The 1,149,764-nt window shown below is 45.9% G+C and overlaps 17 protein-coding genes, 5 long non-coding RNA genes, 1 other non-coding gene and 1 pseudogene across 36 annotated transcripts; 13 read left to right on the forward strand and 11 right to left on the reverse strand.

The window, feature by feature from the left end:
- Positions 1–2,807: 2,807 nt before the first annotated feature.
- LOC135394256 (uncharacterized) lies at positions 2,808–729,299 on the reverse strand. The gene is made up of 19 exons (XM_064624922.1): positions 729,211–729,299; positions 704,976–705,063; positions 630,151–630,262; positions 629,581–629,666; positions 618,269–618,360; positions 618,067–618,178; positions 612,054–612,160; positions 611,857–611,983; positions 609,969–610,089; positions 608,779–608,864; positions 608,543–608,688; positions 608,308–608,367; positions 108,975–109,142; positions 53,020–53,148; positions 52,324–52,438; positions 7,935–8,105; positions 4,674–4,795; positions 4,529–4,608; positions 2,808–3,119 (listed from the first exon to the last, which is right to left on the reverse strand). Exons 2-19 carry the CDS (start codon positions 705,061–705,063, stop codon positions 2,921–2,923), a joined length of 2,121 nt encoding a protein of 706 aa, XP_064480992.1. The 5' UTR covers positions 729,211–729,299; the 3' UTR covers positions 2,808–2,920.
- LOC135394253 (uncharacterized) lies at positions 28,033–40,458 on the forward strand. 2 transcript variants are annotated; one of them, XM_064624912.1, is made up of 3 exons: positions 28,033–28,436; positions 37,853–38,002; positions 38,212–40,458. In XM_064624912.1, exons 1-3 carry the CDS (start codon positions 28,163–28,165, stop codon positions 38,472–38,474), a joined length of 687 nt encoding a protein of 228 aa, XP_064480982.1. In that variant the 5' UTR covers positions 28,033–28,162; the 3' UTR covers positions 38,475–40,458. The 2 variants fall into 2 exon arrangements, with proteins under 2 accessions (XP_064480982.1, XP_064480983.1); XM_064624913.1 differs by lacking the exon at positions 28,033–28,436 and adding an exon at positions 36,798–37,204.
- On the forward strand, positions 41,649–51,969 carry LOC135394254 (uncharacterized). Of its 3 annotated transcripts, none has more exons than XM_064624914.1 (5): positions 41,649–41,734; positions 42,684–43,043; positions 44,315–44,464; positions 45,856–46,075; positions 50,387–51,969. In XM_064624914.1, exons 2-5 carry the CDS (start codon positions 42,758–42,760, stop codon positions 50,451–50,453), a joined length of 723 nt encoding a protein of 240 aa, XP_064480984.1. In that variant the 5' UTR covers positions 41,649–41,734; positions 42,684–42,757; the 3' UTR covers positions 50,454–51,969. The 3 variants fall into 3 exon arrangements, with proteins under 3 accessions (XP_064480984.1, XP_064480985.1, XP_064480986.1); XM_064624915.1 differs by lacking the exon at positions 41,649–41,734 and adding an exon at positions 41,746–41,846; XM_064624916.1 differs by lacking the exon at positions 41,649–41,734 and adding an exon at positions 41,906–42,438.
- On the reverse strand, positions 319,722–321,123 carry LOC135395416 (uncharacterized). Its single transcript, XR_010423071.1, has 3 exons — positions 320,775–321,123; positions 319,864–319,937; positions 319,722–319,798 (listed from the first exon to the last, which is right to left on the reverse strand). It is a non-coding gene; the product is annotated as an uncharacterized LOC135395416 (long non-coding RNA).
- Positions 348,038–605,356, forward strand: LOC135394255 (CD151 antigen-like). 5 transcript variants are annotated; one of them, XM_064624919.1, is made up of 7 exons: positions 348,038–348,339; positions 356,089–356,136; positions 519,584–519,658; positions 589,521–589,677; positions 598,005–598,142; positions 598,201–598,543; positions 599,776–605,356. In XM_064624919.1, the coding sequence occupies exons 5-7, from the start codon at positions 598,111–598,113 to the stop codon at positions 600,346–600,348; spliced, it is 948 nt and encodes a 315-aa protein (XP_064480989.1). In that variant the 5' UTR covers positions 348,038–348,339; positions 356,089–356,136; positions 519,584–519,658; positions 589,521–589,677; positions 598,005–598,110; the 3' UTR covers positions 600,349–605,356. The 5 variants fall into 5 exon arrangements, with proteins under 5 accessions (XP_064480989.1, XP_064480987.1, XP_064480990.1 ...); XM_064624917.1 differs by lacking the exon at positions 356,089–356,136; XM_064624920.1 differs by lacking the exon at positions 356,089–356,136 and having other exon boundaries at positions 519,584–519,633.
- On the reverse strand, positions 375,199–392,191 carry LOC135395156 (uncharacterized). The gene is made up of 4 exons (XM_064626401.1): positions 392,161–392,191; positions 391,323–391,454; positions 386,787–388,733; positions 375,199–375,606 (listed from the first exon to the last, which is right to left on the reverse strand). Exons 1-4 carry the CDS (start codon positions 392,161–392,163, stop codon positions 375,199–375,201), a joined length of 2,490 nt encoding a protein of 829 aa, XP_064482471.1. The 5' UTR covers positions 392,164–392,191.
- LOC135395417 (uncharacterized) lies at positions 717,938–718,713 on the forward strand (annotated as a pseudogene).
- Positions 719,311–722,508, forward strand: LOC135395648 (uncharacterized protein K02A2.6-like). Its single transcript, XM_064626744.1, has one exon. It carries the CDS (start codon positions 719,311–719,313, stop codon positions 722,506–722,508), a length of 3,198 nt encoding a protein of 1,065 aa, XP_064482814.1.
- A 182-nt stretch (positions 729,300–729,481) lies between the features above and the next one.
- LOC135394259 (DDB1- and CUL4-associated factor 13-like) lies at positions 729,482–743,192 on the forward strand. The gene is made up of 11 exons (XM_064624924.1): positions 729,482–729,671; positions 729,748–729,947; positions 730,117–730,224; positions 730,319–730,408; positions 733,464–733,619; positions 735,002–735,162; positions 735,743–735,810; positions 736,446–736,542; positions 737,549–737,684; positions 742,159–742,322; positions 743,086–743,192. Exons 1-11 carry the CDS (start codon positions 729,602–729,604, stop codon positions 743,171–743,173), a joined length of 1,338 nt encoding a protein of 445 aa, XP_064480994.1. The 5' UTR covers positions 729,482–729,601; the 3' UTR covers positions 743,174–743,192.
- LOC135394257 (succinate dehydrogenase [ubiquinone] flavoprotein subunit, mitochondrial-like) lies at positions 743,176–764,614 on the reverse strand. Its single transcript, XM_064624923.1, has 16 exons — positions 764,512–764,614; positions 762,528–762,587; positions 762,274–762,435; positions 762,106–762,161; positions 761,399–761,486; positions 761,124–761,288; positions 760,187–760,335; positions 759,929–760,086; positions 759,398–759,533; positions 758,242–758,437; positions 755,546–755,734; positions 754,894–754,986; positions 754,662–754,760; positions 748,484–748,627; positions 744,982–745,095; positions 743,176–743,449 (listed from the first exon to the last, which is right to left on the reverse strand). Exons 1-16 carry the CDS (start codon positions 764,569–764,571, stop codon positions 743,363–743,365), a joined length of 1,956 nt encoding a protein of 651 aa, XP_064480993.1. The 5' UTR covers positions 764,572–764,614; the 3' UTR covers positions 743,176–743,362.
- A 7,500-nt stretch (positions 764,615–772,114) lies between these two features.
- On the reverse strand, positions 772,115–795,459 carry LOC135394260 (serine/threonine-protein kinase RIO3-like). Its single transcript, XM_064624925.1, has 10 exons — positions 795,292–795,459; positions 794,563–794,785; positions 792,394–792,551; positions 781,487–781,683; positions 780,490–780,669; positions 780,304–780,431; positions 778,197–778,379; positions 775,240–775,570; positions 772,534–772,638; positions 772,115–772,465 (listed from the first exon to the last, which is right to left on the reverse strand). The coding sequence occupies exons 2-10, from the start codon at positions 794,766–794,768 to the stop codon at positions 772,301–772,303; spliced, it is 1,653 nt and encodes a 550-aa protein (XP_064480995.1). The 5' UTR covers positions 794,769–794,785; positions 795,292–795,459; the 3' UTR covers positions 772,115–772,300.
- Positions 795,460–795,644: 185 nt separating this feature from the next.
- Positions 795,645–803,628, forward strand: LOC135394262 (transmembrane protein 18-like). The gene is made up of 4 exons (XM_064624932.1): positions 795,645–795,907; positions 797,245–797,362; positions 799,409–799,557; positions 801,734–803,628. Exons 1-4 carry the CDS (start codon positions 795,830–795,832, stop codon positions 801,860–801,862), a joined length of 474 nt encoding a protein of 157 aa, XP_064481002.1. The 5' UTR covers positions 795,645–795,829; the 3' UTR covers positions 801,863–803,628.
- Positions 803,629–803,824: 196 nt separating this feature from the next.
- LOC135394261 (uncharacterized) lies at positions 803,825–859,254 on the reverse strand. Of its 5 annotated transcripts, none has more exons than XM_064624929.1 (25): positions 859,112–859,254; positions 854,822–854,912; positions 853,945–854,018; positions 852,360–852,552; positions 851,809–851,885; positions 851,419–851,609; positions 849,428–849,732; positions 843,318–844,679; positions 842,289–842,412; positions 833,933–834,057; positions 831,799–831,884; positions 828,482–828,601; positions 827,072–827,528; positions 823,541–823,643; positions 823,312–823,471; positions 821,281–821,397; positions 821,049–821,168; positions 819,852–820,068; positions 818,319–818,493; positions 817,744–817,888; positions 817,255–817,344; positions 815,460–815,655; positions 813,571–813,652; positions 810,558–810,966; positions 803,825–805,576 (listed from the first exon to the last, which is right to left on the reverse strand). In XM_064624929.1, the coding sequence occupies exons 2-25, from the start codon at positions 854,826–854,828 to the stop codon at positions 804,566–804,568; spliced, it is 5,946 nt and encodes a 1,981-aa protein (XP_064480999.1). In that variant the 5' UTR covers positions 854,829–854,912; positions 859,112–859,254; the 3' UTR covers positions 803,825–804,565. The 5 variants fall into 5 exon arrangements, with proteins under 5 accessions (XP_064480999.1, XP_064480998.1, XP_064480996.1 ...); XM_064624928.1 differs by having other exon boundaries at positions 843,318–844,676; positions 852,360–852,567; XM_064624926.1 differs by having other exon boundaries at positions 852,360–852,567.
- A 356-nt stretch (positions 859,255–859,610) lies between these two features.
- LOC135394263 (translocating chain-associated membrane protein 1-like) lies at positions 859,611–884,598 on the forward strand. Of its 2 annotated transcripts, XM_064624934.1 has the most exons (12): positions 859,611–859,800; positions 860,348–860,414; positions 864,006–864,124; positions 865,460–865,576; positions 867,375–867,433; positions 867,511–867,595; positions 867,672–867,742; positions 870,516–870,626; positions 870,940–871,086; positions 871,909–872,078; positions 875,688–875,733; positions 884,332–884,438. In XM_064624934.1, coding segments are annotated over exons 1-11 (1,074 nt in total). In that variant the 5' UTR covers positions 859,611–859,674; the 3' UTR covers positions 875,690–875,733; positions 884,332–884,438. The 2 variants fall into 2 exon arrangements, with proteins under 2 accessions (XP_064481004.1, XP_064481003.1); XM_064624933.1 differs by lacking the exon at positions 875,688–875,733 and having other exon boundaries at positions 859,613–859,800; positions 884,332–884,598.
- Positions 884,599–897,603: 13,005 nt separating this feature from the next.
- On the reverse strand, positions 897,604–901,607 carry LOC135395649 (uncharacterized protein K02A2.6-like). The gene is made up of 2 exons (XM_064626745.1): positions 901,342–901,607; positions 897,604–900,592 (listed from the first exon to the last, which is right to left on the reverse strand). Exons 1-2 carry the CDS (start codon positions 901,605–901,607, stop codon positions 897,604–897,606), a joined length of 3,255 nt encoding a protein of 1,084 aa, XP_064482815.1.
- Positions 901,608–926,975: 25,368 nt separating this feature from the next.
- Positions 926,976–927,483, forward strand: LOC135395418 (uncharacterized). Its single transcript, XR_010423072.1, has 3 exons — positions 926,976–927,042; positions 927,102–927,158; positions 927,252–927,483. It is a non-coding gene; the product is annotated as an uncharacterized LOC135395418 (long non-coding RNA).
- A 15-nt stretch (positions 927,484–927,498) lies between these two features.
- On the forward strand, positions 927,499–931,575 carry LOC135395651 (uncharacterized). The gene is made up of 8 exons (XM_064626746.1): positions 927,499–927,599; positions 927,974–928,138; positions 928,622–928,736; positions 928,866–929,111; positions 930,294–930,465; positions 930,554–930,696; positions 931,305–931,452; positions 931,537–931,575. Exons 1-8 carry the CDS (start codon positions 927,513–927,515, stop codon positions 931,547–931,549), a joined length of 1,089 nt encoding a protein of 362 aa, XP_064482816.1. The 5' UTR covers positions 927,499–927,512; the 3' UTR covers positions 931,550–931,575.
- A 2,347-nt stretch (positions 931,576–933,922) lies between these two features.
- Positions 933,923–934,438, reverse strand: LOC135395652 (uncharacterized). Its single transcript, XM_064626747.1, has 2 exons — positions 934,242–934,438; positions 933,923–934,157 (listed from the first exon to the last, which is right to left on the reverse strand). Exons 1-2 carry the CDS (start codon positions 934,436–934,438, stop codon positions 933,923–933,925), a joined length of 432 nt encoding a protein of 143 aa, XP_064482817.1.
- A 12,877-nt stretch (positions 934,439–947,315) lies between these two features.
- Trnas-gga (transfer RNA serine (anticodon GGA)) lies at positions 947,316–947,387 on the forward strand. Its single transcript has one exon. It is a non-coding gene; the product is annotated as a tRNA-Ser (tRNA).
- A 91,728-nt stretch (positions 947,388–1,039,115) lies between these two features.
- LOC135395419 (uncharacterized) lies at positions 1,039,116–1,054,603 on the reverse strand. The gene is made up of 3 exons (XR_010423073.1): positions 1,054,516–1,054,603; positions 1,054,305–1,054,439; positions 1,039,116–1,039,418 (listed from the first exon to the last, which is right to left on the reverse strand). It is a non-coding gene; the product is annotated as an uncharacterized LOC135395419 (long non-coding RNA).
- A 40,252-nt stretch (positions 1,054,604–1,094,855) lies between these two features.
- Positions 1,094,856–1,096,862, forward strand: LOC135395420 (uncharacterized). The gene is made up of 3 exons (XR_010423074.1): positions 1,094,856–1,095,274; positions 1,095,351–1,095,485; positions 1,096,350–1,096,862. It is a non-coding gene; the product is annotated as an uncharacterized LOC135395420 (long non-coding RNA).
- A 25,672-nt stretch (positions 1,096,863–1,122,534) lies between these two features.
- Positions 1,122,535–1,124,233, reverse strand: LOC135395421 (uncharacterized). The gene is made up of 3 exons (XR_010423075.1): positions 1,124,077–1,124,233; positions 1,123,448–1,123,508; positions 1,122,535–1,123,039 (listed from the first exon to the last, which is right to left on the reverse strand). It is a non-coding gene; the product is annotated as an uncharacterized LOC135395421 (long non-coding RNA).
- A 10,044-nt stretch (positions 1,124,234–1,134,277) lies between these two features.
- On the forward strand, positions 1,134,278–1,136,468 carry LOC135395422 (uncharacterized). The gene is made up of 6 exons (XM_064626636.1): positions 1,134,278–1,134,377; positions 1,134,742–1,134,911; positions 1,134,982–1,135,138; positions 1,135,217–1,135,343; positions 1,135,400–1,135,540; positions 1,135,602–1,136,468. The coding sequence occupies exons 1-6, from the start codon at positions 1,134,358–1,134,360 to the stop codon at positions 1,136,436–1,136,438; spliced, it is 1,452 nt and encodes a 483-aa protein (XP_064482706.1). The 5' UTR covers positions 1,134,278–1,134,357; the 3' UTR covers positions 1,136,439–1,136,468.
- Positions 1,135,931–1,138,691, reverse strand: LOC135395423 (uncharacterized). 2 transcript variants are annotated; one of them, XM_064626637.1, is made up of 5 exons: positions 1,138,393–1,138,691; positions 1,138,203–1,138,299; positions 1,137,952–1,138,130; positions 1,137,805–1,137,866; positions 1,135,931–1,136,560 (listed from the first exon to the last, which is right to left on the reverse strand). In XM_064626637.1, exons 1-5 carry the CDS (start codon positions 1,138,574–1,138,576, stop codon positions 1,136,477–1,136,479), a joined length of 606 nt encoding a protein of 201 aa, XP_064482707.1. In that variant the 5' UTR covers positions 1,138,577–1,138,691; the 3' UTR covers positions 1,135,931–1,136,476. The 2 variants fall into 2 exon arrangements, with proteins under 2 accessions (XP_064482707.1, XP_064482708.1); XM_064626638.1 differs by having other exon boundaries at positions 1,135,931–1,136,573.
- Between the last annotated feature and the right edge of the window lie 11,073 nt (positions 1,138,692–1,149,764).

The following is a 1,149,764-nucleotide window of genomic DNA, read 5'->3' on the forward strand; positions in this document are numbered from 1 at the left end:
TTGGCAGAGCTCCCCCTAAAGTCGACCCAGGACGCATGCTAACCCCCCTGACCCTCCTCCTTCCTGCTGCACTCTCTCCATCTGTCCACCTCTGTACGCCGCTCACAGCCACAGTTGCTTCGCGGCGCTAACACGGAACAAAAAAGGTCACCGTGGTACAGGAAGCATCCCAATGAAGGCTACTGAGGGATGCTTGCATGTTGTCTGTGGTGGGTAATTCTCTTGACTACCCAAATCCCAGAGCGAGAGGAACTGCACACACATCCCTCCCAGGGTGCACTGAGCCGCCAACCCCGAGCAGGGTGACTGGGTTTGGAACCCCGATTTCATGGGTTATTTTCTCTGATTCAAAATCTGGCCTCAAAGCAATGCAAGGTTCGACGACATCCTCACTTGCGCCGGTCGTCTACAGTGTTATCGCAGCATACAACTCTGCCGAAACAAAGGGTCACAACATCATCATCCAGTGGACCCCAGGGCACTGCGGTATCAGTGGAAAAGAGAAGGCGGACCAGGCTGCTCGAATTGCTCACCATAAAAGAACTACTCACAAAATCTACTTCACGCAATCCGATGCGAAGTACTCGCTGGCATCCTTACGTGATCGCCTCTCTAAAACCATGTGGACAAGCGACGTCATGAATCACTCGTTCCTCGCGCGAATCGACCCCAACTGCACCTACTGCCTCCCATCGAAGATGCCAAGGCCGTTAGAGTCCGTCATCCATCGCCTGCGACTCAACGTCCCGTTCGGAGCAGCATTCCTTCATAAGATAGGTGTCGTTGGATCGCCGAACTGTTCAACTTGCGGAACTGTGGAGAACACGGAGCACGTGCTGGTCACCTGCCGACGCTTCGACTTTAGTCGGCGAATACTGAAGAACGCCGTCGCGAAACTTGACAACCGACCATTTAGTGTTGAGAAGGTACTGGGGAGCTGGCCAAGGCAGCACCAGCAACCGGCGTTGTGTGCACTCCCGACCTACCTCAAGGACATACGTGCTGACATAATATTTTAATTCATTCAGTGCTTTCACACATCAAGCGTCATGGAACAGCTGGTCGCACCAGTGCGACCTACGTTTCCATTTCTTTCGTTCTATTTCTATTCTATTCTGTGTTTGGAACAGCATAGGTGTCGGACAGAATCCTCCGCAATCGTAGTTGAAAATCACTCCTGTACTGTCCTGGTGATATCGTTATTATTTCTGGATAATTCCAGAACTACCTCTGTAGAGTCGCCAAGGTCGCACATTTATTTTTGTCTGTTTACCTTCTATTCGACGTGAACAAATCTCGTGTCGTGTTCCGTTGCATAATGGTACTGGGACACCTCGTGTCTGATGACAACATATATGCCGTGAATGAATAAATAAACGCATGTCATTGTGCAAGAAACTTCAAGGTACTATTTCTTTGCCTTGCCTCACCTCACAACTACGAACGATATTCACAGCTTTGGGTATCCCGGTCTGTACTTTAGAATGTTTATGCCCCAGTGGAATAAAGTACGTACGTAGTACAGTTTAAGCACTACTTTGTACCTATACAGTTCCGGGTTTTTGGATTTATACGAAAAACTCCGCTTTTTTGGGTAGGGGGGGGGGAGGTTCCGGCAACCGAATGCTAAGCAAGGAAACTCCAGTCTGTAAAAAGCCTGAGTGTGGGCACAACTAGTCCTGTCCCACTAGCTGTGCCCATGCAGACTCAGGCTTTTCACATTATAAAATTTGTTCACCACCTGGCCTGCATCTCTGCCGTACTCTCGACAAGAAAATTCATCGTGACCTGATGACTGCTTGACGAGGATCCTTTCCTTTTGTGTCAAGATTGCCTCGCATTTCAGGTTAGCACCCCCACCCCGACCCCCAACAAGAAATAGTGTTTCTCTCGATCCAGATCCACTGTGCAGCAGTTTTCCACCCAAGCGCAAAGCATCCATATAATGTTGCTGGACTCAATCCTTGCCTCTAGAGGCACCTCGACATCGGAGTCACTGAATAATATACCCTATATTTAGTAACTCTACTGGTAGCTAAGGTTGTGCTGAAGACTGAGAGGTGGTGGGTCCTACCACCGGCTGCGTTGTCTAAGGTTTTCCCTGGGTCTTCCGAAGACTTTCCAGACGAATGTCGGCACAGTTCCCCCTATAGTCGGCCCAGGACGCATACTAACCCCCTGTCGCCTACTCCTCCTTGCTGTCCTCCCTCCACCTGTCCGCATCTGTACGCCGCTCATAGCCACAGTTGCTTCGCGGCGGGTTTATACTTGGAAAATGCCCACCGCCTAGCGTTTTCCTTTCTGTTTCCCGCAGAAGCCATACAAATTCTCTCCTTGAAATGGATATTCACGTCGCCAGGTGATCGTGATGCAGATGTGTTTGTCTGCAAGCTCGATCTGCCCCATAACAGTGAGCGTCTTTCAAGACAGCTGTTTCCCATTCGTTGCTTTTTACATGTTTCTTTTTTACTTTTTACTTTTTACGTGTAAAAACATAAACGACGAAAAATTCCGATATCTCAGCAAATAATGAACTCTGAAACAACACTCGCAGAATATGCCAATTTGCCAGAGAATCAGGAGGATTCTTACTTATATCCACGTTCTTAGCTCTTAGGGACTTCACACTGTGTTTGTCTGTTTGTGTGCTCGCCTCAACTTGGTTTCCATACTCAAGCTGCGCTCGTTCGCTGGCTTCGCTGTCGGGCTTCGACTTCCAGGGGGGGGGGGGGTATGTTTATTAGAACACGGGGGGAAAAGGGGGGAAAGGTCAGGCTTCCAGACCAAATGAAGAAAGTACCAGAAAGTACAAAATAACGTTTTTCGTTCTATTTCGATGAATGTGGATTATTCTTTGCATGACAAAACAAAGAGACAACGCATCTGCAAGCAAGCAGCATTCGAACTGCTCCAGCGGTAGTTACAAGACACGCGTAGGAATGGTAAGTCTGGTAGGCACTAGGCATTCGTTGGTCTGCATGCTCAGGGTGGATGGCTGTATGGTGTCTGGCACAGTGTCATGCGACTTCACCGACAAGGAGGCCGCTTTCAGAGCCACCTGCATGCTACGATGCTTGTCAAGTCCCACCAAAAGGCCGCACATGACAGCAGCAGCTAGACTGGAACAGAAAACAGACGTCGATTGGAATATAGTCACGAAACGTTTTTGCACTTTTTAACTTACTTGGAAAGTCATGACAGTATTACTATTAAGTCATAATCCATAACATTTCTTTATAGGTCACCGATTAGATAGGCGGCCTATAGGCAGGCCTGTCAGATGTGGATAGAGCTCTAACGTCTGATAGTTGTGGCAACATAGAAGTTTGGGCAATGGCGACTGAACAATTTTCGGGTTACCTGCTGGTATACTGCGGGTACTTTGCATTTGAGATTCTCGTGCTCCTACACTGGGTTGTTCGTTTTGCTATGCGTACTATGCGTTCATTTCTCCCTCCCTTGATGATCGGACTACCCTCAGTCGGTGTGATGTCATCTGGATTCCTTTCTCTTTGTGTGCTGGGATATCAGCTCTCGTTAAAGATCATAAGCAAAATGAAACATACAGAGCTAGTTTAGAGCTCCAGCAAAAAAGCAGGAGGAATGGAATGTTTAATTTTTTCGCGGGATGGTCGAGATGAAGGGTCCATTGGCGATAGGTCATCGATCAGCTCCACTAGCTTAGTATGAAAATAGTACCTAATTGTTCCCTTGAACTTCTATATTACGTGTCTTGTATTTATATGTGCGATAAAATATTATTTACTAAATTGAACGCTGTTGCTTCCCATGTTGTTTCGTTTTCATTCTTTTTACACTCTTCTGCCTTCAGAAGGAATGAAAAACGGGAAAACACTTTTACCCGGGCTTGTAACGGAAACAACATCTCCCGCAATCAACCCAAGATGTTTCAGCTCTGCTGCCGATGAAACGTGACAAGTACAGCGCTCAGTGTAGAAATAACGTTTTGTGACACAACGCTGCATAACGAGTCTAAAGGAGCACGTAGAATGGCTCAATAAAGAAATGTCAGGGGGAATAAAAATTAGAATTATAAGCCCTGTGATACATATTCGCGGGAAAAGTACTAAATGCAGCGCGCATTCCTGTTGCGCAAGAGAGCTTTCAAGCTTGCGGGTCAGAGACATCTCTTTCCTCGGCTGCTTGTCTGTGACGTCACGTCGTCCACCCAATCACACACGTCTTTTTTATTTCCTTATTCTTGTTGCGGTTGTATTTGGCACCGCGCGTCTCGTGTCTGACACGGAGGAGTCAACCGGTCGCCTTGCTCCCGCGCTGTAGCAGACGATTCTCGGCAGCCAATAAAAGTGATCGGATGAGGTGACGTCACAAAGCGTCAGTCGGTGTTGGGGGAATTCGCCGCCGCTGTGTGCATTCTTGTAAACATTTTTCTCGGGGTATACGCGATTCTCAAAGGAAATATTTTGTGCGACAGTTCCCGTAGGTAGCATGCTAATATGACGCGGGGAAAAAATTGTTAGCACATTAACCTGGCTGGAACGCTCACCAATCTCCGGCTCCTGAAACACTGCACATGGTTCCATTGCCCTTTGTGATGGGATAATGAAAGGCTTCCACCTCATCTGACTAACAAAAGAAAAACAAAGCCACATTAACGTGGAACAAAAATGAAAGCGATGCCTTCTGCTTACTTGAAGGTGCTTCCTCGTAATGAACACGGCACCGTGTTGACCCATCGTAACCAGAACACCGAGCAGATGATGCATCAGGGGAAGACTCAAGCGAAGAGCTTCGTCGATGAGAACAGCTTCTGCTATTAAATTCAGTTTGATTAATGGCAAGAATAGAAGGCGATGTGGTAGAGCACGTCGACTTGTCCCATCCTCCATGCAGGTACAAAAGTAGTGGCGCCTAGAAGGCATAGTCAATTGCGCACACTTTTTGAAAATGTAGGCCTAGTCCGATACACGCACTTATTGAAGTTGTGAATTAAAATGTTTTCATGAAGGTCCTAGTGGAATAATTGCGTGTGAAGATTTCGTACAACTGCTAGGTTTATGTTGAATATAATATTCATGAAGAGTGATTAGGAAAATTTCAGTTACACTGTTAAAACAGAACTTCACCACATAGCACACTCCTAGCCAACCATCATTTCGAATGATATCATTCTGTGTCCTGATTTGTTCAAAACAGGGAAGAGGCGCCTATCTGGGACAAGATAATCTGTCCCAGATAGGCGCCTCCTCCCATTTTCAACAAATCAATATACAGAATGATATAATTCGGAACGATGGTTGGCTAGGAGCGTGCTATGCGGTGAAGTTCTGTTTCAACAGTGTAGTATGTGAAAAACTAGATCTCTTAGGGAAAGTGGCTTGCCCTGCACATATTCCTCCTAATAGAAGTTAGATAATGTTCAAAGAAGCATGGAAGTATTCTTACTTCTTTACCGCACGATATGAACAAACCAGTTTCAGAAACTGTCACGTTTCATTTAAGAATCACAAATTTCTTTAAAAATGAGGTTATAAGAATGCGCGCACACTCTTAAAAATGAAATTCACCGCATAGCATGCTCCTAGTCAGCCACACTCTAAAAACAGACCTTCACCGCATAGCACGTAGTGCGCCAATCACAGACTTGTACGTATCTTGAGTACGTACTCAAAATACAGTATTTTAAATACTTTTTCCAGTATTTTGGTACTCTACTCAATACTTTTTGCGACAAGTATTTTTAATGTATTTAAAATACTTTTTTCGGTATTTGCTACTCAGTACTCACAATACTTTGCTTCCTCGTCAAGCCATATCCAGCACACTTCCCGCCGTGCCGAGATTTTCAGCTCACTGGAATTTAACCCCTTTTTTCTTCTTTTTATCTTTTTTTCGGGAATTCGCGAATCTGTCATTTATCCTCTTGTACAATAGGCTGGTCCCAAGCCTGGCCTTGCTTGTCAATAGCCAACTTCGTCCGAAAACCGTTCCTATTCATATTGCCAGGTGAATCACCAGGGGATTAGGTACAATATAATCCCGGCATTTATTTCCTTGGTCATCAAAGCAATAAACACGTGCAAGAGGTTGAAAGACCCGAACCGACATACAGGAGGGATTACGAAGTTTTGGGTCAGAACATAACAAAGTTTACTTGGGTTCACCAAAGTTCACCAAGCATTACTTGACAGTTGACACCAAGACGTTGCAAATGAAAGATATGCATGGCTGATGAAGTTTATTCCTTTCATTTGTAAGGCCACGTTCAGAATACGCGTTTCACTTACTGCTAATACTAAAGTACTTTAAATAGTATCTTAAATACTTCTTAGAGTATTTAGTACTCTACTCAAATTACTTTCAGTTTTGAGTATTTTGTACTCTATTTTAAATACTTTTTCCGTAGAGTATTTAGTATCTTATTTTAAATACTTTTGCGCAGTATTTTGTACAAGTCTGGCCAATCATTGCCGCGAACGATAGGGTCTTCTGATTCGGCGAGAGAAGAGCGCATACGCCTTTTTGCGGCAATTACCATATACCCAAATTGCCACAAAAAAGGCGTACGCCCCCTTCTCTCTTCGAATCGGAAGCGATAACCCTATCATTCGTGGCAATGGTTGGCGCACAGCGTGCTATGCGGTGAAGCTCTGTTTCTAGAGTGCATCATCTCGGATGATATCGTTATCTGCCCTGATTTGTTGAAAACGGGAAGCGTACGCCCTTTTTGTGACACTTATGCTGTTCATAATTGTCACAAAAAGGGCGTACGCCTCCCGTTTTCAACAAATCAAGGCAGATAACGATGTCATTCGAGATCATGGTTGGCTAGGAGCGTGCTATGCGGTGAAGAGTGCAGCGGCGGGGTCACCGCGCCCTGCTTCTCCTCGTGTGTGGTGACGTCTGGTCGGTGGAGCACTTTCTATTTGCTGCCAAGGATCAAACGATCCGTACCTTACGTGTAAATGTACTCCCATTACTTTTTTTATCGGTCAAGACGCGGGACGGGCAGCGCAAAGTTAAACTGCAAAGGAAAAAAAGGAGGAAAAAGTGGCGCGTGCTTCATAATTGGACAAAAGACATGACGTCACAGCCTGGAAGCCGAGGGAAGCCCAGGGCGTGAGTCGTGACGTTTCCCACATACGTGAGGCCGACAACGGCAAGCCCAATCACCACCACCACCACCACCACCACCACCACCGAGGGAAGCAGTTTTCTGACCCGCGAGATTGGAAGCTCTCTTGCACAGCACACTCTAAAAACAGAACTTCGCCGCATAGCACACTATGCACCAACTACTGCCACGAGTGATAGGGTGCCTCTGATTCGAAGAGAGAGAAGGGGGTGCTCCTTTTTGTGTCAATTATCAGATATCCAAATTGACACAAGCTGGTGGTGGTGGTGGTGCTAGTGGAAGGGCTCGCCGTCAAATTGACACAAAAAGGGCGTACGACCCCTCTCTGTTCGAATCAGAAGCGATAATCCTATCACTCGCGGCAATGGTTGGCGCACAGCGTGCTATGCGGTGCTATTCTCTTTTTAGAGTGCAGGATTGCACGCTGCACTCGTATTTTTTGTGCGAATATGTATCCCGGGCTTGTAATCCTAATTTCCGTTCCTCCCGGATTTTTTTTTTTTTTTTTTTGCGAGTCCTTCCATACTCCATTCCTGCTGAGAAACGCGCCTGCAATCTTAGCAAGAAGTAAATTTCATTTTGCAGACAAAGCTCTTCAGGTTGTTCTTCTTAGACTTCTCTTGGACTCTTCACTTTCCTTTCTCACGAGTATCCAATAATGAATGGTAATTTATTGTTTTTAGTGCTTTAAGATGTGAGAAGTGAGAAGTGAGTAAGATGTGATGTGAGATGTGTAGATTAAGTGTGATCCCCACATTCTTAACTAACTCTGTCTTTAGAACCTATGTGTTCTTTCGTTAGGTAGCCGGCAACCAACCTATGGTTTCTGAAGCAACATCGTCATTGGTGTCATCAGCAGCAGCCACTAGTCTGTAAATAACTCGAAGTTCCTGCAAGTTCGGCGTGATGTACGAGAGACCCTTCCAGGTGTCAGACGAGTGCAGAAAAGGTTTCACGGCCTGGCGTATATCTGTCGGTTCGTACCACACTGAAAGACACAATAAGCGAGTTTTAAATATAAAAATCAGCGTAAATAACAAAACCGTCTGAGATGAAGTATTTGAGCTCAAGGGATAACAGCATTTCAATGTGTATTCGCTCGGACCATCTGCGATTCCTTGCGTTTAGCAACGTGACACGTCTTGGACGCATCCAGCGTGTGCTTCGGAATTGTTGCTTGGCGGACAAAAAGAATATTCTGGAATGCTTGAAAACAAGGATTGGTATGTAAATTGCAGAGGCTCATTAAGCGATCGAAGCGACACCTAGGCCGGCGAGTTCCATTCAGCCATAGGCACTCGTTGACTTGTTGTGAGCTGTCCTCCTTCAGACCATTGCTTGGGCGTTGGCGAGAAATAAGTGTTGTGATTGGTCGTTACTTCTACGAAAGTGGATTGAATGTGAATGCCGAAATTCGTATGTGGATCCCCTTTGCACTCTTCAAACGGTCACTTCTAGTAGAGGCACACTTTTAAAACGGTCACTTCTTACGTTACCTCTGAAAACTGATAACTCCTGCTGTACAGGTTACATAATGGGTAACGAGCTTAGACGAAACGCTCTGGTGGCCAGAGCCAGAGGTTACAGGCAGCGTCATGATCACCCGCAGGAGTTACACGATCACAACGCGCTCGATGTAACCCGTAAACAAACTGTTACTCGTAAACAGGTAACGCTTATGACGGTTCTGTGGGCACTGTCTCAGCGGAATACTTTCAGGTTTCTGCCGCAAGACGAAGTAGTCACACCCTATTTCATAAACCTCTGTGCATAGAGATTATCGCGTAGACAGCACAGAGAAAGAGCAGATTGGTGAATTAATTTCAGTGCATTTTCGGCATACTTTCGATCTTGACAGCCGACCACATCCCGGTATTACGCGACGTTGTGCAATGTCGTGCCAATGCGGGATTGCCCTAGTTAGAGGTTATCCTATACCTTTTACCTTTAGAGGTAAAAACTCATACACATATACATTTTTTACCTCTATTAGAAGTGACCGTTTCAAGAGTGTATGATTGCGATCGGCAGGTATCGGAGTATAGAACTCGTCTCGGTTTTGTGCGTTCTTTCTCATTCGTGTAGCAGTGAGAGGCATTCCCAATGATCAGCTGCGCGTGCATTTTCAATATGCATTAGAGCGCAATTCCGTCGACTGGCTTCAAACGGGAACACAGTGACGGGAGCACCAGGAGGGAGGCATCGGCCGCTGAGGAAGCAGGGATATGTACCTCGACGAGCCGGCGTTAAGCAGGGGCGAGTACTCGGAAGCAGGTAAAGGAATCACGCTCTTCTGCACTCAAAGGGAAATAAGCCGTTTTTGTCTTGTCCCTGGGTAATTGGTCGTATCGTGAATCACTATTAATAACGCACCGAATGAGCATGGACATCGGGGCGACGTTGATAAAAGTATCAAGTGTTAAAGTATTAAACCATAAAGTGTAAAAAGTATAGACGGTACTTTCGTTTTGCATGCATAACCATTTGTGTATATACGTACCTACCTCTTCGCCTACAAGAGCGACACAAAGAGAGAAAGTGGAAAGAAAAAATGGAAACCTGTCTCCTCTCTTTGGTAATGTCATGAGTTTCTTCACACCGATTGGAAAACCAGAGGACAATGAGGATGTACATTCTATAAGGCAGATCATCACCACGCAACACCATAGCCTATCACCGTTCCAAGTGATAGCGTTCTGTTACGAATAATATGGGTACGCCTTTTTGTGACACTTTGCGTTTATGTTATCGGCGCAGGAAGGCTTACGCCCCAGTTTCTTCAGAAATCAGGTGTCATGTAACGGCAACAGTGAAACCCGAGACACGGAAGAAAAACAGAAGACGACGCTATGTGGGTTTCACTGTTTCACTGGGTTTCACTTCACACACGGGTTCCACTGCTGTAATTATGTACCAGCTCGCCCTTGCCCTTGCCCTTCTGTCATATAACGGCATCATACTGTGCGCTGCGGTTGGTCTTGAACGCGTTTTGTAGTTAACTTCTATATTTAGAGTGTATACAGAATATTTGTTTCCACTTTTCTCGCTTGTCACACTGGTATCAGCGTATTTTAGAGAGACATCGTATTTTGAAAATACCTTCGGCGTAATTCCATCCCCACCTGCGCACACGTGCACACGCGGCCTATACAGAGAAATATAGGAACACACTCTAACATAGATGTGTTATTACTTGTGCGCTGAGCTCACTACACAACAGCGCAGGAAAGACGCAGTCATATCCGTCCCGTACATGTACTGAACGATATGCAGAATATGTTTTCTTCGCTTACTTTTATTTATTTTATTCATTATTTTTTGGGTGAGTTCCGTTAAAACACACGGGACTTTTTTGTTTCGAAATGCAACCAACCTGTCTGTTTTTGTGCCATAAATGACATTCTTCACATCGCATTCATTCGCAATCATTATTTTAATCAGCGTTCTTAAATGGGCTACAGTCAGGATTTAACTCCCGCATACTCAAAGGCTTTTATGAAAACTCAGATATGGGAATACGTATATCGTATCAATATACACGGCAGAAGTCAGGTGAGTTGGTTGTTAGATTTCGCATACACTCAATCAAACCCACCGTCCCGCACAAATTAAAATCTCGCTCAAATCACTGACTACTACTCCGTTCGTACTCGGCAGAGATTTCTGGCTTCAACCTATGTTCGCTGTACCATGTTGATTTCTTCTTAACTCATTTCTGTCCTCTCCACTAGATGCCACTGCCTCGACCTGTGCTATATGCATGTGCGTGTGTATGAGAAATTATATAGGAGAGAGTGGGAAGAGAGTGAGAGCGTGTATTTCTTGTTCGTTGAATGAGGTCTTTGGCAAGTCATCGGTAAGCCATGCCAGTGAAGCGTAATGGTTAGCGCTCTTAACCGGTAATCAAGAAGAGCGCGGGTTCCATTTCTGCTACTGTCTTGCTCTTTCGACGACTGCCATATATTTCACGCCCTCTCTCTCGTTCCAACGTTGGAGTAACTCCTGCAATCGTCTCAGTGGTTGGCGTGGTTGAGGTTAACGTGCCAATGAAGGACGATATATACAGGGTGTCTCAGTTAAATCCCCGGGCTAAATAATTCGCGAATGGGTGCACCAATCGAAGAACTTTCTTTTCACAAGTATCTGTCCGATACCACCTACAGGCTGCATGCTGTGTGAATGAGTTGGAGGCGCTCATTATTTAAATAAAAATTCAAATGAGTTTCTTGAAAAGCATAACTTCTTAGGCAGGGCGCCGTCGGCATTAAAATGGGTGCTATCCCTTGTGGGACCTTTTCAGTGGACACCCTTTAGAGAAAAATCTGCCACCGAAGCCGGTCATTTGTTTCAGTAATTTATTGGTTTCGGTTTACCTATTTTTGTCGCGACTGGTAGCGGTGAAGCGCAAAAGGACGCTCTTCCACTCCCTTATCCACCAATGAATTACGTGTTCTTGAGCTTACTTCGCAACGGGGAGTGCTGAAGAAAAAGTAACAGCCTCAGACAGACTACGCCAGTCCCCACCTCGCTTATCTGACTGATATGCGCCCTTTCTCTGTTATGATCGCGCGGACGAAACACACACAGTAAATCTTTTTGCACGCTTTAGGGCGTAAAAGGGGTGTAATTTGCGGATAACACCCCACTTTTTCCAGTTACACCCTTCGCTACACCCTTGTCAAACTACAACGGTGTTTTATGGGTGTAAAATGGGTGTACATTAGAAACACACCCTAATAGCACCATAAAACACCTTATGACTGTGTTACTGTCCGGGAATTGGATTGAGGGAGGAATATATGTTTACTATAAAAATTAAAAAAAAAGGCGGGAAAGTATTGAGGCTCTGGAACGTATTCATAGCTATAAGGCTGCTGTCATTGTATATTGCGGACTCTGTGGGTTTTAAATTTAAACTATAAGCTTTAGTAGTGACATGAACGATGGAGAAGTTAGTCACACCATACGTGGTCTACACTGGCAGTTCTGCGACCGTCGCAGATCGAGCAGCAACGGACTGTTCCGCTCAGGGCTGCCCGCTTTGCAGAGGAGAGTGATTGCTGCTCTGGCAGTTGCATACTGTACAGCAGGTCTGCATGCTCTAAGTTCACCGTTTTCGAGTTGCTGTGTCCGCGGGGAACAATCTGTGCCCATAACAGAGTTCTTAATTTAGGAAAGGAACGAAATGAAGATCGGCGAGGAAACAGACGCGAGGGGGTGAATACACATAACGGAATCCTGAGATTGAGAGGACAAATAGACAACACAGTCGGTGTCGTTATGTGTCCCCCAAAGTCAGAGTTTCGTTATCGATGTCAGTTCACCTGCGCTGACAGTCTTATATGCTTGTTCCATGCAAATTTCCTACTAATTTGACCGTAGGATGGGTATCCTATAATTAAGACCGCCCACACGAGCGTCGGTAGCTCAGTCGGTAACGTGCTCAGGATCGCAAGTTCTATCCCGATTTGGCACGAGGTAAAACGTCTTCCAGCATCGGTGTCGCAGATTGCACACTAAACTTTTTTACACCCTTTCCAGTGTAAAAATGGTGTTTGATAACTCACACCTATTTGGGTGTAAAGTCTGTAGGGTGTAAGCAGTTACACCCCTTAGAAAGGTGTACCTCTGTATTTGCTTTTGAAAATTTATTACAGCAGTTTAAAGATTAATTGAGACCGTGACTTGAATGTAGGCCGCACCATACACCGGTAGTGACGTCATTTTTCTGTCAAATGGTCATTTTGCTGAATATATTCACGGGAACGTGCTCTAACTTTTGTACCTGCCTTGATGCGTTTCATGCTGTGCATGGGAACGAAACTTGAACTTCGCTTCCATCGAATTACCGTCGTTTTGCACTCACTGTTCGTGACGTCACGGCGAGTAGGAAACCGACACGGGATATGGTTCGGGTGTTCGATTTAATTCAATTCCTCGAAAACTATTTCATTTTCAGATGTGTCCTTGCACATACAGTATGTACGCCGGGAGGAGAACGTTATTCAGCCGGGATCTGAATACCCGCTGGGGTCCCTACTGTCCCTTTTTAATCTGATTTTGCTATGCCGTTCTGATGTCATTCGAAGGCCGCATTAGATTGAAAGAGTTTCATCAATTTTTTTCCTGCATGGTTGTGTACATATTAAGTGCAGTCCATTACTGCCATGCCCTGTTCACCTCTGAGACCCTAAATAAAATATCCACAGTTACTGGTCTTGGTAGTTGGCCTGTGTAAGAAGTCGGCTGGCATCATTTGCAGCATATCATTTAATTATGTACAGTTCTAAGTAATGTGCATGATGTTCAGTGCCACACTTAAAAACACTGGAGTGCATGGACTATCCTCACAGCACAGAACGAACAGAAGCTAAGGTGCATAAGTCCCATCGCTGCTAAAATTACAGAAATGCTGCGTGCAGCTCATCCGCCTTTTACACCCTATGGGCCTGATGACCTTCTCACGAAGGGGTGTAAAAAGCAGACAGAAGGGCGTAAACAACAGGATACACCCCCTTTACACTCAAATAGGTGTTAGACAGTTAAGTGTGGGGTGTAAATTGTGCAATACGCCCTTTTAACACCTAAAGAGGTGTGAAATTTTTTAGTGTGTGGCTATGCACGGTGGAAGAACACCAGCTAGTAGAAATGAAGCATGACGCACTAGGCTAGCATCTATTATTATTATTAATTCCATACTGCAAGGGTGTTTTTACGAAAAAAAAACACTTTTTGAAACGGTGTCCATATGAACACCCTTCCGAAGGGTGTTCAGGAACACCCCTAAAGGTGTTCGCCATGTGAAAGCTTAGAAAACACCATTAAAGGGACAGTCCGGGAAAACCGGAAGTTGATTTTTTCGAACTGCCACGGAGGCTTACACGCTGTGTGGAAAGTTTCAGCTCACAAAATGGCGTGGTTTTCGAGATATCGAATAAAAATTACTCCTCTGAAGACATCCGGTTTCGTTTTTCTCCCTCGCATACTCCTTGCCCCAAGGATCTTTAGAAAAAATCTTCCCGGAAACAACACCGCAAGCGATGTTGCCCCGACGACCGTTTTACGGGCCGCGCATTCCAAGACACGGCCCACCCGGGGGCGGACCGCGTTATCAAGGGGCCCTTCTCGAAATATGAAGGACCGGCTCCCTTTCGCCTCCCTCCACCGCGAAAGATCGAAAGATCAATACGCGGTGATTTTTTCGAACTGCCACGGAGGCTTACATGCTGTGTGGAAAGTTTCAGCTCACAAAATGGCGTGGTTTTCGAGATATCGAATAAAAAATACTCCTCTGAAGACATCCGGTTTCGTTTTTCTCCCTCGCATACTCCTTGCCCCAAGGATCCTCTATGTACGTCAGCCGTCACGTGAGCATGACGTCACCAATGGACAAAGTGGAGCGGAGGACTGCGCCGTTGCTGGAATGCAGAGAGGTGTTTTTGTCTATGAGTGTACTGAACAAAAGGCTGCCTCGTGATACCTGTCTTTACATTGACGCTACTCTGCATTTTAGTCTACATAACGCGTGATTGCTACTCAAAAACATCATAATTGACAAATGCTAGCACGCAACAATCAACTATCGCGCAAACAGGCATCCGCAAGTCACGTGCGACATTGCTCTTATGCACGTCACGCGAGAGCTCGCTGCGGCCTTTACTCAGGACCAACTGCGGCATAGAAAAAAATCGATTATAAATCGTGCGATACGATTTCTTCTGAAATATTTTGCACAGTTGTTGTGAGGAGTATTAGAAATCACAAGGCTGTATTTCCCAGACCTATGTTTTCGACCGGACTGTCACTGTAAGGGTGTAAAAAGTTTTACTGTGCAGATAATCACATAGTATACCTTGATATCACATGCTTTCCATTTTTCTTCAGCACTCCCCGTTGTGAAGTAAGCTCAAGAACACGTAATTCGTTGGTGGATAAGGGAGTGGAAGAGCGTCCTTTTGCGCTTCACCGCGACCAGCCGCGACAAACATATGTAAACAGAAACCAATTAATTACTCCAACAAACGACCCACTTCGGTGGCAGATTTTTCTCTAAAAGGTGTCCACCGAAGGTCCCAAAAGGGGGTATATAGTATCCATTTTAATGTCGACTGCGCCCTGCTTTAGAAGTCATGTTTTTCACGAAACTCATTCGAATTTTTATTTAAATACTGAGCCCCTCGCCGTCATTCACACGGTGCGCGGCTTGTAGGTGGTATCGGAGAGATAATTTTAAAAAAGAAAGTTCTTCGATTGGTGCACCCATTCGCGAATTATTTAGCCCGGGGATTTAACTGAGACACCCTGTATATATGAAGGCTTCTGAGGGATGTTCGCATGTTTTCTGCAGGAGGTTCCTAATCCCAGAGCAAAAGAGATTGCCACTCTTCTCGCTCTCCGTCCTGTACCACCATCATATTTCGCTCACCTCTTTCGCCCCTCCTCTTTCCCACGTCCTTGGTGAACCAAGCAACCGAGCCACCAAAAAAGCCAACTGATCCATTCCCAGACGTCACCCACATTTCCGTCATACTGGACAATTTTATGTATGCAACCTGATATTACTCCTGACTGATACGTTCCCCCATGAGTCACTACAGCAAATATTGTTTTTAATTATTTACTGTACTATCATGATTCGTAAGGTAGGAAGGCAATGATATTATTTCTGGCTGTTGCAGAAAGACACGGAACAGTACTTGCACCCCATATGGATCATAAATAGAACAACTACACTCCTTTCATCCTTTTGCTCTGAGATGACATCGAATCATGCAAACCCCCCGGAACAGGTGAAAAAATTCTAAGGTTCGTCGAACTTCCTGCAGGCTTCGAAGCTCGACCACGATCTTCGCGAGTCCATTCCGTCCTGCTGCCAATAGCGGTGTGACCGTACACACAGGTGGCGCCTTCGCTGCTCACATGCCTAATATACGGTGTGTGTGAGAAAACAGACGTTACGTACGTGCACTCGCGAAGTTTTGCAAGACCGTCGCGTTATCATGTTATACTTCGACAGTTTTCTGTGAGAAAGAACTCGCAATGACAGAGGCTCTCGTCAACACAGTCAACACTCTAAAAACAGAGCTTCACCGCATAGCACGTTGTGCTCCAACCATATAGTCAGGAATGATATGGTTATCCCCTCTGCTTCGAAGAGAGGGTGGCGTACGCCTTTTTTGTGGCAGTTATCATATATCCAAATTGCCACAAAAAGGCGTACGCCCCCCCCCCCCCTTGGTCGTCGAATCAGAAGCGGTAACCCTATCATTCGTGGCAATGGCTGCAGCACAACGTGCTATGCGGTGAAGTTCTGTTTTTAGAGTGCAGGGGCGATACTCTACCCCATTGCTGGCGGTATAATGTGGGGAAATTGAATAATGAGTCATCTCAGAGTGAAGACCGAAGTCCCACGGTGGTCCAAAAACTTTCTTTTAGGGCAGAGCGCTGGTGGGCCCAGCGGTGGGTTAATGTCATCCGTCCCTTTGCCGGTATCCGACGGGGAATGAATGAGCGAGACCTTCTGCTGCTTCACAAAGCACTCGGCCGCGGGTCAATGCCATACTGCTTGCCTGTACTGCATGGAATATCTCATACGTCGGAACATAACCTTCGGTGTGTACTAGCACGCAACCTGCAGACGTACTTCGGGGTACCACGCGGCTGTGAAACCCGCATGGTGACAGCTGAAGCCAGGGAGTTTCCAATTGATGTCCTTCGCCGTATAGAGAAACCGTTCGTCACTATCTGCGGGTAATCGCCCGCCATCGGCGTCACCCACTTGTACAGCAGATCATTAAGGGGCAACACGGCAAAGCCTTCCAGTGCGTCCGGTACGCATTGCCAAACATGCCTTCGTTCATAGTGGTACCCCCAGCCCCTGCTGTTTCCCTGTAGAGGCTTCAAAGGTCATCCGTTTCAGCGCATATTTCGGGCATCACCAGGAAGAAAAATGAAACCCCACTTCCCGTCCTCAGACAAACAACGCTGGCAATGATGGGCACACGGTATAGCAACCATACCGCGGTGTTCACAGATCGCTCTTCCACCAGCGACGGATCCTCTGCGGCCTTTGTTATATCTGCCGAGTTCATCTCAAGAGGTTATCGACTATATCGCACCGCACCTCGTCCTCCTCTGCGGAGCTAGTATGCCATTCTGTTATTTCTGAGGATGGCACCAGAATTCCAACCGCGTTCCTGGGTGGTATACATCAACGCGGCACTGCAGTGTGTAGTGAGCATGGGTATTCGAGGATCTCTGACAGCAGTGGTTATGGGGATTCTAAAGGTGCATAAGTCATATTAGAAGCGAAGGGGCACTGCCGTTTGCTCTGAAGTGGATCCTTGGGGGCCACATTGGAATACGAGGCAAGGAAGAAGCGGATTCGGCGGCTGCAGCGGCTCACCGCATCCCTAAGGTCGTTCCCAACATACTCTCACAGGGTGAGAGACGATCCTATCTTTCAACAATGGTGTCGATCTTGGTCGTTCAACAGTGGCGTCAAGACATCACACAGTGGTCATTCCTCCACGCGGGTGACCCTACACTGTCCTCCAGTATGCCAAGCGGGCTTCCCCCTTAAACTTCACGTCCCTTGTGCGTCGAGTGCTGCTGAACGTCGCCTTTACCCCTTTGTTCCGCTACAGGTTGGGCTTCTAAAAACTCAATGCTGTGCACAACCTGCGCTGTCCCGGGCCACCATTGAGCACGCCCTCATGGACTTCCAATGCAAACACTTATGGGTCAACTCGAAACCATCGACCAGAATACCATTCAGCAGATCCAAAATGCTTGAACCTGGGCGCGATCCCTACTCATCAGCGCCGGGTTCTTCGCTCGCTTATGGCTTTTCTCACAGCCACCGGCCTACTGGGCGAACTCTAAGCCGTTGCCCTGATACCAGCGTATGAGTGCCATCCTCACTCATCAAATCATATCAACCCACATGCTCTGGGGTAGTGTCCCGCAGCTTACGCGGGGAAATACCCCATGATATCACCATTTATCACCAATTGTTGTTGTTGAATATGGCCATGGACCAAGCAATTTTGACAGCTGATTTAGAGACACTGAAAGTGTGGATCGGAAAGATTGGTAGTACGGGCAATGGAGAAAGATGTGCTCTATAGATCTTCCAGATCACCGCAGTGACGGCGTCTAAGGGAGTCAACTTGCCGCAAGCGGTAACGTCACTGAGGTGTAAAAGCTACATTGTGTCGCATCCGACAAATTAATGCAGCGTCTCGACGAAAGGTGTTTCGTGGCATCCGGAAAGCGTGCGTTGGATCAACTCTTGCAAGCATAGATGGGGGGGAGGGAGAGTGTCAGTTGTCAATTGGCGAGAGGCCAGGGGTGGGTGCCACGTAGACGTCGAAGAATGGAACGACGGTCTCCTTTCAGCAGTGCGACACTCGCGCGTCTCCTAGATAAGAGAGCTACCTCTGCGGCGCTGTCAGCTTGTTCATTCCCCACGACACCACAATTGACTGGAGTTTATTCATTATTCGTTATATGAAAATTGCACATACAAAATATACAAGGTGGGAAAGACCCAGTGGGAAACAATGGGCTGGAACCCAGTGGATCCTGCTTCGTACACATGCTGGTAGGCCATTAACACATCCGTCTGTATTGCCAACTGTAGGATGGGACAAGCGCAATGCTTGCCCACAACACATCCGTCAATAGGGGTGCGGACGAGCCTCGTATTCCATGTGTTCCTAGCAGAGTTCGAGGTAACTCGTTACAAGTAACTCGTTACTCCTATGAACACCCTGGAAGTCGCTGAGAAGGCGTATTAGCTTAGCTCAATTGGTAGAGCCCTGGACCGGTAATCCAGAAAATGTGGGTTCGAGTCCTACAGCTGGCGAACCTTTTCAGTGACTTTCATCTTTCACTGTAACTAATTTCCTTTTTTTTGGTAACATGTAAAACTCAACTCGATACTTTTGCCCCGTGGTAACTTTCAGAGGAACTCGTTACTTTTTCAGGTAACTTTGCCAAAGTAACTTAAGTTAAGTTCCAAGTTACTTTTAACTCGCTTTTCACTCACGTCCACATATTTTCTTGCTTTCTCTCCAGTTCCTTCATGGCATTTTCTGCCATAAAACGTGATATTCAATCAATGACAGAATTTTATTCAGGAAGAACCGTTGCCATTGAAATTAAGCTACCATTTTGTGCCCACAGGAAGTAAGATGCAAGACGTTCGAATAGACCTCTACCAAAGAAACGTCACCATGACGTTGGTAGACAGACTGAAACCGAAACAAATCGGAATGAGAGGGCTGGGTTCTAGTAACGGGCACTTGTTCGCTGCCTCCCGTTCAAAGAAAAGCAGGCCGAGCGTCGCGTCTCTTTAAAGGACCATATCGTAATCCCCTCAAGACTGTACGTGGCTTTCGGGCGCGACCTTGTTCACCTCTAGCTTCGAGCGTAGTTCAATTCTACCCAAATTTGTGGCGCTGTCGAACACTATGACGTCATTTGTTTACAAACCGGGAGAGGTCTATTGTTGGAAAACGATATAAGCGTGTTGCACTCCTACGCAGGCAACTCAAGGTCTAACTCAACTGCTCACGCGCGCTGCACCTGCGTAATGCTATTTTGTGTCCCAAGTAACTTGGAAGTAACTCGTTCTTTTTTTTAAGTAACTCAGTAACTGCGAGTTACATTTCAGGCTGAAGAACTTCGTTATTAACTTAGTTACATTTTGCACACGGTAACTTGTAACGAGTTCTTCTTGATGAGTAACTTCTCAATCTATGGTTCCTAGTAACTTATACAGTGCAGATTTGGAATCGTTAACACTCCCCATTCTCGCGGGCTAAAGTCAACTGTGTGGTGCGGAAAGAATAGAATGGCATAGAGTTACGCAGCTATTGATAAGGTGGGATGCGAAAGGCGTCGTCCTTGCGCTATGTCTTCGGATGGTATTACAAATGCCGATACAAACTCGCCATTCCTGGAAGCACCATTCGTGTATACTGCTGTAGAAGTGGAAAATTTCTCTTCTAGATCAGAGCATAAAAACGGGCTCGAAGGATTGGGGGGGATGGGGACTTGGTCTCTTCGGTCCCGAAGATCCGGAAGACTCAGGAAGACGGGCGGGATCAGTAGAAACCAAGGGGCTTCCGCTAGTGTTACGTCCTTAGCTACAAAGTCAGCAAGCTAGGCTCTGGGCGGTATCGAATTTTCCTGAGGAGCGGCTGACGGCGATTGTGCGCACGCAAATGAAGGAAGTGCCGAGCTGTTTCCCTTGCACGTAGAACCTCAATAGGGAGTTATCCAGCTTGAGCCGGAACCTGCCGTGTTCCAGCCATTTATGGAACTCCAAGGTAGCGACGGAGGCTACAGCACCACCAACAAGAACTTCATTTATGGGGAGTTTCATCGCAGGGGCGATATGACCACAATGCTGGTGGTGATGTGGGCTACGAGCAAACAGGATCCGAAGAGTATTTAATGATGTTGTGGAAATCCTGTGCAGGGCCGGAAAGGCTGTAAATCACAGTCGCCCGCACCAAGGCTTTGTGAACTTCTAGAAGGGAGCGCTGATCACAGCGCCCCATCCACAGTCAGAAAGACGTTAATTAGCGGGGAGCCGTCGCTGCGCTTTGGCTTCAATGTGCTTAATGTGGCGAGTCGTGCGCAGATCCGAGCCCCGGCCACGCATCCGTGCCCACGCCAAGGAACTCATGGAAACGTGCAGGCTCAAGCTTCTTGGCATCGACCCACAGAAAGAAATTTGTCGTATAGCCTTGCGTGTGAACGGGAACTCGATGCACTTTTCGGGCGAAAGGTCAATCTCAAGTTGCGTGAGGTACTTGTGGAGTTTCTTCTTTTTTTTTTGAGCCAGCAGCAACCGGCGCTGAATGGCAGGTCGTAATTTTCCTACTGTCCAAAGGGCAACGTCATCTGCATACACAGAGAACGCCACTTTTAGAGGAGTTATCGATTTTACGCCCGCCATCACCACATTAAAGAGTGTCGGACTCAGGATACTTCCTTGGGGGGCGCCTTGACGAACATTATGCTTAGGGCTTCGGCCTTGGGATGTACGAACAGCGACAGTTCGGTCCGTAAGGAAGTCCTAAAGCGAGTTGAAGGGTCGACCGGATACACTAAAAATGCGCAAGGCGGGCAGCACACAAATGTGCGAAACGGTATCATACGCGCGCTTGAGATCCAGGAAAGCTGATACCATGATCCACCGATGAGCACGAGCATGCTGAACTATAGAGACTAGGTCAAGAACTGGATCCATGGAGCTTCGGTGGCGACGAAATCCAACCATTTCGTGAGCGCCAGAAACAAGAACAACAACAATAGATGATGACGATGAGATGGGGTGTTTCACCACGGTGATGCGGTACCCTACCCCATTGCACGCGTGAAATATTATATCAGGATGATGAAAGAAGGATGAAAATACGACAAAAAATTAAAGCGTCTGGAGCAATCCAGTCGACGACAGGAAGTCCATGAACAGGTAAAGAACCGGACGATGGAGCACAGGACCTTAATAGAAACAATACGCGTATGAACAATATGCGTAATGGCAAAGCGAGGAAGTACAGAACAAGAAAATGATGAGCAGAGCATGCCGCTCCTCGTTTGGCGATCTATGTAGTTAGACTTTCTTTTTCATCACCGCTCTTGGTGTCACGCATGTCAGACAGGTTGCCGCGTCTGCGTTCCTCATAAACGATTCTTCAAATGATTCGAAGGATTTTATTCAGTCTCAGCTAAGGGACCACGCCATGTACAAGACCGTAATGAAAAACCAATCCTTGGTCCACGGCCAAGCTCATTAATTGAACTCTGTAACTTCTTGGTCCCTTTTCCTCGTACACCCACGTGAAGACCGTAACGAGCTGAGTCTGGGAGTCCGGGGTCAAGACACCTTTATCGATGGGCATAGAGTTAACTAGACACCAGTGAAACAGTCACAACATGTGACTGGTAAAATAACTCGTTCGGTATCTTCCAAGATCCTTCAGTGCTTCCCCGTTCCACCGACTTCCTGGTGTACGACCTGACATATCAATGCTCTTCAGCCGTGAAATGTTATGGATATGCATGCTACTTGAATCTCGGGTCGTTGTCTTTGAGTAACCCAAGCGCGGCGAACCACACAAGACAACATTCGAAGGCGTTCATTGAAGTCGCCACTGTCGGAACCGGAACTCTAAAAGTCGTAACTTTTACGGTTCCGGTAAAAAAAAAAAGAAAAGAAAGGTCCCTCCGGTAAAAACAGTCCGACTTTTCGAAGCTCTCCAATTCGAAATGTGCTTACTTTTCCGTAATACTAACAGAATCAAGTATTCCTATACATGACAAGCTAGGTTAAACATAAACAAACCCCTGCTACAACTTCCGGTGCCACGAAGACTTCCGGTCCATACGCGACTAAGGACGCTCGCAACCAGCCGCCATGGAGAGTTATATCTTCCGCTTTCCTCATTTGTTGAAAACAGGAGGCGTACGCCTTTTTGTGGCAATTTGAATTGCCACAGAAAGGTGTATACGACGCTCTCTCTCCTCAAATCAGAAGCGATAACTGTATCAATCGGCACAGAGGCGTGACTGATGGGAAACCGGATGTCGTTTTGGCACCAAACGAAAAACGGCGAAAACGGTATGTATACACGTCAAGTGAGTCAACGATTATCGTTTTCTTTTCTTAGTATGTTTCATACGACCCAAGCAGCATATTCCAGCAGCATATTCTACGGCAAGAACGCGTATTCTATGTTTATCGGAATTTACAGATAGGAACAAGCGGCATTAATTTTAATTGTTTTTCAATCTGTCCTCGTTCCGCTGCTTTCAAAGTAAATGCAATCAAGGGAAAGATTGTGGCTTACAGATAGGACAAAAGCGAACGACCATCCGAAAAGCAGTATCAGAGCATGTTACATTAACTTTACCGTACGCTCATAGCCAATGATGATACCGAAACATCGTTTTCTCATCACTGTCACAAAAAGGCGTCCACCCGGTGCTTTCCACAAATCAGGTATCAATCTGTGCAACGGCTTTCAGTGTGTTACGTAGTAAAGTTCTCTTTTAAGAATGTACACGCACGAATGGTATCCACAAAGTACGTTCTAAGTGCCTATTAAGCAGACACGAAAGCTTGTTTTTAAAATACTTTATTTTCAGTGGGTTCGTATACTTTCCTATGCTGAAACAGCCATTATTGAGGAAGTTGTCATAGAGTGGCATCAGTTTTTGCACCCCCGTACTGTTGAATGGTCCCGCCTGTTCCTAAAACTGAACAAAACTTTGCCACATGTTGACGGACTATCACTACTATCACCATGTGGACCCCTCGCTTACGGACGAGCAAATACTGGGCGCCATCGAATCTGAACCTCCGGTCCTCGCGGCTCGACGAATCAGAAAGGATGAGGAGCTGTGCGGCTCACTTTCCCTGGTTCGAAGCTGCCAAACCAAATCAGCCTTCACCTCCTCACGATGCAGGTCCAAAGCTACCTACCCCATGCAGTACAGTGCAACAATTGCCTGAGATATGGCCATGTGGCTGCGTGCTGCACCCGAAAGAGGACGTGCGCAACGTGCGGGACGTCTCACGACAACGCTGAGTGCCCCATTGGAGAACCGCTCTGCATTAACTGCAAGGGGAGTCATGTTGCCACGTCGGCAGACTGTCCGAAACTCAGGGAACAAAGACGCGTAGCCCGGGTGCGCTCCCGCTCTACGAGCAGCTACAAAGAAGCCCTGGTAGTAGTCAGGAAGGCTGAACGCAAGAGGAAGCCAAAAAAGAAGCGTGCGCCTACCCCGCCAAGTATAACGGGTTCACGCCATCCGCCTACCAACTGCCCTGCCCCCGAGAAGCATCCCTCGTGGGCGGACAGCGACTACCCTCCGCTGCCGCCGCGCGATCCTCGAGCGGCCGCTTCAAAGCCCACAGCGGTTAGCATCCTGCACCTGCCATGCCAAGCAACACCCAATCCCCGTCCCCCACATCCCGTACCGCCCTAGACCGAACACGCGGCGATGACGTCGCATCGGTCATATTAAAACTGCTGTTCGCGGCACTTAAGGCCATAGTTACTACGTGCCCTAACTGTACCGTTCTCCCAGATGTTCAATCGATCTTAGGCCTTGAAAACCTCATCGCCCCCATTCACCTGGTGGATCAGAGCAGGCACTGAGCTCATCCAGCCTCGGCCTCACCGATCAGAACATAACATCGGAATGACAACGCACTTCCAAGAGACAACGGTCTTCCAATGGAATGCGAGAAGCCTCCAGTCCAAAGTGTCCGACTTCCATCAGTTCACCTGGCGACACAAGTTTCCTCTTATGTGTATATCGGAATGCGGAATTCCGGTAGAGTTTCGTTTATCGAGCTACGTGACATTCACCTCCAGTCCCCGTGGCGGGCGATGCCGCTCCGCGTGTTTGTTCGGTCCGACATTCCAGCCATCAAGAAGGATATTATTACGGGCGGACAGGGCGAATACGTATGTTGCATCGTGCGCATAGCCGACCTTGTCCTTACTGTGGTATCACTTTACCTTCCTCCGGCGGTCGCTTACGATACTGGTGACCTGGCCGCAGTACTGGACAACGTCCCGCCTCCATATCTTCTTTGTGGTGTCTTCAACACCCACAATGTTATCTGGGGCAGCGCGCGCTCGGACACGCGAGGGGAGCGACTGGCAACCCTGTTCGAGGAGCGAAACCTTTTAATCCTCAATGATGGCTCCCCTACGTTCCTGAAGACAACGTACCATTCCTCCTGCTTGGACCTCTCTGTTGTGTCAGCTCCTATTGTACATCGCTTCAGATGGCAGGTGGGCGCTGATACCCTTGGAAGCGATCATCTTCCTGTCCTGATCAGCATGCAAGGTGTGCGAGCACAAGCCCACTCCCACACCGCTAAAAGAACGGATTGGCAGTCCTACAGATGCATGCTCGAATCTTCTCTTTTACACTGGAGGCCCCAAAATGCACCTGACTTCTGCGACGTGGTTGCTAATGCGGCACGCGCTGCGACCCAGGTGCAACGCATACCCGCCAAGTTCATGTCCGTCGACGCGGAGTATGAGAGGCTGCGCGCTATCCGCCGCCGCACCGAGCAACGCGCCCGCCGCACACATCTCCCAGTCGACAAACGTGAAGCAAGGCGACTACAGATGGTGATTCATAGACATCTGTGCAGGCTGACACGCGACCGCTGGAGAAGCTTCGCAACATCACTATCTCCAAGAACACCCATGTCTCGAATTTGGTCGGTGCTCAAAGGGCCCGCCACTCCCGTTTTCCAAAGGCATCCTTTCCGCTCACTATCGCTTGCCACTGGGTGCTCTGAAGTCGAGGTTGCAGAGCAGTACTGTGCCCGCCTGACATCGACACCTGCCGCTTCCCTCGGGTCTTCCTTTGACATCCCTGTAGCCCTTGAGTCCTCCGCAGATCCGTCATTGGACGTCCCATTTTCGCTTACCGAGCTCGAATCTGCTATAGGGCTCTCGCCTGTGCACACGTCGTCGGGTCCTGACGGAGTCACCTACAAAGCAGTGCGGTATCTCCCGCTCTGAGGCCGCCAGCTCCTTCTGGGCCTCTTCAACGAAACGTGGCAGGCCAGCTCCATCCCGCCGCACTCGAAGTCCGCGATGATCGTGCCTATCCTTAAACCTGGCAAGTCCCCTCACAATATCGACTATTTTCGGCCAATCGCACTTACAAGCTGCGCAGGGAAAGTCATGGAGCGGATGGTTCAATCTCGCCTGAACTGGTTTTTCTTAGCCTCGAACTTCTTCCCTGAAGTCATGGCCGGCTTCCGTCAAGGCAGGTCGGCGATAGACAACGTCATCGACATTGTCTCTAGTGTACAACAGGCGCGATCGGAAGGGAAGCTCACAGCAGCGGTCTTCCTCGACGTAAAAAAAGCATATGACAGCGTGGTGCACAGCACTGTCATTGCGACGCTCCAAGAGGCTGGTATTGGGGGCCGCCCACTCGCATGGATTCGGGACTTCCTCGTTGATCGCACCTTGTTTGTGCGCACATCTGAAGGGGACACCGTACATTACAGAGTTCTGCGAGGTGTCCCGCAAGGAAGTGTGCTGAGCCCATTGCTCTTCAACGTCATGGCCGCTTTACCTGCCAATTAAGTGAACATGTCAACATCACAATATACGCCGACGACCTCTGCATCTGGGCCTCCTCCACCCGTCGGGATGTAATCCAGCGTCGCTTGCAAGGTGCTCGCAACTTGCAAGGCTCGCGCTGAGCCTGTGACTGCGCCTCTTGTCTTTCGCTCTTTTCGCTTTTTCTCTTTTTATTTTTCCTTTTTTGTAAGCGGGAATAGCAAGTCGGCTTCTGGAGCCAGGCTAACCTTTCCCCTCTTTCTTTGCTTTTTTTTTGCAATAAACCTATATCCCCCCCCTGTGACAGCTTCCTTCACCTCGTCTTCATCCTCTTTTTTATCTCTGAGAAAACGCCAGCCAAGACGAAAAAACGTTTACGCCTTCTATTCTCACGAACTGTCCAAGAATTCTCCCTTCGAGCACATGCAGCGAATGCGGGAGCCGACGCGCTGCTGTTACGAAGAAAGACACGTCAACCCTTCTTATTGTTTCGAAATGGTATCTGTGACTCACGAGATGGACTATCTTTTCTGTGGTTATCCTGACCCGTATGACGCTTTGACTCGTTTGATTTCTTCGCCGGGTTGGATATCTTGACTCGCCTGTCACGTGACCTGTTGGATCTCCTGACTCGGTGGATCTCTTGGCCGGACTGGACCTCTTGACGCTTTGGACCTCTCGATTCGCCTGTCACGTGACTGGTTGGATCGCCTGCCTCCATGGGTCACTTGACTCGTTGGATCTTTTGTCCGGAAGCGCACGTATGCTCTTAGAAATGAGCTTCACCGCATAGCACGCTCCTAGCCAACCATAATCTCGAATGATATCGTTATCTGCCCTGATTTGTTGAAAACGGGAGGCGTACGCCTTTTTTGTAACAAATATGAACAGCATAAGTATCACAAAAAAGGCGTACACCTCCCGTTTTCAACAAATCAGGGCAGATAACGAGATCATTTGACATGATGGTTGGCAAGGAGCATGCTATGCGGTGAAGTTCATTCTTAAGAGTGCAAAGCGTAACTTACTTTCTGGGTGCGCCTCGTATACGTTACTAGTGTATATCATATCGTGCTGTCTCGGATCTCTGACATTTATCATCACCGAAATAGTAAATACGCCCATCTGCTTCGCATGCCTTTCTGAGATGACGATTTCGAAGAAATGCTCCTCCGCAGACGTTCGCTGCGCTGTGCGTGTCAAGGTCGAGGAAGGAACGAAAAGCGTATTTCACGGCTGCCAGTGCCATGTTCCATGTGTGTGAAGAGATTACTCAGTAGTTGCAGTGCTCGCCGCTACGCGGAAAAGTAACTACCCTGTATCAGCAAAAAAGTAACTACTTCGCCCAGCGTTCAGAGTCAGTTTGCCTCCCCCAAAATGATAACGCATGTTCTCACAAAAAAGAAACTCGATTTTTCGCAGGTTGTCTCGTGATAATTTGCGCAATATTTGAAATTTTTATTGGGCTCATATTTTTTCACCCAGAAAATACAAACATCAAAGAAGCAAGGCAATGAACATGTACTGGAAAATATATTGTATATTATCGAAAAAAATTGCACTGCTCCTGGATTCCGAGTTCGAACAATAAATTTTTCACGAATTACGAGGTTCTTCATCATTCTACTTTCTTTGCTTTTTTTTTTCCTATCCGTTTTTTCCGCTGAAACCGAGCGAGTCACCAAGCAACGCGCATCACGAAAAGTCACCGCATACTTGTAAAAGCGAAACCTCGCTTTCGACGCATGCGCAGTACGCCAGGTCTCTCTCCTTCCCGTCTCACCTGGAGGGAACATCCGATCGACGCAACCGAATACCACCTCGCTCAAAACCTGTGGAGGCGCAACGGCTACGATTGAACGTTTTCTGTCCGAGCTGTCTTCGAATGTTGTAAACAAGTGGCATCCCGTGTGTTTTCAAAATGTCCATGAAGGCGAGTAAATCGCAGTACACCCTCGCAGGGTCGGCAACAGCTCTGGTGGCTGTTGTCTTCGTTACTGTGTCCTTCTGCACCCCGTACTGGCTCATCTCCGATGGACTGAACCCAGGAGTACGAAAGTTTCGACGACTCGGTCTGTGGGAAGTGTGCTTTGACTACTTCTTTGAACAGTACTACCGCTACGACTACGAATTCAGAGGATGTCGATGGATCTTCGACCGGGAGTACAGGATTCTCAGACCGCTGCTTCAGCCCCGTGAGTATTTGTCAATCACATTAAGATGTCAAGTTTTTTGTTTCAGTGTCGAGATTGCATGTTACAAAACGTGTCAATCCAGGCTGGATCGCTTCCCACGCAGTCGAACCCGTCCGAACAGAGCCAAGAAACTATCGCGCATTCGGTTGTTGTTGTAATGTGCTCAGGGAAACCTTTTTCTTTGAGTAACTTCCGTGGCCGGCTGAATATGCAATGGGGGAAAGACTTGTACTAACAGATGTGTCTGCGTTTGCAATGAAATGCAAAGGTGCCCACCAAGATAGACTGATGGAGTCCTGACGTCTACGCCACGGACGACGTCATGTCTTGGTGACGTCATGGCTGCTTAATGCCCGCGTGTGTGAAACATCCTTTCCAGTGCTAGTCTTTTAAAATAGTTGAACCATATGGCTTGTCGTGAGGCAGACGACGAGTACAATGGCTTTGACACTACTGACAGCTCTGTTGAAAATAAAAATGTAACCCAACGCAAAAACACCTTACTAATCGAGAAAAGAGCTAGCCACAGAGGGGTAAGCCACACATAAGAACTGTTTAACTGATCTGTCTTGGATAGACCAAGCTATAGATGGGACAGGGTACGAATTTCACGGGTTTCCGCGCGATGTTTCCACAAAAATAACCGATTTATAATCTACCGTAGTCATATACTCCAAAAAACTTTAAGCCGCTCACCTGCAACACCATCAAAATAAGACTATTATCAACCCCCTCAACCCCACCTGTCCCCATTCCTTCCTGCTGTCCTCTCTCCATCAGTCCACATCCATACGTCGCTCACAGCCACAGTTGTTTCGCCGCGCTAACAGGGAATAAAAAAGGTAGAATAACGACGGCAACGCTAAATGTTAAGCTGGAATGTCACTTTATATTCGTTCAGTTATCAAGCTTGCACTCAAGGAGCTAGTCTCGAAAATTTTAATGCGGTAAAGTGACTTCCGGTATAGGAGTTGGTTGTAGCAGCAGTGGTGCCTCCCACTAATGGGTTTTGTCGCGAAAGTGTCACACTGACACTTCCACAATAGACGGAAATAGACATGGGTGGAGTTTCTTTCCGGCTAGATCTTTTTAGTCAATGCACATCTGTCTCACTTCCTCGAAGGCAGCAGCAAAATAAACAAGCAAAAGAACGACAATAACAACGTGATGTGCGAAAAAGAAAGTTCGTTGCAAAAAACCATCTCGTAATGGATCAGATGTTGCGCTTCACAGTCATAGTTGTCTCACATCGAGAGTTACACATTTTCGATCTAATTTCAAACAAACATGACCGCCCATAATGTGTATTACCTCCGCTTTTTTTCCAAATTGCTTATCATTGCTAAGACAGTTCCCCCCAACAATATTATGCGTCCACCAACTTTAACACGATTTGATTTCAACATTCTGGATCATACTGCCATATCCTACTGTAGCTGTCTACAACAAGCCATAAGCGCCGGCTGCAGCCGGTATTTTCGGATTTTGGTCTACAGGTCACATATGTCCGACACAGGCTGGACCACACGCTGGCGCAATTCTACATAATCTGATTGCCGGTAGCGCTGTAAACATTCAGCGTATTAATGAAAATACGGGACCTTATTTGGAACTAATATCTTCGTTTCACCGCTCTTATAAATTTCCGCTTGCACAAAATGTCTAGCGTTGGAGTGTGCAAAATTTGCTAACAAAATGCCCACCATATTCTCCACCGGTTAATTTACTTTTTTTTTTATCGTGTTGCGCATTCACTGTGCCTATACTTGGTAGTCCTCAGTGTCCCTCGTCATCGGTACCTACACTTATATTATAGAATGCTCGTTACAATAACAAAACCTGCCCCTCCAGACCCGGGTTCTGCTGCCGCATCTTGTAAGAAATGAGAAAATGGTGTCTCCATTTTGTTCCGCTGTCTTTCGTTCCTCTACGAAAATTATACGGAAAAAGTCAGTAATACCCCCGGGAGCACAGTCAAATATACTACATGTGCATAGCATGCATAGTGCACATGTGAAATGAGTTCTTATACTTTCATAGAGAACGGATCATCCTCTCATCCTGGAAAAATACGCAGCAAGTAAAAGAGAGAAAGAGAGAGAGAGCCTGGGAAAATAACTACCTGAGCTTCATATTTATTCTGTCATTTTATTCCGCCCATTCTTTGTATACAGACGGGCAGTAGTTTACCGCATTGTCCAACAATAACAAAATTATCGGAAGGGACATTACCATCGAACCACGAACACTACAGCAAATCTTGTACCGTACGCGTACGACGCCCAAAAACATCACCGTTTCATTCGCGGAAAAAAACGTCGTCGGACATCAAGGATAGATTAGTCTTGGCCGAGTGAGTTAGGCCTTGATGCGCCTGCGCAGAAAAACGTCTTGTGACGCACCCGCCATTGTTTCAGTAGCATCGCTGAAAGGCAGGCTGGTCCAAGCGAGTCCGTCGCGATTTTTCTTCGTGGTCGCCCTACTAACCGCGGGACACAAGCGGTATTGAAATAGAGGCCCGCCGCAGGAAATAGCCCACTGGTCCAGTTTGGCTAGAAAAGGTAGCTCGCGAGCAGTGACCTTGATCCGCGAGAGCAACTTTGTCGTTCGACATTAAAAAGTAGTAATGGGACGAATTCAGAATTTTACCAATCCGAATCCGGATCGGAATCCAAGGAAGGTTCTGCGAATCCACGAATCTTTCGAATCCTTTCTTTAAAAAGAGTTTGAAAAGCAAGAAAAAAAAAGTTCTACTGAAAAATGTTTTGGAGCAGAGTATGATACAGTTGTTTAGTGACAAACAAATTAAATAATAGTGCAGTTACAGGAGAAAACATACCGTGTATAATTCTTCTTAAACGTAATTGATTTAACATGTTGTTCAACGACTACAAGAAATACATAAGTTCCCGAGTCTGAATTATTTCCATAAAACTAAGCAGCTATCAAAAACAAAACCGTGTTACTTTTAAACTTGTAATGTAACAGTTCCTGCCTGAACTCTTTCAGTCTAGAGCAATGTAAACAAACAAACATGAAAACACCCGTCGGTCAATGAGGCTTTCGGCGCACGCCGGAGGCGCCAATTTGAAAAAGAAACAAACAAACGTGGTTGGTGGATTCGAAAGATTCGATTCGCCGTTTTGGGCACTGGGATTCGGATTTCCGAATCTCGAATCCCTACCTACAGGATTCGAGGACTCGCGGATTCGAGTTTTAGCGTTTTAGTAGTTCGTACGCTATCGTCTAGCGTACACTACGACAAGATGCTTCGCGTTCGGCTTCCGTAGGAAGCTCATCCCCGCAAGCTCTTTTGGCCAACGCTTCATCAAGCGATCGCCTGCAACTGGGTCGCACGACTTAGACAGCCGAATTGTATAATGACAAGACGATCTGCACCAGATGTACGAATGTGGTTTTGTAATGCTATTTGACGTTATTTTGCACTTTCGGTATACTTAGGCTGTGAGGCTTTTTCGGGTTAATAGCCTTTCCCGGATATGGTGCGAAAAAAATCGGGTGCTACTTCCAAAATGTGTAATTCGCGGTGAAATCGGATGCTATTGATATATTCGGGTGTTTTCGGGGTTTTTCCTATCCAGCAAGCAGCTCGCGGAGAAGTGTATGTATTGGGGAAACATGCATATCTCGCGGTTTCTAGTGACAATGACCACATGTCCTAACATCAAATGTGCTTCGCATAGTTTATCGTTGCACTCCAATAATATTTACATCAAACATGCGCACAACTACTAGTGCTGCAACTATATAGTGCACGCGATACGTGATTGGAATTCGAGAAGAAATCGGGTTTTTACCCGATTTCAACGTGAGGTAATTCGGAAAGGAATAATCGGAAATAATCCGTGGTTGAACCCGAAAATGTCACACCCTAAGAACCTTGCTTTTCGACCTCAACGAATGAAACGCTGAAGTCCAAGGAGCAGCCGGTATTAGCTGGAATCCTGCGAGATTCGAGTTTGAGCGTGGGTGCACAGAAAACGTGACACAACATAAACGATTCCAAGCTTGAGCTGTTTCTGCGTTTCTTTTTCGTGTGCCCACGTTTAGGCTTTTATTAGCATGGGGTGTCTCCCACCAGCTAGCCTGCATTTTATCAGATAGAAAACCACCAGTGCGTCGACATAATGCGCTTTAGAGTGCGCACGTAAATCAGTTCGTAGCTGACCTATAGGCTTTTATGCTCCGAAGACAAAGCCACCTATTCCGTGAAGTAACGTTCGGCAAAAAACGATACGGGGACAGCTAATGTACTCGACACTTTTTGAATCAAGTGGGTTTGTTTCGTAATCGAGGTCGAGTCACTTGGCATGCCGTGCCTGTCCTTCCTTTCTTCAAGGTAACAGACAATGCCGACACACACGTAAAAGAAGGAAGGTACGCTGTAGAGCTTTGGTGATTTTCGTGATGTTGTTGCAGGTGAACTTTGGGACTGCACTCTAAAAACAGAACTTCACCGCATAGCATGCTCCTAGTCAACCATCATCTCGAATGACATATTCTTTCTCCTGATTTGTTAAAAACAGGAGGCGTACGCCTTTTTTGTGACAATTATGCAGTTCATAATTGGCACAAAAATGCCGTTTCCAGCAAACCAGGGGAGAGAACGATGTCATATCGCTTCTGACTCGAAGAGAGAAGGGGACGTACGCCTTTTTGTGGCAATTTGGATATATAATAATTCACACAAAAAGGCGTACGCCCCCCCCCCCTCTCTTCCAATCAGAAACGATAACACTATCATTCGCGACAATGGTTGGCGCACAGCGTGCTATGCGTTGAAGTTTTGTTTTTAGAGTGTGAGATAACGCGAATTTATGAAAAGTTCGAAATCGATGTTTGAGACAGTGAGGTATCATTCTGAGCATTGAGCGTGTTGTGCGGTGAAGTGCGCACAGTTCTCCGTGAAGCCGGCCCAAGACGCGCGACCTCCTCCCCGCGATCAACATGCCGCCGCCACACGGGCAGGTGGATCGCTCGGAAATAGCACGCCACCTCCACCACATGTTTTTTGAGTGTACGCCTTGTCTATCTAGACTGGGTCCCATTTGTCACGTGAGAGTCGGGGAGAATCATCCTTTGTTCCTATAGGAAAACGTGAGGTAACTTTTTTTTTTTGCACACGCGTCTTAGTTACTACTTTTGATTTGTTTGTTTGTGATTCCATGATAGCGCCGCGAAGCAACTGTGGCTATGAGCGGCGTACAGATGTGGACAGATGGATAGAGGAAAGCACGAAGGAGTGGGGTTTGTATGCGTCATGGGCCGACTTCAGGGGTAACTGTGCCGACATTCGTCTAGAAAGTCTTCGAAAAATCCAGGGAAAACCTCAGAGAGATATCACGAACATGCTCAGAATGCTTTACTTGCTCCATGCAGTCTCAGATCTGCTCTAACACGTAGCACACAAAGTGCATTTCATATTCTCAAGGCGTGAACGACGACGACTTTATTTTAATGATGATGATGATGATTGGGGTTGTTTGGCCTCCGCAGGTGATACTCTGCCCCATATTGCTCGCGCACGGTATGGATCACTCAGTGGATCATGCATGTATCGACTCGGTAATCCGGAACGTTTTCTAATGCGTCACTAAACAATACCTTGAAGATACACTACGTACTTCACTTATTAAGCAGCTATTGTGTAGTCACCCATATCGTTTTGCTGGTTCGTTGTGCTCCGAGAAACAGAACTTCGCTGAGGGCTTCCAGGAGGCCGTCGGCCTCAGACGGGAGGCGCCACCATTCCCTGTCTCTACATTACCTGTCAGTTTGTTTTAATGAGGAGCCCCTTGACATCCTCCCAACGGCACAGAAGCAGGACTGCAGAAAAACGTGTCAGCGCATAAGAGTCCTTGAGTCAAGCGTCTCACTTCGACGCGGGTTCGTCACGACCTACACGCAAAAGCTACGCGGCAAAAAGATTACCCGCACTAGGAAACCACGCGTTTCGCTAGATCTGTTGACTTACGGACAGAACTAAAGTAAAAGAGGACCGAAAACACGACCATCGCCGTAGGAAATATTTTTCTTGGGGGCGGAAGTACACGTGAAACGATAGCCTCGAGGTCATTCTCATGGCGTCGAGGGTGTGTGAAGATAGGGTTAACGATAAATATGGAAATTGCGGCATAGCCTTCCCCCGCGCACGAGAATAATGTGTCGTGGAAGTCACGAAGTTTGCGCGGGCGGAGACTGAGACAGCTGTTGTCTGTCATCCTATGAGCCTCGTATCATTTTTCTCTATGTGTCGATACATATGGACGCGTCACACGAAATACACTGTACTGGTACACACACACAAAGAGAACTTCACCATGCACAACACAGTGAAAGCCAACCACTGCAGAGAATGATGTCGTTATCACTACACTGTTAAAACAGAACTTCACCACATTGCACGCTCTTAACCAACCATCATTCCGAATGATATCATTCTGTGCAATGATTTGTTGAAAATGAGAGGAGGCGCCTATCTGGGACAGATTATCTTGTCCCAGATAGGCGCCTCCCCCCTGTTTTGAACAAATCATGACACAGAATGATATCATTCGGTATGATGGTTGGTTAGGAGCGTGCTATGTGGTGAAGTTCTGTTTTAACAGTGCAGTGATTTGTGGAAAGCGCGGAGCGTACGCCTTCTTGTGACAATTAACACAACTGCACAAGTGTCAGAAAAAGGCGTGCGCCTCCCGTTTTGAACAATTCAACCATAATCCCGAATGACAACGTCCTCTCCCTCGATTTGATGAAAACGAGGAAGGCGAGGGGGGGGGGGGGGGGGCGTACGGCCATATTTGTGACAATTATGAACAGCATAATGCAACAAAAACGGCGTCATACAGAATGATGGTTGGCTAGGAGTGTGCTATGTGGTGATGTTCATTTTTAAGAGAACGATGCCATTCGGGATGATGGCTGACTTCGAGCGTGCAATATGCGGTGGAGTTACGTTTCAGAGTGCACAAAGGTTTTGCTCCAGTGTTGTGCGACACTGTTGACTGTAGGTGCGTTGGCAGCAAGCATTGAAACATAAGTTGAAAGCGAGACCGGTAACACTGCTTTTCAGAAGTAACTGAATTCCAATTACGAGTGTATTCCCATAAATGTAACTAAATTATAGTTATAATTACAAAATCATAATTGTAAGTTAGGTCCAATTACAGTTACTGTGAGACACATTTTAATACGTAATTTTGATGCATAGCATTATTCTTCTTCCATGAGAAACGCTGTTCTATCTATATGTATATCAGTCTCCGAGTATTGCTTTTCTTTCAAGCTTACGATTTCTTGGTTTCACGGATCATATGTATTACCCTACAAGTATATGTACAAGGATATGTTAGTACTGGCCCTCTGGCGGGTGTGACTGTTGATGATACGCATCGAGAAAGAAAACAGAAATTCCGTAAAAGGCGGATTTATGCTTGCCAGAGCACGACGAAAAAATACTGGGCCGGGTCGGGGTGGTGCTACGCGCTGTGCGATTCTGAGTTCGTTGGCACCGTGTGCTATCTTCTATCTTGACTTCACCTGTCGGCATTGTGTTCTTCTGACACTGAGCAAGGAGATCCTTATTGTGATACGCAACTCAAGAACGGCACGTCAGAAGGCACTGTGGGCGCAGCTTTTGATATTATTAATGCCGCCACAGCGGGGACTTTCGCTGAACAGGCATGACATCGATTACCGCGACATTTTTTGGGCTATTTCGTCTCATCGATATGTATTGTTCAGGCAAGAAGATATTTATTCATGCAATGCGTGCTGGTGCTGAACACAGTTATACGTTAAATGCAAGGCACGGGACATTGCATCATTTAACTCTGTGCTCACTTGCATCATTTTACTTTTTTTTTTCATTCTGTGCTCCAACAGAGCAATGTGTCCGTAAAGTCATAGTTCGCTGGCAGAGGTTGCGAAAGTTATCTGTGTTGCATATAATCTGGGAGACAGCTATCAAAGAAGCACGCACGAATATTTCATGAGGCAGTGCGTAATGGTAACCTAAATGCGCTTTCACCAGCGGGTAGATGACAGTCTGCAAAATGAGAAAGCTGACCATAGCACGCGCCACTTCTCCAGAGCACGTCGAAAATATCCACCTTCACGATTCGCTAAAGAGACGAGCATGAAAGGGGAGGACTGGGACCACCATCGCTTTCATCCCGCAGACCGTTACAGACATAACAACTTTCTTCTCAAAACGACACCCCAAAAATTGTCTGAAACGAAAACAGGCGCAAAGGAAAAAAGCAGAGTAACCGCTCGTTCTGTCCTCCAATCACCTGCGCGGAATGCGGTCTTCTTACCTGGCGTACCTGGCGGAACCGCACGATCGACAGCGAGGCGTTGGCGCGCAGGCGCTCGGCTGCCATGTTGGAAGCATCGCTCCACCGTCGCTCTTTTACACGGCTCGTTTTTCAAATACATGTAACGTTCTAAACTAGTTTTAAACGGCGTTAAAATGTCGCAGTGGCGCGAATTGTCGCTGGGAAGGAAGTGCGGTCACGCTGTCACTGCACTGAGCTTAGTGTTGGTGTTCATCGCATTCACAACACCGTACTGGTTGGCATCGGATCCCCGGGTGTACAGTGCTCAATTTCTTCGTTCGGGACTATGGGAGATGTGCTTCCGCAGCTACACGAATCCGGAGGATTTGGAAATGAGAAAATTCTACGTCGGCTGTCGGTGGATTCTCACGTACGAGTATAATACGCTGAGAGACAGCATCGAAGTTCGTGAGTACAAGACATTGCCGGTCCGAGACTCCCACTAGTATAACAGGAAGACAGCGTACACCTCAGCGCTGTCGTTGATTCATATAATTTTTTTTTTTTTTTTTTTTGTAGATAACACGTACGGTTCTTTGAAACACAGTGTAACGTTTCTGCTTTCCCGTCATGTCTAGGCGCACTGTGGAAAAGCCAACGCTAACGGCCCGATGCAGTGACGAGTATTGATGTGAAAACAACTCTCAAGGGGCATGTGTCAGAATGATTCTACTGCACTCCGAAAACAGAAATTCACAGCACAATTCTGCGCAAGCCATTGCGCCGAACGATACGGTCATCGCTTCTGATTTGAGGAGAGAGTGGGGCGTACGACCAAATTGCCACATAAAAAAGCATATACGTCTCCCATAACCTATAAGAATTCGTCAGAGAGAGCGATATCATTGGTTCTGAGATCCAGCCTGTAGTGAAGTTCTGTTTTTAGAGTGCAGTATAATAGGAACGTGATATCATAATGCTATCACACTGACCATAAGAGTTTTTTTCGCTGTCCTCCCTTTTTCAATAAATCACCCGCCCATCCCTCTAGTACTGAGTTTGACTGTTACGAATTGTTATTCTGCTGTAACAATGCTGTCCTTTTCTTCTTTTCAGCTTTCTTTGTGGCAGTGCAGGTGTTCTTCACAATTGGCTTTACCTTGCTCCTTCTAGCCTGCGTGCTCTTGCTGGCCATGCACATCTGCCTTCCTGCCAGTAGAGCGTTTACCTTGCTCAAGGTGATCATAGCTGTGCTGTTTGCATCAGGTGAGCGTGTTTCTTTTTCCTGACTGAAGAACAGACTGCGTCTGTAGGTCTGCTCGCCCTCAAATTGAGTTTGAGTTTGAATGTTACTACAAATAAAAAAAGGGACCTCAAATTGACAACTGACTTATGCATACTTTGCCCTCATTCATGTGGAGCACAGTAAAAACAAAGAACGTAAGTTTCAAACTCTTAATTTCACTCTTTCACAGCGGTCTCCGGCACAATTGCGGTGATCATATTTGGAGCCCGCGGAGATGGTCGTGATTGGATGCCTGATCCTGATCATAACTACCTATCGTGGTCATTTGCCCTGGGAGTGATTGGGACTTTCTGCACCTACGTGGCTGCAGTCCTCTTCTGGGTCGACTGCCGCCATATTGCTCGCAAGATGGACCAGCAGCAAGGCCAGCAGCAGCAGGTCTACAGCATGCATCCCACGCAGACACAGCCTCCCACACAAACCAGAGCATGATCTTTCTATGATCCACGAACATGACATTCACGTTTGAAACTGATGCCATGGAGGGTGTTGTCCTCTGCTCTTTTATCCAACACGAGGGCCTCACGCTTCAGCAAGGACGGCGGTGAACTTAAAAGACTCGTTGACAAACTGAAGACGAGAGCTTCAGCAGCGAGAAAGAAGCACAGCCAGTGCCTCCGTTACCATTGCTATCGGACTATAAAGCGTCGACAGAGGTGACACGTGACAGAGCTTGTGAACGAGAAGCAGGACAATGTGATTACAACTTTATGATGTGGCAGATTTGTTGCAGAAGGGGGGGGGGCTTATGAGGGGAGAAGATCTGACATTTCATCATATCACTAGTAAGAAAGCAAAGAAAGAAAAAATATCTAAAATGCAACATTCACATATATTACGTCTTAAATTTCTGTGACTTACATTTTTATTCGTGGAATTCTTTGCAACCCTTCTTTTGTTTTTGAGAACTGTTTTCTGGCTGCTTTTGCGGCGTACGGTGACAATAACAACGGAATCTCATCTTTTTTTTCTACCATGGTCTATCGTGAAACTGACAGGGACCAATGAAGTTGCTCTTGATAGAGAGCTAAAACTAACAATGTGATACACCATCATGCTTGTGTTTTTCCCAATTTGCTAAGCTTCCTTTTTGTGCAGCTCAAGACTTTGTTATGGTTATACTTGCAGACTTGGCAAGTTGTAACAAGCGACTGGACTTTCTCGTGCATTCTGGCATTGCACCCACAGTATTTTATTTTGTTTACTGTATAACCGAAAGCCAGTTCTTGACATTCCATTTTTCAACATTCTTGCGGAGTCTGTTTGAGGAACATTGTGTACACATACACTATTTGACTAGTTTCGAAAGTACAAGACGTGCTTATCTGCAAAAATGATATAGCCCTAGCATAGTCGAATGGAAAACCTAAAAGGTGTATGTTCTCAAGAAAAAAATAGATGAAAAAATTATCAGGATTCTTCCAAATGGCTGTACAGTATATAGAACCATTTCCCCGAATGCCTCAGCCAATTTGCTATAGCACACTCCTCAAAACAGATTTAGTTCATCTTCTATAACATGTCATGTTTTTCCAAACAGACCATTCTGAGATCTTTTCAGTTCTATCACTTTATGTGTCACCCAATTGTACCTCATTTTTCTTCGCTTTCCTCACCAAATAATCTGTAACAGGTGAGAGACAACCCCACAGAAATACCCGCAGAGCAGAAGTTAAGAATAATTTCTGTCTACAAAGCCTGCAATGGAAGGAATGGCCACGCTGAAACTCAATAACGCTTGTGGTGTCTAAATTCATCATGTGCAGCACCGAAACTTGTCTCATATTTATCCTAGGAGAGCTGTTATTGCTTAGAGATTTTCTCCCACAGTTACTCGAAGACATCCGTCCGTTAATGTATGTGTGATTGTGTTTAAAGAGCTCTATTTTTATTCATGTACAACAGAACTCTCAGTACGTATTGAGAGATCAAAGTTTTTCTTGCCACAAAACGAGGACTAGTAAAACTGTGAAGTGTACAGGAAAATTTATGCAGCCGTAGCTGATCTGCTCTTTCTCTGTGACCGCGATGCACGCCAAAAGCAAGTGAAAGTGCCAAGGGAGATATTGATATTTATGGTATGGGCTCAAGTTATATAATATGAACAAAATATTCTATTTGAAATCATTCCTGGTAAGATAATTCTGGACAATCCGCCTTAGTTTTGAAAACGCTCAAATATTTTGCATGGATAGCAGCTTCTAGTCTTAGGTGCAGTTTTGGTAGGCAACCTGACAAGAACTGTTTAGGTAAATGTGGTAAATAGTGAGTGCAAATCAGACATCCAACATGTCTAAACATACTTAATCTGCAGTGTTACAGAGGTAATACCTTGGAAGAGCTGTGATTATCTTGTACAGCACATTTATGTCAGATCACAGTTGCAACTTGTACAATAAAAATGGTTTTGCATGAATGGCCATTGTTATGTTGAAGCTGTTTTAATGACAGCCAAATGAAAAAACAAAAGACAAAAGAATGTATTTGTTAAGTAAACTTAACAACAGCCATCTACATTCACACAATGTATTTACATTGTATATTCCCACTCAAGCTGTGTCAATATGTGCGTTTACGTGATATGTTATGACTCACAAGTGTATTTGAGGGAGGATAAGATAGTTCACAACAGAGTTGGTGCATGGTTCAAGGATGGAGGGATGCAGGACATCTTTTCATAACCAAAGGTGATCACCTCCTCTCTGTCCTGTCGTTCACTAAGGAAACACATACGTTCCTCAGTCGGAGCACTACTAAGTGACTGCTAAACGACAATAAGGACTGATAAAAAAAGTACAGGGAGTGGATTTTTATTTGAAGTAAAGTAGATTCAAATTTTGAACTTGGTCATCATGTTTATTTCGTTTTAATCTTTCGAAAATCCTGGAATCTTTTCTTTTGACTGTATTTTCATTTTTTTCACATTTTCTGAGTCACTGAGCCAGCTCCTCTCCATGGCTTCTTTTCTTTTTTTTTTTTCTCAAAATCGACGTGCAGTTGAAAGGAAAAAGATTTCAGGATGTTCGGGAGATTCAGACGAATCTGACGAGGGGGCCTCTTTCCTATTTCCAAAGACTTCCAAAAATGTTTCGGACAGTGGAATCAGCACTAGTTTAAGTAAGTATTTTCCGAAGGGGATTAATGTCAATGGTGACGAAGTATCAAACTTGCAAGTATTTCACTTTTTTATGCAGAAATGCATTCTGGATACTTTTTGATAAGACCTCGTATGTTCAACACATATAATGCCATGGTGTTTCCGTGTTGACTTTTTCATCTTGAAATTCCGCTTGCAGCGATATCGCAGTGCAAGAAACAAGAGGAAGCAAAGGTGTGTTAAATAGAATGTGACTGAGTGAATGAATTTAAAACTTCGACATCTTGAGTACAAAAGGAATATGCAAGCGAGAGGATGTAAATTTTACGTGAGCAACATGTCCCTGAGCTTGGAGTGAAGACAAGAGGACGAACAAACAAACGTGCAACACACCCTGCCTGAGACTGACCCCACTACCTAGGGCACGAAACAATGTGGTATTCGCTACTCGCAAAATATTCGTGGCGCGCGCGATTGATACGCGTCTGCTTCGTGACGTCACCAACTTCCGGCGTCTCACCTGGACGAACTAGCCAATCACTGAAACGCTCCCATAGTTACGAGTTGTTGCTGCCGCCGCTGCTACCTGCTGCGGGTAAGTTTGTTTCTCATTTCTTGTGCTGTAAAAACGCTGCACGTAATGCGTGAAATGTACACTGATAATTAACCGTTCGTACTTCTGTTTCATTTTATTTTCGGAATTAAAGGTAAGCAGTTGCCTCCCGATCAGCACTTCAAGTGAAACCGGTTTCCGGGGAGAGATGTTCGTTGTAAATGTTGGGGTGTGGTGTCGGTTGGGTAGCAGTCAAAGCGACTGCTACATATGTTATTTGTTTTTGAAAAGTGCATAAGCTTTGGAAGGGTATCCTACGTAAAAAGATGAAACGAGTGCCTTCGCATTATTATCATATACGGGGGATGCAGAGCGTACACCAAAATTCCGTGCCACCTGCTCGTACGGCCCTTGTGTACACCTGTCCGTTATCGGTTAATTTGTTCTGGCCACAAACATAGCCGCATATAGTGGCACCGCAGAGTTCGTTGCCAGTGCACATTCGCATTGTGGCGTATAAAAAGTTTTGAACTTCGCTCCTTTGTACCAAGAACAAGAGAGGGAAACTTCATCTCAAATTACTCCGGGCTTTTCTCCCATAGCTTATTTTTACTTTTTCGAGGGTAGGGGAGTGAGGGCATCCGCGCTCGATGAGAGCACCTCCCATTCGTACCTTTTCTCAAGACCAATTTGTAGCTGCTGTCCGTTTCATAAGACACACTGCTGCTGCTGCTGCCTTGAAACAGGTAACTCTAGTCAACTAAATATTATAATCGTATACTGCCAAAGAGCGCATCGAGTTACAGAAATTGCTATCAAGATTTGTTGCTGGATTACTTGTAGAGTAACTTCGCACGAGTTTTGCAAATCTAACACAACAAGTCTTATGTGTATAGATGTTTGGCAGGAAGATTTACATGGAACTGGAATAACTGTTACGTTGCCTCATACCCAAGTGCTCGCCTGATGACTATACATATCTTTCTTATAGAATCTTCTACGCTGATGTAGCAGAGGCATACATTGTGAGCAGCCTGTCACTGGGGTGACACACAGTATCAAAGAATGGAGAAGGCGGAGCGTGTCTTCCGCTACCCAAAGGCCTCCAACTTGTTGCTTGGGGCTGGGTTGGTAGCATTTTGTTCGACTATACTGCTACTGATCTCCTTCTGTAGTCCTTATTGGCTGGAGTCATATCAAGAAGCAAATTCTGAGTTCATTCGTCTTGGACTGTGGGACGTCTGCTTCAGAAACTACCGTCACCCTTCGTACCAGTACGATGAGACGTTTGACGGCTGCCACTGGATTCATTCGTTCGCTTACCAGAATATCAGGGACTGGCTACTACCAGGTACAGAACTTTGTGTCTTTCTACTCTTACAGCAAAATTGCACTTATGTGGTTTTAAAGGGTAAAACCACTAAGATGACACACGTGACGACGCATGAGCTGCCCGCTTTGGGTGTATGTGTTGCCTGATCAACAGGCCCAGTGTGATGTTTGATACTTCTGTGGTGCCATCCGTATATATTCCGAAGATTTTTCAACCCTGCCTTTTTTTGTGCCATTTTAAGTTTGTTTAAAAAAACAACCTTTCAAGAATGACTAATGTTATGTTTATTATTATGTATTTATTATCTGCGTGCGTGTCGAAACGAGGTTTCGAAGTAACAGCAGTGTATCAACAATCCATCAATGACATTCCAAGTGCCGCACAATATTGTCTTCCAAAAAGTATTGTTTGCCATCGCACACTAGCTGTTTCTCAGAATTAATAATTTTTTTGCTCCATTGTGTTTTCTGCGTGTTCTTTATCCCTGCCAAAAACATTGTGGAAGCAAAGTAGTCGGATTTAGGGTTAAGATCCCAGCATGTTTTCATGTCCAGAAATTCTGGGGCTCCAAGATGCCGAATCGCGGGGTTTCAGGGTGATATTTTTAACAACAAATCGTTAGTTATACGTGTGGAGAGGAAAGAACAGTATCTTACCATACTTCATTTTCAGGCATTCCTTCCGCGAAAAATCTCCGTTGCAACCCGTCCAAAACAGAAACAACTGGGTCGTCCACATACAACAAACACATTATCTGCTGACCCCACTTACCATGTAGCCGAGAGCAGCCAGGGTGTCATTAAAACTCTATAAAATCACAGGGATATTTTTCCAATCTATGAGACTAGACTACACAAAATATTGCAGAAATGTGTCTCTCGCTTTTTTTTTTTTTATCTTCATCAATAAGTTGATTTGAAAGTGAAGAGAAAAAATTGGTACAGCCTTTTGAGAAAACTAGACTTGGCTGCTCCAGACCAGAGCACAGGAGTAAAAAGGGAGATGAGCAAAACACATCAATAGGTAGGAAATGTGTGTTGTACTGGTATGCAAAAGCTTAGCTGCGCACATGGCTACAGTACTATACGAGCTGGTGGAGACAGTGGCACAGAAATCCCAATCAAGTCCTGGGATCCACATTTGGAAGCCCCGGGATTGTAAAAAAGAGCTTGAAATTCCGAACCCCCAGTCACATTAGTGTAACACCCACTCCTCCGAAACTATGATGTCACAAAGAATAGCATGGTCCAAAAAGCATGGTGTCCCACAAGTGTTATCTCTGCTTTCAGGATGGCTGATGTTTGTGCAATCTATGATGGCTCTGGCTCTGATCTTTGCCCTCTTGGCATTGATATTCATCAGCATCCTTCTAATGCGGTACATGTTGCGCTTTGAGATCATCGTCCTCATCATTGCTTTTATCCTTGAAGCCATTACATGTAAGTCATGCCTTCAGCTCCTCACCTCAAAGATTCTCTACCGTGATCATAATAGCTTCGGTGCCCAGCTTCAGTTTCATATGCAATTAACAAAAATTGACAACTCAATTGACAACGGTATATCTCATTGCAGTGTACATCCACTACATTACAATTACCTTTTTAACTTGAATGCAGATATCTCGAAATATCGTTTCTGGTGTCACAGAATGAACTCTAATACTTGACATATGTTTGTCACTTCTTATCTCAAAAAGTGTTTGAGAAGGAATTTGGATATCTCGAAATCTAGTCAAAGGAGGAAAAAAGAAAACAGACAGTCAGATACGGGTTTCTGAAGCCTATAGCTGCCCCCAAACCACATTGCAATACTGTGAGCAATCCAAGCATGGTGCAGACGTGCATTAAAACCCTCCAGCACCTCAAGCTGCGAAAGCCATGAAGATCTACTGTTTGCTAAGCAGACATTGTGACGTTTTTCAAAGACAAGTGATTTTGACACTTCATTTTGTGTAATTGCAGTCCCGTTGTGAAGTAAGTTTGCTGAAATGAATAAATTTTTGCAATGTATGATCTCTACATTGAAAATATCAGAATTTTGCTTATCTTGAACTGTGCTTATCTCGAATCTTTCCCGGTTTTCATGACTGCGAGTTAACGAGCGTTTGCTATACCTGCTTTTGTGATATTTTACACGATAAATTTTAGAATCTATTTTGCAGTATATAATACACTCCTCCCCTCTTGTGTATAGTGATACCCTTCTGTTCACATCATTGCACCTTGGCATGAAAGCATTCTAGGGTACTCCATAACGGCAAACCTGAGCAGGGCAAAAACACACAGACGTCTAGCAAAGCAGCTCTTTTGCCCCCATTCAGGTTTGCCATTATGGAGTTAATCCACCAGCTTGCCTGTGTCTACGCAATTTTATCATTCTGGAGTAGGAGAAAGCCAGCTATGCGGGTGTACCCTTGACAAGTATGCATTTCCTTATAGAAGAACAGCAACAGTTAAGATTGAACAGACTCAAATTTTCTAGTCCTTCCTGCCTATTTTCTTCTATTTTTGTCTTTCCGATTTCTTCTTGGAGTCGAGGAAATGTCACCCCCTTCAGTTATATTTGTGGGTGGGATGAAATGTGATAGCCAAGGTGCAGATATTGAGTGACAGTGTGCTCAGTTACAGTTTCGTTTTTGCAAATGCTAGAGGCTTGCGTGCTTGCGTGCAATAATTTAGCTTGTAACTGCAAGGAGTACGTGCGCAGCGGTGGAACCTGCATAACTCGTGCCACAACACGACATCCAACTTTTTTTTATAAGCACTCTTCTATATTACTGCTGCGACCCATTTTGTAATTGTGTCTTTGTTATTTCTTCTGACTTTTGCAGCTGTGCCGGTATTCCTTGCAATAGCGGTGTTTGGAGGCATGTGCTTCGAACGTTCGTGGCTACAGTACCCAACCTACAACCACCTTTCATGGGCATATGCACTCGCTGTTGTGGCGTTCTTTTTCCACGCAGTAGCGGCAATGATGCTGCTGCTGGAAGCCTTCAAGGCTCGTGAAAGACGCAGACGTGCCAATAATCTCATCTACAACATGCAACCCAGGTCTTGATTTCATTACCTCGTGCCTCATTGTAACAACTGTATGTAGTTCTCGTTATGCTATGTGTGCTGGAATCGACTCGGAACGCTGACGAAGTCAGAAAGCAGAAACGAATGTGTGGTACAATCGACATAATCAACAGATCTTGTTGTTTGTGTTAGAGAGGAAGTATAGTTTTCTGTTTGGTTTTGAGTTTCAGAAGTGTGTGTGTTAGCAGGTGACGGGAGCTGTATTTTAGACATTTTAAACATCGTCACGCTGTGTACTTTTTTCACCTTCACTTTGGTTTAGGCCTTATCTGTCATGATAAATGCCTTAGGAACTGAGATACGAAGCACTTTGAATATGCTCTGCAGTAGTAGAATGTACTGCCTTTGCAGCGTTAGTCTGCTGCACGTGATTGAGTGCTATAATTTTGTTTTGTGCTGTGTGCAAAGAGAAAGGCCAGGAATGGCAACATATGCAGATTCTTGATATGTTTAGTGACCGGTTTGAGAGTGCATGTATGTATCGGTGCGATATTATTTTAAGCTGTGCCAACAGTCTTGGCACTGTATGCATTAAAAGGGATTGTTCTCTTAAAAGTATAGGTATAGTCACAACATTACATATACAAGTTGAACCTCTATATAACGAAATTAAAAATTACCTTTTTAATTCGTTAATCCAAAAATGTCCAGAGAAAGTGGCCCAAGCACCGACCCACACCCCACAATCCATGCTACGCCTTCATAGGACTGGCGTAAAAACACAGAACACACGCTTATTATTGAATGTCGTGCAGTTTTCAATGAGTACAAATGTCATCATCATATTTGCCGTTCAGGAGCGTACGAAAAAGGTCCTGAACAGCACTTTCCGACGTGGTGAGCACAGGATGTTCGTAAGTCGCGGATAGGAATGTTATTTTTCTTTTCGGCCATGGACACAACATTGATTATCGCAAGTTCCTCATCAACTGACAAAACCTTCACGTTTTGAAGCGCACTAATCACAAAGCACCACTGGAAAACAAATTCGAAAAACAAATGTAACAGGGGGAGTGACTGCGCAACTCCCACAGCAAAAGCATGTGGCAAACGTGATGAATGCCTGATTCGCTAATTACGTCATTTCACATGACAATGCCAATAACCAATAAGAACATATTATCACGTTGACGTTACTCCTTCCCTCCCCTGTGGACAGGACTCATCCTCTCAATCTCGCCTCTCTCCTGCACACGAGGAGAGGCACATGCGACGGCAGAAAGAGGGTGTTTGCTGCCTACGGGCTTCGTAAGATAGAACGTGTCTAACGAAAACACTTCGATAAATCGAGCACAGAAATGCATTGGTGTCTATGGGGAAATGTACGTGCAACAGAAATAATACGTTAAATAGAGGATTTTGTTAAATCGACGTTCGTTATGTGGAGGTTCAACTGTGGCTGAGTACTCCTGAGGGAAAAAGTCCAGAGAATCCTCATCTCACCTGCTCATTAGATACATCTTTCTGTCTCTCCTTTGTGTCCTCATGGTGGTCTAACTTCTTTCTGACAGCAGCCACAGCCCATTTCTCATTAAGCCAGTTATGACTATAAAATTCTGTACTGTAATTCGGTACTCCAGTCTGTTCAGTTAAATACATTAAATTCTTAAGCTATCATTCATCGGCCAGCATTTCAATGCTCTTCCATAAAAACCTCAAGTAGCCACATGTCCTGATACATGTTATTGCTTGCCATAACTACAATGCTTCGTCTAACAAAGTGCAATCAATTTCTCCTCTCCACGCTTACTTGACAATGCAGGCCGGGTCCAAGTGGTGAGAGGAATGTCTCCTTCTGCCTGTGTATGCAGAACCTATTTTCTTTGACACAGTTTGCTGTGGTAGTAGCAGGTGTCTGTTTAGTTAGGTGATACTGCACCATATATGATTAGTCTTCTAGGAATCTGTGCAATGTAGTTTCTTAATTAGTTAGCTTAGAAGTAAATGAAGAGGCTGTAGTTACTAGTCCTTAAGCATGATGTGCTACTTCATCTTGGAGGAAATTTATTACCTGGCTTCTTACGATTAATTTATGTGCCACTACAGACAAAATTTCGTACCTAATTTATGTCACTGCAGTCCGCATGTCTGATGTTGTATTGTCCAACATATTTTTTCTCAATGTGATGCGGAAGTATCATAAAATTAATTTCTAGTTTTGAGAAGTGTGATGTCACGGTGTGCGGAAACAACCCACTGTCTAGCAACATTGCACGTCTAAGATAGATTACCTCCTCCTTACCACAACTCCTGGCAGTCTTCCAACATTGGGTGGAGAGTGGAGGCCAGGAAGGTTCGTACATTGCTGCTCTGAGGCAGATGCTAGAACCCTAAAACTATGAAGTTTTGCTTTCAAACATTGATGGGAACGTATAATGTACACTGACAGTGCTTACATTTTGCGTATACGTACTGAGCTTGTGAACAAGATTGATTTATGTTACGAAGAAAAAGAAAAGCATCGTTTTAGTCTGGAGTGGCACTTTTAGAAAAAATGTGCATGCCCTGCCGAACACGTGAATGCTTGGTATGTGTTTAGTTGCATGAAGTAATGCTTTGCATGTGACAGCTACAACAATGCATGTACTTTGCTCGATACGTGTTTGGGCACATGTCAAATTAAATTAATGCTGCCAAATATTTGAAGAAGGGTTATTTCATCTAATATACTGCATGTGATGTCTCTGTGTGCTTTTACGTACGATGGACGTAACGTTTCGAGGCAACAAATAACTGCCTTTTCAATATCATCATCCATGTAGTTAGTGTTGGTGTTTGGCCAATACAGGTACAAAATGCCATATATTCATTACTATTCGTTGTTATTTCTTAAGTGATTGCAAATATGTACATACATAAAGTTTAGAGCCCAAAACATCTTTGAACTACAGTAACTTCAAGTCATCAAATATAAGGACACATAAGACATTCAACATCCCAATAGCTGTAGTGAAAACGCATGTACAGTCGACCCCCCTTTATCCGGACGGTGCCGTTCCCGGTGCAATTGTCCGGATACCGGGGCATCCGGATAAATGAAACTACTGAATAGGAACGTCCTACAAAGCAAGATTTAATTAAAACACAGAAAGCTCGTCAATGACAGCTGTTTCAGTGTAGGCACTCAATTCCTGCAAACTTTTGCTACGTAATTGCATAGTCCTTCTTCCTCTTGCATATCACTGCCTTGCTAGCGAAGCTGATTCCTATTCTTCGATGTTTCGGTGCACAAGGCGGGCGATCAGGCGACATCCTTCAGGTTGGAGTCCCCCCCGTTTTTTTTATTGCGTGTTAGCGCCACGAAGCAACTGTGGCTATGAGCGGCGTACAGACGTGGACAGATGGAGAGAGGACAGCAGGAAGGAGTGGGGGATAGGGGGATTACTATGCGTCCTGGGCCGACTTGAGGGGGAACTGTGCCGACATTCGTCTGGAAAGTCTTCGGAAAACCTATTGAAAACCTCAGACAGCACAGCCGGCGGTAGGATTCGGACCCCCCCACCTCCCAGTCTTCAGCACGACCTTGGCTGCCACCATTGTGCACGGTTGTCTCCCCTTCAGAGGAATGTAGGTCGCTGACGTGTGATGGAATAACCCCAACACAGCGCAAAGGGTGACGAAGCGGGGTCAGCGTCTCCTTTTACTCACGGTAGTCCGGATAACTGAAGCTGGATTACAAGAATTTTCGACTTTCGTTCCCTGGAACTTTTGTCCGAGTCTTGTCTGGATAAACGAGAACAAAATACATGGAGGAAAATTCGTTCCCGTGCCTTTTGTCCGGATACCGCAGGATCCGGATAAATGAAGTCCGGATAAACGGGGGTCGACTGTAGTTGGCCACATACCTATTTCTATTGCCATTGTTGACACTTAAACTGGTAGCGTACTGATTAGCTGTAACATGACAGTCTATAGGTGGTAGTGCGAAAATCCTTCCTGTTCCTGTATTGTAGAATACATAGTACAAGAAAATTAGCTTTTTTGCAATATCTACTGCAGACTGACTTGCCTTTACTCATGTCACATTTATGGGCCCATTTCATTGCCAATTTGTGGGCATTTGAGGTATTGACATACGTGGATTGTAACCGAAGGTATGAGCATTAGAGGGAGATTTCTGTACGTTCTTGTCGGAAGCCAACAATATCGGGACTTTGTGCAGTATTTTCTAACAGTGCAGCTGTTTTGTAGAACCTGAAAGTATTGCAAGGAATGCCCGCTTCAAAATCTTTTGCTTCAGACTGTGCGGCCAATTAATTGTCGGTTGTCTCTTTTCCCGTTAAGGATGATGGGCCCGAACGAACCGCCGGCACAGATTTACCTGTTCCCTGCAGGGGGCACCACAGTCTGAAGGGACAATAGCCTATTGTCTTTTAAAGTTGCCCGAATGATCGCAAGAGTTGAGTGAGTCTGCATGAAGAACATTTCTTGTGCCTCAAAGAAACTCCGTCCAGTTAGTGTCAGTGTCAAGCGCATTTATTTATTGACTGTGTCGTTGTAACAATATAGTCTGTAACAATGTACGTTGCTGCTTACCACTTCCCACTTATCGCTTTGTCTTTCGACGACGTAATTTAATGGAATGCCGGTAATGCAGCATAATAAAGGCCCACAGTTTCAGGGCAGACCAAAAGCTCCAGTAGTGAGGCCTAGATCATAGTTTTTTGTACCGAGGAAATAATATACAGATTCAATGTAATAATAAAATTTTCAGCAGGTATTATGTGGGGTGACAAGAAAGAAAAATCTTGGAGTTGTAGACGCCACATAAAGGCAGAATCTGCAACTTTTAATTCAACTGGTGCGACATCATTAAGAAAATGCCAGTGATGCTCTGTTGTAATGACGTTATAGGAAAAATACTAGTCTCTCATTGACTTGTGGCACAAGATTTCTTTCACTGCATTGTGCTTTTGGTCAGCAGGTTGAGATCAGTCATGAATCGAACAAACTTCCTTTGCATCCGTTCTATTTGATTACATAAAATGTATTTTGCGCTATTTAATTAAGTATTTTTACAGAAATTTGTTGTCTGAAATGCCACACAAAGAGCTCTGGAAAGCTTTTTAGTTATGAAGGTGTTCTATTTGTGCCCCATTATAAAAGAAAAATCCTAATAAAGGTGTAAATTTCAACCAAGCATTACAGTGGTAATGCTTTATGCTTTATCTCGAACTGGCACTTGTTGATTAGTCTATTAGATTACGCAAAACAACTCGGGCCGGACATCTTTGGATGTCAATATCAGGGTCAGCAGTGCTGCTCTACTTGTATTTTGTGAGATCTCTAGACAACCAAACTGAATTTTACCGTTTTCTGTTTTTAGTTTTCTGTGGCTGTCAGATTTTTCTCGTTCATTTTTCCTGGTGCACCTTCTATTTCTGCAGCCCTTCAAATCAGGCAGTTCTTAGACTATGGCAGATGAGCTATAAAGAGCTTTGCATTCCCAGATTTCAATGATTTCTGATGATGACTCCTTCTGTCAGTTATAACAGATTATTTTGTTTAAAAATTTGCAGTGCGACCTAGTCGTTAGCTATACCTTCATTATAATTACTAACTCGAATTGCCACCCATCCTTGCTATCGTGTGTGGGCAGCTTACGTGGCTTTATTACTTAATTCACCAACATGGATGTGCAGCGAGCTGCGCATGAAAATCAAAAGTGAAAATCATGTCTGTGTAATTAGAACTATGCAGAGAGCTTGTTTAGGAAGTGCTATGGAAGTGATATTTTGCTCTATTTTACGCACCTGTGCATGAAACGAATGGCCAGTGCACATTTTTGTACAAGGGTGTTTATACTGAATGACTGTAAACATGTTTTGAGTTATGTTCAATACTGGTTAATAAACACGTGAACCATATTTTCTTATTTTGTCATTCTGCTGACTTCAACTCACTTAAGAGCTGTAAATTATAACAAATTAATCTTTCTGCTGTCTTTTGTTGATACACATTAATAGAGCAAGCTGACAACACATCATGAGTGTTTAAAAAACAGCAGGCAAAGAGGGAGCAATTTTCCAAGACCAGCATTTTCCCTGCATATGAAAAGTGCACATCCTCTATGAGAAGCATTGCTATGATTCATCATTACTTGGTCACAAGAGGACCAGGATCATTCCAGCTGTACCAGATGTGGTCATGCCAAATTGCTTTCTAAGAAAGCATGGATTTTTGAGCATGTGCTGGATGCATCGAGAAGTAAAACAACTTACCTGGAATCTTCTTGTCCAGACACATGTTGACCACATAATCTAATGTTTCTGTTGGAATATTGCCATCAAGTGCAATCATTGGAGCACACAAAATATGGGCCTCGTTTCTTTTAACCTGCGAATAATAGAAGCAAGACAATGTACCCTAGGCTGAAAAAAAAGTATGGCAGTCCATGGAGTGGGGTGAAGGTTTTTGGATACAGACAATCCTAATGAGTTCTCCAGCTAAGTCTGTTTTCACAAGTCAGACATCTACAAAAGACACAGATGTACACCATCTGTTGTCAACATCTCACACTTTAAAAACAGCAAAATAAATACTAGTACACCAACATTTTAGGTATGTTTATGAATGAATGCAAATACAAAAAAAAGAAAAAAAAAGCTGTATCCATTTCTATTGCATACTGTTAGTCTTGTTGCTGTTTCTTAAAAGCATTTTTGTAAATTATTAGGAATATTGGCACTACATTCCACAATGGTGTGTCTTTGAACTGGAAGGGCTACCACGCAGTATCATATTCTCCTTTTCCGGTTTTGTATAGAAAATGCTGGTGAGTGGGCCTCGCTATTAGAATTACTCAGAAAAGGTGGGCCTGAAACATGCCCTCCAACTTGTGCAAGCATGTTACAAAAGCAGCAAAGTAAAAAAGTCGCAACCTAACGCGTAAGCAGCTGCTGTTATGGCTACCTTACCTGTTGTACAGTAATCTCCTTGTGGATTTGCATGTCACCAATGCCTATTTTGCAATTGCCACCATTGTCCAACATGCAGATATAGGATGCAGTTCGACAATGAGGTATCTGTGCCACACCACGCAGGTCCTGTGGAGACAAAATTTTGTATTAGTGTCACAGATTTTTTAAGTGCTTCCCCCTACAGTATTACACAAGCTTTTAACCTGCAAACAATCGTTGCTGCTCCAACCGTGCAAGGTGAGCTTTTTAATATGTGATAGCTGAAAACACAAATAGGCGAGCGGTGATATTGGCAAATGAGCAAGTTCAGCATCGAGCATTCAATTCGAGCATGAAATTCAGCATCAAAACTTGGACACGAGCCATAGATTATTCGCATGTCATATATTGTATGACTTGCATCAGGTCTTGTCATGTCGTAAAGTGAGATGGGGGTGGACCAGCAGAAGCAGAAGAAGGGTGCACAGTAAAGAGGAACAAGTCTGCTGCTATATAGAATATAGCTGCTGATCGAAATAAAATAGTTTGATTCATTGATTTGATTGATTATAATGTGCTCAGAGACATCTGACATTGTTGTCTGCTACAGACGCTGTATTATATTTCTGGAAATGTTCACTTTGGGGTGTGTTGTAGTCGCCGTCCGATTTGTCGGACTCTGCGGGGATCGCGCAAAAGTCCGAATAATCGAGCAGTCCGAAAAAACGAATTTCGCTTCAAACGTCAACTTAATTAAGCACTAGTGGGCCGGATAACGTTGATGCTGTCTTGACGGGCAGTGTCTCATCTGTGCCTCAACATCGGCCTATATTTCCCAGGGTGTCGAACCGAAACGTTTTTCGTTCCGGTTTTCGTTCCGGTTACATCATAAACGATCCGGTACCGGTTCTGCTCCGGAGCAAAAAAATAACGGTTCAAACCGGTTATTAACCGGTTCCGCTTCTGCTGGGAATATTCATCCCCACAACAAAAAATCGATGTTACAAAATGTAAACCCGTTTATTCCGCATACATGGTATTTAATATTAATAGACAGCTGTGAAATTGGTAGCTCCTGGTTCCTGTAGGTTACTGTCTGTTCAAATGGGCTTTCTCCTTTCTTGAAGCGTATACTACAAACGGACTTGTTTGTCGTGATGTCATACGTAAAGTACAGGGTGTGTGCAGAAAAACGTGACCCGCATTTAGGCCCATAGCTTGTTGCCTACCTAACTAACGAACTCTCGGTGGCGCATGATGGCGCATTTATGCGTTCGAAATCTGCAGTGAAATTGTGGAAGCCATACTCGGCTTAAAAAATAAACGGGACAACAAAAACGTCGGCTTCCGTGCACCAGAATAGGGCAACATGGTGGACAACAGGGTGTATGTGAAAGGGCAACATGGTGGACGTAGGAGAGTTGTGTTCAAGTACCGCTAGGGGAGCTATCGGTGCATAAATCGAAACGATGTCCCACATTGGATGCTCATCGGCAGTACCCCTAGCGGTGCCTGCACATAACTCTCCTGAGACCGAAATGCACTACCATGCACTGTCATGACCGCCCTATTCTAATGCATGGAAGGGGAAGCCCATGTTTTCGCGCTCTGTTTATTTTTTTACACTGAGTATGGCTTCCATGATTTTTTTGTAGCTTTCGCACGCATAAATACGCCGTCGTGCGCCACCGGAAGTTCCTCGGCTAAGTAGACAACGAGTTACATGTAAAAATGCGGGTTACATTTTTCTGCACACACCCTGTACTTTCTTGCTGAGTTGGAGCGATCGCGTCCCATCCGAATGTCTGTTGCTACTGTCTAGCCAGCAAGCACCACCGCACGAGTATATATACGACGCAAATCGAGGAACACCTTCACTCACAAACGCGCTCGACGGCTCCGTTTCATTTTCTTCGTATCCTGTCCACAAAAGAGTTGCCACTTCGCACGGGCTTGCCCTCGCGTATACGTAAATGTATTCAACTTAGCTGCTCTCAAACAAGGAACGCGTTGCGCGACATTACCGATAAAGAAGCCATTATGCAGCCCTCTTGGGTCGCTGTTTAGTTGAGGAGAGTTTGGGGGGATCAAATTAAAACGAACACAACGGCACATTGCTAGAGAGTCACATGTACCTCTAAGTCTGTGTGCGTGCGCGAACGATAAACCATTACAAAGGGAGCCTAAGGGTCATAGTATACCGACATACATTCCACCGTAACAGTAACCCTCGTATAGTATCCGTGACATGACTTCAGAGCACACGACGTCTGTTTCATTCGCCTGTCCGTAGTTCAAACCGGTGAAGTTTTTTCTTGGACCGAAAACCGTTAAATATATTTTTTGGTTTCCCTCCTGAGCGAAAAAAACGTATACGGTTTCGATTCCGTTCCGGTTCGCACCAAAATAGCGGTTTTTTTCGGTTTTCGGTTCCGGTTTTCGGTTCGCTCCGACACCCTGATATTTCCTGAAGTGATATTTCGTCACTGTATACGGACAATAGCACCGCAATCGCCTTCATTAGTTCCGAGTTTGACGGCTGCGCTGAGAGACGGCAAGTCGTCGATATCCCGAACACGTGGGGGAAACATATTTCTGACAACATTAGACGTCGCCATTCCGCAAGTTGGCTTCACCTAACGCCTGTGTACTTTAGGTGAAGCTCGCTTTAAAGGAGCTCTGAAAGCCATCTCAAAAATTTTCCGTTCCGAACGCGTTGTGGAAGCAGGTAACTTAGCTTTATGATTAACACGAAAATTTTCTCTGTGCGCGATGTTTTTCGCAGAAAAAAAGACGCTTGAACATCGCCGCGCGTGTTCCCACTCGACTGGCTCCTCCGGGTCAAACGAGGAGGAGAAAGGAAAAAACGTCATTGGTGACGTAATAAAAGTGGCGCGAAAGCGGCGACCGCGCTTCTATCCGGGTCAGTGCTGACTGGTTTTCTTGTCTTTCTTTCCGTTTTCTTTCACCCTGCTTTCTCTTTGTCAAGGGATGAATAAGGGAGGACCTCGATATTCATGGTCGTGAAACCCCCGTTCTCGAAATTCATGTTCTGGAGACAAGGAAAAGGGGAAATGCTGCTTCGTAAGATGTTATGCCGCGATTAAGAACATAACATCACTATTTAACCACTCAAATTCAGGAATTTTCTATATGTGTTCAAGTCGCCTTAGCGAACGAGACACATTTAGAAGCCATTTGGCTTAGCAGGGCGGCATGTTGGTTGGTTAGTTGTGTGCTTGCAATATTATGGGTGGGTTAGTCACAGTTTGCCGTTGGCAGTTTTCCGCGCGCAACATGTGCATTTTATAGTCAGCTAAAATTTACGCTAGTCACGTGTTGTTTCAGTGCACGCTGATATGTCGTCGGACGCAAACGTAACCGGCGTTGTCGGTCACTATATGGTGGATAAAACTGATGCACTATATGGTGACAAAACAAATGGCGCCGAGCACGGATGAACTCAAACTTGCGTGTCTGCGTCGTCCACATTTGTAGTCTGCATCGGCAAATTCTCGTTTAGCTCGATGGTTGGTAAGTTGACCATAAATCGTGGTGGTCTTATGACACTGCTTGGCTATGTTGGTGTGTAACTCAGGCAATGAATGTTCAACTCCTGATGCCACGATGTGCCGGCGACGGTATATCGCGATAGATTTCACTGGATTGTATCTAGCAACGTATGGGCAAGAACACTCCTCCAGCTGAATAAGGAATTAACTGAATGGCTAACAAAGTTGCTAGTCAAAGTGACGGGCACTAGTGATCATAGCGAATTAGTGATATAGCGTATATTGATATAATGACATAGCGGACGGAATTAGTGGTCATAGCCATGCAGCGATCATTTCGAGGCGTGAAGTGAAGCAGCGCTTAGTGCCGCACTGTGTTTATGCGTATTGCCACCAACAACACAACAAGAAACAGTCACCACGATAACGAACAGCATACAAAACACAGACACGGACAGAACAGCGTTCAACTGGCACCTGAAGTTTATTTTCATAATCCACCTACTCCGGAAGGTCGCTTTAGGGCGCTTTAGTCGCCTCTACAATCTCACGGTCTAACCTTGAACAGTGTCTGTAGACTAGTCTTTGTTTACTGTATCTGATAAGCCAAAGAAAAAGCAAAAGAAACGTCTTCTACCGTTGCAGCGGGGTTCCGAGTGAAAAATAGCAGACGACGTTCTTCGAAACCAATCAGGGGCTCCACCTTTCTCACGTCAAAATGACGCAAGCGGCTCGACCATCGACGGCTCGTTCCGGGTATTGCCACCGTTGCGCACGGTCGCGATTTTCAAAATCGAATTCTGCGATATTTATGCACCTGTTGATAGTATTACTTCGCATGGTGCATTTTAATATGCTCATTAACCACTTGGTTCAAAAAAATGCTAGTGATTAATGTGCTTTCCTAGCTCCTTTAAGCACTGTCGCGCGACTCGCGGCTGGACAGCACGTACTGGGCCGCGTGAATTTCGGCAACCTTGGCCAAAACGAAGACGCAAAATCGCTACGACAGGCCTCTTTCACTCAGAGTAATGGAAAATGAATAGTCACTGCCTATTTTCTTGCTTCCATTTTTATATTGGTTTAATTCTTTTCAGACGAATTTCTTATGATACGAACATTTTCCGGCTCCCGAGAGATTCATGCGATCGAGATTCTACTGATGACGCTATTGGTGCAGCGGTTGCACGTTACCCGATGTGGGAAGGGGGACATGGTCCCCTTTTGGCCTGTTTCACTCCTTACTAGATCCATTTAAAGTGGGATACAAGGAAGAAATGACTAATGCGCAGTTCCTTGGCCTTCGCATTACGTCATACACACGTGGTGAGCTGTCGACCGTTCGTGACACTCGCTGGCTGGGCAAACCGAGTCCGAAATATCGAGCGACGGGGCTGTACGGGGTCCAAAATTTTGGACGTTGTTATAGGTACATTAACTCTATGGGGCCCGTGGCCGTTCCGTGAAGGCGTCCGAAAAATCGATCGGCGACAATCTGACCCGGGATAATATGGTGTCGATACCTGCTTCGACCAGAGTACATACTGGAGTGCACGATGGAAATTGATGTTCTCTGACATTGAATTATTTGTTGAATTGAGTTCTTTGAAATTGATTTATTGGAAATTGGAAATGGAAATTGATGTTTGTTTTCTTCTTTTCTTCTTCGTTGAATGAAGTTCTTTCAAATTGAATTCTTGGAAACTAGAATTGGTAATTGATGTTTGTTTTCTTCTTTCTTGTTTCTGCATACTGGAGTCCTCTTTAATGTCCACGACAGTCCAGGCTGTCGAATAATTTTGAGGTTATAGTAGCGTTTGACTGTAATTTACCCACATTTAGATGTCACGCATGCAGAATTGCATTCAGCACTTTTTGAGATAGAGAAGAAAAACGAACATCGGGTGGTCTTGCAGTAGCGTAAGCACGCCGCAATAGGCCTCTACCCGAAAAACGTCATTATGACGGTGGTAGGCAGACTGAAACCGAAACAAATCGGAAGGGGAGGGCTGGATTCCACGAACGGGCACTTGTTCGCTGCCCCCTACTAAGAGGAAAGTAGGACTGAAGGTGGAGTCCCTGTTAGGGACGACCGTAATCGCCTCAAGACCGTGGCTTTCGAGCGCGACCTTGTTCGCCCCCAAGCTTCGAGCGTTTCAACTGTACCAAACTGGTGGTGCTGTCGAACACTGTGACGTCATTTGTTTACAAACAGGGAGAGGTCTATTGGGCAGATGTCAACAGGTGTGCGATCGAGCTGGTGATTGAGGATGGTTGTAATATATGGTAAAACAGACAAATCAGAATTTTTTCTTCTTATTCAGTTGGGTATAAAATTAAATTATTTATTTATATGTTTACAATACTGTTGCCCTTTCTTTGTGGGTCGTCACAGGTGGCTACGGTACAAGGCAATTTCGAACTTACAAGACAATTACAACATATAAAGCATTATTTACGGCCGGAAGACTGGTTCAGTCGTGGACTGTGCGAGGAAAAAAAGATGTCTTGAAGATATCTGTGCAAGCTGTAATTTCTTATAAAGCAAGATAATGCGTATGTCTTGAGATGTGTGTGTCTCCTATCAGGTGTGGGAAATTGAACTCACTGTTGATTGTGTAGTCTGTGACGGTAGCCTGTCTAAAGGGACGGCCGCATCCGTTCCAGTCGATTTCAAAACTATAGTGTCATTTTATTCCCCGTGGACCACTGACCACGGTATTGAATATCCCACACGAAAGAGTGGTGTAGTTTGGCTGTTATTCAATGGAATACATGATAAGAGCAGACGCCGGATGCTGACAGTACGCTGGAATTCTCTCTCTGCAAAAACGAGAAAGCGTCACTCCCTGAACCAATGAGGGTGCGACCTCGAGAAAAGGAATTCTGCGACGCCTCGTGAGACCCCTGGCTTCCCGCCAATGGACCACCGACATTCTCCCCCATCTATGCTGAGCAGAGTTGATCCAACGCTCGCTTTCCGCATGACACGAAATACCTCTCGTCTGCATTAATTCATCGAATGCGACTCAATGTGGCTTTTACAGCTCAGTGGTGTTACCGCGTGAGATAAGTTGACTCTCCCAGATGCTGTCACTGCGGTGTTTTAGAGGACCTGGAGCACATTTTTCTTCGTTGCCCACACTACCAACCTTCCCGAACCCTCACTCTCCGGGTCTCTTAGTTAGCTCGGCTTTCGCCCCTTCTCCCTATTAAAATTGTTTGGTCCCTGGCCGAATCCAGCCCACCAACGCTCCGCGCTCAAAGCTCTTTCGACGTTTGTGGACACAATCGGACTTGGATCTTTATTGTGAAGGGGCTCATTATTTCATTCCCCACATCACTATAACCGGCTATGGGGTAAAGTATCGCCTCTGCCGATGAAAATCCCCATTCATCACCGCTGGTGGTGACACCACCAAGCACCACGTGACCCGTGGGGTCCCGCAGGGCAGTGTCCTTAGCCCCCTCCTCTTTAATCTTATCATGGCTTCCCTTACCCAGTTGATCCCTGCTCATACATCCATCACAATATACGCCGACGATATCTGCATCTGGGGTCGGATTCACAAACGCGATCGTAAGTTACGCTAAGATGCGCTAAGACGTCGTAGCCTGCGACGCGCGTACGACGGCGTCCTAAGCGTGATTCACAAAGCAATCGTAGTGGAGAGGGTACCCCCTTTGACGAGGGAGAGGAAGTTGTTCGCTTCCTGTCACGTGCACCTCGGAGAGAAACAGCCAAAGGGTGCGAGACTATGTTTTCGCTATGGTAACGATGACGAAAATTTGTAATCGCACCAATAACAGTCGTCCCATTAGAAGAAGACGAAGTTGTTCGTCCCCAAATGTTTTGTTACTGCACGTGCTATGGTGAGCTATAACCACGACCTATTAGATTATAACGACCATGTCAGGCGCACCCCTACTGTGCGCCGCATTTTTGGAAGGTAGCGGTGGCGCTTCTGATCGTCCCAGTTATTGCTTCCTCAACTTCTACAATACTTTGTACTTCAGCTTACCTTAGTATTTCTGTACAAGCGGTGGACGTTCCACAGATGTTTCATTCTGAGGTTGATTATTATCATCATCATTCTACGCGTTTTCATAGGGGCTATCGCTGTCGTCTGCTACGGTAGTCGTACACACACTTCTGCGCGTTCAGAATTCAAATTTTCATCGTCCAATCGTGTTGTGCCGATCAGTAGCGCCCCTGGCGGATCGTGCGGACAGGCTCCTCATAGGGTTTTCTGATTGTGACGTGGTCGTTATAATCTAGTAGGTCGTGGCTATAGGCTATAACTAGGGTTTGTGGTTTTCGGCATTTATTTTCAACCCAATTCGGGGGGCGTTTATTGGCATTTATATGGGGGACTACAAATCGGATTTTTTCGGCATCTATATTCCGCCCAAAAAATAAATGCCCGAATACGGGCATCTATTTGTTTCGCATGAAGGAAAGCCTATTTTGCGAGCGAAGTAACAACGAACCGAAAAGAAGTGAATCGATTCATGGCTTCATTAACAATGTCTTTTATTGCCTGTGCCAAACCAGCAAACAAGGAGACTACCTCTTGTTGTAATAGACGCAAGCGTACATCATCATGCTCGCATCTGTCATAGCGGCTCGCTCCTTGCGATTAATAACACGCAGTTTAGAGAACGCGCGCTCAACATTAGCGCTAGAAACAGGAATAGCCAGTATGCTTAAAGGGAGACTCCGCACCAAAAACGTGTTGAGGTAACAGTGCAACATCAATCCGTACCATATGATATTTCAGTGAACACAATTTCACATCCCCAAGTGGCCCAGATGACTAGAAAATGAATATTTTCCTTCGAGTGATTAGGCGCTCCTCCACGGAAAAGCAGTCCAGCAACACTGTGCTTCACCTCAACGGTATTCCTCGTGTACGGCTTTCTGTAGGTTTTGCTGTTACCGCTGGCGAATATTTTAGAACGAAATCGAGGAAGCAGACGACTGGTCATCCATGCGACACGAAGTTACAAAGCGCGTGCCCGAAAAACAGCCGGTGGCCCACACGAGACTACCGGTTACGTCACGCATGGTACAGGAGGTAGCAGAGGGTACCTTCAGAAGTTTCGGTTTCGTTTTGAGCTTCCTAGCTCTTTTGTCAACTAACGAGTCCCCGATTGCCAAACCAACTGTATTTTTCATTTCGGAAGAATGTATCAAACTTATTGACACAGCCATTATAATAGTTTCGGATTGTCCCGGAGTCTCCCTTTAAGGCGCACTGCGATAACAAAGGCCATCTGCTGGAACGGGTCGTCCAAAACTGAATAGGAGATATATCCACATGAGGGGCAGGGCATGCAGCATATTCGAAAAACTCGCGCTTTATATCATCCATACGAGATTCATCTCGTAGAACAAAAATAAGAATAAGTCCTCATACAGTGAAGTGCCTCGAAGTGCCTTGAAGTGCCTCAGGAACGGAAACAAGGGTCACTCCAAGTCGTAACTGGAGGGGAGTAGATAGAGGAATACAAAGAACACAAAAATGAACTAGAAGGCTAGGGCAGGGGATTAGCGATCGGCTTTTGGAACCGTTTGGGAGCTCCGTACACTCGTGATCTCTTTTTAACCCGACAACAACAGACCAGAAAGGTTCTGAATAGTAAATTCACTAAAGGTAGGTGTGTCACTAAGTACGTGCGCTGCCAAAAGGCGGTCACGGACCGCACAACAGATCTGAGGTCATCCTCCTATAAGCGCTTAAGCAAAACGAAACAAGGGCACAGCCCGAAGATAATGCCACGCTCGAGAAATAGTCGACACAGGGAGATTCCAAGGGGATTTCCCTTTGCGGTTCCTGGAATGGCAGCTGTCAGGATACGAGAAATTCGGATTTTTTCGGAATAATCCGAATGTGGAAAAAATCATTCGGGGGGTGTTTTCCGGCATTTTTCGGAAAATGCCGAAAACCACGAACCCTAGCTATAACGTGCTCTCGGTCTTTCGGTAGCCATAATGGATGCCATGCAATCACAGGCGAAACGCGTTCGATGACACAGCAAATATATTCCCAGTATGTTCGTCTCGGGGAGGGGGTGGGTGAGGATGTTTTGTAAGCGGTGTGTGGCACTCAGTTTTGCAGCTTTTATGGCTTCTTTTGCCTTTCTTGCAGACAATTTGGAGGGGAGTTGGGGGTGTCTTAGCGGGGTAGATGCTTGTAAAATCCCTGCGACCCGATTTTACGGAGCACAAAGTTGAAGCATTTGTTGAAGGTTACCAAGCAAAAAAGTGCCTCAATGTCACTTCGGGGATGGTCTCGAAGGTTCTGTGGCTAAGTGCAATGCGTTGGCGCGTATTACGGAGTCTTTGTTTGCCAACTCCAAATCCACCGCTGCCAAATAACGCCGCCATCTTTCTTCGTAAGACTGCTCGGGAGCTCTCGCAGGATTCCGCCGTAAGCTGCGAAGATTTTGCGACGCGCGCCCTTCGTGAATCTACACTTCGTCGTAACTTTCCCGTACGACGGAGATACGACAGATGCCACTAACGATCTCTGTCTGCTCCCTGCACATTCGCCGGTGGCGTTGTGTCCGTACCCGGCAGTTCCGAGCGAACTCTACCTCATATCATCATTTCGTACGTCTCATTGACCCCATGCAGGACTTCACTATTGCCTGCCGGTGCAATAGAGCTGAAGAATCACTCCTCCACCGTCTTCGAATGAATGTTGCACGGACACCCTCACTCCTGTATAAAATGCGCCAGACGAACACCCCCAATTGCACAACGTGTTGTGTGGAAGCCGACATCGAGCACTACCTCCTATCCTGTAACCGGTACCTCTCAGAAAGACTTGTCCTCCAACGCCACTTGCGATAGCTTGGCTACCCTAACGTCACTCTGGCCACCCTGCTCGGCCCGGTCCTGCACAATCAGGGGGCAGTTACGACTGCCCTCTTGAGCTTTCTCCGTGCCACCGGTCTCTCGACCAGCCTCTAAGGCCCTTTTGTGTATCTGTCTGTGCGTATGTGCGTGTGTGTGTGTGTTTTCGTTTCCTTTTGCTTTTTTCTCGTTTTCTCTCTTTTTTTTCGTTTTCTTTCCTTTTTTTTCGTTTTCTCTCTTTTTTTTCGTTTTCTTTCCTTTTTTTTCGTTTTCTTTCTTTTTGGTTTGTTTCCTTTTTTCGTTTTCTTTCTATCTTTTCGTTCCCTTTCCTTTCTTCGTTCCTTTTTATGAAAGGAATAGCAAGTCGGTCTTTGCCTGACAAACCTTTCCTTGCTTTTTTTTCTTTCAATAAACATATCCCCCCCCCCCATTCATCATCTTCGAATAAAGATGTTGTTTTCCGTGCGGGTGTCTCATAGAGTATGGGGCATCTGGACGGCGCCTTTCCTCCTCTGAGCGCCGAGCTCTCGCTCCTCCGCATAGGGAGTGATGTCACGCCGGCGGAGCCTCTGCAGCTGCGGAAGCCGCGCTGATCTCTAAAATTCCTTTATGTAATATCAAAGCACTTTTCGGACTAAAAAGTTAGCAAAGTAAATTGTCGGTTCATCGGGATACGACTGTCCCTTTAAAAATGGAGCGGACAGCTCTCCTTCGAACCCCCTCTAATTTCTTCCTATGAATTTCAAGAAGCGGATCTCAGTCTATATACTGGCATATTGCATTAATGGCAGAACTAGACGTTTGTATGGTGTGGAGTGCCTCAGCATTCACTTAACTGGAACAATCTCTGTAGCGAAATTGCAAATAACTGGCTGCAAATTTAATTGGAATACTTTGCAGGGTGACGCAGAAGATCATCTTATGCTTTAACGGAATAGTGAGAGCCGTTTGTCATATCATTTTTTTTCTTTCTCCATCCATCCGTCCGTCCTTCGTTTTTGCAGTTGAGTTATACGGCCAGGCGGAGTAAGCACACGCAAGTACTTGTACAATCTAAGCACCAAGTGACTAATTACCTAAAATTAATTAATAAACTCTTTAATTCGAGAACCTCGGGCAAAAGCGAGATAGCAGAATGGGAGACAATCCTCGATGAAAGCCATTTGATCTTTTAAAAACCCTGAAACGAGCGCGTGCCGTGAAATACCCACCGCTGAATTTCGCTATGGAAGTGAGCCGAAACCAAAAGGGCGCGCCACCGAAGAGCATCACCTTCGCCGACGGAGACTTATTTGGGCCGGAGAGCGGTCTATCTGATCACCATGTGAGCTCCTACTCCAAACGTCTCCATCGCTCCAAAGCACGTGGCACTCAGACGCAGAATGAGTGCTATGCTCCTTGCGCGGTCGCGCGCGGTTTCGGCTCATTTACATATCAGAATTCGGCGATGAATATTTCAGCGTACGTGCGCGTTTCAGGATTTCTTAAACATGGGATGGCTTTCAATGAGGATTATGTTATCTCACTTTTGCTCGAAATTCCGTAACTAAAGAGTTAATTATGGCATTTCAGGTAATTAGTCATCCTGCAGTTTCGTACTCTCTCCGAGAGGATGTCCACCTGGCCGTACAACTCAATTGCAAAAACGACATCGATCCTGCCCCCCCCCCCAAAAAAAAAGCTCTAAAGGGTAAACAAAAGCGCTCTGTATACACTCTAAAAACAGCACTTCACCGCGTAGCACGCTGTGCGCCAACCATTGCCACGAATATATCTCTTCTGATTCGAAGAGAGAGGTGGGCGTACGCCTTTTTATGGCAATTTGGATATATGAAAATTGCCACAAAAAGGGTACGCCCCCCTCTCCCTTCGAATCAGAAGCGGCAATCCTACCATTCTTCGCAGTGGTTGGCGCACAGCGTGCTATGCGGTGAAGTGCTGTTTTTAGAGTGTATGGCAACGTAATCTTATATCGAAGCCCTTCTCACCATTTCTTTGTGTCTTTCTTCATGAATCTGTTGGACATCAAGCAGTTCCTTTTGTTCGAGGTAATGTAAAGCGTTCTCGCGTGATGTGTATGTAACGAGGCTACAAAGATAGATGTGCGACGGATTACTTGAAATGACATCTAATGGCGAGTTCGCGTGGTATACTTTCCACGCCGGATGCAAGAGCGTTCGCGTTGCTGATATTTACCAAGTGCGATCCCTCTCGCGGTGCCTTTGGGGAAAAAGGAAAAAAGAAACGGCGGGACGGCAAAGAATCCTCAAGGCAGGAGAAAGAACAGTGCAGGGACGAGACGAAGAAGGAGACAGACGTCCTCGCGCTGTTTTTTCCTCTGCCTTGACGTATTCCCACGTGCCCAAACCACAGCCTTAACGAAGAAATCTCGGTCGTGTCGCAGAGGTGGTTGGAGTGAAAGCAGAAAAGAAAAGCCGCCCTGGTCACACCGCGTGCTTGAAAGTGGCCGTCTAGTCCACCATGCCAGCTTGGTGGCCTCATATCTTGCTTCAAGTATCACAACAACAATAACAACTTTATTGCGAGATGATGGATGTGGAGTTTCATCGCCAGGGGTGACACTCTACCCCATTGCTGGTGGTGATGCCGGGAGTGAAATAATGAGCCCCTTCACAATAAGGATAGAAGTCCTATGGTATCCAGAAAGGTGAAGAGAGCTGTGAGGGCAGAGCGTTGGTAGGCTGGATGTGGCCAGGGACCAAGCAATTTTGAGAGAGAGAGGGGGCGAGAGTCTAGCCCGTTAAGGGATCCGCAGAGTACGGTAGTGTGGGAAATGGAGAAGAATGTGCTCTAGATCTTCTACAGCACCGCAGTGACTGCATTGGGGAGAGTCAACTTGTCTCAAGCGGTAACGCCACTGCGCTGTAAAAGCCACATCGAGGCGCATTCGGTGAACTAGTCCGACATGTTGACGAGAGATATGTGCAGGCATGCGGAAAGCGAGCGATGGATCAACTCTGCTCAGCATGGCAGGAGGTAGCGGTCCGTTGGCGGGTAGCCAGAGGAGCCACGGGGCATCGAAGTACGGACGGACGATCTCCTCTCAGCATTGCAATACGCGTCCGTCTCCGAGACGAGAGAGCTGCTTCGGCGGCGCTGTCAGCCTGTTCGTTGCCTTCGGCACCGCAATGGGCTGGAAGTCTGGAACCCATTGGAGAATGAGCCTGTGCCCTGCTTCGTAGACAAGTTTGTAAGCCATTAACACATCCATAACCAACGGTGCGGAGGAGCCTCGTATGCCAGAATTTTCAATTGCTTGCAGCGCAGATGTTGAGTCAGTGAAGACCACCCAGTTCCATGGGGTAAAGTGAACGATGTGCTGCAGAAAGAAAAGTATGGCATGGAGTTCCGCAGCTGTATATGAGGTTTGATGCGAAACGCGACGTCCTTCCGCTACGCCTTCGGATGGGATGACGAATGCCGAGGCGGACTTGCCATTTCGAGATGCGCCATCGGTGTATGCTGCGGCAGAAGTAGAAAACTTCGCGTCTACCACAGCATAAAAACTGGCTCCAAGGACTTGAGGAGGAACCTGATCTCTTCGTTCCTGGAGGTCCGGAAGACGTACGAAGGTGGGTGGCACAGGCAGAGACCAGGGGGCGTCCGGCGGTGTGGCGTCCTTAGCTATGAAGCCAGTGAAAGACTGGCGTGTCCTCTGTGCTACGCGGTGGAAATCACTTTCAGGACGATGAAGGATGAAAGTCACTGAAATGGTTAGCCAGCAGTAGGACTCGAACCCACATCTTCTAGATTGCCGGTTTCAGGACGGTATCAAAGTTTCCTGAGGAGTGGGTGACGGGGAATGTGCGCATGCAAACGTAGGAAGTGTCGAGCCGTTTCACGCTCACGGAGAACCTCCACCGGGAGTTTACCAGCTTCAGCCAGGACTTGCCGTGTTTCAGTCATTCTTGGAACCCCAAAGCAGCGATGAAGGCTTCGGGCAAACAGTGTCCGAAGGGTATTTAACGACGTTGGGGAAATCCTGTGCAAGAGTGGAAGGCTGTAAAGCACAGTCGCCCTCACCAAAGCCGCGTGAACGGCTAGAAGGGAGCGCTGATCAGAGCCCCATCCTAAGCCAGAAAAATGTTGAATTGCTGGAAGCCATCGCTGTACTTTGATTTCAAGGTGCTTAATGTGGCGAGCCCAGCTCAGGTCCGAGTCCATGACCACACCAAGGAAGCGATGGGAACGTACAGGCTCGAGCTTCTTTGCACCAACCCAAAGAGGAAACTTTCTCATAGCCTTGCGGGTGAAAGGGAGCTCGACGCACTTTTCGGGCAAAAGGCCCATCCCAGGCCCCGTGAGGTACAGATGGTCATTATTTAAGGATAGCGCTGAACGGCTGGTCATGACTTTCCCCTGTATATTTCGCACGGTAGACTGCCTCTCTCACCCACTACTGAACTGATTACTTTCACGGACTGGAGACTCTTTCGTGCCGGCATCCGAATATCTGTGCACGCTGGTATGCCCCCAGAAGCCATCTCGCAAACCATTCGTTGCGCCATTCAGGCATCACTGTCAAGCTAGTTACCTTATCACTGCACAATTCAATTTACGGATATGCTCAGGAAAAAAAAAAAAAAGAACAGCCTTGTGCGTAGCGGCGTAACCTTGGAGCAGCCATCCCCCCCCCCCCGAACACACGCCCCGTAATACCCCTCAAATATCTTACAGCGCCCTCCACCCAAAATACCTGTAAAAAAAAACTCAAACTAAACAAAAAAAAGCAAACAAACAAACAAACAGCAGCTACGGGAGTCACCCCCACGGAATTCCAACCCCCCGACCTCCCAAAAGAGATGAAAACCCTGCGCAAATCCCTGCCCTGGAGGCGCGTTTCAGTCTGCTTCCGTGACATAAGGAGAACAACAGCGTGGCGTACACGAAGCGTAGCGAGTACACTCTTAAACCCGTACCTTTTATTGTAACTTTTAGAAACATGTAACTTCTGTATAGACGTAGATTTCGAGATTTCTTATAGGTTACACCACTGTAACGTATATTTAGAGGTTAATAGCGACCAAAGTCATGTCTTTACAACACGAATAGAAGTTACATCTCGGAAAAAACAAAAACATCTTGTTGTAACTTATAAATGTACCCTCTACTCCGACACTGTAACTTCTAAGCGAAATCTCCAACGATAATCTCTTTGTTAGTTTCTTATCGTTTGTTTTCCTTTTGTTTTTCAGCATAATGCCGCGTTTCAGCCTCCCATTCGAGACGACAGTTGCGAATCTACGCTGTTATTTTTTATCTGTTTCAGCGTCACCTATACGTCAACTACATGTTATCAATGCTGTATGAACACAGATTATAAGTTCGCAGTCTGAAATACAGATAGTATGTTTCTTTTTAAAGGGTGGAAAACAATTGTCAATGCCGCAACCACCAAGATTTCCAATTTCGCTGCGTAGCCGAGCCTGGTCTAGGTCTATCCACACTGAGAGCGGTTTCCTTGAAACGCTTAACGCTCGTCGTCCGTCCGTTAACAACATGGAGGAAGGAAACACAAGGAGCGGCTCTTCTCTCCAGACTAGCGTGGCCACCCTCTAGCGGTCGCCCGAATCAAAATCGCCATTGCTTCCTGTCCACCACGTGATCCCCTCTAAAGTTTCGGTTTTGCAAGGCTTTATTTCTCGCGCTGCTCTCGTATGATTTTGGTTTTTGAAAGTAATTTATTGTGAAAATGTGAGCACCGTCGTAGAAACGACGTATGGTAGTGTGTTCCTGTCCCGGCTGCGGCTCTCGTTGAACTGAAATCAGCTCTGTCACGGGAACGCGTTTCGTTCGTAAGTACAGGGTAAGTTGCTTTAGTCGTCCGTGTGTCTTCGAGTCATCTTGAATTGCTCATTTGGGACCTCAAACTCTGCCCCAGATTCATTTCATATCTTTTGTTGTTGTACAAATCTGATTAATGGAACGGCATTCTTTACCACTTAGTCAAGAAAAGTACATACGTTGGAAGTAACCGTTGCCACACGTGATGTTTCCGGTCCCGAGTACTCCTTTTGCGTTCTGCACACTGTGACTGGTCTTCTAATAGAACAGTAAACATTCGAACGCACAGAAATAAAGTGCAAGCACGCGTTCAACGTAATATTGCCATCTGAACTGCAACACAACTACAGCTCGCGTCGTCTGCTTTGCTGGAGCCATGCTGTCTGGAGGGTCACGTGAGCGGTCACGTGGTAGACAGGAGCATCCCAGAATGCAATGCGAGGCCGGCTACGCTCGTCCCGATAGAAAACTGTCGGAGGGGCCGCTCCTCCGCTCCTTGTGTTTCCTTCCTCCATGGTTAACAAGTGTAATCCACTGATCTCGATTGTAAAAGGCTGGATCGCGGATAGGGAGCGCGAGCGTGAAGAAACCGGCCGCCATCTTACTGTACCCACAACAGTCGCCGCAGCGATCATGGCAACTTCTTGCAATTACGGTCGTACCAACCGTACTGGCAAGGTTACAGGGCCTAAATTTATACAGGTGAGTCACTCTTCATCAAGGAATAAATAGGCGTCCATTCTGTATATTTAGTTGCCCATTATGAAGTGTTTTTTTGCCCAAAACGAGCACTGGATGCAGGTTGCTTGATCGCTCTTCCGACGTTCAATCGAGCACACTTGCATTTTACCCGGCGGCAAATACAGTTTGAGTGCATAATATGCTTGAAAGAACACGTTACACTACACAGGTAGTGTTGTCATTAATATATGTGCGAGCACTCGAGCGCTTTTTTGCATGCATTGCTAGCATGGTACACCGTGTTCTCTGCGGAAGCAAGTGCCACATTCATTTCTTTGAATTACCTTCGCGCACAAGTTCGGTATTACGTCATAATGAGACCAAGATTGTCACCTTTTTTCATGTATTGGTATTGTTTTGTGCCTTGGGTTGATTTGTGACAAAGAATCCTACGTAACGGTGGTGTGGCGCGACTTGAATAACGCCTTTGTGTCTGAGCTGTATCGTCAGCTTGTTACGATAGTAATAATTTGTAGCGTGTCGCGCTATTTGTAGCAGTTTTTAAGGCAAAAGTGGTTTCTCAATACAGGTTTCGTCATGAGGGCTACCCAGTGAATAATCTGTGCAGTGTGATACGGCTGGGTGTACAGGTAAGTATCACGTTCCTCATCCACTGGTTTCTACTTTACAGGAAGGAACAACCTCAGTGCACGCACTGTGGTTAGCCTCTCTCAGTTTTGCATATTTTCTTACATGTTCACATCAGAAACACACCTTACACTTTAGGCTCCTTCACCCAGCAATATAATAATTAGAGATTATAATTCTTTTTAGAAGAGTTCCCCATATTCTTTTTGGAATAGTTTTTAATCTTTTGAATTTTTAGAAGATACAGGGATTGTAAACCATGTTTTAAACTGATGTTTTAACATTTGTCCAATGCATTTATTAAACAACATATTCATTTTTAACTGGTTACACCCAAACCAATGTTCTGATGTATTATTTCCTTTGTTGTCGATGCACCATAAAAAAAATTGGAATAATCATCATCAATGCAGGTTACTTCACGGTTGCCTCGACATACTCAAGAAATGGGTGCAGAACCTGCGTAATGCCCACAAACTTTGACTACCACAGCACCTCCAGAAAGTAAAGGCATATGTGTCACATGGGATTTTTAAAGGCATTCACAGTATACAATACCTTGTATGAACTGTTGTAGAGCCTCTACAGTACACTCTCAGAAATTAAAACTTGTCAGGGAACTGTGATAATTGTTTCAGTTAATAGGCATGTACATATACGCTATAGGAAGAAAATTATTTATTGAAAATGCACTTCTCTGGCTACTCATGTTGTTTACATCTACTGTTGATCACATTCATTTATCACATATTATATTCTTATATATTATTATTATATTATCACATATTCGATCACACTAAATTTAAAATTCAGCATATATGAGAAAATATCAGGAGGGAAATTGCTATGCATTGTTCATTCCAACCTAAAATTGAGTGCTACAAATTTAGAGAGCGTACCAGACCATTGTCATTCCTAAAATATATATTGCCATTGTAGCAAGGTCACAAAACAATAAATGTAGTCTTTTGCGACCTCCCTGCACGTTCATTGTATCCTGAAACGCATAAGTGCAAGAAATAAATCTTGAACTTGAATAAACTCGATGTTGTATAAACTTGACATAAAATATTGAATAATTTCAATTCCATTTCAATTTTGTTAGTAGTATTTGCAATACATAGTACACAGTGGGGGCCCCGTAGCATAGCTAGAGGTGGGGCCTCCCGGAAACAATCTGAATATCATGTATGTGGCGACAACATCAGAACATGGTATCCAATATAACGATGTACTGTCACAGTATGGGACAAAGCACAATACGCACAAAAATAAAAGAACAAACAAATTAAATAAATATAAGAAATAAAAACAACTGAGATTGAGCAAAAATGTGACGTTTATGAAGGTGAACAGCGTAGGCGAAAAAGCCCATGGGTGAAAGAAGACAAATACTAGTTGAAAAAGCGTGCATGAAAAGAACGTGTATGAATATGAGTAACTAATTCATGAAATGGTTCCGTAAGATGATCCGAAAACGTTGGAACGAACGTACTGACTTTAGGTTATCGGGCAAGGCGTTCCATAGTTTGGCAGCAACGAAGGTGAATGTTTGCTTCCCGTAGTTGGTTGTTGTGCGTGGCAGGAGAAAATTACAAGGTGATCTAGATGGAACGACTACTGCAAGACACTGATTGTTGAAGACACCTGACAAATGCTTGTACAGAAGCAGTAGAACGCGGAAATGAAACAGCTGCATGAGTGGCAAAATACGCAGTGATATGAAGAGGTGGCGACTGCTGCATACTGTGGGAGTGAATGTAATGATGCGAATAGCTCTTCTTTGTAAGCGGTTTAGAGATGAGAGATATATGTGGATCCCCATGATGTGATGCAGTAAGAGAGGTGGGGAATGTATGAAAGCGTAATATAATGACACAAGTGTATGGAGTGGAAAAAAATATTTGACCTTGGATAACGCATGAAGGCCGTAAGCCGCACGCTGACATATGTTTGAGATGTGTGCTGTGAACTTGAAATGGGTATCTAACGTTACTCCCAGGAACGTTACCTTGCCAGTAGGTAAAAGAGAGCTACCATTTAGCGTTAAAGTTGGCAGCAGCGGTAGTTTCCTCTGAGGGCTATGGAAGAGAATGAATTCAGTTTTTTTATTATTAATAGTTAGCTTGTTGGTGCGGAATATAATGAATGATATAAAATATTGAATAAACTAGAACAAGTATATTCTCTTTACTCATCATCAGTGATCTTCATTACAAAAGCATATCGTGTTAGACTTCTTTGTTTGCGTTTCACACACTGGGTATACGAGGGCCAAAATGACAAAATCACAACTGTTTCAAGCTCCAAATAGTCCTGTTGCAATTTGAAGACCATACGTGGAGCTGCATTTTTTGGAACATGCTCCACATAACAAGCATGACAAAGTCGGCACTGGATAGCCCATACCCAAGCAGCTTTTCTCACACTGCAGCTGTATTCAACAAAAGCATGTGAGTGCTGGAGAAGGACATTCAGTTTGGCACAACCGCGCCTGCAAATAATCAGAACAAATAAAGGAAGAAGCAAACAAACATAGAAGGGCTGTACTTCAAAAAGAGATAAGTCCTGTGTCTCAAGGAGGTGTTACCACTTTCTAAGTAACTTAATTGATTAAGCTTACATCACTACCTGATTAACTGTCCTAACGAGTGTGATCTAATTGCGTGAAGTAATTATTTGGGCTGCTGCGGTGTGTCCATATTTGCGAGGCAAAGCACCGCTGTCGTTTACTAAAAGACTTTTTCTAAGGCGATGCTTGACATAAATCATACTAAACGCATACACGGCTAAAACAACGGCTGTGACTCTACAGAACGATCTCTTTCTGCCATGTGAGTATATCTTTTCCCGGGCCGTTCTTTATGGAACAATTTTTGTCCAGAACGCAGTACGGGATATTATATACATGGTTGTTGTTAATCTCACGTCGTTTCTTATTGAAATATTGGCTGGGAAACGTGCTGTAGTACAATCCCCAGCGCTGCACTGCAGTGACGGTCTAGTTTCGGAATGCAAAACATAACGTAATTAAGAATCGAACGGCAGGACACCTGTGAAACACTGTTAGGATACATCAGTATACTGGCACCTTACAAAATTGTGTGATGACAAACAACGATCAATGCTAGCAGCGCAATAAATACTCACAATCTCTGTTGCCTCCCATTGTTTTCTATGGGCACACACAGCACTTTAGGGCCCACCAACATGGCGGCCCGAAGGCACGCCTCTCCCCCACGAGCCCCTCTCCCATGCGCGATCCAGCCTTTATACATAGAGATCAGTGCTTGCTACCGTACTCTGCAACGCCGCGTTCGACCGTTTCGCCATCTGGCGAAAGTAGCTGAAACACAGGTATAGCCGTTTAGGCAGCGGCGATTTTTTAATTTTCACGATTTATCCGCAGAGAAACAGACCAAGCGGCATTATCGACATAAAATTTTGGGGCGTAAATACGTCTACCAACATCTACTTTGGCTTTCCGACACTGTTCTAATTTGTTTTATCTTCGTTACAAACCCCGAAGTTTATCTTGGCGAACCCTGTACATTATTTAAAGCGAGCTGCAGAGGCGCTGTATGGCTGAGCATGATTTTCCTACTGTCCAAAGGGCGACGTCATCTGCATACACGGAAAAGGACACTTTGCGAGGAATTACTGATTGTACGCCGGCCATCACCACGTTAAAGAGTGTCGGGCTGAGAATACTTCCTTGGGGGACTCCTTGAGGAACAGGATGCTGAGGTCTTTTGCCTTGGGACATACGGACATCGACAGTTCGGTCCGTAAGGAAGTCTTGGAGCCAGATGAAGAGGCGGATACCCCAAACGAGCGCAAGGCGTGCAGCACGCAAATGTGCGAGACGGTATCATATGCTCGCTTGATGTCGAGGAAAACCGATCGGACGATCTGCTGATGGGCACGAGCATGTTGGACTGTAGAGACTAGGTCGAGAACTGGATCCATGGAGCTTCGGTAGCGACGAAATCCAAGCATTTCTTGAGGGAACACACGTTGTTCTTCGAGCCACCACTTTTGAAACTATAAGCTTTCCTATAGCTACTTCAAATCTCGTGAAGCGGCCTCACTGCTCATGACACCCTATATGTCAACGCATTATTAAACGTTCAAATAAGTCTGTATTTTTATCTCTCATCTCGCTGTGTGCACAAGGATGAGTGTGGCGGGCTTACCCACGATCAGCGCGGGGGGGGGGGGGGGGGGAGTTGGTTTTCGTATCGAGCCCCCCTACCCTGTAGAGCATGATCGGCTATTTTTTCGGATGGGACAGCTCCTGAATATCCGTGTCAATCATCATTAATTTGAGCAAATGAGACACGCTCTTCACATTGGTGGGGTAAAAGGTGACGTCTACCTGGCAAATTTCCGACTTAAGCTCGCAAAAATTTGCTTAATAATACTACTTGATAATAAAGTACTACCTTGCACGCTCGGATGACTCCGTCGCTTCCTGGCTGTACCTCAGAGATACGTGCAAGTGGCCACACAGCTCTTGCTTGCGGTTTGCAGGATAGGAGCACCAGCTCGCCCACCTTGAAGGGTACGATATTGTGGGCCTTTGGGATCGTCCGAGAGGTATGTCAGTGGGCGCGAATTGACCGTGGCCTCAATTTCAGAAAGGATGGTTGTTAGCTGCTCGAACGTCAGTGAGCTATGTCCTAAAGTCTTGCGCAGGGCGTCTTTGACTGATCTCACGAGTCGTTCCCAGAACCCGCCCCATCAGGCTGCGCGCTCGACGGTGAATACCCATTGAATACTGTGACCTGCGCAGTAGCGCTGGACGGTCTCGGCTTGGATTTGCCGGCCAAGTTCAGCGATGTCCGTGGAGGCCCTCTTGAAGGTCCGAAAGTTGTCGGATAGACTTTGGCCGATATCGACCTACGAGCGATGAATCGTCTGAAGACTTGAAGAAAATCGTGGGTGTTCATTGAGGACGTCAATTCTATAGGTTTTCCCGGCGATTTTAATCCAAGTGCCAGCTAAATTAATCCTAGTGCCAAACAAATTAATCCAGGTGCCATTTAAATTAATCCGAGTGCCATACAAAGTTATCCAGGTGCCACTGAAATTAATCCTATATAAATGCTTGGGATGGTCGACACTTTGCGACAAAGGTGGTAGGGTCAACTACGCGGAACCCAACTTTTTGCGACTCACGTATGCCAGAGTTGCATGGCATGACACATACCCACTATTGCGGGATATGGCAACTGTTTGCGACAACTTTCGTCATGCCGAGTATGGTCTGACCTTTTAGGACTTCACCATGTCGCTGCTGTATGGAATGGTGACTTACGACCATTATTGACTACAAAACGGTTTTGCCACAATTTTGATGAAGGCGGTTATGGCGTGACGTTTTGGAACTTCCTCATGTCAGAGCTCTATGACATTGGTTGTTTTGGACCATTATCGACTACTACTACGCCGATTTGGGGCAACTTTGGTGATCTCGGGTGCGGCGTGACTTTCTGACTCACTTCTTCATCTCGGAGCCGTATGGTGTAGCGCCTTATAATCATTATTCACAACTACACCTTTTCGGGACAATGTTCCGGAGCAGGCAATGGCGTGACTTTTTGGGACTTCCTCATGTTAGAGCCGTATGGCAGGCTGGTCTACAACTATTATTGACTACTCTACCTTTTTGGGACAATTTTCCTGATGCCATTTTCGGTGTGTTGTTATGGTCGTTTACGACCATAACTGATAATTGCGCCATTTTGGAACGACTTTTGTGATTCGGGGTGTGGGGTGACTGTTTGGGATTTCGTCATGTCACACCTGTCTGGCGCGGTTATTTACAACCATTTTTGACTACTACACCTTTTTGGGATAATTTTGGCAAAGCTGGCTACGGCCTGACCTTTTGGGACTTCCTTATGTCGGACCTGTATGGTAATGTGGTTTATGACCATTATTGACTATTTCGCCTTTCTGGGACAATTTTCGTAATGCTGGCTACGGCGTGACCTTTTGGGACTTCCTTATGTCGGACCTGTATGGTATTGTGGTTTATGACCATTATTGACTATTACGCCTTTCTGGGACAATTTTCGTAATGCTGGCTACTGCGTGACTTTTTGTGACTTCCTCGTGTCGCAGCTGTATGGTATTGTGGTTTATGACTATTCTTAACTACTACACCTTTTTGGGGCAATTTTCGTAATGCTGGCTACGGCGTGATTTTTTGTGGCTTCCTCGTGTCGGAGCTGTATGGTATTGTGGTTTGTAACCATTATTGACTACTACACCTTTTTGGGACGATTTTCGTAATGCTGGCTACGGTGTCCTCCCTTCACTAACTAGCCTGAAGAGGCAGTCACATATAACCAGCTCTTACTGCAGGCACCTTTTAGCAAGCATCCCGACCGGTTGAAAACTGCTGATTCATTTTTGCGACGAAAATCCAGTTGAAAAGTGAAGAAAGTCAGCTCTCACTGAGAACATAAAAGTCGTGAATACTTGTCAAACTCTTTTTCAGAGCACACACCGAAAATTGTGTTCATCGCATACATTCTAAACATTTGTCGCGACGTGAAGAAAAGAGTCGAAGACAGGCAGCTGGAAGAATAGCCAGTTTACTGGGCAAGAGCGCGACTAGAATGATCGCGGATGAAGATGATGCGTGCCCGATGAGCTTGGCTGGTCACGAGGGAGTGGCCTAGCATCGTCGTCAGCTACAGGTACCCCCTCCCTGGACCGTATGCCGGCGAGGAATGAGACGGACAGAAGGTAGGCCGGGTGCCCAATGTACCGAACGTGACGGATGCACCGGTGCGGCCGGGCAGGGGGACGAGGCACGAGAAAGCTCTGGCACCGGGGTGATGGCATGCAAAAAGGCAGGCTTCACACGGTCCACCGTGACCACCTCGAGCCGATGAGGAAGCCTAATGGTGATGGTCTTCGCTTGACGAGAGTGGACGGGAAAAGGGCCGTCGTACGGGTTTAAAGCGGTTTACGAACCGCGTCGTGCCGCAGATGATGGGTTGCGGAATGAAGAGCCGGATGAATGCAGACGGGACGAATGTAGTTGTTGGAACTCAAGGAGAGACAAAGAGAACCGGCTGGTTTGACGGCGAGAGCCCAACCGATTTATTTTCCGCGGCAACGCGGGCGCTACGTTACGTTACGTTACGTTACGCGCGCGGGGTTACGTTAAATTGCGCCTCAGCTTGGAGAAACCACACAGCTGGGTTGCGGTCGAAATACGGGGGCAGCTTCGGCGACGGCAGCCAGTGAAGACGTCGGGGATGGAGCAGAGCTGGCTTGCGGGTCCCCGAGAGGCATGACGGAGCACGTGCAAAGGTATGTTCGGTCACGGAACGTCCGGGTCACCAGTTGTTGGAACGCAAGGAGAGACAAAGAGAACCGGCTGGTTTGACGGCGAGAGTCCAACTGATTTATTTTCCGCGGCATCGCGGGCGCGAGATGTTGAACCCACTGATCTCGATTGTAAAAGGCTGGATCGGGGATAGGGAGCGCGAGCGTGAAGAAACCGGCCGCCATCTTACTGTACCCACAACAGTCGCCGCAGCGATCATGGCAACTTCTTGCAATTACGGTCGTACCAACCGTACTGGCAAGGTTACAGGGCCTAACTTTATACAGGTGAGTCACTCTTTATCGAGGAATAAATAGGCGTCCATTCTGTATATTTAGTTGACCATTATGAAGTGTTTTTTTGCCCAAAGCGAGCACTGGATGCAGGTTGCTTGATCGCTCTTCCGACGTTCAATCGAGCACACTTGCATTTTACCCGGCGGCAAATACAGTTTGAGTGCATAATATGCTTGAAAGAACATGTTACACTACACAGGTAGTGTTGTCATCAATATATGTGCGAACACTCGAGCGCTTTTTTGCATGCATTGCTAGCATGGTACACGGTGTTCTCTGCGGAAGCAAGTGCCACATTAATTTCTTTGAATTACCTTCGCGCACAAGTTCGGTATTACGTCATAATAAGACCACGATTGTCACATTTGTTCGTGTATTGGTATTGTTTTGTGCCTTGGTTTGATTTGTGACAAAGAATCCTACGTAACGGTGGTGTGGCGCGACTTGAATAACGCCTTTGTGTCTGAGCTGTATCGTCAGCTTGTTACGATAGTAATAATTTGTAGCGTGTCGTGCTATTTGTAGCAGTTTTAAGGCAAAAGTGGTCTCTCAATACAGGTTTCGTCATGAGGGCTGCCCAGTGAATAATCTGTGCAGTGTGATACGGCTGGGTGTACAGGTAAGTATCACGTTCCTCCTCCACTGGTTTCTACTTTACAGGAAGGAACAACCTCAGTGCACGCCCTGTGGTTAGCCTCTCTCAGTTTTGCATATTTTCTTACATGTTCACATCAGAAACACACCTTACACTTTAGGCTCCTTAACCCAGCAATATAATAATTAGAGATTATAATTCTTTTTAGAAGAGTTCCCCATATTCTTTTTAGAATAGTTTTTAATTATTAGAAGATACAGGGATTGTAAACCATGTTTTAAACTGATGTTTTAACATTTGTCCAATGCATTTATTAAACAACATATTCATTTTTAACTGGTTGCACCCAAACCAATGTTCTGATGTATTATTTCCTTTGTTGTCGATGCACCATAAAAGTTGGAATAATCATCATCAATGCAGGTTACTTCACAGCTGCCTCGACATACTCAAGAAATGGGTGCAGAACCTGCGTAATGCCCGCAAACTTTGACTACCACAGCACCTCCAGAAAGTAAAGGGATATGTGTCACATGGGATTTTTAAAGGCATTCACAGTATATAATACCTTGTATGAACTGTTGTAGATCTAAGCAGCTTCTACAGTACACTCTCAGAAATTAAAACTTGTCAGGGAACTGTGATAATTGTTTCAGTTAATAGGCATGCACATATATGCTATAAGAAGACAATTATTTATTGAGAATGCTTTTCTCTGGCTACTCATGTTGTTTACATCTACTGTTGATCACATTCATTTATCACATATTATATTCTTATATATTATTATTATATTATCACATATTCGATCACATTAAATTTAAAATTTAGCATATATGAGAAAATATCAGTGGGGAAGTTGCTATTCATTGCTCATTCCAACCTAAAATTGAGTGCTACAAATTTAGAGAGCGTACCTGACCATTGTCATTCCTAAAATATATATTGCCATTGTAGCAAGGTCACAAAACAATAAATGTAGCCTTTTGCGACCTCCCTGCACGTTCATTGTATCCTGAAAGCATAAGTGCAAGAAATAAATCTTGAACTTGAATAAACTTGATGTTGTATAAACTTGACATAAAATGTTGAATAATATAATGAATGATATAAAATATTGAATAAACTTGAACTCGTATATTCTCTTTACTCATCATCAGTGATCTTCATTACAAAAGCATATCGTGTTAGACTTTTTTGTTTGCGTTTCACAGACTGGGTACACGAGGGCCAAAATGACAAAATCACAACTGTTTCAACCTCCAAATAGTCCTGTTGCAATTTGAAGACCATACGTGGAGCTGCATTGTTTGGAACATGCTCCACATAACAAGCATGACAAAGTCAGCACTGGATAGCAGGACCCCGTCCCCAAGCAGCTTTTCTCACGCTGCAGTTGTATTCAACAAAAGCATGTGAGTGCTGGAGAAGGACATTCAGTTTGGCACAACCGCGCCTGCAAATAATCGGAACAAATAAAGGAAGAAGCAAACAAACATAGAAGGGCTGTACTTCAAAAAGAGATAAGTCCTGTGTCTCAAGGAGGTGTTACCACTTTCTAAGTAACTTAATTGATTACGCTTACATCACTACCTGATTAACTGTCCTAACGAGCGTGATCTAATTGCGTGAAGTATTTAGGGCTGCTTCGGTGTGTCCATATTTGCGAGGCAAAGCACCGCTGTCGTTCACTAAAAGACTGTTTCTGCGGCGATGCTTGATATAAATCATACTAAACCCATACACGACTAAGACAACGGCTGTGATTCTACAGTAAGATCTCTTTCTGCCATGCGAGTATATATCATCCCGGACCGTTCTTTATGGAACAATTTTTTGTCCAGAACGCAGCACGGGATATTACATACATGGTTGTTGTTAACCTCACATCGTTTCTTATTGAAATATTGGCTGGGAAACGTACTGTAGCACAATCCCCAGCGCTGCACTGCCGTGACGGTCTAGTTTCGGAATGCAAAACATAACGTAATTAAGAATCGAACGACAGGACACCTGTGAAACTCTGTTAGGATACATCAGTATACTGGCACCTTACAAAATTGTGTGATGACAAACAACGATCAACGCCTGCAGCGCAATAAATACTCACAATCTCCCTTACCTCCCATTGTTTTCTATGGGCACACACTACGTTTTAGGGCCTCCCAACATGGCGGCCCGAATGCACGTCTCTCCCCCACGAGCCCCTCTCCCATGCGCGATCCAGCCTTTATACATAGAGATCAGTGGTGTAATCTGTTTTAATCAGTGGTTTTCCTCGCGTTTATCATAGTATCGTCAGGAACACCGGAAAAGCTAGATGTCGCTAGCAAACAAGTATATTTTCGGTGTTCTGAGGGGAAAGTGTAGTGAGTGCGCAGATTGCAAAGAATATATAACCGAAAACGAACGTCACCACCGCAGCCCTAATTCACACACTTCATACACTGGGTAAGTGTACATTTTGTGCTAGGTACGTGCGTTATTTTGATAGCAAGAGCTCTTAGCGCATGTTTGTTGTGATTATGGCAAGCGTTTTGCGGCCCTGCATATGAACGCCACTTACGCTTGCTACTTTTCTGCTCTTACTTGGTCGCCAAGTCAATACACCGGCGTGCATTTTGCGAGCTGCGGATATATGCATCGAGATATATAATTCGCAGGTTCCTACTTGTTGTATTCTTACGATATTCTAAGTCTCAATCGCGGAGTGAACGCCTTCCCGCATTTATGCTGATTTGTACGGATTTGAATGGTTCCGTAAATGTTACTCTCATTGCCCAAACTTTTGTTCCCAGGATCCCACATGCAGGTTCACATACCGTCACCAGCGCAATGCAGAAACTCGTCCCAGAGCGCCTCCAACGCTGATAACGCAGTAATGTAGTGTCTCCTGCGTTACTGTACACTCATATTCCTCAAGGTTGTGTGCGTTTTATGTAATACTGTATTGCCATTTGCGCTCGCCTCTGCAACACGAATGTGGAATAAATTTTTTTCTGCTGCAATTCTCCATTTCGTTGGGTGTGTTCAGCTTAGCAAACATAGGTCAGTTGTTTTGACTCGCTAGCTTCCTCGCACTTTTATGCATTGCTTCTCACTTAGAAGATAGTTCTTTTTTCCACATACATGGTAAAGCGACCATGGTTTCTCCTCACATCAGAATCGCACTTGTGCACAATGTGTCACCTCTCGACAGACTTCTGTTTTTGTAATATACATATATTCAAGATCTCCTTTTCTGCTGGTTCATTTTGGTACCTTGGTGTGTTCTGTAAATGTCTGTCGATATCCCACGCACAGGGTGTTTGTTTTTATTCGCATCACACCAGCGCTCATTTGACAGATGGGTTATGTTAACTGTCGCAAATTAACCCATCCGTAGTTACAAACATTTCCGACATTTCCTGACGCATGTGTTTGTAACTACGGATCGACTAATTAGCAAAAATTCACATACCCCACCTGCCAAATGAGCGCTACTCTGTTGCGAATAAAAATGAACATCCTGTATAAAAAGCCGCACGTTGGCGTAACCTTTACGGGCAGGTGCTGGATTGAAGGCCGTAACCTCTAATTAGTGGGTTTCCTTGTAACTTTTATAAAAGGGGTCGCTCAGAGGGTACCTGGTAGCTTCTGAAATAGAGGGTAAAATATTGCGATTTTTTACCCTTTACTAAAGGGTACGGAGTTAAGAGTGTAGCCGTCGATCGGTACTCCCATCGTGTCACGGACTGACCTCAACCTCACTCATTCTCTTACGTGTTCTCTGAAGGTGTTGAGGATAGCGCGCTTGCGGGTCAGCTAGGGTCGTTGTTTTTCTGCAAGAACGCTTGATTTTATCATGCAATCCTCCACAGCGAACGAAAAAAATTACTTTCACTGCTCCTTTAAGCTCAAGTCACGCACCTCAATTGGTGGTTTTGTTGTTATCTGCCTAATATAAGACGTTCAAAATCGCAGTTTTGGGTAGTAACTACTTATTGTAACTGTAACAGGTTACATTTTGCAGTAACTAGCTACTTTTCCACCAAAGCAACTTGTAACTGTAACTAGTTACCACTTTCGGTTAGAGTAACTGTAAAATTTAACTGTTACTGAGTTACTCAGGCATTGCAATATTTCCTTGCCTCATTTTGTCAAGGCTTCAAATGCGCTGGCATTTTTCCCAGCCCGAAATTCCAGGAATTTTGTCATCTCCTACGCAGCCAGGAACTCTCGTGGTCTTAGACTGGCCCATAGGAAATCCTCTGCTCATTGCACAATATAGCTATGCTTCAACAGTACAAGCACTAACACGAATTTTTAGTTACATTTACTCCGCTTTTTAAAAATGTAAAGTCTGTTACTTTGATGCTGCAACTGTATCTGTAACTAGTTACATTTCAAAAAGAGTAACTGTAACTCAGCTACTACTCGTGTAGGCTAACTGTAAACTCAGTTACGTGTTGGCTACTTTTTTTGACGTACCCAAAACCCATGACTGCAAAATCGAGAAAATGAGTCAGTGAGACTGACTTTGTGATAATGAACGTTTATAGCAGCTCTTAGCGACGGCAAAAAAAAAAGAGGGGGGTGTATGGAGGTTTATTAAAGTAAACGGTAAAGGTCAGCCAGAAAGAGGTCGACCAGCAAATACAAAAAAAAAAAGGTAAATCACAGTCAAAGAGCAAGCAAGAGGGCTGTGAGCACTGTCTAGCTGGAAGAAGGCAACGGTTCTTCCAGTTCATCCTGAAGCCAGTCAAATCCCCGTGTGATTTATCGTCGTTCTGCCCTTGCTTCCGTTTAACAAGTTGGGTGGGAAAACTGATGGGGATTACCTGCACAGTCTCGATTGGCACCTAGAAAGACCGTTTCTTCTCCAGCAAAGGGCTGGATTTCGTCGCCACCGCAGAGCTCTCTGGACTGTGTTCTTGGCATCGTGTCCACAGCATAGAATGTTCGCGTGGTCGTCGATAACAGTTTCAGTGTTTCTTGAAGGGCGCATACGACACCGTTTCGTTCATTTGCGACTTGCACGCTTTGAAAACTTTGGAGTATAGTGTCGACGTTTTGCTGGCTGCATATTAGACCACCTAGCTATGGGGTAGCGTTCCACTCCTTGAGTGGAAAACCTCCCCCACTTCATCGTCAGAATATAACTGTTGTTGTTGTTGCTTGCTGCAAGACTTTCTTACGGATCGAATAGCTTGCGTTCGCACATCCAACACTTTGAGCCCGAATGATAAGGTTCGCAAAGGTGGCTTTTCATTGCGCGTGAATATGCAATGTGGAATCTACAATTCCCAGCCCATAGACAGGCTACTCGCAAAAACTTCGCTCTCAGAACGCTCCACTCAACTCTCTTCTTTCTCTCTCCTCTTTTTCCTCTCTACATCACTGCCCCCCACCACCTGAGATCCATCCTTCCGTGGGTAGTAAGGGTTTCGCAAGGGTATAGTTCCGTTAACTATAGATGCTGCCTCTTCAGTGCCATTCGGTCCTACACAAGCGACGGCCTTCAGAATGCCCTGATTCTTGATCAGTCCTCTGATGATATAGGGCCCATTAAATGTTGTGCGACTTCGAGGCAACCGCATCGTACTAGTAAAAGGTCCCCTACGCTGAGCTACGGCATAGTCGTCTTGTGCCGGCCGTCAAAGTTTCTCGTCAGTTGTCGCACATACTCGTCTTCGTCGTGTAGGCTCGCCTGGTCGGCCATCCCTAGTTGCTGATCAGTGTGGAGAGTTGGAACCGTCTGCTGCGCCGCGAAACGGGGACTGCAGCCTATAAGGCACTAGTGTGCGTTCTCTTGTGGTGACTTAGTGCTCCGTCCAAGGCACACTTCCAACCACCGCGAAAGTCGCGGTAAGCGATCATGCAATTCTTAATGTCACGGATCGCTCATCCTGCCAACCCGTTCGCCGCGTAATAGTAGGGGATTGTAATCCGCAGAGTGATCCCTCTCTGAAGTGGCCACCTCCACAGTTTTTTATTTCGGAACGCAGGCCTGGAACCACGTGGAAAGCTGTGTCAGAGTGTTGGGGAAGCACATGGTGTCCACTCGACAACGAAATTTTGCGTTGTGAACCTGACATATGTGGCACGAAAAACGTAGTCCGGTATTGCAGTCCTCATACTTCTGAATCGGAAGTGTTTTGCAAGTTTGTTGTACTAGCATGGTGTACCAGAACTTCCGGACTGTCGTGATACAGTTCTTGGATTGATTGATTGATTGATCGATTTGCAAAAGAAAAAAAAATAGAGACGTTAGTCCCAAACTACTCAGATCCTATGCACTAACGTGTCCGGAACGTGGAACTTTCCAGTTTCCTTCATGAACCGAATCTGCTTATATCTCTGCCCGAGCTTCAGGTGATTGTCCTATTCTTCCGCTTTACTCCTGTGTCCTGGGAGTCGTACGGCTAAGTGCAACAGCGCGTCAGCGTCTGTGAGGTCGCAAGGGATACGGTGGGCGGCCTTGAAGTCGAAGTGTTGGATCTGAAGATTCAGCGTGCTATTCCTCCCTTGTGTTCTGCTAACTTCAGGAGAAATGACAGTGTCTAGTTGTCTGTGAAAAGCTCAAACGTGCGGCCTCCCAAATAGGAGCGGAAATGCTGGAGAGCCAAGACAACCGCCAGAGCTTGATAGAACGGCATATATGCAGGCAAGCTGGTGGACAAACTTCATGGTAAATAAGCCTGAGCGCCAGGCGAACGCCAGAGTTTCCTTTTCAGTTGTCGTGTAGTTCGTCTCCGGTTGTCAGAACGTGTGGGAGCGATACCCTATCGTGCTCAACTGACGACCCTTCGGGTTTTGCAATCTCCTCTGGTGTAGTACCGCCCCACTTCCGCTCGTATCGAAAATCTTGAGACGCAAGCACTGCAAATCCGCTCGGTGATTGCCCAGCTGAAGCCTAGCGTTCCGGGTTTCGTGGTGAAGACAGTGGCACCCAGTGCCCCTCCATGGCCTCTGTGAAACCCAGACACCGCCTAACTGTTCCTGATCTGCATGGAAGGAAAAGGGGTATAGCCCCATGTGTCGCCAAGCAGCGTACTTTGGGCATGATGAATGACGGGTACACGGCTACAAGTCGGTTTTCACTGACGGGTCATCTACTCGGGATGGCACGTCCTCGGCGTCTGTCATTCCATCTCAGTCATTCTCCTGTGGTCACCACCTTTCTCACAGGACATTATCTATGTGTGCCGAGCTCTACGCCATTGTCTTTGCTATGCAAACAATATCAGCCAGCCCAGCTCGGTCTTGGGTCGTCTTTACAGATATAAGACCTGCGGTCCAGTGTGTGGCCAACTTGGGTTTACGTGGGTCCCTCAGTCCTGTCGTCTTTGACATCCTGCAAGTTTATAAGAAGGCGGCCGTTGCAGGTCACACTGTCACATTGTACATCCACGGACATGTCGGCATCAGCGGTAATAAAGAAGCAGAGAGAGCCGCCTTGAGCGCCCATTAGCACGCAGCATTTCCCCCGATAATGATGTCTTCGGGCGACAGAAGACACCTGCTTTCGACACTCGCCGACCCCAAGATGCGGGTTCAGTGGCAACACGACATAGCTCACTCCCTTCTCTCGGACGTAGACCCCACGCTTTCTCTCGTCCTTCCTCCGCGGCTACCGCGCCACTTTACTGCAGTCTTCCACTGCATGAGGCTCAACGTTGCCTTTACACCTGCCTTTCAACATCGTCTCTGCTCCACCTCGTCTTCCCTCTGCCCCACTTGTGGAGTGCATGGCGACCTCTGCCAGGTCATCCTGGCTTGTGGGCAATATCACCACGAGCGTGCATTGATGGAAGTTTCTATGCAACGTATTGACAAGCGGCCGTTCAACCTCGCGAAGATCCTCGGACCGTGGTCGAACGCTGCCCAACTGATGCAAGGCCTTCGTCTTCTTGCGGAGTACTTGCGCTCCACAGGTCCTGCGACGGCTCTCTGAAAGTGCTCCCTCCATCATCATGCCCCTCAACCGTTCTCTATGCGCAATAGGGATTCACCGCCTCAGCGGCGGTGAATCGCCAACCTCATCATCATCCACTGTATGTGTGTGGTCACAACATATTGTCTGAAATTGTGCTGCAGTTTTTCCAATATCTTCAGAAACAATAACGCTAAAGAGATCCTCAAAGAAGAAATTATATATATGAGTTCGGCTACCGTCGCCGTAGGCTTGCGGCACGACGGTTGTGAAGTAGTCGGTGCGTAGATACTAAACCTTTTGGACAGCGTAGAACTTCCGTTCTCACTATGAGTCTCGTCAACCAAATTACCGGGAGCAATATCGCCTCTGGGCTCTGGCGATGAAACACCCCAATCATTATCTCTCCAAATAATGTTGCCGTTTGTCGACGTACAGTATCCAGCGGCGTTTCACTGCCACGAAAGCGGCAACTGTAAATCATTGATCATCTTGCAGATCCTCAATTAGTTTAATCGAAACTAGAACAAAAGAAATAGAATATATTCGTTCATGTTGTGCGCCCCTCATGCAATGACCGAACGCGCGTCACAAACGCTATTCGCTGCGAGTCCTCGGTGGTATTGGAAGCGAAGAAATCACGAGAAATTAAGCATCTGGTCCCTAATGAAGAGTTCTTTTAGGTGCTGGCACAGTTAGCGATGCTGTGGCAAAAAAAGATGCCCGCACTTCACATGTAAACAAAGCTGGCTACCCGGCGGCTATCACGCAAGGTACTTTCTCCGGAGGCCGCATCGCGGCGCCACCAGTTTGTCGCACAGTCCCTATAGGAAGCATAGAAACCACGAGAAACGAAACACATGCGGTCCCTAGTGTACCCTATAAATAGCTCATTTATATAGGTGTTTCAGTTCCAGTGTGGCAAAAAAAAAGAAAGAAAAAGGAAAAAAAGAAGAAAGACGCTAGCGCTTCACATGTAAACAGAGCTAGCTATCCGACGGCTGTCACGCGAGGTACTTTCTCCGGAGGCCGCATCGCGGCGCCACCAGTTTGTAGCACAGTCCGTATCAAACCGAATTGAATACGAAGCGAATAGCTGTGCAACCGCACCGGATACATATGCAGCACATGTGCGGATATGAACGTGGTGTACGTATACGCGATATACTATTGATACGGACCAGAACATGAAGTAAAGGCTCACTTATGCCTTCTCTTGTGTCGTCTTCGGTCTTACGTGCGCATCCTCGGAGCTATTCCAATATATCCGGTTTGGAAGAAACACCACGAGTGATTCCTTATTCAATTTGGAAATCGAATCGGATACAAAATTGTTCAGTATTCAAAAAATTGGCATATTCGCACATGCCTACATGAAAGTGGTAAGAAAGCTGCATTCTATGTGCGTTATTTTGTGTATGGATTATGCCTGCAGGCTATACTACATATTCAAGTTCAGGTTATTGACCACAATTGCCAAGGCAACACAAAAGCTAATAAATGGCGGCCGCACTACAGAGACTAACTGGATCGAACCGTAAAACATCCTTTGAGGTCACGTTCCTCCCCGTAAAGGGCGTCAACGCAACTCAACGACGCAAGAGGAACCTTGACATCGAGTCGCCAAAACGCCAGGCTCGCCCATCAGCTATCGCTTTAACCGTGCCTCGAATTCGAGTGGCACTACTTTTAGTAACACTTTGACGGGCACCACGGGTGGGGACCAAACTTTACGTCGAGGGTGGAGTCTGTCTCAGAACTTCTGCACGTGAAAAAGATAACGCCGATATCCCACGAGAGAAACGGGGGTATAGTTGAGATCAAAAGGGCTCCCGACCAGGTAACGTGCTACATGCAGAAAATTAATTAATGGACCATCGCTGTATGCGGAGACCAGCAGAGCGTGAACGTTACAACGTGACGTGAGAGCGTAATGCCAGGCCAATCTTCCGATAATATCTCGCTGTTTCATGGTTCGTTGTTTGTGGCACATAAATGTTTGACAGGATATCATTTAAGCGGGATAATGGTACCCTTGGTACCCTTACGTGGGGGGGCCTAGAGGAAGAGTTGATCGCAGCCATCTACTGCACAGTATGAAAGGAGGGGAAGGAGACAGCGTGACCTTCTGCGAAGGAGTACGTGAGGACCATTACGACACCGACACATACCTCGGTGATATTGTCATGGTAACCTGTCTAATTGCGCACAAAACAAGGGAAAGAAAAGTTGCGTTATCGGAATATCGCGTACGCTCTAGCCGGACACGGCATACTGTCAATAAAAATTAATATGTGACGACGTGGCTGGGTGATATGACCGCATGTAAAAAAGGTAAATGAAAAGTGGCGGTCTCGCTGCGTACATAGTGGCGGCGTAATGTGGTAGCATTGCTGCTGATTCGCTGAATTACTGAGAAATTGTGCGGACAATTTAAAATTGCGCGCAGTGATTTGTAGGTATAGCTGAAATTTCGCAGCAGTATCGCACTGAATTGCGTTGCAACGGCAGATAGAATATCAAGCGATCATTACGTTTCACGCGGAGAAGTTACACGAACATATGTTTATGATTTGCGCGTTAACTAAATTTTTTATTCGACTTCAATTGCTGTGTCGCCTCCTCATTCTCCGTACATCAGATACATAGTAAATATAAGGTTATAGGCGTATGAGGATACTATAAACGTTAGATATGCGTATTCGTTGCTTCGCGAAAGACGCAGCGACTTATAAGATGCGTAACGACCAACACATCAAGTATGCGATGAAATTTAGCACATCTTTCCCTGGAAGCGCTTCACTGAACACAGAAGAACACTCAAGTGGCCTCTCCTTAACATCGGTAGCGAACTTCAAACGATCGCATAAGGAACAAGGTGTTTCAAATGAATCGCCTGTTGAAACTGAAGATCCGCTCTCACACACGAGACACGACACAGAGTTGTCCCCATAGTTGCTGTCTGCTTTTCTGGTGCAGCAGCGTGCTTGGCGAGTCCATCATCCCCTTGTCTTTGTCGTAGACTCGTAGGCACTCCCAAGGTACAAAACCAAGCAGCGCGACACCACCACATGTCGTCGGTTCTTCTGGGGTCCGGCGCGGGCATTCATCTAGCTATATTTTTTCATTATCATTTTTTTTTATTATTTGGCATTAAAGTTCAGATATCTGCATGTCCTGTTGTCGCCCTGCATTTAGGCTGGGAGGAATAGCAACAGCATGCGAAGGTACGCATACAATGTACAAGCTTGCTGAAGGGGTTCTGCTTCTGACACCTTCCCTCTGGCTTACAGAGCACGTGGTTACACTCTTTCTCTCTATTTCTCTCATTCATAGCGTCACGGAGCAGGTTCTTTCATATTTATTTCATTTATTTTCAAGTTCACTTCATCTGCAAGTTCTCTATACATAACCGTGACATTACTAACCATCTGAAAGGCGATTTTTTTTAAATTCCGTGTTAGCGCCGTGAAGTACCAGTGGATTAGAGCAGCGCACAGACATGGAGAGGGGACAGCAGGGAGGGGTGGGAAATAGGGGGTTAATGTGCGTTCAATTTTTTTATTCCGTGTTAGCGCCGAGAAGCAACTGCGGCTATGAGCGGCGTACAGACGTGGACAGATGGAGAGAGGACATCAGGAAGGAGTGGGGGACAGCGGGGGTTAGTGTGCGTCCTGGGCCGACTTCAGAGGGAACTGTGCCAACATTCGTCTGGAAAGTCTTAGGAAAACCCAGGGAAAACCTCAGACAACACAGCCGGTGACAGGATTCGAACCCGTGTCACCTCCCAGTCTCGGCGTGGAAAGCGATCATCTTAACCACTATGCCACAGGAGCTGGTAATGTGCGTTCAAGGGGAACTGTGCTGTTCGTCTAGAAAGTCTGCCAGAAGACCCAGGGAAAACCTCAGACAGCGCAGCAGGTGCCAAGATTCGAACCCGCGTGACTTCCCAGTCTCGGCGTGGAAAGAAACCATCCTAACCACTATGCATAATGTAAAAACCCCGAGACTATTCGCCTCTCCAGCAGGCTGCTCGCCACCTAGCGGACCCCAGCAGAAGCACTCAATGAATGATAGTAACAGCAGACGACAGGTATATTTCGCGCTAACCCGAAACTGCCGCAACTTCCCTTCGTGTGCGATGGAGTGTCCCGTCTTATAGAACTCAAACAGCAACAGAACTACTAAATTTCGCGGTGCAAAACTACTGCGGAGAAGAATATTCAATGTCGGGAAGAGGAAGAGGAAAAAGATACTATCAAAGGAGCGGCGTGAACGAAAACAACGAAGACAGCAGGAATCCACGCGCGAGTTATGTTATTTGGACAATTTTTGAAGCGTGTCTCGTGGAAGAAGGCATGAAGCAGGGCGATTTGTTCATCGGCAATCATTCTTTTCTGCGCCATCTTGAAGACGACGCGAGCGCCTCTATAGGTAGTTGGAGAGGCGAATAGGGAACACGAAGGGACAGACACAACACGAAGTCTCAAACACAGCTGTGTTTGAGACTTCGTGTTGTGTCTGTCCCTTCGTGTGCCCTAGTCTCGGGGTTTTTACATTATGCATCATCTTCACCAGCTCGCTTGCTTCCTAGCCATTTTTTTCATTGTCTAACCACTATGCCACGGGAGCTGGGAGCCGCATTTCGGAGCTCCTTTGAGGGCTCATTTGAGCCCTACATGAGTACTTCCTTACTTGGGCCTTCCGAGAAGATTGTGAGATGTCCTGTCGTGTTAAAAAAACAGAAAGAAAGAAAAAGAAAGACGAGGAGAGACAGAGAAAAACACACAAACAAACGAAAGAGTGATTGTGTCCGCGCTGCAATAACATGGACACCATCCGTTTTTCACATTAAAGGGGCAATAAAATTTGTACACGATCCATCTCCTTCTCAAGTTCAAGATCGACAATGCGGATAGGCCTGTGATTGGTCCCCTCAAACGATCTCCAGCGATGATTGGGCAAATCGTTTGAGGGAGACCAATGCGAACCCTCTCCGCATTGTCGCGTTTTTTGAGAAAGAGAGGAAGAGGGAAAGAATAAATTGCGCGGTTTCGACGCAACGCAGGAATCCCTTTCCTTTTGTGTTGGTGACGTCAGAGTAACAGCATCTTTTATTCCCAGCTAGGAGATTTTTTTTTGCGCTTTACTGCCCCTTTAAAGAAGAAGTGAAAGCCCCCTCTGTGATTTTTTTGTTTGTTTTTAGCTGCGGCGGACTGTGCAACAAATGCCATGCCCTCCATTCGTGACAGCAAATTGAAACCCCTACTCCACTGCGGAAAGCTCCTTCAGGGATTCCTCGTCGGTTTCGATGTGGAGATCGACTGTATTGACTCAACTGCCAGAGCACGCACCAGATAGAGTTTCGTATCGACACTTATGGCGGGATAATGAGCTACACAGTCAAAGCCCCCTTTTCTTTCTCCCAAGGGATAATGAGTATAACACGAACGTAGGGTGGAGGTGCAGAAGACAGTGACGTACGGGTGTTTGAGGACGGTGCCTCCAAACAGCTGTCACGAGGTAGACAAGTTATAGGACGGCTGGCTTCAATGTAAATAAAAAATAAAATAAAAATAAAAAGTATTTTGAATGGTGTACTTAAATACGCAGCAAAAATACTTCAGGTACGAGGTACTTAAATAAGAAATATACAGCATTTAAGTTCCCTAAATACTCTATAGTAGATGCTTTTATAAGAATAACTACTTTTAAGCATTCTAACTGGCCAATCTCTGTCTGTTTGTGAAAGATAAAATGGGGACTCCACAGACAACTACGAAAGTTACGACAAAATCTGAAATAAAGTTAAAACCCGGGCGGGTTCGTGATCCATTCTAAAAACGATAAAAGCCACCAGTGCAAGGGGGCAACGGAAGGGACGAAAAACGAGACAGAAAAACATAGCACGCATCCTGTGTTTGTCTCGTTTTTCTAGTTCTCTTTCGTTGTCTCTAGTTTTGTAGTTCCCTCCCGTTTGTCTAGTTTATTTGAGTCCCTTTCATTGCCCCCTTGCACTGGGGGTTTATATCGTTTTTAGTACGACAAAAAGCCACAGTACATCTGACACACCCTGGTGCTGGATCGCAGGTTCGTGTTCTAGTGTCTTTGTCACACGGAAAGGACGACCACAAATTTACCACTACGCGTTCATTATAAAAATTAATGAGATCTTTGAATGAGGCTGCGGGACTACTCATATCATCCCATTACCTTTTTTAACGCAGGGTCGAAAGTAGTGTCAAGTAGACTGGAGTAGAGTATAGGGTGACGTTGATACTCAGCGGTCTGCCTGCCGTGGGCAAGTTATTGCATAGCGTATGTTCTCAGCACCCCGGGGTGCCAGGACAGGGCGCAGGAACAAAGAGGTCCTTAGCACGTAGAGTAGCGTAGCACGGTGGATATCGAAAGACAGATCCATATTAAAATACGCCCGTGGAAGTGGTATACTACAGAGCACGTCACACGCACGTTAAAGTTGTAAATGTATGTTAGAGACGGGTGTGCACCCCTTTGTCTCGCAAAAAGTTGAGGTGTACTTGCTGAACGATATTTCAGTGATTTGAGCTGCCCATGAGATAGTAGATAATATCTACTAAGGCGGGTTCGGTGAATCCCACAGAACGAAATGTCTTGTGCAGTGCATGTCGCTCTCACAAGTAGGCACACCAGTGCATGAAGGCGTGCGTCCACCGCCATGTTGTTGCCTGGTCTCGTTAATGTTCAGTAGCACTACACGTTAAAGCCTCTGCCACGTTGAATTTCCAGATGTGGTTTCGTATGGCCTGTCGGCAACTGTATCGGCTTTGAGGAGTCCTGAATGCTGGCGTGGTTTGAGTGGCATCCCTTGCGAGGCGGCCAACCCCTACATTTCCCAGAACGTTCTTGTGAGTGTCCACTGCAGTGCGATAGTGCCTTGTTGGTAGCTGGCGCATTTGAGTTCGACCCTTGTCAGATATAACGCACCGTTCGCAGCCGTGTGAGATGCGGCAGATGGCCCTTTTGGTATCCTTGAGGATTACCGCTTCCGTATAGGGGCTCTCTTAGAAACGACAGTAAGAGCTTGGAAGATAGCAAATACCTCTGCCTCTGCTGAGGAGAGAACGGCGCCTATCTCTTCTGCCCAGGTGTGACTGTAAGCCAGGATGAAGTGGGCGTTCGCGCTCATCGTTCTGGATTTATCGACCGAAGCATCGGCGTACAACTGCAGGTGGTCGCAGTATCTCTCGGAGATGGAATCTGCAACGAGGGTCCAAGCCGCGTATTCTGGAATGGTGGACATTTTATGCATGTTGGGAAGTTGAACCTGATATGTCATGTCTGTGATGCTCCAGGATGCTTACTATGTGGAGAAGGAGGAGGTCTGGAGACAGCGGGTTGTAAAAGGTTAGTACGGTGGCCGAAAAACGACTCGATCTGCGTGCGGTTCTGTGATCACTGCAGCAGAGCTTTTCCTACAGAGGACTTATGAAGTCTTGCTATTTGTAATACACGTTGTTGGTGTTAAGAAGCTTTAGAGGTAAAGAGGGTGCCCCAGCGTAGGCGTCGTCGTTGCGAGCTGAGGGGTGTATGACTAGGGGACACCTCAATCCACGTCGCTGTAACTGCTCCGAGGTCTTCATTGCTGACTGACTCGAATTTGCGAGGGGAAGGCCACACAGGGTTTTCCACAACTGAGAAACTGCTGTTGGTTGGTGAATGGGGGGGGGGGGGAGAGAATGTACGTGAAGGGCAACCAGAGGCGCGACATCAAAGGCGACGAACAACTTTGAGAGAAACTTGACGCCACTTATTGATGTCGTTCACGTAGAGTGCCGAAGACAGCCAGCTGTCAATAACAACACCCAAAACTTTAGTGCTTTCACTTTGCCAAGGGATGATCCTGGCAGTGTAACTGGTTCGAGATATGACCAGGAGGCGCCTGGTCCAAAAAGCATGACCTACGGCTGCGGACATAGCTGCCGACAGCTGCGACTCCCTCCTGGTTGGCGTTCCAGAACGCTCCAGGCTTCTTCCCGTTTGCCCATGCAGATTCAAATGTCGTCAACGCAGACCGAGCACTTTAGCTCAGGCGTCACTATCAAGAGGGCGTCCGGAAGAACAGCCAGGATTAGATCGAAGAGAAGGAGCTTAGTACGCTCCTCCGGGGTAGCCTCAGGCTTTGGCGTTTATGGGATCTAAGGCTGCTGCAAAGACTCACTCTGAAGCCTCGGTTGGAGAGGAGACCATGAGCGCATGAAAGCAGATGCCTTGCTCCTGATGCCGCACGCCGTCTCTACAGCATGCATGGTAGAATTTATTACAACACTGTCGAGGGCGGTCTTGATGTCAAAGAAGACAGCTGCGTCCTTACATTCGCTTTCAGTCTTCGCCGAAGTTGGAAACAAAATCATATGGGGTGGCGAGGCTGCTCAGATGCCGCCGGAAAAATGTTTTTGGAAATGTGACGTTGTAGACAGTCACGGGTCAATTCTTGGACCAGAGAGCGAGTCCACGTCTGTCCCAGTTCACATCTAACTTTATTCTCCTTTTTTGCCCCAAACCACGAGACAGTCCGGCATCATCATCTTCCCTCTCGTCACACATGGCGGGGGCTTGAATGACATCGACCCGATGTTAAAATAGCTAAAATATATTTACATTACTAGACATGTTCTAATGACGACAATGATTAAAAACTGTCCAAGTAAGTTCTTCTCAGAACTCTCAAACCGCAGTTCCTACACAAAGTTCAAGCACAGAATTACGTCTGCGGTAGCTGAGCTAAAGGCTGAATGTAAGGCTTCAGCTTATCCACATGTACAATCTCTCGCCCACCGTTGCTGCCGAACTCTATTTCGTAGTTCACAGGCGAAAGCTTCGAAACAATCCTGTGTGGACCCTCGTAGACACTTCTCTTCTTCACACCAACTGGCGGTGTCTTGAGTAGCACCAGTTGATCCTTCTCAAAAGATATGTCGATCCGACGTTTGTCGAAAAGGCGCTTCTGTTTTTCTTGCGCTAGCTTTATGTGCTTCCCTGCAAGCTGACGCGCTTTTGCAAGGTTTTCGCGAACCTGCGCAGCAAAATTAGACGCATCGTGCAGTTCGGCCAACTGTCTTCGGTTGTACACTACGTCGAGAGGCAGAACGGCATCCCGCCCGTGCACCAAGTAAAACGGAGAGTACCTGGTGGTGTTCTGATAGCCGGTATTGTAGCAGAAGATCACGTAAGGAAGTACGTCCGGCCACTTTTCCCCGGTAGCTGTCAACAGTCTGATCATCTGCTTGATGGCCTTGTTGGCTCTTTCCACAAGTCCATTCGCAGCAGGATGATATGCTGTAGTTGCGGAGTGGTGGATGCCTCGGTGCTCGAGGTTCTTCTCCGTCGACTTCGCCATCATCTGTGTGCCGCGGTCCGTGATAATGGACGAAGGACACCCGTGTTTGAGGATGAGCCTGGACTCAATGAAAGCCTGTATCGTTGAGGCTTCTATGTTGGTGACAGGCTTAGCCTCGACGTACTTTGTGAGGTAGTCGATAGCTACGATCACATACTTGTATCTCCGTGAAGAAGGGAACGGTCCGATGATGTCGATACCCACCGTGTGAAACGCTGTTTCAGCTTGCACCGGCTGCAACAACCCATAGGGAGCTCTCGCGGACTTCATCCGCTGACAGAGGTCACATCCCTTGACATAGCATTTGACGTGGCGGTACATATTCGGCCAAAAGTACCGTTCGTGAATTCTTTCGAATGTTCTGCGTATACCCATGTGGCCGCCAAACTTTCCTGCGTGGTACTCCTCGAGAACCCTGTGCTGTTGCGTTTCGGGCAGGTACAGAAGGAAACGTTGTTGCGTGACCTTGCACTCCTTGTACAGTACCCCGTCGAAGATAACGAAACGATTTCCTATCCTCTTTTGCTGCTTTTTGGTTCCCGATCTAATCTCCAGAATATCCGTAATTTGCTTGCAAAATCCGTCGTTTTGCTGCTCTGCAGATATATTGACCGGGTCCAACTGAAGAGTCTGGCAGGAGACTGCTAGTACAGTTTCAACTGGGTCACTCTGTGGCGGTGAAATCCTCGAAAGACAGTCCGGGCCTGTGTGTGACGCTCCAGACTTGAAGACCACTTCAAAGTCGAACTCCTGGAGAATCAAGGACCAGCGTAACAATCCTTGATTGCCTTCTTTGTAACGTAAAACCCAACACAGCGCATGGTGGTCAGTCACGACCTGAAATTTCCTCCCCATTAGGTATGGTCGCAGCTGTTCCACTGCCCACTTGACTGCTAGGGCTTCCAACTCAGTGGATGTGTAATTCTCCTCCGCCGACTGAAGAGAGCGACTGAGGTACACGATTGGACGATAGTCCCCAAAACGATCCTCTTGTACTAGGATTGCTCCAAGTCCAAGTCGCGAGGCATCTGTGTGTACTTGAACGCCATATTTTTCATCGTCAGAGAAGTGCTTCAGCACAGGAGGCTCACATAACGCTGCCTTTAAAGCTTGAAGTGCTTCCTCTTGCTCCTGATTCCACTGGAATGGTACATCCTTTTTTAATAGCTTGCGGAGAGGTGCAGCTATCATACTGTGATTGGGGATGAACTTTCGGAAGTATGAAGTCAGTCCCAAGAACGACTGAAGCTCGGTCAGGTTTCGCGGAGTCGGGAACTTTGAGACTGCTGCCATCTTCTCGGGATCAGGGGATATACCTTCATGGCTAACGATATGGCCCAGGTAAGCAACGGCACCGCAGAAGAAGAAGCACTTCTTTGGTTTGAACTTCAGGTTGGCTTCAGCGAACCGTGTGAAAACCTCTTGCAGGTCGGATACATGGTCTTCGAATGTTTTGCTGTATACCACGCAGTCATCCATGTATACGAGGGCGCTCTTATACTTGATGCCGGCGATGATATTGTCAACAACGCGCTGGCATGTCGCAGGAGCTCCTTTTAACCCGAATGGCATTCTGAGGTATTCGTAGAGGCCCCACTGCGTAATGAAAGCAGTCTTCGCTGTGTCTTCTGGATTCATCTTGATTTGGTGGAATCCCGAGAGAAGATCGAGCGTAGAAAAGTACTTGCTTCCACTAAGAGCTGCAAGGGCATCATCAATGCGTGGGAGGGGATAGACGTCGTTTTCTGTCACAGAGTTCAAAGTTCTATAATCCACACACATCCTTGTGGAGCCGTCTTTCTTCTTCACCAATACCAAGGGTGACGCCCATGGGCTACGGGATGGCTTAATGATCTTTGCCTTCATAAGGTCTGTTACCATAGCCATGGTCAGATCCCGCTGTGCCGGCGACAACCGCCGTGGTCTTTGGGAAATAGGAGCAGAGTTCCCCGTATTTATGGAGTGGTGATGCAGATCGCAGCATCCCAAGTCCATAGAATCCTTGGCAAAGTTTCCTTGGTTACGAGAGAGTAAGGCCCTCACGGTTTCTTCCTCCTGTGGCGACAACGATATGCCGATGTTGAACATGATGCCACGTATGTCAACTTCGTTTGTTCGCGAGCGGACGATCGAAGGGTCCTCTCTCTCTTCACCCAGTGGAGGGCATGCAACTTTATGCACGACCTGCATGTCTTCTTCAGTGAGGGGAACCTCTTCCAGAGCTGTCACCTTCTCAGCCACGCCAACAGTTGTGTCTTCCATCAGTACTGCTGGACGCAAGGACGTGTTCATCATCAGTACCTGGAACGTATCTTTCTCTGTGATACCGGGCTGTACACTTAGTAGTTGACGACGAAGGGCTGCTCCGGTTCCGCTGATTTCGTAGAGGTCACCAGTCGCTGAAGGAAAGTCGGCGCGTACCCGTATGTACTTTCTTGTCAAGGGAGGCACGATTTGTTGCGAAACTGAGTAGACCTTCAGTGTCGGCTCGCCGAAAACCCCGAAAGAGTTCGTGGCCCAGTTGATAACTGCTTTGGACAAGCGCAGAAAGTCGTCTCCCAGTAGAATGTCGTCTTCCAACCCCGAAACCACAATGAAGGCCAGCGTGAACTTTTCACCGTCGACTTCGACTTCACATTTCGTTTCACCGAGAACGCCCAAGGGTTGTCCATTGGCCGCTATCAGGTGAGCTGTGGTTGGTAACATTTCGAGGGGTAGCCTCCGTAGAACCCTGTCGCTGATCAAACAGCGAGACGATCCAGAGTCCAGAAGAGCTGGAAAGCTGTATGCACTCAGTCGTATTGGGATACGTTTCAGACCCGCAGATTTGGAGCACGTTATGCGCTGGACTTCCGATACCTCCCTGCAGGTGGTAGAGGCATCACGTGGTCGTTTCCCGCTACTGTACCACTTGCTGCTTGTGAGAACAGGCGCTGCCACTCCAGGTACTCTTGAGACAAAGGTTCAGGACACCAGGTGACAAAATGACCCATCTTCTTGCAGTTCAGGCATAACCTTTCCACATCTTTCTTTTGGGACCGGTCTGAACGTGCGGTATCAGATCTGACAAAAGCCCTAGCTTTAGAGGTTTGTGGTCCTTTCGGTGCTTTCGGACTTTCGTTCCCTTTCGCTGTGTGCGTAGGCTTGCGTGCTTCGTCCTGATGCATCGCCCTGCCCTTGTCTTGAGTCTCCACTCGCAGAACCTTCTCTTTCGGCTTCTCCGAGGGTGCGAAATTCCGGTCATACTTCAGGAAAGATGACATCATCTTATCCAGCGACTTGAAGGTCTTGTCGAAGTAATGGCGCTTGGGTTGACTTGCTAGTGAGGAAAGAATTATCGTGCATTTCTTCCTCTGTGCCGTCAAATGAGCAGTCCTCTAAGAGCTGAAGCTTCTCAACTGCGTACTCCGTGCAGGATTCACCAAGCTTCTGACAGCGTGCGAACATCTTCTGCCGATTTTCGACTGGGCTGTCCAAGTGATGACGACGGAAAAGACGCTTCATGTCATCCCAAGTCTGGACCTTCTCTCTCAAAAGCTCGTAGCGCATCCACGCAAAATCCTTCGCAGGGAGCTTCGAAGTAAGCAGTGGAACAGCTGTTTCATCAGGGATTTGGTAAATCTTCATCCAAAAATCCACTTGATGGAACCAGCCGACGATATCTTTGGTCAATGTCGGCGCAGCGCTCACCGCTGCTGTCGTTAGACGCTGATCCTTAACCGCACCCTCATTCTGCAACTTCATTTGGTCGGTCGCCTTTGCCTTCCCTTTCTGCTTTCGGGCAGGTTTCTTCTTTGGCTCCGACTCCTCATCGGTGCCGCAGAGGCTGCTTTCACGGGATACTTGCTGCTCCAGGTGGTCAATTCTCCCGATCAAAGGAGCCAGGAGTGAAGAAATAAGGGTTTCCGTTGCCTGAATGATGTTCTCTCCGTTCGCGTCATCTTGAGCTTGAGTGGAAGACCCAGACTGTTGCCTAGGCTCTCTGTCGTGTGACTGTTCCAACGAAGTCAAACGTTGATGGAGTTCCTCAACTTGAATTGTCAAGAGAGAGACGTTGTCCAATGCGTTCTTGTACGCTGTAGCTTTGCCTTCATCATCCAAGTGAAGGAACGCTTCCCTGTCTTCTGTCATGGCTGATGGAACGTTCCGGCGAGGCCTACGTGGCTCAGTCTGAAGAGGTGGAAGAATCGTTGGCTTTAGCGATCTTCGTCCCCACATTCACCTGGCATAATCGTAGTCGTTAGCGCTGCCTTCCCTGGTCCCCGTTCGGGCGCCAAGTTGTGACGTTGTAGACCGTAACGGGTCAATTCTTGGACCAGAGAGCGAGTCCACGTCTGTCCCAGTTCACATCTAACTTTATCTCTTCTTCTTCTTCCACCACTAGGAACAGTGGCCGCCAGCCACACAGGGCGATTGGCCAGGGTTTGGTGCGGACTAATCTCTAGAGGCTCATGAGACCCACGGTGACATGTTAGTAGAAGGAAGCCATAGCAGAGGGGAGGGAGGAAGCGGGAGGTACAAGATGTTTCAGAAGCGGCCGCAGATGGTCAGAAAGGCGGCGGCTCTCGACGCTATTTCAAACCGCCACTTTTCGGTGTGGGAGGCTCCAAATGACAGGATGGCGTCCAGGGAGAGGGGAACCCCTTGCCTAGCCAGCGGCTGGGCAAGGTAGATAAGGTGGGAGCGGTCGTAGAGGGGGCAGTGCAGGAGAAAGTGCTCTACAGTTTCCTCTTGACCGCAGTGGACGCACGCAGGAGAGCGGCTGACACCCGCGCGGTGCAGGTAAAAGTTCAGAGGAAGGGCTAGACAGCGCAGTCGAGTCAGCAAGACTTCTACATGACGGGAGACGCAGCGGTCAGCCTGCCAAGCGTGGGAAAGATGGGCGTACCGGGCTGGCAGAGAGCGGAGAGCGGTCAGCTCCAGCAGCCGTCTATACCTGGCCCGCGTGATAGAGGGCAGGGGCGGAAGGACGTCAATGATAGGGCCGGAGAGGGAAATTTTTGCAAGGTTGTCCGCCAACTCGTTGGGAGATAGGCCACAGTGCCCAGGAATCCATGTCAGGACCACCTCCGTGATGTGGCTAGGACTCAGGGCCTGCAGGAGCTCGAGCCACTCGCTGGGGGGGCTGGCTAGGGCAGTGATGACCGACAGGGAGTCGGACAAAAGTAGGATCCTGGGAAATGTAAGGGGCGCCATTCTGAGAGCCAGTATCATGGCGAGGAGTTCGCTCTCGAACACGGGAGTGTAGTCAGGGAGGCGGATGGGGCAGTGACAGTCGAGCGGTCGAGCTGAGGGAAGACGACGCCGGCACCCGCTAGCTGAGCCGAGACCGAGGCATCTGTCGCGACAACAACGTGAGATGGGAACTGGTTGATGTGCGCCGAGAGGAGGGCTTCAAGCCGGGGAGACGGAGCGTAGGCAACGCCGGGCTGGAACGCGTCGGCAACTCGCAGGGCCATGGACGAGACCGGACAGATGGGCGCAGGAGGGGCAGTCAGAGAAGTATTCAGCGAGGCTAGAAGGGATTCGACAAAGACGAGCTGCGGGGTGTTGGATTTTCGCCACCTCCGGGCGATCCACTGGGCCCGATCCCTGAGAGACTGGTTCTGTCTGGAGGCTAATGGGCTCTGGCAGAGCGAGAGGAAGGTGTTCACAGTGAGTAGGCGGAACCGAGTCTTCAGAGGGGGAATGCGGGCTTCGGCATACAGCGCCTGGTTGGCCGTGTACTTGGGGAGGCCCATGCACAGGCGGAGGGCTCTCCTTTCTACGGCGAATAGCCTGCTCAGACGGTAGTCGGGGAGGTGCGAGAAGACGACACACCCAAACTCAAGAATTGGCCGTACGTAGCACTTGTACAGGAAGAGCAGGGTGCTCCTGCGCATACCACAGCGGGCGCTGGCGCTGCGGAGGATTGTGCCAATTGCTTTCGAAGCCTTCTGGCTTATGACTTCCACATGATGGTCCCAGTGGAGCATGTGATCATACCAGACGCCTAGGTAGCGCAGCAGGTTGGTCTGGCGAATGGTCTGGCCGGCAACATCCAGAATGATGGTCACAGCTCCTCCAGTCCAGTTGGTCTGGGGGAACACCAGGACTGCAGATTTCTGGACGTTCAACGTGAGGTGGACGGAACGCATCCAGGATGACAGCGCGAGGAGATATTCTTGCAGTTTCTCACGTAGCGTATGCAGCGATAGAGAGCTGGAGAAGAAGGCAATATCGTCCGCATAGGTCAGGGTGAGGACGCCCGGGTCGAGAGGTAGGGAACTCATCAAAATGTTAAACAGCAGTGGCGAAAGGACGGACCCCTGGGGGACGCCCCTCTGCTGCGGATGCGAAGATGAGACAAAGCGTCCATCCGAGCAAAAGAATGCTCGTCCAGTGAGGAAGCCGCAAACCCATGAAACGATGTACGGGGGAATGTTGAGAGCTACCATACGATGGAGGAGGACGTTGTGTTCCACGCTATCGTAGGCCTTCGCCACATCCAAGGTAACCAGGGCAGACATCTTCCCACACTCACGCGCAAGGCAAATCTGGCTTTCCAGGTTGGCGTGCGCCATCCAGATTGAGCAACGGGGGCGAAAGCCGATCTGGCTGTCATTGAGCGCTGAAGAGGCTTCCAAGAAGGAAGAGAGCCGGCGGTGCAGAATCCGCTCAATGGTCTTGCAGAGGACGGATGTCAAGGCAATCGGGCGAATGTTATCCATGGCCAAGCCCCTCGAGGCGATCTTCTTGACTATAACCACCTTAGACACCTTCCAGTCATCCGGTATCCACGAGTGTTCGATGGAGACGTTCGCAATGTTCAGGAGCTCCTCGGGATGGGCAGCCCACAGGGACCTCACCATTCTGCCTGAGACGCCGTCCGGGCCGGGAGCCGAGCTTGGAAGAGCGCGCACCACTGAGTCAAGTTCCTCTGCAGAAACAGCAACGAAGCCGGACGACGACGTCACGGGAGGCTGCCGCGCGCAGGAAGTAGAGCGTTGGAAGCGGAGAGCCAGACCCCCGGCGATATCTTCCAGCTGGGCCCTCGCCGCGTCATCGGACATGACGAGAGAGTCAGGGGGGAATCCTGAGGAGAGAGACCTGCTGATATTGGAAACGTGCCTGTGTAGGGCTTTCCTGTTCTTCGGGCCGGAGAGGAATGCGTTTCGTTCAGTGAAAAAGGCCCGCTTTGCCGCAGAGATGGTACGCCTGAACACGGCTTTATGGAATTGGTAATTTTTCCAATTCACGTAGCATGTATTTGCGAGCACCTGTTTCCAAGCGGCCTTGCGGCGCCGGTAGGCCCTTGCGCAATCAGCATTCCACCATGGCGCACAGCCTGACGGCGATCGCTTGTCGATGCGGAATGTGGATGACGCTATCGAGCGGGTCAGCGAGGAGGCAGCACTTATAGCACGGTTGACGGGCGGGAGCTCAGAGCTGCCCTCCAGGAGGCGGGCCAGGTTCTTGTCTTGCAGGGAGTAATTACAGAGGGAGCGCGAGGTAGCAGCGAGTCTTGCCGGTATGACCACTTCAAAGAAGACGGGAAGGTGGTCACTGTTAGAGCCCGAGGCCAGCGTGCGCCACGAAGATAGGCGGGCTGCAGTCGAATGCAACGTGAGATCGAGCACCGACCTAGCGGTGCCACGCAGAAACGTCGGGGATCCATCATTTGCAACACTGAGGTTATGACGACATATCCATTCCCACAGCTCTCTGCCGCTAGAGTCAGTCTTGGAACCCCACGAAACATGATGGGAGTTGAAATCACCGGCGACGATGTACCGCTGAGAGACATGAGAGAGTGCGCCACTGAGCGCCGAGGGTGACTGGAAGCCAGCCGGACAGTACACATTGAAGACATCCAGGGGGCCGAAGCGTGGGAGAGTAACCCGCACCGCGAGGGCTTCGCAAAGAGGGGACAGGGTTTGCCACACAACGTGGGCAGAATGCACTAGGCGAAGGGAGATGAGCGTTAACAGACCTCCTCCCCGTCCCACGGGCCGGTCCAGGCGAAATACCTGGAAGCCCGGAAAGGAAAAGGACCGTCGGGGGGATAGCCACGTTTCTTGAAGGAGAATGAGGTCAGGAGAGCAGTTCGAGACAAGCGTGTGGAGGTCGGGTAGAGCTGAAGAAATCGCAAGACAGTTCCACTGTAAGACGCGCAGGCTACTCATCACCCAGTAAGGATTGAGCGACTGCGGCAGCAAGGACGTCGTCACCAGTATTCGGGCGGCTACCCTTCTTTGACCGCTTGCCATGGGGCTTTTCGCAGGGGCTGCACCACATTAGCGCAGACGAGGCGTCACGCTTGGAGTTGGAGGAGGACGCATCCATGGCCTCGTGGGACGAGGCTGGGCACACGCGGCCAGGCTGGGCGGCGGCCGATGAGCAGGAGGGAGAGCAGGGTTCACAGGGCTGAGGAGAAGGATCAGCCGAGGGCACAGCGGCTACAGCCACTTGTTTGTTGCCGGAGATGGCGTTGACCGTCTCAGAAAGGGCCGAAGAGAGGGATGCAACCATGGCGCAGAGTGAGTCGAGTTCCGCTCTAACCTTCGAGACTGCAGCCTCGACGGCGGCATCAATCATCTTCTGAAGCCTATCGCCAGGGAATGGGGACTGGACAGCTTGCTGGGTTCTGGCAGCGAAATCCGAACCGCGCCTCTTCAAGGCAGCAGCCGCTTCCGCCCGTGAACAGTGGCGAGCATCCATGACCTCTAACAAGGAAGACTCTTGCTCACGGCAAGGGCATGATTGGTTGTCGGCAGAGTGCTTCCCGCCGCAGAGGCAACATTTCGGGGAGACACTAACAGGGCACGTGGGCTCGTCATGGCCGTCGCCGCAGTGGCGGCAGCGGGGATCAGATCTGCAGTTTTTGGTGGTATGTCCGAATCGGAAGCATCGCTTGCACTGAAGCGGTCTTCGCTTGTAGGTGTCTACACAGAAGATGAGTGGCCAGGACTTGATTTCAGATGGGCAGGCGAGTCCCGCAAAGGACACAACTACGGACTGGGTTGGGATACGCCGATCGTTGTCAAGCCTGCTGCAGCGGTACGCGTCGAGGGCACCAGCGTCGGAGAAGAGCTCGAGGACTTCAGTAGCGGGAAGAGAGACGTCGACGCCCCTCACCACCCCTCTGACACAGGCGAGATGGTGCGGGATGAATGCCTCCACCGGCTGCCTGCCGAAGGTGGAAGTTGACAGGAGCGAGCGGATGACGTTGACGTTGTCAGATTTGCAGATGATGCCATCTCTTCCATATTGGCGCACTTCGGCGATGTCCCGGAACTCAGGAGTAATGGCTTCCAGGCCTTGAAGCAGAGATTTCGGGTTCTTGGACCGGATGACAGAGCCATCGGTAGGCTTGATTGCGACTGGGATGGACGTGAGGCCGTTGGCCTGGAAGAGGCTCAGGGGGACTGAGCGAATGTCCACAGACGCCGACCAGTAAGGGTCGGGCCCGCTGCGAGCAGCGGTCGCCATCGCCGCGCGTCTCACCAACCGGCGAGGTAAGCAGCGTCGCAACCGAGGGAGAAACAGAGGAGGCCAGACAGGCCTGAGCTTGCAGATAGGGCAAACAAGCTCCAACAACAAAAGGGATTGCCGCACTAGAGCAACAGAGGAACAGCCTTCTTCGCTGCTGTTCGAGATGGAACTTTATTCTCCTTTTTTTGCCCCAAACCACGAGACAGTCCGGCATCATCTTCTTCCCTCTCGTCACAGGAAAAAAGTGTTTTTTTCTTTTTTTCCAAAAGCCAGCAGATCTGTCTGTGGAGCATATCCTATCGATTAGCTTACTGAACCATGAGGTGAAGGAGATCACACGAGATGACACGGTATGACCTTACAGCTGCTTTGCCGCTCCTAATTGTATGGGCACAACGGTACTCTAACGCAGAGAAGGGCAAACGGACCCGCTACTCTAAACTTAATTTATGTTGATGACAGACTCACGACAGACTCGCGTGAGTTTGTCGTGTGTTCTTCTCGTCCTGTGTTCTCCCTCAAACTCAGGGCAATGTTCACATGAAGTCAACACCCGCTAGCTTGCCGGCTCCTGTTGTGTTCATTAATTTATGTGCTTCGGGAGGCGTAAAACGGTCTCGTTCGGAAGGTTACGTAGAGCTTGATGACGGCTCCAGGTGCAGACTACATCAGATTCCACAGCGCAAGAGGAAGCTCAGATGCTGTTCAAGGGTGACCTAAGACATTTTGTTGGCACGTGAGGTCCTGCACCGGGAACTTCTGTGTCTTCCCCAGACCCATCAGCAAAGGCTTCGGCAAGTTAGGAAACATTTGTGTCCTTTGCCACCACAAATGTCTGGGTGGCTCGCTAAGTCCCATCATGGAGCCTGCCACGTCCTAGATTTTTCTAGCTGGGGAGTGACAGCTTAGCGACGCTAGAGAGGATTTCAATTGCTGGCGCTGCAGGGTGCTCGTGTAGCGCCGGAGAACAGCGGGGATGCGCCGATATTCAGTGGGGAGTTCAGGGCTTTATGGTTTGCGGAGAGTTCGCTGTGCGGGCTGCACATAGGCGAAGGTGAGGTACAGGTTGGGCTTGGGTCCTTGGGGTGATGGTTATCCGAGTGCGAGCACTTTTGCTTCTTTTTTTTTTCTGTTGTTCATCTCGTTTTTGTTGCCGAGTTGGTTTTGTTTAGGCTAGGGTGATTTTGATCGGGAAATGGTCACCACCCCAATAGTCGAAACCGAACGCAGAGTGCGCAGGGATGTCGGACATGTGCAGTGTGAAATCAATTCCGCTAGAATGTGGCGGCTTAAAAAATGTTTGTTCCCGCTGGCGCCGTGTCAGGTTAATCCTCATCATCATTGTCATTATGTCGTCGCGTGTCTTTTTGTTTTTCGTTTTCCTCTAGTCAAGAAAATAAAGCACCTGGTGCTATTTTTGAGTTTCGTGCCAGACGAGAAGGAGGAAGGTTGTCGGCTCAGTCTCTTCTCGTGGCGGTATTCTCAAAAGAGCTTAACATATTCCGTAAAGCTTCAACAGTTCCTCTGTGTTGGCTACCAGGAGACCACTGTCACACAAGGAGTGGAGGATAAGTTAGCCACGCTAGCCAGTCTTGACCCCCATAAGGAGTGGTGGACTGAGGGAACAACAGGCGTCAGAAACGGCTCTGCACAACTTACGTTCGCCAAGATGGCGTGGCTTCGAATTAAGCTTCGTTCTATCGTGCGCTCCTCTTGAGTCGTCGTCTTCTACACTAGACCACTGCTTCCATACTCACACTAGCTTTCCTCAGAAAGTTGGGGTCAAAATGTCTGATGAGTGTCTGATGTGAGGCCTGGCATAAATGCACAGAACGGTGAGGACATGTTTGCCAAGTTGCACCTTCACAGCTACGAACTCGGTAGCATTGGAGACAAGTTGATTTTTGGATAGCTGGCGACAAGGTAGTTGGTTTTCTACAAACAACGCAGCACAGCCATGCTTGAAATGAGGTATATGGAAGAGCAAGCGTTCTTCACGTAAATTCAAATAAAGGTTACGATTACGATTAAGATTGCGACATAACCAGGTAACCATCTGGAAGGTTGGCTTCGTGAGTGGCTATGACATTGTTGTGTGTCTTCTGGAGACGCTGGTTCAAATCATGGGTCTCGGTCGGAGCCAATTCCACTTAATTTTGTGAAAACGGCCCATAAAGAAACCGGGGGCCTGGGAACACCGTGTTGATCAGGCGCTCCCTGGGGTGCTTTACTGGGGAGTATTACGCCCCAAGGAAGCTTGTTAGCACGGATTGGAGAGGTAGGAGCAGTGACAGGACGGAGCGGACGCCAGCTGGAACCCATGTTCAGTCAAGGAGCGCATTCGAGGTAACAAAGGCGAAGTTTATGACGACATAAAGTAGAGATTGGCGAGTTTGCGCCAGAGGCTTATGTTCAGGTCTTGGGCGGCAGGTATTTTTGAGACCCGTCGTGAGAGCTGAGGGCTCTCTTCCCATTTAGCGGGCAAAGGGGATGTGCACCGAGAACGCTTACTGACGGCTTGCTCCACCGACGAATTGTTTTGTGATATGACTTCACGTGTGGCAGTGATTTTGCCAACTGGAGACTTTCTTGGGGCTTGGGAGCCTCCTGCTCAACCTGACCTGTAGGACAGCTAGCGGTGCTCTGTGAGACTTTCTGTTGGTTGAGCAGTCGACGCCTGTTTAGTAGGACCCCATTGTGTGCCGATGTGGGGTTTCGCTTCATAGGAAAACTTGAATGATCACCTCCTAAGGCCCTCAAATGATGGTAATGACGACGACGATGACAAGTTGGCGCATGAGCCACTAACCTTAAATGTGAAAGCTCCCAATGAAAACAACAACACTTTATTTTAATTATGACAATTAGGACTACTATCACATGGTAATGAGCTCATTGCAATCGCAGCACACTCAAAGCTTAGAAAACCAGAGCCTGCCACTGGTACCTTAAATATTTACGCGTATTTTATTCTGTATTGAGGAGTAAACACCTACAAATGGTATTTACAAATATAGGTGCAATTCTGCACGATGTATTTATCCCAAACAGCACAATACTTTGGCCTGATATTGGCTAGATATTGGTAATACTGGTTGCATATCTGCCCAGTATTCGACTAGTATTGCCGATGTCCAGCCAACATCGGGCATGATTGAATTACGTGAATACATTAGATTGCAGTCTGTTACACGCTTTTTAGCATTTGTATCTCTTTCCAGCTATTGTATTCTGCACACTTCTTGTATCTTCCACACTGTAGCTGAGATAGAAGTTGGCAGTACTTTTGAAATAAATAAATGAAATAAATAATGGCGCACCGCGGCTCCGACCCACAGGCTGTCGTACGACTAACGAGTTGAAAGATCGATTGACATAGAAGCACAACAGCGACATATTCCCGCTGTAATGGCGTTGACGCCTACATCGCTGTTGGATTATGGGTTTGAACCACTTACTATGTGAGAGTTGTTAGCTAGCAGATCAGCCCCGAGAGCGTCTTTTCCAACGGCAGATACCAGTAGTGCCCCTGGAGAACCCAGCAGTCGACTCATGCAATCGGCCAGGTTGCGTCCCACACCGCCGAATGCACGGCGGACCATTCCGGCGTGTGTACTTCCATCCAACTGCAGCAAAAGGAACAGAGAAGGAAAAACAAAATTCATCAGTAACGTTCCTCGTGCATTTAATGCTATTTACGGTGACTGGAGTCCTGTCCCCTCAAAGTAATATAACTTAAAGGGGCACCAACGTGCAAGAATTTCTCCTCGTGAAATGAACGATGCGGTTACCTTGACATCAATACAAAAGGAACGAGATTCACCGGCCACGTCGTTCCTGATCTATGCCCGGATGAAAACGCCAATTTCCCTTCCCTCTTCTGAGGATTGGACTCCTCAAACAATCTCCCGCCATGATTGGGCAAACCGTTTGAGGAGACCAATGACAGGCCGCTCCGCAAGCAAGACCGGCCCTTTTTGAGAAAGAGAGAAGAGGGAAAGCGTAAATTGCGTCGTAATTGCTTCATTGGCGAATAAATCACGAGCGACACAACGGATGAATTGCGTTATTTTTGTATTGCTGTCAGCGAAGTGGCTCCTTTGATTTTTTATTTGATTTATTACTGATGATTTATTTTTATTATTTTGTATTTTGCGGAATTTTTGCACTTGAAACCGTGTATTCAGACGAACGACATTCCCCAGAATACTACAGTGGAAGATGCGGATAACGTCATAGTATTCTGCTGTCACGTGTCAACGTCGTGTCTTCACATACACTGCTAACCGTGGGGAATATCCTGCGACACGGCACCAAGATATTCCGTAACGGACGACAGGAAAAGACGATGTCATCTGCTAAGTGTTGTCCGCTAAGTCCTAGGTACACAACTCTCGATATTCCGGCACCGTGTGAATGCTCAACAGAACACAGGACGGAACTTCGGCTCCGTGAACGTGTTTTAGCGTTTTCTTCCACTAGAATCTTCCACGAGGATGTCGCTCGTGTGCATAGACGATATAGTTCCCCTTTGATGCATACAACGTTATTCTATACGTTCAAATCTGCTACGCTTTCAGGTTTAGGAAATGTAACTCTCCTGCAAGTCAATCTACGTGGAAGCTACGTGCACTCTAAAAACGGAACTTCACCGCATAGCACGCTGTGCTTCAACCATTGCCACGAATGATAGGGTTATCTGAGAGTCACTGAATACCTCCAGAGTACTGCAACTGATGTACGACCACGGTTTCGACCACGCTTTTGCGTCTCACTTGACTACAATGGATCAAGGCCTTCCAAAATCGCACGTGTGTCAACGCTCTGCAATTCACGATCTCAAAATACGTTTGCCACAGCCTACACTCTAAAAACAGAGGGGGGGGGGGGCGGAGAGGAGCGGTGTGATGGCAGGATAGGCTCGCCGTTGTTGGCCACGCAGAAGTGGTCGTCGTCACGACTATAGCCAAAAAAAAAAAAAAGAAAAAGAAGAAGAACGCAAAGCAAAACAAAACAGAACTTCACCGCATAGCACGCTGTGCGCCAACCAATGATTCGAAGAGAGAGGTGGGCGTATGCCTTTTTGTGGCAATTTGGATATATGAAAATTGCCACAAAAAGGCGTACGCCCCCTCTCTCTTCGAATCAGAAGCGATAACACTATCTTTCTTGGCAACGGTTGGCACACAGCGTGCTATGCGGTGAAGTGCTATTTTTAGAGTGTACGGTCGTTTTGCCTGGGCGGAAAGAAACTGCGCCCTTAAAAATGAACTTCACCGCTTGGCACTCTTCTAGCCAACCATCATCTCGAATGACATCGGTCTCTCCCCTGGTTTGTTGAAAACGGGAGACGTACGCCTTTTTTCGTACCGCTTATGCAGTACATAATTGGTAGTACAATAAAGGCGTATGGCTCCCGTTTTCAACAAATCAAGCGCGGGAACGATGTCACTTGGGATAATAGTTGGCTAGAAGAGTGCTAAGCGGTGAAGTTCATTTATAAGAATGTGCGGTTCACTGGCGTGTCAACAAAATGCCGCCCAGTTGCAGATTTTGTCCAATTGGAGAGCGGCGCTCTCTATGTTGCCAGACGGCTGTCGGCATAGTGCCGGGGAAAATGAATGCAACGCTCTGAGCAAAGCTATTCAGTGACTCTAGGTTATCCCTTCTGATTCGAAGAGAGAGATAGAGGCGTACGCCACAAAAAGGCGTACGACACCCTCTCTTTCGTATCCATTATGGAGCTGCCGTATCTACGCTCTTAAAAATGAACCCGCATAGCACGCTCCTAGCCAACCATCATCTCGAATGATATTGTTATCTTCCCTGATTTGTTGAAAACGGGAGGCGTACGCCTTTTCGTGACAATTATGAACAGCATGAGTGTCACAAAAAAGGCGTACGCCTCTCGTTTTCAACAAATCCGGGCAAATAACGATATCATTCGAGATGATGGTTCGGTCCGCTTCGTAAAGCGCATTATGTATTTCACCGGGACTGCTCCACGGCGTGGCACGCGCGTGCACGTGCAGTATGGACGAAAAACACCGATGCACGAGCTGAAGCGTCGTTCACTGCTTAGTGCCGAAGCAAGAAAGAGTCCGGTATAATTTTTATTGTAGCTTCGTAACGGAATCGAAGTTTTGAACTATTATAACAAGTACGAAATCAACATAGTGTGTAACGTAATTTGAAGTAAACTTGTTATTGCATTTTAGGGCCCCTTTAACAATGTGATGTCACCCAACTTCAACAAGAAACAGAGCGGTTGGCTTATCATCGTTTTCGGAACTGTTATCGTGAACACTTTCTGATGTAATTAAAACTCGCTAATATGCGCAGTTGGTGTTGGACGATATTCCGACAAGTGTTGCAGAAAGGATCTCCGTCGCAATATCTTCGTATTTACAAGGGGGCTGTGCTTTGCAACAGATAATCGTCTGCTCCCCTTTCATTGTGAGTACAACAGAGGCCACTTGTATTGCCAACTGTATAGGATGGAACAAGCGCCACATTGCCACATTGCCTTTGCTTGAGCGTTTTCACGATTCTGCAGGCGTACACTGTGTCGTACTGTTAACTGTGCGGGACTGCGTGAAAACTGTGCAAGAGGTACTTATATGATGAAATTCTGTTTTTAGGGTGTGTACTTGGAATCAACGATGCTGTTTTTCAACGATGCTGTATCCACGATGCAACGAATTTTCATGTAACTTCCACTGCCTGCTTTAGAGTATAAAACCCACCGTAGGAAAAATAGTAAAGGATATTTGCGATTGGAAAAAGGGCGTGGGGGGGGGGGGAGAGAAAGGTATTTCACAGCTGTAGATGATGTCTGAGTCTGTCTGTAGCCCTAGCTTTATGAGTACGTGCACATCATTGCGTCTGTACATCGATATGAAGAGAAAACTGTACATCATCGTCTTCGTATGCGCTTCTCTTAGCATACTTGCGCATATTTTTTCCTTATGCGTACGCAGAAGTATTAAAGACAGCGCGACTACTCGAACTTTATGAAATACATTATGCGAACGCGATTCGACTTTCATGTGATTATTTTACTTCAGACGTTCTCGAGCATTGTTGGGTTCTTTGGAACGGCAGCAGCAACAAGAGGAGCTGCAGTGCAGAGGTAGCGAATGAATGAATAAATAAATAAATAAAAGATGAGGAAGGAGATAAACAAACACAAAAGAAACGTTACCACGATTACAATAATATATAATTCGGCAGGCAAATCGTTGGGAAAATGCACACCATCACTACGATTACGTCGCCTCAGTTCAGTCATGTGACTGGTGACGGTGCAGAAAACACATTAGGGGTCACGTAAAAATCGACAACAATAACGACGACGACGACGACAACAACAAGAATTATGTATAACGCTTCGAGAGGTAAATGGCCGAGATGCCTCTCAAGGCGCTGTACAACTTTACAGTTGATATCTCAGCCCTTAAACGATTATTTTAAAAGTCAGCTATCTAATCTTATCTAATTGATCAATTGGGCACGACGAGACAAATACTGGCGACTAAGATGCACGACTGCTGAACGACATTCAGCTGGTTTCATCTGCGTAGAGCGCTTTTAAACCTTGGTGCATATTGGTAGGGACTCCCTGTGTAAGCATATACCATATTAGGTGACGAAAATGTTACGTTACAAACATTTTTATTTATCAGCATGCAAACTTTCTCAAGAACGTCATGTCATCCACAGTTGTCCAATGGTAGCAGTTAAAGGAACAGCAACGCAGCGCGGACGTCGACAGAGATGCTATAGTGCTTATTTGCGGAGAAGACGTGGATCTTACCTGCGCGGATTTTAAAACGTTACGTTGACTGTTTAAACTATGTCAAGAACAATACGCAAGTCGAATCCGAGGCGTTGTTTTATTAAGCATGCATCTGTTCCATATAGAAGCTTTTCAAGGCAGCTGTGTGGCGCTGTCTCCCGATATAACTAAAAAAATAAACATTATCATAAATCGGTTACTGACGGAAAGGGAAGTAAAGGGCAAGGAAAAGAAAAAGAAGACAGTACTGTATAAGAACGCGAAACAAATGTGTCTACATCAGTGGAAGGCCACCGAAAGAGGAGGAACGCATGAGGCCACTTTGAGTAAAACCCATAACGACGTACTATCTGCGACGACGAGGATGTCCTCCTGAGTGCATCCACCCGCAGCACACAACGAGTGCTGGGCAATGTTTCTACGTGAAGTATCTAGGTCAAGCGTAATGCGAGAAATACGCTGCACCGTGTCCGTGATGCGCTCTAACACGTGGAAATACCACCGTTACTCGGACAGCGGAGAGACTGTAGTTGTAATAAAGTGCTCGGTGGAGTCGTGCCTTCTTTACCAACCCCTAACGCCGTCGTGAAGACAACGGACAAGTTGGAAAAGGGACTTGTGCGTACTCAATTCATCGTATATTGATCGGATCTCGCTCGAGTGAGCGGAAATATAGAGGGAGCCGCATTTCATCCTATCATAGAAGAACTGAGATCCGACCGGCAGTAGTCCCAGGCAGTCGCAGATTCCGGCATTTTTCTCTCAATATGGAAAGCGCGTACCTATAGAAATAAGAGGGTTCTGAAGAATGCGTGAAATATTTTAGTTTGTTGCTTTAGTCTTTGTTTCGCGCGCCGACAGTGCGTACAAACAGAACATCACCACATAAGTTAAAAAGCTTACCATTGCACAGAGTGATACCGTTGTTACACTCCGGCCCTATTCTCGTCAAAGTAATCGACCTCGATTACTTTTTGTCTCGCCTGTCATTGATCGTTACGCGAAGAAGGCGTGAAAAAAACAGAGGTGTACTGTAGGCCACGCGCCCTCAACCAATAGTCGAGCCCTTGATCCTGCAATCTTCGCGCTTTATCGGAGGGCCCATATCCAGCGAGGCCGCCCTTCCGCGTGTTCTCGCCGGAAGCAGAAGGTTGTAGGTTGTATCGTGAAAGAGAAATTTGTACCGACGTGCGATATGTGCGCGTAGAGTGCATAGCCTACAGCGTGGCGCCACTTGACTCCCAACGTGGTGTTGCTGCCAACGTGGCGAAATGTGCAATGTTTCGCAATCCATGCTCATGAAGGATATTCCAAGGTATATCTAAACAGGTAGCGTAACTCCCATAGGCCCCTGTGTCTTCAGAATGACGCCATGATAGAGACTGTCAGAGCCATCCATCCGTTGCGCGGACTACTACGATTGTAAATAAATGACGTCAGAGACGACGTCACTAGTATGAATAATAAGTAGTGCATAATTATCCATGCACGTTTACATTGGCCCGGCCCACTTCGCTTGCCTTGTATTCCCTTTTCCGCGCCCAATCAACAATAGCAGACGAGAACACAGAAAAATAAAGCATATCAGATTTAATGAATCATATCAGTTCCAAATACATAGTTATCACAGATTTTGACAACTCCAAAGAGAAACGCATCGTGATGACCATAGAGAAATTAGAAAGGCTCGCACATAAGGCCCACTTCTCACCTAGAGCTATACGTATACCTAGTGATTAGACGTTTGCATTTACTCAATAAGTGGCCGTTATAGGTCCATTGCAACAAAACACGACATCGTTGGTATACACAGTTGGTTCCTGCTAACACTCACACCATCATGGCCGCTCGTCCCATGACGAAATCTTTTTTTCACGGGCCCAGCAACATGGGATCATTGTATTCATCTGTTCACTCGTGTTAATCTTGGTTTACAGCACGGAGATGTGAACGTCGCTTCCTGTTTAACCCAAAGAGTGTACGAACTCCGTATTACAACGCACGGACACACGGTACGGATACAGAGACGCACGGATAAACAGACCCAACTGTGACACATGCGCAAAGGAGCAGGACACGGAAATGTACTGGAGTGGTAGATGATCTCGTATATGTGCACGAGCGGGGCAACAGAAAGCTTTTTCTACATTGAAATTATGAATAACCTATTAGTACACACACAAGCCACGCCCATGTTGTAATTTTTTTCTGTTTACCACCGTACCTCTACTGTCAACACCCAGGATCGCTCGCGCCTCTTGCTGGTGGCCTTGCCGATGGGTCTGATTTGGTATTTTCGCTTGTTTTCGCTACCAGTTTAGATATACCTTGGATATTCCATAATGAACAGAATATCACAACATCACATTAATTGTAATACACGTTTACACCAATGCGCCACGCTTTCCCCTCCGTTTCCCCCTGTCATTTATCTCAGTATAGCACACAGCGCCACCATGTCGAAGGAAAGCGCGACCTTCCTACTGTTCATGCGCTAGAGACTAGAGACACCGGTGGACGACGGCTACGGATACCGGTTAGGGATAAATAAGGGAGGGTGAAACGCCTCGGCCAGGTGGTGTGCAAGTTCACGGCGTACAGCGCCACTCGCGGTGGCGGAGTAATTACCGTCTCGCGCCAGCCAGGCTGGCCAGGCCATAGGCGCAGCTGTTTCCAGCGAAAGCAAGTGAACGGCTACTTCTGCGTTGTGCCGCCGTGCTTTCCTAGCTGTGGCAAGGTTGCGTCTATTTTGTGGATTCTCAAGGTGGAGAACATGGAAGCATACTTCACAGGAGCGTTATTTTTGAAGATGGTGCACGATGTTTGGAATGAATGTCTATAATGATGAATATCTAGAGCTGTGTGATGGACAGGTATCACTAAAGAATCAACATTGCTACTACACTCAAATCCAAGTCCAGTTATATGTTCTCAACCTGTCCAGGGGTGTTTTGTTTGTGTACAGTCCGAAGGAGACACAGACTGTGGTAGTCACTCGGGATGACTCGTTTCTTTCAGGATTAATCCCAAAGCTAGAGTATTTTTCATTTACATATCTCCTCAATGAGCTCAGTGAGACCGAATAAACTTGTGGCTTATATTATCTGAATATCAACATTTGCTTTATTCTGTAGCAATGTTCTAACAACTGAATAAATGATGCTCAAGTGAAAGCCAAAGGTGTGTTACTGACTTCAGTGGTTAAAAGGACAATCTCGTGCCAACACTGTTGTTTTAAAGCACCACTGAAATTACGTTCCATAGGGTTTAGAGACATATTCACTGCACTGCCATACATTTATTGGACTGGAGTGCACGAGTTGATGATAGGACGCTCAGGACCTGTCCTCGCTAGAAAAGCTATGCCGCTCCGGGGTTTTCACTGTCAGAACGAAAGACAGGAAGTCGCCCGTGTGGATGAAGTTTGGTGACAGCTTTTTTTGTTGGCCTTTTTCTTTTCTTTTTGTGGTCGTAATACCCTCTACTACAAGAAAAATTATTTTCTCCTGCATACGAAAAAACACCCTCGAGATTTTTTAATACGTTGTAGAGGAAGGCTCGTTCTATAAAACTGCGTTGGTTTCAGGCGTATCTTCCGACCTCTTCATTGCGTGTTTTACACTCGATTGTAGCGAATTTTGGAAAAATCGCATACTTCCTCTTTTTTTCCTGCAATGACTATGAAGGTTACGTGTCTGGCGATTTTTCCTGTTGAAGTATTCCTTGGAACCTTGGCAGGGAAAAAATGTTCATTAAAATTTAATGGTTTGATTATCCACAAAAAAATCGCGAAGTAGGAGGAAAATTGCGAAACTTCCGGCCTTTGTATACCTGCATCGATTACAGCACGACAACCGCGATTTGGATGCTGTGTAGAGCATAGTTTCCTCTATCCGCAAAAGAAAACCACACAGTTCTAGGTGCTTTCTATAAGCCGCACCTGCCGTTCACGCCAGGCACGGTTTTCGCCAGCGCTGCGAACTTTGCTCGTGTCTAGCACCCGCCACATTGAGATTTGGGAAGAAATGTTTCGTGGTGTGTCGTTTTGCACTATTAGCGACTGCTAAAGAATTTTTCGTAAAAATTCGGGATCGTTTAGATCTGAGCAGATCACCTGGATCATTTCGAGTGGAATCGCCCAGCAGCACACTCCCAGCAGCACAATACACGGGACGGTAGTTTCGCCTTCCGTCGACAGGGGAGAAATTGGCGCTGGCGTCGTTCCGCTAAACTCCAGGCGCGCGCCCCTCACGGAGCGTGTTCTGGTAGCTCTGCCCAACAGCTCGTGACGTAAAGTAATCGAGCTCGATTACTTTTGACGAGAATAGCTCCCCTGAATTGTGGAAAAGCGCAAGATGTACGTCTTTTTGTTACAATTAAAACAACAGCACACTCTTAAAAATGACGACGGTGGCGCTTCTGAAAGAGCTCGCCCAGTGCCGTGTATGCCAAAGGGGGTCTAGCCATTAGGAGGAGCCTAAAAAAAGAGGCTCGACCTGTCAATCAAATTGAACGTTTTTCATTGGCTGCTGTTTTCTATGCGGGCCGCCATGACACCAAAATTTTCCCGAAAATGGCGGCGTAGCTTGGAACGGCGAAGCGAGAATTTCATGACCAATTTTGTTCACAAATTACATCAAGTTTATTCCCTAAGTGTAGATTCTGTTGCAATTATCTTGCAAATCACCTTTAAATTACGCTCCAGTGTCAATGTTTGCCTGAAAATAACATGTTTTGTCGTCCTTATTGGGCCTATAGAAACGACAGCAATCACAGGCAAATAGCGAGAAAAACGCTACGGATTGCCAAAAATTTGCATTTTATGACATAGTTTTATTCATGTACGCACCTTTGCCCATTCTCGATTCAATCATATTACGTTTTATAGTTAAAATACAGACAATCTGTTCCAACTAGCGGTTCTACCGGCCAATCTAGCTAGCTGCATGCATGCTGCTAGCTGCTAGCATGCACCTCTGCTTCTGCTACTTCTGCCTTCTGCTATTCTACGTCTTCCCGACATGCCCCTCTCCATCCAGATGGCGCCGTTAAAAGTGGACGCAAAATCCGTTATGTTGCTTGGTCGTCAGGGAATATCCTATTCAATCCAATCCAATCCAGTGTCCCGAAAATGTCGGCACCCAGTGAATACAGATAATTTATAACCTGGATAGCCTGGGATTAATAGCGAACTGTATTTTGCCTCGTGATTGGCCAGGGAGCTCAAAAAAGGGGGTGGAGCTCCAGGTATAGGCAGGTGCCATTAATGGCCAGACTCCCTTTGGTATACACGGCACTGAGCGCGCCGTTGTCGGCTTCACAGAAGTGGGCAACGTCACGACTAACGCTCTTGGGGAATACGCGTCCTGTGCCGACTTCTAAGGATGTCTGAGAGCGTCTCAGGAAAACCCAGGAAAAACCTCAGACAGCACAGCTGGTATCGGGATTCGAACCCGGGTACCTCCCAGTCTCGACGTGACGTGGCCAGAACGCTAACCACTCAGTCACGCGAGCTGGTTAACAATGAACTTCACCGCGTAGCATGCTCCTAGCCAACCGTCATCTCGAATGATATCGTTACGTACTCTTATTTGTTGAAAACAGGAGGCGTACGCCTTTTTTTGTGACACTTATACTGTTCATAATTGTCACAAAAAAGGCGTACGCCACCCGTTTTCAACAAATCAGGGCAGATTTGAGATGGTGGTTGGCTAGGAGCGTGCTATGCGGTGAAGTTCATTTTTAAGCGTGTACACTCTTATACCTTAGCCACACGGCAAACTAATACCCCTGTCAGACGGGCGCACTTACGGCCTTAACGGTTACGGCCGTAAGCGCATACCGTCATTAACTTCTTGCCAGACGATCAGCCCTACAGCCTTTGCGACGAAACTGAGGTGTAAGGCCAACGGTGTCCCGCAAGACAGTTTACTGCGCTCCCTCAAAACTGCCGAAGCCTCGACACCAAACGCCACGAACAAGATTGTGCAGATTTCCTTCGATTCGAAATAAAATGTTTTGCGAAACGTAATGTTCTGTCAATTTTTCTTTCGCGTTCAACGCCTTGCCTTTTTGTGATGCATTTTTGCACTTCGCATCGCTTTTTATCTCCTGTGTTCAGTTCGTAGTGGTGATATCCTCGAACCACTGCGCTTCGTCTGCATCCAAAAACTTGGCGCGCGCTTTCAACTTTACGTGTCACAAACGTCGCACAAAATAAATGAAACCAGAAACGTTAGCAAGAGCATTATTGTGGACAGATGACGAAACGCGATGCGTGATTTCGATTTGGGAGGCCAGCCTAAATGACCTTCGGCGCCAGAAACGAAATGGTCCTGTTTATCAGGACATCGCCAATCAGGCGAATCAGGACGCTCTCGGGATCAACAAAACCAGAGCGCAGGTTCATGGGACAATTGAGAACCTCACCCAGAAGTACAGGTGAGAAACATTTGCTGCTAGTATTATGTATGATGACACAATATGTTGAGGAGTTGCGTTGCCGCAAACTAGCTGGAGGATGTTACGTGAAAAAAGTATCCTGGCAAAAAGTACGGCATAGACGTAAGCAAACTAATGGATGACATCCATGAGAATCATAGCCTGAGCGTGGGCAGAAAACACGAAAACGGCGACACAGATGACAGCAAAACCTTCGGCTATCGTATGTGTTTTCCTATTTGTGTTCAAGCTATGCTCAAGCTACATCTTGCATAGCCTCGTACCTAGCTCTATCTAGATAGATTTTCTTTCTGCGAAGTGAAATATTAGGTACATTTTCGAATCCTTGCTTGTGTCGGTCACTTTGGTGGCGGTAAAGGTTGATATCAAATTACAAAGCGTATAGGTGGCCACATTGCAAGGTTAAACAGCTTATGTCCTCGAGTTAAAATTTTGAATTCAATTTCTCCGTTTTTCAATTTCTCCAAATCTTACAATATAGAAATATATTTTCATTGTATTTGAATCCTGAGACTATAGAAAAAGTGATTTTGCCCTTATGTGCGTTTTTATAGCTCTTAGTTTCTGCATTTGCTATGAGAAATGTGCTCACCAGATCGCTTGGTTTTTAGCAGATCTATACGTATATATAGTGAGCCCACTGTTATTCGGCGTAACTAGCGAACCTTCACATCTAGCATTTCAATGTGAAATTCCTGTGCTTTACATGCATTGCAGGGGTGGTGCTATGTTATCGAAAAATAGACATTACTATACCAATTAATCATTTTTAGGGGAGTGAACTGAAGCCTGGGAACCGGATCAGGAGCTGGATTTTTTATTGACCAATACACAAGTTCCTTGGCACCCTCCCGTCAAATGATGCAAGCCTCGTGGAGGAGTCACATACACAACCAGAAGAGATCGTAGCTGGCGACGAAAATGAAATATCAGATGTACGTATTTCGAGTGATACTATGGGTTGCGGTACCTTATGGATCACCATTACTGGTAAGAGTGTGGCCCCATTTCCCTGGACCAGGAAAATATATATACATGAAACGAATAAGAAATCAATATAAGAGCTCACAAGTCATATGCATAGTGTTTGTATACCGGTACTGGGTGCACAGTTCTGCAATGAGACACTAAGGTCTCTGTTACGTATCGCCCCATAAGCTGTAGAAAGATTAGCAGATTTTTAACAGTATGGTAGCCGGAGGCCATGAGGGCAGTGTTGTTTCACTGTCTTTTGAAGAACCCGACCCAGCTGCCAATAGGGGTGACGCACATTACAACGACCTGTCGCAGAATGTAAGCTTTGAAGTATGCACTGGACGCAGCTCGCAGCAACATTACAAGGGCGTGCATGTCTTTTCTGATAAGCGTGGTGGTGGTGTGGACAGTGTTGTTATGGTCAGTTAGGATTACGTCACGATGAAGTAATCCTAGCAGGCTTTATGACCCACTGAATGTGGTTAACAGCGTGACGATGTAAAAAGGAAGCAAAACAAAGCACAAAAATCTGCACTTCGTGAACTAGTTCGAGGAGTGCAACCCCCGGCGTTCTTTTTGTCATACACCTCGCATGTACTTAGGCAATAGTGCAGCACTTTTATTTTAAAAATAATGTAGTTTTAGTTTCATTGCTAGTGTCTGTCTTGTACCTGAACGTCCGCGGTTCAATCCTGACAATGTTAATGCAGGCGCAACAGGCATTGCATAACGCTGAGGTATATGAATATTTGTTGGCAGTAAGACGAAAGGATCGTGATTTTAATACACGTAGCATTATTTACTGTTGCTCCAACCAACTTCTTACCTTACAGCAGTCACACGCTGAGGAAGAAAGGTCCACCTCAGTACTATCAGAAGGAGCGCAAGGGCGCAGTGTGCAGGATAGCGTACGAAGGAAGAGGAAGGCCACAACAAAAACAGTTGATGTTTTAAAAATGATACTAAATGGGAACGAGAGGCTTCGTGAAAGCCTTCTCGAGGTGCGTAACAAGGAACTGGAGCTACGCACAAGACAAGTGCAGCTTATGGAGCAAAGCAATAGCATGCAATAGATTAGTTAGGTGCTTGGAGCGCATGTCAGAAAATTGAAACTGTGCAGAGAGTTCCAAACATCTTACGTATTTATGAATAAAAAGCAAGAAAACCAATGCTTAATTCAAGGCATATGAAACAGGCAATTATGAGATATGAAACGGAGCTTCAAATCGATTACCAATTTTGAAAATAAGAGACAAGTGCCTCGCGCACTCTTGTACCGCTGCTTGTGCATGCGGAGGTGAGGTGCTCTGGCTGACCCCGTACCTGATCGATGGCTGTCGCTTCTGCGATCCACGTTGGGTCTGCAACATCGCTGAAATGTTCGCACATGTTATGCAATATGCAGCAAGCGCGTATGATGACATTGATGTTTCCTGTGTTTCATTCCATCCTTTTCATCACGTATCGGAAGCGGGCTTTCAATCTGCCAAAAGCGTTCTCGACGACGACCGTGACAGGTGGTAGTTGAAGGTGCTCTGTGCCGGTGTGAGTGGTGCATTGTGAGGGAAAGGTTCCACCAACGACTTGCTCAGCGGGAACGCTTGGTCGCAGAGTATAAGGGGTGGAACTGCTGGACCACTGATCAGTTTTGTAGGATGAGCAAATAGTGGGCCCTGTATTAGCGAACTCAGACGTGATCGGGCGAATACATACGCATCATGACAGCGCCCAGGTGACCCAATATTGATGTAACGGAACTGGTGCCTGTGGTCTACCAGGGCCAAAAGCACCACACTGTACCTGAAACCGTACGTAAGATAGCTCAGCCTTCCACCAATAAATGTTACATGAATGTACGCCACGGTAGTACATTGACATTCTGGTGGCCGTACCAGAAGATGTGAATTCTCAGAAGAACAGCGAAAATGGGGACTCACCAGCCCTTGTAGTTATAATAATCAGCAGCATGCTCTTTGGGAGGTGACACTGCAAAGTGACATCCATCAAGAGCGCCGACAGCCTGGGGAAAAACACATACTGCTTCGAAGTCCCGTATGTGCTGCTTCATTTCAGAAGCCTTGATCATTTTTAAGAACTGTTCTTCGAGACGGGCGACCACGACGGTGCAAAATTCACGGTAGACCTCGCGGAACGTTGTTTCGCCAAGACGTGGGAGGGTTTCTTCAAACCACCTCTCGTTTCTCACGTGTATCCATGTCTCTCGCTGGACTGTCAGAGATGCGTTGGACGCTACGATAGAAGCAACGAGCAAATTGTTGGCGTGCAGCTGAACCTATGGTATTTCCGCTTTGTCGGTCACATCGCGTATTCCTATTTCGAGGGCAGCAGCTGCTGCGTTAGTCCCACACTCTTAAAAATGAACTTCACCGCATAGCACGCTTCTAGCCAACCATCATCTCGAATGATATCGTTATGTGCCCTGATTTGTTCAGAATGGGAGGCGTACGCCTTTTTTGTGGCACTTAAGTTGTTCATAATTGTCACAAAAAAGGCGTGCGCCTCCCGTTTTCAACAAATCAGGGCAGATAACGATATCATTCGAGATGATGGTTGTCTACGAGCGTGCTATGCGGTGAAGTTCACTTTTAAGAGTGCAGATACGGGACCGGCGATTACCTGACAAGTGCATTGACGTCAATTTCTTCAATTTTCAGTAAAATGTGTACGCATACCTGACGGACGATAGACAGCAAAGGAAACGCGCGCGAATTGCAAAATGCCTGCCCGAACGAAAGCAGATGATCCGAAGCAGACGACGGCCGAGACACACGGTGGCCAGAATGTGTCAAGACGCCGCTCAATAAAACATTAAAAGCGCTTCAAAGCAAATCTTCTTTGTTGCTGTATTTTTCAAATTAGCCAAGTTCCAACCAAACATTGTTTCTGCATACCTGTGACAAGAACAAATGTGATTTCACTAAACCTCGTTCAACGCTCGTGCGGATCTGTTCATCAGCATTCATAGTTGTAGACATCATCGGTAAAACCCCTCCAGAGATACAGTCTGGCAACCTCCCAGGGTTTAAGGCCGTATTTCAGCCACGGCCTTTTCTTAATACCGTATGTGTGCCCGTCTGACAGAGGTATTAATGCATTAAACGGAATGGCAGCAACGTCACTTCCTAACCAACCATAATTCCGAGTGACATCATTCCGATTTGTTGAAAACGGGAGGCGTACGCCTTTTTTGTACGAGTTATGTACTGCGTAAGTACTGCAAAAAAGGCGTACGCCTCTCGTTTTCAATAAATCGGAATGATGTCACTCGGGATTATGGTTGGTTAGGAAGTGACGTTGCTGCCATTCCGTTTAATGCATTAATACCTCTGTCAGACGGGCACACATACGGCATTAAGAAAAGGCCGTGGCTGAAATACGGCCTTAAATGATGAATGAGGAAAGGAAGTTCGTCGTCAGTTATTGCTGGCGTGCTAAATGGTCTATCCAACGCACGGGGAGAGCGCGCGAGCGTCGGGGAATACTCTTTGCGCACCACATGCCTATGATGTGGAGCTTCCCCCGAAGATCTCCCCCAAATCATCCTGTCCACCAAACGAGAGTCGACATTTCGGCTATGTAGATCACTATTTGACGCAGTTGCGCTTTCGGCAACTAAGTTGCCCTACACCTGAATGCACCAGCTGTACGAGCCAGTATACAAAAATGACGAATGAACATGAGCCCCATTTCCGCTAAATTTATCGCCTAGAGCTGCTGTAACCAAAGCGTACAAGGATGATCTCAAATAAAGGAATTTTTATTAAAAATTAGCTGATTATAAGATCGTGTTGAGCCCATCACAGCTTCCAAATGTGACACTTGCGCTCCGGATTCATGTAGGACGCAACGGGACAGCGGAAGGCATCGGCAAAGTCATCAGAGTTCCTCAGAGGCCCGTTGACCCGGTAAGCAGCGGGAGGCCTTCTACCGTAGCGCGAAATCTGCCAGGCGTATCGCGCATCGTAAGACTCACATCGCCCCAACGCGTAGTTGATGAAAAACAGTTGATCGCTGTTGAAGTTCTCAAGACCCTCAAGCTTAATGTCACTTTGAGGGTCGACGTAAGACCTATACAGGGCAAGCGATAGCTTCAAAGCCTTCGCTTCGAGAATTTCATCGTAGAGAGCCACTTTAGACATCTGCATCTCGGGCGTCTCTGTCATACCCCGGTACTGAGATTCCAAGCAAGACCTGACTTTTAGGATGTCTTCGAACACCGTTTTGTCGTGCAACCGGGCCGTGCCTTCATAAGCCTTCATGAAGGCAATCATGGTTTTGGGTCCCAAGCGTGGAAGGTGGTATAACCAAAAGGCATCGCCTTCGTAGTCCCTGCTGAAGATTCCGACGGGGAACTCCATGGTGTCTTGGTTGTAATCAACATCGGTGGAAAATGGCTGCCCGCTCCAGGCCACGTTAAAGTACGAGCCGTTGATCACTCGCAATCTGTTCTTCTGCACCTCAGCGATGACTGGGGTGTAAGTGTTGATGCCGGAGTAGTGGACGTGGCTGGAGACGATGTTTGAGTACTTGTCACGTAGTGTTTCGTCGGTAAGCCAATTCGGAATGAGGTACCGATACGTAATGTTCCGCAGATGATCTTCGTAGGCGCTCTTGAAGCTGCCTGGTAGCGACGTCAGGCCTTCGATGAAGTTGAGGATTGTGTTTTTCGCGTTCTGCACAATGGTTTGTACCAGCGAAGGTTCCAAAATATCTTTGACAGCATCCCATTGGAGGTACATGATAAGAAACGGTTCAATTTTTGCAATGAACCGCAGGCAGGATTCGTCCCTGGTGATGCTTTCGTTCCAGCCAGGATGCAGAACGCTTTCCACCAAAGACAGTGCCCTCTGCCTCTCGAGAATGATGCCGTACTTCAGGTATGCGTGGTAGCCCAGATAGTTCGCGATGTCTTGAGATCGGAAGGATCTCAACAGAGATGTTAACCCTCTGGCGAAAGCTTCACTTTCCACTCGGACATACGTGGTTCTGGAAACGTTGGCTATACCGTCAAAAAGCGTGTGCAGAAATTCCTTCCAACTCCACCTGTGCGAGCTGCTGAGTTCGGACAACTTTACCAAGTGTGGGCCATCGGAAGATGCCTTGCTGTTCGCTATAAAGGTAAGGCGCTTCTCAACGTTGAACACCGTCGGCAGAGGCACGCCAGCAGCCTTAGCAACAGTAGCCGTGTACCACTTCTCGTGACTACTGGCAACCGTCAGAAAGTCTTTGAAAACGATGTCGTTTGGCGGTCCCAACCGGATAACAGTCTTTCCACTGCGACGATCTTTGTCAAACCCAACGCTGAACAATGGCGAAGAACCGGAATTCCTTGCTACTTTCGCAGCGATCTCAGCTGGTTTGGGAGCCTCTCGGGAAAATGGGAACCCGTCAAGACCTTGATGATCAAGAATGCCTCTAAACGACTTCAACGATGTCTTCTTTCCACCCTTGCATTCATGAAACGCTCTGTAGGTCCAGGCAAGGGAATCATCAGGGTGCGGTTCGGCTCCTTTGAAGCGCTTGAGTACCGTTTCTTCCATTCTTCGTCTTGCCAACTCGCTTTCGGACATCACTGCTTCATCAGCTTTCCTCTTGCCGGCGAAAGCCCAGTTCGAGCAGACGTACCTGTAGAAATTGCTGCACGGATCCAAGCTGTGATCCAGCGACTCTTTGATGTACGTTGCCAAGGTGCTGCAGCTATGGTCGTTGCACAGCGCACTGCCTTCACTACTCAGCTTCAGTCTTTCGCTTTGTGCACGCATCTCCTGGAACAGGATCTTGGCCGTGCCGTGCTTTCCGGTCATGGTGTCGTTCGTAGCGTTCGCTGCCGTAGTGGCGTTGGCTTCTTCAGTTGAGTTGTCCCCACCTTCACCGATGAAGAACATACCGCCGAGAGGGAACTTAATTTCGAAAAAGTAAAACCCAACCAAGACTAAGAGCAAGGCCAACACGAAAGTGATCAAGATGATAAGGTCCACGGGATGATAGCGGTAGACATGGTGTGGTGGGTCTTTGGCACGCTTTTCAATGGACCGGAAGAGGGATATCTCGGAGGCGGACAGCATGACCAGGGCCCTACAAGCGTACTGGACAACGGCTACGTTCGATCTGGTTTGGGGAGCCTCTTCTTCTTCTTCGTCTCCTCAAAAGATGGCTGTGAGCCACTAGGGGAGATTGGCCAGGACAATTGGGTCCTGTTCGATTCAGGTGACCCGGGTTCGAATCCGGGCGCCGGCTGTGCTGTCTGGGTGTTTTTCCTCGGACGCTTTAAAAGGGATATGAACTCTACCAAGCTAGCCTGCCGACTGTGTCGGCTCCAAACGGTGATTTTAACTTCGGCTGTGACACGTTTCCTATAGATGAATATGATCGGTCCATATGTTCACCATATATAGCACGCTGCTAGCCAACCATCATCCCTCGATCCTTTGTCTTTCACTCCCCCTTCTCCCCTTCCCCTTTCACAAAGGAGTGAAATATGCCGCCTTGTCTGAGCAGGCAGACCTCACTCCTCTTCCTTAGAACATCATACCTCTACCACCCCCACCACCACCACGATCATCCCCAATGACAACATTCTCGCTCCTGTATTTTTTATTTTTTTTTTTATAACGGGAGGCGCAGCCTATTATGTATCCATTATATACTACATTATGGCTACAAAATAGGCTATGCCTCGCATTTTCAACAAATCAGGAACAAGAACGTTGTCATTCGAGATTATGCTTGGCTAGGAGCGTGCCATGTGGTGAAGTTAATTCTTAAGAGCCCTTTCATCATCACCACCAGCACCACCATCATTTTTAAGAGTGTAGAGCAAAACATTATGTCAAGGCGTACGCCTCCCCAAGGTAAGAATTTGGGGTAGTTGGTACATTGGTACGCCATTGGTAGTTGGTACGCCTCCCGTTAGTAACCAATCAAGGCACAAGACGATGTCATTCGGGATGGTGGTTCGCTGTTAAGTTCGGTGTTCGAAAGTTATGTCAAGGCGCGTTCGCGCCTGATTGGGTGCTACAATTCTTCAGATGACGTAACAATGGATAGAGGTATCTGGATGGCGGTGCACTCAAAAAACAGAATTTTACCGCACAGCACGCTTTGCGCCAACCATTGCCACGAATGATAGGGTCATCGCTCCTGATTCGAAGAGAGAGGGCGGTGTACGCCTTTTCGTGGCAATTTGGATACTGTATAACTAGCAATATTCGCGAGGACCTATTTTTCGCGAAATTCGCGAACGCCCCTTTTTTTGCGAATTTAAAGTCCCGCGAAATATTCGAAGCAATGACAGAAAAATACGAGAAAGAAATAAGGCCCTGGACGCTGATACATCTTATGTACGCGGTTTATTACGCCTTTATACTGCACTTTCAGTTCTGCACGTGACTTCAGGACTTTAGCTGTTGTAGTTGCCATGTCTACGCTTCTGGTTGTGCCGATCAGCGACTTCGCGAGTGACTTGTTCATTGGCAGCAGAAAAAGTTTGTTGCCTTCTGTATGGAGGACGGCACTGTCAGGCAGTCCATGCTGATGAATGTGGCTGATTGAAAGAGGAGGACGCGGCGACGTTGGCTTCAAGTACCGGAGCAAGAACATGGAGGTAATAAGCTGAAAAATACGAAGCTGTCACGATGCTCACTGCGTCGATGCGGACACAAGAATGACGGGAGACAAGGATATTCGGCAATGACCCCTCATTGTAGCATTCTAAGTCAGAAGGGCTTAAAAGGGATGAAATGGGTTATTGTCCAGGGTTGTTGTCCTTTCGTTAGTTCAAGGTGGAAAGTCGCAAAGACGCCTCGTGCGGGGGCGACGCACTGCGGTACCGCGAATTTAAGGATCCGCGAATAATTGCCTGATCCTGGCTCCTCGCAAATTCGCGAATTATTGAGCCCGCGAATTTAACCACTTATACAGTATATGAAAATTGCCACAAAAAGGTTTACGCTGCCCACTTTCTTCCAATCAGAAGCGATAACCCTACACTCTTAACAATGAACTTCACCACATAGCACGCAACTAGCCAACCATCACCTCGAATGATACCGTTATCTGCCCTGATTTGTTGGAAACGGGAGGCGTACGCCTTTTCTGTGACACTTATGCTGTTCATAATTGTCACAGAAAAGGCGTACGCCTCCCGTTTTCAACAAATCAGGGCAGATAACGATATCATTCGAGGTGATGGTTGGCTAGGGACGTGCTATGCGGTGAAGATCATTTTTAAAAGTGTATCATTCGTGGCAATGGTTGGCGGAGAGCGTGCTATGCGGTGAAGTTCTGCTTTTAGAGTGTGCGTCTACTCGCCCGTATCCGAAAAAAAAGTGCGCGCGTTATGAAGGATAAGTATTGAACAGTAAATTATAAATAGAATTACGAAGCGTAGAAGAACAATATTACATCTATTACACCCGTAACTAAATACATGCAGATATGAGCTCTTAATTCCTTCAAGATAAAAATAGGAACAGTTCTGTGTGTGCGTGTATTTGGCTCGCCGTTGTTGGCCGCACAAAAGTGGGCGTCGTTACGGCTATAGGGAAAAAAAAAAGAAAGAAAGAAGACGGATGGCGGATGGAGATGCGTAGAGGGTGTGTGTGTTCGACGTGGAGAGCAAAGTGTTAGAGGGGTCGTTGCGCAAGACTCGCCTCCTGCAGAGAGAGGTTTCTTGCTTTAGTGGAACGTTCGGCATAAGAACTACCGGGGTAGAGGATGTCCGCTAGCGTGCCAGAGCTGGAGTGAGGGAGATGGATTTCAAGCGCATAATGGTATGCTCGGCAGTCTCACAAGATGTGCTCGATTGTTTCAGGTTGGTGACAGTTTTCTGTGAAGTATGAGCAGGACGCACGATCGCCCCCCCCCCCCCCCCCATCACCACTACTATAGCCTCGTCTTCGTCGTTTCAATGCTCCTTCGATGGGCATATGTATTGAAACAGCCATGTAGATATTTTGATTGGTTGTTGTTTTGTTTTGAGTGCTTGTTTTGTTGATTCTTGCTTTACCTCTCTACTTGGCGCACTGCGCATAAAGCTAGATGCCCACGTTTTCAGAGTTTAACGTTTGGCACATTCGGAGGGTGTTTTTCGGAGTTCATCCTTTACAATGAAGTTGACTTACCGCGAGAGAGGCGCCGCCACTCTATTTGGCTGTGCTGTCTCCGTTTCACATTGTTTTGCGTCGTACGCGTAAAGCTTTTAACAAACTTTTCATAGGAAGCCCACGCGCCTTGAGGCCTCAAGGTAATAGGCTGTCGTCGCTGCCGCATTGCGCAAAACAATGATTGGGTTTGGGGCATGCAGAGCGACGACACCTTATTTCTTTGGAGCCTCAAAGGATTTTGCGTAGCCTATTCTAATACTCCCTACTCCCGAAGCTTGCTCAAGACATGATAGCGCGGCACCGCACAGTAAATTTTGTTATACCTTTCTATGTGTAAAAGAGATGTTTTTGTAAAGAAACGCCCTTTTCTATTCCGTTGGCTCGAATGAAATGTGTAAAACAAAACAACAACTTTATTTCAGGATGATGGGTGGGGAGTTTCATCGCCGGGGGCGTTACTCTACCCCATTGCTGTAGGTGAAGCGGGGAATGAAGGAATGGGTCCCGTTACAATGAGGATCGAAGTCCTGTGGCGTCCAAAAAGGCGAAGAGGGCCTTGAGGACAGAGCGTTGGTGAGCTGGATGCGGCCAGGGGCCAAGCAATTTTGTGAGGGAGAGGGGACGGGAGTCTAGCTCGTAGAGGGAGGTGGAGAGTACGCAGCGGGAAGGGTGGTAGTGTGGGCAATGTAGAAGAATGTGCTCGAGATCTTCAACAGCACCGCAGCGACTGCCGTGGGGAGAGTTAACTTGTCTCAAGCGGTAGTGCCACTGTGCTGTGAAGGCCACGTCGAGGCGCATTCGATGAACTAATGCGGCGTCTTGACGAGAGATATGTGCTGGCATGCGGAAAGAGAGCGCTGGGTCAACTCTGCTCAGCATGGCATGGGCATCAGCATTGGGGTAGTATGTCGGCGGTCCGTTGGCGGGTAGCCAGAGGAGTCACAAGGCTTCGAAGTATAGACCGCTGATCGCCTCTCAGTAGTGCAATACGCGTCCGTGTCCGAGACGAGAGAGCTGCTTAGGCGGCGCTGTCCGACAGTTCATTGCCTTCGACACCGCAATGGGCGGGAACCCATTGGAGAGCGAGCCTATGTCCTGCTTCGTAGACAAGTTTGTAAGCGGTTAACACATTCATAACCAACGGTGCGGAGGAGCCTGGGATGCCAGAATTTTCAATTGTTTGCAGCGCACATGCTGAGTCAGTAAAGACCACCCAATTCCGGGGGGGATGGAAGGATGTGCTGCAAAAAGAAAAGTATGGCGTAGAGTTCCGCAGCTGTGGATGATGTACAATGCCAAAGGCGACGTCCTTGAACTACGCCTTCGTCGGGGATGACAAATGCTGAAGCGGACTTGCCATTTCGAGATGCGCCATCGGTGTAAGCGGCGGTAGAGGTGGAAAACTTCGCGTCTACTAGAGCATAAAAATGGGCTCGAAGGACTTGAGGAGGACTTGAGGAAGTGTGTGTGTGTGGGGGGGGGGAGGGGACCTGAGCTCTGCGGACCTGGAGGTCAGGAAGACGTGCGAAGGTGGGTGGCACAGGCAGAGACCAGGGGGCGTTCGGCGGTGTGGCAGTCCTAGGTGTGAAGCCGGTGAGAGCGTGACGTGTCCTCTGCGCCATGCGATGGAAATCACTTTCAGGACGGTATCGAATTTGCCTGAGGAGTGGGTGACATGGAACGTACGCACAGAGGACCTCCACCGGGAGTTCTCCAGCTTCAGCTAGGACTTGCCGTGTTTCAGCCATCCGTGGAACGCCAAGGCAGCGACGAAGGCTTTGGGCGAACAGGGACCGAAGGGTATTTAACGATGTTGTAGGAACCCTATGCAAGACTGGACGGCTGTAAAGCACAGTCGCTCTCACCAAAGCCGCGTGAACGGCTAAGAGGGAGCGTTGATCACAGCCCCAGCCGAAGCCAGAAAGATGTTGAATGGCAGGAAGCCATCGCTGCACTTTGGTTTCAAGCTGCTTAATGTGGCGAGCCCAGCGCAGGTGGGAGTCCAGGACCACACCAAGGAAGCGATAGGAACGCACAGGCTCGAGCTTCCGTGCACCAACCCAAAGAGGGAAATTACTCATAGCCTTGTGGGTGAAAGGGAGCTCGACGCACTTTTCGGGCGAAAAGTCGATTCCAATTCGCGTAAGGTAGAGATGAACGTTGTGTTGTGTGGAAGAAGTTGAACACTCTGCGATGGCAGTTTGCCATTGAATCAATGTTAACTCTTCTTTAAATTGCTTGTAGAAGGCTGACTTCCAAGTGTCCCAAGTAAGAAAAGCATGGCCACACGCTAAGTGCCAATCTTTGGCTCGTAGCTTGTTGGTAGCTATGGCGAGCAGGGTTTCGTTGGGCCATGACGCTAGCTGCTGCACCTTTTCCAGTTCATGGACCCACCGTTGAGAACTTTCTTTGGAGCCTTCAAGTGTTGAAATAGTTTGGGAGAGGTCGGGTTCTCCGTATTCTCCGTTTCTGTAGGCGTCGTGCCAGGGGAAAGTTCCTTCGCTGCGGCGGGGGTAGCGGTGTCAAGACGGTCATGCTTCTCAATGTCGTCGAGCAATCTGTCAATAAAGTCGTCTTTCGTGCCCATGTAGTCCAACTTACGGCGTTGGAGTTCGTAACGTATGAAGTCAGCGGTAAATGCAATGAGGTCCCCCCTAGAAGCCTGTCCCCAAGCAATGAGAGGCATGATGATGATTGACGAGCGTTAGGCCTAGGCGTGGTGTTCGTAATGCGCAGTTGAACGAGACATGATGGCTGATGAGAGCTAGGCCTAGGCATGGTGTCCGTAATGCGTAGTTGAACGAGGTTGAAATGGCAGCTCCCTCATTTCTTGAAGGCGAAGGTTCGAAGGGGTGTCGACCACGCCATTTGTGAGATGTGAGGCGTTGATGGGAGAGCGTGAAAGCGTAGCTGAGAACTTCAAGGTTTACTCGAGCGGCTTCTTACCGCGAACAAGGGGTGTAGTTCCGTATCGGGACCACTCGTTTTTAAAAATTAGTGAAACGGTTAGGAAAGTAAATATTGCATAGAAGTGGAAGAAGATCATATACTGAATCTAAAAATGTAAGAATTATAAAATTCTGTGGACTAGAAGTTTTTTTTTATGTGCATTTAAACAACCCCATCTGATTCACTTTTAGCGCAGGAGAAACACGGGAATGCTAAGCCTAACGGATTCGAAACTTGCCGTTTTGCGAAAGGTAGGGGCGTTGAAATGGGCTAAATCACATCACTTCAGTGAGGTTAGGTTAAGTTAGGTTCTACAGATTGGGGGGGGAGTCTGGGGGGGAGGGGCGCCGCCCCCCCAGGCACGCACTAGGTGGTGCGGGCGTCGAGACTGTGCCTCGGGTTAGGTCAGTAAAGTCCTCGGCCAAGATGGCGGATCGCTATCAAGAAACCGGCGATAAAATTTAATTTTTATACGTTTTACGCAATATACGAGGGTCATTCCTATAGAATTTCGTGGGTGTAGTTCGTTACCGGGACCACTAGTTTTTAAAAATTTGTGAAAGCGTTTGAAAGGTAAATATTGCATAGAAGTTAAAGAAGTTCATATATTGAATCTAAAAAGGTAAGAATTATTTAATTCTGTGGACTAGAAGTTTTTTTATAGGCATTTCAACAACCCCATCTGATTAACTTTTAGCACAGGAGAAACACGGGAATGCTAAGCCTAACGGATTCGAAACTTGCAAGAGAATTGGGCTAAATCGCCTCACTTTAGTGAGGTTAGGTTAAGTTAGGTTCTACAGATTGGGGAGGGGTCTGGGGGGCCCCTGGGCCCCCCCCCCCAGGCACGCAGTAGGCGGTGCGGGCGTCGAGACTGTGCCTCGGGTTAGGTCAGAAGGTCCTCACCCAAGATGGCGGAGCGCCATCAAGAAACGGGTGATAAAATTTAATTTTTATACGTTTCACGCAATATACGAGGGTCATTCCTGTTTAATTTCGTTCCTAATTTGCTCCTGCTTCAAGTAAAAACATATCATTTACCTAGTTATTTTCTTTCTTTACAAAAACGCAGTGGTCCCAGTAACGAACTACATCCGACGTTACTAATTACTTCCTCTTTCGCGTAAAAGCGTTTGATTTTTGTTTTTATTCGTTTTTCTTTAAAAAAAAGCCAGTGGTCCCGATATGGAACTACATCCCGAACAAGTAAAGAAAATGGAAGTCCGAAGACTCACTCAGGTACATCACATGGCGGGGAAAGTTCAGAGCACTTGACAAAGGAATGACAACCGCGTTCGCGAGCAGTCACGGCGCCGAAACACACATGTCTCCGGTCGGCACGAGACAAGTATATCAACAACATGATCAGGCATGGCATTCTGGCAGTTCCAGCGGATAAATGGCTAGGTGGCGCTAGTTGTAGGACAGTAATTCCTCACAATAGCTGGTCGTGACTTGCCTACTGTCCAAAGGGCAACGTCATCGGCATACACGGAGAATGCGACCTTACGTGGAACTATCGATTTTAGTCCTGCCATGACCACATTAAAAAGTGTAGGACTGATATAGGAGTATAGGATGAAATGTGTAATAAGAGTATTCATAATGGCAAAGGTAATTGAAGTAGATGTACACGTAAGGTGTGTCAGCCTAGTGTGGCGACATACTGCACGTGCCGCAGGTTAGGACTGCGGATAATAGGTGACCGGTACGTTCTAAGAATCATGGGGAAAAGGTTGACTTCATTGACAATGCTAGCAGACGACGTACGCTGTGGGTGCTGGAGGTGGATGTGCCTGGCTCTAGAAACATCTTTAGAAAGCGGTAAAGCGCGACTGTCAGAACCTAATAGACTGTGTTTTTCTGTGTGCGTATACATAAACTAATTTACCGATGGTAAGCATGCACGTAATGTAACATTGAGTATAACGGCTGCAACAAGCAAACTTCAAGCGTGCGTCACGTGTGTAAACAGCGATATTCAGCTGCAGCTGAAAAAAAAAAAAATGTGACAATAATCAAAATGTGAAAAATTCGTTTTTGATGTTGTGGGTTTCATATTCTTCTATACATTAATCATATGTAGGAGAAGTGCGCAGCATTACCGTCGCTGTGGCGATACCTGGCATTGTAGTCCTGAAGGGAATGGTCAGCCCTTCACAGCAGCGCAACAGCCACCCATACTGCTTCAGAAGCGACTGGGAAACCAATTTTAAACACGCAACGATCGCAAAGCACCTTGCCTATCGGAACCTGTCAGGCGCTCGACACGGAAGCAAGGACGCCGACGTCATTTCCGCACGAACTTACCGGTGACCTATTGTGTTGACCTGGGGTTCTTTTGACGCGCGCCGGAAATCTCCGACACACGGCGTTGCAAGCAATGTGTACCTGCCACACAATGCTACTGTCCTCGGCCGGGATGATGTTTCAGTAAAACATGCCCTTGTTTTTAAATTCCGTGTTAGCGCCGCGAAGCAACTGTGGCATAAGCGGCGTACAGATGTACACAGAGGGAGAGCGAATAGCAGGAAGGAGTGGGGGACAGCGGAGTCCGTACGCGTCCTGGGCCGACTTCAGGCGGAACAGTGGCGACATTCGTCCGGAAAGTCTGCCGTAAAATCCAGGTTAAAGCTCAGACATCACAGCCGGTGCCGGGATTCGAACCCGCGTCACCTCCCAGACTCAGCATGGAAAACGATAACCCTAACTACCATGGAGCTTTGAAATGGCGTTTTTTGCGTAATACGTCATTTGGAAGGGTGCTTTACATAGTGCACTTCTCTATGGTATGAAACTTACACTGTCACAAAAGTGTGTGCAATGGACAAGACATTTACACCCGGAATGTGTGAAAGGAATTTACCGCGCGTCACCGAAAATAATACCATAATTTTGTTTCTCTTAAGGATGACTTAAGGGGTCGACCACGCAATGTTTCGCCTGCGAAAAGTACTGTCAGATTTTGGGGACAGCGAATGACAATCTTCTACATCGCCGTGGCGCATAGGTGAGCATTTTCCTGCGGTCTCACTCATCCTCACCTCACGAAGCACAGACTTTATTGGCCTCACTCACCCTCACCAAAGTTTCCTCACCGGTAACTAAACCTCAGTCGTCCTCACCCTCACATTCCATTTTAAATTTTGCCCTCACAAACCTCACGTCAGGGCATCGGGATCCCGAGAGGCCTCACCATCCTCATCCTCACATGCCTTCACCTCATGAGGGTCCTCATCCTCACGTGTCCTCACCTCATGAGGGCCCTCAAGTCCTCACGTATCCTCACCTCATGAGGGCCCTCATGTCCTCACGGCGCCTCACGTACTTTCGCCTAATGATGACCCACATGGCCTCACGAGTCCTCATCCTCACGTGCCCTCATCTCATGAGGGCCATAGCTGGGCGGCCTCACTCATGAGGACCCTCATGAGGACGCCTCACCCTCACCTCACGACGATGAGGTGAGGATGAGTGAGGCCAGACCACGCTGAAAGTTCCTCATGAGGACAGTCGTGAGGCATTGTCCCTCATGAGGCCCACCGTGAGGGCCCTCATGAGGCCAGTCGTCGTGAGGCCATCAATACGTGAGGGTACAACGTATTCCGTGAGGAGCCTCACAGATGAAGCCGTGAGGCCCTTTGTGAGGAGCCTCACCGATGAGGCCGTGAGGCCCTTTGTGAAGAACCTCACCGATGAGGCCGTGAGGCTCTTTGTGAGGAACCTCACGGCTGAGGCCGTGAGGCCCTTTGCGAGGAACCTCACGGATGAGGCCGTGAGGCCTTTCGTGAGGAACCTCACGGATGAGGTCATGGGTCCATTCGTGAAGAGCCTCACAGATGAAGGGGAAGCCACTGTATCCCTCACTTGGAGAAGGTGTGCGGCAGATGACATCACTCTGCGCGAAGGCCAATGGAAATTCGAAGATCTTCCGTTCTTAGGTTTCATTCCGCCATATACAGGGTGGTCCACCAACCATGATAGGAATTCACAGTAAAAAAAAAAACGTTGGCCCCGGAGAGACATGCGGTCAGGGGATTTTTTTTCTGCCAATAACTTTTGCCACATATTGGTAACATTTTTATTTCATTTTAATTGACGGAATGTTAATTTCTTGAATTGAACTCCGAAATTTTCCAAGGCAACCTGACGTTTTCTTTGCGGAAATGAGTTCCCCGTGGTCATTTTTCTCAGTATAGCACATAATCCCACTCGTAATGCAAATCCGTGGAGACTGAGCCCTTGGCTCCGCCCCTTTTTGGACGGGTCTAAGTTTGAGCGCAAAGCTGCGAAGAAATGAGGTTACATTGACACACCACACGAGGGGGGAAAGGGTTACAAGCCTTACCCACGGAAGAAACACCCGCGGTGAGTGCGGGAATCAGAGCTATCTTATCAAAAATGAGGTCACCCGACGTGTTCACAGGTAGGGAAGGAAATACATTTTTGGGCCGTTTTGCACTCCGGTCTCAGTGAATGCAGTGAACAAGTAAACGGCAGCGATGGCAAGCACCGTGTATTCCAACCAAAAAAACAACAAAAATACAAGGATGATCATTGCTCTGGGAGCTGCAGGTATGGACTATGACAGAGCAGTCCTCAAATACAGTGAAATGCTTCCAGGAACTAGGGTGGTGAGCTCTTGTACCATAAGGCGTGCATTTGTGAGACTGTCCACAACGGGAAGTTTCCATTCCGGTACCCAGAGCCGGTCACACCCAATCTCTGCCAGTGAGAACACAAACAGACCAGGCCCTGAAAAAAGTAGGAGATGATCTCCACGGAAAGTCTGCACGCCCTGGCAAAGTGAATACAGACATCAAAGTCAAGTGTGCTGAGGATACTACATAAGCACAAAGTCCACCCGTACCACGTGAGCCTTCATCAACATTTCCAGGCGGGCGACAACCAGAAACAGCTGGATTTCTGTTACTGGATGCGATGTCAGACCCAGGAAAGCAGAAACTTTGTGAACAGGGTCATCTGGGCTGATGAGGCCCATTTCTGCCATAGCGCTCACGTGAATCGCAACAACGCGCATTATTGGAGCCAAACAAACCCACACTGACTACGGGACTGCAAGCATCAGCACGAGTGGGGATCGAATGTATGGGCCGGGATTTATAACGAAGCCATTATTGGGCCAATCTTTTTCACGGGATCCCTAAATGCCAACCGCTACTGTAGCGAAATTTTAGATGCCGTGTTCCGCTTTATTGATGACCTGCCTCTTGCTGAACAGACCCGCATGTGGTTTCAGCACGATGGGGCTCCACCTCACAGCGCGCAGCGTGCAATACAGCTGCTCCGTCACATGTTCCGGGAGAAGTGGGCTGGCCGATTTGGTCCAGTGGCATGACCCGCCAGGTCTCCTGGTTTAACGCCGATGGACTTTTACCTCTGGGGTCCCGTCAAAGACAAGGTATACAAAAGCGAACCACGATCGCTGGCTGACCAGCAGGGGAAATCACTGCTTTCTACTCGTCGCTTTCCAGATCCGAAATAAAAAGGGCCGTGGAAGATACAATTCGAAGAGCCCACCTGTGCATTGCAGCAGATGGCGAACGCTTCGAACGCTTTTACGCTAGTAATAACCTAATCAAAGTACACAGGAAGTGTGTTGAATGTGAAGAAATCCGTAGCATGTTGAAACAAACGAATTGAAAAAAGACGAGAGCTGACAGGCTCTTTCTTGCATACAACTCTCTCTCTCTCTCACACACACACACATACACAGGTTCATGACAATAAGGTGGTGCAGAAAAACTACGAGACCGGCTCTCAGCGGTCATAGTGAAAACTGCCGCGTACGCACCCAAAAGCAAACAAACACACTGAGCAAAACATGAATAAAGGAAAAAGAGCGCGACCCTGAAAATGACGTGGGCAAAGCTGATACCTGGCAGCGGAACTCTTCTGCGGGTTTTGTTTGTCACCCTTTCTCCCTGGCGTGTCAATGTAACCTCCTTTCTTCGCAGCTTTGCGCTCAAACTTAGAGCCATGAAAAAACAGGCGGTGCCAAGGGCTCTCATTTCCACGATTTTCGGCGAATTTATTTCGGCAATTGCCATTGCATTACGAGTGGGGTTATGCTCTATACTGAGCAAAATGACGACGCGGAACCCATTTCCGCAAAGAATACGTTAGATTGTATAGGGAAATTTCGGAGTTCAATTCAAGAAATTAACTTTCCGTCAATTGAAATGAAATTAAAATATTACAAATATGTGACAAAAGTTCCTGGCAGAAGAAAATCCCTTCACCGCATGTCTCTCCAGGGCCTACGTTTTTTACTATGAATTTCTATCAGGGTTGGTGGACCACCCTGTATGAAGGCTACCATGAAGAATATCACTTCAAAGGGGCATGCGACTTTTTCATGAGTGACCTTGCAGATAAGTCATGACTCCCTTAGGCGGTCACGTTATTTTGTTGCATAAGATAAAACCCCGAGAATAGGGAACACGATTTCGAAGTCGTGTTTTGAGCGCCACACTACCTCTTGTGGATTCGTTTTTCTGCCTGTTTACTGGAATAGCAGCCTCGTTTGGAGAGGCCCTATACCGCGTTTTCGAAAGCGAGTGCAGCTGCTTTCCCTCGCTAATTTCGAATGACTGCAACTGGACACACGCGTGCTGTGTCGTGCCAAGTGCCATGTGCGGTGTTTTTGTATTTTCTTTTTAAACAAATGTTACCGCTGCTGGGAATGTAACGAGGCTTTCTTTTTATTTTGACATCTCTTGTTCTTAACAGCATAAAACTCAATATAAAGCAGCCTTTACCGGGCTCCCCAAAGTCTGTGCGACAGCAATAATGAAGGAAGTACTAAGGAAGGAACTAACAAAGCAGAACAAACAAATAACAATCAAAAAGATCTATGATGAAAAACCCGAGACTGGGGAAGAGACGAAAAACAGACGTTGAAATTGAGAGTTTGTGTGCGTCGTCTGTTTTTCGTCTTTTCCCCAGTCTCGGGTTTTTCATCATGGAGTTGTAAGAATTTTCAAATTCGTTCTTTGTCTCCTCAAAACGAAGCCAGGAAAACTGGAATCCCATTGACTGTAGCGCGCCTTTGAAATGTAAAAGAAGGAGAAGAAAGAACAACAACAAAAAGACACGACCTGATTGCCGGTGCGATTAAGTACCATCGTTGTGTCCAAACACATCAGCTGTGAGCGTATCCTCCGATTCTGGCAGCAGCGTCATACGGTTCTGAGAATCGAGTACAGGATCTTTTCAAGTACTATTCCCCGCCACCACCCGACCATTTCCGTAACGGTACATCTGCACTGTAGTATTTCGGGCTCCACTTTACTGATGCCAAACACTAACGTTAAACCTCACTGTGACAGTAACAACTGTCAGCACATTTACCCAAGCACAGCACGAAACCCTGTAAACAGTTTAATGCCGCGCAGTATCATTAGTACCAACTACCGACACAGTAGATAAACACCGACGTCTCATGTGAACATGACGGAACGTTCTTTTGAGGCTCACGTGTCCCCTAGTGACTTGAAGACACATGAGGCCATGTGGGTCCTCATGAGGTGAAGGTACGTGAGGCCATGAGGGCCCTCATGGGGTGAGGGCACGTGAGGATGAGGACACGTGAGGCCGTGGGGGTCCTCATTAGTTGAGGACAAGTGAGGATGAGGACCCTCATGAGGTGAAGATACGTGAGGCCATGAGAGTCGTGAATAGCCTCATGAGGTGAAGGCACGTGAGGATGAGGACGGTGAGGCCTTTCGGGATCCCGATGCCCTGCAGTGAGGTTCGTGAGGGAAAAATTTGAAATGGAATGTGAGGGTGAGGGCGACTGACGTTAAGTTACTGGTGAGGAAAATTTGGTGAGGGTGAGTGAGGCTGATAAAGTCCGTGCTTCGTGAGGTGAGGATGAGTGAGGCCACAGGAAAATGCCCACCTATGATGAGGGCCCTCATGGCCTCACGTACCTTCTTCTCATGAGGACCCTCATGGCCTCACGACCCTTCATCCTCACGAGCCCTCGCCTCGTGAATACCCTCATGGCCTAACGTGTCTTCAAGTCACTAGGAGGCACACGAGCCTCAAAAGAACTTTCCGTCATGTTCACTTGACACGTCGGCGTTGAACTATGTGTCGGTAGTTGGTACTAATGATACTGCGCGGCATTAAACTGTTTATATAGGGTTTCGCGCTGTGCTTGGATAAATTTGGTAACAGTTGTTACTGTCACAGTGAGGTTTAACGTTAGTGTTTGGCATCTGCCTAAGAGGAGACCGAACCCATCACCTCATCCGTGAGGCCCCTCACGAAAGGCCTCACGGCCTCATTCGTGAGGTCCCTCACGAAAGGCTTCATGGCCTCATCCGTGAGGTTCCTCACGAGAGGCCTCAAAGCCTCATCCGTGAGGTTCCTCACAAAGGGCCTCACGGCCTCATCCGTGAGGCTCCTCACGGAATACGTTGTACCCTCACGTATTGATGGCCTCAGGACGACTGGCCTCATGAGGGCCCTCACGGTGGGCCTCATGAGGGCAATGCCTCACGACTTTCCTCGTGAAGAACATTCAGCGTGGTCTGGCCTCACTCACCCTCACCTCATCGTCGTGAGGTGAGGGTGAGGCGTCTTCATGAGGGTCCTCATGAGTGAGGACGCCCAGCTATGCCGTGGCGGGAGGACCTCGATAGTCCCGGTTGCGAAATCCCCAATCTCGAAATTCACGAATTTTCGAAACAAGGAAAATTAAGGAGAACGTTCGATTGCTTCGTAAGATGACACGCCGTGTTTAAAAACACGATATCGCATTTTACAGTCAGACAATATTTATTTGCACTAGTTTATTTTGCGACGGGGATTTCGATCCCTTTATTTCGAGGTGCTCCCGCCGTGGCAACGAGTTCCATCGCTTCACACACAAACACACGTACACGGACGTCGTTATCTACGTCCGGTATAATATGCCGTCCTTCCCAGGAAACGCTGCCGTTCGGCGAATGGAGCATTCTCTCCGAAGAATGCTACCGACGCCATGATGTTCCTGCCTCGATGAATTTTCATCAGCCAATTCCAACTGCATACAGCTCATGTAGACGTGCGAAGCCGATATCGTCCGTGTCGGGGTGCGGCGGGAGAAGTATATGGGAGCAATAGAGGGAAAAATGTTTCAGCGCGTGTCAAGGACTACTTGCGCCACGTGTATATCGGGAAAGAAAAGGGGAAGAAAGGTAGCGCACACTTTCATTATTTATATTATTATATATATTATGTTATATTTCGCATTATACAGCTTACTCTGTGCAGGGTGTCAGGCAGCCTTTCGTGAACGCCATTGTATTCTTCCAGATACAGTAAAGTAACAATTTTCTTTTAGGGAACGGTTCTACACGGCTTTCCATCTTCGCGACCTCTTGCTGGTGCATTGCGTTGTGCATGCCTTTGATTTCGTTTGTAAAGTTATCTTTCATATCGTTTAATGTTCCAGGGCGCAGCCTCTTGCTTTCAGATAATAATGAAAAAAGAGAACGCTGATAGAAAACGCTTCCTTTCGAATAACCTAGATAAAAGGAAAAACTGGTGAAATCAATGACTGACACAGTGCAATCATCTTAAAAAGCTCAAAAGGCGTCGGAAACGGCAGGCTTTTTCGACGTCTGCCACATTTCTGTCTTTCATGTTACTATGAGAGTATGTATAGAGTTAATCGAAGCACTATGTGACGATAGAGATTGAGAAGGGGGTCTAGACATCTGGACACCCCCCCCCCCGTCTAGATCCGCGCATGGGCGAGCGCGGGTAAGTAAATTCGTACCCGAACCTGCAGATGTGCCAACCGCAACCGCGACCAGAGGTGGGCAAATGCCCTCACGATCTTTGCCCTCACCTCAAATTTTCATCCCGGATGTTTTCCTCACCTCATCTCATTTTTTGGGGGATTTCGTTCCTCACCTCACCTCACCTCAACCTCATTTTAAAATTATTTTCCTCACCTCACCTCAATTTCTTTCTGAAAAATGTTCCTCACCTCAACATTTTCCGGAACGCTTTTTCCTCACCTCATTATTTTCTGAAAAGTTTCCTCACCTCACCTTAAGATATATTCACCTCCTTGTTATAATTTTTGCCGTTTTCACTTCACAATTGCTCTTTCAATTAGGAGTGGCGTCGCTCATAGCCACAGTTGCTTCGCGGCGCTAACACGGAATACAAAAAAGTATTAGGAGCGGGTAGGTGCATACGTTGTAGTTGGCTTTTTACATTGGTTGATTCGTTTCGTTGGTTGATTCCTGACAACAAGTTACAAGTACCCACAACTAAGATTCATTACCTTGCTTGGCTCGTCCTTCTTGCAACAAGTATCCACTACATGTACGATCAGTAAAAATTGGACGTAGGGTACATGGGTAGAGAAGTTCCACAAACCGAGCAATTTTGAGTTGTTTGTTTTTCATACTGGCAAGGCAGGAATGGCCATCGAGTATCTCTCGAGCGAGAATGATAATGGGGCTGCGGAAGTCGTTTTCGGGATGGTGTGCAGCTATACTTCGACGTGCTGTACGGATTGCTAGTGACTTATGTGTTGACTTAGTAATTATATAACTTTATGTAAACACAGACCTCTTGTGCCTTTTCACCTAACTTCATTGCCGTACTAAAAGCTCAATGGTTCAACCTGTTGCAATATAGAATATATGCCAGTATTTGCGCTTATTGCACTTAAAGCGCTAGTTGTTGCCTCCATTTCTTACATCAGTATCTGATAAGGTAATTGGTTGTCACGTACTATCGTTCCAAATAATACGTGAAAGACAGCTGCTTACAAATTGACTAGTTTGGCTTTGCTGAAATGTAAACACAAAAAGCACACGGAACTATATTGACTTGTTCATGTGTCTCACATCATGTATGTGACTCAACTGACTAGTTTGATTGTATTGAAATCTAAGCTAAATACTGTAAGATCAGCTCGTGAATGACTTTGTCTTCGTCGTTTAACAACACCAACACTTTCATCGTCTTCTACCACACCCATGTAACACGCATAACAAATACATAAAGCATACATAAGCTATATTCACTTGTACGTGTATCTGACCTGACACGTCTATCATGTATCTGACTCAACTGAAAGTCTGAAACTAACGGGCGTACAGCGAACACATTTTAGTGCAGAGAGCCTCTGGTGCGACCTCTCTCCATTTCCCTAAAGAACTACCTCCATTCTCCAAACGTCCACCCGCAGAATCGAATCGCCATTGAAATTGTCCTCTCCATGGAGGAGATACTAAAAACGCTTATGTAATGCACTAATATAGCTCGCTACATGTATCAGAAGTGCGTCATGGCCACGAACCCATTAAGAGATGTTCATCCGCATGCGGCTACAACTGCAAAGACTGCAACGATCTTCCAGTGGAACTGCAACAGCCTGCGTCAGAAAATAGGGGATTTCCGTAACTACTTCTTTCGCCATAAATTCCCTATCTTAGCTCTGAGTGAACCAAGAGTGGACCCCACATTCAGGCTGTCAGGTTATGAGGTGTACTCCTCCCAACAAGCCCACGGTCCGAGTAGGGCCGTGTCGTGTGTGCGGAAGGAAATACCCTGTGCTTGCTTGCGCGCTTCCACGAATGACCATTTCGAATACGTACGTGCCGGGTTCGACTGCGGAGCAGTTTCATTACGGTGAGCAGTGTGTATATAGCCTCGAATGTAAGAGTTACCATGGACCAAGCCAGAGCTCTCTTAAGTGCTGTACCTTCACCCATAATCGTCTGTGGGGACGTGAACGCACACAGTGTAATATGGGGCAGTGAGCACACCGATGCTCGCGGCCGACTGTTTGAAACTGTTATGGACGAGTTCCACCTTGTCGGCCTCAACGACGGGTCACCAACGTTCTTCCGTGGCGCGCGTACCATAGCTCAATAGACGTCACAATATGTTCCCCTGAAGTTGCCCGTGAGCTCGAGTGGTGCACCTGTGCTGATTCAATGGGGAGTGATCATATCCCAGTGCTCATCACACATCATACATCCAGTCGTCTGAAACGACGACAGGTGCGTGCCACAGATTGGAGGAAGTATAGGTCCCAATCTGCTGAACATATAGCCGGCGCAACAACCGCTGAAGAATTTTTTTCTGCTTTGAAAAGCACAGCGGAGGGTGCTTGTAAGGTAGTCTCAGTGCCCGAAACGTATGCTCGGGTTGACGTGGAGTATGAACGGTTGCGAGCAATCCGACGACGAGCAGAAAGAAGATTCCGCCGATCTGCGAACCTATGCGAGTATCGCGAAGCGTGCTGTCTCCAGCGTCTCATCCGGCGTCATTTTACAAAAGTTATCCCGGCAAGAGTGGCAGTCGTTCTGCTCCACACTTACACTATTTATCCTCACTACACGTGTGTGTCATATGATAAAGGCACTTGGATCAACAAATAGACAACTGTACCCGTTCAGAGCACTTGCCCTGCATCGAAACTCCGATGAGAGATTCATCGCAAACGAATTCTGCAGCCTGCTTACTAGGCCATCCGAGGCGTCAAAGACTCAACCATATCGCATGTCGGAAGAGGTCGCCAAGAACACTACAACACTGACCGAAGATGCCTCTCTAGGTGCATTAGGCCTGAGCTTCACTCTCGCCGAGCTTAATGCAGCGACACAATCACGAAACAGCAAATCATCGCCGGGTTCCGACGGTGTCACGTACAAACATATCCACTGGCTGGATGTCGCAGCACAGAAGACTTTACTAGATATCTTTAACAAAAGGTGGTACGATGCTGAACTTCTCACATCGTGGAAAATAGCCAGGATCATCCCGGTCTAAAAGCCAGGGAAATCACCCTGGGAAATATCATCCTTCAGGCCAATAAGTCTATCGAGCTGTGCATGTAAAGTGCTAGAAAAGATGGTTTTAAGCCGACTGGAGTGGTTTTTAGAGACGGAGATGCAATTCCCAGACTGCATGTCCGGATTTCGCAAAGGCAGGTGCACCATGGACGGGATCCTGGAGCTAATTACCTTTGTAGAACACGCGCACGCCGAGGGTGCGATTACGGTCGCAGTGTTCCTCGATATCCGAAGAGCGTACGACACGGTAAGCCACAGCCACGTTGTCCATGAACCATATGCTCGCGGGATCAAGGGTCGTACCCTACGTTGGGTTGCGGATTTTCTTCGAGGGCGGTCCGTATACATGAAGACAGAAGATGGAGACAGCAACAGATACGACCTCCCGAGTGGAGTGCCAGAAGGCAGCGTTCTCAGTCCGTTGCTTTTCAATGTAGTTATAGCGGACCTTCCACAGCAACTGCACAAAAATATACACATCAGTATGTACGCCGATGACATCTGCCTATGGACATCGGGCGTACAGATACCAGCGCTGCAACGGCGGCTTCAGGATGCCCTCGACTGTACGCTAGCATTCTTGACACAGAGGGGAATGAACATATCTCCCGAAAAGGCGGTCTTCCTACCCTTCACACGGAAAAAGATGAACAACTTCCAATTGCAGCTCTCGACACAGCCAGTCTAACGGGTTTCACATAATCGCTTTCTGGGAGTTATAATCGACGCACAACTAATATGGGCCGCCCATACCAAGTATCTGAAGGGCAGAGCTGACGCTCGGATTAACATACGGCATCTCACGGGGCCCCGGTGGGGAATGTCAACGTCGTCACTACTCACTGTGCACAGAGCCCTCATCCAGCACATGGCAGCGTATCACCTTCCAGTTCTGAACAACATTTGCGCTACGTCGGAGAACATGCTGCAAGGCGTCTTAGCAAGGAGTTTGAAGGTCTGCCTTGGGGTACCCAGTGCCACCTCTAACACACTGACCGTAGCAGAGGCCGAAGAACCTCCATCCGAGGCACTAAGGGCGCGAGAAACGGTTCGGCATTACCTTCGCCTGTGTACTCAGCATGATCACCATCCCCTGGTGCGGAAGCTGCTCCGCCGAAACTCTTCTTTCTTAGAAGCACTCTCTCCATATCGACGTACCTTGCCAACAGTACGGCTACGACAAGCGGAACCACACCCTCCACGGACGCTACAGACACCTCCTATCTGTACCACCGTGCCCGGGATCAACCAGGAAAAGTCAAGCCTCCCGCATTTGGCCATGAGACAGCACTGCCTCGAATTAATGGAAAGGCACAAAGGTCGTGTAGCCATCTTCACCGACGGGCCACGACTCTATCTGGGTCTGCCTCCGCATTCGTAATACCAGAGCACAAGAGGGAAGGCATAGCACGATTGTCTCACAGGACATCATCGACGGCAGCGAAGCTTGTAGCCGTACAGCTAGCCATGACTTACCTTGCCACGCTCGAGCTGCCTACACAATGGATAGCGTACTGCGACTCCAAAGCCGGCCTTGAAGATATCTCATCGTTCTTGGAAAAAGGCCGTACGGCGTCAACAGTACGAGACCTCCTGTTAGTGTATCGCAAGTGCACAGACATCGGTCACAACGTCATTCTTCAGTGGATACCTGGCCATATTGGCATAAGTGGTAACGAGAAGGCGGACGAAATGGCGAACATCTAGCCACGTTTTCTAAGCAGGACATCAGATCTCTCCTAAAATCTATGACTGATGACATCCGCAGGTCAAAATGGCACCAAGCCGACAGTGGTCCGTCACTGCTGCGCACGCTAGACCCGGAGCTGAATTTTATCATACCTTCAAGAACGCCCAGACACATAGAAACTCTCCTGCATTCGTCTACGCCTGAATGTGCCCTATGGTCGCCAATTTTTTTCATAAAGTGGGCAAGGTGGACTCGTCCAACTGTTTACTGTGCGGGGCAGTGGAGAACACTGAACATACCATCATGCATTGTCCAATACATGCTGCACAAGGAGGCATCTTGAGGCAGACCCTTGGCCATCTCGACAGCAGGGACTTCGGCATAGAGAAAGTCTTAGGCGTATGGGACGCTAAGCACAGGGACGCGGCCTTCAATGCTCTTGTCAATTTCATTGTGAAACCTGGACTAGAAACCCTATACTAGACGGTGCGTGTACATTACTATGATCCTTGATGTGAACGGGGCGCTCGGTCCTGCGTGGTCGCGGTCGTGACGCTCGCCCCGGTGAACTTTTGCGGTGCGCTCGCACCTTCTTTTTTTGGGGGTAGCAGAATTCGCTTGCGAACTCAACCGCCCCTTGTTATTTAACCAACCAACAACAACAACGTTTCCGCGTGAATGGAAGCACAACTGTCTTCCCAGCCAGATGTCCATGCCGGCCTTGGTGAAGTAATGCTGAACCGCATCCAATGAGTTTTGAAGACGGCGTTGAATCGCTGGCCTTGATATACCAGTGGTCCAAACGCATCGTCGCCATATACAGAGAGCTGAACTTTGTGATGGCAACGCTTGAGATCTGGAATAACCAAACTGAAGAGGATGGGACTTAATACACTTCCTTGAGGAACGCCTTGGGTCAAAACTGTTTTCTGCGTGTCACCGTCTCGAGTGTGGACGAAAATTGTTCTGTTGGACAAGAAGTCAGCCACCCAGACAAAAAGTCAGCGAGATACTCTAGCCTGGAGGATGGTGTGCAACACATAAGTGTAACTGACCGTATAATAGGCACGTCTGACAGCTAGAAAAATTGCCTTGACAATCCTCTTGTAGCCCTTGGCGACTTCAGCTTCAGTCACAAGGTATATAAGGGAGTCAACTGATGTGATGTGATAGAAAAAGAATAAAAAGGGAATTTAATTCACGACTAAGTCAGACTAGTCGAAATAAATAAAAAGAAGGAGAAAACCCAGTAGTTGGGGCCGGGAGACAAACATCCGGAACTAGTGGGAACACTTGTCACAAACGAGGGACCAGAAAGTCTCACAAAATGTCAATCAGATAAGTTTCTTCGAGGAAACGTAGGAGCGCTTTCAATGCAGCCGCTTGGTGATTGAATGGCTGAGGACACAGCTTTACAAGGCCAAATGGCCGGGCGTCCAGGCGAGCCAGACTTATTTCTAGTGTCCTGCGGCTGTCGGCATACTTGGAGCACCTGAGGAGGATGTGCTATGTGTCCTCGACAACATCGCACTCACTGCAGTTTGGAGATGGGGACCTGACCAGTTTGTAGAGCAACCGACTGCTGTACGGGACGTTCCGACGGAGCCTGTGCAGGAGACACGCTGCTTGCCGAGGAAACGACAGAGGTACCTGGAAGCGTAGCTCGGGGTCGACCCTGTACAACAGCGAAACTCGAGCAGATCCTGTCAGCCAAGAAGAGTTGCACATTTGTTGTCTCAGTTCACGTATCATTCTCTTTGCGTCCCCTACGGTGAAATAAATGGCCTTTGTTTGTACGTGACCGCGCGTGTTGAAGTGCTTGGCGCGCAGCAGCATCCGCAGCCAATTGAGCTACGGTGCCGACGAAAGCCCGCCATCTCATCAGCGAAAACGTGATTCCTCTCCAGCCACCACCATTCCAGCCTGTGTAAAAGCATCCGCTCCTTTACCTTACCAACACAACTGGTAAGGCTAACCGGACGGAAAGAGGACAGGTGCGACGGAGGCTTGCCGGGCTTCAGCAACGGGACCCGCAATCCGCCACAACCTGCAACTAGCAACCTGCAGCGACCGTGAATTCCTACCCGCAAATCGCAAAATTACACGGGGATCTGCGGGTAGCCGCAGGTATACCTGCACACGGGCCCACCTGTATTACGAGTCTTGAGGTTTGTGTGTTCCAGCCTCGGAATAGTTACTTTTCACTATGTCATTCTGGATGCTGATCGGTCTTGAGCGCGTCATGCACTAATAATAATAATAGTAATAATAATAATATTATTATTATTTTCCAAAGGTGGCAATTAACAAATGCGATGAACTTGTGTGTCCTATATACCAGAACTAATTTCACGGATGTGCATCTTCACGGACGCTTAAAATACTTATGTTTAAGATATGTTTGAGGATGTTTAGTTGTGTAAAGGCAAACGTAGTGCCGTGGAGTCGTCGAACTGTGCTGAACTCGGGAAATAAGAATTTCGCAATTCCTTGCATAACGACTGCCGCACGAAGCCTCCTAGTCTACAGGAAAGATGCTATAAACCCAGCTTAAACGTGACAGTCGCTGCTTTTACCTTTCTCACAGGGTTTTGCGCTTTCAACATTATATCTGTACTGAAAGGAAACCGTCGATGCCACGACCAGCTCTTCGTGCAGGTCGCCAACCTTCTCTAAATATTTCATATGAAAAAGTACAAAAATCAAAGAAGGATGACCGGGAGGAAGGGATTTGCGAACGCAGTTTCCGCGGATTTATCGAGGATTAATGCCGTGTCTGCTGTACAGCCATGAGCCGGAAGAAATGGGCAGACCGTGGTAGAAAATGAGTTTGAAGGTAACTTTTTAATCACGAGGCAACTGATACTACCTCCATACGGAGAAAAAAGAGCTACTAAGAAGAGATTATATTGTGTATTTGTTTGTAAGAAAAAGATCATATTATTTTGCTTGTGCGCCACTTTTCTCTGTATTTTGTGCGTTTCGATCGATTTTCGTTGGTGTGGTTTCGTTTGGTTTGGTGGGAGGAAAAAAAATCAAGAGTGTGGTGCACATGAAGAATGACGGCCACTCCAGTTATTGTAATTGGAAGAGGAAAGAAACAAAATAAAGGAAAGAAAAAAAAAGGCGTTGGGGGCAAGTATATCGTATTCACGGTTACATTAAACCTACCAACTTCACTCTAAAAACAGGACTTCACGGCATTGCACGCTGTGCGCGAACCATTGCCACGAATGATAGGGTTATCGCTTTCTATAGGGCTATCGCTTACTTGAACTCATCGATTTCGCCGCCATGGTCACAGCTCATGCACAAGACATAGAAATACATAATGTGGCCTAACATGTGTCAACGTCACAAATACGCAGATATGCACTAGAGAACAGCGGCCATTTGCTGAAGACGGCCGAAATAATAAAATTTAGGGAACTCGCATCCCCATTTTTATCTGTATCATATCGCAAACATCATCAGGGGCTATTAAACCTCGAGTTGGACAAAGTGATCAATGACACATGTGACACAAAGTGACAAATGACGTATACTGAGTCACAGAGAGTCTTCTACACACAGAATTTGGGCAAAAGGAAGGTCACACAAAGGCAAAGTCTTAGCTGAAGATTGTGGCGCGCACATTTTCAAAAAATGAGAGCCTGCAGCAACGGAGCCCTTGCGAATGGCTCCGTTGCTGCAGGCTCTCATTTTTTCATGGTCTATCTGCAATAGCGCAGGACTTGGGGAAATATTGAGCCCGAACAGCGGGACGTAAATTCGATTCGTGTTTATTGCAGTCAGCAGAGGAGCGGCTCGTTGGATGATCTGATGAAAAATGGACGTGACCTGTCACATATCAGGCCCCCCATCGCCTTTGTTCTCGATGACATTTCAGGATGGAAAATTCGTAAAGTATATAAAAAGAGATAAAGAATAAAGAACGTTCGTAAGCTTTCACCGACTGACGTGACCTTAAACATATTCCCAAATGTATTATGTCCACCACAGTGTCAGGTGTCAGGGACGAATAATGTAATGTAAGCGTTTCACCACATAATGTAAAGTAAAGTAGCGAAAAGTGGGTGCCTAAACATTATTTACCCGTTGCGTCATAATGCGTGCCCCAAGAATTAATTCGCTGCGCGTGTCGTCGCGCTTTATGTGTTTGCTACCCTTATTTTCTGTCTAAAATGGTTTCATTAAACCCCATTTGGCGCAATTAATTCAGGAAAACGGCAGAAAATTCCTCACACAAGAGAGCGCTGTCCTTAAAAAAAAAAGATAAAAAAGAAAAATATTAAATGACGAGCTTTCGAAGCGAAGATAAAATATGTATCATTCTTAAATCAATTATAATTCAATTATAGTTATGTTCTTCGCGTAATTTATTTTCGGTGACCTCGAACGACTCATCTTAGTTGTCGGTTCCTTTAACCGGCACAGGGAGCATCTCCTGAACTCTCAATCGCCTCTCAAATAGTGTAATATAAAAGTAAAGAAAAAAAACGGTATTGCGCTGCGCTCCGGTATTCGCCTTCTTCTCCTACATCTCCACATCTCCCTCAGGTACTTCTTTCTTACCCTCCGTCTCTCATCCCATTACCGCCCAGCAAAAAGGCTATTCGCTACACACACCATGTACCGTTGTCCCTCACACAGAAGCTCAAGATAGCGAATATCCGTTTGGGATCGCTTCCTTCGGTCATTAAGGAAAAAAGCCAAATTGTACTTCCAAACGACCAGGCCGCGAACAATCAAAGAAAGAGATCCAAACTGCCTTTCGAATGCGCAGCCAGTTATGTGTAGAGCTTTAGTTTGCTCCTGCCCTGCATACGAGAAGACGTTGTACGGGCGATAAATTTCATCTACACCTACCGTACATTTTTGCCACTCTTGCCACGTCGTCACCGCGTACCTATGTTTCCAATTAGAAGAGCACATCAATTGAAAAGAGGCAACGGTGACATATATGTGAAAGCCTTCTCATGACCAGAATTCAGGGACACGTCCTCTGATGCCGGTTTTGCCTGATAGGAGAACGACATGTAAGAAAGCCAACTTAAAAGATAAGCACGACGTAAGGAAGAAAGAAACTGGAAAGAGGCGCGGGCAGACGAGAAAGGGAATTTGTACATCAGATATAGATAGATATCGAGCCCGGGGCAGCCTGCAGCAGACAAACAAAGCCTGAGGACGTTGCACGAGCGCGCACGCCGAACGCAGAGTGAAAATGTGATACCAAGCTATTCCGTTGCTGTACTGCTGCTCAGAAGTGTGAGCTCCAACTCATAGCGTGTGGAACGCGGTGATTGACACGCGTAAATCAGGGCCTGATCCACGATGATAAAGTGTGGCTCGGTTTAATTAAAGGTCCCGTAAATTTAGGACTAGTCCGCGATTTTTTTATCGTCTGTTAGCGACGTAACTTGAATTCGACAATGTTATCCAATGTTGGAAATGAAGAGTTGAGAATGACAGGCGTCCAAAGGCGTTTGTTCTCAGTTCAGATATTAGTGAATTTTAGTATATCGTACACTGTCGCTTTTGCGTACGGTATGCTAAAACTTAATATGCGTTAGTGAGACTGCGCCAGCGTTACACTGCAAGAGCGTAGTTGGGGTTCACTCTGTAAGAAACTTGTATGTGAAAAGAAAAATAATAAAATTAGCGACGAAGGCCACATGTCTCCACAATTTTCTCCTCTACTGTGTGGTACAGAAATTACCCCACATTATAATCGCGAGTGCCAGTATACCGGTGATAACGTCACCGTTATCTTACCGGATCCCATGACAGATACAGCGTGGCTCATAATCTTATCTATTGATAGGGTGCAGTAGAGGCTCCCGGGCTCCCGGCCGCGGTCTACTAACACTTATTATTAGAGGGTTTGAGTTCATGTACGCTATAGCATTTGAGTACGGAAGGGATTGCGTTGATGGTTCTGCACTCGCCCACAACAGAAAGAGAGCTTCGCGCAGTGCGTAGAACCACCAACGCTATCCCTTGAGTACGCAAAAGTGATAGCGTGCTATGTACTAAAACTCTGTAACGAAGAGAAGCTATACGCTATGAGATCTACGAAAACGAATTCGGTCAACGGCACTTCGCACTTGTTACTCTGTTTTCACCGTATCATGTACTTCAGTTTGTTCTTGGCATCATCATGAGTACAGCACAACGCTCTATTTCAAATTGTGCCTGTTACGGTCACCTAATCCCACCGCCAAGAAACTTTGCCGAATGCCTCCCCGCCCAAACACACGCACTCAAAAAAAAAAAAAAAAGAAAAGCAGAAAGTCGAAGATTGTTCAATTTCAGAACATTTGGAGGAGGCAACAGAGTGACCTTCGCGCGAGTTTGCACCAAGCGCATGTGACCTATGATATGATACGAAAGGCGAAAAAAGTGATAAAAACCGTGCTGTTTGGTAGTGCATGTTGAAAGCCATAAAATACTCCATGTTTCGGGTCTGTGATGAGGAGGGTCGGACTTGTTTTGTTGAAAACCTTGTCTTCTAGTACGCTACGACAGTATGTCCCTGCGCATGAGAGACAGAAAAGGTTGGAGACAGCACGTGACAAAGCGTCTGTCCACTGAGAAAGCAGCGATAAGGGGGCATTCGCGGCCCGGGCCACAACACTAAGGCGAAGTCATGTGGGCCTAACGTGTAGTTGTTGTGGTACCTTATTTAAGAGCAATTCTTTAATTGCAATTTAATTAAAATCAAGACCGTTCTACGTGCACGATGGGAAAGGAAAAAGCTGGGGGGCTGCGCGAACGACTGACCTATACTTGCATAGCGTCATAAGCGTCTGACAAGATGGCGTATATGCAGGCCAGCTGGTGGATGAACTCCATAATATAAAGGAATAGGCCCGAAAGGAATAGGCCGGGTCGGGTTTTCGGGTAAGCCCGAGCCCCTGCAATGCTCTACTATGTGTTTTCACATGGTCGACGTTCAACTTATGGTAAGCGGTGAGAGCGAATAGAGCAATACACAGCACGATACAGTGGACCTCCGTTTAACCTGGCCTTCACTGACTCGAATCTCGCGCTATCCGGACAAGGAACATGGGGACAGATTTCAGTCCATGTAATCCGATTTTATTCATCTAGGCTTCAGTTTGCGGATCGGGACAACAATTTTCAGGAACCGCAACAGAAAATGCTCAGTAACCAGGGTCCGATATAGGAATTGTTCTTTTTCGCGGGCCGATGGATGGAACGACGGCCAGTGAAGGAAGCGACAATGCGTTGCGTCCTGCTTCAAAGACAAGGTTGTAAGACATTAGCACATCCAATACCAACGGTGCGGATAAGCCAAGGTGATGTTATATGATGCCTTTTTACTGATGCATTCATCATCATTCAAGTTATAACACACAAAGAAAGCCTCGTATGTCAGCTGAACGTCCCACATGTTATGGGCGATACTGCCGTTACTTCGTTGTCCAGCGTCAATTTGATATTTCGAGTGCCGGCTGTGCTACACCAAGTGGACTAGCGAGCAGACCTCAGGATAGCCGACCTCTCCGTGTTGGTGTTTGAAACGCTAGGTTACTTGTGATGGGCGATTGCATTGAGACGTGAAAAAAATAAAAGAAAGAAAGAGAAATTCTTGCCTCGAAAAAGTCCAAATGCCTTTAGCGCTCTAGGTATAACAATAAATAAATAAAGTAAACTAGGAAGATCCACTGGTGGATCCTTTGGAAATGTGTATAGTCCTCGATTATTTCTTTTGCTTCCTCCTTTCGGCTCGCTGGAGCATTTCTTGCATTTCTGGTGTCCAAATGCCGTCTACGACTGCTTTTGGGGGAGGGTCCTTACGGAGAGACACCAGAAGGGCCTTGGGGTCGGTGAAGTTGCACGCCATGTACAGCACCTCGTCCACCAGAGGCGTCGTTTGGTAGACGTGGTCCACACGCGTTCCTCGGTTAGTGCAGATGGAACCTTTGGGAACGGCAGAACGGACAAAGCACAGAGAACGCATATCTAAGTCGAATCGAAGTCTTTCACATCGTCTTGGTTGAAGTCTCCCACCATGACGACCCATTCCTAAGTAAGCATAACGCAGTTCATCATGTCGTTTACATCGGTTGCCGCTTGCTTGTGTGTAATCCCTGGCTGCAGGTACACAGCACGTTGAGATCTGTGGGAAGGCGTACGGCACAGGGGGGCACACATCACTCACCGTATTCGTGAACGTTGCTGCGAATCTCTCGAGGTGTAATACTGATGCCATCCTTAGATCAGATGGCAACTTCGGACTTTCGGTTTCCAGGGCGTTTGCCTCCCACTGATGTAGGAGAAGCCCTTGAATTGGATGGGCACATCACGGTCCATCGCAGTCTGTGAGAGGCAGAGGAGGGAGGCGTTTCGAAGGCAGGGGTCCTTAGCTACGTCAGTCCAGTGCGCCTTACGTTCACTGCGGCCATCACGAACGAGTCTTGTCGTGACATGATTCGGGTTGCTTCTGCTGTGGCCGTGTCGAGCTTGGGCGACTCCAAGCGAGAGAACTCGTCTGAGAGGCAGCAGTCTAGGTTTTCCCTCTAATGGTGGATGACGGTGTCGCCCTCTCTGTTCCTTATGTAGGGTCCTTGGAGGCTAGTGACACGGCTTAAGGCGACGTACACGAGCTTTTGCGGATGTGTTTTGGTGTACTCGTACACAGCCTCGTGGTACGTGCCGCCTTGTGACTTGTGTATGGATATCGCGTTGGCTTGCCCGACGGGGAACTGCTTACGTTTTAGGGAGACGTGCGTGAGAGATTTTGCGTTGAGTTGCGTGGCTATATGTTGCAGCTCCACGGAAACCCACGAAGGCTGAATTTCGGGGTTCCCTTGGCGCAGAGACCTACCCGTAAGGCGCGCCGCCATACCGATGGTGGGGGACACTCGAACCAGACAGGCGTTGCTTACGTTGATGTTCAGTCTCGGCAGCGCTGTCGCTGTGGATCGCATTCTGTTTTCCTTTGTCGCCTACTTGGCCCAGCACTCGTATACCTCGTTCGCACTCCCATTGTGTGCTTCTTCTTTCTCTTCTTCGCCTTCTTCTTCTTCTCCTAACTGCTGTGGCGCACAGCCAAAGGCAATAGGCCACGGGTCAATGTGTCGGTGCAAGGGAGGATGAAGGGTCGAGGTTAAAGACTAAAAGCGGTGTGATGACGAGATGAATGGTACTACAGCATGGAAAACAGCTGATGGGACCGAAGGGTCCGCGATTCGACCAAACGACAGGATGGAGGATAAGGATAATGGAACAGAAAAGGTGCGGAAGGGAATGGTCAAAAACTAGAGACGGATGGAGGAACAAAAGGGACAACAGAGAAAAAGTGATCCATGGTCTCATCACACGAACAATGCGTGCGGACAGCGAGGGGACGGTCGCGTACGCGCACGACAGAGACAGAAATTAAGGGAGGGAGGGGGACCCCGCAGCGGAATTTTGTGATGATTACTTCAATTCACCTCGATGGAGAAAGAAGCGAATTCCAGCTGGACCGTGGCAAAGATCTGGACAAGATAAGGACAGGCGATCGGCGGATTGGTGATCGCTTCTAATGCTAATACCTTAAAACTCGCGTGTCGTTTCCCGCTGTCTTCGTCGTTCAAGCTGCTCCTTCCTTCTTTCTCGAGTCCGCGGATGGACACCGCCGTTTTCCCTTTGCCATAAGCATTCTAATGCAAATGCACGCATTAATAAATGTCGGAAGGGGAAATAGGATATCCGACAAAAATCAAATTAAGTCTCTAAAACAGTTGACAACATGAAAGACTATTTAGTATTTCATTGCGGAGCGTTCTTTCTTCTGAGCACACAACGCCGGCCACCTCGGCAATACACTTTCGCAAGAGCCGTCTTTGATCTTTTGCCTTTGAGAGGCCCAGTACGTGTTTATCAACCGACCGTTGGGGTGGCCTGACAAGAAAACAGGAACGAAAAAGGTACCGTCCGCTATAAATAGGAAGTGCAGGAGGACACAACTACGTTCTCAGGAACGCTAATAACATTTGATAGAAGAAGCAAGAAAAAGAAGAAGAAGAAGCCGTGACCGTCAACAGTGGGTAATCCATCTTCCAATCGGCAAGCGCAGAATAACAGCAAGAGAGAATTACTTCGAGGAGTTTTGGCTCGCCGGTAAAGATGAATGATGGCAAAGGCCAGGTAGATAAGCTGGACGGTGAGGCCTAGCACTCATCTTCAGGATTTTTCAGCATGATTTTGAAGGTAATACGGTGAGGCCTAGCACTCACCTTCAGGATTTTTCAGCATGATTTTGAAGGTAATACATAAACTCTTTTACAGCTACTGGTCAGCGTAATATGTCAGGACCCGAAGGGGAATACGTAAAAGAAAGGTTATGCGAAGAGATTGGTCATAAAAAAAAATAAGACCCGCTACGCTACATTCGTGTGGGTGTTGGGTGCGCAAATGGGGTGTAATGGAGTAATGATTAACTTCCTGGAAAAATCGTCCCTAGATCGGGGGATTCACAAATCGACGTTTGGAACTAGGAAGGGAAGTGTCCTGTCCCAGCGGGCACCGACGAAGGCGAAGCCAGGCAATTGCACCGTACCGAAATTGATATGATATGACGCGATTAAAGACGAGAGGTGAGCCCTGTACCCGTCAGGACATGTCCAAGAGCTTCGACGACTTGATCCAAGGACCAAGTAACACTATCAAACTCAAAAGATTTGCTGTAACTTTGCCAATACGGGAAAAAGGAAACGGGACCGTTTCCGTTCGTGCGCAATAAAGTGGTGGAGGACTTGCTCCGCTATTCGCGAGCGCAAGACACGAAGGGGTTGTCTTGTGACACTTGTACCGCTTATTTGCATTCCAGGGGCACATTCGAGTAGTATGATGTGCGCTTTCGCATGCCACACACATGATGTCGTTCGAAAAGTCTGGAAGACGACAACGAAGGCTCACATAACGAAGTCCGTTGCGATGCAGACTTCGCCATGTGCGTTGCGCGCTTTCTGTTACGGGCGCTTGGTGTCGGGCCCAACAACAGTAAATCATTGCAAAGCACACGACACTTTATTCTATATATCGTCTGCAAACTGAAAATGGGTGAGCAGCAAAATCGCAAGAGCATTCTACGTCGGGCTGCTACAAATGTAAGTTTGTAAATTGTTCTACTTCACACTCGTCACAAAGGTTTCGCTACCCAGGTGCCGCCGGCGTAATTGCTCGAAGTGTGCGCGTTCGAACACTCATCGCTGAAGGCGCACCCGTGGCTCACAGAAAGGTGCCAACTGTGGCGCATAATAATGCGAAAGTGGAACAAGCTAGAAAGAAAAAAAAGGGGGGGGGTAATAGGTGCACAACGAATATCGCAAACTGATCCGGCTGTGACATCACGGCAGGCATCAGTAGTAGGAGGGCGGTCAGAAACTACGGCATAGCGAAACTACGGCTCCCCCGCCAGGGCAGCGCTGCCGTCGCGCCGACTTTTTTTTTTTTCAATCTGTGCTGAATTCAATCGCAATTTTTTTCCAGCTACAACAGGTGTGCAATAGGCTGTTTACATGCAAAGGATAGCCATAAACAAAAGTTCAAGTGAAAATATATTTATTAAAGTCATTACTGTCAGAAATTATGTTATGACTCTGTGTGAAGGAGAAAAACCCAGCCAAAAAACCTTCACCACCTGTAACAGAAGAAACAAAAACACAAGACAGTACATGTGAATAATATACAAAATTTATTAATACTGTCTGATGGAGAAAAACTTAGCCAAAAAATCTGATGCAATAGCATTGAAGGGGTATCACAATTTTTTATTAGTGATAATCACGCAAGTTTTCAATTAAGCAGGAGTAGCACATTTTAATCAAAGAAGATATTTTTAATCAATATAATTACTATCAAAATTAAAAGTTTTATTATAAAGTATTATTATACGTGACCACCATAGTGGAGCTTTAATTACAAGTGCCGATAGTTAATTGTGGACAGGAGAGAACCTGGAAGACCACTGGACACGAACACAAGAGGAAATAAAATCTATAACACTACATTTAACCAAAGAAGATATTCTTAATCAAAACAACAGAGGAGGAGAATAATCTATCATTTTAAATATCATAAAATCATCCTCGTGACTTAATCTAGTCGAACACTACAGAGACTCCACTCTATACTCTAAGAGACACTACAAACCTTACTTTGTTTTATGAATTCAACAGAGAAAATATATTAAAAAATGAACTTCACCGCATAGCACGCTCCTAGCCAACAACCAGCTCTAATAATATCTGCCCTGATTTGTTGAAGACGGGAGGCGTACACCTGTTTTGTGACAGTTATGAACATTTCGAGCGCAATCGGGGATCTAAGTTGATTATTCCAACATTACACAACCATTTTCTTATTAAGTGAACAGCATAGACGTAAGGAAATAACGAGAAACAAAACGATCAACAGCTAATAGAGAACCAAAACCCATCACGTAAACAAGAGGTACACAAAGGATTAATAATTGAAAAACAATCTATCAAAAACGAGAGACATGCACGCACTTAACACTGAATAGCAGAGAAACACTCTAAACAGCGCATCTGCCAACGTGTAAACAACAGACACATGCAGGAAAATAATTGAAAAATAATCTATCAAAACGATAAACATGCACGGATGAATAGCAGAAAACCACTTTGATACACATGATAAATTTAATACAGCACCGAGCTAACGCTGAATAGCAGAGAAACACTCTAAACGGCGCATCTGCCAACGTGTAAACAACAGACAAGAAAATATTATTGAAACAAGATCAACAGCTAATAGAGAGCCAAAATTCAACATGTAAACAAAAGGTACAAAAAGGATAAATAGTTGAAGAACAATCTATCAAAACGAGAAACATGCACGCACTTAACACTAAATAGCAGAGAAACACTCTAAACGGCGCATCTGCCAACGTGTAAACAACAGACACATGCAGGAAAATAATTGAAAAACAATCTATCAAAACGATAAACATGCACGGATGAATAGCAGAGAAAGGAAGTTCTGATAGCTGTATGTAATTAACTGTGAACAGCAGAGACCCTGGAAGACCACGGGACACAAACACAAGAGGAAATAAAATCTATAACACTACAAAGAAGTTATTCTTAATCAAAACAACAGAGTAATCTATCATTTTAAATATCATAAAATCATCCTCGTGACTTAATCTAGTCGAACCCAACACAATTTTCATTCTAAGAGACACTACAAACCTTATTTTGTTTTATCAACACAGATAATATATTAAAAAATGAACTTCGCCGCATAGCACGCTCTTAGCCAACAACCAGCTCTAGTAATACCTGCCCTGATTTGTTGAAGACGGAAGGCGTACACCTGTTTTGTGACAGTTATGAACATTTCTAGCGCAATAGGGAATCTAAGTTGATTATTCCAACATTACACAATTAACCAATTTCTTATTAAGTGAACAGCATAGACGTAAGGAAATAACGAGAAACAAAACGATCAACAGCTAATAGAGAGCCAAATCTGCGCACCATCCAACACATGGAGAAATAATAGCTAATCAATCAATCAAAAGGAGAACTATTACATTATAGCACAGACTTAATGCTGAAGAACAGAGGAACACTCTAAGCGGCGACACGTAAACAACAACAGAGGAAAATAATCTATCATTGAAGCATCATAAAATCGAACAATATACAATTTTCATTCTAACAAACACAACAAACCTTGATGGAGGTATCCAAGACATAGAAACTATGCACTGTTTTCATCTCGGTTTTCACTCTTTTCCTCACAGCCGGGAGACTGTATGCTTTATCCCATGCTTTATCACTCAAACGGTTGGGGGCTATATTCCTTCGTCCAGCAAACAGGACGTTCTAGAGGTCAGATAAGATAGTTCAAAGGCAATATGTTTTATTGTGCAGCGCAAGTAGATGTCGATATTATTCGCGGGGATCGCTATCTTTTCGCATCCTTTCCTTGAAAGGGAAATCTTTCATCAAAGTGTTTGACTAAGTTTGTACAGATCCGATATTGTTATTGAACATGTAGAGAAAGTCCAAATTATTATTAAATGGTAGCAACAATCCTCAATCAAAAACGAGAAACAAATTTAATTACATCAATTTTTGTAATATCTTGCAACCGGAAGTCCTAATGAACCACACAGAAAAATCAAATGTGAAACACAACTCAGAATTATGAGGCATTCCCAACTCAACCCAATATTTACTTATCTCAATTGAGTGAACAATTTAAACAAATACGACACAATTAATACATCATGCATACATAATGTCCATTTCATAGAATATCAGTTGAACCTCAAGCAAAACAATAATTAATTCAGACAAATCATTTCTAAGGAAGCAGCGTGAATACACCGTAGAATCTGTACAGAAACTTGTCATTTTCAATGAATAAACATGATCAACTAGTGGATTCAAGCGATAAAGTGTGATGAAACCTGACGACCCCCCAACACCAAGTTAGGGAGGGACGGGCTCTAGTATGGCCTTGTACATAGTATCATTGAAAGCACACATTTTTTCTTACTCATCACATCTTTTCGTAAATCAATTTCCATAATTCTCGTGGCATCTGGATATTAATAACATTCTAAAAAATTTTAATCAATAAAATGATCATAGATATGCTCTTAATTAAGTGCAGACGCGCACTTGAAAACAGAAGAGACAATTGCTCTACATTGAAAAGATGGACAGATTTTGTACTCGCTACCATAAGTCATGGGAGGACATGATAAAACACTGCTTCGAAAAGGAAGAGCCGCGAAGCGATTCCATTATCGCTGCATTTCAATGCGTCCTAGACATGGTCGTATTCGGAGATATGATACCAACTACAGAATTGAAGATGCAAGAATTTATATGCCGAATCTACAATACTTATAAAAATATCTGCACATCAACGTCGGAAGGGCCACTGGGATTGATGGCGGAGTTTTTGAGATTTGCTAACGAAGAATTGAAATACACTAGACCAGATGTAATTGTAATCATTGCGATGGGCATTGCGTTCATCAAGAAAGCAGTCGGATCAAATTATCATATACAAGCGGTCTATATCGCATGGTTCATTACGGATTTGTTGAAATTACACATATCTGAGATGGATAGTACATAAAATCTTATCACGTGATATGTTCCACTACCACGGCAACGCAATTATTTTATTCTACTAGTCAGTGATGTCGAATGAACAGAAGTTCAATATTGTTGTGCAAGTTCTGATGTATCATCACCTATTGAAACTCAACAAACATAACAATTGCGGTGGACCACCGGACGATTTTCATCTAGTACTCTCTTGTACGCCATTCAAGAATCTTCATACAAAGAAAGGAAACATCAATGAGAAACTGTGCAAGTTCGTCGCGACAAAGTGCAAGCTGTTGAAGCAATACAAACACGGCGACAACATATCACCTGCATTAATCAACGCTGGATTCAAGCGCCCAATAATCTGAATAAACTACTTGATGTCTTTGGAATTCATGAATCAAGACAACAAACGAAAACTTCAGAGTTTAGAATAGAATTGTAATTTATCGAAATAAACAAGCATATAATTGAAATAATAATTGTATTCTTTGTCATCATTGTAATGTATTCTACACATCGCAACGAAAACAGCTTATGATTAGATTGAAGATTAAAAAGGAGACGAATATTCCACAATTTGTGTAAGAATTCTGAAATGGAATGAGACCTGACCACCAAATACGTTTTACTCGACTACACTCTGTACAAGTTCAACACCCGAAGGATAGAATTTCCGGAGAAGGATCGGACTAGTAGAATAAAATAATTGCATTGCCGTGGTAGTGGAACATATCACGTGATAAGATTTTATGTACTTTCCATCTCAGATATGTGTAATTTCAACAAATCCGTAATGAACCGTGCGATATAGACCGCTTGAATATGATAATTTGATCTGACTGCTTTCTTGATGAACGCAATGCCCATTGCAATTATTACAATTACATCTGGTCTAGTGTATTTCAATTCTTCGTTAGCAAATCTCAAAAACTCCGCCATCAATCCCAGTGGCCCGTCCGACGTTGATGTGCAGATATTTTTATAAGTATTGTAGATTCGGCATATAAATTCTTGCATCTTCAATTCTGTAGTTGGTATCATATCTCCGAATACGACCATGTCTAGGACGTATTGAAATGCAGCAATAATGGAATCGTTTCGCGGCTCTTCCTTTTCGAAGCAGTGTTTTATCATGTCCTCCCATGATTTATGGTAGCGAGTACAAAATCTGTCCATCTTTTCAATGTAGAACAATTGTCTCCTGTTTTCCAGTGCGCATCTACACCTAATTAAAACCGTATCTATGATCATTTTATTGATTAAAATTTTTTAGAATGTTATTAATATCCACATGCCATGAGAATTATGGAAATTGATTTACAAAAAGATGTGATGAGTAAGAAAAAATGTGTGCTTTCAATGATTCTATGTATAACGCCATACTAGAGCCCGTCCCTCCCTAACTTGGTGTTGGTGTTGGGGGTCGTCGGGTTTCATCACACTTTATCGCTTGAATCCACTAGTTGATCATGTTTATTAATTGAAAATGGCAAGTTTCTGTACAGATCCTACGGTGTATTCACGCTGCTTCCTTAGAAATGATTTGTCTGAATTAATTATTGTTTTGTTTCAGGTTCGACAGATATTCTATGAAATGGACATTATGTATGCATGATGTATTAATTGTGTCGTATTTGTTTCAATTGTTCACTCGATTGAGATAAGTAAAAATAATCTCTGAGTTGGGAATGCCTCATATTTCTGAGTTGTGTTTCACATTTGATTTTTATGTGTGGTTCATTAGAACTTTCTGTTCCAAGATATTACAGAAATTGATGTAATTAAATTTGTTTCTCGTTTTTGATTGAGTATTGTTGCTACCATTTAATAATAATTTGGTCTTTCTCTACATGTTCAATAGTAATATCGGATCTGTACAAACTTAGTCGACTTGTCAAACACTTTGACGAAAGATTTCGGTTTCAAGGAAATGATGCGAAAAGATAGCGATCCCCGCGAATAATATCGAGATCTATTTGCGCTGCACAATAAAATATACCGCCTTTGAGCTATCTTATCTGACCTCTAGAACGTCCTGTTTGCTGGACGAAGGAATATAGCATACAGTCTCCCGGCTGTGAGGAAAAGAGTGAAAACAGAGATGAAAACAGTGCATAGTTTCTATGTCTTGGATACCTCCATCAAGGTTCGTAGTGTTTGTTAGAATGAAAATTGTATATTGTTCGATTTTATGATGCTTCAATGATAGATTATTTTCCTCTGTTGTTGTTTACGTGTCGCCGCTTAGAGTGTTCCTCTGTTCTTCAGCATTAAGTCTGTGCTATAATGTAATAGTTCTCCTTTTGATTGATTGATTAGCTATTATTTCTCCATGTGTTGGATGGTGCGCAGATTTGGCTCTCTATTAGCTGTTGATCGTTTTGTTTCTCGTTATTTCCTTACGTCTATGCTGCTCACTTAATAAGAAATTGGTTAATTGAGTAGTGTTGGAATAATCAACTTAGATTCCCAATTGCGCTCCAAATGTTCATAAATGTCACAAAACAGGTGTACGCCTTCCGTCTTCAACAAATCAGGGCAGGTATTACTAGAGCTGGTTGTTGGCTAGGAGCGTGCTATGCGGTGAAGTTCGTCTTTTAATATATTTTCTGTGTTGGATTCATAAAACAAAGTAAGATTTGTAGTGTCTCTTAGAATGAAAATTGTTTTGGGTTCGACTAGATTAAGTCACGAGGATGATTTTATGATATTTAAAATGATAGATTATTCTCCTCCTCTGTTGTTTTGATTAAGAATATCTTCTTTGGTTAAATGTAGTGTTATATATTTTATTTCCTCTTGTGTTCGTGTCCCGTGGCCTTCCAGGTTCTCTGCTGTCCACAATTAACTATCGGCACTTGTAATTAAACCTCCACTATGGTGGTCACGTATAATAATACTTTATAATAAAACTTTTCATTTGGATAGAAATCATATTGATTAAAAATATATTCTTTGATTAAATGTGTCATAATGTTATATTAGCTGTTGTGCATGAAGTTACGTACATCTGTCAGAACTTTGTAAGTAAAACTCCACTAAGGTGGTCATGTTAGACTTTTTATAATAAAACTTTTAATTTTGATTGTAATCGTATTGATTAAAAATATATTCTTTGCTTAATATGTGCTACTCCTGCTTAATTGAAAACTTGCGTGATTATCACTAATAAAAAATTGTGATACCCCTTCAATGCTATTGCATCAGATTTCTTGGCTAAGTTTTTCTCAATCACACAGTATTAATAAATTTTGTATATTATTCACATGTACTGTCTTGTGTTTTTGTTTCTTCTGTTACAGGTGGTGAAGGTTTTTTGGCTGGGTTTTTCACCTTCATACAGAGTCATAACATAATTTCTGACAGTGATGACTTTAATAAATATATCTTCACTTGTACTTTTGTGTATGGCTATCCTTTGCATGTAAACAGCCTACTGCACACCAATTGTAGCTGGAAAAATATTGCGATTGAATTCGGCACATATTGAAAAATGACGAAAGAAGTCGGCCCAGGATGAAAAATATGAGCGAGTAAGCGCGCACGCAGCCCTCCGGACACGTGCCACCCACCGCAGCACCCCTCCACCCGAGCGCCGCCTGCCGCGCACGGGAAAAAATCGCAAAAAAAAAAAGTCGGCGCGACGGTAGCGGGCGCCCTGGCGGGGGTGCCGTAGTTTCGCTGTGCCGTAGTTTCTGACCGTCCGCGTACTACTGGCATCTCCACCAGAGAGGAGGCAGCGGGGAGATCACGTGCTTCCGATAACCAATAGAAATGGCCAACGTGAACTCGTTCTTTTGACGTCAGACATTGGGTTTGCATCTCGCCACCAGATAGTACGTGGTATAGGCCCCGTGCGCTAGTGTTTCGAGGAGTCGACGACAGCGCTTCAAGCCACCCAAGCGCCGAGGAAGTGCGAAACGACACTGAAAGCGAATCCGCTCTCTCGTTCCTGCCGTATGTAGCTGCTGTTGACTTTTTTTTTCGACTTTTGCAATGACCAGTACGTTTCGGGTACCCCAAACCTGCATGGCTCATATTGCTGCGTCTTTGCAGCTCTGAGAACCAAGGCAAGTACGAGGTTTTACCGTTTTCCTGCCTGGCTGTACAAGCGCGGCCGCAGGTAAAGCTGTATACACGTCATTTAGCGCGATCTATCCTGCAAATTCTACTCATGTGACACAAGCGTCCGGTTCTACAGTAAATGTGAACGTCTTAATTTTTGCAGTCTGCATATCATTTCTTTTACAACGTTGTATCAAAAGCATCGAGATAAATCCTCTGTACACGTCATCTGCTGTACATATTGTTTGCAGACAAGTTTCATCGTACACTGTAAATCGTTTCACACCTTTAAAGGTGTAAAATAGGTGTATTAACAAAGATCACACCCCTTTCACACCCTACAACTTTGTTTTGGAAGTTCCTGAGGGCGTAACAATGGTGTACTACACCCTGAGGTGAAATATGGTCATAAGTGTGTCGCCTGGGTGTATAAAGGGAGTATGGTTATTTTCGTTCACATGAACAAAAGTAAATATATACAACAACAGAAAACGGGAAGTTCCATTACAAAAGTGCATGGCGTGGATTTACAACACGTCCACCATCTGATAATGTATGCAGATTTCGAAGATCCGTTGAGATAGTGCTTACATTTCTTAAAACACGTTGCTCCTCATTGCAAGACAGAACAAATACATGATAGTGCTCATCATACTCAACTGCAGTTAACGTTTGTGCGAGAAAAATGGTATCAGAGTTGATAACATATATGCCTGCAATCTCAACGAACACGGGTAAGTCCTCCTCGGAAGGTTCTTTTGCAACAACACAACTAACAGCAAATGTGTTATCATTACCAACTGCACTTTTCACACAGACTATAGATTCTGCGTGAATATCATGGTCATGAATGTAACTCTGAATTGCTTCTGGGGCATGTTGAAGTAGTATCTCCTTGGAACCATCAGTAGATGTGGCATTTCTGATGAAGGGCTGCGACCACACATACATTTGATAAAATTGATGTCTTCTTGCTAATGAAAGGGTTATGTTCTTAAAATTTCGAGTTTTTCGAGCAACATCTTTAAAATGCTAGCGTTTCTCTTCGAAACGCATACACCATAGAGCTAGGAGAGGACCAAACATCCTGATGAGTAGCGGATAATGAACAATGTAATCAATTTTACAGGCGTTAGATATTTGTGGGTACCACACTGCCATTCCGTGAAGAAACGAATAAATGCAATGTTCTAAGTAATGAACATGCATATGGGGGAGGTGCCTGCTCATGGTCTACAATTTCGCGAAAGGCTATATACAGCTGCCATGCTTCATTGCCATGCACAGCTGTCATGCCATACATGATTGTCTGTTTGTCGGCTGTGCATGTTTACGCACATAATTAATCACCTTGATGTGCATACATATATGGACCTCAATGTGATTATATGCAATGTGCTCGTAATTGTGAATACACAGTTACCAGCATATTGCCACGAACCCAGCAGTTTTATTCAGCGTTACACCCTTTACACCCCAATTGCCATGAGGGTGTTAAAATACACCTTAAAAGGTGTGCACCATGAACATTTTGATTTACACCCTTTAAGGTGTAAAACGATTTAGAGTGTAGCAGAAAATAACTGGTGTTAAAAACAATAAGGCTTCTGTTAGTTCCTTTCGAAACTGGGATTGATCCCCCCACTGCGGCAAATCGATGACAGACGCAAATTCGTGCCGATTGAGGAATATCACAAGTGCAGTAAAAGTGCAGGGAAAGAGTGTCCCTTCATGGGTTTGTGGTTTTCGGCATTTACTTTCAAGCGAATTCAGGGTGTGTTTGTGGACATTTATATGGTGTATTAAATATCGGATTCTTCCTTCAGCTATGTTCCGTCGGGACGGACGGGATGTCCGAATGCGAGCGTCGATTTAATTGCACGCGAAATTTTGTGAGTGAGGGAAACAACCAACTAGCACAAGCGAAATACTAAATGAACAATGCCGTTTATAGTCAGCACATAACAGGCAAACAACGAAAACCTATCTTTTGTTGTAATAAATGGAAGCGTATATGACCATACTGCATGACGTCCGCCTTTTCGGAATACGCCGAATTTGAAACAGAAAAAAGAAAAGAATTCGTGGAGTGTTTTTTGACATTTTTCGGAAAATGTCGAAAACCACAAAACCTACGTCTGAGATATGCATGAAGCTGAAACGGGAAGACTAGTTGAGAAAACCGGCCATGTTGCTATCACCGCATTGTCCCCTACCGGGTGTTCGACAACTCTTCCACTTCAGAAACGTGTCTGGACTCATATAGCCTTCCTTGCTCTTCAGTTGCACCGCTGTACGTCATAATAGAGAAACCCTGCTTCTTTAGGAGATCGCAAGACGCATCTGAGTTTGATCCTTCTGACGTACTATTTGCCTTCGCGTTCCTAACTGCGTTCGCCATTGTGCGACACAGGACAGCGGCCAGCGCTCAGTTCAGTCATACCGATTTTCTACACAAGTGACGCGCGTGTCAAATTTTCGCCGCGCCCTCTGGTTAGCGCACGGGGCCTATAGGGACAGCACGCTAACGTTTTCGGCCGACACCCGCGCCCCCACTAGGCGAAATGTGGGTAACCTCCTGGTACCTGCCGCGCAGTCCCGTACAACTGCATCGATTTCGATCACCGCTCGGAAGGGTTGACGTTAGTTTAAGCTGGTTACGACACCGAGACCGTAATACAACAACAGTCAGACGGCTCGAGAGACATTTACCTTCACGTTTTGTGAATGGGTTCTGGGCGAAAACGGAAGAACGGTGGCTATTGCTGCGTAGTAAGCTGCCGCAACAACAGGGCTCCCGTCAAGGGAAAGCAACCTGCCATAAACTTGTATGCTTTCCCTTTTCCTTTAATATAATTTAAATTTAATGTAACTTAGAAACTGGTAAATCAACTATTAGGTCGTCTTATGCTTGTTCCTCAGATATTTCTTTTTTTTTGTATATTGCCTAGGATTTTGCAGCAAATTTTCCTGTTTCCTAGGATATTTGGAGCAAAGCAGAAGCGCACGCAAACAAGCGACCAGTCACATGTCAGACTGGCTGTGCCGTATTTGCAAAGAACGGCGGAGAATAATAGTACCGGGTTATGTGTGGTTTTATTGCACGTTATGTGAGCGATAGGCTCAAGGGGGTTGCGTAGGAGCCTACGGGCTTTACATTGTCTGATTGGATTGCAAAAACTAATTTGTATAGTTAATTACCACGACGTGTCTCGTATTGCTCCACTCGATGTCTCGTCTTGCCCCGAGGGTTGGGCAAGGTGAGACAACCTGCATTTTTGAATTTCTTGTTCTGCTATCTTAGACCGCCGAAATGCGTTCTGCGTTTATAGGTTAGAAGCTCTAGACCCCTGAGAATTCCTATGGCTAGTTTTTTTTTTTGAAAACACGAAAAATTTAAAATTTCACATTCAAGTGCAAATTTCTGTCTCATTTTGCCCCACCTTACCCTACGTGTGTTCGTCTGCGCCAGACACTGCGCCGTCAGTTTCGATTTTCCGTCACTGAAGACTTCCTCGCGTACGGCTTTCACGTGTTTTGCATTCCGGAGCAGATTTCCTTTCTTGACAGTACTTCCACAGAAGTCTGGAAGGTCAATGGGAGGAAAGCCGCCAAATAAAACACGCGTGACTGCACGTACGCCGTGATACTGTCCGAAACGTACCAAAGCAATGAACGGCTCCGTTTGGTACCGAGTCAAAATGTACGGAGTCACCATAGAGGGCGTGCTTCTGCAAACCACCAGAGCGCCCTCAAGCTAGTGTGCGGTGCCTATAGCGCCAGTCAGGGGCTGCTGGTTTCTGCGATCTCTTCACACAGTCCCTTTTCTTTTTAACTACACGCATGCTGTGGTTCGTCTCAAGAGTAATTACGCCGCTAGCCTCGCGCAACCTCCTCCAGTGTGCTGCGGCCTAGTTCTGACCTCAGACCTCGGAACTCCGGAAATCCCTGGTGGTCATCGCCTTTGTTGTGCCCCGAGACCGAGAGTAACTGGATTTTCGCAGTGAGCGTCGGCTTTCTCACGGCATTGTATATTTGTAAATAATAGCAACCTCTTCCCGGCTCGGGGAGTCCGGGTGACTAGAGGTCCGCATCGTATCTAATCGGGGCGGATCCATACTCCCACTTTGAGGGGGGCGTTTCTCTCTCGTGTAGCGAGGGGAAGGCGTGAACAGTAAGCTTTAACCTAATGCTTTGGGGGCGATTCCCCCTGGATTCGCCACTGGCGTCAGTACGACGCGTACATGATGCAATGAACCAGACACATGAAAATGCCGTCCTGCGTATCGAGTATGTTTCCGGCTTCACAGCACCCCTTACAGTAGCCAAACCACTCCTATCATATTTCCTTTAAATCCATCTTGTGGATCACAGAAGACGGAAGAGTGACGGTACAGATTGTGTGGAACTAATATGTGTCACACAGAAATCAATTCGAACAGTCTCCTGACAGGAAGACGTCTGGGAACGTGTTTGGTGGCTGCTCTTTCGTCTTTCGATATGATAGAAATGTGCGGTTCTACTACTTCGAGACACATAATCCGCCGGACGTGTGCTGGAAGGCCTTTCTCATGACCTTTGCTGAGAACACACATACACATTATGTCTAAGATTTTAGAAAAAATATTCCCCGGAACAGCACCGCAAGGGATACTGCCCCGACGAACCGTGTCTTTGAATGCGCGTCCTATATAAGCATAAGCCGCGCATTCAAAGATACAGGCCACCCTTGGGAGAGCCGAGTTATCAAGGGTGCCCTTCTCCAATTTATGAAAGGCAGGCTCCCCTTTGCCTCCCTCCACCGCGTACGAGGATATGAAGGGAGACCAGAGCGAGACAAGACAATAATGTATAACAATCAACATACGAGGAAAAACGTAGTAGGTGCAACTGACCAAGACATGAATTTGCAGACAAAGACGCTGATATCTACGAATAATTACTCGTCTCGGGGGCAGTTACTTCCGTTAATGAAAAGGGAAAATCTCCAACTGCACCTTGATAACTTCTCAGCAACATGATAAGCTCCTTCTGGCAGTGGCACACCATCTCACTGTGTCGGAAGCAGGGTGTGGAACCGCGTTCCGTTCGGATTCGCGTTGCTTGGATTTCGTTCCGGTTCAGTTCTGGTTCGGCCGCGCCAAAAAATCGGACCTGGTTCGCAGTCCCGGACCGATTTGCGAACCGGTTCAACGCTTTCGTTTTATATCTCCCATAAAACTGCTTTGATCAGGAAATGCGTCGCTAATAGCTTACTGCTGTTGTCTGCATTGACGTTTTTAGTGGCTGGGTGCTCCCTTTAGCGAGAGAGAGGCGAAATGGATGAACACTTGCAAATAGCATCCACACTGATGAAGCGGTGTAGTCCCGCTACTGTCTTACCAAAATGGCTTTTTTCACACGCACAGTGCCAGCAAGATACACTTAAAAGAAAATTAGACAGACAGCAGCATTTTACATAGACGGCGGCACTGAGCCGGAACACTGCATTCACAGTGGGAATCGATCTGAAACCGTACTGAAGCATGTCGAACTCGCTCTGTCCGAGCTCACAGCACTGTACCAGTTAATCCACAACACAGAGGCACTGTATAGTAACACAAGTGGACTAACAGTAAGCAGAAGCAGGACTACATTTATTTTTCAAACCACGACCAATCATACGGGCACCATTTTGTGTATGCGCCTTTTCCACTTGTCATGCTTCTGGCTTGCTTAATTTTTACTGCTCGCGTGTAAAAGGAAATGTTGGGTACTTGCTTAATTACGTATTCGCCCTCTAGAGCTATACAACTGGCCTACTCCATTCCTGCTTCATTCAGTGGACGATAGCAGAACACTCACCTTTCAGAAAATACAGCAGTTGCTACCAGAGGACGACCGTGTCTTTTGTGTGGAAACGCAGCGTTTTACAAGCGTCCGCGCCTCTCTGAACAGCAGACGCCGCAGCGCGTGCGTGGAGCGCGAGCCGCGGCGCTCACAAGGACAGCCGTTTCGTTGTGAACTGATTACCGCTATTATTTTTTCCGGTTCTACCTCGGTTCGGATTTAACAGTGTCATAAAAATTTCGGTTCGGGTTCGGGTTCGGGCAGTTTTCGGTTCGAGTTTGGGGTTCCGTTCAACACCGTGGTCGTAAGGTATCGTAGTCAGCCTGGCTATGTATCAATGGATAAAGTCTATGTAGTACGAGAACGGCCAGTGTCCCTTCCACTAGTGCCACCATTGGGAGCGCCTTATTTTTCCGTTTGCACCCCTTCAAAATTATTTGTGCGGATACGTTCGTTACGGTATTGTAATGCTGCACGTCCTCTGTTCCAAAAAGTACAGCAGTCCTTGAAACCCTACACATAATGGGCTGATGCAGTGGCGGATCCAAGGGAGGGGGGGGGCGGTTGGGCGTTTGCCCCCCGAAAACGTCAGTTTATACTTTGAATTTCCCTCTCTCCCCTTCCCCACTACGAGCTTCGACGAAGGTCGAAGTGGGGAAGGGGAGAGAGGGAAATCCAATCCCCCCCAAACCGAGGGTCTGGATCCGCTCCTGGGCTGATGTTACGTAGATGTAACAATGTCGACATGAATTCACGCTCAGTGAGCTCTTTTCAGCAGAGAGTCGAGCTCGTGTCGCCACCAGGTTGTTTGCAGAATCTCGGTGTTGGAAAGCGTCTGGAAGACGTCATATACTTCTTCACCGGCGTAGTGCAGCAACATGGCTCTCTTGCGCGCCTCGTTAGTGACGTTGGCGGCTAGCAGGAAATTTTCAAAGCGGGCTACCCACTTCAACCATCTTTGTGATAACGACGACACGTCGGAATGTGGGTCAAATGCTGGAAAGGGTGGCAAAGGAGTCTCCATGACGTTACCTAAGCCTTGTGTTCTGACGGGCTGATGCGAAGTCTCTTGCTTTTGTTGTGCTGCCTGTTGCTGTCTTCTTTGCTTCGTGGGTCAACTTTCTCGTCGCCAGAAACTGTGGTGTCGCTGAGCATCAGAATCTATACCTCAAATCCAGCAAGCATACCCGCATACAACTGCTTTATTATTCCATCCGACCGTTCCGGTCCTCGTGCTCATATTCCCTTTTTCGTCGTCGTCGTTCACCTCCTGTATACCGTGAATACAACCCAAACAAATAAAACCAACAACACTACATCAACCAAGCCTGCTACCTTAGCCTAAGTCATTTAAGTCATTGAAGTTATTGATTACCAGCCGTAGTCGAGAATACTTGGTATGCTCAGGGGCGGATCTCCTCCTCAATTTATGTCTTCACATAATGTTTAATTGACCTAGATTGTGTATCTACCATTCTGGCCAAAGCTGCAGCTTTGTGGCAGCTTTGTGGCTTTGTGTGTGTGCAGCTGCGAGGTGGGTCCATGGACAACAATCCAACAATCCTGGATCCGCTCCTGGTATGCTTGGTGTGTTCTCTTCGTTCTGGCCAGCATGAGTGGGGCTGGCCCTTTACTTTGTGAGGGGCTTATGTAAGCTCACACGCGCTATGTGTCAGCGATCAGTCCTGCAGTTCGGATTGACACCCTGAATGGCTGAAGCTATATGTCACTTTATGAATGCTACCCATTGATCCCTAGTCCTTTAATACTCCTGTGTAGGACATTAGTAGTCATAACAGTTCTAAGTTACTATCTTTGTTGTTGTTATTTCGCGGCTCAAGAAAATCCAGAGCATTCCTGCAGAGCACGACTTTTTCGGCAAGTAACAGGAAGGCTACGAAGCTAATACATAAAAGAAGAGAAAAAAAAAAGTGGCAGAAAAAGTAGTTTCTACGTTCATGGCATCATGCACAACATGCAAAGCCGCCGTTAGTTCCGTAAGAACCGTTATTTGAACCGGTTACCGGCATTTTTTTAACGGTTCAGTTAAGGTTCAGCAAAAAAAAAAAAAAAGAAAAAACGGTTAATAACGGTTTTCGGTTCGGGTTCAGGTTCGGTTCGACTCTCTGCTTTTCAGTATATGCCTCATGTACCGTGAGAGACTGCCGGCGTGAGTTCGACGAAAAAAGGCAATATCAATGGTGCATGAAGAACTCTACAGGACAGCTAAGTTGGAATCCCGCAGGAACAACATTCCTTCTTTTCGAATACTATCAAATAAACATCTCTACTGCTGAATAAAATAACAAAAATATCGTGGTCACCGGTCAGTTCGCATTGTATACGTTGCACATGCAGCATCGATAAAAAAGAAAAAAAAATCAGCCAAGCTCCATGGCGAAAACACAGTGCGAAATCTCCCACGAGGTGATCAGGCGAGGGCACAGGGATTCCTTCGCAGTACAACAGCTTAACATAAACCCGATCTCTTCATCCCAACCACAACATTACCGCTCCTCGAGCCATTGATTTTTCTTCACCCTGGGACGCGGCACTCGATAAGGAACAGAACGTACGGTCGAAATCAGGAACGTGTCTGGAATGGCTGCGAAGTTGGTGCCCCGCTTCGTATGCACACCCAGTCTGAGTTTGCGAACAAGGCGCAGTGTGGTGGTTCCCGAAAAAAAAAAAAAAAAAAAGTCCCAACACGGTCTTCTAGTATGCGCAGACGGTGCAAACCAAATAAATAAAGAATCAAAGACATGGCAAAGAAGTAGAAAAGGAAATAGCCCATCGAGATGAAAGCGCTTGCTACCGTCTCGCACATGATCTGCATGCTCACGTCAGTAAGCTTTGAGAAATAAATAAAAATAAAAAGAGCGAGAAACGACTTCCCGCTTCTGTCCGCTCCGCCTTCCTTGCTGCTGACTATACATATTAAACATATTCTTTTACGTGTATCCAGCCACAATGTAATACCTCAGTCACAGGGCAAGTTCAATGACATTCGCAGCGAATGGCATTCCCACTAGATGACATTGGTTCCGTGTCGCACGGCGAAACCAAATGGCAGTACGTGCGCATGGCATTCGCCCAGCGCGTGCTGTAGAGCAACGGGTTCGCTTTTCCCTCTCACACTGACGGCGTACCGTCGCTAGTACAGAGGTAGCAAAAACAACAACGATAAACTGTTAGCAGAAATTAAACACGAATGAAAAATTGTACCGCGATATATTACCACGAAGTTAATACCTTTTGACATCAAGGAAAAAAGGTTTAACGCTGTTTTTCAGAAAACTGTCCACATTCCCAGTCGACTTCCATGCTCATGTGACAAATCGCATATAGGCTTCTAATATGTGTTGGCTTGTGATACCTAGCCAACTGAGCGTCGTCCAAAACGCAACGATCTTGCGAAATAATATAAGGTTTCGCTATAGGTTCGAGAAAAAGAAACAAAAATATCGTCGAGAGTGACATCATTTGCATTCTTTTTCGTCGTGCAGCTCGATGTTATACAAACGAACAAGCACAACAACAAATAAGTAATGATGATGTAGCGGCATCCTATCCCATTGCTTGAGGGGAGAAGATGGTGAATGTTCAGAGTTCACGCAGGAGCCCTGTTGCTGCTAAGAAGGGATGAGGGCTAGAATAGCTTAGCTAATGCGCTCGGTTGACCGTAGGCCCAAGCAGTTGAGGAAGGGCAGGTGAAGGTGTCCCAACAACGGATGACATTCGGTGCGAATGCTATTCACTGGGAATGCCATTCAATTTACCGTCTGACAGGGGTATAAGTCTTCGCGCCACCATAGCCGCAAAAATGCGTATAGAAGCCGCAGGGTTCATACGGGGGACACCTCGTGCGTGGGGTAGACCCATTACTACAAATAGGTTCGCAACTGTATCCGCACATGCTTTTCACGCAATCGCAGAGGAGAGCTCACTCGGCGCCACAAGGCGCCACAAATGTGAACATAGTTCGGAAACATATTCAAAAAACTTCGTTAGAAATTAGAATAACGCTGCTTTTACATAGCCCTAAGTGTAATTCAATAACGTAACAACGTACCTGCTCGATATGATTAGGTTATTTCTGCACAATATTTTGCACACTATTTTTTTTAAAATAAAAACACATTTCATTACATTACATTACAAGAACAACAAATACGTTTTGACGTGACGAAGTGAAGTGCCTGATCGCCGGAGCTACCTTATTACACGTGGGGTATTATACGACTGAGTTTGTGGAATGAGGTCGAAACGAATACAAAAGGCACTATCCATGATCGATGGCTTCCGACAACTTCAGCTTAATTTGCTGTAGCGGTAACCGTCTGTATAGAGCGGGTACAATGCTGGGTCAGTTCGACACTTTCCAGGTATGAGGTGTGAACGTGACGAAAAGGACCTTCTCGCACATAATGCATTGGTTCGCCGTTCAGTAACAGACAGCTTGTCAGTGCTACGCGGACTCAAATATTCCGCGGGCATGCACTACATACATAAATTCACAGCGAGACCAACGCACTCGTGCGCGCCTACATGGACGCTACCATCACCCCCCCCCCCCCCACCGCCGGTCATTTCAGCTTCAGTTCCCGGCACCGGCTGTGCTATTTGGGTGTTTTCTTTGAATTTTGCTCCGACGGTCTACAGCTAATGTTATCCAGACGGGACATACGACCCCCTCTGGGCAGTATGCTGCCATATCAAGCATGCAAGCAACCCGGTGATAAAGAGAGCGCCACCATAGAAAATCGAAGACCCAGAGGACGTTGCTGCACAGGATTATGAGAAGGGCCTCGAATCGCAGCCAGGCTCAGTGTCTAATATCTGAATGGTGATGCTATTCAGCTGAGCCCGGACAATGTAGCTACATTTTTGCTTCAAGTTTTAACAATGACGCTAGTTCTTTATTATTGCTGATAATTGATCATTCGTTGCTTTACGTCGCCGAGACAACTATGATCATGACCGGCACAACAGTGGTCGGTCTGTGGAATAATTTTGCCAGCACACGGCACACCGTTTGTAAGGTCACTCGAGGAAGACAGCGTCTCTAAGCAACTTCTACCTTGCTACCAAGTCGCTGGTGTCCCCGGCCGGGATCGACCCCGCAATCTTGGGATCAATATCGGCAGACACACTACCCACTGATCCATCGAGGCCGGTCTTTCTTATTGCAACCACAATTATATGTAATCATTCAAAGATTGAGCCGTGACCCGATGATGCTTTGAGCTGTCGCGAAAATGAGGTTGATAAGACATTTATGACAAATAGCGGGAGGCGATCTAGACGGCCCTATTGTTGAGCAATTACCTGCGTCGTCTTCGTGCATGTGACAATTAGAGATTCTAATTACAAGCCGACAACTCGTATTGCCACTCTAAGAAACGTGGGGATTCTTTTGAACTCACTGAGACGAACGACGCCTCAGAGAGTTAGCACATTAATCGCTCAATGCCTGGGGTGGTAATCACCCTGTGGATTGCCTGTTGGTAATAACGTCCTGCACTAATAATGCAATTAGATGACACTTCTCCCGCAGAACACAAATAGAAATAGGCACCTGAGCCAAGAGGTGACAAGTACCGGGAAGATTACAACCATAGCGCCTTCCTGGAAGCCCAATGTTTACACAATGTTTCGAGTTTGTTTTCTCACAAGACATCGATAATGATTTGTCAAAGAACCATTAGGCCGCTGCTGAGCAGCCCGTATAGGATGAAGGAACTAATACAGTGATACGAATCGACACAGTTTAACAACACCAGCGATTAAGACATGCCTTTAGACCATAGAACACACTTTGCTGGCCCATCGAATAAAAGAGATCAGAGCGGGTAACAAAACACAAACGAAGCAGAAGGAAATGCTCGTGAAATACCTCCGACATCTGGCACGATACCAAACAATATATCGCAGGAAAATCTAAAAAGAGTGACATGACTTATTGACGTAGACGCCATTGGGGAAAGACGAGTTGAGCCCTTTTGAGATTTCGCGGCGCACTGCTACCAGTCAACCGCCGCTGTTGCGTTCTTTTGAGATCACTGTTTCGATAAAGCCGAGAAAAACCATGAAGGCTGAGAGGGACACGAAATGTACGAGGAAATGCTTCTGGTGTTGTTGACTCGCTATGTAGAGCTTAGTGAATACGGCGACAGGCCAGGATCTAGAAAGGTGCGTTACGGACCATCGCATCTTGTTGTTCACCACCCGCGTTGTATTTCTTTTTTCGCTGCCATTGTTATTGCTCACCAACTTTTGCATTGTTGACTTATTAGGTGAGTCACCACAAAATTAGCTCATCTTCCATGACTATCGTTATTATCAACCAACCAACCAGGGGGCTTAATCACTTCCATTGCTCGCCAGCCAACGAGGGGCGGCGCTCTCGTTAACACGAACAGGTGACACGTTTCACGTGACGCGCCTTTTTCGTTAACCGGACAAAGGCGTAATCTCTTGCTCGCGTATCGTCAGCCTAACGAATGTGTTCACGTGCTCAGGTGCTTCATGGCCTACATGGGTCATGATCTAACGAAGCGAGAGGAACTCGGGAACTCGAGCACGTGGTGTATGACGCGCTCTTTTCGTTAAAGTGACCGGGTCGTAATCTCTCGGTCCAGTTACGATCGAGTGAAATCGTTTGCCTAACGAGTGGGTCTACCCACTCGATAGAATGTGAAACATCTTCAGGAAGATGCAGATGAAGACGAGAAAGAAGACGAAGAAGTGACAACGACAAGCCATAGACAAACCACAGACAAACCATGCGAGCTATCCAAACAAAATTAAACAACCCCATTGGTCGAAAAGATTGCAGCCTCGTTGGCAGCTGTAGTTCGTTCAGGGCGGTGACATCACAACACGTAAGGGCTCGTAACGAGCACGATAGCCTCAACGAAGAGGCTAAACGAGGAGCAGAGATTGTGCCACAGCAGAGCGTCGATAAGTTGCTTCGTTTCGTTATTCCTAACGACTCGCTGACGTTGAAGCTGCCAAAGAAAGATTGCGGAAGGATTCTTCGCTTGGGCGATCACACAAGCGGCTAACTGTGCCCCATGGACGTGATGGCGTGAGGATGCCTTTCAACTGGACGAGACAGATTTTGCAAAGTTCTTCCGTACGCCAAGAAACGCTCTCCGGACCGTTTGTGAGGACTTGTGACCGATTATACTTCACTCTGTCATGATAGCTACGGGTGTTGTGATGAACAAGAAAGGCGAAATGGATGCATATAGTAGTGTTCGAATTGTTCTCTTTAATAGTACATTGCGGACATAATGGTGATGTTGTAATGAACGTGAATAGCAAATGATTCTGTACATTTCCTGAGGTCGATTGTCTTGAATAGTTCCATAACGTTCTCTTGCTTCGCGGTGCTAACACGGAATTAAAACAATTCACTAACGTTCTGTTCAAGCTCACTAGAAAAATGTTGCACTGCGAATTTATTTTAAGTCTACTGTTTATGAAGCTTGACAGTAAGGCTGTGCGTTATACATCCATGCTTGAAGGAAAAATTTACGTAAAGTTAACGAAATAAGTGTATAAGTTGCGGAGAACCGGCAGCCTCCTCCTCTTTCTTCTTTTGGTACTTCTGACACCACTATGACTTCCCTTTCTGGTCTCGGACTCCCATGTGCCCTACAACTCCGTACACACTAGTTCTCGTATCATGCATAAAGGGCCGTTTCATGTTGGCATGCCGTAAGAGCAGACGACTAAAGCTGCGCTTCTCTCATGCATACGTCACGTATGACGTCGGCCTGCGGGTGCGTCGTCGTTGTCATGGTAATTGTAACTTGCAGAAGCACCTTGGGTTGAGTAATCCCCTTTGCTCTCGAAATGGGGACACTCATGCATATACCCCCGCGAGCGGAGAATGTAGTCCGAGCATTGACTGTGGGGGTCTCCCATAATGTGGCGCACAATCGGATACGTGGAAGCTAAGTCACGTGTTTTCTTTCCGCGAGTGTTTAATGCGGTTTTTAAATAAACACGTACTCCTTCTCCATGTACGTCGTCAGCGACACTTCATTTCGAAGCATGATCAGTGAACAGCGGGGAGTGTAATGGAAGCGCGCGTAATATATTTTTGCTCGGAGCTGTAATGCGACCGCGCGCGCCGATGGCCAGCGACTTCAGATTTGTGATTGCGGATGGGGTTGTTCTGCGACTTTTAACTTGTTTCTGAGGATTAACATAGTTGTTCTGAACCACCATGCTTGCCACTACTTAGAATGCGCGTTTTTCACCTGAGAACTGAAAGAAAATGTACGAGAGTTGCCGCGGTGCCCAGTAAAGTCGCCTGCTCACGCCGATGCACTAGCGCGCGCAAAAGCAGACGATTTGTGTATCCTATCACGGACTTACCCGAAGGACGACGTGGCCGTTCTTATTGTTGCCAACACAGATCCCGGCATGCTCTGCAATCTTTATCAATTTAATTCGGTTATTTAATAACTGTGGCGTGTTCGTCGGGTAAATTAGCAGTATTCCATTTTCAACAAAGGGCAATCGAATGGTACACTTTATGAAAGGGACAGGGTGTACGAGACCGTCCCTTTAAGACCATTCTCACCCGACACCATCGTCAGGGCAGGAAAATGATTTAAAATGTTTTGCGTGCTGCTCGACGATTATCCTTACAGTGAAGTATTTGTTTTTTCGTTGAGGCATATATTGAGACGGAAAGAAAAAGAAGATGATGAACGAGCATGGGAACGAACATTGGAACGCAACGAGCATGTATGAGAGCACGATAATGCGAGCTATCGGAACAAATGAAACAGTCCTATTCGTCGGGGAAAATGCAGCCTCGCTGCCAGCCTGCTCTTCGCTCTACGCCGACAGGCCGCCTACGTGAGGCCGACAACGGCAAGCCCTATCACCACCACCACCTGCTCTTCGCTCAGGGCGATGACATCACATCTCACTCTTCTTCGACTATTGTTAATTTGACTAAATACCAAGTGTGAGGTAAAGCGTAAGGTCAGTTCCCACATACAGCGATTTGCTACATAGCGCTGGAAAATAGCACAATATTTTCCTTCTTGCAGTGCTGCGAACCGCTATCAAGCAGCTCTTGTCGAAGTAGAGCCCCTGTCAACTTTTCTTGCGTGGTGGTGGTGGTGGGTGGTGGTGGGTGGTGGAAGGGCTTGCCGTTGTCGGCCTCACGTAGGTGAGCAACGTCACGACTGACGCCCTGGGGGAATGTGCGTCCTGGGCCGACTTCTAAGGGAACTGTGCCGACATATGTCTGAAAGGGTCTGAGGAAAACCCAGGAAAAACCCCAGACAGCACAGCCGGCACCGGGATTCGAACCCGGGTACCTCCCTTTTCTAGCGTATTTTGAGCGCTGATGATGCGTTAACCAATCGGGAGCTTCTTATAGCGGTGACGTCGCCGAAGCTGTAGTTTGTTTTGCTTCCGGCGCTCGAAGTATAGCAAGGTGTGAAGGCAACGACGACGACGATGTGAAAATGGCCACGAGTTTCATCTGCTAATGCATGGCAATCAGAGCATCACCACAGCATCAAAAGTGTCCCTCGCCATGGAGCTGGGGATATCCGACGCGGACAGTAAACAATCACAGTAGTACTGGTGCATCACGTCGCAACGAGATTTCCCGTGACCCGAGCAGGATAGCGCCATGTGCTCGGTTGTATGTGAGAACGGCAAGCGGAAAAATATCGCTAGGCTTCGAGCGCTATTTTCTAGCGCTATAGAGCGCAGCGCTGTATGTGGAAACTGGCCTTAAGGTTACAAAACGACATTCGGCTTCACGTGCCCTGCTTCACGGTACTCTGTGGCTGAAACAATAATAATCTGTTCCCTACGCCTTGAATGAATTTTCCCATAATACCGAAAACACTGAATCTCTGCTAGGCTTACTTGGGTACAAGCCTCCTGCAACAGAAAACACTTCATGAGGTACCTGATGGTGTGACGGTACCTGATGAAGTGTATAGTCTGCTACACGGAAGCTTGTTCCCGAACAAACCGAGTGAAGTTTCAGTGTTCTTTCGTATTATTATTGCTCTGGCCTTCGGGACTAGACTAAACTTTTGATATTTCTACTCTGGTGGCTGCTAAACAACGGCGACGGATTTCTCTGCGAGCGGACGCGTTTTCTGCACTCTTCCCCGATCACGGGGTTAATACGGCGTAAAACTTTTTGAAGTGCAGTTAATTCTTGCTTCTTCCGGTTAGTCCCTGAGCACACTGGAAGTATCCCTTCACTCTGCGGAAGGTGCAGGCCTGCAGTACCGTGTCGCGTACCAGCCATGCTCCACCAAGCAACTTAACTCTGCCCCACACGCAGCGGTGGTACAACCGCAGCGTTTCTCACCTACTTGCGGGATATGATAGCATCCTGTGACACTATGGGTGGAACGGCGGAAGATCGGTGACCCGACACCGACTCGGCGACTGACTGTGACCGCCCTCGGCGCCTGATTGCTAGCTAAGATTTTTCTTTTACTAAGGAATAGCAAGCTGACCTTTTCTGGTTCACTTTTCCTGCCTATAAACGCCTCCCCCCCCCCAAAAAAAAAAAAAACTCTCCCAGTACCGTGCACTATATAGGTTAAATTGCAACATAACTCTTAGTGCACGGTGACGACAGTGCGGGGAGCCGAGCGTTTCGATCGGACATGTGAGCCACGTCGTGCTTCTTTCGCTTAGCAAGCACGTACATGCCTGTCCGGCTCTCACGGACGATATAGCTTGACTCGGACTCAAGAACTTGTGTTCGAAGACTCAGGTCACGGGTGAATTGCTTTCGAATGGGCAGTACCGGCGTAGAAACATTCTTCCGACGCCTCCAATCCGGCACACTGATATACCCACTCGACGTTTGGAGAAACAACGGTTTCCGAAATAAAGCACGCACGCACGTGGTAGACTCCACCGTGGTAGACCACGTCAAATTCACCGTTGAAATTTCTCGGGATAACAAGGCTGTTAGGAGAGCTCAAGCCGATTCGTTGCCTGCGCATCTGTCATCATCAACGGCTTTTGCAAATACCTCTGAGACGGTCACAAAATATCTCACAAAATATGACTCTGCGGCCTTGCACGGACAGAACAGAGCATCGAGGAGTCTCTGCTACGCTGCTATTCGAACACACACCTCGCCCACAATGCATGACTTTCGCCGCTTCCTTATGTGAACACACACCCGCCAGAGGGGTTGACGAGTCATCATGCACGGATGGGCCATACCAGAAGCGCAAACAGTTTTGCGTCTTGCCCTTTAGGGATTCCTAGGATGTACACCATCGCACTTGGATCGTACGTTTATACACCAATGCGCCAGAACAGCGCTATACCCAGTAAAGTCATAATGGTGTGCCGGAGCCGAAGTGTGCTGGTGGGACGGTGGGACCTGACAAGTTTTGCGTAATCTCAGCCACGTGGTGCCTGACTCCTTCGAACACATATCGAAAAGTTATGGGTGTGGTGGGCGAGGAAGCCTTTCTAAACGTCGCCGCACACCGCTGTAACTGTTCAAAATGGGTCAGTCTAGCTGTCCCCTCTGCACTAGCTGTGGCGTGGTGGGTGATATTCCACACTGCATCCTACACTGCCAGCAACACCTTCTGCACCGTCAGGCCCTGTGTCGTCGTCTATCCCAACTTGGCTACGGCACTATGACACTGACTACCTTACTGGGTCCCGTTCGTCAGTCGTCCCAGTAGGCAGTCACCACTGCGCTCCTCCGCTTTCTCCACGCTTCGAACCTTGTCAACGTCTTGTGATTGTGTCACCGCGTGTGTGACTTTTCAGTCTTAGTTTTGTGTTCTTCCTTTCCCTTTCTTTTCCTCTTTGTCTTTTCCTTTTCTTTTCTTCTTTGCCTCTTCCTTTTCTTCTCTTCTTGGTCTTCCCATTTTCTTTTCTTTTTCCTTTGCGCTTCTTTTCTTCGTTTCCTTTTCATTTTCTTTTTTTCTTTGTCTTTTCATTTACTTTTTCCTTTTCTTCTCTTCTTTTCGTTCTCTTCTCTTTTCTTCTTCTTGTTCTCCTCTTTTTCTTCCCCATTTACCTTTTTTTTAATAGCAAGCCGACCTCCGTCTGGCTGACCTTTCCTTTCTTTTTTTCTTAATAGACATATTCCCTCCCCCCCCCCTTTCTAGCTCTGTGCCAAACACAGGTCAACAAAATTGCGTAATAAGGGGGGAAGGTTGGTAGTATTCATGTTATCAGACCAAGCGATATCAGGGAAGTTAAAATCGCCCATCAATAACAATTTGTGAGTAGGAAAGGTTCGTGTTACATCAGCCGTATGTGCTTCAAGTTCTTCGACAAACGTAGCCGCGTTAGAAGGCCGGTAGCACACACCAATGAGTACATTAAACATATGACACTTAAAACATGCGCAAACGATTTCAAGACTCGAAGGGATATGTACAGCTGTTGGCATTAGACACTCTTTGACAGCGAGGAGTACCCCACCGCCCCTACGACCCAATCGATCGCAGCGAAAATGAGTATAACCAGGTAACAGTTCATCACTAGATAGATATGTCCTCGCTTAACCATGTCTCCGTTAGTGCTACAACATTGGCGTTACAGTTATCTACAAGGGAACTCAGGCTATCACATTTGCGAACAAAGCTTCTTATATTTCCCATCAAGATACAAAGATTATTGGCATTACGTCATACAGTACTATCGATGTTGGCCTGTGTACTGCTTTTGGAGCGTGTGACACGTCTGGATCCGTACTATCGGATGTGACAAGCCTTGTACTCCGCCGGACTAGTTGCCTTTGTGATAGGGATTCGTCCCAGGTGTATACATCATCATCAATAATCAGTTTGTCAAATACCAGGCGAACGTTGTAGCCCGACTGCCGATCACTTGCTGCGCTATTCCATAGCTTCATAACATGGCTTGCTGCACGCTACGAGGTGCACCACGCCAAAGCGGCAGGGGTGGAACGATATCGATATTCTTATCGATATTACCGATATTTTATGCTTGTGCCCAAGCAGCAAAATGCACTGAAAGTCGAGTGCAATAGGGGTGGACGGGTAGGTGAAAGGCCTTGAACAGATTCGTGAAACTACAGAACACCGATAAGACACATACCGTCCACCCCTATTGCACTCGACTTTCAGTACATTGCGCTGCTTGGGTGATGTTATCGATATTACATCGATATAGATATCGATATGCATGCTGATAGAAATATCAGTAATTCGGCGGCTTCTGTGAGCGCACAGGATATGAAAAAAGGAGCGTGTCAACGAGTTTATTAACCAAACTTGACAGCTTTTTCCCCTCTCTCCCTCTTGATTTGGTTTTGCAACACAATGCAGATATTTCCTGATGCACGTTAGGGGAAAACTTTGTTGGTTTCTAAAAGTTCGGGGATCGTCCGTGCCCAACGACGCATTGGAGTGTGCAGAACGAGTTCAGCGAGCGCGCATCGTACACGGCAGTCAAAACTGACGATTTTCTGCCGCTAGCGGTGCTCTGTATTCGCAAACATCCACTCCTCGAGGAGCAAAGAAGAATAGGCAAGCAAGCTGGTGCGGATCCGAAGAGGGCGACATCCTCTGCACTCGCCTAAATTCTTGCACTAATTATTCCCCAATCTTTCTGACACGATAATTGAGGACGTGATTGATTGATTGATTGATTGATTGAAATAAAGAAAAAAATGGGGATTATAGCCCTCATCACGAGGGCCGGCTACCCCAGATCACTTAAGGAAAGGAAAGGAATTAGAGACACATCCACCATCACCCACTGGAGATGTCGCGAAGCGGCGACGAACGCCACAGACAGGTCATAGCCCATCTAACAGCTTGGTGTCCCTTAAAAACTGTTTAACGGCTCGCAAAGCTGGCAGTTGAGTGCTCATTGGCCATGGGCCCAGCACCCTCTGCACTCCGAAGGGTCGATTGTCAACCCGGCCTAACGCGGCTACAAGTCTGTCACGACACTCAGAGTATCTTGGGCACGTGACTATAATATGTTCGACGTCTTCGATTGAGCCACAGACTGGACAATTAGGAGAGTCCGCCTTCCCAAGCCTGTACAGAAGTCTTGCACTGTATGGTGCATTGAGCCGGAGCCTGTGAAACAATGACGTAATCTGCCGTGGCATGGATGTTGGGAGGACCAGAGCTAGTTCGGGGTCAACCCGGTGCAGAAGGGAAGATCCAGCCTCGCCACAAAACCACTGATCTTTTGACAGCTTATGGCTCAGAGACGTTAAGGCACTCTTGGCGTCCACCTTCGTGAAGTAAACACTGCAGAATGTACTATTTCCATGTGCTTTCCCGGCGTTGTGATCGGCCGCATCATGTCCGGTGATCCCACAGTGGCCAGGTATCCACCGGAAAATCACGTCATGGCGTCGTGGCGTCACGTTGAGGACGTGTCCTCATTGGTCCTCGTTGGTTGTTCGTTGGCGTCTTCATCACATGCCTCAGCGACAATACGTAGGGAAGGTAATAAAAAAAGGAATCTTTTTTCACTTGTTCAACCAATGGCGTGACAGCTTTTCAAACACTGATATATCGATACTGCTTTTAAAGATACCGATACATCGATAATATATATATATATATATATATATATACCGATAATTTATCATTTTAATCGATTTCATCGATTATTTTTTAAGATGTTGATATTTATCGATATCGAAAATTTCGATATACAGAGTGGACCAGAGTGGTTAATGCAGACGACTTATGCATATAAGCGTCGCACGCGTATGCGGACCATCTCTGCCCGACCTCTGAGTCGACAACGTAAAGCCAATCCGCATACGACGTTTTGTCGACGGAAAAACGTCGAGAGCTCGACGGTTTTCCGCTTGGCTCCGAAAACAATAGGCGCAGACCTGTTTCGCCAAAGTCTGTGTTCAGCAGGTGCTTGATGCGAACGGCGGACGTGACGCGTCTGACCAGTCGGTGCCTGCTGGAAGCGGTCGCCAGCACAGCAGTGTGCTCAGCGGGCGTGGGCAGACAATAGTAGCACACGGTCAGGTAGGCGTACGAACACCATTGTGGACACAGGAGCATTCCTCTTGTGGAAAGAACAAGAAAAAAAAATTCGTCCCAGTTACATAACACCAGGATTGTTGCGACAGTTACTTCCCTCTATTCTTGAAAGCCCTATACGCGTCCTATATCATCTCACAAAATGGGAGGGCTGTTTTCGCATTCTTCTTTTTCATGTTCGTGAGTTTCCGTTACCAAATCATATGCACGCTGCGTTGCGGTTTATATTTTAAGCGCGAGGCCTTAGCCGTCCGTCACCTACGTGAGCTTGCTCGTGACAAAGAACGCCGCTAGGGGCTCCGAAGGCCAAGCAAGCCAAGCATCGCCGACGCCGCGCAAGGAAGCGGATAGCCGTTTGCGGGTGGGTCTGGCGGTTTGCCATCGAGCAGACGTCACGACCGCGGAGCTCCATGCTTTTCCGTCGAGAAAAACGTCGTATGCGCGTCAAGCCTTGTGCATATAAGACCCGTGGGCAGATCAGACGACGAGCCCTCTATACGGTAGACAGCCTCGACCCCTGCCGTCCTGTGGCTGCAAATGTTACACATAATCTGTAAATATCTATTTTGTTTTATTAGTTTAATAGCTTTACTTACTAGTATACTGTTGATGGATGAATGTTTTTCTAGAAACAACAGCACAAACACCGTTTTACTTCAACTTTCTGTGCCTATATTCACTTTCTACCGTCTATATCTGTACCTTTTAGCGCCTAAATATCTTCTTTTCATCATTTCTGTCACCACGTGTCCTGTTTCTCAAAACGACATTGAAATAGACCGTGGCAGGGCTCCAAGCTTTTATAACACTATTTTGCAACTTCTTCCCGGAAAACATAATGTATTCGCCCCGCAGAGAAGAACAGCGGTCTTCAACCTTCACGTCCTCCTTCGCTACTCTTTTTATAATAAGATTTCCCGCAACGTTAGAAGCAGAAATATTTTTACGCGATATGTATTAAATTGAGAGCCACCACTTCATCGGTTAAGCGGCGTTCGCCGTGCGCTCACTTTTCTAGACCGCTGACTTTTGGCAGTGGTGCGGAAAAGTTGCGGGTGACTGCACCGCATATTAAATATCCTCGAGTAAGGAATGTAGGGGACCAGAAGCTGATTTCGTTTTCTACATCAACGCACCGCATTGCGAGTCGAATACCTTACGAAGATACAAATTTAGGTATGATCATTTGATACGCAATATGCCGAAGCTTGATCACCGTCCATTGCTTCCTCCGTCGACGTTATTGGACATCGTCCAGGTCTAGGAAGGTGACAGGCAAGGTTGGTTTGGTTGGAAAAAGAAGAAAAATATGGAGACTTTGCCCCAACTCTACATTGGGCGGCTATAGGCGGCTGGTCAGTCATCGAGTACCTCCTTCATGGCATGAGCTCCGTTGACGTATCTGTCCAATGCATTGCCTATCGCTTCACGACTTGATGTGTATCGCTCGCAGCTGAGCAGCGTGTGGTCGGTGTCCTCTGGCACTCTGCATATGGCGCTGTCTATTGAGGGGGCTCTCCTGACACGATGTAGGAGGAACACGGGGGAACATTAAGCTAGAACAGGTGAAGTAATCAGTTCCTATGGTCTGGGCAATCTTGAAGGCATTCCACGTGGGGATCTAGTGGGAATCTACTTTGATCAAATTTTATTTGAAATAAATTGAATTTCTTGACTTGAACTCTGAAGGTTGCCAAGTTGAAGTAACGTTTCCTTGCCAAGAGATCATGAAGCGCACTGCGGGTTTCAACCAGATCAACCCCAAGACCTAGCTACCTAGAAATGAGCGCGGCTCAATAATAACGCTTCTCAAAGTACGTGTATCGACGCTTCTTCCAGCTGCTATCATTGGACTAGTTGGCGTATTTTTGTGGTTCCAGATCCTGGCACGACAACGTTACCTTAGTTTGGCAACTTTCACTGTTCAAGAAAATTTCTTACAGTTAAAATTTTACATATATATGCAGTACGCGGCAAAAGTTCCCTACAGATAAATACTGCTGACCCTATAATTTTCAGGCAAATAGATTTTTAAATAGACTTTTGTGACACGTCAACAAGCTGCATGTGACTGATGTTGAAAAAATTGGACCCAGAAGTCTCTTCTTTCAGACCTGGATTACGAAAGTGCCAGAAAACGTTGGAATTTAGCAGTTCTCACAGGATTCCTGTTCTATTTGACCAGACGTCTGTGTACGGTTTAATGGCTTAGCCCCCAGACTCATTCGCTCTGTCGTGGCAACAAAAGTGACACCTTTTATTCGCTCGGACGCGTAGTTATTTTTCTTGGGCAACTCTTCCAGCATTCCCGATGTACGCAATTTCGCTCTTTCCCCCAAAGGCTTTCGAATCCTTCGGGGATTTGACGACTTTCCCAAATTGCTGTGCGAATGGGAAAACTCGACCGGCACTTTCGTCGCTTGGGACATTTGCTGTGTTCGCTCACTGCAATAGCGGGTAAAATACGTTGTATGAACGCCACCTGCGTCCACTTTAATGGCGCGAGTCAAACGCAATCACACGGAGCAATGAGGTCACGCTTACCGTTGCTCGAAACCCTGTCACATCCGTCAATGCATGATGTAAGACCCCGAGACTAGGGAACACGAATGGATAGACACAAACACGAAGTCTCAATTTGAGACTTTTGAGACTTCGTGTTTGTGTCAGTCCATTCGTGTTTCCTATAGTCTCGGGGTTTTACATCATGCATCATCTTCACCAGCTCGCTTGCTTCCTAGCCATTTTTTCATTTCACATCCGTCAAGCTGTTCATCGGGAGTCACAACGTAAAATATTTTCGCTCTGCGGTGTATTGTCACTGCGCAATCAAATTTACAAAAACAGTCGGAGAAGGTAGCCGCGGACGGCTGACACGATGCTGGTGTGACGTCGAAAAGTCTCCGTTGCCTTTTTCGTCTTCGCTCCTTTCTTCTCAGCTCGCGCGCTGCTCGTGTCCGCTTGAGGCTCGAGCCGCGCCCGTCTGCGTCACAAGTCACATGGCAGAGGAATAGGCTACGTCACGACGTTCTCGGATTCGCTCTCTCCAAGAGTGGTGGATTTGTAGAGGTGCGCAGGTGCGCGGAACAGAGGCCTCGTGCGCGCGCTCATGCGTCCGCCATTCTTTCACAGGAGCTCATATTATTCGTTGAAGAACATACTGAGAAAAGAGAGAGAGAGAAGACCTCTGTCAGGTCGACAACGGCGAGCGATTTCATTCAACACCACCACCACCACCACCAGAGAGAAAAGACATCTCAATGTTCCTCTAAAATAATTTTAAGCTCTCGTCTGTTTTGTTCTCGGATACTCATGAGACTGCGATAATTTATTTAGAAAGTACGCCATTCCTCAATATTTCGTTATTTCATTTTGATGTCCACGTATAGTACATATCGTACACGCAAAAGAGGATAAATTTACCTATATTTGCAAGTAGTGACTGATCACTTTTAGGTATCGCTTGTTGTACCCTCGTAGTTTAAGGATTTATACAAATCCGCTTCCCTATAATTCGTAGGCATAAAGGCAATTCGGTTTGAATAAATTTGGCTGGAGAAAAAGTAGACGATACGACAGAGGAAGCTCAGCAATTCGACGTCAGCCACTTGAAAGGGATGGCGCGACTGGAATTGCTCATCGTATTTTCCGAACTGTAACGGCGACCACCTTCCGATATGCTAAAACTTGTACACGTTTCAAAGAGGGTACTCCAGAGAACTACGTAGACCGCAGTCTTAATACAATTCCTGCTGCTTTTACGCGTTATAGGACTGCCACATGCTGAAGAAAATGACTTTGATCAGATATTGGTCTTTGCTATTGGTAGATGCCGCATTTGCAACCAAATGGACACAGAGCCAATGGCAGAAGGGACGGGAATGAAGACAAATAGTGTTCGCGCCGCTAATGGATGGCTCGGTCAACATACTATATGGTCTGCCACACACTGAAGATGTACCGTTTCCTCGAGGCGACGTGACATGCTTTGGACACTAGCCAAGCCACGCAAGGAAGCGAGTTCGCTGAACACGCAATGGAAATCCATGTAAACAGTTCATATTCAAGAGGAGCGTGCGCCTAATTAACGGTGTATGAAGTGCTCACGGTGGCGCAACAGAAATTGAAAATGACGTTCGCATAGACGGTCACGTGTATAGGAAGAACTATAAGGCGGGAGAGGCGACTATTACGATTGTCTAGAACTATGTCATGTATGGCTATGCTATACTATGTATGGCTCTGCTCTTTTCCTATATAGTGCCTTTACGGCGACGGTATACCGCAGGCAGGGACCGGAGCCGTTATTTTTTCAGTTCGGTTTGGGTTCAGGTTCAGGCATCAGCGCAAAATATCGTTTCGAACCGGTTCAGGAAAGTGAATTTTGAGTAGATTGCAATGGATTAGGAGCAAGCACATCCGTACGATTCTCAAACATCACAAATGTACTTGTTACTTTGCTGACACAGCAGTGGTTCACAGCAACACTTCGTGTTCAGATCTGCGTTTCAGGTGGAACGCGGTTGCATACTGTACTCTCTATGTTCACTCATCGTATATACCCTGTTACATCCTGCTCAGTGACAGGCTGTTATTTTCATATCCCAAAATGAAAACTTGGGGTTAGTTGCTGGACGACAAAAATCGCGTACAGGACAGCCTACAACTGCCAAAAGGACAACCTCAAAACTAACATAACCGAATGAACGCAATAGCTGCGAGGAGGAAATACCTCGTGCACTTGGGTTGCAGTTTTGCTTTGTTCGGTTTCAGTTTCGAATTTGTTCGACAACGCGGCTCAATCGGTTGCGTAAATCGTAGTTCCGATCTCTCACAACTAACATTATGTCCGAACCGTTTCGCGAACCGGTAACCGCCTAAATTTATTTCGGTTCAATTCCGGTACGGGTGAACGCGAGAAAAAATGTTTTGTTGGGTTCAGTTCCGGTTCAGCGAAAAATACGGATTTTTAGCGGTTTTCGATTCAGGATCAGTTTCGGTTCCGATCCCTGACCGCAGGAGTGCCACAAGCAATCAGAAACGCTGGGCTCGAGAAACATTTTGTAATATAATTATGGAGCAGCCGTGTCTCAGTGTGACCTCTAATTTTGCTCCATCTGTACTCTATCATCCATCAAACTCTACTTTGGTGTCCCTTAAGGAAGTGCGGATTTTAGAGATGCGGTTTATCGGGCCGAGATGACAGGAAAAACTAGTGTAGTGGTGGGTGTTGGAAGATATCTCGGCGTACACTCTGTCGTGCTGTGATCTGTGCAAGGATTGTGCAGGGAGCGTGTTATGCCGTGAAGATCTGTGCTTGCAATCAACGACGCTGTTAATTCTGACAAAAGAAACGCAATGGAGTCATCTACATTGCGTTCGCGCATGAGTGACTCGGAATTTCCATGTAAATGTCTTCCACTGCCTGCTTTACAAATTATGAGTCCCACTGTAGGGAAAATAGTAACGGATAGCTGTGATTGGAAACATATAGAGAACATAATTCACTGCTGTTGAAGATGCTAGAGTTCTTTCTGTTGCCCTCAGTGTTGGGGGTGACTCGTTACAAGTAACTCGTTACTGCAACTAAGCTACTTTTGTCGGTAACTTTTAAGTTAACTCGTTGCTTTGAGCTCCTGTAATTTCTGAAGGTAACTTTGTCAAAGTAACTTGGAGAAAGGTCCAAGTTCCTTTTGTTCGTTTCTACAAACATCGCGAGCTGCGTCCTCCCTCCCTATTGACTTGAGACGACAGCAACGTGCACGCAGGGCCGGCGATGGGGAGGGGGGGAGGCGAGTAAGACGACCGCCTTATAGGCCCCGCGCTTGCATAGGGCCCGCGCACGAAGCCCTCAACCAGGCACTTGATCGCGTCCAACAGGCCCCGCGATGTGCCTTTGCCTCAGGCCCCGCACACCGGCCCTGCGTGCACGCCGGTGATACGTGTCCGGCGCGTCTGACTCTCTACGCGAACGTTACAAATTCTGTTTTGGCCGTACATTAGGAGGCTCAGGTGTCGTTCATCTCAGCGACGAGCAATGTATTTATAGTGACAAAGGGCATTGTGTAGCAGGGATAAAATTGGCGCGGGTTTAAGACATGTGCGTGGAGGACAAGTCATAGAACATAAACTTGCTTTGTGCACCGTTCAAGAATCTTATCACGAGATCAAAATCATCAAATCCCTCCCTCAAGAAGCACATAAATGTAGGCTCCTTCTGTGGTATAGTTTTTGTATATTAAAACTATTCTGAAACGTCTTGCATTGTGAGATAAAGATCTGAATTAACTATAGAAAGGTCAAGAACTAAAAAGTTCCGTAACAAGATTGGGTAACAAGATTAGTTGGGTAGCAAGTAACTTGAAGATAACTCGTTACTTTTCTAAAGTAGCTGAGGAACTTGAACTTCATTTTCATTACGTGGAACTTTGTTACATTTCTTGCGCAGTAACTTATCTGGTAACGAGTTCTCTTTCTCGAGTAACTTCCCCATCTCTGGTAGCCCAGTTGTATGAGTACGTGCACATGCATCGTTGCGTCTGTACACAGATAAGAAGAGAAAATGGTATAGATCTGTACCTTGATGTTATGCAAATAACCCTGTCATCGATCGTCTTCGTGTGCGCTGCTCTTAGCGTATTTGCGAATATTTTTGTATTGCGTACCTAAAAGTATTACGTATATAGGAGAGCATTAAGAACAGCGCGACTACTCAAACTGTATGAAAGATATTATGCGGATGTGATTCTTTTACTTCAGACGCTCTCTGGAGAACTGTCATGCTCTGTGGAATTGCGTGTGCCAGGAAGGCCACCTCCGGAGGCAACGAGGGAAGCTGCAGAGGCAGAAAAAGCAAGAAAAGGAAGGAGAAAAAGAAGAAGAAGAAGAAGGAGAAAAAAGAAACGCTACCACGAGTACATCGCCTCGTTGCAGTCATGTGACTATTGAGGGTGCAGAAAATACGTTATAGGGCACGTAAATTCTACAACAATAACAACGTCATCGTCCCACCAGCAATGGGGTATGTATCGCCTGTGGCGATGAACCTCCCCACTCTCCAAAGCCAAAATAAAGTTGTTGAACGTCATCATCAACAACAACACCACCGTCTATACTCGCCGCGAGATCGAACAGCGCTCCATGCGGCTGCTCCATGAACCTTAACACCATGAACCATGAATATTAACTGTCCTTAGTGCGCGGATGCACGCCTGGAGCCGTGCTCTCACTGTGGTTGTCGATCGTGCTGGGAAACGCGCGTGGAATGCAGTGGGGTCTGTGAAAATCGAGAGTTTCAAATAGTTTCAAAATGAGCGAAGCTGATTTAGTGGAGGACTTTTTGAACTTGTCATATTCCTTGTATCAGGCTCATTAGCAGAGACGAAAACTACAGAGCGTGCATTTATTCAAGTGTGCAGATTCCACTATTCATCATGTTTGTCACTGTGGTTCCGTGTGTCAAGTAAAATGTACCGAGAGCTGAGGTTTATATTGTAAGAGAATTTTCTTTATCACAAGTACAACCACGTCACAGTCACTTATGCGCGTACACAGACTGGTGTCTGTGTAAGCACTTCGAATTCACTTCCGAATGCCCAGCTACGATGTTCTTCGCCCACTGGACACAACGCGCATCAAACGTAGGAATATATCGAATGCGTGAATATATAAATGAATGCATGTACGAAATGGATGGTTTAAATGTGTGAATTCGAAGCTTTATAGTTTCATCTGACAGAATGATAGGATTGACTTTCGGCTTTCACATATGTGACCACTTGAGCCCACGCATTCAAGGTAAAATGTTCTCACGGTCTCCGAACGTTCTTTGTAGGGTTTGCATGGCACCTTTAATAAACATGGCAAATAGAATAGATAAAACACAAATGTTTTGTCGGTATTTCGAAACATGGGTGTTCAACGCCATATTTTAGAATACACCTGCCCTTAACTACAGGACAGCCGCTGGAACTGAAAAAATAGCTTATATCGTCATTATTTGGCTAGGAGCACCTCATCCAAAGTCAGTTCACCTGATAGATATGGACATCTCGTAACCTATTTTAACACCGTGGCATGAATACCCGCGTCAGGTGATCTCTTTGTGCTTATGCCAAATCAAACCTCGAACCTATCGCACACAACTTGATTAACTACCGCTACTAGACGATGCAAGAATCAGAGCAAAGTGTTTCCGTACTTGGTGGACTATTCTGTCTTTGTTTGTTCTTGCACACCAGTACACTTTGATTTCACAGACCAGATTCCACAAGGGAGACAGGAGTGTTAGGTCCCATGTAATACATTTGAACATACAAGAAAATTTACACGCAATATATGAAACACCGACACCGGCAATTCATCCAGAGACATTGCGAAAGCGAAGGATGTTTTCCTGATGAATTAAAAATTGCCAAGGTCTGCCCTACTTTTAAAAAAGGTAGTAGAGCACAACCGTAGAATTACAGGCCAATATCTATCTTGCCCACACTTGCTAAAATATTTGAACGTCTACTGCTTACTAGACTTGAGGACTTTTTTCAGAAACACAATTTATTATCAGACTTTCAGTTTGGATTCCGTAGAAATAAATCAACGGAATTGGCTGCCCTCTCCATTAGTGAACTGATTAAACGTAATATAGAATCAAAATTGTTAACCATGTGCGTTTTTGTGGATCTTAAAAAAGCGTTCGACACTATAGATCATTCTCTATTGTGCATAAAATTGGAACGCTATGGAGTCCGTGGCGTCGCTCACAGTTTAATACGTAATTATCTCCGGAATCGAAGACAATTTGTACAACTCGGGGAAACGTCTTCATTTCTTGGGTCCAATTCTACTGGTGTTCCACAAGGATCCATTTTGGGACCGTTTTTATTTCTTGTTTACATAAACGACTTGGCTTCATACCTTAACTCTCAAACAATCTTATATGCAGATGACACATCAATCTTTGTTGAGAGTCATGACGTTGTGGACTTGTATGCAAAAGCTAATAACGTTCTTTTAAGGTTAAACACCTGGTTAACTTACAATCAACTCGTAGTCAGTCCAGCCAAATCATCCTATGTCTTATTCAAGCCACCACAAGTGCACATTCGATCACACGGCATATCTCTGGCCCTAGGTGCACATATCATTGAGAGACGTTCGCCAGTTAAACTGTTAGGCTTAGTGTTTGATGAACATCTCTCATGGCATGAACATATTTCGCACATCTGTCAAAAAATATACTCAGGTATATATGCTATTGTCAAACTTCGATATCTCTTTCCCTTATCAGTTCTCAGAACAGTATACATGTCACATATTCAAAGTTATATATCTTATGGCATTGAATGTTATGCATTGACAAACCGGTCCACGACACATCCAGTGCGCATAGCCCAGAATAAGGCGCTTCGTGCCATGTTATCGCTATCGCCTCAAGAAAGTGTCTCTTTTGTATATCATGTTTTCAATATACCGTCGGTCCAGGTTTTGCTTATGAGTAGATTGTGTGTAATTGTTTTCAAACTGCGGCACAGTCTAATTTCCGTACCGTTTGTAAGTTTACAGGCCAAGACCTGCGTAATCCCATTAAGGAATCAGGGATCATTTGTCTTGACTTTGCCTAGTATTCGAACCAACTATGGCTACTTTTCTTTCCAGTATTTCGCGGCCAAAGTTTGGAACTCGCTTCCACCTTATATTCATACTTGTAATTCGTTAGTGGTTCTCAGGAAGATGATTCATGATTATTTCATGGGTGAAAGCGCTGTGTAATTGTCGTTGGTGCTTTACATATCAGGTGTTGACTCTTCATGTTGTTGATATCGGTGTTTTCTTCTTTGATTGAAAGGTCCTGGTCCTGTATGAGTCGTTTGTAATACTAATTATTTTTTTATTTTTTTATTTTGTGTTTCCTAGCGATCACTGTCGTATGTCAGCTTGAGTTGTATGCATACAATATTGGATCAATTCCACGCCTATGGCGTTTGATCCTTCTAATTCGTGCCGTATAATGCATTCAATTTCTTTACCCCATTTTGTATGGCATTACCTCTGTACAAGCTGTAAAATAAAACATTTGAACTGAACTGAACTGAACTGAACTGAAAGGAAAAGCTGACCGCGTAGATAAGCGTGCGACCGCTGCCCTAGATTATGCCGAATCCACACTATAGGGTTCAGCCACAGCGCCACCAACAGTTCGATCTCGCGGGAGTTCAGATATACAGACGCGAATGACTGACCAGCGATACCTTCTGCCGTCAGAATGCGTTAACTATAGAAAAAAAAAAAAAAACAGGAAAGAAAGAGAGAAAAGAAAAAATAGCGTTGTTTAGGGGGCGCTTTATTTAGAGGAGGAAGTGGCAGAGTCAGAATACAGGGGTCGTTCAAGGTTGACCGAAACTTTTATTTCTTTAAATAATTCTTTAATTTTCTTTAATTCGGGAAGCGTCAAACTACGCAGTTTTTCAAAGTATTCACCGTGTGCATCTATAGACACTGCTGCCATCGCTGTGGCAATTCTTGATGCCTTCGGCGTAGAAAGTGGGCTGGTGTCGTAGCCACTGTAGGACATCTTTTTGGAGGCTTCATCTGTAGTGAATGTCTTTCCTCCAATGTGCCCTTTATGGGACTCAGAAAATGGTAATCACTTGGTACCTGTGGAGGAGATAGTGTCCCTCTACACGAGTCCTGACAGGCGATGATGGTATGTCCTAGCGGGCAGACGTCCATGGCCTCACGCTAGGACGGTGCCGGTAGAACTGAAGCTTCTTCTGGTGGCGCGTGTACGTAGCTTGGTGACTTTGTCGTCGTCCACGAGCCGCCACATCACTCCCCCCTCAGACGCGGAGCGGCGATTGGATTGAAGACAAGCGCGTCGTGACCGCGAGAGGTGAGGGAGGTCGACCGAGGACGACATGACACAGTTTCTTGTAAATGACACAGCAGTCATTGGCGACATCGAGGCACAGGAAAGCGGCGGACCAGTGGTGCGGCAGAAAAGTGCTTGAACGTTATAAAATGTGCGGCGAAGATGCGGAGGAGCGGTCGAAGGCGTGTGCTGGGGTGCCGCGACCGGCTCGGGCGCTCCGTGAGTCCCAGGAAGAGCGAGGCTGCGTCAGTCGTGATGAATGCCGAGACGCCGGCTGGGGAAATCGTGCTGTGGCGTCGTCACCGTCGGCTGCCGCGATGTACCGGAACCGGTAGGTGAGCACAAGGCTCTGATGTCGCGGCCGGCAGGACAAGGGCGAAACGTTAGAGGGCGCATCTGGCTCATGACTAATGACCCCTTGCTCCAAGAAGTCCACATCGATGACACCCCGCATGTCCCAGAAGACAGTTCCCATGGACTTCCCAGCAGACATCTGCATGTCCTGCACATATGCATCACAATGTCCTGAAATGTTACTCGCCGGTTCTCGAGGATGGCTTGCACAACGCCTGCCATGATCAGTGGCGTGACTGCAGCCAGATGGACGTGTCCATGTGGTTCATTCGTCACCATATCCCGTCCTTCGCCAAACTGTCTGCGCCATTCGTACACTCTTCCCCTTGACATCGTTTGGTCCCCATACCTTTGCCTGCGATCTGTAAAATCTCAGCCGCTTTGACGTTCTTCTTCACAAGGAACTTGATTATGCATCGCTGTTCCACAGCAGACACACTGCTCACCGTCATGGTAGCTACCGCTGCCGCTGACCCGAGAAGTATGAAACATTGTCCTCAGAAAGTTTCAGTCAATTACACTTACCCACTCATTTTTATCGAGGAAAAGTCTCGCTGAACCTTGAACGACCGACGGTGGTACTATGACCGACCCTGACATGGATTCAAACAAGCTGAACTCAGGACTGCTTTATCGTTTTCGTTTTTATTATGTTTTTATTATATTATTATTTCGTTTTAACTAGAGATGGGACGAATCCGAATCCAAGGAAGGTTCTCCGAATCCACGAATCTTACGAATCTCGAATATTTCGAATCCTGTCTTTAAGAAGAGAAGCAATCAAAGCAGAATTTGATATCTTTGTTTAATAAAAAACAAATTTCGGGAGAAAACATACTCACCCAGTCTGCACAAATTGTTGTAGTGACATCGCACCAATATTGCGTGCGATATTGATGTTATGTTGCTAATGACCGCTTTCGTCATGCTGGAACGATGCTATTGAAACAACATTGCAAAAATGTGGCATTGCAATGCTGATGTGACACTGCAAAAAACCGGCTTCGTTATTTTGCAACAATCATTACAGAAACAACATTGCCAAAAATGTGATATTGCAATGTTGATGCGACGCTGCCAATTACCCATTATTTTACAGTGTACAGCAACGTTACAAAAGTAACACCGGAGGAGCACTGCAGTCTTGGTGATAGGGCCTGACTTTTTAGGGTTAAACCCGTATCCGCCCGATATTTACCCCCCGAACGAAATCTGCAAAATTCGGGTTTAACCCGAATCTACCCGAAAACATCCGGGTCGCGTGGCACACTCATAAGCGTGCATTAAAATAAAGTTTGATAACATTGCTAAACATTAGTTCCGAGCTAAGACAAATTTTTATTAAACAAAAAAAATCACCCGAATACACCCGAATTCCTGACGACAGAATATGCCGTAACGGGATTTAACCCGAATACACCCGAATTTTCAAATGAAAAATATCACCCGATATTTACCCCCCAAATTTGGCCAAAAATAAAACCCGAAAAAGTCAGGCCCTATGTATGTGCAAGTGAACACAGTAGGCTTCATATTCAGTAATATTCCTTTTCTTGAGCAGACTTCAGGAGAATGGTGCTGACGTTCGTCTGGAAAGCATACCGGAAAGATCTGGGAAAACCGCAGACAGCACTCGTGTTCGAGCCCGTGTTACCTCCCGGTCTTTGCACAGAAGGCGATTATACTAACCACTATGCCACGCGAGGGCTCAAGGGCTGTGGTCGTACTGATGCTATGGAAGAACGCCATATCGAGGGTCAGCGCGCATTCACATGTGCGTAAGAATGGATTGTAATTAATTTTAAGTTCTCGGTCAGATTAATTTTCTTTGAGATTATGTTGTAGCAGCCCCAGCGGTGCTATCATCATCCTCGTTCATCATCTCGCGCCCGCGTAGCCGCGGAAAATAAATCAGTTGGGCTCTCGCCGTCAAACCAGCCGGTTCTCTTTGTCTCTCCTTGAGTTCCAACAACGTTGTCCTCGTCTCGATCCTTTTGCCCATAGTCATCTCCCATAGTGCGTCCGCAGTGTTGTCCCAGAATATGTCTCTCACAGTCTGAATTAATTCTCCCCATAATGGTCCACTAATTGCAATGTTACCTCACTGCAGCACGTGAAACATTACCCGAGCAACCGATTCGTAATGTTTTTAAAATGCATATCGTCTCAAAATGCTGCACCAACATAGAACTATTGTGCTAACACACCATTTGTTCATGAAACGTTGCCGCAACATTTGAACACGTCGTCAAAAACAAATTGATAAATGACGTGTGACCGTCACGAGAAGTTCCGAACATTTCATTCATTGTTTATTGGTGGGAACTACAGATAGAACAAGATCGTGCAAACATTGTGTTACTGCAGCACTCGCAGCAAGTGTCTCGGAAATGCTGCACGCAAAACGTGCAACATTGCAGCAATATGCTTGTTTCGATGTTGTTTCGATGTTGCTGCAATGTCTCAGATGTTGCCTAGAGGTAACATTTCTAAGCTGCGACGTTTCCTCAATGTACCATGCATGTGCAACATTGTTCTCGCAAGAGAATCACACTGTTAGCTCTACGCATCCTTCGAAATACAGCAGACACGTTGATATAATGATGGTGTTGCAACGCCAAGATTAGGTCACTGATGCACTGTTTTGTGAGCAATGCTATTGCAACGTTGCATTAAAATTGACTGCCAAACACCACATCAGCAATGTAACTGCGACATTTCTTCAGCGTAGCACACGCACATTGCTTCGGAAACACAATCACACTGTTAGCATCTTTTGAAATACGGCAAAAACATTGAAATAAAGTTATTGCACAAACGTTGAATTTACGTCGCTGATTAAGCGTCTTGGAAGAAATGGAATTGCAAAATAGCACTGACATTACTTGCAAAAAAATTGCATCAACAATGCAAACTCCACATTACCTGAGTGTAACATATTCAACATTGCTTCAGTGACATCATCCCAATGTGTAGCAATGTTAGCTTTACGCAATCATTGAGACATGGCATGAAAATTGAAGCAAGTATATTGCTACAACGACGAATGTGGGGTGTAACATCGCTGCAACACTTCAACGTTGAGGTAACATTGATGCAACACATTTACAGCATACTGTGCTGTCTGGGCATATACATCTTCCTAAGTGTAACTTATTTAACATGTTGTTCATCAGGAAATACATAAACTCTGGAGTCTGAATTCCCTCCATGAAACTAAGAAACAATCAAAGCAAAACCGTGTTACTTTTAAACTTCGAATGTCGGAGTTTTGTGTTGTGATTTTGGCCGCCGGTCAAGCAGGCTTGGAGGCGCCGATTTTAAAAAGAAACAAAGAAACGCGGTTGGTGGATTCGAAAGATTCGATTCGCAGTTTTAGGCGCTGGGATTCGGATTCGCGAATCTCGAATCCCTGCCTAGGATTCGCGGATTCGGTTGGCACATCCCTAGTTTTAACTATGGCAATAGCGAACGGGTACCGTGCAATATCTGGGACACTCGAAGATCATTTCGATCGTGTCATAACGTATACTGCTAAAAAAAGTTAACACTTGCGCTTCATTGTATAACCCGAAGTATGTTTCAACTACCAGTCAGTCTGTACAGTTATGAAGCATCAGAGACAATGAATGAACTTCACCAGTTCAAGTTCGCACAAAAAATTAAAAAAGGTACAACAGGTGTGCCGGATGAGGCAGTAGCAATATGGCGCACAAAAATGGTATGTTTGCAGGTGGTGGCCACAGACAATTATTCAATCAATATCAGCAGCATATCGCAGCGGGCAGCATTTGTGCGAAGAGGGAGCCCTGTTAGAGCCCCACAAAATGACCTCCACTGGCCTATAGCTGCACATGGTTCTGAACGAAAGTCAGAAACACATTTTATGGGGATGCCATGAGGGCCTTACGACGACCTGTAGAGGTATCTCTGCACACAGCCCGGCACCGTGAAAGTCGAATGGCATTCGCCAGAGAATACCACAAGTGGAAGGTCCTCCATTGACGCCCGGTCTCGTCTCATGCGATTTAAGACCAATATCGGAATAGCTCCCCGTGAAGTCAGCCCACGTCGCGTGCCCCCCCCCCCCGCCGCTAGAATATTAAAGAATGTATTCATGTAATGTATATATGTAATATGGAATGTCCTTCGTGTGAATTACACGTTAGTGCTTAAAAACACCATAGATTAATTTAGATGCAACCCCGATTAAATTGGATAGCAGCTGGATTATTTCAGATTGCACACGTATTAAATTGAATGGCGCCTGGATTATTTCAAATGGCACGTGAACTAATTCAGAAGGCACTTGGATTAAAATATGCGGGAAATTCTACAGTTTCAACAGATTTTTGTATACGCAGAGCAAGTAATGGGAACACCATTCAGTATGTCTTTTAAGGAATTTACTCGGAATGTCGTCAGGGCCAGCTGCATTTTTATACCTAGCTTCAGTAGAGAACTGAGGGTACCTCATCGATCTATCTTAACGCTATCAATTCGCGTAGGTCAGCCTTATGATGGAAAACAGGCGTAGTATAATTTTCACGGGTATATACGCTTCGAAAGTACCTGTTGAATTCTGAGGAGCCTCATGCTTATCCGTTATCAATGAGTTTTTAACCGTTAGTACCTTTGTGCCAGCTAGACGTAAAAAAATAAGGAAACGAAATCTGTGGATTACAGGCTCTATCATCCATCTGAATAGAAAACTATATACGGCGTCACAAGAGAGCACTTAGAGGTGGAAGAAGAAAAGTTGAGCAGGAGAGCATTCAGTTGTCTGCGAGATTGAAGACTGAGATCGAAGCTGCCAAAAATAGGTTCTTATAAAGGTGCATCCATAGGACAAAGCCGATCGGCATAGTGAGGACGCACCTTAATACTACTCTCCCATCCTTTATGCAAACAGCACCCGGAAACGTTCAGGAGGTATCTCGCTGATACCTCCAGAACTCTCCCGGGTGGTTCTAAGTGCGCTCTTGTGACGCCGTAGTTTTCTCTTCAGATGGATGATTGAGCGTGTAATCCACGGATTTACTTTCCTTATTTTTTATGTCTAGCTGGTACAAACTTCTGCACAGCCGTGGATACAATGGGCGCGGACAAGTACCATAATTCCTGGGTAGTTGTCTCATGTTTCATACTTAGCCGCTCAAATTTCGAAAAGTTCATATCAAAGTAATCGAGAATAGAAGCATCATCAGCCCGACAGAAGTCTAAGATGATAATGTAACGAGGGGCTTGCGGGGGTGGGTTTTTGATGGAGCATTTGAGTGTGACCATATCATGGTCAGATAGCTCTGTGCTCATCATGTAAGAAACCGGCTTCTCTGTCAAGACACGATTGACAAATACTAAGTCTAATAAGGTTTTGTTTCCACTTGAAGTTGCTCTAGTACCCTCGGTTACAACCTGGGATAAGTTGTGTGAGAAGGCAACTTCCAACAATGATTTCGATAGAGCGACATCAGACTTGCCTTCATGTAACATCTGCCAATCGAGTGTTGGCAGGTTGAAGCCGGCAGCCAAAATTAACTTACAGTTCTCTCTATTCATTTCTACTCTATTCGCCGAGAGATCGACCTATAGAGGGCAGCACTGTCACCATTCTAGTGTGGATAACACGTGGACCGATATTCGGAGTTGATGGTTCTTTTCCGTAATTCTTGCGTATATTCACTTGTGCCGCAATGGTACGATACTGTTTGGTTCCCCAATGCTCCACCTACCGCGGAATAAACGTGTAAATGCAGACAACGCGAGGAAGCTATTCACACTATACGGTAGTTCATCGTTTCTCCGCAACGCGCCGACACCGTTCGATCTCTGAGCACATATAGTTATTTAGTACCTCAAAGTAATCCTGCGGTGAAGCAGGCGGACGGTAGATAGCACCAACCACAACACTTGTATCATGGACAAGAATCTTGCAAAAAAAAGCATTCAACACAGTGCACACTGCACCATTATTTTATCACTGGGTCTTTCACCAGTATTACAACACCTCCTTCTCTTTTGTCTCGATCCTTTCGAAACACTCTATAATTTCCCGGGAAAACTTCCTTTACAACGTTTCCACTCGACCACGTTTTTGTCAATACTAGAATGTCTGGGGAATGTTCAATTATCAAAGCTTCAGGTTGTTCAACCTTATTTAGTATACTGCGAGCATTTAGATTAACAAGAGTGAAATTGCAACTATAGTTAGGAAAATTTTCTAGCTCCTAAGGCCATCGTAGATGTTTCCGATCTTGCAGCATGAACAGTATCGCTTCTTTGGTTTCCCTTGATTTGGTCTCGCATATCAGTTTCCTCATTCCATGTAAAGATCCTACCGTCAACTTGTAGCTTATCGTAAATCAGTCTTATTTTGGGTTATCTACTTCTTTCGTCAGTCGCACTTTTCCACAGGTTTTTTTTCTAATTCCCTGTACTCCCTTTTCTTCCCTCCTCTTTTTTTTACTTTACATTAAACGTACCCCCCCCCCCTGTACTCGTCTGGAATAATCTTCGTCAACAGATATACTCCTCCCTTTCAAATGGTAGCAGCTTTTAAGTATGTTTATCTTTGTTTTTTAGTCATACAACCCGACAGTAACTGGGCGGTTTCGATCTTCCTTCTTGCCTAGTCGGTGTATTCGTTCCACAGCGTCTACCTTCACCTTCATGATCTCAAACACAGTGCCTAACCCAGGCGAGTAGACCATCCGTAGTTTCATTACCCTTCTTCGGGATCCCATAAATTATCAGATTCTTTCTTGCGGTTCTCAATAGCATCAAGTTTAAGCATTAAGTATGTTACAGTTTTCCGGAGGTTTTCAATCTCTGACTTTGCACCGGTGTCAAGATTTTTCGTATGGTCCTCTATTTTGCCAACTCTGTCAGCATGTCCCGCAACATTTTTGGTTAGTGCTCTTTGATCACACTTAATGTCATTTAATACCCTTAGTTGCTCTTTATGCCCTTCAAGAATCTGACTTACTTTCTCTTCCATGGACGGACCAGGGGGCTTAATCGCTTGCACGGCTAACGAACTAACCAGTGTCGGGAAATTCAAAAAAAGACGGGCACGTGACACATTGCGCGTGACGTATGCAGTTCCCTTCACATATCGCGCGAGGAGCGCCGTTCACGTGTTTTATCACGTGCTTCTCGACGAGTGCCCGCCTCTCGTTAGCACTTGGGGCCACGGCATCACAAGCAGCCACAATCTATTGCTACGAACAGAATATTAATAATCATGTATTACCTCCAAGCAGGTAAGACATGATGGAACACATTTAGAACCTAGTCCTAGAGTTATCGGTTTCCTTCCATGGAAACTAATTTTTTCCCCAAAATATTTGCTGATATCAATGGCATGATCCGAATTACGCAACTGATATCAGTAAACACTTTCAACTTGAATATATCCTTAATCAAGATCCCATGTGTGATTTAAATGCTCCGTCAATTTTTAGCAGCCTATTTTTAGTCCGATAATGATAATGATGATTGCCATTATTTATGGTGCAGAAGCAACCAATAGTCTTACTTTGTATTGTGTTAGATGCGAATGCGGTTTCTTAGTAGAACACAATACGTATATGGCAACAGGGATGGACATTTTCACTATACCCTAATACGTCTGGAACGTATCACGGGCACTCCATCAAACATTCTATCCGCTATTCCGAGGCGCCGGGGGCACATGAACTCTTTTGATGGAGCACCGTTTGAGGAAGAAAGTTTTCTTCTGTCAGATGTGAACGATATGCCGTTAGGTGGAACGCTACAGCAGAAACGCTTCATCACCGTTCAACCGCTGTCTCCTCAAGGATCATACTACGCGAAGGGACGGTTGTCTGGAATCTTTGCTCAGTTTCCTTTAGTTGCGAGTTCAGGGGCAAGCATCACTTAAGACCAACCGAATAATATTAACGTAAAAAGTTAAGACATTGGTAATAATAATAATAATAACCCGTGGCTTTACGTCGCGGGACAACTATGATCGTGAGCTACGCCAGTGTCTGTGGATTAATTTTGCCAACCTGGGGGTTCTTTAACATGAGATGAAATCTCAATACATGGCACGCCGTATTTAATGTCACTCGCAGACGACGGCGTGTCAAAGCAACTACGGCATTGGTCCGAAGATGTTAGGTGCAGACCTACTGCAAGTTCCGTGGCCTGCGTAGTCCGCACAAAACGGCGAAAGCTGCGACGCCAAAGGAAAGCGAAAAAAAGAAAAAGAAACGGATTGAGTGAGGGCGCGTGGAGAGGAGGCCACCGCGCAGCGGTCGTTGGAATTCGCGTTGATGGCTTCAAGCAGGCTCCAACAACTCCCCATAGACCCATAGTTTGAGATAATTCACACAACACTGGACACACAACCAATGAAATTGTGACGTGGTGGATATTATGCACAATCAGTCGGCCAATCAGGAGCCTCAATGTCTGGCTGGCTGCTCGGCGGGCCCTGGCTACCATTGACTTCTATTGGATTTCAGGCCTGCCGCCGTTATTCGGTATTCAAAATAACTAATGCGATTTTTGGGTAAAATAAAGCTTTATTTGATACAAAGCACTGATTCGAAGATCTGATACATGGGTGCACTGTGCGTACAAAGCCCACTGCGTTGCTGACACACTGGGACAAAGTTCGAACATGAAGCAGAACGAACACGCCGTTCAACTCTAATACCGAGCCAGTTTCATATGAGTGCGTACCATTTCATGATGAGCATCTTGGTGATGATGATGCATCCATGCATCCATTATAGCGAAGCGAATAGCACTTGTGTGGCACGTAATCCTGTCTTTGTTGACAGCCCTCAAAATCCAACGGCGCTCGAACTTGTTCTTCACGCTCCAACTCATGAAGCATTCTGGTACCGCAGTTGATAGATTGTTCGTGGGATAATAGTTGTGTCCAGAAACAGCACAACACGCGTAGACTCACGCACGAGTAAACCCGCGAACATATTTCTGCAAACTGTTCTGTTGATTGACACCATCGAACACAGGAGGACGACATGCCAGCCGTGCTATTTCGAAACTATGCTGAACCGGCTGAAACGGCCCAGACGCTGCACGCATATGCGTGCGTACAAAATGCGATTTCAAAACGTTCTCGACCAATCGGAGCGCGCACAGTCTAGGCCAATGTGCTTGCAAAGTGGTGTATGAGCGCAGTGCTACATACAGCCGCGTCCGCGGGTACCTGAGAAGGACTGGCAACCGAGCTGCCGGAGTCGCCATTTACCTGCGCCCCAGTGTAACCGCTACACCACTCGAAGTGCCCGTCTGTGAAGATGACATCGGAGAGATTTGTGCAGTGCAGATGAGCAGTGGACTCGTGATAGCCGTGTTTTACTTCTCACCTCGCGCCAACGACGGAACGGACGCGCGACTATACAGGTTGTCCTAGAAAACGTGTCATTGAATTATAATAAAAAAACTACGCCACCTAGAATCATGCGGTCAACAGCATTTGTTCTTATTAGGTTTTTGCCACCTACTAATGTGAATGTCATGTACTCCAAGGTTAATTATGTAAATATTTGCGAACTGAACTCGGAAATTTGCCAAGTAAAGGTCACTTTTTTATCCCACCAATATGAAGAGCGTGCCGAATTCACTCAGATTCATGATAATTCACAGTGATACTCACGTGCTATCCCATCGAAAAAAATAGCCGAATATCATGCTTTTCGAAGCACCGGACCATAGCGCGCGATGACTTTTTGAGCGCAATCGCTCGCAGTGCGACGAAAGGAGGTTCCGAAGCCAGCCCACAGAGTGATAGTAGAAAAAGTAACAGTTCCTAAAATTGGGGGAGGGAAAGCATTATCCCAGCGAAAGTGGGACGTGATAAGCCGTGCCTGTTTTATCTCCTTCTGCAATGTCGGGGAGGGCTGGGTTTCCAACCTCCTTTCGTCGGACTGACAAAGATTGCGCTGAAAAATTCATCGTGCGCTATTCTGTGCGACCTCCGTAGAGCACGATGTTCGGCTATTTTTTCCGATGGGATAGCTTCTGGATACCCCTGTCAATTATCATTAATTTGACTAAATTAGACACGCTCTTCACATTGGTGGGGTAAAAATGTGAGCTTTACTAGGCAAATTTCCGACTTTAGCTCGCAAAAATTTACATAATAAATTTACGTTACACGACATCCACACGAGGAGGTGGCAAAAACCCAGTAAGAACAAATGCCATTGACCGCATGACTCTAGGTGGTGTAGTTTTTTTTATTATAATTCAATGACACGTTTTCTGGGACACCCTGTATAGTCTACGCACTCACACCATACCGCATATCAAGCTCATCCTCGTCGGGGACTTGAACGTGGACGTTTCAACGGGCAAGAACACCGCGTTCCTAGAAAACATGCCCCATCAACTGGACCTCACGCTACGCACCGGCGTCCGCCAACACACCACCAGACACGGATCATGCATATACTTGGTCATTGAAAACACCCACTTCGTTCAAGAGCTCGCTCATCTCGCCAACCATCTCAACGACCACAAAGCAGTGGTTACCACACTTGAATAAACACTTTGTGTACATACTTTAATGCGTCCTCAACCATACACTGCTGACGTTGGAATTCGCGTTGCAGGAGTCGTAACCGTCCTTGAATTTTTTTTATGTATGGTAGTTTGTGTCATGCTCTGGCCAGTACGCATCTTCTAAAAGGCAGATATAGGGAATACCCCAGTAAAGTATATGCACTGTTTACCGAGTTATTGAACGTTTTGCGAACTTTGCGCGAGTCGGAAATAAAAGAAAGGTACTTTGGAGGCGATGACTTTCAGACGCAGCACCACGCGGGATAATGTCAAGTGGATTCAAGTGCGCAGAAACATAACACATCATATGTAATTTCTGTACAATATTGAGGAATGCTTTTCATCCGCCGGCATTGCTAATATGCTCTTCCTCAGTGCTCTATCCCTTCTTCTTTCAAGATGTTCCCACATGCGTCTGTTTGCAAGCAATCTCGGACGCCGCAAGAGGCGCACTTCTGATGAAGATGGTACATTTATCACTCTGATATAGCTTGGTTTCTGCCGACCTTGTTTATACGTGCCCGCGATAAGTGTTCCGCATTAATATTCATAAACGGATTCGCCCGTTTTTGCTATTCCGTAACTTTTGTGTCCAAGGGGTTGGAAGGCCTGTTTGCTCTGCTGCTCGTCTCGTGTGTTTTTCTACTTGTCGGGTTCCTCTCAGATAATAATATACATATCCCCTCCCCTACTGCTTGGGAGACACTGCTTCGTTTACTCTGCCGCCGCACGGAATATTCCATAACACGGTAAAACCAGCAGCGTTTCTTCAAATTTTTATTCTCTTCTTTGAGGGAGCATTTTTCTAGTTTGAGGAGGGTGGTTCATCCTACGTTGATTGTGATCGGCTTTGGTTGCGCAGGACATTCTACAAATACAGTACATTATGAATAATGTGAGGGAGCACCGGTGTTCTGGACCGCAGCAAAATGCTAGCCTGTTTAATGATGAAAAGACTATGGCCACGTAATCGATTAGCCAGAAGCTTGAGGATCTCCCTCGGTGTACCCCGCGCCGCTGAAACACGCATGGTGGTGGCAGAGGCCCGAGAGCTGCCAGTAGAGGTCTTACGTCTCAGAGAAACTGAGCGCCATTATCTACGCCTCGTCGCGGAACACCGCCGTCACCCCTTGGTTTGGAAGCTCAGAAGGCGGGGGCAGAGCAACATTTCTCGCTGCATCGTTGCCGTAAAGCCGTTGCTACCGGCTTTTGTTGGCAGATCAGTCGTCCCCAGGTCCCCTCCGTGGGTCTTTTCGATACCTTCAATCTACCATTCCTGGGCTCAAGAGCAAGATGGATCACGTTGCAGCACCCGCGTTGAAACAACTTGCGCTAGACATGATGCAGTGCCGTTACCCTTCGCACGCTGCAGTATTCACAGATGCGTCGACCAACTTACACTGCTCCACTGCTGCCTTTACAATCCCGACTATGTCGTCGTGCCACGCATACCGTCTCTCGCACCACACCTCATCCACGTCTGCAGAGTTGCATGCCATTTTGTTCTTTCTCAAACACATTCCATCCGCCGTTATCATCAGCTGGGTGATATACTGCGATTCCAAGGCAGCTCTCCAGAGTATAGCGAACATGGGTACTCGTGGATCACTTGCGCCGGTGGTTGCGGAAATACTGGAGGAACTAAGCCGTATTGAGATCAGTGGGCGCGCTATCTACTTCCAGTGGGTTCCTGCACACTGCGGTACCCGCGGAAATGAAGAGGCTGACGAGCCTGTAGCAGCTGCGTATCATTCCCGATCAAGCGTGCGGATTACATTCCCCATGTTATGTCTATGAAAGAAGGTCGGCTAGATGTTTAACAAACATCAACTTAGCTTTTGATGAACTTAGATGAACACACAATACAACCGTGTCCGCAAAGATGGCGAACAAGAAGTTAGTCACGCGAGCCACGCGCGTGCACCGTGGCCGGTCGTTTTCTTTTAAACAACAACGTAACATAACATGCCCCTATTTTTTTTTTTTTTTAGTTTGGGTAACGCGGGGGTGGTTTGACGATTCGTCCATAGCGTGTAACAACTGTGGCGGGTGCAGTCTCAGAACTTGGTCGTTCGGTAGCAGGATCCAGCGCTGGCACTGGCGATGCAGAAGCAGGACTAGTAGCTGTACCAGGTGCCGATGCCGCATTATCATCATGCTGTTGCTGATCCTGAGGATAGCCATAGCCATAGTCTTCTGCTGACGATTGTTTCGTGCTGTCCTCTAACGGGTATGTCCGGCCATATGCGGGTTTCAGGTGAAATCTGTTGCGCCTATACACAGTTCCACTTTCTGTACGAACTGTGTAAGTCCTCTTCTGAGGTCCCACTTGTGTAACGATAGCGGGTACCCACTTATCCTGGTGCTTGACCCAGACATTCTGGTTGATCCGCAGTGGTTGGAGACTTCTGGTTTTCTTGTCACCATGAACGTGTTGCCTTTCTTGACGACGCTTAAGCTGCCGGTAGGCATTGGTGCAAGGAAACCGGGGCTTCAGCTGCTGCGGAAGAGTGGGAACTAACGTTCTGATCCTTCTTCCCATTAGTAGCTCCGCAGGGGACTTCCGAAGCCTTCCGAAGGCGTGTTTCTGTAGTCCATAAGTACGAGAAAGAGGTCGGTACCGTCTTCAAATGCCTTGAGCAGTGAGCGTTTGAGAGTTTGTACCGATCGCTCAGCCATGCCATTCGACCTTGGGTTATATGGCGCTGTAGGGTTGTGAACTATGTCCCAAGTTGACAGAAATCCCTTAAATTCTTGAGAGTCGAAAGGCGGGCCGTTGTCGCAAACGATCTCGTCGGGCAAACCGAACCGTGCGCAGACTGCTTTTACAGCGTTGATTACAGCTGGCGCTGCTGTTGAATTCATTGATTGCAGCTCGACAAATTTGCTAAAAACAATGAGAAGGTAAGTGGCACCCTTCAGGTAGAACAGGTCCAGCCCAATCCTTTGCCAAGGGCGTGTGGGAGTGGTGCGATCTTCGAGAGGTTCCCTCTGATTATTCCTCTGGTACCGTTGGCAAGTCTGACACCGACCAATAAGGGTTTCGATGTCTTGATTCATACTGGGCCAGTAAATTGCTTCTCTGGATTTGGTTTTGCAAGCGACAATGCATGTGTAGCGATGTGCAACATGTAGCTTTTCAAGGGCGTTGCCTTGTTCTGATTCGGGCAAGACCAATCTTTGACCTCGGCAGACGAAACCATCAACTAAGTGCAGCTCATCACGACAGTGGAAGTATGGTCTTGCTTGGGCATGCACATTATGAGTATGATCTGGCCATCCTTTGCAAATGTAGGATGCGACAATCTGTAGGGTCGGGTCGTTGGATGTAGCAGTTCGAATCGCTTCCAGCCTTGGGGTTGAGGCTGTCACAAGGGTGCATACTTGGATACAGTCTTCGTGATCAGCTATTTCAACTGTTGTTGTCTGTGGTGCGCGAGACAGTGCGTCTGCTACTACAAGCTGCTTGCCCGGCACATAAATGAGTTCGATGTCGTACGCTTGTAGCCGCAATAGAAGACGTTGGAGCCTTGGGGATATCTTGTCGAAAGATATGCGCTGTAAGCCAACCAAAGGCTTATGATCGCTCTGCACTGTTACGTGCCTCCCAAATATGTAGTAGTGGAAACGCTCACAAGCAAATACAACAGCCAGGAGCTCTTTCTCAATTTGAGCGTAGCATTGTTGAGGTGCTGTCAGTGTTGCTGATGCATAGGCTACGGGCTGTTGCTCCTGCAGCAAAACACTACCGAGTCCGTAGGAGCTAGCATCTGTTGAGATGACTACAGGCTTTTCGTTGTCGAAGAACTGCAGAATTGGCGCCGTTGTGAGCAGTTGTTTGAGACGGTTGAACTGCTTTTGTGCTGCTTCAGTCCACTGCCACGAAACGTCTTTCTTGAGTAGTTCTCTCAAGTAGGCTGTTTCCTCCGAAAAGTGAGGGACGAACTTGCTGAGATAAGTTGCCATCCCAAGGAATCTGTGCAGTTCCTGTTTGTTTGTTGGGGCTGCCATAGCTGTGATAGCCTCAACTTTCTTCGGATCTATGGCAATGCCTTTCGTGGTTAGCATGTGGCCCAAGTAGGGGATACTTGACAGTCCCACTTGTAGTTTGTCGCGGTTCAACTTCAGGTTGTTCTTGCGTGCGATAGTCAGCACCGTACGTAGCATTGCGATGTGCTCCTTTTTCGAGCGAGAAGCTACAAGTATATCGTCGAAATACGGCCTGATTTTGTCGTAGTCCGCAAAGATCATATCCATTGACCTTTGAAAGAGTTCAGGGGCGATACTTAAACCAAAGGGCAACCGTAGAAAACGGTATCGGCCCCGTGGAGTCGCGAACGTACACAGAAAAGAGCTGGGCTCATCAAGCTGAAGCTGCCAAAATGCTGACTTTGCGTCGAAGACTGTAAATATCTTGCTTCCGCTCAGACGTGAAAACAGTTCATCCTGTGTTGGAATGTGATAATGTTCCCTGTTTATGGCTTCGTTAAGCCGTCGTGGATCCAGGCAAATGCGCAGTGATCCATTCTTCTTGGTCACAATCACTATGGGATGCACCCAGTCTGTAGGTTCAGTGACCTTGGTGATAATACCGTTTGCTTCCATCCGAGCGAGCTCTTCCTTCACTTTTGACTCAATCGCAGCTGGTACCTTGCGAGGAGCGACAATGCTAGGCTTGGCATCTGACCGAAGGGTTATCTTATTGACACCTGGCATTCTGCCAACTCCTTCAAATACGTCGGGAAAATCCAGCAGGACGTCTTCGTAGGAAGAGTATTCCCTCGATGCTGAGGACAAGGATCTATCATTGCCCAGCTGCATGACACGGCAAACTAGGTTAAGTTGAGCGCATGCAGTTGCACCCAAGATCGGCTTTGCGTTGATGTCGACGATGAGGAATTTGATGTCTCTGGCGCATCCGTTCACAGAGCAAGTGAGAAGACATTCGTTCTCAACACGGAGATTCTCTCCTGTGTATGTGGAAACTGATAGAGATGTTGGCTTAAGTTGGAGCTGATGAATCCATTGATGAATCAGTGACTTGGGGAGGATGTTGACGTCTGATCCGGTATCGAGCTTGAAGGTCACGGGATGTCCGCAGACCAAAACTGTTTCATGCCAATTGGAACTGATGTCCACACTATCAACAGTTAATGTACTTAAATCCAGCAGACCATCGTAGTTGCTTGTCTCGAGTGTTCGTATTTTGCCGTCATTATTCGAGTTGCTCCCCCTCTTTCGCTGGTGGCACACGCTGGCATAATGACCAAACTTCGCGCAGAAGTGACAAGTACTGCCATATGCTGGGCAGTTACGGGGTGCGTGATATGTTCCACACCTGGAACAAGCTTGTCGTCGTGGTTGGGAAGGAACGCTGGTCGGTTGTCTCTTTTGAGATTTGCTACGACGTCCTCGTGGCCGTTGATGGTGCCGCAATCGAAGTGCATCCACGGTTGTTTCCAAGGAGCTGTCGATGAGTGAAGATACTTGCTGTTTGGAGATTTCTGCTGCTTTGCACGTAGCGATGATTTTGTCTAAGGACGTAGTTGACTCTCGGAACAAACGTTCCTTCAGGGCGGGATCGCGTAGTCCCACGATGATCCTATCTCCTACAAGCCGATCTTTCTTGTCGCCGAAATCACATCGCTCTGCTTGATGAAGGAGCTCAGTCGCGAAGTCGTCTATTGATTGACCTGGTTTTTGCACCATGGTGTTGAAAATTGCAGTAGACTGCGTAACGTTCCTGTAAGGCTTGTACTTCGTGTCTAAGTTGTCAAAGATGTACTTGACGGAGTCCTTTGCTGTTGCTGGCTGGGTCGGAAATGTGTCCACGTAACTTCGACCCGCTGGTCCAAGTACATGTAGAAGTAAGGCTTTACGTACTGAATCAGGCTTCTCGGTGTACTCCGTAGCTGCTTCATAGTATTGGTAGGACTTCTTCCACTGATCCCATTCGAAAGACGGATTCTTTCCAGGCACAAAGTGCGGCGGTGGCTGGAGAAACGCGAAGGCCATGTTGAAGCTCTGTTGCTGTCGTGATCACTGATCTTCAATGTTGCTTTAGGCTGTTGGGAGCGGGGACGTTGACTTCTGACACCATGTTATGTCTATGAAGGATGTAGTTCCGTATCGGGACCACTGGCTTTTTTTAAAGAAAAACGAATAAAAACAAAAATCTAACGCTTTTACATGAAAGAGGAAGTAATTAGTAACGAAATTCAACAGGAATGTCCCTCGTATATTGCGTAAAACGTATAAAAATTAAATTTTATCGCCAGTTTCTTGATGGCGATCCGCCATCTTGGCTGAGGACCTTACTGACCTAACCCGAGGCACAGTCTCGACGCCCGCACCGCCTAGTGCGTGCCTGGGGGGGGGGGGGGGGCGCCGCCCCCCAGACTACCCCCCCCCAATCTGTAGAACCTAACTTAACCCAACCTCACTAAAGTGAGGTGATTTAGCCCATTTCGACGACCCTACCTTTCGCAAGACGGCAAGTTTCAAATCCGTTAGGCTTAGCATTCCCGTGTTTCTCCTGCGCTAAAAGTGAATCAGATGGGGTTGTTTAAATGCATATAAAAAAACTTCTAGTCCACAGAATTTTATAATTCTTACATTTTTAGATTCAGTATATGATCTTCTTCCACTTCTATGCAATATTTACTTTCCTAACCGTTTCAGTAATTTTTAAAAACGAGTTGTCCCGATACGGAACTACACCCTCTATGAAAGAAGATCGGCTAGATGTTTAACAAACATCAACTTAGCTTTTAATGGAGATGAACACACAATACAACCGTGTCCGCAAAGATGGCGAACAAGAAGTTAATCACGCGAGCCACGCGCGTGCACCGTGGCCGGTCGTTTTCTTTTAAACAACAACGTAACATAACACCCCACAGGCGACAGGCGAACCTTCCTCAATGATGTGGTGAGGCCTCTCGCACATGCGCAATGGTCCCGTGTCGTTCCATCAAGAGTTCTGATGCATGAAGTGGACCCTGACTTTGGCTTCACCATGCCATCTTGTGTGCCTCGCCATTTTGCGTCGCTGATGCACAGGCTTCGTCTCGGAGTTGCATTCACCCCCCATTTCGAGCATCTGATCGGCCGCTCCGACTCTATGTTCTGCTCTCGCTGCGCTGTTTTGGCGGATACCAAGCATGTGCTCCTCGACTGCCATCTTTACACTTCCCAAGAGCAGCTCTGCAGTGTCGCCTGCAATCGATCGCGGCCGCACCATTCACATTGGCAACCATCCCCGACCCTTGGTCTAACCAGATCAAATATCGCCAAGCTCTTGAGTACTTCAAGGTTTTTCTCCGGGACACTGGTCTCCTCTCTACCCTATGATGTACCTGCGTACCGTTGTGCAGTGTGTGTTTTTTTTTGTGTTGTGGTTTTGTCTACCGTTCTGATGATGTCTCACTGACTCCATTGACTATCGACCACTATTTAGCATCGTTCGTCAACTCATCCTCAGGACACAACTCATCCTGCCCATTGTGCCTTGGGGTAGTGGGTCGCACCTTATGTGGCAAATTTCCCCATTCATTATCATTAATTTATTTGTTGTTGTTGTTGTTGGCCTAGCTTATCGCGGTACAATAAGGGAAATAACGTTGACGAGCTCGCAGTGCCACAATGTTTTCATACCCAAAGGTAGCGACAGTGAGGAAGCAGCGAGCTGAGCACCTACAGAACAACCACATCATGAAGTGTATGGTCCGGACCAACCGGAATATGAACAATGCAGTCAAATTTGAAACGACGTGAAGTTCTCACATGAAGGTTTCAGGAAGGTGTCAACAACGTGCTCACCCAAAAAAGCACACAGTCACAAAAGCATAACTAGCCAATTAATGTCCAAGAGTGTTAATAAATTATCCTGTAACAGCAAGAGGAAATAACTCATGGGATAGAATATTATTATAAAGCAAATTTCCGGTGGAACGGCAAGACCAATTAGCTTATCGTTGAAGACACTACGTCTTGACGGAAACTAACAGAAAGACGCCTATTCGTCCCCAATGTGCGAAAAAGTGACAGAGATCGCTCTATTATGTTCGCCTTGGCTTCATGACAGCGATATCGCGTTCTCTCATCGTCATCATGTATTTCTCTCTCTCTCTCTCTCACCTCCGGGTCTTCCCACCTTCCCTATGGCGGGCTGGTGTGCTTACCGCCATATTCAATACATGGAATGCGCGACGACCCTCTTTCGAAGCCAAGCTATGGTGAGCTCACCATAGCAAAGCTCCTGAGCTCCGGCGCTATGCGCTCGCTGCGAACCAAGCGGGTTCTCGTTGAAGTAGCCCAACATGTCCCGTGTGTGACGGTATATGTATGCCTGATTATTTTTGTAGTGAATATAATTGGACCAACACTACGTTGGTTTGCGTACTGACCGTTTAGTAACATCCACAATTCTTTGTAACGAAACCACGTGACGTTTGCTATCGTCACGGCTGCCTAGCCGACGGTCCCTGCAAGCGAAAGACATCGGAATATTGCGAAGCACGCGGCCGCACGTCTTATCTTCGTTGGGTGATGACAAAATAAAGAGTGATTACTGCTTCCGAGAGCGCGCCTGCTTGGTGAAGGAGCTGTTCAGCAAGCCCACACCGTGGCTAACCTTTCCCTCCCTCTTTTTTTTACTTTGTATTAAAGGGACAGTCCGGGAAAACCGGAAGTTGATTTTTTCCAACTGCCACGGAAGCTTACATGCTGGGTGGAAAGTTTCAGCTCACAAAATGGCGTGGTTTTCGAGATATCGAATAAAAAATACTCCTCTGAAGACATCCGGTTTCGTTTTTCTCCCTCGCATACTCCTTGCCCCAACGATCCTCTATGTACGTCAGCCGTCACGTGAGCATGACGTCTCCAATTAACAAAGTGGAGCGGAGGACTGCGCCGTTGCTGGGAATGCAGAGAGGTGTTTTTGTCTATGAGTGTACTGAACAGAAGACTACGTCGTCATACCTGTGTTTACATTGACGCTACTCTGCATTTTAGTCTACATAACGCGTGATTGCTACTCAAAAACATCATAATGGACAAATGCTAGCACACAACAATCAACTATCGCGCAAGCAGGCATGCGCAAGTCACGTGCGGCATTGCTCTTATGCACGTCACGCGAGAGCTCGCTGCGGCCTTTACTCGGGACCAACTGCGGCATAGAAAAAAGTCGATTATAAATCGTGCGATACGATTTCTTCTGAAATATTTTGCACAGTTGTTGTGAGGAGTATTAGAAATCATAAGGCTGTGTTTCCCAGACCAATGTTTTCGACCGGACTGTCACTTTAAACACATCCCCCCCCCCCCCCCCCCGCTTGGTGGTTTCTTTCTCTTCACTCTGTTTTCAACTGAGATTATCGAGTTGCTGTGTACAGGAAGCTGGAAACATTTTGTCACGGAACATAAGGCGATGGTGGATTATTCAACTAGATTGTCATTTAGCTAAACTATGGCGCATTGTGTACAGTGTACCTCGCCGCATATCTTATTTGTTATGCAATTCTTTTGCTCCTTATGTAGCTATAATGAAACATGGTATCGGCGATAAAACAGGAAATTGCGTACTGGCGTTGTAGCGACATTCGCGTGTACAGGACATGCGTAGACCCTCGACAGTCTTCCCTCTGCCTATAGCACCGCAGTAGTATTCTCTCTGCACGCACGGTTTTACTGTTGATCAATAGAACAACGGAGTCATATATAAAAAAAGAAAAAAGTGTCACACTTGTATTATTAGCCGAAAATGAGTGAATGGTATTGATGCGAAACAAAGGTTCCTAGAACATCATGTTAAATAATCTCCGTTTGAGCGGCATAAGAGCGCTGTTAGCGTGACATTATACAACAACAGCAAATACACTGATGACGAAAAATGGAGAAATGCGCCCCTGGGTTGTCGACCACTAACGACAACTACAACGCTGACATTATAGATTATACAGTTTCAAGTTAAAAACCTAATATAGGTGCGCCCTATGACCTGCTAAGTGTGTGATTGGTGTGCCCCGCCCCTTATGTTACATCCATCATACTACTCTCACTCTTTCTGAGACCTTTGTCCTGCACATTGCACGTCAACCCGTTCACCATATGTGCACCTGTTTGCCTTCTCACCGCTTGTAGGCGTCCTGTGGTAGCCAGTCCGACTCTGTCGCGGCTCACATCCCTATCTTCTTATCTTACCTCATCAACACCATCATCAGTTTATATTAAAAAAGGTGTAACATAGTTACAAATGGAACCTATAGACATTTAATACGGTTAAGGATGCAATGTCATCATTGTTGAATATATATATAGTCCCACCTTGCGATAGGCCGACGTTGCCTGACGTTGTTCGCCTAAGCATGGCCGACTATGGCAACTGTTTCTTGAACACATTATATGGTTACCTGATTTCGAACGGTAACACATCATCAAAAAGTTATCCTTGCATGTGATTACGGGTGTAAATTAGGAAATCGTAACCGGAGTTGTGGACTTCAGGAATGGAAATGCATTACTGGATATTGCCTTTGGACCTCAAGTCGTCAAGAGCTGCACTAGAATTCAAGAATCTTCTGCTTCGATAATTGATCTGTTCCTGGTGTCTAACACCTTTAACTGGAAATGGGACTGCGAAGTAATTGGCGGACTTTCAGATCACAAGATGGTCCTTTTGAGATGCACCATATAAAATTCACGCATGGTAAACGTAAAATCCAGACGTTATATTCTACGATTTTCCTAGGGCAGATCCTTATACAATTTTAACCATATCTGTGGCACCACGAAAAATTTTAAAATGGCCTGAGTGAGTGAGTGAAAAAGAAAAAAATGGAGAAAATTGGCACCACCAACGTGGAAGCCGGCTGCTCCATGCCACTGAAATGACCTGAAGCTTTTTTAAGGCCAGCGTAGACATGTGTATAACAAAGTTCCTGCCCAAGAAGTCTTGCAAGGTTTACACTCGAAGACCATGCATAACATGCGACGTTTAGCAGCTTAGACGTCGCATAACCAAAATTAGACGGCGATGTAAACTAACCCTGATGTCAGGTTTGACGAAGGTTCTAAGGGAGGAAATTAAGTGAGGCTAAAAAGAAATAAGATAGCCACGTCTTTGTTGCGTACCACCAGAAAATTTGGCGTGTGATTACTCTAAGTATACAGCAAACCAGGAACATAATGGCGCGCAGCAGAGAACAGATAATATAAAAATGTGGCGAACTGCCTTTAATCATGAGTTCCCATGAGCCCTTGGGTCTATCGACACAAGGTCTATCACTGTTATCTCACGACATAAAGCCCCGAGTTATTATTAGTATTACAAGACTTTAAATCAGTACTTGTATCTGTATTTCTTATTATGCCACTGAGGAAGCTAAATATCAAGAAGTCTTCCGCGGGTTGGTTGGTAAAGGAAAAAAGTGGACATGCTAGTCCAAAAAGACTCGGGACCTGCTACTGCAGACTAGTTATTGAGGTCTTCTGGGCAAGACAATATAGCGAATGATTTTCTTAGAAGGTACGCCGAGTGGGTTGCGCAATTCCTCACAATCCTTTTCCAGATGTTGAGGAAGGTGTAAAACCGATACGTAAGGCGCAGGAGCCTCGTCTTTTGTTTAGAAATTTTCTTTGCTTTCCAGCTGTTGTGAATTGTAAGAGCACATCTTTTCCAAACAAGTAACATCATGATCATTCCTGGAAGAGAACGCATTACTACTCCAACTTCGCAACTTCGATTTCGTGGGGATTACTCCGCTGTCACGGTCCTGTCTGATTTCATCCACGACTTGGCATTAGCTTTACATAATAACCTAGAAATTGACATTTTGTTTTTGCACCTCTCCAAGGCATTTGACCGTGTACGTACCCTATAGAAAGTTGACACCTAATACCAAGATCATGTTTTGGCTCCGGGACTCCCTGTGTGATCGAACGAGTTGCCCCTGTAACCTCATCGGTGACGTCGCAGCATACTTCTCCTCGTTATACTCGGAGTGACGAGTTAAGGGCGAACGCGCGGAACCATGTTTATGTGAGCTTTTTCTGTGAAGCAAGTTGCACACATCAAAACCTTTCACGCTATTCTGTAAAACTATAAAATGACACACACACTCTCTCATCAGACGTCTTAATCTGAATTTTTTTAGATGGTCCTCTGTACTCGCTTAAGTCAGCTAGCCTACGAAGACTGGGCACCACATCTGGGGTATACCACAGGAGTTAGTCTTGAGACTTTTGCTATTTCTTGTTTGTATAAAGATATGCTAAGTAACATTAATTGTAAAACATGTTTATTCGCTGATGACTGCATAATATGTCGCACGATATATTCCGAAATACATAGGGATATCTAAACGCGCGTCCTCAATATGCCGATCTTTTTTTTTTTTTTTTTTTTTGTTTTTACGGTGTGCTTTGCTTGCAGCTCACCTTGCTCGTCTCATGTACGTATTGCGCACCTTTGCAAAATAGTCACACAGTCATCACAGTACAGATGTCCCAGATACGAGGGCTGATCGAGACACGCCGACGAATATCAGGACTGATATCTAGGTGTACCATTCGTTTGCTGCTGCAGGAAGCACTCAAGGGGCATTTTGCATGCAAGAGCAAAGAAAATGCAAGCTCATGGGTTAACGGCAGGTGAGTAATTACGTGATGAGTAGCACTGAAATCAGCCGCAAGAGGGATTAGATCACATAGCGCCGAGATACGCTTGGCGTCATCTCTCGGCAGGAGCATCGGCGGGTACGTATGACAACCGGCGAACGGCACACCAGTCTTTCTAGCCCACCATACCTTCCCCTATTTGCGGCTTCTCGTTGTGCTTCACTTTGTGCGCGACGCCGCTCACGAGAGCTTTCTCTCGCTCTCCAGGCGAAGTACGCACTTTGCGTTGCCGCCCGATTGTGGGTTTTTGGGTACAATGGCGAGAAGCGCACAGCTGTTCGTTTATTTCCCTCTCCCTGCGCTGCGATTGACCACCGCGCCGGTCAATGGCGGTGCCGCAGGTGGTATGACGTTGTATCTTCCCCAGGTGTTTGCGCCGCGAAGTAACTGTGGCTATGAGCGGCGTACAGACGTGGACAGATGGAGAGAGAACAACAGGAAGGAGCGGGAGACAGTATGCGTGCTGGGTCGACTTCACCGGAACTGTGCGGACATTGGTCAGGAAAATCTGCCGGCAAACTCAGGGAAAACCTCAGGCAGCAAAGTCGGAGCGGGGATTCGAACCCGCGTCACCCCCAGTCTCGGCGTGGAAAGCGATGATGTTAGTCCTAGGCCGACTTCAGGGGTAGGAAACTGTGATGGATATTACGCTTTCCGTTACTGGGTGGGTGATTTGCCGGACATGGCCGGATTTGCCGTCGGTATCAGGTGAATTTTTAAAGTAACGTTCATGTAGTTACTTGGTAAGGGTGGTTATAACATCACCAGCTTTTTTATAGTATACAGTTTGATCTCTGCTGGATGTCTCTCCGGTGTCTGCTGCGTTCCCGCAAGGAAAAGAATGTCCTTGCTGCGACAGTATAGACGCGCGCAACTATTGTCGCATAGAGGCGCTACTGACAAGTCAATTTAAAGCCCCAAGACCAGTTTTTCTTTACGGACGTAAGCAATATTTTGGTTGGCTGCGGTAGGAGAGAGGGTCAGTATGACAAAGTCAAAATAACAAGAAAATGAGAGAACGCTCTCGGGCCCACCTCATCGCTCGGTGGGAACCGTAGTTATCGCCGTGAAGTTATCTACCTTGGAAGGACACACCAGCGCGCTCGTGGCCGACGTCCTATACACAGACACCATTCTGGCGAGAAAGTTCTGAGCGATTGGAAGCTCCTTACACAAATGCAATTCTGTAGTTTCACGTGTACAATGCAGACAGCTTGAAGAGCAAATTGTGGGAACAATTATGTGTGACTGCAGATCCGGCAAAGAGTAATCCGAGTGAAGCGAGTTTTCGCCAGAACGGTGTCGGTGCAGGACGTCGGCTATACTGCTGCTGTGTCATTCCAAGATAGATAACATCACGGCGAGAACTACGGTTCTCTCTGAGCGAAGAGGAAGGCCCGTACCGCTCTCTCATTTCGTGTTATTTTGATTTTGTCATACTGACCCTCTCTCATACCGCAGCCTACCAAAGTCTTTCGTACGTACAGAAAGAAAAATTGGACTTAGGGCTTCAAGAGCGAGAGCGCTTTCCAATATGACGTCTTTGTTGTGTGGCAACTGGTGTCTATCCTTCTGTTGCGTCAGTGGCTCTGAATAGCGCAATTCAGAGATGTTGTTGAGGCCCTCTGCAAATTTAGGCAGCCTTCCAGGCGGTTCGACCGGAATCATTTTGAGGCCTCGAGGCAGAAGAGAGGAAGGTTTAAACTTCACACGTCGTTGACTTTGAATCACTAAAATGCAGCCGTTTCGTCTCTGCTGTCTCTGTCTGCGCTCCTCTCCTGAGGAATCAGTGTGATTTGACTTCACAACCTGATAAGACGTTTGCAACGGGCCTCATCGACTGAATTTATTATGAACGTGATACACAAGCGGTCCTCAACACACACTGTTTTACTTCATAGAACGCATATCCCAAATATAATACAGTTCAACAACTTAGGTGCAAAAGACAAAAAGGAGACTTACTTATTCGCCGTTATCGGCTTCCTACACAACTTTAAAGACAACTTCAGACAAACGAGTGCGCACGACGGTAAAATGGAGTGGCCTGCGCCACCTTTCCACGTATGCGCATTCACTGGACGGTCAGCATGAATCAACAATCAAAAAGAGTAACGGGCGGTGAAGTACGGTAGGGGCACCTATGGGTTCGCACAAGTCACTTTTGGAGGGACTCGAATGCGATCACCTCAAGTCGGGGGGGGGGGGGATATATTTATTAGACGAAAAGGAAAAAAAAAACAGGGGAAAGGTCAGCCAAACGAGACGTCGGCTTGCTATTCCAGAAATAAATAAATAAATAAATTAAGAAAAATTAAGAAATAATAAATAAATAAATAAAGAAAGAAAATCAAGAAATAGGAAATAAATAGAAAGAAAAAGAATTAGGAAAGAAAGGTGGAAAGTGTGGGGTTAGCTTTAGTTCTCTCAGTCAACTAGCTGTCATACGAAACGCGAGTAGTATCTGCGAGAACAGTGCTATGGGCTAGTACGTTGGTCCATGACATGTGATTCCGGAGCCGCCAGTATCCGCCTATCTTGCACAAAACTTTATACTAGCTCACTGCACTGAAACATATTCCGAGCCCTTATGAGTTATAATAAGCAGGGTTCCGGGTTTTCGGAGCTCATTTTTTTTTGCGCATATTCGGAGGGTGTTTTTCGGAGAATACGATTTTCCCAGAATTCGGAGTTTACTTTTTACCACTGTGTGATATATACTACTGTATATGTATCGTACGTATATACAGGGTGCGGCACGAACCATGTAATTTGGGGTTTATAAGAAAACGGTAGAACGGAAAAATATGCGGTCAACGGCTCCCGTGCGGCAATTAAGTTTGCCATCTTAAAAAAAAAAAAATACTTTTGTCGAATTTCAATTGCAATAAATTGAAATTTCAGAATTGAACTCTGAAATTTGCCTAGTCAACATGACATTTTTTTTTTTATTTACAGAATCAGGAACCCGTGGCGAACCTAGTCGAATACACCGGAAGCCGAAATCTCTAATGCTACAGCGAGTGCAAAAAAGGAATAGTGAAAAACGGCTTTTTCTGACGCGATTTTTCAACAGCGCACGAAATCGGCCCCAAAGATGCGATGAGAGGAGGACATGCCCCTGCCCTGTGCCAATGGGAATCCACAGGTATCTTCGACTTGGCCTGCACCTCCGGCACTAGTTCAGGGGAGAGCCTATGAGGTGCAAGCGCGTGCGCCGCCGTGCAAGTGTAGGTTCAGCACTGGCGCTTCCAAAACGAACACGCGAGTGCTGCCAGCACCGCGGCCACTGTCATGTTCTTTACGCTTGTCTTTCCTTTCATGTATATGTTGGTGTGATTTGTGTTTCATTCGCTTCACTAGTCATTGGTATAAGTGTTTGTTATGGCTCTGTGCCTGTAAGCAGAATTGGAGCTGCTGGATTCCGACAGTAACAACGAGTTGACGACGTATGCATTCTATTTGCTTGCGCCGAAGGGGGGGAGGGGGGAGGGAGGAAGATCACAGCTGTGTTCCCCGCCATCACGGGAACATTGTGGGAAGATAGTACGAATAAGTACGTGTCTTGTTCTTCCTACTCGGTCCCTCATCTCTGTATATTTTCATGAAAAAAAGAAAAGAAAAACGATTCTCGGCCGCTACAAAGCTCGCGCCTTATTACAACACAGTAAAGACAGGCGTAATATGCTTCCCGTGCAGGCACAGGCTGCAAGCCTCACCGCCCGCAGCACATTGCTGCCATCGCGGCTTCTCCCGCACCTGTTTTTTTTTTAGGAGTAGCAAGCCGGCACTTGCCTGGCTGACATCTCCTTTTTGTGTGAATAAACATATACTCCCCCCCCTCCCCCCCCCGTGCAGGCAAAAATTCGAATCACCCGTTCGGTAGACCACATTATCGCTACCCACGTGTTCATCCCGACAATGCAACTGGTATTGCGTAGCACACATATCAAAGGTACGTTCGATTAGGCCTGCACTGCCTGAACCAGTTCCGGTGGTGCAGCACTCGCCCGTTCGTTTCGCCAGTGCAGCCGAGCGCCCCCTGCACCGTCTCGTTCGTTTCAAACCAGTGCACGCCAAGTGTAGCCCTAGTGTAAGGAACCTCTGCACTCTCGCAGGGGTCAGTTCAACGGTAGTCCAGAGTAATGGCGGCAATGGCAGCAGACGACACAAGGCAAATAATAGTTGATATAAATTCTCGAACGTATCCCGAGAGAGCCGGAAAAGACGTTTGAGTTCGAAGTCGAAATAACGATTCACTACAGTTTCGGTGTACATTGGTACACGGTTGGTGTACCAACACATATCAAAGGTACGTTCGATTAGGCCTGCACTGCCTGAACCAGTTCCGGTGGTGCAGCACTCGCCCGTTCGTTTCGCCAGTGCAGCCGAGCGCCCCCTGCACCGTCTCGTTCGTTTCAAACCAGTGCACGCCAAGTGTAGCCCTAGTGTAAGGAACCTCTGCACTCTCGCAGGGGTCAGTTCAACGGTAGTCCAGAGTAATGGCGGCAATGGCAGCAGACGACACAAGGCAAATAATAGTTGATATAAATTCTCGAACGTATCCCGAGAGAGCCGGAAAAGACGTTTGAGTTCGAAGTCGAAATAACGATTCACTACAGTTTCGGTGTACATTGGTACACGGTTGGTGTCAGTTCGCAAAAGATTCAACGCTATCACGCTTACCAGGTGGTCGAATCTCTCGTGCTCGCTGTCAGAATCCACAAGTTCCATGGCTGTTTGCACAATTGTTGAACAGTTCATTGTGTTCGAAATTAAAAAGCAGCAATGCACGTGCGATTGAAATGCCACACGCGTTCTTACAATCCGTAGCGGTGTTAAGACTCGCGAAGAGCAGAAGGCCTGCACTAGCGCTGCACTTCGATATTCGTTTCGCGGCGGCACTAGTGTTGCACCGTTGAACTGGAGCTGGCCTAGTGCTGCGCTAGTTCAGAACTGGCCCAGCACCGCCCGGAACTGAGAGAGCCGGAAAAGACGTTTGAGTTCGAAGTCGAAATAACGATTCACTACAGTTTCGGTGTACATTGGTACACGGTTGGTGTACCAACACATATCAAAGGTACGTTCGATTAGGCCTGCACTGCCTGAACCAGTTCCGGTGGTGCAGCACTCGCCCGTTCGTTTCGCCAGTGCAGCCGAGCGCCCCCTGCACCGTCTCGTTCGTTTCAAACCAGTGCACGCCAAGTGTAGCCCTAGTGTAAGGAACCTCTGCACTCTCGCAGGGGTCAGTTCAACGGTAGTCCAGAGTAATGGCGGCAATGGCAGCAGACGACACAAGGCAAATAATAGTTGATATAAATTCTCGAACGTATCCCGAGAGAGCCGGAAAAGACGTTTGAGTTCGAAGTCGAAATAACGATTCACTACAGTTTCGGTGTACATTGGTACACGGTTGGTGTCAGTTCGCAAAAGATTCAACGCTATCACGCTTACCAGGTGGTCGAATCTCTCGTGCTCGCTGTCAGAATCCACAAGTTCCATGGCTGTTTGCACAATTGTTGAACAGTTCATTGTGTTCAAAATTAAAAAGCAGCAATGCACGTGCGATTGAAATGCCACACGCGTTCTTACAATCCGTAGCGGTGTTAAGACTCGCGAAGAGCAGAAGGCCTGCACTAGCGCTGCACTTCGATATTCGTTTCGCGGCGGCACTAGTGTTGCACCGTTGAACTGGAGCTGGCCTAGTGCTGCGCTAGTTCAGAACTGGCCCAGCACCGCCCGGAACTGGTTCAGGGAGTGCAGGCCTAATCGAACGTACCTCAAGGAACCGTCAGCGTTGCAGACGTGTTGTCTGCTCCGCGCGCACTCGTACTGCACTTTCTATCCAGCAAGTGCGGCCTGCCCGTGAACTCGTGCAGAACTAGTGCTGCACCGTTACAAAACGAATATGAGAGTGCACAGGACTCGAGCGGCACTGACAAAACGAATACAGAAGTGCTGCACCGCATGAACCAGTTCAACGAGTGCAGCCAAATCAAAGTTACCTCATGTAGGCTCAGATTATTATCGTGATGTCTCTCCCTTTCCCTTTCCTCTTGTTTTTCGCACTGTTCTGTCTATCATCTGGGCAGCGGCATGTCCTCCTCTCATCCATCTTTGCGGCCGATTTCGTGCACTGTTGAAATGCGCGCGTCAGAAAAAGCCGATTTTCACTTTTTTTTTTTTTTTTTTGCACTTGCTGTAGCATTACAGATTTCCGCTTCCGGTGTATTCGACTAAGTTCGCCACGGGCTTCCGTATGTTGACTAGGCAAATTTCAGAGTTCAATTCAGAAATTTCAATTTATTGCAATTGAAATTAGACAAAAGTATTTTTTGAAGATTGCAAATTTAATTGCCGCACGGGAGCTGTTGACCGCATATTTTTCCGTTCTACCGTTTTCTGAATCGAATATTTATTTCACTTGTCTACGAAATGTTCAAAATATGACAAAACCTGACTGCTGAAGAATCTCGGACTAGTGTGCCACACGGCCGCCGTCCTTTAGAAACAAAGCGATGTAATTTACCTTCTCCACTCCCTGTATACAAGAAATACAAGGTACGTACTATAAGTGCATTAACTTGTGGCTGCCTAACTAAGAGAACTATACTATGTATAGATGAGGCCCGTTAGTCGTACATGTCCGTTGTGAAGAGCAACGTGGCGGCAGGACCACTGTCGCAAGAACTCCTGCTCACCCAACAACAACAACAACAACAAAAAAAAAAAACTGTGTTCTAAGTAATCTGTTCCGAGTTGAGAGCCTGGAGAGCTTAGGATGCATCAGGCGGTTCATCCTATCCTGAGCTACGGCTGTGCAGCGAAATTTCCAAAGCGTAAAAGCTGTCATTATCATAAGTAGCTGTTCGAACCTTGTCCTCATCTGTTGCATAGGCCGATACCGAATGGAAAAGCGGCGACACACGAGTGTTCACAGAGTCCTTGCTGTGACACACTCTCGTAGCACATAGTCACTATTCTCCTCGGCGCCGCAGTTGGAACATGAGGGGCTGCTGAGACCATCTGGCCAGTTTTTCTTTCGTTGGCAATGTCTGCCAACTAGCTTTCCAGAAGAAATCGCTCACTTCACTGTTCAGACCAGTGTGCTGCCTTCCCTTCATGAACCTGCCGAAGTGTGCGTCACCTTGTTCGATGCTCTTTTTGTGGAAGAGTTCTTCGCATATGCGAGAAACTGAGGCGAGTCGAGGATCCGGATCAGGCACAGCTTCCTGTAAACGATTGAATTGCTGAACTACCTTTTTGTAAATCAATAGTGGTTCTTCAGCCGCCGGACATCTGTTTCCGAGTCCACGCGGCACTAGTACTTTCCTTGATGGTCCTAGCAAGAACAGTACCAGCGGCCGAGCAGGGGAGTCAATTCGTTCCAGAAAATGCAGTACTCCTTTCTTGGCAAAGATAGAGGGATACATCTCGATACACGTAACGTTCCAGCCACCTTCCGACTTAGGCCACGGCAAGATGTCCCCGTGGACACCAGTGTTTTCTTCCGTTCCAGAAAAAACGAAGTACAAGAGAGTTGATTTTAGCTGTGATTCTGGCTGGGGGATACATGATGCGGGCCGCATACCACAACTTGCTACAGAACACCGACTTGATCAAGAACATCCGTTCCTGGAAAGAGAAGTTGAACTGCTGGGCCACTTCAATTTGTCCAGCAAGTCTCTCCAAGATCACGACCCAGTTTCGCTCGCTGGCTCCGGCTTGTGTGAAAAGCACGCCGAGGACGTTTATTTCTGGGGTGTATGATATGTCTGGAGGAAGTGGCTCTCTGAAACCCGCCACTGTGAGCGCCTTTGACTTTCGTAAATTCAGCTGGGCTCCTGAGAGTTTCCCGTACTGCCGAAAAACCTCGAACGTGTGCGTTACACTGTCGCTGTCCCTTAGAAATAAAATAATGTCATTCGCATAGGCTGATATTTTAACTTCTCCAGTCCCAGGAAGAGAAAACACATTGATGCGTGCAAATAGCGCAACATTACGGACAAATGGCTCAAGACTGATTATAAAAAGCATGGGGGACAGCGGGCATCCTTGCCTGACCCCTCTTGTGACTCTAAACGGGGCTGATACTTCTGCATTGACGACGATATCTGATGATATATCGCTGTATAGGTTTTTCAGCCACTCAGTGATCTTGGGAAGAAAACTAAAACACTGCAGCACCCACAGAAGGTAGTCATGCTCCACTCTGTCGAAGGCCTTCTTTTGGTCGGACAGCAACATACCTGCTTGACCCTGCGAGTTCATATAGGCTAACATGTCTCTCATAAGTGTATAAGGCTCTCGAAGATGTTTCTACCTTGCACTCCACATGTCTGGTAAGGGCTTATGAGAAATGGAAGAACTGACGCCAACCGCCTTGCAAGCACGGGGGGGGGGGGGGGGTATCGTTTATCTAAAGAAATAAAAAAAAAATAAGAAAGAGAGGGCGGTCTGCCTGCCGAGACGGGCGGGCAGTTGCCACAAAGGCAGAGAAAGCACTGTGCTCAGAATTTTGCTGTCCACATTCAGGAGCGTTATTGGCCTCCACGCGCCAGAGTCTGATGGATCACTGTTTCCTTCTTTTGGTAACAAAATCACCCGACCACGTTTGAAGGAAGCTGGCATGACACCAGATGTTAGAATTTCATTCAACAGGGCTACCAGACCCTTTCCTATAACCTACCAGAAACACTTGTAGAACTCTATGGGAAACCCATCTGGCCCAGGAGCCGATCCTGTTTTCATTGGGTGGTTTCGTATACTTCATAGGCGGTGACTGGTACTGTAAGCGGGGTGTGGTGCTCTGCCGGCACTTGAGGAAGATTTGAACAAAAACCCTCTGCACTAGGCGGGGGCCATTGTCCTTGCCGTTTAGTCTTGAACAGATCTTCAAAAAAAAAAAAAAAAAAACCCCTTCTTATAAATTCCAAGTGATATGGTTCGTGCCACACCCTGTATATAAATGTTTTTCACACTTTGCCTAGACATTCTACAGAATGCCTATAGGCATGCTGTACATTGCCAAACTCACTTCGGGGAAAGCATGAAAAATGTGTCTTCCCGGCCGTAAACCCTTGTTGGTGAATGAAAACACTTATATTTATGTACTTTTTTGTTGGTTTTGGTCCCTATTTTTTGCATAAACACACGACCAGAGTGGGTCCACATAGACTGTAAATCCGTCCTGACATGGTTAGTTTTGGTTCCTAATTCTTGCACAAACGACACGAGCGGGTCCAAGTACACTGTTCATACGTTATTTCATCTGTCATCAGTCTTTGTCTGTATTTTCTTCTTGCGTAACCACACGACACGGTTACGCCACGACGAACAGAAATATTTTTGTACTTTGCCTGCCACGGCGTAGAGGGTGGGAGGTATGTTTATTGAAAAAAGAAGGGGAGGGAAGGTTAGTCTGGCGTAGCTTGCTATTCCTTTAAAAGAAGAAGAAAACAAAAAAAAGCACACACACACACACACACACACACGGCATTACACGCGTAGGCATTTTACAGAATGCCTAGGCAATGTATGAGATGCGTTTCATTTCGTGCTTTGTGCCGCTCTTTGTTTTTTGTGCATTGAGATTTCGCACGTGGACTGTAGCTTTTGGTGCCAAGTTTTGTGGTGATGTTCTCATCCATTCCGTTTCAAAGTGTATAGATTTGTGTAGTTTCCCTTTCTTTTCTGAATAACGCGTCCTGGACTAGCCAGTCCCGAGTGGCTTGGGACTAACATATCCATTTTTCTTTTACAAATCAATCAATCAATCAATCGTACTTTGCCGGCCAAATTCGGGCATTTCATGAAATGCCTAGGCATTCTATAGAATGTCGGATTTAAAACTCTGCCGATAGTATATACAAAATTCGGAGTAAAAGCGACGGCTACGAAGCGACATACTCACAAAAAGCTGCCTCCTTACGGTGCAGAACCTGCAGACAACGGCATTCGTATCACGATTCACTATCACTTAGCGGCCCTTGACATGTAGTCGCAACCCGCAAGGCAGCATTCGCTTGCCTTCCCTCTTACTGTTCCCACTGCAACGACTATCTTTTCAAGAAGGCAATTTGTATGTCATCTCTTCCCTCTTGTCCACTTTGAGGGGGACGGGAAACATTATCCAGAAAAAAGAGAAAGGAAAACCCTAGCTGCTGGACATTTTCCAAGTACACCTCGGAAATGGCCGAAATGACCTCAAAATGCCCTAATGTCAACCCCCATGTCATGCCCCAATGTTATTTGATGATGATGATGATGATCAGGGTCCTCATATCGAATAGAGTCACTAAATAGGATACCCTGCTAAGATATTCTAAATTTCCAATGACCAGGTGCCTCTATACACCTTGCCGCGTTACTCTCAAACCACCAGTCTCGTGCGTTCCTTATCCTTGTCTTCAGCGACCACACAACAGGGTTGGACTGCCAAAATCGATCCTCCCATTGGGATGAATACTGGTGGCCGCGGTTTTTAATGAATACGACTGACGATAACGTAACATTCCATATAACTGACCATCCGATAAGCATCTGAGTACCGTATCAACGTGAGTAACGTACGAAATATCAAGGAAAATGAAGATTGCTTGCTTCCGCGTGCTATATGCACAGTTGTTAACGTGAGGAGTGCTGGCCGATGCGATATCTTTTCTACACCGGTTCCCGAGCGGGAGAAAATGAATGGGCACGAAATGAACACACAAGGGACACGAAAATGAACGAAAACACACACCATGTAAAATGAAGGAACTCTGCAAACAGCAGTCCACACGTGTACAGTTCCTGTGACTACCACGGCGTGGCAGCACTAATGGCGGCGCCCTCAGCATTACACGGATTCTTCGCGCATTGTCAAGTGCTCACTGAATTTGGGTAAAAATCCACCATTTCTTGTCGTGTGGTTGATAACCCACGATGCGAGGCAGTGTATGGACACATAAGGAAACGATCCTCGCCAATCTATCATCACAGCGTGGCTTTTCTTGCTGAGCTCACGGCTATGGAACCACTAAAAGCCGAGCTGTTTCGGACAAATATGAACTACTTTGAATTTTACCAGCGCAAGTTGTTCGGCGCATGTCTTTCTGATAAATCCGGAGACCTGGAACCTTACACTGTTAAAGGTGAACTTCACCACATAGCACACTCCTAGCCAACCATAATTCCGAATGATATCATTCTGTGTCCTGATTTGTTCAAAACAGGGGAAAGCGCCTATCTGGGACATGCATAATGTCTCCCAGATAGGCACCTCCTCCCCTTTTCAACAAATCAATACACAGAATGATATCATTCGGAATGGTGGTTGGCTAGGAGCGTCTATGTGGTGAAGTTCTGTTTTAACAGTGTAGTTATAACGGCGCGGAATATGTTTGACTGCAATGAGCTAGCACTTGTTGTGTGGGCACTGTGACAGATACCAAACATGACTATCACTCTCTCTTCTCGCTCATTTCTCTATTGTTCCGTTTCTCTTCATGATGATTGCTGCTCACTTGCATAGTAATTTGCATTAAGGTAAAAAGAAGTATAGTTTGAATAAAACGTAAATTACTCCGGAGTGAATTCGACAACTTAGGTGTAATTTAGAAGTTGTAAATATAACTTAAAAAATGACGACCGGGATTTGGATAATCCGCAAACTGGTAGAAACAATTTTTCGGAATTTGAAAACGTGGCATCCTAGATGTAGTCGAACATGTGAATGCAATAGAGTACGTCGGACTTGCGCATTCTTGAAACTCATGGTTAATGACAGCAACAACAACATATAAATGATGGCAATGACATGGGGCGTTTTACCGCTGGGGTGTCGTGCCCCGCACACAACATATGTGACATTAGACGAGTAATATGATATTTAAGTGAAAAAATTGAGTACTGCACCGGGCAATTGGGGACCCTCGGGAACAAAAAGATAAAAAACGAAAAATAACCGAAAGGGACAGGGAGGATAATTGAAGACTTACGGACAATAATAGAGTGTTTTAGGAAACCGTTGATAACGTGGCTTGCGTCGAACCTTATCAACCGGAACCAATCAGTCGGTAAGGTTCTGAGTCACACACGACTGTGATTGATTTCGATAAGCACGATAACCTTATCAACGGTGTGCTAAAGCTGCCACTTGGGGACCACAGTATAAAACGTCTAGAGCAATCCGGAGGTTGTCATGAGCTCCATAAACATTTGAAGACACAGACAATGTTGGACAGGATACTGAAAATGGCCTGTAATTGCAGCTACGTTTAATGGCTTGATGCACAGTCGATATTCTGACCGCGCTGCAGTTTTCATTTACTGTGCTCAGCTGAGTGGTGCTATCCGACGGACGTTCAACCTGGCTGCAATTCTTGGCCCATGTCAGAGCCATGTGCAACACCGTCGAGGTCTTCTGATGTTCTTGGAGTTCCTCTTGGCTACCGGCTTGCTCCAGACGCTGTAGGGTCCTCCCCTGCATCTCAAGGACCATTGGCGCGTCTTTCATGTGCTTCTTTCTTCCTTTTGTGTGGCGTAGCGTTGCGCAACCAAAGGAGGGGAGTTCAAGAGTTGTACTTGCACATAACTTCATTTTCATATTTCACATCCCATGTTTTCGTGTAATGGGGTAGTGTACTACTCTCAAGCGGCGAATCACCCCAGGCCATAGTCGTGATTTATTTGTTGTTGTTGTTGAATGGCTTCCTGCTGATACTATCGATTTGAGCATGAAGTATCGATTCACATAGCCCACATTCTGTAAGGACGTGCTCAATGTTCGTCACGACACCGCAGTTGGAGCATTAGCTTTTATCACGGTATCCGATCCGGTACTTGAATTGTGGAGAGAAGGCTATTTCGCATAGCTACGTGTCAAAACTATTTCTAGAATACGATAAAACGCGAAGCATCTCTAAAGGTTATCGCCGGAGGCTTTCTTCCAAAGCCCCGATTTAGCGATGCTCCAATGCATGAACGCTGGAGATAAAAAATAAAAACATAAAATACGTACGATGCTGTACTGAGTGCACACGCGAGGCAGCTGAGCGCACACGTGATTTCCAGAGAACACCGAAATAGAATTCCGTAGGAAAGAATAAGATACTTCTCTTATTCTCGCTGAAAAGGAATTGGCACGTTCAATGAAACACTTCAACCGTTTCTTCTATAGCCCCTTAGTTCTTGGACTGCAGTGAATGTGGAAACAATAAAAGGGGAATCTAGAATCAATGAAGTCCTGGGTAAAGTTTCCATTACAGTTATAGTTCCTCCTCTACGCTTCCTTCGCTGCACAGTTTCTGCATCTGGGAGCCAAACAAAAAAGCAATGAAAAAGAGTCCATTTCGTCTCCATTTCGTGGCACAAAACTTTCCAGTTGGAAAGCTTTGTTCAAGTCGCATGCCTTTGCCACGCATATAGTTGAGAAAGAAGTGAGGAAAAAGAGGAGAGATAAAGAAAGAAAGAATGGCGGAGGCAAAGCCCACCTCCAGCGCGGCCCAACATCGTTGATATATTGAGCGATAAATCAGTGATTACTTGTGCACAATAAAAAAACGAGACTTCACGTAGAAAGTGTACAAGTAAACTTGCGAATACAGAAGAGAAAAAAAAAAAAAAAAAAGAGAGAGAAGACGGTCTGTTAAGAAATATATGAAAATGACTTTTCTATATAAACTATACCGGGTGTTTCACGAAGGTACCCCGGCTGAATAATTCGTAAACAGGTGGCGCCGTCCAAGAACTTTCTTTTTGCTAAAGATTTGTGGGTCACCGGCCATGAACTGAGTAGCGAGCGACTCATTTGCGGCTCACTAATTAAATGAACATAATAACTGTTACATTTTACTTCGCACGGAACCTCTGTTTTACTTTTACGTATCGGGACCTTCAGGGAAAAATATTCCAAGGAAGGAAAAAAAAAGAAAAACGACGCGTGGACAGTTAGTGATTTCTTCGCGTAATTAATCGGTTTGGGTTTACATATTTCTTTTGCGGGCAGTGCACCAATGCGGTGTTTGGATCAGCTATTCGGCTGTCAATTTCGTGTTCATCCGCATGGTTTTCGCACGGGGGCGACGGTAGATTAGGAACAGCCGGAAGAGAGGCTTTGGTATTCCTTCTCAACGCGGCTGGTAAACGGCGCTGGGGGTTCTGTCGTTCCGTTGGTAAGATAGCGCGCCCTTATCATGGATGATGACTAGAGCGCGGATAAATATGCACTAAAAACTCCCGGAATATGCATGCAACTATGCACTAAAAATCTTCGAAATATGCAGTAAACATAATCAATATATTAGTATAGTCTAGTTTTTCGTTTGTTCTTGGTTTTTCCTCTTCTACTACTCGTGCGACACGGACGTGTATTCCACAGCTCCGCTAGCTCCTTCCACTATTTACACAGTGAATTTTAAGGAAGGGCACCTGCCCTGCCGTATGGCACCGATAAGGGAAGACCTCCCTTCTGCCGCTGTCCGGCTGGACTCCTCACCGGTCCACCGTAGTCGGCCCCCGTGGTTCGCCGCCCAGAGAACTGTGAGTTTGAGGTCTCAATGCGTAATGATGTCCAGGCCCCGGCCGACTGGTCATCGCTTACTGAGATCGCGGATCCGACAGTCATGAATGAGGACGACAATGAAGGGAATCCCTTTACTCTGGTGACCTACAAGAAGAACCGCTCAGATGGCATACCGGTTGTCTTCACTCCAAGCAGCCGGGGGTTTCCTTCTGGCGTGTCAATCTAAATGCCGTTGCACGGGATATCTGTGCCGCCGCTCAAGAGCCCATATGGAAGCACCGCTTCAACACGGATGGCAGCATGTGCGTCTTTGTGTCGTCTGAGGGCGCCGTTGAAAACTTGCTTACTTTGAAGACAGTCGCTGGCATCGATGTGCTGGTACACATTGCGAAGTCTTACGTTTCTAACATGGGGAAGATCACCGGTATCCCCTGCCATATACGAACGAAGAAATTGCGTCTTTCTTGAAAAACTCGGGCGTGGTGTCAGCCATAGCTGGGCGGCCTCACTCATGAGGACCCTCATGAGGACGCCTCACCCTCACCTCACGACGATGAGGTGAGGATGAGTGAGGCCAGACCACGCTGAAAGTTCCTCATGAGGACAGTCGTGAGGCATTGTCCCTCATGAGGCCCACCGTGAGGGCCCTCATGAGGCCAGTCGTCGTGAGGCCATCAATACGTGAGGGTACAACGTATTCCGTGAGGAGCCTCACAGATGAAGCCGTGAGGCCCTTTGTGAGGAGCCTCACCGATGAGGCCGTGAGGCCCTTTGTGAAGAACCTCACCGATGAGGCCGTGAGGCTCTTTGTGAGGAACCTCACGGCTGAGGCCGTGAGGCCCTTTGCGAGGAACCTCACGGATGAGGCCGTGAGGCCTTTCGTGAGGAACCTCACGGATGAGGTCATGGGTCCATTCGTGAAGAGCCTCACAGATGAAGGGGAAGCCACTGTATCCCTCACTTGGAGAAGGTGTGCGGCAGATGACATCACTCTGCGCGAAGGCCAATGGAAATTCGAAGATCTTCCGTTCTTAGGTTTCATTCCGCCATATACAGGGTGGTCCACCAACCATGATAGGAATTCACAGTAAAAAAAAAAACGTTGGCCCCGGAGAGACATGCGGTCAGGGGATTTTTTTTCTGCCAATAACTTTTGCCACATATTGGTAACATTTTTATTTCATTTTAATTGACGGAATGTTAATTTCTTGAATTGAACTCCGAAATTTTCCAAGGCAACCTGACGTTTTCTTTGCGGAAATGAGTTCCCCGTGGTCATTTTTCTCAGTATAGCACATAATCCCACTCGTAATGCAAATCCGTGGAGACTGAGCCCTTGGCTCCGCCCCTTTTTGGACGGGTCTAAGTTTGAGCGCAAAGCTGCGAAGAAATGAGGTTACATTGACACACCACACGAGGGGGGAAAGGGTTACAAGCCTTACCCACGGAAGAAACACCCGCGGTGAGTGCGGGAATCAGAGCTATCTTATCAAAAATGAGGTCACCCGACGTGTTCACAGGTAGGGAAGGAAATACATTTTTGGGCCGTTTTGCACTCCGGTCTCAGTGAATGCAGTGAACAAGTAAACGGCAGCGATGGCAAGCACCGTGTATTCCAACCAAAAAAACAACAAAAATACAAGGATGATCATTGCTCTGGGAGCTGCAGGTATGGACTATGACAGAGCAGTCCTCAAATACAGTGAAATGCTTCCAGGAACTAGGGTGGTGAGCTCTTGTACCATAAGGCGTGCATTTGTGAGACTGTCCACAACGGGAAGTTTCCATTCCGGTACCCAGAGCCGGTCACACCCAATCTCTGCCAGTGAGAACACAAACAGACCAGGCCCTGAAAAAAGTAGGAGATGATCTCCACGGAAAGTCTGCACGCCCTGGCAAAGTGAATACAGACATCAAAGTCAAGTGTGCTGAGGATACTACATAAGCACAAAGTCCACCCGTACCACGTGAGCCTTCATCAACATTTCCAGGCGGGCGACAACCAGAAACAGCTGGATTTCTGTTACTGGATGCGATGTCAGACCCAGGAAAGCAGAAACTTTGTGAACAGGGTCATCTGGGCTGATGAGGCCCATTTCTGCCATAGCGCTCACGTGAATCGCAACAACGCGCATTATTGGAGCCAAACAAACCCACACTGACTACGGGACTGCAAGCATCAGCACGAGTGGGGATCGAATGTATGGGCCGGGATTTATAACGAAGCCATTATTGGGCCAATCTTTTTCACGGGATCCCTAAATGCCAACCGCTACTGTAGCGAAATTTTAGATGCCGTGTTCCGCTTTATTGATGACCTGCCTCTTGCTGAACAGACCCGCATATGGTTTCAGCACGATGGGGCTCCACCTCACAGCGCGCAGCGTGCAATACAGCTGCTCCGTCACATGTTCCGGGAGAAGTGGGCTGGCCGATTTGGTCCAGTGGCATGACCCGCCAGGTCTCCTGGTTTAACGCCGATGGACTTTTACCTCTGGGGTCCCGTCAAAGACAAGGTATACAAAAGCGAACCACGATCGCTGGCTGACCAGCAGGGGAAATCACTGCTTTCTACTCGTCGCTTTCCAGATCCGAAATAAAAAGGGCCGTGGAAGATACAATTCGAAGAGCCCACCTGTGCATTGCAGCAGATGGCGAACGCTTCGAACGCTTTTACGCTAGTAATAACCTAATCAAAGTACACAGGAAGTGTGTTGAATGTGAAGAAATCCGTAGCATGTTGAAACAAACGAATTGAAAAAAGACGAGAGCTGACAGGCTCTTTCTTGCATACAACTCTCTCTCTCTCTCACACACACACACATACACAGGTTCATGACAATAAGGTGGTGCAGAAAAACTACGAGACCGGCTCTCAGCGGTCATAGTGAAAACTGCCGCGTACGCACCCAAAAGCAAACAAACACACTGAGCAAAACATGAATAAAGGAAAAAGAGCGCGACCCTGAAAATGACGTGGGCAAAGCTGATACCTGGCAGCGGAACTCTTCTGCGGGTTTTGTTTGTCACCCTTTCTCCCTGGCGTGTCAATGTAACCTCCTTTCTTCGCAGCTTTGCGCTCAAACTTAGAGCCATGAAAAAACAGGCGGTGCCAAGGGCTCTCATTTCCACGATTTTCGGCGAATTTATTTCGGCAATTGCCATTGCATTACGAGTGGGGTTATGCTCTATACTGAGCAAAATGACGACGCGGAACCCATTTCCGCAAAGAATACGTTAGATTGTATAGGGAAATTTCGGAGTTCAATTCAAGAAATTAACTTTCCGTCAATTGAAATGAAATTAAAATATTACAAATATGTGACAAAAGTTCCTGGCAGAAGAAAATCCCTTCACCGCATGTCTCTCCAGGGCCTACGTTTTTTACTATGAATTTCTATCAGGGTTGGTGGACCACCCTGTATGAAGGCTACCATGAAGAATATCACTTCAAAGGGGCATGCGACTTTTTCATGAGTGACCTTGCAGATAAGTCATGACTCCCTTAGGCGGTCACGTTATTTTGTTGCATAAGATAAAACCCCGAGAATAGGGAACACGATTTCGAAGTCGTGTTTTGAGCGCCACACTACCTCTTGTGGATTCGTTTTTCTGCCTGTTTACTGGAATAGCAGCCTCGTTTGGAGAGGCCCTATACCGCGTTTTCGAAAGCGAGTGCAGCTGCTTTCCCTCGCTAATTTCGAATGACTGCAACTGGACACACGCGTGCTGTGTCGTGCCAAGTGCCATGTGCGGTGTTTTTGTATTTTCTTTTTAAACAAATGTTACCGCTGCTGGGAATGTAACGAGGCTTTCTTTTTATTTTGACATCTCTTGTTCTTAACAGCATAAAACTCAATATAAAGCAGCCTTTACCGGGCTCCCCAAAGTCTGTGCGACAGCAATAATGAAGGAAGTACTAAGGAAGGAACTAACAAAGCAGAACAAACAAATAACAATCAAAAAGATCTATGATGAAAAACCCGAGACTGGGGAAGAGACGAAAAACAGACGTTGAAATTGAGAGTTTGTGTGCGTCGTCTGTTTTTCGTCTTTTCCCCAGTCTCGGGTTTTTCATCATGGAGTTGTAAGAATTTTCAAATTCGTTCTTTGTCTCCTCAAAACGAAGCCAGGAAAACTGGAATCCCATTGACTGTAGCGCGCCTTTGAAATGTAAAAGAAGGAGAAGAAAGAACAACAACAAAAAGACACGACCTGATTGCCGGTGCGATTAAGTACCATCGTTGTGTCCAAACACATCAGCTGTGAGCGTATCCTCCGATTCTGGCAGCAGCGTCATACGGTTCTGAGAATCGAGTACAGGATCTTTTCAAGTACTATTCCCCGCCACCACCCGACCATTTCCGTAACGGTACATCTGCACTGTAGTATTTCGGGCTCCACTTTACTGATGCCAAACACTAACGTTAAACCTCACTGTGACAGTAACAACTGTCAGCACATTTACCCAAGCACAGCACGAAACCCTGTAAACAGTTTAATGCCGCGCAGTATCATTAGTACCAACTACCGACACAGTAGATAAACACCGACGTCTCATGTGAACATGACGGAACGTTCTTTTGAGGCTCACGTGTCCCCTAGTGACTTGAAGACACATGAGGCCATGTGGGTCCTCATGAGGTGAAGGTACGTGAGGCCATGAGGGCCCTCATGGGGTGAGGGCACGTGAGGATGAGGACACGTGAGGCCGTGGGGGTCCTCATTAGTTGAGGACAAGTGAGGATGAGGACCCTCATGAGGTGAAGGTACGTGAGGCCATGAGAGTCGTGAATAGCCTCATGAGGTGAAGGCACGTGAGGATGAGGACGGTGAGGCCTTTCGGGATCCCGATGCCCTGCAGTGAGGTTCGTGAGGGAAAAATTTGAAATGGAATGTGAGGGTGAGGGCGACTGACGTTAAGTTACTGGTGAGGAAAATTTGGTGAGGGTGAGTGAGGCTGATAAAGTCCGTGCTTCGTGAGGTGAGGATGAGTGAGGCCACAGGAAAATGCCCACCTATGGTGTCAGCACGGCGGCAGGACCGGCATGTTTCCAGAGAAGACGGTCAGGATGTGTCCACCCCACTCAAATAAGTTATCCTGACCTTCAAGTCCACCATAAAGCTCCCGGATACTGTGTCCTTGGGTTTTTCGCAGTATACGGTGCGAGAATACATTGGGGCCCCCGTTCAGTGCTTTAACTGTCAACGTTTTGGACACATCGCAGGAAACTGCCGAGGCTCAACAAGATGCAAGATATGCGCCGTTCCACACACGACAGTGGAGTGCACCGCGACGCAGCAGCCTGGATGCGCGAACTGCGGGGGTCCTCATGCGCCCTCTGATTCGTGCTGTATCCAAAAGAAGGTGGCTACTCAACGGCATCAAGCAGCGGTCCTGCCCAGTGACCATGACTCGGAGAGGAATGTCCAAGGGAGAGACCGCCCTGTGGCTACTACCCCTACCCCTGCTGTACGACGCAAGCGGCGGGCTAAGGAAGCATCCTCCTCCTCTTCTGTAAAGCTCCCTTCTGTGGTGCCTCAGATATCTGACGGCTGCAAAGCAGTACCACCAATCACTGGCAGCACGGTTCACCCCAGTACACCAGTCTCTGCTCCACCAAGGGTTTCTTACGCGGATGTCACCAGTCGTCGGAACAGGCTTCCTCATCGACAGCCGACGGCGTCCAACCAGTTGCGATCAGGGATGATACCAGGGATGATACGATCAGTGTACTCTTCGCCATTCATTTTTCTGGCACTGAAAGCTGTCGTCGCCGCCTTCCCAGAGCGGCTCAACTTCCTGAAGTCAAGGCTCTTCTGGCGGCGGACAACGTTTTTTCTCCCAAGAATGGAGCGACTATATAAGTCGGCCACCATACTTCAGTGGAACGCAAGAGGTCTGCGTAACAAGATGCCCGATTTGAAGGTGTTTATTCTACAGTTTCAGACACCTGTTTTATGCATCTGCAATGCCTACGTTCATCAAGATTTTCACCTCAGCGGTTACAAAACTTACACATTGGATAGCGTATCCCAGTCTCGAACTATTGTGTGCGTTATGAGTGACTTAACGTCTGTGTTGACGCGCTCCTACCGTGATCCTTTCGACTACATAGAGTGCAAGGTTATGGATGGTCCGAACAGCTCTCACTGTTGTGAGCTTGTACATTCCCCCGTCGGCTACAATTACGTCCCGCAGCGCCAGAGATGTGTTCGCCGGTCTCCCTGCTCCTTTTATGGTTGTCGGCGACATCATATGCATACCATTCACTGTGGGGAAGCAGAAAGATGGACATTCGCGGGAAAATTTGAGCGAACGTCGTTGAAGACACGGGGCTCCACCTTCTGAATGATGGTTCTCCCACCTTCATGGGTCGGTGCTTTCAGACCAACTGTTTGGACATATTGTTGTGTTCAAGTGACCTTTTCAGGCACACTACATGAGCGGTGGGTTTGGACGGTAGGGGGAGCGATCATCTTCCGATCTTCATCCCGTTTAACAAATTTTCACGTACACTTCGGCACAAAGCTGTGACCCTTACGAATTGGTCGGCCTTTCGCTCGCTATGCGCAGGAAGCACCCGCGAAGACATGTCTGCAAATCAGATGACTGAAGGCATTGTGAAAGCGCTTTGTTCGTCTAGCAAGCTTGTGAAGGTGGTCCCTCGTCATCTTGACTCAAACCCACGGGTGGAGCAGCTGTGTCACATGACCTGTATGACAGAACGGATTGAAGCTAGTCCAGCCATCACTGATCCGGACATGGATAGTGACTTTTGGCTCTCGGAGTTACGCAAGAGAACGCAAGTTAAGAGAACGCATTCCTCTTGTCACGTGTTCGATCTTCCCCAGGCCCGGACAATATCACGCACCGAGCTATCCGAAACCGGACGAGCATTGCCAGAAGTGCCTGCTCGAGGTATTTAACACGTCCTGGAGAACCGGGAAAGTGCCTGACAGTTGGAAGCAAGCGCGAGTTGTCCCACTACTGAAGCCGTCTGCAAATTCGTCAATAGAGTTCGTCCATTAGTCTAGTGCTGGAAAGGAACTCAGCAACAGCTCGTAGGCCTTGCATCATGATCCGACCATGGCCCGATAATTTTGGTTAAGTCGAACTGGCGCTGATCGACGCGTTGGAGAGCAGTTTCCATGAGGGAGCGCTCACGATCGTACTGCCCGCACACCAAGAGTGTGCGTGGAGGTCACCACGCACACCACACGTGGAACAGAGGCCGGACGCGCCGACACCGAGATGGTGTTTGAAAGATGGTGGTGGTGAAGATGAAAACTGCTCGCCGTGGTTGGCCACGCTGGAAGGGGGCAGCGTCACGACTCGGACGCAGAAAAAAAAGTTGATAGTAAAAAGAAGAAACCTAGAACAGTCTCTGTTCGAAATATCGGCGGCTTCTGTCCTGAGGCAACTCCCTTCCTACATTCTACCGGTTCGCTGGATTTCTACCCATCTACACTACACTATAAGCGCGATATAAGCCGCGTTTCCTTTAAGAAGGCGACCAGAGCAGCAGTCCGGCGTCGTCGCTCGCCAGGCGAGTTGCCACCAACGATGACGTCACATGTAGACATGCTGGGGTCAATGTTGAGCAGCCGTCTGCGTGCTTCGTTGTAGGTGGGACATTCGAGCAGGATGTGACTTATGGTTTCCGAATTAGAAGAGCACTGTCGACATAGTGCTGTCGGTGTAAGTCCGAACCGATGAAGCCAGCTGTGCGTGAAGGCGGATCCTGTGCGGATTCGGTGAAGGGCAGTGGCAGTGGCTCTGCTGCAGGTGCATGACAACAGAGGGGGGCGGGCGTGGGATATTGCACGTCTGGTGGCTGAACTGGATGACTGTATAAGGGATCTGGCGGTTCTCCGGCGGCATTCTTGCGGGATAGGAAAGGGCTTTGAGGGTAGAGAGTGAGCTGCCCTGGCAAGTTTATCAGCGTGTTCGTTGCCTGGGAGGCAAACGTGTGCAGGAATCCATTGTAGGGTAATGTTTATTCCTTGCTTCTGGGCAAGCTCTAACGCACGTCGGGTGCTCTTCACCGGTACTGATTGATTATGAACATCCGATAACTTATGAAGTGCAGTTGAGGAATCGGTGAGTATGACCACTTAATTAAGCTTATGAAGCGACGAAGCGATGGAGGCGTGTAGGATGGCACATAGTTCAGCAGAAATAGATGAGATGGTGTGGGAGTCAAGTCTTGAAGGCCACTGCAGGTTGCTAGAAGGAACAAAGTAGGTGCTGGAGGCAGAGTTTTGAGATACCAAGCCGTCGGTACAGATTAGACTGTGACAGCTGTAGTGATTAGAAATGTGGTCAAGGGCCTTGTGACGTGAGACGACTGCTGGCGCATGCTTTTTTCCTTGAATGCATGCTTTTTTCCTGTGGCAGGGAAGAAATATCTCCAGGGCGGTGAAGGCGAGTTTTCAGAGTCTTGGGGAGGTTGCTGTTTGAAATTTTTTTTTAGGTAGAACTTGCACAGTTTTCCGATGTTCGTGTTGAAGCAGCTTTTGATGTGATTTATGACAGAAGTGGCTGACTGAGTGAGCCGAAGCCTGCCGAGAACTTCATAGAGGCATCTCTCGGCGTGCATGCGTACTGGCCATTCTTCTGCTTCTAGTAAGGTTTCCTCGATGTCAGACGCCCGCGGAAGACCCAGAGCGATCCGTAGACCAGTTCGATGAAGTCTTTCTAGGCGCTGCCAGTTGGTGGGAGAGGGACCAATGAAGGAAAGAGTGTAGTTCATGCAGCTTAGTATGAGCGCTTTGTATAGTGAAAGCATAGACCGATGATGATTGCCCCAAGACTTGCCACAGAGAAGTTTTAGAACATTAAGGAGCGGCTGACAGCTGCGTACCATGTGGTCTACTTGGTGGGTCCATGACAGGTGGGAATCAAAGATGATGCCGAGGTAGCGTGTCTTGTTCACACGTAGAATGAAGATTCCTTGGAGGGAGAGTGCAGGGAAGCTACTTGGGATATGTTTTCCCTTGGGGGCGCAGACGAGGGTTACTGATATTTCCGGGGAGAGACTGATGCCTTTACTGGCGAGGGAGCTTGAAGGGAGGGCTTGAGCTTGCCATGAAAGAGGAGGCAGATGTCGTCTGCATAGATTAGATAAACGATTAGATAGGACGAATAGATAAAGGTTTAGAGGATTAGATTAGATTAGATATTTTGCGGTGTAAAGAGTGTCGGGAGCGTTGAGATGAAGGTCGGAGAGTGCAATATTGGAAAGGGTGGGGGAGATAACTCCGCCTTGTGGAACTCCTCGGGTGAGAACACGTGATGAACTTACTTGCCCTTCGATTGCAACAGCTATTGTACGGCTTTCGAGATATCCTTGTATGAAGGCACCGAGCCTGCCTGTGATGCCAGATTGTTGGAGAGGGGTAGTGATGGCTTCATGTTCAGGAACGAGACAAGAGAGATACGGTCTTTCGAAAGTACCTGCTGTATTGCTGCGGTGAGTTGGATGAGAGCATCAGTCGCTCCCCGATGTCGGCGGTAGGCGCACATATGGTCAGGAATCTCAGGAATCATGTGGCGTTGTTCAAGAGCCCATATGAGCCGTCGTTTTATCACAAGCTCCATCACTTTACATACGCAGGAAGTGAGTGTAATGAGGCGGAAGTTCTCTAATTTTGAGGTTGGTTTATCACGTTTGGGGACGGGAGTGACAGTGCCATGTTTTTATGAGTCAGGTAGGTCACCGGAAATCCAGATCGAATTGTAGAAATCCAGTAGCTGGAGAAGAGCAGGTGAGTCAAGATTCTTGAGCATTTGGTATGTAATGTGGTCGTTTCCGCAGGAGCGCCCGCGCTTGCAGCGCTTGAGCGCATCTCCGAGTTCAGCTAAGCTGAAAAGGTCATCTGGGCAGGTGTAGCGGTCTTACTTGAAGGAGAGAATGAAACTGGCACCGAGAGCGTAGAAATATAGTCGGCGAAAGTGTCTGCAAGGCCGGATAGAGTGCAGTTAGAAGCGATAGCTAGGGCAGCCAGTGGTCGCTTGGGCGCTGGAGAACCCTCAAGTGGTCTGATGATGTTCCAGATGCAGAGGAGGATGAATGAGCAGTAAGGGAAGCAGTGAAATTATGCCATTGAGTGCGTCGGAGACGGTGGGCATGTCTTCGGAAGGCAGGAGAAACTTTTTCATAGGAGATCCAGTCATCGGATGAGCTTGTCCGTTGCGCTCGTCTCAGAGCTCTTCTGCGAGAAGCACGTAGGGAGAGTAACTTGAGGTCCGGACGTGGTTGGGTGGAAGAGATGGTGACAGTTTTGGTTGAACGTGCAGCACCCTGAAGGATTGCTTCAATGATGTTGAGAGAGCTGCAGGCAGAATTAGTGGCTTTTCGGAACGCGTCCCTGTTAGTGATGGGAACGCGTCCCAGATGTACGTCCGCTGGTTGTGGCTGATAAAGTAGGCGAGATGAAGATGTGAAAGTGATGAGAGGACCAGGGGTCCAGATTAGTCTTCCATAGGACAGAAATGTCAGGGGACACGATTGTTACGTCGATGGCGCTTCTGTAACTGGAACTCGGAAGAAAGTGGGGCTGCCGTCATTAAGGAGTACCAGATTGGTGGAGTTTAGCCAGTGAACAAAGCTGTTGCCATTGTGACAATCGTTGTCATTGCCCCAGAGGCTGTGTTTAGCGTTAAGATTTCCGCCTATGATGATGGGACCAGGGCAGGCCTGAAGAAGATTTGAGAATGTGCTGGCTGAAAAGCAGCGGTTTCCTTAGCGGTAGAAAGATATGAGAGCGACTTGTTTGCGAGAGACTTGTAGCTTGCAGGCAACAAATTCGGCAGCTGAAAAGCAAAGGTGGGAGAGGTCGATATGTGAATAAGTGATATTACGCTGCACGAAGATTGAGGCGCGTGGACGCCCGTCGGGCTGATGAGTGGTGGAATGATAGGCAACGTAGGCGGAAAGACGTAACTTTGCATCCACGAAACTTTCAGAGATAAGTAAGGCATCAAAGTTGTGTTTCGAAACTTCAGCACGAATATCATGGAGCTTGTTGGCCAGGCTCCGGGCGTTCCATTGAAGGAGAAGAGGTGAGTAGGCCGTACCGCTCATTATAGGTTGAGAAGAATTAAAACTAGGCAATGAGACTATAAGGAGCAGAGGGATGAAGGCAAAAGCTTGGTGTTTACCGATCATGGTTTGAGGATGGGAGGAGACTCAGTATAACTTGCTCGAAAGCTTGGACCTTCTGTACTTCGGAGGTGTTTTCAGAGTTTGGCAGAGCCTTCACGACAGCTCGCAGAGCAGCGAACAGGAAGGGGATGATGTGCAGGAGTGTAGGGTCGGCATCCTCTTCGCGCGTCTGTGATGGGAGATTTGGGTTGCGTGGATATGACTGGCTTATCCGGTTGCTTCGACTTGGGAGCCGACTTGGGAAAGCCGGTGTAAAAGCCACACTAAGTTCCTCTCAGCTGTCTTCTTTCAGGCCAGTGAGCTTGACTAGCTGCCTTGGCAAGTTGCTAGAACGCATGATCCTCCACAGAATCGAGTGGTGGCTCGAGAGGCACTCCTTCTTCCCGCAGGAAATGTCAGGATTCCGCCAGCACAGGTCCTCCATGGACTGTTCTTGACTTCATTACGTCGGTGGAAGAAGCAAAGGCGCGTAAGAAGACAGTGGTGGCTGCGTTTCTTGATGTTAAAGGAGTACAGAGGGCCATAAAAAAAATTCAGATTAAGACGTCTGATCAAAGTGTGTGTGTCATTTTACTGAATAGCGCGAAAGGTTTCGATGTGTGCCCAATTTGTTCCCCAGAAAACAAACTCACATAAGCATGGCTCCGCGCGTTCACCCTTAACTCGCCACTCCAGGTATAACGAGGATGAGGAGGTATGATGCCACGTCACCGATGACGTTATAAAGGAGTCAGTGGGGTCAGTGGGGGTCAGCGCGTTGTCTCTTTGCCGCCGTAAACAAGTTTTGCCAGTTCTCCCGGAGAATTGGGGGTAGAAGGAGCGGTTGAATCATTACTGAGGCTAGGAGAAAGGCTTTTTCAGAACCCCGAACAGCCGAGTAGCAGACGACAGCGGAGTAGCAGACATTTCTCTAGACCAATCAGCGAGCGTTCCAGGCAGATCACAGGCTGGTACTGTTCTTCACCACCTTTGCGCGCGGTTTTTGCGGCGTATTTTAAATTCAATTTCTGCGATAATTATGACTCTGTGCTGTGAACTACTTCGCATGGTGCATCTTACTGGACTACTTAACAGTTTTATAGGAAGAAAACAAGGTGTTAAAATGATTTCTGTGCTACTTTAAACGCGCTTACGACACCGTGAGTCACGCCTCCGTTCTGCATCCCCTCACCTAAGCCGGCCTACCCTCCAGACCTCTCTCATGGATTAAAGACTTCCTCCATGGCAGGCAACTATTCGTTCGCACCCGCCAAGGGGATACGGAGCATGTATCGATGACTCATGGAGTTCCACAGAGGAGCGTATTGAGCCAAATTCTGTTTAACGTGGCCATGGCGGGTCTTCGGGGCTGCATTGGAAAGAAACTGTCAATTTCGATCTACGCGGATGACATCTGCATTTGGACCAGCGGCAAATCCCGTCCGGCCATCCAGCGGCGTCTGCAACACGCTTTGAACACTATTGAGCACTACCTCGCAGCGGCCGGCATGGACATCTGGACTGAAAAGTCCGTGGTGCTCCCGTTTACGAGAAGGAACATGCATCCCTTCCCTCTTTCAGTTGCTGCACACACTAAGAATATTTACATCCATTTAGGTGTTGAAGGGATGCATTTTGCAATTTACACCCTACAGCCAAAAGCAGAACACCTATACAGTTGCAAAGATGGTGTACCGTACAGTTTACACCTCACAGTCAGAATAGCAACACCTATCTTGGTGTAAAAATGGTGTACCGGCTGAGACAAAAGTTTGGGAGACGCACGAGCGGCGTCAACCCTCTGCGGAGCGACATCTTGCGAAATAGGGACGTCCACTTGATCAGAGGGGGGGGGGGGGGGAGCAGTGGCTGTTATCACTTGCGATAAGGATGCTTTCCATGCACATTCGATGCCAATGTCAGCCATCTACCCCTGAGTGAAAGTGCACATTTCCGGTTTGCGTTTCCATTTGACACTGCTCGCACGTTTTTGACCGAACCTGTACACCACTACTCGTTCATTTATGAAATTTGTTCGTCCTGGGTCCTTACAGAGTGTAATTAGGGTAATGACACTCTCAGTGTGATGTCTAGTCAGAAAGTCTCTGTTTAAACTTTGTGTCCATGCCTGAATAGTCAGGAATAAATTAATATATTCAAAATGCATGCCAGCATTTTACTTCCACCAGATGCATGGTTGTGGGTCCTCTGGTGCATGCACGCATAATGGTAGCCTGCTATGCAACACAGCTTCCTCTGATCGCTCTTGACTGTACCCATCCTTGCAGTTTATTTATTTTATTTATTTATGATACCCTCAGGGCTTTGAGCATTACAGAGGGGAGGGGCGTATGTAACAATAAGTTCAAATATAAGAGGATGCATACAGAAGACACAAAACAATGAAAAATTAGACAAAAAAAAAGGGGGGAAAATCACTATGTGGCGTTCAGATGATCACAAAGAGCATTCTTAAATAATGAAGGGGCAGTAATGGATGAAATAGAGCCGGGAAGGCGGTTCCACTCGAGTGAGGTTTTGGGCAGAAATGACTGAAAGTATACGTTAGTAGTGCAAAAGGGAATGCCAACCTTCTGTGCATTGTCCAGCCGTGAAGAGATATGTGACGGACAAGAAATTAAAGAGTGTCGGAGGATATCGTTATGATAAAAAAATTTGTGAAATAGACAAAGACGAGTAACATTGCGTCGAACTGAGAGATGAGATAGGTTAAGACTAGCTTTCATGGAGGTAACACTGGCTGTCCTGGCATAATTACCGAGAATGAACCGTGCTGCGCGGTTTTGTACACTTTCCACTTGAGCAATGAGTGTCGCCTGTCCCGGGTCCCACACAGAAGCAGCATATTCAAGCTTCGGAAGCACGAGGGTTCGGTATAACATGAGTTTTAGATTTAGTGGACCAAGGCTGTAATTACGGCGGATGTACCCTAGAGTGCGTGTGGCGTTTTTGGTTATATACTCGATGTGTGGTTTCCAGGATAGGTTAGAAGATATGAAAATGCCAAGATATTTATATGTAGAAACACGTTCCAATGCAGTGTTATTAATCATGTATGTATGACATGGTTCGTTGTTGCGGCATATTCTCATGTGCTTACACTTTCCGAGGTTTAGTTCCATGTGCCACGTGGAGCACCATGTTAGTAGCGTATCGAGGTCTTTTTGTAATAAGTCAGAGTCAGAAGCGGTAGTTACTTTTCGATAGATAACACAATCGTCGGCGTAGAGACGAACAGAAGAGGAGAAGAGGTTAGGAAGGTCGTTGATATAGATAAGAAAAAGTAAGGGGCCGAGAACGGAGCCTTGCGGTACACCGGATAAGACAGAAGCTATGTTTGAATTCCCATTGTTAGTAACGACATACTGCAAGCGATCAGATAAGAAAGAGTGAATCCAGGCTATAACATTTTTGTCAACATTAAGTCTTGTTAATTTTAGAAGTAAATGCCTGTGCGCGACTTTGTCAAATGCTTTAGATAGATCAATGAATATGCAGTCTGTGCAGGACCCGCGATCAAGGGCCTGATGAAGGTCATCTAGGAAAGAGACGAGTTGGGTTTCGCAAGAGAAATTTTTCCTAAATCCATGTTGACTATGGTGAAAAAACGAGTTAAATTCAAGGTGCTGGACTAAGTGAGAGTAAATTATATGTTCCATTATTTTACTCCTCCAGTTGAAGCACAGATCACCATCGGCCCATGCATTTAAAGGGTGTAATTTCTTACACCCCACTGCTTTTACACCAGGACTGGTGTAAGTTATCAAACACCAACTTTACGCCACAAGGGGTGTAAGAAATATTTCAATTTACACCCTTCTAAAGGGTGTAGATTCTTACACCCTACTGACTTTACACCGAATTTGGTGTGAGTTATCAAACTCCAACTTTACACTAAAAAAGGATATGATATGATATGATGTGATATATTATAGTGTGTGGTGTACAGCTGAGGAGTGCATCTTTTCATCGTTTTCTAGGTGTCACGATAGACGCCAGGCTCTCTTGGGTGAAGCACGTAGCGAGCTTGGAAGCCAAGGTCCACCGGTGGATTGCGGTGATCAGACATCTGGCAGGCATGAAGTGGGGCAGTGCCGTGGCGTCGCTTTTGGCCGTCTACCGAGCTTTGGTTCGCGGGCCACTCGCATACAGCTTGCCTGTGTTGAATGGCCTTCCACCTTCCTCAGTCCATAAGCTTCAGTGTCTCCTGACGCGCAGTCTCCGAGTGTGCTTGGGAGTCCCACAGGCGGCAGAGACCCATATTGTCATTGCTGAGGCTAGCGAAGCCCCGCTTGAAGTGCTTCGCTACGGGGAGACGTGTCGGCAGTACATCCGCCTTCTAGCTCACCATCGGTAGCATCCGCTAGTTAGGAAGCTCCGGAGACGCACCCACAGCTCCCAGCACTCCTCCTTGGACTTTTCCGACGCCCTGCATCTCCCTGTCGGTGCCTGGGCTAACAGGGAAGAAAGCCAATGTCGCTGAATGCGTGACGAAGCAGCTCACTCTCGCTATGATGAGCTCGTGTTATGAGACGACGGCTCAACCACGAGGAGAAGTGCGTCGTTTGCCTTTGTCATTCCCTCCGAGGCAATTTCAGATGGCCATCATCTCTCACATGAAACATCGTCAACATGCTCTGAGCTTTAATTATGCTATTACTTTCACCTTGCAGAAAATTACTGACAGCCCCGTTCGCTCCTTGGTCGTTTTTACGGATTCCAGATCTGCGCTGCAGTGTGTGGCAACTATGGGACTTCGCGGCTTCCTCAGTCCTGTGGCCATTTAAATTGTCCAAGTATACAAGAAAGCAAGCGCACAGGGCCACTCTATCGTCTTCCAGTGGATCCCGGGTCATGTGGGTATCAGCGAAAACGAGGACGCAGATCAAACAGCCGCAGGCGCGCACCAGTATACACCCTGCGTGTCCCAATCCTCTTGTCTCGGGGGGATCGCCGTTACCTCGTCTCAAGCCTCACTGACCCCAGGATGCAGTCTCAATGGCAACGGGACATCACCACCCGCTCTCTGCTTTACTCCGTTGACCCCACATTGTCCCTTACTCTCCCCCGCCGAATGCTACGTTCTTTTACCACAGTCTTCCACCGCATGAGACTTAATGTGGCTTTGACACCGGCTTTCAAACACCTCATCGGTGTTGGCGCGTCCAGCCTCTGTTCCACGTGTGGTGTGCGCGGTGACGTCCATCACGTCCTCGTGTGCGGGCAGTACGATCGCGAGCGCTCCCTCATGGAAACTGCTCGCCAACGCGTCGATCAACGCCAGTTCGACTTAACCAAAATGTTCGGGCCATGGTCGGACCCCTCACATCTGATTCAAGGCCTACGAGCTGCTGCTGAGTTCCTCTCCAGGACTGGACTAATGGACGAATTCTAACAGGACACCCTTTCCATCATCATCACTTTCTCATCCCTTCCACAAACGCAATGGGGCAGTGTACCGCCATAACGGCGGAGAATGACCCACCATATCATCATCCCATTTATGTGTGTGTGTGTGGTACAAAAGCAATGCACTAAATGCATATTTAAATAAAAAGTGAGTGTGTTATTAGGGATAACACGGTGAAATGAACTCGCCTTCGTTCTGCAGCACACAGCAAAAAATACTTGCGCCACAGATATAAATCATGGAGCTGAAGGCTTTGCGCTCGTGACTGGTGTAAAATAGCGTAAACGCACTATCTGGTGGACGGAATTTGCGTTCGGCGCTGCATCATGCCGATTAAGATGCGAATACCGCCCGTCTTCGTAAGGTAATGTGGCGAAGGTGAAGTATGGCTCATCGGCCAAGCACGCAGTGGAGGATGGAGCAGCCAGGGTGCGGACTGAACACTGCAACTCTCCCCAGCGAAATATGGAAAATATTAGATTCCGGACGGAATTTTCACGAAAGACGACACGACGCCTCCCGAAACCAGCAAAACCGCCCATGGAAATAAAAGAAGTAAGCTCTCGCACCTGAAAATATGGTAACATATGCACTTTTAATGCAGTTTCATGCGACATATGCCACAACGTGCAACAACAACTTTATTAGGAGATGATGAATGGGGAGTTTCATCGCCGGGGGCGATATTCTACCCCAGTGCTGGTGGTGATGCGGGGAATGAAATACTGAGCCCCTTCACAGTAAGGATCGAAGTCCTATGGTATCCAGAAAGGTGAAAAGAGCTTTGAGGGCAGAGCGTCGGTGAGCTGGATGTGGCCAGGGACCAAGCAATTTTGTGAGAGAAGGGGGCGGTAGTCCAGCTCGTTAAGGGATCCAGAGGGTACGGTTCGGGAACGTTGGTAGTATGGGCAATGCAGAAAAATCCCCAACGTGCAGAACATGCATTTATATGCACCATACTACCCTTGTGATCGGTTCCAAACGAATACCAAAAGTGTTTTTTATCGTCGAGATACGAAACAATATGGAGAAAAAAACATGCATTTGCATGAAAACCGCGCTCTAATGATGACGAATTCAGCGCCGCGAGCACTGTCTACTAGTCGGGTGGAGAAGGAGAAGCAACACCAAAGCGTTGAGTTTGGGCGTTATATATATATATATATATATAAAAAGTAAAAAAAATAGCCGAAGCTCCGAAGCCTCTTTTTACTTTTTATATGTACTTGCTGGCTTGCACTGCGGCCTCCACAGGTGGCGTCGTCACCGTGGAACATTGACGTCTCGCCGAGACGCACTGTTGTGCCGACCCAAGATCGTGTCACTTCCCTACGCCAGGCTGACGAGCTCCAAGTAGAGCGAAACAGCTGCCCTTGGCTGGGAGTGCACGATCAAATTGTAAACATATATATATATATATATATATAGATACTCATGGAACGATGCGGCAGCACCAGAGGATCCTGGTCCAGCACCAGAGGATCCTCTGGTGCTGCCGCATCGTTCCATGAGTATCTGTTTTTCTGCGTGCAGCCATAGAAGCCATGTTAATCTGTAAGTTTGAATTTCAAACACGTCTAGTATCATTTATTTGTTTCTTCAATGGCTTTTTTTTTCCTGCATTACAATTCACTGGCTTGCACTGTGGCATTGAGGAGTGCTCAGTCACCCTCCCAGGTGTATATCGCTCGCTGAGTGACCCCTGGTTTGCCAATTCGGAACGATGCGCAGCTACCCAGGGCCGACGAGCCGCAAACACGGCGAAACACGTGTCCTCTGGTGCTGCCGCATCGTTCCATGAGTGTCTGTTTTTCTGCGTGCAGCCATAGAAGCCATGTTAATCTGTAAGTTTGAATTTCAAAAACGTCTAGTATCATTTATTTGTTTCTTTAATGGCTTTTTTTTTTCCTGCATTATATATATATATATATATATATATATATATATATATATATAGATACTCATTGAACGATGCGGCAGCACCAGAGGACACGTGTTTCGCCGTGTTTGCGGCTCGTCGGCCCTGGGTAGCTGCGCATCGTTCGGGATTGGGATCTTATCCCCCCTCTTTATATATATATAAATATATATATATATATAAGTTGAAATAAACGAATGCGGTTGATCACGAAAAATAAAGGTATTCAATAAAGATCAGAAGTGGAGACGGTGCTTCTACAGGACAAGGAATAAAAGGGGAACTTTATTAAAAACTAAGAGGGAGTATTCGACGTTTCGACAGCAGCGCTGTCTTCAACAGGAATGGGATATTATGGTGACGCAAGACAATTGCAAAGAATGAGAGGAGAATATGTACAAGGGGAGAGGGCAGCACACGTGCTTTGTCAAACAAAGGTAAAAGGGTACAATGAATCACAGGCAGTCATATTCTTCGCCGGAGGGCAATGATTTCATGGGGTGACCAACCGGGGAGTCTGAAAGAGATACAAAAGAGTGTATGTATTTTGAGAGGATTAGGAATTTAGGTTGCGAACTGTTGAGAGGACGCCGGGGTCCTCGTTAATCTGGCTTTTAAATTTGTAGATCAGGAACGATTCTCTTTGTTCTCTAAGGCGTTGGGATGGAAAACCCGATTGCAGGACGAAAATGGCTATGTCGTTAATTGAGTGGCCGGGTTTACTAAAATGTCGAGACACTGGCAGATTAGGTTTCTTTGATACGTCGGACCTGTGGTTGTTGAATCGGATTCTGAAGGATGTAGCTGTTTGACGGATATATTGGGCCTTGCACTCATTGCATTGAAGGAGATAAAGGACGTTAGAAGAGTTACAGTTAAATGGACCATTAATTTTTGTGCGATAGCTGGAATTTGTGCTTTCTACTCTGGTAGCAGTTTGCATTAATTTACAGATCTGGCACCTGCGTCCGTTGCATGGTTGACAACCGTTGTGTTCCGACGGCTTGTTTAACTTGGCGTTCACAAGTCTGTCTTGGATGTTCCTTGCTCGACGATAAGTAACGCGGGGTGGTTCCGGGAACACCTGACTCATACGGTCAGATTGGGTGAGGATTGCATAGTGACGTTTAAGTATGCGGTTTACGTCCGGGGCATAACCGTTGAAGCTAATAGTGAGGTTTACCGAAGAATTCTTATCGGCTCGGGGCTGTGTTTGGAATAGGTTCTCTCGATCGGTTGATCTAGCTCTGGCTATGGCATCTTTTACGACCTGATTAGGATATTTTCTATCTGCGAAAGTTTCTTCAAGGCTCTCAAGATGATTGTTTAGTCCATCATCGTTGGAACATATTCTCCGGTAACGCAGCGCCTGACTATAAGGGATAGCTAGCTTAGTGTGTCTGGGATGGCAACTCTGGAACGATAGATACTGTTGGGAGTCGGTAGGCTTTCGATACAGACTGGTGGTTATGATTCCATTATGTAGTTTAACTTCCACATCCAGAAAATTAACAGCTGAGGAGGAGTAATTGAATGTAAATTTAATACTGGGGATGTACTTGGTTAAAGCCGTTAACAAACAACTGAAGGTCGCATTCGGAGTGGGGCCAAATAATGAATATATCATCTAGAAATCGCTTATATAGGAGTGGCTTCAGTGCACAATTGCTGAGGAACGGTTCTTCCAAGGATGCCATGAAGATATTTGCATAGTTAGAGCCATTTTTGTTCCCATTGCTGTACCATTGACCTGTATGTAGTGTTTGTCGTCGAATTCAAAGTTATTGCATGTTAGGATCAGATTCAGGAGTTCAGTGAGGACGGACGTATCATAACCCTGATCGGGTTGATTCTTAAATGCACATTCTGCTGCTGCTATTCCATCTGAGTGAGGAATGTTAGTATACAGGGAAGTGACATCTAGGGTTGCTAACAGACAGTTAGGGGGAACGTCTATTTTACGTATATCTTGAAGGAAATGGTTGGTATCCTTAACGTATGAGTCGAATTTAGACGGGATGGGCTTGAGGAGATGATCCACGAATGATGAAAGATTCTCAGTGGCTGTACCATTACAGGAAACAATCGGCCTTCCGGGGTTACCCGGCTTATGTATCTTGGGGAGCATGTAAAATCTACCAGGCCTAGGGTCCTTTGGGAGTAAATACTGGTACAAGCTCTCGTCAATCTTCTTGGCGTTTCTTAACCTTGTTATATATATATATATATATATATATAAGGGTAGATATTGAATTCATCACCTGACGATCTTGAAACTATAGGCAAGCCCCCAAATGCCCTATCCTCCTTTCGCCCTGTGAGCCCGACAAGCTGTATGGGAAAACTGATGAAGAGAATGTTTTGCGTCGCCTCGACTGGTGGCCGGAAAAGCAAGGTGTGTTCCATCACGAAATGGCTGGATTTCGTCACCACCGAAGCTCATTGGATCCAGTTCTCGACCTAATCTCTACAGTCCAGCATGCATGCTCGTGGTCATCGGCGGCTCGTAGTATCGGTTTTCCTGGACATCAACCGCGCGTATGATACCGCCTCGCACATTTGAGTGCTGCACGCCTTGCGCTTTTGGGGGGTATCCGGTCGACTCAAAAATCTGGCTCCAACACTTCCTTACGAACCGAACTGTCGCTGTCCGTACATCCCAAGGCCAAAGCCCTAACCATTCTGTTCATCAAGGCGTCCCACAAAGATGCATTCTGAGTCCAACACTCTTTAATGTGGTGGTGGTCGGCCTACAATCTGTAATTCCTCGCAAGGTGTCGTTTTCCGTGTATGCAAATGACGTCGCCCTTTGGACAGTAGGAAAATCACGCCCAGCCATTCAGTGCCGCTTGCAGCTGGCTTTAAATAATATCCAGACGTACCTCACGCAACTTGGGATGGACCTTTCGCCCGAAAAGTGCGTCGAGCTCCCTTTCATCCGCAAGGCTATGGGAAATTTCCCTCTTTGGGTTGGTGCCAAGTTTTCATCGCTTCCTTGGCGTGGTACTCGACTCGGACCTGCGCTGGGCTCGCCACATTAAGCACCTTGAAACCAAAGTGCAGCGATGGCTCCCTGCAATTCAATATATTTCTGGCTCAGGATGAGGCTCTGATCAGCGCTCCCTGCTCGCAGTTTACGCGACGCTGGTGAGGGCGACCGTGCTTTACAGCCTTCCCATCCTGCACCCTTCGGACCCAGTTTGCTTGAAGTCTTCGTCGCTGCCTTGGAGTTCCAAGAATGGCTGAAACACGGTAAGTCCTGACTGAAGCTGGTGAACTCCCGGTTGCCCGCCTCCCGGTTGAGGTTCTACGTGAAGGTGCAACGGCTCGGCACTTCCTACGTTTGCGTGCTCACATTTCCCGTCACCCGCTCCACAGGAAAATTCGATACTGCCCTGAAAGCGACTTCTATCGCATAGCGCAAAGGACATGCCAGAGTCTCACAGGCTTCGTAGCTAAGAACGTAACACCGCCGGAAGCTCCTTTGTCTCTGTTCGTACCAACGACTTTCCTAAGCCTTCCGAACCATCTGGAGAGAAGAGATCAGGTTTCCCCTCAAGTCTTTCGAGCCCATTTTTATGCTCTTGTACACGAGAAGTTTCCTACGTCTACAGCAGCCTGCACAGATGGCGCATCCAGAAACGGCACGTCAACCTCGGCATTCGTCATCCCATCCGAAGGCCTCGTGCAAGGACGACGCCTTTCGCATCCAATCTCGTCACCAGCTGCAGAACTCTATGCCATCCTTTTCTTTCTGCGGCACATCGTTGATTTTACCCCGCGAGAATGGGCAGGCGGCTCATCCGCACCCCTAGTCACGGATGTGTTAATGGCTTACCACCCTGTGTACGAAGCAGGCCAGAGGCTTGTTCTCCAGTGGGTTCCAGCAAATTGTGGCGTCGTGGGGAATGAGCAGGCCGACAGCGCCACAGAAGCAGCTCTCTCGTATCGGAAGCGGACCAGTATTGCACTGTTGAGAGGAGACCGTCGTTCCATTCTGCGACGCCACCTGACGACACCCCTGGCTTCCCGGCAATGGTCAACCGACATCCTCCCCATCTATGCTGAGCAGAGTTGATCCAACGCTCGCTTTCCGCATGCCACGAAACACCTCTCGTGAAGATGCTGCATAATTCACCGAATGCGGTTCGATGTGGCTTTTACAGCTCAGTGGCGTTACCGCTTGCGACAAGTTGACTCTCCCAGACGCTGTCACTGCGGTGCTCTAGAGGATCTGTAGCACATTCTTCTTCATTGCCCACACTATCAACCTTCCCGAACCGCACTCTCCGGGTCTCTTAGTCAGCTGGACTCTCGCCCCTTCTCCCTATCAAAATTGATTGGTCCCTGTCCGAATCCAGCTCACCAACGCTCTGCGATGAAAGCTATTTTGACCTTTCTGGACACAATCTGACTTCGATCCTTACTGTGAAGGGGCTCATTATTTCATTCCCCACATCACCACCAGGAACGGGGTAGAGCATCGCCTCTGGCGATGAAACTCCAAATTCATCATCTTAAAAAAGAGTTGTTTTTTATGACTGGACTAATTCTGCTACTCCCACAAAGATCCCCAAAACGAACCCCACAGAAATGAAAAAGAAAAATGAAAAGATGAAAAGACAAAGACCAAAGCGTCTCTTGCGGTCTTGCGGCTGTTATATGTCTTCTGTCACCGCCGTGTGCCAACCATGCAGATGAACGCGAAGTTGACAGCCGGGGGGGATATGTCTAATGCAAAGTAAGAAAAAGAGAGAAGGGAAAGGTTATCCACGATGTGGGCTTGCTATTCCCTAAAGCTTTCAAGCAAACAAATGAAGATACAAACAGCTGTGATACAGAAAATTATGAAAAAATACAGCCGGATAGGTGACGCAAAGAGCGCATTGGTGCACTGCTCCGCGCAAGAAATGTGTAAACCAAAACCGATTAATTACTCGAAAAATTTTCTTGGAATATTTTTCACCGAAGGTCCCGATACGTAAAATAGTGGTTCCGAAAGCGTACCAAGTAAAATTTTAGAGTTAGGATGTTTATTAAATTAGTGAGCGTATGCAAATTAGCCGTTCACTACTCAGTTCATGGCCGATGTCCCAAATACCTTTATCAAAAAGTAAGTTCTTCGATGGTGCCACCTGTTTACGAATTATTCAGCCGGGGGACCTTCGTGAAACACCCGCAGAGCTATTGAAATTTCAGCAAGGAAGTGATTGCAAAAATATTTTACGTGTCTTATTGCAAAGTAATGGGAAGATGGCCCACAAAGGAAGACGCACTCAAGGCATTCTGCGTCTACCTAAAAGAAAGCGGTATATACAGCCGCTACTAGCAGCCACATATCGTAAGCCTCAAAACCACCTAGATGAGATGAAGCTGCAGGCGCCCTTAGGGCATCCACCCTGCTCCAAGTCCTTTTCTCCTTTTTTTTTCTTTTTTAGCCAGCTAATTACTACTACTTTACTTATCTCACGTATCTATAAATGCAGAGATGACTAAACCATATTGGTGCCAGGATATACAACTAGTCCTTCCTAGCCTGAGAGGCTGGTTCTGAAAACTGGATGGATCCCCAAAACAAGCTGATAAGCCATGCTAATCGTTTTAGCAATGACCTCCGCAATATGGGGCAAAGTTTCTTGTCGTGTCTTGTCGTAAAAAAATGATTGCTTCGCTTATCTTCTCGTTAAGTTTCCCTCGATAAAATGTTTCCACCAGCGGTACACGAAGCTCTCTTTGCCCACATACGGCGAAAGGTCAGCTTATGAATAAGGGCAACTAATTGCCATTCCCAGCAGAGCTTCACAACTCACCGTGGCAGAAGGGCGGTGGCTGCTCTATAGGGCAGGCATGAACCACCCACCGCTGTACTCTCGTTATTATGTCCCCACTGTCTCGTCGACCACTGAATGAATGTCTGTCTCATCGGGTGTGTTTTATGTACTGACATAAGGCGGCGCTACCATAAATTTAGTCCATTCAATTACGTAGAGCAATGTTTCCCTTCTCTAACATGGTGGACGTTACTCTTGCTCGTTTGTTTGCACACGCGCTTTTCATATTTTTTTAAGAATAATATACAAGGTGTTTGTTCAAGACAGACTTTTTTTATAAAAAAGCTGGGAGAGTGGCGCTGATGCCATCTTGGCACGCGGGTTATACGGACAGTCGGGCATCCTGTAGGACAGTGTATGCAACTACTGGGCGACTAATTAGGTAAAATTATATGTTTTCTAGAAAATGCGAGATAGCAGAATTGGAGCCAGTCAATGTTCAAATCCACCATCCTTACTGAACACCCTGAGAAGCGAACGTACCTTGAGATTAGTATTAGTACTCGTAGTGTGCTCTGTAGTATCAGTCGTCTAATAAATTTTCTCAAACACAACAACCAGAATTAGCCGATGCAGCTAGTACTCCTCCTACTCTAGTACTCCTCCAAAGCCTAGTAACAACGAAACTCAGAACATTAGCACCTTTTTCCTGAGTTGTTTGATTTCATAATACCTTGAGATATAAATTGCAAAATTTCGCTATGCAAATGAGCCGAAACCAGAACGCACACTGCGCACTTTTCGAGCGCAGAAACGACGCGACCTACGCCTTATCTGGGTCGGAGACCGGTCTACCTGGCCAACAGATTAGCGCCTACTCCAATCAGCTCTATCGCTCCATAGCACGTGGCCTCACGTGGACTGCCCGCCGCCCTTTCTGCCATGGAGTATAGTGGTTCTGGAGTAGTGCGTGGTTCTGGTTTCGAGGTTATATTTTGCTGAGGCGGGTAAGAAGCAGGGAAAACGCGTCGGCTGATAGGCTGATAATGCTGACCTTGCCCACCAGCATGCTTTGCGCGGCGGCGCTACGTAAACAATTACGTACAGGTACAGGTCGTCTATACCTCAACGTACGTTCGGTTCTCAGGGTGTTTAATAAGGACGATTGATTCGAAAATGACTGCCTCACATTCTGCTATCTCGCATTTCCCAGAAAAAAAAACTAATTAATAAATTTTAGCTAATTAGTCGCCCAGTAGCTGCATACATTGTCCTACAGGGTGTTCACCTGGCAGCATAACCTGCGCCTGCTCGCACAGATTTTTAAATAAACAATCAGGTCAAATTAAAATAAAAAATCTAACTATTTTCCTGCTTGCCATAATTCGCTGCTTAGTATGTTCCATTCGCGTTCTCTATTTGTTTGTTGCAACCTTTCATTTCTGACGTATACTCTGTTCCTCTGTTATGTTGGGTAAGGGTGTTTCACCTAAAGTGATAAAAAGTTCTAACTGGCGACGTACTCGCGAAGGATTGTGAGACTTTCGGCAATTACCTTCTGAAAACTTTTGCCGCCATTGAAGAAGGTTTGGACAATTTTTAATTGAGGGAAATTTATTTTTTTCGATTAAACTTTGAAAATTGCCAAGCTAACCTCACTTTTTTTTTACAGAAATATGAAGTCTTCCACTGATAGCCACAGTCTCAACAAAAACTATGCACAGTATCACAACAGATTTTTTTTCTTTCAATCATCATCATCATCAGAAATAGTAAAAAACAAAAAAAAAGGAAAATGTCCGCTTTAGCCCCTCCTGTTTGATTGTCGCAAAGAAGAGCGCACTAGAGTCACTAAATAATTAGTGACTCTAGAGCGCACGGAAGATGTGGGGAGAGGAGGAAGTGTTCCCGCACCTTATTTTACCTTTCTTTCCCTCGCTTTGACCTTGATGCTGGTGACAACCGTCTTATCACAAAGAAGGCAAAACAAATGAAGGCAGGGACACTTCCTCCCCCTCATGCAATGGGATAGGGTGCCACCTCAGCAGCGAAACATCCCACTACATCATCATTACTTATTTGTTTTGTTGTTCCTCTAGACGCACATTTCGCGCGCGCTTCTTTGCGAAAAGCGAGCAGGCATGGCTAAAGCGTAACTTTCACTATTTTTTTTTTTCGACTATTTCTGTTGCGATAATGTGCATAGTTTTTATTGGGTCTGCGGTAATCCGTGGAGGACTTCATTATTCTGTAAAAAAAAGTGAGGTTCGCTTGGCAATTTTCAAAGTTCAATTGACAAAAATAAATTTCCCGCAATTAAAAATTGACCAAAGCCTTCCTCAATGCTGGCGAAAGTTTCCAGAAGGTACTTGCCGAAAGTCCCACAATCCTCCGGCGAGTACGTCGCCAGTTAGAATTTTTTATCACTTCAGGTGAAACACCCTGCATATGCATTTTTAGTGGCTGTGGATTTTCTATTTAATGATTTTTTTATTGCTATTTAGGTACATCACATCAGCCGCCAAACAGCTACTAATGTAGACTTGTACACTTCATAACAGGAGGTCCCCCCCACAGATTACTTTTGGATAGCTTATGTAAAATGTATGTCCTTTCTAACAAATGCATGAAAAAAAAGTCTAATAAACATTAATTTGAACTTGTTGATTGATTGATTGATTGAAAGAAAGAAAAAAGACAGTACGTCACATTGTTAAGGTGACAAGCAGCAAGCCCCCTATATCCTATTCCCCTATAGCCGAAATGAATCGCAATCACCTACTTTTAGAGCGTAAAAGCAGAAAGTCCACTGATGACCCACCGATGATCTACTTTGAGGTTGGCTAGCTGGATGCTAACGTTTAAATGTCATTCGAAGACATTAGGCGATTCGAGGAAGCAACGAGGGTCGGTTGATGGGACGGGGAATCAGTGTTAAGTGCCCGCTACGTATGGCTGATTGCATGCGAGAGCACTGCTAACGCAAGAAGCTGCATCGGACGGGAACAACCAGTCTCTCGTCTTTTTCTTTACCCCCTCTCTCTTTCTGTTTTTGTTCTTCCCGCTTCGGAGAAGACGAATTCAATGCACCCGAGGAAGCGACCGGGTTGACACTTGACGGCTGTGGTTGCACTCGAAAGGCGTGTCGCTTTTGGTTACGAGAAGGAAGAGAAGACAAACCCCAGTGGAAAGTTGTCGCTGTTTCGAAGTATCGGCTTTTGCGCCGTCGTCAGCGGATAAATCGTGGTCGGAGACACATCGGGATTGGAAGCGTTGGCTCCATTATCGATCGCAGTGAATGTGAAGGCGCAGCAGCGCAGGATTAGGACGCGAGGAGGGTCACCTTGGGGCACAAGAGCCTTTCTATCACTCTCGTCCACAACGTAGAGGCGTAGGTGTGCCAGAACGAAAAGGAGAAACACGCTAGGCGAAAAAAAAAAAAAGAGAGAAAATAACATCAAGCACATGGGCGTCTCGGAACTTCTACGTAAAATATATCTCTCTTTGCATTGAAGAATGGTCCCTTTAACTGACATTTCGCTGCATTACTTCAAAAAGAGTGAAATAAATTGCGACACTCGGTTACTGTTTTACCCAGGATCTTTCCGATGTTGCAGTAACTCCCGGCATACCTCCATTATTATTTTCTTCTACTGCAGCGTCGCTCCATTTGTTGTGTAACATACCCATAACAACCTTTTGGAACTTGCGCGCTGCTGTTCTAGAATGTATTCCCCGAAGTGCTCAACGAGATGACCACGAATCTAAGATAAGAAACCAAGTGACGGTCGTGAGGCTGCAGTTTAGTCTCTTTTTTTTTCTTTTTCTGTTGGCCACGGCAAGTGCTTGGACGTCCATTCCTGGAACAAAGGCGTTGGTTGAAAATTGGTTATCGACACCAGGTGGCGAAGCTTCATTTTCGCGACGGCGCAGAATAACTGATCTGACTGTGTATTATACAGCGAACGCCTGCCCCCATCAACGAAGCTGGTCCTGCGTGGCAATTGTACTGACAGATAGCGCCTCAATGCCGATTTCAGTTAAACAAAACACAACAGTATGATGCATGAGGGAGTGGGGTGTAACACTCGCGGCAGTGTTGTAGGACTCGGCCCATTGTTGCACTGTGAACAGAAAAACAGGAATGGCGAAGACGTCGGTATAGAAAAGAAAAGCAGCGACGTTCCGAATAGAGTTCCAGTAACCGGATATCCGCGCGAGCGGCTATATCTTTATGTCTTAAGGAGAGAGTGAGGGAAGCAAGAGCTAAGAGCATGAACATATTGCGGAAGAAGTGCCAAGAGCAGTCTTGGGTAGTAATGGAGTTTACAAGTTGACATGTAAATGTAACTATAGTTACTTTTTACAAAGGTGACTTCTAACTGTAACTAGTTACCACTTTTGGTTAAGTAAATGCAAAAATATAAATGTGCACTGGGGCTGCACTGAGTGGGATCTTCTTATGATCTACAAACCGCTGGTTCGCGGTTCCCTGTTATACAGCTTGCCCGTATTTTGCACGGTCTTTCAGCCACGTCTGAACACAAGTTTCGGTGTACACTGGCACGCAGCCTGGGGACGTGCCTTGGTGTCCCACGCAGCGCTGAGACGCGGATGGTGATAGCCGATGCCGGAGAAATACCTATCGATGTCCTACTCCGAAGAGAAGCCATCCGACACCATTTACGGTTGCTCGCTCACCACCGGCGCCACCCTCTGGTTCCAAATCTACTTAGGTGGAAGAACAGTAAACTCTCGCTATGCGCAACCCGCACCGAAACCGCAACCCGCATCATCACTGTCTTTACTGTTGACCCGGCCGCCCCTTCAGTGGCACCATGGACACTGCCGAGCCCATCCCTCTCGACACACATTCCTGGCCTCTTGGGGCCGAAGAGCCAGATCCCTGTTCCGGTTCTTAAGCAATCTACTTTAGAAATGATGGATACAAAGTACAGACTACAGTGGCCGCACGGCTGTATTTCCAGATGCTTCGTCTACGTCAGATAGCTCCTCCGCTGCCTTTGTCATACGGACGAGTTCGTATCATATTGGTTTCGCCTGTCACATCGTACTTCGTCGACCTCTGCGGAGCTGCATACCATCTTGCTAATTCTAAAGTCTGCCTTCAACTACCCTCCTCGTTCCTGGGCATAGTATACATTGACTCAAAATCGGCCTTGTGTGTAGGAATGTGTGGGAAGAATGGGCATCCGCGGCTCTTTGGCCCCGGTGGTGGTGAGTACATTGACGACGGTCAAGGCTCTTGGTGAACAGGGACATCGGTTGACCCTACAGTGGGTCTCCGGCCACACTGGCATTCAGGGCAACGAGGAGGCAGATTTGTCGGCTGCTGCGGCCAACCGTACCTATACAGAGCCGTGCCCATTATCCTCTCCAACGGAGATATATGCTTCTACTTCTTTGCATTGGTGTCACCCTTGGCCCCCCAGTAATGATGCCATGACATCACTCAATGGTCACTTCTCCATGCAGTGGACCAGTCATTATCATTTAAGATGCCAGGTGGCTTCCCTCGCAACTTTACATCACTTCTGCGGCGTCTACGACTCGACGTCGCCCTCACCCCTGTGTTCCGGGTTCAGCTGCACTGTAAAAAAATACTGTGATTTCTACGGGCGTTTAGTAGTATGTGACGACGGCGTGTTACCGTAATCACAAATACTGCGAAAACTACGTAAAACGGTGGCGCCATCATCATGCGCCGGCCAAAAACTTCAATGCGGAGGCAAGGCCAAGCCAAGTACGGGGCATTGCCGTCATTCGCAAACGCCGGAAGCGGAACATCGTGCGCGGACGATGGTTGACGAAGGACGACGAAGCGGTTGTTGTAAATCTCGCGAATGCGTGTAGTTAGGTAAGCACATTTCTGTTCGCACATCCTGTTCTTCGCGATTTGAGCGTGGTGCACCGTATGCCTGGTTTTGTTCAACTTGACACCAGTAAGTCGTGGCTCGCGTTTGTTGTGAAGTGTCTCCCTAGTTCTGTGTGTACGTCCTGGCTCGTAGGGTGATCAAGGCGCTCTTGTTGTAATGTATCGTTGCGGAAGGTGCCCATGTGTTTTTAACACTCTGATGGGCTAGTTGACCACCGTAGAGGTGTACATGAAGCGAGCAGAATACCGTGCTGTCATGCATTATGTGCGTACACGGCGGCGACCTATGCAAAACTCGGATTGCACATTTTGGGACGTTACAAGAACACACCAGGGCGGTCGCCTCGATTTGCTCTCCGAAACCACGAAAGTATGTCACGTCCATTCGTGCTCGCGTCAGTTCACTACGAATATAGAGATAATGTCACATATGAAGCAGCACATACGAAAGGGTCATGATCAGATGTCCTTATAAACGCTGCCAGAAGAAGTTCCGTGCCGTCTCCGCGTTTTGTGTGCACCTTCTTGTTCTTTCTTTGAAAAAATAAAACTGAGTCTAATTTCCTTTCTCTTTGAAGTGTTTTCATGCCAGAACTGACTGATGGGTGCACATGGTTCCTTCGTATGTTCTTCCTTCGAAAAAATAAACCATTAGTATAACTGCATGTCAAATGCCCTGCTCCCTGTAACAGTTTCCTTTCTCTTTGCAGTATTTTGATGCCAGACCTGACTGATGGGTGCACATGGTTCCTTCGTATGTTCTTCTTTTGAACAAAATAAAGGGTGAGTATAATTGCATGTCAATTGCCCGGCTCCCTGTAACAGTTCTCTTTCTCTTTGCAGGGTTTTCATGCCAGAGGTGACTGGCGCATTTTCATCACTATGTACATAGAAAATAAATCTCAATGTGACAAACATCACAATGTGTTGCGCATGGTCATTGCTTAAACTGCTCTCATTGCCACGACTATATGTAGAAAAAAAAGAGGGGCTCCAGGGACGAGCACAGCACGATAAGGGTACACGGCATATGTCAGTTAAAATTACTGGCCAATGCAGTTTTTTTAACGACCACAGCACAGTAATGCTACACGGCGTATCCCTGTTAAAATTATTGGCCAATGCAGTATTCTTTCACGGGCACAACTTATACGGGGCCACCGTAAAAATAACGGCCAATGTTTGGCAGCCAACTTTCCTTGCATTTGCCCGTTTTTTTTACGGTGAAATTTTTTACAGTGTGGATTACAGTAACACGGCGCTGTGCCTAGCTTTCCACACCCCAGTTACGATTCCCCATATCATCGAGGACTGCGACCGGTACACGTGTAAACGCCGGGTGCTTCGACGCCAACTTGGGCTCCTTGACCACAGACCATTCAGCTTATCCAAAGTCCTTTGCCCATGGAGCTCCCTTGTACATCAGTACGGGCTCTTCGCTCCCTTTTTGATTTCGTGCAAGCTACTGGCCTCCTCGAAGAGCTCTAAACAGAACTCCGCCCTATCTTCGCTTCACGCTCATCATTAATTCCTCCCCTCATATTAAAGGTACTGTAAAGCAGCAAGCAAGCTGCTAATATTGCCAGCGGCATTTGAAAGCTTATACCGAAAGAAACCCACACTGCAAATTTTATGTGCGACCGAAATTGCGGTGAAAAGACGCGGGGCGACGCCTGGTGGGAAATAATAGCCCATTCGTCGAGCAACAGTGTTACATGTCCCCAACCCTCTATGTTGTTGTTGTTGTTGATTATGGGGTAAGGAAGGTTGGCCATCCTGGTGGAGGCTTGCTATCCCAATGGGCTCAGTCATGATGGGCTAAGTAGCCCGCTTCTTGAACTTTCTCTGAAAAGTTTGTTCAAACGAGATAGTTCCTGACATATGTACTCTCAAAATGCAAGAACATTGGTACATCGTGGAAATGGGTTAACAGAAATGTCAGCAGATGATCACCACGGGAGTCACTTACGCAAAAATGTACCACGTCCGGCGGACCGGCGTGGTGATGGTAGCGGTCCACAGATGTCGCTGTACGCTCCCATTGTTATTGGCGTGTTTATGTTCGCCGCCCTACATGGCGGGAAGTGCGGAGTTCGAGTCGGGTCCTAGACACAGGGTTGCCCGCAATATTAAATATGAATTTTCTACAAGGCTACGAGGTGGATTTGAACGAAATTTGTGGCGTTTGTATAACCGAGGCTGTCAAATGATCCAGCAGTATAAGACAGTATGCTTGCTGCTTCACAGTACCTTTAATCTCTTTGAAGTAGGGTAGTGTCCTGTGGCTACCACGGGTAAATATCCCATGTCATCATCACTTTTCCATCATTTATTGTAGTTGTTGTTGCACCAGTAACTAAGTTACTCAGGTATGGCAATATTTTCCACGCGTCACTTTTCTGGCTTCAAATACCTTGTCGTTTTTACCAACTAGGAATTCAACGAGTTTTGTCATCGCATATACGGAAGCAAGGACGACCTAGACTAACTACTACCGTGCTCCTAGGGCCCGTGGGAAAGTTCTTAAGAGTTGCATTTATTCGGTCTCGTTCTCTTTGAAGGTAACTGCCAAGTAACTAAGTTCTTTTAACGTGGTAACTGCAGTTGTAACTACAGGTCGCTGTTATCGCTTGCCCAGGGGAAGGCGTTTGACCGTGTGGCCTATTCTTACATGTTCATGTGCTTGAGACATACGGCTTGCCTGAATAGAGCTTCAATGCAATCAAACCATCTTTACCGCAACCATCGTAGTTGCTTGTACTGCAGGGGACACGGATGTCTAAAATCAGCACTCCGTGGTTTGACTCATCTCAAATCTCCAGGTATTGCAAGACTATTTCTTTCGAGTAATAAACACGTGCATCACATGGTCAACCTTGAAATAAAATATTCGCACAACACTTTGAAGCGCAACAGAGGTAACATGGGACGAAATGGATGGGGCCATTTCCGAGTGAATTCCTGCACGTGGCCGTTAACATGCCAGCAGCAGTGGTACCGCAGCGTTTCCATGCAGCCGTTCGTGCATATCACCGAAAGCTTTCGTCACTCGTCCCCGTCCGCAACCTGGTATCTGCTCCGGCCTCTTCTATGGCAAAGAAGGTGCTACACAGCAGTGTCATAACATGTGACGGTGTGAGAGGACGAATGGAGCACGCGGGAAACATATCGTGGGCACCTGTATCCGCCTGTCTTTTGGATTTATACAAGATGTCATGTGGAGATTTGCCGGGGGCAATTCAGTCAACTCGTGATCGTCTCCACTCATAGAACGTAACAGCATCAGGCGTTTGCCAATACTGTACGCCCCAGAAACCTAACCAGCATGTTATCTTCAGGTGCCATGTTACGTTGCTCGCACATTCTGGAGCATAATCAGACGGTCCACACGCATCTTGTGTCCTGCACAGTTCGACCATCGGCGGCCACATCGGCTAAGTGTCTTGCTCGTCGCATGTGGTGCTTCTGTGCTGTGGAAAGCTCGTTGCTTTTTGTAGACAAGCGAAATAAATATTCTATTCAGCTTGTTGCACTGCAGTGGCCCGACGTCAACGGACGACCCCTATCTTCTTGATAGTTCGCGTGGAGCGCACAGCCCGTCAAACTGGGTTGCTCAAAGACATTCAAGAAGCTCGCCGCGCGAGCAAGGCGGTCACTAAGGAGCTGGCGGCAGTTGATCGTAAGCGCTGGAGACAGTTCTGCGGATCGTTGTCAGCTTTTGACAGCCCTGCGAAGATCTGGCGTGCTGCAAGAAGTTTTTGCGAACCTCCCACGAACCAGCATCCCTTTGGTCCGCTTGCGTTATCTTCCTCCGAGTCCGAAGCGGAGGTGACTCAGGCCTTTCGCAACACCATTGCCGCTCCTTCCAAGGCTGCAAGTACAACGTGATTTTCTTCCCATGTGACTACCTTAGTCGAACGGATTCAAGCTGCGCTCACAGTCAATAACGCGGACATGGATATGGATTTCTCACTGGCCGAGTTCAGAAGTGCGCTGCTGCTGTCTCGGGTTCGGTCCTCTCCCGGGCCGGATAATGTCACCTATAGGGAGCGTTCTGAGCACCCCCCCCCCCGTACACCTTCACTTCACTTCAAGATGGGTCGGCTAAATTCACCAAACTGTAATGTCTGTGGAGTGGAAGCTGACATCCCACACCAACTCCTGTATTGCCAGAAGCACCTTCAACATAGGGACACCATCCGCTGCCGTCTGCTCCAGATTGGCTCTAGCGACTTTTCATTGGCCGCTCTTCTTGGCCCCGTCTTGCATCCCAACCAGTGGGCTGTCACTGCCGCTCTCCTCGGTTTTCTCCGAGTCTCAGGACTCGTGAACTGCATGTAACGTTGTGCTAGTGTTTATTCCCTTCTTTCCTTCTTTCTTTTTCCTTTCGTTTTGTTTCTTTTTGTTTCTCTTTTCTTTTCCTTTCTTGTTTTCTTTCCCTTTCCTTTCTTTTTGATGCTTTTTGTTTTTCTTTCCTTCCTTTTTTATTCTCCCGTGTTTCTTTTTTCTTTCGTTCCTTTGTTTCGATTCCCCCTTTTCCTTTTTCTTTTTCCTTTCTTTTCGTTTCCCCTTTCCCCCTTTTCGCTTTTTTTTCGGAATAGCAAGCCGGCTCTTTGCCTGGCTAACCTTTCCTTTCTTCCCCCCCCCATAAACATATCCCCCCATCTTATTTAACATTTTTATGGCAGACACACTGGTCTTCGAGGTTGCGTCGGCAGGAAAGTGGCTATATCCATCTATGCTGATGACATTTGTCTCTGGACCAGCGGCAAATCCCGTCCTGCCCTCCAACGACGTCTCCAACTCGCTCTCGACGCTATCCAGCAGTACCTGTCACTGGCGGGCTTGGGCATCTCGACGGAAAAGACAGTAATACTCCCTTTTACGAGGCGGAACATGCGGCCCTTCCAGCTTTCGGTTGCTGGCATACCATTGAGAGAGAGAGAGGCATGATGACGATGATATGGGGATGTCTTCCGCTCATTGAGCAGAATGCTATCCCATACCCTTGAAGCACGTGTCTCACCATAGGTTCCTCGGTTTTACTCTTGATGCTGGGCTCTCTTGGCGGAAGCATATCGCAAGCTTGGAGATCAAGGTCCACCGTTGGATTGCGGTGATCCGTCGCTTGACAGGCATGAGATGGGGCAGTGACACGAGCTCTCTGTTGGCCGTCCACAGGGATTTGGTTTGAGGGTCCCTCGCGTATAGTTTGCAGGTACTTAATGGACTCCCGACATCTGAGTTGCAGTGCCTCCCGGCGCGAAGCCTTCGTGTGTGCCTTGGCGTCCCCCGAGCAGCAGAGACCCGAGCAGTTACTGCTGAAGCGAAGGAGACCCCGCTGGACGTTCTTCGCTACGGTGAGGCCTGCCAACTTTTCCTCCGCCTTTTATCCCATCATCGGCGGCACCCGCTCGTATCGAAGATCTTGAGACGCAAGCACAGCAAGGTCCGCCCGGTGATTTCTCAGCTGAAGCCTAGCGTTCCGTGTTTCGTGGTGAAGACAGTGGCTCCCAGTGCCCCTCCATGATCTCTGTCAAGCCCAGTCACCCGCCTAACTGTTCCTGGCCGGCATGGAAGGAAGAAGGATACAGCCCCGTGTGTCGCCAAGCAGCTTACCCTGGGTATGATGAATGACAGATACACGGCGTCAACGTCGGTTTTCACTGACGGTTCATCTACTCCGGATGGCTCGTCCTCGGCATTTGTCATTCCATCTCAGTCAGTTTTCTGTGGTCACCATCTTTCTCACAGAACATCACCTACGTGTGCCGAGCTCTACGCCATTCTCTTTGCTATGCAAAAAAATCAGCCCGCCCAGCTCAGTCCTGGGTCGTCTTTACAGACTCAAGACCCGCGCTCCAGTGTGTGGCCAACTTGGGGAGACGTGGGTCCCTCAGTCCTGTTGTCTTTGACATCCTGCAAGTTTATGAGAAGGCGGCCGTTGCAAGGCACCCTGTCGCGTTGCAGTGGATCCCCGGACATGTCGGCATCAGCGGCAATGAAGAAGCAGACAGAGCAGCCTTGAGCGCCCATCAGCACACAGCCTTTTCCCCGGTAATGACGTCTTCGGGCGACTGAAGACACCTCCTTTCGGCACTCACCGGCCCCAAGATTCAGGCTCAGTGGCACCAAGACATAGCTCACTCTCTTCTCTCGGATGCAGACTCCTCATTTTCTCTCGTACTTCCTCCGCGACTACCGCGCCCCTTTACTGCACTCTTCCACCGCATGAGGCTCAAAGTTGCCTTTACACCTGCCTTTCAACACTGTCTCGGCTCCACCTCGTGTTACCTCTGCCCCACTTATGGAGTGCATGGCGGCATCTGCCACGTCATCCTGGGTTGTGGGCAATACCACCACGAGCGTGCACTGATGGAAGTTTTTATGCAACGTATTGACAAGCGGCCGTTCAACCTCGCGCGTCCTGGAGTAGCCAGTCCCGAGTGGCTCGGGACTAACATCTAATTTTTTTCTTTTAAAAATCAATCAATCAACCTCGCGAAGATCCTCGGACCGTGGTCGAACGCTGCCCACCAGATGCAAGGCCTTCGCCTTTTTGAGGAGTACTTGCGCTCCACCAGTATGGTGACGGCTCTCTGAAAGTGCTCCCCCATCATCATCCCCTCATCCGTTCCCAGTGCGCAATAGGGCAGTGTACCGCCTCAGCGGCGGTGAATCGCCCACCTCATCATCATCCAATGTATGTGTGTGTGCTTCACACTGGATATGTGACCGTCTCTGGTGTGCCCCCTGGGCGTCATTCACGTGCTCTCATTTGCCCTGTGAATACTCTGTGTATATACTCATACTCATTATGTACTGCATTCCATACTGTAGATAATCACAGACATATAGAGTGGCGAACTTAAGGAGTACTATGTGTGTACGTATGTCAACTAAGGTGTAAAGTAGCAGTTCATGTTCCGTTCCCGAGTTTAATGAATTTTCCTTTGACAACTACACGTTTCTTCGCTCATTTTAATTCAAATGCCATCTGAATTAAAGGGGATGAGACACGTTCGTAGACGCGGTTCATTACGTCATCGACGCATTATACTTCACGCCACAATACTGAGGAAAAATAACTTCTACGTGTCGTACTTAGCGAGAAACAGGCCGTCGAACGCACTCCCAAGCAAAGCCCAGACGTCACAGAAATCAGAGTTGCGTCCATTCCCATTGGGAGCCGTAAGCACGTGACTTCTCGTTCGCTGCCTCACTGGCGGCGGCGAGGGCTGTGATGTCAGAGCCGCATGAGTTTCGGTATTCGCGGTGCCCATTTTCTCCGCTGCTATTACACTCTTCGCTGTGAAACTTTCAATAATGCAGGTTCACGTCGATGCAGTGAACTGCCTTTTACGTTTATCTGAGATAATGCGGGATGACCTGTCGCAATCCCTCTAATTCGCGTGCCATCTATTTAATCCAGGTGCCATCTGAAATAATCCAGGCGCCATTCAGTTTAATCCGGGTGCCACCGGAAATAATCCAGGTGCTATATCAATTTAATGTGGGTGTCATCTGAATTAATCCATGGTGCTTTTATTCACACGAGAGACATACCCACAGAATATTCTATTAAAAAAAAACACTGCTGATGGGAATGACGCTCTGCCGCGTCTTATATTGAGCGGTCGCATTGCGCCGAGATATCGGGAGTTGGAGCGTGAGGATATGCAGACTATACCATTTGTCCTGTCGTCTGCTACGAAATAACTTGTGACTGAGCTGCACGATATTCCGCGCCGTTAGAAGAACGCGAGAAGACATGACGCACATCGCAGACGACACCACGGGGGGAGGGATGTATTTATTAGACCAAAGGGGGGGGAATGGGGGAAAGGTAAGCCAAATGGGTCGTCGGTTTGCTATTCCGCAAAGAAAAGAGAAAAATAAATGAGAAAAGAATAAAATAAATAAAAAGAAAAGAATTAGGAAATAAAGGATAAACTAACAAACGGTGAAAGAAGGATGAGATGGATTACAGAAGAAGATGACTTTAAAAGAAAAGCATGAGGTTAATGCGCTGAGTGTGAGAGTGGGGCACTGAAGAGTGAGATTGCACGGCTGGAGATCATGTCATTCCGTGCTCGTCTAACCCGCGTGGAATATCCTGCAGCTCAGTCACAAGACATTCCGTAGCAGACGACATGACCAATGGTGTCGTCTGCTATACTTCCGCTCCAACATCCGATAGCTCGGCGCCGTGCAAATGCTCAACATAAGACGCAGCACAACTTAATTCAGTCCCGTCAGCAGCTTTTTACTGTTCCTTCTACTAGAATATTCAGCGAGGTTGGCCTCGTGTGAATACACGGTTATAGTGCTTAAAAACACAAGGGATTAATTCAGACGACATTCGGATAAGATTGAATAGCACTTAGAGCATTTCAGACGGCTCCCGGAATATATTGAATGGCGCCTGGATTATTTCATATGGCGTGTGGATTAAATCAGATGGCACTCGAATTAATTCAGGTGGCACTTGGATTAAAATGTTCGAGAAAACGTCTAGTAGTATTTCAAAAAGAGTAACCGTAACTGTTGTAGGCTACCTGTAACTGTAACTAAGTTACTCTTTTGGTACCTTGCCCATGACTGGCCAAGTGTATCTGAACAACGATGGAAGGAGCCATGAAAGATTTGTGAGAAAACGTGATAGAGGACGCTGAAAGCTACGCTGCTAGCAAAGGACACAAGCAGACGAACAGAGGGATAAGCGATATTATGTGGTGAAGCAGACAGAATCTTCCCGAGACTCAGGAAATACGCGAGAAGAGGTGAGTGACGTTCTCGATGGTCACGTGCACTCCACTCATCCTGATGTCACTCCTTTCTCAGTCAAGTCTTCGTCGATATCCCGTCCGATAAGCTCGCTCGTGCGGATACCGTGTAAAGAGCGGAAAATGACGGTTCATTTTCTTCGGCTCTGCCTTTTTTTTTTTTTTTTGTCGCCTGATATAACGAAATGCTACTCAGGGAAGGGGATCGTGCGTTGGAGTCCACCGGTGATTCGCTTTACTTCGTCGAAGGAAAACCGAATATAATAAGGTGCTTGACACGTAAAAAACAACACAATCCATGCTGGTATCAAAACACCGGGTTATCTCCCAGTAACGACTCTTTTGTGACGAACAGTGACGAGCGATTCATCCATCTGTTTTTTAAATTCTTTTGTCACATAACAGTTATTTGACGTGCGTCCGCTGAAACCTCAGTGTACTGTGACCCTCTTAAAAGTGTTATGGCAATCTCATTTTGTATCTGTGGTAAATTACATCGCGCACTACACGCTGTACCTCTCCTTTGATCCCCCCACTCAGGGTTCGAATAAAACAATTTCAATAATGAAACCGATCTCTGAAGGTCACTGCATAATGCGCATGCAAAAGAAAAGAAAAGAAAAATAAACGCATGAAGAAAGCGCCATTTCCACAACGACACGAAGTGGGGGCCTAACGCGCTTAGTAACCAAATTGATGGGACGATCAATTTGCGCCCCACCATTGCTATTATTAGCCGACTGGGCCTCTGCAAGCTCGCGGAAAGGCCGCTCATGCAAATCAGTGATAAACTAATGAGTAAGCTCGGTGCATACATAAGCCACGTGACCTCCTGTGGGGGCCACGTCGCGAGTATAACCATAAAGCGCGTTATGGACGCGATTTATAAGCATAATTCCGTACGGGCAGCTATCTGATAAAGGCACAGTTTCGAATAGGAATCCACAGCACGCACAGTCCACAGCACGCGAATAAACGACGATCATCCACGCATGCACCTCTGTACCACTTCAGCGTGGAAGCACGTTTTATGATTTGATATTAACATTGCCTTGAGTTTGAGGGGAAAACACAGGACGAACACAGGATGAGATGAACAGATAGACTCACGAACCGGCAATTAAGCTTTAATACACAAAGTTCAAGGGAGACACGGTAAAAAGAAAGTGTACACTCCGGCGTCTCCGCGTAGGTGAATATGAGGCGCGTAATACGAACCTCTTAAAGGTCGGTGGTAGCATCGATAACTGCACATGGGAACGTGTATGCTTGCAAAGAATGGAAAGGTATTCCAATGCAATACAATTGCAAAACGGACGATAAAAAGTAAAAATATTGGTAACAGTAACATAAAATATATAAAGATATAAACATACAAGTAAAACTCAGGAGTGACTAGGTACGGAATAAAATGTGTTTGAGTCTCTCCCATGGAATTAGTCAAGATTAAAGAAGTTATCCGGGGCTAAGCAGAGTGACCAAGCCTTCTGGGAGGATAGGTTGGCTCACACATTCTTTTGTAGTTGCTATTAAGGAGGATTCTAGTAGAGTGCGGGAGAGTTTGTCATTGCAGGAGATTAAACAGTTGGTGCTGGGAAGGTCAGCTGAACAACCGGAACAGCCCTCCAGATGTTTAAAAAGTTCAGAAGTACTTGATTTGTTTTTGACATTATTAGCATTTTCCCGAAGTCTACCGTTCAGGCAACGGCCACTCTGGCCAATGTAGGAACCCCCACACCGAAGGGGTATACGGTACACGCACGACTTTTTGCAGTCTACGAACTTTTTTGTGTGGGATGGTGGTGCATCGCTGATTTTGACCAGATTCTATGAAGGGTGTGAGGGTGGACAGCTTGTTGTTAACAGAGTAGGCTACTCTGATTCATTGCGGGGTTGCAAATTCTCCTAAGGCATGTGAAATACCGTGGTAAAACAGTAGGACCACGCGGCGGTTCAGTGGGCGTTCAGGGTTTAGGGGTTTGGGTGGATTCAGGATATTTTGCAGGTGTGTATACAGGGTGTCTCTTTTTAGACGATACAGATTTTTTATTAAAAAACTATAAGGGCTATAGACATGCTGTTTTCACTTCTATCATCTCTGGGCCGGCGGACGTTCTCAGCCATATGTTGCTCAGCCGTCAAATGACTAATTACCCAAAAATTGTTAATTAACTTTTTAATTATAAAAGCTACGAAGTTGTCCAAATGAGAACATCTGTTCCTTCCGGTGACCTGATATCGTAGCCGTTTTCAGAACAAAAATCCGTTCGGTAGATCGTTGGCAAAAAATTCGTGAAGGAACACCATTTTTTTCCTTATTTTCTTCATTGCGCATCTTCCGAGACGCGTCTTTCCTTCACTCCCAATGTGAGATGATGAAGGAGCCTCATGCGTCGAAGATGAGCTTTAACTTGCGGGAACAAAACAAAAATAGATGTATCGAGCGACGCTATCGGAACTGCCCTTATCTTGGGCTGCATTTTCTGTTAACCTTTTCCCAGGACGCAAGAGGCGTTAGTGTGCTCTTTCCCCCTCTCACATTGGAGGTGAAGGAAAGACGAGTCTCCGAAGATGCGCACTGAACAAAATAAAGAAAAAAACGGTGTTCCTTCACGATTTTTTTGCAGACGATCTACCGAACGGATTTTTGTTCTGAAAACGGCTACGATATCAGGTAACCGAAAGGAACAGATGTTCTCATTGGGACAACTTCGTAGCTTTTATAATTAAAAAGTTAAATAACGATATTTAGGTAATTAGTGATTTGACGGTTCAGCAATATATGGCCAAGAACGTCCGCCGGCACAGAGATGATAGAAGTGAAAACAGCATGTCTATAGCCCTTATAGTTTTTTTTAATGAAAAATCTGTATCGCCTAAAAAAAGACACCCTGTATATTGTATCGGACTGGAAGCCAGCTTCTTTGAGGCGGCTGATTTGTTGGGACACAGCGGGAGGGACTTTATGGATACATACAGCTAGCTTGCCTGCTCCTGCTATGTTTACGTTTTATGAGTTGAACGGGATACGTTTACAGTTGACGCTTCGCAAACCCTCCATAAATGTAAGAAGCGGGTTAGGTTAAACCGCACCACGTTGACTGTCATGGACGCGGGCTGTCACGCGGGCTGTCATGTGTGGCATTGTCTACATGTAGGTTCATCGGTCATGTTTAGCTTATACCTATAAGCTCTTGTGAAAGCAGTACCAAGTCGGAGTCGATGAATGAGTGCTGCGTCGGTCCGGCTTATGTGTCTACAGCCTGTGTATTTATATGGACCATCGAGGGCGACAAGCTGTCTCCATTGTAGATTGGCCAGGAGCTTCTTCATCTCCACATCTTCCGTTCGCTTTGCTGCCCTTTTGACCTCGTCTTTGGTCAGTGGTATGTTTTTCCTGCATGTCAGGCAGTTTTCTCTTGCATCTCGTCCGCCTTCTCGTTTCCAGGAATTTCGCAGTGGCTGGGGATCCACTGGATGGCTACCTGATGTCCGTCTTGTCTGAGTTTACTGTATGTCTTGGTAATTTTGCTCCGCATGGCGTCATTGGTGGTCTCCTTGTTTGACTCTAGAGTTTGTATGGCAGATCGGGAGTCAGTAAAAAGAACCCACGTTTGCGGCTGGTGAGTCGCCATGTGCTTCAGCGCCAAGAATATCCCGTGAAGTTCCGCAGCCGTGGACGAAGTCTTGTGGCTTAGCTTGCTCTGTAAGGTTTCGGCATTACGGGGATCATAGACGGCCGAGGAAGCCCCATCCACAGACACGGAACCGTCAGTATACACGGGGATATTGCGCTCCCCTAGCTCTGTTACCACGTCCAGCGCAAGCTGCCTAACAACTTCAGGAGGCATGTTGCTCTTTTTGGTAATGCCAGGGATAGTGGTGCATGCTGGAGGTGGCAATGGCTCTCTCCAAGGGGGCGTGTTTGGCTGCCTGTCTTTCTCGTATCCAGTTGGGATGTTGCAGGTTTCTGATTACTGTGCCAAAGCCAGAGTTAGGTCGGGTTACATCTACGTATGCCAGGGGGTGAGCAGTGTGACGCGCTTGGTGACGTAGGTGTACTTTGATGACCGCCTTTGTTTGGAGCACATGGCGCACATGGAGCCGATGCTCTATCCTATTGCTGGTGTTGATGTGGGGAATGAAATAATGAGCCCCACAATAAGGATCGAAGTCCGATTGTGTACAGAAACGGCCAAGAGAGCTTTGAGGGGGGGGGGGCGGAATTTATTGGCAGAAAAAAGAAATGAAAAAGGAAAAAGAAAGGGGAAAGAACTTTGAGCGCAGAGGGTTGGTGGGCTAGATTCGGCAAGGGACTAAGCAATTATGATAGAGAGAGATGGGGAAGAGACAGCGCGAGAGAGAGAAGGGGTGAGAGCAGACAGCTGACTAAGAGACTCTGAGAGTGTGGTTCGGGAAGGTTGGTAGTGTGGGCAATGGAAAAGAATGTGGTCCAGATCATCGAGAGCACCGGTGTGACAGCAAACCGATGCAAAACTGTTTGTATAGGTCGTGGTATGCTGGACGGAACACGGAATTTCAGCTGCGGATCTATCTGGTGAAGCAAGGATGAGCGTCTGTCGACTTGTAACCATTGCCTTCTGCAGATGCCTTCTGTCAGCAATTTTAACAGGTGTTTCATATCTGACCTGGAATATGTCACAGTGTGTTCCGTTGACGACAGGTGCGTCATATATGCTATCCCATCTGCAACACAATATGTCCAGGAATCCACCGAATCAGTATGTCGTGGCCAGCATCTACTGCTTTCTTATATGCGATGAGAATGTTCCGTACTATCGGCGCCATACAGCCACTTCTCAAGAACGATGTTATGGCTTGGAGACCGGCCTTTGAATCGTAATATATGACCCATTGCGCAGGCAGCTGGCCTGCGGCCACATATTGCATTGTGAGCTGCATGACTACCAATTCCGCTGTTGCCGACGATGTTCTGTGGGACAGCCTTGCCACTCCTTCTCTGCTGTACTGTGGCACAACAAAGGCTTATGAAGGCCCGACGTTGACGTCGACCTAACCGTGAAAATTACGATCCTAGCACGATATCTCTTCCTCATAGACAGACAGTACTGTTTCAGCCACTGCAGCCTTTTTGTGATATGCCCCGGAGACAGTCAATGTAATACGAGGAAGTTTAGTGTCCACGGAGGATAGACGCCGTTAGTGTCAACTGTGCTTTTGATAAAGCACTGGGATATGGTGCGATCTCTGATGAATTGCGAATTTCGACGTGTCACCTTCCCTGAAAGGTTGTGTTTGTGATGCTGCGTGCATATAGACGAACGAAGTGCCGCAGTGTTTCCTGCGTCCTCAGTACATCTAGTGGAAGCTCTCCGGCTTTTGTTGTAGTTAGGACATTTGAAGTTGCACGAGGTACACCGACGCAGACTTTCAAGCTTTGTGATAATAAGCTTTGCAGCGTCCTCTCTGACGTGTCACTTATTTCATGTTGTATTTGCAAATCGTAGGCCATCATCTGCGAAAAGAATGGTTTATGTCGACATCGCCTCTCCTCGCCATACACAAACCACACGAGCTGGCATTCTATAGTTAGCCAACCTCTTCTTTGAGTAGTACTTAGTCATGCCGAGGCTACGGGGGGGGGGGGGCGAAACTACAACATGGACCCCTGACCCCTGCCCCTGAGCCCTTCGCGTATTTTTCCCCGCGCGGCTCGTGTGTGGAGGGTTGTCAGCGCGCTTAGCGGCGGGGGAGGGCTGCGTGCGCGCTTACCCTCTCATATTTTTCAGGCTGGGCCGACTCCTTTCAAAATTTTGGGCCTTGGCCGACCTTTTTTGCGTATTTTTTCCCGCGACCGGCGGGCGGCGCTCGGGTGGGCGGCGCGTGGTCGGAGGGCTGCGTGCGCATTTACCCTCTCACATTTTTCAACCTGGGAAGACTTCTTTCGTCATTTTTCAGCCTGAGCCGACTTGAATCGCTAATTTTTTCCAGCTACTAGAGGTGTGCGTAGGCTCTTTACATGCAAGGGATAGCCATACACAAAAGTACAAGTGAAAATATATTTATTAAAGCCAATAGTGCTGGGAATTGTAATGCCAATTGTGATGCCAATCAGGTGAAGGAGAAAAACCGAGCCGAAGACCTTCACGACCTCAAACAGAAGAAACAAAATGCAAGACAGTACATGTAAAGAATATACATATTTTATTCACTATACCTAGCCATCGGAAAGAAAACATAAAATCAACATCACATTGCTTACTAGTTTAATATTCCAACATGACACAATTAATCAGTTTTTTGTGAAGTGAATAGCGCAGACATAATAAAGTAATTAGAATCAACAGGATCAACACATAGCATTAATACAGAACCAATCCTCCAACATGTAGGGAAATAATAGCTACACAGTACCATATCAAAACAAGTAAGCGTCACCACATTTAATCAAAGAAGATATTCTTAATCAATATGATTACAGACAAAATTACAAGTTGTATTATAAAAAGTCTAATATTCCTATACGTGAGAACCATCAGTGCAATAGCGGGAAGTTCTGATAGCTGTATGTAATTAACTGTGAACAGCAGAGACCCTGGAAGACCATGGGACACGAACGACACGAACACAAGAGGAAATAAAATCTATACCACTACAAAGAAGTTATTTTTAATCAAAACAACAGAGGAGAATAATTTATCATTTTAACTATCATAAAATCATCCTCGTGACATAATCTAATCGAACACTATACAATTTTCATTCTAAGAGACGCTACAGACATTACTTTGTTTTATCAACACATAGATATGTTAAAAATGAACTTCACCACATAGCACGCTCCTAGCCAACAACCAGATCTGATGATATCTGCCCTGATTTGTTGAAGATGGGGAAGCGATAGATAGACCAGGGAACGCGAACGACAAGAACGACACGAACACAAGAGGAAATAAAATTTATACCACTACAAAGAAGATATTCTTAATCAATATGATTACAATCAAATTACAAGTTGTATTATAAAAAGTCCAATATTTCTATACGCGCGAACCATCATTGCAATAGTGTGAATATCTGTCATAACATTCCGAGCGCAATAGGGAAAATAAGTTGCATATTCCAACATTACACAACTTTTAATTAATCAATTTCTTATTAAGTGAACAACATAGACGTAAGGAAATAACGAGAAACAACACAATCAACAGCTACAATTAATAGAGAGCCAAACCTGCGCACCATCCAACATATAGAGAAATAATAGCTAATCAATCTATCAAAATGAGAAATATTACAAATTTAACACTATAGCACAGATTTAACGCTGAAGAACAGAGGAACACTCTAAGCAGCGACACGTAAACAGAGGAAAATAATCTATCATTGAAGCACCATAAAATTGAACAATATACAATTTTCATTCTAACAAACACTACGAACCTTGATGGAGGTATCCGAGACATAGAAAATATGCACTGTTTTCATCTGGGTTTTCACTCTTTTCCTCACAGCCGGGAGACTGTATGCTTTATCCCATGCTTCATCACTCAAAGGGTTGGGGGCTATATTCCTTCGTCCAGCAAACAGAACGCTCTAGAGGTCAGATAAGATAGTTCAAAGGCGATATATTTTATTGTGCAGTGCAAATAGCCGCCGATATTACTCGTCGGGATCGCTATCTTTTCACATCCTTTCCTTGAAACGGAAGTCTTTCGTCAAAGCAGTTGACAAGTCGACTAAGTTTGTACAGATGCGATATTCTTATTGAACATGTAGAGAAAGTCCAAATTATTAAATGGTACCAACAATACTCAATCAAAAACGAGAAACAAATTTAATTACATCAACTTTTCTAATATCTTGCAACAGAAAGTTCTAATGAACCACACAGAAATATCAAATGTGATATGCAACTCAGAGGTATGAGGCATTCCCATCTTAGAGATTATTTTTACTTATATCAATCGAGTGAACAATTGAAACAAATACAAGACAATAATTATTTCAGGTAGTAACTTCACAACTCATAGAATATCAGTCGAGTGAATACTTGAAACAGAGTCGAAACAATAATTCTCACGGCAGGTGGATATTATAGCATTCTAAACCAGATAATAAAATTTTAATCAATAAAATGAGCACAGATATGCTTTTAATTAAGTGTAGACGAGCACTTGAAAACAAAAGAGACAATTGCTCTACATTAAAAAGATGGACAGATTTTGTACTCGTTACTATAAGTCATGGGAAGATGTGATAAAAAACTGTTTCGAAAAGGAAGAGCCGCAAAACGATTCCGTTATCGCTGCACTTGAATACGTCCTAGACATGGTCGTATTCGGAGAAAATGGTACAAACTACAGAACTGAAGGTGCAATAACTTATATGCCGAATCTACAATACTTATAAAAATATCTGCACATCAACGTCGGAAGGGCCACTGGGATTGATGGCAGAGTTTTTGAGGTTTGCCAACGAAGAATTGAAATACACTAGACCAGATGTAATTGTAATCATTGCAATGGGCATTGCGCTCATCAAGAAAGCAATCGGATCAAATTATCATATACAAGCGGTCTATATCGCACGATTCATTACGGATTTGTTGAAATTACACATATCTGAGATGCAAAGTACATAAAAAATCTTATCACGTGATATATTCCACCCTAGAGCCTCTACACATTTATTTTATACCAGTCAATGATGTCGAATGAACAGAAGTTCAATATTGTCGTGCAAGGTCTGATGTATCATCACTTATTGAAACTCAACAAACATATCAATTGCGGTGGACCACCGGACGATTTTCAACTAATACTCTTTTGTACGCCATTCAAGAAACTTCATACAAAGAAAGGAAACGTCAATAAGAGACTGTGCAAGTTCATCGCAACAAAGTGCACGTTGTTGAAGCAATACAAACACGGCGACAACATATCACCTGCGTTAATCAACGCTGGATTCAAGCGCCCAATAATCAGAATAAACTACTTGATGTCTTCGGAATTAATCAATCAAGACAACAAACGGAAACTTCAGAGTTTGGAATAGAACTGTAATTTATGGAAATAAGCAAGTGTATAACTGAAACAACAAATGTAATCTTTCTCATCATTATAATGAATTCTACGCATCACAATGAAAAACACTTAGCATTTGGTATGGCTAGATTCAACACAATGATTGCTGAGGGAACGAATATTCCGAACAAAAATTCTCTATGTCGTGGATATTAAAATTTAGGAATATTTTCCGAACGAAATTTACTTAAAACTCGAAGAAAGGGTCACCCGCGTCCTCGAAGACGTTTCGGCAACACGCCGGGCCGCGTTTTCCCAATGTCCTACCCGAAACCGAACACGGTTCTGCGCCCGTACCGTAACGCGGTACCATACGCGAGCGTGTTGCTTTTTCCAGAAACGGGTTCGTCGACGTGGGTGACCCTTTCTCCGAGTTTTAAGTAAATTTCGTTCGGAAAATACCGTAACTTTTAATATCCACGACATAGAGAATTCACATTATGATATACTGTATATAGAAAATATCAATCCATTCGATTAAATTCTCTGTCGTCATGAAAGAGTGCTCGTCAAAGTGAGCGAGCTCAAGCTTGCGTATTGTGAAATTACACATTCTACAACACTGATCGTAACTCGCAACATCTGTTCAAATTTTAATTAAACTCTTACTGATGTGTGGTAGTCACCACCTTTCCTGAATGTGAATCGATAAATTTTAGCATTTAAGCCACAATCAAATATGTTGTAAAGTATGTGCGACTATATGCAGAACTTTTTAACCTATATCTTTTAAAAATGCAAGAAAGAGCGTGCAGTTTTGGCTTTGAAAATTTAAAGAAGAAAATTATCTTTAATGTGGAGTTTGCGTTTTACAACGTTATGAGCTAAAAACTTATAAAAATTAAAGTAGGCCTTTCCATTTTTAGTGCCTGGATGCTATGACACTAAAACAATGTGATAGTTTTTCTGTATGGCTACAGGAAATCTCGAGTATATTTTGTGAATTGGATCTACGTTTATGTGTGACCTGCGCTGATCTGCTTATTATAATTAATATAACATATCTTCCATTGTGTTTATGCATAACGTTCATCTTCATTGTATACTGGTTAATCATTTCTGATGGCCGGTTTTGTGATCCGTTTCTCCCAAAATCTGATTGGCGCTTGGAAATTATTTCATATACGTTTGTGTGCCGTGTGTTAGGAAGATTACGTGATTAGAAATGTAGACTTGGCCTGCACGTCATGCTCGTAAAATCCTTCGTTTGCATTGTGGCATCTGATCGCTGTGGCATCTGATCGCTTTTCGCGAAGACTTCGTATTATCTCGCAGGCACTGAACCCGAATGCAGTTGTAAAAGTTGATGACACTGTGTCACGAACGCTTTGACTTATCCCGCCGCGATCAGTTATCTTGCCTTATTTCCCGTTTTACCCTATCTTGGACAGCTCCTTTCTCCTATCCAGACACACAAATGGGTAACTGTGTTGGTGAAAATATTTATTCCGCAGTCCAATTGGGTTGCTTGTCAAAGACGCCTTTTCTTCTTCTGTTCCTACGTCTGGCCTAGTCCAACTGTTTGAGAAATATACATGCACTGTGGAATTTAATTCGTGAAATGTGATAAGTTTTCACAAAAGATTGATGATTCTTTTTTTTTTTTTTGTAACCAAAGATTGATGCATCATGCCTCAAATTTCAATGGCCGATCCTTCTCCGACAATTCCATCCTTGGGGTGATGAAGTTGTAAACAGCGTAGTCGGGGGAAAAACCTATTTGATGGCTAGCTCTGATTCCATATTAGAATTTTTGCACATAGTGTGGAATATTCGTTCCCTCAGCAATCATTGTGTTCAATCTAGCCATACCAAATGCAAAGTGTTTTTCATTGTGATGCGTAGAATTCATTATAATGATGACAAGGATTACATTTATTGTTTCAGTTATACACTTGTTTATTTCGATAAATTACAGTTCTATTCCAAACTCTGAAGTTCCGTTTGTTGTCTTGATTGATGAATTCCGAAGACATCAAGTAGTTTATTCTGATTATTGGGCGCTTGAATCCAGCATTGATTAACGCAGGTGATATGTTGTCGCCGTGTTTGTATTGCTTCAACAACTTGCACTTTGTTGCGATGAACTTGCACAGTCTCTTATTGATGTTTCCTTTCTTTGTATGAAGTTTCTTGAATGGCGTACAAAAGAGTATTAGTTGAAAATCGTCCGGTGGTCCACCGCAATTGATATGTTTGTTGAGTTTCAATAAGTGATGATACATCAGACCTTGCACGACAATATTGAACTTCTGTTCATTCGACATCATTGACTGGTATAAAATAAATGTGTAGAGGCTCTAGGGTGGAATATATCACGTGATAAGATTTTTTATGTACTTTGCATCTCACATATGTGTAATTTCAACAAATCCGTAATGAATCGTGCGATATAGACCGCTTGTATATGACAATTTGATCCGATTGCTTTCTTGATGAACGCAATGCCCATTGCAATGATTACAATTACATCTGGTCTAGTGTATTTCAATTCTTCTTTGGCAAACCTCAAAAACCCCGCCATCAATCCCAGTGGCCCTTCCGACGTTGATGTGCAGATATTTTTATAAGTACTGTAGATTCGGCATATAAGTTTTTGCACCTTCAGTTCTGTAGTTTGTACCATTTTCTCCGAATACGACCATGTCTAGGACGTATTCAAATGCAGCGATAACAGAATCGTTTTGCGGCTCTTCCTTTTCGAAACAGTTTTTTATCACATCTTCCCATGACTTATAGTAACGAGTACAAAATCTGTCCATCTTTTTAATGTAGAGCAATTGTCTCTTTTGTTTTCAAGTGCTCGTCTACACTTAATTAAAAGCATATCTGTGTTCATTTTATTGATTAAAATTTTATTATCTGGTTTAGAATGCTATAATATCCACCTGCCGTGAGAATTATTGTTTTGACTCTGTTTCAAGTATTCACTCGACTGATATTCTATGAGTTGTGAGGTTACTACCTGAAATAATTATTGTCTTGTATTTGTTTCAATTGTTCACTCGATTGCACTCGACCCCTATTGCAGTCGACTTTCAGTGCATTTTGCTGCTTGGGCGGCGTCTATTTGCACTGCACAATAAAATATATCGCCTTTGAACTATCTTATCTGACCTCTAGAGCGTTCTGTTTGCTGGACGAAGGAATATAGCCCCCAACCCTTTGAGTGATAAAGCATGGGATAAAGCATACAGTGCCCGGCTGTGAGGAAAAGAGTGAAAACTGAGATGAAAACAGTGCATATTTTCTATGTCTTGGATACCTCCATCAAGGTTCGTAGTGTTTGTTAGAATGAAAATTGTATATTGTTCGATTTTATGATGCTTCAATGATAGATTATTTTCCTCTGTTTACGTGTCGCTGCTTAAAGTGTTCCTCTGTTCTTCAGCGTTAAATCTGTGCTATAGTGTTAAATTTGTAATATTTCTCATTTTGATAGATTAATTAGCTATTATTTCTCTATATGTTGGATGGTGCGCAGGTTTGGCTCTCTATTAATTGTAGCTGTTGATTGTGTGGTTTCTCGTTATTTTATTACGTTTATGCTGTTCACTTAATAAGAAATTGGTTAATTAAAAGTTGTGTAATGTTGGAATATGAAACTTAGATTCCCTATTGCGCTCGAAATGTTATGACAGATATTCACACTATTGCAATGATGGTTCGCACGTAGAGGAATACTTTTTATAATACAACTTGTAATTTGATTGTAATCATATTGATTAAGAATATCTTTGTAGTGGTATAGATTTTATTTCCTCTTGTGTTCGTGTCGTTCCTGTCGTTCGCGTTCCGTGGTCTTCCCATACATCTATCGCCTCCCCGTCTTCAACAAATCAGGGCAGATATAATCAGATCTGGTTGTTGGCTAGGAGCGTGCTATGTGGTGAAGTTCATTTTTAACATATCTATGTCTTGATAAAACAAAGTAATGTCTGTAGCGTCTCTTAGAATGAAAATTGTATAGCGTTCGATTAGATTATGTCACGAGGATGATTTTATGATAGTTAAAATGATAGATTATTCTCCTGTGTTGTTTTGATTAAGAACAACTTCTTTGTAGTGGTATAGATTTTATTTCCTCTTGTGTTCGTGTCGTTCGTGTCCCATAGTCTTCCAGGGTCTCTGCTGTTCACAGTTAATTACATACAGCTATCAGAACTTCCCGCTATTGCACTGATGGTTCTCACGTATAGGAATATTAGACTTTTTATAATACAACTTGTAATTTTGTCTGTAATCATACTGATTAAGAATATCTTCTTTGATTAAATGTGGTGACGCTTACTTGTTTTGATATGGTACTGTGTAGCTATTATTTCCCTACATGTTGGAGGATTGGTTCTGTAGTAATGCTATGGTGTTGATCGTGTTGATTCTAATTATTTGAGCGCGCTATTCACTTCATAAGAAACTGATTAATTGTGTCATGTTGGAATATTAAACTAGTAAGCAATGTGATGAATGTTGATCTTATGTTTTCTTTCCGATGGCTAGGTATAGTGAATAAAATATGTATATTCTTTACATGTACTGTCTTGCATTTTGTTTCTTCTGTTTGAGGTCATGAAGGTTTTCGGCTCGGTTTTTCTCCTTCACCTGATTGGCATCACAATTGGCATTACAATTCCCAGCACTATTGGCTTTAATAAATTTATTTCCACTAGTACTTTTTGTGTATGACTCCTCTTTGCATGTCTATCCTTGCATGTAAGCCACCTACTGCGCACCTGTTGTATCGGGTAAAAAATACGAATGAAGTCGCCCCAGGCAGAAAAATAACGAAAGAAGTCTGCCCAGGCTGAAAAATGTGAGACTTTTTATAATAAAACTTGTAATCTGATTGTAATCATATTGATTAAAAATATCTTCTTTGATTAAATGTGCTATCCCTTCTGCTTAATTGAAAACGCGTGATTACCACTAATAAAAAATATTGTGTATGATGTGTGATACCCCTTCAATGTTATTGCATCATACCTGTAATAAGTATAATCTTTGTTACATGTATTGTATTGTGTTTCTTCTGCTTCAGGTTTTTGGACGGGTTTTTCTCCTTCACATAGAGTCATAACATAATTCCTGACACTAATGACTTTAATAAATATATTTTCACTTGTACTTTTGTGTATGGCTATCCTTTGCATGTAAACGGCCTACGCACACCTCTAGTAGCTGGAAAAAATTAGCGATTCAAGTCGTCTCAGGCTGAAAAATGACGAAAGAAGTCTCCCCAGGTTGAAAAATGTGAGAGGGTAAATGCGCACGCAGCTCTCCGGCCACGCGCCGCCCAGCGGTAAGAGCCTCCACCCGAGCGCCGCCCGCCGGTCGCGGGAAAAAAATACGCGAAAAAGGTCGGCCAAGGCTCAAAAATGTCGAAAGAAGTCGGCCCAGCCTGAAAAATATGAGAGGGTAAGCGCGCACGCATCCCTCCCCCGCCGATAAGCGCGCTGACAACCCTCCGCACACGCGCCGCGCGGGGAAAAATACGCGAAGGGCTCAGGGTCAGGGGTCAGGGGTCCATGTTGTAGTTTCGCCCCCCCCCCCCCGTAGCCTCGGCATGACTAAGTACTACTTCTTTGGTCTTGTGTTTGTTCTATCGCCTCCACGTATGGCACGTGAAAGTGGCGTTTGCATTTCTGTTCTTTGTGTGTGTGTGTGTGTGTTTGAGGGGAGGAGGTCTGTTTATGGGAGTGGCGTAATTTGTCGTGCGAAGAATTCAATATCTACCTTTTATTATTATTATTTGCTCAACATCAACAATGTGGTGTACATGCTGTATCAGATCATATTTTTCTTTTTTGGCATGTCAGAGGGGGGGGGGGGGTCGAGTTAGCTTGCCGTTGTTGGCCGCACTCAAGTGGGCATCGTCACGACTATAGCCAAAAAAAAAGGAAAGTGGGAGAGGGGAGTTGAGGACTTCAAAGTGACAGAGACACGAATGGCCGACATATTCTCACCCACTGCGAACGTGCCTCGTAGTTGTGTAATATCAAAGTGCGGAACAGCTAAAGAAACGCGTCACAACACACACACACACATAAATGGGATGATGATGTGGTGGGTCATTCTCCACCGTTATGGCGGTACACTGCACCGTTGCGCTTGTGGAAGGGATATGAGAAAGTGATGATGATGGTATGAATATGGACTTCCAATAACAACTTCTTCCTAGAAACACACGCACACACACACACACACTACGTAAATGTGAGCGCAAGTGTCTAAAAATGTACGAGAGGTCGTGCCAGGGTGTTGCCGTTGGGTAACAGAGAAGGTCTTTCTCATTGAGGAATTGTCTGAACCATAACATGATATAAAGATGGACATGATAAAGAAGATGGACAGCCAGTGCTTCGTTTGTCTTCCGAAACTGACTTGGCACAAATATGCTAGGCTCCACATGTTGCTGTTCTGGACTTGCAATGCTCTACACACCAGAAGAGTTTTGTAACAATATCGTAAAACACGACAAGATGTCGATTCTTCATCTGAATACGCAAAGTGCCAGGTCTAAAATTGACGACTTACATACTTTGTTTAATAACCTTCAACATGCTTTTGATATTGTTATGTTAACTGAGACGTGGTACACAGGTAACGATGACATTAATATGTTTATTCCTGTTGGTTATAAACACTTCTTTAAAAATCGTACTAACAGGAGAGGTGGTGGTGTGGCATTATTGGTCAGAGATACGCTGACGTGTGAAACGCTGTGAGCTCAGCTCTTGTAATGACATTGAAATGCTCGCAGTCAAATGCCAAAATGATATTTTTGTAGTGGTTTACCGACCCCCGACTACCGGTATTACGTTGCTATTCACTGCCATGGAAAAAATTTTAAGGACGTGTACCGCAAATATGTACAATATCTATGTATGTGGTGACTTCAACCTTGATATGCTTAACAATAACAATCAAGCATGCGATTTCACGAATTTACTGCAATCGTATGGATGTTACAATGTTATCACACATCCTACACGCGTCACTGATACTTCGTCAACGCTCCTTGATTTGATGATAACAAATCGACCCTGTGAGGCAATCACTGCCGGTGTTATCTCTAGTGATGCAAGTGATCACATGCCGACATTCATGTTAGTCAAGCAAAGTACACACCTACAAAGGAAATTGCGGTATCATACAGTCCAAAAGATGGGCGATGAGGAAATAAACGAGTTCAGGTCGCAACTGAGTAATACTGACTGGCACGCCGTACTCACCTCAACATCTGCAAACGAGGCGTATAACAACTTTATGGCTCTTCTTCATCCTATCTATGTTAGTAGCTTCCCGATGCACCGTGTCAAACATCCGTCACGTGCACGTAAACCTTGGATTACGCCTGCATTACTACGTATGTTGCGAAAGAAAAACAGACTCTACAAAAAATTTATCGAAACAAAAGACTCTGAAGTCTTTGATATCTATAAAAGGTTCCGCAATAGTGTCAACCGTGCCACTAAACAAGCAAAGGCAAGCTACAATCGGTACCTTTTCTCGGGGAGTTGCGACGCGGCCACTGTATGGAAAAAGTTACGGCGCATTTTAAATCCGACTGTTGTGACGGATAATGTTAGTGTCAGTGGCATCTCAGACGATGACCTTCCAAGTCAGTTCAATAACTTTTTCTGCAATCTTGCATCGTCTGATGCTACTGACCTACCACCTCCATATTACCTCTCTCGTGACAATGTCACGGAATCGATATTCCTCACACCCGCAGTCGACAAGGAGATAGCCACGATCGTCTTAAACTTGAGGAATAGCAAATCTCTCGATTGCGATGGTTTACAGGTTAAACCGATAAAATGTGTTATTGATATTATCGCTCCATTGCTAGCGCATATATATAATTTGGCCTTAACCACTGGGACATTTCCCGAGCGCATGAAAATCGCTAAGGTCACTGTAATCTACAAGAAGGGTGACAGTAATCAATTATCCAACTATAGGCCAGTATCCATACTACCAGTTTTTTCTAAGCCGCTTGAACATATCATGCGCAAAAGAATCACATCGTTCTTAAATAAGCATTCATGCATAGTGGAATCGCAACATGGATTCCGAGAAAACAGATCAGCCGAAACTGCATTATTGACACTAAAAGAAAGCCTGATACGAAACTTCGAAATGAGGTTATACTCATTGGGAATATTCGTAGATTATTCTAAAGCCTTTGACCTCGTCAATCACTTAATACTTCTTAGCAAATTGGAACACTATGGCATTAGAGGGCAAGCTAACCTCCTATTAGAATCATACTTAACCAACCGTAAGCAATTTGTTGTTATTAACAATTGTCCATCAGAGATGTGCGGACTGAAAGTGGGAGTTCCACAGGGAAGCATCTTGGGGCCTATGCTTTTCTGCACATATATCAACGACATTGTTGACATAAGTCCACATATTCAATACATAATATACGCAGACGATGTCAGTCTTTTGCTCACACACCAAGACATTGCCCAACTCAACACTCTAGCAAATAATGTTCTCTCTGCACTTGCACTATGGTCCAAGAATAACGGCATGATTATAAACACAAATAAGACAAAGGCGGTTTTGTTTCGACCCAAAAATAAGGTTCCCAGCTGCAGTATAGCGCTGGACTTACGACAACCAACAACAACATAGATGAATGGTTGGTGATGATGTGGGATGTTTCCCTGCGTTGAGTGCAGGACCCTACCCCATTCCAAAAAGGTTCACATGAAAGGATGACGAGGGAAGGAAATCCCTACGAACGAATAAATAATGACATTATAGGTTTGTCAAAATCCACAAAAATTCTAGGAGTAACATTTTGTGACACATTAACGTGGAACGAACATATTACACACATCCAGAATAAAATGTCGAGAGGTATAGGTATTTTAACAAAATATCGCTACCTACTTCCAACATCCGCAAAGATTTACACTTATAACTCCATTGTCATGTCTCATGTCACCTATTGCCATTTAGTTTGGGGTAACACCACAGAAACAAACATCCACTCCTTATCCAGGCTGCAGAAAAAAGCAGTTCGAATGACCGCAAACGTTAGCTTTGATGCTCATACTAGAGAACTTTTCAGGCGGTATGCCATGAGCCCAATCAAAGAGTTACATTTGTTCCTACTTAGTAAATCTTTTTTAAAAGCTGTTAAGTACAATAATACATACTTCCTGGGTCTCGCAAATTTGAATGAAAGGAGGCACGCCTACCCTTTCCGTGACCCAAACAAATGGATGGTACCTTTTTCTCGCACATCATATGGCCTACAGTCGCTCATAGTGACGCTCCCGCGTTTGTTAAACGACTTCTTGGATGCTGGCATGGATCTGTTTACACAACACATAACTCGTAAGCAACTAATAAACCATTTTCTCTGGAAGGATACCCCTGAACCCAATGTATAAATCAATGGCACGCTCAAGTCGATCGTTACTGGTTGTTACTTGTTGCACTTCATGACCTGTTTCGTTTAGTCTCTGTTTTTGAAGTTGTTGACGCCAATGTATTATGGATGACCTGATGTGTACAACATTCTGTTCCTTATATGTTTTTCTTTCTTAGTTTATTGCAACTGCTGCACTGCAACCGGGTGCCCGGCCTTAGTCAAGTAGCTAGGCTGCTTTTTGCCGGACACTCGGCGTTCATGTTACGTATGAACGAAATAAATAAACTAAATGAAATAAATGAAATACATATGAGATCAAATTATATAAAGGAAAGTAAAACAGGAAGATGTTAGCCCAGGGCGCGATATGTGCCGGTTACCCAATACTGTGAGTATAAGGAAAGATAAACATAAACTGCAAATATCAAAACTGCGAGTTAGACAAACAAACCATGAATGAAAGATAAATAAATCGATTTCGATGCGTGCAGGAGACATCAGCTATACAGCGAACGCACTCAGGGACTTCCTTTCTGTCATTTGCGTAAACACCATACGCACGCTACGCATACAGTCTCGTTCGAAAAGAAACCAAACGAAAACAACAACTTTATTTTAAGATGATGAATGCCATTCATCTAGCGGAGAGTCCTCAAGTAGCGTTAAAACTCCCACGAAATCAGAAGGAGTCTTCCAGTCCACAAGGCTACACAAAATATTGCAGAATCTTTCTCTCATTCGCAGAATCTCTCTTTTTGTTAGTTTGATTCTCACGAATACGTATATATGAAAGTAAAAAGAGAAAATGAAGACAGGCGTTTCAGAAAACAATAGACTCGGCTGCACCAGACCAGAACACAACAGTCACTGTGGATGAATAAAAGAAAGGCAAGAAGAGCAAAACGCACCATTCCATGTATTCACAGAATACTCCCCAGAATTCCCCAGAATAGGGACCGCGCACTAAAGCTTTCGAACAACACCCGCGCCCCCACTAGGCGAAAAGTGGGTAACCTCCTGATACCTGTCGCGCAGCCCCGTACAACTGCATATATTTCGATCGCCGTTCGGAAGGGTTGAAGTTAGTAAAAGCTGGTTACGACACTGAGACAGTGATACAACAACAGTCAGGCGGCTCCAGAGACATTTACCTTCAGGTTTTGTGAATGGATTCTGGGCGAAAACGGAAGAACGGCAGCTATTGCTGCGTAGTAAGCTGCCACAACAACAGTGCTGCCGTCAAAGAACCTGCCATAATGTTTTATACTTCTCCTTTAATGTAATTTAAATTTAATGCAATTTAAACTTAATGTAATTCAGAAACTGGTAAGTCAACTATCAGGTGGCTTATGCTTGTTCCTCAGAGATTTCTTTCTCTTCTTTTTTCCCTTTCTTTTCTTTTTCTTTTTTTTTTTTGTATATTGCCCAGGATTTTACAGCATATTTTCCTGTTTCCTAGGATATTTGGAGCAAAGCAGAAGCGCACGCAAACGAGCGACCAGCCACATGCCAGACTGGCGGTGCCGTGTTTGCAAAGAACGGCGGAGCATAATAGTACGGGGTTATGTGTGGTTTTATTACACATTATGTGTCCGATGGGTGCAAAGGGGTTGCGTAGGGGTCTATGGGCTTTACTTTGTCTGCTTCGATTGCAAAAAAAAACTAATTTGAATATTGTCAGCCCTCGATTTGTGAACACCCTCGGTTCCCCGAAAAATCGTTCATAAATCAAGGAATTCATAAATCGAAAATTTCGTTGAGTGAGTACAATCGAGCAAATGGAACCGTATTTCTGAGTTGGGATAGTGTTTATACTGCAATATATTGTGTAATTTTGCTTTTGATCATGCGTTCAGCTGCATCAATCTCACAAAGAGCAGACGTTAGCGCATTCACACTCTGTTCATTATGCAATGCTAAATTGTTTAATTTTGCTTTCAACAATGCCTTCTGCTGTGTCAATTTTGGAAATAAGAGATGTCTCCACATTCGCACTCGACTGTCTCGGATTTCTTCCGAAGACTTCATCGCCTACGGCTTTCACGTGTTTTGCATTCCGCAGTAGGTTTACTTTCTTGACAGTACTTCTACGGAAGTGGTCTCGGAGGTCAACGGGAGGAAAGCCGCCATATAAAACACGCGTGACCATCACTACACGTACGCCGTGGTATCGTACCAAACGATTGTATCTCATTACGGCCAAAGTCTCAATACGGCCGAAGGCAGTCCCATAACGGCCAAAAGTCAACGTGTGCATTGTAACCTTCATTGATATGCAATGTTGCAGCCAGGTATGCATTCAGCAGGGTATAAGCCATGCAGTGTGCCCCTAGGGCCCTTATTGTAGCGGGCCGTGGACAACGACGAAGATGGCCACGCGCCTGGAGCACCTGCCTCAGTCCCACCGGCGCGGCCATGGAGATAGGCCACCGTCATCGCCTCTCCGTGGCATACCATCATCGCCGGTCGGGGCTCATGTAGAGGAACTCCACCTCCTCTACACTTATCATATATATATATATATATATATATATATATATATATATATATATATATACAGAAAGAGAGAGAGAGAGAAAGCATGTTATCATGCTACTGCACAATGCAGCATATTGTGTAATGTGTACACCCACTAGGTAGTGTTCATGTTGCTGTGAAGCAGTCTACTATGTGGAGTTAGCTACTTGTGGAGAGCTAGATGAACTTTGTTGTGACGTTTTTTGGAGACATCCTACAGGCACTGGCCGAGAAGGAACACCTATCTCAGTCAACGTCAGTTTATTTCCATTCGCCTTACAATGGTACAGTTCTTGCTTCTGGGATGAGTAAACCTGCAATAAGCAAGGAGCAACCGTATTATTTTTAGTCCGTTTAACTCCAACTCCAAAGAACAACCGTGAATAGGCTAGAATACTAAAAAAACAGGCATTTGACTCTACATGGCTGATTTTTATGTGCACAAGCTACATACTTATTGATATGTGTCCGTTATTTCATACAAGGCTAAGGCAGTGTAATACACTTTGGCTTATTGATGCATATGTTGTAATTTTGTATGCTTTGTTGTGCGAGTTTCTCTTGTACCCTCTGTTTGTTCCACTTCTACGACAGCACACCAGGGTGCTAGTAGTATTATCAAATAAATAAATAAATAAGGCTAACATAAACCTTCATCTAGACAAAAAAAATTACAAGGCTTAAAAACGTGACTTCCAGGCAAACACATAGCATGACCATGAGATGAATTTAGTTTCATTAGTTGATTCACTTAATGGAAACATGTGAATATGAAATAGTGATACACTACAATTCATGAAATGATGCATGCATGACTTTCCTTTTCTCGTTTCTTTTTTACAAAAGTAGTGCACTAATGTTATTTCGTGCACTACCGAGTGCACGAACGCGAGAACGAAAGTGTGTGCGTATGCTACACAATTTCTCACTTCACAACAGAACCGTATGATACATCTGTAATCTTAACAGCTCACATCTTCGGTCAGGACTCCCTGGGCAGCAACATCCTATTAGCCATCTTGTTGTTGTTTTTCTTTTTCCAAATCCTTCGAGTTGCCACATGATTGGAATGGAAAAATAGCTATAAATAACAATGTATTCTTCCTCTTGAAATAATTATTCTAATCAGATATGTTTTTGCGCCTATAGTATGGTGCGCGAAGGCACATAAGCACAACATTTGCAAATGTTCGCCGTAAGCAATTCAAGAAGATCAATTCAAGTACGCCGACTTGTGCTTTTATTTTTGAACAAATATGACGACAAATTTTAACAAATGAAATATAGCTCACAATGATAAATGCTGCTGTGCGGTGGTGCACTATCCGTATCTTAACGTCTTAACTTCGAATAAATTTGTTCTTCCTAAACGCGCAACGAACTACAAACGGCGCAAATCTACTAACACAAACCGAGCCTCATCTATATTACAGGTACTTCGGCTATTTTGATTCAGTCAAATTACTTGTATGAGAATGCAACTATGTGTGGATAGCACACTGCTAAGCCAGACAGTCTACGAAAGCATAACTCACCAGAATGCTTGGTTGACTTGGCCTTGGTGAACACTTCGCGATATACGTTGCGACTGTGACGATTCATTCAACTAAATTTCCGCCGGAACAACAGGCGCTGCTCGAACGACAGCGACCGAAAATAAAGAACACGCTAAAGTCCGCTAATTTGCAGATTATAGCTCCAAACATAGCAAATCACATAATACTTCGGCATGCGGGCTCGAGCATGCGGCGAGAGCATGACAGACTGCCCCTCTCAGCAACTACTGGACTGATTTCTTTCACAAACTGGATACTTTTTCGTGCGGGCCTCAGAACATCTGTGCACACCGGTATGTCCCCGGAGGCTCTCTCTCAAGCAATTACCCGCGGTATTCAGGATGCGGTGGTCATGTCTATAAGGGTAACAGGCCATGTCGGTCATTCCCCAGCAATTAACCCCCTTGGAGCATTACGTCGCCGAGCAGAAAGAACGGCTCGTCGGACAGGGCAACTTACGGATATTGTGGAATACCGCCGGATGAAAGCTAAAGTAACACGAGAACTTAAGAAAGAGGACAGGAAGCGTTGGCGTAAGTTTTGCCCATGTCGCTACAATGCAGCACTGAGACGGGACGAAGGGCGGTTAAAACAAGGAGACAACCGTATCTGCAAGCAATTAACCCTTGCAATTGCCCCTTTTGCAGATAGGTTGTCTCCTTGTTTTAACAGCCCTTCGTCCAGTCTCAGTGCTGCATTGTAGCGAGATGAACTATCACCAACTCCCCCTCTTCCGCCCTTTGGTAAGTTTTGCCACCACCTTTCACCGTTTGATCCGGTCACGAAGATCTGGGGGACAATCCGATCTCTGAAGGAGGCGCCCCCTCAAAAGAATCCTCTCGCGGCCTTGGCTATCGTTAAGGGTGTAGACGAAAACACGCTAGCGACGGACTTCTGTGTGGTACTAACGACTCCGGCGGCTGCCTCGACCACGCCACTACACCGCAGTTTTGCCCACAGTTTGACAGCTGAACTTCACCAAGACTGGCCTCGTCCCCCGGAAGTTATGGACCGCGACTTCACACTAATCGAGCTAAAGGAAGCGTTGCAGCTTGTGAACGCCGGCTCGTCCCCTGGACCCGATAAAATCACCTATGCCGCCCTGCGAAACCTTGACGGGCGGTCACTCCAAGCTCTCCTTTATGTGTATAATACATCTTGGAAACAAGGATTTTTACCACATACATGGAAGGAGGCATTGGTTGTTCCAATCCTGAAACCAGGCAAGCCCCCAAATGCCCTATCCTCCTTTCGCCCTGTGAGCCTGACGAGCTGTATGGGGAAACTGATGGAGACTGGTTTTGCATCGTCTCGACTGGTGCCTCGAAAAACAACGTGCGTTCCCTCACGAAATGGCTGGATTTCGTCGCCATCGAAGCTCCATGGATCCAGTTCTCAACCTAGTCTACAGTTCAACATGCTCGTGCCCATCGACGGATCATCCTATCGGTTTTCCTCGACATCAAGCGCGCATATGATACCGTCTCGCACATTTGTGTGCTGCACGCCTTGCGCTCGTTTAGGGTATCCGGTCGGCTCTACATCTGGCTCCAAGACTTCCTTACGGACCGAACTGTCGCCGTCCGTACGTCCCAAGGCCAAAGCCTTCAGCATCCTGTTCCACAAGGAGTCCCCCAAGGAAGTATTCTCAGCCCGACACCCTTTACCGTGGTGACGGCCGGCCTAATATCAGTAATCCCTCGTAAAGTGTCGTTTTCCGTGTATGCAGATGACGTCGCCCTTTGGACAGTAGGAAAATCACGCCCAGCCATACAGCGCCGCCTGCAGCTCGCTTTAAATAATATTCATCGTACCTCACGCACCTTGGGATGGGCCTTTCACCCGAAAAGTGTGTCGAGCTCCCTTTCACGCGCAGAGCTATGACCAATTTCCCTCTTTGGCTTGGTACAAAGAAGCTTGAGCCGATACGCTTCCACCACTTCCTTGGCGTGGCAATCGACTCGGACTTGCGCAGGGCTCGGCACATTAAACACTTTGAAACTAAAGTACAACGATGGCTCCCCGCAATTCAACATCTGTCTGACTCAGGATGGGGCTGTGATCAGCGTTCCCTGCTCGCAGTTCACGCGGCATTGGTGAGGGCGACTGTGCTTTACAGCCTTCCTATTCTGCACAGGATATCAACAACTTCATTAAATACACTTCGGTCCAAGTTTGCTCGAAGCCTTCGTCGATGCCTCGGAGTTCCAAGAATGGCTGAAACACGGCAAGTACTGGCTGAAGCTGGTGAGCTCCCGATTGAGGTTCTCTGTGAACGTGAAACGGCTCGGCACTTCCTCCGTTTGCGTGCTCACATTCCCCGCCACCCGCTCCTCAGGAAAATTCGATACCGCCCTGAAAGCGACTTGTATCGAGTAGCGCAGAGGACACGCCAGACTCTCACTGGCTTCATAACTGAGGACACCATACGGCCGGAAGCTCCCTGGTCTCTACCGGTACCGCCCACTTTTGTACGCCTTCCAAACCTTCTGGAAAGAAGAGATCAGGTCTCCCCTCAAGTCCTCCGAGCACATTTTCATGCTCTGGTAGACGAGAAGTTTTCTACGTTTACGGCAGCATATACCGATGGCGCATCCCGAAACAACAAGTCCTCCTCAGCATTCGTCATACCATCCGAAGGCGCCTTTCACATCCAACCTCCTCCACAGCTGCGGAACTCTATGCCATCCTTTTCTTTCTACAACACATCGCTGATTTTACACCGCGGGAATGGGCAGTCTTCACAGACTCCAAATCTCCACTTCAAGCAATTGAAAATTCCGGCATACGAGGCCCATCCGCACCCCTAGTCACAGATGTGTTAATGGCTTACCACACTATCTACGCAGCAGGCCACAGGCTAGTTCACAGCGCCGCAGAAGCAGCACCCTCGTATCGGAAACGGACCAGTATTGTTCTGCTGAGAGGAGACCGCCGTTCAGTTCTCCGACGCCTAGTGACACCCCTAGCTTCCCGCCAATGGACAACCGACATTCTTCCCCCCTCTGTGTTGAGCAGAGTTGATCCAACGCTCGCTTTCCGCATGCCATAAAACACCTCTCGTCAAGATGCTGCATTATAATCCACCGAATGCGCCTCGATGTGGCCTTTACAGCTCAGTGGCGTTACCTCTTGAGACAAGTTGACTCTCACACCTGCTGCCACTGTGGTGTTCTTGAGGACCTGGAGCATATTCTTCTTCATTGCTCCCACTACCAACCTTCCCGAACAACACTCTCCGAGTCTCTTCGTCAGCTGGACTCTCGCCCCTTCTCCCTATCGAAATTGCTTGGTCCCTGGCCTAATCCAGCCCAGCAACGCTCTGCGCTCAAAGCTCTTCTGACATTTCTGGACACCATCGGACTTCGATCGTTATTGTGAAGGGGCTCGTTATTTTATTCCCCACATTCCCACCAGCAATGGGGTAGAGTATCGCCTGTGGCGATGAACCTCCCCACTCTCCAAAGCCAAAATAAAGTTGTTGTTGCACATCATAAACAGCACGCAACTGCTCGCTCGCACACGAAACGAGTTACCACCACCCAACGTTGCAGACACCACCCGAAGTGAGAGTAGCAAAACAACAAGATATCAAAACACGAAATGAAGCGTACTGATCCGCTCTCCTTCTATAGCATGCAAAACGTGATTAGCGCTGAGATGAACATATGTCCATGACGGGTGTGATTTTCACTGATCAAAAGGAAGTCACGTGGGATTGCATGACGCTTGCGAAATGTGTATGGCGAAACGCAACTGGTGTGTTGCACTCCATGGTAGCTACCAGAAAACCGAAGCAAACTTATGAGACATTGGATTACAGGGAGGTTGGCTTCTGTTTTCAGTCCTACACATAATTTCACGTTACACTGTACATGGATACATATGGGTAGGTTGTCTGGCGATGCTGATGTATTTGCATCGGGAAATGTGCATGGTTCTAGACTTTTTTTTTATCGCGTAATCGGGATATCGGCACCTCTGGCGTTGTGGCTTACATGCGACCAACCAAGTGCTGTGCCCCTACTAGCGCTTCCTACAAACGACAAAACCAAACATGTGGGAAGGTATAACGGTCTGTTTTTGATTACTCATATGTAACGAGAAAATGTATATGTATATATCGTTTTCAGGTTGCTGCCACTGCTGCACGTTCCATGTGCCCGCAATTGTCTTGCGTGTATGATTAAACCAACGACGACGCCCACCACAGCGGAAGTGTTTTGCGCACACACGTTTCAGCATGAAGCCTGCAGGTAACTTCTGAATACTGATTCTGAATTTACATATTGTAGCTGAGTAATTCCGTATGCCTGCAGGATGACACATGCTTACAACATTGTGACATCAATGCAGCGTCATGACCACTAATGTAGTGCCCCCAAAAAATGAATGAGGGGTACTCCTCCAACTCATGTAAGGGCATCAAACAAGAGCATATGTTGCTTTGTACAGCACCTTATGTACTTTTTTTTATTTCAGGTGGACGTAAATTGTAGAAGGCAGCTAGTGGGGGAAAAGATCATGGTCACAGGTCATGTGGTTCCTGGTACACGCCTCTGTGGAGTAGCCTTTTCAGAACACACACATACAATTTGCTCACAGAACCAATGAGTAGGATGTTGCTCGAATACAGAGAGAAAATGGCATACCCGCCTCGGAGACACTTTGGGAAGCATATGTGGCGAGAAAGAGGAGCTCAAGGCTCGCGGCCGAATTAAAATCACGATCAGCTCCGTAGCTGATCTCCTCGCATCTAGACGTCTTGGTTCTGTCCTCCATACATACAACACAGCTATTGCTAATAAGGTGGACGCTTCTTTTTTCTTTTTGGCCGTGATGAAACATCTTCGGCCGAAATGAGACTACCTTCGGCCCTATTGGGACTTCGGCCGTAATGAGACACTTAGGGATTAAAGGATTTTCGGCCGTAATGAGACTTTGTGTCGCCAACTGTAGGATGGGACATCACGCACATCACGCTTCAAAAATAGACCACAATGACTTTCGACCGTAATGAGACTTCGGCCGTAATGAGATGTTACCTCCCAAACGTACCAAAGCTATGAGCGACTTCCTGGTACCAAGTCAAAATGCACAGCGTCACAATAGAGGGTGCGCACAGTCAAACCACCGGAGCGCCCTCAAGCTAGCGCGCGGTGCCTATACTCCAGCGGATGATGCGAAAAACGTCACTGATTTCACATACAGGGTGTTTTCTTTTATCTGCAACACATTTTCATAAAAAGGGGAGTTGCCTTAGGGCGGTTTTACTTTGTCATTGGATTACTCGACAGTGCTGCTACTAGTAAACCAATTTTTTGCTCAGTTAGGGGACTAATTAACAGAGATATTGCAATCAGCTTTTTAATTATTGACTTTAGGGAGCACGTTGCAATTGCTATATTAAAGCCTGATCACCATACGATCCGCTCGAACATCATTTCAAGATACCTCTTGCACCGCGGCTTGGTTGTCTCGCCTAGCAAGACAGTAGCCATGGCATTCTCACGAAGATCATTTCATAAGTACCCGCTTTTCATTGATGGCTCACCCCTGACCTTTGTCACGACCTGCCGATACCTGGGGATTACAACTGACCGTGGCCTGACGTGGTCCGAGCATGTGAAGCTGCTTGCTACCAAGGCAAACTGTTTGGTAAATGTACTCAGGCGTACTGCTGGTGCATCCTGGGGCCCGCCATGCTCTGACCTCTATCGTGTCCATCAGGCCCTGGTGTTGGGGACATTGCGGTACAGCTTACCCATTCTGCATGGTCTCAGTCGAACCCAAGAACAGGAACTGCTCAACATCCAGGCCTGTGGTCTCCGCGTCTGTTTGGGAGTCCCGAGGACAACGGAGACGTATTCTGTCTTGGCAGAGGCGCGAGAGCAACCGGTTCACATACTGCGGGATGGTGATACCCTTCGCGCTTATACACGCTACATTACACGGCACCCGCTCCACTCTCTTTGTCGTATTGATGAGGACTGCCCGGCGTCTGCTTTCGGCAGTGTCATTGCCCGCCTGAAAGGGAGCATTCCATCTCCCGCGTCTACACCATCCTATGCACCGGCGATGTGGACTCTTGAAAGACCCTGTATTCACTCTAACATCCCTGGACTCCAACGCAAGAAAGACGTCCCCACAGTCGTGGCCCACCAGCTCACACTGGAGCACCTCGCCTCAACACACCGACTAAGTTGCCATATATACACCGATGGCTCAGTAACCCAAGATAGTTCGAGCGCGGCTTTCTACATTCCGGATGAAGACCTGGGGCACGGTTTCAAACTCCCCTATACAGTGTCCTCGAGAGAAGCCGAACTGTTTGGTGTCCTGGTAGCCCTGGAGCATATTACCGAATCCGGGCACGGAACGTGGGTCATTCTTACCGACAGCAAGGCATCACTAGATATGTTGTCGTCACCTCGCCCCAGCATAATAAGCGATTTGCATACCATGACGCTTCAAAAATTCAATGAACTCTTCGCCACTGGTTACAACATCACGTTTCAATGGGTCCCTGGCCACGTAGGCGTGTATGGAAATATTCGAGCAGACGCAGTAGCGAGACGCGCTGAGTCTGATGACACTTCGGCCCTGGACACCTCTGCCGCTTACAGCCTCCACATGCCGTCTGTATATACGCCGTCAGTGTGCCACATGTGCTCAGCAGTTCCGTGCCGAAACTATGACTTACAACTCATTCCTACATCTATCGACCCATTGATGGAGTTCGTCATCACTTGCCAAAGCAGTCGTAAAGAAGAATCCCTTCTTCACCGCCTACGACTCAATGTTGCCCGTACACCCTCACTTCTCTTCAAGATGGGTCGGCTAAATTCACCAAACTGTAATGTCTGTGGAGTGGAAGCGGACACCCCACACCAACTCCTGTATTGCCAGCAGCACCTTCAACATAGGAACACCCTCCGCTGCCGTCTGCTCCAGATTAGCTGTAACGACTTTTCGTTGGCCGCTCTTCTTGGCCCCGTCTTGCACCCCAACCAGTAGGCTGTCACTGCCGCTCTCCTCGGTTTTGTCGGGGTCTCAGGGCTCGTGAACTGCATGTAACGTTGTGCTAGTGTTTATTCTCTTCTTTCTTTCTTTCCTTTTCCTTTCGTTTTGTTTCTTTTTGTTTCTCTTTTCTTTTCCTTTCTTTTTGTTTCTTGTTTTCTTTCCCTTTCCTTTCTTTTTGTTGCTTTTTGTTTTTCTTTCCTTCCTTTGTTTCGATTCCCCCTTTTTCTTTTTCCTTCCCCTTTTTCCTTCCTTTTTCTTTTTTGATTCCCCTTTTTTTTCTTTCTCCTTCCTTTTCTTTTTCGTTTTCCCCTTCCCCTTTTTCCCTTTTTTTTCGGAATAGCAAGCCGGCTCTTTGCCTGGCTAACCTTTCCTTTCTTTTTTTCTTAATAAACATACCCCCCCCCCCCCCGCTCGAAACACTGATGAAGCGCTAAAGTAATCTCAGCGCGTGCTATAGATTGATTGATTGATTTTTAAAAGAAAAACATGGAGAATGCTATAGACCTAAGTATTTCACTTCGGCCGTCCGCTGGAAACAGAAAGTGATCGTCAAAAGAGCCACGGTGGCGTCGATATCTCCGCCCTCACTTAACGTCACAGAAAAACGTCGTACTCGATGTTGGCAAACCCTTATCGCGCTTCACGATATTTGTTTCGTTTTTCTTTTCCCTTCCTTCCGTTCCTTCATGTCTTCGCAGTCGCTTGTCGTTTCAGTCATATCATCCTCCCGGACACAGCAGCTCTTGTCCTTCCCCGGTACGATAAGCCCTGATATGTAGTGGTGATGCACAAAGCTTTTTGCAAGCAAAAAAGAAAAACGAAACAAAACAAAAATTGTGAAACATTACGTTTTTCTGTGACGCTAAGTGAGGGCAGAGATATCGACGTCATCGTCGCTCTTTTGCCGACCACTTGAGGTGCGCAACACACGGCAGAGCCGAAATAAGTAGGTCCGTGGCACGCACTGCAATTACTTTCGTGCTTCGTCAGTGGTTCGAGCGCATCACGTGAAGGTCAGGCTTTAATATTACAATTGCAATGTGCTCCCTAAAGTCAATAATTAAAAAGTTCACTAAAATATCCCTGTTAATTAGTCCCTTAATTGAGAATAAATACGGCTTCCTAGTAGCAGCCCCATCGAGTAATCCAATGGCGAAAGTAAAAGCGTCCTATAAGGCAACTCCCCTTTTTATGAAAATTAGTTGCAGATAAAAGGAAACACCCTGTATATCGCACTACTAACTGCGGGAAATATCCTGGGGCACAGCCACAATTTAGCAGACGACAAGAAGAGACGTAGCAGACAACATGAAGAGACGTATTTCATTACAAAGTCGACATTCTGGCACACTGGGAATGCTCAATACGCAGGTATTGCCCCGTGAGCAGTTCTTTCGTTCTTTTTCTTTCTTTTTTTTTTTTTTCACTTTTTCTACTAGTATGTTCCGTGGGGATGGCAGAAGACGCGCACTGTATCGCAATTTGCGATAGCAAGGTTGTGCGGGCGGATACAGTCCTATACGACACCCTGGAGATAGTTGTGAAAAAATCCCGATCCCGTCCCGGGATCCACATTTCGAAATCCGGAAATCCTGGGATTGTAAAAACGGCTCGGGATTCCGAGCCCTGGGCCCCTTTCGTCTAATACTTTTTCTCTTCATCAAACGCAACAGCAGCAGAGAGACAGCGAAAGAGAAAGACATCGGAAACACGTGGGAGCGTATACTTAACTGAACTGAGTTCAAACGCGTCTCCTGCTAACGTAGTACTCGGATTTACCATCCGTTCTGTTAGTGTAACTTTGTGTCTTTCTCTTTTGTTTGTCGTCGTCCTGCTTTCGGTAGCGAACATCTATATAAAATATTGTATTTTTATTTTTAAAACAGAACTGCCCCACATAACGCGTGAAGATCAACCGCTGCACATAATGATACCGTTATCACTCCTGGTTTGTGGAAAGGGCCGGGCACACACCTTTTTGTGACAACTAACGTAACTGCCTAAGCGTCACAAAAAGGCGCACGCCTCTCGCTTTCATCGAATCAGGGGAGAGAATGACGTGGTTTGGGAAGAACGCGCTCCTAGTCAATTATGATCCCGAATGATATCGTACTCTCCCCTGATTTGTAGCAGACGGGAGACGTACGCATATTTTGCTTACCCCAAATCGAGACTTTCACGTTTTTCCCCGATTTGCGGAAAGCGCAGGGCTTACGCTCTTTTGTGACACTTATGTGGTTATGTTAATTGTCCCAAAAAAGTGTACGCCCAATGCTTTCACTAATCAACAGTGATAACGGTATCACACAGTGTGGCTTCAGCGTGTCATGCGGAGAAGTTTCCGCTTTAAGAGGGTGGGACGGCTGGCGGTCTTCATTTAAATGACGGCAGTAATGAACTCAGATAATGTACGGCTACGAGGACGACGATTGCGGACCGCAATCATAATAGAGATCGTGGTAGGACCGGATTTTTGTCTTCGTTCTCATAATTCCCTCTCGTACTTCATTAGCCATCCGCAAATGGAATTCCTATAAATCTCCTCAGACCGGTTAAAATATGCGTCAGAGTTTTAAGTATTTTTCATTCTGTCCTTGTAGATACTTTAGACGGACATTCGTGACTTTGCTTGATACGAAGGAAGACATAAATGTCACACAGTCAGGCGACATTTTTGAACTAAAGGGAGTTGCAAATTAGTGAGCGAATTTAGATATTCTGAATTTCTCGGCTCGGTTTTATGCCGTATAATGAAATACTTATTCTGCGCAGACATCAGCTCAGCTGTCTTCGAATAGTGCCTGTATATGGGCTGACAAGGAGGAATCCGTAAACAAGCAAAGAAAAGGAGAAATTGATCAAACAACCAACCAAAAAGTATTTTGCGTCGTCATTGAAACACGCGCCCTAGACTAGCCGTCAAGCGAATGCTAAGTCCGTGGACGCTATTGATTTTAATTTGCAACGTGCCTGACATAGTATGTCTCCAGTATGGCTCTTGTAAACATCTGAACATAAAATCACTCGGCAATTTGTCAACGGTCCTGTGCGTTAAGGTGCATCCCCACGAAGCACGATGTAATATAAATATAATATAATATAAAGTATGCAAGGATGAAACGGAGACGTTCCTTCCTTCGGTAAGATGTGGATATCCAGACAGCGGTCGCAATTCCTGGTCCACCGGGCCTACGGCTATGTAGTGCACCGCGGGGCTTGATGCAAAATTCATTTGCTGTACACTACATTCTGCCGGCATGTTTTGTGCGTCATTTTGTCAAGTAGGTGTAACCAAAGTGGTGTAGAAATTTCAGTTTCTGTGTGACGGTAAAGTATGTACATATAACAAAAAAATGTTTGGATGAGACCACATTAAAATGGCTACGATTCCACGACGTTTGAGTCTGATCGGATGTGATCTAGAGTATTTCCAATGCGTAACAGCAACGATGTAAGTGTTGAGTTGTTTAGCCAGTACGTGGAGAGTGGGCCCAGGAACCTGTTTTGTGTCTACGAACCTATCACTGAGTATCACCTATATCACTCAGTATATCACCTATAGCGAACGCACAGAAGTACAGCGACGTTAGTACAGTACATGCCTCCAGTGCCAGGCCTCATTCCATCAATGCAGTGTTTATGCCTTCGCGCAAACGGCAACAGCACCACCAAGAGAACAACGCACACGATAGCTGTATGAAGAATAATGATACCAGGCAATGATGATCCCCGATGTTTCGCAATGCGATGTGCTAATGCACTTATTTAATCTCGTGGCCTATCACAAATAAATGAACGACTTGTGAGCATTCCGTTGGGTGTGCTTAGCAGCACAACAGTGGCTGAAGAGAGAACAGCGAAAGTAACTAGGCCACGACCTACTACTATGTATACGTACTATAGAGGACATACAGCAATCGCCTATGGGAGAGACGGGTCATGCGTTAGTTACGCTAGTGGAAGCTAGAAGCGCCACTTAGCATTATTGGGGAGAGGAAATGACATGAACATTATTATCACCATTGCCACCGTCGTTCATCCATGGTAGGCTGGCTCACCATAGTTGGTCTGCTGCGCAGCATATTGCTATGATAATGGTAATGGTACCGTGACGTTACACGTAAGGTTTGTCTGCGTAGTGCGGCGACATGTTGCGCGTGCCGCAGGGTAAGTGAACTGAGGATCGCTTTTCAACGTGGAGGGGACCTCAAATGCACATCAGACTGTGCTGGATCAGGTACTCAACTCTCAAGGGGCTCATGGCGAGGGTGGACGTCCAAGATAGGTGGACTCCATTTTTCAACAAGACTCGACCTCTATCGCACTCTGTTCGTGGAGCATTAGATGTGCACTTAGGAATCTCCAATCATTTGTTCTATTTTTTTTTACTTTCGTGTTAGCGCCGCGAAGCAACTGTGGCTATGAGCGGCGTACAGGTGAGGACAGATGGAGAGAGGACAGCAGGAAGGAGTGAGGGACAGGGGGGCTCCAATCAAATGGAACCGTATCTTCAGTACGATACAGTGATTGAACCGCCCCTGTGGTTGTTGATCCGAAGAAAGACAAGAACCGTCTGGCTCTACGATATATGTCGATATCTGTGCATTGACTAGTGCACGACTTGTGAGCACCACATTTAGTGTGCTGAAGAGAGAACAACGGAAGGAACTAGACAATACCTAAAAATATCCACAATTCCAAATGAGGTACGAGAGCCCATTTCAAAGAAGAGGAATGCGCATCGATTCTCAGACGGGCCTTTGTCTAACTAGTTAAATGGCGAGGCTGGAGGTACTAATTCTTCTATTCGGGATTTATCTTCGGTATGCACGAGAGCGCATAAATCTATGCTCGAAAGGCTGCAAGCATCAAGAATGGGTCTGATACGATCGTCTCGAAGGGAACGCAAAAGATTTCCTCCGAGAAAGATAAAATCCCCCGGGGAAGCAAAGAAATGAAATACTGTCTGCGCACGAGCCATTCCCCCCCGGCTCTGTCGCAAGTTGAAGCGCCTTTTCCCGGCAAATAAGGTCGACATATTATTTGCCCGGAGCTTTGTTTCCGCGTATCAGAAACGTCGTTCGGGAGACGCTCTAAACAATGTGACCTTTCATACCATTAACGGGTCTTACATTCTAAAAATAGAAAAGAAAAGTAATTGGAGTAGGTTTATACAAAAACCAGAAAAATAGATGGTGGTGATGGTGATGGGGACGGTGGAAACAGCTTGCCGTTGTTGGCCTCACGGACGCATGTGGGCATCGTCACGACTGTAGCTGTACGTGATGATTAAATGATGCCAGGACCATGATGAGATGAGGGAATGAAGTTCGAAATAGAAATAGGTGGTGGTGGTAGTGGTGATGGCGAAAGGGCTCGCCATTGTCGGCCGCACAGAGGTGGGCAACGTCACGACTGACGCCCTGCAGAATGTGCGTTATGGGCCGACTTCTAAGAGAAGTGTGCCAATATATGTCTGAAAGCGTCCGAGCAAAACCCAGGAAAACCCCCAGACAGCACAGCCGACACCGGGATTCCAACAAGGGTAGCTCCCAGTTTCGACGAAATAGAATTTTATACGAAATAGAATAGAAATAGAATTTTACAGCATAACACGCTCATGACCTATCAGAACTCAGAAAGATATTGTTCTGTCTTCGGACTGTTGAAAACCGAAAGCGTACGCCTGTATGCAACACTTTACGTTGTACACATAGAGCTATATTAAATCAACAAAATCCATACCAACACACACAACGGTTTAAAAACAAAACAATTAATGACGTTTCGGAATCCGTACCGTTTCCATCATCAGAATGATGCGAAAGTGTCTGCCGAAGTCTATATTTCGCATATTTTGATCATTCTGATCATTCTTTCGCATCATTCTGATGATGGAAACCGTATGGACTCCGAAACGCGATTAATTGTTTTGTTTTTAAACCGTCGTGTATGCGGGTGTGGACTTTATTGCTTAAATATGACTATTCCTGGTATGTGGACTGTGTTCGACACATAGAAGTACAAAAAAAAAAAAAAAAAAAACGGCGAAAGGCTGCGGTTTAGTTGGGAACCGAAAAAGTCGAAAGCTGAATACTGTGTTAAAAACAGGTTTGAACTTGCAAGATTGATACCCTTAGCAAATACTTACAAATACTCTTACAAATAATCTTATCCGCTTCTCAGCCAAGCTGATGCCGGAAAGTTTACTGTGGTGCCGTCTGATATTCCACGTGACCCTAGATTTTGCGGCACTCCGAAAGCTTTAAAGAAAAATAAAAGCCAGAGAGCGAAACACTGCGATTCCAGTTCGAGAAGAGGAGACGAGAGACGGACATGAACTGCATCCAATTGGTATCTGGTTTATTCAACGGAGATGAACACCACTTTGGTCGCCTTTGCGTCGAGGGACTTCCCCGGATGGTGTCGATCGCTGTTGAATAAACCGGCCGCTAATTGAACGCTGTCCGTGTCTCCCTCGTCATCCCATCCCCTTCTCTGCGATTTGAAGCTGATTAAGAGTGTAAAATACTAACGAGATGCTGTTACGTCCCAATTGATTTTTTTATACGAGTGCGTACACTCCTAAAAATGATGATGGTGGTGGTGGTGGTGGTGACGAAAAACCGGCTTGCCGTTGTTGGCCTCACGTATGTGGGCTGCGTCACGACTGTAGCCAGGATGAGATGAGATGATGTGATAAGAGATGAGGGAATGATGACGGCCGAAAAATTAAAATATAGGGCAGTCACTGCAGAATTGGCGAGAAGTCGGGGCAGTACTCATGGCCTTTGAGCGAGGCCAGATTCCTGGACAACAACAACAAATAACTTAATGATAATGAATGGGGAAATTCGCCACGTAAAGAGAAAGTAGACGAGGCTGCGAATTTTGAGAGTCTTTCCGTGAAAGAGCCTCTCGGATGTATGACATCATCCACCGTACAGTTCCTGCCAGTGGCCAAGGTATTTCTCCCGCACCGCAGCATATGCACAGCAATGCAGTAGGGTGTGCTCGATAGTTTCAATTAGCTGACAATGTATGCAGTTTGCGTTGTCTAGAGAGCCAATCTTGAATAATTGTGATTTAGTGAAAGCACTTCTTGTTCGCAGCCTGAAGAGCAGAGTTTGTATACTGCGGGAAAATCCTTTCAGCGGGAGATCAAGTCGATGATTTTCCAGGATGTCCCGGATCCCAGGGTGCTGTATAAGAACTATCTCATTGATGACCAATTTTCGGTCGCTGTCTCCCGGGGTTGGCAAACTAGGGATAGTGCTGTGGTGTGCAGCAGATGCCAGCTGGTCCGCCTTTTCGTTGCCACTAATGCCGACGTGGGAGGGGATCCACTGCAGGGAGATGTCTCCACCGATTGTCTTGTGTTGAGCACATGACGTTCTGATACACCGAGCCAGAATGCTATCGCATGTGGGGTTCATCATCGCCTAGGTTCTTCAGGGCCTGATTCCATATTTCGTCTGGTCCAACGACGCTGTGTCATTTTCAGCCCTTGACAGCCTCCTGTAGCTCAGTCATGGTAAGTGTCATGGTAAAGTCATGTGGCTCAGTCATGTAGCTCAGTCCCCTTGGGGAACCATCGGAAGCCGAGTCCCTTAGCGATGGACGGGGATCATTGCAGCTGGCCACTTGCGCTAGTTCTGTGGCAAACTCTTCTGCAAGATCCTTAGGCTCTCTTTTGGATGAAACGAACAGCGTGACCAACGGGTTTGACAGTTGAGGGAGGCATTCAATGGCTCTCAGAGTAGGTACTCCATACTTTTGTGACAGGGGTGTGAGCATTAAGGGACTCACTAAACTGCTTCCACTGTGTGCGCCTCAGTTTTAATACGTGTCTTCTATGTGCAGCCGAGATTCGCTTGTACGAGATCCAGTCGACCTCGAGCCCAGTTCTTATTGCTCGTCTCTGTGCCCTACGTCGCACGGCTCGAAGACTGAGATACTTAAGGTCAGGAACAGGCATTGAGGTGGGGTATGATACTGTCTTCGTACTATTTGCCAAAGGACGTCTTTATACAGTCGAGCAGGTCATCTGCCGTGGAGTTGGCCGGTCCCTGTCTGTATTTCTCCCAGTTCCTTATTTTCTTCGTTTTTCTGGGCACATTATTCCGACGTGGGGGCGACAGCACAATAGGGAAGTGATCCGAACCCCATGTGTCGTACACAAATAGGCCGACCTCAAGTTACTCTTACGGAAGGAGGACTTTGATGTCTTGGCCATACAAGACTCAGCCGTCATTTAAGATTCCGCCATACGTGTCATACCACGCTAGGGGTTTTTAAGCTGATGGCCTCCAAAGGGCATCGCTATTTGTGAAACGGACTCAGGCTGAGATCGACCTTTCTAGTGTATGCTCACCCACTGAGGAATACGTAGGCTGCCTGTTGAAGGCCGGCTCGAAAACTGTATCGGTCATCTCGGTGTACCACTGAGGTTATGCTCAACCAAGTGCTGAATCCCTTAAGAAATTTTGTGCTTCTTGTTCTGTACCTTTGATCATCTGCGGAGACTTCAATGCCAGCCACACTCTATGGATCAGTCAAGGAATTGTCACGGGAGGCGGAGCCTATTTTGTACTCATTTTGCCGTACATATAATGGACACAAAATAAGCTCCGCTTCCGCTTTTCAATAAATCAGGGGCGACAACGTTGTCATTCGGGATGATGATGTGCTAGGAGCGTGCTATGCGGTGAAGTTCATTTTTAAGAGTGTACAATATGAGAGCATACGACCGCATACCTGTGCAAAAGCAAAAACAAAACAAAACACGGAAAGCATAACTGTTGCCTATGCACTATAAGAACATAACTTCATCGCATAAGAGGCTCCTAACCAACCATCATCCAGAATGACATCGTTCTCTACCCCGATTTCTTTTAGACGGGAGGCGTCCTCCATTTTGTGGCACTTATCAAGTTACGTCAAGTGCCACGAAAAGGTGTGTGCCCCGCGGTTTCCACAAATCAGAAGTGATAATGGTTTGCGCGACGGTTGGCCTTCAATGTTTTATACTATAGAGCGTTGATCCTCGGTCACCTACCTCAAGGAATTCATCAACCTTACACTCTTAAAACGGATGCTGGTGGTGGTGAGGAGCCCGGCTTGCCGTATTTAAAATTCAGTACCTATACTCCATGTGTATTTGTTTACGTCGCTCCCAAACTCTCTGAAGACAGACGGTGGCGGTGGTGGTGATGATGATGGGACTGCTTGCTGTAGTAGGCCACGTGCAGGCAGGCAAAGTCACGACTATCGCAGAGGGAATCGTGCGTCCTGGGCCGACTTCACAGGGAAATGTGCCGACAAACACCCAGGCAGCACAGCCCGCGCCCGAATTCGAACCTGGGTCGCATAACAGGCTCCTAGCCAATCGTAATCTCGAATGGCATCATTCTCTTCACTAATGATGCCTAATGATGATGAATCTGTTAATTGCAGTCTTGGGAAGTAACTAGTTACAATAACTAGTTACAAAAATGTGTACGGGAAATTAACTTTTAACTGTAACTAGGTACTTTTCTGGGTAACTAGTCCAGTAGTAACTAGGTACTTTTCTGGGTAACTAGTTACTGCTTTTCGAAATCGCAGATTGTCCATTTCGGAGCCACCTCGCATCACACTTTATTTCTCTTCTCTTTTCCTTTTTCTCTTTTTAACGACCTTTTGACTGCCTCTGCCGTTATGCTGTAGTTCCTTACTCTCAAAATAATAAGGACTGCCATCTTTGAAGAATATAAACGTGGCACAGCATAGGCTGCCACTGAAAAGAAGCATGTGTCATATGACGAAAATCAGGACGGGACAAAGAAGAACTGTACAGCACGCCGAGGTATTCGAGAGGTGGAAAGAAGGCAGCCGCAGCACACTAGCTGCCCTGAATGATTTCCCAATAATAAGAAGAATATTCGTTAAATATAATACCGGCATTCCCTCCAGCGCCCCAGTTGAGCGGCTTTTCAGCGTGGGCCGGGATATTTTCGCAATTAAGACAGGCAAACTCAGTGATGTGAACTTCTAGCAGCAGCTGCTCCTTAAGTGCGATATGTACAAATAATATGTGTAATAAAAGTAATTCTGCGATAAAAGTTGATACGTCAACTTCATTACTAAATTTCCTGAAAGTAACTGTAATTTCTAACTGTAACTAGTAACTGTAACTTAACTAGTTACTATTTTCGCGATGTAACTGTAGCTATAACTTAACTACTTTATGGCCCGGGTAATTGTAACTATAACTAGTTACTTTTGAAAGTAACTTTTCCCAAGACTGGTTAATTGATACCAAGCACCGCTTAAAGAAGCAGTGCCTCCACTTTTTTTTTTTTTTTTCGTTTTAGGCTGTGGCAGTTTACATGAGAACAACAGGAGGCCGATGGGATGAGAAACAACGAGCTCTGTTGCACAAAAAGAATAATTGTGCACTCTAAGAAAAGAAAGAGAGTAATTTTCGTCATTTTGGGGACTAAACTGATTGCCAAAAAAAATTAGTCTCTCTAGGGAGTAAATGTACGGGACTAGAGGAATGTCACAGAGTGGGGTCTGCATTTCACGCTGTGTACTAAGAGTCCTAGGTACATAATTCGTGTGCATGAATGAGAATACTTTGAATTAAACCGTGAACCGTGATATGTCGAGTGATATAAAGTCTCGCCACGTGCATAGAGCACAATTTCGCAAGCATGGTCGCTCATAATATAGCGCTTGATTACTCCAAAAGGGGCACTAAACTGCAAACATTTCTTCTCGCGAAATAAAAGTCGTTAGGTTGACACCAATACAAGAGGAATGCGCGATTCGTTCGTTGCGACGTTCGTGATCTGCGCGAACGAAACCATAATTTACTTTTTCTCCTTCTCAAGAGGTCAAGAAGCGCGGCAATGCAGAGCGGTCTGTCATTGGTCTCCTCAAACGACCACCCGCGATGATTGGGTAAATCGCTTGAGCAGACCAATCACAGGCCGCTCCGCATTGTCGAGCTTCTTCAGTAAGAGAGGAAGAGGGAAAGGGTAAATTACAGTTTCGTTCGCGCATAATGCCTACCCTTATAGTTCACCACATAGCACGCTCCTAGCCAACCATCATGCCGAGTGGCATCGTTATTTCCCCTGATTTGCTGAAAACGGGGGCGTAGACCATTTTTGTGGCATTATGCAGTTCATAATAGCCACAAAAATAATAGGCCCCACTCTGCATCAAATCAAGGGAGAGAACGTTGTCATTCTGGATTCTAGGAGCGTGCTATGTGGTGAAGCTCTGTTTTTAGAGTTGAATTTCATTTGGTATTGCTGTTAAGGTATTGAAATCTTTCACTGCACGAGGAGAAATTTTTAAAATTTAGATCCCATTTAAGCAGGATTTCGAGAGATCCTCAATGTCATGTCACGGCTCCTTAAGGGTACATAACTTAGATAAAAGTAAAAGGAGCTGCAAAGACATCCGTCTGGAGCATTCAAAATTATGTTAAACGAATGATTTGCAGATGATATGGCGATTTTAATGATCGATTAACTGAATGAATCGCGCATAAATGAAAACATAAACAAGGAGAAAGTGCTGGACGCAGCAATATCGTGCAATAGCGGCACTGAGACAAACAAGGATAGAACGGCACAGTGGCTCGCGGAGCGGAGCTCTTATCCATTCGGTAGCACAGGGACGTTCACGTGACTAGATCCTATTTGCTGCGAGAGCTACGTCACTGAAAAGGAGCAGTGTTCTTATGTAATTTACCTCTTTCCGATCGCTGACACGTGCAAAGTTTCACGTAGCGTCATTACGGTTTGGTGTAAGGTTAAATTAATGAAATTAACCTATGTTGTGCCTAATTATTAGTTAAGTTAACTGAATAGTTGAATGAATTTAATTAATAATAGGGCTGTGCGAATGTTCGAATTTTTCAAATATCGAAGCGAATAATTCTACATTCCATTCCATTTCCGAATCGAATTCGGAATTCTACATTCCAATTTCGATCGAATGATGTTTATTCCAGACGGAATGTATCCGAAAAATTCCGAACCTGCACACATAGGACTGAAAACGGCATATGAGAGAGCAGAAAACAAAGTGCTCGCAACTTCATGTTCTGATCCGTATGAATATAGCGCGTGTACATGCTGTACATATGTTTATATCCGTACATGCATTGCATACAACTGTATTCTCTTCGGGTTTAAAATAACAACCCCACACATGCCTAGGTAATAAAATAAAATAAAATTGGATGTCACAAAAGTAAATTCTACGCCAAAAGCTTCACGGACCACTCCTAACACAGACACCCCGTCATTTTATTATTTTTTTATTTGCGCTGTTGCGTGACACGTGTGAGATTCTCGACAGTATTAAAAACATAGAGTCAAATGGGCTTGTAAACGCTTGGAACAAGTTTCGCTAAACATTACACCTTTTCCTGGGCAGGCCTTTCAATTTCCCATTCTCCGAAGACCAACGAATGAACGAGACAACCGGCTTGACTATGCTAATACGCCGATTGCATACAGAGGCCTAAGTTCTAAAGGAAACGGGAAGAGGAGCATGCCTTTGGAAGCGCGGTTGACATCTAACGTGACCACGGCGCAGACGCCGTTCCAGACATGTTCGCGTTGAAACGAGGAGGACACTCCCGGCAAACGAGGACAAGATCACTTTCTAAAGAAAGGAGCGCTAGAAGGGTCGCGCTGAAGGAAAGAAGCTCTTGAAAGGATTTCGCCCTGCAGCGCGAAAAGATAAAATAGGAACTAGAGCTACTGTTCCTTGTCCTTTGAAAGCAGCTCTATTCGCAAAAAATAAAAATAAATGACAAGCTTAAAAGGAAAGGTTGGTTTTCACGAAGATGTGTGCGTTGACGAAAGCAGTATTTTTCATGGGAATCTTCCCAGTACAATGTTACCTTGAAAAAGTGTCAAAACAATTTTTTTTTTGCAGACGGCAGACACTGATCTGATCCGTTTGTAACGAATACGTATGGAGGTAGAGTTGCTTTCTTAGAGTGCGAGCTCTCAGGAATTTCTACTGTGCAATGCTCTCCTATGGTGACCTAGGAACAAATGAAGGAACAATTTACCATCTACAACGGCATAAAGAGAAGCACATACAAAAAACAGAAGAAAGAAAATAAAGCAAGAGGAAGAAGCCAGAAAGACACACTTCACCGTCGACGCTAACACTCGAGTGAATGAACCAGGGGTAGATTCCAGCCCAATATGCTCACGATAACGAAGCTGTATGCTATATCTAGTGCTTCTATTCTAATCCTACGTCTAATTGATACAATTTTGGAATATTATCAATATTAAACGTACCGCTACAACTCAATCAAAAACACGCGTGTTCACAAGCATCATTTTCAGGTACTGACACTAGATTGCATGTCTCATCAAACGTGAAACACAACGAAAAACGTTAAATTCCATGTTTAAACTTCGCTACTTGCCTCCGGTACTGCGAAATGCGTTCCGATACGTTTTTGCAACTTCATCTCTTTCTTTTTCTGCATCATTAAGGTTCCACTACGGACTAAAAATTATATTTAGCTTATTCCCAATTATTATAAATTAACCTCGCACAAACATTCAACAGGTAAAATACAAATTCCGTCAATTAACATATGGTACTTCATAGTTTCCGATTCTCCGAGAGTACGTGACGTCATCAAGTGTTCCGTCCTATCCCGGTCATCACCCCATCATCCCGTCTCGTACCAACACATACGTGTGCACATTTGTTTCCCGTTACAGCTTCAACTGAATTTACCAAACTGTGGTCATAAGCTGCGATGCTATTACACCGGTGCATCAGCACCGACGCTCTATGGGAATCGCCATAAATTTTTCAACTCTCGTAGCGCCGCGAAAATTTTGTTGATCTCCGTGCAACTGCTTTTAAATGGAAGAGGATGCTTAGATTTAGTGCATGATCGAAGCAGATTTTGCGTTTTAGACTCAGAAATTTTTATATCGTCGTCGAAAGGTTTGGGAAAAGCTATATTTCGAGATTCCGCTCGCTTACAAAATAGAGCCGCCCAAAATCGAAAATCTGGCTCGACCGCGCACTAGAGAAACATATCAAGAACCAATACCAACAAAAAGATTTCATCTATGTTAAGCCGTTGACTCAGCACACGAGTTTTTGTCAGGTATGGTCATCCGTGGAGTACGTCCCTTCAGAATGGGGAGCGCAGTGCTGCCATCTATCATCGATTGTGTCGTCACAAGCAACAACAATCTGACCGCTGGAAATGATATACCGCTGCACGTGGCCGGAAGACGACGAGGCCGACGTTGACCATGACGCGGGAGCACGAGCACGGGCAGCGTAGCCCAGCCCCAAAATTTTGTTTATTGTTTGTTCAACGACGCTCATTTTGTCGGGGAACAGTAGATGAAACTTATTTGTCTTGGAATTCCCAGTCGCAGCCACAGAAATGTGGAAGGATCATGCTTGTAAAAAATAGTGGCGCTGGATAAGTTATACAGTGAAATCTTTTCTATTACAGTGGATGCCGGAAACCTGGCAGCGCTTTTAGCACTCATCCAGTAGAATGTCAACAGGAAGGGGAGTCTATTGTTTCATGGGACAACTTTACAATAGTTATTTGAGCCGCACTGGGTATCCCCTCATCCCATGACGAGGTTGGGAGCGCGGATCAAGTGTGGTCCCCTAGACTCTAAGCATTTGGAATTTCGTGCGGCGGATGGAGCTGGTTGGGGCAGATTTCAGACACGTCCATATCGTTTAGTGTACTATAAGGTACAGCGGACAATTTGATGGGCAAAGTATGGCAAAGTATGGGCAAAGAAAAATTGGCATCACCTCAGGGCCAGTTTCCACAAAGATGTGTACCGGTTTCCCATAGCGCAGGTTGTACTCGTCTCTGGAGACCACAAGATAGTGTCCTGTTGTATGTTGAGTCCCAAGAATAGTGATTGTCGAAGCACAAGAGAAGGGACTGTCAACTCACAGTGCACGATGCATCTGTGATGAGGTGATGTTTTCAGCGTGCAATATCTGCTTCTTCACTGTCCACACGGCTGGCTGCAAGAAGCCACAGAACAAAACTTTCAAGACAATACTTTTTGTGTTGAATGTGGTGGCGTTTCGTCAGGATGACGCATGGAGGAATTGGTTCTATAGTTCTTGGAAGCAGCATTACGTCCCTCTGTGGTACAAGGTACACCACTTGCAAAATCTTCATGTGATAGCAGGTGTTCGAAAAGAGCTCGACGAGAAGAAAATTTCTGCAGCAACAAAGTGCACCCGTATGTCACCTACCAAGAGAGTGCAAAAAAGGGATCCATTTATAAACAGCCTTCAGCTGTGCGAGCATGAAACCGTTACTGGTGAAAATTTTGACGCCGCTAAGACTAGTGATAGGTACATTTGTTTGGAAAGACTGTGAAATGTGACCTCTTTGATGAATTGGAAACTGTAGAGGATCGGAATTTTGCAAACAGGAGTCCTTCCTATAGTGCAAATGCAACAGATTTCAATGGAAAGTATAACAGGTCATATCGGAATGATATCCACTTTGGAGATTGGGACACTTTCAGGTGAACATTCCACAACAGAGGAATTCCGTTTACTCCAGCCCCAAGAGGGGGAAATAGAGTCACAACATTTACTAATTTTTTGTGCGAGATCACAGCAAAACACAAATTATTTCAGTAGCCTCCCCCTGCACGACTGAACGTTGGGCAACTCTTTACGTTCCTGCTCATGATCTACACACAGTGACACACACAGACACTGCTTTCCTGCTGTTGCACACCGTTGCTGAGACCGTTGCCGACAATTTTTGCAACCATGCTTACAAGTGGTGCTCGTATTTGACTTGGTATAGTGGTGGAACAACGAAACAGGTTTTGAACTCACCTTTGCTTTGCGGGGGTACAGTCGGCCAAAGACCAAACACTAGATGCACTTCCAAACACTTAAAACTTCACGGAGCGTCTCATGCGTTTACGAGGAAAGAATTTCGCGGGCTTCCAGTTAGCGGCTCAGGTGACAATGCTGTATTGCTCCGCGCTGCGCACTCGCTGACGGCGAGACGCCGGCGTCCTTGAGCCTGCCACATTCATCCGAGCAAAAAGTTAGGCCCGAATATTGCGATATCACTGTTGGATCGTTTAAAAACGGTAAATATGTGCTTCGCTGAAGACATGTATCGTCTTCCATATTTCTGCTAGTATAATCGTGACGTGGTCTGAACAAAATATTTCATTTTCAGCGATATTGCTCTACTCATTCCTGGAAAAGACAACGGGATAGCAACTGTTCATGTGGCGCTACGGAATTGGAGCAGCAATGAAAAAGAGAAGCTCTGGTTCAGTGGGCGGCGTTCCGTAAATTTACGGTCTTTTTTAACAGTGTGCCGTGTATGGTGACCGGAACATTCGCGAAATATTAGGACCAACTGGCGGACGGTAGCAGGCGTACAGGACAGAGTCACGTACCGGAACTGAGGAAGCGTGGTCTGTGGAAGTGCGCGCATGTCTACTGGTACCAGATCCACGGTCAACTCCACGTATAACCAACCGGCAGTACTGCCTCTTCGTTGTAGGTTCTGGACGACGCCTTTCGGAACGAAAAAAGGGTAGTGTACCCTGCCGAATTTATAACGACTACCTCCTGCCAGAGCCTGTTGACCCTCGCTATCCTCGAAGCATGCGATTTAGGGCTCCCAATTACAGAAGGAAGTACGCTAAGCCAGAGGAATTGTAATCAGTGTACCGTGTGCCTTTTGCTAATCGAGACAAGCTCATGTGATGTCGGCAGCCTCGACGAGGACGAGAAAGAAAGCTAGAGTGGATTTCTGGAAGTTCCTGCGCGGATAGGCAAGGTGACACTCACAATGACAATTTGTTATGAAATGCTCTCACTCCGAGATCCATCAGCTGAAAATCATCTCCAGACGAATGGGACATGAAAGACCCAGTTCACGACGTGCTGATCTGTGCATGGGCGAAGTCTGGGGCCGCGGTTAGTGACGACCAGGATGAGCACAACAGACCCGAATTATATACTCGACCAAATGGGAAACCTCCATTCGCACTTTACATTCCAAGCAGCTGTATGGACCACGCACACACATTTTTCTCCTCTACCCTGCTTTTCTTCCCTTTTCTTCTTCTCTTTTGCCTTTTTCCTCCTCCTCCACTGATGTCCAATGATATGGGAAATGCTATGCAACCTCTTTGCAGTTTTATTTCATTTCCGTTGACTGTGCAAGTAAATGAAGCGTTTTGCACCACCACAACGCGGCCTCAAATTTGTAAGCCCAGGGTGACAGGAAATAAAGAAAACAGGTTGCGGTTTCGTTTCGCAATTTCCGAGTAATGTCGGTAGGCTATAACATGTCGACACAAACTTGTTTCAACCGCGTCCTCTCCAACTTAGGTTTTTTGTGTTACGAGAGATTTCGTTTATTATATGCACAAACATTGCAGAAATCACGCGAAACGACTGGTGACTAACCCTTCGCCCGACAGCAGCACAGCACGGAACAGCAACAGATCAACGAAGAAGTTCAGGAGACAGCTGGACAGCCTGTGCGCATTCAAAAGCCGCGCCACTAATTGTTCCGTCTGGCTGAGCGCAATATGCGTGTTTACAGTATTGGACTTGGCATGGGTGAGCACGAGCGGTCATATGTTTGCACAAAATTTCGCTTGACCTGTCGCGCGCCAAGAGAAAACAAAAATAACATAAAAAGAAGACGTTACATCAGCGGTACTGCATTTCCAAGCAAGCGCCAAAATGTTATGAAGCGGTGACTGCGCAAACCATTTCGCTCGCTGCGCCATCCCTCGACTGTAGACGATGAAGTGCCGGCTATGATGCACCGCCTTAACATATTATCACAGTATACACTTAGAGCTACACAAGGATATCGCTACCATTCTCGAAAAAAACAAAAAAAAAGCAAAGAACGAAACATTTGTACCATCGCCATTGTGGCAGGTAAGTGACCTAAGTTTAGGATTGGGGTGTTTCATCGCCAGAGGCGATAATCTACTCCAGGGTTGCGGAGTTGCCACTCCGGAGTTGGAATCATTCCAGATTTAGCAGAGCCCGGAATGGATTAGAATGGAATGGCGGAAACTGTCCTACACTCTTTTTTTGTGACAATTATGAGCAGCATAAGTGTCACAAAAAGGCGCACGCCTCCCGTTTTCAACAAATCAGGGGAGAGAACGATGGCATTCGGGATGATGGTTCGCTAGGAGCGTGCTATGTGGTGAAGCACCAACTCGCAATTGTTCAAGATCGGCTCCATGGAGGACTCCAGTTGCGGACACTGTAATCATCCGGAGACTATCGCGCATATCCTGACAGAATGCCGCGCATACCATACTATGCGGGAAACTCATCTTCTCCACGCCAGGCCTGGTATACTGACGGACGTCCTCTTTCCCGAAGGTTCTTGTGCGGAACGACTTTCAAAAACTCGCGGCCTCTTGCGCTTTCTTCAAGAAACGGGCCTAGCGGAAAGACCACTCTAGTGGACCTCTCACCTACAGCGCGCCTCCGTCCCATCAGTATCGGTTATCCTGCCTATGCATCACTTTGAAGTCCTCAACTTCCCTCTCCCACTTTCCTTTTTTTTGTGGCTATAGTCGTGACGATGCCCACTTGAGTGCGGCCAACAACGGCAAGCTAAACTGCAACTCTAAAAAGAGAGCTTCACCGCATGGCACGCTGTGCGCCAACCATTGCCACGAATTATAGGGTTATCGCTCCTGATTCAAAGAGAGAGGTGGGCGTACGCCTTTTTGTGGCAATTTGGATATATGAAAATTTGCCACAAAAGGCGTACACCCCCTTCTCTCTTCGAATCAGAAGCGATAACCCTATCATTCTTGGCAACGGTTTTTAGAGTGTAGGAATGGGAATGGAATGATCTGGGTGCCCCGGTGGCAGTGTTGGTTTCAACGTGCTGGTTTCTGCCCTCGCACCCTTTGCACCGCACCTGCACACGATCAAGACTGAAATAACCTTGTCGTTGTGCTTTTTCCTTGCTTGGTAATGTCAATCTCCACTAGCACTGCTGGACTTGCCACAATGGTTACCGGCCTTTTCTTATATTGAGGGAATTAACGGAATGGAATTGGGTTGCCAAGCCATTCCAGGAGTGGGAACTGACCATATCTTTTCATTCAGAGGAATTGAAAGGAATGGAATTATCGCAAATTTCCATTCGTCGGAATGGAATTGGAACGGAATGGGAGACCCCATTCCGCAACCCTGCTCTATACTCCATTGCTTCCGGTAAGTCCGGCACAAGCTTTCAATGGGAAAAATCGTAAAGCTTTCAAGTGCAATGTAATACTAGAAGCTTAGAAACAACATAAGTGACTTTGGTCGCCAGAGAGACCGCCCACACGAATTAAAAACAGATAACGGCTGTAAACATCTACGAAAGCTCGAAAGTAGGTCAGGTGGTGCCGCTCTTGAAACCAGGAAAGCACCCGTCTCAGCTGTCCTCATTTCACCCGGTTACCCTCACCAGTTGTTTGGGCAAAGTCATGGAACGAATGGTCCTACGGAGGCTTGAGTGGTGGCTTGAGAGCCATGGATTCTTTCCCCAGGAGCAGAGCGGCTTTCGCCGTTACCGTAACTCAATGGACTCTGTAGTTGATCTCGTCACAGCTGTGCAAGTTGGTAAACAGCGCAGGAAGATTTCCATCGCCGTTTTTCTTGATGTCAAAAGGGCGTATGACACTGTCAGTCCATCTTGCATGATCTGTACCAAGCCGGTCTCTCGCATCGTACACTATGTTGGCTTTAGGACTTTCTCCAACAACGGTCCGTCTTCGTCCGCACATCACACGGCGACACCGACTTGTTCCCGGTCCCTCAGGGTGTTCCACAAGGAAGCGTCCTGAGCCCGCTCTTATTTAATGTTGCAATGGCGGGCATTAAGAGTTGCATTCGAAGGAAGGTCAACTTGTCCCTTTACCCCGACGACATATGCATCTGGTCCACTGGTACATCTCGCCCTGCCATTCGACAACGCCTCCAGGCTACATTGGACGACATTCACACTTACCTGCTCCGAGCAGGGATGGAAATATCAACGGAGAAAAGTGCGGCACTCGCCTTCTCCCGCCAGCGATGCCGTCTGCACATTGGGGACAGGCCACTTATAAATGTCCAGCACCACAAATTCCTCGGCGTAACCCTAACCACTAGCCTCTCTTGGAAACGTCACATCGATGGCATGGAGAAGAAAGTTCAGCGCTGGACCGCTGTCATCCGTCACTTCGCTGGAATGAGGTGGGGGCGCGATGAGAAGGACCTCCTGATGCAGCATAACGCCTTGATTCGTGCCACAGTCGCCTACAGTCTGCCTGTGCTTCACGATCTCCCCAGCACCTTAGCACAGAGGATCCGCGCTATGCTGGCACGGAGCCTACGAGTGTGCCCCGGTGTCCCCCGCAGGGCCGAGACAAGGCTAGTGGTTGCGGAAGCCCGCGACATCCCTTTTGAAGTTCTCCGAAACACAGAAATGCACCAGTATCTCCGCCTGATTGCACACCATTGCCACCACCCGCTCATCCGGAAACTTCGGGCAAAGCGCAGCACGCCGATCCACGGATGTATAATGTCATTCAAATCCCGCGTTCCGAAATTCGTGATCAGCCCCGCCGCTGAAAGCACGGCCCCGTGGACACTTCCGTCGCCAAGCGTCACCGCCTCTGTCCCAGGGATCACGGACAACAAAAGGAGCTACCCCGACCTCGTACTACTGCAACTGAGTATGGATTTCATCGGCACCGCATATGACGGGTTCTGCGCGGTCTTCACGGATGGCTCCTCAACGAAAACTTCGTCATCCTCATCTTTTGTGGTACCCTCGATACCGCTCACCCGGGGTTGCCGGTTGTCCCATCGCACCTCTTCGACCTCAGCCGAGCTGTACGGAATCCTGCTGTTTTTACAATATGCGGCCACCTGCGATCCACGGCGATGGGTAGTCTGTACGGACTCCAAGTCAGCTCTTCGATGCCTGAAAACCTCAGGTCTCCGCGGCTCACTGGTCACACTTGTGATAAACATTCTACGCCTACTGAAGTCCATAACTGTCCACGGCCACACCATAGCTTTTCAGTGGATTCCGGGTCATTACGGAATCTCAGGCAACCACGTTGCCGACGCTGTCGCAGCGGCCGCTCACCACCAGGGCAAGTGTGTTCCGATTGTTCTCCCAAGGGGCGACAGACGGCCCCTTCTTCGTGACTGGGCTGCCTCCTCATCCTTCGAACAATGGCGTCGGGATGTCCCGGCCAGTACCATACTGGGAATTGTAGACCCAACATTCTCGTGTCGCTTACCGACATCTTTACCGCGCGTCATTAAGTCCCTCCTACATCGCTTACGGCTGAATGTTGCCTTTTCGCCGTACTACCGTTACCGTTCGTTTGGGACCATGGGACACACGAAAGCAGGTGTCCGTCTTGCGACTCTTCATCAAATTCCTGCAAACTACCGGCCTGATCGACTCTCTCTAAAACCCTGTCAGCGTCGTCAGCATCATCCTCATCACCATCCTCATCACCATCCTCTCATTTTTCCCCAATAGCAATGGGGTAGCATTCTGCTCAATGAGCGGAAGTCATCCCCATATCATCGTCATCATGTATTTCTCTCTTTCTCTCTACGAAAGCTGATGAACGCTATCTTTCGTGTTTTCTGCAATACAGTCGTCACAAGACACTGGTTCGTACAGCGAATAAATAAGCGCAAATCATTCAATCTTCGTCCCCACCGCCTGACTGAGATCCTTTTCAATGTTCTTTTCAATGCATTGCTTCAAGCGGCAATGTGGCCAAGTCAGCCGTTTTCATGTCCAGCTGCAACCTCTCAAAAAGCCAGGGTCAATGACATAAAGCTGTACTCGTTATTTATTTCTACGTCGAAGCCCGAAAAGGGCGTCCACTGCCGTTTCTTTCTTTCTTTCTTTCTCAACTTTATGGGCGAAAGCACTCTCGGCCTGTCTCTCAGTATCGAGGTTCATTAACTGCCTCATTAGCTTCTTGCAATCGTGGGCAGGATTGTCTTGTCGAGCTAATCAGCTGTTCTTCTTTCGTGATTGATCCTGTGCTGCGTTGTCAGTGCTAACAATGCTAGTTTGAGCCACTTCCTTAGCCGTGATTATCGAGATGCCGTTCAACATTTCGGTGTACATGGCGTGGCAATAACCGCACTTTGTCTGGGAGGGCAATACATCCGTTTACAGCACGCTAACAATTTTGCCGTCATGCATCGAGAACGGGCACCCTACAGTCACGATTCCGGAACGAGTGCAATTGAACGCATTATGAATGGGTCGTCCGTAAAATATTTTTCGCCCGGCATTCGCAATCATCGTGCCCACGCCTCGATAGCGGTGCAAAAGTACGGCACGCTACGTGTACGGAGTTCGTCGGCAGCCGACCGCACTAATAATGGAGTCATTTACATATTGCGTGTAGGGCTTGTTACCTTCCCTCTGCCATCCCTTCCGATGGAGTGATTGGTGTTTCACATCGGGAAATGACTGGACACAAGGACGCCGCTCTTGTTCGTCTGAGAACTAATTCTGCCAACATATAAGAGTTCTCGAGCTGCATACAGCGTGTAACGCGGTATAAAAACCCAAGAGTGACAATATTGTGGCCTTCATAAATGTGGGTGTAGTTCTGATAACCACTGTCTATTAAGCACTTTAATAAAAAATAAATAAAGACGGTGAGACCAAGAAAATAAGAAGATGGAAAACAGAAGAATCCAGGCACACGATTCGTGAAATACCAATTAGATCATCTATCCTGAAACTAACGGTGTAATTCGCGGGAATTCATCAACGCATTCAAGCGGTTCAACAGCGAGCAGTGATATGGAATCTGTATTTTAAGACCGCATTCTAGGCATGTGTCGTCGAGTTCCGCGTTCTTGTTAGCTTCTTTCTTCTTAGTTAGCTTCTTTCTTGTTAGCAATTCCTTTCACTTCTAGGGGATGCAGCTAAGCATGTTCGCATACTGTTCGATGACCGGGAGGGGCGATGTTTTCTAGTTTTGCCTTTTCATCTGTCTTTTTTTTTTTTCCTTTCTGTGGGGTTCATTTAGGTGATCTCTGTGGGAGTAGCAGAATTCTTCAGGTGACGAATTCAATATCTTGTGGAAGGAAAAAGACGCGGACAACAGATCTTAGGGAAGTTAGAAACACTAGTTCATTTAATGGGCAGAAATTAAAAGTTGAATGAGAAACGGGGTCGACGTTTCGACAGTGGCACTGTCTTCGTCAGGACAAAAGATGCGCAGGGGGTTACAGATTGCTTAAATAGGTTTGGTGTGTGACGTCATCATCGGTACAAGGCACGCCACAGGCGGTTGTCGGTGAGTCAGGTACGGGAATACTCCAGAAGGTCGAGTTCGGGTGGTGAGGTCATTCTCCTTTGGTCCTCTCCGTATTTGGGGAAAAACATTCCTGGGCAGGGTGAGTTCTGCTTGGGACTTTACTGAAAAAAAAAAAAAAGAAAAGAAAAGAAAGGAACAGAAAGAAAGAAGCTCAACTAGGTGGCCAGATTTCTTACCGTTGACAGTGCTCCGAGATCTTCGTTAATGGTTGATTGGAATTTGTGAATGAGATAGGATTCGCGTTGTTCTCTGCACCGATCTGAGCTATAATTTGACTGGATAATGAAAAGTGACACATTATTTAGGGAATGACCTGGTTGTTTGAAATGACTAGAGACCGGGAGGCTTGGCTTTTCTGTAGCGTCAGACCGGTGGTTGTTGAACCTGATCCGAAATGATGTTTTGGTCTGACCTACGTATTGTGCTTGGCACATGTCGCACTGAATGACATAAATGACGTTAGATGAATTACAGTCAAAGTCACCATTAATTCTGACGAAAAAATTAGAATTAGTGCTTTTAAGTACTTGGGCGCTTTGTATTAATTTGCATATTTGACACCTGCGACCATCGCACGGGCGGCAGCCGGTTCCTGGATGTGCTGGCTGGCTAACCTTAGAGCTAACTAGATTATCGTGCAGGTTGCGTGCGCTCCTGTACGTAACACGCGGTGGCTGAGATAAAATTTGTCCCATGCGCTCTGATTGGAGAAGGATGCTGTGGTGACGGTTTAGTATACTGTTAACCTATACCTATACCTATACCACCTATACCACCTATACTGTTAACGCTTGGAATATTGCTGCTAAATGTTAAAATGAGGTTTACGGAACTATTATCAATCATGCGTTTGTGGTTTTGGAACAGGGCTTTGCGATCTACTTTGCGGGCTCTGTTTAGTGCGTCGTCAACCAAATTAGGTGGAAATTGGCGATCGATGAATGTTTGTTTAAGTTCAGCCAGATTGCTGCTCAGGTCGCCGTCACTGGAACAGATACGCCTGTACCGAAGTGCCTGGCTGTAAGGGATGGCAAGTTTAGTATGACGCGGGTGACAACTGTTAAAGGCTAGGTACTGTTGAGAGTCCGCAGGTTTACGGAACAGGTTTGTGGACAAGACCCCGTTGGTTAACTTTACCTGGACATCTGAGAAGTTGAGAGTGAAAGCTGAATACGAATGGGTGAACTTGATGGCCGGATGTGCTTGGTTAAAGTCGCCGATAAATGTGATTAGGCCATCTTCTGAGTGTGGCCACACCATGAAGATGTCGTCGAGGAACCGCTTGTAAAGCGTGGGCTTCTTTACGCGCTCAGACAGAAATTCCTCCTCTAGACCTCCCATAAAAATATTTGCGTACTTTGGTGCCATTTTTGTACCCACAGCCGTGCCATTGACTTGCAAGTAGTGCTTACCGTCGAATTCAAAGTTGTTATTTTTGAGAATAAGATTGAGAAATGTGGATAGGACACACGGATCGTAGGGGGTATCAGAATATTTTGAAAACGCCCTTTCAGCTGCGGCAATGCCATCTTCGTGGGAGATGTTGGTATACAGAGACGAAACGTCTAGCGTGACTAGCAGACTGGAAGGAGGAGGTTCACATTTACTTAATATTTGAAGAAAGTGATTGGTATCCTTAATGTAGGATGGTAGTTGCGGAGGTATATCTTTGAGAAGGTGGTCTACAAAGCTTGAGATGTTCTCAGTAGCTGTACCGTTGCATGACACTATGGGGCGCCCTGGATTTCCAGGTTTATGGATTTTAGCGAGCATGTAAAAGCTGCCCGCTATGGGGTTTTTGGGGAGTAGATAGTCGTACAGGGTGGTATCTATCATTTTTCTTGCCTTTAGAGCTTTTAGACTGCGGATAACATCTGCTGTAATTTGCTCCGTAGGGTCAGCGTCGAGGAGTTTGTAAAATGATGTGCACGATAGTTGTCGAAGACCTTCGTTAACATAATTGTTTTTGTCCATTACCACGATCGCACCGCCTTTATCAGCTTTTTTGATGACTAAGTCGCTACGATTCTGAAGATCAGAAAGCCTGCGCTGTTCAGCTGGCGTTAGATTTGGTTTCAATTTCCGGTTGGATGATTCGTTGTAGGCGTTAATGATATCCTTCTGCACCGCACGTATGTACATGTCCAGAGCCTTTTCACGGTTAGCCTCTGGCGTAAAGTTGGATGGCGATTTGAAAGGGTGGGGATCCGACTTAGGCTTATCATGAAAGTATTCCTTTAGACGTAGACGACGGGCGAAATTACCTTGATCCAGACGAAGTTGGTATTCATTTATTTTACTGTTATTGGGGCAGAATGAGAGGCCACGGCCAAGTAGTGAGACCTCTGAATCGGTAAGTGTGTGGGACGATAGATTAACGACATTGTGGGACTTTTTGGATAACGCACGTGCAGGTGAGGTTGCAGTAATGGAATCTGCTTTTTTGGCAAGAATTTGCTGATCTAGCGATGGCGTAGAAGTGGTACATGTACTCTTAATATGGTCACACTCCTCAACTGGTGCACTTCGTCCAAGGGTAACTAGTGCATTAACGTTGTCCCTGACTAATTTTCTTCGTTTAGCATTGAGCATTGCCTCTTCCCTGTCTTTTGCTTACTGTACTAATTCTGCCTGATGGTTGTCGCTTAAGACGTATTTACAATCGATAATTTTTGCCTGCTGGGATGATTGGTCTATAGCTTCTTCACAGTGGGATATTAGTACGTCGATTAACGCGGTAGAAGCATTTTTGAGGATCTCGTCCCACTTGTACTGATGTGCAGAGTTTAGGGGAAATGTGGGTTTAAGGTTAATGGTGAGACATTTAGGAATTTTGTCCTGATCTTTATCGAGTTGTAAAGTGGTGCGATGGGAATCATAGCGTACTGATTTATCGGTTAGCTTACGAAGTTCAAAGAAAGCTCGCGTACTTGGGGGAGTTTCTTGGGGAGTATATATATATATTCAGACTCAAACTGAAACAATCTTTCTCGTTTTTCACTTTATCACTTTTGTACCTGACAAAATTCAGACTACTGCAAGAAAGCTTGCAGATTTATAAACAGTAGTTTCAGCGTGTTTTATCTTTTTATCAATTCAATCCAAATCAAAGAAGCTGACTGTCGTCTTCCGGACCCACGTGTAAAGCGTGCTTTGCCTGCATTGCCGAATCGCTGCGCAGAAAAGCCAACTTGAAGAGCGTGACGTCAACAGCTTACAGCACATCGAAGCAAATTCTTTAACTTTCTGTTGTTTCACGAGAAATCAGCACCGCGCAATAAGACACAAGCATTTCTTGGCGTAGCACACCCAGGAATTTTCTATGCTGTTAGACGTGCTCTGTGTTCTGATTCATCTTCCCACATTCCGAGGGCGTGTCTGAAGGTCGAGAAGGAGTATAGAAACAAATAAGATTGACAGCCATTGTTACTTCTTACAACAAGGCAGACGAATCAGGCCTTGGCATCATAACGCCATCCACGTTTTCGTGTAAGTGGATTGCAGTCTTTCCATATGTATTCTGTGCCCAGTGTAACGAGATAAGAGATCAACCAAGGAGGCTGAAGCTTCAACAGTCTGAAGCTGCTCTGCGGTAGTGCGAACTATGAAGCGGACACCGAAGGGTACTAGTGAATGAAGAACGAGAGCGCTCCTACTTGCGCCTGTTGCTGAGAGCTTTTGCCGGAACGGAGCCCGCTTCGTAGTGTCAGCTGTGTAGACGAGATGGAGGGAAACAGAATTCAGGAACGCCTGAATTCTGTTTGTCTCATGTACAGCTAAAGCCATGAACTATTATGACCGAAAATAAAATTCCTCGTATCAGCGAACTCTTGAACCTGTTTGTTTGCAGCTTGAGCGTGGTCAGAGGACGTCCTGCGGCACGATCAACGCCAGCACCTGCCGCAGAAGTCCTGGACTTCTGATACGCCACTGGGACGCGCATCTGCCGGGACGCGGGATACGATTCCAAAGGCTAACGATGACGAAGGCAGAGACAGGAATGTGTAGAGGACTGCCATGTACCATTTAAGGATGGTATATAAAAGGAAAAAGTAGCGCTCCTACACTCGGCTTACAGACGGAGCCGTCTGTAAGCACAAGAGTGTGAGCGTGAAAAGTGTCACTAATTAGAACCTCAGCAGCTGCCTTGGCTCCCAGTGAGCTGGATTCGCCCTCCTTTCTTGGCCCTGGAATGTGCAATGAGATATTGGGCATTATCTCACACCATGGAGTAGCTGGCCGTGGGATACATTCGTCGTACGGTAGGGGGCAATTCGCGAGCGACCTAGCCAGGCGGCCTAGGGACGTGGTGAGGTTGCCTGGAAGACCGGTGAGGAGTTGCTTCTTGCCCAGAAGTGTTGCGTTGTCTATGAACTGCAGCCCACTGAGTTTTGAATGGATGCATGACCATAATTCAAAGACACCTCTTCTGAAGCCGGTTTTGCCTGATAGCAGAAGGACATGTAAGAAAGCCAACTTAAAAGATAAGCACGACGTAAGGAGGAAAGAAGATGGATAGAGGCGCGGGCAGACGAGAAAGAGAATTTGTACATCAGATATCGATAGATATGGAGCGCAGGACAGCCTACAGCTTGAGGAGTCTGCACGAGCGCACGCACCGAACCCAGAGTTAAAATGTGATGAATCGGCTATGAAAACTTTTACCAAGCTTTTCCGTTGCTGTACCGCTGTTCAGAAGTCTGAGCTCCAACTCTAGCATGTGGAACGCGGTGATTGGCACGCGTAAAGCAGGACCTGATCCATGATGACAAAGTGCGGCTCGGTTCGCGAACTTTTCGCGAAGTTGTGTTACCGACGTAACGTGAATACTATAATGTTATCCAGAGTTAGCAAATACGAGTTGAGAATGACCGGCATCCAAAGACGTTTGTTCTTAGTTCAGAAAAAGTGAGTTGTAGTATATCGTACGCAGTAGCTTTCGCGTACGTAAGGGATAGCGTGGTGGTTCTGAGCAATGCGCAAAGCTCTCTTTACGCTCTGCGCGTGCGCAGAATAACCGACGCTATGCCTTGTACGTGGGCAAAGTTGATAGCGTACGGTATAGTGAAACCTGCTATTAATGTGCGTTTTTGAGACCGCGCCAGCGTTACACTGCAAAAGCACAGTTGGGGTCAACTGCGTAAAAAATTTGTATGCGAAAAGAAAAATAATAAAAAGTGACGAAGGCCACATGTCTCCACAAAATACTCCTCTGTGCTGTATTCCAGAAATTACCCCACATTATAATAGGGATTGTTAGTAGACCGATGATAAGGTCACCGTTAACTTACCGGAACCAATGACAGATACAGAGTGACTCATAATCTTTGTCCTTTCTATGTTGTTCCAGCCTATTTGTCAATCTATTCAATCTGTTTGTCCTTTCTATGTTGTTCCAGTCTCAGAACATCAGTTCTCTCATGCTCTCATAATATTGTCTGTTGATAGGGTGCGGCAGACGCGGTAGCCTTCCGGGCTCCCGTTAGCCGTCTACTAACACTCACTAATAGAGAGTTTTTGTACATCGTACGCTATCGCCTTTGCGTATGGAAGGGATAACGTTGATGGTTCCGCGCACGCCCACAATCGAAAGAGAGCTTCGCGCAGTGCGCAGATCCACCAGCGCTATCCCTTCCGTACACAAAGGCGATAGCGTACGAGGTACTAAACCTCTCAAATGAAAAGAAGCTATGAGCTACAAAAACGAATTCGATCAACGGCACTTCGCACTTGTTACTCTGTTCTCACCGTATCATGTACTTCAGTTTGTTCTTGGCATCATCATGAGTACATTGCAATGCTCCATTCGAAATTGTGCTTGGTACGGTCACTTCACGCAACCACCAACAAACTTCGCCGAATGCCACCCCACCCACGCACCCTCCCCCCTCCCTCTAAAAAACGAAAAAGGAGAAACAAGAAAGAAAAACAAGCAGAAAGCCGGATAATGCTCAGTTTCAGAACATTTGGAGGAGGCAACAGAGTGACCTTAGCGCGAGTTTGCACCAAGCGCATGTGACATGATATGATACAAATGGTGAAAAAAGTGATAAAAACCGGGCTGTTTGGTAGTGCATGGTGGTCATGGTGAAATCAATGGCATTCACATATCGAGGCGGCCTCATATACGTCGGATTACGATTGTTGACGACAACTAGATCACTGGTAGGCAGGTAATTAGTAATGGTGTTACCTCTTCTACAATTCCTGTGACTGCCCCACAGAGTGTGGCTGGAATTGAAGTCTTCGCAGATGATCAAACGTCCAGAACAAGTAGATCGAAGTTTCTTAAGGGATTCAACACCTAACATAACCTCAGTGGTACACCGAGATGACCGATACAGTTTTCGAGTCGGCCTTCAACAGGCAGCCTACGTATTCCTCAGTAGGTGAGCATAGACTAGAAATGTCGATCTCATCCTGAGCAATAGTCTGTTTTACAAATAGTGATGCCCTCGGGAGACCACCAGCTTTACCACCAGATCCCTAAAGTGGTATGACACGTATGGGGGAATGACGGCTGAGTGAGACTTTTTTGTATGGTCAAGACATGAAAGTCGCCCCTCCGTAAGAGTAACTTGAGGTCGGCCTGTTTGCGTACGAGGCTTCTGCCGTTCCACTGTAGATGTAGAATACGAGGGTGGAATGCTCCACTGTTTCTTCTTCTCAACGTAATAATTATCTCCAGGCCGGTTTCATTTAGGACGATGAGAAATGAAACTGCAGTTAGTTTCTACTTCGGTCAGCTATAGGAACAGGGGAACGATTGCAGTTTCGAGTTGTAAGGTCGACTGGATTTCGGCAAGGGCGGTGACTTCAGGACAAGCAGAGATGATGACCTTGAGTGCTGTAAACAGCAACCGCCCTATCACTGTAAGCATATCAGTTCCCTGCGATCGGCCCAGTGCTGTGTGGTAAGTAGCCTGAAAGTGTACCGGCGGGGAGACGCTGTTGCTTTCTAATGGCTTCTTGGGCGTACACTCTAAAAACTGAACTTTACCACATAGCACGCTCTGCGCCAACCATTGCCACGGATGATAAGATTATCGCTTCTGATTCGAGGAGAGAGGGAGGCGTACGCCTTTTTGTGTCAATTATCATATATCCAAATGGCCACAAAAAGGCGTACGCCCCCCTCTCCCTTGGAATCAGAAGCGATAACCCTATAATTCGTGGCAATTGTTGGCGCAGACCATGCTATGCGGTGAAGTTCAGTTTTTAGAGTGTAGCACACCTTTGCACCTCCTGATGCTCTTTGGGTGGTAGCGAAGGAAAATTACCTTCTGTCGAGGGGGCCTAGCTTCAGTTTTCTCAGAAGCAGCATGACACATCAGCGCATTGCTCTGCTTCACACACACACACACATAAATGGGATGATGATGTGGTGGGTCATTCTCCGCCGTTATGGCGGTACACTGACCCATTGCGCTTGTGGGGATGAGAAAGTGATGATAATGGAAAGGTGCCCTATTATAGTTCGTCCATCAGTGCAGTGCTGGAAAGGAACTCAGCAAGAACTCGTAGGCCTTGCATCAGATGTGAGGACCATGGTCCGAGAATTTTGGTTAAGTCGAACTGGCGTTGATCAACGCGTTGGAGAGCAGTTTCCATGAGGGTGCACTCGCGATCGTACTCTCCGCAGACCAGGAGGACGCGATGGAGGTCACCACGCACACCACACGTGGAACAGAGGCTGGACGCGCCGACACTGAGGAGGTGTTTGAAAGCCGGTGTAAAAGCCACATTAGGTCTCATGCGGTGGAAGAGCGTGGTAAAGGAACGGGGCATTCGGCGGGGGAGAGTAAGGAACAATGCGGGGTCAACGGAGTAAAGCAAAGAGTGGGTGCTGATGTCAAGTTGCCGTTGAGACTGCATCATGGGGCCAGTGAGGCTTGAAACGAGGTACTGGCGATCCCCCCAAGACAAGATGATGGGGACACGCCGGGTGTACTGGTGCGCGCCTGCGGCTGTTCGATCTGCGTCCTCGTTTCCGCTGATGCCCACATGACCCGGGATCCACTGGAAGACGATAGAGTGGCCCTGTGCGCTTGCTTTCTTGTATACTCGTAGAATTTCAATGACCACAGGACTGAGGAAGCCGCGAAGTCCCATAGTTGCCATACACTGCAGCGCAGATCTGGAGTCCGTAAAAACGACCCAGGAACGATGCTCTGCTTCAGATGTCTATGATGCCCTATCTTTCTGACATTTCCCTTTGCCTCTCTGTAGGTACTATTGGAGCGCGATCGTTCCCAGGTGATGCGCCATTGCTCTCTTAGCTTCGGGCAGTCCCTAGATGTGGCTGTATGCTTCCCTTTACAGTTTATGCAGAAAGGCTTCTGGTTCAGGGCACTGCCGCGGGATGTCCTACAGTTAGGGCACGTTTTCGTTCCGCAGCAGCAAGCAGCCGCATGCCCGTACCTCAGACAATGGCACTGTATTGCTAGTGGTAGGCAATCTCTGACTTGCATTGTCAGAAGATGGAAGCTTACATGCTTGGGAGGTTTAGGCCCAAGAAACGTAAGCCTGACTACTCCAGCGTCCTTTCGTATTCTCCTGGCCATGAAAAGCGGAGGGGGGGGGGCGGAAATACATTTATTAAAAGGAAAGTTCTGCCAGACCAAGGTCGGCATGCTATTCAATAAAAAAAAAAGAAAGTAGGGTGGGACTCCTAGAGCGCGCATCTAAGTGCTTGGAGGCCAGGCCAGTGCACTCCAGAAAGTGCAATAGAGCACTTGTGATGGTCAGACTTTATGGCCTCCATTATTTGGCTGCCCAAAAACAGCACGAATTGAATGGGCGTGGCTCGTACGCACGTTTTTTTCTGTAGGCACAATTTTCTGAAATGAACTCCGAAATTTGTCAAGCCACCCACACCGTCCTTTTTCTGTGCCGGGAACAGAAAGCGTATTTCGGATTTATCCCATTGCAAAATACAGTTCCGTACTATAACGCTAATAGATGAAAAAAATAACTGTCAATTTGAGGCCATCAAATATTGTCGGCCGCGCTTAGATCTCCGAAAGGAGCGAGAAGCAGAAGGTACCATGAAAATAGCCTTTCACTTTTACTTTTCCATGCTTCTGCTGATAACGGTCGCCTGAAACAACAATGAGAAGGAAACAAACAAACAAAGAGGAGGGTAACCGTTTTTTTTCCTCCGCAACTTGCATTTCCTTGACGCAAAACCGAGCTCAGCCAGCCGACGCCGCCTATGCACAGGCTTCAAAAACGACGGTTTTCGCAGTTTTTCTTAACTATTAGTACTGGGGTGGGGAATGCATTTCGCCATGGAATAGGTTAAATCCAACATGCGTATCTAGTTTCTAGCACAAAAAATAAATAAACAAAATGAAAAAGAAAAATAACCGGAGTTCAACTTCGAAAATATTGTTTCTCGCGACTTAAAATTGATAAAGGTGCTCGGAAGTCACGGCAAAAGCTACCACGATATATAAAGATTTGGCCACATAATTTTCAAACAACGATATTATTAAACGCGATTTTTTAAACACATTAGGTGAAACACCCTGCATATATTAATTTCACGTTCTGTGCTGTGTGTGTGTGTGCGTGTGTTGGGGGAGAGAGGGGCGCTAGGAAAATAATTTCTGGGCAGGATGATGTCTTTCATCGGCTAGTATTCTGTTCGATTCGTTGTTCTTGACATGTACGCCGTCTGTTGAAGTCCATGATGGAGCACTGCCTGAACATCTGTACTGCCTAGTGGATGCCTCCTGTCATGTTCGATGACGTCGCATCATCATCATGATGTCACCCCGTCAATCTCTGGAAACAGAGATGACACATGACGGACTGGTCCATTATGAGACAATTGAAGTCCTGAGGCTGGAACACATATCTTTCATCATTGGTCCATTATATTGCGGATAAAATGAGTTTAAGCTGAAGGGAAGACATAGGTCTTATTAAAAGCGATGAAAAACAAAAAAACACAAGTGTCGGGGGTTTAACCTTGTTAATTTTAACCTTGTTTCACATATGTCTTACTTCGGTGACAACATATCCGGGTTGAGTCCGATCTTCAACTTGTCATTATCTCATAACGCACGTTAAATGCATCGCTTCGGCCCGTGATTCGCCACGAGCTATTGCGCGAATCTATACCCCCCTTCCCCTATCTTCCCCTTTCCTTTTCTTCTTTTCTGTTCCCTTTTCTCCTATTTTCCTTCTCCTATTCTTTTCTTCTTTGTCTTCCCCTTTTCTTTTCTTCTTTTCCTTTGTGTGACCGGTTTTCTCCTTTTCCTTTTCTTTTCTTCCCCCATTTTGGAATAGCAAGCCGACCTCCTTCTGGCTGACCTTTCCTTTCTTTTTTCTTTTTAATAAACATACCCCCCCCCCCCATACCACAGCTACTTTGGAGCGCGCGAACTTTAAATATAACAAGAATGATCACTATGTGAAAATTGAAGATCGGGGCCCAGCTCGTGGTTAAACTTCGTCTGTCGCGATATAGTGGAACGCCGAAGCACCTGCAGTAAAACTCGACAGTGGCACTCGACGACCGAAACCACGCTTCGTGAAGCGCAAAATGCTTAGAGGTAACTGCGGAACTACTTTAACGGCGAAGATCCGATGCGCCGACGACAACTGAACCGTGAAGTCGCGAAGAAAGGTTTGTTGGACAAACAACGTCACGCACAGGTAGCAGTCAATAGAGGACGAGAAAGCACGTTGGTGTGCCTGCAGTTGCAGTCCTTTCGACGAAATGCAGTGCTACGTTTTTAGATTAGGTTAGATACACAAAGGGAAAACATGAAGACTCCACGATGCACGGAGCAGAACCCTATAGGACTCATGTTGAGCTGAGTTTCAGTCGTAACGCATTCAGTAGATACCACTTCCAATCGGACGCATTTGTCGGCTGCTCACAAAGCCGCTTATGAAGACATCGTCGACGGAGTGCTCTTTCAGTAATCCTTACGAGAAGATGCCTTTCTGCTGTCTCCATCAATGCCTCCACGCGTTGCAGACGGTTGCAGTTGTGACAACGACGGAAATTGACTTCCAGCCGTCTTATGGATAAGCGCAGTCAAGGCACGTCTGCAAAAGGTGTCGCTGTCACGCATTATATTTCGTACATGTGAAATTATTTCTGACGGCAAAACACACTTCCCCTAAAAGACAAGGCGCGCTTCCCGAAGGAAACAGGGGGACGCATCACAGTTCCTATCATCACTCAATGCTGATCGGTAAACTCATGTCACAGCATGGCCTTTATCTCGGTGGACAACTCATGCAGTCCCGTCGGCAGCGGGGTAGTGGGCCGCAACCCAGGTGGCGAATTTCCCCATTCATCATCATCATCAGTATATTTGTTGTTTGTTGTTGTTATTTCGGTGGTTTTTACTTTTACAACACATGCATCAGATATGCAAAACCTGTATTACGGAACGCTGCAGGGGATGAGGCAATTTAGGGGAACTGTAAAGTGAAATGCAACCACAATCTTTCAAGATTCCATCATGTACAACTTTGCTGTGTGATCACACACACACAAGTCATAACCTCTCAGGTCTTCATACTTATCGCACTAATTAATATTGAACACTTTTAGAAACCGAAAGGTGGCGAGCCTCAACGTTCGCAAACACAGGGGTGACACAAACCCGCCATTGTTGTAACTACCCTCAAACGGGTGCTTTTGGCAAAACTGCCATCTTGTCCTGGTCGTACGTCATAGAAAACGTCATTTTGAGGTCATGTGACTTTGTTTACATGTCGTTTTGCCGCTTACTGGCATACTTTCGTCGTCATAACACCAAGAGATGAACGTATTTTGCCAGCGTAAACTATGCGGTGCTTCTTCCGCAAGAGGGTAGCCGATTTCGCCTTAGTTTAAGTACATCGCATCGGCTCAGTGAGTCTTAAAGCGCGATCGTCATCACATCTTTGGAAGTCCTCAACAGTACGAGGCTTTATGTGTAAAACTGCGCGTTTTACTGCAAGATTATCGGATAAAAATAATTACCATGATCGAAAGACATCCAAAACGTCGTGCAGAAACAACAACCGCATTGTTTACAAACGATTTGGCCGCCTATCACGGGCGCCACCATCTTTAAGGCCACATGTGCCTTGACGTTTGCTGTGACCTGGGACCAGGATCTGTCCAGGATGCATTGCGTTCGCCCAGCACGCTTTCGTCTACGCAGCAATACATTGGATGCCACCCCTGAGTTCGCAAAAAACAAAGTTGGAGTCGCCCCCGGATTGGCGGACAGACATCACGTGATATTGAAGTACAACGTAACGCATTTGAGACAGGTTACTAATTACCATTAGACGCTTCGTTGAAGAACAACAGCAATTCTTGAGAAGTTGGGTTTGAACTGTTAACGGTTGTAACGTCCGAGTTCCGTGCCTGCAAGGTGCTCTGTGGCCTTTGTCTCTCTGTGTCTCTGTGTCGTCCACTCGCTGTATCGCTGCTGTTTGCAAAACATTGCATCCAAGTGATTTCCACGAATGTGTGGTTTGCGTTATTGTGTTCCGGAATACACAAACCGTGCACCTGCGCAACGAAATGCTTACTGCGCTCGCGAGAAACGCAGTATCTCGTCTGATGTATCGTCTAGTAGCTTGCGTTCTCAATAGATGGCGCGCGAGTCGCCTCAGGGTCAGAGCCGTATATTAAAAGGGGGTCTGGCCATTGGGAGGAGTCACAAAAAGAAGCTTGACCTGTCAATCACAGTTTCGCTCCACTGACTGGTTTGGTTTTATCAAGGGGGTCGCCATGACACCTCCCTGCCATCCAAAATGGCGACGAGAACGAACACAGTGAAATCAACGACAACAAAATCATAACAAAAACCGACACAGTGCTGTACAATCTTATATTTAATTGCTGGTTTCGTGGATATACCGTAATCATTCTTGCCTTTTATATTCCAACAATTCATGTAGATTTGCTTCAAATCGTACCGACGACAGAATGTGCCCCCAGCAGGAGGTTCTGCCGGCAGCGGTACAACGACGGAAGCAGACGACAATTCCCGACGGACCCCACGCACTCTAGGTGGCGTTCATCAAATTTGCACAAAAAAAATCCACTAGTTTTGCAGATAGCGAGAGGTATCCATTTCAATCCCATCCAATCCCCTTGCCACCCAAAATGGCGCTGCCCATGTTGGATAGGTGGACAAATAGTGAGGATAGGTTGATTGATAGCGCCCTATATTTCAAGACTCTCTTGGTCTGAAAGCTGAAAAGGTGGGTGGAGCTTCAGGTACAGGCATGACCCATTAATGGCCAGACTCCCTTTCAATATACGGCTCTGCTCAGGGTTGGCGGGCTTCTCGAATCCGCTAGGTTGCTCTGCGCAGCAATCGTTGAAATTGGATTGCTGAAAAAAAATTCCAATATAGAACAGAACTATTAGGTTATCTGAAGCGTCCAAGTTACAAGCTTTGAGAAAAGCGTACGGTTTCTACAGGTCTGTCATTCACTTTACAGCTCCTTTAACATAGAGGACAAAAACAACATTTTCTTGATGAAAATGAAGCACGAAAATGCCGTAATTCAATTGCCGTATTACGGATATTTCCTTCCTTCGCAATTAGTATTCCACGTGGATATTATATTATTTGATACATTTGTTTATTTATGAATCACTACACTATACAGTCGACTCTCGATAATCCGGGCTTCACGTATTCTGGTCCCGCGTTATCCGGACAAGAAACATGGGGACAGATTTCACGCCTCCATTTGTTCGGACTTTGGTTTCTGGATCCGAACAAAAGTTTTCATGCACTATGGAATAAAATACCCAATAATCGCTTTCACTCATCTATGTTTCGTCAAGAGAGGGTGACAATCTTGAGGAATCATCCCCTGTTCCGTTGTACTCATGCACGTCGCATTGATCAGTCCAGTCAAACCAGAGATGATCCACTGAGTGATGAAACCTGTTCGACTCCACAGCTGCGTTCTCTAATGTGGAGACTAAGTTCCAGAGCCGTGGACGACGCCACAGTTTTGGGTTACGTGAACGCTGACCGGCACGATGACACCTGCGCCTCGATTACGGCTGAAGATGTCATTAACACAGTCGCTTCCACTGACGACAAGCACGAGTCCGATGACAGTCAGGAAGCCGGTGTGGCGCCCCATGAGAATGTGCCAAGTGCACGGGGTGCGCGTCTGGTCGAAACGAATAATGCTTTTCGAGTTAACGTTATCACTAAGAGTTCAGCGGAGCCGGATACTTATGCGAATGACCGATGGGCAGTTTCCTATGTTTTCTGAGATAAATACAGGCTTTGTTGACAAATGGTAACTCGTTTGCCCTCGGGTTTCGTTTCGCTATCCGGACATTTTCGCTGCATACGCCCAGAGCCTGATAAGCAACGGTTGACTGTATAATTAGCATATTTATTCTAGTTACTATCTCACAGAATACAAGAATATTACCACCGTTAAAAATATAGTCAGAATTAAATATTATCACGATTTTCTAGAAATAGTACGAACAGAGAACAGCGACGACCATTTCCGTAATGAGTGTGCTACAAGAAAGACGAAGACATACAAGGAAGCAAAACATGAAAGAAAACGGGGAAAATAATCTGAATATTGTTAAATCAATGACAATGAATATAATGATGAAACTATCACATTCAAGTCATTTTAGCTCGATTAAGGCTCAGACATACTTACATCACGCATGGTTTTTTACTCCGTGAAGAAGAGCCTTCCTAATGGCCATGCTGCGGGGAGCAAACCCATATATATTCTGATGATGAAGTGGGGATGTTTTCCTGCGGGAAGCAACTCTCTGTGGTGCACATTCTAATCACATGTCCATCACACGAAAATCACCGTCGTCGTCATTTTAAAGAATTTTATCGATATCAATTGTGCCTTTTCATCCAGTCCTATTGCTTGAGGGTGAACCACTTTTACTCTACATGAGAACTTTCAACTTTTTTAGAGCCATCGGCTATTTAAATGTTTTATAAGCGTATGACTTTCCGTTTACTGTGATTTACACCTGAAATTCTGAGATAATTTGGTTTTAATTGAAAGATTAGTTGCTACTATAGGTTGCTTAACTATAAGGTTGCACGAGTAACCTTAGTTGCACGTGCGTCATAAAAACTGCAATCATCGTCATCATCGTCTTTTGTTTATGAAGTGTGCTATCTTGGAAGCGAGAGCGAAAATATCAAGAGGCCGCATATATCAGAGATAGTGGTTTCACGCTCGCGCTGCCGATTTTTCACGCTCTCGCTGGGTGGCTCCCTATACTTTGGAAATATTCGAGCGAGAAGCGACAGCGAGAAGATTGACATTCTCACGCTCTCGCGGGGCAAAATCGCTGGTTTGGAAACTCAGCATTAGCGGAGTAAGGATAACAAAGGTATGAAACTCGTATTAAAGCGATACCTGTATGGGGTCAACCACCGTGTAGGTCCGTCCGTGACTTCATACACCCTTAAAGATGGACTTCACCGCCTAGTGCGCTCCTACACTCTAAAAACAGAGCTTCACCGCATAGCACGCTGTGTGCCAACCATTGCCACGAATGATAGGGTATCGCTTGTGATTCGAGGAGAGACGGGGGCGTACGGTTTTTTGTGGCAATTTGGATATATGGTAATTGTCATAAAAAGGCGTACGCCTCCCTCTCTCCTCGAATCAAAACAGATAACCGTATCGTTCACAGCAATGATTGGCGCACTACGTGCTATGCGGTGAAGTTCTGTTTTTAGAGTGTAGCCAACCGTCATTCCGAGCGACACCGTTCTTTGTCCTGATTTGCTGAAAACGGGGATCGTACGCCCTTTCGGTGGCATTATACGATCCATAATTCCCACAAAAATTGCGTACGCCCCCGTCGTCATCAAATCAAGGGAGAGAACGCTGTCATTCGGGATGATCGTTGACTAGGAGTACGCTATGCGGTGAAGTTCATTTTAAGAGTGTAGGACCACGTGACCGACGCTTGCCTGCCGTATCAAGCTATACAGTATTTTAACGCATCTGGCACAATGCCAAAAGATGCAGCCAATTTTCTGAACTCCAAAGATACTGACGCTGCATCCAAGATAGAAGTCTTGTTTGCGTTGCCTTACAACGTACGAAAAAAGAACGTAACGTTTGCAATATCTCCCGGAACATGGGAGAGAATACAAACGCACAGAACGAACACAACGAGAGAAGGTTTGAGACCCGTCTGAGCCACGTCATGTGTTGTTCGTTCTGTGTTCTGTGCATTTGTTTCACCAAGCTCGGGAATCATGATGTTGTCAACGTCAAGTATACACTTACTCGTTTGCATGTTGCCTTTACGTTAAAAGGAACGTACTGCGACAAAACTTTTCTCCATTCTCAATTGAAAGCGAGAAAGTCCATGTCCGGCCGCTGCATCACGTTCAAGCTTCAGGCGACCCGTTGCATGCGATGCGACAAATTTCCGTCCGATTAAAAGAGCAACACAATCAAGACGAGCAGTGAACGTCGTATAACTTGTATCAAACAGCGAGTTTCGTTTTTGTTTTGTTTTCTTTTCGTTCTTCCATTTTAAGCCCCGACTAGGGGCTGTTTCCCGAAGGCGCGCAGAATAAGGGAATACAGGGAGTAAGATTACGGTTCGCTCCCATTCTTCCTTTGATAATCCATTTATTGAAGCTCAGCGAGATTCAAGCCGCAGGTCAAAAACAGGGCTTTTCATGTAACTTTTTGCGCGCTTTACACAATAAAGCTCTCGCAGCCTAGAGGACATTATTTCTTTTAATCTTCGAGAGCGAGAGAGAAATCAATAACTTTTACACTTCGTTTCGTCTCCCTCCATCACCTAATTAGTATGGCCTTCAAAAGCGCGTGAAAGGCATTTCCTTTCTTCAAATTTTCTTTCAAATATTATTATCCGTTCGCTGCATTATCTTGCTATTTTATAGGATGAGAAATGACTGTTTTCCATTTCACTGATAACACGTATAGGCTGCATTCTGAGAAGCCTCATGCAGAAGTTTCGATATTAAATTTGCGCACAGAAACGTGCTTCGTATAGTGGAATATCTTCCATTTCGCCATACCACAAAAGGGCTCTCTGAAAGATGCACGACTAGCAATATTTGGAAACTTTACAATACCAGGTTGACATATCGCACAGCAATCAACACTAATAACAAACTATTTTTGTCACCAATTTCAGCTTTCATGCTCAACGCAGTATTATCCCTTTTGTCTTGGCCGCAGGTGAGATATTTCCCGGTTATCAACCAATTATGACAAAGAAATGCTAGAATTTTCCTGTGCCTGTCTGTGTGTGTGTATGTTTCGATTACTTCAATCCTACTTCTTGAGTATTGCTGTGCCTTTACCCAAATCTCCTTGTTAACCTGTGTGGCGACTGATAGCTTTATTTGATCATGTTCGTTTGTCTTTTTTTTTTTTTTTGCTAATATGAGTTACACTAGCAATTGCATTGTTATGAATATTTTGTTTTCACTGCTGCGCTGCTGTATGGAAGGCGAGTCTCATGAAGCCACATCTCATTTCACACTTTTGTGAATAAAGTAAGCATTCCAAGTAAGGAAGGACTTCAACGTAATTGTCTAGAACGCAAAGTTCTATGACGTTGTGGTCCTGAAATATGCATGGAAATGACAGTCGAAAAGCTGACGTAAAAAGAAAGGATCGAAGGATACTTCGCTAAACAATGAAGCGCGGGTAACTGACAGGCTAATGACACAAGGTCTCTCACGTACGATAGACTGCTTAAATAATTTCTTGTCAGGGACTCATTACTAAAAATTTAGGGGTGATCTCTGCCTTGGAGAGGTATGCGAGGTATTGGGCGAATGATTTTTGCTTTGTTGACTTTTTATATCGAATTTTTATTTTATCGGTTAAACTATTTATTCAGTAACGAATTAATAATTAAAACTAATAAATTACATTCATTTAAATGTACAACAAACCGTAACGCGAAAACGTTATGTGAAATTTCTTAAGTGCCAGTCATCTTGCTCCAACGAATTTGCGCTGTTATATTTGCTGTGTTACAGAAAAATTGCTGCTCGCACGCGTACTGTGATAGCAATACTAAAACAGGAAGTTTTCCGGCTGCGCAAAGAGAGACGTACTCAGTGTAGAAAGTCGGAAGAAAAGTAACATAACAGACCTAACATAAGTGTATATTTGTTTGCTCTTGGTGCACGCTGCTGTTTGCTATTGCATGCTAGTTCTTTAGTCCGTCTTCTGTGAAGCACCCACGCGCCTGTAGCACCCAGCACAAGCTCGTAAACGGAAACGAAAGTACAATTATGGCGAATTGCACTGGTCGCTGTAGTCAGGAAATCTTACACTTGCTGCAGTGTGCATGTTACACTGGTTGCTTCAGTGCAATATGCGTAGCGTTTCATTCGTCACCTCCATTTGCATTCCGTACAATCGTTTCCACACTAAACCCACAGTGACACACTGTGCTGCACGAACATGACCAACGGAATAGTTTAATTCTACCTAGATGCATGACTTTTAGCGTGCCTCTCGATTTCCCCTTTTCACTATATTAGACCTCTACCTGTTTGTAAACAAATGACGTCATAATGTTCGACAGCGCCACAAGTTTGGTAGAGTTGAACTACGTACAAAGCTAGTGGCGAACAAGGTCTTGAGGGGATTACGACGGTCTCTGAAAAGGACGCGACCTTCGGTCCCACTTTTCTTTCAATAGGAGGCAGCGAACAATTGCCCATTCGTGGAACCCAGCTCTCCCGTTCCGATCTGTTTTGGTTTCGGTGTATCTACCAACGTCATGATGACGTTTCTCGGGTAGAGGTTTGTTTAATTTGTTACCGTCAGAATAAGACAAGCGCCACATGGCGTCGGCGCTTCATTGGCATTGCGTAGTATCGACTCCTTAGCAACCAGAAGATCCGCACATTGTTGTCCTGTTCTTTGAAGCATTGTAGTGTCTCATGCATAACACACTGTGCTTCTATTTATTGTATGCACTGTAGGAATTCCAGGTCTCTCTCCGATCTACTCCATAGCTTTCTGCCCTTGACTACCCTGCCCATCACCTCCACCAGCATCACTTTGTGGAAAAAATAAACGTTCATAAGAATCGAAATCAAGCAAAATACGGCGACTGTCGACTGACATCGTGCACAGGGACTACAAGTAATCGTACATGGTACCCATTAGCCACAGATGACACAGTACTTCCTCCCACTCTCTCTCGGGCGTAATTTGCATTACATCTTGTTCGCATTTCGAGCATGTCAAACAGTCAAACACAGATGGGTAGAAATCCAGCGAACCGGTAGAATGTAGGAAGGAGTTGCCTCAGGACAGAAGCCGCCGATATTTCGAACAGAGACTGTTCTTCTTCGTCAAACACAGGTATTGTTTGCTTTCATTTTGCTGCCCCTTCCTTCCCAGTTCACTCACTTCGTTTTTTTTTATTTTTTATATCAGTAGCCAGGAACATGAGTCATAGCACGTTCTTGCCTACCCTCCATCATGAACTGGAGGCAACGAGCCGAAATATTTACTATTGGTACGCCGTTGTCCCGTTATTAATTTTCCACGTTTTTCACCAGCTGTTCCATTTTGTGCTTCTTCGGGGAATCGCAGGATCTTCCAGGAACTCCGAGGTTAGCCAGAACCACAACGCATCGCAACATACGTACGTAGTGACGCCAAACAGCGTCACACGCGGTGCCCTCTTCAATGAGAGAAGGGGGCGCCCACCGCGCCATCGCGAGGTGCCGCCGAGAACTACGTCTAAGCCGAGGGCCCGTCTGGCAGATCGGCGGCACGCTTTAGTCGGCGGAGAGCGCGGTCTACAGTGTGCGTCCCCCGCATGTAACATTTCGGGCCTTCCTCGGATTAGAAATGTGCGTGTCTATATGGTGCATCGTGAACAACGTGCCACGTGATACAGTGCTGCAATGTTGTGGTAAGATTAGTGCGTGTGAGTGAGAGTCAGCTGGATTTCATCCGTCGATGTGCCCAGCTGAGCGCGACACTTACAGGACATCTCAACCGGACTTTTCTCACAGGTGAGCCCTCTGCGCTGTTACATCAACAGCATGGAACTGATATTTCGGTTACTTGCGTATCAGTACTGCCTGGAACCCGAGAAGCTCTTGTGCGTGCTGAATATAAGCAGAAGAACGTTCATTGGTTCAGTTTATGACTTAATGATGGTCTGATCTGACGAAGCGTAGTTGGCTTTGTCTGTAGACAATTTCCATGGAAATCAAAACGATGATTTCATCGCCAACTAAATTCCCGGAGAAGAGCACTGCACAAGGAATATGTTGAACGCACACTTATACTTGCTGCGTATCAACCAACGTATACGCCGTATAAGACGAATCGCTTTCAACTCAATGTGTAATTGCGACCTGTCTGTAACGTGGCTGACCTGCTTTTGCTACAGTTCACAGGATGTGAGATACTGCAGGTAGAAAGTGACATAAGAAATTTCATGGTAATGAAACCGAAGTGCTTATAATCCCGAAACATTTATGCACCCTGGAAATATTTCGAAACTAAGTTACACGTCATGTAAATGCCGACATTTTACGCTCTATCCGTAGCTAGTGACGTATAAATTCGACGTCACTTCGAGGAATTCGATGTCAATTGTCTTCCACGTGTTTTGTTGTTTGATCTATGCGCAGATACGATTATCATGCCCTCTACACAAGAAAATAGCAACCAGCAAGGCTGAATTAAGTCGATATGCACTTTGACACGAGTTCAAGTACAGCTAATATCAATAGTATCCTCTATACTTCGCAGTCACTCATTCGCAGTTCCAGCAGTGCAAAATGCTCTAGGCATACCGAATACTGCATGAACTTTATTTCTACAAACGATTGTAGCAAGAGCCGCGAAATAAAGTCACCGCCGCGACCTTACGAGTTGGTAGCTCCCAAACACAATAAATGACATTAATGGCTACACTCTTAAAAATGAACTTCACCACATAGCACGCTCCTAGCCAACCATCACCCCGAATGACAACGTTCTCGCCTTAGATTTGTTGAAAACGGGAGGAGGAGCCTATTTTGTGCCGTGCATAATGGCACAAAATAGGCTCCTCCTCCCGTTTTCAGCAAATCAGGGGCGAGAACGTTGTCATTCGGGATGATGGTTGGCTAGGAGCGTGCTATGTGGTGAAGTTCATTTCTAAGAGTGTACATGTACAACGACAAGAACTAAATGTGTTAAACTAAGGTTGTGAATTGATTGACGCAGCACAGACATTGGACCTATATCACTCTTAAAAATGAACTTCATCACATAGTACGCTCCTAGCCAATCATCATCCCGAGTGACATCGTACTTTCCTCTGACTTGCTGAAAACTGGGGACGTACGCCATTTTTGTGTCACTATGCAGTTCATAATTGCCACAAAAATGGCGTACGCCCCCTCCCCTCCCGCTTTCATCAAAACAGGGGAGAGAACGCTGCCATTCGGGATGATTGTTGGCTAAGAGCGTGCTATGCGGTGAAGCTCTGTTTTTAGAGTATACAGAACAGTTATTCAATGTCCATGGCAGTAGATAAGGTATCCTTTTTTTTTATATCAGATGTTCCCCAACGAAGCGTATTAAAAAATCTCTGATTTCGGTAGCTGTAGTGACACGTACAAGATTAAACTTGTGGAAGAAAAAAAAATTGTTAGTGGTTTCCTATATACTGTTTGGTAGCAGCGGAGAAATTTAAATATGTGAAAGTTATATATTTATATCAAACTAATATTAACGGGGGGGGGGGGGGTAGATTTACACGCATCTATTAAATTACGCTTCTCCAAAAACCCTATTATAGTGTGGTTCCATGGAAGACAGTTCAAGACACGAAGACATTTCTTTTACAGTATATAAATAACTCGTCCAAGTTTGGCTTAGCTGTAATACCCCATTCCAAAAGCCCGCTTCCATGACACCCGCTATACTTTTGGTTCCCATACTGCACGACAACTACACCTACTGCGTGAATTTCGCGTTATTTCCTACAGTACAGTTTTCTTCAAAAGCGTTATATACTTCTAACATGTGCGTACACAGGTCGGGCTGTTTCCTGCGTGTGTAATCAAGATTTATTGAGTCAGAAAATTACTGTACGATAGAAAGCCCAACAATGGGCTATTATAGTCTCGCGTGCTATAGCCCCATAAGGTCGCGACGCGCAGTAGAGAACAGAGGGCTCTCGTAGCATCTTCACAGTGACAACGACGGCGTAGGAAAGTGTTTTCCATATAGCCTCACACAAAGCATAATTGATCAGCCTTTGTTGGCAGCGGCAAGATTCTCTCACTGAGTTCTCGTCCGTATTCACACCCATGACCGGCGCGTTTTGAGCCAGAATAACAATTGCATGCATGAGAAGATGGACGAGTGTGCCCCGGAGAAACACCGTCATTTAAACTTCGCTCCCGCACAGAGAGGAAGTTTGGTCAACTGGCGCCCTTGAGATCATTGCTTGGGTGTTGGTGAGGCTCAAACCTTGTCAACAAGTAATCCACGAAAAAGCCTATGAGTGCCAGCGCCCAGGGGTTGAACCTGGACCCTCCTGATTACTGGTCAGGGTTGCTACCTTTACACCACATTCGCATCTTTGTATATGTGTGTGTGTGTGAAAACCTTTAATGAACAGTATTAGGGCACGCAGACATACGCTAGAAGCGTTATGATAGAGTGTGAAAGCTATGCACACAACAAGAGACGTCGAGACACCAAATTGGCATGGTCTTCTCGTGGATTGGGGATAGCCTCATGCAAACGGGACGGACAGGTCATACACTCCTTTCCACTCGCTCTTACACCTGCATGACCTTCCCGTCCCCTTTACTTCAGCCTCCTGAATTCACAAGAACGTCATGTTAATGAAAAAAAAAAAAAAAGTCAATGCGGAGGATTCGGATAGGATAGGAGGATAATCAGGAGGATCCAGGTTCAACGCTTGGCGCTGACACTCGTTGGCTTTTTCGTGAATTACCTGTTGACTTTGTCCATTAGGCTTTTGGAGGCGTTTCGTGTCGTATTTGTCCCTAGATAGAGCTCGCCTCGGCTCCTTTGACTATCTTATCGAAGCTTGTGTTCGTACTAATCATTGATTCAGCCACTGCAATTTGCGATACAGTGAAGGTGCCCAAGTAAAGATGCTACTTTTTTTTTTTCATTTCGCGCAGCCAATTAAACGTACAACTATTTATGCACATCAAGCATTGCTCACTTCCTTTCGATCTTTTAAAAGTTGCGCGCATTTTTCGGGATTATGCTGCCGGGATTAACGACGCAACGACAGAATCTCGCTCCTTTTGTATTGCTGACAAAGTAACGACTTCTGTAATTCCGCGAGGAGGGCTTTTTGCACTATAGCGCGCCTTTAATAGTAAATTTTTCGCTTCTTCTTACGCACAGACATACACGTTCACCTTCACATTTAAGTGACACACAGTAGCCAGTACCGCTGAGGTTGGAGTCAATATCTCCATATTTTTCTTTCTACGACGACAACAACAAATAGATCATGTCTATGGCCTGGGATGATTCATCGCAGTACGGAGAGCAGTGCACTACCCCATTACACGCGAAGCATGAGATGTGAGATATGAAAATAAAGTTATGTGCAAGTACAACACTTGAACTCTCCTCCACTGGCTGCGCAGCGCTACGTACGCCTATAACCCAACATTGCATTTCGAGCCGTTGCGACATGCCATACTGAAAGCGCGTCCACGGTTTCGTAACAGACAGTGCGTATAGGATTTCATGAAGGTCTGAAATTGCTCGCTAACGATTCTTTTTCCCGGTTCTGTCGAGTTACACTTTTACGAAAGTCATTTTTGTGCAACACGCACTCCAGCAAAATGAGATAACCACATAAACTCTAGGTAAACGCTGCAGTTTATTTAGTGCGGGTTTTCATGCGCACTCATGTTCCAGCGCTCGATCACTGCACAATTCAAGACGAAAAGCACTCGTGAGTCGTGGTAGCAGAAAGAAATTTGATGCGCCGCTTCAAAGAAGGGTTTTCCTTTAACGATGCTCGCAGAAATTGGAGTTCATCGAATAGTGGGGATTGAAATAGAGTCGCTTACCGCACGGATGAACGTTGCTGTGCCAGTCCTTTAGAGTGAAACATTGTGTTTTCAGGTTATAACATGCGGAAAATAATCTCCAACCTCCGTAGCAACACCGAACGGTAGCACAGAATAGAACCAGACACCAGAACAGTATAAACAGCACGCGTAGAATACCCTTCAGTATAGCATAAGAGAGGGGTTTTGAAGCGTAGTTAATAGACCGTGTACTTAAATTTTAAGTGGTGCTCTTTCTAAACGTAGCTATTCAATGAAATATCAGTACAGAACCTAGCCTTAGCCGAAGTTTACTGCAGATATTCTTCTTGGCGCGTTCCAAAAAGAAAGCTGCATTTTACTCCTTGTCCCTCTCCTGTTGTACATGGGAAGCGTGAGCAGGAGGGTTTGACTCGCACGGTTGTTTACAACCGCTACAATAATATGAAGTGCGCGTACGCATCCCCCATGTGCGTAATTGTTCCACGACACGTCATGTTAGTCATGCTCGCCGTTTAACTTCATGCGTGATAACCAGTTACACATGATTGATTTATTGAAAAATATATAGAGAGAGTTCATTACATGACCAGATGCTGTTACACTGTTCTGCTGGTTGAAGATTTTTTTTCTCAACCATTGCGGAACGATGCTAGAATGTTCACCGGGTCTGTTCTCAATGTGTGCCAAAAACGCCTGTTTTTCCGCATAATCCTGTATTCTGTATGTGTATTTACGGCAGCCAATCGTTTCTTGACACTGGAATATTTCATAATTCCGGTTAATTAAGAGAGATTTATATTTTTTTATTTAGTCTGCACTATGTTCTCAATCTTTCAAAAGTCGCTTGCTTGAAACGGCGCTTTCGCAAAATTCGTACTTTTCGTTCCCTCGTGAAAACGGCTGGTAGCAAACGGCTTCCGCGCATTGGCAACAGCGTCTCTTGAGGCACATGCCTTACTTGAACGTATTTCTCACGTTCGGTTCTGCTTGCAAAAGAAAGAGAACTGCTTGCTTTTGTTGGCATAGAAAGTTTTGTTTTGAAGAATCGACTAAGCAGTCCGACCACGCATAAGTTTTTCTTTTAGATACCTCCCCATTTGTGATTGTATCAACAAACTTCCTAACAGACCAGCCAGACACGTACAAAATACTGCGCAAATACTAAATACTCCGTACAGAAAGCATTTAAAATAGGGTACAAAATACTCAAAACTGAAAGCAATTTGAGTAGAGTACTAACTACTCACAGGAGTATTTAGGATACTCTTTAGAGTACCAGCAGCAAGCAGCAGCAGCAGTATTAGCAGCAAGTGAAACACAAGGGGTCGGGGTGTTGATAAGCGTGGGACCAGCCTATTGTACAGGGGAATAAATGACAGATGCGAGAATTCAAAAAGAGAGAGAGAGAGGGAGAGAGAGAATGGAAAAAGGGGTGGGGGAAGTAAGCTGAAAATCTGGACACGGCGGGGAAGTGTGCTAGATACAGCGTGACCAGGAAGGAAAGTATTTTTAGCACTGAGTAGCAAACAAGGAAAAAAATGTATTTTAAATACTTTAAAAATACTTGTCGCAAAAGGTATTGAGTAGAGTACCAAAATATCGGAAAATGTATTTAAAATACTGTACTTTGAGTATGTGTGCTCAAGATACGTACAAGCCTGCCAGACCTCCTACTAATGTTTTATGTGTGTCCTAACTTATAGTCAGTCTTGTGCAGAGGAAAGATTAACAAACGCTCTTTTTTTTTTATCCATGTACCAACCCATCATTTTGTCTGGCAACACTGACCTAAGTAAGCAGTCGATAATTCCAATTTTTGCAAAGTGAAACAAAACTCTGTGGTCCTGCATGGAGTTTGAATTAATCAGAGTCTGATGGGTATGTTCCCTGCTTCACCTCCCTGCTTCATTCCCTGCTTCACCTCAAGCAATGTGGTAGAGTATCGCCCCTGGCGATGAAACTCCCCACCCACTATCCTGAAATAAAGTTCTTGTTGTTTTTCTCCTGCATAGGAAATCTACGCGAAATATGCGAAAACCAACGATAATCACGTACCTCCAATTAACGCAGCGGTTGCGACGCTGCATGTGCGAGATAGCGTATCGGTATTGGAACGTGACACGTCCGTCGTTGTTTAAATATCCCTTTCCCACTTCTTCGCGTGTTACACGGTCACGCTAACGCTGTCAGACACCTCTGCCGTGACACGAATCCATCGTCAGGAAAGTAGTCGACATAACCATTAACGGACGCACCGTCCAAAAGCAGGGCGCTGTGTACGTCCGCGTGGTTGGCCTTGGAACGGGGTTTCTATTTCTTTCCTATGTGGTTGAGCTGGCTGTTGGATTTTCGCTGGTATACCGCTCCCGCTCCACTGCTGGAACATCCCGATATTCGTTAGTATATAGGAGCCACGGAGTTCGGTTTGAAGGTCGAACCATAACTGCATGCCGTGCACAATGCTACCAAGCGCCGAGTAGTGCGAGTATTTATGATTTTATGAGCAGGAAGCGGATAAATATTCAGTGTTGTTCAGCTTGCGTCACGTTAGTGTTCTAGCGTTTTCAGCATAGTGTAATAACATGTTGTAAAAAATTATGTCTGTGTACAACATTGTGAATATGTGACACTGCGCCTCTTTTCTTTCGCTCCTTTCGCTCTTTTCGTTTTTTTTTTTTTTTACGCGGGAATAGCAAGTAGGCTTCTGGAGCCAGGCTAACCTTTCCCCTCTTTCTTTGTTTTTTCTTTGCAATAAACCTATATCCCCCCCCCCCCCCCCACGTTCCCACAACAGTAGTATCTGTGACTTTATAGGCAATAAGTACAAAGTACGGTTGCACTTAATGATAATCCTGACTCCCGTTTTACACGCATTGTGAAGTTCTTGTAGGTTCAAGAATGCTGTTGCACAGTCGTGAGCTACACGGAATGTTTAATTCAGTTTCGATTAGGCGAAAAAGAAGAAAAAAAAGGAATGTGCAGACCCTAGTCGACAGAGTCAGGACTGCCTGCTGCTACACTCCTATAATGGAAAAATAAATATGGACACCATGGAGAGAGAAAAAAAGAAGAAAACAGTACGGAATGGTTCTACAAAATACTACCGGCTGTCGCACCCCAGTTTGACAGAGTTGACATCCGAGTCGACATTGAGTTGCCTTGAAAAGACAAATCATATAGAAATTGTGGTTCCACGAATGCGGAGAGGCTACTCCAGTATGCTTATAGCTGACTGCACGACGGCCACTTGGGGTTAATGGGTCGATGATGAAGTGACATGAAATAAAATGAACGATCGAACAAAAACGAAAAGAGCGGGACGTCAAGTAATACCATTGGCATACGGAGATGAGAGCGGTTATGCGACGGTTGAAATGGGCAAGCGTTGTGTGTTTGGCAAATGGTCTTTACTCGTCATTCAATCCTTCATCGATTTCAACAACTTCTATGTTATGCGACAAATTGAGTTTCTCCCTTCAGTCTACCGGCGCTGTGACAGAGAGCCTGTCATTCCACTTCACATTTTACAATGGTGAAGTTCTGCGAAGTTGCTCTACCCAGAACTTCTCTCGAGCTCTCGAAATACGGTGGCAGTACACAGCGCTATTGAAGAAATTGAGGTGTTTCGGCCGAAGTATTTCGAAATTCAACTTTTAACAGCCGGCCACTGAACACTGCGGGGGCTTATGGTTTCCCTTATTCTCGCAGCTGTCATAGACACAACCTGTGACCTACACACTACCAAGACACGGCCTGGTGAGCTCTTATTGCAATCAGCGTGATTGTTATTATCTGCAATATGTGTGCATGTGTCGACGGTACATTTACAAAAGCTGCGTCGAGTATATATGTCTTGCTTGCTTTTTTTTCTTACAAATAAACAAACAATTAGAACGCTGAATTCTTAAACGCAGGGCAGAGATACGCATTTGTTACTATAGTAAAATAAAGGTGCGATAGAGTGTGCGCGGGGAGAAGTATAAGCAGTACCCCTCCCCTAAAAACAAACAAACAAAAACATCATAAACACAAATTCAACCCACTGAATAACCAAGCAGAAATAACCATCCCGTGCATTAGGTAGAATAAACATTAGGAAGCTCTTTCATTATGCGTACCTTTCTACTCTTTGTTTTTGGTATTTCAGTTACCTTGTCAGGATTCACTTTTATTTCATTAGCTACATTGCCATTGACGTTTTCGTAATATTGGACCGCACGACTTCATTGATGTACGGTGACGTATTCACAGTACGTCGATACTATCGACACTATTTGAGAAGCTGAATCAAGGGCGAAACAACATTTAAAGGGGCACTAAAATGCAAAAACAAGTTCATTTCGAATTACGTTACACGCTATGTTAATTTCGTATTTGTTATCATAATTCAAACTTTGATTCCGTTTCGGAGCCACAATAATAGTTATACCTATAATTATACTTTCTCGCTTCGTGAACGACATGAACGAAGTGAACGACGCTTCAGCTCGTGCATCGGGGTTTTTAGTCGAACATGCGCGTGCCACGCCATGGAGCATTCCCGGCGAAAAACATATGTTGAATTCCAACGGCAGATTCGGGCGCCTCCGGAGGAAGTTTTGTTGCTCCGCCGAGAGCAAGTCTGTTCGATTCGCAGATTGGGAACAGTTCAGGGGTCGGATTCACAAACGCGATCGTAAGTTACGCTAAGATGCGCTAAGACGTCGTAGCCTGCGACGCGCGTACGACGGCGTCCTAAGCGCGGTTCACAAAGCTATCGTAGTGGAGGAGGGTACCCGCTTTGACGAGGAAGAGGAAGTTGTTCGCTTCCTGTCACGTGCACCTCGGAGAGAAACAGCCAAAGGGTGCGAGACTATGTTTTCGCTATGGTAACGATGACGAAAATTTGTAATTGCACCAATAAGAGTCGTCCCATTAGAAGAAGACGAAGTAGTTCGTCCCCAAATGTTTTGTTACTACACGTGCTCTGGGTCTTTCGGTAGCCATAATGGATGCCATGCAATCACAGGCGAAACGCGTTCGATGACACAGCAAATATATTCCCAGTATGTTCGTCTCGGGGAGGGGGTGGGTGAGGGTGTATTGTAAGCGTTCTTACTGGGTTTTTGCCACCTCCTGATGTGAATGTTGTGTAACGTAAGTTTAATTATGAACATTTTTGCGAGCTTAACGGTCGGAAATTTGCCAAGTAAATGTCTTTTTTTTACCCCACCAATGTGAAGAGCGTGTCTAATTTACTCAAATTAATAATAATTGATAGGGATATTCAGGAGCTATCCCATCGGAGTAAATAGCCGAACATCATGCTCTACGGGGCTCCCACAGGATAGCGCGCGATGAATTTTTCTGCGCAATCTTTGTCAGTCCGACGAAAGGAGGTTGGAAACCCAGGCCACCCTGGCATCGCAGAAAGAGATAACACAAGCATGGCTTATCGCGTCCGACTTTCGCTGGGATAATGCTTTCCCTCTCCCAATTTTAGGAACTGCTACCTTTTCTACTATCACTCTGTGGGCTGGCTTTGGAACCTCCTTTCGTCGGACTGAGAGCGATTGCGCGCAAAAAGTCATCGCGCGTTCCGACCCGCTGCTCCGAAAAGCATGATGTTCGGCTATTTTTCCCGATGGCATAGCTCGTGAATATCACTGTCAATTATCATGAACTTGAGTGAATTCGGTACGCTCTTCATATTTGTGGGGTAAAAAGGTGACCTTTACTTGGCAAATTTCCGAGTTCAGTTCGCAAATATTTACATAATTAAACTTACGATACATGACATTCACATCAGGAGGTGGCAAAAACCTAATAAGAACAAATGCCGTTGACCGCATAATTCTAGGTGGCGTAGTTCTTTTATTATAATTCAATGACACGTTTTCTGGGACACCCTGTATATTTGCTCAGAGTAGGTACTGCGAGTGTGGATATTTGTGTACTTTTTGGAATTGTCTTTTATATGTGTACTATTTAAGTGCGCTGCTATGGATGATACTATACGCATATACTATTTAAAATTGTGCTCCATATGTATATGCTCCCTAGCTGCTGTCACCTGTTGTTGTAGGGGACTCAGTGGGCTCGTCAAGATGCATTCTGCATGCTTTTTCCCCGGCCCCACCCATCGCGGAATGGGAAATAAACAATTACATTGAATTGACATGGATATATTTCAATGATTATGAAATTGGCCGAAATATCGCGATATATCGACACTTAAAAACACCACGGTATTTGCACCTTACTTCGCAATCTAATCACTTACTTCCGTTCGTCTACGGTTGAATAAAAGATTGAATACAAACACCAGGTCATATTTGTGCAGTGGCTGACATTATCGCACCTATCGACCTGAAAGATTGTGCATAGACGTAAACGCTGCGTTCGCTGTTTCTTAACAGCGCCTCTGCCGTGGGCTTGTACGTTTATCGATCTCTGGGCGTCTCCGAATTTTGTGCACAATCACCCTGCACGGTCACGCACACAGGGACCTCGGAGTATTAAAAGGATCAAGACGCACGACTACGGCACCATAAACTTACCTGTGTAAAGGTGGGATTCGCTCTGCTGGGTTTTTAGGGAGGCTTTGCGGTTCCTCGGAGTTACGTGGCTAAGTGTCAGATCGGGAATATCGCAATATAGAGCCTTCGTGTTTGTGTTTGTTTACGTGTTCTTGCCCATCGCTCAGGCTTGCCTATCATGGAATTTATCCACCAGCTAGCCTGTATTTACGCCGTTCTATAGACAAATAAATATATATAACCTTAATTTCAATCACCGCGACGAGGTATAGGACAATGAAAAAACGATCTTAAGACCAAGCCCCAACTGTACTATCAGCCGGTGGTGGCGACACGAAGGAAGACATGTGTGGTACATTATTGTCACATATTTCTTTATTTATATACTCTCAGGGCCGTTAGGCATTACAGAGAGGAGTGAGTTAGGAACTAAAACTAACGAGCATTAGCAATTCGTGGAAAATAATGAGGAACGGGTGAAGACACCGAGATGGTTGACTACTCGTGACACAGAACATGAGTCACATGCGGATAAATCCACATTTACATTTTTTTACGCATTTACACCATTATTTTCTTTACACATTTTCAAATTCTTTGCTATCCAGTTGCGGTGCTGACAGTCAAAGGTACAAAGAAAAAGTTTGAGGCAGACATAATTATGTGGTATAGTTTTCCAACTGACGTGGTACCGCGTTAGAATGTATGCCGTTCTACAGAATTGATAAGTAATTCGAAGGTTATGGATGTAATGTCGTCTCGGCTGTCATTATTTGTTCTCTTTCGCAAATGTAGCCCAAGGGGCCCCAGTCTGGAACTAAAATAGAATAGAAGTAGAAAGAAAAAAATCGAAGCGTAGGTCGCACTGTTGTGGTTGTTTTTAAGTGCTGCGAACTGATGCGACTGCTACGACCATCTGTTCCACGAAGCCTGATGTCTGAAAGCACTGAGTGATTTAAAATGAATGTGGAACTGTCGAGCACCACACAGTACGGTTTACTACTGAAATTAGGGCAGGGCAAACCTGAAGCGCCCCCCCCCCCTTTCCCGTTGCCGTCAGGGACCCTGTAAACAACGAAAAGAAAACGCTTATTTGCACTGCCGAGACCGTAAATTCAAATTCTCTTCATACCCGCTTTATACTGTCCAACCAACCTGCCAAGGCCTGACGTTCGGCCGCCTCAATGGCAAGGGCGCCCGGGGCGGCTGCCCCTCTCGTACCCCCGTCGCTACGGCTCTGTGTGCGTGCGTAAGCGTGAGTAAGAGTATGTAGGACACAATAAAGTGGTTATTTATCGTGTATTCGCGCGAGCGACATCGCAAAAGAATATTCTAATGGAAGAAAAAGCAAAGCACTGCACATCAGATGGATGTTCAGTCGCGTCTTATGCTGAGCATTCGCACGTCTCGCGAATATAAGGAGTGGTGTGCTCCGTACATAGCAGACCACACCATCGGCCCTGTCGTCTGCTGCGGAGTATCCTGTGGCTGGACCTACGTGTATTACACCAGGCTCCCAAAAAAAAGTCTGTGCCACACTTAGTTCGCTTACCTGCCACACTAGCGCTCTCTAAAAAGGTCCAGAAGTTTGTTAATCAGAGCGCGATCCGCTACGGGAAATAGTTATACTATAACGCCCTCTACCCCGCCAATTGCATGCGGCTGCTTCCCCTCAAAGCGGTTTCAAACGTTGCGTGCACTACCCATGTGAAATTCGTTGCAGCTGTGCCTTCGAATAAACGTCATATGTACGGAAATTTGAGGCATAATGCAAATTCGAAGTAATTTAAATGCTAGCCGTCAACGCGAGCGTTATGCGACAACGGATGATCATAGCAGACCACGCTAACCGTCGTCATCACACTTTTCTATTATGTGCGTATATCAACATTCACGTATTTTCCAGATATTGTTAGGACTGAATTGCTGAAATATATGTGCTACAAACCGCTATTTCATTACTCTTAGACATATTTTAATATTTTACACTTATTACCCTCCAACGACATCTCCACCATTCTAGGCCATGTAGCGAGCGTCATTGCGGTAAACAAGTAAACTAAGTTCGGCATAAGTTTTGTATGGGAGCACCGCGAAGCTTTCAGGCCTGGTGTAATACATGTAGGCGTGACTTGTGGATGAGCCGCAGGAGATTTTCCAATATTAGAAGACGGGGGAAGGGGAAGCACGGGGAAGCACGTGATAGCCGAAAGCTATCACGTCCTCCACATCTTTCGTTGGGGTGTTCTGGGGAACGTTTCTAGCGTGAACACACGGTTACTTTCGTCTCATCGTACTGGCAGGCACTCGTCTTGACGGAGAGTGTCGTATGCGATCTTTCGCAATACAGGTTATGATTTGCGGTGCTATTTCCCCATTCATCGTCAAAATCAATTTATCTGTTGTTGTTGCAGTGCTATAAAGTGACTCTGGTCTAGAGCAACCAAAGAGTCGTGTTGGTTACCGACACTGACGTGTAATGAATGTAGTAAATACACGGTCATGCCTATATTCAGGGGCCGCTGGCAGCCAGAGCACCTAGCCCTCTCACCAACGTAGTAGTTGCCTAGGCAATGAAACACGGAAGGAAGAACACAACACTGATCAGAGAGCGTGGGTTCGAATCCCACCGCCGGTACCTTGTCATTAAATCGGTCTTCGGTAGTAACTAATTTACGAGTAACCTGGAACTGTGACTTGTTACTTTTTGGAGTAACTAGTTCCAGTATCTAGATACTTTTCTACAAAAGTAACTTCCAACTGTAACTCGTTACCGCTCTTATGCAACTGCAACTCATACCCCTGTCAGACGTACTAATTTAGTGTCACTTTCAGCGAGTACACTTGCAGTAAGTGTCATTCTTTCGGAGTCACACGGCATCTTTTAGTGACACTAAATGCAAAGTACACTTACGATGAAGTGAGTTCGCCAACCTCACTTCACTTTGCCTGCGACAATCAAGTACATAGCCTCCACGGCAGGGATTGCGTAACAAAAAGCTTATTTTTGGAAAAGGAAAGAAACAACCCAATCGGAATTTATTTTTGGACAAATTTGTTAAGACAGCGCTGATTTGTATAAGAAAGACGTAAGGATTTTTGGCGTGATTTACCGGTACTCTCGTTCACAGACTGCCCAGTAGAGTTCGTAATCCACTTCGCGGCAGCCATATTTGTTGACATTGCACGGTGGTTAAGTGTTACCGGCGAAATCGGGAAATACTCGCAGTGAAGCACTGAATAATGGAAGACAAAAAAGACAGGGCATCGTGGTCTGAGATAGAAACCTATGCTCTCAGAACATGGGAGGACCAAGCGAAACGCGAAAGTGTATGCTGACATCGCGGGCCAGTTGCACGCGCGACATAGTAAACACCACCAAAGAGGTGAAGAAGAAGATTGAAAATTTGTCAAATAAATATACTTGTGTTGGTTCGCAACAATTATATTTGTGACGTTCAATCGACTTCAACTGCGAAGAAAATCTTTATGAAATGTTTCTGGACGTAAGAAAAATGATTTTACCAAGAAAGCATGGCGCACTCCCCGATGTTAGGTGGGAGTTCAAGCTCGCCCATCGTCATCACCATGACTGCTTAGTGACACTTACTTATGCCGTGTAGCAGGAGCCTAGTGAAAGTGACATTACAGGACGGAGTGCACTTCAAATAAGTGACACTAAATTAGTACGTCTGACAGGGGTATAAGCTACTTAGATATTGCGATATTTTCCACGCGTCAATTCCCTAGTGTCATTTTGTCGAGGCTTCAAATACTCTGACACAAATCTTGTCATCTCGCACGCAGACTTAACCCGCACCTTGCTGTTACGGTCCATGGGAAATCCTGTGTCTACAACACGGTATAGCTATGCTTGGACAGTAACGTGCTCTAAAACGAGTTTTCGAGTGACATTTATTTTGGCATGTTCGTAACTGTAACGTAACTAAGTTACTTTGGTGCAGTACACACACACACACACATAACTGGAATGATGATGTGGTGAGTAACTGCAGCCACTGCAGTAACTGTAGCTGTAACTGGTTACATTTCAAAAATAATAATTGTAACTCGGTCAGTATTTTTAAGGCTAACTGTAACTGTGATTTCGTTACATCTTTTGAGTAACTTTCCCGAGACTGTATTAAATGCCCTTCTTTAATATACCTAACCTTCCTAATGAAAAAAAAAAAAAAAAGGGAAAAGAAATGTGACGAAACGTATCGAAAAAAAAAAATGTAACGAGGCGTTATGCCCCTGTAAAGCGTGCTTTCGCTGCCTTAAACAAAAATGTTACAGTGAAGCACACATGAAGGACCAGCTATCACCAATACACAAAATCTGGAAGGTACGTTTTATTTTCGTGAGGTATGGGGTAGCATTCTGGTCAATGAGCGGAAGTCATCCCCATATCATCGTCATCATGTATTTCTCTCTCTCTCGTGAGGTAATTAAAGCCTTCGCCACATGTAACAACATGCAGAAATAGGAAATATACAGAACATTTGTTTACATGTTATACGGATGTGAACGAAATGATGATGGTATGTACAATACACACAATGCTCACTGAAATACGCAATGATATGCACAGTTTCGCGTGAAAAACTAGAGCTAACATATAAAACGAGGCCACAATACCTCATGACTCTCACATTTCACTGAGATTTGCTCCCTGCGTCAGCGCAGTCATGGCGTGGCCACTTTGGCCCGAACGTTGTCGAGTCATAGTAACAGGGCCAGTCAATAAGAGAACATGACATCTTAAAGGTACTGTAAAGCAGCACCGATCAAGTGTCATTTAGTGTAGCTATTCGATAGTCCAAGCCACCAGGACAAAAACTGCGCAAGTTTCATTCCAATCGACGGTGCAATTAATTAGAAAATTACAATTAAAGATTACAGGCAACACTGTACTAGGTATTCGAAATGAATCCGTACTCCTGACACGTACGGCGGCAGCCACATTGCATGCGTATAACACCGGGCCCGACATAACAACCCACCACAAAATCCGCCCCTGCAATCCACACAACGATCCACATCTGAGGATAAACGGATAAGCCAACTGAACTGAGATACTGAGCTGTTGAAAAAAAAAAAAGTGTCAGACGTTCAAGAAGCCAGACAGCGTCGGGACTTGTTTGTTCACTGAGGTTCACAGAGAGAGCTTGTTCGTTCGAAAGAGGCAGCGAACAGAAGGAGCGCGCAGACGCAGCAGAGAAGTAGGGAGAGCCTCCATCGAACAGCGGCAGGCGCTGGGCTACTTCGCAAAAACAGGGGTTAACAGGTTAAACTGTTAACACGGGTTTGAGAATGCATAGGTAAACAGGAAACCTAATAATATGGTTACTACAATAACGAAGTTCCGATGTAATAGTGTGTAATACCATTTTCAGTGTTGCCCGCTGTACGGGGGTTGTTCACCAGGCGTCGCACCGCTCCACTACGCCGCATCTTTCATGGCAAATTAAAAATATTTATAGCGCGTTGTCGGTCGTATTGTTCCGCATATGGTATTTAGAAGCAACAAAGTCTCTAGCCACATCACCGGCATATCATGCTTGTCTACTACTTTACAGTACCGTACAGTACAGTATTGGAACAGCGTTTTCGTGCATATTCAGATCAGGTCCCCCAAACTCACCTCGGAAAAGCGTGCAACGAAGAAGGCCGCCACTAGGTACCCCACTGTTGCCGTTCCGGATCACTTCAGCGCGCTAAGTTTAGCGGCAAAATGTTTTTGTTGTTTCTGCGAATGAATCTAGTCTTTATATGTCCAAATAAAACGCGTATAACAACTTTCTGTGTCGTGTTTCACTTTTTGGTCCCGTTTTTAAACGTGTTGAGCGATCGGAAGGATCTAGTGCACGGCTGCGTGCATCACATAGCGTACCTGTCGTACCAGGCGCCGCAGGCGCAGTCGTCCATTTCTCCTTCGGTGACTTGGCCTGACTTGGATTGTGCTTCAACTGGATCTTTAGCGCGCTACAATTTAACGCAAGCCAACGTCTGGCAACAATGGGGTATCTATGGGCGGTCTCCGGCATTGCACGCATCGGGATAGGAACAAATACATGGGAAAATGGCGACCTTGGGGGACCTGATTCAGATAAACAGAAGACCATGTACTGCAAAGTGCGCAAAATACGAGCCCAGAATACATGCGATGCGCACGCGATTACGCATTAAAGGTCCCGAAGGCATGCTCTAAATCACAGGGAATTTATTTATTATTTATTTATTTCTTCATTCATGTCTACCTCAGTGGCCCTGGGTGAGGGCAAATGTTCTGAAATTACGTTACAGAGTACTTTAAATATTTCTATTATGCATACATTTGCAGGATTAGCAGCAGGCTTGAAATGTCTGACGGAGGGCATAGACGATGTTTTTGTTCGCTATCATGACAACTATCGCAGATTAGTTCATGTACTGTGATGTTTGTAAGCTCAAAATATGTATACGCGACAAAGCATGCAGAGAAAGACGTGGTGATGAAAAAAAAAAGGGATTACGGAAATAAAGTTGAAATCCGGGCGGGTTGGTGTTGGCGGGTTGCTGGGTGTTCAGTGAGCTGTGTTTGTCTCGTTTTGTGTCCCTTTCGTTGTCCCCTTGCACTGCTTTTTTTTTTTTTTTTTGTTAATCGTTTTTAGTTATTTTTTTACGATTTGGACACATACGAGTATTTCGACACAGCAAACGAAAACATGAAAATGCTGCAATAAAAATTAATTGTCGGCCGAGAAAAGCAAAAACCACGGCACGGATGTTTTCTCTACGGCGCGTGAGTATAACGAGCAACAAGTGATAGGTCATAGAGCCAATATCATAGAGTCCGTGGTCCCGTGCTTCTCGATGCCGTGCACTGTTTTTCGTCGCTTTCTGTGCGCACTTTAATGAATAAGACATGCATTTACATGCACCATAAAACGATAGCCAAGGGACAAGACAAAAGCTCATTACTTTCTAGCCTCACGTTACCTAATATAAAAAAGGAAAAGAAAAAAAAGCCAGTGCTTAAATTTTTGAGTTCAGTTAAGTTGATTAGCGTATTGAATATATATAACGCTTCTGTGAAGCCCGAACGTTCATTAGTGACAGATGAAACAAGGTAAACGTTTGCAAAATGGTGGGTGAACTCGCTGATGAAAAGGGCATTTCTTGCCATCGACGGTGTTTCAATGTCATATTGCTTACCTTCTAAAATTGAGAACCTCTCAAAGAAGCGTGGACTGTTGTGTTATTTGGTACGTGAGAACTAGATATACGAAAAAAAAAAAAAAAAAACGAGACGATAGGAAAGAGACATACAGCGGTTGTTGTGTGTGTCTCCTTCCTAACGTCTCGTTTTTTCGCGCTAAATCTGTAGCTCTCAAAGGCTCTCGCGTTCCGTCATCACGTGACGGAACACGATACTGAAATTCTAAAATTTCGCACACGCAAAGAGGCCCCTGAAATTGAAAATCTTAACTGAGCAGAGAGATAGAGATACATGATGACGATGATATGGGCAACTTAACCGAGCAATTACAATTTCAAAACTTTAGAGTCCGAACTCATGCGTCATACGTCCGTTAGCGCATCGAAAAAAATAAAAGAAAAGGAAGACCTACGCAGCTTGGCTGCAGCGGTAAATATTCGCTTGCACCGCAAAAAGAAAAAAAAAAAGAAGGGGAAGAACACTGCGAAACGCAGGGACTGAGACGGGGAGGGGGGGGGGGCGATATTCGTATTTATTAGAACAAAGAAAAAAAATGGAGGAAAGGTCAAAGGAGGAAAGGTTTTGCCGTTCCGCAATGCGAAAAGAAAATTAAGTGAAAGAAGAAGAAGATCAATAAAAAGAAAGGAAAAGCTGGACTTTAGGGCTGGACTTAGGCAGGGACCGTTTAGAACAAAAAGACGTCTAGAGGGCACCGGCACGTTGGCGGTGACGTCAAAGCCGTTATTCATGTGCAAATGAGTGCATCCGCGCCGTGCTATAGAGACCGAGAATACCAATTACGAATCCGACTTTCAAGTTGCCGTGAATGGGATTCTTCTCTAGATAGCGTATTGACACTTCCTCCCAAGATTACACGCCGTCGATTCGAACAATAGGCCTTTCGTGATAATGTAACCTCCACAGTGTGGTCGCCATCCTACACTACGTAATATACCACGGTCCCTCGGTAATACGCTCTGCTGCCGTCTTTCATATCGTTGTATGGGCGTTGGTGAGGCTTAAATGTTGTGTCTTCATTTTTAACGTATATTGCATGTGCAAGATACGTTACCTCTTGGCATCTTTCTCCATTCTCGGGCGCGCGTCATGTTAACCCTAGTGTGCTGTACTTTAATCCATGTGAAACAAACGAGGCGAATGTCATTGTGCTGAGCTCACATAGGGAACTCAAAAGCCGAAAGTAACGCCACGGAACTTCAATATTTTCTCGCAACATCCTGCATGGGTCGCATTTGACACGACATGTTTAATCATATTATATGTATAGCAGCACGGTTCATATTCTACACTCTAAAAACAGAACTTCACCGCGTAGCACACTGTGCGCCAACATTTTTTTGGGGGGGGGGGGCGTACGCCTTTTTGTGACAATTATCAAAATTTACACAAAAAGGCGTACGATCCCCTCTCTATTCGAAACAGAAGCGATACCCCTGTTCTGTTTTGTATGTAATTGCAATCGAACTTTCGGTGTGACACTAATGAAGAGGCACCTATCCCTACAAACATCACAGAATCAACGTAAAATCGCCAGCATTTTCGTGTTTCATAACATATGCCCGCGCCCCTCCATAATTCTTTGTTGAAACATAAATTTCCTTCCTCTCCGCATTACATTAAAATGAGATTAGACCACATTGACAAAGTTGTTGCTCCTCCAGCTGTGCCTAATAAGACCTCTAACCTAGAATCGCCTTCCCTCATCACTCAGTGCATTACTCCTGGAAAGTATTTAAAAGACTTCCATATTATCACCCGTTACTACCACGTATGTAAATTAAATCACAACAGCACCGGAATGTACCTCAGATCCCAAGTTATGTACATATTTATTGTGTGTGTGTGTGTTGTCGCATGTGTCTTCTGTTCTGTATGTATATTATTTTATTCATGCGTTATTGAAACGCTTTCAAGAAATGGAGCAGCAGACCCCTCATGGGTGTCACTTTCTCTTTTTGTATTCTCTCTCTCTCTCTCTGGAAAGCGTTTTAATGATGTACTAAATGATTTCTTGTGCGTTGTACCTGTGTGCGTATGAATGAGTATTTTAATTTTCTTGTACCTCCCACTGGCTCTCTGTAATGTGTAACCGGGATGATAAATAAATAAAAAAATTAAAAAAACATCATATCAATTGGTGTGGCGCCGCTCCTATTTGTCTGACGTTGGAAGTATTGATGTCGTAGGAAAGCATTTTTCTATACGAATGTGCTACATCGCCCTTTTGTTTATACATCGCTCAGCTGTTCTAGTATAAAGCAATGAACATGACCATATTCTCATTTTTTGCTCATCTTTGCCAAGGTTTTACGCGAAGAAAAAAGAAAATAGCGCTATGTAGTTTTTTGCAGCGTTGTGTCCTGGGATACACAAAGTGGCCACAGCCCCGTATTATTGATATTTGACGTAGGTAATTTATAAACACGCCTAAGAAACTCTGAAAAATTGGATTTTTGAACTTGTCATTTCGGATTGTTCTAGTGCTTGTTTGAAAGCAAACTCCGCACTGAAGAGAAACAATTATGCACAGAACAAATCCTGAAATTTTCACCGTAATCTGAGTGTATCAAGGGAAGCCCGAATGCCTAAAAGCTACCCACTCACCGCACAGCAAAACCGAAACTGACGGGCTGTGGCAAGCGAGATTTACCGCGTAAGTTGGTAACTATGGATTGTAAGTCCCAGCCTTCCCCGAGAGATGTCGCAGGCAAATACCGAAAGAAGACGTTTTCTGCTACAGCTGTTTCTGCACTTTTCGTTGTCTTCTTTTCTTTCTTTTTTTTTTTAATTTTCTGTCATGAACTTTCTATGAATTATGCCGTTCATTTTCTTCATTCTTTTTTTTTGATGTAGTGTATTGGTTTCATTGAATTGAACTCGGGAACTTGCCGTCAGTCACTGTAACCGAGGCGTCAGTCTGCAAACTTTTTTCCTTTTCTACCGTATTTATCTTCCTCGTGTTTTTTATTATTATTATTTTTCGACAAAATGCGAATGGTAGATACCAAAGCACGTAAACTCGCGAACTGAAAGTTCCTAAGCTCAATCCACATAGCTAACAGTGCGCTTTGTGCCTTTCGCTCGCCACAAAATCTGCCGTGCAGTTTTGGTTTCTATAAAGAAAAGTTGGATTAGCTTGTCAATATTATCAGCATATTTACTGGAATTAAGATGAATTAAATACGTAACAGCAGATTACGGCAAAGGTTCACACTAAGAAGACTGCCTACCGCATACATTTTTCCGGCTTATATTTTGGAGTGGTAATCAGGGCGTGTTGCTCGCCCATCTCAGAATCACAATTGTTCTTATTCCTATCTTGTGTTTGTATATTGTTCGTAAAAGGTCTCTATTCGATGTCCGCACCCTCTAAGTTAATCCGCGCATAGTTTGTCTAGATGCAACCAACCCGATAACGTTCGTGGGTCTAGCCACTTAGATGGTTGCCATAATAAATTTCAGGGAGATAACATTTCATTATTAAAGATGAATGGCGAAGTTGCAAAATTTATGTGTACCTGAGAAGGCGCTTGCTTCATTTCTATTTTACTGGTCAGTCAAATCGGTTTGTAATACGAAAAGCAAATAGGAGTGTCCTCTGTAGCATAACAAGGTTGTGCCTAGAATAAATAATCAATTTTGTACAATAATCGGTAATCAGTTTCGTACAGACTAGGACACGAACTAGAGGCTAAATTTTCGTTTATTTCATCTCATTCTCATACACATTAGCAAAGCATGCTAAGAACAGTGCAAATTCCACCGGTGGTTGAACCCCGGAAAACACAATCCGGAGTTTCCTTCTGGTCCCTGGTTGACCGTGTGTATTGCAGAACGCGACAAGATGCGTCCTTTTGCCCCTGTGTACTGTTTGTGAATGTAACGTAGAGTAGTCATACTCAGGTTGGGGATCGTAGGCAGAGCCGTAGCGACGGGTGTGCGAGAGGGGCAGCCGCCCCGGGCGCCCTCGGGGGCGTCGAACGGCAGGCCCTGGCATGTTGGTTGGACAGGATAAAGCGGGAACGAAGGAAATTTGAATGTACGATCTCGGCAGTGCAAATAAGCGTTTTAATTTCTTTGTTTACAGGACTTCTGACAGCAGTTGGAGAAGGGGGTGGGGCGCTTCATATTTACCCTGCCCTGGCCGCAAACTTGCTCACTACGGCTCTGATCGTGGGGAATTCCTCTTTGTGTCGTTTGCAGGGTGATTGCCCTGTGGATCGTCTAAGAAACCTTTGGGTACTGTAACCCTAAAATAAGGCATGCATACCCATACCAAGAAAGAAAACAGCTCAGATTAGGTAACGTTTGTTGTGGAAGTCGTTTCCGTTGATATAGGGAAACCAATTGTGCATGGTTGCTACGAGTAAAAAATGATTGGATTCCTCAGCATCAGCACACGTAGGCAAAAGCCGAGCTAAGGATATAGTAGTGATTTGTAACATCATTTCTTTATTATATTATGCAGGGTGTTTCACCTAAGGTGATAAAAAATTATAACTGTCTACGTACTCGCCGGATGATTGTCAGACTTCCGGCAATTACCTTCTGGAAAATTTTGCCACCATTGAGGAATACTTTGGACAATTTTTTTAATTGCGGAAATTTTATTTCTTCAATTAAACTTTGAAAATTGCCAAGCGAACCTCACTTTTTTACAGAAATATAAGTCCTCCAGGGGATAACGACAGGCCCCCCAAAAATTTGTACAAACTGGGCTTTAGCCCCGCCTGCTTGATTGTCACAAAGAAAAGCCCGCGGTATTTGAGGGGAGAGGGGGAAGTGTTCCCGCCTTTCGTTTTACCTAGAGTTGTACCTTCCTTTGCGCCGCGTTGACTTTGATGCTGGTGACAACCCTCTTATCACAAAGAAAACAACCGTCTTTATCACAAAGGCCGAAACAAATGGAGGCGGGGACACTTTCTCGTCTAGATTTAGATTTCGCGTACGGTTCTCTGCGAAAATCAAGCAAGCGGGGCTACAGCGTAATTTTTACTAATTTATTTTTCCGACTATTTCTGTTGTGATACTGTGCATAGTCTTTGTTGGGTCTGCGGTTATCCGTGTAGGACATCATATTTTTGTAAAAAAAAGAAAAGAGAAGAAAGTAAGGTTCGCTTGGCAATTTTCGAAGTTCAATTTAAAAAAAATTCCCGCAATTAAAAATTGTCCAAAGCCTTCTGTATTCCGGTCTTTCGCATTCCATGATCTCGAAAAGCTTCCGTGAAACGTTCCTTCCATCTCCAACGTCCTTGACTCTTGCAAGTGAACGTGTACGCGTCCTTACATATGTGGCTTCCCAACTAATAGTTCTTCTTATGAAGCCACAAAAACGTGGTAGTTAATAGTTAGTTAGTTAAATAACTTAGTAAAATAAAAATAAAAACATGGTATTTCTGTAACCAGTGTCAACTGTTTTACATGGCATATCGTATCACCAAAAATGCAACAATGCAATTCACCTTCCTGAAGTTGTACAAGTTGATGCATAACTTTCCCATCAAGACAAGAAGAAAAAAAAAAAAAAAGGGTGCCACGTCTTTGTCTCGTTCCTTTTTCTTTCCAACTAGTTTCTTTGTTTTCTACATGTGGGGGAACTGAACGAAGAACCGGAGCATGGAAGGAGGGGGCACCACGGTAAATGTTTATTATGTAGGCAAGGGGAAGGAGTGCTGTCGCATCCATTTTGCTACGAGGAATTTTTGTCGCACGATAACTATCTTGCAATGCAAATGCAATTTCTTGGATTGAACTCTGAAGTCTGTAGACGGATCCTCCGTTTACTCGCAAGTACAACGATCGTCTCACGACAAACTGTGGGCAATCAGCGCCGCGTAATGTGATGGAGACGACTGAAATAAACCAGTGAAATGACCACATTTCGTGGCGAAAGATCACACCTCTCGTCATCTCACAAAGCGATAACACGAATCGCAGCCATATAGAAAAAAAAAAGAAGTTATCTTCATCTACTAGCAGTGGCGTAGCCACGGGGGGGGGGGGGGGGGGGCTAGGGGGGGGGGGGCTAGGGCCCCCCTACCTGCCACGGACCGACCCACACAAATCGTGCAAATCCGAGAACATAATATATGTGGGGGGGGGGGGGACCAGTGTGACGATCGCGAAAGTTCTTGCAGTTCATGGCGTCTATCTAAGAATCACTCTTGAATGGTTTTCAAAGTATGAGCTTTTTGAAATACTTCCAATCTCGTGACACCACCTCATTGGTCATGACAGCCTATACATGTAATCGTACTGTGAACGTCTAAATCAGCTATTTTCGTTCCTTTTTTTAATCCTCAGTTTGCACTGTGTGTGTGTTGTCGACACAGGATCAGCGGGGCGGGGGGGGCGAGCTTTCGTATCGAGCCCCCCCTACCTTGGAGGTCTGGCTACGCCACTGCCTACTAGTCACAGCCGCTACTATGCCGAATACGGGCAGGTTACATAGCGTATAATTTTCGACTTCCGTATTTTACTTCGGTTATGCCATTCCTTTGATTCTTATTAGTTTGTGTGCGCACTGTGAGTTGAACTTCTAGTTTCAACGGAACTGGTAATTTCATAATTCATTTCAAGAAATCCTGTTTCTGTAAGCTGTAAGATAAAACTGCTACCGATCGGCACGTGAACAGACTCTTCACAGCTGACTGCAATTATTTAGTATTTGCGTCCATTTTTTTATGACGGTTGTTTGACCATTTTGCATTTGAGATATATATTTTTATATATCTCAAATATATTATATTTTGCACAGTCTTCGTCACACGCTACGCGCGCGGCAGCTACCCCCGTGCGACTCAAAACACGAAAGCACGAAAATCAACTCGCCATCTTGCACGACAGTTTCAGAAGACTTTTACGATACAATCCTCCCTTCTACACACGTATAAACACCGGGTACAATGGCATAGAGAAGAGATTCAAGGTGAAAGGGTCCAGTCAACGGCTGTCCCCCGCGCGATTCTCCCTAACGGGGTCATCCACGGAAACCGCGACGGTGGCGCCCCGCCGTAGGAAGTCCGTAAGTAAATTCAAGATGGCTACCGTGAGACCGTACGTGGTAGCCATACATAAACATGTCGTGTGTGTGTGTGGGGGGGGGGGGAGGATTTATCGGTAGAAAAAGAAAAAAAAAAGAAAAGGGAACGATAAAGGGGAAAGGTCAGCCAGGCAGCGCGCCGGCTTGCTATTCCTTAAATGAAAAAAAAACGGCTCACAGGGAGCCCAGGACGCCCGAATCATGCAGAAAGTGAAGCACCGCCTTTGGTACAGTACACTGACTAGCCCGCTGCACGGGGCCAAGGAGTGTTACGAGAGAAACGTCCGTGCACAAAAGCTCTGAGAGGCGTTGCCAGAGCCCGGACCGATGACGGAGGTGATGCCGACAGTGGAGGAGCCGACGGAGTATGTCGTCCTCTACGGTGCCGCAGGAGCAAGTCGAAGATGGGACGCGGCCCATTTTGAACAGGAGTAGACGAGTGAGGACAACGTTCAGCCGAAGACATGTAGAAGGGACTCTTCTTCGCGGGTACAGCGCCAGCCGATGACAAACTCGAGTCAGGGGTCGATGCACTGCAGGAATTCATGAGGTCGGATAGCGTCCACAAGAAACTGACGGGCGCCGTCGCCGCAGAGACGCCGTAGCAGGCGACACGCAGACACCGGGAGCGGCAGGAGGGGCACCGGCGTGACCGCATAAAGCGCGGCGCATCTCGCAGCCGCGTCAGCACCGGTGTTTCTGTGTAGCCCTGTATGCCCTGGTACCCACTGAAAGGAGATGTGGTGGTCGACCGAGGAGAGGTGGGCGTAGTGCTGAAGTACCATGATACGCAGATCATTTACGATGAATTAAAAACAATTAAAAACCCCCAGTGCTGGGTAGGACAAGGACAGAGGATAAAAGGACAAGGACCGGCACTGATCCTGTATCGGGCACAGATCCTGCGGTATGCCGCAGAGCGGCGACCCGAGTAGCTTCGCATCCGTAGAGGACACTGTGTAGGGAAGTTGGAGGGAGAGGTCACGCGGTTTTCCTGCGAGACGTAGTAGGCCGCCGCTGATGATCCATTCGCTACCGACCCATCAGTATATAGGGCTCGGCTCTGCGATAGGCCGAACTGAGATGCTTGAGCGCGAGCTGGCAAGCTACTGCCGCTGGCACATCGTTCTTCCTCTGGAGGCCGGGGATACTGGCACAGACCTCGGGTAATGCAAGCGTCCACATCGCCAGGGCGTGCAAGGACAGGGAGAACTGTGCAGTGACGGACCCTTTTAGGCGAACGATAGCACGACCGGAGTCAGGGGCCGGACAGTTTTCGTCTATGTGGGGAAGGCAGTGAAGACGGTGCCGAGTAGGGTACCGTGCGAGAACGCGGAGGGTTGCGCCGTCCTGCAGGACGTCGACCATCGGTTCGCGTGCCTCCTCTAGGACAAAGTATGTCTCGGTGGTCAAAGGGACTCCCAAGCAGACGCGGAGGCTCCTGCTTTGCTACAAAGGAGAGCTCGAGTTCTGCTTCGGCAGAGGGCATGCAAGATGGGAAGGCTGTACCGGATAGAACCCAGCAGGAGGGATTGGTGGGCACGGCGGAGGTCGGAGAAGGACGGGTCCCGTCGCGAATCAGCGAGGCAAGGAAGAACCGACACGTAACTGTTGATCTTGGTGGTTAGAGTCTTAAATGGCGAGACCGGGAGATGTCACCGTCGAGTACCACGCCCAGATATTTGCAGTACGGGACAAATGGCAATGGCGAGCCTTCAATGCAATGATGAGCGGGAACGTGTTGAATGATCAACGAGTGAACACCATGGTCACAGTCTTGCTGGCTGAAACGGAGAGTCCGCGGTCGGCGAGGTACGCGATGATGATACCTAAAGCTCCCTGCAGCCGAAGCTGACTGGTCTTGCGGCGAGCGGCAGATGTCCATAAGCAGATGTTATCGGCATATAGCGCGAGACGCGGCAGCAGTGGGGCAGCAGTGCAGGATGAGAGGCCATGATGACATTGAAGAGCAGGGGGCTGAGCACACTTCCTTGAGGAACGCCGTGGCTAACAGGGTGGGAGCTGTGTACTCCTCAGTGGTCCCTGAGGAAGTCCTGGATCCAAAGAAGGAGAGCGCCTCCCACACCAGTTTCTTGCAGGGTCGCGATGATGGCACTATGGAAAACGCTGTCATACGCTCTTTTTACGTCCAGGAAGACCACGTCAGTCATGTGGTCTTCAGCGCGCCAGTCAGCTTTTGCCTGCTGCGTCTCAGTCACTAGGTCGTTAACATTATCTATCAGCGACCGACCCTGCTCAAAGCCCTGCACTGCTTCGGGGAAGAATCGCGCAGTCTTGAGGTACCAACTCAGGCGGCGAAAAACCATGCGTTCCAACGTCTTGCCTACGCAGCTAGTAAGGGCAATTGGGCGGAAGGAGTCAATGTTGCGGGGCGATTGGCTAGGCTTGAGAAGGGGAACCACCATATTGGTCTTCCAGACCTGAGGGGCATATCGTGGGTTTATACAACCTGTACTGTAAAACAGCTACATAGAAATTGTTGAATCTATTACCAACAGCGAACAAAGCAAAGCCTGTAAAAACTGGCTATTTGAAATCTACAGTATTGAAAGTCACCTTTTGTTGTCAGTCGGTTACTAAACTCCTTAAAAACAAATTGGTCCCAAAATCTGCAAGGGGACAACAGCGGTTGCAACAAACACCCTGAAATCCATTCGTCAGAAACGGGAAGCGAGACAATCCACGCACGCACAAAGAACAGAGCGAGCTGTTGGCTAGAAGACAGAACAGTGTGGTCAGACATTCCTCCGAAACAGCGTTGGGAGTGGTCAGTACGATGTATTGCGGCTCTACGCATTGTTAAATTAGCATCTACATGGAGAAACGTCTAATAAACTTGATACTGAACTTGAACCCAAAGTGTTACTACAGCAGGGACGTCAGCTTCTCCCATGCATAACGAATGAGTGAATGTTTCAGCCTCGTCTTTGTCTAGGTCAGCCTTCAAAGCTCTCAATTGCACCCACATTTAAAGGTCAGAGGGCGCCGCACTATACAGGGTGTTGCACATGAAGTGATAAAGCATTCTAACTGGCGCCGGAGGATTGTAGGACTTTTGGCAATTACCTTCTGGGAACATTTGTCGCCGTTTAGGAAGGCTTTGGACAATTTTATAATTGAGAGAGATTTTTTTTTCGATTGAACTTTGAAAATTGCCTAGCGAACCTCACTTTTTTTATAGAAAGATGGAAGTCTCCGCGGATAACCACAGACCCAACAAAAACTATGCACAGTGTCGCGACAGAAATAGTAAACAAGTAAAAATTCCGCTTTACTCAACCTGCTTGCAAAGAACAGCGCACGGAAGGTACGGGGACAGGAGGACGTGCTCCCGCCTCTTGTTTTACCTTTCTTTCGCCCGCTTTGACCTTGATGCTGGTGACAACCGTCTTATCACAAAGAAAACAAAACAAATGAAGGTGGGGACACTTCTTCCTCTGGACGCACATTTCGCGCGCGCTTCTTCGCAAAAATCAAGCAGGCCGGGCTAAAGCGTAATTTTTGCTCATTTTTTACAACTACGTATTTCTGTTGCGACACTGTGTATAGCGTTTGTTGGATCTGCGGTTATCCGTGCAGGACTTCATATTTCATTAAAATAAAGGTAAGGATCGCTTCGGAATTTTTCAAAGTTCAACTGACAAAAATAAATTTCCCGCAATTAAAAAGTTGTCCCAAGCCTTCCTCAATGGTGGCAAAAGTTTCCAGAAGGTAATTGCCGAAAATCCCACAATACTCCGGCGAGTGCGGCGTTTTTTTTTATCACTTTAGGTGAAACACCCTGTATACGTATTCCTTCAACGTCTTCCTATCCAGACAAAGTATCTGTATTTCCCATGAGTCTGGTTACCGACTGAAAAGGACAGGAGATATGCCCGTCTAGAAACCACGAAAGGATATCGTTTCCCTCTTAGCAGAACGTAACAAAGGAGGGTACTGAATCGAATTTGGATGCCTCAGCCTTGAGAGTCAAAACCTCGCTTTGTGTGTTGTGTTGCTCCGCATGGCGCAGCGACTGAAAGAGGTAGTTTTCCGAGTCACTGCGCACGAAGAAAAACCTCATCACAGCGGAAGATGGCGAATAACCCGGTGTCGCTCATTTTTATATTTCAGCGCGCGATGCATGAGTGGACGCTGTCTTGTTGAGAGGCTTGACAACCATGCCGCTATGCCTTGCTCTCATAGTTCTCAGAGCGCGTAGGCTGTGCCTCGGAAGAACTTACTCATGAGCGTGCTTACTCATGCTCAATGTGAGCATGAGTGAGCAAAAGGAGAGCTGTGAAGCGTGTGGGTACCAGGAGTCGCAGGGATCGGAACCGTTATAATTTTTGGTTCGGTTCGGGTTCAGCTCCGCAGCAGCGCAAAATGTCGGTTTGAACCAGTTTCAACCGGTGCAAATGGTTTAAAACCTAGCCGGTTTAAACCTAACGGGGCTTTAAACCGAAACGGTTTAAACCGGTTCAGGAAAGTGAATTTTGAGCGATTGTCATGAGCTAAAAGCAAGCACATCCTTGCGGTTTCCAAACAACGCAAATGTACTACTTTTGTTGCTGTTGTTGCCGACACGGCAGTGGTTTACGGCAACACTGCGTGTTACAGACTTGCGTTTCATATGCGACGTTACGGTAGCATACTGTACTCTCTATGTTCACTCGTCCTATACATCCTCTCACATCCTGCTCAAGGACTGGCCGTTATTTTCACAGCCCAAAATGAAAACTTGGTTTTACTGGACGACAAAAATCGCCTACAACAGTCAAAAGGGCGCTCTTAAAACTAACACAACTGAATGAACGCAATAGCTGCGAGGAGGAAATACGTCGTGTACATTGGTTGCAGTTTTGTTTTGTTCAGTTTCCGTTTCGAATTTGTTTGGCAACCCGGCTCAATCCGATGTGTAAATCGGAGTTCCTTGCACAATTGCAGATTACGTCTGAACTGTTTCACGAACCGGTAACCGCCTAAATTAATTTCGGTTCAGTTCCGGTTCGGTTCAACGCGACAAAAAATTATTTTGGTTCGGTTCAGTTCCGGTTTAGCGAAAAATACGGGGTTTTAGCGGTTCTCGGGTCGGGTTCAATTTCGGTTCTGATCCCTGGTCACAAGTGTCGACCGACTGCCACAGTTTTAAGGCAAGTTATAATGAAGGGAGAGAGAGAGAGAGAAATACATGATGACGATGATATGGGGATGACTTCCGCTCATTGAGCGGAATGCTACCCCATTGCTATTGGGGGAAAATGAGAGGATGGTGATGAGGATGATGCTGACGACGCTGACAGGGTTTTAGAGAGAGTCGATCAGGCCGGTAGTTTGCAGGAATTTGATGAAGGGTCGTAAGACGGACATCTGCTTTCGTGTGTCCCATGGTCCCAAAATGAGTCTGAGGTCAAGGGGTCGGCTGTCAATCCGCGCAAGGTCGTTTGCCGAATAATTTTAATTGTTTGCTCCCTCCTATAAGTGGCACATGCGATGATCACATGGTCCGCGGTCGCTGGCACACCACACTCCGGGCACAAGGGACTACTGGCACACCCTATCTGGTAACGGTAGTACGGCGAAAAGGCAACATTCAGCCGTAAGCGATGTTGGAGGGACTGAATGACGCGCGGTAGAGATGTCGGTAAGCGACACGAGAATGTTGGGCCTACAATTCCCAGTATGGTACTGGCCGGGACATCCCGACGCCATTGTTCGACGGATGAGGAGGCAGCCCAGTCACGAAGAAGGGACCGTCTGTCCCCCCTTGGGAGAACAATCGGGACACACTTGCCCTGGTGGTGAGCGGCCGCTGCGGCAGCGTCGGCAACGTGGTTGCCAGAGATTCCGCAATGACCCGGAATCCATTGAAAAGCGATGGTGTGGCCGTGGGCAGTTATGGACTTCAGTAGGCGTAGAATGTTTATCACAAGTGTGGCCAGTGAGCCGCGGAGACCTGAGGTTTTCAGGCATCGAAGAGCTGACTTGGAGTCCGTACAGACTACCCATCGCCGTGGATCGCAGGTGGCCGCATATTGTGAGAACAGCAGGATTCCGTACAGCTCGGCTGAGGTCGAAGAGGTGCGATGGGACAACCGGCAACCCCGGGTGAGCGGTATCGAGGGTACCACAAAAGATGAGGATGACGAAGTTTTCGTTGAGGAGCCATCCGTGAAGACCGTGCAGAACCCATTATAATAAAGGGAATGCTGAGCAATGTTTCTAAAACAGAGTGTGTGACAGTGAATGTCAAATCGAATGCTCCAAAGGTGCCGTTGCCTGCCACAGTTCATCAGGTACAGGAGATCAGGTACAAGACGGGAGCCGGGATAATACGTAAATAGACTGATATCACCTGTCAGCTTCAAGGCAGAGCGGACGAGGAGCGCAGACAATCGCTTTCGTTTCTATTATCCGTGCTCTTGAAGGTCTTTTTGCTGAGAAAGAAAATGCATCCAAAGAGCCGACCCTGCTTTGCATCTACTTGTCGTCCGTTGTCGAACACTGGAGCCACATTCACATTTAAACTCCACGATATAGGAGATCGGAGTCATGATTGGAGAATAACAATTTCTTAGCTGCTGCTTTACTATGAACAAGGACGAACAGGATCTCCGTCTGTCGGCGTCGAGCATCCTGATACGAATAAACTACGGACACCTGAGAGACTTCGAGCTATGGCTTCTCCGTATTTTTTCAGTTTTCAATCAATCAATTAATCGAGCTATGGCCTGTTAATGGCTCTGTTGTGCTTTGCCTGGAAACGTACTAGACGCGGGGCGCGTACATCCAACTTTCGGTCTACGCCCGCATGCATTAGAGAATGCGTCGCCCGCAACTGATAGGCCGAAATTCGAATAATTTTAATTGTCATATATCTATCCAGCTAGCCTTGTTATTAAAACCGAATGTGGAATAATATGAACAGGTGCAACATAACACAGTTCTGTAGCGGCCCGTGGGCGAGGGCGACGCCCCACAACCAACGCGCGCGCTAGCACACAAAGGCTTCATCGACGCACTCCTGGACTGATGCCACTGATTGATAAGCTGTCCAGCACATCCGGCACCCCGGGACATTCCATCACCATCGATCAGTATTGATGTAGAGGGACACCATCTTCTCTACATTTAATGACCCGGACCGGACACCACAGTCCGGGAGACACTAAGGTCTTTCACCATCCCAAACGTCACAACGACTACAGTTCATTCTGTAGCAAAAATGGCCATGCTGGGTTAGCTTGCTATGAGGTCGCCTTTTCTAGTGGCACCCGTGAACATTTCGGAGATTATGCTTAACTCCACAAATTGAAAGCAAAATTGTAATGCCTCCTTTTATTGATCTTACATTTGCGCACTTACAATAAAATGCGCTGCCGCGTGGCCTTCCACCTCAGTTGTCGCCCACAGCCACCAACTTGATACAAGCCCCTGCTATACTCTAATGACAGATTCACCGCCATTACAAAGTAATGCTATGGGAGAATTCCGGCTCTCACCTGTGAGTACACTACGCAGGAGCGTGAGCACAAGAAGAATATTGTATGCCGTCTACAAGACGGCTGACAAGACGGCTTCGTTTACACAAAACGAAGCGGCGTTGGTTAGTTTATCGTCACGAGAGACATACAGTGCTGTAGTGAAACCAAGGTTAGTTCAAGTTTGTTGACTACAGGTCCCGCGAGTGCTCTCGGCGCTCCAGACATTGAAAAGCCGTGAATTTGAGTGGTTAAACAGTGATGTCGTGTTTTTGAACACGGCATATCATTTTACGAAGCAATCGAGCACTCTCCTTGATTATCCTTGTTTCGAATTTCCGGTAGATGACAATACATGTGACAATGGCGTGGGCAAGCTTTCGCTTGTCCCATCCTACAGTTGGCAATATGACAATATATGTTTGGAATTTCGAGATCGAGAATTTCGCAACCGGGAATATCGAGGTCCTAACGTCTGCGATTTCGAACATGTGGATTCTTCACTGTGGGATATCGGCATAGCCCCCTCGAATTAACAACCACTGCTTTAGCCAAAGTTGCATCGAAGTAGCATTGCGAAGTAGGTTAAGTTTTCTTTTGACACGACCAATTAGATAGAGTGAAGAACGACATCTTGAAGCTTCTGCTGTCCTTCCATTGTTTTGGTTATCCCTTTAATGGACCGCAAGTCTGTGTACTAGAACACCCCAGAAGACATGTTCCACATCCCTGGCACAGAAAGAAACTCAGCCTGTATAAATAAGCGGCGCAGGCGTATATAGGTCACGTCTTCCAGTGCAAGATACAAGCCCATACGATGAATTGCGAAGGGCCCCCGTCTTCCGGAAAAAGTTCTCTCACGGGAAAAGGAAAATCTGCGTCCCTCACAAAGAACCAGTAAAGGGTCGGGACGCGTGACCGACGGCGGAAAAGGTGCGATAAGGAAGAACCCTTTTAGGGAGGGCTCCGATAAGGCATACGACGCCATGGAGCGCAGAGCAAAAAACCGAAAGTGCAACGTAGGGAAAGCGAAGACAAAGTGGGTCCCGTCCTTTGTGCAGCATACGCTAACACTAAAGGGCACAAAAACACTTTAACGGCGCGACGTGATGTCATATAAGTGTGTACCAGCGAATTCGCATTTACTTCCGGCGTGGAAGGTGTGTCTTGCGTTGACGGTAGCAGCAGGCATCGAGACGGACAGGATAGGGGGGAAAGAAAGGGACCATCGCAGGCCGGAAACGTGTGTATGAGACCACTACGGTAATGTTCGTCATCGCTTCACAGTCAACTTGGCAAAGTTTGTCTTCCGAAAACAGCTTACGCTTTAAATAAACGAGTTTTAAAGATTCGCACTCCCCCTGCAGCTAAGGAAGCACCAGCGATAATAACAACACGATGATGTCAGCCAGGCACGCGAATGGAAGCGCGGCGCAGGTGATTGACTCCGAGGTCGTCTGCTTCGCGTACGAACCGCAATATACTCCGTGAAAAGTCATCGGTAAATACGCCGATTCTCGCTTACGAGTGTGAGTTCTGACGAGACCATGTTGCCTGGAACACGGTGTTACGCTCCTGGCTCTACGAACAAGTCCGACGATAACCAGAAACAATATCCCATAAGCCGATCAGAGACTCTCCGCGACAGCGGACGCCTTCCCTCACGCTCGCCGGTCGGTTGCCATGGGCTCCCCATACAGTCGCTCTCTGATTGGGTCTGTCCGAGTGACGTTTTGCCCGATTTCCAGAGAGGGAATTCCGGAATGGTCTCTATATACGTCGTCAGCACTTGCCATGCGTCACATCAAACTGCACAGGAACAACTCCACTAATTGACGTCGGATTTTCGGCGTTATTGTCAGTGAGGAACGCGGAGTAAAACTTCACTATAACTTCAGAATCGATCGCGACAGATGCGATAGTTCCTTTCAACGCCCGTCTTGAAAATATGGGACACACCTACTTTGCTCGCCAGCTTGATGAACTGCTGCATGAACAAAGAAAGCGGTTGATGTGGACTTCGCATAGAGTAATAAAATATCTGTAACCGCGTCGGCAGCGGTTTTCCCAGCACCCCCTCCCCCACACCCCCAGGACACCCCCAAAAATATTGCGACACCCCTCCAAATTCCCGCCAGAAAAGCCAAAAAGCCAGAAAAGCTGCAAATATGGGTGCCCCCCCCCCCTCCCGCTGCGGAACACCAATACACCCCCGAGGCGAAAATCCTGGGAATATCCCTGCGCGTCGGTTCAATGATTTCGAACACAATGCGCGGGTGATACCTAGGAGTGACACTTCGCATACATCAACTATCGCGGCAAGTCTTGTCGGTTTACGCGCGAAAATGAAAGTATAAATAATTCACAGTTCGAGAGGCGGGTGCAGGCAGTTCAGTGCACATCCAGTGTGGTCTGAGGAAAATAAATGCTCTTGCACAGAGACTGTAGAGCAGTAAGAAAGACAAACAATGTAATGAAAAAAAAAAAAAAACTGGAATGACCCAGAAAGAATGTGTCACTTCGAAACGGGAGAAATTGGTGCACGTTTTGGCAATGATGTTGTCGCTTTGAGCAATCAGACATCCTTGAGGCGGGTATAGACGATTTCAGAAATTGCATGGGTGGCCCACCAGAGAGCGCCGTGTTGCGAAAGTCCCGCTGCATCTTGGGATTTAGTTTTCATGAGTCAGAGAGAAGAGAAAGAGCGCAAACGGTTTCGGTTTTCTTTCTCCTTCACCTCCCGCAACCTCGAGCAACAGGCAGCGAGCACGAATGTAAACCATTTCCCACGACACATTGCGCGATGCACGTGACATGGGCGACGGAGGGCCCCCGTGCGGAGCACAAGGGCAATATCTGAAATCGCCTATTGGAACACGAGCCGTGGAACCTGCTTATTCGAAGTCATGGCAGTCAAGCGGGAGCTCACTGACCAAATCAGCTGAGCGCATTGTAGGCGAGCCGGGGTTCGGCCGGCCCGTGCCTCTTAGCTTATTCGTCACAAAACGAACAAAACTGAAATTCTCATCGAATACTTTCACAGCGCAAAGCGCATGCGTAGTAATGATGTAATGAGAAATGTCGTTGCAAGCTCTATTTGAAGCGTAAGAAGACGTCAGTGTGCGCAATGTCTCCCAAGTGCAGACGCATGCACGAATTATCTGCTTGGCTCGTCGAAGTATTCCAATGGGTGAAGTTCATCACAGACAGGGTGGATCACATCTGGAGCTGACATGGAGCTGATTAGATGCAGGTACTCATGCAAGACGGTTTTCTCATCCGGACGATGGTACTGGGTGAACTTTTTCCTTTCCTCCGTTCTCCTCCTCCGGCTGCGTTCACGAGGGAGGTAACCGGAATACGAGAACCTCTCCACCGCTGACAGCAGGTTTCGAAGGATAGCACTACCAAGCGAGTTCACCTGCTAGTTCAATCTCATAATTTCATACTGCGCAACAGGGAGGCGAAGAAAGTTGAAGGACATCCCTCGTGAATGCTAGACCATCATTTCCGGTATCGTTTAATCTTAAGTGAGCTGAGCTCGCCGACGAAAAAGCCTGAGTGTGGGCGACGAAAGGATGGTCTACAGACAAACAGCTGTTCTCGTACAAATAGGGGGATCTCGTATATCAAGCCCACTCTGCCGACGAATATCGATCGTCCGCGCAATAATTGGTTTCTGATGATCTATGACGCCCATTTGGAGGACTATACAGGTACGGATTTTCATGAAACGTGGAATTTCACGTCATTTGGACGAAAACGCTCTGTTAAGGCAGCAAGGAGGGCACCTCGAACATGCGAAAATGTGTAGAGCGTGTTGGTTGGTACACCGAAACATGACGAGGCAACGTATACGCTGTCCGTATGTGTCCTCTGTCCGTGTCTCCGCCGCGTTGCCTCGTCATGTTTCAACCTCGATCGTGCCTTTCTTTTTTTATACCGCGTGATATGAACATATTGCCTTCAAGAACTTTCGCGCAAAATATTTCCTCTGGGAAGCGCGATTTTCTGACAAAATTAGTGTACAAGAGTGCACGCAGTAGCAGCGATCTCTCATCTGTCGTGCTGTGACGTCACATCACATAGCGCTTTTATTGACTGCCGATAATCGTCTGCCAGAGCGAGGGAGCAAGTCGATCGATCAACTGACCAGCTCCCGTGGTATTGTGGTTACGATGATGGCATTCCACGCCGAGACTGTGACCCGGGTTCGAATCCGGGTGCCGGCTGTGCTGTGTGGGTGTTTTCCCAGGATTTTCCTCAGATGCTTTATGACGAATGTCGGTACAGTTTCCTGTGAAGTCAGCCCAGGACGCACGATCACCCCTGCGGTAGTTATGACGTTGCCCACCTGAGCGTGGCAGACAGCGGCAAGCAGTTCTACCATCACCACCACCGCTTGACTGCTCTGCGTCAGATATGGGACAGGCGACGCCAAATACGACCGCAAAAAAGAAAAGAAGGAAGACACGATCTTCACTAGAAGACGACGACGACGTGGCCTCGCAGAGCCGAGGTTTTTTGGGAGGCCGTTTTCGGCACCGATTCCGGGTACAGAGAGGGTGAGGAGGCAGAGAAGAGAGCGGCGAGGGAAACGATGCTGCCCTTTCTCTCCCAGGGCATCGCCAGCATCGCGCCATCGCGCCTCGCCTAGTGAGCTTGCTGTTTGCGGCGGCTGCATGCTGGCTATGCGCCGGCCCGCGAATGCTGTCACGAATGATTCCTATCACCAGTACAACGTTCGTATTTTCAAGTTGTTAAGAGACAATTAGTGGATCTAAATGCCTCCAGAAACGAATACACAAAACAAAATTGCATTTTGTGTGCAACATGGTAATCGAGTAAGGAATTTAGCGTACACGCTGGATGTGCATCGCTGTCATAATCATAAACAATGAGAAAGAGAACGGTCAACACCACTATTAATGGGAGGCGTGACAATTCACTTCATATTGATGCCCGAGTAACCAAATTGCATTATACAGGGCGTTTGCTCTAACGTGTCCAGAAATTATATATAAAGCGCGGGCGATAAAAGAAAAGCAAGTGGTACTTTTCTGCTATTTGAGTAAGAAACAGGCACTGCTACATTATAGTAGCACCTGTTTCTTAGTCAAGTAGCTGAAAAGTAGTGCTCCTTTCTCTTTTATCGCTGACTTTAAATTAAATTTCTGGACACGTTAGAGCAAACACCCGCTGTATATGGAACCGAAAATGTAACGAAGTTGATAACCATCCTTAACATCTACATCCCTTTAATTAATTAATATGTACAGCTGTTCTTATCACATTCACCTTTATTCATTCTAAAACATAGTTTCCAGCACAGTAAGATATTTAATACATGTATAAATGGAAAAGTAGCAAAAGACGTTGGAAAGTAGTAGAATTAATGGTATGCAGCAGTGCTTTATCCAGAATATCGAGCATGGAGGACGTTGAACGAAATTATGTGGAGGGAGGGGGTTATAACTGAACCTCTGTATGTAATAAGGGGATAAGTAAAAAAATGCCAACCGAGAAAAGGGGCCTGATCTGATTGTCCGTCCCATTAACATACATGCATTTCCCGTTTCTTACCCTCCTGTAGCGGGCCAATAAATTGCAATACGATCCTAAATTTTCTTTGACAGGTACATACTGGCATGTAGATGTCATTGCAGCAAAAATAGTAAAAAGGGGATAAGTCGACTTATCCCCTTATTGCATACACAGGTTCAATTGTTGTCATGGTTCCCACAAAATTTGGGCACAAAAATTCATGGGTACTTCAAGATCCTTTTAAGGCACAGCTGTAGCTCTGCCATGCAAAACTGGGGAAAGATAGGGGACGTCTCGAAACAGTTGGGGAGTGAAGGGCGGTCTGGATAAATCACTGCAGCAGAATACACAACATTACTGAAAGCCAGTTGCTGACAACGTTCATTAGGAAATTTGAAATTGCATCAAATTACTGGATCAGGGACATGGTAGGTCAATCTCATTTTGGTTGCCTTTGATCCAGTATGGCCCCGTGACGTCCAGTGCTGTCGTCCCCGCGCATATCTTTTTAGTAAGTTTGTTCTAAAAGATGTAGGCCCAGTTTTCTTATTTTGTTTTCCCTGATTGGAGCAGCCCTTTGTGGGAGAACCTCTTACAGTCAGACCATTAGATGTGGACATGCCATCCTGCAGTTCTGCTTGACATTCTGCGAGCCGATTCAGTACATTTTTCATCTTGCTAATATCATGGCAGTAATAAACAGAACTTTTACAGTGCTCTAGTGCATGTATGACGCTGTTTCTGACTCGTCTTTCTTCTCTTCGCTGGACCTTCTGTAGGTCTTGTAGTGGTGCTGAGTTTTCACTCGTAGTCGGAGCACATGTAATATCATCATGATGTAAAATATCCACTTCCATGTCACTACGTGTGTCAACGTTCCGATCTAACGTTAGAGCTGGACTGTTCCTGTATTTCTCGGGTAGATGGTCAAATCCCCATGAGTCAAACAATAGAAATATGGCACAAAAATGCTTGCAAGGAAGCTGTGTGGTAATGAAATCCTTGCAGGTGCAGGAAGGTGCATTGAAGTTCACTGTATGGTGGAGCCCATCTTGAGACAATGACCTCACCTTAAATATCCCTTGGCCATCGTCATTATCACCCAGAATGTCCTCCCTCATAAAGTCACCAGCAGCAGTTATGCGTGTCATGATATGCTTTACGACCTTTGGTGGCCTATTGTGAAGATATGATGGAAGGTCAGGACGACACAGCCTGTACTCCGTTGAAAGCTTCATGTTTCGTTCTAAAAAGATTCGTTTTCTCTCTGGGAGAAACTGGCCAACGAGAGTTCCAATTAACCCGGCAAGGCTTTTTCGCCCACTGTGCTGCTTAATATAGTGCTCCTTGAGCAATTTATTTTGTGATTCAACTCCATTGTTGGTAGCGATAGGGAGTTGAAGCCTAAACAGCTTCACCCACATCTTCTCTACTGAGAACCAGACTTCATTCAGGTAATGTTGTAACTTGGAGTTTGATGACCAGACTTCTGATGACCACAAGGCTTCTTTTGCATGCTTATATTCCTCTTCAGTGGTTGCTCTAGCAATTTTTCTCAGGAGTGTTAGTGCTTCTTCCTGATTTTTCACGCCATTCTCTTTCCTTCTGAGCCACCTATCCCATGCTCTTTCCCGATGTACATCACAGATGGCTATTTCACTGTCTGGAAAAATTGCAGAAATTGCATTTATCTCTGCTATTGAGTAGTCAACCATCCAGAACATAGGACTGAACGAAGGACACCACTGTTTGAAAATCCTCAAAGCTTCAGAAATGCATTCAGCTGTTTCGAACTGTGTTATAAATATTCCAACGTTCATATAGCCAACAGGGGTTTCTACTGCCAGAAGGAACAAGGGCAGGGCATAATCAGTGGTTTTGTGTGTTGCATCTAGGCACACAACAGTATCTGCATATTTTTGCATGAGAGACTTCATGAAGGCAGACTGATAACAGAAAAGTAGCTTTTCGGTACACTCCTTTGACACAAGAGACAAAATGTCATCACTACCAGAAGCACATGAAAGATCAGGGCTGTTCTGTTCGATGTGCTCACTCGATCGGTACGGGCGAAAAAAAAAGTGTGATGTTGATTCTTGTTCTTGTAATGTCATTATAAGAGCTGCAGCGTTATCCTGGTCCACCTCGCTGAAGCGGTCTTTTCTCAGCACAGAACGAATGCGGTTACCAATGTCTTCCTTCGTAGGATAGAATGCTCTGCACGCATCTTCAGGCTTTTCTTTGCCAGCAAACATGATATCATCTACGAAGTATACAAGGCACTGCTGCACTTCCTTCACAGATGTTATGCCCTTATGCACTAGCCTTTCAATTTCTTCTGTCACTTTACTGTTGACTGGCTGTGCATAGTAGATAGCTTCACCAAACTTGTGGTTTGTGTGTCCATCCTTTGCAGAAATGCTGATATATATTCTCTGTTCAACCAGCAGGGAACTGTCACTTTCTCTGATGGCATCACGAAGCTTAGCAAGTGCTTTGCCTTTTGCGTCTTTTCTTCCTCTTGTACTGAGGGTGGTGCTCACCTAAAAAAGAGTTGCAAGTGTAGGATAGTAAATATATTTTGTGATACTCTGTTTGTGTGGACTGCTGTTAATTCATTAATTCAAAGGCACTCAACACTGACAGACAGAACAAGCAAGAAGCAAGACAGAACAGACAGAACACATGGCGCAGATTTTTTGTTTATATACAGGGTGGGTGCTATAAAAGGTCAGTCACATTTTCGCACGTGGCGCAATACCTACTTGACGGACAGACTTCTGCTATCACAGAACACATAATTTGTGTCAGAAAAGCCTTCAAGAAAATCGTGGTTACCAGGAACTGCATAACAAAGTAAATACCAGCCGCCGGCTCTAAGGCCAAACGCACCGCCTCGAAAATATTGTCGCCACCGGCGTGCCAGCTCGGAAGATCTCTCATTGGCTGCTCATTGGTCTAAAAAACTGGCGTCAGTTTTCTTCGCACTGATTGGGCAAGAGTCATTTGACTGAGGAGCGAGCATCCGAACGTGCGAACCGCTCAACGGAAGCAGTCGAACAGAGGAGAAAGAAGAACGACAGAGGAGAAATCGCATCTGTCCGGCCACGCGTGTTCTCTCAGACTGCAACTGTTGTGCACGCAGACGCTACGGGGTAGTTTGAGGGTTTTGAATGCTTTAGATTTAGATTGTGGCGAACTGCTAATGTGAGAACGGAATGGCACATCCACCTCATCATCACAACAGCGTGAAGACGAACATGACATGGAATCCCTGCACCTCCAAAGGACGCAGAAATCGTCAGAGAGGAAGTCTGCACTCTTTCCGACGTACTGCAGGTGAACGGTAAGACAAGTTTGATTACTTTTTTGTGACCGAAGGAAGTAATGCAGGTTTATCACGTTAAGTGTATTACGTACAACATTTATGAGTCACTCGGTACGTTAGCGGCGTTTCATTGTGCAGTGCATTGCCGTAACTTGTACGTTTCTGATATGCCGTCAATCAAATTATGTGTGGTTATGCTAGTTGCCCCTCATGCGCGTCGCAGCCGTTCATTCGCTGTGATCTACGAACATTCGTGACAAATGCCTTGGTGTTCAAATACGAAATCAATATAGATTGCCTATCATGGCAGTGATTTTCGTGCAGTGTTACGGATCATCAATATATTTTTTGTTTTGTTTCAGTTCTCCCGCAGCCATCGGCAACGACGAAGCACATAGCTCAGCATTGGCTTTTGAACGGCCCTTGGATGTCGAAGCACCTAAAGCTCCAGTGAAGCCTGTTACAAGACGTAAAAAGGTATGTACTGTTGCTTTTTTGAGGCAGTTCCCGAGGACAAATAAAGTTGATTTGTCATACACCATCGCTTTTTGATTGTCTGCTTCGGGACAGCATGATCATTGCTCTACAGCAAAACAGCAAGCGCCGAAGACAAACGGACGAGTCTGGGGGGGTAGGGGGGACAAGAGGAGAGACGAAAAACCTGAGGAGAGAAGGGGAAGGAGGTCGGTCTGCACATGCGCACTGGGCCCCAGCTTTTTTCCCGCGCTGCAGCTCGGGGACGCTGTGAGTGGCTCCTCGAGATCACGTGGTTTGGGCGCCCACCATTTTCCCTGGATCATTGCGTAAACGGCAGCTTCCGGCGGATGTAAATACTGTGAGACAGACGATTGCCATCGTGATCATCATATCCGGCACGCTCGCTCGCTCCCGTTTCTGGAAGTTCCAGGATCAGCCCGAATAAACAGTCTCTCCTTGCCAAACCTGTTTCCTTGCAACAATACGACCACGCAAACTTTCGTGTTCATGCATTTCATATGCGCAATACAGATGTAAACACGGCGGTCTGCCCCTAGTTGAGTGCAGCTTCCGCCTAGGGGAGCTAGCGGCATCAAAAGCGAAAACAAATTCGTGTCGGCTAGCGCCCCTAGGCGGATGCTATACACAACAATTTGCAGATCGCCGTGTTCACATCGGTATAGCGCATAGGAAATGCATGATGACGAAAGTTTGCGTGGTCGTATTTACTTTGTTATGCTGTGTCTGGTAACCACGATATTTTTTACGGAGGCTTTTCTGACACAAATTATGCAACTCTGTGGTAGCGGAACTATGTCCGTCAAGTAGTATGTCCGAAGATACGAATGACCTTTTATAGCACCCACCCTGTACATTTGTAGTAGGGCACACAATAGGGGCATGCAAAACAGTGGCCATGCAAAGTTTAACTGCATTCATAGACACTGAAAAGGAAAGGAATAACGGGAAGGAAAGGCCTAGAAGCATTTCATTTGTGAAGTGTTTCTAGGCTGACTTGTCAATGCTGAACTTGTGTATAAAATAAGACCAGCGGTGTAGCCCCTTACATACACAGAGGTCAGGCAGGCTGTCAGGAATTTCGTGTTGTGACGTTATGAGGCAAGTATTGTCATTTTCACTCGCATGCAACACACGATTTTTAGCATATCCTCCAAGAATTTCAATATGAATGTCAGCTGGTAAACTTCCGGAGGGGGCCTGGCCCCCCTGGGCACAATGAGCGCCTATGCCTTCAAATGTTTCGATGGAAAGATTGCTAACACACAATGAAGTGGAATGTACAGTAGGATTGCCGTGGGTAAATTACCGTGTACTCTGGGTATGCTTGTATCTTCTTTATATGCATATAAGCAGTGCACCCCTTCTTCTTAGTTGTTTGCAGTTTCATCTTCTTCTTTTTTGGTAGTTCTGCCCAGTCGGATGTACAGCTGGTCGAAGCCTGAAACCAGTTATGGCACTAAATGAGAAAACTTGACCTTTTTTTTTTCTTTTTTGAATAAACAATGACAGCATGTGATGTTGGAAGGGTATGTATAAAAATTACTTGAAAAAGATTTTGCTTAATAGAGTTATTTAATATATTTGGTGTGACCACCAGTAATCAAGTTTACCTAGATATGTAATTTAATTATCTACTGATAGCATGCATACCCCACTACTCTCTTCCATGTATGACTAATCAGCTTGCTGATACGCGCTGTAACAATGTGTGGTATACCCTTGGAAATGAGACACTGGGCTAGAACACTTTAGATGCAAGAGGGATGCTGCAGGCATAGAACAAAATTAGAACATTGGTTCTTAGCTGCATTCGTACTTAATTGTTATCACTAAACTGTGTAATAATGTACTATAGTAATAAGGTTTTAGGTTCTGGAAAATATAAAACTGTTGCTGAGACAAACTAGACAAACTGAGATAAAACTGAGACAAAAAGCTCTCCTACATATTGCAGTGTTGCTGTACAGTGAACAAACCAGAGGTGTCCCTGTTTACCATAGGTCTCTTATATTGTATTGTATCGTCGGAAGGCTTTTGTGCAGTCACATCAAGCCATCATGAATGGCTCATGAACAACCTGTTGTATGGTCACTATATGACCATACAACAAGTTGTTGTTCAGAACTGATTGAAATAATATTTACCATTTCTGTTTGGACATGGTGTCTGTCCTTGCCAAAGATACAGCCCTTCGTTATGCAAGCAGTAACTTCGAACGGCATGTCTAATGCAACAGGCACTCCACCTTTCCCAGTGCTGAACAGAAGTCTGCCTAGGATGCCGCATATAGTACAAATGAAAGTTAATTTTCGCAAGGACGCGTGAGAGAAAAAAAAAGCTTACACTTGTTCGCTGTAATATATACAGGGTGGGGGCAGAAAAAGTAGCCCCAGAACAATCTGGCTCTACTTTATCTGCACCCACCCTGTACATCTACATACAGCACAACATACAGCTGCACACAAACACATATTTTCGCCCAGCATCTCCCCCCTCTTTGTAAGAATCTGCTATTTGGACTAATGTCAGGAGTAATATACGAAGACATAACAATCAATGTACTGTAATAATGATTGTATATTGTAATAATGGTATAAAGCTCACCATAATCAGTGCTCCTGTCGGGACGCGCGTACCGCGCTTTCTCAGTTTGAAAAGATACTCCTATGCTGCAGAGATCATTTTCCAACTTGCTGAGGCAGTCGTCACTCAGCAGGTATCCACACCAGCGTGACCCCTCCTTCTTAAGGCCCTTTAAATGCCGCTTAAGCAATATCTCTTCATCAATCCCCGACATGCCAAAGCAGCGAAACGCAACCGAGAGTACACGTACACGTGCGCAAACCGCAACTCTCGTTTCTCGTTGTCATGCCAACAACAACAAAAAAAAAGACAGCGTACATGTTCTCTCTCACACCTCCCTCTCTGCTGCCCTCGCATACTCCTCCTCTCTGTACCTGGAATCGGTGCCGGAAACGGTCTCCCAGGTTTTTTAGCCTACCATTCCTACCATAGCCGAGGTATGGCCGAGGGAAGCAGGTTTTCTAACACGCGCGTTTGAAAGCTCTCTTGAGCACTCGTACTTTTTGCGCGGATTTGTATCTCAGGGCTTGTAATTTCTGCTCTTCCTGACATATTTTTTTAGTCATCCCATGTTCCTTTAAAGCAAATATCACAAGTCGGTTATTAGAAACCAGTCTGCACTGCAATTAGAGCGAACACAACGTTTAAGCTTCACCATGGCCTCCCATAGTAAAGCTTACACTTAGTGTCCGTCCTATAATTGTAGTGACCAATGATCTCGAGGAGGGCAGTTGACGAAAAGTCAGCGAGTGACAGCAGCGGCAATCAGAGGCATGGGTTCGATTACCGTCACAGCAGCGACATAAGTTGCGCTTACATGAAGACGGCAGAAGGCGACATACGGCTTGCATGTAAACGGTTGCAGGACGACTTAAATAAGCCGTCGATTGAACGCCGCTCAATCGACAACTTTGGGTAGTTTATGCGACAGCTGTCGACTGCAATTTGCCATGAAAACCGGTAAAGACGACTTAGCAAGTCTTATCCGCTACGTCACTTCCTTCCCGCCAGTCATCTCCCCTCTCGCAAGAAGCAACATGGCGGCGGAAAAGCATCCACTCGTTGATGGTAGCCGAGGTCGCGCTGAAGACTGGGAGGTGGTGGGTTCAAATCCTGCCACCAGCTGTGCTGTCTGAGGTTTTCCTCGGGTTTTCCTGCATATTTTCCAGACGAACGCGCCCGTGTTTTGAACGAGGCATCGATATTTTGACGAGAGCGCAATGCCGGTGTAATGGTCACGGGATAAATAGAGCCCTTGTCACTTACATCTAGAATACATAGTACGAAATGACATGGCGAGAAAATTTCTTCCATTGCCTCTCGAACGGAGGTATTCATTTGGCTATTCGCTCGTGAGCTTGTGCGGCCGGCGTGTTCGTCTTCTTCCAGCTAGGAGACAAATATTTTTTTAAAGCACTGCGTCTGCACAGCGTTACCCCTTTGTTGTATCTACAGTGTACGACATACCACTCTACATTTGGTGTTTTTACAAGGAAGACACAATGCACTTTCTGGCCAGACGCTATTCGTTCCGCTTTCAGCTTCCAGTACAACGGTAACATCTTTGGCCCAGAGCCGGGTGAGGATGCGTTGTGCGTGTGAAGCAAACGCCTCTGAAGGCCCACGTGTTTCTTTTGTATGCTAGTACACTCTACCTATGCGAGTCTCGTCTGGTCTCCGTCGCTTTTAATAACTTCAACTGCAGATTGTGTTCCGAGGCGGAGACCACTGAGCACGCCATTCTCTCGTGCCGAGGTACAATATTTTTCTTGTATATGTTTCAACATTGTTTTGAAAGAGAACATCTTCCTGCGTCACCGCGCTATCAGGTATCTCAGGTAGGGTCCCTCGTTTGCGAATTTTTTGAATTTTGCAAATCAGGTGAGCATCGGTTCACGTAGCGGTCACAGCAGCGTCAACGGCAGACCGTATCTGCCATTGAGACCAGGAAGTGAGCTCCCGTGGGACACCGTTGTTTTACTCGGTCTCCGTTCGTTGTGTTGGATCATGGCACTCCTTTAGGAGATACGTGATTTGCCCATTTGCGGTTTTTGCATCTAGATTTCTCCCATCTCGAGCAGGCCGTACATCACACTCCATTTGGTTCACTGTCCTTAAGCTTGCAATTGCAAACTCAACTGATTACCGAATTCCAGGTCCAGTTTGCTCAAAATCAAGTCATGCGACAACTCAGCTACGAGCAAGCGTCGGCAATATGCATTATGTTGCTCTTTGAATTACAAGTTATTGCTGATGTTGCCGTGTATTACTACTAGTCAGTGCGCATCGTTAGTGGTGCATATTCTGAGCGCTGGGAGCCTACGCATGGTATGGTCGCGTGTATTATGTTCATTTGTTCATAGCATTATGATGTTGTAAAACAGCAGACAGGCAGTTTATTTTGATGTGATGTGATAAAGAAAAAATGGGGATGTGAGTTTCGACGAAGTCGAACTGGCTAGTACTGGCTAATAGCTGGCCCAGTACACAAACAAAAACAGATGTTGAGATGATGAAAAAACATAGATGATCTCCAGAGAGAACAGAGATGGTAATGGAGTTCAAGTGAGAGTAAAATGTTTATGTTGACTGCGTAGTTTATCAATTCGTTGCTTGTAAACTCCGAGCATTATACATATGACAGAGAACACTTAATGATTTTAGTTTGTTAGCGAAATTGCGGAAAAACAGAGCCGTTTCTGAGGAGAGTTTGGCCATTCTGTGATGTTTTGCCACCCGGAGATGCGGGAGCCGCCGTGACGTCAGAGCCGTCATGGCTCCGCCCACTCGACCAGGATGAAAGGCGAGCCGCTGCGGATTTCAAGGTTGTGCCTCTGCTCTAAAATGGCGGAATGGGAGATTTCAAGGGGATACTTCTGATTCAAAATGGCGCCACTGGCCTTGACTACGCCCATCGTGTAACGTCAAATGGCGCGCTTTGAGACGCGTAAGAGTGCTGAGGGCACAGGCTATCGAATAGATTAACTAAATTAATTAATTAGTTTTCTGAGATTGCACCTCTACTGCGTTACGGTACTTCTAAGCATTTAATATTTTTGAAATCTCGCGCTGGCACCGTGAAGCAACTGTGGCTACGAGCGGCGTACAGAGTGGAGAGACTGAGACCTCTCACTAGTAGGAACGAATGGGGGACAGAGGGGACAATATGCGCCGTGGGCAGACTTCAGGGGGAACTGTGCCGACATTCGACTGGAAAGTCTGACGGAAAACCCAGAGAAAATCTCAGACAGCACAGCCGGGATTCGAACCCCCGGCACCTCCCAGTCTCGTCATGGAAGGTGATTATCCTAACGAACGAGGTGTCAAGGTCAGCGAAAACGAAACGTGAGGGACCGTTCTTTCTTCGTCATGACAATATAATCTTCCAGGATGCAACGCGTGCGCAAGGAGAACTGGGATTTTCTGAAATCGTCTCTTAGGGTATTGTGGGTTGCATTCGCTCCGCCAGTGCATGTCAACAACGTCCACAGTGCTTATGAGCGACGCTACAGTCGTCGATCTATGGGTGTTCTATATTTTTGGTTTTTGTTTAAAGGTACTGTAAAGCAGTAGACAAGCATGATATGCCGGTGATGTGACTAGAGGCTTTGTTGCTTCTAACTACCATATGCGGAACCATACGACCGACAACGCGCTATAAATAATTTTAATTTGCCATGAAAGCTGCGGCGTAGCAGAGCCGTATATTAAAAGGGAGTCTGGCCATTAATGGGTCATACCTATACCTGAAGCTCCACCCACTTTTTCAGCTTTCAGACCAATGAAGTCTTCAAATATGGGGCGCTATCAATCAGCCTATCCTCACTATTTGCCCCCCTATCCAACATGGGGAGCGCCATTTTGGGTGGCAAGTGGATTGGATGGGATTGAAATGGATACCTCTCGCAATCTGCAAAAGTCGTGGATTGTTGGTGCAAATTTGATGAGCGCCACCTAGGGAGCGTAAGGCACGTCGGGAATTGTCGTCTGCTTCCGTCATGGTACCGCTGCCGGCAGAACCACCTGCTGGGACACATTCTGTTGTCGGTATGATTTTTAAACAAATCTACATGAATAGTTGGAATATAAGAGGCAAGAATGTTTATATCCATGAAATCCAGCTGTTAAATATAAGATTGTACAGCACAGCGCCGCTTTTGTTATGATTTCGTTGTGATCGCCGTGTTCACTAGGCCTAACACCGGCGACAAAACGTATTATTTTCAGTTAGATATCGATGGATGAGCATAAGTTGAAACTGATTTCCGAGAAATCTATATTAGGATGTACATTTGCAGCGTAAACTCAGGTTAGTCTGTGAAAATTTTTTGTCACGAAATCCCCGCTTCATTGTGTTTGTTTTCGTCGCCATTTTGGGTGGCAGTATGGTGTCATGGCGACCCCCTTGGTAAAAAGCAAACCAATCATAGGAGCGAAACTGTGATTGACAGGTCGAGCCTCTTTTTGTGACTCCTCCCAATGGCCAGACTCCCTTTAATATACGGCTCTGCGGCGTAGTGGAGCGGTGCGACGCCTGGTGTCACACAACCCCCTGTACAGCGGGCAACACTGAAAATTGGTATTACACACTATGACATCGGAACTTCGTTATTTTAGTAACCATATTATTAGTTTTCCTGTTTACCTATGCATTCTGAAACCCCTGTTAATAGTTTCACCTGTTAACCCCTGTTTTTGCGAAGTAACCCAGTGCTGGCCGCTGTTCGAGGGGGGCTCTCCCTACTTCTCTGCTGCGCCTGCGCGCTCCTTTTGTTCGCGGCCTCTTTCGAACGAACAAACTCTCCTGTGAACCTCTGTGAACAAACATGTCCCGACGCTGTCTGGCTTCGTGAACGTCTGACACATTTTTTTCAACGGCTCAGCATTTCATTTCAGTTCGCTTATCCGTTTATCCTCAGATATGGATCGTTGTGTGGATTGCAAGGGCGGATTTTATGGTGGATTGTGGTGGATTGTTATGTCGGGCCCAGTGTTATACGCATGCAATGTGGTTGCCGCCGTATGTGTCAGAAGTACGGATTCATTTCGAGTACCTAGTACAGTGTTGCCCGTAATCTTTAATTGTAATTTTCTAATTAACTGCAATGTCGATTGGAATGAAACTTGCACAGTTTTTGTCCTGGTGGCTTGGACTATCGAATAGCCACACTAAATGACATTTGATCGGTGCTGCTTTACAGTACCTTTAAAGCGGTACAACTTTTTAAAGCACAACATCTATTAGGGCAGCAGAGATACCGCTTTTACAGTGAAAGTAATTACTGAGCTTGTTTAATTAAATATTTCTGGCTGAATGTTTATTTCGCGGAATTAGAGGTTGTCATTGTTTAAAGTTAGCCCGTGCTTTTTTTTTAAGTACTGAGACGGGCACGTACTTTCAGATATCATTCGTCAGATCTTGCCGCGCAAATCAACCGAAATTGAGACCCATTCCAGAAACCGGCAAATAAACGAACTTCGGCAAAAAATAAACATGCACCCTAACACTTTTATCAAATAACTCAATTAGATAATCTTACGTAAGTGAACAACTGCAAGCTACATGCTCCCTCGCACAGAATGTCCGTACCGCCGTATAGCCCGCCTGCTAAAAAGCGGTATCTAAAAATTTTAATGGGTGAAGAATTTTTCACGTCTTGACGTAACGTTGAAGAAAAGTAGAATTTCACAAATTTACGTAGCATCTCCCAGTGGTTGAACCAGGCGTCCCAACATTTATTTGACGGCAACAGGGTACTTTGGAACTCTGCGTTATCGATATACTAACTCCTCGTAGGGCAGCTGCAGTGCAGTAGAGCTCTTTATCTCCACGTTGCGTCGATTCCAGACCCCGATATCAGGTCACGTACTTCCCCACAGACTGAGCTCGTCATTTATATCGCCATGGAGACGGGCGATCTCCTCACAAAAGAGTTTCAGCAGACGGAAGCCACGCTGCAGTCAGAGGCAAATGGGCTTAGCCTCTGAGCAAAGCCGTTCGTGCCAGATCGCGCAGATGCAATTTCAGAGGGATGAAATGGAACACACAGAAATATTTGCTGCGCTGAATAGTTGTGAGAACAGTACCAATATATTGATACAGGGGGAAGTTCGAGAGAAAGAACATGCTTCGTCGATTGTCAGATTTCTCAGTTACAATATATGCGTAACTGGTTAATATATATATATGATAGCGCGCAATGCGGTAATTGCATATAATGTTGAGAACTGATGCACAATGTCGTGGTGATAGGACGGTAATTTGTAATGTGCCGGCAGGTATACAGGGTGTCCCCGAAAACGTGTCATGGAATTATAATAAAAAAACTACACCACCTAGAGGTCAACGGCATATGTTCTTACTGGGTTTTTGCCACCTCCTGATGTGAATGTCGTGTAACGTAAGTTTAATTATGTCAATTTTTGCTAACTGAAGTCGGAAATTTGCCAAGTAAAGGTCACTTTACTTTACCCTGAGCGCGAGTGTTTCAGACTCCACTCACATAACACGACACAAGCGGCACTCGCGCACCCGGGAGTGTGAGATCCCGAGCCGCGTTTCGCGTTCCAATTTCATTTCGGTGCATGGAAGCAGACGACAGACGCACGGGTGCTTGAGATTTTCCGTGACGTACTTCCTGTTGAGCGAGTCCCAACCTTTACCCCACCTTTTTCTTTCTTCCTAATCTATATATCTAGTCTAATAAGCATGCTCGTGCTTGCTGTTGATGTTGATGTTGGCGAAAAAATTAACAGGGAGAGATTGAATTCGTCACACGACAAATTCGGCTACTCCCTTAAACAGACCCCCCCCCCCACCACCACCACACACACATACACACAAAGGGGGAAAGTACAGGCCCGCAATTTTCACGATATCTATCGGCCAAAGGCCAAATCATGGGCTAACGTAGCGCACATTGAATCACACAGTCCTAATAGACTGACTCCATCGCACACCTCTGAATAAATGTCACAAGCGCTGCCAAGGCAGCATCCCTCTTGTCAGAGGCGTGCGCCTTTTTGTGGCACTTTGATGTTCGTAATTGTCACAAAAAGGCGTACGCCCCCCCCCCCCCCCCCCGTTTTCAACAAATCAGGGCAGATAACGACATCATTCGAGATGATGGTTGGCTAGGGGCGTGCTATGCGATGAAGTACATTTCTAAGAGTGAAGGACCCAGCACATTTACGAGGTCAAAGCTGTGATTGTCCAGTCGGTCGAGAGCAAATTTCATGCGTATCTATAACAGTGCACGAGAACGCGCCCAGTGTCCTCTACGATTGCACAAGGTTGCTTGCAGTTGTTGCTACGAGTGTCAGCTTCTGTGGCGCTAATGCCAGCTGCTCCGAAACTATATCGACGCACGTAAAAAGGGAATGAATAACCTAGGCATTATACGCTTGACCAGAATAACTATACCTTGCGAAATTGTGAGCTATACTATGAGCCGCGTACAAGCACAAATTATGACCCACAAATCATTACGCACAACGGACATTAGAAGCTTTTAAAGCTAAGGCAATACAAAAATAACTTATTGCGATGCGATTTGTAGGGGTATAATTATCTATATGTTAGATTTGCCTCTATTGCTTCGTTTGCACTTGCTTGCATTACTTGTCTTGAATGACTATATGGACAGAATGGGCACCGAGACCTCGTCGGACCCGCAGGCTTTAGTCTCGAGGTCCATCCAGATGTATTCTGGAGAATAAAGCGTCCGGGAATACGTTAAGGAGGTAAGGGTGTTCAACAAGTGACCCTCAGATACGGCTGAGGAGGACAACTCGGGAAATGTACGGGTACTGTCTATCTCTTGTCGGGATGAAACAGATATGAAGCTAACGAATCGCGTAACAACAATAAGAGTTATTATTAATAATACTCAATTTGTGTTCTTCTGTGACGGACTAAAGGGAGAAGAAAAATGTAAAATAAACTCTCAGCAAGCACAAGCAGGACGGTTCAAGCTTCCTGTTCAAACTTTTGTACATGAACAGGTTTGTAGACGAACGTGTTTTGCACCACACATAAAGTCCCCTGGGTCTCCATGTTCGACTATAGGCTACATTATTACACATTGTGACACATTAGTACAAGTATTACATGTCTAGGTCTCCATGTATTACGCCATGCCTGAAAGCTTCACGATTTTCCCATTGAAAGCTTCCTTAGAACTAAGTTTACATAGCTACCGCAATGGCGATCGCTACACGGCCCAGATACGCTAAGAATGGCGGCGATATCGTTCGGATGGCCTTAAGATTTGATTGATTGATTGATTTGTAAAAGAAAAAATGGAGATGTTAGTCTCGAGCCACTCGGGACTGGCTACTCCAGGACGCGTTATTCTGAAAAGAAAGGTAAACTACACAAATCTATACACTTTGAAACGGAATGGATGAAAACATCGCCACAAAACTTGGCACCAAAAGCAACAGTGTAGGAGAGTCCACGTGCGAAATCTCAATGCACAAAAAACAGCGAGCGTCACAATGTGCTAATGAATAATACTGTGTCGAATAGTAACAAAATAGCGGTTTATAGCACGTGTTTTGAAAAATTCCATTCTACCAGCAGCTGGAAGATGTGTGAATTGTCATACCTGCACTACACATAATCGAAAACGTCTGGTTAGCCGGAAAAAACGGTTAGCGTCGTCATCACACTATGCTATTATGATCATCTGTTGGCGCAGAACGTACCGGTCTTCGGCCAGCATTTAAGTTACTTCAAATTAAGAGTCGAGCTCAAAGTTCAATACATATAAAGTTTACTCGGAGACACAGGGTATAACGAATTACAAATAAGTTGTGCACGCGCGCTTGAAACCACATTGAGGAGATAGTATACGGTCTAACTGTTTCTCGCAATGGATAGCGGTCTGCTTATCAGTTTTTTAGCCGATGTAGAGAGCGACAATGTGCTTTTTAATTTTTAACTATTCAATTGAATTATTCGCTTTTATTCGCAGTTTTCCAGAGCGCCAGCAGTGTACTTTTAGGCACTATGGAGGCATTTCAAATCGAGAACACTACGTCACTTTCAAAATTGAGATGGGTGTCCGGTGCCCATGCATAAGACGAGAGTTCTATTGGGCTTCTCAAGAAAAAGTTTAAATGTAAACGACAAAACCCACCGCCGCTCTGGGCCAATTTAGTCACTCGAAGGCACAGCTGCGATTTCGAGACGTCGCTCTCACTCCACTCGAAAAAGGGAAAAAGAAGATGGATAGGGTTGTCCCTATTTCTGATTTTGCAGTATAGCTTCGATGAATTTGTTCTCCATGATGGATTATATTGGGGTATGGGCCCTGCGGTGCGCGCAGTCAACAACTTTGTCCTACGCCATTGGGCAATACATTCAACGTGCATTATGTCATTCTAAGCGATTTGCTGGCACAGCCCCATGGCACAACCAATAGCTCTACCTCCATTTTAATTGTTTCCTGCTACCACAAATATCACCCAAAAAACAACACTTGATTGGCAACCGAAGCGTATAATTTGGACTGCTGCTCATGGAAATCGTTCTCACCTTGGTGAGCACAAATATATATATATATATAATAACATTAATTAACGTTAACATATATAATAACATTGGTGAGCACAAATATATATATATATATATATATATATATATATATATATATATATATATATATATATATATATATATCGCTGGAAACGCCTCGGAATGGTGCTGTGGCATAATGCTTTTTAGAAATATTTTAGTTTGATAGTGTTGGCTGATACGCGCACATATACATACGATATATATAAACTAATACAGAGAGAGATACGCACACTATAGACTGTGTACGTATCAGCTAACACTGTCAAACTAAAATATTTCTAAAAAGCATGATGCCACAGCACCATTCCGATGCGTTTCCAGCGACCGTAAAGACGAGGGGCAGCCGCAAGTTCTCTGGATAGTTTCCAATGCAGACGACAGCTGTAAACACCTGAAATTGTTGTCTGCTCTGTCTGCAGAAAACCGTCCTGAATAGTAACAGTCACCTCGAAACAGCCGGCACATCAGAGTCAAAACACTGTTCTGTCACCTGTCTTTTGCAGTCGTTTGAAAAATGTTCCCCGAAAGAAGAAACGTGAGATAATATATAGCTAGCAACGGGAGACGCTGGGGTGCTCTGTCGTCAGCCGAAGCCAGAGCCTCGAAAATGAAAGACGGCACGAAAGCCACATGGTTCGTTCGTCGCAAAATAATAATAATAAACGATATCGTCCTTCCATTTCTCTCGCTACACTTAGCGCATACTGGCCACACTGGAAGGGCCATAGTCTTCGCATGACGTCATGGGGAAAGGTCCTTCCGGGTGAGCGAGGACTCAACTGAGCGCGCAGAGAGGAGAATGGAAAACGTCGCCAACCAACATCGCGAAAGAGAAACGAGTGCACACACACACAAAAAGGATGGAAACTGGAAATGTTCCAGGCCCACTATTATTATTGTGGCTGAGAAGAGGACGTAAACGAAAATCGCCCGGGGTAATGAACTGGTTATCGGTTTCTGCTGTTTGTTACGAAGTTTAACGTCTTAGTGTGTGCGGCTCTTTCCTGTATGGCGCAAGTATTAAAAACAAGTGATAGAAATAGGGCGCCAGGTTTTTGTAGCGACTGGAAACGGCAGCAGGAATGAATGTGGACAACGTTAAAACCACAAAAGGTTCGTAACATACAGTCAGCCTCCCAGCTGTAAATTACACTGTCACTGTTTCGACAAGAGTATAAGGAAACTGTGTAAACGAAGCCATTGCACTGACCTACGCAAAAATCTCGAGGTATCTGTTCTGATCAGACGAAATGGACATCCCAGAAAGTGTGAGCAAGAAAGGAGTGAAAAAGGATGTGAGGAGAAGAAGAACTCCATAGAAAAGCAAATGATAACGTTAAAGTAGCACAGAAGTCATTTTTAACACCCAGTTTTCTTCCTATAAAACTGTTAAGTAGGCCAGTAAGATGCACCATGCGAAGTAATTCCCATCACAGAGTCATGATTATCGCGGAAATTGAATTTAAAGTACGCCGCAAAAAGCAACCGTGCGCAACGGCGGTGAAGAGCAGTACCAGCCTGTGATCTGCCTGGAACCTCACGCTGATGCTATAAGGAGAACGCTCGTTGAATGGTCTAGAAAATTGTCTGCTACTCCTCTGTCGCCTGCTACTCGGCTGTTCGGGGTTCTGAAAAAGCCTTTCTCCTCGCTCGGTAATGATTCGGCCGCTCTTCTATCCTCAATTCACCGGGAGATCTGGCAAAACTGGTTTACGGCGGCAAGGGGACAAGGCGCTGACCCCCACTGACCGGCGAACCAGAACGAGTTCTCCTTATAACGTCATCTATGACGTGCCATCAAACCTTCTTCTCCTCGTTATACACGGAGTGGCGAGTTAAGGGTGAAGGCGCGGACCCATGTTTATGTGAGTTTTGTTTTTGTTTTTTGTTTGGGGGGGGGGGGGATCTTATATACACTCTGAAAACGAGGGATATCTACAGTTGTTCTTACATTTTTTTAGTTGGCTTTCGGTTCCTCTTATATACAACACGTGAGGACACTTCCCGTAGGATGAAGAAGAAACAGAAAATAATAAGTTATTTATTATATTATTTAATAATTCCGGAACACTGTTTGGTTCCTTCAGGTGTCGTAACAGGAATTGGACACACAAAAACAATAAAAGAAAGAGAGAAAAACAAATTACAAGTATTGATACACAAAAGTGCACAACAACACACTTGAGCGATAACAACTGAATACGCCGACGACAACGAAGACGCCGAGACAATGTTAACTACGTCAAACGGCCATGCATTCCAATCGCGGATCGTGCGAAGGAAAACTGAAAACTTAAAGCAGTTGTAGTTTCAATGAATGAAAAAAAAAAGAAAAAGAACAGTGTTGGCCCGGGAGACGATAAAGAAAGGTATCTATCCCGTTCAATACAAACACGATTATGCATAATCTAATACAGGAGTTCGAGGCGATGTTCCTTTCGTCTCAGCTGTAGTTAGGGTTGCCACATTTCAGAGTGAAAAATACCGGCTGAGGGAGAGGAGGTGGAATAGAGGGAAAGGAGGAAAGACTCGTGAGAAAGGGAAAGTGGGTGAGGAACGTTCTAGCTGGCTCGACACAACCACCAACAGCTTTCCACAACCACTGCTCTTGTACCCTCCGAACACAAGACGTAATAAATAACAATGATAATAATAATAACAATGAATAATAATAATAATGAATAACTAAGAAAACGACTGGTGACTGCGAAGTTTGGTCTGTGCTCCAGATGTATTCAAGCTGCAGAGGAATGTTGAAGGAAAAACCCCGTAAAAGCCCTTATGAAAGGTCTTGAGCCACAAATACCGGCAGAAGGCTGCCGGTATCACCTTCCTACCGGCAACCGGCAGAGGAAGCAAATAACCGGCTGAGCCGGTATAATACCGGCCTGGTGGCAACCCTAGCTGTAGTGGAGGTAATCTGTGCCCAGCACTGAGAGCAGACGGCAAGTGGGTGGATCGGTACTTGTTACAAATCAAACGTACAGCTTTCCTTTGTATACGCTCGAGTTTATCAGCGCAGTATTTGGTGTGCGGGCCCCAGATAACATGACACAGTACATAATATAGCACGGTATATTCAAGAAGGGGAAGAACAAGAGATTTGGATGCGGTTAATTTGACATTGAAAGAAGTTGAGTGCAGGAAACGACTCAACCAGTAAAGACGTTTGAAAGCTTGAGAACAAATATTGTCGATATGTTTATTGCAGCGTAGGTCAGACGAAATAGCATGTATCTTGGCAAAGGGCACGTTGGGGGAAATGTACACCACCGATGCGTTACTTCTTCTTCGTTTCTCCTCTTCTGTCTTTCGGCGATGCGACATATGGGACAAGATCGGCGCGAAATTTGAAATTTGAGAAAGGGTGGCTCCGATGAGTTAGCGTCGATGGAGGTGCTTCTTCTCTTTTTCTCTGGTCGGCTAACGTCACATAAACTCATACCATTCCTGCGCTGTTTCCTGACTCGTGGAAGCCGACTGAACGTGGTGCGTACGGTCAAACGACGAAGAAATGAGGTGTACATTATCACTCACGATATTTCCTAGCATGTTTAATGGACACACGTCCGATAAATGCAAAAATATGGAGATCGTAGAACAGACTCTCAGGGACGGAGCTGACCGCCTTTTTTTTGTGTGTCAGTGTCTGAGTATTCTGATCCCAAATCTTCGTCCATTGTGTTGTTTCGGGTATGTAACACAGCGGCTGCGACCGGCGTGGTATGAGGCCTTGTATGTATTTGTCCCCTCTATGTTGTTCCAGCCTCAGAACATCAGTTCTTTCATATACTGCTTGTCCGCTCCATGCAGAGTGAAGGTCAACGCGGTGGCCTTGGAGGGAGAGATTTCTGCGACATCCTCTCCACGTTCCTATTTCGCTTTGAGTTCTTTCTAATTTGAGGCATAATTCGTCACATGAGGAAGAAACAAAGCTTATGGCAGGTATACAGTTGATGTTATGCACCAACTACGATGTGCAGCAATTTTCTCTTGCGAAGTCTCCATTTAGACCTTGAAATGACACTTCAACCTTCTCGAGACGATATAAAAATAATAATACAACCATATTTATGCGTTCAATATCTCTAAATGTAGGCTGAAAACTGTACTTGAAACTAAACAGTCCCCCACGGAAAATGACATCAGGCGAATCTCAATGTGAGTCACAACAGAAGCGCAGGTACGTCTTTTAAAGCGCGCGTCTGCATGCACGAATGCAGAGTAGGAAGACGAGCAAAGTGCTGCGGACGTCGGGAAAAAAGCATTTGAGCGTTCAAACATTCAACACTGAGTAAGCAGATGCCGCTTTCCGTATGCAAAACGTCGTCTGCGTCTTACGACAGGATGCGGGAAATCTCCGTGTGCAGGGAACTCGCAGCGCCTCATCCAACGGAATCGTCTTACAACGGGACGGACATGAAGACCGGTAAGGATTGCACTATTTACGCGACATTTCTTCCTTTACGAGCTTTACACGTTCATTCGTATGCAAAAAAGGTACAGTTTAAAAGTTTCCGCGCGTCTTTAACTATACCATTTCAGATCTAGCAAAATCTCTACGAATGCATGCCTGTTTCATCTCTTGTTTGCGGAGTACCGTTTCCACGTTGCAAAGGGGGGGAGGGGGCACGGTACAACGGTGACAAAATCTGCTAAAAGTCACGTACGAGCACATTGTTAACTGTAATCTTTGCGATACTTAGTACCCAACCATGCACCGTGTGTGCGTGCACGGGTGTCGTTACATCGGGACCGTTACCCCCCTTCTCGATCACCTTTGGTTCTCGATAGGCAGCAGGCTTCCTGGCGCGGTACACATTGAGAACGCTCCGTTAATTATGAGAAATGATGCACGTAACAATGCGGTAGAGTATCGCCCCTGGCGATGAAACTTCCCAATCATAATCATCAAATAAAGTTGTTGTTTTTAACGCACGTCAAACAATCCTGGGGAACGTTGGAATATTTGAAACGCATCCGAGTTCCCATAAAAAAATAAAATAAATTACGGCAACCGTTTTTTGTATAAAGTAACTAACTAGTTGATGTCTAGTTACAGTGGCTCGGGACTAACATCTCCCCAATTTTTTTCTTTTACAAATCAAATCTAGTTACAGTTATTTACTTCAGGATTTCCTGTATAGTGTCAGAAACTAATCGCATATCCGTTCACTAGCTCTCAGGGACTGGTATTCACCATGTATTTTGCTTCCCGGGAAACAACAACAGATAACAACAACAATAAATGATGGAGAATTCATGATGACATGGCTCAACAGATAAATTGATGATGATGAATAGGGAAATTCGCCACATGAGGTGCGAGTTAAAGAGTTAGTTACATTTACAACTACCGGTTAAATATCAGTAAGTGATTACTTGTAACTAAGTTACTCCAAAGACTACAACTAACACACTCGATTGCTGACGTTATTCATTAAAGCTTAGCTGAATAGTGTTCTTCGATTGTGCCCATACTTCACTGCGCTGTTGCCATCATGAAGGTTGACCGGGGAGAGTTGTCGCAGATTTTACTTTTGATTTTGCTGTGACGAAAGTACGTTCGTCAGGCTGATGAAACGAATGATGGATTTTAGTAAGATCCTTTGGCTACAGAACCCACAATAAACTAAAGATGGCTTCAAAAACAGTGTATAACCAAGTCATTTGCGCGGAGGTCGTCAAGTGCGACAATACGCCCCAGTAGCGGGGCAGGTTGTCACTGGGGCTGGGGCAGGTTGCCTGAGGTCTCCGTGCCTGAGGTGTACCGAATGGAATACCCATTGGAAGTGCACACGGAAAACAAACTAAACGAGCAGAAAAGAACCTATTATCTTACGCCTTACATTTGCACAATCTACACGCCACTCCTAGCTGTAGAGAATTCATCGGCGCACTGCAAGCTAGTCATTACTGGCTGTAGACCGGCATTGTAAATGTAAAAAGCGGCACTAAATTATTACACGATCTCCAAGATGTACTAAAAGCTACTGAAACACTTTCTCGCATATATAGTTGCCGCCTCAGCGGCGAAATATCCCACTACATCCACTATTTGCTGTTGTTGTCGTCAGTCGTTCTATAGCAGTTGAAATATGTGACACTTTACCCCACCAGATATGGGACAACTGACCCCTACGACACCCACAGTGACTTTACCTGAGCCATGGACTTACCTGTGGAACGTATTCCGCTGAAAATCTGTGAAAAGATTTACGAATGCTGAATAAACATTACGAATATGCGCATTCTTTAGCGTTTCAGTGTGCGTCGTGCAAAATGTGAAAATTGCAAGAACGAAAACTTTACTTACTCGTCACGAGTGTGACAACTCTCCCTCTCTTTTCCTCTTTTTCTTTCCCTTTTATTTTCTTCCTCGATTTTCCTTTTTTTTTTTTTTGAATAGCTAGCCGACCTCCGTCTGGCTGACCTTTCCTTTCTTTTTTCTTATTAAACATATCCCCCCCCCCCATCTCCCCGCTCCTCTACAGATCTTCCTCCAATAAAAAGTGCGTATAGTTGGATGTTCTTCTATAGCTGTCGAACTGTGTCCCGCATACTGTAAGTATACTACTTCTTCCATTTCATTGTGAAACGAGATTAACCTCGTCGCAAAAGTGTTTCAGTTTTGCGAATACACACTCAAAAGAGGAATAGAGAAAAGGGAAAATGAGTAAGTTGAAGGTCTGAGCTTTTCTGGGAAGATTGTTCCGAGAAGAACGATTTCGTCCCTCATTCAGTATAAAAATCATTAATATCCTTATTGTTAGAGCAGAAAAAAAAAAGTCGCTTCTGGAAGACACTTCTTTCTCTTTCTACTGTTGAAACCTACTTGTGTGTTTTCCTCCTTTGGGTTTATCCCTTTATTAAGTTCTTTCTTTTTTATTTACGCGCAGTGCAATTCAATCTCTCTTTTAACGTCTCATCTATATTCACACAGGGGGTGCTCTGCAGATACATACATAGGACCCACGCGGGAGCTCTTTTCCTCATGAATAATTACAGCTGTTTCTTAGTCGACAACACGCTGGTATTCCAAAGCTATAATGCATGTCTGTAATTACGGTGCATGCAAAAGCAAGCACTCTAATTAGAGCTGCCGTCTTGCACCCGATACGGTCGCGCACCTCCTTTCGTTCAGTTTTAATTCTTGCAGGCACGATCACTGATCAGAAAAATTTACGTTGAGAAACGAAAACAGGGCTTTCCTAATTTGCACATCAGAACCCTCAGGGATGCACCAAATATATCTTCCCCTTCCTTGAGCGACCAATTCGTGGCATGATTTTGGAATCCAAACGGGGTGCCAAAGAGCCCATAAGAAGTCATTCGCACTGCAATAGAGAAAACATTTTCGTGAAAGTATATAATATAATCTGCTTGAGGCACGGAAATAATGTACGGTGTTCCTGAACCTTAGATAGTTTTGCTCTAAAAAGGTACAATAAGACAAAAAAAAGAGAGAGAAAGAAAAATGAAGATACGTAATGACTGAAAATAAAATAAAATAAAATAAAACCCGACAGCTAGTACACTCTTTAAAAAAAGGGTGTACTTTAACTCATTTTCCTTGCCACATATATCACTCGCTTTTAGAGAGTACAATTACTCTCAAAAAGAACTCTCCTCACTCCCTTCAGGGAGTGGGGTGAGAGTGGGTGAGGAGTAGGGGGTTAAAGGGACCCTTTAACCACCTACTGGAGAGTAATTGTATACTCCAAAGGGAGTGATATATGTGGGAAGGAAAATGAGTTAAAGTACACCCTTTTTTTAAGAGTGTAACTAAGACTGTTCTCTTCGAGTGAAATGAACGGAGAATTATCTTCCGCCATTCAACATTTATTGCAACAATAGACTGCGTCATTCAGTCGCTGCACCGGTTGGGTATATTCACTTTAAAGGAAGAAGTCAAAAAGAGATGCATCATGAACAAAAATAAAGAAGAAACGCTGACTTAAACGGAAATAGATAGGAAAAGTGCGGAAGTTATTGGACAGAACTCATAGATGAGTGAACAGCGTCTTCCTCCTTCAAATGACCTTCTTGAGAAGATGAGGTACGAACTGTCAACAACGCAGTCGAGAAGCTTTGCGCCCGCAGCCGTTATTGGAAAATATAGGGCTTAACCGCCTATACGCCGTAACTTGTGCGGAAGCAGCCTTGCACGCTGAGTCGAAACATGTGGGTTCATACGGGGTCATGGACGCCACGAGGAACGTCAAAATCTGCGCGTCATACGTTCAGATTTCAGAGATCGTTAAAACTCCCACGGGGGAAAGATTAACCAACGTACAGTCTTGTATTGCGATTGCGTGGGACAACAGCTGCGAATGGCAGGGTTTGACCTCAGGCATTTCTAAACGAAGTTCCCCGCACTGTTAAATTCAAACACAATTTGTTCTCCACGTCAGTTTCTTTAGAGAAGCAAGATAAAAATAAGATTTCTTTGGAGACGGTACCTGCTGCATGTGCAATCACTCTCAATTGTCCTTTTGCGTGAATTAATCGATAAAGTTGGCGTTTTCACTGCATAAAACTGCACCGTTGCATCATTGCCGGATATACGTCCTACGCCTAAAAGTTCTTTTTCTGCTCTCTTCACATTGAACTGAATCGAACTAAATTGTGGGAGAAAATGAGAAATTGAACGCGTCGCTCGATGAATCCCCCCTGCTATAGTTGAACCCCCCGATAACATAAAAGTATCAAGTACTACAACAACAACAATAAATGTGTGGCGGCCCATGGATGATGATGACAACGACGTGCCTCTGCTGGCGCGCGCCACTGCGCCTGCCAGCCAGTTCTACCGGCACCGTCCTAGCGTGAGGCCACGCACATCTGCCCGCTGGGACATTCCATCATCGCCGGTCAGGACTCATGTAGAGGAACACCACCTCCTCTACATTTGGTGACCCGAAAAACGAACACCCTGTTCGGCGTAATTCGGCCATTCACCATCCTAAATTTTTCGGCGGCAAACCAGCAGCGAACCACCCTCTAGCAGGCAAGGCGCACCGGGACCACTGTTCCACCGGGGACCCGCAGGGAGACCACAGTAAGCTGACTTTCCGGCCTCCACCTGCTTCATGATGATTCTCCTCGGCACTTCTCTGGCGGCAACCGGCATTCACGCTGTCGTACCGGTCGCGGTACTGTCGCCCACTCAGCAACTCACTCACTCAGCAACAATCAACGCTCAGCAGCAATCACTCAGCGTACTCAACAAAGGCTCAACGCACTCAGCAGACACTCAAAACAATCAGCAACCACTCAAGCACTCAACCAATCGGCATTCACATCCCATCACTGGAACCCGCTGGATCGCAGCGCTCTTGTTCCCCCCATCCCGCTGCTGCAGCATCAACAGCCACAAGCACAAGCCGTGTGCCGAGTCGTCCACCATCTGCGAGCCGTCATCATTCTCCTCTTCATGGTATCGACGCGAACCTCAACCGCATGCACCGCTCCGCGTCTGAGGGAGGGATTGATGTGGCGGCCCGTGGACGACGATGACGACGTGCCTCTGCTGGCGCGCGCCACTGCGCCTGCCAGCCAGTTTTACCGGCATCGTCCTAGCGTGAGGCCACGCACATCTGCCCGCAGGGATATTCCATCATCGCCGGTCCGGACTCATGTAGAGGAACACCTTCTCTACAAATGGATGAAGCAAAAGTGATGATGACACGAGATGCTTCACAGCAGTAGTCGCAGGACCCTATACCCCCACTTCAAAAAGGTTAACATGAGAGTAATAGCAAAAGGGCAAGAATGCAGGCCACCTGGAAAAAAACGGAACTTAAGAAAGGGACAGAGGAGGGACGACACGATACGTTCTATGAGACGTAATATACGACACGTAATATAAGAGGATGAATTAATGGCGTGCGCGAAAGGATGACAGGTCGGAGTTCTGTTTAGAGGTCTTCGAGGTGACCGGTAGCTTGAACGAAAGTAAAGAGGGAGCTAGGAGCACAGATGCGCAGGGGTGATGCATGAGCCAGGGACTCCAAATACTACAAAATTTTCATGTTCTTAGGTATCTTGAGACTTGTGTTGTACTTGTCAGTTTGTGTGTTCCAGACGCAGAACTGTTGCCTTTTTCTATCATGCTCCACAAGGTTATCTTAACCACGGCCTCTGAGTACTCTCTCACTAAGACTGCCCCCCCTTCCCCATTCACGCGTACAACCCCCTGTAGCTGTTGCAAGTGCGACGAAATGCGATGACTAGAGCTGTGCGCGGGTGCAGTTACATCTGCGGATCCACGCGGATATACAGTACGCATGACATTTTGGTTTGCGGATAGAAATAGAATGTTTTGAAATCCGCGCGGATAAAATGCGGATAAAACCGTGCAGCTTCTGCGGTATGTGCGGCTATCAGCATTTCATTCGCAGGTAAGCATTCATGCTTCTGCTCACGTTGAGAGGATGCAGCGAATCCAACATTTACCACACACGCATATAACACTATACAATTCCTTGCATTGCAGATGACGTAACGTTCCTGAGTTTCTATGCTTAAAAGCGTGTGCAACAGAACACCTTCGTCACGCACAGTTTTCCTATACAAATGCAAAGACCGCGGATGTGCGGCTATATTCAATACCGCGCGAATGCGGACACAGCTATTTCAACTAGCGCGCTTGCAGAGGCGGATCTTCAATGCACGGATACCGTGCGAATGTGGATACCGTCAAACCTGTCCACGCTCCCCTCTAGCGATGACAAAAAAGTGAGATAAGGATTCTCTTCCAGAAAGCGAGCGTCACCTAATTTCGTCATTTCTGTTTAGAATATTTTGTTGACATAATTACAGTCCCGAATAAGTAACTGACCTGATTACTTTTCACTAATTACATAACCATGAAAATAGTGCAGCGAAAACAGGAAAGTTATTACAAACTATCGCTACTAGTCTATATACAAACTACTAAGGATATGTCCAATCTAGCAGTGATGGCCAGTAGTTAACTACATGTAGTACTAGTTAAACTACCTGACTGGACGGTGTATGTGTACTAAATCTTCACTTTCAATGCTTGTCTAGTGAAGCCTCATTTGTTGTGAAATAATTCTGTAACGTAGTTCATCACGTAGGCGCAGAAAGAATCTCACCGCCAGCTTCGTATTTGACGATCATAGCGGCCTGCGTACTACCTTGGTTACCGTCCTGTGTGCACATAACCGCATAGGATGCCTACGTGATCGTCATCGTGGCTAAGCGAAAATATTTTACGGTCCACAGTGGCGCAATCGGCAGCTACCACAATATTTGTGCGTGGTGCATTGATATGTGACGAAGGAACCTGAGTGTAAATCATAGTCCGTCGTATGTTGTACGTACCTTTGTATAGAGGAAGCTTTCACTCAATAGAAAATATTTCCGCAACAAGCTCTTTTGTCAGCGCATAATATACAAGGGACAGGCAGTGGATTTTACGACAATATGTGAATTAAGCGACGTAGGCACAAGAGTATATTTTAAATATCATTATCACTGCTTGTGATTCATATTTAGATGTCCAACAACACCACAAGGGATTGGTGTTGATGGATAACGTTAAGTAGTTATGGATGTAGTTAAAATACATTGCAGTAGTTAAAGGAATAGTTTTAACTACTCCCCCGAAAAGTAGTTGAACTACTAGTTAAACTATTCAATCGCAAAGTACCTAGTAGTTATAGTTAAACTACTGTAGAAGTAGTTAGTGGCCATCACTGCAATCTGGCATTCGTACGGCGCACATATCAGGCAAGATGAATCTGTGCTCCTCGCATTAAAATTGGTTTCCAACTATTTACACTATTTACATAGTCCGCATTGAGGGTTCGAGAATGAGGGTCCTCAGAGCAACTTACACGTCCTCAGCGCATAAGTACCGATTGGATCACTAGCACAGGAACTTCTGCTCACATAGCGAAAAGAGGCGGCGCGTTCGAGGTAATGAATAAGCAAACACGACATAGGGACTTCCAGAGTACGTATGACACAATTATTATAATTAGTTGGTCAAACTTTGTCGCCACTTATTCGTGACACAATAAAAGGGAAGTAATGTGGCTTCGGCGTATTCCTGACGGGAAGAACGTGTCTTCTGTTTAGCACGCTCTGTAACGGGAGGTTGACAGTCGCGCGCGATGAGTGAAGCAACGCTGCTCCTAAATGCGTCGCATGAGTTAAGAAATAAGGTAAATAAAGGCTTCTCTCCTCCTCTCGCAGTGGTTGCAGCTATAAAAAAACCTGACGAGATTCCAGCTAACCTTTCGAGCGGGAATTCCTGGCAGTCAGTCGCTATCTCTATAGCTGACGTTGATGTACGTCTCATTTAGCCTCATCTGCGTTGTTCAACGTCCAGATACTCTGCGGGAATCGTCATCGGCGCAGTCGGTATTGACAGCCCTTTGGTGGGACTTGCAGATCAAAAGGCAGAATTACAGAGCGTGTCATGAAGCCGGGAACAGAAAGGGATTTATTTGTTCCTGTGTTACGAAACGTGATATATTTGATACGCACCAGCACGGTATTGATGTTTTCTCTCGCAGCATTCCTGGAGCGACGATCGACACAAACACCGTCACAGTAAACTCTGCTGTGATGAAGTAGAATATGCAGGATGGTTTTTGGAAACGCGTTTCACTTTAACAAAAGACCACGGGCATCTATCCTTCTTGTTTCTTTTTGCGTATCAGTTGTTGCCCACAAAGTAAATCACCCGCATGCCGGTGCTCATTACCTTGTTCCCGCTGTACAATATTCCGAGTTACCAAACAGTCATGTTCAGGCGCAACAGTAATCCGTTACCAATTCATCCAACAGTCGATCATTCCAATGCTATTTTGTCTTCTTCAGGACATCCAGGACAAAAATGTCATTCATTATTTAAAAAAAAAAAGTATTGTTTTGAGGATGAGGAAGAGAACCGAGGAGAAGGGCACGGACACTTCGAATAGAACTGACGGAGGTTAAAAGGGATCGGAACCTTGTAACAGTATTTATTTTATTGCGTATCATATTAACAACCTCGCTCGAAGACAGAATACGCAAAATGTGCCGTTAGTGGACATTATCACTTCTACGAAGTCTCGAAATTAGATTAGATTAGATTACATTTCATTAGAGATAGAAAAGAAGAAAAAAATAGAAACGCAGGTCGCACTGGTGCGACCAGCCGTTCCATGACGCTTGATGTGTGACAGCATTGAGATTAATTAATTAATTTTAATTAAAAGATTACTTCAGCACGTATGTCCCTGAGGTAGTTCGCCAGGGCGCACAGCGCATGTTGTTGGTGGCTGGTGTTGCAGGTTGGGTACTGGGGGGCCAAAGCAGCTGCTTTGGCCAGCCACCAGTACCTTTTCAACACTAAAACGTCGGTCACCAAGTTTAGCTTGAGCGTTCTTCAGTGTTTGCCGACTAGAGTCGAAGCGTCGGCAGGTCACCAGTACGTACTTCGTGTTCTGCACAGTTGCGCAAGTTGAACGGTCCGGCGATCCAACGATACCTATCTTATCAAGGAATGCTGCAGCGAACGGGACGTTGAGTCGCAGCCGATGGATCTTCGATATGAGGCAGTAGGTGCAGTTGCGGTCGATTCGCGCGAGGAACGAGTTATTCATGACGTCGCCTGTCCACATGGTCGAGATAACCCGAACTTGTAGGTTTCTGATTCTCCGATAATACATGACGTCATCACATCATGACAGCGCAGGCACCTTTGCGGTCCCTGTCTCCGCCCCAGATTGGAAGACGGCCATAAGCTATGATGAGGAGATGGATAGCACGACCTTGGAGCAGCAATGTTGCCAGACAGGAAGACTGCGTACGCTGTGATGTCATACTTCTAGGAACTAGAGATGAACTTTATGACACTTTCACATCACAGAGAGAGGCAATATTTCGCGAGAATACAACGTGAGGCACGTAGACTTCAATGGCATAAATTCAGTAGGATTTCGAAGAAACGATACTTTGATCGTAGAGGCACTTACAAGAAGGTCATGCTCACCGTAGGGTGCCTGAATACTAGCTCCCCACAGAGGGAGCTAGTACTTAGGTACCCTAGCTCAAGGCATCCTCTTCATCCTATACACTATGTGGACATACGGAGCTGTGATGTCGTACCCTTCAATCACGATCGCCACAGACGATTTCAAACACAGAAAGCCATCTTGCTTCTAATGTCAGCTCATGTGTGATGATGTCTCATTTCCATGGGTGCGGCTATTGAAAGGAGGGCTGCGATTGGCGGAACCCCACTGGCTACGTCATCCGGCTTAGCTACCAGACCTTGTTTAGTCTATAGTTGTTGGCTTCGCACTCTTCATTGATTTCGTATCACGGAATCATAAATTTATATCACGGTACAGCAGAGGTGCAAAATAATGCTCACATCCTTGTAGCGAGACCTCATCACCCTATAAGCATGCTGGACTAGCCGGCCCAATGTAGAGTTGGGACAAACATCCCCATAATTTTCTTTTTAATCAAACCAAACCAACCAACAATTTTGTATTGTAACAGAAATACATAATACTTGCCCGAAATTAATATTGTAATACTAATGAGTAATACTTCGATTCTGAGGGATAACAATACGTAATGCTACGTATATTACGTGAGCAATACCAGTAACACGTTGATACTAGGGCTGTTAAAGCTACTTTTGAAAGGTAGCTGAGTTATAGCCACAGAAAAATGGGTTCAAAAGTGCCTAAGTACAATTCCAGGTACCCCATGGAAAAATACACTGATACGGGGGGGCGGTCAATTTACTCTGACGGGAAAAGTCAGCCAGAAAGGACGACTTGCTGCTCCTTGTTAAATAATAGTGGGTAGCGATAGCTACATTAGAGAAACTGCTCAGTAGTTTCGCAGTTCAATTTTCAATTTCAATTTATTTTCCATTTAAATTTATTTTCCATAGAAAAAGTTACTTCCCCGCACCTTCTGCAAAATTATCTAAATAAAAGACAGATTATCGCGCCACCTGGTGTGTTGAATAACTGCGTGTTTCTTACCTGCGCATGAATGATAGATATGACACCCGCATCTTTAGTGACGAACGATGACAGTATTTGTATCGACGAAATACTGACTAAGGAAATGGACAAACACTTGACCAAGCAATGGCACAGCACACTAACAGCCCCTTCACATTAAGCACCCACAAACCGAGCTGTCACCTCCCGATCCCAGTCAGTTAGTAACAGTGGGTTGCTTCCACGCCGTGTTAGTTTTGTGCAATCTGTGCCTCTATCATGAGTGCATACAGCCTTCGTGTGAACCTCGCATGAGTGCCGCAGACGTGACATCGTAGGATATCGGGTGACGCGGGTTGGTTGGTGGCATTTTATTGTCATGTGGTGAGCTTGCCGATATGACACACTACATTATGGGCCCTGGGCCTACTTCGAACACTATAAAAAAGAGGCGGTGATGGCGGTGATCATAGAATTGCTCTAAAAAATGAGGGGGGGGGATCGAAGTAACTTGCCGCTTTTTCCACGTCGTGCTCTAAGAAATGAACTCCACCACATAGCACGCTCCTAGCCCACCGTCATCCCGAGTGACATCGTTCTCTCAAAGCGATAAAAACCGGGCTGTTTGGTGGTACATCCTCAAAGCTTTGGTGGTTTGGTGGTACACATGGCAAGGGGTGGTTAGTACCTTTTTATTGAAAGGTCTCAATGAGCTGAAGTTTGAAGACCCTTTTAGAATTACAAACTCATGCGGTGTAATTGAAAAGTTAAGGTGTGTTGAAAGTAAGAAGGTTCGGTTTTTCTGGAGTTGGAGTTGGACGGACTAAAAATAATACGGTTTTTCTCTTTGGATGTTGTTGATCTGTTCTATAGTTTGCCTTTGCATATCATTTCTGCCTGTGTACAGGAAGCAATATCTGTTGGGTTAGTGTCCTTTCAAAATACTGTGGGTGTATCAGCTAGTGTCTTCATGGATATTCTAGAATTGTATTTAGATTCTACTGTTGTGCAGGTGTCGGGTGGGGTTTTCCGACAACGGGATGGTGTGTGTATAGAATCAAAAATTGCTCCAGTACTTAGTGATTTGGTTTTGGCTAAGATAAATAGGGGTGTTTCTGAGAACTTGGGGGGTGGGAGATTTGGGGTTGAATTTATTACTAGGTATGTTGATGACTTTCTGGTATGTGTGGGTATGGAAGGGGATGAATCGGGTATACAGGGTTTGTTTGTTGGAGAGGGTTTAGGTTTAAAGTTTACTGTGGAAAGGGAAGAAAATTGTCAAATTCAGTACTTGGATCTTCGGAGTTCTTCAGATGGGATTGGAGTATGTTGGGAATATTGCCAGCGATGTAAAAAACCTTTAACGCCTTTTGACTCCAATATCTCAAAAACTGTAAAAGCTGGAGTTGCAAAATGTTTGATAAAAAACGCTTTGGTGAGGTCGTGTGTTCATAAGGTGGGCTCGAGCTGCATGGAGCAGGTGACTAGGCTTGAGGACGCTGGATATCCTAGGAATATAATCAGTGATGTCGTAAATAGGTTGGTAAAGGAACCTTGTGATCCTCACGTGCGATGTGAACAGAGAGATTGGAGGGGGGTTGGAGAGATCCCGTATGTTCATCAGGCCTCCCATCGCCTAAAAACAGGTAGCCTGTAGGCATGGTGTTGATGTGGTTTTCAAAAGGGGTTATTGGCTCAGGTCTTTGATGGCTAGGGTTAACCGGACAGAAACTGGGGGTTGTCATGTAAAACACGTAGATCCTTTTGTGGCTTGCAGTGTTGGATTGCATTTTTGTGGCATTGCAGTTCATAATTGCTGCATGGCGTACGCCCCCGGTTGTCATCAAATCAAGGGCGAGAACGTTGTCATTCGGGATGATGGTCAGCAAGGAGCGTGCTATGCGGTGGAGCTCTGTTTTTAGAATGTAGGAAGCTTTGGTGACAGTTGCATCGCACGAATATGCGACACTAAAGCGTATTGGTTTAATTTCTGTGAATCATAACCTTATTTGAGGCTCATCGCGCCTACGAGCTATTTTTCATTCATACGCTCGCAATGTCGTCAGTATCCACCTCGTTTTGCGACGCTGGGAACTTGGACTAATTATAAACTTTGCTATCAGATACATCCACTGAACTATTTGAATAAAACGCGCACATATTTAGCAACCTAAACTTTACTGTTCTATAATGTATTGCTGTGTCACAACTTCCCCACTGATCTTCCCTGAAGAGTAGCGCCACATTTCTGCGGCGCTAACTCCTTTCAACCCGATTTTCTTTGAAGTTGAAAAGGGCCCTCTTCAAATGAGTTCCAGCATCTCCATGATCCGCTCTACCTGAGTCTACCCTATATCACAGCGCTTCCGATAAAGTCCATGAAATCCTGTTGGCGTGTTCTTCACATCTCAAGCCGGCATTAGGCTGTAAAAATACTGATATACTGTTTCCTTGCGTGATTTCTGAGAAAGATAAATGTTCCGTGTTGTATAACAATGTTTACTGTTTAATAGATATGTATATTCTGCACTGAAAGACGTGTTCGCTTTCAAACAAGCAAAACCAAAGTATTTTCTGTTCTTGGTATTAGGTTGAGGAAGCCTAAGCATTCCAGAGTGGCACTTTGTAGTGTCCTTCCCTTGGGTGTACCGCTTTGGAGTGTTGTCAGCTCCACACTATAGCTCAGCACCCAATTTTGTAACTTCACAAGTTATTCATTTCTCCGAGAGAGAATGAGATAGGATGTTATCAGGGTTTCCTTGACTGTGGTGCATTGCTCCATTGGCACGAAGTCCGGAATTTCGTGGAAATCATAGCGGAGGGGGGGGGGGGGGGGGATTCGAGCGCTCTGCCTCCCTGCATTGGCGGCACGTTGCTCGGGGAAGGGATGAAAGGGGGTGATCGAGGGAAGGGGTCATAGCGGTGTGGCAGGTTATCGCGGAAATTCTAAGGCCCGCATGACATTCTTTCTCGTACCTGCTGGCCCGCATCAGCCCCATCTCATCATCGTCTTTTTATGTGTGTGTGTGTTTCGCTCCACAGTCCGTACATATCACGTAACGACTAATCGATAACACTCTACAACCACCTGCTCTCACTTTTTTCATCAATTCCCCTTACAAATACACTTATCGGGCCCTGATATACGGATGCACTCTGCTCTCTACGCCAGTAAATTGAGTTTTCGCTCGCCCATTAATTATTCATCGGCCATTAATGCGGCCAGCAAACACGAGTTAACCTCAAGCTGATTTCTGAGAATAAAATGTGTAGGGCTGTCTCTTGAGGTGAACGAAAAAGAAGCCTCACCACATAGCTCGATGGAAATATACGTGCGTGCATATGAAGGGCTCATCGTGTTCGGAGGCCGTTTGTAAAATGTGAATGGGAAGAGGTGAAAGTGAATGTCAAATGTGAAAGTGAATGAGTGGGCAGAGCCGTAGCGACGGGGGTGCGAGAGGGGCAGCCGCCCCGGGCGCCCTAGCCAGAGAGGGCGCGAACGGCAATCCCTGGCAGGTTGGTTGGACAGTATAAAGTAGGAGTGAAGAGAATTTGAATTTACGGTCTAGTCAGTGTAAATGGGCGTTTTCTTTCTTTGTTTACAAGGCTTCTGACGGCAGTGACGGCGGGGGGGGGGGGGGGGGGGGGGAGCTTCATATTTGCACTGCCCCGGGCGCAAACTCGCCTCGCGACGACTCTGGGAGTGGGATACATCTTATCCCCAGTTTTGGGTAGCTTCTCAGAACAACCCACCACAAAAGATATGGGTAAGAGCGTCCGCTGGTTGGTGGTATAGACAAATTCGTGCTGAAGACTGGGAAGTGGTGGGTTCGACTCCTACCACGGACTGTGCTGTCTGAGGTTTTCCCCTGGTTTTCCGGCAGACTTTCCAGACGAGTGTCGGCACAGTTCCTCCTGAAATCTGCTCAGGACGCGTACTATCACCTCCTGTTCCCCACACCTTTCTGTTGTCCTCTCTCCATCTATCCACGTCTCTATACGTAGCTCATAGCCCCTCATCGTATCCCTCATCGCCGTTTGTTGGGATGCTTCCTGTACATACGACAACCGCCGAGATATTGAGCGAAGTTGCCCCCAATCACCGTTTCGGGGTCACAAACTGCGCTTTTACGCCGAGACGCATATGCGTTTACGAGGCTGTCATATGGGCCCGTGTTAACGACCGTAGTAAAACTCTCTTTCTACGAGTAATCTCCGACATACGACGATAGTTCCTGCTTCAAAATATTTGAAGAAAGCCTGAAAGCTCGAATCAGGACATGCTTCAACGAGGTTTTCTTCGTTCTGTGGCTTGTGAGTGTACATTTCAGAGTGAATGTGTCGCTTTCGAAAGAATGGTACGCAGTCGCGATAACCAGATGCACGCCACACCGTTAAGGCGACGACTCCAGCATATGCCAAGAGTTTACGTTGTGAGACAGAACTTGTGTACAGCACAGACGAAATGACCTGTTGTACGTACAAGGCGTTACGGAGAAATACCGGCTGCTAAAGATTAGAAGTTCGCCCGTAGTGCAGTAATATAATGTAGCTGATATCTGTAAAGTGTATTGTGTATATCTGTAAGTGTACAGCAATGTTTCACTCATAACATATATTTCAACTTATTTGATCGACTACTTCATTTTTTTATGTGCTTTGGAATTGCCGACTCATGTGTTTTGTAGGAGGCAGCATCTCCATATTTTTCTTCTCTTCTAATCTAATCTGATGTGTTTCATATATCTAAAATGTGAATTCACTGTAATTTTCATAACATTATTATGAGTCAACACTGTTATAAAGGTGTGGATTCATAATCTTTATAAATAATTTGAGGTCCCCATATACCAGTTCCTAACTGTTGGACCCCTTCGTGTAATATGTGATATCGTATATGTATGCATGAATAAAAAGAATATAAATCGGGAAACGCACTTTTCGGCAGTAAGGGAAAAAGAAAAGGCAAATAAAACTTGAAAAAAATGCTTGCATCATTGGAGCAGCAGTGTTCGCACAAGACAGCACAGCCAATAACGCCACCTGAATAATCCTGGATAGTTTCTACGTCGCGTTTGGACAGCGCATCAGTGAAGATGACGTAGGACGCAGAAGAAAGTTCTTATTGGTTTGTCATATTCCCTGTTATAGTGCGAAAGAAGTTGTAACAAAAAATATAGACGAGAACCAAAAGGAAACACAGAATAACAGCGTGGCATAAAATGTTACTTGAAACAGGTAAGAAAAGGCGCAGGTGGTGTGGAAGTGTATGAAAGGTAACTAGTGATACGAAAACGGAACGTCCATGCTGTTCTTCTTAAAAGGGCAGTGTAAGACCCTTCAATAAAAGTTTCGTTTTTGACTGCGGCGGATTAGACGGCAAAGAAACATGCGTTCTTTCACAAAAGTAATGGTCATAGCTGAGGTATTGCGCCCGCGAGTGTTCGACGTGGGCACACTCTAAAGTCGCTTCCATTCCTTCCGGAATTTCGTAAGAGAATGAGTGCGATCCACGTCACTCCGTGACGCAGCAGAGCCCCATGCAAGTGCGTCGTGGGCGTGAAAGACGAATTTGGAAATTGGCTGCTCGCTACGCTGCTGCTACGTCACCGTGGGCGTTCTACGTCACGGAAACAGATAGAGCTGCGCCTCTAAGGCCGCGCCTTGTGAATGGACAGACATGCACCTCGTCACGTGGCTTCTCAACATTCCACACTCTCACCTGCACGGAGGCAAACTGTATTCATCTGTTTCAGAGTGACCGTCCCACGACCGTAGTGATAGTTGTCGTTCCCGTTGCCCTGTGCACGTCTCCGAATTCTTCATAGAAATAAGACATTGATTGCCACAAACGAAACCATATACTGTTGATAACGCAGTGACAGAGCGCATAACTTTCACACGGTCGACTAAAGATCGAGTATATGATAAAGATCCAGGCGATAATCGCTGGAGGAATTTCCTTCCAACTAACCCCAGTATCTTCGACGATGTGTAGCTAGAGAAAGATAGGCTAGGAGAGGTATGCGCTTCGCACAAAAGAAGAAAAGAAACGAAAGAAAGAGAGAGAACGAAAAACTGTTTTACTTGAAAGAGCATTTCCACGAGAGGGAAGAAACAGAGCTCCTCGTAAATGGACCCTGGCTATAACACGAACAGAGAAGAAACACGGAGGGCGTGAGGCGTCCTACATGCCGCGTGATTCTACGTGCAATCACCCACCGTGTAGCGAATCGCCAACAGTCACGCATTCGCTGATTAGAAGAATTCTGCGCAACGAATGATGAGAAAGCAAACGAGGTGTAGATGCGGGAAAATAAGAAAAGTCGAGTCACGTTTGTATCTAGACAATATTAGAGTCACTCGCCGTTTCGTTCGCCCTGCACTTAAAAAAATCAGGCCCAAGTGGGGCGGCGTGCCAAACGGTCCGTTATTTATTAACGTGGTAGAATAATTAGGAAAATTATTTATTCAGTAATGAAGCCACGTCTCGCTCCGCACCAAGAACTACGCATGCACGTACGCTTGAAACGGAGGTTTATGCGTATTTCCTATTGCATTGGACCTTGATCTGCAAGCAGGGTGTATGATTTTGAGATACGTAATATTTGTGCAGAATCACGTACTATTTTGTTTACTGTACTGCCTTCCCAAGGAAAGTGAGGGCGAGCTACAAAAGGAGAGATCTCTGACAAGGTAGCCGACCCTACACATACAGCATGGAGACAAATGCGAAGAAGGTATTACAGTGACGTGGCCATTTGATAGTTAGTGCCGAGTTACGAGTCTGTATTTAAACGTATCGTGTCATGCAGTTGAGGCGCAATCACATAAAATGAGTTCATTCAATAGCGTAAACCCTCACATACCCATTTAAATCATCTTTTTTATAGAACAACTGAAAATTGCATTCAACACTGTGCCGAAGTAGTGACGAACATCCCATTGTCCATCATGAACGGCGGCAGAACTACACTGCGTTCACATAACACTGGGTCTAACGCAGCATCCTGTGGCGCGCCTCGTGGAAACCAGAATCACAAGAAGAAAATGCTGGATAAATAAGCGCCAGTGTTGCCCGCCAAACATAAGGGTTGCCTCGCACCAGGTGTCGCCCCAACCGATCTTACCGAAATTTTGACAACAAGATTATTTTTGGAGCAGCCGATATCACGTGTGTGGTATGTTGCGAGTGTTTTATGAGTAGCAAACTCGTCAATAACGCCACACGTGTAAGTGGGTTGCTTGTTGCCTTACGGTGACCCGGTGAAGGTAGACCGAAGCAAAGGCCCCAGTTTGGGAGTCGTCGATACGGTAGGACAGAGACTATCGCTCTCACACTGGGAAGAACAGACTTGGTTGAAGCAGAAGTTGACGAGCAGTCTCTATCCGAAATATCGCCGGATCCCGGCCTGAGTCTTTTGCTCCAATAGCGTTTATTGCTGACGTTACCTATCCAGAGGGCACTAGATTCGCAACTTCGCCGAAATCGCCGCCATAACGTGGGTCCCTCGAGTTTGCTTCCGGTTTTCCTTCAAACGCAGAAAATACGAAAATTACTGGGATAGTGGTACAAATAATACTCACATAGTACAGTAAGTTTGAAACACCAAATGTACGGTGATGGGGATGTGATAAAGAAAAAAAAAAGGGCCGGGATGTGGATGGACGGTGAATGCGGGTGAAAGTTTGGTCAGTCACCCTACGGACCTACGTTATTACGGCGGCAAATCTACCAGCGACTGTGGCGCTCTCCTGCGGATGACGTCATGTTAATAAACCCTCTTGAGTCTGTCCTTAGGGACGATTCCGATTAAGGTTCCTTTCTACTTGTGAAATGACGAGCAAGATTGAAATGAGGAGCTCGATGGGTTCAAGAGATTTGATACTAAATGCCTGGAAGCGTCTATGCCATAGTTAGTATAAGTGGACGGAAGCATAAAGAAGTTCTCATTTCGAAATTAGTAATGCATATTAGGACTAGGAGTGGTCAAGGGGACTGCGCACGAGCGAAGGCTGTTGTTGCCAAATATTTCCGAGCTTTAGTGAGTGATAGTTGGCGGGGAGGTAAAATTATCAGTTCCCGAAAATTTATTTGAGGTAATAGGACAGAATTTGTGATGAAACTCGCAGAAGACGGCGTGCGTAAGCAAGTTGTACCCTGCCACCAAGTTGCTGGCGTCCTCGGCTAGGTTCGAACCCGCGATCTCGGGATCAGAAGGAGAACACGCTACCGAGTGATCCACCGAGGCCGGTGGCTGGTTATCAGCTGGTCTTCTCATTTTCACGCTCTACTTTATAACGAACTCGTGACTCTACATCGAACGGCGCGAGCGAACAACGTACAGCCTATTACCATTCCAAACCATTAACAATCACTTTGCACTCGCTTGTAACGAGAACATAATTCCATAAATCAATGAAGTCACAACGCAATACAGATGTAACATTTTTTAACAGTGGGCGCGCGGAATACCGCTTGCGGACGTGAATTATGAAGACTGCGACACTAATGGATCCGTAGAGCGCAATGCACTTTCACCGCGATTCAATCTCTTGCATGGAAATAAATATTTTCGTGGAGGCAACTCATTATCCCTGGCCAATGGCGTGCACAGCCTTCGTTCGCATGGCAGCACTGGAAAATCTAGCAAACAGATTTCATCATTAGAGTAAGCGTACTGCAATAAAAAGATTTAACGCTATTCCCAAAATATTTGGGGCATTCACGTGCTTTGGAATGCCGAAGGCGTTGGATATATTTGGCTTCCCCCCCCCCCTATATAATTTTTCATTTTCAATTATTTTGCGTGCCAGAGTGACGACGAATGAGTTCAGCATATATACGTATAGTATACATCCCGACTATAGATCCAGACACCACGGACTTACACCCGCGTACTGCCTTCTTTTACGTTCAAGTGTACGGATAACTATAAGCTGTTATAAACATTTATCATCTGATTTTTTTCTTCACTAAGTTCGCACACATATGCAGTCCCTGATGCCAATCAAGCGGTGCATCATATCGGGTGACCTCTTTCCCTTGCACCATCAGGTTTGGCAAGCATTTCATACTGAAATGCATAAACTGAAATACGCGGAAAGTTTATGGAGGAGTGTTTGACCAGCTTTCAGAGGTCCATTAAAGGCTTCCAGTCAGCTGGACCGGCACTGACGCAACGACCTTTGAAGTGGCCTTTCAAGTCCAGACGCAGACAGGTTTGCATAACTCTGGGAGACTTCTCTCGGAATATCACCAGGCCTTGGGCTTTGCATCGTGTTCATATTTTTTATATAAACTGCGACTGAGAACGTCTTCAAAATGTATCAAGCGTGTGTGTTTAACGAAAACGCGGTTAGGGATAACCTCTACATGCTTGGAGTGAAAAATGTGAGCGTACACGCCTTGAAGCCGTTCACAGCAGGGACAATGTCTTTGAAATCACGACAAATTGCGAACGTGGCAAGAATATGACTGCAGAACGGATCACTGTGCATGAATGGTCCTCACGGATGCGTGTGTAATGAAATTGCAAAATTGGCGCAAAAGTTGGTTCTAAGCGCATCACTCTTTCTATAGCGCAGCGATGGGCATAAATACATTTTTTTGGTATTTAAATACAAAATATAATTACAGTACTTAAATACCGTCACTGCTACCATAAATACTGTGAGGAATATGTAATCTGAAACTACAGAAATAACGATGATCATAACAGCAAATACCATTTATTTGTTAGGTCACCATGGCGAGTTTAATATTCGAAATTTCTCGAAGAGATCATCTTCTAGGCGACTTCCGTTCGGCCGTAGAATCGGATTCGCAAAGAACAAACCACATCTAATTATGACGAATGAGGCAATTCATCGCCAGGGGCGATACTCTACCAGAGTTCGAGGTAAGTCGTTACTGTAACTACGTTCGTTTTTTCGGTAACTTATAACTTAACTCGGTACGTTTGCACCGTGGTAAGTTTCAGAGGAACTCGTTCCTTTTTCAGGTAACTTTGCCAAAGTAACTTAAACTAAGTTCCAAATTACTTTTAATTCGCTTTTCACTCACGTCCACGTATTTTCTTCCTTTCTCCCCGGTTCTTTAATGGCATTTTATACCATAACGCGTGATATTCAATCAATGACAGCATTCTATTCAGGCAGTAAGAACCGCTGCCATTGAAATGAAGCTGACCCACTGTGCGCCCACATGGAGTAAGGTCCAAAGCGTTCGAACTGTTGGATATAAACGAAAACGATGTAAGCGTGTTGCACTCCTCCGCAGGCAACTCAATTGGTCTAACTCAACTGTTCACGCACGCTGCACCCGTGTAGTGCCATGTCCGAAGTAACGAGGAAGTAACTCGTTGTTTTTTTAAAGTAACTCCGTAAGTGCGAGTTACATTTCAGGCTGAAGGACTTCGTTACTAACTTAGTTACATTTTGACACGGTAACTTAACTTTAACGAGTTCCTTTTGAAGGCTAACTTCTTGATATATGTACTCTACCCCATTGCTGGTGGTGATGTGGGGGAGTGATATTGGCCCACAGGTGCTAATAAACAAAGGCGTGTATTAAATCTGACGAAGATGCTTCGTTCAACAGGGTAGTCGTGTAGTGCGGCCACATCTGTTTGGGGGTCTTCTAAAAACTTGAGCGCCTCTATAGGTGAGCACTGTTGTCATTTACACTTGGCTTTGGAAGCGTGTCTTCCAAGTTGGAGAACGTCCTCGGCTGCCGTGAGTTATTGTCCAATGTTTGTCCAGACATTGTCTATCCATTTATGGGGTCCTCCTGCACTGCAGCTCGTAGCAGGAGCTCTGTCATGTTTCTCTCTTCTCCAGCCAGTTCTTTGGATATCCACCTAAGCTTAAAAAAATGTGGGATTCCGATGCAAGAACGGCCGCATCGCCTTCAGCATTCAGATAAATGTGAAATCTGTGTTGGAGACCCTTCAGAAGTGACTGTTGGGCTTCAGAAGTGCAGCACACGACTCGTCGCCCCAGAGTTCTTCGCGACATAACTTCCACACAGGGACATAATGCTGAAAATCTGACACAAGTTCATGTGCGCAGACGTACTCATACTGGACAAAATTCAGGAAGTGAGGCCCTGTCAGAAAAGATGGAGGCGCGAATCCATGGAACACACCAGTGTCTTGTGTATTTACGAGTATTTATACAGTATTTACAAATGTAAATACCCGAAAATTGGTATTTAAATATAATTACCAATACATTTTTAACTCTGTATTTAAATTCAAAATATAAATACATGTATTTATATTTCAAATATTATTTTAAATACAACGTATTTAAATACTGTCCATCCCTGCTATAGCGTAACTGCGATATCGTTTTTCGTTATTTGTTTTTGAGTGCGAAATTGCAATTATTCGTCTAAGACGGCTGTTATGACGCCATAAGCCGCGGTTACATGAATGCAACTGAAGCGCATTGACTTGACTTGTCTCACTGAATGCATTCGTATAAACGGCCAATTCGCTAGGATAGTGCATCGAATTCAATCCGCCAGACAGACGTGGAACGAGACGGTATAGATGCGCATTGAAAGCGTCGACGTAAACAGAAGATGCGAATCGAAAACAAAAGGAGGACAAAGAAGGTTGAAGTTAAGGTGGCTGCGGAGTACATTTTCTGTACGAATGAGAATTTTAAAGAAATGGCAACGGAAACAACAGTTCCGGAACTGCAGAGCTCTATGTTTTCAATGTAACACCGTGGGGCGCTAGTTTTGTGCCAAACTCGATGCGCGTCCATGCAAACGGTGGCGCATCGACTTCATTCTGGTTTCCACCCGATTCGATACGCTTCTGTAGCATTCCAAGCAACGTGCCGCCAATCGAGGCAGGCAGATCCTCAAATTCCCACGTCACCTTCCCCCTTCTGTAGCATTCATGTAAACGAAGCTATAGGAACGGTGCGCCAAACGACCCACAGCTTCCAAACTTCCATGCACAAAGTACATACCAACCAATAAAAGCTTAATCTAAGAGGTTACCAAAATTGCTTTCCGGTATTTCGTACTGCACTTACGTACTTTATAAATCAATATTCAGTGCTGCACTCAACGGCTTTTCCCTTCAAGTACATAGTGTCTTAAACAGGAACGACAAAAAAAAAAAGACGAAAAAAAGAAAAGAAAGCGTCTCATGGCATGCTTGTCCGTGCGCCCTTATGCAGCTGTGTTAGCACGGAGCGAGGCATGGAGCTGGATTTCCCTAAGCCAAGAGCAGGCTTACAGAACAAACAGATTTAGAAAACAAACATGCGTACCGTACTTAGCATATGAATGAAGCCTCCTTTATTGGCGTTTCCTCGCTTATGTCGCGTACTGCACCAGTGAAATAAATTCTGTTCACGCGCCCAGTGTTGCTTTCACAGGCCATATAAAACGAACGCTTAAAGTAAAAAATGCAATAAAATAATGCGAGTCAAGCGTTTATAATGCGTTTACTCTGAATGTAACGTAACTGGAGTGACAGACTGTTTCGACATTCAGTTAATTTTAATGATCAGTTAAGCCCATAAGCTTGAATTAATTAAGCGCTAGTTTCGTCATGACTAGAATCGTGATTTAAATCGTCGTCATTATGAAGGATAAGTAACAGCGTTACAGACAGTAAGCATGAAGTATGTCAGTAAACTGGTGTATTTCACCAAATTGTACCGCAAGCAATGGGGTAGTATCGCCTTTTGCGAGGAAATACCCCGCTCATCATCATCAAGATGAAGTTTTTAGGTTTAAGCACATTTTCTCTCCCTTTCTCTTTTTTTTTTCTGATGCATAGCTTTCTTCATTATGTACTACGTGAATAACGAAGCCCTTAAACTGAAATAACCTCTCAAATATACGTTTGTGCATAATCAACTCTATTATGTCGTGCGAATGTCTTTTAGTGTTACGAATGAGGAGGCTCGAAATATGCGAAATATGCATCCTGCTGGCCACCGCGATGTTATATACTTTGTTAGCTACGAAGCGACAATGATATTGAGCTCAGTGAATCTTCCAGCGAAGACCAAAAGCAAAATAGTCTATACTCCGAGACAACTCAAGGGCTGCAGTCGTACAGGCGTATCTCTGCCAGACGTGTATGTATAGTCCGCATACTGAGAGTGGGGCGTACGAGAAGGTGGCGGACGCCATGCAGACGGGGAAGTCGAAACGAAAACACTGGTCGGAGACGACCTACATGAAATATTCGCATTAACAGAACATGTGAATCAACTTCACATGTTCTGTTAATGCGAATATTTCATGTAGGTCGTCTCCGACGAGTGTTTTCGTAACGCGATCAGCAGTGCACAGACAACATTCTTTAGCATAAGATTGTGACTCGTGACTCGTCTGTGACTACATTGTGACTCGGGGACGTCAAGCTCCCGCCAAAGCCAATCACAGAAGTATTTCAATTTGTGGGCCGAGTTGGTCTGTAGGAGTTGATCTGTCCCGAAGACAAGATCGTTAATTAGAATCAAATTCATTCATTCGTTATTTCAAAATTCCTCGTTAGTTCATTCACTGTTCACGTGAGTCTGTGTCCCATTCCCCACGTCTTACACTGCGCATGAAAATGTGTGCGCCGAACTTTTTGATATTTTCTGCCCCCTTCAGAGATCACAGCTGTCTCACGACGTAAAACCACGAATTTCCGAAGTCCTCCTTCCGAAGTATAGGAAATACTAGTCGGAGTTCGCAGAGGATTAGATCCTACACGTCAATTTGCTCTCAATGCCGTTTGTGCCGTGTTTCGTGTTTCGCAGCGTTCAAATATCCCGTTTCAAAGGTGCACAGCAACAAAGAGTTCAGCTGTGCACCGAAACGGACTTTTACGGGACAAACAAAAGTCACATTGGAACGAACAGTCGATTGAACAGACTTTAAAGGCATGGCGCGCTCCATACAAAACGCAGACTGCAATTTACTCTAAGCGGAAACAACGCTGATGACATTCAGCTAATATATTTGCTCAACCAAGGATGAACTTGAACGAATCCAAGGACGCCAAAGACAAAAAAAAAGTACATTTTATCGTGGATGGAATTACGAGGCACGTTGTAAAAGCTAATGCTTCGCTTGTTTCGTCGAACAAATTGGAAACTTTTTTTTTGTCGTTCTGAATAGAATGCACTGTTTGAGCGCTGATCGAGCCTCAGAAACAATTCGCCACAAAATATTTTTAATACAATAGAGTATAAGATAAAACATTGAAACTAATGTATGTATTATGATACAAACGTTTATGCAGTGGACTCCATTTCATCAGGTGATTGCTACAGGAGATTCAATTGCTACATTTAATAGCAAGAAACTCCGTTCGCAACACGAGCACAGCAAGAAGGTAATGGTAAAACTGTGTAGGAGGAAGTTCATTCTTTCTAAAGCAAGGCTTAACTTTTTCTATTCCTCCGCTCGACTAAAAGATGACGCAAGGAGCAAACAATAACAACATGTCAGCAACAACAACATATCAGTCAAGGTAAATTCGAATGATATATTGGCAGTTGTCAATGAGACGTGAATCAACTTTGTTTGTAGTCTGCCGACTACATGAATGCGCTCACTTTGGGTCGCGAACCGCAAATTCTTGGAGTCGTGGCACATTCGGCATGAAGACTGTATGTAATGTCAACCGTGGCCCACTTCCCAAATCTACGCTGACCTTAAATGAGACGACTGGTTTGGTGTATTACTCATTCTGCCTTTGGCAGACACTGATGATGTCTCCCGTATGGGGGACGAAACGTCTGAATTAAATTTTTTTGCATTGTTTTGCCAAGTCGCTGTTAGCCTCTTTATACTCGTGATGAATTCCGGCTTTTGGAACATTTTTTCATGTACACAGAAGCACAGGAATGAGCCAACTCGTAGCAAATAAACAGAAACAACCCTCGATACTTATATCAATATGGTAGTGTCCCCGCATTCTGTTACCCCTCCCCCTTGTGGGCCCAAATTTCCCTCTTGCATCACGGAATCAAAAAGAACGTATCTTAGCATTGGAAGGCATTCTAGTAATCCACCAGTACTGAAAGCGAAGTGGTAAGTGCAATTTTGCAAGTACTCATGTGGTGTACCCGTTGCGAATCGCAATTGGCAATGGAACGTCGATTGATACTACCGTAAGGGATTAACGAGCTTGGTGTCATTGTAATGTAACAGACAAACTCACCTTATAAAAGTGAGGTCCCGTTTCCATAAAAGTTGAGTATGAGACTCATACTCAATCTCAATTGACTTGGCAGTGCATTGGGCGCTCGCGCAGGAAGCACTGGCAAGGCTGTCGAGAATAAGTCTGAGATGATGGCGCATTCCATTGGCAGAGCTGGGTCAAATTTTTTGCCCCAGGAAGGGACAAAATCTGTTCCATTCGCAGAATCGTGTCAGACGCTGAATGTTTCATTGGCGGAGCAAGGGCAAAACGTTTGCTCGAAAGAGCAAATGTTTTTGACCCACGAGACCAAAGCTAACCCAGGAAAGCACGGGCTCACGCGTGTGCATCGTACCTCGAACGATTGTTAGCATTCCATTGACGAAGCAAACCCGTGTGACCGCGTGGGAGCATGCACTCAAACCCCACCCAGCGCGGGGCAAAATCTTCTCTCCCAATGGAATATGCCATGATACTCAACTTTTATGCAAATGAGCCCAGGTCACTCACGCTGTTTTTCTTGTTTTTCTTCTTCTTCTTTTCGTGGTGCGCGTTTCCGTCGGTGATGAGTGCAAGGTGAACAACTGCCTGTTTGTCATTTGGACTTCTCTGTCTCACATATTGGAATGACTTAAGAGAGGAAGTAGAGCATCGTGCCACCTTGTCAGGCACTGGATATGATGTGATGTGATAGAGGAAAAAAAAAAGGTCTACAAGGGCTCTACAGGCTCGTCTTCAACAACAGTAACAGTACCACTTGCGCTGGGAATTTGGATGAATAAATAAAAATAAGCCCTTCGGGGTCATAACGCGATAAATCACCAAGTACCCAATAAGAAGTGCCCCGATGATGAAAGTACCCACAAAAGTAAAACAAAAAATAACTGCGAAATATTATGAAGCACATTTAACAGTTGAAACATGGCAGTCGTCGGGATTTGAACCACGCTCCTCTCGATTACCGGTCAGTCTTTTTCGACGACTACTCGAATTTCACTGTTCCGTCCCCAGGCAACTTGAGGCTGCGTTGTGTTTGTCCCTTTGAACGTTCAAGCCTCAGAACAATTACTTCCCATCATGTGCACATTCAAACCGTTTTGTTTCTGAAGCGGCCTCGAAAATAGTGGCAGAAAGGTACGGGTGAAATTATCTCCAATGGCAACTCTGCCAACAGACAAATTTGAAAAAGATATTCGCTTGACCTTGCGGAGATATACTTGATAACCACTATGAAAAGAAAATGTGCAGTAAAGGCCGTCCCGCATGGTGCGTGTTTCTGTGAATATCGCGCTGCGTAGAACTCCGCATGACCATGCGCCGTGAAAAAATACGCCTGTCATACCGCACGGGGCGCAAATCCCGCTGCTGCGTGCACAGCGTGTTTGGCGTATGGGCTTTACGACGCATCTGCAGCATTCTCCTCTCCTTCATATTCCGTCCTGAAATGGTTGTTTTTGTGTGCGTTCCTTTGTAATTGATTTGCATGTGGCAAAATGGACCCTCAAGAGCGAAAGGTGTTGTATACCTGGAGATGTCCTTCTACAGCTTTTTCGTAAGAGGGGCCATCGCTAAAAAGGAAGTACGATGCTGATGGACCGGAACCAGGAGTGACTTGCTGCGCCGTGATTGGTTGCTATGGACGCCCGTGAACTGACTGCTACGTGAAATATCAAACCTGATATTGATGCGGTGAATCACGCGATACGAGCAGCTGCGACGTACAAAATTTCGCGCTGGGCTTGAAAACTCAGCTTTTACGCAAGAAAAACGCACCATGCGGGCCGGCCTTAACACGTTGAACGAAAGACACCGCGTCAAGATAACGAGAGTCGAGTCATGTAGTTTCCGTTAGCGATTGCAGAAATTACGCGGGACGACGAGGGCGACGTTGGGGAGGCCGATAGTTTGACAGATGGATCAATTTCCGGACGATTCCGCAAAGTGGCGTCCCGTGCCCTTATCAATTACGGTCACGCTGGAAACGATTACCAATACGGATGACCAGTTCCGTTTCGACCTGTGGTACGTTCTGTGCCGGACGAAGTCTAATTTCTTTTCCAACTTCCGATGAATGCGGCTTATATCCCTGTCAGACGGACTAATTTAGTGTCACTTTCAGCGAGTGACACTTGCACTTAGTGTCATTCGTGTGCTGTCACACGACATCTTTTAGTGACACTCGGCAGAAAGTGCACTAACGATTTAGTGAGTTCCCCAAACACACTTCACTTCCCTTCGGCTGACAAAGTGTGTAGCCTCGACGGCAGGTTTTGTGGCATAGGTAAAAATATTGAGAAAAAGTGAGGGGTCCCGACACCACAATATTTTTAAACGAGTATTTTCAACAGCGTGTTTATTTTATTTAAGTACAGTACGAGATGGTGCCAAAAAACATGTCATTACTCTCGTTAACAGCCTATGACAACTTCGCGGTCTTCGCCATTTGGCGGCGGCCATTTTTGTTGTGGAACATGTTTGAGGCCAATTTGTCTAATGTTGGAAGAACAGGAGGTGTTTCTAAATTAAAGAAAAAACATTTTGAGGAAGGTATTGTGGAGCGCGCCTAAATATTTCGCTGCCGTTTATTCTTGTCTATCGTAATTGCCATCGCTGCCATAAGTGACACTTACTTAAGCCGTGTAGCAAGCACGTAGTGAAAGTGACATTCGCTGGTTGGAGTGTACTACACGAAAATGACACTAAATCATCCCGTGTGACAGAGGTATTATATGCTAACACAGAGTAAATGACGCGGTAGACACCATGTATAGTGCGACACTAAGCACCAGGAAGACACTGACGTATGGGGGAAAAGAACTGCTGGGAAGAATGACAAGAGACAAAAGAAATAGGCACGCACACGCGCACGAAGAAAAACACATTCCCACGGTTATAGGCTGGGCAAAGTACCCAAAATTGTATTTAAAGTAAAGTACAAAGTACCTGGCGTCAATGGTATACTTGAAGTACACTGCAAAGCACCACATTTTAATAAATAGTGAACGAAAGTATAAAGCACTGGAAATTGCACTTTAAAGTACTCGCCAAGTACCTTGCGACTGAGTTAAGGCAGCAATAGGCAAGTTGGTAATTCTTGAAGAGGAAGAACATGCAATATATATGCGTGCAAACAACGGGGCTAAGGATTGATTTGATTTGATTTTAAGAAAAGGTAAAATGGATATTTTCTGCAAAAGTGCTGCAGTAAAAAGTTCTGCACTAATGCTCTCAAGGAGCAAGATAGAAGCTGCACAATCAAGAGCTTTAGCGGTGCGTTTTGCGCCTCTTTCCTACTTCGCGCGCGATGAGTTCGCGTCCCGCAATCTGACCACACCGGTGAGAGGATGAAACGCAAATGCATGGCTACTACGCCAACTGACTAAGACAACGCGTCTGGTACTTATTCGCTCAAGTAAGCAGAGTTACCACAAGAGCCGCGAGCAAACCACGCAGGGCACTTTGTACGCCACACGCAAACTCTCCAAGATACCAATCCCGCGAAAGCGTAGAGGTGGCTTCACGTTCGGAGTTTGCACCCGCTATATTCCCGCGTACGCAAAGCTCAGATTCTCTGCTGGAACTCTAATATTTCAGAATGAAGTTTTGGCACAGAAGGGGTGGAACGATGTCATGTTTTATCTTTTATGGCTATTACCGATATATTTCTTTAAGATATGGCTATATATCAATATTATCAGTTCGACTAAATACATTCGATAAAATAATTTAACCTTCCGCAAACAGCTTCTCTCTCTCTCTCTTTATTTTATTTTTGTTACTTTCCATACAAACGTCCGTATCTAATCTGTTTTTCACCCTTACATCTTCCCCGAATCGTAGTGCATTCAACTGTAGTAAAGTCACTAGCGAGTTTTAGTTAAATCAGAAAGTGTTCACGATAACAGTTCCGAAAACATGATAAGCCGTTCGCCCTGTTTCTTTGAAGCGGGTGACATGACTTTGCTAAGTTTCGATTTGATAACTCCACTTATCGTATCCTTTTCGTAGAGTTCCTTTTGATGTACTAAAACTTCCTATTATCATGAAAAACAACCACAAGGTGTTGGAGTAGAATTACAACAGCACGTGGAGAAGACCATCGTTTTGAGAAACCCTGACATATAGCTACTGGTATCTGAGCGGACTTCATCAGACTGATTGACTCGTTCGCGGTAGAACTGCTACATACAGCGATTTCCCCCGTGTATTATACCAACAAGGAACCTGCATTTGCGGACGAGCACTTCGCCTGAGATGAACCGTCGCCTTGTTGTCAAGCTTATCGTACTTCGACAAAGCGAAACGAAGGGCTTTCGATTTGTCATGCCGCCTATGGAGACCGCGAAGTATGAAAGATGCAGGACTGATTATGCGAGGTAGTAATACAATACTAGTAGTAGTAGCATGTACTGAATGATGAGGGCGGGAAGTTCAAACTTAGGAAAAGAAAAGGAGAAAAGAAAAAAGATGGATATTCGGGCATTGTGCCAAACGCGTTTAATGCCGTTGCATTATAAGCGCCATCGCTGGCGCAGTAAATGTTTACGAAAGTCTTTTCACGATGCTATTAATTTTTTATTGAAAGCCTTTTGATATTGTGCGAAATCGTTTAACATTCTTACTTTTCTTTTCTTTTTGTCGACGTTATTGTGGTGTGGTGGTTACACAACTTCAGATTACCACAAACACAGTCTGGCGATCATGTGTCGTCACGTGGCCCCATAAAGCTGTGGCTTTAAAACATAGCACTGAAAGCTGCATACTGAGGTAGAGAAGGTAAACGTACGAGGTAAACGAATAAGAAATTATTTACGTTTATCTGTGACATGTACCGAACACACAAAAAAGTCAAAATGCTTAAAGGCAACCGAAAAGTACTTCTTGAAGAGCTCGAAACCAGGCTCGCTTACCTCCTCAGGGACATAAAAAGCAGATGATGATCCATCGGATGCCACCGAGCCATCAGTGTAAACTTCCGTTCGATTCGAGTACAGGGATTGGAGATATTGACGCGTAATTTCAAATGCCACAACAGCTTTTTCGTAAGATCAGGAATGCATGTGTGTACAGGGGGCAGACATAAGGTCCACTACAGCTCCGTATAGGAGACCAAAGTATGCGATAGTGGGACGTGACTTTGTGGCGCATACCAAGCCGATGGGCTGTACAGTAACAGAAATAGAACAGAATGGGGTAAAATATATTTATCTCAATATTTTATATCTCAATCAATCAATCAATCATGAGGGAAAATATACATGTTTATTTGAAGAAAAATATGATATTGTTAAAATCTTGTAAAGGGCGCATAGGTAGACAGTTGTTTTCTTTTTTACTGTATGAATGTATTACCTTGTTCATTTATTCTGCGTACATGCCGTGTTTGTACTGTTTTCATCGTCATGTTCGGAGGACAACAACAAATATACGACGACGACGTGGCAGGATGTTACACCGCTCAAGCTGCGGTAGTACCCTATACCCCAGTGCCTGTGAGTTGGTTGGGAATGATATGGTTGGTTGGGGAATGATAGAGTTGGGCTAGTTGAGTAACATTCATGATGAAAAGCGCAAAGACCGGACGTAAGAGATGAACACACGACGAGGCGCTACTATCAACTGAACTTTATTGTGGACACATAACAGTTTTTAAAAATTGCAGGTGATTTAATAACCGGTTAACAATCTAGCAATGCCACTTCGCTGTCAGATAATGAGACTGAAGGTGAGCTAATACAGTTATCTCTCGCTTTTAATAAAGGTCACAATAAAGTTAAACTAACACTAGCACGTCGACCTGTGTTCATCTCTTACGTCCCGTCTTGTTTTCGCTTTTCATGATGAGTGTAGTAGTAGTAGTAGTAATTAACTGCTGAAAAAAGGACTTTGAGCAGAGTGTCTGCCCTAAGGGCGCATGCAGTTCCATCTCGTTTAGGTGGTTTTGAGGTTTATGATATGTGGTTGCTATAGTAGCGGTTGTATATACCTCTTTCTTTCAGCAGGTAGACACACAGTGCCTTCATCAGCGCCTTGTGAACCATCTTCCCATTACTTTGCAGTCTTTTGTCCAATGTTGGAAGTGTCTGGGGCAGTCTTTTCCGTGCGTTCTTTTGTTCTGGGCACTGTATAAGTACATGTAACGTGTCTGCAGATGTCGCACAGTCTTGAGGCCATAATACTGAAGGGGGGGGGGGATATGTTTAATGCAAAGTTTAAAAAAAGAGAGGGGAAAGGTTAGCCTCGATGTGGGCTTGCTATTCCCTAAAGTTTTCAAGCGAACAAAAAAAGATACAAACAGCTGGGATACAGAAAATTATGGAAAAATACAGAAGAAACAGCTCCTTCACTATTCGTTGCGCATAGGACGTATCAGAGAATGCCCAGAAGTTTAGATTCCCGAAGGAATCGTGTCAGCGCAGACGTGACTTCAGCGTGCTGGGTAGGGCCAAGTAGCACCGCGAGGGGGGAAAGCTCTCGGTAGCCTAGATGAGCAAGGCGGCGCCGGAGACTCGATCGGTGATCTTCGTACCGCTGGCAGGCAATGAGGATGTGTGGCACATCGGCTTCTACGTTGCACGTTGGGCAAAGAGGTGATGGGTGCTGATTCATCTTAAATAGGAGGAGAGGGGTTCGTGCCATATTCAGCCGCAGCCGATGAAGCAACGATTCCTCGATGCGCGGGATGCGGCCAGGCACAGCATATGTCATTAAAGGGTCAATGGATTTACGGAAGCCATTGGTTCGTATAGCTTCTTGCTGAAAGAGCTGTGTGCCGGTGGCAGTGAAGCGGCGGATTTTCAGCTGGCACATAGAGTGCGCAAGGGGAAAGACAGTTGGTTGCTCAGTGTCGTGGGCTTGCCGAGCAAGATCGTCAGCACGATCATTGCCTGAAATTCCGACATGGCTCGGAATCCATTGGAACACCACTTCGTGTCCCAGCGATACCAGTTCAGAGTGCAGGGCAATGATCGTGGTGTAGGTGTCACTGATGACTGCGGCAGAGTAAGAGGCCAGCGCCTCCAGAGACACTTTACTGTCGGTGAGTATCGACCAGGCCCTGGGCGGCACACGAGGAGACATGTCTCAATGCGGCCAGTAGTGCGAATGCCTCGGCCTCAGCAGATGACATAAGAGGGAGCTTGAAGCCGTGCTCAGCTCCATCCTCTGGGATACAGAAGGCAGCAGACGACCCAACTAGAGAATCTGAAGCATCGGTGTATATTTGGGTTCGATGCCGGTGGTGACTGTAGATGTGGTACAAGGTTAGTTGGCAGGCCACAACTGTTGGCACAACCTTCTTTTTCCTAAGGCCCGGAATTGACGTTTGTACAGTGGGGTAGTGAATTGTCCACATTGGTGGCGCAAATGAGGTCCGGGCGGAGGTTGGGGTTGAGGGGATGTTGCTTCGTAAACGGCAAATAGCTTGACCGAATGCAGATGCGGGATAACGTTGCGCAATGTCACAGAGGTAATGGGCTGGATGGCGGGCAAGATAACGTGTGTACGCGTGTAAGGCGACACTATCGCGAATAATAAGCACCGACGGCTCGCGTGCCTCCGCCAAAACAGAGAAGGTTTCCGTTGTCTTTGGCACTCCCAAACAGAGACGGAGGCTTCTGGCTTGAATATTGAGCAGCTCCCGCTCGTGAGTGGTGGAGATCCCATAAACGAAAGGCAGGCTATAGCGCATAACGCCAAGCAACAGGGCGCAGTGCACACGATGGAGGTCAGCACAGGACGAGCCCCATGTGGATCCACAGAGGTGCCGGAGCACATTTGCGGGCGCTAGCAGAAAGGGAGTTGATCTGCCGCGACCATGTCAGTCCCCTATCAATGATGATGCCTAGATACCGATAATGCGAGACGTAGTTCAGTCTAGAGCCAGGTAGCAGTAGGGGGTATTTCGTGAAGGAGCGGCGCGTGAATGCCATAGCTACTGTCTTAGCCGGCGAGACAGACAACCCAAGGTCAGCAAGATGTGCCACAAGAAGGTCTAAGCCATGTTGCAGACGACGGTGAATGGCATCACGGCGCGCTGCAGAGGTCCATATGCAAATGTCATCGGCATAGATCGTGATATGGGTATGCTTGGGCAGAAGAGAAGGGAGATGCGCCAGGATGACATTAAACAGGAGCGGGCTGAGGACGCTCCCCTGTGGAACTCCACGATGCACAAAGTAGTTGGCACTGTCAACGTCTGCTGTGCGTACGAACAGAGACCTGTCAGAGAGGAAGGCTTGCAACCAGGCAAGGGTACAGCCGCCCACACCAGCTTCTAGAAGCGACGCGACTACAACATTATGGAGAACACTGTCGTATGCTTTCGCTACATCCAGAAAGACAGCGGCCGTTAGGAGCCCATCAGACTTTGCTTGCTGGGTGGAGGAGACGAGATCGATGACATTGTCAATCGCGGACCGCGCTTGCCGGAAAGCAGCCATAGCTTCAGGAAAGAATCGGGTGCTTTCAAAATACCAGTTCAATCGTGCGGATATCATCCGTTCCATAACCTTCTCGACACAGCTGGTGAGGGCAATTGGGCGGAAGGCATCAATGGCGTGTGGAGACTTGCCTGGCTTCAGGAGCGGCACTATCATTCCATTCTTCCATTCTGCTGGGAAAACACCATCCCGCCAACAATTATTGTAGAGCCTAAGCAGAGCGTGTCGGCCATGGAGGGGTAGATTTTGGAGGGCCTTGTACGTAATTCAGTTAGTCCCAGGAGAGGTGTGAGGGGGTGATTTCCTTAGGGCAGCCTCCAACTCTATGAAGGAGAACGGAACATCCAGATATTGCTCCTGCGAGGATTCCAGGACGACCGGAATGGCACGAGCTGACGATCCCTGCGACATCGAAGCTGTCGTTAGACGGGCACAGTATTCGTTTGCAACGTCGATTTCCGAGCGTGAGGTTGCTAGCACGAGTGCTTGAAAAGGGCGCCGTTGGGCAACAGGTGTGGAGAGTGCCCTGAGTATGCTCCATATTCTGGAAAGTGGCGTCCGCGGAGACAAAGAGCTCGCAAAGCGCCACCAGCAGTTTCTTGCAAGGGTGGCCATGTGTCTCTGTATGGGCTTCCGAATGCGTCGTGCTTCATCGATGTGACACGGGAGACCGGAACGACGAGCTTTCCGTTCAGCCCGACGACGAATAGCACGCAACCGTTCATACTTTGCATCAATAGCTGAGAAGGCGATGGGGACAGGGCGCGTTGTTGTAGTGCGAGTCATCGCATCGGTTATGACTTCAGCAAAGGAAGAAGAAGTCAGATGCTCCAGCTGCTGGTCTCTGAAGGCCGACTCAAGGGTGAACCGAAAGGCGTTCCAGTCGGAGCTCTTGATGCAGCGTGTAAGCGGAGAGCGCTGCGCACCACGAATATTAATCAGCACAGGGAGGTGATCGCTGCCAAGGAGTTCTGCACCAACTTGCCACGAGAAGCGCCGCGCTATAGATGAAGACACTGCCGTTCGACTGTGCTCTTCGAAGAAACTCATGGAAGGTACGTTGGAAGGTACACTACTAAGCGTTACTTTCCTTCGTGCCGTTATCCCGTACGCAACTGTCCGCAGTCTTAGTCTGTTGCATGGCGACGACAAGCACGAACAGCAATCCTTAACGTGACGTGATTTCACAAGCAGGAGTTGGCATTGCACTAGTTCTAGTTTTAGTCCTAGCTTGTTGAGATAGTTATATGGGAGCCAGTCCTTGTGACTGGTCTTCCACCTCGATGCCAATACACACCGTAAGGTCCAAGCACAAAGACAGGCGCATTGCATGAATGAATGTTGGTGACCCATTATTGAGGAGGCACAGATCCAAACGCGCAAACAGAGACGCTAACTGCCGGCCCCTCGCATCAGAGCGCGTACTTCCCCAGATAACGTTGTGGACATTAAAGTCCCCGCAGAGCACGTAGGGAGGAGGAAGAGAGTGGAGTATTTCTTCGAGACTGTCTGTGTTGAAGGCTGACGCCGTCGGCAAGTAAAGAGACAGAACAGTGACGTCCATAGAGCCCAAATGGAGTGTGCAGTTGACGCACTCTCCTCTGCCATTCGTTTGCGAGGGTCTATGTATGACGGGTATGTCAGAGCGAACGAAAAGGGCTGCAGAGCTTTGACCTTCACCAGGCTTGGAGACCTACGTTGTATAGCCAGATAAGCGAAGAGACTCGGATATCCTGCATTCGGAGATGCATATCAAGGGGAACTTGTGCCGCCACACGAACTGGCGGAAATCGGGGAGCTTAGACGGCAAACTCCTCGAATTCCACTGAAAGATGGTCGTTGACTTGTACTCCACTGCAGCTAAGCTAGCTCATGCACTGTTCGCTGAACATTCTCAGACAGTACGTGCCCACACTATCAGTAAGGAAGGAACAGTAGCAGGTAGGGAGAAGAAGAGACAGAAGACAGAAGAGACAAAGTATGGCCGGTGTGGAGGTAGTGTTATGACGAGCTATGTCGTTGCCTGCGGCCTCTTCGAGGCGACACCAGCATCCACCGAGCAGCATTTCCGTCCGCAATGTCGGACGAATCTATGTCGCCCGCAGACGTCAGCTCTTCATTAATAAGGGTGTCGCTCGAGTGCTCCAAGGGGTCGCTTGGGGGATCAGGCCTTAAAGCTTTGACAAAGACATAATACTGAGTTGGAATTAGGTGGTGGCAATATATACGCGCTGAGTCGAATCCGAGGAATAGCCGTGTGGAGGCTCCGGCCAATGTCATGTGGAATGATTACCGTGAGATCGAGGTCTATGTGAGACGGGAAATCTGTGTGCCGGAGAGTTTGCTTCCAGTTTTTCTTGGACTGTCTGATTGTCGATTTGTGGAGGAATGTCCTGGCTTCCGATCTTGTGAAAGGTATTGCCGATAACTTGGTTTTACCCAGTGCATCCTTTGCTGCCTGGTCAGCTACTTCATTTCCTGGTATTCCGCAGTGGGAAGGTCCACACTGGAGGGAGAGGATGAATGATATGAAGATGTACGGAATGTACACAGGTACAGATAGAGATACTTTTGACCTACATGTTGAACTCCATTATCATCTCTGTTCGTCTCTGGACATCATCCCTTTGTGTTTTCATCATCTCATCATCGGTTTGAACTTTCTGTATTAAGTGTACTGGGGTAGCCAGTTTGACTTCGTCGAAACTCACATCGCCATTTTTTTTCTTTATTCACATCACATCACATCACCAGATCGACCGTCGCCAAGCTCTTGAGTATTTCAAGATTTTTCTCCAGGACACTGGTCTCCTCTCTACCTTATGATCTGCCCGCGTACCTGTGTGCTGTGTGTGTGTTTTTGTGTGCTGCGCTTTTGCCTACCGTTCTGATATCTTACTGACTCCACTGACTATCGACCCTATTTAGCATCGTTCATCACCTCATCATCAGGACACATCTCATCCTGCACCATTGCGCCTTGGGGTAATGGGCCGCAACTTACGTGGCGAATTTCCCCATTCATTATCATTAATTTATTTGTTGTACTAATTCGCCAAGTTGTAATTTAGAAGAAAAAAAAAGGAAAGGAAAATAGCAATAGCGAAATTCACGAAAATAAGGTCCTCACATTGAGAGAACTTATCATACCCTTAATAACCTTCCTGAGAAGGCAGTTACCGCAGCGAAATGATGACTGCACATATCACCTTACGAGAGGGGGCGTTCGAAGCTACCATAAATCGTGGCAAAAGTGGATTACGAGCGGCTGATCCCCTTAGACAAATGACGTTGGAAATCCCGTCCATCACAGGTATCCCAATTAGCTGTTACGCCAGCTAATTACACGCTTCGAGGGTTACACACTCGTGCTCAACAGAGTCGCTGGAGAGCGCTAGCTCCGCGTTGAGCCTTCGCTGTTTTTTCGTACAAGGTGACCCGAAGATGGAAGAATGCTTCGAGATCTTTGCAATTCTTAAACCGCTCGATATATCGAGCCCACTTCACGACATTTGAGTTGACACGTGGTGTTCTCCTCATATATTAATGAATTGATTACGATGTGACGGGTTCAAATCCTACCTCCTACTGTGCTGGTTTTCCCTGAGTTTTTCTGCAGATTCCATGCCGGCATGGGATGGGATGCCGGCACAGTTCCGCATGAAGTCTTCCCAGGACACAAACTCTCCCCTTTGCCTCCCCCTCCTTCCTGCTGTCCTCTCTCCATGTGCCCATGTCTGTGCAACGCTCATAGCCACAGTTGTATCGCGGCGCTAAAACGGAATACAAAGAGGACATATAGTCTCTGAACAGAGCGGACGAAGAAACGTCCACATTCGTGTTCGGACTAAGCACTAATGCAGCCACAAGGGGAAGTTTATGTCCATACTGTACCACACTGCTTAGGTTTTAAAGGAACAAGGTACAAATGCTGAACTCACAACTTTTTACTTCACGAACGTAAATAGAGAATTACGCAATACGGCAGGCGGGGAAAGCCTATGCACGTACGCCAAAAATCTGATCACCCATCTTCATCCCATATCCCCTGTTCAATTCCCTGAAAATGTTCAAGTCGCATCCCAGTGAGCTCCCAGCTTATTTATCATATATGCATATCGGTGCCTGGAGCATGTTTGTCTAAAGGTGAAGACTTCCCATTTTCTTTGCCATCTCAATTTCACCCGCTTCGCTTCGAAAACGTTTCCAGCACGCCAGCGGCGTATACGATAAGCGCGAACGGCAGAATCCCTCACGCGCCTTTATTTCCATTCCAGAGGAATTAGATAACTAAAAGGGTATGCGAGACTTTCCCCATGAGACACTCCTCGTGCCTTTTTTTTTTTTTTTTTTTGTCTTTCCCAACCTAACGACGTGTACATGATGAGAGAGTGCATCGCTAAACCCGCGGTAATTCTGCGTTCACATCCCAACGACCCGGTAATTACACGAGTAAGCTCTTCAGATACTAATGAGTCTCTGACAAGCAATTAAAGTGTAAACTCTCCAAGATTTCCCTCGCAGATCGTTTTAAATGATCGCCCTACTGCAACGTAAGAGAATATCAAGCGAAATACGACGCACTGCGGAACAGCAAACAAGGGGCTTCGTTTGCGTATTTCGATGTTGATGCAAGATCCGTTCCGGTTTCATTCCATGCACGAAACACGGGTTGCGTTTTAGATGCGGACGAAGGAAATCCCGATAAATGACTCACATGGTACGCGGAAAGGATCGCTCATTTGAGACGCTATGGAAATAACTAAAACAACTATATAAACACATTTCATATGTGCGTACCTGTATATTTGCGGATCAAGCACGCATAGGGGTGCTGCTTGATAAGCAAACACGCACAGTACGTGCCGCCTTTGAGGTTCGGTTTCTACGCACCCTTACGAGTGCATATATAAATGAAAAATAAATGATAAATTAATAAATTATTTGAATACATTTCATGCCGCTTGTGGCTTGCACAAGTACAGAACATTTTCCGCTGTAAGTTAACGAGGGGTTGTGACTGAGTTATGCAGTCCTGTACACGCCTAGAAAAGGTAACGCAATTGGACTCGATGTTTCGGCAGAAGCTTGCGACCTCTGCGCACATAGAATACCTGCGTATGGTCGGATAGAAAAGTACCTTCCTAGTTCTCCATAGCATGTATGACAGCTGTGTCCTCATGCAGATTGGACAGACTTTCGGAGTTCACTGAGTGGAACATTACTCTTTCCCACACCAATATATGTATGTCACAATTGCAATCATTAATCGATATAGTAATGGTATTATTATAAAAAAATACTATTATGTAAATGTGCGTGACACCTACCATTTAAAGTGCTCGAATGCATCGCATTTTTGGGATATGGGGTGTTAACATGCAAGAAGCTCCGTGTCATCTAATTTCTTTGTTATTTGCCAAAAGTAAAAAGGTTAGTTCTTTTTATCACGACGTTCCGTTGCCAGCTTGTGCCTACAGAAGACGCAATAAACATTGTTGGAGTATAGTATTCGTGTGCTGCAGTCTACGCTCTAAAAGCAGAAGTTCACCGCATAGCACGCTGTGCGCCAACCATTGCCCCGAATGATAGGATTACCGCTTCTGATTCGAAGAAAGAGTGGGCGTACAGCACTGTGCACACTGAACAGTAACACGACCTCCGTACAATCGGTGGCCCCAGTAGAAAGTGCGCAAGGGTTCGCCACAATGCGAGTAGTAAACAAGTAACTCGAAACCTGACCTTCATGTTTGCAACTCGCATTGTCGGGAACCATTGCGCATTTTCTACTGGAGCAACCGATTGTACGGAGGTCGTGTTACTGTTAAGTGTGCACAGTGCTGTGCGCCTTTGTTGTGGAAATTTGGATATATGATATTTGCCACAAAAAGGCGCCCCCCCCCGCCCTCTTCGAATCAGAAGCTATAACCCTACCATTTATGGCAATGGTTGGCGCACAGCGCGCTATGCGGTGAAATTCTGTTGTTAGAGTGTTCCATTAAAGGAATGCCTCATTGTGACATCGGCCCTGTGTACAGCTGTGATGTCAGCCCGACCTCGGGGTATGTTTCAAAACGGATGTTGGGCCGACATGATGGGTGTCGGCAAACGAACACTGGGCCGCTGTCAGCCCAACATCGGTGTGCTGCCTGTGATAATACCTGCACTGTTCAAACAGAACTTTAGACTATACAGGAGCTGAAAAATATACTACGAAGAAACTGGTTTGAGCCACGCGACTAGTGGATCCCGAAACTTACAGCTACACAATGAACATTGACAATTCAGTCTTTCAGTCTACGTAAAGTGAGTACCAGTGTTTTATTACACCTGCAACATACCACGAAGCATCTACATAACCTAAGCTGAACAGGATTTTGGAGAATCAGCATCATCTTTTCCAGCTGCGCTTCGATCCTTATTGTGAAGGGCGCATTATTTCATTCCCCACATCACCATCAGCACTGATGGGGTAGAGTATTGCCCCTGGCGATGAAACTCCCCGTTCATCATCTCCAAATAAAGTTATTATTTGCGCTACATCTTCAAATGAAACTGACACATTTTCCCTCCCATGACAAACGTTGCCCATCACGAAGACTGACTATCTCTATAGGCACGGTGTTTGCACAAATGGAGCTATCGTTGCAAAGTCCGAACTATATAAATGGATCCACCAACGGATAAGAGTTCCTGAACGGTGACATTATGGGGTCCTACGCTATGTTTGAACGGGCGAAAGAGCGCATGTTGGAGAGAGATTGATCGGTATTCTACAAGAACAAATGAAGGCTTCGACGTCGACGTGTTTTCGGAGGTGGTGTACGAGAGGCGATGCATTAGAAATAAGCGGGGGCGTTTCGTTGTACAAGTAGTAATTGAAGTGTACTGTTCCGCACATGGAAATCACCTTTTGACGTCGACTAAAGAATCTTTTCCCACTCGCCCCAAACTCACATCTTCTTTTGGCTCTTTTTGGCTAGTTAAACTAGCCACTAGTAGCGACTTTACAGGATTCTGATCCATGGACCTCCTAGCGGAACTATGTGAAAGAATACCGCTACCCGCTATACTCCACGAAAATGCAGTGCAGAACTAGCGTGGCTACATCGTCATTCATGTAGTAGTAGTTGTGTAGCGCGATATTATTACCATTACCAAACAATATTAATGCGATACACTTCTGCTATTTTGCCGCTACGGTACTCTCGTTGCACAAGTGTTCCAGTCGGTATAACAGCGGAAACCGAAGAGTGCGTACAGACGCGAACGAGACAGCAAAACGCTGTCTCATTCGCGTCTGTCTCCTTATGCACTCTTTGTTGTTCCATTAAGTATTCCAGTGCTTCACAAGTAAATATTATTAGCGTACACATCAATCCCACAGCGCACAAATGCACACTTGGTGTCGCTGCAGTAAAATTTGTCCGGCGGTGTAACTCTGATAGAGTTGCAGAACTGCATACCGTGCCGTTCTTCGGAACATGGGTATAGGTGTTCCCCGATTCCCATTTCCTGTGTGCTAGTTGCAATAGTTGTTTAGTTGCCTCTGCGGTTTCGATCTGTGTCCATTTTTACCCGAAAGGAAAGAGACATCTTTTTCTTCGCACGTTCTAGAATTGCCGTCATTCTATGTATCTTCTCGAACTCAACAGTTCTCCGTAACGAGGGGCTCTTGCTGTTTCTCTTCCTTTCCTTTTTTGTTGCTGTTCGTTCATTGCCTTCGGCTCCCAGCGCTTTTTAAGAATGAAATAAGATACTGCTGACAGAATACGCTTTGGTCGCACAGGCAGAGTTTGCAGACAGGCAGACCACACCTCCAGCCACGCCACCAACCGGGCTCAGTCACTCCCGCGGCTACGGATGTCACTATAAAGACATGGCGGTGCTTGCAAAGTCGACATCCTATGCTTCTTATACCCAAAGCGCACTGATGCAGTATCCACATCGCGCGCAATCGTGATTAGGCAGCGATTGTGATCGTTCTCAGGTGCGGACAAAGCGAGTCTCGGCGACAGAGATAAAAAACGCAGACACTTCTCACCCGTTCGCGAACATGATTACACCAATTACACAATTCGAGGAGGGTTGGCGCAGGCGCAGTGGCTTCCTTTTGCCCTCGCCTTCTCGCTACTCGCACTGCCGGTTCCGGGTCGGCAAGATGGCGGCTATGACAGCGGCCCGCACGAAGAAAACAACATCGACAAACGCCGAAACAGATGAAATCGCATTTGTATTAATGTGAATTTCTTTAAAGTAGACATCCTGAACCAGGGTTTTCTTTTAACTTCTGGGGGTATTGTGTAAAGCTTCCACCAGACGGCTGCAAATGAAAATCAAGATCACGAACGTGAAGTGCGGACGGTACGACATGCCCAGCGGGATTACGCCGACCAGGATTGCGGACCGATCCAGCTTGTGTGCGACGTGCGTTTTGGGCATGCATACATGCACACTGAGAAAGGAAATGAGAGGTACCTGAGATTCGGGGCCACTTACACGACATCACATCGTTAAGGCGTTCCAACCTTTGTGTAAGGAAACAAGACCTTGGTAGCTTAGGGGACGATGAACCAGCAGTCACGCGTTTCTAATGCCCCCGAACTCTGGGTAGACACAATCAGAGCTGTTTAGTTGTCATGTGGCGAATTTCATCGAGAAAGCAAATCTTGCCAAGCGATAGGCGCTGATTCAAGTACCTGCTCCCGGTGGTCTCATACGGGCTTGCGTCCCCAAACGGCAAGCCATTTGCCCTCGACAGCATGGAGGTAAGAAACTAAGGAGATGCCCTAAACGCCTCTCCCAATGCCAGCGGGCGTGCTGTGACCCGCGCATGGCATTGTGGTTAGCTGCCCACACACGTGACCCATAAAAGTCACGGCAAGACGTCATAAAACATGGCGTCCTCCATGCCCGGGGCGTATTTTACCTGAACACAGTGACCAGCTGCGGCCGAGGAACTTGTTTCCGGTTTCATAACATCTTTGGAGTTATCATACCCGTTGAAACACAAAATAACAAGCTCTGTGTGGTAGGAATGGATCACTAAATCGCAAGAAGACGTACGTACATCCTCGTGACATTGCCTGGCTTCTCTTTTGTTTTGCTCAACTTTTGCTGTGATTTATCACGCGGCAAATGTTGAAACACCTCATAACCTTCAAAGTATTGTGCAAATGGAATCCTTGAAGGTAAGAGGTTTGTTGAAGATGAGGTTTGCTAAACTTCCAAGCCTCCGCGCAGACCGCCATAACGCCGAAACATGTGGGGATCACATGACCGGGCAACTAGATGGGCGTGGTATTGCCAGGAGCTACCGCTAGAGGGGTCCCACGGCCCTCCGATCTTATAGCCCTCTCCTTAGTTTCTTACCTCCATGCTCGACGGCAACAAAGCGCGTCTTGAACACTGCACGGCACTGCAACCATCTTTCTTGGATTGGATTGATCACGCTCTGTAAATAGCCAATCCACGATTCCTCGGAATCACTGTCTACTATATATTATAGTACTCGTTTTTTAGTGAGGCCATGATACCGACGCTGTCCGAAAACATTAACCCGGTGAAACTCTCCAACGCCACTGCCGTCATTTGTTGCGCGCGTATACCTGTCTCCTCCAGTCCCGTTCCATCCGTTTTTCCTCATGCGCATTTGGTAGCCAAGGTCGTGCTGAAGACTGGGAGGTGGTGGGTTCGAATCCTACCACCAGCTGTGCTGTCTGAGGTTTTCCCTGGGTTTTCCAAAAACTTTTCAGACGTATGTCGGCACAGTTCTCCCTCAAGTCGGCCCAGGACGCAACCCCCTGTCTTCCACACTTTCCTGCTGTCCTCTCTCCACCGAGAAGACCCCGATATTCCCAGATATACCGATATATCTCGAAATTCTCGTTCTCAAAAAAAGGAAAATCAAGGAGAATACTGGATTGCTTCGTAAGATGATATGCGTTTTAAAAACACGACATCACTATTTAACCATTCATATTCATGTGTTTTCGATGTCTGTCCAAGTCGTATTAGCGAACGAAATCCACATTTTAGCAGCCGTTAGGCTTGGGAGGGCGGACACGACGGAGCGCAGCATGTTGATTAGTTTATTATTAGGTTAGTCCAAGTTCGGCGCTTGTGTTATGTCCAGGTTAGTCTCAGTTCGCCGTTGGCAGTTTCTCGCGCGCGACTGTGCATTTTATAGTCAGATAACATTTATTTACATTAGTGTATTTTGCAACGGGGATTTCGATCACTGTATTTCGAGGTACACCCCCGTCATGTGTCCACATCTGTACGCCGCTCATAGCCACAGTTGCTTCGCGACGCTAACCGGAATCAAAATAATCGTGTCAAAAGGTATTGCCCCTCGGAGCAAATGCCCTGGTTCTGCCAATGGAACAATTTTCGCACCTCCCCGGAACAATACTTCCCAATTCCCAATTAGACATTTCCTGAAACCGCAGTATGGCTTTTCAAGTCATCTTGTGTGCTTGCCCATATCCCGGCAGCCAGGGAGGGGGGGAGGGGATTTATTGGCAGAAAAAAAAATAAAAAGAAAGGGGAAAGGTCAGCCATGCAGACGCAGGCTTGCTATTCCCTAAACACACAAAAAAAGGAAAAGGAAAAAATATAAACAAGAAAGAAAAAGAAGTAACGAAAAGACAAATAATTAAATAAACAAATAAAAACAAGAAAAAAATGAAAACACACTCGGCTCACAGGAAGCTGAGGAGGCCCGTATAACGCAAAAAGCGGAGCACCGCTTTTGCGACTCTCCACTGGCTAGCTCGCTGCACAGGGCCAAGGAGTGTTGCGAGAGGAACGTCTGTCCGTCCGTCCGTCCGTGCACCCAAGCTCTGAGGGTACGGGGCCATTACATACATCGTGTCGTTACATCGACGGACGTAATGGCACGATGGATGTAACAGCTCATTGGATGTAATAGCACGGTATGGATGTAACGACGCGTTGGACGTAACAGCATGATGGATGTAATGACACGATGGATGTAACGACACGATGGACGTAACGGCCAAAAAATCTGGGTCGCCATGGGGGCGATGGGAGGTAAGAAGGTCGACGGGAGGAGAAGCCCGGATTAGGAATAGCAGGAGTGAACCGGTGACCCGCCTGTGTTCAAGACGACTACAACCCGCAGGCGATTGCGGTGTGTGTGTTTCTTTTGATTCTTTCTTTTTCGTTTTCTTTTTATGGAAGGAATAGCAAGTCGGCCTATGCCTGACTAACCTTTCCCCGCTTCTTTTTCAATATATCCCCCCCCCCACCCCGGTTGGTGGTCAGTGGCGATGTACATTCATCCACAATGCATAGTGCATGAATATCCATCAATAATGCGTTTCGGTACCTGGCCAATAATAATAGTTCCGCCCATCCTTTCTTTTCTCCCGGTCTCGCTGGCATGGGACGCGCGGACATATGCATCCGATGCGAAAACTTCAAATTGTGGCTTTCATTTCCACCCCATTCTTTCCCGAACGAACTTGAAAAGTGAACCAGTACAAACTAACCGCAGACAGTCTCGAAAAAAAGAAAAGGAACACGCACACACAATAAAGCTTTTACAAGCATAAGATGGCCCGTCACGACGGGAGCTCTGCTCAAGCGCTAACTTAACCTGCCAGCCACACGTACCACAACGTGTGGCTGCAACATGTGGCAGACATTGAAAATAAAATACATAACTAAATGAACTGAGCATGATTGAGCATGAACGTGTCTTTAATGATCTTATCTGTGTGCTGCTCTCACTATATAGTTGCGCAACGGTACCATTACCAAAGGAACAGCGACATTCGCATGGGGACCAGGTTCTCCTCCTATGTTTGAAAACAACTACGGAATTAACGACCTCAACACTTGCTGGCCACTGACGTAAGTGCGACAAAAAAGTACAGAACAGCGATCGATGCTGGAATGAACCGCGTTTGGGATGGTCGATGAAAGGCGCTGCGTAACAAGCACAGAACACCGACGAGAACATTGACCGAGTGTTCTGTGTCCGTGGATGTAATGGCTCGTTGGACGTACTGGCCCGATGGATGTGATGACTTGTTGGGTGTACTGGCTCATTGGATGTAATGACCCGTGGATATAGTGGCCAAAAATGGATGTGAAGTCTCGTTGGATGTAACGGCACAATGGATGTAACAGCTGGACGTAACGGCTCGTTTTTGGATGTAACGGCGCGTTGGATGTAAAGGCACGGTGGATGTAGTGGCACGGAATCACCTCTGAGAGGTGTTGCCAGAGCACGGCCCGATGATGGTGGTGACGCTGACAGTGGAGGAGCTGATGGGAGATATCGTCTTCTACAGCGCTGCAGGGGCAAGTGGGAGATGGGACGCGGCCCATTTTGAACAGACAAATGTTGTTGTTGTTGTTGGTTGGTTAAATAACAAGGGGAGGTTGAATTCGCGCAAGCGAATTCTGCTACCCCACCAAAAAAAAAAAAAAAGAAACTGTACGATCGCACCACAGAAGGTGCGAGCGCTAATTTATAGGGTTTCTAGTCCAGATTTCACAATGAAATTGACAAGAGCATTGAAGGCCGCGTCCCTGTGCTTAGCGTCCCATACGCCTAAGACTTTCTCTATGCTGAAGTTCCTGCTGTCGAGATGGCCGAGGGTCTGCCTCAAGATGCCTCTTTGTGCAGCATGTTTTGGACAATGCATGATGATATGGGGGCAGTGGAAAACACTGAACAGCCAAATGTGTTTTGCTCTCAACTATATAGCACATTCTCTAGAAATCGACACCCACCCACTTTCCGCACTAAATTTCGGCAAGATCACGACCCACTTGTTTACAACAGCGGCAACAGCAACGCGCACATCGGAATTCTGGAAAATGACTTCCTAGAGAACATACCCCTGCGTGTAGGATGGGTGGAGTTTTACTACATCACGAACGAAGCAGGCGGAAGGTCGTGCGAGCGACAGATCTCTACTGGCCGTACGAAGGGGCATCAACTGACGCCTAATCTAGACAGGGGCACGTTTTAAGATGGCATTAAATCGTTCTTTTCGGAGCACATTGAGCTTCGGAGAACTGGCACACGTATTAGGAGGGAGATAAATACAGGTTGCCTGAGAGCCGCGCGTTACTGGTGACCCTTTGAAGAAATTTGTGCGTCACTTGCCAACTTGCCAACGGCAGTGGAAGGTAAACAAAGAATGATAGAACGAGCTGGACGTCACACACAGACCAGTCTTCTGTTTGTCTCTGTGCGGAGACACAAAGAAAGAGTGATAAATGACTGCCACGGTGAAGAAAGAAACCCGATTTATGGACACGTTCCCTCGGCAAACCAGAGAAAAAAGGGATGACATATTGAGCAAAAAAAAGAAATTATGAAAGTGACAGGCAAGAATGAAGAAGAGAAAGAAAAAGTGTATCCGCTACGTCAACAGAGAAGGAGCAAACATTAGAATTGCTCCCGGAGCGCTGTGGTGACTTTGCGCTGTGGCGCTTCCCGCCATCTCCCTCTCTGTTATCCGTTCTCTCTTTCTCTCTCTATCTTTTCTGCATAAGCAAAGAGAGCTCCGATATTTTCCACAGCGAGAACTTTTCTCTTACAGTACTGTCGCATCTTCTAGTGCCACGCGTTGCAGGTGGCCTGGAATGCCTCGAAACACACTTGGGTACGGAGTCGTATAGACACAGCGGTGAAACATATAAGAGATGTAACACAGAGTGAAAGTACTCGGCATCATCAGAAAGCAATGTCCTCCTGTCAGAAAGACGGCAGCTGACGAAACGTTTACAGCTCTCTGATTTGTATTGCTAATTGTAGGATGGGAGAAGCGCAATGCCTGCCCACCTCTCTCATTGGCGGTCAGGTGTGCTGGCATGCAACAATGGTAGCACAACTCACTGGCAATAAGAGGTGTGGGTTGGAAACCCACTATCGCCGTGTTTGGATTGCATCGAGCTACACGACGAAAACCATGTCATTCGCAAATGGTGTCACTGTCGATGATTAAGACACGAGGGCCAATCATATGAAGCTATATACAAATACATTTATTATATTTTTATTTATTTTTCTCTAAACTAGCGAAACATTAGAGTATTTCACAAAAGTGTCGCGTTTTGGACGACGCTCAGTTGGCTAAGTATCACAAGCCAAAACAAGGAAGAAGTCTATGTGCGATGTGTGTATCGTCTATATGTCTATTTTTGAGGCATTTATGAACCGCATAAAGGGCAACCTCCATGGAGCGAATTTTTGCAACGAAGTTCGCGCGGCAGACTGCCACGCGCGTTCCGCCGCCAGTTGTTCGCCGGCACCAGCTCCATGGAGCGAAAAACCAGCGGACGGCGTCGGGAAGTCATGCTGTGATGCCACTGTTGCCAGGGTATAAGGTGAAAGCTTAGTGAAATCAATTGCTCGAAAAAGTGCATTTAATGTCACAAATTTTGCAACTAAATCCAGCATCTGTCTGAAAAGATGCGCCCAGTAACGTACCGAAAAGCATATTCACTACTGCGAAAAGAAAACATGTTTCTTGGCAGAGAATGCCTCACGTTCTAACGATGCAGTTGGCGAAACAGCGGGCAGACGACAGCATCCAGTTGCAAGAAGAGGACGACGACGATGATTCACGAGAGCAGACGACCACGTGCAGACGATCTGGCGTAGATTCGTAGCGGAAGAGCACTTTGATTGGTTCATCTGCAGTTGACGCTTCCGGAATCGCGGACGCTGGGCGAAAATTATGGCGGGCTAGAAGGCCGCCATAGCGAAAATATCTGGCATGGGCAGATCGGCGGCGGACGCTCACATTTTTGACGCCTCGCGCAGGGCGTCCGACGCTGAGCGAAGTTCGCAGCTTTTTCGCTGTGCATTCGCTCCATGGAGGTTGCCCTTAATGCCACAGCAATCGCGTGCACAACACAACGCGTGCCTTGCGGCGAGGCTCACTTTTAAGAGAGTGGGAATCGACTGGGAACGAGGGTAGCTATCTGAAAAACAGTGTTAAGCCTTCCTCCCTTCATGTCGAAAGTTCTTGTATTCGTGACAAATTATTGGAGTGCCAACTTTGTATTCGTGTTTAATTTCTCCTAACGGGTTGTGGTTGTTTTTGCTACCTCTCTACTGCCAAGGGTATACACAATCGGTGCGAGATAGAGAAAAGCGAATGAGCTCAGCGAATGCATTCGCTGAGGGAATGCGTTGCCGCCATTCGCATGTGATGCCATTTGGATTCACCGTGTGACACGGAACGAATGGCATTCGCTGGGAATGACATTCAATTTGCCGTCTCACAGGGTATTACTTGTTCGTTCGAACACTGCAATTCACGTTCCTTCTGACGCTTGCCTAACTGACATATATCAAGCACTCCAGAGCTACAACGAACAACATACTGCTTGTGTGTGCAAGATTGGTCCTGCAAGATTAATTTCCACTTACAATAGAAACAAGAAGGAAATTGAACACACACACAAAAAGGAAAGAATATGGAATAAACTCGTTTAAACAACAGCAGAAATTAACGCACAGTACAAGTTACAGAAAAAAAGTAAACTACATTACAGTTGCTCGTTTTTGAGCGCCAGCTGTTACGTGCTCAATTTCGCGAAGATCTTGTCCCATATGTCACATCGTCGAAACACAGAAGAGAAGAAACGAAGAGAAGAAGAAGAGGAGAATAAAGTTGCAAGACGCAGATCGGTCATTTCGGAGAGTCACGTTGTCTGTGGTGTTGGCCTCATTATGGTCCGTCCTAAGAAGTATACGCCTCCTGAAGAGCTTCGGACACATCGTCCCGCACAAGCGAATGCATCAACTCAGCTCAAATAAACGACTCTGTCGCTGTCGTTGATTTGATGTAACTTGTATCATATCCGCGGAGTTTTTTTTTTTTTTAAGCAACAACAACAACTTTATTTTTAGTTAACGACGTACAAGCACATACACAGGATGTTACCCTATATAAACTCTGAAGGACATTCAACTCTGGCAAATTTCAAAGCGATTCAGCATCGTAGTGCAAAGTTATAATGCAAAATGTATGAATCCCGTATTCACAACGTCCAAGATGGCGGTGTCGCAATTAGATGTTGAGACAGTACTCCCAAGACGCACAACAATGAGGAACTGATATTGCAGAACAGGTCGCTGCGATCCCAGCCGCTGACCTGACCTTTCCTCTCTTTTGTTTTTGTTCTAATAAAAAATTTAGGATGATCCATTGGTGGATACATTATAAATGCGTTAGCATAAACCTTTGGTTCCTTCTTTTGCTTCTTTCTTTCATTTTTGCTTCTTTTCCTTTGTTCCTTATTTTGCTTACGTTGCTCTTCCGTCTCGTCAGCACGTCGCCGTCGATCGCATTCCGTTTTCCTTTGTCGCCTACTTGGGCCGGCACTCGTACGCGGTTCGCACTCCATTGTATCCTCATCCGCACGGCGCGTACTACCGCCTGCACGTCTGTCCGCAGACGGACGTCGCAGTTTTCCCTTTGACTTGACCCTCCTAATGCTAACGCGTTAATATATCCCCCCCTCCCAGCCGCTTGAGTTCTGTGCGTCACGACGCCGTCTGGGGATCAGCGTTTGAACAACCCTTCAACAACACCGCCATTTTGAATGTATTGAATGCGCGGTTCGTACATTTTGCATTATACTTTTGTACAACGATGCTCAATCGCTTTTAAATGTAAAAGGATTGAATGTCCTTCAGAGTTTCATATAAAGACAACACAACTTTCCATCTGCGTTGAGTAACTGCCAAGCATGACATGCAAGCACAGGTAGGTTGCACCCTGAAGATACAGTGATTCATTGCCCTAAATCAATCAATTGCTTCGCAGCTCTTCTCGGGAACTATACGCTCATAGTATGTATTGAGTTAACGGAAATAGTTTATCTGATCAGAAGTTCTTCTATGAAGTTGCTGGTTCTGGTGAGGTCTCCATTTTTATTCTTTGCATTTTTACCGTTTTATTTTTCATGACAGCGGAATCTGTCAGCTCATGTAATCGATTTTTCCTAGTATATTTACGTTATCAATCGAACAGTTATGTGTAGCGAATAAGTGCGAAAACACGTTCGTCCTTCGATGTTTGGGAATCTTGAGGACTCGACACTGTGAAGCATGGTCTGTCGCCTTCTCCTCTGATACGTGATTCAATACAGGCACAGGACGTACCAGTACCTCGACGGCACTAAGTCTAACGCCTTTAGCAGCCTTATCGAGACACGCCATCTAGCCAGAATAAACGCGGGCAAGCAATGACCATCGATATCGGCCGAGGTTGTTTGGTTAATGGGAGATGTAAGCGTATACAGTCTCATCGCAGGATTTTGTGATGGGTCGATAGAAACACTCGAGGCAGTCAATATAAGGAGAAAGACAAGCATAGGTTAGTTGCTCCCCCTGAAAAGGTAAATAATTATAGACACGTCCTTTTCGGCTAGTATGCTTAAACAGGCTGCCGCTACATCATTCCACATATCGCACGAAAAACGATGCAGAATGATCAACCAGGGTTATAGCCAGCTCCGTGTGGTCGCAGTCTGGGCGCCCTCCAAGCACACACAGGCTTGGATGATGCCGTTACTTACGCAATATGTATTGGTATGGACAGCACATATGAATCAATAAGGATATCCTTACTTATAGGTCGAAGCGAGAGCAGTCATGTGCGACCATTCACGCAGTTATCACGCCTTTGCCCACACGGACATAAACCAGTGGCGTAGCCAAGGAGGGGAATGTGTTTCAGGGGTGCAATGCCACCCCGAAAACCGTACCTTTGGTAGTGCATTTCAAAGACGGAAAACATGGGTGAAATCCCCCTCCTCCATGTAAAAAGTTCCCGTAAAACCCCTACCCCTTCTTCCTTTTTTTGGAACAGCAAGCCGTCCTCTGTCTGGCTGACCTTTCCTTTTTCTTTAATAGATCTTCGTATCCCTCTCCCTTTGCCGAAATATTTTTCTGGTTACGTTACTGACACAAGATGCTTTCCTTTAACGAAGAAAGGAGCACAGTGCGTTTCATGGGAAGGGGAAAACAATAATCATGCTAAAAATGTCCTTCGTGACACACATCTAAGTGGGAGACTGTCTTCCAACATTAATGGTACTATAGTACACCATGAAATACTATATGAATACATTGTTGCCACCTCATGAGAGGACTTTCACGCTATTTCCATGCAAAGCATCCTTTTTAAGGTGAGCGGCAGAATGCGTCTGACTCCACTTCAGCAAGGAAAGCCAGTTTAAACGCGATAGATATGGGGAGAGAGATGGGATGGGAGAGGCCACTGCCCTGCATGGGAGGATAAAGCCGCTATAGCGCTGCAGCGCTGACCACTTTATCTTACAATAAGCGAGACGTGTGCGGAAGTTTACAGTCCATTAGCACGTTAGTAATTTGTTATAAGCTAATGAGGACGCTAGTTACCAAATTTTGGGGGTTATAAATAAAAGCGATACAAATGGCGTTGACGTTTTGCTGGAAGCTCCGCCCAGGATAGTGCTATATATATATATATATAATACTACACATGCATGCATAGCTATGTTGAAATATTACTTTGCGCGTTCTTATGGCAACTGTGTACATTAACGTTTACTCTGTGTATATATTGTCTTCTTCGGAACATGTTTATACGAGGAAAATAAAGTCAGGACCAGGAGGCGCGTGAGGCGCGAACGTGGTTCACGTCCTGGTTATCGCGAGACCGAGTACGGACGTATTTTCTGATAACTCAACGAAGGAACGATACTGTGTCATTACCGCTAGCTTCTGCAACTGATGCGTATCTGCAACACGTTACTCATTATTATTAGCAGCGGCATGGCCGAGCGGGTGAAGGCGTCCCGCCCGTTGGTGGTAGCCAAGGTCGTGCTGAAGACTGGGAGGTGGTGGGTTCGAGTCCTACCACCGGCTGTTTTCCCTGGGTTTTATGAAAGACTTTCCAGTCTAATGTCGGCACAGTTCCCACTGAAGTCGGCCCAGGACGCATACTAACCGCCCTGTCCCCCACTCCGCCCTGCTGTCCTCTCTGCATCTGTCCACATCTGTACGCGGCTCATAGGCAAAGTTGTTTCGCGGCGCTAACATGAATGCACACACAAAACACACACATTATTATTAGTATTGCCATGGTCGTGACAGTGTTGCGCGATTTTATTTCTTCGCCCTCAAAAATATGCACCAGCACCGAACTAGGTGGCCACACAACAGCGACTGCAGCACAAGACGGTCAGAGAAACGCCAATTAAACTACATTAAAAAAAAACTGATTTTCACTAAAGTATAGCATCTCTCGTCATTCCCTGCGGGCTTCCCGTTGCGACATTTCGTTCCTCACAATACAGGCTTTATAGCTACTTCCAAAAATAATGAGGAAGGCGAAAAAGAAACCAAAACTAACGACAGCCTGCAACCCAGGATGGTGAAAGTCTACGATACTCGACGGCTCTCGACATAACTGTACTCGTCTCTCACAGACAATGTGGTATACTATAAATAGCAATCAGAGGAGAAACTTTGTAGGAGCGACTGCACCATTCATCAAGACTCGGCCGTAACCTTGCCCTTTCGTAATTTCAGTGGCCATTCTTCTCGACAATTGTGTGGGATTCGAATAGCAGCGCCACTGGCTGAGCCTCGTGTAGAGCAAGTATGGCGGGCTAGAGCCCGCCATGGAGCAAGACAAAAAGGCAAGACGTAAAAAAAGAAAAAGCGGAAAACGAGGAGAAATGAGGAAGATAACTCCGCTGCCCTCGTTTGTGTTCGCAGATTGGTAGGACTTTCTCTTATTATGTTGCTTGTGGGTACTAGCTCGATTCTCGAGGGCAGAATGTATTCATTGCCATGGCTTAGATTGCTTTCTCAGTTCATTTAGGACGAGCCGGGCAAACAAGACCAGATGTCACAATGGCGGAGTTTCTCAGCTGTTAAATTGGAATGCAAGCACGCTGACAATGCGCAGACTACAGAGAAGAGTGTAGGATGGAGTATAATAGAATTTTTTTTTTCACTCCATTGTGGAAGACTTTGTCTTCTCAGTTGCTAGTCCTACGCTCTTCGATAGAGTCGACGAACAGCAACATCAATTGGAAGTGGGGCGCTCTGCGTAAAGGGAAATAACACGGGGAGGCCGATCGCAGCAATGAGGACCTGCTGCTCCGCATTCGTGTGTTACAGTCTTATAGGGTTGCCACCAGGCCGGTATTATACCGGCACGGCCGGTTATTTGCTCGCTGTGCCGGTTGCCGGTAGGAAGGTGATACCGGCAGCCTTTTGCCGGTATTTGTGGCTCAAGACCTTCCATAGGGGCTTCTGCGGGCTTTCAGGTCAACATTCCACTATAGCTTGAATAAACCTGGAGCACAGACCCAACTCCGCAGTCACCAGTCGTTTTCTTAGCTATTTATTTTTATTATTATCATCGTTCTTCATTAATTATGCATCGTTAAAATTATATATAAAATATATAAACTAATTATCATCGTTATTCTTGTGTTCGGAGGGGATAAGATTAATGGGTGTGCAAAGCTGTTGGTGGTTGTGTCGAGCCAGCTAGAACTAAGGCCGTATACAACCATCATGAGATCTCCGCCTGCAAGGGTTTGTCTGCGTCAATGAGTTTTTCAAAGTAAGGGGCAGACCAGTCCGGTTGCTCCAATACGATCCAGTGTAGCGTTCATGCATGTTTATAGCATCAATGATCCTGCCACATACACGATTATCTTGAGCAAGCACGCTCACTCTTTCTCTCTCTGTGCTCATCCACCCCTCGCCCACTTTCCCTTTCCCGCGAGCCTTTCCTCCTTTCCCTCTATTCCACCTCCTCTCCCTCGGCCGGTATTTTTCACTACGAAAGGTGGCACCCTTGTTACAGAGCACATACAGAGCACAATGTATAGAACACATGTGTCGCCTATTAGGTTAGGTTGGGCTAGGTTGGATTAGGCAACAACACCGCAACGCAGTCAAAGATGAAAATCCCATCCGGGGGGCGGGAGGGGGTAACCTTGGGTAGACGAGTGGTCTGCCTGCATAGGCTGGCGGTACTTTGGAGGGAAATGGGTGGGAGGGGAAGGGGAGGACCCTTAACTTATTGACTGGTAAGTAGTATGTGTTCTTATTGCCGTCTTTGTGGGTCGACGACCTTGAAAAAGCCCAGAAGAGCTGTTAAGACGTGCTTCCAACGATGGAGGTTGCCACGAGGCTAGACAATATCCTGGAGTTGGGGTTCAGACGTGCCGGTGTGCGGCACAGCTTGCTGCAGACTGCGTCTTGCATATGATGTGGATGGGCAATAGCGTGCTCCCCCGTTTCTGTTTCCTACAGTGGGGGCATCCAGGGCTCAGGGTACGGCCACGTGAGCTTGAAGACGTGTGTAGGCACTGCGGGATCGGATGCGAGGGAGCAGAAGAGCATCGGCGCTGGAACGGCCACCAGTTGCACAGAAGGGTGGTGCAGATCCGTCTCTCGTGTGCTTGCCATGGTGTAGCCTCCACACATGCCCCATGATTGATTTCGAGCAGCAGAAATTGCTTCGGGAGAGCTTTTGACTTTCGGTCTGCTTCTCGCAGCTGTTTTAGCCAGAGCGTCAGTGTGGTCATTGCTTGCTATGCCGTTGTGGGAAGGTATCCACTGTAGCGATACTGCAGTGCCCTGGGATTCAAGCTGTGCTATATGCAGCCGGTAGGGATGAAACAATATCGATGTTTTATGCATGCGACTTCCCTTGACCAAGTCGTTCGCACATTGCTGTAACGACCGAAACTGTTGGTGCCGCAGGTGATCTTATTCGTCAAGACAGACGCATTATTGTCAAAGAGCTGGCTGAGTTGAGAGATCAGGATGTAAGTGTTGGGTAAGCCGATTTCATTATACGAGAGAAGTCCGAGCGGTACTCATAGTCAATTCTGGCAGTGACTTCCCTAGATCTTAACTATCGGCGGCCAATCATTCCTTCATCTGTTATCACATCATCTCATCTCATGCTGACTACAGTCGTCGCGCTGCTCACATAAGAGAGACCAACAACGGCAAGCCAGTCTCGTTGTCACCACCACCATTATACGGGAGAAGTTGCAGTATGCAAAGGTGTCCGCAAGGTGGATTCCCGGGAGCCTTACGCATGAAATGAAGGAATGCTCTGTCGAGGCATGTACAGCGCTTCTCAGACGCTATCAGGAGGAAGGGGAGGTGAAGGAATTTTTTAGTTGCGTCGTCACTGGTGACGAAAGCTATGTGCATTACCTTCAACAAAGGACAAGAGAGAAAAAAAAAAGAAACGATCACAGAATGGAGTCACAGCTCGTCACCGAAACCGAAGAAGTTTCGAAGTCATGCAGGCGCGGGGAAAGTCCTTTCGAAGTTTTTTTTTTTTTTATCACAAAGGTACTACCGTTGAGCACTATATGCCTGGGGGCATACGGTGAACGCCAAAACATATTGTGATCTGCTAGTGACACATCTGAAGCCCGCTAAAAGGACAAAACGCCACGGGCAACGAAAGCGGCGATATATGGGCTAGCATAGTTGGCGTGCATGACAGGTGATTCTGGGGCGCACAACGCCTAAAAGAAAAACGTAAACTAAACATGAATAAAAAGAAACGTAAGGAAATCATTTTTTAAACAAATTTCAGAATTTTCAAGGGCATTCCTCTCCAACGTAACAATGCCCGCCCGCATACGTTCCGTATGACTACCGCAACCATTTCCGTACTTCTATTTGATTGCCTTCCACATCCACCATCTTCTTTCTTTGTTTATTTATTTATTTATTTGGTAGACGATTTAGTAGAATACAGAGTCAGATATGCAACTGTAAGGGCGGACCCTGTTATACAGTCCCTGAAAAAAGAAAAAAAGAAAAAAGAAAAGAAAACATGGCAGCATACTGTCCCGATAGGACAAAGGTATTCGATACCACAGATTGCATAAATAGGCACTTTTGGACACTGTGAAAAAATTACATGACACACATTATTTACATACATTGATTATGACACATCCATTAATTGCATAAATAAAAATGGGCTAGTTTACGGATGTAACTAGTTGCAGAGGAAGTATTTTCGAGTCTTATGTTTAAATAGATCGAAAGAAGTGACACTTCTAATGCTCACTGGCAAATTATTCCACATCGTACAGCCGTAGAATTTAAAAGAGAAAAATTCACCAGGCCTTGCGCCTTCGGGCTACCACGTCTTTGGAGGACTCACGGACGATCTTGGCCGTAAGTCTGCATCCGACGAAGATGTGAAATCAGCAGCGAATGAAAGGTTACGCACCTGCCCAAAACAATTCTTCTCTGCTGGAATACAGGCGCTTTCCGAAGAATGGCGCACCTGCATTGAAAATCTGAAAATCCCATCTCATCGTCATCATTTATTGTTGTTGTTGCTCAGGGGCTATACGTGGAAAAATAACACAATGTTTCCCAGTCCTACCCTATAGCACGTACCTGCATGTAGCCACACAAGTGTGCGCGGACTCACCTTATGTGTAAATCGACTCCCCATAAAAATTATTATTATTTGTGCTTCGTTTATTATTATTATTATTTCTTGTATTATTATTTGAAATTATAAGTAATCCTAAATAACTTACAGACGGACACTGAAAATGCATATTCGTGCATTTTCAGTGCCCGTCAATAAGTTATTTGGGATTATACTTTTTGAACCACCCTTCGTATACGTTCCTGAACGTCAGCAACTCCAGACGCATTTGCTCTAAACGCTCGCTGGCTTTAGAGAAGAGCACGTTCTCAACGCCGTGTTCATATTTTAAAATTGATTAGCGAATCAATATACGTGCACTGGTGTGTTTACCGCGATCAAAATTCTTATCGCACCTTGAGGCGGCAGAACACTGGCAAAGGCAGCAAAAGAAACAGCAACAACACTTAAATTATGAACGGTGACGCCATAATAATGCTGGAAAGATATCCTACCAATGACCGATATTTCTTGCCCATTCAGTTCTCTGCGTCAGCTCAATTTGAAGGTGCATTCTCTGTACCATGCGTTATTTATTGGTCGTCTACGGTGTCGCTTTCTGTCATTCTAAGTCGACGCTTCCGATCGAAATCCTATATGCACGTTAAATTCCTATCATACGTTCGAAACGCAGTCCACTTAGCCGCGACACAGGAAGTAGCAGCGATGTTTAAAAATCGCAGGTATGGCGAGCAGCTCCTATATGCAAGCTGCACGCAGACCTTAACAATGGCAAGTTACAAAAAATAAAAGAAAATCGTTTGAGGCGTGTGGGAAGGTTTTTGAAATTGGTACCTGCGTGCCCTTTGAAAATGCCTCGCTCCGCCCTGTCTTCGATACAGTTGCCGTTTATCCGGAGAGAAAAGGTCGCCCGTCTTCAATCCAGAGCAATAAAGTAAATGAATGTCTACGCAAAGCCACGGGAGAAAGGAAATGGTTGCCCTTTTTTCCCGTCAATCGATCTTTACTATGCCGTGAAGGCGTGACCTTGTTTCTTCTTCATAGGTTGGAAATGGAAAAGAAAAAGAAAAAGTGATTCTTTTCTATCGTCTATTTTTTTTTTTTTATTTACTGACACATTGCTCGTACACTGATGAAATGTCCCAAGCAGCACAATGTACTGGAAGTCGAGTGCATTAGGGGTGGACGGTATGTGTCTTATCAATGTTCTCTAGTTTCATGAATCTGTTCAAGGCCTTTCATCTACCCGTCCACCCCTATTGCACTCGACTTTCAGTGCATTTTGCTGCTTGGGGTGGGACTACGAGGCCGAAGCCTGTTATGTAGTCCCGTGAGGCCAAACAATATGGAAACTGCGTTACATGTCTTGTGGGTCAGCCTATCAGCACAAGTGTAACAAAGTGAAACCACAGGTATGTAACAGATGTACAACAAATTAACAGCATCAGCAATAGTTATCTCAACTACAACGCTAACACCTAAAGTAAAATGACTAGCCCTAATAATACTAAATGACATGCATCACTAGCAACAATATCATACAGTAAAACAGTCATTATGGCGTTTCGCTTTTTTTTCTCTTTTGGTGCAATGGGTAAATTTATTACAGTTCTACACGCATCAATTACTCCACACTAGAAACAGAGCTAGACGTGGCAAATCTTATAATTTTAACGAAGGAGTCAACGTACAGTTCAGCCTATGTACGGTTCGATGCGCAACAACACCGTGCTTATGACAACAGCCAGCGCCTGATGTTGTTGTTATCACTACAGTGTACAGTTAAATGTATTCAATGCAACGTACGTCCCTCCTATGTCCATATGCATCAAAAGAAACTTTTATAGGGCTATAGGATCTACATACATCAACATTAGGACAAAAACTAGACAGGTACGACGTTCCCCGTGTTTGTCTTTGTGTTTCGCTGTGCTGTGTTTTTCTAGTCATGTAACAACCGGCCCCTTTCATCGCTTATGTAACAGGTTGGGAGTTGTGTAATATGTACAGCGGGTCCCGAGACTGTGAATCGTCCATCATCGTGGATGGACGCGCGCACCATAGCACCTCGAAGCAATCTTGCCCAAATGTAAACAAGTTACGCTGGGATATTTCCTTTCTACCAGTGCATTATTTTATCATCATCCGTCTCATAAGAAACTCAACAGCAATGGTGGTAGCGTTCCGCTCCTGTATAGCTGAGAGTTTCTCCAAATCACCACCATTATTTAGTTGCTGCACCTTCGAGTAACCAAACGTGGAGGAGGTGGTATTCCTCTACATGAGTACTGACCGGCGATGATGGAATGTCTCAGCAGGTGGACGGTCGTAGACTCACGCTACGACGGTGCCGGTAGAACTGATGAGAACAGCAGGGTCACATCGTCGTCGTCCATGGGCCGCCACATCACTCCCCCTCAGACGCAGTGCGGTGCATGCAGTTTTTTTTATTGCATGTAAGCGCCGCAAAGCAACTGTTGCTATGAGCGGCGTACAGATGTGCACAGACGGAGATAGGACAGCAGGAAGGAGTGGGGGACAGGGGCATTAGTGTGCGTTCTGGGCCGACTTCAGGGGGAACTGCGCCGACATTCCTCTGGAAAGTCTTCGGAAAACCCAGGGAAAACCTCAGACAGCACAACCGGCGGTAGGATTCGAACCCACCACCTCCCAGTGTAGAGCACGACCTTGGTTACCACCAACGAGCGGACGCCTTAGCCCACTCGGCCATGCCGCTGGTAGGTCTACCTTGTAGGCCACTGGACCAAGGTGATACCAAGGTACCCCAAAGTAGACTGGACTTCTGCTTCGATACAAATACATACTTGTTGTTGATGTTGTTGTTCGCTCGCTTACTAATGATGATCAGACAGTTCTTAGTGAGACTCGCGCACTCGTCTCCTATGCTGTACAGTTACGAATCCAGTTTCTTATTCGCTTACGGCTAGCCATTGGCTAGCTGCTCGATATTAATACAACACCCTTACCTTTCGTGGTTAATTTCCGGTAAACGTCAAGGCACTCTAGGAAGCGAACAACTACCAGCTTCATATTGAAAGCTCTAAAAGCGCACAAAACAAGGGACAACAAGACGAGACGAACATAAGCGCTCACTTTCAACATTTCACTTTACTTGAGAACAACTTTTCACCCACCCACCGAACTACCACTCGTGAGTCATATAATCTAACCTTCCCAGTTCGCTTCCTCTAAAAAGTTACGAATCCTATCTGAGTAAAATAGTGACTTACTAACACGCTTGTCTACTGATTGGCTGATTACCCTGACTTGTTCAAATAATAATGCTTTCTTCATTCCTATCGTACTTTTATCGTTCTAAATTACAGTTTTACAATTTTACAATGTCGAAATTACAGTTTTAGACATGTTCTTTTTATCGTGGCCTGTTCCAAAATTGAACTACATCCTGAGCACTTTTCTGTGCGCTCCCTTATGTTACTACATTCCTAAAAAATTTACTAAAAATACTACTAAAAAATGTTGTTAGTGAGCCACCTGCTTGTCTTGTTCGTCTTCTCTTCTTTGGTTTTAGTGCTTTTAATTCGTGATGTCCCACCAATAGGCCCAGCGCGACGTCTTACGTTACTACATTCGAATAAAATCAAATGTTGAAAGTCTCTAGTCTCGTTGTCCCTTGTTCTTGCACGCTTTTACGCCTTTTATTATGGGCCAGTACCAACAAGCCCAAAGTACACAATCTTTTCAACTACCACTTTCTTCCAAACTGCATAAGTTTCTCTGCCAATCATCATAATGTGCTCGGTGTTCGCCATAAGCGACAATGAAACCCAAGGACCGGATGTGTGATGCGTTTTACGAGCGCGCCTGAAGCCAATTGCTTCGCACGCGCGCTCACTGCGCACGAGTGCTGAACGACGACGCAGATGTGAATCATGAATAAATTACACGTTTTGTCATATTCGCTAGCAGGAAGGAGAACACAGATTTCTCCATAGTATGCTTATTTAAGCGCGGTAAATGACATTTGGACACACTGGCGAGCTATACTTCACATAAGGGTTACAGGATGGTTACATAACTTATACGTGCAGAGTTTTTGGAACTCCCTCTCTTTTGGTTAAATTCTACAAGACGTTCGTTTTACCACAACTAGAGTATGCATCTGTTGCATGGAACGCTTTCTGTCTTACTGAGAGCGATCGCGCCTCGAAGCTGTTCAGAAACGTGCACTTCACTTTGTTCACAACTTTTACCTCCGGGGTATCCATGGCTTTGAATCGTTCGACTACCCGAGTCTCTTAAAGTACCTTCCTCCTCCCCCTAACATCGCGGCGTCAAATTGCTGACGCCACATTCCTTTACAAGTGTGTACTCCCAATTCTTGCTAGGCCGCATAAATTTCCGCAATTCTTGTAGTGCCCTTCGCAATCCCCCGTCATTTTACTTTCATTTTCCTTTTTTTTTCTTTTTTCATTTCATTTATTGTACCACAAGCGGTACAGGGGGCGGCTAAAAAGCAGCAACATGTGCTGCTTGACGAAGGCACAGCCCCAGTAATGTTTATGTACCCAGTTTATGTACACAAAATCTGCCCATATGACCACTCACACGTAGTTTTGGTAAACACATTTTCGTCCTCATGCGATATTTTTTCATCATATGATTAACTTAAACGTGACATTGCATCTTCCTTAAATTAACTTTAGGTGCCTTCATTTGCTTCTTTGCTCTTGCTGCCTTCACTATTATTGTTTAGTGACTTTTCCTTCTCATCATTCCACTGTGTCATGTATTGTTTCAAATATTGCAATTTTGGTGCCTCTTCCCCAATTATTGTTTTGTTCCATTACGTCCCCCATATGTACGTCTTCACATCCTTTCTCACCTTCATGTACGTTCCATTATTGCATTTTTGCCTCTGTTCGGTTTATCACTTGAACGTGTTGCTGCATACTACAGGGTATCCCAGCTAAATGCAAACATATTCTTTAAAAAACACACACATATATATATATATATATCACTTTTTCGGAGATTAAATCAATTGCATTATAGCATAGGCTGAAGGGCACTCATTGGGAGTGCATTAGAAACTCCTAGCGCAATGTCTTAATTAACTTTCAATAATTAACTTTTTAATTATAAAAGCTACGAAGTTGTCCTCATGAGAACATCTCGTACCTTTGGTCAGATACCGGAGCCGTTTTCAGAACAAAAATCCGTTCGATAGATCGTCCGCAAAAAATTCGTGAAGGAACACAATTTTTTTCTTTATTTTGTTCCTTCCGCATCTTCGGAGACGCGTATTTCCTTCACCCCCAATGTGAGAGGGTGACGGTTATGGAAGATACGTCATAGATGTTACCCCCACTTTAGATTATGTCGCCGTAGCATAATGCTCCTCTCTTTGTGAAGGTTTTGCAAGCCCTACACGGCAACTATACGTTCAGTGATCGGACAAAGTTGTTCCTGGAAATTTTATTGCACATCTACGTACGCTCTACGCCACAGTATATAAGAAGACATCGGGCTCGTATGTGCAACTTGAGAAATCCTACGACTCAAATGACGGCGTTTGTGTACAGTTCAGCCTATGTGCGAGTCCATCTACACAATGGACAGTTACATCTCTAAGTCAGAATTGTTTACAATTACCTATTGGACAAAATTCTCACTGCAAACTGCTGACAAAAACTGTCCGGGCACGTGGGGCGAAGTATATCTATAGTGTGACGGAAATTATAAGAAACCATGACAGGAAAACTGAAAACGAAACGCACACGAGAGAGAATTACTAAAACGCAAGCGAAGTGGCAAAGAAAAAAGAATGCGAGCAAGCGAGGTGGTAATTAAAATGCATATTTATGCTCTTTCCCCGTGACCGAGGCTTTGCCCGTGTGTGTCTGTTTTCGTAGTCCCCAGTCTAGGGGTTTTAGTAAAATTTTACTAATTATAAACTGACTGTTATGCACACTCTCGTGTGCGTTATCATGCACACGAGAGTGTGCATGATAACTCTCTCCCTTGTCCTGCCGCTTCCCTCCCGATTCTCCCTGTCTCGGGTTTTTATCATTTCCGTACCAGCCCAGCCCGCGTGTGCGAGCAAATAAGCTAACTGACCTCCCCTTTACCGTCCTCACACTTCCCTCTCCACCGAGCAACGTGCTGCCAGTCTAGGCAGGTAAGACTGCTCGTCTACCCAACGTTAAACTCCCTCTTGCATATGCCCTTGCCCTTCTGCCGCTATGTCTATATCAGTTGCTGATGCGACAAAACACGATTTTTATGCGAGAACTTTTGCCGTCGAACGTACGAGCTACATACGCACGCTCGGTTGTTTAACTTATCGAGCTGCATTGCCTTACATTTTGGGCGCGCACTACTTTGTGGCTCTGTGCTGTCTAACAATCTTTCACGTTGTCGTTCTGCAAACGCGCATTCATGTATCTGTGAAAAGGTATTACACGTTGCGAGCGAAATCCCTACCACAGTCAGGTCTCGGACATATTCTATTTGCAGATAAATATTTTACTCTGGAGACGCGTTTTTGTTTGTGCCGGAACCACGACGTTGCTTTGCATTTGCTACGCTGCATGTTGCGGCAATTGTCTGGAATATCTTATTGTGAGGCAAAAACGGGATTATCATTGCCACATAACTTGAATGAACAAGAATGTGGGCGAATGGGAGATCGCTGGTGCCATTGCGGTACCGGCGAGCATCAGACGCATAAATGTCGTCTCTAACGTTGAATATGCGTTGGTGATTTAGCCCTCACAGCTGGTTTGCTTTTGCTTTTTGATTTGATTTTGCGCATCCTCAAAGCGCCCGTTCGATGCAGATAGGTAAGGGGATTTGTAAGGCCCGCTCTTTCTTTTATTAGTCGAAATAACCACGACCACAATAACAGTTATGTGACGACTACAGTCATTATATAAGCTTATGAGCTTATATAGTGGTCGTATAGTGACGGCAATGACATGAGGTGTTTCTAAATAAGGGTTCAAGATGCGGCCCTATATTCCTGTGTCACTCGCATGAGCACCCACATGTAAGGCGACAGGGCTACGGAAACTCCTGCGATGGAACGTCTCATGTCATTGTCGTCATCCATCGGTTATTGTTGTTGTTGTTTGGGAAGTCGTCGCGAATGTCTGTGCAATGTTTCGTTCTGTTTCTTCAAGAAGCCGGGCATAAATATTCCGATCGCCACCCTTTCACAAATGAAAGAGGAAAAAGAAATGTTGTTGTTATTGTTGTTTGGATAAAGTCGTCCAATGCGCTGCGTAAACAGTGTAATTTCCGACTACCAACGGCGCTAGAGAGCGGTCACGAGCAATTATTTGAACGTTCTGAAATTTATCGAATTTTTACAATCGACATTTTAAAAAATTTGAACTGAAATTTTTGAAAAGAAAAAAAAAGGAAGCGATGAAATTTCTTGAAGAAGCCTTTTCTATGCTCCTCGGACGTGCAACATATTTCAGAGGCATAAACAAGTCCCTCATGAAAGCGCACCCAAAAGAGAGCACAATAAGGCAGCTGTCCACCATCTACTATTCTGTTCTCCACTAGGTCCATTTTTAAGGTGTCGTCTACGCACCCAGTAAGAGCAATCGTGAAATGTGTCATAAGAATATATAAAAAACAAGTAGAAAAAGGTTCAAGTCAGGTTTCTCTGCGGTTTCTTCAATGCATATCAATCATCAGCACGCTCACACAGTGGGTTGCCTGCTAGTACCCGCAAGGTAAAACTCGTCCTACCCACATCCGCAAGAGAGCGCGGTATGCGTTTCTGGCCTCCGCCTCCTCAGTTGAGCTGTCATTATTATTATTATTAATTTTTTTTCACAGGAGCTCGCCGCCTAAGTTGAGCAGGCAGACCTCATTCATTTTCTTATTGAACGTCATTTCCCACCCCCTGCACTCCATTCTTTCTCGAGGAACAGGCGGCATTAACGTCATATTATAGAAGCAGCTGTTCGTTCTCACTAACAATCATCCGAGATAATGTAGCATTATTTGTCTCGAAAGAGTAGGGTATCGGTATATACGCTCAATGGACTAAGGCGAGCCATTTACAAGGCGCAAGGGCAAAAAGACTTCGGTGGGAAACCCTGGAAGGAGAACAACAGGCGGCAGATGTTGCGCTCATAGAGATCGCTCGAAGAATTTCGAATATTACAATGAACCGTCACGCAGGATTGAATACACAGCGTGCGTGTCTAATTTGCTCGCACATCGCTGCCGCTGTTTTACACTTTTCTTGACTAATTTTTACTAAGCAGACTTCTTAGAGGCACCCTGAAAATATTTTTCGCTATAATGTTTTTTCTCCCATATCACGAGGCGAATATAACTTGATTTGACTGAATTGTGAACAAACAAAAAGAAATAAAGGGAGAAGTTGAACGCGCCTCAACACGTCTACTACTCGCGTTCGCGAGAAATTGAACAGCACTGCACGGGCCTCAATTTACCGGCCCGTACCCGACCCGGCTGCCGAAAGCACGGCCGACGCAAGGCTCGCAGTTGCAATGTGGCGGACACTGTACACATGAAACAGCGTAAACCACAAAAAAATTGGAACGAACAGAGCCGCTTTTGGTGCGGTTTGTATTTGTAGCAACACGTGGGCGTCGAGTCTAACCAACGCCCCCTGTAGATACAGAAGGCCTGCTTGTTGCCTCCTCCCCTCCCTTCGCAACGTGAACGTATATAGTCAGAACTCGTCTGCTATTGCGACCCGCCGAACTGCGAATTCGAGAACTCAGGAATTCTTGCAGCTAACTTGGAATCTGTAGACAAAAAAGTGCAACACGCTTTCCAGAAAATAAGTCATGAGAAAGACATGCCGTTTTTCCCGTTTTGTACGCGGAAACGTGCTACCGCTGCTCGCAGACGACAGTGGTTTGTCTCCATGGCTACGACCGCTGAAAGCTCGTTCGTGATTGGCTACAGCCGTTGAAAACACAATCCTGATTCACTGACTATTAGTTGTTGCGTCAAGTCGACGAGAAGCAGGCTTTCTCTACCTCGGTGGTGTTGGTCTAGCGCCTGTCCACGGTGCACGTCGCAGCGAGGGCGAGATCCAGTGGCGAAGTCGTGTTTCATGCGAGTGATTATGAAAAACCCTGTAAAAATTTGCCTCACAACGTCACAACACGGAATTCCCGACACCCTGCCCGACCTGTGTGTATGAAAAGGGGGAGGGGGGCGTTGTGCTCCGGCCCCCTCCGGAAGATTGCAAACTCTCCGCTTATGGCATATGTTGTAGAGTTTTAGCGGAAAGACGGAGGGAGCACCCAGGTACATGAATGGCTGCTTTGTTTTCAAAACGTATATTGAGGATTCAATGCTGCGCGAAACAACGGCTCACAAAAGCGCTTTTGGCGATGCTACATCCACTGGGTCGTTCCATCCACCACGGTCCTGAGTTGACCCGTGAGATAGCGCTGCTCATGATCCCATTTCTGTCTCTTTTTTTTCTTCTTTTTCTGTTTTCGTGGAATGAATTGACGGATTTTGACGGCTCCTGTGTTCGCTTGTTTTATCCTTTAATAAACGTTTCATGATCGCGGCGTCCTTGAGCGATGCCCGCGTTTGTTTGTTTGTTTTTGCTTTTACTGAACGTTTTATGATGGCTTGTTTTTGCTTTTGATAAACGTTTTATGATAGACATCCTTGAGCGATGCCCGCGTTTGTTTGTTTGCTTTTGCTTTTAATGAACGTTTTATGGTGGCTTGATTCATTACCTGTTGTTGCGCGCGGACTATGAACATATCCGTGGCAAGTTTTCGGCGTCCTTGAGCGATGACCGCGTTTGTTTGTTTGTTTTCGCTTTTAATGAACGTTTTATGATGGCCTCATTGCCTGTTAGGCGCGGACTTCGAATGGCGCGTTTGCGGCGTCCTTGGGCGATGCCCGCGTTTGTTTGTTTTATTAAATATTTGGAACACGCGTTGTTAGAGTGATCTTGATAAGACGTCCGCGGAATCGTTGCGCCCGTGTTTGGGTGATAGTAGGGCGTTTTTTGGCCTGTGTGTGTGTGTGCCTTCCCTTTCATTGAGCATGTCATGCGATTCGTGTGCGATGCGCTATGGACCAGGACACGGGCGGTGAGAGGTATACCCCAAGAAAGAATTTCTCGATAGTAGCACTCCGTAATTTCTATAGCTTCGAAGCGCGACACGCCACTGATAAAGGCCCAATCTCTATATAGATTCATCATCACCTTCAGCTACAGGCGTGACGATGCGACTGTGTTACCGACGTTAACAACGACACGCTGTGTTAACGACAAGCTGTTACCACCACCGCCTCTCCACACACACACGCACGCGTGCGCGACGATGGGTCGATGGGACGAACTGGGATGATGATGTGGTGGGCCATTCACCAAATTTTAACGTTGTTGATGAAAATGCGCTGCTGCATCTCGATCAGCCTGAGAAGTTGAGGAACCGAAAAACCGAAAAAGACAACACACCGCTATTTCTTTGATTACCATAAATAGCCCCACGTGCGGTGGCACCAACGATTCGTTAATACGTCGCTAATACCGCGCACTTAGGTGCTGCACTCTACCTGGGCACCGCGTCTCTAAACGAAGCGCATGCATTATTCAGAGCGAATTTAGCCCGTACCACTCAAGGCCGGTTTCGGGCACCGTGTTTCGAACCCATAGTTCCCACTGGACGCGCTTCCACCGGAGCAGGTGGAGTAGATCCTCAAGTACGCCCTTGAGACTGATTCCATTCGCCAACAACAATTGATTAGAGGAGCATTGGAGAATGAACGCGACGTACGTAGTATATACGAGGGCTAACCCCGCTCTTATCGATCAAGTCTGCGTGGGAGTTGGCTCTCAAGGCCTTTCATAATTCCATCTGCCAGATTGGCTGCAGAGCAATCGACTCTCTGAAATAACAACTGTACGGCGAACTCACCATTATTTGTGCAAAGTTGGTTTTGAATCACGTTAGGTGTTTACTACTCGCCCAGCACTGGGGATTTTAACGAATTAATGTCTGCGAAGATGTGATGCGATGTGATAAAGCAGTGCATGTGTGTGAGTTCAAGCAATGTGCATAGCTAGTGTGACTCATGAACGTAAAAGTTCGCAGATATCACTTTCTGTGGCGCTTTTTCAACGCTGGTCATCGGATGGTCACGTCTCGCGTAACGCAACTCGTGTTCGTGTAGTCGTGACGCAGCCCACATTACATGAGGCCAACAACGGCAAGCCGGTTTTTCGTCACCACCGCCATCACCACCACCGTGTTCAAAAATTCGGGGCTAAACATTATATGCCAGTGCAGTGCTCACAATAACAATTGATGAATCAACGACGTGTGAAGAAATGTGGTGCCTAATTTGTGGGTTCACAGTAACAACTTTATTTAAAGATGATGAATGGGGAGTTTCATCGCCAGTGGCGATACTCTACCCCATTACTGATGGTGATGTGGGGAATGGAGTAATAAGCTCCTTCACAATAACGATCGAAGTCCTATTGTGTCCAAAGAGGTCAAAAGAGCTTTCAGCGCAGAGCGCTGGTGGGCTGGATTCGGTCAGGGACCAAGCAATTTTGCTAGGGAGAAGGGGCGAGAGTCCAGCTGACTAAGAGACCCGGAGAATGCGGTTCGGGAAGGTTGATAGTGTGGGCAATGAAGAAGAATGTGCTCCAGACCCACTAGAGCACCGCAGTGACAGCATCCTGGAGAGTGAACTTGTCTTAAAGCGGTAACGCCACTGAGCTGTAAAAGCCACATCGAGTCGCATTCGATGAATTAATGCAGCACTTGACGAGGGGGGTTTCGTGGCATGTGGAGAGCGAGCGTTGGATCAACTCTACTCAGCATAGATGGGGGGAGAATGTCGGTAGATTCTTTCGGCCGTCACTGTGTTTCGATCTATGGATAACAGTTGCCGGCTTCTACAGTTCAGTGAACTATTCTGAAAAACAAAGCGCTGACTAAATCATAATAGTGATATTGCGGAGCCTGAGCCGCATTTACTCTCAAAGCACGTCACCGATGCCTTATCTTTTAAAAAAGTAGTGTTTTACTTAGTTCAGAACATGAAAAAGGCTAAAATTCAGAAAGACGTTTAATGCACACTTTTAATGCGTTAGCATTATGACTATCAAAGTGGAAAAAGCTGTATGTATGTATGTATTTGTGTGGGGTGTGTATGAGACGGGGCAGAGGTATAAGTGGAGATGTAAAAGGGGAGATAAGAGGGTAAATGTAAGTGAAGGTAAATGATATGAAATCGCAGTAGTTAAAGGCAATTAAGAGTAAGTAATTAAAGGTAAATAATGCAAGAAAGTTGAGTTTAAAGGTAATGAATGTAAGATATATGTAACTGAGAGAAAGATTACCGAGGGTAACCGCTGATTACCGGAGGTAATTAAATGTAATTAAAGGTAATTAATGTCAATTAAAGGGAAATTGAGAGTAATTAAAGCAAGTAAATGTAACTAAAGGGAATTAAAGGAAATTCAAAATTAACTCAGGTAACCTTCGGTAAATAAAGGGTAATTGAAAGTAATTGAGGCTAATTAAAGGTTAATTAAATGGACTTAGATGCATTAATTGAAAGTGTCGAACCGGAAGTCAAGTATAAACAGGAGGTGGACAACCGGAAGTCGGGTTTAGACAGGAAGTGGACAAACGGAAGCCACGTATAGACCGGAAAAGTCGCTTAAAGCTGACGCGTTTCTCTCGCATTTACCGCTAAATCGCCACTGAAAATGTTAACCCCCTGGCCCCTAAAAAGCGTAGTTCCATAGCGGCACAACAACAGATGACAGCAATGGCACGTGATGTTTCACAGCTGGGCTGTGGTACCCCCCCCCCCCCTCGTGACATTAGTGATATGTGAATGAAGCGAGATGAGTTATGTAGCTTACGGGAAATGTAAGAGATTTCCAGGTGGCTCCACAGTACAGAGCAAGAGGAGGACGAAATGAAACAAAAAGCATCGTTGGATCATGCAGGTTCTATCGCTCACAGGCCATGGACGACGCTTATTCCTTTGGTGCTGAAGTCAAGTAATGGCATCTTTTTACACTTTAGTGCCCCTTTAACCGCGTATTTTCCTTACATATTTGTCCAGCATTATGCTCGACTAATCGAGCAGATACCGCAACACAGTGCGTTGCTCTTTTCTTTTTTGTTTCGTTTCATTTCGTAAAGCAATATCGAACTTTATATTGAAAGACACTTCAGAGTACATATTTCGAAGATACTATCCACACGTACGATACAACGAAAATGAAATTCTGGGGTACGCATAGCTGCACGCGAATTATGCCATAGTTAAGAATACAAAAAAAAAAAAAAAAAAGAGGCGAGGCCACGGGTGTTGTTTGCAACTGGGTCATATGGATCATCACGACTAGCGAAGTGTTCCTGAAGACACATTGCACTTGATGAGAAATTTCACCGGAATTCCGCGAAATCCGTACGGCCCACTTTCGCAGAAACCGTCTTAGTAAACAAGAAAATTTAATAACTATGCTAATAATTGGGCGCGAGACCCACCATGATTACTGTCTGCTCGTGGACTAATTTCGTCCGCCAGACGTACAATTAATGTGCGCAGTATTTTCGGCTTCTCGGTGTAGGGTCAATCGCAGAGGATGACACTGTTTAACGTCTCACGCCATGCCGCAAAGTTCTAGGCATCCGCGGCCGGGTTTTGATGGCGCTGCCTTGAGATCACCAAGCGGACACGCTAGGGCGTGCTTGAATAGGGCACCACCTTATCCCCTCCCCACCTCGTCGTCGTCGTCTTTATTATTTCTTATCTGAACGCTACTATGTACGTATTAGATTATCTCTTCGTGAGTATAAAGGAGTAGATGCATTATGTAAAGCAAGGGAAATAGACAAGCTAAGAAAATCCCGGTGCTCTTTGCGCACGCATTGCATCCTGGGCGCTTGCTGAGTGGGGGAACGAAGAATAACGGACCGGTAGGGAAGAAATCGAGACCGTTTGGAGGCCACCCGTTTCTTTCGTATTAGTAAACTCCCACAGTTCAAAGCGACGCTAAGCACTCTGGGGGGGGGGGGGGGTATATTTATTAGACGAAAAGGAAAAAAACAACGGGGGAAAGGTCAGCCAAACGAGATGTCGGCTTGCTATTCCAGAAATACGAAATAATAATAAATAAATAAAAGAAAAGATAAGAATTAAAGGAAGAAAGAAATAGGAAGGAATAAGAAATAAATCACTCTGGGATTTTCTGAACTCGTCTATTGGTGACGCTGTGTCAAGGTTCCGCAGACGTCCTGTAAAGCGTGCTTTGCCGCAGCCGTAGATTCGCTGTGGCAGAGCACGATTTACAAGACATTCGTGTTAGCTGGCTTTTTTTTTTTTTTTTTTTTTTCGCGTGGCACGAATAGGCATTTTACTCACTATCCACGTAAACGACCATCCCACCGAACTTATGCACCAACACTGATACTATGATGACAATTAATGTTGTGAGGCTGGAACATATAGAAGTGAAATTGGGATGAGTGAGAGAGTGGTCGGTTTGTCCCTTCAGACGACGCACCCTTGGAAGTCGCTGTGGAGGTGTGTTAGCTTAGCTCAATTGGGAAGAGCCCTGGACCGGTAATCCAGAAGATGTGGGTTGGAGTCCTACAGCTGGGCTAACCTTTTCAGTGACTTCCTTCTTTCATCACTGATGCCATATCCGTCGTTTTCGGGATTGATACCGGTTCCTGAGTTTGTACTTGCCGTATTTTACTCACATCCGTGCCCGTTGTAAATTAGCGTGTGTTTGAAGACAAGAGTAACCCAATATGTAATGTGTTTGGTGCAGATTAAAACAAAGCTCCGAGGGCAGTATAGTTTTTGTAGATGGGTTATACGGCAGAGGCGGGGACACTCTGTGCAAGTGAGTATGTAACCACTTGATGACTATAATTAGCTAATAGCCGCATTTACATGAACTCGACAGGAGCGGGTTGAGTGGAACTGTCGAGTTAACTCGCTCATGTAAACGCTGTCGGGTCGAGTTGACTCTGCGTCGTGTCGGGTTGAGTCAACCCGACAGCAAGGGGTGGGTTGACGCGCTGGACTCGACAGGCGAAGTGCATGTAAACGCGGTCGGGTCGAGTTTGCCGGACGCGAGGAACTGTGGGATCGAGTACAGCCATCGCTCTACGCAGGCGGCGGCAGGTGGGACCAGAAACAAGAACCGGAAGACGGTCTCACTGCGCCGGCAGCTCGACTCGACGTAGGGCGTCGCTGCGATCGTCTCCCGTTGGAGCGAGCTCATGTAAACAGCGTCGGGTCGAGTTCAACTAGATTCGACAGTCAACTCGATCCGCTCTGTCCAGTTCATGTAAACGCGGTTAATATTACTTAATCAACTTTTAATGATAGATTTTCAGGCGCATGTTTATTTGGCAGAGTCAGAGACAGCAGTTCTTTAAAGCCAGTCTTCTTCTTTTTTTTTTTTTTTCTAATCTTAAAATCTTGAAACGAGGACGCACTTTGAGATATCCATCGCGAGATTTTGCCAAGCCGAAACCGAAACCAAGTGCCAAGCGAGGACCAAGAAGTCCCGGAAAGACGACACTTTATATGGAGATGGCGGTACGTCTGGACCACCAAGTGTTTTGTATACATGATTAGCGGCCCACATAAGCCGCTTTATCTAGGTATAGGGATGTCCTTCCCGGGCTGTCTCGGGCAGTGTGTCGGTTTCGGCTCAACTCCATGGCAAAATCTCGCGATGAATATCTCGTTATATGTACTCGATTCATGATTTTTTTAAACGGTAGTTGTTTAAAGGTGGAATAAAACATCGCATAAAAACACACATATCACTGTAAGCTGCAGTGCCAATAAGTGGTGGTGGTGGGTGGTGAAAGGGCTTGCCGTTGTCGGCCTCACGTAGGTGGGCAACGTCACGACTGACGCCCTGGGGGAATGTGCGTCCTGGGCCGACTTCTAAGGGAACTGTGCCGACATATGTCTGAAAGCGTCTGAGGAAAACCCAGGAAAAACCCCAGACAGCACAGCCGGCACCGGGATTCGAACCCGGGTACCTCCCAGTCTCGACGTGACATGGCCAGCACGCTAACCACTGAGCCACGGGAGCTGGTCAGTGCCAATAACGGGAGCAGTGCCAATAAGTTGAGTGACGGGCTCTTTGCTTCTGAAAGGCAATAGGAAATGAGCGAGGCTCGCGCTCCTCTGGTGTCATAGCTCGGGGGCGTGCTCTAAAGTATGGACGTCATGTGCACAAATTTTAGGCAAGTTATTCGCGCGCATGCCATTGGATCGAATTAGACTTTAAAGAAAAAATAACGTGGCGATTGTGGCTCCATAAATGGAACCAGCTACCCCAGTGTACTTGTACCGCTACAATGCCGTTCAATAAGCCCTTGACTTAAGTAACCGCAAATCTAGGGTTTTATTTATTTATTTATTTTTTCAATTCCTCCGCCCTTCCCGCGTCACAGAACCGCAACAATGAGTTCACCCCATACATACCGAAACGTCATTCTTCAGCCTGAAATGCCGCATGTTTGCGAACCCCACTTTTTGGCGGGCTAATATGTTCTTTCCCCAAAGGTGCACACCAAATTCCTAAAAAGTCGAAACTCCTTACGTTTCTATCCGGTTTGTGTCCTCCTTTCTGATGCAAACTGGATGTTTCCGATGCCACTGTGGCATACGCGGAAAGTACGTCGGAGAGAAACTCCCAAACGAGATTAAGAAGGCGGCGGGTGAAGTGGGGCTTCAGTAATCTACGAGTACTTCGCACCAAAGAGGAATCAGACCACACGTTCATATTGGAGCGGCGGATTGAGTCAGGAGGCATTGGCCGCTCTACATAAGTATTCCCCGAAGAAGATCTTACGCATTTATTTCTCGTAGTTGGGTTTAGCCACAACAGGCGACAACAGTGTGGTAATTCGCACGCGAGCACGGAGGTCAACGACACAGCATTCCTCGAGAAAAAGCTGATTACACGAAGAGACGACGTTTGTCGCCGCGTCGGCCTGTTGTCTGAACACATTGGGCTCTCGAGGAAGACAACCCCTGATTGGTGCTGTCAGTCAGACATAAAGAGAAGCTATGTCAGAAGGAGCCGACTGGCTTCTTGCATCACCTTTATCGCTGTCATGCCACGACAGGAAAGCGGATTGCATCCGACTTCACGACGTAGAAACAATGGAAACATCAGACACGTGTGCTCATGTTTTTTGCAATTATAGCACTGATGACACGATATGCTTGTCAAAGAAAGCTGTATTTGCGTCATGTCTTGCTTTCCGGACACCTCGGGACCCGTCCCTTTTCGTCTGGGTAAGGAATTTCCGGATAAGTGAATCAAGAAAATTTACAGGGAAACCCAAAATATTCGGATACCTATTTTTTTGCTCCAGAAGAAAGAAAGAGAAGGAAAAAATCCCCCCACCCCTCCGGTAATCGTTACTTCAAAAAGTCATGCAAATGGGGCTGCTTGAAATTAGTAGGAAGCTATGACATATGACAGAAGTGGGGTATAGTGTACTGCTCTCCAGTGGTGAAGCACCCGATGTAATTGTCACGATTTATTTGTTGTTGTTGACAGAAGTTTGCTCGCTGCGCGGCACCAGCTGCGTCTGGAGATGCTTTCGGGCGGCCTGAACACTCGGCGTTCACAGATTTCCGTATAAGCGAATCAAAATTACATGTGTTCAGGAATGTTGGTCGCCGTACTTCCGGTCCAGATACGGATAACGAATTCCGGATAAACGAGGCAAAAGCCAATGGTACCAGGTTCGTTCCCGGTAATACTTTTTTTTTTCTCGGAGTAGCATATCTGGCCGGAAATCGGAAGGTGTGCCGGAATGTGAAGGTGTTTCGAATCCGACAGCAGGTGCCTTTTCTTCAACTGCCATTGTCTGGTTGATCTAAACCTTTCCCGCAGCCCGAGCCGCAAAACCACACACGATTGAATGCGGTACTCGTCCGACACCTCCTGTCAGTCACACTGTGTCGACCAACTTGGAGTCTGCGCAAAATCGCGCAAATGCCTGCATGGCGTGGAACTAATGGTCGAGTGTCCAAGGGCCCAGAACCTTAACAACATCAAAAGGTCTGCCATCCAGCCGAGCTAAAGAAGCTTGTAGAGACAGTCTGTGCTGCTGATACCGTGGACAGGATAATAAGACGGCAGTGTGTGTGGACCGTGTGTGTGAGTGACTGACTTTGTCACTCACTGGTTTTACTGTAGTTAGCAATTTTTCTTTTCCTAAGTGATCTGGAATAGCCGGCTCTCGTAATGAGTGCCCATTAGTCCATTTTTTTTCTGTTCTTGTCACCTCAACTCAACTCGCTCGTCCGACTGACATATTTCTCTTCCGTTCTTTTCGCTCTTTCTTCTCTTGAGCCTTTAAAGTTACTTTTTATAAATTACTTCCTGGAAGCGTAGCATGATCTGCCATTCGCTCCAGGCCTCTGTTTCCATTTTTTGTAATACTTCCACTCATGTCCACCTATGTTAGAAGCTGAGGCAGTGACAGCGTGGTAATCGTAGCACCTGGCGCTTCAAACAAAGTATTCCGGGAACGATCTTCGAAAGGAGCCTTTCTTGGTACAGGGAGCCGATGAATGATTTCAGGTCAAATTGAGTGTTTCTCAATAATCGATTTATACCCTTACTCGACGAACAAAGAGAAAGAAGGAACAGCAATGAAAGATGCTGCCATTATCTATCCATGCATGCTCATACGTAAACGCACATACGCAGAAAGGAGAGAGGTGGATATGAACTATATAACAGAAAATAGTGTGTTTTCTCAGCCTTCACTATGAAGGAGAAGCTTATTACGAATAAATAAAGTAGTACCTCTTTACAGAGAGGCTCGAATGAAAGGTGGGATGAAGGGAATGGAAACGGACATCCAGCCGTGTTGCATCAGACGCAACAGACTCTGCAAGTTTCAGATAACATTTGTGTGTGTGTGTTAGCGCCGCGAAGCAACTGTGGTTATGAGCGGCGCACAGACGTGAACAGATGAAGAGAGGACCGCAGGAAGGAGTTGGTGGCAGAAGGCTTAAGTTTGTGCCCTGGCCCGAGTTCAGGGGAAACTGTGCCGATGTTCGTCCAGAAAGTCTCTCGGAAAACCCGGGGAGACCCCCAGACAGCGCAGCCTGTGGTAAGGATTCGAGCCCGCCACCTGCTAGTCTTCAGTGCGACCTTGGCTACCACTAGAGCCACTTAATAAGCTTCGCTTCAGAGTATCGACACTGAGTTCCAAGAGAGAGCATGCGCCATCTTGTTTCCGCGCCACAGTAGCCACGCGCACGATGCCATCTATCGTGCGCGGGTGAAATGTTCCTTCCTCTTGCAAGCAGCTCATATAAATTAAGGGAATTGAGCTCACCTTGACATCCCCGTGACGCTCTGGTGGACAATACATGGAATATCGCACAACAATCATACAAGATCCTCTATCCCACAGGGAGCATTATGTTAGCCGTCTTTGAGCCTCAAATGGGGATGGTACCGGTGTGCTGCGGAAACAAGATGACGCTCCTGCTCTCCCTCGGACCTGAGTGTCGGTACTCTGAAGCGAAGCTTATTTAGTGACTCTAGCTACCACCAATGGGCGGATGCTTTTATCACTCGGCCATGCCGCTAGTTTCAGAAAATTTAATGGAAATGGACGACGGGAGATAGTTGAAAAGACGTTGACAGCGCTGGTCGGATCCGATGCTAACCCGCGCTTCAATAATCTAGCTAATCCCGCTAGCCGTTCTTGCCTTTACAAAATGCGAGCGTGGCTGCGAATATGCTCCGAATAAAGAATATAAAAAAAATACGGGTTTATCGTCTGCCGGGCGCTCTCCATTTTCAGAAGCATTCACCACCTGCGCAGATGGCTGTACAAGTTCCTCTGCTGACATTCTGTGCTACTCTCTGCTATTTTCGCTGTAGATAATTTAAACATCAGGTATCAAGACTTTACTGTCAGATTTCCTACCGATCTACAAAGAACAGGGATCGAATTATCAAGTTCAATCCGCGTGCAAGGCGGCGCAATGTGTTTCCTATATCTGTTGCACGCACGGTCAGTCAAAGAAAATTAAATCTTACAGCTCTGCTACCCAGGTTCATTCGCTTCGTCCACAAATGTACGGTACCACAAAACAGGCAGCAGTACTTGTACTGTAAACGTTACACATGCAAACGCGTAGGATAGGGGCGCTAGACGTTCCAACCTTTATTTATTATTTTTTTGCCAGAGTTTTTCTAATCTAACATATATATATATATATATATATCTCCATCGCGCGTAGGACAGGGGTCACGTCAGATGTGACTGCAACCGATGCACTCCTCACCCCGACGGTTACGCCGGATGGTTTCCTTCTAGCGCACGCAGAGATTGATTTCTATAAGCCTTCTTTCGACTTCAGTATAAACTCCATCCAGAGGCTCATCATGGGTGACGCCACTCCTAGTAGAATTTCGCCATGGTATATTTCACTATAACACTTTTAATGATTAAAAGCGCTAAAACGCCCGTGTCGGGGAGCTAAAATAAACGACACAACCACAAAGCACTGACTAACGAACTAACCAACTTGGTTCGTCAGTTCGTGTTCCGTGGTTGTGTCGTTTATTTTCTCGTCGTGCTCTCTGATGTTTTCCCTGAGTTTTACGGCAGATTTTCCAGACCAATGTCGGCACAGTTCCCCTTGATGTCGGCCCAGGACGCGTACTAACCCCCCCCCCCTGTCCTCAAATCCTTCCTGCCCACCTCTCTCCATCTGCCGCTCGTAGCCACAGTTGCTTCGCGGCGCTAACGCGAAATAAAAAACACTCCGCGCGAAAGACAAGCAACAAGAACGGATACATCCAGTGGCGATTACACAGACGAGACGTAGCTGCTTTGTTAAATGTCCGGTGCCAACGGCCGCGCCAAAATAACGTCCGTATTCCGCGGCTGCTCCCTAGCACGTGCATGTATATGCATGTATCGCCGCCGTGCGAATCGCACAGATCTTCCTGGAACGAAACTTGAAATCAAATTACTTCACTGCTACTGCGTTTGGAAGATAGATAGCGAAGAAACGAATGTATCCCGTGGCTAGAAAGACGCTATTGTCACGGTAACGATCGCGCAAGAGAACAGAATAAACGAAAACGAGAGTTTAAGCGTTGCGACAATTTTGCCGAACGCCTGCGAGAGGGCTTCAAAGTTGTCTCCACAAAGGCTACTTCCACTGGGAAAAGGTTCGTTGAACTTTGGTCTGTTTTCTGCAGCCGGCACACAGGGCAGCAAAATTCTCAAAGTTGAAAAACTCTTTCTTGCACACCACCTTTTTTATGTCGAGGCGAGGGAATTTCTGTACAAGAGAGACGACACCAAATCCAGAAATGAAATGTGAATTCCAGTTGGAAGAAACCTACGTTAGTATTCTTTTGTCCTGTAGGGAAAGCAACTTTCGAGAAGCGATGACAAGCAAGTACTGGTCCTCTCACACGAGTTGGAGGTTGGATGGCAGAAAAGAAAAGGAAAGGAAGAACGTGAACTGATATATGCCGGATCTTGGCGTTGACGGTTGCCAAGTTCCTTACAAAACAAAAACAAAACAAAAACGAAAAAAATTCAAAGGAGACAGTGTTATTTGAGTCGTGAATTATTCTGCCGACTACTACTCTCTTTCAGGGAAGGGTAACGGTATTGGTAACGGAAACAGGAACAGAAACGGTATATTATCGAAATTGAAGATGGTAACAATAACGGAAACGGAAACGCATATCACGGTCCTCCATTACCGGAAACAGAAACGGAAACGAATTTATCGTCCGGTATTGAATTCGGGTAATGGCTATTCCTGTTGTGCGATGACATTTGACTGACTTTTCATTTTTTGTTTTTGTATTTTGATGTGTCCATTCCCTGTAATAAATACTACACGACAGCATGGAAAGAAAACGCAAAATGGATCCCTCACTTACCTCGCCCCAGTCCTCATAACTCCATGACATCGACACGTGACTATACTCCACCATAGCACGAGGATGCCAGCCTATGATTTTTAGTTACTTATTTTGTACTTTTTTCTTTTCATTGTGGCCATGGCAGTATTATTTATTATTGAGAGCGTCCGCTTATGAATACGACATTGGATGAAAGTTACGCGTTGCTGGAATCCGACTGACTGAAGACTGAAAACAGGTTCCTACATATATATATATATATATATTATCTTGAAAGATGTCCCAACGACGCAAACTTACTTGTGAAGTGTGTACGCGTGACACCGAAGCAGCACTTGGGCAAAACAGTGTGCTGATAGAGCCGGACGGGCTGTCCTCCCGCAGCTCTGTAACAACCGTTCCATTACCGGAAACAGTAACGGAAACGAAACGGAAACGAAATTGAAAGGCCGGTATCAGAAACGGATAACGGAAACGGAAATATAGCAGTAACGAAAATGGAAACGGTAACCAAAATACGTCCGTTATCCTTCCCTGCTCTCTTTTACAGTCTTGAGTGGGGGAGGTGTCTTTAGCTGTTCGTCTTCTGTTTTGTTCGTCCGTCTTTCCCCAAGCTCAGGCATATGTTGAATAATGCTGCCAAAGTGAAGCATACAGGGAGTCCCAGAAAACCTGTCATTGAACTATGATAAAAGAACTACACCACCTAGAGTCATGCGGTCAATGGCATTTGTTCTTACTGGGTTTTTGCCACCCCCTGATGTGAATGTCGTGTAAGGTAAGTCTAATTACGTAAATTTGTCAAGTGACTTTTCCAAGGTCACTTTTTTACCCCACCAATGTGAAGAGCGTGTCTAATTTACTCAAATTAATGATAATTGACAGGGATATTCACCAGCTTTCCATCGCTAAAAATAGTCGAACATCATGCTCTACGGGGATCCCACAGTATAGCGCACAATGAATTTTTCAACGCAATCTTTGTCAGTCCGACGAAAGGAGGTTGGAAACCCACCCCGCCCCGGCATCACCGAAAGAGATAACACAAGCATGGCTTATCGCGTCCGACTTTCGCTGGGATAATGCTTTCCCTCTCCTAATTTTAGAAACTGTTACTTTTTCTACTATCACTCTGTGGGCTGGCTTCGGAACCTCCTTTCGTCGGACTGAGAGCGATTGCGCTCAAAAAGTCATCGCGCGTTATGGTCCGGTGCTCCGAAAAGCCATGATGTTCGGCTTTTTTTTTTTTTTTTTTTTTGTCAATGAGATAGCTCGTGAATATCACTGTCAATTATCATGAACTTAAGTGATTTAGGCACGCTCTTCATATTGGTGGGGTAAAAAAGTGACCTTTACTTGGCAAATTTCCGAGTCCAGTTCGCAAATATTTACATAATTAAACTTACGGTGCCTGACATTCACATCAGGAGGCGGCAAGAACCTAATAAGAACAAATGCCGTTAACCGCATGATTCTAGGTGGCGTATTTTTTTTATTATAATTCAATGACACGTTTTCTGGGACACCCAGACCAGCTCGCTTGCATATTACTTTCATGTTCAATGTTATACAGATTAAGTTTCAACAATGGAATCACTGTACCCAACAAACATCATTACAAATGCTATGTGAGCAGTAATATGCGCGGGGACTTAATTGTCGCGAATGCTTCTTTTCTGCGAAATTAGAGTCCCGCGAAGCATGTGACACCACAAAGAACTCCGTGGCGCAGGAACGCGAAATTTTTTACAAACGTACGTACATGACTCCATTCGAAATCGCGAACTATTAATACAGCGAAATTAACCACTTATACAGTATGACATTTCCTGATCCAACTCGCGTACGAAGCCTTTCACACATACGTCCGAGGCTCGCTGCCGCATGACTTTTAGAGTGTCCAGTTCCAGAGCCTTTCCAGTGTATATTTCAACATGCACTCTGGTTGACGGGCACCCATTGCCACGTGTTATATCTCTGACGCTATTTAACTCGTTGACATCTTGCAGTTTTTGGAGTGACATAGCTCGCGCAGCGGCCATGAAGGTCGCGAGAGAGTTGCCGAAAAAAAAATCATATTCCGCACCTTTTACTCACTGAATAATGAATCTGCGCATGCGACTATAGCTTTTGAAGTCCGTTGTAAACATGTGGGGGAACCCAGGCTATCGCGAGGCTCAAACCTTATGACCACAAACCCTTCGGTTCACTAAGACACGTTGTGTAAACGAACAAACGAAGTAACTTCGGCGGCGGTCCTTAATATGATATGCAGAGGAAGAAGGGAGCACCGCTACTCGACAAACAATTCCTATTGTACGAGGAATGTCTACAAATATCGGTGCAATTCCTGTGATGTTGGCCCAAGACGCATGTTTCCCTCCTCCCCATACGACGACCAGCATATGCATCATCGCCTGACAAACAACTCGGTGAATAACACCACAACCACCGGCGTGCATACCAATTACACGCTAATACTTATAGAAAAAACAAACTTAAAAATAATATTTAGGGGGCCCTCTCTGTGTTGGAGGTTTGACACACCTTCAACCTCTGTTGGAGGTCTGTCAGCGAGATTTCGGACGCAGAATTTATTTTGGTGATTTCAAATTGAACTTCAATTTGTTTTACTAATATAATCGCGTAATACCCGGTTATATAATTAATAACAAAAAATTGAGATAATTATGTTAATTTAGCTAATATAACCCTACACCAAACCGTAACGCCAATCCATATGCGCAATCAGAAAAAGAAAAGAAAAAAAAGAAAAAGCGCGAATTCTAGGTCAAAATGTAGTTTGCAGCAGGGAATCTCCCTACTCAGCATCATTTAAATAAAGTTGTTGTTGTTGTTGTAGCTGGTGGTGCAGACTCATTTGATGATTGATTGATTTGTAAAAGAAAAAAATGAGATGTTAGTCTCGAGCCACTCGGGACTGGCTACTCCAGGATGCGTTATTCAGAAAAGAAAGGGAAACTACAGGGAGACTCATTTCTATTACAGCTCCTAGCGCATTACAGCTAAACTTTCAAGGGGCTTCGCTGTCTAACAGCATACACCGTCTGCATATCACGTGACAGCGAAAACATCCATCACTGCCGCTTCGTGAACGTCACACAAAAGGAGACCCTATATATTCCTGATGGGATTCGTCGAAGACCGTGGTGCGAAGGAGAAAGGCGTCAGCTGATACTTTCTTTTGCGATTGACGTCGTATCCGGGAAGTACGACATACCTTTGCAATTTCACGCCGAAGTAAACACGGCATCGGGTTCCGGTCAATCAAAATGTCGCCCGAAGGCCGATGCCGCTCTATTTTCAGGATGCGCAAACACGCGACTAAAAATATACACGAAATTTTCGCTTTCAAGTATAATGTGTCGCAAATTGAGGTCAGTGCGCGCTCCCCTGACAGCCCAGACGTCGTCTGCAACACATCCCGGGAAATTACATCCATTCTAGCGCGCAGTTTCGTAATCCGCACTTTCGTTGTTCGAATTCGAGAATGGCGTTTCTCAAGGAAGGATCGTTTTATAGCCTCGTTATTGAACCGGCGTGTATTGTGTTGAACGACGGCGATGCATAAGGCGTACTTTCCAGCATTTAATGTGTCGTCTGAACTTGCTCATGCAGTGTTTTCTGTTATGGTGATGGCGACGTGATCAAGGAAAAAAATTGAGAAATTGAAAAATATTTTCTGTTATGGAGAAATTTGTTAAATATTGCGTGCCATCATAATGTTTGCATTTTGGCACTATTCACAATTATTCACGTGCTTATGTGTGAAATGTATACGTGATATGTCCTTAGGCAGGGTGCATGGTATGTACACATGAATGACTACACTAGGAAGCGTTCACGGCGCGCGCGCGTGTGAGCGGAAAGGGGAGGAAAGAAGCCTAGTTGCTTTGGAGTTAGTCGTTAGTAAAACTGTAGTCACCTTCACTGTTGTTCGCATTAAAAGCAACTCTACATCACTACTCATCAGCTCAGGAAATAAAGTAGAGACTTGGTGAATGCGTGTAATTCCATAGAGTGCCTGAGAACTGTTACTGGCACAGTGCTCCGCGCGAGTTCACGACTCCTCTTGGAACTTGCGCAAGTTATCTGTAGTGCTACGCGGTTCTGCTCACCGTCCTTCGGGTGTCAGCTGGTGAGGAAGAGGGTAGTGACTGACAAGTGACACCATGGTTGAATAGAATATTTATTTCACTTGTTTACGAAATATTCGACACCATGGTACATATAAATTATTATATGCAGATTTTCTTTGCTCGAAGCTCATATAACATGGTGAGGTTACTCAACGTGTCCACGTAAAGTTCAGATTAATTTGCCTCCTCTCATTGCAGAATAATAAAAACCTTAATAATGCGGCGCCACTCAATGCGGTGCGATGCATTTTTCGCAGCGATTCAACGTTTTCTCCCTCTCGCCAGCGAATTTATGCATTCTCTCGAATACCTTGTGACTTGGTCGAACACCTCCCCCTCAGCCGCTGTCTTTCTCTCATACGGTTAGTTTTGAAGGTAATGTGCTATTGGAGCGTACAACAATAAGTACGTTTCTGTACCTAGTTAAGAATCGAATGCGGTCCTAACCAGCTACCTAACTAGCGCTCAAGATCACTACGAACATAGTTCACCATGTGTAATAAAGTGTGACAGACATAAACGAGGGGGGGGGGGGGGGGCGGTTATGACAGGATCGGCATAACATAAACACACCCATCAATCACGAATGCCAGCGCGACAGAAGTCGTTTTTATACAATTTCGCCCTTGTTCAGAACTGACATTGAACAACAGCAACAATAGATGCTGACGATGAGATCAGGTGCTGCTGACATAGAAGAGATACGCGCGCATCATTAATTTACTGGGAACGGCACAACAGAGATAACGACACATAGAGAAATGCGCTGTTTGCACGTGTGTTTATCGCTAACGAGCTTGGGATTCGTTGCTATTAAACCAGTTGGCTTCGACTAGAGCTTGCACTCTAGACTGAGAAGTACCCAGGTTCGAATCCCGGTGCCTGCTGTGCTGTCTGGGGTTTTTCCTGTGTTTTCCTAAGCCGGCTGTCAGACGTATATGTCGGCACAGTTTCCTTAGAAGTGGACCCAGGACGCGGATTACCCCCCAGAGCGTTAGTCCTGACGTTGCCCACCTCTAGAAGGCCGACCACTGCGAGCTGTTCCAGCACTATCACACCACCACCTAGAGCTTGCACGAAGCTAATGGTAGGCAAGGGAGAATTGGCAAATATTCACCCGAACAGCTAGTATTGCAAACAAATAATTTCACGTCATGTTGCTGAGTTCTCTTCCCATTTTTGTGTTACTGCAATGACTGCTGTTCGATCTCCTATAAGAAGACTTGATACTTTATTCATCGTAGCGTATTATTCTTATGATTCTCAGTGTATTGCTATCATAATTTAAATTCCAGAGAACTGTATGGCTTGTATGGTACAACTTACATTGCGTTATCTAACTCCCCATGAGATCCCATTAGGTTACTTGGGCTACACTGAAAGAAGAAAAAAAAACGTTTGCAGCACCTTGAGCAACAGTCGGATGGTCTCTGACGCTCAGAGCAAATAGTGCCGGTGGAAAAAAACTATGTTCTTAATGTCGTAATTCAACGTTGTTCTGCGCCTGAGAAAGTGAAATACCTGAGTTTTAGTATGTTTAGTTTTAGTTGTTTAGTTTGAGTATATTTTTGTAGTTTTTATTTATTATTACTTCATGGCAGCTGTGGCAAACGGTACTTCGGAAGTATAGTCAAATAAGACAAAGAGACTGCACCAAGCCATGATATCCTTACAAGGCTGCCGTCTGAGTGTTTCTCCTAAGGGCGAATCTGCCAGTCTCATTTAGAAGTGCTACTGAACTTTCATGAAGAACTCTCATTGTCTGAGAACGCAGAGGAAAATATAAAATGACAACGCACATGCTCGTCGAGTACATGAACTCCCATCTGCAGTTACTACGCAGCACGTTCAGATTAATCTTCCACCAGAGCAACGATCGAAAAAGGAATCGTCCTTTTGAACGTAATCTCAAGAGACCGAAATGAATGCGCGTCGTATATAGTTTCGCGCGTCGTATATAGTTTCGCGCGTCTGAATGGGATTCATAAGGAAGTCCCAAGTGATGTTTCCTTTTGCGCAAGAGTAGCATTTCCTTAAAAAGGGAGACTCTGGGATAATTCGAAATTCTTATAGTGACTGTGTAAATAAGTTCGGTACATTCTTCAGAGAGACACAGTTCTTCACATTCTTCAGAGAGGTACATTCTTCACAGTTAGTTTGGCGGTCGGGGATTCGTTCGTTGCCAAAAAGGCTGGGAAACTTATATCGTCGTCTGATCATCATCATGAGTCATATGATTCCTCGATTTCGTTGTGAAGTACAGGGTCTTACCCTATAAAAGTCTACCCGCGCCGGCATGCCGTGCTCGCCAATTACTAAATGCAGGTGGCACATTGTGTTACCTACGTATAAAACTCATAAGGACATTCAATCATGGTGAATATCGATGTGATTGAGCACCGCAACGCGATGTTATAGCGCAAAATGTGCGATTCCCAGAGTCAGAACAGCCAAGATGGCGGCATATAGAAGCACAGTTGTGATGCAGCTCCACAGACGGCGACGTGTCGCTTTGGCAGGCAGAGACGTCTCTGCGTAATGTTATTTCACTGCCTTTCAGTATAAGCAAACGACATCCCTTTTGGTTGTCATTTGCTAATTACGTCGTCAATTTCGTTCCTCACGTTGCTCACTTCAGAAACAAAATACGGAAGCGAAATGAAAACCGCAGTTCCATCCGGCTGGCAGGATATGCGACACGTGTCCGTCTGGGGAGCAGCGTGTCAACTGCTCTTCGCAACACCGCCATCTCGGTTGTTTTGACTACGGGAATTGCACGTCTTCCGTTATAACTTCGCGCTGTGTCGCTTAAGCACATCGAATTTACCACGATTGAATGTGCTAATGAGCTTTATATGTAGACCACACAATGTGCCCCCTGCATTGAGTAATTACCGAGCACGGCATACCGGCGCGGGTAGACGTTTATAGGGTAAAACCCTGTATACTCTCCACTGGTTGAACAGAACCTACAGAAAGGCGCGTGTGAAGAATACCGGTGACGTGACGCCTAGTGTTGCTGGACCACTCTTCCGTGGAGGAGCGCTGAATCACTCAAAGGAAAATATTCGTTTTCTGATTATCTGCAGAGATAATCAGAAAACCAATATTTTCCTGAGATGAGTCCCAGGGGTGAGTAATTATGTCCACTGAAACGTCATATGGTATGCATTGATGTCGGATTGTTACTTCAAAACGTTTCTGCTGCGGAGCCTCCCTTTAGGGAAGGTTTCGAAAGGAATTCAGGACGAGTGACACCAACAGCACCAGCGTAGCTAACTAGTAGAAGCACAGACAAACATTTACTAGCGGGAAGAGGCGCCCGTCTAGAAGGCCCGCCCTTCCATTTATTGTCTACAAGGAATCGAGATTCACCAGAAGCATTTGACATTAGACGTCCACTGCACAAAGACAAGCATTTCACTAGCTGTGTACGCTATAGTACCAAAAGAAGTTCTCCAGGAAAGGCTCCCAAAAGCAATATATTCCACGCAACTACGCTCATCCGAAAGCAAAAAAAGTCACCGTGACATGTTTCTTATGGAATTCGCCAGCAGGGACAAGATATCGCTTTTCCCCTTTCCGTATAAGTGATATTGAGTTGTTGTGCTCGTATGTGTGTTGGGTTTTTGCATTTTAAACACAGTTCCTCTTTTTGTTGTAGTTGTTGTTCCAAATCCAAAGATATCGCCATCAACAAAGTTAATACGTTGTACGGTGATTATACACAAACGATGTCGCGTGCAAGAACTCCCTCGTCGTTGTAATCACCTATAAATGTTGTCTCGTGGAACCCGGGATCACGCCTACCAATCGCATCTGTGAAAGGACGCGTCACCGCGTTGAGACTAATGAACAATTTCGTGTGTCCACACTCAAAGCCTGAACTGGATGTGCCTTTTTCAACGCTTCAGTGACAGAGCGAAACTATAATTAGTGGAGAGCGATGGCAATCTATCTATAGCACCAAAAGTTCGTCGTCTAATCACAGCTAGATGAACGACCAAGGTGGCTAGGAGAGCGCGTTGCCCCTAGCAACTGTGGTCATGGCAGCACACTGATAGAAGGAATGTCGAAGGACGGGATGGACATCCCACGAGGACGGTTATGAGTGGGCAAAATAATCTGCTAAAGTGCCCGTCGCTTCCACTAGGATGGAATCTTCCGCTGCTGGCTGGCCGAAGAGGACGCTTTTGCGTTTTGCAGGCACCGGATAGCCGAAATATTCACACATAATCATTCACGTTCGCAAGGATATAGGAATCTGTAGAAAACTTTACATGGAGACCTTCTCGTAGGCGGTATGCACAGTATAGGATGTATTCACATGACGTCAAACGAACGCGTTTGGCCTCCATTGTGGTGGTCACTGTGTCGGCGCAGCTAGCTGCCGAGATTATCTAGGGTTTGCTCGAAAACGAAGCCTAGAAAGGTGTTTTGAAGTCTGTTCCTTTCTTTTATCCCGAAGACACTTCGTCATTGTTGTTCTCACGTTTTCTTTTACGAAAAGTATGGTTGCCGCATTGAACAATCACGCAGTTTGTCGTCTTTCAATGCCGCTCGCACGAAAAGTGACCACCAGTGGGAGGAGCTTACGAGCATGCCATGTCACTGCCACGTCACAATGTGACGTAGGTGAATACACTCTATAGGAAAGTACATCCGCGGGCGTGAGACGATAAGTCCATCGGCAAAGGCGGCGGGGTTTCCGTGACTAACCGTGGCCAGTGGTTTATCCAGAATCCCAATCATAGAGCAATCTATAGTGCAATAGAGCAACCCTTTAGTTCGAAAACATTGGGGGGAGTCATTATTCTAGTTACGTCACTACAGCTTAACATATCATAACCGACATCTGTCTAAAGCTGAAATTGCAAGGGGGTGGGGGCAGTCTGTGAATTCCTGCTCCTCTATGGGAGAGAAACAGGCGAGAATGCACTGGGTGCTACCAAACAGTCACACGGGTCCGGTAAGAAAAGGCAGATGTTTGAGCAACTCCATTGGTTTGCATGGGTCAGTGTGCTGGCCGTTAGAAAAACGGACAGCAAACGAAGCTTTGTCATGTGAATGAGCCCATTGCGCTCTACGCGTCGCAATATGCAACTGCGTTATCTGACCTGTAAGGATAATTCTGAAAGCCCCGTGCTCCGGCGATGAATTGAGGTCGTCAATCATACATGCAAATCTTTTCTATGGCACATCACATCCTGCTCAAACTAATTCGAATGTCGGTTGTCGTCGGTCGATGCTCGTGATATTGAGCGTGTATTAGTATATACCCGCTATGAGGCTCTACAAGCAGTGAGCGAGTCGAGACGGCACCGCCTTCTCTAACCCTATCAGTGTACGAACGGTACAGTGCAACAATATTAGCATTCCTTGTGTCTCGTATTCGAGGTGCACGGAAAGTAAATTCAATGAGGGTTCCTCGCCGTGCGTTTACTTTTAGAAGTCCACGTTTCGCTTTCTTTATATTAGCATCGTTATCGCGTGACGCGAGTTAGCAACGGGCCAATTACTCCGTATATTCTTTCCGGACCGGTGGGGGGGGGGGGGGGGGTATATGTTTATTCGAAAAAAAGTAAGCAGCGAAGGAAAGGTTCGGGCGAGCATAAAGCGTGTTGGACCCAATCGCAGCGCAGCGATATTTAAACCAGCTTTAGCCACCACGTCAACGCACCATGTTTGTGAGTAACTTATTTAATTTTAACATTGCGGAAGTTTACGTCGCGAGACAATTATATAATCACGACGCGACGTGATGGGTCGGTGGATTAGCTTGTCCGCCTGAGAGTTCTTTAACGTCGGTTGAAATAGTTGCACATTCCATCTCGGGGCAGCCGCAAAGAGAATTTCAACTGCAGCGCGAGGCGAGACTCACGCAAATAAGTAGATTTAGTTTATTACGCTACTTATTAATGAAAGTATTAAATTCTCGCTCGTGCGAGTAGTCTGCAAGTGGTATTGTCCCACTGAAATAAGCGGATGAGGAACCCGCTTGTTGTCAGACACATTCAACAGGTGTGAGAAGCAGGTGCTTTTTATGGGTCGTCTCCCGCCCGATTTATTCATAGGCCTCTCCTGCGTGACGACCTCCCTCTGGCGTGCGGCCGAAGAAGTCGAAGCACGCATTGCGACATCCGTGCAGCACGATGAATGATATTCCTTTCGTCGCATTCCAAACGTGGTCCTGACGGCAGAGCTCGTGAAGAACTGCAGTCATTCTCGAATGTCTAAACAGAGCTATTGCAGGTGCGAAAGTAGGTGCAAGTAGGTACATTCTTCAGGTGGGGATCTCGCTCCATTTGCCACAAAGGGATATCGGAGAACATGCTTAACAATGTGCGGAAATGAAATGTTTCGAAACTGTATGCAACCTATGATACACTGTAACAAAAATAATAATAATAAAGAAAGAGAAGATTTAGTGGCACCGCGTATCGATCACGGTCGACGGTGGTATATGCTGTGGCCCAGCTGGCGTCCTCGTTTCGTTATCGCGACATTGTGATGATAGATCGGAACAGCAGGCGGCATAACTGCAAGACGGAGGTTTATTAAGCGTTTAGGATGATAATGGGCCGAATTAAGAGTTCATGCGTGCATTGTCGGTTGTCACCAAGCTGTTAAGAGTCCATGGGTGATGGTAACTCGTCGACGATGCCAGACGATGTCCACGGCGTGCCTTGGCGGCGCTGCTTATAGGCGGCTACAATACCGATGGGACCAAAGTTTACCTTTGCAGGGCTTGTATTTACGTTGATGAATCTGCAAGCAGGTGCCCATTCCAGTAGCGCTGACAACACTTGGTTAGCTCTCATCTTAGCCTGGGTGGTTTGTGGAGTCACATTGATGGATGCCAATCGATAAATAAATGAAGAAATATAATTAACTCTGAGGTGTTCTTACGAATCTCTCGTTCTTGCGCCATTTCTCTTCAACAACACAGTACCTGCCCGTGCGCGTACCGCTAACCCGACAATAGGCTAGTATACGCTACGGACACTATAGGCGACTAATTTGGCTGAAAAGGGGCAAACACAAAGGGGCCTTTTGAATACAAAAACGCAGTTTGACACCGGTTTAAAAGCATGCAATCCTAGCAGAAAAACGTGGATGTGACCAACCATATAGAGTTGAGCTGCGCAAAATCACGAGGACAAAAACGCAACGCACACACACAAAAAACAAAATAGAGAGAAAAATAGAAACACTATGGAAGGTATCAAAGCATGTGCAGAAGTTCTGGCACGTGCCTGTTTCATGGTTTCAGTGTGACACCTGTAACTGGTCCCATAGTCCTTGAGAATGGAGTAAAGTGGAACTCCGTTTCGAGGGTATAAATTTTACACCCAAGGAGTGTGTGCATGCTTGGGGACGAGCTGCTTAGTCCCCCAAAGGAGTTGTGGCGCCATCCATTTTTTTTTTTTTTTTTTTTTCAGAGTGCAGGGCAAGTACCGTATTTTCACGCGTAGGAGCCGCACCGCAGATAAGCCGCAGGACTCGTTTTTAGATACATTTTGAAAATTTTTTTGCAGATAAGCCGCACTCGCAGATAAGCCGCGGGTAATACGACGCGACAGCTTTGTGCGCTAAACCAGTGATGCACATACAAAATCAATACAGACTTTATCGCTATGAAAACAGGTATCATTTATTCGACAGAAAAAAGGCTAACATCAGAAATATTACAGAGCGGCTCACTAAGACATGTTCCAGAAGACATGATTCACTGTAACCCCTTTTGTTAAAGCTGCGTGGGGGAATGTATCCGGAAGGTCAGACCACTCGAATATGGACTCGTCCCTGTTCGGTATTGTTCGTGCAATGGCAGGGCGGTCCTGTTCCGAAAAACATGACGCACTGTCTGCCCTTTCGTTTCATCCAGGGTATTGGGAAAATGCCAGGGAAAAATAGTCATCAGATAAGCCGCACCCGCGCATAAGCCGCAGAGCGTCCGCGAAAACAAAAAATCTCACATAAGCCGCGGCTAATACGCGTGAAAAAACGGTAAACGAAATATCGTCTATTGCACATCATTACAACTTGGTCCGCTTCAGTGAGAAGCGCCTCGTTACGTGCTTTCCGTAGCCCCGTTTACATGAATACGACACAAGTGTATCGAATCGATTCCAAACCGGCGAGAAGACGATACGACACCGTTTACATGGATTCGCATCGAGCCAAGACCGGAGGTGGCGCCACGCCGCGTCATATCGGAAACTTAGAGCGCACTTCCGCAACTACTGCCGTTTCCGGTGTCCCGCTACCTTCGCACCGAACGTTAAAACGTCGGAAACGTAGCATCTACGCCCCATTTTCAAGCGTACTTCAGAATGAAATCTGCTCTACGACTGCAAGCCCTGCTGCTTCTGTCAGTATAGACTAGTCTACATGTCCAAAACGGAACGTGGCTGGGAAGTCCCTAATATCATCATTTTGTGATCCCGACTAGGAGTAGCAGACGACGCAACTAGCTCGCAGCCGAACGCCCCTTCCCATAATTCTCTCTTCCTCCCTCGATTCGCATCGTCCGTTTACATGCACAATCTGAATGCGCATCCACCGTCTCGATCCACCTCTGTTTAGCGAATTGAATACGATACGCTGTCCTTGCGAATTCACCCGTTTACATGGGTGGATTCGATTCGACAACTGGATACGATACGCCTGTGTCGTATTCATGTAAACGCGGCTAGTGCCTAGCTAGAGAATATGCAATGCCTGTCCCTCAAAAGTATGTATTCCCGGAACGGTCCGGCAGATATCAGGATACTTCCATCGTGTTGCCGAGTCTGTGTTTACATTTTCATGGGTGCTCTTGTAACCTGAATTGCGCAGTGACAAGACAACGCTGTGTCGAAATAATTTGCGCCATTGTTCCTGATAGCCTGGTTCAAGCTATCCTTAATGCAATTGACAAAGCGTAGATGCTACATCCTCAGACCGTCTGTTGGTTTTTGCTTTTTTGGGCTCCACGTGTTTGAGACTACAAAACCGCTATGCCGAAAAGAACACACACACTCACACACACACAAATGATGACGAGATGGGGCTTATGCCGGCCAGCAGGCTGGCATTGCAACAGGCTGGCATTGCAATTATTACAATTGCTGGAATTACAACTGGCACTGCTCCGCAGTGCCAATTGTAGGGAATGAAAGATGATGGTGGGAGAAGGCAGTTCAGGTAAGCAAAGCATGGTGGAGAGGCCGGTTGATGACAGAAATTTCCAAAAACAACGGAGAACTTGATACGTATGAGCGGACCAGGGGCCCAGCACCTCGCCGAGGGTAGAAGGGCGGTGGTCGACTGCATGCATCCACACGGCGCTCATTCCTTGCATAAAAACATGCAATTCTATATTCAAGTTACGTGAACCACCTCGTGTAATCAAAGTATGCGGAGCTGTAAGCACTGGAAAAATAAATACGTATAGTAGTAGCCGCCAACTTGGAGTCATATTCGAAGTCGTTAGAAGAAGTATAACTGCCATGAGTTAGAATATCATTCCTTGCGCGTTAGACGCGCGCTTACAGCTCGTTAACCGCTGCACGGGACACGCTCGTTTCCGAGGGCGCGCCAAAACGGGGCCGTGGAGGAACCAAGCAGATACGACGCTGGACTGGAGCAATAAAGGGACACCTTCCCAACGACCGTTCCAGGAACATCCTTTTTTCGATGATATAACTGCGAGGTTTATGTAGCCCCGAATATACATATGAGCCACGTTTCTTTGCGGCAGTTACACGTACGTCGTATGATTAGCCGCGAATAATATTCACATACGAGGTTCGCATTCGATGCAATATGGCTATATTGATGGGGATGACTTCGTTTCTCATAGTTGTGTGATTGGCGGTAGTATAGGGAGAGAACTGGAGGGTACAACACCGAATGGCCACACCTCCAGCAGCATTTTTTCTGACACATTGCACGCGATGAATCGTCGGTGGACTTTAAATTAATATTTCGACACTTCCACTCTGCTTTCAAATATGTACAAAGTGGACTTCGTTTAACTTACACTGATAGTTCATTCACTTTCCTGTCTAAATTCCGTTTACTTGGGATTCTATTTCCCACCACATAGAAACCCAAATCATCGACGATGACTTCAGCATACTTGGTGACGCTACTATAGTGCGAATTATTACTTACTAATGACTAGTAAGTACGAATAATTACTAGGCCCGCATGCCACATGTGGCCCGCGATTACCTATTCTGTGGTCCGAGGGCCCTTGACCATAAACAGAACGAAGCTACCTTGTCAAAGCTACGAAACGAAGCTACCTTGGGTGGCTGCCCGCGACGTTCGCCGAGGACAAAGTGGGTGCCGGCCCGGGATTGGCGGACAAATATCACGTGGTATCGAAATACTGCGTAACGCATTCGAGACAGGTTACTAGAACCACTAGACCTGTTTTGAAGAACAACAGCAACTCTTAAGGAGTTCGGTTTTAAACTGCTAACAGTTGTAACCCGTGAGATCCGTGCCTGTGGGAAATATCTGTGCGATATGCGCCATCTGTTGGCCATACTCTATCTCCGCGTCTCTGTGTCGTCTGCTCGCTGCTGTCTGCAAAACCTTGCAATCAGACGAATTATACGGATGTCTGGTTTGCGTTCTTGAGTTCCGGGATATACAAACGACACAAACCGTGCACCCTCGACGACGAAACGCACTGCGCTCGCGACAACTACGCGACCTCGCCTGGATAGCTCGCCTAGTTGCTGGCGTTTTCAACAGGGCGTGCGAGTCGCCTCAGGTTTGGCGCGTCTGGGAGTCCGCTTGCAAGCTTTGAATGGCGCAGCAATCTTTGAAATTCGATTGCTGAAAAAATGGTCAAAGTACAGCAGAGCTCAGAAGCCTCCAAACTATACAAGCTTTCAGAAAATTATGCAGTTTCTACAGGTTTCCCATCCACTTTGCAGTACCTTTAATTGAGAGGATGAATTAATTAAAGAGATGAAAGGGCGCCCTTAGAGCTCTTCAAGGAGGCCGGTAGCATGAACGCAAGCAAGAGGGAGCGAAGACCCCGGCACTGATGCGCAGGGGTGGTCATGGGCCAGAGACTTTGGACTTTGGAGCTGAATGGTCGGTGGTCAAGGAGTTCAAGTTGGCGTCGAAGCACCCGTCGTTCACACGCGTACCTGTCGCAGTCCTTGATGATATCGGGAATCGTAGCTGGGGTGTGGCAAGCTGAGCATAGCATCAACTTTAACCTACACGCTAAGAAAAAGAGGTAGAATTTCCTACCCAAGCTGGTAGAACGACAGTACTACCATTTCAGGCCTATCCACGCGCACCTTTTACCGGCGGCGTCCCTTTCCCTTGCTCCTCTCTCTCACGTTTGCTCTAAGAAAAAAAAAAAAAAAGGTAGAACTTTTTTTTTACCTTGGAGAGTGGGGAGTTTCCTCGCCACAGGCGATACTCTACCCCATTGCTGGTTGGAATGGGGGAATAAAATAACGAGCCCCTTCACAATAACGATCGAAGTCCGATGGTGTCGAGAAATGTCAGAAGAGCTTTGAGCGCAGAGCGTTGCTGGGCTGGATTGGGCCAGGGACCAAGCAATTTCGATAGGGAGAAAGGGCGAGAGTCCAGCTGACGAAGAGACTCGGAGAGTGTGGTTCGGGAAGGTTGGTAGTGAGGGCAATGAAGAAGAATATGCTCCAGATCCTCAAGAGCACCCAGTGGCAGCAGGTGGGAGAGTCAACTTGTCTCAAGCGGTAACGCCACTGAGCTATAAAGGCCACATCGAGGCGCATTCGGTGGATTAATGCAGCATCTTGACGAGAGGTGTTTCGTGGCATGCGGAAAGCGAGCGTTGGATCAACTCTGCTCAACATAGAGGGGGGAAGAATGTCGGTTGTCCGTTGGCGGGAAGCCAGGGGTGTCACTAGGCGTCGCAGAATCGAACGGCGGTCTCCTCTCAGCAGAACAATACGGGTCCGTTTCCTATATGAGAGTGCTGCTTCTGCGACGCTGTCGGCCTGCTCGTTCCCCACGACACCACAATGGGCTGGAACCCACTGGAGAACTAGCCTGTGGCCTGCGGCGTAGATAGTGTGGTAAGCCATTAACACATCTGTGGCTAGGGGTACGGATGGGCCTCGTATGCCGGAATTTTCAATTGCTTGAAGTGCAGATTTGGAGTCTGTAAAGACTGCCCATTCCCGGGGTGTAAAATGAGCGATGTGTTGTAGAAAGAAAAGGATGTCATACAGTTCCGCAGCTGTGGAGGAGGTTGGATGTGAAAGGCGTCTTCCGTGCACGACGCCTTCGGATGGAATGACGAATGCTGAGGCGGACTTGTTGTTTCGGGATGCGCCATCGGTATATGCTGCCGTAAACGTAGAAAACTTCTCGTCTACCAGAGCATGAAAATGGGCTCGGTAAGAAAAAAAAGGTAGAATTTCCTACCCAAGCTGGTAGAACGACAGTACTTCCACCATTTCGGGTCTATCCACGCACGCCTTTTCCCGGCGGCGTCCCTTTCCCTTGCTCCTCTCTCTCACGTTTCTAAGGAAAAAAAAAGGGTAGAATTTCCTACCCAAGCTGGTAGAACGACAGTATCTACTCTGTAGTTTCTTTCTACTCTTCAGTTACACCCAAAAGGTAAAATTGGTTCGAGTAGAAATGTGGTTGCAATACAGCTCTATCGAGATGGGTAAAAAATTCTACTTTTCTTTTCTCAGACTTTACCCTATATAGCCCGGAACACAGGGGTGAAGGCGACGTTGAGTCGTAAACGCCGCACAAGTGACGTAGAGCTGCGAGGGAAGCCTAGTGGAACCTTGAGTGATAATGACGGGTTGACGGGTAGTAGGTCACATCAACGACGCAAGTATTGCTTTCTGAAAACGTTACCTCTCCTACTAATCCTCGTTTGTCTTTCGAGCTATGTCACATCGTTCAACTGCTCACATGTTATGACTGAGCCGAGTTATTGCTGCCGTATATCACCACCTTGCAGAGGACCAGAGGCCATGGAGATGCCGGAACACCAAAGTGAAAACTGCAACTCCAACGAAGACTCTCTAGACACTCTAACGAGGCAGCTGGCAGAGAAGGACCTCGAAATACAAAATTCGCAGTGCCAACTGCTCCAAGCAAATGAAAAAAGTTAAGCAGGTACTTCAAGAGAAGCAGGAGGTTGAGCGTCAACTTATGGAGGTTGGAAAAGAACACAGCAGCTGCATCGAAGCCATGGATGTGGATTCCCTATGTACATCTGATGAAAGATGCAGTTTTATACTGGCTTGCCGAACCTAGAAACATTTGATGCCCTTCGTGACTACCTCGACCCAGGGGCTGTAATATTGCAAGGCAGAAGAAGCACGGAAGGACTTCCCCTCAGGCAGCGTGTGGCAGGATGCGAGAGCTTTCAACAAGGAATGAGTTATTCCTTGTTGTGGTCAGGCTGCGCTTGGGGTTGCTCGAGCAAGACCTTGCAGACCGCTTTTGTGTCCCTCAGTCGACAGTGTCCCGTATTTGCATATCCTGGCTTAACTTCACGTATGTGAAGTTGGCGAAGCTGCCACTGTGGCAGCCTCGCACTGTAGTTGATAGCACTATGGCTGGAGTCTTCAAGGACCAGTATCCAGATACGAGAGTTATTCTGGACATAACAGAAATCCGCTGTGAAGTTGCAAGCTCGTTGGCCCTTCAATCTAATCCCCGTTTGTCTTTCGAGCTATGTCACATCGTTCAACTGCTCACATGTTATGACTGAGCCGAGTTATTGCTCTATGACGGTGTTATGTGACACCTACAGGACCTCGTCGATGTATTTGTGGCTAGAATGACGCGATCAGTGCCAACGGTTGTTGGCATTACACCTACGGTACTATGCAAAGCTTTCCGGCACCAGCATAGCCATTCGAGTGGTTGAGCCACACGCTGCTGTGTTATGAAAGGATTGACGTTTGAATCTCGCTTCTCATATGTATTTGCTGGAAAAATTTCCCGGACGAACAGGCCGTCACGTTGAAGTGAATGTCGACGAGATTCCGCATCAGTTAGGGAACAGTTTGTGTAACGGGAACATTTTAGACAGGGACAGGATCAGTGCAATTTGCTATAGTATGAATAATGGACCGAAAGTTTACCAGAACTTTCACACATATACGGGAAGGGGGGGGGGGTAACATTGGGGGGTAACGTCACACACATCCGCTTAAGCTGTGAGAACAGATCTCCTTTTTGTCCATAAAATATTGCCTTTTTGTGTGTGAGTGGTTTTTTGAGCCTGGATGCTGGCACAGTGTACCAGAAACCAATTTTAGCCAAACAGTGTCCTTGGCAAAGGAAAGGGCAACTGTTATACAACTTCCAGGGCTCAAGGACCGATTTATTTACATAACATGCAAAAGCAACAAAGTTTTGGTTGATTCCCTCTTAAGACAGCGCTTATCGAAAAAGGAAATAAGTTCATGGTCAAGAATTTGAAGACTTCCGGGAAAACTACCTTGAACTACCGTAATTAGGTTACATTTATCTAGGTTGCTTACGCCTTTGATACATTCGAATAAGTACGCTGGCACACCGAAATAGCGCTCAAAAGAATTGAGATAATCCCTTTGCAAACTACTGTAGTCTGACTATTACCCATATTCTGAAATTATGTATGGATACCCAAAACATACCTTACGCATGTAGTACATGTGTACACGTGTATATTTTCCCAACGGTAGGTTTGCATATCAGATAGAAAAATTTTGCCGTCATATTGCTCAATGTCAAGACTCAAGACCACACATTTAAAACGCTAAGTATATGTGCACTGGTCTCATCCGTCTCCTAGAAAATTCACACATTGCATTGCACACAAACTACATAACGCCATGTGAACGTCGTTTTTCACATCCATCATGACCACTGAACTAAATTGTTGTTGCAGTTATTGTTGTTGCTCATCTTCGACATTTGTTCCTTTTTCTATTGTTCCATCCAATCCAATATTCTAGGACAGTCTGTCGAATGCTTACCATATACGGGAAGATGATAACTATTCTCGACAGCCGTCGTCAAGCGACTGCGTATTTATGATGTTTGCGCCGGACCCAGTCAGACAAAAGCAAAAAGGAAACAGCAAACAAACGGACGTAAGAGAAACGCTCTTCCTCGCAAACAAGGATAAATAATCTCTTCCGTCTCGTTTCGAGCAGCATGGAGATGCCGAAGAAATTGGCTCTCTTCTCCCACTTCGTTGCCTAGTAACTCATCCTCTCCCTTCTTCTGTCTCTTTAGCGCAGGTGAGCTTGTGAGGTTTGTGCCGTCGGCGACAAAATAGCCAGAGCCACGTGCTTGTTTCATTGAATAGGATTCATTAAAAACGCGGGCCTAGAATAATAGTAAGCTGTCAACAGCACCTTTGACGCATAAGGACCGCTTGGAGCAAGATCAGGTATGGCAGATTTTGGCTGAAGAATCTGGAAGACATGCCTTTACCGATATTATGGGACTATAGTTCACATTTTCCATAGGCAAAGGCTTACATCTGTTTTGGTACATCGTTTTCGTCCGTGGCATATGTTCATTTAGGGACAGGAACGCTCCCGAGGAAGAGCACTTGGTTAGTACGGACACAACGTCTTCCCGCGAAGAGTCGCGCGCGTCGACTTTTCCAAAACAAGGTAGCATCCCACTCCGCACTTTCGACGGAGCAACAGAGGCACAGTACGTACGACGGCGTTCAACTTTTTGCGACCTAATGGTAACGGAGTACTTTAATGGGCATGTTTGCGATACAGCAATGTACTTCACAATCCTTCTAACAGTGTGCGGGCAAGAATATTGCGTTCATATGTTACGTTGTTATAAGTTGCACGAAGCTCATACCTCTGGCGACGAGCCACGGCGAGCGACGGCAGAAGTGGTGTGTACAGACCACCGTGGTACAGACACTTGACCCTGCCACTGCTGTACACCATTACGTCACGACGACGTCACCGCGCACAGAATGGAACGGCTATCATAGGTCGACGCTTCTTTGTGCGAACCGTGTGTACTCTCAAGGTAAGGAGGCACAGGGAAAACCGTGTCTATGTTTCAAGACAACGTAAGAGCTATATAGTCACAAAGATACATCTCCGAGTGGGAGGGGGGATATGTTTATTGAAAAAAGAAACAGAGTGGAAAATGTAGTCAACACCTTGAAAGCGGGGCACACGAGAAAATGGCGGACGTCAGCCAGACAGGGCAACAGATTTGCATGTTTTGTTCAGGAATATTTTACGTGCTTGCTTTAAAGAGCATGCAAATGTGCTCTAAGTATGTCATCCCTGACAAGTCTCATTGCAACGCTATCAGTGTACAAGCAAAAGCATCAGGCAGTGAGGCTGAATATTCAAAAGTACGTGTTTCTAGCTGTCACGATGACAGGAATGATCGGTACTCTAGCGCGAAGGAAGTAAGCTGGCCAAGAATTATTAACACGATGTAGTAAAAATCTACGTGTTTACACAGTCGTACAGAAACTGCTGTCGCACACGCATCCGACAGGACAGCCCACAACTCTGTGTATACCTGCGCAAAACGTTCCCATTATGACAAGACTCATTTATGCAGAACGCTTTTGCATCCAACACGCATTATCATCGTACACAAATAGTACCCTGAGAAGGCACAGAATGGAGGTACAGACCCTCCCTGAGGAGGGAAGGAAGTTCTCGACTAATATTAGCGATACCCGGCGCGTTGAGAGCCCCCAGGCAAGCGACCGATCCATAGAGGAAGATACCGGTACAGACGTTCCCTTTTAACTATCATTCGCTGATGCGAAGGTAAACATGGAAGCACTCAATCGATTCGTAGGGCTTGTTAGGGGCGTCTCTTTCGTATACAGAGGTACTGAACGGGAAGGAACGTCAAAGAGAGAACAAAGAAAAGTTCTTAAAGGCGCTTTGCCATTATGCTTCGTCGTGAAGTTGCGGATGCACGTTTCTTCTACCTTTTCCCGCCGTGCTCCGAAACTTCAGCCGTTGTCACTAATGTATTTTCAATAATAGCAAATGCAAGAGAGAGAGAGAGAGGCAGGGCATTTCGACTTCTTCGATGGTCCCTTATAGTTATTCTTATCTATACTGTTTTTCTCTGAGTAACTTTCTCTTGTACCAAAGTAAGGATAACTTCTTTGATTTTTTTATTTATTTATAGTACCTTACAGTGCCAACTCGCATTAGAGTATGGAATGTAAATGCAATGCGAACGTGTAGCTGCTTTTTGGCAGTCCCTTGAGCCTTGTACACGGTTGATTAATGTAATCAAAACTATAACTAAGCAATAATAATGGTGAGAGCAATGCCACAAACGACAACATTACCGGACAAAAAGATGACGACCTATACCAGCTCGCGCGGCGTAGCGGTTAGGATGATCGCTTTCCACGCCGAGACTGGGACGTGACGCAGGTTCGAATCGCCGCACCGGCTGTGGTGTCTGAGGGTTATTTCCATGCTGTCGAACCGAACCCGAACCGAACCGTTATTTTCTGCCGGAACCGAACGCGAACCGGAATTTTCATGACACTGTCGAACCCGAACCGGAACAGAACAGAACCGCAAAAAATAATAGCGGTAACCGGTTCGCAACGAAACGGTTCGGACATAAAAGAAGTCAGCGTAAGAGTTCAATTGCCTGTCAATACCCGAACGACGGCACCATTGGTCTCCACATCATGGATTTTGCAAATTTTCACCTATCAGTGAAACGAGGACGTATAGTACGTATACTTTCAGCGTCTTTTTTAACACGTTGAAGCGCAGTTGTCCTTGTTAGCGCCGCGGCTAGTGCCCCACGCAGTGCTGCGGTCCTGCGGCGTCTGCTCTTCAGAGAGGCGCTACGCGGACGCTTATCATAAGGGTCCCTGCATGCGCAAACGCTGGGTTTCCAAGCAAACGTCGCGGCCATCCTCTGCTAGCAACTGCTGTATTTTCCGACAGGTGAGTGGTCTGCCATCGTCCACCGAATGAAGCAGGAATGGAGTATGCCAGTTGTGAAGCTCTATACGAAGAATATGTGATTAAGCAAGCGCCCAACATTTTCCTTTATACGTGAGCAGTAGAAATTAAACGAGTCAGTAACATGAGAAGTGGAGAAGGAGCGTACGCGGAACGGTGCCTGTTTGATTGGTCGTGGTTTGAAAAATAAATGTGGTCCTGCTTACTGGTAGTGCAATTGTGCTGTGGATTATCTGATACACTGCTGTGACCTCGGACAGAGGAAAGCTGGAAGGCTTATTTTCGACATGTTTCACTACGGTTTCAGATCGATTCACAACAACAACAAATACCGTCGTCTATGTAAAATGCTGTCCATCTTATTTCGCTTTCTTGAGTGTATCTTGTTGGCACTGTGCCTGTGAGAAAAACGATTCTGAATAAGAGAGTAGCAGGACTACACCGCTTCTCAGCGTAGACGCTATTTGCAAGTGTTCATCCATTTCTCCTTTCTCTCGCTACAGGGAGTACCTGGCCACTAAAAACGTCAATGCAGACAACAGCCGTAATAAGCTATTAGCCACGCATTTCCTGATAAAAGCGCTTTTATGTGAGATGTAAAACGGAAGCGTTGAACCGGTTCGATATCCTGCGTGGCCGAACCGGAACTGAACTGGAACGAAATCCAAGTAACGCGAACCCGAACCGAACCCGCATTTTTTGCGGTTCGACACCCTGGTTATTTCCCTGTCTTCGTTCCGGATGAACTCCTCCCAGACATTCCACATGAGTGTCGCCACAGTTTCCCCTAAGTGGGTCCAGGACGCATACTAACCCCCCCCCCCTCATCCTCTAGTCCCCAGTCATTCCTGCTGTCCTCTCTCCATCTGTCCACGACTGTACGCCGCTCATAGCCACAGCTGCTTCGCGGCGCTAATATATAATTTAAAAAGTATGATACTGCATTATGATAGCAACTGACTACTTAGATCACATATCAGAACGTAAAACATGACTCCAGTGACATGACAATGAAAAAACGGCTAGGAAGCAAGCCAGCTGGTGAAGATGATGCATAATGTAAAACCCCGAGACTAGGGAACACGAAAGGACAGGCACAAACACGAAGTCTCTTCGAAGAGTCTCTTCAAAGAGTCTCCACGAAGACTTCGTGTTTGTCCTTTCGTGTTCCCTAGTCTCGGGGTTTTACATTATGCATGCAGTGACATATTCAGACGACACTGAAGCGTAGGGTGGGTTCCACAAATTACTGTTCAAGGTAAACTAAGGTCAGCCAGTCAGTATAAAACCTTTATGGCCAGCAAGAGAGCAATTTGGGTCATTGTTTGTTTCATTTTGTGTATATGCCCCAAATCTAACCATCGTGAAATTAGTTTCTCCACTCCCTGTCTCTCTCGATATGTGTTCCTGGGCACTCGTGTGTTTCCCTCCAGAGTTTCCTCGTGCGTCCTAGGCTGACTTCACAGAGAACAAGGTCGACCTTTGTCTTACAGCGTTTGAGGAAGGCAAAGGAAAAATACCCAATGAGCGCAGCTGCAGTGTGGACTCCAATCCGGGTCGCCAACGCAGGTGTTCGTTAGAGAGTTTTAGAATAAGACACTCAACCGTCTTTAGGGTCCCAATCAAATTGGAGGCCGTTACTGCGCACGCCCCGAATCCAACCCGTGCTTTGGGTTTTGGGTGCGCACGCTATTTTCCGCAAGTAGCGTGGGCTCCCAAATTCACTGCAAAGTGAGCTTGTGTTCTTGTGCAACGACGCGAGCTGTTGCGAAAGAGCTAGAGTAGCGGAAATAAGACGATGGTGATGTGATAAAGAAAAAAATGGGGATGTGATATGAGTCGCGACGAAATCGAACCTGCTACCCCAGGACGCTTGCACACATCAAATACAAACAGATTAACGGGTTAAAGTGGTGAAGTGAAAATAAAATAGAACACACACATCCGTTAGTGTACTCTTAATTCGACAACAAGGAATCAAAACTCGCGTTTATTTTTCTTGAAAATAAATAAATTTCGTACACAACAAATGAATGCTGTGACTAACGCTAGATGGTGCTGCAAGCGCATTTAAAGTACACGCGTTTGGTTTACGGTCGGGGTACCCTACTCTAATACCCCCGGCGCTGCGTTCGGCTGTGTCCGCTGTACGCCAGGGTTATTAGGTACACTAAAAGTGCGTCCCTATTCTAAACCCCCTATTGATAGCCGACATTCCCGCGACTTTAGAATTTCTAGATATTTGATACGCCATCCAAACCAGAGAGGCAGCTCATCTAGGTAATTCCAAAGACCTCTGGAGATAGCAATGGAACCTCTCAAGCCAGCAGGGGAAAGAGCTCGCCTTTCCTCTGCACAGTTATCGGTGTAATTAACGAATGACAATGCATTCACTATAGTTCTACTCTCCGAGTGAGGACCACATGCTCTGAATTGTCGCACGCAGCTTTCACGGGTGTGTCTCAGTTGGTACGGGGATCATGCGGCACATTTCCTTAGTTCACATTTTGTGTGAAAGATGCATGCGGTCTCGAGCAAACAGCTCCCCCGCGAGTGCGCTGTCCCCTCCCCTTCCCGTGTGATACGCTATACCTGAATCGATGTACAAATATTAAGAATTCAACGCATGATATACGGAAGATGGGGTATACTTTCTCGGTGGCGTACAGAAGTGCAAAATTAATCCTTTGTCGCGAGCAGGAATCCTCTGGGGATGACGGAACGAAGACTTCGTGTGCACCGCATGGGCTGGGAAATAATACAATAAGTAGACGGGAGACTTAATGCGTTATAACTGAGAAATTGTTGTACAAAGGGGTTTAAGCGATGTCTTCTGTGAGAGGCGGCAATACAGAAATGCACCAGCGCAGGTTGAAACCAATTCTTTATCTTTACCGAACAAGACTTCCTTTCGCTTTTTCTATAAATAATTATAGGGAAGCCGTTATTGTCAATGAGTTTTTACAATGAAACGGTTTCGCTTTCATTGCGGAGAAAATTTGTAGGCCAGAATTTTGAAAGGCCCGGCCCGCAGCTGCATAGACAGATTCGTAATGCGATCCGTGCAACAGGTTGTTCAATGCATGCGGTATATGACTCATAATACAGAGTAAACTACTCATACCAGGAACGCGCAAGCGCAGCCTTTAGTGCGGTTTGTGCTTGTAGCAACACGTTGGCGTCGAGCCTCGCGCACCGTCTGTGGTGCACGCTGCGGCGAGGGCGTGATCCTCAGCATGGCGAAGTCGAGAATAACTCGACGCCTATGTGTTTTAGCTGAAAGACGGAGGAAGGATCCAGGCACTTGGTTGCTTTGTTTTCAAAACGAATGCTGGGGATTAAATAACGTGAAAGAATGGCTCACAAAAGCCCGGCCCGACTCAGGCTCGACAACTATGGGACTAGACCAAAACCCGGTCCAATCCCGCAATTCAAACGACTTTGAGACCCGATTTCGTCCCGCTAGTCAGCCCGCTCTAACCTCATCAAAGGACGTGGTTGTTTCAGGATTTTTTTAAAAAAAGACGGTGGATTCAAATAATGCTTGCCTCCAATTCTGCTGTCTCTCATTTTCCGGAAAACATCTAATTAAAAAGTTAATTAATGAATATTAGGGAATTAGTTGTCCAGTCGTTACGTGCGTTTTCTCACAGGATGCCCGCGTGACCACATAACCCGCCTGCAAAAATGGCATCACTGCTACTCTCGCAGCTTTTTAAAGATAAATCAAACCAAAATCAAATCAAATCAAAAAAGGATAAAACAAAAACACACCCTCTATATAAGCTGGTACCAGTGCGGGAAGATTACGACGATAAGAGAAAGAGGGTGAGCGTGAATCTGAGAGTAATATGAGCGGTGTGAGCATGATTCTGGGTGTATGGTCTATAGACGACAAATGCCGCAAGGCGGCAGGCTACCTCCTACAATTCCTCAGGGCTGCAAACCTGCGGGACCTGTGACACGTGTGCTACCGCGCATCTTCATTTCGCTGTGTCTGCGATTTTTTTTTTTTTTTTTTTTTTGTGTGTGTGTGTGTGCGTGTGTGATTTTCTTTCTTTTTTGGTCCGGGTGAACTTTTTTTTTTTAGAGCAGCAAGCCAAATATTGGGTGACCTCTCTCAACACTTGTAGAGGTTGAAGACGAAGGGAACAGGGGAAGGAAAAGAGGAGGTTGCAGTAAACACTTGTGGGGCACGTTCTCCACTCTCAGAAAAAAGGGTGGAGCAGTTACGCCTTTCGGGAGGTAATAGCTATCGCATATATTGTGCCTAAAAGGTTGCAAAGTTCTACCTGCTACCTATGAATGATAGGGTTACCACTTCTGATTCGGTGAGCGACGGGGGCGTACGCCTTTTTGTAGCAATTTGGATATATGATAATTGCTTTTATCACCATTTTACACCCTTTATCAGACGCTATGTTGACCTAGGTAGTAACTACCTAGTAACCTAGTACCTAGGTAGTAACTATTGAGAAGTTACCCGTCAAAAAGAACTCATTACAAGTTAAGTTACTGTGTGAAAAATGTAACTAAGTTAATAACGAAGTTCTTCAGCCTGAAATGTAACTCGTAGTTACTGAGTTACTTTTAAAAAAGAACGAGTTACTTCCAAGTTACTTCGGACACAAAATAGCATTACGCAGGTGCAGCGCGCGTGAGCAGTTGGGTTAGACCTTGAGTTGTCTGCGGAGGAGTGCCTTAGACCCTTTTCGTTTATGTTCAACAATAGACCTCTCCCTGTTTGTAAACAAATGACGTCATAGTGTTCGACAGCCCCACAAATTTGGTAGAATTGAACTACGCTCGAAGCTAGCGATGAACAAGGTCGCGCACGAAAGCCACGGTCTTAAGGGGATTACGATATGGTCCCTTAAAGGGACGCGACCCTCGGTCCTGCTTTTCTTTCAATGGGAGGCAGCGAACAAGCGCCCGTTCGTGGAACCCGGATCTCTCCTTCCGATTTGTTTCGGTTTCAGTCTGTCTACCAATGTAATGATGACGTTTCTCTGGTAGAGGTCTATTCGAACGCTTTGCATCTTACTCCCTGTGGGCGCACAATGGTCCAGCTTCATTTCAATGGCAGCGGTTCTTACTTCCTGAATAAAATACTGTCATTGATTGAATATCACGTTTTATGGCAAAAAATGCCATAAAGGAACCGGAGAGAAAGCAAGAAAATATGTGGACGTGAGTGAAAAGCGAGTTAAAAGTAACTTGGAACTTAAGTTACTTTGGCAAAGTTACCTGAAAAACTAACGAGTTCCTCTGAAAGTTACCACGGCGCAAAAGTACCGAGTTAAGTTACAAGTTACCAAAAAAAGGAACTTAGTTACAGTAACGAGTTACCTCGAACTCTGGTAACTATAGAAGTTACCACCCTTTTTTCTTAGAGGGTCCAGGAGAACGGTGGCGGATTGCCGCTGCTCCTTTACCGAACATTATACTGTTATATTATACATACATTATACAACTGTTGTACATTATAACACTTAAAAAGAAGAAGAAGAGCGTAATAATCGAAGGTATTTATTGCTCGTTCATCTATTTCCAAAAATATATTTAACAATCGCGAAGCAGACTGATTTAACTGGTGAAAATTTCGTGTGCCTGACAAGAGCAAAACCCCAAAAAATAATCCGTACCATGCTGCCCTTAAGAAATGCTGTGCTTGGCGAAATGCAGAGGGCGCGCATATAAGCGAGGTCGTTTCGTGAAAATTTTGGGTCGCGAAATTAGCTTTTTTTTTTTTTTTTAATAGTATGCTTCAACAGCTAGTATATGATGGGACGCTGGGAAGGTTATTAGTACATTCTGTCGGAGGACTCCACAGCGTAATCCTGCAAGGCATGGAAATTCCCGGGTAGATGAACATCGGAAATGTCTTTTTGTACGTCATATCTCAGGGAGCGGTCCTACTTCGTGTATGTGAGGTGCTGTTCTTCCTTCTAGTATTCACTGTACAGATAACAGTTTCTACTTCTATTCTATTCTATGAAGACAACAAATCATCATCCTCTTCAGTACATCATCAGTACACAATGATAGATAAGTAGTTTGACTTCTGCTCATTGTGTACTGAGGATGCCACCTGTATAGGTGGTGAAACATTTACGTCTATTTTATTAGTTTATTTTATTTTATTTTAGTTATTGCGTGAAGCCGGAGTAAATGCAGTTTTTTTTACAGTATGTATTCTCCCGGCTGTTGGAGTATTTTCTGACGTTTTTGTTCCGCATTTTTGTGCTTCCTTGACCTTGTAATAAATGCTTTCAACGCAAAGAACTGCAAGTTGGGTCGTAGAGCTACGTAGAGCACATACTCCTCCACTGTCGGACTTATATCAAGGAGAGGCGTACACTGCAATCACAGCTTGCCACCCTTGGCAGCCGCCCCTTCAACTTGTCGTGCATTCCCGGCCCTTGGGGCACCGCGGCCTTACGTCATGTAGTTGGTTTTCTTTATTTTTATTTTTTTCTGAGGCGACCGGCCTAAGGGACTCATTGTGACCCGGACAGCGCTCTCGGACATTTCCACCATCACTCCGATCATCACCGTCATCTCTCATCATCGTCATCACTCATATTAGAGCCCCTAGCTATGGAGTAGCGTTCCGCTCCTAGAGTGGAAAACCTGCCCACAACACATTGTCACAGTATAATTGTTGGTGTTGTTCTTGAGTCGTCCATCCGTGTCGTTGCTCAACGACAGATCTTCAGGTTATCCTGTGTCCGTGAGTAGTGCTTATAAGGTTTATCGGCGAAAAATCTCCAGAAAGTCGCTCTCGGATAAGTGATTACGTGGTCTTTGAGTACATTAAAAGTGAACCGGAATAAAGTGACATTGAAATGAACTAAAGCATGGTTCACACTAGTGAGTTTTGCTGCGTGCGGATGCTTGCGGGTGCTGGTTACCGTGGCAACAGATACGTGTGCGACCTCCCGCAGCAGAACGTAAGGAGTTCGCCCGAGCTCAACTTTTTCCTACGCACGCAACAGCCCGACAGCGGAGAACGAATCGCGAGGCCGCCTTCCGAGCGTGCGCTGTAGGTTTATCTCTGCGAGACTGTTATCAACATGGCGGCCACCGGAGTGGAAATCCCGCTCGGCGCTCATTGGCTTAGAGTTTGGTGACGCACGCATTCGGACGCAATTATGTGAACAGCGGAACGGATTGCTTACAACGCACGCATACGCACGCAGGCGCCCGCGCGCAGTAGAACGCACTAGTGTGAACCATGCTTAAGTGTTACATTGAGCATACACTTAAACTGTGTCACACAACAACAACAACAACATATACAGGGTGTCCCAGCTAACTGTGAACATATTTTTTTAAAATATATATAACACTTTTTCCAAGATGAAATCAATTGGAATATAGCATATGCTGAAGGGCACTCCCTAGGAAGGCATTAGCAAAGTCCAGGCAATGTCTTAATTAACTTTCATTAATTAACTTTTTAATTATAAAAGCTACAAAGTTGTCTCAATGAGAACATCTGTTCCTTTCGGTCACCTGATATCGTAGCCGTTTTCAGAACAAAAATCCGTTCGATAGATCGCCCGCAAAAAATTAGTGAAGGAACGCCATTTTTTTCTCTTATTTTGTTCATTGCGCATCTTCGCAGACGCGTATTTCCTTCATCCCCAACGTGAGAGGGGAAAGGAGTACAGTGCCGCCTCATGCGGCTTTAACTTGCGGAAACAAAACAAAAACAAATGTATCGGGTGACTCTATCGGAACTGGCCTTATCTTGGGTTGCATTTTCTGTTTCCTTTTAATCTTTATCCACGACGCGAGCAGCAATAGTGTGCTCTTTCTCCCTCTCACATTGGAGGTGAAGGAAAGACGCGTCTTCTAAGAAGCGCAATGAACAGAATAAAGAAAAAAAATGGCGTTCCTTCACTAATTTTTTGCGGGCGATCTATCGAACGGATTTTTGTTCTGAAAACGGCTACGATATCAGGTGATCGAAAGGAACAGATGTTCTCACTGGGACAACTTGGTAGCTTTTATAATTAAAAAGTTAATTAATGAAAGTTAATTAAGACATTGCCTTTGGACTTTGCTAATGCCCTCCTAGGGAGTGCCCTTCAGCATATGCTATATTGCAATTGATTTCATCTTGGAAAAAGTGTCATATATATTTTTAAAAAATATGTTCACAGTTAGCTGGGACACCCTGTATATTCTGATGATGAAGTGGGTGGGTTTTCCGCTCTAGGAGTGGAACGCTGCCCCATAGCTATGGGGTCTAATATAAGTGGTGACAACCATGAGTGATGACGATGAGAGATACGGGAATAATCGGAGCGGCGATGGCGATGCTGAATGTGATAGTGATGGTGGGAATGCCCGAGAGCGCTGCTGAGGTCATAATGAGTCCTTTATGCCTTTCGCCTCAAAAAAGCCAACTGCATGACGTAAGGCCGCCCTGGAGTGGGCCGCGGTGTCCCAACTGCCAGGGATGGTCGACAAGTTGAAGGGGCGGCAGCCAAGGGTGGCAAGCTGTGACTGCAGTGTACGCCTCTCGTTGATATAGGTCCGGCAGCGGAGGAGTATCTGTTCTACGTTGGCAAGTACACCACACCCGTTGCACATAGGGCTAGCCTCACAGCCTAGCTGGTAGCGATAGAACGGAGTGAAGGCCACATTCAGACGTAGCCTGTGGATGCGCGTAGCCTGTGAGAGCGCTGCTGAGGTCATAATGAGTCCTTTATGCCTTTCGCCTCAAAAAAGCCAACTGCATGACGTAAGGCCGCCCTGGAGTGGGCCGCGGTGTCCCAACTGCCAGGGATGGTCGACAAGTTGAAGGGGCGGCAGCCAAGGGTGGCAAGCTGTGACTGCAGTGTACGCCTCTCGTTGATATAGGTCCGGCAGCGGAGGAGTATCTGTTCTACGTTGGCAAGTACACCACACCCGTTGCACATAGGGCTAGCCTCACAGCCTAGCTGGTAGCGATAGAACGGAGTGAAGGCCACATTCAGACGTAGCCTGTGGATGAGCGACTTCAGAGGACGAGGAAGCTTTGCAGGCAGCCGGTATGACAGCGTTGGGTCTACACTTCCCAAAGAGGACCTAGTTGGAATGTCGTGTTGCCACTGTAGGGTAGACCACGACTCGGACAAAGCGAAGTGACGAATGACGTCGACCCAGCGTTGGACTTTCTTTTCAATAGCGTCTATGTGGCGCTTCCACGACAAATTCCATGATAGAGTTACGCCGAGAAACTTATGATGTGTCACCTGCTCCAGTGGGCTTCCACCAATACACAGGCGACATCTATGCATGTCTTTGCGCGAGAAGGCTAGAACTGCCCTTTTCTCTACGGATATCTCCCTTCCTGCCTGAGTAAAGAGAGACGAATGGCATGTAACGTGCGCTGAAGACGCTGATCGAGTGCTGGACGGGAAATGCCTGTAGTCCATACACAGATGTCATCGGCATACAGGGACAAGTTGACCTTCCGCTGAATGCAGGTTCCAATGCCCGCCATAACGGCATTAAAGAGGAGCGGACTTAGGACGCTTCCTTGTGTTACCCCCTGAGAGATGGGGAATTGCTCTGTGTCGCCTTGTCTTGTCCGGATGAAAATACCTCGTTGACTGAAGAAATCAAACGTTGAGCAAAGCAACGTTGTACGTGAGAGCGCAGCGCTGTATAAAGCATGTAAGATTGATGGATGACTGACGGTGTCGTATGCTCTCTTAACATCAAGAAATATCGCCGCCGAGATCTTCCCGCCACACAACATGCCACATTCATTTTGCATAAACGTATTTGCAGTAATTTTTCTTTTCGCTTTGCCCGACGGAAAGAACGCGCATCGAAATGTCTATGCACCGAAGTGTTCGTTCTGCGAAATGTCCGTTCACCGAAATGTCCGTGCTCCGAAATGTCCGTGCATCGAAACGTCGGCACCGAAATGTCCTAGACCAAATTTCATATTGGATTCAGAACTCGAATATAGATTTCGATGTTGGATTCGAAATTCGAATCGAACACGCAATTATCCGCTTCGGTATTCCAAAAAAGGAAACGAATGTTCGCATAGCCCGAGCTTCAACTCGTCTGAGGAAGAGATTTACGACCGAAATGTCACTGTTACCTCCACTATAACTTTCCCCCCTTTTTTGTACGCCAGTCTCCTGTTGTCCTCGTATCCTCTAATGCCGCCTTAGACGGTCCTCGTACATTTGGAGACTCTGCGTGAAAAAATAATGTTCTGTCTCTCAAGAATGCGAACATTACGAAACAAATCCGATACAAAGAAGCACCGTTTCATCATATACATCGGCATCCCTTTGTGTTGTGCTCCCGCAATAGCCCAGCCCTGTCTGGCCCTGATGCCAACTTGACTATCTTTCGACGTGCCTGTATTCAAATAGAAACACTGGCACCTCTCCTGCGCAACCGGTCGGAGCCCCTACTTTTAGTTGACGAAGGTGACGTCTGATGGAGTGGAAAAAGCAACGTAGAGTTCCGCGCTACACAATGTGGACGAATGAGAAGGCATGGATGGTGCCCGGGTCATTCGTTTTCTCTTCAGACGAAGAAAGCAACGTCATTGGCAAAGACTGATACTGCGAAGAAGGACACGCGACAGGGAAGAAACAATACAGCAGGCGTCCTCCTATGGCTCTTCCGAACGCCACGAAACCATTTTGTTCGTTTGCACGGTGTAGAGAGTTCTAGTTTATCGTACGCTATCTCATTTACGTACGTAAGGGTGCGTGGTAAGGGTACGTGGTTGTTCTGCGCACTGCGCGAAGCTTTCTTTATGTTCAGCGCATGCGCAGAACCACCAACGCTATCCCTTACGTACGCAGTGATAATAGCGTACTTATAAGCGATAGCGTTGGTGGTCCTGCGCATGCGCTGAACATAAAGAGAGCTTCGCGCAGTGCGCAGAACCATCATGCTGTCCATTACGTACGCAAGGGCGACAGCGTGGTAGTTCTGATAGCGTGATATAAGGGAGCGTGGTGGTTCTGCGCACTGCGAGAAGCTCTCTTTATGTTTTGCGTGCGCGCTGAACTATCAACGCTGTCTGTTAGGTACACAAAGGCGATAGCGTACGACGCACTAAAACTCACTAATAATGTGACCGCTCGCTAATGAATGCAATACGCGGGGTCAGGAATTATACCTCCAGTAGTTATATCAAGTTATACCAATATTATAGTTATACCAAGTAGCTCTCCTGTTAGATGACAATGCGCACACTCGGGAATTATACGCCGTCCTTTCTTTTTTTCAGCCAAAGCGCGGGATTGAAAATTCTCCGTCGTGGACGACCAAGCAGACGAGGTACGGGACTCCCAGCACCATACAGGTAGGAAAGAGCTTCCTCATTCCTGCCATTCCCAGAAAAATTGATCGGAGGTGTGATCCTGCCCTCGCTCGCCAGCTTCGATTGGGAAGCAGCCCGTCCGCTCGCTTTATTCTTGCTTTTCTTTTTTCGGGGGACGAAAGACGACGTTTGACGGAAGCGAACCGAAAGAAACCGAAATAGACGTCGATTAGTAGCAACGAGGAAAAATTAACGTGAAAATAAAAATTGGAAACCTTGAAAAGTTTTTAACAAAAGTGGAGCTGAAAGCGGTCGTACAACGCCGACTGAATTAATTCCCTTCTTTGATTGAAAAAGGGCAGACGTACCAAAGGAACAAAAACAGCGAAGGAAAAAGCAGAATTCACATATTCCAGGCTGCTGTCGGGATTCTTTATTATTGGCAGTCTAAAAAGAGACGGGGGTGCTTAGAATCGTTAGCGTAGGATGGATAAGTACGCGATTGTTCCTCATTTTCTGGATTTTGGAACTGGAAGCATACGCCTGCTTATACTTGCAAAGAGCCAGAAATCCAACGCAAACGGAACGAAGCAAATACAACGCAAGAGGCAAAAGGTGTTTCAGGGTCAGTGGAGATGAAATCCCTGCGACTATTCCGAGCTGGTTGATGTCACTGGAACGGTACTGAAAAAGATAAGATAAAGCCCGTGCTGACATTCCGTGTGCTTAGTGGCTATGTTTTGCAGTCAGTGCTGTTCGTAAATGTAAATGTTCGCATGGTCACAGCTGGCGCATTGCTGTCCACCCACGCGGTGAATGTATAGTACTTGTGTTCTCATATATTTGAGTTATTTTATATCGTATCATAGAGGTTAGTAAGCGGAGGACGAAAGTAAAGTAAACCGAACATGTAGAATGGAATTCTCAGATGTCATTTATCCACATTAAAACACAAATTTAACGCAGAAGTGAAGCGACTCGAAACGATCATGTCTCGCTTGTTTGTGCGGCGCCTACACTCTAAGAAAAAATTGTGTGAAAAGGTGGTAACTTCTATAGTTAGCACCTACACTCTTAAAAATGAACTTCACCACATAGCACGCTCTTAGCCAACCATCACCCCGTATGACAACGTTCTCGCCCTAGATTTGTTGAAAACGGGAGAAGGAGCCTATTTTGTGCCGTGCATAATGGACACAAAATAGGCTCATCCTCCCGTTTTCAACAAATCAGGGGCGAGAACGTTGTCATACGGCGTGATGGTTGGCTAAGAGCGTGCTATGTGGGGAAGTTCATTTCTAAGAGTGTAGGTCTGACAATGGGAGTAAAAGGGTGGTAAAAGAAATAATCATATATCCAAATTGCTACAAAAAGGCGTACGCCCCCCTCGCTCACCGAATCAGAAGCGATAACCCCATCATTCGTGACTGGTTGGCGGACAAGGTGCTATGCGGTGAGATTCTGTTTTGAGAGTGAGGTAGCAGGTAGAACCTTGCAACCTTTTAGGCACAGTACATGCGACAAGTACTACCTCCTAAAAGGTGCAACTGCTCCGCCTTTTTTTCTAAGAGCGTAATAACGTGTAAGAACGACCCATGGGGCTCGTGTTTAACCGAAAGCCCGACACTTATCCTTGGCCGAGAGAGAATAATGTCCTCTACCCTATACTGCCAGACCGGCATGGAAACGTCTCACGGCGCACTGTCTGGAGCCACGTCGGTCATCTTTTACGTGGCGTCTGGCCTATGGCCCCGTGCGATATCATAGCCGATCATTTGCAAGAACACCCTCTCTAATCACTGACCTATTTATGGGGAACCAGACACCCTACGGCATGCTTTTCTCGAGTGTGTGCTGCAGGCGGCTCTCCTCAGACGCGCTTCTGATATGTCTTCAACGTGTCAGACTTTGACATGTCGAGCGTATATATATACACTCTTAAAAATAAACGTCACCACATGGCAGGCTCCTAGGTCAGCCAACCATCATCTCGAATGACATCGTTCCTTCCCTTGATTTGTTGAAAACGGGAGGCGTACGCCCTTTTTGTAACACTTACGCAGTTCATAATTGTCACAAAAATGGTGTATGCCTCCCGTTTCCAGCAAATCAGGGGAGAGGACGATGTCATTCGAGATGATAGTTTGCTAGGAGCGTGCTATGCGGTGGAGTTCTGTTTTAACGAGTATACGGTTTCTCAACCCTCCCCCTCCCCCGTCGCAGGCTAATCGTCAGTTCGTCCTTCTCATTGCTGAAATCGCGTACCAGGTTGGAAGCGTTCGTCAAGTAGCTACAGGTACAGGAACACATCCCTGTTTTCAAGCGCGTCGCTGCAAGTTTAACAGCGAAGTATACGCTATACACTTATCCGTGAGCGTATGCGGCTGCGGGAATAGTTGACTTTGTCGCGACTGGTGCGAAAGAACTGCAGTATTTCGCCTCGTACACTCTTAGAAATGAACTTCACCGCATAGCATCCTCCTAGCCAACCATCATCTCGAATGATATCGTTATCTGCTCTGATTTGTTGAAGACGGGAGGCGTACGCCTTTTTTGTGACAATTATGGTGTCACAAAAAAGGCGTACGCCTCCCGTTTTCAACAAATCAGGACAGACAACGATTCGAGATTATGGTTGGTTAGGAGTGTGCTATGTGGTGAAGTTCTGTTTTAACAGTGTAGGCTCAGGTGACACAGAGGTGTTGTCTTAGACTGGTGAATGTGTGTATGTGAATGCGATTTTCCGTGTTCTTTGTTTGTGATGTCTTGGTCCTTTTGATCCAGATGGGTCAAAGTCGCCATCTTGCCATATTTCGGCCCATTCCCGGCGTAAAACAACGGGGATCGCCATCTTGTGGGACGGTTGTTGCCAACATCGCAAAATCTGCCACCTAGATTTGTACCGAAGTAGAAATTATCTGCAAACAATGTGCACCGAGCATGCTATTTCTCAAACTAGCCACTTCAATCCGTATCCAATCCAGCGTGAGTTATGGCTGCCGTCGCTCCTCAATGGGTGTGTGGATGTGTTCACGGTATTTCCAATCACTGCGGACGTACGATCCTGTGCGTTCTGTCCAGTTGTGTCTGTGGACTGTGATGTTCGTTAAATATTGAGTTGCTCGCCAGCCAGCTGAGGCTGCATTGGATGATGTAGAAGAAGGTGCCCAGCGTAACTCTACGACGACATTGTGCGAAGAAGTGACTACATTTGTGCATTCATACCCGTCGTCCTGCGTATGTTAGCGAAAACACTTCTTCGCTAGTGCGCAGATTATGTTTTGTGATTGCCAATAAACGGCAGTGCTTCAAGTAGGCAGCTTCATTTTCGCTTTCGTAAGTGAAGAATGTTTTCTGTGACAAGTGTTTCGTGAAACAATTTTCTCCTGCAACGACCCTGAAAGCTATGTTGCGAAGGTTTGCGAGTGGAAATTGTTTCAAACGCTATTCGTAACTACAAATATTTTTGCGACTGGGTTGTGGAATAATAACACACAGTGTATGATAGTGATATGGATTTATTCGCAAATATATATTTGGTAATCGGTTATATTTGATAAGGCAAGTTGCATAATCACTTCAAATCCCTCGCAAGTACTCCATGAATCAATTTCAACGTCCATGTAACTTTTCTCTTAAAAGTCTGGTTTGAAAGTGGAACCGTTTCATGCACCTCTTTTTGTAACCGTCTCGTTCAGCTGTATCGTAAAAGACTTTTCCCACCGTCCAGTCTGCTGACATTCATATTCACACGTAGCATATACCTCTCAGTTCTCCACATGTGCAAGCATATTGACGTAACATGAAAAAGGATTGGTTGGTGATTCATATGAATTAACAGAAAGCCTGATTGACTAGATATAACATGAAAAACGGTTAAAGCTTGGCCTGGTTGGTGACCCCGGGAAGAAATTTGCAGAATGCCATATTCGTATAGTTTACTCTATACCACTAAAATGTGATGAGATCGGGCAATCATCAAGGTGCATAAACAGAGCGAGTGTTTGAGCTGGTTGATACAGCACTGTGGGTTTTTAATTGAAAGGTGCATGAACACTCGTTTAAAAGAACATTCAACTAATACTTCTAATAGATATGGTACGTTGGGGGACCACTTATAGACATGTGTGGGATGTCAGGCACAATTCCAAAAATCAAAAATTCTGTTCAGGTGTAAAAAACAAGGTAGCCTTCTCTTTAAGCAGGTAGTAACTGTGTCAGTAACCCCTGTATTTATCTTTCCCAAAACATATCAGCATTCATGTCGACCAGTTAATGATAACGGTTGTGTGTGCGAGAGATGGTTGTGTAAACAGGAAGTCCAACACGAGAGCGAATAAAGGGGGACAGGAGGGTTCTTATGCATTTAAGGCTTGGCGTTTCACAAAATAACTTCTTTGGTTGGCAGTTCAGTGTGGTGACCTCGTCTTTTTTGTGTTCCGTTCTCGTCTTTTCCTGCGCTGAGGGTTTTATCGTTTTTAACTATATTAGACGTAAGATGTGAAACAGTGATTATGTTCACAAAGCATATGCACAAATGAAGTTTACTTTGCTGTAGATCACTGATTATAGATTTCTTAACAAAATTTGTTTGCTTCGCTTTCACATGAGTCGAGGTATGAATACAATTAAGAAATCTGTGCAGCAAGATAAGTAAATGGTTTGTATTACACGTTACTAATATCTGCAAAATTCATATTCACCCACCCATATGCTTGTTGCTTTTCCCACACAAACGCTTCATGCTTGATATAAGTGAAATGTGGAACACCGTCATTGCGTACACAAAATCTGTGCACACATAGCGGCATTACTTTGCTGGACGTAACTACTTATTGTTTTGAAGTAAAATTTGTTTATGTATGGACGTGTACAACATATCTGGCCTGAGCTCTATCATGCACCATGATCGTTACCTGTGTCTGAATGGCACGTCGTTCCGAGGAACTTTGAAATCACGTGCACTGTGCCTTCAGTAAAATATCTCACTTGTGCACTTCCAAAGCGTTGTCTCTATGCGAAGATCTAAAATGCACAGGTGACAAGTGGTTGCAAAGCAACATATGCACTTTGCCTGTATGTATGCTCATCACAGTGAAGAAGATTTTCTCCAATAAGGAGGGATAAGCTATATTGAGACTGCTTTCCATAAGCAGAAGTAGGCTGTTCCCACTGTGGTCAACCATCATACCAATATACGCTTAGTGTAGGCTACTCGTTTTGGTGCAGGAAGAGGGCAGGCTACTCACAAGTGTGCTGTGAGAGTTCGTCACTGCTGTACCTTAGAAATGAGCTGCTTGAGTAATGAGAGAAAAAGAGAGATAGCTTTATTTATACGATAATCACGATAGAGGAAAAGAGGAAGCATCAAGTCATTGACCTGTAACATTTTGGTAGACGTCTTCTTTTTTTTTCTTTTTTTTTCTATGACTTTCCCTCAGGAGGCTTTACATCAGGATTATGCCATCGATGTGGTCCACATTTCGTGATCTTTGGACGTCTGCATTTATCAATTAGGTTTTACCCTTAGCAGTATTGTAACGCGGAGTGTTTAAAGTTCCATCCTCCTCCTCCTTTGCAAATATATCAAAAACATTTCAGAAAGATTTTGGCTCAACATGTAGTTCCAGATGTGCCTGCATATGATAGATATGTAGCACGCCAAAACCCGCAACCAGGAAACCGAAACTGTCATTCTAGCTTGTGCATGCGTTACAATGCGAGCGTTACAACAATCGCTAAGAATGTCAAAGACAACATGGGTTAGTTATTACTAATTTTTACCCGTGTACTGCATCATTTTTCAATAAATTCGTTTGTTTAAGCAAATATGACAAAAAGACAACAGCGGCGTTTAGTGTCGCCGTAACGGGTGAACTTCGGGTTTCCGGGTCTGGCAACTGCGTTCCACAAGATGGCAGCCTCCGCTGTTTGACGCTGATTTAACGGCAGCTTGACCCACGGTTTTGATCCCAGTCAGGAACTCAAAATGCCCTGTGACATCCCTCTGTTTGCTGTCACGCGCCGTGAGCCTCTTTTTTAGAAAACAAAATTTTCTGAAAAAGGGCCCACCGAAGTAGATTTTGATGGAACTTTTCTGAACACAAAGACTCACCTTTTTCGTGACTCATCTGATCAGTGAACAATACAACAAGCAACTTCCATCCCAGGTGGCCGAGTTGATCTCGAATCTCTCGAGTCTTCACGAGATAAGACAGAAATAAACGCAGTTTGAAATGCTCTCTCCGCCCACTCTTCTTTTGAAGTGCGGCCAAATAAGTCACATTATATAGGTTAATGGTCTTCATCATTAATGAATCCTCCAACGCAAAATTAGTTCCGAGGAAGTTCCGTCATTCGTGTTAAGACAACACAACCGCCCGCCTTCAGGGTTTCACGTGATGATCGCAAACGAGCTTCACCTGCTTCTTGCTTGCGTGAACTCCTCTCGTCCCTTAATACTCCCTCCTCCCTTTTCGTGCGAAAGAATCTCATTACGGAATCGATAGAAAGCCCATTATGCTCCCAAGAGTTTGGGACAACACCCGACGCCTAGCAGCCCCAGCAGGATGCAATCAAAGACCCATAGAGGCGAATCATGCATGGCTTCGTGCACGATAGTAATCAAATGAGATGATTCTCAATAACGTGTACAGCAATGTTCATGCACGTGCGGACGTTCGGTATGCGCGAATGCGACAAAACCCTGTATGGGTTCATCAGCATCGACCTTTAACGTTCCTTTGTAAGGTTCACGCCAGTTACGTATACAGAGATCACGAAGGACACTATAGTAAGGATATCTGTCGAGATGTACCGAATCGCGAAGGGGAATCCTGGAGATCAACAAACTTAAGCCCCCAACAAAAAATGAATGTACATCGTGTTCTACAGCTTATCTTTTACATTCTGCACCACCGTTATAGTTTTCAATAATTCGTAAAGTTCTCGACGGCAACCACCAGCTTGTCCTTGATGCTTTAGACGTGGTGATTTCTGCTATAACATGCCCTGTTCTCCTTTTCTGTTTATAATATATTAATAAACAGTTCGAGACAACATACGTTAGCTTTTTTTGGTAGGGCTGTAGGAATGGTTTGTTAGGGCCTCGAGTTTCAGTTACATACAACATATTTTCTTTCGATTTACATTGGAAACAGAATCGCGTCTGACTCGTGTTTCGCGCATGACAGACCACCACGTTTCTCTCGCTCAGCTCTTGGGACCCTGTGACAACCCCCGCAATCAAAGACAACCGATCTCCCATCTAGTAATCTTCCTGAACCAGACTACACTCAGAAGTGAAATGGGATCAATGAAAGTCAACTGCCCTTGCGCTCTTTCCGTACATAAACTGTAGGACATCTGACGGTGTATTTTTCTTACGTTTTTTTCTTCTATGTTCCTGTATTTTTCGTTCTAGTCTTGGAGTGTGCTGCGGTTACGCGTCTCTGGTAATGCAGCGGGTAGCGCCATTAATGGTTGCTGAAAGTTCCAACCTTTACTCTTTTTTTTCTTCCTAATCTATATCTAATCTAATCCAATCTTTCCTTGTGTTCTTGCAGTTATTGCCTGACCCGCACGCCTCGTATTTCGGTGCATAAAATAAGCACCGCGTAAGGCTGAAACCGCTTGACGCGTATTTCAGCGAGAAAAACGCGCCGTAGTACGCTCGGCGCAAAATTTCACGCGGATAACAGTTTCCTAGCTCATGCTCGAGCGCGTCAGCAGCCTCTTGACGCACTCGAGCAGGCTGTGGAAACCGGTTCATCGCGCGAAAATTCGCGCCGCGGCCACGTCTCCCGATGTGAACTGCGCATCATGTGCTGGTCAGCATTATGGCGTTGTGATTTAGCGTAACCTCTCTGTGCTCTTTTTTCGTTTTTCTTTTTTACTGCATAGACACCGGGGAACATTTCAATAGGAATACAGGGGACAGTTGCCGTTAGAGGGCTTCTTGGCTGAACTGAACTGTGTATCGTTGTCGGCAGCCATTATGCACTCATAGCGTCTTTTATATCCGCTCGGCGGCGCTTGCCTGCAGTAGATGCCTCACCTGTCATGTGTGTGCGTGTGATACATCTGATTTCCATTTGACTCATAAATAACCCACATGTAAAGGGTAGGTAATACCTCATGTCGTCATGTTGCTGTCGTTTGACAAACGAAGCTAAGCAATGCCCGGACGTGAACATTTTCCACACAAGCATGTCTGGCTGGGTCAAACTCAGTGTTACACACGAAGCTGTTGCCATTGCCCACTAGAGCAGGGGTGCCGAAGTGGCGGCCCGCGTGGCCTCCGGGCAAAAACTAAATATATATATATATATTCGGCCCAAGGTTGATGAAGGGTTGTGGCGTTACCATTGGGCTCTGCACTGGTGTAATTTAGCTCACGTTAATTAGTGATAGGTAACTGTTCCATTGACATGTAACAGCCAATGACTCTAAGAGACAACAGCGGTGACCCCAAAAAAAAACAACACAAAGACAGTAAGGGAACGTCGAAGTTGCAACCTTTAATAATAATCAACTTTTAATCATACATTAAAAGGTTGAAGGTTCGACGCACCCTGTATGTCTCTGTTATTTTTTGTCGTCTTCTCTGTTGTCTCTTAGTTAGAGTCATGTCAGAGTTAGAGTAGAGTCAGAGCGAAGGCGATGAAAGCGCTTTCATCGCCTTCGCTGATGAGTCTCCAAACCTGTCCTTTCGTCTGATTTTATCTTGATTAATATTACTAGTACGTTCCTACCAAATTTCTGAGCAACGTCAACAACAATAAATGATGACGATGAGATGGGGTGTTTTACCGCGGTGGTGCGGTACCCTACCCCATTGCACGTGGAACATTATGTGAAGATGATGAAGGAGGGATGAAAATACCAGAAAGAACTAAAGCGTCTGGAGCAAACCCTACATGGTCGATTTGTAATATTGTTATCTTCAATGCCACCAGAAACGGACCCACGTGTCATGCTTGGTGATCTCCCGAGTGAATTCTAGCAAAGATTCTTCGGGTGCAGGAAACTTGAAACGGAGCTTTTTGGCCCGCCGTTTTCCGCAGCTGTTGACAACGTTCCTGATTATTAGCACATTGAACTGGTTGACCTGCAGTGCAATGCACCGAGAGGAACAAGTTCGCTGAAGTTGGTACGGCTTCGTTTTATTCTTACGTTGGACGAAAGTATCTGAAGATATGTATGCTGTCGCTGACAAACCTGTCCGTGTTCGGTACAAGATTCGTCTAATAATAATAATTCGCAACTTTACGTCGCGAGACAACTGTGCCAACACGGGCAGGCGTTCTCTGTGATGAACCTAAATAAGTCAGCGTTACAATCACAACTAACAAACAAGCACCAATCACTTTCACACGATGGTGACGCAATAGTTAAAAACAAGATGTGCCAAATTTCCTCATGACACAGCAAATAAAAAGGATTCCTGACCCAGTGATTGAGCAACGCTAAGCAACCCAAATATACATACATTTTATGTCGTTGTAACTTATGTGTGTGTGTGTGCCATCTAGATGGCCCACACACATTATATCAGAAACAGGCTACCCCAAAGCCGTGGTATGCGGCCCGCGTAGTTCCTCTATGGCTCAATGCGGCCCGCGAACACGAATGAGTTCGGCGCCCCTGCACTAGAGTAACCCCTGAGGAAGGAGTTGAATCGGCTTCGGAACGTCGCGACCCCTTCTTGAACCCTGGTTGTAGTTTTCAGTTTAGCACTAAGCAATGTCTGGTGCTCCCGGATGATAGCGCTTTTCCCGATGCACCATCCACTGTGAATAAAAATGCTTCACACACTCGCCCTTGCAAGATACTAAAGAATTAGATTTAGTTAATTCTGTTTAGCACGGTACATGGTTGAGCGGCAGGGCAGCAAGTTACCAGAATGGTAACTTGACAAGGCTGTATACCGCCCACGCCTTTGCTGATGATTCTCAATGATTCTCAGTGTCGCACAATGACGTGCAAGGACTGATCAAAAAGTATCCAGAGTATATGTAAAATAGTACTATACATACAAATTTGAAACTTAAGTCACTATCGAGGTAGTGTCCTTCGGAAATCACACATTTTGCCCAGCACTGCTTGCACTGTCCGAAACTTTTCTGGAAGTCTTCTTTCGAAACAACAAACAGCCTGATTCGTCTAAATCTCCCGAACGTCCTGTAATCTTTTTCCTTACAACTGCATTTTGCTACTTGGAAAAGGAAAAGTCCACAGAGGGGAGTTGCCCGGTGACTCAAAAATGGCGAAGAAAAAAATCGAAATGCAGTCGAACGAAAAAAAAAATAATTCAGGATGTTCGATCGAGAGATTTAAACGAACCTGACGCGACAGCTCTTCGCTGATTCCAAAGACGGTTTCCAAAAATGTTTCGGACAGTGCAAACAGCGCTGGGTTAAGTATGCGGTTTCCGAAGCCAACTGCCTCGATACTGACTAAGTTTCAAATTTGTATTAAACTTTTTTAAAACAGAAATGTATTCTGCATACGTTTCGATTAGTCCTCGTACATACAGGAATTTCTATACGCATACGCACGTACGGAATTCGCAAATGCGGCAGGAACCTCTATGGGTCTATGGGATCACAGAAAAAGAATTATGCATGTTTGAGTCTTTGCTGCCATGGACGCTGTTTCCCCTGTGCACTTGAGCAGCGTTCTTGTTCTTAACGTTGCAGTCTGAAAGGCAATCCTATCCCCGTTTCCAAGTCATCTTATCGACGTATCCTCCAACCCGCACTGCTCCTCTATAGCCGCGTGCACGAAGCTTTCTTGTAACGTTATCAAATACGATGGACATTATAACGTAACTTTAATGGTCAAATTTTAAATTAGTATGACAACAAAGGAAGAGTGAGTAATATATTTTAAAAATTCGGCAGTTTTTATTCCGTGTTAGCGCCGCGAAGCAACTATGGTTATGGTAATAACCGGCGCACAGACGTGGACAGATGGAGAGAGGGCAGCAGGAAGAAGTGGGGGAGAGTGGGATGTGTATGCGTCATGGGCCAACTTCAGGGGGAACTGTGCCGACATTCGTCTTAAAAGTCTGTCGCACATGACGGTGAAAATCTCAGACAGTGCAGCCGGTGGTAGGATTCGAACCCACCACCTCCCAGTCTTCAGCACGACCTTGTCTATCACCAACGAGCCGATGCTTCAAAACGAAAATTGATGGTTTGCATAAAACGTTCTGGTTAAAATGGATGTAGCTGTTGTGGATGATCCTTCCTGCAGATTTGCGAAAGTGAACACATCTTGAGGACTGGAGCAAACATAAAACTACCGCTTTTAAGATTATGTGCCGCAAAAATAGCTGACAAATCCTGGTACGCAAAGCGTTTCGTACCGTTTCGTTTTTATCGGTGTGTGTGTGGGGGGGGGGGGGGATGTCCCGAAGCTTTTCGAAGTTCAGTGGGGTGCAGAAATTGAGTCGCTGAAAGAAAACAGATTGAAAACGACGCCAGATTTTGAATCTGGCGATGAATATCTCAGAGCCACGTGTTCTGTTCATGATTTTTTCTAATGGTTATGCGCTACCGAATTATCCAGATCACCATATCTAACACGATCCAGAAAACCTCAAATTAAAAGTTGTTCAGTGAATGTTAGCTAATTATTAATCTCAGACACATACATGGTGTATTCACATGACATTCAACATTCCCCCGAATACTCCAGAGGAAGATGCGCAAAACGTCATAGATGTTCCCGTCATGTCTTTTCGTGCTCTTCTGTAAGTATAATATTGGGGAATATCCTGCGGCTCAGCCACAAGATATTACGTAGCAGACGACAGAGCTGATGTCTGCTGACGTCTGCTATGTGCGAAGATACTCCCGGACCGTGCAAATCTTCAACATGGGACGCGGTGGAACTGTGAGCAGTTTTTAGCTTCCTCTTCCACTAGAATTCCACGAGAATATTTCGAGAGTATTCGAGAATATTTCGTGGGGATGTCGATCGTGTGAATACATGGATAGTCTGCTGCACAGAACATCCGCAAAATATCGATACCTTCAATCGATGTTTTATTTTAAAAGATATCTGTATCCCTTGAGCCAGTCAATAAAACCCTGCACACTGAAGAGGCACAAGCTGGCGAACCACGTGCCTATCTACACATTATCACTACCTACTGGATAGGCTCACAATTTCGCCCTGGGTAATACGTACACAGAAAGAAAAATTAAATAGACAGGGATGCAGCGCCCCAGAAGCACACCCAGGGGTCCTTTTGTTCAGCGTCGATGCCATGATTGCCTTTTTGAATGAATGTGCTAGACCGCCCACCAACGATACGGAAGTGTCGTCAGAGCGATGTGTCTGCCTGAAAAATGGGAGGCCGTCGCACAGATGCGAGGAGTAACAACAACATACAGTGTCACTGACCGAGAGGAGCTTCGCTGCAATTGCTGCATTATTCCAAAGCCGGCGACCAAGCGTTTAGGCTAGACGAACTGATTACGCGCATGCAGAACTTTGTCTTGGTGTGAGGTCTGCCTGCTTAGACAAAGCGGCAAGTTTCACTCCCTTGTGAAAGGGGAATGACAGTAAAAGAGAAAGGACAGAGAGGGTCAGAAGTTAAAAGAATGAGAAATTAGAAACGTAGAGATAAAGAAAAAGCAAAAAGGGAGGGAGACAGAGGAAAGCGTTCACGACAGTCCCACAGAGGAAGCGAAAGCCAGGAGCGCCTCTCGCGCTTTTCTACGGATGTGGGTGGGACTAGGGTTGACACCTTTCGTAGTGAAAAATACCGGCTGAGGGAGAGGAGGTAAAATAGAAGGAAAGGAGGAAAGGCTGGAGGGAAAGGGAAAGTGAGTGAGGGGTGGACGAGCACAGAGAGAAAGAGTGCTGGCTCAAGATAATACGAGGAAACATATGTTCCTGTTCGTGACTGGATCATTGATGTTAGAAATTGCTAGAAACAGGTATGAACGCCACACTGGATCGTATTGGAGCAACCGGATTGGACTGTCACTTACTTTAAAAAACGCATCGACACAGACAAACCCTTCTTTGCAGGCGGAGATCTCATGATGGTTGTATACGGCCTAAGTTCTAGCTGGCTCGGCACAGCCATCAACAGCTTTGCACAACACTGATCTTGTCCCCTCCGAACACAATACTTAATCAATAACAGTGATAATAGTAATAATAATGAATAACTAAGAAAACGACTGATGACTGCGGAGTTGGGTCTGTGCTCCAGATTTATTCAAGCTGTAGTTGAATGTTGAAGGGAAAACCTCGCAAAAGCCCCTATGAAAGGCCTTGAGTCCCAAATATCGGCAAAAGGCTGCCGGTATCACCTTCCAACCGGCAACCGGCACAGCGAGCAAATAACCAGCCGTGCCGGTATAATACCGGCCCGGTGGCAACCCTAGGTGGGACCCTGCGGGTACAAAATCTCGTCTAGAGAGCCACAGGGAAGTGATAGGGCTCTGAAACTTGCGGTCAAGGTGTCTCTGGCTGCTTGAGACACTGCACATGCAGTCTATAATGATGTGCGCCAGGTCACCGAAACATAAACAAGTCTCACAGCGTGGCGGTGACGTGAAGCCCAGTTTGTAGCGAAAGGCGGGTGTCATAACGAACTTGCATCGGAGTCTGTAAAGAAGGGTAGATCGCTTCCGGTTGAGATATACTTCAAGGGTCATGGTTGAGAGAAGTGCCGCACTTCTGGATAAGCAGTGAGACGGGTTTCTCGGATGTGCACAGATAACTGCTTCCTATTACGTCGTGGGTCCCGAGGTGCAGAGACCTCAGGAGGAAGATTGTGGCAGTTGTTGACGATCCTGTCAGCTGTTTCATTGTCACATATTCCTCCATGGGAAGCAAACCATTGAAAATACACGGTAATACCGTTATTGTTGAGCTGTTTCCATAGGCTAGACGAACTGACTACGCGCATAGAGCACTGTGTCTTCCATCGGGTTAACTATACATTGTCGTGAGAAATTAAGAAAGGGCACAAATTCAGGATGGAGAGAGAGGTTGTTCACCACTGGCTGGAGCCCGCTGTGGTTGTGTGTGTACTTTAATACTGATCCAGAGACCTGCGCAACAGCTAACGACAAGTAGGTTTACTGAGGAACAGCCTTGTCGCGACTATTTCTTCTTGTCCATATAACCACCATCATCTGTGAAGATCTACGTAATTAGTCCACCCTAAATGCTTCTGTGGTTTACTTAACTTTGTGTGGAACTTGTAATTAAATTTCTCTGAAAAGTACTCTGTGTACGACGACGTGGGTAGCATGGTCGTCAATACATTTCGGATACGATTTCGGAATACAGTTTTTCTTTTCTTTTTTTCGTTATTCGGTACAGAATTTTTATTTAAAAAAACTAGCAGAGTAAAATAGACGTCGTTTTAGAACGTGGGTTATACGGCGAGGCGAACATCCTGTAGGACAGCGTATCCAACTACTGGACGGCTAATTAGCTAAACTTCATAAATTAACTTATTAAGTACATGTTTTCTGGGAAATACGAGATAGCAAAATTGGAGCAAGACATTATTCAAATCCATCGACGTTATTAACCACCCTGAGAAGCGAACGTACTTTCGAGATATAAAGTGCAAAATTTCGCTATGCAAATGAGCCGAAACCAGAACTACGTATCACTCGGGCGCAGAAAAAGCGACATGCAATCCATGTGAGGGGGACCACGTGCTTTGGAGCGATGGAGCTGATTGGAGTAGGCGCTAACCTGTTGGCCAGATAGATCGACTCGGATAAGACGAAGGTCGCGTTATTTCTGCGCTCGAAAAGCGCGTGGTTCTGGTTTCGGCTCATTTGCAGAGCGATTTGTATCTGATCTAAATTTGTATCTCAAAGTACGTTTGCTTCAGTTGTGAGTCCGCGTAGTTGCCCCTTGCGTTAGTATAATGTCAAGTATGGCGTAATATGCAATTCCCGAGGTATTTTATGTTCGTTACTCAAAATTCATTCTGGTGAAACATGATACATAGCGGCCATAAGACAGGGACGAAGTAGAGAAGGACAGGACAGTTCGCTGCACTCACAACTAATGAAAAGATTTACTGAAAAACCTGGGCGGCTTCTGGCCCACATTTCCGCTAGTGGAACACCTACATACCAGTTATCGTTCCTATCGCGTGTTCTTTCAGATAAGCTATCTGTCCTGTCCTAAGCTATCCTGCCTTTCTTTACTTCGTCCCTGTCTTGTGTGCGCTGTGTATCATGTTTCATCAGTACATATATGACCCGGCTATCCCTCTACCGCACTGTTAAAAATTCATTGGTTCTCTGAAATGTATATTGCTGTAACCACATCGGGCAAAGTATTCACGATCACATTTCCACCCCGAGAATGTAGGTATAAAAGCAGATATAGATACGTATACATATTTACAACGGATCAGATGAGTATCGAGCTTAACCGATCGATCGTGCTTACGAATATTAATAGCATTTTGAGAACAGCCATGGGGAAATGGCACAACGTGAAAAGGAACTTCTGTGTTCAGAATCTTTTTAATTACACTTTGCTTTTCACTACTAACATAACAATGAAAATAATGCCGCGACAACAGTAACGTTACTGCGTACAAACCCATCTCTACTAGTATGTACGTCTCAAACCTTAATTCAAAGCTACAGCAGCCCATATTGGCTTGGCAGTGCCTGAAGGAGCTGTACCATTATTGTGTTTGAGGGTGGGCAGTATGCCGTATGCAACACCTGGATGTTGCAGACGAGGATGCAGGATAAACCGCGAGCTGACGATTTCAGAGGAGTAAGTCAAGCAGCACAATCCACGATTCGTATGTACACATATCAGACAAGATTAATCTGTGCTTTTTGCAGTAAAATTAGCTTTTAATTGTCGAGATATTTACACTATTTACATGGCCCGTATTGTCTGTTAGAAAACGTGCAGAACAACGTGCCCATCCTTTACGCATATATATACCGAATCGGCAACTGGCATCGGCAGCTCACCTGGCGAAAAGAGACGGTGTTCTACGTACTGACGGAGCAAACACACTCGTAACACACATGTAAGACTCGGACGCATTGCTCAAATACGGCGTTTTTGAGCTACAGCTCGACATCGGAATTTCCATAGTGCGTATAGCACAATTATTCTAATTCGATGGTCAAAATTACTTTGGGCGCTCACTGCACCGATACGCCTTACAGCGAAGCGGCAGCGCATTAAAATCCGCAATGTCGACGCTGTACAACACACTCTCGTAAAACATAGGAAGGGAGTTGACTCAGGTCCAGAAGCCGCCGATATTTCGAACAGAGAAATGTTCGAAATATCGGCGGCTTCTGTCCTGAGGGAACTCCCTTCCTATATCTCTACCGGTTCGCTGGATTTCTACCCATCTCGTAAAACAGCGCGTTTGTTTCGTTTTCACCGCAGTTAGGAGTTAGGAGTTTGGTGCAGTTCCCTATTTGACTAGACGATGTTTTGTTGGAAGTATACCCCAGAGCAGGTTTTCCAGTGAAAGCCACTCAAGTAATTTTTTCTCCTTTCAGGAGAATTTGTTTCGACCAATTCAGCCTTATCCCTTCTTAATGTGAGGAGAGTATTTTCACTCCTTTGATCCAAAGAGAAACGGTGGTTCACGGTATAAGGATTCTAGGTATCAAAATAACCTGTGCTACTGGTGCAGCATTCATTCCACTAACTCGTTTCAGCTTGAGGCCTTTTGTTTTTCGTGCGGATGATCTTTTTAAAGCACGCATAGACCTTTTTTTTTAAGCTGCAGATTTGAGAAAAAAATGGAAGAGAAAGAAAAACAGGGAGGTGTATAGGCTCCATCAACATGGATGCCTGCTTTGGGAATCGAAGCAGGCTGCCTGGATGCCTGCTTTGGGAAGAATTTAGTGACAGGGCAAGGATATCGATATTGAAGGAGGCCGCGTCTTCATAAATTGTACCGTCTGACACGGAGCTTCCCTGGGATCTCTCATAGAAAACATAAAATGAGAAAGCTTTTTCTGATACCCCCCAAAAAACGATGCTGTTGGGTGTTCTACCGGCTTAGGATACCCCCCCTAGATGTGTCTCGTAGAAAAAATTATTGCCAAAGAACACGCCGAGTAAGCTATGATTGCACCCTCCCTTCAACTCAGTTAATTAATAACCAGCTAGTTATTTAAGAACTAAAAACTTATGGCCTTCGCTATAGTTCACCAACAGCGATAGCTGTCAGGTCCACCAGAGACATTACAAGGTGAGACTGTGGCGCCCTCTGTGAGGCACCGGCGGAAGCACTTTAGGGCAGGCTTATCGATCCCAATGTGAGCCTGAGGCGCCCTCTGTGGAGCGCTTGCGGAAGCGCTTTAATGGATGCGTCAGACCACCGTGCTTCAGACACTCTTCCGCCGACAGCAGAATCCCCCCCCCCTCTTTATACCACCATTTTACAGGTGTCGCTGTAAAAACGTTAACAAAATATCGCAGGCGTCGCCCACCTTTAGCTATGATCCTGGCACAGTTCTAGATGAATCAAGATGCAATCCAGAAGATGTGGGTTCGATCCCTACAGCTGGCTAACCTTTTCAGTGACTTTCATCTTTCATCGTTGATTTCTTAGGAAATTTGAGGCTTTGTTTGTATCTGTCCCTTCTATGTTGTTCCAGCCTCAGAACATCAGTTTATCTCTTGTTCAACAGTTGTAGGCCTACGGGCTCATTTATTTGCCTACCACGAGTAGGTCTGTAACGTACACTGTGATCTTCAAACGCCGTAGACGTTGTGCTATTATGTTTCCAGTACAGGCAACATAGGAAAAATACAGACTTATGTGATGACCAAAAACCTAAAAGATTTGTGCCATCAGCAGCATAGCAATGAATTAAATAGCACGATCTATACCGTCGGCGAGAGGTGAGTCGGAAGAAAAAATATCCCAACGCGCGCCTGATGAACTTCCGGCAAGCACCAGATGAAATTGGATGGTTCTTGCTCGGATGTACGTACGTATATATACTTCGTTCGCCGTCTTTTCATACAAGCACAACTGCCGCTGACGCTCAGGGCGAGAACAAGGGACAAAAGCGTCCCTTCCACCTCCGTATCGCTCCTTGAAAAATGAGCGAACCCGGGAGGCGGAACAGCCGCAATAATTTCCTGGGTATAAGTCCTGTGGGTATATAATTTTGTATCGCTACATTGAGGATGGGAGAAGTACTAATGTTTGATCACACATCTCTCATCACAAAAAATATTACTGCCTTCGCCTTCAAAACGAAGAACAGGTGCTCATTGTGTGCTCACGGACCCATCTTTAATTAAGTCTGGAGGACGGCACTGAGCGCATATTAACATCAACGAACAAATCAACAAACATTCGACGTTCTCAGAGACAGACTGCTACGATACTTAACACACAAACTGTTTTGCACGTCGATACCGTAGGTCCAGGTAGGAAGCACAATGTCGACGGTGAAATGGAGCCGGAGTTTCGTTGTGCCCAGCACAACCCTGGGTATCGCATAGCTAGAGGGGATGACACCCGCTAAGGGATTGCTGCTCCATTTCTTGGAAACACCCAACCAAACAAATAAAGCGAAGAAGCAATACGAGTTTCTGGTTCTGCATGAAAAGGTACTACATCACCATATCAGCACCACCGTCGTCATCATCAAGGTCCTGTTTTCGCAACCGAGCAGGCTCGGACAGGAACACTACTCCTCTGACACTTGACGCTGAGGACAACACGTGCTCTAGGAGAAGAACTCAATGGAACTGAACGGCGCACAGGAGGCGTCTGAGAGAGCGCTGACCTGCACGTTACTTGATTTATCACCCTAATGTTGCTGACGCGAGACGCCCCATATGGGAGCGGACGCTCCAATGGTCCTCAAACAGTACACATTGATGTCGCCAAAAACCCCGGAAAAAGTATCACGGACGTTACGGTTCTACACGGTACCATTCGGTTCATCACATGAACGCCGTGTCAAAGTCTCTCTGCGCCTAGTTCCTCTAACAACAACAACAACAACAAATACACTGATGATGATGAATGGGATGACGGGACTGCATTAGATGTAAAATGACAATGAGGAGACGAGGGAATGAGTTCCCCTAAGAAAATGGCAATGTAAAAGTTTCGTCGTTCAAGTCACTATCTATGCGTCTTCCTCTATCCCTTGCCGTCGAAGGAAGGAATGAGGGGAGGCAGCCTATTCCACCGAAAAGTGAAGCTGGATCCTGTAAGAGAACGAGTGATGTCCACGTGACTCCGTGACGCAGCAGATACGCAACAGACGAATTTTCAGTCGGAAATGTTAGATCACATGTTGCTCGCTGTGCGCCTCAATGTAACGCCGCTCCGCACATAGTCGATTTTGGGGGTGCTTTTGTAAATTGATTCAAATAAAGTGAGACACTGTTCATCGCAAAATATCTCGCACGATCGCTCCTTATAGACTGCTCGGTGAATTAAGAGGGTTTCGACCAATCCTAAAAAGCAATTTCACTGCCCCCATATAGATATCATTATTGTATGACTTTCCCCCTACAAAGCATACTCGTGGCGCGATTAGCTGTTGTGTTCTGGTACGGGAAGTATCACCTAGACACAGATAAAGAGATACAGTGAATAAGAATCTTGTGGCCACATTGGGCCATCAGATTGCATTCGTTTCTGCTCCGTCGATATCGTCTTACAATGCAACCGCGGCTGCACTGCTGGACTCTAGAATAGCGGTTCGCAGTCGCCTCGTCGTCAAGCGGCTGCTTTGAAAGCGCTCCAACGTTTCCTTCAAAGGGACGGTCGCATCCGTTCCAGTCGATTTCGAAACTACTGTGTCATTTTATTCCTCCTGGACTACTGACCACGGTATCGAATATTCCACGCGAAATAGTGGCGTAGTTTGACTATTATTCGACCGAATACGTTGCAAGAGCAGACGCCGGATGTTGAGAGCATGCCGGAATTCCCTCTCTGGAAAAACCAGAAAACGTCACTCCTTAAGAAACAACGAAGGCGCGACCTTGAGAAAGGGAATACCGCGGCCGTGTGAGCGTCTCATAGAGTTGTTACGCGACGTCTTGACGGCGCCTTTCCTCCTCTTAGCTCTCACTCCTTCGCTTAGGGGGTGACGTCACGGCGCCGTAGTTCCTTCTCTGGCCACGGAAGCGGCGCCGGTTTCTAAAATTCCTTCATTTAATATCTAAGCACTCTTCGGACGAAAAACATCGCCCGGTAAATTGTCGGCTTATCGTGATATCGGTTTCATACACTGAAAAAAAAAAAGAAGAAGAAGAAGAAGAAACATAATTTTACTCAAAAGTGACTGCAAACTCCGTTGCCGGCATACGTGCCCAAACTTAGTTATTGCAAAAAAACTTCGTTTGGAGTGCATAGCTGCCATAAGCGAAAAGAATGACACTTACATTGAAGAGATATTAAACTGCGAAAGCCCAGCCCCGAATTGTGCAGTGTGCACTCCAACTGGATTTTGTCCAGCACATAGGTTAGGGCACATATCCCGGCAACGGAGTTAGCAGCCCTTGTGCAGTAAAATTATGAAAATGTTTCTTTGCAGATGGATTTCCGGATTCGCCCGTCCCTTTAAGAAACCCAGGTAATACAGATTTTGTGACTTTTCGTGTGACAACACGACAAGTCTTTCCCATAGGCTGAACTGTGACTTACCCAGCTAGTCTTTACTTCCTATACCTGTCCCCCCCCACACACACACACCTACCTTTTATACTCCGTGTGTGTGCATTTTTTTTTTTTAAGGTTTCTTTTTTCTTTCTTTCTTTCTTTCTTTTCTATCTCATCACCACCATTATCATCATTGAGAATAAAGTCGATTAAAAGTTTGGATCTAACAGCGCATCGTAGTCCTACAATGCGTTAACAGCCAAGATTCGTGTATCGTGTGAACTAGCTAAGCGTAAAAAAGAGGAATAGAAGGAAACCTCCCGCCTGAATTTTCTGCCTCCCACCTGAATGAAGAAACAGGTCGTAGCTTTACCGGCTGCACGAAAGGAAAGACACCACCAAGTCAAGTGCCGCTCCGCCGTACACAACTTCATTCGTCATTTTATGCGATTTTTTTACCCGAAGTTTTTACGACGTGAAGTGAAGAAAGTAATTAGGGCAAAGCAGCCGTCGGCTTCACACCCTTCAAAAAATACAAACGTCATAGTCTATGGCACATCATTAAACTCCTCCACTCGAGCGAGCCTGGAGCGAAAATGGAATCTCGAGGTCGTAAGCATTTCAATGGCTCGCCGAGTTTGCAGCCTCTTCGTACCGGCCGGTTTCTACGGTTGGGATAAAAGTTGAGAGTTTTCCATCCAAGACTGTGAATGGCACTTTTAGGCACCTTCAGCACTTGTAATCGTTTGTAATTATTTATTCGTTTACTGTTTAATGGTAATTATTACGTTGAGGGTATCACAAATAAATAAATAAATAAACGGCCTCTCGGCTGTTATCACCCAGATGCAGCACCTAATCCCTGGCTCCATCAGCGCTACGTACGTAACCTAAGTATTCAAGCCAAGTTACTCTATCCTCGTAAATACTTCCACACCCAGAAAAATAACCGTTCTTTGAGAGTTTTTTTACAGTGCAGGAACCTTTCACTGAACCTTTCCTATCATCGAGAACGAAAGAATAGCAAAGGATCTCCTGGTCTCCTACTTTTGAAGAACCTTTCAAATGTGAAAAATACGGGCAGATGTTCAAAAAGTTATATCTCGAACGGTTATTTTTCTGTGTGTTGTAGTATATGGGTATCTTAGGAATGCTTTGAAATGTGCGCATTTCATACTATTCTAACTATATTTTTCGAAGTAACTTGTACAGTGCTGGACAAAAGTTTACGGAAAACGCATTGCTCCCCCAGAGTGACATGCTTGCAGCGAATGTACTGTACGGACTTGCAAACGGACTGGTACTGGAGCAGAACGGACTGGTACTGCACGGGATTGTACTGTACGGACTTGGCACATGCCTGAAAGCCCAGAAGGTCCCATTCGCTGCTAGCGTTCTACTCTAGGAAGGATTGCGCGGTAGCGTGTTCCGTAAACTTTTGTCCAGCACTGTACCTATTTCATAAATTACTCCTGAGATACTTCATTCGTTTTTTGTTTGTTTGTTTGTTTGGGAGACCGAAAGGGCAAGAGAAAACGATTACTTCGTGTATTCTTATTGGTTTGCTATACTACCCACTTACATACGCATACATGGTGCGTGGAGGAGTGCGTTCTATACAAGAAGGCGTCACTGTAAAAGAAGAGTGTCCGAACGAGTATAGCTTTTTATCTCCATTTTCTTTTTATTTGTTTGACAGCAAATTTCACAAATTATAACCTGTTAGGTTCTTGAAAGTAATGAGCTACTTTTGTGGTTATTTATCATTCTACTCAAAACACTTTTCAAAGTTGAGTATTCATTACTCCTCTCAGTTATCTTTTTGTCTGGTAGTCAGTAACTCAACTTATAAAATGCAATATATAACTGATATATGTGCAACTTATAGATGTGTAACTTATTTATAATATGCAATATAAAATGCGCCCGAGCTGTCTGCCGTGACTGAACCGTCCGGGTAGACGTGGTGATGGTTCTGATACATGGAGCGCAGAACGTCGAGAGCGAGTTGGAGGACTACAGGTGCAGCGGTATCACGCTTGCGCTGAAGACCAGGGAGGGGCAGATATCAGGACGGGCAAATGTCCACATTGCTGGCGCATAAGAAGGAGCGGATGAGGAAGGAATCAGGAGGGCGATGACCAGGCGCGGATCGGGGGGGGGGGGGGGTCCAGGGGTCCGGACCCCCCTCAATTCCTGACTTGAACAAAGGGTTCAATGGACCAATTCCAGCATGCACGTGGCACTTGTCCACAACGGACCCCCTCCTCGGGAAAATCCTAGATACGTAGGTATCAGCAGCCCGCAGAAGGGGAGCAGGCGTCTCGCGTGCTTCAGCAAGAGTACAGTAAGTCTCTGACATTCGTGGTACTCCTAGACAAATGCGGAGGCTACAGTGTTAAGCAGCTTACGCTCCTGGGTCTGGTTGCAAGACCGGGAGACTGTAACGCAGTGTCCCCAACACGAGGGCCTGGTGGACGCGATAAAGATCAGAGCAGGACGGGTCCCAGGGTGCACCAGCGCTACGTCTGAGGACGTGAACTGAAGCAGTCGCCTTCGTACACAGTAAATTTTTTTACGCCCTTCCCGGTGTGAAAAGGGTGTACTATGAGGACATACCTGAATTACACTTATACTACACTCAACTAAGCACTTGTGTTGGTGTAAAAGGGGTGTAATGTACCAATACACCCCGATCACACTTATGTTACACACCATGCTAAATTTTGGAACACTCATATCAGTGCAACAGGGGTGTATGCCGCAATGCTTAAAGCTCCTGTAGTTTTCTTTTTCATTGTGATAATCTTTGCAATATATATATATATATATATATATGTATATATATATATAACTTCTTATGTGTGTGTATGGATAACTTGGTACATATAGTAATCCTCTGCTCATGGCGGGACCATGTCAGGCACGTCGCGGTCAAGTATAAGGCCTAGGTATGCGCACGACGTGGCAAAAGTCAAGAAGGGGGGGGGCAAGGTAGAGGGGATACCTGCGGAAGCATTTGCGCGTGAACGCCATTGCAGCAGTCTTGGCCTGGAAGACTGTTAGGCCACGGGGGGCAAGGTAGGCGGTAATTACGTGTAGAGAGCGTTGCCGTCGGCGCTGGATCGTATCTCGGCGGCTTTCAGGAGTCCAGATACAGACGTCGTCAGCGTATATCGTGATGGACGTATGAGCAGGCAGCAACGGAGTATGGGAGACCATGATATGATTAAAGAGGAGGGGGCTAAGGACACTGCCATGCGGGACCACACGAGTCACGTGGTGCTTGGTGGTGTCCCCATCAGCGGTACGCACGAAGAGATAGCGGCCTGATAAAGTTTTGTATCCACCGTAGAGGGCAGCTGCCCACTTGAGCTGCAGCAAGAGCGTCAAGGATGGCAGCATGATAAACGCTGTCGCAGGCTTTCTTTACATCGAGGAATACAGCGGCAGCCAATAACTCCTCTGCTTTGGCTTGTTGTACGTGGCTGACTATAGGGTGGTGACACAGCCAGCGCCGAGCGGCCTGGGCGGAAACCCGCCGTCACGACCGGGAAATACTCCACAGTCTCAAGGAACCAATTTAGACGTGTAAAAATCATGCGTTCAAGTGTCTACCCTATACAGCTTTTGAGGGCAATGGGACGAAAAGAGCCAATGTGGTGCGGCGATCGGCAAGGTTTGAGATTAAGAACCACCACTGTAGACTTCCAATCCCCAGGAACTTGTCTAGAACACCAAATCTCATTCAGAAGTCGCAGGAGGGGCAAGCGGCCTGACAGGGGAAGGTGCCGAAGGGCCTTCTTTCATTATGGGAAATTTTAAGAGAGGTCAGTCTAGACAATCTGGCTTGCTACTCCTCATAGGCAACTTAAAGGGACGGTCTCGTACAGCCGGGGCGATTCCGAAACTTGACCAAAACTAGCTTCACGAATACTGTACACATACAATCGTCAAAGTTTCATTCGGAATAACCTAGTCGTTTTCGAGGAATTTGTCGAAGCGTGCCGTAATAGCAGACGACGAAACCTGCGCTTCTCTCATGCATACGTCACGTATGACGTCGGCCTGCGTGTACGTCGTTGTCATGGTAATTGTAACTTGCAGAAGCACCTTGGGTTGAGTCATCCCCTTTACTCTCGAAATGGGCACACTCCAGGGGCGGATACAGACCCTCGATTTGGGGGGGGGGGCGGTTTCTTTGTCGGAGCGCGTAGTGGGGGAGGGGGAGAGGGAAATCCAATGTATAAACCGATGTTTTGGATCGATGCTGCTCAATACTTTTTGCGACAAGTATTTTTAAAGTATTTAAAATACCTTTTTTTTTTGTATTTGCTACTCAGTGCTCAAAATGCTCAGTGGAGCTTAACCCCCTTCTTCCTTTATTTTTTGGGGAATACGCGCATCCGGTCATCTGGTACAATAGGATGGTCCCACCCTTGGCCTTGCTTGTCAATAGCCCGGCCCTTTCGTCACAGAACGATTCCTATTCATATTGCCAGGTGAATCCCCATGGGATTAGGTACAAGAGAATCTCAGCATTTATCGCCCTGGTCACCAAAGCAATGTTGTTGAGAGGAGCTTTTCAGCATACAAGCTTATGCTTACAGTGAGATGTCAAAGTTTCTGCCCCCGAAAACTTGGAGCAGTATAGAATGGAATAGAACAGAAATAGTAAGAAAAAAAAAGATGGAAACGTAGGTCGCACTGCAGATGCTACCAGACGTGGAACAGTATATCGTGGTCTATTGTCACCAGAACTACAAGTAGTTGATGGTGGTGTAACATTCGTTCTTCTAGGCATTGTTGATGTTGTAAATATAGAGTACCCTGAAGTTCTGTACAACACGCATGACAAACCATGCGCATATTGCATATTTCTACACTTTTTGACGCAAAGTTGCAGCATGTTTAATGCTTGCTTTGCCACTTTAGCTGAATGTTTTTTTGCATGTTTAGTCGTTTTTTGCTGCATGTTTAGTTGCATGTTTTCCCATTTTTGCTGCATAATTGCATGCATATTTAGTGGGTTCTTAGCAGGGTGTCGAACCGAACCCGAACCCGAACCGAAAACCGTACCCGAACCGTTATTTTTGCCGGAACCGAACCCGAACCGAAATTTTCATGACACTGTTGAACCCGAACCGGAGCAGAACCGTAAAAAATAATAGCGGTAACCGGTTCGCAACAAAACGGTTCGGACATAAAAGAAGTCAGCATAAGAGTTCCTCTCTATCCCCGAACGAAGACACATTGGTATCATCATCACGCGCCTATATCATAAATTTCAGAAATGTTCACCTAGCAGTCAGACGACGACGTATAGTAAGTATACTTTCAGCGTCTTTTTAACATGTTGAAGCGCAGTTGTCCTTGTGAGTGCCGCGGCTAGCGCCCCACGCACGCGGTGCGGCGTCTACTCTACGTCTACGTTCTCGGCGTCTACGGCGTGCCACGCGGACGAATGAAGCACGAATGGAGTAGGCCAGTTATATAGCTCTACAGGACGAATATGTGATCAAATAAGCGCCCAAGATTTCCCTTTACACGTGAGCAGCACAAATTAAACAAGTCAGAAACATGAGAAGTGGAGAAGGAGCGTACGCAGAACGGTGCCTGTTTGATTGGTCGTGCTTTGAAAAGTAAATGTGGTTCTGCTTATTGGTAGCGCAGTTGTGTCGTCGTGACACATTGCCGTTGTGTTGTGGATTAACAAGTACACTGCTGTGAGCTCGGACAGAGTAAGGCTTGCAGGCTTATTTTCGACATGCTTCAGTACGGTTTCAGATCGATTCACACTGCGAAGGCAGTTTGCCGGCAAGTACTGTCGTCTATGTTACGCTGTCCATCTTATTAGGCTTCCTTTAAGTGTATCTTGCTGGCACTGTGCGTGTGAAAAAAGATATTTTGGGAACAGAAAGTAGCAGGACTACACCGCTTCAACAGCGTGAACTCTAGTTGCAATAAGTGTTCATCCATTTCTCATTTCTCTCACTAAACGGCTACCTCACCGCTAGAGACGTCATTGCAGACAACAGCAGTAAGCTATTAGCCACGCATTTCCTGATAAAAGCAGTTTTATGGAACATATATAACGGAAGCGTTGAACCGGTTCGCGAACCGGTTCGGGGCTGCGAACCGGTTTGCGAACCGGTTCGATTTCTGGCCTGGCCGAACCGGAACTGAACCGGAACGAAATCAAAACAACGCGAACCCGAACCCGAACCGAACCCGTATTTTTTGCGGTTCGACACCCTGGTTCTTAGTGCATATAATTCCGCGGTCTGCCTATCACAGACTGCCCCGCAGGGCGACCTGGCCGTTCTGATTGCTGCCAACACAGATCGCGGCATGCTCTGCAATCTTTATCAATTTAATTCGGTTATTTAATAACTGTGACGTGTTTTGTCGGGTAAATTCGCAGCATTCCATTTTCAACAAAGGGCAATCGAGTGTTACACTTTATGAGAGGGACAGGGGGTACGAGACCGTCCCTTTAATCTGCCCCAGGGGAGCTGTGCGGAGGAGCGGCTGCAAGTGCCGTTTCAAGTTCTGGGAGGGGGGATATGCTTATTAAACATAAAGAAAGGGGGTTCAGGGAGGGTGAAAGGCGTGTCCAGGGCCAGAGTAGTTGGCGCGTGGAGTGTGTCTACTGGCGTCGCTGAGCTCTGGGCGTTGGTGGTGAGTTTTGCGCAAAAATATTCTGCAATTCGTAGTTCAGACTGTGATGTATAAAGAGACAGGGAGCGGGACGGATTCCGCTGAGATACAGGGGAAGAGACGCCTCGGAGTACTCCCCATATCCGGGAGAGTGGCGTACGAGGGGATAAAGAGGTCGTGACCTGCGCCAGTGGTCCCGCGCAAGGTGACGCAGATGGCGCCCGAAAGCATGCTGAACCCGCCGAGCTTCGAGGTGGTCAGGAGCGTGGCCACTGCGTCGCGCACGGCGTTCCGCGCGATGACGAAGAGCATGAAGCCGCTCGTACTTAGCATCAACCGCAGAAAAGCGCACCCCCTCTCCCCCCTCCCCACACACACACTCCGCGCGGAACTACGAAAAGCGCGACACGACTTGTTCGTCCTCGGGGTTCAGAAAGGAAGGTAAGGTAGTTTGAGAGCCGAAAATCTTCTGTGAAACCACATTCGGAGAGGCAGAGCAAGGGGGATTTGTGCCGCCAAACGCCAAAGTTAAAGGGACTGTGTCGGCTCCAAACGGCAATTTTAACGTGTTGGCTGTGACACCTTTTGTATACAGGGTGTCCCACAAAACGTGTCATTGAATTGTAATAAAAAAACTACGCCACATAGAATCAACCGGTCAACGGCATTTGTTCTTACTAGGTTTTTGCCACCTCCTGATGTACCTACCTGTCATGTAACCTAAGTTTCATTATGTAAATTTTTGCGAACCGAACTAGGAAATTTGCCAAGTAAATGTCACTTTTTTACCCCACCAATCTAAAGAGCGTGCCGAATTTACTCAAATTAATGATAATTGACAGGAATATTGGGAGGCTATCGTATCGGAACAAATAGCCGAACATCATGCTTTTCGGAGCACCGGACCGTAACGTGCGATGACTTTTTGAGCGCAATCGCTCTCAGTCCGACGAAAGGAGGTTCCAAAGCCAGCCCATACAGTGATAGTAGAAAAAGTAACAGTTCCTAAAAGTGGGAGAGGGAAAGCATTATCCCAGCGGAAGTCGGACGCGATAAGCCATGCCTGCGTTATCTCTTTCTGCGATGCTGGGGTGGGCTGGGTTTCTAACCTCCTTTCGTCGGACTGACAAAGATTGCGCTGAAAATTCATCGTGCGCTATCCTGTGAGAGCTCCGTAGAGGCATGATGTTCGGCTATTTTTTGCCGATGGGATAGCCCCTGAATATCCCTGTCAATCATCATTAATTTGAGTAAATTGGACACGCTCTTCTGAACAGTGGGGTAAAAAAGTGACCTTTGCTTGGCAAATTTCCCAGTTCAGTTCGCAAAAATTTACATAATTAAACTTAGGTTACATGACATGCACATCAGGAGGTGGCAAAAACCTAGTAAGAACAAATGCCGTTGACAGCATGATTGTATGGTGTCGTTTTTTTATTAAAATTCAATGACACGTTTTCTGGGACACCCTGTAGATGAATCGGAGAGGTCCGCATCTTCACCACATATAGCACGCTCCTAGCCAGCCACCATCCCCAATGACAACGCTCTCGCTCCTGATTTGTTGATAAAGGAGGCGGAGCCTATTATGTAACCCTTATGGCTACAAAATAGGCTCCGCCTCCCGTTTTCAAGAAATCAGGGACGAGAACGTTGTCATTCGGGATGATGGGTGGCTAGGAGCGTGCAATGTGGTGAAGTTCATTTTTAAGGGTGTAAAGCAGAATGTTATGTGCACCTCCGCGTTGGCGTTTGATTGTGCGCTACAATTTTTCAAATGACGTAACAATGGATAGAGGTATCTGGATGGCGGTACGCCTAGTCGCCCGTATCCGAAAAAGAGTACGTTCTAATATTAACGCTGCACACGTTATGAAGGAGAAGGATTGAACAATAAATTGTAAATAGAATTACGAAGCGTAGAAGAACAATATTACACTTATTACACCCGTAACTAAATACCTGCAGATAGGTGTCCTTACCTCCTTTAAGGATTACTTCTTTCGCTTGCACACTCGTACTCTCCCGGTTCGAGCATGACTGCGTTATCGTGGGTTTTGGGTTCCTTTTGACAATTTCACGTGTAAGATGTGCCCTGAGGAGGAGACCCTCGGGTACGCTTTTCTTTACTGTCGGGACACCTTCTGGGATGTATTCCAGAGGGATTTCCACAAACCATTTCCATTTCTATTTGTGTCCGCGCAGTATAAGGTTCCTTCCTGTTTGGCCTGGGAAAGACATTCCATGGGATGCTCTTATCTTGGTTGGCTTGTATTCTCTGTGGATAGCGCGTCGAACACGAGATCGTAACGATCCCCCGGTTGGGTCCTGTGGCCTTTTTTCGACGCTATACAGCATCACTGTCTAAGTTCCTCTTGTCGCAGACCGGGTGTGATCCGCGTTCTCAGTGGTTTACAATCCTCGATCTGATAGACAAAAGTCGCTCCGACTATTAAGTCGCAGGTATTGCTTTACCCTGTGTTGTTTTTCTTCTTTTCTTTGTCGTTGGTAGGCATCAAGCGTAATATATGTCGCTTCTGTACTGCTGTAAATAGTGTACTGCTTCTCTTGTGTGTGGATCTTGCATGATCTTGTTGTGTCCTTATAACAGAAATACAGACGTTATGCACATGCTTAGCGTGTTTAAGTGTTGTACATAATGCGGTAGTGCATCATTCATCGTCCTTGCATTCTTTTATGAGCCACTTCCTTTTTCGACGCCTCTCATTATGTAAATACGTATCTTTCACATTCTGTCATATTGCTTCTATAGTGTACGTCCGCAAACCCTAATACTGTTCATTACAGGTTCTCAAAAAAAAAAAAAAAGGTGACTGCCGAAGAAGTCATGTTAGGAAGCTGCCGGATTTTAGGCTACTTTTACATATTTTACACCAGTATACAGTCGCTGTCAGAGACGATGCCTGATCTTTTGTGTTTCGGCACATGCCACTATATTGGCAACTTCTATCGCACGGTCTCGAGTGGTCAACCTACGGTCTCCCTCTGAATGAAAAAAGAAGCAGAAGAAGATTCATGTTTACAGTTCAACAATGAAGCAAACGAACGTCCAGGGGAGTCCCAAGTTAACGGAAGTTGACCTACGGGATAACCTCAATCCTTCATTTCGCTGTCTCTTACAAAGGCTGTATATAGAAGAGGACGCATTGGCTCCGTAAATGTCGAATCATCTTGATTTGTATTTTCGGCGCGCCACTGTGATACAATTTTATGAGGAACCGTTTATTTCGAGTCGCACTATGCCGCCCTTGAGTTCCGCATCCTGCATTCCCGGGGGGGACGGGGGAGGGGAAAGACACACACCACTGTGACACACGACGTCCCGAGTGAGAAATTAGCAGCACGACATCTTCACACGAACGCTCGCGTTGTTCTAGTTCCCTGCTCTGTCTCCCACAATAAGGAAGGAGAAAGCACGCTGGGCCAAGAATGACATTCTTTTAGCGGAGGAAAACAAGAGGTTAATGATGCTCCTCCTCATCACTCTAACCAGAGAGAAGCGCCTCATTTAGAGCACCTTTATTCGCGGCTTGGAAAGGCAGTGCGAAAGACAAAGTAGCTGTTTGCGTCGCTATATTGCCATGGGGAGAACGCCTTAATTTCATTTTACTCCCCAACGTTTTGTTTCCTGCGTCCCGATACTAATGGGGTGGCTGCTTTCGCTTACCTGCAGCCATGGAAAGGCACCGAACTTTGCATGTAATGACTCCGAATATAATGCGTTTCTTCCAACGCACGTGTTCCAACTCCATGCTTGCATGATAACGATTAACTGATGTTCCGTATGTTCCGTGATGTTTTGTAAACTGCAACCCCATTCTTGTAACTCATTGTACAAACATTCTTGTAACCTCTCCTGCCTGGGCCATTTGCATGGCCTGCGGTATTAATAAATAAATAAATAAGTTTTGTGCTTCGCATCCGGTCACTTACCGTGGAGTAACGGAATAGGTGTAGGAATATTGTGAAGAGGAAACGTACAGCTGTGCAAGCGGTATGCAGAGGTTTATTTACAGAATGAGCGAGAATGAATGAGCGTGAGTTTCGTCCTCCTCTCCCTCTTCGTAACAATATCCCCCCCCCCCCTCCGGCAGACGAAGGCCATGTCCTCATGGCGTGTAAGGCTTCAGGCGGAGGACATGAGTCAGCTGAATTCCGGGGGTCCTTCGGTCGGGTGGTGACGTACAAGGTTCCACTTGATAGTTTAAATCAGAGACTCGTCGCACGATGCGGTAAGGTCCGGTGTAGCGCGGTAGAAGTTTCTCGGAGCGTCCAATTCGTCGGGTGGGTGTCCACATCCATACCAGATCTCCCGGAGTGTACGAGACAGGGCAGTGCGTTGCGTTGTATCGTTGGCATTAACCGTCCTGGGAGTTCATGATGCGATAACGGGCTAGCTGTCTTGCGTCCTCCGCATTGCAGAGAGCACAAGCTGAAGTGGAATCCAGAGGGACGTCGTGAAGCGGTGGCAGTAAACAGTCGAGAAGTGACACAGCTTCGCGCCCGTACAGAAGGAAAAATGGAGAGAAGCCAGTCGTGAACGTCTGTGTCACCCGAGAAGAACGGTGGGTCCCGCTGACGGGTTAAGAACCGGGCAGCTCCTGATGTTGACTGAGACGGGGGTGGCAGTGGCTGCGTTGCTGGAGGAGCCATAACTGATGAGATGGTAAATCCACTCCGCAATTCCAGGTTAAACTGTTGGTAGATGGGGATAGAGCACCTCCACCAATTTGTGAAGAGGAAACGTACAGCTGTGCAAGCGGTATGCACTGTCATTATTCCATTGTCGAAGACCTCATTCGCGGTTGTCCTGACTGATGTACAAGCCTGTGACAATCAATACTGTGTTCCGAATACAACTCATGAATCTCCAGAGAAGCAGGTAGTTTACTGTCGTGTGCTGTTTCCAATTCCCCAGCGACGTGCCTGTGTCTTAGGCACTTGATACAGCGTGGTGGCCTGCAGAGGCGTCGAACATGTTCAACATTACCGACATCGAGGACAGGACGGTGGTCGACCAGAAATGACAACGAAGCTGCTGTACCCCGTAAATTTCAAGGTCTCAATATCTTGCACTGCACCGCAAGGGGAAATACTGACGTCATCAAAAGTACATGGCGTACCTGCAGGCTCAGCATGTAGAAATAGTAACTTGAGGAGCAATTCCAGCTATGGCGGACGATGCAGTACAGTTCAGCAGTGATCAGACAACCATACGGTCAGATGACGAGATCAATCTTAATGCATTGGAATGACCTTACTATAGGTTTAAAGGGATTGGGACAGTTTCATATACAGGGTGTATGCTATAAAAGGTCAGTCACATTTTCGCGCGTAGCGCGCTACCTACTTGACAGACAGACTTCCGCTGCCGCAGAGTGAAGAAGTTACGGCAGGAAACCCTACAAAAAAATCGTCGATATCAGGCACTGCGTAATAAAATAGATACGGCCACGCAAACTTTCGTCTTCATGCATTTCCTATGCGCTATACCGACGTAAACGCGCCAGTCTGTCGATAGTTGTTTGTAGCTTCCGCATGGGGCGCTAGTGACGTTGAATCCGAAACAAACTCACGTGGGAGCGTATTTCTGTTATGCACGGTACGTGCCGGTGGTACTCATTGAGATTTACGTTTAACGAAGCTTGATACGATTTGTTTTAGATGTTTTCTGCACATGTTGCGGTTCGTATGCCGCTTCCTAGCGAAACATTTCTGCTTCTTCTCTTAGCAGACGACAGTCTGTTTGCGATTGCTTTGTTGCGAGAACGACACTTTTAGCCGCCCTTCTAACGTTTTTATTTCATTCATTTTGTGTCTCTATACAGTTTCATTGGACTCTATTATTCCTGTTATTATATTTGTTCGTGTTCCATTTGTTTCTGTCGTATTTTGTATCCTTTGTGCCTTGCTGTGCGCCAGTTCAGGAGCGTACACATGTGGATTCAACGTCACTAGCGCCCCATGCGGAAGCTACAAACAACTATCGACAGACTGGCGTGTTTACGTCGGTATAGCGCATAGGAAATGCATGAAGACGAAACTTTGCGTGGCCGTATTTATTTTGTTACGCAGTGCCTGATATCGACGATTTTTTTGTAGGGTTTCCTGCCGTAACTTCTTCACTCTGCGGCAGCGGAAGTCTGTCTGTCAAGTAGGTATCGCGCCACGCGCGAAAATGTGACTGACCTTTTATAGCATACACCCTGTAGATGTGGTTCATTGCATCATGGACGTATTGTACTGCACGCCAGAATTCAGAGGAAAAAATTATTCTTCTACGTGTTGCACTTAGCGAGATACAGGGCTTCAAACGGCCCCCCGAGCAAAGCGCAGACGTCACAGAGCTCAGAGTTGCGTCCATTCTCATTGGCGGCCGTAAACACGTGCCTCACTGGCGCCGGCGAGGGCTGTGATGTCAGATCCGCATGAGTTTCGGTATTTGCGGGGTCACTTTCTCCGCTTCTATTACCCTCTTCGCTGTGAAACTTTCAATGCAGGTTCACATCGGTAAAACGAACCGTCTTTTACGTTTATCTGGGATAGCCTGAGATGACCTGTAGCAACCCGTTTAAGGCCGTACCCATATGGCGCGTATTTCACTCCGTGAAACGCACCGTGAAAACCGAGCGCGTGATTGTGATACGCGGAGCCTGAATACGCAAAGCGAACCACATGGTCGCGTAAATATGAGGCACTGCCTGAACGCGAGAGACCGCGAGCCCCTTGGCAACCATTGAAATTGTAAGGAGAGAGGCTAGAAGAAAAGCTGGGGAGAGAGTAACGGGGGAGAGCAAAGAAGTTGTACAAGAAGCGAGCTGGACCTCCTCCCAAGCGTCGAAGTCCGGGAGGCGCCATGATCGATACTGTGGATTCTGCCACAGCCTTTCCATACTGTCCGCACGTGAAGGTCAGGCGCATTCGGCGCCTTGGTATTCAATCCAATCCAATCCAAGTCCTCCTTTCTTCCTCTGGGCTCCGTGTGTCATGCGTGTGCGAAGTGTTTCTTTTGTCTGCTCTTATCGTGTGCGCTTGGACTGTGTTTTATTCCTTAAGGAACAAGTATCGTACTGTTTAAACCTTGTGCTTCGACATGCGAGAACGGCGCTTGGAACTCGCAGAAGACACCGTTCGTAACACGCAAGGCCTACCGTATCTATCATGGCGGCTCACTTGTTGAGATGCCCCTCTTTGCTGGCTCGATTTCTAGGTATCATAAGAGTTCTATGCTGGCAACACTTCTTCTGCTCAATCCGCGTGATACCACAAGGGCGTTCTTCGGTTCGACTGGCTGCTGCGCATGCGCCACTCTTCAGCGCGACGTGAAATTCAGAACCCTCTTGACGCGCTGTTTCAGTATAGAACACGGATTTTGTGCGTGAACTTTTACGCTGTGCTTGATACCCACCATGTAGGTCGGCCTTTAGTCGTAAGAACTGGGTTATCCGAAGAGGGCACACGCTAGCTTTGTTTCTTCCCAGGATGAACCAGCTGCTATACACTTAATGGCAGCCACGACATTTTACTTGCTGACTGCATGATTGTTGATATAGGCGATGCGCAGGACGACCGGCGCGCCGCCGGGCGTCAAAAAGGGTCATACGTGTTGGGAGAGCGCCGCTAGTTCACAGCGCTATACCTGGAATAAGAAGGTGTATTCTGCGATCATGCCCGATGGCAATTCGTGTAAACAAGAGGCTGTGAATTCTTCAAATACGTAATTCTTGTGTTTACAACTGCCAATACTACAATAACTTGTCAACAGCAACGTTTTATTCGTTTCCTGAGAAGGCGCGGGATCAAGCACGGTGGCAGAAATGGGTTCATGGATTGGTATAGTCAAGGTCCTGTGAATACACTCTCATGTTTTTGTATCTGTAGTGTGTCGTGCAGAAAGTGTCTCTGTGTCTTCGATACCTCCAAAGTCGACTTCTGACTTCAGTACACGAGCAAGTGGGCAGTTTACCTCCAGAATCTCATTGGGAACTCATGTCAACCTCTTTGGGTAGATGGGCGGATCATTGCAAATCTGATCTACGCCATCTAAGATCTGCCTAGCCGAGCGCACATTTTGCGAATCACCTGCTGAGGGCCTATTCCACGCTTGCTCTTTTGCGGTGCTCGAACTGTATTGCTCATCATTCACGAATGTGTATTAGATCCTGCTTTTCAAGTAGACCTCGCTGATCTACAGGCTGACGTCGTACTAAAGTAACTAATATCAAACGGTGACAGACGTTATTGCTTACACCACACTTGCACGGTTCTCGTACATTTTGCGTGCTGAAAAGTTGAAAAGAACACCACGTACACAAAGAAACAACTGAACGCAGTTCACTTCCGACATATGCGAGAGCCCTGTCGACAGTAGAGGCCTTATTATTAGGAAAGCTGCCGTAATTATTTTTCACGGTTTCTCAATTTTATAGAGGAATACCTTGCAGCTGAAACCACTTTCCAGAAAAAAGAACCAAACAGTGGAAACTGCCACGTCTTCTATACGAAGTTGTGCCCTGTAGGGGTCGCTCGCAATACGCAGTGAAAATACACAATGGAAATACCTGCGTCATACAGTGCTGCTTCGTCTGCGTTGTCTTCCATGCGGCACGAAACATCGTGGACGTGCCCATTCTCGTACAATTTTCTTTCCTTTCGAAAAATTCCAAATCGCAAATTGGGCATATCGTATATAACATAAAGCAACACTACCGAAACATTTTTACTAGACCTGTATGCTGATGTGCAGCGTCGTCTGCTAGACTGTCTCGCCGCTCCCAACACGATTGGAGCGCTTTCTCCGCCAGGGGTACGAGCAGCAGTGCCCCTACAGGCCCTGCGCACAGCGTATAGTCAGGACTAACTACTGCACATAGCGGTAGGTTGTGATCACAGCACAACCTGCAGTGGGAAACATCGTTATGCGTGTGTACAGGACGGATAGCAACCGCCGCGAGATTGCCCCGTCCTCTTCCACGCACCACGTGTGGTTAGTGCATTGTGATTGTCTTCACCGAAGAGAAGAGGTGAACCGACAAAAGCATGATTGAGGCTCAAGCGCCACTCGTCCCGCAATCAAGGACAAGGCTTTGCTTCCAATGAAAAGCCAATTCGAGGATGACGCATAAAGGACAACGCAGCAGATTATGTTCCTTTATATTTAGCAAGCGCAATATGCGAATATGTATAGCTGTCGTGCCTGTGCTGACTAAGCCGCGACAGCGATTGACCGAGAACAGAACGTCGTGTACCGCGTTCCTGTAGAACATGTGCAGAGAATCATAAGATGAACATCTCTCCTACACTGAAGCTCGTGCGCCTTTGTGAGATCAATGAACAGGTACAATTTTACGTGTTCCATAATAAGGGTAAGGACACGACTCATATCTCAATATTTTGTACATCGATGTGGTTCCCAAGAACATCGAGTTCTCTAAAAAGAAAAAGACGCTCTGCCACGGTTCGCGCAGCTTCGGATACAGATATCGGGGGGGGGGGGGGGGGGGTACGTCTGGGAACTGTGTAGTGGTGCAGGGCATACGATAAAGTAGCCAGCAGTGATATTGATGATGTCTGATACCGTCGTGTGGTTATCATATCAAATGGACGGCTGCAATGGAATAGTAAACAAATGTCCGCTTTGAGACACCGTGGAGGAAGACCTGTGTGGATTGCGCTTTGTAAAGAGGAGAAGTTCGGACAAGTAGGGCAATCTATTAAGGCAAAATGAAGCTGACGAGGAGGAAATTTACAATTTTTCTGCTCTTTTTATTTTGTTTGTTTATTTTCACTGTGCATACGTTACAATATTGCCGAACCATGCGCACGGGACAAAAAAGCTGCTAAGAGCAGCTTCACGCTAAAAATCACATTCATCACATCCACAAGCAACACCTAGTTGATCTCGCCATGTGCCGTGAGCAAACGACAAACAGAACAATGTAAAGGCGTGGTGTATGGTGATGTGATAGAAAATTCAGAAGAATGGGGATTTATGTCAGGACAAAGTCAGACTGGCTACCCCAGACCAGATATAAAATCGGCAGCTATATTCACCGAGCAGAGTTACACGAGGAGGAGCTATTTCCCTAAATGCCGCACGAAATACAGCTAAAGCATTTCATAACATTATGAAATGCTTCTTAACTGTATTTTTTGCGGCATTTAGGGAATGACATTTAGGGAAGCCGCATGAGATATAGCTACATTTGTAGCTGTATTGCATGCGGTTTTTAGAGAAATAGCTCCTCCCAGTGTAACTCTGCCCGGCGAATATAGCCGCCGATTTTTCGGCACCTATTTTGGCACAAACGTTTTAATTTGACAAAACAACACAAACGAATTTGACAAAACATATAAATGCCCAACGAATCGTCGCAGGAATAAATGCCGAAATCGCGGAACCCAATACACATAGGTAATTCAATATAGTGATATCTGACTGATATTTTCGTTCGACGTTTATAATGGAAAAAGAAATGCAAACCTCATTACACCATGGTCTGCACGCAAAGGACCTAGCCATTAAAAAAGAAAAAAAAGCACCGCTGTCTTTGTTATTTTTCTTTGTTCTTTTTTATTTGTCTCACCATCACTGGGTACTTCTTAGGAAAGTTTTGGGTACCTCCTCGACATACGACGAGATAACCAACATGTCCTGTGTTCCCCGAACTGTTTTGATTTGTAATCATCACAAGGTCTACATTTTTCCTGCGTGCAAGTCCTTAGAGGTGGAAGCAATCCCATTATCTTGACGAGCAGCGGCGACTGTTGAACGCAGGATAAACTCACTCCACCCGGAATCCCTGATGCGAATCGTGATTTAGATCCGTTTCACGAACGCCAGCGAATGGTGAATATTAGATACGCCTTGAGGCCCGTCGCGCAAGGTTTCGCACAGTGCACTTTAACCAGGCACATAAAAAAGGCGGATATGTGCGAAGGAAACCCCTCTCTACGAAACCTCGGACGTCGGCTTTATTAGGCTATCCACGGCCGCCTGAATGTTTCATAATAGCCAAGAGATTGGTGGTTGGAGCTTTTCAAACATTTACGCACCGGCTCAACTTGGTATACACCCACAATGTGCAGCACACAAACCCCCACACGCGAGGCGAACAGTATATGACGGCGATATAAAGTTTGCTGTCCGGAGCGCCCGTTTAATGCACTCTCCGAAGGAAAACATTGTCCCTAGACAATCAAGGTGGTGTACAAAGGCCACTGAACGTATATCACGAAACTGGCGAACTTTCATTCGAAGAATTGTGAGGATTTGCGAGGTCCGCATTGTGTGTGTAAGAACGAAATATTTTTAGTTCCAAAGTTTTATCGGGTAGCATAATTTCCGAGCGTAATATGGCCGATATCAGGCATTACATCACCCCGTGCTGTCACGTCGGAGGAAAGGCTTGAGGCATGTACACAGTTCTGAAAAATGCACAGCACGAATAAAGAACTAAAACTGCTCACACAGTATAGTTTGTGGTGGACAGCTGACGTTACCAAAGAATGCATCGTCATAAGCGGACACTCGATATACAGGATGTTTGTTTTTTTCGACACAGATTTTTCATAATAAAAACTATAAGGGCTAGAGACATGCTGTTTTCACTTCTATCATCTCTGGGCCGGCGAACGTTCTTGGCCATATGTTGCTCGACCTTCAAATGACTAATTACCTAAAAATCGTTAATGAACTTTTTAATTATAAAAGCTACGAAGTTGTCCCAATGAGAACATCTGTTCCTTTCGGTCACCTGATATCGTAGCCGTTCTCAGAACAAAAATCCGTTCGGTAGATCGTCCGCAAAAAATTCGTGAGGGAACACGTTTTTCTTTATTTTTATTTTTTATTTTGTTCATTGCGCATCTTCAGAGACTCGTCTTTCCTTCACCCCCAATGTGAGAGGGTGAAAAAGCACACTGTCGCCATTTGTGTCCTGGACAAAGATAAAAAGAACACAGAAAATGCAACCCCAGATAAGGGCAGTTCCGATAGCGTCTCCCGATACAAGTGTTTTTGTTTTGTTTCCGCAAGTTATAGCTCATCTTCGACGCATGAGGGGCGCTGTGGCGGCATCTTCGACGCATGAGGCTCCGTCACCCTCTCACTTTGGAGGTGAAGGAAAGACGCGTCTCCGAAGATGCGCAATGAACAATATAAAGAAAAAACATGGTGTTCCTTCACCAACTTTTTGCGGACGATCTACCGAATGGATTTTTGTTCTGAAAACGGCTACAATATCAGGCCACCGAAAGGAACAGATGTTTTCATTGGAACAACTTCGTAGCTTTCATAATTAAAAAGTTCATTAACGATTTTTAGGTAATTAGTCATTTGAAGGTCGAGCAACAAATGGCCAAGAACGTTCGCCGGCCCAGAGATGATAGAAGTGAAAACAGCATGTCTCTAGCCCTTATAGCTTTTATTATGAAAAATCTGTGTCGAGAAAAACAAACAAACAAACATCCTGTATATCGAGTGTTAAAAAGTTAAATAACGATTTTTAGGTAATTACTAATTAGTCATTTGACGGTTGAGCAACATATGGCCATGAACGTCCGCCTGCCCAGAGATGATAGAAGTGAAAACAGCATGTCTCTAGCCCTTATAGTTTTTTATGAAAAATCTGTCTCGAGAAAAAAAAAGCACCCTGTATACCAACAGGCCCATATTTCTTTTTTTTAATATATATTGGGAGTAAATTTAAAGACCAATATTCATCTTCTTAGGGATCGTAATAACGTTCTTCAACTATCAACCCATCCCATCGCCTCATTAATTCATATTCTGCACTAACGCGGATGCACTAAGGTAGTGAGGCACAAAGGCAACCCGTCGTCATTACATGTATTTGTTGTTGTTGGACTCATCCTAACCTAGTGGACTCTCTGCTCGCTGTCAACACATGTAAGCACCATTCTACGATTGCTTTCCTTTTGTCGTAAGCACTGTTCAGGAGTTTATTCATCTGAAAATCGATGAAGACTTAATATATGGAAGGAATCTTAGAAGGCCCCGCGCTGCAATACGCGTCGCGGTATTCTTTGAGTACGTAGGATATGCTGTAATTGCAGAACACCCGTGAAAGGTTTCTTTAGTCAGCAGTACCCGACGATCTTTTTACAGATGGGTAATTGAATAGCACCAGAATATCAGATGGACTTTTAAGCAGTCCGTCTGCCATAAGTGAGTTCTATGCAAGTCGACTTTTGCAGAAATCTACGTGGATTTCTTCATAAAAAATTTGACATTCATCCGAGTATCCATGACGATTGCTAGAGATGTTCCGGAAGGCACAGGAGGAAATGTATTACCCCTGCCTCGGTCATTGACTTGGACTGGTTAACGAATGCGTCGCCGGCTTGCGCTCTTTCAGACGGGGCAGACCGGGGGTCCAACATATTCCATTGTGCCATTGTCTCGGCAACGGTCAGATATTCTCCACATTACTTCCCCTCTTCACTCACTTGCCTGCGACTCCATCGGAATCAAAGTCCAAAGAGTAAACGCCAAAAGTGAGAAACACTGATATTGCCTCGCGTCTTATCGAATATTGGTGACGCAGCTGGCAGGATAAAATGCCTACCGTCCACGTTTTAATTACACGCCTCGTGCGAATCACCCAACGTCTGCTGCAAAAATGCGGGGCCTTTCTTTGCGCTATAGGGTGCGCCGCTGATCAGTGGGGTGCGCCTTCGCGGATGCGTATTCATTCAGAGCAATTACGCAAGCGCCACCTGTGGACAGCGCCAGCGAAAGCTTTGCGGCAAATGTGTAATGCTTCAGTTCACGAACTCACATTCGTAGCAGCCCAACATAGGAAGCTTTTGCGCAACCCATTTTCAGTTTGCAGACAATGTGCAGAAGAGTGTCGTCTGCTTTGAAACCCTCCGTTGATGGACGCGCCACCAACTGCACGTAGGGAAAAGCGCGTACCGCACATCGTACCGTCTGCACCGCAACAGATTATTTCAAGTATCTGCTTATAGCGTGTCCATGAACGACATAAGTCTGGGTGATCGTGCACAGCAAATTGTACAAAAGGCAAGTCTATAACTAACCAAAAACATAAAAAAAAGAACTTTAAACCTGCCCAAGTGACACTAAAGAGGTGCAAGTCTTGTTTACTCGCAACCATGTGTTGTGCGCCTCTGTTGGCGTCTTTAAGACGGTTCCGACAAGACTTGTGATGGCGACACTCCGGCTGTGCGGTATACGAGGACGCACCTCATGCTATTCGAACGTGCCTTTCATCCAGCATATCCCGATCACGCTCAACAACAATATCATATGCACTGCAACACTCAAACATCGCTCCGCTCCACACCAAGGAATGTTAATCGCGATTTGTCAGTGAAACCGAGCTGCAGTCGAATTTTTCATACCATATCGTTATTCGGGTAATCCTCAGGATTTTGTGCCCGATGTGAGCGTCAACTCACTCGTAGCGCTCAGCAGCGATAGATCGCATCACGGGTACCGCACTGGAGCAGCCTATGCGCAGCGCAGAAAAGTGCGGAGCGTCGGCGCAGCCTGCGAACTCATATTGGCGGGCTCACTGCCAGCGTAGTATCAGACCACGCCAGTATCATTGAGTATAACACCAGACAGAACGTGCAAGAGAGACTCGCGACCAGCGAGAGCAACATCTTGCATTGTTGCGGGCGTGTGGACAAAGACAAGGGGATGTCTGAGCAGGCAGACCTCACTCCTCTTCCTTATAACATCACACCACCACCACCAAGGACGCGCCAAGCATGTTGCTGCACAACGCGGAGAACAATTATAGAGAAAATTCCGCGTTGTATGCGCGAAATAATCTTCCGTTTCAACCACTATTTGTGAGCGATACATTGGACTGTAGACCACCCTGTTAAGATAGAGATTGTTTGTGGCCCGCTAATGACGTTGAGAATGCGCGAGTTGAGTAGGCGTCCGTGCTCAGAATTTCCAGAGTTTCCAAAATTTTACATTATCCGCATAATTAATTAGCGATTCGTTTTTCTTTGTTTGAAGACGCTCACAGCACGCATGCAGAGCCGAAATATTTCGTGAAAACTGATTAGCTACAATGCGTACCACGAATACAATTTTCCCTTCCGTTCAAGCAATGTACGAGTGATGAAATACTGGGTGCTTCGACCTACGCGCGAAAGCACCACCAATTCATTTGTTCTCAGAAAGAGAGGAGAGTAAATGTATGGCGCTGGCTGATTGCCGATTTTGCACGCTTCGAGCATGCTGGGACCTCGAAGGGATTTGCATATTCATGAGCCGAACCTCCTGCGCCGAATATGCGGGGATCGTCTTCAGTCCATATTGAAGAAAAAAAAGGAAAAGAAAAACGCGAGAGTATTCTCTCAGCTGTGCACTCTTGCATCGATGAACAGAGCTCGAAGGCAAGGTTGTCGCCTGCTGAACGCTCTCACATCCATAGAATCGCCGGAGTAGAAGTAAAAAGCGCCAATTTAGGTACATCGGGTAATTAATAGATTCCTCGGTTCGCCCCTACCAACAGCAGTGATTCCCAAATGCCCCAAAAATTGCGGTGAATATGCGCATAATATGTCGGCATTTCACTGCGACAGAATGAAGAGGTAGCCAAAAATTAGGACGGCAAAGCATGATCGATGCCGACCGTGGTGCTCAGCGAAATTGCTATTGAAGGTTGTGCAGCTATATTCTATTTTTACTGCCTCTACGAACATGTCACATGTTAGCCACGGTTACATGGACGCGACAGAAACGGGTCGAGTTGGTTTAGCGCAGCAAATCCTCTCCCATCAGGCACAGTCAACCAATCTTGTAGGGAGATTAATGTGAGGAGGTGCGATAGGTCAACTCGACCCGTTTGTATCGGGTTCATATAACGTGGCTACTGTCGTTGTAGACACTTCTTTGCGTATTCGATAGCCTAGACAGCGATTAGATTATATTGTGCAGAGGGAGAATGCGTAGACGCTGCCTGGCACATTCCCGTTCGCCTTCCTCCACCTCCGGAAGAAACAAAGCAGAAGTCTCAGTGCATTATCTAAGTACAGCTTGGGACAAAGGTCTACGGAACACGGCACTTGCATAAGTATTTCTTCATCGGAGTGTGTGTGGGGGGGGGGGAGGTAATGGCAGGATATGCTCGCCGTTGTTGGCCACACAGAAGTGGGCGTCGTCACGATTATAGCCAAAAAAAAAAGAAAGAAGAAGAACGCAAAGCAAAACAAAACACAAAGGAAGGACGGACGGATGGATGGAGGATAGAGGAGGTTGAAGGATGGCCCCTGTTATCTGTCAGGAAGAGATCCAATTAGAAACGGGTGACCGGCTATTCTATTCATCTTTTCCGTTTGCTGCTACACTCTTAAAAATGAACATCACCACATATCACGCTAGTAGCCAACCATCATCTCGAATGATATCGTTATCTGCCCTGATTTGTTGCAAACGGGAGGCGTACGCCTTTTTTGTGACAATTATGAACAGCATAAGTGTCACAAAAAGGTCGTACGCCTCCCCGTTTTCAACAAATCACGGCAGATCACGGTATCATTCGAGAAGATAGGTGGCTACGAGCGTGCTATGCGGTGAAGTTCACTTCTAAGAGTTTTTTTTTATTATTATTTTTTTATTGGGTGTTAGCGCCGCGAAGCAACTGTGGCTATGAGCGACGTACAGATGTGGACAGACGGAGAGAGGATAGCAGGAAGGAGTGGGGGACAGGGGGGTTAGTATGCGTCCTGGGCCGACTTCAGGGGGAAGTGTGCCGACATTCGTCTGGAAAGTCTTCGGAAAACCCAGGGAAAACCTCAGACAGCACAGCCGGCGGTAGGATTCGAACCCACCACCTCCCAGTCTTCAGCACGACCTTGGTTACCACCAACGAGCGGACGCCTTAGCCCACTCGGCCATGCCGCTGGTACTTCTAAGTGTGTAAGGTGTCGCTTCAATGGAGTAATGACATGCCCCAGAGTTCTGTGAACTTTGGTCGCAAGCCGAACATATTCTCCTAGCCAATCATGAATTCGAATGATATCCCTCACTCCCCTGATTTCTTGAGAATGGTGATGGATCCGCCTGTATTACAATTTGCATTACGCCAGATGTGTCCAAAAGAGGCGTACACTTCCTGTTCTCAACAATTCGGGAGAGAGGGCGATATCATTCTGAATGACAGTTGGCTCCAGGCGGTGTAATGCGGTGAAGTTCTGTTTAAACGGTGTACGCTCTAAAACAGAGCTTCACCGCATTACACATTCTTAAAACAGAGCGTCACCTCATCACACGCTCCTAGAAACCGTCATTTCCCGATTCGTTGAAAACGATGGGCGTACGCCTTTCTGTGACACTCAACGCAGTTCTTGTTAACTGTCAAAAAATGGCGTACGCCCCACGCTTTCCACGAATTGGGAGTAATAATGGTATCATTCTGTGAGATGGTTGGCCTTCAGTGTGTTACGTGTAGGGCTCCGCGCTTTCTGTTTTTATTTTAGGGCGGATTCGGCGCATGTTTTTCGGTGTTTATTTATTTTCATAAAATCGGTGCTTTTCTGTGATTTTTCTGGCGTGCATGGTTTATACCCTGCAGTTATCGGCGAATATAAATCGCAACGTAGTTTCAAAACTATTCGTCTCAGCGCAGTCTTAAAACCAAGAACCAATACCAAATTTGCCCCTGGGAGACATCACAAAAGGAATACTTTATTGCTGCTACCAAAATCGTGAAAGCAGAGTTCATTTAAACTTATTGTAATAGATGTAGGCACACTTGCCCAGGTTCTTGTCTGACATCGGTGCACGCTCTTTGCACGCGCAACATCGAGAACACCCTCTATGTATGTTGTGAGTTGTCGGGGAAAACATGTGTATGCTTTGGTTGTGCCTACTAGCGCTGCGCCGCTGCCAGCGCTGCCAGCGAATGGCTAATTTCCGGCTACTAGGCCAGCTTGCTGGTTTGGTAGACAACCTGCTGCCGCGGCGCTCTGCTCCCGCTGAGCAGCACCGGCAGCAGGTGAGGAGATGCTGAGCGCGCTGCTGCTTCGTGTGTGACGTAACCGTAGCCGAGGATACACAACAAAAGTACGTAGTTTAAGAATGGCGTCCACTTCGACCAATGAATAGATGAGTATCTGTAGAGGAGGCGACACGATTGCAAAGTGGTATGTTTCAAGCGATAAATTAAGACATCCTAAAGTTACTTCGGAATTGGTGAGCATTTAAAGCGTGAAATACTTTCGGCAAAGCTAACCTGTACACGTTTAGGGTAAAGATCTTCAGACTCCCTTTCTATTTCGGTTTTTGCAATTAATGCAGACATGATGCCATCAAAACAAATCACTTCGTCCATCAGAGCAGTTTCTGAAATTAGGAGCTGCTTCAATCGTTTCTGAAACAACGTCCGCCGATCGCGCTAAGCCATTTTTCTCAGCGAACGGGCAAGCCCGTCTACTAAACAACCCGCTGCTGCCGTTTTAGCTGCTTTTCCTATCGATATGGTGAGCTGCTATCGTCCCTGGTCGTCAGCGTCGGCGTCGGCGTATGTGTGCACTTCCCGCATTTCCCGGTACGCCCTGCAAGCGCGCGCGCTGCTCCCTGAAACTTTACGTTTGTACGTTGTAAAATGTACGTTTTTACGGCAGTTTCGATATACGTTAATCGAGCAATTCAATTTGAGCAATATCTCTCCTTTGCAGGTGTTGCCTTCAAGCCAATTTCTTAATTCGCTCCTGATATACACTCTTAAAAATGAACTTCACCGCATAGCACGCTCCTAGCCAACCATCATCTCGAATGATATCGTTATCTTCCCTGATTTGTTGAAAACGGGAGGCGTACGCCATTTTTGCGACAATTATGAACCGCATAAGTGTCACAGAAAAGGCGTACGCCTACCGCTTTGAACAAATCGGGGCACATAGCGACATCATTCGAGATAATGGTTGGCTAAAAACGTGCTATGCGGTGAAGTTCGTTTTTAAGAGTGTAGCCACTAACTCGTGTAATGCGGTGAAGTTCTGTTTGTAGAGCGCATGGTTACAAGGTTCCTGCAGTCTTTTTTACTCGATGCTTCACTTTACCACATAACTGTAACAAATATATATATATATATATTTTTTTTTCAGGGTGTTTCACTGTTGCTTAAAGATGCATGCGTGTGCATTCACAAAATATCAGGCCAAGCACGACTATACCATTTCACGGATGTACCAAATTGTAATGAGGGTAATCGTGGAACATTGCGGAGGCAGGTAAATGCGTTTTAAATTACTTGGAATGGCCGTTTGATATCTTCCTGGCATTCGAGAAATTTCCCCTCGTGAAGGAGCAAGAAAATAAAGAGAAAAGGCGGGTAACTCTGCTTCTTGAGCGTCTAACGATGTCTGTTTTGCGCTGATCTAAAAGGAATTGTCTTTAAACGCGTTGTGCACCATTTACTGGGGATGGACTCTGCGAAACGGTGCAACTTCTTGAGGCGAAGTATCAAGACACTCATGGTCATACGAGGGCTTGCTGAAAAGTTCCTTACTCGAATCACTTCCACACTCTTAAAAATGAGTTTCACCACATAGCGCGCTCCTAACCAACCATTATCCCGAATGACAACGTTCTCGCCCCTGATTTGTTGAAAACGGGAGGCGGAGCCTATTTTGCACAAATTATGCACGTTCTCGCGTAATAGACCTCTCGTTGTTTGTAAACAAATGATATCATAGTGTTCGACGGCGCTATCAATTTGGTAGACTTGAACTATGCTCGAAGCGAAGGGGCGAACAAGGTCGCGCCCGAAAGCCACGGTCTTGAGGGGATTACGATGGTCTCTGAAAGGGACGTGACCTTCGGTCCTACTTTTCTTTCAATAGGAGGCAGCGAACAAGTGCCCATTCGTGAAACCCAGCCCTCCCCGTCCGATTTGTTTCGGTTTCAGTCTGTCTACCAACGTCATGATGACGTTTCTCGGGTAGAGGTCTATTCTTTTGAAATTTCGTGCGCGATTTATTTTGCGTTTAATGCGTATAATATCGCAGCTTATCCATGGATTTCGGTGTCGTATCCCCTTTCTACGTTCTGGCATAAAATTCGCGATACATATTGAACCTCCTTTCGTTTTAGTATCTACCTTAGATCTCTATGCATGAAGCCGTCACGAGGATGGTAGGCCACGTGTGGTCCCTCATTGCCCCGTTCGTTTTAGTATCTACCTCAGATCTCTATGCATGAAGCTCCCCACTCTCCTTCTGAAAATAAAGTTGTTGTTATGCATGAAGCCATCTGGAGGAAGCACACACACGTGAGATCCCTTACTTCTCTTTTGTTTTCATTTATGTAGGTGCATAACGGTTACAAAATAGGCTCCACATACCAGGGGCGAGAACGTTGTCATTCGGGACGGTGGTTGGCTAGGAGAGTGCTATGTGGTCAAACTCATTTTTAAAAGTGCGGGTATATGAATGCGATCTCGAGAGACGACACACAGAGCGAGACGAAGATGAAGAAGAGAGCTGAGAGAAGAGAAATTGTTGATAGAGAATAGATATCAGTGTATGCAACGCGAAGCGTTCATTTTTGCTTGGCCTATCAACACAATCATGTCCACTGCAAGCGTGAAATTTTCAAAGGTTGAACTTCGGGCTGTCATGAAGTTCCTGTTCATGCAGAAGGAAACTCGGGTGCAGTTCCGTAGACGGGCTTATGGCTTTTAAAAATTAGTGAGTGTGTCTAAATGAGAAATAATGCGTGAAAGTGAAAGAAGGCCATATACCAAATCTAAAAATCTAAGAATTATAAAATTGTGTGGTCTATAACCTTTTTATATGCATTTGAACAAACACCATATGAAGCACTTCTACAACAGGGCTCGGGAGGAACCATGACCTACTAGATTATAAGGACCATGTCATAATCGGCAACCCGTATAAGGAGGCTGTCCGCATGATCCGCTAGGGGCGCTACTCATCGGCCCGCGAGATCTACATCATGGTTGGACAATGGCAATTTGAATTTTGAACGCGCACAAGCGGACGTACGACTACCGTAGCAGACGACAGCAACAGCTCCTATGAAAACGCGAAAACGCGTAGCATGATGATGATAATCAACTTTAGAATGAGACATCTTCCGTGGGATATCCACCGCTTGTACGAAAATACTTAGGTAAGCTGAAGTACAAACTATTGCAGACATTGAGGAAGCAATAACCGGGCCGATGAGTAGCGCCACCGCTAACTCCCAAATGCGGCGCTGTGAAGGGGTGCCTATGACATGGTCGTTATAATCTAGTAGGTCGTGGGAGGAACACGGCCTTTGCAAAGCCCTGCCGAATTGGAGGTCGCCATCTTGTGGAATGTAGAGAAGTGTTGGACTATATTATGTTGGGTATACATTAGGTTAGGTTTGCGTACCGCAGTAAGGTTAGTTCAGGTTAGGTAAGCACAGATGCAGATTTAATCGCCCCTGGGGCACGATCTATAGGCGGTGCCGGAACCAGCATCTGCCGCTGAGGTGTCATTGCCTCCTAAGTAAACATGGCCGATCATCTCGAAGACACTGGCGTAAAATTTATTTTTATACGTTTCATACGACATTCGGCGTTCACTCTAGTTTGATTTTATCCGTTATTTTCTCTTGTTTCTAAGGAAAAAGCATTCGTTCTTTCGTGTTTATTTTCTTCGTTAAAAGAAGCCACAAGCCCGTCTACGGAAGTACGTTCGAAAACTCCATGGGAAATCTATGATGCAAACATTAAGTGACGAGTACCCATCATGCTCAACCGTGAAGAAGTGGTGTGCCAACATTCAGAGTGGGGATTTTAACACCGAAGACGCCAGAAGATCAGAGAGAGCTCCAACGGTGTCAACACCCAAAATCGTTTATTGTGTCCATGACCTCAACTTGGCAGATCCGCGAATCTCGGCTAAAACAATCGTGGATACCTTAGGCATATCCAGAGAACTCATTGTAATTCATGAGCATTGAGAGTTCATGAGCATTGTAGGAGCAGAGAACGCATTGTAATTCATGAACAGTTGGGCATGCGGGAGCTATCAGCCAAGTGGGCGCCGCTATGTTTGAATGCCGATGGGAAACAACGCTGAATGCATGCCTCCAAGTTGATTTCGCAGCATTTTGAGCTTTCTAGTTGCGCTTTCCTTGAGTGACTTGCTACAGTTGATGAAACATGGTTGCATCACTATGATCCTGAGACAAAACAACAGTCCATGGAATGGCGGCACTCTGGTTCTCCGAGGCCGAAGAAATTCAAGGCTCAACGATCAGCGGGAAAGGTCGTGGTCACGGGGTCTCTGGGATAAGGAAGGTGCTTTAATGACAGATTGTCGTCATAAGGGTGAAACAATTAATGCAGCATACCGCTGTAGCTTGCTCTGTCGGTTAAGGTCCGGTTTCACCAACGCTGGTTAACTCTAAACCGAGTTCAAGGGTTTCTAAAACTTGAAGTTCACACTCAATTCTTTTTTACAAACGTTAGTTGCTCACGCGATGAATGCTCGTGACAATAAATCCATTTTGTAAAGCAGAATTCAGTGTTAAAAGTTAAGGGGTTGTTGATCTCGGTTCAAATGTTAATCCGCGTTGGTGAAACCGGGCCTAAATGAGGTTTGGGAAAAAAAGAAAAAGAAGAAAGAATTGCGTCAGGACTTTCAACAATTATTTTATTCCGTGTTAGCGCCGCGAAGCAACCGTGGCTGTGAGCGGCGTAAAAATGTGGACAGATAGAGAGAGGACAGCAGGAACGAGTGGGGAACAGGGGGTTAGTATGCGTCCTGGGCCGACTTCAGAGGGAACTGTGCCGAGATTCGTCTGGAAAGAAAACCCAGGGAAAAACCTCAGACAGCACAGCACAGCATAGCCGGACTCCCTCCAATTCTGGTATCTCACAGTTCCTTGAAACCACCTAATCAAAAAGTTAATTAAAAATGGCGAGGTTAATTAGCCACCTCATAGCACAAGCAACCTTATTCCTAGTGGCCGCCAAGCCATGTAAGCTAATATAAAATTGAAAGTGTCCTAATGCAATTCTTATTTTGAAAATTTGGTGCAGCCACACACAAAAAAAAACTGTATGCATGCTTGTTTGGCTAGACGTGCTAGAAGATTTTTGTTTTTTAAAGAAAAAAAAAGACATTGCATGATAGCACAGCAGTGCAACTGAAGATCTGAATGTTGCGACGTGCAAGGAGGGATACGGAACGAGCAAGGCAGATTTACACAGGCAACGACGGCGAGAAAACAAGCCAAATCTGACCCGGCAACACTGTCATCTCAGTGATGCGCGAGTTGCGCGACCGAATCGGAGTGTTGGTAGCACAACTAAGAACATAAATAAAATAATGTTATAGGAAGCGCGTAAATCAAATGCATACTAATGGTGCATTTAGGGTTTCTAGGAGTTTCTTTATAGGATTGAGAATTTAGGTTAGAGAATGTAGGGTTCTTGTGGAAGTGATACCAGTTTCAAACCCCGTACATGTACGACAGAATAGGTCACCGGTAATTTCCTGCGGAAATGACGTCAGTGTCCTAGCTTCCGTGTCAAGCACCTCATGGGTTCCCATAGGCACGGTGCTTTGTGATCGCTGCATATTTAAAATTGGCTTCCTGGTCGCTTCAGTAGTATGGGTGGCTGTTGCGCTGTTGTGAAGGGCTGACTATACCCAACAGGACAACAATTTAGTTAAGGCGGAGATTTGGGCAAGTTGGTACATAACTAGGTAGAAAACAGCGCAGAGACGGGACACAAAGAAGAAACAAGTGCACACACAGAGCGCTGACTAGCAACTGAAGCTTTATTCCCCAAATGTGGCAAAACCGAAAAGGAGAGAAGGAAAGGAGGACAATCAGGAACACTCTAGAAGATAACTAATCTCTTTGTTCAACAGGTCCACCTGATGGCTTGCTGACACATTTTTCACCTCTATTATGAATTTGTGCTCCTTCGTAAATTTCCCTGGCGAGCCTGTCGGAGTAGCTCCTAAGTACACGTGTATCTTCCAAACGAGGTCGGCATCCGCAATCGCGACAGTGCATGGCCAGGTTGCTGCCTGTGTGAGTCTGCAGGGAGGATGAGTGTTCGCGCAGCCTGTCATTCAGAGACCGTCCTGTCTGTCCCACATATGACTTCCCGCACGTCAGAGGAATGTCATAAATAACATTACACTTGCACTGGACGAAAGGCCTTACATGCTTTTTGTTGCATCCGGAAGCAGCGGCTTCTTCACTGTTGACGCGTCGACACAGCCCGCCTAACTTGTTAGGTGCAGTGAATACAACGCTAACGCCGGCACGCTGGGCAACTATCTTTATGTTGCGGGAAACTGCGTGGATATATGGAATGGCCGCTATCCTGGACGAGCGATCATGCCTGTTGAACAAAGAGATTAGTTATCTTCTAGAGTGTTCCTGATTGTCCTCCTTTCCTTCTCTCCTTTTCGGTTTTGTCACCTTTGGGGAATAAAGCTTCAGCTAGTCAGCGCTCTGTGTGTGCACTTGTTTCTTCTTCGTGTCCCGTCTCTGCGCTGTTTTCTACCTAGGACAGCAATGCCAGGTATTGCTTGTTGCAGCCGTTATACTCAATGTTACATTATGTGCGTGCTTCACGTCGGCAAATTAGTTCATGTACACACACGGAAGAACACAGTCTATTAGTGAGGTTCTGACTATCGCACTTTACCGCTTTCTAAAGATATTTCCAGAGCCAGGCACATCCACCTCCAGTGAATAAATCATTTTTGCCTCTACGTCTCCTTGTTCATCACCATGGTGCCGTGACCAGGATCAATCGGCATAGACGACCTCCAGAAGCACAACGCAAGCAGATTACAGGCATCTTGTTAGGGCCCAGAGCAGCAACCTCAGATATACCGACGTTTGTCCAGTTACAAGGTGAATCTGCACTTCACCTTCAGCGAGACGTCTTCGATCCTGGCAGCAGACGAGGAGCGAACGACCCTGAGACAAGCAGTGAGATATATTCATTTGCATCACGATGAATAGGGACACCGTATCGAAAAAACGGAAAGTTCTCAGAACGCAAGTCACGAACCTTATCGGAGAAACTGAACGGACCACTCAAGGGGGAGTTGGTCAGGGTGTTGTAGAGCGTGTCGAGAGTTGTGTAATACTCACGCACCAGTTAAAGGCTTTAGACAGTCTCCTGAAAGAGACCAATAGCCAGTACGAACAGTTTATCACTGCCGAAACAGCAGATGGAGAATTTGAGAGATTGGGTGATTACCAAATGAAAATAGCAACCGCGTTCGCAACATTGGCGCGGGCAGGTATGCGAGAACCAGCAAGTGTACAAGAGCAAGGTGCAAGGAGAGCAGTCAGCACTTCACGAGAGGCAGTAGTCAAATTACCAAAACTTGAACTGATCAAATTTGATGGAAACAGAATGATGTGGCAGAGATTTTGGAATCAGTTCAAGACCACCGTTCACGATAGACAGGCGATGTCGAAGACTCACAAGTTCAGCTACCTCTTAAGCTCCTTAACGGGACCCGCTGCATCTGCAATTGAAGGATTACAGGTTTCGGAAGAAAACTACGACCATGCAGTACAAATTCTTACAGAGCGATTTGGACTCCCACAGCACATAGTGGACAGTCACATGGATTCTCTCATTCATATAAAACCTGTAATGTCGACAAATGACAAGGAAGGACTTCGATATCTACATCAGACTGTTGAAGTCAACACTAGAGGGCTGGAGTCTTTGGGCATAAAACTGGAATCGTATGCTACAATGCTGCTACCAATTCTTCTAAAAAGCATTCCAAAGCAAGTCGCTGTTGACTTCAAACTGAAAGAAGAAGAACGAAAAAGGAATGGCCAGCATGACAAGAACCAAGCGGAAGAGGTTACGTTGATGAAGGAGAATGTCGAGAAGCTTAAGAGACTATTTCAACGGCTGCAAGACTTAGTAAAATGTCAAGGAGACGACGACAAACGGCTGGCAGAGTTCAAACGGGAACAGCACACCTCGTACTCCCCAACGGGAAAACTACAGGGAATAAGAGGAAAATCATCTGCTGCTTTTTCTATGACCACAACAAGCAAATGCATATTCTGTGGTCAATCTAACCACAAATCAGAAGAGTGCCAGAAATCGCAAACGTATGAAGCTAAAATGCTGAAACTCAAAGAAGAGGACGCTGCTTCAAATGCACAGGAGAAAGGCATTCAGCAAAGCTTTGCAACAGCAGAATTAAATGTAGAAGATGCAAAGGCGGACACGCTACAAGCATGTGCCGGAACAGGCGAACACAATCATCATTGGTGTCAGCGGACGAGTTGGAAAGTCATCCAAGGCACAGTAGGCCGCCGAACCCAGACCACGGATGTGTAGAGGAGGTGGTGTCCCTCTACATGAGTCCTGACCGGCGATGATGGAATGTCCCAGCGGGCAGATGTGCGTGGCCTCACGTTGGGACGGTGCCGGTAGAACTGGCTGCCAGCCGCAGTAGCGCGCGGCAGCAGAGGCACGTCGTCGTCGCCGTCTACGGGCCGCCACAGATGCATAGAAGAGGGAGCAGAAGAGCGTTCGACAGAGCATACATATCATGCATCCGAAAGACGAGATGCAAGAAACAGAAAAGGTGAACTTTCAAGGAGCGTGTTGCTTCAAACCGTTACAGCGATAATAGAGGGAAGGCAAGGCACGCAACCAGCAAGGATACTACTGGACACTGGAAGTCAAAGGTCATTCATTACAAAGTCAGTGTCTAAGACACTAAGATGTCGAATATTGAGAACGGAGAATCTGTTCATCGGATCTTTTGGAGGAGCAGTTTCAGAGAAAGAGATGCGAGTCGTTGACCTGAAGATAAAGAAGCACAAGGGCACACATGCACAGACGATCAGAGCTCTCGAAGTAGAGAAGATAGGAAGTAATATCTTGCCAAGAGTGGATCCCAACACGCAAGGTCTACCAGACGAAGTTAAGCGACATTTGGGGGACGAAGAAACAGTAGCAGACGATCAAATAGGCGTCCTGGTGGGATCAGACCACTATTGGGAACATGTCACTGGAAAGAAATACAGGGTAAGTGATTCAGTAACCGCGGTGGAGACAACTCTCGGTTGGGCGATACAAGGGCCAGTTACTTTAAAATGCCGATGCACTAGGCAGGCCGCAGTCAATGTGCTAAAAGTGTCGCTTGGATGTGAACTAGAAGACGAACTATTAGAAGCATTCTGGAGAGAAGAGACGCAGGAACATAGAGATTTTACAACCGAAGATGATGAGAGACTAATGGAGTTTTCCAGGAATCTTCAAAAGGTCAACAATCGATATGCAGTGAGACTTACATGGAAGCTCGAGGTCAATCTGGAGGATAATTATTACTTGGCCCACAAACGCCTATTGCAGCTAACAAAGAGGCTACATAAGGACACAACCCTATTGGAAAGGTATGACAAAGCCATCAGGGAATATTTGTTCTAGGGTGTATCAGAGAAGGTCAAGGCACGTCAAAGTAACGGTGAATTCGTGTACTACATGCCACACCAGGCTGTCATTCGGGAAGACAGAACAACCACCAAGATCAGGATCGTCTTCGACGCTTCATCAGCTGAGACGCCCGGGACATCTGTAAACGGCTGTTTGGATGCAGGGCCGAACCTTAACCCCGATATAGTTTCGGTTCTTCTCAACTTCAGAACGCACAAAGTAGCACTTGTCGCAGACGTGAAACGGGCGTTCCTGCAGAGTCTCATACAAGAAGAAGACAGAGATGTACCTCGTACGCTGTGGAGGGAGCACATACCATATACTACGAAAAATAACAAATTGGAGACATGGAGGATGACAAGGGTAACCTTTGGAATTGCCTCGAGCACGCTTCTACTAGCAGCGACGATAAAAGCACACTTGCAGTCCGGGAAGGATAAGTACCCGGACACTGTGCGGATGTTGGAAAAATCTGTTTACGTCGACGACGTGATCATCGGAGGAAGCAGTGATGAGGATTCAAGAAAGGTTTATTTGGAAGCAAGAGAGATATTTAGCACAGCTGACATGGAATTAAGGAAATGGACGTCAAGCTCCAAGGATCTGATGCAACTATTTGCAAGTGATTTCGAGGGAGAAGAACCTGACAGACAAGTACGCGAAAAAGGGCAAATCAAGGTACTTAGACTTAACTGGAATTTCGAAAACGATGAGATCGAGATATCTGCAGGAAATAGCGTGAAAGACATGAACGAAGAATCACCATGGACCAAACGTATGGTGCTACAACGTGTCGCAAGGATGTATGATCCATTGGGGATGTTAGCACCCGTAATTATTGCAGCAAAGATATCACTGCAGGGTCTGTGGAAAACAAAGATCTCATGGGACGATCACCTGAGAAGGATCAACAAGAGCGATGGCTTGAATGATTTACAGACTTAGAAGAGCTGAAAAAGATCACGATGTCTAGATGTTATGACGACGGAAATCAGAGCAAGGTCGTACGTACTGAACTGTACATACTTTCGGACGCGAGTCCTGCAGCAAACGGATGCGCAGCGTACATTACTACGATTTAAGTTGCAAAAAGCAATTACTCATGTCTTGATCACGAGTTGCACCTGTGAAGCCGTTATCATTAGCAAGGCTCGAATTGTTAGGGGCAACTCTTACAGCAAAGCTGCTGGACTACTTAAAACAGAACTTTCAACGTGAGTTGGATGAGATTTACTGTTGGACAGACTCTACAATTGCATTGCAATGGATATCTTCCGAGACCTCCGCAGAGGTGTTCATATCAAACAGGGTGCGAGAAATACGAAAAGTGACTGCGAAGCATGCATGGAAACATGTAAGATCACAAGACAATCCGGCCGATTTCATGACTCGAGTAGTAAAGTCAAAAACGCTGTTGTCATGGAAATTGTGGTGGGAAGGGCCCCAATGGCTAGAGGACAAAGGTCAATGGCCAAGTCAAGCGAACGAAAAGAAAGATTTGAGGGATGAATGTGAGGAAGGCACATACACTAAATCAACCGTGCAAGCCGTTCAACTTTCGGCAGACATGAATCATGATGAGACACAAGACATATTTGATATTAACCGTTTCAGCGATTACGAAAAGCTGCTAAGAGTAACGGCAAAAGCATTTCGTTTCATTAAGCGCATATCAAAACAAAGAATATCGGGCATATTAAGCGCAGAGGAACTGGAAGCAGAAAAGTATTGGATAAAGCGAGAACAGAAGAAGCCGTTTGAAGGAAGTGGAAGCGCAGGCAGTCCGTTGTATCGAAGTATCCGACATTTCAAAGATGAAGAAGGAATCTAGCGATTGGACGGCAGAATGCACGCTAGCGAATGCACCTATGTCCTCCTTCCTCAGACACTTTCAGACATATGTCGGCACAGTTCCCTTAGAAGTCGGCCCAGGACGCACATTCCCCCAGGGCGTGAGTCGTGACGTTGCCCACATACGTGAGGCCGACAACGGCATGCCCTATCACCACCACCACCACCACCACCACCACCACCTATGTCCTCCCGGTGCCGGCTGTGCTGTCTGGGGTTTTTCCTGGGTTTTCCTCAGACGCTTTCAGACATATGTCGGCACAGTTCCCCTTGAAGTCGGCCCAGGACGCACATTTCCCCAGGGCGTCAGTCGTGACGTTGCCCACATACGTGAGGCCGACAACGGCAAGCCCTTTCAACATCACCACCACCACCTATGTCCTACGAAGAGCAGCATCCAATAATTCTTCCCAAAAATGGATATTTCACGGAGTTACTAATACGTCGCATACACGTGAAGATATATCACGCGGGCGTCAGGGACACTTTGATACGATTACGTTCAAGATTTTGGGTAATCCAAGGGAGACAGCAGACAAAGAAAATACTTCGAAGATGCGTAACGTGTCAAAGGTTCAACTCAAGGTCCATAAAACCCGAAAGCGCACCACTTCCTCAGGACCGGACTACTCAGCAGCTTCCATTCAGAACAATAGGAGTGGACTTCGCAGGCCCGCCTTATGCAAGAGCCCACGAAATAGAAGAATCGAGCAAGAGGTGTTACATTGTAGTATTTACTTGTGCCACCACTAGGGCTGTACATCTGGAAATGGTGGATAGCACGTCAGCAAACAGCTTTCTGCAGGCGTTTAGAAGATTCGTCGCACGCCGCGGATTCTGTACCACTATCTACAGTGATAACGCAAGGTCCTTCAAAAGAGTCAACAAGGACATTAACTTGGTGATACGCGACCCCACGGTTCGGAAATTCACAACAGCCAACCGAATACGATGGAAATATATCGTCGAAAGAGCGCCTTGGTGGGGAGGGTTCTATGAAAGACTGGTAAGAAGCATTAAAGCTGCTCTACGAAAAGCCGTTGGAAAAGCTGTGAAGACTAAAGAAGAGCTTGAGACTATACTCGTGGAAATTGAAGGTATTCTAAACGATCGACCACTCACGTACGTGTACACAGACGCGGCGAGCCCCCTTCCTCTCACACAAGCAGGCCTCATTGGTGGGCAACACACCATGCCTTCCACCCAAGCAAACAGTGACGTCTTTAATGAAGACCTGATAGCAGCATGGTCTCTCAGGCAGCAAGCCACAAGTCTATGGTGGGAAAAGAATATTTGAAAGTAAGAGGCGCTTTCATGAAGAAAGGTCAGCGAAAACTCAGAGTGCAGGTGGGAGACGTAGTTCTAGTGGAAGACAAAGGGCCACGTATGCTATGGAGAATGTGCCGGATAGAAAAGGTTTTATATGGCAAAGACGGCATTGTAAGAGCATGTCAACTAAGGATGGAAAATAGAAACGACATACGTCGTCCGGTTCAACAAATATGCCCGCTAGAAGGGTGCACGTAAGTCCCGGGCGGGAAGATGTTGTAACGTAAAAACGATGAAGAGGAGGAGTGATCTGAAACCACGCCCCCCTCGCTCTGTCTGTTCACGCGAAAAAATTATTCTTGTCTCTACGTCTCCTTGTTCATCAACAACCCATAGCGTGCGTCGTCTGCTGGTTTAGACACGGAAGTCCACCCTTTCCCCATGATTCTTAGGAGGTACCGGTGACCTATCATGCCCTATGCATGCTATCAAGAGCATCAACAGAGTCCCCTTCCGGATCCTTATCTTCTGCGCATGTAACGCAGTGCGTTTGTTTATCCGTGTCTCCTGCTTCTTTGTATCTGCGCATCGTAATACGTACTTCGTTCACGCATTTGATGAAATAGAATCGCAAGGAAGCGGGGCTCACAACGCGGAGCTGTAGGCTAACATTACCACGTACGATTAACGGGATATATCCCCTGCGAAAACGCTTTCCCCATGACAAGACCGGCCATTATGTCGGCAGTGAACTTTCCTGATTTCTATGCGGTCATGAGCATGCTCCTCCTGCTAACACCCGTGATATCCGTATGCATTTCAAATTGCCATGTGTCATTAAACCAGTTTCGGATACGATTTTACCTGGACCAATATTTAGTCTCTTCTCGACTGCATGGTACTCTTGCCCTGGGTGTTTAGGTATCCTTGTGCTCAGGAAAAGGGGAGAGCATGGCTCGTAAGCCAACAGCTTTGGAGCTGTCTTTTCCAGCCGTTCTTTATCGGAGAAGAGTAAAACACAAACAAAGCGCGCGCGGGCAGACGCACCAGGGCTGATTATACACTGCTTATTATTCATACAGTGACGTCATCTCTGACGTCATTTATTTACAATTGTAGTAGCCCGCGCATGGACGGATGGGGCTGACTGTCTTTATCATGGAGTCTTAGGAAGACGCAGGGGCTTATGGGAGTTTCGCTACCTGTCTACATATACCTTCGAATGAGGACAACGACGACAGAGGAAGACAGTGCTAGTGTAGGTCCTGGGCAAGCTTCACCGCAACTTGTGCCGCATTTGTCTGGACGCGAAGATGGTGTTGGTGGTGGTGACGCGACCAGTTTGCCGTTGTTGACCTCAGTCATGTGGGCAGCGCCACGACTGTAGGCAGGGCGAGATGAGATGAGATGATATGATATGATATGAGATGTTGAAATGATAATGGTCGAAAGCTAATTTGTAGGTCGGTCACTCCTAAGAGTGGTGAAGTCCCGTCAGCAAATAAACTCTGAGCCATAGTCTTCGGGCAAGTCCACTTTGCAGGAGAAATCAGACTCGACTGGAACGCAATATCGTAGAGTATACTGCCACCAGAACCGCAAGCAGGAACGGACATCGTGTTACTCTCCATTATTTATAGTAATGTCTTATGGGCGTTGAGGGGCTAGTACCCGGAGGAGCCATAGTCGCACAAAAATCAACGTATTCCAAAGTCGATGCTGCATATTTTGATGCATGTTTCTGCATTTTTTGTTGCATATTTGCATGCGTATTTCGTGGATTTTAGAGCATATATGAATCCGTCGGCTGTTAACCGTTCTTTAATTCATGATCACGGCTGTCCGGCGATGTAAAGCCACGAATTATGAAAACACGCACGCACGTATGCACAGCCGTTATCGGCAGTTTATCCTTTATTTCCTAATTATTTTCTTTTTATTTATTTGATTGTTTTTATTTTACTTTTTCCTTTGTGGAATAGTAAGCTGACGTCCCGTTGGGCTGTCCTTTCCCCCCTTTTTTCGTTTGTTCTAATCAATATACCCCCCCCCCCCCCCGTTATCGACACCCGCAGCAGAAATGAGTAGGAGACTGCACCGATAGCGCCATCGTTTTTGACCCCCACGCTTGCTCCAGTGCTACCCGGAAGTACATAGTAAACGATGTGCAATTACTCCTCAAAATTCGTCCAAGAAGTTATGAAAAGATATCCACGTGGTTGACAACGTTTAACAAATTCAGGTAATAGTAAGTTGTAATATACAGGTTAACGTTGACAACAAAACATTACGTACATACTTTCACAAATCAGTCAGCATTTCACTCTCACCTGATCGAAACTTTTGAACTACATGTACATGCTGCACTCCATTATCATCTCTGTTCTTCTCTGGACATCACCTCTTTGTTTTTTCATCGTTTCATCTCTCATCTCTTTCGGGTTGTACTTTCTGTGTCTGGGGTAGCCACTTCGACTTAGTCCAAACTCACATCCCAATTTTTTTCTTTATCACACCACATCACATCTAGTCAGCTTACCTTAGGCAGCAAAAAGAATAAGCTCACTGTAGTACAGCGTTAAAGAAAGCTTTTTGAAGCGTAAAAAGCACTCTGATATATATGCGTAATCAATTTCCGCAACATTGAGCCATTTTTGTTCCTCTTTGCTTATTTTTCTTTCGAATAAAGATTGCTCCCAGACGATCGATTAAGAACGCGCTAAAATCATTCTTGCGTGCAAGCCGTGTCGTAAACGCACAAATCGCTTCTTCCTCTCATCAGCATGGGCCATACACAGACGATCGCCTACAACGCAACAAGATAGAACACGAGCCTCCGTAGAGGGAACGGTTTACCCCGTTTGAACGTCGAAGCAGATGTCGTTCGTTGGGATTTTCGTGAGGCATTTGAGAAAATCCCCGCCTAAATTAATCAGTAGGCTTACTAGCGCTGTCGCTGGGGCATTAGTGAGACAGATTGCAGTCGGGCTGCGTTGAGTGGCAGAAACAGCCAATATGAACTTGGGACCTTTGTTATCTTTGGTGCACGGTAATAGTGCTTATCCTGGAATCAATATTGTGTGGGAATTTTAGAATGGAGTACTTAAGCGCTTTCGGTCCCCAGAGAAATAAGGAGTCGTCAATGCGCGTGTCCGGTACCCACACAGTGTTTTGAGCATGCGCTGTGACGACATCTTATTACCTGGAGCTCCAAAGCACATGTGTACCCTATTCTGAAACTTTTCGCGAATGATTTTTCAAATTGTATTAGGAAATTTTTAAACGTCTGTCAACACTGGCACACTATTACACTATTTGCGATTCACTGCGATGAGAAATGCACAAAATACCATGTATACATGACTGCATGACTGTGGCATGATCGGGTTCTATACACATTTATGGAGGCACACCAGCCATATGTGCGCACCCTGAATGTTAATGGAAGGAGTGTTCGTGCCACCGACGCCGGAAACCCTCTCCTCCTAGAGTAAATAGGTCTTGCTGATAAATGTTTGTGACGGTCCCCCACGTGACCGTCCGTATCAGTAGGTATGGACAGCAACGTGCTGTCCAGCGTGTGTCCCACATATCGTTACACGTGCGCTAATGCGGTGGCACGACTGTTGACGATTGAAGGGCACTGCTGGGTAGATGATTTTCGCATCCTGCCGAACTAATTGCCAAACGATTTTTGAAGTGCGACATTCAAAAAGCATGTGGCGGGGTCTCTTTCAATTAAATTTATCACACGTTTGAACAGCAACTCACGAAGTTACTGCTTGACAAAAAAGAAACAAAGAAGGTAGTAAGTTAGAATGGCAAACAATACTAGTGATAAAACCGTTTATTTATTTACGGTCGTACCTCGAGGGCCCCACGGGGCATTACATGAGACAGAAATACATAAAAACGCATCGTACAACCCTTTACACACAAAGCTGGCAAGTGGGTAGTTAGTAGTTGTGACCAACGCCTTTACAAAGCAGCTATTTGAAAGGTTTCGCTATGACCCGCACTGAGGCGCTGAATAACACTAATTTATTTTTCGTCTTCTCATACCGGGGCCGAGGTTCGAACCCGGCTGGGGACGCCAGCAACTAGTATGGCACTGTACGGTCATGAGGCTCGTCTTAGGTCTCTTCCTCGGATGATGGTTCAGCATCGTGGCGAATCTGCCTTTAAAGGTACTGTAAAGCAGTAGGCAAGCATGGTATGCCGGTGATGTGACTATATACTTTGCTGCTTCTAAATACCATATGCGGAACCATACGACCGACAACACGCTCTAAATATTTTTAATTTGCCACGAAAAATGCGGCGTAGTGGAGCGGTGCGACGCCTGGTGTCAAACAACCCCTTGTACACCGGGCAACACTGAAAATTGGTATTACACACTATTACATCGGAACTTCGTTATTTTAGTAACCATATTATTAGTTTTCCTGTTTACCTCTGCATTATGAAACCCATGTTAACAGTTTAACCTGTTAACCCCTGTTTTTGCAAAGTATCCCAGCGCCGGCCGCTGTTCGATGGAGGCTCTCCCTACTTCTCTGCTGCGCCTGCGCGCTCCTTCTGTTCGCGGCCTCTTTCGAACGAACAAACTCTCTCTGTGAATCTGTGTACAAACAAGTCCCGACGTTGTCTGGCTTCTTGAACGTCTGACACATTTTTTTTCAACGGCTCAGCATTGCATTTCAGTTCGCTTATCCGTTTATCCTCGGATGTGGATCGTTGTGTGGATTACAGGGGCGGATTTTTACGGTGGATTGTGGTGGATTGTTATGTCGAGCCCAGTGTTATACGCATGCGATGTGGTTGCCGCCGTATATATCGGGAGTACGAATTCATTTCGAATACCTCGTACAGTGTTGCCCGTAATCTTTCATTGTAATTTTCTAATTAATTGCACCGTCGATTGGAATGAAACTTGCGCAGTTTTTGTCCTGGTGGCTTGGACTATCGAATAGCCACACTAAATGACATTTGATCGGTACTGCTTTACAGTACCTTTAAGGCGTTTTCGTTTAGATTCATGAATCAGACTTTAGCTGGTTTGTGTACCGGTGTTACGAGTTAGAAAGGAAAAAATCCGAGCACAAAAATATTGGCAGCTAGCTAGCAAGACGTAGCACACTCTTAAATGAAACTCGGTGAGAAATGTGGATCTCAAAGCTTATCTATCGCGGGAACATGATCAGATGTCGAATGCCACGTGCATTTACCAGTATCTGTTGTACATAAAAACGTACTACATAGAACAATTTTGACCGGTACACCAGTCGCCGAAATAACACATTCGGCATTCAAAAGCCTACTTGTGTGGTGACTCGCACGTGGTGCTCCACGAGGAAGTGTATAAATAAAGAGTATGAAAGTAGCAAAGCGTTACACGCAAGCAGTTTCATATCTACACGACGAAGGACGCTGGTTTCAATCCGGCCCATGAGAACGGTCCCATGTGGGTTCTCCGATACTGAGCGTTGCACATAGACGGCACAACGTCAGCACGAACAGGCGCCTTGAGTCACGAGAGGTTACCGCTCAAAATTTGGAATTGCATTCAACAATGATCACACACACACACACACCACATAGGCCGTTATTAGCAGCTACAAGCGAGAGGTTACCGCACAAAGAAAGCTTCATTCGCTAGGATGGCGTATGTACGGAGGGGGGGGGGATATGTTTACTCAAAAAAGAAATGGAGAAAAGATTAGTTAGGCGTAGCTCGATTAGCTATTCCTTTAAAAAAGCAAAAAAGAACAAAAACCACACACACAAAAAAGGGGACCTTAGAGACTGGTCGAGAGGCCGGAGGCATGAATAAAGTTCAAGAGGGCAGTATATGTACGGGCTATCCGGTAATGCCAATATATATATAGCGAAGTTACACAATAGACAGTGCTTCACGTTTGCGCGTGTTCAGGGTTTTATGATTATCAAGAGAGAAGGAGGTAGAGAAGAAAAAAAGTGGAGAAGTTGGCCACTCCGGTACAGCCAGCTACACTACAGAACACTTGGTGGATGTTATATCAGGACGCTAATCTCTCTCTTGGGATAGTGCGAGAGCCTCGAGCCTCAAAAGATAGATTAGTATGGAGCTTCATTCATCGTCTGGATGCCTTATCTGTATAGTGCCGCATATTGCCACCCACAAAAATACAGTGCCCAAAGCCTTTGTAGCGTCTGTAGTCGGTACAGCTCAAAAGTTAAAGAAACTAAGCGTTCGCAGGCTTCCAAGTGTGTTCGCCTGTCTCTTTGCCCAAGATTCGTCTATCTTCGCCACAATCTTTGTGTTCGCCTATATCATGGAAGTAGCGGCCAGTGGCGTAGCCACAAAAATATTCCGGGAGGGGTTCTATGGCGATTTTACATGGGGGAGGAGGATTTCCTTCTCGTTTCCCTCTCTCAAGTGTATTACCAAATGTACAATTTCGGGGACGAGAATTCTAATTTCGTTAAGCCCTAGCAAAATATACCTAAGAACAGTACATCAACCATATTTCGTCCGTGTTGAGCCACCTTCCTCCTACACGACTTTTGGTGATGTATATGGTTAGCCGAGGGAGCTCGTTCATATTTCAAAATCAAGCTATGTGCAAGGTGTAACATAATGACATAAACAGAGTCGTAAAAGAATCCTCTTGTTGTACATGGTCGGAAAGATGAAGGGTGCATGACCACCTTAACAGGCCAGCGAGGGGCGTCAGCAGGGGATGGAGCCACGGGGCCCGAGCCTCTTCAGGGGCCCGCCCGGCCCAAGGCCCGACGGTTGCTAGCATCAGGACGACGACGACGTTGATCTGTACAGACGTTCGCTCATTCTGCTCCTGCTGCTATACTAAGCCTAACTTCGCTTGCCTGGGGTTTGACTTCTCGTAGTCCACCCCAGGGTTCTTCACGATGTCCGCCGCACTGTCCTGCGCGCTAAGCACCGTAAGGCCCCCAAAGGACCATGCTTTCAACTTCACCGTGCCCGACGAGGCTTCCGTAGATGGCGTCATGGATGCCGTCTGTGACCTGGTAGGTCACGACAATGTACACTCCATTCAACACCAGGGTGGTCTGTCTTTCCAAGTTCTTGCCAAAAATAGGCGAGCCCGTGATACTCTTCTCGAAGCCGCAAAGGTGGTGTATGAAGACAAGGAAGTCCCTCTTGACCCAGTTTCAAGCTCAAGGATCACGTATTTGACAGTCAAAAGGTTACCAGAATACGTGTCGGATGACGCACTTGTGCGGGCCCTTGCACCGTATGGAATAGTGAAGGATCTTTCGTTCCCGGTCTACAAAGACCGTCCAACTATACGCAACGGAATCCGAGTAGTCAAGTTCGATATGAGGAAGCCGGTCCCAAACTTCCTTCTGGTTGGGTTGGACCGTGCTATGGTAGACTACAAAGGGTTAAAGAAAGTGTGCGGTAGGTGTGGCTCGGAAGGCCACTTCCGAGGCGACTGTAAGGTATCACGCTGTGAGAGATGCGGAGTCTTTGGTCATCCAACTGTGGGCTGCCGAGCCCCCTGTCTTCGATGTGGTCAGAGCCATGCCACAGTCGACTGCGTCCTGCGTCGGTCCTATTCCTCAGCAGCGAAAGGGGAACACTCAAGGCCCAAGACCCCGTCTCCCGATAATAGAGGTCGTGCCCGTGCTCTTGTGGACAGTGTTGCTGGCTTCCCAGTTTTGGAACCGGCAGAGCCTGATACCGGAGATCATGCCCACGATACTGCTGCTACAGCTACCCCTACTTTTGTGGATAGCGTTTCCGACTTCCCGGCTTTGGCATCGGCGGCTGGGGTGACGGACAATGCTGTTTCTCCTAAGTCGGTACCTGATTCTGTGGGCTTGGACACGTCATGCACTCACAAGCTGCCCGACATCACAGTGCCAGTAATTGCGGCTGGCGGTCTTCCCCAGCTCATTGGCTCTGAAGCAGGCACGGAAGAAAACTGCAATCTGTTGGGCCCAGAGGCCTGGCCAGTGCTTGATGATGACGGGATGGATGGTTCTTCAACGTCCCTCTACTCCATCGCGAGTTCGGACGTCGATGAGAACTCCTCTGAGCCTCGAGCCGCAAAACATCAGCATTTGTCTTCGTCTGGGGACGCGGCTGCTGCTCCCATGCCGAAGCGTAAGAAGTGTGGTCGGACGAAGTCACGTACGGGCTCCCCGCCTAGCGTCCACATGCCGCCTGCGTCTGACGGCGAATCATGATGAGTGTATCCAGCTCTTTCATCCTCACTGTTATGGCTCTCCGCGTCATGTCCTTAAATGTCCAAGGGTTCCGGTCGCCCGCCAAACAGGTCTCCGTTATTCAGTTCGCTCGCAGCCTGAGCTGCGATCTACTTTTCTTGCAAGAAACGCACTTCACAAGGTATGCTGACGTCTTTGGCTTTACTGCGAGGTGCAACGTCCGCGCGTTTTTCAGCTTCGGGACTGTACATCGGAGTGGTGTGGGCGTTGTGGTTCTCAACCCGAGCCTAGAATCTCATTGCTTTGCGAGGCATGATGCGGAAGGTCGCGCCCTGCGCTTCGACTTCATTATCCAGGGGAAGAAGCTATCGTTCATCACCGTGTATGCTCCATCCCGCACAAGTGACACCAACACCTTCTTTTATCACCTCCGTACGAGTTTCATACCACCTAGTGGTGCCGTCCTGTGTGGTGACTTTAACTGTGTGGTGGATTCTGACTGTGACGTTCGTGGCCCCGGGCGCGGACGCCCAACTTGGAACGCGCGTGAGCTCCGTCGGTTGCTGCAAGAGCACCGTCTGCGCGACGCCTGGACGATGGTGCATGGGGATACATTCGTGGCAACGTGGTCACGTGCAGGCTCTGCGTCCCGTCTGGACCGTTTCTACATAGCTGGGGACCTTCAGCCGTACGTTACTGGCTGCAGCGTAATCAGCACTGCCCAGCTCGGCGTTCATGTTAGTGATCATCATGCTGTGATCTTGATTCTAGATGTTTCACAGCTTCCCGGCAGCACTGGGCATGCAGTGCGTTGGCGTCTCGACTCTTCGCTTCTCCATGACGACTATGTTGTTTCGGAGATCAAGGGTAAAATCGCAGAGTACCTAGCAAGTCGGTCGCCAACTCCAGCAGAGTGGGATGAGTTCAAAGTCTGGGTGCGCGACCTCTTTCAGACGTGGGGACGCCGGAAAGCGCGGGCGCGAACAGCCATGCTTGCGCGTTTAGCTGCCAAAATACGTATTGTGAGCAGAGGAGCGCCGTTGACACCCATGATGGAGGAGTATCTCGCGACGCTGCAGCACCACTACCGTCTACTGCTCCAAGATTCTTCTGGATGGGCGCGACAAAATTACTTCAGGTCTCAGGCGCTTGCTGGCCCTGGCGTGGTCCGGTACCTGGATTCCGTGCGCCGCACCGAACAGCGTGAGCTTCCTCGTTTCCGAAGACCAGACGGCAGTGTGACTGAAGACCCCGGGGAGGTGCTCGCCGGCTTTGAAAACTTTTTTCGGAACTTGTACACTGACGAGTCTGTCAGCAGTTCGCGAAGCTCATTCTTCGAGGGCCTTCCGGTCCTTCCCCGGATCGACCACGACGCTTTAGAACATCCTCTGCGTTTGGAAGAGCTGGACATGGCGGTCCGATGTGCGGCAGTTGGCAAGAGTCCAGGACCTGATGGGCTTTCTTCCGAATTCTATGCTACGTTTTGGCCTTGCATTCGGGAGTTCCTCTTCGACGTTGTTCGAAGGGCTTTCGAAGGTGCCGACTTCCCGGAGTCGTTTGGTTATGGACATATAGTCTTGCTCCCGAAGACAAGCGGCGACCTTGGTAGTCCCGAACACTGGAGGCCAATAACGCTGCTGAACAGCGATTACAAGATAGTGACTTCCGTATTGACCAATAGAATCCAAAATGCTCTCCCGGCAGTAATCCACCATTCTCAGACTTGTTCAGTGCCAGGCCGCACGATGTACACCGCGCTGTCAGGGCTGAGAGACGCACTGAGCTACGCCACTCCACGTGTACCGGATGGTTGCTTACTTTCACTTGACCAGAAGAAAGCATTCGACCGTGTGGTGCATAGTTACATGTTCGCTGTCCTCAGAGAGTACGGGTTCCCTGGATGGCTCATCAGTGCCATCGCCAAGCTGTACCGCAATCATCGCAGCAGCCTGTACATGATGCAGCAGTTGTCTAGGGAGTTCCCAGTCTCCAGGGGCGTACGGCAGGGCTGCCCACTCTCTCCAGCTCTGTTCACCTTGGCAATTGATCCCCTGTTATGGAACATTGAGACCAACCCGTGCATTCGCGGTTTTCCGCTTCCCAGATCCGGGGAATGGAAGGTCAGTGCGTACGCTGATGACATCACGGTTCTTCTGCGGGATGCAAGCTCTGCGTCTGAGGTCCTTCGAGTCTACGAATCCTATGCTGCACTTTCCGGTGGGATGCTCAACTTCGCCAAGACCAAGTTGATGCCACTCGGGAGCTTTTCTCCGTATTCATCACTGCCTTTCCAGTTCAGCGCGTCACTAAAAATACTGGGCATTGTGTTCGACTGCCGCGGCCCAAAGGTCGATAACTGGTTCAGGGCGCTGGAGGAGCTCCAGACGAAGTGTGATGCGACACAGGCATTTGACCTGTCGTACTGTGAACGATCGTTCCTCGCACGTACTGTCTTACCGGGACGCTTGTGGCATCTTAGTCACGTTTCTATTGCCCCACGTGCAGTCGTCGTTCGGGTGCACTCTTGCCTCTTGTCATTGTTCTGGAGAAAGCGGAGAGGCCCTGTCCTACGGACCATGCTGGCATTTACGAATTCTAAGGGCGGGATGAGCCTTCCAGATATCGGGCTTATGAATCGGGGCATCGCTCTCAGCACCACGTTGCGAATTGTGCACGCTGAGGAAGACTCGCCGGCGAAAGTGCTGCTCACCTACTGGGTGGAACTCCTCGGGCCAAACCCTGTCAGTGGTTCACGGGCGGTAGCACCATTGGGGTTTCACGCCGCGGTTCATACGTACTACCAACAGCTCTCGCCCCTTGTTCCTGATGGCAGCCTCGTTGCGGCTTCCCCCTCTTCGATGGCTGGTGCGCTGTTGCTGGACTCCGTGTCAGCGAGCGAGAGCCTTCGAGTGCGTGTTGAGCAGGCGTCAAACATAGCATGGACGGTGTTTACATGGCTCCCTGGATTTCTGCGGGACACCATGTGGTCTTTCGCGTGGGGCGTGCAACCCACACGGGACCGCCTGTACTCGTGGCACGTAACAGCGACAGATTTGTGCCCTTACTGCAGTGAACGTGAGACAAACATGCACGTGTTGTTTGCCTGCCGCATTGCTCGCGTCTTTTGGAACCTTGTCCGACGAAGCACGAACATAGTATGCCCGGTGCGCTTTAACCAACGTCACCCACACCGCCTTAGTGTACTTCTCACAGCTTGCGGCGCGGTTGTGCTTTGGGAGGCTCGTTGTAAGGCAGTCGCGCAACGTCGTCGAGATGTGCCCATTTTTTGCTTGGTGCGGAGAGCGCGCATACTGCTCACTACTGAGTTGCAGCGGGAACTGTTCGCTATTGGAGATGACAGGTTTCTTCGTCGATGGCGCTTCCATCCGTCGCTTTCAGCCCGAGGTGGCTGCGTTACGATCAAGGGCACGCCGCCGTGAACTATATCATATCATTTCATCGATCACCATGTTGTAAATAACCGTTGTACATAATCGTTGCGTCATCCTGCAGCCCCTGAACATGTGACCATACCTGTCTCATACCTGTCTCATTAAATTTTCCTATAACAGCATCAGGGACTAAGCCGATACATCCGGAAGGGGCCCGTTCATGACACACCGCTGCGGCCCGTAACCTCACTCGCCGGCCCCGAGCCCAGTAGCCCATGAGTGTTGTCATGAGTGTCAGGAGCAAGACAGCAACTGTATGGCAAGCGGTAGAGGTGCAAATACTATGACCGACACTGTCGATGATGCTTCTTGATAATGCTTCTCGTCGAATATTTCGTACGTGTGACAGTGTGCGTTATTTTCAGACGCAGTAGTGGGTAGCTGCAAGCGATGGAACCATGGCCACAATCGCGAAGAGGTCAGCAGCACTCTCGACGCAACAGCGGGTGCAACTCTTTGTCAGCAGGAACAAGAGGAGGCAACACCCAACGCTGATTACATTCCATGTGCCGAGATTGAACAGTAAGTGAGAGAATAATGTTTACAGTCCTTATTCTCAACTAAGATATAAAGGACACGCAGAACTGAACAGGATTTAATAATCGATTAATTTAACGAATTACACGACGAGTACCAACAGAGCAGTATAGCGATGGAACGACACCGATGTTTGTATCAATATTCTCGATATCTTACTCAATGAGTGTTAGCGATGTTTTAGAAATGTGATTTTTTTTATCGGAGAGTATCAGTACACATCGATAAAACGCCATTTTCCTGATGGCATCGGTATGTGTCGACATTCCGAACCTATATCTTATTCGATGTGTATCTATGTCCTGTGTGAGATATCGATATGTACCATTATTCAAAATTCCGATATTTTAGCACCCCCTACAAATCGAGAATAATTGCTCTTCAGTCAAACTCATGCTGTACATTACGCCATACTGCCGGTATGGGGCCGTAAGACTATAAGTGTTCACGATGTTCGCAAGTAAATTCACGAAATTCAAACCACTATATCAGCCTGTGTCCCTTTCGCAGACGCTAGAAATATCCATCCTCTTACATTCACAAGAGAAAAAAGAAAGAGAGAGAGAGAGAAAGGGAGCGACGTCACTAGAACGCCGCTTGCAGGCTTCAGTATTTATATAACCTAGCAGAAGTTACCGCTAGTATTACTTTTGCTACGTGGCTTAACTGTCTCGTGCACATCGAGTAATTTGTTGTTGCAAGACAGCACTTTCCGGAATCCGCTGCTTTGTAAGCGTTTTTGAAGCACTCGAGCGACCTAGGAATTTCGTGAGCAGAAACGAGACCCATCTCCGTAGGGCAGATAAATTGCTCCTGCTGGGGGTTTCGCTTCACGCGGCGACGCGCACAGCCAACGCCACCTGGATACAGAAGGCCTGCTTATTGCCTCCTCTCCCCCCTTCGCTGTGTGGACATATAAAGTCACAATTCGTCTGCTGCTGCTGCGATTCCCCGTTCTGCGAATTCAAGAACTCGCAAATGATTGCACCTAACTTCGAACCTGCAGACAAAATGTGCAACACGCTTTTGAGAAAGATATATGGGACTGTTTTATGCTTTATTTTAAAGTTTTCCCCATTTAGTAAACGGGGATGTTCAACCACTACTCGCAGACGACGCGGTTCGTCTCCATGGCTACGACTGCTGAAAGCACGTTCGTGATTGGCTACGGCCATTGAAAATACGATCCTGATTGGCTGACTCGTAGTTGTTACGTCATGTCGACGAGTGAGCAGGCTTTCTCTATCTAGGTGGTGTTGGCACAGCTTGCGGGAGTTGAGCAATATATATCCACTGTGAAACAAATTGGAGAGACTAACGAATCAAAGCGAGAGCGGTTTGTAGTAACGCTAGATCATGTTCGAAGGTATGCGCAAGACGCAGGCGAATTGCTCCAGCAAAATAAAGAAAGAAATTTTAATAGCAAATAAAATGAAATAGAATACAATACATAAATAAGTCTCCGCTTGCATTTGAGACCCCCCCCCCCAATCCAGGTCTTCTTCTTCAATTCCACTCTTATAGCATAGCCCGGCTAAGCAAGTGAAGAACCTGAATAATGCAGGTACGGCTGGGAGATAATTATAATTATGTGTCTCGTGAAAGATGGCGTAGGATTTTCTCTACGGCATAGACGTAACCCCCACCAAAAGCGGGCTAGCAGATTCAAGGTTGTCACGCTGGGGACCACGAGACACACGAGAAATTCTAATTAACCGGCTGATGAAAATTTTACGCTAATGAACTTTCCCGTTAATTGCGATATCGACAAGGTCCCAATTGCAGAGTCGTCGTCCGGCGCCGCGAATGATTTCTTTGCTTTATTCATCTGCCAGTGCGTAGATTAGAAACTGATGAAACAGAGCTAGGTCATCACGCCAGGTAGGAAAGTCAAAGAGTGCATGCCATCCATGTCCATTTGCTCCCTCCCATTAGGCTGTCGCGTGAGTACCTCTTGGAACCGCTTCTTTCTTTGCAAAGTGTCTCGTATAATAGACAGCCGCAATAGAACGAGGAGCACCTTTACAAGATTTGGTTCCGCGCAGCCCCGCGCGCGCGGTGTAATGTACTTATAGGGAGTGAAGTATGATACACACACAGTCCCGAAACCTCATTAGTACACTTACTCCTCAGTTTCCGTTGCAGCCACGATGGAGAAAAGGCGCGAGAGTCACACATGGCTCGAAAAAGACACGTGGTACGTGGAATCTTGTACGATACACACGCACTATACTACAGCAGCATTTGGAGTAATTATAAATTACTGTAAACGTATTTTTATTCGCGATGTATTAATTTTCGCGAATTTCGCGACCGCTAAAAAATCGCGAAAAATTGTACTCGCGAACACAGCTTGACGTTTATCCCGTGAAAGGAAACAGCCCTTGAACCGCGAAATTAAATACTCGCGAGTAATTTCGCAAATGACTGAATGCGCGATTCGCGAAAATTAATACATCGCGAATAAAAATACGTTGACAGTAATCGTTTTATTCGAATGTCACTTTTAAAGGGTCACGAGACGATAGAATTCAGTATTGTTACGCGGCATCAATTGTGGCTGTCCAGGTGAAAGCGTGAAACCTGCCGTCGGAACACTTCGTACCTTATGAGAAGTATATATTTGTTCACCGCGTTGGTAGAGTAACGCTGCTAAGAAAAGGCACGGAAAGGCTCGAAGGAGATGTATCAGGAAAAGCAGAAATTTGTATTACAAGGCCTGGAGTTCGTATTCGTACAAGAACTACGAGTACAGCGCAAAATCCGGGTGCGCAAGAAAGCTTTCAATGTCCCGAGTCAGAAAAGCTCCTTCACTGGGCTGCCAGCCTGCGACTTTATCTATGATTTCGTCTCATCTGTCCAATGGTGAGGCACGCGACTTCCTTTTTCCTTTCTAACTTTTTGCGGTTGTATTTGTCGCCGCGCCTGGTGAACGGAAATAGCAAAAATAATCAGCTCCGTCTGATACGGAGCAGTCGACAGGTGCTTTACTCCCACGCTATAGCCGACGCTTCTGGGCAGTCACTAAAAGTGCTCGGATTATTAGGAAGTCGGATTAGGAACTGGAACCTGCGCGGGGGTGGGGCTTTCTTGTGAACAAATTTTCCCAAGTAATCTGCCCTTCCCAAAGGAAATAGTTTGCCTGGCATTCTGGAGGTAGTATTTTCATATAGAGCGGTAAAAAAATACAATAAAAGGAATGTGTATATGCTCGAGGTGCCCTTCAGGTTCTTTTAGGCGCCGGCAACATGAACCAATAACAACATCTGAGGGTGCTAGAACTCGAAACAAAAAAAAAAAAAACAAAACAAAAAAAGAAACGGCGTCAAAGTCAGTGAGAGAAACTCAAGTGGGAACTTAAAATTCGTAATCACCCCCAAGTGAGCTCACTGCCAACTTTTAGCACCGCTGTGCGCAGTTGTTTTAGGCGGCGACCACTTACGGCTCATTTTGTATTTAGCGCGGGTATGGTTCGGTAAGCAAATGGCGTCAGATAAACAACGAATGCGTAAAAGGGAAGTTATTTTTATCCACGAAGAGAAAGGGGATTGTGGCAGGCAGGTCAAGGGAAATAGTGGCGCGCAGGGTTCATTTCCCAGAAGACTCGTTAGTCGACGGCTTCGACTTTAGAAAAAAAAAGTGAGGTGTAGGTGGAGACGATACCGCGAATGTGGGAACACGAATACGGAGTTTTCGTTGAACATAGCAGGAGCAGGCAAGCTAGCTGGTGTTGAATTGATGTTAACATTGCCTTGAGAACACAGGACGGGTCTAGGACGAGACGTGAGTCTATGTGTTCATCTCGTCCTGTGTTCGTCCTGTGTTTTCCCCTCAAGCTCAGGGAAATGTTAACATCGGAGTTTTCGTGCTCGTTACGGTTTCTTTTTTTCTTTTTTTTTCCTCGCCCGTAGGTTGCCACTCCTAAAGCAAAACACAATTTTTTGACCGAGACCGCACTTTTATGTCAAAAAGAACAAATAATTCGCAACATCGAAAATTGGCAATTCACCTTAGCAGTCTACATCGACCTCACAAAGGCGTTTGACCTTCTTGACCACTCAGTATTACCGTACTAAACAAACTAGAGAAATACGGAATTCGTGGCAATGCACTTTTGCTTCTTTCTTCGTATTTAACTTCACGTGAGCAATATGTCTCAATAGGGGGATATTGCTCCGATAAACTGAATATCATGACCGGTGTTCGGCAGGGCAGCATCTTAGGGCCCTTGCTGTTTAACCTGTACATTAACGACATTGTTAATGTGGCGTCCGATGCTACGTTTTTTATTTACGGAGATGATACTGCCATATTTTTCGCTGGTGCCACAGTTGAGGCAGTAACTCGGATGGCAAACACCGCCCTTCAGGCAATAAGTCACTGGCCAGAAATTAACCATTTACTTATAAATACTAACAAAACGAAAGATGTACTATATAAGCAAAAAAAAACAAAGTAGTAAATAACTTAGTTGATGTATATCTGGGCCATGATCAGATTGAAATTGTAAAGGTCGTTAAGACGCTTGGTGTATATTTTTCCGAAGACCTATCCTGGGAGTGCCACATATCCCATCTAAAGGTCAAAATATCAAGGTTGATAGGACTTTTGAACCGTCTGCTTCATGTCTTGCCTTTGAGGGTGAAATTACTTGTATACAATTCACTAATTTCTTCAGTCTTGTGCTATTGCCTTTTAATCTGGGGCACAGGAACGCTGAGAGACATAACTAGTTTACTGACCCTACAGAAACGTGCAGTGCGTATAATAGCCGATGTACCTTACGATGCACACACACAGCCTTTGTTTACCACTTTCAAGATAATGAAGATAACCAGTATGTACAACTATCATATGTTCAAGTCTTTTCTAGTTGCCACACGACAAAATAATAATCATATGTTATCCTTGTTTGCGTTACGACACTTGTCACAACGTACTCGTCACTGTGACAAATGGACAATAGGACTAATTACGGATTTAGGACTAATTACGGCCATCAGTCCCTGTCCTGTACCCTTCCGTACGGTTTGAACAGTTTTTATACCCAGAAGGTATATATCAATGACCTCTCCTTTTCTTCCTTAAGATCGTTTTTTATTTAATTTGATATTTCGGGATAGCAGCTCAATTTCTTGTTATTTTATACACAGTGTAGTATTGTGCATATTGTATTGTGTAGTATTGTGCAGTATTGTACATACCGAACTACAGACATTGTAGGAAGGAGTTGCCTCAGGACAGAAGCCGCCGATATTTCGAACAGAGACTGTTCTTCTTCTGGGCACCGTCCTCATCATTGGCATGGTATTTAAAGGGTTAGGTGTGACGTGTTTAAAGGTTCATGCGAATTGTGGGTCAACAGCCCGGAGGGAAGAAAGGTTCCGTACGGGGTTTTACGGCCGGAGTGAATGGCTGCTTTTCTGGAATTTTCCCCCCGTAATCACTAACCTCGTTATCTTTCGCTATGCTTGCCAATTCTTGCCTATTGTCCCGTTTCGTCCACGTGTTCGTGAACCTTCCATTTTTCTGTAACCGGTCTGTAGCCTAGATCACTACGTTCACTTAATCCCCTCCACACTCTAACAAAGCAGCCATTCACTCCGGCCGTAAAACCCCGTACGGAACCTTTCTTCCCTCCGGGCTGTTGACCCACAATTCGCATGAACCTTTAAACACGTCACACCTAACCCTTTAAATACCATGCCAATGATGAGGACGGTGCCCAGAAGAAGAACAGTCTCTGTTCGAAATATCGGCGGCTTCTGTCCTGAGGCAACTCCTTCCTACATTCTACCGGTTCGCTGGATTTCTACCCATCTACAGACATTGTAGTATTTTGTCATGGTTGTGTTAGTTTTAAAGGTTATGTTTAAAGATTAGGTAGTTTAAAGGTTAGTTTTAAAATAGCGTTCCATATTTCACACTACATAGATGATTTTGTTCATTTGCTGCATGCCGTCGCGACGATTATGTTAAAGGGGTCAAGCAGCCTCGTGCTGCTTTTTGGCTTCCCCCTGATTGTATTCTTTATGTGGAAGTTGCAATAAAGCATCGTTTTATCGTTATCGCTCACAATGCACGCCGTGAAATGCAGTGCTCAGAGACAGCGAGTCATTTGCAAAGACAGCACGGTTACTTGCGTGCACTCCCGTAGTAATTTTATATGGGTAACATCCCTGCGAATGAGACTGCGGACTTTCCACCGGCGTAGACAGTGTTGTCCCGGTCACAATCGCCCAAGGTAAATTCTGCCGTGACCCCGTAGAAGGTATACATACTACATAGGGTGCTTCACGCAAGACTGACCAGAATTTTATTAAATTTGCTATTTGCTTTTCTTTCGGAAAAGTTGTTGAATATATCTATTCCGGATGGGACCTCCTCAAAGGTATCAGTATCAAAGGTGTATCAGTAATATTAGTGCAGCCGTTAATTAGCTTTCATAATGAATATTCATAATTAGTGAAAATAGGATGACCGCGCAATTGCAAAGTTGTAGAGCAGAACCCCGAGGAGTCTAGTCCGCTAGAATCGTCTGTGGCCTAGTAAAAAAACATGCGAAATGCACTATTTTCGAGCAGCGAGTTCTTCGGACGCTTTTTCCTGTCGCTCTCTCGCTGTCACCCTTTCTCAACTGACATCAGGCCCTTCCTCAAAGCATGGGGAACACCTGCTTCCTAGTGTCCTGGTCGATACCGTTATTTTTGTTTTGTTAAAACTTGGTAGAACTTACCGAGCAGCGGAATCAGTGGTTTTATTTTGATGTGCGTAGTTTCTTTCCTTCTTTTTTTTTTTTTCAGTTATGGATTAGCAGTTTTATTGCGAGACATTTGTGAGATGAAATCGCGAATTGTGTCTTGGGGGGATATTGAGCAGATCAAACCAGCTAATGGCGGGAACAAAATCAAAGGCGGCATTTTGGTGATAACGTGCTGAGAAACGGCATTACTTTCCCCTCACACTCACTCCTTAGGACAAGCGGGGTGTTCCATGCTTTGAGGAACAGCCTGATGTGAGTTGAGAAAGGGTGACACCGAAATGGGGAGACGAGAAGGTGGCAGCAAAACCCGCGCAGCGCTCGAATATTTTGCATTTTCGCATATTTTTTACTAGAGCACAGAAAGGCGCTGCGGTTTCGATTCTTGCGGGGTAGACTTGTGCTCTACAATACTGCAATTACGCAGTCAACCTGTTTTCTCTAATTACTGCGCTAATTATTTATACCACCGCCTTTGAGTAGGCCCCACTGGGAATAGATATATTCAACGACTTTTGCGAAAGAAAAATAAATAGTGCATTTAGTAAAATTCTGGTCAGTCTTAGGTGACGCACCCTGTATAAAAGTAGGATTATATTACAAGCAGCGATGGGCAGTATTTAAATACACTGCAATTAAAACAGCATTTAAAATGTACATACATGTATTTATATTTTGTATTTAAATACAGACTGGAAAAATGCATTTATAATTACATGCATATCTAAATACCAATTTTTGGGTACTTACTTTTTGTAAATACTTCATAAACACTCCTAGATACGCGAGATACTGATTCATATCTTTCGGTAAGAAGGGCAAAGCAGAGTTTGGAGAGCCGCGCAGTTATGCCGTGTTTTTACAAGCACACACATGCGACAAACCATATCAGATGGCGAGTTTTTCACGCTTGTTGCGGACAACGGTTGGTACTACCTTGTTGTACGAAGCATCTTCGCCAAATTTCATACAAGCCTTTCTTCATCGGCACCTGTGGAGTGGTGTTCTCCTTTGCGAATGTGATTCTACAGCCGAACGGAAGGTACCTTGGGGATACAGTCTTCGAGAAACTTCTAATTAAAATCACCATGATGATCTAACAAATAAATGCTATGATTCCTTGCTGATTAGTTGTTATGATATTCAGTATGATTATTTCGGTAATTCCAGGTGACATCTTCCTCACAGTGGGTAGTAGTTATGTTATTTAAACACTGTATTTATATTTTGTATTTAAATACTCATATTGAAAAGTATTTATGCAGAGTAGTTAAATACCTCTTTCAAACAAAGTATTTTGTATTTATATTTAAATACCAAAAGATTTATTTATGCCCATCCCTGATTACGAGTTACCGGCTTTGCGCTTTAAAAATGCCGACGCATTTATGTAAACGCCGCTCATATTGGGACACGGATAGCGCTCGTACGTCCTTCATTTCCGGGAAGACACCAACAATAAACTGTGACAGTTTCTAAAAGTGCCAACTGAATTTTATAGAAATTTTTTTACTATAGCTACTACTATACGTACTTTGTTGTGTAATTTCAGGTGAGTGGCGTTGCAGCGGTGCTCGGAGGCTTGCTGTGGCGGCCGGTGGCAACATTGGCTGGTGGCCGGGGACGACTGCCTCCCGGCCAACCAGCCCGCCAGCTCAATGTTCCTGCACCAAGCGATGAGGTATTACAGGTAAGCGCTACGACCTATATCTCCATGAGACCCACACCCATGTACTGCCCTCGTGTAGGCTATGGATCTACACGTGTAACGTGGCGTTGCTGGCCGGCGCTCTGGCTTTCACGGTGGCTGCCTCCTGGACCCTGTCTGACTTCCGCGCTTCCTTGGTGCCTGGGCTGCGACTAGCAGACCCGAGTTTCGCCTACGCTGCGGCAGCGCTCCTTCTGCAGGGCGGACTTCTACAAGCAATCGGATGCCTGGGAGCTTTACGGATGAACTCGCGGCTCTTGAATGCCTACTGGGGGCTCCTACTCGCCCTACTCCTGGGAGACGCCCTAGCCGGGTTTGCCTGGCTGTTCCGATACAGAAACCTCGTGGCTGGCCTACGCGCTGCCATCCTGGCTACTTTCCAGGTAAAACGGTGCTCATCGGAGTACCTCCTTTATGGTCAATGAGATTGTCAGGCACAGGGATAAAGACTGATGTTCCCCGGTATCGGCGTATAGAGATGTACTTTTAGAACCCTAGCGTTGGAATTCTAAAGGCTTTAAAAGTTATGGCTGTTTCGGTTTTATGCCTTCTACTGAACAACTCAGTAGCGCCCAGTATCACCAAAATCCGCTGAACGGTCTGGGGCCTTCCCCTTCGGAACTGTTGAAGTCGCAGTAAATTAGCCGGTATTAAGACTGCTCTAATACGGCAATCTTTGGGTAGAGGTTTCAGGTACCACGTCATTTTGATTCAGAACTCAATTAGACCAATGGCTAGCCTTTGATTATCGGAGCTCTCTCCAAATAACTCATTTAACTCATACATGCTTTCTATTTTGACATATGCTAAGGTGAGGTTGGATTGATGTAATACGAACTCCGCGATAGGGTGGCTCTCCGCCCTTGACCCAAATAACCACAGGCACTTAAATTATGCTCTTTGTACTGTAGCCGCCACTGGACTCGTAAGAATTGCGACTTCCTTTCGCTAGCATATCGAAAGCACCTTCGGACGTAATGTGGTTTATTCATTTTTGCTTCGCTTTCGTGACACATTGGCAGCATTGCCTGATGGCGTGCGGGCTTTCACTTTCGTGAACATTATGACGTCATAGTCGGTAAGCTAGTTTCAGCCATGTAACGTCAACCTCGTAGGGTACGCACGTACGTGTGGCGTGAAGGAGAACTAAGCGAAACAGAAATGCAGGTGTGACTATAGCCGACATGATGTGAGGTGAGACGAAGGAATGAGAGACAAAAGTGACTAGAAGGAAGTTCTTTGTGCAATGAGCATATAGGGTCAGTAAACGCAGAGTATCAAAAAATGCGCAAAGCCCGCCCCTTGTTTCTGGCTGACCTTTCCTCCCAAAATAAATATATCCTCCCCCCCCCCCCCCGCCTCTTGAAGGAAGTGGACTATGCTTTGTGTTTCCGAGTACCTGTTGAAAATGTAGAAATCAGGAGAGAACGAACACCGAACCTATAGGAGGTTCGTCGTTTCGGCACTGAGCCAGTTGGTGTCAATCTACCCAAATGTGCTTCCTTACAAGCTTTTTTCTTTTTTTCGTCCGCTAGTCATTTCCACATTTGTAGAAAATAAAGGAATATCCACCAAAACCGCATATATCTAACGCTATACAATGTGTATATTCCAGGAGGACTATGGGTCTCGTGCCGGTTACCGCTTTATGTGGGATAGGCTCCAAAGCGAGAACCGCTGCTGCGGCGTGCAGGGGCCATCGGACTTCAACGGCACGTCCTGGTTACGCGAACAACGTCTGGCTAACTCCTGGTTTCGGCAGATGGTACCGGAATCGTGCTGTCCCACTCCCCTAAACCGCTCGTGTGCCGTGGAACTGAACGGAGCCTTCGCAATGGGTTGCTACGAACCCTTGCTGCGATGGTTGCAGAAAAGTGCCGACCTTCTGTGCGTCATCGGCTTTTGTGTGATGGCCTTCCTCAAACTGTGTTTTCTCGCGATCTTGCGTTACGAGATACGGGAAATGATTCAAAAGATCCGTGTCCTCACTGAGTGCGCGGAGGAACCGTGTCTGGACGGTGGAAGGACCTCTTTCGCGGTAGGTGGCAAAGCGTGCGATCAAAGTACCAGGGCACTACTGCTCGACAAGCGAGGATCCTTAGAGACCTTAGGGTATAAGGACAAGCACGGGAACGGGAACAATAACGACGCTGCCTTTGACGAGTACAACAAGTCCAGTCCCGTTTAGCGGATGACTATGACTATGCCTTGAATCGCTTGAGACGACACGCATGTGATACCCGGTGATACTACTGACCTCAGTGCAGTCACGTGATAGGAGAAAGAGTATCGAGAAAGCAAGACGGAAATGTGCCTAAATGCGAATGATGTCTCTGTCGCAACGTCGTACGCTAGGGCTGCCTCACGTATCAGTGGTGACAACATGCCGAAGATGGAAGAAACGAAGCCTTCGTGCATTTCAGCTTCAAGTCTCACGTGCAATCATGATGCACTGTAAAAGAAAATGTCTAAAGGGAACCCTATGAGACAAAAAAATCGCCTTGACAGAGAAAACTTTCTCTCTGTCCCTAACCACGGCTCGCTTTTAACCCGGCTAGAGATCTTTCCAACACATAATCTTCTTTTAGAGTGAGTTGATGTTTAAAGATCAAACACATCACATGGAGTACATTCGAAGTACATTAGAAGCACTTGGAAGCTCCGGTGTACAAAAACGCAAGCCAACAGGGTGCGTCTCGAAGAGAGTGCGTTTGCACGACGGATCTCAACGAGAGTTTGGGAAACACTTGCAACCACAATCACACCACTCTACGAGGCCAAAGAAAAAGAGAAAGGAACTTCTTCCACCACTTGCGTACAGTGAAACAGGGTATAGCTCAATAGCAAGCCCCCTAGGGATCCTCCCCCACCCACGATGCTGTCAACATTCCTCTGATTACATAAGGGACTCGGACAAAGAAAGAAAACTGCGACGGCGGCGCAGCGCCCTTTCTTGGGACACTTCTCAGCACACACACACACCACCAGAGCAGTCTTGGCCATGTTAGTGTCTGACGGACGAGGCAGTTATGGCGCCATGTGCACAAGTACAAAGACAACCCCGCTCCCAAGTGTTATCCAAACGTCTTCTCCACCCTGGCCCTTACTGTCAACCGCCTATGAGGGAAGTAAGCAGCTAGGATATGCTTCCTCCCATTCCTTCAAAGACCGCTGCAGGCTCCGTGTAATTTCTTAATTTACCTTTGAGTTCATTTTGTTTGCGTTTAGACCGCCCATACTCACTTTTTCGGGACGTCAGTCGCTAAGGTGCTGCGACCCTTAAAGTGCGCCAAACGCAGTAGATCTTCACGTGTATTCGGGATTCTACCCACTTTATGTCATCGCAACCTACTTGTCTCACACAGTCTTCTCCCAAAATGTTGTTTCTCGGTGTGACGTGAAGTACCACAAAAATTATTTAACTTTTTTTTTTATTTTAAAATTTAATTAATTTTAGTTTTGAGAAGTTATGACCCCATCTGGCGACATTCCTCCTCGAAGGTCGATTTCTGTCTTCTCACCATAGCTGCTGGCAGTCTTCCAACGTAAGACGGTGAGCGGGGACGCGCGCTGTTGCTATGAGATGGACGCCAGAGCTCTCGGAGACGTCATCTACTCTTTGGGGAATCCGAAACTATCAGGTTTCGCGGGTTCTTTCGCAAGCTCGTGGCAGCGCGTAGTGTTCGCTGACGGCGTTTCTAATTTAGGATTTATATTTACGATTTATAACACGAAATAAAATTAATATATCTTTTTTTAAATCCAAAGTGGCATTTTAAATGTCCAACAGATGAGTACACACGAACTAATTACTCTGGACAGGGCTTCAAACTCCGTTATGAGCTTTTGCGGTCGGACGAGGCCATAAGAAGGTTCTCGGTCTACTGCGTGAATATACATTGAATATTGGCTTCTCCGTTCGTGGCATTTTTGGCTCAATCTTCGTGGTCGCTTTCCACGCAGTACAGGTGAAAAGACTGGGCGCAGTACGCATCCAAATAGCATCTGACGTGGAAAATTGTGACTATCCAAATTTAGCGCTAACTTTTTATGAAGGATAAACATTTACCTTCCGTTAGGCAGGGCACGCATTAGTGGCATTTGTATCTATATGCACGTTTGTTTCGTCGATCGTTTGTTGTTCTGTAGGACACCTCGCTTCAAAACATTGTTGAAAAAAGAGAGAGAGAGAGAGAGAGCAAGAAAAGGAGATAATGTAAAACGGTTATGTGCCTGTTTAGCGTTTTCGAGAAGAAATTGCGTTTTTATCGAAAACTATATATATGATTTATCTTGCGTATCTTGTGATACCCTACATTCGCATACGCCACTTCCTCTTCCTACACTGCTGTCTTCATGAGGAAACTCAAGAGCCATCAAAGTAAGCACCCAGCCTTACTTCCCCCTCAAGGACATTTTGTACAGAGAAGACCAGCAAGAAACCTTGAATGTGACGAAATCATGTGAAAACATTCTGCGCGACCCTCGATCGAGTGGCGAACGCTGTGAACAATGGGATTGTGTCTGAGACTGACGCAATTTCATCAACGAATTTCAGTGGGAAAGATAATCTATATTATAAAGCTATATTCCTGTAGATAAACTTACGAATAGCGCATATGTACACAGTGACAAACGCATACAGAGCTTATAAAACATTGTACAGCTGCTGCACAATATGCAGGTGACGAGCGATGAAGATAAATTGGTATCTTGTGTAGATTTCTGCACCGTACACTTTGGGGCCGAAGTTCGGCGGATATTCCAAATGTATATCAGCTATGGGTGCACGCATGGAAACTTTGTCAGCTTCGGCTTCCCAAGCAGGACCAAGAGCCAAAATACATAAACCTACATACAGCTTCCCTCAAATATATTATAAATCTAGCATTATCTCCAAGAGTATAGAGATAAGATTTTTTTCCCTTGAAATTCTGTAGTACCAGTGTGGGAATCCATCCCATCTTTGTACCCTTGGTTATCAATAATGAGTCAAGCATGATATGCCAACCGATTGCACTCGAAGCATAATACTCGAAGGGGTGGCGGAATAAATAATACTGTAATCAATTTCATGCTGTATACCTCTTTCAGATAATGTCTCTATCGATCTTGGGAAAATTCCGTATAGATTTGTATCACTGCAAGGACTACTACTCGCACACTGACTTTTTATTTCCGCTGTAGAAGAGCTATAGTGAAGCCGTTAGGAGAGGCACACCTTTGTAGGAATTCTAGGTAGACGACTCTTAATCGAAAACTGAGCTTTCAGTAGGCGACATTATAGACAGTAACAAAATACAGTTACAAAGGCACAGATTGTGAACAGCTAAGACATTTTGTATATAACTCGTTTGATAGAACATGTGGGTGATTGTGAATGAGAAAAAGGTCGGCGAATGAAGGAAATGTGTGAAATGCTGTCGTTGAGGTAGTGTCATTTCTTTGCTTCCTATCCGCGTGTTATCTCTTACCAAAGCTTGCTTTGAGTGTCTGTGTAAGAATGTGCAGAGGGAATTTGAATTAGGCAACTACAGCGTGACGTATAGACAGAAACGACCGTGCGGAGTTTCATAGATGGTAATATGCTAAGAGTGTGTTCTTGAATTAGTTCAATTCATCAACCACCCCTCAATGTGTACAATACATACACATGTATGTAGTGTCAGCGGTTCAAGTTCTATCGAAAATGTTACGTTTTACACATCGAAAAGGGCCAAATCGGCTACTACAATTTGAGTGAGTATCGGACGGAACCAGAGATGGTCTCAATAGGTAACACAAAACTATGAATGCGAAAAGAAAACACAATGCCTAAAATATAGTCGTACGATATCAACAGGCAAATCAGAAAATCAAGGCTGCTACAATCGTGCAAAGTCTCTTCAATGCACTTCAGAGTTCAGACATCACAGTAAGTTGAATGACTATAGTACAATGCTTGTCGCGTGCATCTGTATAGTATTCAAAAATCAATTAGGGGGTTTCATCCTCTTCTAATTTATGGTAGGCGAAACGAAGCTTTCTTTTTGTACGTTCAAATTATTCTTCGCTACACTTTGGTAAAACGAGAATTAATAATTGCACCTTTCAAAAAAAGAAAATATATATATATATATATATTTTTTTTTTGTGCAAATATTGTAATTTGTTTGCCGAAGTACTACACGAATTATTCCCAATACCTCCTTGAGCACATCACGCGTGTTCGCCGCAGGTGTTTCAGACACTGTTGTTTAGTCAGCGATGCAGAATATTGAGCAAGAGGGCAGGGCAGACAAAAATTGAGGGGGAATCTCTCCACTGCAAAGCTTCGTAAGGTTCCGAGCGTTGGATTTACTTTGGTCACTTTTATTTTAAGTAATCAAATTTAATTAAGTCGACTAGTAATTAATGCTGTTTATTATTATATTTCATCACTACAAAGTAACTAATGTTAATTTAACGAATTAATAATTAGAAATTAAATTAATTTCGTTAACTTAACGCCTACATCAAGCCGTAGCACCAAAACGTCACATGCCAATTCGTTAAGTGTCAGTCACACAAACGGAAGGGAACACGTAAATTCTATTTAGTTATTTAATTTTTAGTTTTCAATCAATTGATCCATTGTTTGCTAACAGCGCCATATCAGCCTTTGGCGTACGCCAAAATGCACACGCAAAGCCCATGATATCCACAGGAGAGGCCTAACTAGATGCCCTGGATTGTCCTTTCAGTGTTGAACATAGTCATCCGTTGTTATAGTTGGTGCAATTACAGAAACCTTCGTTTTTCACACATCCTTTTTTGTCATCAACCACAAACTGAGGTTCACAAAATGTCATTGTATCTTCGACGCGTTTGCTACAAGTGGTATACCTGTGGAAGGTTTGCTACGAAGCATTTCCTTTGGTGAGTCGAAGTACGAATGCCGACCTTGTGTACATGAAATTGCGAAAGTGCTGAGGAACAAGTGAGTGTGCACTTTGTGACAAAAATATTTCTTCTTTGAGCTGTATCTTCGAGTGTCTTTCCTCGGTCCTGAGCATGACTAAACGGGTTAAGTTGTGCTTGCGACAATTAGCTTTGTCGCACACTGTATAGCACTGTGATGCTGGGCACCAAGTATTTTGTAACCTATAGTACGTGCACTGAAATCGTTGAGTGCTACGCCGTCTCTGGTAGTGCTACAATTTTTAGCAAAAATAAAAACGACGATAGATGCAGAGGTGTACAAATAAAGGTCAAGTGCAACTTCGCAAATTTAGTGGTTCTTTTCTTCCGTGTACCGAACTTGCCTTCACCGACGTGCCGAGCAGTAAGAGCACGGAAGCAGCGCCAGTCGATTACTAAATGTGTGTCGCTATGGTCAGAACACACGAGTCGTCGCTGCTGAGGGAGTGCTTCTTTGTTACAGTAGAACTTGTCGCTAGATACCCGCCACCACCTTCGTCGTGTTACCTATAGACCATATTGATATATCCCGGTGACAGGAAAAAACCACACCCGTAACCTTTCTCGAACAACTAGTCTACTCCATCAATCACAGTGTGTACATGAAGCATTGTGATAAATGTGGCAGTTCGGGAGCGCCTCCTGCAAAATGTGGCGACGAGGAACACGCAATATGCAAAAATTGTTGGTTGACAAGGGCGCAGAACTGCGATATAGCCAGTAAGGAGTCCAAACTGGGAATCCTATCGCAGGCGCCCTTTCGAAGCTGAATCAGCCGTTAACAGTCATGGTATCTAGTAAATTTAGCATACATATAAGTGATACCTAAGCGATAAATCGAATCAAAGAAATTTCTTTGAAGATTATGATGGTGTCTTTACATATTTCTGCGAAGTTGGATCTCCAAAGCAGCTGAGACTGAACGCATTGGGGACGCAGGAACCACATGATGTAATTCCTCAAAGAAGAAAACGAAAAGTGCACAACTGACGAAGCTCTACGTGCCCTTACGTTGCTACGGTATGCTGGACGTAGCCTGCTACATGCACTCATGCTCAGGAATTAAGGAAAATGGAATTATCGACTGTTTCATCACTAGAGCTGCAAAGAAAATGTTCGGTATGTGGTATATTGGACTGAAGGGTAATCCCGAGGGGAAAAAAAAAGATGGCAGTGAATCCGTCATAGTAGACGGAGCCCTGGAGCTAAACACCACTACACATCGGGTAAAGAACACATGTGTCTTGTGACAAAGAAAGGCTGACGTCGTGAAAGTGCTGGCCGAATGGCCTGCGATTCATCGTCAGGGTGCATAGCGCTCACTCATCACCTTCATTAAGAGCCCAGCAGAGCCCTCGTCTTTTTCAACTTTTTCAGAGCGATCAGAGCGATACACAGCGTGTATCGCTCTGAAAGCTACACCTAGATTCGTCAATACACAGAGCACAGGCCCATTGATGAGCTGTCAATGGAGCACGATGTTCCCTGCCTGAGGCTGCACGGGCCCTACGCTATAGGCTGTAGTTAACGGGACGTGCTGCGCTCCGCTTGTGCCGGCTGGCAGCTAGTGATAAAAAAAACGGTCTTCCTACGGCGCTGTAGTACGCGGACGTCCTCGACTGTAGCACCGAGATGCATTTCGATACCGTTGGAACAGCCGCCAGAGTCTACAAATGACACGTTGAGGTACGTGCAACTCCTGGAACACCGCATATCTGGGTTTGGCCAGCCTAGAGTCGCCCGATGGTTCTACTACGCAAAAAGTCATTCATGTGGATACCCTGGGTATCCATTGGTTTACGACCCTCGATTTATGATCCCATGATTTACGTATTCCTTCGCTTTATGAATGGTGCCCTGTAGGACAAGACACTTTCCCTTTCTCATTCCGAGCCTGGGTTTATGAATCCCTCGATGTATTAACGATTTTTCCAGGAACGTTAACCGTTCGTAAATCGGTGGCTAACTGTACAGCATTGCCACGCCGCCAAAACGTACAACGTGAGGTCTCTTCTGCTGTTTTTGTTTCTGCTTTAAGAACCCGCTAAGCGCCACGTGCTCTTATCCCGTGATCGCAGTCTCACAGTGGGTCTGCTGCGGGAACAAATTGCTCTCTCAGTCATTCCTGAATATGGGTATAACGTATTTTTCATGACGAATCATTTATCGTTGTACGACAGTTGCTTGTGTTTCAAAATGAACCTTAATTTCTGAGCACCAGTGTGGTACATACATGCAGTGATGGTCAGTAGTTAACTACATGTAGTTAAACTACTAGTTAAACGACCTGATTGTAGTTAAAAAGTAGTTATGAGCTACTTGCAGAAATGTAGTGGCAACTACTAGTTAAACTACTATTTTGAGTAGTTAACTACAGTAGTTAGGTTACTGAAGGCGCCAACTACTTCCAATTTTGCCGCAAGCTTTACGGCACAATTGTGCTTCCGACTTTTACCTTGAGCTACTTGTTTGGTGAGAACGGAGGTGCAGAGCAATTGTGTCGTGCATGTGTACTAAATCTTCACTTTTAATGCTTGTCTAATGAAGCCTCATTTGCTGTGAAATAATTCTGCAACTTATTTTATCGCGTAGGCACAGAAAGAATCCCGCCGCAAGCTTTGTATTTAACGATTGTAGCAATGGCTTGTGCCGAAGTTTATTATTGCTTGTGATTCATATTTAGGTATCCAGGAACACTACAAGGGATTGGTGTTGGTGGACAACGTTAAGTAGTTATAGATGTAGTGAAACTACACTGCAGTAGTTAAAAAAGTAGTTTTAACTACTCCCCTGAAAAGTAGTTGAACTACTAGTTAAACTACTCAATCACAAAGTAGTTAGTAGTTATAGTTAAACTACTGTAGAAGTAGTTAGCGGCCATCACTGCATACATGCCTGATCAATACATACCCCAAAATAGATACGCGCTAGCCGTCCCTCGCGGTGGCGTCAGTTTCGCAGTGCTCTCCCGGAATGGTGATATCGATGCGGTTGGCGGCATGCCGATTATGCGACAACGCCGTACATGTAGTACATGCCCAGCCTCGATTGCATGCGGCGGCGTCCGCAAGCCGAAGACAGCATGATATCGCTGCGAAAGCGCGCAGGTTAGCCTTCTTACGTTCTTTAACAGATTGCACATAGGCGTAAACTGGTCCTAGTGCCCCAATGTAGTTCCTCTGGTCCAATGTAGTTCAGAATGACTTACCTTTACGCTGTCTTCTGTCACTTGAGCAATGATGTCCACGTTTGACCCACCAATGACAACCTGGTAAAAATCAAAAGGTAAGAATATTAAACAGCTACCTAAAAATGATATGATATCTCGGTGAATACTGTGCCCGTAATAGGGGTGATACCTTTCGCAGCTGGAAGCTTGCACGATTTATGCTTATGCAGAGAAAGAAAGCGACCGAGTTAGTTCCCACCACAGCTTAACTTACTGGTTGTCCTCTTCCATCACAGCTAGACGGCGTCTTCAGCAGCGCAGCACTTCCTTTTTGGTGCTCCTGGCCTGAGCCTTGGCTCCTGGCTAGTGCGACTGCTATTGTAGCACCCACGGACGCGTTGTTTTTTATCAATGCAATATCTTAGTCACAACTGTCAAGGATCTGTTTTAGGCTGCGGGATGTGCAATCAAGGGAAGCATCATCGTCATCTTGGCAAAAAAAAAGGATACTTGCTCGTAGAGATGCACCGTGGGTGAGCTCGTTGACGCGCTTGAGAATGTACGGGGTGACAGCATTTCCAGCAATACCCTCAGCCCTGCATGACAAATCTAGTATAACGTACGAAGTAACACACGTTTACAACAGAGCCACCGCGTCAAGTAGGTATGTGCAGCCACGTACTTGCGTAACAAACAAAAAATGTATACAGTCGTGCCTCGTTAATATGGGCACTTTCGTCCCAGACCAAAATCGTCCATAACGCGATTTGTCCATATTATCGAATACCAAGGAAATAACAAAAACAATGCAGAAGGTTTATTTAGAAAATTCCCAATTAGCGCCTGCTTGAAGGAATACTTCGTCGCACATTAGCAAAACGTCGCTCATAGACCTAAAGTAATTGAAGGGTCGTCTCTACTCCCGCTTGAGCCATAGCAGATGTGACCGTTGGCTCGGCGTTGCTGAAGTCGTCGATGCCAGAGCCTGTGAACTTGACTTGACAGCTAGCTGTGCCGCCTCTGACCTGGTAAGCTGCAGAGCGACTGTACTAAGTATGTTTCACTAAAGGCACAACTCCTTGCACGAAGGTCGATCGCCCGTGGACGTGTTCGGAACAGTTATGACGCCATACAGGATTTTCCAGGCTCATGATGTCCACAAATAACCTCTTTTCCTCTCATAGTTCTTGTGGACGATTGCGAAGGAGGGGGTGTAGCTCGCTACACAACGGAACGTCCTACTTTCAAAAGTTATCCTGTAGATCGTGGGGAGGCTTGCCTTCCATACCGATACCGTACATAATAACAAGACCAAAATACATGGACTACATATCGTTGTACCTTGCTGGACCGTCTATTGTCCGAAAAGTGGGTTTCCATATTAACGGGACGAAAATGCATTGGAAAAGTTTGGTCCTCACAAAAAACGTTCACAATTCGAGTTTCCCATATTAACAGGGTCCATATTAACGAGGCACGACTTATATAGGACGAAAATCATCAAATGTAGGATCTGAGGTTTCTCTCCGTAGCTTCCGGAATACATTCTGATCATCGAAATTTTATATGTGACCCCAAATGGTCGACTGACAACTTTGGCCGTCTGTGTTGGCAGTGGCACTGTCGGTGAAATAGTGTGTATTTATCACCCACGCCGTCCACATTGCAACTGTAAGAGGCAAGTGCTAGGGGTAGCATACCGAGCTTCTTCAAGCGCTGAGTTGATAGCTGCCTCCACAAGTCTGCCATCTGCTTCTGAATCTTCCGGGATTGGTACAGCTATCAAGACTCCAGACTTGAGCAGCAGAGAGTCCCGGTTGACTACAAATGTGATGACGCAGTTGTTATCAGCATAAGGCAACAAGAAATTAATGTAACTTAAATAAAGTGATCCCAGTCATTTGTTATCTGTAGCAAGAGATCAACACGTTTAGAGCACTTCTGTTACAAACGTAACCGGACGCGTCCAGCCTCTGTTCCACGTGCGGGGTGCGCGGTGACCTCCATTACATCCTCCTGGTCTGCGGACAGTACGATCGCGAGCGCGCCCTCATGAAAACTGCTCTGAAACGCGTCGATCAACGCCAGGTCGACTTAGCCAAAATTCTCGGGCCATGGTCGGACCTCCCACATCAGATGCAAGGTCTACGAGTTGTTGCTGAGTCCCTCTCCAGCACTGGACTAATGAAGGAACTCTAAAAGGTCACCTTTCTATCATCATCACTTTCTCATCCCTTCCAGAAGAGCAATGGGGCAGTTTGTACCGCTATAACGGCGGTGAGTGACCCACCACCACATCATCCCATTTATGTGTGTGTGTGTTTGTAACCGGACGACACGCGAAATGTATAGGAGTTTCCATTCCTTAATGCGAGACAAATGGCACACAATTATGTCATTTTAAGTATACCTAATAATATGCATATGATAATGATAATTTGTGGCTTCACGTAGCGACACATCTATGATCACGAATGACGCCACAATGGCCGGGCTGTAGATAATGTCGCCCACCTGAGCGTTTTTTAACGTGCGCCGAAAGCTCAACACATGGCACACCATATATTTAAAGTCCCTCACGCTGCATGCACCCGTGTCAACGTATCGCACCCAATCCACCGAAATGCGAATGACCGGTGCCAACGCTAGGTTTCTTAGTGCCAATACATGCTTAGTGCGATAGCATTATTGGGCTACCTCCTCGGAAATTCCCTTCGGTCTGCACCGAAAACTCAGCTCGGACAATGGACCGCGCCAGGGGAACTGTGGGCGCAGAAAAGCTTACGGCAGGATGATCAACTCGACTCCTCCATTCTTCCCGTATACAGCTCGCGTGCGGAGAGTCGCTTGAGAACCCTCTCGCGGCTATTAGTGCCTAGTAAAAGCATAGCACCGGGCGTGTTTGCTATATGTGAGGTCATCGCGAGGCAGCTGCGGGCATTGGAATGCTACGTTATATTTAGGGTTCCGCGTTTTCGGTTTTAATCGGAAAACATCGAAAAATATACGCCGGATAAATTTTCCCTCATTCGGTTTTAATCGAAAAACATCGAATACACAGGAACATTCCAGGAACCATGGCAGATAAATTGCTGCACAAGCCCAGCTTAAGATTCCAACAGGGCAAGCAGGCTTTTCTTTAGTACTCTTCTTTGCTTGGTATTTGCTATGGTTTGATGACCCGCGACCACATTGAGTGTTCCAGGGTTAATCCTTTTGTCCCGGATCGGGTGCGCTGGTCGGAATCTCATTCTTCTGCCATTATAGGTGCCCCACCGCGCTTGTGAATCTTTTAGGGACATGAGATGACGTCAAGTAGAATCTCGGTCACCGGCTTTGTTGGTTAGTGGAGAGGTTACAACAGTCCTCCACTTTCCATGCACGGCGGTCCTGTCTTTCCGCGGAACCCGAGATGGGAAGAAAAAGGAAGAGGGCCTCGGACTACGTTTGCGACTCGATGCTTCGCGTTGTAAACCGTTAAGAGCGCGCAGGAATGTCTGACAAGAATCTCGGCACTTTAACCAAAGTAGCACTGCCCAATAGTTTTCACCTACGTTTTGCATGTTTTCTACAACTTTCAGTACTAACCAATAACTGAAGCAGCTTCTTCCGGGTCCTTCACGTTCCAGGGGGACTGGTGTCCACTTCGAGACGTAAAAAATGACGGGAACTCCCTTTCACGGCCATATGTCATAACGCACACTCCCTGTGTCTCCTGTGGACGCAAGAATGGATTCTGTAACCTTTCCTACTTTCATGAAAAGCGTCACCACTAAGACACTGACCAGGAACTCCAGGGTACGTCCGATGTCGAGGATCGATTTGATACCAGCAGAGACGACAGTAATGGGCGTTCTGCCCAGCTCAGTCAAGTCCGCACTGATGTCTAACGCTGGAAGAAAGTATAATCGTAAGAGGGATGGATAGACGTGCGAAGCCGTTTGCTGGAGATAAAGTTTTCGTTCCTTCGTTAGGAGGTCCAGTCAGAGATAAAAAGTGCACTTACTTTTGCAAAGACTACTTTCGCAAAGAAAGGAGAGTTCAAGTAGAGAAAAAGAGACACTCGTAAGTGTATTCAAGTACAACGCTAATGTCTAATTATTTACGAGATCGTTCTTTCCAAATAATCAAAAAAGATATCGTTAATATGTTCGTGTACAAAGTCATACATTTCACATAATATTATATCATGAGTGAGTGAGTGAAAAGAAAAAATTGAGAAAATTGGCACCACCAACGTGGAAGCCGGCTACTCCATACCACGTAGACAACTCAGAAAGCATACAACTAGTCACACAAAGTCAGAGCAGTTAGAAAAAAAAAAACAGTAATGGAAACAAAGACACAAAAGTCAAAACTTATCGTCGGCACCAATATCATACACGAACGCGACCAAGGCACGCATCGCAACCAGACTTTCATGCGGGGGTCGGGCACCCAAAACCGTAGATAACGCAAGAGGGCAACTTTCTAGGGCCGCAAGCGAGCGCTGAAGTTTCGATCGTGCATCAGAGTATCGCGTACACAACACCAGTATATGATCTGAATCCTCGTGGGCGCCACAGTCAGGGCAGTTGGGCGAGTCCGCCTTCCCTATCTTGTGAAGCAGCCGAGCAGTATAGACCAGTTTCCGCGGGTGACGTCACAAGGCCGGTGTGGGCAAAACAAATTAACAGAGAGTCCGGGACAATGAGAATAAAGTGACACAGTTTGCCAGAAATTACAATTCGACAACACCTGAATCAATCCGCAATTACACACTGCAATCGGGAGTCGCGTTCGTGTGGTTGCCCACGCAACAATGGCGTCTTTTGTTTGTAAACGGAAAGAGGCCGGAGCCAGTGGATAAGGCACCCCATGGAACGCGGAAGAGACTGAGGGGCGCGGAAACTTAACTCAGGGTCGATCAGCACAGAGGACCGTGCACTGCCAGAAAACCACAGATTCCTACTGAGCCGCTTGCGAAGGGAACGAAGCATGCATTTCGCATCCGATCGCGAAAAGAATACCTTCCGCGTAGACACAAGCTGGTGTGCTCGACACGCTGCAGCGTCAGCTGCATCATTTCCTTGAATTCCACAGTGACCTGGTACCCACTGCAATATCACGTCGTGGCCAGCCGAAGCGCAGGAGTTGTAAGACGTGACGACCTCGGATAGGGGGGCAGAAATGGCGTCAGACACAAACACATTCTGCAACGCTTGTAGGCCACTCTTCCAGTCGCTATAAATAATTCGTGAAGTGGCACTGGTGGAAGACTCGATGTAGTCGAGTGCCAGAGCCATTGCATAGAGCTCCGCAGCAGTCGAGGACGTACGGTGTGATAACTTAAAGGGACTATCGCATCCTGGAACGTATGTATGATACCGAAAGGGTACTGTTCCTCACCGCTTCAGAGTCAACTTTGCCAAATTTCTCTTCCGAAAACAGCTAACATATTAAGTAAACGAGTTTTAAAGGTCCGCATTCCATCTGCGGCCACGACGATGATGACGTAGGCCAGGCGCACGAATTCGAGCGCAGCGCAGGCGATTGTCTCCGAGATCGTCTGCTTGGCGTTCGCATCGCACTCTACTAAGTGAAAAGTCCTCGGTAAATACGCTGACTTTCGCTTACCAGTGTGAGTGCAGACGTAACCATGTTACGTGAAACACGGCGTTACGCTCCTGGCTGTACGAACACGTTCAACGTTAACCAGAAACAACATTCCGCGAGCCGGTAACAGAGAAGACGCCGTCCCCTAGCATTCCGCCTCGCCCGGTTGCCAAGGCTACCAAGGTCCCTCAGGCCGCTCCGTGATTGGTATTCTCCATGTCAAAGAGAGCGCAGTGATTGGCCTCGTCCGTGTGACGTTTCCAGAGAGGGAATCCAGGAATGCGTCGTCTGCTCTTGCCAAGTTTTATATCAAACTACACAGGAACAACGCTGCCAATTCGCGTCGGGTTTTCGGCGTTATTATCAGTGACGAACGCGGAATAAAAAAGCACTACAGTTTCGGAATCGACCGGGACGGATGCGATAGCCCCTTTAAGAGACCCTTGAACGGGGAGATCCGGGATCACGTAAGCACAAGTAGACCCTGTTGCCGTGCTGGAAGCGTCTGTGAACACAGCCATTCGGTCGCTGTACTGCGTCGTCAGGTCCAGACTGCGCTGATGGGCGACGCAGCTTGACACAGCTTTCTTGTCGGGAAGTCCGAGGACCACCGTGCTAGCTACAGGGGCTTGAAAGGTCCATAGTGGACTACGCTGTTGGAACGGTGGCCTGTGCGCTGGGATTGATTCTTATATATGGCATTACTCCGTTATGAATGCTTGAAAAACGTAGTCTTTGAATGGCCGAAACTAACGGATGCTTGAACCAGGGTGTCGAACCGAAACGTTTTTCGTTCCGGTTCTATCATAAACGGTCCGGTACCGGTTGTGCACCGGAGCAAAAAAATAACGGTTCATACCGGTTTTAACCGGTTCCGCTTCTGGTGTGCATATTAATTCCCAGAAAAAAAAATCAATGTTGCAAAATGCAAAACCCGTTTGTCGTGATGTCATACGTAAAGTACTTTCTTGCTGGATTGGTGAGATCGCGTCCCATCCGAATGTATGTTGCTGCTTCCTAGCCAGCAAGCACTACCGCACGAGTACGACGCAAATCGAGGAACACCTTCACTCACAAACGCGCTCGACGGCTCTGTGTTCTTTTCTTCGTGTCCTGTCCACAAAAGAGGCGCCACTTCGCACGCGCTTGCCCTCACGGATACGTAAATGTATTCGGGTGCGTTTTCTTATTCAACCCGAGTAGCCAGGAGTTGGTTAACGACGTCAGAGCCTTTATCATCACGTGACTCCAGAGTAGACACCTTTGACCGTAATTTTCGAACGGCTAGAGTTACTCTGCGCTGAAAATGGCGGACTGGCCTGACGGGCTAGACGAAGTGGTGGTATACTGCCTGTTTAACAACTTACCGCACATGCGTGCACTCTAGCAGATTTTGAAAATGTTCGACAGTTTTTAACCAGTCCTACATTTCCAAATTGAACACCACCGAAACTGTCTGTCATCAGGACGGTTCGTAGCAGACGACGTATCGTCATCCGCTATCTTGTGTGTGACGTCAGAACGACGGCTACCCTTCTTCAGAGCAGAGTAGAGAAGAGTTGCTACTCCTGGCTACTCTGGCTTATTTTCGCCGCATTGTTATGACGTCATTTCTGCTAATCTGGCTACTCTGGCTATTTTTCGCCGACTGAGAGTAAGTCGGAGTTGCCAAAGTTGAATAAGAAAACGCACCCTTCAACTTCGCTGCTCTCAAACAAGGGACGCGTTGCGCGACATTACCGATAGAGAAGCCGTTACGCAGCCTCCTTGGGTCACTGTTTAGTTGAGTGAGAGACCAGAGAGAAGAGTTTGGGCGGATGAAATTAAAACGAACACAACGGCATATTGGTAGAGAGTCACAACCGGTCACATGTACCTCTAAGTCTATGTGCGCGAGCGATAAAACGTTACAAAGGGAGCCTAAGGGTCATAGTATACCGACATACATTCCACCGTAACCGTAACCCTCGTGAAGTATCCATGACATGACTTCAGAACACGCGACGTCAGTTTCATTCGCCTATTCGTAATCCAAACCGGCGAAGTTTTTTCTTTGACCAAAACCCGTTAAATAAATTTTTCGGTTTCCCTCCTGAGCGAAAAAAAAAGGTATACGCTTTCGATTCCGTTCCGGTTGGCACCAAAATAGCGCTTTTTTCGGTTTTCGGTTCTGGTTTTCGGTTCGCTCCGACACCCTGGCTTCAACAGACGCGTAGAGAGACGGACGTAGTGACGAAAAGACTATGTTGCACGTAGCGCCTGCAAGGGGGGCTCCCTAATTGGATGGCAGTTACGATAGATGAGAATAAACGGCGGCAAAATTTTTAGATGTGCGCCACAATACCTTCCTGAGAAAGTTTTTCTTTGATTTAGAAACTTTTTCTGCAGATCGTCTTCCAACATAAAACTAATTGGTCTCAAACATGGGCCACAACAAAAATGGCCGCCGCCGGGTCGCCGAGACCACGAAGTTTTTTACAGCATGTTAACGAGAATAATGACATGTTGTTTCGGCACAATGTCACATTGTACTAAAGTCAAATAAACAGGCTGTTCAAAATACTTGTTTAACAATGTTATGGTCTCAAGGCCCCTCGCTTTTTCTCAATATTTTTACCTGTACCACAAAACCTGCCGTAGAGGCTATGCACTCGGTTCGCCGAAGAGAAGTGAAGTGAGTTTGGGGAACTCACTAAATTGTTAGTGCACTTTCTGCCGAGTGTCACTAAAAGATGTCGTGTGACAGCATACGAATGACACTAAGCGCAGGTGTCACTCGTTGAAAGTGACACTAAGTTAGTTTGTGTGACAGGGGTATAAGTCGATCGAAGACATTCGAGTGGTGTTCCCGTTTCAAAAGAGGACGCGGATCCTTTTAAGACGACCCCCGCCTAGGCAGGCCGTCCACGGGCCACAACGAGGAGAATGTGGTACGTGTGCGAGAAATCATTCGCGCTGACCGACGTCTGACAATCAGAGAGGTTGCAAATGATGTTAGAATAGCGCCAGAAGGTACTGAAACAATCCTGAAACACGCCTCCGTGCCGCGTTGCGCAGACGCCGCCCTGAGAAGTGGCGCTCCGCAACTCGAACTTGCGCCATGACAACGGTCCTGCTCACCGGTCTGCCACCAAAAATGAGTTTTTGGCGAAACACAATATCCCGTTGCTCCCCCCCCCCCCTTCCTTACTCCCCTGACCTTGCTCCATGCATCTTTTTCTTGTTCCCGAAACTGAAGAAAGCAATGAAAGGTCGCCGATTTGATGAAGTGGAAGAGATTCAAGCCAACGCAACGAAACTAATGAGGTTTATTCCAAAAGGTGACTACCAGAGGTGCCTTCGTCAGTGGCAGCAACGTTAGAATATAAGTACATACAATCACAAGCGAACTACTTCGAAGGAGGCAAGACCTGCTAGCCGCTAACTATATGCAATCACTCACACAAAAAATAAATAAATATAACCCAATAAATATAAATAAATCAGTCCCGGAATTAGATGATCGGACATAACAGTTTAAGAGATCAGAAGTACCATTTTGACATTTTCTCATTTTCCTTACACATATACGAACATATTTACTTTCTTTATTTACGTAAGTGATGTACCTGTGATGTCGGAGCGAATACCTCCATAAGTTTACGAAAAGCACATCGACGCGTGGTACCGCACGGTGCAACAACAGCTTCTGTGCTGTCGATCAACCTTCCAATGGTAACCGGGTATTATTTCCCTGAATAAGCCGCTTTTGCGCAGGTCAGAGCGTTCTATAGTAAAAATACCATCTACTAGAAATGGTCCATAAATACTACACGAAAGTAACAGTTAAGGCTGCCGTAACCACGGTGCGTCCGCAGTGCTATCAAACTCGCGTGTTACCTTCTTATTCATACAGAATTCGAGAAAAAAATAGGAAGGCACTTTCTGTTTGTCCATGCCATGTTTGCCAAACTCAAGCTTTCCATGATCTTCTTTTTTTCAGAAACCGTATATTGCACTTTCACCCTTTCTTGCTTCTTTGCCGCAATAACAATTGTTATTATGAATCCTTGCTGGAAGTAGGGATATTTTGGCTCAACTGAACTCTTATTTACCGGCGAACAGTTTAACTAATTAGCCGATGAGTCAACCCAGACCTGGACATGTAGCTCGTCCGTAATATTCGCACATACAAACTGGAGGTTGTTTCTGTCCACCACTTACTGCATTCTCCTCCCCTGTGGACGCCTCCGATGCCTCCTGTGACGAAGATGGGAATCCCGACTTTGTGACAAATTGCCATCGTAGCAGAGACTGTCGTCCCTCCGTTCAGGCCCTGCATACATTAGAAACAAATCGCTATTAGTGTAACTAATGAAATAGGCGGACTAACATACAAAAGCCCGGGAACAGAGATCACACTCACCTTTGCAAGTACAACTGGGAGGTCTCTTCGCGACACTTTTGTGCAGTCGGCGCTCTCCCTGGCCAGTGATTCGAGAAGCGCATGACGTGTCCCTTGAGAGGAAGAGTGTTGAGAATTGCAATATACCCATGCAGTCATGGTCACAAATATACCTTTACCACAATGCACATGACGACATTCAGCTATATTCGCTCTGAAACAATCATCAAGCCTATATCTATCTCATTAATGTCTCTATCTAATGTCTAATCTAATGTCTCTATCTCTTCTTGTCCCCCTGGACAAGAAGGCAACAAATAGCACTATGAATATAGCATTCAATGAATGGAAACTTCCACAAGAGGCGAGGGCTAAGATCGGTACTTTCACGTGTATTCCCACCGCGTATTCTTCAATCTCATCCTTCTTTCACCGTTTTTTTAGTTTATCATTTATTTCCTAATTTTTTTATTTTTTTATTTTTTTATTCTTCTTTCATTTCTTTTTCTTTGCGGAATAGCAAGCCGACGTCCCGTTTGGCTGACCTTCCCCTCCTTTTTTTTCGTTTGTGTCTAATAAATATCCCCCCCCCCCCACCGAAGAAAGAATGCAAAGCAAAGCAAAATGATAATAATTTGTGGCTTTAACGTCGCGAGACAACTATGGTCATAGGCGATGACACAGTGGTCGGCCTGTGGTCTAATCTTGCCCACCAGAGGATTCTTTAACGTGTTTTGAACCTCGACACACGGCACACCCTATTTCGCGTCCCTCGCGGAAGACGGCGTGTTTAAAGGAGTACTGAGGGCCATCCAAAAAAATTTCAGATTAAGACATCTGATGAAAGTGTATGTGTCATTATACCGAATAGCGCAAAAGGTTTTGATGCGTGCAATTTGTTTCCCAGAAAAAAACGCACATAAACATAGCTCCGCGCTTTCACCCTTAACTCGCCATTCCAGCCATAACGAGGATGAGGATGTATGATGGCACGTCACCGATGACGGCATAAGGAGACTCGTTCTGGTTCGCCGGTCAGTGGGGGTCAGCGCCTTGTCCCTTTGCCGCCGTAAACCTGTTTTGCCAGTTTTCGGCCGAAGCATTACCGAGCAAGGAGAAATGCTTTATCAGAACCCCGAACAGCCGAGTAGCAGACAACAGCGGAGTAGCAGACAACATTTCTCTAGGCCAATCAGCGAGCGTTCTCCTTATAGCGTCAGCGCGAGGTTCCAGGCAGATCACAGGCTGGTACTGCTCTTCCCCACCGTTGCGCACGGTCGCTTTTTGCGGCGTATTTTAAATTCAATTTCCGCGATAATTATGACTGTGGTGTAAATTACTTCGCATGGTGCATCTTACTGGCAAACTTAACAGTTTTATATGAAGAAAACTGGGTGTTAAAAATGACTTCTGTGCTACTTTAAAGGGACGGTCGCATCCGTCCCTGTCGAGTTCGAAACCATAGCGTCATTTCATTCCACCTGGACCAATGACCACGGTATCGAAAGTCTCACGTGAAATAGTGGCGTACTTTCGCTGTTATCCGACGGAATACGTGACAAGAGCAGACGATGGATGTTGAGAGTATGCCAGAATTCCTTCTCTAGAGAAACGAGAAAACGTCACTCCCTAATGATGAGCTCCGTCAATGGGTGCGCGATCTCGAGAAAAGGAATGCCGCGGACGTATCCTCTGAGTGCCGCGCTCTCACTCTCGCCACCAAGTTGCTGGAGTTCTCGGCCGGGATCGAACTCGCAACCTTGGGATCAGCAGGCGGACACGCTACCAACTGATACACCGAGGGCGGTGCAAACCGCAGTGATGGCCACTAACTACTTCTACAGTAGTTTAACTATAACTACTAACTACTTCGCGATGGTGTAGTTTAACTAGTAGTTCAACTACTTTTCAGGGGAGTAGTTAAAACTACTTCTTTAACTACTGCAATGTAGTTTAAGTACATCTATAACTACTTAACGTTGTCCATCAACACCAATCCCTTGTAGTGTTCTTGGACACCTAAATATGAATCACACGGAATGATAAATTTTGGCTCAAGCCATTCCTACGACAGTCAAATACAGAGCTTGCGGCGGGATTCTTTCTGTGCCTACGCGATAAACTAAGTTGCAGAATTGCTTCACAGTAAATGAGGCTTCACTGGACAAGCATTAAAAGTGAAGAATTAGTACACATGCACGACGCAATTGCTCTGCACCTCCGTTCTCATCAAACAAGTAGCTCAAGGTAAAAGTCGGAAGCACAATCGTGCCGTAAAGCTTGCGGCAAAATCGGAAGTAGTTTGCGCCTTCAGTAACCTAACTACTGTAGTTTACTTAAAATAGTAGTTTAACTAGCAGTTGCCAGTACATTTCTTTAAGTAGTTGATAACTACTTTTTAACTACAATCTCGTAGTTTAACTAGTAGTTTAACTACGTGTAGTTGACTACTGGCCATCACTGGCAAACCGAAACCAAAGGCGTAGTAAAGCAATACGTATTACGCTAAAAACGTCGTACTGTTCGCTAAAACGTGATACCTCGACGTCTTGCCAAGAACATTATTGTCTAAAACGAGATTCGGAAAAGTTTGGGTTTCGATTCACAAGGCCACCGCCAAGTCATTGCAGTGCCTAGCGTTTGATACCCAACGGGTGGTGTCCCCTTTTGACGTAGGATGTTCCACGAGCACTTTCAGTTGCGCTCAAATGCTTCGTCATATCGTGACGTATACGTGAGCTGCATGAAAGAAATGGCGAATTCCGGTGGTCATTTCGTGGCAACTTTTTCTGCAAGATCCCGCCTGTTGTCGCCACTTTTGCCAGACTTCGCATCTTCACGGGGCGCCTCCGAGCGCAAGGAATTTGCCAGCTAGCACTTTTTCCGCCCGGCCTCGAAGCGACAGGGCAGAGGATTGCCGAATTATATTGGGTGTCGTCACATCCACATCGTGAGGGTGGCAAGGGACCTCATTGGCTCGCACGTCGAAATTCACGTGTGTTAGCAGACGACGGAATCCGAAGACGAGCGACCGCGATGCCCCTGGCGTAATCCAAGCGCCTAAAGCCGCTAGATTAATTGCACTCATATTCGGGTGGCAACGGTCACGTGATCCAGCGCGGGCGCCGACCTAGCAATTTCCGAGCGCTAGGCTGCGTTGCCACGAAATGGCCACCCGAATTCGCCAAAAGAAAGCGAGCGCATGGGTGCGCGAAGAAGCTAGGCTGTGGCTCAACCGCAATAAAAAGCAACCCCTCTTTTTTGCGGTCATGCTCTGTACCAGTTGGCACTGGCCGCCCGGCACTGTTTTGCCGGTATTTTACCACAAAAGCTGTTTCATGGTGAAGCGTACAAAAGTAGGCCTGAAAAAATAGATGATAACTCGTGGCTTTATGTCGCGAGACAACTGTGTTAAAAATAAATGATTTCTCGTAGAATAAATGATCTCTGGTTTCCAGGCTTTGCTTTCTATGTACGAGTATCGTGCAAAACAAACAGTCCAGACGACCAAAACAGTATGTTTTTGTGCACACTGCTGTGTGAGCGCATTCTCTCTTAAATACGCTTCTCTTTGACGCTCTCACACAATATATCTTTCTCTCTCTATTTCCCTCGCAATATACTCTGACACTCCCCCTCTCGCGCATCTGTAACTTCGAAACAATGTTGGTGCAACGAGATAAGTAAAAACTCATTCGGTGCACATAAATCACAGGACACATCGATGATGATGATTGGTGTTTTTATGGCGCATGAGCAACTTATAGGCCCTAATGCGCAAAGAGAGTGTTAAATGAAGTTCCAAATGGTTAAAACAAAAATTGATAGGTTAAAACCGAAACATTGCGAAGAGTAGAAACAAACTGAATGATATAATAAAAGAAATGCAAAGGACTTCAAAAATTACAAGTCAGTTATAAAACCAATACTAAAGGGTAAAGGGGGTTCCTCCCACATCAATAGTGCTGGGGGTGAAGTGGCAAATTATATCGGTAAAATCCATAAAAGTGGCGACACCAGTGGGATTCATATGAAGGACATGTGATGAGGACGTGTAGCACGGAGAGGCGCACCTCACAACGGGTACGTTGGGGTGGCTCTTCAGCACGAAATAACAAACTGTATGCCAGAAGCGCATGTCCAATCCTCAGGCGCGATAGAATGACTTCGTGCATGCGATTCTTAGAATTTTGCATAACATTACTTATACTTCTTTTGACCAGTCGAAGCTTGTTATTTATGTGCACGTCGCAAAACTGTTGCCATTTCCGATTAACTGTCCTCCTCAAGGCTGGTCTCAGGTCCTGAGTACGAACATCAAACGCTGCTATATCACCAAAAAGTGCAGCTGCAACAGTAGTGTCTTCTAGTTCGTTGCCGGGTATCCCGACATGACTGTGGACCCAACAAAAGGACAATCTAATGCATTTGTTTATTATTCTGCTGATCAGGCATTGTGCCCTCAAGACAATAAGGTTTTTTGTAAGTTGCAGGTGCCTTGTATAGAGCTGAGGGAATCAGTGTAAATGACCGATGACTTTATGTGACGTTGCAGTATGTAATTAAGTGCAAGGATTATCCCTACATTTCTGCACTGAAGATAGACAGGATGTTCTTTAAACGATGTGACCGTGTGCAGGCCTCCGTCACGATCGCACACGAGACGCCTGTGTCTGTCTTCGATCCATCAGTATAGAACGCCACATGTTCTCCAAGCCGGTCTTTTAAGGAGTAAAACGCCTGTTGGAGACAATTTGTGGAGTATCCCGCTTATTATATCGAGTTAATGAGGAGTTGTATTCTGGAGCCGGCTGCCACGTAGGGACTCGTGCACCACTGTAGGGACACGTAAGAACTCGTGCAAACGGTTTTCTCGGATGAAAATAGGGGGGGGGGATATGTTTAATACAATAAAAACAGAAGAAAAAAATGAAAATAATCAGCCAAGCTAATGCTGGCTTGTTATTCCAAAAAAAGAAAAACTCAAAATAAACAAAAATAAAAAAGAAAAGAAAAAAGTGAGGGAGAAAAAGTCAGCCAGTGCAGTACAGGCGCGACATGGCACACGAAAGCCCAGTCAGAGGGCACACGCAAGGCCCGAGTCTTTCAGGAAGCGGAGCAGGGCTGTGGTGACGGCCCATTGGTTAGGCTGAGGAACGAGAACAAGGAGGGTGGCCATGCAGCTTTACGCAACCGTTGGGGTACTGCGCGCAGACGTGCATTGTGCTCTTCCTGAGTGGACCCCGTTATTAAAATTTCGTCTAAGTAGGCTCCGACGCCCACTAATCCAGAGGGTAGCGTGTCCATGTATCTTTGAAATATGATCGGAGCCACGGATACACCAAAAGGTAAGCGAGTGACCCGGAAGAGTCCTTTGGGTGCGTTCAACGTAAGCAGCTCTGACGTGGGTTTGTCCACCCGAAGCTGCTGGTAGGCCTGTTGAAGATCTAGCTTCGAAAATATCTTGCCCCCCTGGACGATACTGAGCATGTCGTCCACTGTCGGTAGTGGGTATGCAGCTTTCGCCACAGCCATATTTACAGTGCTTCTTTAATCACCACACAATCGAAGTGTGCCGTCCTGTTTGCGCACAGTTACAAGAGGCGTAGCCCAGAGCGAAGATGAAACAGGTTCAATGATTCAACGTCATGATTCCTTGATGCTGAAGCTTGCTAAGCTCTTTGTCGACGTCATGTCTTAATACTAACGGCACGGTGCGACTCTTCAGGAATTTCGGAGCAGTGTTCCGCTGTACGTCAATATGTATAGGATTTCCTTCATGTCCAGTCATGTTGCCCTGGAATACTTCCTTGAACTCGTCCAGCAAGGCTTGACACTCTGTTGCGGTGACTGTATTAATCCCAGTCACTGAAATTCTCAGAGGTTCGAACCAGTCCCGTCGAAGAAGGCTTACGCGGCAACCAGCTACGACGTAGAGATCCAGTTCAGCCTCTGTGTGCTGTAGCTTGACGTGCACTCTCGCTTTGCCTCGTACCTGTAGTGGAGTACCAGTCCACGTCCTTAGGTCAAAAGTTGCGCTGTGCAAAGTAGGCCTGTCGTTATCCCAGAGGTGGTGAAATGTTTCTTCGCTTATGATGGAGAATGATGCTCCCGAGTCCACCTCGAAAACGCAAGGGCGGTTGTCTAACGTTACCTCTATGGTGTAACGATTCGTTGCTTGTCTCGAGGTGTGTAGTGAGAAAAGGTCTGCCCACGCCTCTGCCTCTGTAGCCTCAATGCAGTTTGTTTGCCGGTGTTGTTGAGACAGGCGAGCGTTAACGTGATCGTGATCAGTAGTCCTACCAGACTGCTGCCGCTTCTTACTGATGCAAGTCTTTCCAATATGTCCAGTTTTCTTACAGAAATTACAGACTGACTTCCGAAATCGGCAGTTCTGAGCATTGTGATCTCCATTACAACGGTAACAACGGGAAGTCTGTTTGGTCCCCGTCTTTGAATTCCGTTGCTTTGTCGTAGTGTGGAGAATCTTGTTGCCTTCCGTATACTACGCATGCTTGACTGTTGCTGGACTGTCGGCTTTTGCTATGCTTTTGCTATGTCGAAAAGCTTTTGCTATGTCAAAAGCTTTTTGAAAGGTGATACTCCGCTCTGAGAGCAATCGCTGCTGTACATGGACGTCACGTAGCCCACAGATGAATCGATCCCGCAACATTATCTCCAGTGTAAGAGTCGCGGTTGCAGGAGTTCCGACAGTAGAAGGAGTCGTTGTGGTTGATGCCTCTGGCTCGGTTGCGCGTGACGTGGATGGCGTTGCAGCCGGTGACGTACCAACCGTCTGCGATGTTCCAGCGTACAAGGTGCCAAAGTCGCAGTCCTTGGCGAGAGCTCTCAAGGCATCAACGTATTCTGAAATGCTTTCCTGGGGTCTTTGATCCCTCTTGTGGTAACGCCATCGGCCTAGCAGTTCGGACGGTCCCGTCTAGAAATGGAGATTTAATTTGTCCATAATTTCATGATAGGGTACCTCTGATGGCGATAACGGATGTAGGAGATCCCGAACCTTGTTGTAGGTTTCTTCTCCGGTGCAAGTGAAAAGCAACGCACGCTTCTTTGCTGCGTCCCGTACGTCATTTGCCTCGAATAGAAACTCGAGACGTCCACGCCATGATGTCCAGTCTGAGCCGGCATGAATTCTCCAAGTCTTGCGTGGTTCATGCTGCTCCCTCGTCGCCAGTATTATAATGTAGATTTATTGTACTTGCCAAAGAATCCACCAATATCACACAACGTCAGTCCAACTGCGCAGTTGGTTCCAAAACGTCCGTTCTACACTTCTTCGTCTACCTCTCTCCCGCCCATGACCATAGGGCTGCCTACAACCCCAACAAGGGTCGAGACGTCGTACAAAGCCAGTGATGCACACAGGTCAGTCCAATGGCGTCGTTCAAGGAACAGCCAGGGGCGGATTACTGGCCACTTGTCGGTGCGTAGCGCAGCGTCGTCTCCATAGTAACGCGTGCTGCAAGTGACCCGCTTCGTCGTCAGAAGGAAGAAGTGACCTTACTCGCAGCCCGTCACCGTCGCCGTGCGTGCGCCGTTCGTAGCCATTGGGCGAGGAGGTCAGCCGACCCAAAACGCTACGATGTTCGTCGTTGAAAATGGCGCTTGTGTACGCGTTTCTAGTGGACAAAGGAGCCGCTTCAGTGAAGTCAACGAGGACATTTCGTGCTCACAAGGATGTCTTCACGTGGTTGTCGGAAGAGCAGTTTGTTTCCTTCTTCCGACTGTCCAAAGCCTCGTGTATACACATACAGGATGTATATGGAAACATGGACATGACAACGAGTGTTTCCCATGCAGGGAATGTTATCACCCGCATAAGCTGAGTTAGTGTGTTTGTAACCCACCATTGTGAGATTAACTTCGTCTTGCACAAACATGACAGTCCTATATTTATGAAATATTTGGACACTGCAATAAAAAATGAAAAAAACTAGCAATACTTGCGCTATTCATTTGTATGCCTTTTCTGCAGAAGCTTGTGCGCAAAATATTGTGATATTGGAACCAGTTCCTACGGGAATGAGCCAGCACATATTTTATTGTCCGTATTGTTAGTAACTCTGATTGGCAAACCTAGTATAGGTGGTCAATGCTTCCTGCGGTCCGCCGTTGTTGTTCCACCATTCTCCTTCGTTCTTCAAGGAGTAGGTGCGATATTGATGGTGGCACCTGCCTCCTCCTCCGTCGACATCTGCCTCCGCTCCGCACATGTTGAGCTTGGCTGCTTGCTGTAGCCGGCAACTCTCTGGAAGCTTAAGCGAATAACTGCTTAGTTTCGTTGTACAACTAAAAAGTAGGAGGTCACTCGAAAAGCTCAGCAAGCACACCGTAAGTCCACCAAATAACTTTATCCTCGTCAGTATAGCAATCCTCCACGCGGCGTATTGTGCACAGATCACCCTCCTCGTCTTCTACGAATGTAATGCTAAAATAAAATATGCAATTAATCCTCAACACATGTGTCGCGTGAAAAGAAAAAGAGACAGCTCCGAGCACCGAAGGATTCCCTTCGAGACGGCGACGGCAGCAGACGACACTGCGCTGCATTCGCATTAGCTGATTCGTGTCTTACGTGCTCATCTAGCGAAGTATGTGCAAGAAGGTTTCTTTCCACGCGGTAACAAAATTTATATTTCTTAGAGGTAAATACAAAGTAAGTTAATGTCGTCAAATTTAGGCTTTTTGCTTGACAGACTTGCGTCTGCCATCGAGAGTAGCGTCATTGCTCCTCGCGCCGGCGAGGCTCGCCTACCCAGCGGACGACGGTGGCCTTACTGACCACTTCAGACCGGGCGTCGGCAGCACGCGCTTGCCCGACGGTGGGCGTTGCCACGTTATGCCGACGCACCGATGCAATGGCCAGTAATTCGCCCCAGCTCGTGCCGTGGTTCCACAGAAGTCGTCACGTCGACGGCTCGGCCACCTCCGTGACCCCAACTGCCGAACATCCGTTCTTGTTCGTCCCTTTACAGCTGTCCCCGTGCTGCTTCGTCTTCTGAGCTTGTCGAGACTCTGCTTCGTCGTCGTCCGACGTCACAATGTACAGCTGAGAAAGATTTCTGAGTCAAGAAAGGTATTACCTTCTTCCTTGCTTCGGGGTAGCTGATATTTTCTGTAACCTTGATGCGCAAAATCTCCTTTTCTAATTTCCACTTAGCGCAAGATCTTGAGTAAGAGTGGTGATCACTGGAGCAGTTTACACAGCAATCAGGCCCTATACACACTTTAGTATCATGGTCCCGCTGGCCACAACACAGCACGGCCACAGCACGGCAACCAACGGCAGGCATCAGCAGCATGCCCGAAGCGGTTGCACTTAAAGGTACTGTAAAGCAGCACCGATCAAATGTCATTTAGTGTGGCTATTCGATAGTCGAAGCCACCAGGACAAAAATTGTGCAAGTTTCATTCCAATAGACGGTGCAGTTAATTAGAAAATTACAATTAAAGATTACGGGCAACACTGTACTAGGTATTCGAAATGAATCCGTACTTCTGACACATACGGCGGCAACCACATTGCATGCGTATAACACTGGGCCCGACATAACAATCCACCACAATCCACCATAAAATCCGCCCCTGCAATCCACACAACGATCCACATCTGAGGATAAACGGATAAGCGAACTGAAATGAAATGTTGAGCCGTTGAAAAAAATGTGTCAGACGTTCAAGAAGCCAGACAGCGTCGGGACTTGTTTGTTCACAGAGGTTCACAGAGAGAGTTTGTTCGTTCGAAAGAGGCCGCGAACAAAAGGAGCGCGCAGGCGCAGCAGAGAAGTAGGGAGAGCCCCATCGAACAGCGGCCAGCACTGGGTTACTTCGCAAAAACAGGGGTTAACAGGTTAAACTGTCAACAGGGGTTTCAGAATGCATAGGTAAACAGGAAAACTAATAATATGGTTACTAAAATAACGAAGTTCCGATGTCATAGTGTGTAATACCAATTTGCAGTGTTGCCCGCTGTACAGGGGGTTGTTTGACACCAGGCGTCGCACCGCTCCACTACGCCGCAATTTTCATGGCAAATTAAAAATATTTATAGCGCGTTGTCGGTCGTATGGTTCCGCATATGGTATTTAGAAGCAACAAAGTCTCTAGTCACATCACCGGCATATCATGCTTGTCTACTGCTTTACAGTACCTTTAAAGCAACGAAGAGGGTTTGGAATGTATGGATGCACTTCTACAGACAGATATCCTACCTTTAATTTATCGGGCAGCGAAAGACGGTCAAAGGTTTGCAAGAATCTCTTCTACTGGGACATCAATTAATTCAGCGACAGCTACCACCCCACGGCATGTGTTCAGAGTCTTATGCAAGGGCGCGGATATCGGGACCCCAAGCATCTCTCTGGTGGTCAGGATCTGTTGGCAGTCTGTTTCCGATGTACACTTTATGAGAAGGGGTCACCAGATCGCTTAATCTCGCTTATGTATTTCGACAGGGAAGGCACTGCCTTCTCAATAATGAAGGGAGACATTTCCCCAAGTGGGGCATTTTTTTTCTTCCTCTGAAGAGGTAGAAGATACAACGATGTATCTTGACAAGAAAAATTGTTCGTTTGGTTTCGAGACTGGAAGTTTGCCGCCCCTGATCGGAGATGAGGACAAATGTTTTACCACGCAGGTTTGATTACTCGGCATTCCAAAATGTCACCCACACTTCATGTGTATACATGTGGGAAGGTCCCGGAGTTTTAAGGAAAATCAGTCGGCCGGGGCTTGACCAAGACCCCGACCGCCACCGTTCAAGGCTTCTACCCTTCGCCTTTCATCCCCTCGGCACTGTAGGGATAACACTTTGGGACCGGGGGCTGGGGTTCGTGGTGGCGCCACTCCCCAAACACCGTCCTAAGCCAGTGCCCCCTGCGGGGAGGGCACATCGTTACGTTATAGACTGTTGAGTAAAAATCTTAGTGGTGAATCAGGAAATGTATAAAATCCAGCGAACCGGACGAGAGCCGCCAATATTTCGAACATAGACTGGTCTTCTTCTGGGACTGGGACTGTACTTCTTATTGATGAATCCAACTCGCTGACAGAACACTGAAAGCACCCCCATTTTTTCCTTTCACTATCACATCACATCACACTGAAAGCAAAAACGCCTAAAGCCAACAACAACAATTATATTCTGATGATGAATTGGGGAGGTTTTCCACTCTAGGAGTGGGACGCTGCCTAAAGACAGCATCAACAAGAAAGCTTGATTACAATATGTTCACAAAATCTACCGCAGTGGATGCGCGCGTCGCGTTAGTGTTTGAAATTCAGTTACTCTCCTGTTCACTCTATTCACTTACCAACATGAACTTTTCCTTTGTATATCCCCACAGTGGCAGGGATGGCACCGTTAGTACGAACTTGTGCTTCAACCTCTTGTGCTGTTCTACAAATAATAAATAAAAGTAAATTTCTAATAAATAAAACAAACTGACAAACAAGAAAGCAAATGGAAAGCACTGCTTAGACAACAAAAAAGTACAAACAAAACAGTCTTTTCGACGCAGTTTTCGATGGCCCAGCTCGGCTGCTTCTTTCAATAGACCTCTAACTGTTTGTAAACAAATGACGTCATAATGTTCGACAGCGCCACGAGTTTGGTAGAGTTGAACTACGTTCAAAGCTAGAGGCGAACAAGGTCGCGTCCTAAAGCCACGGTCCTGAGGGGATTACGATGGTCTCTGAAAGGGACGCGACCTTCGGTCCTACTTTTCTTTCAGCGAACAATTGCCCATTCGTGGAACCCAGCTCTCCCCTTCCGATCTGTTTTGGTTTCGGTCTGTCTACCAACGTCATGATGACGTTTGTCAGATAGAGTTAACAGGCACTAGAGGAAGAGACATCCATAACGACATACGTATCGTACTTGCCTGAGGTTTTCAGGAAAAGGCATTCCATGCGTGACGATTGTGCTTTCAAGTGCGACTACAGGATGCCTGTTCTGAATGGCGTCGTGGACTTCTTCAGACACGACAATTTGACCTGGAAACAGAGTCAGCGCTTGGCGTAATGAACTCAATGGGAACAGATAGGCTGCTTTTTGAAATACTTTAAGTGCGTTTTAACGCGACATATATCAAATGCAACGAAATAGCAAAGAGCCAAAAGCAAACACAGCATGCCGACCTTGGTCTGGCAGACCTTTCCTTTCAATAAATATATATTCCCCCCCCCCCCCCCCCCCACAGCTACTGTGTCAAGTGACTACTCATGATGCTCATTGTCGTAGTGAATAAAACATCAATGTAAATTCTACCAACAGGCAGGTCTTGGCCACCTGTCGTTCCTAATTTCAACACTGAGTGTATTATCCACGTCAGTGTATTATTTCAGGCTTGTCTAGCGCTGCAGGTTATCGTCCCAGTTGTAGCTCTGAAATATTTTCCGATGTAGATACAGTGGCGCTACACTTGCCTTAACCAGCGGAGCGTGCGTCATCGGGCGCTGATAGACAGCTGGAAACGAGATCAGGATGATCTACAATCCCGTTGAAGGGAGGGTCGGTACGCACAACGGAGATGCCAAAACGCGACCTCATCCGCTGTGCGTATAGACCTCCTTTCAAAGGGATAGTGGATCATCCCAACCTCGCTTCCAGCTGCGTCACAGCGCCCAATGACACGCGCTGCACTGGTTAAGACAAGTCTGCGCGCCAATGTACCTCCCGTCGGTATAACGAACACTACTACTACGTGGCACAGACCTCCAATGGATCCTTTCGAATCCAGCTGGAGGGAATCTGATCACCTTTATACATTGCTTTGCTGGAAAGTCAGGCACCAGCATGAGTAGCCAGTCAGCAAAACACTCATGGGTCAGAATGACGTCTTCACTTAACGGCGCAGCGATGTAGTTTGTCAACACTAATTATTGATACGATCGAAATAAATCAAGCGAAGTGATCGGTTTTTTTCTATTCTGTTACTGCTCAAGCCGACAGTGTAGTTTTATCTCTCATATCTAAACTTCATTTGTTTCTCAGTTGATACTGGAATTCGACGTCAGATTCCGCAAAAGCTTTGATCAAGCTATGGTGGTGATGACCAACATCCTGGTTGCTTTTTCAGCCATGAAGGAAAAGAATCGCCGACGTTCGTCGATGTGGACATATTCTTAACTCCATAAAAATTCGAAGTATGACCTCATATCAACGGTATGTGGACTGCTTCCTTTGTTTGAGACAAATCTTTTGGAAGGCACAAACACGAACTAATTGCACTGCGTTCATCTCCAGACCGTCCCCGAAGAGGTGGTCTCTCCGGGACCGAAACTCTTTTTCGGGAAGGAGAGCCTTGTTTGGTGTAGTGACGGAGAGGCTGTGCAGCTGGAACCGTCGGACATGCTTATATGAGTTTGTGCTGCTCTGCTGCTTGACAGTTTACTACATAAAAAACTTTACATACTCAACTGCTTTTGGCCCGTTGTTAGGCCTGCTGCAAATATATGTCGTGGGCGACAACGAATTCCCGAAGCAGTACAGAAAGCCACGGCTTTCGCAGCTGCTGAAATCGCTGAAGGTCAAATAAAGAGCGGCTCAGTATTCAGATCGCCTTTTGTCTTTGTTCCGCATGTGCTTGCAACAGGTTGGTCGCCTTCGCGTATGTTACAGATGCACACTTCTGCGAGTGTGTATTACCACTACCCATACCAAAGCATAAGCGCACAATACATGATGCGCGTCGTGCATTTTACTGTGCGTGCCATACGTCACGTGCGGATTATGTCACCACAAACATGTTCCTCTCTGTTGTGTGCGGTACTATATACTTCTTATACAACTGTACCCCTTAGACAAGCGTACCTCTTAGACGGATGTACCTCTTAAACGGGCGTAACTGTTAGACGGCAGTACCTCTTAGACGGGCGTACCTGTTAGACGGCAGTACCTCTTTGACGGTTGTACCCTTTAGACGACGGTACCTCTAAAATGGCTGTACCTGTTAGACGGCAGTACCTCTTACACGGCTGTACCTCTTATACGGGGGTACCTGTTAGACGGCAGTACCTTAAAAGTGCTGTACCTTTTAGGCGCTTTCGTACCGCATAAAATAAAGGGTACATTTTTGCAAAAATGTACCTTATAAAAGGGTTTTTGGTACAGATTTTAGAGTGTGCAAACAGCGCTCCTCCTCCTTCGCAAGCAGTCAACCCTTGGAGGAAGGAAAACTAAGGAGGGAGCACGACCGTTTCTTTCCGAATCACAAAAGTGTAGTGGAAGTGACGCATCATGAGGGCGTCATATCGATCAGGTGACTGGATGCAGCCAATCTGCGGTGAGACTTCGCCACAACTGGGACAAACAAACTGGGGCAGCTGCCGGCGTAGATGGCGTTTTGTGGCGCCCGGCGAGATGCTAGTGAGCTGGGAGAGGAGAATTGTTTGCCCCAGTTGCTTCTCCTCACCCAAACTTCCGGAATCGTGCAAAATGACGTCACACTCCCTCCTTATTTTCCTTCCTCCATGAGTCAACCCAACTATTCACACCGTCTCTGTCAGGATACCACCTCTTTGGTCTGCCGACCCTACGCTAGGGTTTGCGAACATTGAGCGCAATTCGCCCTGCGTGGTATTACTGCACAACTCACCAAATTCTACCACGTCGTCGGCGCGCTTGGACCGAACGAGGCTGCAGAGCTTCGTGGCATCATCACAGTCCCACGACGGACAACCCTATGACGCTCTGGAAACTCCCTTGACCAGACACACCACTGAGTGGGAACACGAGCGGCTCCGTCAGCTCCTCACCGCAGAGGTTCTCTGCGACCGTAAGCTCTCCCAACTCATCTGGCGTATGCAACAGCTCTTGGGCAAGCGCGCCAGTTCCGTCGACGAGTCAATACTCCAGGAATGGTTCCTGCAACGCCAGCCAAACATGGTACGCATGATAGTCACCACGTCCACCAGCGTTTCCGTTGAAGCGTCAGCTGAGATGGCAGACTAGATTATCGACATTACCCCACCATACATCTCCGCCATTTCTTCCTCGTGTGCTTTGACGTCCCACCCGGGGTTCATTTCTCTTCGTGATGAGGTGGCACGCCTGTCACACTTTGTCGTCAAGGCTCCGCCTCCGAAGGCCTCGGTCTCCTCGACCACGTTCGCACCGTCGTGTTAGTCGGCACCATAACTCTCCGCCACATCATTCACCTGGCCCTTCTTCCGAATGCAGACTTTCGGTGACCAGGCACGCAAATGCCAGCCCCCGTGTACTTTTTCAGGAAACACGGCCGTCAACAGCCTGTGAGGACTTCCGCAACTCTCCTCATTCCTTCGTATCACGATGCTCGTACATGCATCGTGGTGGTTGCTTGGAGTGTCGCTGTTGGCGCCATGCTTCAGCGATGCGTCTCCTGCAGGCTTCTTATCAGACTTTACGACTGATATACAGCATGTGAGTGGAGCCATCAACTTCGTGGCCGACTTTTCTCAGATGAGTCGGCTGCACAACCACACAGGCTCTGGACGCCCCTATATGATCCTCTCTCTCGACATTCTGGTAACGTCAGTGTTCTGGATCCAATGAGACCAACTTGCCAATATCCACGCAAGCGCTACACCTGCCCTAAATATACATGATGTCGCTCCCTCTGGAGCAGGAACTTTTGTGGCGCGTGACATGGTCACCCCGGGCATTTGTTCACTCAGTGCTTCGTAGCCCCATTTTAAATCATTTTCACTCCTTCCCCCACCGGAGCATCCCAGCTTCCTGAACAGTTATCGGAACACACTACGTCTCGTCCAGAATGAATTTGGGCATCAATCATTAGGTATCAGCTTGTGCAGAATGTCGACAGTCAAAGACCTAACGGCATATCCAATTCACCCCATGATTTCTGGCACCTAATGATTGTGAGGATATAGGTACAGCCTTGGCTGTGGTGCTAAAGCTCGAACTATGCCAATGCATATGATCGACAGGGCAATTAGGTGGAAGAAATCTTGAAATGGCCAAGCAGGCATGCCGCTAGGTCTTTGACGGTCGAAATTCCGCATGAGGTGGTACCTAGTGGTTGATGCCAAAATTAATTCTTGCCGAGACATAGTGTGTTCCAATAACTCTTTACGAAGCTATCGTATCGTGTAGTATCGTATGTATCATATCGACCTTTCCCAACAAATCCTCTCCAACAAGGCCACGTCAACCAATCCACTGGTCGGGATATGTGTGAGTAGACCTGTCGCACTCGTATAACTGCGGCTGTTGACCGCTCCACTCGTAGGCGCAATGCAGTTCCCATCCCTGACTGAGCCGCATTGACTGTTCCCGCGGCACTTGCGAGCACATGAATATCACGCTTCGGCACCCCGTCTATTTTCATGGCAGGGAGGGCTCGAGAACTCGACTGACAACTCCCTGGGGAGCACATCATTCAGAATTTAATGGTGGTTGTTTTAGGGAAATGTATATCGCCACGCACAAAATGGGTTCATAGAGACATTCCACTATGCCACAAGTGGGAGCAGCAGACTCGTGACACTAGCAGCATGGCAGAGTGGGCAAAAGCATCCGCTCCTTGATGGTAGCCAAAGTCGTGCTGAAGACTGGGTGTGATGGGTTCGAACTGTACCACCGCCTGTGCCGTCCGAGGTTTTCCCTGGGTTTTCCGGTGGACTTCCCAGACGAATCTCGGCACAGTTCCCCTTACAGGGAACATGAAATTTCCTGAACCCTCCATTTTCGCTGCAAACTGTTCTTCCCGCCGAGAAACTAATATGCCAGAAATTTTTCAGGTCGAAATCGCTCCACTCTGTGAGAAGCGCTCGCTTCAAACCTCTCTTCCGCATTCCTCCTCTCCCACGCGCATACTCCTGGTGATCGAGCAACTATGCGGGCTGCGATGTTGGCCCTCGTTACATGACCGGTGTTGAGCAGTGCCAAGCAATGCTCATCATGGCCAGCTGTGAGCGTGGCGCGGTTGCGCCTGCCGGTCTGCCAGTTGCAAGGTCGCAAGATCGCAAGGTACCGGGCAGCGTCTGAGGGCTGAAGCATTAAGTTTCTCGTTGCAGGTGTTCGGATAACACGCAATAATGACCAGCTTTTTGTGTGTGAATCGTTTGTTACACTTGCGCTGGCAGGTATGACATGTGAGCTGTACTTTGTGGTCGCATGTAATCGTCTTCTACTCGGCGGCCGTTCACAAGGAACGTTAGCACCCACCTCCATGGCTATGAAGTTTTTGCTGACGAGATACGTGGGCCCATAGCAATTCACCGCAGGGTCGTATTGGTTGTATCGCCGTCACCAATGGAAAGTGTCTGGTGGTTGCCTGGGCGCAGCAGTTATATTTACGTGTGGGCAATCTGACAACAAAGCAAGTGCGTTGTCAAGTGCGGCTGTGGTATTTGGAAGCTGTCCCCATTTATTGCTCGATTTGTTTGTACGAATTATCGATGTAAAAGACTGGGTGGTCTAATGTTTTGTTTGTTTGTTTGTTTTTGCCTTGTTTCAACTCTTGTTCTTCATTATGATTACTATTATTATTCAAAGTAGCTTCGCGCTTTCAATCGATTCTGATTTACTCTGCAGTTCATAGTCTATAGACGCGAAGGGCTGACCGAATTCGGCCGAACATCGTGCTTTTCGGAGCACCCAGAGAATAGCGCTCAATTACTTTTTGAGCGCAACCGTTGTCAGTCCGAAGAGAGGAGTTTGCAGACGCAGCCCACAGAGTGACAGTAGAAAGAGATAACACATGCATGGCTTATCGCATCCGGCTTCCGCTGGGATCATGCCTTCCCTCTCCCAATTTCAAGAACTCACTGTCACTGAATTTCTACTGTCACTCTGTCGGCTGGGTTTGCTTCCTTTCGTCGGACTGACAACGACTGCGCTCAAAAAGTCATCCAGTACTATTCTCTAGGTGCTCCGAAAAGCATGATGTTCGGCTATTTTTTCCGAAGGGGTAGCGCCTCAATATCCCTGTCAATTATCAAGAATTTGAGTAAATTCGGCACGCTCTTCACATTGGTGGGGTAAAAGAGTGACCTCTACATCCGAGTGCGGTTCGCAAAAATTTACATAATAAAACTTACGTTACATGACATTCACATCACAAGGTAGCAAAAACCCAGTAAGGACAAATGCCGTTTACCGCATGGTTCTAAGTGGCGTAGTTTTTATTATTATTATTATTATTATTATTCACTGACACGCTTCCTGGGACACTCTGTACGATGCGAGCGAGTACAGTAAACATTTCCGCGACTTCGGTGATCTTACAACATAACTATATAAACAGTTAACACTATACCGATGCTAGTTTTCAATTCTGCCTTCGTCTACTAAAGCGGCTTCATCGCTTGTTCTCTCTCTTCAAAGTCTCCCGCTCCTGGTAGAGAAGCCACGCCTAAGTAAAATTTTAATTTCTCAATTCCGTAATAACTAACTCGGAAACGAGTGCTGAAGAGTGTGAATTAACAATAACCGAACCCATATTTTTGCGCCCATTTTATTCCGTGGATAACGTTCGGTGCAAATCTAAACAGATGTCCTTAACATCACTTTCTTTTTTAAATACAACGCGATAACTTAAATGTAACGTATTTCAGTCCTAATTACCATAGCTTACCCCAACACTATACTGTTGTTCGCGACGGTAACGTAAATGGGCATAATCAATTAGGACAGTGTTAGAGGGGTTTTATCATTTTATTATTCTCCTAGTTTACGCAGTGAGTAATGAGAACATGGCAACGACTCCACGGGGAGTCGCCCGTTATATTTTTCAAGATAAAACGTATTGATTTTCCTGGGGGCCAATAAATATTCGCGAGAATTCTTCTGAGTAGTAGTACGAGGAGGAGGAGGAGGAGGAGAAAAAGCAGCACTTACACTCCTCCAAATCCCACTGTTTTGAATAAGAAGAAGACGGCTCCGCATATTGGAGAGTACGACATCCATAAATAGTTTTAGGCACTAGGCATGGGTTCAGCGGGTGTTTCTCGAGACTTTTCCTCATGGCGCATTCCACTGGTAGAGCTAGGTCAAAGTTTTGCCCCGGGAAGGGCAGAAGCATGCGTTGAATGTTCCATTGGCGGAGCAGGGGCAAAAAAATTGCTCCAAGGGCAATATTCTTTGACCCAGCTATAACCTCCGCGTAACACGACAGAGAACAGGAGGCATAGCGCGCGATAAGTGAGGCCGTGACGTTCGAGCTTTCTTTTCTTTTTCTTTTTACTCGTGTGTCGCGCAGGTAGTCGTGCATTTCTTGAACTGTGTAAACACTGCGCGTTCCGCTGTGTTTAATGATACTGTGCGATTCCGAAACGTTTGCTGAACCCCACGTGGCCAAAGCAAACCCACAAAGCTCGCGGGTCACAGAGCGCGCACTGTATCTTGAATGCTAGCATTCCATTGACAAAGCAAACCTGTGCGACCCCGTCGGGAGCATGCACGAAACCCCATCCAGAGCGGGGCAAAAATTGCTCTTCCAATGGAATTCGCCATCAGTTATGTAGTAGATACGATACGAAGAAGTACAAGACAACAAGAACAACAACTTTATTGTGAGATAACGAATTCGGTGCAGCGTGTCTTTAGCGTGATCACGTCGGTGCAGCATGTTTTTTGAAAGAGAACTGGTAACGGATTTAGCTCTCAGGGAACCGAGCTTCTAATCAAGTTCAATCTGAAAATCTGTAGCGAGTTGTAGTGAAGGTTGTGGAACTGCTTGCTGAAGTCGGCCACACTCAGGCGGGCAACGTCGCGATTATCACACGGGGGATCGTGCGTCCTGGGCCGACTTCACATGAAACTGTGCCGACATTTGTCTTAAAGAGTCTGACGAAAACTCAGTGAAAACACCCAGGCAACACAGCCGGCGCCCGGAGTCTAACCCGGGCCGCATCCCAGTCTCGGCGTAGAATGCCGTCATCGTAGCCACTAGCACACGGGAGCTGGTGAGTTTTCGTGAATCGTTTCCACTCATACGGTTCGCGAACGGTATCGTGGGCGACCAGTGAGAAGGGAAGATGATGAAAAATGTAATCATCTGGTTGGGCAGCTGGAAAACCGACTAGCCCAATTTCTTTTTATGCGTTTGAGTGAAAATATTTCACTGAAACTCCCTAATAAAGGTGTAGTGCGAACCGGTACTGAATTTCTTTCGCTTCACCGCGACCTGAAAGCAGCTGCATGGGCAGCATAGATGTTGGTGACAGCTGCAGTCTTGGGAAGGTCTGGTCGCAAAGGCATCTCGAGCATAGCGTCAACGAAAAAATGGCTAGAAAACCAGCGAGCTGTTGAAGATGATGCATAATGTAAAACCCCGAGACTAGGGAAAACGAAGGGACGTCGTGTTGTGTCTGTCCCTTCGTGTTCCCTAGTCTCGGGGTTTTACATTATGCATAGCGTCAACGCTTGGCGGCGCTGGCGCTTCTTCGGGCATAAAGTCACTGTATTGGGGAAAGTAGCGCCATGCTTTCCGTTTTCCGCTTCGACCTTGGAACAATAATGGCGGCTGCTGAATGTGTTGGTATGCTACGGCCGCCATTGTTGCTCCAAGGTTGCGGCGCGGCAAAGATCAGAGGATGGCGGTACTTTCCCAATCCAGTGACATTATTCGGGCAAAGCGCTCGCGCGTTAAGCGTGTGGACGCCTTTACACCATTGGTGCGCCATGTCCCGGCAACTTTTTTGTGTCTCCAGTGTTGGTCCGGTGATGGTTTATGTAGGTAGAAAATGGTGGGTGGCCGGAGTGGTGATGGAACTGCTTGCCGTAGTCGGCTGCGCTCAGGAGGGCAACGTCACGGCTATCGCAGAGGGGGATCGTGCAGGATCGTGGTAGACAAGGTGGTGATGGTGGTGGTGGCGAGAGGGCTTGCCGTTGTCGGCCTCACAGAGGTGGACAACGTCACGACTGACGCCGTGGGGAATGTGCGTCCTGGGCAGACTGCTAAGGGAACTGTGCCGACATATGTCTGAAAGCGTCTGACGAAAACCCAGGAAAAACCCCAGACAGCACAGTCGGCACCGGGATTCGAACCCGGGTACCTCCCAGTCTCGACGTAGTAGACAATGTAGTGGTAGATAATGCAGTAGACGACAGTGGTAGACAATGCAGTAGATGACAGTGGTAGACAATGCAGGTCTGTGGCCGTAGCCCTACTAGGAATACATCCATAATCAACTGAAATGTAGCTGGCGCTATGCGCGGGCCAAAATGACATTACCTTGAATTCATTCGGTGGATCACGATGTTTGCCATCATTGTTCAAACGAAGCCAATATACCGGATGCTCGCAACACAGAGTGACATTTACCAGGGAAAGCGGAGTCCGTTGGCAAAAAGTCGTCCAGATTTCACGCCAAGGAATAAAATACCATTAAGATGCGCTCTTTCATCACACTACTACATTTCTGATTGCGACGTGTGAGCGCCTCGAGTATATTATTCATTGCACTCTGAAATGCTGCGGAAGAATTTTTCAACCTAACAACATACGTGCTCATTGGTAAATGTTTTATGTCTGGCTGATATGTGCCCTTAACTCGAATCTGACAGTGGTGGTGGTGACAGTATGCTCACTTGAGATCCAGTGAAGCGAATAACAGATCCACCGATGTCATCTGTGTTGTCGTTGGCTCGTGACAAAGGCTGGATTATTCTGACGGTACGCTCGTTGAATGCAACGCATAGGCATTTTTTAGTTCTTCGGATGACAGCAACTTCGGGAAAATATCACAGTCTAGCGTGCGGTACAATAATACCTTTCTGGAGCAGAACAGATGTATTGGCCTCGTACAGTCCAACGTCCTGATCGTCTTGGGGCGAAGAGTAAGTAATATTGCACAAGGTCGTCATGATCTTGAAGTATTTGTCTTGCACGAGCTCGCTTCCCATGTTTGGCTCTTGAGGTAGTTTAGCTTGAAGACTCTTGGCATACAGGCTTGCCTGACGCGCAGCATGAGGTGTAATTGGATTGGCTGCTTGTGCCCCTGAGCTGACTGGCGTGTCTTGCAGAGGCGGCTTGGAACGACGAGGACCTGGAATGACGAGGAAAGGCTCGCTCCTTCGAGTGGTTCACAAGGAGATGACCGTGAACTCTTTTCCTTCTCAAAAAGAGGCTAGGTTTGAAGACCAGCGGTGTGGCAGGGACTTGCAAAACGTGTCTTCAGTATCGACTCATGAAGAATTGCGGATTTTGCCATAATAGGAAGCAGGTTTCCCGCGCAGGTGGCAACGACAGAGTCTGCCCTGCGCGCTGAAACTCAGATGGGCGTGGAGGCTTCATATGGATCTCTGCGTGTGCTGCATGCAGTCAAGCTTCTCCTTACATCAGTGGCGATTCCCTACTCTTCAAGACAGCTGCTGAAAGTTGACCAGCTTTGATACGATATACGAAACTGTCGTGCGGACGTGTAACTTACGGCCTTAATTACGGGCTTACTAACAATGATACTTGTACACTTCAGTCTGACCTTGACGCTGTCTCTTTCTGGTGCGAAACGTAGCAAATGACCCTAAATATAAACAAATATACACACATGCGCATTTCCCGCACTACTAACAGCTTACCAGCATTCTATCTTGATGGTATCACTCTCGAGTCTGCTGTGTCGTACAGTGCTGGACAAAAGTTTACGGAAGACGCTCCGGCGCATTCCTTCCTCACAGTGACACGCTAGCAGCGAATGGGACTGTACGGACTTCAGACATGTGCCTAGGTACCCGGTCACCTGTTTGTATGTCCGTACGGTACCATGCGCTGCTAGCGTGTCACTCTGGGGAAGGAATGCGCCGGAGCGTGTTCCGTAAACTTTTGTTTAGCACTGTACAAGTAATCGCATTTAGGTATTCGCATCTCTGCTGGAATATTCACGTCGAAAACATTATCAAAAAAGTAAATCGAAAGCTGGGATATCGTTAACTGCTGCTCCGACTCACATTAAGCTTCTGATAAAACTATCGTCCGTTCAAAACTCTTATATGCATTGACAAATGGGATCCAGGGTTGAAAACTCTTTCTAACCAGCTAGGAACCATTCAAAACAACTCAGCGCGTTTCATCTCTTCAAACTGTCAGCGACCATCAAGCGTCACGGCCATGAATGTTAACTTAGCCCTCATATCCCTTCGGTCACGTTGCATGAATGCACGGCTGTCTTTTTTACAAAATATTTCATCACGACACGCTGCGTGATCATTTCGCCTCCATACGTTTCATTGCGCCTGGACCATATTCACACGTCGGCGTAAAACTAAAACCTTCTCATGCCCTTATGCAAAAATATTTGTCCATGCTATAGAATTTCTAAAGAAAAAAGTCAAAAGAGCCACTAGACATCGTATTGGAATTCTATAGATGTTACATGAAAAATCCTTTGGAATTGCTTTGGAGAACGTATGGTTATTTGGGACAGACTTCCTTTTAACATTTCCCAAAATGATTTCAATATACGTTTTGCTGTGAACTTCGCTTAGACTTCCTTTTGAAAGTGCACACACATTGCTGTGAACGTCTATTGACAGTCACTGGCTTTTCTTTTGATTACTCCCCCTGCACCTTACATTGTTGGTCCCTCAGTGTTGTTTCCTGTTGCCTCAGCCACAGATAGAATCCGATTTGCTGTGAAGTAATAGAGAGTTTTCGGAAACCGTGAGCGCCTTCCGATTTCTTTATGGCCGACATCAGCGAACAGTTTTCACCATCACCACCACAACCACTTATTTCTTTTCCATGTATCTACCAGCCTGCGTGGTAAAAGCCGATTGGTTGATAGCGATACGGAAAACGAATCGGAGGGCGCTCCCGGTTTCCTAAAACTCCTGATTAAGGGATAGAAACGCAAAATCACATGTGAACAGGTGTACTTTATTGAGTCACTACATTTTTTACAGCACTGACGGCCTTGGTCTTCTGTAGGCTGCAGGTACATGTCTTCTAGCACGTGTACGCTGTACGAGAAGTGAACCAAGATTACTACCTTGGTGGTCAGTATGCCCCATGAAATTGCTACTCCTATGTTTCCCCATGTAATAAGTGTGCTTCTACTTCAACAACACCTAGCAAATGATGAGGGTTCCCCTTTGTGACAATGCTGGCTCCAGGGCCAGCGTCTGGGGGGGAGGGGGCAACTGACCCCTGAGTCCGCCTAAAGGAGCGCAAAAAGGACACCTTTCGGGAGAAAGAACATCGGGGGGGGGGGGGGGCGCAAATTTCCCACTTGTCTCCCCGGAGGCGCAAAGTAGACGCCAGTACTGGCTGGCGTGCACCCCCACACCAATTAATCCACCAACGCTGCTTTATCATGGCAGATTTAGAGACAAACAGGTAGCACTCCTATCCCAGTTCGTGAAGTAACTGCCGCAATTTTGCGGCCGCCGCGGTTCCAGCCGCAAGTTTGGAGCCAAGCTCACCAAACTGTACAACCAAGTGCGTTCCGGCTTCCCAGGCGTGCCCTCCTTCTTCGCTTTCCTCCTCGCGCCCTCTTCACTCTCGCCGTACACTTCCCCGCTGCTTTACGCTTTACTCCTCACGCTCTCCAGTACTTTCATCCTTCGCTTAGCTCCTCGTTCATTCTGCCGTTTACAACGCCGACGCCGCTGAACGCAGGAACGGGCGCCTAATAGCTGCGTTCTAAAAATTGTGTGCTTTGTGGGGTTGCAGTGTGCATGTGTGCACACAGTCGTACGTTATGAGCAAAAAGAGAATAAAAGTTTAGCGCTCAACTTTGATAGCAACATCACGATCCTTCAATACCCTTTCTGGTCAGGAAACTCCGCTTGAATATAATAGACTAGGTCAGTTAGGGACAATTGCTCCCGCTTGGGGCGATCGCGTCGTTCGGGGGGAGACACCCTCGTGGAGCAGACGATGATTCCGCAGCACTGCGTGCTTTCAGGGAATATTTGATGAGCTACTTTTTAAAGTTCATTTCGTGTTCATAGCAGAAATAATTAATTCTCGAAACGATTCATTGTTTGAGCCGGCACATTTCAGTTCAGTGAACGTAAATTTACAGATTTGCTGCGTATATTGCAACTTTCGCTGTTGTTTTCTTTGACACGGAAAATTTTGCTTTTGCTCTCACTCGGGGCTCTCCATGGTGGTCGAGAAACATATTATGGCATTTTGTTGCACAATCACTCAATCCAGTGATGTATTGTAAGCTAATGACGCTTTCCGTAGTTATTGCGTGAGGGCGAAACTTTCCAAACACGTGATTTTCCTGTTTTCCTTGTAGCAGTTTGTTGTAATTTGAGCAGAGATAAAATGACGTGGTGATTCTATTTCAGCGCAGACAGATAAGACTTCACAAGAAGTACATATAGAAATCCTGTACTTTAATCGTCTAAAATGATCTCTGGCGTTATGAGAGCCGAGGGATACACATGCTATAAATCGTATGCCTCGATCGTTTTCAGCGAGGAAATAGCTTATATTGTTTTTTGATGTTGTGCAGTGCCATGCACAAGGTTTAACGTATCGTAGAGATCAATTTTTACACAATTTGGGAAGAGATGATGGGAAAACTCGCTGGGAGAGATCACAACAAAACGAGCAGGTACAATGATTGGTGTCTCCTGAATGTAGTTTGGACGAATACTCTGTACGAAGGAAAGATATGTTCCTTTGCCGATTCCAACAGGATTCAAGCCGGGTTATTAAATTAGCACGATAGAATTTACTCTTGCTGAAGTGTGGCCTGATAGCGCTTCCCAACTATAGAATTTGGCTGACAAGACTCAGATGTCAAACTCAACGGCCACACTATCATCGCGTTGTAGATATAGCCTTTGCATATGAGTCAGATCAGTTCCAGGACATTTCACTGAACAAATTATTTAAAATGTGGAATGGAGTTTTACTTGGGAGGTCAGAAGGAAATCTTGGGATTGCCCAAAAATTACGTTTACGAGAACAACAGGTTGGCATCTGGTAACAAAAATAATAATAATAATGATAAAATAAAATAAATAAATAAAAATGAAAAGAGATAAGCGGGGGATGCAGACAAAATCTCTTGTGTTAACCTTTCTCTTCAAATTTAGGATGAAGACAAGGAAACTGTATATTTTTACCATGATAGGCAAGCCTGAGCGATGGGCAAGACACGTAAACAAACACAAACACGAAGGCTCAAAGCCTTCGAGCCTTCGTGTTTGTATTTGTTTACGTGTCTTGCCCATCGCTCAGGCTTGCCTATCATGGAATTTATCCACCAGCTAGCCTGCATTTACGCCATTCTGTCACTGTATATTTTTATCACTATACACGGCCATGAATGGGCTCTAGAGTCTGTAGTTTATGGTCCGCAGAAGCTTTTGATACCTTGCAGAAGCAATTCAAAGCAAAAAAAGAAAGAAAGGAAACATGAATAGATAAAAATAGAAAAACATCACCCCCCCCCCCCCCTCAGCCTGCTTCCGGTGCAGCAAAAACTAATAGGTATGAGCGGACTTCGTTTACTAAGTCGACTTGGCATTACATCTTTCCCCCCAAGTTGTACCCCAAGACAAGTTATTGTATAAATATCATGTTGAATGATGTATATTTGAAAACTTTACGGTTCTTAGTGTTTTTATACTACCCATGTCACACATTGAACAACTTGAAGTAGCTCAACAAACCACGCTCATCGCAGTACGTCTACAATAAGGCTATTAGCAAATGAGCAAATGTTTCCCGTAGACCAAGTCATCTCTGTTTTTACACAAAGAAAAAATACTTTCATTAAGTCCTCGACAAGTTAAGGCTCGCCTTCCATGAAGAACATATAGCCATCGCGAAATGCTGCACGTTCGAATCAGGCGAAATCTCCTTTATATGTGTAGATCATTCTTACATACGAACAGAGTGCAAAGATTGCAATATACTTCAAGGATATATAAAAAACGACCTCTGCTTACGCACTCAAAATGCAAGCACAAAGAAAGAAAAAGTGTACACTTCCAAACACCCATAGAAACACTCTGCAAGCCATACGCGCAGGCACCGGCGGACACGAAAGACTCCCCCCGAACGATCGCCGCGCCACCACTCGCCGCTCGGCCGCTGAACTGAAGTCCTCGCGCGAGTTTCCTGACCAGAAAGAGTATTGAGTGACCGTGGCAACATCTAAACAATGAAGTTCCCAGGATCTCAATACAACCACGGATACAACCAATACATGCGGCAACTGTAAAAATGTTTGAAATACCCATAATATGCCGAAACAAAATAAAGCATTAGAAGTCTAACCTGCTGCATAGGCATTTGAGTCAGAACTACATTTGAACAGGAATTTCTTTCCTCTCAGATCATCTACGCTTTCCGGTTAATGCAGTAATCAGTAAACCCGCATGAACGTCCTGGAGGTTTTCGATCGGATAGACGTCCAGCGTGCGCACATTTGGCCACTTCACCAAAATATGCATGACAAAACAGAAATCCACTTGATGTACGAAAAAAAATTATCAGAGAACCTGTAAATGACGCCACGATGCTATGAGGTAAAGATGGTAAAGAAACAGGCGAGAAAGGAAGGGCTTGGGTTGGCTTGGGTTGGCTTGGCTTGGAAACTAGACAATGTTGCCCGCCGTGATTCACTGTCACTTACTGTCACCAAGTGCGGGGAATGGAGGAGCGGTGCACGCTAAAAATAAGAAGAAAAAGTTTCAAGTATTGCCAGAATTAATGGATACAGAAACGCAGGCTTTTCTTTTTTTATTGTGCAACGCAAATAATTAGCGTATTAAGTACCGGCCTTGCAGGAGTGCTTGCCGAATCCTTACTCTGCCGGTAGGTGATGTTTAACCACGTCTTTGTTGCGTTTCCCCTTATATAAGTCCTAATTATTAATTATTATTTTTATTACTTATTTAAGTAGGCTCAACCCATTCACGGGATTATGCACGTTTGTGCTATCACATGGATACCCCGGGCTTCTTTCTCTTTCCTACCCTAGGAATGTGTAACTAACGACCCTTTATCTAATTTATTACTGCAATGCTAATTCACTTTAGACTTCCACATAAGTTTTCCTGTTCTTGTTTCCGTCGTAACACCCTTTTTGGTCGGTCTTTGGACTACCTATTTACTTTTGTCTTTTTAAAATAAACAAAAAGAAAAGTCCAAAAGGCAGTCAATTGATTTCCTTTGGTGTGACCTCTTTAGACATTCAGGAAAAAGGAAGGCCAAAGTTCGCCTAGAGCCATTGTTTGTACAATTTTCTATAGGAAATCAAAGTCAAAAGAAAAGTCAAAGAAGCGAAAGAATGTCCAAATGATGTCAATCGAGAGGCAAATTTCATTTTCATAAGGATTAATACCACGAACGTCAAGGCACTGGAACTGTTTTCCCACGTCACTCGTCAGAGATACCAATTTTTCTGCATTTCACTGTGCTCTGCCAGCCTCTGGGTAACTTTATGCACGAACTTTACTGCAGCACTATTGTAAATAGTAACCTGATCGTTCTCAACAACTGTTCGTCAAAAGTCATTGTCAATGCACTGTGTATGTATGTGTATATTATATTCCTGTATTGTAGCTTTTTCCTTGTCTTGCTGCTTTTTCCACACATTGTGGTTTAAGAAGTGCCATGTTACTCCACTCTGCTTTGAGGGGTACTTACAAATAAATAAACACATAAATAAATACTATTGCACGCCTTACCTTTGCACGCCTTACCGCTGTGCCACTTTTTGTTTTGACCACTGGACTATCTTCTGTAGAGGGAAACTCTGGGTTCCTTCTCCACTGTCAGGAGGGAAACTGTAGGTTCTTACTGCTCTCTAAGGGGGAAGCTCTGGATTCTACGACAGTCAAGCCAACATTTTTAAATACATACAGACTTAAAATGATGACGTACAGCCTTGCTGCTGCACACCTTACCACTGTACTGGTGTACGACTACTATTTGGACTATCTTCTATAGTTGGAAACTCTGGGTTCCTGCTCCCTTATGAGAATGGAAACTCTGGATTCTACCGCGGTCCAGGCACCAGTCAAAACTATTAAGTATTAACTAAGGCTTACGCCCTTAATCAAAGGCCCACAGCTACACGCCTTACCGCTAGGACCCTTCTGTTCGAGACTGGAGGTCAATACGTACTAGGTCTGACGGCGAGTCACAGGAGTGGACCTAGCCGAAAAAAGCTGGCTGCATCTTGGGACATCGTGCCAAAGGTGTTTAGATGGAGTAGCTTTGTAAGATTGTCTTTCGCGGTAAATTTTGATCAAGTGGTCCATCTATTGACACCAAAGTTAAAGGCCCAGCAATAAGAACGGGCTTCCTCGAACATTTCAAGCGGACAAGACTGCAACTAGCCCAGCTCCCAAACAAGAACTCAGAGCATGTCAAGAAGCCCGAAGACCACAATAATCACCACTGGAGAGATATGTTTTCGCCGCACTTGTAGGTATACTGCTTCAGTAGATTGCACTTCACAGAAACGATAACTTTTCCAGCTTTTTGCTAACTTGTCTACTCTTGCTGTGAATTTTGTACGGTAAATATTCGATAGCCAAGTCAATGTCATTTGATGGTCCGCTGCAGATGATATGGTCGCCGAGTTTTGTCAGATGTTCGTACATGGCCTTCTTCGGGTGTCGTCGCACAACGAAGAGATGGAGCAGTGGCGAGAATGAGAGTGCCGCTAATAGTATGCGATGCAGACAGGCGCAGTTCGCAAGCATCTCGCATAAACTATTCTCTAAAGACGAAAAGCGCACAAACGGAAAAAGACACAAGGGAGAGAACCACACAGGGCAAGCGCTCACAAGCTTGCCCAACTAGCTAAATACTCCCCGCTTTACTCTAAATACTCCCCGTACAACCCGCCTTTGCCGTGCTGATCCTTACCATAGGTTGTAATGTTGCTCCCAAAGTTGATGTGATGACAAAAAGAAGGCATACTCATTAAAAGCGATAAAAAACCCCACTGCGAGGGGACAACAAAAAGGGCAAAGGACAGACAAACGCAGCACTGTACTGCCAGTGCTGCCACACTTTTAATATGTATCACCAACCCGCCCGGATTTAAATTTTATTACATACTCATTATTTCATTTATACGGGCGCTTATTTTGATATACTACGGTTGTCATTCAAAGCGTCTTCCCAAGCTTGGAGCCTTCTGCAGGACATCCTTGCTGCGCAAAACAGCATATTGAGAATGCTGTACGAAGTAATTCCTTACAATGGGACGCTCGCATCCGGCATTTACCATTACTAGAGAAATAATAATTGGGAGCAGATTTACCGGAGATGTATTTTCACTGTATCTGTAGCGTTGCAACTGTTCACAGAAACGAACTTTTTCAGTCTTCGACTAAACTGTACACGCTTGGTGCTGATTTCATAAGGCAGTCACAGGAGAATCAATGTGACGTCCTCCAGTGGTCCACCACAATTCATACGGGCAGTGAGTTTCAACAGATGTTCATACATGCAATGTTATCCTATTGCCTCAAACTTTTGTTCCGGAGTCGTCGCTGATTAAAGAAGTGATGCCAACAGGGCAGATGGAAATAGTTGTGGAAATATGACAGGAGATTGCATCGTTCCATATCAACGGAATCTGAGTGAGATATCCCCGGAGATAATCTGAATGAGATATGACTTCTTTCTTTATGTATGAAACAACCCGAGCGAGGAGATCTACTACAAGGGTGGTTCCATTTCCGGCCCGACCAACTTTTAATAGTCATAGAGACAGTAGTATGGGATCAGCTCAAGAAGCCGGCAAGTCACACAGTCATCTGGACGCCATTAATTAGCAATTACAGCAATTTGGGACCCCCCACAGTAATCAGGATCATTCAGGGAGTCATTACACTAATTGGGGAGCATCTAAGACGTGTCCAGACCACTGTGTGAGTTGTCGGCTACTTGAGCTGATAAAAAATAAAAAAATAGGTAGAAAATAAAATAAAAAGATAGAAATAGAGTGGAGAGAAACAATTTATTCGAAAATCAACGATGCCGTGACGAAGAAATGGCTCCGGGGTGACCAGCGCTTGTTGACGTCGGGTAGTTGAAGAGATCGACGACAGGTGGCCACTTAGTTGCAAGGCATCACACCAGATGGCGCCACCATCATAGCTCTACGTGAGAACGACAGAACAAGATACAAGCGGCGGGTAAAAATAGAAACACTGCTGAACAAGTCTAGGCATGCGAGAGAAAAGGTCTAACCGCTACCGCTAAACAGTACACATCGGGGAAAAGGCAATCGCTTAGGCCTAACCACAGCGCCTCAACACTATACACCTAACACAAAGCGGGAACCGCTAAACAACAGGCTTGCTCTCTGCTAAACAAGTCTAAACATGCGAGGAAAGGCTTAACACGAGCGCGGTCAAACATCGACAAATCACTCGTTGGTCACCGCTAAACACGGCAAACATGCGAGAAAAGGAGCGCTACGTCTGCTCTCCGCGACAGCCAGCCAGAAACTGAGCGAGCGCGGGGACTGCGGAGCACCCGAGTGTACGTCTGCTCTCCGCGACAGCCAGCGAGAAACTGACTGGGACGCCGCTCTGCGGCCGCTACGCATGCGCGCTCCTAGCGCCCTCTGGGGGACCACCTGCGAGAGGCTAAGAGAGAAGAGCATTCCTGCGCCCCCTGCTGGCCGTTCTCATTGGTCGTGACGTCATCCTATTGTCTCAGGGCTACCCTGCTTTTTTTTTTTTTTTTCACAGTCAACACAACTGGACAAGCTCAATCTGCAATGAAGCCATGGCATGACGTCATCATGCACCTTCGTGGCTCAAGGACGCGTGCGCTCTAGACAGGGGAGCTATTATTTATTGAATCACTATGCCAAGATTATTTCCTTTATTCTTCTATAACGATTGAATAGGAAACTATTGCAGAAGAGCACCATGCATGAAAGCTGATCGTAGGAATTCCAAAGTCTTACTAAATGAGACTTGCAAAAGAACAAAATATCCTAACACGTAACTCCATCAACGGCTAATAAGAGGACTCAACAAATCAACACAGAGTACGGGTAACAAGGAGCACAGAACGATGCGTCTACTCCATCCAACAGCAGGCACGGAACTGAGTCGTAATGCTTTTTCTCCTCTATAAAGTCATGCATCTGTCCCTCTTGCAGTTGATTTCTGAACTAATTTAATCGCGAAATTATTAAGAATAGCACTATTCCCATTCGGGGCAGCACTATCGTCAAGACAACAATGTTCCTTGTCAAAAAATAAAAAATACAAAGCGTCAACAAAGGAAAGCATGCATATCGGGGCATGTCAGAACACGTCAGGACAAATTGCACGACTGCTGGGCAACAGAGGAAAACAAACACTTGGACAGAGTGAAAAGACACTCACTATCATCGGACACGTACACTACATTCCCTCATTGTAAATCCGCTCGTCACAAAATCCACCTGCATCGTCGAACACCATTCACCAGTGACGAACCACACATCCACACCCCATCAGAGGCAGACAGAACCCTAGCGAAACTAAGCTCTTCCACTGACGGCCAACGCAATTGCTAGGAGCAGAATTAACGTCTCCAGACCCGCCAGTGTCCAAGAGAGAAGTGAATCCTTGCGGCCCCTGCAGGCCGTTCTCATTGGTCGTGACGTCACCCTATTATCTCACGGCTACGCTGTTTTTTCCACTAATGCTCCTCTAGACAAGGTCAACCTGAAACAATAGTGTTGTGGTATGACGTCATCATGCAGGTGCGTGGCTCAAGGATGCTTACGCTGTAGACCTGTTATTTATTGAATCACTATCCCTAGATTATTTCCTTTATTCTTCTATAATGATTGCATAGGGAACTATTGCAGAAAAACACCATAGATAAGAGGAGATTGTAGCATTTCATTCCCAAAGTCTTACTCTACAGGAAAAAAACAAAATAGTGGTTCAGCAAGACATGTCCATCCCAGCCAAGAGCCATGCAGCTAACTGAATAATGACGCTTTGAATAAAGACACACACCTGTCCCCCTCGCGGTTACTCTCTGAACTAAATGAATTGCAAAATTATTAAGAATAGCTCTACTCCCATTCAAGGCAGCACTATCGTCATCGTCAAGAATATTCCTTGTACAAAAAGAAAAAAGAAAAAACTACATGTAGAAGGAAAGCATGTCAGAACAGTTCAGAGCATGTCAGCGCATGTTTGTCAGACAACAAGGGGGAAAAAGCGAAAAGAAACAAAGAAGAAAACCAGCACCAAACTATTTCTAAGCACACGCACTCCTCTTATTCAAAAACAGTGCTCATCATAAATCCGTCCAGGACAATACACACCATTTTTCTATTGCTACACTTTTTTCCAGTAACGGTCAATGCATTGCTACAGACTGCGTGACGTCATCACATCCTGTCAGAAGAAGACAGTGGCAAAGACTCCTATTATTTATTGAATCGCAAGATTATTTCCTTTGTCCTACTCTTAATGACATTCATTCTCTCATTAAAATGCAACAAAAGAGCACCGTGCCGTGGTCATTAGAATTACAGTAAACTACCACTGCTCTTTAAAATAATAAGTGAGTCCACTCAACATCACCTCCAGGCTTATGTAATACATGACCCTTTCTATGCTCATACATTCGTTGTCTGAGGCTACACCTGCGAGCAAAAAGACGCGAAAGCCGGGGAGCAAAGTTCCATTCGCGCACGCCAAAGCACAAGACAGAACGCCTTTACGGGAACATGATGGGATTACCATCATATTTATGATTTTCTACCTTGCATTGCAGTTTAGAAAAACTACTACAAAACTATAATTTTAGGAGCCCATTAAAATTCTACTTTCTATGGAAACTATAATTGCCCTATTACTTGGATCGCTATTAATGAAGCGCTCCAATTTTTTCTGTCTTCCGATTTCAGCCTTGTCATGCAGTGAAGCAGACTCACATCCAAAATAATTAATTTACACTGAGGGTGCCATGCTTCAGGAATTCCTACCCTGCGCTCAGATGCAAGCATTTCTTCACGGATACCTTTAACAGCTGACTTCCTCAACATACCGAGCTCTTAACAACATCTAACAAACAATCAGAGAAACCGTCTTCTCAGCTGCACCATGCGACTTTCTTCTGCGTAAAATCGGTGATTTGAGGAAGCGAGCAGCGAAAAATTGCGCGCACTTGTGCTTGACTTAAAAAACCTGAAGCATATGCTAATAAACTATGAGAAAGACACTCATGTCTGGTATCTGATAGTGCCACATGCACAGACGCATTGCCCTTGCGCAAAGAAAGCACAGGACAGGGATACACAAATTTCCTTAGGTGAGCAGGGAAAAGGCATAAGACCTCAGGTCACCACACATCGCCACGCGGCTAGCACAACATGACACCAACAAGATACTAGCAGGGGGAAGAACTGCAACACTGCTAAACAAGACCAGACATGCCATGATGACGTCACAAATCAGGAAAAAAGCACGCACGCACGCACAGAGGACAACGCATTAAACACACGGAGCGTTCAGGAATAACCGTAGCGTTACCGCACATCGCTACGAAGCTCAACGTCTAACACAAGACGACAGCAACAAGATTTTAGCGAAGGGTAAAAATTGCAACACTACTGAACAAGTCCAGACATGCGACACCGCATACAAAACACTGCTCATCGGGGAAAAGGCCTAAGCCTGCGGCGGATCATCATAGAGCATACACAACTTCATTTTTCTATTTTGCGTAAACTAAACGCGGTCTGCTTGGAAAACGACGTACAAATTTTAGGGAGCAGAGAATATAGAAATTTCTACTCCGTGCTCAGATACCAGCATTTCTGCCCAAAACCTGCAAAATTAAGCACTGCTTACTTCGCCAAGGTATCGAACACCCAACGAAATCAAACAAACAACCCCACTTCCACTGATAGAACAGTATTCAGCTGTTACGCAGGAGGCTTTCTTCTACATCAAAGTAGAGAAAATAACAAAAGAGCAGCGAAAAATTACAAGCACTTTTGCTCGCTTAGCTATAAGAGAGAAAATAAAATAAAATAACGACGCACACGCTAATAAACTGTGACAAAGACACCCATTTCTGCTATCAGATAATTATTGCATAATGCTAAATACTCATTTGCATTGTCCCTGCGTGAAGAAAGCACAGGATAGGGATACACAATTTATCTTAAGCGAGCAGGGAAAGTCACTTCTACTCGAACAGCTTAATACCATACAGTCTGAATTTTTGCAAAGAAAATAAAGCTTGAACAGCGCTACGAAGGTGACAGACACATACTAACAAACAAACAAACACTTCTATTCATTTCTATTGATAAAGGCGTAAACCACACTACAAGAACAAAGCACACCGCTTCAGAAAAGCGTATCAAATGCAACGCAGCAGGACCGGCTCTCATAAAATAGCCTGCCCAAAACAAAGACTTCACCAGGTTCGCGAGACAATTCCATTAAAAACGCTCTCGGTCTATCCTACAGATAGCAATGCAAGCGCTGCTACCCTTATTTTTTTAAACCACTATTCCACGCAATAGTACATAAATGTATCACTCGTGTCACATGAAAAGGCACTCACAAAGAACTTACTTGTCAAGTGCGATCCCTGGTTCAGAAAAGCGCGCGCGCCCGCGCGCACACACAGACACACACTCACATTTTCACACTCACAAACACAAAGTCTATTCTCACAACCACATAAATCCATATTATTCCTCAGGTCAATAATTATCCTACCATCGTCAAAAGATAGCTCACTCTTGTATGCGATCGCAAAGCGATAGGTCCTCGTTCCGGATGTAATAGGATATCGCCACTCGACCGACGCGAACCAAAAAAGAAAGAAAGGAATGCACGTTCGCTATACCTCCACGAAGAAAACGGTGCCGTGCTTCTACGCAGCGATCATCATACAGGAGTGAATTGTCTTCTTCGTTTTCCTTTTATTTTCTTGCACCCATATATTTGGCAAGAATACTATAGAGACCCAACAGAGCAGTGCGCTCACATCAACACGCCTTGGGCTGACCTTACACACCCGAAGCCTTTTCTGAATACATTCTGCTGGCGCTGGAATAAAAAGATTTATCGCCAGGGTACAATAATGTCAGCTCTGCTTCCGTTTAAGTGATCAAACAGTGCGCTCACTCGGGGTAACGGATCGCGCGCGTCGCGCGTCCAAACCGCGGGGCCCGCGTTGCGCTCGCACGGGGAATCGCGCGCGTCGCGTGTCCAAACCGCGAGAACGGGCCCGCGTGCGGCTCGTGTGGGGCGCGGTTGGGGCGCACTCCTTTATCACTTAAACGGAAGCAGAGCTGACATTATTGTACCCTGGCGATAAATCTTTCTATTCCAGCGCCAGCAGAATGCATTCAGAAAAGGCTTCGGGTGTGTAAGGTCAGCCCAAGGCGTGTTGATGGGAGCGCACTGCTCTGTTGGGTCTCTATAGTATTCTTGCAAAATATATGGGTGCAAGAAAATAAAAGGAAAACGAAGAAGACAATTCACTCCTGTATGATGATCGCTGCGTAAAAGCACGGCACCGTTTTCTTCGTGGAGGTATAGCGAACGTGCATTCCTTTCTCTCTTTTTTGGTTCGCGTCGGTCGAGTGGCGATATCCTATTACATCCGGAACGAGGACCTATCGCTTTGCGATCGCATACAAGAGTGAGCCATCTTTTGACAATGGTAGGATAATTACTGACCTGAGGAATAATATGGATTTATGTGGTTGTGAGAATAGACTTTGTGTTTGTGAGTGTGAAAATGTGAGTGTGTGTCTGTGTGTGCGCGCGGGCGCGCGCGCTTTTCTGAACCAGGGATCCCACTTCACGAGTACGTTCTTTGTGTGTGCCTTTTCATGTGACACGAGTGATACATTTATGTACTATTGCGTGGAATAGTGGTTTAAAAAAATAAGGGTAGCAGCGCTTGCATTGCTATCTGTAGGATAGACCGAGAGCGTTTTTAATGGAATTGCCTCGCGAACCTGGTGAAGTCTTTGTTTTGGGCAGGCTATTTTATGAGAGCCGGTCCTGCTGCATTGCATTTGATACGCTTTCCTGAAGCAGTGTGCTTTGTTCTTGTAGTGTGGTTTATGCATTTATCAATAGAAATGAATAGAAGTGCTTGTTTGTTTGTTTGTATGTGTCTGTCACCTTCGTAGCGCTGTTCAAGCTTTATTTTCTTTGCAAAAATTCAGACTTTATGGTATTAAGCTGTTCGAGTAGAAGTGACTTTCCCTGCTCGCTTAAGATAAATTGCGTATCCCTGTCCTGTGCTTTCTTCACGCAGGGACAATGCAAATGAGTATTTAGCATTATGCAATAATTATCTGATAGCAGAAATGGCTGTCTTTGTCACAGTTTATTAGCGTGTGCGTCGTTATTTTTTTTATTTTTTTATTTCTCTCTCTTATAGCTATGCGAACAAAAGTGCGTGTAATTTTTCGCTGCTCTTTTCTTATTTTCTCTACTTTTATGTAGAAGTGTAAAAGCTGCTGCGTAAAAGCTGAATAGTGTTCTATCAGTGGAAGTGGGGTTGTTTGTTTGATTTTGTTGGGTGTTCGATATCTTGGCGAAGTAAGCAGTGCTTAATTTTGCAGGTTTTTGAGCAAAAATGCTGGTATCTGAGCACGGAGTAGAAATTTCTATATTTCTCTGCTCCCTAAGAAAATTTGTACGTCGTTTTCCAAGCAGACCGCGTTTAGTTTACGCAAAATAGAAAAATGAAGTTGTGTATGATCTATGATGATCCGCCGCAGGCTTAGGCCTTTTCCCCGATGAGCAGTGTTTTGTATGCGATGTCGCATGTCTGGACTTGTTCAGTAGTGTTGCAATTTTTGCCCTTCGCTAATATATTGTTGCTGTCGTCTTGTGTTAGACGTTGAGCTTCGTAGCGATGTGCGGTAACGCTACGATTACTCCTGAGCGCTCCGTGTGTTTAATGCGTTGTCCTCTGTGCGTGCATGCGTGTGCTTTTTTCCTGATTTTTGACGTCATCATGGCATGTCTGGACTTGTTTAGTAGTGTTGCAGTTCTTCCCGCTGCTAGTATCTTGTCGGTGTCATGTTGTGCTAGCCGCGTGGCGATGTGTGGTGACCTGAGGTCTTAAGCTTTTTCCCTGCTCACCTAAGGAAAATTGTGTATCCCTGTCCTGTGCTTTCTTTGCGCAAGGGCAATGCGTCTGTGTATGTGGCACTATCAGATACCAGACATGAGTGTCTTTCTCTTAGTTTATTAGCATATGCTTCAGATTTTTTAAGTCAAGCACAAATGCGCGCAATTTTTCGCTGCTCTCTTCCTCAAATCACCGATTTTACGCAGAAGAAAGTCGCATGGTGCAGCTGAGAAGAGGGTTTCTCTGATTGTTTGTTAGATGTTGTTAGGAATTCGGTATGTTGAGGAAGTCAGCTGTTAAAGGTATCCGTGAAGAAATGCTTGCATCTGAGCGCAGGATTGGAATTCCTGAAGCACGGCACCCTCAGTGTTAATTAATTATTTTGGATGTGAGTCTGCTTCACTGCATGACAAGGCTGAAATCGGAAGAGAGAAAAAATTGGAGCGCTTCATTAATAGCGATTTAAGTAATATGGCAATTATAGTTTCCATAGAAAGTATAATTTTAATGGGCTCCTAAAATTATAGTTTTGTAGTAGTTTTTCTAAACTGCAATGCAAGGTAGAAAATCATAAATATGGTGGGAATGCCATCATTGTTCAGTAGTGTTGCAATTTTTACCCTCTGCTAATATCTTGCTGCTGTCGTCTTGTGTTAGACGTTGAGCTCCGTAGCGATGTGCGGTAACGCTACGATTATTCCTGAGCGCTCCGTGTGTTTAATGCGTTGTCCTCTGTGCGTGCGTGCGTGTGCTTTTTTCCTGATTTGTGACGTCATCATGGCATGTCTGGTCCTGTTTAGCAGTGTTGCAGTTCTTCCCGCTGCTAGTATCTTGTTGGTGTCATGTTGTGCTAGCCGCGTGGCGATGTGTGGTGACCTGAGGTCTTAAGCCTTTTCCCTGCTCACCTAAGGAAAATTGTGTGTCCCTGCCCTGTGCTTTCTTTACGCAAGGGCAATGTGTCTGTGTATGTGGCACTATCAGATACCAGACATGAGTGTCTTTTTCTTAGTTTATTAGCACATGCTTCAGGTTTTTTAAGTCAAGCACAAGTGCGCGCAATTTTTCGCTGCTCTCTTCCTCAAATCACCGATTTTACGCAGAAGAAAGTCGCATGGTACAGCTGAGAAGAGGGTTTCTCTGATTGTTTGTTAGATGTTGTTAGGAGCTCGATATGCTGAGGAAGTCAGCTGTTAAAGGTATCCGTGAAGAAATGCTTGCATCTGAGCGCAGGATAGGAATTCCTGAAGCACGGCACCCTCAGTGTAAATTAATTATTTTGGATGTGAGTCTGCTTCACTGCATGACAAGGCTGAAATGCGAAGAGAGAAAAAATTGGAGCGCATCATTAATGGCGATCCAAGTAATAGGGCAATTATAGTTTCCATAGAAAGTAGAATTTTAATGGGCTCCTAAAATTATAGTTTTGTAGTAGTTTTTCTAAACTGCAATGCAAGGTAGAAAATCATAAATATGGTGGGAATGCCATCATGTTCCCGTAAAGGCGTTCTGTCTTGTGCTTTGGCGTGCGCGAATGGAACTTTGCTCCCCGGCTTTCGCGTCTTTTTGCTCGCAGGTGTAGCCTCAGACAACGAATGTATGAGCATAGAAAGGGTCATGTATTACATAAGCCTGGAGGTGATGTTGAGTGGACTCACTTATTATTTTAAAGAGCAGTGGTAGTTTACTGTAATTCTAATGACCATGATGAGCCTTTGGGGTGAAAATCGTTAATATGCACAGTGCTCTTTTGTTGAATTTTAATGAGAGAATGAATGTCATTAAGAGTAGGACAAAGGAAATAATCTTGCGATTCAATAAATAATAGGAGTCTTTGTCTTTGCCGCTGTCTTCTTCAGACAGGATGTGATGACGTCACGCAGTCTGTAGCAATGCATTGACCGTTACTGGAAAAAAGTGTAGCAATAGAAAAATGGTGTGTATTGTCCTGGACGGATTTATGATGAGCACTGTTTTTGAATAAGAGGAGTGCGTGTGCTTAGAAATAGTTTGATGCTGGTTTTCTTCTTTGTTTCTTTTCGCTTTTTTCCCCCTTGTTGTCTGACAAACATGCGCTGACATGCTCTGACCTGTTCTGACATGCTTTCCTTCTACATGTAGTTTTTTTCTTTTTTCTTTTTGTACAAGGAATATTCTTGACGATGACGATAGTGCTGCCTTGAATGGGAGTAGAGCCATTCTTAATAATTTTGCGATTCATTTAGTTTAGAGAGTAACCGCGAGGGGGACAGGTGGGTGACTTTATTCAGGAGGAACAAAGCGTCATTATTCAGTTAGCTGCATAGCTCTCGGCTGGGATGGACATGTCTTGCTGAAATAATTATTTTGTTTTTTCCTGTACAGCAAGACTTTGGGAATGAAATGCTACAATCTCCTCTTATCTATGGTGTTTTTCTGCAATAGTTCCCTATGCAATCATTATAGTAGAATAAAGAAAATAATCTTGGGATAGTGATTCAATAAATAACAGGTCCCCTGTCTAGAGCGTACGCGCATTTAGTCACGCATCTGCATGATGACGTCATACCGCGACGCTATTGTTTCAGGTTGACCTTGTCTAGAGGAGCATTAGTGGAAAAGAACAGTGTAGCCCTGAGACAATAGGATGACGTCACGACCAATGAGAACGGCCCGAAGGGGGCGCAAGGATTCACTTCTCTCTTGGACACTGGCGGGTGTGGATGCGTTAATTTTGTTCCTAGCATTTGCGTTGGCCGTTAGTGGAAGAGCTTAGTTTCGCTGGGGTTCTGTCTGCCTCTGATGGGGTGTGGATGTGTGGTTCGTCACTGGTGAATGGTGTTCGACGATGCAGGTGGATTTTGTGACGAGCGGATTTACAATGAGGGAATGTAGTGTACGTCTCCGATGATAGTGAGTGTCTTTTCACTCTGTTCAAGTGTTTGTTTTCCTCTGTTGCCCAGCAGTCGTGCAATTTGTCCTGACGTGTTCTGACATGCCTCGATATGCATGCTTTCCTTTGTTGACGCTTTGTATTTTTTATTTTTTGACAAGGAACATTGTTGTCTTGACGATAGTGCTGCCCCGAATGGGAATAGTGCTATTCTTAATAATTTCGCGATTAAATTAGTTCAGAAATCAACTGCAAGAGGGACAGATGCATGACTTTATAGAGGAGAAAAAGCATTAAGACTCAGTTCCGTGCCTGCTGTTGGATGGAGTAGACGCATCGTTCTGTGCTCCTTGTTACCCGTACTCTGTGTTGATTTGTTGAGTCCTCTTATTAGCCGTTGATGGAGTTACGTGTTAGGATATTTTGTTCTTTTGCAAGTCTCATTTAGTAAGACTTTGGAATTCCTACGATCAGCTTTCATGCATGGTGCTCTTCTGCAATAGTTTCCTATTCAATCGTTATAGAACAATAAAGGAAATAATCTTGGCATAGTGATTCAATAAATAATAGCTCCCCTGTCTAGAGCGCACGCGTCCTTGAGCCACGAAGGTGCATGATGACGTCATGCCATGGCTTCATTGCAGATTGAGCTTGTCCAGTTGTGTTGACTGTGAAAAAAAAAAAAAAAGCAGGGTAGCCCTGAGACAATAGGATGACGTCACGACCAATGAGAACGGCCAGCAGGGGGCGCAGGAATGCTCTTCTCTCTTAGCCTCTCGCAGGTGGTCCCCTAGAGGGCGCTAGGAGCGCGCATGCGTAGCGGCCGCGAAGCGGCGTCCCAGTCAGTTTCTCGCTGGCCGTCGCGGAGAGCAGACGTACACTCGGGTGCTCCGCAGTCCCCGCGCTCGCTCAGTTTCTGGCTGGCTGTCGCGGAGAGCAGACGTACGCTCGGGTGCTCCATGCTCGCTCAGTTTCTGCCTGGCTGATGAGCAGTCGCCGCGGGGGAAAAGGTGAGTGATTTGCCGCGCTCCTTTTCTTGCATGTTTGCCGTGTTTAGCGGTGACCAACGAGTGATTTGTCGATGTCTGACCGCGCTCGTGTTAAGCCTTTTCTCGCATGTTTAGACTTGTTTAGCGGAGAGCAAGCCTGTTGTTTAGCGGTTCCCGCCTTGTGTTAGGTGTATAGTGTTGAGGCGCTGTGGTTAGGCCTAAGCGATTGCCTTTTCCCCGATGTGTACTGTTTAGCAGTAGCGGTTAGACCTTTTCTCTCGCATGCCTAGACTTGTTCAGCAGTGTTTCCATTTTTTACCCGCCGCTTGTATCTTGTTCTGTTTTTCTCACGGAGAACTATGATGGTGGCGCCATCTGGTGTGATGCCTTGCAACTAAGTGGCCACCTGTCATCGATCTCTTCAACTACCCGACGTCAACAAGCGCTGGTCACCCCGGAGCCGTTTCTTCGTCATGGCATCGTTGATTTTCGAATAAATTGTTTCTCTCCACTCAATTTCTATCTTTTTATTTATTTTCTACCTATTTTTTTATTTTTTATCAGCTCAAGTAGCCGACAACTCACACAGTGGTCTGGACACGTCTTAGATGCTCCCCAATTAGTGTAATGACTCCCTGAATGATCCTAATTACTGTGGGGGGTCCCAAATTGCTCTAATTGCTAATTAATGGCATCCAGATGACTATGTGACTTGCCGGCTTCTTGAGCTGATCCCATACTACTAGAGACGAAACAAATGTATCACTTTTCGACATGGTCACCCTTAACTTCGATGCACTTTTGACACCTTTCAACCAGCATTCTTATACCCTTGAAAAATAGTCCGAAGTTTTGTTCGCAAAATGCTGGAAAACTGACTCTTGCACCTCACTATCGTTTTGAAATCTCCGTCCTGTGAGATCCCTCTTCAGGTTTGAGAACAGGAAGTAGTCACTCGGTGCCAAGTATGGACTGTAGGGTGGGTGGTGGATTTCTTTGAAGCCACACTCCTTCAGTGCAGCCTTGGCAACAGAAGCCGTGTGGACAGGGGCATTGTCCTGGAGCAACCCGACACCTCGACTCAACCTGCCGCGCCTCTTTTCCTTGATGGCGTCTCGCAGTCGGTGCAGGAGTGAAGCATAATAAGTCGCATTCACTGTGGTGGTGTTCTCTCTGAAGTCGATGAGGAGGATCCCGTGACAATCCCAAAATATTGTTGCCATGATCTTCTTTGTGGATTGTGTGACCTTGGCTTTTCTTGGGGGTGCTTCTCCTGGTTTGCGCCATTCCATCGACTCCTTTTTCGAAAGGGGATCATAGTAGAGCACCATAGTCTCATCCCCTGTGACAACTGACTTCAATATTTCTTCTTCGTTCTCTTGACAGAGCTCCAAAAACTCTTTGGCACAGACGACGTGCTGTTGCTTTTGAACTGACGAGAGAAGTCATGGCACCCATCTCGCACTGACCTTTTTCATGTGAGGGCCCTCGCCGATTATGCGAGAAACGGTTGTTTTGGAAAGCCCCAGCCTTTCTGAGATTTCCTTCACCTTCAGGCGCCTTTCGCTCACCACTTCCTCCTCGACAAGAGACAAATTTTCATGTGTCACCACTTCCACTGGACGACCATCGCGTGGATCATCTTCAATGGGCTCTCGCCCCAGTCGAAACTGCTTATCCCAGTCTTTTACCGTTGTGTACGACGGAGAGGCTTCTCTGTGCACGTTGTCCAGTCGCGCTTTAAATTCTTTAGGCGAAAGTCGCTCTTTTGTCAATAATTTTATCACAGCGCGGTACTCGATTTTTTCCATTTTAACTGAAGAGTGCACCCTGGCTGTTTGAAATGCTGCTCTCCAACCAACAAAAGCATGGAGAGGGTTGAGTGTGGTGCTCCGGCCCTCCAACAGATGGCGCCACGCGTTCTTAATCGCGTTTTCAAATTCGCGCGCATTTTCTACCTCGGGCCGGAAACTTATGGAACCACCCTCGTATATCTGCTGCCACACTGTTTAGACTTTGTTAGCCAACTTCAAAAATTCTTCCATCAATCCCAGGGGTCCTTCCAATGTCGATGTGGAGCCATTTAACGTGCATAGATCCTGCACACATTTCTTTCAGCTCCCCGTATGCAACCTCACCCATTTTTCTGAAAAGGATCCACATCTATGTTGCATGAAGCAGAGCTGACATCACTGTGTGGGTCTTCTTCGAAACACCTCCATTCTAGGTCCTCCCATGACATGTGAAGACGTGTACAACATCTGGGAGAATAGTAGCTACATGTTTTCGTAGAAAAAGCGAGAGCAAAAATGGCGAAGTGATATTAACATATGTTTCCGGAAAATTGCCGTGCGATCTTACTGCTATTTATCCTAGACGGGTAGAAAATCTAGAGAACTGGTAAGGAAGTATGAAAGTAAGTAACCTCTGGACGAGAGCCACCGCTATTCCGAACAGAGACTGTTCTTCTTTTGTTCGAAATATCGGCGGCCTTCATTGCTATTTATACTGTTTTGCAGTGCTCCTGCACTTAGTTATCTTAATAACGAAAGTGTTATGTACACGTACAACCAAGTTCGTGCGGATCGCAGGGTCCCTTCACGGTCCATGAAAGATGCGTACTTCCGTCATTTCAAGGAAAAGCAGGTAAAATGAAAAAGCATGAAGGAGCAAAACTCTGGCAACGAAAGACGGCGGCTACAAACATGTGTCTATTATTTCTGAGTGGTACGGATTCTTTCGTGCTTCGGTTGTGTTCTATTGTGTGTACTAAAGATTAATGACACATAGTGGTTACAAAATGGTGGTCACGTACAGCAAGCTTAGAAGTGTCATAAAAATTTTGATTTTCATTGTTTTGGTTAAAAATAAATTCTTCAACTAAAAGTTCTATTCCTAGTTTTTGTGGATTCTTCTACAGTGTGTGTTGTGCTGAGTGGCTTAACTTCATCTGCAGCGTCTCATCAGCAGTAGCACGGTCCCTCAATACTCTTTCTGGTCAGGAAACTCCCGCGAAAAGTTCGCTTAGGGCGCCCCGACGACACGTGGCGGTGCATCGTCGCTCGGGAGGAGACTTTCGTGTCCGCCGCTGCCTGCGCGTATCGATTGCATGTGTTTCTGCGGGTGTTTGGAAGTGAGAAGTTTTTCTTTTTTGGTGCTTGTGTTTTACGTGCGTAAACAGACGTTCATTTTTTAAATATCCTTGAAATTTACTGCAATCTTTGCACTCTGTTCGCGTGTAAGAATGATCTACACAGATGGAGACTGATACGAGCACGCAGCATTTTGGAATGACTATATTCCTCGGAGCCTTAACTTTAGGAGAAGTGAATGAAAGTATTTTTTTCTTTGTCTACAAAACAGCGATGACTTGGTATACGGGAATAAATACAAACCATTCGCTAATAGCCTTATTGGAGGTGTCCTGCGATGAGCGTGATTTGTGGAGCATCAAACACTATAAGAACCGTAAAATTTTCAAATGATAGGTCTTTCAACATGATGTCAATACAATAACATTTCTTATGGTACAACTTGCGAGGAAAGATGCAGCAGTAAACGAAGTTAGCGAATACCCGTTTACTCGTTTACGCACCCGTTTACATACCGGCTTATATATTCGTTTTTGCTGAATCGGAAGCGGGGAGAGGGAGGGATGATGTTTTCACTTTTTACCTTTTCATTTTTCTTTTTCCTTTCTGATCTGCGATACGTGAAATTTTACTGCGTGCCTATACACTACAGAGCTCGTTCATGGCCGTGTATAGTGCAACAAAATATCGTTTCTTTGGCTTCATCATTACTTTCAAGCGAAAGACTGACTCATTAAATTTTCTGCATTTCTCCTGACTTATCCCTTTCCGGTTATTATATTTATTTGTCACCAGATACTGCAACGTTTTTCTTGTAAATGTAGTTCTTGGCCAATCCTAAAATTTATTTCCGAGCTATGAGAACAGTGGCCGCTCCCACATAAAACTTCATTCTGTAGCAGCACACGCCGCTACAATTTTATCATTTTAAATAGTTTGTTCATTGGAACGTCCTGGAACTGATCTGACTGATACGCCGAGGCTATCTCCAACGCGATGAATTTGACACCTGAATCTCGTCAGCCAATTTCTATAGCTGAAAAGTGCTATTAGGGCCACTCTTCAGTAAGCGGAAATTCTATCCTGTTAATTTAGTAACCCGGCTTAAATCATGTTGGAATCTCCTTATTACAACTGGTTGGTCAGTCAGTCCAAGCCGCAAAAATAGTAGGAATACTTGAAGAGTTCTTCAGAAATATTATCATGGGATGATCATGTGCATTGTGTTTAAAGGGAACGCATGAGAGCCATTGCTATCTTAAGTCGATACATCTTCCCAAAGTGTGCAAAGATATCTACAATACGTTAATTGTGTAATATAGATCAGTTATTGTCAACCACATCGAAAAACAATATAACTTTATTTCTTCACCGAAAACGATCGAGTCATGCGATTTATAGCATGTGTATCCCCCATCTCTCATACCACCAGAGACGACTTTCAGATCATGATTACAACACAGGATTTCTATAAGTACTTCTTCTGAAGTCTTATGTCTTCTCTGAAATAGAATCACCTCGTAATTTTATCTCTGCTCAGATTGCAACAAACTGCATGCTACGAGGAAACCACGCGTTTGGAAAGTTTCGCCCTCACGAAATAACTACCGAAAGCGGCATTACTTTATAACACACCACTATAGTTTGTGTGATTGTGTAACAGAATGAATTAATATGTTTCTCAACCTTCACTGAGAGATATGAGTGAGAGTAAAATCAACATTTTCCGTGCCAGAAAAAGACAACAACGAAAGTTGCAATCTACGCGGAAAATCTGCAAATTTACGCTAACTGAACTAAAATGTGCGGGCTGAACTCATGAACCTATTCGAGAATTATTTCTGCTCTAAACCAGATATGAACTTTAAAAACTAGCTGATCAAATATTCCCTAAAGACACGCAGCGCTATGGAAACGTCGTCTGCTCCACAAGGGTGTCTCCTCCCAAACGACGCGATCGCCCCATGCGGGAGCAATCGTCCCTAAGTGACCTTGTCTATTGTATTCGAGCGGAGTTTCCAGACCAGAAAGAGTATTGAGGGACCGTGGCAGTAGTATATAGTCAGCTCAAGTATCCAGAAACTCACACAGAGACCTGGGCGCCATTAATTAGCAATTAGAGCTAATTGGGACCCCCCATTAATCAGCACCCTCCAGTGAGTCATCACACTAATTGGGGAGCACCTAACTCGTGTCCAGACCACTGTCTGAGTTGCCGACTACTTGAGCTGATAAAAAATAAAAAAATAGGTAGAAAATAAAATAAAATGATAGAAATAGAGTGGAGAGAAGGAGTTTAGTTGAAGATCAACGACGCCATCATGAAGAAAGCGGTCCGGAACGGCCGCTGACCACTGCTGGGCGACGGAGCACAGAGGCAGGTTGCAAAGCATCTCCAGCTGTGACCACAAGTTCTGGACATCCTGTGACGTCATCTGTGACGTCATCATGGCATGTCTGGGCAGGTTAGGACAGCTCTGCACATGCAAGGAGGAAAACCCTCGTAATACAGAGGCTGTGAAAGCAAGAGTAACTATGCTAACCATCGATAGCAATCAACGATCAGGCACAGAAGCAAAACTGCCCACCACAACAGCAGTCACGGGGAGCGCAGAATGATGCGACTGCTCCATCCGACAGCCAGGCAGAGAACTGACTCATAATGGTTTTTTCTCTTGTATAAAATCCCGCAGCTGCACCCCCTAGCGGTTACTTTCTCAACTAATCTCATGGCAAAATTATTAAGAATCACGCCAGTGCTGCTCTCGTTTCCAAGGCAGAAGAAGATAGAAAATGGCGGGGATGCCCAGACAACAGCAACCAGCGCCCGACGTGCACGGGCATGAAAATCATAAAAAAGGGGGGACAAAGTTATCATGTGCGAAATAATTAGTTACACAACAAATCAGCCCACAACAGGAGTCACAGGGAGCGCAGAACGACGCGACTGCTCCATCCGACAGCCAGGCACAGAACGGACTCATAATACTTTTTTCTCTTCTATAAAGTTACGCATCAGCAGCCCCTCCAGTGGTTACTTTCTCAACTAATTTCATGGCAAAATTATTAATAATCACAACAGTGCTACTCTCGTTCCCAAGGCAGCTTTTGCGGAAGATAGAAAATGGAGGGGATGCCCTTACAGGTACAACAGCAACTAGCGCCCGACATGCACGGGCATGAAAATCGTAAAAAAGGGGGACAAAGTTATCACGTGCGAAATAATTAGTTACACAACAACTCAGCCCACCACAACGACAGTCACAGGAGCGCACAACGATACGTCCTTTCTATCAGAGAGCCAGGCACAGAACTGAATCGTAATGCTTTTTACTCCTCTATAAAGTCATGCATCTGTCCCTCTTGCGCTTACTTTCTGAACTAATTTAATCGCAAAGTTATTAAGAATTGTCTTAGCACTATTCCCATTCAGGGCAGCACTAGCGTCATCGTCAGACAAGAATGGTCAACAAGAATCTTTCTTGTCAAAAAAGAAAAAAAAATACAAAGCGTCAACAGAGGAAAGCATGCAGGTCTGGGCATGTCAGGAGCCCTGTTAGACGAGGAAAAATCGAACGAGCGCTGGGCAACAGAGGAAAGCAAACACAGAAAAACATTTGAACAGAGTGAAAAAGACACTCACCATCATCAGACATGTACACTGCATTCCTTCATTGTAAATCCGCTCGTCACAAAATCCACCATTCACCAGTGACGAACCACACATCTGCACCCCATCAGAGGCAAACGGAACCCCACCGAAGCTACGCTCTTCCACTAATGGCCAACGCAATTGCTAGGAACAGAATTAACACCTCCACACCTGCCACTGTCCAAGAGAGAAGTGATTCCTTGCGCCCTCTGCAGGCCTTTCTCATTGGTCGAGACGTCATCCTATTGTCTCAGGGCTACACTTTTTTTTTTCACTAATGTCCAACCCATCTCGTCTGGACAAGGTCCACCTGAAACAATAGAGTCACGGTATGACCCAAGCATGCACCAGCGTGGCTCAAGGGCGCGTACGCTCTAGACAGGGGACCTGTTATTTAATGAATCACTATCCCAAGATTATTTCCTTTATTCCACTATAACGATTGCATAGGAAACTATTGCAGAAAAACACCATGCATGAAAGCTGATTGTAGGAATTAAGCATTTCATTCCCAAAGTCTTAAGACTTTGGGAATGAAATTAAATGAGACTTACAGATACAGGAAAAAAACAAAATATCCTAACAAGTAACACCATCAATGGCTACATACAACGAGCTAATCGAGATATGTCCGTCCCATCCGAGAGCCAGGGAGATAACTGAATAATGACGCTTTGTTCCTCCTGGATAAAGCCATGCACCTGTCCCTCTTGCGGTTACTCTCTGAACTAAATGAATCGCAAAATTATTAAGAATCGTTCTAGCACTGCCCCCATTCAGGGCAGCACTATCGTCAAGACAAGAATGTTCCTTGTCAAAAAGAAAAAAAAAATACAGAACTACATGCAGACGGAAAGCATGACAGAACAGGTCAGGGCATGTCAGCGCATGTTTCTCAGACAAAAAGGGGGAAAAAAGCGAAGAGAAAATCTTGAACAAAGCAGAAAGCCAGCATCAAACTATTTCTAAACACACACACACTCCTCTTATTCAAACAAAGTGCTCATCATAAATCCGTCCAGGACAATGCACACCATTCTCCATTTTTCTATTGCTGCACTTTTTTCCAGTAACGGTTAATGCATTGCTACAGACACCTGAAACACTGCGTGAGGTCATCACATCCTGTCTGAAGAAGACAGCAGCAAAGACAAAGACTCCTATTATTAATTGAATCGCAAGATTATTTCCTTTGTCCCACTCTTAATGATATTCATCCTTACATTAAAATTCAACAAAAAAGCACCGTGCATCTTAGCGATTTTCACCCCAAAGGCTCATCATGGTCATTAGAATCACAACACCAGTAAACTACCACTGCTCTTTGAAATTATAATTGTGACCACTCAACATCATCATCAGGCTTATGTAATACATGACCCTTTCTATGCTCAAACATTCATTGTCTGAGGCTACACCTGTGAGCAAAAAAGGCGCGAAAGCCTGGGGGCAAAGTTCCATTCGCGCTCGACGGGGGACTAGACACAACGCCATTACGGTAACATGATTGGGGGGGATATATTTATTAGACGAAAAGGGAAAAAAACGGGGAAAGCTCAGTCAAACGGGACGTCGGCTTGCTATTCCAGAAATAATAATATTAAATAAATAAAAAAAAGATAAGAATTAAAGAAAGAAAGAAATAGGAAGGAATAAGAAATAAATAAATAAATAAAGAAAATTAAGAAATAAGAAATAAAGAAAAAGAAAAAGAAGTAGGAGAAAACGAAAAACTACCAGATGATGAAAGAAGGATGAGGTAGATTAAAGACAAAGATGACAAAAAAAAGACTACCACCAAACGGTGAAAGAATGATGAGATGAATCACAGAAGATGACTTTAAAAAGAAAGCATGAGGTTAATGCGTTGAAGGTGAGAGTGGGGCACAGAAGAAGAATGAGATTTCACGACTGAGTTCACAGGCTGTTCATCAGACCTGAATCTCTCAAGAAAGTCAGAACTGCTTTGGTCACAGACTGCTGTGCATGATCTCGTACTGGGCCGAGCAGAGTGGCCAGAGAAAAGTCCGTGCACCGCAGCTCGAGTAGGCGTCGTCTCAGCGTGGCTCGAGGGGTGTCGAATCTGTGACAGTCGAGGAGAAGGTGTGGCACATCAGCTTCAACAGCGCAAGTGGGGCATTTGGGCGACTGGAGAAGACCCATTTTACAGAGAAGCAGAGGTGTCTTGGCGACATTAAGGCGTAGTCGGTGTAGAATGGACGCTTCTTGACGTGAGCAGTGGTGTGTGGCAACGAAATCCATCGACGGGTCGATAGACCGGAGATGGTCGTTCAGTCGGACAGCGTCCTCTTGAACATTGCAGTTTAAAAAGACTATCACAAAAAGTCCGTACTACGCTCAACTATAATTTAGGGGCCTTAAAAGTCTACTTTCTATGGAAGCTATAATTGCCCTGTTACCTGGATCACCATTAATCAAGCACTCAAATTTTTTCTCTCTTCCCATTTCAGCCTTGTCATGCAGTGACGCAGTCTCACAACCAAAATAAATAATTTACACTGAGGGTGGTGTGCTAGGAATTTCTGCCCTGCGCTCAGATGCAAGCATTTCTGCACAGATACCTATAACAGCTGACTTCCTCAACACACCGTGCTCCTAATTACATCTAATAAACAAAAACATACAAACCCTCTCCTCACGAATGCAGCTGTATCATGCGACTTTCTTCTGCAAAAAAATCGGTTAAAAACGAAAAGGGCAACAAAAAATTGTGCGCACTTGTGCTTGCACTGCAATGACTTCAAAAACCGAAGAATACCGTAATAAACTAAGAAAAAGACACCCATTGCTGCTGTCAGCTGCAATGGTGCAGCTGCAGAAAAAGACACCCATTGCTGCATTGCCCTTGCGTAAAGAAAGCACAGGACAAGGGCATACAAATTCCTTTAAGCGAGCAGGGAAAAGGCTTAAGACCTCAGGAATAATCGCAGAGTCACCACACATTGCTACACGGCTAACACAAGATAAGAACAACAAAGTACTAGCGGCGGGTAAAATTGTAACAAGAAAGACATTAATAAACAAGCCTCAACATGGCATGATGACGTCACAAACCAAGAAAAAAAGCACACATGCGCGCGCACACACAGCAGCTCAGGAATGCACAAGGAGAGGTGATCTATAGGAATTTCTCCTCCACGCTCAGATACCAGCATTTCTGCACAAATACTTATAACTGCAAACAGCTTACTCCATCAACATATCGAGCACCCAACAAAATCAAACGAACAACCCCACTTGCACTCATAGAACACTATTCAAACGGCTTTCTTCTGCGTAAAAGTAGAGAAATAAGAAAATAGCAGCGAAAAATTACACGCACTTTTGTTCGCATAGGAAAAAAGAAACACGTGGCCTTTCCATTAAAAACGCTCGTTCAATACATCAGATTACAATGCAAACGCGACTACCTTTTAAAAAAACACTATTTCACGCAATAGAACATAAATGTATCACTCGTGTCACACGAAAAGGCAAACACATAGCACTTACTTGTCAAGTGGGGTCCCTGGTTCAGAAAAGCGCGCGCGCAAACACACAGACGCACACTCACATTTTCACACTCACAAAGACAAAGTCTATTTTCACAACCACATAAATCCATATTATTCCTCAGGTCAATAATTATCCTGCCATCGTCAAATCACGGTACACACATGTATGCGAACGCAAAACGATAGGTCTTCGTTCGGGATGTAATAGGATACCGCCACTCGGCCTGCGCGAACCAAAAAAAGAAAGGAATGCATGTTCGCTATACATCCAAGAAGAAAATGGTGCCGCGCTTTTGCGCAGCAGGTATGGTACAGAAGGAAATTCACTTCTTTTTGCTTTTATTTCCTTGCACCCATATATTTTGCAAAAATACTATAGAGTGGAACGGGTAAATGTGAACATCACACTGTAGCTCTCATCATTTTTAAACGAAACCACTTAACATGCGTTCATAGGCATGCGAACCTTCACTAAATAGGTGAGCCGATAATGACTCAAAATAAAAACAAATAATCATTCCAGCATCGCTGTCTGCAAGCTTGGGTACCCAACAGAGCAGTGCGCTCCCATCAACATGCCTTGGTCTGACCTTACACACCCGAAGCCTTTTCTGAATACATTCTGCTGGCGCTGGAATAAAAGATTTATCGCGAGGGTACTACAATGTCAGCTCTGCTTTTGTTTAAGCGATAGAACAGTGCGCCCGAACCGCAGCCCACGCGAGCCGCACGCGGGCTCGTTCTCGCGGTTTGGACACGCGAAGCGCGCGACCGATTGCCCGTGCGAGCGCAACGCGGGCGCGTTCTCGCGGTCTGGACGCGCGACGCGCGCGATCCGTTACCGTTTCCCCAAGCGAGCGCACTGTTTTATCACTTAAACAGAAGCAGAGCTGACACTGTTGTATCCTCGCGCTAAATCGTTTATTCCAGCGCCAGCAGAATGTATTCAGAAAAGGCTTTTGGGTGTGTAAGGTCAGACCAAGGCGTGATGATGGGAGCGCACTGCTCTGTTGGGTACCCAAGCTTGCAGACAGCGATGCTGGAATGATTATTTGTTTTTATTTTGAGTCATTATCGGCTCACCTATTTAGTGAAAGTTCGTATGCCTATGAACACATGTTAAGTGGTTTCGTTTAAAAATGATGAGAGCTACAGTGTGATGTTCACATTTACCCGTTCCACTCTATAGTATTCTTGCAAAATATATGGGTGCAAGGAAATAAAAGCAAAAAGAAGTTAATTCCTTTCTGTACCATACCTGCTGCGCAAAAGCGCGGCACCATTTTCTTCTAGGATGTATAGCGAACATGCATTCCTTTCTTTTTTTGGTTCGCGCAGGCCGAGTGGCGATATCCTATTACATCTGGAACGAAGACCTATCGTTTTGCGTTCGCATACATGTGTGTACCGTGATTTGACGATGGCAGGATAATTATTGACCTGAGGAATAATATGGATTTATGTGGTTGTGAAAATAGACTTTGTCTTTGTGAGTGTGAAAATGTGAGTGTGTGTCTGTGTGTTTGCGCGCGCGCTTTTCTGAACCAGGGACCCCACTTGACAAGTAAGTGCTATGTGTTTGCCTTTTCGTGTGACACGAGTGATACATTTATGTACTATTGCGTGAAATAGTGTTTTTTTTTTAAAGGTAGTCGCGTTTGCATTGTAATCTGATGGATAGAACGAGCGTTTTTAATGGAAAGGCCACGCGACCCTGGTGAAGTCCTTGTTTTGGGCAGGCTATTTTATGACTTCTCGACGACGGCCTGTTGCGCTGAATTTCATATGCTTTCCTGAAGCGGTGTGCTTTGTTCTTATCGTGTGGTTCAAGCCTTTAGGAGTGTTTTGTTTGTTCATTAGTATGTGTCTGTCACGCTCGTAGCTGTGTTCAAGCTTGGTTTTCTTGGTAAAAATTCAGACTTTATCGTATTAAGCTGTCCGAGAAGAAGTGACTTTCCCTTCTCGCTTACGGGATGTGTGCCCTGGTTCTGTGCTTTCTTTACGCAAGGATAACGCAACTGCCCATGTAGCATTATGCAAGAATTATCAGATAGCAGAAATGGTTGTCTTTGTCTCAGTTTATTAGCGTGTGCCTCGTTTCTTTTTTCCTATGCGAACAAAAGTGTGTGCAATTTTTCGCTGCTCTTTTCTTATTTCTCTACTTTTACGCACAAGAAAGCAGTTTGAATAGTGTTCTATCAGTGGAAGTGGCGTTGTTTGTTTGATTTTGTTGGGTGCTCGATATGTTGATGGAGTAGGCTGTTTGCAGTTCTAAGTATTTGTGCGCAAATGCTGGTATCGTAGCGTGGAGGAGAAATTCCTATAGATCACCTCTCCTTGTGCATTCCTGAGCTGCTGTGTGTGCGCGCGCATGTGTGCTTTTTTTCTTGGTTTGTGGCGTCATCATGCCATGTTGAGGCTTGTTTATTAGAGTCTTTCTTGTTACAATTTTACCCAACGCTAGTACTTTGTTGTTGTTATCTTGTGTTAGCCGTGTAGCGATGTGTGGTGACTCTGCGATTATTCCTGAGGTCTTAAGCCTTTTCCCTGCTCGCTTAAAGGAATTTGTATGCCCTTGTCCTGTGCTTTCTTTACGCAAGGGCAATGCGGCTGTGTATGTAGCATTATGCAAGAATTATCTGACAGCAGCAATGGGTCTCTTTTTCTTAGTTTATTAGGGTATTCTTCGGTTTTTGAAGTCATTGCAATGCAAGCGCAAGTGCGCACAATTTTTTGTTGCCCTTTTCCTTTTTCACCGATTTTATGCAGAAGAAAGTCGCATGGTACAGGTGAATTCGTGAGAAGAGGGTTTGTATGTTTTTGTTTGTTAGATGTAATTAGGAGCATGGTGTGTTGAGGAAGTCAGCTGTTATAGGTATCTGTGCAGAAATGCTTGCATCTGAGCGCAGGACAGAAATTCCTAGCACACCACCCTCAGTGTAAATTAATTATTTTGGTTGTGAGACTGCGTCACTGCATGACAAGGCTGAATTGGGAAGAGAGAAAAAATTTGAGTGGTTGATTAATAGTGATCCAGGTAACAGGGCAATTATAGTTTCCATAGAAAGTAGAATTTTAAGGCTCCTAAATTATAGTTGAGCGTAGTACGGACTTTTTGTGATAGTCTTTCTAAACTGAAATGCAATAATCATTAATATAGTAGGAGTGCAATCATGCTCCCGTAATGGCGTTGTGTCTAGTCCTCCGTTGAGCGCGAATGGAACTTTGCCCCCAGGCTTTCGCGCCTTTTTGCTCCCAGGTGTAGCCTCAGACAACGAATGTTTGAGCATAGAAAGGGTCATGTATTACATAAGCCTGATGATGATGTTGAGTGGTCACAATTATAATTTCAAAGAGCAGTGGTAGTTTACTGGTGTTGTGATTCTAATGACCATGATGAGCCTTTGGGGTGAAAATCGCTAAGATGCACGGTGCTTTTCTGTTGAATTTTAATGTAAGAATGAATATCATTAAGAGTAGGACAAAGGAAATAATCTTGCGATTCAATAAATAATAGGAGTCTTTGTCTTTGCCACTGTCTTCGTCAGGCAGGATGTGATGACGTCACGCAGTGTTTCAGGTGTCTGTAGCAATGCATTGAACATTACTGGAAAAAAGTGCAGCAATAGAAAAATGGAGGATGGTGTGCATTGTCCTGGACGGATTTATGAATAGCACTGTTTATGAATAAGAGGAGTGTGTGTGTGTTTAGAAATAGTGTGTGTTTAGAAATAGTTTGATGCTGGTTTTCTGCTTCGTTCATGTGTTTCTCTTTGCTTTTCCCCCCTTTTTGTCTGACAAACACGCGCTGACATGCCCTGACCTGTTCTGTCATGCTTTCCTTCTGCATGTAGTTCTGTATTTTTTTTTCTTTTTGAGAAGGAACATTCTTCTCTTGACGATAGTGCTGCCCTGAATGGGAGTACTGCTAGGACGATTCTTAATAATTTTGTGATTCATTTAGTTCAGAGAGTAACCGCAAGGGGGACAGGTGCATGGCTTTATCCAGGAGGAACAAAGGGTCATTATTCAGTTATCTCCCTGGCTCTCGGATGGGACGGACATGTCTCGATTAGCTCGTTGTATGTAGCCATTGATGGTGTTACCTGTTAGGATATTTTGTTTTTTTTTCCTGTTTCGTAAGTCTCATTTAGTAAGACTTTCGGAATGAAATGCTTAATTCCTACAATCAGCTCTCATGCATGGTGTTTTTCTGCAAGAGTTTCCTATGCAATCGTTATAGTAGAATAAAGGAAATAATCTTGGGATAGTGATTCAATAAATAACAGGTCCCCTGTCTAGAGCGTACACGTCCTTGATCAACGCAGGTGCATGCTTGGGTCATACCGCGACTCTATTGTTTCAGGTGGACCTTGTCCAGAGGAGATGGGTTGGACATTAGTGAGAAAAAAAACAGTGTAGCCCTGAGACGATAGGATGATGTCACGACCAATGAGAAAGACCTGCAGAGGGCGCAAGGAATCGGTTCTCTCTGTGGGTGTGGACGCGTTAATTCTGTTCCTAGCAATTGCGTTGGGCGTTAGTGGAAGAGCGTAGCTTCGGTGGGGTTCCGTTTGCATCTGGTGGGGTGCAGATGTGTGGTTCGTCACTGGTGAATGGTGGATTTTTCACTCTGTTCAAATGTTTTTCTGTGTGTGCTTTCCTGTGTTGCCTAGCGCTCGTTCGATTTTTCCTCGTGTAACAGGGCTCCTGACATGCCCAGACCTGCATGCTGTCCTTTGTTGACGCTTTGTATTTTTTCTTTTTTGACAAGAAAGATTCTTGTTGATCATTCTTGTCTTGACGATGACGCTAGTGCTGCCCTGAATGGGAATAGTGCTAGAACAATTCTTAATAATTTTGCGATTAAATTGGTTCAGAAAGTAAGCGCAAGAGGGACAGATGCATGGCTTTATAGAGGAGTAAAAATCATTACGATTCAGTTCTGTGCGTGGCTCACGGATAGAAAGGACGTATCGTTCTGCGCTCCTGTGACTGCCGTTGTGGTGGGCTGAGTTGTTATGTAACTAAATCTTTCGCAGGTGATAACTTTGTCCCCCTTTTTTACGATTTTCATGCCCGTGCATGTCGGGCGCTGGTTGCTCTTGTACCTGTAAGGGCATCCCCGCCATTTTCTATCTTCCGCAAAAGCTGCCTTGGGAACGAGAATAGCGCTGTCGTGATTATTAATAATTTTGCCATGAAATTGGTTGTGAAAGTAACCGCTAGGGGGGCTGCTGATGCGTAACTTTGTAGAAGAGAAAAAAGCATTATGAGTCAGTTCTGTGCATGGCTGTCAGATGCAATGGACGTATCGTTCTGTGCTCCTGTGACTGCTGTTGTGGTGGGCTGATTTGTTGTGTAACTAATTCTTTCGCACGTGATAACTTTGTCCCCCCTTTTCATGATTTTCATACCCGTGCACGTCAGGCGCTGGTTGCTGTTGTCCAGGCATCCCCGCCATTTTCTATCTTCTTCTGCCTTGGGAACGAGAGTAGCGCTGGCGTGATTCCTACTAATTTTGTCATGAAATTAGTTGAGAAAGTAACCGCTAGGGAGGTGCAGATGCGTGACTTTATCAGAAGAAAAAAAGCGTTATCATTCAGTTCTGTGCCTGGCTGTCGGATGGAATGGACGTATCATTCTGTGCTCCTGTGACTGCTGTTGTGGTGGGCTGATTTGTTGTGTAACTAATGCTTTCGCTCGTGATGACTTTGTCCCCCCTTTTTATGATTTTCATGCCCGTGCATGTCGGGTGCTGGTTGCTGTTGTCCAGGCATCCCCGCCAATTTTCTATCTTCTTCTGCCTTGGAAACGAGAGCAGAACTGGCGTGATTCTTAATAATTTTGCCATGAGATTAGTTGAGAAAGTAACCGCTAAGGGGTGCAGCTGCAGGACTTTATACAGGACAAAAAAACAGTACAAGTCAGTTCACTGCTTGGCTGTCGGATGGAGCAGTCGTATCGTTCTGCGCTCCCCGTGACAGCTGTTGTGGTGGGCTGTTTTGCTTCTGTGCCTGATTCATTTTGTTGATTGCTATTGATGGTTAGCATAGTTACTCTTGCTTTCACAGCCTCTGTATTACGAGTGTTTTTCTCCTTGCATGTCCAGAGCTGTCCTAAGCTGCCCAGACATGCCATGATGACATCGCAGCTGACGTCACAGGATGCCCAGAACTTGTGGTCACAGCTGGAGATGCTTTGCAACCTGCCTGTGTGCTCCGTCGCCCAGCGATGGTCAGCGGCCGTTCCGGACCGCTTTCTTCATGATGGCGTCGTTGATCTTCAACTAAACTCCTTCTCTCCACTCTATTTCTATCTTTTCATTTTATTTTCTACCTGTTTTTTTATTTTTTATCAGCTCAAGTAGCCGGCAATTTACACAGTGGTCTGGACACGAGTTAGATGCTCCCCAATTAGTGTGATGACTGACTATTCTCTAGAGAGCTGGCCTCAGATTTTTCCCTCTCCCTCGCGCGCCCCGCTCACCCGGAGCGCGCCAATGGGAGGAGGCGTGGGCGGTGTCGGCTGAGTGCCATCTGGGGGCAGAGGTTCGAACGTAGGCCCATCACGGCCCTGAGTTGGCCCGTATGATCCCATTTCTGTCTCTCTTTTTTTTTCTTCTTCTTTTTCTGTTTTCCTGGAATGAATTAACGGATTATGACGGCTCCTGTGTTCACTTGTTTTTGCTTTTAATAAACGTTTCATGATCGGCGTCCTTGAGCGATGGCCGCGTTTGTTTGTTTGTTTTTGCTTTTAATGAACGTTTCATGATGGCTTGTTTTTGCTTTTAATAAACGTTTCATGATCGGCGTCCTTGAGCGATGCCCGCGTTTGTTTGTTTGTTTTTGCTTTTAATGAACGTTTTATGATGGCTTGTTTTTGCTTTTAATAAACGTTTTATGATAGGCGTCCTTGAGCGATGCCCGCATTTGTTTGTTTGTTTTTGCTTTTAATAAACGTGTTATGATGGCTTGATTCATTGCATGTTGGGCGCGGACTTCGAATGGCGCGTTTGCGGCGTCCTTGGGCGATGCCAGCGTTTGTTTGTTTTATTAAATATATGGAACATGCGTTGTTAGAGTGATCTTGATAAGACGTCCGCGGAATCGTTGCGCCCGTGTTTGGGTGATAGTAGGGCGTTCTTTGGCGTGTGTGTGTGCCCTGCCTTTTATTGAGCATGTCATGCGATTCGTGTGCGATGCGCTGTGGACCGGGACACGGGTGGTGAGAGGTATACCCCGTTTTTGTTTCTTTGTCGTTTCCCGGGACAATGCGTCATTATGGACTGTTTCCCTCTGCGTTTTTTTTTTCTCTGTTTCATATTCCCTTTTTGTCTTCACTGCATCATGCGACACGTGTTGTTAAAAAATGAATTTGATGAGATGCCATTCCGTGCCGTTTTTGTGCGTATGTTTAGTTAATGCCGACAGAAGACTCTTTCTTCTTCCCCCTTTTACTGAACATGATGCCACACATGTTGTTACAGAAGGACTTTGACGAGACTCCCAGGCCGTTTTTGTGCGTATGTTTGGTAATGCTGGCTAATGACGAAAGAAGACTACTTTTTTGGTGGTTTCTTTCATTAAACTTTTGGTGGCACCGTACCGCTGTCAACCGACTGGGCGCCCATCATCTTTCTATGTGAAACCAGGAGGCGCATGCAACTGACCACAGCAGGCTGCGAAATTAATGCAGATGACATTTGTTGCAAGGAACTGCATGAACAGGCTTTTATTGGCGATGACAACAGTACATGTGGTCGAGGGTGGTCCTCTGAAACCCGTGCCGTAATGCCTCGGTAGTGGAGTACACTGTTGTTTTTATATGCTGTAGCATATCATGAACATTTGGTCGAAAGCCATTTGATCGAACGCTGTTTGATCGAAACGGCAGCGGTCGTTTGATCGATTTTTTAATTGGTTCGCTTGTAGCGTTGATGTAAAAAAAACAAGAAGAAAACAAAAGAAAGCGTCAGTCCTAGATGCTCTTATCCTAAGGAATATTTAACTCTGTGTAATACGTTTGCCCATAAACACATTCCTCATAAAAACCCACATCTTCGCATCCAGAAAGCGGTCCAAGGGCCTGGGTTGTTCACCCTTTCCCGTTCAACAACTTGATAGGTTTTCCTCTCTGACAGATAGTGACTAAACATGGCCATACATGCCTTTCACCCCTAGTCCCCCAACACTTTGTCAAATAATAATTGACATCAATTGTCAAATAATAAACTTTGACAAATAAATAAACAAATGACATTCTTGAATGGTTTATTTGCGTCGAACGTGGACAAATTTTAACAATGTACTATTAATGCTTGTAGTCAATATCAGACATTGTATAGGAGAAAGAACCGTTTTAGTATATTTACTTTGCGCCTATGTGCAAGTGAATCTAAATTTGGTTCTTGCAACATACATGGAACCGAAGAAGTCCCTCGAAACCCAGACAATATAAGCCAGGGCGCTGATCTTTGTACTTTGTCTACTTTTTCCTTGTTCTTCTTTTTCCTTCTTTTTTTTTTATTGCGTGCATGTGTAGGGATCCCAGACTGCAGATGCATACTCTAACCAAGGTTGAACTAAAGTTTTATATGGCTGTTAATTTAATATCATTATTTTGTACCATGACGAAACTTCCTTCTTAGCATCCACAGACTTCGAGTGGCTTTCGAGCAACCATATGGCTATCCCATTTCAGATCCTTTAAATTTGTCGCCAGCAATGAAAAGGGTGCCCAGAAGAGGCACACACTATCGGCTGCTCGCAACCTAAGGTCATTTGCTTCAATATGTGACCTACGGTTCGCCGGATTCTTCCGCATTATTCTATTCAGCTGTGCTGTTCGTGAATGACAAAGGTCTTCAAATAACCAGAGGTCTCCCCTGTTTAGTTAAAAGAAAAAAGAAAAAAAGAAGAAGCAGAGGACACTGATTGCCTGCTTCCGTATGCTCGAGCCAAAAGTTACAGAAATGAGGTGCTAAGGACACGCTGCGAGCTTTTAACTCCCTTCGAACAAATTTCTTTCGAACAAATGTCTTTCGAACAAACGGCGTCGACCAACCAGCTTTCGATCAAGCGGCATTCGATCAAGCGGCATTCGATCAAGCGGCATTCGATCAAGCGGCGTTCGATCAAGCGGCGTTCGATCAAGCGGCGTTCGATCAAGCGGCGTTCGATCAAGCGGCGTTCGATCAAGCGGCGTTCGATCAAGCGGCGTTCGATCAAACGGCTTCGACCAAACGGCTTCGACCAAACGGCGTTCGAACAAATGGGCGGACACCGGAGTGAATACACGGCATGGCCCGATATGGATCACGCGTCGCATGCAGATATCCCGTAAGCCGAACCCCCCAACCGTTTTATAACCACAGGCTTAGCGCCGATATCACGATGTTGGAAATCAGTGCTTTGTCGGCGGATAAGTGAGTGACAGAGGACGAAAGCATCAGAGATAAAATGTGAAATTTAATTCAGTTAACTTCCCCGTGCGCAAACAGCTTTGGGATCATGTATCAGCGTCAGCCACAGCTATATATAAGTTGGCACACTGCTAACGCATGTGTTTTGCTACATTCAGGATATGATTGCGCGACTGTTGCGAATATTTGCATTGTTGCAATTGCGAAGAACTGCAAAACACGCCTTCGCCAAGAACCTAAAGTGCCGATAAACTGATTCTAACATAACAACAACAATAATAACGTCTAAAATGCTAATACGCCAATTCTAACATCTATAATACCCACACTATAATTCTAACATTACCTTGTGTCTAAAATGCCAGCAGACTAGTTCTAATCTGACCTAACATCTAAAATGGTGGCAAATTGATTCTAACGGTGACCAGTTCTCCGACGGGCAATTGTCTGGTGAGCAACTGTCTCGTGGCGTTCCATGAAACGGCATTCGATAAAATGGCGTCAATGAAACGTCGTTCAACGAACCGGCGGTCGATGAAATGGGCGGACAGCCGATATGCTTGCATGCTTTTCTCAGTGCGCCGTGGTACGCAAGAGTCCTTAGGCAAATAGGCGCATCCCAAACTAACGAAATCATAACAGATATCAGTCCCGCGTCCTTACGGTCGAGCACGTACATCAAGTGTACTACAGGAACTCACGGCAACAGATATAAAAACAAACACTTATACCTTATGACTCCGATTTTTTGCAGAAAACATCGGAGGGAGTTATAACGTTTGAGATAGGACGAGCTCAGAAAGAACACAGCTACGCACGTGCTATACTTGAGGATACAATGGAACCAAGAATTCGTTCTCTTTTTTCCTCTTACACCGTTCTGACCTCTTATCTTTGCACAACAAACTTTTTGTCACTGATTTTTGTGTTGTGAAGTCCGTCTTTGGGTCGCTCAGTGAATGCGGATTATTCTCTTACAAGGAGAAAAGAGGGGTCAAAACGCCGAAAATGGTGGGTGGTTTACGCGGAACCGGCGCTTTCTTTGTTTCAGTATCTCTTCAGCTTCTAGACCTTGGCAGCATAGCAAATTGTAGTCCATCGTTTCCGGTCTGAACTGGTGACTTGCAATGGCGTATATGCCCGCAATGTTCTTGAACATTCCGTCCCACACAGTCGAAAGAAAGGAATGTCAGGCCATTTCCCTGGCCCTGCAATGGAAGGTCTCAAAATGGGCGCCTGTACCTAAAACAAGTAGACTCGTCTCGTGAGGTCGACGACTCTTGGGTTAGACTGTCATAAAAACCGCTGCTGAACTTGTACGCAGCACCCTTGGAAGAGTTCTCGTCCAGCAAAGAGTATTGTTGTTGTCCGATATGAGTGCCGAGTCAATTGACAGCGGTACGGTGCCACCAAAAGTTTAATGAAAGCAACCACAAAAAAGTAGTCTTCTTTCGTCATTAGCCAGCATTACCAAACGTACGCACAAAAACGGCCTGGGCGTCTCGTCAAAGCCCTTCTGTAACAACACGTGTGGCATCATGTTTAGTAAAAGGGGGGAAAGAACCAGAGTCTTCTGTCGGCATTATCTAAACATACACACAAAAACGGCATGGGCATGGCATCTCATCAAATTCCTTTCGTAACAACACGTGTCACATGATGCAGTGAAGACAAAAAGGGGGTATGAAACAGAGAAAAAAAAAACGCAGAGGGAAACAGTCTATAATGACGCATTGTCCCGCGAAACGACAAAGAAACGGAAACGAGGTATACCTCTCACCGCCCGTGTCCCGGTCCACAGCGCATCGCACATGAATCGCATGATATGCTCAATAAAAGGGAAGGCACACACACACACGCCAAAGAACGCCCTACTATCACCCAAACATGGGCGCAACGATTCGGCGGACGTCTTATCAAGATCACTCTAACCACGCGTGTTCCATATATTTAATGAAACAAACAAACGCGGGCATCGCCCAAGGACGCCGCAAACGCGCCATTCGAAGTCCGCACCTAACAGGCAATGAATGAAGCCATCATAAAACGTTCATTAAAAGCAAAAACAAACGAATGAACAAACAAACGTGGTCATCGCTCAAGGACACCGAAAACTTGCCACGGATATGTTCATAGTCTGCGCGCAACAACAGGTACTGAATCAAGCCATCATAACACGTTTATTAAAAGCAAAAACAAATAAACAAACAAATGCGGCCATCGCTCAAGGACGCCTATCATAAAACGTTTATTAAAAGCAAAAACAAGCCATCATAAAACGTTCATTAAAAGCAAAAACAAACAAACAAACAAACGCGGGCATCGCTCAAGGACGCCGATCATGAAACGTTTATTAAAAGCAAAAACAAGCGAACACAGGAGCCGTCAAAATCCGTCAATTCATTCCAGGAAAACAGAAAAAGAAGAAAAAAAAAAGAGAGACAGAAATGGGATCATGACTCAGTACTTATCGCCGACCATTTTCGCAGTCCCGAGGAACGCGCGTCCCTAGGTTCACAGTTCGAGCATCGCAATCTCACGGGCCAACTCAGGGCCGTGGTGTATGGAACGACCCAGTGGATGTAGCATCGCCAAAAGCACGTCCCCGTCTACGTTCGAACCTCTGCCCCCAGATGGCACTCAGCCGACACCGTCCACGCGTCCTCCCATTGGCGCGCTCCGGGTCGGCAGGGCGCGCGAGGGAGAGGGAAAATCTGAGGCCAGCTCTCTAGAGAATACTCTGATGACTCACTGGAGGGTGCTGATTAATGTGGGGGGTCCCAATTAGCTCTAATTGCTAATTAATGGCGCCCGGGCCTCCGTGTGAGTTTCCGTTTACTTGAGCTGACTATATACTACTATCAGCGAGATGTAAATGGGCCCCCATAACTTTTTATGCCTTTAACTGAAATGCAAAGTATCTCCGTTGGAGTTGCCTATTAAGTTTTCTACTGCAGTGGTTCCCAGACTGTAGATCGCGAGTGCCAGGGGGGTCACGAAGCGGCCCACAGATGAAAAAAAAGGGCCACGCTGCGCCCGCTATTCTGCGTCTCCAGGAAGCCAGGCAGCCAGGATTGCTTCGGGCTTTTGTTTGGCTGATGGCTAAGTCTGATTGGCCCTGATTGGCCTGGCCCCCTCTGTTGGCTGGGCCCCGGCAGCAGTCGCTGGTAGTTCCACCACTAGTTGGTTGTACCTTAATATCGGTGACGTTTCTTTGAGCAATGATTCTCCACATTGCTGTGTGAAATGACCAGGCCACTGAAATGACCATAGCGTAAAACAATAATTTGGGGCTTTCCGTCGTGAGACAACTGCGATAACGTAAACTGTGTAGTGGCTGTAAGAAACGATTATGATAGTATGTATGGAATAATTATTGCTCGCTATGATTTTGTTCCTCAAACATTAATTGATATAAACATTGTGTAAATTTTAGTGACATGAATTGTATTGATGGCTTTAAGAAGTGATTATAATAGTAGATGTCGAGTAATTATTGTTCAGTTTGTCCTGTTCAAATAGGTTTGTTGCACATATGTGACTAAATATTGGGGGTATGTTGAACTTGGCCAATAAACATATTTTCGTCGGTGTGTTCTTTGCATGGAGAAATGAGCGAGGGTCCATGCATCGGCTTGCGAAGTGAGGAAGCAGCGCAGGGTGGTTGTCGTGCGACTGGTGCAGACAGGGAGTTGACAGCTGTGCGCAGAGGCAGACGCGGTGGCGGCGGCAGTGGTAATTAATCTATGATTGTGTACGCTCGTGATTACGAAGTTGAGCTCGAAATGCATTGAACGTCTTGCACGCCGTGGCCTTGTACACGCCGTGAAGAAGTTACCACTCAAAACGCATGGGACACGTACAGATCGAGTGACGCGCGTCAATGTTGCCATATTCGTCGACCGCAAGAGTCTGTGCCAATGCACCATGTGCCAATGCTTGTGTTCTCTATGGTTTCTGAATTTATTCGTTCCAGACAACAAAGGAATGTATAAGTAAATTTGCCATAGTGGGTTTTGTTCCAAAAATTTGCCTGAACTACTCCATATGCAACTTTGTCTGCTGCACGGCGGCCATCACTCAGTCGGCTCTTGGGCTGTAGCCGACAGACTTTGGGGTACACTCTTCGCGCGCGTTAGAAGCGCTGGTTTTTCTGGTCACACGCACGCCGAGCGCGTGCGCGCGTGATGAAATCGCTGGCTTTTCTCACTACTAGCCATCCCGATCACTCGACAGTAGACTATACTACTACTGCTTCTGACAAGCATGCGAATGAGACGTCTAGTGATGACTAAACATTTCTAATGTAGGCCTTCATGGGCTTTGCGGGATTTCTTTATCTGTATGACAATATTTCCACGTGAACAATGGACTGCGAGTTGCCACTGATGCTCGTAAATTCAAAGTCTACATAGGTGGGAGAGTAGCTACGCACTTTCAAACTGCTTTCCATGCTTTGGAACACAAGAGAAAGGCAACAAATGCCCCATGTGGTGCGGAGGAACTGTGGGTTGAGACAATCGATGATGACCATAGCTAGAGGAGGGGAATATGTAAACGTCAAATACGATGATAGGGTACGATAGCTGGGTAGATCAAATTTCTTTACAGCGAGCGTCACCCACGGCATCCTGGTCCGGTGAATTCGATGCCAATCTGGATGAAAACGCCTAGATGTCGGCCACGGTCGCGCACGACGACTGACAAAGGTATGCACTCAAGTTTCACTTGCGGGAACGCGAGAGTATCATGCTCGCAGAACCTTATAACAAGCTTGGCAAAACCACGTTAGGAACCACTGCCTTATCCCATTGTTTGTAGTACTTCGATGAAAATATATGATGAGCCTGAGGACCATGGTCAAATACAGACCACCAACACTCTGCCCAAAAAAGGCTCTACTTATATTTCGAGATGAAGAGGATATCACCTTTTTAAGGTTCTTACTTTTACATTTTTTGGGAACATTTGGGTTCCACAGTACTCTTTCATTTCTCGTTGCTACATTTTGGTACCGAAACAGGGGAAAGGGTCAACGTTAACCGCTGATCAAGGACAAAAGACAGAAGAAGTTGCGTTCAACTAGTTTGTTCTGTCCTTGATCAGTCCAACATCACTCAGATCAGTCCAATTAACTATGGAGCGACTGAAATGAAAACGAGGAAGGATTCAACCTGAGGTGACGGAGCTAATGGACGAGAACAGAACTTTACCATACACTCCATAATGAAGGTGCCTGAGCAATGGGCAGAAGACAGAGAAAACACAACACGAAGCACTCAAAACTTGAGCACTTCGTGTTGGATTGCCCCAATTTTTTTGTGCTTCGTGTTGTGTTTTCTCTGTCTTCTGCACATTGCTCAGGCACCTTCATTATGGAATTCGTCCACCAGCTACCCTGTATCTACGCCATTTTATCCTTTACCACATAACATGCTCCTGGCCAACCGCCATTCCGAATAGTATCATCCTGCGCCCAGATTTGTTCGAAACAGGGGCAGGCACTTATCTGGGACATGCATAATGAGTCCCAGATAGCCACCTCCCATTTTCAGCAAATCTAGACACAAAATAATATCATTCGGCGGTTGACAGGAACGTGCTATGTGACGAAGTTCTCTTTTAACAGTGTAGAAGTACATTCGCTTGAGCCTTTTGAACTTGAAGTAAAACTTGATCCTCTGATGATGAAAGACGCCGCACTCGAGCAGCTGAATAGCTACACAGAGGACTTGATGCGAATGTCGAAGAACTGGCAGGTTCTCAAGCTAATCAGCATAGAATGTGCATTTTAAGATCACCCGCAACAAATAAACTGAACGCAGAAGGTAACAGAGGGGCCTCTGGTGCGTCTACAATCGAAGGTCAAGGTGAAAGCAGCGACCGAGATGTGGAGGGTCAACGGAGTGGAGACGAACCGTCACTGTCAAGCTCCTGAAACTGGAAATCCCAATGTTCAACTCAAGTCATACGAGAGGCTAGGGAAGATTTTGGGACCAGCCTGACTCGACCTTAAACTCCAATCCATCGATTGCGAAGACAGATGCCAAGCTGTGTTGCCGAGCCGTTAAGAATAAGGCCAATCCAGTCCACATCAAATCGTTTTAATCTGTCCCGAGTCAAATCTCACATAAATCTCGTGCCCCCATTCTCTGCCCGCTTGGGCCTTGATGTCGATGTCCCTCAGGCTTATACTACACGTCCCTCTCTTTACTGCTCAAAACCGAAATGTACCGGAGGCCTTTGCACTCTGAACATGAAAGAACTGATGTTCTGAGGCTGGAACGCATAGAAAGGACAAATACATACAAAGCCCCAAAATGCCTAAGAAAGTTCTTCGTCTTTACACTCTCCCACTATGGTTTGTCATCTGTCCATTGGCTAGGGTCCACACGCCGGTTATATTCCCCGTGACGATAGGCTGAAGGTGTCCTTTTGTGCGCCTCACCGCCCCATGCTCTGCCTGCACAACATAAGCCCTGGGCTGTCTTGCTGGACTCAGCACCGTCCCGCACTGCGTTGTTCCCAAACGCACAAACACACTGGTGTAAGGGTTGATGGGTGACCTGTCCCGCGCATTCTGACGATGGCTGTAGTTTGCAATAAGGTTAAAATTCGGGAGGGGTGGTTATCCATTCTAAAAACGATAAAAACCCCAGTGCAAGGGGACAACGAAAGGGACAAAAAACTGGGCACACACAGCACAGCACTGCACTGCATTGCACTGCACTGCACAGTACTGCACACATAAACTGAAGTGTGTACTGTGCCTCATTTTTTGTCCCTTTCGTTGTCCCTTGCACTGGGGGTTTTCATCGTTTTCAGAATGTAGTTTGCAGCCTGTCACTTCTTTATCCGAAGTCGGATATCAACACTGCTTGCGTTGCAGGAACTGTTTTCCGCAGCTGCCTGCCCGTGAGGAGTTCTCAAGGTGAGAAGCCCTCTTCTCTCGACGTGGCGCGATGTGCCAGTAACGCTTGTTCTAGGTCGGGTGCCCTCTCGGTTAGGATTTTTGCCGTTTGCACCACCCTTTCAGTTTCTCCGTTACTTTGGGGCAGTATGGGCTCAATGTGATCTGTGCTATACCCCAGTTCTCACAAACACCCTTCGAGGCCCAAACTGAGGTCTGTTGTCCGACCGTATGACGTCCAGTATACAAAAACGTGCAAACATTATCTTGATCAAGCTCTCGATAGAATACGCTATGTTGTGTCACAGCCAAGGAAACCATTTCGAAGAACTTCGAATAGTAATGAACTGCAATTAAGCAGTTTCGACCACTGACCTAATAGAGGTCTATTCCTATTGCTTTCCATGGCTTCTCTGGTAGTGGAGCATAGAGAATGGTTTCTGTCCGTGGCAGTTTGAACTTTTGACATACTGGGCGCCTAATCACATAGTCCTGTACGTGCTGACTAATGCCCTTGGCCACCACACAGAGTCCCGAGCCCTTGCTCTACATCGCAAGATTCCTTGGTGCCCCGTGTGGATACGCTCGAGTTACCAGCCTCGACCCCTGCATTAGTAGACGGTTCGCGACTGATAAATCTGCAGATATGCTTGTGTATTTCTTTACTTCCGGGTATGCTATATCTACCACCCTGTGCCACTGGATCTGGCATGGTCCTGGTCAAGGCAGAGTCCTTCTTATACTCCTCCTTCATGTGTTGAAGCATTTAGAAGCTGGTTAAGTAACCCCACTGTTAAAGTCTCATGCTCTTGCTGTTATTATTCTATACACAGGTCTTTGACGACTCCACTGGTCTGCGTGAGAGAACGTCTGCTGTGTACATGTACTTCCCTGGAACATGCACGATCTGGAAATCGTACTCGAGGGCGCGCACGTGAAGTCTCGGGGTTAACTCATCAATCCCTTTTGTTGAGAAAAGCGGAACTAGCGGTTTGTGGTTGGTTTCGACTGTGAACTGTGAGCCCAACAGATAAATCTTGAAGTGTTCGCACGCTCATGTCACTGCCAACCGCGCCAACCTTCCTTTTCTATCTGCGCGTACTTCTATTCCGCATTTGCCAGAGCACGGGACGCATATACGACGGGCAACCGGTACCCTTCTGGAGTTTCCTGTAACAGTACCGCACCAATACCGAAACATGAAGCATCCGCCGATACTGTCAGAGGCCTCCTAGGGTCAAAATATACCAAGGCCGGGGCCTGAATCAGAGCTTCCTTTAAAGTGCCACTGTAGGGTACAGAAGGACCAGCAGACAAGGCTGAATGCGAAGTGTGTTTAATGTGGCAGCCAGGCCAACAACTGAAAGAATCGATGATACGCGCGCTCGATAGAAAATCATGCGCGAGATACGCGTCGTGACGAAACGTCCATGGCGGCGCTCGTCGTCCATTTCCGTCGGCTGCTACATGCCCCCCCCCCCCCACTAGTGGCAGCTTGAAGCTGTCGGCCCACGTGACGTGTTTCTCGATGGGCTTCGGGGCATGATGGGGAAGAGTTGGCTGATGCCGGGACACCAAGCGTTGGAGGGAAACCGTTCCAGGCTGAGCAATCAGTGGTGTAGGAGTCGACGGCGGCAAGGTCCATGTAGGCCGGCTTCAATCTGTCGACGGCAACCACGTCCTCTCGGCCGTTGATAGAGATGCGTAAGTTCTTGCCGTGGCGGCCGAGGACGGGATGTGGACCGGAATAGGGCGGCGTGAGCGACTTCCGCACGGCGTCCGTGCGCAGGAAGACGTGCGTTGCGGATGACAGGTCTTGGGGGACGTGAGCACGGCGGGTGGAGGAGGCGCGGGTGGCAACGGGTCGGAGTGTGTTGATGAACTGATGAAGGCGGTCCAGGTAGAGGGATGGGGACGGGTCGGGAGAGGGCGGCACGAAGAAATCGGCTGGCATACACAAGGTCAGCCGCACTGCACCCGATGTCGGTCTTGACGGCTGCGCGGATGCCGAGGAGCACCAAAGGCAGGTGGTGTACCCAGTGTACCCTATCCTCGTGGGCGACGAGGGCGGCCTTCAAGTGGCGATGAAGGCGCTCTACGAGGCCGTTGGATGCAGGGTGATAGGATGTCGTTCGGACGCGAGTTGTCCCGAGGATGTCGGTGAGGCCCTTGAATAAACGGATCTCGAACTCTGGGCCCCAGTCCGTAGTGCCCTGGGAAGGCACGCCGAACCGAGAGACCCATGAAGCGACGAAGGTGTTAGCGACTGTCTCGGCGGTGGCGTCTGCCATCAGCGTGGCCACGGGCCAACGTGTGAAGCGGTCGACAGCCGTTAGGATATAGCGGCAGCCATCAGATGGTGGGAGAGGGCCGACTATATCAAGATGGACGTTGTCGAAACGCGCGTCGGGAGGCTGGAACTTCCGGAGGGGGGCGGAGGTGTGGCGGTGGACCTTCGCACGCTGGCAGGGGTGACAGGAGCGAACCCAGGCGCGGACGTCTCGGTTGACCGAAGGCCACACGAAACGGTGCACGACAAGCTTCTGAGTTGCCCGGATGCCAGGGTGCGCCAAGTCGTGGAGGGAAGAGAAGACGGCCCGGCGACACGTGACAGGGACGAAAGGCCTAGGTTGGGGAGTCGACGTGTCGCAACAGATGGTAACGGAACTGCCGGGAATGGGGAGGTGTTGCAGCTTGAGGGAGGTGGTGTTAGCTGTGCGCAAGCGCTTCATCTCTTCATCGTGGAGTTGGGCAGAAGCGAGGGCTTTGTGCGAAAAGCGCTGCGTGGTGGTAGAAAGGGCAGCAACTCAACTTAAGGCGTCGGCTGGAGCGTTTCCTTCCCCCGGTACATGCCTGATATCTGTGCACATTTCAGCAAGATAGGCGAGCTGACGAATCTCCCTTGGGGAATACCGGCTGCTGGCAGATTGGAAAGCGTAGGTCAAGGGCTTGTGGTCGGTTAGGATGGAGAAAGCGCGACCTTCCAGGAAGAAACGGAAATGCCTGACAGCGAGGTATGCGGCCAGCAACTCCCGACCAAAAGTGCTGTAGCGCTGCTCGGTAGGTTTCAGGGCTTTGGAGAAGAAGGCTATGGGGCGCCATGCTGTGCCAATCTGCTGCTGCAGCAGCGCCGACGGCTATACCAGAGGCGTCAACCATGAGTGTAGTCGGCGCGCCGTGCCGGGGATGGCAAAGTAGAGAGCAAGCGGCGAGGTCGACCTTGATCTTGAGGAAGCTCGATTCGGCGTCAGAATTCCACACCAACTTCTTCGCAGCTCGGCTCGACTGAGTGAGAAGAGCTTCAAGGGGGCGGAGGGTTACGGCGCAGTGCGGAATGAAGCGCCGGTAGAAGTTGATGAGGCCGAGGAAGCGCCGAAGTTGCCGGATGGATTGGGGCTGGGGAAAGTTGGAGATAGCCTCGACCTTGGAGGGAAGCGGTGTTATACCCTCCGGGGAGACTTTGTGCCCAAGGAACTCTGTGGATGACACGCCGAATTCGCATTTTTGTACATTGACAACAATGCCGTGAGCAGCCAGGCGTGAGAACAGTAGGTGGAGATGATGTTCGTGCTCTTCTGGAGATGAGCTGGCCACAAGCAAGTCGTCAATGTATGCGAATACGAAGGGGAGGCCCCTGATGACGCTGTCTATGAAACGTTGAAACGTTTGGGCCGCGTTGCGGAGACCAAATGGCATCCGCGGAAACTCGTACAGCCCAAACGGAGTCGTAATTGCGGTTTTCTTGATGTCTTCAGGGGCGACGGGGATCTGGTGATATGCTTTCATCAGATTGATTTTACTATAGAGGGTAGTGCCGTGGAGGTTGACCGTGAAGTCTTGCAACCGCGGGAGCGGGTAATGGTCAGGCACAGTAACAAGGTTAAGCGCACGGTAATCACCGCAGGGGCGCCAGTCGCCGGTCTTTTTGGGCACCATGTGCAAAGCAGAGGACCAATTGCTGGAGGAAGGTCTGGCTACACCGATGGACAGCATGTGCTCAAATTCCGCTTTTGCAATCTTGAGCTTCTCCGGAGCTAGCTGACGTGCCCGGGCGAAAACGGGTGCTCCGGTGGTCTGTATGTGGTGCACGACATCGTGTGCGACTGGGCGCGACCAATCTGGTGGTTGCGTGAGACTGGGGAAGTCCTTGAGGACGGGAGCGTATGGCGAGTGGAGGGCAGAAATGGAGATGCCGCTGAGAGGGCTCGCAGAATGAACGGAGCGAGCCTGAACTGACAGATGGGTGGAGGTATCTATCAGGCGCTTGCGAGCGACGTCCACAGATAAGCCGAAATGGTGTAAGAAGTCGGCGCCCAGGATGGTTTGGCGGACACTGGCCACAAGGAAAAGCCACGGGAACGTTCTAAGAAGGCCCAGATCGAGGGTGGCAGATAGCTGTCGGAAGACGGGAATGCCGGTGTTGTTGACAGCCGTAAAATGGAACATGGCTGGACGACGCTTGTCACTTCCTGCAGCGGGGAGCACGCTCACTTCGGCGCCGGTGTCAACGAGGAAGCGCGCCTTTGAGGGCCGGTCAACAACGTAGAATAGTCGGATGCTAGGCGTGGCGGAGACAGTCGCAGCCGCTAACGGTCCCCGGGCAAGTTTTCCGTCCAAGTACAGGGTCGCGTGCACCGACGGGCCTCGGAGCCGTACCGCTGGTGGTACCAGCAAGGGCCGATAGGCTCGTCTTGCAGAGGCCGACGAGGTGAACGGCGTCGACTGGGGGAGCGGGACACGGAGCGCGGACGATCGCGTCGTCGACGCCTGGGCGAAACGGGGTCTGTGTTGGAAGGCGCACGAGATGAGAGGACATACGCTACCATGGCAGAGAGGCGTCCAGAACCTTCGCACAGTTCGGCTATGGAGTCCCCGGGCGGAGAAGTTAGCCGGACTTGGGCAGATGGTGAAGACGCCGCGGGGGAAACAGTTGAAGGCAAGGGCGGTGCAGCGGGCATGGCCGAGATGGACGGAAGGGAAACCTCCAAGATCTTGTCTGCAAGATCCGCAAGCTCTTACAATGGCAGAGTCGACGCAGACGCTAGGATCATCTGCACGGTTGTTGGTAAGCGCTGCGGGAATAGTTGTTTGAGGAGGCTGGCATCGAAGGAAAGGGCTCGCTCGCTAAGCAGCCCCTGCATGTGTCGCAATAGTTCAGATGGACGGCGGTCGCCAAGATCTTCGGAAGACAGGAGCTCTTGGAAGCGCTTGCGTTCCGAAGCCGTGGTTCGTTCGAGTACAGCGGTCTTGAGCGCGTCGTACTGGTTGGCTGCGGGTGGAGCGGAAAGGATGTCGACCACTTGGGCGGCAACGTCTTGCGGCAGTACGCTCAACACATGGCGAAATTTGGTCAGCTGTGATGTTATGCCCCCGAGAGCGAACTGACATTCCACCTGTAGGAACCATACGCCCGGATTGTGGCTCCAGAAGGGCGGCAGCCGCATGGCGTAGTGCTGGATTGACGACGGCACTGAGGCATCGTCGGAGGCGGAGGAAGTGGTAGGGGGCTGGTGGCTGTGCCATGTACGCTGCAACGTCCGGGTCACCAAACTGTAGGGTACAGAAGGACCAGCAGACCAACAACTGAAAGAATCGATGATACGCGCGCTCGATAGAAAATCATGCGCGAGATACGCGTCGTGACGAAACGTCCATGGCGGCGCTCGTCGTCCATTTCCGTCGGCTGCTGCACCACTCTGAACTCGGAAAACAGCGCTTATTTTATTCAGTCCATAAAAAGAAGGTGCCTCAAGGATTCTATACGCGAAATTTCGATCTTGTTTACCGACGGTGTGCATTTCTGACAATTTTTGAAGATCTGCTAAGCCTCCACAAGTTTCAATGACGCAAGGAGCAGGTGACGTAATCATAAGCCCACAAATCGCAATGATGTCATGTTTCGGAGAGGGCAATCGTCTCCTAGCAACAACGCCGGCGTCCGGGAAGGGTCATGTGGTGGAGAAGTCCCTTGACGCTGATCGATAGAGGGGAACATGGGAGACATGTCTTCTCGCTCCTTGTGCTTCCTCGAAGGTGAGAGCGGCCGGAGTAAATGTCACTTGGGGCTCCGCTAACGGAGTGCAAAAAGTGAGCACCAGGGAAGGCGCGAAGGACAACAGCGTTGCCAGATGAGAGCCGGGCGCTCCGTCGGAGCCTAACATGACGTCACAGTTATCAAAAATAAAAATTAATTTCCTCTAGCTTTCGCGTCACGTAGAGCCAAAATATTTTGCAGGAATGTAAAGTGAGACAAGAAGATTTCAGTAAGATAACTTTGGTAGGATTCTGAAGACACGAGTAGTCCGTAGTGGAACTTTAACACTTGAAATGATTTTTGCTTAGGAGGACCCGAGGTCCAGCTTTCTTCTTTCAGTAGTAGGTCTCGCAGGGTCCTCGTCTTGTCCGCTAGCACAGCCAGAAAGTTTGCAAGATGACTGACCATACCAAGGTAAGACCTCAGCTCAGCTGCATTCAGTTGAGGTCTCATTTTCAAAACGGTCTCTGTCTTCGCATGATCCGCAGATATTTCGTGCTCATCAAGAATATGCACCAAGAATATTGTCTTCATTTTGCGAAACTCGCACATCTTGAAGTTCAGAGTAATCCCGGGCTCCTTTACGCGATACAACACGTTTTTCAGCTTCATATCGTGGTCTCTCTGGTCCTTTCCGAAAATTATAACGTAATCCATATGGCAAACCACGCCGACCACACCTTGCAGAATTCGGCACATCTCCGTTTGGAAAATTTCTGGCGCCGTCGCGATACCGAAAGGTAACCTGCACAATTAAAACCTGCCAACCGGGTGATGAACGTCGTCAACTCCTGTGGCTGCTGGTCTAGTGGAAACTGCCCGTATCCCGCGTTGGCGTCCAACTTACTGAACATCTTCGCGACGGAGATTTTTGCGAGGTTCTCAACAGCTGGCATGAGGAGCCGCTCCCGGATGACTTGCCTATTCAGCTCGCCATAGTCGACGCAAATTCTCAGCTGACCGTCCTTTTTCTTCGCTATTGCCATTGGAGCGAACCACTTAGTAGCGTGCTCTACCTTTCTGATGACGTCCATCTGCTCCATGCGTTCCAGCTCTTGCTGTACAGCGGGAAGAAGCGGTAAAGGAACGCGCATGGAATAAGACACTGCGTAGGGCTTGGCATCAGCTTTGACAGCTACCTTGCACTGCGTCTTCATTTCGCCGAGGATATCTTGACAAGACGTCATTCTCGCACACTACGACCTCAAGCAGGTGCGACAAGACGCTGAGTTCCCGTATGGCCGGTCGTCCCAACAAGTGTTGTTTAAGTCCTTTGACCACAAGCACATACACCTGCTGATCCACAGTTCGGTCTTTCCAGTGTATTGCAGCCGAAAATTGCCTCAGTGTCGGAATGGGTGACCTTCCTGGTCCTAGGAGTAGTCTTGTTGGGAGAATTCAGCTTTCCCATGGCATCCCTGTAGCTCTCTGCTCGGAGAGCCGTTAGATCAGCACGCGTATCCATGTTGAAGTCGACTGGGTACTGGCCCACCAAGGCTGTGATACACCGTGGTTTTCCTTTTTCAGGACCACGAACATCTCCAATAAAGACTCCTTCGAGCACCACCGGGGTGTTTACTGTTTTCAACTGTCGACTAGCCTGTTGGGCTGTGGTTGCGAGGCATGCCGCCGCGAAATGACCAGTCTTTCCCCATTTCAAGCAGATTTTCCCACTCGCAGGGCGCTGCTCAGTTGAATGGGCTCGTGCGCTACCAAACCACTTGCATTTAGTGAGCTGCTGTATCCTCTCTTTAACAGCTAGAGGTGCCTTCTTCCACTTCGGTTTCGGAGGAAAAATATTGTGCTCGACGAGTTACCCGTACCTCATCAACTGGTCTCACCGTCGCCATGTCAGATCGCAGTTCCTGCTCATGACCAGAATTCAGGGATACCTCCTATGATGCCGGTTTTGCCTGAGAGCAGAACGACATGTAAGAAAGCCAACTTAAAAGATAAGCACGACGTGAGGAGGAAAGAAGATGGAGGGAGGCGCTGGCAGACGAGAAAGGGAATTTGTACATCGGATATCGATAGATATCGAGCGCAGGGCAGCCTACAGCAGACAAACAAAGCCTGAGGAGCACACGAGCGCACACACCGAGCCTGCAAGCCACAGTCACACCTGCACGGGCCACACCTGCACGAGCGCACACGCCGGACGCAGAGTGAAAATGTGTTGAATCAGCTCTGAAAACTTTTACCAAGCTTTTCCGTTGCTGTACTGCTGCTCAGAAGTGTGAGTTCCAACTCATAGCGTGTGGAACGCGGTGATTGGCACGCGTAAAGCAGGGCCTGATCCACGATGACAAAGTGTGGCTCGGTTTCATTAAAGGTCCCCTAAACTTAGAACTAGTCCGCGAATTTTTGTATCGTCCGCTAGAGACGTAACGTGAATTCTATAATGGTATCCAGCGTTGGCAAAGAAGAGTTGAGAATGACCGGCGCCCTAAGATGTTTGTTCTCAGTGCAGATATTAGTGAGTTTTAGTATATGGTACGCTGTCGTTTTTGCGTACGTAAGAGATAGCGTGGTGGTCCTGCGCAATGCGCAAAGCTCTCTATGCTCTCCGTGTGCGCAGAATCACCAACGCTATCTCTTACGTACGCAAAGGCGATAGCGTACGTTATAATGTGCGTTAGTGAGACTGTGCCACCGTTACACTGCAAAAGCGTAGTTGCGTTTCACAGTGTAAGAAACTTTTATGTGAAAAGAAAAATAATAAAAATAGTAACGAAGGCCACGTCTCCACAATTTTCTCCTCTACGGTTTATTCCTACTCCTTTCTTTCCTAAATGTTAGGTAAATTACCTAACCACTTATTAGGTGTTTTTACTTGAAAAGCTTGGGACACTTTCAGTTCGGCCACTTTCCACTGAAAAGAATGTCTATTGCATGCGGCATATCCTACAATTTCGCATACAGACACTGCAATCAGTTGTCACGTTTGTTGATACAACATGCACACGTGTCTGGGATATTCCTATGCCGTTTCTTTCTTCTTATACTAAGAAGTATATCCTGCGTGACGTCACATTGACTGACGTGTAGTCAGAATGCGGGGATTTTGGGACTGTAGATCTTAAGCCACCAGCTCCGGTGGCGCAGCGGTAACGCGTGCGCTTGGAGACTGGGAGGTCCGCGGTTCGAATCCGCGGGCCGGCTGTGCCGTCTGGGGTTTTTCCTGGGTTTCCCTCAGATGTGTAATAGGCGTATGCCGGCACAGTTCCCCTGAAGTCGGCCCATGGACGCAGCTATCCTCCCCCCGAGCGGACTCCGCTCGGTCTTCCACTTCACCCTTTCCTCTCGTCCTCTCCAACACCTTTCCCTTCCCGAGAAACATGCCGCCTAATCAGGCAGGCAGACCTCTCGGGTTCCTCCCAACGACACTCCTCCTCCTCCTAGATTTTAAGCCTGATGATAAAGCTATTCTGTCTGGTTTGAGGAAAGAGTGGGACGTACATTTTTCTGTACCAGCTCGCGTGGAGTAGTGGTTAGGATGATCGCCTTCCACGCCGAGACTGGGAGGTCATACGGGTTCGAATCTCCGCACCGGTAGGGCTGTCTGATGTTTTCCCACAGACTTTCCAGACGAATGTCGGCACACTTCGCCCTGAAGTCGGCCCTGGACGCATGCTAACCCCCCCATCACCCTCTTCCTGCCGTTCTCTGTCCACATCTGCACACCGCGTATAGCAACAGATGCTTCACGGCGCTAACTGGAAAAACCTTTCCTCTGCTATTTAACATAAATGTAAAGTGTCACAGAAAGGCGTACGCCGCCCAGTTTCAACAAATCAGGAGAGAACGATGACATTCGGAATGCGCAGTGTGATATGTAAAAATGCAAATAAAATGCGCGAGAAAAAAGTAACAAAGTTGACAAGCAAAAATGTATTTCAATATGTCTAGCGGTGTCACGCGTTGCGCCTCGGGAGCCCCTTGACTGTAGAGGCCGCTTTATTGCAAGAAACAAGGGGAGGAAAAACTGACCCTGGTCACCTGTAGTGACCCCCCTAGGCAAAGAAAGCCTATGTGTTAATAGTCATTTTAAAAGGGTATTGAATACGAATAAATTAAGCGACTCATTGAATAATCGTACCGGACACATATACAGCATATGTTGGAATATAAACATGTACGGTATGCATGCGTAAGCATATAGCTGATATAGCGCTCGCTCTGTTTTATGCCCTCCCTGTGCCGACCTTACGTGTGCAGCTTCGGGACTATTCAAATGTATTCGGTTTGGAAGAAACATCAATTCGATTCGGAATTGGAACATTGGATTCCATATTTGTTTCAGAAATGGAATAGAATATACGATTACTCGCTTCCGTGTTCCAAAAATCCAAATATGCACAGTGTCCTATAGTAAAAAGCCAACGTCCAAAGTCAACCAGTCCACGCGTACCAAAAGTTGTTGTTCCTCAGGGGACATTTTTGCCGGGGGCATTTTTTCCAAGGGGCATTTTTTTTCAGGGGGCATTTTTTTTCAGGGGACATTTCTTCGGGGAACTTTTCTTTTTTTTTCCTGGACCCAGACGCGGTTGCCTACCGGGCTCCCGTTAGCGCTCTACTAACTCTCACTAATAGAGAGTTTTAGTGCATGCACGCTATCGCCTTCGTGTACGGAAGGGATAGCGCTGATGGTTCCGCGCACGCACAATATCGAAAGAGAGCTTCGCGCAGTGCGCAGATCCACCAGCGCTATCCCTTCCGTACGCAAAGGCGATAGCTAACGAGGTACTAAAACTCTCTAATGAAAAGAAGCTATACTCTATGAGCCGAGAAAACGTATTCGGTCAACGGCACTTCGCACTTGGTACTGTTTTCACCGTATCATGTACTTCAGTTTGTTCTTGGCATCATCATGAGTACGTTGCAATGCTCTAATCTAAATTGTGTCTGCTTCGGTGCTTCACGCCACCACCAAGAAACTTTGCCGAATGCCAACACCCCTCCCCCCCCCCTCAAAGGAAAAAGAAAGAAAACCAGGCAGAAAGCCGACGAATGTATAATTTCAGAACTTGGAATGGAAATTGGAACTCAGAATTTGGAAGAGGCAACAGAGTGACCTTTGCGCGAGTTTGCACCAAGCGCATGTGTCCTATGATATTTATTTATTTATTTATTTTAACAATACTGTTCGCCCACGTCATTGTGGGTCGTTACAGGAAGTGGCCGGCATCCAACATCAGCAACAATTTTTTTTTCAAAAGTATCGATATTTCGTTCTGCTACGATCGCGGCTGGGAGACCATTGCAGTCCTCAACTGTACGTGGAAGAAATGAGAATTTAAAAATGTCTGTGTGGCTTTAACGCAAAGTGATGTTTATGCCTTGACTTAAGGCATCATCCACCAAGATAGGATAATGAGAATGAAATAAGTGAAAAAGCTGTTTTAGACGGGGTACCTTAAAATGTTCTTCGATTGGGAGCAACTTCATTCTGTGATGCAAACTGGTTGCAGATGTTGTTGTACGGAAGTGTTTGCATATGAATCGAGCTGCTTTGTTATGCACTCTCTGAAGTCGTGTTTTATGACAAAATGAGGCACGAGTCCCAAACTATACAACCGTAATCGAGTCAAACATAGTCAACATGCATATTCCATGAAAGGTTTGCCGAAAAGTACACACCTTGGTAGTATTTCAAAGAACCGACTCTGGTTAATGCACTGTCATTAATGAATGGCACGGAATACAATACGAAGGGTGAAAAAAAAAAAGATAAAAACCGGGGTTTGGTAGTGCATGTCAAAAGCGATAAAATATCCCAGGTTTCGGGTTTGTGATTAAGGAAGGTCGGAGTTGTTTTGTTGAAAACCTTGTGGAAACCTTTGAAAACTTTGTTGGAATTGTGCTCCTTGTGTTGTCTTCCAATACGCTACGACAGTATGTCATGAGAGAAGGAAAATGTTGGAGAAAGCGCATGACAAAGCGTCTGTCCACAGAGAAAGCAGCAATAAGGGGGAATTCGCAGACGGGCCACAACACCATGGTGAAAAGGCGAAGCCATGTGGACCTCACGTGCAGTTGTTCTGGTACCTTATTCAAGAGCAACTCTTTAGTTGAATTAAGAGCAATTAAGAGCAAGACCGTTCTGTTTGCATGACGAAAAAAGGAAAAGCTGTGGGACTGCGCGAACGGCTCAACTATATACTTCATTGCGTTATAAGCATGTTTCTTTGTGAAGTAAAATTTCTGTTTGTCAGTCTTCTTTGTGTCCCCTGCACTAGGGTATTTTATCGCTTTTGACACAAAAGGCGGTTGGTAAACTCTGCTCAAATAAGCAGGAGAATCAAAGACAAAAGGAAGAGAGACTTATACCCCAGTCAGACGGCATGCTCGAAGGACTTCGGAGAATTGTCATTTGCAAAAAATGACCTCTGACAGCCGTGTCAGGCGGCAGCTCGAAGGACCTTTCTAAGAAATGACCATCAACGCGAAAGGAGGCCCCCAACGACATTTGAGGAGCAGAAAGGAGCAATCTCGACAACAGTGTTATGCCATTGTACCCTCGCTACCTTCGCAGCTGAATGTAGGAAAACCTATCAAATGCGGATAATGGAGTGAAACTGTGTAAACGTATTTAGATCCTATTTGGAGAAGTGCATATGGCTTCCGCATCTTGATTTGTGGCGCACAGACCAACTTCAAATTTCCACAGCAGACAGGGAAAACGAAACCGAAAAAGGGAGCCGGTAAGGGCAGTCGGTTGAGGAGCACTCCTTTCCCGCCTGTCTGGCAGGCGCCCCCGAACAAAGGTCATTTGAGAGTCCGAAGGCCATTTCTCGCAATTGACATTTGAAATGCTGTCTGACTAGGGTATTCATCACAAACGGTAGTGATAAGATGGTAGGGATCAACGGGCGTCGTATCAAGATTTTGTTTCATCGCACCAAGAGTGATGTCACGGAATCGCCCGTGATGTTTCTCGCAGATGGACTGGGATTTAAAGCAGAAATTAAAAAGAATGCTTTACCCGTGGGCCGAGCCGGACTCGGAAAAGCATTCTTGCAGCCTGACATGGGCTCGGGTTTGGGAACACGAGCTCGAGCCCGAGCATTACCGGGCCTAGGTTGGGCTCAAGCATGCGTTACCCCACTATTGGTGAGCCATGGTCAAGTTTTACAGCCGACTGCACTGGGCCAGGGTCGAGGTAACCTATAATTTTTTCGGGCTCGGGCAGGACCTTCGGGACTTGGGCCGTGCTTCGGACTTGGGCCGTGCTTCGGGCTTGGGCCGTGCCTGGGCTAGGTATGGAGTCGTCGGGGCCGGGCATGAGCCTAAGAATACGGCCCGTGCAGTGCTCTACTAGAAATCGACATTCTTCCTGAATTTTTGCGTGCGTTTGATGCGTTTTATTACGAAAGCAGTCAACATAATATACGCTTGCTATTAAGAGACTTCAACTAGGCCGCAACCACACTCCTCGCACTTACACATGAAGAGTACACTTTGTAATAAGTTAATAAGTCAGAAGCGGGAAAAAGTAGGTTTTCCCACTCGTCCTATAAGTGCTGTAATGACTAATCTACGTGCAAAGCAGTCTCCGAGGCGCGTGCATTACTTATGACATTTGGAGTAAAATGCGTGGGAAGGTCTGCAGGTGCCAAGAAGAACACAATGTTAAGGATGAACACGACATGCATGAATTTCGACACCCTTCCCCTTGTCAAGCTAGCGATTTAAGATTATTTCTCTACTATTGTCCCTTTGCCAAGTACGACGGAAGCTGTTGAAGTAGGTGAAGTAGGTCGGCATGGAATGGAAAGTGGTCTACCTTTCACACACTAAGCGTACAGGAGAGAGGTCAGCATTACCGCAATTAAAGCAAAACAGACCAGGAATTGATTATGCCATAGTGCCAGTACGGCATTAATAAGCCCTTCAGGAAGAAAACGGTGACGCTGTCGTCTGCCGTTATTGTCGAAACACTCTTTCTAAAAGAAAAAGGAGTAATCCGAAAACGCAATAGTCCGCGGATCGAACCAGGGAACACGAAAGCCAGTACCAACATCTACACCACTGAGCTAACAACACATCACGTTATCATCGTGAGGGATCAAGACGCAAATGCTTCGGAAGCCACAGTGAACCACACTGAACTCGTCGTCAATTCCTTAGTCGCGGGGGAAAAAAACTGGAACATCCTACAGTTGCGCACAAAGTTGCAAAGTGCAGAAGACAGGTTCAGCTTTCATGCCTGACATCGTAGTCAAATTCCGGGGAACCCACTGTTTTCGCGAAATACAAGCAAAAAGGCACGCCAGTGCATTTTGCCATGAAGCCACGGCGAAAATAAGTGCCCCAGGAAAAAAATCTGACGCTCTTGCGCTTCCATTCCACTTGTACACTATCGAGGGACATCTCATAGAAACACCTACGTGTACACTTCTTTCTAATGCTCAGGGTCAATGGCTATTCTAACAAAACTATGTGGAATGCATTGCTTCAGTGGAGTGCAGGGAGTACGCCGGTCAAGCCAACTTTAAGAGGGGGTGTCACACGCCATTATGGGAACGTTGACGTTTAACAGTTTCCGAGTTTCTTGACTGGGCTGCCGCAGTCTTTAGTGTGAGGATTGCATCAAGCTGCAGCTTCTCTCCGAGTCGTAAGTCATTTAACCAGACCAGCAACCTGTCCCGGATAAGCTCTTCTTGTAGCTTGTGTCAGTTAGCCGGTGCAGGTCTGTGATGGAGGCTTCCACAGTCTCGCTTGGTCTCTGCCGTCTCTGGTTGAACTTAGCCCGTTCAAAGATGACATTGACAAGGGGTATATGAAGTGACTTTCTAACTTCTCGGTTACAGTCTTGTAGCAGCCCTTCTGCACTTCGGTCAGCTTAAAGGAAATCAGGACATCCTCCGCTTCTCGGCTCATAGCGTAGAGAGGGTGTTCATCTGGGTCTCCTCGTCTCGGAGGTTGAGACCAGAAGATGCGCAGTAGGCTGTAGTTCGTTACCGGGACCACTCGTTTTTAAAAATTTGTGAAAGCGTTTGAAAGGTAAATATTGCATAGAAGTGAAAGAAGTTCATATACTGAATCTAAAAATGTAACAATTATAAAATTCTGTGGACTAGAAGATTTCTATAGGCATTTCAACAACACCATCTGATTCACTTTTAGCACAGGAGAAACACGGGAATGCTAAGCCTAACGGATTCGAAACTTGCAAGACAATTGGGATAAATCACCTCCCCACCCCCCACCCAGGCACGCAGTAGGCGGTGCGGGCGTCGAGACTGTGCCTCGGGTTAGGTCAGAAGGTCCTCAGCCAAGATGGCGGTACGCCATCAAGAAACGGGCGATACAATTTAATTTTTATAGGTTTCACGTAATATACGAGGGTCATTCCTGTTTAATTTCGTTCCTAATTTGCTCCTGCTTCAGGTAAAAACATATCATTTACCTAGTTATTTTCTTTGGTTACAAAAACGCAGTGGTCCCGGTAACGAACTACATCCTATGCGGTATCGCTCCCACCTTGTGAACCTTCGTTTCTAGTCGTTCTGATTCCTAAAATACAGCTTCTCTCTAAGCTCCACAGCGAATGGATTGGAGAATGGGACACCGACGCTCCAATGTGGTGACATGTCACCGCCATCTCTTGAGCTTGTTTGTGTGTCACCTTCATAAGTGACATCACTGTCAAGGCGAACCGCTGCCACATGTAATGTTGCCGCGAGCCGATAAGAATCAGACCTGTCGAGTCCACAGCAAGACGTTTCAATCCGTCCCGAGTCATGTCCCACATAAATCTCGTGCCCCCGTTCTCCACCCGCTTGGGCCCCGATACCTATGGCCCTCAGGTTCATACAACAATATAAATCCAAGCATTTGAAGAGTTTCCCCGAAGGAAAGGTAGTAGTATTTGATCTTACAATTACAGGAGAAAAATAAAAAGTCGTACCTCGATATGTTGGAATTTACGAGGATCGCGATTTCTTTCGTTGTATCGAATGTTTCGTTACACCGAAATTGATGAAATTTCAAAAGATTTACGCAGCGAGTTGTGACGAGGCAAGCAACCTAAACGTGCAAATGCAGTAGCATCGCGATTATACGATGACGCATTTTTTAAAAGTCCGCGCCACGTGTTACGTTTTGGAATATAGCACGAACACCAGGTCGCTATGAATGCTGCCGTGCCGGTCGTGCTCTCGTACCTTTGCAGGAAACAACAATGCACTAATTGCATGCGCCACATTAAATAGCTCCCTCTCGCGCGTCTCCCTTTCGGGTATACCGTCGCCGGCTAGCTCACGACAAGTGGCGCGGGCAACGCATTCCCGATCAGTTGCGATCGGGAGTGACTTCACCGCAAGTGACGATCTTTTCCTTTGCCGACAAAGGATGGTTGAGGGCAGACAGAATGAGAGCACCTCGAAAAGTAGCACGCGCTTGTTGCTGCGCCGAAGCGGCACGTGCTCGAGCCTTTGTGATTGGTTGTTTGACCTTTGGGAACGCGCTAGGGATAGATGCGCTGTTTTGGGAGCTTTTCTTTCTTTGTGCTGAGATGTCTTTCCCTGTGTCGCGAAACCTCTTTCGTTTTAGCGGGAGTTAAAATTGTTCCCGATGCATGGCAGCCTCACGGGGAGCATCAATTATTCCGTTATATCGCAAATTTTGTTGTACCGTGTTTCACTGTGGGAGGTTTGATATTGCTTTGTAGGTACTAAAGAGCAGATTTCGGTCGGCAACATCCGTGAGCGTATATGTTGAGGATATTGGGTTTGCCAAAAATCAGCAGCTCTAATCAAGTGAAAAAGCTGCGTTAATTATAGAACGAAATTATAACTCGAGTCAGATCGATAGCGACCTGTGCGAGGCGGGAGCGGCGCCGTGAGATTACTAGTCGTTGATTGATTGTGGAGCGTCACCCCCTAGCCAGTCCTTAGAGGAACAGGCTCTGTACATCCAGCGATGGCTTCCGGACTGGTTCGTAGGTGGTCTTCAAGTCAACCAGGAATTTGGGATGGTTTAGAGCTGAATTGTTCACGGACTGAGCTGTTCGATGTCCGGGTCACCAAATGTAGAGGATATGTTGTTTCTCATCATCAGTCCTGATCGGGGATGATAGAATGTCAGGGCCGGATGTGCTGGGGAGCTTCCCAACCGGTAGAGCCTCACTCCAGGACCCCATAGGACTGACTGTCTTGTGCCGCGCGGTAGTAGCAGTAGTCGCGAGTCGTCGTCGTCCCCGGGCAGCTACAAGTGGAACAGCCTTGCGTTCTGGGGCAATCGAATATGGAATTTACCGACATTTGTTTTAACGCGATTGACAAAAAAAAATCGACTGAGTCACCCATGTAGTACAGCTGGTGCCAAGATTCAAAACGGAGTCGGTTCCTTGGTTAACGGTGACTAACTTCGCTGTGGACTGAGGCCACATGTCGAGGATGTTGCAGGACAACTCATATGGATCAGCTCGTTTCGTTTGCTGCGTGTCGTGCACACAAACTGAATGATGTAGATATCAGGGTGTATCAGACGGCATGAACATCCGTCAACATTCCGTGAAGTCCCTCTGCGTATGCGAACCCCGCCGTGCAGGCCCCATATCGCCAGGGGCTACATGTGCTTGTGAAACTCTGAAAGCTGATACAAGAAGGTGCTGTGCTGCAAGAAGCGACCATTATGCATTGTGATGGTTCGTTTTTCTTTTTCTTTTTTTCTTTTTTTTTCGATTATTTCGGTTGCGCTCAGAGGTCCCTGCGAGCACCCATAAGTCTTTACAAATCAAAATGTTCGTCGGCATCGGTAAGCTTGACCGTTTTTAACTATTGTATTTCTGAAACGACACTGCATGTTTAACACTCTAAAAATGTACAAGGCAGAGATTCTGATGTAATTTTCATCTTTTTGTATTTTTCCTCGTGAAGTGCAACTCTTTCCTGATGGTGCACATACCATTCTATGTTATATACCGACGTGGTTATACTTGTACCTCTCTACATTTCCATCCCTCCATCCACCTGTCACATGATAGTGTTCTTTGCGCTTTGAGTTTGATTTGCAATTTTCTGGCGAAAAGATATCTGGGATCATGCTGCGCCGCACTAATTATATTGGTTTGTGCTCATTGAGCTATATCATCACAAAAACCAAGGCCTAAAATGAAGATGCATGCCTTACTCTGCAAGAAATTTTATTAGCAAGTAACCACGCATGCAATGTTAAGAATCAAATCCATACCATACGAATGATTCCTTCTAGGTGTGAAAAAATGCTGGGTCAGAGAGTGCCTCCACCTTGCATTGAGCAAATGTCTCGAAGAAAACATCTGTTGAGAAAATAACAAGTAAGCTACACCTCCGGTCAATATATATTCATACACTGAACTATTTCAGTAAGTATCAGTGTTGTGCTCATAAATGTCTCTCAAGCATTGCAAATCAATGTTATAGACACATAACAGAAGGGCAGTAATTTCGAAAGGAACACAACAAATGTACAGTGCTAGACAAAAGTTTACGGAACACGCTCCGGCGCATTCCTTACTCAGAGTGGCACGCTACAGCGAATGGTACCGTACGGACTTGCAAGCAGGTGACTGGGTTACCTAGGCACATGTTGGTAAGTCCGTACTATCCCAATGGCTGTTATGCGTGTCACTTTTAGGAAGGAATGCGCCAGAGCGTGTTCCGTAAACTTTTGTCCATCACTATACCATAACCCTTTCACTGCCCTCTGGCTACTACAAAGAGAAACTCCATGCAAAACAAATTTCAGCTATAGTAAGTACGGCAAGCACGAAACATATTTGAAGATCCTGGAGTCACAATGCTTAAAGCAAACAAGGAAAATTAGTACGTTTACTAAGAAGTCTAAATCGGTTCCTGCAGGTCAAAAGATGTTTGACCCGCAGGAACCGATTTAGACTTCCTAGTAAACTTACTAATTTTCCTCGTTTGCTTTAGCAATAACCACGAACCTTCAAATGTGTTTCATGCTTCCAGTACATATTATATTTGAAATTTGCTTCGTGAAATTTGAATTTGTTAGTTTGAAACATTAATGATATTTCGTTTTTCCTTGCAGCAGGTTGTACGACGAGTGTGAAGTGTTCTTACGCAAATGCAGCGAGTGTACTGGCCTATCAGCTGGCGCTCTAAAATTCCCCGGGGACGGAGGGTTGGCGGCTGGGTGCACCAAGGGAAAAAGAAAAGCGGCAGGGGAAAGAACAGCGGTGGTGGTGGAGGAGGAGGAGGAGAGGATTTTTCAGACCCGGGAATGACGGATGTTTGCGTGATGGCTGTGGTGTTTGCGTAATACTTTAACGATGAAACACTTGCAAATTAGGTGGCTCGTGACACGATGTCGAGCAAGGGCTAACCCACCTAAATACGGAAGGCTAGCTCCATGCCTCTTCTCACTCCTTTGCCACGTGAACACATAAAGTGCAGATGTCGTCTGCTTCAGCAATCGCTGCAGACGATTCGAACACATTGCTTTCATTGGCTACCAGTGGATGCCAATGCGGCTAATGATGGCTCGTCTCCATAGCTACAGCCGCCGGAAGCACGGATGTGTGGTGGACCGTGGGCTACGACGAGGATGGACACGCTCCTGGAGCACCCGCTCCAGCACCGTCCTAGCGTAAGGCCACGATCATCTGCCAGCTTGGGACATTCTATAATCTCCGCCCAGGACTCTTGTGGAAGAACATCATCTCCTCTACATTTCGTAACACGAACGATGAACACCATATTCGAATATCTACCATCCCAAAACTTGGCAACATTCCCATGAGCCCAGCCCTGAGGCACGCCGCCGCGCAGCCTGGAAGCCCCTGTATCATTACCTGACCAACGGCTACAACAGCCTCAGACACGGCAACCGATCGAGCCTGGTGTTTCCGCTGTTACGAAAGAGCCAAGGTGAAAGGAATAGAAGTTAGAGGTCCTTCGAACCTTCGGCCAGACGACAAGGACGTACACCTGCCAGACGCTTTTAATCCCCATTGAGGAATCTGCACGATCCAAACCAACGCAGGAACAAAGGTCTACCCCAAGTTGGAAAGAAATGGACGCAGTCTAAGTGCTTCCGCAGCTCCAATGGATTTCTGGGAAACCGTGGTGCCATATCCAGCGAAGGTCAACGGTGGCTCCTTTGTTCAAGCCTTTAAAAGCGCTGCGCGCCATTTTGTACTGCTCACTCTCATACTGACATGTCACTGTAAATAAACCTGTATAGTTGTCCTTCCCTGGCTGTGTCGGCTCGCTACCACGTCGACTCGGAACCCATGTCGCAACACCGCGTATCCGCAACCTCACCGATCCAGATCCACTGTCATGACTCTCATCCGTGCATTGCGTTCAACATCCTGAGCTCGTTCCCGAATGACTTCCTGAGCTCGGCAAGTGGAATGCTGCATAATGACCTACTGACACTCTCCAGCAAAGCACGACGAACCGACACATACACGCCTCACTGCTTCATCAACCTTCACTCCTACCCCATGTTCACCGCAAACCGGCACCCTTTCACTGCCGGTCGCGACACTCGAGGCACGCGCTCACCTGCCGGTCGTGGCAGCTAACGCCATGGGATATTTCAGCCGCCGTCTCAGCATCTCACCACGGCTCGCACAGCCTCGGCCTCACCTGCCCTGGGACACTCAGGGCTACGGCTCCCTTGCCAGTCGCGGCACTCCAGGACCACGACCTCGACAGCGCCTCAGTCTATTTCCTGCTCTTATCGGGCTAACGGATCGTCATTCCCGTTGGTCACCAGCTGTAACGATTCACAAACGTGTGCCATGCCGTGACCCTGTCCAACCGTGCACGTCATCCATGGTTGCCCTCGCTGTCCTCCACCAGCGCAGTTGTGGTTTTTGTCTGCTTTATCGCTGCGCCGCGTCTGAAGGGGGGAGTGATGTGGCGGACCGTGGACTACGACGAGGATGGACACGCGCCTGGAGCCCCACTCCTCAGTTGTAACGGCGCCGTCCTAGCGTGAGGCCACAATTATCTACCCGCTGGGACATTCCATCACCGCCGCTCAGCACTTGTGGGACGAACACCATTTCCTCTACATTTGGACAATTGCGGTATCTCAATGAGAACAACCACACTGGATGAAGTCAGGTTCTCAACCGTTTATTGGGTACCAGCGCGAACCGGATCAATCCTGCAGGCCTCTTTCTCGTCGGCAGCGGCTGCGCGCACCACAACAACCTCCCCCCTCCTGGAGCTGAACGGTAGGGTTGTCGCTCCATATATCCCGTTTGGGCCTAGAAGGAATGGCGGAAACAGGTCTTGGTGGCGGCGTGGGCTCGGCGAAATGGGTGGGAGGCTGCGGGAGCTGAAGTGCAGCCTCGACGTAAGCGGGCTCCAAACAGGCTATAGCGGCGGTTTCTTCGCGGCCGTTGTGATCGATGAAGAAGGTATGGTCTAAACGGCGGAGAACATTGTGGGGGCCGGAGTATGGAGGCTGGAGTGCGCGACGCACAGAGTCCGTACACGGGAAAATTTGGGAGAACGTGTGAAGGTCAGGATAAACATGCGGAGCAGAGCTGAGAACAGCTCGAGTTGGTGTTGCCCGAAGCCAAGAAGCCGAAGGCTTATCGGAGACGCTGCAGGTAGTCCGAAGGCGCAGGCTCGAAGATGTCAGCGGAAAAACGGAGCGCTGAGCCGTAGACAAGCTCGGTGGGGGAGCAGCCAAGGTCTGGCTTAACGCAAGCTCGGATGCCGAAGGGCATGGAGACAAAGTTTTCTGCCAAGCGGGTGGGGTGCGTGTGGGTCATAAGCGCGTGCTCAGGGGAATACTTCGGAACAAAATGGATTTCAAGCTTGCGGTATTCGCACAATCATTTACACGAACTGAACACAGTTGTGAAATATCTCACTTGAAAACGAAGGTGGAATCATAAAAAACGACTTTCGAAATTTGAAAAGTTTGGCTCTCACCGAACGTCGATAGAAGTACTTCTTCCTTTCTCTGCTCGGCCAACGTCACCATGCATTAGTCATACCATTCCTGCGCTGTTTTCTGACTCTCAGGGAAGCAGATGACCGTTGTTTCTTTACATCTGTGTCTGAGTGATCTGATTTCTAATTCTCGTCCATTGTTTTGTTCCGGGAATGTAACACAGCGGATACGACCGGCGTGCTATACTACTTGTCCGCGCCATGCAGGGTGACGTAACGCGTTGGCCTTCGGAAAGGAAAGTTTTTGAGACTCCTCTCCACATTCCTGTTTCGGTATGATTGCTCGTTTATTTGAGGCATAATTCGTCACTCGAGAAAGAAACAAAGTTGATGGCAGGTATACTGTGGATGTGCAGCAATTTTTTCACCGATGGTTCCGAATTATCCCTTTAAGATGTCGTGGAACCGCTCTACTAGGCCGTTGCAAGCAGGGTGGTAGGCCGTTGTTCGGAGTTGTGCCCGAAAACCTCGTGAATGCGGAGAACAGACGGCTCTCAAACTGGGGGTCGCAGTCTGTCACGACCTCGTCCCGCGCGCCAAAGCGGGCTATCCAGGTGCCAAGAAACGTAGCATAAACGGTTTGGGCCATACTGCCTGGCGTGGGGATCACTTCTGGCCACCGAGTGAAGCGATCAACGCAAGTTAACAAGTAGCGGTTGCCATTGGAGGATGTAAGGGCCCGATGATGTCCACGTCGTGTTCGTGGGAGAAACTTGCCGAGGGGCGGCAACATATGTCGGTGACATTTGCTGATCTGAAAGGGCGTGCAAGCTCGTACCAGCGGCGGATGTCATAGCGGTCAGCACGAAGCTTGACAGAACCACGAATGCCAGCGTGAAAGAGGCCGAAAACGTTGTTGAAAACGACCCGATGCAAAGAGACAAAATATTGGGAAACGTATGGGGAAATAATGACTGTAGCTGGAACGCACGATGATTTATTGCTCTGACTGTTCAGGAGCGATTGCATTAGCCAACTAGAACGAAGAACAACACGCACGCTGACGCAGGCGCAGGGTTGGCAGGGGCAGGGCCTCGTTGTCTCCCACAATTCTTACACTCCCCAAGCGGAAGTAACCGTAAAGGGGAAGGTAAGGGGAAAGTAAAGTTAGACATCCAGTCTGTGTAGAAGTTGCACTGGTCGTCGAATAATAGAGCCACTGGGAAGGACCACTTTGCACGTCAGGATGAAGCCGTGGCGTCCCGCCAGAACATCAGTAATCCCTGCGAGTCACCACAGGCGCAACCGTGCAAAAGGCACGACCGTGAGGTATTGAAAACGGTGAGCAGACAGCAATTCGGAAATGTACTCCCGAGTACACCTACGCCCGAAATCAGCAAGTATAACTTGATGGCGCTTTGCTCTGTCGACGAGCGATGAGCGGGTTTGATTGTTTGATTGCCATCGTCGTCCTTCGAGGAGACTGGATGGAGACGTCGCATAGAAGGGCAGTGCTGGCGTCGGGGAAAAGGACTTCGCGGATGTTCAGGGTTGTAGAGGTAGACCGGCACAACCGTTGCGTTTCTTCGTTGGGCTTTCGTGCAATGGCAAGAGCCTCGAGACTCAGGATGGGAGACTCCGCAAGTGCCTGGATACAGCTGAGTGCGTCCGCGGCGAGGTTCGCATTGCCTTTGACATGATGGACGTCCGTCGAGAACTCCGCGATATAAGCGAGATGGCGAATCTCACGCGGCGTATAGTTTTGACTGGCGGAGGTAAAGGCGCCCACGAGTAGCTTGTGGTCGGTCCAGATGGTGAAATGACGACCTTGTCACGACCTTGTCGACGACAAGTGTCAAAGATGACGGACGGCGGTGTATCCAGCGAGCAGTTCCTTGCTGAAGACACTATCGCGACTCGGCCGGTGACATCTTCTGGGAGAGGAAGGCGACAGTTTGCAGGAGGCCATCGAGCTCTTGCTGGAGGACAGCTCCAAGGGAAGAGTTTGACAAGTTTGAAGAGAAATAGGAGCGTCACGCCGGGGATGGACCAAAAGCGTCACATTGGCTAAAGCCTGCTTGACGGTGGCAAAGGCACACTGCATATCGTCCATTCACGAAATAGGGTGGGATGGCGAACGTGCGGACTGAAAAACTCTTTTGAGAGGGCGGAGAAAGGTGGCGAAAGCTGGGACGAAACTGCGGTAAAAATTTACAAGCCCCAGGAAGCGGCGCAGTTGACGTAGCGACGATGCGTGAGGAAAGTCCGTGATGGCCTCCACCTTATCAGCAAGTGGGGAGATACCGTCAAAAGATACGTGATGACCCAAAAATTTCAGTGAAAGCTAGCCAAACTGACATTTTTGCGCACTGATCACAATGCCGTGGCTTTCAAGTCCGCTGTACACTAGACGCAGGTGTTCCAAATGCTGCTCTTCGGCATGGCTTGCAATGAGGAGGCTGTCTAAGTACCAGAGGACGAAAGGCAAACAACGCAGAATAGAGTCGATGAAGAGCTAAAAGATCTGCGCAGTGTTGCGCTAACCGAAAGGCATGCGCGGAAACTGAAAAAGCCAGAATGGTGTAATGATTGCTCTTTTTGGAACGTCCTCCGGAGCCACGGGAATCTGATTATATGCCTTGGTGAGATCAATCTTGCTGAATAATTTTGCTCCCGGAAGATTCATAATGAAGTCCTGGATGTTGGGAAGTGGGTAGCGATCGGGCTTGGTGACAAGGTTCAAGGCCCGATAATCTCCACAAAGGTGCAAGTCGCCGGTTTCCTTTGGGATCATGTGGAGTGGCGAGACCCAATCACTTGAAAAGAGTCGAGCGAGCATATGCTCGAATTCGTTGAGTGCAGTTTTCCACTTCTCCAAAGCAAGGCGGCGAAGCTTGAAGTGCACAGGAGAACCAGATGTTGAAATATAGTGCAACTGTGGCGGCCCGTGGACGGCGATGAAGACGTGCCTCTGCCTGCCAGCCAGTTCTACCGGCATCCAAGCGTGAAGCCACGCACATCTGCCTGCTGGGACATTCCATCATCGCCGGTCAGGACTCGTGTAGAAGAACGCCACCTCCTCTACATTTGGTGACCCGAACAAAGAACATCCTATTCGGCGTAATTCGGCCCAGTACTACCCTAAATTTTCGCAAGACCGCATTCGAAGCCATCACTGAAGGCCCGGTACACCGTGTAGAGGAGGTGTTGTTCCTCTACATGAGTCCCGACCGGCGATGATGGTATGCTACGAAGAGGCGATGACGGTGGCCTGTCTCCATGGCCGCGCCGGTGAAACTCTTCTTCTTCTTCTACCAATGAGATAATGGCCGTGAACCACTAAGGGAGATTGGCCAGGACAAAAGGGGCGAGAGATGTTTGTCTATGTTTGTGCAGTAATGATAGGGACTAAGGCCAGGTCAGATCCACGTAACTTATGACATCTATGACGTGTGATGACTAATACAGGAACTGGATATGCACGTATGTAGGAATATGCGTATGGCGACTATACACTGCCAAAGGGATGACTGTATGAATGTGTGTGTACGTGAGAGTGTATGAGAGTAGGAAATCCTTCCTACTCTCAGCCTAGAAGCGGTTGGAGAGCACGATGTAGGATACAAGACCCGCTAGCACAGGCCTATGACAGAGCGCAGTGTGTGATGCTCCGAGAGACAGCACTGACGCCAATGAGAGTGGGGCTCCTAACAAGCGTAAGGGTGTCCAGATATACCTGCGGCGTAATTGGCCGAACTGAGAGCAGGTTAGCAACAAGTGTTCAGTTGTTTCATCCTGGCCACAGTGGGAACAAGCACGGGACAAAGACCGTCCAGCACGGTGGAGGTAAAAATTTAGCGGCAGCGCCAGGCCTCGAGCTCTCGTCACCAAGACTTCTGTCTGCCTGGAGCTGCAGAGGTTAGGGTTCCGCGAAAAGACGAGATGTTCATATGGCGGGCGTGGGGGGGCAGCTCGAGACAGACTTGTGAGCCGTCTGTACCTGGCAACAGAAGTGCGAGCAAGAACTGGGAGGAGAGGAAGAATCTCTCCGAAGAGGGACATTTTAGCGAGGGTGTCAGCGGTTTCGTTAAGGGTGAGTCCGCGGTGGCCACGTGATTATGACGTTGCGAATATGAGATGGGGCAAGCCGAACCAAAATGGATACCAATGACTCTGAGGACGCCAGGAAACCTGAGGGCGCCGCCAAGGCTGAAATGACAGATAGGGAGTCCGACAGCAGGATAACTTGTACGAAGGTAGGAGGAACCCTCCTAAGTGCAAGGGTCATAGCTAAGAACTCGCTGTCAAAGGGTGGGGTAAAGTCAGAGAGGCGAACCGGAAACTATAGAAATCAAGTTGTGGGAAGTACAAGCCAGCTCCAGCGCGCTCCGCAGAGACCGACGCATCCGTTGCAACAATCAAGTGCTGCGCGTAGCGATTTAGGTGGTCCGTTAATGTCCTCCGTAGAGTGGTCAGTGGAAGACGCTTGGCATCCGCATGGAATATCTCGGAGACTTGTATGAAACTGAGAAGCGGGTGCTCCATGTTCGTGGCCATGCTTGTCGTTGTCTAGCGTCCGCTACAGGGGTCCCCCTGCCGTCAGATGCGTTGCAGACGCATCGCAAGAGAGTCCAGGTAACGCGCCTGGGAAAAGCTGCAGTTGAGGGCGACCGTGGTATACGTGCATAGTCGAACAGGTGCATGGCACGGCACACGTTGGCGGCATGTCACAGATGGTGAGGACGGGAACAACGATCCGTCAGGTTGAGACGAGCGAGAGAGTAATGCGCTCGGTGTCGTGGTCCTGGGGTGCCGCGACCGGCACGGGAGCCGAAGCTCGAGAGTCCCAGGTGAAGTGAGTGAGGCGAGGCTATGCGAGCCGTGGTGAGATGCCGAGACGGGCTGAAGCGTGCCGTGACGTTGGCTGCCGCGACCGGCAGGTGAGCGCAAGGCTCGAGTGTCGCGGCCGGCAGTGAGAAGCGTTGGGTGCGGTGAAGAGTGCCGAGATGCGGCAGGAGTGAAGGCGGCTCAATCTGTGAAGCGCGTGTGTGCCTGAAGTAGTGCTGCTCCATGGTCTCGTCGCAAATTTGGGATGGTGAAGGGCCGAATTGCTCCGGACGTGATGTTCTTCGTTCGGGTCACCAAATGTAGAGGAGGTGTTGTTCCTCTACATGAGCCCCGACCGGCGATCATGGTATGCCACGGAGAGGCAATGACGGTGGCCTGTCTCCATGCCCGCGCAGGTGGAACTGAGAAGCGAGTGCTCCATGCGCGTGGCCATCCTTGTCGTTGTCTAGCGTCCGCTACACATCGTTCTACCGAGAAATCGCTGGGCGACGACGTCAATTCACCGCGGCTCACTCAACATACTTCATCGCAACGCCCGGCCGCTCAATATATAGTTCGCTTATTTATCCAGCTCACGATGGTGTCGCACTCTGCGTTACGTCGCCACACGACGGTACTCCTCGGGCTTTCACCAGCGGTACCTTCCCGAGCATCACACTCCCATGCCGGTCGCGGTACGCCGCTGGCGACTGCATGGCCCCATCCGCACCACAATCCTAGTCCCAAGAACACTGCCCGCTTCGCATTCCCAACAGGCTTCCATACAAGATACTGGCAGCCCATCCAACTGCGGTCAAGATGCACCGGGTCGTGACCAACGTTCCACCGGGGACACGCACGGAGGCCGCTGAGTTCTGCTCCCGGTCTCCCCGAGCTTCACGATGGTCCTCCCGCGGCACTCTCCTTGGCGACAGAGCTCACTGCTCACGAACCGGTCGCGGTTCTATCGCCCTCTCTGAATCACATCGGCCTCCCTGCCATAGGTAGGCATTTTCCTGCGGCCTCACTCATCCTCACCTCACGAAGCACAGACTTCATGGCCTCATTCACCATCACCAAATTTTCCTCACCAGTAACTAAGCCTCAGTCGCCCTCACCCTCACATTCCATTTTAAATTTTGCCCTCACAAACCTCACCTCAGGGCATCGGGATCCCGAGAGGCCTCACCATCCTCATCCTCACATGCCTTCACCTCATGAGGCTATTCACAACCCTTATGACCTCACGAATCTTCACCTCATGAGGCTATTCACAACCCTTATGACCTCACGAATCTTCACCTCATGAGGGTCGTCATCCTCACGTATCCTCACCTCATGAGGGCCCTCATGTCCTCACGGCGCCTCACGTACTTTCGCCTAATGAGGACCCACATGGCCTCACGAGTCCTCATCCTCACGTACCTTGTTCTCATGACGACCCTCGTGGTCTCACGACCCCTCATCCACACGAGCCCTCGCCTCGTGAATACCCTCATGGCCTGACGCGTCTTCATGTCACTAGGAGGCACATGGGCCTCAAAAGAACTTTCCGTCATGTTCACATGACACGTCGGCGTTGAACTACTGTATCGGTAGTTGGTACTAATGATACTGCCCGGCATTAAACTGTTTATAGGGGTTCGTGCTGTGCTTGGATAAATTTGGTAACAGTTGTTACTGTCACAGTGAGGTTTAATGTTAGTGTTTGGCATCAGTAAAAAGGAGCCCGAACCCATCACCTCATCCGTGAGGCCCCTCGCGAAAGGCCACGGGCTCATCCGTGTGATCCCTCACGAGAAGCCTCACGGCCTCATCCCTGAGATCCCTCACGAAAGGCCTCGCTGCCTCATCCGTGAGGTTCCTCACGAAAGGGCTGTGAGGCTGTGAGGCCTTGCGTGAGCTTCCTCACGAAAGGCCTCACAGCCTCATCCGTGAGGTTCCTCACAAAGGGCTTCACGGCCTCGTCCGTGAGGCTCCTCATGGAATACGTTGTACCCTCACGTATTAATGGCCTCACGACGTCTGGCCTCATGACGGCCCTCACGGTGGGCCTCATGAGGGACAATGCCTCACGACTGTCCTCGTGAGGAACGTTTAGCGTTGTTTGGCCTCAGTCAACCTCACCTCATCGTCGTTAGTTGAGGGTGAGGCGTCCTCATGAGGGTCCTCATGACTCCCAGCTATGTCTGTTGAGCGGTGTTTGCGAAATCCAAATTAAGAGCCATTTAGTAGTGAAAATTTGTCTAGAAAGGAAATTATTCTTGTGTGTATCGCTTTTTCAAGACCTTTTGAGAAAACTGGGAGAATAAATATCGGCCTATAGTTTCCTAAGGAGTGGACGTCACCTTCTTTATGAATCACAGAAACTTTAGCAATTTGCATTTCAGCCGGAAACTCACCAGTTGTGACGACGAACATGATGGAAATTGATGTTCTGAGGGTGGAACACATAGAAAGGACAAATACATACAAAGTATGTATTTGTCCTTTTCCAGCCTCAGAACATCAGTTTCCACCATGTTCAACAGATGCCGCTTGCGTCGCCCCGTCGTGTGCATGTGTGTGCCAGTGACAAAAGATGTAAGAGTCGAAGGTTAGTGAGTGAGTGAGTGTATGTGTTTGTCCCTTCAGATGACGCACCCTTGGAAGTCACTGGAGAGGCGTGTTAGCTTAGCTCAAATGGTAAGGTTTTATCTGGAGGTCATCCTTATCTGTGCTGGTACTATATTTTAGGTTCAAAAACAAGGAACACAATTACTGACTATCAATAAGGTTCAGAAAATGTGATGGCACGTGGGATGACGTCACGCATGTTGTGGGATAAACGCTGTCAGGACTGTCTGGCAAATTAGCTTGAGAGGTAAAGAATCTGTTAAATTCATTTGCAAGCTCCATCCCCTGTAGTGATCTGCCATTTACGGTAATGGGCTGCGATACGTTTGAAGCAGATGTTTTTTGTCAAAATTCGTTTTAAATGCTTCCATACTATGTCAGACTTCTTATCGCGCTTAAGTTCAAAAATCTTGGTAAAATATGCACATTTCGCACGTCGTAACTTTGCATTTAGTTGGCTTTGGTATTGCTTGAAGTCAGTAAGATGTTCGGCACATCTTGGTTTTAGAAATTTGTTGCATAATTTATTCTTAATACGAATCATGCGTAAGAGTTCGTGGTCTATCCACGGCCTCCGTACTTTCTTGCTTGCACATACCAGCTTTTCTGGAAAGTGATGATGATATAGGGTGAGGAATTTACTAATAAAAATATTATATGCATCGTTAACACTGCTTTGTTCTATGACGTCATTACGCAGACTTTCAAGCCACCCTGAATGCCGCTTCACCACGAACATACATTTTTTAACCACGTGTAATGAAGATACCACCATCAGGAACTGCCACACAAAATATTTCCTTTCAGGAGTGCGCATTTCCCGATTACACTAATTTACCAGAGAGTGCGCAGCGACGGCGAACTCTCCCACCCAGCTCTCCTCCTCCTTGAATATCGCGTTGTAATAAAGTTTCAGCTGTGTTTGAGATTCTGTGCTGTGGTTGTCTGTCTCTCATTGTCATGGCTGTGTCCAATCTCAGGGCTTTATATGCTGCGGAAGTCCGTCTCCAAGCGCTCTCCTGCTTTTTTCGCAGTTTTATCTCCCAGCTCCTGCAGACGTATTGTGACGTCAGATCACTCAAGCAGCTTCATTGGCTGCTGAGAACTCTCTGCTACACTGCTGTCAACTACTCTGCGTCAGACGCAGGACAGGAGATGTCTATACAACCGCAAAAAAAAAGAATAAAAGAAAAGAAAAGAAGGCGCGCGCTTCACCATTGGGAAGATGACATGAGGTCGCAAAGCGACAGCCGAAGGAGGGAGCTTTCGTTGCCCCCGAAATACATCTCTACCCGAGAAACGTCATCATGACGGTGGTAGACGGACTGAAACCCAAACAAATGGGAAGGGGAGGACTTCCACGAATGGGCACTTGTTCGCTGCCTCCTACTGAAAGAAAAGTAGGACCGAAGGTCGCGTCCCTTTCAGAGTATATCGTAATCTCAAGACCGTGGCTATCGGGCGCGACCTTGTTCGTCCCCAGCTTCGCGGATATTTCAACTCTACCAGACTGGAGGCGCTGTCGAACACTATGACGTCATTTGTTTACAAACAGGGAGAGGTCTACTGAAGGCTCTCTTGTGCACCAAGATTGCGCGTTGCGCTCTGTGGTGTTCAGTTCCATGGTTATTGGTATCAGCGCTCACGCGCTCGTGTTCGGGACATTAAAATAATATTCGTTCTTGGGTATGGACGTGTCTGTCTGCTGCTCCGAAACAGAACATTCTGGCGACGAAGGTTGATCGACCCACATGGGCAAGGCGGCAAGGAGTTCTTGCTTAAAACAGCAGCAGTACTAGTCAGTCATCCAGGCTTTCTGGGAACGTTGGAGGTTTGATGACAACGAAGCGTTCATCGCAACGACGCAGAAGGCACCGGAATCGCTAGTCACCCGAAATCAACGTCGGAAAAGTAAGGAATCGGACAGAGAGGACCCGATTGGACTCACTTAATCCAAGATGTCACAATCACGTCACGCCCCGAAGCTCGGCACTATGGCTGAATTCAACCCGAAGGTTGACGACGTTCGCTCGTACTTTGAGCGTTTCGACAACTACGTCGACATCAATGAAGTGCCTCAAGAAAAGAAGTTGAAGCTGCTCTTAAACGTAATCGGGGGGCAAGCTTACGAAGAGCTGAAAAAGATCGTTGTGCCTGCACTTCCAACGGAGAAGACATACGGAGAAATCAAGGTGCTCTTGGAGGGACATTACAGTCCACAGCGGTCAATCATTGCGGAACGTTGTCAGTTTAATCGAAGAGTTCAACATCCGGATGAGACCGTCAAGGACTTCATCACAGAGTTGAAACACTTAGCCAGAGACTGTGAGTTCGGTACTTTTCTCAACGACGCTTTGAGGGACAGACTGGTAGCTGGGTTACGTGATGAAGAGACGCAGCGAACGTTATTTGCAACGGAGAAATTGACGTTTGAAGTGGCATGCAAGATTGCCTTGGAAAAGGAGCTAGCGGCGAAGCAAACTAAGCAGTTACACGACGCAAGCCAAGGAGATGGAGTCAACGCTATCAGCGGGAGAGCAAGGAAGAAGGCTCCAAAATGGAAAGTAGCCGTACCGGGCGCAGACAGTAAACGGGAAGAGGACAGAGACGAGTGCAAGCACTGCGGGAAGCCTCACCGCTCGGATAGGTGTTGGTTCAGGAATCTCACGTGTCGATCCCACGACCTACTACTATACTAGAGACCTGGACAGCTGGCGATCCCCTATGGGAGAGACGGGTCACGGGTTAGTGACGTTAGTGACCGCTGCAAGCGCCACATAGCATTATTGGGGAGAGGGAATCACCCTTGCCACCGCCTTTAGTCTGCTACGCAGGGATACACAGGCTGTTGCTAAGCACGCGCTATTATCTCTCTTATACTGCTTCGTCGTTGTTAACACAGCCTACCATACATCGCCGCGGTTTCGACAAGTCACGTGGTAATGAATAGTGCGAGCTAGCGCCAAATCCCATAGCCAAGCGGCGATTGCCAGAACTACTACCCCGGTGCTGGGAGCATTGCGGATGTCCAGGTCTCTAGTATAGTAGTAGGTCATGGTCGATCCTGCCACAAAAAGGGACACCTGCAAGCGGTGTGCGGAAAAACGAAAACGAAGCCTGTCACATACGTCGATACGACGGACGAAGAGTCGGACGATTGCGACTGCTACACTATCTGTTACTCAGAAAAGGCAGCAAGTGGATACAGCGTAGACATGAGTATCGAAGGAAAGGAAGTTCCCATGGTAATAGATACTGGAGCAGCGGTCACAATAATGCCCGAAACGATGTATCGACATTACTTCCCACACATCAAGTGCAGGACAGCAGACCTAGCTTTGCGAACTTACACCGGGGAAAAGCTGCAGATACTGGGAAAGTCAAGCGTCAAAGTGGCCCAAACAGGCGAGGAAATGCTCCTGCCGTTGGTGGTCGTCAGAGATCAGGGCAGGAAAATGCCAGCATTAATAGGAAGAGACTGGCTGGAGAGGCTGAGGCTAGATTGGAAGTGTGTCTGCCATCTGTCAAGTGACGTGGGGAAAAGGGTGGAGACGTTGCGGCGGAAGTACTCTGGAGTTTTCAAAGGCGTTCCAGGAGTGGTGAAGGACTTCAAGGCGCGTGTTCTCGTCAAGGAGGCAGCCCAACCAGTGTTTGCGAAAGCGCGACCAGTACCGTTCTCCATGAAAGACCAAGTAGCAAAGGAGTTGGAGAAATTGGAAGCTGATGGCATCTTGAAAAGAGTGTCAAGAAGCGACTGGGCAACGCCCCTTGTTGTGGTACCGAAGAGCAGCGGAGCAGGATTAAGGCTATGCGGGGACTACAAGATCACCGTGAATCCTGTTTTGAAGACCGATCATTATCCCTTGCCCTTACCAGAGGATTTGTACTCAACACTCGCCGGAGGAAAAGTTTTCTGCGTTCTGGACCTGTCACAAGCGTACCAGCAGGTTCCCTTGGACGAAGAAAGCAAGCCACTGCTGACAGTAAACACACATCTCGGGCTGTTTCAATTTCAGAGACTGCCCTTTGGAATATCGAGCGCACCAGCCATTTTTCAGTCGCTAATGGATTCAGTTTTAAAAGGGATTCCCAAGGTGGGATGTTACATTGATGATGTAATCGTCGCAGGTGAAAACGTGGACGAATGTCAGGGAACGGTGGAGAATGTCTTGCAACGACTAGAACAGCACAATATGACACTGAAGGAAGAAAAGTGTCAATTTTTCAAGCCGTCAGTTGTATACTTGGGGCATAAAGTCACACAGGAAGGCATATTCCCGACGGAAACCAAGATAAAGGCAATAATCGAAGCTCCTCAGCCGAGTAATGCTACGGAACTGCGGGCTTTCTTGGGCTTGCTGAACTTCTACGGGAAATTTATCAGGAATCTCGCTACCATAGTCGCACCGTTGTACGACTTGTTCAAAAGAGACCAACGCTGGGTGTGGACAGAAAGATGTTTAAAAGCATTTGAAGAAGCCAAACGGCGTCTGATCGACAGCCAAGTACTCGCATATTACGACGTTAAGAAGCCTATTGGTCTCAGCTGTGATTCTTCGGCATACGGCCTGGGAGCGGTCATTTTCCACGTCATGCCGGATGGAACAGAAAAACCGATCGCCTTCGCATCTCGAACTCTCAGCGTTGCGGAACGTAACTACGCACAGGGAGAAAAGGAGGCTCTCGCAATTATCTTCGGATTGAAGCGGTTCCATCGTTACCTCTACGGCAGGAAATTCCAGTTATATACCGATCATAAACCACTGCTAGGAATTCTGGCACCGGATAAACCTATTCCGACAGTGGCAGCAGCTCGAGTACAACGCTGGGCCATCACAATGGCCGCGTACCAGTACACGCTACAATACCGAAAGGGGAAAAATATGGAAGTGGCCGACGCACTTTCCAGGCTACCGCTTCCAGCAAGGCACAATGACGAAAGCGAGGAGTGCTTGGCGGTCTTTGACTCGACACCTATCACGGCCAGTCAAGTTGCGAAATGGACAAAACGGGACCCAATACTCGAGGCCGTACGACAGTTCACCGTATCTGGATGGCCTGCAACGTTTGATGGAAAGTTTCAGCCATTTTACGTTCGGCGACATGAACTGTCACAGGAGCAAGGATGCCTGACGTGGGGGCAACGGGTCATCGTTCCTGATACACTCCGGCAGCCAGTGTTATCACTGCTTCACGAAGAGCATCCTGGAATTGAAAGAATGAAAATGCTAGCTAGGTCATTTGTCTGGTGGCCTTTAATGGACAAAGACATCGAGTCAACGGTTCGTAAGTGCAACGTCTGCCAGACAACTGCGCCCGCAAAGACACCGGGACCACTGCATCCGTGGACATACCCAACGCGGGTCTGGCAGCGTGTCCACGTCGACTTTGCTGTAAAAGAGGGAATGAATCTCTTCGTGCTTGTAGACTCGTATTCCAAGTGGATTGAAGTCAGATGTCTCAGCACCGCTACTGCTGCAAGGACAATCGACACTCTGAGGGCTATCTTCGCCGCGTACGGATATCCTGAAGAGTTAGTTAGTGACAATGGGCCTCAATTCATTGCTCAAGAGTTCGCAGATTTCATACGCGGCCTCGGAATCCGGCATACGCGTACGCCGCCTTACCACGCAGCGTCGAATGGCGCAGCCGAACGCCTAGTTCAAACGACCAAGACAATATTGCTCAAGCAAGTCTTGCATGACAACATGACAGGTCAACGCAGGACCCTCCACCAACGTCTTGACGATTTTCTGCTGGCCTACAGGAATACACCTAATTCGGTAACTGGACGTACACCTGCGGAACTATTCCTGAAGAGGCAGCCACGAGTGAAACTTTCACTTTTAAAACCAGACTTCGTTAAAGACATGAGGACAAAACAGGAACAAAACGCTGCTAGGCGCAATGAGCATCGTGGAAGAGCCACGCAGTTCACCGTGGGAGAAATAGTCTACGTGAAGACGACAAGAGGTGAACCTTTGGCGTGGGAGGAGGCCACAGTAGTTCAGCAAGTGAGCGAGGCAACGTTTTTAGTCAAGGTGAACAACCAGCTGCGCTATGTACACAGTGACCACTTGAAACCACGCTGGGCACGTGCGTCGCCAACGTCGTTTCGGCACGATAGGGGAACGTCAGCAATGGACGAAGCTCCTAGCGGGTCACAGAACCTGTCAACGACTCCCTTGTATGGTGACAGGACGTCGAGTGCTACAACCTCGGACACGCAAGCGCCCGTGGAAGGCGATGCAGCAACTCCACTGGCACCAACAGAGACTCGTCAAGAGCCAGCGGTACAGCCGGGTGCCAACGTAACGTCGGACGTCGATGTGACAAATCCGCATTCGGAACCGTTACGTCGCAGCAGTCGTCGTAGGCAACCTCCGGAACGCTTCCAAGCGGGAATGCCTTGAACGAGAGCTAGTCGGAATGAACAGTTTAAGTGCAGAGGGAATGTGGTGTTCAGTTCCATGGTTATTGGTATCAGCGCTCACGCGCTCGTGTTCGGGACATTAAAATAATATTCGTTCTTGGGTATGGACGTGTCTGTCTGCTGCTCCGAAACAGAACACGCTCCTACTTTTCGTGCGAGTATGTGTCCCTCAGGGCTCGTAAATCTAATTTCTACCCCGAGGGATTTTCCCAGCAACCCTTAATGATGAAAGAAGGCAGTCACTGAAAAGGTTAGCCAGCTGTAGGTCTCGAACCCACATCTTCTGGATTACCGGTCCAGTACCGGTTTCCTGGACCGGTAATCCAGATACGTTACATATTTCTACTTGCGCTTGAATTCTTACTATATATGGCCACGTAGCGAAGGAGGGAGAGGAGGCAATAAACAGGCTTCCTGTATCTATGGTGGCGTTAGCAGCCCATTAATGGCTGGACTCCCTTTTAATACACGGCACTGACCACAGAATACATTGAGCGCGTGAAACTAAAAGGAACCGAAGTGGAGATTGTGGTGCTGCTGGTGGAAGGGCTAGTCGTTTTCGGCCTCACAGTGGTGGCTGGTGGGCAATGTCATCACTGACGCCCTGGAGAATGTGCATCCTGAACAGACTTCTATGGGAACTGTGTCGACATATGTCTCAAAGCGTCCGAGGGAAAACCCAGACAGCTGTGTCAGTACTGAGTACACCCATACCAGTACAATGTGTGCCTTTGTAATGCGTGGTGCGCGACGAATCCAGAATTTTCCAAACCCGAATCCAACGAAGGTTCTGCGAATCCACGAATGTCGAAACTTTTCTTTAAAAAAAGAGTTTCTTTTTGTGTGTCTGTGTGTTAAGAGAAGCGTTTTTCTGCAGGTCGTTTAGCCAGGGTGAAAACACATCTACTGAAAAGTGTCTTGAAGCAGAATTCGATGAAAAACAAATTAAAGAGTAGCTCACTGTCAGGAGGAAATATACCCGATACTTCTTCCTAAATGCAATTTATTTAACATGTTGTTCATCGACTACAGGAAATACATACATAAACGCTCGAGTGCGAATTCTTTCCGTAAAACTAAGAAACAGTCAAAAGCAAAATCACGTTACTTTTACACTTGTAATGAGAGTTCCTGCTTGAACTCTTTCAGTCCAGAGCAATGTGAACAAACAAACAAGAAAAGACCCACCAGCCAATCAGGCTTTCGGTGGACTCCGGAGGTGCCAACTTTAAAAAGAAACAAACAAATGTGGTTGGTGGATTCGAAAGATTCGATTCGCCGTTTTGGGCACTGGAATTCCGATTCCTGAATCTCGAATCACTTCCTAGGATTCGAGTATTTGTGGATTCGGTTGGCCCATCTCTAGTCAGTTGTTTTGTACACATCTATCAACGTCTGGGTATCTCGCACGTCTGGGTACTGTGTGCACGACTGTGTCGCCCTGTCGCACCTTGCAGTTCGGGACGAAACAAGCCCAGGGGCGGATCCAGACCCTCGGTTTGCTGGTGGGGGGAGGGCGGTTTCTTTGGGGGCAATCGCCCAACAACCCCCCAGACTCGCCACTGAACAAACCACCTCGTCGAGCTCTGTGCGACGACCGCTCTCAAAAACTGGTTCAAGTGGTTTAGGCAACATGGTCTATCGCATTTAATCGCGCTTGGAAGAATACCAAAAGATGCAGCCTTTTCTTTCTTTTTTTTAGTGTTATTTGGAGCAGCAATAGTTGCACAAATATGAAGCTTTTAAAGTTTTTAATTTGAACAAAATTCAATACTGTCGAGGACGATGTGCGTCTCAAAACTTCAGCGCAAATATCACATTGCGGATGATTAATTGCGCAGCTGATGCATGCAGTTCACCTCAATGAGGATTAGAGTAGAGATGGGACGAAGCCGCGAATATTACGAATCTCGAATCTTTCGAATCCTTTCTTTAAAAAGAGTTTAAAAATCCAAAAAAAAAACTTCTACTGGAGTATGTTTTGAAGCAGAATATGATACATTTGTTTAATGGAAAAAAAAAAGTTCAGTTTCGGGAGAAAGTATACCCATATACTACTAGTAGTTTACTTAACATATTTAACATATTGTTCATCGATTACAAGAATACATAAATTCTAGAGCCTGAATTATTTCCATAACGCTAAAGCAACAATCAAAAGCAAAACCATATTTAGAGGTAGTGCGGGTAAGAAAACTTGGACCCGCACCCGCAAGAATTTAATCTGGGCGACCCGCACCCGCAGTGCTGTCTGTATACCCGCATTGGGATCAGCAGGGGGAGGTGTTGCTTGTCCACTTTACCGCTGTTTCCATTTTAAAACAATGGAAATTCTTAGTGTTGGCTACGTGTCTCGTACGGCTTCAATCGTATGCCAATAGAACTGCAATGGACCTTTTTCAGAACGGAAAAGCGCCTCTAGCGGGAGGAGTCGGAAACACGGTTGGTGGCTCGCGCGCCGCGCGCTGTCTGTACATTTGGTCGAACTACGTGTGATTGGAGACGTCTGATCGAACTCCGCTTGGCCGAAAGCCTTTTGACCGTAAGCCGGTTGATCGACACCGTTTACTCTAAATACTTTCGTTTGAAGAGAGTTCAAAGGGAGTTCAGTGTGTTGTCCGCACCTCTTTTTCTGTAACTTTTGACGGTACTCTCTCTGAATGTACGGTGCAGGCAACCCGTGTCCTCTGCTTTCTTTCTTCTTTTTTTTCCCTTTGCTTTTTCAGTTGAACAGGGGAGATCACGGGTTATTTGCATATGTTTGTCATTAACGAACAGCAGAGTTGAATAGAACGGTGCGGAAAAATCCGGCGGACCAGGAGGACACATCTTGAAGAAAATGGCCTGATGTTGAGCACAGGCGATAATCTGTGCTTCTTCTGGGCACCCTTCTCATTACTGGCGGCATATTTAAAGGGAACGATCTGGAATGAGATAGCCATCTATGCGCGAAAGCCACCCGAAGTCTGTGGATGCTAAGAGCGAAATTTCGCCATGGTACAACGAAAGATATTGTACAGGCATATAAAACCTTCGTTCAACCTTGTTTAGAGTATGCATCTGCACTGTGGGTCCCTACACATGCACGCTATAAAAAAAAAATAATAATAATAAAAAGACAGTACAAAGATCTGCTCTCCGGCTTATATTGTCTTATATTTCGAAGGACTTCTTTGGTAATATGTACGTTGGAACAACCAAATTTAGATTAACTGGAACATAGGCACAAAGTATATAAATAAACCAAAACTCTTCTTTCTCCTATGCAATGGTCAGCTAAATACAAACATTAATAATACATTGCTCAAATTTGTCCACATTGGAGGCGAATAAATCATCCAAAAATGTCATAGATTTTTTATTGTCATAGCTATTTGATTTGTTTATAAAAATGTTTATTATTTGACATCCAAAGTGTTGGGGATTAGGGGTGAAAAACATATATGACATGTTTAGTCACTATGCGTTAGAGCAGAAAAACCTATCAAGTTGTCGAACGGGTATACGGGGCATACTTTTACAAGGCAGGCAGGGTGTGTGCCATTTCAGCGGTACAAGAATGGCTTTTATATGGTTGACAAGCAAAAAGATCCCAAAGAATCCCGGTTTTCCTGGGTTTTCCTCAGACGCTTTCAGACATATGTCGGCACAGTTCCCTTATAAGTCGGCCCAGGACGCACATTCCCCCAGGGCGTGAGTCGTGACGTTTCCCACATACGTGAGGCCGACAACGGCAAGCCCTATCACCACCACCTAGATTAGAGTTTTGTAGGTCGCAATGGGCAGGCGAACATGTTAAGCCTGCAGGTATGTCCAACCGAAGGGTCGGCAGTCAGGACAGTGTCCTGGATGGGGAAAGTGTTGGAACCATATTCAGGGTGTCGAACCGCAAAAAATATGGGTTCGGTTCGCGTTCACGTTGCTTTGATTTCAATCCGGTTCAGTTCCGGTTCGGCCACGACAAAAGTCGAACCGGTTCAAGGCTTCGATTTTATATTTTCCATAAAACTGCTTGTATCAGGAAATGCGTGCATGGTTAATAGCTTACTGAGCACTGTTGTCTGCATTAACGTTTTTAGCGGGCAGGTACTCCCTTTAGCGAGAGAAAGGAGAAATGGGTGAACACTTATTGCAAATAGAGTCCACATCGATGAAGCGATGTAATCCTGCTACTTTCTGTTCCCAAAATTTCTTTTTTCACACGCACAGTGGCAGCAAGATACACTTAAAGGAAGCCTAATAAGTTGGACAGAGTTACATAGACGACGTACTCGCCAGCGCACTGCTTTGGAAGCGTGAATCGATCTGAAACAGTACTGAAGCATGTCGAAAATAAGCCTGCCAGCTTTACTGTGTCCGAGCTAATAGCAGTGTACTAGTTTATCCACAACATTGCACTACCAATAAGCAGAATTGCATTTACTTTTCAAACCACGACCAATCACACAGGCACCGTTCTGCGTACGCTCTTTCTCCACTTCTCATGTTTCTGACTTAATTAATACTGCTTAATTTTTACTGCTCACGTGTAAAGGGAAATGTTAGGCGCTTACATAATCGCATATTCGTCCTATAGAGCTACATACCTAGCCCACTCCATTCCTGTTTCATTCGTCCTCGTGGCGCCTCGTCTCTGAAGGGTAGACGCCGCAGCGCGTGCGTGGGGCGCTAGCCGCGGCGCGAGGACAACTGCGCTTCAACGCGTTAAAAAGACGCTGAAAATATATTTACTACACGTGCTCGTTAGACTACTAGGTGAAAATGTCCGAAATCCATGATATGGACGCGTGATGATCATACCAATGTGTCTTCGTTCGGGGATTGAGAGGAACTCTTATGCCGACTTCTTTTGTCCGAACCGTTTTGTTGCGAACCGGTTACCGCTATTATTTTTACGGTTCTGCTCCGGTTCGGGTTCAACGGTGTCATAAAAATTTCGGTTCGGATTCGCTTCCGGCAAAAATAAGGGTTCGGGTACGGTTCCACACCCTGACCATATTTCCCCTAAAGCATCATACAAATGTGAAATATAGTTGATGTATGTGTATTACACATGTCACTCATGTCAGTTATGCCTTGATTGGCAATGCTTGCTGTCATAGATCGAGAAGTTACCCGTCAAAAAGAACTCGTTACGAGTTAAGTTACCGTGTGAAAAATGTAACTAAGTTAATAACGAAGTTTTTCAGCCTGAAATACATCTCGCAGTTACGGAGTTACTTAAAAAAAGAACGAGTTACTTCCAAGTTACTTCGGACACAAAATATCACTACACAGGTGCAGCGCGCATGAGCAGTTGAGTTCGACCTTGACTTGCCTACGGAGGAGGAGTCCTTTTGGGCAGCCACAAAGTTCCAACTCCCACCCAGTTAGCGTCTTACTCCCTTAGATCATCATCCCATTTATGTGTGTGTGGCTAACTTTTCCTTCCTTTTTTTCTTAATAAACCTATCCCTCCCTTATGTGTGTGTGTCCACGTGCGGGCACTATCGTTCAGCCTCATTTCGATGGCAGCAGTTCTTACTTCCTGGATAGAATATTGTCATTGGTTGAATATCATGTTTTACGGCATAAATTGCCATGAAAGAACCAGAGAGAAAGCAAGACAATATGTGGACGTGAGTGAAAAGCGAATTTAAAGTAACTTGGAACTTAGCTTAATTTACTTTGGCAAAGTTACCTGAAAAAGAAACGAATTCTTCTTAAAGTTACCACGGTGCAAAAGTACCGAGTTAAGTTACAAGTTACCAAAAAAAGGAATTTCGTTAGAGGAACGAGTTACCCCGAACTCTGCTTGCTGTGGAACATGGCTTTCCGTCCAAAGGCCTCGTGTGAGTGTATTTCAGTTTGGTTGCTCACTTTTGTCACATTGTGCACTGACATTAATAGATAGGTTTTTGTGTTGACTCTGGTTGTGTGTTAATCTTCCATCACAAGATGCTGATGCAGTAGGGATTCTTGGTTTTGGTTATCCAACCCTTGCCGACACCACCTAAACTAGCTCAGTCCTGTAATTCAGGAGACAACCTGCGTAGATTGATTTAAATATTGTTGCATATGTACAACGACGTGGCATGTCAAGGACCTACTTCTTCATGATCGGAATTTGCGTAACTGCACAATAAAATGGATGACCACCAGCTTGGAATATGGGATTTCCAAAGGAATTTTCTCAGGGTGGTCTTGAAATTGTCCATGTGTGTGTGCAGGAGTGTGTGTGTGGGGGGGGGGGGGGGGTTGTAAGAGCTTGGCGGTTTGCTGGGGATGCAGCTTGGTACAGACAACGAAGTGACCATGAGGTCCACGCACTCTAACATTCGTCAGTCAGTTCTTTTCTCTTTTATTACGTCGCAACCCACATTCCCCCGCGGAGGTTCCAGCAGCCCCCGAAGAAAGTTCCTGTCTATGCCAGACGCCGCAGTGTAGAGGGGGCCTGACATGCGTTTGCACTGTGCACCCTTGCATACTGCACAACGAAAACATTTTAGGCGTGTCACATGGAAAGAATGGGAGAAAACACAAGGTTGAACGCTGCGCTGTGCCCCTCGCAGTTAGCGTGTAGCATTCACAAATGTTTAGTTGTTTACAGACAGTCTAGCAGTTGCCTATAGCGCTCCCAACAACAAACCTCTTTTGACAGTCCTCGTTTACGGTGTAACCACTCAGCCCAAGTTGTAGTTACCTTGGAAAGACGCTGACAGCAGTGTTGTGATGAAAACCAGTCAAATATGTCTCCGTGTTTGAGTTACGCGGACTCACGCGGACTCGATTAGTCAACAGTCAGCTGCTGTACTCAAGACACAAGTCCACCGAAACCTGAAAAATAAAACAAACTTGGCATTAACGTTGTGCTTGTTCTAATTCGGCTAATTTTTTGTTGTGATCACAACTATTATAGTCGATAAGAACAAAAATAAAAAGTTTAAAGTTACATACGAAAGTGTGCCTCACGCTTGATGTACGTATCAGTATGCATGGCGGCGATGGCGACGATGTTGACGCGAGCGTGTTCTGTGTTTTGGATGTTTTGAATTCGCTATTACTGACAACTGCGTGGTATAATACAACTTGAAATGAAGGTCAAAGTTCTCTCTAGGAACCCTGACGATTACTTAAGAGAAACGAAGCACGACATCCATAAAGGTATACTATTTCTTGCCAATCTTAAAAATGAGTACGATCTATCTTCATGGATCAAACTGGGCTTACTCTCATTTAGTGCAACGAAACTACGACCCTAAACTTCACCCTTTTGAGGAGTGCCGAGAATACACAAGGGCCTTGAATGCAGTGAAGCTCGAAAAAATATTCGCAAAGCCATTCATAGGTAACCTAGACGGTCATCGCGATGGCGTTCAGGTTCTGCACAAACATCCGAAGTCGCTGTCTCACGTTGTTTCAGGATCCTGTGACGGAGAGGTAAGGCCTTTTGTGTCCCAGAAGGAAATGTGGAAACTAGCTTTTCCATATTTGTAAATATGAAATATTTGTATATGTTTCATATTTGTAAAAGTATGTGCCACCATCAATGTATATCAGAAAATATGTTTGAGATGTAATAACTGAAATCATTATTCCTCGCCATCAGGTAAAGATATGGAGTCTTCCTCAAAGGAAATGCGTTCGTACTATTCAGGCCCACCGTGGTATGGTACGAGGTCTGACATTTCTCAACGATGGACATTCATTCCTTACGGTATGGCTTTTGTTGTCACCAGATAATGAATGTTATTAACGTTATTAATGAATGTAAACATCGTAAAAATTTTGCCGATCTCATCTTCACCTAGATTGGTGATGACAAAAACATAAAAATGTGGAGTGGTGAAGCACCTTCTATGGGCGAGACCGAGGAGCCTTTGAATACTACGATAACCAAGGTAAGGCACGTGGAGGAAGTATCAATTTTTGCAGCGTGTGGCGACAATGGTACGAAGTTTTCGTATTTCTAACGTATCTAATTTCAGTAACGAAACTGTCAATTTGCTCCCATTTCTGTCAGCGCTTGGCAACAAATAAATTTATGACAACCAGTGTGAATTGGAATTCAAACGGCAACCAAAGATTTCTGATTAATCAATAAATTATAAATGTTACATGTAGTGACGTGCCTTAGCTGCAGTGTACACCGTATTGAATTGGCACGGCATTCTCTACTAATATATTATGATAACTTCTGTGCTGCTTATTTGGATCACGGTACACATCTGTTAATATCTTGCACTTTTCTATATTATTTCAATGCCAATCATGCATAGGAAAAGTATGGAAACTTGTGCTGTGGATGCAGCTATGTTCTTTTTCCTAGGCGACATTTAACGTTTTAGTGCACATGCAGATTTGCTCGGAGGTGCTGTAACTCTATGATATCGTGTAATGTACTGCCTCATTTGCATGAATATACATTTAACTCTCTACAACAAATAATATCCTGTCTATCTGTTTTTCTGTCATCGTTTTTCTCTGTGAGAGGACTGGTGTGATGAAGACGATAACCGATCTATCAGCTCATCACGCACACCCATTTCCCAACTGTCATTCAGTCAATAAATAACTCCATCACGACGTTGTGCTGCTTAAAGGAATACAGAGGGCCAGCCAAAAATATTTCAGATTAAGACATCTGATGTAAGTGTGTGTGTCATTTTACCGAAAAGCGCAAAAGGTTTTGATGTGTGCAATTCGTTTCCCAGAAAAAAAAACTCACACAAACATGGCTCCGCACGTTCACCCTTAACTCGCCACTCCGGGTATAACAAGGAAGAGAAGGTATGATGGCACATCACAGACGACGTTATAAGGAGAGCTCGTTCTGGTTTGCCGGTCAGTGGGGGTCAACGCCTTGTCCTTTTGCCACCGAAAATCAGTTTTGCCAGTTCTCCCGGACAATTCGGGATAGAAGGAGCAGCCGAATCATGACCGAGCCAAGAGCAATGCTTTTTCAGAACCCCAAACAGCCGAGTAGCAGACAACATTTCTGTGGACCAATTAGCGAGCGTGATCCTTGTAGCGTCAGCGCGAGGTTCCAGGCAGATCACAGGCTGGTACTGCTCTCCACCGCCGTTGCGCATGGTCATGTTTTGCGGCGTACTTTAAATTCAATTTCTATGATAATTACGGCTGTGTGTGTGAATTACTTCACATGGTGCATCTTATACCGCTGTCAGATAGGCGCACTTACAGCCTTAACGGTTACGGTCTTAAGTGCATACGGTCAGTAAATTCTTGCAAGACCGTCATAAGGCCTTTGCGACAAAACTGAGGTGTAAGGGCAACGGAGTTCCTGCAAGACAGTTTACGGCGTTCACCCAAAACTCTCGAAGTCTCGTTACCAAACGCCATGAACAGGATGGCGCAGATTTCCTTCAATTCAAAATAAAATGTTTTTATGAGACGTTATGTTCTGCTAACTTTTTTTCGTGCTCAACGACTTGAGTTTTTTTTTGGTGACTATTCACACTTTGCTTCTCATTATATCTCATCAGTTCGTAGTGATACCCTCAAACCACTACACTTCGTGTCGTCTGTGCCAAAAACTGTGCGCGCACAACAAAGCATTGAAATTGCTTCAAAACAAATATTGTTTGCTGTTTTCCAAATTGGCTAAGTGCAAACCAAACGTTGTTTCCGAGTACTCACGGTGAGAACAAATGTGATTTAACTTCACTTCACTCAACATTCGCAGATGTGTTTATCGGTGTTACCGGCAAAACGCCTTCACAGATACTATCTGGCAGTCTCCCAGGGTTTAAGGCCATATTTCATCTACGGCCTTTTCGTAATGCCATTGCCTTAAAGGCCATATATGTTCCCGTCTTATACCTCTGTCAGATGGGCACATATACGTCCCTTAAAGTTACGGCATTAAGGAATGGTCGTAAGTTACATACGGCCCTAAGCTCTGGGGTGCTGCCAGACGGTATCTGTGAAGGCATCTTGTCAATGATGTCCACGTCGATAAACAAGTCTGTGAACGTTGAATGTAGTGTAGCGAAATCACGCTTTTTCTTACTGAAAGTACACGAAAACAACGTTTTTTTGGTATTTTCACAATACAACAGCAAACTATATCTGCTTTTAAGTGCTTTGAATATTTTTTTGAGTGGCGTCTGACTTTTTGGATGCAGACGACACGGTGCGATGCCGCGTGCAGTGGTTCGAGGGTGTAACTACAAACGTAGCACTTGCATAGATAGGATAAAAAACAAAGCAAAGTGCAAAAACGCCAGAAAAACGCACACACAAAAAAAATGACAATATTACGTCGGCTAACAAGCATTTTATTTCGAATTGAATTAAATGTGCTAAATCCTGTTTATGATGTGCTTGGTAACGAGGCTTGGGGAGTTTCGATGGAAGGCCGTAGACTGTCTTGTGGGAACGCCGTTGCCCTTCTACCTCAGTTTTGCCGCAAAGGCCTTATTGCTGACCGTCTGGCAGGAAGTTAATGACAGTATGCATTTACGGCCGTGACCGTTAATGCCGTATATGTGCCCTTCTGACAGGGGTATGGCAGAGGTATTACTGGCCTATTTGACAGTTTTATAGGAAGAAAACAGGATGTTAAAAATGACTTCTGTGCTACTTTAACATTGGGGCTGTTTTCAGTATGGAGTTCTTCGAGGAGCTTGCCTGCATTTATGCCATATTATCATATGCACTGCTTTCAGAAGGCAGATGTTGTGAGCCTCTATACAAATGTACATGCATGTACTAAGATGCATGATACACTAGCATACATTTTGAAAGCCAGTATAGAGAAGCTAGCAGCATGAGGGCCAGAAAGTAATAAGAATTATCATGCTGTTGACAATTAGTCACTTTGGATCCAAATTTAGATTTGGATTTGGTTTCTAGACAACTAATGATTAACTTCTTGTCAGAAATAGCTGACACTGATAGCTGCTGTGTGATTGTGTGTTCTTCAAATTACAGGGTGTGCTAATGGGAATATCTCACCACTACAAAGAGAATCAGTTTGCTACATGTGGTGAGACAGTGCACCTATGGGAAGAGGAAAGATCAGAACCACTGCGAACACTGAACTGGGGTGTAGACACAATTTACTGCATACGGTTCAACCCTGTGGAGGTAAGAGCAACTGTAGAATTGGATTCTGTTTCAGTAACCTGAAAGCTTGAAAGCCACATAAGTAGCGCTGTTTGGTTTGAAGAAGAAAAAGGGTTCTTTCAAGACAATGTCTATATAAACTCCCAGTCTTGTTGTCTTTCTGCAGCCTCCTCTCGTTTAATTATTCCAGATTTGTGAGATAAATACGAGCCCTCATTCTTTTTTCTTGCCACTTGAAACTAAAAATCAAAGAGGTGCTTTTCAAATTACAAGTGGCTTCATTTTCTTGCATAATGAGGAATATAATATATAAGGTGTTCCGCCTAACATGTTAAAAAATTGTATTAAAAAATCTGCACGTCTGAAAATTATGGGGTCAACACTACTTATCTCCGGTGAGATTTTGCCATGACTTCTGAGCACTTTCATTATAAATCGCAAGAAATAGAATTTTCTGAATCGAACCCCGAAATTTGTGATGTCAACCTTACGTACTTCTGTCATAAACTGAAATTGCATGTTGGATTTACCCCCTCCCGTTGCAAAATACATTTGTTACTCTAATGGTAATATCTGCAAAAAAATTGCGAAATCTTTCATTTTGAGGAGCACAAATTGGTGGCTGAGCTCGGTTCTCCATAAAGTTAATGTAAGATGCGGTGGAAGAAAACAGTCACCCGCCTTTTCTTGTTTCCTTCTCACAGTTGTGTCAGATAACTTTTCATCGTAAATGTGCTGGCATTATCAGCAGGAGTGTGGGAAAGAAAAAGTGAAGGGTACAAGTTCATGGTGCCATTACATCGCTTCTATCGAAAATCTGAGCGCAACTGACAATTTGAGCGCCTCTAAACGACAGTTCTCACAATTTTCTTCAGCTATTACTGTTGCAGTAGGGAATCTATTTTGCAATGGAATTGGGTAAATCCGACATGCGCTTTCTGTTTCTGCCAAAAAAAAACATGTTTGCTTGGCAAATTTGAGAGTCCAATTCAGAACAGTGTGTAAAACTTTGGGCCTTGTGTTTTCGGGTTTTATGTTTTTAAAAATTGGGGGCGCAACAGTATGGCTTTATTCAAAGACCTATAAAACAGCGTAAAATTGGGCGATATCGTGTGGGAAAAACACTTTTGGGTGAAAGCGCACAGATGGCATGGATTCAGATGGGCACGAGCAACTGTGCTGAATGCACAGTGCTTAGCGTTCTCCGGTGCCTCTGTTGCTGGCTGAACTTGCACCTTGACAAGTTCTTATGCAGATTTATTCTGGTTTTACCCCAAGTGGCAATGATGCTAATCGGGAGGCAAAAATGGGTTTTACAGGGTTTAACCCTAAAGCATAAGGCCCTATTGTTGTATACTGTTGTACACTCAACTGAAAACTATTTTGCAACTCTTACACAATAGGTGAATTTACTTGCAAGTGCATCTAGTGACCGGAGCATCATTCTCTATGACACGAGGGAGTCCCAACCACTGCGCAGAGTGGTTCTCGAACTACGATCCAACGCCATCTGCTGGAACCCCATGGAAGCTTACATCTTCACTTGTGCCAATGAGGACTATAAGTATGACACATACTATACAGCTCACTTTGTTTCAGTGAAGCCTTTTTGACATCACTTCTTTTTTAATAGCTAGAGGAAAATATTATTTTGAACAGATTTATGAAATAATTTGTCCGCTTCAGCTCTGCAATCACTTAGGTTCCGTATGAGTTCTCATTGATGAGCTATTTTATGTTTGTTCAAACCGAACAGTGTTACTTACATTGAAGATACAAAAGGTGTTGTCTGTTGGGGTTAGTTTAACATCTTTTGCATTGGTGGATTAGCTCATATCATTATCGTATTGTGTAAATAAGGATGCCTCTCTGAATCTAAATGACAGTTAAAAGTTCCTTAGTTGCATGGATGAGTGGTCTGATGCAAGTGTATAGTGAGAATTTGACTGGTGACCTTGTGTTGTGCTACGCAAATGATCATTAAACATTGTGGGAAGTTTTGAGATGGACTGGCCTAACAAATTTGAAAGTAGATGACAAAAAGTTTTGCTGGGATTCCTTGTGAATATGATTCTTGAGAGAAACATAAAAGAAGCACCCTCTCTAGATAAATACCAATATTTTTTGTTTCCTTTTTCTTCTAGTCTATATACGTTTGACCTCCGGAACCTGAGTAGTGCTGTCGGTATGCATGTTGACCATGTGTCCGCAGGTAAGGCGTAACTTACGGTTACCCCGATAATTCCTAACTGGCCACCATAATGTCTTCTGCTGAGTTGTACGAAAATGTTTACAAGTAAAATCTGTAATATGTAATAATCATAACACGTTAGGGTGCAGGAAATTATTGACAGACGAAGGAAAAGTATGGTTTACAATGTAGCACATCATGTTGTAAGGTAGTATACACACAGATAGGCGGGCAGGAATTAACCACCTAGACGATATCATCCCTTCTAGCAATAGGCGTGGTTGTGTTGACAGCAATCAATTTGTTCCAATAAGTGGAATAGACACAATATTACCAAAATTACAAATTTTGGCATATTGCACATAGCATAACTAAATTTTGATATTTTTCTGGCTGGATGTTGCTAGAATTTCTTTCTTGCCTCATAAAAAGTCTTTTATTTATCATACTTTTATGTGACCTTTATCCAGGAGTAATACTCCACTCTAAAGTTGTTATTGTAAAGTGTTCTCAGTTCCTTTCCAAGTGCAAGCAGAAAGTGGTTTTGCCACAAGAAAAATAAATACGAATGAAAGTTCCATTTGCTGTAAATTCTTTTGTGTTCCCAATATAGCAAAAATAAACCCGTGACCTTTCCCTCTTCCCTTACTGTTTAGTGATTGACGTAGACTATTCTCCAACTGGGAAAGAGCTTGTGTCTGGCAGTTACGACAAGACTGTACGGATCTTCAGTACTGATCACAGACATAGCAGGTATGTTCCATCCATAAGTTGTGTACTCACATGTGTTGTATATCTGTGTTGCCATTCACAAATGCCTATAGCATAAGACAAAAAGCAAAACGTGCAAGCTTAGAGCGAGTTGTAATAGTGCATTACATGCTAAGAGGACGCTTTTTGTAGCATACTGTATCTACTGCACATTTTTTATGTAATGCTGCATAGCAAATTATGGTCTGACTTTTATGATACATTGGGGGGTTTTCTTACCTGGACTGTGAGGCCCGGATGTATGATGCGGGGCATTCCAAGCAAGGAAGCTTGCAGATTGCACCTGGCTCTCTTTCCTTCGGTATGTAATCTGTCATGTGACCCATGAGCCAGTGTTGCCTCATGCTACCACGTTTGAAAGCTCGCGAAGCGAAAAACTTCCCTGAACGAACTCGTCACCACAAGAATGATGTACCGAAGATGGATGGACAGAGAGCAAAGTGCCGTTGCTGATCGCCGTGTTACTGACTGACATTTAACAAACACATGTAGGCGTTGTTTCATTGATTCATGGCACATTCAGGACATGCCTGGAAATATCACCAGATCTGTGGTGGCCTTATTGCGTCTGTACGTGGACAGCCTTCATCCCATGACGAGAAAGAGAACAAAAAACGATGGCTACAAGAGTCGCCTGCGTCAGTCAGCCTTGAAGAAGGCCACAATGTTCCGAAATGTTCGGATGCTCTTTTGCTTTTGTATCAAGTATCTAACCCAACCAGATGGATTTCTGTTTTCTTCCAAACATTTTTACTGTTTTTGAATGTTGTGATACAACCCAGTAAAAAGAAAACATGAATTTTGAGTTGCAATGAAAACTGCATTCCAAAATGCAATTTCCAGTCCAATTTCATTTCTGCTTGTGTGTGTTTATACATGTGTACTTGCATGTTATTCCTTTGTCTCCTGAAGCATATTAGGTCACCATCAATTTGTCATGTTTCGGCAGGTGAACTATATAAATTTCTATTCCATAACTGCATTTCAGGGAGGTGTATCATACAAAACGCATGCAGCGACTCACATCTGTGGCTTGGACCCTCGACAACAAATACATTGTAACAGGTTCTGATGAAATGAACATTCGTCTGTGGAAGGCGTACGCATCAGAGAAATTGGGAACGGTGAGTCTAATGTTGTTGTTGTAACGTCAGCTTTTTTAAGTGTGACCACGTATCTTACTGGCACATGTGTACAAACAAAAAGATAAGACTTGCTGATTAAATGTCCATGCATCCAAAATCAAACATATTAATTTGTCCTACAATACATTAGAAATATGGTAGTCGTCGAAAAAGCCAGAGCGGAATTTGAACCACACACCTCTTGATTGCTAGTCAAGTGCCAGTCTTGATTGCAGTCAAGTAGGTCGCACTGGCATCTGCTTTCCGGTGACTTGCCGAAGAGCTTCATTCAACTAACGAGGCACACACTTACTCCCATTACACTCTCTCCATTACGTCTTCTCATACACACACACACACATACCATATAAACCGGACTATAGGTCGAGGAATTTTTCCAAAAAACGGGTCGCGAAAATCTGACCTCGTCTTAAATACCGGTCGGTAGGCGAAAACAAGGCTCCGTCAGGCAACTCACGCGCTGTCACGTGGTCAGCGCGAGTGGAAGGAGAGGCGGGAGAGGGCCACCGTGCACACATCATTTCCACGTGATCGCAGAGTGCCTTGCCATTTTTGCTTTCGTCTACCATAGTTTTCAGCTGTTTATCATGCGAAAGCAGTTCACCGCACGTTTTAAACTCGACGTGATTGCATTTGCCAAAGAGCATGGCAACATGTGCGCTCAACGTTGATTCGGAGTGTCCGAGAAGTGCGTCCGTTATTGGAGACAGCAGAAGTCTGCACTGGGCGCGTGCAATTCAAAGAGGAAAGCGTTCCGTGGTCGTGCGCCACTGCATCCGAAGATTGAAGACGACCTCGCTGCTTTCATCCACGAACTTCGTCAACGCTCGCTTCCCATGACCTGCGATATGATCCGGACAAAAGCCGTTGAGCTTGCCCGCGCTGCAGGCCCGGGTAGGTCACAATTCAAGGGGAGCCCTTCGTGGGGTTTCATGAGGCGAAAACGACTGAGCCTACGGCGGAGGACATCTGTGTGCCAAAAATTGCCGGAAGAGTATGAGGATAAACTCGTAAACTTCCAGCGCCACGTTATCAATCTTCGCAGGACACATGGTTACATGTTGGGGCAGATTGGCAATGCCGATGAAACACTTGTTTTATTTGACATGCCGTCTCAGTCAATTGTTGCGTGCAAAGGGGCAAAGGAGGCGAAGGTGCTGTCCACCGGAAACGAACATTCACGTTTCACGGTCATGTTGTCGTGCACAGCGGACGGGCGCAAACTGCCGCCCTTCATCATCTTCAAAAGGAAGACTCTTCCCAAGGAGAAGTTTCCTCGGGACGTTATAGTGCGCGTCCACAGCAAGGGCTACATGGACGACCAGCTGATGCTAGAGTGGATTCGTCTGGTGTGGAATAGACGGCCAGGTGCCCTGTTGCAGCGCCGTAATATGCTGGTTCTCGACTCCTTTAGGGGACATCTTACAGACCGCGTGAAGAACGCACTGCGCGAAGTGAAGAGCGACCTTGTGGTAATTCCGGGAGGAACGACATCTGTGCTTCAGCCACTCGATGTTCTCAACAAGCCCTTCAAGGACCGCGTCCGTGAGTTATACAATGAATGGATGGCTCAGGACAATCCCAAAATACACCAAGCGGTCGTATACGGCGGCCGTCACTGTCAACGGTCTGCGAGTGGGTGTCTGCAGCGTGGAAAGCGCTTCCCTTGGAAATGGTGGTGCGAAGTTTTAAGAAGTGCTGCATAAGCAACTCGTTGGACGGTACGGAGGATGACGTGTTGTGGAGAAGTGATCGAGAATCATCGACGTCAGAGTCTGAACCGGAAGCCGTGACATCCGAGTCCGACCAGGAGCGAGCTTTCAACTAACTCAATCAATTTGTATCGTTTTATGTCTCCTTCTAATACACTTGTGTAAGAAATCGTTTTTTTTTGTGTGTGTGTGTGTGTATGTCGGCATCGCTCAATCGCTTCGTGCGTCGTGGAAGACAGTTTTCTTCCTCTACTTCGTGGTTAGAAAAGGGGGGGGGGGTCGACCTATACACGTGATCGACCTATAGTCCGGTTTATACGGTACAACACAAGTACGAGGCAGCAGCGTCTGGTGAACACGTTTCAAAGTTTAGAGGTAAAACAGTTTGTTTTATCCTGCTGTTGACATAGGTGAAGCACTAACATGTAGTGGATTCAAACATTAAAGGAGCATTAAAGTGGTATCTAACATGGCCAAAAACTGCTGTCATCTTGTAAAGCAGTCCGTGAAAAGCATTCCCACAAAATATTTTTGTCCAAAGTTGGTTCTTCGGGGCACAATTAATTTGCAAAATCGCCCACCCACTCTCTCAAATCGCCCACTCTAGTGTGACGTTTGTGGTAGAAAGCCCTCTCATTCGTGGGTAGAAAAAACCGTCTGCTACGAACGTTACGAGCTGTTTCTTGTTGACTTCTATTCTTTATATGATTTATATCACGTTTTCTATAATACAAAAAAAGCATACATGCAGCCTGACAAAATCAGATTGCAATCACAAGAGTAATATATCCGTGACTTCGTGCTATCTCAGAACTCACAGTAGCAGAAAGCAAGCGATCACGGCGGCATTGTGGCGCCACCTGTTAGCCACTGAACCAACTAACCGTGTGGTGAAAACTGTCGGAGAGGCTACACACTGTCGGGAAGCGCTGGGTTATCGCTGTACAACACGCAGTTAATTTCGGGCTGCACCACTCGTTCTTCTCGTGGTGTCAGCGGTCCTAAAAAATCGTGGTGGTGTCGTTGACAGCCTTCAAATCCTCCATTTTGGACATCACGCAGCCGGAGAACGCATGGCGTCTACGAATCGGTAGCAGACGCTTCGGCCTGCGCTGTGTTGCTCAGATCGATCATGTGATCCCAGGTCCAATGAGGAGCGTCCCCACCACTTGCATCACATAGTGATGCGCGTGGCAGCGCTCATCACGTGTCTATCGTGAAGGCAGAGGAGGGTGTTTCGCGCACGGGAGGTTCAGGGGGCTATTGCAGGTGTCCCAATTTCGCTACGGTTGCACTAATTGTGGGAAAACTGTGTTCGGCCACCAAACATTCCATACCGACCAAAAACAGAAACAAAGTTGTGTGCCTCTAGACTGCTCCTTTAAACCTAACACAATGGTGCCTATATAGGAAAGGAAAAATAAAGCAAATAAATTCTGTGTTAACTTACATTTGAAACCGATAAATGTAGTTCCATGCAGGAGGTGCGTTAATAACACAACTCTGTTAATTATGTGAGTAAATACAGTATCCAAGTAGCATTACGTCGGTGCTGTGGTCTTAAACCTAGAGTTTGTTCTCGCCAGTTTTAGAGGATTTGGGCAATATTCCTCAACGTCGTTCATCAGGAAAATGCATTGAAAAAGATGGTTTAATTTGACTCTGGTAAAGTTCACAGCACTGCAGCAATAGTGTAGGTGTTCTTCGTGTCTTGTGTTTGGTAATCTTGTGAACAGTGAAGCAGGAGAAGGCAGGCATCTATTCAAGGGATGAATGCGTAAGTGGATGTAAATATAGCAAGAAAGTGGGGTGGTGAAGCTGACAGTGCGTTTTGTTTCTGTGTTTGTCTGTATCTACAATGTACAGCTCCCATCAACCTTATTAATGACACTCGAAAAATTATGGTCTCCCTTCCCGAGCGCGATTACAGCAACCCTTGAGGAAATGAGGAAATTTTACAGGAAATGACAAACAAGAGGTAATTTTAATTGAACAAAATTATTCTGTTAGTTTAACGCATGGATTTTGTTCATTTAACATTCCCTCAGGGTGGCTGTTATCGCGCTCGGAAATGAAACCATTTTTTTTCCAGTGTTATTATTAAGGTTGACGGGAGCTGTACAACAGATCATTCTACCAGGCAGTTATTGTCAAGAACGAAAATAGGACCGTATGGTGCACGGCAGTGCACCACACATAATGACACACAATATTTTCATGCTGTAAAGCAGTGGTTCTCAAGGGGGTCCACGAGGTCCTCACTTGTCGGTAAGCTTACTACTAGCACATCTGCCGAATACAGATATGTACTGGTGTAACACTTCGTATGAGTAACATCGCTCCACGCTTCAGTGCACTGGTAACATAAATAATGCAGTCATAAGCTAATCACTTCTTCATTGCTGCTACTTGTGCAATAAAAAATACTAAATGATATCATTTTGAAGCAGCAACTACGTAATTCGTGCTCGTACCTGTTGCTCTCTTCTGTGTGTGGACCTTCAAGGGGTCCTTGACACATGCACGGCTGAGAACCACTGCTGTAAAGTAAAAGAATGCTCAAAGCTGCACCTCGGTGCACTTGGTTGTATTCCTAGGTCGAATTCTGATAAGGCGTAGTTACAAGAAAAGAAAAAAAAGAGCACAAGTGCAAGAAGTCCATATAAGCATGATTAGTGCATTACTGCACAGAACTTAAAAAGCATGTGAGTATTCATAACAATTACTTCTTCCTGCCCTAGCTGTCGCATCGTGAAAAGATGACATTCCGTTACCAAGACAAGCTGAAGGAGAAGTTTGCCCAGCACCCACAAGTGAGCAGGATAGCACGCCATCGTCACGTGCCTAAACACATCTACAATGCTCAACGAGAAAATCGTGCAATGCTGGTGTCTCGTCTGCGCAAGTACGTATTCTCTTGATCACCATTGATTACACAAACAAGACAGGATACCGAAGAATGTCAGCAGAGATGGATCAAGAAGTGACGTATTTATTTGCGTATAAGATGCGTATCTTTTACCCAAAAACATCGCGCCACCAAGGGTGTGCGTTCAATACATGGGGGAAAGTTGGAACCCAGCACTTAAGGTACACTTAACTCCCATTTTATTCCGAGGTTGCCGTGGCAATCTCCACAAAGTATCTTGGTCATTTGCTGCATTCAGATGGTGTAGTGAAGCCGTCAAGTGAGGAACGGAAGGTAACAAAGGCTCGATGTGCTGTATAAGTAGGTCATGGGAGTCATCTTTTGTATGCACATCCATCAAGCTTCCTCCTTTCCTCACTGGTTCCTCATTGGTTGTGCATCAAAGAAGTGGGAAAATGAAGTTCCCAAACAACAGTGTTTGGCAAGGTGCCCCTTTATTTGGCCAGCCATCTGACCTTGCATGTCAAGTGTGTGTGTCAGTGTTCCCCAGTGTCTGTATTGGCGGCTGCCTTTGCACTTCTGCAAGTCCATGCTCTGAGATTTTTAGGTTTTACCCCAAGTGATGATGATGCAAATTGGGGGAGGGGGGGGGGTAAAAACTGGTGTTACTGGGTATAATCCTAAAATATGAGGCCCTATGTGTGTATCATATGTATCAGTGTGTACCATGCAGTACCAAACTATTGCCGTTTATGTAGGCAGTGATGAACATGATGCTAAATATTTTCCTTTGAAACAGGGAAGCAAATCGCAGAGCTCACAGCAAGCCAGGAACAGCCCCTTCCAAGCCCAAACGCCAAAAGTTTGTTCTCGCAGAAGAACAATAAAATTGCTTTATGCAACAGACAGGCACTTTTATTAGTTTCTCGTGCTTTCAGAAAAAAAAAAAAAAGTTTGGAAACAAGAACAATGGGTAGATCTATGTACACGTGACACAGACTGCTCTAAAAATCCCTTTCACTCGGGTTCACAGCTATGCTTCTGTTTCTGTAGCCTACCTTCAAGCTTGTGCGAAATCAGTAGACTCTGACAGCAGGAGGGACCATCTTGCATTCTTTCTGGTCGAGAGTGTCATCTATAACTGGACGGTACCTGAGTGTCACCTGTTACAAAGGCAGAGTAGAAAGACATTGCTTCATCATCTGCAATTTTGGTATATAATCCCAGAATAATAATACAGTAGTCCCTCATCAGTACGAAATCTCTTTTTACAAATTATATCTGATTTCGAAGTTTACCGCGAGCTAACTCTGCATAGTACGAAAACGCAAGGCTCGGGAGCACCTTGATGCAGAGTCCCTGCAACAACCCACGACTTAGTCACGCTTGGGAACGGCAACAACGGGCAGCGCGAAGAAGAGCGGTCACGCAGGTGCACGCCTCTCCGACCACATGAAGCGCCCATAGCGGTTGGGAGGGAAACTGTTGCTTTGCTTTTCGACATGACACCACCAGAGTCTGTACAGAGGTATTTGACTTTGGAGCAGAAAGTTGCCCTCATCCGTCAAGTAGAAAAGGGTGAACGGTCCAAATCTGACATCGCCAAGGCCTTCAATATTTCGGCGTCTACGATGTCAACCATACTGAAGAAGAAGCACGCTGTACTGGACGGCTTCGAGAAAAGTGTCTCGAGCAAGAGGATGCGCATCCATGATTCGAAACACCCTGATGTGGAGGCTGCGCTTTTGGAATAGACAGGAAGCCGACAACTACTTATATTATTTCACGCTGGTGGATGCGAACGTGCCTGTCGTTGGTGCCACCACGAATGAGGAAGTCGTCGACATTGTGTTAGGTGCGAAAAGTCAAAACGAAGACTTGGAGGACTTACCACGGGAAATTCCGTCAACGGCAGAAACCTGTAATATATACCTAGTCTTTTGCGCAACAAAGTCAAATGTGGTGGGGGTGACCATACCCTTATGCAGTGCCTCAAGAAACTGGAAGACGCGCAGTTATTGCCCAGCAAGTCTGCCCAGCAATCTGAGATTACGAGCTTTTTCTTGCCACAATAAAGGTTTGTAAGACAGCTTTTCTCATTGTCTTCTTGAAATTACTCGTTTTAACATGCTCCCACACAATTTCCACACAATTTTGGACAGCTGCTTTGGACACATGTGTTGGCAAAACCGAAAGTGACTTGAAAACACCACCTACACTGCGAAATTCAAAAGGCACGCTATATAGGAAGCCGAGGCTTCCAATAAGCAAGTTGGCATCCCGTAAGTTGGGGTTGAACAAGCCAAACACTCGTCGTTGGCATCAGCAACGGATATCGCTGTTCATCTCTGTGTCCACACACGACTTTCGTTGTCCAAAGTCTGGAGTATATCCAGCGATCAATCCTTGTCGTACACTCGACGGTCATGATGAAGTAGCGCAGCGGCAAGTGGTCACACGATATTTTTGCTCAAAATAAGTCATCTGGAAAATGGTCGCATCCGATCCATTTCTGCCAAGCATCTGCAGTTTCAACTATTCCCGCACAGGAATGCAACAATCCTCCATCACACGATTCGCGGGTCCGCAGTAGCTTTCCTCGCGTTGGGCAATCAAAATGCCACTTCACATTATATGTGTGTTCGCATTGTATGCAGTCAAATACGGGAATTAAAAGATGATCTAAAGAGAATACCTTTCCAGAAGCTATATCCATGTCAGAAAGTGTGTGCTTCCGCCAGTGTTGCTCGATGGGTCGTTTCTGCTGACCGTCCAAGGGTTTGCTGTAGTCAAGTTCGTCAACACGGTCCTACACACCAAATGTAAGGTACGGTTATTGAAACGGGTGCTTCAGTGTTCTGTACCATGCTACGAATCAAAGACTAATAAGCTGATAATCAGGTGGCAGACTGCTCTCTGAGGTCATGAGGCTAGTCCTTACAGGCTCAGTTGCTGTCATCCACAGTTACTAATGCCTACTCTACAGTGCTAAAAGTTTATACTTGTGCTATCTGCTATGTGTACCACATCAGCAATGGTGATGTGTTATACTGTGCTCATCACTACGTTTTGCGCTTCCATTATTTGCAAGGCCACTAACATGGCAAACTACAAAGGAATACTACCAGTTAGCTATAAACTATAATACTCTCAATTATTAGGTAATTTAACACTATTCATTAGAGCTCTGCGAATATTCGAAATTTCGAATATAAAACGAATATCTGATGGTATTCGAATGCTATTCGCAACCTATTTCCAGTATTCAAAATTTTCGAATAGTACTGAAGCAGGCATCGTTGTCGCCATTCTGCTAGTGGGCTACGCTTCATTACGTCCAAGGGTTAGGTGAAGCCCACTTCACGTCACCGCCATTGTTCTTTTCGTGTACGGCCCCATTCTGCAACTTGGCTTCCCCTCATCGCACTTGAGTGTTAGGTGAAGCTCGCTTCATACCCCTGTCCAACAGCCACGTTTACGACCGTAGATAATACTTACGGCGTTAGCTTCGTGCCAGACAGCTAAGATGATGGCCGTAACCAAAAACCGAGTTTTAACGGTGACTGCGTGCGCTGAACTCGAATGACTGTGTGCCGTGAAGACGGTCAGAGCCTCGTCATCTACTCGTCAGCTACTCAAGAAATTCTGTCATTTTTTGTCAACCCGATGTGTATTCTTCATTTTTGAGATAAAGTTATGTCAACATACGCTTATTTGTACTGCTGCTGCTTTTTAACGTTCAATGCTTCGCTTCTTTCGGACGTGTATCCTCGAACGCCAAGAGAGTGGCCGTGGTGTCGTCTGCTACGCTCGCGCTTGTGTTTGAAACTAGTTTGCGTTAGAGCCCTGCACGGGCACGGGCCCCCAACCCAGCCCCGGCCGAGCCGGGCCGGGCTTGTTATTGGCTGTGTGCTCCGGACCGAGCCCGGGCCGACAAAATACGATAGCACCTCGGGCCGGGCCGGGGCCGGGCCGACGAATATGTTTCCGAGAATAAGGCCCGGCCGGGCCACGCAGCTAATTCCACACAATGGAGATGCATTAGTTCATATCATCATGCGCTTGCGTCATTCCTGTGCATATTTTGCAAAAACAAGCAAGGGATACTGCATTAGGCATATGATTCAACCCTCTAGAACATTCTGAAAGCCACTTTACACTGCTCCTCACTCTTCACGTATTTCACAATCACTTGGCAAAGCTTGGTGAGAGGGGTATGGACTGGGAGAAGGAGTTTGTCTACAACATCCTCTACCTCCGCAAAATTTTGACAGTGTAACGATAACGCCCATGCCCGTGTATGTTCTGGATTTAATTTGGTCTGGTGCGGTTATGGTGTTAAACCGTCATCACTTGTATGTTTGTCTTCTCTCCTTATAAATTTACTGATAAATTTGTTTGATAATCACCAGAAACGCTGAGATGCTATGGGGGATCTACCCGCCGGGTCACCGGGCCGGGCCGGGCCAGGCTCTATTTGCTTAGATTCCGGGCCGGGCCATTTTTCGATGCGCCCGGGCCGGGTCGGGCCCGAAAAAGTCGGTCCGTGCAGGGCTCTAGTTTGCATGCTCTTCTCGTCTTCAGAATATTGCCGTTAAATTTTCGCAAAACAAACAACAAAATGATGAAACCCAGGCGCTTATTTCCATTTGGGAGTCGTGCATAGGTGACATCCGTCGCCAGGAGCACAATGCCTCATATATCAGGAAATGGTTAACCAGCTCGATGCATTAAGAATAAAGAAAAGAAAGAGCCAAGAAAGATCAAAATTTACAGAAAGATCAAAAACTTGACAAGGAAGTACAGGTCAGAACACTTTGGTTCATGTGCACATCGCCCACAGCTATGCTGTGTTTTGCGTTCAATATAAATGTACTAGTAAGCAAGATTTCGCTACTTTGATTTCATTACCGTTAAACTAGAACGGTCATTTATCGATGAAAGATGGAAGTCACAGAAAAGGTTAGCCAGCTGTAGGACTCGAACCCACATCTTCTGGATTTCCGGTCCAGGGCTCTACCAATTGAGCTAAGCTAACACACCTCCCCAGTGACTTCCAAGGCGCGTCATCTGAAGAGACAATTCAACCACTCTTTCTCACTCATCCCCCTTTCGCTCTTACAATTTTTCTTAGGCAATTTGAGGCTTCGTATGTGTTTGTCCTTTTATGTTGTTCCAGCTTCAGAACATCAGTTCTCTCTTCGTCATTTATCATTGTGCGTAACACATATTCCCTCCCCGATCGCTATCATCGCCATCAGAATGCCCACCAACATTGTCCGTTTGCTGCTGTCCTGCACCGTTGCACGATTTATGGCCGTATTTCAGGTATGGAGTTCCCTCACGTCCGTAAAGGTTATGGCTGTAAACGTGGTGGCCCGACAGAGGTATTAACTGTTTACAATATTCTGTCACTAAAGCATACAAGTTCTGTGAGCTCATGGTCAACACTGTACTCTGGGCACAGTATGTTCCAGTAAATGTACTCCCAACTTTGAGAGTTACGTTCAGTAGCAGAGGTGCAGACTAGCTGGTTCATAATGAGGAGACCCGAGACAGGGGAAAATTAACAGACAACATTTTCTCAGACACAGCAACGAATTTTAAGGGCACACCACGTTACATTGGAGATAGCTACACATGGCAATTGCGTCAACAAGTCATCCTTTGCGCCCATTCCTCCTCTCCTGAGGTTTTTGTGTATATAAGCGTGATATGCCATTAAAATTTGTTGCTGTGTCTGAGAAATTGCCGTCTGTTAATTTTCCCCTGTCTCGGGTATCCTCATTGTAAAAAATTCTGACCTTCCAATTTTTCTGACAAAACTGTCGGCACTGTCAAGCACCCCATAGAACCAATGTACTTCCACATCCAACAATTCATATCGTTCCTCAGCAGACCTGCTTGATTATTCATACTCATTTCACTTCAAACCTGCATTTTGGGGACTTACCGCCTCCCAAGCACCAGAAATACGGCTGGAATGTGCTCCCGCACCCAATATTTTGTACAGTGATTATGAAACGGATGACTGTGGTCATTCAGTGGCCATTCCCAACATGATGCGACCGCAGAAGCGCAGCTCACACTTTCGGGAAGGCAGGGGTTATTTGCGCGTGTCTTCAAATACGGGTATCGGAAATACTGAAGTGTTGCCCTCAGCTCAGCAAGTAACTAGGCTGACTGTTTTTGCATACCTTGAAGTCTTCCCGAGCATGTGCTCCTCGGCTCTCTTTGCGTGCTTCTGCTGCGTAGATGGCTTGTTGAGAACACAGGAGCAAGTTTTGAAGCTCTAGGCCCTCTACGAGGTCAGTGTTCCAGATCATGCCTCTGTCGCTCACCTGCAAAGTATATGTACAGAGACCATCAACAAAGTTATGGCTATGCAAATCTACAGAAAGCCTATCTGATCCAGGTCCACAGGAACCCCAAAATGTGCCATAGAGTTGGATAAAAGCAAAACACTGGGTGCCAGCTCACTTTAGCAGTGTCTTCCCCAATCACACGTGCAGCACCTCAAGTATTTGTCTAATGCCGAGCAAGACTGATCAAATGGCCTTATTCCACAAACTTAGCTCAGAAGGACGCGCAACATACCGTCTACAGCTCTAGGCTCAAATTTCTATGGCTTCTAGACCGTGGCAACACGTTTATGGAAAAGGCCGTCTACCTGCCAGAAAGGGCGGCAAGTTAGCAGTTCCAGACTGGACGACAGGAAAAGAAAGAGCTTGCAATTGTCTAAAACTTCAGCGAAGCCCAGTGCGTCATATTTCACATCCGTGTACACTGAGTAGGCGGCCTGTGCCGGTGTTCTAGACTCTACTCGCTTCGCGTGAGACACATGCACCATCGATGCACTCTCGAGTGTCAGCCACCAGAGACTTTTTCGGACTCCCATCTCATTTAGGTGGAGACAACAAGTAGACGAAAAGCTCCTGGGGCTTTGTTTAGATTTGAGGCTATGTATTTGCTGTTGAGTACAACAGGACCACTGGATGGAAGTGTCCTGGTAGGAAGTACGGGTACAGAATACAAAATATGAAGTGTCAGGAAAATCAACCATTTCGAAAATTGTCAGCAAGACTTTGTACTGCTCCATTATGGATGAGAACGCATGTCAGGTACGTCTTTAAACTGTGTGTATGTGTGTGTGGGGGGGTCTATGTGTGTTGAGACATTTATGCTCGTGCACATAACCGAAAACAACATAAAACTGATGCACTCCGGATGTCAACAGCAGCCGTTTAATGCTTTTCATGTGTATTACAAGCACGGTTGATAACAATCTGGATCTATATTTTTTAAATCCTCTCCAGTGGTCTTTTTTTGATAAAAACTGATTTTTCAAAATATATTTTTAGATAATATGGAATATCAAGCAGTATTAGGAGGGCCAGGAAGGCCAGAAATTTTACTTGGCACTTAATATAGTGAGACCGAATCAGCTGGTGTAGGAACGAACGTAAAAAAAAAATCCCGAATGACTAACGCCTAACGTTCTAATGACTAAAGTCAGCTTGTTCGTTTAGAGTACAATTTGTGAAAACGAGGGCGGGTATTGGACGCACCAACCATCAGTTCCAGCTCGATGTTCAGCTGCAACCTGCATTTTGTTTTCATCGACGCCATCGCAGTAAGCAAAGTTCGCAGGAGTATGTAAACAATTAGAATTAGCTAAGGCAGGCTACAAACCTGGATGACAGAAGCGCATTAGCCCCCAATGCCCAAGAATAAATAGAATTCAAATAACTCGGGAAAAATTGCACCATTACTGTTAAAAAAACCTATAACAAATTACTACACATTAAAAAAAAAAAAAAACTGTCACACCACACTGGCATGATAACTGTAGAATCCCTGACCAGAAATCAGGAGGTCCTAGTTTCAAGTCCTGGCGTCAGCAATTTTTCCAGAGTTATTTGAAACGCATAAGTCTTTTGTGGCAAAGGGAAGGAAGGTCCTCATGGCTTAACTACTCAAGAGCAAGTACTTTCAAGCCAACCCTGCACAAAATTCTGGTTTGACTGATCTAAGCAATGGTCGTATAATGACAATAAGCAAATTGAACAACACTTCATAAGTAAACATGTCCCTGACATGCCAGCAGCGCAACAGCTGTGCATGGCTGGGTGCTTTCGGGCCTATGCTACGGTACGGCCACCCGACACCCGAATTTCATTCAAATAAACCATTGCACACGTTCAGATGTTGGAATTACTAAAATGCAAGCTTTATCCAGAAGTTCGACTTAAGAGATAGATTTTGAATTAACGGGATCGCACTGTACAACTAAACTGTTAAGAGTGTGTCCCTGTGAAAAACTCTAGGCCTGTAAACATATGCAAATTGCAGATCTCTAACACTGAAATCATAGCCGACTGAGATGCATTCTGCAACTGCTGGTTAAATAATGTTGCAGCCTGACAGGCCTGCCTTCATCAGCAGTTTAACGTACATTGCTAATGCAATGTAATGTCAATGAAGAAAACCAGGAAAAACAAGGGTAGGACAAAGTGCACAGCACGGGCCAAAATTTGAGTCTGCACTATGTACAGCACTATGTACATTGACAAGCAAATTTTAGGATACCATTTAAAGGGCACATTCCATGCATGGTCTCCTAAACAGATTTGTCAGCACTGGAAGGTATCCCAGGAGCTTTCTAAAGCAGCAATACTGCACAGACCAACAATGCTGGTGAGAAAGAATGGTGCCGATCATATTCTCCACCACCTAAGCACAAGACTTGCTCATCAACAGCATTCAGACGAAGTGGTCCGTTCAGGTGTAGGTTTTATTCAAATCTGGAGTGAAGCCACCTTGAAGCAAAGCCACATAGGAGCGAACCTTTTCAGTACAGCTGGGCGAATATTCAAAATAGGTTTCCCTATTCGAACGGTATTCGCAACAAAATTTTGCCTATTTGATATTTTTGAATAGTCGTCGAATGGTTCTGGAATATACCGCGACACCACTCTGTTGGCCGCGTCCGATCGCTGTCGCCATCATCATCATGGAGGGTGAGTGCGCACGTTTGATACAAAAGTGGGTGTGTGCGTTTGATATGGCAGTCTTGCACCGCCACAGTGTGGTTCATATGGAGGACGATGGGATACTTGACGAGCCACTGGCGAAAAGGTGAAGTGCAGTACGGTAGTACTATGACTTCTCCAAAACCGCCAGAATATGTAAAACGTGAGTAGCAACACTACGCACGTCGACGGGCTCAACGTCGGGACTCATTAACCATTTGAAGCGGCACAGATTGGCTTTCGGAGTTTATGAGAAGGAGAAGGAAGACTGCAAAGACACAAATCAGTGAAACATAACTGACGCGGTGCAGCCCAAAGATCGACTCCCCGCGCGAAGGAAAGAGGCACTGGATGCTAAGGTTGCATGAATGGTTGCAATCGGCTTGCAGCCCTCCTCCCAGCACAGTTATCAGCAGTATCTCGTATCTCCCTGTGCAAGTCACATCGGCATCAAGTGAACGTCTCTTCTGTGTGTCCGCAAATATGTTTATTTATGGAGAAATTCACTCAGCCCACTACATGTACAGCAGTTTGCTTTCCTGCATGACAACTTGTAGTGCTCGTGATGCATTCCTATCTAAGTCCACAAGCACAGTTCTGCTACCCCCATATATGTCATTGTGTATCTCCACTACATATTATTGCAGTCCCTAATGTACAATGGATACTACAGCTCCCAATAAACATACTGCAGTGTAGTTTATATACAGGGTGTCCCAGAAAACGTGTCATTGAATTATAATAAAAAAACTACGCCACCTAGAATCATGCGGTCAACGGCATTTGTTCTTACTAAGTTTTTGCCAACTCCTCATGTGAATGTCATGTATCGTAAGTTTAATTTTGTAAATATTTGCGAACTGAACTCGGAAATTTGCCAAGTAAAGGTAACTTTTTTACCCCACCAATATGAAGAGCGTGTCGAATTCACTCAAGTTCATGATAAGTGACGGTGATATTCGCAAGCTATGCCATCGGAAAAAATAGCCGAACATCATGCTTTTCGTAGCGCAGAACCATAACGCGCGACGACTTTTTGAACGCAATCGCTTGCTGTCCGACGAAAGGAGGTTCCAAACCCAGCCCACAGAGGGATAGTAGAAAAAGTGACAGTTCCTGAAATTGGGAGAGGGTAAGTGCGATCTCAACGAAAGTCGGATGCGATAAGCCATACCTGTGTTATCTCTTTCTGCGTTGCAGGTGTGGGCTGGGTTTCCAACCTCCTTTCGTCGGACTAACAAGGATTGCGCTGAAAAATTTGTTGCGCTTGCTTCGTAGAGCATGATGTTCGGCTATTTTTTCTCATGGGATAACCCCTGAATATCCCTGTCAATTATCAGTAGTTTGAATACATTAGACACGCTCTTCACATTGGTGAGGTAAAAAAGTGACCTTTACTGGGCAACTTTCGGACTTCAGTTCGCGAAAATTTACATAATTAAGCTTACGTAACACGACCTTCACATCAGTAGGTGGCAAAAACCTAGTAAAAACAAATGCCGTTGCCCGCATGATTCTAGGTGGTGTAGTTTTTTTATTATAATTGAATGACACGTTTTCTGGGACACCCTGTATACAGTTAAACGTCGATCTAACGAACACCGATGTAACGAAATCCGCGACGTAACAAAGTTTCCTGTTTCCTCAACCTCTTCCCCATTGAACTCAATGTATTTTTTCGCTCGATTAAACAAAGTCGCTTCCATGTTCTTTCTCGGTGTAATGAAGTTTCCAAGACGACGTTCCAAAAAAATTGGACCAAAAAAACCCGCGGGTTTTTGTCAAACCGGAGCGGAACGCTCCTCGAGGATTTCCCGGGGTCCTTGGCGATGTCAATGACCCGCTTTTTACACGTCACCTACGACTACCCGTGCAGTATGTTTCCAACTCAAAAGCCTGGATGACCAGGGCACTCTTCTCAGACTGGCTTCGTGAGCTGGATCGCGATATGAAGCGGACTGGACGGAAGATAAGTCTTCTATTGGATAACTGCTCAGCACACCATGTAGAAGGTACCAAGCTCGAAAACATGGAACTGCAGTTCTTTCCTGCGAACTGCACTTAAAAAATCCAGCCCTTGGATCAAGGCATAATTCACAGCGTCAAGTGCACGTACAGACACCGTCTGATCGAGCGGCTGTTGTTCAACTTACACCAGAAGAGGGACTTCAAAGTTGAGGTGCTTCAAGCTGTACAAATGCTGTCGGCAGCTTGGCAAGCAACGAAAGTTGAGGTTATTGTCAACTGCTTTCGGAAGGCAGGAGTTCACCGACAGGAAGACCGCTCATGCATGCAGCGACGGTGTTGGAGCTGCCGCTGACAGTGATGAGGTTCTGCCACCGGCTCTGGTACCTGCCTGGAGATCTTTGTGCACGGAGAAAGACATCGTACCGGAGGACGTCACGCTTGATGATTGTATTTGTGGAGACGACAGTGTGACCGCAACAGAAGAGTTAACAGATGCAGCCATCGTCGAAAGTGTCCGCGGGAATGCAGACAGTGATAACAAGGATGACGATACGGACCCGCAGTTATCGACTACGAGTGAAGCTATGGACGCTATAGACGTTCTTCGCCGATATGCTTGTTGTACGGAAAGCAATGAACGAGCGGTGAATGTGATATGGGTGTATGATAATCCGTTATGCCGTCTCTCATGTGGTTGTCCCAGGCGAAGTTAACGGACTACTTTCGTACAGAATCAACCCTGGGAATGTAACTGAGTCGTATACGGATGATTCATGTGCGTCTAAGTTCTCAGACACGATTAAACATTGCTTTCTCCGTTTACTGTGCTCTTTCTTTCATGTTTTGGAGAGTATCTTACATCGCGGAGCAGAGTACTCGATGTAACGAATTTCTCGATGAAACGAAATTTTCCGAAATTTTTTAGACTTTGTTACATCGAGGTTTAACCTGTATACCAGTATAGTTTGAAAGCTGATGTAGTTTCGAAACTAGAAAATACGCAATGTTGCAGAATGCATTGGATCTTCAGTCTCCCACTACGAACGTAATTCATCTCGGCACATAATGCACATGACAAAGCCTGAAGTAGAGGAGCCTATTTTTTTACTTTTTTGTTTGTATTCACAAAAAATGGATGAGCAGTATCCATTTGATGATGGACATACTGCGACAAGAATTAGCTATTCGAAATATTCTAACTGCCATCAACCACTATTCGATTCGATTCGCAACTGCGAAAAAATATTCGAAATGTATTCTAAGTATGTATGTACATATTCGATTTGCAATGAAAATTTTGCTATTCGCCCAGCTCTACGTTTTAGAATAATGCTGTTTCCAGTGTTAGAATAAAAAAATGCGATTCCAGTCTTACCTTGACATCCTTCATGTCATTGTAGATTGCATCCATTTTCTTGCACCCTTCCTGAAGGCTTTCACCGGTTCGGAACACAGCTGCATGTGTCTGCATTGTCTGTGCATGCAGTAAGAAAGCAAGAGCATTTTACATTTCTGATATGCCATTTCAGCAGAATGACAGATATGTATCACTTGTTATATATGAGTGTAGAGATGTCGATTGGCATTGTAAGTGACGACAAAAGTACCTTCTGCATGGTGAGCCTTATCTGAGCAACAGGTAGAGATCCATTGGCATTCCTCAATCTGTCCAGGTTTGCCACAGATTGCTCTCCAGCATCCTGCAATTAATAATACTTCATCTTATACAATGTGTGATACAGGGACCAGCTTGGACACAATGTAACATCATTTGACATTTTTGGACAAGTTTTCAACGTCCCACTACCACAAAGAGAAACACTGCTCTGTGGAAATACTGCACACACTTTGTTGTAGCTGTACTGTGCATTATTAAGAGAGATTCTGGTGTAATGCCTCCTCTGCCTTGAGTATGTGTTATTATAGACCGCGTCAAAGTCCCTCTTGAGGGAGTTTTTTCCATGTATCGTACACCGCTCCAGAGCAGCAGTGGTTGAAATATATGGTTCTCTATGGGAGCCTAACTGGGAATGTGAATATTATTGTTGTAGGTTCACTTTTGACATGAAGTGCATCACACCAGCCTCTTCAGAGTGGTCTTTAAGGGCTGTACAATATGAGGTCATGTCACACGTTTGTATCAAAGATGATACCAGATAGATATTGAAGGTCTTCTAATTGGTGCTGCTAGTAACTTCTGTTAGATGGAGAGTGGCTTCCACTAAAAATTAAGGGCAAGAAAAATAAGCGATAACTTACACTGCGAACGTCCGGGACCTTGTCACCAGGACGACTTGTCTTGGAGATTGTGTGTGCGCAGGCACGGCCAAAAACGACGATGTCGAGTAGTGAGTTTGCACCAAGGCGGTTGGCACCATGCACCGAAGCGCTGGCTGCCTCACCTGCTGCGTACAGGCCGGGCACCACTTTCTCACCGTGTGTCAGAACCTAAGCGATTAAGACAAGCATGAACAGTAGCGATGACGATGTTGATGTCAGCAGCAATTGGGTCACTTTCACTATACACATGTGAATCTAAGGTTTTATACTTCCCCCCTAATTCTGCTTCGTAGTTTTTAAGTTAAGTCTAAGTTAAGTTTTTAAAAGTTTTTAAAATCCAGTTTTCAACGCATGTAAATCCTATCAATCTGTCTTGTTTCCTACAGTACAATTTGATAGCGTCTAGAATTCGACACTCAGCATGTGCTGTGTCATAATGTCGCGGATGTTTTTCCCCAGAGACTGAAGCCCAGTACCTTTCCTACAGACTGGGAATGAACTATCGAGTACAACAGTCAAACCTCGTTATAGCAAAGTGTCCCAGGAACTACGAAAATGTTCGTTATATCCCATTTTCGTTGGAACAGTATGATACAAAACACTGTAAACCCTGCTTACCGATTCCAGAATATGACGCCAGCATTATCGGCAATTGATATGGCGAAGCCAAACCAAAGGTCACTCCAAACGAGTTTTTTTTTTATTTTTAATCTGCGATATTTTGCTCCTTCACGGCGACTGCATCATGCACAATGATGCCTTCAACCTTATCGATGCAACGAGAGGCCTCAGTGTTCTTCCTCAAACACCGTCGGGTACGTCAACAAGTCCTTAAAGGAGCATTAAAGTGGTATCTAACATGGCCCAAAACTGCTGTCATCTTGTAAAGCAGTATGTGAAAAGCATTCCCACAAAATATTTCTGTCCAAAGTTGTATCACCACGGTGCAATTAATTTGGAAAATTGCTGCCGCGGTGACAGGCCGGAGCGCTCCAACTGCAGACCACACCCACTCTAGTGTGACGTTCGTGGTACAGAGCCCCTCATTCGTTCGTAGGAAAAACCGTCTGCTACGAACATTGCTAGCTGCTTCTTGTTGACTTCTATTATTTATATGATTTATATCATGTTTTCTTTAAAAGAAGAAGCATATACGCAGCCTGAGAAAATAAGATTACGATCACAAGAGTAATATATCCGTGGCTTCTGTGCAATCTCAGATTTCACAGCAGGAGAAAGCTATTGCGAAGCGGTATTGTGGAAGCGGTATTGTGGCACCACCTGTTAGCCACTGAACCAACTGCGCGGTGGAAACTGTCGGACAGGCTGCACACTGTCGAGAAGCACGGGGTTTTTGCTGTACACACGCAGTTAATTTCGGGCTGCACCACTCGTTCTTCCCGTGGTGCCTGCGGTCCCAAAAAATCGTGGTTGTGTCGTTGACAGCCTTCAAACCCTCCGTTTCGGACATCACGAAGCCAGAGAACGCATGGCGTCTCCCAAGCGGTAGCAGACGCTCCGGCCTGGGCGATGTTGCTCACCTCGATCATGTGATCCCAAGTCCAATGAGGAGCGTTCTCACCACTTGCGTCATATAGTGACGTGTGTGGTGGCGCTCATCACGTGCCTATCGTGAAGGCGAAGGAGGGTTTTTCGCGCGCGGGAGGTTCGGGGAGCTATTGCAGGTGTCCCAATTTAGCTACGGTTGCACTAGTTGTGGGAAAACTGTTTTCGGCCGCGTAACATTCCATACTGACCAAAAACAGCAAAAAAGTTGTGGACCTCTAGACTGCTCCTTTAAGCGCGTGAACCATGTTAAGCATTTCCGAGTTTTGTTGCAACAGGCTTCTCATCTTTTCCATCTTCCTCGGCGACATCATAATCCTTCGCCGATGATGTTCAGCTTGTCTAACCCGGCTATGATTTCCACACCCATCAGTTCCGGTGCCACAACAACGGCATCGTCGGCCGATACAAAATCATTGAACATAATGTCCTTCACGTTCAAGTGTATATCCAAACGTTTAGTTGGAGTTGCTCCCGTTGGACATCCAATTCCATACTTCTCTGCGATGTTCTTTTCTGTCATGCCGCTGTCAACGTTCCGTAGAATATCCATTTTCGTGTCCAAGCATAAAAGCCTTCTATTTTCGAGACGTTGCTGCGTAGATCCGACGATAAACCACACGAAGTGCACGCAGGTGGACTTCCGGTGGACACGCAGAAAGGACATTACGGGAAACACACAAAAGCAAAGTGAAGGGCCCCAATGCAAGCGAGGGAGTGGCAATGCGCAGCCAATTGAGACTTCCCCAATTTATTGCCGTCACCCTCACCGCCTTCTCGCTAATCCCCTCAACAGCTTGAGGGGAGGGGATTGTCTGTCGCTTGTCACTAACATCGGAAGGGCAGCGGAATTTGGATGTCAAGCTGAGACACTTTGTATTAACCGGTAATTCCACCGACGGAGAGGAAACTTAGTTCACAATAAGAATAAAATTGCCATAGGAATAAAGCGCGACGATCCAAACTGAAACAGAACTTCGCGAATAACCGATAATTTGTAGTAAGCAAGTTTGCTGTAAAGAGGTTTGACTGTACTCAGAAAATGGCTTTCCAAAGCAAGTCAAACAGTGGCTATTTAAGAGAGATGTGCAGAAGGCCTTCTGATATACCTGGCCCCTGTAGTTGGTGGGAATGCCGCCCATATTGTAGTGAACAGTTGGCAATACAGGAATAGGCTCACGAGTAACATCTACTCCAGCAAAGATCATGGCGGTTTCAGAAATACCGGGTAGACGGGTTGCCAGTTGCTCAGGAGGAAGGTGATGCAGCTGCAGGTGCACGTAGTCCTTCTCAGGACCACATCCCCTAGTGCAAAACGGAAAGAGAAAAGGAAAAAAGTGTTATTCACTGCTGTTTCACGTTGACAACGTCATGCGTAAGGCCCCGGCTTTCCGCGATTCCGCGACATATCGCGGAATCTGGAATTCAATGCGGAATCGTTCGTTTGGAACAGAACTTCAAGGAATCCCTTATTTTTAGGGGTGTGCGGACATTAGAGTTCTCGAATTCCAATCAAATATCAGTCACTCGAAGTGTTTAATTCGCCAGTCGAATACCCAATATTCGGATTTCCGAGTATCCGACTATTCACCGAATACGAGCGACACCTCCCGAAAGTGGGCTTCACCTGAAGCTTCCCTGCATGATGTGAAGCCTGCTTTACGAAACTGCCCATGCTTCAGGATCAGCACAGACAGATTGTAGTTTAGCCTAAGATAACTTTAGCCCAAGTTTATTGTGCGTACTTCGCCTGAGGAAGGGGCGGCGTCCCACCCGTGTGCGGTTTAGCGGTGGTTGTAAGGGACTTTGATTTGATGTCTGAGAGTTTGCCTTTAAAGACTGTTAAATAATGCCTATAGCCAAGAAACAAAAAGGGTGTCCTGTAACTTCAAGGGTCATGTATTATAAGCTCCTTTATATAATCTTCCTTAAAGTTCCCTAAAGCTGTGTAGATGCTGAAAGATCAGTCAGCAGTTATATGTACAATGACTGCAGGTGACAGATCTTTGTCTTTGTCAGAGCAGAATGCAAGATATCATGTATGTAACGCTGAGCCACAACAGTGCTTTCCATCTTTAATTTTATTAAATATTTTTTGGTCCCACATTATCCATGAAAATAAAGTGTTTCCCATTTCAAGCAGCCGTTGACTGCTTGCCACGTAAAATCGCGGAATTTACAAGTCGATGCCGCAGAATTTTGAATTTGCCGCAGCGGAAAACCAGGGGCCTGAGTCATGCGCTTCCACCATGTAGAAGAACTCACCGTCCTTCACGCATCTCAATAGTCATGGCACGAGAAACGACATCTCGAGAGGCCAGATCTTTCGCTACGGGAGCGTATCGCTCCATAAATCGCTCACCCTCACTATTAATGAGGAAACCACCTTCGCCTCGGCAACCTACAGATGCAAAAATTTGTTCTTAGAAGATCATCACCTATGCAGCGGAGTATACAAAACAGAGCTTCCAAAGTTTTCTATTTCAGTATTGCAGTTATGTATGCATCTTGCACACTTGCAAAGTTCCAAACGACCATAACATGAAACTGTGGCCCTTTGGCAGTTATCAGTGATGCACATGTATTACACCACTGTTCTAGATAAATGAATCAATAAAATAAAATTGGCTACATCATTGGGCATTGTGCCAAACCCTTTTAACTGTGCCAGCTTTATAGGGCCATCGCCAGCAGTAAATTTTCAGTGAAACTCTTTTTGAAATGCTATTAAACTTGTACTGAAATTGTTTTAATGTTCTGTGAAAGCATTTCTTTTTTTTTCGGTTTGGCAAGTACCTTCTGTGATGAGGCAACCAGCTCCATAGATGCCAGTTGGATGGAACTGGATAAATTCCATGTCCTGCAGGGGAAGCCCCGCTCGCGTCACCATGGCGTTTCCATCACCTGTGCACGTGTGTGCAGAGGTGCAGGAGAAAAAGGATCGTCCATAGCCACTGTAAGATGAAGCAATTCACAACTCATTGCAGCGAAGAAAGTCATAAACATGCAAGTCATTGAAATACAACATAATGTTGTCGTCTAATAACAGCGCACCCAGTTGCAAGAACCGTGTTCTTGGCTCGGAAGCGGTGTATCGTTCCATCCTCCATGTTCAAGGCCACCACGCCACGGCACTCATTATTCTCCATTATCAAGTCCATTGCGAAGAATTCCACAAAAAAGTTGCAATCGAAACTCAGTGACTGCAACAAGAAGAAGAAGAAAAGAAGCAAATGTCAGGATAATACAAGTATTTAAGGTAAGTATTTAGAGATGGAAACATTTAAATAATCTATTTTACTAAAGAACAAGCTTTCGGACAGAGTCCTTCCTCCCACAGGTGCAATACATTGAACACTTGGTAGAGATATTTATACTAATGTGCATAAGAGAAAGGAAACAAAGAAAGTGGCAAGAAGGAAATACAAATTCTTGTTAGAGGGGACTGAGGCTACACTAAATATGCGATAATACATAAATGAGATATTTCAACAAAAGTAAGGCAGCATAAGCTGCAAAATTTTATATTACAAACTTCAGGTGTCATTTTACTCACTCTGGAAATGCTGTTTGGAGGAGCTGAGACATATATATCAGAACAACAGTTTTGTCAGTACATGCATGAGAAAAGTTTTCACACACTGATGCCAAGATGCCAAAGTGTGTTGAAACCTAACTGCCTCTGTCTCAACTATACCATTTATAGCACTGATCGAAAACTACTGTTTTAAGAGGGTTCTGCTTGCATAAGTGTACCTTTTTACAGCCTGTGCACAAGGAAGTGCCGACTGTTATTCACTATGACTGCAGAAGTGTGCAGGAAGTATGACACTTGAGTATGTGGACAGCCCTAACTTTCACAACCTAGGCATAATGCACGCCCACGTTCACAGTGAGTGTTCAAAGTGCTGTTATGTGGTGCTAACATCATCACACTTTCAACTAAGAAGCCCAGTTATTGTCCCTTCCATATGATGATGCTGATACTCACCTGTCCATAAAGTGTGTGCAGCAGTGAGTGGCCCGTACGGTCCGCTACGGCACAGCAGCGGTGAGCGATGCCGCCTTTGCCAAAATTATAAGATTGTCCACCAAACGCTCTCTGGTAAATCTTCCCATCTTGCGTTCGGCTGAATGGCATCCCATAGTTTTCCAACTGGTACCAAATACCAATAAATAAATCTGCATCCTTTGCATTATAATACGGCAGGCTTCCATTCTCTCTGCGAGTTTACAGCTCGATGCAAATAAAGGGAACTGCAATACCTCCCGAACAGCATAGGGAGCCTCCTTTGTCATGTAGTGGATAGCATCTTGGTCTCCTAGCCAGTCAGAGCCCTTCACTGTGTCATACCTGAGCAATAAGAAATGGAACAATAATGCAGTTAACACTACTCTCGGAAATGCTTGAACACTTCCCTAGCTGTTTTATTTATTTAGATACTATGTACTCGAAGGCACTAGTTCTCAATTTAGTGCCATGCAAGAAGTTTGAAAACAAAATGTAACTTGGGATGAGATGTCGTAACCCTTTTAGGCCATGTATTGCCATTTCCTGTGGTTAATATTCACTTCATGGACATGGGTGTCCAATGCATTGGGGTGATGCTGCCTACCACAAATAGCAAACGACACACAAAAGAAAATGATGCGACATTCTCCTGTCACTTTTCATTGCAGGCACAACTTCTGGGACATTCTGTCAATATACATTGCAACCTGTTTCTCTAAGAGGCTTTTCTGCTATACCACCTGTGGTCACAACCACAAAGAGTCCCAGGCCAGCCCCAACCAAGCAGCAAATAATTACTTCAGCATGGGTACTCTTCTAACTTTTGTGCTCTGCTATAATATTCAGATTACATGCTTTGTTTTCCTGCTTGTGATGTATATGATGTAACATTGCCATGACAACAGCCCTCACCCCCACCACCCTCCTCCTGCAATTAGCATGAAAGCAAGGAAGTACCTACATGTGCCACCTCCAATCATCCGCTTCGATGTTGCCAAGTGCTGCATTGATGCCCCCCTAAATAGATAGATAAAGAAAAGACAGCATCGAGTTTTTAACATACATAGAGACTTGAGAGAATGAAGCGAAAGTATTTTGTGAAACAATGACAGAAGCTACACGTAATTACCTGTGCAGCAACAGTGTGCGACCGTGTAGGAAACAACTTTGTTATACATGCTGTTTTGAAGCCAGCCTCAACCAAACCAGAGGCAGCCCTCAGGCCTGCTCCACCAGCTCCAACGACAACTGCATCGAATGTGTGGTCAACAACCTCGTAAGATCCTGCTAGCTAGAAAAAAAATCGGACAACAATAAAGTGAAGTTCTTTAAATCCTTCGAATGATGTTCATATGCCTCCTTGCAAGACAGAAAAGAAGTTACCTTCTGATCCTTGAGATGTGATGTATGGAATTTTCTGTTTCCTATAACTGCCCTGCGGACCTGCGCATACATAAAAAAAATTGCCGTTGCTCACATCATTCGAGAATAATTTGAGGAACACCAAAGCTTGGCGATATACCCATGGCACAGCCACTAGAAACACTATTTCCCACATTCAATAGTTATTTAGTTCATTTTGCAATTTCGCAGCATGCAAGTAACAATACAAGCAGATCAATTCCTCCGGGAGAGACGAAAAAGTACAAAACTTCTCACTAACAATGGACATAAGCAGAAGTGGAACGACTAATAACACGCAGAGACTTTTCAGCACTGCCATCATATTTTGAATGAAACTAAGAGAACTCCTTTTTTCTGGGTACTCAAAACCTTGCACTCAACCGAGGCAACAGAGAGCACTTTGCAATCACCAAACGTTACCCTTAAAGCAAGTAATTTGTGGGCCTTTCATAACAAGGACAATCTCAAATTGCAATATCTTACCCTATGAAATATGCAACCCCAGTTCATGTGAACTCTAGTGGTGAACAGAGAAGCTAACCTCGCATTGAACGCTGCATACCATGACACATTTTTAACTGGTCTATTTTCTTGTGTCATGCATCCAGCTGTGCTGTACTGAACATCATGTTTTTTCTTTCTTTCATACCTAAGGTTATTAAGTACAGTATATTAAATATTCCTGTTTCTCCAGCAGTACATAATCGAAATAAATAGTGGATGAATAAACACTCATGTGTGGATACTTTTGAATTGGCTTCAGATCTTTCGAAAGGCCTTACTTACAGCACTACAGAATGTTCCAATTTGTCTAACATACCCCCCCCCCACCCCCAATTTGTCTAAATCTGGTAATTCTAAACTTGATAGTCATTGATAGCCTCGTTAATATGGACAACTCAAAATGTAGACGATTTTTATGGACAATCTATTTCAGCGCATTTATGTCTCGTTAATATGGAAACTCACTTTTCGGACAATGGACAGTACTGTGGTGCTTGTGTCATCCATGTTATTTTGTGTGTGCTTTTATCGCTTTTAATAGAAACCCATGGAGCCCTGTATTTCTGTCTCGTTATTAAGGGCGGCAATCAGATTAATCAGACGGCATTTTTTAAAAACAATGGTGAGATTTTGTCTACTTTGAGTTAAGCATGTGAACTGCTTCCCTTCCTCAATAAATTTCTTTTGTTTTCCTCTAATACTTGAGAGTATTGACTTGTGGACAGTTTTTGTCGTGTGCAAAATTAACCATAATTACATAATCACCCTGTATACACTAGCAATATGTTTCATGTTTGTGCTTGTTCAAGCTAAACTTCGGACACATGATAAAAACCTATAATTGACGTGAACATAAAAACTGTTCAAGTTTAGAGCACAGGGTACGACAAAATCTTTAAAGAAATCAAAATGCCATTGGATCTCTACAAAAAGCGGCGACGTATTTGACTCGATATATTAGCATACGTCCCTATGCGACACACCTGGCGAAGCACATTGAGAAGAGATGCGTTTCAGTCTTTGATATTTCATTTGTTGAACGGAACAGATTCTGGCTTACTAAGAGAGTACTTGTTTGTGTGTTCATGTGCCACGGAATTTTACTGAAAAGTAGGTGTGTTATAGCCGCACCTTGACGGAATAAAGGGTCACACTTGGTCACACTGCATCGTCAACAAACAGCACGGAACTGCGTCATGTGGATCCCTCTTTCGCGATCTATTTGAAAGCGCAGTTACAGGTTAAAGTAATTGTTGAATAAAAAAACAGCGTGACCTTCATTCACTTTGCACAGTTCGCAAAATCTTGGAATCAAAACTACAGAACTGTTAGAATGAACTCTCTGCGAGTGTGCCTCTATAGATCCTACATCTCATTTCCACAGCGCGCTCAAAGCACTTCGGGTAAAGGCCACGAAAAGACAAGTGAAAATAAACATGCGAAGCAAAAATTTGCTTACATGTGTGCTTTGAAATACCGGCTTCTTTAGCCATTGATATGCCCTACAGAAGGTCGCCATCGTTTCTGGCTATCCCCTGGTTGCCCTAGGCAAAGCAGGCCAACTCAGAAACGAAACGAGAACCGGATTCAGTTATGCAAAATTGGCGCTAGCAACGAATCGAATTTGCCAGCTGAAAAAAGCATATTGAAGCCGACAGAAATATGGGATGTTGCTATATTGTGGGAAAAAAAGCAAAAAGAAAAGAAAAGAAAAAAGCAAATATCGCAAAGAGAGAGAGAGAGGGGAAAAAGAAAAAAACAGATTAGAAAGTGAACGACCGAGTGTGCACGAACGAAGTGTGTGCAGTACACAGCACTCAGCCGCGTAGAACTTGGCGGATGGGTATAAATTCAGCTCAATGCAGTCAATTTTTTTCTTTTTTTCAACGAACAAGTTGCAGCCTGTGGTTCAGCAGAGGTTATTTGTGCGACTTTAGCTAAAAACCAACGAAACAAATTTTGCATACGACTTAATTTTTATGCACACGCACCATAAAGCAACTCGGCATTGCATGCGAATGAGCAATACAAGCACGTATGGGCCGTATGGGATATGAGCACTGGGCACAAAACAAACCTTGTTTATAGAAACGGAAATTCGAGGAAGATATTTTTAAAAAATGAAGAGAGATAAAATCGAAGCAAAAAAAGAAAAATACAAACTCTAAGGGGAAAAAAACTGTGCTCATGAGTGCAAGCAAACGAGGAGATGGGGTATAGCTCTAGTTTGGGGAAGAGCAAGGTCAGCCTGCTGGACTGCACTGCACTTGCTCCTATACGCTCGGCCACTACGCTGCGAAATCAACTTGATACATAGACATACGTACCATTCACTTTTCCTGAGTATGCAGACCTCACCTCCTTTTCTTGAAGTACATCACTCCCCCCCCCCCCCCCCCATTCACTTCACGAAAGGTACCACGCGTCACTACTTTTTATGGCCAAAATATGGACGCAGGATACTCTGCACATTTAGCAGTTTCAATTTTTAATCATTTTGGTTTGTTCATATATGCACAGAGATTTTCCAAGCTCCTTCCCCACCCCATCTCGTCAAATTTCCTGTAGTTTCTTCATGGCAGTTGCTAGATGACAAAGTGTATTCACCCCCGTCCTCTGGAATTTTGACACACCCAGAAGGTGAAAATCCTACACAAATCCATACATGAGCAACGGTCAATTGATTGGGGGGGGGGGCAGCCAGCAGGGAGGGGGTGGAACCAACACCCTCCGATTCCCGGTCAGGGATGCTACCAGCTGATTACAGAGGTCCAGCCAAATTGATTCAGGATTGCTAATTGACTCTAACTTTCAGGACACAGAGGCGCAAATATTTTCTTCCTGAAATGTGTCGCAGGAACGTGACGCAGATGTCCTAAAAATATCTCCACTGTGCCTCATTCACACAAAATTGGCTTCATAAACCACACGAGGAAACGTTAAAAGCGAAGCCGAAACAGTCTAACGTTTCTAGCATCCTTTTACGCCAAAGCAGCGAGCGATTAGCATGGGGAACAATTTCACCACGCTATTGGGACTATAGAAGAAAAGGTACCACAGTAAATGGCACCCGTCAATGCTTGCAGACTACTGCTGGAGATTGACGAGATCCAATATTATTGCCACGAATCATCACCGCGAAACTTCCAGGGCAGGCACGAAACGGTACATCTCATCCCGGCGCATGCTGAAGAAGAAGCAATTAAGAAGCTTCCAGACACATCGCCTGCTCTCTGGCAAACGCACGTGCTGTTTCTAGACTTTTCGGCGCGACGCTTAAATGCTTGTGCGCTACAAGGTGGAGCATTCATTCTTTGGACTCAGTTGTGTTCAGAGAGCTATCACTCTTGTGTTTTGCTACCAAGTAGTCTAATAAACCGTTCGCTGTTTATTCGACGACTCGCCGACCCATTTCGCTTCGTGACATTTCTGGGGAGATGCAGGCGGGTAGTCATACAAGTGCGGGACATCCAGTACGTCGTGAGCTTTGCCGTCTTGCCGAACTGCCCACGGGATGTAATACTCGGAATGGACTTTCTAGTCGAAAACGAAGCAATCATCGACTTCACAAATGGAGCTATCTCTTTGAAAACGCCGGAAACAGCAGAAGACAAGTGGTGGGCACGAATAACCCCGGAGAAACGCGCAAACACGGACGTAACCGCCGTGACGACTCAGCACGTCAACCTGCCTCCCTTGTCGTCAGTCCTTGTGACCGCTACGTGCGAGAGAGCACCGACTGGCTGTTTGTTGGCTGAAGGCAACACGCAACTTCTCCTTGAACGAGGAATTGGGATAGCAAGAGGAATTGTGTCCGTAAGAAACGGAATATTCGAACTCCTGGTCACAAATTTTCGCCCGGAGCCACAACACCTGGCGAACGGCACGAAGATAGCCGTCATCGTAGACCAATACTCCACCACGGATGTTTGCCTGATGGACACTGCTCGCATCGCGGTCACCACGGAACACGAGGCCTGAGCGAGAAGCTACGGAAGCGGTACTTCGGTCCCTACAAAGTACTTCGACGCATTGGAGACTTGGATTACGTACCTGAGGGCAGCGTTCCCTCTCGACGACCCCCGAGGACTGAAATAGTTCACGTCGTTCGACTCAAGCCGTACTACAGCAGGTAGCGCTGAAGACTGGCTGAAAGGAAACAACACAAAAAAAAAAAAAAAAAGAAGGAGAAGAAACGGCATCGAGACGATGCCCCGTCTACGGAGGGGGCAATGCCACGAATCATCATCGCGAAACTTCCAGGGCAGGCACGAAACGGTACATCTCATCCCGGCGCATGCTGAAGAAGAAGCAAGAAGCTTCCAGACACATATCGCCTGCTCTCTGGCAAACGCACGTGCTGTTTCTAGACTTTTCGGCGCGACGCTTAAATGCTTGTGCGCTACAAGCTGGAGCATTCATTCTTTGGACTCAGTTGTGTTCAGACAGCTATTACTCTTGTGTTTTGCTACCAAGTAGTCTAATAAACTGTTCGCTGTTTATTCGGCGACTCGCCGACCCATTTCGCTTCGTGACATTATAATAGCCAAGAAGAGAAAAACTGCAGTGAATGATGACAAAGACTTGCACAGTAATCTTCAATAGTGCTTTACACATTTTATAGTAATAGTTGCTGCTGTAAATTTGGAAGTATACTTAACAGTAGAATTATGGCAGCTGAAGAAAAGGCACCAAGACTGGGATTCTGGGGGCAGAGGTTCGAACGTAGACGGAGACGTGGTTTTCGCGATGCTACGTCCACTGGGTCGTTCCATTCACCATGGCCCTGAGTTGGCCCGTGTTCCAGAGACGGCGCTGCTCGATCTGTGAACCTAGGGACGCGCGTTCCTTGGGACCACGAAAATGGTCGGCGATAAGCACTGTGTCTGAGCGATGATCGCGTTTGTCTGTTTGTTTGTTTGTTTTTGCTTTTAATGAACGTTTTATGATGGCTTGTTTTTGCTTTTAATAAACGCTTCATGATCGGCGTCTCTGAGCGATGCCCGCGTTTGTTTGTTTGTTTTTGCTTTTAATAAACGCTTCATGATCGGCGTCTCAGAGCGATGCCTGCTTTGTTTCTTTGTTTTTGCTTTTAATGAACGTTTTATGATGGCTTGTTTTTGCTTTTAATAAACGCTTCATGATCGGCGTCTCTGAGCGATGCCCGCGTTTGTTTGTTTGTTTTTGCTTTTAATAAACGCTTCATGATCGGCGTCTCAGAACGATGCCCGCGTTTGTTTGTTTGTTTTGCTTTTAATGAACGTTTTATGATGGCTTGTTTTTGCTTTTAATAAACACTTCATGATCGGCGTCCTTGGGCGATGCCCGCGTTTGTTTGTTTGTTTTTGCTTTTAATAAACGCTTCATGATCGGCGTCTCAGAACGATGCCCGCGTTTGTTTCTTTGTTTTTGCTTTTAATGAACGTTTTATGATGGCTTGTTTTTGCTTTTAATAAACGCTTCATGATCGGCGTCCTTGGGCGATGCCCGCGTTTGTTTGTTTGTTTTTGCTTTTAATGAACGTTTTATGATGGCTTGTTTTTGCTTTTAATAAACGCTTCATGATCGGCGTCCTTGGGCGATGCCCGCGTTTGTTTGCTTTATTAAACATATGGAACACGCGTTGTTAGAATGATCTTGATAAGACGTCCGCGGAATCGTTGCGCCCGTGTTTGGTTGATAGTAGTTTATTAAAAACAAAAACAAGCCATCATAAAACGTTCATTAAAAGCAAAAACAAGCAAGCAAACGCGGGCATCGCTCAGAGACCCCGATCATGAAGCGTTTATTAAAAGCAAAAACAAGCCATCATAAAACGTTCATTAAAAGCAAAAACAAACAAACAAACGCAGGCATCGCTCAGAGACGCCGATCATGAAGCGTTTATTAAAAGCAAAAACAAGCCATCATAAAACGTTCATTAAAAGCAAAAACAAACAAACAAAGGCAGGCATCGCTCAGAGACGCCGATCATGAAGCGTTTATTAAAAGCAAAAACAAGCCATCATAAAACGTTCATTAAAAGCAAAAACAAACAAACAAACAAACGCGATCATCGCTCAGACACAGTACTTATCGCCGACCATTTTCGTGGTCCCAAGGAACGCGCGTCCCTAGGTTCACAGATCGAGCAGCGCCATCTCTGGAACACGGGCCAACTCAGGGCCATGGTGAATGGAACGACCCAGTGGACGTAGCATCGCGAAAAGCACGTCTCCGTCTACGTTCGAACCTCTGCCCCCAGATTGCAATGAAAGTCGACTCCGCCCACGCGTTCTCTCATTGGCGCGCTCCAGGTGGGCGGGGCGCGCGAGGGAGAGGGAAAATCCTAGGCCAGATCTCTAGAGAATAGTCATCCCCAGCGTTGCCAATTTAGCGGATTTCCCGCCAGATCTGGCGGATTCGACTTGCATCTAGCGGGGGAAAAAATTGTTTAGCGGCTAGCGGAATTTCTGACGGGGCCCTGGCTGAATTTAGGGGATTCTAGCGGATTCAGACTTTCGCCGCATTTTGGCTGAAAAGTACGAAAAATCTCTAGATTCCCTAGAGTATGCTAATTACCGAACCGAAACCAGTCACTTGAAATTTTGCTATCTGACGGCAGTTTGCGTTCAAGAAGCTCACTTTCGATTCGTCGCTCTCTTCTCTTCTCTGCAAGAACCTCTTTGACCTTTTTGGAGAACACACCCCACTAATGCCCCGGTCAGAGAACAATGTTTAAGGCCTGACACTTTAGTAGTTAGGGCCGTGATCTCGCGCCATACGGAAAGAAGGGACTTTGCTCTGTCCTTAGGGCACGAAATTAGGGCCAGCTACTAAGGCCTTACATGCTGCGGTCACCCAGCACAGCATTGTTTACAATTGGATATGATGACATATGACCAGAAATTTTGCACCAGAACACGAATTAAAGTAATGCGTAAGGACATCTCGCTCCCTCTTGTAGTAGCCCACAAAGTCTACCCATTGGGAGGTGGAGTTGCGTCCATGGCTTCCTTTCTCGCTTTCACTAGCGTCTGTTGCAGTGTGAACTCTTCTATTCTACTAAAATGCCGAAAATGAGTTACAAGCAAAAATTTCGCAAGGAATGGCTCCGGGACTCTTTACTAAGTGCACGGCTACGGTGCAGAACGGCGGCAGATTGGACAGAAACGGTGGAGTGCCGATTCTGTGGCTGTGTGCTCAGTACTCAAACCTGAAGGTGCATAGAGAGAGCGCAAAGCACAGGAAAGCATCCGGACATTTCACGTCCGGTCAACAGACAGTTCGCATCGCCCCGAGAAGAGTCGATCCAGCACATGAGACTGAAGGTAGGACAGTGCTTTTTATTGCTGAACCCAGTTCAGTGCTGACCGCCGATCATCTCGGGGAACATTACAAGAAGTCTTTCTCGGACAGTACTGTAGCAAAGCAATATAAGATGCATCTGTCCAACTGTTCAGCTATGGGAGAACATGCTTTTTCCGCACTTCAATGAGGATCTTCATCGCAATGGGCAGTGTACCGCCATAACGGCGGAGAATGACCCACCACATCATCATCCCATATGTGTGTGTGTGTGTTCATCGCACCTTCAGCTAGCTGAACTTGGTAAAGAACAAGTTGCGCAATAAAATGAAGCCGGACATGGTCGAAGCCGCTGGCAATCCGCTCAGGCTTGAGACGGCACTGGAAGAGCTGTTTCGAGTACCACTTCCCCTCCTGAAGTTCTCAGGAACATCGGAAAGAAGAAATGAACGAGAATGCGAAGCAAGCTCCTGAACACCATGAATACAGGTGCAATATACATCAATCTCAACATATTCAATCACTTTTCAGCGTTTAGCGTATTTTAGCGGGTTCTTCGCGAAAGTTAGCGGATTCTGGCGGAATCGGTTGGCTATTTTGGCGGATCGCTCGTCTGGAATGTTGGCAACACTCCCCGGCAGTCATGCGCGGATTAACGCACTGCGTTCTCACTTTAGCGGGCACGTAGGCGAAGGCTCTTGAAAATGCCAATGTAATTTGTTTTCAGTGAAATGGTGCAATCTTGCTTTCTAATTTTCACGCGTTTTACCGGCCGCCAGGAGAATTGCGATCATTATATGCGAGCAAGCGCTTTCGCGGCGATCGTTACATCGATGTTTTGTTTACATGTAGTTCAATGGGAGAGCTGACGGGAACCAACAATTCGATCGCAATATCGGAGTTATAGTTCTATCGAAGATAGACGTAATAAACGGGCTCGACTGCATCCACAATTCAAATGGAAGAAAAATCTGCAAGACCATAGAAACCGAGTGCATTGAATTCAGCACATCAAAATTATAAAGAAATGGTGCATGTCATTTCTGAGGCAAAACAAATTTCAAAAACTTGTGTTACATACCGCTCATTACATCATGCGGGATACTTTTTCTCATCAGCACCAAGCCTCACTTGGGATTACAAGGACACTCACTCACCCTCTACACATCCCCCACTCACACTCATATTCAGAGAGGCAAACACAATCGAGACAGGCAGGTACCTTTCTCAAGTAATGCAGTAGGTCTAGAGGCAAATAAAGCACTAAGGGTTCTTAACGATTTTAAATAATGTAACAACCAACCCAATTTATCAAGTTACTTCAGAAAACTAAGTTGCATATTTCTACTAATGCGCAACGATCTCCATTCTTCCGTATTTCAGTGACCTGAACTACTACTTGGTGCCTACACATATCCCTGTGCGTAGATGCATATTATGAGGAAGAATGGTCGACGAGGCTTGTGCCTCTTGAGCTTGCACTCAGCTTCGAGTGAACTTGTACCTGAACTTCACCGTACCAGATTATCCAAACGCTGAACGTTGAACACAGGAGTAAGAGGCAAGCAACCTGGTGTAATGGACTTGTAGTCAACATATTCTCCAAGTGTCAGGAGCAACAGAAAACATACTCATCACATGTGTGTGTTTTCTCTCGCTCCTCATACTCGAGCATGTTGCCTACAAACCGAACCTCAACCTGTCCTGATCTCGCACACTAAATGGAACCAACTTCACAATACGAATGGGAACACGTGCTCTCCATTGCAACGACATAAAACCTTTCAACCTTTTATTTACACGAAACACCATGTGGATTTTAAACCCACAAATAATGAAGCATTCTACTTAATTCATCTTGCTTTAAATCTTCCTTTCTGTATTATTCACACATTCAGAAGTTGGCTGCTGCTGCTTCTGCTTTTGTTTCCATGTCAGTGTTGACAGTTGGCAGTGGCTTCTCAAAGGTCCTTGCCCTCCTCACACTCGGACTGCTTGCTCTGCTCAGATTCATTCCCAATCCTGCACTTCTTGTCCATGGACTTTTCAAATAGCGTATCAAAAAAGTCCAAGTTATGCTGGTTCTCTGGCATTAGCAACTGCTTCTTCCGCGCGAAATTCTGGATCTGAAAGACAGGTAATTGTGGGAGCGAATGCTCTGGATGTGTGCAAAGGGGTAGAGTTGAACACAAACCTGTGAGAGCAGTTCAGCTCCTTCCCCTGGGAGGTTCAGACCACACACTTTTGTGAACAGGTCTCGCGGGCTCAGCACATTTGTCAGACCTTGTTTCTGAAAAAACTGCACCGAGGACGTTGGTGCATTAGCACACAGATAGGCATACAAACACACTAGTATAACTTTTTCCATTGGGCATATTCTGCCCTGTGCTTGCATATTCTGTTCAAAAAGCTTCAGTGACAATGTACTATATTTGCAAACTATGATTGATGCAGCGATTTGTGCAGAGTTTCCATGTAAGGGGGTGTTGGAATTCCGTACAGCGTGTGTGCGTGTGGCTTTTCAGTTTATTTTTTATTTTGGGGCGGGGGATGGGCCACTATGCTTTTCAGAGCTACTGCAGTGCCTCATACCGTGGGAATATGGAGGGTAGGGGACGACTTGGCTTGCACTTTATGTTGAACATGCAAATTTTTTGTTCACACTATGGAAACACTAATACACAACACGTTCATAATCAATATGCCGCAAACTGGTACGTCAGCATCTAAAAATCTTCTGCAGAAAATATGTACAGGCATTCTGAGTCTGTTTGATCAGATTTGAAAGTAGCATTTTACTGTGCTTTTTTTAAAATCCATGTTAGCACCACAAAGCAACTGTGGCTATGAGCGGCCTACAGACATGGACAGATGGAGAGAGGACAGCAGGAAGGAGTGGGGGCTAGTACGCACTCTGGGCTTACTTCATGGGGAACTGTGCTGACATTCGTCTGGAAAGTCTGCTGTAAGACCCAGAGAAAACATCAGACACCACAGCCGGTGCTGGAATTCTAACCCGTGTCACCACCTAGTCTCGACGTGGAAGGTGATCCCCCTAACCACTATGCCACGCCAGCTGGTTTCTACTGTTTCTGTTTCGTGTGATAAGAAAAAAATTGTTATCGCAGGTCCTCACCAGAGGCTTTTAAAAAGCTTTGTGTCGAATTTCTGCGCGTTTCAATCAACGTACCACTACTGACTAAAAAAAAAGTTATATTTATTTTATTTTTTATTCTAGGTCAACCCTGCTCAGTACGCAAGACACAAATGCTGTCAGTGACATACATGTGAGCTTCCATAAATTTCTGAGATAACCTGCAAAGCCTCATAGTTTCCGATTTTCCAAGAGTAGGTGACAGCTCTGACGCCCGTCTATTAGCAACAGCGCGTGCACCTTCCTGCTCTCCACTCTCTGACCCATGTTGGAAGATTAGTACCAGCAGCTGTGGTAAGGAGACGAAAATCGATCTTTGAGGAGCAATGTTGCCAGACATGTGTGCACCCTGCGATGTCGATAGTTCTCAAAGTCGAAATTAATTTTATGACACTTCTAGGGAAAGAACATTTGGTTGAATACAGCGTGAATGCAATGGCATGAAGTTCGGTAGGATATTGAAGACACGGCATTTACTCCGTAGTGCCATTTTAGGTAATCAGAACACAGGAACAACATCGGGTGCTTTGGAAAATACTTAGGCCGGTACAGTGATGTGATTGGCCCAAGCCATTTTGGAGCACTTTCTGGAGCATGAAAAAAATCTGTTTTGGAGCAACAAAACAGCGTTTTGGAGCAGATATACTACGTCATCATGCGCAGTAATATACACTTTATTTTTAAAATACTTTCAAAAGAGTGACGTAGATGTGGTCACCGAAGCCGAAGGCCAACTCCTTGTAACGATTCTCATGTGCTGCAATCAGTTGAAGTAGCTCAAGTGATGTGACAAAACTTCGACCAGGATTTTCAAAATATTCGCAAATAGCCGACAGAGCGGTGTGAAAATTCGAATAGTTCAAGTGGAGTGTAATACAGAGTTGAATATAGATTACTGCAAAGAATTCCTCATTAGTCAGTTTTTGCACGGATACTGTGCAGTTACAGTGCCAAATATAAACGAAACGGTTAAAGTAAATGCAACAGCTGTGCAAGAACTAGTACGTGTGCTCTTAAATCTATGACATCTTTTTAGTTAATTCCACACTCAATTTGTCCACTGTGCTTTCACATAGTTCTAGATTCACATAGGCTGAACATGTCCAATATTTATTTCAGGTTTCTTGTCCACAAGACTCACTAACTGATGGCCTATTAAAAGCGTTCTCACAATCTTTCGCGTTAGTGACATCATGTGACACCAGCGACAAATTACGGCAACAGAGCACAGAAACACAGCAACGGTTTTAAAAAATGAAAGAAAGAGTGATAGCGATCGGACCTGAGTCTACCATCCTGTCATATTCCTAAGGTCCATTTCACACTATCGTTTTTCTTGTACATATGCTTCAAAAATAGAACCGAGAGGCAATCGAGCACTGTAGATTCCAATGGGTATGATTTGCCTCAGTGAAAAACGATAGTGTGACCGGCCTGATCTTACCGGCCGGGAAGATCTTATCTGTATCGCTTTATATTGCCTGGCCACAGCAGGCAGGCGACAAACTCATAAGCAGTTTCACCCTACAAACGACGCATGTCAGGACTGGGTTTCATAACAGCGGGATACCGGCTTAGCGTATGCAAATGCCTGAAGAAGTGCAGCCTTCTGCATGAAAGTCTCGTCTCATTAAAATTTAGATGCTCTCAACAGTCTTCTTTCCGTTGTGAATATCCATCGCCGGATACTTGCACATTCTGCTCTATGTACTGCAAATGCCAAGTGATGTTTTCCTAGATGATTACCTGAGAAACATTGGTGCAGTCCCGGAGCAAGAACTCCAGTGCGTGCGGATGCATTCTGTCTACAGCCTGGCTCACATCAATCACTACCACTTGGCCCTGGTGCCACAGCAAGTTGTACTCGCTGAGGTCACTATGAACCAACTGGCACCTGTCGTACAGGGCTTGTGCCAGGGACACTGTCTGCGCATAGGCACTGGACACTTGGTCGTGGCTAAGACGTGCTTCCTTCAGTTTTGGTGCGGGGACACCGTCAAGGCCCACAAAGGACATTACCAGCAAGTGCTTCTTCAGAATGACTACTTCAGGACAAGGGATACCTGCGCGATGAATCCTGAAGAAGATGGAAGAAAAAAAAATCAGTTATAGTCACATGTTGAAAGAGTAAAGCCTGTGGTGAAACGCCTAGTAAAAGATTACAGCAAAGCTCAGACAACTGAGACTAACTGTCTGAAACCCCTGTCCAACTGAAATAAATAAATAAATAAAAATAAGGCTATATACAAATAAAACTGATAGGCAGGATAGTTGGTGACTTTGAAACATGGCAAGCATGATCTCAACCTTTCAAATTGATACAACACGTGCACCCACGTGTTATGGTTAAGCCTGACTGCAGCTGTACAACCTTAGAAGTCTGTGTCATGCCCACGGAAGAAGAAATGAGAGGAGGCTCCTCTGCCCACTTTCCTGTTGACACCTAATGTTGCCAGTTCGACTTGTGACACATAGATGGCGCGACCTCATTGAGGCCTGTTGTAGGCAGGTCGAGTACGCAGTGAAGAATGCAGTCAGTGTGAAGTCTCTCCATCGCTCCCAATTTCAACAATTTTCGTTCATGAAACTGCTCAGAGTTACGTTGATATCAAAGAGAATACTGCTGAGGGGTAGAGTATCGCCCATGGCGATGAAACTCCCCAGTCATCATCATAAAATAAAGTTGTTTGTTGTACAATCACGTTTAGCTGTGTCAACCAAACTGTGGTCTTCATGTTTGTCAATTTTTTTCTTAGACTCTCCAGAACATAAAGGAAGTTCAAATAGACACTCCTGAGAACACTTCCTTTCTTTCGGATCCATTTTGATTAAGTAAACAGGACAGTGTCAAATATTGTCGGTACAGCGTCCGTCGTTAGTGGGGGCCTTTTTGTCTTTCGTTTAAAGGAACACAGAAAGTCATCTAAAAAATATTTAGTTCTGAACGTGTTGGTGAGTAGGCAACTTGACTTGATGATTAACACACAAATTTCCTCTGTACGCGATATTTTTCATAGGAAAAAAAAAAAACACACTCTAACACCGCTGCACATGCTCCCGCTCGACTCACACCACAGAGTCAAACGAGGAGGAAAAAACATCATGGGTGATGTCATTACGGTTCAAAGGGGCGACTGCGCTTCTTCGAGGTCAGTGGTGTCCGGTTTCCTCTTTTCTTCATTGCTTTCTCCATGTCAGATGAAGAATAATGGAGGACTTCAAAGTGCCTGCAGAATATTGACACATGTTGCCACTTTCAGAGTGGGAAATTTGGAATCTGCAGAGATGCAGAATGATGAGCTGTGACGTGCCGCTGTCGGTCACCATGTGGTAACCAAACAAAGGGTGCCGGGACAGCTCGGGTGAAATCGAACAACTGGCAGGATTGTGTCGTCCATGTTTGTAGCCTGCATCGGCTAATGCTCAATGTTTAACTCAAAGATTGGCAAGCTGAACATAAATTGCGGTGGTTTATGACGTTGCTTGGCTCTGTTGGTCTTTGCAACAGTCAATGGATCGTCAACAGTTGGCCTTTGCAACTGTCAATGGATATACAGCGCGAGGATGTCTGCTGCCGCTACGTGCTGGCGACAGCGTTGCGATAGATTTCACTGGATTGTGTCTGACAACGTATCAGCAAGAACATACCTCCAGCTGAGTGAGACATTATCTGAATGACCAACAAAGTTGCTAATCGAAGCGATGTGTTAGTGATAATAGTGATGCGGCGATCATTTCAAAGAGTGAACTGAAACGATGCTTTGTGTTGTGCTGTGTTTACACAAATTGCCACCGCACAACAGAACAACAGAAACAATCATCATGATACGGAAGACAGAACACAGACACAGACAGAGCACTGTATATACAGTATTATTATTATTACATATATTATATTATATGTGAATATTATTCGTTTCATATTCCAAATGTTGAATATTTGCACAGCTCTACTTTAACACATGTCGGTAACGATATGTTAAGCTGTTATGACCTAACTGTAATAATGACCCCTCCCCCAATTTTTTGCAACGTCGCGCATGCACAAGGTACCCGTTGAGCCGTCTGAAAGTACGTCTGCTGCTGTGCCACCAACGAAAAGAAGTAAAATGCAAACAAATCAAAACACTCTGCAAAATTAAACTTCCAAAATCATCTTTTGCACTCAGCTTTGCTTCTCCGTGCATATGTTTAATCCTACAAAAGCTTTATACGCAGAAGTCGCTTACCACGCGTGGTGCCATCTGACACATGACGTGTCGATCTTTCAATGAGCATCAAATCGCCCGTGTAGCAGCGGTCAAGCGTGAATGAACATCGAAATGTCGGATGGTCATCGCTTTTGATGACCATCGAAACGCCCGTGTAGCGGGGGTATCAGTCCTTCTTGATACATATCTTGAACAGATACAACGGTAGCATAAGACCACAAGCAGAGGGCAGAGTCATGGTCGAAGCGCCTACAGCTGCTACATGGAGGAAGGTGGCATACTTGACAAAATGAGCACTCGTGAGCATGCTCACTCAATGTGCCTAATGAGCTGAGCATGAGCGAACAAACATAGAGATGAGGAGGGGCTGAGTGTGCATGGAGTATGCAAAAGGAGAGATGAGGAAGGAGTGAGTGAGCGTGAGTGCCGACATCTGGTCTATGTTTTCAAAGGGTGCATGAGCTCAAGATTGTCAGTGAAAATTAGACTTACTTTTGTAGGTTGTGCATTTCCTTCTCGGCCCACAGATGGATGCACTTGCGGGGATTCAACTTGCTGTAACGGTCACGAAAACGAAAGTCCCCCTTGATGTACTGCTCCCGATTCTTGAACTCATTCAGTGTTGTCTTGAACACTTTTACGACGCACTCTCGTGGGACAGTGAATTCTTCGCTCCTAGAAGAGCACATGCTGTATATTACAGGGAACCAAGAACATCACAAAAAAATTTACAGAGTCGAGAACACTGTTCCGGTTACTCCAAGGAAACAGACACAAAGTGCCCACTAACCCCTGTGATATGAATTTAAGTCTCAAATATTGTCCGGCACGCAATGACGCCGACCCGCTATGACGTATCTCACTGCGTAAGCTTGACGTCGCGTCTCCAAGACAAATGCTCTCTCGAAAGCCCCCCATTCCACCGTCCGAGGAAGGTCCCCACCACTTCGTGCCATGCGCTCAGATGCACGCTGCACACTGTCTGAGGAGGCAACAGAGCGACGCAATTGGCACAACGTGAGGTGGGTAAGGCATGCTGGTATGTTGGATGAGGCCAAGTTTTTGTTTGAGGTATGTGTTTTGCTAATAAGGATGTTAGTTTGCAGCAGAGGTGACACTAGAGTAGTCCCATCTTAGGCTCGTATTTTTTTCCTTTTTTGTGCGTACAACAAGAGCAGAAAAAGCCAATACAGTCGCCGACCAATAACTCGGGCTTCCCAATTTTACGAGTAATCAGGAGCACTGAAATGCTGACCTTAACTTGTGAGGATGTCGATGATGTTGCTACAATACATGTGCTTAGAAGAGGCGAATGTGACGTTGCCGCTTGACACGTCGTCTTCGGCACCGACAACCGAAGAAAAAAAGGTAAAAACGACAGCAGCGACGAGGATGTTGTGGCTGCACTCCCTTCCACAGGCGCAATCCTCGCTGTTGTGGTTATGCTGATGATGCACTCGCTGAAATTCACCGCGATACATTGTTGCATGTTCACACAGAGATGCAGACAAGGAGAGATTCGTTTCTTAAGTCACTTTAAATGATCTGATTGTAGGCTTTTGAAATAAAGTGGATTTATGCCATCCACAGAAAATTTGGACAGGTTTCGTGGCTCCTAGAAGACTGCGGCAACTGTATTTCATGAACAAGTTTGGTGTTCCAATGCCTCGGTAATTTTTCTAATAATAAGTTCACAGTTATATCACTCTGACACTGTACTTCCTGTTAGGACTCTTCATCGTGGGGTCGAAAGTTTGATGGTGCATCGTTTCGGACAACTGAAGTCCTTTTGTGAGAATTTTTTCATACAATATCAGTTGGATATCTTGAGACAAAACTTATGTACCACCTACGTTACAAGCAAGGCTAGAAGATTCTTTTTGTAAGCACGTGCAGTCAGACCAATGATCCCTGCACCCGCCCAAAGCGGCCTTTTTTCACCCTTTAATCCTCCTCAGACGGTGTGGAGCGTGTATGTGAGCACACAGCGCGAGGAGGTACGTCACTTCCACGTCAACACTCCTCGAATGGTGGGCGGAGCACTTCCGAGCAAGCGCTCCCCTAGGAGGCACAACGTGACTCTGACGCAGGAAGATACGTCATAGTGGTGCAGCGTCCCCGTGCGCTGGGTAATATTCTAGACAATTCCCGAATTTCACACATTATGGATAGGGCCTGACTTTTTCGGGTTTTATTTTTGGCCAAATTCGGGGGGTAAATATCGGGTGATATTTTTCATTTGAAAATTCGGGTGTATTCGGGTTAAATCCCGTTACGGCATATTCAGTCGTCAGGAATTCGGGTGTATTCGGGTGATTTTTTTTTTGTTTAATAAAAATTTGTCTTAACATGGAACTAATGTTTAGCAATGTTATCAAACTTTATTTTAATGCACGCTTATGAGTGTGCCACGCGACCCAGATGTTTTTGGGTAGATTCGGGTTAAACCTGAATTTTACAGATGTCGTTCGGGGAGGGGGGTAAATATCGGGCGGATACGGGTTTAACCCTAAAAGTCAGGCCCTAATTATGGATAGACTGCATCACAATTGACGTCCTTGAGCGTACCATCTGACACAAGTAAGAGAGGTGCACTCACTTTCCCCCAGAAGCATGGAAGACGCAAGACTCTTTCCCAGAACTGATGCAGCCGTTCACCTCGTCTAGGATTTCGCGATTAACGAGCTTGTATAATAAGAGTCGTGTAGCAGGGTCCAGCGATTGTTCCTGCAGGCCAAGCAAGATGCTACCACCTGTGGAAAGACCAACGTTTGCTGTAACTCACCGCCGTGGCCTTTTCCTTCTTGTCGTGAAGTCGCGCGGCTCGTTTGCTTTCCTGTGTGGAATGCAGCTTGAGCGAGTTGTAAACATTGTTCGAGAGACGCATATCAAACCCGCCACCATCCCCGGTAGAGATTCCAGGAGGCAGCTCCATGACACGACAAGCGTTACGACGGCCGCACACCTGCACGGTAAGTTGTGGATCAGTCTAAATGTCCTGCATGGCACGTCACCCAAGAACAGGTCCCCCTAGTAACGACTTACCTAAAGTGCTCATTCTTTCTCAGTTACCACCAACCAGTTACTTATTAGCAAACTTTACCAATACTGATGGTCAGAACTTGGTGCATTATCAGGGGATCACTAGAACTATGCCATGATAACGCGCTTGAAAGACCAAGGTAACCTGGCCAATGATAATGTTGTAAACCTTAGAACTCACGTGAGGAGCAACAAACTGAGGTCAACAGCTAAAACAAACGAAAATGCAAGTACAGAGGTGGTTCCTCAGCATAGACCTTTGTAACAGGTCGCCATTCACCACTTTTTTCCTTCATACCGCTATTCAGCAGTGACCGAGTGGTGGCTATCATCCCCCATAGAGATTTTCAAAATGAGGAGCATGCATGAGTTACTAATTCCTAGCACCAAGCTCTGCATAAGCTCACTGCAGAAGCTGGGAGGATTTGGCATTGTTGCCAGAATCTCCCAGTCATCCTGACTTGCTGCTTCTACATGAAATGTGACAAAAGTCACTGAAAAGGTATCTACATATACTAAATGGCTAGGAGGAACATCACTGCATATACATGTAATAACACAGGACTACAAATAGGGCTACTTCATATTCTACGAAAGAACATTTCTCAGGGTAATGTGCCAACAACATTTGCTTTCACTAACGAACTGTGACATATCCTATATATCCTATCCTATCTAACAACTTCACACAGCACAAGCGTGTCGTAAGCATGCCTCACTGAAGTATTACGTAGCCTTACCGTAGCATCATGCTTTGTAGTGAAGCCTCCATCTGACTGGCGTGCAATTCCTGATCGACCAATAGCTGGTGATGTTCTCTGTGCTCGCTCAAATGAATCCCAGTGCTTTGCTTCCCCTTCATCAACATAATCATCATCTTCCGAGTCCGAGAGCATATGCTCTTGCAAGCGCTTGTAGTTGTCGAAACACACACTCACTGCAAGAGGAAGTAAGGTTATATTGGTTAACAGAAATCAAACTCAGCTATCTCAAAAGCACTTTTAATTGAATTTTCATCAGTTGATTGCACATTTGAGTCAGTTACTTACCACTGGGTTTCTGGCATATACCACAAAAGCACCGACAAATTTCGAATGCCTGTAAGTTTTTTGAGTGGTCAGGAAAACTAAATTCCATACGTTGGTAATTACCAGAATGAGCACCTCCAATTATTTGCTCTAGCAAAGTGCCCGTTGATAAGTGTAACTCTAAGTGAGTTCTCTGTTTCTAGCTTCGGAATGGTCCATTCAAAACAATGGCTGGCGTTGTAGCGGTTTTGGTTATAGATCGTGCGATAGATAATGGGAGACTGTTCCCTTATCTCATGTTGTTACGCGCGTCCCGTATCTTTCTACTTACCTGCTGTGTTCTATCCCCGGTGACGTTGTTATCGCCACACTAGCGATAATAGTATTTAAAGACACTGGCTACGGAAATAAAGCTTCTTCCTGTTTTGGTTTTGTACGAGACGGCTGCTCGTCATTCACGCGACAACATGGTGTCAGAAGTGGGGTAATGCGGGAAACGCCCCCTTCATTCCATCATGCCGGATCCCCCGCAAGCTGCAGAAACTGCGGCAAGTGGAGCCTCAGCGTTAACGAAGCCTCAGCCGCTACAATTCAGCGGTGTCAGTGGCGTTAGTCTGGCAGCGCCTTCTAAGTTCGACTTTGCGAATCCGGCAGAGTGGCCGTCGTGGCGAGCAGTCTTTGAAGACTATGCCTTCGCTTCAGGTATCGTCCGCACGCAAGATGAAACACGCGTGCGAACACTCCTCTACTGCATGGGGCCTCAAGCTCGCCCGCTCCTCTCGTCACTGGGCGCCGAGAAACCCGAAGAGAGCAAGTATGACGACGTAATAAATAAACTAGAGGGTCACTTCGTCCACCCGGCAAACGAAATCTACGAGAGCCGACGGTTCCACCGTGAAGTGCAACAGCCTGGTGAGTCGGTCGATGCATTCTACACCAGATTGCGAACTATGGTGAAGCGTTGCGGATATGGAAGCGACGCTACGGAAGACCGCCTAGTTAGGGACAGATTTGTCGTGGGACTACGGGCCGATCGTCTATCCGACATGCTGTGCCGTTCAGCGAAGCTGACTTCAGAAGAAGCCTTGCTCCAGGCACGTCTGCACGAGGATGCTGAAAAAGAACGTTCATGTGCTGCGCCTGCATTCGACGTCAGTGGTACGCATCTGAAACGCCGAGATAAATTTCGGATGCGACGTCGCGACAAAAGTGCCCAGGGTCGTTGAGCCAGCGTCGAACGTGAAGATAGTCCTTCATGTGCGTTTTGTGGACGGGCCAAGCATCAGCGAAAGGATTGTCCAGCACGCAACGCAACATGTGACTTTTGTGGCAAACAAGGACATTTTGCCGAGGTGTGCCGCAAAAGACTTTCCCGGCGCCGAGGACAGAAGTCGGACTCTGTCGAGTTATCTACAATCAGCACCCGTAAAGCATGGTTCATCGATGTCGACGTGAATGGATACTCCGTGCACTTCAAAGTAGACAGCGGTGCCGAGGTCACAGTAGTTCCTCCTTCTTTTCCTGGTTGCCCGGACGTCCTCGATGCGCCGAAAAGTGAACTCACAGCAGTCGGAAGTTACTTCCTGAACGTGAAAGGAACATTTCGTGCGACGTTATCTTGGAGGGGTCGCTCCGTTACAGAAACTGTCTACGTGGTACAAAATCAACTAACGCCATTGCTAGGATTTACGGCGATCGGAAGTCTTGACGTCGTACAATTTGTTGGCGCAACCTCGACGAGGACAGCTCAAGGACTCCGCCTCACGCCGGAAGACAGCCTATTTAAGGGTCTAGGTGAGCTGCAAGAACAGTATCGCATCAGACTACGTTCTGACGCGCAGCCATTCTGTTTGAGTACCTCGCGACGTTTGCCTTTGCCGCTGTTCAATACTGTGAAGCAAGAACTCCTCAACTTGGAGCAGCAGGGAGTCATCAGGAAAGTCGACAACCCAACTGAATGGTGTTCTGGCTTAGTCGTGGTCCCCAAGAAAACTGGAGGCTACCGTTTGTGCATCGACCTAACCAAACTAAACAAGGCGGTGCAGCGTGAGAGGTACACGCTCCCGACCGTGGAACAAATTTTGGGACAACTGAGCAATGCAAAGGTCTTCTCGAAACTCGACGCTACGCTAAGTTTCCACCAAGTAAGACTGGCGCCTGAAAGCGAAGAATTCACAACGTTCATTACGCCGTTTGGGCGTTATTGTTATCGGCGTCTTCCTTTCGGGATAGCTTCAGCCCCTGAATTTTTTCAGCGTGCAATGTCACGAATCGTCGAAGGACTTCCAGGAGTCGTGTGCATGATCGATGATGTCTTGGTCTTTGGCGTCGATAAAGCGGAGCATGACACTCGTCTGAAGAGTGTCATCAAGAGACTAAACGACGCAGGCATCAAGTTAAACTTCAACAAATGCAAGTTTGGCGTGCCGTCCGTGCATTTTCTTGGGGTTATCGTCAGTAGCACCGGGATAATGCCAGATCCTGAGAAGATCAAGGCCATCAGAGCTTTACCACCCCCACAGGATGTCAGCGGAATTCGCCGTTTGTTAGGCATGCTTAATCACATAGGACGTTTCCTTCCCGACTTGTCGACCATCACCGCTCCAATCCGTTTACTTCTACGCAAGAACACTACCTGGATGTGGGGACCAGATCAAATGATAGCGTTCAACCGCCTGAAAGACGTCCTCAGCTCGGACACTTGTACGGCCAAATACCATCCAGAATACCAGACTATCGTATCGGCAGACGCCAGCTCCTTTGGTCTTGGTTCCGTTTTACTTCAGCGGCAACCAGAAGGTGAACTGAGAGCGGTGGCTTTTGCGTCTCGTTCCCTAACTCAAACTGAAGAAAGATACAGTCAAACAGAAAAGGAATGCCTAGCAATCGTGTGGGCCATCCAACGCTTCGACCAGTATCTACGAGGACTTTCTTTTTTGGTTGAAACAGATCATCATGATAATTTGTGATTACAGCATGACGGCCTTGGCTGCCACTAGGGGTCGGGTGTGCAGCTGGTGTATTTAAGATGTGTCCCTGCCATTAAAGTTGTTTGTCAGTCAGTGCTTCGTCTGTGTTGTCTCTTTGTGTCCCCTGCACCGGGGTTTTATCGCTTTTAGATCATTTACCCCTGATACCACTTCTTGGGTCTAAGGATTTGGAAATGCTCCCGCCTCGCATTCAAAGAATGCGCATAAAGATAATGCGCTATCAGTTTGACGTAAAGCATGTTGCCGGCAAACTTCTCGCAACGGCTGACACTTTATCGCGGGCACCATGCCATTCTGCGGACAAGCCGGCTGCAGATTCTATCGAACTTTTTATAAGCGAGGTGATGAGCAGCGTTCACTTGCCCTCTGCAATAACCGTCGACGTTGTTCGTCAGCATCAGCTCCAGGACTCGGAATGCTCGACGGTCATTTCGTTCTGTAAAAAGGGATGGCCTGACCGGCCAAAAGTGCCACTAGGTCTCCTATCATATTGAAGCGAGAGAGCACATCTGAGCATCTATAATGGTTTACTGATCCACAACAAACAACTGGTGATTCCGGTATCACTTCGCAGAGACATCCTGAGTCTCCTACACGAGGGTCATCTCGGATTACGTCGATGTAGAGAAAAGGCCAGAGAATCTGTCTGGTGGCCTCAGTGTGTAATGGAGCTCAAGCATTTCATCGCGGGTTGCCGGAATTGTGCAGAGACTAAAAGTCAACATCGAGAGCCCCTACTTGTGCCAACTAGACCATGGCAACGTCTTGGAGCCGACCTTTTTCACTTCAAGGGAAAAGAACATCTTCTCTTGGTCGACTATTATTCCCGTTATCCTGAGGTAATCAGCCTTCCTTCTACAACGTCATGCCAGGTCATCACCGCCTTGAAAAGCTGCCTTGCCCGTTTCGGGATCCCAGATGTTCTAAGGACTGATAACGGACCTCAGTTTTGTTCAAGCGAGTTCGCTAGCTTTGTACGCTCCTATGGTTTCCGCCACGAGACCAGCAGTCCGCGGTACCCTAGGAGTAATGGAGAAGCTGAACGAATGGTTCGAACAGTAAAGGACATCATGAAGAAATCCGACGATGTCTTCTTAGCTTTGCTGTCCTACGGAAACTCTCCAGGACCAACAGGCGTATCGCCAGCACAATTGCTTATGGGGCGTCGTTTAAATACACGCCTCCCCGTTCTCCCGGACACTCTTGATCCTGCCCAGCCAGACCATCGTGCGTTTAAAGCCAAAGACGCCTCGTTGAAGGTAAAGCAGATCACCTAGTACAATCGACGTTATCGTGCAGCTCCCTTAACCTCTCTGACTCTTGGGGGAGAGGTATGGGTATCAGACTTGAAATGCTGGGGACGTGTGCTCAGCCCAGCACAGCGGCCAAGATGGTTTGTTGTTGAGGTACCGACCGGCACGGTGCAGCGCAACCGCCATCATCTTGTTCCCGTGACGCCTTCGAGGGTTGAACTGCCTTCTGGGGAAACTTCGGCTACTAATACTTCGGATGTTGCTTCTCCTGCAACATTCACGAGGCAAGATCCTACTTCCCCGGCAATGTTCACAAGTCATCAACCGGATGCTGGACAACAGGCCCCCGAACATTCTCTGATAGTGACACGTTACGGGCGCAAGGTGCGTCCGCCTAAACGACTGAATCTTTGATACGGTGATGTGACATTACGAGGTGACTCCAATCTCAGGGAGGAGGTGTAGCGGTCTTGGTTATAGATCGTGCGATAGATAATGGGAGACTGTTCCCTTATCTCATGTTGTTACGCGCGTCCCGTATCTTTCTACTTACCTGCTGTGTTCTATCCCCGGTGGCGTTGTTATCGCCACACTAGCGATAATAGTATTTAAAGACACTGGCTACGGAAATAAAGCTTCTTCCTGTTTTGGTTTTGTACGAGACGGCTGCTCGTCATTCACGCAACAACAGGCTTTTCCTGCTGCTGACCTTAGCTTGCTCGCACTGTCCGTATCGATCAAAGGAGCAGTACGTGATATGCATTAATTTTGGCACTTTGTTGGGCACAGAATTTCACGGAATCCCTTATTTTTAGGGTGTGCGGATATTCGAGCTCTAGAATTCAAGTTGAATATCAATCACTCAAAGTATTTGATTCGCAAACCGAGTACCCAATATTCGGGCTTCCAGATAATCGGCTATTCACTGAATATGAACGACACCTCCCGAAAGTGTGCTTCACCTGACGCTTCCCTGCATGAGGTGTAGCCTGCTCTACAAAATTGAAGCCTGCTTTATGATTTTGTCTATGCTACAGGACAAACACAGACAGATTGTAGTTTAGCGTAAGATAATGTTAGCCCATGTTTATTGTGGATACTTCACCTGAGGAAGGGGAGGTGTCCCGCCCGTGTGCAGTTTAGCGGTGCAGTGGGGGATTTTGATTTGATGTCTGGGAGATTGCCTTTAAAAAGTTAAGATTCTTAAATAATGCCTACAGCCCAGGAACAAAACAGGGTGTCCTAAAGATGTAACTTCCCCGGGGGATGTATTGTAAATTCCTTCCTATAAAGTTTCTATAAACTCTATAGACGCTGTAAGATCTTTCAGCGGGTATAAAATGATTGCAAGCGACAGACCACATCAGAGGACAACACAAGATATCATGTATGCAATGCTGAGCCACGACAGTGGCTTCTGTAATTTTATAAAATATTTTTCGTTACCGCATTATCCAAGAAAATTAAGTGTTTCCCATTTCAAGCAGCCGTTGACTGCTCGCCGCGGAAAATAGCGGAATTTACAAGTCGGTGCCGCGGAATTTTGAATTTGCCACGGCAGAAAACCAAGGGCCTTAGTCATACGTGGGCACTATCGGGTGGAGCTGCGACACACCATCGTTGCTTCCGTCAACCGCAATTGCAAAGACGTGTCATCAACTGGCTCTCCAACATTGTAGTTTTCGCAGACGTAGTCATTTCACCGATGATGGCAGAGGTCTTTGTCTGTACACACCTGTAGCACTTCGCTTCGTCAGATTTTGGGAACATCTTCTGGAACAGCAGTCACACGTGGTCGCTTAAGCTCCGCGGCAGGTTGTGCTCAACCAGAAAACCTGTGAAAAGGCACTTGGCACGTATGCGGAACAAGTGGAGGTATTTCTTCTTCTGTTTGGAGAGCGTCGGAGGAGGAAACGAAACTATTGTACGAGACTGGACTGACGACAGCATGTCTTATCGAGAAACACGGACACAATGAAACACGCGATCTGTTGCAAACTCCAGCTATGGATGGTCATGTTTAAGGCCCCGGGTTTCCCGCAAAATATCGCGGAATCCTTTGTTTGGCTCGGAATTTCATGGAATCCCTTTTCTTCAGATCAAATTCAGATCAAATATCAATCACTCGAAGTATTTCATTCGCGAATCGAATACCCAATATTTGAATTTCCGAATATCCGACTATTCACCAAATACGAACGACACCTCCCGAAAGTGGGCTTTACCTGAAGCTTCCCTGCATGAGGTGAAGCCTGCTTTGAGGTGAGGTGCTTTGAGGTGAAGCCTGCTGAAGGACCAGCACACACAGATTGTAGTGTAGTTTAGGATAACGTTAGCCCAAGTTTATTGTGCATACTTCGCCTGAGGAAGGGGCTGCGTCCCTCCAGTGTGCGGTTTAGCGGTGGCACAGGGGGATTTTGATTTGATGTCAACAAAAAAGGGTGTCCGTAACTTCCACAGGGCATATGTTGTAAGCTCTTTCCTATAATTATCCTATAAAGTTTCTATAAGCTCTGTAGATGCTGAAAGATCTTTCAGTAGGTATAAATTGATTGCAGGTGACAGACCTTTGTCTTTGTCAGAGGAGAACACAATATATCATGTATGTAATGCTGAGCCACAACAGTGCTTTCAATCTGTAATTTCATAGAATATTTTTGTCCGCACATTATCCAAGAAAAAAAAAAGTTTTCCATTTCAAGCAGCCGTTGACTGCTTGCCGCGGAAAATCGCGGAATTTACAAGTCGGTGCTGCAGAATTTTGAATTTGCCGCAGCAGAAAACAAGGGGCCTTAGTCATGTTGCACCACGTGGTTCGCTGTAGAGCCCTGCACGGGCCCGACCTGGCCCGGGCGCATCGAAAAATGGCCCAGCCCGACCCGGGCCCGGTGATATATTCATATTTTTCATATTTTATATTTTCATATGTTCATATTTTTATGCGACCCAGCCCGGCCCGGTGACCCAGCAAGTAGATCCTGGCCTAGTATTTCCCGGCCTAGTATTTCCAGCTGTGACTTACGCGTTTCTGGCGCTTATCAAACAAATTTATAAGTAAATTTATAAGAAGAGAAGACATGGCCACAAACGTACAAGTGCTGGCAGTTTAACACCGTAACAGCACGAGACCAAATTAAATCCAGAACGCACGCAGGCATGGGGGTTATCGTTACACTGTCAAGTTTTTGCAGCGGTAAAGCATGCTGTCGACAAACTCCTTCTCGCAGTCCCTACCACTCTCACCAAGCTTTGCCAACGTGATTGTGAAATACGTGAGGAGCAATGTGAAGTGACTTTGAGAATGTTCTAGAGGGTCGAATCATACGCATAATGCAGTGTCCTTCGTTTGTCTTTGCAAATATGTGCACAGGAATGACCCAAGCGCATGATGATATGAACTAATAGTCCTCATTGTGTGGAATTTGCTGTGTGACCCGGCCAAGCCTGAATCTCGGAAACATGTTTGTCGGCACGGGCCCGGCCCTCGGTGATGGCATATTTTGACAGCCCGGGCTTGGTCCGCGGTGACGGCACATCTTGTCGGCCCGGCCCGTGGGGCGGGGCGGGGGCCCGTGCCCGTGCAGGGCTCTAGTTCGCTGTTCATCTCCTTACCTCTTTGTTGGGACACCACCTACCCAGCCTTCCGTGAAAAATGTGTTATGGGCTGTAATTCTTCAGGAATATGTTTGGAAACCTTTAAAGGAAAATGAGAGAACACCCAAGACCCAACTTTCTGGGAGATTGTAGGGCGTGTCCGTACGATCGGGAGACTGAATGAAACTAGGGAGTCTCCTTCCCAAGCTTGCCTGAGCATTAGGACTGCATACCTGCGAAGTCTCCCAGAATATCCGGGAGACTTGGCAGGTATATGCAGTCCTCATCTGGTTACAAAGTGGCAGCCTACTTCGATGATGAAATGAGCATGGGTTTGGAGAATGGCATGTAGTTTGGTCTCCCGAATTCTGTCTCTTTCTTTCTGGATTAGTTTTCCTCCTCAAATTCCCACAGGCATTTGTGGTTATGGTGTGCATATAGTACTTGTGGTCCGGTGTGAAGTAAAAGTGTTTGCAGGTTTGAGCTTCGTTGCGTATGTCTGCGTATTTCATGTAGCCTATACTCAGGCTTGTTTCTTTTGTTATTGCTTTCGTCCAGCAGCTAGCCCGTGTTTACGCTATTTTATCAGCCTACTTCCATACTTTAGCACAACTTTAGTGTACTAGATGCACGAAAAAATACCTCTTAGGCACACCAATGCACAGTACCTTGAGATTGCCGCAGCACTTCCATCACTGACACTACCCACTCAGCGACACCATCTCGCATGTACTGAACTAAAGTAGCCAGGTGGAGGAGTTGGTAATGATCCACTGAATAATACTGCTCAGCCAAACAGTAATGACACGATAATGTTGCAACCGTAGTGTTGTCTGCTGTGTCCTTGTTATGGTTTTGCTGAACAGTATTACCCATCTTGTGAGTTCTTTTCACTCGTTTTCCATTCAAAATTCTGCTCTTTCACATCATATCACAAGATCTTTCCCCTGTTTTACAGCTCCTAGCATTAAACCTGAAAACACGAGGCTCTACTAATTGTAGGGTAGTTTTCCGCAACTCACATGATACGCATGTATACTCATCAATTAAACCTCTGTATGCAATAAGGGGATAAAGTTGACTTATCCCCTTTTTAGTACATTTGCTGCAAAGACATGCCAGTATGTACTTGCCAAAGAAAATTTAGGACCGTATTGCAATTTATTGGTCTGATACAGGAGTGTAAGAAATGGGAAATGCATGTGTTTCAGTGGGATGGACAGTCAGGTCATGCCCCCTTAATACAGACACATGCAAATGGTGTAGCCTAAACTTTGCAATGATGCGGATATAAACTTCGATTTCCACTCAGGAAACATGGTCACTCTACCTCATGTGACTGTGTCAGCGTGAGCGTTGTAATCAGAAAAATGTATGCAGTAACCAGAAAGATCATGTTATGCTGGTCATCTAGGATATTATCTTCAAGATTGTGCTCCTTTAGCATCACGATAAGCCCGATCCTGGCTGCTCCACTACAAGACGATGACTTCACCTTACCCGGCATTCACCATCAAAGTCAGACTCGTGAAAATACTTCATGAAAACCCTATGTGTGCAGTGTTACATTGAAAAAGGGGATATGTCATGCTCGTGAATTTTGTTAAATTTCTGTTACGTTACACACCCGAAAACGATGCAAACAGGACATGTATGTAGAATAGACATACAGGGTGTCCCAGAAAACATGTCATTGCATTATAATAAAAAAACTACACCACCTACAATCATGCGGTCAACGGCATTTGTTCTTACTAGGTTTTTGCCACCTCCTGATGTGAATGTCGTGTAACTTAAGTTTAATTATGGAAAATTTTGCGAACTGAAGTCGGAAATCTGCCAAGTAAAGGTCACTTTTTTACCTCACCAATGCGAAGAGCGTGTCTAATTTACTCAAATTAATGATAATTGACAGGTATATTCAGGGGCTATCCCATCAGAAAAAATAGCCGAACATCGTGCTCTACGGTGCTAGCGTGCGACAAATTTTTTATCGCAATCCTTGTCAGTCCAACGAAAGGAGGTTGGAAACCCAGCCCACACCTGCAACGCAGAAAGAGATAACACAGGTATGGCTTGTCGCGTCCGATTTCTGCTGGGATCGCACTTTCCCTCTCCCAGTTTCAGGAACTGTCACTTTTTCTACTATCACTCTGTGGGCTGGGTCTTGAACATCCTTTCGTCGGACTGACAAGGATTGCGCTGAAAAAGTCGTCGCGCGTTCGGTGGTTCGGTGCTACAAGAAGCATGATGTTCGGCTATTTTTTCCTATGGGATAGCTCGTGAATATCACTGTCAATTATCATGAACTTGAGTGACTTCGGCACGCTCTTCATATTGGTGGGGTAAAAAAGTGACCTTTACTTGGCAAGTTTTCGAGTTCAGTTCGCAAATATTTACATAACTAAACTTACGATATATGACATTCACATCAGGAGTTGGCAGAAACCTAGTAAGAACAAATGCCGTTGACCACATGATTCTAGGTGGCGTAGTTTTTTTATTATAATTCAATGACACGTTTTCTGGAACATCCTGTATACATACACGTTATACATTTTGCATTCGCATTATTTGAGGAAACCCAGCTGCAATTACTTTACCAAATATTCACTTGGAAGTTTTCTCAGTCTGGGATTTTTCACCTTGTCCCCTTATTGCGTACAGAGGTTCAATTGTTCTCTTTCTTTTAGTGGGCGAAAATACTATATTAAATCTCAACACTATCAGTACAGCACTACTCTCCGACAACAAACATAAATGCCAGCTGGTCACCAATTACCTTTACTTTCTCCATTGTACTTTCTCTCTTCCCTGCGCAAATTCGAGTCGTGCTCTCTGTCAAACTCTGCCTGAAGGAGCATGGCTAGCACATGGTCATCATTCGCATCAAGGCCTTCAGCATATTCTAGATCCGTAGGTCCCACGATTGGCACAGAACTGCATAGCCAGAAACGGAACAAATAAATATATTAGTACTTAAATATGTAGCAACATAGCAGCATGACTTTAGAAAGTCCCCCACACCAAGAGGTGCAGACAAAAAAAAGACACTGACTCGTTCGTTCAGTTTCCTTTTTCAGAATGATGTACACTAGCTGAAAAAGGGGGTGAGGAGTGCATTCCTGTGGTGAAATTAGGTTAGGGTAGGGTAGCTAAGCCCTAATCTGTTCACTGTACTCTATTTATTTATTCAAGATACCCCAAAGGTCAAGAGACATTACATGGGGGAGTGGAATAACAAACAATCGGTATACACACACACACTTAACATAAAGAACACCAAATACAATATTTGGAAACAAGAAAAGTGCATGAAATTGTACAGCAAAAAGAAAACACCTCCCAAAAACACATCAATATGAAAACAAAATATCGAAAAGAAAATATATTTCGTCAATATGAAAACAATATGGATATGGAACTTAATCGATGCCAAATGAAGTCCAATATGCGATTACAGAAAGATGAATGATCAGTTATGCAAGCTAATTCTGAGGGAAAACCGTTCCAATCGATAGATGTCCTGCAGAAGGAAGAAGGAAAAATAACAGTAGCTAGAGTTATTATTATTATGAATGATAATAATGATGCTGATGATGATGCTGATAATAATAATAACCTCTATTCACCACTGTTGTGGATGGGAGTTGGGACAAAAAAGCCCAAAGGACTTGAGTTATAGAAGAAATACCAGAAGTAACATTATAAATGAACCTATGAAGTGATATCCTCGCAAGCAAACGGCATTTATCGAGGTCAGGCAGCTCAAATTCTTGTTTAATTGCGGTGACTGAAGACTAATGTGAGAAATCACCAACTATAAGCCTAGCGGCTCTGTTTTGAACAGCCTCCATATTAGTGGACAAGTAAAGTTGAGGTGGATCCCATAAGGCTGAGGCATATTCTAATTTTGGACAGACTAGGGACGTGTACACTAACTTTTTACATGCTGTGGGCAGAGCCGTCGCGAGGCGAGTTTGCGCCGGGGCCAGGGCAGATCTGAAGCCCCCTCCCCCCCCCCCCAACCTCTCCCGTTGCTGCCAGAAGGTCTGTAAACAAGGAACAGAAAACACTTATTTGCGCTGCTGAGACCGTAAATTCAAATTCTCCCCATTCCCGCTTTATACTGTCTAACTAACCTGCCAGGGCCTGCTGTTTGGCGCCCTCTCTGGCGAGGGCGCCCTGGGCGGCTGCCCCTCTCGCACCCCCGTCGCTACGGCTCTGGCTGTGGGACCATTTTAAGGTTATGTCTGATATATCCGAGAGAACGGTTAGCGTTACTTATGATGGACTTGATATGTTTGTTCCACATTAGGTCATCCCAGAGATACACGCCGAGATATTTGTATGTCTCCACCTTAGCGAGAATAGTATTGCTGAGTGAGTAGTGGGAGGTGGGAATGTGGTTAGAATTGCGATGCAGGAAAGACATAGAACTAGTTAAGTGGCATTTCCCAGGTGACAGACCACGAATGAATTAATGATAGGTCACGCTGCAAAGTAAGCTAATCATAAGTAGAAGAAATTTTGCGATAAATAATGCAGTCATTGGCGAACAGTCGCACTGTGGAGGTAAGATTGTTAGGAAGGTCACTGATATAACATTGGTTGATAACATATAACATTGATATAACAGGAAGGTCACTGATATTGACATTGGTCTTTGGTGAGGTGAAATGAGGTTTGGGCAGTAAAGTACAAATCTGGTCACTATACCTTAGTGAGGCTATGTTAGGTTAGGGTAGCAAAGCCCTAATCTGGTCGCCGTACTTTAGTGAAGTTAGGTTAGGTCAGGACAGCGAAGTCCTAATGTGGTGGCCGTCAGACTGCACCACCAAAGTGTCGTTGCTGCACTTTATCCGAAAGTGACATGCCAGTCCAAACCATCCCAAGGATAATGTTTTTCAAATTGACATGTATGAGCTAAATTCAGAAAGGCACAACTCACTTCCTAGCAGCTGCCAAAATCTCCTCGTTCTCCAATGAATGTGCCAGCTCTTCACTCATGACATCAGCAAATGATACCGCCTCTGTGGCAGCATTACCCCAGGGGCAAGTCTTTTTCGGTGCAGCTGCAGGAGTATTCACCACGGGAGCTACTTCACTTGTAGTCTTCAGTATGTCAGTAGGCAATAGTATGTCTGTTGACTCCATTTTCTGTCTAGTTTGACCTTGAAAGATGCGCATGTGTCTGCTTAATTTACAGATCTTTTATAACACTTCTACAGTAACATCAGGCAACGCGGAATCTGTGGTTCAAGAGTACTGTGCAAGGAATGAGTCCGTAGAATTCCGACAGTAATTGGTAACAGGTAGCACCTTCACTGGTGCTGTGCATGACCCAATCATACCACTGAGCCATTATAAATGTACATTTTCTTACGGCTGCACAGTGTGTCAAATTACACGTAATTTTCTTTTAGTGAGGCAACAACGCCGTAATTATTAGCACAGTTGTCTCCGACAGGGGGGCAGTTCTCATCGGGCAAATGCTACATGCGTGTTAACGTCATGTTAATTAAGTGAAAAGAGTACCGACCCAGCACTTTCGCCAATAAGTGTGTTGCCACTTGACTCAGTTAATCGTGTGAGTCGCAAAATATTTTAGTTTTACATAAGGTGATGAGATTCGTCCGTAGGACTAACATCCACTGACGAACAATAATTTTATCCTTACTTGGCTTAGGTGTAAGTGTTGTTTGCTGATTGAAATGAATTGTTCTTCGTTCGAATTCGTACAAAAAACCTAGTTCAGTAGCCACTAAAATTTTAAAACGCTAAAAATTTACAATGTTGCAGAAACGCTCGCAAGAGAGCGGAACGAAGCTCCCTGGCGGTGTGCAGCCAAACCAGTCAGGCAACACAAAAACACACCTTGGGATATATCACGCGTAGCCCTTGAGTAAATTGTATAAAAAGCTACCTTTAGCTTTGAATATGTCTTTTCTGTATATCTCCGTGTGGTTACAGTGGGTGTTCCTGTACAACGGATAATAGATACGCAACTAATGTGAGAACAATCGGTTTAGAAAACGAAAATCAAGAAAGAAATGGCTACGGCATCGGCTAGCGCTGATCCCGAAAAAAAAGTTTTCGCCTTGGTTGATTAATGTGGTGTGGTCTGGTTAAAAAAAAATAACGATTTGCACAAGATCTTGTTGCTTAGAGGTCTTTATTAACCATGCATCGCTAAGCGGGAAACCTAGCGGCACTCAATGGCTCGTGCGGAAAGGGTGCCCAATGAAATGTTCAAGTCCATGGAGACATTTAACATCGGCAGCATCATACTTCAAGTGAGTGCAAAACAAAAACATGCAATCAGTGCCACCGACGGTCCAACGTTCCCCACAAGATCGTAATTTGGACCTGCACTAGCAGTTTAATAACATAAAAGAAACCGAACTAGCTTCATCGTTGGGCTTCGAAAACGCACCTGCGCGCCCGGAGTTCGTTGTCGTGTTTTACCGATGTATCAATATGAGCAGCTGCGACAGAGAATCGCATACAACAGGGAATGTATAACAGTGAAATGTCGCGATTTTCGTGCTATCTTCACCGTTCTTACTTTCCTTGCACTTGCGTAACGTTCAGCCTTCGGCATATCTCTGCCCTATATATATAAAAAGAAAGAAATCCGTGCCACGAAAATCAATGCCGTTAGCTAATAACGAATGAAAGTCGCGTGGTTATGAGTGCCACTCCTGATACCGCTGAAATGTGGCACCTGCTGATGTGCGCAGCGTTGTTCCTTATCAGCTCGCTTCCACTCGAGTAAAGAAGTATTAATTTCATCGCTCTGGCTCAGCTGCGGAACGTGCACAGCCTGCACCAGTCGTTCCATACTTCATAAGTGATTCCCAAAGAGCTTTCCTCGTTACTTTTTTATTGTGCTATTATTGTACGATTAAATTTATCGACTTTGGGCTGGAATATATTTTCAGGGAAGAGGGTGACACGCAAAGAGAAAAATTGCGATATAGCGTAGCTTCTGTTTGTGTGAAACATTTTCACAGAACAAGCAGTTCATGCAGCTTATATGAAAATCTATGTTGAAAGAATGTTGGCTAGAAATGAACCTTCAGCATTCCTAGTAAAGTTGCCCCTAATTTCCTCCATAACACTTATGATTAGAAGAATAAAAGTGCACACAAACTTTCTGTCGCTTCACTTAAAATGCACATTGCAGTGCTTCCCAGCCTGTGTTCCATGATATCCATGTGTTATTCCAACAGCAGTCTTGGGAACCTTTGAGCAACACTTGACTTGAAAGTATGATTCCTTGCATTTGTTTTGAAAAAGTATTTGTATATGTATTTCAACGTATGCATTCAACCTCAAAAGTGAAACGTTTTTTAATGTGCTTCATCAGAGTGACGCAACACAGTGAGTATGATAATAACGAAGCGAGAGTCCAACAGTGGCAGCCAAAATTGATAGGGTGAGAAACAGATAAAGAGTGGCCTCACAAGTTTACGTATTTTCCAGCCAAACTGCTGCTGCTTTGCCAACTTGATTGTCTGAGGGTACTGTGCTGTATGAGAGGTTTCAAAGTGCATTTGAATGAACTGAATTTTGTTGGACTATATAGTAATTTTCTATCAAGCTGAATGTGCTGTTTTGTTGTCATCAGGTGGACTGGACAGAACCCTGGCTCGTAGGCCTCATCACGTTCCACATCTTGGCCCTGTGCCTCACTCTCCTCACACGGGATCGGGGAAATGTTCAAGCAGCCCTCTTCCTCACTGCCTGTCAGTCTCATGTCCATGTGTTAGCAAATTAGGTCCTGAACTCCAGAGAAGCTACCTCACTATGTTTTCCGCCAGATTCCCACTTTCTTGTTAGTTATTGAATCCCTTAACCCTTTAAACAAGCACAGAAATCACTCCAGTCACTACCCTTTTTTTAAACCAAGCGCCTATTAAAATGCACCATGTGAAGTGGTTCATTTGACAGATCAATAAATATCGCACAGTTCGATTATAAAAATCGTGACCATGCGCAACAGTGACAATGCAAGTGTAGTTGTGGAACTAGCCACCCGTGTCACTTTGACGTCACTACGGTACATCTTGCTGATAGATTTAGAGAACCGTAGTCTGCTGCACAGAAAGAAATGGGAGGGAAATTAAAACATGGCGGGAAATGCTGACCCCGGTTGGAGTGCGGACTTGGTTGTCACTCTTGGAACCATATTGACATCATTGAGGATATTTTTCGGCCTCCTCCTCCTCGCTTTGCCCTGCAGAGCGTGTCGTGTGGGAATGTGCGCGTCGATGTTCAGGTGCATTTTTTTATAAGAAAAATATTGCATACAGAGAAATGTTTTGTACGTGTTGTCAAACCAGTCACATGCTTCCATAATGACCGTCTTTCTGTGCTCCTCTAACCCTGAAGCCTGAGCTGGTATTCATCTTAAGGGTTTACTGATATCACCAGTGATGAGTGCTACTTGTCCAGACCAGCGCTCCTTCACTTTGCCTAATGGAGGGTTGTTCATTTTGGGACTTCTTTGGCACACTGCTTCAAAGTCTGTCAGAAGCTCACATCTACGTTTTTTTTTTTTTGTTTGTTTCAATGTTTCGAAATGAAACTTGCTAATAATTACTTCACATTTCAACATTTGTGAAGCCACAAATAACCTGTGCATTGAGGGGAAGGTCCTGTACAGCCCCCCTGTAGAGCTTTCCTGCTTTTGAGTGGATGTCATTGAACAAATCATGTAAGCAATACAGTGTTGGAGTCCGATTAAGATGTGCAAAAATTTGCACTTAGAAAAAAAAAAAGAGAAAACCCAAGCTTGGTAGCATTTAGGGCACTGCACGGGCCCGGATTACCCGAAAGCCCGAGCCCGGTCTGGGCCGGGCTTTGTTTTTTATGTGGGCCGGGCTCGGGCTCCAGCTGTCGGGCCGGGTACGGGCTTTACAAAGCCGACCATGGTCGGGCATGTACGCGAACGTCTTACACGAGACTGGACAGCTGGATTTTCATGTCGCGTTTTTTTCATTGATTATGAGATATCATGGTATTCTCATCTGAGAACTATCACCTTTTTATGTGATCATGCTTATTTCGTGTAATGGGTCTGGATTTAACACGTGTACTCACACACATTTGGGGACGATTGGTGTCGTGGGTGCGCTGAGAGTCCGGCACAAGGGTCAGTTAGGTTAGGTTTTGGGCCATATTTCTGCTGCCTTCCCAAGCAAGCACCAAGCACAGAGCGGCTTGCCAGCAGAGAAACACAGCCATTCTGTTTGAGTGTACCTCCTCACTCTCCACGAATTAGCTGTGTCCTCTTTAGTAAATCTAAGTACGCCTCCAGGCCTCGAGAACACATAGAGCAGAGGCGGGCTGGGACCAGGCGTGAGCATGGAAACAGTGAGGTTTGGGCCGGGCCCGGGCTGGAAATCTATAGGAGACGTTGGACCCGTGCCGGGTGCGGGCCGTAGCAGTCTGGGCTGGGCTGGGCACCGGCCTGAAAGTTAGGCCCGTGCAGTGTTCTAGTAGCATTCTCCATGGCTTAAACTTTATAATGTTCTAGGCTGTTTTGGCTTGTTTGTTTATCGCACTGATTTCCTGTTTGGACTCTGTGCTGTAGTGTTCAGTAAAAATCAAGGAAGTAGGCTCTGTTATTTAATACTAATACTTCCTAGTACTAATATTTATTACTTCTGTAGAGGATCCTTGAACTGGCAGACCTTTCCCTCTAATAAAAGTATATACCCCCCTTGAACATAAAAACGAATAAATAGATAGCTATACACGACGATAATAAGGGTGTGTCTCATTTTCAGTGTTGCTCGTGTACTTCTCTGAGGCCCTCAATGAGCTCGCAGCGAAGCACTGGCGTTCCTTCTCCAGCCAGCAGTACTTTGACAGCCAAGGGATGTTTATCTCCCTCGTTTTCTCGACTCCGCTCCTCCTTAATTGTATAATCATGGTGGTGAGTATACTGAGCCTCATATAACGAGCGTGATGTGTAGCTTGTTGAGCTGAAAAGTTTTTCGTAGGTCCGAAAACATATTCTCAACGTAAATTGCGGAGGCTGAACAAAGAATTAAGACAAAGCACGACATTTAAGCCTCAGCACGGCCCAAACAATGGTACTTCCGCCCTTCACGGCATATTCTCATTGCGTGAGCAGGATGATTTCGCGAATTAAATGTTTAGATTATATTCACAGCTATGAATCGTATGTTTAGCCTACAGTTTAGCAAAATATGTTTTTAATGTGTGGTGGTGTTAAATTATCAGCAAACTTTTCTCTGAGTCCCATGCAGTGGAAGGGGGAAGGGGATTGCCACCCCCAATGTCAGTTTATACATGGGATTTCCATCTCTCCCCTTCCCCACTACACACTTCAACCCCCCCCAACTTAGGGTCTGGATCCGCCCCCTGTACCCATGAGGCTTAGGATCAAAAGTTCAAACTTTACAGCGATTTAGTTCAGCCCTCTTTTTTTCACGAGTTTTCTTGCAAAGGCTACAGTGGGTGCATTCATAACAGGTCTGCTTACTAATTCCGGGATCAAAGTTAAAACCCATCTGAGGATAAAGCAACCAAGTGGCATGGTTGGACGTCACCTTCCGCAAGGGGCACTAAACACTGTGATTTACGGCAAGATTTCAGTGTACGTTATGGAAGCCTAAGGTGGGCAGAAATGAATCTACGAACTGACCATAGTGGCATCACGTGCAGTCACGGTTGTCTCACAACATAAAACTGCACATTGCACCTAGACATTTGTGTTTTCGGGTTTTTGTGTCTTCAAAAACCGGGGGTATTGGGTTTTATTTCAGGAGCTGTAAGATAGGGTAAAATTGAGCTATATCAATATATACAGTGATCCCTCGTTAATGTGACCCCCGTTAATCTGACATACTTGCTTTATGACCGTTTTTCTCGGGAACCGTTCCGCAGGCATGTAAATCCCCCCGTTAATATGACAATCCGTTTATCGGACAATGACCAAGATTTTTGTCACAAGTAGGGTCAAACACAGGCATTATCTTCCCACTATTATGACCACGTCGTATGACCCTCAGAGTAGCCCCCGGGAAAGGCTATCTCGTACCTCGCTCAGAAGGTGACACGTGTTAAAGTAGGGCGTCAGGGTTTGGGATGTCCCCTGAAATCGCTGACCTCGGGATTATACTCATCGCTTTTCGAACTCCCGAAGTGCTTAAAAAGACGGGGACCAGGTCACACTGTGCTGCTGTTTTCACGTCAGGATGGTCGGAATGAAGCGGAAGAGAGATTTGGCAGTCGGAATGAAGAGTGGCGTTACTCGAAGGAGGCAAGCGAAGCCCTACAGGTTGCCTCGTTATTTTTGAGCAGATAAAGGTCGATAACCTGTCCGCAATTGATGGTGCTATTGTCCATTTAGAAAAATTTGTGACTGAAAATTGTTTGACGTAGTCATTGTTAACAGATTTTTCAGAAAATAAATCATAATTATGTCGGCTTTTGTTGTATGTAGCAGTGTGTCCGGTCCGCGGAGGGACTTGTTAATATGACAATTCGCTTTATGACCAAAATCCATGGGAACGGCAGTGGTCATATTAACGAGGGTTCACTGTATTGGGTGGAGTAGCAAATTTTCGGCTGGAAAATAACTAAGAGCGTGTCTTGTATTTCAGATGAAAGGCGATGTGCCTATAGCGGCTCTGCTGTGCTCCAGTGCCAGTATTGGTAGCTGACTTTACGGTTTTGCAAGTTCATTTTTGGTGATACTCGGGTTTTACCCTAAGTGACGCTGGTGCAAATCTGGAGATAAAAACAGGTCTTACCCTAAAACACATGCCCCTAATCGCACCACATCACCCATGTTGGGCACATCACGGCCAGCCTAGTTTCAGTGCCACTAGACAGCACACCATCCTAGTAATCAAGATGGAAGAGCGGCATAGCCAGAGGGGGGTCTCTGGGGGGTTCAAGCCTCAAGCTGGGTTCAAAACGAGTGTGAAATCCACTCCCCTACGTAAAGTTCCTGCAGAACCCCTCCCGAAATACTTTTCTGGCTATGTCGCTGAGATGGAATATTCCTGCGAGAGAAAGTTCCTAATGTTGTCAGCGGCCATCACGCAAGTTGATACATGCGCATAACTTTCCCATTACAGGGTCAATGGATGTGGACGTCGGCCACGATGATGACACGCCTGAAACAGGCACAACTCCGTCGTGAGCTTCGTAAACAACGTTCAGGCAACAATTCAGAGAGACCCTCATTGCGAGAAAAAGAGGACTGAACGCGGGCGTTTCTCGAAAAGGGGCAAAACAACACAAAGTGAAACATCGTGTTTTTTTTTTTTTCTGTTCTGTTCAAAACTGTTTGGAAATATGGCACTGCAAAGTGATCGTACCCAACTTGGAGGTACCCTGTCCAACTCCAATGTAAATGTGATACCGGTGTACATGTACATACATATATAGTACTATATATATATATATTCGCACACACATACATTGTCAGTACTTTAAGCCTTCCTAGTGCGTGAGGCACCGTACCTTCTGCGTGTTAGGGCCAGTGTCAAAGGCCATATGTAGTGGCTGTGATATTTCAAGCTTCTTGAAGTACTTGAATTTAATAGTCCTCTATTGTCAGATTTTAGGTATATATATTTATGAGTAGGGTTTTTTAGGGAATCGGCGGAGTCGGAGTATTGCTGGGTATGCTGCTGGGTATGATAAAGCAATGTGTACGCCGTTGTGAAGGGTAAAGTGCAGGGTACTGTACGTTAACGAGTATTATTTTCAAGGTGACTCAGTCCCATAACTTGTATCCAGCAACGATGCTCCTCCAGCAAGAAACAACAAGGGGGGAGGGAGGGGGAGGAGCCAGGGGCAGGTACTTCTGCAAAAGAGGGTATGTCATGGGTAAGGGCAAGTTCAAGCAAAAGTCTTTCCGGTTCTGTACTTTGTGGAACGTACGGTACTTCACAGTTGCTCTACATGCGCATGGGAGGATGTAGTCCCACCTGGTATTGACTGAATTGCCAACCAGGTGTCTTACAATGCTCCAAGTGAATGATGCAAGTGTCATTGCATGAACTGTGGTTGGGTGACGTGCAGGTATCCACTGAATTATTTCAGGGGTGCAGGAAATTGCAAGATGTAGTAGACTCAGGTAGGTGTTTGTCTATTCTGCTGGCAAAGCCGACGCAATGAATTTAGTAAGCGGGCACGTGTTTCTTGTCGAGCTGTTGTCCATCATTTGGGATGGTTTGCAGACAAAATACAGAGTACACTTCTTCAGCAAGTCTGCTTTCTATCATTCTGCACAGGCCATATGAAAAACAGCTGCTGAACAGACACCTCTACTCTGCTTCCAGGTTACACACACACACACACAAAATCAAATGTGCCTATGACAGGCACCAAAACTAAGCCGTCATAAATATGTAACATTTCCACGATGTCTAAGGTATATTTCCCTTGTTTTTCTTCCCTGCCGAGTGTATCCTAGATATGCGCTGAAAGGAGGCAGCAGGGGGATTTATCATGTTGCTACTTTTTTTTTTCTTGCTGAAATTTGTCTGTAGCCTGAACAATCATATTACTGGAAATTTGACAATCTAGACACTACTTTTATTACATGTGTACAAGTCTGAATTCCAGCAGTGCATATCAGTACAAGATGTAGAGAGAGATAGAAAGAGAGGGGGAAAAGCCCAGCATCACAGGGGGAAAAAAAAAAGTCACAAAGCACACATACAATCACATCTTTGAATACATAGTCCTCTTCAAGATGTCCTTTCACTATACATATTTTTCTGGGCAAGGAACAGTATGGGGAAAATATAGGAATTTGCACTAGAAGGAACAGTGTATGCTTCTCTTGATGACTACATTCATATTACATGCAAAGCAATACAAGGTAACACTGGCCTGGAGTGTATGTAGTTTACCCATACTATCAGTGCACTGGCAGCACTAATTACAAAGGGGCATTGTAATTGAGTGATCTGCATCTTCCTCAGAATGCATTATTAAAGATATATCACCTGGCTCCTCATTTGTGTTCCTTGTACTTTTTTTTTTTTCTTCTCTCTTCTAGATATAAGGAAAAGGCTACATACCCTAGGACAGCAGCAGGATAGTCTACGTCGGCATGTTTGGGGGCACCATGATTTTGCTTTGCTCGCACACATTTTCGCGTGCTCACTTACCAGTGACCATGTATACAATAATGCACCAGTAGCTTTCATACAGTTATCCCATGTGTATTTATTCTAAAACTTCAGTGTATAGGCCAGCAGCCATCTGAAAAATTACATTAAAATCTGCAATGTCTCGAGCAAATTCTCACGGGATGCAACGGCTCATATGTACAATGCCTTATCTCTTTTTCTTTAAGTCTGACCTGCAGAGACACGAAATGGAACAGATGCTGGAGACCAACAAACTGCTGCACGATATCCGTTGGAACACACTGATGATGTCATGAAAAGCTATGTACAGTCCTACTTACTGTTCCCGATGAGCACAAACTAGTCATCCTGTACAGAATGAAGGTGGAGTAACGTATGTCCCCAAACATGCCCTGTCCCTCACAACCCTTCCCCCCCCTTTTTTTTTGATGATGCTAACAAATGGACAAATGTTCTTCACAAGACAACAGATGCATGCAACATGCAACAGATCCGTCATCTGAGCAACGGGGCACTGCCACAATACATGAAGTCTGCTGCTCCCTCAATGGTCAAATTCTGCAAAGGAAGGGAACACACAAGTTCTGCATACAGGCTTCCCATGTCTGCCTGCGAACTTCGTTACACAAAATGGAACAAAGTTGATACACAAACAAATGAAGCAACAAGCAATGTTTTGCACTCCCCCGCTCTTTTTTTAAGGATGGTAAAAATAGTGGCAGAAGGTACCCAATGTGTTTCGTTTTTTTTTTTCGACGCACACGCAACACTCAAACTGTACATCCCCGCGCCATGCCCTGTTCAATGCCTCTGATCCCAACCTCTCCTCCCTCCTCTCCAGTCATTCCCTCTCGCCCAGTCCCCACTTCCTCCCCAACTGTTCCCTTTCCAGTAATCCCCCCCTCCCCACTGCTGCTCGGGTGGAGGAGGTAAGGGCCCTGGGTGTGGTGGCGGATACCCCATGGGTGGGTCCATGGGGGGTGGGGCAAACATCCTAGGTGGAGGCTGCATCATGGGTGGTGGAGCAGCAAATGGTGGTGGCACATCTCCCACTGGCTGCGGTGCATGTGGTGGAGCCATTGCAGGATTGTACACTCCAGGAGGTGGTTGCTGTGCGGGTGGGGGCGCCACCCCTTCTAGCTCTTCCAGCTGCTTACGTGCCATTTCCATCAGTTCACTGGCTGACTTTGTGCCAAGCGTTGAGGTTGATGGTGTCGTCGACGCTTGTCCAGCGACTGGTGGCTGTGCGAGCTGCGCGGCAGCCGCCTTTCGTCGTCTTGGATCCTGCGGCCTCGTGTCTTCAACGACAAGCTCGTCCTTGGTAGGTGTTCCGGGCGAACTTGATGGCGGCTCCTCGGGCGCCTCCTCCTTTGATACAGCTACCCCTGGAGGGGGTGGAGTCTCGTTTGTTGCAGGCACTTCCACATCAGACTCTGGCGTAGCATCTCGCGCAAAATGCTTTACGATTGGATCATCCGCGATTGGCTTCTTCGGTGCAGCCGATGGTTGAGGCACCACCGTTGAGGGAAGGGTTGGGGCCTTGACCTTATTCAGCAACTCCTGTAGCGTGCTTGGGAGGCTGCAGGAACCACTGGTCTGGGCAGGTTCTTTCGTGCTGGGCGCGCTGCTCAAGAAAGAGAGGCCTGTGCTGGTAGTAGACAGAGAGTTGTCCAGGAATGGAATTCCGGAAGCCTCCTTGGCTGGAGGTGATGGTACAACAGCAGCAGTGCTCGTGCCTGCAGTGCCTCTCCCCATAGCCATACGAATTGCCTGCTGGCGCTGGAGTTCAATGAGGCGTTTCTGCTCTTCGACCTACGGAAGAAAAGTCAACGGAAGTTTTAGTACACTTGTACAGTTCAAGCAATAAATGATAAAATTAGCACATGATAAGTGTTTATGTCTTGACTGCATCATGGCCCATGAATGTTAAGACAACAAAACATACATCACTCCAAAGTGGGACCAAATGATCAGAAGGCCACAACACAATACTCAAAGACAACTCGAGCTACAGTCACAGAGGTATATATCCACCAGCAGTCCCAGAGTACGTAGTGCGCACATTGTGAGTGAGGCACACAAGAAGGCATGGCAGTAAGTTATGTCATCCTACATTTCCCCTTTTATGTATTTGTGTTTTGTGCTCTGCCACTCCACCTTACCAGTCACCCAATTGGAATGTGCTGCAACCTTACAGCCTGTTGGTGTGTGACCCTGTCGATGTATTCTCCCTCTGAAACAGGGTGGCATTGCATGCTATAGCGGTTTCTCCCTCATTCAAATGGGTTTCTTCCACCAAGCAAATATTCCCTAGAGTGTAGATGTACTGTTCCTGTTAACTCGTGCCTAGGTTGGTACTAGTTGGTACTACAGCCGTGTACAACTGGGGCTGGACATGGATTGGATGGATACGTAACCACAAGATGCCAGAAAGGAAAAATAGACAGGCCTATATTAAAATAAAGTATTCAACAGCTATGAACAGCATGAAGACAGGAACAAACAATCCTAGATGGGAGACTGTCTAGTAGTGGCCATTTTTGTGAGTGCAACTACCTAACAGAATACTTCATTGCCTATACTTCCTTCTCATAGACAGCAGCTTCACCTCAGTGATTGGTCACTGATCTGCCTCATGCCTGAGAGTGCATTTGGGATACACAGGCACAATGAGCACTTACGCAGGTGGAAAGTAGTTTTCAGAACTTTTTAAATGACAGTAAATAATAAAACTGTCAGAAGTGAATACAAGTGCAATGCTGCATATGAAAACATGCATTTCAAATGCAGAGCACGTTTCATTTATAGGATATTGATGCCATATGACAAAATCTACAGCGGGCTGCCCAGTGTAGAGTTTGCTGATGCAGCATCAGCATCAGAACTCCAGAACAAAATCAGAATGTTGGATCTTCATCTCATACAGATCACTGGCAACTGCTTGCTTCTCCAGGGAACCCAGATAATAACAGGTTATCTACAAAAGCTCTGTAAGGTTCCACTGGAGCCCTGTCATATAAATGTGCCATTTCCTAACCTGTAGAAGAAAATGTTCAAGTTTCTATGTGCATAAACCCACGTGTCGCAGTTAAATTACCTTGAGAAATGTAACTCACAATGCCATGTTGCCTGTACTGCTCATCAAGATGTGCAAGTCCCTGTCTCACTCATTTTGGGTATTTTGTACATCTCTCCATGTAAGAGCTGCCCTTACCTCAACCAATTGAAGTAGACACTAGAGGTGTGCGAATATCAACATTTTCAATTATGAATCAAATATGAATACCTGAAAAATTACCCTTCAAGTATCGAATTGAATATCACGTCATAGAATAAAGCCTTTTAAGAGTAACAGTTAACCCCCAGTAAACTAACATCATCACAGTTATGCGCTGCTGATCCTTAGGAAAATGCCTCAGGACATGCACTTGAAAAAAGTTAATAAGGAATATGTATCAGTGCAATAAATAAGCCACGAAAGGGGACAGTTGGTACATAACTAAAGCAAAGGTTGATAGTTCGATGTTCACCGTGTTGTGTCTGTCTGTTCTTGCCTCACTGTCGCTACTTTGCTTTAGATATGTATCAGCGCATTGGCTTAACACTAGACATACATGTTTATCAGTACATGTGGAAACCAATTATTCTTACAATGAAACAATGTGCTGTTCTTCTGCGTTGGCATTGTAAGTGCTGGTGAAATGAACAGACAGATTGGAAGTAATGACATGCAGAGAATGTGAGAGGTTTACTGATGAGCACATCTCAGCTCACAGGTTGTCAAGGAAGAGAACGATGTAGCAAGTGCTCTCTTCTTGAACTGGCAAAGCCAGTTGCACTGTCCTATCAGTCGTGACGTCATGCGTGAGACCATCATTCCTAACCAGTGGCGTAGCCACGGGGGGGCTAGGGGGGGCTCGAGCCCCCCCTACCTGCCACGGACCGATCCACACAAATCGTGCAAATCCGAGAACATAATATATGGGGGGGGGGGGACCAGTGTGACGATCGCGAAAGTTCTTGCAGTTCATGGCGTCTATCTAAGAAGCACTCTTGAATGGTTTTCAAAGTATAAGCTTTTCAAAATACTTCCAATCTCGTGATACCACCTCATTGGTCATGACAGCCTATACATGTAATCGTACTGTGAACGTCTAAATAAACTATTTTCGTTCCTTTTTTTAATCCTGTTTGCAGTGTGCACAAGTATGTGTGTGTTGTCGACACAGGATCAGCGGGGGGGGGGGGGGGGGGGGGGGGGGGCGAGTTTTCGTATCGAGCCCCCCCTACATTGGAGGTCTGGCTACGCCACTGTTCCTAACAGTAGTGAATAGTTCAGAACAGGGTTGCGGAGTTGCCACTCCGGTGCTGAACTGCGATGCTGAACTGCCCTCACATTCAACACTACTCGTTCAGCACAGCCTTGGTAATGTGTCTGAAATTCGAAAGCCCATCTGGTCTTCCCAGGAGAGCTTAAACATAATAGTTGTTGAACAAGTTAGTTAACGAGTCATTAAAAAAGTAGCTTGCATAATACCATCACTCACAGTTGTACATCGCTGTGGTCAGTTCAGCGCGCATACATCATGAGCTCTTGTGCGCGGTTTCCCATTTCACCGACAACTGCAGTCGACTTAGTTCAAAGCACAATCCTCCTCCGTGGTTCCAACTCCCGACGCTGCAAAGCGGTGCGCTTTGCAGCACCGGCTGGTCTACCCTCCATGCGGAATGCTGATGTCGCAACCGTGAACTGTGCAGAACACATGGTGCCCTTCCTGGACGCGATCACGCGTCTTAATTAATCCGTGTATTGCTTCAGAAACACGTGTTACTTGTTGCGCTTACACTGAGCCGTGATGTGCAATACGCAAGGTTGAAAGCGTGCAATGGCACCTTTGTCGCCCGAAAACATGGAGGAAATGCCCGGAAACTAGAAGTACTAGAACCATGACCAGAACCCCTGAACTCCGTAACACAGAGGCCCCAGGAAGCGGCAGCGATGCCAATGGCAATTGGGCTGGTATTGGATTGACGTTTTTCGTCTGTGTGCCCAGAGAAAAAGCAGCTGTTTGAGATATAGAGGGGGAAACTGCATTTTCCGGGAGATTTGCTTCTCGGTCGTACAATCGTACAAACCGGTCCGAATCTGGGAGTTTCCCTGATGAATCGGGAGAGTTGGCAGGTATGCATATTGGTTCGGTTTGGGTTCAGTTCCATAGCGGCGCAAAATATCGGTTCGAACCGGTTCAGGAAAGTGAATTTTGAGCAGATTGCCATGGGTCAAAAGCAAGCAGTTCCTTACAATTCTCCAGTAATACAAATGTATTTTTGTGTGTTGCAGATCTGTATTTAGGGTGCAACACTACGGTTCACTCACCATATATACACACCCTTTACATCCTGCTCAGGGACTGGCCATTATTTGCACAGCCCAACATATTATTTACAGAATAAGAGAATTATTACGAATGTTTCTGGCTCTGTTCTTCACAGCAATGTTCATCAGCGGAAGCTAATGGTCACCAACATCACAAGAACAAGAAATAAAAGCAACTTGGAAATCGCAATTGTGCCATCTAACATTACATAGCGTGCACACTCAGTGTTGGCTCAGGCCCGCTGGACCAAACGGCGCGGCCAAATGCTACTTTTCCTCCTTTGGGAGCAAGAAATTTCACTTGGGCCATACCACATGGGTAGATACGCTGAAGAAACAGGCACCCAGCCGGACACCTATCCTTAATAAGTAGAGCCTGAAGTTTTGGTGTTTAACCCGATTCTTCCCCAAATTTGCACCCCAAATTGAAGGTTGCCTCTTTGGGGTGAAACCCGATCTTTACCCGGCAAATTGCCCTCACTGGGACGTCTGTAGAAATGCACTGTAGTCGTGTTCGACTTAACAAGGAAAAAAATCTAGACCGTCAGCTCTCAAACTATTACTATGTCGCAGATAGGATGGCTGGACACAGAGAGGTCACGCTCCCTCCTGTGCCAGATAATGTAATCCATCATACTCACTCTGCTTCTGTATTGGTTGTTAAGACTGCATGACACTGCACTGCAGCAGCATGTGAGCTCTCCTACTGATGGAGCATGGTGGCCCTGCAGTATTTCTCCTGGCACGCTATTGTGTCACCTTATCTCCAACGGCGTATGTAGTGGATTAACTATATTTCTTTTCCTTCTTAAGTTGACTATAGCTTACTTATTTGACAGCAAATGCAGTTACATTACCGTTTGTATCAGACCACTACAGTTGGTTTGAGTAACAGAGCCGGATTTCTCCCCGAATTTAGCACACTGGAAGTTTTCCACCCAAATTCGCGTGAATTTAGTGCACGCTTATTTACCCGATTCTTATCCCCACAATTTGGGAAAAAAAAAAAAAAAATTTCCCGAGAACTTCAGGCTCTATTGATAAGGTGTTACTCTAAGGGTAAACCATAATAAAACATAAACACAATTTTTCTAGACACTTTCTGTACTAGTGTGGCAGGCACCAGAAACATTTGTTACTAAAGATTTACTACTGCTCACAGCCATCTGCACACGGTACCCTAGCCACTCACTGCAGAAGTTCGGCATCCCTTTCCTCAAGATCAGCAGCAGCTAGCAAGGAGTTCTCAAACCTTATGAGGTCAAGAAACCCACACACAACTTTTGGCATATCGAGAGCCCATTTAAATTAAGCCGTAAACTTCAGAGTTTGATCTGACACTAGCCTACCGTGCCTCACAAACCTTGCGAGAAATTGGCACTGACTCTGAGCATGTAAATACCACCACAGACTGACCTCCTGAGTGAGTTCCATAAGCAACCTCTTCTGATGCTCCAGGTCCGAGTTTGAGGCCAGAGATGCCAGCACGGATGATGTCACCTCAGCCGGATTTGCTCCAGCAGAAATTCGTTCAATAAGGTCGCTCACAGTCTGCCCTGACAAGAGGGGTGTCGATGATCCGACTGTTCCACCATCCCTACTAGAGCCATCCACATTGGAACCAAAGTCATTATCTTCAGGGTCATAGGGCTCGTCATCTTCCACAGGGGGCGTATGGGACGACGGTACTGCAGCCGCACGCTTGGGGCGTTTCTCCAAGGGGGGAGTGTATGAAGGTTCATACGGCTCATCGTCATCAGACGCTGTACCGCCTTCTTGAGGCGGAGTATAGGATGGTTCAGACCGATCAGCCGTCCAGGAGGACCTGCGAAGCCGCAAGGAAATTCAAAGGTCAGCTCACTTATCCGCGGTAACCGCACCTAGTTATACAAAACTTCTGGCATCGGCACACATTCCTATAGGGATGTCTGTCACAAATATTAACACTGTATTTTTTCTACCGGTTAATTCGGCAGTATTGTTCGATCATGCTGGAAATGCTCCATTTTCATCGCAAATATGTACATAACTAAAGTTAAACAGTCAAACTCCTTTACAACGGATGCCTTTATAACGAAAAGACCGTTATAACGAACGTTTTTCGCGGTCTGGTCAGCTGTACATAGGATTCAATGTGTACTTTGGACATTTATAACGAATTCCTTTATAACGAATGTACCGAAAGATTCTGAAGTCGGAAGGGCGAAATTCGCATCTTTACAACGAAGCTTTGCAAGCAAATGTTGACTTGCGAATAATTCGAGAGCGTTTCTCATTCCGACGCGGCGCGCTCGGTGTCACAGATGATGGTTCCCGGGGGGTCATAAAAAGCAGGGAGATAGAACAGGTGTTCATCCTCCTGGCATTTGTCCAACCGGATGACTTGTTCACGTGGGTGAGGCGCAGTCGGGATTCGTGGACCTCGACTGTGCGATCTGCTTCTTGTGGGCAGGATGTACGGAGCTTATGAGGTCTGACACGCGAAGCAACGGTAACGCTGCGCCATCTCTTAGGCGAGAGCAGAGGCTTGGGAAGTGCCTGCAGACCGCGTCCTCCTATTGGCCAGCATGCAGGAGGCAGAGCCTCCCTCGCTCTTGGTCAGCAAACGCAAGGATAGTCGACAGTGACTGTTCATTTTCCATTACTGTCAGTGAAAGAGGCTGGACGTAATGCTTGTGTGTCTTCGTTTTTGGCCTATGCTGTCAAAATTGTCGAGATGAACCAAAATGCCCAGCACGTGCTTTCCACCCGCAAGTTGCGCGCTCGTAAAGCGGGCTTCTCCTAAAGCACACAGGCGTTAGGCGAAGCCAACTTGCGGAGTGGTGACGTGCAATGTTGCAAGAAGCTGTCCTGATATGTTCCCTCCACGTGTTCTGGTCAGGGTGTCGGAGCGAACCGAAAACCGGAACCGAAAACCAAAAAAAAAACACGCTATTTTGGTGCGAACCGGAACGGAATCGAAACCGTATACGTTTTTTTCGCTCAGGAGGGAAACCGAAAAATATATTTAACGGTTTTCGGTCCTAGAAAAACTTCGCCGGTTTGAACTGCGGATAGGCGAATGAAACAGACGTCGTGTGCTCTGAAGTCATGTCATGGATACTATACGAGGGTTACGGTTACGGTGGAATGTATGTCGATATACTGTAAACGTATTTTTATTCGCGATGTATTAATTTTCGCGAATTTCGCGACCGCGAAAAAAATCGCGAAAAATTGTACTCGCGAACAAAGCTTGACGTTTATCCCGCGAAAGGAAACCGCCCTGGAATCGCGAAATTGAGTAATCGCGAATAATTTCGCAAATGACTGAATGCGCGATTCGCGAAAATTAATACATCGCGAACAAAAATACGTTTACAGTACTATGACCCTTAGGCTCCCTTTGTAATGGCTTATCGTTCGCGCACGCACACAGACTTAGAGGTACATGTGACTCTCTAGCAATGTGCCGTAGTGTTCGTTTTAATTTGATCCCCCCAAACTCTCCTCAACTAAACAGCAACTCAAGGAGGCTGCATAACGGCTTCTTTATCGGTAATATCGCCCAACGCGACCCTTGTTTGAGAGCAGCTAAGTTGAATAGATTTACGTATACGCGAGGGCAAGCCCGTGCGAAGTGGCAACTCTTTTGTGGACAGGACATGAAGAAAATAAAACGGAGCCGTCGAGCGCGTTTGTGAGTGAAGGTGTTCCCCGATTTGCGTCGTACTCGCGCGGTGGTGCTTGCTGGCTATACAGTAGCAACAGACATTCGGATGGGACGCGATCGCTCCAACCCAGCAAGAAAGTACTTTACGTATGACATCACGACAAACAAGTCCGTTTGTAGCATGCGCTTCAAGAAAGGAGAAAGAACAGACCTACAGGACATTTTGAACAGACAGTAACCTACAGGAACCAGGAGCTACCAATTTCACAGCTGTCCATTAATATTAAATACCATGTATGCGGAATAAACGGGTTTACATTTTGTAATATTTATTTTTTGTTGTGGGGATGAATATTCCCAGCAGAAGCGGAACCGGTTAAAAACCGGTATGAACCATTATTTTTTTGCTCCGGAGCAGAACCGGTACCGGATCGTTTATCATGTAACCGGAACGAAAACCGGAACGAAAAACGTTTCGGTTCGACACCCTGGTTCTGGTCTCTGTTTTTGTCACACAATTTCGCGGTTTATTGTTGCGAGGGGGGTAAAAAGGCTAAAACAGAGATAAGGTTCCATGTCTATTGTAGGTAGATGCGTTTTGATCAGAGCAACAAAATTCTACCAATAACAATAAATAAGATTGCTAGCAATTTAAGGCATTTTTTCCTTCAAAACATTCGTTTTAACGAAGTTACCTTTACAACAAAGATTTTCCGTGGTCTCCTGAAGTTCGTTATAAAGGAGTTTGACTGTAATCACAAATCCTTGAATACTCACTTAGATTTTCCAGGCCCTTTTGGACGACTCTTGTGTCTGATGATGATTCCAAGCAGGAGATTTGGTCGATTTGACATTAGGCCTACAAACAAACAAAATGTTCAATATTAGGTCGCTTCATTTACAATTAGCAAAGCCTGCAATTAGGAGAGCCTTGAGGAGAAGGAGGAGAATGCTGAGAAAGGGACTGGTTTTCAGACACGTCAAGAGCAACTTTTATGATGACTTTATGATGATGATGAACAAATCAAGAGGGTGCAGTGAGGTGGTGGAACAGTGAGAGCGGCAACATTTCCTTGAATCTAAAGGACGAAATATGGGAAGCACGGAACGAAGTGGACTACGCAGGGCTCAACCAGTGTCATCTACGTCGTTCTGTTTCCCTCCTGTGTTTTGTCCTTCCTCAGATTCAAGGAAATGTTGCTGCTCTCATCTTCACTTTTATGTTCTACAGTTAGTAGAAACCTGCCCGTTGCACATGACCTGCTATGTTCTGCACACCGGGCCAGGGTAAAACCTTGTTAAAACGTACCCGCTTATGCTGTAGTTTCGGTTTAACAATAGTCGAGCCAAGTCCCGGAGTGGGCTGCCGTTAAGCATAATGTATTTTATGTCTACTTAAACCTAGGGAGTGATTTTTTCGGGTTAAACCCAATTCCGCCCGGTTATTCCCCCCCGAACTGACCTCCGACCAGTTCGGGTTAAACCCGATTTCTCCCCGAATTCCAGTCACTATGAAATCCTCATGTGACGTTTCCACTGAAGACAAACAGAGGTGCCACATGTAATACATGTAACAATGGGTCACTTACGTTCCCAGCAACACACCAATTTTTGTCAACACTGTCTATGCCTTCAGGGATTACTGCTGGAAGATCACGATCTAAATAGAACGTGCCGAACGCAAACATTCGGTTAAATTGAGTGCAGAAATGCACTGGCATCTATGGGGAACTGTACGTATGACAGAAATATGTTAAATAGATGATTTCGTTAAATCGATGTTTGTTATTTGGAGGCTCAACAGCAGATACTCTTTTAAAAGTCACTTTGAATGTTCTGAGTGAAGGCTTTTCTAACAGAGCGGATTTATACCATTCACTATAAATTCGGACCGATTTCATGGCTCCTAGAAGTCCGAAAAAGCAGTTGGCGACTGTAGTATTAAATAGAGTAAATATTTTTTAGTCTGTAGTTACAAATGACTCGTGTCTCATGCGTCCCGTCTTGGTGAAACTGTGTTCACCTTCTGTTATCCAGGACTTCCACAAACGTCGCAGAACAGCTTTAAAGCAGCGATTGACAGATACGTTCAAAGGTTGCAGCATTTTCGTCATGCCACCAGTCCTCCTAGTTAACTAAATTAAATAACTTAAACGTTGTAGCATAACTCCTCCTAGTACCGGCTGGCGCCATGATGAGAAGTGAAGTGGCGTTTCAGGTTACCATGTGGTGAACGGGGTGGCATGCTGGAAGTGGAAGCCACTATCAAGGCCGGAAGATTGCACGTTAAGTCATTAGCGATGGTGGTGATAATCAGCCAAAAATTGTCATATAAATCTCACCTTTGTATATGACGTGTCGTCAAAATATTTTGAAAAAAGTCGCGACTTATAGACTGGAAAATGCGGGAAGTTCATCGTAGTAGTGCTCACACAATTGTGAATGCCATCAAAGAATGTAGGCTAACAGTTGCTACTATATCCCATTTTGGTCCAAAATAAAGTGTGGCTGGACCGGAATGAACCAGTAACTGGAGAGGTTGGTCGTATATCCCCCTTTCACGCAACAACGTGCAATGAGAAGGAACACAGAGAACAAGCTGCAAGTGCGGCTTGGACTGTGTTTCACCATTCTCATTTTGTGTCTTATTCATTGTGCTTCCTCACCTGGTCCATCAAAGGGCATGAGGACTGTTGGAACAGGGCTATGAGAGGGCAGAGGGTGAATGTAGAAGTCCTTCAGCATTCGAGTCAATCCCCCTACAACTCCACACCGTTTGCGAGAGTTGAGGTAAGAGTACAGCTCCTTGTACGGTCGCTTCTCTTCGTCATTTGCGGGCTGGAAACGGATTACCAAAAGTTCCTGCAAAAGGTGTGCAACCTTTGTTCAGGTGATTCCCTGCAAACGTCACCACTTCATCGTATACAGTAAAACCTTGTTATAGTAACTCTGCCTGTAGTAAAACTTTGCTTATAGTAAAAGAAAACTGCGGTCCCGACTGAATTCCTATAGACCTATTCCTATAGGCTTATTTTTCTGATACAGTAAACAGAAAAATCCTAGATACCGCTTATAGCAAAGAACGGACACCCAGAATGTGGGTTTCCGTATGTCGGATCCTGCCATTTTGTCATGTTGATGACGCCGGGGATGTTGTTTGCCGCTAATTAGAATGTTACGCAGAAATGTCTAGCGCGTAGTGGCATAGGCGAGGTAGCTTCGTAGTTTCTTGCATGACGAACTAGCACTGGGAACGGGACAGAGAGAGGAGACGACAGGACAGATGCTAGACTTCCAACAAAAGAATTTATTGGCAACATAGTACAGTCTTTAAATATGACACTCAGAAGGTTAATGTGTCATCCACACACTCGTCATCCTTTTTCTTGTCCCATGTTTTTAGGAATTTGACTTCCTTATCAAACAGTGATAGAAGCCTGACTCACACACTGTTGTTCGTAGTTTCTGCCCGATTTTGCACTCCAAGCACGAGTTTCCCAGTTCACGATTTGGCGACGTGTCGTGTGCTTTCTTTGCGTGTGCGTGTGATGTGAAGTTTGGAACATAGCGGACTGTGGCAGAAAACACAGTGTTGACACTGCTTCAAAAGATGATGTTGCCGCAACAGGTGGACAGGAACGAACAGACGCATAAGCAAATCACCGACAGATCTGCCATTCTGCAGTCCACAGTTTCTGGTTTGGTAAAGAATAGGGGCATTTTTCTAACACTTCCGAGTTCCTATTTGTACATGGCAGTGTAATAAATCTCTGAATGGCTTGTTCTGCTCCATTTATGACTCTCCTGAAAGCTACACCTGATATAGTAAAGTTATCCACAAGGCCTGGCCAGTTTACTATAAAGAGGTTCTACTGTACTATGACATGTGTATTAACATTCTTATTAAGGCGATCTGAACAGTGTAAAGCATGAGCTACAGGAGTGAAAACCCTTTAAAAGCAACGAAGAAGCAGGTCCACATGTGCGAGCGAACCAGCGAACCAGAACAGGAACAGTGCAGCAGCAAGACTCTCCTAGAGCTAATCTTGCAAATACACTTATGACTTTGCACTGAGGCAAGCATGCCACTGAGTAAGGCAGATCGTCCTGCGGTGCGGAATTTCATCGGCACTCACATTAAAGGCGGCAGTGGCAGACACGGTTACATGATAAGGCAAGCCTGAGCGATGGGCAAGACACGTAACCAAACACAAACATGAAACACACATTTGTTTACGTGTCTTGCCCATCGCTCAGGCTTGCCTTATCATGGAATTTATCCACCAGCTAGCCTGCATTTACGCCATTCTGTCAGACACGGTTACGTGTACGTTTCTGAGACGGCAAAATTGAAATACCAGTTATCACATTGTCGTCTGTAAATACTGTAATCAATTTCAACATCAATTTGCTGCAACGCACCCAGCTAAAATTAGATTTTTGTATCAGAAAAACTCCCACCTTGTTGCCAGACTGCTTGATCTTTCCGAGGTAGTCCCATACTTGATCCGGGATGATGCGACCACAGACATTTATTGTGTCCGGAATGTCCTGCACATAATAATGTATGCACACGTAATGGTCATTACGTTTATGAAGCTTGTGATATGAAGGTGATAAAAATATAACAAGTTCATAAAAACTAATAAAATAAATTTTATTTTAGGAACTGGTTTCATCTGTGCTTCACAGTTTGCCTGCCAGTTCTTGCAAAGTGTACAATGGAGTATTTGAACACACGCTACAGGAATAAGGACACGACATGAGAGCTATTTGCATTCGTTCATACGCGGAACTTGATCGCCCTTTTGAGGTTGACAAATGAAGATGAGCGATATCCTCGGGAAGTTGAAATCTGCCTGCTTTTCTCTCTCCACAACAAAAGACTGATTCATTAATTCTATGGAACGAAGCATGGTAAGAATTTCCATTTCCAATGAATTGTCTAACCTGTGCAAGGAAGTCAGTGGGCCCAGACACCTTATACGCACTGGTGACAAACTTTGACACTTCCTGCATGCTGATGAACCCTTTCCATACAGAAGGCTGCGCCTTCAGCTGCGACGACCGTTTGCTGATTCCAGAGTCTGGTGACCTGCCATAAACAGCACAGACATATATGCCATTCAGAAGTAAACCAGGGTCAAGCATTTTTCATGTTTTCCTCCCGCCTCAAAGTTTACAGGAAACTCACATACAAACAAGGAGGCTAAGCAGAAACTCAAACGTGAATTGGTTGTTCAAACTACAATTCAGACCAATGTTGTACCGCGGGTAGCATAAACTGTTACTGGCAGTGAAGTAAAAATGTGGCTGAAGAACCCATTTCAAATTTTTAAACATATGCAAAATTTGAAAAGCCAGCTGAGCCAAATGGGGCAACCTCCCCTCTGTACCCCTTTCCATGATTGTGACAAATTCAAAATTAAAAAGAGAACAACAAAGAAGCACACCTTTTTTGTATTTTGTGATCACTCTAAATCAATGCCTCCTTAAAAAAGCTTACAATTTGTTTGGTAACTCACCCTAGAGACACTGTGGAACTGGGTTCATGGTCAGAGTCTTCTTTCAATTTTTTCTGTTTACTACCTCCAGAAATTTTGGAATGACTCTGTGGAGGAGGAGGAGGGGTGCCACCAGGAGAATCTGCAGCAACATGTTGCTGTGGAGGAGATGCTGTCACCAGTTCATCATCCTGGCCTGTGTAGAACATCAAATCAGCAACTTCTTTTATTAACACAGCTTCAGACTCATAGGACAGAGAAGCTGACATTTTTTCATTCACGAGAATTACGACTTGCATGGGCTGTGTCACAGACCAAATGCTGACGGTGTTGGCACGCACGTGACAAGCAAGGCTCATGGGTATCACAACAGGGGGCTAAAGCTGGATTCACACATGCGTTTTTGAACGCGGGCTGCAGCACGTTTCAAGCCACTTTTCGAGAACCGCTCCATGCTGCAGCTTTGAAGGACAAAAACGCTTTTCAACTGGCCCATCGAAGTACTCGCGGAGGGGCTTCGTTTGGTGCCGGCAGGCCTATATACTGGCAGCTATACTGCATGGGGATCTTTTGTCCTTGTGTGTGTGTTTGGTGCAACCGTGTAAGTGAAGTTGTTTGTTATCTAAGCTGTCAACGATGAGCTCGGAATTTACACGAACCACAGAATCAACAAAATTAATTGTGATTTTGAGTGTGACCAAGTGAGTTGATTGCTGGCGGGTAAACACGTGTCTCGCTTATTCCGCAGCTCCTTTTCTGCATCTGCGTCATATTGTGTCACGTCTGTCGTTCCGATGATTGATGACGCAACTAGAAATGATTCACAATGTAAATCTGGACGGAGAGCACCACAAGTGCCGGTACAATCCTGCCGAAGCAACAACAATGAAACATGTTTGCATGCTGGCCACCTGGCTGTGTGTGACCCGCTCCTCTCAGCAGCAGTGCTATTTGAAACGCATGTGCAAATGAGCTTTTACTGTTACAGTAGACCTCTTTACAGTGAAGTTTCTCGGACCACTAACAAACTTCACAGAATAAATGTCTTAATTATTACCAATAGTTCATGGTTGAGGTCTCAAAACATTGATATCCATATCTTCACTGTATGCAGGTTCACTACATAGAGGTTCTACTGTATTGGGGTCATACACAATTACAGTGGGTGGCAATTGGTTGCATGAACAGACAGCTTTCCACTCGAGTAACATTCGGTCATTTTTTATTTCGTCTGGTGCCTGACAACAGCTATACATGTATCAGTAGCCTAAAGGTCAGTGCACCTCCATAAAGTGAAGAAAGAATGAGTAGAAAAACAATTAACATAAGGAAACACGCGCCATATAAATAAACGAAGAAAACGGAAGACAGACAATAGGATTTAAAATGGTCAACTTTGTAGTCCAACATGCAGTCTAACGAAGACAAACAGATAAATAGGAGTTCAGTAATAAATAGAGGCGTCCTGTTCTCTTAAATAGCTTATTTAATTTATCAGTAAAAGCTAGTAATGATATCCCTATCAACAGCGGAACAGATGCAAAAAAACGAGACCTTTTACAGATGGTACTTTGCCGGTGCAGATCTTGCAGTTGAGATCGAACAAGTGGGAGCGGTGATCATCTGTGGTGTCCCGACCTGAACGATCAGAATCTGTGGACACTGTTCCTGTAGCAGGCGTGCCACCTCCAACAGATACCCTTGGAGTTGTTGGTGTAGATGTGTTTGTCACAATTTCTGGAGGATCAGGCACTACTTTCTCAGTCACTTTCTGAAGAACCAAGAAAGAAAAAGACAAGTAATGTCAAGAAGGTCTAAAATTATGTGTAAAATTGTTGGACACTGCATCAATATTGGTAAATCACGCGTAATCTCAACTATGGCCCACACTGCATCATGGTAAAAATTTATTCTGTTAGCATAAAGTTTTGATGTCAGGTAGAACGTGGGCCAACTTGCGCCTATCTCATACGTAGAGCCTGAAGTTTTAGGGTTTTACCCGATTCTCCCCTGAATTGAAGGTTCACCCTTTAGGGTGAAACCCAATTTTTACCTGGCAAACTGCCCTCACTGGGACATCTGTAGGAAGGCACTAACTTAATTGTTTGGCAGCAAATGCAGTTACATCACCGTTTGTACCAATCCACTACAGTTAGTTTGAGTAGCTGAGCCCGATTTCTCCCCAAATTTAGCATACTGGAAGTTTTTCCACCCGAATTCGCATGAATTTAGTGCACACGTTTATTTAACCGATTTTTACCCCCCCCCCCCCCCCCCGAATTTCAAAAAAAATATTTCCCGAAAACTTCAGGCTCTACTCATACGCAATAAGACTATGACACCTGAAACAAAATCTGTCTTTTATGTGATGCAATGGAATGTTTTGTCACTATGTAACGTGTTCACATAACAGGAGCAAAACTCAACTGCAGATCACATTTCGTGCAGACATGAGATTGCATGCTCGCCCTTTTCCATAAAGTACATGTCACCGTTCACAAGTGCATGCATCACAATGAAACAACACTGACAATACATCAATCGTGCCATCACTATGGTAGAAGCCCTAGGAAAAATGCGTTTGATATTAACCAGTTTCAGTTTATGATTCAATGTTGTCCTGGACACAGACTATCACAAAATTTAGGATCATGCACTACCAAACTTGCAACCTGGCAGGTGCAAGGAAACCATGACTTTTCCAGGTCAGCATGTAAGAGCCCATAAATAAACAAATCAGTGCGGACTAACCTCCAGCAGCGAGAGATTGTTGTCATCGTCGATTTCAACTTCCCCTTTGTGCGTCTTCTTGATGAGCGCATGCGTCGCCTTTGCTGCTTCCAACTGATCCTTCTTTATCATTTCCAGTGCCTAGAGGAAAACAATGTCTCTTTTTTTCAATATCCACATCATCACATCTAGTCATATTGATTTCCCAGTCCTACTATTTTACAAACTTGTCTCAATTTTAGCTGCTACTCACGTGCTGATTCTCGCGCTCTCTCCAGCGGGCCAACTCTTTTGAAGCCAGCTCTTCCGGCGTCATGCGTACCAATTTATCGGGGGAAATCTTGCCTCTCACGATCTTGCGGAACAAACCCTGACATAAACACACAAAGGTTAGCCAAAATGCATCTACATTACGTATGCGAGGTATAGGCCCCCAATTTCCCAGTTAATTTGTTATTGAATATTTCCTGCAATCATGTACTGTTCCATCTTTGAGGGCTTTTGGTGAAGTTATTAGATTTGTTCCTCTATTCGGTGCCATCATATGCACTGGCCTTTATATTCAAAGCTAAGTGCAAGGAGCCATAGATGATAATCTCCCTGCAACTCCTGTCAAGTCGCGAAGAAAATGTAAAAATCGTTTCAATGGGATGTTTACACTTTAACCTCAAAGTCTGCAGTTTAGACACCCTCTTTTGTGTGGTGCATTCTCCTGGGTGCTAAGTTATTATTATTGTTGCGTAGCCTCTTGAAAGTGCGCCACTCAATTGTTAGTTTATGTAAGGTACTACATCTGTTTCAAAGCTGGAAATTTTGACAATACGTTGAAATTTTTGCTAAAGAATTTGGCGTACACAACTTCTTTGTGCACGGAGACAAGAACCTGTACACTATAGCTGCGTTGAGCCCAAGAAAGATATCCCTAGTGCTGTGGAAATGCATTCTAATAACAGGCACATAAGACTTTAACTGATCTGGTACGACACGAACCATTATTATTCATTACCATCTGAGAACACCCGTGCACCAAGCTATTACTCATCATATACCCACCGATTCCAAAACTATGTCGGCATTTTATTCCCCGCTTTGATCACTGAATAATATTCAAAATTACTGGTATGGTGGTTGTGCAATTTGATAATATGTACACCGCAAGAGCAGACATCGGATGTTACGAGTGTGGCAAAAGCCTCTCTCTGGAATCACGAGAAAATGTCAAAATGAAATCCAGCGATGAAGGAACATCCTCAACAATCCTGCGCCACTCTCGCAGCGAGCGTCATGGTGTCTAGTAAGCGAAGCAGACAAGCTCGGAAATTATGCCAATTGTCTGCGTGCCTTTCATCTCGATTCGCCTTTCCGATCCACGTCACCATGCTGTTCTTTCCGCTGGAGCTTCCTCAGCTGCTGACCCATGCTAATTTCTAAACCACAATCGTTTCATATCCAAGCACTTTTTAGGAGAGAAAATTGGCCAAAGAGACTGTCGAACGATGGGTGCGTTAAGTAGGCGCCCCTCTTTTGGCACACTCAAATCGGGGGTATGACGCACTCGGAGCGGCCACTAAACAGCAAAAAGCAGCTCTGGAGCGCTATACTGTTTGCTCGCTGACGCCACTTCTGGTTGTCTTCTCATGTTGTGCACAGATGGAGGATATGTTGGCTTAATTTCATTCAACCTATAGTAACGTTGGAAGAGACGACTGCGGTTGTGAAGACTTCTCCCTGTAACAGCGAATGAAATGGAAAAGATGGGAAATTGTAACAGATGTCACAGGAGCTGTTTACTGTGAAGATGCCTGCATGAAAGCACTGCTTTTCCAGTAAATAACCACAGATATCTGTGTGGACAGGTTGTCCACTAATAGAAGAGCATGATAACAGTTATAAAAATATTAGTTTCTCGAAAAAGGCGCATTGGATAACATATAGGTCCGTATCTTGCTTCCGAGCCCACGCTTTGGAGCCCGTCCTGCCGGCGCTCAACAGGAAGTATGTCACAGAAAATCTCAAGCATCCGGGCACTTGTCATCTGCTTTCATGAAACAGGAGCATGAAAAGCGGCTCTGAATCTCGCGCTCCCGGGTGTGCGAGTGGCGCTGGTGTCGCGTGCGTGAGTGAGTGGTGTCTGAAACACTTGTGCTCCGGGTCACCTACTTAACGCACCCAATGTGAAACACTGTGGTACTTGTTTCACACACACATTTCCCGAGAAAACAGTTCATTTATGCTAAAGATGACTACAAGTAAGAATTTGCAGCGTTAGTTGCAGCGCATGTACCTGGTTGCGTGTGTCCTTGATGTTAAACACCAAACTGCGGTACTTGGACTTGTACTTGGTGCCAGTGTCCTTGAAGTACTTGAAAAGTTCCTCTTCAATACGAATCGCTATGCGTTTTATTTCATCGCTAGCTAACTTCACATCATCCGCTTCTTTACACCTGGAGGGATGAAACAACATTTGTTTTGTTTGTTCCCTCAAATAACTCTTGACAAAGAACAGAACTTGCCTGCTAGACAGGGAGTCTCTCAACATTTTGCGAACATTGATTCGGACAGGCTCGATTTCTGGTTTCTTTGGTGGATCGGGCTCCGGTTGTACAGTTGCTGCACCTGCACAAATAAACATATGTACTATATGCAAATGTAAGAGTAATTCTACTAACATCTTTGATCCTGTGATCGAGGTTTAAAAAATAAAAAGATGTTCTTATGCAACCTTCAATTACTCAGGCTCACCTTCTTACACTACTACAGTCAGCGAAATTACAGTAGTTTCTCGATTCGTAGATGAAGTGTCGTCAGGTCGCAATATATTGTAAGAACAAGAACAAATTTGCACAATCCAAAACAAATCTTCGGCTCTGCCTGTTCATGCAACTTACATGCCCGGCACACTACAAGCTGCTGGCTATAAGCACAATTTGAATTTTTGATTGGTACCTTGCAGGTACTTGACCACAGAGAACTCAAACTGCACCAACACACTAGCCTTTCTTGATTTACTAAAACCACAAATTTCAAGTATGTCCCTTACAAGAACTTTTATGATGCTTGCAAACAATTTGTCCAATGTAACCAGTTTTAAGAAATGCAGGTTTCACCTTTACTGGGGTTCACCTGAATGGACTGAAAAACTGTCCCCATTGTCCCGACATCAATGAGCCTCTCCTGACATACTTGTTATGAAATAAATTGCACAGAATGTGAAGTTACGTGCAGGAGGAAGGACAATATGCAAGGACATTTAAAACAACGAACCTAAACAATATCCAATTGCTCATATTCACTTTGATAATGCATGCATAAGGCCCCCGGTTTTCTGCTGCAGCAAATTCAAAATTCCACGGCACTGACTTATAAATTCCGCGATTTTCCGCGGCAAGGCGTCAACTGCTGCTTCAACGGGAAACTCTATTTTCTTGGATAATGTGGGAACAAAAGATATTTTATTAAATTACAGATTCAAAGCATTGTTGTGGCACAATATTACATGATATTTTGTGTTCTCCTCTGACAGAGAATGCCGTCTGTCACCTACAATCATTCTATACCTGCTGAAAGATCATTCAGCATCTACAGAATTTATAGGAATTGACAAATACTTGATCGCAATAGACACTCAATTCGGAGCAAGCACCCTCATTCCATTCCAAAACCAATTACGTTGAAGGCTTGAGGAGGTTGGCTGATCTGCTTAGACACTGATGAAGCCAAGTCACCTTCCGCAGACTGCAGGTCCTTTGCTGTCTGCACATAAAGTAGCCAACTTTCTGTTTCTATGGCTGGAATGTTCTTGAATTCAGCGAGTTCATATGACAGAGACGAACTGTAGTGGGTCCAAGGCCCTCATCCTTTTGAAGAACTGCCAGCTCCCACTGTTTTCAAGGATCTCTTGTGCTTTATGAGCTGCCTGCTGCTGCCTATATTTTGGTTTTTCTCCCATGTGGATAGCTTCTCCCTCTTCTACTCCTTCCTGCTTCATCAGGGCAACATAATTCTCCAGCGATGTGGCTTTCAGATAGCCCCCATAATGCAAACATGGCATTGAACATCATGTGGGAAGCAACTTGAAGATCCCCAGCTGCCCTCAGTAGACTTGCATCCTTTTCTGCTGGATACCACTATGCAATGGGTAGAGTACTTGAGTGCTTGCTGAGATGAGCACAAGAGCACACTTGACTATTTGAATGCCTGGGCCTGAGGCCTACAATCATTTTATACCCGACAAACGGAGGGTCTGGATCTGCCCCTGCCCGACAGGAAATAATTGAGGAAGGACCGCGCGCATCGTCAAAGTTCGGGCGTCAGTCCTAGCATGTGCAACGCAGATGGCTCACGCCATAGACAGATTGCTCATGCAAGTTCACGAAGCGCTGATTGCCCATAACCCTGATGCCGGCCACATGTTATTGTCGTTATTGTTATGTATCTAGTCTACTGCTGCTTGCTAGCGCCCTCTGTGTCTCTCAGTTGTTGGAAGTCTGGCCAGACCCTTTCCCTTGACCCACGTTGTTGTTTGCTAGCATTACCACTTTTCCTAGTCGCACGTCAACATGCACATTTTGTCGTTCGCTAAGCTTAATGACGCAGTGCGTATAATAAACGTTCAAGTTGTTGCTCTCTGCTCTGACGGTCGCCGCTCTCGACTATGACAGTTACCAAACAAGAAGCATGGCAATATGTATAGGGAACATGCGGCACAAGATACACGTGCGAAACGAAAGTACGTAGGTCGGGCCCCACGCGCAGCAGTCAGTGATGGAACTGCCTCAGAGCCCACGGGCGCTGGCGCACAAAAAAGCTGCATTTGGCGCAGAATTTCACAGAATGGCGCACCTCCGCCGTATGTATCGCACTGCGTCCCACCGCAATACGTCGTGTTTGCAATGCATACTCTCCACTTTATGGCGAATATCGGGGTTCAGGACATCTGGGAACAATTATCGGCACGTACGGTTTAAGTCCTGAAAGCTCAATTTCTCGCGCTCTCCTTACGCGCCTACACTCTGCGAGCACGCGCGATGTTACGTAGTAGCGGAAAGCGTGGAGCGATCCATAGTACAGGCGCTGGCAACTCCGGAATCAGCGTCGTCAGTTATTCCCATCCACAATTAGTTAAAACGCGGTTGTTTAAAAACAACTCCCATGCAAACGAGCCAATATTCCATCGCAGGCACGTGGCGTGCCCACATGTTCGGTAAATTTGTACAGCCACCTTTCGTCCAGGACGCAAACACTTGATGCACTAACAGTGCGCTTTATTGTTCACAACTTCTCTTTGAAGTACAACAACGTAATATTCGGTTCAGCAGTGACATCCCGGCAGTTTAAGAATCTTCGTCGACTTGGCGGGCTCGGCCGAAACGACACGGCTTGACTCGGCTTTGCTGTCCAGAGGCATCACGAGAATAGACAGGGCGCGGGAGCATGGCCCTCTGTTTTTGTTTCGTTTTCATGCGTCCGAACCGGGGCATCTTTGTTCGGCGCAGCTGTGGCGCAGAATTAGGGAAAATTGCTTTTTCGGCGCAGGGTGGCGCAGGCAATCCCAAATGGCGCACTTTGGCGCAAATGGCGCAGCAGTTCCATCACTGAGCAGTGTTGTCAACATAAGTTCTGTCAGTGTTCTGGGGTCCCATGCACCTTAGAGCAGTTGGGAGCGTGTGCAGTACGCACATTTATCTGATGGTCTTTTGCGTGAGTGCGCAATACTGCTCTTGAGACGCTGCACTTCGTAATAACCGTCCACATCCCGCCAATCGTGCCCTTCGACACAGTCAGATTTCTGTGAACTTCCGCGCAAAGCCAAGAATTGCACGAAATTCCGTGCCAAACGAAGGATTCTGCGAGATTTTGTGGAAAAACCGGCGGCCTTATGCATGCAGACAAAACATTTTACAGAGTTTCAGTATGTTGTTTGAAACTTCTGAGAAAGCTAGTTTTAAGATTAACATAAGAGCATTATCCTTATAACGGGTGAGCGCAAGAATAAGCACATGTACAGGTATAACCACTTCTTAGAACACTTTGGATACACTCACCTCCCACATTTTCACCTTTGTCAATGCTCCCATTTTCAGCACTGACTCCTCCACCACTGCCACCAATAACAGTCACTGTTGGCAGCATCTTCACACTTGCTTGTGGTTGGACCGATTTTCCAGTGGAAACCTTCACAGTGCTCGGCTTTGACTGCACAGGTCCTTTTGGAGTTGTTGATGTAGCAGCCGCTACCTTTGCCTGGCTCGTGGGTGTGGTTTTGTTCTGCATGTTCCCTGTTATGGGTGCAACTTTGGAGGAGGGCACAGTCTTGGAGGTTGGAGCCTTCGAGGGTGAAGGCTTTGGTGGAGCTGACCGTGCCACCGCCAGCTCATAGGTGGGGTTGCGGACGAGCCACTCTGTCAGTTTCTCCGGAGTGGGAACAGCCACTCCCGGAACCAACTTGCCAGATCCACGCTCCGTGAACATGAGGCGACGTTCACCTTCCAGTTTTGCTTCCTGTGTACAGAAAGGGTATACCCACTGTTCATATTTTCATCATTATTTCACAGTACTAGGTCTCTCATCGAGTGCAATAAATACGAAGCCCTCTCTGTCATATAATTCGTGGACTTACATAGCAAGGCAGTTATGACAACTCTTATACCCCTCTCACACTGCAAATTGAATGGCATTCCCAGCAAATGGCATTTGCACTGAGTGTCATTCATTTCCATTGCATCGAGCTACACGAAGAAAAAGAATGTCATTCGCAAATGATGTCACTGTCGATGATTAAGACACCCGGGCCAAACATACGAAGCTATATACAGGAGCATTTGTAATATTGTTATTTCTTTTTCTTATTATTTCACAAGAACGTTGAGCTTCTCGAGCTTCTGAGCTTGAGAAATGAGCTTCTCGAACTCATTCGCTGGGAATGACATTCAATTTGCCGGGTGACAGGAGTCTTTTGGAAGATGAATGGCATTTAACGTTCTACAGTAGAGAGTCTTGCGACACCACAGTTGTGTGCGAACTGTAAGAAACACATGAGGAATGCTGTGTAAAGAAGCAATTAGAACATTCCCAATTGCTCTATGAGAGAGAGAGAGAGAAACGAGAGGAACTGCAGAAAGCCACTTTTTTGCGAGGTATGGCTCGACAGTTTTCATTGCGTGATGCTTGTCATATCTCACATGTTTGCCTGCAAATAAAGCCACTTCTGGGCCGTGGTGCAAAATGCACATTATTGTGTGCACTCTAGTACCATTTCAATATTAACTGTCAACAACATGGCATACTGGTCAAGGCAGGTAGTAACTGGCTCCATCACTCCCACTTGACCAATTTTTAGCAACCAAAGCTGTCCAGCAGGATTTCCTGCATGGCTATGCATAGAGTTTCCACCTAGTTTACAATGCACACTGTGGGCACTTCACTTGAACTCACTAGTAAGCAGAACCACATACCTTAATAGCTTGCGTCGCATCATTCACATACTTTGCAATGCAGTCTCGACCACAGTAGAGACCGACACATTCTGTCCGCCTCTTGCACACCAAGCACTCACGAATTGTTCCTTTCTGTGGCTAGCAATCACAGAAGAATGAAAGTTAGGCATGCCTTTTCTATGAGTGATCAATAGGGCCCGGATTTGTAGGCATTTGCCTGAAAATGCCTATAAATGTTGCATGTTGTTGCATTTCTTACATGCTCACGCTCATGGGCACGAAAATAATGAGTCATCTTCAGGCTTATTTGACTTTTTGCCAGCTTTGTCCCATAACTGCCTTTTTTCCCGCTTGTTGTGTTTCTAACTGCCTTTTTTGGCTCACGCGGGCAACCTGCTGGCGTGAGTCGTACTACAGTCGCATCACAAAAGCAAAAGGAATGCATTAGCTCGATTTCTGTGCCCTCTTGACTCATCACCTGACTCAGAGCACGCGACCTTTATAGGCCGAAACAGTGACCTACTAGTTTTGGACTGCAGTTACATTGTCACGTGCAGGACAATTTGGTAGCCTCTCTCAAGGCACGGGTCGCCCAAAGAGAGGCTACTAAGACGGCCTGTCATTGGACTGTTCACCTCACTGTTATGCGAGGCTATCTTGTCTTTTGGTAGTCCAAAGTAGTGTGGTCCAGACATACTCATTGCGACAATCAGCGGTCATCGGAATTCCAGCGCCAAACCGAGCATGCCGAAGGGAAAAGCAGCACCAGCAGTCCGTTGCAGATGGTGGATTGCCGAATTTGATGAGGTATTTTCAACAGACGGAACCATACTCTTCTGTACGGCATGTGAAACAGCAGTCGCCAGCGAGAAGCGGTATCATGTTGTTCAACACGTCGCCACCCAGAAGCACATTTCGAGTGTCAACAAGAAGAAGGTTGCAACTCCACAACTCCTGGCTGATGCGTTCAATGGACGGTCAAAAGGTAACGAATTCTCCAAGGATCTGTGCACGGCGTTTTTGTCCGCAGATATACCCTTGCGGAAACTAACGAACGGCGATCTCCGGTGCTTTTTGGAGAAATATACGAAGGAACGTGTACCCGACCAGTCAACGCTGCGGAAAAGATACGTGAAAGAGTGCTACGAAGAGACCCTGACTAAAATCAGGACCGAGATTGGAGACAACTACGTGTGGGTGTCCGTGGACGAAAGCACCGATGCCAGCGGATGCTATGTGGCAAATTTCGTCGTGGGAGCGCTGAAGCAGGATGAAGCATCTCGCCCAATCTTACTGAACACTGACGCCCTAGACAAAGTGAATCATTCAACTATCGCCCGTTTTTTTACGGCCTCTCTGGAACTTCTCTGGCCCGGAAACATACAGGACGAAAAGGTTCTTCTCTTCGTGAGCGACGGTGCTTCCTACATGTGTAAAGCTGGAAAAGGACTCAAAGTGCTGTACTCAAAGATGATTCACGTCACGTGTGTCGTTCACGCCGTGCATCGCGTTGCTCAAGTCATTCGCTATTCCTTCCCTGAGGTGGACGCTCTAATTTCCAACACCAAGAAGGTTTTTTTGAAGGCTCCATTCAGAGTTGCGGATTTCCGAGAGTTTGCACTGAGTATTCCACTGCCACTGCAACCGGTTCTTACACGATGGGGTACATGGCTAAGTGCGGCCATGTACTATTCTGAGCACTTTCGCGCTGTGAAAGCCGTTCTGCAGGAGCTTCCACACGATGCTGTATCCGTAAGTGCAGCGAGAGAACTCTTCAGCAACCCAGAAATTGAGACGGACCTGGCTTACATTAGTGCCCACTTTAGCTCGCTCACAGCTAGTATGACGAAGTTGGAGACAATAGGACTTCCCCTAACCGAAGCATTTAAAACCCTACAGCATGTGCACACGGCGCTTGCGGACTGGAAGGGAAGGGGTCCACAGCCGCTGCAAAGATGGAATTGTTGATTGGAAAGAATTTGGGGCTCTCAACAATGTTCCAGATTGGGATGATCCTGAGAGGGGAGGAAGCAGATCTTGAAGCTGAAGAGCTGAGCCCACGGGAAATACCTTCTTTCAAGTTTGCGCCTGTGACATCCTGTGACGTCGAGCGAAGTTTCTCAAGATACAAGGCACTCCTGCGGGCGAACAGGATGAGCTTTAAAGGAGCATTAAAGTGATATCTAACATGGCCCAAAACTGCTGTCATCTAGTAAAGCAGTATGTGAAAAGCATTCCCACAAAATATTTCTGTCCATAGTTGTATGACCACGGTGCAATTAATTTGGAAAATCGCTGCCGCGGTGACAGGCCGGAGCGCTCCAACTGCAGACCACACCCACTCTAGTGTGACGTTCGTGGTAGAGAGCCCCTCATTCGTTCGTAGGAAAAACCGTCTGCTACGAATATTGCTAACTGCTTCTTGTTGACTTTTATTATTTATATGATTTATATCACGTTTTCTTTAAAAGAAGAAGCATATACGCTGCCTGAGAAAATAAGATTACGATCGCAAGAGTAATATATCCGTGGCTTCTGTGCAATCTCAGAATTCACAGCAGCAGAAAGCTATTGCGAAGCGGTATTGTGGCGCCACCTGTTAGCCACTGAACCAACTGCGCGGTGAAAACTGTCGGACAGGCTGCACACTGTCGAGAAGCACGGGGTTTTTGCTGTACAAACGCAGTTAATTTCGGGCTGCACCACTCGTTCTTCCCGTGGTGCCTGCGGTCCCAAAAAATCGTGGTTGTGTCGTTGACAGCCTTCAAACCCTCCGTTTCGGAGATCACGAAGCCGGAGAACGCATGGCGTCTCCCAAGCGGTAGCAGACGCTCTGGCCTGGGCGATGTTGCTCACCTCGATCATGTGATCCCAAGTCCAATGAGGAGCGTCCTCACCACTTGCGTCACATAGTGACGTGTGTGGTGGCGCTCATCACGTGCCTATCGTGAAGGCGAAGGAGGGTGTTTCGCGCGTGGGAGGTTCGGGGAGCTATTGCATGCGTCCCAATTTAGCTACGGCTGCACTAATTGTGGGAAAACTGTTTTCGGCCGCCTAACATTCCATACTGACCAAAAACAGAAAAAAAGTTGTGGGCCTCTAGACTGCTCCTTTAAGTTTGAGAATTTAAAGATGTCATTTATTGTCTCCTGTTATTGCGGAAATGTATAGAAAAATGAACAGATATGCAAATAAACGGTTCTAATTTATCTTGCCTATATTTGCCTATTTTGTGATTTTAGGGCCTAGATGCCTGCATATTTCGTTCTTTTCTTAACGCCTATAATTCCGGGCCCTAGTGAACAAACCAAAGAATGAGCTATTTAAGTCTATACCTTTGCCGGGACTGGTTCAGTTTTGATGGCCTTTGGAGGCAGAGGTTTCTCTTGCTTAATTTTTTTTAGCCCAGGACCTCCTGCATCTGTGAAGAAAAACAAAGAAACAAAAATATCTTCAGTAAGCAACATCAGTGCAACATGTAATGACAAAAGCAAAAAGAAAACTCCCTTATTTCTTAAAGAGAGACCCACAGTGTCCGCAGTTCTTGGCAGATGAAAATTCTACAGGTGCATGTGGCCTTAATTTAATGGCCGATAATGCGCACCAACTGAAAATTAGGCTTTTGAATTACAAGTTTTATAAAATAATACGTATTATAGCTCAGTGAGTCTGCGCTTATGCTCAGACAACAATGAAGCGTCACACCGAGATGAATTGTCACACAATAATAATTTGTGGCTGTTATGTTACAAGACAACCATCATAATGAGTAGAGCCCAGATTTTTAGGCACGAAAAAAACTTGTTTTAGGCGCCTACAAAAGGCGCGAAAAATCCCGATTTAGGCACTAAAAATGGCACTATAGGCACTATAAATTGTGACGTTTTTTCATATATGGCACTGAAACCGCAAAAAGAAAGTGAATAAATCCGTTTTTTCCGCAGGAACAATACTGTAAATGATGGTTATGACTGTTTTCATAATTTTTTGCTGCACGAAATGCAAAACATATTGATCCTACTATGGTCAAAAGACAAGACTTCTAGCCATTGCCACCGGTTTCACGACACTTCTTTGAACGACTTGTCTCAGGCAGGATATACTGGCGATATTCGAGCATTGGAAGCATTAGTGTGACGATAAAATTTTTTAGTCCTTAAACTTCTTAAGCTTTGCCTTCTGGATTTCGTTTTCAGCATTATCACGAGGGCCGCAATAGTATAAGGGATCAAATATGGGGGATCAATTCCTCTCACAGTGAACGCGGTGTCACGTGTCATCTTCGCTCGTGTACCTATGGCCCTGACAGCCCGCGAGGAAAGGAGCTTGCTAAGGTTGCCAAATTGTAGGGACTTGTACCTACCTTCATACGTCACGCCATCTCGTTGACAAAAAAGAAAATAAACAAAGCTTCGGGGCCCCTTCTAAATGTAAGCAGGCAATAACAACGCGTGTTCTAGATTGACAGAAAACAGTTATGAAACGTGCGTATACTTTTTAATAAGGACCCACGGGACACCACAGTGCTGGAATGCAGAGAAAGAATGAGTAAGCTCTGTACCAGTAATCAATTTGTAATTTGTAACTTACATTCCAATAGCTTTATACTCGCTTCTTATCAAATGATCGATGGTTTCAAAATGATGTGCGACGTCACCCATGTCAATTTCGCCTCGAGCACGTGTTTCGTCACCGCTTTAGGGGCATTATAGGCATTTTTTCGTGTTTAATCAGAGTTTTAGGCATCTACGCAAAAAAGGCACTAATGCCGGAATAGGCATTTATAGGCACAATCAAATCGATACAGGAGGTTCTCTAGCACCCAATTCATGCCCATGCATCGAAAAGGCACTATTAGAACCACACGAAAAAAATAGGCATTTGCCTAGGAATCCGGGCTCTAATAATGAGTGATGTCACAGTTTATTGTGCCCTGAAATTTCAGCACAGGGCACATGGCATTTAACATCCGTCGTGGAAGAACTGTGTGCTCTCATTTGCACATGTACTGTGTTCTATGAGCAATATCCAGTGAATAACGAGGAATGCTATTTAGCAGCAACTTTATTTTGGTGATGATGACTAGGGTGTTTCATCACCAGAAGCGATACTCTACCCCATTCCAAAATTTGAACTTATACAACCTTTGTCATATTTCACTGCACACATCCAGAACGTCATAAAGGTAAATTAAACTGATGAAATCAATGTTGGAAAATCTCTCTGGATGGGCAGACACTAAAAAAAGGTTTTGGGCTTATGTGCCATATCTATTCAAGAGATTTACTCTAGTGTTTTATGTGGGCATCCAACTGACAGAACACCATGACATTTCATCACCAAAATGCACCTAAAATCCACAACACCCAAGTAAGATGTTCTACCGTTCTTCTGTGACCACAGGCAAGCATTGACATAGAGGAATGTACACCCTTACAAGGAAGAAGATACTAAAGTTGTACAACCTACCTTTTGGGCACTTGGGGCAAACCCACTCCCGTCCCTCCCGTTCCCACATGCGGCCTTGTTGCCGTGTCACGCCCACACAGTGGCCATGGAACCAGTCTTCACAACGATCGCACTGGATCATGAATCTAAGGAAAAAACAAGAACCAATTAAGAGGGGATACGACCTCCGGCGGCCCCATGTATTCTCTATGGGCGAAACAATGCGATCTTTTGCAGCTAATACTGAACCGATTTGGACCAAAATGGCCTTGTTCGATAGATTTTAAAATTTCAAAAAATTCGCATTGGAGACATTTGCAATTTTTTTTGCAGAAGTTTTTAAAAACCTTACGAAAGCTGCAAAAAATTTATAAGTTCGGTCTCTCGCTTTTGGAAGTTCGTAGCTCGTTTACTGTAGCACATATGTGAAATGTAATCAGTAGCATTTACGCGGAATTCTTTCTTGAATATTTACGTGTCCATGTTATGTCTGTCCATGCCTCCGGTTGTTCACAATATTGAAAAAACTTAAGGTATGTACGGCTCCGTGAACTGCCCCGTCTTGCCATCGTACAGTAGCGCCACATTGCTGGTCAGAAGAGAACTTCATATCGTTCCGCGTAATGCAGTCACTGTTCTGGCACCCTATCCCAGAAGGGGTTTCCCCGGCAGCGGAAGCGCGAAATTGAGGTCGTGAAACCTGTCTGAAGAGATCCACGTTGAGTAGATCGTCGCAAAATAATGGGAAGGCCTTGAGTGAGAATAGGGAGAATAGGCGGCATAGACCAGGAAAGCTTTGCTACACAGCCACACAATATTCGTCTCGCATCGCATGCACGTAAAAAGAACGGTAGGGTTAGGGGAGGTGAGGCACAGTGAGACCGAGTGGTGTTATCATTCGCTCTCCCGATGTGTTGACAGAAGACGGTTTTTTTTCCTTTTTTTATGAGGTAATATCAAACAGTCAAAGACTGGATTATGGAAAGGCCGAAAAATAAGGAATTCCAAGAGGATGCCTGCGAAATAAATAATTTATGAATAAAACGTTGAAAAAGACTCCACGTAGAAATTCACTTTTTAACAGAACTTTTTCAAAAGAAGCTCTTTCTCTATCCACAGCTGTAAGATCAACCTCAGTACACGAGGGATGCTGCCAAAAAGTGGCATGCGCTGGACAAGGTCATACAAAGTTATTTTAAATGCATAAAAAGCATTTAGCACATTAATTCCCAATGCCTGTCCTGAGCACAGCGTTGTGGATCTACCTGATGTAGCAGATGTAACTTTTCGAATATATATTTTTCCTTTCTTGGTGGCCTCTGGCTTTCGATAGTTCAGTCTTCCCAGTTCTCGGGCTCGGGGTCCAATGATGGGCGTAACAGGGGTGTCACATATTACACCCAAAAGAAGGGTGCTTATTGGGTATATCGACTCAAAAAATGGCAAGTTCTGAAAAGAAAAAGGCTTGCTCCCAAAATTCACGGAACACTATTTGCACTGATGTACTGCAACCTGCATTTGCAAGTCTGAGCGTCTTAGCTGCCTAGATTCTTGGGGACATGTTTACAAAAAGAAAGTGCCTGGTGGGTGATTGCCAGTGAATGACTTGTACTACCCACTCAATGAATTTTAGAGGAGATGGTGTCGCTCTATATATTTGGCAACCCGAACGTGATTGTCGTCGTGTACAATAAACACTTGCAATAACACAGTCATCTCTACTTTTACTTTTCGTTTTCTGCCTAAGTGATCGAAAGTACGTTATCTAAAGGGAAGTTTGATGAAACGATTTATTCCCTGTATTAATTTTCAACAATTCTATCCTACTTACTTTGTAGAGCTCATTTTTTATCGCAGTTGGAATAACAATTTCCGTATCTTGGCTTCCTTACTTTTCGACCTTACGGTAATTCGGTTTTCTGGCTTTCCGGCCTGCTGATAGTTCGGTTTTCTGAATTCTCAGCCTTCTGATCGTTCGATGTTTTAATTTTTCGGCCTTTTAAGTTTCGACCTCCTGATATCTTGTCTAGGTTTCGAAGGATACATGTATGTTGTAAGGGAACCGGAAAAAAAGTTCCCGGAAAAAATGTCCCCGGAAAAAATGTTCCCGGAAGAAATGTCCCCTGAAAAATATGTCCCCCGGAAAAAATGTCTCCTCGAGAAACATCCACTCTTGGTACGCGTGGAATTTTTGCGAAATTCCCGGTTGCGATATTGCAGGTTTTCATGTCCTCCGGCTCAAAATAAATACTAAAATTCCTAACCACCTACTAAGGGTTTTTACTTTGAAAGCTCGACTTACTTTCACTTGCGATTTCTCGTAGGGAATACACCGCAATAAATTTCACGTTCGTTGATACAACGTGACACAGGTTCGAATCCTGTCACCAGGTGTGCTCTCTGAGGTTTTCCCTGGGTTTTCCGTCGGACTTTCCTGATGAATGTCGGCTCACTTAGCCCTGAAGTCGGCCCAGGACGCATACTAACCCCCTGTCACCCTCCCTCCTGCTGTCCTCTGTCCACGCGGAATTGACGTTAAACGTGCCGATTGAGTGCGTCACCGTTCATAGTGCCGTTGGAATTCTTTTCATTTGCCAGTCCCCCAACTCTCTTTCTGCCAAGTGCCAACACAGAACACACTCGATTCTTTTGTAAAAAGTGATGAGTAATGTCATTAAAATTACAGCCCAAATGTAATTAAATTACATTACAAATTACTTAATGTCAAAAGTAATGCGTTACAATACAAATTACCATAAAAAGTAATTCATTACTGTAATTTCATTACAATAATGCTATTACTACCCAGGTATGATCAAGTGTGCGTGTCCTGTATTCATACGCGCATCGTCGTCATCACTTTTAAGCTGGATATTTCGAAATCCTAAGTTGTTATGTAATTGATAACAATACAAACATGAGGAAGAAACATCATAATAGCATGTTTCGCTGAAAAGAACATCGTGTCGCCCATACGGCTATCACTACTTTGATACGGAGCGTTACCTTCCTAAGCCTAACCATGATTTATTTTAACAGCGTTTATTTTGAGGACGTGTATTTTTAAACGGTTTATTTCAGAAAATGGATTTCGAAGGGTGGAATTTTAAGCGTGGATTTTTTAATGTTTTATTTTAAAAGATTTATTTCGGCGTACAGCCCTCTTGTGCAGAAGCGAGCAAAACTATTGCATGCCTGCGGGACCTTTTTTTCCGCCTTTTGCCAGTGGGACCCTTCTTTCCGGGACCCTTTCTTCCGGGACCGTTTTTTCCTACACCCAATAAATTTAGATTCACTTGCACACAGACGCAAGGTAAATACACTAAATCAGAATAGTCAGTTAAATACAAAATGCGTCCGCAAAATGTTCTAGTGTGAGAACTCGGCACCAAAGAAAAATCAGCAGGTGAATATAAATAAGCGAGGGCCAACGAAATATAACATTTGGACTCCGCGCTGCGTCCAGAAAGTCAGACAAGCTAAGATAGCATAACATTAAGAAGTCACCAGATGCAGTCCACAAAGGGACAAAAGGGAAGAATTGGCTTTCGTCGGGACCTCCTTCTTTCTTTGTAGCTGAGTTGACCTTGGCAACCCAAACATGACGTGAGATCCTTGCATCTCAATAGTCAAGGAGGTCACACGTGTTTTTGGGACTACACAATCCTGCGGAGGAGTGAGTTATTTGTACTAAGGGTAATGGTTACAGCTTCCTCCAGGCTGAGACCCGTATGTTCGTGTGGTGCCATCTACGAGCGGAAAAATCGTGAATCGGAGATGCCGCCTCACTCGTATCCCCTCTTAAGAACAACCAAAGCTGATGCACTCACCAATTGTTCTTCAATTTCTTTGGTACTTATCTTCACTGATAAGTTTTGAGTGATACAAATGCTGTCGTACTTTTTAACCATACTACCTTGACCATAACATTTGAGCCCATATTGGAGAACAAGGTAGTTTCTTTGGTACATGGTCTGGATAGGTTTTAGCACTAACCCATTGGAGATTGTAGCAAGAGCCATTTCACGTGTTAGTGACCCCTACTACTATGGAAATATTGAAGCCTTCATTTTTTGTTACTTGACTTTTAAGGAACATTGGGCTCTTAACAGTATAGTGGTGAGAAGACATTGAGTGTCACTTTTATGCAGCTAGCAGCTAGAGGCTCCACAAACTGTATAAGGGGTTAATTTGGCTGTCTTTGTAGTTCATGAATTCAGATGGAGGCATGTTCGGGGATTATTTTGCGGGACTTGTACGTGTCAACTACGTTTGTACAATGGGACTCTCTTGTGCTGCAAGCCTGAGTCGTCGCTATGACAACAGGGCACGACAAACAGTATTTAGGTTACAAACAATGACCTACTATATTGTGAAACCGATTCACTGCAATGAGGCAATTGAACATAGAGGAACACAACACAAGCCTCACAACAACCAGTTGCATACAACTTGGGCATCGTGAGGCTGTGTTCGCCCTTCTATGTTTAAATGCCTCATCTGCTACTGCGTTACATGAGAAAGATGCCTCCCGCCACTAGTGTGTTCGTCTGTGTGAATGTGGGAGTGACTGGCAACAATCTAAGAGAGTGCATGTCCCCGTGACGCTGAAGAGAGGATAGCTAGCATAGTGTAACTGGTAGCATCTCTGATCAGAAATCGGAGGGTGCGTGTTCGAGTCTCACTGCTGGTGTCTTTCCTTCAACTGCCAGAACTCGATTGCCCCAATCGAGTCCCAAATCCCAAACGCCACGTGGGCATACGCGTCCTACATTTCATTGCTCTGTGGCTGACAGAAAAGACCCTGTCGTGACGACTTCGTCGATCACTTGACGCGTAAATTGGAATCACAGCAATACCACCATTATGCGGCAAAGCAACAATCAGAGTTCCTTCGGAATCTAAAAGATTCTCTCCCTCCTCAAGAAGGTGTCATCCTAATAGATTTTGCCGAAAACTACAGTTTTATCGTACAGGACGCTCCGCAATCTTTCTATTGGGATCAAGGACATGCCACCATTCATCCGATGGTATTTTACAACTGCTTCTCTGGTGATATGAACTTGCGTCACCGTACATTCGTTGTGCTTACGGCACGACAATGCTGCGGTCTATACTGTTCAGACAGAGCTCACACAAAGAATAAGAGCAGACTATCCCCATGTAACTAAACTTCACTACTTCACTGATGGCGCAGGTTTGCGATACAAAAACGAAAAATGTTTTGTCAACCTCTGTCACCACTACTCGGATTTAGAGCACAAGTTCACCATGGCACTTCTACAGGGTGTCCCAGAAAACGTGTCATTGAATTATAATAAAAAAACTACGCCACCTAGAATCATGCGATGAATGGCATTTGTTCTCATTAGGTTTTTGCCACCTTCTAAGGTTAATGTCATGCACCCCTAGTTTAAGTATGTAAATATTTGCGAACTGAACTCGGAAATTTGCCAAGTAAAGGTCACTTTTTTACCCCACCAATATGAAGAGCGTGCCAAATTCACTCAAATTCATGATAATTGACAGTGATATTCACGAGCTATCCCATTGGAAAAAATAGCCGAATATCATGCGTTTCGGAGCACCGGACCATAACGCACGATGACTTTTTGAGCGCAATCGCTCGCAGTCCGACGAAAGGAGGTTCCGAAGCCAGCCCACAGAGTGATAGTAGAAAAAGTAACAGTTCCTAAAATTGGAAGAGGGAAAGCATTATCCCAGCGAAAGTCAGACGCGATAAGCCATGCCTGCGTTATCTCTTTCTGCGATGCCGGGGTGGGCTGGGTTTCCAACCTCCTTTCGTCGGACTGACAAAGATTGCGCTGAAAAATTCATCGTGCGCTATACTGTGCGACCTCCGTATAGCATGATGTTCGGCTATTTTTTCTGGTGGGATAGCTCCTGAATATCCCTGCCAATTATCATTAAGTTGAGTAAATAAGACACGCTCTTCACATTGGCAGAGTAAAAAAGTGACCTTTACTTGGCAAATTTTCGACTTAGGCTCGCAAAAATTTACATAATTAAACTTACGTTACACTACATTCACATCATGAGGTGGCAAAAACCCAGCAAGAACAAATGCCATTGACCGCATGACTCTAGGTGGTGTAGTTTTTTTATTATAATTCAATCACACGTTTTTTGGGACATCCTGTGTACGACCTTGCATTGGGAAGGGCCGTGCGATGGAGCTGAGACTCAAGTCAGTATTCAGAGGCCCTTAGATGGTCACATACTGAGACCCTTGGATCTGTACAGCTGGGCAGAGGCAAATCTCAACGCCATTACATCGATCTGGGTGCCGGTGGAACAGGTAGTGCGGCAGCAAGGGGCGCTGAAGACCCGCTACGACAGCGCCAAAAAAGGCTGTGCATGAAACAAGGAGGTATCACTGCTTCGAACCCGTTAACCGCTCTGAAATCACCGTGAAGACAACATCCATTCCCAACAACATCAGGTATTCCGTGTGTTCAAAGAATAGCCAGAAACACGGAGACGACTACTGGACGTAATCTTGAGTGCCTTCACCGTGCTAGTATGCTGAGCACGACCATTCATTTGTGTTACAAACGTTTGGTTTTCGTACAACTCATTTGAAAATGATTAGAAAGGTGTTATTAAAAATGTTTTCATGCGGCTTTGCGTTTCGGTCACATTTGTAAGGCAAAGTGCATCAATCTCTCTTTGCTGTACTGGTGGAGACAGTTTCCTTTCCTGTCGCGACATTGGTAGTAAGTTTGCATGCACTACACCGGTCCCCACAAGTCCAAATTATCGTTTTTTGCCATTGTGCGAAAAGCAGCAGCGTATTTGAGCTGTCGCATTGCAGCGTGCCTGGTCGGTGATGCTCACCAACACTCTCCCTCCACCGGAGAGTGTGTGCGCCTCCGCGTAGTATGTTCAGCGAAAAATATATTTTCTCACACTCTCTTTAGTTTTTTTATATGTTTTGGCTGAGGGCTTCCTTTACCCAATGTATACCATATGACTGTTCCATGACGACAGCTTCCTTTTCAAACTCGGCCGTAAAAACATCAAACTTTTTCGAAAATCGCCAAGTTTAAGGTATACCATGGCAAAAACTACAGCATTGACGGCTTTGAAAACCAGCTGGCTTGTAGAATGGGTCCTCATGAACAGCCACAAAGTTTTCAAGAATTGCAGCAGTTACGTGAAGTATATTTAAAAAATTGCAAAGTTGCAAGAAAAAGCGCTGATAGCCGGGGCGTTTTAGGGCACTAAAAGTTGAAAGTTCCCAAAAATTGCTTCTTCAGCACGTTTTCCGAGCCCAGTCCTCTGTTTCAGCTCCATAATTATGCGTGTAACGTGAGCGATGCACCCGTCCGATTATTTCAAACATACTACGGTTTTCATGCTTACCGAAAACTTTGACCCCGTGTAAAATGACAGGGGCTCAACATTCCCAAGTAAAACTTTGGGAAATGTCTATTCATACCATAGGGTATCCACGATAATTTTTTGGTCCAGAAGTGTGGGGGGTCATGCAGGACCTTTGGATCATTTGGCGTGGAATGACCCATTAAACAACAACGGCCTACCTGTGTGGCTCTGCAGCACAGCCTGGTTTAGAAAATTGTCACAATTTTGTAAAGCAGGCTTCACCTCACGCAGGAAAGCATCAGGCGACGCCCACTTTCAGGGTGGTGTCGTTCATATTTGGGGAATAACTGAATATTAGGAAAATCAAATATTGAATATTTGATTAATGAATCGAATACTTCCAGTAACTGATATTCGATTCCAATTTGAGAACTCGAATATTTGCGCGTCCCCAGTAGCAAGCGATAATGTACGTATAACAAAGCACTTTATAAGTAGAGCCTGAAGTTTCAGGGTTTTACCCGATTCTTCCCCAAATTTGCACACCGAATTGAAGGTTAACGCTTTAGGGTGAAACCCGATTTTTACCCGGCAAATTACCCTCACTGGGATCTCTGTAGGAATGCACAAACTTACTTATTTGGCAGCAAATGCAGTTCCATCACCGTTTGTACCAAACCACTACACTTAGTTTGAGTAACTGAGCCCGATTTCTCCTCGAATTTGGCATACTGGAAGTTTTTTCACCCGAATTCGCACGAATTTAGTGCACATATTTATTTACCTGATTCCCCCCCCCCCCGTCGAATTTAGAAAAAAATATTTCCCTAAAACTTCAGGCTCTATTTATAAGCCAGTTGTGAGTGTTGGTTATGTAACGATTTCACTAGGATGCATTTTGCGTTCAAACCGTTTGCAGGGAATGGCAAAGGAGCTGCCTCTTTGTCTGCCCAAGTTCCACATGTGAGAAAGGACATCTACAGCACTCAATGACATACAGCACACACATGAAAAGAAAGACGAGGCTCACTTGTCATTGTGTGGTTGCCTGCATATGCACCAGAGCCTCTCTGGATCATCTTCGGATGACCAGTCTGTGTCATCAGGGTCCTCATCTTCGTCAATGTCCTCGTCGTCTACTCTCCGTCCCATTTCTGGATGGATCAAAATCGTGGCACATGTACATTCCTTCTCCACAGGCATCAAATGCTGTGTGGTCTACCTTCAACCACGCTCAAGAGTGCACTAAGAGACCTTATGATTAGCCAAAATTTAAAAACTTCACCTACACTTACTTAAGTTTTTCACATAAAAAACGAAAAAAGTTTTAGCTCCTTTTAGCTTAGTTTATGTATTTGCAAATTTGTAGCACTTAAGGAAACTCAAATTTAAACCCAGAATCACGGGGCACTTTGGTCCAGAGCAATTTACGCTGTAGCATGCAAACATAGTTGCAACTGCAGAGTGAGGCAAGCGAGAACCTTGTTGGCATCGTTACTAAAAGCAGAAGCTAGGTCATAGGTATTGTACCATGTCTTACCAAACATGATACTTGTAGCTTCTACGGTACCCGTTAACCTACTTACCATAAAGCATAAGACAGAAGAACTGGAAGAGTACTCACTTGCAGACTGGATGTCTGAGTCACCTGAATGCTCATGTATAGCCAATGTAACATTGCTAAGGGCTAACTGAAAAGCTGCGCTGTGTCCCTCATGGAGAGCGTAAGACCGGTGCTTTTATTGAAACCCCAAAAAAGGCAGATGGTACTGCAAGCTAGGGAACCATAAGACTGAGAAGCCTTAATCACGGTAGCAAAAGGAGAAATGGATGGTCACGACATAACTTGCACCACACGCGTAGACCACTGAGCTGTTGGCATTTAGAGACAGCGAAGAGATCTGCTCCAACGTCATACCTTTATTGCAGAAGCAGACACAATAACTAAGTTTCTTTTTGTAAAGCATTGTCCTGCTAGTGTCACCCACCTCGTGGAAAACAACAACCCTACGAGCGCTAAATGAAAAGGCACAACAGTCCACGAACTGCATGATCTCACCTTTCTTGCGCATCATTGCCCTCTTGAACTTTTCTTTGCTCTGCCTTAGCGGCCGCTCTGACAGTATCGGTAACTGTACTGGGTCGAGTTTTGGCTTCTTTGGTTTCTCAACCTCCGTGGGCTTCTTCAGCAAGGCCTGTTCGATTCGCTCTACTTGTGAACCAGTTTTGCCCACCTTAGGAATCATTTTGGAGATTTTCTGCAACATCCCTTTTGGTAGTTGCTTCGCTACACTCTTTTCCCCTAGTTTAGCCTTTTCCATACTAGCTCCCTCGGGCTTCAATGTGTCGGTCTTGACACCCGGTGGCCTCATCGCGTTCGGTTTTTTGACAATCTGCTTAGCCCTGTCCATCTTGATTACATTCTGTTTAACTCCCTCGGACTTAATCCCAACCGTCTTAACCACGTCCATCTTTGCTGCAGGTGCCTTCCCCGGTTCTGGCTTGAGTCCAGTCGTAGGTTTCGCGCCGTCCACAGACTTTTTCCGCTCTAGTTTCGACTCATGCCTGACTGGCATTGTTACGGGTTGTTTCTTTGGTATGTTGGGTGCGCCCTCTGAGGTGTTAGCTGGGGCCAATTTAGTTGACAGTACTGCCTTCGTAACAGCCGGAGAGGTATTCGTCATGGCTGGAGCGGGATGTTGACTTGTTCCCAACTTAGAAATGTCAGATGAATCAACTCCAGCCAACCTGGCAACATGCGCTTCGACAGAATCGTACGAATGCTCGTCATGCCCGGGCATGTCCTCTCCTTTTGCGGCCACAGCTGGAGCAGACGCAGTAACCGTAGGAGGCACAGCAGCAGCAACGGGCGGAGCCTCACCCTCCTTCATCAACACGTCCGGTTGGCTGAACAGTGCGGGTTCGTCTGAAATGCTGCAGCTCTCTCGCCGCAATCGCTTTTTCTGCTGTTCCGGGGAGGGCCTCACTACTTTGACTACCTTTCCAAATGGGGAGTTGTCCTCGGGCTGTTCCAGGACAATTGTAGTCTTCTTCTTCTTGGGCCTCGGCAACCCGTCGGCATCTTTTGAAGTCCCGTCCATAGTCTTCCGCTTTGCTGGACTGGGTGTTGCTGTTTCTACCCCTCCTTCCTTCTTGGGTCTTTGGCCTTCCTTCTTGACCTTCGGGGGCGATGTCTCGACAGGACGCTTTGCGCCTTTCTCGTCCGCAGCCTCCTGTTTCATCCGCTTCTTCTGTGGAGGGGGTTCTTCCGCTAAAGTAGGGCTGCACTGATCTTCTGCAGCGCCCTCAGAGGAGACAGAATCGCTGCTCCGGCTTTTCGTTCTTTTGGTTGGAGATGCCACATGTGGCAATACTTTGGCTGCCTTTTCTTGGACTGCTGCAGGTACAGGGTGAGCTGCTGCTGAAAAATGTCTAGAATTACTGATAGTCCATAGTATGATACAGACGCACAATTAAGTGAGAGAAAGTACGGTTCTACGAATCTAATGCAGACAGATGTCACAATGAAATGTGCACACGTAACACAGTCACCAACAAATTGTTTCGACCTCTAGGAGCCATACAGTCATGCAGAATAGTCTTTTTTTTATTCAGTGAGAAAAAATGATTTTCCCCTGGAGCCTTTATCCCAAAGTGGCACAGAAAACTGCAGTATGAAACCATACTTGTAAAAGTAGAAATTACATTTGTTATTTTAAACAGTGACTTTTGTCATTATGCCAAACGTGAAAGGTCTGCCTGTTGATGCACATAAAATAGCTTATACTGGAAGCCTTTTTTTTCGTGGCAGCAGCATGTTTGCTTATCACTACCCGTGTGTACTAACAGTGCTGAAGAAGTGTTTAACAGAATCGTTTGTGTTGGAAAATTGACAACACAAGTGGTAGCGTGCCGGTAGAGCTATGTGTTTCAGGGTAAAACCAGTTTCATCCCATCTCTATAAATTGCAGCACAAGCACTCACAATGTCGCTCTTAGAAAACGGTGAAACAGCAGTTTTGGGCTTGTGACCAATCAAGCCATAAATTCTAGCATCAAGAATTTGCAAAATAATGTCAAAACAGGGACTCTGCTGCCTCTCAGAAGCATGGACTAAATATTGATACCCTGTCTCGACTGGTGTGTCATGCGTACTATGCTGAGTAAACCTAAAGATTTACACCTGATTTAATCCGATTGGGGGTAATATCTTACTTCAACAGTTTGGGTGTAATCGGGTTGAACTGAACCTGATTCAACTCAATATTGGTTGAATCAGGTTCAGTTCAACCCGATTACACCAAAACCCCAGTGCTGCTGAAAAATATAACCCACAAAAGGCAGGTCCTAATTATGTGGGGCAAACTTTAAACATGATAAGATAGCAAACCTATCTTAAAATGATCATGGCACATCCTACATACAAAGCACGTGTTTCTCATACTTCACTGCGTCACACCTCAATTTCAATAGGGGTTTCTTTGAAGTGCCACCCCAATACACAAACAATGTTGCTGAAGACAGAACCTGCGAAGAAACTACCAAAAGCCAAAAGTTTTTCTTTTTAGGAACGAAATAACTAGAGATGTGCACGGGTGCAATTACATATGCGGATCCACGCAGATATCTTCATGACATTATCATTTGCGGATAGATATATATAATACTTTGAAATCCACGCAGACAAAACCGAGCACCTCTGCTGCGTGCCATGGTTGAGAGCATGCAGTGAGTCCAAAATGGTGTCTTAGCATGCCATCCCTTACATTGCTGCACCTTTAACTGCAGCTATTGTTGGACAACTGTGGAGGACATATGCTCCTGGAGAAGTCTGTATACAGCCAACCCTCGATTTATGAACCTTCGATTTATGAATTCCCTCGTTTTATGAACACCAGCACGAGGAACCAAACTTTTTACATGCATTTTTCCCTCGTTTTATGAACCTCGATATTCGAATAATGAATGGAATTTCTGGGAACCAACTAGGAGTTGCCCAGCGTTTTTGCCGTCAATTTATGAACTGATCGTTCCGAGGCCAACAAAAAATGGGATTATTCGTGATCTTATGAATGACGCCTGAATAGACAAAACGTTTTCCAGGTATTGCACCCTCGGTTCTTAACCCCTCGAAATCCGAACAACAAACGGGTTTTTGCAGAAGTGTTCCTGACCTCAATTCATGAATAAGGTGTCCGCTGTCACCCGGAGATTAATAAACATAGGTTAAAAACCCCAGAGGAAATCTGAGACAAGTTGAGTGCGAATGTGCCGACATCTCCTCTTTCCAAGATTGACACAGCGGAAGGCATGGTCCAAAGCAAAATAAACTATTTAGTATTGCATAATAAACAGATTGTGAATGCGCTAACACCTGTGCTTTGTGAAATTGACACAGCAGAAGACATGGTCGAAAGCAAAATTACACAATATATTGCATTTTAAACACAATACCAACGCGGAAATACTGTTCCATTTGCTCGATAGTACTCACTTGAATTTTCGATTTATGAATCCCTCGATTTATGAACGATTTTTCGGGGAACCGAGGGTGTTCATAAATCGAGGGTTGACTGTATAGTGAAAAGTAAAAACTAGAGGTGTGTGAATATTCCAAATTTCGAATACGAATCAAATACTTGCGAAATTCAATTCATATTCGAAGATTTGATATTATAAGTTTTCGAATATCATAGCAGCTTATTGCAAATGTCACATGCTGCAGACTGGAATTTGTACGTTGAGGCAAGAGCGCAGAACAAGAAAACGAACAGCTGCAAAGTCACGCGCGGAGCTTCCGAGGTATGCTCATCTGCGAATGTGCCGCTACACATTCGGTGACCAAGAGTAGTACACAGCGGCTGCCATTTTAAAGTCTGCTCCAGCCAAACCAGCAAACGCGAAGCCACGGTATGCTTTATGCATTGTCAGCACAGTCGCAGGTTTTGCTGACTGCCAGCGAACTCTGAACATTTGTGTGAGGCCTACAGTTTGATGAAATTTCGTTGATGTTGAGCTGAACACCGCTGTTCACCACACCATTGCATGCACAGATGGCAAATCAAATTCGAATAACCAGAAGAGGCCCAATGAATACCTCATGGTGAAATATTTTCTAGTGTTGTGCTCATTAGATGATGTTTGGCTCAAAACATGTGAGCCTTTCACCTAGCACTGGGGTCGGGAACCCACGGCCCAGCTGCGCTACAGTTGCGGCCTGGTGCAGACCAAACACACGATGAAAATCCCGGTGTTTAGCTGGGCGAATTCCTAAAGCAAAAGTGCGCTCTCTGTGTTGCCTTTCCCGCACTTAAAATTAACAAAAGGTGTTCGTCGTATTCTATAAACCATAACTTTGTGAGCTCAACAAGCAAGCTTACAGTATTACTTGCACTTGTGGAATAGTCAGCTTGTCATTCAACAGCGATTAAAAATTTCGGCAGGCTAATTTAGACTTATTTTAGAATGGGTTTGAATCTCATCTGCGGCCCCTGAAAAAAAGTCGACGAGGGGTGAATGGGTGGGGTGAAAAATGGCCCTTGGAACTGTAGAGGCTCCCGACCCCTGACCTAGCATAACATATCGTGAGAGGAGGGTCCCTCTGTGTTGTGTATGGTAGACTGCATTAGTAGGATGAACTGCATTGAGAGTGAAGTCAACATCTTCTATGCAGCCTGCTTTGTGTGCATCTCATTTCTATGTTTACATTGTGAATTTTCTGTACTTTTTTAGGAACTGCACATATTTCCATCTGTTACTGAACATTACTTTCAAAGTTGGGAGCACATTTATCGGAACCTGCAATGCCCAGAGCATAGCGATGACCATGTGCTCACAAAATTTGTAGACTTTAGTAACAAAACATTGTAAAATAAAAAAGGCTTCATCTAACGCTCTAAAGTAATGAGGTAAAGCGACCGAAGCTGAAAATGGAACCGCACACCAAAAGAACAATGGGAGTAATGTGAAGTGGGCTTCACCTAATTTTTGGATGTAATGAGGCGAAGCCCACTTGCAGGATGGCGCTAAAGATACCTCGCTTCAGTACTACAGCTGCCGTCCCATTTTTCGGACTCGGCGGGGATCGCGCAAGAGTCCGAATAATCGAGCAGTCTGAAAAAACGAATTCAGCTTCAAAATAAACTTTACTAAGCCCTAGTAGGCTGGAAAAATTTGTCAATGCTTTCCTAACGCGCTTCCAGCTCTGCCCGGTAACATCAGCTTCTATTTCCCGAAGCGACACTTCGTCACTGTAAGTACACTGACAGAGGCACCTTCGTCATCAAGTCCGCAAGTCGGCTTCACCTAGCGCATGCGTGCTCTAGGTGAAGCTCGCTTTACAGCGCTGTCGCGCGACTCGCGGGCGGGCAGCACGTGCTGGGCCATTGGCCAAAAACGAAGACGCAAAAGCGCTACAACAGACCTCTTCTACTCAGAGGAATGGAAAATCAACAATCATCACTGCCTATTTTTTTGCCTCAATATTTTAGTTGGTTGATTTCTTCTGATACGAATTTCAGATGATAGCAATGTTTTCCGTCACCCCATGAGAGAATTCGCGGGTTGGGCAAACAGAGTCCGAAATATCGAGCGACGGAGCTGCACGGCGTCCGAAATTTTGGACGTTCTTATACATCACCTCTATGGGACCCGCGGCCGTTCCGCGAACGAGTCCGAATAATCGAGCATGTCCAAAAAAATCGGGGTTCCAAAAATCGGTCGGCGACTGTATTCGAAAATTTCAAATAATGAAACTAAGCTGCAAGTAGCATTCAAATAGCGTCTAATATTTGTTTCACATTCGAAATTTCGAATATTCGCACAGCTCTAGAATACAGTAGAACCCCTTTGTAGTAAACTCTCTGGGACCATGATGAAATTTTACTAGATCAGGAGTTTTATTATATCACGTGAGCCATTGAATGTATGGGATTCTATCGGGACCACAGTTCTCGTTTACTATAAGCAGAGTTTTACTACAAGAGGAGTTACTATAAAGAGGTTCTACTGTATATGTCACAGGGGCATGTGAGCATTTGCATCCTGCATTTGACCTCCCCTATCTAATTCAATGCCTCGAGCGATGACAAATAAGCGTGCAGCAAGGTACTGCAGTAAACCAACTTAAGACAAGAAAAAGTTTTAAGAGACCCACACAAATGTAGCATACCAGGAGAAGTAGGAGGAGGAGGAGCGATGGGGGACTGAGTAACAGCAGCGATCGTGGCTGGTGCCAAATCCTCGCCTCCTGGAGGAAGTAGTCCGGCAGCAATCGCCCTGGAGCGCTCCATTTCTTCTTGCTCCCTGCGTTTAAGCTCTGCATTCTCTGCCTTGATCCGTTCCAATCGTTCCCGGTCTATCTTCTCAATCTGTCGCTGCGATCGACGCAGGGGCAGAGCCGGGGAACCCGGCGAGCCCATCTCGGATGCCGTCCCACAGCCCATAGCTTCCTCTTCGTCCACCATGTTATCAGAGCTGATAAAAGGAAAAGGTTTTATTTGCAAGCTGATATTTTACACGGAGAACACAGTGTTCACAAGAGTACGCAAACGGGCACAAGCGCGTCTTTGTGGCTAAAATGGGAGCTAAGACAGCATTTACATAGCGATACATAGAGGTCTATGTGGTTGCAGGTGTACCTGCGGATCCCTGCACTGATATTGGATTTGCAGGTAGAAAATGTGACTTTATGTGGGTCACGGGCATCGTGCGGTACCCGCACTAAACTCACGCAAAAAACTTGCGTTCATTCTTTTCCCCAAAATAAACTCACAAAACACTGGATTTCCAGCGTGTTTTATGATAATTTGGTTACCAATCTTACCGCAGATTACCGTCTGCGAGCCTTTAGCCAGTCGCTATCCATTTGGGTTGAGGGGGAAGGGGTTCTGGTCACGGGCTCAACCTTTTCTCGCACGAAATCCTGTCACTGGTAATCCATTTTAGGTATAGTGCCCAGCATCAACTGGACCAGGCTATGCTTTTGGGGGGGGGGGGGGGGAGACCGCTCCCAATGCCACCCCCCCTTGGGACCGCCACTGGCCCACCTAAGCCAATCATGATTCATGGACATCTTAAGATTTGTAGGCAGACTTGACCTGCAGGAGTAACCTGTCTCAGACTATAGCAACCTGAAAGCTTGCTTTTGTTTTGCCTTTTTTTCTTTAAAAAATAGGAGGTAGAGGAGGTACAGTAGTTGGCAAGCCAGGTATGAGGCAGAATTAATTTTAAACCTCCCAGAGGTAACGCCAACTTTCATATTACTGCCGTTTTAAAAAGGGTTTTCGTACACGCATATTTGTACATAATTCCTACACTCAAATTAGCAGTCAGACAATTCAGGCATAGCAGAGTACCTGAGTATAAAGCTGCCCCGTGCAAAAAAAGAAAAGGAAAGAAAGAACTTGTTTATAAAAAGTTTGGCTATGCATTCAGACTAACCCTAAGACCTTGTAGGGTGTGGAGTTGGAACCAGTATCATGACCTCACACTAAGAAACACATTTATGCGAACTCGGGGCATGCTGCATAAGGCCATTTCCAAGGATTTCCATGTGGCACATGCTATTATGGTACATTTCTTGAAAACTGCTTCGTTGTTCTGAATGAAACATTCACAGGTATGTAACCATAGTACAGTCGAGCTGTTTATTATGATCTTCAATTACTCTGATATCATGATCAAATCGCTGGTTCCTGTCAGCTCACCAACTGAAGCACATGTAAGCGAGACTTCCGTGTAATGATCGCCATAAAAGTGATTGCTCGTGTGTAGCAATTAGAATTCCTCTTGTGACCGGTAAAACGTGTGAAAATTGAGAAACAAGGTTGCTTCCTTTCTCTTTTTTTTTTTCATTGAAAGCAAAGGAAGGGGGCACTTTCAAGAGCCGCAGCCTCCACAAGCAATGAAGTGAGAGAACACTACATTCAACCGCAAATCACAGAATGGGTTTAAAAGCTAGATAAAATGTCTTTGTGCTTCCAACAAGCACGTGTGTTCAGTGTCATACTGCTTGTACTGTTCTACTTTGTTGACATGATTGTGACCGGGAGGTTTTGCACTCCCGTCAGTATGAACTGTTTCGCCTGTACTCATGAATAAAATTTCAGTGAAATTCCTTAAGGTAGAGCAGAGCTCCTCTGAAAAGGCATTGACACTTACTCTTCATGTGAGAGTTCTTCATGCTGTTCATCGCTAGGTGCAACGGGGTGCGGCAGGCAATAGGTGTGGTCAAGCAGCACCAAGTCGATGGCGCTCAGCTCATCTGAGTCTAAGGTGGCCTTGAGGAGAGCCTCCACTTCGGCTTCTGTTGTGCCTGCAAATAACCCTGGGGGAGCACCTTGCTCCAGCACCTAGAAGCCACAAATAGCTGTTTGAAAGAATATCCAACAGAGAATAGGAAAGAGTTCATCGAAATCATAATTTGCAGTGCATTGAAACTTTAACAAAAAATTCAGATCTGAGTATTCCTCTCAAGAATAATTAACTACTTGAGCTTACGTTAAAAAACACTCCTACAGTACTATTCGCGAGAAGATAAAGATTTCTTACCAGCGTCTCCAGGTCCCGGAAAGTGTCATCAATGGTGGCCAATGCATGGCTACCATCATCACTATGGCCCACATTACCTAAAGACAGTGCATTTTGATCTTCAGCACTTGATTACCATGTTTGCAAACAAATTGTCAACCTTCAATGCAAACTCAATAACAGCGTTCTTTTTAATTAGCGGTACAATTGTTAAACTAATGATGTCATGCATTAAACGATACAGTCAAAAGATGCACTGTTCAACTTCTAGCACTGCAACATTGCCCATGATAGATACGTTTGTAGCAGATGCTAAGCATGCTGGGTATGACCTTGAACAGGTTGTTGGGGCTAGCGTTTAGGGGCTGCTGGGTGATAGATGCATATTTTGCACAAACAAAGTACCCCAAATTAAAGTAAAGTAAACAAAGAGTAAGTATGCCACAGCATTTCAGTCCCCCTTTGTATGGCACATATGAGATAAGAGCAGGTTGGAATCTGCACTTCCTTGCTACAACCAACGTGTGGTGATGCAACAAGCACAACAGGCAATTGATTAGAATGTTACCTACCTAGTACATCAAAGTCCAGCTTGTCTGTTGCACTAACTGGGACAACAGGGGTAGTTTCTTGCAACAGGGCACGCACCTGCTCCGGAGAGAGCACTGCATCCAACTTAAGCATCTGATCTTGAGACATGAGCAGAAAAGGGTTTCCACTGCCTTCCTCCGTAGCGCCTCGGCGGAGCGTAGTGCTTGTCTCACCCTGCAGATGTACCAGCTGTAAACGGATGTCATGTAGGAACGTATAGCATGGAGATAATCACAAAGACAGTGAAATACACAATTGAGGTACGAGTGAGTTATCCAGTATATGTAAAAGAGAGAGAAAAAACAACAACAACAACAAAAAAACATGAGTGGTGAAAAAAAGAAAACAAAAGAAGGAAAACAATTTTTAACGTGGTTCTTTGTAATGAATGCAGCTTGTGCATATGCTTACATTGTGCAAGAAAACATAGTTGAAAGAATACTTCATGGAACATGTGACCTTCCAATACCCACGTGAACTTTTGCTGCACTTTTGATGCATTATTTCCCTTGGAATACGTTGTATTCTTAGATATTGGCAGTCACCTTGGATCACGGACCACTTGAGTTTTTAGTGCACCAGTGTACGTGCGCTAGTGTCGTTAAACAGCACTGATGACTTCATACTCATGTAGAAGGTATCTAGAGTGCGCCAAGATAATAGCCAATCTTTTCAAGTCTCAAATGCATTATAATGTCCACTGCTTTCAAGAATGCTATGCGAGCATACATGAGTGCTGCAGCTTCGATGCTACACAGTTTCATACCCCTGTGAGATGGGCACCATTGAGACTGTAAACAAAAATGGATGCGGAAGTAATGCCAGACAGCAGTGATAAGCACTTTGAGGGGAAACAGATACAAAAGGAACAGAGTGTTTGAAACCCATATACAGCCTTCAGAGCAAACCTCAATAGCATGTGCGAAAATGCGAGCAGAAAATAAGCACTCAGTTAACATATTAGAGTGCTGAGAAAAGGGTACTATTATTTTTTTTATTTTTTTTCTGTGTGTAATAATGTTCCTCAGTGAGCTTTAAGGGTTCATATTTCCATCCCTTTGTATACACACATGCTACAGTCACATATAACATTCATACACACATGCTCCGAAATAGTCACTAAAAAAGCAGTCACAGGTGCTATCCGGCAATGCTGCATGCGGGAAGGCCTTCTTTTCAGTCCTTTTTCTTTAAGGCCTTAAGGGTGACTGTCTGAAAGGGAGAAATTCCTTCCAGCAAGGGATATGGAGGGGCCAGCACGTGCAGAAGTTTGCCGAGCACAAGGCCAAACTCTTTGCCAAGTTTATAGCTTCGGATAAAAATATGAGAATTTGAGAGCATGCACAGGCTTTCATATGTGACATAACTATGTGGACATGGAAATGACTGTTGCAGCATACTTAGGTAAAATGCACTACCTAACATGCATGCATTAGAAATGACAAAAGGGCACACACACAGCTGAATAGAATGCAACTGTTATTCTTTAAGCCTACACTTAATGTACAGCAAGTATAAAAACAATGCAACGCAAAGGAAAACGAGTCATCTTAATGAATTTACTACCTGGTCCTGGCTAAGAGGTGGCACTCCTTTGCTGGTGTGCTGCTCACCAGTGCTGGTGCTCATTCCCTCACTACCTAGAGGTGCCCAACAGAAATATCACAGTGAGCACAACCACATTCTTAGCTTATGCAGTAATTCTTCAACCACAGATGTTAGAAGCAAACGTAGAGCCTACAGTAATTTTGCAGAAACTTTTGAGAGCCCTTGAAAACATAATGCAGGCCTGGTACATGAAGCGTTGTGGCGACTCCTTGTAAGGGTGGACAGTGATGAGGGGCAATCCAACTACTGTATTATGCGATGCTGTTCCTTACAGGTGTTGCTTTATCATGAACTACACAAGGTTTCAAACAATCTGGGCAGCCATTTCCTCACTCCTTTTAGGGCTTTAAAAAATAGCAGCATAAATATCAATTTGCTGTTATAAAGAGTATATATTAAAAAAATTCATATGCTTTCCAGGGTTTCTAGGACCTCCCCAAGCCACACAAGTGTTCTTGACAAACTATTTCCCCCTCACATGACTGGCACCAATTACTTAGGGTATTTAGGAGATACTGCTGTTCCTGGACACAGTGTCGGAGATAACACAGCCTCATCAAATACGGCGAACAGCAGATACAGTCAATCATATCAGTGCCCTCAATGCTTACATCAGCTGATTTGTTGCATGCAAAACAGTATCAGTCTTCCTAGAGCATTCCAATTCTAGCTTTATTGTCAAGCTAGTCATTAGTCACTCCACTGGTTGTCTTCAATTTTAGCATGAAAGTACATTATCATCCTAGTAGCCCACTCAGTACCATCCACTGTAGGAGTTTTGCTGGAACTCTGCACTGCAGCAGGTTTGTGGAAAAGTACACTAGAAAGCACTTACTATGCATGTGGGGTGCAGCGGATTACACACAGCTGTGCGATTCTCCTCTCTGCGCATACTGAGCTTTGCTTTACTTTTTCTTCTTCCTAATCTATATATATACATCCATCCATCTTGAGCCACATGCACTTTGGCTTGCTTTTGTGTTAAATCTACCAATTACAAGCAATTTGCGCAAGGAAACTGTATGAACCGTAATTCATATATCAAACTGCCACATCTCGATTCAAGTGTGACATATGTTGACCAATTGTAATGTATGCCAAGCAGAAGCCAAGTGTCCAGTGACAGACAATAAATTCAAATTATTTTAAAGCAACAATTTTGTGTGGTAGTTTCATGGGTGTGATTGATATGATTCACTACAGGCTTCAAAAATTTGCTGCTAGCTGCATGTGCAGAGAAGGCACAAGCTTTCGTCTGCATGCACTGCAAAGCTTCGGTTTCACGTTTGCCTCTACGAAACATAACTTTTTCTCTCGCAATAACATATCGACTTCATTTCAACAAACAAAACTATAAGGTGTTCAATCAGCATGCACGACATACAATAGGGAGTTTAGTGAAGAAATAAAACAACTATAATGTCACGCCAAATATCAATTCACACGTAACAGAAACGGAGTTGTGCAAGAGGACGATCCACAGACGATATGGCTTTGCGCAAAACATCATGTGTGAAAGAACGTATTTCCAGGTTCAGTTTAAGGTTCAGAGATACAAAACAGATGGCACTACAAGTTCTGCAAGTCATCTACTGACGAAGATCTCTGTTCAACAGAGGCAGCACAAGACATGGGCACTGTTGCCATGGTAGTTGTCTTGGTATTCAAAAGTGTACTGGCAACTATGACATAAAACCAGAGTAACTGTAGTGAAAGTGTTGAAATGTATTAGAGTGGTACTTGCTCCTTAATCTAGGCAAGATATCCTGAGTTCAAGTCCAGTATTCTATACAGTTGGTCTGCCTGACATTTGTGATGGGGACATCATCCAAGCAGGATAGACTCAGGGTACAGGGCGACTTTGCTTCATAACTAGGCTTCCGATGTTTCGGATTTATCCAACGAACCCCGATAAACTCCCTCCGATGCAAAATCTTTTTGCAAAAAATCAGATTTATCCAACAAACTCCAATTTTTCCAAGGCCGACGTGGCGGCCTTATGATTTTTCCTGTTTCCTTCTTCTTTTGTCCCCCTTCATCCACACCTACTTTTTGACTTTAAACTGATCCACAACAAAATAAAAATAAATAAAAAAAGGGTCAGAAGTAGTAGCATCCTTCAGGGTCACTGGACACATGAATTGCCCAAAAGAAGGATAGTGCACACACTTGTCCCATCTGTTGTATGCATCCTCGATCCGAGTGACTCTACTTGACCCCGGGCACTGGGCTAGTTTGGCACAGAAAAGTTCTGTGGTCGTCACAGCTGCTACTCATTTTGAGCCTGGGCACCATTCACAATTTGTGCAAATACGCTTGTTTGTACTTCAACAGCTCTGGGTAGTAAAACATCAGTGCGTTATATTGTGTGGTCTCAGTCACTCTTGCACTTCTTTCCTTGCATTGTCTCTGCAATGACTACTCCGAAATCAGCACCGTTCATTTTTCAGACTTTTTATTTCTACGAGAAACTCCGATAAATAGCCTCCGAATTTTCCAAAATAAAAACTCAGAAAACTCGGAACCCTATTCATAACCAAGGTTGTGGGATGGGTACGAAATAGCACGTAAAACTTGCACAACTTACAAACCCCAAACGAAAAGATGTACCTTATCATCATTATCTGTAGGCTTGGTTCCAAGTCCTCAAGAAACTAATGCTACGTGAAGACGAAGGCAAGCAACTGAGAATGGAATTAATATAACAATGCTTTTTTTTCTTACCCTCTCAAAAAAGTAAGGATCTTCACAGAAAAGTTGGCTCTATCAGTCGCTGACTCACTAACAAGCCAAGAGGTCATAGTGAAGAAACTTCAGACAACTATGCACTGAAGAAATCTACTATGTAGATTTACAGGGTGATAGGTAGCAGACATTTCTGAAGCTACAGGTACATAGAGTAAAAACATCAACTTTTAGGGGAATGAAACATTTTGTTCAGATGTTGGTTAGGGGGATGAAACTCCCCATTCGCCATCTTGTAATAAAGTTGTTGTTTAGAGGAATTGAGCCTACTTCAATGGAATGGGGGAAGGTACTAGAATATTGCCAATTGCATGCTTCACTCAAATAGTTTATCAAGCAAATGGCCATGCTTCTGAAACATCCAATACTTCTGTGTGTCTAGAGAAACTTACTTTCCCACTAAAACTCTGGGGCATGTGGGAAACTTACCCGAACTTAACATGTCTCTTATTCACCCCTAAAGCAACGAGACTGGTGTTTTGGTGCTTTATGGCACAAGAGGCCAAAACTAAGGCCAAATAGTGCCAAGACACTTGATCTGTTTGTATGCCGTGTTTGCATGTTCTGTGCTGACTTTGAGACTAATAGGTTTCGTGTGTCAGTGATTTGAGGTGAACAATGACTGTTTTCGTGAGAAACTTTACAAATACTACATTTGGCAAGTGCGAAGGCATAAGTGAGGAACGAGACTGGGTAGTTGGTACATTAACATGTATCTTATTCATTCCAATGACTCTTGTTGAGAATGCAAAAAACTGCACTGAAAATGCTGAACCACTTCGGATAATTGGCGCAAAGAATGAAGGCAGCTAAAAAAATGTATAACAGAAATGCAAAGTATGCAACAGAAGAAAAAAGAGCATGTGATGCCTAAACTTTCCCAGTTTTGTTAGTGTGCTTGCACTGCACGATACCAGGGGTGCCGTTGGCGGGGGAAGCAGTTGCCCCTCCCGTCTTCAGCAAGTAAACATGCCGTTGTAACACAATCACAAATTATGATTTCTTTCTTTGTACTTGGTTAGCTTGGTGTGGTGTGTAACAAAATCTTCTGTTCCTCGTTACTATTCCTCATTTTCATATTTACATATTGTACAGTAAAGAACTGTCGTCCATATCGATAGATGTCACATGTGCTGAAAATAAACTACCGCTTGTTATTTGTCAATTTCTGACATTCGGACATTGCTGTTTCACTGTGTGTAGTTTTCGTTGTTTTCCCGAAAATCAATGCCGATGACAGTTGAGAATATTGCTGATAAAACGGACAACAGGAGTGGCAACAGCGAATGTAATATGCATAAGCTAAAAATTAGTAGTGATGTGGCTTCGAGCCTCCGGCCGGACCAGGGATTGCTTGCGTTGTATACGAACGGCAAAAACGTGAAGATTCCGAAACGTTGGGTTTCTGAGACGAGTCAATGTAGTTGTGGGCGCAGTCGCCGCACAGAATTAGATGCAGATCCCGTACCGTGAAAACCACCACCCCAAACATTCTGCCCACCCCTCCTGGAAAAAATCCTGGCGGTGCCCATGCACGATACATGATGAACGTTACAAATCAACCCCTTTGGCGGTTACAGCTGTGCTGCGTATGAGGGATGGTGGCTCTGATCTGCACACTTTTTGTATTCAGTGGAGTCTACGAGTACGTATTACAAATAGTGTACGAAGGCGCAGGCAGTACAGCCGCTTTCGTGCAAAAGTCGCGCGTGATACGGGCTTACCAGCATCAACAGTACCGCATGCAGGTCGCGGCACATGCAACATGAAGGATTTGCGCCGGTAGGTCTAAGAGAAGCATAATATTTGCCACAGCCTCGCAAATCATCTTACGTTTACACAAAGTACAGACATTGAAAATATGGCATAACAAAGTGTAAAGGACACGTAAAACGATAGCAGTGTTTCGCGACCACTTAAAGAGATCACTTTAAAAACGAACGAAAGGTAACACACAGTACGAGTGTTGAATGCACAAGCAATCTGGCACATGCAATGCACGAAATGGCTGTCACACAAATTTGCAAGCAAAGGCAAGTAGCAGTGAAAACATCCAAGGAAATACTACCAGAAGATACAGGGGCAATGAGAAGCAATTGGCATCGCGGAGTCCCAAGGTTACGCAAGGCTGACGCGCTTTTACAAACTAGTAGATCTGACACTCGCCATTTTGTTCAGACGTTAGTTACTGCTAGACTCAGCGAATGCTGCGTATGTGCTACTGAACGTCCCATTCCACTGTGCTAGCTGTAGCTTTTGTATTAGCGCTATAGGCGGAGTGAACCATAGGCCTAACGAAGCACGTTTGTAAACACACTAGCGATCTGTGGCGTGTAACGAATAATTTTCGAAATTGATGCACAAAGAGAGAGCGACTTACCGTGGCAATGATATCGGAATTCACATTATCTGGTTACTTGTTGCTAGTAGCATTAATTTAATGTATTTGCAGAGCGCCCATTTCCTTCTCCGTGCAGTGCACTGAGCACCAATCGCGGTTCGGCCTTTCGAGCCATTGTGAAAAGGTGCACCAACACGTTGTGAGGGCGCCACGCACAGTTTCTCTTTTCACTGACTATGTTTGCAAATAAATGTAATAAATAAGTAAACGTTAATATCGCCTGTATTCATCATTATTTTGTACTTTGGCAGAAATTCTTCCAAAGTTAGCTGCATTAACGCCACATTTTGGATTTGAGGTCGACTCAAGTAGTTCTAAATAAAAAAAATATATTAACAATTTATAACTTTACTTTAGCGTGTAAAACTTTAAGTTATTGATGAGTTACAAATCCCGAATTGTCTTCTACAGAAATTCGCTGTCGTGTATCAGTGCGGTCTGCTTCCACGTGGCTTCCGGTCGGTAACTGTTGGCACTCCGTTTTCATGTTTACGGTTTCCTTTTAGCCTCTGCTGTCGGTGTAGTGAGGCACGGTATACGAGATGGGTCTGAAGCGTCGTACTGGAAACAAGACACCACCTATTTTCAGCCACGAATTTGTGATACAAAATCATGCGGACATTGTATCATGTGTTGCAATGGTTTTTGTGGTTGGCCTCCTTTTTCAGGTGAGACTGGAAACCTCTCGCAATGCTGTTCCGATCCAATCTACCCTTCTCTTTCGTGTTAACTTCTGTAGTAACCACTTAATTCAGTGTCAGATGCGACGCAGGAACGTCAAAACAAAGATATGCACGGTATTCGTTGCTCAACCAACTAATTCATGCCACAATTTCCATTGAGCTAGCTTGCTCACGTCGTGTGCATCAACTCGTTAGTAAGCTCGCTATGCTTGTGCTCCTGTATCCATGCTTTGTACAAACCAGAGAAAGGTCCATTGGTGGGGAAGAAAATTGTACTCGCAGTCTTCTAAAGTCGCATCCGTGCTGTGCGCGCTGTGAACCTCGAACAGGCTGCTTGCTTCTTTTATTCCTTCTGTTGTTCTTAATTTAATCTATTCACGAAGTATGCATTTCTGCAACTATTGTAGTTGCAAGGTGAAGATTTAGAAAGGGTAAAGCTGCAAGAGATCCTATATCAAAGAACAATATGGTTCACGCATCGTACTTGTTGTTCACTGAGCACTTCTAAAGCTGCTTTGCATTCCTGTTTCAGGTGTCAGCACCCTATGCATCTGTATTTGTAGCCCTGCATCACAACCTTACAGATGGCACATTTCAAGGTTTGTTAACACTTCATTTTTACTTCCAGCAACACACGTACTTCCTTGAGTAACATGGTAGCAGCAGAGCCAATGAAACATAGGAAAGCCAACACAACACCTAAAGGGGCAGTAGAAGACCAAAAAGAAAAGTCTCTTTTAGACCGTGTTAGAATGTCTGACCACTGTATTGCACTTTCACACAACAAATATATGGTACTTAGGTAGCGCGAGCAGCAGACGTTTGACTTCCACGCTCATGGAGAAGCCAGAGAATTGCGTATCAAGATGTGATGAAACACCTACGTCCACCTCTAGGAGGAATTGCAAAGTTATGTCAGCCGCGACCTGTCGACACGACTCTCAGCACACGCGGGCTATTAGTCTCACACACATCTTGTTTTCCCTCCTCTTTCTTGATGGAGCCCCCATCCGCGACGACACACTCGACAAGTCCCCAAGCACAAAATTTATGACATCCCTTCAACCCCCCAAGACAAAGGCAATCCTGCACATAGTTTTACTTCCCCCGCCACCATCTTTGCACTATGGATTGACTGTGTTCTCTGTGTGACAAGTTAGCAATCTATTTTCACACGAGAGAGAAGAGTCAGATTGTGGGGAATGAACAGGCTGATAGAGCCGCAGAAGCATCTAGGAGACGTACGAGTATTGCACTGCCGAGAGGAGGCCGTCGTTCCATTCTCCGACGACTAGCGACACCCCTGGCTTCCCGCCAATGGACGACTGGCATTCTCTCAACATCTATACTTGCAAGAGTTGGTCCAACGCTCGCTTTCCGTATGCCACAAGATACCCCTCATCAAGACGCTGCACTAATTCATAGGATGCAGCTCAATGTGACTTTTACGGCTCACTGGCATTACTGCTTGCGACAAGTTGATTCTTCCAGATGCTGTCAATATGGTTATCTGGAAGATCTAGCGCACATGCTTCTCCATTGTCCACACTAGCAACCTTCCTGAACAACATTTTCAGGGTCTCTTGATCACCTGAACTGTCACCCTTTCCCTATGTGAAAATTGCTTGGTCCATGGTTAAATCTAGACCACCAATGCTCTGCTCTAAAAGCACTACTTAACTTTTTATGTGTTCACTGTGAGGTGATTCACTGTGTGGTTTCATCACGTTACCGCCAGCAGTGGGGTTGAGTACCGTCACGGACAAGGAAACATCTACGGTGCTTCTAAGTGCTACGGTTAACAAGTAGCACGTAGCACTGTCATTAGCAAACCATTTTTTTTGCAGCAAATGAGGTGCATTGCTGGTCACAGCTGCGAGGGAGTGGCCTAGTTGTCGGAGGCAGCGAGCCCGCAGCGCCCTTTTTTAAAATTGAACCGTGCTGTAATACTTCAGTTAAAGAAATGCAGTTGATGAAGAGGCCCCAGCAGTACGTTTTGAATTGTACTTCCTGCTAGTAGATGAGCATTAAATAGTATATGTTCTACAGAAGTGGTTCCCAAGCTCTGCAACCCTGTGACCGATCAATAATGTAAGATATCGCATCGCGACCCCCTCTCCCCAGCGTTTCGATTTCAGTTCATGAACAGTAATGCACATAATTGATGCTAAAATTTAAATGACGTTCACTACATAGTCAGAGTGAATAAGCTGGGCTAGGAACGGTCTCAAAAGAAAAGAAAAAGAAACCCACGCCAGTAGGAATAACTGTTCCTATTCACTAAAGCAAGCTTATTTGTTAGACCTCGTGAGGTCCGCTACCACAAGTGTTTTTGTGATGCAGAATAGTGGGTAGAGCATGGTCTGAGGACTTTATTTGCTGTCCCTTCTCCAAGTGCCCGAGCCGTTTCGTGACCCACCTGGGAATCGCGACAAACAGTTTGGGAAACACTGTTCTACATGATAACCTATATAATATAAGTCTCTGTGATCTATTGTATGTAGTAGTAGGTATATGAAGGAAATAAATTGTTTATTACTTATTTCTTACAATACGCTGCCAGCACTGTGTATAAATTGCAGAAACATTCAATCTATGGAAACCGACAAAAAGGATCAGGCGCTAATGGTGTGTAGCTGATTCATCATATGATAACTAAAGGGAGTTATCTTGTGGCAGATACTAAAACAAACAAATTACTCATGACATATACACACACGAAGCACTGATATGCCTAACTAATCACAAACAAAAGTAAAGTCGCAAGGAACAATCCACACCTCGACATCAATAACACCTTGTCTCTTACAAGGACTGGACGTGAAAGCAAGGTCCTTTATTGATTGTTTTGACGTTCAAGGGGGCTTCTTGGAGCATAAAATGATTCCATGTTTGCTTTTCAAAAATGTGTCTTGATTTCAAACTCTCGATAAAGGCTGATAATGAACTCCTTATCTTTGCCACTAAGGTACTGGAATAAGGAGTAGCCGAAGTTGGTTCATATTTTAGGTAGACTTTGTGAAAAAGAACCATGACTGTGTAACAGGATTAGCACCATCGCAGCCATGTAACGTTACAAATAGCAAGGACGATGCAATGGTCCGTACAACCTCAGGTAGATTCAAGGTGATTAGCAATCAGGGGGAATAGTCTTCTTCATATTGAGTCAGAGAGACCTAAGTATTATAGGGCACTGCCCCGTATGTCCAATGTTACCAAGACAAAACATTTTGGTGTACATCTTGATGTTCTGTCATGAGCATATCGGATGTTAGTTCAACATTGACACCGCCTCTGCCTTTGGAAAATTAGCTTAGTAAAGTATGCTCTCAGTTGTTGGTTGAACAGGCCAAAAAGAAAAACAAAGAAAACGGTCACGTGTGACCTGGCTTGACTCAGATGCAGATACTCACGATGCTCCACAACACTCCTTGTACAATACGGAACTTTATTGATGACATTGTACCAGACAGTGAAATAACGTCTAGTTTATGGCTATCCTGTAGCTAACCACTGTGCATGTGCAATGGTCGCAACGTTATAAATAGGGTTTCGCGTTTTCTGCATTTATTCCTGGGCAGATTCGGCCAGCATGTATGTGTTTTGTTAAATTCGGATATTTTCATCATTTCAAAACGTCTGCGCCAAAAATGGATGCCGAAAAATCGGCAGCTATAATCACTGGGGGGGAAGGACTATGGAGGGAGACCATGGTGGTAGGAGCACATTGAGAACGTTACGAATTTCCTTTGCTTTGTTGGAGGTTTCCGCATTTACTTGAATCCTTTTGACCCACTGATGAAAGTGTTACAGAAGAAGGTTTTCCCCTGAATAGCAGTTCCTCAGGGCAGTATTCCTCGCATTTGACCTGGAAACGAGGCGAAGGAGAAACGAAAATGTGATGCCCCGGAGGAAGAAAAGTACAACCGGGTACCAGCATTTTCGGCATTAGCACCATATGCACGAGTATAATTCAGAATTTTTCGGAACATGCCGAATTTCCAAAGAAATATTTGCTAAGTGTTTTTTGGCAAATGCCAAAAATATGGAACCCTAGTTATAACTTATTGCATAAGCAAAGCCAAGCATACGGTCCACTAAAGCTCTATTGCCTCTCAGCCCGCTAGGTGTCACCATGTGGTACATGCGATATCCAAGCATTGCTCGCATTACTGTTGCTTTATTTTCAGGCCCAGAGACTCCAACAGTTGTCCACTACACATATGGTGTAAAGGATGTCTTTCTGACATTTTTCTACTTTCTCATTGCCATCGTCATGCACGCTGTCATTCAGGAATACCTACTAGATGTGAGTATAATTTGTGCATGTCAGTATTAGCAATAGAGCATTTTTTTTTTCTTTTCAGTCCATGGCTTTACCTCACTGTTTTTTGATAGCGTTCTGAAATTCGTACAATAACAATGTGCTCACACTTACCACACAAAGCTTATGTGTAAGTATAACAAGAATGTTGGGCTGTGAAGCTGCCGACTCCTGTTCCGAAGCGTACTAACAGAGTGCAGATTACTGCGAAGATAATCTCACCCAAATGTCTCCCAAGCGGAATATAGTTTGTGGAAAACATACCCCCAGTAACTGCACTAAGTCATGATCCTTATGCAAGTAAGCACAGACAGAACCTCTGTGATGCTTGTTTTTACTTGACTATAAAAGAAACATACACGAACCCACTTCCACACACCAGCTAAGTAAGGACCAATAGTGCAATAGTAAAAAAATACCTGTCATTGAAAACAGAAATGTGAATCAAAACACTTTTGTACAGCAGTTTTAGAACAGTGTTGGTTATCATATATGAATACCACATTTGTGTAATGAACACCCTCAACATGGGTACCCAGGTGTTGGTACTCTCTTGCTATGCATTTCATGTGCCTAGACTTCAGCAGCAGTGCTGGCGCCACCGCTGTCGGCTTTCTTCTCAGAGTTAATGCGCCCGCTCAACCACACTACGTTAAAAAAGTAGGGCATGACATGTTAAGGTTATACAAAATGACAGCGGTTGGGCGTTAAGTCAACCTGAATTTTGTGTAGTGCATGACTTTTTAGGGTTACTATATCCGATTACGCCCGTTATTTACCCTCGGATTCGAATCAGCAAAGCCAGGGTTTAACCCGATATTTCCCCAAAAACTGCTGGACCAGAGGGATCTGAAGTCATCACGACTAACGCAGAACTTTGGAAACTGCATTGTAAATGCATAAATTGCTCATACAAACTGTCGAAACAGAGTCCCTGTGCCTCTTAGATGTAGGGACTAAATATTGATACTTTGTATCTACTGGTGTGTCATGTGTATCGTGCCGTGTACAATGAAGATTTTCACCTGACTCAATCCGATCCAACCAGATTTGGGTTGAATCAGGTTTAGTTCAACCCGATTACACCCAAATCATTGAAGCAAAATATAACCCTGATATTTACCCCTGATGTTGCTGAAAAATACAACTCAAAAAAGTCAGGCCATATAAAAAACGTGCATTAATTACGCCTGTAGGTACAGTGCCGCAGAGAACTGTGTTGGGTATGCAAAGCTAGTGTTTGTAATTTATGCAAGGGAGTGGAACTGCCTTCAGAATGCCAGTAGTTTTGTACAAGGAAATCTTGAAATGTTTTTGCAGAAACTTAACCGTAAGATGCACTTGTCTAAAGTGAAGCACAGCAAGTTCAATGAGTCTGGTCAGCTACTCATCTTCTATTTGGTCTCGCTCACCTGGGGCATCGACATCATTCGCAGAGTGAGTTTTCTGAGCATGCTAATCTGTCTGAAGGAGTCCAGCTTTTAGGTATCAGAATATTGGCATGTATGTGCATACACAAAAAGTATGATTCAAAAGACATAGTTTTATTGCATGCTGGTCTTCCCTGCTTCATTACATAATGACGACACAGAAAAGCCCGAGACAGCGAAGAAAGAAGACGACATGCACACAATCTCAAATGCAGCAGACCAGATTGTGTGTGTGTGTGTCATCTTCTCTCTTCCCTGTCTGGGTTTTTCCGTGTCATCAACATGTACCAGTTTGCCTGTGCCCTTGCCCTATTGCCGATCATTTCATCGTGCCATGAAATTATTTTTATGTGTCATGTGGTTCAAATTTCCTGGAATATATAATAAGCTAGAACCTCTTCTATAGCTAGTAACCTGATTTGACCCAACAAGTCGCAAGATATGAAAAATCAAGTCAGAACAACAGCAACTTTATTTGGATTCTTCCTATATACAAATGAATATTTATTTTATTTACATCTTGTTTTCACCCTACGGGTGAAGGGACCGAGGTAAAAAAGCCTTCAGGCTTGAAGAGCACCTCGGCCCCCCAGCACCAGCGTCTACATATAGATTCGCATACATAATAAATATATGTATCATATCATCAATACAATATGTATCAGCATTTCTTGTGTTATTTCAGACACTCAGGGGCACATGCTCCTCATCTTGCCATGTCTAGTCAATACTTTATAAGCCTTGTGAGCCTCTAATTCTTGTGAATATCATGAATTAAAAATTTTTAGAGAACACAAAAATTTCAAGCACGAATTGACACTTCGAAAACTGTGGTGCAGTCACAAATGTTATTTTCCCAGCTGGTTGTACAGGTTGCCAGTCAGAATTTAAATTACTGTCAGAACCTTATTGTTCGTCCACCCCTAATTTTTGCAAATTGAGTTATCAAATTTAAGGGCATGCAAAAATTTTAAGTGTAAATTTACACTTCCAATACAGTGACACAATCGGAAATTTCATTTTCACTCTTAGTTGCCAGCATTTGAGCTGCTTTACAACACAAGCGTGCACAATACCGCCTTAATTAAACATGGTAAGGGTAATTTAGGGTGTATCACAAAGCGAGGCAATCAAGCCACAAACTTTCGCATCTAGAGTTCGCAAAAATTAATGACTGCGAATATGTGCCCCGTGCACGATTCGCGAAAAATTTGTGGCACGAAAATAAAATGTTTTAGAGTATACCTTGCAGCACAACTATGTGAATCAAATGTGGTAAGCGGCAGGCTTGGGCTTGTTATCGAAGTGAACCGGTCAAGCCACAAATTTTAGCATCCAGAAGTCACAAAATATTGGGGCCACAAAATTAAAAGGTGTTAGAGTAAATTTAATGTATCAGAAGTTGAGACTGGTGAGTGTTTCATGTAGAACGAGCATAAGATGATGTGGCTGCACAAACAAATATATTTCCATTGCCTCATGTTGTCTAATTCAGTTCAAGTGTTAGCCAGGCAATGGCATCATAGCTTTTGTTCTAAGGGCACCCAGATTGATGCAAATGTCATGGGCAACACGCAACTTGAAAATTGAATCCTACACATTCATATTTTCCCTCAAATCTGGGAAATTTGTGTTTGTCTTGTATACACCCTCTTTGTTCAAGAATGTTAACAGGTATTATGCAGGTAATCAGCAATGCACTTTAGTCATGCTAGCAAGATGAACTGTGCTGCAGTTTGCCCATATCTACTTCAAGTTATGTGTTCTGGAACTCTTCACTAACTGTGGTCGTTGTAATGTTTCAGGAGGGATTTCTGCTCAACATAAGCAGGCTGTGGGAAGACTATCCCCACAATGAGATGACGTGAGGTCTTTTTTAGCATTTTAACATTTTTATTTGACTGAGTACATGCTCTCATGTCATGTGCAACTCTGCTGCAGGTTCATGTTCAAGTTCTATTTCATCGTGCAGTTGTCCTACTGGCTGCACTGCTTCCCAGAACTTTACTTCCAGAAAACCAAAAAGGTTTGTTGCATGTGTAGCTTGGAGAGGTCTCGAAGTAAAGCACGTCTCTAAGGTCATGCCTCCTTGTTCTTTGCAGGATGAAATGTCTTCTCGTATCTGCTATGCTACTCTCTACTTTCTCTTCTTTGCTGCCGCCTATGTACTCAAGTATGTATGCCTTGTAAATGAGTGTGTGTTATATGGGCAACCTACTGTAAGCATGTGGAGTCACGTGGGGAATGTGGTGCCGTACACTAATGGCCAACAATAACTGTTTGGTCATCTGACCTTGAATGCCAAACAGAAATTGTGCAGGGTAAATGAACCAGTAAGGCAAACACAACATTTAAGACTCAACAATGCAACCAAAACATGAAACACTTGGAAACCAAAACTCGATTGTGTTTGGGCACACTCATTTGTGCCTAACAATGGTTATATGACAGCAGCTGATGACTAAGCTGTCTGCTGCATGTATACTGTCTGTACATTGTGAAATACATTGTGAAATACATATTGTGATAAGATAACTTTGTTAATTGCACAATTTTTGCACATCGAAAGAATATTTCCACAAGGGGTAGCAGAGGTGAAATGGTCGCTCACCATACTTTGCATTGAAACAGGATACCTTTGTTTGCATGTTAAATATGTGTGTCAAATTAAAAAGCATAGCTGAAACTAAAATTATTGACATTGGCGTTAAGACTCATGTACATTTTTCTTTTATTTGATTTGGCTTCTTTTATTTTAGCTTTTTTCATATCGATGCTGCTGCTCTGCTGAGACTGGCACATTACAGTAAACTGTGTAGAATCAGTCAGGACACACAGTACAAAACATGGATTGGGCACAAAGAAGTTGAGCATCATGTATGTGTTTATTACTTGCAGCCATGCAATGTTAGTGTATGCATGAAAGTGTAGAGATGCAGCCCTGTGTATGTATGGAAAAGAACTGAAGTCCACATTTTCACATTGAGGGTGGGGGATATGTATTTCTCATATCCACATCTTATAGCATAACCGCGCATGCAGTGACATCTAGTGAGTTAGGCAAATAATGTATATATAAAGAAGCTCCTGCTGCATATGTATTACCTATGTCGTGGACATAACAATTTATGAGTGTGAAACTTACAGCCTGTAAAACTTAGGTGCAGTTTGAAAACATGTGTGCCTGTGTTGTGTTTCTTCATTAGGTGTGTATCTTATGGAAGTGCACGTGAAACTTATCTACTTTAAATTCATAGCCTTGTCGCAATATTGCAGCCATGAAAACACATCACACCTTATAATAGTATTCACATCAGTGGTGTAGCCAGAGAGGTTTTCCCCACCCCCTCCCCCGAAACCGTACCTTTGAGAGTGAATTTGGAGAGGGAAACAAGGGGGAAATCTTCCTCCCCTATATAAGGTCCCCAAAGAATCCCCCCTTCCCCCAAAATATTTTTCTGGCTATGAAACTGATTCACATTCGCACTGCTTGCACACTTCTGGTACGTCTCTTCATATCTGCTGATCATGGTCTGTAGTGCACTTGCAGCACACAGACAATGTGCAGGTGTTTTCTATGAGCCATTGGTGTATGCCACATGAATACCTACTGCTCCATTTCCATTTTATCTGCTCGTCCTTTTTGAACTCTATAATATAGTAACAGTAAATGGAGGACACTTAGACGATTTGGAAACAGACCAGTGCAAATAAAAACCACATATTGTTTTTGTTACCTTGTACTCTGTTTTTAATATGCCTGAGTACTGTGCCACTTTCCTTTTTTCCTTAAGTCTCCGCAAATACCTTTCCACACAAAAAGAGTATATCTGTATACTGCAAACATATTTCTATTCGCGATGTATTAATTTTCGAGAATTTCGCTACTGCTAAAAAATCGCGAAAAATTGTACTTGCGAACACAACTTCACATTGATCCCGCGGAAGGAAACAGACCTGGAATCATGAAATTAAATACCTGCGAATAACTTCCCAAATGTGATTCGTAAAAATTAATACATTGTGAATAAAAATACGTTTGCAGTGCTTCTTTGGTGACCATCTGCTGCTTTAACCTCACCGATTCATAACACAAGGACCAACAAAGCAGCAAAAACTAGAAAAACAAAGTTGCACACATGTGTTTTATAATGTGCATTTTTTGTGCGTGCAGACCAAAACGACGAATGCAGGTTACATAGGGTTCTTTGTTTTCGGGTTAAACCCGATTTTTCACGATAGTTCCCCCCCCCCGAACAAGTTTTCAAGAATTCAGGTAAAACCTGATATCTACCCGAAACCCTGGCGGCCCTTCAACTTGTCATTCTCTATAAACCGTCAGAAAAGTGAATCATAATAGCATTAGCAAAGAGAGCTACTTGGACAACCTATTTGCCCTCCTTTTATGATGCCCTCCTGCAGGAGTTGAAGACGAGGTTTTGTGGTGCCCGTGCAAGTGTTTGAATACCGCGGTCATTCACTGCCCCATTTCCGAGCGGGAATATAAAGATTCTTGTTTCTCGTCCCGGTGTCACAGCAGTGGCTTGTTTCATGCGCTTTTTGTTTCACCCAAAAATCCCCCGGTGTCATATCAAACAGAGATCGTAGCGCCCGATTTCTCCCCTAATTCTCGTGTGTAAATAGCACCCGATTTTTCCTTCCTGAATTTGGAATATCATGAAACCCGAAAACTAAGAACTCCAAGGTTACATCATTTAGTGCAGCTGCATAGTGCTATGCCGTTAGTCTCCTGCCACAACTTTTTGGCTTTTTGACAACACAGTTTGACTTCCCTCTCCCACCCTTCATCTTACATCTTTACGTGGTCATTTTGTAAACACATTTTTCTGTGATTGGACCAATGGTTAACACATCTTTCTGTGGTTGAAAAGTTTTCATACTTCCCACCGTTTTAGACATTGCTGACCTATGTTACTTTTATGCAGCTTCACTCGTATTGCCATCTGCCTGTCCGTGCTCCACTACTTGGTTGAGAGCGTCTTCCATGTATCAAGACTACTCCATTTCGCAGACAAAGTGAAGGCTGCATCATACGGGTAGGTGTTGCACTGCTGCAATGCTTCGTTCATGCAAGAAACATATAAAATGTTTAAAAGTTTAATTGCAAGAGTCTCCTAAAATATAGCTTTAAATAGGCACTGATGTATGATGAAGGTGTAAGTAAACTGCTGTACATGATACCTCGGTATATGGTACCGTGGTAATCTGCTTTTAGGCTATTGTATGTATTGATAGATAGTGAACATATAGAAATAGAGGCTATTAAAGAAAAGATCCTAAAAAAAAGCATGATACAGGATGCTGCAGCACACGTACAAAAATATACGTCCTCGCTTGAACTTTTCACAGATTCACCTTGTGGAATGCTCTCTTCGTGTTCATTCGACTAGTGTCCATCACTCTTACTGTCTTCACTTTCTGGTATGGCTTGGCCCAAAATGAGATGTCTGTGCCTGTGGGTATCAGCACTGGAAACTTCAACACAAATGTTGTCAGGTAAGCTCATATACAATTTGTGCCTTTATGCTTTAATATGCCCACATTGCTGCTTTTTCGTGAAATGAATGTGTAAAAGACCGCACTTCCAGTGCACTTTATGATAATTTATGGCGAGGCTGATTTTTCAGGTGGTTTTGTAAATTGAGTTGCGCAATGTACGACACAGTTCGTAAAAAATAATTTGCATGTTCACCTCTGGTAGGCTGCTTGATTAATTAAGTGGAGTTTCGAGCAGTCCCACATATTGTTTCACGGCTCCTTTAATTTGACTAGTATCGAGATATCAAGAGATATCGAGATATCAAGAGAGATATCGAGATACTGAGTCTTACCCAAAGAGGTCAGGACCATTGATATCACATATTAGTAGAGCCTGAAGTTTTAGGGTTTTACCCGATTCTTCCCCGAATTTGCACCCCGAATTGAAGGTTGCCTCTTCAGGGTGAAACCCGATTTTTACCCGTCAAATTGCTCTCACTGGGATGTCTGTAGGAATGCACTAACTTACTTGTTTGGCAAAAAAATGCAGTTACATCACCGTTTGTACTAAACCGCTACAGTTAGTTTGAATAACTGAGCCCGATTTCTCCCCGAATTTAGCCTATTGGAAGTTTTTTCGCCCGAATTTGCATGAATTTAGTGCACATATTTATTTACCCAATTTTTACCCCCTGAATGTAGGAAAAAATATTTCCAGAAAACTTCAGACTCTACACTTTAGTGATGTCCATGTCAGTGCTGGATTTACGTTACAAAGATGCGCTTGGCGAGTGAAGTTGACAAAGTAGTGTTGTATTGTTCCATTGTTCTTCTGCCCAGGATGAACTGTATTGTGGCGATGTGTCTGCTACAAGCATGGATGATGTGGAACTTTGTCAACTTCCACCTAAGGCGTATGCGTGAGCGCTCAGCTGCCCGTCAAGCAGCCCAGGCCAAACGGCGTGTGGTGGGACCTGCACGCAAGGAACGCAAGCCCAAGAAGGAGGACTGTGAGTGACCTTTCACATTTAATGTGAAGCTCTATGCTCCAGATACTAGTATTATTGAATCAGATGTTACATTAATGAAAGTGCACTATGAGCAAAATGTATATAGAAACTATGCAACTGTAATACATGTGTAGGGTTCTTCGTTTTCGGGTTAAACCCGATTTTTCACGATAGTTCCCCCCCGAACACGTTTTCAAGGATTCGGGTAAAACCCGATATCTACCCGAAATCCTTATGGTCCTTCAGCTTGTTGTTCTAGCTAAACCGTCGGAAAAGTGAATCATAATATCAGCAAAGAGAGCTATTTGTGACAACCTATTTGTCCTCCTTTTATAATCCCCTCCTGCAGGAGTGAAAGACGAGTTTTTGTGGAGCTCGGGCAAGTGTTTGAATGCCGCTGTCATTCACTGCCCCAGTTCGGAGTGGAAATATAAAGTGTCTTGTTTCTTGTCCAAGTGTCACAGCAATGGCTTGTTTCATATGCCTTTCGTTTCACCCGAAAAATCCCCGATGACATATCAAAAAGAGATCGTAGCGCCCGAATTCTCTTGTGTAAATAGCACCCGATTTTTACCCCCCGAATTTGAAAAATCATGAAACCTGAAAACGAAGAACCCTGTACATGTGGAATAGCATTACTACTACTGGCATCCATGGGCCCATGGCCCTTCCATCCATGGACCTTGCAAGGTGTCAGCAATTCCTAGAGCAGAAAAACTTCTGTCAAAAGTTCAGCTTACCGTATACTGCATGTGATAATTATGGTTGCATGATGTTGTCTTCAATCCGAATATTTTTACTCATTGTTCTTCAAGTTTTCCACAATAGATACAGTTATGAGTGTATCAAGGAGCAAGAGTGAAAATTTGAATGAGTTGGTGAAATGTATTTGAAACAGTGATCTCCGTTTCAAACAGAAGGCTGCAGTAAAAGCAGTAAAGCTGCAGCAAACTATTACAAAGTAATGTTTCTAATGTTGCTGTACTGATCTGACCTGCAAGCTTCCAGAAACTTATTTTAAACTTTGATTGACATTGCAAACGGTTTTATCAATGAGGTACTTGGATTAGCCTCAGTTGTATTGCAGCATAAGGCCAACATAGGCTTACTAGTATCAACTCAGATTAGCCAACTAAATTGCATTACCCTACAGCTTGCAGTGAACTGCAAGCACGAAACTATATATCTACAGCGAATCAGTGCATGCAGTGAATCTTTCCCTCATAATAGCTGCACACATGCTAAATGCAATCTCATGCTGCATGTACTCAATAGTAACATAAAGTAATATGTATAGTCAATAGTAGTCGGTAGTCATACCCAGAGGTCGTACCCATGTAAGTGAACGGTGAGTTTTGACCGTTCGTACATATTGGGTAGCATGGCATAGTAAAACAAATGTAATGGATTATGTGACATAGTAAAACTGAGGTAATGGCTGACGAAGCACACACACACAAATGCCACATGCACCGTAGCGTGGAAATGTTGGGTAATGGAGGTAGGTAGGGAAATGTAGGGTAATTAATGAAGAACTTGTACATGTGAGTTACAAGTATCGTCACATGACATAATTGAAAACTGTGTAAGAACTGAACAAAAAAAATTAGATCATGCACTGCTGGCACCTCGTAGAATATATATTGAACTTCTGGGTCTGTTTGCATAAAAGTTTAGTACAAGACTCAGACTCAATCTCAATAGCATTGGCAGTGCATTGAGCACACGCTCGCTGCTCGTGCAGAAAGCACTAGCGAAGCTGTTGAGATTGAGTCTGAGACTCAAACTGAACGCAAATGGACCCTGTATGTATTATTGTACACTTAGAAGTGATGGCAGCCTTAAGTGTGTCTGCTGCACAGCTGAAAGTTATGTCATCACAGTATAATTTTTGTGGACATTACTAAATCTGCCTCCAAGTGCAGCATACATCAAAATAGTTCATCCAAATGCACATCCTTTGTTTTCACCTCAAAAAAGTATTCCAAGATCCTTCAGGTATCCCTTGTCACCATGCCAGAGATGTGTTCAATCAAAAAACACGAATTTCATATGTGGAAATTAGTGAAATATGCATTCGCTTGCCAAACAGAACACAAGTAAATGACTATAGTGCACCATCGCGCACACTCCATCCTGCACCCCTTGGCCTCTTATTCATTTCTCTTAAAGGGACCATGAAAGGATATTTGACAAGCCTATGATCATTCTCAATTTGTTTCTCTGTACTAAAGCGTTCACCCTGTGAAATATGAAGTTGAAAATCGTTCAAATAGCGAAAATATTTTATATTAACCACGGCTGTGAACAGCGGCTGCTATGACCCGCCTGCGAGGTGAACTGGCTGTGACACAGGGGATGTTGCCGATTCGGGGACAGTCTTTTGCGAGCAAATTGCAAAATTTGCAAGCAAGCTTGCAAACTTCGCCACGAAATACGTTTTAATTTGACCTGGAGCTAAGATCGTATCTAATCATTGACACAGAATCCTACCAGAAGTGTAATGTAGCTGTTGATTGTCAGCATGGTTACCGGAGCACGTTTTCCTCCCTGAGTTTCTTCTTCATCAGAAAATGTCTTTGTTGGTGGCCTTTTGGAAGCTGCTGCGTACGGAACGATTGCTAGACGCTGTGTGCGTGGCATAATCTCTTCCTCCATCGCTGACGATTTGCGTTCCATGATATTTCTACTGATTTCGACGGCAGATATACGAGGACGTCGTTGTCCACCCCGAAACTATGCACACACGTGGTCCCATGGGGTATGTGCTGCAGATCGTCTGCAATTGGCTGTGAGGACTGGACGTTGATGATGTAAGAAAGGGATGTATCCGGTGGTCATGTCTTTGCATGGTAACTGTGTCCCCAGTGCACTGAATACGGTTAAAAGTCAATGTGTGTGTGATACTGAGTGATCATGAGAACCGTTTCCGGCAGAGTACTCGGAATTCGCGAAAATCATTTCATGGTCCCTTTAACAAGAGCATGCAGCTTGGAATACGCATTTTTGTCTTTTCATAATATTGTCCTGAAAGTTCACATTAGACAAATAATGAAGAAATGTGTGCACACTAGTAGCGTAGATGTCCCACCTTTACGTGAAGAGGGACATAATGCTTTGCTTCTGTGGCCTTAGGCACTGTGGAAGGGCTCTAGGTGATGGAATAACCTCCTGGCTTATCAGTAGACTGGAGAAAAAAAAAAGCCTGTGTTTAAGGTTTAAAATGTGGAAGACATGAACACATTTCTTTCAGACGCTGTAATCTTTTCCCTTTGTGGTCAGTCCCTGGCATGTTGACGAGAAGGTTGTGCTAGCGTGGCATCTCTTAATTAGTGGCTCACTTGGCCTAAAGAATTATGTGTAGAAATTTCGCACTCTCGCTCACTGACCTCACTACCCATCCCATCTCCATCAGCTGCCAATAATTCTTTCATTAATCTTTTAAGCCTTACTTAGTCTTAAAGAACAATGGAAGTAACACTGACTGCAAACCTGCTTTAGTTGCCTTTCCTGCAAGTAAAAAAAAAAATGCTTGCTTTGCAAAATACCTTTGAGAGGGAAGGAGTAGATGTGGAACTTACGTTTGGTGATATTTTCATTTTTTTGCAGAGTGTGCATGTTTTGTCTGATGTCAAAACTTGTGCTCGTTGTTAAGGTGAGCCCTGCAGAATCCAACTCTTAGCAAACTTTGCATGAACCAAGCGTGGCATAAACTGTCATATGCAATGTCTCATTGACTTGCTGTTCTGTTTGTAGGTCGCCTTGTTATTTCACATTCGGGCTAGAAACCCTTTTAAACAATTGTATTTCACATATGTTGAACCCTTTTTGTTGCACACATTTTGCACTTCTTTACAGTGATCATATTTTCTCTGTTTGTACATTGTGATGTGTTAGTGCTTATCTAGGTTGGATGCTCAGACTAGTAATTAATGGCCATAGTAGCTGGTGAAAATATTAATTTCTGCAATTTTCATCCAGTTACATGCACCCACATATTATTTATTCACCTTCCTGTGCACAGTTACCCACTCATGCATTAGAGGATTATGCCAAACAGTAAAATACCTGAGGTTTGGACTAAACATTACGCTTATGCCACTGAAACCAATCAGTAGTATGCCTCCTACAACGGACGCGACGTTGATGCTAACGCTGCTGAAGCACCACATGTCGACGTCACGTTAGTCTCAATCATCGATGAATTTGCATCTTTGCTTCTACTAAATACGTCTATCGCAGTAACATCGTCGGCTTCCTCACTTGAAGTTGAGGGCGACATTTTGGTGTTTCTGGTACTCATAGTCAAAGACACACGCATATTGAAGGATAACCATTTGCAACACGTCTGAAGTGCTGCATTTGGTTTCAGTCGTGCGCACATAAGCTCCGCCTTCCCGCAGGCGCGCTTCTGTTTCGAATGGCCTTCGTTTCATAATGCAGTTCAAAATATCGGGCGCGAGAGCACATTGTTCTGCTGTATTTCTGGCTCAAGGGAGATGGTAAGTCTCCTAAATCGTGCAGCCTTGAAGCAAGATAAGTGCGAATAATCAAGCATGTCTTCTGAGGAACCTTCCGAATTATTGGACGTGGAAATACATATGTTTGACGGTGCCAACATTTTGGTCCAAAAAATTAAAATCTGATTTTTTGGAGTCAGAATTATCGGTTGGCGACTGTACTTGAAAAGCAAGGCGGAAAGGTTGCAGGAAGATTACCGTTTAAAGGGGTTGCGACAGGTCATCCCAGGTATCCCAAATAAAAGTAAAAAGTGGTGCTTTGCATCGATGTGAACCTCCGTTGAAAGTTTCACAGTGAGGAGGGCACCACGGATACCGAAACTCATGTGGCTCTGACATCACAGACCTCACCGTCACCAGTGAGGCAGTGCACGAGAAATCACGTGTTTGCGGCTGCCAATGGGAATGGACGCAACTCTAAGCTCTCTGACGTCTGTGCTTTGCTCGGGAGTGCATTCGAGGGCTTGTATCTCGCTAAGTACGACACGTAGAAGAAGAATTATTTTTTCCTCTGTATTCTGGCGTGCAGTACAATGCGTCCATGATGTGATGAGCCGCATCTATGAAAGTGCCTCAACCCCTTTAAGCTATACTGCAGAATTGCCTGGTATTTTTGATCAGCTATGTTCAGTCATTGAACGTTGGCAGCTCATTTAGATCGTTCTATCTATGATGCTCAGACATGCACAAGCTCCTCCAGCCATGACGTGCACAGTGCAGACTGTTCACTGTGCTACATATAGCATTCATTTCATTGTTTGCAATTCAGAAAAGACTAGTAAATGAATAAGTTTTAATGATTTGTTGAAAGTTTGTAACTAAGTAATCACATGTTTACAAGAACATGTACATTGGTTCTTGCTAGAGCTATGCGAATTTCCGAAATGTCTAATATAATCGAATATCTAATGATATTCGAATGCTATTTGCAACCTATTTTCAGTATTCGACATTTTCGACTAATTTTTGAACACGGTAAAACCCGCGCACAACGATTTCTCGCGTAGCAACATACCCCGTAGAACGATCGTTTTTGCTTTTGCCATCGAAATATACATTGTCTCTATGGAGAATGGACCCGCGCATAACGATAAAGTTCGCTGTTCTGAGGATTCGTACAGTGATATCTGAAGCCCTCACGCTCGCGGACCAACTTCAGCAGCGCGCTGTACGGAGTTGCACCCTTCCGCGAATTGTAGGACACTGCGGGAACGGAACTTCGGGAGGATGTACACTCGCACTTTTTCTCACGGGGTAGCGGAAAACAATCGTATAATCCGAAATTCATATCAAAAGAATTAACCAAAATAAAAATTGAGGCAAGAAAATAGACAGTGACTGTTCATTTTCCAACACTGTCAGTGAAAGAGGTTGGTCGTAATGCTTTCGTGTCTTCGTTTGTGGCCAAAGCTGCCCAAATTCGCGAGATGATTGATTCAAAAGACCCACCACGTGCTTTCCACCCTTGAGTCGCCCGACAGTGTTCTAAAGTGAGCTTCTCCTGAAGCACGCAGGCATTAGGTGAAGCCGACTTGTGGAATGGTGACGCATAATGTTGCCAGAAGTTGTCCTGATATGTTCCCTCCACGTGTTCTGGTCGCTGTTTTCCCAAGCCAGTGCTATGTGACACAGCCTCGCAGTTTATTGTTGCGAGGGGGGGAAAGACCAAAACAGAGATAAGATGATAACGTTCCGGGCCGTGCAATGCCATTGATCTTATCTTCACGACCACCAACGGGAGAGTCATAGCCTGCATAGCGCAACATGATGTAAGGCAGTTCATGGTGAAGGTGGTGAGGTCCTCCCTCCCTTTTCGAAAGAAGGAGCAGCATGACTTGCGCGCCACGGGCGAACGTCCTGTCGCATCCTCGGCTCGTTCGTATCATCCGTAAAGGCAAGATAACTCGTTCGTATCATCCGAACTCTAATACATGGGAAGAATAGGCATTCCGGCCGGGAACCGAAAATAATTCGTATCATCCTGAAATTCGTATCATTCGTGATCGTATCAACGATATTCTACTGTATTTCCACCCTCTTTCGTAGCGTCCGTCGCTAGCGTCGCTCGCGGGATAACACGCAGCGCTTGACTTCCGTAGGATGGGCGCTGACCTAGGTAAGCACTCCTGTAGCGATATCCCTCGCATAACGATTAAATTAGTGATAACCCCCGATATCGGTATACGCGGGTTTCACTTAGTACTGAAACGTATACGAAGAGGGGAGTCAAGTCCTATAGATCACATCAACAAAATACAGAAACCGACACTGAAGATTTTTGTTTAATTTATACAAGCTTTCGCGTGGAGGTCCACGCTTCTTCAGGTACAAAGTGAAGTGGCGCATAAGTATATATAGTATAGACATATACACGACTAAACACAATGCTGTACAAAGAAAGGGAAAGGAGATATGGTGCCACATGTCTGTGTACAATGAATTGATGACGCACCCTGGAAGTCGCTGAGAAGGCGTGTTAGCTTGGCTCAATTGGTAGAGCCCTGGACTGGCAATCCAGAATATGTGGGTTCGAGTCCTACAGCTGGCTAACCTTTTCAGTGACTTTCATCTTTCATCGTTAATTTCTTAGGCAAATTGAGGCTTTGTATGTATTTGTCCCTTCTATGTTGTTTCAGCCTCAGATCATCAGTTCTTTCATGTTCAACGTTGCTGCCTGCATCGATCCCGTCGTATGAATGTGTGTATGAGTGAGCAAAAATGTAAGAGTGAAAGGAGGATGAGTGAGAGAGAGTGGCTGGTTTGTCCCTTCAGATGATGCACCCTGGAAGTCTCTGAGAAGGCGTGTTAGCTTAGCTCAATTGGTAGAGCCCTGGACCAGCAATCCAATTGCTGGGTAGATGGATAAGTGACCTCTAACAGTTTAAGAACAGTAATGGGTGTTATTGTGTACAAAAAGGCTCGCCAACCTAGTTTCGCGGAAAAGGGGGAGGGGGGGTCCAGGAGTGTGGGAAACGAGTGGCCCAGAATGGACAAAAGGGAATGTAGTACCGAAGCGAGGTATCGCTGTCGCCATTCTGCAATTGGGCTTCGCCTTATTGCATCCAAGTGTTAGGTGAAGCCCACTTCACCTTACCGCCGTTGTTTTTTTTTCCTCCATTCTGCAAATTGGCTTCACATCATTACACTCGAGTGTTAGGTGAAGCCCGCTTTACACTGCTTACAGTATTCTGCCAATAAAGTCCAAGTTCTGTGACCTCATGCTCATTCATGGTCAACACTGTACTCTGGGCACTGCATGTTCCAGTAAATGTACTCCCAACTTTCAGAGTTACGTTCAGGAACTGATGGAAATATATGCAGTTTCTAAAAAAAAGTGCAGGAAATGCATGATGTAAACATAGAAATAAGGAGGTGCACACAAAGCAGGCTGCATGGATCGGGAACCGGAAAAAATGTCCCCTGAGAAACATCCACTTCTGGTATAGTTCTGGTATGCGTGGAATTGTTGCGAAATCCCCGGTTGCGATATTGCCGGTCTTGAAGTCCTCGGGCTAACAATAAATACTAAAATACCTAACCACTTATTAAGTGTTTTTACTTGGAAAGCTTGGGCCACTTTCACTTATGATTTCGCATAGAGAATACACTGCAATCAATTGTCACGTTTGTTGATACAACGTGCACACTTGGCTGGGATATTCTTATTCTGTTACCTTCTTCTTATACTAAGAAGTATATCGTGCGTGACGTCACACTGACTGGTGTGCAATCAGAACGCCGGGATCTTGCGACCGTAGATTTTAGGCCTGATGACACAGCTATCCTTTCAGGTTTGAGGGAATTAAGAACGGGACATACATTTTTCTGTACCTACTCACGTGGAGTAGCGGTTAGGATGATCGCCTTTCACGCCAAGGCTGGGAAGTGGCGCGGGTTCGAATCCCCGTAGCGGCTGTGCTGTCTGACGTTTTCACTGGGTTTTCCCGCAGCCTTTCCAGACGAGTGACGGCACACTTCACCCTGAAGTCTGCCCTGGACGCATACTAACCCCCTGTCACCCTCCTTCCCGCTGTCCTCTGTCCATGCCTGTACACCACGTATAGCAACAGTTGCTTCGCGGTGCTAACACGGAAAAACATGTTCTCTGCTAATTAACACAAATGTATAGTGCCAGAGAAAGGCGTACGCCACCCAGTTTCAACAAATCAGGAGAGATGTCATTCGGAATGACTAGAAGTATGTCAAGTTCTGTTTTAAAAGTGTGCGGATCAACATACAGGGTGATGTGTAAAAAGGAAAATAAAATGCGGGGGGAAAAGCAACAAAATTGACAGGAAAAAATGTATTTCAATGTCTCTTGCGGTGTCACGTGTTGCGTCTCGGGAGCCCCATGACTGTACAGGAAGCTTTAGTGCAAGAAACAACGAAATAAATGCACCAAAACTGTCCCTGGTCACCCATAGCGACCCCTAAGCAAAGAAATGCTGTGTGTGAATAGTCATTATAAAACGGAATTTGAATATGAATAAATTAAGCGACTCGTTGAATAACCGTATCGTATACATACAGGGTGTTTCAAAAAACGTGTCATTCGGAGTTTATAAAAAAACGGGGCGACGGAAAAATACGGGGTAAACGGCATTTGTGTGGCAACTGAATTTGCCACCTTGAAAAAATATTTTCTTCTGGTTTTATTTAAAATAAATTGAATTTCTTTAATTGAACTCCAAAATTTCCCAAGTCAACCTAACGTTTTTTTTTACAGAATTAGAGAGCCCGTAGCGAACTTAGTCAGATCCACTAAGAAATCCGCTCGATATTGCAAATGGAACTGCCCAAACAAAGTCCCGAAATTGAGGCTTCAAAGTTTCGGGTATTCAACGGCGCACCAAATCAGACGCAAAGATTCGTGGAGAGGAGGACATGCTCCTGCCCCATGAAAGATAGAAGGTAAAAAAAACACAGGGCGGGATAATAGAGGCGGAATCATTTTTGTTTGCCGCTTATCAACGTATGGTGGAATGTCATCTGCCTTGTTATCTGCGCGTCTTGTGCTGCACGCCAGTCCGGCGATAAACTGTTCTAGCTTCATGGGGGCAGGAGCATGTCCTGCCCTCCGCGCATTTTTCCGACTGATTTGGTGCGCTGTTGAATACCCGAAACTCTGAAGCCTCAACTTCGGGACTTTTTTTGGGCAGTTCCATTTGCAATATCGAGCGGATTTCTTGGTGGATCTGACTAAGTTCGCTACGGGCTCTCTAATTCTGTAAAAAAAAACGTTAGGTTGACTTGGGAAATTTTGGAGTTCAATTAAAGAAATTCAATTAATTTTAATTAAAATCAAATGAAAATATTTTTGCAAGATGGCAAATTCAGTTGCCACACAAGTGCCCTTTACCCCGTATTTTTCCGTCGCCCCGTTTTTTTATAAAGTCCGAATGACACGTTTTTTGAAACACCCTGTATATTGCATATGTTGGAATATAAACATGTACGGTATGTATGTGTAAGTATATAGCTGATATAACGCTCACTCTGTTTTATGCCCTCCATGTGCAGGGCTTACGTGTGCAGCTTCGGGACTATTCAAATATATTCGATTTAGAAGAAACATCAATTCGATTCTGAATTTCAACATTGAATTCCATATTTGATTCGGAAATGGAATAGGATATGCGATTACTCGCTTTGGTGTTACAAAAATCAAAATATTCACACAGTCCTAGTAAAAAGTCAACATCCGAAGTCAACCAGTCCACGCGTACCAAAAGTGAATGTTCCTCAGGGGACATTTCTCCCAGGGGACATTTTTTCCTAGACCCACACGGATCGTGTTGACTAACTCTCGATGCAGTTACCACTACTATTGCAGTCTACCATACACAACACAGAGGGACCCTTCTGTCATGATTATGCTGCGGGAAAACGCTCACAAGTTTGGAGCAAAACATTATTGAATGAGCACACCACCACAAAATATTTCACCAGGAGATATTCAAAATTATTCGAATTGGGCCTTTTCTGATTATTCAGATTCGATTCGCCTTCTGAAGAAATTATTAGGATTCGATTCGCAATGGAAATTTTGCTATTTGCACACCTCTAGTTCTTGAGTGACGAGGGAGCCCGGAATACTGTGGAAAAATTATTCCCTTGTGGATCATATGACATCCAGTGGTCGGCACTTGAGACTCCTGCTCACTTATGCTCACTCATCTTTTGCTTAGCTCCTTGTTTGCTCACTCACTTCTTGCTCAGTTCATCGTTTGCTCACTCATGCTCAACTCATTCATCAAATTGAGAATGAATGAGCATGCTCATGAGTGTGAAATTTGTCAGGTACGCCACGTTCCACCGTGTAGCAGCTGCAGGCACCTTCACCATGAGACTGCAATTCGTCCATGTTGTTCTTCTGCCATTGTAACTGTTCACAATATCGAGAATGACTTGGGGGGGGGGGGGGGGGCAAATATCTGAGTGTGCCCTCCCAGGTCCAAAAGGTAGACGCTGGCCTTGGTGGTAGTCGAACGGTAGTCGAACGGTAGTGAAACTGCGCTTCTTCAGGAAGACTAATTAGGTTTGAACTGAGCTTTCCACCACAAACTTGTATGTACCTGGTTAACAAAACTGGATCCAAAACTGCAGTCCCCGCGTGTACACCATACTGCAGCTGCCATGCTCGGTCTGCGTCAAAGGGGAAAAGATGGCGTCGCTTTCCAGACTTTAAAAACTGCAGGTCTAAAACTGCATCTGTGGATTGCAAAGAGAATGCTCCATGGCAACTTCAAGGTCACAGGTGCCATGCACATGTGCGCAGACGATTATGAAAGAGGTCCGTTAAGGAGGCTTTTGTGTAATTCTTAGTGTCAGTTCACTGCTCCTTAAGATGTGCTTCTGCAAGCTTCTTGCAGTTCGCAGTGATCAGGCTACTGCCGCGTGATAATTCAGTGCATACCTGCATGCCGTTCTTCTTACAGAATTGAATTATGCTGTTGGGGCAGTTGCGTGCTTAAGCACCCCCCAGCCCCATAGATCTTAGAACAATGCCCCCTCAAAAAAGCATGGAACTGGGTATTATCCCCACCACCTACAGAACTGAGAAAGCCTGGCATATTTCTGTGCTCACATGCACTCAAAGCACCCAGAGGACGTTGATGTGATTTCTGATGCTGCAGAACTGTCAAATATTGGCATCACGATAGTCTCAACTGCTATTACATTGTAATCGACTCCACATTCAGCACTGCAATAGCAGTATTATGCCCTCGAAGTGGTGTGATTGATGGTTGAGCGCTTTCATGTTAGCTCTGCCTACGCACAGGCTTTGCACATGCGGTGCCTGAAAAATAAAAAAATGCCAATTCTTTCTTTCTTTTTTTAGTGGGGGCTGTGACTGTATTTTATTCCCATCACTGACTAAATATTCAAATTTTGACTTGGTGGCCTTGCTTTGATTTACCAGTGCTTATATCTGGATCGGTTGTTATACCTTGTGTGAAATGTCTTTTGCTGTTCGAAGTATGCATGTGTAACAAATGATAGCTGCAGGAACACATTACGTTTGTTGTAACCTCTTCTGAGTTATTCTTTTTTAGTGATATTTCCTGTCTTTTTACGCATTGTTCCATTACACAGCACTTGGTGTTCTTGGGCTTGTGTGAGTCTGGGCTCCTTACACTTGACCCGCGACATATGACATCAGCAGAAGTTGTGCGGGTAATTTGTATCACCGACAAAGTACAAACTGCGTTTCTTTTATTATCTTTGTGCAGTGAAACGTCAGCAAGATGAAGATGTCAGTGAGCTTCCAGAAGTGGACCAGAATGCAAAGAAGGATCAACGGGCACGCTATCCAGCCAGTCCTAAAGTTAAAAAGGCTTGATCTGTGTCATCAGGAGCAGACATTGGGCAGCAGATGTTTCTAAAGAAAAAAAACATTTTGTTTTGTTAAATTGTGCTCACATATTGAACGGGAGTGGGAACAGTGTTTCTTTTTTTTAAATAAATGATTTTTTTTTTTTCCAAGTTATGATTGGAAATGTTGTTCCAGCCTAATGACTGCTCGATACATAATGTCTCATTTTCTTTGCCACACGGACACGAACATGCGGTGCCACAAAGACCAGTTTAAATGTCATTTGCCTTTATGCATTTAATGGGTTCCCCACAACTCAACTGCTAATGTTATGCCTACTCTCACTCTCATGTAGTAATGGTTTTAGTTTGCATGAAATAACCGTCAACTGTGCAACATCAGATGGTTTCATAAATTTTGGCCTGCATGAGTATCTTTTCACGAAAGAACATTGGAGCTAATAGTAATTTCCACTGACAAAACTAAGTCACGCGCCACTGCCAAGGGCAGAAACAATGGTTTTGGGAGTTGGCAACCTATCAGAAGCATCTGGGCCCGTTTGCACAAAAATTCTGCGAGGAAGCTAACCGTAAGGAACTTCCTTTAGCTCAGCCATAGCCTCCCATATATGTATATAGGAGTCTATGGTTCAGCCTTGCAACTTTTTTAAGCATGTGGTGCGACCTTCGCCTATGGAGGTGAAGTTCAGCGAGCGTAGTAGTATTGTGCGCGCCAATGTAGTCACCCGATTCCCGCTGTGGACAGAGGCGCGTCAGCGACACTGCTGTCGTTTTCATATTTTTTTTCTTATTTTGTTGGTGCCGAGACGATGTTGATGTTGAAGCCTCAAACGGTGACGTCATGTTAGTCTCGGTCGTCGATGAATTTGTGTCTTCGCTTCTACTAAGTGCATTTATCGCAGTAACATAATCAAAGTTGAGGGCGACGCTTCAGTATTTCCTATACTCGTAATCGAAGACGCGCCTGTTGAAAGATTTGACCTTGCAAACGCGTCTGAAGCGGAGCGTTCGATTTCGGTCGAATGAATACGCTCCACCTTCGCGCATCTGCGCACGTGTAATGCCAAGAAGAATGAAAGCACGTAACAACCACCAGAACAACCATCGCTCGTCAAGGCGCTCTCTGCGGAAGCGACATAGGTCAACCTTGGCTCATCGAGCGTCGGATTCGGAGTGGATCTGAAGCAACTCCGTTGTCAAGAAGGCGGGTATCAACATCCTTATAGCACATCCTGATAAATCTGAGCATAGTTGAACGGACCGATTCCTACATGAGTCAGCACTCTAAATACACACCTGCTCAACCACTTCCAAGGGTGCGACATTTGAAGGGACAAACTACATCCACTCACTCACTGACTCAAACCACTTTCACACTTACATGTTTCCTCACTCACGCACACATTCATACAACGGGGCGATGCAAGCAGCATCTGTTGAATACGACGGAAATTGATGTTCTGAGGCTGGAACACAGAAGAAAGGACAACACAATACAAAGCCTCAGCTGTTGTGTAGTGTGTTGTGTTCTGCAGCTACAGCACCTCCGGCTCCCTCAGAAAGCGCTCCTGCAACGTTCGAGGATGCGCAGTCCAGAGTTGGTGGATCTGACGCGTCGGCCCCCAGTCCACCATGATGATATGGAATGAAGTGAAGAGGACGGGGCAGCTGAAATCGTTTACTCATAAGAAGGCACTAATTCTGCCCCATCCCGGAAGCGCAACCCAGTAAACCAGAAATATCCCAGGTACGTCCCACAAAGGCCACATATGTCCGCGACGTCTGTTCGATGTTTCCTATACTGCACGGGCCCGGGCTTACCCGAAAGCTCAGCCTGCGGGCTAGGCTTTGCTGTTTTTATGAGGGCCTTTTGCTTTTATTCTTGCTTCTTTTTTTCTGGGCCTTCTGCTTTTTTTATGCGGGAGGTACGGGTACGGGCTTGACAACGCAGGCCATGGTCGGGCATGTACGCGACCATATTTCACGAGGCTCGACAGCTGAATTTTCATGTCACTTTTTTCCCCATTGGGTATGGGATAGCATGGTATTCTCATCTGAGAACTATCACTTTTTATATATGATCATGCTTTTTTCGTGTAATGGGTCTGGATTTCACACGTGCACTCACACACATTTGTGGACGATTGGTGTGGCGGGCGAGCTGAGGGTCCTGCACGAGCGTCAGTTAGCTTAGGTGTTGGGATATGATTTCGTTCTCGTGAGAGTTCGAGAAAGGGGAACTAACACCCGGTGCATGCGCAATAGAGCAGAGATTAGTCTCTCTTGAACCTCAAGGTACATATACATATTGGCCACGCGCCACTGCGCGCTGCCTTCCCAAGCATGCAAACGCAGAGCGGCTTGCCAGCAGAGAAACACAGCCGATACGTTCGAGTGTACCTCCTCACTCTCTACCAATCAGCTGCGTCCTTTTCTTCGCTGCGCTTGGCTCTTTAGTAAATCTAAATACGCCTCCGTGCCCCGAGAACACATAGAGCAGAGGCGGGCTCGGATAGGGCCTGAGCATGGGCCCGGGCTGGAAATCTGTAGAAGACGTTGGGCTGGGTGCGGGCCGTAGCAGCCGGGCCTGGGCCGTGCACGGGCCTGAAAACTAGGCCCGTGAAGTGCTCTAACCTGTACGTCCATCAGTGTGACTTCGAAAAGTGTCTTACTTTCTATGTCTCTGGGACGTCTGGTAGATGTCAAAAGAAAGGAGGCAAGCGCACGTTATTTTTCGGAGACATCTAGGACACGTGACCCTTAGTGGCATGATGTAAGCAAACAGGGAAAAATTTTGGGTTTACTACATTATTTACTAAGTAATCACATTATAGACGGTAGCTTGAGTTAAAAACACGATATTTACCAGGATGGGGGTGTCTCGAACGTTATCAGCCCAGTAAACATATAAAACACCTGACGAAATGCAGTCCACTGCATTAAAGCTTGTGTCCATTAAAGCATGGTCCCTCGATAGCTTTCTGGTCATGCAGCTCCGCCAAAAAGTTGGCCTAGGGTTCAGGTTCAGGTTTGCTTAATCCCTTTCGAAACAGGGCAGGTATCTGCCCAAAAGGAGATACCACGAGCGAGGATCTAGACAAATTGTCTAGAAAAAAGAAAGGGAAGAAGAGGATAACACATCCGCTGGGTTGTTCGTGGGGTGTCACTAGTGTCGCTGCACAGTTGCACATACACCGTCACTGTAGTCGCTGTAGTCACTGGGATCCTGCTGGCTTCGATCGTCTTGGCCTCGGGATTCGGTGTTGGCTTTTTTAGTGTACAATGGTCGGGTTTACTTTCGGTTTCTAATTTTCAGAGAATGTCCGCTGAGGCGCAGTTCCTCAATCGCTGGCCGTGGCTGAGGCATGACTTTTTGTGTTAGGGCTCCTGGATTGTACTTGTGTGGCCTTATCCCATGCTAGTAGGCGTCGTTTTGTTTCATTGATGGTGCCCTTGTCTGCGTTGTCGAATCCGAGGGCGGAGGTAACAGGTTTTTGCAGTGCTGGTACATGTAATGCAGGGCATGATCTTAAGACATGTTCGAGATCTTCAATTTCATCGGTGTCGCATAGCGGACACGTTGGGGGGTCCCTCCCAAACAATTCAGATAATCTTTTCCTGGTCAGATTCGATCCTGTCCGAGCCTGAAACAGGAGTCCACTGGGTCGGTCTCCTTTGTAGAATGGTTCCGGGGCTGGTGCAATCTTATTTTGGCTATAGATGTTCATGCTCTACTTTTTCATCGTTGTAGTATGCCAATTATCTTCTTCATCCAATGCATCTCCTTTTTAACTGTGTTGTTCCACTCTTGTTCGGTCTGGCTTTATGGCGGACGGTGTCTTTGCTGTATATGCGGTCTATCTGATTTACTTTTTTAATCCACTTGGTGCGGAGGCCTGTGTCGCGCAGATGGCGAAAAACGTGGGTGATCAGTGTGTAGTCTGGTCTGTGGATGAGTCGTCCTAGAAAACGGGTTTTGGAGCGGGCTTCCCGGTAAGAGTAAGACGACCAGCCCATTTCGCCCTGGATAGCTGGGTTTGGGGTGGCAAATGAACCGTGTAGTATCCACTTACCAATCTCGCGTTGTTGTCGCTCCAGTTGCTTTAGAGTTTCACTGCTTAGACATATGACGTCGTTGGCGTAGGTGGCAATTGGTACGGCAGCCGTTTTCCAAAGCAGTCTACCCACTTCGTAAGGATGGTAGGAGTGTCGGGATAAGTTCCAAGTTTGGCCTTTTTTCATATTAATTTTCCTTATACGGTTTAACTCATGCTGGAGTAGGTAATCTTTCTTGTTTTCGATTTCGATACCAAGATAAGTGTATGCCTGCGTAGCTTGGACTTCGTAGCCCCGCAGATGAAGCCGTGCTTTGGTAGTTTGATTTCCGAAGGTCATCACGTTAGATTTTTATTTGCTGAAACGTATGCCATCGGAGCGTCCCTTTTCCGAGCAGATATTCAGAAGCTCCTGCGTGTCCTCGGTGTTATTTGCAATCAGAACAATATCATCCGCGAACGCCAGGGTGGTAATCCAAGTGTCTTCTACGCTCCCGTCTGCCTTTTGGGTATGCAAGTGCACTCCTTTTTGCGTGGAGTCGAGTGCAACGAGGAGGTCATTGATGAATATGTTGAAAAGGGTCGGCGAGAGGGGTCATCCCCGTCTTAAGCCGACCTCATGCTTTACTGTTTTCGATGTGAAATTTCCTATGTGGTATTTGTTTGAGCAGTCCTTGTAAATGGCTCTGATCAAATCTGTCATGTGCTTCGAAATGTCCACCGCATGCATTTTCATGAAGAGCGTGTTGTGTGGCACAGCATCATAAGCTTTTTCAATATCCAGAAAGGTCAGCTGTAAGTCCTTGCGTTCCGCTTGCGCTGCTTCAATAAGCTGGGTGAGAATAAAGATGTTATCACTTGCTCTCCTGTTTTTCCTGCATCCATTTTGTGTATCCGATAGTTTTTGGTCGCATTCGTTTTGTAACCTCTCTGCCGGAAGTGCCGCGAATAGTTTGTAGATATTGCTTTGCAATGCTATGGGCCGATATGAATTTAGTTCTTCTTTCGGTTTATTCTTGCCTTTATAAATTAGCTGGCTGTTGGCTTGTCTCCATTCTTCTGGTATCCTTTTGGTGTGCAGTACTTCGTTGAAGAGCATAGTCAATGTTTCAGTTGCTTTACGTTGCAAGGTTTTCAAGAATTCGTTGGGTATACCGTCTGGGCCTGTTGCCTTACCCGATGCAAGCGTTTAAATTTTATTTTCTACTTCTGTTACGCTGAAGTCCATTATGGTAGTTGTCACGCTTGTGATTTCTCCATTGTCTGTTGGAGTAGCTGCTGCTTGCCTCTGTAGGAGTTCCTGTTGTTGTTGTCTAAAGTAGATCGTAGGGAATTTTTCTATGTCTAAGGCCGAGGTGAGCAAGTTGTGGTCCTTGTCGTAGAATGCATGGGCTGGTCCACTTTCTGTTTGTTGGCTCATGCCTCTGATGTAGCACCATAGAGCTGATCCGGCTCTCTGACCCTTCTCCTTAATCTGTTCCGCAATTTTTTTATGAAAGGTCTGGATTTTATCTGCGACTATCAAATGTACCTTTTGTTTCTGTTCTTGGTATAGACGTTCTTCTGCCGAGAAATCTTTCTTTAGCCTTATTGCCAGTCTTCTATCTCTGTTGAGCTGTTTCCTATATTCGATTGCCGCCTTGACTTCGTCGTCGAACCACGGCTGGTTGGGTCTGCGCTTGGTCGACTTCCTTAGTGATGTTTTTCCGACAGTTTTGGTAGCTGCACTTTCGATATGTTCCATGAATTGTTTGTAGGTTATATGTGGTGCCTCAGGAAGGTTGGACTCAAGTAGTTCCGCAAATTTTTGCATGTTTTCCTCGTCGTGAATTTTCCACAGTTTACTCTTTTTTTGCAGATCGTCCGGGTTTTCTAGTTGGGGCTGTAGTGTTTGGACTTTTTATATTGAGCGAAGGTTTAAGAAGGTTGTGATCACTACCACAATTTGGTCGGCCCTCTTCATCAATGACAAGTTCCCAAGCGGTTGCTGGACTGTTACAGTATTCATTGACCAGGACATAGTCTATCGTTGACGAATGGATTCCCTTTGTCCATGTTGTTTTGCCTTCACATAGCGGTTCCAGATTTAGTATTTTCAATCGGTTATCTTCAGCTAGTGCACGTAGTTGATGGGCTGGCTAGGGACAACGGGAGCCGCGTGGTGGCGCCGCGATCGGAACGCGGTAGAATTATGGCGGGCCATAGTAGAATCTCCCGCTCGGGCCAGTCATGGGAACGGCAGATGCAGTGTTGTTTTTGCGCTTTTCCAAACATCCTACGAGAAAATTATTTGTTGCAATGGTTGCCTGCTGCATTGCAGCAGGCAGACTATAATCGAATAATCGTTTTCTGTTCGGCATTATTTTATGCGGAAAGCTGCTGCCGACCACTTCGAGTGGCACGAATGTATTGTCGCGAGTCTCCTATCTTCAAACCCTCAACCGGAGATTCTAGCGCAGTTTATGTGCATAGGGCACGGTGGTAAGGTGATCTGTATTTATGGTACAGTACCTTTTACAGTTAATTGCGGGCATTTGCTGCGCCCATGACGGCGCGCGATCGGCCGATCGCAATCACACCAGTCCTTTCACGAGGTACCAGGTGAGTTACTCTCAGTCGTTGCTGCGAAGCTGATGAAGACAAAAGTATAGCGTCTAAAGAGATCCCGACTGATAGACATGTCACAAAATTTAACCGCTGTGTCCTTGTCTTTCATCTCTTGTTTTAATCATCTATCGTGTCGACCTCATTTCTTTCACGAGACTGAAAGGAACCGCGACTATCCTTGCAACTCGAGTTGCTGGAGGTTGCCGGTGTTGGCCGACTGCCAAAAACTCCAAAGTTGCTCATAGTTGCTGAAAAAAGTTGCCCCGTGTGAACGCTGCCTTGGCATTTGACGCGATCGCTCGATCGCGATTACACGATTATTACAAATGTTGACATCCCTGGGAGCCAAATCAGCTCAAAAGCCCCAGTTGCATGAGCAATTTTCTTTCAGATTCCATCCATAAAAGCACTAAGTTTGTTGTTGGTGTCTACGGCACACGCTTTCTTTTTACGGGGCTGTTTCCCTGGCATCGTTGTCTGACGGAACGGCTGCAGTTTCGGCGTGCTCAGATACGACGGCAGCCGTCGAATATACGCGGCACTGAATCTTCGCGAAGCATTGACTTTCCACGCTTGTGCAGCACTTTATCGCCGTTGATGACGAGTTCGTAGTGCCATACGACATCGCTATGGTCAAAGTGCTTCTCGCAGACACGTGTCGGGGGAGTCAAAACTGAACTGCCCACCATCAATGCAATGGATGGCACGTTTCCACTTCTCACGCTTGTCAGAATACGCAGGAAAAGCGAACATGACTACCTTGCCACCCCTCGAATACCCAGAGCGGCACTTGGTAACACAACATGTCTCTGGAATGCTGCTAGCACACTGTTATAACGCGACAACAGCCGAAAAACGTGTACTGCAATGGGAGACGCAGGCGTCTCTCTCCCGTGTTCTGATGGCAGCGCCACCACGCGGGCGCTCCTGTCCCTGGGCAAAGCTTCCCCATAGAGTTACGGAGAAGCTGCGTGACCAGGAAGCTATCAAGGGAAAGCTTCAGTGTTTTATACTTTTGTTGTTACCTTTGCCAAGTGGGTCTTGACCCAACCCTCTACATTCTCCAACAGCCGTAATCGTCGTTACAAGCGTAGTACACCTCAGTGTGATTTCACTATATTTGCCGTATCTTGTACGCCAATAGAGGCTACCTCCATAGGTAGATCTCTTACTTGATGATCATTGGCGACGAATATCGCATCAAACATAGCATACATTAATAATTTATCAGAATGCTAACCTCGTAAATTACCTTGTAAAAAACCTGTACATTGTAAAGGGCGCCCAAGACCTGTTCTGCTCTTCAAGAGGGTGCGCCAGTACGCAGCCTACAAAGCCGCACGCGGCGACTTTCGTCAACTCTCCCGCGTATAGACGACCTGTACCTCTACGTCATTGATTACGTGACGCCTCCGCGCAAAGCATGCTGGTATGCACTATTAGCTTTATCAGCCGACGCGTTTTCCCCGCCTCTTGCCAACCGCGGCAAAATATAACATCGAACCGGTTCTCCCGTGACACCACATGCTTGTAAACAGAAAGTCGTCTATAAGGAGTATGCTGATACATGCGGTGCTGCAGCGTTCGCCATACTTTCTTCGCCAAAAATATTGTGGACGCTTTACGCGAGTTCAAGATGTTGAAAGCTATTTAGCTCCCGCCTCCAGAAAGGAAATCTGATCAACCGCGGTCTCCTAACTAGCGGAAGAAAGTGAGTCGCGACGAAATGACGCAAAGTGCGCGTCTTATAGGCCCGGTTTCACCAACGTCGATCACCATTTGGACAGAGATCAACTGTCTCTTAACGTGAATTTAACGCTTAACACTGCTTCACTAAAGGGAATTATTATCACTGAAACATTCATCACGTCATCAACTAACGTTTATAAAAAAGAATTGGGTGTCAAGTTTAATTTTTAGCAACCCTTGATCCCGTTTCAAAGTTAAACAGCATTGGTGAAACCGGGCCATAGAAACGAAAGAAATTGTGGTTTGCGACGTGACTTAGCACTGGAGAACACACTAACTTATTGTTGTGTACCCAGGGCCTCTTCCATTATTTGGATTTGTGGTTATGTTGACCCAGGGTTGACATGGCAAGATTTTGTCTGTTGCTCTCATCCTATCTTTGATGAAATTTAAAGCCTTTAAATGTAAGCTCAGGGAGTTTTATGGGATTTTAATGAATACAAGAACCTAAATATGACGCGAAATTGTACCACATCACTCATACGATGTAGCTTTTCCGAGGCTGAAGGAGAGCAACTTGCCAGCAGCAGATTTCTTTCTTGTCCAGAAAGCTCCTGCAGCGATAATATTGTGACCGACTCAATCAGTCAGTCCACTGTAGTGGCTAAGCGGGAAAAGTGCTCATATGTGTGATCTTCGTCTGGGGTCTCTCCGGCTATTCATACTTGCTTTACAGGCGGTCGCAACGTGTGAGCAGCATTGGTTGTGTTGCAGCCCAAAACGTTAAGCCCAAACGAAACCAAAGCCCAAACGCAACCCAAAAAGCCCCAAACTGCACATTTCATGTTGTATGTATACATACATCTTGATCAACGCACGACACGATACAGTGACGAGCAAACATCACCTCAAAACTGTACACAAAGTAAAGTACCACCATTGGTACTTTAAGGACAGTACTGAGTACCATACTGAAATCTAAACAAATCGCAAAGTACTTCAAGTATACTGAGCAATAAGCTGTGTTAGTGCAACGTGTTACTGTGCACCTGGCTTATCCATCTACTCAGTGTACCCTGTTCTTGTGGCTTCGGTGTAGCATACAAGAAGACATACTTTCACACATAAAAGCAGAAGCCATTGGTGGGAAGCAGTTGACGGAAAAATTTAAGTCAACAGAGCGTGATTGATTATACCATGAATGCCAGCGATTAAGCCGTTGAACTGGCGTGCACATGTAAAAACGCAGGCATGGGGTAACTTCAGACAGATTGCAAGAATAACCCGTTGGAGGAGAGAGCAGCGGTGGTGGTGGTGGTCGTGGTGCTGGTGAAAGGGCTCGCCGTTGTCGGCATCAGGGTGTCGGAGCGAACCGAAAACCGGAACCGAAAACCGCTATTTTGGTGCGAACCGGAACGGAATCGAAACCGTATACGTTTTTTTCGCTCAGGAGGGAAACCGAAAAATATATTTAACGGTTTTCGGTCCAAAATAAAACTTCGCCGGTTTCGACTACGGGTAGGCGAATGAAACAGACGCCGTGTGCTCTGAAGTCATGTCATGGGTACCATACGAGGGTTACGGTTACGGTGGAATGTATGTCGGTATACTATGACCCTTAGGCTCCCTTTGTAATGGTTTATCATTCACCCAAGGGGGCTGTATAACGGCTTCTTTATCGGTAATGTCGCGCAACGCGTCCCTTGCTTGAGAGCAGCTATGTTGAATACATTTACGTATACGCGAGGGCAAGCCCGTGCGAAGTGGCAACTCTTTTGTGGACAGGACACAAAGAAAATAAAACGGAGCCGTCGAGCGCGTTTGTGAGTGAAGGTGTTCCTCGATTTGCGTCGTACTCATGCGGTGGTGCTTGGTGGCTAGACAGTAGCAACAGACATTCGGATGGGACGCGATCGCTCCAACCCAGCAAGAAAGCATTTTACGTATGACATCACGACAAACAAGTCCGTTTGTAGCATGTGCTTCAAGAAAGGAGAAAGCCTATTTGAACAGACAGTAACCTACAGGAACCAGGAGCTACCAATTTCACAGCTGTCTATTAATATTAAATACCATGTATGCGGAATAAACGGGTTTACATTTTGTAACATTGATTTTTTTTGTGGGGATAAATATTCTCAGCAGAAGCGGAACCGGTTAAAAACCGGTATGAACCGTTATTTTTTTGCTCCGGAGCAGAACCGGTACCGGATCGTTTATGATGTAACCGGAACGAAAACGAGAACGAAAAACATTTCGGTTCGACACCCTGGTCGGCATCACATAGGTGGGCAACGTCATGACTAACGCCCTGGGGGAATGTGAGTCCTGGGCCGACTTCTGAGGGAACTGTGCCGACATATGTCTGAAAGCGTCTCAGGAAAACCCAGGAAAAACCCCAGCCAGCACAGCCAGCACCGGGATTCGAACCCGGGTACCTTCAGGACAGAGCAGCGCTAGCGTCACCCCTCCAAACTCGACATACCGTATTGAGCCAAACGGGCCCCTATACACCATCCGAATGAGAAACAAGTTTTGAAGTTGGAGGATGTAGGACGTGTAGCGCATGCCGCTCGAAGTTGCAGTGCTTACAACACTCTAATGTAATTGCTTGGTGCAACAGATCAGAGCGCATTGCCCACGGCGAGTTCACAGGCGCAGAGGGACAGACTCACGACAGACAGATTTGCAGACTCGCTGCTGTGACCCTATACGACGCGAACTCAAAGTATAGTTCACGTGGCTACCAGGTAAGCGTACAGACCCGATCAGGGAAACACGCACATTTAGTAGCTGGCTCTAGGGCGTGTGTTAAATTTTCATTTTCTTACAGGTATATGTCGCATATAACGGATATTTCACAAAAACCTCCTTGCTGAATAATTCTGATGCTTTCAGATAACTTGGCAAACATTTAGAGACATCGGCCAAGAGGTGAGCAGTGAGTGGCCCATTTGCATACGCCCATTAATTAAAGCTTTTATTTACCTAACAAGTATGTGGAACTGAGCCACTCCCTAGTCTGCTCTTTGCCTATGTCTCAAGAAGGCCAAAAAGAAAGGTTTCCCCAACTCCATCACGCATCAACTCAACCTAACCTTGTTCAGTAAACAGCGAATGTTTCGTTGCCTCGCACACATAAGGAGCGCGGTTCACGTGCTGGCGGTGGTTTGCGAGACCAACGTAATGTCGTATATGTCATCCGCCAGGAGTGCAGTGCACCACGATGTCACTTTCCCGGGGTTTGGGTTCGCCACTCGGTGTTCATCGCGAAGTAGCCACTCCACGATTCCTATTGGAACCACGACGACCTATACATAGCAGTTATCGTTCGATAGTAGCGTTGTCAAAGTAAGAAGGTTGAAGGAGGAGGACACTGGTGTCCTGTGCAATGTTCAAAAGAATAAAGTCAGGTTGGGAAACCGGATGATCACTCAGCTACACTCTAAGAAAGAAAGGAGTAAAATGGGGAGTAATTGCATCTTCTAGTCCCCTAGACTGCAATTACTCTCTATCTTAGTCCCCTAACCCCCTAGGACTTTTACATTTACTCCCTAGGACTGCAAATTGTCACTGAACATTGCAAATGGTCTTCGGAATTCAACAGTCTACGTTGAGTTTAAGTTTGATTGTAGAAAAAAAACGGAAGATATTGAATTCGTCACAGACGAATTCTGCTACTCCCTCAAATGAAATGAAATGAATGAAAGGAGAAAGAAAACTGCAAAGATGAAAAGGTAAAAATAGAAAGACATCACCCCTCCCGGTCACCGAACTGTACGTGCATATGCGTAGCTACGTCCCCTAGAAGTGAGCTGAAGTGAGCTGAAGTTAGCTAAGAAACTAACAGGAACGGGGAACTCGACGACACATGCCTAGAATGCGGTCCTAAAATACAGATACCATCTCACTGCTCACTATGAAGTTGACAAGAGCTGACAACGCCGCATCTCTCTTCCCGGGTTCCCATACACCCAGCACCTTGACTATATCGAATGTTCTATTGTCCAAGCGGTCTAGAGCAACCTTCAATGTAGCTGTCATAGTCCAAAGCGGCAACCGTCACAGCATGAAGGGGCATCTTGAAGTGTTTATTATACGTATTGCGTACGAACTACAAGTACAACAAAACATGTGCACACAGACGTGCAACGACGAGCGACGGACATGCTGGCATGCGTCAGCATGAATATGTGTCACACAAGGGATAGTCTGGCCCGACCGCCAACATCAACCAAGCGGCATAGGGGGCGCTAGTAACATGCACCCAACTAAATAGATACATGACATGCCCTTTTTTTTTTCTTTGCTAACAAACCCCTCAAGCTTTCTCTAGCTTTAAGATACTACATAAATATCAGTCCAACAAAAGTTAACACTGAAGTTAAGAAACAACTCCAACAATATTAATAACTCCAAAACGTACTACACCCAGTTCTCAGTAAACTCTCAAACACAAAAACTGCAAGTTTCTAGCCACAGTCATAACCCTGAAGATATCCAGGACGTCGCACAACTCTTCCAGACCTTGTTACGCGAACTCCAGGTTCCAGATGCACAGTTACAGTTTCCTTTTGAGACGACGCACCCTGTGGAGATGATACCGGCAGCCCTGCTGTTTCTGTTGGCTCAGCATCCTGTGTAGACGACGGCGGTTCGGCCTGCTCCAACAGGTTGTCCTGCTGTGGAACTATATAGTCTCTTGCGAAAGTGAATAATAATACTGCTCTGCGCTCCTTTCTTCCTCAGCGCCACAGTCCACCTTACGTGGCCTCAGATGATATCTATTTCTTCTACGGACACCACCACTTGACAACTTCACCAGATAGCTTCTTGGTTGGGGCCAACCTGTAGAACGACTGCAGCCATCCACTTGGTACCTCGCCTTACCCACACAGGTTGTCCTGCATCCAGTTGAGACAACTGGGCACTTCTTCTATCATACCGGTGCTGCTGCTTCTGTCTCAACTCTAGGCCTTTCTGATGGTCTTCGCAGGGGTAATTTGGCTTGTACAGGGTCGGAAGTGCTGGCAGCAATGTTCTAACTCTTCGTCCCATCAACATCTCGGCAGGAGATGGCAAGTGTTCTGTCGGTGTCGCACGATAATTAAGTAGAGCAATATGAACATCTTGTTCATCATCCAACGTTTTCGTCAAGGTGGACTTAATGGTCTGCACACTTCTCTCCACCAGTCCATTGGATCTTGGAAAGTGAGGGCTAGAGGTTATGTGACAAATGCCCCACTCCTTGTTGAAGGAAGCGAACAGTGCAGAATTAAAGGGAGGTCCATTGTCGGAAATCACCTCAGACGGAATCCCGTGGCGTGCATACACGGACTTCAAAAAGTTTATGACACACTTGGCGGTCACATTTGGCATTTCCTGCAACTCAACATACTTGGAATAATGGTCAATGACGAGTAGATAAGTTAATCCTTGGTGATAGAAAAAGTCAAGGGCAGGCTTCTGCCACGGCAGTGACGGTAAGGGTACACTAAGCAGTGTCTCTTGAGGGTTGCTCCTGTAGTTTACTTGGCATGTCGTACACTGTTGTACCTTGCTCTCAATGTCTCTTGACATTCCTGGCCAGTATAGGGCTTCTCGTGCCCGTATCTTGGATGCTACCATACCTCGATGACCTTCATGAAGTCTGTTTAGGGTATGTTCCCTGCAACTCTTGTGAATCACCAAACGTCTTCCTCGGCAAAGTAAGCCTTCCTTCACGTGCAACTCATCTCTGCAATCCCAGTACAGTTTTGCTCCAAGCTGAACCTGCTTACGACACAGTGGCCAGCCCTGCTGGCAATATCTAACAACTTGCTGCAACGTCTCATCTTTCGCTGTTGCACCTCTGATGGCGTCCAAAGTAAGTGACGATGCTTGCACAAGAAGACACAATGAGGCTGGTACCTCACAACTCGCCTCCCTAGTCACTTCCTGCAGTGGTGCCCGCAACAACGCATCAGCAACAGCAAGATCCTTTCCAGGAACATAAACAAGCTGCGCTTGATAATGTTGCAGTCGCAGTAACAGTCGTTGCAATCTCGGTGATATGGAGTCGAAAGGCTTTTGCGAGAGTCCGACTAGGGGCTTATGGTCTGTCTGTACTTCAACAACCCTACCATAGGTGAAATAGTGAAAATGCTCTGCCGCAAACACGACTGCCAAAAGTTCTTTTTCTATCTGTGAATATCGTTGTTGTGTCTTCGTCAGCGACACTGACGCATAGGCTACAGGGTGGTCATTTTGAAGAAGTACAGCGCCCAATCCATAAGAGCTAGCATCCACTGACAGTGTCACCGGACAGTTCGCGTCGAAGTATGACAACACAGGAGCAGTCACCAGAAGTTGCTTGAGGTGTTTAAAACATTGTTGACAATTTTCATCCCAGACCCACTCAACGTCTTTCCGTAGCAGCTGCCTTAGCACACGATTACTTTCTGACATTTTTGGAACAAATTTAGTGAGGTACGTCACCATTCCGATGAACCGTTGCAGCTGCTGCTTACTTGTCGGCACAGGATAGTCCGTAATGGCCTTCACCTTCTGTGGATCAGGCTCCACGCCTTGCGATGTCAGCACGTGGCCAAGGTACTTAACTCTTTGCACTGCTAGCTGTAGCTTTTCCTTATTAAGCTTCAGGTTTGATTTCCTTGCCACTTCAAGAACCTTTCGAAGCTGTTGGCAATGCTCCTCCATGTCTCGAGACGCCAGCAGAATGTCGTCAAAATATGGGTGAACGTCTGGAAGCTCAGCAAACAGTTGGTCCACAGACTGCTGAAACGCTTCTGGGGCACAGTTCAACCCATAGGGCATCACCAAGAAGCGATAACGACCGTAGGGCGTAGCAAACGTACATAACCGAGAACTTCCTTCATCCAGCTGCAGGTGGTGAAAGGCGTGTGATGCATCCATGACCGTAAATACTGTAGACCCGTGAAGTCTTGCAAACTGCCTTTCCTGTGTTGGGATCTGGTAATGAGGTCTCTTGATTGCCTCGTTTAACTTCCGAGGATCCAAACATACACGAATGTCTCCATTAGGTTTCGGCACAATTATAAGCGGACTGCACCAGTCAGTAGGCTCTGTCACTCTTGCAATGACACCGTCTCGTTCCATTCTCTCAAGCTCCAACTTGAGCTTCTCCTCTAAGGCCAAAGGCACTTTCCTGGGCGGTGAAATAGGCGGCTTCACATCTTCCTTTAGTATGATCTTATGAGTTCCTGGCAGTCGTCCAACACCTTGAAAAACATCTTTATATTCTGCAACAACTTGCTCTGGTGTCTCCCTGATACTCTCATGTCGAGCCACTTCACCTTTAACCTCGCAAACTCTCTTGAGAAGGTTGAACATCTGACATTCTTGAACACCCAGTATGGGCGACGACGACAAGTCGACGACCAGAAACGTCACAGGGCACGTAAGTCCATTAGCAGTGCAGCTCAAGACTGTCTCTCCGACCACAGTAAGCTGCTCCCCAGTATACGTTGTGACACGGCGTTGAGACCTTCTGACAAGAGGTCTAGGATTCCAAGCTCGGACAATCTCTTTTGAAATCACATTCACCTCGGACCCTGTGTCAAGCTTGCAGTTGAGAAGGTGGCCTTCTACTCTGACGTCTTCTGTCCAGAATGCAGACCCTTCAAGGCTGTCAACAGTCAGGACATCAAGGGACACGAAGTCGCCCAATGTCCCTTGCATATGATCACCCGTAAGAACGTGCAGTTGAGAGTCATGCTTGTTATGACCACGGTTGGGACAGTTTGGAACACAGGCCCTCACTTGATTAGGGTTACGTTGTCCTGCTCTGCAGACTTGCGCGAAGTGGTTCAATTTTCCACACTTTCCACAACGCTGCCCATACGCTGGACAGTTGCGAGGGGGATGAGTCCTGCCACACCTTCCACACGGTTCTGTCGTCTCTAACGGGCAACCCGTCTCCTGGGCATCCCGCACACGGTGGGCTCACCAGCCAAGGCCCCTCCGGGGGGACTACCCCACACAGACTCCGGCTCCGTGTTGCCCTGCCGGGGGGGGGGGGGATATGTTTATTAAGAAAAAAAGAAAGGAAAGGTTAGCCAGGCAAAGAGCCGGCTTGCTATTCCGAAAAAAAAAGGGGGAAGGGGCAAACGAAAAAGAAAAGGAAGGAAAAAGAAACCCCTGCCGGGGTTTCGTAGTTAGTCCTCTGCCTAGGCCTCTTCCACGCCAGTGTTTGTAGGCTCCTTTCTTTTGACCTGTCGTATATACAGTTCATCAACGTGACCCTCCTGGACGGTGACTGCTAGAGAGTGACTCTTTGAAAGTTCCGCGCTCTTGCTCTGAAGAACGACGCTTTGTAGTGTAATGGCGGCATCACGTAGCAAACGCTCTCGAAGGGCGCTATCCTTTATGCCAAGAACAAGACGGTCCTTGACATTGCGCTCGTACGCAGCCCAAACTCGTAAAGCTCCGCTTGCAGCTTGACTTCCTGAAGGAATTGATCAAATGGCTGTCCAGGCTTCTGACACAAGTTATTAAACACGAACGACGCATGCGTGAGATTCCTGTACGCCCTACTTGTCTAATGTGTCCCAAACGCTCTTCATCGTCCTCGCCTTTTCTTGAGCTTTGCCACCTGCCTCTGTTGTCTCCTCCTTTGGGAACTCCAACGTGCGTTCTTTTCCTCTCACATGAAGCAGAAGAGATAGCCGTGTTTCGTCATCTTCCTTGTGGTATTTTAGCGCACGTTCATACGTCTCGTACTCGCGGCGCCACTCCGAGCGTGCTTCAGCAGGGTTCGACGTAGTTTCAAAGGGGCGTACCTGCTTCAGGAACGTAGCCATCTTGTCAACCCTACTTGACAGTCAATCCTCGTTGTCAACCGGTCGACCCCACTTCTGGCACCATGTCATAGTCCAAAGCGGCAACCGTCACAGCATGAAGGGGCATCTTGAAGTGTTTATTATACGTATTGCGTACGAACTACAAGTACAACAAAACATGTGCACACAGACGTGCAACGACGAGCGACGGACATGCTGGCATGTGTCAGCATGAATATGTGTCACACAAGGGATAGTCTGGCCCGACCGCCAACATCAACCAAGCGGCATAGGGGGCGCTAGTAACATGCACCCAACTAAATAGATACATGACAGTAGCCCTTTGGGATGCACATCTTGTGCAGTGCATAACGATGTGTTCCGTGTTTTCCACAGATGCACACACTGGACAGTTTGCTGAACTAGCCCTACCGACTTTATGGAGAAACTGTTGACCATACGGAACGTTAAGGCGAAACCGATGCAAAAGTGTTTGTATAGGTCGCGGTATGCTGGACGGAACACGGAATTTCAGCTCCGGGTCAATCTGATGAAGCAAGGATGGCCGCCTGTCGACTTGTAACCATTGTCTTCTGCAAATGTCTTCTGTCAGCAATTTTAACATGTGCTTCACATCTGACGTGGAATATGTCACCGTGTGTTCCGTTGACGATAGGTGCGCTATATCAGCCATCTCATCTGCAGCTTCATTACCCCGTATGCCAACATGTCCAGGAATGCACTGAAGCAGTATGTCGTGGCCAGTATCTACTGCTTTCTTGTATGCGATGAGAATGTCCCGTACTATTGCGGCCATACAGCCACTTCCCAAGAATGATGTTATGGCTTGGAGGCCGGCCTTTGAATCGCAATATATGACCCATTGCGCGGGCTCCTGGCGTGCGGCCACATACTGCATTGCAAGCTGCATGGCTACCAATTCCGCTGCTGTCGACGGTGTTCTGTGGGAAAGCCTTGCCATTCCTTCTCTACTATGCTGTGGCAAAACAAACGCTGATGAAGACCCAGACGTTGACGTCGACCCGTCTGTGAAAATTGCGGTCCTAGCACGATGGCTCTCCATCAGAGTCAGACAGTACTGTTTCAGCACTGGAGATGGTAGTGAAGCCTTTTGGTGATATACACCAGGAACAGTCAGCGCGATACGAGGAAGTTGCAGTGTCCACGGAGGATCGACCGCCGTTAATGTCAACTGTGCTTTTGGTAAAGCACTGCGATGTGGAGCGATCACGTTGATGAATTGCGAATTTCGACGTGCCACCTTCCTTGCAAGGGGGTGTTTGTGATGCTGTTTGCATAGACGAACGTAGTGTCGCACTGTTTCCTGCGTCCTCAGTACATCTAATGGAAGTTCTCTGGCTTCTACTGTAGTTAGGACATTTGAAGTTGCACAAGGTACACCGAGGCAGACTTTTAAGCTTTTCGATAATACACTTTGCAGTGTCCTCTCTGACGTGTCACTTATTCCATGCAGTACTTGCAAATGGTAGGCCATCATCAGCCGAATGAGTGCTTTATGTATGGTGAGAAGAGACGCAGTCGACATTCCCCAGCGGGAGCCGCTGATGCGCCGTAGGATGTTGATACGTGTGTCAGTTCTTTCCTTGAGATGTTTAATGTGCGCAGCCCACGAGAGCTGCGAGTCGATTATTACTCCCAAGAACCGGTGATGAGACACTCTCCTTATTGGCTGGCCGTCAAGCTTCAGTTGAAAAGTCTTCATTTTCTTTCGACTGAAGGGAAGAAATACGGTTTTCTCGACTGATATGTCCATTCCCCTCTCCGTTAAGAAGGAGACCGTACAATCTAAGGCATTTTGAAGGCGCTGCCGCAATGCGGGCATCTGCACACCAGAGCACCATATACAGATGTCGTCGGCGTACATACTAATGTGCACGTTCTTCGGCAACCGTTGCGGTAGGTTCGCCATGACCACGTTGAACAGCAGGGGACTCAACACGCCGCCCTGTGGCACCCCGCTTATGAGGCCATGACTGTCACTATTCCCGTCTTCGGTTTGCACATACACTGACCTCCCTTCAAGGTAGTCTGCGATCCACCGTAGAGACCGACCTTGTATTCCTAGGCTATACAGATCATATAGGACGTGGCTGTAACTGACCGTGTCGTACGCCCTTTTGACGTCTAAAAATGCTGCCGCTGTCGTGCGACCTTGCGCGCGTTCATGTTCTACGAAGGTCACCAGGTCTAGTACGCTGTCCATAGTGCACCTGCCCTTACGGAAGCCAGACATGCATTCTGGAAGCAGCTTTTGTGTCTCGATGACCCATTCCACTCGACTTAACACCATCTTTTCCATTACCTTGCACACGCAGCTCGACAAGCTAATTGGCCTGAAGGATGCCATATCCCTGGGAGATTTCCCCGGTTTCAGCCAGGGCACTACTCTGGAGATTTTCCATATCGCAGGAAGTTTGCCCTCATTCCAGCTCTTATTGATTAGACTTAATAAAGTATTCTGAGCGTTGATGTGTAAGCTACCTATATGCTTGTAGGTAACACCGTCGGGACCTGGCGACGATTTGCATCTTCTTGAACTTGAAGCGGCGTCAAGTTCTGCTAGGCTGAAATCAGCATCCAGGGCTGCACACCGCGCGTTATCGGTCAACACAGTACTCTGTTTGGCATTTCCCACTGATACATGATATGTAGTTGTCGTGGATGATACAGATGGCCTAGTAAACAGTTTGCAAAATTCATTTGCGGCAGACCGCTCATCAGTATCGTGATGAATAGCCAGAGCCCTGAAAGGGTAAGATTGCGAGTTTGCTGTCCCAAGCGACCGGACTAGCTGCCATACACGCGTCATGGGTGTGAATGGCGAAAGTGTGGAACAGAAAGACCGCCACTGTTGCCGAGATAATCTTTGTAGGTGACGCCGTATTATACGCTGCAACCGGCATGATTCTCGATAGTCGTGTGGGTTTCCGGATCGTCGGAATCTCCTTTCCGCTCTGCGTCGAATCGCACGAAGCCTTTCGTATTCCGCATCTACGCGTGTGTAGGTATCGGGAACCGTAATAGCTTTCGATGCAGATTCCGCGGTTTTCTTCACCGCAGCTGCAAAATCTTCAGCTGTATCTGTAGCTACGTGGGCGATGTCACGAGCTGATTGGAATTTATAACGCGACCAGTCCGTTACATTCACGCGTCGCCGCTTTTTCAGTGACCCCGAAAGACGGTGCTCAATGAGCACAGGCATATGGTCACTCCCCAATGAGTCAGTATGCGTGCCCCACTCAATACGCTGAGCAATTTCAGTGGAGCACAGGGTGGCATCTATACAGCTGTGGCAACGCAGGCCGCGAAAAAACGTTGATGACCCGTCGTTGAGAACAGTGAGGTCAAGGTCAGTCACTACACTTTCAAATATTCGCCCACGAGCGTCAGTGTGCTGGCTGCCCCAGAGTACACTGTGGGCGTTCATATCCCCGCAGACAATGACCGGTGCAGGATACGCCAGCAAGTAGGTCTCTGACCTGTTCCTCGGTAACTCTTACGTTCGACGCTACATACGCACTGGTCACAGTAATGTAGGTGCTCTTGAGTCGAACGCGGCACGTGACGTATTCGAACTTTTCATTTGTCGACACCCGTATGAGGGCACACGGTATGTCCTTTCTCACGCACAACATGGCTCTACTCTGACTATTGGGTCGACAGGAGAAGTGCACCTCGTAGCCTGACAGTTTAAAGGCGTCATCGACTCTAGGTTCATTCAAGGCCAATATTGGGAAACGATGACGGAAAATGAAGTTACGAAAATCTCCCATTTTCTGCTGTAGACTGTTACAATTCCATTGAAAGATAGTAGCAGACTTGATTGCTTTAGTCATGTGAAGGTTCATTCAGCCGTCGACGCAGGTGATCCTGGTGTAGGACTGCCTCCATTGCTAGTACGGCTTGTACCTCTGGAAGATCCCCGGAGGTCGGGTGGTCTCGTAGAATTGCGCGTAAGACAGCAAACAGCAAGGGCACGATGATATCTAGTACTTCTGATGACGATCTGCTACAGTTATCTTTTGCGGTTTGTCTAGGAGCCTGACGTAAGGACTCTTTCGACCTGGTATTGTACGCTGAAGTGGTCTTCCTGTCGGAGGGCTCAGGGAAGGACTCCTCGAGATGTTTCAAGCTTACGTGAGATTTAGAGGCAGCTACATTGGCGTATGTGTTAGATCCCTTGGACTCTGCTGATACTTTCCTCTTCGTTCGTGTAATGGGGTAGGGTACTGCTCTCAAGCGGTGAATCACCCCAGGCCATAGTCATGATTTAGTTGTTGTTGTTGTTGTTGTTTCCTCTTCGTTAAGTTTTGCTTTGGTGGCTTCGAGGTAGCGGGCTGGAGAACCTCTTGCTCGACGGCCCTCACGAATTCTGGGTTCGGTGGTGCCAATTTACTAGTGTTAGAGCGACCGAGAGTCACTCTTTGCACCTGTGCGGCGGCAGCCGCTTTAGCTATTCGGCATGCACCGTAGGTTGCTGTATGTGCGAGACCGCAATTTGCGCACTTCGGCTCTCGCCTCGCAGAGCATACCTTATAATCATGCGGCCCCGAACAGATCTTGCACCGTTCTTCATTCCTGCAGTGCCAAGCAATGTGTCCAAAACGTTGTCAGCGGAAACATTGGGTTGGGGGTGCCACGTATTCATTTACCGCATAACTGGTGAAACCCAGCCTTACTTCCGTTGGAAGGGGTTGTCTTGGTTGGAACGTAAGGATTAAGCTGTCTTTTTCCAGAGGGCTAGATGTGCCGTCGTCAGCTCGGATGAATACGACTTCTCGCTTCACGGTTATGATGCCGTAAGAGCTCAAATAAGCTTTTAGTCGCTCTTCGGAGTACTGCATGGGGACTTTACATATTCTCCCCATAGTCTGAAGTTATGATGATGGCACAAACGTTTCGACTGCGACTGTGGCTACTTTGTCGATTTGGAGCAAGCTTGTGGCTGATGCTTCAGTTGCCACATTAATAACTAAGCTTCCATCTTTGTTAATTCTGTGAGAAATGATTTTCTCCTGAGTTCCTTTCATGATGTCTTTTGCAATTGTATTGGGGTCCACATCCCAGAACGACTGGGCTGGGTCTTTTGGTTTAAAGACCACAGGAATGCCCGTGAGACGGTTCTTCTTGTATGAAACCACCTGGAACGGTGTTGGGTCGTCGTCGATTTCAAAGTTCACTACTGTATCGTCAGAATCCAGGTTCGGGTCCTCGTGATTAGGATTCTGCCTCTCGAACTCATCATTTTCATCACGAGGTCATCAACAGTCTACGTATATTTGTGCTCTTGGTCAATTTGATGGCATAAGGCTGCATAACTGAGCCAACTTAGCAATCTCCCACCCACACAAAGTAAGAAACACAGTGCGAGTGCTTCTTTCTTCGCAAATTGCGTCCTAGGTATGTCGCAAGATTTTATATAACTCGATATTTATTATTCCAAAACCCAAAGGACCACTAAGGGTCATTACATGGGTAAACGATGAAGAAAAAACTAACAACAGCCTTTGCACACTATTAGTTTAAAAGGAGAACAAACAAGAATTATAACAATAATAACAATAGTAATTCAATGCAATAACGATGGTACACTGGCCACAGTAGACCTAGGGAAGGAGGTCTATGTGACAACAGAGTTATTAATGAAACAAATGGGAAAGTAAATGCCTGCGGAAGGCTAGGGGATCTGCGATGTCAACAATGTTCTGTGGGAGTGAGTTCCACTCGGTTTCGGCGAGCGGTATGAAAGAGTATCTGAGGGACTCGGTGCGAGAGATAGTACGTGATACTTTCAGACTGTGATCGGTGCGATGAGAAATATACCGGGCCCGAATGATGTATAGCTGACTCAGGGATGTAGTGTAGAATAATTTGTGGAATAAGCAGATCCGAAGGTACTTCCTCCTTAATGTCAAAGAGGGAAGACCTAGATTAAGTTTCATTAAGGACACACTTGATTGAATGGAATAGTCCGATAGGATGAAGCGGACGCACCGGTTCTGGACTGACTCAACAAGTGTTTCCAAATATGACTGATGTGGATCCCATATCGAGGCTGCATACTCAAACTGAGGTCGAACCAGAGTATTATATGCAATTATTTTAACATTTGAGGGCGCTTGTCTCATGTTGCGTCGAAGGAAAGCAAGTGAGCAATTGGCCCTCTTACAGATGGCTAAGACATGGTCCTTCCATGAAAGGTTAGATGAAAAGGTAAGGCCCAGTTACTTGCATGATGCGGAAGGGAACAGAAGATGATTCGATATAGAGTAGGTAACAGTTACAGGTTGTGCGGAACGGGTGAAACGAACAAATACGCACATCGACAAGCTGAGTTCCATTTGCCTGACTTTGCACCATTCACCAATTAAGTTATGATCGCGTTGTAATATGACCTGGTCTAATATACTCGATATTGCTCGGTACACCACACAGTCGTCTGCGAAAAGCCGAATTTTTGAAGTGATGTTGGTGGGGAGGTCGTTAAAGTATATGAGGAATAATAACGGGCCGAGAACGGTGCCCTGAGGGACACCCGACGTGACAGAACAGAAGGATGATAAGGTACCATTAACTATCGTGGCTTGTTTACGGCAAGATAGGAACTGTTCGATCCAGGTTAAGAGAGACGGGGGAAGGTTTAAACGAGATAATTTATAAAGAAAACCCGTGTGAGATACCTTATCGAACGCCTTTTTGAGGTCGAGGAAGGAAGATAGCGTCTGTCTCCACCCTATTATCCAGGCCAATTTGTAGGTCATGAACGAAGCTGGCAAGTTGGGTTTCACAAGAGTATTTCTTACGGAATCCGTGTTGGTGTTGATAAAAGAAAGAACGGGCTTCCAAGAATGAAGAAAGATTTGAATAGATTATGTGTTCAAGAATTTTGGAAGGAACACTTGTCAGAGAAATGGGTCTGTAATTCAATGGTTCACTACGGTCCCCTCCTTTAAAAATTGGCACAACTCTCCCCAAGCGCCAGTCTAGAGGGACAATGCTGGACAAGAGCGATTGAAAAATGACTGCCAGAAACTCGCTAGATATCATTTTTGTACTTTTCAGTAGTTTGGCGTTTATACCGTCAAATCCACAAGCCGAAGATATTTTGAGACCGTCAATTATCTTAGCGATCCCGTTTGCTGAGATTGAGATTTCGTTCATTGGCGGTAGGATGATTTCTTGGACAGGACGATTTTCACGGATATTACTCGAGATGAACACAGTTGCGAAGCTTTCATTAAATATTTCACAGATGGTATTCTCGGGAAGGCTGTTGCCTTCATCGTCACTTAACTGAATTGTTTGAGTGGTACCCGGATTTAACACGTTCCAAAACTTCCGTGGATCTTGTGTCATCATTTTGGGTAAGGTGTCCGCGTAAAAGTCCTTTTTCGCTTTCTTAATCGCGAAGGAGCATAGCTTTGCACATGCGCGGTAAGCGGCCAGGCGATCAGGGTTCGGGTCATGACGAATTCTGCGGAAAAGACGCTTCTTCTTGTTAATTAACCGCCTAGTTGATAGGTTGAACCACGGTGCTGATGGATTGTGTGATATAGTGATCGATGGTACATGAGCAGTCACCAGGCCATTCAATAGCTCCTTGAAGACTGACCAGCTCTCCTCCGCTGTTCGGTGCAGAGACCGTTCAGTGAATTCCGTTAAACACGAGGCCAATGTAGCGTTAACGACGTCAAAGTTTGCTTTGTTGTACAACTTAATTACTTTACATTTTTTCTTAGGTGGAGGGTGTTCAAACTGCATATCTGCACAAACAGTAAGATGGTCACTAAGAGGACACGGTGATGTAAATACGGAATCGAAAAGTTCTGGGTCAGTCGTCAGAATGAGATCCAGAGTATTATTAGTTGTTGTGGTTATTCTCGTTGGAGATTGCACAATCTGGCTTAAACAAAAAGTGGAGCATAAGTCAAGAAAGTCACGCTCTTCGCGACAAAAAGAGCTCATGGATGACCAGTCGATACCCGGGTAGTTAAAGTCGCCAACCAGCACAATCTTGTCGTTGGGGTATCGCTGGGTGACCATGTCTAGAGCACTGTGCAGAAGGAACTAAAATTTACGAAGTTTGGTGGCCTATAGCAGACACCAATTAATAAACGTGAAAAGCAGCCCTGAACGCACACCCACAACAGTTCAAGATCAAGTGAAATGTTCACGATATGAGAGTGCAAACAGTCTCCAACTGCGAGAAGGACACCCCTCCTCGCCGGGAAATGCGATCGTTTCTGTAGACTACAAAGCCGGGAACATTCGGAAGGAGTTCGTTATCCGTTACATCAGGGGTTAACCACGTTTCGCACAAAGCAATGATATTGCATTGAGATGACATGATTTCATCATACAAGCTATCTCGCTTTGGGATAAGACTCCTGACGTTAGAAACTAGAAATGATAATTTTGTGCGTTCCCTGGAGCTTGTCGGGCAGAGTTATCTTTGCACTTCCTTGACTTGGGATAATGTCGTGTCGTACTTGTAGCATTTTTCATTGACAATCAATTTATCATACCGTAGTTTGAAGGGGGCGTTTTGGGGCCTAGCGAAGGCAAGTAGATGTTTCCTCGAGGAGCGAACAGCTGCAGAGAAATATTCAGAAACAGACGTGTTTGTTTCTCTGAAGCCGGAGCAATGTTTGAGGATTTCTTGCTTCGTTTTGTAGGAGGAGACCTTCACGATAATGGGACGCTTTTTTGATGGGTTAAATTTCCCAATGCGATGCGCACGCTCAATGTTGTTCGGTTCCAGCTGTATTGACAGGTGGGTGGAGCAGGCATCTATAACCAGTTGTACAGAATCACGCCAGGATTCACCCGCGTTATCGTCGAATCCGTAGAATATCAGGTTATCCCGACGAGACCTGTCCTCGAGATCGTTTACGCGAGATACGAGTGTTTCAAGTCTTGAATTTATACTAGAAGTTGTTCTTTGGAGGCTGTGAACCTCGTTAACAATTGGCTTCAGGGAAGTTAATTCTGATTCTATATTGGTGACCTTTTCGGTCAGTGTTTTAATGGCGGTGTCAGTTACTTTCTGTGAACTTTGAAGTTTTTTCAGTTCATTGAGCAGCATAGTCTGTCCTTCTTGAAGATTGTGAAGCGCCAGTAATATCTCGTTATCACTGTCGACCCTCTTAGGAGGGCCAGGATTCGACTCAACGTCACCGGAACACATTACCATTTGTTCTATCAAGTTAACACACTCGACAGAAGATAGGCTAGTGATACACCTTATGTAAGCCACGCACTGTATAAGCGAAAGAAGGCAATGTGGGCACTGCAGCTCCAGAAAGCATCTGTCACTTGTTTTACGGGAGAATTCTAAAAGTGGCCTTCTCACCTGCGTGAACAGTAGGGAAGCATTAGTCGAAATCCACATTTCGGAACCGCAGAGCCCACTATGCGCTGTGTGGTGGCTGAGTCCTTTATGAAATCTGTTGGCATTCAGTGCTGCCGTTCCGCGGCGAAGACCGACGACAGTAATCGGTGTACTGTGTGGGGTGGCACGTGGATCATCGTTGAAATCACAGAACTTGTTTCCGGGACTGATGATGTCCTGTAGAACCTGACTGGAAATTGGGTCGGGTGCCGGCTGTTGCGATAGCAGCAATGTACTGAGCATCTGCGTGAACAGTAGGGAAGCATTAGTCGAAATCCACATTTCGGAACCGCAGAGCCCACTATGCGCTGTGTGGTGGCTGAGTCCTTTATGAAATCTGTTGGCATTCAGTGCTGCCGTTCCGCGGCGAAGACCGACGACAGTAATCGGTGTACTGTGTGGGGTGGCACGTGGATCATCGTTGAAATCACAGAACTTGTTTCCGGGACTGATGATGTCCTGTAGAACCTGACTGGAAATTGGGTCGGGTGCCGGCTGTTGCGATAGCAGCAATGTACTGAGCATCTGCGTGAACAGTAGGGAAGCATTAGTCGAAATCTACATTTCGGAACCGCACAGCCCACTCATATATATAGAGATATATCACGGTTGACGGTTTGATTCAAAGTATTGTCGTGCATGGACCCGAATTATGTACCTGGCACCCTTAGAACAGAGCCTGAAATGTGGTCTCCACTCTGTGACATTCACTTACTCCCGAAAGGGACTATTTTTTGTGCCAATGCCTTTACTCCCCAAAAGGAGTAAAATTACTCTTTTTTTTCTTATAATGTAGGGGGAAGACGTCACACGAGTCCATCACTAATTTTATAGCTACCCGCAAGAGGAACGAGTGGAATGATCACCAGTTTTGGTCCTTTGGCCCAAGGGAGCCTATGTAAATGGGCGGGTAAACACTTCTCAATGTGTGGAGGAAATGCTATGCCGCTCCCCCCCCTACACGCAAGTAGTATGGGATCAGCTCAAGAAGCCGGCAAGTCACACAGTCATCTGGACGCCATTAATTAGCAATTAGAGCTAATTGGGACCCCCCACAGTAATTAGGATCATTCAGGGAGTCATTACACTAATTGGGGAGCATCTAAGACGTGTCCAGACCACTGTGTGAGTTGCCGGCTACTTGAGCTGATAAAAAATAAAAAATAGGTAGAAAATAAAATAAAAAGATAGAGATAGAGTGGAGAGAAGGAGTTTAGTTGAAGACAGATGACGGCCATCTTGAAGAAAGCGGTCCGGAACGGCCGCTGACCGCCGCTGGGCGACGGAGCACAGAGGCAGGTTGCAAAGCATCGCAGCTATGACCACCAGTTCCGGACATCCTGTGACGTCATCATGGCATGTCTGGGCAAGTTAGGACAGCTCTGGACATGTAAGGAGAAAAACACTCGTAATACAGAGGCTGGGAAAGCAAGAGTATGCAAACTATCAATAGCTAACAAGAAAATAGAATTAGTTACACAACAAATAATCCCACCACAACAGGAGCGCAGAACGATGCGACTGCTCTATCCGACAGCCAGGCAGAGAACTGACTCGTAATGGTTTTTTTCTCCTGTATAAAGCCCCGCAGCTGCACCCCCAACGGTTACTTTCTCAACTAATCTCACAACAAAATTATTAAGAATCACACCAGCGCTACTCACATTCCCAAGGCAGAAGAAGATAGAAAATGGCGGGGATGCCCGGACAACAGCAACCAGCACCTGACGTGCACCGGCACGAAAATCGCAAACAAAGCGGGAAGACGTGTCCAGACCACCCTGTGCGTTACGGACAACCTGTGTCCATAAAAAATAAAAAAATAGGTAGAAAATAAAATACAAAGATAGAAATAGAGTGGAGAGAAACAATTTATTCGAAAATCAACGATGCCGCGGCGAAGAAGCCGCTCCGCAACACCCGAGTGACCAGCGCCCGCCATGTTGGTAGTTGGCGACGGGCAGTTGCAGAGATCGACGACAGGTGGCCACTTAGTTGCAAGTCATCACACCAGATGGCGCCACCATCATAGCTCTAGACGAGAAAGACAGAGAACAAGATACTAGCGGCAGGTAAAAATGGCAGCACTGCTAAACATGCTACTGTCTAGGCATGCGAGAGAAAAGGTCTAGCCGCTACTGCTAAAACAGCACGGAGAAAACAGTACACATCGGGGAAAAAGGCTTACGGGGGCGATCGCCTAGACCTAACCACAGCGTCACAACACTATGCAGCTAACACAAGGCGGGAACCACTGGGCACACATCGCTAAACATGCGTCAACACGAACAAAAGGCTTGCTCACCGCAAAACAAGTCTAAACATGCGAGAAAAGGCTTAACACGAGCGCTGTCATATCACTCGTTGGTTGCCGCTAAACACGTCAAACATGCGAGAAAAGGAGCGCGTCAAATCACTCACCTTTTCCCCCGCGGCGACTGCTCATCAGCCAGGCAGAAACTGAGCGAGCGCGGACCACCCGAGCATACGTCTGCTTTCTGCGACAGCCAGCCAGAAACTGAGCGAGCGTGGGGAGCGCACGTCTGCTTTCCGCGACAGCCAGAGAGAAACTGACTGAGGCGACGCGCCGCGGCAGCTATGGATGCGCGCGCGCTCCTAGCGCCCTCTGCGCCGCCCGCGGGTGTTTTCGGTTTCGGCTCTCCGCTGCGCGCGCGCTCCTGGCGGCGACGGGTGGTTTCTGAGTTTCGGTTTCACTCTCCTTTCTTTGCGCGCGCGTTTATCTGTATAAAGGCAGCGCGCACCGCGCTCGCGTCATCATTCTGACCGATACGTGGAAAACGCCATGTGTGGTTTATTCTCCTGCGTTTCTCATCGTCGCAAGGAAAAGACAAAAAACGAAGAACTTCGCGAATTTATTCGCGGCATCGTGGAGGAGGCCTTTCAAGTCCACCGCCTGGAATGGTTGCCAGCGCGTCAAGAAATGTGTCAGGACAAGATGAAGACGCTCGACCGCATCTTAGCGGCGGACAGACTGGCGAAAAAGAAGTCCAACTTTAGCCTGGATAATCTGTATTGGGAACGCAGTTCCGATGTAGAGGAGGACGACGACGACGTGTAAATAAAAGCGATGCATTTCTCTTCGAGTCTCAGTCTCTTCTTTCTCTTCGTGCAACGTGTACGCACGCAACATGTCTTCCCCCGAACCTTTTCGTTTCCGTCATCCTTTTCGCTGTATCTTAAGCGGCCCCTCCATGCGCGGCAAATCTACTTTCGTTGCTAACGTGCTGAGGAACTTGAAGGACGTGGTGGACAAGCCTCCGTCACAAATATTCTACGTGCAGAAATATGCTTCGCCGAGCATGCAGGACGAATTCGGGGACTCCGTAAAATTTACCAAGGAGCTACCGCGAGAGTGGGACACGTCGCGCGCTACGCTGATCGTTGACGACGATCACATGACCGACGCCGGTTCCTTGAAGGAGGTGACCGATCTTTTCATTCGGGGTTCTCACCACGCCAACGCGTCGATCTTCTTACTCGTTCAAAACATCTTTTTCGACAGTAGCCATTTTAGAACAATATCCTACAATGCCAGTTACGTCGTCCTGTGGCGCACCGTGCGCAGCGTGCACCAGATGGAACATTTCGGCCAACAGCTATTTGGCAGAAAAAGATTGGAGTATTTTCTGGACGCATATAAACAAGCGATGTCGTCGCCCCACGCATATTTACTCGTGGATCTTCACAACTATACGCACGAGGATCACAGGTTGCGTAGCAATATCTTTCCGGGCAAACGTCAATATATCTACGCTCCGAAATGAATCTCCGCCCTCACCTCACTTTACTCACAGTACTCTCCACTCTACCCCCTCCGCGCCGTTCGCGACGTCTTGAGACGTTCGTCCTTGTGCGACATGAAACACCTCTCCGAAATTTGCCTCAATGTATTGAACGGAAAGGTGGCTCTAGCTCCAGATACCTTCGCGCGTTTGAAGAAGCACAAACGCTTTTTTCGACGGCTCGCCTACAAAAAGATTAACAAGAATCCACAACGTTTGAAGCACTATCTGTCTCAGCAGCGAGGACAGGGCGTTCTTTCGTCGGTGGTTTCTCTCCTGCTTTCCGCCGTGTTGAACCTTTTCGCCAATGGCCAAGAGAATTGAAGTGACCACCTCCTCCTCCATCGGCAACATTCTTTCCTTGAAGGAGAATGACGACGTCAAAGTGAAACTCATACTGCAAGCACTGTATCGCATACTCAATACGGATTTGACCCCTACGACAATAAAAACAAGGCGTCCGACGCTACAAATGACTTTGACTATTCGCTCCTCTCTCCAGAGGTGGACGAAGAGGAAGCGGAAAGGGTCGTCTCGGAATTAAAGAAGGTTCTTTCCTGGGATCGCGAGGGTTGTGTCTCCGTGTCGGGCGAGCCCATCAGACACTCCTCTGTTTACGAACTCGTCAATTATTTGTTGCAACGTAAGACGGGAAAGAAACCTTCCTGGTTCCCCAAAGTCTCGAAACTATTGCGTCTGATTTCTCTGCCCAAATCTCGCGAGCCTCAACAGCAGCAGCAGCAGCAAGCCTCCATTGCGTGGACGACTTATGGAGGGATATGAAAAGCCAGCGGGTGGTTTGGGGTGTGTGGAACGCATAGAAAAGCGCGTCACTTGAGCAAAAAGAAGGCTCTCGCCATTCTCAGAAAGCTGGATGCCTACACGCTTCACCATCTGGTCAGAAGAAAGTTTAATAGGAGACGCATCATCGCGCTCAAGATCAACGACGTGTGGCAAATGGACCTCGCCGACTTTTCAAAATACAAAAGATTCAACGGTGGCTTCCGCTACATTCTCGTGGCAATCGATTCCCTCTCCCGCTTTCTGCGCACCCTCCCGCTAAAGACGAAGCGCCCTGCCAAAATGAAAAGGGCCATGATAAGACTTTTTTGAGGAGGTAACGTACCTACACGCATCTTTTGCGACAGAGGAGGGGAATTCTACAACAAGACCGTCAAGGAGTATCTCTCACGAAAGAAGGTACACATGTATTCCACCTTCTCTCCAGTAATCAAAACATCGCAGGCTGAACGCGTGATACGCACTTTACGCGACAGAATATTCCGCTATTTTAGAGTAACCGGAAAATACCACTTCCTTTCCGCGCTTCCCAAGATCGTGCGCGACTACAACAACACCAAACACAGGACTTTGGGCATCAGCCCGTCCGAAGTCACACCCGAAAACGAATTGGAGCTGTTCAATAAGATAAATGGGAAGCCCGTCGTACCCTCCGTGAAAAAGAAGCTCAATGTGGGGGATAAAGTGAGGGTCCTACTACACAGAAAAGGTTTTCATAAGAGCTCGGAAGGGAGTTGGTCGCCTCAGATTTTCACCGTCTCCCGCCTGAGAGACACCTCCCCTCCCGTCGTGCACCTGGAAGATTACCGGGGTAAGGAAGTGGACAGATCTTTCTACCTGGAGGAGGTACTCGTCGTAACCCGAGACGCCAATCAGCCTTGGCCAGTAACGAAAGTGCTGAGAAAGAAGCAAGTGAACGGTCAGAGCTTCTCCTTGGTTCACTGGTTTGGTTACGACAAAGAACACGACAGTTGGGTTCCGAGCAGCGACGTGGTTAAGATTGGGAAATGACGTCAGACATCTACGTCCACCTGCTCTCGAATGCCAGCATGGATAAGTTTCCCTCGAATAAACTCAACGCCTTCACGGTAGCTTTCGATAGTCCGCTTCAGCTCTTGAATCAGTATAAAGTCGGTCTGATGGATCTCAGCATAAGTAATGATTTTTTAAATATCGGGTACGAAAGGCAAGATGCGAAAATCGAGGTTTCTTTCGAGGACACGGTGGAAGCCGGCAGAACTTTTTATGTCACCTCGGATCTCGAGAGGGATTTGGGAAAAGCCCTTTCGTAATTTAACGTTTCTTTCGCGTACAATAAATCGCGATACGACTTCGTCTTACCCGTGGACGTGAAAGCCGTGGAATTGGACCCTCGGCTCGCGCAGGCGCTCGACGCCTCGCATAGTGTCCCGCGAAGCAGGTCGTGCGGTGAAACCTCCCAAATTGAGCGAACGCGAAGCCACCTCCATGTTATTGGAGCACGCCGCACCCGTCGCTTTCGGCGACGTCACTCTGAATTCGGAAACCACGTCCCTACGGAACACACTCAACAAGTATTTCCAGACGCACAGGCTGGACACCTCGCTAGAATTCGCGGATAACGTCTACTCTCTGAAAACGCCGAAAGGGTTGCACGTACCGGAACCCTTTGTCAAGCTGCTACATCTCACAGCCGTCGAGGGACACGGAGAAACGCTACGCGTCTCTCTCCCCGTAGCGCGCCAATTTTCTTTCACGATCAAGACGAAAATTCCTCGATCTTTGCAAGTACATCTGCCTCCCGGCTATTATGCGACGCCGCAAGCACTTCTGGATGCGATTAACCAGCGCGTAGGCGAACGCGCGCGCTTCAGCTTCGACGGAACCGAACAGAAATGTAAAATTCGGCTTTCCGAGGGCACCTCCACCTTAAGACTTTCCGAGTACCTGGCCGTGCTTTTGGGCTTCGAATCGCGTACCGTGTTCACGGGGGAGGAGGAGGATGCCACGAGCTCCGTCGAGGTACTCCTGGAACCCCCGTTTCACAACATAATCGTCTACATGGATATCGTGGAAGCCACGTACGTGGGGAGCGGGAAAAAACCGATATTAAAAATACTACCCTTTTATTACGAGAAAGACAAGCACGTCGTCACCTACCAGTTTATCTAACATCCAGTATTTTAACCTGTCTCAATTCGAAATTCCCTCAGTGACGATCGTTCTCGCGGACGAAACGGGAAGACGTTTGCCGTTGCGGTCCAAAGGCAGAACCAATCTAACATTGCATTTCAAATATGTACCGTAATTCCCCCAAAATAATTCCTGTGTACACGGGACCCCTTTTCCAACGAGGGTGTGGTGTGTTGAGCAACATATCCAAGTTTATCGTTCCCATCTGGCAGCAAATAAAACCGATCGCCAAGAGAACGTTGAAGCGCTTGGCGCGGAATTTGGCCGATGGTGAAGGGATATCGCGCGCAGTAAAAAAGACGGCCATAGCAACGGGGAGAGACGTGCTGGATTCCATGGAGGGCTCTGGAAACAACAACAATGGAAAGAAACGCCGCAAAAGACAACAAAAGGCGCCCACACACGATGCACCTGCAGATATCTTTGGTATGCCGTGAAGGTCACACATCCGCTGCGCGCGCTCCGTCATGACGTCAATGAAAGCAAAAATACAGACGCAACGGTCACCGCATTGTCTAACGAGTGATGTGATGATATTCGACGATGAAAGATGAAAGATCGTTGATTTCTTAGGCAATTTGAGGCTTTGTTTGTATCTGTCCCTTCTATGTTGTTCCAGCCTCAGAACATCAGTTTATCTCATGATATTCGAACCCGCTTCCATTCAATACGGCGTGGAAGATACTTCGTACCAACTCTTTTATCCTGTCAATGGAGTAAATAATTCCGTGATCGAATTTTCTATTCAAAATTTGCAAAGGGCACACTTGGATCTCTACGGTAGCTTCGTGTCTTTGACCGTGCGCATTGTTCGCGACGACGGGGAAGAAATGGACGAGAAAGATGTCGTTTTCCCAATAAACCACCTGTTGAGCGGCATGTTTAAGACGGTCACCGTTTATGTGAACAACAAGCTCGTCAGTTCCAACGAGTTGTATGCCTACAGAAGTATTTTGGACGTCGTGCTTCATTCCACGCCCATGGCTCAAGAAAGAGTACACGCGGCTGGACTTTATGTCGAGGACGACGAACATTTAAAGAACGATTACGACGTCTCGTCTCGTGGTCCGAAACAACGTTACGAAGCGATGAAGGGTGGAAAATACTTTAGCCTGGTCGGACAGATCAATACCGACCTGTTTCAACAGCCGCGCCTGATGGTACCTGCCGTCGAGATTCGCGTCGTTTTCCTATTAAACAACGACGAATTTAAACTCATATCGGCCCCCAACGACAAGAAAACGTACAATTACGAGGTGGACATTAAAGAAATGCGTTACACTTGAAAAAAGTGACGCTGGCACCTCCCTATTTTTGGAATACGAGCGGCGGCTTCAGACCACGCCGGCCATCTACGTGTTACGCGCATTGGAAATCAAGGTGCGAAGCTTGAGTGCCGGGAGCTTGGACGCTCACTTAGAAAACGTTTACCCCGAAAGGGTGCCTTCCAAATTATGCGTCGCCCTGCTCGCCACGTCTGACTTTCTCGGCGACATCCAATCGAACCCCTACAAATTCTGCCATTACGACCTGTCTCATTCGATGCTCTCCGTGGACGGCCAGCAAGCGCGAGCCGAATACGACTTTCAGAACGACCTCGTCAAAATTCCCTACTTTAACTTCTTGCAAGAACTGGGTGAGAAACATTTCAAGTATAGCTAGGAGCGATTTAAAACGAACGGGTTCCTCCTCTACTTCAGCTTGGACGTGGACAAGTGTTCTTTTCCTTCGCATTTGAACGAGTGGCGAAAAGGAAACGTTCGCCTGCAATTACGCTTCGCTAACGCCCTTCCACACGCGGTCACCGTCCTCTTGATTTCGGAGTGTCCCAAGCTCATGTGCGTCGACAAGGACCGTACGGTCACCTTCCCATAGAAAAGATGTACGAGAGCGACATCTTGGAACTCGTGTCCCTGAACCCCCTCGCTTCCTCCATGCTGAGAGGCATTTGCGCTTCCGACGAAGCCTTCGTTTTACGCAAGCCCGGCTATTTAATCATCAATACCGAAGAGCGAAGAAAGCGCGGGCAGCACTGGGTGCTCTACTTGAAAAACTACGACGGGTCTGCTGTGTTTTTCGACAGCTACGCACTTCCCCCATCGAAGCAAACCTTCGAAGGACTTTACCTGCAGTGGACGAGTATAACGACAAGTGTATTCAATCACCCTTTTCGCCTTACTGCGGGCTTTTTTGTATCTACGTAGCCACACGCATGTCGAAACGCTACAGGTTGAAAAATTGTGTATCCATGTTTTCCTGTAACCACGAAGAGAATGACGAAACAATAAAACGTCTCCTCGTGAGCGAACTCGTTTCGTAAAAATAGTCTATTTATTTTTTCACGACATACACAAGACGCTTGCGAGACGATCTTCCAACGTGCTGACCCGACGCTTGCGAGACGATCTTCCAACGTGCTGACCCGACGCTCGTCGCCGCCGGTCACCGTGACGTCGAGGGATGTGTGGAGAAGCCAGTAGCGACGGATGATAGGTCGGTTGAAACCCGCGTTGATGAGACATGGGTCGACTGTCTCTCCTCGTCTATACTTCTCCAGCAGCTCGAGCTTGTAATCTACGAAACGCTTCATTTTCTTTGCTATCTTCCCACTGACGGTGAACAGACGTAAGGGTATTGTCTTGAGAATCGAGCGAAAGTCTCCCTCGCAGCTATCGCCGTGAATATAATCGAATATAATCGCAGCAAGTCCCGATACATTCGCGTTTGCACAAAGGTTGCAAACCTCTGCTCGGGCGTCATGACTGAGATGGAATGAGAGTAGACAACCTTTTTTTTATTTCTTGTTACACATGAATTAGGCTCCAGCTTTGGTTTCGTAGCCGGGAAGGCAGCCCAAATACGGACGAAGGCGCGAGTCTAACCAATGGCTGGGGTTTCTCGACCAGAGTCCACCGCAGCGACAAGTGGTCAGTTGATTGCCGATCCGCAAAAAGAAGGTCTTCGGAGGAGGCTTGAAGGTTAGGACCAGGGGTAGATCTCCCGTCAGTAGCCATTCGTAATCTGCAACGAAAGGAGCGTGAGAAACACGTTTTTTTATATCTCAAACACACACGTACAATCTTCTTCAGTCACAGAGTGACACTGATGGTCCATCTTCTCCATCTTCCTTCAATAGTCGAAGTCCTTCGCAACGTACGTCGAACGGTACCGTCCGACAGCCGAGAAACGGGCGAATCAATCGGTCCGTCCAATGCTTTTGCTCTGAAAAAAATTTGAACGATTATAGAGCGTATTAAAAAATAACGAGGAAGCATACCTTTGGACCACAATCCACCGCAATTGGTGCAGAAGAAGCGGGCGCTGCCAATCTCCCGAAATATGTGAGGCGGGAAAAAACCGACTTCACGCGCAGCAAAAGTGTTGTACACTGGAAAACGAAACCCTTCAAACATTTCGACGATGATGACGTCATGGGTATTACTTACGAGGATCTACCAAGCTGATCATGATGGCACGAGAATGACAATCAAATGTTCGCTTCGACATTTATAATAAAGCTTTGCCTCTCACTCTCTATGACGTCATTGAACGTGTTTGGACATGTTAAGACGTGTTTGAACATGTTTGGACGTGTTCAGACACGGGCGGCGAACCGTCGAAGTCGCCCCTGGACACACTCGTTCCTCTCACCCTCTCTATGACGTCATTGATCATGTTTGGACGTGTTTGAACATGTTGTGACGTATGTAGACACGAACCCCGCAATACGAAAAACGTCACGCAGTACAAATTAGACTGGTGGTCAGTGTGTCGCGCCCAGTGTAGAAGGATCCTGGGTTCGAATCCCACACTGGGTCTTCTCGTCGTCATGTACAAGTCGGCCCAGAGTGTTAGCTAGAAATTAGTGTAATGTTTTATTCAACGTCGATGGTATCATTGTCATATGCGATATCGCAAAGAGGCGCGAAAGACGGAAGGCGGGGTGGTCAAAGTACAAACGACACCGTCGCAACGCGAGGAGAGCGGTGTAGCGACTATAAAAGGTACGCTGGTTCTACGACGATTGACAGGAAGCCCACGAGGGGCATCCATCCATCCACGACGTGAGGCGTCTCGTGGAGCAAAATGTAAGTTGACCGTCTCTGCTGTGAGAGTGTATTCTATGTACGACATTGTTTTTCAGGAACCAACAGCCGCTGTCACCGCATGATACTGAACACACACAGGGACTCATCCCATCCTCTCTCATCATCATCATCAATCTCAAGCGTTCCTCAACTGAAGGGAAAAGTGAGCATTGTTTCGTGAGGGGGAATCTCGTACTGATTTTGTTTGACCGCAGTGCCGCGCTGTCTCGTATGTCAGTACGACCCCATCGATGCCATGCTCGTGGCCGTAGAAAGAGAGCACGAAGCTAGAATAGAGAATCTCGGTAACAGCCCAGTCGTCCTTTCAGATGACGACGACGACGACGACAGAGTCAGTAGTCCGCCTTTGGTAATACCTGAAACGGACGCCGACGACGACGAACCCCCCCAGCAAACACGTATCGTTCACCGATTATCCCGTTTTGATCTCAATGCCCACACCCGGATGAGACGATCCATGCGTCGTCCTTGCGAGCACCGTCCGCGACTAAAACCTCTTGCTCCCACACCCATCCACCCGAGAGCAAAATGCGAGCATTCAACTCTTGAGAGCGATGAGGTAGTGCGAAACTGTGGTGAGTTTATAAGATTACCTAACCATTTTGGCGTTGATGCGAGTTCTACAATGGAATTAGTTCTTTGCTATGTTACTGCAACATTATTACGCAGAAACACATTGAGTTTAGATCGCAGTGCACATACGTAACGGTCACCGTCGTACAACGTCCAGCGCCCGCGAGGTTCAAACGTGTTCTGACCGGTGCCCTGTGATCGTGCTCGTGACAGCCGCCCTTTTCTTCGTCGCCACGCTGGTGGAAGGATGTCAACCAACGGCAAGTGTCGGTTCCTTTAAACCTGTGCTACCTTTATGTTTCCGTGCCATATAATCGGATTCACCAACTGCGCGCGCCCGACTATAATTTGAACAATGTGGAGGTCGGATCGCATAGTCCGACGCAACGTCAGTGCTCGCGTGAATGAAAGCCTACTTGCTTTAGCTTGTGCCAGTGAAGGAGGTCCAAATGTCTCGGACACATATTACAACCGTTCTCCACAGCCTCCAGAACGTGAAGAGATCGTGCATGAAAATTTCAGGACGTCTTCAGCCGGCAGGCCTAGTAAGAGCGGCGAGATCGTTGTTTTTCTAATTTGAGGTTTTATGGAAATAAATATTTTCAAAACAACCACAAACTGTGACAACATGTAACATGTACAACCCAGTGTGGGCATATTCTCTGGGCACACGACGCTCCGTGTAGGCTGTCACAATGAAAGCAGTGACTCCATCATTGAAATGACGGTAAGTATGGCGATTCCAACAAGTTTTATTCCACATATCTGGCCTTCGTTTAACATCGGAAAATGAGCGTCGTCTGCCTCTTCGCAGCTACACCTTGCTACACGCTACCGCAGGAAGTTCCGCCCTGCACGCTGCCTTTGAGCGGCGCGCAGGGCGGAGCTTCTTGCGGTAAGGTGCGAACCGAAGGAACGCCCGGCCGTACGCAGTGGCTGCTCCGGAGAACGCGCGCGCTATGATCCCAACTTCACCCCACGGGTTATCTGTGGGAGCACACAGCGAATTCGAAACCGCGGACAAGTTGAGCATTTTTCACGGGTGTTTCGGGGATTGGCGCACGTCCCAGGTACGATCGCATCATCGCATTTCGTGATCCATCGTTCCTCGCACGTACGGACTTTGGTTTGCTGGGCCTAGATGGGCACGACAATGCAGACGAATTGCTCATGTGGGAAGGGGATCAGTCGTATGCAAATTTCATTCCTCTGTCTGGTAGGGTTCGAGATGAATCACCAGATGCAAGCCCAGAATTCCGAAACGAAGCTGAGCCTGTCCAGGGTCGTAGAATCGTTGAATTGCGATAACACGTCGTAGAGAATCATCCCTCCGTCAGGGAGAGACGATTCCTTCCTTTCTTTGTCACAGATGAGGCATTTGACGGAACGGCTACTAGGTACACGCTTCTCTGTTCCCCGCACGACGACAACGTCGACGATTTGCGACTCTATCTACCAAGCATAGCTCCAGTAATCACGCGCGTCCTCGAAGCTTATCCAATGCCTTTCAAATTTTGTGTGTGCTCGAAGGCGCTCATGGTTAAGGACGGAGCCGACGGGCTGACTTCTCATCTCCTTCACGTGAACCTTCACATGAGAGTGGTTCATAACCGTCAAGAAATCGAAGGCACGATAAACGCTGCCATCGCAGAGTCCTCGCAACGCATAGAAAACTATGCGAGAGAAGGGTCTGGTTTCACCTCGAACGACGTCCAATGTGTCGACTTAAAGGGACTATCGCATACGGAGAAATGGGTAGGAAATGGTTACGAGAATGGTTGGCATCATTCGACAATTCATTTCATCAATTATCTTGGCTAGAAAATGTTCCTGTAATAAATAAACGAGTTTTTTCGATCAGCGAAACATCGGATGACGTCATTGTGACGAAGGCTTCAACAGGACCAATGCGAGGTCGGCGCACCGCCGGCGCCGCTCCCCCATTTTCTCTCGGGGATATCGTCTGCTTTGTACATATGGCGTCGTGCATGTCTCTGTGTATGAAACAACAAATTTCCTCGAAAGTGCTGTGAGTTTCGCTCAGTGGTGAAATTGCAACATGTCTTCGAGTTCGGGAACACGTTGTAATGTTCCTGGCTGTAAAAAATCGTCTGGTGCGAACCCAGAATTGACATTTCACGGGGCCAAGGACAGAGACACGAAACGAAAGTGGGAAGCAGCAATCGCCGGCAGTCTTCCTGTCGTGGCAGAGGAACTGCATGTTCGGCACGTTTGTTCCTCGCATTTTGCCGACGAGGCGTACGTGGAATCGGACTTATTGCAGTTCCGTATGGGACTGTCAGCCAAACGAAAGAGACTAAAGCCCGATGCTGTGCCCACATTGTTCGATGAGCAAATGGAAACCACCGACGTGCCGGATGAGCAGGTAAGCATTTGTTTTCGATTCATTTCGAATGAAGCCCTACAAAATTGTGGTGTAGTGATATAATAGCTCACGAAGTGCCTCCATGTAGGCGATCGGGATCTAGGTGACTCAATGTAAACACACTACACTCGGAGTGTAATCACGTACAATAAAGGGGAGAGTATATCCTACCAGATGTCGGTTGTGCTGTTCGGCGTATATAACAAAAAGTACGTACGGAAGTACATTTTTTCACGCTCTATCCGCCGATTTCAGCCATTTGTTTCTGCAAATGCGCGCCAGAAAAAGTACACATGAAACACCGCGACCGGCAGTGATGTACCAGACACTCCTAGCCCCCACCAGCACCCTACGTATTTTTTTTGGCGACATCCCTCTATAACTTGCATTATTCAGATTCACTGTTTCTCCTGTGTCTTTCTTTGCTCATGTAACCCAGCATTTTTGTGAACTAGCAACGTCATTTTTGTGAGCTAGTGAGAGCAAAGGAGGCAGCTTTCCAACAGAATAACAATTAGGCATTACAGTTTTATGCATCATGTCCCACATCAGGTGCTCAATTTCTGTCACAGGTGGAGAGAAGCGGCTTGATGGAATCTGCTTCAGGTGGTGAGTACAAGAAACTTCCATTAGGGAAGTCCGTGTTGTACGGTTAATGAAATGTGAATTCTGATTTACACTGAATGTTCATGTTGTGAAACCGGCAGCGTATGCAGGAGTATCAGCCTCTACAAGTGGTGCAAGTGGGAGTTCAGTTCTGCAGCACATGACAGCCACATCATCAGAGGATGGTATGCTTTCCAGTTCACCTATCACAGCTCAAACAATAAGACTGTAAATTATGTACCAAAAAAGAACTGTAAAAACAGACATGGTGGTGGCAGAGTTTTGCCTGAGGGTGACACTCTAGCATCTTACAATATAGGGTACACATATTTTCCAAGGTGGATGCAAATAGTCCACCACCCATCTAGCAAGTCACGTTTTGCACTCAGTCCGATGAGAAAATGTGCCACACCTGAAACTTGTGTCCAGCACTAAGTGTAGCTGAGCCTATAGCTATGCAGCTTGTCTCAAGAAAATACAGTAATCAATAATGTACCCATGATGACAATATTCATACTATACAATATATACTACAATACATATACTGACAATATATATATACTGTGTGTTTGCTTAATTTTTTAAGTTCTCGTCCTGGATGAGCTGCCCCTTCAGCCTTTGGTTCCATACCAGAGTGTCAGCCAATATGGCTTTTTGTACACTTTGGTGCCACAGAAACAACGCTTGAAGGGTGGAAAGACGGCAAATAAGAAATCACAGACAGCTGTTCCCACTGTAACACTTGGTAATTATGCTTCAAAATGTATTGTGCTTCACAAATATGTTTGTGTTTCTTATGCAGTGTAACTATACGTAATGAATACTTTGGTTGCTTCCGTCATATTGCCCAACTGGTCAGGTGGAGAATTCCGTCATGAGTATATGAAGTTATAAGCCAAAACACTGTTGCACTTATTATAAAGAAGCAGTAGTGACATTGAACCAAATTAACTGCTGTGTAAGCTTTCAAAGAACTTTGTGAGAAACATGAGCTCAACGTGCATTCGTTTCATCCTTTTTTAACCATGTATGTTTTTCACTTGTGTGTATGCAGCCACTCAAACAGGCATCCTCATGCCAAGCAGAGGAACTCAGACAGCTGTAACCTTCCCACCCACTGGTGCACTCTCCTTTACATCCTCACAAGTTGCAGCAGAGTGTCCAGAAACCAGTGGAGACAAAGGCGCAGCTGTTTCTTTAGCAGAGGCTTTGCTGCCACATGATGACGCAGCACAGCTTTGTGTTGTCCCACTGGAGCATGCTAGTCTTTCGACGTCACCGCCTGGTGGCCGTACCTCTACTCCAGTGCCTGTGGACTTAGACACGACGGATGTGTCCACATGGTATGGGCAGTATTTTCTTTTTCAACATGTATTCAGCTTTGTTGTTATTTCTGGGAACTTTGTTTGGATTGGTGTACATAAAAATGACACTGTGGCATTTTCTCAGCAGAGATGAAAAGTGCTTGTGATGAAGGCAAATTAATCTGTTTCACTTGTGCGTGCAGCCCACCCGACCCAAAGGATATGACATTCCAGTTGTCTGAAACCGCAGAAAGCTCAGACACTGAAGAGTAAGCTTGAGATCATGAGGTAAATAGAAACTTTGAGAATTTGTTTTCTTTTCTTGCAGTGAAGGAGACAAGATGTTGCAACCACGAGGGCTTTCAAAATCTCGTGGGCATCAAACGTAAGTGAAATATTTTGAAATATTTCTCAAAGCTTGTTCAAGACGCTGGTAGCATAATAATCTAAGAATTAAAAAATTTGGTTGGCTTTCCAGACCAAATCCAGATGAGCGATTTTTCCTGGTGGCAGAATCCAGTTTGAAAGAGCTGCTAACCCAGTGCCCCTATTGTGGGACCGATGATGTTGACATCAACACCACAACAAGGGGGACATGCTTGAAAGCTGTCATGCGTTGCAAGTGTGGGAGGGAACGGTCTTGGCACAGCCAACCTTGGCTGGGGGGCCGACCACTGGGGAACGTCCTGGTCTGCTCTGCAATCCTCTTCTCAGCTGTGACATCTCAAAAGCGTTTAGGATGTTTGAGCTTATGAAGATGGCAACACTTACAATGTCTCAGTACTTTCGAACGCAGAAGGAGCACCTCTTTCCTGCTGTGAATGATGTGAGTCCTGTGACGTGACGTGTGACTTTGCTGTGACATGCCACACAGAGTGGGATAAAAGGGGCACGTGATATGTTTGCGTTGAGTGTATGGCCCTGATTTTTCCTGCTGCTTAGATTATTGGCTGTGCCTTGAGTTCCCTCAGCAAACAGTCAAAGTAAAAAGTAGAAAGAACAACTATTTTTCTGTGATTGTGCTATGATCGTATAGTAAGAACCTCCTTTGGAGGTGCTTCAATCAATTGCAAATGCAATGCTGTAGGGCAGGCAGTCTAGTACGGTTTTGGCTTTACCACTATTTCTCTGACAATCATGGGTCATCTACCATGTGTACCCAGGGTTCCTCAATTTGCACTCATCCGAAAATGTTTTTAGGTCTACCTCATGAGACAAGCAGAGATCCTTGACCAGCTTCGGCCACTGCCCCTGACCCTTGCCGGGGATGGCAGGTGCGACTCACCCGGCCACACTGCATTGTATGGCACCTACACGCTTCTGGAGACTGCAGCCAACCGTATCGTGCACTTCGAGTTGGTTAAGGTACCTCAAGTTGTTTTGTGGACACCAGAAAAGTTTTGTGACAAAAGTTATCATGGATAAAAAAGCACCTACAATAGAAGAGCTTGGTCATGTTACATTCTAATTTGGGAATTCAAAAGTGACTCGCTTTTGCCTAATTGTCTAATGTGAAGTGTGGATACAGCAGGCTGTAGTAGGACGAGACTAAAGTGCCCCCAGGCAAAACTTAGAATGCACATATGAAATGCTACATTCAGTGACCATCACTTATTGTAGTGCAATAGCATGGACGACAGGAAAGACTGTCTATAAATCAAGCTTAGTCAAAACGATTAATTACTATCTATTACAGAGTATTCACTCGTAATGAAATTACTCACAAATTGCTTGGAAAAATTAATAAATTACTTGCCGCATTACTCACAAAAGTATCTCATTAATAGTATGGCAATTCGTTTAGTGCCTCACATACAATGTCTGACCCTGACCTTTCCTCCTATGCAGTCTACTGAGGTCAGCAGCAGCAATGCAATGGAAGCCTATGGTCTACTGAAATGCCTCGCCTTTCTCGAGGTACATGACATGACTGTGGACACCTTGGTCACTGACCGCCATTCTGGCATCAAAGCCATGCTAAGGTGACTGTGTCCACACATAACGCACATATTTGATGTGTGGCATGTTGTCAAAGGTGAGTGGAGCAATTTTCTGGAGGGGGTTTTATGTCACACGTGATAACATCCAACAGTAGTCAAGAAAAAGCTCTTGGGTCTCAGTCGCTCAACGAAACACCAAGTTGTGCAGCTCTGGATTGATAGCTTGACGAGACATGCATATTGGTGTCCGCGTACAAGCGGGGATGATGGGGACCTATGTCTTGCAAAGTGGGTGTCAGCAGTTAACCACATTGTTGACATCCATGAGCACGACAACCCGTTGTACCAGATTTGCTACCACGGCGCACTTTCTGAACCACGACAATGGCTCAGAGAAGGTAAACGCTGACATTTTGCAGTTTGTAAAACATTATATACAGAGTAGCGAAGTAATAAAAGTTTTCCTTACTGACACTTATGGGTGAAATACACCACAAATTCAAAAATCTTACAACAAAATTAACACAATTGAAAACAGAAAAAAAAAATATGTTGCACACCTTATACTGCAGCCTCATTCCCATTCTCTGATCCACGATCTCGGTGGAGGTAAGATCTTGAGTATTATTTATCTCTTATTCTTTACGCAGTAAATTCTTTCTTCTGCCTTCAGCAAGGGGACAAGAGAGAACAATTGGTTTAAAATTTACTAAAATGAAATGTGAACATAGGCACACACAATGATCCTTCCTTGCATCAAGTAATTATTGTGAGTACTGCGTGCCAATAAGGATAAACTTTTATATGTGGCTCTCCTGTATTCATATTAATGTATCGGTAGTTGTTATTGAAAGCCCTTAACTTTACACGATTCACAGAAATCTCGTAGAAGTGATGATTTTTTGCAGACCACAGGCGAATTTCCCCATTCATTATCATTAACTTATTTGTTGTTGTTGTTGCAGACCACACGTTTTGTTGTGGTATTGCAAATAATTTTACTTTTTTTAAATTATGTAACCTAGAATTCTTTGCTGTGCCCTATGGAATGTGTCATTCTCACCAAACAATTAAAGAAAAAGCAGTTGCAACAGAGCAAGTAGAGATGATCTACAACCCCTGCCCATGCGTGCAAGAGCACCTCATAGCTATTGATCAGGCAGGCATGGGCCTGTCTGACTGCCTACCTGCTTGGCTGGAAGCCATGGTTGGTGGGTGTTTTTGCATCTCTCTGGCATAAGCAAAGGTGTTAAAAATGCGAAATTGAAATACCAAATACATGAGCACAGCAGATGCATGGCACTATGCCTGGAGAATAGTGTCAAGGAGTTTTAGTATCTGAGAGATAACTAGATTCTTTTCTGTTGAGAAACTGTTTGTCTATCAGTTGTGAACTTTTATACGCACTAAGAAATCCAGCACATGCCCCTTTTTTTATTTCTTTTTTGCCTGTAGACAACTGCAGATTATCAGTTTGTCGTTCGCAGTATATTTGAAATTATCACTGCAGAAACGTAGGGGCTGTAACCTTTCAGTGTACATGATGAACATTTCAAGCACCTGACAACACACAATTGTAGACACAGAGACGTACAGGCGAGTCCAGGACATCCTGTTGTCACCTGCACTCCTGAAGGATATCCCATTCCTGTCCTCACAAGAGCAGACATATGGATTGGAGGCCTTTCACAGTGTCCTCATCCACTTCCTGCCGAAGTCCTACGCTTTTTCTGACGAGGGGATGGTGGCTAGGTATGAAGCGTATGGACCCACGAGTTAGGAGCCAAGTCCAGCACGGTGACAAAGGGTATCATAAGAATGTAATGTACTCCACTTGTAGGACACAGTTGGCGATCATCCACTTCAACGAGAATGCAGATCGTGTCCAGTTGGAGAGGGAAGGCGCGAAGCAGTACCGTCTCAAGGCATTGAAGGTTAAGAAGACGTGGGTGGCTGTACCTCTGAAGGAGAGTGCTAGCTATGGTATGTGCTGGTTGCATGCATCATGAATGAATCTATGTTGCAGTCGTTGAGTTTTAGTTTTATTTATTTGCCAACAAATTACCACACTGCCCAGTTACACCAACGCTGGGTAACTTTGAACCGAGATCAAGGGTTGCTAAAACGTAAAGTTAACACACAATTCTTTCTTTACAAATGCTAGATGGTCATGTGATGAACGTTTCAGTGACAATGACTCTTTTTAGTGATGAACAGTTATGTGTTAAATTCAAGTTAAGGGACCAGAGATCTTGGTTGAAATGGAAATTGACGTTGGTGAAACCGTGCCTTCGCAACTTTCAGACAAGTAAGATAGGAGTAATATGGGAAAGGAACCTTCCTGAAATCCACTGTACATGTTACAAATATTGAGTCCCACAGTGAGATCAAATATTCAAATCTAGTATTAATGTGAGATCATTGGGCAAGGAATATCCCTCTGTCCATAAACACTTTGCTTCACCATTACCTATTTTTGAATTATTCAGCTGTGAGTGTCTCATCAAACATCCCGTTCAATGGGGAGCAGGGAATTTTCAGTGCATTGATCAGATAGTTTTCGTGCCAACTCCCATCTTCTTATTGGATAGGTTATGCATCAGCCTTGATTGCTGAGGTGCTGACACGCATTCAGGAGCACAGAAGGGAGTCTGGAGCTGTGGCAACTCTGCCAACGCGGTCATCAACATATGGTGAGAGGCCAAGCCTTACAGAAGCAGTCGTGAAGCATCAGGCAAGGTTTGTGCACACTTTTCCTACCATATATTGCTCACATAATGTCATGGCTTGATGTTGTTATATATTGTGAATTTTTATTTTTAGGTTCCAGAAATGAGGCTCCCACCTGCATCACACACTGAACATTGAAACTAAGCTAAAAAAAGGCCCTTTTCAGGGCCACCACAAGGTTTATGCAGAGACAAGCGTTGCGTTATGAACCCACCAAAGTGCACATTATTGTTTTTGGTCCAGCTGCATACACTTTTCTGAATTGTGCTGCTGATTCAAATGAACTGTTTTTTTTTAAATTCCTTCTGTGGCTATTAATAGCATCTAACCATATGCGCACCTGTGTGACTTTTATTGGAATTCCAGTTACAATTTCAGCGCACAGAGGACACACTAAGGATTCAAGAATATGGTGGTACCGGGCTCCGATATGCATATGATGGTAAGTTTTTTTATCTTTGTCTTAAATTTGTGTTTTTACTTTTTTCAGCACATCGAGCTCGCACTGCTCGTATGGAAGAAAAGAACCTGTTACCATCCTGTCAACATGAACCATAATGCCAGCTCCCTACATAGCAACTGAAAATATAGCAAGAATGAGGAAATAAAATGTACTAAATACAATCAGTTCTTGTTCGAAATGTTTAATATATGTATCAGGTTCAGAAAGCTTCCATATACACAGAACTGTGGCAATACACACACCGGCAATAACTCTACCCTCCATTTAGAAATAAAGCATAAATCCAGGCTAAAGGAAAAAAAAGCATAAGTTTTTTTTTTCTTTGTAAACATAGGTGAAAAACATCGTACAAAAGAAACCTCGCTATGGTGAAGCTGGATAGACTATTCAAAATGTGTATTGCACCAGTACTTGTCCTCATTGTGGTTTGTACTTCCAAATGATTCTCAATGAAAATTGTTTACACATTCCAGTATGCGACCTAAGTCTGTACACTGCTCTTGAAGTGAAACAAAGGGTCTAAACCTTCGGAACTGTGCATGCACATATATGACGTACAGTATGACCTGCTCAATAATTTGTGACTTCGCTCTGCAACATTTCTTCACCATATGTGGTTATGGAAAGCAAACATCATGGAGGTGAAAGATGGAAGTCACTGAAAAGGTTAGCCAGGCTGTAGGACCCAAACCCACATCTTCTGGATTACTGTGATTGGTTTGTCCCTTCAGATGACGCACCCTGGAAGTCGCTGAGAAGGCATGTTACCTCAATTGGTAGAGCCCTGGACCGGTAATCCAGAAGATGTGGGTTCGAGTCCTACAGCCTGGCTAACCTTTTCAGTGACTTCCATCTTTCATCGTTAATTTCTTAGGCAACTTGAGGCCTTTTATGTGATTGTCCCTTCTATGTTGTTCCAGCCTCAGAACATCAGTTCTCTCTTGATCATGGAGGTTTTGATTGTGTATACAGTTACATCTTCTAATAGCAAAGCACCGTACATGAACATGCGCAAACAACAATGACACTGATGAGTCCTAAAATGAGAGCGTCTATAATTAAAGCTCTAACGTGCCCAGAAATTATATTTAAAGCGAGCGACATGCTCGCCAAACTTCTTCCGAGAGACTTCTGGCCAAAGTAACACCTATTTATTTCGGAACGAATCCACCGCGTGACCGACCTCCACGAACTCCAAAGCCCAAAAAAAAAAAACCCCAAAAACCTCAACTCCAACTTCGTTCTCCTCTCATCGTCTCTCCTCGTCGTCTTCCTTCACAACAGTTCCTACACACTGCCCCCCCCCCTAAGAAATGTCATTTCTTCACACTTCAAGTTTATATAAAAGTTCACCACATCGGACGATAGTTGACCCGTTGGGCAGCTTAACTTCGAACGCCCGTGATTTCTGGTCCCTTCCTGGCAGGCATCGCGAAATCCTTCCTGTTGTCCACCTTTGCCTCGGTCTGCAGTCGACCGCTACTTTTCAGCTACTTCACTAAGAAACAGGTGCAGCTAGTGAAGCAGTACCTGTTTCTTCAGTAAGAAACAGGTAATGCTTCCACTAGCAGCTCCAGTTCCTTGGTGAGGTAGCTCAAAAGTAGCACTCGTTTTAGACAAAACCTCTGGACACGTTAATTAGAGCAAACACCCTGCTGCACGAGTTGAATTTGAAAGGTGTTATGAAAAGTGAAGTATGTTACAATATATGACACATGGGATATATGCCTGGTGTTACTCGTAGTATCCCGTATATGAAACTGACAGGAACAACGTCCTGATTCTTCGAACAGCACATCCTGGAATCTGCCTTCGGTTTCTTATTCCAAGGTATCCATGAATCCATGTTGTGAACGCGCAATACGCGCTGTATCGGAGACGTCTGTGTGAAACAATAATAAAGGAGACAAAATATTGATTTGCTTGACTAAGAGCAGCAAACTTTTAGTAACACACATCCATGTGCTCGAAACGAAAGTGGCACGAAATCACGACATTTACGACGTATGAGAAGTTTTAGACACAGTACCTATTGTCAGATGGCTCGAGAACACGCATGCGACGGTCATCACGGCAAAACACTGGAGCATAGACAACCAGGAGCTCCCTCCGCAGACAAATGTCATTGAAGAGTGGGTGATCGGTGATACAATTGACCCCGGCACCCTCACAGACAGCCGACACCCGATCAACAGAACTGCAGCACCGGCGTTCATCGGGTTCCACTGGACTGCAGCGAGTGCAGAGGCATCTGTCATTTCCAAGTGGACAAATGTCAAAATGCTTAACAGTGCACAACCATCATGAGATATGATATGATCGGGATATGGCGTACCCGAAAGTGTCGTCGCTATCGGACGGCTCGCTTTCACTGGCTGCACCTTCACCTGCAGCACGACCTGCAGCAGGGTCAAGTGGTAGAGGGTCTGTGGAATAAGGGTCGTCGTCGAGCACAATTTCTTCGGAGCTGTAGTCCTCAGAATCGCTTGGAAGCGACGCGACGTCACTTTCGTATTCCGACGATTCCGACATTACGCTTGGTGTCTGCTGGCCGCCTCGCATCCAGATGCCCCGCGGCCCCACCGATCAGCTGTGCGGGAAGAAGCGCTCTCATTGGCGCTGTTGAGCGTGACGTTATCAAGGCGTTGTGGAGAGACGGTGGAGAGGGACCTCATTATGCGTCGTCTGCTCTCTCGATGTATTTCATTAGATTGCTCAGCATATACGCGACCTATTCACTTGGGGTTTTCGCTGCCCTTGTCAGAGGGCACTGAGAAATATTGTGGTACTGAAGTTTCGGAATCGACCGAGATGGATGCGATAGTCCCTTTAAAACTAACGCTCTTAAAACCGAAGCGGATTGGGTGCACGGTCGAGCTTCTAGAAATCTTGAAAAGAAAAACAAGGACTCTCACAAACGTCAAACTCCCTCCGAGTCACGAAAACGAGTGTTTCAAGTATAGCGTGCTGGCACTCTTACATCCTTTGAGGAACAAGCCAAACGATTATGGCAGATACCGCAAATACATGAATCCTTCAAATCCAGAGACACGCGTAACGTACTGGCCGCCCTGCTTCCCAGTCACTTACGAAGACATTACCCTGTGGGAGAGAAAAAACAAAATCTCCGTGTACATCTACGTGTTCGACGAGCAGACGAGTTCGATATCTACCGGACGAGTTCCCTGCACGCTCCATAAAGATAAAGTCCATCTGCTGGAGGTTAGGCAGCATTTCTATGGCATTAAAAAATTTAGCACTTTCATGGGACGAAGTGACTATTTTTATTACGAGAAATGCACGTCCAGTTTCGGGACGAGAGAGGCATTGCAGCAACACGAACGTCTGTGGCGAGACGTAAACGAAGTGATTCTCGAAATGCCAAAAGCGGGGGAGAGCGTCTCCTTCACCAAGATACAGTACATGCATCCCTACCCCTATTTTGCGGTGTTGGACACGGAGAGCGTCTTGGAAAAGGACGCACTCGTTAAGGACGCCGTGAGTGTGCACAGGATGAGCTCGTACTGCATCGTTGTAGTGAGAAGTTGGGACAGAAAAATACTAGGCCTAGATCGCTATTTGGGACCCAACGCGGCAGAGAAATGCTTGCTCTCGCTCAAGCGATTTAGCGATCAAATCGATAGGTTGAACCGTTGTCCCTCACCGTTGGTCATGAGTATGGAAGACCACTTGCGACACGCGAGCGCTACACACTGCGAATTTTGTGGAATCGAATTTAACCGACATACGCGAAAGGTGTCGCATCACGACCACACCCGCTTCGTAGAGCCCGGTTCTTCGAATTTTGTCGCGACGCTGTGTGATACGTGTAACCTTACGTGTCGGAACACCAAAGAACTCGTCGTGTGCACGCACAACCTGCAGTACGATCTGAGCTCCCTTCTCTGCAACATGCACGTTCTAAATCTGGGCGAACCGTGGATCTTAGCTTCGAGCTCGGGAAAAGATAAGAGGGTTCAACATTGGTGATCTCAAGTTTTGGCATTGGCGTTCAACATTGGCATTGGAGATTTGGCATTGGCGATCTCAAGGCGAGTTTTTCAACCTGTCCTTGTCGCACCTGGTGGAAACCCTCCTCGCCAGTGGTGGCGAAAGCGCGTTTCATTGTACCCGTCAAATGTATGGTGACCGTTTCCGGCGCCTCCTCAGGAAGGGCATTTCCCGTACACCTTCGTCGACAGTTTCGAAGCGTACAATTTGCCCACACTACCGCCAAAGGAAGCTTTCAAAAGTGACCTGAACAACCAAGAGATCACGGACGAGGACTATCAGTACGCCCTCGAGATTTTCGAATTGTTCGAATGTAAGAACCTCGGCGGTTACCCGCGTCTCTACGTCACGCTCGACGCTTGTCAGCTCTGCGACGTCGTACTGTATTTCAGGAAGATTGCGCTAGAGACGGATGGGATGGATATCTTACGTGCCATGTCCCTCGCCAGTTACGCGTGGAGCAGCGCCCTGAAGCTCACCAATGTCAAACTCGAGCTCATGAGCGATCGCGAGAGGTACGAAACGATCGAGAAGGGAATCAGGGGAGGCATTTGTAACAGCTTCCACAGATACTGTCGGGCTAATCACGAGGGGTGTGACGATTACGATCCCCAGCAAGAAAAGACTTTTATCCAGTACCTCGACGTGAACAGTTTGTACCCGTACGCGATGACTTTCCATCTCCCGACAGGTGGTGAGTGGGTCGATCCTTCGAGGTGGAGCGAGATCAATTTTCTCAACATTCCTCACGATTCGCAAGTGGGTTACGTCTACGTGGTAGACTTGTCGTATCCCGAAGAACTGCACCCGGGATTTTCCCCTGGCACCCGAAGACAGTTGCGTGGACGAGAACGAACTCTCCCCCTACCAACGCCACCTGAAAGATGCGTTGTTGCTGAACGCCCCTCCCACCAAGAAACTCTTGCTGACGTGTTACGACAAAGAACGCTATGTCGTTCATTATGCATTACTCGCTCTGTACGTGACAACTTTTTGCGAACCTTCGTATAGAGAAAAGTCGCGTTGAGGAATGCCGCGTCCACGAAATTCGAGCGACTTCTGTACAAAACCATGTCGAACAGCACGTTCGGTAAGTCGATACAAAATGTGAGACGCATGAAAAGGTACGCTATAGCCTACGACAAAGAAAGCGCGCTCCGAAACGCTAGCTCCGTCGACAGTCAGCATTTTCACATTCTGAGTGATAAGTGCATCTTGTACGAGATGAAGCAACGCCGCATCAAATGCACGCACCTCCTTTACATGGGCTTTGCCATTCTTGAAATATCCAAAGTCCGAATGTACAGCTTCATCTACGAGTAGCTCATTTCTCACTTGACGTGTCAAATGCAATTGATCTATAGCGACACGGACAGCATAATTTTTTCTCGCACGTGTGAAAGCCTGGAAGAGCAGCTGATGAAGATTGAGAGCGAGTTAGATCTGTCTTCCTATCCGCCGGACCACCCGCTTTTCAACGACGAGCACGCGAATCAGATGGGGTACTTCAAAGACGAGACGGGAGGTGGTGTTATTCAGGAAGTAGTAGCCATCCGAGCGAAAATGTACAGCATTCTCTTGGCTGGGACACACTGTGGCGGCCCGTGTGTGATGACGAGGACGTGCCTCTGCTGCCACGCGCTACGGCGCTGGCACGGCAGTTCTACCGGCACCGTCCTAGCGTGAGGCCACGACCATCTGCCCGCTGGGACATTCCATCATCGCCGGTCAGGACTCATGTAGAGGGACACCACCTCCTCTACATTTGATGACCCGAACTATGAACACCATGTTCGGCGTAATTCGGCCAAGCACCATCCCAAATTTCTGCAAGACCACATTCGAAGCCATCACTGAAGGTCCGGTGCACCGTTCTACCGAGGAACCGCTAGGCGACGACGTCTATCCACCGCGGCTCCGCTCATCGCAACACACGACCGCGCAAGACCATGGTTCTACCCAGCTCACCTCACCATGGTCGCACACGTCATGTCGCCACATGCTTCGTGATGGCACTCCTCGGCCTACCACCAGCGGCACCTTCCCGAGCATCACGCTCCTGTACCGGTCGCGGTACGCCACTGTCGACCGCACCAACCGCATCTGCTACGCCAGCGGTCAAAGAACCCTGCCCGCCTCGCCTTCCCACCAGGCTTCTGTACAAGATGCTGGCAGCTCATCCAATTGCGGTAAAGAAGCACCGGGTTCCACGACGTTCCACCGGGGACCCGCACGGAGCCCATTGCGTTCTACTCCCGGTCTCCCCGTGCTTCGCGATGGTCCTCCCCGGCACTCTCCTCGGCGACAACACTACGAGCTCACGCTCACGAACCGGTCGCGGTTCTGTCGCCCCACTCTTTTATCCCTTCGGCCTACCTGCATGCTCTCCGTTTTGGCCCGCCCCTGGAACCCTCCCGGCCAGCTCTTGTCCGCACCGTACATCCCGCCACTTCTGCCCACTCAGCACAAGACGCAAGACCATCCGTCCCTGTTCCACGTGTCGCCCGTCTTCCTCCTCTCCATGTATCGACGCGGACCCCAACCGCTAGCTCTACACCGCTCCGCGTCTGAGGGGGGGAGTGATGTGGCGGCCCGTGTGTGATGACGAAGACGTGCCTCTGCTGCCACGCGCTACGGCGCTGGCACGGCAGTTCTACCGGCACCGTCCTAGCGTGAGGCCATGCACATCTGCCCGCTGGGACATTCCATCATCGCCGGTCAGGACTCATGTAGAGGAACACCACCTCCTCTACAACACAAACAGATCGCGAGAGCGAAGGGAGTTAAGAAGGACGTGGTGAGGAAACATTTATTGCATGAAGTGTACCGAGATTCTCTGTTCAATGAAAAGGCGGTCTCTCAGAAGCAGTGCACCATCCAGAGTATAAAGCGAACGATGTACACCATTTCGAGACTCAAGAAGAGCTTGGTCCCCTACGACGACAAGCGCTATATCGTGGATGCCGTACACTCCTTCCCTTATGGAAGCTGCGAATACGGTAAGCTTTCCTAGTGTTTTGACGTGTATAGGATTACGATAGTGCTCTCTCTTTGTGCAGCAACAGAAAACCCGGAAGAGAGCCCGAGAGCGTCGTCGTCAGGCATCGAGTAACCGCGGAACAAAGAGCTGCACGCGCATGTAATCGAGAATAAAAGTTCTAGTCGAGACATGCTTCTCTCTCTCTCTCTCTCTCGCAGACAGGAGAAGTACGGGTCATCGTGGCAGTGTGGTAGCGGAATGGGTGTACGAAAAGAATGACCATTCCGTCATCGTGCTGGTGCAGTGACCCGCGCAATGACGACGCTGCGATGAAGATTCCCCATATCCTTTCTGTTGAGGCAAGTCAGGGAGGGTGCAGGCATCTATCGACCATCTCTTTTGTATGTATTCAAAAAACATGTTTCAGTGAAAGCAAACACAGAGTCTCGTCAATGTTATTCGGACTGTTTAATGCGTTGCATGTCAATAACCAATCGGTATTTCAATAAATCAGTGACAAAGTTGGCGATGTAGACTGCTTGCAAATGTCGCTGCTTCTGTAGGGCGTGCTTAATATCAGCGATGGCACGAGCGAGAAGGTCCACGATGTCTGCAGCGATGTAGTTGAATTCTGCGTTGGACAAGCTCACAAATTCGCTCATCAGTCCCAGGGGTCCGTCAGGAACTGCTACGCAGACGTTCTTGTAACGGGCGTAGATACGACGCACCATCTCCTGCAGCGGCCTCGGCGAGATCTCTCCTATATTGCCAAAGCCTACCATGTCTATCACGTAGCGAAAAGCAGTGATGACGAGCTCATTGCGGGGACGTTCGCTGTTGAAACATTCCTTCTCCACTTCTTCCCAAGAAGCGTGGGTGTGGGAACAATTTTGTAAAGAGTGGTAGCTGAACATCTTCACGTAGTGATGGTGCGAGCGCGGTGCGCGCTGCCTTTATACAGATAAACGCGCGCGCAAAGAAAGGAGAGTGAAACCGAAACTCAGAAGCCACCCGTCGCCGCTAGGAGCGCGCGCGCAGCGGAGAGCCGAAACCGAAAACACCCGCGGGCGGCGCAGAGGGCGCTAGGAGCGCGCGCGCATCCATAGCTGCTGCGGCGCGTCGCCTCAGTCAATTTCTCTCTGGCTGTCGTGGAAAGCAGACGTGCGCTCCCCGCGCTCGCTGAGTTTCTGCCTGGCTGATGATCAGTCACCGCGGGGGAAAAGGTGAGTGATTTGACGCGCTCCTTTTCTCGCATGTTTGACGTGTTTAGCGGCGACCAACGAGTGATTTGACCGCGCTCGTGTTAAGCCTTTTCTCGCATGTTTAGGCTTGTTTTGCGGTGAGCAAGCCTTTTGTTCATGTTGACGCATGTTTAGCGATGTGTGCCCAGTGGTTCCCGCCTTGTATTAGCTGCATAGTGTTGTGACGCTGTGGTTAGGCCTAAGCGATCGCCCCCGTAAGCCTTTTTCCCCGATTTGTACTGTTTTCTCCGTGCTGTTTTAGCAGTAGCGGTTAGACCTTTTCTCTCGCATGCCTAGACTTGTTTAGCAGTGCTGCCATTTTTACCTGCCGCTAGTATCTTGTTCTCTGTCTTTCTCGTCTAGAGCTATGATGGTGGCGCCATCTGGTGTGATGACTTGCAACTAAGTGGCCACCTGTCGTCGATCTCTGCAACTGCCCGTCGCCAACTACCACAATGGCGGGCGCTGGTCACTCGGGTGTTGCGGAGCGGCTTCTTCGCCGCGGCATCATTGATTTTCGAATAAATTGTTTCTCTCCACTTTATTTCTATCTTTCCATTTTATTTTCTACCTATTTTTTATTTTTTATGGACACAGGTTGTCCGCAACGCACAGGGTGGTCTGGACACGTCTTAGATGCTCCCCAATTAGTGTGATGACTCCCTGGAGGGTCCTGATTAATGTGGGGGGTCCCAATTACCTCCAATTGCTAATTAAACGTGTCCAGAAGCCTTGTAGCGTTGCGGACAGTCTGTGTCCAGTCATTACTACTCACGCAATGGAGCATTTTATGCCTGACCCGGATGTACCTATAGAACGATTCCTGGTCCCCAACGGGAGCAAACACGTCCAGCTCTGGTTCTAGGACTCAGGAGCGCATAGCTGTGTCAATGGAATTTGCCTCTAGTAACTGACATCGTACCCTCTGCTATCATTTCCCAACACTAGTGCTCGGGTCTACCTACCAACCATGACTGACTCACTGGTGTACACTGCTAGTACACGGAGTTCAATAACCATTTTAAACTGAGAATCATACGGTCATTTATGTGGTCGTTATGCATTTTAATATATTTTTTAGATTGTCCCTATTATAAATCACTGTCAGAGGACGATGAGAAATATGCAAGAAACGAGGAAGGAATATTATCTTCGTTTCTGCTAATTTATCAGTATTAGCTGTCGTCATGGCTGACTTCCTAACCTCGAGGCATATGAAGTACGGCATCATCATCACCTTATTCTTGCTGTCCGGGCCACTTTTTGCCGCCGGCACAGTACTGGTGCACCTAGACATCCCAGGGGGCCGTGGCTTGCTGGCTACCGCCGCCTTTACTTTGATGATGGCCTTAGCGGTCATATATTTCGTATGCGTTAAGGGCCTTAAAGGATTTGTGCTGGACGTCGAGTCCATAGAGCAGCACTTCTCAAGTTCCGGATCCCAACCCCAACCGGTGTCGGAGGAGATGCGAGTGCACATCCAGGCGTGGGTCCAGGATATCAAACAGAGCTTTGTGGCCGTAAGGCGTCCCACAAGAGCCAATCCAGTACTCTAGGCCACCGTCGCCAAGTTCGGGAGCGGGTAGTTCTTCCCGCTCCTTGAACTAGCGCGCGACAAAACGGCGGCCAACAACATCAGTCCGTCGCAGGTCCTCCAGACCAACGGGGGACCATGTATAGAGTATCCTAGCCTTGGGCAACACCATCAGCCCACTGGATGTCCTCCAGACCATCGGAGGACCATGGACAGAGCGGCCAGGCGATGGGCAACGCCATCAGCCCGCCGCAGGTTCTCCTGACCATCGGAGAGCCATGGAGGAACTGGTCTAGCGGTAGGAAATACCATCAACCCTTCGCAATTCCTCCGGACTACCGGAGGACCATGGACAGAGCAGCATAACAGAGGACAATACCATCAGCCAGCTGTAGGTTCGCCAGACCATCGGAGGGTCACGGAAGAACTGGTCTATAGCGATGTCCAATACCATCAACCCACCGTATATATATGTATTGCCATGTGTCGGCCTAGCGGTGCGCAACAGAATCAACTCACCATGGTCAACGCCTGGTGTCAACGACATTTTCCTTAGGTTTCACAGAACCATCCCAGGCGAAAATATGGACTGGTCCCAGAATGGTTCCAGTTGAATCTGGACTGGTTCCAAGTTGGATGTTTGATGGTCTCGGAATGGTTCCAGTTGAATGTGGATGGTCACAGCTGGATTCCCAAGTGGGGTGGCTGGTTCCACTTTGCTGACATCAGTGGTACCACTCTGGTCTCAGATGGTTCCAGAAGTTCCAACTGGAGCCTCACAGGTACCATTTTGTTCCCAGAATAGTCACTTGAGACTCCAAGTTGGGCAGCTTCCCCCTTTGAGATTTCATCTTGTCCACACTTGCCATATATCCTTCTGGTTTCTTTGATCTATTACTCTGATCTATTTTAGCACATGTATGACCTCTTTTTATTGCTGTTTATCCAGATGCGCGCGTCTGCGATCAAATATATACTATATCCCTGTAACTCCAATTCGTGCACATATTCTCATCTGAAGGTGCATGAATATCATAACATATTAAGTACCAGATAAATGTAAAAAAATACATCTCAACAACAACAAAAATTAAACTGAATAACTAGAAGAAAGACAACGAAAAAAAGAAGAAAAGGTAATTGCAGAGGCTGATGCAATGTGAAGACGCCACGGCGGCTCGGCGAGAGCCGAGAGGGAGAGGAGAGGGCGAGAGGCGAGACTGGCAGGTGGCAGTTGGAACTTGGACGCATCGCAGCAAGTTGGTTTTGTCTTCCGTTGCCGTCGCAAGGATGGTGTATTTGCCTCCTGTGCAGTATTTGCGTGTGGTTTAGTGCGCTTTGTAAGACAATGCGATGACAGTAGGAAGGGAGTTGCCTCAGGACAGAAGCCGCCGATATTTCGAACAGAGACTGTTCTTCTTCTGGGCACCGTCCTCATCATTGGCATGGCATTTAAAGGGTTAGGTGTGACGTGTTTAAAGGTTCATGCGAATTGTGGGTCAACAGCCCCGAGGGAAGAAAGGTTCCGTACGGGCTTCTACGGCCGGAGTGAATGGCTGCTTTGTTAGAGTATGGGGGAGATTATGTGAACGTAGTGATCTAGGCTACAGACCGGTTACAGAAAAATGGAAGGTTCACGAACACGTGGACGAAACGGGACAACAGACAAGAATTGGCAAGAATAGTGAAAGATAAGGAGGTTAGTGGTTACGTGGGGAAAATTCCAGAACGAGCAAAGTTCTTTTTTTTAATATATATTTGTAATACAAAGTTGTGGCATGCAATAAAGAAAGCAGAAAGCAGTGGTCATGCAGAACATAACAGATGATAATGGAGGTAGAAGGGAAAAGCATATTTTATTTGTGAAGTGTTTCTAGGGTGCCTTGTGATTTGTTGATACCAGACGGGTGAAGAGCGTTGAACTTGTATATGAGATAAGACTCCCTATCACGTCTGTCACGTGTGGATCTAAACCCGGTTTCTAGAATATATAGTTTAATGTTCTCAAAATTGTGACCAGGAACGTTAAAGTGTTCGGCGACTGCCTTGGGGAGTTTGTTGGACGTGTCGGTTCTGTGTCCGGTAAGGCGGTTGTTCATTTGTTGGCCGGTTTCACAAATGTATTGCATAGAGCAGTCGCCGCATTCAATGCAGTATATGACATTGGAGCTTATGCATGTGAATGCGTGGTTAACGGGGTGGGTGTAATTGCTCGCAGTGCTTTTGATGGAGTTATCGTGTTGAACGTGCTTGCATGTTTTGCAGCGCGGGAGGTTGCAGGGCCGTGTTCCCGTGTACAGGGCGCTCGTTTTGCTGATTTTGGCATTGACCAAGGAGTCTGCCAGGTTTTTTGCGCGTCGGTATGTCACCTGTATGGGATGGGTGAATATATTGCTGAGTCGGTCACTGCTTTGGAGGAGGGGCTCGTGCTTCTGTAGAATGACTTTGATGTTTGGAAGTGCGTTGGAATATCTTGTGATGATGCTTATTTGGCACGCGTCAGGATTTTTTCGGTTTTCCAGAACCTCGTTTCGATCGAGTGTGAGTGCCTTGCGACGGAATTCCGTTAGGAGGGAGTCTGGATAGTCCCTTTGGGCAAGTGTACTGCAGAGTTCGTCAAGCTTCTCAGCGTAATCTGTGTCGTTTGAACAAACTCTGCGTAGTCTTACACTCTGCCCATTAGGAATTCCAACCTTACAGTGGCGGGGGTGGTGACTCTTGAAGTGAAGGTATTGTTGTTTGTCAGTTGGCTTTTTGTACAGGGTTGTGATGAGGTTGCCGTTGTCTAGTGATATTGTGGTGTCGAGGAAGTTAATTAAGTGAGTTGACTGTTGTGATGTGAACTTTATGGTGCTATGCGCGGTGTTCAGTAGATCTACGAACTTTTGAAATTCATGTTCCCCGTGTTCCCATATTATCAGTATATCATCGATGTATCGAAGGTACACAGTGGGTTTTAATGAGAGGGCGCTGAGAACTTTGTTTTCCAAGAAACCCATGAATATATTTGCGTATGTGGGTGCAACAGGTGTGCCCATACTTGTACCGTGTACTTGTAGGTAGTATTCGCCATTGAACTTGAAGTAGTTCAGTTTAAGGACCAAGTCCATTAGAGCGAGTATGGTTTCCGTGTCTTTTCTGGTGTTTGTTGTAGAAAGGGTATTGCAGAGGGCTGTGATTCCGTCGTTGTGTGGGATGTTAGTATACAGTGATGTCACATCCAGCGTGGCTAGTATTGTGTCCCTACCAAATGTACGAGTGTTGTTTATATCTCTGATTATTCTGAGGAGGTGGGGTGTGTCTTGTACATGCGATGGCAGTGTTGTCGGAATATGGTTTAAATAGTGGTCCAGGAATTTCGAGAGTCTTTCTGTTGGTGTGTTGTTATAAGATACAATTGGCCTGCCGGGGATGTCAGCCGTATAGAGCTCGTTGGCGTGTACCTTGGGGATTATGGGCAGTAAATAGAAACGACCTGCGCCTGTGTTTAATGGGGTGAGATATCCGAGGTCATCACGTGTGATGAGCTTTCGTTCGTGGAGGTCCTGTATGGTATGGGTTATTAGCGCCGTGTACTCCTTTGTTGGGTCATGGTCCAGTTTGAGGTAGTGTTGCGTATTGTTGAGTTGCCTATGAGCTTCAGAAATATATTTATCTGTGGGCCAGATGACGATACTCCCACCCTTATCTGCAGGCTTGATAATGATATCATCTCTGTCAGCTAGCGCTTTGATGATGTCACGCTGTGTTTTGGTGAGGTTGTGACCACGCGAGCTTTGGGAAATACTGCGAAGGATGTCGTTGCTTACTTGTTTAATGTACAGGTTTAATGCGGGTTCTCGGCCGTGATTTGGTGTCCAGGTTGATGGTAATCGGAGGTCGTTGTTGTTTTCTTGTGTTGTATCAGCGAAGAATTCTCTAAGGCGTAGCCGTCTCGCAAAGTCTGATATGTCTTTGTGGATTTCGTATTCGTTAACAGAATTGAGTGTAGGGCAGAATGTTAACCCCCTAGAGAGGACTTGTAGTTCGTCGCTGGTTCGTGAGCGTGATACATATCTATTACGGTGCTTGCGTCAGCGTTTTCTCGGGGTGAGTCAGCGATGTTGCGGAGAGTTGTGGTTGTGGTGCTGGAAATGATTTGTTCGGCTGCTGCGTGTGTCATGTTAGTGGGTCCGGTATCCGTGTCGTTGTTGGAATTAGGTTTTCCGAGTTTTGAGTGTTCCTTGTTAGCTAGCTCGCGGTTGAGTTGTTGTCCGTGTAGTTCGAGAGAGTTTGCCTCCGCGTCGGTGAGACTGATATTGTTCATATGGACCTGAATCGTAGCGAGTTGCGCGTGGCACTGTTTCTTTAATATTTCTAGAAACGTACGGGCTGTGTTGCTAAGGGCTGATGCCCACTCTAGCTCTAGTTCAGGTGTCAGTTTTCCTAATGCAGGGACTGTTTTAGGGGTGAGGCCTTTAGGTACTGTGTTGTGAGCCAGGTGGTGGGTGTAGATCAGTAGATGATGTAGGTATCGGCTACGTTTCTCCATGAGTTTTCGCATTCGTAGAAAGTTCGTTGACTGCATGGTAGGCTGGTGATTAGATAGTCAACGGTGTTTTCTGCGTGATGTGCGCGTGCGTCGTGTCTGTGGGGTCGGTGGCTGTGAGGTCAGTGGCTGTGGAGACTCGCTGCGTTCCTCGATGTCATCTGTCTGTGTTTGCGTTCTTGTGGTCTTCCGTGTCACAGTTTGCGTGAACTTTGTGTGTGTGCGGGTTGTGTTTGGAGTGTTTTCGTTTGCCGCGTGTGTATGCGTAGGTGCAGTGGTCGTTGTGGTCCCCTTTGATGCCATCGTGTGTTCTGGCGTGTTTGCGGTGCTGGCACTTAAAGTGTAAGCTGGTTGAGGATGTTGTGTTTGAGCGTTTGTCAGTGCAGGACGGCATCTATGGACCATTAGGTGTTTGATGTTGTGTGCCATAGCTCGTACGCCTGCGTGGTTTGGGTGGATGCCGTCCCGAGCGAGATGTGCTTCAGCGTGGTATTCGAAAGCTGCGTGTGTGATAACCATAACGTTGGTGTGTACCTGACGCATGTGGATGAGGTGGTTGTTGACAGCGTGCGCCTTCCTGTTGAACTCGTGTAGCCATGTGTCCTGGTATATGTATGCTCGGTGTTTGTTCTGTCTTCGGGGAAGTATCGTTGTCTGTTGTTTGTGATGAAGGAAACTAGTGCTTCGAATTCCTGGATGACATGTTGTGCTGTCGACCGTGCGATGTCATTGGTCCCCACGTGGAGTATGAAGTGCGTGATGTTCGGTGGGGCGGCGGTTACATGTGTCATGATGTCTCGTATTCTTGCGCCGCTTGAGAAGTGTATGTGAGGTCCGTGCTGTCCGTGCGGGATGTGTTCGTGTATGTACTTGTAAACAACGAGATTTGGCCGAGGCAGACCAACAATTAGGGACGACACAGACAAGTAAGCCTCAAACGCCCAGAAATTAACGAATGGAAACAACTCAGGGAAAAGAGGTGCTGACGCCAGGAATCGAACCTGGGTCTTCTGATTTCCGTGAGTGAGAAAGATGTAAGAGAGAATGGGAATAGCGTGGTTGGTTGTCCGTCCCCCCCGTACTTGAGGCACTCAATGGCTCAAGGGAAACGGCGTGCTGGTGTGGTGTAGCGGTTAGCATATCTGACCGGAAATCAGAAGACCCAGGTTCGATTCCTGGCGTCAGCACCTCTTTTGTACTTGTAACAGCTATCTCCTAGGAGTGCGACATGTGAGAAAGAGAGGACGGGTTGCTTACCTCCTGAGGCCATCGGATCGCCAGTAGCGAACGTAGATGGGTAGAAATCCAGCGAACCGGTAGAGATGTAGTAAGGGAGTTGCCTCAGGACAGAAGCCGCCGATATTTCGAACAGAGCAAATATATATATAGAAAATATATACGCAGATATATTCATGGGCTTCTTGGAAAACAAAGTTCTCAGCGCCCTCTCATTAAAACCCACTGTGTACCTTCGATACATCGATGATACACTGATAATATGGGAACACGGGGAACATGAATTTCAAAAGTTCGTAGATCTACTGAACACCGCGCATAGCACCATAAAGTTCATATCACAACAGTCAACTCACTTAATTAACTTCCTCGACACCACAATATCACTAGACAACGGCAACCTCATCACAACCCTGTACAAAAAGGCAACTGACAAACAACAATACCTTCACTTCAAGAGTCACCACCCGCGCCACTGTAAGGTTGGAATTCCTAATGGGCAGTGTGTAAGACTACTCTGAGTTTGTTCAAACGACACAGATTACGCTGAGAAGCTTGACGAACTCTGCAGTACACTTGCCCAAAGGGACTATCCAGACTCCTTTCTAACCGAATTCCGTCGCAAGGCACTCACACTCGATCGAAACGAGGTTCTGGAAAACCGAAAAAATCCTGACGCGTGCCAAATAAGCTTCATCACAAGATATTCCAACGCACTTCCAAACATCAAAGCCATTCTACAGAAGCACGAGCCCCTCCTCCAAAGCAGTGACCGACTCAGCAATATATTCACCCATCCCATACAGGTGATAACCGACGCGCAAAAAACCTGGCAGACGCCTTGGTCAATGCCAAAATCAGCAAAACGAGCGCCCCGTACACGGGAACACGGCCCTGCAACCTCCCGCGCTGCAAAACATGCAAGCACGTTCAACACGCTAACTCCATCAAAAGCACTGCGAGCAATTACACCCACCCCGTTAACCACGCATTCACATGCACAAGCTCCAATGTCATATACTGCATTGAATGCGGCGACTGCTCTATGCAATACATTGGTGAAACCGGCCAACAAATGAACAACCGCCTTACCGGACACAGAACCGACACGTCCAACGAACTCCCCAAAGCAGTCGCCGAACACTTTAACGTTCCTGGTCACAAATTTGACAACATTAAACTATATATTCTAGAAACCGGGTTTAGATCCACACGTGACAGACGTGATAGGGAGTCTTATCTCATGTACAAGTTCAACGCTCTTCACCCGTCTGGTATCAACAAATCACAAGGCACCCTAGAAACACTTCACAAATGAAATATGCTTTTCCCTTCTACCTCCATTATCATCTGTTATGTTCTGCATGACCACTGCTTTCTGCTTTCTTTATTGCATGCCACAACTTTGTATTACAAATATATATTTAAAAAAAAGAAAAAGAACTTTGCTCGTTCTGGAATTTTCCCCACGTAACCACTAACCTCCTTATCTTTCACTATGCTTGCCAATTCTTGTCTGTTGTCCCGTTTCGTCCACGTGTTCGTGAACCTTCCATTTTTCTGTAACGGGTCTGTAGCCTAGATCACTACGTTCACATAATCCCCTCCATACTCTAACAAAGCAGCCATTCACTCCGGCCGTAGAAGCCCGTACGGAACCTTTCTTCCGTCCGGGCTGTTGACCCACAATTCGCATGAACCTTTAAACACGTCACACCTAACCCTTTAAATACCATGCCAATGATGAGGACGGTGCCCAGAAGAAGAACAGTCTCTGTTCGAAATATCGGCGGCTTCTGTCCTGAGGCAACTCCCTTCCTACATCTCTACCGGTTCGCTGGATTTCTACCCATCTACTAATGCGATGACAGTGGTTTCTGTGCAACACATTGTCGATTTCTCGGAAGAGTTTTGACGCCAAGAAGACGTAAACGGCGTAGGGGCAAGAATGCACTGTGAAACGCCAATCGGACTGCACGTTGCGAATGTTTGCAGGTGTGAGTGATGACCGTGATGTTTTGATTACTATTAATTAGATGTTTCATTTTAGAAACTTAGGAGGAACTTGAAGAGAAGCCGGGTTAGAAGATTGCGAACGTACGATGGGAAGGGGGTGTATGTCGCGACCTGCATGGAAAACAGGAGTGTCATGTGTCATCTTCTCTGAGAAAATACAAGATGTGAGGTGGCCAACGAACGAAAGCTCCCTGTGGCCCGTGAGTGCATCGCACAGTCAGGCATATGCTTTGTCGACAAAGTCAGTGATCAGACTTATACTACGTATAGTATGTACATGTACAGATGTATTGATTATTTCTTTCTGCTCAGTGTATGCTTTTAGCAGAATAAACGGTATTTACTTGACTAATATGTGCATTTCTACGCATTATTTTCCTTCATACATTCAGTGGTCCCAGCTGCTAAGTGGCCGGATCCCGGACCACTTAGCAGGGGGGACCACTGGATCAATTCCACTGGTTCCACTTCAAGTGGAACCATCGTGAAGCTGGTTCCACTTTCAACTGGTCCCAGTCACTAGTCCCACTTCAGATTTTTGCCTGGGTTGGGATCGGGGCCTAGACGGGTCCCAATGAAATCCCATCTGTCAAGTGGTCCCACTTCCTGACTGGTTCCAGATCCCAAGCAGTCCCCATCCCAGAGTGGTTCCCTACTGGGACCACCTGGGAGTGGGGACCAGCATGAGACCTGTCTCAAAAACCACTTTGGACTGGTCCCACTCTAGATTTTTGCCTGGGATGAATAAGCAGCGGACAAATTGACGTCCGAGATATTTTCTCCAGGGCACCGAACACTATCGGCAGACAGATTGCCAGGCGGCCACAAGGAAGCAATTACTCAGAGGCTGGCAACGCTTTCATCCCGTCGTATATTCTCCAGACTGTCGGGAGGCTATTCATATACCAGTATGGCGGTGCACACTGGAACGCGTTCACAAAGTTTTCTCCAGACCTTCGGAGAACACCGGCAGCCACATCGCTCGATATAACGCGCCACAAACCAACCACAGTCCAGCAATGACTAAGTGGCAGATAATATTATCAGCCCGCCGCAGATCCTCCTGACGATCTTAAGTTTACTGATACGAAAACTTAGCGACGCCCAATGCTATTCGTCCTCGGAATTTTCTCCACACCACGAAAGAACACTGGCAGACAAATCGCTCACAATACCGTGCGCCATCAACCAAGCAAAGTCTTCTCAAATTCCTGTGTTCTTTCTGCTGCTAAATGTCCACCATGAACCAGCCACAGGCCATCAATGACTAAGTTGCAGGCTGTACAATCAACCCGGAACAGATCATCCACAGATCATACAGATTAAGAAAAGTGTTCACACGCTTCAATAAGGACAGCCCTTTTGGATCCTACCGCACCCGGAAGTACACACAGAAATTCCGGGAATCAATAAGACATCAGAAACGGACGCCTCCGTGCTGAAGACACTGCCCCTAGCAGGGGACACCTTCAGGACACCTTCTCGTCAAAAACAGACGGTCATCTATACAGACGGTTCGTACACAGAAGACAGATCTGCAAGTGCATTTATCACAACCCACGCGGAAGGGATACAGGCTCTCGCATGGCACCCCATCTACCGCTGCTGAACTACACGGTATATTCAAAGCACTATTCCGCATGAAGAGATCTCACCCGAAAACTGGGCTCATCTGCACAGATTCGAAGTCCTCCTTAGAAGCCATCATCAAAAGAAGGAATTTGGTGCACAAACTATTTTGTATCCTCACCACACTCAGCGATGCCGTACAGTTACGACACAGTGTAACACTGCAGTGGATTACCTCCCACTGTGGTATATCTGGGAATGAAGCAGCAGACAAAACAGCCAAGGAAGCTCTAAGCAAGACAGAACTCAGCGCCATACCTTTCTCGAAAGCCAACTCCAAAGCCTACCTAAGGAAAACGACAACCCCGAAAATCGAGAGGACACTGGAAGGCATCCTTACAACCTGTTGATTATCTGTCTTCCATCGATCCTAATTTGACAGCTATTGTTCCAAGAAGCCTCGAGAGTCAACTGGAAACAGTCATCGCAGAAAACTTGCTCTTACAGAAAGAAACCCAAATCAACTTTATCCCGTCATCACATCCAACCGTGATGTGATAACGCCCCGTTCTCACGTATATATCACATCAACGTTATGCCGGACATGCAACACTCCGGAAGACACACTTCACATAATCATGCAGTGTCCATTTTACGAAACTCACACAGAACGACTTCAGGATGTGCTTGATAAGCTTAACTCCCGACCTTTCAGCTTCTGCAAACTATTTGGTTGCTGGCGCTGCAGCAGCAGATGAAAGTAATGAAAGCCCTCTGTGCATTTTCAAAAGACAGCGGTATCGTCAACCGCTATTAAGACGTTCTTTTGCTGATGTGAAAATGAGAGAATGAAGGATTCAGTGACGCTGATGTCAGAGCGTCGCACGTGCAAGACACGTCTTCGCAGTTGTATTCCCAACTGTAGCAAGCGAAAGCTCGTCCACATCAGATTTCAAACATAGTACTGCCCTCGCCCTGAAAACGGAGAGCAGGATCAACTAGTGCTTTGCAGGCAGTCCTATGGAACTCTCAATGTCAAACATCCCTCAGAAGCCTTCGCAGTTACGCTGAAGCTTAAAAGAAAAGCTCCAGAAACCTTCCGTTTATGCGAAGAAGAGGAGCACCATTAGACGGCTAACTGATACAGCAATATAGCGGCGCACAATGCAATTCGTCTACGGTGTTGTCGCCAGAGCACTGGAGAACACTGGCAAGCAGAACGTTCGGTATAACGCGTCACCGAGGAGCCATCCACAGGCAAACAGTAGCTACACAGCGAGAAATACTATGAACTCACCCCCACATCCTTCAGGCCAACGGACCGGCTATTGATGCCGACAAATAGCTGCGCGCAATCTTATTCACTCAAGGCACGGCATTTTCTCAACGCCACTGGAGGACACCAGGACGCAAATCGCTCCGGTATAGCACACCCCCGAACGGCCAAGCACAGGGTTGCAAAGACCGACATCGTACCAGCTGTCGGACCACCAGCGCATAGGGAGGCTACAGATGTAGCAAAATTGCGGTACGCAGAGCCATTCGCCCACGGTATGTTCTCCAGACTCCCGGAGGGCTCTCGCAAAAAGACCACGCGCTATGACACGTCTCCGAGTAAGGTACCACAGTGGAACAAGTCGGAATGTGTAAGTCTGTGTGAATGTGGGGGCGACTGAGGGACAACGTAAAAGATAATGTGCTGGGGGTGAGTGCGTGGCACCCTGTTTCTTAGCGTGGCTTGGTACGTAGAAGAGGCGGTAGCCGGCACTCTGTAGTTGGTAGCATCTCTGACCGAAAATCAGAGGGTTGCGGGTTCGAATACCGCTGCTGGGGCCTTTTCTTCAACCGCCACTGCTCAATAGATGTGCGGCCCTCTAGAGGTTAAATGAGCCCATCGCGTGCCAACTAATGCTCCCATGAGTTTGTCTGAAAGAAGGCAGTTCACGAGGGAGTTTCATGTAAGAAGCAAAAGTGTCCTCTCTGTCGCAATACTTGCCTTCGATATTACTAAAGAAAGAACGTAGTTCATGTCGAGGCGTTCCAATGACTACGTGGATCAGGGCACTGGGCGACCCTCGCGGGGAATATGCAACGATTTATTGATGCCTCCATGCCCAATGTTGTGGTTGCAGGCAGCTTGGGAATCTGGACATGATGGATGATGCCAAGTTCACTGCACCATTTTCATCACTCTCCACAGAGGTAGCTGGGAACCCGCTCGCCCCAAGTTACAGGGCGACAGGCACTCCAAGGTAATCTTTTGGAATCATGCTGCGTCCTTGCATGACCTAAAAATCAATGCGATTTTCCGTTGTTAAAAGACGTAGAGTTATTCGTAGTTGTGTATCTGATAAGGCACTAGTATATAAATGAGGGAAAAGTGAACTGTACTTTTCTCGATGCAGGATAGCCATCGGATCTCTCGAGGTCTTGGAGCAAGAGTGCCTTATACCAAGCATAAGTGCAAGTATATTTTTTTCGGTCGAATACACAAAAGCAACTTCATATACCAAAATGCATGCCTCAATACCTCGTAGTTTTCGTAAACTCGAATTTCGAAAATCGGGGTTCACGCCGACGCACACCTAGCGTCAGACCAAGCGTCAAACCAAGAAAACGTACGCATATATAGAAAACTCATCCGGTCATCCCACTGGGATGACGTCAATCGCCCATGCAATCAGCGCGCAGAATGCCGTCACGTGATCCAACACTACAACAACAACTTTCTGCAAGAACCAACATTTTTACGCCAATATACTGTTGTCACAATGTCTGGAAATAAAAAGCGTTTTTACATACTCTGACATCTGCGTCCTGTCTTATAACTGCGATAATCGTTAGCGACTTCCGTGGAAAGAGGAACTAGCTACGAGCTACGACGACTTTCGGGATCCAGCGCGCTGTTTCACAGCGTTAGTGTAGTGTGTGTATTTCCAAGTTTTCTTTTTGCATATCTTTTGGAACATCGACCAATTTATCGAGGTACACTATTAGACCTCATTTGACATGCCTCTCGGTTGTGTTGTCAAGGCGAGATTTGACGGCGGGCATTCAGTTCCATACGATACTGCGCGTTCAACCACAGCGGCAGGTATGGCTTCACAGTATTGGAGGGTGTCATCACAGCGGATTTTGCCAATCGTATTTGAAGAATTAGAATTATGAGAGGGACCCGTCAGTTTGATTACAAAGAACTTCCGCCTACAGCAGTCCGCAGTGCTTTCCTTGAATCTATCTTCCAAGACTGTTGCATTTGGACGTAACGAGGTTAGTGTCTCCTATATAATTTATACAGTGATTAGTCTGCTTGTGAGAATTACGTTTTAGATGCTAGGAGATGGCTAGGCATGCAGATGTTAGGAGATCATTTACTCAACAAAGAAAAAAGGATTACTGAAAATTGAAGTTTACGCACTAAATCAAAAGATATACTGTAGAATTCCGGGTGTTGTTCAGAATGCAGCCATGCCAATGCAGTAGGCAACATCCACAGTACGTAAAATGAAGCTGTGTATTCCACATCTAGGTGTCACATTTTAATTGTTACAGCAATGTGCACCAGTGTAGTTCATGACTTCCTTGGACAAGATGTGGAACTATATGTTGGAAATCCAAGGCAGGGATCAGGTACAAGTTTTATTCTATTTGTTTTCCTTGTAATATACAGCATACTGCGCATAGTAAAGAAGGCCTCTGGATTCTAAAAAACCCAGTTGAAATCCTTAGTTTCCCCAAGCTACTATGTGTTGGCGACTATGATAAAATTGCAGTGCACAAAAAAGAAGAAACATAGCCTGTTGTACGACAGGTACGACATCTCTACAGGTGCAATGTGCTGGACCCTCGTTGTAAAGAGACCCACCCGGGGTGCCACTACAATCCATCCATCCAGCCCCTCAGCTCCTTCAAGACATGCAAAATACAGTAGACAAAGTGTTCACTTGGAAATCCGACATTTACACAAAACTGCCTTGCAAATTCAGGATCTTTTAGCGCCATCCCAAACACTTGTCATTACGGTAGGAAATCCATCACTGTGCCACCTTACAAAGTTCCACTGCTACGGACCACCTAGGGAAATCAGCAGACACCTGTAGCATACCTGCAACATCGACAATGAGGAGATAGCCCACAGCGCATGATCTACAGCGTGTTCATAGTTAAGCTTTCACTAGCACTTTATAAATAGGCGAACAAAAGAAAACTGGTCCTATTTTTCTGTTCCTTGAGTAAGAAACAGGTGCTACATAATTAGCAGCACCTGTTTCTTACTCAAGTAGCGTAAAGTTATCATCCGGTTTCCTGTCATCGCTGTGTTTGCGTAGCGCTCGTGAAAACTTAATTTTGAACACGCTGTATAGCAACCTAGGCGATCCCGTCGAATAAACCAGTTGTTGTTGTCACCCGGGCTGTTCACTTCATTCCTCTCCGGCTCCTACATATTTGGTGACCCGGAACAGCCGCCGATGTTGGTCACGAGCCCGGCTTCTGATCAGCATTCCGCTAACCTTCCACCTCCTGGTGTGGCCAGCTCTTCCTCTGTGCCATCCGTGGCACACGTTGCCGCGCGGCTTCCCCCTTTCTGGACTTTCAACCCGAAGATCCGGTTTTTGCAAGCCGAAGCACAATTTCAGGTGGCAGGTGTTACCACTCAGGCGACGCAGTACCGACACATTGTCGCTGTTCTGCCTCCCGACGTCGCCTTGGAGGTAGGCCTGTATTGCATATGTACTTATAAGAACAGGAAAATATAAAAGCCTTAAGACAGATGTAGGTCACCATATAGGAAGGCACAAGAGTAATTTGGAATAGAGTATCGCCCCTGGCGAAGAAACTCCCCACTCATCATCTTGCAACAAATTTGTTGTTGTCGCGCAAAGATCTCACAAAAGTTTTGCTTGTTTCTGCAGCTGTTTTGTTTTCCTTGACTTTTCACCATGACATTTGTTTTCCATTTTGCATGCAATGTGCATTCGCATAACAGTATAATATGATATGATACTTTTGGTTAAAACATATGACTGTGTGCTCTGCAACCAACAGCTGGCAGAGCAGCACTCTCAAACTCATCAACAATGGAGAACAGCAGATCTTCGTGAATTCTGCTGCTTAGCCTGTTCATTATGATTTCTTCAATGCATGTCAACAGAGTCAACAGCTGATATTTGAAGGGAAGGTAAGTCTCCCTCTGTTCTTCAGGGAAATCAGCCTGTACTTTTCGTTGAGCTGTTCACTTTCTTCAGCTATCAAGCCTGAGCTACACTCACTGCAGCTGACCAGTGCAAGAATTTTTTTTTGCCACAAACCCACCAACATAGGCAACATCAGGCTTTGTGTTTGCCACGTTGTAGCTGTGTTCCTGCCGTTCAGGCAGTGTGCCAGGGCTCGGCTGTTCGCTTTCAGGGGCGTGGTAGGCAGGGGCGGATTTAAGGGTCTGTCATGGGGGGGGGGCGGTCTTAAGAAAATTTCGTGCTTTGCGGCGCAGCATCGTCCAGGAAATAGGGTTTTTACATAGGGAACACGACCGTATGGGGGGCGGTCGCCCCCCCCCGCCCCTTCCCCTTAAATCCGCCCCTGGTGGTAGGTGATTTTATCTCGTCGTTCCTCAAAGCCTATTGGGATGTCCTGATTTGTGCAGTTAAAGTCAACCAGTGCTCTTAGGATTTCTGCACCTGTAATGTTGCTCCCCCTTGGCGGCTTTATAAGTGAATACGCACTTAGTAGTCGGAACATTTGCACAAGAAGTGCGGAATCAGAATGTTGATTCTGGCCGCAGCAGTTGCGCATCATACCAAAAAAACGCTGGAAGAAGTTAGTCTCACAAGTCAACACATGCGCATCACAGAACAATAGATGTCATGTACCTCTAATGCATCCTGGTTCAGTCGCGCAGTCATGAGGTACTTCAGTCCACATTCTGACGTAAGATACTCTGCGATTTGTAGTGTTGCTTTGATTGTCACCTTCAACCCGTTCGATGTTTGTGCTGTGTTTGTGTTGTGTTGTGGGTTGTCCGCAGCTTCTCCCCATGGCTGGTTATTTGACACTTCTTCCCATTCGTAGATGAAGCTTAGAAAATTCTCAAGTACCTATTCAAAAGATAAAGAGATGGAACCTTTTCAGCTGTCTTTGCACGCTTAACTTCACCTGATCTGTTCTTCCCCTTCTTATCAAGCAAGGTGACTAAGTGGTCATGATGTGGCCTACAGTCTGCGCTAGATTTGACAAATTCTGTCGAGTGGAATGTTAGGCAAAAAATAAAAGAAAACAACTATATTGTGCATGGTGTGTAAAACTTGTTGCCTCCTCATTTCATTGCACTCTGCTAATATATAGGGTTAATGATGTGTCCTAGCCACTGCTCCCAGGTAATAATAAATTAGAGTTCAACCTTGTGTATGAGCGCACACACAAAAAATAAATCCCGAACACTTTATGCACAGAGCAACTGGACATCTTTCTTTTTACCTGGTGGTGATGTGGGTTGTTGCTCAGTGCCTGTCCTGGTGTCCTTTAATTCATGACATCTACCAGTGCATTGATGTGTTTTATGAATGCAATGGAAAGGCTGGTAGTCCACTAGATCTGGGTGGTCTGGCATGAAGAGTTCCATGGGCTTTGCAACGCTATCACCAAAGAACTTTAAGCCCGGTTAATTTGCATAAGAAAGATGAAAGAAATAGAAGCCATGCAAGCCCAAGAAACCAATGAGGTGTTCTACTCTTTTGCAATATTTGATTTGTTCTTTTGCTCAACTCGCTGCACTATATGTGCCTGGAAAGCATCCTCACTCAATAATGCCAAATAAGCAATGTATCAATTTACCCTAGTGACTGGATCTATTAACAGACAAAATTAACATTATCAAAGAAACACTCACTTGAAATGCCATGGCCACATTCATTTTCTGAAATGGGCGTGGATTCACATGATCTTGTGTCAATTTAGGACAAGCCTTTAGAGAGAGGGCCTTACGTTGGTCCATTTGCACTACAGCTTCCCAGTGTTTCATGCTGACAGTGCCATGGTGTCTGGAATTTTAGGAGAAATGGTTCATTAACCAACCCTTGAGAATGATGGTAGATTAGACATACAAGCAATTCTCCTTTTTTTTCAGCATGCTGTTTCTGAGACATTTTATCAAGTGGGGGAAGTCAGAAGTGAACCACAGTCTTCTAGCAAAGTCACTTGGGTGGATGCATGTGACCTCTTCTGTGGTAATCCCAAAGTGAGTCCACATGGTTCTATTCCATGAAGCACCGTCTGTTGTTACAGCATCCTCCCGAAATCCATTCCTCTCCAACAGCAAGATGCACTCAAGGATTAGCTTGTGCAGTACATCTCCTGGAGCACTGCCTTTGCTCAGGAAGCATGCTAGAGCCTGTACCCACTTTCCGTTAAAGGGCTGAAACATGAAGACGAGAGCATGGTCTCCCTTCTGGGCTTTCTGCCTTTCTGGGGTGTACTTCCCAAGGATTCTGGACCCGTGGACCTTGAGCGTTGCCTTGTCAAGTGAAATAGTCTCTGTGAGTTTCATTTCGTCCACAAGCAGTACTCCTGGAATTTCTTTAAGGGTATTAGCTATTGAATTCTTTTCTTTTACCAGCAAAGTAGCCGCCTTAGTACAAAGCCATGTAAGATAAGCTTGAGATAACACTACGCAAATAAGTGCAAAACATTCGAACAAAAACATGTGCAAGCCTGTGTTGTTGCGAGGGCTTGCATGTGCTTTGCTGCCCATGTTTTGCTGTGGCCCAGTCACTACCCCCTCAACCACAGCTCAGCCAATCATGGTTGAGTTAACCGTGGTTGAGAAGGCATGCATAACGGGCTTTCGGCAATATGCTACACTTCTATTTTAGGTGCCCTCTTGCATACCATTCTCTCTTTAGGATTTGTGCAATGCTGTACAATATAATAAGTGTAATATTTATACAGGTAATTGTGAAGAAATGGAGGAATTAGTTTACTAGAATGGGTATACTTTTTTTGGCAGTTAACACTACCTTCTGTGGGCATGGATCTTTCTAATTAGTAATAAGCACAGCCCTGACTGCCAAGACATCACCCCTAAGCTTGTACATCATTCTAAATATGTATAGTCCACATATGAAACTACAGTTGGTTAGAGTAAGAAATGTACCATGTTTCTCCTCAGGGGCCATGTTCTCTGTCTTGGTTCTGATGCATTGAAAAACACTGTCTTGAAATCCATAGACTCCTTTCAGTTCGCTTATGTAGGCATTAATAGTGTCTATGGAAGGTAGAGGAAGAAGGCCACGAGCCCTCATGTGCTTGTAGAGCGTCGGACTTTTTATTCTCGTCAGGAGACACTCATATATCCATTCCATTGTGTATCGACGTCCTTTAGGGCCCTTTTTCCTTGCTGTGTCAAAACATTGCTGTACGGCTAGTCGTTGGAGGTCAGGCAGGCCACGTACAGCCTCTTCCAAGGCCTGTTCTTTCACTATGGCGCACTGCCCCTTTATCTTGTTGACCTCTTGCTTCGTTTTAAGTGTCTAGAAAGGCCAATTTTTTGTCAACCTTAGAATACAATTTGTAAGTGAAAATAATTACATACCATTTTCTTCAGGTAACGCCTACTCCAAAGCAGATTTGCCTTAGTGTTCTTTGCATGTCTTCCCCTGCTAATGTTCCTTGCACGCTTCTGTTGGTGCGTTTTGTCAGATAGTTCCTTGCCCTCTTGACTGCAGGACATGCACCTTTGTATTTTTTGGCCTGGGCCGTTACTGCCTTTGACCACTATGAAGCCAAGACATTGCTCTGAATGTCTTAAAGTGAGAAACCCTTGTTTAGATTGATTTTCTAAAGCAGTATGAGAATGCTGTACCTATCACTGTGGCGTATCCCAGGGCAGGGAACAAGTTCATCGATGAGCTGTAGTGCAAGTGTGATGTCTGAGATGGTTCTTGGTGTTTCAAATGGAAGTGACAATATAGCTGTATCATTTTCTCTTTCACAAATATTTTCACTTCAGGCTTGCCTGTTACTATGAGACGTTTTGTCACATCATATTCTCTGTTCACAGAGACAAATGCCACAAAGTGCTTTTGTTCATCAATGCTGATAGCCCACTGCGTGTTAGACTTTTGTACGTCCTGAGAGTCTCGCATCAGTACATCGATCAAAGTGTCTTCAGCAACAGTAGCCTGTTGGACAGTTTCCTCAACTTCTGTTCCAGGGAAGCCACTGTCATGATGGGAACAGTTAGGAGTTGGCTCTTGATGTTGTTGTGTGCGTTGTCGTTTCTCTGGTGACCCTCTTGGAACAGGTGGTTTCCTCCTTTTTGGAGCTGCTCAGGTATGAAGGGAGTCCAGGAAAGAGGCATAGGACTGCTGCTTCTCTTAGCACAGGTCGTGTGCGCTCCATCTTGTGCACAGTTCCATCTTTCAGGACTGTAGTGTAGCAGCGCTCAATGTCATCTTCTTGAAAGTGAAGCTCACAAACTTTGTCTTTTTCTGTAAACTGGTTGTCAAGCCTCGGAATTTTTCTCTGCCATGTCTGAAGTACCTCTGGGTTCTGCATGGTGAATATTGAAGCTGTGACATTTTTACCTAGCATGGCCAACATGTGTAGCATGGAAACTCGTTACTTGAGACTGGAAATAGCACCAACCAAGGTCTACCAAAAAGGGTCCCTACGTTTCGAAGCCCTTTCGGCTTCTACTTCGGGGGTGACTAAAATTGTAGCTCACGCTCGGGATATATGTGAGCCGCTGTCGTCTGCTTCTTCCGGTAGAGCTACGACCTTGAAGCTGACCCGCAGCCTCTGTTCTCGCAACATTGGTGCTCGGTAAGGGCACGTGTGGTCGGTGGTAACCTAAATTCCGATGACGCGGCGATACTGCGTAATTTTGACAATTATGCTTTATGGATGTGTCATTACCAAATTTTTGGCCAGTTCCACATTTCGCTCCGCTCTTATGCGTGAACATTGCCTCAGCTCACGAAAAAGGAAAGGAATATTGCTGCTTTTGTTCTACTCCTCGCACTGAAATAAATCATTTAAAATAATTGTACTGTGTGTGTGTGTGTGTGTGTGTGTGTGTTTCGTTTTTGTAAGTAGTTATGGAAGTATGTAAAAAGGAAATAAATGTTGCTGCTTGTTCTACTCCTCGCACAGAAATAAATCATTTCAAATAACTGTACTGTGTGTTTCTTCCTTTTTTCTTTTTGTAACTTGTTACGGGAGAAAATAATTGTACTGTGTGTGTGTGTGTGTCTTTTTTCTTCTTCTTTCGTTCGTTTTGAAAGTAGCTACGGAAGGTGTTCGCCCGTTTGGTCGAACGCCGCTTGATCGAAAGCCGGATGATCGAGCCGTTTCTTCGAAAGACGTTTATTCGAAGGGTAGTTCCCACTTGAATGAGAATGAGAATTCACGCAGCAGCGGCGGGTTCCGAAAAAAATGGTCCCGCGTCAGCAGTTTCTCTTGCTTGCGACATAAGAAGTGGAAAGAGAGGCTCGATAGCTAAATGGTACTTAATTAAGTATCTTTGTTTGAAGTGATTACTTTATAATAATAATAATAATAATTATTATTATTAACAAAATAATAATTTTAACAAAAATAAAAATAAAAATTAATAAAAAATATTATTATTATTATTATTAATAAAATTTTTATTAGTGCCCAAGAACGGCCGCTAAGGCCATGGTGTTTGCGCACACAATACACATAACTCACAATGGATTGCAGGACTGCACATAAACGCACAAAGAATTATGTACAGACATACAGGGTGTCCACGCTAAGTGTGAACAGATTTTTTAAAAATATATCAATCACTTTTTCCGAGATGAAATCAATTGCAATTACATATGCTGAAGGGCACTCCCTACGGGGGCATTAACAGACTCCTAAAGCAATGTCTTAATTAACTTTCAATAATTAACTTTTTAGTTATAAAAGCTACGAAGTTGCTCCAATGAGAACATCTGATCTCTTCGGTCACCAGATTCCAAAACCGTTTTCAGAACAAAAATCCGTTCGGTAGATCGTCCGCAAAAAATTCGTGAAGGAACGCCATTTTTTTTTCTTTATTTGGTTTATTGCGCATCTTCAAAGAAACGGCTTTCCTTTACCCCCAGTGTGAGAGAGTGAAAGAGCACAGTGCCGCCTCATGCGTCGAAGATTAGCTCTAACTTGCGGAAACAAAACAAAAGCTCAAATCTATCGGGTGACTCTATCGCGACTGCCCTTATCTTGGGCTGCATTTTCTGTTTTCTTTTAATCTTTTTCCAGGACGCAAGAGGCGATAGTGTGCTCTTTCATCCTCTCGTGTTGGGGGCAAAGGAAAGACGCGTCTCTAGAGATGCGCAATGAATAAAATAAAGAAAGAAAATGGCGTTCCTTCACGAATTTTTTTGCGGACGATTTATCGAACGGATTCTGAAAACGGCTTTGGTATCTGGTGACCGAAGAGATCAGATGTTCTCATTGGAGCAACTTCGTAGCTTTTATAATTAAAAAGTTAATTATTGAAAGTTAATTAAGACATTGCCTTAGGAGTCTGTTAATGCCCCCCTAGGGAGTGCCCTTCAGCATATGCTATATTGCAATTGATTTCATCTCGGAAAAAGTGATTGATATATTTTTTTAAAAATCTGTTCACACTTAGCGTGGACACCCTGTATATATAATACATATACAGTGGGATACTAACATAGGTACATTACAAACATAACAGGCATCCGTACTTACATATTTACAGACAAATATACCACGCAGTACACGCAATGAAACATCAGCAACAAAACTACATAATACGCATACGTACTTACATATTTACAGACAAATATACCACGCAGTACACGCAATGAAACATCAGCAACAAAACTACAATACATACTTAGATAACGCGCAGCACATAAGTTATAAGATGGAATGAGACGATATACGGTACAAAACAAAGGAAAGAATCACGATTGAAAATTCACTGATGAAGGAAAGAAATAACGTCGCGTTTAACGGATGCGCTGGAGGCGTGGAAAATATCACATGTGGGGGGAAGCGAGTTCAGAAGCATTTGGCATCGGGTAATTGGATCGCTGGGGCAGAAGCGTTTAACGTAGAAGACTGGTGGATTACGAAAAGCCGCGCGAGGAATACAAAAGTTTAGGAGGCTCAGCAGGAGTGGCGAATCAACACGGACATGGACACATTTGTACAGAAATAGGGCGTCGGCGATAGAGCGACGTGTGGCCAGTGGGTGAAGGTGAAAATATTGCAATAGTGTGTCATAGTCATACAATAACTTTTTCCGTAAAAAGCCATTGTGTATGATAAGTACTGGAGGATGAAAACAGGGATAGCAGCTCCTATCCTCCAAACGCCCATTTCCACCGACGTCCCAAATCAACCAAAAGCTCATTTCCTCCGAAAAAATATTCGGAGCTTCTGGCCTTTCGGTTGATCTGGGCACGCGGGTTGCAGTGACCCATATCCCCCAAATGCTCTTTTCATCCGAACGCCCAGAACCACCACCAGCTCCGGTGGCGCAGCGGTAACGCGTGCGCTTGGAGACTGGGAGGTCCGCGGTTCGAATCCGCGGCCCGGCTGTGCCGTCTGGGGTTTTTCCTGGGTTTCCCTCAGATGTGTAATAGGCGTATGCCGGCACAGTTCCCTTGATGTCGGCCCATGGGGATTCCGCTCGGTCTTCCACTTCACCCTTTCCTCTCCTCCTCTCCACCACCTTTCCCTTCCCGAGAAACATGCCGCCTAATCAGGCAGGCAGACCTCTCGGGTTCCTCCCAACGACACTCCTCCTCCTCCTCCTCCTCCCAGAACCACCGAAAGCGTGATACTGGAAAGGACACGCTTCCCCCGTTTGACAGGGAAAGGATCAAGGGCGAGCGGATCCTAAGTGTGGGTTATCCGATGTACAGCCCGAAGCAGAGTTAACTGGAACGCCACTTCGACTTGCGGAGGTAATGTCGGGGAGAGAGCAACCCTAGCGGCTCATACGAGAAATAAAGGCAAACAGTGTTTCGATTGTCCCACTGTTGCTGCTGGAGCGTCCGCCTTGCCATGAGCTGATGACTCAGCATTACCCTCAGCTGCGGTTATCATCGCGATATTTGTTTGTGTTTGCGGCGATTATGTGAAGTTGTATGTCGGCTGATATCGCACGGATGCGCTGACCTTCTCATTGATACACACGAAGGCGGTCGCGTTCGCTCAGTTGAGCATTTTCAGATTTGTGATGAGACAAATAAGGATGCACGGAGTCTAGTGGCAAATTCAATGCGGGAACGAGGGAATTTGAATTTGGTGTCCACCTTTTGTGTGTTAATGAGATAACAGCCTCGCATCCGCGTGATATCGGTCAGCATGCACGTTTACATAATCGCCTCAAACCGAAACAAACGTCGCGATGATAACCACAGTTGAGGGTAATCCCGAGTCCACACCTCATGCCAAGGCGGACACCCTCGCAGCATAATGGCGAATTCGGGTGATCATTTCATGGCAACTTTTTTTCCAGATCCGGAACAGTCATGTTCGTTTGGTCGAAGCAAAGCAACCTCGCTTGTTCGCGTGGCGCTTTCCGAGCGCCGAGAATTTGCCAGCTAGCACTTTTTTTCGCACGATCTCGAAACTGTCGAGCAGTGGGTTGCCCAACTATTTCCAGTGTCGTCAAATCCGCACTGCAACGGTGACGAGTGCCATCATTGGTACGCAAGTCGAAGTTCACGTAATTTAGCAGACGACGGAACCCGAAGACGGGCGACCGCGATGCCCCTATCTTGATCCAAGTGTACGAACTCTGCCCTGCTTCAAAAGGGATGACGCGAGCCTGATCCTGATCCTAAAACCGCTAGATTCCTGGCACTCATGTTCGGGTGGCAACTGTCACGTGATCCAGCTCGAGAGCCGACCTAGCAATTTCCGAGTGCTAGGCCATGTTGCCCTAAAATGACCACCCGAATTTGCCATAAGTAGGACAGTCGAAACATTATTTCCCTGTATTTCTCCTAAGCGCCGCCAGGGTGGCGGTCTTCCCGATTCGGCAGTCGAAGTCGCGTTCCAGTTAAGTCTGCCTCGAGCAGTGCTTTCTGCAGCTCACCGCAGAGGGTGACGTGACTCTAGCCATCACGTGGGTCCCTGGGTGCTGCTCATCCGGTGCTCGAAATGTTCTGTAACGTGATGTACGCGGTCCGCTGACTTCTACAGCTTATTTTGTTTCCGTGCTTAATAATTATCCTTAGAGGTCTAGCATCTAGATCTCCGCGAGATGTAACAGATATGACTGATATAAAAATGAGAGCTGATGCACGGAATCTATATCAAAGAAGCCTGAGCTTGGGTGGGTAGAAATGACACGACACTCGGTGTGTACAAATGAGATCGCGTTCAAGAAGTGATCTGAACGGAGAGATATTTCGAAAATGAATTTTATTCGTATGCACGTTGCTCACGGGAGAATCTCTATCTTCGGAAGCTCACGGAGGTCCGCGTCATGTAGCACGGAAAAAGAACATGATGGGAATGGTATGTCCTGGGGCTGGAACATATAGCGGGACGGCGGAAAACACACAAACCTCAAGCGCCTTCTGAGGAGATTGACAGTTCAGACGATATGTTGGTTTCATGCATTCGTACTGCTTGCAAGCTTTTTCTTGGGATTGTTTCAGCCGGTTTCGGTTTCGGTTAATAGAGCGTTTTCTGAACGTCTGAACTGTATTAACAGAAAGCATTAAATAAAAGTAAAGGAGCAGGTCCTTTTTGTAACCTTTTTCGGGACCTGTGCCGTGGGCGCTTTGTTACTATTTGTTTTCCGCTATCATGACCTACACAGTGCCTGGACTCCAGTCACTCATATGGAAGATATCTCTATTGGGATCGGATCACTGCTGACCGCGATCGACATCGATAATACCTTTCCTTGGCAAACTTCACTTCTGAGTCAGTTGCAAGAAGTACATTGGATTCCCGCACACCCAAGAACCGCTCACCCTTCCTCCTCTCCCTGACAAACGGGGGAAGGTGTTATTTCAAGTATCCCGCTTTCGGTGGTTCTGGGCGCTCGGATGAAAGGAGCATTTGGGGGATATGGGTCACTGCCACCCCCGTGCACAGATCAACCGAGAGCCCGGAACCTCCAAACATTTCTTCGGATGAAATGAGCTTTTCGTTGATTTGGGGGGAGAGGAGGAGGAGGAGGAGTGTCGTTGGGAGGAACCCGAGAGGTCTGCCTGCCTGATTAGGCGGCATGTTTCTCGGGAAGGGAAAGGTGGTGGAGAGGAGGAGAGGAAAGGGTGAAGTGGAAGACCGAGCGGAATCCGCTCGGGGGGAGGATAGCTGCGTCCATGGGCCGACTTCAGGGGAACTGTGCCGGCATACGCCTATTACACATCTGAGGGAAACCCAGGAAAAACCCCAGACGGCACAGCCGGCATTTGGAGGATATGAGGCCTAACTCAGACAACAGTCAGTGCCGCAGGCTACTCTGCACCGTGTTCCGGAAATAATGCACAAGCACCGGGCTTAGCCTATGGCCCATGGTGGCATAGGCTGAAATAATGGTTCGGCAGGGTTCCATGCTTCCAAAAATACAGGAGCGGCGTTGTGGATAGCTCATGAAACAGATCACACAGACAACGTGACAAGACTAAAAAGCAATTCTCCAAGGCCCTGATACCTTCTGCGTATTTCCGGCAGATAGGTTGGAAAAATGCAGCGAACAACATGTCTCACGTTAGCGTGGGCGTAGGAAAAAACTGCCCCGGGCTGCGGAGAATTTTGCCAAATGAAATGTTGGCGCGTATACCTTTAGCAATGCGCTCAGGCAGTATCAGCCACAAGGACATGAAAGTGGAGCTAAACGTGTAACTTTACTTTTAAAGCTCGTGCAAACGCAGTTTCACCACTGAATGCAAATAAACAGCAAAAAAAAGAAAAAAATATATATATATATAATAAAAAACAAAAATAAAGAAAAGGAACACCATCGGATCGCCTTCTGGATGCGAAAAAGTGGATTAGGATGAGGAATGTGTTTATGGGCAAGCGCATTACACAGTGAAATATTCCTTAGGATGACAGCATTTAGAAGTGAGCTTTCTTTGTTGTTTTCTTCTTCATTTTTGTTTCATCAACGCTCCGAGCGAACGAATAAAAAAATCTATCAAACGACCGCTGCCATTTCGATCAAGCGCTGATCGATCAAATGGCTCTCGACCAAAGACGTTCGATCAAATGTCCTGGAACCCTTACAAAAAGCAAAAGGCACATACACAGTACAATTATTTTCTTCCGTAACTACTTACAAAAACGAAAAAAAAAGAAACAGACAGTACAATTATTTCAAATTATTTATTTCAGTGTGAGGAGTAGAACAAGCAGCAACATTTCTTTCTTTTTTACATACTTACGTAACTACTTACAAAAAAAAGAAAAGAAGAAAGAAACACACAGTACAATTATTTCAAATGATTTATTTCTGTGTGAGGAGTAGAACAAGCAGCAACATTTCTCTCCTTTTTGCGTACTTACAAAAATGAAACACACACACACATGCACGCAGTACAATTATTTTCTTCCGTAACTACTTACAAAAAGAAAAGAAGAAACACACAGTGCAGTTATTTGAAATGATTTATTTCTGTGCGAGGAGTTGAACAAGCAGCAATATTTCTTTCACTTTTACAGATTTCCGTAACTACTTACAAAAACGAAACACACACACACACAGTGCCATTATTTTATTCCGTAGCTACTTACAAAAAGAAAGAAAAAGATACACACAGTACAATTATTTTAAATCGTTTATTTCAGTGCGAGGAGCAGAACAAAAGCAGCAACATTCCTTTCCTTTTTCATGAGCGAAGCGAAATGTCGAACTGGCCAAAAATTTGATAATGACACATCCATAAAGCATAATCGTCAAAACTACGTAGTATCGCCGCGTCATCGGAATTTAGGTTACCGCGACCACACGTGCCCTTACAGAGCGCCAATGGGCTCGTTAGGCAGGCTCCCGAGCGCCATATCACGGGTTCTTATGGGAACGTACCCTTGGTGTCTCCACTTAATGGTGTTTGTGAGGCTATCCCAGAGCCGTATATTAAAAGGGAGTCTGGTCATGCCTATACCTGAAGCTCCACCCACTTTTTCAGCTTTCCGACCAATGAAGTCTTCAAATATGGGGCGCTATCAATCAGCCTATACTCACTATTTGCCCCCCTATCCAACATGGGCAGCGCCATTTTGGGTGGCAAGTGGATTGGATGGGATTGAAATGGATACCTCTCGCAATCTGCAAAAGTAGTGGAGTGTTGGTGCAAATTTGATAAGCGCCACCTAGGGAGCGTAAGGCACGTCGGGAATTGTCGTCTGCTTCCGTCGTTGTACCGCTGCCGGCAGAACCACCTGCTGGAACACATTCTGTTGTCATGATTTTTAACATGAATAGTTGGAATATAAGAGGCAAGAATGTTTATATCCATGAAATCCAGCTGTCAAATATAAGATTGTACAGCACAGCGCCGTTTTTGTTATGATTTTGTTGTGATCGCCGTGTTCACTAGGCCTAACACCGGCGACAAAACGTATTATTTTCAGTTAGATATCGATGGATGAGCATAAGTTGAAACTGATTTCCGAGAAATTTATATTAGGATGTACATTTGCAGCGTAAAATCAGGTTAGTCTGTGAAAGTTTTTTGTCACGAAATCCCCACTTCATTGTGTTTGTTTTCGTCGCCATTTTGGGTGCCAGTATGGTGTCATGGCGACCCCCTTGGTAAAAAGCAAACCAATCAGAGGAGCGAAACTGTGATTGACAGGTCGAGCCTCTTTTTGTGACTCCTCCCAATGGTCAGGCTCCCTTTTAATATACGGCTCTGGGATATCCGGAAGCCGAGCGCCAGAGCCGCTGAGCGCGCGCCACCTATCGAGATTTATTCTGTCGTCTGCTTTTAAGTAAACATAGCAGTAGACCATAGCAGTCCTCTGTAATCGTATAACAATTTGTCGCAAACATGCGATAATTCCGGAAACACAAAGAGCATGGACGGTTGCAACGTTGCAACGGTTGCGCCATTTCGAAAGTCAGTAAACCGGGACATGCGTCACACTCCGGAACTGGCCCCGCTCTTCCCCAGCGTTCTCCAGCACCCCGGCTCCGAAGAAGGGGTGCGCAGGGTGCACCCGGGAACGTGCACCTGAAGTTCCTTTGGAGGTGTTGAGTGATCCCCTGAAAGAGGGAAAGTTCCACGAACCTAACGCGCCCAATGTTGCGAGAGCAGAGGCTGCGGGTAAGCTTCAAGGTCGTAGCTCTACCGGAAGAAGCAGACGACAGCGGCTCGTATATCCCGAGCCGAGCGCTACCGGTGCGCCATCTGTTAGGCAAGAGCAGAGGCCGCAGCGCTCCGCCTTCCGAGTCTTCCTATTGGCACGCATTTTAGCTCTTGGTCAGCAAAGTCAAGGATAGTCGATGGAGCTCCACGTATACACAGGTCCCATTAATGGCCATACTCCCTTTGGCATACACGACACTGACCCGCACAAAGTAGTACTTACTCCACCTACACAAACAAAAAAATTCCTCTACTCTCCACACCAGCTGATGGTGTCAAACTGGAATGACCTTCCTGCTCACATAGCATCAGAACAAAATATATAGTCATTTCTTTCCAAGTGCTATGATCATTTTTAAAACGAATGAATTTCCTTGTGTTGAGTGAACGAATTTTGGGTACATCGTTTTGGTATTTGTCTTTTTTGGATACAAAACCTCCCCCCTTTATATAAATCCCTTCGCAAGGGTCTCTAAGGTAAACAAGTGGAATGGAATGAAATGGAGAACTTCGTGATACTTTCATGGTTGGAGCATTTTTTAATGCATATTTTAAAACAATGGCTGCTAAAAATGTGTCAGTCACTGTTACCAAGACTGCCGTCTGTCTTAGGTGACACATGATTTTTCCCAGAAGCCTAATAATGTATTACGCTGCATCACATATGCTATTTTGGAACAATCTCTGCAGACATATTATGAAGATATTATCTGAGTGCCGCAATAAACTATATGAACCACATTTCGTGTTACATCATTTTTGACTACAACATGCTTATTTGAGTATTTGAGCAGCCCAAGATACAAAGATTGGTTCCTCAAGGTCTACACCCTACTCGAACTGAGTGCACACTTTGCACACAAAAGGAAGATTGAGGTTTTCGATAGTGAACTTCTGCGTAGTGAGCACTTGTGGAGGACTGAAAGCGGAACCGGAGGTCACACACTGGGTAACCTGCAGAACAGTCTAATTTACTTCCACATAAAGATCATTAAAATACTTGAGGTGCTTAAACAATACTATTTGGGTGCTATCAGACAGTAAGAGTTTGAACAACATTTACGACATGCTGACTGAATGGGTGGACAAAAGGATGCGTCAGAACAATATTGGATATGTGTCGGCAGTGGAATTGACAGCCCAATGTAATTCTTGCCAGGCGGAGCAGGCTGATGAGATGGTGCTTTGTGCCAGGGATCAGCACAGTGGTTTATCTAAAATCCCAAGCATAGAGGGGTGTTGAAAAAAATTGGGGGGATACTTCCACCTAGTATCTTGGGTATTTAAAGCATGTAGTAGTTACTATGGGAAAGGCTTTGCGTATCCTGTTCATCGCGCAAGTTTGTGCAACACCCATCTCACGAACTGTTGATATGTAGTGTATCTATTTCCTGTATGAGACACGCAAGCTTTGAACAAAGCTAAACCTAGTAGGAGGCCGAATATTAATTCAGCTGCACTCTTTCTGAATTGACGAACAATGACGAAAAGTTCAGTATTCTGTATTGAAACCAACCAGCATGATTGTGCATGAGACACGCTTCTTACTTGTAAATATGAGCGCTAGGTTCGTGCTGCCCTCGAAGTTCTATTTATGCTACTTTAAGAGCAGCACCTTGCAGCATAAGCACTCGACTTCTTTCGGCATTATTATGCATGAACCACTCCGGCCCTTTAGAGAGCGCCGTCAAACACGAAATTTACACAAACTGTTCATGAGCTTCATCATGATGAATGCTAAAAGCTCATCTAGCAGTCTGTCAGTAGAACTTCCTCTTCATGCTGAAGTCGATTCCCGGCTCAACATTTCAAAAGCAAAGCCTCAAAACTCTGCTGGGTGTAGCAGAACATCCCTCTCGGCTGCTGAAAGGTAGCTGAAAAACTGACTTGTTGATTCCGCTCTGTTTCCTCCTTCGACGTCCATATTGAAAAAGCACTCAGCAACACGGAAGTTGCAGAAACCACCCGAACTTCCGGTGTTGACTTTCCACCAATAAACGTTGCGGGTGTTTTACCTCATACACTAAGGAAAACCAATGCATAATAGCTAGGCTTTTGCGCTGATCGCACGAGTTGAGGGTTGAAAGCGAAACCGCTTTTCGTCTCCTTGTTTAGAATAGTTCGCGGCTCCGCAGAGACGAAAGGTTTCGATTGTAACTTGGAGGCACCATGTAGGTTCGTTATCCATACAAACAAAGATATTTACCAGGTTCTGGTCAGAGGCCCTTTAACACGTGCTATGACTGACTTTAATTATGTTAATCGACAACATGACATTTGTGCAAGTCACAAAGTTTTCTCACCGCCATTAGGGTAATAACAGCATCATAGACATGCTTTGTGTGACGCTTTATTATGTTTTCTTGGTTTTGTTCTCCTAGAGTGGTGTACCATTATCAAGGACTATACAGTTGTTCATGGGCACCGTGAAAATAGTAACTGAACCGAACTTCCTGGGGACAATCATGCTACGACACTTTCAACCTGTAAACAAGCAGACAAAACAAAGCTTCCAACGCCTCAGGAAGCAGTCGTTGATGATAAAGACAGAGGGCATCATGCCCACACTTCACTAATGCCAGTCAAGCGCACTCCTTCAACAGTTGCTTTAATCGTTTAACTGTTGTCTTCTATTTCAGATGTGGAATGTGTTCTCCCCCCCCCCTTAGTGCCCGAAATCACAACAACACGGCTCCAACGAGGACACTATACCCCTCACCTCTTGCACACTTTAGCATGAGATGCGACGTTAAGATCCACTAACACTCAACCAGCATTCCCAGGCAAATACATGTTATAACACGACTAAATATAAGAAAAGTATCGGGTTGCACATGAACACTTCAAACTGATGTAGCAAGCCACACGACAGTAGTAGGGACCTAGGTCCAACAACGACGTCCTTTTTCTAATCCAATTGTAGGAATTCCTGTTCTAATCCAATTCTAAGCCAAAATCCACTTGTAAGCCAACAAAATCCAGTTCTAAGCCAACAAAATCCAGTTCTAAGCCAACCCAATCCAGTTGGAATCCAACACAAGCCAAATCCAAAGCCATCTGATTGGTCGCCATTAGCTCCGCCCACTTCACGTTGATTGGCCCATGCTAAGCCTACTGATCGTCGATTGGCTGACCGTAGTTCCGCTCCTTTATGCTAATTAGTCGGCTCAGCTCCGCCCACTTTACGCTGATTGGCCCATGCTAAACCTACTGAGCGTTGATTGGTTTACCGTAGTTCCACCCCTTTATGCTAATTTCTTGGCTCCTCCCAGTTCACGTTGATTGGTCCACGCTAAACCTACTGATCCTTGATTGGTTCATCATAGCACTGGCCCTTTATGCTAATCACTTGGCTCCGCCCACTTTACGCTCATTGGCGCACGCTGAGCCTCTATGCTAATTAGCCAGCTCCACTGATTGGTCCGCGCTAAGCCTACTCACCCCGATTGCTCCTGTTCTCCACAGACTTCTAAGCCCCACCTGATTGACCCGCGCTAAGCCCGCCATAATGGCTAGCGGGTCCTGATTGGCCTACTGAACATAGCCTTCACCAGCGCCCGCCAGATGGTGCGCGGATCGCTCGGCAGTGGCTTCAGATGGTTCTAACCCAATCGGGTGTCTCTATCTCAGATAGCTCTACGAGAACAATCGGCGGTGGCTTCAGATGGTTCTAACCCAATTGGGTATCTCTATCTCAGATAGCTTTACGAGATTGCTCGGCAGTGGCTTCAGATGGTTCTAACCCAATTGGGTATCTCTATCTCATACATCCAAACTTACCTCGTGCCACCAGATGGCGCGACTCAGTTGCATCAACTCCGCGCGATTCTGCTTTGAGGCATCACACGCACGAGCGAGAGAACTTCGTCTAGATGTGCCGCCACATATTGCGCTCCCGTATCAACAAGTTGCGAACCCCAAAACGGAACCCCTCCGCAACCCCCCCGGAACCCCGCAAACATGTTGCGGGGTTAACTTACGTGCGGGATTTATATCAGGCAGACCTTCTGGATATGCGTAAATATCAGAAATTTAACAAGGGCTTCAGGTACATCTTAACGGTCATAGATACGCTATCGAGGTACCTGTACATGGTCCCCATTCGCACAAAGCGCCCGCAAGACGTAAAGAAAGCTTTCCAACGAGTTTTCCCGTCATGGAATTCCGAAGAATGTGCTCATAGATCGCGGAAGCGAATTTTGGGGATCCCCCGTTCGTCAGTATTTTCAGTCGCTACTAAATCACTATAGCACGCAAAGCGGAATGAAAGCGGCCTTCTGTGAACGTGTGCAGAGAACAATTAGAGAAAGAATAGCCAGGCATTTCACTAGTACGGGGAAGTTTAAATATATCAACGTGCTGCCGAAGATAGTGGCCGACTATAACGACTCGGTACACTCCATCACGGGCGAAAAGCCGAAAAACGTGAGCGCCGGAAATGAAGTAGCTCTGTTCAACAGATTGAATCGTAAGACGACCCCGCGCGAGAGCAAGTATAAAGCAGGGGACCAGGTGAGGCTCGCGTTAGATCGCGGCGTGTTCGCCAAAGGCTACGATCAAAGGTGGACGGCCGAAGTGTTCGAGGTGTCGCGAACGAGAAAGACCGATCCACCCGTAGTGTATGTGAAAGATTCGACGGGAAAAGAAATACCGGGATCATTCTACGAGCAGGAGCTGCAGCCCGTCCACCATCTTTCCTCGTACGATAAGCGACTCATATCCGCGGTGATTAGAAAGAAGAAAATTAATGGGGTATTGCACTACTTGGTTCGTTGGTTCGGATACGCCAAAGATCACGATTCTTGGGTGCCCGCCAGCGATGTCAGAAAATGAATTTTACGTGTATCTGCTCTCGAACGCCAGCATGGACCTGCACCCGTCCAACACGTTGAATGACTTCACGATCGCATTAGATAAGCCACTACACCTGGATGATTCGTACGTCGTCGGTCTAGCGGGATTTCCCATTCCCAACAGCTTCCTGAACGTGAGCCAAGCACCGGATAACCTGATAACGCTATGAACGGAGAAGTGGCAAACAAAACAGCTCACGTTCGAAGACACGAACACGCTATTGAATAAAATATTCCCCGAATATGGGATAGAGTGGGCTTACGAGGAAGATCACTACGTGTTTAAGCTACCATCGCGCGTGCGCTCGGTGAAATTAATCGACAGACCGCTGCATCTCGCCTTTGGAATCGTCGACATCGATGGAGATCACCCGGAGGGCGGTAGAGCACGTGCCATCCCAAACGTGTTACTGCTAGCGGAGGAAAGAGCCGTTATGATGCGAGTTCGCCGGGTGATAGTGATCAATAACGATCTAATTTTAGAACCCCAATCGCTAATTACTGACACGTTCAACGAATTCTTCAGAGCGACGAACAATACAGAATCAAGGGTGGAATACAAAGACAACACTTCCTTGCTCTCTCTCCCGGCGAATTTCAACTTGTCGACCGAGTTCCTGGACCTCATTCAGGTGAAGCACATCCATGTTGAAGGATCCCGAAAGCGCATCACGTGTAATCCCATAGTGAAGACGTACCGCATCCACATAAACACTCGAGAGACGGAAAGTCGGTGCATTTCACTTCCACCAAATTACTACGAAACACCCGAAGCTCTTGTGAGCGCCATCCATGAGCGTCTGCAGCCGGAGGCTTCCCTCACGTACGATGTATGGGTGAGGAAGTGTTCGTTGAACTTGCGGGAAAACGTGTTGCTTACATTATCCGATTACTTTGCGTACCTACTGGGTTTCGGCGCGAAAACCGTATTTACCGAAAACGACACAGGCGTCGACGAAGTGACCATAGATCTTCCCATTAACTGTATTATGATGTACACGGATCTCGTCACACCCTCCGTAGTTGGAAACGGGCGGCATCCGATACTGAAATTAATTCCATTCGTATACGATAGAACAAAAGAACAACTGAGTTTCAGCTTTCTTCCCGTTCAGTATTTTAAGTTGGTGCAGCGCGAAATTTCCTCAATCACCGTCTCTATACGCGACGACACGAGTCGCAAGCTACCGCTACAAAATCGCGGTAGATCGACGCTGATGCTGCACTTTAAGCATGTACACTAAAGCGGTACCAATCTACGGATTTGACGTTCCGGCGGTATACAGGTCACACCTGTACCAGAGGGGAGGCAATTTCTTTTCTCAGCTCGGCCGTTTCGCTATTCCACTCTTTAAACGCGTATCACCCTACTTAAAAAAGACGGCTGTTGCGGCCGCTATGCGCGTAGCCAAAAATCTGTTGGAGGGAGACTCTTTCTGAAGTGCGCTTAAAAGATCGGCGAAAGATACAGGCCGTGGAATTCTCCGCGACCTCGGAGGGGCCGGTGGGTGAAGAAAGAGAAGAAAACCGGACGTCTTCGACGGCATAAATCACGCTGGTCGCGCGGCCACAATTTAGTTGCGAGATGGACACGATTAACGTCGTACATTCCGACACTCCTCTGTTGGATAAGTCGGAAACACAGTTATTTTCCGTGCCAGGAACGCAGTGGCATATACTGAAGTGGGAATATGAGGTATTCTACCCGGTCACTGACATATCCTCCGTCATAAAGTTCCAGCTTTCGAATTTGGGGCACCACTATCTCGATTTGAACTCCGCGTACATAGTGACGAAAGTCCGCATCGTACGAGACGATGGTTCGCTACCGGAAACACAGGCTGGCGATCGGACGACCTACGACGAGGTCTACCCCGTCAACGCGTTCGCCAGCTCGCTTTTCAAGAACGTAACCGTCTTCTTGAATCAGACCATGATTACGAATAATGATTTGTATAGCTATAGAAGCTACCTGGATATTTTGCTTCACACCAGCACCACGGAGCAAAATACCGTGCATAAAGCAGGTCTGTACACGCAAGAAGAAGCGCGTCAATCGGAAAACAACATTCGCGCTCGTGGACCGACTGAAGATACAACCTCACACGTGGTGGCAAGACCATCGACCTGGTTTCCAAGATCAACTCGGACATTTTCCTGCAGCCTAAGCTACTCATATCGGGAGTGGAAATTAGGCTTGTTTTTTATCAAGGCTCCGACGCGTTCCGCATTATGAAGACCGATCAGGAGCAGCACACGCATAAAGTGGAAATCATGAGTGCCACCTTGTACATAAAGAATATCACCGTGTCTCCCAGCCTATTCCTCGGACACGAAACGGAATTGCAGCAGCGCAAGGCTCTCTACACACTGGCCGGAAGTGAATCGCTTATTCGTTCGCTACCAGTTGGCAACCTGGATGCATGCCTGGAAGATTTATTTCCAGAGAAGATACCGTCTAAGGTGGTGGTCGCATTCGTGCCCACCCTAGCCTACCAGGGAGCATTCAATCTGGACCCGTATCGATTTGTGAACTGCGACATTGAGTCGGCGACGCTCACCGTGAACGGGACGCAGCGAATAGACACGTTCGACTTCAACAATAACCTGAACCACCGAAGCTACTTCAACCTCCTGGAGCAGCTGTGTGAGAAGCATGTCTCCTACGAATACGACCACTACGTTGGAAACAAGTTCCTACTGTACTACGACCTGGATCCCGATCAATCCTCCGTCCACCTGTCACCGATCAGGCGGGGAAACGTTCGTCTGCAACTCCAGTTCCGACGTGCCTTGGCCGAACCCACGACCGTATTGATACTGTCCGAGAGTGTGCGAATTATGTCCATCGATAAGAGCAGGAACGTCACACTGGATTAGCGATGTTCGAGCAAGATATCGAGAGACTCCTGAAGTACAACCATTACACTTCGGCACTCTTCCATGGAGTATACGCTCGAGACGACCGTCTGCCCGCGCTGGATAGACCGGGTATAATCGTGGTGAACACCGATCGGCGACAGCAAGCTGGGGAGCACTGGATTCTGTACGCGAAAATGAAGGATGACCTCATCTACTTTGATTCTTTCGGATTGCCCCCCATCGAACCCGAGTTGAAACGCCTCACTGTCGACGAATATAAGATGTCTGTATCCAAAGCCTGTATTCTCCAATGTGTGGTGTGTAGTGTTGTATCGTCGCGACATTGTGTGCGAAAGGGAAATCACTGAAGAGCATTGTATCTCTGTTTTCCGATAATCTCGCCGCTAATGACCTAAAATCAATAAAGCTGCTAGAAAAGTTGTTTGTCGCTTAAAAAAGTGTGGTGTGCTTTATTCTCCCCCACACCACAAACTATCACGAACGCATAGAACACTGTTTTTTTTAGTGATGTGTTTTATTTACTTTCGTTTACATCGCGTGTCGCTGTCCTCGAACCCAGAGCGACGGCGAACGGTTGCTGGTCGCTCGTATGGAGCATCAACCCGCGCCCGCGACCCCTACCGAGTGGTGGTGGTGGTTGTTGTTGCCGCTGCTGCTCGAAATAGCTCGGCGGCGGCGGCGCTTCACTATAGGGAGCCTCCGAGCCTTCTACCACTAACACTCCGATATGAGAACCCTCGGGTAATAGGTGGCCGCAGGTGGGGCATTGCATCTGAAATAGGCGCGCAGATCTATAGCTAATGGAGTGAAAATAAGTTGGTACTCACGGTTGCGCTTTCGATGCCGAGACCGAGGTGAGTAACGCTCTAGGGGTACCACCCACGAAAATAAAGATTTACAACTTCGCGAGGGGGATTTTTTTTTGTAAAGCGCGTCGCTTCACTTAATGCGAACCCCTCCTCAACAGACAACTACGATTTATAGGCAATGGCTGGAAACGTTTATTTGCTAAGCAGCGGTTGATAGCATGAAAAAAAACATACATGGCTTAGAAGCGACGCTCCTCATATGTGGCGCGAGCTCAGCTGTTGGCGATGACGGCACTCAGTTCCGGCGATAGTAGAACAAAGAGGAAGGCGTAGAAGCGAGGTTACGACCGGTCTATAGTCCCGCGATAGTTGAGCACAGAAGAAGGTAGCGCGTGCACCTGATGGCTCAGCTGTTGGGTGGTGTTGGCGGTAGCAGTGGTGAGAGCGCATTCAGATCGATGCATATGTATTCCGGCTCTGGCGAGGGTTGCAGTGGTGGTGGTGGTTGTGTTGCATCTCGTGCTTTAGGTCCCACGACCAGAACTCGGAAGTGTGATCCTTCAAGTAATGGCTGAGAGCAAGTTGGGCAGTTCATCTGAAACACGTGAAAAAAAGAAAAAACTTTACCCATTGGATAACGTGTAATCTATTCGGTACTTACGATTTCAGTCTGGAAGTGACGATGGTTGCAATCGGGTGAGCAGTGGATGAGGTCCGGGCTCACGAGATCGTTTTTGTAGGCAACCCCTCCTTTCCACGCTCGCGCAATCTTTTTTCTTCTGAATGCACCAACTTGTTTTGAGCGCAAAGAACGCACAAAGTTCGCGAGGGTTGTTTATATGGTGCCGTGATATAAAAACGTGGATCGTCTGCCGGTCTCCTAGCTGTTGAAACCAAAATCTGTTTACACCGTCTTGACAACATTTTTTTCGACTGAGCTCGCCACAGAGTTCTCAGTTTGGCCATGACGGGTGGAAGTGCGTTTTGATATTGGACAGGTGGCCCCAACGTGACCTCATCCTCAAGGCGACCCAATTTCTCGACATAAGCCTATTTACATCACCTTGACGCAACATTTTTTTCGCTAGGGTCCGCCATGACGGGTGGAAGTGCGTTTTTGATATTAAACAGATGGCACCATCGTGTTGGGGCTCATCTTCAAGGTGACCCAATTTCTCGGAGAAGGCCTATTTACATCACCTTGACGCAACATTTTTTCGCTAGGGCCTGCCACGATGGGTGGAAGTGCGTTTTTGATATTAAACAGATGGCACCATCGTGTTGGGGCTTGTCTCAAGGTGACCCAATTTCTCAGAGAAACGATATTTACATGACCTTGAAACAAACGCAACATTTTCTTCGACGGTGATAGAACAAAGCGCACCGTTCTATAGTATAAACTCATTTCGGCCACGAAGTGCATTTTGATATAAAACAGGTGGCCCCAACGTGTTCGTACATGCAGCCGACTCATCCTCAAGGTGACCAATTTCGCGGAGAAAGCGAAATCTTTACACCACCTTGAAACATACGCAACGTTTTCTTCGACGGTGATAAAACAAAGCTCGCCATAGAGTTCTCATTTTGACCATGACGGGTGGAAGTGCGTTTTGATATTAGACAGATGGCCCCAACGTGGCCTCATCCTCAAGGTGACACATGATTTACGACCGTGTGGAAACAAGCGAGCCCCGACGTGTTGGCGCATGTAGCGTGGATGCTGGTTTATAAGCCGCGCGATCGCCTCATGGGGGAAACAGTCTGCTTTCAGTCGCTTCACAAGTAAGTTATTCCCTTTACTTGTTGCACGTTTCTTATGGATCCGTTTATTTTCAGTGCCTCGGTGTGTGTTCTGCTTTGAGCTTTGATGGACATGCGGGACGAGATGATCGCCCTGAACGCCTGCCCCGCCGAAATGGTGCTGAATGATGAGCAACGAGCGCGGCACAGAGCTGCCACCCACTGCGCGTACTGCGGGCGGGAGTTCGTGCAAGATCTACCCCGTGTCCGGCACCATGACCATTCCAAGCGTTGTACTGCCGGCAAGACAAATTACATCGGGACGCTGTGCAACCCCTGTGACCTGGCGTGCACGACGCGGAAAAAACTGCCCATCATGGTGCATAATCTGGCCTACGATTTGGCCGGGCTGTTGCGGGAATTTCACCTTCTCGAGTGGAAGCGAGCTCCCTTCATCGTGGCCAGTTCCATGGAAAAAATCCGATCGTTCGAAATTAGCACCTTCCTATTCAGACATACCATGCAGTACCTAAATTCGTCGCTGGGAGAGCTCGTGGAAACCGTCAAATCCATGGGGGGCGCAGAGGCGTTCCAATGCCTTAAGCAGGTATTTGGAGACGAGTACGAAAGTTTGCTTCGTAAAGGTGTATTCCCGTACAGCCACGTTAGCTCGTTCGCGGTCTACGACGAATTGGCTCTGCCGGCAAAATCCGCCTTCCGAAACGATCTGACGGGGGAGGATATAAGCGACGAAGACTACCAGTACGCGCAGCACGTATTTGAATGTTTTGGATGCACGAATCTGAGGGATTATAATCCATTGTACCTGAAAACGGATGCCCTGTTACATGCTGACGTAATGCAGCACTTCCGACGCCTGTGCTACGACGCGCGCGGTTTGGAATTGCTTCATTGCGTTTCTCTGGCATCCTATTCGTGGCAATGCGCTCTAAATTACACGCGGGCAAAATTGGAACTGATCATCGACGAGGACATGTACCAGACCATCGAATCGGGTGTTAGAGGTGGGCTCTGTCAGGCGAGCAGGCGTCATTTACGGGCTAACAACCCGCTGTGCAGTGGCTACGATCCCGATAAAGAGGAGCTGTACATATCGTACATAGATTGCAACAATCTTTACGGATTCAGTATGATAAAGCACCTCCCCGTCGGCGCTTTCGAATGGGTCGAGGATTTTAGCTCCGTGGATTTTATGCGTCACCCCACGGATTCGGACGTGGGATACGTGCACGTGTGCGACTTGGAGTATCCAAAATCTATCCACGCGCTGACGCGGTACTTCCCCCTGGCTCCTGAGAAGGCGGTCGTCCCGAAGGAATGGCTCTCATCATTTCAGCGGGGGCTCCTCGAAGAGTTAATCAGCCGGCGAACAGCAAAAAGCTGCTGCTCACGTGCAAGGACAAGGTCGAGTACGTCGTTCATTACGCGCTGCTCGCGCTCTATTATAGATTGGGCATTAGAATTCCCCGAATTCTAAAATTTCGTCAGGCACCATTCCTGCGTCCCTACATCGAGGACAATGTTGCTAGACGCGTCGCCTCGAGCATGACGTTCGAGAAAAATTTCTATAAAATCTCAAATAATGTGGTCTTCGGGCGTACGCTACTAAATAAATTTAATATGCGGGACATTCGAGTAGCCTTCGATGAGGTGACGACGAGTCGCCTCGGGAGTCAGGCGGAATGCATACGAATGGAAATTTTGTCCCCCGATTGCGTCATGTACAAAATGCGCAAGAGAAAAGTGCGATGCGATTTCCCCCTGCAGATTGGCTTCACGATTTTAGAACTGAGTAAGTTAACCATGTACTCGTTCTACTATGAAACCCTGCTCAGTAAGCTCACTTGTCCGGTGATTCCGTGCTACTTTGACACGGATTCTCTGATCCTCGGCCTATTCTGCAAGGACTACGAAGATCAGTTACGCGCGATCGGCGACGACCATTTAGACTTGTCTTCCTTCGATCGTAATCATCCACTGTACAGTGAGAGGAATCGCGGTAGGCTTGGCGCGTTCAAAAGTGAAACGGGTAGCATACCCATTGAGGAAGTAATATGCTTGAAAGCCAAAATGTATTCCATCAAATTAGCCGGGGGAAAACAAATTGCAAGAGCTAAAGGAGTCAAAAAGAACATTGTGCGCAAACACCTCCTCCATGATACGTACCGCGATACCCTATTCAAGCCCGCCAGCGTATCGCACGAACAGGTGTCAATAGTGGGAAAGAAATAGTGCATGTACACCATCAGAAATGTGAAAAGAAGTCTGATGGCGTACGACGACAAACGGTACCTCTATAATGACGTGGACTCCTACCCGTGCTGAAGCTGCGAATATGGTAAGCTCGAGTGGATGACGTAGATAGCGGGATTTCATCCGGCGTTCTTTCCCCCGCCACACAGATAATGCAGAGGATGAGTAGGAGTAGCGTCATTTGACCTGCATCACTGGAAGGATGTGGCACCTCGTTCTCTTCTCGCTCGTCTCGTGCGCGCTTGCGCTGGCGCTGGACGCCGGCAACTGTACTATGAGCATCGAGCTGGAGAAGGATAAGTACACATACGTGCACGAATGCCCCGGCGACATCTTGGCCATCAGGGAGTGGCACGTGGTACCTATGCGGTCCGGCATTAACCTGGACAGGAACGATACTGGATCGTTGTGTACGTGCATTCACTCGCTGGACGTGAGCGACAGCTACAAAGATATCCAGTGCACGCGGAAGTGCCAACTCACGGAGGACGAAATTTTTCTCAGCCGCTGTCCCGGAGACGTCTACATGATCCGTCACTTCCGCGGAACCACGCCCAGCATCAAAGGAATCAACCTCTCCAAGACCGCCATGCTTTTCCTCAAACATGTACTCAATAAACGTTGAAAGGTATTTTTTTCCCTGTCTGTTTGTTCTTGTAGAGCTATCTGAGATAGAGATACCCGATTGGGTTAGAACCATCTGAAGCCACCACTTAGTGATCCGCGCACCATCTGGCGGGCGCTGGTGAAGGCTATGTTCAGTAGGCCAATCAGGATCCGCTAGCCATTATGGCGGCCTTAGCGTGGGCCAATCAGGTGGGGCTTAGAAGTCTGTGGAGAAGAGGAGCAATCGGGGTGAGTAGGCTTAGCGCGGACCAATCAGCGGAGCTGGCTAATTAGCATAGAGGCTCAGCATGCGCCAATGAGCGTAAAGTGGGCGGAGCCAAGTGATTAGCATAAAGGGCCAGTGATATGATGAACCAATCAAGGATCAGTAGGTTTAGCGTGGACCAATCAACGTGAAGTGGGAGGAGCCAAGAAATTAGCATAAAGGGGTGGAACTACGGTCAACCAATCAACGCTCAGTAGGCTTAGCATGGGCCAATCAGCGTAAAGTGGGCGGAGCTGAGCCGACTAATTAGCATAAAGGAGCGGAACTACGGTCAACCAATCGACGATCAGTAGGCTTAGCGTGGGCGAATCAACGTGAAGTGGGCGGAGCTAATGGCGACCAATCAGATGGCTTTGGATTTGGCTTGTGTTGGATTCCAACTGGATTGGGTTGGCTTAGAACTGGACTTTGCTGGCTTACAAGTGAATTTTGGCTTAGAATTGGATTAGAAAAAGGACGTCGTTGTTGGACCTAGGTCCCTACTACTCACGACTTCGCGTTGCAACTGCGTCTCTGCGTCTTAGCGGCGCCCTGGAATGGCTGCACAGCGCGTGCCTTTACAGGTAACAGGAGAAGAACGACGGTCTGATAAGCTTAAAATGCTTTCGTCTCACTCCGGTGCACTCCTGGCGATATACAAGCCGCATTGCAGCTTTCCCTAGAACGACAGGAAGGAATCCTCAGGGCATTACTTGCATAAATGGGCGCTCTGTCACAACATTGTCAGACATTGCGAGTCTACCTGCGACATAGTTTTACCGCATCATGTCATGCGGTGGTGGTGGTGGTTTGCGAAAGGGTTCGTCGATGTCGGCCTCACAGAAGTGGGCAACGTCACGATTGATGCCCTGGGGGAATATCCGTCATGGGCCCGTTTCTAAGGGAACAAGGGAACTGTGCCTACATATGTCTGAAAGCGGCTGACGAAAACCCAGGGAAAAACCGAGACAGCACAGCCGGCAGCGGGAGTCGAACCCGGGTACATCCCAGTCTCGACGTGACATCGCAAAGCTTTATTACATTTCATGGAACACGCTCCGGCTCATTCCTTCCTGAGAGTGACACGCTAGCAGCAAATGGTACCGTACCGACTTACGAACATGTGACTTGGTTACCTAGGTACACGTCTGTAAGTCCGTACGGTCCCATTTTCTGCTAGCGTGTTACTCCGAGGAAGTAATGCGCCGGAGCGTGTTCCGTGAACTTCTGTCCAGTACTGTACGTCTGAATTTGCTTAAAGTAATATATTATAAAATATATTAATAAGTAAATATTGCTTTCAGTATAATCGCTCAATTTTAACGAATCACAATTTTCACAACTGTTTTGGCGCACTATAGCCTTAGCTGCTTGTGCGTCACAAAAACTCCTATCATCATCATCGTCGTCGTCGTCGTCACAACAACTTTCCACCGCACGACAGAGGCTATATTTGATATCCCAATAGCTGTTCTCTAGACGCCATACACTCTTAAAAATGAACTTCACCTCATAGCACGCTCCTAGCCAAACATATAATCTCGAATGATATCGTTATCTGCTCTGATTTGTTGAAAACGGGAGGCGTACGCCTTTGTGACCCTTATGCTGTTCATAATTGTCACAGAAAAGGCGTACGCCTCCCGTTTTCAACAAATCAGGGCAGATAAGGATATCATTTCAGATTATGGTTGGCTAGGAGCGTGCTATGAGGTGAAGTTCATTTTTAAGAGTGTATGTCTTGCCACAGTTGCCATGTTGCCATCTGTTGCCGCCTAGCCACGCAAACGAGGGAAGATGAAATTGCTGGGAGACGAGCACTCGGACTACGGTGATGGGAAGCAGCAAGCTACAAGTTCTCTTTGAAGTTTGCCGTTAAGTTACGCTGACCGTGAGGTAAACCAACCGTAAACCATGATAGTACACTCTTAAAAATGAACTTCACCTCATAGCACGCTCCTAGCAAACCATCATCCCGAGTGACATCGCTCACACCCCTGATTTGTTGAAAACGGGAGGCGTACGCCTTTTCTGTGACAATTATGAACAACATAAGTGTCACAGAAAAGGCGTACGCCTCTCGTTTTCAACAAATGACGGCAGATAACGATATCATTCGAGATTATGGTTTGCTAGGAGCGTGCTATGCGGTGAAGTTCATTTCTAAGAGTGTCGACGGGGGCCGAAGTATAATGTCAATGGCACCTTTTGTCAATGGCTTATGCACAGAGGCTGAAAGAAAGGCTCAGGTCTGTGTGACACCTGAATGAAGGTGTGTGTGTCACAATGGTCTCTATTTGGGAAACAAGCAAAGTAGGGCAGAAGGAAATACAGTGGTGTTCAGGAATACCGCATCACAGCACAGAGCATTGAAAGGCGTTCTGTGGACATGGTTCACGTCCAAGTTGCCACGCATTGCGAAGCATTTCATGTCCATTATCATAGCGTTGGGATCTTATTAAAGAAGGAATCCATCCACGCTGTGGACTTCTTGACTACTGCACCAGAATGTTTCGAGGCGCTTCCGTCACTGCGGTAAGGGCTAGGAATTGTATGGAAATGCATGTTTTTCTGGCGACAGTATATGCATGCAGGCCTAGTGTGGAGTACAGCACAATTATTTATACAGAAGTGAATACAGTTTTTATATTTCTGGCATTTTATTTAATGAATCATTATTTCTAACTATAAGAGCATATCTTCCCGATTTTCAACTGAACTGAAGATACGCTTTTTTTTATTGCTAATTTGGGCGCATAAACAAACACAGAAGACAACAAAGTGAGCAAGGCTGTACGTTTGGTCAGAAGTCATAGGCAACGTAACTCTCACGTGACTACCCTGACGTCGTACAAAATGGCGGCGTCCTTCGTGGGCGCTCAACGTTTTTGTAAACGAAGGCGTTTCCAGTGTTTGTCACTGTTTTTGATAGACGCTCCTCGTCTCAAAGATAGGTTTTTCTAGTGTTGCGACACCAAATTACGTAACAAGGTTAGTGCGAGCTTATGCGGTGAGCTCCGGTGTGGGCAAACGGAGCGGCTAGCTCAACGCGTACCGATAACGGCGGTGAGTACAACCCTTACGTTGTTTCAGTCAGGTTTACGGACACTATTACATTACATTGTTCTGTTTTGAGACGGCTACAGCAACCAAATAACATGTTGCTCGTGTGACCCTACGCTCATGCATTTAGTGGACCGTATGGCAAGGTTTCGAAACCGCGATACTGGTCAGATAGCGCGCGCCTCGGTTGCTTGGTAACGGGTGGCGAGTTACCATGGCAACCTTGCCGTAAGTGACCGCTTCAGGCCGGTAGAAAAAAGTTGGAATTAGAGCAACACTGCGCTCTTCATCCATACCCCTCTGAACAGGGGGAAGGAAAACGAAGGCAACCGCGGTCACTCAGCGGGAAAGACATTCTTGGTGCTATTTTTTAAAATCAAGCAGTCATTTAATTGAACCTCTGAATGCTATAAGGAGATAAGTCGACTTATCCCCTTTTTACTATTTTTGCTGCAACGACATCTACAAACCAGCATGTACCAGCCAACGAAAATTTTGGACCATATTGCAATTTATTGGCTCGCTACAGGAGGGTAAAAAGCGGGAAATGCATGTGTGTCAACGGGACGGAAAATTGGGCCCCTTTTCTCGGTTTGGGATTTTTCGACTTATCCCCTTATAGACGGTATGCAAAACTCAGCGCCCTCTTGTAGCGCGCACGGGAACCCCCAGAATTTCGCCATGTTTGAGGCGCCACCGCGGCCTGAGCGATACACACGACTCTCGTGCACCAGTTCTACCGCGTGTCATGCCACACACATGTGCTGTTCCACTATATATTATTCACGTGGTTAGACGAGGCGTTTAATAGGGAATACAAACCAGGCGAGAGTGCTTCAAACACTTGTATTCCTTACTGCATACAAAGCATTGGTGGAGCGCGGTCGTTGCTGTGCTGTCTTTGCACTGCTTTGTCATCGCACCCCAGGAGATATTTCAACAGTTTAATATAGTACATTTGAGAATTATTAGTGCACTGTATACATCAGAAACATTTAGTTCAAAACGGCAGCTATTGATGATCAATTATCGTAAAACTATCGGCCGTTTATCGTATCGATGTATATACTACCGATAGTTTTCCCATGAGTACTACGCGTTTAGGTGATTTTCTTTCAGTCTTCTGCTTCTTGAGTGTGAAGGGTAATGACACCGCAAATTCATAGAGAATCTGTCTTCCACTCGGCACGTTCGAGACAATATCAGCCTCTTTGAAGGGCCGTGACCACACCTTTGCTCTCTCAACACTGAACTTGTCTTTTCCCTTGATGGCTAGCCGCCACTTCTGTCTCAGGGAAACTGTGTACTAAACTGCCTAAATTTACCCTGGGATGGGATAACAAAACAGCGTTGCGTTAGGTTAACGCGCTCAGCGCCTCGGTGCAGTCAGTAATGACCGCGCTCAGTGCTTTCGACACAATCAACTGTGATACAAGCTTTTGAAGCAGTCTTACTTGATTTGCATTTCTTTTTGAACCCTTCCCCTCGCCACGCAAATAACGTAGTGGAGCAGCACATGTATGAAGCACAACACGCGATAGAACAGTTTTACGACAACTTTGTGTATGGCTCCAGCCGAGTCGGGAGCCTCAAAGATGGCGGAATTCCGGTAGTTTCCCGTGAGTGCTATTAGATGGCGCTGGGTTTTGCAAACCTTCTATTGCATACAGAGGTTCAATTGTAGGATGGGCTGCTATTACTAACTGTGCGCAACAGTGTTTCGTGCTCCCACATACTGCCAGCTACGTCGACGCCGCAATGGGAACCTACGTAAACGGGCGGGTAACCACTTCTCAATCTGTAGAGGAAATGCTATGCCGCTCCCCCCCCCCCCCCGCAATGGAGCAATTCATGCCTGACCTGGAATCATCAATAGAACTATTCTTGGTCCCCAACGGGAGCAAACTCACTCAGCACTGGTGCTAGGACACAGGAGCACCCAGCTCTCACAATGGAATTCGCCTCTAGTAATTGACATCCTACCCTCTACTATCCTATCCGAACACTGATGATCGTGTCTACTTACCAACCGTGACTGACACATTGGTATACACTGCTAGTACACGAAGTTCAAGAATCATTTTAAATCATTGAAAATCATACGGTCATTTATGTGATCGTTATGCCATCTTTTTTTTTTCCTATTTTTTTTATTGTCCCTATTATAAATCACTGTCAGAGGACGATGAAAAATATACAAGAAACGAGGAAGGAATATCTTTGTTTCTGCTAATTTATCATTATTAGCTGTCGTCATGACGGATTTCTTAACCTCGAGGAATTTCAAGTACGGCATTGTCATCGCCCTATTCGTGCTGTCCGGGGCACTTTTTGCTACCGGGACAGTACTTGTGCACCATGACATTCCTGGTGGCCGCGCCTTGCTGGCGGCCGCTGCCTTCATTTTGGTCATGGCCTTAACGGTCATATATTTCATCTGTGTAAGAAGCCTTCAAGGGTTCGTGCTAGACGTCGAGTCTATAGAACAACACCTGTCAAGCTCCGGATCCCAACCACAACCGGTGTCTGAGGCCATGCGAATGCACATCCAGGCGTGGATCGAGGACGTCAATAAAGCTTTGTGGCCGGAAGGCGTCCCAAAAGAACCAATCCAGTACTCTAGGCCGCCGTCGCCAAGTTCGGGAGCGGGTAGTTCTTCCCGCTCCCTGAACTAGTGCGCGACAAGGCGGCGGACAACAACATCAGTCCGCCGCAGGTCCTCCAGACCAACGGGGGACCATGTATAGAGTATTGGGCAACACCATCAGCTCACTGGATGTCCTCCAGACCATCGGAGGACCATGGACAGAGCGGCCTCGCGGTGGGCAACGCCATCAGCCCGCCGCAGGTTCTCTAGACCATCGGAGAGCCATGGAGGAACTGGACTAGCGGTAGGAAATACCATCAATCCTTCGCAATTCCTCCGGACTACCGGTGGACCACGGACAGAGCAGCATAACAGAGGACAACACCATCAGCCAGGTGTAGGTTCGCCAGACCATCGGAGGGCCATGGAAGAACTGGTCTAGCGATGTCCAATACCATCAACCCACCGTATATATGTGTATTGCCATGTGTCGGTCTAGCGGTGCGCAACAGAATCAACTCACCATGGTCAACGCCTGAGGTGCGGCTTCCAATACGTTGGAGGCCAGTTGCTGCTTTGATGAAATGAGCCCATCACGTGCCAACTAATGCTCCCATGGGTTTGTCAGAAAGAAGGCAGTTGACGAGGGAGTTTCATGTAAGAAGCAAAAGTGTCCTCTCTGTCGCAATACTTGCCTTCGATATTACTAAAGAAAGAACGTATTTCATGTCCAGGCCTTCCAGTGACTACGTGGATCAGAGCACTGGGCGACTATCGCGGGGAATGTGCAAAGATTTATTGATGCCTCCATGCACAATGTTGTGGCTGCAGGCAGCTTGGGAATCTGGACATGATGGATGATGCCAAGTTCATTGCACCATTTTCATCACTCTCCACAGAGGTAGCCGGGAACCCGCTCGCCCCAATTTACACAAGTTGACGCACCCTCCAGCGCCATTACAGGGAGACATGTGCTCCAAGGTAATCTTTTGGAATCATGCTGCGTCCTTGCATGACCTAAAAATCAATACGATTTTCCGTTGTTAAAAGACGTAGAGTTATTCGTAGTTGTGTATCTGATAAGGCACTAGTATATAAATGAGGGAAAAGTGAACTGTACTTTTCTCGATGCAGGATAGTCATCGGATCTCTCTAGGTCTTGGAGAGTGCCTTATACCCAGACTTGTGCCCGTTACTCGAAAAAAGTAATTGATTACCGTTACCGTTACTTCTACGGAAAAAGGAATTGATTACTGTTCCCAATTAATCGACTCCAAATGTAATTGAGTAACGAGCAGAAAAGTAACGCGTTACTCCGGTCGTTACTCTGCATTCACGCAAAGTATACCTATCTTTGTGTGCCCCAGAAAAGAAAAGGAAAAAAAATTGTCCAACAGCAGTACAACTGAAATAACAAAAAAAAAAAAAAACGCCTACGAAAAGTAGATATGTACATCTGCTGTATTTATCGCGCGGGAAGACGTTGACCCGATTGTGGAAGAACATTGCGTGGAACTTCCGCATGACTCACTAAACTTCGAAAGCTTCAGGTACCACCACACAGGTGTAGGAAGAGATTAGGGAGAGAGACCCTGATATTCCTGGACTTTATTACAGTGACCTCCGCGTGCTATAGTAGAATGGCCCGACAAACGCTGACAGCACGAGGTGCTTGACCTGGAGCAGAACATCTGAAAGATAAATTAATTTCTGCCGGACAAGTAATCAATTACTGAGTAGTCGATTACTCAGAAAGGTAATTGATTACTCGAAAAATTACTTTCACAGTAAAGTAACTGATTACTCGAAAAATTACTCAAAAATTTAATTGATTACAAGTAACGCAATTACTAATAACGCGTTACGCACAAGTCTGCTTATACCAAGCATAAGTGCAAGTATATTTTTTTCGGTAAAGAGCAAGGCTTTTAAGGACTGCTCGTCTCCACGCGCGTTATACACGCGCAGTTTTCTTTTCTTTTTTAATATATGGAGCGGTCACATTTGATTATGTTATGCGAAGTAACTAAACAATAGTTAACACACACACCTCACGACAGGGAATACCCCACATTTGCTTGCGAAGTCTGCCCAGATCACAAGTTACTAAACGAGCAACATGTTACCACACTGACAGGCAGTCTGCTCGGACCACCACCTGTCACCAACCAACCAATTAACCGTTAGCAGCAATTTGTAGCGGAAGTGTTATAGGGCCGAAGCAATCAGCAGCAACAACAGAGAGTTCTAACATTGCGTGGCCAATCGCTTTCCTACTCAAGGTAATACAGTCGAACCTCGATATGTATAACGAAACTCACGGGGATTGCAATTTCTTTCGTTGTATCGAACATTTCGCTGTATCGAATTGAAGGTCGCGAATCGCGATCTTCGCGAGGGCGCGCGCTGTACATAAGCGTCGATAACTCCCGCTACGTACGATACGGAAAAGTTTTTCTTGAAATATTATAACAACTACAAATACAGTGCCAAACAGCACTTACGGAATTTTATTCTTGCGTGAAATAGCCGGTTATTCGCGTTTGCAAAGCCTCCGCAGCGTTCTCCATATCGTGTCGCGATCCCGCACACTACAGTCACTACCGCACACCTTCCAAGCACGTCTGTGGCAGTGCGTCTTCCGTAAGGCTCTTCGTTGCTACGACATGTTTGTCCCCGTCAAGAAAATCTGGCTGATTTCGTCACGTAGGCTACCACGCGAACGAAGCGTTTCCCACACACGCGCGTTGGCGCCTTGCGTCTCGTGCTCTTTTCGTCCTGTACTTGGCTGCACCCGGACAGTTCAAAACCAGCGCGAAAAGGAGAAACCTCTGAAGGAAAATCCCAAACCTTCCAATGACTCAGACTTCCTTTTGTAGGCACCAGATTCCTCCCGACCTTAATCGCGCGTGTCATCCTTCGCCGCGGGAACAGAACGCAGCTTGCGCCCTTTGTTTTCGTGACACTGAAATCGGCTTTGGGGTCATAAACCTTATCTCGTTCTTTTGCTGTATCGAGGCGGCGGCTAAAACGTATTTCGTTGTAGCGGGAGATAAAATACATTGATCTCTATGGCCCTCTGCCTGGAAATGCAAATTATTTCGTTGTATCGCGAATTTCGTTATATCGCGTTTCGTTGTAACGAGGTTTGACGGTATAACGAATGCCCACTCCGCATGCGCACGGCGCGTATGTGAGTCTGCGCACAGATCGCGACACAATAATCGTTCCCCCTTGTTTTTTCAGCATTTGGACTAGTTTAGGAAACTGACCAACTTATGTTATTCATTCCATATAATCCTCTCTCGTAATTTTGTTTTAAAGGTCAGCTATGCCGATATCCCAAATAGTTTAAACGGTTGTGATATTCTGAAAGCCCACATCCAGCTCTCCCCAAAATGAACCTTCATTCTCCCTGTTCGGTACAGTACCATGTCAAAAAAATAGATAATTCATTCCGAAACACACATGGGCGCAGCCATTTTTATGACTTATTATTTTATGCTTGAAGATGGCGGACAGCCGGGTTCCACTTGTTCCGCGATAAGTAAACAGTGCAGCAGCTGCGAACTCATTCGTGAACCAACCTCTGTGCGATGTTGTGACTGGAATTCGTCGTTTGTGTTTTGTGAGCACGTACAATTTGTATCAAGTGGCGTCTGCGTTTGCCCCTTTACAGCACTTGCCCATTGTAGAGACTGACGTTTCGACAGCCGTTTTAGAAAGAAATGCCGACAGCGTTTTATTCTTGCAGGAAAAAATCGTGCTATGTATTTGAGAAACCGCATACTGTTATGGGACAAGTTTTACGTACGATTTATCAATGTGCAACACCGTCGACGATGGTATGGAACGACGAGCGACGTAAAACACAAGTCACATTTTAAACTTTTTGTGGGATTCTGTGCATTTTCCAGAAGCTTTCTTTGAATCACACACTCCGATGTCACGCTGCGTTGTGTGGCACGCTACAAACTACTGCATTTCATGTCTAACATCTGAATATTGTTTGTAATGAGCTCCGTAGCACAAAAACATGCACACGAAAGCTCCAGAAGCCATGTGGTTGCACACTATGCAGACGCAAAAGAAGTACCAGAGCACATATTGCCACTTGGAAATGGTGTTTTTAGAAATGTGGGGTCTGAAGAGTTAGGGCATAGCATAGATCCTAGAAATCAAATTAGTGGGTGCACCTTATCCTTCTGTAGAGTGCTGTTTCAATTTACAACTCAGCCCATGGGGTGTAAAAGTGTTAGAGGCAATTATGTGATTTGTCGTCCTGGGTGACATCACTGGCCAGCTTCGGAATTAATTCCGTACTCGGGAATTATTGCACAAACCACTTTGTATTTAATATTTACCATGTAGGACACGATAAGCAAGATGTAAGTTGCAACCCTGTCTGCAGCATTACAGCAACCTTTACAGTTAGAGACACGTTACCAAACCATTCGCAAAGGGCAGTCTAACAGGGGCCGTGTAACTTGAGTTTTGAATTTATATAATTTATAAAAGAGAATTTATAAAAAATAAATAAAAAGGCTTCAAGGAAGCAATGTGTTAGCATACCCATTGCACATGAAGCACAATTATATATGTTTGGACATCTATTATCTACCTAATCTTCTGAACCATATGTGTGTCTGCATACGAAATAATTTTTTTATGCGCATGCTCTACCTTCCTAGTCCTACATGTGCACACGAATAACAGTGAATATATGTGAAGTGGCAAAAAGCAATGCTAGACTCTACCATCATTGTGCCCCTTTAACTTTTCCACATTTATGTCTGGTGAACAGGGAATATCTCACTAGAAAAGACGACATTTGTGCATTATTTAGCATGGAAATAAATATATTTATTTACATTTTCCATCAATCAACAATGTTGTGACCTTGTGAAAATATTAATGTCAACAAGGAAAGTACTTACAAATTATTCGTATGTACTCAAATGCAGGTATGAAAATTCTCTTTTTGTACCTCTGCACAGTACAGTTTCAAAACTAACAAACTGCACAGGGGAATCACATAAAGCTCCAATAATAGGCTGGGCAATCAAAGCTCCAAAAGACAAAGTAGTTCAAGAAAAATCTGAATAATCGGTTGCCATTGTGATATGTACTACTATGTACAGTTCATGAATCGAACATGTTACCTCATTGCATTGCCTCCATGTGATCACTAGAACAGGCAGCTTTCCAGGTCGCTCTTTTCGTGTTTTTCTATTGTTTTTTTTTTTTTTTTTTTTTTGCAATAGCAAACATGGCCATAGTGAAACACAAGCAGCCAAGGACAGGATAACACATCTACAATGCGGCTGCTAGCTCTCAACTGACATATTTATTAGGAGACTCTGGAATATACGCATATATGCTGCTAAGCAATGGACAATTTAACCAACAGAATAACAGACAAGAAAAAAGGGTTATATATCTTTCCCCTCTCCTCATTCTATTTCACAGGCAGTCCTAGTGTCATTCTGAGTGTGCCCGTGCGTCCCCTTTGACATCACGTATCTCGCACAGAAACAAATTCAACAGTGGACTGCTTGCACATGCAACTGTCTTGGATTTCTCTAACCACTTGTTGTTTAAACGCTGCCTTGAGCTCTGTGTTCTGGAAATTTAGGCAGCACCAAAGTCCCTGCAATGTGTTGCCATGTTTCTCGAGGGCATCGAAAGTCTGTCCTTGGCTGCCTGTGTTTCACTACGGCTCTCAGATACAAACTACGCCATTTCAACACAGTAGGAAACACAGGTTTGTAAATAGCATATCTGTTGATTGCACTGTACATACGCCCCATGTAAAGGATCATAGTGGATACTACATCTTGTGCGATAATGTCAGGAACACAAAAAAAGTTAGATTTGAAACCACTCTTACGTCGTTGTAGTAGTACAGAGGACTCTCGTTAACTCTAACTCGAGGAGGCCGGGGTATTTGTTCGAATAAACTGGAGTTCGAACTAACGGGAGATGCTCTCCTGAAAGGGGGCTTGGGCGCAGGGAGCGCATGCAGATGTGTCGCGACGCACTTCGAGTCGTGTTTTACGTTCGCGGTACCGGTGTCACTTCAAGACGCATTTATATTGGCGTAATTCAGATCGTTACTGCTGCCGAACTCCGCCGCTACCGTTGTTACGTTCCCGTTTCGTTCCCGACGCCGAACCGATGTTACGGCGGAGAAAACTCCCAGAGCGTCGCGGCGGTTACGACTTTGAAGGAAATACAGGGCTTATATGTTCACAAGAATTCACTTACAGAAATTATGAAGCAACTTAGGGTTGAAAGCAGTCAGTATTTCGCTCTTGCAACTGTTTCCTTTAGCGGGACTGTTAGCATCGCTTTTGATTCGGACACAAGTTCAAGCGTGGCATCCGCATTTTTCTCGGAAGAAAAATGGTACACTGTCATATCCAGCGCCGATGCTACATCAGATGCACTTGGTAAAGGCACTGGTTCGCGAGACAGGTTCGCGGCTTGGGTCGTCTGAATCTTCGTCGCTACACTCCCCACGGTCCTCTGGTCTAGTTTGGCTGGCGCGCACGCGGCGTCGACGATGTTCGCGTCAGTTAAGAGCCCAGTCTCCACGCCGTCGTCTCTGCTGACGTGGTGCAAGTTAGGGAAATAAACGAGGACAGTGAACGGGTTGTAGAACGATATTGACAGTCGCGAAGTCATAAAAACGACTGACGGCTAGTGATGTGTCGTTCGCGAACGAACAGTTCGGAATGAACGAATCCCGTGCACAAACTGAATTAACTCATTCACTATCGTCGATCGTACTCGTTCACCAGTTCACTTAGACGTCCCCGTTTTGTCAAATTTCGCTGCGTTCGCCTTCACAGTTTCCAGTTTCTCCACTCTCCTCCAGTCGATGCAGAGCCGTGTATGCCAAAGGGAGTCTGGCCATTAATGGAACATGCCTATACCTGGAGCTCCACCCACTTTTTGAGCTCTCTGGCCAATCACGAGCCAAAATACAGTTCGCTATTAACCCCAGGCTATCCAAGCTATATATTACCTGTATTAACTGGGTGCCGACATTTTCGGGAAACTGGATTGGATTAGATTGAATAGGATATTCCCTGACGACCTAGCAACATAATGGATAACTTTTTACGGCGCTTTACGGCACTTTTAACGGCGCCATCTGGATGGTGAGGGGCACGCCGGGAAGACGCCGAATAGCAGAAGGCAGTAGGAGCAGAAGCAGAAGTGCTTGCTAGCAGAACTGATTGGCCGGCAGAACCGCTAGTTGGAACAGACTGCCGGTATTATACGTATTTTAACTATGAAACATAACAAGACTGAACCAAGAACGTGCAAAGGTGTGTATATGAATAAAAGTATGTCATAAAATGAAAATTTTTGGCCATTTGTAGCGTTTTTCTCGCTATTTGCCTGTGATCGCTGTCGTTACTAGGCCTAACAAGGACGACGAAACATATTATTTTCAGGTAAACATCGACACTGGAGCGTAATTTAAGGGTGATTTGCAAGATAATTGCAACAGAATGTACACTTACGGAATAAAATTGACGTAATTTGTGAAAAAAATTTTCATGAAATCCTCGCTTCGCCGTTCCAAGCTACGCCGCCATTTTCGGGAAAATTTTGGTGTCATGGCGGCCCGCATAGAAAACAGCAGCCAATGAAAAACGCTCAATTTGATTGACAGGTCGAGCCCCTTTTTTAGGCTCCTACTAATGGCCAGACTCCCTTTGGCATACACGGCACTGAGTCGATGGTGCGCGTGTCGCCATCTATGTTCGCCGCCGTAAAGCAGTGTTGAACGCATGCGCAGTAGAACGCAGTAGTTAGCCAGGCGAAGCTCAGCGCGCGTGACCCGAATATCTGATGTGTTCATGGAGGAAGGAAACACAGGAGCGGCCGTTTAGAGCAGATTTCCGTGGGACCCCTCTGGCGGTCGCTCCTGTCAAAAGCGCCATTACTTCCTGTCCACCACGTGATCCTCTCTAAAGTTTCGGTTTGGCAACGCTTTGTTGCTCGCGCTGCTTTTCGTGCTTTTATGCTTTTCCAAAGTCACTTACTCTTAAAATGTGAGCACCACTGCGGAAACAACGTTTTGTTAACGTGTTCTTACCGCGGTTGCGGCTGTCGTTCAACAGAAAGCAGCTTTGTCACGGGAATAACGTTTCCTTCGTAAGCACGTACTTGACCGGTTGTTTCGTACCCCTCTCTGTGAGAGAGTCATCTTGAATCGTTCCTTTGCAAGCTGGCGCTGTGCTACAGCTGCAGATTCGATTGATTTCCTCCATCGTTGTACAAATTTGATTACTGGCATGGTTTACCACTTCAGCAACAAACACACAAAACGCGGCACGTCGTCACACAAACATCGCTGCCGCGAATGATGTTTCTAGTCCTGCGTGGTTGTCCTGCAGACCCTGACCGGTCTTGTAGTAGAAGGGTAAACCAAGAGTAAACCTCCGAACACACACAAATAAAGCTGGACGCGTGGCGTTCATCACAATGCAGATATCTGAACTGCAAGGCAATCACGACTCCTGTCGTCTGCTTTGGGAGCTGGTCTGCGCATGCTCTTGGGGTCACGTGAGCGATCACATAGTAGACAGGAGCATCCCAGAATGCAGTGCGAAGCTGGCACGCCCGTCCCAATGGCAAAAAGTTCGAAGGGCCGCTCCTGTGTTTCCTTCCTCCTTGGATATGTTCGTTCAAATCAGTGAACAATAGGGACTCGTTCGAAAGATTCGTTCGCGAATCATTGACGTCAGTGGGTCATGTGACCATGATCATTACTAGTTTTCTATGCGGAGCCTCTACCGGAACCACTGAGGCGCCAAATTCGAAGTAGGCAGGCACCAGGGGACTGGTTTAAGATTTCTAAGTACTGATCATTACTAAATACGTAGATGAAAAATATGTACGCCATCTCACATACTAGCCAGAAAGGGCCTTTTCCGGTATACCTGACAAATAACTTGGAATTGTCGAGTGCAATTCACCACCAGCGATACGTAGAGCGAGCCGATCATAAACAAAAAATCTTTAAATACATTTTTGATTCTGAATACTTCCACCCATACGCCGTCCGCAACAAAGCTCGATATCGACGCGCCGTAGTAAACCAACGCTTAGATTCCAAAGGAGACCAGCAAGAACAACGCAGCGAGTCGCGGAGAACCGAAGAACCCATGAACCAGTGCGCCGTTTGAGAGCAAACAATTCCGTTGCTCTTCGATTCAGCTCGCGAGTAAACGGTTCTCCTCGTTCTCCTATTCCTTCGATTCAGTTGAGTTCTCTATCGTTCTTCGATCCCCGGCTTTGCGATTCGCCTTCAGTGCTCACCGATTCATCCCAGATCGTGGGGCTTGGCGAATCACAAACCGGTAAGCTCTCAATGTGGCCAATCGAGCTCGTGGCCTGTAATATTCAAGCTTCGGAGGAATGCCGACAGATGGCGCCCGCACCGGAATAGTTGAGATTGAGAGTGTTGATTCATTCGACCGCCGGGAACGGCGGAAACACTACCTCGAGCGGGAAGTAAGCCCGATCGTGGGTGGCTTTCGATTCTTGCTAACAGGTCGCAGTGAGTCTCGCCGTTTCCCGTAGACTAAGTTCATTCTTTTCGAAAGAAAAGTGCTGCACCGGTCCATCACCAGTTCTTAAATACATGCGAGGTCCATGGCGAAAAGAATGTGAGAGGGTTGCCCTACTTGAACTAGTTCAGGGCCGGGGTACAGGCGAAAAGACTGGACCTACTATGAAGGGGACCAAAAAGTAACTATTTAAGTGAATTTGCGTGACCAAAGAAAGCCCTGCCGAGAGGCGGAAGCGGAGAAGAAAATGTAAACTATGAGAGAATTACAGTGCGGCAGAATGAATTGTTTATTTTCTTCATGACAGCGAGAGACATAAACATGCATTCGCTTATCACAACATATGACCTATATGGCCGGCAGAGGTGACTGTCACATTTAGCGCGGTAATGTGTTGTACGAACACGCATCATGGAACACACTCGCCCACAAAACAGAACTCTGACTCAGTTACTCTCTACAACCCTGCACATAAGTAGATGCCGGTTCGCCGTTAATCACATCATGTTATGACGTCACGGAAAGATGAACGAAAGAACGAATCTTTTGAACGGTTCACTGAACCAAACTGCACTGAACGAACGAGTTCACCAAAGTGAACTGGATTGCCCATCACTACTGACGGCACGCGAACACACCTCCTCCACCCTTGACGGCCTCAAGAGGAAGAGAAAGAAAGAGGAGAGGCACAAAGGGAGAATGCAAGCGTTCGCGTAAACTCCTTGCTGTCGTGAAGAGGAGAGAGCGTCCTCCAACAGCGCAAACTGCGGAAAGAGGACGGGAAGCGTACGGAAGGTCAATAACCTGGGAGATATGGGGCGCTGTGACCCGTTCCTGTAGACGCGCGAGCGCTGTTGGTTCGAATTATGCGGTGTATACGCTCGTCTGTTTGAATTACCGGGAGTGTCTCCCCATTGAAATACATGTGGTTTCGACGGGACTCGGACGAGAGTTCGAATTATCCGGAGGTTCGAATTAAGCGATTTTGAATTAACGAGATTCTACTGTATTTGTATGAAGCTTCGCAATTCCTGTCCTGCATATAATTTAAACCATGTGTTTCATCTACCAGCATGATGATCCCCTGAAAAGCAATTCTCACTTGGCTGGAACTACCGGTTCTGAAACCTATCCCTGACATGCGTAGCCATCAGGGAGCAAAACTAAGGGCTGCGGTGGAAAAGACAAACACACACGGGCTATGTTCTCACTGTGTATCAGCTGCTCTGGCTACTAAGAAGAACATGTTCCAAATTAATATAACATGGCTTGACACGATACGTTGGCGAAAGCTAAGAAATAAAATTAGTAGTTAAATGTACAATACATAAACACTTGCCATAACATGACAGTTTCCTTCCTGCATTCATGCGCTACTATTCATCCCACTTGAAGAGCGTACTGAATTTTTTTATAGCATTACGCGCTCGTTTGACAGAACTTGAACAAGATTACATAGCACACGATAAAGGTAGAGTGGACATAATGTGCAGCTTTCCATTCACGCTTAATGGCCGCAGCAGTAATGCATGAAGGCCACTGCTAAGTTGTGTTGAGAAACACCACTTTCTGTTCGCCATGTCTAAATGAAACGTACCTGACTTGAACCAAAGTAACCGTTCTGAGTCTGGAACGCACAAAGAGAAAAACGCAACACACGCCACAACATTAACAGATAGGCAAGCTGTGTCCAGCTCCACCTTGGGACAAAGTCAACAAGTAATTCACCAAAAGTCAAGAGTGCCTGAGATGTAACATCTCTGACTGGTATAGCAGGACGGTCCACGTTCAATTCCTGGTGCTAGCACTGACTGGCTTTTTCATGAATTATTTGTTGAAGTTTCGATGTGCTTGCGAACATGAACCATTCCTCAACCACTGTATCCTCATGAGATGATGAGGGCTTGTCATCCCAAAGACACTCCCATTCTTGCATGTGTCCTTACGGTTGCTCACCACTGCAGAAGAAAAAAAAAAGATTTAATGACAAGAAACCCTATTGAAAAATCCCACAACAGTTCGATGTGGGATTCTGGTGTAAGATCCCACATCGCATATTGATGTGGAATCCCACATCACATATTCATGTAAAATCTACATCCCATATTCATGTAGGATCCCACGTCACATATTCATATAGGATACCACTCCCATATTGATGTAGGATCCCGCACCCCATATTGATGTGGGGTCCCACATCCACGTAGGGCCCCATATTTTGTGGTGTCTCATGTTTCCCGTAACAGATATGCGTCTCAATAATAGCATGCCCGTGACTTGACACTGCAGCAGCAGCAGAGCACCTTGGGATGACGTGAAAGCATACAGTACACACATTTGAAGTGTGTACATTTGATTTTTTATTCAGCACATTTAGCATCCCACGCATATTGTGCACGGAACAAACCTTTCCTTGTTGCCTTTTCTTTCTCATCTTACACAACACTGTCTACGGGGTGTCCAAGACAACATGTCATTGAATTATAATAAAAAACTACACCACCTAGAGTCATGGGGTCAATGGCATTTGTTCTTCCTGGGTTTTTGCCACCTCCTCATGTGAATGTCGTGTAAAGTATGTTGAATTGTGTAAATATTTGCGAGCTTAAGTCGGAAAGTTGCCTAGTAGAGGTCACTTTTTTACCCCACCAATGTGAAGAGCGTGTCTAATTTAGTCAAATGAATGATAATTTACAGGGATATTCAGGGGCTATCCCATCGGAAAAAATAGCCGAACATCATGCTCTATGGAGGTCGCACAGAATAGCGCACGATGAATTTTTCAGCGCAATCTTTGTCAGTCCGACGAAAGGAGGTTGGAAACCCAGCCCTCCCCGACATCGCAGAAAGAGATAAAACATGCACGGCTTATCACGTCCGACTTTCGCTGGGATAATGCTTTCCCTCTCCCAATTTTAGGAACTGTTACTTTTTCTACTATCACTCTGTGGGCTGGCTTCGGAACCTCCTTTCGTCGCATTGAGAGCGATTGCGCTCAAAAAGTCATCGCGCTCTATGGTCCGGTGCTCCGAAAAGCATGATATTCGGCTATTTTTTCCGATGGGATAGCTTGTGAATATCACTGTGAATTATCATGAATTTGAGTGAATTCGGCACGCTCTTCATATTGGTGGGGTAAAAAAGTGACCTTTACTTGGCAGATTTTCGAGTTCAGTTCGCAAATATTTACATAATTAAACTTGGAGTACATGACATTCACATTAGGAGGTGGCAAAAACCTAATAAGAACAAATGCTGTTGACCGCATGATTCTAGGTGGCGTATTTTTTTTTATTATAATTCAATGACACGTTTTCTGGGACACTCTGTAGACCGTTTACAGCAGAGTTATTTGGGCGCCGCCATATTAGCGCACGTGATCTTGCGCGTCACTGCTTGCCTTCTCTTCGGCTGCCTGTTGGCACGGCCCACGTAGTACCGCGCGGTGTAACCCAGAGACGCTTTCCCCGATTTTAAACTTTTTGCAATGAATTCTGGATGGAAGGATGACACGAAGCTTTGGCCGGAGCTTCAGCAGTCAGGTGAGTGCGCTTTTTATATAATTTAAGTTGCATTTGCTTGATTTAGAGTCATATTTCTGTCCTCGTGCGTCCTATATGATCGGCCCCACTATGCTCGAGTTACTACATATTTCGGCGTTTTTTTCCTCTTCTTTTGTTGCGCATACGCAACGTTGTGGGTACGTTTATAATGTAATATCGTAAGATCGTGATTTCTTGCTTTTTATCGCAAGAGTTGCGGTACAACCATACGCATGTAAGGGCTGTTATGTTGTCGTTATGAAGTAGCATATACTTTTATTGTTGATTTCAGATTATACAACCACATGATCAACGAGCTAGAGGGAAACGGAAAGCTTGCGCTGAACTACAGAGAATTTGCAAAGGGAACGAAGCTGTTTGACAGCGGTCATGTCGGTGTATAGTAGTACTGTGCCAGTGCAACGACGGTGTATGGTTTTTTAATGCCGACACCAGTTCGACACAAACAGTGAGCAGAACGTGTAGTACAAAGACTCGCTTCGGGCCCACTTTGGCGGCAACATGCACTTGTAAATCGGGTCTGAGCAGCAGGTGCAGTCATATTTGTACACTGCTCATCAAGATTGTAGAGGCGACAAACAAGGGGCTCACGAGTGCTTCGTGCACTGACAAGGCATGTACACGGAACCGTTCAACTGCAAGGAACGTGACCCCTGCTACTATGGGGGAAGTTTATTCTCACAAGCAGTAGCCAACGCCTACAGCATAGTTGGGGCTCACACAGAAATGCTGCGCCACTTTGAGGGCTGCATTACTTACCCTCGCTGACTCTCCCGGTTTGAAATCCTTCCTCTGAAGATTCGATACCTACCCTTTGTCTAATCAGCTTGTTTTTCTCTCTTTGTGGAAACCCGTGCATTGCAAAAGGCCTCGAACGCGGGCAGTCTTTGTATAGCGACGGCTCATGAATTTAACAAACAGCTTCGTCCCACACGATCAGATCTCTGTCACAGTTTCTACACTCAATCACGGAACAAGTCTTCGCTCTGCTTTTCCAGATTTTGCACAGAACTGTAGCACAGCGGCAAAAAAGGTCGGAAGCACTCACATAGGCAAAGGCACACAGGCACTCGCAGAAGGCAAGCAATGGCGTTGCTACTGTGGCGCCATCTATTAGCGCACGAAGCAACTGGCTGCTGTAAACGGTCTATACATCGAAGAGCAGCCTTTGAATCTGAGTAAACGATCCAGCAAAGGGACTAGCTGACGAAGCTGATTTTTTAAAAATTTTGTGTTAGCTCCGCGAAGCAACTGTGGCTATAAGCAGCGTACAGACGTGTACAGATGGAGAAAGTACAGCAGGAAGGAGTGGAGGACAGGGGGGACGAAGCTGATTATCGCAATCTTTAAGTATATGAGATCTCGAAGTGTGTTATCTCCTAAGGAAGCGTTATTAAGAACTTTTCGCTATTGGGTGGAGTTACGTGATGAGTGAAACTGAAAAGTCGGCTCAAGCTTTACAGTAATGCCTCTGGGGCTGACCCTATGACGAGTGTAATCTGATAAAAATGCTTGATGAGAAGCATAACGGATCTTTTATCGAGTAGTTTACGTGCTTTGAGGAAGTAGTTATTGACCTTACGAGAAGTATCATCTTGGAGTCAATTCTCTTTAACCTTTGGTGGTCGTTTACGCCGGCCTTTTCCGACACCACCATTCTGTGATGATGACAACCCTGGTGATGGCAGTGCTGGAGTACTGTTTGTCCGGGTCGAGCTGCTTTCTGGCGGCGCCGCAGTAGCAGCCTCTGCGTAACTTGCGGAAGTAGGTGGCCTTGTTGTAGACTGAACTGGAGAAAAAGGTGGACTGCCAAGGGAGCGGGGACTCTGCGCTTCAGGCGTGTGAATGGTGCCGGAAGCGTGAGAGGCAACACGTTGATGACTTGAAGAGGCAGTCAGAGTCGGAATGTCTTGATCCAGGAAACATGGGGTGGATGAGGCGGCTGTGACGTGATGTGCCAAGAAACTACGATAGTGAGAGGCTAGCACACGGGATCCCCGTGGGTTTAAGTGGTGGCCATCCAAGGCGAGAAATTGCCAAGGAGATGCCTCGATACGTCTGTGACGAACGAAAGCAACGCCTTTGCACATCATGGACAAATACCACAAGTGATGGTTCAGCAGGTCTATCGCAGTGTACACAAAAGAAAAATATCCCCTACACTCTAAATCGTTTTACACCTTAAAGGGTGTAAATCAAAATGTTCATGGCGCACACCTTTTAAGGTGTATTTTAACACCCTCATGGCAATTGGGGTGTAAAGGGTGTAACGCTGAATAAAACTGCTGGGTTCGTGGCAATATGCTGGTAACTGTGTATTCACAATTACCAGCACATCGCATATAATCACATTGAGGTCCATATATGTATGCACATCAAGGTGATTAAATGTATGTTAACATGCACAGCCGACAAACAGACAATCATGTATGGCATGGCAGCTGTGTATGGCAATGAAGCATGGCAGCTGTATATAGCCTTTCGTGAAATTGTAGACCTTCTCATGAGCAGGCACCTCCCCCATGTGCATGTTAATTACTTAGAACGTTGCATTTATTCGTTTCTTCAAGGATTTGCAGTGTGGTACCCACAAATATCTAAGCCCAGTAAAATGCGTTACATTGTTCATTAACCGCGACTCATCAGGATGTCTGGTCCTCTCCTAGCACTATGGTGTATGCGTTTCGAAGGGAAACACTAGCACTTTAAAGATGTTGCTAGAAAAACTCGAAATTTTAAGAACGTAACCCTTTTCATTAGCAAGAAGACATACATTCTATCAAATGTATGTGTGGTCGCAACCCTTCATCAGAAATGCCACATCTACTGATGGTTCCAAGGAGATACTACTTCAACATGCCCCAGAAGCAATTCAGAGTTACATTCATGACCGTGATATTCACGCAGAATCTATGGTCTATGTGAAAAGTGCAGTTGGTAATGATAACGCATTTGCTGTTGGCTGTGTTGTTGCAAAAGAACCTTCCGAGGAGGACTTACCCGTGTTCGTTGAGATTGCAGGCATATATGTTATTAACTCTGATACCATTTTTCACATACAAACATTAACTGCAATTGAGCACGATGAGCACTGTCATGTATTTGTTCTGTCTTGCAATGAGGAGCAACGTGTTTTAAGAAATCTAAGCACTATCTCATTAGATCTTCTAAATCTGCATATATTATCTGATGGTAGATGTGTTGTAAATCCACGCCATGCACTTTTGTAATGCGATTTTCCGTTCCCTGTTGTTGTATATATTTACTTTTGTTCATGTGAAGGAAAATAAACATACTCCCTTTATACACCCAGGCGACACACTTATGACCATAGTTCACCTGAGGGTGTAGTACACCATCGTTACACCCTCAGGAACTTCCAAAACAAAGTTGTAGGGTGTGAAAGGGGTGTGATCTTTGTTAATACACCTATTTTACACCTTTAAAGGTGTGAAACGATTTAGAGTGTACGGTCAATTCTTGCGAATAAAACGTATTTGTTCCGATTAGAATAGTTTTTCAAAGCAATCCTGAAACATGTCTATGGATTTCTTAAAAGGAGGATACCCCCGCGCTTTAGTTAAAGATGCTCTACAAAAGTCATCCCAGAAGCAGAGAGATTCTCTTTTAAAACCGATAGTTAAAAGGGAGAAGTCACAGGTAATTTTCGCTACTCAATACAACAATGTTTTTAAAAAATGCAAACCAATTCTAGATCGTCATATTAACATCCTACATGCACACAAGTTAAAAGAAATATTCCCTCATGCTACCGTAGCGTTTCGGCGCCATCGTAACATCCGCGACATACTTTGTTCCTCTAACGTAGAAAAACAGCCCTCAGGCTGTATACCCCTTGTAATAGGAAACGGTGCCAAACTTGTAAATTTGCAACGCCAGCAATTTTGAGTTCAAAATTGGACAACCTTTAAACTGTTGCTCATATATCATTTGCTACACAATATTTTGCACAAGATGTGGTTTACAGTACACTGAAGAGTCTCGTGATTCCATGCGCGAGAGGTTTTATGGCCAGAAAGGTGACACCGTTCACAAACGGCAGACTCCCATATCTATGTATTTCAATCACTCTGGTCACGATTATAATGAAGATTTAAAGATTGTAATTTTAGAATCCGGCTTCACTAGCGATTATAAGCGTAAGAATAGAGAATCTTTTTTTAAGTGCAAAGTTTCACAGTGTGGTTCCCTGTGGTATAAATGCACATAGTGGCCCGCTTTACCACCTGATGAAAAGGAACATTGATGTTCCGCCACCTGTTCCAACAGTCAATAATACTGTGGTCAATGCTTGTCATTTGGTTAATTAATTTGATTAAGTGACTGATTGACTGATGCACAATAATGCAATATGCTTCCCCTATACCTTAGCATTGTAAAATTGAAAAAAAACTGTCCAACCCCTATCCTCATTATTTTGGTATGTCTGCATTGTTTTTATAACATGTCAGTGTCCAACTTTTGAATGTACAGTAATTTTTTACGCCATTCGCATGAGCTGTAAGCAACTTGTATAGCTTTCTTCTTTTTCAACGGGCAAGCGCGACCGGCTAGAATTCAGACGGCAAAAGTGGTGTACGTTTCTTCCAACGGTCTTGGCGTCAGATATACGTATATCCAATGTATAGCCTTCTGTTTTGTTCTCTGTGATTTCACCCTTGCGTTGCTTCTCTCTTCTCCTTTGGTTCCTTCTAATGTGTTCTTATCGTCTTTTACCGATATTCCTCTATCGACACCGTCGCTGCCACTCGACAGCGGCTCGGAATAGGGCCCCTGAATCGGCTGTAGTTTAGTAACGATCCCGGGGCCCTATTCCGAGCCGCTGTCGAGCGGCAGCGACGGTGTCGATACAGGAGTATCGGTAGAAGACAATAACGAGCACCGGGAACGACATCTGCCACTTTTGGCATTCCCATGTAGCTTTTACTTTTAACGACAGTGCGCTTGGTTTGTTGACTGTCGTTAGAGGTTAAGACGTCTGGGAACGAGACGTCGCACTCTGACCCAATTCGCGACTCCAGTGAACTATAGGTGGCGCTCCGAAATTCCAAGGTGGAGGACGAGTGTGGTCTCCGGAGCCAAGCGAGCGTAAGGGACTGCATTGTCGACCAATCTGTTTCAGTTTTTCATATGCATAAATTGACGTGCTTCATGACAAAGGAAATAATTTTTTCTTCTAGTTATCTCATACTGTGCCAGTTCAACTCAGAGAAGTAGGAGAAAAGTTTCCGTCGTCAGAGTTTGTTTACAAACGTGAGTCGAACGAACGAAGGAGGCATTTTAGAATCTAAGAAGACAAAGCAGGGATTAGTTTCTTAAGAAGCGTGACTTAGCAGGTATTTTGAAATGTGGATTAGTAGTCTGCAAGGTAATGCCATTTTTTAATTTCTCCTCCGATAGTCCCGTAGTATGTGAGTGCTGCAAATGAACAACAGCTCCGTTCGAAGTGTAGTGTCTCTAGCAATTAGATACTTTGATGCTCAAGTAATCGTAAAAAATTGTGATGAACAAGTTAACGTACACATGGGCATTTGCAAGAACTCAAGAGATCGCGTCTTTGTTTGGTTTGGTGATGACAAAACGTGCTCATATGACGTGACGTTTGCATAACTCTGACTGCATGTCAAATACATACGTGAACGATACATATTTTGAAATCCCGTGGCACACACGCGTATATCTGACACTTTGTCACATGTGCAATTATTTAACATTCCATATGTTGCGCGGCGAAAATCTGAGCGCTGCAAACATGCTCTGGCACAGTGAAGTATTCTTTTTCTGCACTGCTCTTGGTATTCACGTACAACTTAGTTGATACTTTTATCTTTGCGAGTCATTCGTTGATACGTGTGAGACACCAGACAGAAGCTTTCTCTCGCAGAGAACACCCATGGATGCTTGTCTACGCCGCATTACTACGGTGATATTGTTTACTTTGCATGAGGTTTGAAAATGCATACATGTCAGCAAGACAAAGATCGACATGCCGGTTCCTTGTTCTGTATTCCGATGATTAATATTATGATGAAACCGCGGCGACACAGTCGATCACGAAAGCGTGCGATGGGTCAACACATATGAGAATTCCGTTCTTCTTGATTAGGAAATGATGAAAAGAAAGCGTGGCGTATTTCCAACATGCTGAGAAGAAATTCGTACTGTAACATTCCTGATTTCGATTTCGATACATTCTTTGTTGCCGGCTTTCTGTCCATAAGCAGGAGAAACGTGTTCCGCCGTACTGCTTCCCTGCCCTGACGCGATCTCGACCCTGCACTTGCAGCTTTTCGAAATCTCCGGCAGGTGGCTACGGCTCTGGAGTCGCGAATAGTGTAGCAGGAGGGGTATTCGCGGCGAGAGCCTCGCTAGGGGCGCCACCGCTGCGTAGCTGTGGTGGGGATATCCAGTTTGTTTACGTGCGTAATGCAATAGCGCGGGCTAGCTGCTTGTGTGTTTACAACGTTTTTCCCGTTATTAATCGTGCTTCCAGTATGGTGCGGTACTGTTCAGTACCACACTGTAATACCTATGCCACAGAGGAAGGTGTTTCCTTTCATTACTATCCCAAACCGGCCAAAATGAAGCAAGAATGACTAGTGAAGCTCAGGCAGGGAAAGCAGCAGTCGGTCCACGCGATGGTCTGCTCGAAGCACTTTCAGGATTCCGACTTTATGAAATAGCCGTTGAAGTTGACTCAAGGTATGTTTACTTGTCGTGTATGCAACACTATAAGGTGTGTGTGAGGGGGGAAGAATTTGGCATATTGAGAATATGGAAAGGAAGTCAAAGGCACGCCCGTTATGTACATTGACCCAAGGGGCCCAAGTCACCTTAGCGTGTGGATCCACCTCTTGCGGTGCTGATGGTTCGGTGCGCATTTTCTTTTTTTAGGATGCAAACACCGAGGACGAAGGCTGAAGCCAGATGCTGTCCCGTCAAAAAACCTTCCAAAGAGGCCACACGATCGTGACTTACAACAAAGGAAAACAAAACGGGCGATGACGTCCGTCTGCAGCCACATCGAGAGGGGCAAGTAAACCGTGTGTGAAGTGCTGTTTCGTTCACCGAAGTTTTGCAGATTCAAAGAATGAGGTAGCTGTTGTCAGATGTTATGCACTGCCGTAGGTCACCTGGGCTGGTTATTTGTTCGTTGAGACTTCACTATCGGGGGTGGGTTTGCTTGATCAAGGTCAACAAGAATGCCATGCTCTCGAATATTCCCCGTGTGCTTTTTCTTTTGTTTTTTGTTATAGCATAACATTTTCGCAGGTACAGAAAACCGCGACCCAAACATCCCAATCTGTGTAGAGACCCATCCCACTGAACGAAGTGATGTGTGCTGGCCACCTGCATCTGACATGGGTATGTGATAGCTGTCTAATTTCTTGATGAGCTTGAAGTGGACAGAATAGGGCTTCAGTAAGCACGTGCAATATAAGTGCTAATACTGCTGACAGTAATGTATGCTAATATGGCTAACGAGTAACTGCTTACCTTACTTACGTGTAATTTCATTCACAGACGTTGAAAATCTTGCGTCAAGCCGAAGCACCCAATGAAGGTGAGCAAAAGTGCAAAGTTCAGTTGCATTTGTACCATTTAAATGTGAGCCAGGGTTGTGTTTGTATGTATGTAATGAGGAGTGCTAAGGTTATCACCATTCTTCTGCTAGCATGGTCTTTGCTTTCCAGATGTAGGGGAACGCTCTGGAACAGAACATGAGATCCTGGCAGAATTCACCAAGCTTCAGCGTGATGTTGGGATCCAAGTGTCTCCTCTGGACCTCAGTGCAAAATCTCCACGCATTTCCATAACTAAACTTCAGTCAGAGGAAGAGTTACTTGCACTGACCGGCATCAGTACGTTTGAATTGTTTTATGACCTCACAGAACTGTTTTCGGAAAGCCGCCTGCTGAACAGTTCCAGGTCATTTACTTTAAGTGATGAAGATGTCGTCCTTCTCACCTTAATGAAGCTTTATAACAACATGTCATATTCATTGCTGGCAGTCTTGTTCAATGTGCACAGAACAAGTGCATCTAACTTGTGCACTCAGGGCCTGCAGGTGTTGGCTACTATCCTCAAAGAAGCAGATGTTTGGCCTGAGAAGGTGGATGTCTGCAGAAATCTGACAGTGTACTTCAAATCGTTTCGAAACACTGGGGTTGTGCTCGATTGCACAGAAGTCGAGATACAGTGCCCCAAGGATTTGCCATCCCGTATCCTGACTTACAGCAATTACAAGAAGACGTAAACAGTCAAGTTCCTGATTGGTGAAACCCCAGGGGGGCTTATAAGCTTTCTAAGCAAGGCATATGGTGGGAGGACATCTGATGTCTACATCACCAAGGATTCTGGGGTTATTGGTCTGTGTGAGCCTTATGTAGACTCTGTGATGGTTGACCGTGGATTCCTTATTGATCATATGTGTGATGATGGTATGATGTGTGATATGTATCGAGGTAGTGAGACCACCTTTTCTGAGAGGGCAAAAGCAATATTCGGAGGTGGATGCCATAAGAAATGAGGATAGCAAGGGCAAGGGTCCACGTTGAAAGAGGGATCCAGAGAACGAAGAGGTTCAAAGTACTCAAGAAAGTCAGCCACGAGTTGCTGCCATACATTGATAACATTGCCACTGTGATTGCTGGCATTGTGAATTTAAGCAAGCCAATTTTTGCTGATGACAAGTATTTGACATAAAATCTGCTGCTGCTGTTTCTGTATATGTATGGAGCTAGGATTTGTCAAACTCAAGACCACAGTGCTACATTCTACAAATTTATTTACAGGCAATAAATGACAGCTCTGTTTGGCACATGGGATGTTCTATTTCCTATTTGCTCCTGATGATCTCAGCAAGCAAATACTGCACAAAGAGAAAAGTCATTCTATTACAAAATATCATGTATGCATTTCCATCAAATGCAATCCTGCAATGCTTCCAGTTTTCACAATCCACGTATACAAAGAAGTGACAGGTTTCGATCCTGGTGACACCCATCTGTACATTCATTTGTGTTCTGTACATAGGCTCTGGGACAGCTGCTACAGAGTCTTTGAATGAATTGCTTATAGTTTTGGGGCATTTCACTTCTAGTAGTTCCCTTCGTCCATTGCAGCATGCACAAGTATGCACAAGTGTGCCGTCGACAGAACAGCCTATGAAAGGCAAGTCCGCCGAGAGTAACAGCCCACTCTCCGCGATATACCCACTGTGTCCTTGTGCTGTCATTAGCTTTAGAAAACACTCTTTTACTTTACTGTCTAATTCACACCCTCTCTTCATATCAGAGGATGCGTATTTGCTCCTCCACATTAGTGCTCCCATCAACGCCTTTAAAAAAACGCAAAGTGGAACGTGTTCATCAGAACTACCAGGATATACAGAAAAAGCAGGCACGAGAGCTTCACGAAGAGAGTGAAAAACGGAAATCTGAGGCTGCCTTTATGGTACGTGAGCTACAAACAGGTGCTCTTTTTGACGTAGCGTCTGCTTGTCAGTACCACAAAGATGGCCTCAGGTTTACGTTTATTACTCCTCGTTGACATTTTGCGGATTGGTGCTCTGTGCAGTTACACAAGGTAGCACCTTGACTTTTGAATAGTTCCACAGCCGTCCGTTCCATGGGGCTACTTGTTCCAGCAATGTCTGCGCACGATGAACCTTCGGACACTCCTAGAATAAACAATATCGTGATATGTATATGTTCCTGATTCATACCTGAGGTATTTTGTGTAAGGTTATCGCGTGTGAATTCCGTACCCTCAGGCTTGCAGGTATGCCGGTACAGTGGGCACTGGTAAGGCAGATTTTGCATCTGCCTTCTGCGAACATCTTCAGGTGAACCTGGGAGCTTGTACGGATTTTTTACCTTCATGAGAACATCACACATTAAATTTGCTGGATTCGACACACGCAGGGAGTACATGACATTCAGCTGTGGCTATCTTACAGTAATTGAGTGGGCTGTGGTGTGGCTTATGAAGCACACAACCTAAAGCCTACAGTATGAAAGACTGAGATGTAATAACCAAGTGGCACACTGATGATATTCCATACCTGTCGCCCACAAGGGAGCTCACTATAAGTTCGCGGGGCATACATGGCTGTTGCCACTTTCTTTGCTTCCTTTCCCCACTGCTGGGGGATATCGGTACACGATAGCGGTGGCAGAGATTCCTGACGATTGACGAACAGCAGCACAGCGTCTGCATGTTTACACCGGTGGCATAGGCTAAACCATAGGAAACATGAAGTATTGTCACTATAAAGCTTGCCAACGAACATGGTCAAACAACGGCATGCATTCCTTTACTACATACCCAGCCTTGCAAGTACAGTGTACGCTTTTTTTGTTGTTCCTGTTCACCGTGATGCTGACTTTGTGCGGGTCCTCCTGTGTTGCCGACGTTTGTAACACGAATGCTATAAAGTTGGCTTCCTCATGGCTTGTGCACTTGACTTTGCAGTCTATTATGTGCTTTGCTCGGAGCACGTCCTCACCCTCCACTAGACACCTCACACCAGTGCCGATGTATTCCATGATAGTGGAAATAGACAAAATAACTGAAACAAAGTTGCAGGAAATGACGAGGATAGGCAGCTAACCCACGACGAGCCTACGCTTGCATCGGCTCTTGTTCGACGACAGAAGCACTGTTTCAAGGCCAAATTGAGCTGACAGCTGACAACTGTCATACTGGATCTCTTCGAAGCGGACATACCTGGAATGCTGTTGTCATCGTCGTCAATCATCGTCCAAGCTATTTATCCATGCTGAATGCACGACAGCTGTAACCAAAACTCGCGCGTATCCCCACGACGTCGTTCGCCCGCAGAGAACCAGAGGGCGACACCGAGACTTCTCGGCGAGAATCACGCAGAATGCCTTATTTTGGAAGCAGACGACGACGCGTTGACGATGGAGAAGTCTCGCGCTTCTCGCTCAACGCACGAATAATATGAAATTGTGTTGCTGTTCGCGATAGAGCACCGCAGTTTAGTCACGGACATTTTGCTGACGACCTACACGCAATTAGAATCAGTGGGCAGAATCAGTCGCGATATTAAATTCCCAGAGAAGGAGCTGTCAGGACAATTAACAAGCGGAGAAATGTAAGCTTCAGGCAGACCTTTGTGTATTGTTTGATATGTATGATTGGGGGGTGGAGAATTGTCTGTGTGGCAAAGTGGTTTCAATAAAGACGTTTCATCTGATACAAACCGGTTGTCGCCCGATCTAAACACCGACGCCAACCGTGATTGTGTTTAGCCACGCGAAGTAACTTGCAGCCGTCTTGACAGCTCTCGCTCCGCTTAACGACAGTATCATCCACCATGGCCCGCTTGCACGAAACAAACTTAGTGTAATACTTAACGAGTTTCCCACTTGGTGTAGTGCCGGAGCCATAAGTGGCTTGCACGAAACTTTTACAACACTAAAGTGGTGGCGCTAGCTCTGCGCAATTTAGGACGCTGGCCAAGGGTCCTAGGAGCACCCTAAACTACCGCACTAAAGCTTAGGACTAACATGTCAGCCGCTATGAACCGTGTAGCGAAGATTCGTCGTCGGCACCACCTGTATCTCGCAATACAGTACGAATTTTCCTCGCAATACTAACAACGTCTCATTTTTTTATGCTGTGGGTGCCGTACGTTTTGTGCTTTTCGTTAGCAACATCTCTCAAAATGATCGCCGCGCGAGGTGCCTCTCACCGGCACTGCAGTTGGCGATAACTTCCCAATCATCGAGCAATTCGTGACATACTTTGGGCCACAGGCTTTATTTTATTTAACGAAAGTACGCAACAAGTGACCTAACGCGTTCTTGCAGCTACAACGACATTACAATACCTTATTTTGGTTCTACAAACTGTTTACGTCCGACGGCAGAAGCAGACGACTTCCCACAATCCAAACATGCCGTGACGCACGACTTCCTGGGATGAACTCCGGAAGTTCTCTTTCTACCAATGAGAGCCTCCGAAAACTGCTACTGCTCGTAGCCACGATCCACTTTAGAACACTTAACTTAGGGCGGTCGTCGAAGTGTTCGTGCAAACCACTTAACTGCAACCCTAACCTTAGTGCACTAACGCGTTAGTGCAACACTTGCCAAGTGTTACACTTAGGAAGGTTTCGTGCAAGCGGGCCCATCGACAGGGTGGAGGCTGTCGTTCCCGTGAGCGACACCGTCGCTTACGGGCGACGCGTTTGGAGCGCAGGGAATACCAAATTGTCTTCGATAGCGTTACGTTGCGTCACATACCACGTGTTCTCGCTCCCGAACGACACGTTCCCGCTACCGGCATAGATCGGAATAGGCCCCCCGGAGCGCACGGATGGGTGTAGATTTAGCAGGAGTACAGTACAAGGTATATCTAAACAGGTAGCGCAACTCCCATAGGCCCCTGTGTCTTCAGAATGACGCCATGATAGAGACGGTCAGCGCCATCCATCCGTATCACGGACTACTACGCTTGTAAATAAATGGCGTCAGAGGTGACGTCAGCAGTATGAATAATCAGTAGTGCATAATTGGCCATGGCACGTTTTCGTTCGCGCACTTCGTTGCGTTGTATTCCCTTTTCCTCACCCGTGTAACAGTTCCAGACGAGAACACAGAAAAAAATAAATAGTATCAGGTTTAATGAAAGATATCAATACGAAATACATATAGTTATCACATATCTTGACAACTCCAAACAGAAGGGCACCGTGATATCACACAGAAACCAGGAAGGTTCACTTAAGCTCCATTTCTCACCTAGAGCAATTAGCACACGCAGTGATTAGATGTTTGCGTTTATTCAATGAGTGGCCATTGCAACAAAACATGACATCGTTGGTGCACAGCTGATTCCTGCTAACACTCACGCTATCATGACCGCTCGTCCTATGATTTTTTTTTTTTTTTGCGTGGCCAGCAACAGGGGATGCATTGTATTCATCAGTTCACACGTGTTAATCTTGGCCTACAGCTCCGAGATGTCAACGTCGCGACCTGTTTAACCCAAAAAGTATACGAACTCCGCATTACAATGCACGGACACACGGCACGGATACACAGATGCACGGGTAAACACGCCCACTGTAACACATGCGCAAAGGAGCAGGATACGGAAACGTACTTGGGTGGTAGATTTCGTATATGTGCACGAGTGGGGCAACAGAAAGTTTTTTCTACATTGAAATTATGAATAACCTATTAGTACGCACACAACCCATGCCCACGTTCTAAAGTTTTTGTGTTTACGATCGTGCCTCTACTGTCAACACCCAGGATCGCTCGCGCCTGATGATGGTAGCCTTGCCGATGGGTCTGATTTAGTATTTTCGCTTGTTTTCGCTACCAGTCTAGATATACCTTGTACAGTACACTCTAAATCTTATTACACCTTAAAGGGTGTAAACCAAAAGTGCAGGATACGCACCTTTTAAGGTGTAGTTGAACACCGCTGGATTCGCCCTTTTTTCGCGTCGAGCTGACAACACTTTCTGGGTATTTGCCCAGGATCATCTAGGAATGAAGTGTATTTGTATGTCATTTTGATAATCAACAAACGAACATATATATAAAAAGTTTCACTGCATCTAAGGTATTCAGTAAAAGTTGCTCTGCTCATGCAGCATGTCTATAGGTAACTGATGAACTCTAGTGAGATCAACTATGTGTATAAGAATGTTAGGTTAAGGAAATATATACGGCTATTATTAGGCAACTCTGTGTGTACGTGTACCCGGCAGCCCTTTTGGATTTTCTTTATACGTAGGCAACTCAAGGATAGTCCAATTCACCAGAACACACTTCAATTAGCTACATGAAAAATGGTATGCATGGCTTGTTATATGCTCTGAATTGTTCTTTTCTTTTTTTTTGCTGAAAACTGGTGGAACAAGAGAGGTGTCACTTGAACAGGTACCAGAATGTCACATAAGAAAGCACAAGAGGGACAAAGCGGGGTAGTTGGTACAAGTTCATATCGGCTCACTGCAGCAATAGACGCGGACAAGGAGTTAGAACATGGAAGAGACAAACCACCTGCAGACTCTCAACTAAGAGAAGTTTAATCAAAGAGCAAGTATTTGAAGAACAAACATTGTGCGTCATCAAGGGCATGTCAGTACAGCACACGTCATAAGGTCACAGGTTTACCACGTGGTAGCCTAGAGGTTTTGCAATCACACTCCTGACCTTAAGGGTTCACCTAGATTCAATAAATTATGTTCCCCGTTAAGATATTCCTTTTCTTGGTAAGTAAGTGATACGGAAGGGGAGCTGACACATTTTTCACCAAACATGTGGATGGCAAAGGCCTCCGTTATCTCACGTACAGTTTGATCTCTATGTGTAGAAAGCACTGAAGTCTGATCAAACATAGGTGTGCATGAACATTGCCTACAATGGAGTGCAAGGTTACTAGATGGGGCACGACCTAAGGAAGACGCGTGTTCCATTAATCTGATATTAAGGCATCGACCAGATTGGCCAACATAGATCTTGCCGCAATCCAGCGGGATCGAATACACCGTCCCCAGGTTTCATGTAACCAAAGGATTGCGGTGACGCACCTCACAGACAGGTGGTGGTTTTTGTTGGTTAATTCTAGAACACAGAGATTGCAATTTTCGCGGAGCTGAAAACACAACATTAGTATCATTCGAGGGTGGTTCCATAAGTTTCCGGCCCGACCAACTTTTAATAGTCATAGAGACGAAACAAGTGTGTCACTTTTCGACATAGTCACCCTTAACTTCGGTGCACTTTTGACACCTTTCAACCAGCATTCTTATACCCTTGAAAAAATAGTCCGAAGCTTTGTCCGCAAAATGCTGGAAAACTGCCTCTTGCACCTCACTATATATATATACCAGCTCCGGTGGCGCAGCGGTAACGCGTGCGCTTGGAGACTTGGAGGTCCGCGGTTCGAATCCGCGGGCCGTCTGTGCCGTCTGGGGTTTTTCCTGGGTTTCCCTCAGATGTGTAATAGGCGTATGCCGGCACAGTTCCCCTGAAGTCGGCCCATGGACGCAGCTATCCTCCCCCCGAGTGGATTCCGCTCGGTCTTCCACTTCACCCTTTCCTCTCCTCCCCTCCACCACCTTTCCCTTCCCGAGAAACATGCCGCCTAATCAGGCAGGCAGACCTCTCGGGTTCCTCCAAACGACACTCCTCCTCCTCGGCACCTCACTATCGTTTCGAAATCTCCGTCCTCTGAGATCCCTCTTCAAGTTTGAGCACAGGAGCCAAGTCTGGACTGTAGGGTGGATGGTGGATTTCTTCGAAGCCGCACTCCTTCAGTGCCCTTCTTGGCAACAGAAGCCGTGTAGACAGGGGCATTGTCCTGGAGCAACCGGACACCTCGACTCAACCTGCCGCGCCTCTTTTCCTTGATGGCGTCTCGCAGTCCGTGCAGGAGTGAAGCATAATAAGTCGCATTCACTGTGGTGTTCCTCTCTTTGAAGCCGATGAGGAGGATCCCGTGACAATCCCAAAATATTGTTGCCATGATCTTCTTTGTGGATTGTGTGACCTTGGCTTTTCTTGGGGGTGCTTCTCCTGGTTTGCGCCATTCCATCGACTCCTTTTTCGAAAGGGGATCATAGTAGAGCACCATAGTCTCATCCCCTGTGACAATTGACTTCAATATTTCTTCTTCGTTCTCTTGACAGAGCTCCAAAAACTCTTTGGCACAGACGACGCGCTGTTGCTTTTGAACTGATGAGAGAAATCGTGGCACCCATCGATCTCGTACTGACATTTTTCATGTGAAGGCCCTCGCCCATGATGCGAAAAGCGGTTGCTTTGGAAAGCCCCAGCCTTTCTGAGATTTCCTTCACCTTCAGACGCCTGTCGCTCAGCACTTCCTCCTCGACAAGAGACAAATTTTCTTGTGTCACCAATTCCATAGGACGACCATCGCGTGGATAGTCTTCAATGGACTCTCGCCCCAGTCGAAACTGCTTAGCCCAGTCTTTTACCGTTGTGCACGACGGAGAGGCTTCGCTGTACACGTTGTCCAGTCGCGCTTTAATTTCTTTAGGCGAAAGTCCCTCTTTTGTCAAGAATTTTGTCACAGCGTGGTACTCGATCTTTTCGATTTTAACTGAAGAGTGCACCCTGGCTGTTTGAAATGCCGCTCTCCAACCGACTAAAGCATGGGGAGGGTTGAGGGTGGTGCTCCGGCCCTCCAACAGATGGCGCCACGCGTCCTTAATCGCATCTTCAAATTCGCGCGCATTTTCTACCTCGGGCCGGAAACTTAAGGATACACCCTCGTATCTAGTTGCAATTTTCATCACATTATGAGAGACCATGTGTATGTAGGGGATGCATACTGGCCTCCCAGGTGGCCGGGTGCGCTGGCTGATGGAGTGGTTATACGGTACGTTGATTATTTTTTGTTTTTTTACAGTACTGATAAAGACAGTGTGTTGGATACTTTTAGAAGCAGCGCTATGGGACTATCTCTTACCGTTGAACTCCCTAAACAGGATTCTCTACAATTCTTGGATTTATATATCACCAATGATCAGAATCATACATTTTGGAAATACCATCCTAAAGCAAAAAAGGGGCTCCTTCCATATAGCTCCGCTCACTCAAAACTGGTTAAAAGGGCGGTAGCAAAATCGGCGATGCGTGCTTCGCTCACTAAATCATGTTCTCATACCGTAGCCTCTAGCTTTGAGGTGCAACTGGAAAGGCTCCGGCTAGCATGCTTCCCAGAGACCTTCCTTCTGACGATAGCAGAATCTCTAGTCAAGGAATTCAAGTATGACGACTCCATCAGCCAGCGCACCCGACCACCTGGGAGGCCAGTATGCATCCCCTACATACACAGGGTCTCTCATAATGTGATGAAAATTGCAACTAGATATGATGCTAATGTTGTGTTTTCAGCTCCGCAAAAATTGCAGTCTCTGTGTTCTAGAATTAACCAACAAAAACCACCACCTGTCTGTGAGGTGCGTCACCGCAATCCTTTTGTTACATGCAACCTAGGGACGGTGTATTCGATCCCGCTGGATTGCGGCAAGATCTATGTTGGCCAATCTGGTCGATGCCTTAATATCAGATTAATGGAACACGCGTCTTCCTTAGGTCGTGCCCCATCTAGTAACCTTGCACTCCATTGTAGGCAATGTTCATGCACACCTATGTTTGATCAGACTTCAGTGCTTTCTACACATAGAGATCAAACTGTACGTGAGATAACGGAGGCCTTTGCCATCCACACGTTTGGTGAAAAATGTGTCAGCTCCCCTTCCGTATCACTTACTTACCAAGAAAAGGAATATCTTAACGGGGAACATAATTTATTGAATCTAGGTGAACCCTCAAGGTCAGGAGTGTGATTGCAAAACCTCTAGGCTACCACGTGGTAAACCTGTGACCTTATGACGTGTGCTGTACTGACATGCCCTTGATGACGCACAATGTTTGTTCTTCAAATATTTCATCTTTCATTAATAAACTTCTCTTAGTTGAGAGTCTGCAGGTGGTTTGTCTCTTCCATCTTCTAACTCCTTGTCCGCGTCTATTGCCGCAGTGAGCCGATATGAACATAAGAAAGCTTCTGTCCGAAGTGTCACGATTGATAGCTTCGCAGTTTCAGCAGGTTGTGTAATTGTAAAAGAAATTCCTGAAAATGACGTGCCGGTATTTTCAGGGTCTTAGGAATATATTTTGTAAATTATTAGATTCTTTTCATTGCCCTGTGTTTAACCACCGTTGAATAGGATTGCCACTTGCATGTCCATGTGGTAACCACCACTCAGGAATCTACTGTTTTGGAAAATTGGACGAGCGTTACACCTGACGTGCTGAACCTGCACAAACTCCCAGATGGCAGGCGCGTTATCAAGGCGTGTTATACGCTTCTCTCTTGTGCCTTACTTATGTCAATTCATGTGACGCGCTCTCTGATTGCCTATGTTATTTCTTAACTGATGTCAAGCTCTCCTTAGTGTGCCTAAATTAATCCACGCGCCTGGCTGTTAATCATGCCATGTGTTTATTATTTCGTCATGTCGTACGGGGGGGGGGGGGATAAAACGCGCGTCATGTCGTGCGTTCTTCTAGTGTTTCGTAAGTAATTTTATGTAATGTGGAAAACCTGCCCACTTCATCGTCAAAAAAAAAGTTACCGCTGCGCTAATAAAACACCAATCATCGTCAAAATATAATTATTATTGTTCTTATGTAATGCGCTCCTTTATAATGTTTCCCGGTCATGTCTGCAGTATTCGATCTCCTTTCAGTGAACAAAGTAAATGTATGTTCAAGATTCAAACACACCCTAGAATACACCCTGTATCACACCCTCACCAAGATTTTCTAGAAAAGGGTGTAATACACCATTCTTACACCCTCAAGAGCTCTCAAACAAATTTTTGGGGTGCACAAAGGGTGTATTGCTCCTGTGTACAGCCATTTTACACTCATTTTACACCTTTAGGGGTGTGAAAAGATTTAGAGTGTAACGTCATTGTTGCCTGACGACACTTGTGAATCCGGACGTCCAGTGCATGTTACGAAATGAATATCGTCTTTATGTCATTGTTGCCAGACGACGTGGGTGAATACGGACATTAAAAGCAGGCTACGAAATGAATATCGATGCGATACGAATATGAACGATATGTTTTTGTTGCAACAAGATTTAACTGCTATCTCTGATTGGTGTGTTATATTAATTGTAATATAATAATGTAATAATATAATGCATTATATTGGTGTAAATATTACTAAATGTAAAGACGCGCATATCTCGAACAAATATGTTACCTCCTTCCCCTTACTATCTTAACGATATTACTCTGGAAAATGTTTCATCATACAAGTACCTTGGTCTTCATATAACTTCAACTCTATCCTGGTCGTTTCACATAAAGAGCATAATTAACAACGCAAACCGCATGTTAGGCTACCTTCGTCGCAACTTCTCTTCAGCCCCCCTATCCCTAAAAACATTGCTCTATAAGTCTCTTGTGCGTTCAAAATTAGAATACTCCGCCTCTATATGGGATCCTAGCTCAGCCACACTAATTGATGCAATCGAACTTGTCCAAAATAATCTGCGCGTTTCATTACTGGTAATTATTCTCGCACAGCGAGTATTAGTACGATAAAGAACACTCTTGCCTTACCTTCCCTTGCTTCACGTCGTGAAATTTTTCGCTTATCTTTACTTCACAAACTTTACTATGACCTGCCTTGTTTGCGTGGTGAACTTCTACCTCCGCCCACTTACATTTCATCTCGGATTGATCATCAACATAAGATAGGCCTAACGTCATACCACACCAACATGTGCCTGCAGTCTTTCGTCCCCCGCACATCTGCTGAGTGGAACCACCTTCCTAGTGACATCATACACATTCGCGATCACTCCCGATTTCGCTCTGCATTATGCTCCTTTTTTGACTTACAATAACACCACATAGTTTCATATATATAAACCTGTGCACCTTGATGTAAACTCTCCCAACTCACTGGCCCTCTTGTATTATAACCTCTTCATCAATCTGTTACATTTTAATTGAGCATCTTGATTACTGACCTTTGTTCACTGTTATTTATTACTGTTTTGTATTTTCTTTTCCTACTCCCCTTTGTAATGCCCAACGGGCCTTGAGGGTATAATAAATAAATAAATATCTGCCTTTGAAAGGCAGAACAGGGTTATTAGAAGAGTTAAAGCTCCTAGGGCCAACTGTGATGTAAAACAGAAAACTGCTTGCCAAGCAATAACTTTACTATGAGAAATAGGCGTATTTTGAGCGTAGATGTCTGAAATACAGCATTTAATATTGAAATGTGCACAAAAATATTGGAAATCATTAGCAGACGCACAAATGAATCAGAGGAAAAGCGATGTTTTACATGGAGGGTTTTAACGACAAAGGTCACATTCTGTACGCTATCCTACGCAGAATGTTCACGCATCACAAATGTCTCGTCAAATTGCACATATATATATGTATATAGAAAATGTGTCGAGAGGGCCCATGTAGACTCCATGTGTCGAGAGGGCCCATGTAGACTGTGCATGCGTCGTGACTGAGGTTAGGTTAGGTCTGGCGAATACGTATTCCATGTGTCGAAAGGGCCCATGTAGACTGTGCGGATCCAGGACAATTGCTCACCGGACAGTTGCTCACCGGACAATTGCTCACCACAGAACCGCTGAAGCCGGACAATTGCTCACCGCCTCTTTCACCGCACTTATATGTAATTTTATTTCGCGGTTTTATGTGATGTGATTTTATTTATCGTTTATGGTGCTCATATACTTGACTTTTTATTTGTTAGCTGAACTTGGGTGTACCTCGAAATAAAGTGATCGAAATCCCCATTTCAAAACAAACTACTGTAAATAAATGTTATCTGGCTATACAATGCACAGTTGCGCGCGGGAAACCGCCAACAGCGAACTTAGACTAGCAAACACTGAACTTGGACCAACCTAATAATAAACTAACCACCGTACTAGCTGTTCAGTCGTCTCCGCCCTATATTAAGCCTAACGGGCGCTAAAATGTGGCTTTCGTTCGCTAAATCGACTTGGACAGATATAGAAAATTCGTTAATTTTAGTGGTTAAATAATGATGTGATTTTAAATCTTCCCCGTCTCGTGTCTTGGAAAATCCTGGTGACGCAGGTATGAGCGTACCGAGAGGGGGACAGGTCTTTATTCATAGGTAATGATTATTTTCTCAGAGTCATCATAACATGAACCTGTGAACACCCGCACAGTCCGCAGCGTCCGTCTCCAGGGAAGGAGGTGACGTGGTTGCACGCTTTGCCCCCCTGGAAGCACTTTGCTGCCCCCCCACCCTTGGGAAATAATCCTCTAGGAACGCCCCATGGACGCAGGTCCTGACAAAGACGCTTCAGGTGTGCCTTCAGTGGACGACCTCTCGCCTCACCCTCTTCACTGGTGGATTCCTAGATCTATTTGAAGCAACTTACACAGCTAAAAAAGAAGTTCAGCTAACACAAAAAAAAGTCAAGCGCCAGAAACGCGAAATAAAATCACCATATAAGTGTGGTGAAAGAGGCGGTGAGCAATTGTCCGGCCTCAGCAGTTTTTGGTGAGCAATTGTCCGGTGAGCAGTTGTCCGGTGAGCAACTGTCCGGTGAGCAATTGTCCGCGCCCCAGACTGTGCTTCCGTCGTGACTGAGGTTAGGTTAGGTCTGGGGAATATGTATCCCATGTATCGAGAGGGCTCTACGTTATGATTGGGCACCAAACCCTGCGATTGTATCCAGGATACCGTCGTTTCTGTGTCGTTCAGGATGTGGCCCAACTTGAACAAGTTCGTGCTTGTGGTTTTGGAATCAAGCACTTGCGAAGTGTCGTCTGATACACGTGCTTGCGGTGTTTGGCGACATCGCGAGATTCGTGTTTCATCACGGTTTCTTCCTAATGTTATGCGTTATTTGTAATAAATTTACGTTTTAGTTACACGAAAAAGGTTGAAAAGTCAGAGAATTGACTTTTATATTTTTGTGTGTCATATTTTGGTTCCATTGGGTTGGTGGCGCTGAAGTAGTGGGATTGAGGTTTGAGATAGATCGCGGTAATTATCCGTTGTCGAAAGAGAGAATTTCGTACAAAAATTCACAAAATTTTGCAAACCTGTAACAATTTTGGGCTGCAAAATAGTAAAATTGCATGTAGAGACCGGACGCATATCGTTTCGACAACTTTTTTATATGCATTTCAACAACCCCATTTGATCCACTTTTAGCGCAGGAGAAACACGGGAATGCTAAGCCTAACGGATTCGAAACTTGCTATCTTGCAAGAGGTAGGGTCGTTGAATTGGGCCCGATCACTTCACTTTAGTGAGGTTAGTCTAGGTTAGGTTCTACAGATTGGAGGGGGTTCTGCCCCCCCCCCCCCTCCCCCCCCAGGCACGCACTAGGCGGTGCGGGCGTCGAGACTGTGCCTCGGGTTAGATCAGAAGGTCCTCAGTAAAGATGATGAAGGAACGAATAACCGAGAGACACGGGACGCCCTATCCTGCACCTTATCCCTTTTATCGCTCAGTAAAGATGGTGGATCGCCTTCAAGGTACCGGCGATAAAATTTAATTTTGATACGTTTTACGCAATATACGAGGGTCATTCCTGTTTAATTTCGTTACTAATTAGCTCCTCTTTCACGTAAAAGCGTTTGATTTTTGTTTTTATTCTTTTTTCTTTAAAAAAAGCCAGTGGTCCCGATACGGAACTACATCCTGTTTCGCCTTCCACGGGGACGGAACGGATGGTCTTTGCCCGGAGAGCGGGAATAGGCTCCCACAAGTCACAGCATTGAACTTTCTGTATTAAGTGTACTGGGGTAGCCAGTTTGACTTCGTCGAAACTCACATCCCCATTTTTTTCTTTATTCACATCACATCACAAGTCACAGCACGCGGCACCACTTGTTCTCCGCGGAAAATGGCGGATTTGTATCACCGAATTACCATCGTCTTTGGCCAGAAGTCGAACTGGCCAACGGAGGATGGTGGATGGCATCGTTGTCACTGTCTCGAGACAGTGACAACGGTGTTATCTGTGTCACCAATTAGCCAGTATAGAGCTATCAGCAATAAAGCTAGGCTTCCTGGGAGGAAGGGTACAAAGATAAAATGGAGAGGGAAAGAGAATATTCTGATCCAGGATAAAATGGTTTTATGTGTTCGTGCCAAAAGCAGAGTTGTGCCTAACTCGTTACAAGTAACCCGTTACTTGGTAACGGTTACTTTTTTTGGTAACGAAGTAACGATTTAGTTACTTTTTAAAATAGGGTAATAGTAACGGAATCAGTTACAAAAATTGGTAACTCGTTACTGACGTTACTCGTTCCTTTTCTTCAGCGTGAGGGAGCACATTTCGGCACTCCGTGTGGCGCAATGTGTGCAGATCTGACCTGCGTTACCCACGACCACGTGTGACTCAAAGTATTATTGCAACCCCTCGCTGGATGTGTTGTAGTCTTTTCTTTTATTTCCGTAATCTCCGACCTTCATTCCTTCCCAGGAATGGGCACCGATTGTGCAATGGCTACAAAAAACGCGTTTAGACTTCTAGCCTTTTCTTGTCTTTGCTAAGCTTCTGAGCGCCCTAAATTATGACGCAGCCCCTCTTCTGTTTTTGGGAACCGTTGGTGATCGGTGGCACGAAAACCGGTGTCTTTTCTTGTGTTTTCATAGTCTCCGATCACCCACACTTCGGAAAGAAGGGAGGTTCCAGGCAAGCTGACATAGACTCATGGTAAGGGGCCGAGAGACACGGAACACGAAGGACGGACGACAAATTATCAGACTCAGCAAAAGGTTTATTACAATGACCCATACCCAAGACGCGACGCAGAGGGACAACAAGACAAAACGAAGGGTCACTCATCACGTTGCCACGTGTGGCGGGGGGGGGGGGGGGGGGGGGAATATGTTTATTGCGAAAAAAAAAAAGAGGCAGGTAAAAAGGAAAGGTCAGCCAGGCAGGAGCCGACTTGCTATTCCTTGTAAAAAGAAAAGAAAGAAAAGGAAAAAAACAGAAAGGGAGAAAGACGCAAGCGGCACATGGGCAGCAGAGGGGCATGAGTGCACGACCGCTCAGAGGCAGTCCAGGAGCCCAGTGTCACCCAGGAAGCATATGAGCGCTCTGGTAACAGCCCATTGCCCGTGCCCAGCCCGTGTGGCGGCATGTTTGTTGGCTCCTTTAACTATGCGGCGGTAACGTAAAAGTAACTCGTTACCTGCGAGTAACGAGGACTCGTTACTTTCGTATGTCGGTAACGAGTAACGTATTTAGTTACTTTTTTCTTAAGTAACGGATAACGGTATTTAGTTACTTTTTTTTGGTAACGGGCACAAGTCTGGCCAAAAGAAGTGACAAGATAAGTGATAAGAAGTGGTAATTATTCATCTTGTATATAGTTACATACACTCTTCGAGCGGATGCCCGCCTGGCCGTACAACTCAACTACAAAAATGACATTTACGTTGCCGTCATAGCTTTCTTATAAAAAATCTGCAACCGATAAAAATGAACAGCTTACATAATTATCATTCAACCCCGGGATTTTGCAGGTTGAAGTTTGTAACACGCAACATCTGACATGATCTGCCATCCTCATCAATTTTGTGTACGTTATCGTAATGTTTCACTGTCACTTTTTCAAGGATGAAAAGAAATGGCATCAGGATGGAAGTATGTTGTATGACGACACTGCAAGACGAGGATCTGTGACCCCATATGCGCGCCGAGCGCGAGTTGGAAATAAATAAAGGCGACAAATATTTTTCTCCTACTAAATACTCGGTGAGTTCGCGATAATGAGCCCGGAGAAAATTTAACAATGGGAAGAAAGAGGTCGCGTAGACGGAGTCTCAGCTCCAGGCATCGGTTCCGCCTCATTTCTTGGCGCTTCCATTTGCGAGTTCCCGTTGTGGTGACGACGCTGGATTTGCTTAACGACCACCTCGGAGACCCACGTAGAAAATGAAGCCATAATGTAGCGGGGAGACGCACTTAATTGCTTCTTACCCGCTACCATGTAGAAAGGCTCGGTAGTCGTGTGTAGCACGTGCTCACAACTCTAATGATATTTTGAACCCATATGCACACGCTAGCCCGTATGGGGGGCATTCGTGTAAGCAGTGTCAGATTATATACAGGGTGTTTCCCGAAAATCCCCCGGCTGAATAATTCGTGAACAGGTGGCGCTATCGAAGAAATTTCTTTTTGGTAAAAATCCTCGGGACATCGACCATGAACCGAGTAGTGAGCGGCTCATTTGGATACGCTCCCTAATTAGATAAATATCTTAACCTTGAACTTTTAATTCGCACGCTTACGGAACATCTGTTTTACGCGTCGGGCCCTTCAGCGAAAAATATTGCAAGAAAAAAAAAACGCATCGACATATAGTGATTTTTTCGAGCAATTAATCGGTTTCGGTTTACATTTTTCTTGCGCGGACCAGTGCACCAATGCGCTCTTTGGATTAGCTATCAGGCTGTCAGTTTCGTTTTCATCCCCCTGGTTGGCACACGGGGTTGACGGAAGATTGGGAACAGCCGCAAGACCGCAGGAGACGCTTTGGTGTTCCCTCTCCTCTACATTCTTAAAATGAACTTCACCACATAGCGCTATCCTCGCCAACCACCATCCCGGATGACAACGTTCTCTCCTTGGATTTGATAAGAACATGTGACGTACCCCTGTCTTTTGCTTTTTTCTTTTCTTTTTTTACCGATGATGCCGTACATAAGGACAAAAAGAAAGCCTCCGCCTCCCGACTTCAACAAATCGGGCGAGAACGTTATCATTCGGGATGATGGTTGGTTAGGAGCGTGTTATGTGGTGTAGTTAATTTTTAAGAGTGTGCCCACTATAGCTCACAGCGCTTGCGGCGCATTCGTCATCATCCATGATAACGGCACGCTATCTCACCTACGGAACGACAGAACCGGCAGTGCTGTTTACCAGTCGCTTTGAGAAGGAATATCCAAGCGTCTCTTGCGGCTGTTCCTTATCTTCCGTCACCCCCGTGTGTCAACCAGGCGGATGAACACGAAATTGACAACCGGATAGCTGATCCAAAGAGCGCATTGGTGCACTGCTCCACGTAAGAAATATTAAACCGAAACCGATTAATTACTCGAAAAAATTACTAAGTGTCGATGCGGTTTTTTTCTTGCAATATTTTTCGCTGAAGGTCCCGATGCGTAAAACAGAGGTTCTGTAAGCGTGCGAAGTAAAAGTTAAATTTTTAGGTGTTTATCTAATTAGTGAGCGTATGCAAATGAGCCGCTGACTACTCAGTTCATGGTGGATGTCCGGAGGGTCTTTACCGAAAAGAAATTTCTTCGATAGCGCCACCTGTTCACGAATTATTCAGCCGGGGGATTTTCGTGAAACACCCTGTATAGTTGCGGAAGGAAAAGGACGCGGACAACAGATTTTACGGGAAGTTAGGAACACTTGTTTATTTAATAGGAAGATATTAAAAGTTAAATGGAAAAGGGTCGACGTTTCGACAGTATACTTCGTAAAAGTAGGGCTAACCTTTGAGGATCGCCACTTTCCTCCTCTCTGACGCGATCTACGGCGTCTTGACTCTTTCGTTGGGCTTTCGCTATCACGTGGTGCGGAGCCTCTTTCGTAGCCACCATCAGACTGCAGAAAGCAAGAAGACTTAGGGAGTCCAATGGCAAACTATACCACTGCGCTTGTTTCTGAGTCTCCCTGTCGGTGTTTGATGCAAGATTAGTTCCTGGGCGTTCGGATGCCATACCAGATATGGCGGAGGCGGGAAGTTTTTGCGTTGCCTTTCATTGCAAAGGTATTTATAAGGGAACGCCACTATCTCAGCTTTGCGAAGGAAAGACTTTGCAGTCCTTTCAGTTTTGTCAAGTGCAAACGTTTGTCGCTTTTATCTCAGATTACCCATGCTGTCGCCACCGTCACCGTGTAGCCACATTTTGCGTCCGGTCGCACCGTTGTAGTGAATTTTTATTTCTTTTCGGACCATTTCACGGATGGGTCACGCTTATGCGGTCAGTGAACATTGTATGCATTCTTGAGAACGTAAAACTCTTAAAGGGATACTTCGGAACGATCGGTGAAAAAAATTGCTGCACATTGTGGTTGGTGCATAACATCCACGGTATACCTGCCATCAACTTTGTTTCTTTCTCATGTGACGAATTATGCCTCAAATAAGCGAGCAATCAAACTGAAACAGGAACGTGGAAAGGAGTCGCAGAAACTTTTCCCTCCGAAGGCCAACGCGTTACGTCACCTTGAATTGAACGGATAAGTAGTACAGCATGCCGGTCGTAGCCGCTGTGTTACATTCCCGAAACAAAACAATAGACGAATGTTCGGGATCAATTTATTCAGACACAGATAGAAAGAAACAGCGGTCACCTGCTTACCTGAGAATCAGGAAACAGCGCAGGAAAACCGCCTCCAAGTGTGTGGTCTACTGAAGAGTCTGCCGAAGGTTACAAGCCTACCCCGCCACCAGTGCCACCAAGGAAACTCATCCCTCGGCCAGACAGAACGGTTCCACCCACAACAGAAGTCTCCTTCGTCCTCCAGATAATTCCTTTTGTTCTGGCAGCATTTAAGGCTATTGTAGTGTCTCTTCCACAAGCTCAACAACTTTCCGAAGTAAAGCAGGTTCTAGCCTTCGAACCTGAGCTGCTGAGGATCATTACGCAAGCCAGTCATGGATAAAATCTACAGAAGTGCAACGATTATGCAGTGAAACTGCAATGGACTTCAGGGACGAATCAGTGACATGAGAACCTTTTTGTTACGTTATCATATCCCAGTGCTAGCGTACATAGAAACTGGAATCAGCAGTACTTTCAGGATCTCAAACTATGTTTGTTACATGTGCAGTGTGCCCGTGACACAAGAGCCGTGTACTGTTAGCAATCCTGAGAGATATTCCTTCGGCTTTTGTGCAGTCATCTAGCGTAGTCATCTAGAAATATGTTATTGTAAAAGCACGCCTACCTACAAAGACAGTTACCATTGTTGCAGCATATATGCCTCCGAAAAATGCAGTTGATACTAAGGAATTACGGACATTTATCTCCTTGCTACCTCAATCCGCAATAATATGTGCTGATGTAAATGCTCATTCCCCTCTATGGGGAAGCAGGAAAACGGACGCAAGAGGACGACAGCTAGAAAACCTCGTTATGGGTCTTGATCTTACAGTTCTAAACGATGGCTCTCCAACGTTTTTACGTGGCTCAACCTACAGTAGCTGCATTGATGTCACACTGTGCACAAATGATATTGCACAAGGGATCTTGGTGGATCTTGGTACAATGGGAAGTGACCACATTCCAATCTATATTATTGGAGAACGCTGCAAACAAAAACCCAGAAGGTCCCTTGCAGTTTACAACTGGCATGATTTCCGGCATAAAAACATGGCATCCCTGTCTGGCTGTGGATCTCCGAGAGACTTTGCAGCAAAAATACAAGAAAACCTTCGGGAAGCAAGCAACGCAGTTACAGTACCTAGTGCATATACAAATATTGATGCTAAGTTCCAGCAACTCAGGGCCCAGCGCAGAAGGGCTGAACGCCGATTCAGACGCTCAGGGGACCTAAGACATTGGAAGGAGGCCACTGCACTCAAAGAAAAAATTGAGAGGCATCTTAAACAATGGACCGAGCAAATAAAAAAATGGACCGAGACTTGTGCCTCATTAGACCCATTAACAAGTATCACCAAGATATGGCGCATCATAAAGAGCTTGAAACCACTTCCCAAGCAAAACATCCCTTTCAGTGCCATTGCTCTGAAAACTGCGATCTCGGAAAAAATGATTGCTGAAGGATTCCTTACGACAACAACAAGACCGCCTGAGGCCTCTTCAAGCCCCATGCATATACAATCAGACCGAACTGCCTACGTAAATGTACTAGTGTCCAAACATAAAGGAACACCAGAAATGGATGCAAAATTTACCAAGGGTGAACTACAGCGAGCACTTGCAAAAGCATCAAGAAAGAAAACAGCCCCAGGACATGGCAAAATTACTTATAAATCGCTGGAAAACCTCGGACCAACCGCCACCAAACAACTACTTGACATCTACAATAACGTATGGGAAAAAGGATGCTTGCCCAAGGAATGGAAAATGGCTTAGGTCGTACCAATGCTCAAACCAAACAAAACACCCACAGATATTCAATCCTATCGATCTATCTGCCTCATAGCTCAGCTGTATAGGCAAGGTGATGGAACGTATGGTACTTTGCAGGCTACATTGGTGGCTGGAGAAGCACAATGTCCCGGACGAACTCACACGTTTCAGAAAAGGCTGCTGTTCTACGGACTCCGTTATGAATAAAAGCGCATGCGCTGCACTCTTTTCCTTACACATAACCCATTCCTATGTTTAAAGCGTGTTCTTGTCACCAAACCCCAGTCCCGTCGAAGGCAGCACTGAATGCCGAAACTTCGACCCCTATCCCTATATGTGTTAATAAACTCACCTTTGTGTTTTCCTGTCAGCTCTTTGTTGTCTTCTAAATTTTCCTAACTATTACATTCTCGTAGTCAACCGCCCTCTTAAGCTCACCACCGGCGCCACCCTCTGGTTCAAAAGCCACGTACAACTCTACGTATACTTACGTATACTTACACGTAGAGTATACTTATACTCTACGTATACACGTATACTCTGTGTTAATGCAGCATCTGGCAAGAGCCCTGGCTTTACTGTTGCCCAGAACGCCCCTTCAGTGGTACCATGGACACTGCGGAGCCCATCCCTCTGGACACACATCCCTTGCCTCTTGGGGCCGAAGAGCCAGGATTGGGGCGTTCCGGTTCTAAAAGCAGTCTGCTTTGAAAATGATGGATACAAAGTACAGAGGCCGCACGGCTGTGATTACAGATGGTTTGTCTACGCCGGATGGTTCTTCCGCTGCCTTTGTCATACCGTGATGTGATGTGATGTGGTGTGATGTGACAAAGAAAAAAATGGGGATGTGAGCTTCGACGAAGTCTAACTGGCTACCCCAGTACACTTACACAAACAGATGATGAGATGATAAAAAAACAGAGATGATGTCCAGAGAGAACAGAGATGGTAATGGAAGTTCAAGTGAGAGTAAAATGTGTGGATCGCTGGGGCCCCACACAGGACACATCACACATTCAACGTGTCATAAGGATGTCCATAAGCCTGGTTGCATGCAGGAAGTCTTAGGAAGTGCCCTTTGCGCCTTGTCGGACGACGGAGGACCTAACAGCTTCGTGATGTCGAAGACTCGGGAGTCCACACGAAAGAGGCTTGTCTCTAATGCCCTTCGAGCATCAACGTATTTCTGACACCTGAGAAGGATGTGTTCTACATCCTCTACAACGCCACACTCACTACAGTTCGGAGAGTCTCGGTTTCCAAGTTTGAAAAGGAGACGTGCGCTGTAGGGTACATCGAGCCGTAGCCTATGTATGACAGTCGCCGTTTGTCGCGTGAAGGAAGGTGGAACTGGAAAGCGTAACTCTGGGTCGACCTTGTACAGAAGCGAATCCTGGTACACTGGTATTCAGGGCAACGAGGAGGAAGATTTGGTGCCTGCAGCGGCCCACCGTATCTACAGAGCCGTGCCCATTATCCTCTCCAACAGAGATAGACGCCTCTTCTTGCCTGCGTTGGTGTCACCCCTGAGACGCCAGCAATGGCGCCATGACATCAATCAATGGTCACTCCTCCATGCAGTGGAGACGTCATTATCATTTAAGATGCCAGGTGGGCCATTCCAGCCGAAACCAGCCAGAGGTGTAGCTCGACCCTCTTAGATTTCGCTGAAAAAATTTGTATGCATTCCCTTATGAGTGTGCAATGTAGGATATAAACTTCTTTTTCCGAGATTTTGCTTTCTTAAGCATTGAGGGCGCCTCGAACTTGGCCCAAACACGAAAAAGTGTTGTCCATTCCGCGCGTCCTTCTGACACATACAGACGACATTTCGGCGCTTTCTTTGTCTGGTGCTAGAGGAGAAGGGTCCATCTAGCTTCCCAAAGAGCATATGAACGAGAATAAATCCGGTGACGTCGTAAGAGCTCAAGAACGGAGCGCGTTTTGGGCCAAGTTTATGATACATTTTTGGCAAGTTACCATTTTCTCAGGAGCTCGAGATTATTTATGCTCATAAACTACTGTATGGAGATTCGCTTCACATAAAAATTTGAAGCTGACCTGTGTTCATTGCTTAACTAAGCAATCGAGAATATCGAGCATTCGTAAAAAATGACACTTTTCAGATAATATTTTCACATACCTGAGCTCGTCTAGGAAGTGAAACAAATCATGCCATTTGTAGAACAAGTCGTCTCCTGTAACATATTGAAAATCTACAGGTGTATTTCTCCATAAACGAGAAAAAAAGATTTTTTCCCTCACCATACTCCGCTGCAGCTCATTCTTTAGTTGAGGTCTTCTAGGAAGTAAAATAAATGTGGAAAACACCCTCTCTTATAACATTTTGAACGTCTACATGTGTATTTTTCCATAAGCGAGAAAAAAAAAAGTCGTCAGCGCATTCATATCCCATCTGTAAGGTACCATTACCACCCTTTCAAGGAAATTCGCCTTCTACTGTTAGCTCTACCGCGAGTACTCCCAGCCGCCTCTTCGTAGCAACTTCGTCGTCGTTTCTGGTTGTCTGACTCATGATGACAGTGTTACGGTACACACCATTCGCGACTTGTTTATTGAACAATGTCCGAGAAATGTACAGCTTCCCTGATGGCACGTCGCAATAGAAAAAGAGAAATTACGATTGCTGCTGTTACTGCACACCTGCACAGCTGTTCCTCAAGGTGAAAAAAAAAAAAGCTTAAAGGTACTGTAAAGCAGCACCGATCAAATGTCATTTAGTGTGGCTATTCGATAGTCCAACCCACCAGGACAAAAACTGCGCAGGTTTCATTCCAATCGACGGTGCAATTAATTAGAAAATTACAATTAAAGTTTACGGGCAACACTTACTAGGCAACACTGTACTAGGTATTCGAAATGAATCCGTACTCCTGACACATACGGCGGCAACCACGTCGCATGCGTATAACACTGGGCCCGACATAGCAATCCACCACAATCCAAAATAAAATCCGCCCCTGCGATCCACACAACGATCCACATCTGAGGATAAACGGATAAGCGAACTGAAATGAAATGCTGAGCCGCCGAAAAAAATGTGTCAGACGTTCAAGAAGCCAGACAGCGTCGGGACTTGTTTGTTCACAGAGGTTCACAGAGAGAGTTTGTTCGTTCGAAAGAGGCCGCGAACAGAAGGAGCGCGCAGGCGCAGCAGAGAAGTAGGGAGAGCCTCCATCGAACAGCGGCCAGCGCTGGGTTACTTCGAAAAAAAAAACACTGTTAACAGGGGTTTCAGAATGCATAGGTAAACAGTAAAACTAATAATATGGTTACTAAAACAACGAAGTTCCGATGTAATAGTGTGTAATATAAATTTTCAGTGCTGCCCGCTGTACAGGGGGTTGTTTGACACCAGGTGTCGCACCGCTCCACTACGCCGCACCTTTCATGGCAAATTAAAAATATTTATAGCGCGTTGTCGGTCGTATGGTTCCGCATATGGTATTTAGAAGCAACAAAGTCTCTAGTCACATCACTGGCATATAATGCTTGTCTACTGCTTTACAGTACCTATAAGGGGGGAGCATGCGTTGTGACTCAATGCCGAGGCCGTAGGGTTGGAGAAGAAATTGCTGAACGTGGAGCACAATGAGGCATGCTCCATCCAGGGCACCAGGAGGTACTATTACTTAGAGCCTATATCTTGTGTTCAGGTATATGCAGCAAAAACATGTACTTCCAGTGAAACGAAGACAGTGCACGTACAGCTCATTTCTTTCTTCCTTTTTTTTACCTTCTGTTGTGAGAGAAGTGCGCGCGAGACAATAACAAATGGTTTGCAAAGACTGTTAAGTCGCGTTTTGACGTGCTGTGAGTCACTAGCTATGGTCAGCTGGCGCGGTAAGGTCCACAGCAAGCACTGGAAGAAAAATTATGATAATGGCACCTCACAGAGCGGATGCAAATACGTTGACGAAGTTTTTTCACATTTAAGAATAAATACGCCAGCAGATTTTTAATATGTTATAGGAGATGGTCTGTTCTTGAAATGGTGTGATTTTTTTCACTTTCCACACGACTTCAGGTATGTGAAAACAATCATAAATGACGACGAATCTGTTACGAAGCAGCGACTGTGGGTGTTGGTTGAACTTGGCAGAACAGCAGAAGGCGAAATTCGTCCGAAGGGTGATAATGGTACCTTACAGACGGGATGCAAGTGCGCTGACGAATCTTGTTTTCTCGCGTAAGAGCAAATACAACTGTAGGTTTTCAAAATGGTAAATGAGAGGGTCTCTTTTCACAAAAGAGGGTCACACAGTTATCACTTTTTACTTCCTAGACGACCTCAACTAACGAATGAGCTGCAGCGGAGTATGGGGAGGGACAAAATTATTGTTTCTCGTTTAAGGAAAAATACACCTGTAGGTTTTGAACATGTTACAGGAGACGATTTGTTTCACTTCATAGACGACCTCAGGTATGTTAAAATACTAACTGAAAAGTGTAATTTTTTGCGAATTGTGGATATTCACGGTCGCTTAGTTAAACAATGAACATAGATCAGCGTCATATTTTTATGTGAAGCTAATCTCCATGCAGGAAGGGAGTTGCCTCAGGACAGAAGCCGCCGATATTTCGAACAGAGACTGTTCTTCTTCTGGGCACCGTCCTCATCATTGGCATGGTATTTAAAGGGTTAGGTGTGACGTGTTTAAAGGTTCATGCATATTGTGGGTCCCGTACGGAACCCGGAAAGCCCGTACGGAACATTTCTTCCCTCCGGGCTGTTGACCCACAATTCGCATGAACCTTTAAGCACGTCACACCTAACCCTTTAAATACCATGCCAATGATGAGGATGGTGCCCAGAAGAAGAACAGTCTCTGTTCGAAATATCGGCGGCTTCTGTCCTGAGGCAACTCCGTTCCTACATTCTACCGGTTCGCTGGATTTCTACCCATCTATAATCTCCATGCTGTCGTTTATGAGCATAAATAGTATCGGGATCCTGCGAGAATGCTAACTTGCTGAAAATTAATCGTAAACTTGGCCCAGAACACGCTCCGTTCTTAAACTCTCACCACGTCATCGGGTTCGTTCTCGTTCCATATGGACCTCGGTAAGGTAGATCGAGGCTTCTCCTCTAACACCAGGCAAAGAAAGCGTAGAAATGTCGTCTGTATGTGTCAGAAGGACGCGTGGAACGGAAAACACCTTTTCATGTTGGGCTAAGTTCGAGGCGCTCCCAATGCTCAAGAAAACAAAATCTTGAGAAAAAAAGCTTATATCCTACATACACACCACTAAAGGAATGCACACAATTTTTTTCAGCAAAATCTAAGCGGTTCGAGCTACACCTGTGGCTGGTCTTCGATTCAATGGCCCAGGTGGCTTCCCTCGCAGTTTTACGCCACTTCTGCGGCGTCTACGACTCATCGTCGCCTTCATCTCGGTGTTCTGGGTTAAGCTGGGTTACATTAACACGGCGCTGTGCCCAGCTTGCCACACCACAGCTGCGATCCCCTATATTATCGAGGTGTGTGACCGATACACGTGTGAACGCCGGGTGTTTGGACACCAATTCGAGCTTCTTGACCATACACCCTTCAGCTTGTCCAAAGTACTTGGCCCATGAAGCCCCCCTGCGCATCAGTGCCGGACTCTTAGCTCCTTTCTTGCATCATCACTTCTGCATCATTTATTGTTCTTGTTGTAACATCAAATGTGCTTCGCATCCATATTGTTGCACTCAAATGGTATCCACAGCACACATGCGTATTGAGCGCAGTTCTCTCGCGACGTAAAGCCCCGAATTATTATTATTATTATTAGACATGCGTATAAATTGCTAGTAAATATGCAAGGGATAGAGTGCCGCCTCAGCGGCAAAACATCCCACTACCTCATCATTACTTATTTGTTGTTGTTGTTAGTCAATATGTACGTGATACGTCGTAGAACCTGATGCGTGCTCCCGCGCAGCAACTCGAGTATGGTGGTCACGCTGTCCCCGAGCTCCGCGATTCCAATGGCCCATGGCCAGGTTTTCCAGCCCTCTGTTTCTAATTCCTGTTTTATTATTTCCACTGACTCTGTGCAACCCTCTGACGACTACAAAATTATTCTCCCTCGGTTCTCCTCCTCTGTGGACTTCAGTCTCTGCTCCGTTCTCCATGCCGATGTCACCGGTAGGTCTTACACTGCGACGGACTTCAAGCTCGCTCTTCGGCCCCTTCTCCAATTCTCTGACGTAGAAGATCTGGGTCAGTACCACTACAACCACGTCTGGCTCTTGCAGTTTAGAACCCCTGCAGCGAAAACAAGCTTCTTGTCTCACCATACGCTCACAGTTAAGGCGGTGCATCGCCACCGACGCTCTATGGGAATCCCCATACATTTTTCAACTTCCGTAGCGCCGCGAAAATTTGGTTGATCTCCGTGCAATGCTTTTAAATGGAAGAGGATGCTTAGATCTAGGGCCTGATCGAAGCAGATTTTGCGTTTTAGACTCAGAAATTTTTATATCGTCGTCGAAAGGTTTGGGAAAAGCTATATTTCGAGATTCCGCTCGCTTACAAAATAGAGCGCCCAAAATCGAAAATCTGGCTCGATCACGCACTAGAAAAACATATCAAGAACCAATACCAACAAAAAGATTTCATCTATGTTAAGCCGTTGACTCGGCACACGCGTTCTTGTCAGGTATGGTCATCCGTGGAGTAAGCCGCTTCAGAATGGGCAGCGCAGTGCTGCCATCTCTCATCGGGTGTGTTGACACAAGCAACAACAATTTGACCGCTGGAAATGATATATCGCTGCACGTGGCCGGAAGACGACGAGGCCGACGTTGAGCATGACGCGGGAGCACGAGCACGGGCAGCGTAGCCCAGCCCAAATTTTGTTTATTGTTTGTTCAACGATGCTCATTTTCTCGGGGGAACAGTAGATGAAACTTATTTGTCTTGGAATTCCCAGTCGTAGCCTGAAGAAAGATATCACACCTGAGGACGTCCCCCATCTAATCAATATCCGTGGTAGTCAAGTGTTAGTCCTGTGCAAAGATCGGCCTCAACTTTGTCTGCGATGCAAACGCCTGGGACGAATTCGTCGGGACTGCCGCGTTCCCCAATGCAGCACTTGTCGACGGTATGGACATGAAGCCACCTTTTGTCCTCAGTCTGGTGCGGCTGCTGAGCTGCTCAGGATCAAGGGACGGAGCTAATGGACCACAGTGCTGATGAGGATGTGGAGGTGGTGAATAAACACCCCAGTGCCAGTGTACTATGTGCGCCGGTGGCTCACCCTGAGTGCAGCCCTCCAAATCTTCCCGCACCAGAAACCGGGAGAGCTGTGAATGCTGATGCTGGTGATCTGAACATTCCACGGGAATCGGTGACCCAAGCGGCATCTTTGGTTCCTGCTTCATGCGCCGGCGAGGTTGAGTGCATGAGTTCATCCTCGTGGGCGGACACTATGGACCACCGTGACGGCTCTTCGAAGCGAAAGACATCGACGTCATCAGCTGGGGTCGTCGTCAAAGCTTTAGGGCGTGATCCCCCAAGCGACCCCTTGGAACACTCGAGCGACACCCTTAGCGGGCGTTCACACGGGCCGATTTTCAGCACCAACTCGGACCAACTTTGGAGTTGGTGGCAGTCGGCCGACACCACCAACCATGACCAACTCGAGTTGGTGGGAATCGGTCGCGGAGCGATAACTTCAGAAATCGGTCGTGCAGAGGCCAATCAGCGAGAGGAGTATTGCCACGTGACATATCACCTCACTTCCCGAACCCCCTCTGCTCTTTGTTGTCCCACCCTCTTCCGGGTGGTTCATGTCCCGGCGTCTGCTGAAACCAGAACTTGCACCTTGCATGTGGTCTCTCGGCGATAGCTGCATATGGTATGTTTTGCGTACATGTAATGCTGCGTACTAACATGGTTCATGCACAGGCATCTAACTTTGGGTGGACGGCTGAACGCCTGCATCTCCTCATTCGGTTTTTCCAAGAACGGGAAAACCTATACGACGTAACCCACGCGCAGTATAAAAATCGCACGTTGAGGCAACGACAACTGAAAGAGGTTGCGAAGGAGTTGGGATGCGACGGTACGTTGTTGGAGAAAAATATAAGTGTGCCTTCCATGCACGCTGGTGTGCTTTTCATCTTGCGTTTATGCGTGCGTCCCATGGTGCGTCCTCTCTAAACTTCCACCGTGAAGTCTCAGCTTTGTCACTTCAAACTGAATTGCACGCTGTCGTCAAGCGCAAAATACTTATGATTACTAGGTACACGAGTAGCATTAGCTAAGTGACTACACAGTTCTATTTTTGTGCAAGCATTAGCGCTGTTGCAAAGCTGTAGTGATTGAGTCTCATTCATAGCACCTTCTTCTAATACATCTTCATGAAGTTTTTTGGGCAGGTTCAGTTGCACATTAGCTGTAAAGTGATATACTGCACCATAAAAAGATCACCCCTTAGTACAAACATTGCTGTTGTTACCTTGTCCTCGGCTTTGAGAAAACTAACCACAGTGCATTCATATTACGTCTCTCCTCAGCAAGAAGTGCACTGGCAAAGTTTCAAAACCTCAGAACATACTTCCTAAAGGAACACACAAAGGCCAGTGAGAGAAAGTCTGGCAGTGGGACAAATGAGGTGTACATTTCAAAATGGGACCTCTATGACGAAACGAAATTCTTGGTCGGCTGCTATAAGCCAAGGAAGGGCGTGTCGTCCATGGAAATAAGCTTATCACTGCCAAGGGATGCCGAGGAACAGGATCTGTCACAAGCACCTTCAATGCACCAGTCACTTTCTCCCTGTTACCCTGACCCACCTTGCGAAAGTCCCACAGACGAGGTAGCAAACTTTTATTCAGCACATGATTGAAAACACACAAGCAAACATATTAAGATAGCTGACAATTTAATAAATTCAGACAGATCCCTTGGAGTCAGCTCCAAAAAGGAAAAGCCCCCCGTCAAGCTCCAGGAACAATTAAAAAAAAAGACAAAGAGGGTGGCTACACAGCAAGATATGTTGAACAAGGTGATTTCAGTCCTCAATGAGCCGGAGGTTGAAAAGGATGTCGATTATTATTTCGGAATGCAGATTGCAGGAGAACTGCGTGGTATGGATCCCTTGCGAAACGACATCCTGAAATTGCAATTAATGGAACTTGTAGTCCAGACTAAACACAACGCAATATCGAGGTAGGTAACTTCCTTGAGTAATTTAGAAAACGTGTAAAAACTCTAGACATCTTTCTTCGTGTGGACATCTTCCTTCGTGTGGACAATTCGTACTGGAGAAATGTTGCACTTCTCGTTTTTCTTTTAACGATAATTGTAATTCTGCATTTCGAAATTTGAGTTGTTTTGTAAAATGAACACTATGACCTGTTCTAAGTACGACCTCAGGGCAAGCAGCACGTTATGCTTGTGTCAAATTTATATTCATTGTACCTACTGACACTTCAGATTTCGCAGAGACTAATATGCGACAAATACAAGTACACTGACAGGGATCCTCTGAGTAATTATAGAAGATGCGAAATTCATAGCAATGTTTTTGCTGATTCCAGGCCAGCCCAAGGTCTGACGCAAGTTGATAGATTGTGAAACAAGCACCATGGTCACTAGTTTTAGATCAAGCACTTTCACTGTTCCATTTCAAAGAAAAGCCATCTGAAATACTCCAAAAGCCGGGAGATGACATAACGAAAGAAAGAGAGGACTCCGACTTAACGTAACAAATAACAACTTTAAGGAGACGTTTCGCCTGTCATACGACGGGCATCATCAGTGCAAGACTGAGCGGGAGAGCCACCAGTCGCTACTTAAGGAGATGACAGTATTGTTTGGGAAGGGGGCCACGGTTTTTTTAGAATGCAAGGGATCAGCGCGTATGTGCCACGATTCCAGGAGCTTCCTCGGTCCCCATCTTTGCTCGCGTGCCAAGGTCATCGCGTTATCGTCGTCTTTCGACTACGATAACGCGGTGACCTTGGCACGCGAACAAAGATGGGGACCGAGGAAGCTCCTGGAATCATGGCACATACGCGCTGATCCCTTGCATTGTAACAAAAACTGTCCGACATTGCGGACGGAAATGCTGCTCGGTGGATGCTGGTGTCACCTCGAAGAGGCCGCAGGCAACGCCTTCTCGTGTGAATTGATGAAAAAACTTCTCTTCGTGTGTAAATTGATGAAAAAACGTGTTAACGTGGATGACTGTATGAAAAGCATTTTTATTAAAATTTCAGTGTTCCATCATTTTTACGAAAGATTCCTGGTTTCACATTAGTGATTACACATATCACACGCATTATCTTTTCCATCTGTTCTGCCAGGTCATGAGGAATTCTTCGGTTTAAAATGTCAAAGATTCTCAGTCTTTGGATGACCCTTTCCACATGTATCCGCACAGATGCAGTTTCATACTTTGCGTCCACTTCTGCGTCAGTAACCTGTGGCTTCGTGGCAAACAGGGGCATCACTAGCGTTGCTTTCTGTTGTCCAACACCAGTCCGGATTCCAGGGAAGCCCTTATCTGTCAGCACGAGTTCTCCAGGCTCCAGCCGTGGTAGAAGGTCAGCTTCCACTGTAATGTTGGTGTCACTGGCTCTTCCTCCAAAGCCCGAGGGTAGGAATGTCACCAGACCATTCGGTGCAATTCCTATCAGGTACTTCATTGTATATGTCCCCTTGTAGTGGGAGTACCAGAGGTTCTGTGCTTGAACCCCTGCTGGTGTCTCTGCTTTCAACTCGGTGCAGTCTATTATTACCCGGCAATCCGGGTATAACAAGCGAAAACTTGGGGGCATTGCTGCCTGTACTGCAGCCTTGCTTGGCCAGTACAGCCAGGATTTTGTTGCTGCACAGACATGAAAGAGGACATGCTTGAATGCCTTTGCTGCTGTCGTTCGGTGTATCCCGAAGAGAGATGTCAAACACGAAAAGGGCACCCCATGCTTTAACTTCATGAGGAAGAGCAAAAGCTTGTCATTCATATGGAGTTCTCGGGGTTGCGTCCTGGGCCTGGGAGTAGGCTCTGCAGGAGGGACAGAACCTGTGGATGAACATTGTTGAACAGTATTAGCCACTGGTGACCAGTATTCCTCTTATCATCTCCTATAATCACATGCACACACAGTTCACTTACCATGAGCGTCACTCCTGTCAGGTCGATCAGCCGCTGCTCTTTATTTGCGATGGACTTATAAGTCCGTATTCACCAACTTACTTAAACTATTGGTTTAGTGACGTTGGTTTAAATCAATCACGTGAGACTTTCGTTCGCCAATCCTGGATCACCACCCCATGCTCTACCAGCTGCTGCTGTGAAGCCTATGGCGGCGCACATAGCGAGCTTCCTGCACAGCGCATGCGTATTTCACCAGAGTCTGCCAGAAGCGATGGTGGCCGGTAGGCCTAATCCCCGGTTCACGAGGAATTTTTCATCAAATCTTGGGTAAGTTTCGATTAATATAGTTACTAGAAGCGCCCAGGAGACAGAATTGATCACAGTGGGACGAATATTTGCCTCAAATGTTCCATTTCGATCATCCACCCAAGCTACTTAAACTGGTGGTTTAAGCCCCATGCATTTGAATGGGACGTATTTTAAACTAGGGGAGGGGCTAGTTTAACATCGGTCTAAGTATACGTTGCAACTGCTGTGGACGTGTGTGTTGAAAAAACTATCGTAGATTGGTTGCAGTAGGTGATGTTGCACTAATTCGAAGTTAACTGGTAAAAATTAAGCAGAATCGTTTCAAATGCACGGTTCGTAAACAAAAACGGCGTAACGCTTGACCGGGGGTACGAAATGCGGCTGTTGTTTTTAGAAGGCGCTATTGCGAACTTTTGCATGTCAAACGTAAAAAGCACCGTCAAAGTGTGGTCAAAGAGAGTGACATCGACATGTGCCACTGGACAAAATCCATATACCAATCCAAGGGACCGAGAGAGCGTGCGGTTGGCCGAACGTCAATGTGCATCTTCAAAAACAAACCATAAGTAGTGTTGGCGCTTATTATGAGCGTCATCTCCTGTGATACACACTGTAAGCGCCCCTGTTATTTTACAGTAAGAGCAATAACGTGCTAGATGTTTGTTGCAAGCCCCGATGGAGAAATTGGGGGCGTTATCCACTGGCATGCTTATCAACCATCCCAGTATCTATCATCTCTTCGCAGCGTGTCTAATCTCCAGAGACATCTAACAGTGCAATAGGACTGATCATAAAGTGCATTAGCGTCTTGCGGCTGTTGTGTGGGTACTATCAAGGCATGGAGATATTGCATGTTGTTGCACTACACTGAACACTAAATTTGAGCAGATTTTACGTTCCCCGATTATGAAAATACCGGAGCAAAAGCTAAGGAGGTCCCCATTTCCCCTGGATTCACATGCAAGCATAGATGAAACTGAAATGTGTGTTTTACTTATTTCAGCAGAACAGACCAATAAAAATATGTTATTCAGGTATCGTGTTGCCACTGCTACATTAGAAAACATTCAAAGGGACATCTGCTTACTTCTATATTGATTTATCATTTGGTAACAGTAGATGTGCTTTTGTAGGGCTGCTTCTGCAAAACACACTACACAGTGTGCCAAAGGAGGCTGGAGACCTTTTGGAATCATCATTACTATTGCAGGTACATAACCATGACCAATCACTGACAGCTTTTCTGCGTTGTATAAGCACATATATTCTGGAGATCCTCTCTTGAAAATTCATCACAACAACTTTGTATTCGTGAGCTTTTTGTTTATATTCAGACAATAAAGGCTATTACGTAGTTCCACAAGGATGACTTTTTTCATAGAAACGTGCACTCTGGATATCCTGCTCAATTAGTTGTCAAGGTCACATGAGAACATAAGTGAGCAATGGCGCACAAGGAAAAAAAAATCCTTGCTACATTCCACATGCTGACTCCACCAATATATCTGAGGTGTCGTACTGCTTGCTCTGAGGTGTCGTGCAATTCAAACGTACTGCAGTACGTTTGAATTGCACAGGAATAAAGGGCAATGTGTACAGAAACTTTGAAGCTCTCTTGCTCCCATTGAACTGCACTTAAAGTTGAAAATTAGATCAACTGCAATTACTGCATACAGCGCCTTCCAGATGAATATAATAAAACATAGGCTACAGACTCATCAATAGATAGTATTGACAATAATAATAGGAGTCAGCTGGTTCATGCAACATCAAAATGGAAATGTCGTTCCCCCATACTGCAGCATGAGCGCATGGATAAATTGTACATAGCCACATGACAGTTGTCAACTACTCAAAAGAAAGTTAGCTTGCGTTGACATGGGTACAGATTTGGCAGCCGTTTATATTGTGAAGAAGACGAGGAACGGGCAGCCGCTTCGCTATCGTTGGGTTAGCACCCGCCGCTTTCGAATATTGAGCGTCGCTCAGTAAACGGTCTCTTGCCCTCCTATCCTGCCTCTACTGTCCTGCTTACAATATCCACACTGACCACATGAGCACATGGAAGAACATGCACCCATGTTAACAGTAGCTGTCGTTCTTTTACGTTACTGACAGCTGCCGTATGGCCGCATAGTTTATTTCTGTGCTCATGTGTTCAGTGTGGATATAGACAACAGTAGTAAAGCAGGGTAAACAAGCACCCATGTTACACTAGCTCTCCTCCTTTTACGTTGTTGATAGCTGTCATATGGCCACAGAGTTTATCCATGTGCTCATCTGTTCAGTGTGAATACAGCGCTAAACAAAAAATGGTGTCCCTTTTGTGTCTCCTGAAGCTCAAGGCTTTTCTTTCAAGTAAAAATGTACGCATGCTGTTCTGCATCATTTTGTGAGCAGGACTGTTAAAAATTACTCTACGCACTGCAGCTTTACACTGGTGTGATCTGTGCACTCTTTTTGTGTAGCCTCATATCCTGTACAGGTAAATCTTAAACGTGAACATGTTTGACACAGGTGTGCCTGGTTGGGTAGAAACTGAACAGGATCAACGTGGCTCCAACCAAAGTTAGCCCTGTTAGTTCGTCACCCCTGAAGAAGGAGCCGGTTCAGCTCCGAAACGTCGGGATCCCCTCTTTCAAGCTAACTTTGGTTGGAGCCACGTTGATCCTGTTGAGGTAAATCTTAAGAATCGAAAAACACATCCCTATGGAATCATGCCACATGATTTATCATATACACCTGCATCCACATTGCAATCATGCTTCTATTCATCACAAATGCCACAATACCTCTAATTGTAATAGGAAAATTTATTGACGGTAGCAACACACAACATACAACACACCCGAAACACTAATTTGGCTGTGTTGTGCATGTCTTGAACGTGTTCTGAATAGCAGAGTTACAAAATAGTGAACCAAACCAAATCCTGCTATGCCCATATGCGTGGTACATCACTTTACCTTCAATTATGTTACAACTTGTTCTCCTTGCACCAGCTCAGGGCAGCTGCATGCTAAGTGTCCATGGTTTTTGCTGTATGACATGTCCTGTACATCGGTACTCTCATTTCACACCAGCTCTCCTCTTCCTTGACTCGCACTCCACCCATAAATGTACAGCAGTGAGTGGAGAATAAACAGAATATGGGCATACTACGGTCACAAAGTTCTGGTGTAACTAAGAATGTGTTATCAGCATCATGACAAATGATTCTAACATCTATGGATCTGTCATCCGAAACAGTGCCTGAATGCTGTTGCAATACAAGATACCACGTACATACATTTATTGTTGGAAAGCCTTCACATGATCACCAGGAGAATATGTGGCGTCTCGTGCACACTGCTTTCACTGCATGACTGGCACCAAATGCCTGTGACGTATGATTGTATATGTGTCAAACCTGATTATTTATTTTGTTTCAGGTAAGCCGTTCTTCAATGCCATATGTGAAGAAAATAATTGCTATACAAATTTATTGCTATTCAAATATGTGACTGGCATTAGCTTAGGCACACCATGCCATGCCCCACAAAAAACATGTCTGTGTAAGAGCTAGCTTCACCATAGGTTCAGAAATCTTGTGGTTGTGTGTGTGGAATTTTTTATTTCTTTTTAATGGGAAATTGACACTACTACCGTTTCTTTTTAGAACCCCCCCCTCCCCCCACATTTTCTATGGCACTCTTAGGGGTGCTAAAGTTCAATAAAGTGGACCGAAGTAGTTACATGCTCTTCTTGGGTGTGCCAACGTAATGCATATGGCCAGAATCTGTGAAACTGTTGCTTTGGGTGCTGGTATCTTGCAAACCATCTCCCATATCCATAACTTAAAAACCCGAGACTAGGGGACAAAAAACGACAAACACAGACAAGGTCTCAAAATAATTGAGACCTTGTCTGTGTTTGTCGTTTTTTGTCCCCTAGTCTCGGGTTTTTAAGTTATGGATCTATACCACCAGCTCGCTTGCTACCTCTCTATCCTCTCGTTGTCATCTCCCATATGACATGCATTAATTACCAGGAGTTGCCTGAAGACTCTGCATGTCCACCACTCATTACTGAAGTTAGGTGGTTAGTCATGCAGAGGCATCTACATTATTTTACCATGAATTCAGCATTGTGTCCCATAAATCTGCTCCCAGGCTTTGACCTTGATGATACAGTACACCATGCTCACTACATTAAACTGTTCAGTTGCATAGATTTGTGCGGACACAACTGGATCAATATGTCGGCTTCTGCAAAGTGACAACTGCCAATGTGGCTAAAAAATAACTGAAATTGCAGAAGAAAGATATACAATCATGTAAATTTTAATAACAGTAATACAGCACATTTTAGCTAAGATGCACATGATGCACAAGTTGCATCCTTTTCTTTGTATAAGCTCATTTGCATTGCGTCCAATTTTCCACTGCAGACTTCCCCTTACGGTATGATACAGATCAATATAGAAAGCGAGCAGACAATAATCAGTGCTGCTGTTTGCTGTAGCACTGAGATTTTATGCTAGAATGAGCATCTCTAGGTGTGCCTTGCTGTAGTATTCCACTGTGTTGTTTCTCAAGAAATAGCACAATCTCTCAGTACAAAGGTGCGCAGTCAAACTGCATAACCACACAGTGCAGAAATGCAGCCTGTGCACTAATTTTTCATAGCTTTATCATCTGTGTAAACGAAAATTAGTCGAAGCAGGCCACACATACGGATGATACAAACATGTAAGCCTCAAACGCCCAGCTGCTGAAGTAAACGTTGCTGAACGAGCTGCTGAAGTAAAAATTCCCTAAATAAGTTTACACAATTGTACAATGGCGATTATCTTTCTCGTGGCATCACACAGGCCTCTTATGTCATTTCACAGTCAAAGTTAAGTGATCTGTGTAAGAGTGAAGTGATAACTGTAACTGCATCGCTTTGCAAATTCTTTTATAAATTTAAAAAAAAGCCTGAATAAGGAGTGATTTCAAAGATCGTAGTGAATGATGCAGTCGTCGTCCTTCTGTCCACGTCTCTTTGCTGCGGAATGAATTCGTACCAACCACCTCGCCTTCATACGCTTGTTTAGTGCATGATGTGCTGTTGGCAGCCGTATTATAGCATGGCATGAGCTGTGGGGAGTTCTTAGGCATTGGTGGTGGTGATGTTTTGGCATGTAATGGTGCGATGATAATGCCAGTGAAATTGCTTACAATGCCAGTATGGAGTCGAGAGAGAAGTTTGTAAAGAATGAGCATGGAAAAATAGATAAGTCCCCAACCAGGTGTGTAAAAGTGTTTCCTGAATAATATATGGCTTTGAACAAATAAGCTCAACACAATTATTGAACAAAATGGCAGCACAGGCTTGTTTGTGGCTGATGTTGCAGCTGTTGTTGTGTGTGTTTTCTTTGGTCCTTTCCTGTTTGCTCGATCCTTGAAACACCACTATTGAAACCGGTAAAGATATCCTTCTTTAAGAGGTATTTGGTTCATTTTAACATCTGTATTTTGTGTACACAGTCTCAATAAACTACAAATTCTGAATGGCTCGGATGCAGTGTAATGGCATTAAAGTGTGGCCGTTTATTTTTGCAATTATTACATCTGTGATGTCAAGTGCATCATTGCTGATGACAAGTAAGGACAAATATATACATTAGGTATGTTCCCATTGTGTGAAATTTCATCAGAGCAAGAGACAGTCGCAACATAATGATGTATCTTTGTTGGCTGAACAGAACAATCAATTTAGTACAATAATCTTATATGCTGAAATGCAGAAATAAAGGAGATCAGAGGTAAGCACAGCACCGCACTAACAGGGGGTCACGACACTGGCAACTTCCACGCTCACAAGCAGGGACGCCCTGGGTAACTGACGAAAACAGCGCTAAACAAACAAAGAAAAACACACACACACATGACCAGGACGTAAACAAGGCAGCACCATGAGTACGTTTTCCGTAGGAGTCACACTCCAAAGAAACACAGCCAGCAAAGAGATGGTCTAACGCGTTGCAGATTTGTGGCACGTTGAAAGTACCACGTCGAGTTATGCGTATGGGAGTCACCTGCAGGATAAGGTCACCCTTGCATCAGTGTTCTTTCTGTTTACATAGCCTACAGTGATCAAGCACTTGTACACACGTTGCGAACATGATATCAGGCTCGAAAGCGTATAAAAGACTTTGCTGGAATTCCCCATGAATCGAGAGGCTATCTTGATCGTTGCAGTTCACCACACAGGCCGCACAACAGACGATAAAAAAGCGATGGTCGATGCGGATGACGTTATTATACGCATTCACAATCGACGACCGAACACCGACGAAAGCACAACGATCACCTGCGCGAGGATACCTGCTGCTGCCTTTCAAATAACATGGCAAACGCTCTCTTTTTAGCGACCATATCAAGAGCTTGACATTCACAAATACAGCGGTAGGCATAACGCATAACCGACGATTACCGACACCCCGATCCGCAACCACCTGCAGCAGCGCCAGCGCCGCCTGAACTTTTCTTCCGTTAACATCATAATCAAAAAACAAACGGGAGCCTTCCTCTTCACAATCCTGTCGTCTGCTACGTTCTCCCTCCCCTCAACCATCTCGTGCCAATGTCAATAGTGCGCATGCGTTGTGGTCACCCTTTGGTCAACCGCTCTTCATAGCCGGAGAGATCACGTGATCGATTTAAACCCGACGTCACTAAACCAATGGTTCAAGTCGGCTGGTGAATACGGACTTCTCTTCGTGTGTAAATTGATGAAAAAACGTGTTAACGTGGATGACTGTATGAAAAGCATTTTTATTAAAATTTCAGTGTTCCATCATTTTTACGAAAGATTCCTGGTTTCACATTAGTGATTACACATATCACACGCATTATCTTTTCCATCTGTTCTGCCAGGTCATGAGGAATTCTTCGGTTTAAAATGTCAAAGATTCTCAGTCTTTGGATGACCCTTTCCACATGTATCCGCACAGATGCAGTTTCATACTTTGCGTCCACTTCTGCGTCAGTAACCTGTGGCTTCGTGGCAAACAGGGGCATCACTAGCGTTGCTTTCTGTTGTCCAACACCAGTCCGGATTCCAGGGAAGCCCTTATCTGTCAGCACGAGTTCTCCAGGCTCCAGCCGTGGTAGAAGGTCAGCTTCCACTGTAATGTTGGTGTCACTGGCTCTTCCTCCAAAGCCCGAGGGTAGGAATGTCACCAGACCATTCGGTGCAATTCCTATCAGGTACTTCATTGTATATGTCCCCTTGTAGTGGGAGTACCAGAGGTTCTGTGCTTGAACCCCTGCTGGTGTCTCTGCTTTCAACTCGGTGCAGTCTATTATTACCCGGCAATCCGGGTATAACAAGCGAAAACTTGGGGGCATTGCTGCCTGTACTGCAGCCTTGCTTGGCCAGTACAGCCAGGATTTTGTTGCTGCACAGACATGAAAGAGGACATGCTTGAATGCCTTTGCTGCTGTCGTTCGGTGTATCCCGAAGAGAGATGTCAAACACGAAAAGGGCACCCCATGCTTTAACTTCATGAGGAAGAGCAAAAGCTTGTCATTCATATGGAGTTCTCGGGGTTGCGTCCTGGGCCTGGGAGTAGGCTCTGCAGGAGGGACAGAACCTGTGGATGAACATTGTTGAACAGTATTAGCCACTGGTGACCAGTATTCCTCTTATCATCTCCTATAATCACATGCACACACAGTTCACTTACCATGAGCGTCACTCCTGTCAGGTCGATCAGCCGCTGCTCTTTATTTGCGATGGACTTATAGCCTCCAAAGTATGGCTCCTTGTATGCTGTGCCAGTGCTCTTGGTTTCATACTGACGCTGTGGACAACTGGTGCCGTTGTCAACCATGGAGACAGTGTTGACCTGAACAATTAAGCTGTCGGCGGACTTAGCATACGTCAGTTTTAAAAGGAAACATACAGATGTGGTTGGTGGACTCAAAAGGTTCGATTTACCGTTCTGGGCACTGGGATTTGAATTCCCCAATTTCAAATTCTTGCCTAGGATTTGAGGGTTCGCGGATTCTTTTGTCACATCCCTAGTAGCTGCCACCAGGGTTGTTAAGTAACTTAGTAAAAGTATCTGAGTACGTGTACTTAGATACTTTTTGTGTATCTTGAGGAAATATTAGATACATTTTCAAACACGCACTTCTAACTGTAACTTAATTACTTTTTTCAGTAACTTGTATCTGTCTTTTTGAGTATTTTTTTAGTAAAAACAACGAAGCACAGTCGCCGAGCAGGAGGTGGGGTGAAGGACGCGCCGACAGTAGGGATCCTCCATGCGCGTGAGAAGCTTCAGCAACCCGTCAAGGCTCCCTAGTCGACACCAGGCACGAGCTCCACTCCTCCTCGCCCTTGCTGCACGTGACATTCCTTGTTCCTCGTCACTCTCTTGGCGGCCTTGGCGGTAGTGAAGAGAATGGCCGAGTTTGAAGGCGTCGACGCCACCTCCGGCGCGGACGTCGTGACGTCGTCTGTGAGGAGAGGGATGAACGTGTAGTATATTTCAATTGTCAGGAAAAACTCACGTGACCTCTAACGTTGGCCAATCGTTGGACGACGGTTGAGTAGCTTTTTTGCTTTGCTTTTTTCTGTCTCCCTGGGTGACCTGTGACGCTGGCGGTGCTTTCCCTTTTCCCTCTCTCCTCTGTTCTCTACCCTTTCCCCCGCTTTTGCGTTTCTGGGTGGTTGCGGATTTTCGTTCACGTCGAGTGAAATAAATAACAAAATGCGGATGCGTTGGCTGTTTCTGTTACACAAACTGCAGTCTGCTGTAGCTGTGCAAAACACGAATATGATATGAACATTGTTTTTGAAGTTCGAGTGATATTCCTAAGCAACTTTGCATTCACTGATAGCTGATGTCTCACGTGGAAGATTTCACAGTAGAACAACAGTATATTGGCTGCACAGGCACACACATTCAGGGATACGGCATGACAGAGAACATGTCCATATCCCTTTTCTGCTTGTGTAGCCGTCTGGTTGACCCGCCACAAAGAAACTTAAAGTGCAGCTGCTATGCCGAAAGATGATGCTCCAACCACTCTGAGTGGCTTATCCATTCTACTGTATCCATGTCCATGCAGATGCTATTCTGAAGCAGATATGGGTTCAGTTCAAGTCTGGTTCAGTTCTGGGTTCAGTTCTTGTTCACCTGAACAAGAAAGATAGGGATCAGAAACGTGAAACCCAAAAATTCTACCTGCCAAAATGCTGCGTATATGCCACAGGTGTGGCGCTATGCTATGCTAAGCGGCAGAATGGAATAGGAACTGACTTACCTGCCATCAAGTGGGTAGCGAAAAAAGGCAGTATTCGTCCTTCTTGAATCGTTGTCGCACCAAGCAAGCGAAGCAGACCTGCCTTCCACTTATTTATCACTGAATTCACTTGCAGAAGTATCCATGAGGCACCGAGCTTTTCAGAGTCGGTATCGACAACATGTTAGCGAAAAACACTCCATCCAAAGCGGTACTGGCATAGATGCTTTGCTTGCGTCCCTGCTGCACCCAGTGGCGTAGCCACGGGGGGGCTAGGGGGGGGCTCGAGCCCCCCCTACCTGCCACGGACCGACCCACACAAATCGTGCAAATCCGAGAACATAATATATGGGGGGGGGGGGGGCAGTGTGACGATCGCGAAAGTTCTTGCAGTTCATGGCGTCTATCTAAGAAGCACTCTTGAACGGTTTTCAAAGTATGAGCACTTCCAGCTCATATAACAATACTATACTGTTATAGAGCTGCAAAATACTTCCAATCTCGTGACACCACCTCATTGGTCACGACAGGCTATACATGTAATCGTACTGTGAACGTCTAAATCAACTATTTTCGTTCCTTTTTTTAATCCTCAGTTTGCAGTGTGCACAAGTATGTGTGTGTGTTGTCGACACAGGATCAGCGGGGAGGGGGGGCGAGTTTTTGTATCGAGACCCCCCTACCTTGGAGGTCTGGCTACGCCACTGGCTGCACCCCACACATTTCGAAACTTTGCGGCGAGTTGCTCCGGCACCGCCGACACGGTGTCGCCGGCTTGAGCGCGCCAAGGAAAGTTCATAATTTCAAACCAACCAATGAGCGCTCGCATACCCGGGGAGCGGCCTCAGGAGCCAATGGGCTCGTGACGGTTGAGAACACGCGCTTCGACGTAAAAATTCTGACGTTTCGTGACGTTTCATGACGTTTCATGACGTGAAAAGCTCGCAGCGCCTCACTTTAGTCCGCAAGTGAACTCGCGAGTTTCATACCTTTGCTGTAACTACGAGCAGCCCGAGCAGAGTTGCCTCCATTCTGTCAGAGGTACCGTGGCCACAATATCGAGAGCACTTTAAATTCATCGGAACGAAGGAGAACGGGAATCTTGAGCTGAAATGTCTCTGCTATGAGCCGAAGACGAAGTGTCTCACCTGTCCCTGTCTCGGTTACCCCCAGTTTAGGCGTTCCTTTCAATGTTTTGCCTGCAATTACGTACGATTACCCAAGAAGGGATGTCTCTGTGGCTCTAGAGTGACACCTATTATGAGCCAAAGGCGAAAGATGCGGTCTGCGTACAGAATTGCAAAAAGTAACTCCACCCGTACTCAGATACTTTTCCAAGGTATTTGTAACTGTATCTCAGTATTTTTTCCTGTCAGTAACTCTAACTGTAACTTAATTACTTTTGAAGCTGAGTATCTGTAACTGTAACTTAGTTACTTTTGAAAAGTAACTTTAACAACCCTGGCTGCCACCCAATGTAGCTGAAGGGTACAGCCAATAACCTCGATACCTTTGTATTGTTAGCAGTGTCTACATGCTAAAAACCACAACAGTGTTGTGACATTTATCATTGAGCAAAACTTGCATGTCATGTGTCAAGAAACATGACCTGTCATTGATATGTAACATTTTTTGTATGATAATTCACTTGCGACATTTCTAGTCAGTGTATGTATGATGTTCAGCTGAATAAAGCTGTCATATTTCCATTTTCATATCTTTGCAGAGTGACACTCTAGGGAAAATACACCCTTTTTTTAGGGTGTCATGTTTTCTAGTGGTGGTGGTGGGGGGTACATTTACACATAAAAGGGTGTTAGTTATCGAACCCTCCAAAACACCCAAAAGGGTGTAAGACACTGGATTGAAAACACCCTTTTTGGAAGGGTGTATTTTTTCTTGTGGGTGTTTATTTACACCCTAAAGGGTGTTAGTTATGGTATCGCGTAATCACACCCTAAAGGTTGTTTAAAATTTAACAGTGTGGGGTGCTAGACTCGTTATATCTTGAAACACGAAGAGAGTTCAAGAAATGGAAGGGAGGGCAACCATTGGATGCTTTCCGTTGCCCACGTGAGTGCTCCTGACTATCAATCAAACCTCAGGTCAAGGTTACCGAGACACACATCACAATGACCACATCAGAATGATCATTCATTAAAATAGAACCACCGATTATTTTTAGCTACTTTCAGTGCCAATATGCCTCCTAAGGACGAGCTTCACACACTGCTGAAGCAGTCACAACTTACAAGTTATCTTTACAGGTGAGTTGTACTGGTTGTACATGCGTGAGGGAGTAGGGTCTTGTGTACATCTTCCCAGAATGTGTCGCACAGTAGAAATTTTAGGAGCACCACCTAATGCAGCTGAGGGTGCATGCGTGGTATTATGCAGTTCAGCATGGCTACGAAGAGCGTGTCGTGTTCTGTTCCTTAGGATGCTGGACATCGAAGTTTATTGTCATGAGCGCAAAATAATGTGCTTGCTGATATTGTCAAATGGCTACGCATGTCCGTTCAACAGTAGATTCCAAAGATATCGTATCGCATTTCAATGAGAAAGCTAATCTCGAAAATGTGCTAGCGTCATAATACGTGATGCAGATAAGGTCTTCTTCGCCAGACCTGGGTCATCTCCAGAGACCTCCCTCATGAAATGGTCACAGTCTGGCAAACATGGCATTCTGAAATCTTTCTCATCCTTTAAGTAGCATTCAACTGGATTTTGTTAGACCTGTAAATCATTTTATCATGTCATTGATGTGATCTGTGGTACTGTCAAATGGGTGCACGTGTCTGTGCAGCAGTATATATCGCGGAACTGATACTGTTTCTAGCGTTTAAATGGGAAAGCTAATCTCGTAAATATGGTAACGCCGAAATAAATCATGCCGATGTGGTGCTCTTTGCCACTCCTGAGTCCATCCCTGCAGAGGCCGCTTACATGAAATAGTCATAAACGTAACATGGACTTCAAAAACCACTTACTACAACTGGAAACACTCTAGTCCTTTCAGATAACAGTTAACTGAATAATGTTAGACGCGTAACTCATTTCAGCTGTCTAAGAAGTGGCGTTCCACACGTGTTTTGCAGCACCACCACAACCACCACCTGCATCACGTTATCGAAAATCGTGACCATCAGAAAATCGATTTGCTTCATGTCAACACATCATGCTGCGGTATAATCAGCAATAATCATCCGAACTCCTATTACAAGAACGGATTGAGGAATCGTTAACAAAGATGCTTCAACGGGGAGAAACGCACATCTGAGAAAAACGAAAACAGAAAGAGTCTCACCTGGTGGACAATGGGCGTACGCACACGAATTTGTAGCGCGGAGATAGCGTGGAGAATCACAACTGTTCAAGCAGCGTCGTCCGCGTGCCTTGCCCACATATCGTGCGACGTTGTCTCGTTCGATGCCATCTCTTCCTGTGATAAGTTTGACACAAATGAAATATGAAATTTAAAAAACTACAGACACCCAGCGCAAAATGTGACAACTTACATTTGCTAGACCGTGCATGATGTGAGACCGTGAGACGCCAGAAGCCAGAGTGACAGTTAACGAAGCGAAGGAAAAGACGCTTTGCACACGGAACCATGCACGTGTTCTCAGAAGGCAGGGCCCGTATAACAATTGAAAAACAATAAGCGTCAATATAGGTGTAAATGGATAATACGAGACGCCAGACGCCAGAGTGACCGTTAACCAAGCGAAAGGAAAGACGCTTTGCACACGGAACCATGCACGTGTTCTCAGAAGGCAGGGCCCGTATAACAATTGAAAAACAATATGCGTCAATCTAGGCGTAAAGAGCTAATACTCCAACGCAGAGCCTCAGTTTATCCGTCAAGACGAAATCGTATGCGTCAGGATATAAGAGTAAATCATGCCCTCCGTCCCATTTACGCATAAAACACCGCCCTTTACGCTTACAGCGAGCGCGTTTACGGGTACTAGGAATAAAACAGAGCTTGACGGATACGGCGTCTGCGATTTTGTCGAACTTTACGCTTAGTAAGAATAAGATTGGACGTAAGCGTAAATTTATCCGTTTCGTTTCTGAGGGTGTACGGTGAAGTTCTGTTCTGAGAGTGTAGGATTCACGCAAGATGCGCTTCTCGTCACGGATAATGATATCATTGCGCACAAGATTGTTTTGTTCTCCACTACCTCCCAATGCTGCAGGTTCCGTGATGTCATTTTGTTATCACGTGGATTCCTTGCTGTACAAAAATGAGATTTTGTATTGAGACGCAGAGGAGGACAACAGCTTTCCTTGTGATTGAGAGATGCATGCTAAATATAAAATGCACACAGCAGAGACATGAACACTGCATGTGCAGGACGTTGGAAAGCTTCGGTGCTCTTCTATGCAGCGGCGCAGCACCTCGAAATGAGCGCTTGCAAGTGCACGGACCGAGGGTTTTTCGGACATGCGACTTTTCCGTCCCTTTTACCATGAAGTGATTAGGTCGTCGCAGTGCGGGCACTAGTCTGTTTACATGTGCTCAAATTTACACAGGGCAATTTTGAAAGAGAAATACGAAACAAATAGTTTTTTTTTAAACCGAAGCGTTGTTGTGTTCACTGATCCCGAATACACGTATAACACACATGCCGATACAGCGGGTGTGTCATGTAATGTGTCACAAAATAGAGGCTTAAAATTCTACTTCGGGGTGTCACTGGGGCTTATCATCGACAAACTTTTGGTGTGATCTGCGCGCACTTCATCGGTTTTCAGTCGCGAGAAATATTCTGGATAGAAATCTCAAATGTGCCAAGTCAGCGCAACTTTTTTAAATTTCGTTTCTTTGTTGTTGTCGTTCTTTGTATATTTTCTTGTCCGAAACAGAAGTTGAGAAACAGTCGTTTTCTCAGCCCATTTCAACACAAAACACATTACCTTACTACAATAAAAATAGCTGCGGCAATTTTTCTTTGCGCAAAATCTCGACCGCGTTAATTACTCCATCACGTCATGTAGAATACTGTAGAAAGAAACAATGAGTCTTCCTTTCAGTTCCCTCTTCCATGCTTCTGCTGATAGCGGCAGCAAGGTTGAAACGACGCAGCTATCTGAAGCAACAGTGAAGAGGTTACAAGAAAAGCCGTGTCACGGGGTGCTTCGTCTTCGTGTTTGCATAACTTGACGAAGGACTGCCCGGCCCGCAATTTCCGTGAATCGTACAACAGTTTTCCATTTCCTTTTTACCATTACCCAGTCGAGCGGGTGTTTTGTGATGCCATGGGATCAGGCCTCGAGTCATGCTGTTTCTGTATGTATTCAGTTTGGAATAAGTATTGATTCGATTCAAAATTGAACATATAATTCCGTATTCGATTCGGAACACGGTTATGCGCCTCGAGATCCGAAATATTGTAATGGTCGCGCAGCCCAAATATGTTTGACAATGTATCGTTTGACCTTAAGTCCTTCAAGGATGTATCGACCTGCATTCCACTCTTCACCGGAAGCGGTGCGCTTTCTCGTTCTTCATTCTATCACGCTCGTGCCAGTGGGCGGGTCCCTCGCACACTGATTTTGATCGGCACTGACGTAGACCCAATTTCAGTTGCTGGGAAAGGGAAACATTTTTTCTTGAACTTCCGAAGTTCAAAACTCCTCCCCGCGCGACGTCAACTTTTGAACTTAGTTCTGACTTGACGAGTCTAGCACCCCTGCAGTAGCGTAGTCCGGCCTGTATCACCTTTTCCAGTCTTGATAAATATTTATCTTTGGTGCAAGAAGTCACTAATCCACGCAAAAGCACTTTTGGGGGACTCGAGTCTGTAGAAGCGCGCACAGAGCACAGGTGTGACTCACGGTATCGTAGGCCCGTTTTACATCAAGGAAGACGGTTGGGGTTGCCTTCTTGAGGACTTTCGCTTCCTAGGTGGAACCTAAGTCAAGCACCGAGTCTATGGAGCTACGGTGACGGCGGAATCCTGCCATTTCTTGAGGGAAGGCAGAATGTTCCTCCAGCCACCAATCCAGCCCGTGTAGAACCATTTCCTCAAGGACCATGCATAAGCACGACAGTGCATCCGCAGTGCTCTTCGGTCTCCGGTTTCATTCATCCTGTACATATACCCTTCATCCTTTTTTGCTTTAGTCGCAACGTGCCCACTGGCGTGTGGCCAACAACGGCATGCTTACCTCGGCAGTACACCCCCTCCCGTATTATAATAATACAGTGCACATGAAATGAAATGAAAACGCCTAACGTAACATGCTTCAGTTATTTAGCATTTTTGGCCAAAAATGCTAAATAACTGAAGCATGTTACGTTAGGAGTTTTCATTTACCTCCCCCACTTCATCGTCAAAGTATAATATTTGTCCTTTCATTTACTTTTCCAAGGCCTTCGACTACATGGACCATAAAGTTCTGGAGCCTAAACAGCATTGTTATGGCATAAGAAGAGCAGCACTTTCATTAATGAACTTGGTATTTAAAAAACTAGCACTAGTGTGTCGTAAATTCAACATGGGGTACAGCAGGGAAGCATAGTGGGACTTCTGTTTAATTGTCTACATAAATGACATTGTTAACGCTCGCTCGGATGCAGAATTTATAATTTATACGCGGACGACGCCAATTCTCCTTTCCTGCACTGAAGGTGATCCTCTTTTGGATATAAAAGCCAATATACTCTTACGCAAAGTGCGGTCGTGGCAGAATCAAATTATTCGAAAATATATGTATCGAAAATTAAAACGATGCTATTTAAACTAAACAATCAGGCAGTTGTTTTGAGCTCTAATGATAAACTCGGGAGCGATGTCATTAAGATGTGCAATGCGATTAAAAGTCCATGTGTACATGTCAAACTCCTTTACAACGAAACTCAGGGGACAGCAAAAAAAATTTGCAGTAAAGGTATTTTCGTTAAAAAGGATGTCTATTACTGGACCTATAGGGTTCCAGCGGGACCGCAAAAAAATTTGCTGTAGTGGTATTTTCGTTAAAAAGATGTTCGCTATAAAGGAGTTTGACTGTAATGGGTAAGTGATGGGCGAAGACACATAAAACAAAGCACAACACGAGGGCTCAAAAAGCCTTATAAACCCTCGTGCTGTGTTTCGTTTGTATCTTCGCCCAAATCTCCGGCTTGCCTATCATGGATTGAAAGTGACAAAGGTTATGGGTACATTGCGCGGACACTTATTCATTCCAGGTACTATTAGAGTATGATACAGGGTGCTTTTTTTAGCTGTACCAGATTATTTGAATAAAAAAAGAAAAGAAACTAGAAGTGTAGTGTAGATACCCTCTTTCCAGTTGAGTCACGGATATACTCTCGAAGAAAGTGACTCAAAATTCGATAATTAACTCTTTAATTAGGGGATTTCGGGCAAGAGCAAGACAGCAGAACGGGAGGCAATCATCGTTGAAAGCAATTTTAAATCCTTAAACGAGCACATGCGTTGAAATATCCGTTGCCGAATTTTGCTACGTAAATGAACCGAAACTAAAGCGCGCTCCTTCGGGATCCATGACCTTTGGCACTGCCGGCTTATCTGGGCCGAAAGTCGATCTGGCCAACAGATCAGCATCTACTACAATCATCTGACTCGCTCCAAAGCACGTGGCCTGTGGTGTCTTACACCGTAGTGTAGTGTGATTCCTTCAGGAATCACCCAGCCTCATCCCTTCGTTCTCACGTGCCACGTGATGCACATCCCATAGACCCGATACTACATGGCCCTCCGACGTGGAATGGCTGACGCTCTTTTTGCGCTTGAGAAGTGCCGTGGTTCCGGTCTCGGCTCATTTGCATAGCAGCAATACATATTTCAACTTACGTGCTCGTCTCAGGGCATTTAACGAGGACGATGGATATAAATAATGAGTGGCTCCAATTCTGCTGTCTTGCATTTCCCAGAAAACATCTAATTAATAAGTACTCGCGCAGTACTTACATACACTTCCTGACAGGACGTCCGCCTGACCGCATAACCGCACACTCTAAAAACAGAACTTCACCTCATAGCACGCTCTGCGCCAACAATGGCCACGAACGATAGGGGTATCACTTCCTATTTGAAGAGAGAGGAGGATGTTCACCTTTTTGTGTCAATTATCATATATCCAAATTGACACAAAAAGGCGTACGCCTCCCTCTCTGTCCTCGAATCAGAAGCGACAACCCGTAGCATTCGCGGCAATGGTTTGCGCAGAGCGTGCTTTCACCATCACCACCTCCACCACCTGCGATGGTGATGGCGATGGTGACGCGATAAAGAAAAAAATGGGGATGTAAGTTTCGACGAGGATGAACTGGCTACCCCAGTACGCTTACACACAGAAAGTACAAACAGATGACGAGATGATGAAGAAACAAAGAGATGATGACCAGAGAAGAACAGAGATGATTATGGAGTTCACCATGTAGTTCAAAAGTTTCGGCCACGTGAGTGTAAAATCTCCTGCAAAAACGACATTTGTGTAGCTTTCATGTTTTTTTTTTAAATAAAAGTATGTAACGAATAAAAATGACACCCGGTATATACCGCCTTAATACAATCACACTAAATTCTTCCCGTTTGGTTTGGGACCTAGCAAGTGGTATGGCTGCCTACTGCATGCACACACATGCACAGAGAAAAGGTACTTCACACTATTATAGATCTTCCATACTGCCATACTACAAAAGGACTCTGAGTTATTATATTTGATTATCAATAGTTGGAGGCTTTACAACAGCAGGTTGTCTCTGCCACATCCGGAACAGCAACCAAACCAATAAAGCCTTTTTGTGGTTACTCCAGCTTTCACTTAACAGCGTCCTTTTTAGTCAATATTATCCCTTGCAGGCATACAGGGTGTCCCAGAAAACGTGTCATTCAATTATAATAAAGAGACTACGCCACCTAGAATCATGCGATCAACAGCATTTGTTCTTATTAGGTTTTTGCCACCTCCTAATGTGAATGTCATGTACTCCAAGTTTAATTATGTAAATATTTGCGAACTGAACTCGGAAATTCGCCAAGTAAAGGTCACTTTTTTACCCCACCAATATGAAGAGCGTGCCGAATTCACTCAAATTCATGATAATTTGTCAGTGATATTCACGAGCTATTCCATCGGAAAAAATAGCCGAATATCATGCTTTTCGGAGTACCGGACCATAGCGCGCGATGATTTTTTGAGCGCAATCGCTCTCAGTGCGACGAAAGGAGGTTCCGAAGCCAGCCCACAGAGTGGTAGTAGAAAAAGTAACAGTTCCTAAAATTGGGAGAGAGAAAGCATTATCCCAGCGAAAGTCGAACGTGGTAAGTCGTGCCTGTTTTATCTCTTTCTGCGATGTCGAGGAGGGCTGGGTTTCCAACCTCCTTTCGTCGGACTGACATAGATCGCGCTGAAAAATTCATCGTGCGCTATTCCGTGCGACCTCCGTAGAGCATGCTGTTCGGCATTTTTTCCGATGGGATAGCTCCTGAATATCTCTGTCCCTTATCATTACTTTGACTAAATTAGACACGCTCTTCACATTGGTGGGGTAAAAAAGTGACCTTTACTAGGCAAATTTCCGACTTAAGCTCGCAAAAATTTACATAATTAAACTTACGTTACATGACATTCACATGAGGAGGTGGCAAAAACCCAGTAAGAACAAATGCCATTGACCGCATGACTCTAGGTGGTGTAGTTTTTTTTATTATAATTCAATGACACGTTTTCTGGGACACCCTGTATACTGCAGGCAACATTATCCCTTTCGTCTCCGGACTCCATGGTTTCGAATCAATTCCAATCCGGATAACGAATGCGACAATTCAATGTGCCTCTATCCATAAATTCAATGTCGATATCGACGTTGTTTGTCATAAGAGAAATGATGCTCTAGATTTTCCCGTTTCGGTAACCACATCATATTCTTCCTGCACACGTATTTGCACTACGCATATGTTTGCTTGTTCCATTCTTTCAATAAACATACCCCCCCCCCCCCCGTACTGTGGTTGATACGATATTTTTCTTTCGGCTTGTACGAGGGGGTATCAAAAAGTTCTTCGTTTTTCCTTCTTTTTCTTTTTCCTATAATGCGAGTTACATTAGCATTTATATTGTACGATGATTTTCTTTTCACCGCTGCACAGCTGTGTGAGAGACGAGAATTTGTGACTTCTGCGGGTTTTTGCTTGTTCTCATTTCACAATAGACCTCTCCCTGTTTGTAAACAAATGACGTCATAGTGATCGACGGCGCCACCGGATTGGTAGAGTTGAACTATGCTCAAATGGGGCGAACAAGGTCGCGCCCGAAAACCACGGTCTTGACGAAAACCACGGAGACAGCGAACAAGCAGAGAGTCGAACCGAACCCGAACCGGAAACCGTTATTAACCGTTACTTTTGGCCGAACCGGAACTGAACCGAACCGAAAGAGTCGACGCCATCTTGGAGCTGAACCGGAAAAAAATGCCGGTTTCCGGTTCAAATAACGGTTCACACGGAATTAAGTGCGAAACTTTGGATGTTGTGCATGAACAAAAAAACAATTTTTCGTATTTTAGCTTCATTTATTACCTTCGTAGACATCGTCTTTCTTGCCGAAAAAGTCGTGCCCTGCAACAATGATTTGGATCTTCTTGAGTCACGAAATAGCAACAGATAGTAACTGGTAACTGCCAGGACTACTAACGTCTAAGACATACACATAAATATATATAAGAATTAAAGGTCAACAGGACATTAGGGACAGTTTTGTTTTGGGTAGTAGTCATTAAGTGACATATTATAATAATATACTAATCAGAGTCAGCTATACACAGGGTGTCCTGGCGCTGCATTTCAAGATCAGTCCGTTTGCAACAAAAACCTGTAAGTTTTTCTTTGACAGCGCTATGTCTTCGAGATCCTCTCTACCGTTATCGCAGGCATCCTGTACATAAATACCAATACGCGGACCAACCGACGTATATGTCGTCGGCTGTGCGACCTTCGGTCTTTCAAATATTCTCCCCTTCGTTTTTTTCTATTTCTTCTTCTGTTCTCTTGCACGTAATGCATTGCGAAAGCAAACTACCTGAGCTCAGCTCTAGCACGTATTCGTGTATACAACGCTGCACCATAATTCCCAACGTGTGCGCGTGTGAACTTACATAAGCCCCTTATACGCTAGCCACACTTCATGAAACGGATTGGCGGTAAGTTCACCTCCTCATCAACTATCATCTTGTGTGGCGTCGTTCTCTCCTGGCTTGTTGAAAGCAGGGGCGTGTTGAAAAAACGCAGTCATTCGGGACGATGGTTACTCAGGAGGTGAAGTTACTGTCATTCCGTTTAAAGCATTAAGTTTGCCGCGTGCCTAGGGTACTAGAAAGTAAAGCACCGGCCACACTCATGCTGGTCAGAATGAAAAGAACATGCCAAGTTGGCTTTCTTTGTGGATTTAAAATAAAAGAAGCCAAAAACGACCATACTAGCTGACACAGTATCTAAAACTCGCCAGTGGGTCTAAAATGAGTCGAACTCTCTGTTTGCACTTGCTTTGTCTTTGTTCCACAGACACTTCACGCTACACTCTTAACTCCGTACCCTTTAGTAAAGGGTAAAAAATCGCAATATTTTACCCTCTATTTCAGAAGCTACCAGGTACCCTCTGAGTGACACCTTTTATAAAAGTTACAAGGAAACCCACTAATTAGAGGTTACGGCCTTCAATCCAGCACCTGCCCGTAAAGGTTACGCCAATGCGGCTTTTTATACAAGATGTTCATTTTTATTCGCAACAGAGTAGCGCTCATTTGGCAGGTGGGTTATGTGAATCTTTGCTAATTAGTCGATCCGTAGTTACAAACACATGCGTCAGGAAATGTCGGAAATGTCTGTAACTACGGATGGGTTAATTTGCGAAAATTAACATAACCCACCTGTCAAATGAGCGCTGGTGCGATGCGAATAAAAACAAACACCCTGTGCGTGGGATATGGACAGACATTTACGGAACACACCACGGTACCAAAATGAACCAGCAGAAAAGGAGATCTTGAACATATGTATATTACAAAAACAGAAGTCTGTCGAGAGGTGACACATTGTGCACAAGTGCGATTCTGGTGTGAGGAGAAACCATGGTCGCTTTACCATGTATGTGGAAAAAAGAACTATCTTCTAAGTGAGAAGCAATGCATAAAAGTGCGAGGAAGCTAGCGAGTCAAAACAACTGACCTATGTTTGCTAAGCCGAACACACCCAACGAAATGGAGAACTGCAGCAGAAAAAAATTTATTCCACATTCGTGTTGCAGAGGCGAGCGCAAATGGCAATACAGTATTACATAAAACGCACACAACCTTGAGGAATATGAGTGTACAGTAACGCAGGAGACACTACCTTACTGCGTTATCAGCGTTGGAGGCGCTCTGGGACGAGTTTGTGAGGTACTGCATTGCGCTGGTGACGGTATGTGAACCTGCATGTGGGATCCTGGGAACAAAAGTTTGGGCAATGAGAGTAACATTTACGGAACCATTCAAATCCGTACAAAGCACAAGGTACAAAGCAGCATAAATGCGGGAAGGCGTTCACTCCGCGATTGAGTCTTAGAATATCGTAAGAATACAACAAGTAGGAAGCTGCGAATTATATATCTCGATGCATATATCCGCAGCTCGCAAAATGCACGCCGGTGTATTGACTTGGCGACCAAGTAAGAGCAGAAAAGTAGCAAGCGTAAGTGGCGTTCATATGCAGGACCGCAAAACGCTTGCCATAATCACAACAAACCTGCGCTAAGAGCTCTTGCTATCAAAATAACGCACGTACCTAGCACAAAATGTACACTTACCCAGTGTATGAAGTGTGTGAATTAGGGCTGCGGTGGTGACGTTCGTTTTCGGTTATATATTCTTTGCAATCTTCGCCCTCACTACACTTTCCCCTGAGAACACCGAAAATATACTTGTTTGCTAGCGACATCTAGCTTTTCCGTTGTTCCTGACGATACTATGATAAACGCGAGGAAAACCACTGATTAAAACAGATTACACTTGTTAACGGACGGACGACGAGCGTTAAGCGTTTCAAGGAAACCGCTCTCAGTGTGGATAGACCTAGACCAGGCTCGGCTACGCAGCGAAATCGAAAATCTTGGTGGTTGCGGCATTGACAATTGTTTTCCACCCTTTAGAAAGAAACATACTATCAGTATTTCAGACTGCGAACTTATAATCTGTGTTCATACAGCATTGATAACATGTAGTTGACGAATAGGTGAGGCTGAAACAGATAAAAAATAACAGCGTAGATTCGCAACTGTCGTCTCGAATGGGAGGCTGAAACGCGGCATTATGCTGAAAAACAAAAGGAAAACAAACGATAAGAAACTAACAAAGAGATTATCGTTGGAGATTTCGCTTAGAAGTTACAGTGTCGGAGTAGAGGGTACATTTATAAGTTACAACAAGCTGTTTTTGTTTTTTCCGAGATGTAACTTCTACTCGTGTTGTAAAGACATGACCTTGGTCGCTTTTAACCTCTAAATATACGTTACAGTGGTGTAACCTATAAGAAATCTCGAAATCTACGTCTATACAGAAGTTACATGTTTCTAAAAGTTACAATAAAAGGTACGGGTTTAAGAGTGTAACGCCGAGCACGGCGGCGGCCAGTGCTGACACAATAACGTGCCCTTTACACATAAAGTCCCCGAGCTCACGATCGCAGCATTCCAATCCAACTACATACCATGAAGCGTCGTTATTTGATTAACGTGTATTCGCGATCCTGACTGGTAACGAATAATTTCAGTTACTTAAATTACTTAGGCCAAGGTAGCAGGCTTGGTTGACAGATATTCCTGGTGAGATTCCGCTAACAACCCCGTGACCTGAGCTAACGTGCGGGGAAAGTCAACCCAAACCAGTAATTCATGGGTATGCTCTTGTAACCGCTACTAATCTGTCTTTCATGTCGCACAAACTCTTTCAAAATCCTGAACGACCACTGACGCCTTCCTGCCCACTTCAAACACTGTATAACACACACACACACACGGAAGCTTCTTTTAACCTGCCTGTTGTGCTTCGCTCCCGTCGTTCCTGAACTGGTTCGGGAACCGAACCGTTTGGAAAGAACCGGTTTGAACCATTATAATTGCCTTCTAGACCTGAACCGGATCCGAACCCTTATCGCCGAACCTAAACCCGAACCGGACCGTTAAACGTTTCGGTTCGACTCTCTGCGAACAAGTGCCCATTCGTGGAAACCAGCTCTCCCCTTCCGATCTGTTTCGGCTTCAGTCTGTCTAGCAACGTCATGATGACGTTTCTCGAGTACAGGTTTATTCGCAAATAAAGAACAGAAACATTTGCTGAAAATAGGGGCGTACGCCATTTTTGTGGTATTATGCAGTTCATAATTGCCACAAAAATGGCGTACCTCCCCATTTTCATGGAGAGAACGTTGCCATTTGGGATGATGGTTGAGATGGTTGACTAGGTTGACCACATGGTTGACATGGTAGGCCACATGGTTGACCTAGAGATGGTTGACTAGGAGCGGGTGCAATGCGGTGAAGCTCTGCCTCCAGAGTGTGGCTACGATGATGTCATTCCACAACGAGAATGGGAGGTGATCCGGGTTCGATAATCCGGGCGCCGACTGTGCTGTCTGGATGTTTTTCCTTGGTTTTCCTTACACTCTAAAAAACATAACTAAACCGCATAGCACGCTCTGAGCCAACCATTGCCACTAATGATAGGGTTATCGCTTCTCATTCGAAGAGAGAGGGGGCGTACGCCTTTTTATCTCAGTTATCACATACCCAACTTGACACAAAAAGGCGTACCCCCCCTCTCTCTCTCTCTTCGAATCAAGAAGCGATAACTCAGCGATGAAGTTCAGTTTTTAGAGTACAAACGGGGGCTTTAAGACAAATGTTCCGCAGTTCCCTGTGAAATCTGCCCAGGGCTGACGATCGCCCTCTGCGATAGTCGTGGCGTTGCCCGCTTGAGCGTGACCGATACGACAAACAGTTCCATCACCACCACCTCTGTTTATGCAGTCCATCACAGGTTATGTTAATCGTCACAAAACCGTGATCTCACCGTGATCCTACCAATCAAGAATGAAAACGGTATCATTCTGTGCAAGCGTTATGCACTCTCAAAACATAACTTCACCGCACAGCACGCTCCTAGCCAACGGTTATGTCGAATGGCACCGTCATCTCCCCCGACTTGTTGAAAACGGGAGGCGTATGTCTTTCTGTGACACTTATGCAGTTATTATGATTGACACAAAAAGGCGTACGCCCGGCGCTTTCACCAAATCAGGGGGTGATAAAGGTAATATTCTGTGCAATTTTTGGCCTTCACCGTGCTATGTGGTGAAGTTCTGTTTACTACCCATGCACCCTCTACGCATCTCCATTCTTCTATGCAACCTCTATCCTCCATCAGTCTTTCCGTTTTCTTTCTATGGTCGTGACGACGCCCGCTTCTGTGTGGCCAACAACGGCGAGGCGATCCTACCATTACACCCCCCCCCCCCTGTTTACTACGGCAAGCAGTTCCACCATCACCACCATCACTACCACCACCACCACCTCTGTTTTAGGAGTGTGCACTTTAAAACCAGAGCTTCACCGCATAGCACGCTCTGCGCCAACCATTGTTACGAACGATAGGGTTATCGCTTCTGATTCGAAGAGACAGGGGGGCTTACGCCTTTTTATGTCAATTATCATACATACAAGTTGTCACAAAAAGGCGTACGCCCCACTCTCTCGTTCGAATCAGATGCGATAACCCTATCGTTTGTGGCAATAGTTGGTGCAGAGCGTGCAATGCGGTGAAGTTCTGATTTAGTGTATGGCCAACCATCATCCCGAGTGACAACGCTCTCTCCCTTGATTTGATACTGGAGGCGTACGCCATTTGTGTGGCCGTCATGAACGGCATAATACCATAAAAATGGCGTACGTCTCCCGTTTTTTGCAAAGCAACGAAAGGAACGTTGCCACTCGGGATGATGGTTGGCTACACTCTTAGAAATGAACTTCACCGCATAGCACACTCCTAGCCAACCATAATCTCGAATGATATCATTGTCTGCCCTGATTTGCTGAAAACGGGAGGCGTACGCCATTTTTGTGACAATTATGAACAGCTTAAGTGTCATAAAAAAGGCGTACGCCTACCGTTTTGAACAAATCAGGGCACATAGCGATATCATTCGAGGTGGTGGTTGGCTAGGAGCGTGCTATGCGGCGAAGTTCATTTTTAAGAGTGTAGGAGCGTGTATTTTGGCATCACCTCCCCCCTCCCCCTGTTTTGAGAGTGTGTGTCTGTTGTCTGTTCTGTCGTTATGTGATGAAGTTCTGTCTTAAAAGTGTGGGTCTGTAATCAGCCTGCACCTACACAGTTCCAGAGACAAACACAGATGAGTTCGAATTAGACGTTCCGTGTAATTGGCTAATTACTCGAATACTACTAATGTTGCACCGAGTTCATCTCAGCAAGAATGAATATTGACTCAACCGGACAGCTCCCAGAAAATCGAACTCTGTATCTGCGCTTATTTGTCAACTCCACGCAAAACGAGGGTTGTCATTTATGCAGCACCGTCCTTCTGTATGTCTATGCAGACAAGAAATCCGCGAGAGAAGCAAGAAAATCTCCAACCAGGTCAACACGTCAGCGTGACAAACAAAACATGACCGTCTTTAAGGCTCTTACTTGGAGAAAATGGCCTCTAACAACAAAGAAGACAATCTGAAGTAATGTCAACAAGCGAGGCACTCAGCCTGCTCTTAGCGACCAATTCAGACATCGCTCGGAAACATCGGCGACTCGTCATCGCTTCCCACGGAGATATTGATTGACTACGACCGTCGAATGGCAAGTCCGCTGCCGTTGTCATCCCTGTTCTGGCTTCGATGTTACGAATAACATACAGAAAAGAAGAAAGGAAGATTGTAAGCGACGTTACGAGAGACGCACTTGGAGCGATCATAATAGATCGCGTTGGCGCGAAGAGCTTGAAATGTCGTAACTGCTCGCGCCTCGGTTTGTTATCTAGGAAAAGTACCAGACTAGACCGTCGAGAAGGTAATCGTTTTGCTTACACGCTGCCGGCTGTACTGTTTGCGGTTTTTCCTGGGTTTTTCTCAGACGCTCTCAGGCATATGTCGGCACAGTTTCCTAAGAAGCCGGCACAGGACGCACATTTCCCCAGGGCGTCAGTCGTGACGTAGCCCACCTCTGCGACGCCGACAACGGCGAGCCGACGAGCACCACCACCACCACCTGTACACGCTAAAGGATTTCGTTAACACGCATATGTTCTAGAAATCGTCTTATCCGTCTCTCGATATGCCAAGACCAATGGATTCTTCAAGTGTAATCGACTTTATTTTTGTCTTTCCCCCCCTCTTGTTTCACTAGATGTTCCTTTGTTGCGGTACAACATCCTGCTAACGGCGTGATAATTTGTAGGTTTACGTCTTGAGACAACTATGATAGCCTTGTGTGCCGAGCGCACGCGGCACCTCGCAATGGACCTCACCCGCGCAGGATGGCGTGTATAAGCAACGTGTACCATGCAAAGAGTGACCATATTCCTCCGACTCCAAAGGCGGGACATCCGCACATTGGAGTGGGAAGGGGGCTGTCAGTTCAAGAAACTCAACTCTGCACCGTTACTTGTTTCTCTTATTCTTTCCAGCTAGCTTGCTGCTGTTGTCTGCATTGACGTTTTTAGTGGTCAGGTACTCCCTTTAGCGAGAGAAATGAGAAATGGATGAACACTTACAAATAACGTCCATGCTGATGGAGCGGTGTAGTCCTGATACTTTCTGTACTCAAAATCTCTCTCTCCCTCTTTTTTTTCTTCACACGCACAGTGCCAGCTAGTGCCGGCACTTAAAGGAAGCCCAACAAGATGGAGAGTATTTTACATAGACGGCGGTACTTGCTGGCACACTGAATTCGCAGCGTGAATCGATCTGCAATCGTACTGAATCATGTCGAAAATAAGTCTCCCAGCCTTGCTCTGTCCGAGCTCACAGCAGTATACCAGTACCAGTTAATCCACAACACAAAGGCAACGTGTCACGGCACAATTGCACTACCAGTAAGCAGAACTACATTTACTTTTCAAACCACAACCAATCAAACAGGCACCGTTCTGCTTGCGCTCCTTCTCCACTTCCCATGTTTCTGACTTGTTTAACTTTTACTGCTCACGTGTAAAGGGAAATGGGCGGTTGCTTAATCGCATATTCGTCCTATAGAGCTACACCGACTGGCCTACTCTATTCCTGCTTCGTTCGTCCGCGTGGCGATTCCTCTCTGAAGAGCAGACGCCGCAGCGCGTAAGTGGGGCCTTTGCCGCCGCGCTCATAAGGACAATGCGCTTCAACGTGTTAAAAAAGGCGCTGAGTCCTCGTTCGACTGCTAGGTGAAAATTTGCGAAATCCATGATATGGAGACCAATGTGTCCTCGTTCGGGCATTGGGAGGCACTTGTGGCTTCGGACTTCTTTTATGTCCGAACCGTTTTGTTGGTTACCGCTATTATTTTTTCCAGTTCTGCTCCGGTTCGGGTTCAACAGTGTCATGAAAATTTCGGCTCTGGTTCAGGTTCAGTTCCGGCAAAAATAACGGTTCGGGTACGGCTTTCGGTTTGGGTTCGGTTCGACACCCTACATTGGAGATCGCATTTTAAGCCTATGTTTGCCTATGTGCCTATGTTTGCCTATGTTGCCCTTGTTGCCTATGTTTCTTTGCACCCATATCGCCATGCATCACCTACAAACACGAAATCACTTTCCCCGTGTTTAACGATTACGCTTTTGTACTTTCCATTCAAAGTTTTCACTTACGGAGCCCTTCGTATGTACATAGGCACACAACAAGCCCTAAGTTTTCCTCATACAACAAGCCCGAAGAAGCCGAACACATCTTCAAAGGGTAACGAGCATAGTTCAACAACAATGTTTAGTTAATGTGCATGAGATGTCCGACAGCATCTATATGTATGCAACCACTCTTCGTCCGCTGGCTTCATTGTTTCCTTCCTCGCCGCGCTGTCAAAAACGAAATTTCTCGCTCACTCATTGATGTCTATACGGGCAAATACAACTGAAGATGAACAGCTTGGTCACATCGATGGGGGTACAACTTGTCAGTCGAAAGGAAGAGTTCAAGTTGCGAGCCGAAATATTTTGGAAATCCACAACTTCCAGACTAATGCGGCGCTATTATCCCATCGGTCTCAGAAAAACCTTCGCGGAGTTGCGTGAAAAGGCAACCAGAGGTTGGCACCGCTGGGAAAACACGTGACATTTTAATATGAAGTACCACTGTTCGCAGTGGTCCAGGTTTGCAGGGTTGCGAAAAAAAATGATGGGGTCTCATCATTACACTTACGTTGTAGAATAGAATATAATAGAAATAGAAAGGAAAAAAATTGAAACGTAGGTCGCACTGGTGCGACCTGTTGTTCCATGACGCTTGATGTGTGAAAGCACTGAATGAGAGTGGAGGGCATGTTTAATGCTGATAAAAAATGGAAGGAAAGGTGAGCCACACACACTGAATTATTTAGAAGATTATTTCAGCACGTATGTCCTTGAGGTACTTCGCCAGGGCACACAGCGTAGGTTGCTGGTGCTGCTTTGACCAGCTCCCCAGTACTTTCTCAGCAATAAAAGGTCGGTAGTCAGACTTACGCTGTACTATCTCTACATGTCATTGTCGGCATGTGTCTAAGGCTGAAATGGATCTGACCCTCCTGCAGGGGTGTGGAGGAACGAGTATTACGAGTACGAGTGTATTACATTGTTTGCAATGTCGATCACAAGACTTGGTTAAAAGGACAATAAGTCCTGATGTGCCGTTCGTAGTAGACTGTCGAGCGCATGTCCAAAATCGCCGCGGACCTGCTCTGATGCAGGACCGCGTCACTTCGTCCTTCTGCACACCCGTTTTTCGCCACACTTGATTCTAACTTTGTAAGGTGTCCAGACTGCACACAGGGGCGGAGCCATTCCCTACTGACGTCAATCAGTGATATAGTAACGCCCATTTGTTGGCAGTCCCATCTCGCCTAATGGCAGGAACCATTCTCGCCCTCATAATCCTGAAAATCGCATTCGGCGAAATGGGAATAGGCGAAGTAGGACGTAACCGACTTTACAGTACGTATATCTATATATATTCGCATATTGAGCCCGCCTAACAGAATTTGAGCTCTACGAAACGAAGAGGCGGCAACTCTGTGCTCAGTTGAGTAGTGCTAGCCGACAGACATTCAATCTGGCTTCAATTCTTGGCCCATGTCAGAGATACTTGCAACGCCGTCGATGTCTTGTGATGTTCTCGGAGTTCCTCTTGTCTACCGGTTTGCTCCAGACGCTGTAGGGTCCTCCTCTGTATCTCAATGACCATTTGTGCTTCTTTCATGTGTTTTTTTTTTCTTCACCTTCCTTTTTGTGGCGTAGGGCAGCACAGCCAGTGGAGAAGAGCTCCACTGTTGTATGGTTGTACGTAACTTTATCTTCATTCTTATATATCTAACGTTTCGCGTGTAATGGGGTAGTGTACTGCTCTCCAGTGGTGAATCACCCTATAGGTTGTTGTTTTTGACATTTGGCATCATCGAAAGAGATGTCGATATCTTTGAGTACCCCGAAAGAAGAGTTTTGGGGGCGTGGCTCGTAAGCACGCGTATTGTTCATATGCTCGTCAGTTTTATCAGGCTGATCTTTGCAGGTGGATTGACGACATCAACTGTTTTGTTGTTCTTTGATGGGTTTCGACGGATTTCTTTTATTCTTCCTGGAAGTTCTGAGATGAGATACTCGGACAACTGCAAGTGGTTCATTTTCGCTAGTTGCGCATTCAGTTGAATAAGTGCAACGGTGACAGTTATTCCTTCTGCCGAGAGTATCCTTTTGTCATTCCCCAGTGTCGCTTTGCGTGGACGTTTCTTCTTAATCTCGGTGAACTCACATTCTTCTTCGGAAGTGGTGTTGAGGGTTCTTGACGGATCGAAGCCTGTCGCCGGCATCTTCACGTTGCACTTTCGTATGTTCTCGTCAATAGTATTAACGCTGTCCGCGGAATAAGAATTACTATTATTAATATGATTTATCGTTTCTGTGCTCGACATGTCTTCATCATTTCACCGAGTCCATACTGTAGAGTGCACAGGGTTGTTTTGCAGATGTGTGTGGTTGTTTTGCAGACCTGTAAGAGCTCTGGGCCAAACTTAGTTCTTGGCAGCCCAATGTTGTAAGGTTCATTGCGGCGTAATAAATAAGATGTTTATCTATAGTTGTCAATTGTTATGTTGCTTGAGTGACATGTTGTGAATGATTGCTAAGCGATAGCCGCCGAGATTTGTTGTCTTTCTCACGTTAAAGGTGTTGTGACAGTTGGTTTCCAGCTTTCCCAGATAAATACGAAAAACTATTCTATCACCCGGCATCATCCCATATTCAAGTTTTCAGGTCCATGACGTGAGCAGATACAGAGAAAAACGGCCCCGAAGAAGCGACATCGGTGACGTCATACAGGAGCAGCGAGGGAAGACGCGCGTCTCCCAAGCCAAATGGGGGAGAGGGGTCCGTGAGGTCACACCGTGGGTCGTCGTTTTGTGGCTGCGCCTATCTTCCGAACCAATATAGCGAGAGGAAAAATTCTTTTTTCCACGGTGCTCTCATAATGAGTACGATGCATATCTATTATGCTTCAATACATCAGAGAAAGTGTCGCAACACCTTTAAAGTTTGGAAAGAAGAACTCAGCGGGGTATAAGCAAGGAAGGCTGGCAATGTGCCGAACAATTTCCTTTTGGCATAGGAGTAGCGTGTTCAGGTTGATTGTGATAACTTTAAGAGAGCGGGTTTTTAGGCACTAACAGTATAGCGCTCGTCGTCGCATAAACTGTTCTAGGCCAACCAACCTTCCGTATGGAACCGTATCATCTTCTGATTGGAAGGAAAGTTGATACATAAAAAGGAATCAGCTTATCGGAAGACAGAGCGATACCATCCGCGCTGATGATTGGCGTACTGCGTGCTCTGCGGTCAAGAGCACCCCCTGTTAGTGCCTAAAAATCCGCTCTCGATAAATAAGGACGAAGACGCGAACGAAGTTGACATGCCTGCTTGCCGGCACTCTGCAAAGAATGAAAAAAGACGCGTACGCTCTTAGACTGCTTGAGGGGCAGCTGAGGAGAAAGAATTATCATTCAAAATGTGCGCTAGAAATTAAATAACTTGCAATCGTTACGTTGCTGGCTGTTCAGTGCCGTGACAGCGCCAATATCGGTTTGCAGTACTAACCGGCTGTTTTTCACGTGCCGAAATCCCGGGACCTCGGGATATCCCGGATCGTAACACTAGGCCCGCCTCACCCGACACGCTTCGGTTCCAACGCCCGATACCGATCCGTGGTCCCACGCGTTTCTTCAGGCCTCCACCTACTTCGTGCCGGCACTCCCCGGTATTACCAGCAACACTTGAATGAGCAACGCGCTCCGCCACGGGACTCAGTATGTCGCTGACATTAGGCCCTGACGCACATGCGTCAGCTCGGCACACTTTCTGGGAGACACTCGTGGAAATGTTTTACGCTGCCCCCTGGAGCTGCTGTCATCTGATACGCTGCAGTTCTGCATTGGCGCCAGAGCGTCGAACCGAACCGGAACCGAAACTGAAAACCGGAATTAACCGTTATTTTTAGCTGGAACTGAACCGGAACTGAATCGTAATTACTAGCTCCATCTTGGAGCTGAACAGGAACCGAACCTATCTAAAAACTTCGGTTACCGGTTCGGGATACCGGTCCAGTTCGGGTTGGTGTGTGCCGCCTGTTATCTATCCCATCGTCTGGTGGCGACATCCGTTTTATGTGACATAATACTCCAGATCTGGCGGTCCATTCTGTAGCGCGGGATATACAAAGCCAAGGGTGAAGGAAGTTGTCCTCTCGCAGCCGCTTATAGAAGAAACATGTTTTGTCATTCCTACCTTCGAAAGTTTGCAGCAGCAGTGCATTGTAACAACATCATGTGGAACATTAAAAACATAGCCAAAGAACCACTATGTTGAATAAAGCTGCACTGCACTGCTGCTGCAAGTGTGCCGCGACTCGCCTGTCACAGCAGTTCCCTCCTTGCATTTGCAACTTGGAAGTGCCCGGGACCCGGCGCCGACAGCGGCGGCTGCGTTGTGGCGTACTTCTATAATTTCGATTTTAGAGGTGTAGACGCTGGCCGAAGTTGTGCTTGTCTGTCAGAGCGCAGGCGCAAAGAAGGCGAAAGGAAGCACACGGAGGTGAATGCAAGTTTCTGTGAGTGAAGTCCCTCCAACTATACATGTGTTAGTGCATCAACCTAGTGACGCCCAAGGGGGCAAGTCTCGAGACTTCGATGGGGCGTTGGTATTCATTTGAGCAATAGAGACTAGTTCATTTGCCATATATGGAGATGCTACATAAAAAATATGTTCCACTTCCAGATGACATGTTACCGCTATAATCTAGGCATATCGTTTTCTCCCTCGCAAATTAAATCATATCCTGGGGCGTTGGGGGGGGGGGGATGTGGGAATTCGAGCGGTCTGCCTGCCTAGATTGGCGGCACGTTGCTCGGGGAAGGAAGGGGGTCCTGTTGATCGAAAAACAGAAATAAATGCATAAAAAACGTAACTAAGTGATCTTGTATCATTTTTAGTGGTTACCTATAATTTTGTAGCATATTAGAACCTCGAACCGGTTCCGAACCGGTTAATCGAACCGATATATGTGACTTCTGGAGCTGAACCTGAACGGAATCTTTATGGCCGAACCCGAACCCGAAACAAACTCAAAAACGTTTCGGTTCGACGCTCTGATTGGCGCAGCAGCACGATGCACGGCACACAACATCGGCAAACGTCGACACACTGCTGTTACGTCCAGTTGTCCCTCATTCCTCATTCACGTGTCGTCATCGTTTGTCCCTTCATGCTATCGACGCAAACCTCAACCGCAGACACCGCTCCGCGTCTAACGGGGGAGTGATATGACGACCAGTGAACGAAGACAATGTGGCCTATAGCTGCCACGCCGCGCCGATTCGTCAATTGCATCGTGCAACGCCCTGGAGAGAACCCGCGAGTTGAGAATTGAGAACTCCCCAGCACATCCAGCCCTCCGGGAGATTCCAGCATCGCCGATCAGGACTCATGCATAGAGAAGCTCCACCTCATCTGCACACTATTTGAAGTAATTAACATGATATCTTTTGCGAAAACTTGTATCACATTCTCACATTTTGTAAATTAATTTGAAATTCGGAATTTGTGCTTTTCGTTTGCTTTGCGTTTGAAAGCAACAACACTCGGTCAAAAACGTTTTCCAAGAAAGTGAAGGATTATCACTAAGTGCAATAAAACTTCCTTTTGGGCCTGTTGGTACATGGGAGTATTTGTGAACATTTAGTGTGCGCTCGATGTTGTGTTGTGCTTGCCTCGTCGTATTTTAGCGCTAGTAACCTATAAGTATCGCTGAGCGATTAATTAAATCGACGCAATTACTCGATTGAATGTCTGAATTTATGAACACAGTTACAGTGGGTGAAGTGTGGAGTTTTCGATATATGTAAGCTCGAGGAACCGATATTGTGCATCGTTCGTACCCATAAATGATGGAAAGCTTTTTAGCTGGCTGTCCGCCCCATCGCCGACATTACACTCTAAATCCAAAAAACGCTTACTGTGCCGCTTGCAATGGCAAACGCCTATTTCAAGCGTTTTTCCCGTCAATTTGTAGGCGATACAAGGCTGTATGTGTCATTTTACTCCTAATACGCGGCACAAATCAAGGTCTAACGCTTCATGAGAGGAAAGTTGTCCACCGAAAGTAATGTGCCGCCTATTTGTGCCGGGTAAGCCAAAACGCCTCTGGCTTTTTGTTTCTTTTGTTTCCTTACTTCCGCTCTTACCTCATGCATCGCCAACCGTCTCTCTCTCGCCTGGCAGTTGATAAGCGATAAACACCATAACGACCATAACCCCAGAACGCGAGGACGTGCGGTTAACTGGTGAGTTACAAAGGCACACCGGTGGATTTCCGTCATTCGCCACTTTGCTGGGCCGAAGTGGGGAATGAATGAGAAGTCTCTTCTGGCCATCCACAAAGCCCTAGTCCGAGGGACTCTGCTATATAGCCTACCAGTCTTGCACGGAATTTCACAGACGCAAGAACAACGACTGCGGTGTATTCTAGCACAGAGCTTAAGGGTATGTCTTGGCGTCCCGAGAGCTGCGGAAACGCGAATGGTGATAGCAGAAGCCCGCGAAATACCCATTGAAGTCTTACGGCAGAGGGAGACCATTCGCCATTACTTGCGCCTCAGAGCACACCACCGCCGCCATCCACTAATAGCAAAGTTTGTCGCCGGAAGCAATGTAACGCTTACAACTGTTTCATGGAAGTGAAACCTAACGTTCCCCCGTTTTCTCCAAGATCAGTGGTGTCCACGACGCCTCCGTGGTCGCTTCCAGTACCATTGATCGCGTTGTCAATTCCTGGTCTTAATGTCAAACGAAACCAAGTGCCTACATCAGTTCTGAAACAGCTTGCAGCGGATATGATGCACAGTCGATATTCTGACCACACTGCAGTTTTCACTGACGGATCCTCCAGTCATGAATGTTCATCGTCTGCATTTGTTATTCCAACTGACGGTGTGTCACATGGATACCGTCTCTCACACCGCACATCATCACATCATCAACATCATCAACGGCTGAGCTATATGCTATCCTGTTGTTTCTACGTAAGACGTCCTGTGACGATCTGCGGGCCTGGGTCATCTACTCAGATTCAAAGGCTCTTCTTCAATGTATAGCCAACATGGGAATACGTGGATCGCTCGCCCCAGTTGTCACTGATATCCTCCATCAGGTTCAGTGGCTAAGTGATCACGGTCATCATATATCCCTGCAGTGGGTCCCGGGTCACAGTCACTGTGGTTTGAGCGGAAACGAAGAAGCCGACAGAGTGGCAACGGCTGCCCAACAGTCTCGGACTGTTGTACCAACGGTGTTATCAAGAGGAGACAGGAGATCACTTCTGAATGAGCTCATTCAGCCACTAGCTCGCCAGCAGTGGAGTCGGGACATCACTGACAGGTCTCTCATGTATTCGGTGGATCCCACTATGTCCTTCTCAGTTCCTGACCGTTTACCACGTTATTTTACGTCCCTCCTGCAGAGGCTTCGTCTCAACGTAGCCTTCACTCCCCAATTCAAGTGCCGAATCGGATACTGTGACAGCTGCCTATGCTCCAAATGTGGCGTTGTAGCGAACAGTGAGCACGTCCTAATAGAATGTAAGCTCTACGAAACGGAGAGGCGGCAACTCTGTGCTCAGCTGAGTGGTGCTAGCCGACAGACGTTCAACCTGGCTGCAATTCTTGGCCCATGTCAGAGCCACGTGCAACACCGTCGACGTCTTCGATGTTCTTGGAGTGCCTCTTGGCTACCGGCTTGCTGCAGACGCTGTAGGGTCCTCCCCTGCATCTCAAGGACCATTGGCGCTTCTTTCATGTGCTTCTTCCTTTTGTGTGACGTAGCGTTGCGCAACCAGAGGACGGGAGTTCAAGAGTTGTACTTGCACATAACTTCATTTTCATATTTCACATCTCCTGCTTCTCGTGTAATGGGGTAGTGTACTGCTCTCAAGCGGTGAATCACCACAGGCCATAGTCATGATTTAGTTGTTGTTGTTGTTGTTGTTGTTGTTAGTGAGTTTTAGTCTACCGTTGATAAAGTTATCGTCTCTATCGGAACCAATCGCACTCGTGCGTGACTCAGAATCTTGTCCACTGATTGGTTCCGGTTAATACGGTGAGACGCTAGCCCCGTTATCAACGGTCTGCTAAAACTCTCTACTGTTTGTCTACGTTTGCGAGTGGAAAATCAAATGCACCGTAGTATTGTTGACGGAATTTACGGAATTTGACGTTCAGGAGGTCTCTCAGTCAACATAGACTACTACGAAGCGGCAAGGCGGGCCGGCTGTCATTTCTTGCAGAGGTAACTCCCCAAGCAGCGTGTTGAGTTTCGATGGCGTGCCAAATCACTCAACAAAACTAGAGGTTTCAATAAGTCAGCGACATCTCTCATCGTCCCAGCCTCTACAAAATTTGAAAAACGGGTGTCTCCTTCAAACAACCCAGCCAGCACGTCAGAAACTGAAGCACGGGCACCACAGCCTTCTACGGCAGCAACTCCCTCGATCATCATGGTACACCATCGGTGCTCGGGGAGTACACTGTAAACTTTTTCACACCTTTAAAGGTGTGCGCTATGCACATTCAACCTGGTTGCGTAACATTCCATCTCCAGGACGATATTTTACAAAATTTGGAAAGCATTACTAAAGATCAAGTGTCAGTGCAAATCTTGCTTTCATTATGTCTTGGATATCGTAGGTACGAGCTAATGCATATATGCATCGCTATCGATAATCGAGCACGCGGAAGTGTCTACAATACTGTTGAACAATATTGAGGTGTTGCAAGACCGGATTTTTGGAGGTCAGACAACACTCGAGTAAAGAAAATTTGTGCGAAATCGTGCTCCATTATGATGTTACCAAAATTACACCTAAAAAGGCGTGCGCCATGCACGTTATTACACCTTTAAAGGTGTGAAAAGATTTAGAGTGTACATTGACAAGCGTATTTTTCAGCCGCGTTCGGAGTCATACAAGGAGTTCAACGTTACCTTGATTTTCACTATATGCCATGCAAAATGCCGGCTCTGTATTGTTTTAGAAGAAAACGTCCTGTGATATTTACTGTTCTGTGATATTGCTGTATGATAAATGCTTCAGCTTTTATATAGTGCTTGCGTTGTTGCCTGAATCTATGTGTCGTGACATAAATAAATATATATTTCGTATCTTTTGTTGATCACTCATCAAACAAGCGATTGACGATTTGCAAAATGAAATATCACATATCGGTGTTGGGCTGATGCTTCTGGTGAAATAATGGTTTGAGTGTAACATACACACGAGTGATGTGTTTGTCCATGTCCCCCTAATGGTTACCCACGCTCAGGCTTTTCATATCAAGAAGAATGGTCCTTGTAGGGTAAAACCCTAATTTCGTGGCCCTAAATTTTCGCGAATCGAGGGACAGGGGTATATTCGTGGCAACTAAATTTCCGCGAGCTCCTCCATCTTCTTCTTCTCGAGCTTTTCTCCTTCTCTGTTTTGAACTATTTGCGTGCCCTTAAAGTTCTCGGATTTTCTCGATTCGCGAAATTCGCGAAATAAAAGGGTTTTACCTATCTTTATCCTAGCCGTACGTTTTCAAAATGCGCGTCTGTATTCGCCCCTGAATTTGTAATTTCATAGTTTTACATATTGCACTTGCCCTTCTGTTATCATGACAGAGACAACATGGCTTTGAGCAAGAGAACACCGACGAGTCTATAAGGACCGGAGAACACACAGCGGACTCATTATCGAGTCCTTCGTGTGTGTTCTCTATCCGTTTTATTGCCTTGTCGCTGTCCTCGGAGTCAATCATGTTGCCTCTGTCATGTGGAACAAAATAACGGGCGCGCGGCGCGGCACGTTGGACCGCTACTGTATAGGCGGATTTTCGTGCTGCATACCATAGGAAGCACAATGTAACGGGTATCATGCGCTACACCGTATCCATGTGTGCAAGCGGCACCGTGTAACACGTGCACCACGCGTTACAGTGTAGACCTTTGTGTAGAGAGCACGCGATGACGCCTGTTCTAGGCGGCAAATTTTTTTTTAATGCCTCTTATTAAGTGTCACATGTCTAAGAGTGTAGGATTCGACGATTCGCGGATCCGGTTGGCCCATCCCTACTTTTTTCAATGTCATGAGTATGTATGCTGAGAAGATTTAGATAGCTAGAAAATACACAGTTATTCGAACTTGAAGAAGTGATATCTGCATGAAGTGTTGCACGTACGGTGAAAATGTCGTCCCTTCGACGCCGAGAGCGATTTCGAGGCAAAGGACACGCGGGCTGCGCACGGCGCTGCAGAAACGCTCCCGAACACCAACGCGTTGACGCCGTATTCCAAACCGATCGCGAACGTGTTGATAGTTCCGGAAACGTCGTCGTCGCCGGAGAGATATGAAGGTTCCACATACGCACAGCGCTTCATACAGATCACTTCTCCAAGTTCGAATATCTCTGCATTTACTAGCTAGGCTAAATTTTCTCAGTATGCATATCCCCATGATGGGAAAAAAGGTTTGTCTTACGAATATTCGTCCTTTAAAATGATTGATCACTGCACATGTCTCCAGTCAAGGAGAACACTGTGTTGCAACGTAGAGAAATGAGTGAGTCGCATGCAGAAATTGTGTAAAACTCCTGGTATTAGTATGCAATGCAAATCTGTGTAATCGATTAAATGTTCTAACCTTCATTTCGCGCATGGCTCTTTCTGTGTCAAAAACGAAAGACGTGTCGTAGCCTTCGTGTCCTACGCTCTTAGACATGCGACACTTAATAAGAGGCATCTTTTTGAAAAAATTTGCCGCCTAGAACAGGCGTCACCGCGTGACAGTATTTCACCGCCTATACAGTAGCGGTCCAACGTGCCGCGTCGCGCGCCCGTTATTTTGTTCCACATGACAGAGGCAACATGATTGACTTCGAGGACAGCGACAAGGCAATACGACGGATAGAGAACACACACGAAGGATTCGATAATGAGTCCGCTGTGTGTTCTCCGGTCCTTATAGACTCGTCGGTGTTCTCTTGCTCAAAGCCATGCTGTCTCTGTCATGATAACAAAAGGGCAAGTGCAATATGTAAAACTATGAAATTACAAATTCAGGGGCGAATACAGACGCGCATTTTGAAAGCGTACGGCTAGGATAAAGATAGGTAAAACCCTTTTATTTCGCGAATTTCGCGAATCGAGAAAATCCGAGAACATTAAGGCCACGCAAATAGTTCAAAACAGAGAAGGAGAAAAGCTCGAGAAGAAGAAGATGGAGGAGCTCGCGGAGCTCGCGAAATTTAGTTGCCACGAATATACCCCTGTCCCTCGATTCGCGAAAATTTAGGGCCACGAAATTAGAGTTTTACCCTACAAGGACCATTCTTCTTGATATGAAAAGCCTGAGCGTGGGTAACCATTAGGGGGACAGGACAAACACACCACTCGTGTGTATGTTACACTCAAACCATTATTTCACCAGAAGCATCAGCCCAACACCGATATGTGGTATTTCATTTAGCAAATCGTCAATCGCTTGCTTGATGAGTGATCAACAAAAGATACGAAATATATATTTATTTATGTCACGACACATAGATTCAGGCAACAACGCAAGCACTATATATTAAAGCTGAAGCATTTATCACACAGCAATATCACAGAACAATAAATATCACAGGACGTTTTCTTCTAAAACAATACAGAGCCGGCATTTTGCATGGCATATAGTGAAAATCAAGGTAACGTTGAACTCCTTGTATGACTCCGAACGCGGCTGAAAAATACGCTTGTCAATGTACTCCCCGAGCACCGATGGTGTACCATGATGATCGAGGGAGTTGCTGCCGTAGAAGGCTGTGGTGCCCGTGTTTCACTTTCTGACGTGCAGGCTGGGTTGTTTGAAGGAGACACCCGTTTTTCAAATTTTGTAGAGGCTGGGACGATGAGAGATGTCGCTGACTTATTGAAACCTCTAGTTTTGTTGAGTGATTTGGCACACCATCGAAACTTATCACGCTGCTTGGGGAGTTACCTCTGCAAGAAAATTATGTGTTTGACAAAAATGCTGCAGAAAAATACTGAACGCAGGCATGGGAATATTTTGAAGTTGAAAATCATGAAAATCGAATAACAATTTCGCGCGCCTGCACCTTAGCAACATAACTGTCCAACGCAAAACAAAAAGGGTGATAAGATCACTCAAGACAATTTTCTTGCTGTTTCTCTCGTTGCTTTGACAGAACTTACTGCTTAGGGGGCCTGCACTTTGCGGAACTTCATTTGAAGCGTGACTTGTGTGTGGTGCGCTGCTGCTTTATTCTAGCGCATCAGTATGAAACAAAAAGGAAGAAATGTGAACCTATTTGCATACTCACAAATTCATTTCATGATGCAACAACCCGTTTTAGTTCTTACGGGGGGATCTATCTATTTTCACAGGAAAGGTCATAGTTCTTACGCAGAATAGCATGAACTATGGGAGGGGGCATACAGTAGAGACACCACCCCCTTCGTGAGGTAGCTTTCCTGTTTGATGACAATACATGAGTGGGCCCTTCGATGTAGTTCTGATCGAAGTCCCAGCACTCGTCGGAACTGCATATCCCCCCGCGGAACTCCTCGAGCTTCCCTGTTACATGACAGTTGTGAATCATAATCGGCACAGTCACTCCTACATCCCGTTCATTCCCCAGTCGCCATGCATGCCACGCACATTTGGTTCGGTCATATCACGAGTTACTGTCTCATATCGCAGTAAGCCCTCCCGATTTAGTTGACCGCATCGATAAACAACAAGAGCCTGGAACAGGGCATATTCCACGTCAAGTTCTCATCAAATCATAACGCTCTGAGGGTATGAGGGCCTACATAATCAGTGTCTATTGGTACAACTGCTGTTAAGAATAAATCACAGTGTACACAAAGAGAATTCGACAATGAAGATTTCTTCTCTGTTACATGCACAAGCGTTCATAAAAAGTACTAACTTTAAGCTTCTACACGTAACCCTTTCTAATGGCTGATCCCTGTATGAATATTCACTACTTTTCGGTATACCTCTAAACAATGAACATAAATGCTTACTTTCCTTGAGCGTGTCAACAACGTACTGGACGAAACTGACGCGACCGGCACAAATGCAATGTGCACATTTTTGCAATACATTTTGGAAATGACAGCCGGCCCGCCTTGCCGCTTCGTAGTAGTCTATGTTGATTGAGAGACCTCCTGAACGTCAAATTCTGTAAATTCCGTCAACAACAACAACAACAAATAAGTTAATGATAATGAATGGGGAAATTCGCCACGTAAGGTGCGGCCCACTACCCCAAGGCACAATGGGGCAGGATGAGATAGTCAACAATGCTACGGTACATTTGATTTTCCACTCGCAAGCGTAGACAAACAGTTAACCGCGCGTCCTCGCGTTCTGGTGTTATGATCGTTATGGTGGTTATCGCTTATCAACTGCCAGGCGAGAGAGACGGTTGGCGACGCAGGTATGAGCGGAAGTAAGCAAACAAAAGAAACAAAAAACCAAAGGCGTTTTGGCTTACCCGGCACAAGTAGGCGGCACATTACTTTCGGTGGACAACTTTCCTCTCATGCAGCGTTAGACCTTGATTTGTGCCGCGTATTAGGAGTAAAATGACACATACAGCCTTGTATCGCCTATACAAATTGACGGGAAAAACGCTTGAAATAGGCGTTTTTCCATCGCGAGCGGCACAGTAAGCGTTTTTGGATTTAGAGTGGCAGGGATTCGAGATTCGGGAATCCGAATCCCAGTGCCCAAAACGGCGAATCGAATCTTTCGAATCCGTCAACCACCTTTGTTTGTTTCTTTTTAAAATTGGCGCCTCCGCAGAAAGCCTGATTTGCCGGCTGGTGTTTCCTTTTTGGTTTGTTTACGTTGCTTTCAAGCAGGAACTCTTACATTACAAGTTCAAAAGTAACATGGTTTTTCTTTTGATTGTTTCTGAGTTTCATGGAAATAATTCAGACTCGAGAGTTTATGTATTTGCTGTAGTCGACGAACAACAGGTTAAATAAATTACAGTTAAGAATAAGTATATTGGAATGTTTTCTCCTGAAAGTTAACTATTATTTCACTTGTTTTTCGTTAAACAAATATGTTATATTCTGGATCAAGACACTTTCTTTTCAATGGAATTGTTCTTTCTCCTGGCTTTTTAAACTCTCTTTTATGAAAGGATTAAAGATTCGATCGTAAGATTCGTGGTTTCGCAGAACCTTCCTTGGATTCGGATTCGGATTCGGAAAATTCCAGATTCGTCCCATCTCTAGAAAAAAGCTTCTCTGAGAAATATTCGTGGATTGAAATAATTGATCACTGCGCATGTCTCCAGTCAAGGAGGACTCATAATGTGTTGCAATGTATAGAAATGAGTGAGTGGCATGCACACGTTGTGTGAAACTCTTGACCCATGACATTAGTATGTATATTGGTGTAATTGATTAAAGGTTCTGACTTGCTTTCGCATATGGCTCTTTCTGTGTCAAAAACAAAAGTCTTATCGTAGCCTTCGTGTCCCAATGTCGGCGAGAGAGTGGTCAGACAGCTAAAAAAAAACCCTCATTCTTGGGTATGAACGATGTACAATATCGCTTCCTTCAGCTTGCATATAGCAAAAATTACACACTTCACTCTCTATAACTGTGTTCATAAATTGCAACACACACACACACACAAATAGAGATACGATGATGAGATGGGGCTGATGCCGGCCAGCAGGCTGGGCGCTGCCCCAGTGCCACTTGTACGTGATGAGAGATGATGATGATTATGATAAGGGGTCCGGTAATCAAAGCAGGGTGGAGAGGCCTGTTGATGACAAGAAGTCCCAGAGGTGACGCAGACCTTGGCGTGTATGAGCTGGACTGGACCATGGGCCCAGCACCTTGCCTATGGTAAAGGGGCGATGATCGATCGCATGCAGTTCGTGCTGCAATATCGCACGCTCCCGCTGGTAGTCCGGGCAGTCCATAAATAGGTGGTGCAGGTCTGCACGCACACTGCATGCTGCACAAAGGTCCGAGGGCGCACGGCCAAGACGCTGCCTCATAACTGGTGTAAATGCAACATTCAGCCGCATGCGGTGAAGCAACATTCGATCGAGTAATTGCGTCGTTTTAATTAATCACCTACTGATAACCCACCACTTTATAGGCAAGCTTTTTATTCAGTGTCGAATTTTCAATATTGTGCTGTTGCTTTAAAACAGACAAACACATATTACGAATTGTAAATTAATATACAAAATGCGAGAATGTAAGACAATGACAAAACTATGTTTTTGTGCGACAACTGTTCACAAAAGAATGTTAGTCACGTGAGAAAAACCGAATCACCGATATGTACAAAGAGTGAAAGATGAAACACCACCGTACAATTTAGAATGTAAAAGTGTCAATGTTTTGTCGCCAACACCTCGCAGGTGATATCCTGTACGCGGTGGAAAATATTTTTTGTTGTAAGTCAATGGCAAAACTATGTTTTTCCGCGATAAGTTATGGATGTCTTATAGGTATACGTATGTGTTTAGCATAAGAAAACGTCTGTACCATGGTTTCGAATTCAACGATATATCTTCACTACCCTTCTGTCAAATAATCGTACAATATGTATACTGATCCTCCCCCGTGAACAGGTGGGTTCAGTTACTTGCATCCTTCGGGCGCTGAAGCCGTAAATACGATGTCTTTCTGAGTCTATTGTTGAGAGGGGAACGTATATGGTCGAGGGGCAACCAGTTAGAAAGTTCTTTGTGAGCCCTCTCTCACACAACCTCTGAATCTCCATACAATTCAGAATGGAAGAAGAAGACAAATATTCCTGACAAACATCTCACAGATGGTACCGCGCATGTAGTGTGGGTTATTTTGTATCGAGTTCCTAGTTATTATTTTAAGTCAATGAGAAACTAGTTTACTAACTAGAAACTTGAGTTTTTTGCGTGACAGTTTTTCGTGTAAGATATGTTTGTTGGTTAATGATTTTAGCATAAGAAAATGCGTGTACCATGCTTTCGAATGTACGATATATCTTCATTACCCATTCTTGGTGTTTCATTCTAACAGACACTACAAACCTTACTTTGTTTTATGAATCCAACACAGAAAGTAGACATGTTAAAAATGAACTTCACCCCATAGCACGCTCCTAGCAAACAACTAGCACTAATGATATAAGCCATGGTTTGTTGAAGACGGGAGGCGTTCTCCTGTTTTCTGACAGTTATGAATATTTCGAGCGCAATAGGGAATCTACGTTTCATGTTCCAACATGACACAACTTTTAATTAATCAGTTTCTTATTAAGTGAATAGCATAGACGTAAGGAAATAATGAGAAACAACACGATCAACAGATGGCATTAATAGAGACCCAAACCTGCGCTTCATCCAACACGTAAACAACATGCATGAATATAATAGCGAAACAATCTATTAAAACGAGAAATATTACAAATTTAATACTGTGACTAGCACAGACTTGACGCTGAAGAACAGAGGAACACTCTAAGTGGCGCCACGTAAACAACAACAGAGGAAAATATTCTATCATTTAACCATCATAAAATCATCTTCGTGACTTAATCTAATCGAACACTATAAAATTTTCATTCTAACAAACGCTACAACCCTTACTTTGATGGAGGCATCCAACACACAGGCACGGTACGATTTGAGAGGATCTCGGTTTTTCTTCAAAGCCCGGAGACATTATCTCTCTATCTATACGACCAAAGCGAAGCAACTGCGCATGCTTTATCACTCAAAGGATTATGGGGTAAAGCACTATTCTTTCTTTCAGCAAACAGGACGCTCTCAAGGTCAGATAAGATAGTACAAAGGCGATATATTCTATTGTACAATTATCGCAAATAAATACCGGCATTATTCGCGGGGATCACTATCTTTTCACATCCTTTTCTTGAAACGGAAGTCTTCCGTCAAAGTGGATGACAAGTTGGTTAAGTTTGTACAGAGGCGATATTTTTTATTGAACATGTAGAGAAAGTCCAAATTATTCAACGATAGCAACAACACTCAATCAAAAACGAGAAGCAAATTTAATTACATCATTTTTTTGTAATATCTTGCAACAGAAAGTTCTATATAGATGAACCAAACAGAAATATCAAATGTGGCATGCAACTCAGAAATATGAGGCATGCCCATCTCAGAGATTATTTTTACTAATGTCAATCGAGTGAACAATTGAAACAAATCCAAGACAATAATCATTTCAGGTAGTAACTTCCCAACTCATATAATATCAATGGAGTGAATACCTGAAACAAAGTCAAAACATTCAGACTAATCATTTCTAAGCAAGCAGTGTGAATACACCACAGAATCTGTACAGAAACATGTCATTTGAATGAATAAACAGAATCAACTAGTGGATTCAACCTCCAGCGGAATGGCCGAGTGGGCTAAGGCGTCCGCTCGTTGGTGGTAACCAAGGTCGTGCTGAGGACTTGAAGGTGGTGGGTTCGAATCCTACCGCCGGCTGCGCTGTCTGAGGTTTTCCCTGGGTTTTCCGAAGACTTTCCAGACGAATGTCAGCACAGTTCCCCCTGAAGTCTGTCCAGGACGCATAGTAACCCCCCTGTCCCCCACTCCTTCATTCTGTCCGCTCTCCGTCTGTCCACATCTGTAGGCCGCTCATAGCCACAGTTGCTTCGCGGCGCTAACACCCAATCGAAGAAAAAGGGGATTCAAGCGATAAAGTGAGTGATGAAAACCGACGACCCCAACATCAAGTTAAGGAAGGGAGGATTTTAGCGCGGTCTTGTACATAGAATCATTAAAAGCACACGTTTTTTCTTACTCATCACACCTTTTTGTAAATCAATTTCCATAATTCTCATGGCAGGTGGATATTAATAACGTTCTAAACCAGATGGCATAATAAATTTTTAAACAATAAAATGAGCATAGATATGCTTTTAATTAAGTGTAGAGGCACACTCGAAAACAGAACAAACAACTGCTCTACATTGAAGAGATGGACTGATTTTATACTCGTTACCATAAGTCATGGGAAGATGTGATAAAAAACTGCTTCGAAAAGGAAAAGCCGCGAAACGATTCCATTATCACTGCATTTCAGTACGTCTAGACATGATCATATTCGGAGATATGGTACAAACTACAGAACTGAAGGTGCAAGAATTTGTATGCCGAATCTACAATAGTTATACAAAGATCTGCACATCAACATGGGAAGGGCCACTGGGATTGATGGCGGAGCTTTTGAGGTTTGCTAATGAAGAATTGAAATACACTAGACCAGATGTAATTGTAATCATTGCAATGGGCATTGCATTCATCAAGAAAGCAGTGAGATCAAATTATCGTATACAACCGGTCTATATTGCACGATTCATTACGTATTTGTTGAAATTACACCTAACTATTGAGATGAAAAGTACATAAAAAATCTTATCACATCATAAGTTCCACTACCACGGCTACCGCAATTATTTTCTTCTACCCGTTCTTGCAAGATGTCGAATGAGCCGAAGTTCAATATTGTTGTACAAAGTCTGATGTATCACTTATTGAAACTCAACGAACATATCAACTGCGGTGGACCACTAGACGATTTTCATCTAATACTGTCGTGTACTCCATTCAAGAATCTTGATACAAAGAAAGGAAACATCAATAAGAGATCGTGCAAGCTCGTCGCAACAAAGTGCAAGTTGCTGAAGCGATACAAATACGTATCGATTGCATTAATCAACGCTGGATTGGAATGGAATTTTTATTCAAAACACACACATCAAGGAAAGTCATGAAGGCCCGCCTAAGCCCGAGGGCTTGTGTCGCAGGGCCTGACGTCAGCAGCGAAATCGTACACTATTCACACGCGAAAAATAAAGTATTGCTCACCTATAGTACAGGTTCCGGAGGTATCCTTTCAACTCAGTTTTAGTGTTAATGTCAAAAATGCCAGGGGAAAGATTGTTAAAGATCACAGGAATATAATAGTTTCTACAAAAGGAGCCATAACGAGTGAACGGAAAGGGAACACTGAAAAGGCCACGACAGTGCCTAAGATCGCGCCTAGCTGTAAACCGCGTTCTGTGGGCGTCACTCCAAAAGTGCCTCGATACGACCGTGTAGTCAAACAAATTCTGGAAGCGAGGAAGGCGAAAGCAACTGAATAGCTCTGTATCAGATAACATTTCACGGCCGTATGCAAGGCTCTTTAGGCAGCTTCTCAGGATAGAGTTCACCTTATGCTTCCAGCTCTCACTGCAGTGGCCAAACACTGTGATCCCGTACCGTAACACACTGTAACCGAGGCTTTCGAGTATCGTTTTCCGAATTCTGAAGGGTGTATAGCTCCGTATATTGTATAAAACGCAAGATATTTTTCTCAGTTTTGCACATACGTATGACAAATGTTCGTCCCATGACATGGTGCTATTAAAAGTGACCCCAACGTATTTGACAGTATCACTGTATGCTATATGTTGACACGACCAATTGCTGCACAGCGAAGAGTGTACTACCAATGAAATGGGAAAAGGTATACGCTTGTGCGAGTTGCGGAATACGATCAACTGAGTTTTCGAAGCATTAATTTTTATTTGATTAAGGTTAAACCAATCCCACACTGTAGATGCGTCCTTTTGCAGGTAGTTAATAGAATCCTCATAATTAACGTGTACTGACGCCAGCACCGTGTCATCGGCGTACTGAAATACATGGGATTGCGAAACTGCACGACACAAGTCATTGACATATAGGTTGAACAGTAAAGGGGCTAAAACCGACCCCTATGGCACACCAGATGTGATATCTACAGCCTGACTACGTTCACCACAAAGGGATACAAGCTGCGTTCTGGCAAACAAAAAATTCTTAAGCCATTCGTAAATGAGGCCACGAAATCCGTAAGCATATAGTTTTCTCAACAAAATTGGGTGGCAGACTGTGTCGAACGCACGAGTTAGGTCGAGCAATAAGCAGGAAACAAACTTGTTCCTGTCGAATGAATTGTAAATTAGATAGGTGAATTCCTCGATGAGATCTTGCGTGCCCCTGCCCTCAGTAAAACCGAACTGGTTATCGCAAATGATAATATTTTTCTGAGCAAAATCAACCATAACTGAGTAGACGTACTTCTCCATAATTACGGCCAACACAGGTAACAAAGAAATAGGACGATAGTTCGCCACTATATCTCGACGCCCTTTTTTGTAAATTGGCCTCACAATGGCCCTTTTTAATCCAACTGGAATGACACCAGACGAAAAGCACCCATTGAAAATCATCAGCATACAGTCACTTAAAGTGCTGTAGTTTCGCTGAAGATCAGAGATTCTGATACCGTCCCACGCACACGATCCAGATGAAATGCTGAATACTATTGCGCGCAACTGGGGTTCCAGCATCGTAGGAAAGGCACAAGACTTTGAAATGGTGGGGAACTCAAAATCGGGCAAATTCGCAGGTTGTCTGGTCTCGAAAGCTTTAGCAAAACATGCGCTAAATGTATCTGCGATACCGGTCGAACCGCCGAAATTGTGTTTGATAGCTTTATCTAGATTGTGTTCATTAGGTTGGCCTCTAAGCTCGTTAATCAGGTTCCACGTGGCACGGGAATTCTTTCTACTTGCATTGAATTTATCGTAGTAGTAATTTCTCTTCGATAAGCGTATCGCGGCGGTGACCCTGTTCCGAAACGCCCGAAATTCCCTTTTGAGAGCGGCGTTATCAGGGTGTCGGCGGCACCTTCTCCACAGTATTTCTTTTTGTTTAATCATGCATATGATTTCATCATTAATCCATGGATCAAGGCGCCTCCGCTTGATTGGCCTTATCACTTTAGCGGCCTCGTAACTCTCAGAGAAGTATTCTATAAACAAATTAAAAGCCTGCACATGATCTGCGCAGTCCAAAATAGCTGACCAGTCATATTGGGCTAAGTGTTGATCAAATAATTCGATATTGATGTATTCTACAGGTACACTGCTTGGTGCACGCGCTCCCGGTGAATTGTTAGCCATGAAAAGAAAAGTAGGGTAGTGATCAGAGATCTTATAAGTTATAACCCCCGCACACAGGGGCGTATCACGGGATCTTACGTTAATATGATCAATACAGGATGAAACCAGACTGCCAGCCATATATTCTTCCCTAGTGGGGGTGAGTATCAGGGCCTCAAGCCCGGAGTCGGCCAAAACATTAAGGTATTCAGATCGTTTGATTTACTGGTCTGTAGCATATCAATGTTAACATCATCTAACATGAACAAGTCATTGGAACTAAGTACATTGCGGAACAGAGTCCTCAGCTCAGTGAGAAACAACGGAACACTCAGGTTGGGTGGTCTATATATTGCCAAGACAGTATACATTTTAGAGCAGTTGGAGATGTTAAGCAATATACATTCCATTTCAGCTACAGAGATCGGAACACGTTCCACATGCCATAATGAACTGACCAATACTGCAATGCCTCCACCTTTCCGTCCACTTCTGGTAAAAAAGAAACTATTGTAATTTGGTACACACAGAGTGTATTCCTCATCACTGGTAATGTTAATTTCAGTCAACACAATAACATCTAATCTCGACAAGTTATTTCCTAGGCGACACTTCAGCTCACTCCAATGTTTTTTGGCGCTACGTATGTTCATATGAAAAAAAAAAAAACAGTGACATTGTTCGAGCCCGCGTGGTTCAAATCCGCGATAACCGTCGAGAAGTCAGAGTAGATTGAACACGAGTCTGGCATGATTTACTGAATTTTGTTCACATCATCTACGTTGAGAAGGCAGAGTACGGGGCCTCCTTCATTTTTCTTGACAAAGATTTTTCCGTTTTTTGTCCACACAAATCTATATCCGTGGTCCCTAGCCCTGGTCTTAGCTCTCCAAAGCAGTTGTTTGTTAAAGCCTGTCAAATTATCGTTGAAGTACACATTCTTTGGGATCAATCCATTATCTAAGGCCGCACGCAGGGCTTTGCGGGCTTTCATCCATTTCTCTTTAACAGTAACTGAGCGAAATTGTATCAGAACTTGTGGGCTTCGGTCAGGTTTAGTTGGAAGCCTGTGCGCAACCAACACGTCACCGTCACAGAGCTCGATGTTGAGTTTTCCTGCTACGTCGTGTAATAGCCCGGAAAGATCCTCTCCAGGTGTGAAAGGCAGGCCGTGTATCTCAAGATTCGTTCGTCTGCTATACTGTTCACTAGCATTTAACATGGTTTGTAGTTCCTTAATCTCTGTGGCTTGCTGGGAAACCTTGATTCCAATTCATTCGTCCTCGACTGCATTTCGTTGATGCTGCTCTCTTTCCTGTGCAAATCTTCTAAGACTGAATCATATTTATCCGACAGAAAAGAGACAGCATCTTTGATTTCATCTACTGTTTGTTTTACCGGAAGAAGTGACTCAACAGTGGCTTTTATTCTTGTGAGTTCTTCAACTTTGGATGGAAGCACAAGTAAGCAAGTGATGCTCTCTTTCAGTGCGGCGAGCTCATTGAGAGCTCGAGTAAGAGAGGATGCCTCTATTGTTTGTTCCGATGATTTAGAACGCGAATCACCAGCGCGGCATGTTTTGCATGTCCATTCTTGTCTTTTGGCCGCGCTCATACCGCGAAAGGTTTTCTCGGTTACGCCCGCACATTGTGGAGCTAAATGGTATCCAAAATTACAAACACAGCATGCTATGTAGTTGCCGTCACTTGGCAAGTTTTTTGAACAGGCGAGGCACTCAAACATGATTGAGCAGTCAGCAGCTGAGGATACAAGCAACGCTAACAATAAAACGGTTGTTACCTGTTAGATTAAAAGCAGATACATGTAGTTAACAGTTCCACATTCGCTGCTGACTGCGACGAGACGACCAGATGCCGGCGGTTAAGTAGACAGCTGGACTGGATGAGCAGTATGGAGGCCACCTTGCGGAATTTAGCTTAGATATCGCGCAGAACCGCACCAACAGAAGATCAAACACGTGGAAGTTCCTGCAGCACACCACTGAAGATAAGACGACGAAATGGGCACGTGAAGTCCTCAGGATTGCCTCAGGGACCTGTATAGAAATGAAGACAGATATAGTACGAAGTCAACGTCCGCTGCTGACTGCGATGTGACGCTCAGTCGTTGTTGCTTTTAAGGATGCACTGAAGACGACTGCCAGCTTCGCCACCTTGCGATGGCTCCGGTGAAACAATGGAGGCACGTTGTATCAGAGTAGTTCGATGTGTTTATCAGCTATAGATTAGTTGCACAAGCTCAGATACAGCTCGTGTTACGCCAAGACAGATGTCACATGTTGAAGTTGTCACGGCAGGTTATCGCTGACGATACCACTCCTCCAATCTGTATAGAAATGAAGACAGATATAGTACGAAGTCAACGTCCGCTGCTGACTGCCAAGCGACCAAGAATAAGACATCATTATATAATGCATTCTGAATTCGTCAATCAAGACAACAAACGAACACTTCGGAGTTTGGAATAGGACAATTGTAATTTACCGAAATAAGAGGGGCAGTTGGCGTTGATTTGTGGACACCAAGGCACTGTTTCATGCTCTTTGCAAGGACGGTTTCCAACACTTGTTCAGACGAAGAACAAAGACTATGACAACGAACCTCCGCTCTCCAGGACAGACAGCGGTCAAGAACCACACCAAGAAACTTATGGTGTGTAACACGCCGCATGACATTCCCACCTATATGAAACTGAAAGTTCTTCAAATGACGGCGAGTAAAAGGCAAAAAAACGGTCTTCTCATGAGAGAGGTCCATGCCTCTGTCATGAGAACCATCAATCCGAATGGTGTATGATCATATGGATCATATGATCCAGAATTCTTGAATGGAGTACACGACAGTATTAGATGAAAATCGTCTAGTGGTCCACCGCAGTTGATATGTTCGTTGAGTTTCAATAACTGATGATACATCAGACTTTGTACAACAATATTGAACTTCGGCTCATTCGACATCTTGCAAGAACGGGTAGAAGAAAATAATTGCGGTAGCCGTGGTAGTGGAACTTATCATGTGATAAGATTTTTTATGTGCTTTTCATCTCAATAGTTAGGTGTAATTTCAACAAATCCGTAATGAACCGTGCAATATAGACCGCTTGTATATGATAATTTGATCTCACTGCTTTCTTGATGAATGCAATGCCCATTGCAATGATTACAATTACATCTGGTCTAGTGTATTTCAATTCTTCATTAGCAAACCTCAAAAGCTCCTCCATCAATCCATCCATCCGCGGTATGATCCGAATTGGGATCCGCGCGAAGCGTGGCCAATTCTTCGTCTACAGCCTGGTGATTGGCCAACCCTTCGAGGGAAAAACGGTTGTCGGGGGCAAGACACCGGTCTCGTGACAAGGCGTTGGTACGACTGAGGGTATCCGCTACAGTATTGTCCGTGCCGCTGATGTATCGGATGTCAGTGGAGAATTCAGAAATGAATGAAAGTTGGCGGATTTCTCGAGGGGTGTAGTTGGTGCCGGATGACACGAAGGCGTAGGTTAGCGGCTTGTGATCGGTGTAGATGATGAAGGGCCGACCCTCGAGAAAATGGCGAAAGTGTTTCACGGCTAGGAAGACTGCGAGGAGTTCACGTGAAAACGTGCTATAGCGCACCTTCCTGTCCTTGAGCTTGCGCGAAAAGAAAGATAGAGGCTGCCATTGGTTGGAAACTTGCTGCTGCAGGGCAGCGCCGACGGCTGAGGCGGACGCATCCAACTTGACAAAAGACTTCCGTTTCAAGGAAAGGATGTGAAAAGATAGTGATCCCCGTGAATAATGCCGACATCTATTTGAGATAGTTGTACAATAAAATATATCGCCTTTGTACTATCTTATCTGACCTTGAGAGTGTCCTGTTTGCTGAAAGAAGGAAGAGCCAAGAATCCTTTGGGTGATAAAGCATGCGCACACTCTCAGAAATGAAACGGATAAATTTACGCTTACGTCCAATCTTACCCTTACTAAGCGTAAAGTTCGACAAAATCGCAGACGCCGTATCCGTCAAGGTCTGTTTTACCGTAAACGCGCTCGCTGTAAGCGTAAAGGGCGGAGTTTTATGCGTAAATGGGACGGAGGACATGATTTACTCTTATATCCTGACGCATACGATTTCGTCTTGACGGATAAACTGAAGCTCTGCGTTGGAGTATTAGCTCTTTACGCCTATATTGACGCATATTGTTTTTCAATTGTTATACGGGCCCTGCCTTCTGAGAACACGTGCATGGTTCCGTGTGGAAAGCGTCCTTCCTTTCGCTTGGTTAACGGTCACTCTGGCTTCTGGCGTCTCATATTATCCATTTACGCTTATATTGACGCTTATTGTTTTTCAATTGTTATACGGGCCCTGCCTTCTGAGAACACGTGCATGGTTCCGTGTGCAAAGCGTCTTTTCTTTCGCTTCGTTAACGGTCACTCTGGCTTCTGGCGTCTCACGGTCTCACATCATGCACGGTCTAACAAATGTAAGTTGTCACATTTTGCGCTGGGTGTCTGTAGTTTTTTTAATTTCATATTTCATTTGTGTCAAACTTATCACAGGAAGAGATGGCATCGAACGAGACAACGTCGCACGATATGTGGGCAAGGCACGCGGACGACGCTACTTGAAAAGTTGTGATTCTCCAGGCTATCTCCGCGCTACAAATTCGTATGCGTACGCCCATTGTACACCAGGTGAGACTCTTTTTGTTCTCGTTTTTCTCGGATATGCGTTTCTCCCCGTTGAAGCATCTTTGTTAACGATTCCTCAATCCGTTCTTGTAATAGGAGTTCGGATGATTATTGCTGATTATACCGCAGCATGATGTATTGGCATGAAACAAATCGATTTTCTGATGGTCACGATTTTCGATAACGTGGTGCAGGTGGTGGTTGTGGTGGTGCTGCAAAACACGTGTGGAACGCCACTTCTTAGACAGCTGAAATGAGTTACGCGTCTAACATTATTCAGTTAACTGTTATCTTAAAGGACTAGAGTGTTTCCAGTTATAGTAAGTGGTTTTTGAAGTCCATGTTACGTTTATGACTATTTCATGTAAGCGGCCTCTGCGGGGATGGACTCAGGCCTGGCAAAGAGCACCTCATCGGCATGATTTATTTCGGCGTTACCATATTTACGAGATTAGCTTTCCCATTTAAACGCTAGAAACAGTATCAGTTCCGGCATATATACTGCTGCACAGACACGTGCACCCATTTGACAGTACCACAAATCACATCAATAACATGATAAAATAATTTACGGGTCTAACAAAATTCAGTTGAATGCTACTTAAAGGATGAGAAAGATTTCAGAATGCTATGTTTGCCAGCCTGTGACCATTTCATGTGGGAGGTCTCTGGAGATGACCCAGGTCTGGCGAAGAAGACCTTATCTGCATCACGTATTATGACGCTAGCACATTTTCGAGATTAGCTTTCACATTGAAATGCAATACCATATCTTTGGAATCTACTATTGAACGGACATGAGTATCCATTTGACAATATCAGCAAGCACATTATTTTGCGCTCATGACAATAAACTTCTATGTCCAGCATCCCAAGGAACAGGACACGACATGCTCTTCGTAGCCATGCTGGACTGCATAATACCACGCATGCACCCTCAACTGCGTTAGGTGGTGCTCCTAAAATTTCTACTGTGCGACACATTCTGGGAAGAAATACACAAGACGCTACTCCCTCACGCATGTACAACCAGTACAACTCACCTGTAAAGATGACTTGTAAGTTGTGACTGCTTCATGAGTAATGATGCATTGCTCGATAAATGCAACGTCTGCAATTCACTGAACTATAGGGTGTTCAAAATTAAGCTTTCACGAGCGCTACGCAAACACAGCGATGACAGGAAACCGGATGATAACTTTACGCTACTTGTGTAAGAAACAGCTGGTGCTAATTATGTAGAACCTGTTTCTTACTCAAGGAACAGAAAAATAGCAGCCAGTTTTCTTTTGTTCGCCTATTTATAAAGTGCTAGTGAAAGCTTAATTTTGAACACCCTGTATACTTCAGTTATTATACGGTGATTTCACGCCGGATCATGCACGGTGGTGAATTTTTTTTCTTTCAAACATATATTAAAACCTAGTCCTTAGGAGGCATATTGGCGCTGAAAGTAGCTGAAAATTATCAGTGGTTCTATTTTAATGAATTATCATTCTGATGTGGACATTTCGACCATTGCGTTTCCTACGCAGTTCGACGCCACGTATCTTCATAACTAGTTAACACTTTTTTTTTTTACATATTGTCTAGGGTGGGTGGCATCGCATTGTAAGTTGTGAAGATCCTAAGGTTTGCCTTTGAGGAGATAAAAAATCGCAAATTTGCCTCATTTGTAAAATATGGTACGTTTTGGGAACCTCACAACTCGGCTCCCAGTTGAGATACCCGGATCTGATACCCGATATCTAAATGACATAATTAACATTGATGTCAATTGTGAATTTATTTCGTATGCGGACAATGCAAGCGTGCTTTCCAGTGGCTCTGATATTGATGTAATAGCCACTACTGCTAACGAGCTGCTTTGCAACTTGGAAAAATGGGTTAATTTAAACTCTTCACGCATTAATAGTAGTAAAACTGAAGCAATCATATTTCGACCAAAAACAGGAGTGATAGTCTAAATAAAGAGATAGTATATCTTAACAGTCCTGTTGATATTGTAAAATGCATCAAATGCTTGAGTGTCATCTTTAACGAACAGTTGCTATGGGATGAACACATTGAATACGTTCGTTACTAGATGGGCAGGTTGATACGTGATCCTTCGATGCATCCAAACAGGAACGAGGACAAACACGAGAGACACGCTACGTTCGCATTGAATACGTTCAGAATAAACTCTGCAAAATATTAGGCATGACCGCTAGGCATAGACTCGTGTTTCCTTTTCGAATAAGCTACTACTATACCGTTCACTGTTCATGTCTCACCTAAACTATTCTCATTTAGTCTGGGGTACGGCAACTAAGAATAGTCATGATGAACGCTTGCGAGCAAAATGAACGATGTTACGAATAGGAATATATGGGATGCGGGGTGTCGAATTTACGCATTTTCCGTAGATATCCCTCACAAAAAGCCTATTGGGGGCGTTGCCCCAATTCACAATACGACGTACTCGCTATGCGAAGAAAGGGCATTTCGAGACGAACACAATGATGTAGATTACTTTCGGGTATCACAACTGGGGGACGAGTTGTGAGGTTCCCAAAACGTACCATATTTTACATATGAGGCAAATTTTCGATTTTTTATCTCCTCGAAGGCAACTCTTACGATCTGCACAACTTAGGATTCAATGCTACCCACCCCAGACAATACGTGAAAAAAAAAAGAAAAAGAAAGTGATAAGCTGAGTATGTCAAATAGTTTGAAGATGCGTGGCGTCAAGCTGCGTAGGAAGCTCACATCTGAATGATAATTCATTAAAAATACCCACCAATTATTTTCAACTACTTTCAGCACCCATATGCCTCCTAGGGCCAAGGCTTTAATATGTGTTTGAAACAAAAACAAAAAATTGAAGAGGTCGACCGGACCACCCTGCCTGATCCGGCGTGGAATCACCCTATATATAATTAGTTTATGACCTGTCTGCTATGAATTTCTTTTTGTATATGTCTGATATTCTGTGTACCTCGATGGCTCATCCTGTGATATAACGCTCATTAAGTGTTTTTCCATTATAAACGTAATTTAATCCAATTACTAGCTCATATAGCTAGTCTACAATTTATATTTTGTTGTGTTGAAGTGTTGTGAAGATGCACAAATGTCATTTCATAATTCTCTAAAATATTGCAGGTGTTGTAATCTGTTGGTTTATGGCTAGTATGCTGTTCCCATTTTTTTAATGTTTGGTCACGTGCACCTTAAGACACACCATTTTCATGCCATAGGTGCAATATTCTACAGGGTGTTTCAAAAAACGTGTCATTCGGACTTTATAAAAAAACGGGGCGACGGAAAAATACGGGGTAAACGGCACTTGTGTGGCAACTGAATTTGCCATCTTGCAAAAATATTTTCATTTGATTTTAATTAAAATAAATTGAATTTCTTTAATTGAACTCAAAAATTTCCCAAGTCAACCTAACGTTTTTTTTACAGAATTTGAGAGCCCGTAGCGAACGTAGTCAGATCCACCAAGAAATCCGCTCGATATTGCAAATGGAAGTGCCCAAAAAAATTTCCGAAATTGAGGCTTCAAAGTTTCGGGTATTCAACGGCGCACCAAGTCAGTCGCAAAGATGCGCAGAGAGCAGCACATGCTCCTGCCCCCATGAAAGATAGAAGGTCGAAAAAAAAAGAGGGCGGGAAAAAAGAGGCGGAATCATTTTTGTTTGCCGCTTATCAACGTATGGTGGAATGTCAACCGCCTTGTTATCGGCACGTCTTGTGCTGCACGCCGGTTCGGCGATAAATTGTACTAGCTTCGTGGGGGCAGGAGCATGTCAGGCTCTCCGCGCGTCTTTGCGACTGATTTTGTGCGCCGTTGAATACCCGAAACTCTGAAGCCTGAATTTCGGGACTTTTTTGGGGCAGTTCTATTTGCAATATCGAGCGAATTTCTTGGTGTATCTGACTAAGTTCACTACGGGCTCTCTAATTCTGTAAAAAAAAACGTTAGGTTGACTTGGGAAATTTTGAAGTTCAATTAAAGAAATTCAATTTCTTTTAATTAAAATCAAATGAAAATATTTTTGAAAGATGGCAAATTCAGCCGCCAGACAAATGCCGTTTACCCCGTATTTTTCCGTCGCCCCGTTTTTTTATAAAGTCCGAATGACACGTTTTTTGAAACACCCTGTATATACACATGCATGTATCTATTATTCTGGGCTCTTTCCTGCAATAAAGTGGAATTATTTGGCGAATTTTTGTTGCATTACGGTTTAAATGCGTGCTACTAACGCTGTGGGAAATACTTCCATGTATTCAGATGTTCTGATTTAAATGAGATAGCGGCGTACGCGGGCTATAGTGAGACGATGAACCCGGTTCAAGTGATGCACTCACTCGTGCTTCTTATTTTTCTTTTGACTGTCGCGAGAACTCTTGTATATTGCTTGCCTTGTGCAAGAACGTGCTTGCCTTGCGCAAGAACGTGCCTTTTATATCTGTTATTCACGTGATGGATGGGTTTGTCTGTGTCATACTATTTTGCTGTGCAGTGGGCCTAGCTATTGTGGCGCACTGTCAATTGCCAAGTCTTTTGGATGAGCAACAAGCTATGCCTATACCATGGATATCTTTTAAGCGATAGCATATAAAAGTGAACGGGCTTCCGTCCGTATACATGCTTCGTGCACCTATATGGTACTGCTGACGAGTCTCGGATGATACCAACTGTTTTTTTCATGCCCTGTGAGATTCGTATCATCGAGATCCTGTTGTAGCAGCTGTTCTTTTTTTCCTATGAAACAATTTCGCATGGTATGCCGTCTTTGCACAGAGAATTGCACCCCCAGAATGCCTCACAGTACGCATCATATCTGGGAACCTTAGGCGCCGCGTGATGTCAGCGTCCCTTGGGCAGGCAATAGCTGCAATGCAAAATTGACAGGCAATCCGATTTTCCGTGTACTGCTCTGGAAACTTCTTTCTGATGCTTTTGGCAATCGGGAACCAAATACCTTTTTCCAGAACAGCCGCCGGAAAGCCGCATTGCGGGTCATTTCAGAATTGCAGCCGTTGTCTGTACAAGGACCGTGAGGTCACGTGATGTCTACGGTGCTCAGGTTTGATGCATACTATGTGGTATTTTTAGGTGCAGTAAGCGGTATCACAAGAGTAGCCAAACAGCCCATAGAATAACCGGCATCGAACACCGCTTAAAATAGGGGTCAAAAATTTGACGATTTTTTACGCTTACTATCCGTCATACTTTTATGCGTAAGGTGTTGACCCTTAGAATATGGGTCAAAAATTTGACGATTTTTGACCCTTACTATCCGGTTTCTTTCTGAGAGTGCAGTTGTTTCGCTTTGGTCGTTTAGATAGAGGGATAATGTCGGGCTTTGGAGAAAAACCGAGATCCTCTCACATCGTACGGTGCCTGTGTGTTGGATAACTCCATCAAAGTAAGGTTTGTATAGTGTTCGATTAGATTAAGTCACGAGGATGATTTTATGACAGTTAAAATGATAGATTATTCTCCTCTGTTGTTTGCGTGGCGCCGCTTCGAGTATTCCTCTGTTCTTCAGCGCTAAGCCTGTGCTAGTCACAGTATTAAATTTGTAATGGTTCTCGTTTTGATAGATTGTTTCGCTATTATTTTCCTGCCTGTATCTGTTGATTGTGTTGTTTCTCATTATTTCCTTACGTCTACCTCAGGTAGCATTTTTCTCAGTCGCTTGTATTTCGCTAGGCATGGCTACTGTTCAGTTTTGAGCGAAATCGAAGTGCATCAGGTGCGTCAGGTGCGTCTCCTGTATGGCTCTGCTCTGAACGTCTGTAATGTAACTATGACAAATGCGAAAACCCGCCCATTTCCCTAGCTCTGAGAAGGAATGTACTGCTGCAAGTTCAGCACAGAACACGCATTTTGTGCTAAAAACCCTCTGCATAACTTAAAAATATCGTAAAATGAAGTAATGCAAGCTTCGCAGGAACTTGCGGGAACCATGGAAAAATCAATTCCTAACTCGATATTTATTTGTACAGTATTGGTATCACCGTGTACGGAGCTTGCAAGAGTGAGGTTTTACCTTCGCTGACCATTAAGTTTGACCTAGCCGTTGAAATACGGCCTTCCGGCAACGTAGGATTTCGTTCAGATGCTTTGTGTGAAATAACTAATTCCCAGAAGTGAATTATTTCTTCAACAGGACGTCAAAGGTTTGCCGACGAATAGCTCAGGTAAGGCTAAGGCCAGAGAACCTTGCTCAGACAAAAGGAGCATCGACACGAGGCCCGCCATCCCGCGGTACCGGCAGCCGGGGTCCGACATGTACGCACGCAGACTAGGGCCGCGTTTTAACGCGCTAATCGCCAGTGTACGCCTTTTGAAGCAGTTTTTTTTTTTACGTAAGATGAACGGTCTAACATCGGGCCATGTCCTGGCAAAATATAAAAGAAATAAAAAGGGGCCGTTTCGAGAATCGGACGCTCAAAATCCTTGTTTTTTCGAAATATATCTTAACATTTGCAAGTTTCAACAGATACCTGTAGGGGGTATACGCGCGATATATATATATCAAATGAAAGAGCATTAAAAGCTGAGTGAAGTGATACCAAATGTGGTAGTGAGGAATATCTACAGCCAGAGCAATTACGCGTCCAAGTTGGAACAAAACTGCGCGAGAGAGCATGTTCGCCATTTTTTATATCACAGATCGTTGCTCCTGCGCACCAAAATTTGCGCTCGGACTGCTGGCCTGTAGGCCTACTAAAGCACAAAAAAATTCACTGCAGTATCTTTTAAGACTCGGGAGATATACGCGTGCAAACACGGCAAAACTGAAACACTCGAATTCAGGGCCGGATTTTCTAGATTTTTTTGCGCGAAAACTATTCCGTAAAAATTATTCGTTTTACCACTGTTGGTCATCATGTACAATGAGCTTCTAAATATAAAAAAATAATGAAAATCCAAGAGGTCGATGGGACCTCCCTGCCTGAACTGACGTGAAACCGGCCTGTTGTAGAATGTGTAATTTCACAATACGCAAGTTTTAGCTCGCTCAGTTTGGCAAGCACTCTTGTCACACACAGAATCACATCACACAGCACACTTGAATCGACTAGTTGATCCTGTTTATTCATTGAAAATAACAAGTTTCTGATTCTGTTGTGTATTCACGCTGCTTGCTTAGAAATTATTTATCAGAATTAATTATTGTTTTGACTATGGGGTTTCAGGTATTCACTCGATTGATATTCTATGAGTTGGGAAGTTACTGCCTGAAATAATTATTGTCTTGTATTTCTTTCAATTGTTCACTCGATTGACATTATTAAAAATATTCTCTGAGATGGGAATGCCCCATTTTTCTCAGTTGCATTTCACATTTGATGTTTCTGTGCGATTCATCTAGATAGAACTTTCTGTTGCAAGATATTACAAAAAATTGATGTAATTAAATTTGTTTCTCGTTTTTAATTGAGTATTGTTGCTATCATTGAATAATTTGGACTTTCTCTACATGTTCAATAAAAATATTGCCTCTGTACAAACTTAACCACTTGTCATCCACTTTGACAAAAGACTTCCGTTTCAAGGAAAGGATGTGAAAAGATAGTGATCCCCGTGAATAATGCCGACATCTATTTGCGATAGTTGTACAATAAAATATATCGCTTTTGTACTATCTTATCTGACCTTGAGAGTGTCCTGTTTGCTGAAAGAAGGAATAGCCCAGAATCCTTTGGGTGATAAAGCATGCGCAATTGTTTCGCTTTGGTCGCTTAGATAGAGAGATAATGTCGGGCTTTGGAGAAAAACCGAGATCCTCTCACATCGTACGGTGCCTGTGTGTTGGATACCTCCATCAAAGTAAGGTTTGTAGCGTTCGTTAGAATGAAAATTGTATAGTGTCCGATTAGACTAAGTCACGAGGATGATTTTATGACAGTTAAAATGATAGATTATTCTCCTCTGTTGTTTGCGTGGCGCCGCTTCGAGTGTTCCTCTGTTCTTCAGCGCTAAGCCTGTGCTAGTCACAGTATTAAATTTGTAATGTTTCTCGTTTTGATAGCTTGTTTCGCTATTATTTTCCTGCCTGTATCTGTTGATTGTGTTGTTTCTCATTATTTCCTTACGTCTGCGCTATCCACTTAATAAGAAATTGATTAATTAAAAGCTGTGCTATGTTGGAACAAAATATATGCAACTTAGATTCCCTATTGTGCTTGAAATTACTTAAAACACTTAATAAGAAATATGATAATGAGGAAATTATTAGTGTTGCGATAATAGTGATCGCGCCTCAGACTTGTTATAATAAAACTTGTAATTTTGATTGTAATCGTATTGATTTAGAATATCTTCTTTGATTAAATGTAGTGTCCTTAATTATAGATTTTATTTCCTCTTGTGTTCGTGTCGTTCTTGTTGTCGTATCGTTCGTGTCCCATGGTCTTCCAGGGTCTGCTGCTGTTCACAATTAATTATATACATCTATCGGCACTTGTAATTAAAGTCCTGCTATTGCAATGATGGTGGTCACGTCTCAGACTTCTTATAATACAGCTTGTAATTTTGATTGTAATCATATTGATTAAGAATAGCTTTTTTGATTAAATGTGGTGTCCGCTTCTCGTTTTGATATGGTATTGTTTAGCTATTATTTTCCTGCATGTTGGAGGAAACGTCCGTTTGGTTCTATATTAATGCTATCTGTTGATCGTGTTGATTGGAATTATTTCCTTATGTCTGCGCTTTTCACTTCATAAGAAACTGATTAATTAAATTTGTGTCATGTTGGAATATTAAACTTAGCTTCCATATTGTGCTCGAAATTACTTACATCTATCAAAACTTGTAATTAAAACACCACTGTTGCAATGATGGTGCTCGCGTCTCAAACATTTTACAACTAAACTCGTAATTTTGATTGCCATTGTATTGATTAAGACTATCTTCTTTGATGGCATGTGCTATTCCATATTAATTCTAATTCATTGAAAACTTGTATGTATGATTACCGTTAATAAAAAATATTGTGTTTGATCTGTGATACCTATTAAATGCTACTGTATCGTACCTGTAATAAGTATATTCATTGTTACGTGTATTGTATTGTGTTTCTTCTGCTTCAAGTTTTTTTGCTGGGTTTTTCTCCTCCACATAGAGTCACAACATAATTCTTGGCACTATTGACTTTAATAAATATATTTCAACTTGTACCTTTGTGTATGGCTATTCTTTGCATGTTTATACTTGCATGTAAACCGCCCACCGCACACCTGTTGTAGTGGAAAAAATTTGTCAGTGATGTTAGCCCTGGCGGAAAAATGGCGAAAGAAGTCGGCCCAAGCTGAAAAATACGCAACAATAAGCACACACGCAGCCCTCCCCCCGCCGGTAAGCACACGGACAACCCTCCGCGCACACGCCGCACGCGGGAAAAAAATCGCGAGTGAAGTCTGCCCAGGGGTCATCAACGCGCCTAGGATTCTCATTGTCTGTGAATCGCACGCAATGCAGCACGCCGGCTTGCTATTCCCTAAACAGAAAAAAAGAAAAAAGGAACAATATAAACAAGAAAGAAAAAGAAATAACAAAAAGACAAATAAATAAATAAACAAATAAAAACAATAAAAAAGTGAAAAAGACACTCGGCTCACAGGGAGCCCAGGAGGCCCGTATCACACAGAAAGCGGAGCACCGCTAGCTCGCTGCACGGGGCCAAGGAGTGTTGCGAGAGAAACGTCTGTCCGTCCGTCCGTGCACCCAAGCTCTGAGAGGTGTTGCCAGAGCACTGCCCGATGATGGTGGTGACGCTGACCGTGGAGGAGCTGATGGAAGATATCGTCTTCTACGACGCAGCAGGGGCAAGTGGGAGATGGGACGCGGCCCATCTTGAAAAGGAGTGAACGGGTGAGGGCAACGTTCAGCCGAACGACGTAGAAGGGGCTCCTCCTCGCGGGTACAGCAGCTCCGCATCCGTGGAGGACACTGTGTAGGGAAGTCGGAGGGCGAGGTCACGGTTTTCCTGCGAGACGTAGAAGGCCGCTGCTGATGACTCATTCGCTACCGACCCATCAGTATAGATGGCGCGGCTTAGCGGATAGGCCAAACTGAGATGCTCGAGCGCGAGCTGCCGGGCTACTGTCACAGGCACATCGTTCTTCCTCTGGAGGCCGGGGATAGTGGCACAGACCTCGAGTCTTGCAAGCGTCGACATCGCCGGAACGTGCAAGGGCAGGGAAATCTGTACAGGGACGGGACCCTTTGAGGTGAACGAGAGCATGACCGAAGTCAGAGGCCGGGCAGTCTTCGTCGACGTGGCGAAGGTAGCGAAGAGGGTGCCGAGTAAGGTACCGTGCGAGAACACGGAGGGTTGCGCCGTCCCGCAGGACATCGTTCGGCGGTTCGCGAGCCTCGGCTAGGACAGAGTATGTCTCGGTGGTCGAAGGGACTCCCAAGCAGACGCGGAGGCTCCTGGCTTGGCTAAAGACGAGATCTCGATTTCTGCTTCGGCTGATACCATGCAAGATGGGAAGGCTATACCGGAGAGAACCCAGCACGAGGGATTGGTGGACACGGCGTAGGTCAGAGAAGGATGGGCCCCATCGCAAACCAGCGAGGCAACGAAGAACCGCTCCGTAGCTGTTGATCTTGGTGGTGAGAGTCTTAATGTGGCGAGACCAGGAAAGGTCACGGTTCGGGAAGGTTGGCAGCGTGGGCAATGAAGAAGAATGTGCTCCAGATCCTCTAGAGCACCGCAGTGACAGCATCTGGGGGAGTCAACTTGTCTCAAGAGGTAACGGCATGTGAGCTGTAAAAGCCACATCGAGTCGCATTCGATGAATTAATGCAGCATCTTGACGATATATGTTTCGTGGCATGCGGAAAGCGAGCGTTGGATCAACTCTGCTCAGCATAGATGGGTGGAGAATGTCGGTTGTGCATTGGAAGGAGGCGTCGAAGAATGGAACGACGTTCTCCTCTCAGCAGTGCAATACTCGTCCGCTTCCGATACGAGAGAGCTGTTTCTGCGGCGCTGTCGGCCTGATCATTCCCCACGACACCACAATGGGCTGGAACCACAGAGAAACCAGCCTGTGGCCTGCTACGTACACATGGTGGTAAGACATTAAACACATCCGTGACTAGGGATGCGGATGTACCTGGTATACCTAGTAGACTTTTCAATAGCTTGCAGTGCAGATTTTGAGTCAGTGAAGACTGCCCATTCCCGCTGGGCAAAATCAACGATGTGCTGCAGAAAGAAAATGATGGAATAGAGTTCCGCAGCTGTTGATGAGGTTGGGTGCGAAAGGCGTGGCCCTTGCACTACGTCTTCGGATGGTATGACGAATGCCGAGCCGGACTTGCCGTCTCTGGATGTGCCACCTCTATATGCTGCTGTAGACGTAGAAAACTTCTCGTCTACCAAAGCATAACAATGGGCTCGAACGACTTGAGTGGGAACCTGATCTCTTCAAGGTTCGGAAGGCTTACGAAGGTCGGTGGTACAGACAGAGACCAGGGGGCTCGTGGCGGTGTTACGTTCTTAACTACGGAACCTGTGAGGCCCTGGCGTGTCCTCTGCGCTACTCGGTATGGAATTTTTCTGAGGAGCGGATGACGGGGAATGTGAGCACGCAAACGCAGGAAGTGCCTAGCCCGTTCACGTAGAATCTCAACTAGGATTCTACCATCTTCAGGAAGGACTTGCGGTGTTTCAGCCATTCTTGGAACTCCAAGGCAACGACGAAGACTTCGAGCGAACAAGGCCCGAAGGGTATTTAATGATGTTGTTAAAATCTTGTGCAGGATAGGACGGCTGTAAAGCCCAGTCGCCCCCACCAAAGTCGTGTTACCTCAGCGGCCTCAGAGCAGCTAGCCAAAGTTGCCAAAGCAGCCTCAGAGCTGCTAGCAGGGAAAGCTGATCACAGCCCCATCCTGAGCCAGAAATATGTTGAATTGCAGAGAGCAGTCGCTGCACTTTGGTTTCAAGGTGCATAATATGGCGAGCCCAGCCCAGGTCCATGTCGATTACCCCACCAAGGAAGCGATGGAAACGTACGTGTTCAAGCTCCTTGCCACCAACTCAAGGATGGAAATTTATCATAGCTTTGCGTGTGAAGCGGAGCTCGACGCACTTTTAGGGCGAAAGGTCCACCCCAAGTTGCGTGAGGTAAGTATCTACATATTTAAAGCCAGCAAGCGGTGCTGAATGACTGGGCGTGATTTTCCTACGGTCCAAAGGGCAACGTCATCCGCATACCAGTGTTTGGGGTTTGAGGGAACAAATGGGATTTAACTCAAATCCGCAGTTTGCAGAAGGCGTTAATTCAAATCGAAATCGAGTCCAGATTTAAATTTATTTGAGTAAATCAAATCACTTTAAATCCAGATTTATTTTCAGCATGCCAAATCAAGTCACTTTTAAATCCGGATTTTTAAAATCCATTACAAACCCGGGAGAGGGACTAACACTGCTGAACAGCTGTGGAATGGTTTCAGAATCTACCGCAGTTTTCGAAGCTCGGATTTTTACAGAGGATACATAATTACTAACACGAATTCCTAACAGTTCCATAACTAAGAAAAGGAGGAGAAACATGGAAGTCATCTACTTCAGTGGAGTTCAGTGAGCATATACTGCGGTAAAAAGACATTGGAACTTGATTGTTGGACGAATATTGTGCTGCGGGAAACGCAGTGCTTACTGCTTCCTTGTCGCTGGTCTTGGTATAGCACACGTGCCACATGATACATTTCTTGATGTGCAGTACGTACGTACAAATGGAAAGAACTATGTGAAATATAGGCATGGGAGAGGAGCATAATGATCCAGCACTTGGTGGGGAGTTGGAAGGATAAGATGGGTCCTAGCGCTTCTCTTTTGTTTCTTTTTTCGCGCATGAAGTATAGGTCATATATTGATGTAACCAGCGTGCAAAACCGTCGTTGCAGTGTTCTGGCAGCACTACCGAAGAAGAACCTTTTATCCTATGAAGAGTCGCCGAGCTTTTCTCAGCGGCTTATTCGCCGAATATTGAAAGGTATTGGATTTAGTGTCAGTATTATATTACACAGTATAACAGAGGAAGCCAGAGCCAGAGCAATCAGCGGCATGGCCGAGTGTGCTAAGGCGTCCGCTCGTTGGTGGTAACCAAGGTCGTGCTGAAGACTGGGGGGTGGTGGGTTCGAATCCTACCTCCGGCTGTGCTGTCTGAGGTTTTCCCAGGGTTTTCCGAAGGCTTTCCAGACGAATGTCGGCACAGTTCCCCCTGAAGTCGGCCCAGGACGCATACTAATCCCCCTGTCCCCCACTCCTTCCTGCTGTCGTCTCTCCGTCTGTCCACATCTGTACGCCGCTCATAGCCACAGTGGCTTCGCGGCGCTAACACGCAATAAAAAAAAAAGAGCCAGCGCAAGCGTCTAGCCACAGTCGCGCAAGCATGCGCATCGCTCCTTATCGCGTTACTCTCAAACCATCAGTCTCTGTGCTCTCCTTAGCCTCGTTCCCAATGTCGACACAACAGAGGTGGATTACAGGGGTGACACAAACCCGCCATTCTTGTAACTACCCTCAAGTGGGTGCTTTTTGCAAAACCACCATCTTGTCATGGTCACACGTCATACGCAACGTCATTTTGAGGTCATCTCGTTTTAGCGCTTGCCGACATATTCCCGTTGACATAAGGCTAAGAGGTTTTGCCAGGGCAAACCATACGGTGCTTCTTCCGCGACATGGTATCCCGTTTCTCCTTAGTTTAAGTACATCACACCGGCGCAGTGTGTCTTAACGTGGGGCCGTTACCATATCTTTGGAAGTGGTCAATGGTACGAGCCCTCGTGTACAGAACTGCGCATTTTACTGTGAGACTATTGGTTAAAAATAATTACCGAAATCTAAAAACGTCCAAAACGGCGCAGGGAAAGAGCAAACGCGTTGTTTACAATCGGTTTGGCCGCTGACCACGCACGCCATCTTTAAGGTCACGCGTGCGGTGACGTCTGCCGTGACGTGTGACCATGACCTCTCCAGAATGCATTAGTTCGCCCAGCACGCTTTCATCTATGCAGCAGAACATTGGATGCCATCCCGTGTGGGTGGACTGCCAAAATCGCCTCTTCCCCTTGGGATGAATACTGGTTGCCGCCGTCAATGACTGATGATAACGTAACATTCCATATAACTAGTCATCCTGAGTAGCGTATCAATGTTCGAAAGATAAAAAAAAAACGAAGATTGCTTGCTTCCGTGTGCGATATGCAGTTGTTCCATATGCAGTTGTTCGCGTGAAGAGTGCTGGCTGATGTGATATAGCTACCGGTTCCCGAGCGGAAGAACATGAACGGACACGAAATGAACACGATCAAACACGAAAATGAATGAACGCACACTCAGTAAAAATGAAGGAACTCGGCAAACGGCTGTCCACACCACGACCTACTTAATAAGAGAACGACCAGTTCACTTGACCCCCCTTCCAGCGCCGGCTTTTTTGTTTCACATGTTTGCCGCAGGAGCATTGGTGGCGCTGCCGACATTCCCTACTTCAGTGGGGGTTGTAGTGCTTATGCGGTAGCTTTCTACGGACTTCTTCGCATCCGCGTCAGATATTTGTGCCTTCTTTTTTTTTTTTGCCAAACATATCGTAATCTTTACGCACCAAACCGCCACGAAGACCTCAGTTCACATGAGCATGGTTTATTCCGTAGAGCCTTTTTGCAAGGCAAGATGCTTCCTCGCGTGAAAAGCGAAAAAGTGTGCTGTCATCCATCTGAGATATTTCTCCCAAACCTTGCAATTCAACTGCGGTAACTTTACTTTGCCCCTTACCATATTACTAACATTTCTTCCTTTTCTTTTTGAGCATGTAGAAGAGATTTCCTACAACAATTCACTTTGGAGATACCGAGTGTGTACATACAGACGTTCAGTGCGTGATGGCACCAACTTTAAATTAATCTTAAATTTAAATAACGGCATACAGGAGCGTATCGCCACAGGAAGAGCAGCAGGAACTGCTCTTAACCTATGGCCCTTTTTTACCAACAGTGGTTAACTTTGGACTAAGATCCAGCGTTGCGTGATCTGATGAATATTCCAGTGACAGTAACTTCCTTTAGTGTAGCATTGTTAAGCGTTAAATTCAAGTTAAGGGAAAGTTGTTCTCGGTTCAAATGCTAATTGGTGATGGTGAAACCGGGACTTTTAGTCTATCACTGAAGGACTGGAACCGAAGCGGATATCCGTTTGGTTACGGTTCAGTGTCAGAACTCTGAAAGCGGTAACAGGTAGGAGGCTCGCCGTTTTAATGCTTGTGGTTACCGGTAATCAAGCAGTTGAACCGGTACTTTTTCGGTTTTCTCTAGGATGTATCTGCTGGCTGCGTGGATGTCGCAGAAGCACGTTCAACGCCACTAATCAGAGTTGTAAAGAAATATATATCGCATCCCAAGCTGATCGCGTTCACGCGTGAGCATATTCTTATGAACCGGTAACCGAAATCACATAATTCGGTTCAGGTTGCAGCTTTGGTTAGTTGCGAATGGTGGATTGCAGATGTGGATATGGAAGAAATTTGGGTTCGAAGTCGTCTTCTGTTTCGCCCCGGTTTCAGTCCCTGCGCGCACTTCCACGTGCCAGAGCATGATTGTCTCCACTGCTGGATCGCCAATGAGTTGATAGTTTTTTTACAGCGATATGGGGGTGGGGGTGGTGAAAGGGCTCACTGTTGTCTGCCTCACAGATGTGGGCAACGTCACGACTAAAGCCCTGGAGGAAAACGCGTCCTGGGGCAACTTCAAGGGAATTGTGCAGAGATATGTCTAAAAGTGTCTGATGAAAACCCACGAAAAAATCCACACTGCACATCCAGCTCCGGGACTCGAACCCGGGTACCTCCCAAGTTCTCCCAGGTATGGGGGAACTTGCTTTTCAAGGACGGCGTGGTATCAAATGAAGTACCTTGTGCTGTGTACCAATATGTCATCGCACGAGAAAACAAAATAAACGGCGTCCATGTAAAGTATACCCCGACAAAACGAGCACAGGAGCCGATGTTGTACACTACAAATCAATATGGACGTCGAAAAGATGTACACGAGTCAATACGAACACCACCTCGTCACATGTCCCATGCGGAGTCCCCCTGTTTTAGGGAATGTGGGCAGCGCGCCAAGCGGGCGTTTCACCTGTGAGAGGAGGAAATTGCGAGGAGGTTCCGCGGACAGCCGCTCCATAGGGATTTGGGAAAGTGACCTGGTCGCTCTCTTATTAAGTAGGTCGTGGTCCACACGTGCACAGTTCCTGTGATTACCACGGGGTGGCAGCACTAATGGCGACGCCCATTCCTTAAAGGGACTATCGCATCCGGAGACATGGGTAGGAAATGGTTCCGAGAATGCTTGGCATCATTCGACAATCGATGTCACCGATTTTCACTGCTTAGAAATGTTTGTGTTTTAAATAAACGAGCTTTTTCGATCAGCGAAACCTCCGATGACATCATTGTGACGTAGAAGCCAACAGGACCAATGCGAGGGCGGCGCGCCGCCGGCGCCGTTCCCCCATTTTCTCTCGGAGACATCGTCTGCTTTGGAGATGGCGTCGTGCACGGCTACGTGTATGAAACAACCTATTTCTTCGAAAGTGCTGTGAATGTCGCTCATTGGTGAAATTGCAACATGTCGTTGAGTTCGGGAACGCGTCGTGGTGTTCCTAACGGCAAAAAATCGTCTGAGGCGAAGCCAGAAATGACATTTCACGAACCCAAGGACAGGGACGCCAAACGAAAGTTGGAAGCAGCAATCGCCGGCAGGCTTCTTGTTGTGGCAGAAGAATTGCACGTTCGGCACGTTTGTTCCTCGCAGTTTGCCGACGAAGCGTACGTGGAGGCGGACCTATTGCAATCCCGTATGGGAGTGTCAGCGAAATGCAAGAGGCTAAAACCCTATGCTGTGCCCACATTGTTCCATGAGCAAATGGACACCACCGACGTACCGGATGAGCTGGTAAGCATTTGTTTCCAGATGTTGTTTCCGAATGTACATCGGAATATGTATAAACCGCGGCCGGCAATGATGTACCGACCCCCTTAGGCCCCACTAGCACCTCACGTAATTTTTTGACGGCATCCCTCTAACTTTTCCGGTTGCAATATTCAAAAGATTAAAAGATCAATTCAATCAATAAAATATCAAAAAGATCAATTAAAGTTTAAGAAAAAGTTTATCCCATCTTTCTTTGCTCATGTAACACAGCATGCACTCACCATCATTTTTGTGAGCAAGAGAGAGCCAATGAGGCAGCTTTCCAACAGAATAGCCCCATTCGGCATTATACTTTTATGCATCATATTGTCCAACATCAGGTGCTAAATTTCTATCTCAGGTGGAGAGAAGCAGCTTGATGGTAATGGTAGCAGCAATCTGCTTCAGGTGGTGAGTATCACAAGCTTCTATTCATTAGGAAAGTTTAATATCTGTGTTCTACAGTGAGTCTGAGTACAGTGAGTACATTCTGAGTCAGAGTGAACGTTCAAGTTGTGAAACCGGCAGCTCATGCGGAGTATCAGCCTCTACGAGTGATATATATTGCTCACATACTGTGAAGGCTTGATGTTGTTATATAGCGAATTTTTATTTTTAGGTTCTAGTAGTGAGGCTTCCCCCTGCGTCACACACTGAATGAGCCAGAGAAACAACAACAACAAATAAGTTAATGAAAATGAATGGGGAAATTCGCCACTTCAGGTGCCAGAGAAAATAAAGTAAAAAAAGACCCTTTCCAGGGCCACCACATGTTTTATGCAGAGACAAACACTGCGTTATGAACCCTCCAATATGCACATTATTGTTTTTGGTCCAGCTGCAAACACTTTTCTGAATTGTGTTTGTGATTCTCATGAACTTTTTTAAAATGCAATTTTAGTAACTGGCTATGAACGGCGTCTAATGAACTATATATGCACACCTGTGACTTTTAGTACAATTCCAGTTACAGTGCACAGAGGACACTCCAAGGGTTCAAGAATATGGTGGTATTGGGCTTTGATATGTGCATGATAGTAAGTTTTTTCTTGTTTCAGCACATCAAGCTTCACATCTGCACTGCTCGTGTATTGTATAGAAGGAAAGACCCTGTTACCACCCTGTCAACATGAACCTAAATGCCAGCTCTCCGCACAGCAACTGAAAAGATAGCACGGAGGAGGGAAATAAAATCTACTGACATAATGTAATCAGCTTTTGTTTGACACATTTAATATTTGAATCATGTTCACAAAGCTTCCATGTACACAGGAGGAGATAAAACTGTGGTAATACACACATTGGCACTAACCTCTATCCTCCATTTAGAAATGAAGCATAAATCCATGCTCAGGGCAAAACGCACCAGTTTCTTTTTTTTTTTCCCAACATAGGTGCAAAACGTGGTACAAAAGAAACCTCTCCATGGTGAAGCTGAAAGGTGGTATTCAAAATATGCATTACACAAGTACCACTGCTTGTCCTCGTGTGATAACCTTGGTTTGTACTCCAGAATGATTTGCAATGAAAATTATTTACACATTCCGCTGTACTTGCAACATCTGACTACAAGTATCCACTGCTTGTGAGACATGCTTCTTGAACTGTTACAAAGGGTTAAAACTTTCGAAACGGTCAGTGCATGCACATATGACTAACACTATGACCAGCATAACGGCTCACTAATTTGTGACTGCACAATGCAACATTTCTTTACCACATATAGTTACGAAAAGCAGGAACCATCGATAATGTTTTGATAGTGTACACAGTTACGTCTTCTCTATAGGAAACCAGCTTTTATGAACATGCAAAAACAACAATGACAATAACGATAAGTTCTACAATGGATATGCCTGGTCTGCATACAGTGGCCCACTTGACACTTATGTTGCTCGTATGATCCACTATATGAAGTTGATGGGTACAGCGTCCTGATCCTGCGCACAGGACATCCTGGTATCCGCCTTCGGTTTCTTATGCCAAGGTACCCATAAATCCAGCTTGTGAAGAAACAATACGCAGTGAATCGGAGGCGCCTGTGTAAAACAATAATAAACAAGAAAAGTAATTATTTATTTGACTAAGAGCAGTAAAGTTTTAGTAAAGCATTATCCATGTGCTCGGAATGAAATGGGAATGAAATCACGCCATTTACGACGTATGAGAAGTGTTTTGACACTGTACCTACTGTCAAGTCGCTCAAAAATACGCGGCGGTCATCACAACAAAAGATGGGTGCGTCAACCAGCGAGCTCCCTCCGCAGACAAACGCAATTGAGGAGCAGGTGATCGGCGATACAACTATCCCTGCAATTTCCGAGGCAACCGACACCCTGTGTTCGTCAGGTTCCACTGGAGTACAGCGAGTGCAGAGGCATCTGTCATTTCCAAGTGGACAAATGTCAAAATGCCCGGCAGTGCCCAATCATCATGAGCGATCGGATATGATAGGCTTACCTGAAAGTGTCGTCGCCACCGGACGGTTCGTTTTCAATGCCTGCACTTTCACTTGCGGCAGGGTCAAGTGGCAGATGGTCTGTGGAGTAAGGGTCGTAATCTAACACAATTTCTTCAACGCTGTAATCCCCAGAATCGCTTGGAAGCGACGCGACGTCACTTTCGTATTACGACGATTCCGACATTACGCTTGGTGTCTGCTGGCCGCCTCGCATCCAGATGCCCCGCGGCCCCACCGATCAGCTGTGCGGGAAGAAGCGCTCTCATTGGCGCTGTTGAGCGTGACGTTATCAAGGCGTTGTGGAGGGACGGTGGAGAGGGACCTCATTATGCGTCGTTTGCTCTCTCGATGTATTTCATTAGATTGCTCAGCACATACGCGACCTATTCACTTGGGGTTTTCGCGGCCCTTGTCCGAGGTCACTGAGAAATATTGTGGTACTGAAGTTTCGGAATCGACCGAGATGGATGCGATAGTCCCTTTAAATCGCATTTTTCTGTATAGGCTGAATTTCATGGCAAATTATCCAAATCTAAACCTCTAAGCAAACATGTGATTCAATCCAAATCCAAATCATGTTCATAATGAAGCAGCCAATCAAATCAAAATCAAATCTTCCAGTCTCTTTTGTGGATTTCAAAACCGGATTTAAATCAAATCATGGATTCCAAATCCCCAACACTGGTGCATACATGGAAAACGATATTTTCCAAGGAATTACCGAGTTTAGGCCGGCCATCACCACATTAAAGAGTGTCGGTCTCAATATGCTTCTTCGGAGGACTCCTTGATGAACAGGATGCTTAGGGCTTTGGCCTTGCGGTGTACGGACAGCTGCAGTTTGGTCCGCAAGGAAGTCTTAGAGCCAGATGAAGAGTCGACCGGATATCCCAAAAAAGCGCAAGACGTGTAGCACACAAATGTTCGAGACAATATGCGCGCTTGATGCTCACGAAAATCGATATGACAATCCTGCTGATGAGCACAAGCATGTTGAATTGTAGAGACTAGGTCAAGACCTGGATCCATGGAGCTTCGGTGGCGACGAAATCCAGCCGTTTCGTGAGGAAACACACCTTGCTTTTCGAGCCACCAGTCGACGAAATGCAAAACCATTCTCTCTCAATCTCTCCACCAGTTTTCCTGTACAGCTTGTCAGGCTCAGGCGAAAGGAGGATAAGCATTTGGGGGCTTGCCTGGTTTCAGGATATGTACAAGTAATGCCTCCTTTCATGAAGTTGGTAGAGATACCTGTTGCCAACATGTATTACACACATGAAGAAGAGCTTGGAGCGACCGCACCCCAAGGGTTCGCAGTGCGGCATAGGTGATTTTATGGGACCCGGGTACAAGCCGCCGCTGCTTCAGCGCTGTCTTTAGATCGATTAGTGTGAAGTCACGGTCCATAACCTCCGGCGGACTGGGCCAGTCTTGATGAATTTCAGCCGTCAAACTGTGGACAAAACTGCTGTGTACCAGAGTCGTCGAGGCAACCGCCGGTGTTGTTAGTACCACACAGAAGTCCGTTGCTAGCGTATTTTCGTCTACACCCTTAACGATAGCCAATGCCGCGAGAGGATTCTTCTGAGGAGGCACCTCCTTCAGAGATCGGGTTGTACTCCACATCTTTGTGGCCGGATCAAACGGCGAAAGGTGGTGAGAAAACTTACGCAAACGCTTCTGGTCTTCTTTCTTATATTCTGGCGTTACTTTAGCTTTCATCCGGTGATGTTCCACAATGCCAGTAAGTTGCCTTGTCCAACGAGCCGTTCTTTCTGCTCGGCGACGTAATGCCCTAAGGTAGTTAATTGCTGATAATGACCGACATGTGAATTAGGGTAATAAAAAATATTGTATATAGAGCTGTGTATCTCTGCATGTATGGGTTGGAAGTTGATTGAATAATTAGTTCTTTAATAAAAAGTGTATCCTTTCTATGGGGAGTGCGACGCCTCCCGGTGATTGTCGGTGCGCAGGCAGTCATCGCGAACTGATAATCTATAGATCGCGCAGCTCTTATGTCTGGGACAAACATCGCAGTGGTAGCCCCCTAGCGGCGGACTGAGCAACTTGCCACGTCCGTACACTACTCACGTAGAGACATCTTGGCAGTGACTTGAGGACGGTGGAAATGAGTATGCAATTGGAAAGCAAACCGAGATTGCTGCGGTAAAACTGCCGTTTAGTTTTGATCGCAAATTACACTTTCTTTCTTTCAGATACCAAGTACACACACTTTTCAAGTATCTGTGCCAGTGAACAAGTATGTTATGTCAGAATTACTGTGAAATTTCGTTCGCGTTACCGTCGCAACTTCCGTCAAGTTTACCTGTCTGATAATCAGTTTTTTTCCAATTTAACGCATTTTCCGCCAGTTCTGGCGGATTTAGCATCTGACGGGTGCATTTTTGCTTGGTGGCTAGCGGATGTTTTGGCGCTGTCTTGACTGAATTTGCGGATTGCGGATAGCGAACGTTTCATTTACTGTAACTACGACTTTTCTTGGTGAGAGAGCACATAAATAGACACGGACGGAAAAGGGAGAGCCACCCTCGTCCGTCCGTGTCTTGTGTGTCCTCTCATCATGATATTCAGCTAATACGCTCGCCATCTACGACATTTCGGGCGAGGATTGCTTTTAATCAGCTTAATACCACAAGCAAAAACCAACGGCTCGTTTCATGTTGGTTACAAGCCACCATCACCCGCTTGAGAAGCCACTTGTAGCACATATACGGTTTATGTAACATTTCTATATCTCGAAATTCATTATTCGGATGGCCATACCGCGAAACCGTGCAATCCAAGTAAACGTGGCATGACCGTGTGCATATACAGGGTGTTTTGCTTTTTAGCTGCTCCATTTTTTTAGCTCAACATATTTCTAAAAGCTATGAGAGCAGCACATATACCGCTTTTTTCTTTTTTTTTTGCTGTTTTCGCACGTCACGAAATCCCGCGATTTCGGGATTTGCGGTGAAGACTGCGAACCTGCTGTGGAGCTCCCGCGACGCAGGACAGCGCAACAATTTCGAGTTATTTAATTTCTAGCACGCGTTTTGAATGGGAATTCTTTTTGTCCTTAGCTGCCTCTTAAGCAGTCTAAGAGCGTACGCATCTGATTTCACAGGAGCGCAGGAGCTTCGTGCGTTGCTTTCATCGTTTGAGAGGTATCGGCGGCGTCGAACCGCCGTTATAGGGGCGCGCAAAGAATAACGGCATAAAGAAGGAAGAAAAAACAAGTGTTTTCGGAAACCAGCATTTTCTTAAACATTAAAGGGACGGTCTCGTACTCCCTGCCCCTTTCATAAAGTGTACCATTCGATTGCCCTTTGTTGAAAATGGAATACTGCTAATTTACCCGACAAAACACGCCACAGTTATTAAATAACCGAATTAAATTGATAAAGATTGCAGAGCACGCCGCGATCTGTGTTGGCAATAATAAGAACGGCCACGTCAACCTGCGGGTAAGTCCGGGATAGGATACAGAAATCGTCTGCTTTTGCGCCTGCTAGTGCATCGGTGTGAGCAGACGACTTTCAAAAGTTACTGGGCACCGCGGCAACTCTCGTACATTTTCTTTCAGTTCTCAGGTGAAAAACGCGCATTCACAGTAGTGGCAAGCATGGTGATTCAGAACAACTACGTTAATCCTCAGAAACAAGTTAAAAGTCGCAGAACAACCCCATCCACAATCACAAATCTGAAGTCGCTGGCCATCGGCGCGCGCGGTCGCATTACAGCTCCGACCAAAAATATATTACGCGCGCTTCCATTACACTCCCCGTTGTACACTGATCATGCTTCGAAATGAAGTGTCGCTGACGACGTACATGGAGAAGGAGAACGTGTTTATTTAAAAACTACATTAAATACTCGCGGAAAGAAAACACGTGACTTAGCTTCCACGTATCCGATTGTGCGCCACATTATGGGAGACCCCACAGTCAATGCTCGGACTACATTCTCCGCTCGCGGAGGTATATACCTGAGTGTCCCCATTTCGCAATTACCATGACAACGACGACGCACCCGCGGGCCGACGTCATAGGTGACGTGTGCATGAGAGAGGCGCAGCTTTCGTTGTCTGCTCTTACGGCACGTTTCGACAAATTCCTCGAAAACGACTTGGTTATTCCGAATGAAACTTTGATGGTTGTATGTGTACAGCACTCGTGAAACTAGTTTTGGCTAAGTTTCGGAATCGCCTCGGCTGTACGAGACCGTCCCTTTAAGCAGCCAGGGGTATTCACATACTGTTGCTTGGCAAGGTTCGATACCTCAGTTTTGGAAATCATAACTTTGTTTTGTATTCGGTGACGGGATGATTGGTGGGCGTTACGCGTGACAACTGCGAATAAAAACGAGCCTTCCATTTGAGGAGAACATAAAACACGTCCTATCACTTTTTGGATAAATGGTGTCGCATATTAAAACGGAGTGTTTTGATTAACACGGAGTGACAGAACGCCGAGGAGACACAAACAAGACGCACACGGGAATCATCAGAGTTACTACATAAAGGCTGGGCCTATATTTCGGCTTTAAATCAATCCCAGCATTCCGTCCCGGGATCCCAGGATTAGTCGGGAAAAAGCACGAAATCCCGGGACTGTAAGAGTGGCCCAGGATTTCCAACCCGGTGGCTACTAGATGACTAATTGACAGAGATTTATTAATTACGTCTTAAATTAGGGCTTAAAGTGTGAGACACAATCCCCGTCGAAAGCCGTTCTGTTTTTTAAAATCTCCGAAGCGATCAGGAACGTTGAAATATCCATCTCTGAATATTCCCTTGCAACTGAGCCGAAACCGAAACCGTGCGCGTCAGGAACGCGGGGAGCACAGCTCTCTTTCCATGTCAGAGAGCCACGTGCTTTGGAGCGATGGACATGGAGTTGGTGCTGATCACGGAGAAGTAAGGAAATAGAACGCGGTTCGGAAATGACGGCCCTAATGCCACAAATCTCTTGCGGGAGCGCAATGGCGCTCGTGTACCCTCGGAGGCTAGATCTCCGAAGATCCCGCTTTGGCAATGCTATGTTTCACTGTTGAATACTTTACGGTGACGCGCTCAAATGGGGAGTTTATTAAGCAAGCATGCACTCGAAGCATTTAGAAATAAACGACTGTTTTTACTGTTGGGTGCGTTTTTTTTAAATACTTTATTCAGTAGTGTTTATCTTTCACTATTAATACCATTCAGAAGCGTAGAAGATCGGGTGACTAGGCTAGTTGGTAAAAGGTAATCATTGAGTGAGCAGCGCAGTAGGAAAACACAGACGAATATGGAAGACAGACGAGGACGTTCCGCATAAGGATGTCATTGTCTTTCCTCTTTCCTCGTCAACGTTTTCCTACTGTGCTAGTCAGTCAGTCATTGGATAACACTCCATAAAGTGGCGTAGTCATCCCTCACTCCACAAGTGGTGGCTCTTTCTACAACTTTTGAAGCAAATACATGCAGATCCAAGAGTGCCAGAAAAAAAAAAAAATATTTTCTGAACCAAAGCATGTTTAGATAAAAATGGAAAAGCTGAATTTCCCCTAAGACACAAACATCATGTTTACTGATCCAAATAACTTTAATATAGGTATCGAGCGTATTAGCGGAGATGAAAAAATGCATTACCAAGGTGTAAGATCGGAGGAGTTAGTCTATCATGGAACGCGGCCGCTGCGCTTCGTCCGCAAAAGATGCGTGGAATTAAAGCACGCGCTTTCTCAACGGCGCGGTGGCGGAGTTCGCCCTCCTTACTTCTCCTCCGTGGTGCTGATCTGTTGGCCTAACCAACGCTTTGCGGCCCAGATAGGCCAACGACGGCCATGTCTTACGTATGCCATGTCTTAAACGTGTCTCCACCCAATTTAGACGTAACAAACGAAGACTGCGGCCGCCGGTGTGCCTGTGACGTGTAAATGTTACTTGTATCACAGACATGCAACTTCAACTCGATCACCCACGAAGATGCGTGCGGATATTGCGAGGCAACGGTCTTTGACCGTTGTGTCGCACGTGCTCCAGTCACGTGGTTTGGGATCTGACATTTCGTGGCATGGTGGTCTGCGCGTCCCACTGATCTCTATGTATAAAGGCTGGATCGCGCATGGGAGAGGGGCTCGTGGGGGAGAGGCGTGCCTTCGGGCCGCCATGTTGGGAGGCCCTAAAGCGCTGTGTGTGCCCATAGAAAACAATGGGAGGCAACAAAGATTGTGAGTATTTATTGCGCTGCAAGCATTGGTCGTTGTTTGTCATCACACGATTTTGTAAGGTGCCAGTATACTGATGTATCCTAACAGTGTTTCACAGGTGTCCTGCCGTTTGATTCTTAATTACGTTATGTTTTTCATTCCGAAACTAGACCGTCACTGCAGTGCAGCGCTGGGGATTGTACTACAGCACGTTTCCCCAGCCAATATTTCAATAAGAAACGACTTGAGGTTAACAACAACCATGTATATAATATCCCGTACTGCGTTCTGGACAAAAATTGTTCCATAAAGAATGGTCCGGGAAAAGATATACTCGCATGGCAGAAAGAGATCGTTCTGTAGAATCACAGCCGCAATGTTTTAGCCGTGTATGCGTTTAGTATGATTTATACCAAGCATCGCCTTAGAAAGAGTCTTTCAGTAAACGACAGCGGTGCTTTGCCTCGCACATATGGACACACCGAAGCAGCCCAAATAATTACTTCACGCAATTAGATCACACTCGTTAGGACAGTTAATCAGGTAGTGATGTAAGCTTAATCAATTAAGTTACTTAGAAAGTGGTAACACCTGCTTGAGACACAGGACTTATCTCTTTTTGAAGTACAGCCCTTTATGTTTGTTTGCTTCTTCCTTTATTTGTTCTGATTATTTGCAGGCGCGATTGTGCCAAACTGAATGTCCTTCTCCAGCACTCACGTGCTTTTGTTGAATAAAACTGCAGCGTGAGAAAAGCTGCTTGGGGACGGGGTCCTGCTATCCAGTGCCGACTTTGTCATGCTTGTTATGTGGAGCATGTTCCAAAAAATGCAGCTCCACGTATGGTCTTCAAATTGCAACAGGACTATTTGGAGCTCGAAACAGTTGTGATTTTGTCATTTTGGCCCTCGTGTACTCAGTCTGTGAAACGCAAACAAAAAAAGTCTAACACGATATGCTTTTGTAATGAAGATCACTGATGATGAGTAAAGAGAATATACGAGTTCAAGTTTATTCAATATTTTATATCATTCATTATATTATTCAACATTTTATGTCAAGTTTATACAACATCAAGTTTATTCAAGTTGAAGATTTATTTCTTGCACTTATGCGTTTGAGGATACAATGAACGTGCAGGGAGGTCGCAAAAGGCTACGTTTATTGTTTTGTGACCTTGCTACAATGGCAATATATACCACAGGAATGACAATGTACACGTACATTATGCAAATTTGTTGCACCCAATTTTCATACATGCTGAATTTTAAATTTTTGTTTTGCTGCCTATGTGTTCAGTGTATTACAAATTGCTTAATGCAAACAACACTTTGTTAATTTCAAGCTTTTTGCTCCCATCTAAGATATTCCTATACTGGAGGAACTGCCACTTCGACACCATAAAATATTCAGTAGGTTTCACTCTGGCAGGCCCTGCCACTGCAAATTTCCTGAATTGAAACCCTTCAAACTGTGTCATAATCTTAAATACGTCAATATTTCTGCAAGTAGTTGACATGCTGGATGACACTCCCCCTGCAGCTAAGGCAACCACAAAGTGTTCCAAGAGGCCGAAGGTAAACCTACAGCTGCATGAGTGTGATCAACAGTAGGGCATTCTCAATAAATAATTTTCTTCTTATAGTGTACATGTGCATGCCTATTAACTGGAATAATTATCACTGTTCCCTGACAAGTTTTAATTTCTGAGAGTGTACTGTAGAGGCTGCTTAGATCTACAACAGTTCATACAAGGTATTATATACTGTGAATGCCTTTAAAAATCCCATGTGACACATATGCCTTTACTTTCTGGAGGTGCTGTGGAGTTTGTGGGCATTACGCAGGTTCTGCACCCATTTCTTGAGTATGTCGAGGCAGCTGTGAAGTAACCTGCATTGATGATGATTATTCCAATTTTTATGGTGCATCGACAACAAAGGAAATAATACATCAGAACATTGGTTTGGGTGCAACCAGTTAAAAATGAATATGTTGTTTAATAAATGCATTGGACAAATGTTAAAACATCAGTTTAAAACATGGTTTACAATCCCAGTATCTTCTAAAAATTAAAAAGATTAAAAACTATTCTACAAAGAACATGGGGAACTCTTCTAAAAAGAATTATAATCTTTAATTATTATATTCCTGGGTGAAGGAGCCTAAAGTGTAAGGTGTGTTTCTGATGTGAACATGTAAGAAAATATGCAAAACTCAGAGAGGCTAACCACAGTGCGTGCACTGAGGTTGTTCCTTCCTGTAAAGTAGAAACCAGTGGATGAGGAACGTGATACTTACCTGTACACCCAGCCGTATCACACTGCACAGATTATTCACTAGGTAGCCCCCATGACGAAACCTGTATTGAGAGACCACTTTTGCCTTAAAAACTGCTACAAATAGCACGACACGCTACAAATTATTACTATCGTAACAAGCTGACGATACAGCTCAGACACAAAGGCGTTATTCAAGTCGCGCCACACCACCGTTACGTAGGATTCTTTGTCACAAATCAAACCAAGGCACAAAACAATACCAATAGATGAAAAATTGTGACAATCGTGGTCTCATTATGACGTAATACCGAACTTGTGCGCGAAGGTAATTCAAAGAAATGAATGTGGCACTTGCCTCCGCAAAGAACACCGTGTACCATGCTAGCAATGCATGCAAAAAAGCGCTCGAGTGCTCGCACATATATTGATGACAACACTACCTGTGTAGTGTAACATGTTCTTTCAAGCATATTATGCACTCAAACTGTATTTGCCGCCGGGTAAAATGCAAGTGTGCTCGATTGAACGTCGGAAGAGCGATCAAGCAACCTGCATCCAGTGTTCGTTTTGGGCAAAAAAACACTTCATAATGGTCAAGTAAATATACAGAATGGACGCCTACTTATTCCTTGATAAAGAATTACTCACCTGTATAAATTTAGGCCCTGTAACCCTGCCAGTACGGTTGGTACGACCGTAATTGCAAGAAGTTGCCATGATCGCTGCGGCGACTGTTGTGGGTACAGTAAGATGGCGGCCGGTTTCTTCACGCTCGCGCTCCCTATCCGCCATCCAGCCTTTTACAATCGAGATCAGTGGCGCGTCCTTTCACCGCGCGTTGCGTTTTTCGTTAGCTTTCCACCAATAATTGTGCGACGACGCCATTTACAAACAAGTATATTTTTGCCGTGGCACGAGGAAGATGCAATAGTCCGTATTCACCAGCCGACTTGAACCATTGGTTTAGTGACGTTGAGTTTAAATCGATCACGTGATCTCTCCGGCTATGAAGAGCGGTTGACCAAAGGGCGAGCACAACGCATGCGCGCTATTGACATTGGCACGAGATGGTTGAGGGGAGGGAGAACGTAGCAGACGACAGGATTGTGAAGAGGAAGGCTCCCGTTTGTTTTTTGATTATGATGTTAACGGAAGAAAAGTTCAGGCGGCGCTGGCGCTGCTGCAGCCTGCAGGTGGTTGCGGATCGGGGTGTCGGTAATCGTCGGTTATGCGTTATACCTACCTCTGTATTTGTGAATGACAAGCTCTTGATATGGTCGCTAAAAAGAGAGCGTTTGCCATGTTATTTGAAAGGCAGCAGTAGGTATCCTAGCGCAGGTGATCGTTGTGCTTTTGTCGGTGTTCGGTCGTCGATTGTGGATGCGTATAATAACGTCATCCGCATCGACCATCGCTTTTTTATCGTCTGTTGTGCGGCCTGTGTGGTGAACTGCAACGATCAAGATAGCCTCTCGATTGATGGGGCATTCCAGCAGAGTCTTTTATACGCTTTCGAGCCTGATATCACGTTCGCAACGTGTGTACAAGTGCTTGATCACTGTAGGCTATGTAAACAGAAAGAACACTGATGCAAGGGTGACGTTATCCTGCAGGTGACTCCCATACGCATAACTCGACGTGGCACTTTCAACGTGTCACAAATCTGCAACGCGTTAGACCATCTCTTTGCTGGCTGTGTTTCTTTGGAGTGTGACTTCTACGGAAAACGTACTCATGGTGCTGCCTTGTTTACGTCCTCGTCATGTGTGTGTGTTTTTCTGTTTGTTTAGCGCTGTTTTCGTCAGTTACCCAGGGCGTCCCTGCTTGTGAGCGTGGAAGTTGCCAGTGTCGTGACCCCCTGTTAGTGTGGTGCTGTGCTTACCTCTGATCTCCTTTATTTCTGCATTTCACCATATAAGATTATTGTACAAATCATTAAGCACTAAATTGATTGTTCTGTTCAGCCAACAAAGATACATCATTACGTTGCGACTGTCTCTTGCTCTGATGAAATTTCACACAATGGGAACATACCTAATGTACATATTTGTCCTTACTTGTCATCTGCAATGATGCAGTTGACATCACAGACGTAATAATTGCAAAAATAAACGGCCACACTTTAATGCCATTACACTGCATCCGAGCCATTCAGAATTTGTAGTTTATTGAGACTGTGTACACAAAATACAGGTGTTAAAATGAACCAAATACCTCGTAAAGAAGGATATCTTGTACCGGTTTCAATAGTGGTGTTTCAAAGATGGAGCAAACAGGAAAGGACCAAAGAAACCACACACAACAACAGCTGCAACATCAGCCACAAACAAGCCTGTGCTGCCATTTTGTTCAATAATTGTGTTGAGCTTATTTGTTCAAAGCCATATATTATTCAGGAAACACTTTTACACACCTGGTTGGGGACTTATCTATTTTTTCATGCTCATTCTTTACAAACTTCTCTCTCGACTCCATACTGGCATTGTAAGCAATTTCACTGGCATTATCGTCGCACCATTACATGCCAAACCATCACCACCACCAATGCCTAAAAACTCCCCACAGCTCATGCCATGCTATAATACGGCTGCCAACAGCACATCATGCACTAAACAAGCGTATGAAGGCGGGGTAGTTGGTACGAGTTCATTCCGCAGCAAGAGACGTGCACAGAAGGACGACGACTGCATCATTCACTACGATCTTTGAAATCACTCCTTATTCAGGCTTTTTTTAAATTTACAAAAGAATTTGCATAGCAATGCAGTTACAGTTATCACTTCACTCTTACACAGATCACTCAACTTTGACTGTGAAATGACATAAGAGGCCTGTGTGATGCCATGAGAAAGATAATCGCCATTGTACAATTGTGTAAACTTATTTAGGGAATTTTTACTTCAGCAGCTCTTCACCGCTTTCTTGACATTTTTTCTAGTTTTCCAGTCATGCAATAGTTCTCAGACTATTCCCAGTTTTCCATGCTTTACTGGATTGCAGACATCCTGAAATACAGACGATGATTCAAGCAACTCAGCAACTGGGCGTTTGAGGCTTACATGTTTGTATCATGCGTATTTGTGGCCTGCTTCGACTAATTTTCGTTTACACAGATGATAAAGCTATGAAAAATTATTGCACAGGCTGCATTTCTGCACTGTGTGGTTATGCAGTTTGACTGCGCACCTTTGTACTGAGAGATTATGCTATTTCTTGAGAAACAACACAGTGGAATACTACAGCAAGGCACACCTAGAGATGCTCATTCTAGCATTAAATCTCAGTGCTACAGCAAACAGCAGCACTGATTATTGTCTGCTCGCTTTCTATATTGACCTGTATCATACCGTAAGGGGAAGTCTGCAGTGGAAAATTGGATGCAATGCAAATAAGCTTATACAAAGAAAGGGATGCAACTTGAAATCATGTGCATCTTAGTTACAATGTGCTGTATTACTTTTATTAAAATTTACATGATTGTATATCTTTCTTCTGCAATTTTAGTTACTTTTTTAGCCATATTGGTAGTTGTCACTTTGCAGAAGCCGACATATTGATCCAGTTGCGTCAGCACAAATCTATGCAACCGAACAGTTTAATGTAGTGAGCATGGTGTACTGTATCATCAAGGACAAAGCCTGGGAGCAGATTTATGGGACACAATGCTGAATTCGTGGTAAAATAATGTAGATGCCTCTGCATGACTAACCACCTAACTTCAGTAATGAGTGGTGGACATGCAGAGTCTTCAGGCAACTTCTGGTAATTAATACATGTCATATGGGGAATGGTTTGCAAGATACCAGCACCCAAAGCAACAGTTTCACAGATTCTGGCCATATGCATTACGTTGGCACACAAGAAGAGCATGTAACTACTTCGGTCCACTTTACTGAACTTTAGCACCCCTAAGAGTGCCATAGAAAATGTGGGGGGAGGGGGGGAGTTCTAAAAAGAAACAGTAGTAGTGTCAATTTCCCATTAAAAAGAAATGAAAAATTCCACACACACAACCACAAGATTTCTGAACCTATGGTGAAGCTAGCTCTTACACAGACATGTTTTTTGTGGGGCATGGCATGGTGTGCCTAAGCTAATGCCAGTCACATATTTGAATAGCAATAAATTTGTATAGCAATTATTTTCTTCACATATGGCATTGAAGAACGGCTTACCTGAAACAAAATAAATAATCAGGTTTGACACATATACAATCATACGTCACAGGCATTTGGTGCAAGTCATGCAGTGAAAGCAGTGTGCACGAGACGCCACATATTCTCCTGGTGATGATGTGAAGGCTTTCCAACAGTAAATGTATGTATGTGGTATCTTGTATTGCAACAGCATTCAGGCACTGTTTCGAATGACAGGTCCATAGATGTTAGAATCATTTGTCATGATGCCGATAACACATTCTTAGTTACACCAGAACTTTGTGACCGTAGTATGCCGATATTCTGTTTATTCTCCACTCACTGCTGTACATTTATGGGTGGAGTGCGAGTCAAGGAAGAGGAGAGCTGGTGTGAAATGAGAGTACCAATGTACAGGACATGTCATACAGCAAAAACCGTGGACACTTAGCATGCACCTGAGCTGGCGCAAGGAGAACAAGTTGTAACATAATTGAAGGTAAAGTGATGTACTACACATATGGGCATATTAGCAGGATTTGGTTTGGTTCACTATTTTGTAACTCAGCTATTCAGAACACGTTGAAGACATGCACGACACAGCCAAATTAGAGGGTAGTGTTTCGGGTGTGTAGTATGTTGTGTGTTGTTACCGTTAATAAATTTTCTTATTACAATTAGAGGTATTGTGGCATTTGCGAAGAATAGGAGCAAAATTGGAATGTGGATGCAGGTGGATAAATCATGTGGCATGATTCCATAGGAATGTGTTGTTCGATTCTTAAGATTTACCTCAACAGGATCAACGTGGCTCCAACCACAGTTAGCTCGAAAGAGGGGTCCCGACGTTTCGGAGCCGAACCGGCTCCTTCTTCAGGGGTGACGAACTAACAGGGCTAACTTTGGTTGGAGCCACGTTGATCGTGTTCAGTTTCTACCCAACCAGGCACACCTGTGTCAAACATGTTCATGTTTAAGATTTACCTCTACAGGATATGAGGCTACACAAAAGGAGTGCACAGATCACACTAGTGCAAAGCTGCAGTGCGTCGAGTAATTTGCAACAGTCCTGCTCACAAAATGATGCAGAACAGCATGCATACATTTTTGCTTGAAAGAAAAGCCTTGAGCTTCAGGAGACACAAAAGGTACACCATTTTTTGTTTAGCGCTGTATTCACACTGAACAGGTGAGCACATGGATAAACTCTGTGGCCATATGACAGCTATCAACGATGTAAAAGGAGGAGAGCTAGTGTAACATGGGTGCTTGTTTACCCTGCTTTACTACTGTCGTCTATATCCACACTGAACACATGAGCATAGAAATAAACCATGCGACCATACGGCAGCTGTCAGTAACGTAAAAGAACGATAGCTACTGTTAACATGAGTGCATGTTCTTCCATGTGCTCGTGTGCTCAGTGTGGATATAAACGGCTGCAGTGGTTGGACAAATCTGTACCCATGTCAACGCAAGCTAACTTTCTTTTAAGTAGTTGACAACTGTCATGTGGCCATGTACAATTTATCCATGCGCTCATGCTGCAGTATGGAGGAACGACATTTCCGTTTTGATGTTGCATGAACCAGCTGACTCCTATCATAATTGTCAATACTATCTATTGATGAGTCTGTAGCCTATGTTTTGTTATATTCATCTGGAAGGTGCTATATGCAGTAATTGCAGTTGATCTAATTTTCAAATTTAAGTGCAGTTCAATGGGTGCAAGAGAGCTTCAAAGTTTCTGTACACATTGCCCTTTATTCCTGTGCAATTCAAACGTACTGCAGTACGACACCTCAGATATATTGGTGGAGTCAGCATGTGGAATGTAGCAAGGATTTTTTTTTCCTTGTGCGCCATTGCTCACTTATGTTCTCATGTGACCTTGACAACTGATTGAGCAGGATATGCAGATTGCACGCTTCTATGAAAAAAGTCATCCTTGTGGAACTACGTAGTAGCCTTTATTGTCTGAATATAAACAAAAAGCTCACGAATACAAAGTTGTTGTGATGAATGAGTCCATAGCAGAAATTTTCAAGAGAGGATCTCCAGAATATATGTGCTTATACAATGCAGAAAAGCTGTCAGTGATTGGTCATGGTTATGTACCTACAATAGTAATCACGCTTCCAAAAGGTTTGCAGCCTCTTTTAGCACAGTGCTGTGTAGTGTCTTTTGCAGAAGCAGCCCTACAAAAGCACATCTACTGTTACCAAATGATAAAGCAATATAGAAGTAAGCAGCTGTCCCTTTGAATGTTTTCTAATGTAGCAGTGGCAACACGATACTAGAATAACATATTTTTATTGGTCTGTTCTGCTGTGGCATGCTGAAATAATTAAAACACACATTTCAGTTTCATCTATGCTTGCATGTGAATCCAGGGGAAATGGGGACCTCCTTAGCTTTTGCTCCGGTATTTTCATAATCGGGGAACGTAAAATCTGCTCAGATTTCGTGTTCAGTGTAGTGCAACAACATGCAATATCTCCATGCCTTGATAGTACCCACACAACAGCCGCAAGACGCTAATGCACTTTATGATCAGTCCTATCAGTGATAAGTCTCTGGAGATTAGACACGCTGCGAAGGGATAGATACTGGTTGAATGATAGATACTGGGATGGTTGATAAGCATGCCAGTGGATAACGCCCCCAATTTCTCCATCGGGGCTCGCAACAAACATCTAGCACGTTATTGCTCTTAGGGCCAGTTCTCACTTGGCGACGCCCGACGCGGCGTCGTGAGCGGGCGGCGGAAGTAGAGGCGCATTTCCGCCGCCCCGCCAACGCGCACGATTTTCATGTTCCCACCACAGTGGCATTCCGTCGTCCAAAGCAGACGAAAAATCAGGAGGCGTGGCCTTTCTGTGTCACCTAATTGGTCGCCAGCTGTCGTTCTCGGCAGCTCTCGCCGACGTCGTGAAAGAAGGTCGGCATGGCAGTTTTTTGGCTCGACGTCTCTCTTCTCCCGACTCCGGAAATGCGCGTCTATTTCCGCCGCCCGCTCACGACGCCACGTCGGGCGTCCCCAAGTGAGAACTGGCCCTTACTGTACAATGACAGGGGTGCTTACAGCGTGTATCACAGGAGATGACGCTCATAATAAGCGCCAGCACTACTTATGCTTTGTTTTTGAAGATGCACATAGACGTTCGGCCATCCGCACGCTCTCTCGGTCCCTTGGATTGGTATATGGATTTTGTCCAGTGGCACATGTCGATATCACTCTCTTTGACCACACTTTGACGGTGCTTTTTACGTTTGTCATGCAAAAGTTCGCAATAGCGCCTTCTAAAAACAACAGCCGCTTTCGTACCCCCGGTCAAGCGTTACGCCGTTTTTGTTTACTAACCGTGCATTTAAAACGATTCTGCTTAATTTTTACCAGTTAACTTCGAATTAGTGCAACATCACCTACCGCAACCAATCTACGATAGTTTTTTCAACACACACGTCCACAGTAGTTGCAACGTATACTTAGACCGATGTTAAACTAGCCCCTCCCCTAGTTTAAAATACGTCCCATTCAAATGCATGGGGCTTAAACCACCAGTTTAAGTAGCTTGGGTGGATGATCGAAATGGAACATTTGAGGCAAATATTCGTCCCATTGTGATCAAATCTGTCTCCTGGGCGCTTCTAGTAAGTATATTAATCGAAACTTACCCAAGATTTGATGAAAAATTCTTCGTGAACCGGGGATTAGGCCTACCGGCTACCATCGCTTCTGGCAGACTCTGGTGAAATACGCATGCGCTGTGCAGGAAGACTTGCTATGTGCGCCGCCATAGGCTTCACAGCAGCAGGTGGTAGAGCATGGGGTGGTGATCCAGGATTGGCGAATGAAAGTCTCACGTGATTGATTTAAACGCGACGTCACTAAACCAATAGTTTAAGTAAGTTGGTGAATACGGACTAATGACTACGACGACAGCCGGGAATATACCGTGGAGGAAAGCATCAGACAAGTCAAGTGCGTATACTGCTCCCACGGACCGGCAGCCCACAACAAGATAAGCGACATTGGTAAGTGCATGCTGCTGTGTTTCTTCTCTCGAAGGCTCAATGTAATTTTCCAGAGCTATAACATGTTCAGGGGAGCTAGGACATGTCTCTGCTTCTTGGAACAAGTTGGGGCGCGGCGTATTTGGTGTTTCTCTCTGCTCGTAGCTTCACGCTTTGTTCTTCTTTTTTTTTTTTTTTTGGCTTTGCTGTATTCCAGTTGTGAACGGTATCGTGTGTTTCCCATAAGACTTCCGACGCGCGACCAACGACACATTTAGCTTCTCGGACATTTGTTTTTACCACATTTGGCTTTACCGACGGACTTGTTTCGCGGTTGTTTGTGACTTACTCTTCCTGGGTTTTCCCCAGATCAACGTCACGAGACTTTCAAGCAAAGCGAACCTGCGATACAGTCTGATGTTGAGACCGGTCTCCAGATTTCACAAGGTATTTTCCGTACCACCTATATGTAATGAAACAATCCATGCTTTTTATGACGAGACATATCGCGTCACAAATCGTGTTTGATTCGTGCGATCGTTATAGGTTTCCCATTACTGTTTCCAGCATGCACTATCCTCTCAGGGGATTCCGAATGGGCGCATCCCGAGTGCAGAACAGAAGGAAGCCAACTGTTAGGCACAAAATTTGTCTTTTGAGCCAGAATAGAGGACTGTGATGCCATGGACTATAATTTTGATTGTGCTTGCAATGCAGTCAAGCCCTTTTTTTGCATCTCTAGTGCACGCGAGGTGTTCCAGTATACGTGTCGTGTTGTCTGCTTTCTGTTCCGTGTCTCTGGTTTTATCGTCGTTTTACAATGTACCAGCTCGCCTGCACCCTTGCTCTTCTACCATTCCAGTTCATATCTATTCAGACTGTGAAAGTCACGATGTCTGTGACTTCTATAGTATGTTTTCTGTATCAGTCCTTCAAACAACAAAATCAATAAAGCATTTAAATATTCTGGTGCTCTCTATTTCGTTTCAGTCTTTTTTTTTTTTCAATACCACAAGTGAAAAGCTGCTGGTTTCCTTCGCTGTACGAAGTGCGGTTAAGCCCCTTTTAGAGTCATTGAGGAGTCCATGGCTGGCACAGTAGCGACATACTTAAGGACGTGTAGAATTGCATATAATTCTGCTGCGGTGGCCGATGTTGGATGGACAAGCGAACGGAGTGTTGTATGCCACAGCTTGGAATGCAGAAAGCGAAGGTTGACCCAGTTGGGGTTGTCGACGCGTCAGCAAATATGTGTTTGACTTCTCTGTAGTTCTCTAGAGTTTGACTTCAAGGGTAAGTTGTCGCACGACTTGAGGAGCAGTGACTTTCTTAGATGTTAGGCCTGGTATTTCCACGCACACAATTAGTTGTCTCTGGGTTCATGGTGGGGCAGTCCGGCATGGACTATGGACGGAATTTCGCGCCTGAGAGGCATAACTTGCTGATGGACACCCGAATGAGAACGCCGACGGACTGCGTATACTAGCGGGTGCCTCCTGTGACGTGTTTCGAGACTAGTGAAATGTCGAAGCGCTTCTATCATGTGGAGGGTCGGTACGTTCGATTCCCGTGCTTCAGCCAAGGCCGGCAGGTTCGGCGTAGCGCTTGGTACACCGAGGTAAATCTTCACGCTCTTTGTCCGGACACGCTGTAGGTAAGTTTTTTTAAGATGTCGCAGGGAGACCATGAAGAACGGGTAAGTGGTACAACTTCTGTGGAATGACAGACGCGTGAAGCCCAAGCATAGAGTGGCATATGGCTCCCCATTGTGTCCCAGAAAGGTAATGGAGAACGTTCATCCTATAGCGTCAGCTCGATCTTATAATTCTAGGATAATCTACAGTCAAGCATAATTGTAGAGGAAGAGCCAGGCGAGCGGAGCCAGAGCAAAACGTTTACTGAGCAAAACCCAAAAGAATAATAATAAACGCCCTCTTAGCTCGGGGATTAGCACGAGCCCAGCTGTTCACCCACCATCTTCCTTAACACTCCCCCGTCCGATGAGTCCCAGTTGCTGTCTTGAGCGTGCACGATCGTACAAGTCGATCACGTCCAGTTTGAAGCTCCTGCACTCTTGCTAGCTTCCAGAACATCCTTGGTTGCCGCTGATCTGCCAGTAGTACGAGTTGATGCAATTGAACGCTGTTGGAGGTTGCATGTCGACTCAGGTTTGCAGATCTAAGCTGTAGCAAGTAGTCCTTGCCCAACTGCTTCCAGTATGCAGTGAGGAGCCTTTCCTTCGCTTGAAGCACTTCCAATGGTTCGGCGTCTACGCTGTCTGACGTCTCTTAATTGGCGGCGACGCCGTGAGTCGCTTCCCCACACTCTAAGAAAAAAAGGAGTAAAACGGGGAGTAATTGCAGCTTCTACTCCCCTAGTCTGCAATTACTCCCCATTTTAGTCCCCTAACCCAACATTTAGTCCCGACATTTACTCCCCAGGACTGCAAATTGTCACTACACTTCGCGAATGGTCTCCTGAATGCAACAGTCTACGTAAGTATGTGCCCTTGGTCAATTTGAACGACATAAGGCTGTATAACTCAGACAACGTAGCAATTTTCCAGCCACACAGAATAAGAAAGAGTTGGCTCATCTTTCTTCGCAAATTGTGCCCTAGTATGGCGCAAGATTTTATATCACTCGATATATCACCGTTGACGGTTTGCTTCAAAGTATCTTCATGCATGCGCACCAATAGGTGAATGTAGAGTTTCGAAATCTGTAGGCAACCCTGTGCTCCACCGCTTCCGGTTCGAAATTCTCACCGCCGCCGCATGGCTATGGCTGCAGGAAGGTGAGTAATCTTTAAAAAAAAGAATAATAAAGAAAAGAACGATGTTTAAATGGCGCACGGGACAGTCAACAGCGGAAATTTATAACTGCTCCCAGTAAAAGTGGCAGCACCGCAGCTTTTTTGGGCACAGCACTGCAGTCGTGAACGGCTGTGTGTGCTTGGGCGTAGCGTGAACGCAGTTATTTGACTGATGTATGTGTGTATAAGCGATCAAGAGGGACATGACTAGTTCGTTTGCAGTGATATAATAGCCACCCAGCCATGTTCGCACATTCAATGCGGTTGAGCTCGGCTGAAAGCGTCCCGATGCGCACATCGGTGTTTTGTGTAACAGTTGGTTCAAGTTTACCGCTTTTCTGCGCAGCTTTTTGCAAGTGGTGAAGTACAAGGAGTTATCCTACACAGACTGTGCAGACCTGTGGCCACGGATAACATACGACGACATTAATGAATATTTCATTAATAAGCTTGGCCACGATAAGAGGAAGATGGAGGCCTACAAGTCAATGGAAGCGTACCACTATGTTAAAAGCGGCGAGTGCTACTTCTTAGCGTTTCCAGGTTTCTGGGAAGAGTGGATATTAATAAGGTTGCTAACCAACAGGTAAAGTACACAACATCACCATAGCCACTGTCAACAACAAAGTAGTGCTGAGAGGGGTTGTCAGCCCCTCACAACGATCGGGCATGGTGTACACATGCTGGGTTGCTGCAGAACATGATGGGGAGATTGTGGATGCATCTTGCTCTTGTATGGCTGGGTAAGCTGGTGTAACACAGTATAGCAAGCGTTTCTTTATTAATCATGTTGTTACATAAAATATCCTGTATACTTTCAGGTTGGGTGAAGTGTGCAGCCACTGTGCTGCGATATGCTTCACTGTTGAGGCAACACACAGAGAGAACTCGCAGCTGCCAGCACCTACAGATCTCCCATGCCAGTGGCTGGCACCACGCCTGAAACAGGTATTGACATTAACTTAAACAGGTTGCACATCCTACAGTGATTTTTACTCAACTAGATTCCACCTCAGCAAGCGCGGCAGCTAGACTATAGGCGACCTCGATGGTGGTCAGCAAAACGAAACCGTAATGCTACTGAAGATTCCACCATAGAATTTCCAGACGATAAGTTCGAAGCTTTTGTGTCACAAATACGAACAGTAAGTGACCAAATTTCTGAGCCCACCCTATTTTTGGTCTAATAACTGCCTCAACGTTTAGGTCGCACCAGAGGCACGGCTGTTCACACTCATTGATATCAACCAAGCAGCCGCTACGCAACCAAGCACGCAGACTCAGGCCAGTGGCGATTTCATCATTTCGCCTACAAGTCCCTTGAGCTCACTCAACATATGCGTCGAGCTAGACAATATTAAAATATCAAGAAGAGATGCGGAAGAAATAGAAAAACTCACGAGACTACAGCGGAAGAGTCCAGCCTGGTTTGCACACAGAAAAGGCAGGATAACAGCATCAATATTCAAGGACGTATGTGCATCCAAACAGGTCAAAGTGTCATCGCTGCTGCAAAAAAATTTTTGTTCCCAAAACATTAGAAGTCCTGCCATTTATTATGGTATTGAAAACGAAGCAAGGGCAAAAGACTCCCTATTTGCTCTGTTGTCACAGCATCATGCCAATGGAAGGATAGAAGATTGTGGGCTCATGATCAGCCCGAGGTACCCTTATTTGGGATGCAGCCCAGACGGAGTATACTACTGCGACTGCCACGAACCAGCACTGGTTGAAGTAAAGTGCCTATACACAATGAGAGACGCTGACCCAACAACACTCGCTGAAAATGGACAGAACCAAAAGGATTTTTGCCTAACAAGGGATGGAACCCTAAAGCAAAGTCACAGATACTACTACCAGGTACAAGCCCAACTGCACTTGAACCTTGTGGACAGCAAGCGTTGCTACTTTTTCCTTTTTGTGGAACGTGGTGGACACCTTGTGGAGGTTGAGCGCGACGAAGAGTTTATGATGTGCCATGAAAGCAGTGTGAGAGCTTTCTTCACCGACATTGTGCTCCCACGACTAGTTAGTGGGTTTTAAGTCATAGTAAAACAGTGTACAGCCAAATCATTTCACTGCTAATCATTTACTTGCAAGATCTTACCTGTAACTTGCCTGCTTATTTGCTTACCTGCATTCTTGATCCACACAGAGATGGTCACCTGTAACGACAACCTAATTTGCTCTTATCAGTGGCCGTGTGAGGTTGGTTAACCCTGCCACAACAGTAAGGATACTGTCGAAATATGGAACAAGTGTGTGTGGGACATGGCCTGTCATGATACGCCACTTCTTCAAATTTCCAATAGCTCGTTCCACAATAATCCTACAGGAGGATATCCTTCTGGATGTTGTGACCTCGTGATGTGGTAACTGCTCTTTGTTCCTTGTTGATGCAGGTGTGATTAGGCGAGCTCCTCTTTGAAAAAATGCCTCGTGGAGCTGGAAGCCCCTGTCAGCAAGGACTTGATCGCCCTCTCTGATTACATCAAGTAGTCCTGTAAAAAGTAGAACCATTGTTTACCAGAGTAAAACCCACCGTGGGTGTCACAGTGACATCGAGGCTATGTCAGGGAAAAATTGTTTACCACTGTCTAGAGTTAGCTGCCTGTCTGATATCCGTCCCCCGTAAACTTTGGAAATGAGTGTTACTGCTCCGTGAGGGTTGACGCACACTAGAAATTTCAGTGTGCTGGTCTGTTTATAATTACTCCAGACCTCTTGTTGAGTTTTCATATTTAGTGGCCTACAAAGAAAGCCAACCATCAGAGTTTATCAACATTACTTCGCATGATGCCCAATAATATCAGCTCCAATAACACAAGTATACACCAAAATTGTGTAAACAAATTTTTAAAAATTGGTAAAGAATGATACCCTGTTCACTCACCTGGAAACAGGAATCTCTGAGCAGTCAATTATGGCTCTTAGGTTTGGAAAATGTTCACGTTCCTTTTCTGTCAACCAGCTCTGTGCAACACGTGGCTCAGGGAAAACAATGAGCCGTTTACAGAGGGAAGCCACTGTTCTGAGCCAACATTTAAACATACTGCTAGCAGTGTGCTCGGATACTCCAAACCTGAACGCGAGGTCTTTGAATGTCGTCCCTATACGGAGCTTTATAAGAAATAAAAGAAGCTGCTGAGAGTGCGTCAGGCATTTTGAGCTGTCACGAATTACAGGTGAGACGGTGGTAAGTACAGCAAAGAAGACCGGTTTCGATAGACCTGAAAAGTTGCAGAGGGATTTCTTTTTACTGTGCTACACCTGTCTTGCATAAGTGGCACGTACCTGTGTAGAACAATGCTTGATCATCATTCATGTGCTCTACATCAAACTGTGCATTCAATTTCCTAGTTAGAGTTGCAACTCTCTCCTGTAGAGTACTGACTGTCCCCCGCAGTACCTCGTTCTCTTCTTGCAAGCAGGAACAACTTGCACACAAGGCGAGTGCGTCTGTCTGGACAGCTGATGACAAAAAAAGAAAGAAAAAAACTGTCGCGATCAAACAGGTGGAAACTTCGCTGTCGTTTAACAGGTTGAAGGCCCAAACCTTTAGCCTGAGTCAATGCGATGTCGCCCATGTTATCGTCGATACTGGTATCGTCGGTACATGCAGTATTGCCATAATCAGTGCCCAGAATCCCTACTTCGGCTTCCCCATCGAGCCTGGGATGCTGCTGAGCAGCTGCAGCTTCTCGCTTATGCATTATGCGCATGTGGCGTTCATAACTGTACAACAAGACATGACACTGCATAAAGTGGACTACACAGAACAGATGAAAAAGTTACCATTAAGCTTACCGCTTAGCTTTTCGTTCAGCCCGGGTCTCGGACTCTCTATCGTGTCGGAACACTGATGGCACGTAATCCACATGCGACGGATCATCGCTTCGCATCCCTGCATAATAACGGAAGATTTCACGCTTTACTTGCGTGCATCACACCCAATGCGCTCCGATTTAAAGTGCTTCAAAAATTGAGAAAAACCTACTTGTCACGAAGTGCATCTCACAGATGCGCGCGCCTACACCAGGCATCCACAGACGGCCGCCGGCTTTTTTTCGGTTTATGGCTACAGCCCAGCGCATTCGTCTTGCTTTCTCCCATGGAACCCGAAACATTTTATGTCCCTTGACAGACGAGTTAGAGCACCCGTATGCAGAACATCCGACCATAGTGAGACAAGGGAACGAGATGAACACAGACGCGATACATGCGCATTGCCAAATCTCGAACCGGAAGTACTGAGTCACGTGGGATGAACTGGCTCGCTACGTCACTGCCGGCGAAAACGACATCCACCTATTTTGTACCCGGGACTCTTACAACAGCGCGTGAAATGCGGTCTTCACTCTGTGGCATTCATTTACTTCCGTGCATTTACTCCCGAAAGGGACTATTTTTTGTGGCAATGCAATTACTCCCCAAAAGGAGTAAAAGTACCCCTTTTTTTCTTAGAGTGCAGTATTAGATGCGACGGAGACAAAGCTTGGGTGTCGCCAGGACATTTTTGTCAATGGCCGTGAGTTGACGATCGCTTCGACCTCTGTTAACACGGTCAGCAACTGTTGAAAGTCTAGCTGACTTCGACGGAGTGTTCTTCTGAGAGCATCTTTAACTGAGCGTACCATACGCTCCCAGAAACCTCCCCACCAGGCGGCACGTTCGGCAATAAACTCCCATGTTATTCGTGCTTATGTCGCATACCCCCGTACCGCTTGGAACTGATTCAACAGCAAGGCAGGAAGCTCTCGAGTGGCTGAGCGGCTCTAGTCGCAGTAGTCCATCGTTATCCTGGTAATTGCGAAAATTCTCGAGATGCGAGGACCTTACTGTAAGGAGCTTTGTCTGAGTAGCCTTGATCCAGTACCGCTCTGATGACACCATTTCTTCAGTAGAGAGAGGACCAGTTTTCTTGACGTTTGACCGCTTCGAGTTGTGTACGTAGCGCAGTATCCATGCGGTGACTTTAAGAAGTCGAGCGGCACTACTGAAACGTTCGGGTGAAAGCAAATGTGCTGTGCAGCTGACCAAAGCCACATGAGCGTCCAAACATTCCTCGCCTCCTTCAGTATGATCTGGAACTGCAGTGTGCGGCCATAACTCTGGCTCGCTCAGCCATCGTGGGCCTTTCCATCAAACTCAGCCCACGCAGCTCATGCCCCTTAATCCCTCTCGTGAGAAAATCTGCCGGATTCTCTTCACCAGGACAATGACGCCATTTTTCAGGAGAAGTCAGCTCATGTATCTGGTGCACCCGGTTTGCCACGTAGGTCTTCCATCTGGATGCCGATCCCTTGGTCCAATGCAAGGTGAAAGGAATCTGTCCGGCATACATAATCGAACTCTGTCTGCAAAGCAGTGGATACAAAGCGATATAATCTGGCAGCAAGAAGAGCTGCTGTGAGTTCAAGCCTCGGAAGTGTCTGGCGCTTGAGTGATGAGGCTCTGCTTTTGCTAAGTAGAAATGTCATGCCTTGAGAACCGTTGTCTGAAAAATGCTCGAGGTAGACTACCGCACCATATGCCCTTGGGCTGGCGTCTGCGAAAATATGCAACTTCCGCAGCCTGTCAGCGAATGAGTGGTTCGCTACCACCCTAGAAACAGATATATGTTGCAACTCCGCGACTCCTTTGCACCACCCTCCCCACTCTGCATCGATGTCTGAAGGTAACGGATCATTCCATTGCAGTCCTGCCTCTCAAATCTTCTGGAGCATGATCTTGCCAGAAATAGTGAAGGGTCCTAACAGGCCAAATGGGTCATAAATCCTGGAAATGGTCTGCAGTACATGTCTCTTGACGCTCTCCTTTTCCGTCATGGAGTTAAGGACAGAAGCAACTGAACATCGTAACTGATCATGTTGAAGATCCCATATGACCCCCAGAACCTTCTTCGTCTGATTCTGTGTAGTCTCCGTTGTAGAGTTCCCATTTCAAACATCTCTCGTAGAAGTGCCTTGTCGTTAGTGACCCAACTTTATCTTCATGCCGGCCGCTTCGAATATGCTCAGGGTTTCCTCATGAAGTGTCCTGGCATTTTCTGATGTGCTGACACTGACCACTAAATCGTCCACGTAAAAGGATTGCTCCAAGAGCGTAGCAGTCTGCAGGTAATCCTCCTCTGCTTGCTGTAAATGATGCTGAATGGTCGCGGACAGCAGGAACGGACTAGATCGTACTCCGAAGGGCACTCGTGTCATGCGCCATGTCTCAATAGACGATAAAGGCTGTCCTGCGATCGGCGTCGAAGTGTACCATAGGAAGCGCAGAGCGTCTGTATCCTGTTTGTGAAGTGCAATCTGCAAGAAAGCTTTCTCGATGTCTGCCACCATGCCTATGCGATGCATTCGAAACCTTAAGAGCAGAGAAAGTTTGGACCGGCGTGCAGAACCTGGTTCAGGGATAGAAAACCCGGAGCACTCAATCGATGAGGCGTCCGAATACAATTCTAAATTTCGTAGTTTCTCTCTCGCGTCTGATAACTGCATGATGTGGCATGTAATACTCCGGGAGAGCAACAGGTGATGGTGATGCAGCATCAATACCGCCGGCATGACTGTTAATGATATACTGTCGTATCACCTAATCGTATTCGTTCATGTCCTCTTGATCTCTCAAAAGAGTACGGGTGGCGCTGCGTAAACGCTGCTCCGCTACAGCCTTGTTTCCCAGTCGTGAGACGAGGTCTTCATTCAACAACAGGCGCACTGTATAACGACCATCTTCAAATCTGGTTGTGTCCCGAAACCTCTGGAAAACTTCATGCTTCTTGCCATCCGACTCTTCACTGTCAACAATACCAAGGTGCTCTAACTCCCAGAAACGCAGTGGAGACATCGTCGTGGTCAACGCTGGACAGTTGCACATGTAGGGCGTTAGCCTCGTAACCTAATTGCTTTCCCGTAGGTCCTTGTAGCGTCCATCTGAAAGTGGTTTCCATGCCGGTGAGATTGTCACGAACTCGTACTTGTCTCCCTGTGACAACGGACCCATAGAAATCTGCTCCTACTAGTATCAGGATTTCAGGTGACGCTTCAGCGAACGTAGCTTCATCTGCTAAAGACATTCCCTCGGACTTCAGCTGTGCAAGACATTTCCGGTCAATATTAGGAAGGTTGCCGATGCAGATTTCTGGTATCTCAGCTTCAATACAAACTTCCTCGGAAGTATACTGCGACCGAAGCCTGACTTTCACCCTACGATGCAACGATTCGGTTCCAGCCTTGCCTACCGTATTGATTACCAAATGCTCTTTCCCAACCGTCGGTAATGGCAACTTCCTACACAGTGCTCGCTTAACGAAACTTCTTTGACTTCCCCCATCTATGAGGATCCGGACGTACTCCTTTCCTCCGGCCGCGCAAACGATTACTTGTGCAGTCTGCAGCAGGACTATGTCCTGTCGCAAACCTGTACGTTGCTGCGTGCCACTTGCGAGTACCGTCCCTCCAGACCTTGGTACTGTACTCTTCTGCTTGCACAGCACAGTTAAGTGTCGTCCATTACATTTTCTGCATTTGAGGCTACGAAATGATCGGCGAACCTTTGCTGTATGATACTGCTTGCCGCAGCGGAAGCATCTGTGGCTGCTACGAAGCCTTTCTTCTAACTCTGCCACATTTGCTTGTAAGTTGCAATTCAGCATCTCGTGATCATTCCTGCAAAAGAAACAGGGCTCCGTCTTGTCACGAGTGGTAGTCGCTTTTCTGGCTTCGACGCCAAGAGCCGGACGACAGTCTTTCAGAAGAAGTTTGCCGTAACTTCCTCTGGTTCGTCGGAATATGCCTCCTCGTGTCGTAGACACTGTCTCCTGTAGCCGGTGGAAGTTGCTCCCTGCACTCAGCTTCCATCTTGATAAAGTCTAGCAACTTCGTGAGAAGTATCTCATACCGATCTTCTGCCGATGTAGTTCCAAGCGATTGTTCGTCGCCGTGAACCTTCCTCTGGAAGCTGAGAATCATATCTTGCAGAACCGCTTGTTATAGAACAGGAAACAGTAGAGAGCAAGACGACTTTGAGGTAGTACCCAGCGCTTCTAAACTCCTCATATGAGCCCTCACTGCGTCGTGGAGGCGTCTCAGTTCGAGAACATTGCGGGAGGAGCGTACTGGCTGAAGTCCTGCAACCGCTTCAGGTACCAGCGTGTTTGGATTTCGAAATCTTTCCTTAATCATCTTGACCGCAGTGTCCCCTTATTGAAGCTGCAGCCTCGCCAGTAAGAACCGATGTCAGGTAGGACATCTTCTCGTTCGACAAGGAAGCATTGCTGTCTACCAGGGACTCGAACCTTATCCAAAATTCCTGCCAGTGCTCTTGACTGCCATTATATTTGAGGAGTTCCAACTTCGGTAACTGCGGTCTGTGACGGCCATCTCCTACAGTTCGATGTTGACTTGGGTGACCCGGACTACGTTCTCCAATGGGAAGCGTCAGCTCACCCGGGTTTCTGGACTCCAGTATGGAACCAGCTCTCGAAGACTGCGCGACGATATGTTTCTTCAGTAAGCAGGTGATGGTGGTTACCCGGTCTTGATAGTCGATCATTTCTCCAGTTCCGCTTCAACCTCCTCGACCGTAAACATAGGCTCCAACTTTCTGTCCACGCCATCCAGGCTGGCGGAGAATTTGACGATGCGCTCAAGCAGTACCTCACAACGAGTGGTGTCATCCTGAGAGCTTTCAACGACCTGCATAGCTTGCTCGGCTTCATTCAGTACAGTGGTCTATTTCTGCCGAAATGACTTCCTCTTTCGCAGGAGAAAAAACCCTCGAAGTCGATTCCTGTGACGCCTCCGTCATCGTGCTGGCCTGTGAACGTTCTCCGCTCTTCAGTCCCTAGCAGGGGTTCCCAGGTTTCAGCACCCAATATGTGTAGAGGAAGAGCCAGACGAGCGGAGCCAGAGCAAAACGTTTACTGAACAAAACCCAAAAGAATAATAATGCACGCCCTCTTAGCTCGGGGATTAGCACGAGCCCAGCTGTTCATCCACATCTTCCTTAACAATAATTCTTGGTTTGATAAGTTGGTTCCATTCATCTCATGGTGAACTTGGTGAATTTTGTGAGGCGTTTCCTGGTGAAGGGAAGGATCAGTCCTTTCCTTAGAGACGTCCACCCCTCGTTCTGTAATGTATTGTGCTACATTATTAAGTGCACACTGCAACCTGGTTTGCAGCGCCGGCCATTGTTTACTGGACGTCCAAATGCGTATATCGTCAACATACATGCTGAGATGCACACCCCGCGGCAGAACCTTAGGGGAGATTTTGATTTCGGCTCATCTGCATAGCAATATTCAGCGACGGATATTTTAATGCACGAAGCTCGTTTCGCTGAGAGAGAGTGCGAGAGAGAGAGAGAGAGAGAGAGAGAAAAGAATGACTTTCAACGAGGCTTGTCTACACTATATCTCCGGTGGCCGATCGGAGGAGCTACTATATCCCCATCAGTTACGACGTACCCGTGTGTCTCATTTGGATGTGTCATGTGCGTGTGTGTATGCCTCATCTTTTTCATCGCCATTGCACTCATGTATTATCCCGCATACACCTCATCCCATCGTCATTCATGTAGTTGTTGTTGTCGTGACACAGTGAAACAGTTCCAACTGATAAAATTGAAAGGGTTCAAAATAGATAAGTTTACATAAGTATAGGCTTATACAGGGTGTCTGTGCTAACGTGTCCAGAAATTGTATTCAAGCGTGCGATAAAAGAGAAACGAGCGCTACTTTTCAGCTACTTGACTAAGAAACAGGTTCTACTAGTGAAGCAGTACCTGTTTCTTACTCAAGTAGCAGAAAAGTACCACTTGCTTTTCTTTTATCGCTCGCTTTAGATATAATTTCTGGACACGTTAGAACAGAACAAACACCCTGTATAAATAATAGATAAGGCTAGATAAGTGTCTAACTGCATGGGATCCGATGTGAATGTTTCCTAACAAAAGACACGTTTACGATGTGTGAGGAGGAAGACGAAAGGGTGAAAGGTGTAGATGGAACCAATCGCGCGTTGAAAGACCTGATACCCCTTCTCTGTCTTCTTAACTCAATAAAGATTCAAGAATATGACTTACGAAATGACAGATACCTATTTACTGAGCTGATGAACGATACGTACAATGAAAGACATGAACAAATAGATTACCTATCAATTTGGGCATTGATGGGCCGACTTAGCTGATAGAAAGGTTGTGAACACCGTTTTTTCGTAGATGCCGCCACATTGAAAGCGCAGCGCCGTCTAGCCAGGGGAGCACGTTGAAAACTGTTTACAGCCCAAGCCAGAGAGAAGGAAAGCACACGTGCCGTGTACTTCCTCCCTGCTATCGCTTTCCTCCTTTCTGGCTTGTGCTGACTGCAAAAGGGATGGGTGTGAGGCTGGCTGGAAAACGGTGTATAAACTACTATAAGCGGGTGGCACACGCTTATATACGTATCCTGCACTGTCGCCACTGCTCACTGATAATAAATGCGATGAGACTCAACATGCAGTTTGGCGATCACAGATTGGACAAATCGCCTTTTCGTAACTAAAAATTAAATTGCTTGAACGGATCAGAAGATACAACCTTATTTGTGTAGGACAGACTTTTTCATGTGCTCTTTCTTTCCGCAAGCCGCAAAAGAATGGAACCGTGCTGGGTGCTTGTCTAGAAATACATTTCGATCTGTTTCTTTCTCGTTACACCTCATTCAATATGTCACGTCTGTTATGTACATAACAGGTAAGGAATAACTGTTTTGCTTGTATCATTTCCTTTTTTCGCATATCCGCGCTGCTGTAACGCCACTGGCAATGTAGCGTATGAGTATAAATAAATAAATAATGCCAGAACCATTCTCTGCGCATTTTGCATATTCTGAAGAGACACAACACTGTCACTGTCAATCGGATTCATGTTGGTCACCAGTGGAAGCGACAATGTTAATGACATTTCGATCCAGAATCTCGGCGCAGATGTCAATGTTGACGTACTCCGGAACTGTGGTACTGTACTCTTTTTTTTTTTTTTTTCTGTCTCACATAGCTTTTGCATTAGAGAACGCATCTCTGCAAGTAAACAGCTTTCAGTACTCAGTGGATTATATATGTAGTGGACTCTTCAATGTGCGTCACGTAGATAGAACGGGAAAGGGGGTAATTCCTCAAGGCTGTCTCCCCGTGCTTGACGAAGCCACGGTCTTTCAATAGCACATAGCACTTTGTTGTAACTTGAGCAGAGACAAAATTACGAGGTAATTCTATTTTAGCGCAGACAGGTAAGACTTCAGAAGAAGTACCTATAGAAATCCTGTATTTTCATCATCTAAAATTATCTCTGGCGGTATGAGAGCCGGAGGATACACCTGCGATAAATCGTATGGCTCGATCATTTTCGCTGAGGAAATATTGTTTTTTGATGTGGTGCAGTGCCATGCACGAGGTGACAATAACTGATCTATACTATTAACGTATTGTAGATAGCAATCTTTACACACTTTGGGAAGAGATGATGGGAAAACTGGTTGTGAGAGATCACAACAAAAATGAGCAGGCACAATGACTGGTGCCTTCTGAATGTACCTCCAAAATAGTTTGGACGAATACTCTGTAATTACGGAGGAAACGATATTTTCCTTTGCCGATTCCAACACGATTCAAGCCGGGTTATTAAATTAACGCGATAGAATTTCCTCTTACTGAAGTGTGGCCTGATAGCGTTTTCCAACTACATAATTTGGCTGACAAGATCCATATGTCAAATTCAACATGCGACATTATCATCGCGTTGTAGATAGCCTCGGCGTATCAGTCAGATCAGTTCCAGGACATTTCACTGAACAAACTATATAAAATGGTGGAATGGCGTTTTATTTGGGAGGTCAGAAGGGAATTTTGGGATTGCCCAAAAACTACATTTACGAGGACAGCACGGTGGTATCTGGCAACAAATAAATAAGAATCGGCAAGAGATAAGCAAGGGGAAGGGGAGAAAATTTCTTGAGTTAGCCTTTCTCATGAAATTCAGGATGAAGACAAGGAAACTATATATTTTTAGCACTGTACACGGCTATGAATGAGCTCTAGAGTCTGTTGTTCATGGTCCGCAGAATCTTTTGACGCATTGCAGAAGCATTTTAGAAAGAAAAAAGAAAAATCAATAGATAAAAAGAGAGAAATATCACCCCTCCCTCACCCTGCTTTTGGTTCAGCAAAAACTAATAGGTATGTCCGCACTTCGTTTACTAAGCCGACTTGTCATTACATCTTCCCCGCAAGTTGTAGACGTGCTATTGTATAGATATCATGTTGAAAGATATATCATTGAAAATTTTACGGTTCTTAGTGTTTGATGCTACACATGCCACACAGTGATCCAGTTCAAGGAGCTCAACAAATCACGCTCATCGCAGTACATCTCCAATAAGGCTATTAGCGAATGTTTTCTGTTTGTTCACGTAGACCAAGTCATCACTGTTTTTAAACAAAGAAAAAATACTTTCATTCAGTCCTCGTCAAGTTAAGGTTCCCGTTGACATGAAGAACATATAGTCATCGCGAAATGCTGCACGCTCGAATCAGGCGAAGTCTTCTTTATCTGTGTAGATCATTCTTACATGCGAACAAAGTGCAAATATTGCAATAAACTTCACGGATACTTAAAAAAGAACCTCTGCTTACGCACGCAAAACGCAAGCACAAAAGAACAAAAAGTGTACACTTCGAAACACCCACAGGAACACTGTGCAAGGCATACGCGATGGCACCGGCGGACAGGAAAGTTTCCCCCCAAACGATCGCCGCGCCACCACGCGCCGCTCGGCCGCCGAAATGAAGTTCTCGCGTGAGTTTTTCCTGACCAGAAAGAGTATTGAGTGACCGTGACGAAGCGTAGTTCGCATACTGTGTTCGACTCAACAGACCTCTCCCTGTTTGTAAACAACTGACGCCATAGGGTTCGATATCGCCACCAATAGACGATTTAAGAAAATCCCAGTGCTCCTTGCGCACGCGTTGCATCCTGGGCGCTTACTGAGTGGGGGAACAAAGAATAATCCTTCACGTTTTGCTTTCGCTGACCTTCACGCGTCGTGGACAATGGACCAATAGGGGAGAAATCGAAACAGTTTGAAGGCCACCCGTTTCTTTGGTATTAGTGAGCTCCCACAGTTCAAAGTGGCGTTAAGCAATCTGGGATTTTCTCAAGTCGTCTGTTTGGTAGAGTTGAACAACGCTGCAAGCTAGAGGGCGGACAAGGTCGCGCACGAAAGCCACAGTCTTGAGGGAACTACGGTGGTCCCTGAAAGGATCGCGACCTTCGGTCCTACTTTTCTTTCAATAGGAGGCAGCCAACAAGTGCCCATTCGTGGAACCCAGCCCTCCCCTTCCGATTTGTTTCGGTACTTTGTCTACCAACGTCACGATGACGTTTCTCGGGTAGTGGGCTATTGCCCAAAAACTGAACTCACACAACACACACACACATAAATGGGATGATGATGTGGTAGGTCATTCTCCACCGTTATGGCGGTACACTGCCTCATTGCGCTTGTGGAGGGGATGAGAAAGTGATGATGATGAAAAGGTGTCCTATTACAGTTCGTCCATTAGTCCAGTGCTGGAGAGGAACTCAGCAACAGCTCGTAGGCCTTGCATCAGATGTGAGGGGCTCGACCATGGCCCGAGAATTTTGGCTAAGTCGAACTGGCGTTGATCGACGCGATGGAGGGCAGTTCTCATGACGGCTCGCTCGCGATCCTACTGTCCCCAGACCAGGAGGACGTGATGGAGGTCACCGCGCACACCACACGTGTAACAGAGGCTGGACGCGCCGACACCGAGGAGGTGTTGCAAACCGGTGTAAAAGCCACATTAAGTCCACACGACACATAGAAATGTCCCGTACAGTGCGAAGTTCATAAGTGGTGGCAGTGACTACGACATCCGTTGGTCACCTTCCGTTGGTCACCGTTTGACTTATTTTGTTATTTCCCTTGCTGTCAAAGGACTCCTAGGAGGGCACTCTCCTTCATAAAGGCTAGTACTTGCCTTTGTGTCGTCGTGTCGACATTGGTCCAGTGGGGTAAATGAGTGATTGCAGTCAAGGAGCTGGGTGGCCCAAGTTTTTCATTTTTTCTTTTTCCATGAGGCGTCTTCTCTGGTGTTTATATTTTGTGCAACGAAGCATCAGGGCGTGTTCTATAATTTCTTCGACATCACAGGAGTTGCACGATACATCTATACTTCGTCCTGTGAGGTGGAGGACATCCTTTGTTTTGGCGCTTCGAGTTCTTTCGTTTCGGGTATTGAATAATAGAGGGAGGTGGAGCACAAGCACCGATGGCGGCGGCATCGCGCGGCCTGAGTAGTAGTGCGGAACACCGAGCGCCATGTGATTCAGGTTTACGATGCTCGACTGGGCAGATGTAAAAAACGTTTTGCTCTAAGACCTTCCGGAACTTATTGATTATAGCTCGGCAACTCTATACAAACTATGTTTTGTGCAATGCACAATGATGAATCCTTATTTCTTTGGAGTCCCAAAGCTCTAAAGTGAACTTTTTCAAAAACTGCCTAATGTGACTACAAAGTAGTTCTGTGGGTTGTAAAGCCTGAAGCAGTAAGGTATTCTCGCTGGTTGGGTATTTCACTTCACGCTACCCTTTTTCTTGTCCGTGTGCTTCAAAATAGAATCAAGAGGCAATCGGGCTCCGTAGATTGCAATTGGCTCGTAGATTCGATTTGCATCCGCGAAAAACACGGTCGAGAAAAGTGGTAGTGCGAAATGAATGAGCCTATGTGAGCAGCACGTGCGATGTCTTCCACAACCTCCTCATTCACCTTACCTTTGCCACGAATGAGTGCTTCAGATACGCATTGCAGCTCCGTATCTCCTTCTAAATGATTATCCGGTTTCCTTGGCTCTCTTCACACGAGGCGCCGTTTACCTTTACCGTTGACGGACATTGGCATATATGAATTTCCCATTATGTATATGTGTAGTTGCAGTTATTCTGTATTTGCTTCCAGTACACGTGTGAACATGCCCCATGCCCTGCATGTGCCCCTGCTGAGCGTATATTTTTTATGTGCATCGGCAGGGAAGCGGGTGATGAAATTCGCAGATGCGTTATAAGCAGGTGCCGAAAACCTTTTGCTGTATCGCTGAGATCCCGGCAATGTATCCTCTTTCGTGAGATTCATGAAGATGTTTAAGCTCGTGTTGCCAGCTGGACCAGCTATGTGAAAGCGTGTGGTGGACGTGTCTTGTTTGATTAAACTCGTCCGGGATACGATGAGGTAACAACTGCCATATACATACTTGTGTGTCTTTCTTTGCTAGCATGTCGCATGTACTTCTATGAGCACGTGACGC

The sequence above is a fragment of the Ornithodoros turicata genome, chromosome 5 (genome assembly GCF_037126465.1).
Source record: "Ornithodoros turicata isolate Travis chromosome 5, ASM3712646v1, whole genome shotgun sequence".
NCBI lineage: Eukaryota > Metazoa > Arthropoda > Arachnida > Ixodida > Argasidae > Ornithodoros > Ornithodoros turicata.

What these genes read in the sequence shown, in the direction of transcription:
- LOC135394253 (XM_064624912.1), top strand. Translation starts at nt 28,163, where the DNA reads ATGTCCATGAAGGCGAGTAAATCGCAGTACACCCTCGCAGGGTCGGCA. An exon ending in CAGACCGCTGCTTCAGCCCC is followed by an intron (nt 28,437 to 37,852) that starts GTGAGTATTTGT and finishes TCTTCTTTTCAG; the next exon opens with CTTTCTTTGTGGCAGTGCAG. An exon ending in AGCTGTGCTGTTTGCATCAG is followed by an intron (nt 38,003 to 38,211) that starts GTGAGCGTGTTT and finishes ACTCTTTCACAG; the next exon opens with CGGTCTCCGGCACAATTGCG.
- LOC135394254 (XM_064624914.1), top strand. Translation starts at nt 42,758, where the DNA reads ATGGAGAAGGCGGAGCGTGTCTTCCGCTACCCAAAGGCCTCCAACTTG. An exon ending in TATCCTTGAAGCCATTACAT is followed by an intron (nt 44,465 to 45,855) that starts GTAAGTCATGCC and finishes TGACTTTTGCAG; the next exon opens with CTGTGCCGGTATTCCTTGCA. An exon ending in ATCTACAACATGCAACCCAG is followed by an intron (nt 46,076 to 50,386) that starts GTCTTGATTTCA and finishes TTTCCCGTTAAG; the next exon opens with GATGATGGGCCCGAACGAAC.
- LOC135395156 (XM_064626401.1), bottom strand. An exon ending in AAGCATACCCAGAGTACACG is followed by an intron (nt 388,734 to 391,322) that starts GTAATTTACCCA and finishes ACTCTTTTTTAG; the next exon opens with GTGAGCACCACCCTCAGTAC. An exon ending in CCACATCTAATGGTCTGACT is followed by an intron (nt 375,607 to 386,786) that starts GTAAGAGGTTCT and finishes TATGCCCCTCAG; the next exon opens with GTCTGGAAGACCAATATGGT.
- LOC135394255 (XM_064624919.1), top strand. Translation starts at nt 598,111, where the DNA reads ATGTTCCTGCACCAAGCGATGAGGTATTACAG. An exon ending in CAAGCGATGAGGTATTACAG is followed by an intron (nt 598,143 to 598,200) that starts GTAAGCGCTACG and finishes GCCCTCGTGTAG; the next exon opens with GCTATGGATCTACACGTGTA. An exon ending in CCATCCTGGCTACTTTCCAG is followed by an intron (nt 598,544 to 599,775) that starts GTAAAACGGTGC and finishes TGTATATTCCAG; the next exon opens with GAGGACTATGGGTCTCGTGC.
- LOC135394256 (XM_064624922.1), bottom strand. Translation starts at nt 705,063, where the DNA reads ATGTTTTCTTCGAGACATTTGCTCAATGCAAGGTGGAGGCACTCTCTG. An exon ending in CGGTGCATCTCTACGAGCAA is followed by an intron (nt 608,689 to 608,778) that starts GTATCCTTTTTT and finishes GTTGTGACTAAG; the next exon opens with ATATTGCATTGATAAAAAAC. An exon ending in TGACAGAAGACAGCGTAAAG is followed by an intron (nt 109,143 to 608,307) that starts GTAAGTCATTCT and finishes CTTTTGCTGCAG; the next exon opens with TTGGATGGAAGTACACACGC.
- LOC135395648 (XM_064626744.1), top strand. Translation starts at nt 719,311, where the DNA reads ATGAGTATCGAAGGAAAGGAAGTTCCCATGGTAATAGATACTGGAGCA.
- LOC135394259 (XM_064624924.1), top strand. Translation starts at nt 729,602, where the DNA reads ATGAAGGTCAAAGTTCTCTCTAGGAACCCTGACGATTACTTAAGAGAA. An exon ending in TGAATACTACGATAACCAAG is followed by an intron (nt 730,409 to 733,463) that starts GTAAGGCACGTG and finishes TTCAAATTACAG; the next exon opens with GGTGTGCTAATGGGAATATC. An exon ending in TGTTGACCATGTGTCCGCAG is followed by an intron (nt 735,811 to 736,445) that starts GTAAGGCGTAAC and finishes CTTACTGTTTAG; the next exon opens with TGATTGACGTAGACTATTCT.
- LOC135394257 (XM_064624923.1), bottom strand. Translation starts at nt 764,571, where the DNA reads ATGGCGACCTTCTGTAGGGCATATCAATGGCTAAAGAAGCCGGTATTT. An exon ending in CACATCTCAAGGATCAGAAG is followed by an intron (nt 762,436 to 762,527) that starts GTAACTTCTTTT and finishes TTTTTTTTCTAG; the next exon opens with CTAGCAGGATCTTACGAGGT. An exon ending in AACACGGTTCTTGCAACTGG is followed by an intron (nt 760,087 to 760,186) that starts GTGCGCTGTTAT and finishes TTCATCTTACAG; the next exon opens with TGGCTATGGACGATCCTTTT.
- LOC135394260 (XM_064624925.1), bottom strand. Translation starts at nt 794,768, where the DNA reads ATGGAGTCAACAGACATACTATTGCCTACTGACATACTGAAGACTACA. An exon ending in CTACAAAGCATGATGCTACG is followed by an intron (nt 780,670 to 781,486) that starts GTAAGGCTACGT and finishes CTTACCGTGCAG; the next exon opens with GTGTGCGGCCGTCGTAACGC. An exon ending in ACTGCACCAATGTTTCTCAG is followed by an intron (nt 772,639 to 775,239) that starts GTAATCATCTAG and finishes TCCTCGGTGCAG; the next exon opens with TTTTTTCAGAAACAAGGTCT.
- LOC135394262 (XM_064624932.1), top strand. Translation starts at nt 795,830, where the DNA reads ATGGCTCGTGCGGAAAGGGTGCCCAATGAAATGTTCAAGTCCATGGAG. An exon ending in TCGGCAGCATCATACTTCAA is followed by an intron (nt 795,908 to 797,244) that starts GTGAGTGCAAAA and finishes TGTTGTCATCAG; the next exon opens with GTGGACTGGACAGAACCCTG. An exon ending in AGCCCTCTTCCTCACTGCCT is followed by an intron (nt 797,363 to 799,408) that starts GTCAGTCTCATG and finishes TCTCATTTTCAG; the next exon opens with TGTTGCTCGTGTACTTCTCT.
- LOC135394261 (XM_064624926.1), bottom strand. An exon ending in TCAAGCAGTCTGGCAACAAG is followed by an intron (nt 815,656 to 817,254) that starts GTGGGAGTTTTT and finishes CACCTTTTGCAG; the next exon opens with GAACTTTTGGTAATCCGTTT. An exon ending in TTATGGAACTCACTCAGGAG is followed by an intron (nt 805,577 to 810,557) that starts GTCAGTCTGTGG and finishes TTTCTTCCGTAG; the next exon opens with GTCGAAGAGCAGAAACGCCT.
- LOC135394263 (XM_064624933.1), top strand. Translation starts at nt 859,675, where the DNA reads ATGGGTCTGAAGCGTCGTACTGGAAACAAGACACCACCTATTTTCAGC. An exon ending in TACAGATGGCACATTTCAAG is followed by an intron (nt 860,415 to 864,005) that starts GTTTGTTAACAC and finishes CTTTATTTTCAG; the next exon opens with GCCCAGAGACTCCAACAGTT. An exon ending in GCATCGACATCATTCGCAGA is followed by an intron (nt 865,577 to 867,374) that starts GTGAGTTTTCTG and finishes GTAATGTTTCAG; the next exon opens with GAGGGATTTCTGCTCAACAT.
- LOC135395649 (XM_064626745.1), bottom strand. Translation starts at nt 901,607, where the DNA reads ATGGCTACGTTCCTGAAGCAGGTACGCCCCTTTGAAACTACGTCGAAC. An exon ending in GTTTGGGACACATTAGACAA is followed by an intron (nt 900,593 to 901,341) that starts GTAGGGCGTACA and finishes GCAAGTCTGCAG; the next exon opens with AGCAGGACAACGTAACCCTA.
- LOC135395651 (XM_064626746.1), top strand. Translation starts at nt 927,513, where the DNA reads ATGTTTGAGCTTATGAAGATGGCAACACTTACAATGTCTCAGTACTTT. An exon ending in TCTTTCCTGCTGTGAATGAT is followed by an intron (nt 927,600 to 927,973) that starts GTGAGTCCTGTG and finishes AAATGTTTTTAG; the next exon opens with GTCTACCTCATGAGACAAGC. An exon ending in GGTCACTGACCGCCATTCTG is followed by an intron (nt 928,737 to 928,865) that starts GCATCAAAGCCA and finishes AACATCCAACAG; the next exon opens with TAGTCAAGAAAAAGCTCTTG.
- LOC135395652 (XM_064626747.1), bottom strand. Translation starts at nt 934,438, where the DNA reads ATGTCGGAATCGTCGGAATACGAAAGTGACGTCGCGTCGCTTCCAAGC. An exon ending in GATAGCGACGACACTTTCGG is followed by an intron (nt 934,158 to 934,241) that starts GTACGCCATATC and finishes TGGAAATGACAG; the next exon opens with ATGCCTCTGCACTCGCTGCA.
- LOC135395422 (XM_064626636.1), top strand. Translation starts at nt 1,134,358, where the DNA reads ATGGCTATGGCTGCAGGAAG. An exon ending in TCTTGCTCTTGTATGGCTGG is followed by an intron (nt 1,135,139 to 1,135,216) that starts GTAAGCTGGTGT and finishes GTATACTTTCAG; the next exon opens with GTTGGGTGAAGTGTGCAGCC. An exon ending in TGGCACCACGCCTGAAACAG is followed by an intron (nt 1,135,344 to 1,135,399) that starts GTATTGACATTA and finishes TTACTCAACTAG; the next exon opens with ATTCCACCTCAGCAAGCGCG.
- LOC135395423 (XM_064626637.1), bottom strand. Translation starts at nt 1,138,576, where the DNA reads ATGGTCGGATGTTCTGCATACGGGTGCTCTAACTCGTCTGTCAAGGGA. An exon ending in GCTGAACGAAAAGCTAAGCG is followed by an intron (nt 1,138,131 to 1,138,202) that starts GTAAGCTTAATG and finishes CTTGTTGTACAG; the next exon opens with TTATGAACGCCACATGCGCA. An exon ending in CGCATTGACTCAGGCTAAAG is followed by an intron (nt 1,137,867 to 1,137,951) that starts GTTTGGGCCTTC and finishes TTTTGTCATCAG; the next exon opens with CTGTCCAGACAGACGCACTC.